The 1106547-nt window shown below is 48.4% G+C and overlaps 7 protein-coding genes, 1 long non-coding RNA gene and 1 pseudogene across 30 annotated transcripts in view; 3 read left to right on the top strand and 6 right to left on the bottom strand.

The window, feature by feature from the left end:
- The first annotated feature begins 87340 nt into the window (after positions 1–87340).
- LOC140394112 (guanine nucleotide-binding protein subunit alpha-12-like) lies at positions 87341–218120 on the top strand. 3 transcript variants are annotated; one of them, XM_072480965.1, is made up of 4 exons: positions 87341–87872; positions 153917–154132; positions 200589–200639; positions 210321–218120. In XM_072480965.1, exons 1-4 carry the CDS (start codon positions 87600–87602, stop codon positions 210888–210890), a joined length of 1110 nt encoding a protein of 369 aa, XP_072337066.1. In that variant the 5' UTR covers positions 87341–87599; the 3' UTR covers positions 210891–218120. The 3 variants fall into 3 exon arrangements, with proteins under 3 accessions (XP_072337066.1, XP_072337068.1, XP_072337067.1); XM_072480967.1 differs by lacking the exon at positions 87341–87872 and adding an exon at positions 148428–148463; XM_072480966.1 differs by lacking the exon at positions 87341–87872 and adding an exon at positions 148605–148786.
- Positions 158654–158871, bottom strand: LOC140394635 (U2 spliceosomal RNA; annotated as a pseudogene).
- Positions 218121–307232: 89112 nt separating the features above from the next.
- Positions 307233–356954, top strand: dhrs7b (dehydrogenase/reductase (SDR family) member 7B). Of its 6 annotated transcripts, none has more exons than XM_072480973.1 (7): positions 307233–307326; positions 313763–313938; positions 324914–325023; positions 327438–327648; positions 347982–348074; positions 354506–354658; positions 355577–356954. In XM_072480973.1, exons 1-7 carry the CDS (start codon positions 307307–307309, stop codon positions 355780–355782), a joined length of 969 nt encoding a protein of 322 aa, XP_072337074.1. In that variant the 5' UTR covers positions 307233–307306; the 3' UTR covers positions 355783–356954. The 6 variants fall into 6 exon arrangements, with proteins under 6 accessions (XP_072337074.1, XP_072337071.1, XP_072337073.1 ...); XM_072480970.1 differs by lacking the exon at positions 307233–307326 and adding an exon at positions 308048–308182; XM_072480972.1 differs by lacking the exon at positions 307233–307326 and adding an exon at positions 308368–308408.
- A 27985-nt stretch (positions 356955–384939) lies between these two features.
- Positions 384940–425594, bottom strand: tmem11 (transmembrane protein 11). 8 transcript variants are annotated; one of them, XM_072480978.1, is made up of 3 exons: positions 425169–425271; positions 422971–425094; positions 384940–388440 (listed from the first exon to the last, which is right to left on the bottom strand). In XM_072480978.1, exons 2-3 carry the CDS (start codon positions 425088–425090, stop codon positions 387924–387926), a joined length of 2637 nt encoding a protein of 878 aa, XP_072337079.1. In that variant the 5' UTR covers positions 425091–425094; positions 425169–425271; the 3' UTR covers positions 384940–387923. The 8 variants fall into 8 exon arrangements, 6 of the variants coding, with proteins under 6 accessions (XP_072337079.1, XP_072337077.1, XP_072337080.1 ...); XR_011935817.1 differs by adding an exon at positions 414014–414684 and having other exon boundaries at positions 388283–388440; positions 422971–425594; XR_011935818.1 differs by lacking the exon at positions 384940–388440 and adding exons at positions 406317–409600; positions 414014–414684 and having other exon boundaries at positions 422971–425594.
- Positions 425595–430086: 4492 nt separating this feature from the next.
- On the top strand, positions 430087–970182 carry chlsn (cholesin). 5 transcript variants are annotated; one of them, XM_072480989.1, is made up of 5 exons: positions 430087–430388; positions 938697–938902; positions 952453–952534; positions 968240–968354; positions 969915–970182. In XM_072480989.1, the coding sequence occupies exons 1-5, from the start codon at positions 430263–430265 to the stop codon at positions 969980–969982; spliced, it is 597 nt and encodes a 198-aa protein (XP_072337090.1). In that variant the 5' UTR covers positions 430087–430262; the 3' UTR covers positions 969983–970182. The 5 variants fall into 5 exon arrangements, with proteins under 5 accessions (XP_072337090.1, XP_072337093.1, XP_072337092.1 ...); XM_072480992.1 differs by lacking the exon at positions 430087–430388 and adding an exon at positions 659668–659811; XM_072480991.1 differs by lacking the exon at positions 430087–430388 and adding an exon at positions 907229–907306.
- On the bottom strand, positions 528597–585611 carry LOC140393571 (G-protein coupled estrogen receptor 1-like). Its single transcript, XM_072479854.1, has 2 exons — positions 585476–585611; positions 528597–530707 (listed from the first exon to the last, which is right to left on the bottom strand). The coding sequence occupies exon 2, from the start codon at positions 530084–530086 to the stop codon at positions 529013–529015; it is 1074 nt and encodes a 357-aa protein (XP_072335955.1). The 5' UTR covers positions 530087–530707; positions 585476–585611; the 3' UTR covers positions 528597–529012.
- On the bottom strand, positions 623351–660168 carry LOC140394118 (uncharacterized). The gene is made up of 2 exons (XM_072480988.1): positions 659960–660168; positions 623351–628043 (listed from the first exon to the last, which is right to left on the bottom strand). Exon 2 carries the CDS (start codon positions 627903–627905, stop codon positions 626976–626978), a length of 930 nt encoding a protein of 309 aa, XP_072337089.1. The 5' UTR covers positions 627906–628043; positions 659960–660168; the 3' UTR covers positions 623351–626975.
- On the bottom strand, positions 798207–923485 carry gpr146 (G protein-coupled receptor 146). 5 transcript variants are annotated; one of them, XM_072480983.1, is made up of 4 exons: positions 923390–923485; positions 922961–923257; positions 899828–899952; positions 798207–800251 (listed from the first exon to the last, which is right to left on the bottom strand). In XM_072480983.1, the coding sequence occupies exon 4, from the start codon at positions 800208–800210 to the stop codon at positions 799218–799220; it is 993 nt and encodes a 330-aa protein (XP_072337084.1). In that variant the 5' UTR covers positions 800211–800251; positions 899828–899952; positions 922961–923257; positions 923390–923485; the 3' UTR covers positions 798207–799217. The 5 variants fall into 5 exon arrangements, with proteins under 5 accessions (XP_072337084.1, XP_072337083.1, XP_072337086.1 ...); XM_072480982.1 differs by lacking the exon at positions 923390–923485 and having other exon boundaries at positions 922961–923336; XM_072480985.1 differs by lacking the exons at positions 899828–899952; positions 922961–923257; positions 923390–923485 and adding an exon at positions 899673–899708.
- Positions 970183–1057107: 86925 nt separating the features above from the next.
- LOC140394120 (uncharacterized) overlaps positions 1057108–1106547 on the bottom strand; it is a 56248-nt gene continuing 6808 nt past the window's right edge. Inside the window, exons 2-3 of the long non-coding RNA XR_011935819.1 lie at positions 1060602–1060727; positions 1057108–1059535 (exon numbers count right to left, since the gene is read on the bottom strand). This is a non-coding gene — a long non-coding RNA (uncharacterized lncRNA). The remainder of the gene's footprint in view (positions 1059536–1060601; positions 1060728–1106547) is intronic.

A 1106547-nucleotide genomic window follows, 5' to 3' on the forward strand; every position in this document is an offset into this window, starting at 1 on the left:
TAGCGGCCGCTGACGGCATTTTCGCGCATGCCCAGTGGATGGAGTCTCTTCTGCCTCCGCCATGGTGGAGACCGTGGCGAAGGCGGAAGGAAAAGAGTGCCCCCACGGCACAGGCCCGCCCGCGGATCGGTGGGCCCCGATCGCGGGCCAGGCCACCATGGGGGCACCCCCTGGGGCCAGATTGCCCCGCGCCCCCCAGGACCCCGGAGCCCGCCCGCGCCGCCTTGTCCCGCCGGTAAGGTAGGTGGTTTAATCTACGCCGGCGGGACAGGCATTTTAGCAGCGGGACTTCGGCCAACCGGGCCAGAGAATCGCGGGGGGGGGGCCCCGCCAACCGGCGTGGCGCGATTCCTGCCCCCGCCGAATATCCGGTGCCGGAGAATTCGGCAACCGGCGGGGGCGGGATTCACGCCAGCCCCCGGCGATTCTCCGACCCGGCAGGGGATCGGAGAATCTCAGCCCCAGATACTGTATTATTCTTTGGTTACTGAAGTCTCTACACATTGGGCTGTTCCTTAATCACACGGCTCACAAACAGAGCATTTCTTTTTTATACAGAGATCATACATTAGCTGTTCTTTGGACCCAGAGGTCATGCACAGGGTGGTTATGCAGATGAGAGATGAACAGACTTTGTCAGAAATACTGCTCAGCTCAGATTTCTGGTGTAAATCAATGTAATTCAATTTGCTTTACAATAGAAAGTGAAAGGTGATGATAAATGGATACCGTCTCCTCTGGAGAGCAGCAGCTATTGGGTTGCTTTTAATCACTCTTTCATAGGTCTTGACTTGTTTACAACTGTTGGGAGGGAAGAGAATATTTTTGCATAGCATCGAACCTCCACACAACACCAATCAGATAACTAATGCAAGGTAGCAGAGAGATCTGTATAAATGTTCAGAGGCCAGGGAACATCAGATAGCATTTAGCATGAGATCATGTGTGAATACTGCAATCACGTGACCACAATCAATAAGTATCCACTGACAAAGGTGAAAAATAACATGCTCTGAGTACGACTATTGATTGCTCACTGAGAGCATCCAGTCATTGCAAGGTTTTTCTTTAAAAGACTAATCAGCCGAGAGATGCTCGAATGAAATCCATTGATTCAAAATATGCAGAGGCCCTGTCCTGCCCAAGGCTCGGCCCCCTCTGTGCCCAATACACTTTCCGGTTGAAAAGCAGAATATTGCAGATGCTGGAAATCTGAAATGAAAACAGAAAATGTGGGGGATAAAAAATCTGAACAGGTTTGGGGCAGCAACTGTGTCGAGAGAGAGTTAACCTTTCAGATCTGTGAACTTTTCCTGCTTGTTGGACCCATCCATGAGTAAACAGGATACATTTCATATGATTATTAATCAGGGGAGGAGGGTCTTCATGCTCCACACCATTGCCTGCGGTTCTGGTATGCAGGGTGTCAAATGTTAATTGTATCAATTTAAAATAGGTTGCTAGGCAATGATAAATATACCTGAGGTCACAGAAAGGACACAGGCGTTTAAAGGCAAGCACACTTCAAGCCTTTCTTACGCATTTTTCCTCATAGATTTTATTTCCAGTTGACATCCCCTTGTGACTGTCACGATATGCAAACATGCAGCTAATTAACACATAGAATAGGACACGACCAATGAGCAGTCAGGACACTCAGGAGTGGTATCTCACTATAAACGGGATGAGGCACTCACACCCCGCCTCTTTCCACAGACCAACATCTACAGAGTGAGACAGGGTGTATCCTCAGCATCACACCCCTGCACGTGGCTTAGAGCAAGGCTGGTTCAGTTAGACTGAGTTACTGCATTTAGACTAGCAGAGATTCGAACTGTGCTAATAGTTCAATAAAACACATTGAACTCACTTCAAAGTCTGGAGCATCTTTTACTCAAAACTGCATCAAGTGGCAGCTTGTGTTATTCCAAATTACATAACACAACAGCGACCAGGTGTGCTTTCCCCAGAGAAGATTACTAGAGTTAATGGGAAACCCTTGGGGGGTCAGAAATGGTGCATGTGAGACCTAAATTGAGTGGCACCTGTGCAGAAGAGAGACTCCCAGTTTTATTTCCATAAATTCCGTCAGACCCAAATTCACTAACTGACCGGGGGTTGGGAGTGGGAATTCAGGCGGCAGGAGGTCACAGCAGAAGAAGGGTGGGTAAGTGAGGAGGAGATCGAGGGAGAAGACGGGGCATGGGGGAGCCCCAAGGTTTCATTGTGGGGCAGCTCTCCAGCTACACCTGGAGGACGCACTAGGATACCAAACAAAAGTGAACAGGTTGATTTTCCCACCTTCCCTACTTCCCAAATGTGAGGTCCTCATGAGATGTCCTCGGAAGCTGATCCTCTCAACCGACTTGGTGTTGACAAGCACCCTGAATATTGTTGCTTCTCCCTGACATTCTGCACAGATGATGAGATTTTCCCACTCATCTCATGACCCACCAGTCTGAAAGACGGCCAGAATAAAAATCGGGCCAGTTGAGTGCGGACCACTGGTTGGCAAAGTTTGCCTTACTTTCATCCCAAGACACAATGGATTGAAAGAAGACAGGGTGTTGGTCTTTAACATCACTAATGTGAATGAATAACAGGGTTCTGAGTAAAGAGTTGGGAAGGAAATGAGGATAATAGATGTTCCTACACAGGTTTGATGAGATCTGAAACACATTGGCAAAATAGATGGTGGAATCATTTCCACAGCAACTTTCAAATGCCCCCCCCCCCCCCCCCCTCCCCACTACGAGAGTACTTGAAGGGAACTAATTTGCAAGTGTACAGGGAAACAGCTGGGGTGTGAAGTAAATTGCACTGCTCTTTCAAAGAGATAGCACAGAAATTACAGGCTGAATGGCCTCCTTCTATCCTGTAAGATTCTATGATTCAATGTAAGTAGATTCCCTAATGTTAATTGTGCTCTGAAATTAGGTGGCAATAAAATTAATTCCAAGCAAGGTACAAATTGGAAGAAATTACTAGATATGTGGAATTAATGTCCATTAAACAGTACTGTTTCGGGAGGGAGTTCCAGGGTGTTGACCGAACAACAGTGAATTAACCTTGATGTATTTCCAAATTGGGATGTTGAATTGGAGGGAAACTTGCAGGTGGTGCTGTTCCAATCTGGTTCATGCCTTTGTCCTTCCAGGTGATAGAAGTCACAGGTTTGGAAGGTGCTGTCAAAAAGCCTTGGCAAATTGATGAAGCGCATCATGTAGTTCGTACACACTGCAACCACATTGCGCCAGTGGTGGAATGCGTGAATGTCTAAAGGGGTGGATGGGGTGCCAAACAAGGGGGCTGCTTTGTCCTGGATGGTGTCGAGGGCATTGAGCGTTTTTGGAGCCACACTCATCCAGACAATTGGAGGGTATGCCATCACACTCTTGACCTGCGACTTGTACGTAGTGGACAGGCTTTGGGGATACAAGATTATTTTAAAAATAATCTTTATTGTCACAAGTAGGCTTACGTTAACACTGCAATGAAGTTACTGTGAAAAGCCCCTAGTTGCCACATTCCAGGACCTGTTCGGGTACATTGAGGGAGAATTCAGAATGTCCAATTCACCTAACAGGAGTTGCCAACAATGATCCTAAACTGGACATTCGGTGACGGCGGGCGGGAGGCAGCCGCACATTGGAGGGCTCCCGCTTGGGAATAGAATTTTCGGGGTTTTAATGCCCGGTCCCAAGGGCAACGGATGCTGAAAAAGTTGTAGGAAGACTCAGTGAGGAGAAATGTCCAAGTTTTTGAAAAAAACGGCCGTGGAAAAGGGGGCTGAGTGTAGACATCTGGGATGGCCACTTCCAACTAGGTACAGAGCAACTCGCATAGACTGATGGGTAAAATAGACAAACCAAGAGTCAGGCAGGCTCAGAGCCTGAAATGCATATTTGTCAGCAAAGTCCAGACGGCATCGAAACTCCGTCCTATTAGCATGTTAATCAGGACGATTAGCAGGTGATGGCCCATCTCCCCCAACACAAAGGACTGGTACTCCAGCAACCGGGACAGTCCCAGACATTTCGGCGCCAATCCCTGTCCAAGGGAAACGCAAACAATGGGGTCAATGACCGCTTGGGACACACCCAAATCCCCGCCCACTTATTGGTTAAGGAATCAAACAGAGTGATCGGGGATCACCCAATTAGTAAGGCACAAATCGAAGGACTGCCCAAAAGAGCGCGAAAGCCCCCGAGTATAAAGGAAGAGTTTGCCATATGTTCGCTCTCTTTTGGCCTTGGTACCCCGGTCACGGCCATTGCCAACTACAGCAACACCAGAAGCATGTTCGAGTTCAACACCCACTACCAGACGGATGAGCCCAGCTGAGCAGCAGTTACCACTTCGAACCCAAGAGATCCAGAATTGGAACAGCGGCCACTATTTCCTGACCTAAACCGGGTACCCGAAGTTAAGTACAGGTTGTCTTAGTAATAGGTGTAGTTGACTAGTACTGTTTATGTTGCATGACTGATTGTATGTAAATAAAGTACCCATGACCTTGAATTAACTAACTGGTATTTGGCTCTTTGGTCGATAGCCGGTTGAAACTTGTGGTAGTATCATTCGATACCTGGCGACTCTAAGCATTTGGACATAGACAATATAGAAAGAAGGCAAATCCACTGATTGCCCTAATTGGAACAGAGCCACAGAAAGGACCAAGTAGTAGAGATAAATTGACAACAGTTATTGGCGACTCTGGTGGGACAGCCTAACCGAGATCCATAAAAAGAGTTTGACTAAGATTCTTAAGCCGATGGCAATCGTGTCCTCTCTGGCACAATTACGAGGTACAGAGGAGGTCGTGAAGATGCTCCGCAAGCAGTTAGAGAAGAAAGAGAAAAGTAGAAAGGGAGATTTAAGTGAGTGCGAGAAATTAAATGTACAGCTCCGGGAGCAGTTAGCAGCAAAGGACAAGGAAATGGATGATATCCAGTCCATCAATCCAGTCTCGCCCAACTTAGCAGCTTCCAAATCCAATATGATAAGGCCTACCAGGACACACGGCGTGCTGTACTGTAAGAGAAGAGACAGAGAATCAGGTACAGATCTTAAAGAAACAATGCAATGATTTAAAAGCAGCCCTACGAGCCCTCCACAGATCCACCATGGAACAGAGACAGAGTTCGGTGGACCATGCCAAATGCAGGCAGCAAATTGCAAGGTTGCAATCCCTGCTATCAGTTCAGAATGGGTTTAAAAACACCATTGGCCCACAGCTAGACCAGGAAGATGGCCCCGATTGGCAGGAACTCAGTGAAACAGCCCAACAGTACGTAAGCGAGACCGAGAATCAAAATAGAGCCCCTCAGGCCCCGAAGAGAAAAGCACCCGCCCCACCGATTGCACAGGTAGCACACAACCCAATGAACCCCATCACCACACAGCGCAGGGTTACCACAGAAGACCAACCGATTTTGTGTACACCACCCCAGTTACGAGAGGCCCGAGAAAAGATAGATACTTTCCACCCCACATCGGACCCACATCACTTTTTTGAGTTAGTAAAACAACAAATCCTGATGTATGGTTTAGACAAGCCGGAGCAGGTTAAGCTCATAGTTATGTGCTTACACCCCTCAGTTAGTTCAGCCCTTCCCGACCCACAAAATGTAGGAGGAGGTAGCCTCCAAGAAATGAAAACGGCCATCATAGACGCCATAGGATATAACAAAGGAGATCCGGTAGACGGACTCAACCGGTGCAGGCAGAAAAAGGGAGAGCATCCAACAGCGTTTGCTGGACGCCTTTGGATCCATTTCACTGCAGTATTCGGTGAGTTAGCCCGTGCCCATTTATCAGCAGACAATACGGCCAAATGGACCCGTACGTTAGTGTCCCACGCCCCAGAGGCAGGACAGAAGGCTTGCGCCAATTATGACCCAGCGCACAATGAAGTGGGTTCTGAAACGATTGTCCAGAGCTTGGGAACAGTCGGTACAGAAAAAGACAGAACATGAGAGAATAGACACCACCATGAACCCAGTAAAGGCACACCAAAACCCCGCATGGGTAATTGAAGACAGAGGTACAGCGCAGCACCCCAAGACACAGGAATGCTATAATTGCGGACACGAGCGACATAATGCTCGAGAAAGCAATGCCCCCCCCGAAGCAGCAAAGGAATCAGCACCCAAACGCCCCCCCCAGAAACAATACCCGACCCATTCACAGCGTTAGTTCCCGACCAGGTAATTCGGCCACGAGTGGCACTGATTGAAGCTGTTCTGGTTCCCCATCTTGGTCTGTGATACCCTTTGGGATAAGTCCAGATGACCGGTAGTCGCAGGCACAGTCCGGGGACACCCGGTAGAGTTCCTTTGGGACACAGAAGGGTCCCGAACCACGTTAAACTCCTCCATCATGTTCCAGAAAGAGATTTGGCCCACTACGGATACCATTACCCTTAGTGGCTTTGCAGGTCACCTCCAGCAGGGACACATCACAGCCCCTGTGGACGTACAGCTCGATAATATTAGGACAAAACATTTGGTTGTTTTAGTAGACTTGCCCCAGGCAGCAGAACACATTCTAGGTATCGATTTCATGAGTACACACAACCTCTCATTCGACCCAGTTAACCGATGCATCTGGAAAATGGCTAGAGCAGCACAAGTCCCCGCCATGCTCACAGTAGGAGATTATGCCCATAGAATCAGCTCAGTAGGAGTACTGGTTTGATTCACAAACCATTACCACAGACAAAGCAGTTAGAGAGGTCTTGAAAAGACATAAGACAGCATTTGCCCAGCACAAGCATGACGGCGGTAAGATCCCAAGTGGGATCATTACAGGTCCCGACCCCAAGCCCCAGAAACAGTACAGCTTCCCCCAGCAAGCCGAGGGAGAGAGAGCCAAGACAATTCAAAGCTTATTGAAGCAAGGTGTGATTCGACCCGTTGCATCGACAAATAATGCCCCGATTTGGCTCGTAAGAAAACCCGATGGATCATGGCGACTGACCATCGACTACAGAGAATTGAACAAAGTAACTCCCCTAGCAGCCCCCCACCGTTGCCACAAGTCCCAAGACCATGTTGAAACAGGGACTCCAGTCAAAATATTTTTCGGTATTAGACATCAGTAATGGCTTTTCGTCCCTACCACTGGGCAAAGCATGCCAGTATAAATTTGCGTTCACCTTCCAGGGACAGCAGTACACGTGGACGTGCCTTCCACAAGGCTTCCACAACTCCCCCTCCATTTTCCACAGACAATTGGCAAACGGCTTATCTAAATTTTCCCGCCCTGAATGTCTTGTTCAGTATGTGGACGATTTGCTCCTACAGACTAACACCAAGGAAGAGATACCTTTCATATTATTGGAACTCCTTACAACGATTGGATGCAAAATTAACCCCAAGAAAGCCCAAATTCTTCAGGAAAAGGTCACTTATTTAGGTACGGTCATCACGCATGGGAAGCGTGAAATAGAACTCAAACGGTTTGATTCCATTATAAATTTGCCCTTGCCCCAAAACGTTACAGCCCTCCGGTCATTTTTAGGACTGGTTGGTTATTGGCAGAACCATATCGATGGATTCGCCACAAAGGCAGCCCCACTCTCCGATTTACTAAAGAAACAGGCACCATGGAAATGGCTTCTACAGCACACGGATGCCATGGATGCATTGAAACGCACCCTGAGCTCAGTCCCCGCATTGCAAGCCCCCGGTCCCCACTCCTGTACGCAATAGAGGTAGCGACCACAGATCGCACCCTTTCGGCCGTACTCCTGCTGGAAAGGCACAATTGTCTGGGATCCGTGGCCTATGCCTCACGAGTCTTAGATCCGGTCGAACAAGGATTTTCAGCCTGCGAGAGGCACCTATTAGCAGTTTTCTGGGCGGTACAGTACTTCTCGTACATAACCGGACTCAACCCACTAACCATTTTGACCGAGCACACCCCGACACAGCTTTTAATGGACGGCAGACTATAAGACAGCACAGTAACCCAAATTCGTACGCTAAAAGCCACCCTTAGGAAAATGGTGCAGCAGCACAACACAACATGGGACACAGTGCTCCCATTCGCACTGATGTTTATTAGGAACAGTGTTGAGCTCTACAGGATATACCCCCCATGCCCTCATGACCGGATGATCCATGAAGGGTACCAAATACATATTCGGACTTGATTTGGCCAGCTCCGCAGTCACCGCCCTGACCCATGAGAAAGCAGTCCAGCACATGGTAGAGAACAGCTGCAGCTGTTTGACTAGGCGCTAAACAAAAGCAGAGTAAGGCCTGCTTTGACAGAACAGTACACCCGACGGAGTATACAGTTGGACAGCGGTTAATGATCACCTTGTACAACCCTAGTTCGTTCCTCTCCCCTAAATTTGCAGGACCCTATTCAATTTCAGACAAGGCAAGCCCCTCGGTTTATAAAATCACGTTTCCAAACGGAAAATCAGGATGGTTCCATGTAAATCAGCTTAAGGTTTATGGAATGCAAAGCAGCCACTCGCACCATCTCTCATTGGCGATGGCAGATGATGAGGACCCGCCCACTGACAACCCGAGTTCCCCCTCCCCCAGCAGCAGCAGCACGTCCACAGACAAGACCTTGACCACGCCCCAGAATCAAATTTCACACTGACGCTTGATTTGGCTGCTAGCGACAGCACTACCGAAGCCCCTGAGAGACCCGAACAAAGATCCCTCGAACCAGGCCCCAGTCACTACAGGCCCCAACACCTCGACGACGATACGGTCAGCCCCTTTGAAACAATTTATCTGCCCATTCCGGAACCTGACCCGCCACCCGACGATAGCGACACCCCCCCCCCCCCGACAACCTCCCTACGGACCATGAAGCACTGGCACCATGACAATTCCTGTCACTTGACAAGAAATGATGAAATGGACTCCACAAAGGCACACGCCACGATAGCACGCAAACTCCATGAAAGAGTTTGGCACCCGGGAGATGGTGACAGCTACGAGTCTGACTCCCACCATGGTAACCCCTTTGCAAATCTTTTTGAAATAGAATCTTGAGGTGTCCAGATGATGAGAGTCAGGAACCGATGGAGATTTACGGTGTCCTGTACCCTGATGGAGCCTGACCGTTTTTTTCTTTAATTTGCTATTTTTTAATGTTGAATGTTTGTTTATTTGTGCGACTGCTCGTGTCGATCTCACCGAATTTCTTAATACAGTTTCTTCTTTCGCTCTCACACCAAATTTCTTGATGCAGAACTATTACTCTTCTGACGCCACATGGCAGTTAGTGAAACAAGTTTGTCTGCAACCCATGTAGTTACAAATTCATACCGCTCTTGGAAGGTCACTCAGGCAGTGGAGTAACGGCACTGATCCCCGCCCTGCCTGGGGCCCCTTATACATTTGGTCAGCCAAGCTCGGGTAGTGGAGCAACGGCACTGATCACCGCCCTACCTGGGGATCTCACCCATTCTTGCCCTGCCGTGGATCATACGCACCACCCCATTCGACTACTTGGTTTTGAATCTCTTTTCCTTTTTTTTTTCGAGTCCTTTGGTTTAAATAATGCTCTTTGCCACTACTTTTGCCCTTCCCGACAACCCTTCGGTTGCTATTCCCCCACATACTATTTACATGTAAGAAACACTTGGTTGGAAAAACAGGTTTGCAGAGGATGGAGAAATTGTCCGCTCACTCAGTTCATCGACCACAGGCTGTGAGAGTGCTCGCACTGTGACACAAAACCTTTTGGGATGTCTTGTCTCCGCAAATGGTTGTTTAAAAAAAATTGAGGGAGTCACATATGGTGACGATTATAATGGGGGAATTGACGTTAAAGAGACACAGACGGAAATACGAGATGTTAAGCAACACGATGATAACAGACACTATGCTTGTTCCTTTCGAAGAGATACGAAGACACTCGACGGTGAAGGAAAACTGAAACAAGATGAAGACGACCCTGATGATCGGTGTCATGATTGTCGCTGGAACAGTCCAGTAACGCGCGTTACCCACTTCTACCCCCCTCGCTACACAGGCCCCGAACACGACCATCCAACACAACACCCCCAGCCCGGACACGACACCGCACACACACCCAGCCACCGACACCCCCACATGGTGTGAGAACCTCATCAAGTGGTATTCACTGTCCTACACAGTGGAAGCCTTACTAGTAATAACCATATTGTACAGTGTCATTCAGACAATTAGATTGCGGAAATGGAGACGGAGAGCCTCCCGCCCCCCCAGTATATACATTCAGAGCCCCTTTCCTCGGACTCCAGCAGACCCCACACTCTTTCTGAACATTTTCTTTAATAAATTCCGTGGTTGTTGTTTTGTGAATAAAGTTTATTTTTCTGTGTATGTAAGTGTCAGTGATAGGAAGAAATACGATGCTGCGACTTCCGGGTGCGGCGATGACCAGCTGAGTCGCACGTTTCGGCAGCTCCCTGTGAAACGGACTTTTGGGCTCTTGATAGGAGCCCCAACGGCAATTTTGACGGCTAAAAACACTGTGCGGTAAACCAGAAGGGAATCCCCCCTGGATACGGATGGAAAAAGGAGGAGAAAGTGGCCAGATTGCAGTGGATCCTTTAGAACAGCGGCAAGGAAGGCAAGCAAAAACCAAGATGGCGTCGGAAGGTGGCAGTTTAACATGGGGCCCTGAACAACAAGAGTTCTTGAAATGCTGTGTGGAAGAGATCAAAAAGGAAATGAAGAAAGAGCTGTTGGCCCCGATACTACAGGCGATCGAAGGGCTAAAGGAGGAACAAAAGACCCAGGAGCGGGAGCTTCGGGTCGTGAAGGCAAAGGCAGCCGAGAATGAGGACGACATACAGGGCCTGGTGGTGAAGACGGAGACGCAGGAGGCACATCAGAAACGATGTGTGGAAAGGTTGGAGGCACTGGAAAACAACGCAAGGAGGAACAACCTGAGGATTCTTGGTCTTCCTGAAGGTGTGGAGGGAGCGGACGTCGGGGCATATGTGAGCACGATGCTGCACTCGTTAATGGGAGCGGAGGCCCCGGCGGGTCCGTTGGAGGTGGAGGGAGCATACCGAGTGATGGCGCGAGGACCGAGAGCAGGAGAAATTCCCAGAGCCATAGTGGTGAGATTCCTCCGTTTTAAGGATAGAGAAATGGTCCTTAGATGGGCGAAGAAAACTCGGAGCAGTAAATGGGAGAACGCGGTGATCCGCGTTTATCAAGACTGGAGTGCGGAGGTGGCGAGAAGGAGGGCGAGCTTTAATCGGGCCAAGGCGGTGCTTCATAAAAAGAAGATAAAATTTGGAATGCTGCAACCGGCAAGACTGTGGGTCACATATCGAGGGAGACACCACTACTTTGAGACGGCGGATGAAGCGTGGACTTTTATTGTGGAAGAAAAACTGGAATGAGCGGGTTATTAAAAAGAACGTTTGAACAAAGTGGTGGGGCGAATGTGGGGGGCAAAGAGGGGTTTTATGTACTAATCCTGCGATGTGGTAACTTTTCTCTCTCCCACAGGTGGTGAGGAGGGGAGGTGGAGGAGATGGGGCGCTGGCCATTGGGGGCGGGGCCAAGGGAGAAGCGCGGGCTTGGTTCCCGCGCTATGATAATCATGGCGGGAATAGAGAAGCAGGAAGGAGGGGGCGTCGCACGGTGCGAGCCGAGGTCACGGGGGGAAGCCGAGGTCAGCCAGAGTTTGCTGACTTCTGGGAGCAACATGGGGGGAGTAATTACGCTAGCGGGGGATCTAGCGGGGGGGGTGGGAGGGGGGAATTACTGGGTTGCTGCTGCTGGGGAGAGGGGGGAGCTGGTATGGGAGAGGATGGGCGGGGGGGGGCACCGCCTGGGGGAGATACAGCTGCGTGGGAACCGGGTGAGGAGCTGGAAAAAGGTGATGGCTAATCGACAAGGGGGGGGGGGTAGGAAGCCCCCCAACTCGGCTGATCACGTGGAACGTGAGAGGGCTGAACGGGCCGATAAAGAGGGCACGGGTACTCGCACACCTTAAGAAACTTAAGGCAGATGTGGTTATGTTACAGGAAACGCACCTGAAACTGATAGACCAGGTTAGGCTACGCAAAGGATGGGTGGGGCAGGTGTTCCATTCGGGGCTAGATGCGAAAAACAGGGGGGTGGCTATATTAGTGGGAAAGCGGGTAATGTTCGAGGCAAAGACTAAAGTGGCGGATAACGGAGGCAGATACGTGATGGTGAGCGGCAAACTACAGGGGGAGACGGTGGTTTTGGTAAATGTATATGCCCCGAACTGGGATGATGCCAATTTTATGAGGCGGATGCTAGGACGCATTCCGGACCTAGAGATGGGAAAGCTGATAATGGGGGGAGATTTTAATACGATGTTGGAACCAGGGCTGGATAGGTCGAAGTCCAGGACTGGAAGGAGGCCGGCAGCAGCCAAGGTACTTAAAGATTTTATGGAGCAGATGGGAGGTGTAGACCCGTGGAGATTTAGCAGACCTAGGAGTAAGGAGTTCTCGTTTTTCTCCTATGTCCATAAAGTCTACTCGCGAATAGACTTTTTTGTGCTGGGTAGGGCATTGATCCCGAAGGTGAGGGGAACGGAGTATACGGCTATAGCCATTTCGGATCACGCTCCACACTGGGTAGACTTGGAGATAGGGGAGCAAACAGGAGGGCGCCCACCCTGGAGAATGGACATGGGACTAATGGCAGATGAGGGGGTGTGTCTAAGGGTGAGGGGGTGCATTGAAAAGTACTTGGAACTCAATGATAATGGGGAGGCCCAGGTGGGAGTGGTCTGGGAGGCGTTGAAGGCGGTGGTTAGAGGGGAGCTGATATCAATAAGGGCACATAAAGGGAAGCAGGAGAGCAAGGAACGGGAGCGGTTGCTGCAAGAACTTTTGAGGGTGGACAGACAATATGCGGAAGCACCGGAGGAGGGGCTGTACAGGGAAAGGCAAAGGCTACAGGTAGAATTTGACTTGCTGACTACGGGCACTGCAGAGGCACAATGGAGGAAGGCACAGGGTGTACAGTACGAATATGGGGAGAAGGTTGCTGGCACACCAATTGAGGAAAAGGGGAGCAGCGAGGGAAATAGGGGGAGTGAGGGATGAGGAAGGAGAGATGGAGCGGGGAGCGGAGAGAGTGAATGGAGTGTTCAAGACATTTTATAAAAAATTATATGAAGCTCAACCCCCGGATGGGAGGGAGAGAATGATGGGCTTCTTGGATCGGCTGGAATTTCCCAAGGTGGAAGAGCAGGAAAGGGTGGCACTGGGAGCACAGATCGAGGTAGAAGAAGTGGTGAAAGGAATTAGGAACATGCAGGCGGGAAAGGCCCCGGGACCGGATGGATTCCCAGTCGAATTCTATAGAAAATATGTGGACTTGCTCGCCCCGGTACTGACGAGGACCTTTAATGAGGCAAAGGAAAGGGGACAACTGCCCCCGACTATGTCTGAAGCAACGATATCGCTTCTCTTAAAGAAGGAAAAGGACCCGCTACAATGCGGGTCCTATAGACCTATTTCCCTCCTAAATGTAGATGCCAAGGTCCTGGCCAAGGTAATGGCAATGAGAATAGAGGAATGTGTTCCGGGGGTGGTCCACGAGGACCAAACTGGATTTGTGAAGGGGAGACAGTTGAACACGAATATACGGAGGTTGTTAGGGATAATGATGATGGCCCCACCAGAGGGAGAAACGGAGATAGTAGTGGCGATGGATGCCGAGAAAGCATTTGATAGAGTAGAGTGGGATTATTTGTGGGAGGTGTTGAGGAGATTTGGTTTTGGAGAGGGGTATGTTAGATGGGTGCAGCTGTTGTATAGGGCCCCAGTGGCGAGCGTGGTCACGAATGGACGGGGATCTGCATATTTTCGGCTCCATAGAGGGACAAGGCAGGGATGCCCTCTGTCCCCATTATTGTTTGCACTGGCGATTGAGCCCCTGGCGATAGCGTTGAGGGGTTCCAAGAAGTGGAGGGGAGTACTTAGGGGAGGAGAAGAACACCGGGTATCTTTGTATGCGGACGATTTGCTACTATACGTGGCGGACCCGGCGGAGGGGATGCCAGAAATAATGCGGATACTTGGGGAGTTTGGGGATTTTTCAGGGTATAAATTGAACATGGGGAAAAGTGAGTTGTTTGTGGTGCATCCAGGGGAGCAGAGTAGAGAAATAGAGGACCTACCGTTGAGGAAGGTAACAAGGGACTTTCGTTACCTGGGGATCCAGATAGCTAAGAATTGGGGCACATTGCATAGGTTAAATTTAACGCGGTTGGTGGAACAGATGGAGGAGGATTTCAAGAGATGGGATATGGTATCCCTGTCACTGCCAGGGAGGGTGCAGGCGGTTAAGATGGTGGTCCTCCCGAGATTCCTCTTTGTGTTTCAGTGCCTCCCGGTGGTGATCACGAAGGCTTTTTTTAAAAGGATTGAAAAGAGCATCATGGGTTTTGTGTGGGCCGGGAAGACCCCGAGAGTGAGGAAGGGATTCTTACAGCGTAGCAGGGATAGGGGGGGGCTGGCACTACCGAGCCTAAGTGAGTATTATTGGGCCGCTAATATTTCAATGGTGAGTAAGTGGATGGGAGAGGAGGAGGGAGCGGCGTGGAAGAGATTAGAGAGGGCGTCCTGTAGGGGGACTAGCCTACAGGCTATGGTGACAGCCCCATTGCCGTTCTCACCGAGGAACTACACCACAAGCCCGGTGGTGGTGGCTACACTGAAGATTTGGGGACAGTGGAGACGGCATAGGGGAAAGACTGGAGCCTTGGGGGGGTCCCCGATAAGAAACAATCATAGGTTTGCCCCGGGGGGAATGGATGGGGGATATGGAATGTGGCAAAGAGCAGGAATAACGCAACTGAAAGATCTGTTTGTGGATGGGAAGTTCGCGAGTCTGGGAGCTCTGACCGAGAAATATGGGTTGCCCCAAGGGAATGCATTCAGGTATATGCAACTGAGGGCTTTTGCGAGGCAACAGGTGAGGGAATTCCCGCAGCTCCCGACACAAGAGGTGCAGGACAGAGTGATCTCAAAGACATGGGTGGGGGATGGTAAGGTGTCAGATATATATAGGGAAATGAGGGACGAAGAGGAGACTATGGTAGATGAACTAAAAGGGAAATGGGAAGAAGAGCTGGGGGAGGCGATCGAGGAGGGGCTGTGGGCAGATGCCCTAAGCAGGGTAAACTCGTCGTCCTCGTGTGCCAGGCTAAGCCTGATTCAGTTTAAGGTATTACACAGGGCACATATGACTGGAGCACGGCTCAGTAAATTTTTTGGGGTGGAGGATAGGTGTGCGAGGTGCTCGAGAAGCCCAGCGAATCATACCCATATGTTTTGGTCATGCCCGGCACTACAGGGGTTTTGGATGGGGGTGACAAAGGTGCTTTCAAAAGTAGTAGGAGTCCGGGTCGAACCAAGCTGGGGGTTGGCTATATTTGGGGTTGCACAAGAGCCGGGAGTGCAGGAGGCGAGAGAGGCCGATGTTTTGGCCTTTGCGTCCCTAGTAGCCCGGCGCAGGATATTGCTAATGTGGAAAGAAGCCAAGCCCCCGGGGGTGGAGACCTGGATAAATGACATGGCGGGGCTTATAAAGCTAGAGCGGATTAAGTTCGTCCTAAGGGGGTCGGCTCAAGGGTTCACCAGGCGGTGGCAACCGTTCGTCGAATACCTCGCAGAAAGATAGACGGAATGGGAAAAAGAAGGCAGCAGCAGCAGCCCAGGATCGGGGGGGGGGGGGGGGGAGGGGGGAGGAACCAGAAGGACTCTCAGGGTTGTTAATATATACTGTATAGTATGTATAGGTCGTTGCTACAGATAATTATATATTGGACTGTTAAATTATATTTTTGGAGAGTGTTACTTGTGACAAGGCAGTTGCCAATTAGGGTTAGTTTTCATTTTTGTTATTTATTATTTATTCATTTTTTGTTTATAAAATAGGTCATTGTTATTTGTGTTGTTATAATATTGTGTAAAGGATGCACAATGTACTGTGTTGGTTGACCAAAAATTTTCAATAAAATATTTAATTTAAAAAAAAGAAATACGATGCTGCTATCGGATATTTTTTGTATTGTAACATAAGTTTTGGATTGTAAATAGCAGCATGAGTGTAGTCTAGTTAGAGACAGTTAGAGGAGCCCCTTTTACTGAATGTTAAATGGCCCCCTAGAGATTCTTAGACATCTGTTGTTTAGGGAAATAGGACAGAGTAGAATAGAACCTGTCCTTGGTTAAGTGTACCTGGCATCCCAAGAGAACGACGAAGACCCAGTATGGTGATCCTTCACGCTAGGCGTTGAGGATCAAGAGGACGGAGTGTAGCCATCTGGGATGGCCACTTCCAACTAGGTTCAGAGCAACTCGCAAAGACTGATGGGTAAAATAGACAAACCAAGAGTCAGGCAGGCTCAGAGCCTGAAATGCATATTTGTCAGCAACGTCCAGATGGCATTGAAACTCCGTCCTATTAGCATGTTAATCAGGCCAATTAGCAGGTGATGGCCCATCTCCCCCAACACAAAGGACTGGTACTCCAGCAACCGGGACAGTCCCAGACATTTCGGCGCCAGTCCCTGTCCAAGGGAAACGCAAAGAATGGGGTCAATGACCGCTTGGGACACACCCAAATCCCCGCCCACTTATTGGTTAAGGAATCGAACGGAGTGATCAGGGATCACCCAATTAGTAAGGCCCAAATCGAAGGACTGCCCAAAAGAGCGTGAAAGACCCCGAGTATAAAGGAAGAGTTCACCATATGTTCGCTCTCTTTTGGCCTTGGTACCCCAGTCACGGCCATTGCCAACTGCAGCAACACCAGAAGCAAGTTCAAGTTCAACGCCCACTACCAGACGGATGAGCCCAGCTGAGCAGCAGTTACCACTTTGAACCCAAGAGATCCAGAATTGAACAGCGGCCACTGTTTCCTGACCTAAACCGGGTGCCCGAAGTTAAGTACAGGTTGTCTTAGTAATTGGTGTAGTTGACTAGTACTGTTTATGTTGCATGACTGATTGTATGTAAATAAAGTACCCATGACCTTGAACTAACTAACTGGTGTTAGGCTCTTTGATCGCTAGCCGGTTGAAACTTGTGGTGATATCATTCGATACCTGGCGACTCTAAGCATTTGGACATAGACAATATAGAAAGAAGGCAAATCCACTGATTGCCCTAATTAGAACAGAGCCACAGAAAAGACCAAGTAGTAGAGATAAATCGAAAACATAATGAAAGTCCGCCAGTGAGTGGAAAAGTCGGCGCGGGAACTGTAAGGAAAGCCGAGGCTGGGGTGCCGGGGGAGGCTGCATTGCTCACGGCAGAAGGAATGACTAAGGTGATGGCTGTGGAACTTGAAAAACAGTTCACAAAGCACATGGAAGCGATGAAGAAGGAGATGGGGGTGGTATTGAAAGTGCTGGTGGAGGAGGCGATTGCCCCGGTGAGGGCAGCGGTATCGAGCGCAGCAGCGGAGGTGCGGGAGCAGGGTGAGACGCTGAAGGAAGTGGAAGAGGCATTATTGCAGCACAGTGATCAACTCACCTCGACGGGGAAGGAGCTGCGGAGAGTGATAGAGACCAACAAGGGTCTGCGAGCCAAAATGGAAGACCTGGAAAACAGATCCAGGCAGCAGAATCTGAGGATTGTGGGTCTGCCCGAAGGGGTGGAAGGCCCGAGGCCAACGGAGGATTTTGTCTCGATGTTGGCAGAGCTATTGGGGAGGGGGCCGATCCCTCTCGATACGAACTGGATCGGGCTCATACCCTGGAGGCCTATACCAAAGGCGAGTGAGCCACCAAAAGTAGTGACTGTTTGTTTCCATAGGTACTGCGTGAAGGAGAAGGTCCTGTGCTGGGCAAAGCAGAAGCGGGTGGTGCAGTGGGCTGGTGCTGGTATATGCATATACCAGGACTTTATGTTGGAGTTGGTGAGGTGGCGGGGAGCCTTCTGCTGGGTGAAGAAGGCACTGTACAACAGCAAGGTGCAGTGTGGCATAGTGTATCCAGCTAAGTTGAGGAGACCTACAAATTCAAGGACTTTTACTTTGGGACGGCGGAAGCGGCGGAGGAGTTTGCGAAGGCAGAAGGACTGTGGCAGAATTGAGAAATGGGACTGAGAGCTGGTCTTGTACTGATGTAGCCTCATGTAACTTTATTTTTTTCACTGCGTGTTGGTGTATGTACTAAATGAGTCGACGCTGTATATTTGGACAAGGGAAGAGTTGGGACTTTCATTTGCAATGATGGTTCTTTGGGGCTTGGGTGTGTATGCTGGGGTTGTGTGCTAAAGGGGATTTCTTTGTTTCCCTGGTACCGGGCAGGGGGGAAGAAGCCCCGGGCGGGAGCCTCCACGCTGGCTGGTTTAAGCCGGCCAGTGAACGGGAGTGAGGTGGGGGAGGGGCTGCAGCCATCGGAGCCTGGCAGAACAGGTTTCGATGAGTCTAGCCAGGGTGAAAAGGTGGGGGAGGGAACCGATGCTGGGGGGGGGAGGAGTTTACAAGAGGAAGTGGAGGGGAGTAATCTGTGTGTGTGTGTGGGGGGGGGGGGGGTTATCTACAATTCATGGGTGTCATTCACAGTACACTTTCACGGATTGGAAGGCTTTAAATATCAGGGGGCGGGGTGGGGGGTGGGCTGTATATGTTAATGGTGACCATGGGCGATTCCTTTTTCTTTTTTTTCTTCAGAGGTTTCTTTTTATTTGATGCTTATATTGTCATGCGGGCCGTTGTTTGGGGGATGGTGGGAGGATGGGATCGTTGTTGTTAATAAGGGGATTGACATTGTATTCGTTACCGTTTACTGTTTGTTGATGGGGTGTAAATTTGGAAGAAAATGTGAAAAAGGAGAACAAAAATATATTTTTTTAAAACATTGATCCTAAACTACTTGCCCTGGAAGAAGCCGCCTCCATCCGCCCCCATACTGACCCCTCCCCCACTACCCATTTCCTGACCATAGCGATGTTAGCAGCCCAGTAGTAATTCATTATATTCGGCAATGTCAACACTCCCCCTCCTCACCCCGCTCCACGAAAACTCTCTTGACCAGCGGGGTCTTCCCCGCCCACACAAAATACAAAATCAATGCCTTAACCTTTCAAAGAATGAATTCGGAAAGAAGATTGGGAGGTTCTAAAATATAAACAAGAACCTTTGCAGCACCATCGTCTTCACTGTCTGCACCCGTCCCGCCAACGGCAGTGGCAGCACGTCCCACCTCTTAAAATCCCCCTTCATCTGCTCCACCAACCAAGCCACCAACCATCCCTACAATTTTCTGTTCCCTGTTCTTCCTACATTAATTCCGCCTATCCTGCCCTCTTTAGTCAGAATGTTTGAACAGTCTGGTCTGTGAGCAGTTCCATGAATTCTTGCTTAGCCTACCAGGAGATATAACTGAATGGTGCAGTCCACAGTAACTTTTCATAAGCAATAATAATAATAATCTTTATTGTCACAAGTAGGCTTACATTAACACCGCAATGACGTTACTGTGAAAGATTTAGTATGCCCAAAGTTTATTCCTCTCATTAGCAATATTAAACCTCATGCCATTTGCAGAATTCTGAACTGCCAGCGCCGGCCGTTTAAAAAACACTTTTCAGCTCTACACACTGTTGAGCTGAAAAATTGTCACCCTGACGCAGATTTTTTTTAATTCATTCTCGAAATATGGGCATCTCTAGCAAGGCCACTATTCATTCCCTGCCCTTGAGAAGGTGTTAATGGGCCAACCTCTTGAACTGCTGCAGTTCGTGTGGTCTAAATACTCCATAGTGCTCTTCGGGAAGGAGTTCCAGAATTTTGACCCAAGTGATGATGAAAGATCAGCAATTTTTGTTCCCTTTTCAGAGGATGGTGTGTGACTTAGAGGGAAACATGTAGATACCGGCTGCCCTTGTCCTTCTAGGTGATAAATGTTACATGTTTGCAACTGAGATGTGAGCAGCAACTTTAATACTTTTAGGCCAATTTAATATTAATAAAGGACGTGCTTTAAAATTTTGCGCACATGATTTGCAGGACGACCCCCCCCCCACACCGCCCACATCTGTCTCCACCTCCTCGAAGAACCTGCTCATACGGGCCACAGTCTTATGAGCCCTGTGGACAACCTTAAATTGGATCAGGCTAAGCCTGGCACACGACGAGGATGCATTGATTCTCTTCAGGGCCTCCTGCCATAACCCAACTTCCAACTCCCCTCCCAAGTCTTCCTTCCACTTCCTCTTCACCTCCCCGATTGAAATCCCTTCCCAATCCATCAGCTCCTTATATATTTCCGAGACCTTCCCCTCCCTAACTCCTGTTTTTGACATCGCCTTATCCTCTATCGGGCGGCGCGGGACTTTAAAATGATGTAGGCAATTTAGAATCTGGTTCCGATAAGATAACTTCCCAAAGGTGGTTTATAGATGATTGACATGTTGGAGGACCTTGAAAATTTCATCATCAAGACTCTAAAGGTTTGTGCAGATGTCACACCCACCAGAAATCTCGAAGCACTTTACAGCCAATGAAGTACTTTTGAAGTGTCGTCACTGTGCTAATGTAGGAAATGCAGCAACCACTTTGTTTACAGCAAACCCACAGCAAACCCACACAAACAGAAATGTGATAATGACCAGATAATCTGTGTCTTTGTGAGACACCAGGGTCAGGCTGGCTACATAAACATGGGGCGCCTCTGCGAATCTAGAAACACTGTGACCCCTGTCACCGATGGGCAACAGATAGTCAGACTCCCCCCAATAGTCGACAAGGACCAGGACCCAATCATCTGGGCCGAAACTGGGGTGGCCTATATGAAGTCATTGGGAAATATCCCAAGTTATTTCAGGAAGGCCTTGGCAAAATCAAAGGAACAAGGGCAAAAATCTACAGAGCTCCAGAGTCCCAACAAAGTAGTTCAGAGCGCAACCAGTCCCCTGTGCCTTGCTCACCAAGGTAGAGGCCGAACTTGGGTGACTAGAAAGCCTTGGCATTTTACACCCGGTACAAATTTCAGAATGGACTGCGCCAGTTGTTCCAGTACTAAAGCCTATCAGTTGGTCCACCTTTGTGGACATCATGTGGAGACTATATATTAACTGTAAACAGAACCTCCTGCCTTGATTGATACCCCATGCCGTGCATCAAAGACCTCCATGCGAAACTGGCTGGAGGCCACACGTTTACTAAGCTGAACATGAGCCACGCGTACCTCCAGCTGGAGCTCGATATGGCATCCAGGAAATATGTCACCATCAACACCTACGGGGAGTTATATGAATACACCCGCCTGTCTTTTGGAGTCTCATTAACATGCTACATTTTTCACACAGTAAAGGAAAATATCCTTCAGAGCTGCCTAAGCTGGCAGTGTAACTAGATAATGTATTAATCACAGCAGCCATTAAAAAAACCACCTGGCAAACTTAGTGGAAGTCCGACAGCAATTCTCCGATGCAGGTGTCCACCTTGTTGTGTTTGGTCTTCTAGGTCTTGCAAAATAATCCACCAAACGCCTAGACTTGTCCAAACCTGGATCTTTATTGAATCACACGTGGTAAGATAGCGATCTGTTACAGAGCAAGTTATCATGGAGTTTCTTTGTACTCCTCTGGAACTACACCTAGCACGACTGTTCAACTGTACGTCTTACTACCATATCCTTCAACCACCTGCTATGGCCGGATGTGTCTCCACTTATATGGGAGTCCCTAGTCACATGACCACGGTCTTGAGACTTCATGGTGTGGCTGCACTGCCACCTACTGGTTGGAGATCACACAACATCCAACTATGATATTGCTTACAGGCATATCACCACACACCTCAATCGAGAAATGTGTGTTTTAGGGAGGCGAGGTAACATACCTCGGACACCATATTGATAAAAACGATCTACACCCTGTAAATTTACAAATTTACAAAATAAAGGCCATAAAGGGGGTACCTAACCCACGAAACACGACAGAGTTGAAGTCATTCCTAGGTCTCATCAACTATTATGGGAAACGTATCCCCAATCTTTTAGCACCCCTACACGCATTGTTGAAGAACCAGAAGTGATCGTGGCAGGCACCACAGGACGAAGCATTCACAAAAGTGAAGCAACAGCTGCTGTCGTCCAACATCATGGCACACTACGATCCCATAAGACCGTGGGTACTAACATGCGATGCCTCTCCGTATGGAGTAGAGGCAGTCCGCTCCCATTATTGGGACGATGGCACCAAGTGACCAATTTCATATGCATCACGATCCCTGGCAGATGCGGAACGACGCTATGCACAAATCGAAACAGAAGACCTGGCCATGATATTCGTAGTGAAGAAATGCCATCCATACATCTACAATCAACACTTTAAAATAAGCACGGATCATAAACCCCTGTTGGGCCTTTTTAAGGAGGAAAAAGCGATCCCTCCCATTGCCTCAGCTCAGATCCAACGCTGCGCACTATTGCTGGCGGATTCGAGTACCGCCCAGGAATGCATATAGACAATGACAAAGCCCTGAGTTGCCACCACTGCTGACTGCCCACAAGCTTGCCCCCTCACAAGTAATGGACAAAGTTATCATGAATTTAAAGTTTATGGACAACCTGACTGTATTGCCAAGCAAATCCAGACATGGACTCAGCAGGACCCCATATTGGCAAAACTATGCCACGTGATCCTAAGCAGCAGGATTCAAGGACACCTTTCTAAATGCCAGAAATTCAGTGTGGAAGACGGAATCATCGTATGGGGAGCCCGAGTGGTCGTCCCTCAGCCAGATCAATGCCCAATCTTGAAGGAGCGACACAGTGATGACCCACGAATCTCCAAAATGATGATGGTCGCAAGGAGCTACGTCTGGTGGCCCGGGCTTGACTCTGACATAGACATAGAATTTACAGTGCAGAAGGAGGCCATTCGGAACATTAAGTCTGCACCAACCCTTGCAAAGAACACCACACACCTCCACCCCATCCCCGTAACCCCCCCCCCCACTTAACCTTTTTGGACACTAAGGGCAATTTAATGTGCCCAATCCACCTAACCTGCACATCTTTGGACTGTGGGAGGAAACCTATGCTGGCACCGGGAGAAAGTGCAGACTCCACACAGACAGTGACCCATCGAACCTGGGACCCTGGAGCTGTGAAGCAACTATGCTAACCACTGTGCTACCATGATGCCCTCTGGCATTGAGAATTTGGTAAAACAGTGCCCATCATGTCAGGAAAATCAGAAGCTTCCATCGTAGGCCTCGCAACACCCATGGGAATGACCAGGGAGACCTTGGGTACGGTACACGTAGACTTCCCCGGACCGTTCATGTGGTTTTAATCTTGGTTGCCGCCCATTCTATATGGATGTATATACATTGCATGTCCTCCACGACTTCCAGCGCCACCATAGAGAAATGCCCGCAGTCAATTTGTACCCATGGAATACTGGAGGTCTTCATGTCTGACAAGGGGACCCCCTTCACCAGCAGAGAAATCCAGGTGTCCAACGGGATGAAACACATCCAAAAGGCGCCATATCACCCATCTTCTAACATCTGGCCAAATGGGCGGTCCAAACATTTAAAAATGGCATCAAGAAACAGACTACTGCAGGGCGCCATGGGGGCACAGTGGTTAGCACTGCTGCCTCACGGCGCCGAGGACCTAGGTTCGATCCCGGCCCCCGGTCACCGCCCGGGTGGAGTTTGCACATTCTCCCCGTGTTTGTGTGGGTCTCACCCCACAACCCAAAGATGTGCAGGTTAGGTGGATTGGCCACGCTAAATTGCCCCTTAATTGGGAAAAAAAAAGAATTGGATACTCTAAATTTATTTTATAAAAGAAACAGATTGGCTCGCTCGGCACTAATTGCAGGATCACTTCACACAGCACAACAGGGGTTGCACCAGCAGAATTGCTGATAGGCCGACGCCTCTGGACCAAACTCAGTCTATTGTTTCCAAACTAGGTGGGAAAGTGGAGTCAAAACAGGAGGCCCAGAAAGCAAAATGATATCCGACGACCCGACAGGACCTTCAGGCGGGGAGATACCTGGCACGATTCAGTGGCCGTGTTGCGCTCGAGAGACAGCGCGCAACATGGCCGATGGATCCAGGGTGAAGACTCCCACATGCCTCCTGGCACCCATCGCTCCTCGCAGAATGTACTCAGGTCCTGTGAGGCGTCGGAATCGGCACTCCTAAAGTAGGTCTTAACCCTACTTAAAGCCTACCAACCAGGGATCTACCAGCCTCCCTTGATCTATCAGCCACCCAGGCTGCACCTGGGTGCCGATTGTCTGCCCTGTAGACTCAACTGACTAGCTGCAGCTCCTCACACACCTCTATTCCAATTAAAAATTCGTGGTCCACCTCCACCACAGAAAATTTCAATTTGTGTATTTTGTTTTGTCCATTGACATCACGCTCACATGCTCCTAACAATGAGACTTTGTACCATCGTAATCTCTTAACAATACCGTTTTGGTAACTATTTTTGGTTCAATTCACAGCTTTTTTACATTAGACAGGTTGATCAGATTGGTCCACGCATCGGTGTTGAGCTTGACTGTTATCACTGTGCCATTTATCTTTCATGGCACTGTCCATTTATCCTTACAATTATCTGCCTTAAATTGATTTTCCTGACATGATGGGCACTGTTTTCCCAAATTCTCAATGCCAGAGGGCAGCATGGTAGCACAGTGGTTAGCACAGTTGCTTCACAGCTCCAGGGTCCCAGGTGCTGCAGATTGGTACAAATACATTGTTATTTGGTATGCCGTGAGCTCTTTGTCTTCGCTGGAGATCATGGTCAGGATTCTCCAGTCACTGAAGGCGAAATTGCATTCGCCAATCGGCCGGAGAATCCCCGTTTGCAACCAAATTGGGGGCGGCGGCGCTTTTGCGATGCTCCGCTCCCTCCAAAGCACCATACTTGCAGAGTATGTCGTGCGCCGTATCGACTGCCTTTGGACGTTGCCTGAGGCCCACACCCCGATGCTCCGCCCCCAACCGGTCGAGTTCCCAATGACGTTGATCGCGTGTGGGCTCATCTGTCGGGAACTCAGCGTGGCGGCTGTGGACTCAGTCCAGCGCCGCCACAGTCGGGGGAGGGCCGATCCACGGGCAGAAGGGACTTTGTCCGGGTCTGGGGGCACTGCTGGGGGGTGGTCCGGGGCTCGCGAGCCGGCCAAAGGGGAGGAACACCATTTTGCAGGCCGGGTCCACGAGCGGCCAGCGTCATGTTGCACGGCACGGACGTTGCAGACCTACGCCGTACGCATGCACGGCCATTGACCTGCCAATTCTCCGAGCCCTATCGGCAGCTAGAGCCGGGTGCTCTACGCTGCCTTGCTGCAAGCTCCCAGCCAAACAGAGGATCGGTGGCCGTTTTACGCTGTTTTTCTGTTGTTAAACGCCGCCGTTCTCATGTTGGCGTGGGGACATCACCTCAAAATCGGAGAATCCAGCCCCATGTCTACAAAGAATGTGTTCTCTAGGCGTACTTCGTCAATAGCACTGATACTCTTTGTTTATTTAGGCCCTCTTCTGGAATAACATTGGCTTGCAAAATGATTCCTGCCATTACAGTTGGCACATGTTTTTCCATAAGCAGGGTATTACTGTGGCAAATGCCATCTGCCATATGGCGGACATCAAATGGAGGATCGGGTCGTCCGCTCAAAATGGCCACCTGCACTGGGAGCATGTTTCTTATTCGGTTGCATCACCACATTAATCGCATCTGCTGCCTCTTCTGGCTTCAGACAAAAATACTGGAGATTCAATGTGCTGATCTGTTTTGCAGCAAGCTCACTAGCATGACATATTTGGATCGCACTTTCGAGTTGCAAGTCTGTTTCCCGCAGAAGCCGCTCCCGCACTTTATCATTGTAGATCCCGAAAACTATCTGATCACGTATCATTGACAGCTGGAGTGTGCTGAAGTTGCACGACTGTGCCTTCAATCGTAAGTCAGCGGGGAAGCTATCGAATGCTACTTAAGCGTGGAGACCTGCTACAGTGAGCAGCAACGCGATACGCCTCTCATCAGGCTGTGCCTGCAGACTAAGGGCTGCAACATAGAGTTTAAATTGTTCCTTAAACACCCTCCAATTCTTATCTACATTACCGGTAATCCGAAGCTGTTGAGGTGCCTTGTTGCCTTCCATCCCAGGCTTTGAAGCTCGGCTAGGTGTCATGATATTCAAACACACATCACAACGCACACATCATGATAGATAGACCAACAGACCAATTAGCACACATAACACAACAGCCAATCACAGACAAGAGCAGACACAGTATAAGACAAGAAACACGACACCTGCTGGCCATTCCATCTGGAGACAGGACAAGGCCAGGACCTGATTAACAAGACACTCACACAGTCACCACGTGCTGAGTACCAAGACAGATGTGTAAATAACTAGTTGGAATAAAACTGCGTTGTACCAATCGCAACCGTGTTGGTTCGTCTGTATCTCAGAGCACCCAACACCACATGGTACCAGTGAGTAAATCGATACTTACCGGCAAATCTGCCATCCTGAGCCATGGACAACCACAACAAACCGCAGCCGTTGCAAGTCGCTGGGAACCTGGGCACCAACTGGAAGCTCTTCAAGCAGCGATTCGAACTGTTCATGCGAGCCAACGAAAAACAGGGCGCCTCGGACGAAACAAAGATTGCCATGCTCCTCACTACCGCAGGTCAGCACACCATCGATGTATACAACTCCTTGGTGTTCGCGGAAGGCGAGAACAAATCTAAGTATGACACGGTCCTCCTCAAGGTCGACAAGCACTTCAATGTTGAGGTCAATGAAAGCTTTGAGAGGTATATCTTTCAGCAGCGCCTACAAGATAAAGATGAGCTCTTTCAGCCCTTCCTGGCGCACCTCCGCATACTCGCGCAGTCCTGCGGTTACGGCACCACCTCAGAGTCCATGATCCGGGACCAGATCGTTTTTTGGCATTGCCTCCAGTGGCCTACGCCAGCAGCTTCTAAAAATTAAAGGCCTGACCTTAGCATTTGCAGTGGAAGCCTGTGTCCTGCATGAAAATGCGTCCAGCTGCCATGCCCAATTTCAGGCGACCGAATCGGCACGGAGGGGGTCCCAAGCGATCGAATCGGCAAGCCAGGCTGCCCACGAGGCCGAATGCATCCAGGCAATCGAGTTTCTCCCGGCCCGCAGCCCGGACAAGGGCGGCCGTTTCGCGCGCTTTTTGAGGCCTACCGCATTTGTGCGCGCCAAAACCAACGGCAACATTGAGGGACGCACTGCGCAGGCGCGCCCGATGCAAGCCCGAACTGCGCATGCGCAGTGGCGTAACGAACGCCATGACGTCATGACGTGCGGCAACTGTGGAGCTGCACATTTAAAAGGGCAATCTCCTGCAAAAATCCGACAATGCCTACGCTGTGGCAAGCTGGGCCACTACGCTGCCTACTGTCGAGTGGCTCAACCTGTGGATCTTCCACATCTCCGACAACCTCGCAGACACGTGCGGACCATCCAGCCTCCACATCAGGACATCCAAACCGACAACACAGATGACCAAGACGCCTTCCGGGTTGCGGTCATTGATGTGAACCGAGTCAACACCATCAATCCGGCCGATGAATGGAGTGCCACCCTGACGGTCAACCCGAGTTCGTCGCCCACCTACTAGACTGGACTTATGAGACTGTTCACACGTCAAGTTTTAGCAACTACTGTATTGTAACATGTCACTGTTTTATCGTTCCAGGTCTCGTTTGATCGGACCACATTTCAACGTTCTTCTTTTGTTATGGTACAACCTCGTTAGCATGCCACACCTGACATTGCCCCTTGTATATAGTTACGCCACATGTACATGCTGTAAATATCATGCACACACAACTTTAGCTGCACTCAGGACACATTCATATTTATAACCACGTAGGCACATAATCTTGTAAAAAAAGGGGGATGTCATGATATTCAACAACACATCACAACACACACATCATGATAGACAGACCAACAGACCAATTAGCACACATAACACGACAGCCAATCACAGACAAGAGCAGACACAGTATAAGACAAGAAACACGACACCTGCTGGCCAGTCCATCTGGAGACAGTACAAGGCCAGGACCTCATTAACAAGACACTCACACAGTCACCACGTGCTGAGTACAAAGACAGATGTGTAAATAACTAGTTGGAATAAAACTGCGTTGTACCAATCGCAACCGTGTTGGTTCGTCTGTACCTCAGAGCACCCAACACCACACTAGGAAGTAACGATCCTCCATTCACTTCACGCCCCCAGATCCGGCTCTGCTGTTGGTGGACTTAAGGCCATGAGCAAAGAGGCAAAGGAGGCCTCAACATCGTGAAAGTGAGGGTGAGCATTTAGACTTTGCGGGGGAGGGATGTGGTAACCCTCACGAGGACCACGGGGAATCAGTCATTGATCTCCCCGTGGGGCCATGGAGTACGAGTTCCCATGGTAACAGGCGGAGGCCTGTCCAGCTGGGATTCGTTACCGAGCCCATTAAATGCTGTCCCAGACCCAGAGCAGGTGTTCTGTTAGTTCCGGGCACACTTGTGTCCCATGTGACTTTATTTTTGTGTCTAGAAGAAATCTATTTAAACCTTCCTCTTCATGACTTCTGGATCATGACGACATTACAATAGTACTGCATGTACTTCAAAAGTGTTTAATTTGATATAAAGCAGTTTGGCGATCCTGGCGAAGTCAAAGGAGCTGTATAAATGCTAGGCCTTTCTATCTTTTTGGGGAGGGGTTTGGAAATACAAAAGGCTGCAAGTTGTCAGGCCTGAGCTGGAGTACTGTGTTCAGTTTTGGGCACCAAAGCACACTAAAGATATGTCGATGTTGAAGTAGGTACAGCACAGGTTCACCAGAATGATTCCAGGACGTATTTGGTTCAGTTATGAGAACAAGTTGCACACTCCTGGCTTCTATGTCTTTGAGGTTAGAAGGTTGAGGGGATGATCTAATTGTTGAGGTGTTCAAATGATTCAGTAACGCCATTTCAGAGAAACGGACTCCTCTGATGGAGGAATCCAGATTAAGAAGTGTAATCTTAAAATTAGAGCCAGGCTGTTTAGAAATGAAATCAGGAAGCACTTTTTATTTTGCTCAAAGAATAGTGGAAACCCCTAAAAGGCTGTGGGTGCTGAGTGAACTGAATTTTTCAAGACTACGATTGTTGGATTTTTATTAGGTATCAATGAGTAACGATCAAAAGCGATAAACAGAATTTAGGTTGAGATCTGACAGAATGGTGGAACAGGTTCGAGTGGCTGGTGAGCCTACTCCATTGCCACTTTTACAAATCATTTTACGGAAGGGTCGGGCTGGATTCTCCGCTTCCCAACGCCGAAATCACGTTCACGATGGGGCGGAGAGTCTGTTTTGACACCAATATCGGGAGCGGCGCCGGTTTTTGTATTCTCCGCCCCCTGAAAAGCGGCGTACTCTAGGAGTACGCCGCGCCGATTATCCACGGCCTCAGGCATTGCCTGAGGCCCACCCGCGATGCTCCGTCCCCAACTGGCCGAGTTCACGACAGTGTGGGTTATGTGCGCTCACACCGTCCGGGAACCTCGCGTGGCAGCTGCGGACTCAGTCTGGGGAGGGCCGATCCCCAGGCAGGGGGGCTTCATCCGGGGCTGGGGGCACTGTGACGGACGGTCCGGGGTGCGCGAGCTGACCGCACTACTTTTGCGGTCCGCGTCTGTGGACTGAGTCCGCCATGAAGTACTGTGCAGCCACTGCAGGCCGCCACCGTGCACATGCGCGACCATGGACCCGGAAATGCTCAGGGCCGTATCGGTAGCTAGAGCTGCGAGCTCTACCCTGACTCCCTGCTAGCCCTCAGCAAATTGGGGAATCGGTGGCCGTTTTGTGCCAGTTTTCCTGTTGTAAGAGACCACCATTTTCACGCCGGTGGGAGGACTTAGTCTCCAAAACAGAGAATCCAGCCCATCATTTAGATCTGAAACATTTGTTTCTCTCTCCACAGATGCTGCCGGACCTGCTGAGTTTATCCAGCATTTTCTGTTTTTATTTATGAAACGCACCTGAAGCCTGATCAGTGCCACTGCCTTATAATCAGAATCCTTAATTTTAGAATCTCTATAGCACAGGAGGAGGCTATTCGGCCCATCGAGTCTGCACCAACCCTTCTGAAAGAGCACCCCTACCCAGGCCCACTCCCCCGCCCTATCCCCGTAACCTCACCCAACCTGCCTATCTTTGGACACTAAGGGGCAAATTTAGCATGGCCAATCTACCTTCGTTCCTCTCTACCTGCCCATTTCCTCGGGGGGGGGGGGGGGGGGGGGGGTTGTAACTGGTCGTCCTGCTTGAGGCGATGCCCCTGTTGAGCAGGAATTGACGCAGTTCATCGCTCATGAAGGAGAACCCCCTATCACTGTGTATGTACCGAAGCTGCTGGGGAACAGTTCCTGTCTATTAAATTGATGCACTATCAATTACTATTAAAACGAGGTAGTAACATAACTGAAGGTTGTCCTGATACGTGGGGAAACCGAACAGTGTAAAGATACCCTGGAGAGCCTTGATGACGGTGGTTGTGGTCATGTCGGGGCAGGGGATGGCGAATGGGAACCGGGAGTACTCGTCAATCACGTTCAGGAAGTACGTGTTGCGGTCGGTGGAGGGGAGGGGGCCTTTGAAGTCCATGCTGAGGCATTCAAAGGGACGGGAAGCCTTTATCAGTTGCGCCCTCTCTGGCCAGTAGAAGTGCGGTTTGCACTCCGCGCAGATTTGGCAGTCCCTGGTGGCTGTCCTGACCTCCTCGATGGAGTAGGGCAGGTTGCGGGTCTTAATAAAGTGGAAAAAGCGAGTGACCCCTGGGTGGCAGAGGTCCTCGTGGAGGGCTCGGAGGCGGTCCACTTGTGCGGTGGCACATGTGCCGCGGGACAGGGCATCAGGCGGCTCGTTTAGCTTCCCGGGACGATACAAGATCTCGTAGTTGTAGGTGGAGAGTTCTATCCTCCACCGCAAGATCTTGTCGTTTTTTATCTTGCCTCGCTGTGCATTATCAAACATGAACGCCACCGACCGTTGGTCAGTGAGGAGAGCGAATCTCCTGCCAGCCAGGTAATGCCTCCAATGTCGCACAGCTTCTACGATGGCTTGTGCCTCTTTTTCGACTGAGGAATGGCTAATTTCGGAAGCATGGAGGGTACGGGAGAAGAAGGCCACGGGTCTGACCGCTTGGTTGAGGGTGGCGGCCAGAGCTACGTCGGACGTGTCGCTCTCGACCTGGAAGGGGAAGGACTCGTCGATGGCGTGCATCGTGGCCTTTGCAGTGTCTGCTTTGATGCGGCTGAAGGCCTGGCGGGCCTCCATCGACAGGGGGAAAGTTGTGGACTGGATTAGGGGACGGGCTTTGTCTGCGTAGTTAGGGACCCACTGGGCGTAATAACTGAAAAAGCCGAGACAGCGCTTCAGGGACTTGAGGCAGTGGGGGAGGGGGAACTCCATGAGGGGGCGCATGCGTTCAGGGTCGGGGCCTATAACTCAATTTCGCACTAAGTAGCCGAGAATGGCTAGACGGTCAGTGCGAAATACGCATTTATCCTTATTATACGTTAAGTTAAGGATTTTAACGGTCTGGAGAAATTTTCGGAGGATAGTGTCGTGGTCCTGCTGGTCATGGCCACAGATGGTGACGTTATCAAGATACGGAAACGTTGTGCGCAAGCCGTACCGGTCAACCATTCAGTCCATCTCACGTTGGAAGACTGACACCAAAGGGAACCCTTCAAAAATGATAGAGCCGCCCATCTGCTTCGAAGGCAGTGTATTTGCGGTCACTAGTACGGAGGGGTAGTTGATGGTAGGCGGATTTGAGATCCACCATGGAGAAGAACTTATAATGCACAATCCTGTTTACCAGGTCGGATAGTCGGGGGAGAGGATACGCGTCCAGCTGCGTAAACCTGTTGATGGTCTGACTGTAGTCAGTAACCATCCTATGTTTCTCCCCGGTCTTTACCACCACTACTAGAGCTCTCCAGGGACTGTTGCTAGCTTCAATGACCCCTTCCCTCAGTAGCCTTTGGAACTCTGACCTAATGAAGGTCCGGTCCTGGGCACTGTACCGTCTGCTCCTGGTGGCGACGGGTTTGCAATCCGGGGTGAGGTTCGCAAACAGGGAAGGTGGGTCGACCTTAAGGGTCGTGAGGCTGCAGACAGTAAGGGGGGGATAGGGCCGCCAAATTTGAAGGTCAGGCTTTGCAAGTTACATTGGAAGTCCAACCCCAGGAGTGTAGCCGTGCAGAGGTGTGGCAGGACATAAAGGCGGAAATTGTTGAATTTTCTGCCTTGGACCGTGAGGTTAGCTAGGCAGAACCCCTTTATCTCCACTGAGTGTGAACCGGAGGCCAGGGAGATTCTTTGGTTTACAGGGTGGGTAACAAGTGAACAGCGCCTTATCTTGTCGGGGTGTATAAAGCTCTCTGTGCTCCCAGAGTCGGTCAGGCAGGACGTCTCGTGGCCGTTGATGAAGACCGTCGTCGTTGCTGTTGAGAGTGTCCGAGGTCGATTTTGGCCCAGAGTCACCGAGGCCAGATGAAGTAGTTGAGGGTTTTGATCGGGCAGCATGTAGTCGGCCGTGCTGGGGTCCTGGGGCCCCATCCAAGATGGTGTCTTCCATGGGTCGCACATGGTGGTCGGGGATGGACAAAATGGCGGCACCCATCCGTCCAGCGTGGTGTCCGAGGAACAAGATGGCCGCGTCTGTGGGCCGCATATGGCCCTAGCATAGGTGGGTGGCGGTGAATGCTGGCCACCTGGGGCCCGAAGAGAAGGTTGCTGCAGCTGTCCGGAGTCGCCACAGGAGACCTCGGCCACCGCTCGTGCCTGGCAGACCACCACAAAATGGGCCTTCTTGCCGCACCCTTTGCAGGTGGAGGTGCGGGCCGGGCAGCGCTGGCAGGGGTGCTTCGCCTGTCCGCAGAAGAAACAGCGGGGCCCGACAGAGTTAGCGGGCCATCTTACAGCGCAGGCCTGTGGGGACACGGGGAAAGTCTGCGGGGCTGCCGCTGCGGGATGCCACGCCCCCCAGGGGACCGCCGCGTGGTCGGGGACATAGGATTGCGCGTTTCTGGAGGCAACGTCCATGGACCCTGCCTGGGCCTGTGCCTCTCTAAGTCTCTGGGTGTCTTTTTCTAAGAGCCGCTGGCGGATCTCTGAGGAGCTCATACCTGCTATGAAAGCATCCCGGATTAGGAGTTCCGTGTGCTCGCTCCCTGAAACTTGTGGGCAGCCACAGTTTCTGCCCAGCACCAGTAGCGCGTGGTAGAACTCCTCCAACGATTCCCCGGGGCTTTGCCATCTTGTTGCAAGCAGGTGACGTGCGTAGACCTGATTTACAGGGTGGATATAATGTCCTTTTAACAGTTCGATCGCTGCATCAAAGTCCTCCGCCTCCTCGATGAGGGTGTAGATCCCAGGGCTTATCCTTGAGTGCAGGAGATGCAGTTTCTGCTCCCCCGAGGGTGTGCCTCTGGCCGTCTCGAGGTAGCCTTTGAAGCACGCCAGCCAGTGCTTTAAAATCGCCGCCGAGTTCTCCGCGTGGGGGCTGAGTTGCAGACACTCCGGCTTGATTCGGAGATCCATCCTTTCAGCTTAAGTAGTAGTCTATTAAATTGATGCACGATCAATTACTATTAAAACGAGGTAGTAACAACTGAAGGCTTTAATAGACTAGAACTGTTCCCCAGCAGTTTTGGTACAGAATGAGGGCTGCTGGGACGGCACCGGTTCTTATACCCCGCCTGTCAGGGCAGAGCTACATACAAAACAGCCAATGGTAAACTCCTAGGTTTAACCAATGGTCTTCGGCCTCTCAGGTACTGCAATACCTAATAATACCACACATATAATAATCCGGAGAATATTAAAAAGAGACTCAAAGAAATTTGGATGTGAATTGAAGAAGGCAAATAAGCTGTGAAGTGATAGACAATGAAAATAAACTATATATAAACAATGTCTCAGACTGAAGTAATCTGATACACTTGACTGACTCGGATACATGTTAGACACCAAGCAATGCCATGCCTAGTCGGCAATGTTAAATCAAGCATATTCAAAAGCTGCTGGAATCAGTAATCGAGAGGATCAAACAATACGTTGAAAGATAAGTGAAAAGCAGCCTTAAAAGCAAGGGAAAGCAGCTTCCAGTTAACATACAGTCACACCCGAATAAACTGGGGCAACGTAGTTTAGTCTCAGTTTACTGTACAGTGGCAGAAAGCCAGCACTCACATTAACCTTTCCAAAAGAGTGGGTGTGGGGGTCTGGATGTGACGCTATTTGTGGATGTGGACCACAGCTAAAATGTTCCAGCCGCTGATGAGTTAGTCAGCAGCATTTTAGTTTGTATCATTAATTATGTGAGGTCAAAGTAATGCAATCGTATCAAAAGTAGAAACAAGGTCACAGATCCTTTGGCTCAATCAGGGAACTTTTCCAAACCAAGAAATATTTCCTGCTGTCGGCCATTTAGCTAATGATACAATTTTTAAGCGTCAGAAATTTCCAGAGCCATTTTGAGAAAGAAAATGAGGGCATTCCGATATATGTATTTTGTGAATATAGATACAGAGAAGGTTAATTGCAAGATAAGCTTGTCTTGATGGTGAATTGGCAGCAGTGGCTGAGGAGGATTAGCAGAAATAGATTTCTAATTTGCTGATCCCTGTTTTGTACTGCTGGCCAGATCAAACCTCACCCCGCCCCTCTTCCCTCTGGGGTTCAGGCCACTAACATTTGTCCTCAGTCGGAAATATTGAAATAAGATTTCCATTGCATCACAAAGGTGGTTTAAAAGGTTATAGTCAAGAACCAGTGTGCTGCTCCAGCCCTCTGAAGTTCCTAGCTTTCCTGCGGGACATTCATGACTCTCTTCCCCCCCACCCCCCACTCCTGTGAGTTCCCAAGGTCAATTGCACTGGGTGCCAAGTGGAAAGAAGCCATCTGCCTCCTCTTTGTTCGGTTCTCAACAGCAGGCTACACACAGTGTGTCATTCACAGGAAACATTATCTGGCCAGCCTTTTCGAAATGGTGTGGCAAGACTCAGAAGAAAAAAATTAAAATGGCCTGACTTTTGAAAAAGAAAATGACCATGGCCTCACTGTTGAGCTGTCCTTTCATTAAACGTTGTCTGAAGAGTTTCGCAATCTGAATCCTGCAATGACTTGACACACCGCAGAAGTGTTCAGAGTCCCAAGGGGCTTTTCATTTGGTTCAAAGTATTAGTCAGCTCTTTGACGACTGCCAGCTGAGTTATCTGGTACATTCCGCAGCCACGAAGCAAATCAGAGCAAACCTCTGCCAGCTGCATTATTATTACAAAAGAAGCTCAAATTAATCCATGCAATGGTGCACATTTTGTTCACAACTTGTTTCAGAGGAAAAATGTGATGCAAAGCATAGAATCCCTAGTGTAGGAGGAGGCCATTCAGCCCATTGAATGTGCACCAACCCTCCGAAAGAGCACCCTACCTAGGCCCACTCCCCCACCCTATCCCCATAACGCCACCTAAACTGCACATCTTTGGAGACAAAGGGACAATTTAGCATGACTAATCCATGTAACCAGCACATCTTTGGACTGTGGGAGGAAACCAGAGCACCCGGAGGAAACCCACGCAGAAATGGGGAAAGAGTGCAACTCCACACAGTTATCAAGGCTGAATCAAACCCCTGGGACTGTGAGGCAGCAGTGTTAACCACTGTGCCACCGTCCTGCCCATCCAAGGGGCTAGTCTGCATGCCCCCCCTCCTCTGAATGTACAGGCTCCCCACCTGCCATTGTACTTCACTGCTTACAATATTGCTTCACTTTCAAGCTGTATTGAAGATATAATGACTAATGGTGAAAAGAAGGGACCAATAAAAGACTGACTTGTTGATTTACCAGCAGGGCATAAGTGTGTCTCTTTACTTTTAGAACCTGCCCCTTGTCCCAAGATACAAGAACGCTGTGTGAAGACATTCCCTCCCAGCAGGATGCACTGCAGGAACACACCAAGGTTTCCATAAGACCATAAGACATAGGAGCAGAAGTAAGGCCATTCAGCCCATCGAGTCCACTCCACCATTCAATCATGGCTGATTTCAACTCCATTTACCCGCTCTCTCTCCATAGCCCTTAATTCCTCGAGAAATCAAGAATTTATCAACTTCTGTCTTAAAGACACTCAACGTCCCGGCACCTTTCAAGCACCTTCCAAACCCGCAAGCATTACCATCTAGAAGGACGAGGGCAGCAGATACATGGGAACACCACCACCCGGAAGCTCCCCTCCAAATCACTCACCATCCTGACTTGGAAATATATCGCTATTCTTTAATTGTTGTTGGGTCAAAATCCTGGAACTCCCTCCCTAACAACACTGTGGGTGTACCTACACCATATGGACTGCAGTGGTTCAAGAAGGCAGTTCACCACCACCTTCGCAAGGGCAAGTAGGGATGGGTAACACAATGCTGGTCCAGTCAACAAAGCCCACATCCCGTAAAAAATTGATTTTTTAAAAAGCAAACAATTCCTGTCAGCCCATATTGTAGGGTATGGCAAGTAGATTTGAAAAGCAGTAAGCTCAGTAAGGCAAAGTTAAAAGTTCAAGCACCCATGACACTGAACAAATAGAGAAAAATATTGCATTGTGACACTGGAGTCAAATTATTGGGCCTTATCATTGCCAAGGAATATTGGCCTGCAATAATCTGATTAATCAGACAAAGCACCAAGGCTCTAATCTCCATACCAACATATTATTAGAATGAACAAACTGGTATTTACATAGTTTCAGGATGCCTTAATCACTTCACAACCAATGGCTTAATGTTGAAGTGTTGTTGCTGTGTTTAAGTAGGCAAACAGGGCAGCTGGCTTGCCAGCAAGATGCTATGAACAGCAAATTAAATCAATAATCAGTCGATGGACTTTTGGTGGTGTTGTTTGGAAGGGAAACACTGGCCTGGACAGCAGAAGAACTTACTGCTCTTCCATGGGATATTTTGCAACCAACTGAACAGCATCTTGGGTCACCATTTCATCTGAAAGACACCATGGGCGGGATTCTCTCAGCCCACGCCGGGTCGGAGAATCGCCGGGCCGGGCACGATTCGCGCGGCGCAGTCGGCACGGTGCCGGTCGGGGGCCGCTCTATGCGCGCCCCCCCCCCGGCGATTCTCCGCCCAGGATGGGCCGAGTGGCCGCCGAAAAAAGCCTAAGTCCCGCCGGCGCTGTTTGCATCTGGTCTTACCCGGCAGGACCTCGGCGTCCATCCTGTCAGGGGCGGCCTGGTGGGGGGGGAAGGGGGGTCCGACCCCGGGGTGGGGTGGGGGGGGGGGGGGGGGGGAGCCTCCACCGTGGCCTGACCCGCAATCGGGGCCTACCGATCGGCGGGCTGGCCTCTCGTGGTGGGGGTCCCTTTTGCTCTGCACCGGCCCCTGTAGCCCTAAGCCATGTTGCGGAGAAGGGAGCTACTGCACATGCGCGCATTCGCACCGGTCGCAGTGCGCGCATTCGCACCGGTCGCAGCGTGCATGCGCAGACCCGCAGCGCCCATTTGACGCCGCTTTCGGCAGCTGGAGCGGCGTGTGTCGCTCCAGTGCCGTGTTGGCCTCCTGTAGGGCAGAGGATCGCTACACATAGTGTTGTTAAACTCTCCAGTTTTTACGATGGTGTCAACACTCTACCTTCAGATGGGAGAATCCCGCCCCTCTGACAATGCACTTCCTCAATGCTGTACTGGAGAGTTGGATTAGATTATGCCCTGAAACCTTAGATTCATATATCGGATTCATAGAATCATAGAATCCCTACAGTGTAGAAGGAGGCCATTCGGCCCATCATATCTGCACCAACCCTCTGAAAGGGCACTCCACCCAGGCCCACTTCCCCACCCTATCCCATAACCTCTTAGCCTAACCTACACATCCCTGGACACTAAGGGACAGCTTTTGCATAGCCAATCCACCTAACCTGCACATCTTTGGGTTGTGGGAGGAAACCTGAGCAGGCAGATTGCGACTTTAGCCTTCAGCGCTCTGACTCAGAAGTGATTCCGCTGTCAACTGACACTTTTGAGGAGGGCTAATGAGAGGGAGAAAGGTTAAATTGAGCAAATATCAGCGAACATTTAGGCTGCATTTACACTACAACAGTAGCAGTATGGAACAGTTTTACCCTGCAGAAATGGAGATAAAGGAAGAGAGAAGCAGAAAAACATAGATGGGAGAAATAAGTAATTGAAACCCTCCTCCAATTCACAAGCAATGTCACTTGTTTATTATGAAGATTAATGAGTAATGTTTAAACTATTGCAGAAACAACCTTTGGAATATTCCAGTTTCTCTCACGTGACACTGTTTACCTGCAGATTAACTCTCATAATCATTCTAACAGCATAGTTATCATGCCCAGAAGCTAATGGAAATTAAATGATTGTTGTGTTTGAAAATTACTATCACGCAAATTAAATAAGGCAACAAGAGTGTAATTTGGCTTCCAGATTTGTTGACATGCCTAGTTTAAAATGTTCCAAGTTTGCATGTGCAGGGGAGCTTTGTAATTCCCTCACCAGAAAATTCATGCTATTTATACGCAGTGCTTTATCAAACATATAAAAGGTATTCTTAAACTTCATCACTTGATAATGACACCAGCATTCATTATAAATGACAGTAGCAGATATATCTGTCATAATATGGATATGTATAATTGACTGGGATGTAAAGAGTTAACAAGTTAATGATAATGTTTCTTACCACTAGAGGGAACCACAGAATAGTTATATATATATCATGTGACTTCTGGGATTCGGGGCAGAAGAGGTAGAAGATGGTTAGGCATAAGAGAGCTCAGTTGTGTATTTGAGAGTTCTGTAGTTAGCATAGTTGAATTCAGTAACCTTATACTTTAGGAATACAAACAATTCTTATTTAGTAGTTGTGGTAGGCTATATTAGGGGTATCGCGGTACCTAGGTGGGATGTACCTTATACTGTAGTATGAGTGGTAGAACCTGCCTGCTGGTTCCGCCCAGCAGGCGGAGCATAAGAGTCTGTGTTTCACCCACAGCAGTCATTCTGTACCTGAGCTGCTGGGGTAACTACTTGTTCATTAAAGCCTTCAGTTGGACTACAATCTCACTTCAGTAGTGATTGATCGTGCATCAATTTAATGAACAAGAATTGAAGAATGGTTCCTCTCCGCATCAAGCCAGAGTGTCCACAAATCAACCCCCACGCGACAAATGCAGCAGCAACTTTTAAACATTGGCTGGCATGTTTCAACGGGCACATCAGGACGGCCCCGGATACCCCCATGGAGGAACAGAAAATGCAAGTTCTCCACTCAAGGGTGAGCCCAGAAATCTACACGCTTATCTAAGACGCGGATGCAATGACTTTGTTAAAAGAGCACTATGTCCGCACTGTGAATCAGGTATACGCTCGGCATCTTTTAGCTACCAGACGGCAGATCCCAGGGGAATCACTGGACGATTTTTACCACCCATTGTTAGTGTTAGGTAGAAACTGTAACTGTCCACAAGTCTCAGCCAATGACCACACCGAACTCTTAATACGGGATGCTTTTGTTGCGGGCATGCAGTCCTCTAAAATTCGTCAGCGACTGCTGGAAAACGACACGCTAGGGTTTAAAGAGGCACGGAAACCTGCGCACTCCCTCGATGTAGCCTCCCGCAACACCCAGACCTACGTTCCCGATCGCGCGGTACCTGCATGGATAGGGTGGACCCCACTCGCGGCCGATTCCAAAGCACCCCTAAATTCCCCAAAAGCTTGTGCAGTGCGGCAGCCAGGAAACCCCGGGGGGGGAGGCCCGATGCTATTTTGGGGGGCAAAACAAACACCCCCGGCAATGCTGCCCGGCCCGATCCACAATCTGCAAGGGCTGCAGGAAGAAGGGGCACCTCGTTGCAGTATGCCAGGCCCGGTCGGCTACTGCTGTCTCCACAGGCGAACCGGGCCCGCTGCCATTCCTCTCCTCACAGGCCATGTGCGATTCATGGGGGCAGACATCTTGGATGACACCTCAGGACCCCGACTCGGCTGGCCATGCATCGCCTGATGAGATCTCCCAGCCGGCCATGTGCGATTCATGGGGGCAGCCATCTTGAATGACGTCTCAGGACCCCGACTCGGGTGGCCGTGTATCGCCCGACGAGATCTCTCAGCTTCTGACACAACTTGCCTCAGTGACACTGGACCAGTCTCGGCCCCGAACACTTTCAACCACACAGAGGCCCGCCAGGCTTTCAGTCGCATCAAAGCAGACATCGCCAGGGCGACGATGCACGCAATCAATGAGTCCCTCTCCTTCCAGGTCGGGAGCGACGCATCAGACGTAGCTCTGGCTGCCACCCTCAATCAGGCGGGCAGCCCCGTGGCCTTCTTTTCACGTACCCTCCACGCCTCAGAAATCTGCCATTCCTCCATCGAGAAGGAGGCCCAAACCATCATCGATGCTGTGCGGCATTGGAGGCATTACCTGGCAGGCAGGAGATTCACTCTCCTCACTGACCAATGGTCGGTAGCCTTCATGTTTGACAATGCACAGCGGGGCAAAATTAAGAATGATAAGATCTTACGGTGGAGGATCGAGCTCTCCACCTATAATTACGAGATTTTGTATCGTCCCGGGAAGCTCAACGAGCCTCCTGATGCCCTGACCCGAGGCACTTGTGCCAGTGTACAAGTAGACCGACTCCGGACCCTTCACGTCAACCTCTGCCACCCGGGGGTCACCCGGTTCTTCCACTTTGTTAAAATCCGCAATCTACCCTACTCCATCAAGGAGGTCAGGGCCGTAACCAGAAACTGCCAAATCTGCGCGGAGTGCAGGCCGCACTTCTATAGGCCAGAGAAAGCGCACCTGGTGAAGGCTTCCCGCCCCTTTGAACGCCTCAGTGTGGATTTCAAAGAGCCCCTTCCCTCCACTGACCGCAACACGTATTTCTTAAACGTGATTGATGAGTACTCCCGGTTCCCTTTCGCCATCCCCTGTCCGACATGACGGCTGCCACCGTCATTAAAGCCCTACACAGCATCTTTACCCTGTTCGGTTTCCCCACCTACATCCAGAGCGATAGGGGGTCCTCCTTCACGAGTGACGAGCTGCGTCAATTCCTGCTCAGCAAGGGCATTGCCTCCAGCAGGACGACCAGTTACAACCCCCGGGGAAATGGGCAGGTAGAGAGGGAGAACGGGACGGTCTGGAAGGCTGTCCTACTGGCCCTACGGTCCAAGAATCTCCCAGTGTCCCGATGGCAGGAGGTCCTCCCCGATGCACTTCACTCCATCCGATCACTACTGTGCACTACTATCAACGAAACACCTCATGAACGTCTCCTTGCCTTCCCTAGGAAGTCCTCCTCGGGGACCTCGCTCCCAACATGGCTGGCAGCCCCCGGACCCGGCCTACTCCGCAAACACGTACGGGCCCACAAGTCGGACCCACTGGTCGAGAGGGTACATCTCCTCCATGCTAAACCCAGTACCCCTATGTGGCGCACCCCGACAGCCGACAAGACACGGTCTCCCTCCGGGATCTGGCCCCCGCTGGATCCCCACCCACACCCCCCCCCACCAACCCCAACCATTTTTTCACCGGCGCACACCACCGCAGCCCCCTTCCCAGGAGAATCCGTCCTCCCACTGGCCCCGTCCGGATACGATGAAGCTGAAGTGATACGCGCCCAGAGCCACGGATGCCCGAGCTGACACCAGCATCACCGCCGGGACTGCGACGATCGCAGAGGACGACCAGGGCCTCCGACCGGCTGATAGTTTCATTGTAAAATGAACTTGTAAATAATTGTTTGGAAATATGTGTATTGCATGTAAAGGCATCGAAGGGTACCGCTATAACCTCTACCACTGTAAAAGCAAGGCCACCACCCCCGCCGGACTCTTTTTTAAACAGGGGGTGAATGTGGTAGGCTATATTAGGGGTATCGCGGTACCTAGGTGGGATGTACCTTACACTGTAGTATGAGTGGTAGAACCTGCCTGCTGGTTCCGCCCAGCAGGCGGAGCATAAGAGTCTGTGTTTCACCCACAGCAGTCATTCTGTACCGGAGCTGCTGGGGTTACTACTTGTTCATTAATGCATTCAATTGGACTACAATCTCACTTCAGTAGTGACTGAACGTGCATCAGTAGTGTCAATGAATTAGTTTTGTCCGTTAACAAAGCTTGATGTTCTTTGTTCAACACTACGCATCCAAGCCATTCAGGTTAAGCAAAGCAGAGAACAACACAATATCCACTGCATATCCTTTAATGTACTTTGTATTTGTTCAGTTTTTTTTGTTAGAACTCATGAAATTGTCAATTTGCTTCTGACTCCTGACCCTTCTTGTTGAATTTCCTGTATGACAGTTAATAATGGCCTTGGTTGACTGATCTCATTCATCTCATGGGTGCCATTCTTCTGTGCTGTCCAGTATATCTCACACCCCGTCCCTCACCTTAGAACATAGAATATAGAACATTACAGCGCAGTACAGGCCCTTCGGCCCTCGATGTTGCGCCGACCTATGAAACCACTCTAAAGCCCATCTACACTATTCCCTTATCGTCCATATGTCTATCCAATGACCGTTTGAATGCCCTTAGTGTTGGCGAGTCCACTACTGTTGCAGGCAGGGCATTCCACGCCCTTACTACTCTCTGAGTAAAGAACCTACCTCTGACATCTGTCTTGTATCTATCTCCCCTCAATTTAAATCTATGTCCCCTCGTGCTAGACATCACCATCCGAGGAAAAAGGCTCTCACTGTCCACCCTATCCAATCCTCTGATCATCTTGTATACCTCAATTAAGTCACCTCTTAACCTTCTTCTCTCTAACAAAAACAGTCTCAAGTCCCTCAGCCTTTCCTCATAAGATCGTCCCTCCATACCAGGCAACATTCTGGTAAATCTCCTCTGCACCCTTTCCAATGCTCCCACATCCTTCCTATAATGCGGTGACCAGAATTGCACGCAATACTCCAAATGCGGCCGCACCAGAGTTTTGTACAGCTGCAACATGACCTCATGGCTCCGAAACTCAATCCCTCTACCAATAAAAGCTAACACACCGTACGCCTTCTTAACAACCCTCTCAACCCGAGTTGCAACTTTCAGGGATCTATGTACATGGACACCGAGATCTCTCTGCTCATCCACACTGCCAAGAATCTTACCATTAGCCCAGTACTCTGTCTTCCTATTATTCCTTCCAAAATGAATCACCTCACACTTTTCTGCATTAACCTCCATTTGCCACCTCTCAGCCCAGCGCTGCAGCTTATCTATGTCCTTCTGTAACTTGTAACATCCTTCCGTACTGTCCACAACTCCACCGACTTTAGTGTCATCTGCAAATTTACTCACCCATCCTTCTACGCCCTCCTCCAGGTCATTTATAAAAATGACAAACAGCAGTGGCCCCAAAACAGATCCTTGTGGTACACCACTAGTAACTGGACTCCAGTCTGAACACTTCCCATCAACCACCACCCTTTGTCTTCTTCCAGCTAGCCAATTTATGATCCAAACTGCTAAATCTCCCTGAATCCCATGCTTCCGTATTTTCTGCAGTAGCCTACCGTGGGGAACCTTATCAAACGCTTTACTGAAATCCATATACACGACATCAACTGCTTTACCCTCATCCACCTGTTTGGTCACCTTCTCAAAGAACTCAATAAGGTTTGTGAGGCACGACCTACCCTTCACGAAACCGTGTTGACTATGTCTAATCAAATTATTCCTTTGCAGGTGATTTACACCCTATCTCTTATAAACCTTTCCAAGATTTTGCCCACAACAGAAGTAAGGCTCACTGGTCTATAGTTACCGGGGTTGTCTCTACTCCCCTTCTTGAACAAGGGGACAACATTTGCTATCCTCCAGTCTTCTGGCACTATTCCTGTAGACAAAGATGACTTAAAGGTCAAAGCCAAAGGCTCAGCAATCTCCTCCCTAGCTCCCCAGAGAATCCTAGGATAAATCCCATCCGGCCCAGGGGACTTATCTATTTTCACACTTTCCAGAATTGTTAACACCTCCTCCTTATGAACCTCAAGCCCTTCTAGTCTAGTAGCCTGAATCTCAGTATTCTCCTCGACAACATTGTCTTTTTCCTGTGTGAATACTGACGAAAAATATTCATTTAGCACCTCTCCTATCTCCTTGGACTCCAAGCACAACTTCTCACTACTGTCCTTGACTGGCCCTACTCTTACCCTAGTCATTCTTTTATTCCTGACATATCTATAGAAAGCTTTAGGGTTATCCTTGATCCTACCTGCCAAGGACTTCTCATGTCCCCTCCTCGCTCTTCCTTAGCTCTCTCTTTAGGTCCTTCCTAGCTAACTTGTAACTCTCGAGCGCCCTAACTGAACCTTCATGTCTCATCTTTACATAAGCCTCCTTCTTCCTCTTGACAAGTGTTTCGACTGCTTTAGTAAACCATGGTTCCCTTGCTCGACCACTTCTTCCCTGACTGACAGGTACATACTTATCAAGGACACACAGTAGCTGTTCCTTGAACAAGCTCCACATTTCCATTGTGCCCATCCCCTGCAGTTTTCCTCTCCATCCGATGCATCCTAAGTCTTGCCTCATCGCATCATAATTGCCTTTCCCCAGATATAACTCTTGCCCTGCGGTATATACCTATCCCTTTCCATCACTAAAGTAAACGTAATCGAATTGTGGTCACTATCACCAAAGCGCTCACCTACCTCCAAATCTAACACCAGTCATAGATTATCATAGAATTTGCAGTGCAGAAGGAGGCCATTCGGCCCATTGAGTCTGCACCGGCTCTTGGAAAGAGCACCCTACCCAAGGTCAACACCTCCACCCTATCCCCATAACCCAGTAGCCCCACCCAACACTAAGGGCAATTTTGGGCACTAAGGGCAATTTATCATGGCCAATCCACCTAACCTGACATCTTTGACTGTGGGAGGAAACCGGAGCACCCAGAGGAAACCCACGCACACACGGGGAGGATGTGCAGACTCCGCACAGACAGTGACCCAAGCCGAAATCGAACCTGGGACCCTGGAGCTGTGAAGCAATTGTACTACCCACAATGCTACCGTGCTGTCCTGGTTCATTACCCAGGACCAAATCCAATACGGCCTCGCCTCTCTTTGGCCTATCTACATACTGTGTCAGGAAACCCTCCTGCACACATTGGACAAAAACAGACCCACCTAAAGTATTGGAACTATAGTGTTTCCAATCAATATTTGGAAAGTTAAAGACCCCCATAACAACTACCCTGTTGCTTTCGCTCCTATCCAGAATCATCTTTGCAATCTTTTCCTCTACATCTCTGGAACTTTTCGGAGGCCTATAGAAAACCCCTAACCGGGAGACCTCTCCTTTCCTGTTTCTAACCTCAGCCCATACTACCTCAGTAGACGAGCCCTCATCAAACGTCCTTTCTGCCACCGTAATACTGTCCTTGACTAACAATGCCACCCCTCCCCCTCTTTTACCACCTTCCCTGAGCTTACTGAAATATCTAAACCCCAGCACCTGCAACAACCATTCCTATCCCTGCTCTATCCATGTCTCCGAAATGGCCACAACATCGAAGTCCCAGGTACCAACCCATGCCGCAAGTTCACCCACCTTATTCCGGATGCTCCTGGCATTGAAGAAGACACACATTAAACCACCTTCCTGCCTGCCGGTACACTCCTGCAACTTTGAAAGCTTACTCATGACCTCACTACTCTCAACCTCCTGTCTACTGGAGCTACAATTCAGGTTCCCAAGCCCCTGCTGAACTAGTTTAAACCCTCCCGAAGAGCATTAGCAAATTTCCCCCCAGGATGTTGGTACCCCTCTGGTCCAGGTGTAGACCATCCCGTTTGTAGAGGTCCCACCGACCCCAGAATGAGCCCCAATTATCCAGAAATCTGAAACCCTCCCTCCTGCACTATCCCTGTAGCCACGTGTTCAACTCCTCTCTTTGCCTATTCCTCGCCTCGCTATCACATGGCACGGGTAACAACCCAGAGATAATAATTCTCACTGCCTTGTTGCTCAATGTCAGAGAAACAGGAGGAGGCCATTCAGCCCCTCAAGCCAGACCTACCATGCAATTCAAAAGCAGCTGATCTGCACCCTAACTTTACCTTCCTTTGCTCCAGATCCCTTTTATACTCCTTCCTTCAAAACTAAGTCTTGAAAGCTCCAATTGGTTTTAAGTATCCGTGGATATGCAGTGAGCATTGCTGGTCTATTTTTATTATTTCTAAGGAGGTTTTGGGGAAGAAAAATAAACGAGAATGTCCACTTTTGCCACAATCCTGTGACATTTGGCAAGCGCTGAAAGAAATATTACAAATTAATTTTTATCGTTAACTTTCAAATTATACCGGGTTTATTTAAAAATACACCAAATGAAATGAGTCAACCGAGGTTTACATTATTAACTGTGGCTTGGGTACAATACTGAAAGGAAATAGACATTTCACGGTGAGGCTATGTTTCTTTTCCTGTGGGGTGGTTACAATGTTAGGGAAAAGCACTATTTTCAATGCATAATTTTAAATATTAGAGAAATGCAATTTGAGCAAAAAAACTTAGTTTGAAAATTGTAAGCTATTCTATCGATGTAAAACAATCATCTTAAAGTAGGCTGTATCTGTGGAAGTGTCAAAAGTATTTGCAATCAATGAGAAAGTACCCTCTCTTCTCCAAGGGGAATGTTTTTATTTTATTGCTTAAGTTCCACAAGTCTAAGATGACTGAGTTGGTGATGAAGCAGTCGGTGCACCTGATACAACAAACTAAATTTTACTTAAATAAAAAGTGGGTTTGAGTTGAGCGGTAGGGGTTAAAGTCTGAAAAATCTGCTTCTCAACCCAAACCCTCCCACGCCCTACCCACTTCCTGCTTTAATTGAGGCTGGAAACTGGCAGGCAGCCAACCACTCCAAGAAGGTGTGTTGGAACTTGATACATATTTAATGAGGCTGCAAGCCTCATGGTCATTCAGGTTTTCAACTTTAACTGCTGTTGGTCGGTTTTCCAAACGTCAGGAACTTGGCAGATTCATAAAGGGTGAGGACTTTGTTGAGTCAGGATGTAAATGCATTCATACACCCCTCCTGGGTTCAGATGCTTGTGTAAGAAACTTCCACGATTAGGCAGCATCTCACACAACATTCCAACCTCCAGTTCCAATCTCACCATCAGGCCTCCGGTCTCCTCCCCCTACCCCCAACTATCCACCTTCCCCCACCTCCAACTGCCCACCTCCCCCACCACTAAGTGCCCACCAGCCTCCTGGTCACCCCTACCCTAATCAGGAGACAACATTCTCCCCCCATCTATGCAGCCCACCTGATCGACCAACATCCCATCACCCCTTCCATTGACCCCCCTCCTCTAATCAACACCCATTCCTTTGCCCTGATCAATATCTCTTCTTCCCCCATCATCCCCCTCCTCTTCTGATTGCCCCATGTCTCCTCCTGATCCAGCCCCCCCAATTGGTTGACCCCACATGGGCTTGACAATCCCCTACCTTTTGATCAACCCTCTCTCCCTGCACCAACCCAGCCAACACCCACCCCCTTCCCTGCCCCTCCCTTCCCTCCCACACACACACACACATCCTGGCAACTTCAATATAAACTTACTTGCTGCTGTGGCCTTCACAAGCTGGTTCCCTGCTCAACTGAAGGTCTATCCTGCCAACTTGTCGGCTCTCCAGGCCAGCAGCAAACTCCATAACGTGTGGGGGTTCCCAAATTGCAAGTTCCCTACAACTTTCTGACCAACCCTTTCCCTGAGAGTCAAGCCATTAAAATTCTGGGGCGGGATTCTCCGACCCCCCGCCGGGGAGATAAGGAATTTGACGCTGAAGAGAGGGCGAAATTGTGGAGGTTAAGAAATCCATGACCTCTTTGCATTTAACACTGGAGATGAGGATTAATGAGGTGGGGTTGATCCTGGAACAAAAGGTTGTTTTGTCTGAGGTAAGCAAGGAATTATTGCTTAATGTGGTTGAGCTCGCTCTGCATGAGTAACTGAAGTGGTTTTAAACTTGATACTTGCATTTTATGTCCTCTGACATGAGAGACTGAAGATGAGGAGTACACTGGGGGAATGACAGGTAAGTTCTGTGGTGTTGGGTGTTCTGACACACAGATGAGCCAACACAGTTGCATATGGTACAACGCTTCTTTATTTAAACTCACTATTTACAGTTTGGTCTTTGCACTCTGCACGTGGGGGGCTCCCTGCTTGTGGTGTTTCAACAGCTCTTTCGTGTTCCCTTCTCCCCAGACCTACTGACCTCCAGGTGTCGTGCTCGTGCTTTTTATGTGGTTGGTGTTCTTGTCTGTGATTGGTTGTGGTGTTGTGTACTCTGATTTGCCTGTTAGTGTGTCCATCATGATGTGTGTGTTTGAATATCATGACATCCCACCTTTTTACAAAGATATGTGCCTACGTGGTAATAAATATGATCGTGACGTGAGTGCATCTAAGAGTGTGTGTGTGTCGTGTGCAGCATGTGTCTATGACGGAACTATGTACATGGGGTGATGTCGAGTGCATCACATGAATCCAGTTGTACCATAACATAACAGAAATGCGAACGAGAGAAGAAGAAAAAAAAATTTGAACAGTTGTCCAGTCAGACGACATCTGGAACGATAAACAACAACAGGTTATCATGTAAAATTGTCCAACTTATTAAACATATGAACTGTATTATAAGTCCATTCTAATGGGTTTGCGACGAATTCGGGTTGACCGCCTCAAGGGTGGATCAAGAACCACCGGCTGCTGTGCAGGCATGGCCATGGGTGGCGATGGAAAGGGCGTGATGTGCGGCAGCTCCACAAAGTCATCCTCGGAAGCCTGTTGAGGATCTGGCGTGTTGTGTGGCTGTGAGCGTGGAAGTCGGCGAAGGGCGCGCCGATTGCGGCGACGCACGGAACCATCCGGCATGCGAACCAGGAACGAGCGGGGAGCCACTTGTCGGAGGACTTCGGCCGGTGCTGACCAGCCACCATACGGTTGATGGACGCGTACTTTGTCTCCGGAGGACAGGGGGGGCAGGTCCGTCGCTCGTGTGTCGTACCGACCTTTCTGGCGATCACGCTGCAGTTGCATGTTCCGAAGAACCGCCTCATTGTCTGTTGTCGGTGCCAGGACGGAAGGTACCGTCGTCCTGAGGGAGCGACCCATTAGTAGCTGCGCTGGCGAGAGGCCCGTGGATAACGGGGCCGATCGATAGGCCAGCAAGGCAAGGTTAAAGTCCGATCCGGCATCAGCCGCCTTGCACAGGAGCCGCTTTGCGATGTGGACACCCTTTTCAGCCTTCCCGTTCGATTGTGGATGCAGAGGGCTGGATGTCACATGAGTGAAACCATATGCTGCGGCAAAGGACGACCATTCACGGCTGGCAAAACAAGGTCCATTGTCTGACATGACAGTCCTTGGAATGCCATGGCGAGCAAACGTTTCCTTGCAGGCCCCAATGACTGCGGACGACGTCAGATCATGGAGAGGCATGACTTCCGGGTAGTTTGAGAAGTAGTCTATAATAACAATGTGATCTCTGCCGAGCGCGTGAAATAGGTCCACACCCACCTTCGCCCAGGGGGACGTCACCATCTCGTGTGGTAGAAGTGTTTCCGGAGGTTGCGCCGGCTGAAACCTCTGACAGGTTGTGCAGTTGAGCACCATGTTGGCTATGTCTTCATTAATACCCGGCCAATACACCGCCTCCCGGGCCCTTCGTCTGCACTTTTCGACGCCCAAGTGGCCTTCGTGTAGTTGACGAAGAATCATCTGGCGCACACTGTGTGGAATAACGATCCTATGCGATTTCATGAGGACCCCGTCTATATTGGTGAGATCATCTCGCACATTATAAAACTGGGGGCACTGCCCTTTTAGCCACCCTTCCGTCATGTGGCGCATCACTCGCTGCAGCAGAGGGTCAGTCGCCGTCTCTGCGCGTATGTGGGCCAGACTAGGATCATCAGCTGGCATGTTTGCTGCTGTCAGAGTCACGTGTGCCTCAATTTGACGCACGAACCCCTCTGCATCTGGTGGTGTGCTCACTGCTCGGGAAAGAGTGTCCGCCACGATGAGTTCCTTCCCCGGAGTGTAGATCAGTTCAAAATCGTACCTCCTGAGTTTGAGTAAGATGCGCTGGAGGCGAGGAGTCATGTCGTTCAGGTCTTTGTTAATGATGTTGACCAGGGGGCGGTGGTCAGTTTCGACCGTGAATCGTGGCAGGCCATACACATAGTCGTGGAACTTGTCCAGTCCAATTAACAAGCCCAGGCATTCTTTTTCGATTTGCGCGTAGCGCTGTTCGGTAGGGGTCATGGCTCGTGAGGCATACGCAACCGGGGCCCATGATGACGTGCTGTCTTTTTGCAGGAGTACCGCTCCAATACCAGATTGGCTGGCGTCTGTTGAGATCTTTGTAGGGCGAGTCGTGTCAAAGAAGGCCAGCACTGGTGCCGTGACCAGTTTGTGCTTGAGCTCCTCCCATTCCCGCTGATGCGACTGGTGCCAGTTGAATTCCGTCGATTTTTTTACGAGATGGCGCATGTTTGTTGTATGAGAAGCCAGGTTGGGAATGAACTTCCCAAGGAAGTTGACCATGCCCAGGAATCTTAAGACAGCCTTCTTGTCAGCCGGTCGTGGCATGGCTGTGATGGCGCTAACCTTGTCTGCATCGGGACGGACCCCGGACCTTGAGATGTGGTCCCCGAGGAATTTCAGCTCCATCTGGCCGAAAGCACACTTCGCACGGTTGAGACGCAGGCCATTTTGCCGTATGCGGGTGAAGACACGTCGAAGACGATGCATGTGTTCCTGCGGAGTGGTGGACCAAATGATGATATCGTCCACATATACACGTACCCCTTCGATGCCTTCCATCATCTGCTCCATAATGCGATGGAATACTTCAGATGCCGAAATGATGCCGAATGGCATCCGGTTGTAGCAGAATCTGCCAAAAGGGGTGTTGAATGTGCATAGTCTTCGGCTGGCCGGGTCCAGTTTGATCTGCCAGAATCCTTTGGACGCATCCAATTTAGTGAATATGTTGGCTCGCGCCATCTCGCTGGTGAGGTCTTCTCGTTTCGGGATGGGATAGTGTTCCCGCATGATGTTGTTGTTCAGATCTTTTGGATCTATACATATACGGAGCTCGCCAGAGGGCTTCTTTACACAGACCATGGAGCTGACCCATGGCGTGGGCTCCGTGACCTTGGATAGGACCCCTTGGTCCTGAAGAATCTGCAGTTGTGCCTTGAGGCGGTCTTTGAGAGGCGCAGGAACCCTGCGAGGTGCGTGAACGACAGGGATGGCGTCCGGTCTGAGTCGAATCTTGTACGTGTGTGGCAATGTCCCCATGCCTTCAAAAACCTCCTGGTTGTGAGCGAGGAGGGAATGGAGATTCGCGTGGAACTCAGCATCCGGGAAGTCGGATATCTCATCTGGAGAGAGAGACATGATGCGCTGTACCAGGTGAAGGACCTTACACGCTTGTGCGCCCAGTAACGAGTCCTTTGATGAGCCCACAACTTCGAAGGGGAGTGTGGCCGTGTACCTCTTGTGAGTCACCTGTAGCTGGCAAGATCCTATGGACGGGATAACGTTCCCGTTATAGTCAACCATCTTAAGCCGGGATGGTGTGATGGGTGGTTTGACCTTCATGGCCTGGACTGCAGAGTAAGCAATCAGGTTGGCGGATGCGCCGGTGTCCAGACGGAAGGCGACGCGCGATCGGTTGACCGTCAGGGTGGCACACCACTCATCGTCTGGATTGATGGCATTGACCTTGTTGACATCAATGACGGCAACTCGGAAGTCATCCTGGTCATCTGCATCACTTAACTGGAAGTCTTGATGCGTGGGCTGGACGGTCCTGACTCGTGTGCGAGGTTGTCGAGGATGCGCCGGATCCATGGGTTGAGCCGCACGACAGCGGGCTGCGTAGTGGCCTATCATGGCACATCTGTTGCACTGTCGGTTTTTTGCAGGACATTGCCCTTTTAAGTGTAGACCTCCACAATTGCTGCACGTCATGACGTCACGGCGTTCGTTGCGCCACTGCGCATGCGCAGTGCGATCTTGCGGTGGGCGCGCCTGCGCAGTGCGTCCCTCGTTGTGGCCGTTATTTTTGGCGCGCACCTGCGCGGGAGACCGCGAAAAGCGCGGGAAGCGGCCGCTGTCGTCCGGGCCGTGGGGCGGGAAGAAATCGACGGCCTGGATGCGTTCAACGTCGTGGGCGGCCTGGCTTGCCGATTCGACGGCTGGGGACCCCCTCCGTGCCAACTCGGACGCCTGAAATCGGGCAAAACGGCAGGTAGCATTTTCATGGAGGACACAGGCTTCCACAGCAGACGCTAAGGTGAGGCTTTTCATTTTAAGAAGCTGCTGGCGTAGGCCACTAGAGGCAACGCCAAAAACAATCTGGTCCCTGATCATGGACTCTGTAGTGGTGCCGTAACCGCAGGACAGCGCTAGAATCCGGAGGTGCGTCAAAAAGGGTTGAAAAAGTTCCTCCTTACCTTGCAGGCGTTGCTGAAAGATGTATCTTTCGAAACTTTCGTTTACTTCAGCTTGAAAGTGCTGGTCCAGTTTGAGGATGACCGTGTCATATTTGGCCTGGTTTTCGCCTTCTTCGAACACCAGTGAGCTAAAGACATCGGTTGGGTACGGGCCTGCGTAGAAGAGGAGCATTGCAATCTTCGAATCATCCGAGGCATTCTGTTTTTCGGTGGCACGGATGTACAGGTCAAATCGCTGCCTGTAGAGCTTCCAGTTGGTGCCTAGGTTCCCCGTGACTTGCATCGGCTGCGGTTTGCCGGTGTGGTCCATGTCCAGAATGGCAGGTTAGTAGGCAGGTATCGATCCACTCCTGTACCATGTGGTGTTGGGTGTTCTGACACACAGATGAGCCAACACAGTTGCATATGGTACAACGCTTCTTTATTTAAACTCACTATTTACAGTTTGGTCTTTGCACTCTGCACGTGGGGGGCTCCCTGCTTGTGGTGTTTCAACAGCTCTTTCGTGTTCCCTTCTCCCCAGACCTACTGACCTCCAGGTGTCGTGCTCGTGCTTTTTATGTGGTTGGTGTTCTTGTCTGTGATTGGTTGTGGTGTTGTGTACTCTGATTTGCCTGTTAGTGTGTCCATCATGATGTGTGTGTTTGAATATCATGACAAGTTCGGGTTAAAATTTAAGAGTTAGGGACTTCCGGTGATGGCGGGCGGGAGGCGGCCGCACAATGGAGGGCTCCCGTTCGGCAACGACATTTTCGGGGCTTTAAGCCTGGTCCCAGGGTCCACGGAGGCGGCAGAAGCAGGGAGAAGGCACGGAGGAGGCACAGTGAAGACACAGGAGGAGAAAAAGAACAAAGAAAAATGTCGAGGGTGAGCAAGAAAACGGCCGGAAAAAAAACAGCTGAAGGTCCGTCGGGGAGTGGAAAGGTCACCGCGGGGTCACCAAGGAAAATGGAGGCTGGAGCACAAGGGAAGGCCGCACTGCTTACGGCTGAAGAAATAACTAAGGTGATGGCTGCGGAATTTGAAAAGCAGTTGGCGCAGATTGCAAAATGCATGGAGACCGTGAGGAAGGAGATGAGGGAGGTTTTGAGTGTGCTGGTGGAGGAGGCGGTTTCCCCGGTGAGGACGGAGGTGGCGAGCGCAGTGGCGGAGGTGCGAGAGCAAGGGGAGGCACTGAAGGAAGTGGAGGAGACGTTATTGCAGCACGGTGATCAACTTGCCTCGATGGGGAAAGAGATGCGGAAGGTGATGGATACTAACAAGGATCTGCGAGGAAAAATGGAAGACCTGGAAAACAGATCCAGGCGACAGAATTTGAGGATTGTGGGGCTGCCCGAATGAGTTGAAGGACCGAAGCCGACTGAGTATTTTGCCGCGATGTTGGCAAAACTATTGGGGGAGGGGGAGGATCTCTCCCGATATGAACTGGATCGGGCTCATCGGTCGTGGAGGCCTGTACCAAGGGCGAGTGAGCCGGCTGGGCCAAGCAGAGGCGGGTGGTGCAGTGGGCTGGAGCTGGTATACGTGTATACCAGGACTTTACGGTGGAGCTGGCAAGGAGGCGGGCTGCCTTCAACCGGGTGAAGAGGGCACTGTACATTAGCAAGGTGCGGTGCGGCATAGTATATCCAGCGAAGCTGAGGGTGACTTACAAGCTCAGGGACTTTTATTTTGGAACGGCGGAAGCAGCGGAGGAGTTTGCGAAAGCAGAAGGACTGTGGCAGAACTGACAAATTGAGGAATGGCCATGTGCCGATGTAACCTCATGACTGTATTTTCTTCTTTTTTGTATCACTGCGCGCGGGTGTAGAGACTAAAGGAGCCAATGTGATATATATTTGGACAAGGGAAGGGACAGGACTTTCACTCGAAATGAGGGTTCTTTGGGGTGTAGGTGGATATGCGGGGTTTGTGTGCTAAAAGGGGATCTTTGGGCTTTCCTAGGGCCGGGCAAGTGGGAAAGGGACCCGGGTGGGGGCCTCCACGCTGGCTGGTTTAAGCCGGCCAGTGAACGGGAGTGAGGTGGGGGGAGGGGCTGCGGCCATCGGAGCCTGGCAGAACAGGGTCCGAGTGGTCTAGCCGGGGTGGAAAGTTGGGGGGAAGGAACCGAGGTTGGGAGGAGGAGTTTTACAAGAGGCAGTGGACGGGAGGAGCTGGAGACTTTGGGTGGGGGGGGAGCTGTGTAAGATTAAGGGTGACTACGGGTAATCCCTGATTCCTTTTTGTCATTTGTTTATGTAAACATGCGGGTTGAGGTTTGGGGGTTGGTGGGTAGATGGGATCGTTGTTATTATGGGGACTGACATATCTTGCTGATTATTGTTTATTGTTGATAGATGTAAATATGGGAGAAAATGTGAAAAAGGAGGAGAATTAAAAAAAAATTAAAAAAATAAATAAATAATGTAAGAGTTAGGGGCAGACATGAGAGAGCAGTTTAGAATGTCAATGTCAACAGAGTAAGACAGCAGAAAGTTTGAAAGTGAATTGGTGGGGGAGTTGGAGGAGAGCATTTACTTGGTGTGGATGATCAGTATCATGGGATTGGGGCAAATTGATGAGCAAGTGATCAGAGATAGCAGAGGTGCTTGAGACATTAGACACTGAGTAGCCATGAGGTTGAGGGAATTGCTGTTGATATAACTGCAACAGTTTATGTGGCCTGTGAAATATGAGGGCATAAAGATGGATGGGAGCTTAGGTGTCTGTTGAAGTCACTTCGCTTGAGAACTCGCTTAGCTTAGGGAGTACATGGTGATGAGGTGAGCGGACTTGAAGAAGGAAAAAGTGCCAGAGGGGCAGGAGAGGTCAAGCTGTGATTTAACGATGTGTTATGGTATTCCCATGTGGCTTGGTATGGCAAATGATGGGGTGAATAGCTAGGCAAAGTAAGTTTGGGGAATAATTTCAATCTCTATTGCATTCATCACTACAAAGAGATGTCTCAGAGTGCTTCACACGTCACTATTGCGGACATGAAGGAGTGGAATACATGGCTCAGGCCTGATTAATGCCCACTTGGGGAGGTATCAGATGATGATGAACTCCATGCAACCATAATCTAGTGAAAGACTGGTTGTCTTCAGGTGGAGAGTTGGAGGGAAATGAAAAACCAAAAATTTAAAACATGATTGTCTTTGCCAAAGAGAGTGGTGAAAAAACACTTCCTAAGGCGTTTAATTTACCACATTTTTCTTGAAAGCATAAGATTGAAAAATTAATACTAGTCATTTTTCAGGATTGAGTTAAATTGGCTCCATATATTCATTTTACAGCATAAACACATTCATTAAATTCTCCATAATTAAGCAAAAAAATTCTGATTAAAATATCTCTCACAGTTGTGTCATATAGAGACTTCTGGCTACAAGGAGGCAGTAAATCAATGTCAGACTCCCAATCCTCATCAGTGCGATCACTTGGACACACTTCAAAGTCTTTTTCAATTACCTGTGAAAAGCAATGTTGTGGAAAAATGCAACCTCAGGAAAATGCTACAGATTTGCTTAAGTATTTGCTGCAGTATTTCACCTGAATGATCCAGTGATGACAATAATCACTGTGTTCCAAATTAATCCATTTTTTTGTCAAGGGATAACTTTCTGACTTTGCACTTTCAGCAAAGGGCCTTGTGTGTGGAAAGTAGACTTTGGACACTTGGACGAGCACTGCACACAATCTTCTGGTCATTAAATGGTCAAATTGCACATTCCTCACTTTGTTAGGCCCACAATTGGCATTGTGCCTTCAGCCATCTAGGTCCTAAGCTCCAATATGCCTTCCCAAACACTGTCTCATTAAACTGTTCCAGACATATTTCATGGCGATGCTTTCAATCTCACCATCATGCATGGTCGCTCAGCTTCTCAGGTCTCAATCATATTTGCTCTCTCTGACCACTTCCTCATCGATTTGCCCTAATCCCACAAAATTCAGCATCCACACATAGCAAAAGCTTTCCTCCAGCTCCCTCACTAATAAACATGCTCAACCTTTCTACTCTCTTACCTTGCACTCTGCATCACCACCACTTTCTCTTCCTTTAAGATGCTGCTTAAAAACAACGCCTCTGACTTCCGGGTGCGGCGATGACCAGCTGAGTCGCACGTTTCGGCAGCTCCCTGTGAAACGGACTTTTGGGCTCTTGATAGGAGCCCCAACGGCAATTTTAACGGCTGAAAACACCGTGCGGTAAACCAGAAGGGTGTTCCCCCTGGACACGGATGGAAAAAGGAGAGGAAAGTGGCCGGATTGCAGCGGATCCTTTGGAACAACGGCAAGGAAGGCAAGCAGAAACCAAGATGGCGTCGGAAGGTGGCAGTTTCATATGGGGCCCTGAACAACAAGAGTTTTTGAAACGCTGCGTGGAGGAGATAAAAAAGGAAATGAAGAAAGAGTTGTTGGCCCCGATATTACAGGCGATTGAAGGGCTGAAAGAGGAACAAAAGACCCAGGAGCAGGACCTTCGGGTCGTGAAGGCGAAAGCAGCAGAGAATGAAAACGACATACAGGGCCTGGTGGTGAAGTCGGAGATACAGGAGGCACACCAGAAACGATCTGTGGAGAGGTTGGAGGCACTGGAAAATAACGCAAGGAGGAACAACTTGAGGATTCTTGGCCTTCCTGAAGGTGTGGAGGGGGCGGACGTCGGGGCATATGTGAGCACGATGCTGCACTCGTTAATGGGAGTGGAGGCCCCGACGGGTCCGTTGGAGGTGGAGGGAGCATACCGAGTTATGGTGCGAGGATCGAGAGCAGGAGAAGCTCCCAGAGCCATAGTGGTGAGATTTCTCCGTTTTAAGGATAGAGAAATGGTCCTTAGATGGGCGAAGAAAACTCGGTGTAGTAAATGGGAGAACGCGGTGATCCGCGTCTATCAAGATTGGAGTGCGGAGGTGGCGAGAAGGAGGGCGAGCTTTAATCGGGCCAAAGCGGTACTTCACAAAAAAAAGGTAAAGTTTGGAATGCTGCAACCGGCAAGACTGTGGGTCACATATCAAGGGAGGCACCACTACTTTGAGACGGCGGATGAAGCGTGGACTTTTATTGTAGAAGAAAAATTGGAATGATTGGACTACGAAAATGAACGTTTGGACAAAGTGGTGGGACGAGTGGGGGGGGGGGGCGAAGAGGGATTGTATGATTAATCCTGCGGTATGGTAACTTTTCTTTCTCCCACAGGTGGTGATGGGGGGAGGTGGGGAGGGAGAGGAGATGGGGCGTTGGCCATGGGAGGCGGGGCCGAGGGAGAGGCGCGGGCTTGGTTCCCGCGCTTTGATAATTATGGCGGGAATAGAGAAGCAGGAAGGAGGGGGCGCCGCACGGGGCGAGCCGTGATCACGGGGGGAAGCCGAGGTCAGCCAGAGTTTGCTGACTTCTGGGAGCAACATGGGGGGAGTAATTACGCTAGCGGGGGGTCTAGCGGGGGGGGGAGGGGGGAATTACTGGGTTGCTGCTGCTGGGGAAAGGGGGGAGTGGGTGCGGGAAAGGATGGGCGGGGGGGCACCGTCTGGGAGAAATACAGCCGCGTGGGAACTGGGCGAGAAGCTGGAAAAAGATGATGGCTAACCGGCAAGGGGGGGGGTGGGAAGCCCCCCAACTCGGCTGATCACGTGGAACGTGAGGGGGCTTAACGGGCCGATAAAGAGGGCACGAGTACTCACACACCTTAAGAAACTTAAAGCAGATGTGGTCATGTTACAGGAAACGCACCTGAAACTGATAGATCAGGTTAGGTTGCGCAAAGGATGGGTAGGGCAGGTGTTCCATTCGGGGCTGGATGCGAAAAACAGGGGGGTGGCTATATTAGTGGGGAAGCGGGTAATGTTCGAGGCAAAGACTATAGTGGCGGATAACGGGGGCAGATACGTGATGGTGAGTGGCAAATTACAGGGAGAGATGGTGGTGTTGGTAAACGTGTATGCCCCGAATTGGGACGATGCCGATTTTATGAGGCGAATGCTAGGACGCATCCCAGACCTAGAGACCGGAAAGCTGATAATGGGGGGAGACTTTAACACGGTGTTGGAACCAAGGCTGGATAGGTCGAAGTCCAGGACTGGTAGGAGGCCGGCAGCAGCCAAGGTGCTTTAGGATTTTATGGAGCAGATGGGAGGGGTGGACCCGTGGAGATTCAGTAGACCTAGGAGTAAGGAGTTCTCGTTTTTCTCCTATGTCCATAAAGTCTATTCACGCATAGACTTTTTTGTGTTGGGTAGGGCATTGATCCCGAGGGTGAGGGGAACGGAATATACGGCTATAGCCATTTCGGATCATGCCCCACACTGGGTAGACTTGGAGATAGGGGAGGAAACAAGAGGGCGTCCACCCTGGAGAATGGATATGGGACTAATGGCGGATGAGGGGGTGTGCTTAAGGGTGAGGGGATGCATTGAAAAGTACTTGGAACTCAATGACAATGGGGAGGTTCAGGTGGGAGTGGTCTGGGAGGCGTTGAAGGCGGTGGTTAGGGGGGAGCTGATATCAATAAGGACACATAAAGGGAAGCAGGAGAGTAAGGAACGGGAGCGGTTGTTGCAAGAACGTTTGAGGGTGGACAGACAGTATGCGGAAGCACCGGAGGAGGGACTGTATAGGGAAAGGCAAAGGCTGCATGTGGAATTTGACTTGCTGACCACAGGCACTGCAGAGGCACAATGGAGGAAGGCGCAGGGTGTACAGTATGAATATGGAGAGAAGGCGAGCAGATTGCTGGTACACCAATTGAGGAAAAGGGGAGCAGCGAGGGAAATAGGGGGGGTGAGAGACGAAGATGGAGAGACGGAGCGGGGAGCGGAGAGAGTGAATGAAGTGTTTAAGACATTTTATAAAAAATTGTATGAAGCTCAACCCCCGGATGGGAGGGAGAGAATGATGGAGTTTTTGGATCGGCTGGAAATTCCCAAGGTGGAAGAGCAGGAAAGGATGGGATTGGGAGCACAGATCACGGTAGAAGAAGTGGTGAAAGGAATTAGGAACATGCAGACGGGAAAGGCCCCGGGACCGGACGGATTCCCAGTTGAATTTTACAGAAAATATTTGGACTTGCTCGCCCCGCTACTGACGAGGACCTTCAACGAGGCAAAGGAAAGGGGACAACTGCCCCCGACTATGTCAGAAGCAACGATATCGCTTCTTTTAAAGAAGGAAAAGGATCCGCTACAATGCGGGTCCTACAGACCAATCTCCCTCCTCAATGTAGATGCCAAGGTCTTGGCCAAGGTAATGGCTATGAGAATAGAGGAATGTGTCCCGGGGGTGGTTCATGAGGACCAAACTGGGTTTGTGAAGGGGAGACAGCTGAACACGAACATACGGAGGTTGTTAGGGGTAATGATGATGGCCCCACCAGAGGGTGAAACGGAGATAGTAGTGGCGATGGATGCCGAGAAAGCATTTGATAGAGTGGAGTGGGATTATCTGTGGGAGGTGTTGAGGAGATTTGGGTTCGGAGAGGGGTATGTTAGATGGGTGCAGCTGTTGTATAGGGCCCCAGTGGCGAGTGTGGTCACGAATGGACGGGGATCGGCATATTTTCGGCTCCATAGAGGGACAAGGCAGGGATGTCCTCTGTCCCCATTACTGTTTGCACTGGCGATTGAGCCCCTGGCGATAGCGCTGAGAGGGTCCAAGGGATGGAGGGGAATACTTAGGGGAGGAGAAGAACACCGGGTATCTTTATATGCGGATGATCTGCTACTATATGTGGCGGATCCAGCGGAGGGGATGCCAGAAATAATGCGGATACTTGGGGAGTTTGGGGATTTTTCAGGGTATAAATTGAACATGGGAAAGAGTGAGCTGTTTGTGGTGCATCCAGGGGAGCAGAGTAGAGAAATAGAAGACCTACCGTTGAGGAAGGTAACAAGAGACTTTCGTTACCTGGGGATCCAGATAGCTAAGAATTGGGGCACATTGCACAGGCTAAATTTGACGCGGTTGGTGGAACAGATGGAGGAAGATTTCAAGAGATGGGATATGGTAGCATTGTCAATGGCAGGGAGGGTGCAGGCGGTTAAGATGGTGGTCCTCCCGAGATTCCTTTTTGTGTTTCAGTGTCTCCCGGTGGTGATCACGAAGGCTTTTTTCAAAAGGATAGAAAAGAGTATCATGGGTTTTGTTTGGGCCGGGAAGACTCCGAGAGTGAGGAAGGGATTCTTACAGCGTAGTAGGGATAGGGGGGGGCTGGCACTACCGAGCCTAAGTGAGTATTATTGGGCCGCTAATATTTCAATGGTGAGTAAGTGGATGGGAGAGGAGGAAGGAGCAGCGTGGAAGAGATTAGAGAGGGCGTCCTGTAGGGGGACCAGCCTGCAGGCTATGGTGACAGCCCCATTGCCGTTCTCACCAAGGAACTATACCACGAGTCCGGTGGTGGTAGCTACACTGAAGATTTGGGGACAGTGGAGACGACATAGGGGAAAGACCGGAGCACTGGGGGGGTCCCCGATAAGAAACAACCATAGGTTTGCCCCGGGGGGAATGGATGGGGGATATGGAATGTGGCAAAGAGCAGGTATAACGCAATTGAAAGATCTATTTGTGGATGGGAAGTTTGCGAGTCTGGGAGCGCTGACCGAGAAATATGGGTTGCCCCAAGGGAATGCATTCAGGTACATGCAATTGAGGGCTTTTGCGAGGCAGCAGGTGAGGGAATTCCCGCAGCTCCCGACACAAGAGGTGCAGGACAGAGTCATCTCAAAGAAATGGGTGGGGGACGGTAAGGTGTCGGATATATATAGGGAAATGAGAGACGAAGGGGAGACTATGATGGACGAACTAAAAGGGAAATGGGAAGAAGAGCTAGGGGAGGAGATTGAGGAGGGGATGTGGGCAGATGCCCTAAACAGGGTAAACTCGTCGTCCTCGTGCGCCAGGCTAAGCCTGATTCAGTTTAAGGTATTACACAGGGCACATATGACTGGAACACGGCTCAGTAAATTTTTTGGGGTGGAGGATAGGTGTGCGAGGTGCTCGAGAAGCCCAGCGAATCATACCCATATGTTTTGGTCATGCCCGGCACTACAGGGGTTTTGGATGGGGGTGACAAAGGTGCTTTCGAAAGTAGTAGGAGTCCGGGTCGAACCAAGCTGGGGGTTGGCTATATTTGGGGTTGCACAAGAGCCGGGAGTGCAGGAGGCGAAAGAGGCCGATGTTTTGGCCTTTGCGTCCCTAGTAGCCCGGCGCAGAATATTGCTAATGTGGAAAGAAGCCAAGCCCCCGGGGGTGGAGACCTGGATAAATGATATGGCGGGGTTCATAAAGTTAGAGCGGATTAAGTTCGTCCTAAGGGGGTCGGCTCAAGGGTTTACTAGGCGGTGGCAACCGTTCGTCGAATATCTTGCGGAAAGATAGATAGGGGAGAACAAAGAAGGCAGCAGCAGCGGCCCAGGACTTGGGGGGGGGGGGGGGGATGGGGGGGGGGGGGCGTGTGGCCTGAGACAAGGCAGTTGCCAATTAGGGCTAGTTTTTATTTTTTGTTATTTAATATTTATTTATTTGTTGTTTTTGTTTAAATTTAAAAAAGGTCATTATTATCTGTATTGTTACAATGTTGTGTAAAGGATGCACAATGTACTGTGTTGGTTGACCAAAAATTTTCAATAAAATATTATTTAAAAAAAAAACAACGCCTCTGACCATTTGATCCCATGTCCTGCTCTCCCCTTCTTTGGATCTGTGCTAATCTTTGGCAGACAATGATCCTGAGTCACTTACTGTGTTCCAGCTTGTATATAACGTGGAAGTTGCATTGTTATTGGTGTGACTTATTGTCTGGATTATAAAAGACATTGGATTAAGAACCAACAGTGAGGATCTCAAGCCATACCATTACTCCATAAAAAAGAATAAAAGTGAGCAAATGCCGAGTACAATTAATCTTAAAGTAATAGACCAAAAAATTAGACACAGGCCAATACAATCTCTATCCTGGAAACATGTCAGTGAAATTGGGGTTATGACAAATCATCATAAATTTAGTGGCCCTATTGCTAATGCTACATTTAACACTATCTTGCAAATGAAAACATTCCTGGTGACAGTAATTGCCTTTGCCCTCAAGTTACTTGAACGTGATTTAAAGCTCATAAGTTATTTGACAAAGCAGCACAAACATAAGCTGCAGCTGAGTCATAAGGAAACTTGTTCTATCCTGCCCTGTTGTTGCCTTTTCTCTGTACTGCTGTATTTGTTACATGACACATAGAATCACCGGAATCTTACATATGCAAGTGATGTCCCCTCTGGACTCTGACAGGTCAAGATGACATGGAAAATTAGAGCTACAGATTGGTTATCTACCAAATGTAAAGCATAGTGAGCAAGATCAACTTCGACATCAAAAATAGATCCAAATGATTTGTGCATCTAGCTAATATTTATTAATGCATGCTTCAAATTCATTCAGATATGCCATCTGAGAAAGATTTACCTTTGCTGCTGGATAACTGATTCTCTTCAATGTATGAAAATACAGATAAACATCCATTACTTTGCTTTCTAATTTTCCACCAGAATTATCTCCAGGGTGAAGGCTTGTGCAAGATGTTGATTCATTGCACAGGCTGTTGACACCAAACTATTCCTGTCTGACAGAAACCAATCTCGCAGAAAGATTGAAATCAATCAATCTTATTTATGTTGTTTATCTCTTTATTCCTATGCCTCAGAGACTGTGTTACATCGGCTACTGGTCTGGCGTCACCTCAATTTTAAATTCCTTGCGCTGAGGACCCGGGTTTGATCCCAGCCCTGGATCACTGACCGTGTGGAGTTGCCAGATTCTCCCCGTGTCTGCGTGGGTCTCATCCCCACAACCCAAAGATTTGCAGGGTAGGTGGATCAGCCACGCTATATTGCCCTTTCATTGGGAAAAAAAAGAACTGGCTATTCTAAATTTAAAAAAAAAAAAATTAATTCCTCGCCTTTGTGTTCAAAATGTCTTTGTGGCCTCCTCTAACATACAACACAGTGACATTTCTACACTTTTTCAATCCTTCTCCATTTCTACTTTCTTACCTTGCACTCCGCCTCACCACCTCTTCACAGCTCCATGGTCCCAGGTTCGATTCCCAGCTTGGGTCACTGTCTGTGCGGAGTCTGCAGGTTCTCCCCGTGTGTGCGTGGGTTTCCTCCGGGTGCTCCGGTTTCCTCTCACAGTCCAAAGATGTGCAGGTTGGGTGGATTGGCCATGCTAAATTGCCCTTCGTGTCCAAAAAGGTTAGGTGGGGTTACTGGGTTACGGGGATGGGGTGAAGGCGTGGGCTTAAGTGGGGTGCTCTTTCGAAGAGCTGGTGCATCCTCAAGGGGCCGAATGGCCTCCTTCTGTACTGTAAATTCTATGAATCTATTTCACCATTGCACCATTGGTAGACCATGGCCGGGATTCTCCGAAATCCTGGCCAACTGTTGACTCCGGTGTCAAAACCAGCGCGAGTAACGCTGGCGTCAACGGCCCTCCAGGCCCAGGCATTCACCCCTTCCTCAGGGGCTACAATGGCGCCGGAGTGCTGTGCGCTGCTCCGGCGCCGAATGCCGGCCTGCCACGGCTGGCGTGGGACCGCGCCACGGACGGCGCGGGTCCGTGCATGCACGCCTCAGCAGTCTATGCGCCGGCCCCCGGGCAATATGGCGGAGCCCTACAGGTGCCCGGCGCAGAGGAACATAGGCCCCCCCCCCCCGGAATGAGCCCGCCGGCCGATCGGTTGCCCCCAATCACTGGTCTGGCCGCTGTGGAGGCCCCCCCCCTGGAGTTGGCTCCACCCATCCCCCACTAGGATGGCACCCACAGCCAGAACGCGAGGTCCCGCCGAGTAGGACCATACGCAAACGACACTGGCGGAACTCAGCGGGCACTCGGCCTGTCGAGCGCAGAGAATCGCCAGGGAGGCGCTTTCGTCGGCACCCGATCCGCACCGCGGCGACCGCGCCGGATTGGCACCAATTCTCCGATCGCCGGAGAATCAGCGGCCCAGTTTTGGAACAGCGTGGCGGGATTCGCACCCCCCCCCCCCGGCGATTCTCCCCGGCGCGGGCTCAGAGACTCCCGGCCCATGTCTTCAACTGTCTCGGTGTTCAGCTCAGAAATTTTTGTCCTAACTACCTCTGCCTTTCTACATCTATCTGCTCCTTGAAGAAATTTCATAAAATCTATTTGACCTGGCTTTTGATCACCTGTCTTAATATCCCCTTCGTGGATCCGTGTCAAATATTTGCTCTTGTGAAGTGCCTTGTAATGCATTGCCATGTTAAAAGTGCTTTATAAATGCAAATTATTGTTGTGAAATTTGGGGTCTTTCAATCACGCCAAAATTCTAGTATTTAAAAAAAAAATTTAGAGTGCCCAATTCATTTTTTTTTCCAATTAAGGGGCAATTTAGTGTGGCCAATCCTCCCCCCCCCCCCCCCCCCCCCCCGCTTCCTTTCCCTTCTGTTTCTTGTCCCATTTGTTTTTTGTACAACTGTGTTGTGAACTGTTTTAATAATCAGAGTATCCTACCTCCCCACCTTCCCGTATGTAGGTACTGAGGGGAGGGTACCCTGTTTCTCCAACACAAAATTAGTGTTTGTACTGTTTGGCCTTGTATAGATTTTTTAACTGTTTTAATAAAAATATATGGCCAATCCACCTACCCTGCACATCTTTGGGTTGTGGGGGCAAAATCCACGCAAACACGGGGAGAATGTGCAAACTCCACAGGGACAGTGACCCAGAGCCGGGATCGAAACTGGGACCTGGGCGCTGTGAGGCAGCAGGGCTAACCACTGCACCACCGTGCTGCCCTGCACCAAGATTCTAGTATAGAGAGAAATCAGGATTGTATTGTACAATTAATTCAGATCCTTTGATAACTAATGCTGCTGGAGTTTTACGATCATACAATGCTAGATGTGGAATCTCGTGTTGGGTGCTCTGCTACACAGATGAACCAACACGGTTGCAGATGGTACAACTGTTTTATTACTAACAATAACAACATCTGTAAACTTGTAACTGTGGTTCGTTCATTACCCTTTAACCTGTGGACCCAGCCCTAACACTATCTTGGAGAGGCACTCAGCACATGGTGAATGTCTGAGTGGCTTGCTGTGAGCTCTGTGCCCTGAGCTGTCTCCTGCTGGAATCAGCGGGAACTGTGGTGTCCCCGTTTTATAGTGCGTGTGCTCTCACTGGTGATTGGCTGTGATGTTGCATGTGTGTTGATTGGTCCATTGATCTGTCTATCAGTGTGTATGTGTGTTTGCCCCATGATGTTTATCTGAATATCATGACATTCCCCCTTTTTTACAACATGTGTTAATAAATATAGATGTGTACTGAGCGCAGCTGAATGTGTGTGTGCAATATCTACAACATGTACATGAGGCTAAACTATATACATAGGAAGGTGTCAGGTGCAACATAGCAATGAGGTTGTACCATAAACAAAACAAGTGTAAACATCAAGCATCAAAACGAACTCCTGTAACGACAAAAAGAGAAACATATTAACATTGTGGCATAAAACTTTAGTGAGTCCAATGTTCAAACAGGCTCATAAGTCCAGCCTATTAGGTGGGCGACGAATTCGGGATGACCGGCTCAAGGGTGGGTCAGGATCTACCGGCTGAGGAATGGGCCTGGCCACAGGCGACAGACAAATGGGCATGGTGGCAGGAAGCTCCACAAAGTCGACATCAGGAACAACAGGAGGGCGTGGCACCGGTGTATGATCACGTAGCGAGCGCGGAAGCAGGCGAAGAGCCCGGCGATTGCGCCGGCGAATGGAGCCATCAGGCGTGCGAACCAGGAACGAGCGGGAAGCCATGATTCGGAGAACTTCGGCAGTTGCCGACCAGCCACCCTCTGGTAGGTGGATGCGGACGTTGTCTCCAGGCGCCAAGGCAGGAAGATCAGTTGCCCGAGTGTCATGTGCCACCTTCTGCTGAGCACGCTGTTGTCGCATCCTTTGCAGTACTGGTGCATAGTCGGGTGTAGGAACAAGAATGGATGGCACAGTGGTCCTGAGGGTGCGACCCATCAACAGCTGGGCTGGTGAGAGGCCAGTGGCTAGTGGGGCCGAGCGATAGGCCAGCAGGGCTAAACAGAAGTCAGATCCAGCATCAGCAGCCTTGCAGAGGGGCCGCTTGACGATATGAACGCCCTTTTCCGCCTTGCCATTCGACTGGGGATGCAGAGGGCTGGACGTCACGTGAGTGAAGCCATACGAAGCAGCAAAAGAAGACCATTCTTGGGTTGCAAAACAGGGCCCATTGTCCGACATGACAGTAAGCGGAATGCCATGGCGAGCGAAGGTTTCTTTGCATACCCTGATGACAGCGGACGATGTCAAATCGTGCAGGCGTATGACCTCTGGATAATTCGAAAAGTAATCTATGATGATGACGTAGTCCCTGCCAAGCGCATGAAAAAGGTCCACACCCACCTTCGCCCAGGCGGACGTCACCAACACGTGGGGCTGAAGCGTCTCAGGGGGCTGCGCCGGCTGAAACCTTTGGCAGGTGGGGCAGTTGAGCACCATGTTGGCAATGTCGTCGCTAATGCCCGGCCAGTAGACAGCTTCTCGGGCCCTCTGCCTGCACTTCTCAACCCCGAGATGGCCTTTCTGTAATTGTTCGAGGACCAACCTGTGCATGCTGTGTGGAATCACAATCCGGTCCAACTTTAGGAGGCCAATGACGGCCAAGTCGTCCCGGACATTGTAGAATTGTGGGCACTGTGCTTTGAGCCACCCTCCCATCATGTGGCGCATCACACGTTGTAGAAGGGGGTCAGCCGCAGTCTCCCGGCGAATACAGGCCAGACTTGAATTATCAGCTGGCAGATTGGCTGATGTGAAGGCCACATGCGCTTCGACCTGACATACGAACCCCTCCGAATTGGGTGGTGTGCTCACTGCTCTGGATAAGGCATCCACGATGATGAGGTCCTTTCCAGGGGTGTAGACCAGTTGGAAGTCGTACCTCCGGAGCTTGAGCAGAATGCGCTGGAGGCGAGGGGTCATCTCATTCAGGTCCTTTTGTATGATGCTGACCAGGGGGTGATGGTCGGTTTCCACGGGTGAACTTAGGGAGACCATACACGTTGTCGTGGAACTTATCTATGCCAGTTAACAAACCCAGGCACTCCTTCTCGATCTGCGCATAGCGCTGTTCTGTGGGGGTCATGGCCCACGAGGCATAGGCGACCGGGGCCCATGATGCAGTGTCATCCCATTGTAGGAGTACCGCCCCAATGCCGGACTGGCTGGCATCAGTCGAGATCTTCGTATCTCGAGAGGTGTCGAAGAACGCCAATACCGGGGCTGTGGTGAGCTTAATTTTGAGCTCTTCCCATTCCTTCTGGTGTGCGGGCAGCCATTGGAACTCTGTGGTCTTCTTCACTAGGTGGCGAAGAGCCATTGTGTGGGAGGCAAGGTTGGGAATGAACTTCCCCAGGAAGTTGACCATCCCGAGAAAGCGTAGCACTGCTTTCTTTTTTTAAAAAAATATATTTTATTAAAGTTTTCAAACAAAGTTTTTCCGTTTTACAAATCAACATAAAAGTAATACAATAACTGATAAATAACATTATTTAAATAATATAGTGAACTAACAAAGTGACAAAAAATAGTGCTCCCCCCCCCCGCCCTGGGCCGCTGCTGCTGTCGATCTATTTTCCCTTAACGTTCCGCGAGATAGTCAAGGAACGGTTGCCACCGCCTGGAGAACCCCTGAGCCGATCCTCTCAGCGCAAATTTCATTCGTTCCAGCTTTATGAACCCTGCCATATCGTTTATCCAGGCCTCCACGCTGGGGGTGGGGGGGTGGGGGGGGCGGTGTTTCGCTTCCTTCCACATTAGTAGGATCCTTCGCCGGGCTATCAGGGATGCAAAGGCCAGAATATCGGCCTCTTTCGCCTCCTGCACTCCCGGCTCTTCCGCTACCCCCAAATATAGCTAACCCCCAGCCTGGCTTGACCCGGACCTTTACCACCTTTGAGATCACCTTTGCCACTCCCCTCCAGTACTCATCCAGTGCCGGACACAACCAGAACATGTGTGTGTGGTTCGCCGGGCTTCCCAAGCACCTCCCGCACCTGTCCTCCACTCCGAAGAACCTGCTCATTCTTGCTCCCGTCATATGTGCTCTGTGTAGAACCTTAAATTGTATCAGGCTAAGCCTAGCACACGAAGATGAGGAATTTACCCTACTTAGGGCATCAGCCCACAGCCCCTCCTCAATCTCCTCCCCCAGCTCTTCTTCCCATTTTCCCTTCAGCTCCTCTACCAGCGCCTCCCCTTCGTCTCTCATCTCCTGATATATTTCGGACACTTTGCCCTCCCCGACCCATACCCCCGAAATCACTCTATCCTGGATCCCCTGTGTCGGGAGCAGCAGAAATTCCCTCACCTGTTGCCTCGTAAACGTCCTCACTTGCATATATCTAAAGATATTCCCCGGGGGCAACTCATACTTTTCCTCCAGCGTTCCCAGGCTCGCAAACGTCCCGTCTATAAACAGGTCCCTCAGTTTCCTAATTCCTGCTCGTTGCCAGCTCTGGAACCCCCCGTCCATCCTTCCTGGGACAAACCTGTGGTTATTCCTGATCGGGGACCACACCGAGGCACCCGTCACCCCCCTGTGTCGCCTCCACTGCCCCCAGATCCTTAAGGTTGCCACCACCACTGGGTTTGTGGTATACCTTTTCGGGGAGAGCGGCAGCGGCGCCATCACCAGCGCCTTTAGGCTCGTTCCTTTGCAGGACGCCATCTCCAGCCTCTTCCACGCCGCCCCCTCTCCCTCCCTCATCCACTTACAAACCATCGCCACATTGGCGGCCCAGTAGTAGTCGTTCAGGCTCGGCAACGCCAGTCCCCCTCTGTCCCTGCTACACTGCAGGAACCCCCTCTTTACCCTCGGGGTCTTCCCTGCCCACACAAAGCTCATAATGCTCCTGTCTATTTTTTTGAAAAAGGCCTTTGTGATCAGAATGGGGATACACTGAAACACGAAAAGGAACCTCGGGAGAACCATCATTTTTACCGCCTGCACTCTGCCCGCCAATGAGAGCGGCAACATATCCCACCTCTTGAAATCCTCCTCCATCTGCTCCACCAGCCGCGTCAGATTAAGCCTGTGTAGAGTTCCCCAGCTCCTAGCTACCTGGATCCCCAAGTATCGGAAGCTCCTTTCCACTCTCCTTAACGGCAGGGCGTCTATTCCTCTTCCCTGGTCCCCGGGGTGTATTACAAAAAGCTCGCTCTTCCCCATATTCAGCCTGTATCCCAAAAAAATCTCCAAACTCCCTCAATATCTGCATAACCTCTGGCATCCCCTCTACAGGGTCCGCAACATATAGCAGTAAGTCATCTGCGTAGAGTGACACTCGATGCTCCCCTCCCCCTCTAACCACCCCCCTCCATTTCTTAGAGTCCCTCAACGCTATGGCCAGTGGTTCAATTGCCAATGCAAACAGTAATGGGGACAGGGGGCACCCCTGCCTTGTTCCCCTGTGTAGCCGGAAATACTCCGATCTTTGCCGGTTTGTGACAACACTTGCCACAGGGGCCCCATATAGGAGTCTGACCCATCTGACAAACCCCTCCCCGAACCCAAACCTCCTCAACACCTCCCATAAGTACTCCCACTCTACCCTATCGAATGCCTTCTCCGCATCCATCGCCACCACCATCTCTGCCTCCCCCTCCGCTGGGGGCGTCATCATCACCCCCAGCAGCCGTCGAACGTTGACATTCAGTTGTCTCCCCTTTACAAACCCTGTCTGGTCTTCATGCACCACCCCTGGGATGCAATCCTCTATCCTTGTCGCCAGCACGTTTGCCAGCAGTTTGGCGTCTACATTTAGGAGTGATATAGGCCTATATGACCCGCATTGCAGCGGATCTTTATCCCGCTTCAGGATTAGTGATATCGTCGCCTCCGACATTGTCGGGGGTAGTATCCCCCCCTTCTCTGGCCTCGTTAAAGGTTCTCGCCAACAGCGGGGCCAACAGGTCCACATATTTCCTGTAGAATTCCACCGGAAACCCGTCTGGTCCCGGGGCCTCCCCTGCTTGCATGTTCCCCAGTCCTTTAGTCACCTCGTCCACCTCAATTGGCACCCCCAGACCTGCCACCTCCTGCTCCTCCACCTTCGGGAACCTTAGTTGGTCCAGAAAATGTAGCATTCCCTCTTTTCCCTCCGGGGGTTGGGACTTATATAGCCTCTCATAAAAGGTCCTAAACACCTCATTTACCTTCCCTGCTCTCTGCTCCGTAGTTCCCATTTCATCCCTAACTCCCCCAATCTCTCTCGCCGCTATCCTCTTGCGAAGTTGGTGGGCCAGCAGCCAGCTCGCCTTTTCCCCATACTCATATCTCATCCCCTGTGCCTTCCTCCACTGTGCCTCTGCCTTTCTTGTGGTCAGCAGGTCAAACTCCATCTGAAGTCTTCGCCTTTCTCTATATAGTCCTTCGTCCGGGGCCTCCGCATATCTTTTATCCACCCTCAAAATCTCCCCCACTAATCTCTCCCTTTCTTTGCCCTCTTGTTTCTCCTTGTGGGCTCTAATGGAGATCAGCTCTTCCCCTAACCACCGCCTTCAGCACTTTACATACTACCCCCACCTGGACCTCACCATCGTCATTGACCTCCAGGTATCTCTCAATACACCCCCGCACCCTTCCACAGACCCCCTCATCCGCCAATAGTCCCACATCCAGTCGCCAGAGTGGGCGCTGCTCCCTCTCCTCTCCTAGTTCCCGATCCACCCAGTGCGGGGCATGGTCTGAAACGGCTATGGCCGAGTACTCCGTTCCTGCCACCTTCGAGATCAGTCCCCTACTCAGAACAAAAACGTCTATTCGGGAATATACCTTGTGGACATGGGAGAAAAGGGAGAACTCTTTGGCCGACGGCCTAGCAAATCTCCACGGATCCACTCCCCCCATTTGTTCCATAAACCCCCTGAGCACCTTGGCCGCTGCCGGCCTTCTTCCGGTCCTGGATTTTGACCGGTCTAGCCCTGGATCCAGCACAGTATTAAAGTACCCCCCATTACCAGGCTTCCCACCTCCAGGTCCGGGATACGTCCCAGCATCTGCTTCATAAATCCCGCGCCATCCCAGTTCGGGGCATATACATTTACCAGCACGACCTCCTTTCCCTGCAATCTGCCACTCACCATCGCATATCTGCCCCCGTTATCCACCACTATATTCTTAGCCTCGAACGGCACCCGTTTTCCCACCAGTATCGCCACCCCCCTATTTTTTGCGTCCAACCCTGAGTAGAACACCTGTCCCACCCATCCTTTTCTTAACCTAACCTGATCCGCCACCTTCAGATGCGTCTCTTGAAGCATGACTACGTCCACCTTCAGTCTTTTAAAGTGCGCGAACACCCGGGCCCTCTTAATCGGCCCATTTAGGCCTCTCACATTCCACGTGATCAGCCGGATTGGGGGGCAACCCAGTTAGTCCCCCCCCCCCACCCCCCCGCTAGATCCCCATCTAGCATGGTTACTCCCCCCATAATGCTTCCGAAAGTCAGCTAACTCTAACTGACCTCGGCCTCCCCCGTTCTCTCTTTGACCCCCCTGCATGTGGGGTTCTCTTCCTTCCTGCACCTATCTTCCCGCCATCATCTCCCTCGCGCGGGAAAAACCCCGTGCTTTCCTATCGGCCCCGCCCCCTATGGCGCAGCTCCCTCATTCCCCATCCCCCCTCTCAGACCCTTTTTCCACCGGCGCCCACATTTCTCCGTGTCCCCCCATCGAGAGGAGAGAGATTCCCCATCTATCGTTACAATATTATAAACCTCCCATTCCCCAATTTACATTTCTGTACCACAACCTCGTTGTTTCCCCCCCAACATCAGACTCTCAGTTCTAGTCCAGTTTCTCTTCTTGGATGAAGGTCCTTGCCTCATATGCCGTTTCGAAGTAGTGGTGCTTGCCTTGATGCGTGATCCACAATCGCGCCGGCTGCAGCATCCCAAATTTTATTTTCTTCCTGTGAAGCACCGCCTTGGCCCGATTGAAGCTCGCCCTCCTTCTCGCCACCTCCGCGCTCCAGTCCTGATACACTCGTATCACCGCATTCTCCCACTTGCTACTCCGTACCTTCTTGGCCCAGCTCAGAACAGCCTCTCTGTCCGTGAAGCGGTGAAATCTCACCACTATCGCCCTTGGTATTTCTCCCGCCTTTGGTCTTCTCACAAGGACCCGGTGCGCTCCTTCCACCTCCAGGGGGCCCATTAGGGCCTCAGCTCCCATTAGCGTATGGAGCATCGTGCTCCCATAAGCCCCAACATCAGCTCCCTCTGTTCCTTCGGGGAGACCTAGAATCCATAGGTTCTTCCTCCTCGAGCTGTTCTCCAGGGCTTCCAGCCTTTCGATACACCTCTTATGTAGTGCCTCATGCATCTCCGTTTTTACCACCAGGCCCTGTATCTCGTCCTCATATTCGGCTGCCTTTGCCTTCACGCCACGGAGTTCTATCGCCTGGACCCTTTGTGTTTCCTTCAGCCCATCGATTGCCAATAACATCGGCGCCAGCACCTCCTTCTTTAGTTCCTCCACACACCGTCGGAGGAATTCCTGCTGGTCCGGGCCCCATGTCGTCTGGGCTCCATCCACCGCCATCTTGCTTCTTCCTTCTCTTCTCTGCCGCTGCTCCAAAGGATTCTTCGCAATCTGACCACTGCCACTGGTCCTTTCCATACACACCCGGGGGGGGGGGGGCGAACCTTCCTTCGTCACCCCACACTGGGTTTGGTCTGAAAAAATTTCCGTTGGGGCTCCCGAAAAGAGCCCAAAAGTCCGTTAGAACAGGAGCTGCTGAAACGTGCGGCTTAGCAGTGCATCGCTGCAACCGGAAGCCCGTAGCACTTCTTTCTTGTCTGCCGTGTAGCCACTTAAATTGGCCAACTCCCGATTTAAAATGGCGAACGGCAAAGTCAGCCAACAAGACAAAAACCAGCAGCTGCAGGTTTGCTGTGTATTTACCTCTGCAAAAACCAGACAACATCGATACCAGCGACCATCAGCATAACAAAGTGAACAGCCATCTGCATACTGATGAGCAATCCCTGGCAACCTAAGTAACATTTTGACACACAAAGCAAAGCCAGACTCCTCGGCGCCAGCAGGAGCCAACACAAAGGAGGTGAACGAGCACCTCAAGACCGCCCATCGATCAGGGAACCGCTCCAGTATTGGAGAAAATCGAACTAAGCGATTGGGACAAAGTCCAATCACTTGGAACCAGGTACAGGGTCCGCCCCGAAAGGCAGGAAGCCCCAAGTTCAAATCGCTCTCTTCTTCACCTCTTCGCTCTCTTCACGCTCTTCTTCCTGCCCGGGTCACCCAGCAACAACGAACCAACATTGACCGTGACCGGTGCAGTGACTCCAGTGATCATCGAACTCGTAAATCTTAATTCAACGCTCGCTACGAGATAGGCGCTCCTAGCTACCGATCCATACCAACTTCAAATCCCGCAGACTCAGAACCCGAACGAAAGGCCATTTGTTCCCATAACCTGGTGGGCCAGTCCGAAAGTTAAGTATCGGCGACTCGAGAGCAAAGGTAATAAAACAGAGCAATTGAACTAAGGAGAGAATTAGCAACAGCCGGCTGCGGCATGGCTGTAATGGCGCTCACTTTGTCTGCATCCGGACGCACTCCTGACCGGGATATGTGGTCCCACAGAAACTTTAGCTCAGTTTGGCCAAAAGAACACTTGGCTCGGTTGAGGCGCAGGCCGTGTTCTCGTATCCGAGCAAAGACACGCTGGAGATGACTGATGTGCTCCTGTGGTGTGGTGGACCAGATGATGACGTTGTCAACATAGACGTGCATCCCTTCGATGCCCTCCATCATCTGTTCCATGGTTCTGTGAAATACCTCGGATGCTGAGATGATGCCAAACGGCATTCTGTTGTAGCAGTACCTGCCAAAAGGAGTGCTGAAGGTGCACAGCTTTCGGCTGGACTGATCCAGTTGGATCTGCCAAAAACCCTTTGAGGCATCAAGCTTTGTAAAAATTTTAGCCCGGGCCATTTCGCTCGTTTGGGTATGGGGTAGTGTTCCCTCATGATGTTGTTGTTTAGGTCTTTCGGGTTTATACAGATCCGAAGTTCGCCAGAGGGCTTTTTAACGCACACCATGGAGCTGACCCATGGCGTGGGCTCCGTGACCCGGGGTAGCACCCCTTGGTCCTGGAGATCCTGCAGCTGCTGCTTGAGGCGGTCTTTGAGTGGTGCTGAGACTCTACGAGGTGTGTGAATGACCGGGGTGGCGTCCAGTTTGAGCCATATTCTGTAAGTGTAGGGCAGTGTGCCCATGCCCTCGAATGCCTCCTGGTTGTGGGCGAGGAGCGAGTGGAGCCGTGCCCTAAATTCTGCATCCGGGAAGTCTGACGTGCCTTCTGGAGACAGAGCGTGTACCCCCTGAACGAGGTGGAGAATCTTGCACGCCTTTGCGCCTAGCAGGGAGTCCTTCAATGATCCAACTATCTCAAAGGACAGTGTGGCTGTGTATGCATTGTGTGTCACCTGGAGCTGGCAGGATCCCATGCCCGGGATAACGTTTCCGTTGTAGTCGACCATCTTACAACGAGATGGCCGAACCGGTGGTCTGACCTTCAAGGTATAGAAGGCTGACCATGCTATTAGGTTGGCGGAGGCACCAGTGTCTAAACGGAATGTGATTGGTGATCGGTTGACCGTTAGGGTGGCACACCATTCATCACCCGGATTGACACTGTTCACTGGCATCGGCTGGTGGGTCCTGCTTGGGGACATCAGGTTCCTGTCAATGACCGCAACATGGAAGGCTTCCCGGTCGTCTGTATCACCGGTCTGTATATCGTCAGGGTATGATTCGGAGTACGGAGGCTGAATGGTCCGCACGTCCCTGCGAGGTTGTCGGAATTGGGAGCATTGGCAGGTTGAGCTGCTCGACAGCAGGCAGCGTAGTGGCCCATCTTGCCACAGCGGAGGCATTGTCGGTTCTTTGCTGGACATTGCCGCTTTAAATGTGCGGATCCACAGTTGCCGCACGTCGTGACGTTCGTTGCGCCATCGCTCATGCGCAGTTCGGTCCTGCGTAGAGCGTGCCTGCGCGTCACGTCCCTCTGCGTCGACGTCTCTTTTGGCACGTACAAGCGTGGGAGGCCGCTGAAAGCGCGCAAAATGGCAGCCCTCGTCCGGGCCACGGGCCGGGAGGAATTCGATCGCCTGGACCCGCTCGGCCTCATAGGACCCCTACCTTGCCGATTCGGCCGCGTAGGACCCCTGCCGTGCTGACTCGGCCACCTGGAATTGGGAGTATCGGCTGGTCGCGTTTTCATGGAGGACGCAGGCTTCGATGGCGGTGGCTAGGGTGAGGCTTTTAATTTTGAGGAGCTGTTGGCGTAGGGTGCCCGAGGTGACCCCAAAAACTATCTGGTCCCGAATCATGGAATCGGAGGTGGCCTCGTAACCGCAGGACTGCGCGAGGATACGGAGGTGTGTTAGGAAAGATTGAAAAGGCTCATCCTTACCCTGCAGGCGCTGCTGGAAGAGGTACCTCTCGAAACTCTCATTTACCTCGACGCTGAAGTGTTGCCCGAGTTTAAGGAGAACCGTCTTGTACTTCGTCTTGTCCTCACCTTCCGCGAACACCAGGGAGTTGTAGACATGGATGGCGTGTTGCCCTGCCGTGGAGAGGAGGAGGGCGATTTTCCTGGTGTCCGAAGCATTCTCCCTTTCTGTGGCTTCTAGGAAGAACTGGAAGCGCTGTTTAAACAGCTTCCAGTTGACATCGAGGTTTCCAGCGATTTGGAGCGGCTGCGGTGGGCTGATGGTGTCCATGGCGCAGGATGGCGGATTCCTGAAGATGTGTAGGTAGGTCTCACAGTTGCTGGGTTCCAATCCTGGTACTATGTCGTGTTGGGTGCTTTGCTACACAGACGAACCAACACGGTTGCAGATGGTACAACTCTGTTTTATTACTAACAATAACAACATCTATAAACTTGTAACTGTGGTTCGTTCATTACCCTTTAACCTGTGGACCCAGCCCTAACACTATCTTGGAGAGGCACTCAGCACATGGTGAATGTCTGAGTGGCTTGCTGTGAGCTCTGTGCCCTGAGCTGTCTCCTGCTGGAATCAGCGGGAACTGTGGTGTTCCCCGTTTTATAGTGCGTGTGCCCTTGCTTGTGATTGGCTGTGATGTTGCGTGTGTGTTGATTGGTCCATTGATCTGTCTATCAGTGTATATGTGTGTTTGCACCATGATGTTTATCTGAATATCATGACATGGAACAGGAGATTTCTAACAGCATTTTGAGATACCTGACAGTCACCATACAATAGATCGGGACGCCATTTTTAAATGTGGAACTCCCCATTGTAAAAAAAAAGGAGCTATGTGCAGCCTCGGCCACACGTTTCCCTTTTAGGCCCTTTATTCAACAGGAGTAGCGATGATAGCCACATGTTTTTCGGCACTGTGAGTACTGGGAAACATGCGGCTAAACGCGCTCGCTAGGGCCCTTGAGCGATTCTCCAGAAAATCTCTAAGTTAATTTGTGGCAGGTTTTTCAGGGAGTTTCCCGTCGGTTCTGCCGGCAAGTTCCCACCGCTATTCAATGACACTTAGGGCGGGATTCTCCAGCTGCATCTCGCCCGTGGTGTTCTTGTGGCAGCCGGGTCGGGAGAATCCAGCCCTTTGTCACTTTTTTGGTCCTGGGAGTTTCTCACTGCTTTAGCGCATACTTCGAATTTTTTTTAGCTATGGGGAGCTGAACGCCGAGATCGGCCCACCATTTTGAAAGGGTGCCCCGATCTCGAAGTGGAGCTTGTGAGTCCCCTACACCCCCCACCCATGGGCATGTCACCTTTCACACATATGGGCACTACCCCACAACCCCCAAGTGAGGACACCCTGCTGTGGGGCAGAGCCAAGGTGCCCACATTCCAGGAGGAGGACCAGGGGGCCACCCTGCACTTACCCTGACCACCCAATGGTCTCCGATGGCCCGGGAAGGCCCCCAGGCGGTGTTCCGTCTGGTCCACATTTGTGTGGACCAGTGCTGAACGGTGCCCGGCTACTGCCTCGCTGGGGAGGCCGATGGATATAGGGTGAGTTAAAGTCGGTTTTCTTATTATGAACATTTTGTTTAATTTTCACCTGAACAAGGTTGTATTTTGTAAGAGTCCTTCCTGTTTATTTCCTTTGTTCCCATTTATTTTATTTCAATTTTTTTTTTGTCCGTGGACCCATAATCATAATGTGCCTTAAAGCAGAAGGATGTTTGCCAGGACAGTGTGCTCCTAGGCTTTGTATTTTGGGGAAGAGAAACCAGATTCAGTGGCACCAAGTAAATCTGAGGAACCGATTTGTAGGAAGTCAGTTCGATTGGTTAACTGGCAACTGGTGGGTTGGCCAGGGACAGTGCTCTGCCTGACAACAGTCAGCAATTGGTTCCTGTCAGGTGTTTGTTTCAGAGAGAACCTGGCAGAAGCCTCTACATCCTCGAAGGAAGAGGAACTGTATTTCCTCCCTTTCTCTGTTGCCGGTCGCCTGCTGTCTCCGTGAGTCTGCAGTGAAGATCATTACAAGCTGAAGGAAAAGAAAGTACCCAACTGAAGGCCTAACCTTGAGAAAGAAACTAACTGGAAGACATCCATCTGAATCAAAGATTCTTAACCATTTATTGTATTATATTTTCTTTATATCTCAACCACCCTTTTCCCTCTGTGTTGTGTGTGTAGAGGGTTGGGGGAGTAAAAAAAGGGGGTGGGATTAGGAGGCAGATAGTGGATAGTCAGTTGTATTATTTTTGCCCATTTAATTATAATTACTGTTACTAAAAGTTTAATAATAAAAGGTTACTTGTGTTTAAATTTACAAACCTGGTGACAGTAGTCAACTTAACTCAACCAAAGCCACTGGTATTAATATAAAATCTAATTTCACCTCTGTTGCGACTCCGGATCAAGTGGGGCTGGAATTGACCACCTACTAGCCCAGGGTGTGTCGTAATAATTTGTTCACAGATCTCATTGCTAATTTGATCATCAAATTCCAGGAAATATCATTGTCGGTCAACTATTAACAGAGTTTGTGTGATTGTCCTTGACGCCCATTTATCCATGATGCTTGATAGCAATTCTTCTATGGGAATTTGTATATTTTCTACAAGTTGATTATTCTAACTCTTTGTTGACTCTTTTTGCTTTCACTCAGAAAATGAAGGTCTGTATTTGTCTATTGGAAAACATATAATTTATGAAATTTTGGCTGCTTTGTGTTTTTAAAATATATATTTTTATTCAAATTTTCAATATTTTAACATTTTTACAAAGAATAAACACAAACCCAACACAAACCGCTGCTCTCCCCCTCCCTCAAACTGCCCCCTCCCCTACCCCTTGACGGCAACCAGATCCTCAAACAAGCCTCATCTCTTGTGGAATCCCTCATCTGCACCTCTCAGAGCAAATTTCACCCCGAATATGGCCTCCAGGGACCAGGGCGGCACGGTAGCACAATGTTTAGCACTGTTGCTGCACAGCACCAGGGTCTCAGGTTCAATTCCCGGCTTGGGTCACTGCCTGTGCTGAGTCTGCACGTTCTCCCCGTGCCTGTGTCGGTTTCCTCCGGGTGCGCCGGTTTCCTCACACAGGTCCTGAAAGATGTGCTTGTTAGGTGAATTGGACATTTTGAATTCTCCCCCTGTGTACCCGAACAGGTGCTGGAGTGTGGCGACTGGGGGATTTTCACGGTAACTTCATTGCAGTGTTAATGTTAGCCTACTTGTGAAAATAATAAAAATTATTGGAATTATTATTATTAGGCTCCAAATCTACATGCAAAACCTCTGACATGGTGCTAAAAAATTACCCCCAAAATGTCTCCAACTTTGGGCAGGACCAGAATTTACGAACATGATTAGTTAAGCCCCTCCTTCACCATTCGCATCTATCCTTCACCTTCACCCCTCACACAGCCGGCTCATCCTCGCCTTTGTTAAGTGCACCCTGTGCACCACCTTTAATTGAATCAACCCCAGCCTCGCACACGAGGTTGAGGCATTAACCCTTTGCATCACCTCAAACCATAATCCCTTCTCCAACACCGTCCCCAGCTCCTCCTCCCACTTGGCCTTAATCCCTTGCATGGACACCTTATCCCTCCTCCATGATCCCACCATAAACCACTGAAATGACCCCACCCTCCAGCCTAATCACCGACAGAACCTCCTCCAGTAACGAAGAGGACCTTTCTCGCGAAGTTCTGCATCTGCATGTATCTGAAAGCCTACTCATGCTGGAGCCCCAACTTCTCCCCCAACTTCTCCAAGCTTGTGAACCGCTCCTCCAAAACCAAATCCTTCATATCCTTCACCTCTCTCTTCTCCCATCCCCAGAACCTTGCATCTATCCTCCCTGGCTCAAACCCATGGTTCGCTCTTATCGGCATCACCCTTGAGCCTGCCCTCAACTTATTTTTTTAAATAAATGTGGAGTACCCAATTATTTTTTTCCAATTAAGGGGCAATTTAGTGTCGCCAATCCACCTAACCTGCACATCTTTGGGTTGTGGACACGGGGAGAATGTGCAAACTCCACACAGACAGTGACTCGGAGCCAGGATCGAACCCGGGTCCTCAGCGCCGTAGGCAGCAGTGCTAACCACTGCGCCACAATGTTGCCCTTGCCCTCAACTTAACGTGCTCATCGGGATACGGACCCCGGAAGTGTAGAAGATTTTAGTTTAGAAGGGCAGCATGGTCGGCGCAGGCTTGGAGGGCCGAAAGGCCTGTTCCTGTGCTGTACTTTTCATTGTTCTTTGTTCTTTGTGCTGCTGGAATTTGTTTCCAAATCTTCAGCATAGCTACCACCACAGGACTCCCTGAATACCTCCCCTGGGGCAAACGGTTGCAGTGCCATTGTCAGCGCCCGCAAGCCCGACCCCTTACAGGAACCCACTTCCATCCGCACCCATAAGACCTTCATATCCCTACTCCAGCCCCACACCTTCCCTGCGTTCACCACCCAGTAATAGTATAGCAAATTCAGACGGGTCAACTCACCCCACTGCCGTCCCCTTTGGAGCACCGCTTTCCTTATCCTAGTCACCTTGCCTGCCCACACAAACAACGAGACCAGCCTATCCACCCCCTTAAAAATGACTTTGATAAAAAGTACTGGCAGACACTGAAACCGAAACAAAAAACGAGGCAGAATGTTCATCTTCACTGCCTGCACCCAGCCTGCCAACAACAAGGGGAGACTATTCCACCTTCGTCCTCCTTCACCCTCCCAAACAAGCTCATGAAATTTAGCTTACGAAGCTGTGCCCAAATCCCCGACACCTGCACCGTCATATACCTAAAATGAGTTGTCGCCACCTGGAATGGCAACCCCCACACTTACGCCCCGTGAGCCTGGAGAAGACACCACAAAATACTCACTTTACCCAAAATTCAATGAGTACTCCAAAAATGCCCCAAATCTTCTTAGCAACCCCCATTATATCCCTCACTGATGAGCTCAGGTCCGAGATGTACAGCAGCAGACTGTCCACGAAAAGAGACACCCTATGCTCCACCCCCTCACTATCACCTTCCATAAGTCCGAACCCCTCAGCGTAATGGCCAAGGGCTCTATCGCCAGCTAGAACAGAATCATAGAACTTTTACAGTGCAGAAGGAGGCCATTCGGCCCATCGGGTCTGCACCAGCCGTTGGAAAGAGCACCCTACTTAAGCTCACACCTCCACCCTATCCTGTAACCCAACCTAACCTTTTTGGACACTTAGGGCAATTTAGCATGGCCAATCCACCTAATCTGCACATCTTTGGACTGTGGGAGGAAACCGGAGCACCCGGAGGAAACCCATGCAAACGCGGGGAAAACGGGAATATTCCGCACAGACAGTGACCCAAGCCGGGAGTCAGCCCCTGGAACAGGTTGGCAGGGCGGGGCATGAGCTACCGGCAAGTGGGCATGGGGGGGCTGGGCCCTCCTCACCAATCCTTCCTTTCCACCCCAATTCCTCATTCCTCTCCCCTCCCATTCCCCAACCCTCCCACACCCCCCCCCAACTACCCTGTTACACCCTCCAAGGGTCTATGTAACATCACCCCAGGGCCTGTGTCGGCACTCTCAGTGAGTCAATATTCAAGTCAGGTGAGTGATGATAACTTGCTCTGAGGTTAGCTCTGGTGCTCCTCAGTTTATACCAAAGTCTGATCCCTGCCTTTCTGCTGACAGCATGCTCACACCCATCCTCTGAACAGAGTCTGCATCAGTGGCATTTGACCTTGGACCACTGTGCCTGGGTGGTGGGGGACCAAAGGGCACAGGGGGTGGGGTGCAGGCAGGCCCGCTGTGGAGATTAATGTACAGAGGTTTCACATGTATTCGGTGTAACATGTTTTAATTGTGAATATATGACATTTTCATTCCCCTAGTTACAGATAGTGCCCCCATGTCCAACCACTGATCCTCTCTCTTCTTTATCCTCCGTGGTCTCCAGTTTCATTTCGGTATGATCCCAGGATGCACATCGGAGGTGGAGGCAGCCTGCTGCTTTTCACGCACTGTGGCCTTTGATGGATGTCCTCTAGAGGGCCTGGAACTGCAGGGTTCCGGCTGACTTACCGGTGTCAGTGGCATTGCCGTGCCACCCTGTTCTGCTTGCTGCCCTTGAGATGCGCTGGTGTTAAGAGGGGGAGTGGGTGGGATTCAGAGCAACTGGAGATTGCTGTCATCTGCTTAGTCGCAGGCCCCGGTTTGGCCTTGAGTGCTTCGTCCTCCCCGCGATGCCCGTGAAACCTTGGAGGTCTCCATGGGAACTGGGGGGGGGGGGGGGGGGGGGGGGCAGCTGGAGTGAGCTCCCAGAGGCCTCTGAGTCTTCTGGCTCTGCCAGTCCTGGTGGCTCCCCATGGTCTGCACCATGGTGTCGATGCACTTAGTGATGCTCATCAGTGACTGGGCCATGCTCTGCAGTGCCTCGGCAATGTCCACCTGTGTTTGGATAATATCCTTCAGCGACTGAGACATGGGGCTGGATTCTCCTCCCCGTCGCGCCACATTTCTGTTTCACCCCGCCAGAGGGGTGCTCCGTTACACCGGCCATTCCATAGGGTTTCCTATTGTGGGGCTGCCCCACGCCGCCGGGAAAGCCCCGGGGTGCCAGCAAGATGGAGCATCCCGCCAGCGGAGAATCCAGCCCATGATATCCAAGCCCTCAGCTATGATCGTCACAGACTGAGCCAGACTGAACCACCACTCAAGATGCGGACGTCGTGCTCCAGACTTTCCACAGCGGTCGCCAATCTAGCAATGTTGGCCTGGGTGCCACGCATTGTCGGCATCATCTCCTGTGCCCGTAGCCTTTGGGACTTCTCAATTGGCTATGCACTCATTGGAATATCGCTGACATCCCCTCCTGAATGTCACAGCTGTGTCCTATCATCTGCATCAGCTCTGGGAGAACCTTGTCTAGTGACTCAGCATCTGATTGGGACCCAGCTGAGTCCTGGGATCCAGCAAATCTCCGACTGCTGCCTTCCTTGGACATTCCTGCCTCCACCTGATGTGTATCAGCAACTGTGTGGTGCTCACCAGATTGTGCCCCAGAAGTCTGTCCACTAATGTTTCCCACCGAGGTATATGTCTCTGCACTCGTGGAAGGTGAAGGTGGTAGCTGTGATGCCTTAATGGTGGTCTCCTCGGAGCTCTCATCTGAGGTGGTCTCTTGGGTGGCAGGGAAGGAAACGACTCCAGATGGCCAGGTCCAATCAGATGGAGATCCTGCGAGACAATGGGCATGTGGTCAGTGAGAGGGAAGGATCATTTTGTCTGACATGAACAACTCACTTGAGACAGGTCACCTGGGTGAAGGAACAGTGGGTACTCATCTCTGCGGCACAGGCCAAGCTCACTGTCAGTGACTGCTCTATCTTCGTCAAACCCGCGATTCCTCCCACAAGTCCTGAAAGATATGCTTGTTAGGAGAATTGGACATTCTGAATTCTCCCTCAGTGTACCCGAACAGGCGTCGGAATGTGGCGATTAGGGGATTTTCACAGTAACTTCATCGTAGTGTTAATGTAAGCCTACGTTTTATTTTATGAATTTACTGGATGCTGGCTTCGCTGGCTCGGCCAGCATTTATTGCCCATCCCTAATTGCCCTTCAGAAGGTTGTAGCCCTTCAGAAGACTGCGGGCTGGGGTAGTGAGGATGGTGTGGGGGTGAGGGAGGTGTGTGGGGGGGTGGTGTTGGGACGTTGACACACATATCACGGGGAACTGGAACTGAGCAGGACCTCACTTCCTCGCCCGCAGCTGATGTCCACCCCGGCAACTTCCCTTTCCTCTGGGCCACTGACCACATCCGGGGCCTTCTGCTCAGCAACGGTTAGGGGCTGCAGTTCCGGCGGTCCGCCTCCAGTTTTTTCCTTCGCCGGTGGATTTCTCCTTGGAGGGGGTGTGGGGGGGGGACGGGGACGGGGGTGGGGGGGGGGGGGGCAGAAAACAAATCTGACACATGCAGCCCAGGAGGCGGGTAGCTGGTGGCCTCAGTGGCCAGGGCTCCCAACATTGGTGGCCGGTATGCGTGCTGGCATAAGTGGGCATACTGGGCAGCACGGTAGCACAAGTGGATAGCACTGTGGCATCATAGCGCCAGGGCCCCAGGTTCGATTCTATGCTGGGTCACTGCCTGTGCGGAGTTTGCACATTCTCCCCATGTCTGCGTGGGTTTCCTCCGGGTGTCCGGTTTCCTCCCACAGTCCAAAGACGTGCAGGTTAGGTGGATTGGCCATGATAAATTGCCCTTAGTGACCAAAAAAGGTTAGGAGGGGTTATTGGGTTACGGGGATAAGGTGGAAGTGAGGGCTTAAATGGGTCGGTGCAGACTCGATGGGCCGAAGGGCCTCCTTCTGCACTGTATGTTCTATGTGGTGCAGGGTGGGGGCGGGGGGGTGGAGGATACGGTAGGGGGCTACGGGTGTGTGGGACGGGGGTTGATGCCAGGGGCAAAGTGCCTCCTACTCAGCCTGGCCACCCTGAGGAAGTTGTACAATTTTTTCTGGCACTGTAGGCCGGTTCGGATGGTGTTGCTGGTGGCACTGACCGCCTCTACCACCTGCACCCAGGCACGGCAAACAGCAGCACTGGCAGCCTCCTTCCCGGGTCAGGATACAGGGTGGCCTGCCTCTCCTCCACCATGTACAGGAGGGTCTCTGGCTCTGCGTCCATGAATTTTGGCGCTGTGTGTATTAGCGGCTGCAGCTTATCAGCCTCCTGAGTGTCAATCGCAAATTTGGCGTCATTGGAATCGATTGTGTTCCAAGTGGCGGTGCTAGCCCCTTGACTTCGCTGAATCAGTCTAGGTGCGGCACCAATTTTGCTGTTGTGGACGTCCACGTATCCTGCCCCGGCGTCAACACTTAGTCTAGCAGGGCAAATCCAGCCGAAGAATTTTAAAATTGCTGAATTGGCACCCAATGCAGGTTGGCGATCACAGGGTGATGAATGAAAGGGACTTGGTGCAAGTTAAAAAAGGGACAGGAGCGTTTTGGATGATGTCAAACTTAGAGGTTGAAATGTGGGAAGCTGTCTCAGACTGAATTAGAGTAGTCAAGTTAAGTGCAAAGAAAGATTTTAATTTATATAACGTCTTTCACAGCCATCAGACATCCCAAAGCGCTTTATTTTTGAAGTTTTGTCAGTGTTGGAATGTAGGAATTGCAGCAGGCAATTTACGCACAGCAAACTCCCACAAACAGAAATGTAATGATTACCGGAAAATGTGTTTTCGCGGTGAGGATTGAGGGATAAACACTGGCCATGACACAGGGGATAACTAAATAGTGCCATGGAATTTTATTCCGTGCGCCCGAGACGGTCGATGGGTGCCACAGTTTAGCACCTCATCTGAAAGATAGCGGGCGGGATTCTCCATCCCCACGCCGAAGTGGACGCCGTCGAGATTCACGACGGCGCGGAATGGCCCCGTTCCCGACCGATTCAGGCCCTGACAATGGGCCAGTATCGGGGCCGCGTCATCTACCCGCGCCAGGCCTTGTCGCCCGCGTAAAAGCGGCGCCGCATAAATGACGCGGCCGGCGCCGCATAACGGATGTCATCCGCGCATGCGCGGGTTGGCCGGTGCCAACCCGTGCATGCATGGTTGCCGTCCTGTCCAAATCCGCCCCGCAAGAAGATGGCGGACGGATCTTGCGGGGCCACAGGTCCTCCTTCAGAGAGGATGGCCCGACGATCGGTGGGCACCGATCGCGGGCCACCCCACATTTAAGGTACCCCCTGGTGCAGGATCCCCCCTCGCCCCCCCCCCACAGGCTGCCCCCCACCATTCACGACGGCAGCGACCAGGTGTGGACGGCGCCGGGGGGGACCCGCCATTTTGGCCCGCTTGGCCCATCCGGGCCTCAGAATCGCGGGGGTGCTGGAGAATCGCCATTTTCGGTGTCTCCGGCGATTCTCCGGCCTGCGAAACTTGACCGGGCCGTTCCCGCCGCTTGGGAGAATCGCGGGAGGGCGTCGGACCAGCGTCCCTGGAAATTCCGGCGGCCCAGGCGATTCTCCCAACCGGCGTGGGAGTGGAGAATCGCGCCCAGCATCTCTGACCATGCAACGCTCCCTCAGCACTGCACTGGATCATGTGCTCAAGTCCTGAGACATCAACCCACAACCTCCTGACTCAGAGGCATGGGTGCTCCCAAAGGAACCATGGTTCACACCTAAAAGAAAATGACAAAAGCGTAAAAACTAAACATGAACATAGCAACAATAATGGGCAGGGGGAAAAAAATCCTTTGCTCCATCCCCTCCCACACGGCTGCTATGTCTTCTAATATCACAATATGAACACTTCTCATCCCGCCCAAAAGTCAAAAATAATCTCCTGGCTAAAAGTCATATCAAATCTGGGATTGCTATCTACCATCCCCTCTGTACTCTCATGAGTAATGGGAGGAATTCTAAACACAATGCAGATGTTTGTAAGTGCAATTATTTGGATGCCGTTGTTGGGAGATTTGTTCCCTCTCATCAATTTCTGCTCAATCAACAGCTGGCATAGGAAAGCTTTGGGGCGGGGACAGGTGGGCGGGGGTTGGATGATTGACAGGGCTTTGACAAATTGTAAGCAGGTTCCCCCCTGATTGATGGAGAGCCTGCTGATCCTATTGGCTGAACCGATGAAAGCCGTGCTGCGGCCTGGTGATTGACTGCAAGTTGAGGCGGCGACAGCTTCATCCCGGGTGTGGCACGGGCCCCTGCCGGTTTCTGACTGATGGGTGAACCCGCTGAACGATGACTGAATCTCTCATTGACCTTGTCCTGATTGAAACGTACAGGCAAATGAACAAAGAACAGAATCGACGCTCACCGCCCTTGTCTCACCGCTTGAACAAAGGGCCGGACCGCAGCGCTATCCAATCGGTGAAAGGAGCGGGTTTGATGGACGGCGGAGGGAACCAATGGTTGCGGTTCAGAGGGACGGAAGCTGGCGATTGACAGGCCGCTGGGCCAACCGAAGGTTAGAGGGCGAGGTTACGGCTCCGCCCCTCTATCCGATTGACAGGCTGGTGGATCAATCGGACGTTAGAACGTGAGGTTGCGGCGCCGCCCCTCGGTCCGATTGACGGCGCGTTCGACGAATGAACGATGGAGTCGACGACAGTTGGCAGGCGAGGGAGCCAATCGAGGGGCGGCTCCGACGAGCAGCCCCGCCCGTTCGAGCCGGCCTGCCCCCGCCCCCGCCCTCTGCTGAAGTTTTCGTCCCCTCAGACGGGGAATGAATGGGGGAGCCGGTGGGTTTGGGGTTGAGAGATCGCGCGGGGCGGCCGGACGGAAGGATTTGAAGCGCCCCCTTTTTATTTAAAATTCATTCATCGGTTGTTGAGTTGTGTTTTTAATCTCCCTCGCCGGGTTGTGTGTGTCGGGGCGCGGCTCTTCGTTGCTGAGGTGCCGCCGACCGAGACGATGGCCGAGCTGGTGCAGCGCCTGGGCGCTTGTTTCCCGGCCTGTCAGTCCAGCCAGAGCGAGCGGGCTCAGCGCCGGCGGAGCCGCGAGATCGACGCCTTGCTGGCCCGCGAGAGGCGCTACGTCCGGCGGCTCGTCAAGATCCTGTTGCTCGGCGCCGGCGAGAGCGGCAAAAGCACTTTCCTCAAACAGATGAGGATCATTCACGGCAGAGACTTCGACAGCAAAGCGCTGGAGGAGTTTCGGGACACCATCTTCGAGAATGTTATCAAGGTATTCTATCAAGGCAAACCAGCTCTTCTGAGGAAGGGTTACCAGACTCCTGGTCTCTCGGTTAGCATCGAGGACTGAGTAATTCCCCCTCCACACATACTAAGTTAGAAAGGGCGTTAGGACGATGCTATCCAGTGGTCCTCATTTGTTGACTTGCAAGTTAGAATAGAAAGTCACATTTGCATTGTTGTTTGATCCGTGTCGATACTTTTTAAAGACTTGTCAATTCCTGTGGAAATGGGTTTGCACATGTCTCTTTTTTCCCTGTTAAAATGTATACATTGTGAACATCTGGTAAAAGGCATCAGATCAGTTAACCCCCTCCCCAAAGTGAGTCTCGTCAGTGTTTGGTCTAGCAAGGGGCTGGTTTAGCACACTGGGCTAAATAGCTGGCTTTTAAAGCAGACCAAGGCAGGCCAGCAGCACGGTTGAATTCCCGTACCACCCCCCCCCCCCCCCCCCCGAACAGGCGCCGGAATGTGATGACTAGGGGCTTTTCACAGTAACTTCATTTGAAGCCTACTTGTGACAAGTGATTTTCATTTTCATTTCCCCTTTGTCATCAGCTGAAGGGAGCGTTAACACTACTCTCACCCTCCGCTCCCCTGAGTGTGTGCCCAGTTAAAATGGGAAACCCGTACCATACACTGATTTATTCAACAAATTATTTAACAAGCGGGAAAGGATTCCATGGACTTTTGTCATTGTCGCATGTTTGGTATTTAATGAGTTATAGATGCAGTTACAGATTTGTCTGTCTTGCGATTCTGACATGGGGATACCTATCTATTGCTCCTGCAGACACGTAATTCAATGTTTTGGTCGAGAAGATGAGGTACATCAAGGTGTTTGCATGTTAAACGTGGATTTTATAATCCTCTAAGGGCTGGTGTGTACTTTATTTGGAATATGAGCTCGCAGTTCCTGAACGGTACTTTCTGTTACAGAAGAGAAGTACATTATTCTGAGCTGTATTTTTGAATTTCTGACATTGAATCACAATCCAGTTATCACAGTTTTCTGTTGAATTAATGTGAAAACATTTTTTTAACTCAAAATGGTATCATGCGATTCACTTATGAAAAGTTGACATTTAAAGTATCTTCACTTTTTCAGGTTCTTAAATTTTTGTAGCAAAACCTTCAATAATTCTCTATGTAATCCTCTTATGATATAACACGGTAAAAGCCAATCAATTTTCTTTCCTGATTCAAGGAAATGGATTGCAAGTGAATTGCCTTCTGAGGGCCAAGTGACATTTTCACTTTTTTATTCATTCACGGGATGTGGGTGTCGCTGGCTAGGCCCGCATTTATTGCCCATCCCTAGTTGCCCTTTAGAAGGTGCTGGTGAGCTGTCTTCTTGAACCACTGCAGTCCCTGAGGTGTAGGTGCACCCACAATGCTGTAAGGGAGGGAATTTTGAGATTTTGACCCAGCGACAGTGAAGGAATGGCCATATATTTCCAAATCAGGGTGGTGAGATATATCCCAGTGAAGAAGAAGGATTCTAGGAATGGGATAAATTAACCATGGTTAACCAAGGAAGTTAAGGATAGTGTTAAACTGAAAGAAAAAACATATAATGTAGCAAAGATTAGTGGTAAGCCAGAGGATTGGGACAGTTTTAAAAACCAACGAAAGATGACCAAAAAATAATAGAGGGAAAAGATAAACTGAGGGCAAACTAGCAAGTAATGGAAAAATTGACCGTAAGAGCTTCTTTAAATATATAAAAAGGAAGCGAGTGGCCAAAGTGAACATTGCTCCCTCGGAGAACAAGTCGGGGGAAATAATAATGGGAAATCAGGAAATGGCAAAGGAGCTAAACAAATAATTTACTTTGCTGCAGAAGGCTGTGGAGGCCAAGTCACTGAGTATCTTTAAGACAGAGATAGATAGGTTCTTGATTAATAAGGGGTTATGGTGAGAAGGCAGGAGAGTGGGGATAGGAAGCATATTAGCCATGATTGAAAGGTGGGCAGATTTGACAGGCTGAATGGCCTAATTCTGCTCCTATGTCTTATGGTGAATGACTTGGATTGGATTTGTTTTATTTAACTACCGAGATACAGTGAAAAACATTGTTTTGCATACAGTCCAGACACATCATTCCATACATGATGAAGGGACTGGTTTAGCACTGGACTAAACAGCTGGCTTGTAATGCAGAACAAGGCCTGCAGCGCGGGTTCAATTCCCGTACCAGCCTCCCCGAATAGGCGCAGGAATGTGGCGACTAGGGGCTTTTCACACTAACTTCATTGAAGCCTACATGGGACTAAGCTATTATTATTATTATTATATGACAAAACATACGGCATACATAAATACACAATGTAAATACGTAGATACAGGCATCAGGTAAAGCATACAGGAGTACAGTACTACTCAATAGATGCTTGAACAGATCAGATCAGTCCAGACAAGGGTCATTCAGGAGTCTGGTAACAGCGGGGAAGAATCTGTTTTTGTATCTGTTAGTGTGTGTTCTCAGAAGTGTATCTCCTGCCCGATGGAAGAAGTTGGAGTATAGTAGGGGGCTAAGTACTTGGAGTGGAATCTCCAGGTGGTGGGGTTCCCAGGTATAGCACAGTGGTAGCACTGTTGCTTCACAGCGCCAGGGTCCCTGGTTCGATTCCTGGCTTGGGTCACTGTGTTCTGCATGTTCTCCCTGTGCCTACATGGGTTTCCTCCGGATGCTCTGGTTTACTCCCACAAGTCCCGAAAGATGTGCTGTTCGGTAATATGGACATTCTGAATTCTCCCTCTTCGCACCTGAAAAGGCGCCGGAGTGTGGCGACTAGGGACTTTTCACAGTAACTTAATTGCAGTGTTAATGTAAGCCTACTTGTGACAATAAATATTATTATTATTATCTGTTGCTCTTGTCCTTCGATGGTAGTGGTCGTGGGTTTGGAAGGTACTGCCGAAGGAAGGTTGGTGAGTTCCTGCAGTGCCTCTTGTGGATGGTACACATGGCTGTCACTGTTTGTTAGAGGTAGAGGGATTGAATGTTTGTGGAACGGGCAGCAATCAAGCGGGCTGCTTTGTCCTGGATGGTATTGAGCATTTGCGCTCATCCAGGCAAGTGGAGAGTATTCCATTACACTCCTGACTTGTGTCTTGTCGATGGTGGACAGGGTTTGGGGGGCCAGGAGATGAGTTACTCACCAAAAGATTCCTAGCCTTTGACCTGCTCTGATAGCCACAGTATTTATCTAGCTAGTACTGTTCAGTTTCTGGTCAATGGTAACCCACAGGATGTTGATAGTGGGGGATTCAGTGATGCCAACGCCATTGACTGTCAAGGGGTGATGGTTTGATTCTCTCTTATTGGAGATGATCATTGAGTGGCACTTCCGAATGTTACTTGTCAGCCCAAGCCTGGATATTATCCAGGTCTTGCTGCATTTGAACATGGACTGCTTCAGTATCTGAGGAGTCGTGAGTGGTGCTGAACATTGTGCAGTCATCTGTGAACATCCCTGCTTCTAACCCTATGATGGATAGAAGGTCATCGATGAAGCAACTGAAGATGGTTGGGCCTCGAACACTACCCTGAGAAACCCCTGAAGCGATGTCCTGGAGCTGAGATGATCGACCTCCAACCATCTCAACCATCTTACTTTGTGCCAGGTATGAGTCCAACCACAGGCAAGTTTTCCCCATGATTCCCATTAACTCCAGTTTCTTGTGTCTTGTCGATGGTGGACAGGGTTTGGGGGGCCAGGAGATGAGTTACTCACCAAAAGATTCCTAGCCTTTGACCTGCTCTGATAGCCACAGTATTTATCTAGCTAGTACTGTTCAGTTTCTGGTCAATGGTAACCCACAGGATGTTGATAGTGGGGGATTCAGTGATGCTAACGCCATTGACTGTCAAGGGGTGATGGTTTGATTCTCTCTTATTGGAGATGATCATTGAGTGGCACTTCCGAATGTTACTTGTCAGCCCAAGCCTGGATATTATCCAGGTCTTGCTGCATTTGAACATGGACTGCTTCAGTATCTGAGGAGTCGTGAGTGGTGCTGAACATTGTGCAGTCATCTGTGAACATCCCTGCTTCTAACCCTATGATGGATAGAAGGTCATCGATGAAGCAACTGAAGATGGTTGGGCCTCGAACACTACCCTGAGAAACCCCTGAAGCGATGTCCTGGAGCTGAGATGATCGACCTCCAACCATCTCAACCATCTTCCTTTGTGCCAGGTATGAGTCCAACCACAGGCAAGTTTTCCCCATGATTCCCATTAACTCCAGTTTCGTAAAGGCTCTTTGATGCCACACTCGGTCAAATGCTGCCTTGATGTCAAGGGTAGTCACACTCTCCTCACCTCTGGCATTCAGCTCTTTTGTCCATGTTTGAACCAAGACTGTAATGCGGTCAGGAACCGAGTGACCCTGTTGGAACCGAAACTGAGCATCCACGAGCACGTTATTGCTGAGTAAGTGTCACTTGATAGTTACGTTGATGAACCTTTCCATTACTTTAATGATCAGGAGTAGACTGACCGGTAGTAATTGGCTGTGGCAATTTTCCACATTGCTGGGTGGATGCCAGTATTTTAGCTATAATGGAACAACTTGGCTTAAGGTGCAGCAAGTTCTGGAGCGCACATCTTTAGGACTATTGAAGGAATATTGCCAGGGACCATGGCCTTTGCAGTCTCTATTGCCTTCAGTCGTTTCTTGATATCGAGGTGATTGAATCGAATTGGCTGAAGACTGACATCTGTAGTGCCGTGGACCTCTGGAGGAGGCCGCGATGGATCATCCACTCTGCACTTCTGGCTGTAGATTGTTGGGAATGCTTCAGCCTTATCTTTTGCACAGATGTGCTGAGCTCCTCCATTGTTGAGGATGGGGATATTAGTGGAGTCCCCTCTTCCAGTGAGTTGTTTAATTGTCCAACACCATTCATGACTGGATGTGGCAGAACTACATAGCTTAGATCTGATCTGTTAGCTGTGGGACCACTTAGCTCTGTCCATCACTTGCTGCTTATGTTGTTTGGCATGCCAGTAGTCCTGTTTTGTAGCTTCACCAGGTTGACACCTCATTTTTTGGTATGCCAGGTGTTGCTCCTGGCATGCTCTCCTGCACTCTTCATTGAACCAGGGTTCATCCCCTGGCTTGATGGTAATGGTAGAGTTGGGGAAATGCCGGGCCATGAGATTACAAATTGTGGTTGAATACAATTCTGTCGCTGCTGATGGCCTACAGTGCCTCATGGATTTCCAGTCTTGAGTTGCTAGATCTGTTCAAAGTCTATTCCATTTAGTACAGTGATAGTGCCACACAACACAATATCCTCAATGTGAAAACAACTACATCTTCACAGGGACTGTGCGGTGGTCTCTCCTACCGATACTGTCATGGACAGGTGCATCTGTGGCAGGCAGATTGGTGAGGATAAGGCCAAGTCTGTTTTACCCTCTTAGTTCCCTCACCACCTGCTGCAGTCCATTAACACCCGGCCAATTCAGTCTGTGGTGGTACTACCGAACCATTGTTGTTGATGGACATTGAAGTCCCCCACGCAGAGTACATTCTGTGCCCTTGCCACCTCAGTGCCTCCTCCAAGTGGTGTTCAAAGTGGAGAAGCACTGACTTATCAGCTGAGGTGGGGGGTGGGGGGGGGGGGGGGGGGCGCTGGAACAGTACGTGGTAATCAGCAGGAGGTTTCCTTACCCAAGTTTAAGATTTCATGGGGTCCAAAGACAATATTGAGGACCTCCAGGACAACTCCCCGAATATACCACTGTCTCGCCACCTTTGCTGCGTGTGTGCTGTCGGTGAGACAGGACCTACCCAGGAATAGTGACGGTGGCGTTTGGGACATTATCTGTAAGATATGATTCCATGAGTATAATGTCAGGCTATTGCTTAACTAGTCTGTGGGACAATTCTCTCAATTTTTGAACAAGCCCCCAGATGCTAGTATGGAGGTCTTTGTAGGGTCGACAGGGCAGGGTTTGCCATTGTCGTTTCCAGTGCCTCGGTCGATGCCGGATAGTTCGTCCGGCTTCATTCCTTTGTGTTTTCTTCGTAGCATTTGAATACAGCTGCGTAGCTTGCAACACCATTTCAGTGCAGTGACATGTAGGCCAGACCAGGTAAGGACAGCAGATTTCCACCCCTAAAGAACATTTGTGAACCAGATGGATTTTTACAACAAACAATGGTTTCATAGTTGGCATTTGACTTCTGTTGAGTTTTTAATTGAATTTTCTATTTTCAAATTTCTATTGAGTTTTAAAAATTCCCCGGGATTCGAACCCAGCTCCCGAGAAGATTACTCGTCCAGCGCCAACACCATTGTGCCACCGCCTCCCACTTTTGCAGATGTGATTTTGAGACCCAAAATTTTCAGGTTAACTTGGAGTTTTCACATTTTTAATAGCAGCTTGTTAAAGTGACTGTTTAATATTAGTGCTTTCCTACATTGAGAAATCTAGGCAAAAGACTGTGTCGGGTACCACCAAGATTTGAAAAAGATGAGGCAGAACAAAGTAAATTGAGAAATAAAGGTAGTATAATGCCGGATCTGGATTTTTAAATTCCGCATGTTGTTGTCGGAAGGTTGGGTTTTAATGTTCAAAGGTTGTGGAGGGCTAGCTGTTGCAGCAGAACTTTATTTCAACCAAGTGAAATTGCAAGGAAGAGCAATGTGAAAACGGACCACAGCTTTGGAGGAAAAAGAAGAAATATCAGAGGAGCGTTACCGGAACCACTGGTTTATGGTGACAGGATATTTTAATTGCATGAGATTCTGAAAAATTTACGTTCGTTTGGAGATCGAATTTTGACATTTAATCCTTATGAAATTTGTGATTAAATGGGCCTTGGCAATCACCCAGAATAGAATTATAGAATGATATGGCACAGAGGATGGCCATTTGGCCTTTTGTATTTCTTTTGTTTAAATTTAGAGTACCCAATTCAATTAAGGGGCAATTTAGCATGGCCAATCCACCTAGCCTGCACATCTTTGGGTTGTGGGGGCGAAACCCACGCAAACACGAGGAGAATGTGCATACTCCACACGGACAGTGACCCAGAGCCGGGATCGAACCTGGGACCTCGGTGCCGTGAGGCAGCAGTGCTAACCACCTTGCCTTTGTATTTCTGCTGCTCCTTTTGAAAGCAATCAAATTAGTTCCACTCCCCTGCTCTTTTTCCATAGTCCAGCAAAATATTTCCCTTGAAATATTTATTAATTTCCCCTTTGAAAGTTTTTGTATTTGCATTTACCCTCTTTCTTTCGATACATTCCAGATCATTTCACCTCTGGTTCTTTTGCCGATTACCCTAAATATGTATCAGCTTCTTGGGAACAGTTTCTCCGTATTTACTCTGAAATAATTTGAACACCTCTCTCCTCTTGACCTTTTCTGCTCCAGTATTTTGATGTAATGATTTAGTAAATTTCCTCTGCACCCTCTCTCAAGTTCATGACATTATTATGATTAAAAAGAGTAAGGCGGGCGGCGCAGTGGTTAGCACTGCTGCCTATGGTGCTGAGGATCCGGGTTCAATCCTGGCCCCAGGTTACTGTCTGTGTGGAGTGTGCACATTCTCCCCGTGTCTGCGTGGGTTTCACCCCACAACCCAAAAATGTGCAGAGTAGGTGGATTGGCTACGCTAAACTGCCCCTTAATTGAAAAAAAGAATTGCATATTCTAGGTTGTTTAAAGGAAATATTGATTGACATGCAACAAGCCTTTCATCGTCTTAGTCGAAGAGTGTGTGAAAGGTGGAAGAGCTTCCACAAATCTGGAAGCAGCAGTGTTACTCTTAAAATGTTTAAGTTCTGTTGAGAAGGCAAGAAGCTTGAAAGGGAATCCAAACATTTTGTCGGGAACTTTAACAAGTGTAAGTTTTCCACTTGAGACAAGGAAGCAGTGAGGCTAAAAATGTCAAAAGATGAACGATTAAAAGTGAAGCCAATTCAAAAATTTAACCTTTTCTTATGAGTACTAACTGCTATTTCTTTAAATTACATTAATTAAAAGGTCAGACTGGCTGAGGAAAAATATAATTCAATATTAACTGGTGGAGAAGAAAAACATGTACAGATCATTTGGTTTGCTGAGTGACTACGTTTATTTTTAATAAACTGAAATTTACATGACAATGTTGTGGAAGTATGTAAGGAAAAATAAAATACCTCCAGTTTATGCAGTAAGCTATTGACATGGAATAATCTATTGTTTATGGTGCTGAACAGCTGCATCAGGAATAAAAGCAAAAATCTAGCTTTCTCGAGGCTCAGCGGATAATAGGCAAAAGATACCTAGAGGGAGTACCTTTTATTCAGACTATTTGTAGGAGAGCATATGTTTTGCTTTTAATTTCCCGGGTATTTTTAGTAATTTTAGTACTGACTTGGAGACCCTCATCTATGCCTTTATTATTTTCTAGGCTTGACAATTCCACCGCTCTCTTGGCCAGCCTGCATAAACTTGATCTCGTCAAAAACATGCCTGTCCGAATACTAACCCTCACAAAGACCTGTTCACCCATCACCCCTATATTTGTTAACCTGCTTTGGCACCCAGTCCAACAACGCCTCATTTTTAAAAACCCTCGTCCTTGTTTCAATTCCTTCCATGACCTCATCCCTCCACCTAACCTCCTCCACTCCTGTAAACCTCTTGAGATCTCCACGCTCCATCAATTCTGGCCTCTTGCATAACCTGATGTTAATGGCTCCAACATTGATGGCTTTGTTTCTGGTTGCTTTCGGCCTAAACACTTTACCTCAATATTTAAGACATTCCTTAAAATCTACGTTTTTGACTAACGTTTTTGGTTAGCTGCCTCAATTCCTCAATATGTACCTCGGTGTCAAATCTTTTCTGACAATGCTCCTCTGAAGCACCTTAAGACGTTTTCCTAAGTTAAACTGTTTTTAAATGCAAATTGTCATGTAAAGTAGGCCGTATTCCGGGGGAATACTGAGTTAGATCATCTCAGCCAGGGCAGAGTTTCTGCTTTTTTAAAAAAACTGTATCCCTCAGTTTACGAGTGAAAAATTAGCCAGAGGCTCTTTTAATTGTTCTGATGCAAAGTATGTGTGCATTTCCACAAATAAGCATTGGGTGAGGACACTCCCTGCATATAGATACTTGCTTGCACTCATTGTGCAAGTGTGTGAATTACCACTTTAGGAAGGTGTGAAAATGGCAGCACGGTAGCACAGTGGTTAGCACTGTTGGTTCACAGCACCAGGGTCCCAGGTTCAATTCCCGACTTGGGTCTCCGTGTCTGCGTGGGTTTCCTCCGGGTGCTCCGATTTCCTCCCACAAGTCCCGAAAGACGTGCTGTTAGGTGAATTGGACATTCTGAATTCTCCCCCTGTATACCCGAACAAGTGCCAGAATGTGGCGACTAGAAGCTTTTCACAGAAACTTCATTGCAGTGTCAATATAAGCCTACGTGTGACAATACAGATTATTATAAGGGTATCAAAGCAACATTTGATCGAGTATGCCATTAAGGAGCTCTACCTACACTGGAGTCAATGGGAATCGGGGGGGAAAACTGCTGATTGGAGTCATACCTGGCACAAAGGAAGATGGTTACGGTGGTTGGAGGTTGGTCATGTCTGCAGGAGTTCCTCGGGGTAATTTCCGAGGCCCAACCATCTTCAGCTGCTTCATCAATAACCTCCATTCCATCATAAGGTCAGAAGTGGGGATGTTCACCGATAACTGCACAATGTTCAGCACCATTCGCGACTCCTCGTAATGAAGCAGCCCATGTCCAAATGTAGAAAGAACTCGACAATATCCCGGCTTGGGCCGATGCAGAATACTCTCCACTTGCCTGGATGAGCAGCTCCAACAACACTCGAGAAGCTCAACATCACCCTGGACAAATTAGCCCGCTTGATTGCTTCCCCTTCCACAAACATTCAAACCTTCCACCAGCGACGAACCGTGGCAGCCTTGTGTACCATCTACAAGATGCACGGCAGTAACTCACCAAGGTTTCTTTGACTGCACTTTCCAAACCCACAACTGCTACCATCTAGAAGGACAAGAGCAGCAGATACTTGGAAACCCCCCCCCCCACCTGGAGGTTCCTCTCCAAGTCACTCACCATCCTGACTTGGAAATATATCTCTCCCTAATGGCACTGTGGGTATACCTACACCTTGGGAACTACAGCGGTTCAAGAAGGCAGCTCACCACCACCTTCTGTAGGGAAGCTAGGGATGAACAATAAATGGGACCTAACCAGTGACACGCATATCCCGAAAATTAATTTTAAAAAATTATTCCATAGCATCTTTTTTTATTTTGGGAGGAAAAGAGACTCTCAGTCCCTATTTGCCGCAATTTGCTGTTGTCATTAATTCAGAATTTTGTAATGAGAGAGTTTCACCTTGCATGCAGGCTGTTTGATATTGTTGATGAAATAAGTTTGAATGATTAAAACGTATAATGAAATACATTTGGTCCGATGAAACTGCTGTATTACTTTCATCTTCGGTGTTTTTTTACCCTGGTTATAAACAAGATATTTTCACTAATACGAAGAGAAGTTCATCCTTACAGTTTTGTAACAAAACTATTTTAAGAGGTTCCCCATTCCCATGTTTATGTTAGTTCATTAAAATTTTAGGATCATTTATAATATAGTCCGAATCAATTTAACTAAACATGCAGTGTTTTATAACTGTTTTTGATGCATAAAATCATGTACCTCAAATGCTATCTTGAGATGATGTATTTTTCTTTTATGTAGTCAACCTGCTGTTAACACCTTTCCTCTTGTGAAAATTAAGAAAATCTTTGAAAGGAAATGTTCAATGTAATTCCCAGTGATCTATACAAAGATATTAAAATATTTTCTTCCTTGATCTTTGGGTAATGCAATCACAGTGACAATTGTTGCTCAAACTTAGTTGCTCTGAGAATGTGGTCGTGAACCTTCTCCTTTACTCATTGGAGTTCTTGTGGTGATGATGTTGGATAGGAAATTCCAGAATACTAACTGAAGCGATGACATCGCATGTCCCTATCAGGATGTTTATGACTTGGAGGTGATGGTATTCCCACAGACTTGTGACTTTTATTCGTGATGATCGAGGTTGCAGAGGAAGGAGATGCTGTCAAAGTGGTTTTGGTCAGTAGCTGCAGTGCATCCTGTAGATAATACATATTGCAACAATTGTGCACTGGTTGTGGATATTGTGTCCAGTGTTGGATTGAACTGCTCTGTCCTGGTCAGTTTTGAGTTTCTTCAGATGAGGCTTTGATGGTTTGAAGGTGAGAACTTATTGCGGAGTACCCAGTCTGTGCTCTGCCCCTCCAGTTATGATGTAGATTTGGGTGGTCTGCAGGATGTTCATTACAAAGGGCTTGCCGATGGTGATGCTTTCGAAGTTAATGGGGAAATAATGTTTTTTCCTTGTTTTTTTAGATGCTCATAACTGGCAGGTGTGTAGCATGAATATTAACTGCCCTTTGGAAGCCCAAGTTTGGAAGTTTTTAAGGTCCTCACTTTAGGCTAGTGGTCGCTCCCTTTATTATCACACTGGAAATAGCCCCACCTCATACTATATAATGGAGGAACGGTTAATAATGAAATGGAGTAAGATGCTTCCCTAGGGAAATCTTGCATATCTGAGGCTATGATGAACAAATTATTTCATGGATGAGGGCATTGCTGACTAAGCCAGCGTTTTTTTGCCCATCCCTAAAAGAAGGGGGTGGGGTGAGCAGCCTTTTAGAACCACTGCAGTCCATATAGTCTAGGTTGTTGCTCTTTGTGTCTTTACTTAATTTGCTCTGTTTTATAACCTTTGCTCTAGAGTCGCCAGGTATCTTTATGATACCACCACGAGGTTCAAGTTCAAGTGCTGATCAATAATTCAATATACCAGTTAGTAAGTTTCAAATCAAAACACATTTATTATACACAGTCAATCACTACTCATGTATAAAACTCTACTTACTAGACTATCTCTAACACTAAGAGGCCTATACTTAGCTTTGGAACTGGCCCACCAGGTCAGGGGAACAAATGGCCTTTCGTTCGATTCTGAGTCTGCAGGCTTCAAAGCTGGTATAGACTGGTAGCTAAGAGCGCCTATCTCGTAGCGTGCGTTGACTGGAGACTTACTTGGTTGGTGCAGCTGCTGGGCAGGCCACGGTCATGGGTTGTTTCGAGCTGCTGAGAGGCCCTGCCAAGAAGGACAAATTGAACTTGGGGACTCTATTTTATAGTTCCCATGGTCGCCGCACCCTTTTGGGCGGACCCCGTACCTGGTTCCAAGTGATTGGACTAAGGTCTGATCATTTGGATCGATTTCTCCAAACTGATTGCTGGGCGGTTCCTAAGTGTCCGTTGGCCTTCCTTTGTCTTGGCTCCTGCTGGCGCCGAGGAGTCTGGCTTGGCCTTGTTTATCTTGACTTTCCAATTGTTCCCGGGGATCACTCATCAATATGTAGATGGTTGTTGGTTTCAGTGCTGTCTGGGTTCCTGCAAGTTCTGATATACAGGAAACTTTGCACTTGCTTGTTTTTCCTGCGTTTGACTGAATTTCCCTGCATTCTTAGCGGATCTCCATTTTAAAGTCGGGAAGTGGCCAACCCAGGTGGCTACAAGGTACACCCACCTTGCTGTTAGGAGGGAGTTCCATATTTTGACCCAACAACAGTTGGAAAACAGTGAAGGAATGGTGATTTAGTTCCAAGTCAGGATGATGTGTGGAAGTGGCAGCACGGCGCAGTGGTTAGCCCTGCTGCCTCGTGGCGCCGAGGTCCCAGGTTCGATCCCGGCTCGGGGTCGCTGTCCGTGTGGAGTTTGCACATTCTCCCCGTGTTTGCGTGGATTTTGCCCCCACAACCCAAAAATGTGCAGGCTAGATGAATTGGCCACACTAAATTGCCCCTTAATTGGAAAAAATGAATTGGATACGATACATTTTTTTAAAAAAAGGATGGTGTGTGGCTTGGAGGGGAACTTGCAGGCCGTGGTGTTCCCATGTGTCTGCTGCCCTTGCTCTTCTAGAGGGTAGAGGACATAGGTTTGGAAGGTGCTGCGGAAAGAGGCTGATGTACTTCTCATGATGTTGAATCCCAAGTTTCTTTACCCGTCAGTCTGGCCTCAATAAAAGTCGAGATGGATTTGCAGGTACAGCATTAGTTATTTTATTTAGCTTGCAAGCGTTCCTCAATTCTCAGGAGCACGAAGCACATCCTGTTTCATAGACTTCTGGAATCAAGTGAGGATATGGAACAAAGGAATCTGTACTGATACATTCAAATGGCATCAAGTTTCACATACACGATGCCCATAGGTCATCCTATATCCCTCCTGACCTGTTGATCTATTCTGATTGGCTCACTTCCAATCCCTTCTTCTGGCCCCTATTACCCAGCATCCTTTTCTCCTGCTTTGGTGGACACACCTCTTCCTGCTTTTCCATGCGGTCTGAAATCCTTTGTCTGTGAACTCACCAGAATTAGACTGGCCTACCTCTACATTACATTAACTAATATCTCTAAAAGTAACTATTTTATATCACATTCGTCAATGATGTTTCTTCTCATGTACTTAATGATCTGTTGAGCTGCTCGCCGAAAAATACTTTTCACTGTACCTCGGTACACGTGACAATAAACAAATCCAATCCAAATGAGTTGCTGCAGTGAATCTTGTATACGGTACACACTGCTGCCACTACGTTATCATGAATGGGATACCAGTCAAACTAGGCATTGGCCTGGATGGTGTTGAGCTTGTTGAGTATTTTTGGAACTTCACCATCCGGACAAATGAAGAGTAGTCTATCACACACCTTTGCATCAGCCTTTTGGCCCCTATTGACTTCAGTTTTTGCAGGGCTGCTTGACGCCATATTTGGTTGACTGCTGTCTTGATGTCAAGGGTGGAGATTCTGCTCTTCTCTGGTGTACATGTCTTGATCAAGGTCGAGCTAAGGCCTGGAGCTGAATGCTTCTTACAGAATATGAACTCGGCATTTGTGAGCAGGGTATCAGTGAGGTGGTTGCTTGATGAAAATAACCCCTCCATCACTTTATTGGTTGGGCGGAGGCTAATTTTGTCCTTTTTTGTTGATGGAGAAATGTGTAAGGAAGATGATTTTCAATGTTTCTGTCCGAATGGACTGTAAAGTATATGGCCTCTCCCCATCAAGAAGATGATTGAGCACCCCCCCCCCCCCCCCCACCCCCCTCCCATCTCCTGCCCTTGCAGAGGAGATTTCAGTAATGTTGTAATCTCCATACAATATTTGAGACTCTGTTATCATAGTTGTTTCAGAACTGTACATCCTCTTTTATTGAATGGTTCTGTCGGGTCCAGAAGTGTGAAGAAATTAGGTGATAGTCAACTATTATGTACTTTATTGTTCTCCTTGGAGATTCCTATTTGGTATGTTGGACGCAAATCATACCGTTGCTTTCTGTGTCAGGAAACACAGGTAGTTTATAAGTAATCTATTTGTATTTGCGGGTATTAGAAACAAGGTAAAGTTTTAAATGGGTTTAATATTGTGTTACCGAAAAGTTTAGGTAGCCTCATATTAAACAAAGGTGCTTGCATGCCAGAATTTTGGTTTCATTTTAAACTGCCTGCACTGTAATTAAAGGGTTTACCACCTGAAAACAAACATGGTTGCAAGAAAGACTAAGCTGTTGCTGAGCAACTGGGTGTGGGGGTGGGGCGCACCCTCGGTTAGAAAGAACTTTTGAGTTTAGTTTTAAGGTGGACAGGATCAGGGAGCTGAAAAAAGCACACTTCCCAAAGGAAGACAAAAAAGTCCAGAAACCAGGGAATTGGGACAAATAATATGTCGCTGGAAGACAGTTAAATTAAAAGATCAAAGAACAAGAAGTTGAACAAGGTCCTGTTCAGGAGATGTGGTGATGCCGGCGTTGGACTGGGGTGAGCACAGTATGAAGTCTTACAACACCAGGTTAAAGTCTAACAGGTTTGTTTCAAATCACTAGCTTTCAGAGCACAGCTCCTTCCTCAGGTGAATGAAGGGATGGGTTCCAGAAACATTTATATAAGTCAATGATGCAAGCTAGGTGTTGTAAGACTTCTTACTCTGTTCAGGAGAAGTCAAGTAAAAGGCAGTGAAAGTGCTCTGAGTTAAAGAGACAGCTCAAGAACTAGATTTTAAAGTCAGCTTGGTAAGAAGTCAAACATCTTGAGTTACACCAAAAGTTTGGTGACTTCTTAATACAGAAACCGAAGTGTTCTGTTGGCATGGTTGAGTACCTGAGAGATTGTGTGCAAGCTTGAATGCATGTGGCAATCCAAGAGAGTAATACCTAAAGGAGAGATTGGAATCACAGGAAAAAATACAGTGCAGAAAAGGCCCTTCAGCCCATCGAGTCTGTTTCGCCTCATGGAAGGCACCTGATCTGCCAATCCTAATCTCATTTGTCAGCACTTGGCCCATAGCCTCAAATGTTAAGATGTGCCAAGTGCTCATCCAGGTACTTTTTAAAGGATGTGAATTCTCCTTCAGTGCACCCGAACAGGCACTGGAGTATGGTGACTGGAGGCTTTTCACAGTAGCTTCATTGCAGTGTTAATGTAAGCCTACTTGTGACACTAATAAAGATTATTATTATGTGTGAAGAGATTAGATCAGTCCATGAGAGGGTTGTTTAGGAGTCTGGTAACAGCGGGGAAGAAGTTGTTTTTGAATCTGTTAGTGTGTGTTCTCAGACTTTTGTATCTCCTGCCCGATGGAAGAGTCAGTAAGCCAGTGGGAGTGGTCTTTGATTATGCTGCCCGCTTTCCCAAGGCAGCGTGAGGTGGAGAGTCAATGGATGGGAGATGCGTTTGCATGATGGACTGGCCAGGTTCACGACTCTCTGTAGTTTTTCTCCGGTCTTGGGCTGAGCAGGCTGTAATGCAGCTAGATAGGATGCTTTCTATGGTGCACCTGTAAAAGTTGGTAAGAGTCAATGTGGACATGCCAAATTTCTTTAGTTTCCTGAGGAAGTATAGGACTGTTGTGCTTTCTTGGTCGTAGGGTCGACATGGGTGGATCAGGACAGATTCTTTCCCATGATTTTATTTCTCCTTTCTAAATATAAGTTAAGATGATGCATTTTTCCGGAAATCTCATTACCATTTTTGAGAGACGGTTTAATACTGACTTCTGTTGCTTATAGCTCATTTGAAGTTCTTGGTTTAAAGCAGCCAAGGTAAAGCAAATTATGTGCCTGGAACCTTCCAAGACCTATCCAGAGATGTGACTTTCTTCTGTCTCTGGAGGCATCCATAGTAGAAACAGGATTCAAAATGCATATGGGCACGGATTAATTGTCTTTAAACCCTCAAATAAGGAAGGGTGAACATTCAAAACACTGATAAGCAAGGTCGCTCCTCTGTATTTTGATTGGAGGAGCAGCAAGCATGGGAGAGACGGAATCTATCAGCAGCAATTCCTCCAATCACAGGTTCCGCCCCTCCGTCCCCCCCCCCCCCTCCGTCCCCCCCCCCTCCGTCCCCCCCCCCCCCCTCCGTCCCCCCCCCCCTCCGTCCGTCCCCCCCCCTCCGTCCGTCCCCCCCCTCCGTCCGTCCCCCCCCCTCCGTCCGCCCCCCCCTTCCGTCCGTTCCCCCCCTCCGTCCCCCCCCTCCGTCCCTCCGCCCCCCCCCTCCGTCCCTCCGCCCCCCTCCGTCCCTCCGCCCCCCTCCGTCCCTCCGCCCCCCTCCGTCCCTCCGCCCCCCCCTCCTCCCTCCCCCTCCTTCCTTCCCTCCCCCCTCCTTCCCTCCCCCCTCCTTCCCTCCCCCCTCCTTCCCTCCCCCCTCCTTCCCTCCCCCCTCCTTTCCTTCCCTCCCCCCTCCTTTCCTTCCCTCCCCCCTCCTTTCCTTCCCTCCCCCCTCCTTCCCTCCCCCCTCCTTCCCTCCCCCCTCCTTCCCTCCCCCCTCCTTCCCTCCCCCCTCCTTCCCTCCCCCCTCCTTCCCTCCCCCCTCCTTCCCTCCCCCTCCTTCCCTCCCCCCTCCTTCTTTCCCCCCCTCCTTCCCTCCCCCCTCCTTCTTTCCCCCCCTCCTTCTTTCCCCCCCTCCTTCTTTCCCCCCCTCCTTCTTTCCCCCCCTCCTTCTTTCCCCCCCTCCTTCTTTCCCCCCCTCTTCTTTCCCCCCCTCCTTCTTTCCCCCCCCCTCTTTTTTCCCCCTTGTCTTGTCCAATCAAATCTGGCCCGCGGGATTCAAAAGGCTGCTACAGGTCGGTGGCTAGGTGTCTCTACGGATAGCGATCATTGGATTCAAACTTACGGTACCGGTGGCTGGTCTTGCGAAGGTCTCGAGCAGGCGAAGATGAGAGAGAGAGAGATCTGAACTTGGACCTTCACTTTTATAGGGCCCAGGGGCTTCCCGCCTCCCGGGGTGGCCCTTGACCCTGAGTCCCAAGTGATTGGATTCTGTCCCCAATCTCTGGGGTCGATGTGTCCAATGGTGAGGCGATTCCTCGATCGGGGGGGTGGTCGCTCACCTGTCTTTGTTTCGGCCACTGCAGGCACCGACAGGTCTGGCCCGGTATTCAATTGCTAATATGTTGCAATTGTTCCCGGGGATAGCCGATTTAGCTGTGGATGCCGGAGTAGATTAGGTGTAAACAGTCCTGAATGAAACTGCGGATACCTGGGTTGATGGGCTGTTGATAGCCCTGAGTATCGATCTGGGCTACGTTCCCCGAGCTGAAGCTGCAAACCTGTCTGCAGCTGCCTGCTTGTGTCTTTTTGGCTGCTTTTCCAGCAGTCTTTCGGGTTAGCCGTTTTAAACTGGGTTTTGGCCAGATTAATCGGAACGCAGCCATTTTACATGGCTACACTCGTTCCCCCCCTCTTTCCCCCCCTCTTTCCCCCCTCTTTCCCCCCCTCTTTCCCCCCTCTTCCCCCCCCTCTTCCCCCCCCTCTTTCCCCCCCTTCCCCTCTTCCCCCCTCTTTCCCCCCCCCTTTCCCCCCCCTTTCCCCCCCCTTTCCCCCCCCCAATCCCCCCCTTTCCCCCCCCTTTCCCCCCCCTTTCCCCCCCTTCCCCCCCCTTTCCCCCCCTTCCCCCCTTCCCCCCCTCTTCCCCCCTCTTCCCCCCCTCTTCCCCCCTCTTCCCCCCCTCTTCCCCCCCTCTTCCCCCCCTCTCCCCCCCCTCTTCCCCCCCCTCTTCCCCCCCCTCTTCCCCCCCTCTTCCCCCCCCTCTTCCCCCCCCTCTTCCCCCCCCTCTTTTCCCCCCCTTCCCCCCCCTTCCCCCCCCTCTTCCCCCCCCCCCCCCTCTTTTCCCCCCCTTCCCCCCCTTCCCCCCCTTTCCCCCTCTTCCCCCCTCTTCCCCCCTCTTCCCCCCCTCTTCCCCCCCCTCTTCCCCCCCTCTTCCCCCCCTCTTCCCCCCCTCTTCCCCCCCCCTTCCCCCCCCCTTCCCCCCCCCCTTCCCCCCCCCTTCCCCCCCTCTTCCCCCCCCTTCCCCCCCCTCTTCCCCCCCACTTCCCCCCCCCTTCCCCCCCCTCTTCCCCCCCCTCTTCCCCCCCCCTTCCCCCCCCTCCCCCCCTTCCCCCCCCCTTCCCCCCCCTTCCCCCTTCCCCCCTTCCCCCCCCTTCCCCCCCCTTCCCCCCCCCTCCCCCCCCTTCCCCCCCCCTTCCCCCCCCTTCCCCCCCCCCTTCCCCCCCCTCTTCCCCCCCTCTTCCCCCCTCTTCCCCCCCTCTTCTCCCCCCTCTTCCCCCCTCTTCCCCCCTCTTCCCCCCTCTTCCCCCCCTCTTCCCCCCCTCTTCCCCCCCTCTTCCCCCCTCTTCCCCCCCTCTTCCCCCCCTCTTCCCCCCTCTTCCCCCCCTCTTCCCCCCCTCTTCCCCCCCTCTTCCCCCCCTCTTCCCCCCCCCTCTTCCCCCCCCCTCTTCCCCCCCCCTCTTCCCCCCCCCTCTTCCCCCCCCTCTTCCCCCCCCTCTTTCCCCCCCTCTTTCCCCCCCCCTCTTTCCCCCCCCCTCTTCCCCCCCCCTCTTCCCCCCCCCTCTTCCCCCCCTCTTCCCCCCCCTCCCCCCCTCTTCCCCCCCTCTTCCCCCCTCTTCCCCCCCCTCTTCCCCCCCCTCTTCCCCCCCCTCTTCCCCCCCCCTCTTCCCCCCCCCCTCTTCCCCCCCCCCTCTTCCCCCCCCCTCTTCCCCCCCCCTCTTCCCCCCCCCCTCTTCCCCCCCCCTCTTCCCCCCCCTCTTCCCCCCCCTCTTCCCCCCCCCTCTTCCCCCCCCTCTTCCCCCCCTCTTCCCCCCCCTCTTCCCCCCCTCTTCCCCCCCCTCTTCCCCCCTCTTCCCCCCCCCTCTTCCCCCCTCTTCCCCCCCCCTTCCCCCCCCCTTCCCCCCCTCTTCCCCCTCTTCCCCCTCTTCCCCCCCCTCTTCCCCCCCCTCTTCCCCCCCTCTTCCCCCCCCTCTTCTGCCCCCCCTCCTTCCCCCCCCCTCCTTCCCCCCCCCTCCTTTCCCCCCCCTCCTTTCCCCCCCCTCCTTTCCCCCCCCTCCTTTCCCCCCCCTCCTTTCCCCCCCCTCCTTTCCCCCCCCCCCTGCTTCTCCCCCCCCCTGCTTCTCCCCCCCCGCTTCTCTCCCCCCCCCCCCCCGCTTCTCTCCCCCCCCCCCGCTTCTCTCCCCCCCTGCTTCTCCCCCCCCCCTGCTTCTCCCCCCCCCCCTGCTTCTCCCCCCCCTGCTTCTCTCCCCCCCCCCTGCTTCTCTCCCCCCTGCTTCTCTTCCCCCCCCCCTGCTTCTCCCCCCCCTGCTTCTCCCCCCTGCTCCCCCCCTGCTTCTCCCCCCCTGCTCCCCCCCCTGCTTCTCCCCTCCCCCCCTGCTTCTCCCCCCCCCTGCTTCTCCCCCCCCCCTGCTTCTCCCCCCCCTGCTTCTCCCCCCCCGCTTCTCCCCCCCCTGCTTCTCCCCCCCCCTGCTTCTCCCCCCCCCTGCTTCTCCCCCCCCTGCTTCTCCCCCCCCTGCTTCTCCCCCCCCCCTGCTTCTCCCCCCCCTGCTTCTCCCCCCCCCTGCTTCTCCCCCCCCTGCTTCTCCCCCCCCTGCTTCTCCCCCCCCTGCTTCTCCCCCCCCCTGCTTCTCTCCCCCCCTGCTTCTCTCCCCCCCTGCTTCTCCCCCCCCCTGCTTCTCCCCCCCCCTGCTTCTCCCCCCTGCTTCTCCCCCCCCCTGCTTCTCCCCCCCCTGCTTCTCCCCCCCCTGCTTCTCCCCCCCCTGCTTCTCCCCCCCCCCTGCTTCTCCCCCCCCTGCTTCTCCCCCCCCCCCTGCTTCTCCCCCCCCCTGCTTCTCCCCCCCCCCCTGCTTCTCCCCCCCCCTGCTTCTCCCCCCCCCCCGCTTCCCCCCCCTGCTTCCCCCCCCGCTTTCTCCCCCCCCGCTTCCCCCCCCCCCTGCTTTCACCCCCCCCCCTGCTTTCACCCCCCCCCCCCCTGCTTTCACCCCCCCCCCCCCTCGTACCAGCATTAACCTGGCTGCCGTCTGCACAGATGGGCCCTGGTTCTTGGTTGACCTGTCACCTTTGCCCATGGCAGAGCCCCAGATGAGCTTGTAGGATCTTGTTTTGAAGGACGGCGAGAAATGGAGAAGTGCTGGTTAATGGGAGGTTTGGAATCTGGGTCTTGTGCCATCTGTTATCTGATGGTTAGCATGCTGCTGCAGCATCAATTTGTGTGTATCCCTTTTGCTGCACACTTGTACCCTTGGAAATCAGTATCCTGACATGTTCTTCAGCATTCATTTCAAACAAGTGTTGAGGAGAAAGAAGCTTGAAATTGGCAGAACAAAATCAAAGAATGCTGAAGCATGCTAATTGCTTGCAATCAATTTTTTTAAGTGGCTGCAGATATGGGACTCATTCTCAATAAGTTCCTTATGCCAAGTAGTTAGAGTTTTCATTTTGGAAACAGTGTATGGAGATTTATTTATTATAAATTAATTTATAAAATAAGTTTATAGGAAATGTACCAGCACCTACAGTCTTTGGTATTTCTAAAGAAGGTACACCTTTTTAAAAAAAAAACACACATTTTCATTGTGTTTTGAAGGTGATGACAAATGTATTGGCTTTTCTTAAGATGGGTAAAGTGCCCAGGAGGCACAACTAATATTCTGACTACCTGTTAAACTCTACATAGTACTGCAGTGGAGTTCTCATGCCCAAGGAGTTGGGCTCCCACAGAGTCTCTCCTCTTGAATCAGATTGAAACTTGAAATGCCAGCATAATTGTACCCTAATTTATACAGCAATATTTTAATTCTGCAATGGAGTACACGGGCAGGTAGGTGTGTGCACATGTGTGCAATCTATTGTGCAAGATTGACAAATCTAATTGCTCTTACTTAATTGTGATACTTTTTACCTCATATCAACATGGTAATGGAAAATAAATTTGTGTGTGCTGCTTTGGAAAGTTGGGCCTTCAAGAGAAAGAGAAAAATACAAAATATCCCATATGCTATTTGTTCGGTGTGGTAACTTTGCAGCTTGGCTCCTTTGTCTTTGTATCTGCTAACTGTTAATGCCTAACTAGTTCAGGTTGCTGCTTCCATTGTGCAATCAAAACTTTTGTGTATGGCGTTTTCAAAATGGCGGAGCAGACTTGATCGGTCAATTTTTTTTCATCCGTTCATGGGATGTGTGTGTCGCAGGCTGGGCCAGCATTTATTCACCATCCCTAATTGCCCTTGAGGGAGCAGTTGAGAGTCAGCCACATTGCTGTGGGTCTGGAGTCACAAATAGGCCAGACCAGATGAGGACGGCAAATTTCCTCCCTGAAAAGACATTTGTGACAATCGACAATGGTTTTGTGGTCATCATTATACTTTTAATTCCACCATTTCAGTGGCGGAACTTGAACCTTGGTCCCCAGAGCTTGAGACCCCAGGTCGAATGACCCACTTCTGCCCTTCGATCTTATGGTTTGCTATGCACCCTGTTGATCTTTGTTTCAAATATTTTTTTCTGACTAATCGTTAAGAAAGGAAAAAGCAGTTTCTCCACTTCACCACCCAGTGAGGCCTTCTTATAGTTGTAATGAAATTTGGAGTTGTTGGGTTTTGTGACTTCAAGTGGAAGCCTCATGTAGGCTAAAAAAGCTTTTACGTTTGTGAGTATCTACATGTTACAATTATTCTCTACATTTTAGTGATTAACAGTAAATCCTACTTCTACCCCTCCCAAACATAATTATTTTCTGTTTTTTAAAAAAGTCACAACCATTTGGTCTACTCCTGTAAATATTATCTATTAAAGCACTGTTTCATAATAATGAAGGAAATGAGATTTTAAAATGGAGCAATTTGTCAACCCTCTCATTTATGTTGTAACTCTTCTATATTTGGTGTTCTCATTTCTAATGCTTTAAACAATGTAATAGTTTCTTGTTTTCATCCTGCAAGTTTCGGTTACTGGAGATAGTACACAACCTGTAAATGAAATAATTTGAAAGAACATTGATATAATTTACCTGTGATAAATTCTGGCCCACATCAAAAATTGAGAATAAAAATCCATTGTAAATCCTCTTGTACTTTTGAGATTTCTGCAGGTTAACTCCTATACTGTAACTTTATTTCCAAAGGTAGGTTTATGATAAGTGACTAAATATATTAATATCGCTGTTTTTTTCAATAGCGGGACATTAAGATTCCCAGTATGTCAGTGTTGTTTATAAATGTGACTTCAACCTCCTTTCAAGAATGTAGTATGGATCTACATAAAGCAGGGACCTGGTTTTCCTTATATTTTGCACAGTTTTCTCTTAAAAGAAAATACCTTTTTGTTTTTGATATTCTCCATTTTCCCCTACTGTCTAGGAATCACATTCCTATTGCAGCTCAGAGAGTGGATTATGAAGTATGTGGCCTAGCCTAGATTTTGATTATTTCTTTGATTATTTCTTTTGTTATGTTGAGCTTTGCTTAGTGTTTACCTGCACCTGAAATGGAGTCTCTTGTGCGATTGATGCATCTGAGTTTTAGACATTTGAGGATCCTGTTGGGATGGAGAGCAGCCTCTCCACCCTGTGCCCTGGTGTGGCGGGGGGACCCGTTGGAATTCTTGACTCTTGAGAAGGTTAAGTTTGAACTGAGGGGAAGGATGGAGGGGTTCTACAAGTCATGGGCATTATTCATTATGCACTTTCAAGAACTGGATAACATCGAACATTAGTTGGGGGGATGGGTGGGAGGGTTGGGGGGGGGGGGGGAGGGGGGCTGTGTGTATTACGGGTGACTATGGGTAATCCCTGATTCCTTTTTGTCATTTGTTTATGTAAATATGCGGGCTAATGTTTGGGGGTTGGTGGGAGGATGGGATCGTTGGTATTGTTATGGAGATTGACGTATTTGTTGCTAATTATTGTTTATTGCTGGTGGGTGTAAATTTGGGAGAAAATGAAAAAGCAGGAGAAAAAATATTTTAAAAAAGATAAATAAATAATCACTAGCAACTGATAATATAATCAAGGTCAACATTGTTGAGCATGGGGCATCTGGTGGGAGATGCTCACTGATAATTGTAAAAATGGAGATAATTAACATTGACTTCTGTTTCATACAGTGTGCCATACAACCTTAGCGGATTGAAATATGATATTGTAGAATTCTGAAAGTATTGATTTTTAGCCCTCTATAGAGATGGCCGGAAGCTGTCTGAAATTATAGTTTTAAATTTGCAAGTGGAAGTGGTAATTTGTGCTTTCTGAGCTAGTTATTTAAGTTTTTAAAAAATATGCTGTGTGCTCTCAGAAGTCTTTAGCTTTCATTTTGAGATAGAATCATAGAATCATAGAAGTTTACAGCATGGAAACAGGCCCTTCGGCCCAACCAGTCCATGCCGCCCAGTTTTTACCATTAAGCTAGTCCCAGTTGCCCGCACTTGGCCCATAACCCTCTATACCCATCTTACCCATGTAACTATCTAAATGCTTTTTAAAAGACACAATTGTACCCGCCTCTACTACTACCTCTGGCAGCACATTCCAGACACTCACTACCCTCTGAGTGAAGAAATTGCCCCTCTGGGCCCTTCTGAATCTCTCCCCTCTCACCTTAAACCTATGCCCTCTAGTTTTAGACTCCCCTACCTTTGGGAAAAATGTTGACTTGCAAGTGGAAGTGGTAATTTGTGCTTTCTGAGCTAGTTATTTAAGTTTTTAAAAAATATGCTGTGTGCTCTCAGAAGTCTTTAGCTTTCATTTTGAGATAGAATCATAGAATCATAGAAGTTTACAGCATGGAAACAGGCCCTTCGGCCCAACCAGTCCATGCCGCCCATCCTGTCAACTTCCACCTTATCTATGCCCCTCATTATTTTATAGACCTCTATAAGTTCACCCCTAAGCCTCCTACGCTCCAGGGAAAAAAGTCCCAGTCTATCCAGCCTCTCCTTCTAACTCGAACCATTAATTAAGATATTAATGTATTGAGTTTTGTTTGCTGATCCCACATGCTGAATCATTACTTACTTTTTTCTTCCTGCTGCTCACTCTAAGTCAGTGTTTTTCAAACTTTTTGCTCACTCTAAGACAAAGGATATAGTTCTGGAGATGTCAGTCACTTTACTGTGCTGAGATATTTTGCGAAACAAAATGCAAGAAACAGTTTTTGTAATGATTGTAGTTGAGTCTGCTGTTTGCAGCCAAAATGCATAATTGCATTAAAACAAAATCCAAACTGGGCAGAAAAAGGCTGAAAAAATCTTTGGATCCCACCTCTGTTCCTGCACCTTTTGTGTTTGGTAATTTCCACATGAAATTGGTTGTTGTAATGTAGGCGGATTAACAGTTCCCTTTATTTCTCCTGGCCATTTACTCTGTTTCACCTGCATGTCTGCAGAATGTCTGCGGCTTGCAGAGTCTCAGCTCAGAGTCATTGAGCTGGTGTCTGAGCTGCGGACAATGCGACACATCAAGGAGGGATAGAGTTATCTGGATGCTTTGTTTCAGGAGGCAGTCACACCCCTTAGGATAGAATCTTTTGATTTGGAAAGTTGTCAGGGACAGGAGGGTCTGACTGCACTGTGGCAGGTAAGAGAACTCCGAGGGCAAGAGTGTCAGCCTCTACAATTGTCTAACAGGTTTGAGGTTCTTTTGGCTTGTTCGGGTTTGCAAGGTGGATGAGCCGACTGGTGGGGAAAGCACATAAGGTAATGGTAGTAGGGGACAGTATAGTGAGAGGGATTAACACTGTTCTCTGTAGCAAGAGTCCAGACGGCTGTGTTGCCTGCCTGGTGCCAAGGTTCAGGACATCTGCTCCGGGTGGAATGTGCAGCGAGAGGTGAAGGATCCCATTTTTTTGGTCCATGTAGGTACCAATGACCTAGATAGAACGAGGAAAGAGGTTCTGCATAGAGAGTTTGAGGAGCTAGGCACTAAATAAACAACAGAACTTCTAAGGTTATAATCTCTGGATTATTACCTGAGCCACATACAAATTGGCATAGAGTACATACAATCAGAGCGATGAATATGTGGCTCAAAGATTGGTGTGGGAGAAGTGAGATTCAGTTTGTGGGACACTGGCACCAGTCAGTACTGGGGAACGTGCGGACTGTACCTTTGGGGCAGTCTACATCTGAACTGTGCTGGGACCAGTGTTCTTGCAAACTGCATAATTAGGGAAGTAGAGAGAGCTTTAAACCAAATAGAGGGGAGGATGTTTCAGGAGAGGGGAAATATGTAAGCTCACAAAGTAAAAGGATATGGCAGTGTTATGAGGCAGCTATTTAATACCCAGAGTGTGACAGGAAGGGGCATAGAAAATCCCTTTTGGCCACCACATGTGCTGGGTCAAAAGCAACCGCCTAACTATTCTAATCCCATTTTCCAGCACTTGGCCCATAGCCTTGTGTGCCTTGGCATCACAAGTGCACATGTAAAGACTACTTAAATGTAATGAAGGTCTCTATCACCCTTTCAGGCAGTTAGTTCCAGTCTGTCATCACCCTCTGGGTTAAGAGGTCTTTCCTCGCATCAACTCTAAACCTTAGCCCCTTACTTAAATCTGTATCCCCCTGGTCATTGACCCCTCCACCAAGGGGAAATGTTTCTTCCTGTCTAAGCTATCCATGCCTCTCAGAATTTTATACATCTGAATCATGTCCCCCCCAAAAACAAGCCCAGTCTATCCAATCTCTCTTCATTGCTAAAATTCTCTTAGCCCACGCAACACCCTGGTAAATCTGCACCCTTTCCAATGCTATCACATCCCTCTTATGATGTGGATTCCAGAACTGCACACAAAACTCTAGGTGTGGCCTAACCAACATTTTATACAGTTCCAGCACTCTCTGCTCTTAAATTCTATGCCATGGCTCATAAAGGCAAGTATACTCTTTGCCTTCTTAACGACTGTATCTACCTGCCCTGCTACCTTAAGGGACTGGTGTGCATGCACATAAAGGACCCTCTGATCCTCGATACTTAGGGTTCTGCCGTTCATCATGTATTGCCTTGCATTGTTTGTCCTTCTCAAATGCCTTTCACTTATCCGGATTGAATTTAATTTGTCACTGATCAGTCCATCTGACTAGCCAATCTATAACCTCCTGTAATCTAAGGCTATCCTCACTATTTACAGCCCCACCAATTTTCGTATCATCCGCGAACTTGCTGATCAATCCCCTAAATTCAAGTCTAAATTATTTATAAACCACAAACAGCAAGGGCGCAACACTGATCCCTGCTGGACACAGGCTTCCAGTCAGAAAAACACCCCTCAACCATCACCTTCTGCACCTGCCACTCAGCCAATTCTGGATCCTGCCAAATTTCCTTGGATCCCATGGGTTCTTACTTTCATCTTACAAATGGCTTTGCTGAAGTCCAAGCAGTCTATGTTTAAAAAAAAAAATGCATTGCCCTCATCTACACACCTGGTCAGCTCTTTTAAAAAAAAAAAATGTAATCAAGTTGATGAACTCCCCGTCACAAAACCATGCTGCCTGTTCTTGATTAATCCCTGTCTCTCTAAATGCAGATTAATCCTGTCTCTCAGAATTGTTCCCCCACCACTGAGGTTAGACTAGCTGGCCTATAGTTTCCTGGTTTATCCCTTCCTCCCTTCTTGAATAATGGTACCACATTGGCGATCCTTCAGTCTCCCGCATCTCTCCTGTGACCAGAGAGGAATTAAAAATTATTGCCAGCGCCCCTGCTATTTCCACCCTTGCCTCACTCAACAGTCTGGGATACATTTCATCCGGCCCTGGAGATTTGTCTACTTTTGAGCCTGCCAGACCGCTCAGATCTTTATCTATGTCTAAGTACCAACATTAAAAAAAAAGCAACAAGGCCAAAAAGGTAAAAAATAGTAACAAGGCAAAATTAATGGCTCTTCACTTAATTTATTTTGTGCTGAATACTACATGCATTTAACAGCCCAAATTGAGGTCAGTGGGTACGATTTTATAGCCGTGACAGACATTGTTACAAGGAGATCAAAACTGGGCTCTAAAGATTCAGGAGTATGTAACTTTTTGTCAGGACGGACAGGAAGAAAAGGATGGTGGGGTAGCTTTGTTAGTATGAAATGGAATAAGTACGATAGCAAGAAATGATCTTGGATCGGAAGATGTAGAATCTATATGGGTGGTGATTCGAAATAACAAGGGGAAGAAGACACTGATGGGAGGAGACTATAGGCCCCCTAACATTAGCTATACTGTAGGACGGAGAATAAATCGGGAGATAATAAGGATATGTTTTTTAAAAAGGCAGTACTTTAATCATGGGTGACTTTAATCTTCATGTAGATTGGGAAAATCAAATTGGCAGAGATGGCCACGAGGAAGAATTTAGAGCATATTCTGAACAGTTTTCTAGAACAATATGTTCTGGAGCTAACCAAGGATCAAACTATTTTAGATGTGGTCATGTGTACTGAGATAGATTTACTAAACAATCTGAATAACAGATTCCCTAGGAAACAGTGACCATAACGTGATAGAACTTGGCACTCCGTTTGAGAGTAACATGATAGAATTTAGCATTCAGTTTGAGAGTGAGAAATGTGAGTCAGAAACAACTGTGCTACACTTAAATGAGGGTAATTATAAAGGAATGAGGGCGGAGTTGGCTGGAGTGGACTGGGAAAGGAGTTTAGCAGGAAAGACGATTGACCAACCATGGCAGATGTTTCTGAAGGTAGTTCATGACCCAAAACAACTATACTTCCCAGTGAGGAAGAAGTATTCTAGGAATGGGATAAATCAACCATGGTTAACCAAGGAAGTTAAGGATAGAATTAAACGGAAAGAAAAAATATATTATGTGGCAAAGATTACTGGTAAGCCAGAGGATTGGGAAAGTTTTTAAAAACCAACAAAAGATGACCAAAACATAATAGAGGGAAAAGATAAACTGAGGGTAGACTAGCAAGTTATATAAAAATCGACAGTAAGGGTTTATTTCAATATATAAATAGGAAGAAAGAGGCCAAGTGAACATTGCTCCCTTAGAGAACAAGTAATGGGAAATAATAATGGAGAACCAGGAAATGGCAGAGAAGCTACTTTGCCATAGCAGGCTGTGGAGGCCAAGTCACTAAGTATCTTTAAAACATAAATAGATAGGCTCTTGATTAATAAGGAGATCAGGGTTATGGGGAGAAGGCAGGAGAATGGGGATGAGAAACCTATCAGCTATGATTGAATGGCGGAGCAGACCTGCTGGGCCAAATGGCCTAATTCTGCTCCTATGTCTTATGGTCTTAATGATGTGGAGATGCCGGTGTTGGACTGGGGTGGGCACAGTAAAAAGTCTAACACCAGATTAAAGTCCAACAGATTTATTTCGAATCACTAGCTTTTGGAGCGCTGCTTCTTCCTCAGGATTCACCTGAGGAAGGAGCTGCGCTCCAAAAGCTAGTGATTCGAAAGAAACCTGTTGGACTTTAACCTGGTGTTGCAAAACTTCTTATTATGATCTTAAGTCTTCAGGGTGGAAGACACTAATAACATTCCAAAAATACTGAATAATAAAGGGGTGTGCATGGGGAGGGGGGGTGGATGTGGGAGAAGAGAGGGAGAGAATAAATAAACTATTACTTAAGGGAATAGTACGAGGGAAACTAATGGGGCTAAAGGCCAATAAGTTCACTGGACCTAATGGGTTGCATCCCGGAATATTAAAGGAAGTAGCCAATAACCAATAAAGGAAGTAGTCTGCATACTTTTGCAAACTTTCTCCCAGCTTGCTTTCCCGTCTAGTTTATCCAAGTTTAAAAATATATATATTTTTATTCTCCTTTTTCACATTTTCTCCCGCATTTACACCCATCAACAATAAACAATAATCAGGAAGATGTGTCAATCCCCATAATAACAACAATCCCATCCGCCCACCAACCCCCAAACATCAGCCCGCATGTTTACATAAACAAATGACAAAAAGGAATCAGGGATTACCCAGAGTTATCCTTAATCTACACAGCCCCCCACCCCCCCCCCCCAAACTAATGTTCGATGTTATCCAGTTCTTGAAAGTGCATAATAAATAGTGCCCATGACTTGTAGAACCCCTCCGAGCTTCCCCTCAGTTCTCAAGGGTCAAGTATTCCAACAGGTCCCCCCGCCACACCAGGGCACTGGGTGGAGAGGCTGCTCTCCATCCCAGCAGGATCCGCCTTCGGGCAATCAACGAGGTGAAGGCTATGATATCTGCCTCCGCACCCGTTTCCAACCCTGGCTGGTCCGACATCCCAAATATGGCCTCCTGGGAACCCAGGTCCAGTTTCACACGCACCACCTTGGAAATGACCCTAAACACCTCCTTCCAGTACTCCCCTAGTTTTGGACAGGACCAAAACATATGAACGTGACTAGCGCCCCCCCCCCCGGCAACGCTTACACACATCCTTTACTCCTTCAAAAAATCGGCTCATCCTCGCCCTCGTGAGGTGCGCTCTGTATACCACCTTCAGCTGTATCAGCCCCAACCTCGCACATGAGGTGGAGGCGTTCACTCTCCGGAGCACCTCACACCAGACCCCCCTCCTCTATAACCTCTCCCAGCTCTTCCTCCCACTTTGCTTTGATCCCTTCCAGTGATGCCTTATCCTCTTCCAAAATAGCTCCGTACACCGCTGACACTGCCCCCTTCTCCAGTCCCCTTGTCGTCAACTCCTCCTCCAGCAATGTGGAGGCCGGTTCCTCTGGGAAGCTATATCTCCTTCCTAGCAAAATCCCGAACCTGCATGTACCTAAACACTTCTCCCTGCTCTAGCCCATACTTCGCTTAGTAGTTTATCCAAGTTAATGATGCAAATAAGTAGTTGAGATCCAAGCTCTGATCCTTGCTGCAACCCACTAGTTACTAACATTCTGCTGTCCCAAAAATAGCGTCTTTATTCCTATCCTTTTTCCTTTTGTTGCTTCCAATCTTCAATCCATCCTAGTACATTACCCCAAATACTACGAGCTCTCGGGAGATATAAAACTGGATCAGCCAACCATTGTACACTTCCCCTATCTTTCTTTCCCATTGATTTCTAAGGAAAAGAAGACTGAAATGAGGTGTGTAATGGGGGAACCATCCGTTTGATGTCTCATCAAAATTAATAATTCCTTTCAGGCAATTAGATGTAAAGTGGCTACTAGGCATCTGTGAAATATTAAATTGGAGACTGAAGCACTGCTGAAAGTGGAAAGCAACACATATTGAGCAAGTTTGTAATTTTTTTAAGTTTCTCCTTTCTCTGTTCACTGCAGCCAAAATATACTGACTTAGTGCTGCCTGGAGACTCCACGGAAAGTCAAAATAAATTTAATGTAAAAATACCATGAAAATCTAGTCTTGTTTAGAAGTAATATTTCATTTGTCTTTTCAGACTGTGGCCAAAGAATTAGTAGAACTCTCCTTTATTTAGAGGCTTTAGAAACATCTATTTGAAATAGCTGTCATTCTCAAGTTATATTTTCTGATGGTGGACTTAGAGCCTGTTGAGTTTCCAGTATCCTGTACAAACGACTCCTTTGTCAGTAGGTGAATGGCTAATAAGAAATTGCAAAATTCTGCTTGATCCATCTCTCCAAATCAACAATTGAACAGCATTTATGAATGAGCTAGTCACTTATCTCGGGATAAGTGTGTAGGAGGTTGAAGGATATTTCATGTAATTGAGCACAAAATTGAATCAGAAAATGATCTACACGTTTTGAACGTTTTAAAAACTGCCATCATCACAGGGGTTTTCAATTATATCATCAACTTGTGATTGTAACTTCAATTTGAGTAAGATGCGACCATGTTGCTGATAAGTTGGAACATTGCATATACTGTTACAGTGAATGTAAAACAAATTCCTTAGATAGGAAGAAAGATCTGTTGTGCTATAAGACTATCTAAGAGACTATTGAATTTCAATGCAATTTGACTTCAATAGCTGGTTACTCATTTCAAATTAATTATTTTGTTTGAGATTCACAAGTGTTTTGACTTTTTAAGTGAACCTTATTTTTAAAGAGGCTTTGTTTGTAATTCATGTTTATAACACAATACTTTTCTGTGGTTAGCAGTGACAGTACTTCACAGATTGTGGAGCACTTTTGGACGTGCTGAGGTTATAGAATCATAGAATTTACAGTGCAGAAGGAGGCCATTTGGCCCATCGAGTCTGCACCGGCTCTTGGAAAGAGCACCCTACCCAAGTACACACCTCCACCCCATCCCCATAACCCAGTAACCCCACCCAACACTAAGGGCAATTTTGGACAATATGGGCAATTATGAAAGGTGCTATCAAAATGCCAGTTCTGGGCAGCACGGTGGTGCAGCGGTTAGCATTGCTGCCTCACGGCGCCAAGGTTCGATCCCGACTCTGGGTCACTGTCCGTGTGGAGTTTGCACATTCTCTCCGTACCTGCGTGGGTTTCGTCCCCCACAACCCAAAGATATGCAGGCTAGATGGATTGGCCCACTAAATTGCCCCTTAATTGGAAAAAATGAATTGGATACTCTAAAATTTATAGGAAAAAAAGAAATGCCAGTTCTTACTTTTCGTACTCTCCTCCATCGTCCCCCTCCCCCAACCTATCAAAATCCATTTGATTGCTATTTTACATTGTACCATTTTGTTTTGTTGGGCGTTCTGTACATTGCTCGTTTATCCTACCTCAAACCCAGCAATAATTTAAAAGACTATTTTTCTATGTATCCCTTCAGTATGTTTCTGGTTGGCTATTACACTGATACTATTTAGGCAGAGATTATTTATTCTGAGTGCTGAATAGGGTGATACATGATACATGTTGAATATAGGCCATAAATTAATGTAGACAATTGCTTTCTGCAAGTCATTGAAAAGCAAGTGGCAAGAACTTAAAACAGTTTTGTTGGAATATTAGGCATATTTTGTGAATTGGATAAATATTACGTTGGGGAATCATGCCATTTTTTGCTATTAAATGCAAATTACTGGCTGGTTCTGATTGTGTATTCAATAATAGCTTTTTAAAATAAATTTTGAGTACCCAATTATTTTTTCCAATTAAGGGGCAATTTAGCATTGCCAGTCCACTTACCCTGCACATTTTTGTGTTGTGGGGGTGAGACATCCGTAGATAGGGGAGAACGTGCAAACTCCACACGGACAGTGACCCGGAGCCGGGAGCGAACCCGGGTCCTTGGCGCTGTGAGGCAGCAGTGCTGACCACAGTATTTTCAATAACAGCTAATCTCTCATGGGATTGTAGCTGGTGAATCATAACTAAGTCTTGTCTCTGATGAAGCCAGAATAAAAGGCAGTAGGTAATTGGACCAGGAAATGCAAGCTTAATTCAATCCTCATTTTAACTTAATCATTGGCAATTCTATGTAAATGTAGTAGTGCATGCCCTATGTCAGTGTTGGCATAGCTCCTCCACTGACGGGGAGATTAATTACAGTATAATTGGGCAAATTCTATTATGAATATGAACATCAGAATTTAAAAATCAAAAAAATATTGGCAGCTAGTAAATACATTAGACCTTAAGACATAGGAGCAGAATTGGGCACTTGGACCATCGAGTCTGCTCTGCCATTCAATCATGGCTGATATTTTTCTCATCCCCATTCTCTAGCCTTCTCCCCATAACTCCTGATCCCCTTATTAATCACAATATTAAACCTATCTATCTCTGTCTTAAGGACACTCTGATTCAGCCTCCACAGCCTTCTGCGGCAAAGAGTTCCACAGATTCACCATCCTCTGGCTGAAGAAATTCCTTCTCATCTCTGTTTTAGTCTGTCCCTTTAGTCTGAGATTGTGTCCTCTGGTTCTAGTTTTTCCTGCAAGTGGAAATATCCTCTCCATGTCCACTCTCAAGGCCTCGCAGTATCCTGTAAGTTTCAATAAGATCCCGCCTCAACCTTCTAAACTCCGAGTACAGACCCAGAGTTCTCAACTGTTCCTCATATGACAAGCTATTAATTTCAGAGATCATTCTTGTGAACTTCCCCTGGACCATTTCCAAGGCCAGCATATCCTTCCTTGGGGACTGGGCCAAAAACTGCTCACAATACTCCAAATGGGGTCTGACCAGCGCCTTATGCAGCCTTAGAAAAGTGTATACCATGTCTTGTATCATATCCTCTCGACATGAATGCTAACATTGCATTTGCCTTCCCAACTGCCAACTGAACCTGAAAGTTACCTTTTTGAAATAAATTTAAGAGTACCCAATTCATTTTTTCCAATTATGGGGCAATTTAGCATGGCCAATCCACCTACACTGCACATCTCTGGGTTGTGGGGACGAAACCCACTCAAACACTGGGAGAATGTGCAAACTCCATACTGACAGTGACCTAAAGCCGGGATCAAACCTGGGATCTCGGTGCCGTGAGGCAGCAGTGCTATCCGCTGTGCCACCGTGCTGCCCCACCTGCACGTTAATCTTAAGAGAATCTTGAGCAAGGACTCCCAAGTTCTTTTGTGCTTCTGATTTCCTAAATATTTCCCCATTTAGAAAATAGTCTATGCCTCCATTCCCCCTTCCAAAGTGCATAACCTCATACCTTTCCATATTGTATTCCATCTGCCACTTCTTTGCCACTCTCCTAGCCTATCCAAGTCCTTCTGCTTCCTCAATACTACCTGTCCCTCTACAGATCTTTGTATCACCTGCAAACTTAGCAACAGTGCCTTCAGTTCCTTCTTCCAGATCATTAATGTATATTGTTAAAAGTTGTGGTCCCAGCACAGACCCCTGAGGCACACCACTAGTCACCAGCTGCCATCCTGAAAAATTCCTCTTTCTCCCCACTCTCTGCCTTCTGCCAATCAGTCAATCCATGCCAGGATCTTGCCCTCAATATCATGGGCTCTTAACTTATTTAACAGTCTTCTATGCGGCACCGTGTCAAAGGTCTTATGAAATCTAAATAAATCACATCCACTGGTTCTCCTTTGTCTAACTTCCTTGTTACCACCTCAAAGAACTCTTAACAGATTTGTCAGACATGATCTCCCTTTGACGAAGCCTATTTTATCAGTCCTATTTTATCATGCACTTCCAAGTACTCTGCAATCTCATCTTTAATAATGGACTCTAAAATCTTGCCAATGACCGAAGTCAGACTAACCGGCCTATAATTTCCTGTCTTCTGCCTCCCTCCCTTCTTAAACAGTGGTGCTACATTAGCCACTTTCCAGTCCTCTGGGACCTTCCTTGTCTCCAGTGATTCCTGAAAGATCACCACCAATGCCTCCACAATCTCCTCAGCTATCTCTTTTAAAACCCTGGGGTTTAGTCCGTCCGGTCCAGGTGATTTATCCACCTTCAGACCTTTCAGTTCCCCCAGAACTTTCTCCTTAGTGATGGCCACTACACTCACCTCTGCTCCCTGATTCTCTTGGAGTTCTGGCATCCCACTGGTGTCTTCCACCGTGAAGACTGATGCAAACTAACTATTCAGTCCCTCTGCCATTTCTTTGTTTCTTATTATTACTTCTCCAGCCACATTTTCCAGTGGTCCAATGTCTATTTTTGCCTCTGCCTTACCTTTTATATATTGAAAAAACTCTTCCTATCTTCTTTTATATTACTTGGTAGCTTGCACGCATATTTCATCTTCTCCCCCGTTATTGATTTTTTAAATTGTCCTCTGCTCACTTTTAAAGGCTTCCCAATCCTCTGGCTTCCTACTAATCCTTGCCACTTTGTATGCTTTTTCTTTTATGCTGTCCTTGACTTCCCTCATCAGCCATGGATGTCTATTGATAGATATTAATAGAATTAATATATTTCATGTTTTCTGACTATGGAATACCATAACTGATTATTTTAATAAATATTCATGTAAAGTGCTCCCACGATAAACCTTTTGAGTTCCTAAAGTAGTTTTGACTGATTATGAGCTGCAATATTACACATTTCTCCACATTTGGTACAAAAAAAGGCATTTGTGAGAGATAAATATATAATGGATTGTCGTGCGAACATACTGATCCAGGTTGATTATGCTAACTTTTACATAGTTTGGTAGGTAACTTGTTTTTCAGTTCCGTTGAGTTGTGCAACGATTGCATTAAAACCTTTATTTGGTCAAGATGAAGCCTTCTCAGGTAATGAAGGGTGGGTATGTAGGCCTGGAAAATAATATGAAGGAAGGCTTTTTTAAACATGTGTCTCCTCTGTGCAAAGCTGTACTTTGGGGTCATCTCAACCTAGATAAAAGCTTGCATGTAGGTGAGGCCGCATTCATGAGATACATGGGTGCAGGATTCTTTTGGGGAAAGCTGTATTATTCATTTCCCAAAACCATCCTGAAATTCAAAGGAATGATAATTTGAAAAAGTCGTTGGTCCATAACATTGTTGAGCTCAAATTCAGAAATGTGTTTTCCCAGACATGGTGAAGAAACACAAGTCAGGAGAACTTGGTGTTTGTTTTTCTTCAATTCCACTATTGCAGTAAGGGCAAGGTAATTGTAGCACCATGAGGAAGGATATGGTTTACAGTGGAAATACTGCTGCACATATTTAGCGTATTACATTAAGTAAATTGTTGATTGCAAACTTCAAAATGTTTGTTTTGAATTTAAGCCCCACTCAATATAATTCAGAATCTGATCCTTCACTGAAAAATTACAAATTAATAACCAAAATTAGAAAGCAGAGTATTCATGAAGTGACGGGCTTTTGTATATTTGTCTTGCTGAAATTGGGGCCTATTGCTTGGCTCAATTAAAGATTCATGTGACTGTTATATCTGCACACCACAATCATTGGGGGAAAAAAGACAGCTTTTGATATTTGGATCATTACAAGTGCTGAAGTCTAGATGTTTCTTTCACCAGATAACTCGTGTCTTGTATTTGAATTGGGATCCTAACATACAGAATTTACAGAGCAGAAGGAGGCCATTTGGCTCATCGAGTCTGCACCGGCACGTGGAAAGAGCACCCTACTTAAGCCCACACCTCCACCATATCCCCGTAACCCAGTAACTCCATCTCACCTTTTTGGACACTAAGGGCAATTTGGCATGGCCAATCCACCTAACCTGCACATCTTTGGACTGTGGGAGCACCTGGAGGAAACCTGGGGAGAATGTGCAAACTCCGCACAGACAGTGACCTAAGCCCAGGAATCGAACCTGGGACCCTGAAGCTGTGAAGCAACAGTGCTAACCACTGTGCTACTGTGCCACCCCAACCAGATGATGCCTAAAATTTTGAAATATGAGGCTTATACTTTTGCTTTTATTTCAGCACGAGGTTAGCAAACATAATTCCTTGTTCTATCCAAGTGCCAAACAACATGAAGGATGGCAAATTCATGTTGCATTAGAGACTACTTTTCTGGAGGAAATCATGACGCTAGAATTTTATCAAACATTTTCTGCTTGTGCCATTTAAAAACAAGTGTTACAAGTTAAAAACTTGAAACTCATGGTTGCGTACCCGAGGTGTAGTTTGATCATGACTTATCCGAAATTCCAAAAACCGAAAGTTCTGAAGTCCTCACTTTTTTCCACGCATGCCGCACAGACGCAGTTCCCAATGCCTGCCATGCGTGCATAGTTCCCAATGCACACCACATGCGCAGTATATTCCAAATTCCGATACACACTCGGCCCCAAGCATTTTGGATAAGGGATTTTTAACCTGTAGTCGGAAATCTAGTATTACTTATGAAAAGTAAGCATGTATTATGGGTCATGCAGGAGAGCAAGTGTTTCTTTTCCTCTTTCCTTTGCCCCTGTTTGAATCTTCAATTCTGTAATTCCAAATGTTTCAAAAATGTGATTTAAAATGGATTTTGCACTTCTCTGTAAAATGCATTGGAATATACATGTCCAGTACAAAGCTACGGTGTTAAAATTTGGCTCCTGAACAGTTGAAAACCAAATTTCGACTTGAAGCTATAACAGCATTTATAGTTCTAAACTCAACTTATTTCCAACCTCCTGTTTCTAATCAGTGAGCTGAATTTTCTTAGTTCCTGTACAGTCACTCCATTCCAAAGTAGAAACCATTTTTTAACCTCATGTTTGAGGGCAAAGAGGTATGGTGCACATAATCTGTAATCCATAAAACAGGTAATATCATTAATTTTAATGGAGGCTTGCTACTGGATGAGGTAACTCAGCCTGTTCATAATGGCTTTCTTGACGTGAAGGATAATTGTCATTAGCATAGTACCCAGCTGCAAACTATTACAGAATTGTGAAAACCGACCCTGTGAGTCCTTGTGGTGATACATGAAGCTTTGTTAATTTTTGTATTACAGGATTAGTATTACAATGATTCTATGTCCAAACACAAACTTGTGTTTTTTCAGTTCCCTTTCCCACTAATTTGTGGTTCAGTTTTAAACCTATGTAATTCATTTCAAAACCAATGAATGAATAAACTCTTTGTTTTCCAGCTGATCTACAAACCAGGCCAGTAGTCCAGTAACTCGATTACTGCAATTAAATTTACAGTAATGCTTGCAGAAATTTCAGGCCCGGACAATGTGCTTTTTATTTTCTTAAGTTTTTTTCCCCTGTATTTGTCATTGTGGAAAAGCTGAAGTTGGAGGGCAGGAGAACACATTTTGAGGTTTCCGTTTAACCTGGAGGAAATATTTCAAATCTGAAAATGCAGCCTGTGTTATTTACCCTTGGGCTACAGTCACTGAATTATACTCAAAAGGTTAGATGTAATTTGGGCTAAAGCTGATGTGTTTTAATTTAATTAAAGGGATCTGCTCAGTCAGTTTAGATTTTTTTGTACCACGTATCAAGGTCTTGAAATTTCCATTTAAAAAAAATTTTAATGAACTTTTTAGTGATTTGTGGCAAAGCTGTTTACAGTTAATTAAGATTTTGGGTAATCCATAACTCCATACTCTCGACTATTCTACTGGTTAACATCCATGGAGAGGGTGATGGAAAAACTTTGTTGATATCGTCCAAGGATTAGAGGATTTAATTTCACGGAGAGACGCACTGTTGCCTCACAGCGCTGAGGACCCGGGTTCGGTCCCGGGTCACTGTCCGTGTGGAGTTTGCACATTCTCCCCGTGTCTGTGTGGGTCTCACCCCCACAACCCAAAGATGTGCAAGGCAGATGGATTGTCCACACTAACTTGTTCCTTAATTGGAAAAAAGTAAAATAATTGGACAGACTAGAGAAACTGGTGCTCTTTTCATTAGAACTGAAGTTAAAATAGTAATCTGATGGAAATGGAGGCAGGGCATCTGCCGTTGATGCTCAGTGGACATTTCTTTCTATTTCCCAACCTCATGCGGTTCTGAACCGGGACTGCAAATTCCGGCATTGTTTTTATTTGTAAAGCTCAACATCCACTTTCTCCACCTGCCTGTCTACTTTCAATGATGTGTGCACATATACCACAGAACCCCTTGCTGCTGCACCCCATTTAGAATTGTATCATTCAATTTACATTGCCTCTCATTTTTCGTAGCAAAATATGTTATTTCTTTGCATTAAATTTAATCTGCCATGTGTCCACCTATTCCACCGACCTGTCTATATCCTCTTGAATTACATCATTATTCTCCTCCCCTTTCACAACACTTCCGAGCTTGTTACCTACAAATTTTGGAACTGTATCCTGTGCACTTAAGTCATTAATTATCTTATTTGTTTGTTCTGCCTCCTGCTTCCCCTTTCAACAGTATAAAACCCATAATATTTCTATCTCCAGTTTCAATGAAAAGTTCCGTTCGACTCGAAATGTTAACTCTATTTTTCCAGAACTCTCTGTATTTGACTAAATTATTAACATATATTGAGAAGAACAGTGATCCTCGTACTGATCCCTTACGGTGTCCTGCTATATACCTTCCTCCAAACCGGGAAATAACCACTACTGTTTCCTGTCACTCAGTCAACTTCCTTTCATACTGCTACTGTCCATTGTATTCCGTGGGCGTAGACTTTTCTGAGTAATTAGAATACATTTAAGATTATCACCAGAAGAATACAGATGGGAGGCTTAGGAATGTTTATTCTTTTTCTGCAAAGCATTGTAATGCCACAAAGTTTCCTACCCAAGTGAGAGGAGAATCGTAATGGCTTTAAAGAATATATGAGAGGATAGCTATGTGAAAAAGAATTTGATTGTGCGAGTAAATGGGTAGCTCTTTCAGAGAGCTAGCACAGCTGAGATGGGTTGGAAGGCCTTGGTGAATCTATTTGTAGATTTGCAGCCAGGGACTTGAGCGAGTGACCCATCTCTATTTTCTTTTGTTTACTTTTCTAACATGAAATCCGTGGTATTGTTGAGGTATGAACTCATTCCAAAGAGCATAGCAGCATGTGTGTATGATATTGCTCCATGGGCGCTGGTGGCTGAAGGCAAAACTGATATTGTCATAATATACACCAGTATATCATGGTGCAGACACACACTGATGGACACACAGTGGGACCAATCAACATACACAACACTGCAGCCAATCACCAGTGAGAGCTCACACACTATAAAGACAGGGGACATCAGAGTTCCCGCTCATTCGAGTAGCAGCTAGCTAGGAGCACAGAGCTCACAGCCTGTAACACAGACATTCACCATGTGCTGAGTGCATTAGCTGGTTAGGACAAGGCAAAGGTCTTTAGTTAAAGCTGGTATCGTATTTACCCACAGTTCACGTATGTTTAAATAGTTAACCTTTTAATAAAATAGTGTTGCACTACTTCAAGTGTTGGTGACCTGTATGTGATCCAGAACACCCAACACATCAGGTATGATGGCTGATTACTTGAAAGCAGCATGTATGGCATTTTTCTGTTAAGCCTGGTCACTTTCATAATGACTACTTGAAAAGGAAAGATATAGCACAGTCCCTTTTTATTCTTGCTGTGATTTAATGTTAGAAAATTACTGTCATCAGTTTTTAGCCAAACCAACAATGGCTGTAATTTTGTGGTTGTGCCCAGGCTTCACTGATGCCTATAGTGAACGCTATTGTAAATATTAGTAGATGGATGAGTGAGCAGCGTAGGTGCTGCTGTATTTTCCAATGCAGAACTTGATAAAAGTGAAGAGAGCTAATTGCTTGCAGCTATCATGCTCCAGTTCAATAACCTTTCCTTTTTTTGGCCAGTTGACTTCCTACTTTGAAACCTGCTCGAATGTGAATTTAATGCATGTAATTCAGAGGGAAAGTTTTAGTGACAGCAAAATTAATAACTGAAAATATCTGGTGCGAAATTGTTGGAAAAACAGAGTAGCATTTCATTAAGGTAAATATAAGGAACCATTTTTATTTGGTCAGCTGGATGAAAATGAAACTGGTAGTAAAATTGGAGTATGCGCTTAACACCCTGTTTCCATTCATTCCAGCTACAGTTTTCCCCAGGGCTATTTCAAGGGTGGCTTAAGAATATGTGTGAATCGTCAAGAATCTCTTGAATTTGTGCAAATCAAAATTCACGCCGGCCAATCTTCACGGCCCACGCCGGCCAACCTTTGCACAATTAATAAATTCATTAAAAAATCGTCTTATACTGCTTTTTGCCTGATTTCAGCTTAATGGGCTGTTCACCAGAGGCCCTGGAGCTCACACTAGCACTGCTTTGTCCTGCTGTGGATTCTGAACAGCTCACACCACCACTGCTTTGTCCTGCTGTGGATTCTCCTGAGCCACTCTCTCCAGCAGGTTTAGGTGTGAGATCCTGGCCTGTTTGTGTCTCTGGCCCTCTCTTCCTTATAACAAAATGATCCATTTTAAATTTTATTTGTTTGCTGCTGACAAAATGGAGGAATCGCAATTGCGCCCAAAGCACATTACGTCAGCATACGTGACCTGCTCTCTGCCTCGCTTCAGGCAAAAAAACTAATATTGAATTTTTTTTTAAAATCTTCTCCTGCGTCAGCGCAGTACGCCCGCATTTTTTAATATGGCCGGCATCTGCTTGCCAGAGGAATGGAAATGAAGTCTGGGCATTGCATTGGCAAGAGAGTGAGTACACTGTCAACATTTTGAAATAATCTGCTCCATGATCTCGACAAATAGAAAACATTTTGGTTGTCTTACAAGCTACTTAGAATGAGCAGTCAATCTCGTGCTTCATTGCCTTAACTTTGAACTATGCAATTAAGAACAGACATATTGCTATTAGAACTTGCAAAAACAATCTTTCCTCGTTACAACAATGTCTTGGCATTATAATGCCTGTCATGCTACTTTAATAAACGCAGTACGGTGACTTATTTAAATGCTGTGTGATGAGTAGTTTAATGATTAATTAATCCTACTGTGCCATGAAGCCTGAGGATACTGAACACTTGTTGTTCATAGATGATTATCCATGATGTCTGTGTACAATTGTTTTCATTATGTGGGTGCAATTTGAAACGGTAGAGCACAAGCAGATTTAGCCAAGGCAGAACGCATCTTGAACAAGTTTCAGAGTGTACACTTTCTTGTACTTAATGTACAAGTTCTATACTTCATTCTGCATGTGTACATTTTTTATAATGGAGTCAAAATTCTTTCCTTATCTATTTTTGTAATAATAAGATTATTGGCAGCAAAATAAAACATTTAATCTTGCCTTTGAAGCACGCGAAGCCCCAAGTTTTTTTGAGTGCATTTGCTGGCAGAAGAATGTACAATATTCAATGTGCTTAATCACTTCAAGAAGTGGCAGTGTTATAAGGTGGATTCTACAGCATTGGTGTAGAAAAATAACTGAAGCATGCAAATGATCTTCAAATCATGGCGTACAACATGTATTGTGTTACGTTTTCATCAGTGGCTGGAAAAGGTCCATTAAGTGGCAAAAGTACATTGTCTTAATGGAAGAGGATGGGGTGGGGATGTGGATCAAAGCGGTGCTTTAAGGAGGCAATCCTGGAGCTTGGGGTCTCGACTACTGCTGAAATGGCCCCCAATTATGAGGCAAAGAGCATGGGGGATGCAGACCAGAGTTGGCAGAATTTAGAGTTCTCAAAAGGGACTCCTGGAGGAAGGCAAGGCCATGAAAGGAGTTCCAACATGAGGATGAAAATTTTAAATTTGAGGTGTTGGGGGCAACTAGAGACAATATTAGTTGATCAGATGATGGGTGAGCAGGATTTGCAGCACAGAATATGGGCAGCAGAGAGTCATTGAGGTGGTTCTGCAATGTGAACTGTGGAGTATTGGAATAGTTGAGTTTGGAGGTGACAGAGGCTTGGCTGAAGGTTCTTAGCAGAAGATGAGCTGTTTTAAAAAATATATTCTTGGGATTATGGCTATTTTTAGCAAATCCAGCATTTGTTTCCCTGAAAATGTGTTGCATTATCTTGAACCATTTGTAGTGGTATCTGATTCAACTGAGTGGCTTGACACAGCAGTTAAAATTATTCACATTGATGTGGGAACTAAAGGACTTTGAAGCAATTGGTGTTTTTCTATTTTAGCAATCCAGTATTTTCAATTTTACTGTCAATTTTACTGACGGACGCTTTTTATTTCCGGGTTAAAAAAACTGAGATCAAATTCTCAAACTATATTCTCTGGATTATTAGTTAAGGCCCCTGGATTGAGAATCCAATAACATTTTTTAAAAAATAAATAGATTTAGAGTACCCAATTATTTTTTTCCCAATTAAGGGATAATTTAGTGTGGCCAATCCACCTAAACTGCACATCTTTGGTTTGAGGAGGAGAAACCCACACAAACACCGGGAGAATGTGCAAACTCCACACGGACAGTGACCCAGAGCCGATATCGAACCTGGGACCTCGGCACCGTGAGGCAGAAGTGCTAACTGCTGTGCCACCATGCTGCCCAAGAGTCATAACATTACCACTGCATTACAGTATCAGAGTTCAGGCGCAGCTGGTAGTATTACATAAGTAGCAGTTGGTGGCCTATGTAATGAGCAGGATAAGGAGTCAGAAACTGAGCTTGGGGACAATTAATATGCTAAACTTGTGAACAACCTGATTCGACCCAAGGTGGTGTCTAGGATGTGTTTGGAGGGAGGCGGGGGGGGGGGGGGGGGGGGGGGCGGTGGTGATGTGTGTAGGGGTGGAATTGCTGGCAAGGGTGCACAGTTTATATCTAAACTGAAGGTAATTGCTTCAGTATTCTCAACGTTTAACTGGAGAAAAATGTTGACCAGGCAGCCTGATGGCACAGAAGCAATGCGAAGGGTTCAGAAAAATAACAAGAGGGGCACAGCTGGGTGCTACAGAATCTTCAGTTGTTGTTATCAAAGGATAACATGTAGCAAGGATGCTGTGAAAGTGATAGAGAAACTGTTGGTGGAGAAGCTCCGGATTCAGTTCAATATACAAGTGTAGAATATTTGAATGCAGACCTACTGAGCGTAGAAGCAATGGCATAGGACAGCATGGTTGACTGTGCCAAAGCCTGTAGAGAAGAATGAGCAAGGATAATGGAACACAATAACAGAGAACACCACTTCAAAAATTGCCCTGTGCTTGACCCTGGTTGTTACTAGCTTTTGATTTTCCAGGGTGCAAACTCTGCCTGCCTACAAAAGTCAGTGCGGCTTTTGCTTATAAATGATCACAATAGTGCTTACCTCGGCATCTTTTGTGCTTGGTCCTGGAACCAACATTTACTATAAGGAAGTTCTGTTTAAAAGCAATGGTAGCTGAGCTAAGTCACCCCTAAATGCAGAATAATGTATAGAATGTCTAATTGTCCTATTGTACATTTTTATTTTTATTTTACTGTTTTCATAGTGTAACCACTTTATATGGGCAGAATTAATATTCTTATGTTTTTCTAATTGTTGATGTTTTCTTTAAATGTAGATACCTGTGAATGTTAACCATTCTTTAACTGTAGGTACTTGTGGATGTTACCTCTGGAGTTTGGATTTTGAGATGCTGAAACAAATAGTGTCATGAGATTGAATTGACACCAGTAGAAATACTCATTACCCTGGGGGATTCAGCTTTAACAATATGTATGATTCACTTCCTTTAATTTCTGAGCTCAGATCTCCTGTAAACAAATTGCATTTTCATCCATATTTCCCACATAAACTAATCAAAGTGTTATAACCTGCCTACTTACTTTTGGCTGGGGACTAATGACTATCCCACAATCCTATGGGAGTATGAACTTCCCCAATGAGGGGGGCAGAGAAACTCCTAGTATAAATAAGCTGGCCAGTTCAGGAACCAGCAGGAAGGAGAAGGTAGCAAGGGAAGTTACTGCTACCTTATATATATATATATATATATATATATATATATTGTTATAGTAAATAAACGTTATTATTTTGTATCCTTAAAACTCGTGCTGGATTCTTCGTGGCCCTTACAAAACTGGCGACGAAGGTAAAAGTGAATAGCTGTCTACACTGCTGAAGCCACCTCCGTGGATTTTTGTTGGATACAGGTTGGAAGTTGTTTTCTATCATACCATGCCTCTGTACGGACGTTTGGATGTTTTTGATGCTGCGCTGGAAAGCTGGAACCAGTACACACAACGGATGCGTTACTATTTCCGGGCAAACAATATCACTGAAAACGAGCGCCAGGTGGTCATATTGCTCACCGCCTGCGGGCCGCATACGTTTGGGGTGATTAGGAGCCTTACGTACTCAGCTGCGCCGGACACCAAAACGTTTGACGAACTTGTGAATATAGTGGGGCAACACTTTAACCCAACCCCGTCCACGATAGTCCAGCGTTACCGGTTTAATACCGCTGAGAGGACCTCTGGAGAATCCCTTGCTGATTTTTTAATCCAGGCTACGCGGGATTGCGGAATACTGTGACTATGGTGAGACCTTGTCAGAAATGTTACGCGACCGTTTGGTTTGCGGTATTAACAATGCAGCAACCCAGAGAAAGTTGTTAGCGGAGCCAACATTGACTTTTCAACAGGCAATACAAATAGTCTTGTCCCGAGAGAGCGCAGAGCGAGGAGTACAGGAGCTACAGGGAATGGAAGTGCATGCCTTGGGGCGCAACCCTTTCCGCCCAAAAACGTCCCCCCGCACTCCTGCGGTACCTTGGGCGAGGCAACGACCGGACCGACGCCAGTGGCCATCGGACATTCCTCCCCGAAGGGAGCCTTCTCCAGAGCCAATGGATGAGGAGCCATGTCCGTGTCAGACTTGTAGGCGCCGACCCCGTCGCGGACGGCAGTCCTGGGGACGCCAGAGGGGCCGTCGTTCCGAACGAAACTGGGACCAGCCCAGACGCCGTACCTTCCATGTGGATGAACCTGCGGCGACCACTCCTGAGGACGTGGAGACGGAGGACGACTGCCTGCAGCTGCATTGTGTGGCAGCTCCCCGTGTGGCCCCCATTAAGGTGACAGCACGGGTCAATGGCCACCCGCTGGAGATGGAGTTGGATACTGGCGCAGTGGTCTCCGTGATCGCCCAGAGGACATTCGACCGCATCAAGCAGGGTATACAGACCCTTACATTAACTGACTCACAGGCCAGGTTGGCCACCTACACGGGGGAACCACTGGACATTGCAGGAACTACAATGACCCCTGTTGTCTATGGACGCCAGGAGGGGCGTTTCCCACTTATCGTAGTGCGTGGCCATGGGCCCAGCCTGTTGGGTCGGGACTGGTTGCGCCATTTGCGGTTGCAATGGCAGCACATCCTCCACACAGTTTCTGGAGGGTTGACTGAGGTGCTAGGACGATACCCAGAGGTATTCCAGCCTGGTTTGGAGAAAATAAAAGGGGCCGTAGCCCGTATCCAAGTTGAACCAGGAGCCACGCCGCGCTATTTCCGGGCGCGCCCAGTGCCTTACGCTTTGCTCGACAAGGTAGAAGGGGAGCTCACTCGTTTGGAGAGTTTGGGTATTATCAGGCCCGTCCGTTTTGCTGACTGGGCAGCACCAATTGTACCAGTAATGAAGCCAGATGCCACAGTTCGCTTGTGTGGTGACTATAAACTTAGTGAATACAGTTCCCCGACTCGACCGATACCCAATGCCTCGCATAGAGGATCTCTACGCGAAACTTGCAGGTGGACTCTCATTCACAAAATTAGATATGAGTCACGCCTACCTGCAGTTGGAGCTGGACCCTGCCTCCCGACCATATGTAACAATTCACACACACCGGGGCCTGTATGAATATACACGGTTGCCCTTTGGAGTATCCTCTACCTGCGCAATGTTTCAACGTGTTATGGAGGGCATTTTGAGAGGTTTACCAGGTGTGGCTGTCTACCTAGATGACGTGTTGATTACAGGGACGTCGGAGCAAGAGCATTTGGAAAATCTGGAGGCTGTCCTTAGACGCCTTTCGGAGGCTGGAGTCCGTTTACGTCACACAAAGTGCGTATTTCAGGCAAAAGAAGTAGTCTACCTAGGTTATCGGGTGGACCGCGAGGGTCTGCACCCCGTCGCAGAGAAGGTGCGTGCAATTCAACATGCCCCCACCCCGACTGACACTTCGCATCTTCGTTCTTTTCTCGGTCTCGTAAACTATTACGGGAAGTTCCTCCCCAATCTGGCAACTACGCTGGCCCCCTTGCACCTGCTGCGAAAGAAAAATCACACCTGGGTTTGGGGTCAGCCGCACGAAACCGCTTTCCGGCGGGTAAAGCAACAATTGTCGTTGTCTGGGTTACTAACCCACGATGATCCGGGAAAGCCTTTGCTCGTCACATGTGATGCATCCCCGTATGGTATTGGGGCTGGCCTGTCCCACAAGATGGAGAACGGGGCCGAGCGACCGATAGCTTTCGCCTCCCGCACATTGACTGCAGCGGAGAAAAAGTACGCGCAGATCGAGAAGGAGGGCCTGGCAGTGGTTTTCGCGGTGAACCGCTTCCACCAGTATGTGTACGGCCGCCATTTCACTATCGCGACTGATCAAAAGCCCCTGCTGGGACTCTTCAGAGAGGATAAGCCAATACCGCCCATTGCTTCTGCACGGATCCAGCACTGGGCTTTGTTGCTTGCTGCATATGAGTATTCTCTGGAGCACAAACCAGGTTCGCAGATAGCAAATGCCGACGCACTGAGCCGATTGCCTTTATCGACCGGCCCCATGTCGACCCCCACGACCAGTGAGGTGGTTGCAACCCTAAATTTTATGGACACCTTGCCTGTCACGGCATCACAGATCCGTGAGTGGACCCAGACGGAGCCAGTCTTGTCAAAGGTTCGGCACATAGTCCTGTATGGTGGGCAGCATAGACAGCTCCCAGGCGAGTTGCGGCCATTTTCCTCCAAGCTGTCAGAGTTCAGCGTGGAAGACGGCATCCTCTTGTGGGGGACGCGTGTGATTGTCCCGGAAAAAGGCCAGGAGCTGATATTATCAGACTTGCACAATGGGCATCCGGGCGTGACGAAGATGAAAATGTTGGCCCGGAGTTATGTCTGGTGGCCAGGCCTTGACACCGACATTGAGAAGGTGGCCCAAAACTGCTCCATTTGCCAGGAGCATCAGAAGCTTCCGCCGGCCGCGCCCCTACATCACTGGGAATGGCCAGGGCGGCCTTGGGCACGCTTACATGCAGATTTCGCAGGCCCTTTTCAGGGATCCATGTTCCTTCTACTAATTGACGCCCAGTCCAAATGGCTGGAGGTGCATAAGATGCAGGGGACAACGTCCTGCGCAACAATTGAAAAGATGCGTTTATCATTTAGTACGCATGGCCTCCCCGAGGTGCTGGTCACGGATAATGGCACTCCATTCACGAGTGAGGAGTTTGCTTGGTTTACAAAGATGAACGGCATCCGCCATATCCGCACTGCCCCTTACCACCCGGCTTCAAATGGGTTGGCAGAGCGTGCAGTGCAAACATTCAAAAGAGGCCTAAAGAAGCAGTCTTCCGGATCAATGGACACGAGACTGGCTCGCTTTTTGTTTACGTACAGGACCACCCCCCCATGCAGTGACTGGGGTAGCTCGCGCAGAACTCCTAATGGGCCGAAGACTTCGCACCCGCCTTAGTATGGTCTTCCCGGACATTGGCGCAAAAGTACGCTGCACACAAGACACTGACATGACGGAGGCAGCAGACTCTGACTCCGAGATGGAGACACAGGATGAATCAGAGGGGGAATCCTCGAGTCCACAGGCCGTGGATGTACAATCGCGCCGTTCATCATGGAAGCGCTAGTCTCCGTCTCGTTACACGCCGCCTGATCCAGCGCCGCGTGCAAATGGCGTCCGGCCTGCGGCCAAACGAGTTTGACGCCTTCCTTCGCCAGGGTCAAACAGTGCACTTTCCCATCCTTTCCATTAGTGAACAAAACAGGAGTAGGTCAGGCTGAGTGTTGGGAAAATGTGGCAGAGGAGGATAAAGAAGAAGGTCCAATTCTTAAAGTAAAAGTAAGGTCTCTTGAGAATTCTGAAATAAGCTGGAGAAGTGCATTGTATTAATTTGGTGAGTATCATAAGTTAAATTATCTGGTGTCTGAGTTGCTACCCGTGGCCACTATGCTTAATAATGGCAAAATTGTCATAGGGATAATAATCTAACACTTGGATAATAATCTAAGACTCCGGGATTATGATAGAGGACTGGAGAATGGCAAATGTTATGCCTTTATTCAAAAAAGGGTGCCAAGACAAGCCCAGCAACTACAGGTCAGTTGACTTAACCTAGGTGGTGAGGAAACCTTTGGAAACTGTATTTCGGGACAACATTAGCAGTTATTTGGACAAATATGGATTAGTTGAAGCAAAATCAGGAAAGATTTGGCAAGGGTCAATCATGTTTGACTAACTTGATTGAGTTGATTGATAGTAAGTGTTTTTGAGGATATGGTGGCTGGTCTGGTGTACAAAAGGCATTTGGTAGAGTGCCACATAAAAGGGTTGCCAGCAAAGTTAGAGCACATGGAATAAAAGGTACTTAGCAGCATCAACAGAAAATTGGCTGAATGACAGGAAATCGAGCTGAACATTTGTTTTTTAGTCTGTAGGAAGATATATAGTGGAGTTCCCCAGGAGTTGGTGTTGGGACCCCTGCTTTTCATGATCTATATATTTTTAAAATAAATTTACAGTACCCAATTATTCTTTTTCCAATTAAAGGACAATTTAGCATGGCCAATCCACCTACCCGGCACATCTTTTGAGTTGTGGGGGTGCAACCTATGCAGACACTGGGATAATGTGCAAACTTCACAAGACACTGACCCAGGGTTGTGATTCGAGCCCGGGTCCTCGATGACAAGGCAGCAGGGCTAACCACTGTGCCACCATGCTACCTTCTTGATCTATATTAACGACATAAACATTGGTGTACAGGATATAATTTCAAAATGTTTCTGTGGCACAAAACGTATAAGTATTATGAACTGAGTAGGATTGTGATCTACTTCAACAGGACGTAGATAGGTCTGTGGAATGGGCTGACAGGTGGCGGATGAAATTTAATTCCGAGAAGAATGAAGTGATTCATTTTGGTAAGAATGAGGTGAGAAAAAGGATGCAGTTCTAACCCGGGTGCAGAGCAGGGTAACCAGCCATAGCATATTTCATAGGATTGCTCTGTAATTGAGCCATGTGCCCAGTAGTATGTCTTCCCGGGATATAATTTGTCCTATATTTGAATGCATATTTTGAGTGGCAAATCTTGAGACTGTTGGAGTTGCACTGGCTGTGCAGCCTTGCATGATGAGCAGCCACACTGCACCCCCCCCCTCCCCCTCCTACCACCATCAATTCCACAGTCAGTGTCAAATCTGGGCACTGCACTTTAAGAAGGATGTGAAGGCATTATAATGGGCCCAGAAAAGACTTTATGAGAACGGTTCTAGGGATGTGGACCTTGTCAGGAAACAGAGGTAGTTTAAGTGATCTATATTTGTATTGTTGGATGTTAGAAATAAGGTATAAATTTAGAACATAGTGCAGAAGGAGGCCATTCGGCCCATCGGGTCTGCACCGACCCACTTAAGTCCTCACATCCATATTATCCCCCTAACCCAATAACCTTGGTCACTAAGGGCAATTTAGCATGGCCAATCCGCCTAACCTGCACGTCTTTAGACTGTGGGAGGAAACCGGAGCACCCGGAGGAAACCCACGCAGACACGGGGAAAACGTGCAGACTCGGCACAGACAGTGACCCAGCGGGGAATCGAACCTGGGACCCTGGTGCTGTGAAACCACAGTGCTAGCCACTTGTGCTACCGTGCTGCCCTTTAAGTGAGTTTAAATGTTTATGTGTTGGAAAGAGTAAGTCTCTAGTTAGATTCATGCTAAACAAGGGTATTTGCATGAATGGGGTTTTTGGCTTCAATTCAAATTGTCTCAGTTATGCTAAGAGAGTTTACAATGGGAAAAATAGACAGGAGCTTAGAGAAAGAATGAGCTGTTATTGAGCAGCCAGGGGGCACCTTTAGGGAAAAAGCTTTTTGAGTATGTTTAACTGAACTCAAAGGCTGTTGGAGCCAGGAAGCTAGAGAGTGAACAACTCTCAGCTCTGCTGGAAACCGGGAAGGGGCACCATGGAGTAACGAGCAAGAAATAAAATCCAGAGAAGATAAAGGACACTTTGTTCTAGAAACTAGAAAATGAAGAGAGGTTTCCAGGAAGATTGATGTAGAAAGGAACAAAGGAGAACTGCAGTTGGAAGAGGGTAGTGTTTGTTTGTGAAGAGCAGCGCTGATGAGGTTGGCTAGAGAAACACCACATATCTGAAACAATCATAAGGTTTGGTGTCCTTATTTCCAGTCTTTGAAACAGTAGTATTGTGCTGGGGAGTGAGTACCTGAGAGTTTGTGGAAGTTTGAATTCAGGACAAAGGAATACTGAAAGGAGAATTGGAAACTCTGGAGGTGGATTCTTGATGAAAACAGCTGAGGGGAAAACATTGTTTGAACAAAGATTTTATAGCATGTCTTTTTGAGAGTGGAATTTAGAAACACCCAAATGACAATCATCTGGTGGGGTGGGGGGTGGGGGGGGGGGGGGGGGGGGGGGAGGAGATATCCACAGATCAATTGAGTGGCATCTGCCACTAGATTATAGAGTATCTGACCACAGCCTGTTGGCGTTACAGGGACTGTATTTCTTGACGATATTGTACCATAAGGTGCATTGTGTAACCTGTATTATCCTTGAAATCTGGGTACATTTGTGAAGATAAGGGGGAGTGAAGGAGTGCTGTATTATCGTCAAACGTTTCGTGTGTTGTTTTTCTTGTTGTACAAGCTAATTGACACACCTGTAACTATTCCTTTACGTTTTATTGAAAAAATAGTAAGTTATGGTCTTTTGACCAGGGTTCCAATCTGGGGACTTCCAATCCAGTAACACCAACGGGATCATCATAACCTTCAAGGATGAGGATGGTTACTTGGATCGAATGAAGAAGTTGAGCTTCTCTCTTTGGAGAAGAGTAGGTTGAGAGGAGATTTTGATGGAGGTGTTCAAAATCAGGAGAGACTTGGTCAGAGTAGTTAGGGAGAAACTGTCCCTATAGTGGAAGGAACGAGAGGGCAGAGATTCAAGATGATTGGCAAAACAAAACTATGGCGACATGAGGTAAAGTTACGCAGTGAGTGGTTCGTGTGTGGAATTCACTGTCAGTGAGTGTGGTTGAAGCTGATTCTCTTTTAAAAGAGAATTGAATAATTATCTGAAGAGAAAAAGCATTTGCAAGTCTCTGAGGAAAAGGAAGGGAATGGGTTTAGCGGAATTACTCTAGCAGAGAGCAGGACTGACATAATGGACTGAATGGCTTCCTTCTGTACTGCAATCGTGCATTCCTATGACTTCTCCCAGGCCAATGCTGTACCTCCAGAGCCCTATTAAAGGCAGCATTGCAACTCTTGGAATTGAATTGGCATTAATTCTTGCCTTGATGAATGGCCATGGCCATTCGAGAACAACTTCTGAAAAATGAACAATTGTCTGTATCCTTTCCTTTTCTTAATTTAGATTGTGGTGCATGCCTTTTTATTCATCAACCGTGGGCATATGTGCTCACTGCCAGTGCGTCAGTGTGTTCGGTGTACATTGTCTGAACTTGACTGAAGTGATTTCGCACAACGTGTGAACCTTGAATATTCAGTCACATCAAAAGCTACTTGTCCAAGCGTTGATGTGTGGTAATGTAATCTCTGTATGGAAAAGGAAACAGAACTTCCTGTGATATGGATTTGGGAACATCAGTATGGTTTGTTTTTTTTAAAAGAAATTATTCCATTTGTTAAATTGTTCAGTTTTTACAAGTGATGATGCAAATACTGTGGCAAAAATTATTATTTTTTAAACTTATGTCAATAACTTGTGCAACCAAGTAGTTGTGCCCCAATTATAAATTATATCAATACTAATTATGAACCATTTTTGCTGCTTATAGTATATGTCAGAAATTCTTCCTTAAACCCACCCTATCTTTGCCTCCTTCTGAATGAATCTGCACATCTCCGTTCAAACCCTGTCTTCAGTATTTGGTCCTTGAATTAATAAGTGTAGAAGGTTTAATCTAGTTACTGATAAACCTACAACGAAAATACAGAACTGTTCTAAAATGAGCAGACTTATTCAAAGAGGTTTCTGAAATTGCTAATACAGTTGAAAATATGTCACCGTACTTGTGTTTGAGGGTGTGGCAAGTTTTCAAACTAGAACTTTGATCAGTCCTGAAAGTACTTGTGCTGATATTAGGTATCAGAATCAGAAGTGGAGTGTTCCGTTTTGTTGTGCTACGGTCAATTATGCCAAGTTCAGTAGAAAAAGTTAACTCCAATATAATTTTAAAATAACAAAAAAAAGGTGTAATACCTTTAATGCAGTGAAATGTCCCACAGTTCTTTACAATAAATGAGTTGGGATCACGGAGCGGGCATTGGGAGAATATGAAGAGCAGGGTGCAACCTTGATTTGGGATGGCGGTTATATGGACAGATATGAATTTTAAAATTAATGTCGCAGGGAATGAAGAGCGAGTGAGGGTCAGTTGAGACTGTCTTGGTGAGAACCGCTCTTAACAGAGAATGTAATTGGTAGAGGTCTGGGTAATTGAGAGTTTATGTAGGGTGAAGTTAAGGAGATCAGCTGGCAAGAACAAAGAACAAAGAAATGTACAGCACAGGAACAGGCCCTTCGGCCCTCCAAGCCCGTGCCGACCATGCTGCCCGACTAAACTACAATCTTCTACACTTCCTGGGTCCGTATCCTTCTATTCCCATCCTATTCATATATTTGTCAAGATGCCCCTTAAATGTCCCTATCGTCCCTGCTTACACTACCTCCTCCGGTAGCGAGTTCCAGGCACCCACTACCCTCTGCATAAAAAATTTGCCTCGTACATCTACTCTAAACCTTGCCCCTCTCACCTTAAACCTATGCCCCCTAGTAATTGACCCCTCTACCCTGGGGAAAAGCCTCTGACTAGCCACTCTGTCTATGCCCCTCATAATTTTGTATACCTCTATCAGGTCTCCCCTCAACCTCCTTCGTTCCAGTGAGAACTAACCGAGTTTATTCAACCGCTCCTCATAGCTAATGCCCTCCATACCAGGCAACATTCTGGTAAATCTCTTCTGCACCCTCTCTAAAGCCTCCACATCCTTCTGGTAGTGTGGCGACCAGAATTGAACACTATACTCCAAGTGTGGCCTAACTAAGGTTCGATACAGCTGCAACATGACTTGCCAATTCTTATACTCAATGCCCCGGCCAATGAAGGCAAGCATGCCGTATGCCTTCTTGACTACCTTCTCCACCTGTGTTGCTCCTTTCAGTGATCTGTGGACCTGTACTCCTAGATCTCTTTGACTTTCAATACTCTTGAGGGTTCTACCATTCACTGTATATTCCCTACCTGCATTAGACCTTCCAAAATGCATTACCTCACATTTGTCCGGATTAAACTCCATCTGCCATCTCTCCGCCCAAGTCTCCAGACAATCTAAATCCTGCTGTATCCTCCGACAGTCCTCATCGCTATCCGCAATTCCACCAACCTTTGTGTCGTCTGCAAACTTACTAATCAGACCAGTTACATTTCCCTCCAAATCATTTATATATACTACAAAGAGCAAAGGTCCCAGCACTGATCCCTGTGGAACACCACTGGTCACAGCCCTCCAATTAGAAAAGCATCCCTCCATTGCTACTCTCTGCCTTCTATGGCCTAGCCAGTTCTGTATCCACCTTGCCAGCTCACCCCTGATCCCGTGTGACTTCACCTTTTATACTAGTCTACCATGAGGGACCTTGTCAAAGGCCTTACTGAAGTCCATATAGACAACATCTACTGCCCTACCTGCATCAATCATCTTAGTGACCTCCTCGAAAAACTCTTATCAAGTTAGTGAGACACGACCTCCCCTTCACAAATGCAGGGCATTTGAAAAGTCAAGTCAATGGTGCCAATGTGTGAATAAAGATTTTATCATTGCTGTGGGTGAGGTGAAGTCTGATCTGAGGTGTGAGCAAGTGGAAGAGCCATTTGAAGCTCAGGGTTGAGCTGGGTACCAAGATTGTACATTGTTGAGTTTAACTTGAGTGACCTTTGCAGCTTTGCCAGGTTCCATTTGCCTCAAATGTTTCTGGCAAGAAATGGACAGGAAGTCTATGATTAGCTGGAGGAATTTCTGGCTCACAACTTGATACCATCCATTTGCAGTCAGACGGCAAAGTAGCATTTTTGGGATCTGCATTTCTCTACATATTGGCAGTCAAGGAAGTTGAATCGTGCTATGTATATAGTGTTGCCAAATGGCCATGTTTAAGTGGAAACAAGATCAAAGATAAGCTTAACCATCCACATTTTGCTGGAATCCAACTGAGCACCATTTCAGTTGTTTAATGCAGTTTGGTGGCTCAAGTGCCTGTATGAAGCCAGCAGGATCCTCCTAAATTTATTCCCATTGTGGCTTTGCTACCAAGAATCGAGGCACTGTAAGATATGTCAGATCTTTCCTTTTGTGAAGTCCAGTGGAGTCGGACTTGCAAGACCCCACCAAAAGCCTCTCAGGAATTATTTGCTTGCAGTTGAGCCTTCCTTTGCTGATCAGAGCTTACATGCACAGTCCAGGTGCATGTAAAATATATAAATATATTGTAAAAAATATATATATATTTTTGGATGAGTAACTGCCACGCACTTGAGGTCCAGGAGGTAAAATATTGTGGGCTTGAAATCTGAATCTACACTTGTAATTTACATTTTTCTTTTAAATTTTTTTCTTCCTGACTCCACCCTACTTAAAAAAAAAAATATATATTTTTTTTAAATTAAAATATTTTCATTTATAGCAAACAACATATGCACTAATAATATGGAAAAACAGATATTACAAAGTACAGTATTTGAAAAAACAGAACCAACTCTGAAAACCCACCCGGGAAAGGAGCACCCCCTCCCAAACAATGAAAACTAAAAGCTAAACCCCCGCCCTCCTAACAGCTGATGGTGATTAGTTCTTTAAAGTAGGAAATGAATGACCGCCACCTCTGGTACAACCCTTCCACCAAGCCTCTGATGGTGTACGTGACCTTCTCTAGATGTATAAATTTAATAAGGTCACCCAACCAGACTGAGGCACTGGGCAGAGCAGTAGATCTCCTTCCCAGCAGAACTGACCTCTGGACTATTAGCGAGGCAAAGGTGAGACAATCCGCCTTCACCCTCACCATAACACTGGCTCTCCTCTCTCTCTCTCTTTCTCTACCACCCCCCCACTCCGCATTTCATCTAGCTGGGCCACCTCCATTGACCAGCCCAGACCCTACAAGCGATAGGATTCTACTCAACATGGAGGGTTGCGGATCCAAGGGAAAAGCTTTACGAACAACTACAGCTACAGATCGGGGCCAGCAATGACATGGGTCCCAAGTTATAATGCTGCCTAAATTGCCTCCATATGTTAAAAATGGATACCACCATCAGATTCAAACAGAACTTCATCGGAGAGAAGGGAAGCGGGGCTGTTGCCAAAGCCCTTACAGGAGCTTGCCTCCATCTGTCCCCACATGTGGCCCGACTCTCCAAGCCATTCCAGTATCTTCTCAATGTTGGTGCCCAATAATAAATGAGTAAGTTGGATAACGCCAGACCCCCTAACTGCCGGTCCCTCTTGAAGGAGTGTCCGACAAACTCTTGGGGTCTTCCTGCCCTCTCTTAAATGGTCCTGGATATGTGCTCGCAAAGCCCCCTGTCCGCCAGCAGTGCTAGATCTAGACTCCATGGTAGGCGCTGATTAGAATTTGTTTCCAAGGCCAAGTCCATAAAATGGGGAGGATGGTCCGAGGTACAATAGCCAAGTATTTTACTCTCCGTACCCAGGGTAGGAGGGAATCACCCATTTAAGAAGTCAATCCTAGAATAGGCTTTATGCGCGTGGGAAAATAACGAGAACTTCTTGTCCCTTGGATGCAAAAACTGCTGAGAGTCCCCCCCCCCCCCCCCCCCCCCCCCAAAAAAAACTATTTCTGAAGTTTCTAAGTTGATACAAGAGTGACTGTGCAATTGACAGCAGTTGTTTTTGCAGCAAAATTGAGGAGTGACAAAGCCATTCGATGTTTGGTAATCTGTATGGTCTGAAAAAATATCAACAGAATAGCAGTTCATAATAATTCATCTCCACTTCGAAATAAAAAGAGCCTGTTGCTCGTTTTAGCCTTAGTTTAATTGCTCTTATTCTGTCACCTTTGCTCTTGAGTCGCCAGGTATCTTTCTGATACCGCCATGTGGTTCAAGTCATTATTAAATGATTAATAATCCAACACACCGCTTAATCAACACTCATTTATTATATACAACAATTAATACTTCTACATTAATTCTACTTCTAAGCTACTTCCTACAACTAACAGGCCAATACTTAACTTTGGAAATGGCCCACCAGGTCAGGGAAACGAATGGCCTTTCGAATGGGTTCTGAGCCTGCGGGATTCAAAAGCTGGTACAGGTCGATAGTCAGGAGTGCCTATCTGGTAGCGATCGTTGGAGTAAAACTTCCGTTCTCTTGCAGAAGGGTCTCGAAGGGTGCGGAGAGGAGAAGAAGGGTCGATTTGAACTTGGCCCTTATTCTTATAGTCCCCAGGGGCTTCCCGCCTCTCGGGGCGGACCTTGTACCTGGTTCCAAGTGATTGGACTTGGTCCTAATCACTTGGTTCGATATTCCCCAATGCTGGAGCGATTCCTTGATCGAGGGGTGGTCGTTTACCTCTTTGTGTCAGCTCCTGCTGGCGCCGAAAGGTCTGGGTTGGCTTTGTGTGTCTATTTTGTATCAATTGTTCCTGGAAATTGCTGATTAATATGCAGATGGCTGGGATGTTGTTATGTTGATGGCTGTAGGTATCGATTCGGTCTGGCTTCCCCAGAGGCGAATACACTGTTTTACCTGCAGCTGTCTGTTAGAGTCCTGTTGGCTGATTTTCCCATCAGCCTCTTCCGTTCGCCATTTTAAATCGGGGTTTGGCCATTCTAATCGGGAGTCAGCCATTTTACATGGCTACAAGCCTTTACAGTTCAACGGATGCTTTCCTGAACACTGGAATATATAGGAGCAGATTTAAAAATATATTAGCTGCATACAGTTTCAGAAATTGAGTGCAGTCCAAATTTTAGTTCATGAATGCTGCCTGTTGTTTGGAGCCAACTGTTAGTCTCATTGTTTCCTCTGTATTGCATTATTAAATAATGAAGGCTTATTAATATGTGTGGCTGCCTGTGTATTTGTGTGCATCTGCCTGCCTGTGTCTGTGTGTGTCTGCCTGCGTGTGTGTGTGTCTGCTTGCGTGCGTGTGTGTGTCTGCTTGCGTGCGTGTGTGTGTCTGCTTGCGTGCGTGTGTGTGTCTGCTTGCGTGCGTGTGTGTGTCTGCTTGCGTGCGTGTGTGTGTCTGCTTGCGTGCGTGTGTGTGTCTGCTTGCGTGCGTGTGTGTGTCTGCTTGCGTGCGTGTGTGTGTGCTTGCGTGCGTGTGTGTCTGCGCGCGTGTGTGTGTCTGCTTGCGCGCGCGCGTGTGTGTCTGCCTGCGCGCGCGTGTGTGTCTGCCTGCGCGCGCGCGTGTGTCTGCCTGCGCGTGCGCGTGTGTCTGCCTGCGCGCGCGCGCGTGTCTGCCTGCGCGCGCGCGCGTGTCTGCCTGCGCGCGCGCGCGTGTCTGCCTGCGCGCGCGCGTGTCTGCCTGCGCGCGCGCGCGTGTCTGCCTGCGCGCGCGCGCGCGCGCGTGTCTGCCTGCGCGCGCGCGCGTGTCTGCCTGCGCGCGCGCGCGTGTCTGCCTGCGCGCGCGCGTGTGTCTGCCTGCGCGCGCGCGCGTGTGCGTCTGCCTGCGCGCGTCTGCCTGCGTGCGTGTGTGTGTCTGCTTGCGCGCGCGCGTGTGTCTGCTTGCGCGCGCGTGTGTGTCTGCCTGCGCGTGCGCGTGTGTCTGCCTGCGCGCGCGCGTGTCTGCCTGCGCGCGCGCGCGTGTGTGTCTGCTTGCGCGCGCGCGTGTGTGTCTGCCTGCGCGCGCGTGTGCGTCTGCCTGCGCGCGTCTGCCTGTCTGCCTGTCTGCCTGCGCGCGCGTGTGTGTCTGCTTGCGCGCGTGTGTGTCTGCCTGCGCGCGCGCGTGTGTGTGTCTGCCTGCGCGCGCGTGTCTGCCTGCGCGCGTGTGTGTCTGCCTGCGCGCGCGCGCGTGTCTGCCTGCGCGCGCGCGCGTGTCTGCCTGCGCGTGTCTGCCTGCGCGCGTGCGTCTGCCTGTCTGCCTGCGTGCGTGCGTCTGCCTGTCTGCCTGCCTGCGTGCGTGCGTCTGCCTGTCTGCCTGCGTGCGTGCGTCTGCCTGTCTGCCTGCGTGCGTGCGTGCGTCTGCCTGTCTGCCTGCGTGCGTGCGTCTGCCTGTCTGCCTGCGTGCGTGCGTCTGCCTGTCTGCCTGCGTGCGTGCGTCTGCCTCTGCGTGCGGGTGCGTCTGCCTCTGCGTGCGGGTGCGTCTGCCTCTGCGTGTGGGTGTGTGTGTCTGCCTCTGCGTGTGGGTGTGTGTGTCTGCCTCTGCGTGTGGGTGTGTGTGTCTGCCTCTGCGTGTGGGTGTGTGTGTCTGCCTCTGCGTGTGGGTGTGTGTGTGTGGGTGTGTCTGCCTGCCTGGATCTGCCCGCCTGGCTGTGTGCAGTGAAAATGAAATGGCATAATTTTGGAGTTGATCTTGTCAAACTGGGAAAAAAAAGGGCAACTCATCCCAGCTGGATAAGCTGATTTTCTTTTACTGCTTTGACTCTGAAAAGCTATGCATTGTATGGTTTTGTTTGGTAGCATCTTTATGATGGATAATTTTCAGTTTGTAAGCTTTCGGAAGGCTTTTGAAGAATTTAGAAAAGTTGTAATGGATGTTAATTTTTATAGAAATTAGTTTGTTTTGTTTTACTGATAATTAGCAGATTTTTGCAATATGTCTGATTAAATCTTTTGTTTGTTTTCGTTAAATCTGCAAGTTGCTTGTTTAACCAACCTGTTTTGGGACATCTCTGATTCTCCCTCTCCCTTTTTAAGCTCCAGGTGGAGATAGATCTCATGTATTCCAGAAAATGCTCACTACATCATTAATAAATCGTAACCGAAATGCCAACTTATTTTTAATATACCGGCAATGTGTTCCATGTCATTGAATGCAGATTCAAGATCAAGTATGGACATCATGCAGATTTAGAGGTTGTGTGGGTGTCAGTGGACATATGGATGCAGTGGGGACAAGAAGGTAGATGGGCTTGGAAGGAGAATGTAGAGGGAAGAGAAGAGGTTGGTGTGGGGAAGGAAGATTAATAGATGTGAACGGAGGAATGCGAAGTGAAGAGGAAGTAAGTGAGTATATTTGGATGATTGTTGGTAGGGGACAGGGAGAGGAACAGTTTTCCAAAGCAGCTGAATTCTTGGTTTTTGCAAGTGATGGGCAGTGGGAGAGTGCAGGAATAAAGAAAAGGGAAGAAAACAGGAATTATTTCCCTCAGTGGGGTGCAACCCACTCCCCCTTATTTAAACAACAAAATTCCTTTCCGTTTACTTCAGATTGGTTTTCAATGCGTTGAGAAATATTAAAACCCCAAATCTAACTTGCAGAAGTAGAATGCTAACAAAATAAGGATTTTTTGTTTTAATTTCTTCCTTTGCAGTGTTTTCCAAGCTATTGGGTGAACTCGCTTCTTCAAATTGTTTTATAAGATCTTTAACATTCAACTGAAATGTGGCTAGGATTTGATTTTTTTTTTTTTAATGGCTTATCAAGAAACATCACTTTGACAAGGTAGAAATGCATCAGTACTAAAGATGAGTTTTTTGGTTTCTAAGGTAACACTAGTGATCAGTTCTGTTTTTCATGTACAGCTATGTTACCAGCAATTAAAGGTTGAAATTTCCAAGATTTTGCATAGTATGCAGTATCTGGCCTAGCTGGATTGTGATAAAAGCAAATTACTGCGGATGCTGGAATCTGAAACCAAAGAGAAAATGCTGGAAAATCTCAGCAGGTCTGGCAGCATCTGTAGGGAGAGAAAAGAGCTAACATTTTGAGTCCAGATGACCCTTTGTCAATGGATTGTGAACTTTATTTATTTATTTTTTGCCATTGAGGCATGCTGTACCTCTCTAATCAAGAACAAGGTGCCTCTACAGTTGAGTATATGAGCAAGAAAGATTTTGAATACTGAACACAATTAAATGTTGCATTCTTGATTTCTGAGGCTGTTGGTCATTGCATAAAATGCTTTTCACTTGGAAGTGATGACAAAAGAATTTCTAGTTTCTAGTCCCAATTCAATACTGTGTAAAGATATATATATTTTTTTAATATATTTTTTATTAAGAATTTTTCAATAACAATATTTTCCACCTTACAAACCCCCCCCCCCCGTAACAAAGAAAAGAACTCACATGGCAAGTCAATAAAATACAGAACTTTGTACAATGGATTCTTCCTGTACATGTCAGTTTCCGGATCATTTATAAGAACATAAGAACTAGGAGCAGGAGTAGGCCATCTGGCCCCTCGAGCCTGCTCCACCATTCAATGAGATCATGGCTGATCTTTTGTGGACTCAGCTCCACTTTCCGGCCCGAACACCATAACCCGTAATCCCTTTATTCTTCAAAAAAACTATCTATCTTTATCTTAAAAACATTTAATGAAGGAGCCTCTACTGCTTCACTGGGCAAGGAATTCCATAGATTCACAACCCTTTGGGTGAAGAAGTTCCTCCTAAACTCAGTCCTAAATCTACTTCCCCTTATTTTGAGGCTATGCCCCCTAGTTCTGCTTTCACCCGCCAGTGGAAACAACCTGCCCGCATCTATCCTATCTATTCCCTTCATAATCTTATGTTTCTATAAGGTCCCCCCTCATCCTTCTAAATTCCAACGAGTACAGTCCCAGTCTACTCAACCTCTCCTCGTAATCCAACCCCTTCAGCTCTGGGATTAACCTACTGAATCTCCTCTGCGCACCCTCCAGTGCCAGTACGTCCTTTCCCAAGTAAGGAGACCAAAACCGAACACACTACTCCAGGTGTGGCCTCACTAACACCTTATACAATTGTAGCAGAACCTCCCTAGTCTTAAACTCCATCCCTCTAGCAATGAAGGACAAAATTGCCTTCTTAATCACCTGTTGCACCTGTAAACCAGCTTTTTGCGACTCGTGCACTAGCACACCCAGGTCTCTCTGCACAGCAGCATGTTTTAATATTTTATAATTTAAATAATAATCCCTTTTGCTGTTATTCCTACCAAAATGGATAACCTCACATTTGTAAACATTGTATTCCATCTGCCAGACCCTAGCCCATTCACTTAGCCTATCCAAATCCCTCTGCAGACTTCCAGTATCCTCTGCACTTTTTGCTTTACCACTTATCTTAGTATCGTCTGCAAACTTGGACACATTGCCCTTGGTCCCCCAACTCCAAATCATCTATGTAAATTGTGAACAGTTGTGGGCCCAACACTGATCCCTGAGGGACACCACTAGCTACTGATTGCCAACCAGAGAAACACCCATTAATCCCCACTCTTTGCTTTCTATTAATTAACCAATCCTCTATCCATGCTACTACTTTCCCCTTAATGCCATGCATCTTTATCTTATGCAACAACCTTTTGTGTGGCACCTTGTCAAAGGCTTTCTGGAAATCCAGATATACCACATCCATTGGCTCCCTGTTATCTACCGCACTGTTAATGTCCTCAAAAAATTCCACTAAATTAGTTAGGCACGACCTGCCCTTTGTGAACCCATGCTGCGTCTGCCCAATGGGACAATTTCCATCCAGATGCCTCGCTATTTCTTCCTTGATGATAGATTCCAGCATCTTCCCTACTACCGAAGTTAAGCTCACTGGCCTATAATTACCCACTTTCTGCCTACCTCCTTTTTTAAACAGTGGTGTCACGTTTGCTAATTTCCAATCCGCCGGGACCACCCCAGAGTCTAGTGAATTTTGGTAAATTATCACTAGTACATTTGCAATTTCCCTAGCCCTCTCTTTTAGCACTCTGGGTTGCATTCCATTAGGTCCAGGAGACTTGTCTACCTTTAGCCCCATTAACTTGCCCATCACTACCTCCTTTCTGATAACAATCCTCTCAAGGTCCTCACCTGTCATAGCCTCATTTCCATCAGTCACTGGCATGTTATTTGTGTCTTCCACTGTGAAGACCGACCCCAAAAACCTGTTCAGTTCCTCAGCCATTTCCTCATCTCCCATTATTAAATCTCCCTTCTCATCCTCTAAAGGACCAATATTTACCTTAGCCACTCTTTTTTGTTTTATGTATTTGTAGAAACTTTTACTATCTGTTTTTATATTCTGAGCAAATTTACTCTCATAATCTATCTTACTCTTCTTTATAGCTTTTTTAGTAGCTTTCTGTTGCCCCCTAAAGATTTCCCAGTCCTCTAGTCTCCCACTGATCTTTGCTACTTTGTATGTTTTTTCCTTCAGTTTGATACTCTCCCTTATTTCCTTAGATATCCACGGTCGATTTTCCCTCTTTTTACCGTCCTTCCTTTTTGTTGGTATAAACCTTTACTGAGCACTGTGAAAAATCACTTGGAAGGTTCTCCACTGTTCCTCAACTGTTTCACTATAAAGTCTTTGCTCCCAGTCCACCTTAGCTAGTTCTTCTCTCATCCCATTGTAATCTCCTTTGTTTAAGTACAAAACACTAGTGCTTGATTTTACCTTCTCACCCTCCATCTGTATTTTAAATTCCACCATATTATGATTGCTCCTTCCGAGAGGATCCCTAACTATGAGACCCTGAATCAATCCTGTTTCATTACACAGGACCAGAAGCATGGCCACGTCTGCCTTCAGTCCCTTTAGGTGCTCGAACACTCGGGCCCTCTTAACCGGCGCATTTAGGCCCCTCACATTCCACGTGATCAGCTGGATTGGGGGGTCCCCCCCTCCGACTAGCCATCTCCTATCTTAGGCCAGTCCCGTGCTCGCGCCTCCCACACCCTCCAGTCCCCCAGGAACGCCCGCCCCGGCCACCTCTTCCATTTTCAGTTCCCCCTCGGACAGTGCAGCAGCATCCCTAGAATCTCTTCCCCTCCCCCCCCCCCCCCCCCCCCCCGGGCTAGATCCACATCTAGCGCTTTTGCTCCCCCATATTACTTCCGTGAGTCAGCTGACCTCTGCTGACCCCGGCTTCCCCCGCCTTCCCGTTGATCACCCCGTGTGGGTGTCTCTCCTCCTCCTTACCTTCCTCCATTCCCCCCCCCCCCCTTTTGGCGCGGGAAAAAAGCCCGCGCTTTCCTGAACCAGCCCCGCCCCCTGTGGCGCAGCTCCTGTTGCGGCCATCATCCCAGTTCCCTCATCCCCGAGTCTCACCTCCCTCCAGGACCGATGCCCACATTCCCCATCATCTTGTCTACAGAAAAGAAAAAAGGAAATTTTAGGAATTTTAACCAGAACTCGACCCACATCCCCATCCATCATCCCACCCACAAAATATTCTTTACCCATATTTACAACCCCATATACAACCACATCCCCTCAGTTTGTGTCCAGTTTTTCCGTCTGTATAAAGGCCCAAGCCTCTTCTGGCGTTTCAAAATAATGGTGTCTGTCCTGATAAGTGACCCACAGTCGTGCAGGCTGCAGCATGCCGAACCTGACTCTTTTTCTATGCAGCACTGCCTTGGCCCGGTTGAAGCCAGCTCTCCTCTTTGCCACCTCCGCGCTCCAATCCTGGTATACTCGGATCACCACGTTCTCCCATCTGCTGCTCCGCACCTTCTTGGCCCATCTCAGCACACTTTCTTTGTCCACGAAGCGATGGAACCTTGCCACTATCGCCTTTGGCGGCTCATCTGCCTTTGGTCTCCTCGCCAGGACCCGGTGTGAGCCCCTTCCAGCTCCAGGGGGGTCGGAGAGGCCTCCGTACCCATCAGCGAATGGAGCATCGTACTCGCGTACGCCCCGGCATCAGCTCCCTCCACTCCTTCAGGAAGACCCAGAATCCGGAGTCCCTGGTGCTCCCTGGGTTCCTCCTCGACCTGTTCTCCAGGACCTCTATTCTCTCGGCCCACCTCCTGTGCACCGCCTCGTGCGCCTCCACTTTTACCGCCAGCCCAGGATATCGTCCTCGTTGGTGTTCACTTTATCGTTCACCTCACGAAGCACCACTGCCTGGGTCTTCTGGGTCTCCTTCAGCTCCTCGATCGCCAACAGCATCGGCGCCAGCACCTACTTTTTCAGCACCTCCACACATCTCATGAGGAACTCCTGCTGGTCTGGCCCCCACGCTGCTCGCTTTCCGCCCTCCGCCATCTTGCCTTCTTCCCCTCGTTTTGATCTCTGCTCCATGGCCTCTTTCCTCGTTGCTCCACCGCTGCTCCCTGCCAAATATTGTAGGGGGGAACCTCACTGCTCCTTCCCACACGGATTAATCTGAAAAAAGCTCTGTTGGAGAGCCCGAAAGTCCTTTTTCGCGGGAGCTGCCGAAACGCGCGGCTTAGCTCCGCATCGCCACAACCGGAAGTCCTGTGTAAAAATATTAAATTGGTTATCAGGCATAACCTTGCAAATTATCTGATACAAGAAATGTTGCTTGTTGATGCCATTCAAGGTAAAGTTTGGGAGGTTTTTTTGAGTCCGTTTATTGAGACATTGTTGCAGCTCAGCAACAGGACAGTTGGAGACCATGTGGACACTGTCTTTTTACACCATGAATGTTTTCATGTATAAGTGTTTCCCTAGAATCTTTAAAGTTAGGCTACATTCCTGCAATATGTGGAGAATGCATGTTGTTTAAAGAAAGAAAAGCCATACATACAAATGTTGTAAACTTGCCATTTAATTTCACCTGTGCATTTCAAACTAAAAACGAGTAAAAGCAGCTTCTCTTTTTTAATCTTCCTTTTCTTCAGACTGTGGTGGTTTGTTTAAGAAACAGAGTTTCATGTGTATACGGGTAAAGATTAAGTTTTAAAAGAAACTGCGATCTGTTTAGATGACACCTGTGATAGGGTAATTCCACATTGCGGTTGGTAGTAGCGTCAATCTATAAGACCAAAGCTTGAATTGATTCACACTTGTATTCTGATTTTATTTGGGACAAAGGGGAAAATTTTGTGTCTCCAGTTTTGAAGAGTCATTATAAGGTGCAGAGTTAATTTTCATTTAAGTGTCTACAGATGACAGCATTCCAACCATCATCACCTAGTGTAGAAGTGAAAATAATGTAATCATAAATTATTGAACAGAATGTAAGTAATAATCACCTCCCTGTTCTTTTAGGGTATGAAGGTGTTGGTGGATGCAAGGAACAAGCTGGGCATTCCCTGGGAAAATACTGAAAACGAGAAACATGGAATGTTTGTCATGGCATTTGAAAACAAATGTGGTATGCCGGTAGAGCCAGCCACTTTTCAATTGTATGTGCCAGCAATGAGGGCACTCTGGCAAGATTCCGGTATCCAGGAAGCATACAACAGAAGACGAGAGTTTCAACTGGTAAGTAAGCAGTATTTAAAAGATGCATAGAATGAAGGGGAAATACACTGATTTATTTGGGGAAGGGACTTAATGCCACAGATAACTAGCCTTAACTCAACTTGAAAATGCCAACATGTAGCCAATGTAAAGTTTTATCTTCAGTTACTACTGGTTTCCTGAAATCATTAGGTGGTTTGGTCTACCTGTGAACTTGGCTCTTGCACTGAAGTGTGAGCACTTTGTTTATTTCCCCCCCTTCTATTTAACCATTTGGTGAAGGTATTTCCGACTATGCTGCCACAGTGAATTTCGGACAGTGCCTTTTTATATTGGATTATTGGCAAGCTCGTTCCCCTGGCTCCCAATGCATAAGTTTTCCAAAAGTAGGTCACCCGGATTTTCTAAAATCAGCTACTGAGAAAACCTGATGCATAATGAGTTTTGCATGGCAACTGCTGTTAGCAAATTCTGGAATTATTGCTGGCTTTGCAAGATGTGAGACTGGTGACAGGAGACAGTAGTATTGGATAACAGTGAACGAAAATAAAAGCAGCTGAAGACAACAAAAGTGTACTTACACACACACACACACACACACACACACACACAGAACATACAGTGCAGAAGGAGGCCATTCAGCCCATCGAGTCTGCACCGACCCACTTGGATCTCTCTCTAGTGCATACTTGGCATTGTAAAAGACATAATTCTGAATAGAATGTTTCTTTATGCACATTTCTTATACATTTAAAAGGATACCAGTGAGGAGCAGAATGTTCCTTTGATGTCTTTGCTAAGTTGCTCAATGCATTTTGCTTGTGGCATTGGCTATATATTCTGTTGACCTGTATTTGATTAGCTGTATTTCAACAATTGCTTAAAAGTGTAATAGAATATAGAATCTATCTAGTAACAATTTCATTAAACTTTAAAGAAAAATGTTCCAAGTATTGAAGGAATAAATAAACTGTAGCATGTTTAGTGCCAAGGCATAAATATTCTGCCTCGGTCTTGGGGAATGTTGGATTCTGGACAAAGGGCCTGAGTTAGATTCCAAGTCTTCACTGATCATTGCACTAAGCCTTCTCTATTAATACATTTGAAGGGAAGGGAAACTGTCTAGACGGAGCTGCTTCCCACACACCTCCTTGTTGATTGTCCGAAGTTGAGGCATTGCTGGGTTATGGGGATTTCTGCCAGCTGTACTGAAGCAAAGAGGAGACTTGATGTGTGCGGCTTGGTACCACAGGACATAGTGAACTCATGGACTAAATTATTGGGGGAGCTGATTTCTAGCCTTGCGGTCACTGTCAACCATTTGCCCTGCATAAAATTATGTTGTTTCCAACATATACCAAGTATATGGGCGGCATGGTAGCACAGTGGTTAGCACTGTTGCTTCGCAGCACCAGGGACCTGGGTTCGATTCCTGGCTTGGGTCACTGTCTGTGCATAGTCTGCACGTTCTGCCCGTGTCTGCATGGGTTTCCTCCGGGTGCTCTGGTTTCCCCCCACAAGTCTCGAAAGCCATGCTTGTTAGATGAATTGGACATTCTAAATTCTCCCTCAGTGCACCCGAACAGGTGCCGGGACTAGGGGATTTTCACAGTAACTTCATTGCAGTGTTAATGTAAGCCTACTTGTGACACTAATAAGGATTATTATTATTTGTGGTGTACAATTTTGGATGTATAGGCATACGGCATTGTATAATCAACACTTGTATTTCCTTCCAACTTGTAATGTTCAATATGCTGGAGGGGAAAAAAAGTTACGAATGTGGGACTGTGAAGAAGCCTTCAATCTGTTTCTTTATAACACAATATAGATTATACAGTTTTTAGTGCAGTAAAGTAGAAGGGTGATGACATTACCAGGACATGTTTTGAACAATGCTTTTCCAACTTCAATAGCACAAGCCTACATTTCAGTTTGCACTAATATATTCTGAACATTTCCCCAGTACTAAAGATGTAGCATGCTCATTTTGTTACAGTTGCTTCAGTATTTATATTAGTGTTTATGAAATCTGGTTAAATCTGATACAGCACCAATCAGTAAGAAAACTCTCTCCACAACGGTTTACTATGATTAACACTTTGTTCTTTAAAGATATAGGTCTGACGAGGATCTATTGTTCCTTTGTTCTAAAGACGGGGGACATTTTATGATTTAGACATGGGCAAGACGAGTTACATGTGAAAGCTGAAGTGTCAACATGTTCACAATTTTGCTACTTCCATCTTTATAACTTGGCAGCCGTCTGCCACTGAAACCCTTATTCCTTCTTTGTCATCCCTAGACTCGGTTACTGCATCCCCCGCAAACTTTGATTTGTCCAAAACACAGCAACCTGTATCCTGTCTTCACTAAGGCCCATTCACTCATTAAACTACCACTGGCCCCTTTCGCACAACATATTAAATTGAGCTATTCATTCTTATCAAACTTCTTTATGGCCGTATTGCACCCCATCTCTACAACAGCTTTCAAGTCTTGCATTACCTTCCATGATCGCGTTCAGTCCTTTTTGGTTCTTTTTGTTGTTGTACAGCTTCTTCCAGTGGTGCATCCTTTTGTGACATTAGCTCTGCTCTTCCCTTCTCACCCTCTGCATGTCCACAGGCCCTGTTCCAAAGGTTGCCTTAAAAATAATTTTTGGTCAGGTTATGGCCAGCCCGTACTAATCTTCCCCTCTATGGTTTATATCCCTTCCTGTCAGTTTCCATTTGTGAAGTTACTTGACCCATTTTTCATGAGGTTAAAGTTACAATATGAATGCAGACTTTTGTTTTGAATTTCCAATCAGGTTATCTGCATATTATCAAAAAGTATTGATATCATCATGCACATATTTAAATAAAATGTATGATATTCTTTGTTGAGAAAGTATTAAATGTGTGTAGGTTTTCTGATTCTGTGATATCAAAAGCAGTGTATACTTTTATGGAATGAGAGGGCGACTCGTTTAAGTGAGTGGGCGCTTGCATTTGTGGCTGTGCAAAAAGGTTTCAAGAGAGTTTTAAAATAATTTTGTGCATGACCTGCACTGGGAGGTGTGGGTTGTGTGGTTCAGAAGCAATATTGATCAAGAGTTAGATATTTTGTTTAAAAGTATGTAAGTGACTGAAGTTTTCAACAGATTTTTCTGCCTCACATTGTTGAGGAACATTTAAGCTACACCAAGAATAACAAATTTAAAATGAGGATATGAAAGTTAAATCTACCTTAGAAAGTTTCTCCCACTTTATCCCCAGAGGATGCATATACCATTTGACAGCCACGATACTATAGCGATGACTAAGTTGGGTTCCTCTGCAAAAACAAAGGTTCAGGATTTCATCACAAACAGAGATTGTCTCTGCAAAATATCCATAACACTCCCAATTCATTGGAAGAACAGAGTTCTTTAAGCAGATTTGACAGTTTATTGCCCCTACTTGCTGATGAGCTACGTCCCGTCTAAAAACTAAAAAGGCCATGATCGGTATGAGCGATGAGAGTTAACATTGCAGCACCACCATGCATGCTTATTTAAATTTGTTAATTTATTGGAAGTCTTGTGGAATTGTTTGCTGTCAAATCAAAGCTTTGTTTGGATTTCACTGAGGTTCCTTATAACTTTTGCTCTATGAGGTTCCTTTATTCCTAGCAATAAAGGTTCCTTTTGCTCTATGAAAAGATAAATTGTAAGTAAATAGTTTATATTGCTTTTAAAATTTACATTGACATCGCTTTAAAAAGAGTTGTGATGAATTTGGAGCTGGTAGCAAAGCAATAACTTCAGATTATTGACTGGCTGCACCCTTCCAAATGTATCCCAGTTCATTGATATCTTAAATTTAAAATTCTCATCCATTTTCTTTAAGGCCCTCTGTGGCCAACCATTAGAACCTCAATCAGCCCTACAAACCATTTGCCCCTTGGATTCTTGCTTCATCTGACTGAGGCCCTTGTGCATCTTTTTCTGCATTTGCCGCAACATCGGCAGCTGCTCCTGCGCCCTTCTAGGCACCAATGTTGGGGATTCCCTTCCTGGCTCTCTCATTTCCCACCTTTTTAAGACCATTCCTCCTGAAGCCCCACCTGGTGTCTTCTCTCTCTCTCTGAGGAAGACCGGTGTCAAATCAAAAATCCTTGTTATTTTATTCTACATTAGAAGTGCTGTATAAATGCATATTAGTCATCATCTTCCAGATCTATCCCAGTTGGTGAATAGAAAGGCGCCTGTGTTTACAGAAACATAAAGCTGGTTAGATGTCAAGAAGTTTTCTTTTTGCAGAAGGTCATCAACCTTTTAAACAAATTGCCAGCTGGAAAGGTTTCCAATATAAGATGCGCAATAAGTTGGGTTCTTGGCTGATGTACCTCACTGTCTCTGTGACCTCAGACAGCTCATCTTGACTGCTTTAGGAGATCAAATACATTTCCTAGCATTCTTATTTTCGTAAATTGATCTAAGTTTTAAAATATTTTGGGCGGGATGCTCCGTTTTCCCGGCAGCCCGGGAGTTTCTCGACGGCGTGGGGCTGCCCCACAATGGGAAACCCTTTTTTTTATTATTACTTTTTCTGAGTTACAAAGCCAGGGCTTAGAGTATGGACAGGGGCAAACTCTTAATCCAGCTCCTTGTCTGCTCCAAAAAACAATTCAAATTGAATCCAATTCATGGTCCCCACAAGAGAGACATACCAGATCTGAGCCAAAAGGCAGTGCAGATACTGCACTTGATCTTTGCCAAAAGGCCGAGAAATGATAATGGGGAACCCTATTGACCAGCCGGCGCAACGGAGCATCCCGCCGGTGTGCTCAAAAAGAAATGTGGCGCAGCGGGAGGGAGAATCCAGCCCCTTGTCTCTCCCAGGAGATTACAAGACTGCTGGTAGGTGGGAAGCTTTGACTGGGGTAGGGGAGTAATGAAATTCCTATACAGAAGAGGTCCAATGGTCTGGTCTTTGCCTGTCCATTTTTGTATGGTTTATTGAATAAGACAGTGATCTACTTGTGTAACTAAAGCTGAAGCTTAGATTTGAGCAGGCTGATTTGAGAAAACGACTGTCAGATTTTACTTCCAACTAGATTGTCCATCTGTTTTTTTCCCTAGACATCGACACAATTTGGAATTACCATTTTCTTATTATTTGCACCTGGTATGTGGGCAAGATTTTGCCCCAAATTCTCATTTGTGTTGATGGCTTTTAGAGTCAGTGATATGATATGAGACTGGAATCTTGTATCCATCAGCCCAGCTAGATGAAGCAGGTTTCCTTACTTGAAAGGTATTCGTGAGCCAGATGGGTTTTGCAATCCTACAAAATCTTAATATATTTCTGTGAGTTTATAAGTTGCCCGATTCATTGAATTTGATGACACATTTGCCTTGGTGACATTGGAACTTTTGTTCAAAATCCTTTGTGTGATCCTGAATGAGCATAACACATTCATTCATATATAATGGACATATCAAACTGGGTCCAACTGTTATTTTTAAACAGAAGACATTTTTCTCGATTTTGAAAACAATTGACTCAACTCTTGAATCTATAGTAGTGTAACTCGTTTTTCAAGCCCCAAGTTTTGGGCTTATTGGATTCAATTCTTGTAAGCTGTATTTAGTTAAGTATACTGATCAGCAACTGTAAAATATAATGTCATGATGTCCCTGAATGTTTTTAATCTTGGCATCTTGCAGAGTATATCCTTATACTGCAGTAGAATTTGGTAAGACTGTCTGCTATTACATATAAAGCATTGTCATAATTTCAGTGCATACTATAGAAGATTGAGATTAGAATTTGATTTTAAACTTTTTTTTTGTCATTAAAATGCGACCATTTTGATGTTGTTTGCCAGCTGATATTCCGTATCTTTTCACAAGTTTAATCACATTTAAGAGCCATCTTACAATTATTAAAGAGTGAATATCTCAGTTACTGGAAACATTTTGAAAAAGACCAATAATTTATATCATGCATCTGTTGATTCTTAATCATTGCACTTGACATAATTAGATTTTACAGTGGATGTCAATTTTAAGAGTGGTAATTGCCCATAGCTCTGCTGTCCAGTGTTCCACAACCATCAATGCTGGAGAATATATCCCTTTACTAATCCCTTTCTAATGGTAGAACAGGTTTTTTAAGAAAAATGAATTAATGCTCCCTATTAAAATCAATGCATTTTCCAAATATACGTGAATGGATTGGGAAATCACTATCTTTGGCGGTGCCCCTGTATACTGGTCACTAGGAGTTACATGCTAGCTAAGGTTGCTATGTTTTGCCTTTAAGAATTGCACTGACTGAGATGGTGTCGAAAGGTGCAGGTACCTGACTCTCAATCATTTTTTAATAAGTGCGGGTGTATTTACTATTAGAAGCTACTAGAAATGGTTAAACTTCTTGACATGAAGCTAGTTGTCTGTCATTTGGTGATATATGCAAATCGAATATACTTCAGAGAGTGACCTAGCTTTCACAGCTAATGGTTTTGGGTCCTTTTGATCACTATTTGGCTTGAGTCTGCTATAAACTCACCCTGTAAAGCTCTGCTTGTTCCAGTTCCTATTCAACGCTCCCTTTGCATGGGTGACTGCCACAATAACAGCATTATTGTACACTGCTGGTGAAGTTGGATTCATAAGGTCTTCGCTTGTTGCACGCATCAGGATCTCAGTTGTTTTTTCTCAATTCTTCTCTGAACCCTCTCCCTTCATTTTTAAGGGCAGTAATTTGTTCATGACTTTGAATTTATCATTTTCAATCAAAGGAGTAACTAAATTATTTTTGCCTTTTCTGACTGTAATTCATATGCTCATCAACTTGCGAGGGATCAGTCAAGGGAAGCGCACCATTTTAGATATTCCCGGTCTCATTTTCAAAGTGTCATAGGGTGAGGTGCCGGTGTCGGCATGATTTAAAAAATCTCAGGATTCTGGCATCTCCAGGATGGTTTTGAATTTTCAACGGGCTGATGGGGGAGAGAGAATGAGGAACTTGCTTGCCACCAATTAACGGCCCCTTAACCTATTTAATGAGCTTGTTATGAGACCTGTGCATTTATGATTGCAATTTTGAATATTTTGTTTGGCAGTCCTAAACAGTCCGGTCCATATTGAATGCACATCTGTCAGGTTTGCTACAGGGCTGCCAGAAACTTTCACTCCATTTATTTAAATCTGTCCACCTTGGAGAAGGGCCTCCTGGACCGCCTTGCGTGATTCCATCACCTAGGCTATATAGCCCCTTTCATCACTGTGCACACTGCTGACCTTCAATGCATTGCTGCTTGTCTAAAGAAAATCTAAGTGATTTTGTTGATGGTGTGCGGGAAAGGATTTTTCAACATCCTTGGTAAGTACGAATTGAAAATTAAATTGAGCCCCTTCTTGGACATTAGGTTTTAGGAGAAAAACTGAACATGTACAGTTCTCAAAATCTATCTTAAAGACTACTTTTTAATAACTGACACATCCACAATTTCAGCCTGCTTAGCCAGCGGAATGTGAACTGCTAATAAAGTATGATCCTTTACAGGAATTGATTTTTTTATTTATTCTATTGTACTTTGATTTGCCTGTGTTCAATACGAATGTTTGTTTAAGCTTGTATATTTGTGTCTTGTATGTTGGCTAGATTGAGCCAGCAATGGATTAATTAGTGCTACATGTAGATTGAATGATCAACTGTTCTGTTTATTTGATTCCATCTTTGGTTGTTGGGTTATATGTAAATTAAGACCATGTGAATGAGTTTAACAGTGAGAGATTATTCTTGAGCACAAGATGCACTGCAGGAACTCAACAAGGTACCTTGAACTGTACCTTCCAAACCTTCCAAACCAATGATCACTACCATCTAGAAGGACAAGGGTAGCAGATACATGGAACCAACACCATCTGCAAGTTGCCCTGCAAGCCGCTCACCACCCTGACTGTTCCTTCACTGCTGGGCCAAAATCCTGGAACTCCCTCCCTAACATCACTATGGGGGGTACCTATGCCACATAAACTGCAGCGGTTCAAGATGGCAGTTCACTATCACCTCCTTGAGGGCAATTAGGGGTGGGCAATAACAGCTGACCGAGCCAGCAAAGCCTGTATCCCTTGAATGAAAGAAAATCCACTATTTCAGAAGGATTTCAACCTTGCGTGGTCAAAAAACATGCTTGAACGGTTATCTTTTTCAGATAAATTTTAGAATTGGGTGAAGCGGATGGGTTGGAAATGATGGTAGAGAGCAACTGTAACCTGTGCAGGGCTCTCGTGACTACTTGTCGAAAGGGAGACTGAAGAGTTCATGGAATGTACATTTGCATTCAAGGCAGAGTAATTTTAATGAGCAATGGGTGACCAACCACCTTTCACCATCCACCTTCATTTGAATCATTCTGGGACCAGAGTCCTGGCAAAGCTAGAGCCGTAGATGGGGTGAGATGTGGTGGATGGTTATCAGAAAATAAAGAGAGAGGAAATTTGACAATAGACCAAATTTAAAAGCTTTGTATCTGTTCAAACTTGGAGGAGAAGAGATTACCCATCCTCTCCATCAGCTGTTGCTGAAAATCTGGGACAGATGAAATTCCTGCTAACCTCAGGGATGCTGTCATTGCTACCATCTTCAAGAAATTAGACAAGTTAGACTGTGGGAACTATTGAGGAATCTCCCTACTCTCCATCACGGGGAAGAAATTCTTCGAGAAAACCAGTGTGGTTCTGACCAAACTGTGAAACAGCTAATTTTCACTGCTCAGCTTCAAGAGAAATGCCAGGAGCAGCATCAACCACTACATGGCCTTCATTGATCTGACCTAGGCTTTTGACTCAGTCAGTCAAGAAGTGCTGTGGAAGACCATGTCAAAAGACGGCTATCCAGAGAAATTAATCAATATCCTCCGATTCCTCCATGACAGTATGTCAGCGACAGTCGTTGCCGATGGAAATAATACCAAAACCTTCAAGGTCAAGACTGGAGTCAAGTAGGGATGTGTCATCACCTCCACCCTTTTATCCCTCTTCATTGCCACCATCCTTCACCTTGTCAAGAGCAAGCTTCCCATTGTCTTCATGATGGACAGAAAATGTTTGAACCTCAACTGGTTGAAATCCAAGAAGACAACAAGTGACATCACTCGTGGAACGTGAGTATGTGGATGACATCATCATATCTGCTCTCAAAAGAGAATCTCCAAGCCATGATTGATATCTTCGCGGAAGCATACTGAAGAACTGGTCTCCACCTCAACAAGACTCTAATCCTTTGCCAACCTTCTCCAGGGTAAGTTCCGATATCTCCTTCCATCAAGATCAGTGGAGAAACCCGACCAAATGTCGAACATTTCCCAAACCTCTAAGACTGACATCAATGCAGAGATCCAACATGATATCCAATCAGTGAGCACTTCCTTTAGACACCTAAGGATGACAGTCTTTGACAACTGTGACATCCATGCTGACACCAAGATCCTTAGGACCAAGGCAGTCGGCCGCCCAGCTCTTCAATATAGTTCAGAAATATACAGAGATCACCTCAAGTGCCTGGAGAGGTACCATAAATGCTGTCTGAGACGGATTCTCTGCATCAGCTGGGAGAACAGGAGCATTTACGAACATTGGTGTTCTTGAAGGAGCCAAGCTCACCAGCATGGAAGCCATGGTCATCCGTAACCAACTGTGCTGGGTCAGCCATGTGTTTAGGATGTCAGAGTCCTGACTGCCAAAGCAAATCATATTTGTCCAGCCCATTTGTCCGAACAAGAGGAGGACAAAGGAAGTACTTCAAAGACTCCCTGAAGGCATTACCTCAAGAAATGCAACATAGACGTCAACGCCTGGGAGATTCTTGTTCAGAAGAGACATACTTGGAGAAACCTCCTGATTGAAGGGACACAATTCGTTGAGGGCAACACGTTGAAACAGTAGTTAGCGTTGCTGCCTCACAGTGCCAGGGCCCTGGGTTTGGTCATAACCATGGGTAACTATGTGGAGTTTGTCTGTGTGGAGTTTGGGCGTTCACCCCATGTTTGCGTGGGTTTCCTCCAGGTGTTGGGTTTCTTCCCACAGTCCATTGATATGCAGGTTAGATGGATTGGCCTTGCTAACATGTCTCATAGTGTCCAGGGATGTGCAGGTTGGATTGCAGGCAGGCGTGATTGCAGGGTGAGTGGGGGAGCAGACCTGAGTAGAGTGCTCTTTCGGTGGGTCGGTGCAGGCTGGATGGACTGAATGACTGCCTCTTGCATTGTAGTGATTCTATGATGCCCGATGATAAGAGGAGGCCCGGAGAAAGGAAATCTATCGATCTAGAATCAAAAGACCGTCCCACCTCCCAAAACACCTGCCAAGAAAGAGGTCAAAGATGTGGCTCCAGGATCGTGCTGATCAGCCATGCAAGATCCCACAGAACCCCTGACCAGTAACTAAAAGTTTTTTAGGTGAGCAGTTATACTCGTTAGTGAGTGATCACCAAGAGAGCAGGAGGGTAGTTGGGAAATAGTGACTGCAATATTGTTCGGTTCTATGTGAAAATTGGAAAGAATAATCTCGAGTCAAAGGTTAAGGTGCTGGGCCACAAAAAAAGACTATCTTCAGTGGGATAAGAAGTGACCTGGTTAAAGTTTAGCAGAGTAGAGTTAGGAAGTGGACTGATTGAGTGGGATTCTACTGCATCAGAACAATGTTGTGTAGATAGTTGAATTAAGGCAGAATTCACCTGGCTGTGTAAGCATTGCAGGCTATCAAACAGGAGATCGTATAGAGCGGGGTACCTGCAAGCAGTTGAAGTTCTGCAAGAGCAACAAAATATTGTTTGTTTTTAATTATCTTGCTATATTCCTGGATCATGCTAATGTTGTGACATTATGGGGTTTAGTTAATGTCTGAGGTCACAGTAGGGAATGTTTTAAAAATTAATCCAGTGTTGCTTTCTGGATCAATATGTTTCTTGTCTAACAAGAAATACATTGTTTAGTTTTGTTCAGAGTAAGAGACTAATTGCGAAATAGTAACTACAATGGGTTCAATGTGGAAATAACGGGTAATAGAGTAAAAGATCAGGGTACTAGACTAGAGGGTGATATTCAGTGAGGTTAGTAGGAATCTGACAATTAATTGGACAAAAGAGTTGGTGAAAAAGGCAGATCGACAGTGCAGAAGGGGGGTGAATAGGTGATGTAAAAAGATAACAATTATATGAGCACATGGAGAGAGTGCTGAAGAGGTTTACAAGAATGGTTTCAGGGATGAGAAACTTCAGTTATGAAGATAGATTGGAGAAGTTGGGACTGTTCTCCTCGGAGGGGGGGAATGGGAACCTATGCAAGGAGTCCGAGGAGGGAGAAACTAGGATGAGAAGAAAAAACCGAACAGGGAATAAGAAAAGTGATGGACAGAGAAATCAAGGGCCAGAATCAAACAGGACCACAGTAAAAAAAATAATGGGAATGGGACAAGGAATATTAAAAAGACCAGCCTTAAGGCTTTTTATGCCTTCTGTGTGGAGTACTCACAATAAAGAGGATGAATTAACTGCACAAATAGATGCAAAAAGGTACAATGTAGTCGGGATTGTGGAGATAAAGCTGCAGGGTGACCTGGGAACTGAACATCCAGGAGCATTCTGTATTTAGGAAAGACAGATAAAAAGGAAAGGCAGTAGGGTGCACTGCGAGTTGGAGGAAATTAATGCAACAGTGAAGAAGGATATTGACTCCGACGATGTGGAATATGGGTTGACAGAACTGAGAACATTAGTGGGGTTTGTATATAGACCCTCAAACTGGAGTGGTGATGTTGGGGGTGGCATTAAATAGGAAATTAGAAATGCATGTGGTAAAGGAACATTGTAATTATGGGTAACTTTAATCTGCATATAGATTGGATTGGATTTGTTTATTGTCACGTGTACCGAGGTACAGTGAAAAGTATTTTTCTGCGAGCAGCTCAACAGATCATTAAGTACATGAGAAGAAAAGGGAATAAAAGAAAATACATAATAGGGCAACACAACATCTACAATGTAACTACATAAGCACTGGCATCGGATGAAGCAAACAGGGTGTAGTGTTAATGAAGTCCGTCCATAAGAGGGTCATTTAGGAGTCTGGTGACAGTGGGGAAGAAGCTGTTTTTGAGTCTGTTCGTGCGTGTTCTCAGACTTCTGTATCTCCTGCCCGATGGAAGAAATTGGAAGAGTGAGTAAGCCGGGTGGGAGGGATCTTTGATTATACTGCCCGCTTTCCCCAGGCAGCGGGAGGTGTAGATGGAGTCAATGGATGGGAGGCAGGTTTGTGTGATGGACTGGGCGGTGTTCACGACTCTCTGAAGTTTCTTGCGGTCCTGGGCCGAGCAGTTGCCATACCAGGCTGTGATGCAGTCTGATAGGATGCTTTCTCTGGTGTATCTGTAAAAGTTGGTAAGAGTCAATGTGGACATGCCGAATTTCCTTAGTTTCCTGAGGAAGTATAGGCGCTGTTGTGCTTTCTTGGTGGTAGCGTCGATGTGGGTGGACCAGGACAGATTTTTGGAGATGTGCACCCCTAGGAATTTGAAACTGCTAACCATTGGACAAATCAAATTACTAACAATGCCATAGAGGAAGAGTTCCTGGAGTGTGTACGGGATGGTTTTCTGGACCAGTACATTGAGGAACTAACGAGAGTGCAAGTCATCCTGGACTGTGTATTGTATAATGAGAAAGGAATAATTTGTCAATCTAATTGTTGGAGGCCCCTTGGGGATAAATGACCATAATATGATGGAATTTTTTATCAAGGTGGTGAGTGATCTTGTTGATTCTGCAACTGAGTTTCTGAATTTAAATAAAGGAAACTACAATGGTATGAGGCGAGAGTTGGCTATGATGGATTGGGGAACGTTACTTAAGGGGATGATGGTGGGTAAGCAATGGCAAACATTCAAAGAGCACATAGGTGAACTGCAGCAATTATTCATTCTTGTCTGGGACATAAATAAAACAGAAAGGTGACTTACAAAGGAAATTCAGGATGGTATTAGATCCAATGAAGATCCATCCAAATTGTTCTGAAAAAAACCCAGCAGATCTGAGGATGGGGATCGGTTTAGAATTCAGCAAAGAAGGACTGATTAATCAAGAAGGGCAAAATAGAGTATGAGAGTAAGCTTGCGGGGAACATAAAAACAGACTGTTGAAGCTTCCACAGCTATGTAAAGAGAAAAGGATGGGTGAAGAATATGTAGGGCCCTTGCAGTCAGAAACCATGAAATTTATAATGGGGAACAAAGAAATCACTGACCAACTAAATACATATTTTGCTTCTGTCTTCACAAGGGAGGACACAAATAACGTACCAGAAATGTTGGAGAACACAGGATTTAGTGAGAGGGAGTAACTGGGAAATCAGTATTTGTAGGGAAATAGTGTTGGGGAAATTGATGGGATGGAAGGCCAATAAATCCCCATGGCCTAATAATCTACATGCCAGAATACTTAAGGAAGTGGCCCTGGAAATGGGATTGTATGGACTCTGAGACAGTTCCTACGGATTGGAGGGTAGCTAATGTAACTCCACTATTTAAAAAGGTAGGTAGAGAGAAAACTGGGAACTATCGACCAGTCAGCCTGATGTCAGTAGTGGGTAAAATGCTGGAGTCTATTTTAAGAGTTAATAGCAGAATACTTGCAAAACAGTTCGGCAGGATCGGACAGAGTCAGCATGGATTTACAAAAGGGAAATCATGCTTGATAAATCTATTGGAATTATTCGAGGATGTAACTAGTAGTGATTATGAGGAGGAGATGGTGGATGTGATTTATTTGGACATTTAGAAGGCTTTTGACAAGGTTCCACAAGAGGTTAGCATATATAAGTAAAATACATAAGATTGGGTGTAGTGTATTGAGATGGATATAAAACTGGTTGGTAGACAGGAAACAAAGAGTAAGAATAAGCTGGTCTTTTTCCAAGTGGCAGGCAGGGACTAATGCGGTACATCAGAGATCAGTGCTACAACCTCAGCTATTTACAATGTATATTAATGATTTAGATGAGGGAACTAAATGTAATAGCTCCAAATTTTCAGATGGTGTAAAGCTGGTTTGGAGGGTGAGCTGTGAGGGAGCAGAAGTACTTCAGTGTGATTTGGGCAAATTGAGTGAATGGGCAAATATACATGGCAGATGCAGAATAATGTGGATGGATGTAAGGTTTATCTACTTTGGCAGCAAAAGTAGGAAGGCAGATTATTATCTGAATGGAGGGGAATGTGCAATGAGACCTGCGAGTCCTTGTACACTAGTTGCTGAAAGTAAGCATGCAGGTGTAGCAGGTGGTAAATAAGACATATGGTATGTTGGCCTTCATAGTGGGAGGAAAAAGGAAGCATACGATAGGTCTAGGCATCTAAAAACTAACCGCCCTTGAGGAGTACAGTGAAAGTAGGAAGGAACTTAAACGTGGAACTAGGAGGACTAAAAGGGGCCATGAATTGTCTTTAGCAAACATGGTCAAGGAGAATCCCAAGGCTTTTTATGCATATATTAGGAGCAAGAGGGTAGCAAAAGAAAGAATAGGCCCACTTGTCTATATGGACTTCAGTAAGGCCTTTGACAAGGTCCCTCATGACAGACTGGTACAAAAGGTGAAGTCACACGGGATCAGGGGTGAGCTGGCAAAATGGATACAGAACTGACTAGGTCACAGAAGGCAGAGAGTAGCAATGGAAGGGTGCTTTTCTAATTGGAGGGCTGTGACTAGTGGTGTTCTGCAGGGATCAATGCTGGGACCTTTACTGTTCATAGTATATATAAATGATTTGGAGGAAAATGTAACTGGTCTGATTAGTAAGTTTGCGGACGACACAAAGGTTGGTGGAATTGCGGACAGCGATGAGGACTGTCAGAGGATACAGCCGGATTTAGATCATTTGGAGACTTGGGTGGCGAGATGGCAGATGGAGTTTAATCCAGACAAATGTGAGGTAATGCATTTTGGAAGGTCTAATCCAGGTAGGGAAAATACAGTGAATGGTAGAACCCTCAAGAGTATACAGGTCCACAGGTCACTGAAAGGGGCAACACGGGTGGAGAAGGTAGTCAAGAAGGCATACGGCATGCTTGCCTTCATTGGCCGGGGCATTGAGTATGAGAATTGGCAAGTCATGTTGCAGCTGTTTAGAACCTTAGTTAGGCCACACTTGGAGTATAGTGTTCAATTCTGGTCGCCACACTACCAGAAGGATGTGGAGGCTTTAGAGAGGGCGCAGAAGAGATTTACCAGGCGGTTTCCTGGTATGGAGGGCATTAGCTATGAGGAGAGGTTGAATAAAGTTGGTTTGTTCTCACTGGAACGAAGCAGGTTGAGGGGCAACCTGATAGAGGTCTATAAAATTCTGAGGGGCATAGACCGAGTGGATAGTCAGATACTTTTTCCCAGGGTAGAGGGGTCAATTACTAGGGGGCATAGGTTTAAGGTGCGAGGGGCAAGATTTAGAGGAGATGTACGAGGTAAGTTTTTTACACAGAAGGGAATGGGTACCTGGGACTCGCTGCCGGGGGAGGTGGTGGAAGCAGGGACGATAGTAATGTTTAAGGGGCATCTTGACAAATGCATGAATAGGATGGGATTAGAGGGATACGGACCCCGGAATTGGAGAAGATTGTAGTTTAGACGGGCAGCATGGTCGGCGCAGGCTTGAAGGGCCTGTTCCTGTGCTTTACTTTTCTTTGTTCTTTGTTCACTTGAGGACAATGGGGGGAAATTATGCGTGCAACCACAGGAAGTGCGTGAAATCCTTAGAGTACTTTGTATTGGTATTTACCAGGGAGAAGGACATGACGGATGTTGAGTTCAGGAATAAGTTTGTGAACTGTCTTGAGAACGTCAATATATCAAAGGAGGAAGTGTCGAGTATCCTAAAATTGCATTACGGTAGATATGTCCCCGGGGCCGGATGGGATCTATCCCAGGTTACAGCAGGATGCAAGGGGAGAAATAGCTGGGGCCTTAACCGATATCTTCACATCCTCTTTGACCACAGGCGAGGTTTCAGACGACTTGAGAATAGCCAATGGTATTCCCTTGTTTAAGAAAGGAAGCGAGGGCAGCACGGTGGCACAGTGGGTTAGCCCTGCTGCCTCATGGCGCCAAGGTCCCAGGTTCGATCCCGGCTCTGGGCCACTGCCTGTGTGGAGTTTGCACATTCTCCCCGTGTTTACGTGGGTTTCGCCCACACAACCCAAAAGATGTGCAGGGTAGGAGGAATGAACACGCTAAATTGCCCCTTGATTGGAAAAAAATAATTGGATACTCTAAATTTTTTTTTTTTTTAAAGAAAAAGAAAGAAAGGAAGCAGGGACAGTCCAGCAAATTATAGGCTGGTGAGCCTGACATCAGTGGTGGGGAAGCTTTTGGAAAAGATACTGAGTGAGGGACAGGATGTATGCACATTTGGAGGAAAATGGACTAGTTAGTAACAGGCAGCATGGTTTTGTATGGGGATGGTCATGTCTCACCGACTTGATTGAGTTTTTGAAGAGGTGACAAAGAAAATTGATGAGGGAAGGGATGTAGTAAATATGGACTTTAGTAAGGTGTTTAACAAGGTCCCACTTGGCAGACTGGTACAAAAACTAAAATCACGTGGGATTCTGGGTGGGCTGGTTAGATGGATACAGAACTGACTTGGTTATAGAAGACAGAGTAGCGGTGGAAGGGTGATTTTCTGAACGGAGACCTGTAGCTGGTAATGTTCCGCAGGGGTCAGTGCTGGGACCTCTGTTGTTTGAAGTGTATATAAATTATCTGGAGGAAAATGTGAATGGTCTGTTTAGTAAGTTTGCGGATGATACTAAGATTGGCGGAGTTGCTGTGCTGATAGTGCCGAGGAGTGTCAGAGGATACAACAGGATATAGATAGATTGGAGACTTGGGCACAAAAATGGCAGATGGAGTTTAATCCGGACAAATGCGAGGTGGTGCATTTTGGAGGATCAAATCTAGGTATGAATTATACTGTAAATGGCAGAACCCTCAGGGACTTCAAAATGCAGAGGGATCTGGGCGTGCATGTCCACAGTTCCCTAAAAGTGGCAACACAGGTGGCCAAGGTGATTAAGAAGGCATATGGCATGCTTGCATTCATCAGCTGGGGTATTGAGTACAAGAGTTGGGAAATTATGTTGCAGCTATATAAAACCTTGATTAGGCCGCATTTGGAGTATTGCGTGCAGTTTTGGTGGTCACATTATCAGAAGGACGTGGAAGATTTGGGGAGAGCCTAAAGAAGGTTCACCAGGATATTGCCTGGTCTCGAGGGTCTTGACTATCAGGAGAGTTTGAATAAACTAGGATTGTTTTCACTGGAAAGGTGGAGGTTGAGGGGAGACCTGATAGAGGTCTACAAAATTATGAGGGGCATAGACAGAGTGGATAGTCAGAGGCTTTTTCCAGGGGTGGAAGTGTCAATTACAAGGGGGCACAGGTTCAAGGTGAGAGGGAGAAAGTTTAAAGGAGATCTGCGGCATAAGCTTTTCACGCAGAGAGTGGTGGTGCGTGGACCGTGCTACCAGAGGATGTGGTGGAAGCAGGCACATTAGCAACATTTAAGAGGCATCTGAATGGATACATGAATAGGGAGGAAATAGAGTGATATGACCGAATAAGGGCAGAAAGTTTTTTTAGTTAGAGCATCATGATCGGCACAGGCTTGGAGGGCCGAAGGCCCTGTTCCTGTGCTGTACTTTTCTTTGTTCTTTGATTCGAGTACAGGAGCAGGGGTGTCTTGCTGCAGTTATCGAGGGCTTTGGTGAGACCACACCTGGAATATTGTGTTCAGTTTTGTTCTTGCTATGGAGGGATTGCAGCAAAGGATTACCAGACTGATTCCTGGGATGGCGGGAGTGATGTATGAGGAGAGATTGAGTCGGTTAGGATTACATTAGCTGGGGTATCTCATGGAAACCTATAACATTCTACCAGGACTGGACAGGGTAGATGCAAGAAGGATGTTCCCGATGGCAGAGGAGTCCAGAGCCAGAGGTCACAGACTAAAGGTACAGATTAAATATTTGGAACTGTTATGAGGTTAAATTTATTCATCCAGAGAGTGGTGAGCCTGTGCAATTCTCTATTGCAGAAAGCAGTTGAGGCCAAAACATTGCATATTTTCAAGAAGGAGTTAGATATAGCTCTTGGAGCTAAAGAGATCAAAGGATATGGGGGAAAGGGTTACTGAGTTGGATGATCAGCCATGATCATAATGAATGGCGGAGCAGGCTTGATGGGCTGAATGGCCTGTTGCTCCTATGTCCTATGTTTCTGAGAAAAGATGGCTAAGAGGAGATTTGGTAGAGATGTTCAAAATCATGAGTGGGCTAGACAATAGATAGGGTGATGAGTTCCTGCTTATAAGAAGATCAAGAATGAGAGGGCACAGATTTAAAGTGATTTGCAAAAGAAGCAAATGTGATGTGAGAAAAAACCTTTTCACGGTGAGTGGTTTGGTTCTGGAATGCACGATTTGGAAGTGTGGTGGAGGCAGATTCAACTAAGGCATTCAAGAGGGAATTAAATGATTACTTGAATAAAAACAGTTTGAACGAATACGGGGCAAATACAGAGAATGATACTAAGTCAAGAGCCAGTGCAGACACGGTGGGCCAAATGGTGGCTTCCTGCACCGTAACAATTCTCTGATAGTTTTTAAAATTAAAGGAAGGAGGTTCACCCTAGATCTGGTGGAGGAGGGTGGGAATCATAGTCATAGTGTTTTAATAAATGCAAAGTAAAATCTGAAAAATGGAATGATATCAACTGGTAAGTAACGGGATTTCTTTTTTATTTGATGCCAACCCAAGTTCAACAAGGAACTAATTCAGGAGGAGTTCCAGAGGCAAGAGAAGCCACAAAATTTGGCTCTGGGATGCAAATAAATTCAAAGCAGGGATCCATAGTTACTGTAATGCAAATGTCAGAAAAATAGTAGAAATGTGGATTGGAAAAAGGGAATTGCGAAAAGAAAGGATTTTATTCGGAATAAAATTTAAACCTCTTGTTGATAAGCCCAATGTTCAAATCTGTAGCATATGCAGCAACAGGGACATCACAGCCAAAATCTAGCAAGCATCCATGGAAAGTAATTGAGTGGGGGCCTGATCAATGCTGCCCTGGCACAATTCACAGCTCAAAACCTGCAGTAGAAAATAAACCACATGTTGTTAAATTGAAACACTGCTCGAGTTTATAGAAAAAATGGACTGATTCCAGTAATTGGAATTGAAAGAGCCACATAAGGAGACGCATAGAGTTTATTCCAGACTTCAAGAAAATAATCGGCAACAAAGCCTGCCAGGTATCTGAATAGGCTAGTTATCAAAATGTCCTCTCTGGTGTACTTGTACTGGGTGCCAATTGTGAGCACATCACCATGTACATGCTTTCAAAGTTTGGGATCGTTGTAACTGTGCAGATTATCTTTCTGGCATCTGTATTACAGTAACTATTGATCTCCTCTTTGAATTTATTCACATCCTCATGCCAAATTTACATGTGGGTTCTCATGCCTCTCGAACGCTTCCTGAATTAGTTCCTTGTTGAGCTTGGGCAGGCACCAAATGGAAAACGTCAATGAGAAATCCTGTGACTTACCAGTTAATATCATTTCATTTTTACGATTTTATTTTGCCATCTCTGTAACTAACAGGAATCAAGTTTGCATCTTTATCAAATTTGCAGAAACAGAAATACCTTTGACTGATAAAAAGGCACACAAAATTGCTTTGAAAATGAGATTGGTGTTGTTGAATCCGACATTGAGTGGAATTATGAGCTACAAATAGTTTTTTGCAAGTCAGTTTTTTAAAAAATATATATTTTTATTCTCCATTTTCACATTTTCTTCAGAATTTACACCCCACCAACAAACCGTAAATGGTAACGAATACAATGTCAATCCCCCTACCAAAACAACGATCCCCATCCTCCCACCACCCCCCAATCAACGGCCCACCTGACAATATAAGCATCAAATAAAACTAAACCTCCCAAGGAGGAAAAAAGAAAAAGGAATCCGGAATCGCCCCTGATCACCGTTGACATACCCAACCCCCCCAATATTCAATGCCATCCAATCCCTGAAAGAGTACCGTGAATGGCACCCATGAATTGAAGACACCCCCCCCTCCCAGACTCCTCCCCTCCACTTCCTCTTGTAAACTCCTCCCCCAAACTCTGTTCCTTCCCCTAACTTTTCACCCCGGCTGGACTCACCGAAACCTGTTCTACCAGGCTCCGATTGCCGCAGCCCCTCCCCCCACCTCACTCCCGTTCACTGGCCGGGTTAAACCGTCCAGCATGGAGGCCCCCGCCCAGGTCTCCTTCCCCCTTGCCCGGTCCCAGGAAAACCAAGAAATCCCCTTTAGCACACAACCCCAGCATACACACCCAAGCCCCAAAGAACCATCATTGCAAATGAAAGTCCCAACTCTTCCCTTGTCTAAATATACAGCGTCGACTCATTTAGTACATACACCAACACGCACTGAAAAAATAAAGTTACATGAGGCTACATCGGTACATGACCCGCTCTCATTCCCATTTCTCAATTCTGCCACAGTCCTTCTGCCTTCGCAAACTCATCCGCCGCTTCCGCTGTCCCAAAGTAAAAGTCCTTGAATTTGTAGGTCACCCTCAACTTAGCTGGATATACTATGCCGCACTGCACCTTGCTGATGTACAGTGCCTTCTTCACCCGGCTGAAGGCAGCCTGCCTCCTCGCCAGCTCCACCGTAAAGTCCTGGTATATGCGTATACCAGCTCCAGCCCACTGCACCACCCACTTCTGCTTTGCCCAGCACAGGACCATCTCCTTCACGCTATACCTACGGAAACACACAGTTACTACTCTTTGCGGCTCACTCGTCTTTGGTATAGGCCTCCGCGACCGATGAGCCCGATCCAGGTCGTATCGCGAGGGATCGTTCCCCTCCCCCAATAGCTCTGCCAACATCCAGGCAAAATCCTCTGTTGGCCTCGGGCCTTCCACCCCTTCGGGCAGATCCACGATCCTCAGATTCTGCCGCCTGGATCTGTTTTCCAGGTCTTCCATTTTGGCTCGCAGACCCTTGTTGGTCTCTTGTCACCTTCTGCAATTCCTTCTCCATCGAGGTGAGTTGATCACTGTGCTGCGATAATACACCTCTTCCACTTCCTTCAGTGTCTCACCTTGCTCCCGCACCTCTGCCACTGCGCTTGATACCGCCGCCCTCACCGGGGCAATCGCCTTCTCCACCAGCACTTACAATACCGCCCCCATCTCCTTCTTCATCGCTTCCATGTACTTTGTGAACTGTTTTTCAAGTTCCACAACCATCACTTTGGTCATTTCTTCTGCTGTGAGCGATGCGGCCTCCCCTGGTGCTCCAACCTCCGCTTTCCTTATAGTTCCTGCGTTGACATTTCCACTCACCGGACTTTCATTAACCCCCTTTTTCACGGCCATTTTTTTTCTCAAGCTTGGACATTTCTCCTCCCTGTGCCTTACAACTTTTTCAGCCTCTGTTGCCCCTGGGACCAGGTGTTAAAACCCCCAAATTTCTATTCTCGAGTGGGAGCCTTGCAGTGTGCGGCTGCCTCCTGCCCTCCGTCACCGGAAGTCTTGCAAGTCAGTTTAATAAGTGAATAAATATCTCTAATTTTGCTGAACTGATGGTCTTGTGATACTTGTATCATGGTGATTTGACGAGATATTTTGTGAACCAATTTGCTCAGGAAACTTTCTGATGCTTGCTAGGCTCATAACATGTTTGTCCAGCAACAGGAATTGAGTGAGATTAAGCTTAGCTGTCACGGTTTAACATTTGTAAGATGGCCGAATCTTCAGGTACATTGGATATTTTTCACTGTGGAAGAACCATTGCATGTTATTTTGAATAATCTATGGTAAACTTTTTTGTTGAAGATAAACCATCATAAATATCTAAAATAAATAGTAAATGTTGCGGATGCTGGAGATCTGAAATAAAAACAGTGATTTCTTTGTCATTCTCTCCTTTACCTCCAATGTACCCCTGATCTTCTATTCTGCGCCCCCCCCCCCCCCCCCCCAAACTATATAATTCATTACACTTCTATCCCTCTTCAGTTCTACAGCAGGGTCATATGGAATCGAAACATTATCATTGTTTCTTTCCAAAGATGCGACCAGACTTGCTGAGTTCATGGAATCACTACAGTGCAGAAGGAGGCCATTAAACCCAAGTCTGTACTGCCCCTCCGAAACTGCACCCTTCCCAGGACCACTCCCCCGCCCTATCCCCATAACCCTACCTAACCTGCACATCTTTGGCCATTAAGGGGCAATTTAGCATGGCCAATCCACCTAACCTACACATCTTTGGACTGAGAAGAAACCAGAGCACCCGGAGGAAACCCACGCAGACGCGGGGAGAAGGTGCAAACCCCACAGTCACCGAAGGTCAGAATTGAAACCAAGGGTGAAATTCTCCGGTATCGGCGCGATGTCCGCCGACCGGCACCCAAAACGGCGCAAATCAGTCGGGCATCGCGCCGCCCCAAAGGTGCGGAATCCTCCGCATCTTGGGGGGCCGAGCCCCAACCTTAAGGGGCTAGGCCCGCGCCGGACTAATTTACGCCCCGCCAGCTGGCGGAAAAGGCCTTTGGTGCCCCACCAGCTGGCGTGGAAATGACATCTCCGGGCGGCGCACGCGCGGGAGCATTAGCGACCGCTCACGGCATCCCCGCGCATGCGCTGTGGAGGGAGTCTCTTCCGCCTTCGCCATGGTGGAGACCGTGGCGAAGGCGGAAGGAAAAGAGTTCCCCCACAGCACAGGACCGCCTGCGGATCGGTGGGCCCCCAATCGCGGGCCAGGCCGCCGTGGGGGCACCCCCAGGGCCAGATTGCCCCGTGCCCGCCCCCCCCCCCCCCCAGGACCCCGGAGCCCGCCCGCGCCGCCTTGTCCCGCCGGTAAGGTAGGTGGTTTAATCTACGCCGGCGGAACAGGCATTCTAACAGCGAGACTTCGGTCCATCCGGGCTGGAGAATCGCCGGGGGGGGGGGGGGCACCAACCGGCGCGGCGCACCAACCGGCGCGGCGCGATTCCCGCCCCCGCCAAATATCCGTGCAGGAGAATTCGGCAACCAGCGGGGGCGGGATTCACGCCAGCCCCCGGCGATTCTCCGACCCGGCGGGGGGTCGGAGAATCTCGCCCCAGGTCACTGGCACTGTGAGACAGAAGTGCTAACCACCGTGCTGCCCATTGGAGTTTATCCAATATTTTCTGTTTTTACTTCTTTGGAAGACTCTGGCTCCAAAGAAGAGTCAAGTTGGACTCGAAACGTTAACTCTTGTTTCTTTTTCTATAGATGCTGCCAGTCCTGCTGAGTTTTTCTGGAACTTTGTTTTTATTTTACCTACTAAATATTTATTTTGCAGAACTATGAAGTGAAATAACTGCAGTATTCCTTTTGGGGGGCCATGGGTTGTTGGTTGTTTTGGTGTGTACGGGATGAAAGATGGACCGGAACCACCCTGTAGTTGGGAGAAGCCTTAAAGTCATGTTGACACAGCCTTCAACAACTAGATGAAGTCGAGTATGCTGGCTGCTTCAAAGGGGATTTGTCAATCCTAGCTGAGGTAACCAAAGAATCCTGTCAAGAGTCAAGTGAATTAAAACGAGCATTCGAGTTTAAAGCAATATTAGTGCTGTTTTGAACTGATGCTCACAGCTGATTAATCCATGAGATTTCTTAAGTATAAAACCTTGGTTACTTGGGCAAACTGAACTTTTTCTACTGTGGATTTTCAGTAAGCAAACAAAAATGTAGGCTCCTCAAAAAAACTAGGTATCAGTCAGATTGATGTCTGTTTGTCTAGCGATCTGTCCAGAAAGGACTTGATCACATCTACATTGTTTATGTGAGTATGTTTCTGTTATGAAAAAGGTCATGTACTGGTTTTAACACGTGTCCAACTTGTGCATTCAAATAAAGGCTGGTATTGAGAGCTCTGGGATTAAATGCTGTATTTAAATGGTGCACTATAGCCCCTTTACTCAGTCCACATTCAAGCATACAGTTGTTTGACACTTTATATTGTGTTCAACAGTCAAGTGTGACTTAATGTGGAGTGCAATCTGACATTTGCAGAATCATTGGGGTTTGCTTTCTGATATGAGCACCACCGTAATATTCATCTCTCCCCTCCTGCCCGCACCAGTGTTCCACTTCAGAACCGGGGCACATAATTTGAACTGATACTTCAAGAAGGAGTGCTGCATTATTGGAAGTGTTGTTTTTCAGATGAGAAATTAACCACATTTTTTCTGCACAGTGATTGGGTGAATATAAAAGATCCTATGTAACTATTTATTTGAAAAAGAACAGCAGGTACTCCTTGTGTCATCTTGATTAGGGTTGCTCATTTAATCGTGACTGCTTAAAAACTGATGAATACCCTGTTTTCTTAACTCTCGATGGCTATTATTCGAAGGAAGGACAAAGAAATCCCTTCCAGGGCACTCTGAAGCTCTTCTTAATATTAGCTTCATATTCGTGACTGGGAGGAGCTTGCTGCCATTCATTCAGAATGACAAAATCATGATGAGGCAGAGCAGGAGGAGAGAAGGAAAGAAGCAGAAGAAAATCCTGCACTTGGGATCTCACTACCCTGCCCCAAGGTAGGGCAAAGACATACATGTCAAAAATCAACTTGTTCAAGGGTAGCACGGTGGTGCAGTGGTTAGCATTGGGATTACGGCACTGAGGACCCGGGTTCAAATCTCGGCCCTGGGTCACTGTCCATGTGGAATTGCACATTCTCCCCGTGTCTGCGTGGGTTTCACCCCCACAACCCAAAAGATGTGCTGGTTAGGTGGATTGGCCACGCTAAATATTTTTTTTTAGGGGGAGGGGGGGAGGAAGGGGGGAGGGCGGGGAGGGAGGGAGCGGGGAGGAGGGGGAGGGGAAGTTCCGAGTGACCACACTAAATTGCCCTTTAATTGGAAAAAAATAATTGGGTAGTCTAAATGTTTTTAAAAATCAACTTGTTCAGGCACATGAAGTCCCAAGGCAGAAACTCATGACCCTGAGAAGAACTCTCATTCAAAGTATCGTCTTGCATATTTGACTTTGTCTATATATATATATATATATATATGTACCTGAGAAAGGAGCAGTGCCCCGAAAGCTCGTGATTCGAAACAAACCTGTTGGACTTTAACATGGTGTTGTAAGACTTACTGTGCTCATCCCAGTCCAATGCCGGCATCTCCACAGCCTGAGAAGATGTCACCCTTTTATTGAGGGACAGCCAGTGATGGTTACTATTCAACTTCAAAGTAATTCCATGGGAAGTTCTTTGAGCCATTGTTGGAAGATGTGATCAGTGTTGTACAAATTGCACAGAGCATAATACAATAGCACATACATTACTAAAAAATCAACTAATTGGAAGGAGTATTTTAAAGACTTGAAATCAGACTTTAGTTTCTGCGTGTTCATTAATTCCACTCGGTGTTAAGATTTGATTACTATTTTCCAACCGTGTTTGCATCCTTGTGAAAAGGATTTAATAGGCAACTTCTGGATTAACCTGTTTTATTTTCCAATGGGATTTGGAACAAACCTTAAGTGAAGGCATTGACTGTATTCAGAACTAGAATCTGTGAAACATTTTAAATTTCACTGTTGAGCAGCAGACCTGGTATTACAGATAGCTCTTTACACACCCAACCTGAGGTTTCTTTCTATCAATTTCAGATTACTCGGATGATTTTAAAACTATAAAGTGAGTAGATTAATCTGGGATGTATTGCACTGTGCTTGGTTACAGTGTTCTGCAAATAAATTAGCAACAGCCCACAAAGCATTTGCAGTGAAATTTGTTATCTTTTTTGGAAGTATTTTTAAAAAAATATAGGATTTCTGAATATTCTTTCACCAAAAACCTTAAAATCAAAACTTCTCACTGAAAAAGGCTGCAATAAGCTGTCCTTGATGTCACCTGAAAGCCTCCTTTTAAAATTATTGTCAGGATTACATTTTTTAGTGATTAACATCTCCTGTAGATTTAACGGTAGCATAGTGGTTAGCACTGTTGCTTCACAGCACCAGGATCCCAGGTTCAATTCCCGACTTGGGTCACTGACTGTGCAGAGTCTGCACGATCTCCCCGTGCCTGCGTGGGTTTCCTCCGGATGCTCCGGTTTCCTCTCACAAGTCCCGAAAGACTTCCTCTCACAGGTCCCAAAAGACGTGATGTTAGATGAATTGGACATTCTGAATTCTCCCTCTGTGTACCCGAACAGGCACCGGAGTGTAGGGACTAGGGGATTTTCACACTAACTTCATTGCATGTCCTTTCTTAAGTTAGGAAGTTTCATTGGAAAATCAACATTTGGTTGGAGGATTTTGGAGCTGTGTTCTCTTAATCTTCCAAGATGCATCATAGCATCTTCCGACCACACCTGCGAACTGTTGATTCGAAAGGAATTGAGTAATTATGGCTATCATAAAATTGTTTTGGTGCTAATTTGTGGGCACTCGGCCATATGTTCAGAAAACAACTAATTTGTCAATACTGAGAGTCTGCCTTGATTGTCTTGATATCCTGAGATATTACCTGCAGTACACTCTATTTCTATATTGTAGTTAAAGCCGTTTTTTGTATTTGTTGCTTCAAGCACTGAGGCTGACAAGTTGATTGCGTGACTTGAGAGACATTCTACCCCAGAACTGTTGTAAAATCGGAAAGTAGAAATGAGTCTCCTGATTTGAGATTGGGTCAGCTTTTGATATTTATTGTGTTTTGTGAAGGTTGTTGCATCCTTTTATGGTTAGCCTTGATTCATCAAGTTAGTCAGTGAGTCAAAGCCATAATTACATTTCCTGTTGCTTCCCTCGTGGCTCTGGAGATCGACTCTGTTTAAAGGCTTGCCAGGTTGTATTAGGATTCTGACTGTTGTACTATTATTTGACTGGGAGAAAAATGTTGGCCTGTCAGGAAGGGAATCTTATATTCAAGCCTTTCTCTCACTGTTTTGCAACGGTGGTAGTGATTTTTGCGTGTTCTTCTCTTTACCTTTCTGATCTGCATGATCTCAGTAATTCTGGAGTAGAGATTTGTACGTTATGTAACCGACGTTTAACCCCTGAATTTTGAATAATGCTGTGCTTACGGCTGAAATAAATAAGACCAGAAATGGAGCTGATACTGTTGTTAAAAGGAATTGAAACCCAAGGGCGGTGCAGTGGTTAGCGCTGCTGCCTCACCCGTGCCGAGGACCTGGGTTCGCTCCTGGCTCCAGGTCACTGTCCATGTGGAGTTTACATATTGTCCCATGTCTGTGGGTCTCACCCTCCCAACCCAAAGATGTACAGGGTAGGTGTATTGGCCATGCTAAATTGCCTCTTAATTGGAAAATGTAAACAAATAATTTTTTTAAAAATAAAAGGATTGAAACCCAAATATAGCTGATTTCCCAGGAGAATTAATTGAATTTATTTAAATATTATGAGAAATGGTAAACTGTTGCTTGAAAGGTAATGAGTTTTTGTCTACGTTTTAATTCCCAGTCTCAGGATAAAATCTGTGAATCAGTGCTAGAAACCATGTTTCAAGTTAGTCCTTATTTTAATTTTAGACTTCATTTCATATATTCATTTTTGACTTTGACAAATAGTTTTTGAAGGGGGAACAATTTGTATCTCTTTGCTGTAGAATCTTGCAGTTCAGAAAGAGGCCATTTGTCCCACTGTGCCTGTGTTGCTCTGTAGGTATACTGGTCTTAACTGTGACTGTTGCTTTTTTATTAACCACCTAACATCCGTTTGAGGATATTAAAAGTAGACTACTTTCAGGGTGTTAGTGTTCTTTAATCGATCGATGGCGGTTCTTGTGCAAAATGTAATTTGGGCCACGTTTTACATTTTCGCACGCTTATTTTCAAAGGACATATTTGGATAAGCCCTGTTATAGCATAAGTAGCTAAACAACTGGCTAACATGCTGTTCTGTGCAGTAGAGGTTCCACAAATGTCCACATTCAGAGCTGAGCTGGCCTGAATTGTGCAAAACTTTTTCTGACTTTGTCTAAATTGTTGGCCAAATATAATGACAAATAAAGTCTCTCTGTGCATGATATAGGTTGAAGAGAAACCTCTGCATCCAAGAGCTGCTTTCATATTGGTAGCAGTTTTTTAAAAAACATCTTCCTGGCAGCAAATCTAAACTTACTTTTGGGTTGCTGTCAGCTGCATGAGATCCCGTGCATTGGAAACTAGTGACACCATTACAGCAGCAACCATACATATCCATGTGTATGCAAAGTCAGTGTATGCAAAGCCAGTAAAGTTAACTAGAGAGAATTGAGTCAGTACTTCAACTGTGATGGTTAATTACATGTGCCAATGAGCTCAAACTTAGAGTGCTCCCACCCTGTAATTTGCAACGTGTAGAGAGTTCTGGTTACCTCTAAATTATTGAGCATTTTGGTTTTGTTAACTGTTTCGGAAAATTCTAAGCTAGAATATATGTTTGCTGTTTAAACTTTACATTACAAAACTGTGTTTCCTATTTGAAAATGACATTTTTAGGCATGCCTCATGTATACCCTTCATCTAGTTATATAGTAGCCACTCACTAGAGGGATCTGACATGGAGTGGATACTACCATTTGTTTGGCTTCAATTGCGAAGGTGGTTGCTTCCTAATCCAGTTGAAAAATGCTTCCATGGAGCTAATTTAAAGAGACCTGAACAAATCATATAAATTTTAGAACATAAGCTAGCCAATTAGCTCAGCCAGTATCCTGCTCAACGGTTGAACTTAAATATATTTTCCTTAAGAACCTAAGAATCAACCCTATTGAATAATGTGACTGGTGTTATTTTGATAGCCACTTGTCAAGATGCATTCCATGTTCTATTCCATCCTACCACTTAAAACAGGCAGCTTCTTATATTGGCCAAAAATAATTTCAAAGTTATGTCTTAATTTCTGTTTATTCTGACCAGACTACGCAGCACACGCTCACCAGATTGCACCTTGTTTCCCTGTGCAGAAAACATGATTAAGCTTTCATAAATAGTTTCACTTTAAGGTGTATTGAAGCAAGTGAGGTTATGCTTTTCTGTTGCACATTTTGAGATTCCACGCTGTCATCTCTTTTAATTGTGGTTTTGTGAATAATTCTGTTTGCACTGTTCTATATTCACACCATCACACCATGTGTTACCTGTATTTGGTATAAACTCAGATATGGTTTTGTTGTGTCAGTGGATCCATCTTGCCACAAGATGCAATAAAGGTGAGTTAAAGTGATTATTATGTTTATATGTCAAGCAAAATCATGTCTCCAATGTCCCTTTTGACTATGAGAGAATGTTTAACTATTCAAAAATGTTTTGCCCCAAGTGTAGTTCTGGACTGATGGTGCTGTAGTGTGGTTTATCTCTTGGTTGCAAAATAACAGTGCTCTGTACTCGGCTTCTAGTACTGGGACTGCTGATGGTGGCTTCTTCGATGAAATGAAGATGAAATATTGTCACTGAGGGAATAAAGCACACTCTTTACCTATAAAATTGGTTTGTACTTAGCAACAAGTATGTGTATGCTCGTAGAGTACTGTGATAATTGTGCCCCAAAAATCGGAGGCAGGTCACGTGCAAAAACATCCTGACTATAAACTGAGATAGCATTTATTTCTATTCAGATAGTAATGCTGCTGGCGGCAAGATGGCACAGTGGTTAGCACTGCTGCCTCGGCGTCGAGGACCTGGATTTGATCCCGGCCCCGGGTCACTGTCCGTGTGGAGTTTGCACAATCTCCCCGTGTCTGTCTGGGTCTCACCCCCACAATCCAAAAAGATGTGCAGGGTAGGTGAATTGACCATGCTAAATTGCTCCTTAATTGGAAAAAAATAATTGGGCACTCTAAATTTATATTAAAAAGTACAGATAGTAGTGCTGGAGGACGAGCTGGGGAGGGCTATAGTGAAGTGGTGCAGTCTTCAAGCATCTTGCATCTAGCACTGTAGCTCCATTATATTTCAAATTTATGAAATCCTAGACTAAACTTCCAACAGGCTGCTTGTTATTGTAAAATGTAACACCGGTTAACGTGCGTATATAAAGTACTCAAAATAAATCGCTTATAAATAGTCTCCCATTAGGCATATTGTCTTATGACTATTAATCCTAGCCAGTACTCTGTGTTCTGAAGCTACTGACAAAACTTTTATTCTCAGCACAGCCACAAACCCTTTATTAATAGTCACAACCCACATCGACCTCTGTGTATTTTTTTAAAAACCTAGATGCACATATAAGGTTCATTGCAGTATTTTTTTAAAAACCTACATGGGGATAGAAACAGTTAATTTACAGAAATCTTATACATTTTGTTTTAAATGAGCCCTTAATTTTGGGAAGGCGCAAAAGACTTGATGTTATCCAATGAAGTAGAGTTGTTCACTTCAGAAAATTTGACAGACTGGCGGCCTATCATGGTTGATGCACTCCATCATATTACTGACCAGCTGGTGAAGGTTTCAATCTACCCGCACATGACTCGAGTCCCCCTTATCGACATTTACAAGTTTACAAGGCTGCATTCCATTCTAGAGATTTAGTTGAATGTTATAAATTACATCCTCATTGTTCCCCATTTATGACCCCCAACTTCACTCCCTCCAACCCAAATAGCACCGGTGTGAGTATATGTGAAAAATAACTGTTTTAGTATTGTGTCAGGTTGGCCTTGTTCTCCTCTGCCAAAGCAATTGGTTAATCCAGGATTATGCTGGAGAAAAGAGGTAACCTCCAGCATCTCCTCCACTTACCTGTTGTCCACTGCTTTCTCCACCCCGTAACTCCCAACAAGGTGCAAGAAGATTCTGGGCTTTTTCAGTAAGGTTGATGCCATTTGTTGAGCTGCCTCTGTGTTCTGTCCTTCTCAATTCCTCCTCTTTGCCCACCAAATGAATTTTATCAACAGGGTCACCACCTCATGAGTCCATATCCTTTAGTTTCTTTCCTATATTCTACCCTCTCCAGGTATTCATAGAATTTACAGTGCAGAAGGAAGCCATTCGGCCCATCGCTTCTGCACCAGCCCTTGGAACGAGTACCCTACTTAAGCCCACACCTCCACCCTATCCCAGTAAGCCCACCTGTCATTTTTTTTGGCCACTAAGGGAAATATAGCACGGCCAATCCACCTAATCACATCTTTGGACTGTGGAGGAAACCAGAGCACCCGGAGGAAACCCACACAGACAAGGGGAGAACATGCAGACTCCGCACAGTCAGTGACCCAAGCCGGGAATCGAACCCGGGACCCTGGAGCTGTGAAGCAACAGTGCTAACCACTGTGCTACCGTGATCTTGTCTGTGAAATGATCCCTTGACCCTATTCCCCTTCAACTGCTGCCACCCAATTTATCCTTCCGTCTTTCCATGCTACCAGATGCTGCCTTCTCGGATATTATTTCCTGATGTTGGGCACCTATTCCGGTACCTGTTTACTTTCCCTTCCCTTCCCACTGTTGCTCCTTTTTTTTCGCAATCTTTTGAATCTTCTCCATGCCAAGCACCGTCTTAACTCTAAACTGTTATTCCTCAGCAAAGTCCTTGAGCGTATTGTCACTCTATTCCCACAATTCCACATTTGAATCTCTGGAGCCAGGTTTCTGTCCCAGCAGCAAGCTAAAATGGACCTAATCAAAACTCCTATCCTCTGTTGGGACATTGCAGCATACTCACACTTGCATGGCCTCTGCAGCTTTTAACATGGTTGTGGACTGTGGGCTTTTTCACATCCGTCTCTTAACTTTGTTCTACCATTCGTAACCATGCATTTCGCTGCTGAGACCCCAAACTCGAATCTCCACCCTAAACTCATCCTACTCTGCCCTTCAATTTATGGCCCTCACATCAACCCAAATCTTTGACCAAACCTTTGGTTACTTCTGATATTGCCTTCAGCTTGGAATCCATCTGTGAAGAACCTTGTGCTATTTGTTTTCCATATTAGAGGGATTATATGAATGAACGTTGTTGTACTTAAGTTTTCCTCTCTGTCTTAGGTTACTAACTTATAATTGCACTTGGACACATTATTTTGTAATCCTTTCTAAATGGCATTTTTCATGAGATTAAGATGAACTAGCAATTTAGACTTTGTAGAGATGTACTCTTTGTCTGGAATTGCTGCAAATTACTGGTAGTCATCTTAAGGCTGCAAGACCTTAATAGCCATCCAAGTAAATATTAACTTGACTGAAATTAGTATTTACAACAAAAGCTGCCAAACTATTCATTTTTATAGAATAAATTTAGAGTACTCAATTCTTCTTTCCAATTAAGGGGCAATTTAGCATGGCCAATCCACCTACCCAGCACCTCGTTGGGTTGTGGGGTAATATAATAATAATCGCTTATTGTCACAAGTAGGCTTCAATGAAGTTACTGTGAAAAATCCCTAGTCGCCACATTCCGGCACCTGTTAGGGGAGGCTGGTATGGGAATTGTTCTGCATTACAAGCCAGCTGTTTAGCCCACTGTGCTAAACCAGCCCCTAGGTGCAACCCACACAGACACGGGGAGAATATGCAAATTCTACATGGACAGTGACCTGGGGCCGGGATCGAACCCTGGTCTTCAGCAACGTGTGGCTAACCACTGCGCCACACTGCCAAACTATTCTCAATCCATCATTGTTTGAATTGAAGATATTCACTTTTTGACTGTGCTTTTATTGATATTCTGAGGAATGATCATTTCCGAATGCAATACAATCCTTTTCTAAATTTTTCGTAGCTATTGTGGTTTGGAATATGAAACACGAGAGCTGTATTTTGGCAAGCACATGAGCTGTAGCTAAAAGCTGACTTAATCACTCTTGAATGTTCAGGAAGCAACTTTTTGATTTTTTTTTTAAAGAAATGAATTGGAACAGGTCATACCATTGGCCAAGTTTTGACAAATAGCTTCATCTTAGTTAAGATGGTCGATTCAACAACATTGTCCATAAATGGCAACTTAGCTCAACACAGCTTGTCATATTTTTATTAATTTTCAAAATCTAACTAAGATGCTGATCTGTTAACAAAATGTGATCCATGCTTCTTGTTATCAGAGATTTATGGACTAGACAATCTTTACTTTGTTTAAAGGTGGAGATCCAGGTCCCAAAGTACATGTTTTGTTTTTCAACATGTTACTTAAATATATTTAAAACATTGACATATGTTCTCTCAGACCAGCAGTTTGTACAGGAAAGGGATAGTTCTATCGTTCAAAATTTTTTATGTAGTTGTCTTCATAATCACTTTTCGCTTTCCCCATAGGATAGAAAGGAGCCAGGGGTGGCATGGTGGTGCAGTGGTTAGCACTGCTGCCCCACGGTGCCGAGGATCCGTGTTCGATCCCGGCCCCGGGTCTCTGTCCATGTGGAGTTTGCACATTTTCCCCGTGTCTGCGTGGGTCTCACCCCCACAAATCCAAAGATGGGCAGCACAATTGCACACGTGGCTAGCACTGTGGCTTCACAGCGGCAGGGTCCCAGGTTCGATTCTCTGCTGGGTCACTGTGCGGAGTCTGCACTTTCTCCCTGTCTCTGCGTGGGTTTTCTCCAGGTGCTCTGGTTTCCTCCCACAGTCCAAAGATGTGCAGGTTAGGTGGATTGGCCATGACAAATTGCCCTTAGTGTTGGGTTACGGGGATAGTGTGGAGGTGATGGCTTAAGTGGGTCGGTGCAGACTCGATGGGCTGAATGGCCTCCTTCTGCACTGTATGTTCTGTGTATCTATTTATCTACAGGCTATGTAGATTGACCACACTAAATTGCCCCTTAATTGGGAAAAAAGGAATTGAGTACTTTAAATTTATTTTAAAAGAAGAAAAAAAAAGGATAGAGAGGGGACTATGTGGGGTGCGCTTTCCCCTTTTCCCATAGGTTAGGGAGGGGAAACTATATGGGGTGCTCTTTCTGAAGGTCGCTGCAGACTCAATGGGCCAATTGGCCTCCTTATGCGCTGTAGAGATTCTATCCCAAAAAAACTAATAGTGGAACAAAGTACAATGATGTATCTAGCATGGGGTGGCACAATAGTTAGCACTGCTGCCTCACAGCATCAGGGAACCAGGTTCAATTACAGCCTTTGGGTGACTGTGTGGAGTTTGTATGTTCTTCCAGTATCTGGGGTTTCCCCTGGGTGTTTCGGTTTCCTCCCACAGTCCAAAGATGTGCAGGTTAGGTGGATTGGCCATGCTAAATTCCCTTAGTGTGCAGGTTAGGTTACGGGGATACGGGGGAGAGAGCATGGATCGAGTGCTCATTCGAAGGGTCGGTGCAGACCCGATGGGCCAAATGGCCTCCTGCACAATCGGTTTCTATTCTATTTTCTCTGGTGCGGGAGGTATAAGCCTCAACTTGATGAGATTCATTGGAAAATTTTGGTTTGGCTGACAGTGCAAAGTTTACACCGTCTTGATTCAAGTTATCCATCTGCAGTATGATGGTGTCCTGGTGTGTTAAAAGCTAAATTCAGGGCAGGGCCAGATATTTCAGTGCTCTTGATGTGGCTAGTTTTGTGCTCTTCCTTTTCAAGGACATAGAAGCAACCCAAGAGACAAGTTGTTATTAACTTCTATAGAACAACCAAAACCAGCTGTTTTGGGGAAGAAAAAGGCAAGGGTAGAACTGCCGGAAAGTGCTCATTAAAGTTTGAGACCAATAGCCACAAGCAAAATATTCTACAGCAGCTCATGAGCATGTTGAGGGATTGGATGCATTTTCCATAAACAGCTCAGAGTAATGTTAACACTTGTTAAGACTTTGAATACCATGATAATCGTGAGAACATCTTCCAACTTTTTTTTCCATTTCACCTTTTTGGAAATAACCATGTTGAATTACATAGATCTTCTATTTTCAAAGTTGTACCGAAAGATATTAGTCTGATGTTTCTTTTTGGGTCAGAGCATTTCTTCCATCTTTGATTATCACTGTAGACTTCTTGGGATGGTAGTTGTTAAAAAGTTGCTAGGTGAACAAATGGGAATGTTCAGGAGAATGTTATGTTAACCCACCAGAATGTAGTTCGCTTCAAAAACCAATCAGTGTCAGAATGGGGTCTAGCAATCTTAACTTTTCAAATTTCAGATTTAAAATAATTTTCCTTGTTTTCATGCTACTGCAGATAGTTCCAGGGTGCTACACCTTTTTCCTCCGTAAATATCCACAACTAGACGTTCACAATTTGACATTTCTCTCTGTAGGAAAATGTTGAGCACAGTCAATAAGGTGCCTCCAATAACCATAGTTGATTTAATCCTATTTGAGGTTGCCTATCCATATTCCAAACAAAAACACCGGAAGAACTTGTGAATATATTTATCAGGTCATTTGTATTTAATTAATTTATGCATTTGTGTATAACGGTTAACCAATGGGATTGTTTTTATGTTTGTTTGTCCTCTTTACCCTTTCTCGACCCCTCTCTCCTGTCGTCAAGCCTCCTTTCATTTCTCCCCTCAGGTACTCTGCCCTCACAGTTCCTACTGCGCTCCTCAACCTTGCTGCTCACTTGGCACTGTCCCAGGCTTAACTTCCTCTTGGGTAAGCCTCAAGCTTCTCTCTGAACATCCTCCAAAAGGCCCATCAGGGCACTCTACCATGTCTCTTTATGAGCAGAAATCCCAACAGCTCAACGCTAATTTCTCGCTGACCATTCTGCCCTGGATGCTGACTGGAGCTAATCTTTCCTACCTCCTTCCATTGACTACTCCCAAGACGCTTTGCCACTGGATCATCTCCCACTATATCCCTCCCTATCTTACTTCAGAATGTCCATTCACTTGGCATCCAAGAGCTTATTGTGGATGATTGCATTGACATCATGGCCTTGACAGAAACCTTGTTGAGAGTTGATGCCACCTAAATAAAGTCTCCTTGTTTGGCAATAACTTTCACCGCTTGCCACGTCCGTACTGTTTCGATGGCAGTAGAGCTTTTGTCACCAAAGCAAACTGTTGGTCTGTCTCTGTGCTCCTCTGGTACCATTTCCTCCTTTATTTCACCCCATCACCCCTCATTTAAAATCCATCGTTCCCCATTGGTCAATTAGTACCCGGACAATTTTTAGATATCCTCACTGCATTCTTCCCTCAGTCACTGCACCGAATCAATTCTCAACCTGGTGATTTTCAATGCCATTTCAACTCATCATGCTGCTCTCCTAACTTCTCTTAATCTCTCTATCCATGTAAAACCCCCATGCCAGTTCACATGGCCTAGTTACCCTCATCGTGTCAACCCCAGATAAGGCCAACTCTAATCTCTCTTCCTTGTATTGCTCCCCAAACTTCCCTCCGACTTTCTTCTGTGTCCCTGGGGAAAACCCTCTCAATTAATTTACAACTGCACTTTCAAAATCCCAACTGTCTAGCTTTTGACGTTCCATTCACCACAACATTTCTGCAACTAGCAATCTGGTAGACCACACCCTCGTCTTTACCGTGTGATGTCCTACTCCCATTAAAATAATTATTCGCTCTCACACTTGTTGTTCCTCTGGTATACTGTATCTTCCATGTTTCCGCTCCCAGAGTACTAGTAAAATGCCAATGGTTTAGCACAGGGCTACATCGCTGGCTTTGAAAACCGACCGAGGCAGGCCAGCAGCACGGTTCAATTCCCGTACCAGCCTCCCCGAACAGGCGCCGGAATGTGGCGACTAGGGGCTTTTCACAGTAACTTCATTTGAAGCCTACTTGTGACAATAAGCGATTTTCATTTTCAATTTTTTAAATTTAAAACAAATCTGTAACATTTACAGGGAAAAAAAGGCAATAAGCAAAGAACCTTAACATGGTGAAAACAAACAGTGGTAAAAAAACAAACATAACAAGGCACTTCCCCCGTCGGCTCTGTTTGCACAGCCCACCTATGGTCATCTAAACTAAAGTGCCCCCCCCCCCCCCTCCCCCGAGGGATGGCACTGCTGCCGGTATCCTAGACTTCTCCCTGAAAGTCGACAAGCGACTTCCCCCTCTGGGGTCCCACAGAAAAGACCCATTAACCTGATTGCATTCCTTAGTGAGTAAACAGCTACTCTCGAAAGGACATTTACATAGTCCTTAACCAGCCCAGAGCCAGTTCCCCAGAGCAGAGGCTCCCCCTTGCAGCTTCTCTTTCCCTCCCATCCCCCATGCAAACTCCAAAAACAATGCGCCCTCCAACCATCCCTTCAGTCCATATTCTCTGCCAAGACTAAGTACCCTCTTGAGTGGAGCAGTACAGTACAGACGAAATTAACAAACCGCTGCCACATTACATCTCTGGAAGCCAAAAGTCCTTCAGTTCAAGTCCAGTTTCTTCTCTTAATAAAAGTCCAAACCTGATCAGGACAAATTAGTTTAACAAACTGCCGCCACTGTACAACACTGGAAACAAAGTGTCCTTCAGTTCAAGTCCAGTTTCTTCTCTTTAATAAAAGTCCAAACTTGATCTGGCGACTCAAAGTAGTAGTGATGTTCTTCGAACATTACCCAAAGCTTCGCAGGACACAGCTTTCCAAACCTCACATCCTTTTTAAAGAGGGCCGCCTTTATTTCGATGAACCCCACATGCCTCTTGGCCAGCTCCGCTCCCAGAACCTGGCATATGCACACCTCACAGTTCTCGCACCTGCTGCTCTGCTCCGTCTTGGTCCACCGCAGCACACATTACTTGTCTGAAAGCCAGTGGAAGCGAACCACCAGGGCCCTCGGTCGGTCGCCCACCTTGCGCTTCCTTGCGGGGCCTCTGTGCGCCCCATCCAGGTCGAGGGAAGGCCCCCGGCCCCATCAACACCTCCAGCATACTTGACGGGTATGCTCCCGCGTCCGATCCCTCGCTGCCTTCGAGAAGGCCAAAGATCCTTGGGTTCTGTCTTCTGGCTCTGTTTCCCAGCTCCTCAAGCTGCTCCTGCATCCTCTTTTGGCGGGCATTCAGTTCCTCCACCTCGTGCTCCAGCACCGTTATCGTGTCTTCCTGGCTGGGAAGCTTCGACTCAACGTCCTTGATTGCCTTCTCCTGGACCGTCTGTGTCTCGACCATTCGGTCCATCACCGCCCTCATCGGGTCCAGCGTGTCTCTTTTTAATTCGACAAAGCAGTTCTTAAAAAACTCCATCTGCTGCTCCCTTGGCCAGTGAGCCTCCGCTCTCTGGTCCCTGCCATCCGCCATGCTTCACCGCCCGGTCTGCTGTCCTCGCTGCTCCCGCTTCGATCCTAGCCGCTTCACTCAACCACTTCTGGTCCAGCCGTCTATACCCCGGGGGGGGAAACCTCTTCCCTGTTGTTTCCTCCACCGATTCAGGTCGCAAAATCCCGAAAAGTCCGGTCGAAAAAGATCCGTTAGTCCATCACCGGCAGGAGCGATCGGACCTACGACCTACTTCATCCTGGCTGCCACCGGAAGTCCATTGGGTCCCATTCTTAATGGGGAGGTGTGGAGTGAAGCCCTTTTACAGGGTCAACTTCACGTCTTCATGTGATTCAGTTTTAGGTTTTGCATAGGCGCACTTGACCAGGGCTAAGGTGAGAGGATTCTTCCCTGGGTTGAGGCTAAGTGTGAGTGCTGTTCTTGTGTACCGGTTAACCATATGCATATGTTCTGGATCTGTCTCAAATTAATAGGCTTCTGGGCTTCTTTCTTAAACACCATGTCGGAGATACTCGGTGTAGATTTGGATCAATGTTTGCTGGTGGCCATATTTGGGATCCGATTTACCAGTGATACAGTCTGGGGTGAAGGCGGATGTCGTCACCTTGGGTGTTGGTCTCCCACTCCGCCCAGTGCCTCTGCTTGGCTGGATGACCCAAGGTCATTTCTACATTTCAAGAAGGTCATGTTCACCATCAGGGGGTCGGTGGAGAGGTTCCACCAAAGATGGCGCCCATTTATTTCCATTTTAAGGAGTGAGTCGCTGTCTACTGTTCGGGGGTTTAGGGTAGTTTTTGTATTTAAGTTGATCAGGTGTTGTGGGTGTTTTTGCCTTTTTTTAAATTGTTTTCTCTTTTATATTTTTCTGTTAGATTGCTTCAGGTTGTTCTGATTATTCTGAAAAATTTCTGAAACATTTTTTTAAAAAGGTGACAGGTTGTGTCTATCAGTTATACTAAGGGAAGATGTGGAGAAATTGTATGTTGGAAAATTGGAAAGAAAAATAGATTACCATTTAAAAGTCCTGCTTTGATTAAGAATAGTTCTCGTCAAACGTTTTAAAAGGACATTATGATATGGAGGGTCGACTTAGTCGACCAGCAGCAATGTGGTGTTGATAAAACAATATTAAAGATTGCGGTGTTCAAATACTGAATAAAATCATTGACTTTTATTGCATAGAAGGAGGCTACATTGCACCTATGCTAGTTCAGTGCTCCATCTTCTTAGTCTCCTTCCTGTACCACTTTTTTAAGAGCTGTCATTTGACTTGACTACTGCCACTGTTTCGAGAAGGCCATTCCATGCCTTCATAACCCCCCTGCATAAAACTTCTAATTTTCTCGGAAAGAAAATGCTAAAGCCTCAGACTTGTGTTAAACCTCATTAAAAGGATAATTGGGGCGGCACGGGTGGCACAGTGGTTAGCACTGCTGCCTATGACGCTGAGGATGCAAGTTCGATCCCAGCCCTGGGTCACTGTTTGTGTAGAATTTGCACATTCTCCCTGTGTCTGCGTGGGCTTCACCCCCACGACCCAAAGATGTGCAGGTTAGGTGGATTGACCCATGTCAAATTGCCGCTTATTTGGAAAAAAAAATAATTGGGCATGCTAAATTTATTTTTTAAAATGTGGTCATGTTAAATTGCCCATCAATTGGGGGGGGGGGGAAATGTAAAAATAAAAATTAAATAAAAAAGGATCATTGGTCTCTGGTTTATTGGAAAAATTCAATGATTTTTTTTTTTTTCTTGACAATTGTTTCGTCTGATTAGAGTTTTGTTGACTTATTGAAAATGTGAAGCTATTTGAGTTTTATCCAGTTCAGATTAGTCCAAAAAACAGTACCGAGTGAACCAGCCTTTGATCTAACTACAGTATGGTTTTGAAATTGTGCATGGTAAGGAATAGTTGAGTTAATGATTTAAAAAATTAAATCATTGATGACTTGCACATTCAGAAAGTGATTGTACAGCTATTGCCGCCATATTATTTGATCATGAAGGAAGAAACATTGCACATTTCCTATAAATTGCATGTTATGCAGCCCAAAATTCTTAATTTACTTTGAGCCTACTCATTTCGTTCTGCTAATTTTCAGATTTAGAATCCCGTTGTATTTTCCAGAAGGCTTCAAAGTATGCTGTGGGGTTGAATATGGCAAAGCTTTCTTTCAGGCAAATGTTGCATTCTAAATTGTAATTTTTTACAAATGAATTATCAGATTTATCTCGCATGGATCATGTGATACCTCTGTGATATTTGGGTAATGCCTTTAACATATAACACACACAATCCAGTTTCCAAGAAACTGCTTGCATATCTTGTATTTTAACTTAAAGCACTTCTCCTAAAACGTGAAAACCTCATAATTGTCAGAATTAAGCCATTGCATTGTTAGGGCAAAAAGACCTCTGAGCATCCATGCTAGAGCTGGACATTGATCAGTTTAGCACTAGCACATTACTGAAGGCAGATATAGAGAGTTGATTCTGCATCTCAAACTTTCGTAGTGAGATTAACTGAAATACCACTTTCTCCCTGCTGCTGTGGATCAGTTTGAATATGAGCAGAATCCTGATGTTGGAGGAAGAAAATAGAGAACCATCCTGGAACAACAAACAGACTGGTAGGTTGTCCACCCACCTATTAGCAGCAAAAAAGGCAGAATGCAGGTGTACTCGACACACATTTTAACAATCTAACCTTGAACTGGAGTTTATTGGCTGTAGCCAATTGCAATTATTTCATTTCCGATTTCTTCCATCTGTCTGACAAGGGGATGAAGGATTGAGCTCCCTGGCTGAATTGAGATCTGTTTTAAATTGGTTGTGAGTTTTTGGGGGGGAGGGCGGTGGGGGGAGGTTTCAGGCAAGCCCTCCCACACACCGTCATTGGACTGGGCACAGAGTATAAAAACTGGCAAGTCATGCTACAATTGTATAGAACTTTAGTACGGCTGCACTTTGCGCACAATACTGGTCGCCACACTACCAGAAGATGTGGAGGCTTTGGAGAGTGTGCAGAGGAGGTTTACAAGGATGTTGCCTGGTTTGGAGGGTGCTAGCTATGCGGAGAGGCTAAATAGACTCGGACTGTTTTCATTAGGAAGACAGAGGTTGAGGGGTGACCTGATAGAGATCTATAAGATTGAGGGGCATGGATAGAGTGGATGGGCAAGCACTCTTTCCCAGGGTGGAGGGGTCAGTCACCAGGGGGCATAGGTTTAAGGTCCATGGGACAAAGTTTAAAGGAGATGTGCGAGGCAGATTTTTTACGCAGAGGGTGGTGAGTGCCTGGAATGCATTGCCAGGGGAGGTCAGGGTGGAGGGGTCAGTCACCAGGGGGCATAGGTTTAAGGTCCATGGGACAAAGTTTAAAGGAGATGTGCGAGGCAGATTTTTTACGCAGAGGGTGGTGAGTGCCTGGAATGCATTGCCAGGGGAGGTCAGGGTGGAGGGGTCAGTCACCAGGGGGCATAGGTTTAAGGTCCATGGGACAAAGTTTAAAGGAGATGTGCGAGGCAGATTTTTTACGCAGAGGGTGGTGAGTGCCTGGAATGCATTGCCAGGGGAGGTCAGGGTGGAGGGGTCAGTCACCAGGGGGCATAGGTTTAAGGTCCATGGGACAAAGTTTAAAGGAGATGTGCGAGGCAGATTTTTTACGCAGAGGGTGGTGAGTGCCTGGAATGCATTGCCAGGGGAGGTTGTGGAAGCAGATACATTAACGGCGTTCAAAAGGCATCTTGACGAATACATGGATAGGATGGGTATAGCGGGATAGGCTGAGGGCTTTGGCCACGGTTGGTATCGTGACCGGTACAGGCTTGGAGGGCCGAAGGGCCTGTTCCTGTGCTGTATTGTTCTTTGTACCCTGCCATCTGGGACATAGTAGAAACAATAACAATAACAAGGAGGCGGTCAAGGGTTTTCACTGTGAAATTGCCCTAAAATGGACTCTGCTCGTGTTCTCCTTACAGACTCTAATTATGCCGAATAACAAATGTCTTTTGGAGCAGAGCAAGACTGGGCATCTAATCCACTCAATAAAATGATCCTTTTAGAAATCAAAAAGCTGGATTTAATTATGGCAGAGTCCTGCCTGGATGGATGGCAAAATACTCAGCATCCCTTTACATACTGAGGCTAGGGAGATTTTAACGCCAGATCTCATCGGTATAGTCAGTCTCCGGTCTGAACCTAGAGGGAAGTGCTATTAGAAGGATGCCACCATGTGCCCCAAAGAACAATCCCTGGCACTCCAGCAAGTGGTTTAGAAGAAGGTCAAGAAGGGAGGGAGAGGCAAACCTAGGGCTGAGTAGGCCCATGGTTTCCTTTTTAAGCTTGAAAGAAAGTTTCTCCTGACCCACAGGGACACAAAAAATAATTAAATGATCATGCCTCTCTGGGTCGGTTCTGGCCCTGATAGCTTGTATCACTGGCAGGGAAAACATGATCTTCGGTTAACATTGCAGACAAACTGTGACAATGTCATTAAAGCCCACTGTGCATCCTGTTGGTTTATATGGGTCAATGGGGTAAATTAGGATTGCTGCATGTGGGCAGTTAGTGAAATCAGTGCTTTGACCCACTTGAGCCCATTTTAATTGCCCTGTTTCTGCTGGGTGGGACGAGTTAAAATCAATCCACAAGATAACCTTAGTAATAACGGAAGCTCAGTTTGGGTTCAACCAGGGGCACTCAACTTCAGACCTCATTACAGCCTTGGTTCAAACATGGACAAAGGAGCTGAATGCCAAAAGTGGGGTGAGAGTGACTGTCCTTGATATCAAGGCAGCATTTGACTGATTATGGCATCAAGGAGCCCTAGCAAATGGGAATAATTTGGGAATCGGCAAAAAACTCTCTGGTGGTTGGAGGTCAATAAAGTAAAAAATGGTTGCGGTGGTTGGAGGGTAATCCTCTCCGCTCCAGGACATCACTGCAGGATTTCCTCAGGGTAGTGTCCTCGGCCCAACCATCTTCAGCTGCTTCATCACTGACCTTCCTTCCATCATAAGGTCACCATTACTTTCTGAAACGCAACTAGGGATGGGCAATAACTGCTGACCAGGCCAGCAATAACCACATACCATAAATGAATTTTTAAAGAAGAGTTTTTCTTTTATTGTGGGTCTGAATAAATGGCAAATGTTAATTAAAGCAACAAATGATTTGCGAAGAATCAGGAATAGAAAGCATGCATGTTTAATGACTATTGGAATTGTGCTGCTGAACACTTATCAGATCACAGTGCCATCTTTGACACTATGTTTAGCCATTGTAATGTTAGACTTGATCTTTTTCAGGAACTCCCCAATGATTGATTTTTTTCCGTAGATATAAATTTTCCATTTACTGGTGCGACCAGTAATTGTTTATCAAAATATTGGTTGGTTAATTGCACGATAGTTTACATGTACCTGGTTGAAAGGAACATAATAGCAAGAGTAAATGAGATGTCCACTTGCTCAGGGTTTTCACTGCAGGAGTAATTTGTTCTGTAAGCCTATTTATCCTAAAGGAATTGCTGATGTAGTAAAGCTCTTTATTATAATTACAGTCCCTTATCCTGTTCAGCTGGAGGTCAGCTGAACCACCCAAAGCTGCAGACTGGCTGTCCGACCTCTCGGAATCACTCCAAATGGAGAAAATCAAATTCGCCATCCGAGGGTCAGACGACGGCTTCCACAGAACGTGGGAGCCATTCACCCAATTGTTCCGAGACCTGTTTGTGGCTAACAAACAAGCAGAAAAATAGCCAGGTAGCCAAGAAACAGTGGAGAGTAGCCAAAGCATGAGAGGGAGAGATAGACCGGGAGGGGGGACGACGACAGCTAAATCTAAGAGGAAGGAAAGGCGAGCCAAGGGGGGGGGGGGGGGGGGGGGCGGCGTGCAGGAGCAGGGAGAGGGGGGGGGGGGTAGAGGGAGGAGATGGAACAAGAGAGGAGAGCCAGGGAGGGGGAGGGGGGAGGCAGGGAAACGTTAACAAACTAAACGTCCACAGGAACAGAGAAAACGGGGAAGACTGGAGGGCCGCACAAGCGGAAGTGCGCAGAAGCGGAACGAGACGACAACGGCAGCGAACTCCGTCTGGGAGAAGCAAGGGACGACAACACTACGAACAGATGCCTACTTATGTGTGTAAATAATTTTGCCAAGTGTACAGAGCTGCTGCTGTTGAGTGGGGGCATAATACCGTCCGATGGCTTCTCAGGGAAAATTAAAACGTCAGCAGCAGCAGCGACCCGTAGGGGAGTGGGGGTGAGTGCTCCGTTGGGAAGGTGTGGGAAGACTGAGGCACGTGGGATCACGTCTAGTCAATTGCTATTGTATATTCTCTTTTTGCACTATGTTAATGTTCACTCTATTTTGCTGTGTTAGGATTATTACTATTTATTATGAAAAACTTTGCAAAACTTTAATTTAAAAAAATATTTTTAAAAAATAATAATTACAGACCCTTGTTAAGTAATTGTCAGAAATGCAAGCAGTAGTTCATCATACAGTAAGCAGATTGTACTTGAGTCGATGCAAAAAAATATGTAGCTCATGCTGTTAAGCAATTAGTCGAGAACTTCCCATGTAACTATAAAGCAGTTTAGACTGTTGATGCTGCGAGGAAAAATGAAAACTTATCAGAAGCACTGGCATGGGAGCTGCCATAGTCTGAATGGATGAGATATTAGTAACTGGAATATGGTGGAAGGAGAAGTAATTCTGGTAGCTGTAAGGGTTGATGTTGATATTGATTAATGGCATCTGCGCACTTCCGCTTGTGTGGCCCTCCAGTCTTCCCCGTTTTCTCTGTTCCTGTGGACGTTAAGTTTGTTAACGTTTCCCTGCCTCCCCCCTCCCTGGCTCTCCTCTCTTGTTCCGTCTCCTCCCTGATTAATTGGAAATTGAGACAGAGAAGGTAAGGAAGGAGTGAACCATATGATGGCAAGAGAAGGGCAAAAATGCAAGCAAAGTTAATGAAATTTTCAGTTTGGGGTAAGAGTAGGACGCAGTGGTCATCAATGTCATGGAAAAGGTGAGGCAGGAAACCTGTGTATGACTGGAATATTGGGGGATCTCATTGATAAGTTGATATATTAACTGCAAATCTTTTGTATTCAGGTTAATATTTCTCTCGATTTCCAAATAGGACCTGTTTTTGATCATGAAACCACTGTGCATACTACAGTCCTGTGCCTTTTTCATGCTAGGATATTTATATCCAAAGTACAATAAGTGCAGGAATGCGTTTCTTCAGTTTCGTAGATTTCTGACATTTAGATTCTGGAATTCCACCGTAAACATGACTTTGAATTCACTGTCTCCGTAGTCCAAAAGAAGCTGAACAATTGAAAGTGCGAGGATGAGAAAATCATGCAGTTTTGTGATTGGAGGAGCAGCGAGGGTGGGAAAGACAGAATCTGTGAACAGTTACTCCTCCAATCACAGATTCTGTCTCTCCCAATCTCCCGGCTAGATTCCTTCCCTGCCACTTGCTGCTCCTTCAGAGGACCGCATCAGTGATTGGGCAAGCAGCAAGGGCAAGAATCATAGCATTTACAGTGCAGAAGGAGGGAGGGAATCTGTGATTGGAGGTCAAGAAGCAGTCTCACTGCCACCATGTAGGAGATTTTCTGATGCAGGAGACATTCTGCTGCAGTATCACCAATCGCTTTCAAAACTCTTGATTTGGTATTTACATTAACTTAGCACAAATGCATTTAAATCAATTGTTTTTCACAGGTTTATTGCGTAACTATTTTTCATTATTTAAATGAGAATGAGCTCAAAAGCATCATGGGTATAAATCAATTCTGTGAAATGGTGGGCGTTTGATGAATCAGGTGGTCCAGGTGTAGCTTGTTTGCATTGAGAGGTGTGGGTTGGTTGGAATATACCAAAGTTCTGTGGGTGAAAAGAGAAACTAAATTTTAGATCTTTCTACTGTCAAAAGAAATTTCAGATTCAAACAGAAGAGGTAGGATAACAGTTCTAGCAGTAATTTATAGCCTGGTTGCTGATTGAAATCTGAGAATGGTACTTTCTGCATAAATTTCAGAAACAAAAGACTTCCCACTGATTTTGCCATATTACTCTTTAATTTGCTTGTGAAAAGGACTTTCAGCATACTCAACAATGACTCGATGTGTGGTTTGAGTTCACTCTGCTTTAAGAGAAGTATTGTGGTTAATCTTTATTCCCTGATCTGAATGGATTCCAATCAATTTTGGAAATTGGAACTGATGTTTCTTAAAACTTTTTTCTGCCAACAGGGTGAATCTGTGAAGTATTTTCTGGATAACCTTGACCAGATTGGGCAGTTGGTGAGTGTAAACTCTCTTTTACTTTAACAAACAGATCATCAGGAAGTCACCTGTGCTAATTCAGAAAGCAATGTTACACTCGCTATCTGTCTAAAATTCAATTTTAAAGTTTAATTTTGCATAATGTGGCAGACATAATCATTGGGGGAAAAGATCACGTTTAGATGATGGTTGGTGTGTCCACCTTATCATGACTTGGCTATTTGTATTTTTTTGGGCCAGTTGCATTTCTCTCCCTGCCATTTGTCACTATCCTTTAATATAAGACTGGCATGTAGCAGTTTAGCACACTTTAATAATGCCCAGTAAAGTCTCACACAATGAACCAATTTTGGAGTACAACGGTATTCTTGTTGGAAAAGCTGCCAGGCAATTTGTTCACAAAAAGTCATAGAACACCCTAGGTATCTTTACTCAAACACTCAGGTCTTCCTAGTAGCCAAATTCGATAGTTGGTACTTGTCCTGATGGAGGACTGATGTTAAGCTGCCTATTCTCTGTGTCAAAAGACCCCACTTTGTAATTCTTTGCCTGCCTTTCTTCAGAAAATTATTGCCTGCAGGAGTAGACGGAGAGCATTAGGCAAGAATTGGGTTCCACTTGAAATTGCTTTGAAGGAGCAGGTTATTTCACTGATGCAGTCAAACATTACATGAACACAAGACCCCTTTTAACGCTGATTAATTTGAATTGGATTACTGTTTCAAGTGGGAAGACTGGCAGGTGCAGACATATATCAAAATACAGTTGGCTATATGGGCTGGAATTTATATTTAATCTTTATTTTATTTGTATTTTGTGTGCATGCACATAACTTATAGTGCTTGCGTAAAACCACATTAATGTCTGTGTGTACTGGAAACATAGGGTGTGATTCAGCGGCCCCATTGCACCCGCAGGGCGCCGGGCCGATTGCAAGTCATCCAACTCGCTCCACCCAGCGTGGTCTGGATCCTGCCCTCACTGGACGAGATCCAGATCAGCATGTTTAATTGAGCCTTACAGTTGAAAAGAGCTAGGGCGGTGATGTGTGTGGAGGAAATGGGACGGGATGACCCCCCAATGTGTGAAGAGCCTGAAGCTCGCCAACAAGAAATCCCTCTAAGTGCAGCCTTCATAGAGAGAATCTCCCCGAGGTCAAAAAGAAACTACAAAGTGCTGTTGGATAGCGGTTGCAGCTGCCAAGAAACACCCCGCTAAATGCGCCGTTCAGTGGACTTTAACTAGAGTCAGTTGAATCACGTCCACAATGTTCATATGGACGGGAAACTTAAACTATATTTCTCGCTCGACAAATGCTACCAGATCTGCATTTTCAGGTTTTCTTCCGCTTACCAGCTTCTGCAGTATTTTGCTTTTATTTCGGTAGAAATATAAGTGGTTGGACTTGTGTTTACATTGGGACTGATGAAACGCTCATCATTTCCAAAAGTGCATAATGCCAAAAGTTTATGATGTTACGTTCCCCGGGTATTTTTCATAGTTAGTATGACCCAGGGTTCTGTCACAAAACCTTTCCTTTGGCTGTTTAAGATTGCTGACTGTTTCATTTCTGGAGGCAAGCTTCAGAAGGTATCAATCACTTACTTCATTGCTGCCATTCTTACTAATCTGTTAGCTTGCAGTGGAAGCTAGTATTGCTATAAATGCCCACTGATGGCAAGTAGCAATTTCTGTCCAAATGCAACTTCTGCTTGTTACTTACAAACGGAAAAACCATAAAGACCAACCCCCACTTCTTCAAGGCGTTATTATCTACTAGCCACTGCTTTTAGATGATGCAGCCAATCCTAGTTTAGTACTGGTCATGTGCCATGCTGTTAGATTAGATTTAGATTTATTGTCACGTGTACCGAGGTGTAGTGAAAGGTTTTGTCTGCGTACAGTCCAGGCAGATCGTTCCATGCATGATAAACATGGGACATACAATAAATACACCATGTAAATACATAGACATCAAGTGAAGGATATGGAGTGCAGTGCTACACAGTAGAGAAGATGTGTGGAGAGATAGTTCAGTCCATATGAGGGCCATTCAGGAGTCTGATAGCAGCGGGAAAGAAGTTCTCCAAAGTTCAGCCATGGCCCAACAATTAAGGAAGAAACCCATTCATTTCCCAATTAGCCAGTTTTGCAGCGCAGTGATATTCTCTGAAAACCCTACCAGCTAATTGGTTCACAGCTGGATCCCACGACAGGCCAGGAATCCTTATTCCAGCACTCAACTGCACCCCAAGGTGATTACATTCCAAAGTGTTAATAATTGTATTTATTACACCTTTAAAATACATATAAAACTGTGGAAGCCTTCCTGCAAATATTTGCAGTCCATTGGCGGAACAGTGCCTCAGATACTCGGGGTAGGAAGAATGCTGTGAAAGCTGAGGTGGGAGAATGTTGAAATGAGTAAAGGGGAACAAAAGAGTTGAAATGCAACAAAGAGGCTATCCCTTGCTTTTTTAAAAAACATTTTGTTAGGGTATTTGTAGTTTTATAACAATAACAATAACAGCAACATAAACATGGTACATAAAACATTTCCATCCCTATCACATTCTTCGCACCCCCAATCAATGAAACAGTAGCCTAACCCCCTCTTCCCCCCCCCCCTTTAAATTTCAGCCTCTGCTGACATTTTAATTTTCTCCGAGAAAGTCGACGAACGGCAGCCACCTCCGGACGAACCCTAACATTGACCCTCTAGGGCGAACTTTATTTTCTCGAGACTGAGAAACCCAGCCATGTCACTAACCAAGGTCTCTAATTTCGGGGGCTTCGAGTCCCTCCACATTAAAAGTACTATCCTTTGTGTCATGAGAATGTCACTTTAAGAAATGTCTGTCTGCTCATGTTACTGCAGTGATGTCAGAGTGTGGGTGGAGCTGAGCTCTGGCTCTGATTTTTAGTTTCACTTTGAGAAAAGCTTGGGTGTGTCTGTGTTTTTTTTTGTTTTTGTTTGTTTTTTCAGTGTTGGAGCTGAAGCCAGACAAAGCAGGTGTATTGTTGAGATCTCTGCCATGAAAAGACTATCTCGATCATTTGGTGAATTCAGAATTATAAATGTTTTCAGTAGAGAATGTAAACCTGATGTGCTTCTGTTAAAAGGTGTTTCTTTTGTCTTCTGGATGTTGTTTGGGAAGTTATTAAGGATTACTTAGTGTTATATTTTTTGGGGGTTGTATTTGAATTGATGGTTGCTAAGATGTTCCTTGTATGTTTTAAAAAGGTTAACTTGAGTTCATAGAATAAACATTGTTTTGCTTTAAAAAACACTTTTTTCCATTTCTGCTGTACCACACATGTAGAGTGGGCCATGTGCTCCCCATACCACAGTCTATTAAAAGTTGTGGGTCAGGTGAACTCCATGATACACTTTGGGGTTCTCTAAACCCTGGCCCATAACATTTGCTTTTAATCAAACACTCTTAAGCTCATAGGAATTCTCTGCTCTGCTTCTGATTCAAATGCATTTGTTCATGAAGCAGTACCAATGTGCTGACCCAGAGGCCCAGTGGCCTCCTTCTGTACTGTATGATTCTACATGAGGATATTTTATTTCTAATGGTTTATTTAGAGCTAATTTTGTCTTGTCTTCACCTGTGTCATTTGAACTTTTTAATGTTGCTCTCTGCTTTAAGACACTCAAATTGTCTGGCCATGATTCCTGTCAGTTGACAGTCTTTTTGAAATTTCAAGTCTCCGTGCCAGATTTTCTCCTGAGCCGCCTCCTTGCCCCAATGTTGGTACTTGTTGCAGTGCACCTACAACTGATTAACTTACAGAAACCGTCAGTCGAGAAATACAACTGCTCCTCTTCCTACAACTATATTGGCTATTACAGTTTATTATGTAGTATATTTGCCCACAGTTTGTTGTTCAGAAATGCAGTCTATGTTTTTCTGTTTGCAGCATATCATAAGTACGAACGAGCGAATTCTCAGACTTGAGTGGTTTGGAAATCACTGCCATGTCTCATGGAAATTTACAGATTTGTCTCCTAGAAATTTGCAGTTTTTCAAAAAATGTTCTGATTAGTCGAGCTGTAAATTCAGTAATTAGCATTATCTTACAAATGCACTGTTCACATTGCCAATTTATTGCTGGTTTACCCATCTTTTGAGAATATACTGTGTTGTTACTGCAGCAGATTTGTAGCATGGAGCAGCCAGCTGAGATCACTAATTCAATACAGATTGGAATCAATTTGCAATCAGCTTAATCTCTCAAATGGCAGAGAAGCTGACCAAAACTTTTCTCATCAACCTGAAGTTATTAAAATTACTACTAATATGGGTTTTAGAATTTAAAATGAATGTTGGATACTGAAAGAGGGGATACTGAAAGATACTGTGTGCTGAAATCACAAATATTATGGTATTTTCAACTAAATTAAACATATGGCAGTTATCTCAAGGAAATTAGCTCATTCGATTCAGAACCCTCAAACCACTCCAATTTTTGACCCCTTTGTGTGATTATTGCTTTGCATTCGATCACTGACAAACATGAGAGTAGATTTCCATTAACTTCAGCTTGAGGCTTCTGAGCTTTGTTTGGTCAATGCCACGAGTGATGCCAGCATTTATTGCTGCCATTCAGATTCAATTTTGCACATTTTTTAAAAAGTTAATCAGAATTGTTCACTGTTTGTACAAATCTCATTTTTTAAAAACATTTTTAAAATATTTACTGAACACCTAAAATTATTTTTTGAACAATATTTTTATTCAAATGATCAACATTTTATCTTTTTTACAACAATACCCCCCGCCCCCTCTACCCCTTGACAGCAACCAGGCCTCTAAAATGTAAAACAAACAAGCCCCATCTCTGGTGGGAGCCCACTTCCGCCCCTCTCAGAGCAAATTTCTCCCTCTCCAAATACAGGAACTCCATTAGAACCCCAGCCACGCCGAGGCACTATGGGCAGAGGCTGACTTTCATCTCAACAGAACCCGTCTGCAAGCAATCAACGAGGCAAAGGCCAAAACATCTACCCCCGCTTCCGTCTGCAGATCCCACAGTCTGACACCCCGAATATGTCCTCCAGGAGACTCATCTCCAATTCCACATGGAGCTGAAAAACGACCCCCAATATTTCTCCAACTTCAGACAGGATCAGAACATGTGGACATGATTGGTGGGCCCCTCGCACACCGCTCACAACTATTCTGCACCCCCTCAAGCAGCCGGCTCATCCTCGCCTTTGTTAAGTGCGCCCTATACAGCACTTTTAATTGAATCAACCCCAGCCTTGCACACAAGGTCTAGGCATTAACCCTTCGCAGCACTTCATACCATAATCCTTCCACCCCATCCCCAACCCTTCATTATTACTGTCTTCATCTGACCTGCCAACGACAAAGGGAGACTGTCCCATCTCCCCAAATCCTCCTCGGGGATGAGGAGGAGCACCATCCCCCTCATCGAAAAAAATACACCAACTCCAACGCCTCCCACATTCACCCTTCCAAACTCCCCATACCCTTCGTCCTAACAAACCCTCCCAAACCCCATCAGGCTCGTGAAATTTAGCTGGCAAAGTCATGTCCAGTCCTGTGCCACCTGCACCCCCAAATACTTAAAGTGAGTTGTCGCCACCTGAAATGGCAACCTTCCCATTCCCTGCCCCTGCTGCTGGAGAAGACATACAAAATACTCTTCCCTAAATTTAATTTATACCCCAAAAACACCCAAAATTTCCCTTAGCAACCCCATTATGATCCTCCCTGATGAGCTCGGGTCCAAAATGTACAGGAGCAGATCATCTGCGTACAAGGATATCCTGTGCTCCGCGAACCCCTCAGCGCAATAGCCAAGGGCTCAATCGCCAATGCGAACACGGGGCGAGAAATGGGGCGTCCCTGCCTCATTCCCTGAAATAGTGGAAAGTATCCCAAATTCGTATCATTCGTCCGCATACAGGCTGTTGGATCCTTGTATAACAATTTCACCCATGCCACAAACTAAGGCCCAATCCCAAACTTCTCCAGCAACGCAAACAAATAACTCCACTCCACTCTGTCAAACGCCTTCTCTGCATCTAGCATCACCACCACTTCTATCTCCCTTCCCTTGCCGGAGAAACCACCACATTCAGCAGCCACGAGATGTTTGAAAACAGCTGTCTGCCCTTGACAAACCCAGTCTGATCCTCACCAACCACCTTCGGAACGTACTCCTCCAGCCTCACTGTCAACACCTTCGGCAATATCTTAGCATCTATGTTTAGTAGAGAAATGGACTTATACAGCCCACACCCTACTGGATCCTTTTTAAGTAACAATGAAATGGATGCCTGTCTCATTGTCTCTTGCAATCCTCCCTTTGCCATTGTATCCTCAAATATTTCCACCATCAGCAACGCAAGCTTATCCATGAACTTCTTATAAAACTCTACCAGGAACCATCTGGCCATGGTGCATTGCCTGACTGCATCTTCCCTATCGCTACCTATACTTCCTCCACCCCAATGGTTCCTTCAACCTGGCCCTCTCCTCTGCTCCCACCTCTGGACACTGCAATCGCTCCAGAAACTCCCTCATCTCAGACTTATCCTCCAGCGACTCCGACTTATACAAGTCCTCAAAAACATTATTCACCTGCTCCACCATCACCTCACCCGTCCAATCCCTAATCCGCACAATCTCCCTCGCTGCTGCCTGCCAACAGAGCCAGCCCACCAGCAATCGACTGGTCTTCTCACCGTACTCATACACAACTCCTTGTGCTTGCCTCAACAGAAGACCCACCCTCACTGTGGACAGGAGATCAAACTTTGCCTGCAACTCCTTCCTCTTCACCAAAAGCCCTGGCTTTGGAACCTCTGCATATCTTCCGTCAACCTCCAAAATCTCCTCTATCAGCTCCTGCACTCCTCCCTATCCACCATTGCCTTGAACTAGATGACCTCACCCTTGAACTAGATGACCTCACCCTTCACTACTGCCTTCAACACCTCCCAAACCACCAACATCGAGACCTCTCCATTTTGGTTAAACTCCACATACTCCTCAATTACCTTCCCCATCTTAATGCAAAAATTCGGATCTGCCAACAAACAAACATTTAGCCTCCATGCCGGCCTCTGGGCCGGACCCTTCTCCAAGACCACATCACCCAGTGCGGAGCATGGTCCAATATCACAATTGCCACTAACATCGTCCTCACAAACCCAGCATCATCCCAATTTGGGGCATATATGCTGATCAACCCCACTAGCCTCCCTTCCAATACACCCATCAGGGGCTGGTTTAGCACACTGGGCTAAATAGCTGGCTTTTAAAGCAGACCAAGGCAGGCCAGCAGCACGGTTCAATTCCCGTACCAGCCTCCCCGAACAGGTGCCGAAATGTGGCGACTAGGGGCTTTTCACAGTAACTTCATTGAAGCCTACTTGTGACAATAAACGATTTTCATTTTTTCATTTAATTTTCACTATCACAAACCTGCACCCCTGGTCTGCCGCCACCATCTCCATTTGGAACCTCACCCATTTACCCACCAGTCAACCCCCCCGGGCCCTACCGTCGAAGCAGAAATGAAACACCTGGCTCACCCGGCCCTTCCACAGCCTCATCTGGTCCTGTACCCTCAAATGGGTCTCCTGCAGCAGCACCATGTCCATTTTCAAGCCCTTTAAATGGCGAGAAAACTCGGGCCCTCATCACCGGTCACCCCAACCCTTGCATATTCCACGTTACCACTCTGATCGGGGTGGGGGGGGTCGCTCTCACCCCCCCCCCTCCTACCTGCCATGACCATCCTGCCAAGCCCCGCCCTTAGTCATCCCCACCCCCCCCCCCCCCAATAAACTCCTTTACCACTTCCTCTTGGAAACACCTCACCCAATATCGTCCCCATCCCCCCCCACCACCACCATTCACACCTCCCAGGCCCATTGAAACCTGCCCATACAGGTTCCAATGACCAAGGCCCCCCCCCCCCCCCCCCCCACCTCACTCCCATTCACTAGCCAACCTTACATTTGCTAACAAGGCCGCCCCTGCCAGAGCACCCTCCCCCTCATTGAGAAAAATACACCAACTCCAATGCCTCCCACATTCACCCCTTCCAAACTCCCCATACCCTGCATCCTAACAAACCCCAACAACCATAAATCTCAGACCGTCCAAACCCCTATTCCATAACACCCATAAAAGGCAAGAACAATTTTTTTTAAAAACAAGGAAAAACTCATTCCAAATTCAGTCCAGTCCCAGGTCTTCTGCCTTCACAAACGCCTCTGCCTCTACTGCTGTCTCAAAGTAATAGTCCTTTCCATTGTGCGTGACCTGCAACTTCATCGGGTAGACCACACCAAACCGTACATTGCGCTTGTACAGCGCCACCTTGGTTAGACTGACGGCTGCCCATCACCTTGCCAGCTTCATCATCAAGTCCTGGTAAATCAGTATACCGTTGCCGTCCCACTCCACCTCCCGCTTCTGCTTTGCCCACCTCAGCACCTTCTTCACTTGAAAATTGTGAAAACAGACGATCACAGCTCTCAGTGGTTCATTCGTTCTTGGTTTCACCCCCTCAGGCACACCCACGATCCTCAGACTATGTCTTTGTGACCTGTTCTCCAGGTCTCCTACCTTAGTTCTCAGCCCTCTGTTGATCCCTCCCACCCTCCGCAGTCCCTCACCCATCAAGATGAACAGCTGTGCTGCGACAATGTCTCCTCCACTCCATGCTCCTGCAACACCCTCAAAGTTCTCACCAACTCTCCTCTCATCGGGGCAAGGGTCTCACCCACCCGCTCCTGAAGCGAGGTCACCATCTCCGTTCGATGCCTTTCAAAATGCTGCAAAAACAACTCCTCAAACTCTCCAGTCATCACGTCAGCCGCCATCTCCACCGTGATGGGTGCAGTCCCACCCGGTGGGCTGTCTCCTGCCATCTTTCTTCCCGCTGCACCCCTCACCATGCTCGGCGGCGGACTTTCACTCGCTACCTTTTTCCCTGGGTTCTTCTTTCCGGTTTTTGACATTCTATAAATGTCCCAAACCTTCTCACAAAATAATTTTCCTAAAACCTGCGGTGGACTTTCACTCGCTACCTTTTTCCCTGGATTCGTCTTTCTGATTTTTGACATTCAATAAATGTCCCAAACCTTCTCACAAAATAATTTTCCCAAAAACTGTGTGTAAAGGGCCTAAAAAAGACGACACTGGCAGGAGTAATTCTCCACCTACATGCCGCAACCAGAGGTCCCACTAAATTCTCCTGTAAATCAAATTAACTTTGTGTGCAGTTATTTGCAGTGCACATTGCAATCAATATTTGATTGTTTTCCTAAATGTAGAACATGCCAGCTGCATGGTAACATGGGACCTAATTGGAAGAAAACGTATGTGTCCTTCAGAAAACAAGTACATCTGCCAAGTAGTTTGCTTACTTTTCCCTCCCCTCCTTCCAAAAGCAAACAACAAAGTTCATTTCCATGTCTGGCTGGTGTCCAGTCATTGCTGGAGCCTGGACATGCTGTGATCGTGGGCTTGCGAAATAAGCATCTCAAAACTGATATGTTGCTAATGCAACAGTTCCTCCATTTTGAATGTGTTTAGGCTTTTTTTTGTTGAGGGTGGCAAGAGAAGAGATAGCAAAAGAAAATATGTGATGGTCAGCAATATATCTGGTCATGCAATATGCTCTCATTTTGTTTCTTTATTTCAGAGTTACCTTCCCAGCAGACACGATGTCCTGCTTGCAAGAAGAGCCACCAAAGGAATTGTGGAGCACGATTTTGTCATTAAAGGCATTCCTTTCAAAATGGTAGATGTGGGTGGTCAACGGTCACAGAGGCAGAAATGGTTTCAGTGCTTCGATGGCATTACATCCATTCTGTTCATGGCTTCCTCCAGTGAATACGACCAGGTCCTGATGGAAGACCGGCGGACAAATCGCCTGGTAGAATCGATGAATATCTTTGAGACAATTGTAAACAACAAATTGTTTTCATCTGTATCCATTATTTTGTTCCTCAACAAAATGGACTTGCTTGTGGGGAAAGTGAAAACAGTGAACATCAAGAAATACTTCCCAAACTTTGAGTGGGACCCTCACAAGCTGGAGGATGTACAAAAATACCTCGTGCAGTGCTTCAACAACAAGCGACGAGATCGCACCAAACCACTGTTCCACCACTTCACAACAGCCATTGATACGGAAAACATTCGGTTTGTATTCCATGCAGTGAAAGACACGATTCTTCAGGAAAATTTGAAAGATGTGATGTTGCAGTGAAGAGACGAAGTGAGGTCACCATTGGACTCTGTTGCTCTTTGGTATTTTCTCTGCCATCAGCACTGTGTTTACGAGCTCACAGTTGCTGATAGTTTTGGCCATGGGTATAAAATAGACATTGTCGATTACATGAAAGCATGATGCTTAACAGCATCTTATTGGAAATGTTTATAAGTGTCCTTTTTCAATTTTACACACGAGCTCAGACACCAGAAACATAGTGAACAATAGTTTTAGACATTTGTTGCACTAAGGCCTCTTTTCTAATTGTGCTTGGTAATGTTGGGTGACTGATCCATATATTGCATCTATTGAGTTCCACAAACCAAAGTGGCATACAACTCGAGGACGCTTGCATGGAAGTGTGCATCAATTACAGTTCAGGGAAAGTTTATTATCTAAGTTACTTCATGGACTCTAGCCCTCCCTGGAATTCAGATATTTACTACTGCCAAATGCAAACTGGGTATGGAGCCCTTGGCAGAGAGTGGGTGGCAGACCCAGAAATGTTGATCCTCCTTTGCTTTTTAGCTTTTCTGAGCGAATGCTGCAAATAGCTACAATTACAGCAGTGCTAAATTGCTAGACATTTGGAACTGCAATGTAAAGGACCTGGATTCAAGGTTTGATTAATTGTTTTTGTAAGCCTTTTCACAATCAAGTATGACTGCAGGAGTTTACAATCCATCCTGCTTAATTGTAACTGTGTTATTGACAGCTATTATAATTTTCAAATACATGGCCATATCGGACTTGTATGTAGAGCATTCATAGAATGTCTTGTAAGCGCTTTGTTTAATGAAGAACTGTAAAGATATGCTGTCTGGAATGCTGTTCCAAAACTCAGTTTTGTACCTGAAAACAGATCACAACCTCACTAACCTTCAACATGTTGCGTATGAACTTTTGTTTTTCAAATAGATTCTCAGCACAGTAAAGAATTTATATGAAATCTTAATCCAAATGGACTGTGCACCCTTTTGTAGCATAGGTGGGGACTGTGCACCCTTTTGTAGCATAGGTGGTTTCGGAAATGAGTCACAGATTGCTGTTTTGAAGTGAGTAGCTGCTGCCACCAATCATCCAAGAGGAGTATTGAAAACAGAAGTAAGTGCCACAGACTCCAGTTGCATTTTTCATAGCACTGTCATTAGTACGACACAATTCGAATTCCTTCATCTGGGGAGTCTGGACTTCTGCCTATTGTTTTTACTGTCACAAAATGGCACATGTTTTTCTTCTCAGCCTCGCACAACACACTAAAAGGACAAAGGCAGCATGTTTAAATTGGAGATGAAGGAACTGAGTTTCAGGTGTTTTTTTGACTTACCTGTAGGTTTAAGCACTTTTTTTGTTTAGATTTGTTCTGGCGCTATTAAGTTTGATCCCAAGCATGTTTGATATTGTTTCACTTTTGTGATCGCTTCCTTCTGAAAATTCCATTTTTCACTTCATTTTGTAATCTTCTGACTACTTTAGTCACACTTTATCATGAAACATCATCATACTTAAATTCAGTGCTAATTTGTCTAACAAATGGTAAAATCTTTATAAGAAGCGTTTTCAGCAATAAAGAGGCAGCAACATTCCATCTCGTTGTTGTTGCTGTTTGTTGCAAAACTGCCCTGCTACAAGCAAAGTAGAAATAATGGGTTAATTGGTTTGCCAAATAATTGTTTCATTTTTTTTAACCTGACCAGCCTGTTTTCAACTGTGATTGAAGTCAATTGGGAGTAATTTGGCTGCACCATGAGAGGCATTTTTATTTTAAATGGTTAATGCATAACAGTGGGAAATAGGTTAAAACTGTTGAAAATGATTAAAATGACTAGCCTAGGTACTCCGTGTTATCGTAAGAAATGTAGCCTTTTTTAAACCAATTTTCACCAATTTTCAGTCCTCAAGAAATCTCCAGTCAGGTTTAGTTAGGATAATCATCTGAAAACTGCAAACCTACCAACCCACGCAATGTAATTCTCACGCAATTTGTTAGTGCATTCTTTTTCAGCTGCATGTAGATAGTGTCTGCCTTTTATCGTTGCTTTCCACTGCACAATGTAAACAAATATTTACACAGGAAGCTAACCATTTAAAATGTCTAAGGAAAGTGTTTTTCAGTTTTCTTTTTTGAATTGTTTCTCTATGATCTTCACATTGAAAGTAATAGTTTATCTCCTTCTCTTCTCCCCTCTTAATGATATCTTCCTAGACTTAAAATGTTAAGAGATTTCCCAGGAAAGCTATGCAAAATTCAATCAAGAGCCCAAGTCAGATCTTTTAGGTGTTCTGGTGAATGCTTGTTTTTTAAACTGGTAATATTTCCCACTTTTCAGTCATTTTTAAGGCTTCTGACACTAGTCGAAGGATTATCCTTTATATGACATGCTCTTCTCCGACAACTATTTGTAAAATACACTCTTCAAAAGATTTTCCTCTACACTGTTTCAATCTTTAAAGAGAGCGTGATGTAGTTTAAAACCAGCAAGAATCAATTTATGTACAATCAGATGTGTGTAATTTATGTGTTTCAGGTTTGCACCATTTGTATTTTGTGTAAAGTGCACTTAACCATTTTTGTAACACTCAGAGTAGAACATAATTGGAGAATGATCATTTTTGGATCAGTAGGAATTTTTTTTTTGTTCTTCTCTTTTCCTCTCCCTCCTGCTGCTCCCATAAAATCCCAGATGCTTAAAACAGTAAACAGCTATACCATCTGTTAAATCTTCCTATTTTTACACAGTCCAGCATAAACTGTTTGGGCCGCCCAGCCTTATTGGCAAAAAGATTTGTTAATAGTGGGGGCTACATTTGGTGGTCACTACACTGTGTTGGTCTTCCTTGGCCTTATTCTTGTTTTAAGAGTATTTGTATGAATCTGAAATGACGTGAAAATGAAGTTTAGGGCTTAAAGAATCACTTTTTTGTTATGGCAAAAATTACAAATATTTGACCAGTATCTAATACCAACCTGTTGCTTAGCACTTTGTCAAGAACCGGCTTTTTCAATTGCCTTCTCTGCTATGTTGTGATTGCATTCCTTTGCTGATGCAACACTTCACATTTCACTGTTGGCCTGTGCCTGACTTATCTGATGCAGACTGTTTTGTGGCAGAATGTTTGTAGTATTGACTGATTTTAAGATAATCTATTCTCCCCATTGTCTAGTTTGAAATTCCTCTTCCTTTTATGCCCACATACTTTTTTTTCCTCTTTCCCCACCCAAAAATACTCTGCAAAAGTCCACTGAACTTCAGTTGTTAATGTCTGGCGTTGAGCCAAATGACCTGGGGTAGAGTTTCTGTGAGATTTCTTCTGATCTCCTGCCTTAAGATCAATGGAAACCCTGTAGAATGGGCATATAAGACAGTTTACGCCAATTCACTGAAGTTACTGCGGGTAATCTTGGAAACATTAGCTGAAATTCTATTCCATCGCTTCAGAGCATGATCCTTTAAGTTGCCTAAACTGTTTTCCCGTAGTACTTAAGAACTGCTAAGCAGCAGATTCCAATTACAGATAGTCTTGCTAGCATAAACAGTTGAACATAGTTGAAATCTTATTACTGCATTGTGCATTATTTTCATTCCACAACACTTTGCTAGGTTTCATTTACTTTATTTCATGCATTTATGAGATTTGAATAAATTCTGCTTTTGGAATTCAATTTGTTTATCATTTGCAGCCATGTTACAAAGCTTCTTTCCCAGCATGATCCTATACTGCTGTTTCGATTAGCCTCCCATTGTGCCACCTCTCCTGAGTCTAATTTTAGGTCAAAAGCAGATTGTTTGAACATATTCTGGAATGATATTTGTTATGAATTATATCATCTTGTTAATTAGTTAACTGAACGATTGAAAATACAAATGTCACCTTGATTTGTACCTACATTGCAGACGTGGCCATTTTAGTGCTGTCAGCAATGGAATTTTAACCACCTAGTTACAATGGAACTCCAATAATCTTTGTACAAATCTGTCAGAGGGACCGTCTTTTAACGGTCCATTAGTAACCGGTTAATGAGATTGCTTTCAACAGCTCTAATGAAGAATTGACATGTATTTCCAAGGTGTGGAGTGTAAGCCAATTTTAACTTTGTAATATAATTGATAATACAGCTCACTTTGCAGTGGATATTCATGTATTGGAGAATGTTCAGAGAAAAATGATACATGATTCTGGGACATAGAGAATTAAGTTGTGAAGAACAGGGTTGCCAAATTAATCTCTTCCACTGGCGGAAAGTATGAGATGGGATTCTAATTTCTAGATTTTAATATGCTGAGAGACTTGGATAAAATTATGGTTTAACTTCAAATAGATCTTGGAGTTAAATTGTACAGATGACAATTGAGTTCCAAGCATTCTACCCTTCAACACTCAAGGGGAGTGTTGGATAAATAAAGTGGATTCTTAACTTCTCAGTTGTTGCAAATATGATGAACTAGGAAAAATAATGCAACATAAACATCCGGTTAGAAAAGAAGAAAACTTGTGTTTATAGAACACCTTTCACCACCTCTGGTCATCCCAAAGCACAAAGTTCTTAAGTGTTGTAACATCTGAAATGTGGTTGCCAAGGTGGCACAAACACAATGAGATAATGACATTGTGCTCTTTTTTTTAAAAGTGATGTTGGTTGAAAGGTTTGTTTGGCCAGCAAGGGTATCTTTTGCATTTACCCGAGAGGGCAGATTAACAATTTAACCAGAAAGAGCACATCTGACAGTGCTATTCTCCCTCAGTACTGCACTGGAGTGACAGTTTGCATTTTTGTTCACGTCTCTGGAGTGGGGTTTGAACCCACAGCCATTTGACTCTTGAGAGCTACCGCTAAACAGAACTGCACATTATTGCAATAAGTGTATAATTGGATTTTGGATAAGTGCTTATTGTAAAGAATCTGTGCATAGAGCAATCGGTGTTGTGCGTAGAGTGATTGGTGTATAGTCTGTGGAATGCAGCAGCTTGAGGTTGTCCAGTGTTTTCTGTTCGATTACCTTGGCGCAGGAAAGAGAAGAACGGTGTGTGGAGAAATTTCACCTTCAGTCATTCACCTGACTGAATCGGTATAATGCTGATCATGTGGTACATTCCATAGTTGTTTGCACTGGACTACTAAATGGATCCACTGTCTGCTGTTTTAACCCTGTAATTGCAGAATTGTAAAATGAGACCAGTGTAATCGTTGAATTTGTACTAACGAAACCCAGCCCAATGCTGTTCTAGAATTAACCCAGTCATATCTCTGAGTAAAAGTAAACAAATATTCGCACTTGAATAAATGACTGCCAACAAATGGCACATTCTGGTATCCTAATGTACACCAATAATGGAAAAGATGACAATTTTATTTTTATATATACTAATAAGCTGCACATGGATTGCTTTGTTCCACATCCTGTCCTGTGCTGTAGTGTAAAAGGGGCTGAAAACAACCTGCAAGGCAGCATGCACAAGATTCTGTATAAAGGAAGCAGTTGTGGAAATGTGTGGAAATTTCTTTCCATGTTTCACAATATTGAGTGTCTTTTTAATCTCTCAAGTCTCTACCCACATACGTAGAACATTTATTTAGTATCGTATTTTGTTCTTGCACATCAGGAAAAACATTTCTTGTCACAAGAGAAAGCTTGCATTTATTTGGCACCTTTTATTTCCTCTGGATGACCTAAAGTGCCAACCAATTAAATACTGTTTTAAAATGTAGTCACTGTTGTCAGGTTAGCACAAAGCTAGGTCCCACAAACAGCAGTGAGATGAGTAATCTAACTTTGATTGAGGCGTGTCTTCAAAGAGTTGAGGCAGACGCATGAGAATCTCAGCACTATCCTCCAAATAGTGCTATCGGATCTATTAACATACCCTTGAAGAAGCAGTCAGGTCTCTGAAAGATGGCACCTCTGGGGATGCAGACAGTACTACACTTCGTGTCAATTTTGGGTGAATGCTATGGGGCTTGAATCAACCAACTGAGATGAGTGTGCTACCAGTTGAGCCAAGGTAAAACTTAGCTTTGCATTCTTGTTATCTCTTGAAAGCAATTTTAATGCTGAAGAATGCAAAAGAATCTTGCACTGATAAATTAATAGTGGTTTATTATAATTTAGCTATTGAAGGTATTTACCAACAAAACAATGACAGCCACATTAATCCTAATTCCTCTGGCATTTTAGGTGAGGTTTCTATAATGGCTCACTTGCCAGAAAGAACTTGCAATTATAAAATCTTGAGTTTTCTTTATGATGGGCACCTACAGAGTCTGCAATGCTGGCAAAGTCTGTAACAATGAAAGTGGATGGATTTTGTACTTGTTAATTAAAAATTGTCTCCTCTTTTCTTTAAAATTATTTTTCCATGAAAACTGATGGTAAACATGATTGTGGCTGAATATAAAACCTAAGCAGCTGACCCATCCCAACCACTTTATATAGTGGAAGAAGTTTTTAAATTTTACAAACGGAAAAATATCTCAAGAAAAGGAACAAGATTTAGTATGAATTTTGTGTATGTTTTCTAACTGAGGCTGGTTTACAGAAGCAGCGATTGCCAACACGTGAGCAAATTGAGAAAATGTGAAGGAAATTCTGAGCTCGTAGGGTCAGCTGTTGCTGCCTGACATCCTAGAAAATAAACTTCCAATTCATTTTTTGTATCTTGAGGAAAATCATTCTACAGAATCAATGCAGTGAAATACTTTTAGCATCTCGTGCGTAATGGACACAGTGATACTAACTCTACTAAGCTTTACTCACAGGGTTTGAATTAGGTACAAGTAAAGAAATTAAGACAAACCATGTAAACACATGATGCCTTTGTTAACTGTATAAATTGTATTTTATCTCAAATTGCTTTCTATTATGTTTTATGTATATAGGATTTTATAAATATTAAAGTGTACTTTATGTGGATTGTAGCTGCCTGTATTTAACGTCTTCTATTTGTATAATTGTGTACTTTTGAGGTGCTGAATAGTGGGATCTATTTTTTTTGCCAAACTCTTGACAAATGAAATGCAATATTAGTTTAATCCGGAAACAGGCCTCACCATATGCTTTAGTCCTTACTCCCCAAACCTGCACCCTCTCCAACCACATCCTCTATATATCACTCTGCAAGTACCATGTAACCTGGAAAACATTGTGTACTCTGTTTTGTATTCCAACATATTCTAAGAAAGTATGTAAACTCTTGTAGAATCTGATAATAAACATTTTTTTAAATGCATTCACTGCAGTTTAAAAAGTCGGCTCTCACTTTTGCTGCTAAAAGGTGACATTGGGTGATTGTGCTATTTTGAACAGAGTAGAAATAAATTGGTGTGGGAATGGGAACTGTAGCTTGAACCAAATGGGTTACGTGGTCAGACATGTTGAATTGCTGCTTATTGGGTCAGCCGCACCTTGTTGCCTTCCCCCTCCACGCACACTCACCCCCCCCCCCTCCCTCTCCCCATCCCCATCCCAGTGTCTCAGACTCCCATCTTCCTTGTGCTTCCCTCCCTACCCCTAATTCTCCATCTGTTTGGGACTCCTCAATGAAAATGGTTGGTGCTGCTTCCAAGATTATTGGAATCTGTCAGTGTAGTGCTCACTTTCTCCCTTCCCCACCCCACACTTTGTCCCGAAGCATTGTGCCTTTAATGCCTTTTGTGACTGCTTAGCTCAGCCTAGTAATTGACGCCAAACCTGGTTCATTCTCCAAATACTGAATAGAAGTATGCTGCTCGGAATCCATAGAATCTCTACAGTGCGGAAGGAGGCCATTTGGTCCATTGAGACTGCATCGACCTGCCTAAAGAGCACTCTACTTAGGCCCAATCCCCCGCCTTAGTCCCGTAACCCCTCGCATTGTTCATGGCCAATCCACCTTTGCACATCTTTGGACTATGGGAGGAAATCCACGCAGACAGATGAAGTCTGTGCGAACTCCGCGCGCACATGCCCAGAGTCAAAATCTAACCCACATCCCTAGCGCTGTGAGACAGCAGTGCTAACCACGTGCCACCATACTTCTCCAATATTTTAATCCAGACCCCACCCCCTCTTTATTGTTGAGACCTCAAATTGTAAACCAACCATTTGGCTGTTGTGAAATTGTTTATTTATACTTTTGTACACAAGAGCATAAATCATTGCAGGATTGCCACAACAGTGAGAACTACCACAACTATGTAGGAAAAATGGTGCTGCCCTAAAAAGATATTGAAGCAAATAGAATGTGGTGAATTTGAGATGCAGGATGTTTTTGGGCTGGCGTGGGAGGGAAGTTTCTGGTACATGCAGGTACCGGACTTGTGAGGAAGGCCTTCTTGATAGAGCGCGCCTCCTTGTTATTGGAGGGGTTGCTGTCGGGGGGGGGGGGCGGGGTGGTTGGAGAGGGGGTCATCTCGGCGACTTATGGGACGATTTTGGAGGAGGATAAGGATAAGTTGTCCATGTAGGGGATTACGGCTAAGTGGGAGGAGGAGTTGAGGGTGGTGTTGAAGGAGGGAATGCCTCGATTTTGTGTGTGAGGCTGGGCTGGTACAGCTGAAGGTGATGCACAGGGCTCTTCTGCAAAGTCTAGGATGAGCTCGCTGGCGGAGGGGGGTAGAGGTATCAGCGATGTGGGAAGGGTCTTGCGAATCACGTGCATATGTTCTGGTCTTTCCCAAAGCTGGAAAGGTTTTGGAGGGCAGTTTTCAGCACCATTTCGGGAGTTTTGCATGTAGATGTGGAGCTGGTCCCCTGGAAGCCATATTCGGGGTGCTGGACCGGCCAGAGTTACAGATGGGTGTGGGGACAGATGTCTTCACCTTGCCGATTGCTCACAGGTGGGGCTTGTTGAAGCGGAGGTCAGCTTCTCCACTCTGTGGTGTGACAGGTGGACCTGTGGGAGGTCTTAGCCCTGGAGAAGGTGAAATTTGCTCTAAGGGGTGCAAGTGATGGGTTCCACAAAAGCTGAGGTTTGTTTATTCTGCACTTTAGAGAGTTGGTTACTGCTGACTGTTGGAGGCGAGAGGGGGAGATGGAGGTTTGGGTGGATGGGAGGATTTAATATATTGGGTGGGTTCATTGTCTTAAAATGTAAAAAGTTGACCATTTGGAATAAAAATACTTTTTAAAAACAAGTTGGCCTCCGCCCGAGCAATATCGAAAGGAGGATATCGCCTATTGCTCTAGTTATTAAGGGGAAGCTAGGTTAGCATGAGGCAGAATATGTCAATGGATTTAGGTGGGAATTGACTCATGTTGAGTGCGAATGCCAGTATAGACCAGTTGGGCCGAATGGCCAGTTTCTGTGCGGTAGAGAAGTTGTCAACTGAGATATTTTAGGCAAATTCTCTTGGCCTCTGATAATCAGATGACATTGCTCCAAAGTTGTTGCATTTAAACAAGTGTTCTCAGACTCTGGTTTGCAAACCCCTGAGGAATCTATAGAGACTTTTCAAATTGTGAAAGCACCGAGAGAGCAAGGCTGGCCTTATGAAGCACGACTGTCTTGGTGTAAACCAGACTAGCTGTCTCACCGAGGAATGAGTGGACACGAAGGAGCACTAGGTGTGTCATGAAGATCACTTTTAGTGAGTAGATAGCTGTTCAATTAAAAACGCTATTAAAACATTTTTTGCATATTATGTGAATTCTATAGCGTTATAATTTAGATGAAGGTGTCTCACTCATTGAAAAGAGGTCCTTCAACTGAAAAGAAGTTTAAAAGATGAAATATATGCACAGGAGAGCATTTTATTATCTACTAAACTTAAGAGTAGCTTAAAATGAAAAAAATATAAATAGATTCGCAAAGTAAGCAACCTCCGAAAACTTTAAGTTTAAGTAATATGGGGCTGGTTTAGCACAGTGGGCTAAACAGCTGGCTTGTAATGCAGAACCATGCCAGCAGCGCGGGTTCAATTACCGTACCAGCCTCCCCGAACAGGCGCCTAGGGGCTTTTCACAGTAACTTCATTGAAGTCTACTTGTGACAATAATAATTATTATTAAGTGGTAAGGTAACGTTGGGAATATAGAAAGTAAGCAAATATTACTTTGGGACCAAATGATTAGATTTTTTCAAACTTTTTTGAAAAATTTAGAGTAACCAATTTCTTTTTTCCAATTAAGGGGCAATTTAGCGTGACCAATCCACCTACCCTGCACATCTTTTTGGGTTGTGAGGATGAGACCCATGGAGATACAGGGAGAATGTGCATACTCCATACGGACAGTGACCCGATGCCGGGATCGAACCTGGGTCCTTGGTGTGTGGCCAATCCACCTACCCTGCACATCTTTGGGTTGTGGGGGTGAGATCCACGGGGAGAATGTGCAAACTCCACACACAGTGACCTGGGGCCGATATCAAACGCAGGTCCCAAAGACACATATACATGTATAATGTAATTGTCTCTCCAGTGCCTCTATGTATATACACTTCCCCAATTTTTACTTTCCCACCCCTTGGTTTTTTATTTACGTGGTTTTTCTAATTATATAATTTTGTTTTTATTATCCTTTTTCTCTTTGTGTGCATCTGTAAATATGCTATGTGAAAAATCCAATAAAAAACATTAAAAATATTTTTTTTTAATTATTTCTTCACAGATTATTAAGTCAACCCGTTTAAAACTTCAGTTCAATTTAGGTCTAATTACCTATGATGATCTTGAATTGGAATATCCAAATAATTGTGTTAAGGTTACATTTTGCAACATTTGGGGCAAAAAGCCTTGGCTTCTCTCTCTTCCCCCCCCCCCCCCCCCCCCACTGCATATTAAATTTTAAGCATCACTTCTGTTCCAGAAACTACGGTACTTAACCTAACATGGGTCATTTTCATAGCATGTCACAAGTCACATCATATGATTTCACTAATGACTTTGCATCTCCCACAGTAGAGCCTTAGGGCTGTCTGACAGACCTTGAACTGAACTCTTGACATTCAATAATGAGGCACAAATGTAAATCCAAAGCCCCAGGGACACAACTCAGATACTGAAAAATAAGGGGATAGAGGAAAAAATCTTAATAGTTTAGTAGGTCAAATAAAATATGTTTCAGAATTCAACCATTGTTTCTTTTTCTCTTGTCAAGCCAGTCTTTTATGATCTTTTCAATTGTCTGTTCAATTCCAACTTTGATGCGTACATAGAGTTCAGGGATGTAGCTGTCTCTGATATGAAAAATATTTGTGCCTGAATAACTTGGGACACTTTAAGTAAGCAATGGACCAAATCATAAAGTTGCTTTGAAAGTGTTTTTTGGGCCACATCTAGGTCACTTCTACTTAGTACGAATTTTATATTTAAACAAGTTACAAGAATGGTCAAGCTGACAGTTTGTTAGTTGTTTCTGTCGAGTGATATTGGCATTCTGAGTCATGGTGCTTGAAATAAATGTCAGATGAGATTTCTGGATTTATCCCATTGAGCTTTCAATAAGTTGCTATAACAGCGTTACTGATGAGTGAATCGCTGTACTCTTATCACTCTAATTTGAAATTCTCAATCGCTGAATGTAATGGTGACATTTCATGCTAAATCTGCCCCTTTACCTTTCATGTACTAGAAACAGGAAACTAGACTTAGATTATGACTTCAATATTTTACATGATGTGTTCTCTGAGCTTCATTGTGATTTCCTTCATCAGAGACTGACATTTTGTTCAAAGCAAGTATGAACTTGTATGTTCCACTGTCAATTCAACAAGTGATGCCAGTTCAACCTCCCCCAAATTGTTCTCATTGTTCCTTAATGACCATGTGGGCAAAGGTAAAACTTAACATAGTAGTTAAACGTTTTTGGCTAAAATCTGTTGCCCCCAGCACATCTCTCTTTCCCCTCCCCTCTCACCTCCCCTCCCCAAACAAATCTCTGTTTTGCCCTTCTCTGTGCCCCATCTGCACTGTTGGCTTATCTCAGCCAGGGCAGCAGTATTGAAAACTCAGCAATATGTACTGATTATCATCTGACCATTTGCTCCTGAAAATCCACATTTGGGAATCTTAGGTTGGAACGAAATTGATGTTTTTGACCTCTACAGTTGAATACCCTACTGTTAATTGTTGCGGCTCACAAAAATAGGTCACTTAAGATACCTAAGGGATATGAATTGCCTGCAGCGTCATTTGGAAAACAGGTTGCTCCAGCTACACACTGGCAAAATGATCACAATAAATGGTGAGGATCCAGTTTTGTTGTGTGATGTCCCCTGTTTTGAGACACTCTATTTGATATAGCAGGCAATATTGGGGTAGGTGGAAATGTGGAGTTGAGGTTACAATCAAATTATCCATGATCTTCTTGAATGGCGGGGCAGGTTCGAGGGGTCGAGTGGTCTTCTGTTGCTCCTAGTTCTTATGTGCAAAGTGCGGTGCTTTCAGGAAAAGAGGAAATGCTTTAAGTTTTAACAAAACTTCAATATGTTAAGAAGGAGGAAAAATAAGATTTAAAAAAACAAAAGAAAAAAACAAAGTAAAACAGAGTTGATTAGAGGCAGACATCTGGAGAAATGATGAGATACGAATTGGCGTATCGGGGGAAAACAAGTATTTTACATATGTGATTAGAGAAAACAATAGGGCTATAGGTGGTAACTTTAAAGTGGAGATGTAAAGAAATGGACTATACCTGCCAAAAGCTAACTCCACAGAGTGAACAACATGAAAGGGAAAGACACGGTCTAACTGTTAAACCGTGGCTAAGGAAAGAGAGAGAGAGACAGCTAACATCAGCACTGCATCAAATTGCAGACATAGTCTCCCAAAAGAAGCAGCTTTTATTTCCTGCCTTACTGGAACAGACGTGACCATCTTAATCTGTGGTAATTACTTGCTGGAATTAGCTCATAAAGTTACTTAAAATTGGATGTTGTTTGAGAAAGGGGGTGTCTCAGTTCAGGTGAACATAAATAGTTGGGATATTTACAGTCATCAATATACTTAAGTGCCAGAGCATATTGTAGTCCTTGTCATGTGCTTTCTCTTTTAAATTAATAAATATTGTTTATTAATTGTTCATAGGACTGGACAGTTCCTCACTGGGTTTTACACTGTTCCTACCATTATACCAGAAAAAACACATACACCACTACGAACCAGTGTTCCAAGTTATCCTCCTGGGTTTTGAGATATCCTCACATTTAACATCAGCGTGGTTTGTAACAAATAATAGAAATAAATCTCTGAAATCATTTTGAGGACACATTTTTAGACTGTCTACAGGCTGCAGCGAAGACACAAGAAACAGCAGCAGGAGTCGACCATATGGCCCATTGAGCCTACTCTGCCATTCATTACAATTATGGCTGACCTTGGGTTTCAATTTCACTTGTTTATCTCAGCCTTAAATGTATTCAATAATAGAGCAATGCCAATGTTAAGAGATTTAAAAGTGACTATTTCATTTCAACAGCAATTGGTATTTTGATTCACCTGTTTAATTTTTCTAATTTTGCTACTTTTGGGCTTCCACTTCTCATGACCCACTTTGTTTGCAATGTTTCAGTATGAAGCTGTAAATGTTATTGAAGTCCATATAATGCTGTTCAAATACATCACTCTGGATTCTGATTCGAAAGAAGCATCATAATTTAGCACTGTACAGTTGAAAATGCTTCAGTGGCTCCATCAAGTTTATAAGTGTCACTCTTGACTCTGGTAGCACTCTCGCCCCAAGACAGGAGGTTTTAGGTTTATGGCTCATTCATTCAACTTAAATGTACGGTGGAGCTTCTGACTTCATCTGGGTTATAATAATAAATTGATCAAAATATTGACATGGGGCTTAACTTTCTAATCCATTATCACCTTGGTGCTTTGATACTGTATTGTGTCCATGACTAACGTGCTTAATAAAATGGGATGTCCAAAATTGCTTTATATAACTTACCTTAACCTCTGACCTTGTATGTAGGTCCAAAGGGAAGGGCAAAAATGTTCACGAATTGCCCATCTGATCAGCATTGTGGGACTGTCTTTACCCCACAGACTGCCAAAGTCCGAGGGGGGCTCATGGGTAGTTGTTCAAGTTACTCACCAGCTACTCGAGGACAGTTAGACATGGACAGTAAATGCTGGCCTTGCCTGTGACCTCTATCACCTGTTAATGAATTTAAAAATATTCAAAGTAAAACAAACCAATTACCTGATTTTTCTTCAGGGTTTGATGCTGCTTTAATAGCCGGGACCATATTGATGCAGCCCATGTGGTGGCTAATTCACCTGACTCCAATAAGTGTAACATCCTCCACTGATACTGGTTTCCAACTAAACCAAGGGAGTGGACATCCTGAAATAGGGAGCTCCTAGCGCAGGCTCCGACACCATTATTGTCTTGTAAGCAACGAATGAAAGCTCTACCCGTGACCTGGAAAATATGAGCGACATCACACAACTGGATCCTCACCATTTCTCGGAGGATTTTGCCCTTCTGTAGTTGAAACAACTTGCTTTCCCCCCCCCCCCCCCCCCCCCCCCAGAACCCTCCCAACCATACCCCAAGGAATTCTAGCCCAAATTGTTAGTTTCATATTCGTTCATGGGATGTGGGCATCGCTGGCTGGGCCAGCATTTATTGCCCCGAGGGCATTTATGAGTCAACCACATTGCTGTGGATCTAGGTTCACATGTAGGCCAGATCAGGTCAGGGCGACAGATTTCCTTCCCTAAACAACAGATGGGTTTTTATGACAATTAACAATGGTTCCATATTCCAGATTTTTATTGAATTCAAATTTCACCATCTGTCATGGTTGGGATTTGAACTCAGGCCTCCAGAGCATGACTCTAGTCTCTTTACAAGTCCAGCAATAATACCACTACCCCACTGCCTCCCCCTATGTGTAGTGAAAGAGCTTTGTTTGCTTAAAGCAAGCCTGCCCGCTCCCTTATGGTGCTCCATAAGACAGGTCTGTCAAGAATTGTTAGTGATACCTGACCTGTTGGTTGCACCACACAGCACATTCCCGATTTCTGCTTAGCCGAACAACTTAGAGAGAACGTGGCTTCTGACTCACCAATGCCTTTCCTATTAGGCACAAGTCAGTTGTGTTATCAGGTTATACTTAAGAAATACCACTCAATATTACTGTTGGCGAACCCCTTCCATTATTTATTGATTGAGAGTAGACTGATGGGGTCACCAGACTGGATTTGTGCTATGTTTCTCGGACATCTTTTCACTTCCAGGTAGATGCCAGTATTGCAGTTGTACTGGAATAGCTTTACTAGATCAGAGCCAGTTCTGGAGCATAAGATATCAGCACTACGGTCAGGTGTCGTTCGAACTTAGACTTTGCTGTACTTAGTACGTTAAACCATTTCTTGATAACATGTGGAGTGAATCAAATTGGTTGAAGGCCGGCATCTCTAATGGTGGCATCTTTGTAGTTGTATTGGATCACTCAACACTTCTGGCAGAAGATGGTTTAAAAGCACTTCAACCTTTTCTTTTGTACTCAGGTGCAGGGCTCTACCAACATTGAAGATGAGGATGTCTATGGAGCCTACTCTTCCTGTTAATTGTTTAAATGTTAATCACCATTCATGACTGGATGTGGCAGGACTGCAGAGCTTTGATCTGATGCATTGGCTGTCCTTGGTTCAATCTGTAGAAGGCTGCTTCTGCTGTTTAGCTTGTATGTAGTCCCAGTATGTAGTTACAGCTTCACCAGATTGGTACTTCAGCCATATGCTGCTCCTGGCATGCTCTCTTCCACTCCTCATTGAGCGAGCGTTGGTCCCCTGCCTTGATGGTAATGGTAGAGTGAATGATAGCCATGAAATTAGAGATTGTGGTGCAATGTAATTCTGTTTTTGATGGTTCACAAAGCCTTGTGGATGTCCAGCTAGATCTGTTCAGAAGATATTCCATTTAGCATCAACAACACTTGTAGAGGTTGGGATCAGTGGGCAGAGTTTTGTCTGTGCAATGATGGGATCAGTGGGAAGACAGAGACTTGTCTGCACAGTGATTGTGGTATTCACTTCCATCAATACTGTTGTAGACAGTTGCATCTGTGATAGGTGTATTGATGAGGACAAGACTAGGAAGATTTTTCCCTCATGTTGGCCTCTTTCACCACCTGCCATCAGCCAGTTTGATTGTTATGTCCTTTAGGACTTGGCCGACTTAGTCAGTAGTGATACTACTTGAGCCACACTTTTTAAAATATTTTTATTTGTTTTTTTAACATTTTATACATAAAACAAACCAGCACAAAGCAAAAAGAATAACTGAAGATCTCTACCAACCAATACATAAGTGACTCAAAAAATGACGCTCGCCCGTCCATGTCTCCCTCCCAAAACACCCCCTCCCTTTAGCAGCTGACTGTGACTAACTCTTTCAGGTGAAGAATAAACAGACCCCCATCTCTTATGGAACCCCTCAATCGCCCCCCTCCCCTCCCCCACACCCCCTAGGTGAACTTAACCTTCTCAAGATACAGAAACTCGCTTCCGGTGGCGGCTATGAGGGAGTAAGTCGCGTATTTGGTGGCTCTCGCTCCGGTCAGACTTTTAGACCTTTTCCCCTGACGTTTTTGAACTTTTGAGCGCTGGAGTGGAAAACCACAGCACTGTAGATCTGGATCCATACAGGGTTGTATGGACTTAAGGAGTAGAAGGGAGCGTAAACAGGTGAAGAAGGGCCTGAACAAAGGTGGTGTGGAAGTTCAAGTGGGAGGAAAGATGGCCGACGAACGGACCACGGAATGGACGGTCCAGATAGCACTGGACAACATGCTGAAGGTCATGAAGGAGAGCGTTGCAGCACTGAAGCAGGATAATTTGGAACAGCTTCAGAAAGCGGTGGAGGGACTGGACCAAAGGCTGGACGCCTAGGATAAGAAGGTCCAGGCATTGGAGGAGCAGGCGATTTTCCAAATGGTAGCGGACGTGGAAATTAGAAAGTTGAAGGAGCAACAATCAAGGCTGATGGACAGGCTGGAGGACCTGGAAAATAGGTCTCGCCGGCAGAATCCGAGAATCATTGGGCTCCCGGAGGGGGCTGAGGGTGTGGATGCCACGGCAAATGTGGCAGACATGCTGCAGAAGCTGGTGGGGGATGATTTCTTCCCGCGTCCGTTGGAGCTGGACAGGGCACACAGAGTGCAGGCGAGGCAGCCGCGAGGGTGATGGTGGTCAGGTTCCATAGGTTCGTGGACAAGGAGCGGGTCCTACAGTGGGCCAAGAACACGAAGAGCTGCTTATGGATCTATCAGGATCTGAGCTAGGAGGCAGCCAGAAGGAGGGCAGCCTACAGACAAAGAGATCCTGTTTAAAAAGGTCAAGTTCGGGCTACTTTTTCCGGGGCGGCTTTGGGTCACATACCAGGAACAGCAGCATTATTTTGACGACCCGGAGGAAGCGATGGACTTCGCTAAGGGGCATGGACTGGTGCTGAACTGAGGACCCATGGACTCAAGTTAGAGTGTTTCAAGGGATGTTTGCATTTGTTTGCGGATTGCCCTTCGTGTTAGCGATGTCGTTCGGCGTGTTCTTTTACTTAAAATTTGGGGTGTTCTTGTGTTTGTTTTTGCCTGTTTGAAAGTTTTAAAGTTAAAGCCAAAGTCATAGTTAAAGGTTAAGTTATTGGGTGCTGGGGGGCGGTATGGGTTCTTTTTGCTATTTTCCGGTAATGTTGGGAGGGGGGTGGGTGGTAGCGCCCACCTCATTACACAGTTTGAATTGCACTATTGTGGGGGCGAGCTTTGTTCTTTGTTTATTTCTCTCTGTTTCGGCCCCAGAGCGATTGCTCGAAAAGGGCTGTTCTGGGGAAGTGGTGTTGATGGGCGAGGGGGAGGGGAGCAGGGGGACAATAGGTGGGAGACATGGTGGCGCCGGAGTTGAGAGTCACCAGGCTAGCTGCTTTGAGCTAGCCAACGGGAGCGAGGGGAGGGGGGTGGGGGGTGTATACAGCCAGTATATGGGAGGGGTTAGGTTACAGGGGGTTGTTGCGGGTGGGGGGGGTGAAGATGATCTGCTGACGAGGGAGGGAACTGAACCAGGTATCAGGGAAGAGGTCGGGGGTGGGAGCTGCCAAGAGGCGGACCAGGGGGGGCCCAAGAAGGGGGACGGCTGATCAACGCGGGGGGCGGGGAGTTGCAGGGTGCCCTCCAACCAAGCTGATCACCTGGAATGTTCGAGGGTTAAACGGGCTCTGAAGGTGGATGTAATGTTGCTGCAGGAGACACATTTGAGAGTGGCGGACCAGATTAGATTACGGAAGGGCTGGGTTAGCCAGGTCTTCCATTCGGGGCTTGACGCTAAGACCAGAGGGGCCGGGATCATGATTAACAAACGGGTTCAATTTGAGGTGGACAGCACAGTTACGGATGGGGTGGTAGATTTCTCATGGTCCAGGGGAAGCTTGAGGGGGTTAGGGTGGTCCTAGTGAATGTATATGCTCCAAACTGGGATGATGTAGACTTCATCAAGAGGCTGCTGGGGAAAATCTCCGACTTGTATTCGCACAAGCTGATTATGGGTGGGGACTTCAATACAGTCCTTGATCCCGACCTGGATCGGTCGTGCTCCAGAAAGGGCAGGGTCCCGGCAATGGCAAGGGAACTGAGGGGGTTCATGGAACAAATGGGGGGGGGTAGACCCCTGGAGAGTCAGTCGGCTGACGGGGAAGGAGTTCTCGTTCTATTCATATGTTCACAAGGTTTATTCTCGTATTGACTTCTTTATTATGAGTAGGGACTTTTTGGAGGGGGTGAGGGATACAGAATACTCGGCGATCACTAAATCAGACCATGCTCCACATTGGGTCGAACTGCAGGTCTGCAAAGAAAGTTACCAGCGCCCACAATGCAGGTTAGAGGTGGGATTGTTGGCAGATGAGGGTGTGTGTGAGAGAATGGGGAAATGCATGCAGAACTACCTGCAGGCCAGTCTCAGCAGCGGTGCTCTGGGAGGCGCTGAAGGCGGTGGTGAGAGGGGAACTGATCTCAATCCGAGCCCACGGGGACAGAACGGACAGGGCGGAGATGGACAGACTGGGTCAGGAGATGATACGGATGGACAGGGAATACGCGGAGTCCCCAAGGGCAGAGTTACTTAGGGAATGATGGAGACTGCAGGCGGAGCTGGGGGCGCTATCCACTGGGAAGGCCGTAGAGCAGCTCAGAAAGGCAAGGGGCTCAGTGTATGATTATGGGGAGAAAGCCAGCAGAATGCTTGCCTAGCAACTTAGGAAGAGGGAGGTGGCCAGGGAAATAGGGACGGTAGTGGACGGGGCAGGGAACCGGGTTGGAGACCCGTCAGGCTTGAACAGGGTATTCAGGGACTTTTACAGGAAGCCTCGGAACCCCCCCCCCCACGGGGCCGGAGGGGATGAGGCGCTTCTTAGATGGCTGACCTTCCCAAAGGTGGGCAGGGGGATGGTAGAGGGGCTGGAGGCCCCGATTAGGGCTGAAGAAGTAATGGGGGGCCTGAAGGCCATGCAGTCGGGTAAAGCCCCGGGACTGGACGGGTATCCAGGAGTTCTACAAAAAGTTCTCGGGGATAGTGGGGCCGGTGCTGGTTTGGGTGTTTAACGAGGCGAGGGACAATGGGGTGTTACCCGCGATGATGTCGCAAGCCACCATCTCGCTGATATTAAAACGGGATAAAGATCCGGTAGTCTGAGGGTCCTATAGATCAATCTCCTTGATTAATGTTGACGCTAAACTACTGGCCAAGATCCTGGCGTTCAGAATCGAAGGCTGTGTACCGGACGTGATTGTGGAGGACCAAACGGGCTTTGTAAAGGGCAGGCAGCTGGTAGCCAACCTAAGAAGGCTACTCAATGTGATTATGATGCCTCCGGAGGGCAGAGAGGTGGAGGTAGTGGTGGCAATGGATGTCGAAAAGGCTTTTGACCGGGTGGAGTGGGACGGTTTGGGGCAGGCTTTGTGGACTGGGTTAGACTACTATATCAGGCCCCGGAGGCTAGTGTAAGGACAAACCGGACGACATCTGAGTATTTTCGACTATACCGTGGGACAAGACAGGGATGCCCCCTCTCTCCATTGCTGTTTGCGTTGGCCATAGAACCGCTGGCAATTGCTCTGAGAGCGGCAAAGGGATGGAAGGGAATGGTCGGGGGGGTAGAACACAAGGTCTCGCTCTACGCGGATGACCTGCATTTGTACATGTCGGATCCAGTGGCATGGATGGACGAGATTATGGAAATCCTAGGGGAATTTGGCCGGTTTTCAGGCTACAAGTTGAACATGGCAAAGAGCGAGATGTTTGTAGTGCAGGCGAGGGGTCAGGAGAATAGGCTGAGGGAGCAGCCGTTTAGGCTGGTTGGGGAAAGTTTTAGGTATTTAGGGATACAAGTGGCGTGGGACTGGGGCAGGATGCATAAGTTGAACTTGTCTGGGCTGGTGGAGCAAATGACGAGCGAGTTTCGGAGATGGGATGCGCTCCCACTGTCACTAGTGGGGAGAGTACAGACGGTGAAGATGACGATCCTCCCGAATTTCCTGTTTATTTTTCAGTGTCTCCCTATTTTCGTTCCGCGGTCCTTCTTTAAAAGGATCAATAAAATCATTCTGGGATTTGTTTGGGTGGGGAAGTCCCCGCGGGTAAAGAGGGGGATGCTGGAATGGAACCGTAGCGAGGGGGGACTGGCGTTGCCGAACCTGAGCAACTACTACTGGGCGGCTAACATAGCAATGATAAGGAAATGGATGGTGGGTACGGGGTCGGTTTGGGAGCGGGTGGAGGCTGCTTCGGGCAGGGGCACCAGCTTGGCAGCCCTGGTCACGGCTCTTCTGCCGCTCCTGCCGGCCAGGTACTCCACCAGCCCTATAGTGGTGGCGGCTCTGCGCATTTGGGGCCAATGGAGGAAGCATGCAGGAGAAGTGGGAGCGTCGGTCTGGTCCCCAATATGCGCTAACCACCGATTTGTCCCGGGGAAGCTGCACGGCGGGTTTCGAGCGTGGCGGTGGGCGGGGGTGGGAAGGATTAGCGACTTGTTCCTGGAAGGGAGCTTCGCGAGCATGAGGGCGCTGGAGAAGTTTGGGCTGGCAAGGGGAAATGACTTTCGGTACTTGCAGTTGCGGGATTTCGTACGTAGACAGGTCCTGTCCTTTCCACGCCTTCCACCAAGGGGGATCCAGGACAGGGATGTTTCCAGGGGCGAGGTAGGAGAGGGGAGAGTCTCGGATATTTATAAGGAGCTTATGAGAGCAGAGGACACACGGACCGAGGAACTGAAACTCAAGTGGGAGGAGGAGCTTGGTGGGGAGTTGGAGGGAGGCATATGGGCAGATGCTCTGAGGAGGGTAAATGCAACCGCAACATGTGCCAGGCACGGCCTGATTCAGTTCAAGGTAGTTCACCAGGCCCACATGACGGTGGCCCGGATGAGTAAATTCTTTGGGCTGGAGGACAAGTGTGCTAGATATGCGGGAGGACCAGCGAACCATGTTCACATGTTCTGGGCGTGCCCAAACCTCAGGGGGTACTGGCAGGGATTTGCGGACGTCACGTCCCGGGTACTGAAAACAAGGGTGGCAATGAGTCCAGCAGTGGTGATTTTTGGGGTGTCGGAGGACCCGGGAGTCCAGGAGGGATAGACGCCGACGTTGTGGCCTTTGCTTACCTGGTAGCCCGGCGACGAATACTGTTGGCCTGGAGGGACTCAAAGACCCCAAATACCGAAGTATGGCTGTCGGACATGGCAAGTTTTATCGGCTTGGAAAAAAAAATCAAGTTCGCCTTACGAGGATCACTATCGGGGTTCGCCCGGAGGTGCAACCATTCATCGACTTCTTCGCGGGGAACTAATCGTCAGCTTGCGGGGAGGGGGGGGGGGTGTAGAGTAGGGGGGAAGAATAAGCGGGTCTATTTGCGAGAGAGGAACTGTTATTTGCACTATGTTTTTGTAATTGATATTTGCACACTAATGTGCATTGTTACTGTTTACAATGCCAAAAATACCTCAATAAAATTGGTTGTTTAAAAAAAAAGATACGGAAACTCTATCAGGTCCCCCAGCCACACTGAGGCACAGGGTAGAAAAGTTGACCTCCACCCAACAGGACCCGCCTGCGAGCAATCAGTGAGGCAAAGGATAAAACATCCGCCCCTGTCTGCAGCTCTGGCAGGTATGATACCCCAAATATGGCCCCTGGGGGACTGCTCCAAGTCCAAGTCCAAGTGCAAGATCGCCGAGATGGTGCTCAAAAAAGAACCCCCAAATTTCTCCAACTTCAAACAGGATCAGAACATATGTACATAGTTAGTCAGGCCTCTCAACACCGCTTGCAAGTATCTTCCACCCCCTCAAAAAAACAGCTCATCCATGAACTTGTCAGGTGCAGCCTATCCACCACCTTAAATTGTATCCACCCTAGTCTCGCACACGAGGTTGAGGCATTTACCCTCTGCAACACCTCACACCATAACCCCTCCTCCAGTACCACCCCAGCTTTTTTTTAAAATTCATTTACGGGATTTCGGCGTCGCTGGTTAGGCCAGTGTTTATTGCCCATCCTGAGTTGCCCTTCAGAAGGTAGTTGTTAGTTGCCTTCTTGAACCGCTGCAGTCCTTCAAGTGTAGGTAAACCCACAGTGCTGTTAGGATGTGGGTTTCAGGACTTTGTTCCAGCGACAATGAAGGAACAGCTATATATTTCCAAGTCAGCCTGGTGAGTGACTTGGAGGGGAACCCCCAGGTGGTGAGGTTCTCCGGTATCTGCTGCTCTTATCCTTCTGGATGTTAGTGGTCATGGGATTGGAAGATGTTGTCTGAGGAACCTTGGTGAGTTACTGCAGTGCATCTTGTAGATGGTATATGTGGTGATGTGCATTAATGTAAATGCATGTAGGCTAGCTAGACACTAGAGGGAGCACCAAAGACATCTCACACACGCACTCAACCAATAGATCAGTTAGATAGGACACGACCAATGGACATTCACGATACACACACAGGTGACACCACCACAGGAGGGCATTACACCAACCCATATATAAAGGACACCACACACATGATCTGCCTCTTTCCAGTGGAGACAGTCAGTGAGTACAGACACAGGGTTGATTCAATATTACTCCCACCACGTGGATTGCAGCAACTGGTTAGTCAATCTGGGTAGTTATAGTAGGATTAACAGTAGTAGCGACCCCAAGTAATAGAAGTGTAAATAGTTTAATAAACGTGTTGAAGTTATCTCCAGTCTGGACCTTCCTTTGGCAAGTGCACCACAAGGAAGCCGCTTATGTTACACCTAGAACATAACAAATCATGATACCAGGACTGAACTGTTTCAATCCATATAGCCATACCTCAGCGTACAGTGACAACCAGCAACAATATCGAGGCAAGATGTTCGAGATCCGGGATCCGCAGGAGATCCGGGATCCGCAGCAGCTCCAGTGCCACGGCGATCTCCGCGAAAACTGGCGGGTATTCCGGCAAATATTTGAAATCTTCCTGGTAGCAGCCGAACTAGAAGACCTAGCCGATGCTGAAAAGACAGAGCTTCTCCTCACCATCGCCGGTGCCAGAGCAGAAGAAATCTTTTAAAAATTCAAGTTCTCCAAAGGGCAAAACAGGAGCGACTTCCAGGCAGTCCTGGGCAAATTTGGCAAATACTGTGAGGAAAACACACTCCAACCAGCAAGAAAAGGTAAGAGAAGCGCCAGTACTCACCACGATGCCGAGATCCTGGAGCAGAGAACAATTTTGATCGGCGGCCATCTTTCTAAAGGGACTGCACTTGCGCAGTTGCGAGACGCCGCGCATGCGCAATCGCGAAAACTGCACGGTACAGGAACAGCGATTTGTGCATGCGCAAATGCTTCCTACGTATAATGTCACATGCATCATGACGGCAGAGGCCCTGGACCACACCCATTTAAAGGGGAAACGTCCCAAATCAAAGAGAAAATCTTTTAAAGCCGTAAAACAACCTTTCTTCACCTGGAATGACAGCACAATGCCTCAAATTGAACCAGGAAATGAAATTAACCTCCGAAGAACCCTGCAACAAGCAGTTACCTACGCTCAAACCGATGATTCCGACCTTGAATACTTCAAACCCGACCTTTCCATTTTCTCTGGACCTCGCAAGCACAATGCCAGCTCCGACGCAAACAGTGATGATATGGTCCTGGAAGACTACGACTCGAACGAACCTTTCACCTCAGGAGGCTACCCCAGTACCAAATCAGAACCGCAACTAGACGTGTTGCACATTGAAGACTCCCGTACTGAATCCGATGCAGACGCGGATCCGTTCTTCGGGTTTGAGGATCTTCAGCCCAGCATCTACGACATCCCGACTCATGAGTGCAGGATTATGCTGCGGCCTGAAACCAAAAGACAGAGAGCGGTACAAGCCCACAGAGAGCGGCCTGTTGCCACACAGAGTGTAGTCCACGCACCGCTCAGGCTTCCCGACTCTACGAAAGAAGTCACGCAAGACTCCACACTGCAGTCCTTGCACACACAAGACGTGACTCCAGTGTCACAAGCCTCCGCAGCGAGCTCGTGGACAGACTCCATGATAGAAGCAACGCAAGACTCCAACGCGCAGTCCTTGCAGGAACAAGACCATGAGGGTCTAGCAACCTCCTCTGACCAACTAGCGGCAGACGATGCTAGCCTGCCATGCTCAAGTAAACAGCAAGGAGACTATGACAGTCTACCAAGCTCCAGTGCACAGCAGGACGACCATGACAGGCTATCATGCTACAGTGAAGAACAAAGCGACGATGACAGTCCAAGCCCAAATGAAGGACAACAGCAAGACAATGACAGTCCACCCACATTGTTTGCACCATCAGATGAAGACTCTGACAATTTACGCAACCCAAGTGAACAACAAGCAGCTACTGAGGCTCTATCCACGGTATGTGAGACGAGTGATGACAGCATCCCACTTCGCATGCAAGATGTACAAAGTGACATTCCTCAGCTAGTGTGTACAGAGGCACTCGACGATCACTGTGAGACCACTGGTGACTACGGTGATACCATGATACTTCCACCCTCATTCGCTCGAACCTCTCCACAAGTCAGTGCATTCCTGCATGTTCCGACTCCAGACATGCAGCTTCAAGAAATCTCAGCTGACTCCAGTGAACCTGTTAAGACCCCGGAAGGGGAGCATCAACAAACCAACACTGACTCAGTTAAAACAGACCAGACTCCAGATGGGGAGCAACCAAACGGCGACTCTGATTCACGTAAGCCGGACTTTACTCCAGACAGGGAGTGCCGCAACCTCAGTGATGGCACGCTCAGGGTGACAGCAGATGCCACAACGACAGGAGATGGATCCCTTAACAATTACACTAGGTCAGTAATAACAAGCAGCGGCTGCAGTCCAAGAGGAATACACCAATATTCACCACAGCTATATCCACACATTTTTTCCACACCAGCAGTGCAGCCAATGACAGCTCATGCTGGACAAACTCAGTATTCAGGCATGCAGCAGCCAGCAGTCTATGCAGCATATTCTCAAACAGGCCAGCAATACGGATTGCCCATTAATGGAATCAAGACCGAAGAAGGACTACCGCAAGTGCAATCTGTACTACAGACTGGATGCCTTAGTTACAGCCCAGGATTTGCTGCACCCCAGCCTGGCCAGACGGCATATTCCTATCAGATGCAAGGTTCTAGTTCCACACCATCACCAGGTATCTATGCGAGCAGTAATTGTGTTTCCAATTCGACAAGCTTCAACGGTTCTCAGCAGGATCACCCTTCCAGCACAGCACGTGGCCAGAACCAGTATGTACAGTCTTATCCAACTTCAACATATGGCACATCCATGACCTCGAATGATACTGTTGATGGTACCTCTTCAACATCAACGACTTATCAGCTACAAGATGCCATCCGACAGCATCATCACAAACATCGAAAAAAGAAAGGGACTCCAAATCAGACAGCGAAGTGATTTGACCACTTCTTGGTTCCTGTGGCACAGGGACGTTGATGGCGTTCACAACCAAGAGAGACATTTGACCATGATGATTGATGGTTTGTGGACTCACACGAATGATTTGGACTTATTGTTTAATCACTGTTCCCATGACTTGTGTGTACCTTACCTTATCCACCTGTTCTTTGTTCAATTTTCTCAAAGTGCACAGAAAATATGTAACATATAAAAAAGGGGGGGGGATGTGGTGATGTGCATCAATGTAAATGCATGTAGGCTAGCTCGACACTGGAGGGAGCACCAAAGATATCACACACACACACACACACACACACACACACACACACACACACTCAACCACTAGATCAGTTAAATAGGACACGACCAATGGACATTCACGATACACACAGAGGTGACACCACCACAGGAGGGCATGACACCAACCCATATATAAAGGACACCACACACATGATCTGCCTCTTTCCAGTGGATCCATCAGTGAGTACAGACACAGGGTTGATTCAATATTACTCCCACCACGTGGATTGCAGCAACTGGTTAGTCAGTCTGAGTCGCTATAGAAGGATTAACAGTAGTGGCGAACCCGAGTAGGCGAAGTGTAAATAGTTTAATAAACGTGTTGAAGTTATCTCCACGTCTGAACCTTCCTTTGTCAAGTGCACCACAAGGAAGCCGCTTATGTTACACCTAGAACATAACAAATCAGTACACACGGCTGTCACTGTCCGGTGGTGGAGGATTTGAAGGTTTGCGGAAGGAGGAGCAATAAAGCAAGCTGCTTTGTCCTGAATGGTGTCAAGCTTCCTTTTTTTAAGAAAATATTTTATTGAAACATTTGTAATTTTCACAGTTTAACATATTGACATTTCTAAAACAACCGTACGGGCCGACTCACACAAAACCCCCTAAAAGAACAACAAACAATAAACCACGTCCCCCACTTCTCCCACCTGACCCCAATTACCCATATACTGTGACCCCTGTCCTTATTTAACATTACCCTGCCTCCTGTTTTCCTCCCCCCGGCCCCTTTTCCCTTTCCCCCCTTACTGCTGACAGTCAATCTTTCTTGAAGAAATCGCTGAACGGCTGCCAACTCTGGGTGAATCTCTGTATTGATATCTCCGAGCGAACTTGATTTTCTCCAGACTGAGAAACCCTACCATATCGCTGACCCACACTCCTGACTTTGGGGACTCCGAGTCCCTCCATCTCAGCAAGATCTGTCTCTGGGCCATCAGGGAGGAGAAAGCCAGGATATCGGCCGCCCCCCCCGCCCCCCGGATCTCCCCAAATATTGCCTCTGGACTCGGAGTAACCCATCTTCCAGGACTTCTGACATAACATCCGCAAATCCCTGCCAGAATTCCCTCAGTTTCGGACATGCCCAAAACATATGTACATGGTTGGCCGGGCTACCCCCACACCGCCCACATCTGTCCTCCACCTCCTCGAAGAACCTGCTTATTCGGGCTACCATCATGTGGGCCCTGTGGACAACCTTGAACTGGATCAAGCTAAGCCTAGCACAAGACGAGGATGCATTTACCCTTTTCAAGGCTTTTTCCCACAATTCAGTTTCCAGCTCCCCTCCTAGCTTCTCGTCCCACTTCCTCTTCAGCTCCCTGACAGGGACCCCTTCCCACTCTATCAATTCCCTGTATATCTCCGAAACCCTTCCTCCTCCAACCCCTGTTTTTGACAGCACTTTATGCTGTTGTCCCCTCAGGGAGAAGCGAGGAAAGCTTGGAACCTGCCTCCGTACAAAGTCCCGCACTTGAAGGTACCGAAACCCGTTCCCACCTGGCAAATCAAACTCCTCCTCTATTGTCTCCAAGGTCGGAAAGCCCTCCTGGATCAATAGATCCCCAAACCTCTCAATCCCTGCCTGCTGCCATACCTTAAAGCCCCCATCTAGCCCCCCCGGGGCAAACCGGTGATTGTCACAGATCAGTGGCCACACTGACGCCCCCTCCAGTCTCATGTGCTGCCTCCATTTCCCCCACACCCTTAGGTCTACCACCACCACAGGGCTTGTAGAGTACCGAGCTGGCGAGAACGGCAGGGACGCTGTCAGTAAAGCCTCCAAACTTGTACTTTTGCAGGATTCCCGCCTCCATTTGCTCCCAAATCGACCCATCCCCCACTACCCACTTTCTGACTATCAATATGTTGGCCGCCCAGTAATAGTTAATAAAGCTCGGGAGGGCCAAGCCCCACTCTCCGCGGATCTGTTCCAGGAGTGCTCTCTTTACTCTCGGGGTTTACCCATCCATACAAACCTCGATATCGCCGCATTCATCATTCTTTGGAACAAAAATCGGGAGACATTGAAAAAAGAAAAGCAGTCTCGGAAGGACCGTCATCTTCACCATCTGAACCTTCCCCGCCAACGTCAGTGGGAACATGTCCCATCTGCGGAAATCCCTTCTCATTTGATCCACTGCTTTGCCCAAATTTAACTTGTGAAGCTGCCCCCAATCCTTAGCCACTTGAATCCCCAGATACTCCTCCCAACCACTTTAAAAGGTAGCTCCTTCAGTCTCCTTTGCTGCCCCCGTGCCTGGATCACGAACATCCTGCTCTTTCCCATACTTATGGCCTGAAAATCGCCCAAATTCTCCTAATACCTCCATGATTTTGGTCATCCCCCCCACCAGGTCTGTGACATAAAGCAGCAAATCGTCCGCATAGAGAGAGACCCTGTGTTCCCTCCATCCCCCACTCATTATACCCCGCCAAGGATTCGCTGCTTTCGGGGTCATTGCGAAGGGCTCTATGGCCAGGGCAGACAGTAATGGGGAGAGCGGGCATCCCTGCCTTGTCCCCTGACATAGACTAAAGTAATTCCGACTGAACTCGGTTAGTTCTTACATTTGCCACCGGGATCTGGTGCAACAGCTGGACCCACTCCACAAATCCTTGCTCAAACCCAAACCTGACTAAAATATCCCATAGGTACTTCCACTCCACCCGGTCGAAAGCCTTCTCCACGTTCCTCGCAATTACCACCTAACCTCGCGCCCCTCCACTGGCATCATTATAACATTGAGAAACCGTCTAATATTGGATGTCAGGAGCCTGCCCTTTACAAATCCTGTCTGATCCTCCCCAATGATCTCCGGGACACAATCCTCTATTCGAGTGGCCAGGATCTTTGCCAATAATTCAGCATCTACATTCAAAAGGGAAATTGGCCTGTACGATCCACAGCTCTCCGGATCCTTGTCACGCTTCAGGATGAGAGAATTTGATGCCTGTGATAACGTTGGGGGGAGTGCTCCCAGCTCCGTGGACTCGTTAAAAGCCTTAACCAAGAGCGGCTCCAGTAACCCTGAGAACCTCTTATAAAATTCCACTGGGAATCCGCCAGGTCCCGGGGCTTTACCTGATTGCATCATCCCCAATCTGTCTGTCACCTCCCCAAGCCCAATCGGGTTTCCCAGGACTTCCACCAGCTCCTCATCTACCTTCGGAAACTCTCGCCTCCCCAGGAATTAGTTCATGCCCTCCTCCCCAACCGGGGGTTCCGACTCATATAGCCGACTATAAAATTCACGGAACACTTCATTCACCGCCCCCGGGTCCGTCACCACCTTCCCCCTCATATCCTTTATTTTCCCTTTTTTCTCTCACTGCCTCCTGTTTCCTCAGCTGATGCGCCAGCATCCTGCTGGCTTTCTCCCCATGTTCATATATTGCCCCTTTTACCCTCCTCAGCTGACCCTCCTCCGCCTTACCTGTGGAAAGGAGCCCAAACTCCATTTGAAGTCTCTGACGCTCCTTCAGGAGCTCCTCATTTGGAGACTCCGGATATCTCCTGTCCACTTGTATGATTTCTCCGACCAACCTGTCCAGCTCCGACCGTTCAGTTTTATCCCAGTGGACTCGAATCGAAAGACATTCCCCTCTAATAACCGCTTTCAATGCCTCCCAGACTACCCCAACCGCAGTCTCTCCCGTGTCGTTGATCTTTATGTACCCCCGAATGGCCTCTCTCACTCACTCACAGATCTCCTCATCCGCTAACAGCCCTGTAGCTAGTCTCCACTGTTGGCGTTGGGACTTTCCCGTGCCTGCCCGTAGGTCTATCCAGTGTGGTGCGTGATCTGAAACCACAATTGCTGAGTACTCAGTGTCCTCAACCCCTGCTGGCAGTGTTTTATCTAGTACAAAGAAATCTATCCTGGAGTATGCCTTATGTACATGGGAGTAGAATGAATATTCCCTGTTCCTTGGCTTCTCAAATCTCCACCCCTCCCATGCGCTCCATGAATCCCAGAAGTTCGTTCGCCATTGCTGATAGTTTCCCGACCTAGAACTCGACAGATCCAATCTCGGATCCAGGACCATATTAAAGTCACCCCCCATAACCAGCCGGTGCGAGTCAAGGTCTGGGATCTCTCCCAGCACCTTCCTGATAAATGTGACATCATCCTAGTTTGGGGCATATATATTCACCAGCACCACTGCCATTCCCTCTAGCTTCCCGCTAACCATAATAAATCTGCCCCCCGAGTCTGCTTCTATCCTCCCCACCTCGAATGTCACCCTTTTGTTAATCAGGATAGCCACCCCCCCCCCTTGTTTTAAAGTCCAGTCCTGAATGAAACACTTGCCTGACCCATCCCTTCTTTAATCTAATTTGGTCTCCCAGCTTCAAGTGTGTCTTCTGTAACATGGCCACTCCGCTTTTAACTGTCGCAGGTGTGCGAACACACGGGGCTCTCTTGACCGGCCCGTTCAGTCCACGAACATTCCACGTAACCAGTCTGGTCGGGGGGGTTCTTGCCCCCTCCCCTGTCGATCAGCGATGACCTTTCCTAGGCCAGCTCTTAGCCCGTGTCCCGCACGTCACTTGGTCCGCACCTCGGCAGCGACCGCCATCTGATCTCCATCTCCAGTCTCCTAGCTGTCCCTTACCCGTCAGCAGCCGCCCCCCACTTCATCTCTCCTCAACTCCCCCCCCACTTTGCTCCCGTGAACAGCTATCCAGCTAGCCCAGCAGCTCTCACCCTCGGGCGCCAAGAAACCTGCCATCTGCCAGATTCTATCTCCCCTAAACTTAACACAAGCACTCAACACAGTAACAACAACCCCCCCAAAAAAACAAACCATCCCCCAACACGCAGGCAAAAAGGCCAACCCCTCCACCTTTAACTGAAACTTATTAGTCCCATCACCTTCAAACAGAATCAAACACAATAGAAGAAGCTTCAAGCAGCTTAAGCAAAATTATGCATGCAAGAACTCAACTTAATCCAGTACGTAAAGCAATGAATCAAAATCAAATTACACAAGAAAAATCCTTTTCTTCCCGAACATCACGACTTAACTCACAGAATTGAAAGACTGAAATGTTAAACAAGACAAAACACAGAACTATTTTTCTCTCCCCCTGCTTTTTCCCTTCCCCCAAACTCAGTTCACCACAGTTTGCATTTTGAAGTCCTTAAGCCAGATTATTGTCTTTCATGAAAGTCGCCACATCTTCCGGCGAGCTAAAGTACAGCTCCGGGTTCTCGTAGGTCACCCAAAGACGAGCCGGGTATAGCAGTCCAAATTTTATGTCTTTCGCTTACAGGGCCGCCTTGACTTTGTTGAAACTTGGCCTCCTCTTTGCGAGTTCTTCTCCCCAGTCTTCCCACATGCACCGTTTCGTCTGCCTGGCCCACTTCATAATGCACTCCTTGTCGAGGAATCGATGTAGCCTCACCACCATGGTCCCCGGGGGCTCACGACCCTGGGGCTTACGCACGAGCACCCTATGTGCCCGGTCCACCTCCAGAGGCCTGTCAAACACATCGGCCCCGATCATCTTCCCCATATACGTACCGGCATCTGATCCCTCCTTTCCCTCTGGCAGCCGGATGATTCGGATATTCTGCCTGCGAGACCGGTTCTCCAGGTCTTCTTCCTTTTCCTGCAGCCGTTTCTGGCTGCCCTATAGAATGCTAATTCCCAAAGCCATCGCAGTGGACTCCTCTCCTTCAGTCGCCAGCTCCTGCTACTTTTGAATCTCCTGTCCCTGGGTCGTCATTTTCTCCTCCACCTGGTCGACCACCTCCTTAATCGAGGCTATCGCCTAGGTCATGTCCTCCGCACACTACTTACGATGCCGGGCGAACTTCTCATCCACGTACTTGACCCATTGCTCCATCGACCAGTGAGCTGGCGTGGGCAAGCTTTGTCTCATCACCATTGCACTCGATGACCTCTGAGCCTGGCTTTCACTCACTCATCTTTTGGTTTCTTCTTTTTCGATTCTTATTTGAACACAATTCCATAAATTGAGGGTCATCTCCTTTTCCTCTCACTTTGATCAACTTATGTTGAGAAAATTCCAGAAAAATCCAGCTTAAAAGCCATTAAAAGACCACTAAGAGCAGGAGCTGCTAAATGTGCGACTGTTCACTCCATGGCCACCACCGGAAGTCTGGTGTCGAGCCTCTTGAGTGTTGTTGGAGCTGCACTCATCCAGGCAAGTGGAGAGTATTCCATTGCACTCCTGACTTGTGCTTTGTAGATGGTGAACAGGCTTTGGGGGTTCAGGAGGAGACTAGGATTGCTAGTCTTTGACCTGCCTTGGTAGCCACAGTATTAATGTGGCTAGACCAGTTCGGTTTCTGATCAATGGTAACTCCCAGGATGTTGATTGTGGGGGATTCAGCGATGGTAATGTCATTGAATGTCAAGGGGCGATGGTTAGATCCTCTCTTGGAGGAGATGGTCATTGCCTGCCACTTGTGTGAGGCGAATGTAACTTGCCACTTGTCAGCCCGAGCCTGGATATTGTCCAGGTCTTGCTGCAATTGGACACTGACTGCTTCATTATCTGAGGAGTCATGAATGGTGCTGAACATTGTGCAGTCATCTGCAAACATCTCCACTTCTGACCTTATGGTGGAAGGAAAGTCATTGATGAAGCAACTGAAGATGGTTGGGCCTAGGACACTAGCCTTTTTTAAAAAAAAAATGTATTAAAGTTTCTCAACACAATTTTTCTCCCTTACAAACAATACCCCCACCCCCCACCGTAACAAAAAAACCCGAGAAATCGCGCAGAGCAAGATATATACATGGCAAAATTGTATATCTACACAGCTTTGTACACTGGCCCTCACCTGTACGTGCCAGTTTCCCCAACCCTTCATGTTATCTCTTGCTCATCCACCCTCCCAGGCAGTCCCCCCCCCCCCCCCCCCCCCCCCCAGGTTGCTGCTGCTGCTGACCGACCTTCCTCTAACGCTCCACGAGATAGTCTAGGAACGGTTGCCACCGCCTGTAAAACCCCTGTGCAGACCCTCTCAAGACGAACTTAATCCTCTCCAACTTTATGAACCCAGCCATATCATTTATCCAGGCCTCCAGGCTGGGGGGCTTCGCCTCCTTCCACATTAGCAAGATCCTTCGCCGAGCTACTAGGGACGCAAAGGCCAGAATGCCGGCCTCTTTCGCCTCCTGCACTCCCGGTTCGTCCACTACTCCAAATATTGCTAGTCCCCAGCTTGGCTTGACTCGGACTTTCACCACCTGAGATATTGCTCCCGCCACTCCTCTCCAGAACCCCTCCAGTGCCGGGCATGACCAAAACATATGGACATGGTTCGCCGGGCTCCCTGAGCACCTTCCACATCTGTCCTCTACCCCAAAGAACCTACTCAACCTCGCCGCCATCAAGTGCGCTCTGTGGACCACCTTAAATTGTATCAGGCTGAGCCTGGCACACGAGGAGGAGGAATTAACCCTACCTAGGGCATCAGCCCACAGACCTTCCTCGATCTCCTCCCCCAGCTCCTCCTCCCATTTACCCTTCAACTCTTCGACCAGCGCTTCCCCCCTCTTCTTTCAACTCCTGGTGTATTTCCGACACCTTGCCCTCCCCGACCTATACACCTGAGATCACCCTATCTTGAACTTCTTGTGCCGGGAGCAACGGGAATTCCCTCACCTGTCGCCTCACAAAAGCCCTCGCCTGCATATATCTAAAGGCATTTCCCGGGGGTAACTCGAACTTCTCCTCCAGTGCCCCGAGGCTCGCAAACGTCCCGTTGATGAACAGGTCCCCCATTCTTCCAATCCCTGCCCGATGCCAACTCTGGAACCCCCCGTCCATCTTCCCCGGGACAAACCGGTGGTTACCCCTGATCGGGGACCACACCGATGCTGCATTGCACCCCAGTGCCGTCTCCACTGGCCCCAGATCCTTAGCGTTGCCGCCACCACCGGGCTCGTGGTATACTTTGTCGGTGAGAGCGGCAGCAGTGCCGTCACCAATGCCCCCAGGCTCGTTCCTTTACAGGACACCATCTCCATCCTCTTCCATGCCGCCCCCTCTCCCTCCATTACCCACTTGCGGATCATCGCCACATTTGCTGCCCAGTAGTAGCTTCCCAGGTTTGGCAGCGCCAACCCTCCTCGGTCCCTACTGCATTCCAGGAACCCTCTCCTTACTCTCGGGGTCTTATTCGCCCACACAAACCCCATAATACTCCTGCCTACTCTCTTAAAAAAGGCCTTAGTGATCACGATGGGAAGGACCACCATTTTGACCGACTGCACTCTACCCGCCAGCGAGAGCGGTAACATGTCCCATCTTTTGAAATCCTCCTCCATTTGCTCCACCAACCTCGTCAGATTCAGTTTATGTAGGGTCCCCCAACTCCTGGCTATCTGGATCCCCAGATACCGAAAGCTCCCCTCCGCCCTCCTCAGCGGTAGGTCCCCTATCCCTCTTTCCTGGTCCCCTGCCTGTAATACAAAGAGATCACTCTTCCCTACATTGAGCTTATAGCCCGAAAACTCCCCAAACTCCCTTAGAGTCTGCATGACCTTCACCATCCCCTCCATTGGATCCGCCACGTACAGCAACAGGTCATCCGCATATAGCGACACCCGATGCTCTTCTCCCCCTCGGACCACCCCCCTCCATTTATTAGACTCCCTCAATGACATGGCCAATGGTTCGATCGCCAATGCGAACAACAGGGGGAACAGGGGGCATCCCTGTCTCGTCCCTCGGTACAGTCGAAAGTACTCCGACCTCCGCCGGTTTGTCACTACACTTGCCATCGGGGCTCTGTAAAGGAGCTTAACCCAATTGATAAACCCTACCCCGAACCCAAACCTACGCAGCACCTCCCAGAGGTACTCCCACTCTACTCGGTCAAAGGCCTTCTCCGCGTCCATAGCTCTAGGACACTACCCTGAGGAACTCCTGCAGTGATGTCTTGTAGCTGAGAGGATTGACCTCCAACCACTACAATCATCTTCCTTTATGCCAGGTATGACTCCAACCAGCAGAGAGTTTCCCCCTGATTCCCATTGACTCCAGTTTGGTTAGGGCTCCTTGATGCCATACTCTGTCAAATGAATGACCCTGGCGTTACCCAAACTGAGCATCATTGAGCAGTTTATTGCCGAGTAAGTTCCCTTGATAGGATTGTTGCTGATTCCTTCCATCACTTTGTTGATGATGGAGAGTAGACTGATAGGGCGGTAATTGGCTGAGTTGGATTTGTCCTGTTTCTTGTGTACAGGACACACTGGGCAATTTTCCACATTGCCAGGTAGATGCCAGTGTTGTAGCTGCACTGGAACAGCTTGGCTAGGGGTGCGGCACGTTCTGGAGCATAAGTCTTCAGTACTACTGCTGGAATATTATCAGGACCCATAGCCTTTGCAGTGTCCAGTGCCTTCAGCCGTTTCTTGATATCAGGTGGAGTGAATCGTATTGGCTGAAGACTGACATCTGTGATGCTGAGGACCTCTGGAGGAGGCCGCGATGGATCATCCACTCATCACTTCTGGCTGTAGATTGTTGGGAATGCCTCAGCCTTGTCTTTTGCACAGATATGCTGGGCTCCTCCATCGTTGAGGATGGGGATATTTGTGGAGCAGCCTCCTCCAGTGAGTTGTTTAATTGTCCACCACCATTCACGGCTGGATGTGGCAGAACTACAGAGCTTCGATCTGATGCGTTGGTTGTGGAATCGCTTAGCTCTGTCTATCACTTGCTGCTTATGCTGTTTGGCTGCAAGTTGTCCTGTGTTGTAGCTTCACGAGGTTGTCACCTCATTTTTCGGTATGCCTGATGTTGATCCTGGCATGCTCTCCTGCACTCTTCATTGAACCAGGGTTGATCCCCTGGCTTGGTGGTAATGGTAGAGTGGGGGATATGCCGGGCAATGAGGTTGCAGATAGTGGTCGAATACGCTCCTCTCCCCACTTGGCCCTGATCCTCTCCAACAATGCTGGTATCCTCCTCCAGAATCCTCCCATAAATCGTCGAGATAAACCCCCCCCTAACCCTATCACCGACAACACCCCTTCCAACGACATGGAGCCGCCCCCCCTCCCTCCCGCTTCTCCCAGCCCCGAAACCTAGCATCCAATCTCGCCGGCTCAAAAAAATGATTCTCTCAATTCGGCATCTGCTTTGACCCCGCCCCCAACCTAAAATGCTGCTGAGATTGCCTCCATATCTTCAGTGTGGCCACCACCACCGGACTCCCTGAATATTTTCCTGGGGCAAACAGCGCTGTTGCCAGCCCCCACAATGCTGACCCCCTACAAGAGCCTTCCTCCATCCTCACCCACATTGCCTCCGGCTCCCTACCCCAGCCCCACACCTTCTCAGCGTTTACTGCCCAATAATAGTACATCAGACTTGGCGGAGCCAAACCCCCTGACTGCCGCCCTCTCTAAAGCACCTTCTTCCGAATCTTTGCTAACATACCTGTCCAGGCAAACAACAAAATCAACCGTTCCACCCCATAATAAACGCTTTTGGCAAGAAGACCGTTAAGCCCTGGAATAAAAATAAAAACAGTGACAAAACATTTACCTTTACCACCTGTACATGGCCCGTCAATGATGGGGGGGGAGGCTGTCCACCTCAACAGATCCACCTTGACCCTGCCCACCAGGCTTATAAAATTCAATTTGTTTGATTGGGTTGGAAATATGCCACAAAAGGTCGTCGGCATACAGGGACACCCTATGCTCCACCCCCACTTCACTATCCCCATCCAGTTATTGGAGCTCCTCAGCGCAATGGCCAAGGGATCTATCGCCAGCACAAACAAAAGGGGGAACATGGGACACCCCTGTCTTGTTCCCTTATGCAACTGAAAATATCCCGAGTTCACCTCATTCCTATGACCATTCGCCTTTGGTTCCTTGTACAACAATTTGACCCACGCCACAAATTTAAGCCCAATCCCAAACCGTTCCAACACTGCAAACAACTCCACTCTACCCTAACCTATCAAATGCATTCTTCGCATCCAACACCACCACCACCTCCTGGACCTCTCATCCTGTTGGGGAGAGCACCATGTTTAGCAACCGTTGCACATTGAGGACCACTGACTACCCTTTACAAACCCCATCTGATTCTCCCAACCACCTGTGGGAGGCACTCCTCCAGCTTAAGCGGTAGAACTTCGGCAAGAATCTTGGCATCCATATTCAACAGGGACATTGGCCGTTACGATCCACACACCACTGGGTCCTTATCCTTTTTTAACAAAAGCGAAATAGATGTATGCCCCAGCATCTCCAGAAGCACCCCTCTAGCTACTGCGTCCTCAAACATCTCCACCAAGGTGGTGGAGCAGTGGTTAGCACTACTGCCTCAAGGCACTGAGGACCTGGATTCGATCCCGGCCCCGGGTCACTGTCCGTGTGGAGTTTGCACATTCTTCCCATATCTGCGTGGGTCTCACCCCCACAACCCAAATAGATGTGCAGGGTAGGAGGATTGGCCACGCTAAATTACCGCTTAATTGGGAAAAAAAACTTTTCCACCAACAGCGGCACCAGCCTATTCGAAAACCTCTTATAAAATTCCACCGGGAATCCATTCAGTCCCAGGGCTTTACCCGTTTGCATTTTCCCTATCGCTGTCCGAACCTCCTGTGTCCTCACTAGCTCCTCCAACTCTGCCCTATCCTCCTCTTCCACTGTGGGACACTCCAGCCCCTCCACAATCTCCCTCATATCTGACTCATCCCCTGGGGGCTCTGACCTATACAACCGCTTTCCCTGTGGACAAAAGGTAAAACTGCGTCTGCTGCTCCTTTCTACTTGCGGAGTGGGATCTTCCGCATACTTCCCATCAACCTCCAAAATTTCACCTACCAGCCGCTGATGCTCCCCTCTTTCCTCCCGATCCACCTGCGCCTTATACGAGATGATCTCGCCCATACGACTTCTTTCAGCGCCTCCGATACCACCGATGGGAAGACCTCCTCATTTTTATTGAACCCTACATAATCGTCAGTCACCTTTGCCATGCTCACTCAAAAACCCGGATCCACAAGCAGCCCCACATCCATCCTCTGCCCTGCCCATTGTGCAGGCCCCTTCTCCAAGACCACATCCACCAGGTGCAGAGCGGGATCGGAAATAACGATTGCTGAGTATTCCGCTTTCCTCACCCCTGACAACAACGACCTCCCCATAATAAAGAAATCAATCCTCGAATAAACATTATGCACTGGCAAAAAAAAAAGGAATACTCTCTACCCCATGGATGTAAAAACCGCCACAGGTCCACTACCCCCCTCTGCGAACACCCTCTTTCCCCTCTGAAGGGGTCAACTCGCGCGGCTTAGATCGATCCATCTTTGGATGCAACACTGTTTAAATCCCCACCTAAAATTAACTGTTGCGTGTTCAGGCTCTGGATGGGACAAACATCCTCTTCATAAACCCTACATCATCCCAATTCAGGGCATACACGGTAACCAGCACCACCAATCGCCCCTCCACAGCACCAGTTACTATAACATATCTGCCACCATCTTCTCCATCTGAAATCTAACTGTCTTACCACCAGCACCACTACCCCCCCACCCCCCCAACTCCCCCGGGCCCTGACAGCAAAGCCCGAGTGAAACACCTTGCACCAATCAATTACTTGGCTAGCCTGTGGGACAGCTCTCTTAATCCTGGTAAAAGCACCTACATGTTAGGGCAGCACGGTAGCACAGTGGTTAACACTGTCACTTCACAGCGCCAAGGTCCCAGGTTTGATTCCCGGCTTGGGTCACTGTCTGTGCGGAGTTTGCACATTCTCCCCGTGGGTTTCCTCCGGGTGCTCCAGTTTCCTCCCACAAGTCCCAAAAGACGTGCTTGTTAGGTAATTTGGATATTCTGAATTCTCCCTCGGTGTACCCAAACAGGCGCCGGAATGTGGCGACTGGGAGCTTTTCGTAGTAACTTCATTGCAGTATTAATGTTTTTTTGTTTTTTTTGTCATTGCAGTGTTAATGTAAGCCTACTTGTGACAATAAAGATTATTATTATTCTAATGAGGGTTGGGTAAGTCTTTGTCATGTCTGAATCCAGTGCCTCGTTTGATGCCAGGAGGTCTGTAATTGTTTTTACTTTGCAGCAAAGTGCCTTACTCAGTTCATGTGTTGAGTCACCACATTACTGGGACTGGAGACCGAAATGTCTCTGAAGGACATTAATGAAGCAGGTGTTTTTTTTAATACTACAATCCAGTATATGTAGGTGTGGTGAATGTAACTACTGTTAATTCACCAGTGCACTGTGATATCATGTTACTGCTGTATCGTGTTACGTTATGTGTTTAACCCTGTGGGCTCCACCTATGGGCCATTGTACGGCTTCACCCACAGGGGGATATGTCGGGGCATGTACGGGGTCGCCCATGGCTCCACCATGGAAGTATAAAGGCAGCTGACCTGCGGGACCGCATTCATTGTTGTACCGGTCACAGGCAGGCTCAGTTGTAAGCTGATTAAAACCACGGTTTACTTCTCAACGTGTCTCTCAGTGAATTGATAGTCGCATCAGTAGGTCATCAATACAGACACAACTTTTTATTCTAAATTTGATTTAATCAATTGAATATAAATTCTTCAGCTGCTGTCCTATCCCAGCAGCATATTTACCATGCTAATGCACCCCCCCCCCTCCCTATTGGCCCATTTACTAAATTGAGGGTTGGAAGTGGGGCCTGGGTCACGAAATCCTTCCAAGTCCTGCTACTGATTGTTATCCAATTATCCCTGCCAGAAATGCATGTGTGTAAATATCTGAAGTATAGGTTCTGGTCCAAGTAGGATGCCCTCACAGTCAAATTACACGTGCCAACCATGGCCAGTGTGCTGTACATTGAGCTTGTCAGAAAGTTGCATGTTCAAGCTTCAGTCCAGAGATTTCAGCACATAATATAGGCTAACACATGAGTGCAGTATTGAGGGAAGAATAATTTGGAGGTGTTGTTTTTTGGGATGCAGGCATTTGTTGCCCAACGCTAATTGCCTTTGAACCTAGGGACTTGCTGGGTCACTTCCATTGAATCAACCGCATTGGACCCTCGATGTTAAGCTCGAGGCTTCCTCGGACATAAAAGATGCCATTTTGAAGAAGAGTAGAGGCATTCTCCCCAGAATTTGCCCAACATTTACCGTCCAACTAACAGATTACCTGGTCACATTGATGCTTTGGGGGCCTCTCTGTGCACAAATCAGGCTGCTGTGGTTTCTACATTACAAGAGTTACTGGGCGGGATTTTCTGCGCCTCCCACTGCGTGTTTTGCCACGGTGAAGACGGCACGCCATTGGTTGGCAGTGGGATCTCCTGGTCCCGCTGCTGTCGATGGGGTTTCCCCCCTGGCGGGGATTCGGCAGCGGAGAGACTGGAAGATCCCACTGGCATAAAACTGCCAAAGAATTCCAGCCACTATGTTTTAAAGTGCCTCAATGGTTGAAAAGCATCTTGGGATGTCCTAACTGAGATCATGGCCCTACAGAGGCCAGAGATAAATGTAAGTTCCTTCCTTTTCAACTCACTGGCCAACATTAAACAAAAATGGCCACCTGTGCTATATTTCACCAAGCAACTGGCAAGGGTATATAAGCGTGATTAATTCATTGAATTAAGGTCGCGTCATCCTGACTAACATCATTTGGTTAAAAATGTAAAATAAAAGGAAATGATAAAGCCCCAACATCTGAAAATTAGAATGAAATTAATATAGGCTTCATATAATTGGAAACACGACTGTGATATATTAACAGTTCACTGTGTCCTGCGTTCTGCCCAGGAAATTTGGCTTCGTGGAGCTACAATATGAATACAGATATTTTTGAGAAAAGAATTGGTTCTTGAAGGAAATTAAAACTTAAATTCAGTTCTGGACTCTGATCACTATGAAGTTTGAATGATTTATGAATATAATTGAATTGCAGCATTTAATTCCCACCAGCATGAATAATCTACAGTGATGATATTTTAAGATTTGTAACACTTGTGGTGTTGTAGCGAGCTGTTTAATTACTCTAGCAACTAAAATAAATGTTCCATGAAATCCTGTGCACGGTATAATAGTCTGCAAAAAAGTATTTCTGTGATCATTGATAGAGTGAATGGCCTGTATCCAAAAAAGAAAAGTTGCAGTTGTATAATATCTTTCATGCCCAAAGCACTTTAAACATTTGACTAAGTTGCATACAGCGATGTTATGACAAATGATCAAATGCTTTGCCAAAGAGGTGGGGAGCACCTTAAAGGAGGAGAGAGTTTAGTGAGGGAATTCCAGGGGTGGAAGGAGGAAGGTTTAGAGAAGGAATTCTGGAGCTTGGGGCCATGACAACGGAAGGCGTCGTGAGGCAGCAGTGCTAACCTCTGTGCTGTCTGCGGCATTCTCTTCAGTAACTTTGAACCAATATTCATCAGTTCATGAAATGCCAGGCGGGTTGGGAGGCGAGAGTTAAGCAAGAAATCTCAAGTGATTTTACGATATTGTGTGTCATTCACAGCATCACCTCAACAGGCCCTCTTTCCCCCCCACCCACTCCAATTCAGTGCATGGTAATGAAGGTGAGCAACTGGGCTAGACCAGGAAACTCCAGTGCACATCCTAAATCACACTGGCAGCTGAGTGGGTCCAACATTACTGGTAATAAATAACCTATTATTGAACCTGGAGTACCGATTCACAGGGGATGAGGTGAGGTGGGGAGACGTGCACAGGGAGGAGTGGATAAGGGCTCCTTATTTATCTTTGTGTCCTCTTCAACTACCATATGCTGTCCTGATTTAGAAGTCCCATGACAACAATATTCCAAGGCCCAAGCTCAGAGAAGTGATCACACTTCACCTGGGGAAGAATTTTCTTTTCCCATACCAGGCTATGTGGATAGTTTGAGTGAGATTGCTATCCTAATCCCAAATTCGAGCCAAATGCTATGCTTTAGTCCCACACCATAGAGGTAGATAAAGATTTCCCTAAACTAATTCTGCCCAGTATGGAATCAAACCCAGCTGAGGACATGAAAGATAGTCGGAAGCCTACTGTACTGTATTACCCAGTCACTATCAATTTGTCTTTACAAAACTGGATAGGATTTTGATATGTCTGGTGAGTTGATTCTGGTTACAGCAACTGTGAAGTGAATCCTGACTTTGTGCTTTGCAGTGACTGAGAGTCTTGAGCCCATTTTACGTAATTCACACATTTTATTTCCATTGAAGTCTTAGTCTGTGCATCTATAAATGTTTGTTTGCTGTTTGAGAACACAAAAAATAAATAATTTCTACCCTGTGATAGAAATGCTGAATTTTGGACTTCCGGGTGCGGCGATGACCAGCTGAGTCGCACGTTTCGGCAGCTCCCTGTGAAACGGACTTTTGGGCTCTTGATAGGAGCCCCAACGGCAATTTTGATGGCTAAAAACACTGTGCGGTAAACCAGAAGGGAATCCCCCCTGGATACGGATGGAAAAAGGAGGAGAAAGTGGCCAGATTGCAGTGGATCCTTTAGAACAGCGGCAAGGAAGGCAAGCAAAAACCAAGATGGCGTCGGAAGGTGGCAGTTTAACATGGGGCCCTGAACAACAAGAGTTCTTGAAATGCTGTGTGGAAGAGATCAAAAAGGAAATGAAGAAAGAGCTGTTGGCCCCGATACTACAGGCGATCGAAGGGCTAAAGGAGGAACAAAAGACCCAGGAGCGGGAGCTTCGGGTCGTGAAGGCAAAGGCAGCCGAGAATGAGGACGACATACAGGGCCTGGTGGTGAAGACGGAGACGCAGGAGGCACATCAGAAACGATGTGTGGAAAGGTTGGAGGCACTGGAAAACAACGCAAGGAGGAACAACCTGAGGATTCTTGGTCTTTCTAAAGGTGTGGAGGGAGCGGACGTCGGGGCATATGTGAGCACGATGCTGCACTCGTTAATGGGAGCGGAGGCCCCGGCGGGTCCGTTGGAGGTGGAGGGAGCATACCGAGTGATGGCGCGAGGACCGAGAGCAGGAGAAATTCCCAGAGCCATAGTGATGAGATTCCTCCGTTTTAAGGATAGAGAAATGGTCCTTAGATGGGCGAAGAAAACTCGGAGCAGTAAATGGGAGAACGCGGTGATCCGCGTTTATCAAGACTGGAGTGCGGAGGTGGCGAGAAGGAGGGCGAGCTTTAATCGGGCCAAGGCGGTGCTTCATAAAAAGAAGATAAAATTTGGAATGCTGCAACCGGCAAGACTGTGGGTCACATATCGAGGGAGGCACCACTACTTTGAGACGGCGGATGAAGCGTGGACTTTTATTGTGGAAGAAAAACTGGAATGAGCGGGTTATTAAAAAGAACGTTCGAACAAAGTGGTGGGGCGAATGTGGGGGGCAAAGAGGGGTTTTATGTACTAATCCTGCGATGTGGTAACTTTTCTCTCTTCCACAGGTGGTGATGGGGGGAGGAGGGGAGGTGGAGGAGATGGGGCGTTGGCCATTGGGGGCGGGGCCAAGGGAGAAGCGCGGGCTTGGTTCCCGCGCTATGATAATCATGGCGGGAATAGAGAAGCAGGAAGGAGGGGGCGTCGCACGGTGCGAGCCGAGGTCACGGGGGGAAGCCGAGGTCAGCCAGAGTTTGCTGACTTCTGGGAGCAACATGGGGGGAGTAATTACGCTAGCGGGGGATCTAGCGGGGGGGGTGGGAGGGGGGAATTACTGGGTTGCTGCTGCTGGGGAGAGGGGGGAGCTGGTATGGGAGAGGATGGGCGGGGGGGCACCGCCTGGGGGAGATACAGCTGCGTGGGAACCGGGTGAGGAGCTGGAAAAAGGTGATGGCTAATCGACAAGGGGGGGGGGGGGGGTAGGAAGCCCCCCAACTCGGCTGATCACGTGGAACGTGAGAGGGCTGAACGGGCCGATAAAGAGGGCACGGGTACTCGCACACCTTAAGAAACTTAAGGCAGATGTAGTTATGTTACAGGAAACGCACCTGAAACTGATAGACCAGGTTAGGCTACGCAAAGGATGGGTGGGGCAGGTGTTCCATTCGGGGCTAGATGCGAAAAACAGGGGGGTGGCTATATTAGTGGGGAAGCGGGTAATGTTCGAGGCAAAGACTATAGTGGCGGATAACGGGGGCAGATACGTGATGGCGAGTGGCAAACTACAGGGGGAGACGGTGGTTTTGGTAAACGTATATGCCCCGAACTGGGATGATGCCAATTTTATGAGGCGGATGCTAGGACGCATTCCGGACCTAGAGATGGGAAAGCTGATAATGGGGGGAGATTTTAATACGGTGTTGGAACCAGGGCTGGATAGGTCGAAGTCCAGGACTGGAAGGAGGCCGGCAGCAGCCAAGGTACTTAAAGATTTTATGGAGCAGATGGGAGGTGTAGACCCGTGGAGATTTAGCAGACCTAGGAGTAAGGAGTTCTCGTTTTTCTCCTATGTCCATAAAGTCTACTCGCGAATAGACTTTTTTGTGCTGGGTAGGGCATTGATCCCGAAGGTGAGGGGAACGGAGTATACGGCTATAGCCATTTCGGATCACGCTCCACACTGGGTGGACTTGGAGATAGGGGAGGAAACAGGAGGGCGCCCACCCTGGAGAATGGACATGGGACTAATGGCAGATGAGGGGGTGTGTCTAAGGGTGAGGGGGTGCATTGAAAAGTACTTGGAACTCAATGATAATGGGGAGGTCCAGGTGGGAGTGGTCTGGGAGGCGTTGAAGGCGGTGGTTAGAGGGGAGCTGATATCTATTACGGCACATAAAGGAAAGCAGGAGGGTAAGGAAAAGGAGCGGTTGTTGAAAGAACTTCTGAGGGTGGACAGACAATATGCGGAGGCACCGGAGGAGGGACTGTACAGGGAAAGGCAAAGGCTACATGTAGAATTTGACTTGGTGACTACGGGTAATGCAGAGGCACAATGGAGGAAGGCACAGGGTATACAGTACGAATATGGGGAGAAGGCGAGCAGGTTGCTGGCCCACCAACTGAGGAAAAGGGGAGCAGCGAGGGAGATGGGAGGGGGGGTGAGAGATGAGGAGGGAGAGATGGAGCGGGGAGCGGAGAGAGTGAATGGAGTGTTCAAGGCATTTTATGAAAGATTATATGAAGCTCAGCCCCCGGAAGGGAAGGAGAGAATGATGTGCTTTCTGGATCAGCTGGAATTTCCTAAGGTGGAGGAGCAGGAGAGGGTGGGACTGGGAGCACAGATTGAGACAGAGGAAGTAGTGAAAGGGATTGGGAGCATGCAGGCGGGGAAGGCCCCGGGACCAGACGGATTCCCAGTTGAATTCTATAGGAAATATATGGACTTGCTGGCCCCGCTACTGATGAGAACCTTTAATGAGGCTAGGGAAAGGGGGCAGCTGCCCCCGACTATGTCAGAGGCAACGATATCGCTCCTCCTAAAGAAGGAAAAAGACCCGCTGCAATGCGGGTCCTATAGGCCTATTTCCCTCCTGAATGTGGAAGCTAAGATTCTGGCCAAGGTAATGGCAACGAGGATAGAGGATTGTGTCCTGGGGGTGGCTCATGAGGACCAAACTGGGTTTGTGAAGGGGAGACAGCTGAATATAAATATACGGAGGCTGCTAGGGGTAATGATGATGCCCCCACCAGAGGGGGAAGCGGAGATAGTGGTGGCGATGGATGCCGAGAAAGCATTTGATAGAGTGGAGTGGGATTATTTGTGGGAGGTGTTGAGGAGATTTGGTTTTGGAGAGGGGTATGTTAGATGGGTGCAGCTGTTGTATAGGGCCCCAGTGGCGAGCGTGGTCACGAATGGACGGGGATCTGCATATTTTCGGCTCCATAGAGGGACAAGGCAGGGATGCCCTCTGTCCCCATTATTGTTTGCACTGGCGATTGAGCCCCTGGCCATAGCATTGAGGGGTTCCAGGAAGTGGAGGGGAGTACTCAGGGGAGGAGAAGAACACCGGGTATCTCTGTATGCGGATGATTTGTTGCTATATGTGGCGGACCCGGCGGAGGGGATGCCAGAGATAATGTGGATACTTGGGGAGTTTGGGGATTTTTCAGGGTATAAATTGAACATGGGGAAAAGTGAGTTCTTTGTGGTGCATCCAGGGGAGCAGAGCAGAGAAATAGAGGATTTACCGTTGAGGAAGGTAACAAGGGACTTTCGGTACTTGGGGATCCAGATAGCCAAGAATTGGGGTACATTACATAGGCTTAATTTAACGCGGTTGGTGGAACAGATGGAGGAGGACTTTAAGAGATGGGACATGGTGTCCCTGTCACTGGCAGGTAGGGTGCAGGCGGTTAAAATGGTGGTCCTCCCGAGATTCCTTTTTGTGTTTCAGTGCCTCCCGGTGGTGGTCACGAAGGCTTTTTTCAAAAGAATCGAGAAGAGTATTATGAGGTTTGTGTGGGCCGGGAAGACCCCGCGAGTGAGGAGGGGATTTTTGCAGCGTAGTAGGGACAGGGGGGTGCTGGCACTACCGAGCCTAAGTAAGTACTACTGGGCCGCCAATATTTCAATGGCATGTAAGTGGATGGGAGAAGAGGAGGGAGCGGCGTGGAAGAGATTGGAGAGGGCGTCCTGCAGGGGGACTAGCCTACAAGCTATGGTGACGGCACCGTTGCCGTTCTCACCGAAGAAATACACCACAAGCCCGGTGGTGGTGGCTACTCTGAAAATTTGGGGGCAGTGGAGACGGGGGAGGGGGGGGGAGGGGGGGGACGAATCGGACGGACTCTCAGGGATGTTATTGTATATGTATAGGCACTTGTTTTAGGTAATGTATATTGGATTGTTGGACTGTATTTTTGGAGAGTATTTATTTTGGACAAGGCAGTTGCCATTCAGTTTTGTTTTTGTTTTTGTGTATATATTATTTATTTATTTGTTTAAAACTGGCCACTGTTATTTATATTGCTTTATTGTTGTGTAAAAGAAACACTACGTACTGTTATGTTTGGCCAAAAAATCTTGAATAAAATATATATTTTTAAAAAATACTCCACAAGGTAGTCTCTTTAACAATGAGCGTTTGCAGAGAATTTTGATTTCTAACCACCCTTTGGTTAAAGAATATTTTATTAACTTCCTTGGCTTGTCACCTTCCAGGGTTGACATGGAGTTTCCAGGATTGGAAATCAATCTCCAGGTCACTACTGTGAGTATCTCAGTGAGAAAAACCACTGGGGATAAAAATTAATATTGTATTTTATCACCTTTTCTTATTTATAAATATATTGGAGTCAGGGTGAGAAGTAGTTTGGTCACGAATCATTCAGTCAAGTTTTGAAGAATGTGATCACCTTCCAGTTGGTGTGGGAAGTGTGTGAGCTGGGAGAATGGATATAGAATCATAGAATTTACAGTGCAGAAGGAGGCCATTTGGCCCATTGATTCTGCACCCTACTTAAGCCCATGCCTCCACCCAATCCCTGTAACCCAGTAACCCCAACTAACCTTTTGGACATTAAGGGGAAATTTAGCATGGACAATCCACCTAATCTGCACACCTTTGGACTATGGGAGGAAACCGGAGTACCCGAGAAAACCCACACAGACACAGGGAGGAATTGCAAACGCCACACAGACAGTCACTCGAGGCTGGAATTGAGCCTGGGGCCCTGGAGCTATGAGGCAGCAGTGCTAACCACTGTGCCACTGTGCTGCCCCATGCAAGAATCATTAAATTATAAAATGTGTGCAAATAAAGTTGGCAATCCCAGACCTAGGCCTCAGGGGCTAGAGAAGGTGGGGGTGGTCGGAGGGGAAGAGGTCCAATCAACACTGCTGGCTGCCCAAATGACCCTTGTTGGAAAGTGGGCCTGTACGGAGTTACAGTAATAAAGGTGATGAGTGGGCAAGCCGTCAGATTCCGAAAGGCCACCAGCACTCATTACCTGGGCTGATCATACTTAAGAATGGTAATTTCCAGGGCTGATGGCAATGCCACAGGACCCTAACAAAAGTAATGGAGGAAGAGAAAAACTGTGTATGTATAAGCGAAAGAATGGGGGTGGGGAAGCATCTAAAATAAATAACTGAAATTTTCCATTACTTTGAATTCTCCAAAACCAAATTGGGGGTCAAATCCTGTACGCTCTGCAGTAATGCATGCGAGCCTTGCCACTGCACACCATCTGCTGTCTGTTGCTTTAATCGGTTTCTGTTTTGCCAATTTTTGCTTCCCTCCCATAGGACTTGAACCCATGATCACAGGGAATGGAGTATTATTTTTAGTGCCAAGGCAAGTGATAATTCACTCAGATGAAAAATAACTACACATTATTACTTTCCCATTGGGTGGGGTCCCAGTTCAAATTATAGTGCAGCGCAGTAAACTAGCCAAGTATTTTCAACACAATTTTTACTATATATACCCCGGTCAGCCTTTCATGGTATTGCACATGGGAAGTCGAGGAAAAAAGCAGCCCTAAATTGAAAGGGGTTGGCGTTTAACGGTTTGAGGGTGGGGGATATTTGGAGAAAGGCACACTTTGATTCAGTCCCCATTTTAAAGTCATGCGTTCAGCCATTTTGTTCATGTGCAGTCTCCATTCCTATAGTTGATTATTTTGTCATTTGCCTGCTTTGTGAAGTAGACTCTATAAGGCTATACAGATCAGGCACTGTTTGGCTAGTAGCACTCTTTCCTTTGAGCCACAAGCATTGTGGATTCTAGATCCAGTCCAAGAAGTGAGGTCAAAGGCAGAAATGCCATCTTTCAGTTGTCCTCTGTCCTCTTGGGCAGATAAAAAAAGATTCCATGTTACTATTTTTAAGAAGAGCAGTGGAGTAATCCCTGGAGTCCTGGACAATACTTGGCCCTCAACTTTACTAAAACAACATTATCTGGCCATTATCACATTGCTGGCGAGGGAGCGTTCTGTGTGCAAATTGGCTGCCATGTTTCCTACATTGCAATCGATGGCTCCGCTTCAAAAGCACATCACTGGCTGCAAAGCAATTTGAGACATGCTGTGTTTGCGAAAGGCAATGAAGTTCCCCATTGACAGGGTGTGGTGAACGTATTGCTGCTACAGTTCACCACTGTATTGTATTATGTTGATGCCCTTGTGGGCTCTGCCTGTGGCTCCGCCCCCTCAGGGATGGTATATAGATCTGCAGCCTGTATGCGGCACTCAGTACAGAGCAGTCGCAGGCAGGCACAGATCTAGCTTATTAAAACCACTGTTCACTTCTACTAATCGTCTTGTGTGAATTGATGGTCGCATTAATTTAATAAGCTAAGATATCGCAATGGAAGCAGCCCTCAAACCTGATCGACTGGAACTCGACCCACAGGCAGCTGAAGCAAAAGGAATCTTTTCACACTGGCTCCACTGCTCCGAGGCCTACCTCGCCGCCTCCTCCTCGCCCGCCATCACCGAGGCACAGAAGCTGAGTCTCCTCCATGCCCCGGTGAGCCACAGAATCTCTGTACTAATCGAAGGCGCGACCACGACCTGAAAAGACATTACGTGAGGCTGGTGAACAAAGTGTTCGCGCGGCATCTCCTCACCACATGTCATCAACGCCCCGGGGAATCGCTGGAGGAATATCTACGCGACCTGAGGGGACTCGCTCGAAACTGCAACTACAAGGACGTCACGGCCTCGCAGCACATGGAACTCGCCATCCGGGACACCTATGTGGCTGGAGTCCGGTCCAACTATGTCAGACAGCGCCTGCTCGAAAAGGATGCCCTCGAACTAAGAGAGAACGTAAAACTATCGACCTCATTAGAGCCTAAATGCGACTTCCGGTTGCGGCGATGACCAGCTGAGTCGCACGTTTCGGCACCTCCCATTTTAACGGACTTTTGGGCTCTTATTGGGAGCCCCAACGGAAATTTTTCACAGCCAAACTCAGTGTGAGGCGATAAAGGAAGGACTCCCCCCGGGTGTGGATGGAAAGAAGCGATAGTAGAGGCCAGATTGCGGAGGATCCTCTGGAGCAGCGGCAGAGAAGAGAAGAGAAGGGAGTAGCAAGATGGCGGCTGAGGGAGCCCAGATGGTATGGGGCCCGGAACAGCAGGAGTTCCTCCGGCGATGTTTGGAGGAGCTCAAGAAGGAGGTGCTGGCGCCGATGTTGCTGGCAATTGAGGGATTGAAGGAGACGCAAAAGACCCAGGAGATGGAGCTCCGTGGAGTGAAGGCAAAGGCAGTGAGAATGAAGACGAGATACAGGGCTTGGTGGTGACGCACGAGGCACTACATAAGAGGTGCATAGAAAGGCTGGAAGCCCTGGAGAACAGCTCGAGGAGGAAGAATTTAAGGATTTTGGGTCTTCCCGAAGGGTCAGAGGGAGCGGATGTTGGGGCGTATGTGAGTACGATGCTCCATACTTTAATGGGAGCTGAGGCCCCCACGGGCCCCTTGGAAGTGGAGGGAGCATACCGGGTCCTCGTGAGAAGACCGAAGGCAGGGGAAATACCGCAAGCAATAGTGGTGAGGTTCCGCCGCTACAAAGACAGAGAGATGGTCCTGAGATGGGCTAAGAAGACACGGAGTAGCAGGTGGGAAAACGCGGTGATCCGCGTGTATCAAGATTGGAGTGCGGAGGTGGCGAGAAGGAGGGCGAGTTTCAATCGTGCCAAGGCGGTGCTCCACAGGAAAAAAGTGAAATTTGGAATGTTGCAGCCGGCAAGACTGTGGGTTACACACCAGGGCAAACACCACTACTTCGAGACGGCGGAGGAGGCGTGGGCATTTATTCAAGAAGAGAAGTTGGACTAAATTTGAGGAATGGATGTTTGGAAAGAAGTAGCGAGGTGGTGGTAAGGAATTGTAAAGGGGGGAGATGGGGGGGGGCTTATCTGTAAAAATGTTGGACGGGAGAATTTTTTCTCCCCCACCCCCAGAGAGGGGGGGGGGACACACAAAGAAATGTGGCCACCGGTGGGGAGGGGGACAGGGAAGGGGAGAGGGGGGGGCGCGGGGATTAACTGGGTTGCTGCTGCTGAGGGTAAGGGGGAGCTGATATGGGATGGGATGGTCGGGACGGGAGGGCGCCGTCTGGGGGACAAACGGGTGCGTGGGACCCGAGTGAGGAGCTGGTTTAAAAAAGGGGATGGCTAGTCGACGATGGGGGGGTGGGGGTAAAGGGCCACCCAACCCGGTTGATCACGTGGAACGTGAGAGGGTTGAATGGGCCGATTAAGAGGGCAAGGGTATTTGCACACATAAAGAGGCTGAAGGCGGATGTAGTTATACTTCAAGAGACGCACCTGAAAGTGGCAGATCAGGTCAGATTAAGGAAAGGATGTGTGGGACAGGTTTTCCACTCAGGATTAGATGCGAAAAATAGAGGGGTGGCAATACTGGTGGGGAAGCGGGTACTGTTTGAGGCTAAGACCATAGTGGCGGACAGTGGGGGCAGGTACGTGATGGTGAGTGGCAGATTGCAAGGTGAGGCGGTGGTGCTGGTGAACGTATACGCCCCGAACTGGGATGACGCAGGTTTTATGAAGCGTATGTTGGGGCGCATCCCGGACCTAGAGATGGGAAATTTGGTATTGGGGGGGGACTTCAACACGGTGCTGGACCCAGGGCTGGACCGGTCCAGATCTAGGACCGGGAGGAGGCCGGCAGCGGCCAAGGTGCTTAAGGGGTTTATGGAGTAGATGGGAGGAGTAGATCCCTGGAGATTTGCTAGACCGAGGAGTAAAGAGTTTTCCTTCTTCTCCCATGTCCACAAAGTATACTCCAGGATAGACTTTTTTGTCCTGGGAAGGGCGCTGATCCCGAAAGTGGCAGGAACGGAATATTCGGCTATAGCCGTTTCAGATCACGCCCCACACTGGGTGGATCTGGATCTAGGAGAGGAGAAGGAGCAGCGCCCACTTTGGAGATTAGACATGGGACTGTTGGCAGATGAGGGGGTATGTGGAAGGGTGAGGGGATGTATTGAAAGGTACCTAGAGGTCAACGATGGTGGAGAGGTCCAGGTGGGAGTAGTATGGGAGGCGCTGAAAGCGGTGGTTAGGGGGGATCTGATTTCCATAAGAGCCCACAAGGGGAAAGAAGAGGGTAAAGAAAGGGAGAGACTGATCGGGGAGATTCTGAGGGTGGATAGGCAATATGCGGAGGCCCCGGATGAAGGGTTATACAGGGAAAGACGGAGACTACAGACGGAGTTTGACCTGCTGACCACGGGTAAGGCGGAGACGCAGTGGAGGAAGGCACAGGGAATACAATACGAGTATTGAGCCGACTGCTGGCCCAACAACTTAGGAAGAGGGGGGCGGCGAGAGAGATCGGAGGAATTAGGGACGGGGAGGGAAGGATGGAACAGAGAATGGAGAGGGTGAACATGGTGTTTAAGTCATTCTATGAGAGGCTGTATAAGTCCCAACCCCCGGAGGGGAAAGAGGGAATGATGCACTTCTTGGACCAGTTGGAGTTCCCGAGGGTTGAGGAGCAGGAGGTGACAGGTCTGGGAGCGCAGATTGAGGTGGAGGAGGTGGTAAAAGGAATCGGGAACAGGCAGGCAGGGTAGGCCCCGGGACCAGGTGGGTTCCCGGTGGAATTTTACAGGAAATATGTGGACCTACTGGCCCCACTCCTGGCGAGAACCTTCAATGAGGCTAAGGAAAGGGGGACACTACCCCCGACGATGTCAGAGGCGACGATATCGTTGATCCTGAAACGAGACAAAGACCCGCTGCAGTGCGGGTCATACAGGCCTATCTCCCTCCTAAATGTAGATGCCAAGTTACTGGCCAAGGTGATGGCGACTTGGATAGAGGACTGTGTCCCAGGGGTGGTACATGACGACCAGACAGGGTTTGTTAAAGGGAGGCAAATGAATGACAACATACGGAGGTTGCTGGGGGTAATGATGATGCCCCCACCGGAGGGGGAGGCGGAGATAGTGGTGGCGATGGATGCAGAGAAGGCATTCGATAGAGTGGAGTGGGACTACCTGTGGGAGGTACTGAAGAGATTTGGATTTGGAGAGGGGTTCATCAGATGGGTTCAGCTCCTGTACGGGGCCCCGGTGGCAAGCGTGGTTACAAACAGGCAACGATCCGACTATTTCCGATTACATAGGGGCACAAAACAGGGGTGTCCCTTGTCCCCGTTACTGTTCGCGTTGGCAATCGAGCCATTGGCCATAGCGCTGAGGGGCTCTAGGAAGTGGAGAGGGGTGCTTAGAGGAGGAGAGGAACATCGGGTGTCATTATATGCGGATGATCTGCTGCTATATGTGGCGGACCCAGTGGAGGGGATGCCTGAGATAATGCAGACACTCAGGGAGTTTGCAGAGTTCTCGGGATACAAATTGAACATGGGAAAGAGTGAACTATTTGTGATGCACCCCGGGGAACAGGGCAGGGGAATAGATGATCTGCCGCTGAGGAGAGTAGCAAGGGACTTTCGATATCTAGGGATCCAGGTGGCTAGGAACTGGGGAACCTTGCATAAACTTAACTTGACACGACAGGTAGAGCAGATGGAGGAGGACTTTAAAAGGTGGGACATGGTGCCCCTGTCATTGGCGGGTAGGGTACAGACGGTCAAAATGGTGGTCCTCCCGAGGTTTCTTTTCGTGTTTCAGTGCCTCCCCATACTGATTACAAAGGCCTTCTTCAAGAAAGTGGATAGGAGTATTATGAGCTTTGTGTGGGCTGGAAAGGCCCCAAGGGTAAAAAGGGGGTTCCTGCAGCGTAGGAGAGACAGAGGGGGACTGGCACTGCCGAGCCTGAGTGATTACTATTGGGCCGCCAACGTGTCTATGATATGTAAGTGGATGAGGGAAGAAGGAGCGGTGTGGAAAAGGCTGGAGATGGCGTCTTGTAGGGGAACAAGTTTAAGAGCACTGGCGACGGCGCCGTTACCGTTTTCCCCGAAAAAATACACCACAAACCCAGTGGTGGTGCCGACTTTGAAGATTTGGGGGCAGTGGAGACGATATAGGGGGGTGATGGGTGCCTCGGTGTGGTCCCCGATAAGGAACAACCACAGGTTCGTCCCGGGAAGGATAGATGGGGGGTTCCAATCTTGGCAACAAGCAGGAATTGTGAAATTAAAGGACTTGTTCTTGGACGGGACGTTCGCGAGTCTGGGAGCACTGGTAGAAAAATACGAGTTGCCACCTGGGAATGCCTTTCGATATATGCAAGTGAGGGCATTTGCAAGGCAACAGGTGAGGGAATTTCCGCAGCTCCTGGCGCAGGGGATCCAGGACAGAGTGATCTCGGGGGCATGGGTCGGTGATGGTAAAGTGTCCGATATATACAGGGAAATGAGAGACGAGGGGGAGACGATGGTAGAGGAGCTAAAGGGTAAATGGGAGGAGGAGCTGGGGGAAGAGATTGAGGAGGGGCTGTGGGCAGATGCCCTAAGTAAGGGTAAATCCCTCGTCCTCGTGTGCCAGGCTCAGCCTGATCCAATTCAAGGTTCTACACAGGGCGCATATGACGGGAGCAAGGCTGAGTAGATTTTTTGGAGTGGAGGATAGGTGCGGGAGGTGCGCGGGAAGCCCGGCGAACCACACCCACATGTTTTGGTCATGTCCGGTATTGCATGGGTTCTGGGTGGGTGTGGCAAGAGTGATCTCAAGGGTGGTGGGGGTCCGGGTCGAACCAAGCTGGGGGCTGGCTATATTTGGGGTTGCAGAAGAGCCGGGAGTGCAGGAGGCGAGAAAGGCCGATGTTTTGGCCTTTGCGTCCCTAGTAGCCCGGCGAAGGATTCTACTAATGTGGAAAGAAGCTAAACCCCCGGGCGTGGAGGCCTGGATAAACGACATGGCAGGGTTTATAAAATTGGAGCGAATAAAGTACTCACTAAGAGGTTCGGCTCAGGGGTTCACCAGGCGGTGGCAACCGTTCCTTGACTATCTCGCAGAGCGATAAGGGAAAACAGGAAAGACAGCAGCAGCAACCCGGGGGGGGGGGGGGGGGGGGGTACATGTGGGTCCTTGTTTTTTTTTTGTTCTTTTCCATGCTAGTCGTTTATAATTATATTTATTTTTTCAATGTTACTATTTCTTTTTCTGCTCTTGTTGTTAGTTAATATATTGTTTAAATAACGGTCAATGTACATTTTGTTACAAAGTTGTAAAAATGGAAAATTCTTTTTGATCGAAAAACTTTAATAAAATATATATTTTTTAAAAAAAATTAGAGCCTAAATGCTTTCCCCTCCGACCACGCGATTTCCTCATGGGCGACGGAGGCGCGACCATCACCCGACCCGAGGGTGTCCCAGGCCTGTGCCGAGAGGCTGCCCGCCCAACCCGGGGGGGACTGCCTTGCTATTTCTTCAGTCAGAACCAGCACCCCAGGCAGCGTTGCCCAGCTCGGAACGCGACCTGCAGCGACTGCGGCAAGAAAGGACATTTTGCCAAAGTCTGCTTGGCCCGACCCAAAGTTCCAAAATCACAGGCCCGACTCACAGGCCCGCAGACCCCGCAGCGTGGCTGCGTGCCTGCCGGTAACGCCCCCTTCTGACGCGTCATCCGCCTCGTGCTATCCGTGGGGGCCCCCATCTTTAACCCTACCCGACATGTGCGACGCACGGGGGCCGCCATCTTCAACGCCGCCCGATACGTGCGACCGATGCGGGCCGTCATCTTGGGACCACCCCGGTACCACCGACAACACCGGCTACCCGCAGCTTGGCGCTGTCACTCTCGACCAGTCACGGCCAAAGCACCTCAAGAACTCCATGATAACCGTCCGGGTCAATGGGCACGAAACGCCCTGTCTGTTTGACTCTGGGAGTACAGAGAGCTTCATCCATCCGGACACGGTAAGGCGCTGTTCCCTCCAGATTTCTCCCGCATCCCAAACAATCTCCCTTGCGTCCGGATCACATTCAGTGCCGATCCAGGGGTACTGTGTCGCAAACCTTGCGATACAGGGCGCAGAGTACGCCGATTTTAAACTCTATGTCCTCCCCCATCTCTGCACTCCTCTCTTGTTAGGACTGGATTTCCAGTGCAACCTCAGAAGCCTGACCCTGAAGTTCGGCGGACCCCTACCCTCTCTCACCATCTGTAGCCTCGCGACCCTTAAGGTTGCCCCTCCCTCGTTAATCGCGAACCTCACCTCCGACTGTAAACCCGTCACCACCAGGAGCAGGCGGTACAGTGCCCAGGACAGGACTTTTATCAAGTCGGAGGTCCAACGGCTCTTGAGGGAGGGGATCATCGAGGCCAGTAATAGCCCCTGGAGAGCCCAAGTGGTGGTCGTCAGGCCCGGGGAAAAGAACCGGATGGCTGTAGACTACAGCCAGACCATAAATCGATACACGTAACTCGATACGTACCCCCTTCCCCGTATAGCGGATATGGTTAATCAGATTGCACGCTATCGGGTTTTCTCCACAGTAGATCTGAAGTCCGCATACCACCAGCTTCCGATCCGCCCGGAAGACCACCACTACACTGCCTTTGAGGCAGACGGCCGCCTCTTCCACTTCCTCAGGGTCCCCTTCGGCATCACCAATGGGGTCTCGGTATTCCAAAGAACGATGGACCGAATGGTTGACCAGTACGGGCTGCGGGCCACGTTCCCGTACTTGGATAACGTCACCATCTGCGGTCATGATCAGCAGGACCACGACGCTAACCTTCAGAAGTTCTCCCAAACCGCCCAAGCCCTCAATCTCACCTACAACAAAGAGAAATGCGTTTTCCACACAACCCAACTAGCCTTCCTCGGCTATGTCGTGGAAAACGGAGTCCTAGGGCCCAACCCCGACCGCATGCGCTCCCTCCTGCACTTCCCCTTCCCCACTGCCCCAGGGCCCTAAAAAGATGCCTGGGGTTCTTTTCATATTATGCCCAGTGGGTCCCCAACTTTGTGGACAAAGCCCACTTATCAAAGCCACCATCTTTCCCCTGACGACTGAGGCCTGCCAATACTTCAGCCGCATCAAGCCAGACATTACCAAGGGCACGATGCACGCGGTGGACGAGTCCATCCCCTTCCAGGTGGAGAGCGATGTGTTGGATGTCACCCTGGCCGCTACCCTTAACCAGGCAGGCAGGCCCGTGGCCTCCTTTTCCCGTACCCTCAACGCCTCCGGGATTCAACACTCCTCTGTCGAAAAGGAATCTCAAGTCATTGTGGAAGCTGTGTGGCATTGGATTCACTACCTGGCCGGTAGGAGGTTCACCCTCGTCACCGACCAACAATTGGTAGCCTTTATGTTCAACAACACACAGCGGGGCAAGATCAAGAATGATAAAATCTTGAGGTGGAGAATCGAACTCTCCACCTATAATTACGATATCGTGTATCGTCCTGGAAAGCTCAATGAGTCCCCAAATGCCCTGTCCTGCGGCACATGCGCCAGCGTGCAAGATGACCAACTTCGGGCCATCCACGATGACCTCTGTCACCTGGGGGTCACCCGGCTTCTCCACTTCATCAAGGCCCGCAACCTGCCCTACTCCACCGAGGAGGTCAGGGCCATGACCAGGGACTGCCAAGTCTGCGCGGAGTGCAAGCCGCACTTCTATAGGCCAGACAAGGCCCACCTGGTGAAGGCATCCCGCCCCTTTGAGCACCTCAGCGTCGATTTCAAAGGGCCCCTCCCCTCCACCGACCGCAACGTGTATTTTCTCAACGTCGTTGACGAGTACTCCCGTTTCCCCTTTGCCATCCCATGCCCCGACATGACCGCGGCCACCGTCATTAAGGCCCTGCACAGCATCTTCACCCTGTTCAGTTTCCCCACTTACGTCCACAGTGACCGGGGCTCCTCGATTATGAGAGATGAGCTGCATCAGTACCTGCTCGGTAAGGGCATTGCCATGAGCAGGACTACCAGCTACAACCGCCGGGGAAATGGACAGGTGGAGAGGGAGAACGCGACGGGATTGGAAGGCCGTTCTTCTGGCCCTACGGTCTAGAAGTCTCCCGGTTTCCCGCTGGCAGGAGGGCCTCCCCGACTTGCTCCACTCCATTCTGTCGCTCCTCTGCACAGCCACGAACGAGATCCCTCACAACCGTCTATTTGTCTTCCCCAGAAAATCCACCTCCGGGATCGCTCTTCCGTCCTGGCTGACAACACCGGGGCTTGTCCTCCTCAGGAAGCACGTGAGGAGCCATAAGTCCGACCCCCTGGTCGAGAGGGTCCAGCTCCTACATGCCAACCCTCAGTATGCCCACGTGGCGCACCGTGACGGACGACAGGATACAGTCTTCCTCCGGGATCTGGCACCCACCGGTTCCCCAGCGACCATCACCTACGCCCCCCCCTCTACACGGCCTACACCCCCCCTCCCCCCATCGCCGACCCACTATGATGAAGCTCCAGACGACACACTCCCGGAGTCAACGAGCCCAACACACGTGCCCGCAGCGAAGCCGGAGCTGAGGCGATCACAGAGAACGATCAAGGCACCGGACAGACTTGATCTGTGAGCCCACTTCACACCCGCTGGACTTCAATTTTTTAACAGGGGGTCAATGTGGTGAAAGTATTGATGCTACAATTCACCACTGTATTGTATTGTATTTTGTTGATGCCCTTCTTGGCTCTGCTTGTAACTCCGCCCCCTCGGGGTGGTATATAGATCTGCAGCCTGTAGGCAGCACTCAGTACAGAGCAGTCGCAGGCAGGCACAGATCTAGCTTATTAAAACCACTGTTCACTTCTACTAATCATCTCGTGTGAATTGATGGTCGCATCACAGGGGCACGACTGACCCCTTGTAAAGAAAAGAAATTAAACAAGAACAAACCCAGACTTTAAAGGAAATGTAATAATTTAAATTATAACATCATTCATGGGTTTGATAATGCACATGAGTCGTGGAAGGCCTGAAGCTCACTGGTGGGCGCAGCGTGCTCCCTCTCCAGGGACGTTCAGGCACAGACAAGCATGGAAGGGAGGCTGCGCCCTTGACTACCCACTGCCTGGACTTGTTAATTGCCACCTTGGCCGGCCCTGGAGCAGCCCACTCCCCACCCCCACTCCCACCCCCCCACCCCGCACCCCACCCCACTCCTCCCCCACCCCCCCACCTCCCCCTCCCCCACCCCCCCTCCACCCTCTCCCCCACCCTCCCCACCTCCCCCCTCCCCCACCCCCCTCCACCCTCTCCCCCACCCCCACCCTCCCCCCCACACCTCCCATGCTCCCCACCCCCACGCTCCCCACCCCCACCCTCCCCCACCCCCCCAACCAGCCCCCCACCCCCCCAACCACCCAACCACCCCCCGCCCCCCCAACCACCCCCCCAACACCCCCCCCCCCCCAACCACCCCCCCCACCCACCGTGCGTGAGGCTCGGGCTGATACAGCTGAAGGTGGTGCATAGCTCGCACCTGACCAAGTCGAGGATGAACCGGTTGTTTGAGGGAGCAGATGACATTTGTGAGCGGTGTGGGATGGGTCCAGGCAATCATGTGCTATGTTCTGGTCCTGCCCAAAAGTGGAGAGATTTTGGAGGTTGTTTTTTAGCACCATGTCAGCGATCTTGCCCAGACCCTGGTGGCCATATTTGGGGGGTATCGGTCTTGTCGGAGCTGCAGAAGGGAGCGGGGACAAATGTTTTAGCCTTCACCTAGCTGATTGCTCGCAGGCGGGTCCTATTGGGGTGAAGGTCAGCTTCTCCGCCCTGTGCCTCGGTATGGCTGGGGAATTTGATGGAGTTCTGTATTTGGAGAAGGTCAAGTTGATTTTGAGCGGGCAAGTGAGGGGTTGCACAACAGATCGGTTTATATTACATTTTAAAGGGTTGGTTACCATCAGCTGCCTGGGGGCAGGGGGAAGTGGGTCTTTTGGGTGTTATTGAGATGTTGGGGGGTGGAGGGGGTTGTTGTTTTGCTTTGTTGGGTTGTCTGCTTAAAATGTTAAAAATTGAATCGAAATATTTTTGTACGTTTTTTAGAAATCAATATTTCAATAAACCTTAAATATTGGCATGACAATTAGTATGAACATGCCAGTCTGTGCTGAGTTAACTGATCTAAGTTCGGTCCGCCAACTGAGGCACCACACCAGGCCCCCACACCCTGCTTTCGGGAGAGGAAAAGTCATCCTTGTGATGAAATGCATAAGCAATCCTGTAAACAGTGATGTAAATGACCTCCAACCAGCAGGTGGCAGTGTAATACTACCATGTGACTCTGTACCACGAGGAGTATGGAGATAGTCAGCTAGTGGATAGTCATACTTGTAGTAGCTCTCGGATAACTTATCATAATCAGTCATTTGTAATATATTTCTCATAGTTACCTGAACCACACATTTATTTTATAATGAAACATTTTAACTAGTCAAGAATTGAATGTTCTATTGTGCATAATTCCTACCAGCCAAGCACCAGAGCGTAACATGGTACCAGGATTGAAGATCTAACAAGAAAACCCGATTCTTTGAAGATCTGAACAACTGAAGATAGCTCCTGGGAAGAAAAAATAAACAAATCTTCTACTAACCTCGTGAACGACTGGCAACTCATACTCAAAGCACGACGAGGCTTCGAAGTCCAGGATGGAAGATCTAAAGGCGCCATACCAGCTTCATCACTGATAATGTAGATGAGAATTGGTGCACTTTTAAACAGCAATTCACACTCTACATTGCAGCCCTTGGTCTGCAGGCACAGCCTGATGAGAGGCGCATAGTGTTGCTGCTCACTGTAGCAGGTCCACAAGTGACAGAAATATTTAATACGTTCGTTTTCGATAACGAGGCGGATAGAAAGAACTTCGGTGAAGTCATAAAGCAATTTGATCGGCATTGCACACAGAAACAAAATGAGACGTTCAAGCACTACATTTTTCGTACGAGCATCCAGAAGGCAGGTGAATCGTTCGAGAGTTTTCTGACCGATTTGCGATTGAAGGCTCAAGTCGTGTAATTTTGCTACCTTGCAAGTGTCAATGATCAGCGATCAAATCATGTTCGGGATTTGTAACGACAAAGTACGCGATAGGCTGTTAATGGCAAATGAGCTGCAGTTCGATGATGCTATTAAAATTTGTCATGCCATTGAGCTAGCTGCACAGCAGATTAGCACCCTTAATCTCCAGCATTTTGGTGCAAAGGTAGGAGAGGCAGCCGACACCATTAGTGTTGTGACGTACCCGAGTGCAAAACGTAGTCCCAACACCGGCGGCCATTTTAAGCGACCGACTGAAACATCTTTCATGCAAGCGATGCAGCAATAGACATTTGCCACAGCAATGTCCTGCGTTTGGAAAAATATGTTCCAAATGTAAAGGCAAAAATTGTTTTGCTAAGCAATGCTTTACCAATAAAAAAAGCAGAGCAAACAAAATCAATCAACATGGTTGATGAAGTAAAAATAAATTTAAAGTACTCAATTATTTTTTTCCAATTAAGGGGCAATTTAGCGTGACCAATTCACCTACCCTGCACACTTTTTGGGTTGTGGGGGTGAGATCCACGCAGACACAGGTAGAATGGTTCATGGAGTAAGCCTCAGAGACACGTACTTTGTAGGCATGGGTCGGGATTCTCCGATCCCGCAGCCAAGTTTTGACGCTGCTGTCAAAAGCGGCGGGAGCGACTCCGGCGTCAAAGGGCCTCCAAGCCCAGGCATTCACCCCTGCCTAGGGAGCTAGTACGGCGCCGGAGTGGTGTCCACTGCTCTGGCACTCAAAAGCCGGCATGCCACAACCGGTGCGGGTCCGTGCATGCACGCCACGGCTGGCGCGGGTCCGTGCATGCACGTGGGTTGCCATCTCAGTGCCGGGCAATATGGTGGAGCCCTACAGGGGCCCAGCACAGAGGAACATAGGTCCCCCACGGAAATAGCCCTGGCCACCGCGGAGGCCCCCCCAGAGTCAGATTCCCCTGCCCCCCCCCCCCAACCAGGATGGCTCCTGTAGCCAGAACTCTGAGGTCCCGCCGGGTAGGACCATATGTAACCAATGCCAGCATGACTCGGCCGAACTCGGCGGGCAATCAGTCTGTCGAGGCGCGGAGAATTGCCGAGGGGCCGCTTTCAGCGGGCGCGATTGGCGCCATTTCTCCGGTCGCCGGAGAATCAGCGGAGCGGAGTGGTGCGATTCCTGCGTACCCCCGGCTATTCGCCAACCCACCGCGGGATCGGAGAATCCCGGCCATGATTTCTAGTGAGGACAGGGATAGTCAAGTCATGCAAGAAGACAAAGCTTTAATGAAGATTTGCAGCAACAGTGAAGCAAATGCAAATACTCCAAACGATAACTGGACAGTTCCATTGATGATTAATGAAACATTAATTAACTTCAAACTCGACATGGGAGCGAGGGCCAATCTTATCAGTTTGTCAGATTTGAAAGCTGAGAATCAAACCACGAGTGTTAAATAAAGCAGTACTACTGCAAGACTACCACGGAAACAAAATGACTATGCTAGGAGCATGTGAGCTCGACGTAAATGTCACGAACAAAGTTCACGCAGTAAAACTTTCCATTGTGGAGGCTGAAGGTGAATCTCTACTGAGAATGGAAGCATGTGAAATGTTTGAGCTAGTTAAATGAGTTTATAGTGCAGTCTGTACTGTAACCAGACAAAATGCATCAGTAGATTCCATACTGAAGGAATTTCCTGGGATATTTCAAGGCTTTGTCACTTTACCATTCACTTATCAAATCCAGTTAAAAGAGAATGCGCAACCAGTCATACACACACCAAGACGTGTACCTGCTCCATTGAAAGACAGATTGAAGAATCTGTCTTTGGGAGTAATCAAACGCATTGAAGAACTCAAAGATTGAGTGAACTCTATGGTCTGCTTTAAGAGAAATAACTTCCTATGAATCTGTATGGAACCCAAAGATCTGAACCTCAACATTAAAAGAGAACATTATCCGATTCTGAAGAGGGAAGAAATCACATGTCAGATGTCAGGAGAAATCTGTTTTAGCAAATTAGACGCACCACAAGGTTTTTGGCAGCTCAGATTTGATGAGGAGAGCACAAAGCTGTGCACTTTTAACACTCCATTCAGGCGATACTGTTTTTTTGAGAATGCCATTTCATATAATTTCTGCATCAGAAATTTTCCATCGAGCAATGGAATACATCGTGGAAGGAATTCCAGGAGTCAGAGTATATGTTGACGACATAATCGCCTGGGGATTAACATGAGAAGAGCACGACAGAAGGCTTCTCAAAGTGCTGAAGAGCATCGAAAAGAGTGGCTTAATGTTGAATAAAACCAAATGCCAATTTGGTGTTGACAATATCACGTTCTTGGGAGAGAAGCTCTCTGTTAAAGGTGTATAACCTGAGCAAGAAAAAATAAAGGCAATCTTCATTATGCCACGTCCCAATGACAAAAAAGGAGTAATCAGAATGTTAGGAATGATAAATTTTGTCGAAAATGTATTCCTAATCTCCCAGCAAAAACTTCACACCTCAAAGAAACCATCAAGAAAGACACTATTTTCCAGTGATCTCCTAGACATGAACAGGAATGGCAAGCATTACAGGAAGCATTGACAAAAGCACCAGTTTTGTGACCGTACAAAGTCGAAAATATTGACAGATGCATTGAGAGATGGGTTGTGAGCAGTGTTTTTGCAACAAGGCAATGATGAAAATTAGCTTCCAATTGCCTATGCTTCCAGGTCAATGTCTGACACAGAGCACAGGTATGCTCAAATTGAAAAAGAACGCTAAGGCTTAATTAATGGAGTAACAAATTCCATGACTACGTATATGGTCTACAAACATTCTTAGTGGAAATTGACCAGAGACCACTTGTCGCAAGAGTTGAAAAAAATCTGAATGAGATGTCCCCTAGGATACAACACATGATGATGAAGCTACAAAGGCATGATTTCGATCTTATCTACACGCCACATAAACATCTCGTAGTAGCTGATGCACTATCGTGTGCCACAGGCCTGGGGGATATACATCAGATGGATGAGGATGTGCAAGTCCATGTGGATCTTATAACAGAATCCCTTCCAGTATCTGATACAAATCAAGACTGATAAAGGAAGAAACAACCAAAGATACAGTCTTACAAAAGGTGATAAAATATCTCCACGAAGGATGGCCTAAAGGTTCCTGCTCCAACTATTATAATGTTAGGGCAGAATTGAGTGATGCCAATGTTTTTTTTGCTTTGACAACAAAGAATTGTACTTCCACAATCATTAAGGTCAATGATTCTTTAAAAAAGGGCACTTGGGAATAGAAAAGTGCAAGCGAAGAATGAAGGAAGCATTGTATTGGCCAGGTATCAACCATGATAGTCAAGTAATGGCCGATAGCTGTAAAATGTGGCAAAAGTTTCAGTATAAACGGAGGAAAGAACCAATGCAAATGGGTAAAATCATTACAGCTCCATGCCAGAAGGTGGGAGTGGATCTGTTTTATCTGGCAGGAAAAGAATATCTGTTAGTAATTGACTGCTTTTCCAATTTTCCAGAAGTCGTACAGCTTGCAAACTCTTCTGCGAGGTGCATTATCAAGCACAAGGGGCGGGATTCTCCGACCCCCCGCCGGGTCGGAGAATCGCCGGGGGCTGGCGTGAATCCCGCCCCCACGGTGGCCTGGCCCGCGATCGGGGCCCACCGATCCGCGGGCGGGCCTGTGCCGTGGTGGCACTCTTTTCCTTCTGCCTTCGCCATGGTCTCCACCATGGTGGAGGCGGAAGAGACCTCCTCCACTGCGCATGCGCGGGGATGCCGTGAGCGGCCGCTGACACTCCCGCGCATGCGCCGCCCAGCAAAGTCAGTTTTGCGCCAGCTGGCGGGGCACCAAAGGCCTTTCCCGCCAGCTGGCGGGGCGGAAATCAGTCCGGCGCGGGCCTCGCCCCTCAAGGTTAGGGCTCGGCCCCTCAAGATGCAGAGACGTCCGCACCTTTGGGGCGGCGCGATGCCAGACTGATTCGCGCCGTTTTTGGCGCCAGTCGGCGGACATCTTTTTTTGCAGAGAATGCCGCCCAAGATATTTTGCATGCCGCGGAATACCTCAAATTGTCATGAGTGACAATGGTCCATGTTTTAGCAGTCCTGAATGGACAGAGTTTGCATGTAATTACGATTTCAAACATATCACTTCTAGTCCTATGTATCTGCAATCTATTAGAAAGGCTGAAAAAAGTGTTCACATTGTGAAGCAGCTACTCAGAAAAGCCATGGATAGCCGAGAAGACACTTTTCTCGCGCTACTGAATTATCGAGCAGCACCATTAATCAATGGGCTTTCATCAGCTCAGTTGCTGATGAACTGGCAATTTAGGACAACCTTGCTCTGTATTCTGAAGGAACTAGTGAATCAAAAACTAGAGAGAAAACTTATTTTTCAAAAAAGGAGGCAGAAGAGGTACTATGACAAATCCGCAAGAAGACTACAACCATTGCAATAAGATGACACAGTCAGGGTGGAAGATCCTGTGGGAACAGATGGTTGAAGTATACTAAGCAACAGGCAGGTCCTCATTCATATCTAATCATCACTGATGACGGAACAGTCTTAAGGAGAATCTGAAGGGTCAGCAACCTTTTGATATGGAACAACAAGAGGACATTGTAAGCAATCCGAGGACAGTTGAAAAAGAAACATCTCAGCATACAGAGCCAGAACAAAGCAAAAATGCACAGATTCAAGAACAACAGGAAACATCTGGAACAACAAATGAAAACGAAACACGTTCACAAATTCAACCAATGCTCAGAAGGTCGACAACACAAAGAAAACTCGAGAGATTGAATTTGTGATGGACTGTAAATAGTTGAAATATCTGAAGAATTATGCAGATCATGTGTATTGTATTGTAAAACGAAGTCATGCATGTAAATAGTTTACATTTCCAAAGGAAAGGGGATGTGATGATATGCAGAAGCAATCCTGTAAATAGTGATGTAAACAACCTCCAACCAGCAGGTGGCAGTGTAAATCTACAACATGACTCTGTACCTCGAGGAGTCTAGAGATAGTCGTGTTAGTGGATAGTCATACTTGCAGTAGCTTAGGATAATTGATCATAATTAGTAGTTTGTAATATATTTCTCATAGTTATCTGAACCACACATTTATTTTATAATAATACATATTAACGAGTCAAGAACTAGATCTTCTATTGTGCATAATTCCAACCAGCCAAGCACCAGAACATAACAATCCCAACATTCCTTTTCCTCAGTCGCACCTGCTAGGGAGTGAGCGTTTGTCAGCCATGGGTATGCCAGGATTGTGCCAGATCTCCGTCATTGAAAACCCGTTGACACCGTCGGTCTAATCTGTGAGCACTGGCTATTTGAGTGGGGTGATGAGGTTGGGGTGGAAGTTGAAGGAAGTCATTGTACATGAAAAGCAAGAAGTCCATTGACAGACACTTGGGACTCAACGCAAAGCAAATTAAACCTGGCCACTAAATATCTGTGGATCTAGAATTTGAACATTAGAACGAAGCCCATTCCTGCCAGCCAATATCTGCCCACACATTGATAGCATTCTGGCTGGAAACACCCCCACCCCAGGCTGAGTTTCCCCTTCCTGAACCCAGTGGTAGAGAACTCAGTACTAACCCAGAACTGACCATGGATTGGATGTGGATTCTTCATTTTGTGTTTGATTCAGATCTGCACTGGGAACGGCCGTATCAACTTGAATCATGGAAAAAAAATATTGTCTTATTACCCTTACTATATTAGCTGTGTCCATCTCTGTATCTGTGAGGTGGCTGTTACTGTCGAATAAACAAAATTCTTAGTCCTGAAGCAACGTTCAATAACCATTTCCAGTGTATCTGTTTGAAGTAAATGTTTAAAATCCTGACCTTGTCCCAAAGCCAGGAGGATGGTGCTAAGGTATAAATCAATCGAATGGTAGAACAAGCTGAATAATCTAATTATTTTCCAAGGGAGAGTCGATAGATTCAGGGATCTTCTTGACTACTTGTCAGCGCTGCACTTTAACTGGATATCAGCACATAGGGACAGCCTCTGCAGCTTTTTGGGAGAGCGTTCTAGATTTTTAACACCCCTGAATGACCTAGCTCTGATCTCAAGATTGTGCCCCTCATTCTGGATTCCCCCGCAATAGGAAACGGGATAGATAGTGGGAGACTATTAACTACGTTAATCATTTTAAACACCTCAAGAACAGCACCTCACCTTTCCATGAGCGGTTTACAGTCTTTGGCCTCCTCACTGAGTCCAGCAATTTTAGGTCTAAGCACTGCTCGTGAGGGGGCTGGACAGAGTAGATGAGGAGGAAGTGTTCATGCACATAAAAGAATCAAGGACAGATTTTAAATGATTTGCAAAATCATTGACGAGAAGAAAAACCTTTTCAAATAGCAAGTGATTCAGGCATGTAATGCGCTGCCTGGGAGTGTGGAGCAGGTTGATTTGTTTGAGGCCTTTAGGGGGGCATCAGTTGATTATTTGAATCGAAACAATGTGCAAGGGTACGGAAAAAGGCAGGAGAAGAGCACCAAGTCATAATGCTCATTTGGAGGGATGGTGCAGACGGCCTCCTTCTGAGCTGCAATAATTCTGTGACTCTCTGATTTTGTTTAGCTCAGTTGGCTGGACAGCTGGTTCATGATGCAGAGTAAGGCCAACAGCACAGGTTCAATTCTCGTACTGGCTGAGGTTATTCATGAAGTGATCCTCAGCTGATCATCAGGTTAAATCACCACCAGTCAGCTCTCCCCCATCAAAAGGGAAAGCAGCCACGGGCAGCACGGTGGCATAGTGGTTAGCACAGCTGCCTCATGGCACCAAGGTCACAGGTTCGACCCTGACTCCGGGTCACTGTCCATGTAGTGTTTGCATATTCTCCACGTGTCTGCGTGGGTCTCACCCCCACAACCCAAAGATGTGCAGGGTAGGTGGATTGGCCACGCTAAATTGCCCCTTAATTGGAAAGAATGAATTGGGTACTCTAAATTTATTTTTTAAAAAGGAAAGCAGCCTATGATCATCTGGGACTATGGCGACTTTATCTTTAGTCCTTTCCTCCCTGCTCACCTCCATTTCCCTGCCTCTGAACCTGCTTAAAAACTATTAAATCTCCAACTCCCACCAGTTCTGACGAAACATGAAGCATATTTCTCCGCCCACAGATGTGACTTGTCCTACTGCGTGTTTTCAGCATTCTGTGTTGTTCCCTCAATTAGATGCCTGGGGCAACCTTCAGGCCTGATCGAAATGCAATACCTACACTGGGGTACAACTTGGTCTCTGTGGCTCCATCTAGTAAGGCATTTAGCAGAGGTCACCGAGCAGCTGAATGGAGTTCAGAGAGTTGAATGGAACCTTCTAGTAGGGGGTTCAAGGGCAGAACTGCTGAAACTATCGGGTTTTAGTGAATTTTAGAAAGACTTAACAATGTTTCTTTGTGGTTAGGTCATGTACTTGAAAACAGGGTTTCCTTTGTGTTGAACAATAGATAAATGCCCTATTTAAACTTGTGTGTGGTGAGCGTTTTCAGCATTGCGTGACAAATCAGGAATTTTTGCTTTTACTTCAAGGACAAACACAGAAAATGACTATTGGATGCAGCTTCTAATCTGAAAATTATAATGTGTTAACTCTGCACGTGTGCCTGATCCAGTCATAACTGACTCGGTCGTATAATTAGATAAATTACTGCCTTTCACCCATTCCTAAAGGATGAACTTAGAATCTGATGCAGAAATCAGAGCACATGTTGTTTTTCCCGTTTGAAGTCTGCAGTTCCTGTGCTCAACTCACCTTTTGTTCTAAGTTTCAAGCAGGGTATTGTCAAAATTACTCAATTTGGGGGGCATGACTTCAGTGCAAAGGGATTGTTACCACTTAATTTTAGGGTGGGACCTGTTTTCTCCAGGGTTACACTGGGGTGTTGTTCAATGAGGCGTCCCGAGAATCCACCTTTCCATTCTTTAAATTTATCTTAAACCCACAGGAATGAGGGTGTAGTGTCACTGCTGCAGCACTGGTATTTTTGCTGGTCAACCACCATAGTCCTCCGCTGAGGCTCAGTTATTGTACTCCTGCCTCTGAGTCAAAAACTTGGGGGTTGTGGGGGGTGACAATACGTTAAACCAAGGGCCATGGCTTCTCTTTCAGGTAACCATAAGTCCATAAGGTGTAGGAGCAGAAATAGGCCATTCAGCCCATCAAATGTGCTCCACCATTCAATGAGATCATGACTGATAATCCTCAACTCCACTTTCCTGTCTTATCCCCATAACCATCGATTCCCATGACACCATTTAGAAGAAAAGTATGGGAGTTCTTTCCGGTATCCTATATTTATACTTCAAACAGCACCATGTTGAAAAACAAGTGGTCTGTTCATTATCATTTTGGATTGGATTTGTTTATTGTCACATATACCGAGGTACAGTTAAAAGCATTGTTCTGCGTACAGTTCAGACAGATGATTCCATACATGAAAAAACCATGGCATACATAAATACACAATGTAAATACATAGACACGGGCATTGGGCAAAGCATACAGGAGTGCAGTATTACTCAGTAAAGAAGATGAGATCAGATCAGTCCATAAGAGGGTCATTTAAGAGTCTGGTAACAGCGGGGAAGAAACTGTTTTTGAATCTGTTAGTGCGTGTTCTCAGACTTTTATATCTCCTGCCCAATGGAAAAAGTTGGAAGAGTGAATAAGCCGGATCGGAGGGGTCTTTGATTATGCTGCCCGCTTTCCCCAGGCAGCAGGCGATAGAGACGGAGCCAATGGATGGGAAGCGGGTTTGTGTGATGGACTGGGCTGTGTTCATGACTCTTTATAGTTTCTTACAGCCTTGGGCCGGGTAGTTGCCATATTGATCCTTGTGGATGTTCGCAATGTGCAAACGTTGCAACCAGGAGTATACTTCAAAACCTACAGTGCTTTATTGGGACGTGTTGAGGTTGTGAGAAATACAATAAAAGTTCAAGTCTTCTCTCTCTTTCCTCCAAGTAATAAAACCCAAATTGAAATGAGTCTCCATGAACACTGACCTCTGCTCCATGTTCACAACACAAGCCTGCATTGAGGAGGTGAGAGCAGGTTTTCGGAAAACCAGGCATTCATTATCCACCAAAACCAGGAATAGAACGTCCTAGCGAGGCTAACTTGTCAATTAATGAGGAACCAGAGGCCCAATATTTACCGCCGAGTTTCCGGTTTGAGTTGGGGCAGTGTGGTTACGCACGGGAAGGTCCTAAGTGCGGGTTTCCCCAAGGGTCATCGGGTTTTAATCACAGGGTGAGGGTTTTTTTTTTGTTCAATTTCTCTATCCGAAAGCCAGCCTGATTGACCATCTTGGCTCCTAGTTGGGCAAAGAAAGGTGAGGAAAAGACTGCAGCCCAGGAACCAAGTAGGTTTGGTGTTGGAGAATGGGGCTGGAGTGAAGGAGCTGGTTGGGTTGATCGATTTGGGAGGTTGGATGATTGCAGGGAGATCCGTTGAGCAGATGGATTTGACGGTAGATCTTGGAGTTGGGGTGAGATAATTCACAGGAAACACTCACCTGCAGGCCCACAAGAAGTGTAATAAAAAATATGTTTGATCCAGGATTCCTCAGCTGCTTTTACCTGCTCTTTCTTCCAAGTCCTGGAAACCCAGACAACAGCAATAAAAACAATAAACATTTTAAATGGAGCAAGCAGCCTCCTTAAATGATTTAAATGATTGACCCAGCTCCTGAGAATGGATTGGCTCCTCATCCCGCCTCCATTAAAAACTGGGCTTGGGCAGGTTTTTTATGCATTGGATCTGGATTTGACTTTTCTTTTATTAAAACTTCCCACCTCACCCAAATATACTCATTTTGAGGTTTCAAATTATCCCAAATTTTCTTCTCTTTGGGGTTAAAAAGAATTTAGCACCCTCCCTCCTCCCTGGTGTTTGTTTCCAGAGCACAGATCTAGTGAAAAAGGTCAAATTAGTCCTAGTCAGCCATTACAGCCTTGGTTCAAACATGGACAAAAGAGCTGAATGCCAGAGGTGAGGGTGAGAGTGACTGCCCTTGACATCAAGGCAGCATTTGACTGAGAGCGCCATCAAGGAGCTCTAGCTAAACTGGAGTCATTGGGCATCGGGGGAAAGCTCTCCGCTGGTTGGATCATACCTGGCACAAAGGAAGATGGTTGTGGTGGTTGGAGGGGAGGTCAATCATTTCAGCTCCAGGACATCACTGCAGGAGTTCCTCAGGGTAGTGTCCTGGGCCCAACCATCTTCAGCTGCTTCATCAATGACCTCCCTTCCATCATAATGTCAGAAGTGGGGATGTTTGCGGATGACTGCACAATGTTCAGCACCATTCATGACTCCTCAGATAATGAAGCAGTCAGTGTCCAAATGCAGCAAGACCTGGACAATATCCAGGCTCGGGCTGACAAGTGGCAAGTTACGTTTGCGCCACACAAATGCCAGGCAATGACCATCTCCTATAAGAGAGGATCGCTCTTTGACATTCAATGGCATTACCATCGCTGAATCCCCCACAATCAACATCTTGGGGGTTACCATTGATCAGAAACTGAACAGGGCTAGCCACATTAATACTGTGGCTACCAGGGCAGGTCAAAGGCTAGGAATCCTACGGTGAGTAACTCACCTCCTGACCCCCCAAAGCCTGTCCACCATCTACAAGGCACAAGTCAGGAGTGCAATGGAATGCTCTCCACTTGCCTGGATGAGTGCAGCTCCAACAACACTCAAGAAGCTCAACACCAGCCGGACAAAGCAGCCCACTTGATTGTTCCCCCTTCCACAAACACTCAAACCCTCCAACACTGACGAACAGTTGCAGCCGTGTGTACCATCTACAAGATGTGCTGCAGTAACTCACCTAAACCCACGACCACTACCACCTAGAAGGACAAGAGCAGCAGATACCTGGGAACCCCACCACCTGGAGGTTCCCCTCCAAGCCACTAACACGCCGACTTGGAAATATATCGCCTTCCCTTCACTGTCGCTGGGGCAAAATCTTGGAATTCCCTCCCTTACAACACAATGGATGTACCTACACCTGAAGGACTGCAGGGGTTCAAGAAGGCAACTCATCACCACCTTCTGAAGGGCAATTAGGGATGGGCAATAAATGCTGGCCTATCCAGCGGTGCTGGTTTACATCCCGTAAATGAATTTTAAAAAATAGTGGCCACTGAAACTACTTTGTGCACCAATTCAAAATGCAGGGCCAAAGCAGTGACATACACACCAAATCTTACTGTACTGAGCAACCAATGGCCTTTCCCTCATTGCCTTCAATGTTTAATATCCTGGGTGCTGCCAGTTGTCCCTCGTGGCCCTCAAAAGGTTGAAATCTTCTCCTTTCTGCAACTTTTTTGAAAGAGTCTTCCTAAAAATGAAGCCCTTTATTTTGTTAGCCCGTGGTGGATTGATCTGGCTGAAATACAAATGCTGCAGACTGGAGGTTTCTTTGGGATCTTCAAAAACACTGAATCCCGACTTGTACACTGATCCAAGAACAACAGTTGCTTGCAAAAAAAAACTTAATTTTCATGACCCAGCTGAGCTTGGGAACGAGCAAACTTGCCCTAGACTCCCACAGAAACAAAGTAAATGGCACAGTGCTCCCTAATGACAGACTTGATCATTTCTGTTTTCTATCAACTTTTCGAGAACCAAAAATAAATCTCTTCAGCTGATTGGCTGGCTACAACAAGGCATATTCCCCAGAGGAATTTGTGCTCCGCTTTCTTTCACTTTGCATTAAATAAAAATTCTTACCCTTACTGTTTAAATACTCTGAGGCACAGCATGTGTTTACTTGCTCTGGGACTAAGAAGTTTCGGGAAGCTTCTTGAGAACCAGAGGGTGGTTTGGCACAGTGGGCTATACAGCTGGCTTGTAACGCAGTACACGGCCAGCAGCGCAGGTTCAATTCCCGTACCAGCCTCCCCGAACAGGCGGCGGAATGTGGCAACTGGGGGCTTTTCACAGTAACTTCATTGAAGCCTACTTGTGACAATAAGCGATTATTGTTATTATTATTAAGTACAGGCAAGATTCCTGTGGGTGCTGGAATATTTCAGCCAAGCTCTTTAGACCTAGCATTGCATATCGGTTTTGGCTCACAGCAAATTGACCATCAGATGCAATATGGTGGACCCCATAAAGTGGATAATGGTAATGTATCAGCTTCTCTGATGTCTGCACTGGTCAATTTGTTGTCAAGTGTGAAACTAAAGTGTGCACGGTAGTGAATTGTAAATGTTAAATGGACCCATCAGCCCAGGCAATAATAGTACAAACCCCACCATGTCAGATTAAAAAACTGACTTCAGCTTTAAAAAGTTAAAGCCATCGTACTGTCTTATCACTCGGCCATAGTCTCATTGAAAAACAGAATTGGATTTCAATGTGTGTGTTGGGTATAAGCTAAAGCTTTAAGTTTTAGTTTCATTTTGAATGTTTGCCTGTAAGTTTGTGGATTTACTCAGATGCCTGCATTGTAATGAGGTTTAAGAATCCTAAAGCAAACACAGGGTATAAAGAACTGGGCTGCTGCCCTGCCACAGAGGTTACAGGGGAACAGAAAGCAGTTTGAGTCCGGTGAAAGAATGTAATCTAGAATCAACGAGCTTCTCACATAATCTGCTGGAACAGGGGCATGAAGAGAGACTGCAGAGAACGGATCCCAATGAAATAACAGAAGAGTCCCAGAACAAGCTAATGGGACTGAAGAAAGTTCCAGGAAGGTGGTTGTAGTGATCTCTGTATATCAATGTACATGATCAATGTATGTAAATTCAACACTAAATGTCTCACTATCAGATTGTATAAAAGAGGCTTTCCCGCTCTTTCTGGGACTGTGCTTCAGGTGAGTGAACAGACAAGACATAGAATAGCTAGAGAGAGAGAAGTGATAAGTTATTTCATTATTACATTGTATAATTAGTTGGTTATCTTTATTGTATTTTATTTCTTTTACTCATTGACTATGAAGCACAAAGGACTCACAACTATTATTTATGTTACTCATTAAAATAGTTAATCTTTTACAAGAAGACTGTTGTTCATTTCATCAATTCGGCTGGTTCAAAGAGTAATACATATATTACGTAAGGTAATATAACAATGGTGAGGTCAAAGAATAAAGAACAGGGGCAGGATCCTCCGTCCCGCCAGCCAGCCCAATGGGGTTTCCCATTGTGGGCACCCCTATGCTGTTGGGAAATCCGCGGGCCCGAGTCCCCTGCAGGCGAAACGGAGTATCACACCAATAAAGAATCCAGCCCCAGAAATCTGGAGGGAAAAAAAGTTCTGTTTCGGGCAGCACGGTGGCCTAGTGGTTAGCACAGCTGCCTCACGGCGCTGAAGTCCCAGATTCGATCCCAGCTCTGGGTCACTGTCCGTGTGGAGTTTGCACATTCTCCCCGTGTCTGTGTGGGTTTTGCCCCCACAACCCAAAAATGTGCAGAGTAGGTGGATTGGCCACACTAAATTGCCCCTTAACTGCAAAAAAATAATTGGGTAATCTAAATTTTTTTTTAAAGTTCTGTTCAGTAAAGTTGAGTGAGGAGCATTGAGGCTCCAAATTAGAGACACGGTTGCAAGCTACAGACCTGGTGACGACAGCATGCGAGAAGCCAGAGATCCAAAGTGACCCAAAGGTGACACCTTACAACAGTCCTGTAAAGAAATGGTGAAGAAATGGCTTTGACAAAGAGTCATTGGACTCAAAACGTTAGCTCTTTTCTCTCCCCACAGATGCTGCCAGACCTGCTAAGATTTTCCAGCATTTTCTCTTTTGCTTCAGATTCCAGCACCTGCAGTAATTTGCTTTTATTTATTTTGTAAAGAAATGGTGTTCTGTTGGCATGGCTGGGTATCTGAGAGATTGTGTGGAAAGGAAGCTTGAGTGCATGTGGTGATCCAGGGCAGAGGAATACTGGAAGGGGAAGCTGAACCCCTGGAGATGAATCATTGGTGAAGACATCTGGACGAAAGCGTTGTTTGCGAGAAAATTCCAAGGTATGTTCTTTGAGAGCGGAGATTGGAAACTGTCGTGCAGAGGACAGACTTCCAGTGAGACCAGTTGATTCACAGTGTGACAACCATCTCGGGTAAATTAATGAGAATTTTATCGACCTTGTTTGGGTGCATCTGCCACTTGGTTTCAGAGTGTGGGGTGTCTGACCATGGGCCACCTATTGGTTTACAATGTGTACTTATTGAGAAAATTAAAGTGCAAGATAGGGACCTGTATATATCTGTAAAGGGCTTGTGAGGTGAAATAGTTCATCTTGTTTAATAAATATTTTATCCTTTTGTTAAAAGTTCATCAGCTGACTCCTGTGACTCTGTTCAGTAGCCACCGTCCACATATCTAATAAAAATAAAAGTTGGGATCTATCAAACTGGGTCCCATCCTGGGATCTGACTTGTCAAATAATAACATCAGCTGGGATCGTAACAAGAGAGACTGTAGAATGTTCTGGCACACAGGGATGTGGGTGTCCTTGTATATGAATCACAAAAGGTTAGCATGCAGGTACAGAAAGTAATTGGGAATGTGATTGATTGATATTTATTGATTGATTGATATTTATTGTCACATGTATGAAATACAGTGAAAAGTATTTTTCTGTAGCCACAGTACGCACATAGTAGACAAAAGAATAATCAACAGAGTACATTGACAATGGTACATCAACAAAGAGTGATTGGCTATAGTGCAGAACAAGGGCACACAAGCAATACATGAGCTTTATCGCAAGGGTGATGGAGTATAAAGTAGGGAGGTCTTGGCACGACTATACAGGGCATTGGTGAGACCAGAGTTTTGGTCATCTTGCATTAGGAGGGATATGCTCGCATTCAGAGAACGTTTACTTAGCTTGATTCCTGGGATGGAAATGTTGCCTTGTGAGGAAAGGTTGAGATGGTTACGCCATTACTCATTGAGTAACGAGGTGATATAATTGAAACATATCAGATTCTGAGGCTTGACAGGATAGATGCTGAGACGTTGTTTCCTGTCATGGGAGAATCAAGAACTAGGAGGTATAGTTTAAGACTGAGGGGTTTCCCATTTAAGACCAATGAGGAGGAATTTCTTCTCTGAGGGTCGCTCACCTTTGGAATTCTCTATCCAACGGAGCTATGCAGAGAGGCCAGGCCTTTCCCTGAGGGATTCACCCCAATTCCAGCTGTGCCGTCATTGGCAGCCAGTCACACATGAAACTAGCATACCAGGGAATAGATCTAAAATCCAAGGACAACCCAAAGATGTTTTACAGATAAATAGCAAAAAGATAACTAAAGAAGCAGTAGGACCAATTAGAGATCAAAAAAGGTAACTTGAAGGAGGAACAAGTAGACATTATAGTTAAGGAGAAGGAATGTGAAATGTTGGGTGGGTTAAACAGGTGAGGGAGGAAATAGTAAGCTGTTTAGCATCCTTGAAGGTGGATAATTCACCAGGCCTAGATGCGGTCTGTGGTAGTCTGTGTAGAGGTATTACGGTACCTGGTAATGCTGGATTACCATTGGTAGATATTGTATGTTTCCTATTGGTCAAGCTGTATGGTAGCTCCGACCTGCAAGGCGGGGTATAAGAGCCCGTGCCGCCCCAGCAGCCTTCTTTTGTACCTGAGCTGCTGGGGGAAACATCTAGCTTATTAAAGCCTTCAATTGGACGACAACCTCGCTTTAGTGGTCATTGATCGTGCATCAATTTAATAAGCTAGATTTAAAAGGATGGAGCTCCGAATCAAGCCGGAGTGTCTGCAACTCAGCCCCCACGCGGCGAACATCAGCGGCAACCTTCAAGCACTGGTTGGCGTGTTTTAAAGGATATCTCGGAACGGCCGAAAACACACCCACGGGAGAACAGAAATTCCAAGTCCTGCACTCAAGGGTGAGCCCGGAAATTTACACCCTCATCGAGGACGCGGACGACTTCGATGCAGCAATGGAGCTGCTAAAAGGACATTATATTCGCCCGGTAAACCAGGTCTATGCCCGACATCTGCTAGCAACGAGGCGACAAATCCCTGGGGAATCGCTGGAAGAATTCTACCGTGTGCTCCTGGTGTTGGGGAGAAATTGCAGCTGCCCGCAAGTTTTGCCGAGCGACCACACAGAACTCTTGATCCGGAACGCTTTCGTGTCAGGTATGCTGTCCTCCCTAATCCGCCAGCGATTGCTGGAAAAAGACACCCTAGGCCTCAAGGAGGCACGGGCCCTTGCAGGCTCCCTGGATGTGGCCTCCCGAAACGCCCGCGCTTACCTTCCCGACCGCGTGGCAGCCCCCTGGGCAGCGTGGAACGCATCCGCAGCCGATTCCGAGACATCTCTCATCCCCCCACAAGCTTGTGCTGCAAGGCAGCCTGGCAACCCCGGGGGGCCCCACTGCTACTTTTGCGGGCAGGCCAAGCACCCCCGGCAGCGCTGCCCGGCCCGCGTATCTACCTGCAAGGGATGCGGTAAAAAGGGCCACTTCGTGGTGGTATGCCTGACCCGTGTGGTCGCCGCAGTCTCCGGTGGCGAATGCGGACTGCCACCATGGCTGCCAGCGGGAGCCACCATCTTCCTCCTCCAGGGCCACGTGCGGCCCCCGGGCACCGCCATCTTGTCCCGCGGACGCCACGTTCGATGGATGGGCGCTGCCATTTTGTGCACCCCCAGCCATGTGCGACCAATGGGAGCCGCCATCTTGGAGGGACTCCCAGGACCCCAGCTCGGCTGACCGCACACCGCCCGAAGAGAACACTCAACTGCTAAGATTAGCCTCGGTGACCCTGGACCAGTCCCTGCCTCAAACACTCTCAACTGCTACAACAACAGTAGTAATCAACGGGCACGAGACGTCCTGCTTAATCGACTCTGGGAGCACGGAGAGTTTCATACACCCCGGCACGGTAAGGCGCTGTTCTCTCCTCGTCCACCCCGTTAATCAAAAAATCTCCCTGGCCTCCGGTTCCCACTCAGTAGAGATAAAGGGGTTTTGTGTAGCAAACCTCACAGTCCAGGGAAGGGAGTTTAAAAATTACCGGCTCGACGTCCTTCCCCACCTCTGCGCGGCCACACTCCTAGGTTTAGACTTCCAGTGTAATCTCCAAAGTCTAACTTACAAATTTGGTGGCCCTATACCCCCCTCACTGTCTGCGGCCTTGTGACCCTCGAGGTTGACACGCTTTCCCTGTTTGCGAACCTCACCCCGGATTGCAAACCCGTCGCCACCAGGAGCAGACGGTACAGTGCCCAGGATCGGCTCTTTATTAGGTCAGAGGTCCAAAGGCTACTGAGGGAAGGAGTCATTGAAGCGAGCAACAGTCCCTGGAGAGCTCAAGAAGTGGTGGTAAAGACCGGGGAGAAGCATAGGATGGTCACCGACTACAGTCAGACCATCAACAGGTTTACGCAGCTGGACGCGTACCCTCTCCCCCGCATATCCAACCTGGTAAATAGGATTGCGCATTACAAGGTCTTCTCCACGGTGGATCTTAAGTCCGCCTACCACCAGCTCCCCATCCGCACTAGTGACTGCAAATACACTGCCTTCGAGGCAGATGAGCGGCTCTACCACTTCGTAAGGGTTCCCTTCGGTGTCACTAACGGGGTCTCGGTCTTCCAGCGCGAGATGGACCGAATGGTTGACCGGTACGGTTTACGGCAACATTCCCGTATCTCGATAATGTCACCATCTGCGATCACGAACAGCAGGACCACGACACCAACCTCCGAAAATTCCTCCAGACCGCAAAGATCCTTAACCTTACGTATAACAAGGATAAATGCGTGTTTAGCACCGACCGCCTCGCCATCCTCGGCTACGTAGTGCGAAATGGAGTTATAGGCCCCGACCCTGAACGCATGCGCCTCCTTATGGAGATCCCCCTCCCTCACTGCTCCAAGGCCCTGAAGCGCTGCCTCGGGTTTTTCTCTTACTATGCCCAGTGTGTCCCCAATTATGCGGACAATGCACGTCCCCTGATCCAATCCACAGTTTTTCCCCTGTCGATAGAGGCCCGCCAGGCCTTCAGCCGCATCAAAGCAGACATTGCAAAGGCCACGATGCACGCCATCGACGAGTCCCTCCCCTTCCAGGTTGAGAGCGACGCGTCTGACGTAGCTCTGGCGGCCACCCTCAGCCAAGCGGGCAGACACGTGGCCTTCTTCTCACGTACCCTCCATGCTTCCGAAATCCGCCACTCCTCAGTCGAAAAGGAGGCCCAGGCCATAGTAGAAGCTATGCGACATTGGAGGCATTACCTGGCCGGCAGGAGATTCACTCTCCTCACTGACCAACGGTCGGTTGCTTTCATGGTTGATAATGCACAGCGGGGGAAGATAAAAAACGATAAGATCTTGCGGTGGAGGATCAAACTCTCCACCTACAACTACGAGATTGTGTACCGTCCCGGGAAGCTAAACGAGCCTCCTGACGCCCTGTCGCGCGACACATGTGCCAACACACAAGTGGACCGCCTCTGAGTCCTCCACGAGGACCTCTGCCACGCGGGGGTCACTCGCTTTTTCCACTTTATCAAGACCCACAACCTGCCCTACTCCATCGAGGAGGTCAGGACAGCCACCAGGGACTGCCAAATCTGCGCGGAGTGCAAACCGCACTTCTACAGGCCAGAGAAAGTGCATCTGATAAAGGCTCCCCGTCCCTTTGAACGCCTCAGCATGGACTACAACGGCCCCCTCCCCTCCACCGACCGCAACACGTACTTCCTGAACGTGATTGACGAGTACTCCCGGTTCCCATTCGCCATCCCCTGCCCCGACATGACCGCAACCACCGTCATCAAGGCCCTCCATAGCATCTTTGCACTGTTTGGGTTCCCCGCTTACATACATAGTGATAGGGGGTCCTCCTTTATGAGCGACGAACTGCCTCAATTCCTGCTCTGCAAGGGCATCGCCTCGAGCAGGACGACCAGTTACAACCCCCGGGGTAACGGACAGGTAGAGAGGGAGAACGGAACGATCTGGAAGACCGTCCTACTGGCCCTACGGTCCAGGAACCTCCCAGTCTCCCGCTGGGAAGTCCTCCCGGATGCCCTCCACTCCATCCGGTCACTGCTTTGTACCACGACCAACCAAATACCTCACAAACGTCTCCTTGTCTTCCCCAGGAAGTCCTCCTCTGGGACCTCGCTCCCGACCTGGCTGGCATCTCCCGGATCTATCCTGCTCCGAAACCACAAGCGGGTGCACATGTCGGACCCATTGGTCAAGAGGGTCCATCTTCTCCACGCTAACCCCTAGTACGCCTACGTGGCGTATCCCGACGGCCAACAAGGTACGGTCTCCCTACGAAACCTGGCGCCTGCCGGATCCCCACGCACACCCCAGCCACCAGTCCCATCCTCCCTCCCACCGGTGCACATTACAGGAGGATCAGTCCTTCCGCCGGCCCCCTTTAGGCCCCCCCACCCACCGACACACCCCGCAGACGCTCCCTTCCCAGGTCAACCGTTTTCTCCACCAGCGCCGTCTAGGGGTGTTGAAGCTGCCACAGAGATCGAGGCCACGCTCCCGGAGTCACAGACGCCCGAGCCGCCACCGGCGTCACCACCAAAGCTTCGACGATCACAGAGGACGACCAGGGCCCCCGACCGACTGATTGTTTCATTTTAAAGTATATATAGTTAATTGTGAATCTGTAAATAGCTACAAAACGCTGTACGGAAATATTACGGTACCTCCATAGCTATAATCTCTACCACGTTACCATGTTGTAATATCAAGCCACCACCCCCGCCGGACTCTTTTTTAGCAGGGGGTGAATGTGGTAGTCTGTGTAGAGGTATTACGGTACCTGGTAAAGCTGGAACACCATTGGTAGATATTGTATGGTTCCTATTGGTCAAGCTGTATGGTAGCTCCGCCCTGCAAGACGAGGTATAAGAGCCCGTGCCGCCCCAGCAGCCTTCTTTCTGTACCTGAGCTGCTGGGGGAACAGCTAACTTATTATGGACTACAACCTCGCTTTAGTGGTCATTGATCATGCATCACGGTCTATTCCAGTCGGGAAGAAATAGAGGAGGCACTGACCATCATTTTCTAACCCGCAAGTGTAGTGCCAATGAACTATGACTGCTAACATTGCAGCGTAGTTTACAAAATGAGGAAGGGACAGCCCAAATCATTATGGGTCAGTCAACCTAACTTCAGTGGTGGGAGAATTATTGGAAAAAATTCCAAGAGACAGCATAAATCATAATTTAGGCACAGACTAACCAAGGACCGCCAGCAGGAATTTTTCACAGGAAGGTCATGGCTGACGACCTTGAATCTCTGGAGGAGGTAAGCAGGAAGGCAACATTTGATTTAGTCTACATGGATTTTCGCAACAACATTGACAAGGTCCCTCCCATGCAGCAGAAAATTAAAAGCTCATGGGGTCAAGGGGAAAGTGGAAAGTTGGATCCAAAAGTAGCTCAGTGGCATGAAATGAAGGGTTGTTGTCAATGGGTGCCTTAGTGACAGAGAGGCTGTTTTCAGTGGGGTTCCCCAGAGCTCAGTACTGGCTCTCTTACTGTTCATGGTGCACATCAATGATTTAGATTTAAATGGAGGAGGCACGATCTGAAAATTGGCTGCGTGACTGCTAGTGAGGAAGAGAGCTGTAGGCTGCAGGAAGATATCAATGGACTGGACAGGTGGGTAGGAAAATGGAATTCAATCTGGGGAAGTGTGAGGTGTTGCTGTTTGGGAAAACAACCCAGGTAAGGGAATATAGGCTATATGGTGGGATTCTGAGAAGTGTAGAGAAACAGAAGGATCTTGGATTATATGTCAACAGATCCCCAGAGGTAGAATAGACAGATAAGGTGGTCAGGAGGGCTCATGGGGTTATTTCCTTCATTGGCTGAGGCTTGGAGTATAAGAACAGGGAGTTTATACTCTGGGCATGATCAAACGGCCTCATCACGCCCGAATCGGTGACACAAAAAGGCAATTAAATCTCATTAGGCTTTCAATGCTTGGAATGCCTCATGAGATCGAATGAGATGCCGCGATCTGGATCTGACTCTCTCTGGCGAGATCAAGATTAACATATTTCATGGGTTTCATAGAATTTACAGTGCAGAAGGAGGCCATTTGGTCCATCGAGTCTGCACCGGCCCTTGGAAAGAGCACCTTACCCAAGTCCACACCCCCACCCTCCCCGTAACCCCTCCCAATCTTTTTGAACACTAAGGGCAATTTAACATGGCCAATCCACCTAACCTGCACATCTTTGGACTGTGGGAGGAAACCAGAGCACCCGGAGGAAACCCACGCAGACACGGGGAGAATGTGCAGACTCCGCACAGACAGTGACCCAAGCTGGGAATCAAACCTGGGACCCTGGAGCTGCGAAGCAACTGTGCTAACCACTGTGCTACCGTGCTGCCCCTATTTAAATGAACAATTAGCCTAATTTAAATATTCCTGCCCCCGATTATCCTGAGGCCCAGGATCGATCGCCAGTGCCTGGGAGACTTTGCCATGGTGCCATTTAGCACTGGTCCACACAAACACGGACCAGGCGTAATGGCACCTGGGGGGTCTCCCAGGCCAGCGGAGGCCTCCAGGGGATCGGGCGCTGGGAAGGGTGGTACCCCGGCCCTCCCACTGGCACCTGGGCACTGTGGCACTGCCGGTCTGGCACACTGCAGTGCCACACAAGCACCCTGGTCTGCCATGGTGTCCATGTGGCAACACTCGGCTGGCAGGAGCACTGCTTGGGTGCCTGGCCAGCAGTGCCAATGTGCCCAGGTGCCAGGTTGCCCATGCCAGGAATTGGGTCTGGGGGTGCCCTGCCTTGCCCCTAAGAGGTGGGTTGACGGGAGGCTCGAGGACCCCCTAAGAGGTAAATTGGGAGGGGGATCCACAGCTGCAGCGGGGTGGCTGAGGGGGTCAAGAGATCGGGTGCCATTTTATAAATGGTGCCTTGATCTCTTCCTGCATTGACGAGTTCAGCTTGTCAGTGGAGGATGTGAGCTAAGTGGGGCCTCGGCAGGGCATTCCTCGCAGAGACCCAAACAAAGTCCCATTTGATAGCGGGGGCGTTCTTGGCACTGCAGGTGCTGAGAAACACCCCACTATTTGCGCCTGAGGTCGCATTCAAGGCTGCATTCAAGATGGAAGGCGGAATTCAACTGGGTAGCTCTTTATCGGTTTACAAGAGGGTAATGGGCTGAATGGCCTCCTCCTGTGTTGTTAAGCTACCTGTGTTTCCAAATCTACTACATTGTTCACTGGCAAATGAAGCGCAGCATGAGGCAGTCAAAATACAGACAAAAAGAAGCCAATTGATGAATCCTATTTCAATCTTTGAAATTTACTGCAGGGGATTTGCATCACTGTATTGAATGGGAATTGAACTTTCTGATATAGATCCATCTTAGAAGAAGATAGAAGATGTAATGCTGCACTTTCACAGACTAGATTTGTGAATACAAAAAGGATTTATTGATAAGAAAACAGCAACCCCCACAACCCAAAGATGTGCAGGTTAAATTGCCCCTTAATTGGAAAGAAAATTGGGTATTCTAAATTTACCTTTTTTTAAAACAGCAGCCTCATGGGTGCACCTAGCTCCCTACTTGTCTCCAGTGTAAGAGAGCTTCATCCCCTGGGGTGACCACCCACTCTGAGTCCCAATTAGTCCCCAAAGCCAGGTGATCCTTACTCTGCTGTGTTGCCCTTAAGAAGACAATCACCTGGCAGAAGAGTTGAAGGGTAAATGGGAGGAGGTTAGATTGTTGTATGAGGTCCCGATGGCGTGTGGCCACAAATAGGAGGAGGTCCGAGTACTTTCGGTTGCACCAAGGGACGAGACAGGGGTGTCCCCTGTCCCCCCTGCTCTTCGCACTGGCGATTGAACCCCTGGCTATGGCACTGAGAGAGTCGAGGAATTGGAGGGGGTTGGTGCGGGGTGGGGAGGAGCATAGGGTGTCGCTTTATGATGTAGCCATGCAAAATGGCTGCGTTCCGATTAATCTGGCCAAAACCCAGTTTAAAATGGCTAACCCGAAAGACTGCTGGGAAAAGCAGCCAAGAAGACACAAGCAGGCAGCTGCAGACAGGTTTGCAGCTTCAGCTCGGGGAACATAGCCCAGATCGATACTCAGGGCTATCAACAGCCCATCCGCAGTTGCATTCAGGACTGTTTACGCCTAATCTACTCAGACATCCACAGCTAAATCGGCTATCCCCGGGAACAATTGCAACATATTAGCAATTGAATACCAGGCCAGACCTGTCGGCGCCTGCAGTGGCCGAAACAAAGACAGGTGAGCGACCACCCCCCGATCAAGGAATCGCCTCACCATTGGACACATCGACCCCAGAGACTGGGGACAGAATCCAATCACTTGGGACTCAGGGTCAAGGGCCGCCCCGGGAAGCGGGAAGCCCCTGGGCCCTATAAAAGTAAAGGTCCAAGTTCAGATCTCTCTCTCTCTCATCTTCGCCTGCTCGGGACCTTCGCAAGACCAGCCACCGTGTATCGTAAGCTTGAATCCAACGATCGCTATCCGGTAGAGACACCTAGCCACCGACCTGTAGCAGCCTTTTGAATCCCGCGGGCCAGATTTGATTGGACAAGCCATTCGTTTCCCTGACCTGGTGGGCTCTTCCTAAGTTAAGTATTGGCCAGTAGTGATAGGTTTGTTATATAGAAAGTAGTATTAGGGTATTAATATTGCTTGTTGTATATAATAAATGACCGTTGTTTTAATCCTTACTAAGCGGTGTGCTGTGTTATTAATCATAACCTGAACTTGAACCACGTGGCGGTATCATAAAGATACCTGGCGACTCATGAGCAAAGGTGACCTAAACAGAGCAAATAGACTAAAGCTAGAAAGAGCAACAATGCGGACAACCTGCTGCTGTATGTGGCGGACCCGGTGGGAGGAATGCCAGAGGTAATGAGGATCCTTAGGGAATTCGGGGACTTTTCGGGGTACAAGCTCAATATGGGGAAGAGCGAGCTGTTCGTAGTTCAGCTAGGGGGCCAGGAGAGGGGGATTGGCGAGCTCCCACTAAAAAGGGTGGAGAGGAGCTTCAGATATTTGGGGGTCCAGGTGGCCAGGAGCTGGGGGGCCCTGCACAGGCTTAACTTTACAAGGCTGGTGGAGTAAATGGAGGAGCAGTTCAAGAGGTGGGACGCGTTGCCGCTGTCCTGGGCGGGTAGGGTGCAATCAATCAAAATGACGGTGCTCCCAAGGTTTTTGTTCCTGTTCCACTGCCTCCCTGTGTTTATCCCGAAGGCTTTTTTCAGGCGGGTTAACAGGAGTATAATGGGGTTTGTGTGGGCGCGAGGGACTCCGAGGGTGAGAAGGGTGTTCCTGGAGCGGAGTAGAGATGGGGGGGGGGGGCTGGTGCTGCCCAACCTCTGTGGGTACTACTGGGCCGCCAATGCTACGATGGTGCGCAAGTGGGTGATGGAGGGGGTGGGGGCTGCATGGAAGAGGCTGGAGACGGCGTCCTGTGTGGGTACGAGTCTGGGGACGCTGGCAACGGCGCCGCTGCCGCTCCCTCCAAGGAAGTATACCACGAGCCCGGTGGTGGTGGCGGCCCTCAAAATTTTGGGGCAGTGGAGGCGGCATAGGGGGGAAGTTGGGGCCTCGGCGTGGACCCCATTACGGGGGAACCACCGGTTCACACCAGGAAGAACAGGTGGAGGGTTTTCGGGGTGGCACAGGGCAGGGATACGAAAGTTGGGGGACCTGTTTGTGGATGGGACGGTCACGAGCTTGGGTGAGCTGGAGGAGAAGTACGGGCTCCCCCCGGGGAACACCTTCAGCTACTTACAGGTAAAGGCGTTTGCCAGACGGCAGGTGGTGGAATTCCCGCGGCTACATCCACACGCAGTACAGGACAGGGTGCTCTCGGGAGGGTGGGTGGGAGTGGGGAAGATCTGGGAAACTTACCAGGTGATGCAGGAGGAGGAGGAGGCCTCGGTGGTGGAGTTGAAAGGTAAGTGGGAGGAGGAGTTGGGAGAGTAGATCGAAGAGGAGTCATGGGCAGATGCTCTTGGGAGGGTGAACTCTTCCTCTTCGTGCGCGAGGCTCAGCCTCATACAGTTTAAGGTGCTGCACAGGGCACACATGACCGGGACAAGGATGAGCCGGTTCTTTGGGGGTGAGGACAGGTGTGTTAGGTGCTCAGGGAGCCCAGCAAATCACACCCATATGTTCTGGGCATGCCCAGCGCTGGAGGAATTTTGGAAGGGCGTAGCGAGGACGGTGTCGAGGGTGGTAGGATCCAGGGTCAAACTGGGCTGGGGGCTCGCAATATATGGGGTCGCAGAGGAGCCGGGAGTGCAGGAGGCGAAAGAGGCCCGAATTCTGGCCTTTGCGTCCCTGGTAGCTCGGCGAAGGATTCTCCTTCAGTGGAAAGATGCGAGGCCCCCCAAGCGTGGAATCCTGGATCAGCGATATGGCAGGGTTCATTAATCTGGAGAGGGTGAAATTCGCCTTGAGAGGGTCGGTACAAGGGTTCTTTAGGCGGTGGCAACCGTTCTTAGACTTTCTGGCAGAACGATAGACATTGGTCAACGGCAGCAGCAGCTCGGGTGGGGGTGGGGGGTTTACTTTATTTTTGTTTATGTTATTTACACTGGAAGGGTCTGAGGGGGTGTATACACCTGTTGTGTTAAGTCGGGGTGTTAATGTTAATTTATTATTTATGTACAGGGGGGGAGGGGTTTGGGGGGTTGCTTTTTTAGATTGTGTTTTGTACTTAACCCTGTTGCGTTCTTTTTTCTTTCTCATTTTGTTATTGATATTTTATGAAAACCTTTAATAAAAATTATTTTTTTTTAAATCCAGTCCCAATAGAAGAGGAGCGCAGAGGTCGGGGAGCACATATAATTTAAAATTAGAGTACTCGCCGTCTGTATTGCCAGGGTTGCGGTAGTGCACACCCGGACCTGCACCGAGTGCGACCCGGAGGCGAGGGAGATGGTTTGATGCGCCGGGAAGATTGGGAGCGAGCAGCGTCTTACCACGTCTGGATGAATGAAGCTCTCTGTGCTCCCGGAGTCGAAGAAGCAGGGCGTTTCGTGTCCGTTTACCCGGACAGTCATCATAGAGCTCTGGAGGTGTTTGGGTCGCGACTGTCAAGGGTGACCACGCTGAGTTGCGGGTAGCCGGCGTGGTCAGAGGTGCTGGGGCGGTTTCAAGATGGCTTCCCCCGTTGGTCGCACGTGTCAGAAGATGGCGTCCAATAGGGCTGCCCCCATGAATCGCACGTGGGGGGCCGCGAGGGCAAGATTGGCCAAGGTGGCGGCCCCCGTGAGTCGCAGACGCTGTGCGGGCTGGAAGATGGCTGCCCCCACGGACAACACGAGGCCGATGACGCGTCCGGGGGGGGAGGGGTGCGGAGCCGGCAGACATGCTACCACAGTGCGGGATCTGCGGGCCTGTGAGTCTGAGAGTCGGGCCTGCGATTTAGAGTTTTTGGATCTGGCCAGGCAAACTTTAGCAAAATGTCCTTTTCTCCCGCAGTTGCTGTAGTTCGCGCTCCGGGCCGGGCAGGACTGCTGGGGGTGTTGAGGCTGGCCGCATAAATAACAGGCTCGCCCCCCCATGGTGGGTGGGCAGTCGCACAGCCCAGGCCTGGGGTATTCTTTGGCCGGGGGTCCATGAGGGGGTTGCGTGATCGGAAGGGAATGTGTTAAGGCTTTGGAACGCTACTTCCAGAGAGGAGGCTAATTTTACTATCTCTTCCAGGTCTAGGACACCCTTTTCGAGTAGGTGCTGTCTCACGTAGTTGGACCTGACTCCAGCCACGTAGTGACCCGGATGGCGAGGTCCATATGTTGAGTGGCCGTAACGGCCTGGTAATTGCAGCTTCGTGCAAGGACTTTGAGGTCGCGTAAGTACTCTTCCAGCGATTCCCCGGGACGCTGGCGGCGCGTGGTGAGGAGATGCCGCGCGTATACCTCATTCACGGGAATTACGTAGAGGCGGTCTAGCATCGCGAGGGCGTCTGCGTAGGTGGAGGCTTCCTCGAGTTGAACAGAGATTCGATGGCTTACCCGTGCGTGGAGGAGACTCAGCTTCTATTCATCGGTGACGGAAGGCGAGGAGGAGGCGGTGAGGTAGGCCTTGAAACAGCGGAGCCAGTGCGAAAAAATCTCTTTCGCCTCCGCGGCCTGCGGATCGAGTTCCAGTCGGTCAGGTTTGAGGGCCGATTCCATAGTGGCGTTGTAGTTGATTAAATTGTTGCGACCATCAACTCACACGAAACCAGGAGTAGAAGTAAACTGTGGCTTTATTCAACTAGAACAATGCCTGCCTGCGACTGATCTGTTAGTGGGAGCCGCCTACAGGGCGACTGCTCTTTATACCTCCCCTCAAGGGGCGGAGCCACACAGGCCCCAACATGCTACATCATAGGTAATACCTTACAATGGTCCATAGGTGGAGCCCACATGGGCAACAGCGTAATACAGATATGAACATGGTGAATTGTTACAGCAATACATTCACCACAAAGGCACTAGCTAATGAGGGGATTAGAGAATCAGGAAGAGGCCATTCAGCCCTGTGAGCCTGTTCCACCATCCATTGAGATCTGTATTCTGACTTAATACCTTTAACTCGCAAATATCGACTGATCCCACGTTTAAGATTCTTAATTGAGGGTTACCACCTTTTTGTGGGAAAGAGTTTTCCACTTCTACCACTCTTTGCTTTAAGGAGTATCTCCTGAACATGGAACATAGAACATACAGTGTAGAAGGAGGCCATTCGGCCCATCGAGTCTGCACCGACCCACTTAATCCCTCACGTCCACCCAATCCCCGTAACCCAATCACCCCTCCTAACCTTTTTTTTTGGCCACTAAGGCCAATTAATCATGGCCAATCCACCTAACCTGCACATCTTTGGACTGTGGGAGGAAACCGGAGCACCCGGAGGAAACCCACGCAGACACGGGGAGAACGTGCAGACTCCGCACAGACAGTGGCCCAGCGGGGAATCGAACCTGGGACCCTGGCGCTGTGAAGCCACAGTGCTATCCACTTGTGCTACTGTGCTGCCCCTAACATCTACTCTGAATAATCTGTCTCTCATTTTTATGATTTATCCCCTTATCTGAGAGTCTCTCACCAGCGGAAGAACAATTCTCTCTACCCTAGTGATTCCTTTCAAATTCCAAGAAACCTTAATCAAATCATTGCTTAACCTCCTATACTGTGTTAAAGAGAATACAAGCCTAGTTTGTGATCTCTCCTCATGATCTAACCGTTAGAGCTCTGATAATATTCTGGTGAATCTGCACTGCACTCCTACCAAACCAATGTATTCTTTCGAAGATGTGGTGCCAGGGACTCAGTACTCCAGATGTAGTCTGAGGTTGCCCATTTAAGATAGAGGTGAGGAGGAATTGCTTCTGAGGGTAGTGAATCTGTGTAATTCTTTACCACAGAGACCTGCACAGGCTGGGTCATTAAATATGTTCAAGGCTGAGATAGACCGATTTTTAATCAATAAAGGAATCAAGAGTTATGGGGATTGTGTGGGTAAGTGAGTTGAGGATTACCATTTCAGATCAGTCATGATCTCGTTGAAGGGCGGAGCAGACTTGATGGACCGAGTGGCCTACTTCTGCTCCTATGTCTTACGGTCTAACCATGCCTTGGTGATGTAGAAAGACTTCCTCCCCAATATATTGTCCAGCAATAAAAGTTACAGTTTGATGTGTTGGGTACTCTGGATCTGTGGAGACTGCGTTTACCTTAGCAGTAACATAGACAGGCTACCAACATTTGTAATAGTACAACTCTATTTTATTTAACTAAGAGCTGTTAAACATACTTGCACTGTGGGTCGACACTATGTTAGATTGACTGAAGACCTATGCCTAACCTGACCAGCCTATACTGCTAGCACATGGTGGATGTTTGTGCTACTGGCTGCGGGCTCTGTCTGTCTCAGAGGCTGCATCCCGAATGAGCGGGAAAACTAATGCCCTCTGTCTTTATAGTGACCGTGCCCTAACTGGTGATTGGCTGCTGTGTTGTGTGTGTTGATTGGTCTTGCAGCGTGTCAGTCAGTGTGTGTCTCTGCACCATCATACACTGATGTGTATATTATGACATCCCCCCTTTTCTAAAAAACAAATGTGTGTTCGTGGCAATAAATAATGGAGTATGCGAATGTTCCTAACTATGTGTGGCACATGCGAGCATATTTACAGGACTATGTACAGAAACTCTAAGATATTTACATTGGAAGGTATCTAGTGCAGATGGACAGTATGTAACACAAAATATAACTAGAACAACAGTATGTACAAACCAGTGAGTTAATCAAACAGGGTAACGAAACAATCAGTTCATGAGTTCAAAGAGTCCATGAATTCAGGCAGTTCATAAATTCAGTCTCTGAGGTGGGCGACAAATTCTGGTTGACCGCCTCAAGGGTGGGTCAGGGGCCACCTATTCTGGAATGGGCGGGACCGTGTCAAACTCAGAGGGTGGCAAAGCGAAAGGGAGATCTGCAAAGTCCGTGACGGGTTAGTCGTGGCGGCGGGGCAGGACATGATGATCTGGTGGCGAGCGAGGAAGGAGTCGTAGTACCCGCCTATTTCGGCGAAGAAGAAAGCCGTCTTGTAGACGAACCAAAAATGAGCTGGGGGCCACTTGTCTGAGCACCACAGCGGTGGCGGACCAACCACCATCGGGACGTTGGACACTGATCTCGTCATCAGGAGCCAGAGCAGGGAGATCCGTGGTGCGGCCGGCACCGTCGTCCGCAGCGTGCGATTCATCAACAATTGAGCCGGTGACAGGCCGGTGGACAATGGAGTTGATCTGTAAGCAAGCAGGGCGAGGTAAAAATCGGATCCTGCATCGGCCGCCTTGCACAGGAGTCGTTTGACAATGTGCACTCCCTTTTCAGCTTTGCCATTGGATTGGGGGTAATGGGGACTGGACGTGACATGTGTGAAGTTGTATCGTTTGGCAAAAGCACGGGCCATTGTCGGACATGACCGTGAGTAGGATGCCATGGCGAGCGAAGGTTTCCTTGCACGCCCGAATGACCGCAGTTGAGGTGAGGTTGTGTAGCCTAACTACCTCCGGGTAGTTTGAGAAATAGTCCACTATGAGGACGTAGTCCCGGCCTAGTGCATGGAACAGGTCGATGCCCACTTTGGTCCAGGGGGACGTGACCAACTCATGGGGTTGCAAGGTCTCCCTTGGCTGAGCAGGCTGGAAACGCTGACATGTTGGGCAGTTAAGAATGGCATTGGCAATGTCCTCGTTGATTCAATGTCCTCGTTGGTGCACTGCCTCACGGGCCCATCGGCGGCATTTCTCCACTCCCAAGTGGCCCTCATGGAGCTGCTCATGGACGAGGTTCCGCATGCTGTGCGGAATGACGATCCTGTCCAGCTTTAGTAGAATTCCATCTACCACCGCCAGGTCATCTTTAATGTTATAGAATTGAGGGCATTGGCCCTTGAACCACCCGTCTGTCAGGTGGCGCATGACACGTTGGAGCAGGGGATCGTTGGCCATCTCACGATGAATATGGATGAGTCGTTCTTCCATGGTGGGCAGATTGGATGCGGCGAATGCCACCTGAGCATCAATTGGCACACGAAACCCGCTGGGTCACAGGTGTGGTGACAGATCGGGAGAGTGCATCGGCGACGATGAGCTCCTTACCCGGGGTGTAGACGAGTTCAAATTCGTACCACCTGAGTTTAAGGAGAATGCGTCATGTCGTTAAGGTCTTCTTGAATGATATTAACCAGTGGCCTGTGGCCTGTCTCGACTGTGAACTTTGGGAGTCCATAGACATAGTCATGGAATTTGACGACTCCGGTAAGAAGGCCCAGGCACTCTTTTTCAATTTGCGCATAGCGCTGTTCGGTGGGCGTCATTGCACGTGACGCCTATACGACAGGAGCCCATGAGGAGGCGTCGTTACGTTGAAGGAGCACTACTCCAATGCCGGACTGACTGACATCCGTGGAGATCTTTGTTTCTTTGGCTGGATCAAAAAATGCCAATACCGGGGCCTTGGTCAGCTTCGTCCTGAGTTCCCGCCATTCTTGTTCATGGGCGGGGAGCCATTGGAACTCGGTCGTCTTCTTAACCAGGTTCCTGAGAGCCGTGGTGTGGGATGCGAGGTTAGGGATGAATTTCCCCAGGAAATTGACCATGCCCAGGAAGCGGAGGACCGCCTTCTTGTCCTCCGGTGTCTTCATGGCCTTAATGGCAGATACCTTGTCAGTATCCGGCTGCACACCAAACTGTGAAATGTGGTCTCCGAGGAATTTAAGTTCTGTTTGACCAAAGGAGCATTTGGCCCTGTTGAGGCGGAGGCCATGCTCATGGATTCGTCGGAAGACGCGTTGGAGGCGATCAATGTGCTCCTGCGGGGTGGCAGACCAGACAATTATGTTGTCCACATATACGCGAACCCCTTCGATACCTTCCATCATCTGCTCCATTATTCTGTGGAACACTTCCGATGCAGAGATGATGCCAAATGGCATCCGGTTGTAGTAATTGGCCAAATAGGGTGTTAAAGGTGCAGAGCTTCCAACTGGATGCATTGAGTTGGATCTGCCAGAACTCCTTGGATGCGTCTAGCTTGGTGAAAAATTTGGCGCGAGCCATCTCACAGGTGAGTTCTTCGCGCTTTGGAATGGGATAGTGTTCTCTCATAATATTGCGGTTGAGGTCCTTGGGATCAATACATATGCGTAATTCGCCAGATGGTTTTTTCACACACACCAGAGAGCTGACCCAGTCAGTCGGTTCTGTAACTTTCGAAATTACGCCCTGGTCCTGGAGGTCCTGCAGCTGCTGCTTGAGGCAGTCCTTGAGGGGTGCTGGTACCCTGCAAGGTGCGTGCACCACAGGCGTGGCATTTGGTTTTAACAAGATTTTATACATGTATGGGAGTGTGCCCATGCCCTCGAATACACCGTGGTATTGGGTGATGATGGCATTCAGCTGTGTCCGAAAGTCAGCGTCCTGAGATGCGGAAGCGTCAGAGGGTGACAGGGAGTGAACCTTTTGGACAAGGTTTAGAAGTTTGCACGCCTGAGCACCAAGCAGGGAGGCTTTAGTGGATCCCACTATTTCGAATGGCAGGTTAGCCTTTAATGACCGGTGCGACACTTCAAGCTGGCAAGAGCCACTGGCAGCAATGGCATATCATTATAGTCCAGAAGCTGGCAGGCGGATGGCAGGATGATAGGCTTGACATGGAGGCTTTCGAGGTCAGACCGCGTGAGGAGGTTGGCTGAGGCGCCGGTGTCCAGGCGGAATCGGATGCGGGATCGGTTGACCGTGAGGGTTGGCACACCATTCGTCGTCCGGATCAATGCTGAATATTGGGAGAGACTTGGCTTTTGTCTTCTGGAGCATCTTGTGTTTGGTGATGATGCCCACCCGAAATGGTGCTTTAGGGTCCTCGGTGTCCGGAATCAAGTCAGAGTCGGAATCGGTGACCAGTGGCTGGATGGTTTGGACATCCCTGCGTGGCTGGTTGGAGCGACGAGAGATAGTAGGTTGAGCAGACCTGCATAGGGCTGCATAGTGGCCAAGCTTGCCACATTGGAGACAGCGTCGGGATTTCGCAGGACATTGACGCTTTAAGTGGGCGAAGCCACAGTTGACGCACGTCGTGACGTCAGAACGTTCGGTACGCCACCGCGCATGCACGGTACGGTTGTACGTAGTGCGCGCCTGCGCAGTGTGGCCTTCGGCCTCACCGTTCCCTCGGTCAGTGCGCGCATGCGCGGGAGCCCGCGAAAAGCGAGCAAAATGGCCGCCCTCATCCAGGGTTAGGCCCTGGAGTTGTTTAATGGCTTGCACCCGCTCTGCCTCATGGGGACCTTGCCGTGCCGTTTCATCCACTTGAATGTGCGAGTATCGGTTAGTTGCGTGTTCATGCAGAACGCAGGTCTCGATGGCTATCGCAAGGGTGAGCTGTTTAACCTTGAGGAGCTGCTGGCGTAGGGGGTCCGATTGCACACCGAAAACAATCTGGTCACGAATCATCGAGTCGGAGGTGGAGCCGGAATTACAGGACTGCACGAGGATGCGAAGGTGGAAAGAGTGAAAAGGTTCATCCTTACCCTGCAGGCGCTGTTGAAAGACATAGCGCTCAAAACTTTCATTTACCTCGATATCACAGTGACTGTTGAATTTGAGCAGGACTGTCTTGAACTTGGACTTGTCTTCACCTTCAGCGAAAGTGAGAGAGTTGAAGATATGGATGGCGTGGTCCTCGGTCGTGGAAAGGAAGAGAGCAATCTTCCTGGCGTCTGAGGCAGCTTCCAGGTCTGTAGCTTCGAGGTATAGCTGGAATCGTTGTTTAAAGATTTTCCAGTTTGCACCGAGGTTGCCGGTGATGCGGAGAGGCGGGGAAGGGCGGACCTTGTCCATACTACCGGATGGCTGATTGCTGGTCGAAGGCAGATCACTTGAAGGTAGGTCTATTAAACTCTAGCATCACATACTGGTACCATGATGTGTTGGGTACTCTGGATCTGTGGTGACTGCGTTTACCTTAGCAGTAACATAGACAGGCTACCAACATTTGTAATAGTACAACTCTATTTTATTTAACTAAGAGCTGTTAAACATACTTGCACTGTGGGTCGACACTGTTAGATTGACTGAAGACCTATGCCTAACCTGACCAGCCTATACTGCAAGCACATGGTGGATGTTTATGCTACTGACTGCGGGCTCTGTCTCAGAGGCTGCATCCCGAATGAGCGGGAAAACTAGTGCCCTCTGTCTTTATAGTGACCGTGCCCTAACTGGTGATTGGCTGCTGTGTTGTGTGTGTTGATTGGTCTTGCAGTGTGTCAGTCAATGTGTGTCTCTGCACCATCATATACTGATGTGTATATTATGACACAGTTCAGTTAATCTTTTTGACCATTTTGTGTATTGGATACATTTTAATGAGTAAAATGAAAATAAAATAAAATCTTTTCTGAGGAAAAAAAAGGAATGCCTCAGTGCCAGACGGGGTAATGGCTGAATCTGAAGCCTCGATACTCCTGCCACGACTATGAATATTACTGTACTGAATATTTCTATTGATGTGAGAAGGGAAGAAGTCATGGACCTTCTCCAAGCACTCTGTGAAGTGCCAACATGCTGTTAAATATGAGAGCCTAAAGCTGGAGGTGGTTGCCTACCTGACCTCTAAATATGGAGACTGGGAAATGCTGGAAATGCTCAGCAGCTCTGGTAGCATCTATGGAAAGAGAGAAACAGTGTTCAGGCTTTGGGTCGAACGACTCATAGATGCTGTTGAAACTGCTGAGTATATCCAGTATTTTCTGTTTTTATTACAGATTTCCAGCTTCTGCAGGATTTTATCTTTACACTCAATAGAAGCAAGATATTTTACAAAAAGTGACTATGCGTGTGGTATTTTCTACTCTCGGGGGTTGGTTAGCCCAGTTGGCTGGACAGCTGGTTCGTGGTGCAGAGCGACACCAGCGGCATGAGATCAATTCCCGTACAGGCTGAGGTTATCTATGAAGGTCCTGCCTTCTGAACCTAACCCCTCGCCTGAGGTGCGGTGATCCTCCAGTTAAATCACCACCAGTCAGCACGCCATCACCAGCCCACCCTTGGTCAGAAACCTCTTTACCTCAAAGGGAAAGCAGCCTATGGTGACCTGGGACTGTGGCGACATTTACGTTTATTTTCTACTAATTTGATGCTGCCATTAGCCCAAAAAGACATTCTGCCCTCCATACACTTTGTCATGCATGAATTTCAGTACTATTGCCTGCAGTACAAGATGGTCGTGCAAACAGCATCTTTGTTGTCTGTATATAAAGTGCTGGGAGCGAGGTTTAATACATTGACTGTATGAATGGAGATGTTTTCTTATTTATGCCCACTGACCCCTCTATGATCTTTAGTGCAAGATTGTAAGATCATTTCTTGTTTCTGTAGGAAAGTGTCTGGAATAACTGAACAGCTGAATTCACAGAGCAACAAAAACCATTAAGTACCAGCACAAAGTGCAATCATTCAATGAAATTCCCATCCCTAGCCAGCAGTATTTATATCTGAACCGATTCCCATCCCATCCAATATAAATCACAGACTTCAAGATCAGTATTTTTTCAGGGGTATATAAACTCTTAATTTATTAAATAGAGGAGCGCATGTGAAGCGGAACCAATGTCGCCACTCCACGGGATCACTCCGGAAGTTTTTTCCGCCCATCTCTCCCGGGTGTCTCCATAATTAATGTCCCGGTTGGAAATTCCGCCCACCGGCCGCTCTGATTGGCTACCATGAGGTGGCGCCGTGCGGCTGCGCGCCCGTTGATTGGCTACTGGAGCTGCCGGTCACTGTGAGTGACAGCTGGCGGGGAGGATGTTGTCTCAGGCGGGCAGGTGAGTGCGGGGCAGGGAGGGGGTGCTGGCCAGTTAGTGTTTAGTGGTTGGAGTTTACTGGACAGGATTTACCCCCCCCCCCCCCCCCCCCCCCGGGTTCTTATGGTCATTCCAGTGATTGTGCTGGAGCACAACTTACATTTGTATAACACCTTTTAACAGTAAAACCCATCAAGATGCTTCACATGATTGCTGTCAAGCAAACTGAGGCACAGAAGGTGACATTGGGCCGCCAGGGAGCCGGGTTCAATCCCGGCCTCGGTTGATTGTGTGGATTTTGCACTTTCTCCTTGTCTCAGTGTGGATTTCCTCCGGATGCTCCGGTTTCCTCCCACAGACCAAAGATGTGCAAGTTAAGTGGATTCGCCATGCTAAATTGCCCTTAGTGTCCAAAGGTGTGCAGGTTAGGTGGGGTAGTGGGCCTGGGTAGGACGCTCTTTCAGAGGGTCGGTGTGGACTTGATGGGCTGAATGGCCTTTTACAGTGTAGGGAGTTCTAATTAGGCAGATGACCTGCTTATGGTCATTTTTCTGGCTTTATACCAGCACTTTTCAGGTGGTCTGCTCACTATCTGATCACCGGTCAGCCTTTATGTCCATTATGCGGTTAGAACACATACTAGTGAAGCACTAGAGGATGTTGTGTTTGTTCCTTTACCCATCTACAGAAGCCTCAAATTACCAATGGAGACATTGAAAAGAGAGGTTATACTCCTCTACTGGCCACCACCCCGATTGTATGTGTCTCAGTTGCAGTTGGGCCTTTTCCATTTGAACTGCAATGGTTCACTGTCCCAGAAGATGTGATCACCCAAGATGTTTAGCGTTGCTGACCTCCTGCCAGTGGCCACCCTAAGGTGACCGGCAACTTTGTCAAAATAGTATGAATTAAGGACCATTTTAATGGAGGAGTGTGGGGCTGGGGGAGACACGGGGGGGGGGGGGGGGGGGGAGAGATTTGCGCCTCGGCAACTGAAGAAGCAGCAGGAACCTGCTCACTGAAACTCAGTTTCGGTTCTGACAGGGCCACTCGCTCCATTACAACCTTGGTTCAAACATGGACAAAAGAGCTGAATGCCAGAGGTGAGAGTGACTGCCCTTGACATAAAGGTAGCACTTGCCCATGTTTTGCATCAAGGAACCTGAGCAAAATGGAAGTCAAGAGAATTGGGGCAAATTTCTCCACTGGTTTGACTCCTACCGGGCACAAAGGGAAGATGGTTGTGGGTGGAGACCAACCATCTCAGCCCCAGCACATCTCTGTAGGAGTTCCTCAGGGTTGTGTCCTTAGGCCCAACTATTTTCAGTTGTTTCATCAATGACCTCCCCTCCAACATAAGGTCAGAGGTGGGGATGTTGACTGATGATTGCACAATGTTCAGCACTGTTTGTGACTTCTCAGATACTGAAGTAATTCATGACCAAATGCAGCAAGAGCTGTCCAACACTCCGGCTTAAGGTGACAGGTAATGTTCATGTCAAAAAAGTGCTAGTTAATGACCATCTCCAACAAGAGAGAATCAAACTACCTCTCTGTGACATTCAATCGCATTACTATCGCTGAATCCCCCACCACCAACATTCTGATTGATCAAATATTTAACAGGTCCAGCCATATAAATATTGTGACTAAAAGGGCAGGTCAGAGGCTGAGAATTCTGCGACTCACTTGCTGACTCTAAATCTGTGCATCCGAGTGCAGCTCCAACAACACTGAAGAAGTTCAACACCATCCAGGACAAAGCAAAGCTTGATTTGCACCCCATCGATTAACATATACTACTTCTGCCACTGACACACAATGGCAGTAATATGTACCACCTACAAGACGCACTGCAGCAACTCACCCAGGCTCCTTCAATTGCATCTTCCAAACCCATGATCTCTACCACCTTTGACCATGGCAGCATATTGGAACACCACGACCTGCAAGTCCCCCTCCAAGCTACACACCATACTGACTTGGAACTGTACTGCTGTTCCTTTATTGTCACTGGGTCATAGTTCTGAACTCCCTTCCAAACAGCACTATGTGGATGTACCTGGATTGCAGCGATGCAAGAAGACAGCTCACCACCACCTTCTCAAGGGTAATTAGGGATGAACAAATGCTGGCCGAGGCAGCGATGCCCAGGGGTTTAATTGATGAGGGAATCTGACACACTGCCATCCTGTTTCACCCCAGCTGAATTGGACTTGGCTGTTTTATTCTCCTTATCGTTGAGTTGTGATGATCCCATTCCCTGCAGGAACGATAGTTCAGTTGTCACAGTTTTGGACTAGCGATCCAGTGATCATCATTTCAAATCCTACCATCTGGTGATTTGTACAGAATGACTGAAATTTAACACTGATACGCTGCTGTTATTGAGGGAAGGGAAGTGTTGTCCCCACCCAGTCTGGCCTCAGAAAACTCCTTTCCAGACTAGAATCATAGAAGTAGGAGGAGGCCATTCAGCCCATCGAGCGTGATCCACCATTCATTATGATCATGGCTGATCAGCAAGTTCCAAACCCTGATCCCGCCTTCTCCCCATTTCCCTTGATCCCTTTAGCCCCAAGAGCTATATCTAATTTCTTCTTGAAATGGCCTCAACTACTTTCTGTGGTAGTGAATTCTACAGAGTCACCACTCTGGGTGAAAACATTTCTCCTCACCTCAGTCCTAAAAGGTTTACCCCTTATCCCCAAACTATCACCCCGAGTTCTGGACTCTTCCACCATTAGGAACATTCTTTCAGAATCTACCCTGTCCAATCCTGTTTGAATTTTGTAAGTTTCTATGAGATCCCCTCTCACTCTTAAACTCCAATGAATATAATCCGAAACCGATTTATTCTTACCTCGTATGACAGTCCCGCCATCCCACGAATCAACCTGGTAAACCTTTGCTGCACTCCCTCCAAAGCAAGAACATCCTTCCTCGGATAAGGACACCAAAACTGCACACACTACTCCTGATGTGGCCTCATCAATGCCCTATACAATTGCAGTAAAACATCTCTATTCCTACACTTAAATCCTCTGGTTATGAAGGCCACCATACCATTTGCCTTTTTTACTGCCTGCTGTACCTGTGCCCTTACTTTCAGCAACTGATACCCGAGGACACTAAGGTCTCGCTGAGTAGCCACCTTTCAGTTTACACCCATTCAAATAATAATCCGCCTTCCTATTTTTGTTACTGATGCAGATAACTCCACATTTATCCACATTATACTGGCCTGCCATGCATATGCCCACTCACTCAGCCAGTCCAAATCCCGCTTAAGCATCTCTGCATCCTTCTCACAGCTCACATTCCCACCCAATGTTGTATCATCTGCACATTTGGAGATAATATATTTAGTTGTCTCGTCCAAACATTAATATATAATGTGAAAAGTTGGGGTCCTAGCTTGATTGACTTTTAATCCCCTCACAACAACCAAGAATTGACTATAAATACAACCCAATGTTGTCATATTCCAAGAACAAATATAAAAATATCAATTGACCAGTTTTTAGCTGCCGTTAAGTACAAATCCAGTTTTCTCGACACTTCTTAGTGTAAGTGAAAATGTGCTGTGTTTTAGCGCACTTTTAAGTTGTAGGGTTTCTCAAGGTCTGTAATACTCAATAGCTAAGGTCCCTATAATAGATAGAAGTGATAATTGGGTCTTTGATCTGATAATTGGGTCTTTGACAGAAGGTAGCTGTTCAATACCAACATGTTCCTGAGGTAACAAGAGAGAAATTAAGGATTGGGGCTCCCCCTGCTGGTCCACTTGATAAAGACAGACTAATTGAGCCACACAGATCAGACGGTCCACAATTCAAGTTCTGGTACTAGCAGAGGGGAAAAAGAAACAGAAACAGGATTTTTCCTTCCAATCACTATCCCAGGCATAGGTGTGGACATGGATTGGTCTTTTGTATCTTCACCTTGTTCCCATGGAGAATGATATTGGGAACATTTGTGTCCCAGTCGGCCATTATACCAGCTGACAGTCCTGTATGGCGAGAAGGTTTACAGCCTCCTATAACCCATATGATGAGGAGGGGGAGGGGGGTTACGTACATCCATTGGAAGCGAGTATTCCGCAGGATGATCAAATTCAAATTTCAAGCCGGGGGTCCAGATTTCATTAATCAGAAATCGAGAATGGGATTTGAATTTTGCACCTTTGGACTCCGAGGTGGGAATGCTACCACTAAACTGAAAGCTCTGTCCTGTGGACATAGGTGAGAATGGGGTCTGCTTCGGCTGTGATGCCTCATGTAGTCAAATAGCTCAGCAATTAGGGCAAGTTATTGAACACGGTGTGATGGTTCAATAAATCCTGCTTACTGCACGTGTATAACTTGCTATCCGATTTTCACAGATTTTGTAGAGCTCCCCGAGGGACTGAAAGTGTCAGGTTCCTGGTGTTCACACGTCGCTTATTTTTATCCTATCAAGAGTCTGATGTGAATGGCAGTGTGGGACCCGGGTTCGATTCCGACCTCTGGTGGCTGTGCGCACATTCTTCTCCTGTCTGGGTGGGTTTCCTTCAGGTGCTCTGGTTTCCTTCCACAGTCCAAAGATGTGTAGGTTAGGTGGATGGTCATGCTAAATTCCCTCTTGGGTTGGATTTGCAGGAATAGGGTGGGGAATTGGGCCTAGGTGGGTGGTCTTTCGAAGGGTCGGTGCAGACTCGGGCCGAATGGCCTCCTGCACTGTAGGGATTCTATGAACAAAGAGAGGTGATGCAGGGTGGGAGGAGGCTTGTGTGCAGCAGAAACACCAGAGTGGAACTCTCCCTGCTCTGAACTTGGAGTCATGAGGTACAAAGTAAACAAACCCCATTGCTGTGAAAGATTCCTTAGCCAACCTGTGGCTTGTGTTGGGTATTTTCACACGGATTAACTGAACTTGTTACTCATTTGAAATCTACTCCAGGGAGCATGAAACTGCCGTGAGGGCAGTGACGGAAGGGTGACGGGGGCACAGAATGTTTTATTTCACATGTATCAAATTTTCCCCCTTTCTAGGATGTTGACTTGCACTCAGATACAGCAACCATGTATCGTCTCTCCCAGCTCTTCAATTTTGAGCTGACGCCATAGATGTCGAAGATTTATTCCATTGTTTGGGGAGGAGATTATCCGGGTTTAACCCTCACCTTGCCTCATGCCCACATGCACACGCTACCCAGCTTAGGCCAGTGGACAGAATCATGAAATAGGGTCACGGCTGATTTGTCTTGCCCTCCCTCTCCCCTCTCTTTGCTCCCTCTCTCACCCCCTCATTCCGCCCTCCCCTCTCTTGCACATTCCCCTCCTTTCCTCCCCCCCCCCCTTTGCTTCCTCCTCGCCTTCGTGCTCCTTCTCCCAGAGACTACAACTTGATAATAACCATTTAAAATGCTGGGTTGAGGATCGTAGCATCTTAATGCCTCCCATGACTGACATTTAAAGTGAGTCACAAAGACTCTGGTGTTCCTAACGTCATTCAAAGTTCTCTTCCTAAGTATTTTAGTTACAGCTAGCCATTCCTCTTCGGGGCAGCCTAAGCTCACATATCTATGCTGTGTGTCATTTAACGAGGGCTTATCTGCTCTGAGACAGTCTGTGGATTGCACCTACAAGGGGTCTTAGCTCTGTGGAAGATACATTAGCAGGGGACACCGATTAAAAGGTTGGCTTTGACTTATGTTTGTTTTATTTTGGTAAATGTGAAGCAAATGTAAGTAGTATTTTCTCCCCTTGTTTAACAAACGGACTCCCAGTGACTGAAATTCAAGCCAAGTTTGGATAAGATTAAGTTCAGGTGCTGGAAATAGAATTCACAGCTGTTGTAGTCTGATGTAATCGTGCCCTGAGCATGTCCTCTCTGGCTTGCACTGTTCACTGGCAGTGAATTAGAGACGGGCACACTAATTCTACATTTGCCAAAGAGACTATCGAGTAAAAGTCTAGTGCTGCAAATGTTGCAGGGGCCTTCTTTCAGACTTGAAGTCGAGACCCCTCTGCCCTCCCCCCTCCTCAAGTGAATCTCATGGCACTAATCAAAAAGCAGCAGAGTTCTCCCTAGTCGGATTTGAACAGCCTGGGGATTCATGCCCGACAGAATACCACTCGAAGGGTAAATCCCATTTAACTCTGGCACCTGGGACTAGTCGTCACTGCAAGTAATTTACTTTATTTTTAGGGCAGCACGGTGGTGCAGTGGGTTAGCCCTGCTGCATCATGGCACCAAGGTCCCAGGTTCGATCCAGCTCTGGGTCACTGTCCGTGTGGAGTTTGCACATTCTCCCCGTGTTTGCGTGGGTTTTGCCCCCACAACCCAAAGATGTGCAAGATAGTTGGATTGGCCACGTTAAATTGCCCCTTAATTGGAAAAAATGAATTGGGACTCTAAATTTTTTTTAAAAGTTACTTTATTTTTACACTTTCTTTTCCTCTCCAACCCCTAGGAAAATGCTGTACAATGGGACTCTCTTGGAAGTAACCTATTCAAACCTCTTGCCATTGATGCTGGGTAGTGTGGGCCTTATTATCTTATTCAGGCTGCTGCAGAGCATGAAGGAGCGAGCAATAGTTCAGGGTGCTGTTGTGGTAATAACGGGAGCAAGCTCTGGCCTTGGTAAAGGTAAGGTAATAACACTCTTAGAGAATGTAACAGTATTTCTGTTTCTGTACCTCCTTAGCTTCCACCTGCTCTCTCAGTTTTTCCCCAGTTGTATACTGTATTGCTTCTGATCGCCACCCTTACCGTAAAATGTCGTGTGCAAGGTTCTAAGCCTCTGAAACTTGACATCTGATTGATGTGCTGCTGTTAAGTCACAGAATGGCACAATACTGAAGGGGAGACTTCCGGTTGCGGCGATGCGGAGCTAAGCCGCACGATTCGGCAGCTCCCGCGATCACGGACTTTCGGGCTCTCTAGAGGAGCCCCAACGGGAATTTTTTGAAGATGTTCCGTGTGGGAAGGGAAGAGTGAGGTCCCCCTTCACCGTTTATGGACCGGACTAGAAGCGAAACGGCCAAAAAAGCGGCGTTGGCGCAGCGGGAGAAGTGAGGGAAGAAAAACAAAATGGCGGCGGCCGGGGATAAAGTGGAATGCGGGCCGGAGCTGCAAGAGTTCATTAAGCGCTGTTTCGAGGAGCTGCGGAAAGAGATGCTGGTGCCTATGCTGTCGGCGATTGAAGGACTAGGGATGACCCAGAAAGCCCACGAGGTAAAGATCCAGGAGGTGCAGAAAAAAGTCAATGAGAACGAGGATGAGATCTTGGGCCTGGCGGTGAGGGTGGAGGAGCACGAGGCGCTGCACAAGAGGTGGGCAGGAAGATTCGAAGACCTGGCGAACAGGTCGAGGAGAAAGAATCTTCGGATCCTGGGTCTCCCTGAAGGAGTGGAGGGGGCCGATGCCGGGGCATATGCGAGCACGATGCTCGAGTCGATGATGGGCGCGGAGGCCCCTTCGAGGCCTTTGGAGCTGGATGGGGCACACCGGGTGCTGGCGAGGAGGCCGAAGGCTAATAAGCCGCCAAGGGAGATTGTGGTGAGGTTTCACCGTTTCACGGACAGAGAGAGGGTCTTGAAATGGGCCAAGAAAGAGCGGAGCAGCAGCTGGGAGAATGCGGAGATCCGAATATACCCGGACTGGAGCACGGAGGTTGCAAAGAGGAGAACTGGTTTCAACCGGGCCAAGCCGGTGCTGCACCGGAAAGCAGTGAGATTCGGAATGCTGCAGCCAGCGCGATTGTGGGTCACATACAAGGATCAACACCACTATTTTGAAACGCCTGAGGAGACTTGGACCTTTATTCAAACTGAAGAGTTGGACTCAAACTGAGGGTTTGTGAGGGTGGGGGGGATGTTTGATGTTTGTTGTACACGGGGTGGGGGTGGGGGGGGGGGGGGGGGGGGGTGGGAGGCCCCCCAATCCGGCTGATAACGTGGAATGTGAGGGGCCTGAATGTGCTGGTAAAGAGGGCCCGACTGTTCGCGCACTTAAAGGGACTGAAGGCAGACGTGGTCATGCTCCAGGAGACACATTTGAAGGTGGCGGATCAGGTCAGGTTAAGAAAGGGATGGGTAGGACAGGTATTCCATTCGGGGCTGGACGCGAAGAACAGAGGGGTGGCAATATTGGCGGGGAAGCGGGTGTTGTTTGAGGCCAAGAATATCATAGTGGACAATGGAGGTCGATACGTGATGGTGAGCGGTAAGTTGCAGGGGACGTGGGTGGTATTGGTAAATGCATACGCCCCGAACTGGGACGATGCCGGATTCATGAAGCGCATGTTGGGGCGCATTCCGGACCTGGAGGTAGGAAGCTTGATAATGGGTGGGGATTTTAATACGGTGTTGGACCCAGCACTGGATCGCTCCAGATCTAGGACCGGAAAGAGGCCGGCGGCAGCCAAGGTGCTTAGGGGGTTTATGGATCAGATGGGGCGAGTGGACCCGTGGAGGTTTGCCAGGTCGCAGGCCAGGGAATTTTCTTTTTTCTCCCACGTGCACAAAGCCTACTCCCGGATTGATTTTTTTGTTCTGGGCAGGGCGCTGATCCCGAAAGTGGAGGGAACGGAGTATTCGGCCATAGCCATTTCAGATCACGCCCCGCACTGGGTGTAACTGGAGTTGGGAGAGGAGAGGGACCAACGCCCGTTGTGGCGGTTAGATGTGGGACTGCTGGCAGATGAGGCGGTGTGTGGGAGGGTGAGGGGGTGTATCGAAAGGTACTTGGAGGCCAACGACAATGGGGAGGTGCAGGTGGGGGTGGTATGGGAGGCGCTGAAGGCGGTGATCAGGGGAGAGCTAATCTCCATCAGGGCTCATAGGGAGAAGACTGAGGGCATGGAAAGGGAGAGGTTAGTGGGAGATTTTAAGAGTTGACAGGAGATACGCAGAGGCCCCTGAAGAGGGATTACTTAGGGAAAGGTGACGTCTCGAGACGGAGTTTGACCTGTTGACCACAGGGAAGGCAGAGGCACAGTGGAGGAAAGCGCAGGGGGCGACGTATGAGTATGGGGAGAAGGCGAGACGGATGCTGGCACACCAGCTCCGTAAGAGGATGGCAGCGAGGGAAATAGGTGGAGTCAAGGATGGAAGGGGAGCTACTGTGCGGAGTGCAACGAAAGTAAATGAGGCATTCAAGGCCTTCTATGAGGAGCTGTACAGATCCCAGCCCCCAGCGGGGGAAGAGGGGATGAGACGATTCCTGGACCAACTGAGGTTCCCGAGGGTGGAGGAGCAGGAGGTGGCTGGTTTGGGGGCACCAATTGGGTTGGAGGAGCTGAGCAAAGGTTTGGGGAGTATGCAGGCAGGGAAGGCCCCGGGACCGGACAGGTTCCCGGTTGAGTTCTACAGGAAGTACGTAGACCTGTTGGCCCCGCTGCTAGTGAGGACTTTTAATGAGGCAAGGGAGGGTGGGACCTTGCCCCCGACAATGTCGGAGGCGACAATCTCTTTGATCCTGAAGCGGGACAAGGACCCACTGCAATGTGGGTCGTACAGGCCGATCTCGCTCCTCAAAGTGGATGCTTAGTTGCTGGCAAAAGTGCTGGCTACGAGGATCGAGGACTGTGTCCCGGGGGTGATTCACGAGGACCAGACGGGATTTGTAAAGGGCAGGCAGCTAAACACCAATGTGCGGCCGCTCCTAAACGTGATAATGATGCCATCGGTGGAGGGAGAGGCGGAGATAGTGGCAGCTATGGACGCGGAGAAGGCCTTTGGCCGAGTAGAGTGGGGGTACCTCTGGGAAGTGCTGCGTAGGTTTGGGTTCGGGGGATGGTTTATTAGTTGGGTTAAGCTCCTTTACAGAGCCCTGGGGGAGAGTGTGGTTACGAATCGGCGGAGGTCGGAGTATTTTCGTCTGTACCGTGGGACGAGGCAGGGGTGCCCCCTGTCCCCCCTGTTGTTTGCATTAGCAATTGAACCCTTGGCCATGTCATTAAGGGAGTCTAGGAAATGGAGGGGGGTGGTCTGAGGGGGAGAGGAGCATCGAGTGTCGCTTTATGCAGATGACCTGTTGCTGTATGTGGCGGATCCAGTGGAGGGGATGGTGGAGGTCATGCAGACTCTAAGGGAGTTTGGGGATTTTTCGGGCTATAAGCTTAATGTAGGGAAGAGTAAGCTCTTTGTAGTACAGGCAGGAGACCAGGAAAGGAGGATAGACGACCTACCGCTGAGGAGGGCGGAAAGGAGCTTTCGGTACCTGGGGATCCAAATAGCTAGGAGTTGGGGGGCCCTACATAAACTGAATCTGACTAGGCTGGTGGAGCAGATGGAGGAGGACTTCAAAAGATGGGACATGTTGCCGCTCTCGCTAGCGGGTAGAGTGCAGTCGGTCAAAATGTTGGTCCTCCCGAGGTTTCTTTTTGTGTTTCAGTGCCTTCCCATCGTGATCACCAAGGCCTTTTTTAAGAGGGTAAGCAGGAGCCTTATGGGGTTTGTGTGGGCGAATAAGACCCCGAGGGTAAGGAGAGAGTTTCTGGAGCGCAGTAGGGACCGAGGAGGGTTGGTGCTGCCGAATCTGGGGGGCTACTACTGGGCAGCAAATGTGGCGATGATCCGTAAGTGGGTGATGGAGGGAGAGGGGGCGGCATGGAAGAGGTTGGAGATGGCGTCCTGCAAAGGAACGAGCCTGGGGGCGCTGGTGACGGCACCGCTGCCGCTCTCGGGCCGACAAGGTACACCACGAGTCCAGTGGTGGCGGCAACGCTAAAGATCTGGGGCCAGTGGAGACGGCACAGGGGTGTAATGGGAGCCTCGGTGTGGTCCCCGATCAGGGGTAACCATCGGTTTGTCCCGGGGAGGATCGACGGGGGGTTTCAGAGCTGGCATCGGGCGGGGATTAGAAGAATGGTGGACCTGTTCATTGATGGGACGTTTGTGAGCCGAGGGGCACTAGAGGAGAAGTTTGGGCTACCCCCGGGAAATGCTTTCAGATACATGCAGGTGAGGGCATTTGTGAGAACAAAGAACAAAGAAATGTACAGCACAGGAACAGGCCCTTCGGCCCTCCAAGCCCGTGCCGACCATACTGCCCGACTAAACTACAATCTTCTACACTTCCTGGGTCCGTATCCTTCTATTCCCATCCTATTCATATATTTGTCAAGATGCCCCTTAAATGTCCCTATCGTCCCTGCCTCCACTACCTCCTCCGGTAGTGAGTTCCAGGCATCCACTACCCTCTGCGTAAAAAACTTGCCTCGTACATCTACTCTAAACTTTGCCCCTCTCACCTTAAACCTATGCCCCCTAGTAATTGACCCCTCTACCCTGGGGAAAAGCCTCTGACTATCCACTCTGTCTATGCCCCTCATAATTTTGTATACCTCTATCAGGTCGCCCCTCAACCTCCTTCGTTCCAGTGAGAACAAACCGAGTTTATTCAATCGCTCCTCATAGCTTATGCCCTCCATACCAGGCAACATTCTGGTAAATCTCTTCTGCACCCTCTCTAAAGCCTCCACATCCTTCTGGTAGTGTGGCGACCAGAATTGAACACTATACTCCAAGTGTGGCCTAACTAAGGTTCTATACAGCTGCAACATGACTTGCCAATTCTTATACTCAATGCCCCGGCCAATGAAGGCAAGCATGCCGTATGCCTTCTTGACTACCTTCTCCACCTGTGTAGCCCCTTTCAGTGATCTGTGGACCTGTACTCCTAGATCTCTTTGACTTTCAATACTCTTGAGGGTTCTACCATTCACTGTATATTCCCTACCTGCATTAGCCCTTCCAAAATGCATTACCTCACATTTGTCCAGGTTAAACTCCATCTGCCATCTCTCCGCCCAAGTCTCCAGACAATCTAAATCCTGCTGTATCCTCAGACAGTCCTCATCGCTATCCGCAATTCCACCAACCTTTGTGTCGTCTGCAAACTTACTAATCAGACCAGTTACATTTTCCTCCAAATCATTTATAGGCGGCAGGTGAGGGAATTCCCGTTGCTCCCGGCACAGGAAATTCAAGACAGGGTGATCTCGGGCGTATGGGTTGGAGAGGGCAAGGTGTCGGCGATATACCAGGAGATGAAAGAAGAGGGGGAGGCGTTGGTAGAGGAGCTGAAGGGTAAATGGGAGGAGGAGCTGGGGGAGGAGATTGAGGAGGGGCTATGAGCTGATGCCCGAGGTAGGGTTAATTCCTCTTCCTCGTGTGCCAGGCTTAGCCTGATACAATTTAAGGTGGTTCACAGAGCGCACATGACGGGGGCGAGGCTGAGTAGGTTCTTTGGGGTAGAGGACAGATGTGGGAGGTGCCCAGGAAGTCCGCGAACCATGTCCATATGTTTTGGTCATGCCCAGCACTGGAGAGGTTCTGGAGGGGAGTGGCGGGAACAATATCTAAGGTGGTGAAAGCCCGGGTCAAGCCAAGCTGGGGGCTAGCAATATTTGGAGCAGTGGACGAGCCGGGAGTGCAGGAGGCGAAAGAGGCAGGCATTCTGGCCTTTGCGTCCCTAGTAGCCCGGCGAAGGATCTTGCTAATGTGGAAGGAGGCGAAGCCCCCCAGCGTGGAGGCCTGGATAAATGATATGGCAGGGTTTATCAAGCTAGAGAGCATAAAGTCTGGGGGGTATTTGAGCAAGATAATACATGAAGGATCTGGAAAACTGGCATGTACGGGAGGAATCCAATGTACAAAGTTCTGTAACATATCGTTTTACCATTTTTATGTCTTGCTATGTGCGTTTTCTTTCTATTTGTTACGAGGGGGGGGGGTTTGTAAGGGTGAAAAATTGTGTTAAAAATTTTAATAAATATATATTTTTTTTTAAATACTGAAGGGGACCATTGTACCTGTGGTGGCTATCCAATTAGTCACGTTCCCCTACTCCTTCCCCATTACCCTGATAATTCTCTCATATCAGGTATTTATTCAGTTTCCTACTGTGTCATTTCATAATGGATTCTTGCAAATGGGTGGAATTTCAATGTTGCTATTGAATCTGTTTCCACCACTCCTTTCAGGCAGAACAATCCTGTGCCCATCTGGGATGGCCACTTCCAGAATACAAAATGGACATTTGCAAAGATTGCAGGGAAAAATGGACAATGTTAAGAAAGCAAGCAGGCACAGAGCCTGTCTGCATATTGGAGCCGCAGCTCCCAGACAAGACTGAAACTGTAGGCCCATTAGCATATGGATGGCCCATCTCCGGAAAGAAAGGAAGATACTTAAGTAACCGATCTGGCCCCAGACCTCGCTGCGCCAGTTCCCCAAACTGAAAGCAGAAAACAAAGCAGGCCAACGGCCACAGAGGACCCGCCCAGCCATCAGGGCACTCACCCCTTTATTGGTCAAGATCAATACGAGTGATCAAGATACGGCCCAATTAATTGGGGCCAAGTTCAAAGCCCGCCCAAAAGCGCGCGAAGCCCCTTCATGTACAAGAAGGCGGCCCCGAGAGAGAATCGCTCTCTTAGACTCTGCTCTCACAGCAGAGAGACCCGTCCACCAGCTGCACCAGAAGCAAGTAAGTCCAAGATCAATGCTCGCTACCAGACAGACGACCTTAGCTGTTTCCCCCTTCACCACTTCGACCCCAGCAGCCTCAGAACCGAACAACAGCCATTGTTCCTCTGATTGAGTAGGCGCCCAAAGCTAAGTATAGACTTTAGCAATAGTGCTAGTTTAGTCAGTAGCTTTTCATGCATGAGTAGATATTACTGTGTGTGTAAATAAACAGTATCGACTTTGGACTAACTAACTGGTGTACCGACTCTTTGATCAGTATTCGGGTTTGAATTTTGTGGCGGTATCAAGAGATACCTGCCGACTCTAGAGCAAACATAATTAGGATTAAGGAAGGCGACCATATTGACCGCCATATTCAGAGCCAACCAAAGAGAGCAACAATCCTGATCACAACAATTCAGAATAAAATAAAATTCCTCAGGTTACCCATCCTCTGCTGCTGGAAACAGTTTCTTCCCATTAACACTTCCTGAACAATCTTTCATGAACACCTCTATTAAATCTCCTCTTAAGCATCTCTGCTCTGGGGAGAATAACCCAAACCTCTTTAGTCATTCCACTTGACTGAACTCTTTCATCCCTCGTACAAATTCTATGTCAGGACTGCTGTTCATAGACTACAGCTCCGCCTTCAACACCATTATCCCAATAAGACTAGTAACCAAACTCCACAATCTTGGACTTGACCCCTCCCTGTGCAGCTGGATCCTCGACTTCTTCGCCAACAGACCACAATCTGTCAGGATAGGCAACAGCACCTCCTCCACAATAGTCCTCAACACCGGAGTCCTGCAAGGATGTGTGCTCAGTCCTCTACTGTACTCCCTATACACACATGACTGTGTGGCAAGATTTAACTCCAACTCAATCTATAAGTTTGCGGATGATACGACTGTGGTGGGCCGCATCTCAAACAATGACGAATCAGACTACAGGAGGGAGATAAATCACTTGGTTGCATGGTGTACCGAAAACAACCTCTCTCTAAATGTCGGAAAGACCAAGGAACTGATCATCAACTTCAGGAAACGCAGCACGACACACACTCCCGTTTGCATCAATGGCTCCGAAGTGGAGATGGTCGATAGCTTTAGGTTCCTGGAGGTCACCATCACCAACAGTCTGTCCTGGTCCACTCACGTTGATGCAACAGTCAAGAAAGCCCAACAACGTCTCTACTTCCTGCGGAAGCTAAAGAAATTTGGCATGTCTGTATCGACTCTCATAAACTTCTGCAGATGTGCGATAGAGAGCATCCTATCCGGCTGCATCACAACCTGGTAGGCCACTGCTCAGTCCAAGATCACAAGAAACTGCAGACTGTGGTGAACTCAGCCCAACGCATCACACAAACTTGCCACCCCCACATTGATTCTGTATACACCTCTTGCTGCCTCAGGAAGGCAGACTGCATTATCAGAGACCCCTCCCACCCAAGCTTTGCCTTCTTCCAGACCCTTCCATCAGGCAGAAGGTACAGAAGTCTGAAGACTCGCACATCCAGACATAGGAACAGCTTCTTCCCCACAGCTACAAGACTCCTCAACGACTCCCCCTCGGACTGATCTGTTCCCTGTAAGAACACTATTCACGAAGCCCTATGCTGCTCTTGCTCATGTATTTGCTTTGTTTGGCCCCTTGTTCTGCCCTGTAACCAATCACTGTTTTGTCGATGTACCATTTGTCAATGTTCCCTGTTGATTATTCTTGTGTTTACTATGTACGTACTGTGTACGTTCCTTGGCCGCAGAAAAATACTTTTCACTGTACTTTGGTACATGTGACAATAAATCAAATCAAATTAAATCAATCCTGTAAATCTTGTCACAACATCCTGGGCTAGTGCACAGTCAATTCCAATCCCACTTGATTCAGGCTCGCAACACTGGTGAAGTTTACTTAATTTACTTGCACAGGTGAAGTTACTTAAATATCCAACGTCTTTGGTTTGATCCCGATTAAGTAAAGCCACTAGGTTTGTAAATTTTAACGCAAATAAACTTATTATTTGACAGTAATATAATTAAACTGGCAGAAAAATGGAACTGATTAATACTCCTTTACCAACCCTCCTCCCTCTTTCTAACTAACTCCACTCTCACCTGATGCTCATAGACAAACAATGCAGAGGGGAAAAGATGATTGAGAGGTAAAGAAAATATTCATAAAAATAAAAGGATAAAGGATCTTTGCACCAGGATGGCTTCCAGTTAATGTCTTTCTGTAGTCCAAGCTTTCGTTTTGGTGCTTTTCCTTTGAGACTTAAGATGGGTTTCTCTGGCAAGGTTGTCTACTTTCTCAGTAGATTCACAATCATTTCAAGTTTTCAGCAAAAATGTGCCAGACACTCACTAGTTATGGAACAATAAAGCAGTTCTTTACTTCAGCAGTGAGAGGGAGAGAGACCATTCCTTTCACTTCCAAGGTCTAAAAGCATCTGCCAAGTTCTCTCAAAAAACATCACACAGCAACCAACCACTAAGTGTTGTCACGCAGAACACTGTCCCTGGCCAACAGTCAGCCAACTGAACTGACTTCCTCCACAACCAGTTCCTAACATTCACTCAGTGTAAAAAGTCTGTGTCTCCTCTCCAAAATACAAAGTCTAGGAACATAATGTCCTGACAAGCAGGCTGCTTCAACTTGAGTCCTCTGTTTAAAGACACATTCCGATTATGGGTCTGCAGATCAAAAATAATAGAAAATCAAATGGGAATAAAGGAAATAAATAGGAATGACTCTTAGCACCTCTTCAGCACCCCCTCAAAGGACTTAACGTATTTCCTAAAGTGTGTTGCCCCAGAAATGGGCACAGTACTTCAGCTGAGGCCCAATAAGTGTTTGAATGTGCTGTGGGTCAATAAACATCATGATGAAAGATGTCAGTGCCGAGGAACAGAACCACTATTTTATTTGCTCTTGATATGCATTTAAGTATTCTGGATCTGGCCCTTGTGGATTAGATGTGCCACAGATCAAATTCACTCTGACTGTGCTCCCAACTATGGAGTTGAACGAATAATAATAATCTTTATCATTGTCACAGGTAGACTTCCATTAACACTGCAATGAAGTTACTGTGAAAGTTCCCTAGTCACCACACTCAGGCGCCTGTTCGGGTACATTGAGGGATAATTCAGAATGTTCAAATCACCTAACAAGTACACCTTTCGGGATTTGTGGGAGGAAACCGGAGCACCTGGAGGAAACCCACGCAGACACAGGGAGAACGTGCCGACTCCACACAGACAATGGCCCAAGCGGGAATTGAACCTGGGACCCTGGCGCTGTGAAGCAACGGTGCTAACCACTGTGCTACCGTACAGGTTCAACCCCAAGCTTAGAAGTTTACTTTTTCCTACTTTGTTGTGAGCTATTCCTGTGAACCCTCTGAGTGAGTTTGCTAACTCAGCACCATTATGGTCTTTGATCCCTACAATTAGGTTTTGATTTTGGAGGCTAGCCAAAATCATGGATTCATAGAATGGCTACAGCGCAGAAGGTCGCCATGCATCTTGTCATGTCTGTGTCATTTCACAACGGATCCTTATGCAGGTGTGGTAACCCCCTCCACCCACACACCAAAAGAGGTTTTGGTGAGCGACCTTTAAGAAGTGAAGATTTAGATTACATAAATTGTACTGGAATATAATATGAACAGAATTAGTTAGAAAGAGTCTCAGTTTATTTTTCAATGGAGCATTCTCCCCATTTGTGGAGCAGTAACACAACATGCTTGAGTGTGTTGTGATGCTGCCATGGGGCAAGGGTGCAGATTCAGGGTTGGCCACTGCATTGTTGATCCGGCTTCCTACAGAAACCTTTGACCTCTTGTGCCCAGTTAGTCTTAAATCATTGCACCATTGGTGGACAGGCCTTCAACTCTGGTTGGTCCTAAACTCTGGAATCCTCTCCCTGAACATCTCCACCTCTTTCCCCTCTAGGATGTCTTTAAAATTGACTGAGCGTGTCCTAATTTCGCCTTATGTGGCTCAGTGTTGAATTTTGTTTGCTATCGCCCTGTGACGAACCTTGGTATGTTTTTACTGTGTTAAATACACTATATAACTGTGAGTTTTGCTGCTGTTGAAGCTAAAACCAATGATCTTTGCTTTCCCTGTCAGAATGCGCCAGAGTTTTCCATGCAGCTGGTGCCAGGCTGGTATTGTGCGGACGGAACAAGCAAAAGCTGGAGGAACTCACAAAGGAGCTAACAGTGAATGACAAGAAAAAGGTAAGGAGTGCTGTGTGATTCAAGTCATCGTACATGTTAGTCAGGGTGTTCAAAAACAGGACTCGTGAAAATTAGATGGCCACTGATAAATTCAATTAGAAATTAAGGAGAATCCTCTTTATCCAGTGAGCTGCCATATTGGAGTGGTTGAGGCAGATGCCACAGATGTATTTAAGGGGAGGCTAGCTAAACACACCAAAGGAGAAGGAAAAGTAGAATATTTGCTCTGGTTGGATGGGAGGAGGTTCTTGTGGAGAATAACCCAGCATGGATATGTTGGGATGAATGACCTGTTTCTAGATTTTATGCTCAATGGCCCCTGCTTTGAAATGAACCAGGCCCAGATAGAAAGAGAGTCCCCAAGTCTCCGGGTTATTTGTTGGGTTTTAGACTGCCTCAACCTTTTGAGACTGTTGGGTGACCTTTCGCTCATTTACTGGATTGGTGCGGATGCAACTGATCCAATGTGGGGACATCAGAATAATGTTGCAGGTGAACCAGGCTGGCAGGACGAGAGAAGATAAAATCAATTTAAATCAGATGTTCAAATAAAGAATGATTTCATGCAAATGATGATTTTTAAAAAAAATTGAAATAATCTAGCAGTAATGGTGAAGAATATTTGTAAGTGTATGAAATGTAGTTGGATGCTAGCTCGTGCAATGTACAACCCTTGGTGCTTGAGTAGCTGAGTCAGTAAGTCACCTCTGATATTCTGTGCTAATGCCATGGAGGGATTGTATTGTTATTGCGATGGATGTGGTGGGGAACTGGGAGGCAGTGCAGTGCAGGTGAATGCAGACAGGACAATTGGCTGTGTGAAATTTAGGCAGAATTTTCTTGCGGGCTTCAGGATCCTGACATCGGGCCCAAGTGGGGATCCCAAGCCCATGGAAGCCAGGAGCCAGACCAGAGACGTTATTTACCCTGGAGCTGGCCTCGCTATTGGCTTCATGTTCGCCATCCTTAGGCGGACTCCTAATGTTGCCATTGCACTCACAGGGCCAGTATCTCTAGAGTCTCCACAGCCCCAGCAGGACAGGTGGGAGCTGCTGAGACAGGTAGGAACCCGTAGCAATATAAAGATAATTAAATATGTTGTGGAAGGGAAAACGGCAGGCCCCTCGGATTGGACGGGAAAGCATTCCAGTTGGATTGTTGGGGCTGAGGGGGTTGTCTTTCCTGCTGGTGGTCCCCTCACAGTGGGGTGGAATCTCCATCTCCGATGGACTGCGGCAGAGAGACCTCCTCCATGAAGCTGGCTGATTCCCCCGCACAACGGGGTGGCTGGTCTGCTACCAGCAGAATGCTCTCAAAATCACCCCTAATTGGGGTCCGGACTATTTAAATTTCCTTAAACTGTCATCGCTGTGCAGTGGGCAGCCAAGCCATTTTCCAGGGCGCCCATAGGAAACTTCCCCTGCGGTGGGAATACTTCTGGGAGCTGTACTACTCCCCCTGTAGTGTTCTTACAGGGAACAGATCAGTCCGAGGGGGAGTCGTTGAGGAGTCTTGTAGCTGTGGGGAAGAAGCTGTTCCTATGTCTGGATGTGCGAGTCTTCAGGTTCTGGCTTCTTTGTGTCCTCATGGGAGACAAACACTGCTCGATAGTTTCAACAACAGCAACTTGCTTTAACATCATAATGTTGTAAATGTCCTTTAATGCCGTAAAACGTCCCAAGGCACATCAGAGATCTATAATCTTAAAATGGCATTGAATTCATATCCAGAAACAGCCAGTCCAGCTGTTCTGCTGCACACACACTAACCTCATCCCACCACTCCTGCATCCAAGCCGATCAGCTTCAATCCCTTTCTCTCCCATGTACATACCTAGCTTACTCTTAAATCCCTTAATGGTTCAAACACACTCTGCTAGCACATTTTAACCAGCCTTTGGGAAAGTTGTTTCTCCTGAACTCTTTGCAGGATTTATTAGTAATTATCATATGTTAATGGCTTTCCCCACAAATGAAAATGTATTTCTCTACTCCTAGCCCAGCAAACCCTTTCACCATTTCTTACAACCTTTATTGGTTCTTTAAAAGAATGTCAGACAAGCACCGATGGTTGCTGCCAATAATCAAATGAACTGGAAAGTAACCAAACCCCAAATAAGAAAATAGGGCTGTTTTTAAAATTCCAGGAAGTGATTTCCTGCCTTTTAACTTTCGCCTCTGCGTTCAGCAAGAGCTAAAATTTGGTTAGTAAATGTGTCCAGTATTATTTACAGTCTGTTATAGCTTCTCCGATATATTACTCAGCACTAGATTTGTTGTGAGGAAGCTCTGTCCCATCTCCATTGCAGCCCCCACAACACATTTTTCCCCACAGTTTTCTTTCAGTTACATGCAATGGATACAAACCTGGATGTGTTTAAATATTTTCACTGTGGGTTTGGTTTCTTTTCACAGGCGCACATGCCTCATGTGGTAATCTTTGACCTGGCGGACTTAGACACAGTGAGGAGCAGCACGCAAGAGATCCTTGATTGCTTTGGCCAAGTGGATGTGCTGATAAATAATGCAGGGATCAGTTACCGAGGCAACATCCTGGACACTGCCATTAGCGTTGATAAAGACGTGATGAATACCAACTATTTTGGACCAGTTGCTTTAACAAAAGGTATCACATTGTCAGATATTAGTTGTGTGTGTTTTCCTTTAGAGCTGATCCTGATTTCTAAGCTCACAAGAGGTCAGAGTCAAAAACGTTGCCAGCTTTGCTCCATAACCGGCCAGGAGGAGAGAAGTGAAAATGGCCTGGGATGAGGCCCACTTCCTCGTTGTTTTGTGCAACATCCCATCCTCCTCATTAAAGGAAGGGCTGAAACCAGAGGCTAGCAGCGTGGGAAGAGGCAGAGAAAAGGAAGTATTGCATTCATATCGCTCTTTTCATGTCCTCAGGATATTGCAAAGCACTCTACAGGCAGTGAAGTACTTAAAAAAAAATATATATATATATTAAAGTTTTTTAACAACACAATTTTTTCCCCTTACAAACAATAACCCCCCCCCCGTAACAAAATAACACAAAATCGCACTGAGCAAGATATATACATGGCAAAATTGTATATTTACATAGCTTTATACACTGGCTCTCGCCCGCACGTGCCAGTTTCCCCCACCCTCCATGTTATCTCCTGCTCCTCCATCCCCTCAAACAATCTCTCGTCTCCTCCCCCCCCCCCCCCCCCCCCCCCCCCCCCCCCGGGTTGCTGCTGCTGCTGACCGACCGTCCTCTAGCGCTCCGCGAGGTAGTCTAGGAACGGTTGCCACCGCCTGTAGAACCCCTGCGCAGACCCTCTCAAGGCAAACTTAATCCTCTCCAGCTTTATGAACCCAGCCATGTCGTTTATCCAGGCCTCCAGGCTAGGGGGCTTCGCCCCCTTCCACAATAGCAATATCCTTCGCCGGGCTACTAGGGACGCAAAGGCCAGAATTCCGGCCTCTTTCGCCTCCTGCACTCCCTCATCCACTACTCCGAATATCGCTAGCCCCCAGCTTGGCTTGACCCGGACTTTCACCACCTGAGATATTGCTCCCGCCACTCCTCTCCAGAACCCCTCCAGTGCCGGGCATGGCCAAAACATATGGACATGGTTCGCCGGACTCCCTGAACACCTTCCACATCTGTCCTCTACCCCAAAGAACCTATTCAACCCCGCCCCCGTCAAGTGCGCTCTGTGAACCACCTTAAATTGTATCAGGCTGAGTCTGGCACATGAGGAGGAGGAATTAACCCTACCCAGGGCATCAGCCCACAAACCTTCCTCGATCTCCTCCCCCAACTCCTCCTCCCATTTACCCTTTAATTCGTCTGCTAGCGCTTCCCCCTCTTCTTTCATCTCTTGGTGAATTGCCGAAACCTTGCCCTCCCCGACCCATACACCGGCGATCACCCTGTCTTGAATTTCTTGTGCCGGGAGTAACGGGAATTCCCTGACCTGTCGCCTCACAAAAGCCCTCACCTGCATATATCTAAATGCATTTCCCGGGGGTAACTCAAACTTCTCCTCCAGTGCCCCTAGGCTCGCAAATGTCCCGTCTATGAACAGGTCCCCCATTCTTCTAATCCCCGCCCGATGCCAGCCCTGGAACCCCCCGTCCATCTTCCCCGGGACAAACCGGTGGTTACCCCTGACCGGGGACCACACCGATGCTCCCATTGCACCCCTATGCCATCTCCACTGACCCCAGATCCTTAGCGTTGACGCCAGCACCGGGCTCGTGGTATACTTTGTCGGCGAGAGCGGCAGCGGTGCTGTCACCAACGCCCCCAGGCTCGTTCCTTTACAGGACGCCATCTCCATCCTCTTCCATGCCGCCCCCTCTCCCTCCATAACCCACTTGCGGATCATCGCCACATTTGCTGCCCAGTAGTAGCTCCCTAGGTTTGGCAGAGCCAACCCTCCTCGGTCCCTATTGCGTTCCAGGAACCCTCTCCTTACCCTCGGGGTCTTATTTGCCCACACAAACCCCATAATACTCCTACCTACTCTCTTGAAAAAGCCGTTGGTGATCACGATGGGAAGGCACTGAAACACAAACAAAAACCTTGGAAGGACCACCATTTTGACCGACTGCACTCTACCCGCCAACGAGAGCGGCAACATGTCCCATCTTTTGAAGTCCACCTCCATTTGGTCCACCAACCTCGTCAGATTCAATTTGTGTCGGGCCCCCCAACTCCTGGCTATCTGGATCCCCAGATACCGAAAACTCCCCACCGCCCTCCTCAGCGGTAGGTCCCCTATCCCTCTTTCTTGGTCCCCTGCCTGTAATATAAAAAGCTCACTCTTCCCTACATTGAGCATATAGCCCGAGAACTCCCCAAACTCCCTCAGAGTCTGCATGACCTCCACCATCCCCTCCATTGGGTACGCCACGTACAGCAGCAGGTCATCCGCGTATAGCGACACCCAATGCTCTTATCCTCCGCGGACCACCCCCCTCCATTTATTAGACTCCCTCAGTGATATGGCCAAGGGTTCGATCGCCAATGCAAACAACAGGGGGGACAGAGGGCACCCCTGCCTCATTCCTCGGTACAGCCGAAAGTACTCCGACCTCCGCCGGTTCGTCACCACACTCGCCACCGGGGCGCTGTAAAGGAGCTTAACCCAGCTAATAAACCCTCCCCCGAACCCAAACCTACGCAACACCTCCCAGAGGTACTCCCACTCTACTCGGTCAAAGGCCTTTTCCGCATCCATAGCTGCCACTATCTCCGCCTCTCCCTCCTCTGATGTCATCATTATCATGTTTATGAGCTGCCCCACATTAGTATTTAATTGCCTGCCCTTTACGAATCCCGTCTGATCCTCATGAATCACCCCCGGGACACAGTCCTCAACCCTCGTGGCCAGCACTTTTGCCAATAACTTAGCGTCCACATTGAGGAGCGAAATCGGCCTGTACGATCCACATTGCAGTGGGTCCTTGTCTCGCTTTAGAATCAAGGAAATTGTCGCCTCCGACATTGTCGGGGGGCAGGGTCCCCTCCTCTCTTGCCTCGTTAAAGGTCCTCACTAGTAGCGGGGCCAACGGGTCCACATACTTTCTATAGAACTCCACCGGGAACCCGTCCGGCCCCGGGGCCTTCCCCGCCTGCATACTCCCCAAACCCTTACTCAGCTCCTCCAACCCGATTGGTGCCCCCAAACCAGCCGTCTCTTGCTCCTCCACCCTCGGGAACCTCAGTTGGTCTAGGAATCATCTCATCCCCTCTTCCCCCCCTGGGGGCTGGGATCTGTACAGCTCTTCATAGAAGGCCTTGAATACCTTGTTTATTTTCGTTGCACTCCGAACCGTGGCTCCCCTTCCATCTTTGATTCCCCCTATTTCCTTCGCTGCCGTCCTCTTACGGAGCTGGTGTGCCAGCATCCGACTGGCCTTTTTCCCGTACTCGTAGGTCGCCCCCTGCGCCTTCCTCCACTGTGCCTCCGCCTTCCCCGTGGTCAACAGGTCAAACTCCGTCTGGAGCCATCGCCTTTCCCCAAGTAATCTTTCCTCCGGGGCCTCTGCGTATCTCCTGTCCACTCTCAAAATCTCCCCCACTAACCTCTCCCTTTCCATGCCCCCTGTCTTCTCCCTATGAGCCCTGATGGAGATTAGCTCTCCCCTGATCACTGCCTTCAACGCCTCCCATACCACCCCCACTCGCACCGAGTCGTTGGCCTCCAAGTACCTTTCGATACACCCCCTCACGTTCCCACACACCACCTCATCTGCCAGCAGTCCCACGTCCAGCCGCCACAGCGGCCGTTGGTCCCTCTCCTCTCCCAGCCCCATTTCCACCCAGTGCGGGGCATGGTCCGAAATGACTATGGCCGAATACTCCGTCCCCTCCACCCTCTGGATGAGCGCCATGCCCAGAACAAAGAAATCTATCCGGGAGTAGGCCTTGTGCACGTGGGAAAAGAAAGAAAATTCCCTGGCCTGCGGTCTTGCAAACCTCCATGGGTCCACTCCCCCCATCTGATCCATAAACCCCCTGAGCACCTTGGCCGCCGCCGGCCTCTTTCCCCTCCTTGATCTGGAGCGGTCCAGTGCTGGGTCCAGCACTGTATTGAAGTCCCCTCCCATTATCAGTCGTCCTACCTCCAGGTCCGGAATGCGCCCCAACACGCGCTTCATGAATCCAGCATCATCCCAGTTCGGGGCGTATACATTTACCAACACCACCCACGTCCCTTGCAATCTACCACTCACCATCACATATCTCCCTCCATTATCCACTACGATAGTCTTGGCCTCAAATGACACATGCTTTCCCACCAGAATTGCCACCCCTCTATTTTTCGTGTCCAGTCCCGAGTGAAATACCTGTCCTATCCATCCCCTTCTTAACCTAACCTGGTCCGCCACCTTCAGGTGTGTCTCTTGGAGCATAGCCACGTCTGCTTTCAGTCCCTTCAAGTGCGCGAACACTCGAGCCCTCTTCACCGGCCCATTCAGGCTCCTCACGTTCCACGTTATCAGCCGGAATAGAGGGGCTCTTTCCTGGATCTCCTGGATCTTCACCTCGTGGGCTTTCTGGGTTGCCCCAAGTCCTTCAATTATTGCCAACATAGGCGCCACCATCTCCTTACGCAGCTCCTCGAAGCAGCGCTTGATGAATTCCTGCATCTCCTCTGTCCCCGGCCGCCGCCATTTTCCTTATTTTCCCTCTCTTGCCACTTTTTTGGCCGTTTCGCTGCGGGTCCGGTCCATACAGTTAGTAGGGGACCTCTCTCCTCTCTTCCCCACGGGTTGGCTGTCAAAAAAATTTTGTTGAGGTTCCTCTAGCGAGCCCGAAAGTCCGTGTTCGCGGGAGCTGCCGCATCGTGCGGCTTAGCTCCGCATAGCCGCAACCGGAAGTGCAGTGAAGTACTTTTGAAGTGGAGTTACTGGTGTAGTCTAAGAAACACTGCAGCCAATTTTCACACAGCAAGATCCCAGAAAACAGTAATGACCAGATAGTCTGTTTAATGATGTTAGTTGAAGGATGATTATTGTTCAGGACGCTGAGGAAACCTCCTCTGATCTTCTTTAAAATAGTACCGTGGAATCTTTTAGGTCCAGCTGGGAGGACAGGGGCCTAGGTTTAATGTCTCACCCGAAAGACAGCTCCTCTGACAGTCCTGCGCTCCCTCAGTAGTCCAGTGGAGTGCCAGCCTAGATTTCAAGCTCCAAACTCGTAAGTGAAAATTGAATCCGCAAGCTCAGAGACAAGAGACTACCAAATGACCCATGACTGATAAAGCTCCTATTCTGCTAGCTATCTCACAGTTGTTTTAGGTCATGTTAGCATATGACATGCACCCCTTAATGTTGTGCTATTCTGCAGGTGTGAAGAATCGGGTGCTTCACTATTATTGAAGGAACAGTAATTAAGCTTTTTTTGTTCTGAATCATGGCTCTGATTTGATCACTGTCAGAATGTTTTAAGGAGCAGCTCCCCCAGTGAGACCCTAACCCTAACCTTCTGTGATACTGGATAAGGAAGATGTTCGGTCAGTCTGTGCTGAGAAAGCCGATCCCAGCTGGTGCAGCGTGGCCCAGTGGTAGTGAAGTCGGAAAATTGTAAACTCTAGTTGCATCCTGCAGACCCCAGCGCACAACCAAGGCTGAGACTCCCAGAGCAGTATTGAGACAGAGCTGCGCTGTCAGAGGGTGCCGCCTTTCAGATGAGATGTTAAACCAAGGCCCCTATGGGGTCTTCACAGGTCAAGATCCCCTGGCATTTGTTCAAAGAACAGGGAGTTATCCCTGTTCTCCTGGCCAATAATTATCCCTCAATCAACATGGCTGAAATACCAATTGGCCATTTAAGATATTGTTGTGTGGGTGGGAGGGGGGAGGGTGTTCCGTATTTAAATTAGCTGCCACATTTCCTCCATTACAATAGTGATTATACTTACAACAGTACATCATTTACTATAAAATGCTTTGGGGTGTCCTGAGGGTGGGAAAAACACAATATAAACAAGTCTTTCCTCAGGGTACTACAACTGGCTATATGGTCCAATTATAGGGGGAGTGGTGGTGAAATCATCCCAGGTTCCTATTCCCAATTGCTCTCCACTGATCCTTGTTGCACATTGCTGTACATTCCTGTTGGGTGAAGATGGGATTGCCGCCACAGTCGGATAGTTACCATCACTCACTGTACACTGTAGCTCATGCTTGACTGGGCAATCGAGCAAGGGACTACATCTTTCTGATACCTGGGAGCTGCAGTTCAACACGGATCAACCTAATCAGGGGATTGGGGAGAAAAATAGCGAATAGCACCAGTGGAGTTCTGCGGTTTCATTATGGATAACCACTAGATGGTGCTCCAGCACCAGAAACATGAGTAATTTCTTGTCTCCGTTCACTTTTGTGCTACATCTATGATGTGATAAATAGACACTTGGACAATCATGATCAGGTTGGGCAGAGTCAGCATGGATTTACAAATGGGAAATCATTTATTTTGTTTAAATATTTTTATTAGGGTATTTGCAAGTTTTTATAATAATAACAATAACAGCGACATAAACATGGTACAATAAACATTTCCACCCCCATCACAATCTTCACACACCCCAACCATAAAACAACATGTCGATTTCGGCGGCGTGAGAGCAGCTGGTTAGTCAATTTCAGCGGGAGCATTGCGGAAGGAGGTTGCTGGGAGGTAAGTCAACCTTTAAAAGCACTTCTCTTTGCAGGAGCAGGCCAGTCGATTTCGGCGGCGTGAGAGCAGCTGGTTAGTCAATTTCAGCGGTAGCATTGCGGAAGGAGGTTGCTGGGAGGTAAGTCAACCTTTAAAAGCAATTCTCTCTGCAGGGGCAGGCCAGTCGATTTCGGCGGGAGAACAGCTGGTGAGTGGTGAGTCAGTTTCAGCGGGAGCATTGCGGAAGGAGGTTGCTGGGAGGTCAGTCAACCTTTAAAAGCACTTCTCTTTGCAGGAGCAGGCCAGTCGATTTCGGCGGCGTGAGAGCAGCTGGTTAGTCAATTTCAGCGGGAGCATTGCGGAAGGAGGTTGCTGGGAGGTAAGTCAACCTTTAAAAGCACTTCTCTCTGCAGGGGCAGGCCAGTCGATTTCGGCGGCGTGAGAGCAGCTGGTTAGTCAATTTCAGCGGGAGCATTGCGGAAGGAGGTTGCTGGGAGGTAAGTCAACCTTTAAAAGCACTTCTCTTTGCAGGGGCAGGCCAGTCGATTTCGGCGGCGTGAGAGCAGCTGGTTAGTCAATTTCAGCGGGAGCATTGCGGAAGGAGGTTGCTGGGAGGTAAGTCAACCTTTAAAAGCACTTCTCTTTGCAGGAGCAGGCCAGTCGATTTCGGCGGCGTGAGAGCAGCTGGTTAGTCAATTTCAGCGGGAGCATTGCGGAAGGAGGTTGCTGGGAGGTAAGTCAACCTTTAAAAGCAACTCTCTCTGCAGGGGCAGGCCAGTCGATTTCGGCGGGAGAACAGCTGGTGAGTGGTGAGTCAGTTTCAGCGGGAGCATTGCGGAAGGAGGTTGCTGGGAGGTAAGTCAACCTTTAAAAGCACTTCTCTTTGCAGGAGCAGGCCAGTCGATTTCGGCGGCGTGAGAGCAGCTGGTTAGTCAATTTCAGCGGGAGCATTGCGGAAGGAGGTTGCTGGGAGGTAAGTCAACCTTTAAAAGCACTTCTCTCTGCAGGGGCAGGCCAGTCGATTTCGGCGGCGTGAGAGCAGCTGGTTAGTCAATTTCAGCGGGAGCATTGCGGAAGGAGGTTGCTGGGAGGTAAGTCAACCTTTAAAAGCACTTCTCTTTGCAGGGGCAGGCCAGTCGATTTCGGCGGCGTGAGAGCAGCTGGTTAGTCAATTTCAGCGGGAGCATTGCGGAAGGAGGTTGCTGGGAGGTAAGTCAACCTTTAAAAGCAATTCTCTCTGCAGGGGCAGGCCAGTCGATTTCGGCGGGAGAACAGCTGGTGAGTGGTGAGTCAGTTTCAGCGGGAGCATTGCGGAAGGAGGTTGCTGGGAGGTAAGTCAACCTTTAAAAGCACTTCTCTTTGCAGGAGCAGGCCAGTCGATTTCGGCGGCGTGAGAGCAGCTGGTTAGTCAATTTCAGCGGGAGCATTGCGGAAGGAGGTTGCTGGGAGGTAAGTCAACCTTTAAAAGCACTTCTCTTTGCAGGGGCAGGCCAGTCGATTTCGGCGGCGTGAGAGCAGCTGGTTAGTCAATTTCAGCGGGAGCATTGCGGAAGGAGGTTGCTGGGAGGTAAGTCAACCTTTAAAAGCACTTCTCTTTGCAGGAGCAGGCCAGTCGATTTCGGCGGCGTGAGAGCAGCTGGTTAGTCAATTTCAGCGGGAGCATTGCGGAAGGAGGTTGCTGGGAGGTAAGTCAACCTTTAAAAGCAACTCTCTCTGCAGGGGCAGGCCAGTCGATTTCGGCGGGAGAACAGCTGGTGAGTGGTGAGTCAGTTTCAGCGGGAGCATTGCGGAAGGAGGTTGCTGGGAGGTAAGTCAACCTTTAAAAGCACTTCTCTTTGCAGGAGCAGGCCAGTCGATTTCGGCGGCGTGAGAGCAGCTGGTTAGTCAATTTCAGCGGGAGCATTGCGGAAGGAGGTTGCTGGGAGGTAAGTCAACCTTTAAAAGCACTTCTCTCTGCAGGGGCAGGCCAGTCGATTTCGGCGGCGTGAGAGCAGCTGGTTAGTCAATTTCAGCGGGAGCATTGCGGAAGGAGGTTGCTGGGAGGTAAGTCAACCTTTAAAAGCACTTCTCTTTGCAGGGGCAGGCCAGTCGATTTCGGCGGCGTGAGAGCAGCTGGTTAGTCAATTTCAGCGGGAGCATTGCGGAAGGAGGTTGCTGGGAGGTAAGTCAACCTTTAAAAGCAATTCTCTCTGCAGGGGCAGGCCAGTCGATTTCGGCGGGAGAACAGCTGGTGAGTGGTGAGTCAGTTTCAGCGGGAGCATTGCGGAAGGAGGTTGCTGGGAGGTAAGTCAACCTTTAAAAGCACTTCTCTTTGCAGGAGCAGGCCAGTCGATTTCGGCGGCGTGAGAGCAGCTGGTTAGTCAATTTCAGCGGGAGCATTGCGGAAGGAGGTTGCTGGGAGGTAAGTCAACCTTTAAAAGCACTTCTCTCTGCAGGGGCAGGCCAGTCGATTTCGGCGGCGTGAGAGCAGCTGGTTAGTCAATTTCAGCGGGAGCATTGCGGAAGGAGGTTGCTGGGAGGTAAGTCAACCTTTAAAAGCACTTCTCTTTGCAGGGGCAGGCCAGTCGATTTCGGCGGGAGTGGAGCTGGCTGGTTAGTCAATTTCAGCAGGAGCTGAGAATTTTTCTTTTTTTAAAAAAATTAGTTTTTTAGGCGGGATCAGGAAGTCGACCCGCGGACGTCTGGGAAGACCCTCACCAATAAATTCTGGTGGAGAGGAAACCCGAGACACTACACGTGTAGTGTCTCCCACCCGCCCTCCTCCTCTAACCTAATAATAAAACCCATTGGTCTGAGGTAAGTACCATATTTTTATTATATTATTATTTTTTATAAAAATTTAATTTAGTTGTTAGCCAGATCTTGGTAGAAAGTTAGAGGAATGGCAGGGAAGGGAGTGCAATGTTCCTCCTGCAGGATGTTTGAGGTGAGGGATGCAGTTAGTGTCCCTGCTGATTTTACCTGCAGGAAGTGCTGCCATCTCCAGCTCCTCCAAGACCGAGTTAGGGAACTGGAGCTGGAGTTGGAAGAACTTCGGATCATTCGGGAGGCAGAAGGGGTCATAGATAGCAGCTTCAGGGAATTAGTTACACCAAAGATTGGAGATAGGTGGGTAACTGTAAGAGGGACTGGGAAAAAGCAGTCAGTGCAGGGATCCCCTGCGGTCGTTCCCCTGAGAAACAAGTATACCGCTTTGGATACTTGTGGGGGGGACGACTTACCAGGGGAAAGCCATGGGGTACGGGCCTCTGGCACAGAGTCTGTCCCTGTTGCTCAGAAGGGAAGGGGGGAGAGGAGCAGAGCATTAGTAATTGGGGACTCTATAGTCAGGGGCACAGATAGGAGATTTTGTGGGAGCGTGAGAGACTCACGTTTGGTATGTTGCCTCCCAGGTGCAAGGGTACGTGATGTCTCGGATCGTGTTTTCCGGGTCCTTAGGGGGGAGGGGGAGCAGCCCCAAGTCGTGGTCCACATTGGCACCAACGACATAGGTAGGAAAGGGGACAAGGATGTCAGGCAGGCTTTCAGGGAGCTAGGATGGAAGCTCAGAACTAGAACAAACAGAGTTGTTATCTCTGGGTTGTTGCCCGTGCCACGTGATAGTGAGATGAGGAATAGGGAGAGAGAGCATTTAAACACGTGGCTACAGGGATGGTGCAGGCGGGAGGGTTTCAGATTTTTGGATAACTGGGGCTCTTTCTGGGGAAGGTGGGACCTCTACAGACAGGATGGTCTACATCTGAACCTGAGGGGCACAAATATCCTGGGGGGGAGATTTGTTAGTGCTCTTTGGGGGGGTTTAAACTAATGCAGCAGGGGCATGGGAACCTGGATTGTAGTTTTAGGGTAAGGGAGAATGAGAGTATAGAGGTCAGGAGCACAGATTTGACGTCGCAGGAGGGGGCCAGCGTTCAGGTAGGTGGTTTGAAGTGTGTCTACTTCAATGCCAGGAGTATACGAAACAAGGTAGGGGAACTGGCAGCGTGGGTTGGTACCTGGGACTTCGATGTTGTGGCCATTTCGGAGACATGGATAGAACAGGGACAGGAATGGATGTTGCAGGTTCCGGGGTTTAGGTGTTTTAGTAAGCTCAGAGAAGGAGGCAAAAGAGGGGGAGGTGTGGCGCTGCTAGTCAAGAGCAGTATTACGGTGGCGGAGAGGATGCTAGATGGGGACTCTTCTTCCGAGGTAGTATTGGCTGAAGTTAGAAACAGGAAAGGAGAGGTCACCCTGTTGGGAGTTTTTTATAGGCCTCCTAATAGTTCTAGGGATGTAGAGGAAAGGATGGCGAAGATGATTCTGGATATGAGCGAAAGTAACAGGGTAGTTATTATGGGAGACTTTAACTTTCCAAATATTGACTGGAAAATATATAGTTCGAGTACAATAGATGGGTCGTTTTTTGTACAGTGTGTGCAGGAGGGTTTCCTGAAACAATATGTTGACAGGCCAACAAGAGGCGAGGCCACGTTGGATTTGGTTTTGGGTAATGAACCAGGCCAGGTGTTGGATTTAGAGATAGGAGAGCACTTTGGGGACAGTGACCACAATTCGGTGACGTTTACGTTAATGATGGAAAGGGATAAGTATACACCGCAGGGCAAGAGTTATAGCTGGGGGAAGGGCAATTATGATGCCATTAGACGTGACTTGGGGGGGATAAGGTGGAGAAGTAGGCTGCAAGTTTTGGGCACACTGGATAAGTGGGGCTTGTTCAAGGATCAGCTACTGCGTGTTCTTGATAAGTATGTACCGGTCAGACAGGGAGGAAGGCGTCGAGCGAGGGAACCGTGGTTTACCAAGGAAGTGGAATCTCTTGTTAAGAGGAAGAAGAAGGCCTATGTGAAGATGAAGTGTGAAGTTTCGGTTGGGGCGATGGATAGTTACAAGGTAGCGAGGAAGGATCTAAAGAGAGAGCTAAGACGAGCAAGGAGGGGACATGAGAAGTATTTGGCAGGAAGGATCAAGGAAAACCCAAAAGCTTTCTATAGGTATGTCAGGAATAAGCGAATGACTAGGGAAAGAGTAGGACCAGTCAAGGACAGGGATGGGAAATTGTGTGTGGAGTCTGAAGAGATAGGCGAGATACTAAATGAATATTTTTCGTCAGTATTCACTCAGGAAAAATATAATGTTGTGGAGGAGAATGCTGAGCCCCAGGCTAATAGAATAGATGGCATTGAGGTACGTAGGGAAGAGGTGTTGGCAATTCTGGACAGGCTGAAAATAGATAAGTCCCCGGGACCTGATGGGATTTATCCTAGGATTCTATGGGAGGCCAGGGAAGAGATTGCTGGACCTTTGGCTTTGATTTTTATGTCATCATTGGCTACAGGAATAGTGCCAGAGGACTGGAGGACAGCAAATGTGGTCCCTTTGTTCAAAAAGGGGAGCAGAGACAACCCCGGCAACTATAGACCGGTGAGCCTCACGTCTGTAGTGGGTAAAGTCTTGGAGGCGATTATAAGGGACAAGATTTATAATCATCTAGATAGGAATAATATGATCAGGGATAGTCAGCATGGCTTTGTGAAGGGTAGGTCATGCCTCACAAACCTTATTGAGTTCTTTGAGAAGGTGACTGAACAGGTAGACGAGGGTAGAGCAGTTGATGTGGTGTATATGGATTTCAGCAAAGCGTTTGATAAGGTTCCCCACGGTAGGCTATTGCAAAAAATACGGAGGCTGGGGATTGAGGGTGATTTAGAGATGTGGATCAGAAATTGGCTAGCTGAAAGAAGACAGAGGGTGGTGGTTGATGGGAAATGTTCAGAATGGAGTTCAGTCACAAGTGGAGTACCACAAGGATCTGTTCTGGGGCCGTTGCTGTTTGTCATTTTTATCAATGACCTAGAGGAAGGCGCAGAAGGGTGGGTGAGTAAATTTGCAGACGATACTAAAGTCGGTGGTGTTGTCGATAGTGTGGAAGGATGTAGCAGGTTACAGAGGGATATAGATAAGCTGCAGAGCTGGGCTGAGAGGTGGCAAATGGAGTTTAATGTAGAGAAGTGTGAGGTGATTCACTTTGGAAGGAATAACAGGAATGCGGAATATTTGGCTAATGGTAAAGTTCTTGAAAGTGTGGATGAGCAGAGGGATCTAGGTGTCCATGTACATAGATCCCTGAAAGTTGCCACCCAGGTTGATAGGGTTGTGAAGAAGGCCTATGGAGTGTTGGCCTTTATTGGTAGAGGGATTGAGTTCCGGAGTCGGGAGGTCATGTTGCAGCTGTACAGAACTCTGGTCCGGCCGCATTTGGAGTATTGCGTACAGTTCTGGTCACCGCATTATAGGAAGGACGTGGAGGCTTTGGAGCGGGTGCAGAGGAGATTTACCAGGATGTTGCCTGGTATGGAGGGAAAATCTTATGAGGAAAGGCTGACGGACTTGAGGTTGTTTTCGTTGGAGAGAAGAAGGTTAAGAGGAGACTTAATAGAGGCATACAAAATGATCAGGGGGTTGGATAGGGTGGACAGTGAGAGCCTTCTCCCGCGGATGGATATGGCTGGCACGAGGGGACATAACTTTAAACTGAGGGGTAATAGATATAGGACAGAGGTCAGAGGTAGGTTCTTTACGCAAAGAGTAGTGAGGCCGTGGAATGCCCTACCTGCTACAGTAGTGAACTCGCCAACATTGAGGGCATTTAAAAGTTTATTGGATAAACATATGGATGATAATGGCATAGTGTAGGTTAGATGGCTTTTGTTTCGGTGCAACATCGTGGGCCGAAGGGCCTGTACTGCGCTGTATTGTTCTATGTTCTATGTTCTATGTAACAGTTCGGCCCTATTCCCCCCCACTTTGGAATTATGCTTCTGCTGACATTTTAAGTTTTTCCGAGAAAGTCGACGAACGGCTGCCACCTCCGGGTGAACCCGACCATTGACCCTCTTAAGGCGAACTCTATATTCTCGAGGCTGAGAAACCCAGCCAAGTCACTCACTCAGATCCCTACACTCGGGGGTTTCAAGTCCCTCCACATTAATAAAATCCGTCTCCGGGCTACCAGGGAGGAAAAGGCCAAGACGTCAGCCTCTTTCGCCCCCTGCACTCCCGGCTCTTCCGACACTCCAAAGATCGGCACCTCCGGACTTGGCACCACCTGTGTTTTGAGTACCGTGGACATTGCCTTAGCAAAATCCTGCCCAAACCCTCTAAGCTTCGGGCATGCCCAAAACATGTGGACATGATTTGCTGGGCTTCCCGTGCACCTCGCATACCTGTCCTACCCCAAAGAACTTGCTCATCCGGGCCACCGTCATGTGTGCCTGGTGGACTACCTTGAATTGTATCAGCTAAGCCTTGCACCTGATGAGGATTTGTTAACCCTGCTTAGGGCACCCACCCACAGACCCGCCTTTATCTCTCCTCCTGGCTCGTCCTCCCACTTGCCCTTAAGCTCCTCCACTGGAGTTTCCTCCGCATCCAAAAGTTCCTGGTAAATATCTGATACCTTCCCCTCTCCCACCCAGGTACTGGAGACTACTCTATCCTGTATCCCCCATGGCAGCAGCAGCGGGAAGACCGGAACCTGCCTTCTCAAGAAGTCTCGCACCTGCAAATACCTAAACCCATTCCCTGCTGGCAATTCAAATTTACCCTCCAAGGCTTTCAAGCTGGGAAAGCTCCCGTCTATAAATAGATCCCCCATCCTCCTAATTCCTGCCCTTTGCCATCTCCGGAACCCACCATCCAGCCTACCCGGTACAAACCGATGATTATTGTATATCGGGGTCCAAACCGATGCTCCCTCCCCTGTCTCATATCTCCTCCATTGCCCCCAGATTCTCAGAGCCGCTACCACCATTGGACTTGTGGAGTATCGGGCCGACGAGAATGGAAGAGGTGCCGATATCAGTGCTCCCAAACTTGTGTCTTTACATGATGCCACCGCCACCCGCTCCCACACAGACCCCTCCCCCACTACCCACTTTCTAATCATGGCTATATTAGCCGCCCAGCAGTAATTGCAAAAGTTCGGCAAGCCAACCCACACCCCCCCCCCCCGACTGCGCTCCAGCAACATTTTCTTCAATTGCGGGGTTTTACCCGCCCACACAAAGCCCAAAATAACCTTATTCACCCGCTTGAAAAAGCCCCTTGGGACTGAAAGACGAACCGAAATCTGGGGAGGACCGTCATTTTCACAGTCTGTACCCTCCCCGCCAGTGATAGCGGGAGCATGTCCCATCTCTTAAAGTCCTCTTTCATTTGTTATATGAGCTGGGATAGGTGAAACCTGTGCAGTGCCTCCCATTCGCGGGCCACCTGGATTCCCAGATACTGAAAGCTCCTTCCCAACATTCTAAACGGCAACTCTCCCAGTCTCTTCTCCTGCCCTCTTGCCTGGATCGCGAACATCTCGCTTTTCCCCATGTTCAATTTGTAGCCCGAAAAATTATCAAATTCCCCGAGGATCTGCATAACTTACCCCATTCCCTCCAAAGGGTCTGAAATATACAAGAGCAGGTCATCTGCGTAAAGCGAGACCTGGTCTCCATCTCTCTTTTCCCCCCCCCCCCCCCCCCCCCCCCCCCCCCCACCCCCACCCCACCACCAGCCCTTTCCAGTTCTTAGAGGCTCAATGGCCATAGCAAACAGTAACGGGGAGAGGGGGCACCCTTGCCTCGTCCCTCGGTGTAGTTTAAAATACCCCAACCTCATCAGGTTCGTACGCACACTCATTACTGGTGCCTGATAGAGCATTCGCACCCAGTCAATGAAGCCCTCACCAAACCCAAACCTTCCCAGCGCCTCGCACAGGTAATCCTATTCCACCCGATCAAACGCCTTCTCCGCATCCATCGCTACCACCACCTCCATCTCCCTTCCTTCTGAGGGCATCATAATAACATTGAAAAGCCTCTGAACATTTTCCTTGAGTTGCCTGCCCTTTACAATCCCGTCAGGTCTTCCTCTATCACCCCCGGGACATAATCCTCTATCCTTGTGGCCAGTATCATAGCCAGCAGTTTGGGGTCCACATTCAGTAGAGAAATTGGCTGGTATGACCCGCATTGCTCCAGATCCTTCTCCCGTTTCAGGATCAATGAAATCGAGGCCTTCGACATTGTTGGGGGGAGGACTCCCTTCTCTCTTGCTTCATTAAATGTCGTCACCAGCAGTGGGCTCAATATCTCTGCAAACTTCTTATAGAATTCCACCGGGTAGCCGCCTGGCCCTGGGGCCTTGCCCGACTGCATGCCCTCCAGCCCCTCAATTATTTCCTCAATTTCAATTGGGGCTCCCAGCCCTTCCACCAGATCCACATCCACCCTCAGGAACCTCAACTGACCCCAAAACTGCCTTATCCCCTCCACCCCCGCCAGGGGTTCCGACTCATATAATTTGCTGTAAAAGTCCTGAAACACCTCATTCACCCCCACAGGATCCAGGACCGAATTCCCACCTCTACTCTTTACTCTCCCTATCTCCTTGACCGCTTTCCTTTTTATGAGCTGGTGCGCTAACATTCTGCTTGCCTTTTCCTCATACTCATAAATCCTTGCCTTGCCTTGCCCCTTGCCTTCCTCAGCTGTTCCACCACTTTCCCTGTAGTCAACAGCCCAAACTCCGCCTGTAACCTACGCCGCTCCCTCAGTAGCCCCGTGTCCGGGGTCTCCGAGTATTTCCTGTCCACCTGGAGTATCTCCTCAACTAACCTAATCCCTCTCAACCCATTCTGCCTTTTCTCTGTGGGCCAGTATCGAGATTAATTCCCCTCTGACCACTGCCTTCAAAGCTTCCCAAACCGTTGCTGCAGAGACCTCCCCCGTATCATTTGTTTCCAAGTAGTTCTGGATGGACTTGTTCACCCGCCCACAGATCGCTTTGTCCGCTAATAACCCCACATCCAGCCTCCATAGCGGGCGTTGTCCTCTCTCCAAAATAACCCGTAGATCCACCCAATGTGGGGCATGATCCGATACTGCGATTGACGAGTACTCGGTATCCACCACCCCCGGTATTAGAGCCCTGCTCTGAACAAAAAAGTCGATGCAAGAGTATACCTTGTGGACATGGGAGAAAAAAGAAAACACCTTCGCCCTTGGCCGTGCAAACCTCCATGGGTCTACTCCCCCCGTCTGTTCCATAAACCCCTTCAATTCCTGTGCCGCAGCCGGCCTCCTCCCTGTCCTGGATTTTGACCGGTCCAATTCCGGATCAATGACTGTATTAAAATCTCCCTTCATGATCAAGTTATGTGACTCTAAGTCTGGCATCTTACCTAACACCCGCTTCATAAATTCCACATCGTCACAATTCGGAGCATATATGTTTACGAGTACCACCCGCACCCCCGCCAGCTTCCCACTCACCATTATGTACCTACCCCCTGTATCTGACACGATTCTCCCTGCCTCGAATGCCACTTGTTTATTGATCAAGATCACTACCCCCCTGGTCTTTTGAGTCCAGCCCTGAGTGGAATACTTGGCCAACCCACCCCTTTGTCAATCTAGTCTGGTCTATAACCTTTAGGTGTGTCTCTTGTAGCATTGCCACGTCTACCTTCAGCCCCCTCAAATACGCAAACAGACCCCTCTTGACTGGCCCATTCAACCCTCCAACGTTTCATGTAATCAGCCTGGTCAGGCCCCCCCCCCCTGCTGACTAGCCATTACCCTTTGTAGGCCAGTTCCTCCCCTGTCAGCAAAGCAGCTCCCCCCGCTCCTTCCCCCTCTTTAACAGCACTAGAAACCCAACCCCCCATCTCAAGCTCCAGCTTAACACCTGCTCAACCCCCACTGTGCTTCAGTGAGTCAGCTGACTGAGCTGGCTTGATAGCTCCCACCCATGGCACCAAACAGTCTGTCTCCCCATTGTTCTCTCACCTCTCCTCCCACTTGGACAAACATATTCAAAGCATCATATTCCCCAGTAAACAAGTATAAGAAAAAACAGTAAAAAAACAGCCACAGAAAAAACAACCCCAGAAACCAACCCCCCTCCAACCAGCTCCCAATAAGACAAAGTTAACTTTAGGCATCAAAACAGCCCCTTATTGCACATAACACTACTTATTCAAACCAGCACAAAAGTGATTGTCAACAAATCGCCACTACAGTACTCTTCAAGGATTCAGTGTCTTTACTTCACCTCCAGGCTTTTTTCCTTGCTGAAAGTCAGTACATCGTCTGGTGTTTCGAAGTAAAAATCCCGTTCCTCATATGTAACCCACAGACAGGCTGGGTACAACATCCCGAACTTCACCCCCTTCTTAAAGAGGGCCGTTTTTGCCCGATTAAACCCAGCTCACCTCTTGGCCAAATCCGCACCCAGATCCTGATAAATGCGCAGCTCACAATTCTCCTACCTGCTGCTCTGTTTTCTTGGCCCACTGCAGAACGTGTTCCTTGTCCAGGAATCGGTGCAAGCGTACCACCATTGCCCTCGGCGGCTCGTTTGCTCGGGGCTTCTTCGCGAGGGCTCTGTGCGCTCTATCCACTTCCAGGGGCCGAGGGAACGTCTCAGCCCCCATCAACTTCTCCAGCATGTTCGTCACATATGCCCTCGCATCCCATCCTTCATTACCTTCAGGGAGGCTGACGATTCTCAGATTCTGCCTCCTGGACCTGTTCTTCAGGTCCTCCAGCTTCTGCATTCTTTTCTGGTGGTCATTCATCCTCTTCACCTTGGTCTCCAGCACGGTTAGCTATTCCTCGTGCTCAGACACCTTTTTCTCCACCTCCTGGATCGCACGTCCGTGGGTTTCTTGATTCTGCACCACCTGATCAATTGAAGCCTTGATCGGGTCCAGCGTGTCCTTCTGAAGCTTGGCGAAGCAATCTTCAAAAAAGCTTCACCAGCTGCTCCGTCGACAATGTGCCATCTCCCCGCGGCCCTGCCTCTCCTCCATGCTTTCCCGCGTTGCCAGCTCTGCCCGCGTCTTCCTTGTAGGACTTTGTCTTCTCACACGGCCATTTCTGGTCCAATTCTCCATACACTGGAGGGGGATTTCTCCTCGCTGTCTCGCTCTTCACCGATGTATTCAATAAAATCCAGAAAAAAAACGGGGGGAAAGGTCCAAAGGTCCGTCACAGGCGGGAGCTATCAAATGTGCGAACTACTCCATGGCCGCCACCAGAAGTCCACAAATGGGAAACATGTTTGACAAGCTTGTAGAGTAGGAATAAATGGGTCATTCTCGCGTTGGCAGGCTGTGGCTAGTGGGGTACTGCAAGGATCAGCTCTCGGGTACTAGCTGTTCGCAATGTATATCAATGATTTGGATATGGGGACCGAATGTAATATTTTCAAGTTTGCGGATGACACAAAGCTCGGCAGAAATGTGTGTTGTGAGGAAGATGTAAAGCGGCTACAGGAGGATTTGGACAGACTGAGCGAGTGGGTAAGAACATGGCAGATGGAAAATAATGTGTAAAAATGCGAGGTAATCCACTTGGGTAGAATAAACAGATGTGCAGAGTATTTCTTAAATGGCAAGAAATTAGAAAGTGTAAATGTACAAAGGGACCTGGGTGTCCTTGTTCATAAGTCACTGAAAGCTAGCATGCAGGTGCAGCAAGCTATAAGGACGGTTAATGGAACGTTAGTCTTTATCGCAAGAGGATTTGAATATCGGTGCAGTGAGGTCTTGCTTCAATTGTATAGAAGCTTGGTTAGACCGCACCTGGAGTAGTGTGTGCAGTTTTGGTCCCCTTACCTCAGAAAGGATATTATTGTCATAGAGGGAGTGTAACCAAGGTTCACCAGACTTGAGGGCAACATGGTGGCACAGTGGTTAGCACAGCTGCGTCACGGCGCCGAGGTCCCAGGTTTGATCACGGCGCTGGGTCACTGACCGTGTGGAGTTTGCACATTCTCCCGTGTTTGCGTGGGTTTCGACCCCACAACTCAAAGATGTGCAGGGTGGGTGGATTGGCCATACTAAATTGCCCCTTAATTGGGTGCTCTAAATTTTTTTTTTAAAAAAACATTGTTCCGGGCATGGCGAGACTGTCATACGAAGGGAGATTGGCAAACCTAGCCTGTATTCTCCAGAGTTTCGAAGAACAAGAGGTGATCTCATTGAAACCTACAAATGACTGAAAGGAATAGGCAGGGTAGATGCAGGTAAGATGCTTCCCCTGGTTGGGGAGTCTAGAACCAGGGCACACAAGTTTAAAATAAGGGGGATGCCACTTAGGACTGAGATGAGGAGAGATTTCTTTATACCGAGGGTTGTGAATCTTCAGAATTCTCTACCCCAGGGGGCTCTAGAGGCTCAGTCATTCAGTATGTTTAAAGCAGAGATTGATCTATTTCTGTTGAACAATAATGTAAAGGGTTATGGGGCTGGTGTGTGTAAAAGGCATTGAAGTGTCCGATCAGCTATCATCGTATTGAGTAGCGGAGCAGGTTTGACGGGCTGAATGGCCTCCTCCTGTTCCTATGTACAGGCAAGGTGTTGTTCGGGAGGGAATGCCAGAATTTCCCCCTATTGACAGTGAAGGAACGGCAATATAATTGCAAGTCAGGATGACGTGTGGCTTGGAGGAGAACTGATTGGCTGGTCTCGTCTATACACAGGACAAACTCACTATTATTGGAGAAGCTGCTCAGGAATTTTCTATCACCTGAACCAAGGTCACAGTACAGAATTGGATTGGTTCTATCATTGTTTCATGCAACTGTTGCTTGTGAGGGTCATTCTGCACAATTTATAAATTCATGTATGAGGATGGTCACAGCGAAGGGATAACCGTTGTGCCAGATTGACTGCCAAAAGCTGCTGACTGGGAAGCACACCCAGTGTGTGAGGCACCGCAATGAAATGCTTTAACTTTCCCAATCACTTCATATTGCAGCCATTCTGCCTTCCATGGTGCAGAGAAGAAGTGGACATGTCGTAGTGATTAGTAGCGTACAAGGGAAAATAGCAATTCCGTTTCGATCTGCTTGTAAGTATGGTGAAGCAATCATCCCTTACTGTTTCATGGACATTTCATTTGCCAGTGTAATTGAGTAGCATACATAATAACTAGATCATTTCTGGCTCCGATGTATCTATTGGGCCACATTTTGATGGTGTGCGGCCTCTCTTCGCGATGTATGTTTAGATTTTCATAAACTGGGCTCATAAAGTTGCTGGAAGTGCCTGGGACAACATGGTGGCACAGTGGTTAGCACTGCTGCCTCATTGAGCCAGAGACCAGGGTTCAATTCTGGCCTTGGATGACTGTCTGTGTGGAGTTTGCACTTTCTCCCCGTGTCTGCGTGGGTTTGCTCCGGGTGCTCCAGTTTCTTCCCACAGTTCAAAGATGTGCAGGTTAGATGGATTGGCCATGATAAATTGCCCCTTAGTGTCCAGGGGTATATAGGTTAGGTTGGGTTACGGAGATAGGCCGGAGAGTTGGTTTACAGGGATAGGGCGCTCTTTCAGAGAGTCGGTGCAGACTTGATGGGCCGAATGGCCTCCTTCTCCACTGTAGAGATTCTTCTAATAACTTCTTGGTGAGGAAAATGGGGCATCTGGGACCTTGGTGAAGGACAGGACCAATAGTCCTTTATCTTTAACCACTGAGATTAAAGGATCGAGCAATAAAAAGGAAGGCCTGAGATGGAGTGTGAATTGGAATCAATCAGGTACAGAACAAAATGAAGAGAGGGAACAAAGAATTTGGGTGAGAAAAGAGACAAAGAAGTCAGAAAAAATTGACATTTAAATTTTCTAAAACATTTCCCAACCTGAAGGAATGAAACTTCATGTTTATTTGTTCTGCAGTTCTATAGAGGGGACATCTGGACTCAAAACGTTTACTCTACTTCTCTATCCACAGATGCTGCTGGACCTGTTGAGTTTATCCAGCATTTTCTGTTTTTATTTCAGATTTCCAGCTTTTATTCCATGTTTATTTTGTTCGCTTTCTGGGCATAGAGTTTGATTGCCAGTCATTAACATTTATTACCCTATTAGAGGATTAAACGTTATTAATCACTAGACTGATTTTTTTTTGTGGCACATTTAATGAGTGATTAATGTTCAGATGAAGCAACTTGATGCAACTCTGGGAGGTTGAGGGTAGGCTGCAATTTTTGCAAAGCTAGCAGTGGAGAAACACAAATCAACCAGCGACTAGTGTCGATTCACAAATCAGCTATTTTAACACTCATCACAAGCTGCAGGTCAATTTACACACTGATAACAGTGTATTGTTCAGATGCTGTTAGTTTTTACAGCAAAACCTGTGCCATTGCTTGAACTGGTAAACCTCTGTATTACTATTTGGATTGTATGAAAACGTTTACCATACTATACTATTCCGATTTAATGTAATCTAATGAACATTCCCTTCCCCACTACCGACGAACGGTAGCAGCTGTGTACCATTTTCAAGATGAACTGCAGGAACTTGCCAATGCTTCTCAGACTGAACCTTCTAAACCCACCACCACTACCATCTGGAAGGACAAGGACAGCTGAGACCCGGGAACACCACCACCTGTAGGTTCCACTCCGAGACACCCGCCATCCTGACTTGGAAATATATCGCCGTTCCTTCACTGCCGCTAGGTCAAAATGCTGGGTCTCCATCCCTAGCAGCACTATGGGTGTACCTACACCTCCGGGACTGCAGCGGGTCAAGAAGGCAGCTCACCAGTACCCTCTGAAGGGCAAGAAATGCTGGCCTAGCCTGTGATGCCCACATCCCATAAATATGAATCTAAATAAAGTAGTTGCCCTTGGTCAGAGAGGCAATTTTAAGGTTATCTTCACTTTTTTATCTTTTTTAGAAAAATATATTTTATTCAAAATTTTTGGCCAACCATAACAGTACATTGTGTATCTTTTACACAGTAATATAACAATATAAATAACAATGGCCAGTTTTTTAAACAATAAATAAATAATATATAAACAACATCAAAATTAAAAAACAAAACTAAATGGCAACTGCCTTGTCCCAAATAAATACTCTCCAAAAATACAATTCAGCAGTCCAGTATACAATTACCTATAACAACAACCTATACATATTATACTTATACACTAACATCCCTGAGAGTCCTTCTGGTTCCTTACATACCATTGAGATATTGGCGGCCCAGTGGTACTCACTTAGGCTCGGTAGTGCCAGCCCCCCCCCCTATCCCTACTACGCTGCAAAAATCCCTTCCTCAGTCTCGGGGTCTTTCCGGCCCACACAAAACTCATGATACTCTTCTCAATCCTTTTGAAAACAGCCTTCGTGATCACCACCGGGAGGCACTGAAACACAAAGAGGAATCTCGGGAGGACCACCATTTTAACCGCCTGCACCCTCCCTGCCAGTGACAGGGATACCATGTCCCATCTCTTGAAGTCTTCCTCCATCTGTTCCACCAACCGCGTTAAATTTAACCTATGCAATGTACCCCAATTCTTGGCTATCTGGATCCCCAAGTAGCGAAAGTCCCTTGTTACCTTCCTCAGCGGTAAGTCCTCTATTTCTCTGCTCTGCTCCCCTGGATGCACCACAAACAACTCACTTTTCCCCATGTTCAGTTTATATCCTGAAAATTCTCCAAACTCCCCAAGTATCCGCATTATCTCTGGCATCCCCTCCGCCGGGTCCGCCACATACAACAACAAATCGTCCGCATACAGAGATACCCGGTGTTCTTCTCCTCCCCTGAGTACTCCCCTCCACTTCCTGGAACCCCTCAATGCTATTGCCAGGGGCTCAATCGCCAGTGCAAACAATTATGGGGACAGAGGACATCCCTGCCTCGTCCCTCTATGGAGCCGAAAATACGCAGACCCCCGTCCATTCGTGACCACGCTCGCCATCGGGGCCCTATACAGCAGCTGTACCCATCTAATATACTCATCTCCAAAGCCAAATCTCCTCAACACCTCCCACAAATAATCCCACTCCACTCTATCAAATGCTTTCTCGGCATCCATCGCCACCACTATCTCCGCTTCCCCCTCTGGTGGGGGCATCATCATTACCCCTAGCTGCCTCCGTATATTCGTATTCAGCTGTCTCCCCTTCACAAACCCAGTTTGGTCCTCATGGACCACCCCCGGGACACAATCCTCTATCCTCATTGCCATTACCTTGGCCAGAATCTTAGCGTCTACGTTCAGGAGGGAAATAGGCCTATAGGACCCGCATTGCAGCGGGTCTTTTTCCTTCTTTAGGAGAAGCGATATCGTTGCCTCTGACATAGTCGGGGGCAGCTGTCCCCTTTCCCTCGCCTCATTAAAGGTTCTCATCAGTAGAGGGGCGAGCAAGTCCACATATTTCCTGTAAAATTCAACTGGGAATCCATCTGGTCCCGGGGCCTTCCCCGCCTGCATGCTCCTAATTCCTTTCACTACTTCCTCCATTTCGATCTGTGCTCCCAGTCCCACCCTCTCCTACTCCTCCACCTTAGGAAATTCCAGCTGGTCCAGAAAACACATCATTCTCTCCTTCCCATCCGGGGGCTGAGCTTCATATAATCTTTCATAGAATGCCTTGAACACTCCATTCACTCTCTCCGCTCCCCGCTCCATCTCTCCCTCCTCATCCCTCACTCCCCCTATTTCCCTCGCTGCTCCCCTTTTCCTCAATTGGTGGGCCAGCAACCTGCTCGCCTTCTCCCCATATTCGTACTGTACACCCTGTGCCTTCCCCCACTGTGCCTCTGCAGTACCCGTTGTCAGCAAATCAAATTCTACGTGTAGCCTTTGCCTTTCCCTGTACAGTCCCTCCTCCGGTGCCTCCGCATATTGCCTGTTCACCCTCAGAAGTTCTTGCAGCAACCGCTCCCGTTCCCTACTCTCCTGCTTTCCTTTATGTGCCCTGATTGATATCAGCTCCCCTCTAACCACTGCCTTCAGCGCCTCCCAGACCACTCCCACCTGGACCTCCCCATTCTCATTGAGTTCCAAGTACTTTTCAATACACCCCCTCACCCTTAGACACACACCCTCATCCGCCATTAGTCCCATGTCCATTCTCCAGGGTGGACGCCGTTCTTTTTCCTCCCCTATCTCCAAGTCCACCCAGTGTGGAGCGTGATCCGAAATAGCTATAGCCGTATACTCCGTCCCCCTCACCTTCGGGATCAACGCCCTTCCCAAAACAAAAAAGTCTATTCGCGAATAAACTTTGTGGACATAGGAGAAAAACGAAAACTCCTTACTCCTAGGTCTGCTAAATCTCCATGGGTCTACTCCTCCCATCTGCTCCATAAAGTCTTTAAGCACCTTGGCTGCTGCCGGCCTCCTTCCAGTCCTGGACCTCGATCTGTCCAGCCCTGGTTCCAGCACCGTGTTAAAATCTCCACCAATTACCAACTTCCCCACCTCTAGGTCCGGGATACGTCCTAACATGCGCCTCATAAAGTTGGCATCATCCCAGTTCGGGGCATATACGTTCACTAAGACCACCGCCTCCCCCTGTAATTTGCCACTCACCATCACGTATCTGCCCCCACTCTCCGCCACTATGGTCTTTGCCTCAAACATTACCCGCTTCCCCACTAGTATAGCCACCCCCCTGTTTTTCGCATCTAGCCCCGAATGAAACACCTGCCCCACCCATCCTTTGCGTAGTCTAACCTGGTCTATCAGTTTCAAATGCGTCTCCTGTAACATAACCACATCTGCCTTAAGTTTCTTAAGGTGTGCGAGTACCAGTGCCCTCTTTATCGGCCCGTTCAGCCCTCTCACATTCCACGTGATCAGCCGGGTTGGGGGGCTCTTTACCCCTCCCCCCCCCCCCCCCCCCCCCCCCCCCCTTGTCGATTAGCCATCCCCTTTTATCCAGCTCCTCACCCGGTTCCCACGCAGCTGTGTCCCCCCCAGGCGGTGCCCTCCCGCCCCGCCCACCCCACCCCGTACCAGCTCCCCCTTCTCCCCAGCAGCAGCGACCCAGTAAATCCCCCCTCCTACCCCCCCCCCCCCCCCCCCCCGCTAGATCCCCCACTAGCGTAGTTACACCCCCCATGTTGCTCCCAGAAGTCAGCAAACTCTGGCCGACCTCGGCTTCCCCCCGTGACCTCGGCTCGCACCGTGCGACGCCCCCTCCTTCCTGCTTCCCTATTCCCGCCATAATTATCATAGCGCGGGAACAAAGCCCGCGCTTCCCTTTTGGCCCCGCCCCCAATGGCCAATGCCCCCAGCTCCTCCACCTCCCTTCCTCCCTCCCCCACAACCTGTGGAAGAGAGAAAAGTTACCGGGTTGCAGGATTAACAACATAAAAATCATCTCTCCCCCCTTTTTCCCCCCTCTTCGCCCCCCATATTCGCCCCACCACTTTGTCTCAAACGTTCTTTTTTAATAACCCGCTTATTCCAATTTCTCTTCAACAATAAATGTCCACGCCTCATCCGCCGTTTCAAAGTAGTGGTGCTTCCCTTGATATGTGACCCACAGTCTTGCCGGCTGCAGCATTCCAAATTTAATCTTTTTATGAAGCACCGCCTTGGCCCGATTAAAGCTCGCCCTCCTTCTCGCCACCTCCGCACTCCAGTCTTGATATACGCGGATCACCGCGTTCTCCCACCTACTGCTCCGAGTTTTCTTTGCCCATCTGAGGACCATCTCTCTGTCCTTAAACCGGAGGAATCTCACCACTATGGCTCTGGGAATTTCTCCTGCTCTCGGTCCTCGCGCCATCACTCGGTATGCTCCCTCTACCTCCAACGGACCCGTCGGGGCCTCCGCTCCCATTAACGAGTGCAGCATCGTGCTCACATATGCCCCGACGTCCGCCCCTTCTGCACCTTCAGGAAGACCAAGAATCCTTAAATTCTTCCTCCTCGCATTATTCTCCAACACCTCCAACCTTTCCACACATCGTTTATGGTGTGCCTCGTGCATCTCCGTCTTCACCACCAGGCCCTGTATATCGTCCTCGTTCTCGGCAGCCTTTGCCTTCACGACCCGAAGCTCCCGCTCCTGGGTCTTTTGCTCATCTTTGAGCCCTTCAATCGCCTGTAATATCGGGGCCAACAGCTCCTTCTTCATCTCCTTTTTAAGCTCTTCCACGCAGCGTTTCAAAAACTCGTGTTGTTCAGGGCCCCATATTAAACTGCCACCTTCCGACGCCATCTTGGTTTTTGCTTGCCTTCCTTGCCGCTGCTCTAAAGGATCCACCGCAATCCGGCCACTTTCCTCTCCTTTTTCCATCCGTATCCAGGGGGTATTCCCTTCTGGTTTACCGCACAGTGCTTTTAGCCGTTAAAATTGCCGTTGGGGCTCTTATTAAGAGCCCAAAAGTCCGTTCCACCGGGAGCTGCCGAAACGTGCGACTTAGCTGGTCATCGCCGCACCCGGAAGTCACTTTTTTATCTTTCTATCAAGCTCCCAGATTATACGGAATCAAAATGTTCCTAATTGGATTCTCATTCCAGATGCGGCATCTAAACACGCTACCCAAGCCTTCTTTGACTGCCTGCGTGCAGAGGTGGAGCAGGACGGAATTAAAGTGACCGTCATTAGTCCAGGATACATCCGCACCAACCTTTCCTTGAATGCAGTCACTGGGAATGGATCCAAATATGGCGGTACACTTTTAATCACTTTTAACTGTATTGTGTAGTGCAAGGATCTCTTTACTAATGGTCAGTGCCAATGTCTATAACCTCATTAAAGGCAGTATAATTGGTTGGAAGAGTCAATTAAATGGCGTAAGGCGGCATCCTAATTTCTATACACAACAGCTACTGCTTTTCAAGGCCAGTCCTACGTGAAGCAACCACAACCTGAAATAAAAAGCACCTTCAATGTAGTAAACAATAAAGTCCTAAGACATTTCACAGGAGGTTGCCAGACCAAAACTTGACACTGAGCCAAAGAAGGTGGTCATATAGGAGATCTTTAAGAAGAGTCAAAGGAGGAGAGAGGCAGAAAGGTTTAGGGATAAAGCTTAGGTTTTAGGGAACTGAAGTCACAGCTGCCAGTGTTGAATCAATGAAAGGTAGGGTTACAGAAGAGGCCAAAATTGGTGTAAGAGAGAGAGATCTCGGAGGGTTATAGACATGGACGAGGTTACAAGAGTCAACATGGGGAGAGGCCAAGGAGAGACCATTTGTACACAAGGATAAAAAATTTAAAATTGAAGCTTTGCTGGTCTGCAATGCAATGTAGGCCAGTGAACACGATTTACGAGTGAATGGGACATGGAACAATTGAGGGTACAGGCTGAAGAGATTTGGATGAGCTTGTGGAAGAGCACTGGTTACTGGGAGACATGATAAGGCATCTACCATTTGTAAATTTCTCTTTTCTTTTCCTACTTCTTGATCTACCACCATGTCTTTCCTACTCTCAAACTTCAATGTTGTTCTTTTCCTTGAACCTCAGTCCAGTAGCTAGAATTCTTAGTTTGGCTTGTAAAGTGTTTGGAAAATCTGCCTGAGGAACGTTGCCGATTGGTGACCAGGCACATTATATTGACTTTTCTTTTCTTCTCTTTAATCCAGTGATGGACAAGAGTACAGCAGAAGGCTACGAGCCTCGTGCTGTTGCGGAAGCTGTTCTCAATGCCGTTTGCAGGAGGAAGAAGGATGTCCTAGTAGCAGGGTTACTGCCAACAGTCGCAGTTTACATGCGGACCTTGATCCCAAGTCTCTTCTTTCCCGTTATGGCAGCCAGAGCCAAAAAAGAGCGCAAGATGAAGGCCAATTAACCTTGTCCAGGGTCCCCTAACTCACTCTTTATGAACACTGTCCAAGCCTCTTGGTGCAATTCTGTACTTGGCTACCACACTGATTGGTGACCGACCATGTGTATCCAAATATGTCTCCTGAACTCTTTTTGGCATGCTCTCTACTGGTTCCACTGAAACCGGGTAAATTAAGTGCATTTGAATGTGAGCTTTAACAAAAAATTGAATCCTGCTTTAGAAGGGTTTATAAGAGCAGAACAAATATGGAACATTGTGTGGAATACTCCCCGAGTTTAATGTCAGTGTAAAGCTGAAAGCACTGCACCAACGCTAAACTTAGACTGCACGGCAGGTGTAAACGTCTGAATCCATTCTGATCTGGAGTGAAGTGAAACTGCCTCCTTGGGGGAACTCTCACTCCACTTTGTTCTGTTATCATGTCTGCCCCAGGAAGCGGTTTTAGACTGAGCTTGCACTGTAACTGCAGCATCAGTACATGAAGAAACCCCTCGTTATAGTGTAAATACATTCAAAGTATTTCAGTGTGTAAGTGATTTGTTTACACATTTTGAATGCATTTCGTTTCTGTGTAAGCAAATAACATTAGATAAAGGATTGCTGTTTGTCGGAGGACCTGCCATTTTGGATATTGTGCTCAACTGCTTGCCTGTTTGTGTGAGCGAACTGGTCATATCTGCTCACAAATGCAATGAGGAGCCACGTAGGCCAGCCAGACAGACTCTTTCTGTAGGAGCTGATTTCAACAATTGGGTGGGGTTGGCTTGGGGAAGAGCAGATAACATGACTGCACTAAGTGTAAAACAGTTTCATGTTTTGCCTTGTATGCCTGGTCCTTGTGATTTCCCTGGCCTTGTTTCAATTGCTGGCTGGGTCCCCTAGGAAGTTTTTTATTGGGATCACCACAATTCCAGACACTGGGGTAGAGGGCCAGTTTAGTTCTTGCTAATACTGTCAGACTATTTTACATGTAAACTGAGGAATTCAAACAAAAAGAGTGTGGGGCTGGGAGACAAACACGTGTCTCATCAGTCATTCAGACACAGTGTTACAAAAGTGCCAGTCCACTTATTTAAATGGAGGTCACCGATTTTGCGGTAGTATTCAAAGTGCCCAGTACTGGCCAATGTTATCTGGGAGCTAATTCCAGAAAATAAAATCTCTAAATCAACTGACCATTTACTCAATTGCTCTTTGTTTTATGATAATGCTGAAACACAACATGCAACTGCACTCCAAAAAAAACAACTCTGCACAAAATGCTCCCAGAAATCTTGATGATGTAGGCTCTATATATAGAATTATTTTCACAAGGCAGCACAGGCTAAATGTAGCTCTGACAAAGTAGACAACCCTCTACTAATTGTCATTGTCTTGATATGCAAACATGCAGCTAATGAACACACAGAATAGGACACGACCAATGAGCAGTCAGGACACTCATGGGTGGTATCTCACTACAAAAGGGATGAGGCACTCACACCCCGCCTCTTTCCACAGACCAACATCTACATAGTGAGACAGGGTATATCCCCAGCACGGGGTTTAGAGCAAGGCTGGTTCAGTTAGACTGAGTTACTACATTTAGATTAGCAGAGAGTCAAACTCATTGAGAACTGTGCTAATAGTTCAATAAAACACATTGAACTCACTTCAAAGTCTGGAGCATATTTTACTCAAAACTACATCAAATGGCAGCTTGTGTTATTCCAAAGTACATAACACAACAGTCATGTTACACAAATGGAATCCTGCACTCTTCCTTGCCCACACAAGCCAGGGCTTGAGCACAAAAATCAAGGCTGACACTCTAGTGTGGTACGGAGGCAGTGCTGCACCGTTGAAGGTGCCAACTTTCGGATAAGATGTTAAACTGAGGGCCCAAAATTGGCTTGAAGAGATACAAAATATTCAATGGCATTTTTTTTGAAGTGTGGAGGAGTTATGTCCAGTTATCCCTCAATCAACATCACAAAAACAGTTAACCTGATCATTATCACATTGCTGTTGGTGGGTGTTTGATATATGCACATTGGCATTTCCTGTCTACTGGGAGCCTTTTGCCTTGTTAAATGATGGTTTGTACCATAGTGGTCACCTCTGTTAAGTATAGCCGGGTGTGTGGCTCAGGAGCCACGTCCTGGCACGGTGGCTCTGCTAAGGGGAAGACAATCGGCTGAGAAGGTGCAGGATTTGCAGGATCTGAACCCTCTTTACAACTAGCCAAGTTTTTTTGTTTCTGCCCACCTCGCCCAAAGGCCCTCTTTCCAGTCGGCCTCCAGCTGACTGCCTGTTATCAATGTCAAATCTGACAGCTTCATGCTGGTGTCCTTGTAGCAAAGATATGGACGCCCAGGATCCAAGTGGCCAATTCACTGCACAGAAGGGCTTTAGGTATACGGTTGTCATCCATCTGATCAATGGGGCTGAGCCACCCCAGACATTGTTGGTTTGGCAATTAATGTAAATTGATGGAATTAGCACACTCAAGGACCTCTTGGGTCAATAACCTCATCTGTCAAGAGATGCTGAGTATGCATCTGAAACAGCAAAGGCCGAAACCTTTCAGTCTCCTCTCCTGTCTAGTATATTTGTCTTCCTGAGGCTGATAGTCAAAGTCAAATCAAACTGGGCCTGTCCCTTTGCCGCTGAAGGTGTTCCTTGGTATGGAATGGTAGTGTGGCATCATCAGCTTAAGAGTTGAGGGTGCACTTTTTTCTCGGATCCCAGGCGAGCGAGGCTGAACAGCTTTCCATCAGTTCCGGTATTCAACAAATACCCTCTGTTAATGAGTTGAAGTCATATGACAACAGCAGACAAAAGCAGAGTGTCAGTTTCAGAACAGAAGTCTGTTTGACCCCACCACGGATCACAAATGGTTTCAATGTTGCCCTGTCATAGCCAACCTTACCCACCATGTTGTCATTGGAAAGAGATCACATTGAGCAGCTTTGGATGGGTGCAGCCAATTTCCGCCAGCAGCTTAAACAGACCGCCTCTTGTCACATAGTCGAGTGCCTTGATGAGATGGTGGAAGGTGTTACCAGTAATCACCTTTGTTCGCAGCACGTCTCTTGCAGCTGCTGGACTGGGCAGTCAATCATAGACCTTCCGGTTCTGGATCGACTCTGGAATTCGGGGTATATGCATTCAGCCCGGATCTATAGTCTGACAAAAATAGATACCTCCAGCAGAGACAGAAACGTTTGTGCAGATGCTGCAGGAGTCTTGGTTTGTGCTTGATGAGTTCAGGTGGCATAGCACCAGCAGGTTGAGCTTTTGCCATGGCATTGCTTTGCTCAGCTTCTCCAGGGAAAGCCCCTGTTCAATCAATATGAGGAACAGTTGCTTCTTATCTGTGTGCCAGTATGCTTGACATTAATATGAGGCCAGCAGTTCTGCTTTGAATGAAAAAACCTGCATCCTAACTGGTGCACTCCAGGGAATGGTCTGTATTCCAGGCAGTGCTGTGGCAGTTGCATGTTGAGAATATCTGAAAGAAAAGGCCATGTGATGGGAAAAGAAAGCCCAGAGGTCCAATAGTAGCTGACCACCATGAAAGATTTGTAAAGCTACCAGGACCACCTATGGACCAAGGTCAAATTGACATCTCTGCTCACAGAATGGTATGTCTTAAGGATGGCAATGACATCCATTAACATTGGAAAGAACATTTTGAACAACTCAACCATGAATCCACAGTGGCAGTTAATATTCTCCAGGATATCCCCCCCGCCCCCCCTCCCCGGACGTACTGTGATAGAATCCATGGGTGAATCACCATTGATGAGAGCTGCAACAACCAATTAAACAGACAAAAACAGCAATGCCTGTGGCCCCAGTGGTATTCCAGCTGAGGTCTTCAAAGCCGGTGAGGTTTTGCTCTCCAGATTCCATGCACTCATCCTATAGATTTGGGAGGAAAAAGAACTCCCCTCTGACTTCAGGAATTTGACATAGTAACTACCTTCAAGAAAAGAGACGGATCACGATGCACAAACTATCAAGGTTTTTCCCGCTTGTCCACAGATAGAGAAAATCATGACATGCACTCTCCTGAATCATTTACTTTCTGTGCCTGAGGAAATCTTCCCAAGACAGAATGTGGCTTTACCTTCCAGAGGAACATCTGACATTGTCTTTGTTGCCAGACAAATCCAAGAAAAATGTCAAGAACAACTTCAGGAACTCGTTATTGTATTCATCGCCCTGACCAAACCATTTGACTCAATAAATTGCAAGGCTCTGGATTGTGCTCCAGAGATTTGAATATCCAAGAAACCTCATCACAATCATGATAATGTAACTGCGACTGCCTTGGGTGGGAGATCTTAAGTTGCCTTCAAAATCCACTCTGCACCAGATTTGAAAACCTTGCGATCTCTTCAATTCTGCATACAAGAGACTCTCCTGTCCTTGGATGTTGCCAAAACAAAACTCAATTATCAACCCCTACTTTGTCCATCAAATATTCCACCTCTGTACATTTTGAAGGAAAGGCTCTGGAATATGTTAAGCATCACCCACATGTTAGCAGTTACCTCTCTCAAAATGCCACCATTGACGAGGCGATCAGCTGCGCCAGCTCAGCCTTGTACCATCTGGAATATCACTGCAGAGCCTGACCGTATCCAGGATGATTCATGGGGCATCAAACAGGAGGTACAATTCTGTTGTATATGTTTTTTCTTGAACTAGGGTTGCAAAAGCCAATTGTGTCAGATTTAGCCGAGCTAAGCTGAACCAGCAGAAACCAACAATTCAATCCTTTTAAAGTTCAGCATCAAACCATATTCTGAACCACGTATTAACCAATTGTTTATCAACCTTTTTGTTGCAGCATGGTGGCGGAGTGGTTAGCACTGCTGCCTAAGACCCGGGTTTGATCTCGGCCCCGGGTCACTGTGAGGAGTTTGCACATTCTCCCCGTGTCTGCATGGGTTTCACCCCCACAAACCAAAGATGTGCAGAGTAGGTGGATTGACCATGCTAAATTGTCCCTTAATTGGGAAAAAAAGAATTGGGTACTCTAAATTTAAAAAAAGATACCAACAGTTGTGAGAAACCCAATAGAAAACAGAGCAAAGAAGAAAACCAATATCATTCACTCAAAATTATGCAGTAACAGCTAACTCTCAATGACATGATGTGGAGATGCCGGCGTTGGACTGGGGTGAGCACAGTAAGAAGTCTTACAACACCAGGTTAAAGTCCAACAGGGTTGTTTCGATGTCACTAGCTTTCGGAGCGCTGCTCCTTCCTCAGGTGAATGAAGAGGTATGTTCCAGAAACACATATATAGACAAATTCAAAGATGCCAAACAATGCTTGGAATGCGACCATTAGCAGGTGATTAAATCTTTACAGATCCAGAGATGGGGAGTTTAAACTAGGATGGCAGGAGGATGGGTGACAAGAGCAGGGTGATCCAGAGATATCTCAATGACATAGCAGCGATGTAATCAAGAGACTGATTACATCAGAACAAACCATTAATAATCTCAAGACATTGATTCTGGTGTGAACTATATAGAAGAATATCTACATCTATTCCTCTGCTGGTAGTGGCTAGTGTATACATCAAGAGCTACTATGCTTGTTATTTACGTGCGATGACAGCCCATGTGTGAACAAGTGACATTATTACTATAGATCTATTGAAAAACAACCTGCAGCAGATAATTGTATGATTTGTGTTGCTGCTAATGACATTTATAGCTTTACAATTACACTGTGATAATAGCAATCAGGCAAAATCCCTTCATCGGAAATATTGAATTTTCGATCCGCAGAAATTGCAGCAACAGCTATTTGATCATGGTCAAAATTAATGAATGACTCTGGCCAGAACTTTGCAGTAGTCACAACTGTCGCAAACAAAGATTTGTTTCCACAGATTCATGATAGACGGTGCCAGAAATGTTGCGAAGAATCTTCAATAATGCTGTTTTGATTGGTCAGTTTAAGGAACATGTCTGATGGTGTGTTTATTTGGTGGGCAGCGTTTAGCAAACTTGAAGTTGCCAACGTTGACAGTAAAGGGAACGCAGTAACAAAGCTGGCTGGTTCTCACCTAAAAAGTTTACCACGAACCCGGTGGTGGCGGCAACATTGAATATCTGGGGACAGTGGAGGCGACAGAGAGGGGTGCGGGGAGCCCTGGTGGGGTCCCCAATCAGGAACAACCATAGGTTCGCCCCAGGAAGAATGGATGGAGGATTTCAGAGCTGGTTCCAGTTGGGAATTAGGAGGGTGGGAGATTTATTTATAGATGGGACTTTTGCGAGCTTGGGAGCATTGGAGGAAAAGTATAAGTTGCCCCGGGGAAATTTCTTGAGATATATGCAGGTGAGGGCATTTACTAGACAACAGGTGAGGGAATTTCCGTTGCTCCCGACACAGGGGATACAGGACAGGGTGCTTTCAGGGGTGTGGGTCGGAGAGGGCAAGGTGTCAGAGATTTACCGAGAGATGAGGGAAGAGGGGGAGGAGTCGGTGGGCGAACTAAAAGGAAAGTGGGAAGAAGAACTAGGGGAGGAGATAGAGGAGGGTATGTGGGCTGATGCCCTAAGCAGGGTAAATTCCTCTTCCTCATGCGCCAGGCTTAGCCTGATTCAATTTAAGGTGCTACATAGAGCACACATAACGGGAGCAAGATTGAGCAGGTTCTTTGGAGTGGAGGACAAATGTGGGAGGTGTGGCGGGAGCCCGGCAAACCACGCACATATGTTTTGGGCATGCCCGGCACTGGAAGGGTATTGGAAGGGCGTGACGGGAGTGATTTCGCGGGTGGTGAAGGCCCGGGTCAAACCAGGCTGGGGGTTAGCTCTATTTGGAGTTGCGGAAGAGCCGGGAGTGCAGGAGGCGAAAGAGGCCGACGTTGTGGCCTTTGCGTCCCTAGTAGCCCGGCGCAGGATCCTACTCATGTGGAAGGAGGCGAAACCCCCCGGACTGGAGGCCTGGGTAAATGATATGGCGGGGTTCATTAAACTGGAGCAGATAAAGTTTGCCCTGAGAGGATCGGCTCAAGGGTTCACCAGGCAGTGGCAGCCATTTCTCGACTACCTAGGGGAACGTTAGAGGGAAGACAGATGACCAGCAGCAGCAACCCAGGGGGAGGGGGGGGGGGGGGGGGGGAGGAGGGGGGGGGGTTTAGTTTAGGTCAAAGATAAAGGGGTTTTGTTACTTGTGTATTGTTTAAAATTTCTGTATTGTTATTGTTGCGTTTGCTTTGTAAGAGGGGAAAAATTGTTGTTTGGGAAAAAAATTTCAATAAAACATTTATAAAAAAAAAACAAAGCTGGCTCCAGAGACTGTTTCCCTGAAGGATGGGATGCGATTGATGGGAGGCAGTGAATGGCCTGAGTGGGATGGCATGGGAAGGATGGAATTGGAAGGGTAGACCAGATGTTGGAATTGGTCAAAAGTGGCAAAATGGCAGGGACAATTATTTGATATTCTTTGCGCTAAAAATTAATATTCATTAGATATGAATGAAAATATTTTAGAAAAGCCGACCGGTGAATGAAAAGATTAAAGCAAATTAAAAGAGGTCTTTAAACTAAATAGTGGGGGCAGGAAATCAAGTTTGGGAAGATGTGATAAATGGAGAAAGCAAGGTAAGAGAGTAAAGGGAATGATGATCAGAGCGTGGCAGGAAGGGAGAGAGAGTACAGACCTAAGAGTGCACCAGCTGATAAGGCAAGAGGTTAGAAAAATAATGAAAAGAGAGAACTCAGAAAGATCCCTGGGATATTGGGACCAGTTCTGTAAGTGGGATCAGTACAAACTGGATGGGTTATACCTGGGCAGGACCGGGTCTGATGTCCTAGGGCGATTGTTTAGCTAGTGTGGTTGGGGAGTTTAAACTAGGATGGCAGGAGGATGGGAACCTAAGCAGGGTGACAAGGAAAAGGGAAATAAAGACAGTTATAAAAGAAAGAACAGTAAAATGTAAAAACGGTAGACAGGATAATCGAGGGCGAGAGGCAAATTGAGCCTCAGTACAAAGAAAAGTTCCGATGATTAAAAATAGCATAAGGTCAAGCCTTATCTTAATGCACAAAGTATTCTGAATAAGGTAGACAAATTGATGACACAAATCGCAATAAATGGATATGATCTCATAACCATTACGGAGATATGGTTACAAGGTGATCAAAACTGGGAACTTAACATTCAGGGATATTTGACCTTTCAGAAGGATAGAAGGGAAGGAAAAGGTGGTGGGGTAGAGATGAAATGAGAACATTTGTGAGAGACGATGTAGAGTCGGATAATGTAGAGTCCATTTGGGTGCGGTAAAAAACAGCAAGGGAAATAAGACATTGGTAGGTGTCGTGTGTGGACCCCCAAACCACACTGTAGGAAAGGGTATAAATCAACAAATAATAGGAGCATGTAAAAAATAGAGCAATAATTATGGGTGATTTTAACCTTCATGTTGATTAGGCTAATCCAGTTGGTATGGGTATCTATGACAACAAATTCACAGAGTGCATTAAAGATAGTTTCCTAGAGCAATATGTCATGAAGCCAACCAAGGAACAGGCTATCTTGGATCTGGTAATGGGTAATGTGGCAGATTTAATAAAAGACCTCAGAGTAAAAGATTGCATCGGCAGTAGTGATCATAACGTGATAGAATTTAATATTCAGTTTGAGAAAGGGAAATGTGGGTTGGAAACAACTGTGTTTAACTTAAATGAAGGGAACTACAATGAAATGAGGATAGAGTTAGCTAAAGTGGACTGGGCAGATAACCTGCCAGGAAAGACAGTGAACATTCAGTAGAAGACATTTAAGGAGGTAACTCCCAGCATAAATATATCCCAGTAAGGAGGAAAGATTCTAAGAGAGGGATAAACCAACCATGGCTAACCAAGGAAGTTAAGGAGAGTATTAAATTGAAAGAAAAAGTATATAAGGAGGCAAAAGTCAGTGACAGCCCCAACATTTTGGGATCAATTCAGAATCCAGCAAAGGAGGACTAAAAAGATAATAAAGATGGAGAAAATAAACTACAAGGGCAAACTAGTAAGGAATATAAAAACTGACAATAAGAGCTTCTTTAAATGCATTAAAAGGAAGAGAGAGTTCAAAGTGAACATAGGCCCCTTAGAAAATGGATCTGGAGAGATAATTATGGGGGAACAAGGAAATGGCAGAGGAGATATTTTGCATCAATCTCTACGATGGAAGATGCTTCAAACATCCCTTTGATACTAAAGAATAAGGGGGATGAATTAAATACTGTCACTAGAGAAGTAGTATTAGACAAATCGTGGGTGGCATGGTGTGACACATGGTTAGCACTGCCTTTATCCTCCTTAGATATAACCACATATAACCACTAGGGAATTGAGTTCAATTCCAACCTTCGGTGACTGTCTGCGTGGTGTTTGCACTTTCTCCCTGTGTCTGCATGGGTTTCCTCCGGGTGCTCCAGTTTCCTCCCACTGTCTAAAGATATGCAGGTTAGGTGGGGTTTGTGAGGACAGGGCAGGGGAGTGGGCCTAGGTAGAGTGCACCTTCAGAGGGTTGATGCCGACTCGCTGAGCTACATCTATAGGAATTCTGTGGTTATATCTAATGGGGATAAAGGCAGATAGGTCCCTGGTCCTGGTGGCTTGAAAACTGCCAATGTGACACCCATATTCAAGAAAGGAGGGAGGTAAAAAAGCAGGTAACCATAGGCCAATTAGCCTAACATCTATTGTTGGAAAAATGTTGGAATCAATTATTAAACAAGAAATAGACATTTAATAAACATTTAGAAAATCATAACCTAATAAAGCAGAGTCAGCATGACTTCATGAAAGGGAAATTGCGTCTGACTAATTTATTACTTTTTCATGGACGTCTCAACTAGAGTGGACAAAGGAACCAGTAGATGTTATAATAATAATCTTTATTGTCACAAGTAGGCTTACATTAACACTGCAATGAAGTTACTGTGAAAAGCTCCTTTGTTGTAAATGGATTTCCAGAACATGTTTGCCGAGGTACCTCACAAAAGGTGGACTTAAGATAAGAGCAATGTTAGAGGCAATATATTGGTACTGATTGAGAATTGGTTAATGGGCAGGAAACTGTGAGTGGGGATAAGGGGTTCTTGTTCAGGTTGGCAACCTGTAAACAGTGGGGTTCCACAGGAATCTGGGACTGCAACGGTTTACAATATATATTGATGACTTGGAGGAAGGGAGCAAGTGTACTGTAGCCAAATTTGCAGATGACACAAAAATAGGTGGAACGGCAAATTGCGAGAGGGATACAAACAGTTTGAAAACATATATTGATAGGTTGAGCGAATGTTGGCACATGGAGTATAATGTAGGAAAATGTGAAGTTGTTCATTTTGGAAGGGAGAACAAAAGAACAGTATTATTTAAATGGAGAAAAACTGCAGAAAGCTGCAACGCAAGGGACTTGAGGAAACACAGGAAGGTGCAGCAAGTAATCAGGAAGGCAAATGGAATGTTAGCCCTTATTTCAGGGGGGTTGGACTATAAGTATAGGGAAATCTTGCAATTGTACAAGGCACTGGTGAAACCACTTCAATGATCGTGCAACTGTGTAATCCTAGACTCAAGAAGAGTTATAATGTTGTGAAACTTGAATCCTTAACAAGGACATTGCCATTAAACAAAATTTACTGTAAGGAAGCTATTTTCTTCAATAATAGATGCTGATATTATAACAGGCAGATTTGAAGGAAATATTGGCAGGATTCTCCGGTTCCCCAGCTGCGTGCCGCTTGCTGGTGGCAGGATTCTATTCTCCCGCCACTTGTCAATGGGATTTCCCATTGAAGCCACCCCACGCCGATGGGATGCCCGCTGGTGGGGGTGCGTTGCCGGCAGGAAAAGTGAATCCCGACGACCTGAGAGTTCCGGCCATTATGTCTCTTCCTCAAGTAATATTGAGCCCATCAGATATAAACATGCCTTTTAAATTCAAGAGAAGAGTTTCCAATTAGACTTTCATATTCTAGGCCTATAAACAAGTTACAGAGCCAGACTCTTGACAAAATTTGTATTTATGTTTCTAGATTTGTTTTATATACAAACAGAACAGCTTTCAGTAGCCTTTTCCAAAGTAAAACATTTTTGTCCTGTTTAAAGCCTTTTATGAAATAACAACTAGTTTCTGTATTTAAAGAAGCTTAGATGCAATAAAGATTTTCTGCAAATATGTTAGTACATAATTAAAAGCAATTGGTCCTAGTCCTTTGGCACATTCATACCTTCCTGAGGGGCGCTTCATACTACAATAACATTGAAGCCAGTTGCAGTGCCCCAAATACTATTGCAGAACCTGGACACTTTCTGGCCTGTTCAGCTCTGTACACATTTACTGGACTCAGAATTTGTTGCTGAAATAAGAGCAAGTTTAATGGCGCATGCTATTAGTAAAGTGTGAATTATCTATCAAGGAAGAGATAACCCATGTATTTGGCAAATTTCCATAAGTTACAATTTGTGCCACTCTGCTGTTTAGTTTTCTTGAAACAGCTGGGCGTTGCTCACAGGGTGGTGAATCTTTGGAATTCTCGATCTCAGAGGGCTGTAGAGCTCAGTCATTAGACACAGGGAATGACAGATTTCTAAATACCAATGAGGTAAAGTGATATGGGGATATTGTGGGAAAAATGGATGATCACGTCTGATTGTATTGAATGGCAGGGCAGGCTCAATGCGCTGAATGGCTGACTCCTGCTTCTCTGCCCTCAAATTTTGTGTTTCGTGAAGTTACTGCATTTCAACTGTTGCTGCTAACTTTAGCCTTAGTTTAATTGCTCTGTTCTATCACCTTTGCTCTTGAGTCGCCAGGTATCTTTCTGATACCGCCACGTGGTTCAAATCCGAGTAATGATCAATAATCCAACACACCGCTTAGTAAGAGTTAAATCAACGCACATTTACTATATACAGTAATCAATACTTATGCATAAATTCTACTTCTAAGCTACTTCCTACAACTAACAGGCCAATACTTAACTTGGAAATGGCCCACCAGGTCAGGGAAACAAATGGTCTTTCGTTCGGGTTCTGAGCCTGCGGGATTCGAAGCTGGTACAGATTGATAGCTAGGAGCGCCTATCTCATAGCGAGCGTTGAAGTAAGACTTACGATTTGAGCGGCTGTTGCAGAAGGCTAGCAGAAGGGTGGCAGGAGGAAGAAGGGTTGCAGAAGGGTCGATTTGAACTTGGACTCTATTCTTATAGTCCCCAGGGGCTTCCCGCCTTTCGGGGCGGACCCTATACTTGGTTCCAAGTGATTGGACTTTGTCCCAATCATTTGGTTCGATATTCTCCAATGCTGGAGCGATTCCTTGATCGATGGGCGGTCTTGGGGTGATCGTTCACCTCCCTTTGTATAGGCTCCTGTTGGTGCCGAAGAGTCTGGGTTGGCTTTGTGTGTCTAAATTGTTGCACATTGTTCCTGGGGTTGCTCATTAGTATTCAGATGGCTGGTGTTTTGTTATACTGATGGCTGCAGGTATCGATCTTGTCTGGCCTTCCCAGAGGTGAATACACAGTTTACCTGCAGCTGCTTGTTTTAGTCCTGTTGGCTGATTTTCCCATCAGCCTTTTCCGTTCGCCATTTTAAATCGGGGTTAGCCATTCTAAATCGGGAGTTACCCATTTTAACTGGCTACACAACATTAATGAACAAACTCACTGTAAAAGTGTTAGGGTGACTACTTAACGGCATAAGCACCATTTTGATGAGGAGATTTATGTTCCTGCAATGTTTCCCAAACTGTGACCCAGAAAGGGAACAATTTGAACTGTGGAGTCTGCTTCCCAGTGAACATTGTTGGAAATGTTTAACTTTTGGTTCCATTTTTGTATTTTTCCTCATTCTGTACACGATTTGACTAATTCATTGTATTTCCTCCTCAATCATAAACTTATGGGCAAAGCATATGTTCACTGAGGTCCCAGATGCCCCGTTGCCCTCGCCATGCTATTATCAGCTCATGCTTCCAGCAACTTTCAAAAGTGATTTCGGCCAAAGGCAACCAAAATAAAGCCCAACCAACAGGGCACACACAGATGTCCCACTCCAGCAAATTCTGACCCATTATATTGTACACTTATTCACCAAGTGCCTGGGTGGAGCTAAGAGTGACTGATAAGACTGATCAAAACCACAGTGGAATAAATTTGTACATGGTCAACTTTACCACAAAAAAGATTACTTCTGTTGATATGGAAGCAATGTAGTAATTTACCATTTTGGAAAAGTAAAGTTTAGCCCCTTGTGCATTTTCTACCATTCACTGAGATCATGACTGATAATCCATGCACCCATCTGTCCCAAATCCCTTTTGGTTAACAAAAATTAATTTCAGAACCAGTTGAAGAGTAGTTCCAAACTTCCATAAGACATGGGAGCAGAATTAGGCCACTCGGCCCATCGAGTCTGCTCCACCATTTAATCATGGCAATTTGCCTGTGGGAGTGCTTCCTAATTTCAGTCCTGATGTTTAGGCAACGCCCTCTCATACCTAGACTCCCAAACCAATTGAAATGGTTTCTATCTACTCCATTAGTTCCCGTGATATCTTGAAGTCATTCTGTGAACATCTAAATTCCAGGGAATAGCTTGTTCAACGTCTCCTCGTTATTCAGCCCTCGAGAGTCCAAATGTCATCCTGGTAAATCAAGCTGCCTTCCTTCCAAAGTCAATATATCCTCCCCTGGTGTTATGTGTGCGACGAGCTGTCCACAGTATGGACCGATGTGATTTATCCTGGGCTCTGTATAACTGAAGAATGACTTATACCCCCTCATATTGTAGTTCTCCAAACATAAACACCAGACTCATAGAATTTACAATGCAGGCCATTCAGCCCATCGAGTCTGCACTGGCCCTTGGAAAGGGCACCCCACTTAAGCCCACACCTTCACCCCATCACCCAGTAACCCTATCCAACCTTTTGGACGCTAAGTTGCAAGTTAGCATGGCCAGTCCACCTAACCTGCATTTTTGGACTGTGGGAGGAAACAGGAGAACCCGGAGGAAACCTATGCAGACACGGGGAGAAAGTGCAAACTCCACCCGATGCTGGAATTTCTGTGGAAACAGCTCCTGTCTTTCAATTGGTATATTTCATCTGGAAAGTGAAACTTCTCATACTATTTCAACATCAGATGCTCAGGATCACCTCACCTAGGCTGCTGTTGAATATTAAAGTGTTCTGAGCCCACATTGGCCCTTTCCATATATTCAATAGTTACAGATAAAGGGCCGATGTCTTGTCAAAAGTATTTTACCAGGACTTCCGGTGGCGGCAATGAGTGAGTGAGCCGCACATTCGGGGGCTCTCACTCCGGCGGGATTTGAGGACCTGGTTCCGCGGTTTTGCGGGACTGCGGAGCGCTAGAAAGACGGCCACGGAGGTGCTGAGGAACGGGCAGAGCTGCATGGAACTTGGGAGAGCAGAAGGCAGCAAAAACGGGGGAGGAAAGGACAAAGGCAAGATGCAGGGGAAGCTGATCCGGGTGCAAAGATGGCGCAACTACGGACCCGGCGATCCAGCAAGCGCTGGAAAACATGCAGCAGGTGAAAAAAGCAGTTTTGAATCGTTGAAGCGGGATAACTTGGACCCACTTCAGAAGGCAGTGGTTCAGCTGAACCAGAGACTGGATGCCCAGGACGAAAAAGTTAAGGAGCTGGGGGAGGCGGTGGAGGAGCAGGCGGACACGCAGACAATTGCTGCGCTAGAATTCGACGGGTTGAAGGAGAGACAGAGAAGACTGCTGGACAGAGTAGAGGAGCTAGAAAATAGAGCCCGTAGACAAAATCTGAGGATCATCGGCCTCCCGGAGGGGGCGGAGGGAGCTGATGTCACAGCGTTCGTGGCGGACCTGTTGATGCAGCTGAAGCCTGTCCGCGACCGCCGGAGCTGGAGGGGGCACACAGAGCACAGGCGAGACAGATGCATCCTCCCCCCACGGCGTCCCCGTCTCCCCCGCGTCGTCTGTTTACTGTTTTGAAGGTGCCTTGTGGTGTATTTTTTGTGGGCAGTTTTTGCCCCCTTTCGAATGGTCTTTTTTCTGTTGTTTTTTTTCTCCCCCTTTTTTTTTCTTCTGTTGTGGTGGGTACCTTTTGTTGGGCTCTCGGAGTGTGCTGGAGCCTGTATTGTAACAAAAGGGTGGCCGGTCAGCAATGGGGATTAAAGATGCTGGTTGGGGGCTTTTATTTCATTTATGTCTATGGTTTTTATGCTTGTTTCGGATGGGGGATGGGGGATGGATAGATAGATAAAGATATATATATATTTTTTTTTGGCGCTCAGAAAGGGACGTGGGTTAACACTTTTCTGTGTACACAGCTGGAACTGTATTGTACCTGGAGCAGCCTCACGTTGCTGTTTACATCTTGTTTGATCTTTCCCATCTTAGTGAGACTGCTCCAGTGGGTCGGAATGGGGGAAGATGTGCTGGGGAATGGGGAGATGAGGTCAGGGAAACAATGGAAGTGAGACAAGGAGGCGCCGGAGCGATGAGTCACCGGGCTAGCAGATTGGCTAGTCAAGGGAGTCAGGTGGGGGGGGGGGGGGGGGGGGGGGGAAGAGAATACAGCCAGTGAATGTGAATATTTCTACAAATATATAAAACAAAAAAGAGTGGCTAAGGTAAATATTGGTCCTTTAGAGGATGAGAAGGGAGATTTAATAATGGGAGATGAGGAAATGGCTGAGGAACTGAACAGGTTTTTTGGGGTCGGTCTTCACAGTGAAAGACACAAATAACATGCCAGTGACTGATGGAAATGAGGCTATGACAGGTGAGGACCCTGAGAGGATTGTTAACACCAAGGAGGTAGTGATGGGCAAGCTAATGGGGCTAAAGGTAGACAAGTCTCCTGGACCTGATGGAATGCATCCCAGAATGCTAAAAGAGAGGGCTAGGGAAATTGCAAATGCACTAGTGATAATTTACCAAAATTCACTAGGCTCTGGGGTGGTCCCGTTGGATTGGAAATTAACAAACATGACACCATTGTTTAAAAAAGGAGGTAGGCAGAAAGCGGGTAATTATAGGCCAGTGAGCTTAACTTCGGTAGTAGGGAAGATGCTGGAATCTATCATCAAGGAAGAAATAGCGAGGCATCTGGATGGAAATTGTCCCATTGGGCAGACGCAGCATGGGTTCATAAAGGGCAGGTCGTGCCTAACTAATTTAGTGGAATTCTTTGAGGACATTAACAGTGCGGTAGATAACGGGGAGCCAATGGATGTGGTATATCTGGATTTCCAGAAAGCCTTTGACAAGGTGCCACACAAAAGGTTACTGCATAAGATAAAGATGCATGGCATTAAGGGGAAAGTAGTCACATGGATAGAGGATTGGTTAATTAATAGAAAGCAAAGAGTGCGGATTAATGGGTGTTTCTCTGGTTGGCAATCAGTAGCTAGCGGTGTCCCTCAGGGATCAGTGTTGGGCCCACAACTGTTCACAATTTACATAGATGATTTGGAGTTGGGGACCAAGGGCAATGTGTCCAAGTTTGCAGACGACACGAAGATAAGTGGTAAAGCAAAAAGTGCAGAGGATACTGGAAGTCTGCAGAGGGATTTGGATAGGCTAAGTGAATGGGCTAGGGTCTGGCAGATGGAATACAATGTTGACAAATGTGAGATTATCCATTTTGGTAGGAATAACAGCAAAAGGGATTATTATTTAAATGATAAAATATTAAAACATGCTGCTGTGAAGAGAGACCTGAAGTAGATAATGGAAAGGAGGTCGGGGGTGGAGGCAGTCAAGAGGCGAGCCAGGAACTTAGACGTAGGACTGTTGTCGGAGGAGGGGATATGTGAGAGACTTCGGAAGTGTATGCAAAATTACTTGCAGGTGAACGATACGGGGGAGGTTTCAGCAGCGACCCTGAGGCACTGAAGGCAGTAGTGAGGGGGGAGCTGATCTCAATTTGGGCTCACAGGGTCAGGGCGGACAGAGCAGAAATGGACAGATTGGTTAGGGAAATTCACCGGATAGACGAGCATGCGGGGTTCCCGGGGGAGGACCTACTCAGGGAGAGACGGAGATTGTAGGCGGAACTGGGGGCATATCCATGAGTAGGGCCGTGAGGGGAAGGTGAGGGGAGTGGTGTATGAGCATGGGGAGAAACCAGTAGATTACTAGTGCAGCAACTCAGGAAGAGGGAGGTGGCCAGGGAAATACGGAGTGTGGTTGATGGGGAGGGGAGCAGAGTGGAGGACCCGGCAGGACTGAATAAGGTATTTCGGGACTTCTATAGTAAGCTGTACACTTCAGAACCCCCGGAAGAGCCGGAGGAGATTAAAAGGTTCCTGGGTGGACTAACCTTCCCAAAAGTAGGCAGGGGACTAGTGGACGGGCTGGGACCCTGATTAGAGTGGAGGAGGTATTGGGGGGCCTAAAGGCCATGCAGCCAGGGAAAGCCCCGGGATCGGATGGATACCCAGTTGAGTTTTACAAGAAGTCCTCGGAGATAGTGGGACCGGTCCTGACAAGGGTTTTTATTGAGGCAAGAGACAGAGGGACCCTGCCACCGACGATGTCGCAAGCCACTATCTCGCTGATACTGAAGCGGAACAAGGACCCGGAATCCTGCGGGTCATATCGGCCAATCTCCCTGATCAATGTGGATGCCAAGCTCCTGGTGGTTAGAATTGAGGACCGCGTACTGGAGGTGATTGGGGACGATCAGACAGGGTTTGTGAAAGGCAGGCAGCTGACAGCTAACTTGAGAAGATTGCTGAATGTGATCATGATGCCCCCGACAGGCAAGGAGGTGGAGGTAGTGGTGGCAATGGACGCTGAGAAGGCCTTCGACGGGGTGGAGTGTGGCTATTTGTGGGAGGTGCTTGGACGGTTTGGGTTCGGGGAGGGACTGGTTAATTGGGTCAGACTATTGTACCAGGCCCCAAAATCTAGCGTTAGGACGAACAGGATAATGTCAGATTATTTTAGACTACACCGCGGGACCAGGCAGGGGTGCCCACTCTCCCCGTTGCTGTTCGCGCTGGCCATAGAGCCGTTGGCGCTGGCGTTGAGAGCTGCAAAGGGGTGGAAGGGAATGACTGGGGGGGGGGGGGGGGGGGAACATAGGGTCTCTCTCTATGCGGATGACCTGCTCCTGTACGTGTCGGACCCACTGGCCGGGATGGAAAATATACTGGAAACATTGAGGACGTTCGGCCGGTTTTCAGGGTACAAATTAAATATGGCCAAGAGTGAGATGTTTGTGGTGCAGGCAAGGGGCCAGGAGAATAGACTGAAGGAGCTGCCATTTAGGCTGGTGGAGCAAAGTTTCCGTCCGGTACTTGGCGATACAGGTGGCACGAGACTGGGGCAGGTTGCATCAGTTAAATTTGTCTAGGGTAGTGGAACAAATGAAGAGGGAGTTTCGGAGATGGGATGCACTCCCACTGTCACTGGCGGGGAGGGTGCAGACTGTAAAGATGACAATCATCCCTAGATTTCTGTTCATCTTCCAGTGCTTCCCGATCTTTATCCCACGGTCCTTTTTCAAAAGGACTGGCAAAATCATCATGAGCTTTGTCTGGGCGGGAAAATCCCCGCGGGTGAAGAAGGCGATGCTTGAAAGGAGCCGCAGCGAGGGGGGACTGGCATTGATCAACTACCACTGGGCAGCTAACATAGCCATAATAAGGAAGTGGATGGTGGGTACGGGGTCTATCTGGGAGCGAGTGGAGGCGGCTTTGTGCAGGGGCACCAGTTTGGCAGCCCTGGTCACGGCTCCCCTACCGCTGTCGCCAGCCAGGTACTCCACCAGCCTGGTAGTGGGGGCGGCCCTGCGGATATGGAGCCAGTGGAGGAGGCATGTGGGGGGGGGGGGGGGGGGGGGGGGCAGGTGGGGGGGTGAGTCTGTCTGGGCTCCGATATGTGATAACCATTGATTCGCCCCCGGGAACACGGATGGAGGGTTTCGAACATGGTGGCGGGGGATATGTTCCTAGAGGGGAACTTTCCGAGTTTGAGAGGCTTGGAGGAGAAATTTGGGCTGGTAAGGGGAAATGACTTTAGGTACTTATACGCTCGGGACTTTGTATGCAGACAGGTCCCATCCTTCCCACGCCTCCCGCCAATAGGGATCCAGGACAGAATAGTCTCTAGAGGAGAAGGAGGAGAGGGTAGAGTCTCGGGTATCTACAAGGTGCTCATGAAGGGGGAAGAGTCCCAGGTGGAGGAACTGAAACTCAAATGGGAGGAGTAGTTTGGCGGGGAGATAGAGGACGGGCTGTGGGCGGAAGCTCTGAGTAGGGTAAACTCAACTGCAACATGTGCCAGGCTCGGCCTGATTCAATTTAAGGTCGTTCACTCTCCCCACGGGTAGCTCGGATGAGCAAATTCTTTGGGGTAGAGGACAAGTGCGCTAGATGTGCGGGAGGACCAGCGAACCATGTTCACATGTTTTGGGCATGTCCTAAGCTTAGGGGGTACTGAGAAGGATTTGCGGGGGTCATGTCCCGGGTGCTGAAAACAAGGGTGGTGATGAGTTCAGGGGTGGCAATTTTTGGAGTTTCGGAAGACCCGGGATTCCAGGGGGAGAAAGAGGTTGATGTTCTGGCCTTTGCTTCCCCAATAGCCCGGCGGCGAATACAGCTGGCATGGCGGGACTCAAAACCCCCGAAGACCGAACTGTGGCTTTCGGATATCTCAAGTTTTCTGGGTATGGAAAAAATTAAGTTCGCCTTGAGGGGATCTGTACTGGGGTTCGCCCGAAGGTGGCACCCATTCATAGACTTCTTCGCGGGAGCGTGAACGTCAGCAGGGGGGGGGGGGGGTGGAGATTAGAGTAGAGTAGGAGGGATAAATAGGCGGGTAGTGTCTAGGGGAGAGGAGCGGGTATGTGCAGTATGGTTTGATTGAAGTATTGGTTTTATATTGCTGTTTGCACATTTCTGTTATCTGTAACTGTTTACAATGCCAAAACATACCTCAATAAAATAGTTTGTTAAAAAAAAAGTATTTGACCAAATTAGTCCAGAACAGGTGGAATTTTGTTTTTTGATAAACAATTTTATTGAGGCGTTTTGGCATAGTAAACAACAACAATACAAAACAGTGTGCAAAGAACAATCAACATAGTACAAAAGCCCGCTCCCCTCCTACAAGGACCCACCTAACTACCCCCCTAATCTACGTTGCTGCCCCAACCACCCCCACCTCCCCCTGCTGTCGATTAATTTTCCCGAAGAAGTTGATAAATGGTTGCCACCTCCAGGCGAACCCTGACAATGACCCTCTCAGAGCGAACTTAATTTTCCCCAGACCGAGAAAGCTTGCCATATCCGATAGCCAGGCCTCCGGCGCCAACAAGTCTCCCACCTATTGTTCCATCTGACCCACCCCCGCACACGCCTGCCCATCAACACCACTTCCCCAAACCAGCCATCCTCGAGCAAATGCTTTGAAGAAAAAAAAACAAGGAACAAAGAAAACCCCGACGCTAGTGCAAATCGAATAAAACAAAATAAATAATAGGCACTTCCAACCACCCCGATCAGAACACAAAGCCCCCAGCACCAAATACCTGAACTACCCTTTAAAAGCACTTGTCTTTGCAGGGGCAGGCCAGTCGATTTCGGCGGGAGAATCAGCTGGTGAGTCAGTTTCAGCGGGAGCATTGCGGAAGTGGCTGCTGGGAGGTAAGTCAACCTTTAAAAGGACTTCTCTTTGCAGGGGCAGGCTAGTCGATTTCGGCAGGAGTGGAGCTGGCTGGTTAGTCAATTTCAGCAGGAGCTGAGAATTTATTATTTTTTTAATTAGTTTTTTAGGCGGGAACAGGAAGTCGACCCGCTGACGTCTGGGAAGACCCTCACCAATAAATTCTGGTGGAGAGGAAACCCGAGACACTACACGTGTAGTGTCTCCCACCCGCCCTCCTCCTCTAACCTAATAATAAAACCCATTGGTCTGAGTTAAGTACCATATTTCATTAGATTATTATTTATAAAAATTTAATTTAGTTGTTAGCCAGATCTTGGTAGAAAGTAAGAGGAATGGCAGGGAAGGGAGTGCAATGTTCCTCCTGCAGGATGTTTGAGGTGAGGGATGCAGTTAGTGTCCCTGCTGATTTTACCTGCAGGAAGTGCTGCCATCTCCAGCTCCTCCAAGACCGAGTTAGGGAACTGGAGCTGGAGTTGGAAGAACTTCGGATCATTCGGGAGGCAGAAGGGGTCATAGATAGCAGCTTCAGGGAATTAGTTACACCAAAGATTGGAGATAGGTGGGTAACTGTAAGAGGGACTGGGAAAAAGCAGTCAGTGCAGGAATCCCCTGCGGTCGTTCCCCTGAGAAACAAGTATACCGCTTTGGATACTTGTGGGGGGGGGGGGGACTTACCAGGGGTAAGCCATGGGGTACGGGCCTCTGGCACGGAGTCTGTCCCTGTTGCTCAGAAGGGAAGGGGGGAGAGGAGCAGAGCATTAGTAATTGGGGACTCTATAGTCAGGGGCACAGATAGGAGATTTTGTGGGAGCGTGAGAGACTCACGTTTGGTATGTTGCCTCCCAGGTGCAAGGGTACGTGATGTCGCGGATCGTGTTTTCGGGGTCCTTAAGGGGGAGGGGGAGCAGCCCCAAGTCGTGGTCCACATTGGCACTAACGACATAGGTAGGAAAGGGGACAAGGATGTCAGGCAGGCTTTCAGGGAGCTAGGATGGAAGCTCAGAACTAGAACAAACAGAGTTGTTATCTCTGGGTTGTTGCCCGTGCCACGTGATAGTGAGATGAGGAATAGGGAGAGAGAGCATTTAAACACGTGGCTACAGGGATGGTGCAGGCGGGAGGGATTCAGATTTCTGGATAACTGGGGCTCTTTCTGGGGAAGGTGGGACCTCTACAGACAGGGTGGTCTACATCTGAACCTGAGGGGCACAAATATCCTGGGGGGGGGGGGGGAGATTTGTTAGTGCTCTTTGGGGGGGTTTAAACTAATGCAGCAGGGGCATGGGAACCTGGATTGTAGTTTTAGGGTAAGGGAGAATGAGAGTATAGAGGTCAGGAGCACAGATTTGACGTCGCAGGAGGGGGCCAGTGTTCAGGTAGGTGGTTTGAAGTGTGTCTACTTCAATGCCAGGAGTATACGAAACAAGGTAGGGGAACTGGCAGCATGGGTTGGTTCCTGGGACTTCGATGTTGTGGCCATTTCGGAGACATGGATAGAGCAGGGACAGGAATGGATGTTGCAGGTTCCGGGGTTTAGGTGTTTTAGTAAGCTCAGAGAAGGAGGCAAAAGAGGGGGAGGTGTGGCGCTGCTAGTCAAGAGCAGTATTACGGTGGCGGAGAGGATGCTAGATGGGGACTCTTCTTCCGAGGTAGTATGGGCTGAAGTTAGAAACAGGAAAGGAGAGGTCACCCTGTTGGGAGTTTTTTTATAGGCCTCCTAATAGTTCTAGGGATGTAGAGGAAAGGATGGTGAAGATGATTCTGGATATGAGCGAAAGTAACAGGGTAGTTATTATGGGAGACTTTAACTTTCCAAATATTGACTGGAAAAGATATAGTTTGAGTACAATAGATGGGTCGTTTTTTGTACAGTGTGTGCAGGAGGGTTTCCTGAAACAATATGTTGACAGGCCAACAAGAGGCGAGGCCACGTTGGATTTGGTTTTGGGTAATGAACCAGGCCAGGTGTTGGATTTGGAGGTAGGAGAGCACTTTGGGGACAGTGACCACAATTCGGTGACGTTTACGTTAATGATGGAAAGGGATAAGTATACACCGCAGGGCAAGAGTTATAGCTGGGGGAAGGGCAATTATGATGCCATTAGACGTGACTTGGGGGGGATAAGGTGGAGAAGTAGGCTGCAAGTGTTGGGCACACTGGATAAGTGGGGCTTGTTCAAGGATCAGCTACTGCGTGTTCTTGATAAGTATGTACCGGTCAGGCAGGGAGGAAGGCGTCGAGCGAGGGAACCGTGGTTTACCAAGGAAGTGGAATCTCTTGTTAAGAGGAAGAAGGAGGCCTATGTGAAGATGAGGTGTGAAGTTTCGGTTGGGGCGATGGATAGTTACAAGGTAGCGAGGAAGGATCTAAAGAGAGAGCTAAGACGAGCAAGGAGGGGACATGAGAAGTATTTGGCAGGAAGGATCAAGGAAAACCCAAAAGCTTTCTATAGGTATGTCAGGAATAAGCGAATGACTAGGGAAAGAGTAGGACCAGTCAAGGACAGGGATGGGAAATTGTGTGTGGAGTCTGAAGAGATAGGCGAGATACTAAATGAATATTTTTCGTCAGTATTCACTCAGGAAAAATATAATGTTGTGGAGGAGAATGCTGAGCCCCAGGCTAATAGAATAGATGGCATTGAGGTACGTAGGGAAGAGGTGTTGGCAATTCTGGACAGGCTGAAAATAGATAAGTCCCCGGGACCTGATGGGATTTATCCTAGGATTCTCTGGGAGGCCAGGGAAGAGATTGCTGGACCTTTGGCTTTGATTTTTATGTCATCATTGGCTACAGGAATAGTGCCAGAGGACTGGAGGACAGCAAATGTGGTCCCTTTGTTCAAAAAGGGGAGCAGAGACAACCCCGGCAACTATAGACCGGTGAGCCTCACGTCTGTAGTGGGTAAAGTCTTGGAGGGGATTATAAGAGACAAGATTTATAATCATCTAGATAGGAATAATATGATCAGGGATAGTCAGCATGGCTTTGTGAAGGGTAGGTCATGCCTCACATTGAGTTCTTTGAGAAGGTGACTGAACAGGTAGACGAGGGTAGAGCAGTTGATGTGGTGTATATGGATTTCAGCAAAGCGTTTGATAAGGTTCCCCACGGTAGGCTATTGCAAAAAAATACGGAGGCTGGGGATTGAGGGTGATTTAGAGATGTGGATCAGAAATTGGCTAGCTGAAAGAAGACAGAGGGTGGTGGTTGATGGGAAATGTTCAGAATGGAGTACAGTCACAAGTGGAGTACCACAAGGATCTGTTCTGGGGCCGTTGCTGTTTGTCATTTTTATCAATGACCTAGAGGAAGGCGCAGAAGGGTGGGTGAGTAAATTTGCAGACGATACTAAAGTCGGTGGTGTTGTCGATAGTGTGGAAGGATGTAGCAGGTTACAGAGGGATATAGATAAGCTGCAGAGCTGGGCTGAGAGGTGGCAAATGGAGTTTAATGTAGAGAAGTGTGAGGTGATTCACTTTGGAAGGAATAACAGGAATGCGGAATATTTGGCTAATGGTAAAGTTCTTGAAAGTGTGGATGAGCAGAGGGATCTAGGTGTCCATGTACATAGATCCCTGAAAGTTGCCACCCAGGTTGATAGGGTTGTGAAGAAGGCCTATGGAGTGTTGGCCTTTATTGGTAGAGGGATTGAGTTCCGGAGTCGGGAGGTCATGTTGCAGCTGTACAGAACTCTGGTACGGCCGCATTTGGAGTATTGCGTACAGTTCTGGTCACCGCATTATAGGAAGGACGTGGAGGCTTTGGAGCGGGTGCAGAGGAGATTTACCAGGATGTTGCCTGGTATGGAGGGAAAATCTTATGAGGAAAGGCTGATGGACTTGAGGTTGTTTTCGTTGGAGAGAAGAAGGTTAAGAGGAGACTTAATAGAGGCATACAAAATGATCAGGGGGTTGGATAGGGTGGACAGTGAGAGCCTTCTCCCGCGGATGGAAATGGCTGGCACGAGGGGACATAACTTTAAACTGAGGGGTAATAGATATAGGACAGAGGTCAGAGGTAGGTTCTTTACGCAAAGAGTAGTGAGGACGTGGAATGCCCTACCTGCTACAGTAGTGAACTCGCCAACATTGAGGGCATTTAAAAGTTTATTGGATAAACATATGGATGATAATGGCATAGTGTAGGTTAGATGGCTTTTGTTTCGGTGCAACATCGTGGGCTGAAGGGCCTGTACTGCGCTGTATTGTTCTATGTTCTATGTTCTATCCTCTTTTTCCAGTGAAAACTCGAGTACAGAAGAGAAAAAACCCCACCACAACACAAGAAAAACGTGTAAACATCGCTTAGTAACTTTTTTAAACTTAAGTCCAAAAAGTCCTCAGTTCGGCACCAGCCCTTCTCTCATGGCAAAGTCCATCGTGTCCTGGGGCTCCTCAAAGTAATGGTGCCGTCCCTTGTGCGTGACCCAAAGGCACGCCAGGTACAGCAGCCCAAACTTCACCTGTTTCTTAAACAGAATCTCTGACTTGCCTGTAGCCTGCCCTCCTTCTGGCCACCTCCACGCTCAGGTCCTGGAAGATGCGCAGGACACTGTTGTTCCAATGGCAGCTCCGCGTGCGCTTGGCCCACGTAGCACCCGCTCCTTGTCTAGGAACCTGACCCCCAATCGCTCGGGGGGGTGGAGGGGGGGGGGGGGGGGGGGAGAAGAGACCTGGTCGCAGTTGCCTCCCAGCGCTGTGTGCCCTGTCCACCTCCAACGGGCAAGGGAAGACATCCCAACAGCTTCTGAACATGTCTGCCACATACGCCGCGGCATCCTCTCCCTCAGCCCCCTCCGGGAGACCAACAATTCTCAAATTCTGCCGATGGGACCTATTTTCCAGGTCCTCCACCTTTTCCAGAAGCCTTTTTTGTTGGCCTTTCCATCTCCACCTCCAGCACCGTTTGGTGATCCTCCTGCTCCTCCAGCGCCTTTTCCAGCTTCTGGATCGTCCGATCCTGGGCATCCAGCCTGTGCTCCAGGCGCTCGATTGATTTCTGAATCGGGTCTAAACTGTCCCGTTTCAGCGCGGTGAAGCCTTCTTGGATGACCTTCAGCAGATGCTCCGTTGTTGGCTGGGCTGTCTGCACCGGGGTCCGGACAACTGCCATACTGTCTTCAGCAGCAGCTTCTATACTGCCCTTGTTTGCCCACTTCTAAACTGTTTGCGATTCTTTCTGCTCCTTAATTCCATACACCTATATCTGGAGTCAGTGCCTATGCCTTCAGATCCAAAGCTCAACAGTACAAAACAGTCGGGTAAAAAGGTCCAAAAGTCTGACCGGATCGAGAGCCACCAAATGTGCGACTTACTCCCTCATAGCCACCACCGGAAGTTCGTAGATCTTTTTTTTTTTAACCACAACAAATCCCATCACTATTTGCTGGGTTAGATAGCAAAAATAACATATCGCCTGCCCAAAACAGAAGATCTTTGTCAAATATTTTATGAAGGCCTCAATGGCTACAAATAGATTTACCCAGCAATTAGCTGACTCGTTCAGATTTGATCTTTTGTATTGGCTTTGTGCTATGTTAGCCAATATCAGCCAGGACAGCAGTACAGGCCTTTACATTGCTGGATTATTCAGGGGGGGGGGGGGGGGGGGGCGGAAGAGAAAGACACATCATGATCCCTATTCCTGATTTTAAAAAACAATTCAATATGTCTATGTGGATGGCAGGTGACAATAATCAGGAGCTAGTGTGATATATTCATTCACTTCCCCTAGTCACATTGCTTTCTGGGCTCACAACCATGATCTCCCATTTGTCAATTTGAGAAAGAAAGCCACCCCACCAACCTGTTATTATCTTGTGAACAGGTTGAAAACAAAAATTGAGTAGCACCCATTTAAAAACATACTACAAATGCTAGAAAGAGGTAATAGCAGAAAATACAAATAGTCCATCAGTTCCTGGCATCAGAAGAGATGCTCTAATAGTTCTTTGGTGGCACAGAATTTGAGACAGCTGAAAATAAAGGCAGGCTATCAAAGTTTTTCATCTGCGCGCATCAGGATAACTCAAGAATTTTTCAACCATAACGGGAGAACAATGTATCTGGCACGACAGGAGTGCGCCAATTGGTTGCCATATGGATTGCTTGGTGGTGTTGCCATGGAAATGCAGCATGGAAGTTAATTGCCCATCTTTGTTCAAATTCAACCAAAGGTAGACTCTGATTGGTCAAGGCGTTGCCCTGGGGAATGACTGTTCCCTGAACTTTTGTTCAGTTGAAAAAGGCACAATGTGTGAACATGTGCTTTTTGACTGCAAAGGACAGGACCCTATGTGCGAATATACATGGTTTCTTACATATGCAATTGAACCACACTGCGAGCCCAACTGACTTTAAATTGGTTTTCAGTGTAATTCTTAAACAATCCCGATTGTGCTATTTGAGCAACAGGTGAAGTCAACTATTCTGCCCATCACAAAAATGAGCAATGTGATATATGAATTTCAGTGATGGTGTGGTGAAAGGTATATAGGCCGTACATCTCAACAATTGGCAGATTGTACCAAATAGTCCCTTTGGCTGTTCACAATAGGGAAAATACAGACTATACCCAACCAACACATGCTTGCAAAAGATAGATGTGATTCCATCCTTGGACAACATCTACTACGCAATCCTGATTGTGTTAATTACATTTACAGTTTCTACAAAGTGGACATTTTCTGCCAGGTTCAATGTTCAAAAGGGGCATACTGCCAAATGCTAGTTGGCCATCATCCACCAACCATAATAAAGTAATCTTTATTATTGTCACAAGTAGGCTTACGTTAACACTGCAATGAAGTTACTGTGAAAATCCCCTAGTCACCACACTCCGACGCCTTTTCGGGTACACAGAGGGAGAATTCAGAATGTCCAATTCACCCAACAAGCACGCCTTTCGGGACTTGTGGGAGGAAACCGCAGGAAACCCATGCAGACACAGAACATGCAGACACAGCCAATGTAAAACATCACTGCTGCATTAAACAGATCTTGCTAAAGGATATACTGCCAGAGATAAATCCAAGTCGAGAAAACGGTGAAGGGAAACACAATGAAGGTGATCAGGGCAGCACAGTGGTTAGCATAGTTGCATCACAGCTCCAGGGTGCCAGGCTCGATTCCCGGCTTGTATTACTGTGTGCGGAGTCTGCACGTTCTCCCAGTGGGGTGCTCCAATTTCCTCCCACAGTCCAAAGATGTGCAGGTTAGGTGGATTGGCCATGATAAATTGCCCTTCGTGACCAAAAAGGTTTGGTGGGGTTACTGGGATAGGGTGGTGGCGTGGACTCCAAGTGGGGTGCTCTTCTCCAAGAGCCAGTACAGACTTGATGGGCCAAATGGCCTCCATCTGCACTGTAAATTCTATGAAAAGAACACCAAGCTGTCAAATCTGAACTGATTAGAGAAAGGTCTCGCCTCTACCAAAACCATAGGTTATCTGCTTAAATAAATTTGGGTATAGATCCACAGCACAAAATTCAATACAATTTGCCATTTAACTTACACTTGCCATAATTTCAGCTAGTAGAACAATTCAGTGTCATCAGCATAAAAGGATAGATAAATGCTGTACAGGGTTAACAAACCTGTGCTCACGCTACTAGGCACAGTGATAGGCAAATGCAGAAAACAGCTGATTCCCCAAATTTGGTATTCTTCATATATTAGTGAGGAAAAATTAATTATTAACCCTATAAATAGATCAACAATGGTCAAGTCTATCTCAATCTATGCAAACACCTCTATACAATTTAAAAACAATTGGCAACTAGGAACATTTCACTGCAGCAATTCTTTTAAAAGGATTCGTACATTAATTAATGCCATATAAACAAATGGCCAAGCAATCTCTGATTATATAGAATGGTTGGTTTTTACTTTCACGAACTTGATAAATTGGTTGTCTGGCTGATATATGTGTCTTGTGAATTCAATCTAGATCACAGTAATTCATTCCCTCCCTGCTTCCCCACATAAGCTAGAAGCTCATCCAATGCAGTTAAATGCATGCAGATTTCTTGTGAGCCTGATGCTTGGGAAGGGCCATGTGTTTTAAATAGATAAATTAACAGAAGCATGGAAATATTGTTTCCCCTTTCCACTCGCGAAGCTACATACCTAGGTGGCTGCAAAGATAAAAGCTTGGTCACCTACTGGTATAGATTAGTTTGCTGTCTGATAATTTAACACATCATTAGTTACCTAAAAGACAGTTTGAGATTCAGATATCAATACCGCACTCATTTTTCAAAGTCAACTGAACCCTGATGCAATGCTGTCCTGTAAATCCTTTGCGGAATCCTTGCAACACCATCACCTATACCATCTTGTTTCCTTTCTATAGGACTCTTGGCTTCCACATATGAGATTTCCCACCCACAACTTGCGCACTGAATCTCAAAAGCAGTGTTTGATTGCAACCAGACAAACAAAAAAAAACAAAATTTGCCTTCTTTTAGCAGCAACACATTTGGTTTGCTAACATGTTTATTTATGGTATGCAGTTCAAACCATTTAACACTAAGAAATGCAACACTTTAACAAACCTATTTGATCTACTAATTTGGCAGATGCACACCTTAACAGAAGAGTAAAGTAGAAAAATTTCAGAACATTGGAAAGAATACTGAAATTATCCAAGGCAGAGTCAACTCTTCCATTTTGGGGAGTGGGGGAGGGTCAACGTAGTTTCACCATGATGGCATATACAAACCATGTAATGATGTATTTCAATGCAACTCACATCATTGTGCCCTTTTGCTGCAAGAACACCAACATCAGTCAAAAGCTTCTTATAAAGACATTGGCCCCTTGAATGAGCAACTAGTTTCAAAGTATTATGCTACGTTTTGTTCAGTGGGAGTTATTTTAAAAAAAATGAAACCTGTATATGAAAATATTTATGGGAAATTGATGGGGATAAACTGGCAATCAACAGATACAGACAACTTCAATATTTATTGCCCTTCAGCCAGTGGTTTCAGATTGGAAGAGTACAACAGTAACACTTGGAATACCACTGCAGTGGTAGCTGCACAATACTGTTTCCACTGTCCCACAAATGTAGAATGTGCACTTTGCATATTGCTCTACATATTGAAGTCTATAAGCTGACAATTGTGTAACATGTAGAAAATGTTCAACATTTCAAATATTATTTAAGGCAGTAATTGAAATAATACTGGCTCTGGCTGAACAGGTTACCATTACTTTCTGGGAGTGGGCAGAGGGGGGGCACATGGAAAGGGAAATAAAATTTACCTGGCAAATGAAGAAAATGACTCAAGAATTGAGAGGGAAATATAGTTTCCAAAGAATGGTGTAAAGGTAATTGATCTGTCAACTCTTACCTTGTTTTATATATTTAATAATAGAGGCAAAAAATCAGTCTTCCACGAGCATTTTTACACAGAACTCCAACTGAAGTGAATTATCCAGAATGAAAAGTGTTCTTTTCAATATGGAATTATGCCATGGAGTGAGCTTTTCACAGAGACAAAGAGGGTAAAGAGAGTGAGCAGGGGTACAGAAAGCGAGGGAGGAGCGAAAATGAAACGGAGAGGAACCAGTACAAGAACGACAGCCACAAAAGTTGATGTTGTCCGTTAGCAGCACAGCCGCACAGGGCAACCAACAGCTCCCTTTGCAACAATCAGAATCAAGTGACAACCCCACAGAGCATACTTCTCATCACTTGATGTGTCTAAAATATAAAATGCCTTTAATTTGGTTATATTAACTGAAAGTATTTCAGTAGCATCAAACATCACAAACTGCATTTGGCAAATGTTTCAAAAAAAACTTTTAAGTAGTATGCTGGGAAAATGTACACGAAGCAAGAAGCAAAATGCCCACTCAGCATATCCTGCTGCTTTCCAGTTCAAAAATGTGAAATAATTCATTTTTCAAGTATTTATCTAGAACGTTAGTGTCTGCCACCATCAAATATAACAATAGCTCAGGGTATAGAGTGTCATGTAAACTCTGCATTAGAGAGGAAAACCTCACCATCTGAACATAAATGTTAACCAAGTCATCGTAACATCATTTAGCAATTCCAGCACTATTTCGTCTTATTCTTTATTGGATTGTCTAAGAATGTCCAAGATACACAGATCTATAAAGTTTTCAAAAAAAATTACTTTTTTTAAAATATAATTTGCATAACGTGCCCAGCAATCTTTGTCTGAAGTGCACCATGTTTTATCAGACACAAGTCCTTGCCCCATTGTACACACAAAGTTCATGACTGCATTGTATAAATACCATTTCCACAACGGAAGCCAAGGAAAATAAATGCATTTTTTTTTTTTTAAATTGCATCGTAATCCCAAGTATTAGTACAATCTGGACCCACAATTTGGGCCTCTCCAATCCTCTATATTGCCCCTTCAGAACTTCATGTTGTTTCCCATGAAATATTACCATGAGGAATGAAAACAAAAATACTCAAAACAAAAACCATGCAGTAAATACTGACCAATGAGTCAGGATGGAAACGCCACCAAAATTATTAGGGGAAGCCTTGGTGACATCACAAATGTTCCCTTTTACTGCCAAATGAAGAAAAAGGTCTTCACATTGAGAAAAGGTGGCAGCATCAGAACTTGAACTTTTTCTTAATGAAAAAAAGCAATTTGAATGAACCATTGTTGGCGACAAAATTAAAATCTCACTGATGAGCATTTGGGTGCTGCACCTTTCTCACTGGCCATTAAAACTTCAGCATTCCTGACTGCATTGTGGTGACCTACAGGTTGAAAAACAATGGAGTTATCGCCCATTAAATTCACACACACTAACTCTACATTTTGTTAATGAATTTCATTCTATGCCTTTAATGTGACAATTTCAATTGGAAACTGACTTGCTACAGTTTTACTCTTGAAGTGATAACTGATCAGATTAAATTAACTCACCTCAACCTAACCTAGCACAGGAAATAAATGTGAAGATCACATTTTATAATACATGTGCAATAATATTTCTGCATTGCAGCAATATTAATTGTCAAGACCCACCAAAAGCCATCACTTAAATTTTGAAAATATACACGTTCAACTCTGAACATATACAGGATCCTGGTGGGAATTCTGTGCTGTAAATATGATTACAACTCAAAGTCAGGTAATGCCTTGTTTGTGGAGAATATGAAAGTAATTGAGAAGATCATTTGCCTGTTTATCACCTGAAATATCTCAGTAGTTCTGCATATATTGAATTGCTTATATAAATATCAGGTCTGTGGTATTTTACAGAGGATCAAGATCATGGGGATGGGCAAGAACTAGAACATGGATTGGAAACCTCAGTGCACAAGGGGAGATACTTCGAAAAATCGTTTTGAGACCTTGTTCCTGCAGTCTCCACTGACCACAACTTGTCATATTAACAGTACTCTATCAGATGGATATAACAGCTCCATTTGTCCCAATCATACTGCACAGATCTCGCAAATTTTCTTAACACAGTACATTAAGGCTGCCAATGCTATTGTGTTGTGGAGTCTTTTCCTGTGAATGTCATCTTTTCTAATCAGAACTACAGGCGTGGATGAAGTGAGTGTGTTCAGGGGTAACCGGGAGAGTTTGCAGGTGTCGTACTCCACTTGGTACTTGCAGCAGGGGTCGAATTGCCATGAAATGCCATAGAGAGCTGCGCAGGCCACACTGATGGCGCCGACAGGCAGGGTTATGTAACGAGCGTATTCTGGAACCATTGCTAATGGGGCTAGCAGACAGGCCGATCCCGCGATGACTGATGTTTTATGCAAGGAATTCCCGACTGTGATCCAGCGTGCCGTCTCGTCCCCAATTCGAGTTGGCTCGATAATAATATATTTGTACTGGGACTCCAAGGCTTGTTCCAGCTCATATTCAAATTGCTCCTGTGCGTTCTCCCCATTGTAGATTTCACGGACAATATAGCAGTCTGTTGAATTCAGTGGCCCCCTACAGAGGATACAAAGAAAAGCATCAGAACCATGCACGTTGGTAAATAATGAAGACAAAGTTTCTAACAATCTTGGCGATTGAATCATCTCCAACTCCACAAGGCAAAAAGGCTCCAGGAGATCACCTTTATCCATGATGCATCATGATCAAACTTAATGGACTTCCATAACACCCGGTATCTTTCTGTCTTGGAACCTAAAGCACAACCACACTTGGCGCAATCACCAGGAAATACGATTCACCCAGATGGCAACTCAGAGCAGAAACATCTAGCTGACAGTGGGCAGAAAGTTTGTGCCAAAATTCCTAAAAGTGGCCCTGGACCAATACCGGGGAGGAGGACGACAAAGTTTTCAGAAAATGTGTCAGAGACAGCAACATGTCTCAGTGTTGCCATTTTAAACAGTGACATTTAATCAATAGGTTAAGTACTTTGTAGGACACAATGGAATGCCTATCATTCTCAATTCAACATTTTACCAATTCTACTTAATCATATTACTTGAAAGGAACCTCACATCTCTGCTCAGCCAAGACTTCACTGAAAGTGCTGCTGACAACTGAGCACTCCTTTGCAGTGCACTAAATTAAATGTTCATCTTCTGGTATGAGGCCCAAACTGATGACCTTTCAATCCAGAGGTTGAAAGATTATACATACTGCAACTCAGTCCAATGGCTCAAAAAATAACTCCCCAAATACCCAGCACAAATTTACTTTATTAACAATTTAAGAGTTTGTAATATATTTTAATATTGTTCAATTTTGTCTCCATTTTGTCAACAGGCAACCAGCTGATAGATAAAAACCAGAGGCCTGCTGAAACCTTCGCTATAGCATTCAAGGGTTGCAGCAAAGATAGATTAAGTGGCTGTAATTGATAGACAAGTTGAATAAATGGGGTATGTTCATCTGTATGATTATATCATTACTAAAACTCAATCCCATGTAGTTATTCTGTTAGCCCATCATGGTGAAAAGGAATTCTATGGCCAGTACAAATGACTATTAAATTGTACTCCATAGCAAACCTATGACGGTATTGTCTAACTCTGAAGAGAGTGTGTTTATCAAGCTTGCATCTCACCCAGCAAGCTGTGGTATGGATCCATTTGAATAAATTTATAGAATCCCTACTGTGCAGGAGGAGGCCATTTGGCCCATCTGGTCTCCATCAATCCTTTGAAAGAGTACTCTTCCAGGTCCACTCACCCACCCTATTCCCGTAACCTAACCTGTACATCCCCCGACACTAAGAAGCAATTCAGAATTGTCAATCCACCTAGCCTGCACATCTTTGCACTATGGGAGGAAAATGGAGCACCCGGAGGAAACCCATGCAGACACGGGAAAAATATGCAAGCTCCACATAGAGGCTGGAATCAAACCCGGGTCCCTGGGGCTGTAAGGCAGCCACTGTGCCATCCATCCTAATAGTTTTGGAGAAAGCAGTAGACGCCACACTGATTCACCTGAAAAATGACACAGCAACAGACATGGAGCGTGTTCATTCCAAATTCCCAACATCTCAGGACAGACTGAATACTAGAGGCCTTTAAGATCCAAGCCAGAAACTAACAACTGGCTTTGGAGTTGCCTTCTTTGGCATTAAGATTCTGTTTGATATAATTGTAATTTCAAAAACATCAGAGTTCTTGCTAAAATCAGTGACTTTTCAGACAGTATCTTTAGGTGGTCAGAGCACAAGCAAACTGCTTCAAGGTTCTGCACGGTGACAAGGAAGGAACGGGCTGGATTTTGCTCTCGGGGAACGTGCAGGGCAACCTATACGAACCCGATAATGATCAGGAACAACCCAAACACAACTTCCATTGAATAGGCTTTTAATCTAGTGACTCTCAGAAGCTTTAAGTTCCGTGTATGTGGCCAAATCTTAGATTTGTCTAAGAGTACAAGAAAGTCTGCTCACACTCAAGGGGAGAGGTTCCAACTGTTGATCCATATTAGTGCCTGGGTTACTAGGGAATGCCAAGTTCAACATAGGAATTTGCTGCAAGGTAGCGAAAGGACTGTGGGCAACACAGTGGTTAGCATTGTTGTCTCACAGCACCGGGGACCCGAGTTCAATTCCGGCCTTGGGTGACTGTGTGGAGTTTGCAATTTCTCCCCGTATCTGCGTCGGTTTCCTCTGGGTGGTGCGGTTTCCTCCCACAGTCCAAAGATGTGCAGGTTAGGTTGATTGGCCATGCTAAATTGCCCCTTAAGTGTCCAAAAGGTTGGGTGGGGTTACGGGGATAGGCAGGGGAAATGGACCTAGGTAGGGTGTCCTTTCAGAGGGTCGGTGCAGACTTGATGGGTCGAACGGCCTCCTTCTGCACTGTAGGGATTCTATGACTTTGGTCTCATTCGAGGAAGATGTGAATTGAAGTCCCAATGCAAGCTAAATTTGTAAAACACTCACCCGATGAAAGAGCTGCGCTCCGAAAGCTAGTGATTCCAAATATACCTGTTGAACTTTAACCTGGCATTGGAAGACTTCTTACTAAGTTTGTAAAAGACATGTATACATTTCACACAGTAAAACGTACGAGACAAATTTGAGAGAGAACTCCGATCTCCTACCTAAACTGACCAGTTGCTGAATACATTGGAGGGGTAGACACAACTCTTTACCAAAGCAGCTAACACAGCATTTGGATAAAATCAATTGATGAGTCAGCATGATACACAAATGCATTTGGCAAGCTAGACAATCAGGAAGGCGGGCACATCACAACCTGCCCTATATAACCACATAAAAGGCAATGTTTGTTACATGACTGACAAATCAAATTTCTGGAGGTCTAGTCCGATAGGAGAACCCCAACTTGCTTACTGGGTTCACTCCCTATAATGCTTTGATGCCTCTGAGCAATGCAAAATTTTAGCGAGCATTCTATCAGGTAAAATGTCCCAAGGTATTAGCAAACAAAATCTGACATGGAGTGACATAGGGAGACATTAGGACAGATTACCAAAGGTTTGGTCAAAGTGGTACATTTTAGAAACACATTGAAAATGTATGGCACAGAAGGCAGCAATTGCGTCTGTACCAGAAAGATCCCATTTTCCAGAGCATCTTAAGAAGAAAAGAGAGACAGAGAGACCATGAGGCTTACGATAGCCAAAGATCTGACTACACTAATCCCATTTCCTAGTGCTTGGCAAGTGAATATCTAAGTACGTGCAAGATTTGGAGGCGCACAGATTACTTAAGAGGATTGAGGCTGGAGGTGGCTACATTAATAGTACTCTAGTCTAGTGCACTGTTGATGATCAAACCAATCTGGCCATGCGTGGAACCTGGAAGATTAAGAATTGTTATTTGGAACTGGGATTCTTCCCACTCTACTCCAGATAATGCTGCATACCAATTTCTTAATAGGAAGAATGATAGTGGCAGCACAGAAGCAAGAAACCTACTAGTGCGCACTGTCCTGTCAAGCAAAGTAGTTTGAGTTAGCTATTAAGCATTTTTAGTTAAATGCCAATCGAACCTTCGATGACTTCCCCCATAAAGCTTAGATTTTGGCAACCTTCACTTAAAATGCTCTAGATGTAGATAAGCGAGGCTTATCTACATCTAAAGGAAGAGAGCACATATTCCATAATAGACGAACTCTAGTAGTGTGGATTTTTTATCCGCTTTTGCGGCTCAATGATGATGAAGGGTTTTTGTACATCAGATAACTGGCTGATCAAAAATGGGCAACACAGCACTTCTCTGATAAGTTGCATATAAAATATTCATTCCCAATTTTAAAATGTACTTTCGATACACCCCACTACAACAGAATCAATAGAATCCATCATCTGTCATCTGGCAAACGCCAGACCTAGATCACCTGGAATATTACAACTGCCACATCACAGACATTGCCAAGCTCTTCAAAGATGTTCAAGTCTTTAGGTGTTTCCAAAATAATTTCCTTAAATTTTCCCTCCCTCACACTCCAATAAATTTCCATGAAATTAATCTGATCATATCTTTCTTTTTTTCCTTCAGCTTGTCATCCAATTTTTGCCACCTATTCACTTTTATGATCTCAAAAATACAATTTTATATCCCTCACAAAACATACGGCATCACCGGATCACTAATAATAATAGCTTATTGTCACAAGTAGGCTTCAATGAAGTTACTGTGAAAAGCCCCTAGTCGCCACTTGCAAAGTTGGCCTCTGCTGTTCACCAAGCTTTCTCATTTAGAAAACAGCTCCTGAGCTGACATCTCACACGTACATAAAAACTAAAATCAACCACTTAGCCATAAAATCAGCTCCACGAAAGGAAAAAAATAAAGATCAGTGCAGAATCAGAGTAGGATAAATTTAAGACACGCCACCACTGGCCAAACAGGATAACCAAGAACAGGAAATGGTGCGTAGCATTAGTACATTCAAAGAGATGAAAAATTAAATATCTGTCATAGCTTGTCTCATTACATTTTGTACAGATGTCTTCAAATTTAGGATAAAAAAAGCGTACTGAAAAATACAGAAATCAGAACTATACCATGCATGCTGGAATCGGAAAACTATTTCTGAATGATCGCTCATATGACAATTTACTTCTTAACTTTGAATGGAAAATTGTGCACAATAATAAGCAAGCACACAGTTTTCAAGTTAGTTAATGCTGCACCCTGAACATATTTAAGCAATGCAGATGAAAAGGGCAAACATTTTTTGATGACAACTGGTACACTGATGCCTTTCAATCTGCAATAAATAGAAGTTAGTAGATGTTTAGATATATAGGATAAGTGAACTTTAAAAGACAAGGTCTGTTGAAGGAAGGGATTTCACAAAGAAAATGAATATATAATTTCTGGTCCGTTCAAACTGCTTAGGTGAAATATGTAACTTGCGTTGCAACATGGTGGATACAGGAAGAAATAATTGTTGTTTGTAAGAAAGGTACGTCAAGAATCATTAATGATTTCTAAGATAAACTCGAGTGCTTTTGGGACAATTTCTTCGAACAGCACATTATAGAGCCAACTTGGGAGCAGGCCTTTCTAGATCTGGTAATACGCAATGAGATACAAATTCATAGTAAAAGAACCCCTAGATAGCAGTGATCATAACATGATTGAAATTCACATTCAGTTTCAAGGAGAGGAGAGTGGGTCTAAGACAAGTGTTTTATACGTAAAGAAAGGCAATTACAAGAGTATGAAGATAGAACTGAGAAGTAGACTGGGAAATAGGTCAAGGAATAGGTCAGTAAAGATGCAGTGGCAAATATTTAAGGACATATTTCATAACACCCAGCAAAGATACATTCCAGTGAGAAAGGAAGATTCCAGAAGAAGGATGCATAATTTGTAGCCAAGGAAATGAATGATAGTATTAAAATGAAAGCGAAAAAAAATAAATCACAATTCTGTAAAGATTAATGGTAGGTCAGAAGATTGGACAAAATTTAAAACCCAACAAAGAATGACTAAAAAAGAAAAGGAGGTGGCACAGTGGTTAGCACTGTTGCCTCACAGCACCGAGGACCAGGGTTCGGACCAGGTCACTGCCCGTGGAGTTTGCACATTCTCTGTGTCTGCGTGGGTTCACCTCCCCAACCCAAAGATGTGCAGGGTAGGTGGATTGGCCGCGCTAAATTGCCCCATAATTGGAAAATTTTAAATAAAAAAAAAAGGAAGGAATTAAGAGGATGAGAAAAAGGTTGCTAGAAATATAAAGAACAAAGAACAATACAGCACAGGAACAGGCCCTTCAAGCCGGTCATGATACCACCCGTGCCCAAAGCCCTCAGCACGTCTTAGTGCCGTATCCCTCTATACCCATTCTATCCATGGGTTTGCCAAGATGCCTTTTGAACGCCATTAATGTATCTGCTTCCACAACCTCCCCTGGCAGCGTGTTCCAGGTACTCATCACCGTGTGTAAAAAAACCTGCCTTGCACAACTCCTCTAAACGTTGCCGCATGGAACCTAAACCCATGCCCCCTAGTGACTGACCCCTCCACCCTGGGAAAGAGTGCCTGCCCATGCCCCTCATAATCACGTAAACCTCTATCAGGTCACCCCTCAACCTCCATCGTTCTAATGAAAACAGTCCGAGTCTAATCAGCCCCTTCCATATAGCTAACACCCTCCAGACGAGGTAACATCCTGGTAAACCTCCTCTGCACCCTCTCCAAAGCCTCCACATCCTTCTGGTAATGTGGTGACCAGAATTGTGCGCAATATTCCAAGTGCAGCGGTACCAAAGTTCTATACAACTGTAGCATGACTTGCCAATTTTTATACTCTATGCCCTGTCCAATGAAGGCAAACATTCCATATGCTTTCTTGACTATCTTGTCCACTTGTGTTGCCACTTTCAAATATCTGTGGACATGCACGCCCAGGTCTCTCTGACTTTCTATATTCCTAAGAGTTGTTCCATTTACTGTATATTTCCCCTCTATGTTAGACCTACCAAAATGCATTACCTCATTTGTCTGGATTAAACTCCATTCGCCATTTTTCCACCCATGTCCTGCTGTATCCTCTGACAATCCTCAACGCTATCTGTCACTCCACCAACCTTGGTGTCATCCACGAACTTGCTAATCAGACCAGCTGCATGTTCCTCCAAATCATTTATGTATACTACAAACAACAGGTCCATATGGAACACCACAAGTCACAACCTTCCATTCAGAAAAACACCCTTCTACTGCTACCCTCTGCCTTCTGTGTCCAAGCCAGTTCTTTGCATGAAAACAGTAAGAGTTTCTACAAGAATTAAAAAGGAAAAAAGTGAGTAAAGCAAGTGTTGATCCTTGAGAGAGAATTGGGAATTAATGGGAAATAAGGAAATGGTGCAAGTTTCGAAGAGCTAGAATGTCTGTCTTCATTGTAGAAGACACAAATTATATCCCATAAACAATTGTAAGTCAAGAGGTGAAAGGAAAGGACAAACTCAAAGCAATTACAATCACCAGGGAAAAGGGTACAGAACAAATTATTAGAACTAAAGGTTATCAAGAAACCAGGACCCGACGACAGTCTGCATCCTAGAGTCTTAGAAGAAATGGTTGTTGAAACAGCCGATGCATTGATTTTAATTTCCCCAAATTCTCTAGATTCTGGAAAGGTCCCATCAGATTGGAAAATAGTAAATGTACTCCTCTATGCAAGAAAGGGACGAAGCAGAAAGCTACCGACCAGTTAGCAAAACATCCGTCATAGGGAAAACGCTGGAAGTTACTTTTCAAGGAAGCTTTAGCAGAGTACTTAGAAAACCTTAATGCAATCAGGCAGGGTCAACATGGTTTTGTGAAAGGGAAATCATGTTTGACTAATTTGTTAGTTCTTTTAAGGAAGTAACAAAATGCAGATTATGGTAAATCTGTAAATGTGGTGTACTTGGATTTCCAAAAGGCATTTGATAAGGTGCCACATTATGGGCGGAATGGTGGTACTGTGGTTAGCACTTTTGCCTCACAGCACCAGGGACCCAGATTCAATTCTGACCTTAGCTGACTGTCTATGTGAAGTTTCCATTCTCCCAGTGTCTGCACGGTTTTCCTCCCGCAGTCCAAAGTTGTGCAGGTTAGGTGGATTGATAAATGCATGGGGTTACGGTGTTGGACTTGGTTTGGTTGGGGGGGGGAAGAGAAAAGAGATGGGCCTAGGCCGAGTGCTCTTTCGGAGGGTCGGTGCAGACTCAAAGGGCCGAATGGCCTCCTTCTGAAAAGTCACACGCAGCCTCGTCGGGTACACCACTCCAAACCCGACTCCACTCCTGACTAGCGCTGACTTTGCATTATTAAAAGCTGCCTGCACCTTCGCCAACTCCGCTCCAACATCTTGATATAGCCTAATGATGCTTCCTTCCCACCTTGAGCCCTGATTCACTTTGGCTCATTGTAGAAACCACTCCTTCTCCTGGAAGCTGTGGAATCCAATAATCACCGTCCAAGGTGGCTCATTCGCCTGAAGCCTTCACTGGAATACTCAGAGGGCTTGATCCAACTCTGGAGGGGGACATTTGCGCGCACGCGCCTCCCCCCCCCTCTCCCCAAAACAAAAGCTTGGCAATCCCATGATTCTGAGGTTCCGTCTCCTCGACCCGTCATGCACCTTTGCCCTCAAGAGTTTTGTTCTTCTCCTCCACTAGCAAGATCTCAGCTCCCAACGAGGTAATTATATCCCTCTGCCACGACAAGGCTGCCTCCACAACCTTCAGCACCTCTCCATGCTCCTTCACAGTCTCCGCGGTCTTTTCCAGTTTCTCGGAATCGGCCCAAGTGCCTCCTCAATTGACTGCTCAAGGGTTTCCAACATCACCCTGCCCCTCAAAATGCTTTGCAAACTATTTTTCAAACTCTTGCGCCATCACCCGTCGGCGTTTCCACCATGATATGAGCAGCCGCACCCAAGGCCGGGTTCACCGCCTTCCCTCCTGCTGAGATTCGTGGGCTTTCTGGCTTTGCCAAACGATTATCCCCTGCAATCTTCTTGCCACCAACCTTCTTCATAGACTGACATTTTTGCTGACAAATTCCTTATCCTATACCATGGGCTGGTTTTGGTAGCCAAAATCCCCAGGAACCAGGTTAAATAGTCCAAAAAACAAAAACCCTAGCGGGAGCTACCTTATGTGCGGCTGTCTCCATCTAGTCGCCATTGGAAGTCCGCAGATTGGACCTATGTTATTGGAGCTCAGAAGAGCTTACCTTATTGACACATATACGACCCTGAGGGGGAAGGACAGGGTGGAAGCTGAAATGATGTTTCCACTAATGGGAGAGAATAGAACTGGAGTTCTGTAGTTTGTAAGGGGTGGCTCCTTTAAGATGGAGATTAGGAGAATTTCTCCCTCCGAGGATTGTTGGGGTCATTGAACATTTTTTTTTAAAGGCTAAGTTAGATAGATTCTTGATTGACAAGGGAGTCAAAGGATAGCAGAGGTAGACAGCATGGTACAGTTAACAATTAGATCAGCCATGATCTAATCAAATCGTGGAACAGGCTCAAAGAGCTGACTGTGCTATTCGTGCTTCTAATTGGTATGTTTGAGTGTATTTTACATAGATGACAGCGTTTCACACCACAGAAAGAAGGCCTTCATGCCTGTGCTGGTTATCAAACAACTAACTATTCTAATCCCATTTTCCAGCACCTGATCCGTAGCCTTGTATGCTGCGGCATTTCAAGAGCCTTTCCAAATGCTTCTTAAATGTTGCGAAAGTTCCCACCTCTACCATCCTTGCAGGCAGTGAATTTCGGATTCCCACCAACCTCTGGGTGAAAAGAATTTCCTCATATCCCTCATAAATCTCCTGGTCCTTATTCTGAATCTATGTCTCCTGGTTATTGACCCTTCCATTAAAAGGAAAGGTTTCTTCCTATCCATATCCCTCATAATTTTGTACCCTCAATGAGGTCCCACCTCAGCCTTCACTGTTCCAAGAAAAAAACCCTGGCCTGTTCAGCCTCTCTTCATAGCTGAAAGACTTCATCCCAGGCAACATCCTAGTGAATCTCCTTTGCACTCTTTCTAGTGCAATCACATCCTTCCTATAGCGTGGTGACCAAAATGGCACACTGTACTCTAGCTGTGGCCAGCGAGCGTTTTATACAGCTCCATCATAATCTCCCTACTCTTATCGGTGCCTCTGCTTATAAAAGGCAAGTATGCCTTCTTATCTACCTCTCCTGCTGCCATCAAATATTTTTGGACATGCATTTCAAGGTCCCTCTGTATTTCCTGGCATCCTACCATTCATTGTGCATTCCATTGCCTTGTTAGTCCTCCCAAAATGCATCACCTCACACTTTTCATGGTTAAATTCCAGTTGCCACTGTTCTGCCCAACCTGTCTATATCATCCTGTGAGCCAAGGCTTTCCTCCCCGCTTTTTACCACACCAATTTGTCTGTCATTGGATAGCAGGAGGCGGCTTTGGAAGAGTTCACCCCCACAACCCAAAGAGGTGTAGGTTAGGTGGATTGACAACACTTAATTGCCCCTTAATTGGAAAAAAAAAATAATTAGGTACTCTAGATTTTTTTAAAAAAAATCCTTGTATGGGCCATATTATTCAGTGGAATTCCAGGTAAAGCACATTTTCTAATCATCTAAATTAAAAGGATAGTATTGTTGGCCAGAATGCTTAACACACAGAAATATAGACTGCAGCAATTAAAGAAACTAATAAGACTGGACATGCTCAGTTCATGTTTCACTTAGTATTTTTCAGTCACATGGCATTTGAAGACGATGACTTGCAACACAACTGATACATGCACATTGAGAGTAAACAGTCACTTCACTGTAAAATGCTGAAATTTACATCTAGCAGCAATGTCTTGATAAGCAGAACACTATCATATCCACTGGACGTCAACAGTGAATGACTCTGCAAACATGATGCTTGCCAAACTTAGCTGACACACGCGAATGCCAAGTTATAGGTACATGACCTCCGTGTACCCTGTTGAAAAAAACAACAGTATTTACCAAAACAAGCAGTTTCAATACAAATAATTTTAATTTAAGGTATAAGTTTAGCATTTTGATTTATGGCTGAAAAGACACAAAACAAAACACATCTGCTAACTGTGATACAATGATTGGGCAGGTGGTGGGGTTTAGAAGAGGGGCTAGCAGATCCGCGATCCATTTGTTATTCAAAAGTTAATTGGTAAAGGGGCAGAAGCCCACAAAGGAGGAACCACAGTTTTGACTGGTCTGAGTTCAGCAGTTCACTGTACATCACTATGGGTTGCAAAATATGATAATTCAGCCACCATGCCTGTGCTGGCTTATTGCCAAGCCTTATTCAGTGAATACTGACAATGAATATTTACTGTCTGCTCCACACCCATAGTATGCAAAACACAGGAGATGAGATCCTATTCTACTGATTTAGTATCAATCCTGGTGTCTTAAAAAAGGACATTAAGCTCCCAGAGTATGGAACAGTCCAAGGTTTCTCCCTTCATAAGCTATTTCAGAGGGTATAATGGAGGTTTTTGGGCAATGTAAAGTTTAGCACCAACATTCCCATTCATTTGTTTATACCTCGAGCTGTTTTTAGTAAAACTTGGCTGAGGAATTATCCCATTGATGTGATAAGAGCATTAAAAATAGTCATTTCTAAATCTCCGGCTTCACCGAATTTAAATGGAGAAAACCAGTGAGTATGAATCATAGATGGGAATAGAAAAGTTATATTATATATTATCCTTATTATGGAAACCCTACAGTGCAGATTGCGATATATTCACCAAAATAATTTTAACATGGTACTTTGTGTGAAAGTCAGCTTTATTTAAAATAAAAGATCCCTGCCCTGTCAAGCGAATATAGAAGATTTTGTGTTGCTATTTCGACAATGATCACTAGTATCGTGGCCAACCTTTATCCTTCAGCCAACAGCACAAAACAAAACAGATGACCTGGTAATTTATAACATTACTATTTGGGGGTCAGGTTATGCCCAAAATGGCTGCCACATTTCCGACATTACAACAGCAAAAGAGGTATTTCATTGGCTGAAAGGCACTTTGGAGCTGCCCACGATTGTGAAAAGTACTATTTAATGCAAATTATCTGTATATTTTAATGTTGTAGTTGGACAATAAGATTATAATTTGCTTTTCTCCTAACAGAATCTCTATGGGACACGGCCTTTAGTTGTTTAACACTTTAAAAAAAAAAAAAGAGTGCCTTAACAATCCCTAGAATGTTATTTGTTTTTATTCTTCGAAGAGGTGAGGCAAGAAACTGATTTAAAGACTGGAAATTGGAGAAAATGCCCATTACTAAAATACTCAGCAACTTGCCCCAGGTTTATTCAGTTAATCTCCTTTATGGGTTGGGCGGCAGTGGTTAGCACTGCTGCCTCACGGCACCGAGGATCCTACTTTTATACTCCAACCCCCTTGGAATAAGGGCCAACGTTCCATTCGCCTTCCTGATTACCTGCTGCACGTGTGCTCCAAGTATCTTTGTGTTGCAGCTTTCTGCAGTTTCCCCCCATTTAAATAATAGTTCTTTTGTTCTCCCTTTAACTTAACAGTTTCCCACATTATATCCATTTGCCAACTTTTTGTCCATTTACTTTACCTATTTGTATCCCTCTCTCAATTTGCCGTTCCGCCTATTTCTGCATCATCTGCAAAGTTGGCTACAGTACATTTGCTCCAAGTCCTCCAAGCATCAATATATATTGTAAACAGTTGCAGTCTCAGCGCTGATCCCTGTGGAACCCCACTGGTTACAGGTCGCCAATATGAACAAGAACCCCTTATCCCCACTCAGTTTCCTGCCCATTAACCAATTCTCTATCAATGCCAATATATTGCCCCTGACACCATAGACTCTTAACCTTGTGAGGCACCTTGGCAAACACATTCTGGAAATCCAATTACAACACATCTACTGTTCCCCTCTATCCACTCTGATTGAGACTTCCTCGAAAAATTCGTCAGACATGATTTTCCTTTCGTGAAGCTATGCTGACTCAGCTTTGATTAAAAGATATTTTCAAAGATGTAATTTCACCACCAGATGACAGTTAGAAAAATCAGGTGCATGCTGGATTTCAACCTTTGTTTCGTTCAAGTTTTGGTAGTTTGGAAACAATTGAGTATTCATGATATTTTAGGCACTTTTGATGGAAGAACTGAGCCTAATCTGTAGAGGAATGAAATTAACTAGACTACTTCAACTACCGGTTGGACTAATTTTGAGCCATTACATTGTTGAGTTCAGCCATTACTTCAAACCAACACTACCAACCACAATAAATCTTGCAGACTAAATTGAAATACACGAGAAAAAGGGGATTTTTGGTCATTCTTTGTAACAATGGACTTCACAGTGGATACAAATGGAAGATATCCACTTGTAATTAGAACAAAACAAATTTACACTCCTTTGGTATTAATAGAAGTTATACGAAGTATGCGATTCTGTAACTATTTATATCTCGCCGATAGTTTATCCATACATCAGCCTCTTGGAAGTGTAAATAGACACCTCAGGTTTGTCCATTTCACTTCGTACCAACTACTTACTGGACAATGATGAGAGGTCAGCAATACTTCTTTCGTTGGTTTAACAATTATTTACTTGATTCTTTCTCCACTAGTTTAAGCCACAAAGGCGAGAAGTGTTACTGAGTTCCACCTAAAACCTCACCACCAAAGGCGCAGCATCTCATCACTTCATGACCAATCTAGACACAGGCCGCCAAGGAGAAGACAATTTGAAGTCTACTCCACCTCGCCCGCGACTCCTAAAGCACAATCCCTTCATGGCTCCAAAAGGGTACATTTCAAGTTTGGAAGCTTCCAGAAGAGCCGCGGACCAAAACGGCGGCCATCTGCCTCCCCCCCCTCCCTGCAAGGTGCAGCTACCAATAGAACCAGCCACGTTTCATCAAGAGACTGGTCGTCTTTACATGGGAAGCCCGGCCGACTGAGTTTCGGAGCGGCCTCCCGTCCCGGCGGTGGCAGGCCGACAAATGTGGAGCTTCACCCCGCTCGGTTTAGCCACACGAACCGCCATCAGCCGCTGCCAACCTATCGGTGACGCCCCCACTAAAGGTGACGAGGCCTCCGCTCCACCCGGCCGGTAGGAGAGAGGGAGGGGAAGCAAAGAGAAGAACGCGGACACTGACCTTTCCCTAATCCCTGTGACACCGCGCCTCCTTCCCCAAGCCGCCATCTTTACCAGCATCCAGGGAAGGAATTTTTCTTGCTCGCTCCCTCCCCCCACTGCAGCAGCCCGGCGCGCAGCCTGCTGGGATTTGTAGTTCCGGCCTGGCGGAATGCACTGGGCCCGCGCGGACGGGCAGACTACAGCTCCCACAACGCATCGCGCAGGCCGGACCTCACGGCGGCGGGACACCGCCGAACATCCAATCAGAGGCAAGGACACGACGACGGGTCGCAGTTTGTATTCGTTTTGAGAATCTGTACCGCGGTTGAGCTGGACATTTGATGTATGTGCAGCAATATCTGTGGGTTGGTGAGTTCGATGGAGACAATAAATGTTTCCACAAGTTGGATTGTTGCTTTTGATTTGTTAATGTAATTGTGCCAGTCAACACCGTTAAATGATGACTGGGTGATAATCTGTTTAGGACCATGATCGTGGAACATTTTGATAGATGCATAAAGTCTGTTTCTTTATTTGTCTTATTAGCCAAACAAGACACAGAGGAAAGCGGAGGCATATGATCCACCTGCAGCACCAGACATAAGCAGCATTGAGGCCAGTACAAACTTCAACCTTCAGTTTAGGTGTGAACTGTTGACAGGCAACAGGTTCTTATTTTTAAGGTTCTCTGACTCGCAGAGTGGAGGGAGGAGAGGCCTCTTTCCATCAGGATGTTGCTGTGTTATTATTTTGAAAGGTCCTAGCCCAGTTTTTAAAAATCTGCTTTCTCAGCATTTGCTTGGCTTTGAGGCAGTTATTAAACAACACAATTTTATTGTTGGAATGTTCTAAGAGTGAACTTGCATTTCTACAGCAACCACAGGACATCCTGGTGCACTTTACAGCAAATATGGGCGGCACGGTAGCTCAGTGGCTTAACAGCACCAGGGTCTTGGTTTGATTCCCAGCTTGGGTCACTGTCTGCACATTCTCCCAGTGTTTGCATAGGCTTCAGTTTCCACCCACAAGTCCCAAAAGATGTGCTCGTTAGGTGAATTGGACATTCTGAATTCTCCCTCTGTGTACCCGAACAGGCGCCGGAGTGTGGTGACTTGGGGATTTTCCTAGTAACTTCATTGCAGTGTTAATATAAGCCTACTTGTGACACTAATAAAGATTATTAAATGAATAATTTAACAATGTAATGTTGCTGGGGTATTGTTTCCTCAGTCAGTTGCACCATAGCAACATCACCACATGTCAAAGATTGCAGCCAGTGGAGGATGAATGCAGAAACGTGTAATTAATAGTTTGTGGAGCTTTACTTTACAGAACCACATAATTGTTACAGTGCAGTAGGTAATTCACCCATTGTGTTTGCACCAACTGAGGAATTCACTCCGTGTCATGCTCCTGCCTTTTCCTATAACCCAGCATGCACGTTCTTCCTCTTTAATTAACACTAATTCCCTTTTGAGTGCTTCCATTGAATCCTCCTCCACCACACTGCATTTCAGACCTTAACTGCTCAGTGTGAGAAAAAGAGATCATGCTACTTTTGCTTCTCTTGAAAATTATTGTAAATCGGTATCCTCTCGTTCACTAACTTTTAATGAGTGGTAACTTTCTCCCGATCTACTTCACAAGGAGAAACTGGGCAAAAATTACTCTGGGAGTGGATTATATTAATTTAGTTGGTTGCAATGTCACTTGTAAATCGAAAGGTTAGGGCAGCATGGTGGTGCATTGGTGAGCACTGCTGTCTACGACGCGGAGAACCCTGGTTGAATCCTGGCCTTGGGTCACTGTCTGTGTGGTGTTTGCACATTCTCACATTGTCTATGTGGGTTTCACCCCCACAACCCAAAGAAGTGCAGGTTAGATGGATTGGTCACGCTAAATTGCCCCTTAATTGGATAAAAATAATTGGTTCCCTAAATTTAAATTTATTTTAAAAAGTGAATCGAAAGGTTGTGCACGAGTCAATAAATCCATGTAAAGGGTGCTACATTTCCATTCTTCAGGAGATATTAAAGAAGCTGCTGACTGGCTTATTCAGGTGGAGAAGCTAGGGGCAGCACGGTAGCATAGTGGTTAGCACAATTGATTCACAGCTCCAAGGTCCCAGGTTCGATTCCCGGCTTGGGTCACTGTCTCTGCGGAGTCTGCACATTCTCCCCGAGTCTGCGTGTGTTTCCTCCGGGTGCTCCGGTTTCCTCCCATAGTTCAAAGATGTGTGGGTGGATTGGCTATGCTAAATTGTCCTTAGTATCCAAAAAGGTTAAGTGGGGTTGCGGGGCTTGGGTGGAGGTGTGGGCTTGGGTCGGGTGTGGGCTTGGGTAGGGTGCTCTTTCCAAGGGCAGATGCAGACTCGATGGGCCAAATGGTCTCTTTCAGCACTGTAAATTCTATGATTCCATGGATGATAAACATCCCAAGATAGTACTCCTACCTTAAAATACTGCAAAAACAGATTTGGTCATTTACTGATGTTGAATGTTTTTATTCAAGTTCATTTTTTTTTTTTTTTTTTAAAACAGGGTGTGGACTTCACTGGCTATGCCAGCATTTGTTGCCAATCCTAATTGCCCTTGAGAATGTGGTGGTGGTGAGCTCCCTTCTTGAACCATGTGTTGTAGGTACACCTGGGAGAGAGTTCCAGGATTTTGATCCAGCGACAGTGACGGTGCGGCAATAACTTGGGGAAGGAGGCACAGTGTCACAGGGATTAGGGAAAGATCAGTGTCCGTGCTCTTGCCTTTGTTCAACAACAATTAATCATGTGAAATGCTTTTGAGATATTTTAACATGAAAACGTACTACCTGAATGCCAAGTAGTCTCTTTATTTCTCAGATATATGGTTGAATGGGAGCCACGGCACAGCAGATTTTTGTAGTCTGTGATTTAATAGGTCAAATTACCTTCACTCTTTCTATATTTTCAAACATTGTCTTTAAAATCAAGCAGAAAAAGCTTTTAAAAACATTGTAAACAAATATATTGGTGACAGGGTTTATGATTTCATTATTAATCATGCTAGTTGGCAGCTCTTTACCCTAAAGAGTATGCTGAACACAAAAACATTGAGCAAACAGCAGCCCCAAATTGTCAGTATAAAGAAGATTCTTACAGTTGTCTTTTGAGACATGTTCATAATTTGGGATGTTTGGAGAATAGTCAAGTGACTGCTAAGGCCGATCTGCATCCAGATGGTTCTTCTGCAAATAGGAGAGCTTATCGCAGACAACTGAGTTTTGGGTAAGCTTCTCTGAGCTTGAAATCAATATCAAAAATGAGGCCTTCAGCATGTCCTTGATGCACTTAATTTAATTGCCATGCGGACGCACCCCAGATTCAAACTCTGCACAGGTTTGCTTTCATAAGTGACTGTCAGACATTCTGGCCACATATGACCAGCTGTGACCATCTCAGTGTTGTGTGGATGCTTGGCCTGCCAGCTCAGGCGAACATCTCAGTGTTTGGTATGATGTCCTGCCATCTGATCTTCAGGTATCCCAAGGCAGTTCAAGTGAAAGTTGTTGAGTGTCTTGGATTGTTTACCAGCATCATGTCAAGTCTCACATCACATGGTCTCATCCACCTAGTTGGATGGAATCAATCATTACATGTCAGGATAGACAAATTTCTAGGTTGCCGACAGTAGGAGACCAGATAGTTACCCTCACCTAGTTTGGCCCACCGGTCTAAACGGTTTACCAGCGGCAGAGGGGTTCACGCAGAGGTGAAAGCCATTTATCAATTTCTTAAAATTGTGGGGTCAGTAAAGGGGACGGTGGGGAAGAAAAGGGGACGGTGGGAGGTTGGCGTCAGGGGGGCAGGTGGGCTGTGGTTGTTTATTGTCCTTCTGATATTTTGGGTATATGTGTGAAAATGCCTTGAATAAAAATATTTTAAAAAAGTTAATTAGGATCTGGTTGCTGTATTTTCACAACTACATGGTGGAACAGACGAGAGCTGGGGGAGGCAAACATCAAAACAGGATGAATCACTCAAGTGTGCAGTGAACCTGCATGTAAGAGGTGCAATCGGTCCCTAATACCTTCACTTCGTACCTAGGAATTGGAGTAAGCCATTCAGCCCTTCAAGTGCCAATTGCATGCAGACGCAGAAGAAAACGTGGGCAAGGATTAAACAAAGGATTACAGGTGGATCACCAGCTGCATTCTCAATCGGGTACAGGCTGGCCGGACAGCCAGAGGACAATTACCCACATTGCACTGCAACACAAATGAATTGCAAAAATGTTTTATTAAGGTACACAATGCTTGAATGATTACAAGTGGAAGGCACAACATTTTTCAGGACAACAATAATTAAATGGACATATATTTTCAAACAGAAACAGAACAGTTACACAAATAATTAGAGACAACGTCACCTGGCATTTCAAAACACCGGTTGTGCAAAATTAATAAAGCAAGAAAGTGCAATTTGTAACATTCAAAAAAAAAAAACATTTCCAGAAACTGGATAAGAATTTAAACATTATAGTCATATGTTCTGTTGGATGAACATTATTGCAATAACATACCAGCCTTGCAAAAACTGAAATCTTGTCAATAGAGTATTAAAACATGGTACTAATATTTCAGGGTCTAATAAGTTTTGACTGCAGCAAAAAAATATTTACATCTGAATTGTATTTCACACTTTTAGGGGTTTCCAGCTATCAATGCAATTGCAGATATGCTCCCTGAACTAAAAATAGCATGATTAACCCTACTGGCTTTGAAATATCTTTGCGAATTGGATGATTCAGGGAGGCAGTAAGCGTGAAGGGAGGGCGCTGTGTGTACAGGGGAAACCGGCCTAAGCATTACCAAAGTATAGAAAAGCTATGCGGTCACAGGAGCTGTATAAATATATCCTATTCAATTGGACAGCTTCCTTTTGGCTTAATCAGGTTAGAGGGAAGTACTTGTTGTTTGTAAATAGAGGGACTTCTTTGTCTCCCTAAGCAGATGAGTTTTGACTTGTCATAAAAATCCCATTTGACAAGATGGCAATGCAAAGTCATGGCAGCTAGAATTCAGAAATTAGCGAGGGAGGACTGTAATCTGCGGCTAGCAGCTTTTTTTGAACAGCTGACAAGGTGGTTTGTTGAGTTTCTGGGTGTGGGGCAAATGCAGCTCAGGTGGAATGAACAGCATTACCAAGTAGTGGAGAGAAATGGTGCAGAACTTAAGAAGCCAGAGGGTTAGTCACGTGGCAGACAAGGATCGAAGTAAACAGGCAAGCAGCTGGATCAAAAGGTCAATGTGTATTAAAATTGAAATATCCATTGCAGTGATAACCACATAGTAATTAACCACAAAATCAACAATCCATCTTTATATTTTATGTCCATCAGCAGGTTCTGATGAAAGGACATTGAACTGAAACATTAACCGTTTCTCTCTCCAGAGATGTTGCCTGACTCGTGTATTTCCAGCATTTTCAGATTTTATTAATATTTACAGCATTACATTTTTTTATATAAATAGAAGGAATTAAGGGGTTGAGGCTAAAAGAAAGAGAGAGTCCTCTGACTCAGTTTGACACAACATAATTACAGCTTAAAATATAATACATGACTGATAATCTCCTCCAACTGGCACTTCGAAACAATTCAGAAAAACTAAAATAATGAGACTGTTAAATTCTATCCCTGGAAAAAAAGCCATATTAGGTGATTCTTCATGCACATTGATTACCCATGTCATGGAGTTACAGAGGTGTTTACGCCGAAAAGGGTTTCAATCACCTTTCACCAGCTACATTTACTGGACACATTAGGCAAAATTCAAGATACTTCCACACTTTGCCACCAATGAAAACATTATGATCCTGCATGCAGTAATTACCGTATGTGATGGCATGCAGACCCCCCCAACCAAGCTAGCTGAGAAGGAGAAAGTGTTTACGATTTAAGCCAAAAGTTACTTCCAAAGCAGATTGATGTTGAACCCCGTCATCATACAGCAAATCAAGAGTGAATTCAAACAAGTAAAAACAAATTGAGTACTGCCTCAATTTGGGCACACTGTGGGCATCACATTGTACAAACGTAGGCATTGGACATTACCACTTTCACCTAATTGAATATTGTTTTCCTGACAGTAAACAGACTCAGTTGACCAAAGGGAATTCCTCAGACTTGCTTGGACAAAAGATCTCCACAAAGGTATTTTAAAATAACATCTTTTTCTGAACCCCTCTGCCCCAGGCTACTCAAAGAAAGCTGCTTCTTTCAAGCTCATGTGTGAACATTTCCTGTTCCTGGAGTTGTTGCCACATTTCCCTGGCTCCCTCTGCATGTATTGTCCCAGCAAAATGCAGCAGCAAGCCTCTCCTGGCTCGGTTGCATCAGTGCGATGGGCCTGCATACACCTAAATGGTCTCCGTCCCTTTCTCCTGACCTTAGTTCCAAGGAAAATGGATATTTCTGGGGGCAAATATTAGGACGATGAGCTCCTACACACAACTCAGTAAACAATTATTTATATTTAAAAAGTGTGTACATTGTATTGATGAGCATTTGTTTTCTTTCTAACTACTTAAGTGATTAATGGAGTCATACACAAGCATTTTGCACAGCAGCTACATTCAATTGCTCTGAATTGGGGAAGGAGGCAAATCTAGGCAGTCAGTGCAAACAATTATATTCACAGTATTTTGGAAAAAACATTTTTCCTTTTTTAAAATAAATAATGCACATTTACTGGCAGGAATCCATTGCAACTTTTAATTGTGTTTCTTCAGTACTCCGGCTGTGCCAATCCATAATTTTGCTAACTTTGAGCCAAGTTCAGCTGTCAGCTGCATTGTACGGTATTGGTTAAACATGTATTCAGTGTCTTGTTTAGCAAGATGTTAACTCCCTCAGTGAATAGATGCTTCACATTCACCCATTATGCCAGCTACTCAGAGCAAATACATAATTTTGCATTATTGCTTTTACCGGTCATCTGGAATGGAATCTGTACACCTGGACGAGATGCAATGTAAACTGGATATAGAACCATTCAACAGATTGGTTGGGCTTTTTAAAGTTTAGATTTATGTTTCAAATTAATTAATCGGCACCAAAAAGGCAAGAGTCCAATTAAATCTTGTGAATCTCAGATGAAGCTACTAGGTTACACAGTACAGCACAGGCTGCATGGTCAAATATAACTTTTCAATTCCTGCCGATCTTTAAAAGTTAATTGGAAAAATAAATGTTTAGAGACAGCACTCAAGGGATTTAGCAGCAAAAATGAAAGGTTGGAAGATTTTAGAAAATGAAACAAAAAAAAAAAAAAAAACAAGCTCGAGAAAACAAAATAGAATCTCAAGCAAGGTGCCTATCATTGGCAAGTTGTGGAGTTGTTTTTTTCCCTTCTCAAATGTTCACGCCCAATTAGGAGAATTGCTAAAAGAATGTTGGCTCCTGAGTTAGTGCGAGATCCTGTTCCGGATTGCTGCTTAATGACTCTTGCTGGGGGTGTGCTGAACCAAAGGTGTTCTAGATCAGGCTTGATTGTCATGTCTCCTTTGTTGAAAAAAACCATTAATTTTCACAGGCTATGCTCATGTACGGCAGAGTGACTAGAAGGGCAAAGTTCCAGAAAGCAGTTCTGCTACTAACCCAGCATAAGTGAGCACCTTCATGATATGATGAGGGACAGTAATCTCAAGTATGGGTCCCATTTCCTTCTTTAAACTATTTTTCTAAAGACTTGCGTGCGAGATAATGTTCCACTATATGGTGTTAGAGCATATGGTCCCGGCACACTCCAAATTACACAAGTGAAAATTGAGGCTCTGTTATGGTGTAATCTGTGAACAATGTTTTAGTTCAGAAAACTGTGGCACCTGACCACTGACTATCTTACATTAATTCCTTGAAACAATCTGACTCCAGGAATATTTCTCTCCAACAGGCTTGAAACAAAGTTAAAGCTAGAACCTTTGAAAACTCAGGTGAATTCTCAAAGCAGGACTGCAACCAAAACAATTGCATCCTGAAACATAACGAGAGAGAGAGTTGAAATATGGATCAATGTGAACAATATGTCTGGATTTTTAAAGAAAAGGTTTCAGTGCAGAGGTGAGAAAGCAAGTTCAAGTTTATTGATCACTTTCATACAAGGAAACATTGTGGGTAAAATACATTAGTCAAAGACTTGTATTTTTGGGATGGGTGAAGGAGAGAAAGGGAAAAAGGTAAAAGCAGAATTCGATCAAATATTAGACCAGCTGACACTGAAGAGAAATCAGCCAAGCTTGCTGGAAAGTACATGTAAACATTCGAAAAGTGGGTCAGCTTCGGTTGTGGTGCAGACCTCACATCCATGCTGGACAATTTATTGCCGTACAATGCCTAGGGAAACAAGGTTCTCTTTGGCAATCAAGTCAGTCGAGTGGAGGTGGAGGAACGGTGGATAAAGAAAGGAAATAAGGGAACATTTTCCAGTTTTCCTACAGGAAAATACAGGAGATTCTAGCTAGGGTCACAATTCACAAATGTCAACAGAGCAGTTTGGCCATTAATTATTCTGTAATTAAGTATAGTCATGTATCACTTGTGGTTTTTATGTTTGTGGACACAAATGCAATGAGGATACTGGTCTCCCAAGAAGAATGCTCAATACTTAACTGTTGCAGATATCAAGCGACATTACCTCCATGTTCCGTAACAAAAATAAATTAATTTATACAATGCCCTTTATTAGTGGTGTTCCATCGCCAATTCAGTATGTTTTGAAACATCAGTAGAGAAACAATTAATTTCTGAACAAGGTGCTGCAAACACCAATGAGCAAATAATCTGTTTGAATAGTGCTGACTGGAAGATTGTTAGCCAGGATATCCGAATTAAAAAAAATAAATTTAGAGTAGCCAATCTTTTTTTTCCTAATTAAGGGGCAATTTATCATGACCAATCCACCCACCCTGCACATCTTTGGATTGTGGGGGTGAAACCCACGCAGGCAGGGGGAGAATCTGCAAACTCCACATGGACAGTGACCGTGGCCGGGATCAAACCCGGGTCCTCGGCGCCATGAGGCAGCAGTGCTATCCGCTGCGCCACCATGCTACCCACGCCAGGATATCTGAATGACCCTCCTTCGTTAGAAACTTTTACATCCAGCTGGCATGGCAGACATGATCTCATATTCCTGTCAACCAAAAGACAGCACCAATGCCAGTAAAGCACTCCGTTAGTGCTGAAATGAAGGGTGGCTTAAATTAAATGCTCATTTCTCCAGAGTGGGATTAGAACCAGTATTACACCAACAAAACTGAGAGATACATAGAAGCTGCAGAAATCAAGCACCTGTCTACTTAGATGCATAATTTCTGAAAAGGCAAAGCGGGGGGTGGGGGATTTGCAAGTTAATCACAGATGTAATACTTCTCTTCCTCCCACGGTTTCTTTGACGTCATCCAGTTTGAAAGCCTATTTTGAACGTGCAAGAAACTCAAATTGTGGAATATCAAAATTATTTTTAAAACACCAGAAATTGAGATGGTTCCTTGCGGCCTGCAAGGTATTTGGTTCAATCCCTGGTATGTTTTATCAATCTTAAATAATCTTAACCAGGACAGCAGTGACACAAGTATAACTGGGACTGTGAGGGAGGTGGCCAACCAATGTTCCTGCGCAATTACTAGCCAGAGATTTCTACCAGAAAATACACGTTATATGTGGATAGGTGCAGATTTGGCTGTTACATTCCCAACATTTGCCTGCCTACACTTATTACCTATGTTCACAAATAGAAAATGGCTATGAGGAGAGGTAAATGTAAGTTGTCAAGCAACCATAGTCTAGAATGACCTGACTGCCTTTGAGAGAAAAATAAAACCACAGAATGGTTTTCTACAATGGTCACTGAAAACTCTTTGATTGGGATTGCTCATATTTGAATGTTCACATGGTATGCAATAACCATTTGACTGCAGGACTGGTAGGTACTATGAAAGTGAAAGGAGATTGTCTATAGCAAACAGTACAATTAAAATATCTCCAACTGTCAGGAACAGAATAAAACTTGGTGCAGTAATGAAGTTATATTGATGTTTAGGGTCTTGTGCTGCATTTAAGCACTCAGCTGAAAGACTGGAGACAGAAGATAATGAATCACTCCAAACTATCATTCTTCTGTAAGACTCTGAAAAGTAAAGTTCAATAGGCTGTTAACTGCTACCCATGAAGACGACCAATTTAGGCTGCTGGATTTTGTGGCATCATATTTCACAACAGGCGAAATGTTTTTGAGAGATGCTTTGTGTGCAAGTTTTCATAAAGTGCTCCATTATCTGAGCAACTAACAAACAAAACCGGATTTATAAATGCCTAGACATGATCAAAAAATGTTCTTGAACTGCAAGGAGCGGATACCCAAAATTATTTTTTTCTTGGCTGTTAGGCCTACACAAACAGGAATAACAGGGTTGCCTCACTGCAGGCTGTGGTGTCCAAGCCAGTTTATAGACTCTACTGATGCATTGCACTTGGGATTCAGATTAGCCAGTCACACCACCAGCATGAGCAGGGTTTACTTCCTAAACTTTCTTTTCTGGAGTGAAAATGAAACAATATTATTTTTCTTCCCTTTTTGGACTATTCCTGATTAACAGGCAAACATATCAGTGCGTGGCACTCAGCTACAACTGCTTCAAAGTGCAGAAGAGTAGACCAGAATAATTTGCTCTAATTTACCCCATTTGTACCCCGATATGAAAGAACTTAGCTTGCACTTAGCACTCTTCCAATGAACACACAAGACTACATTTTGAAATAGCACACTATTCTCCCCATTTAAAATGTGAACTGAAACTACTGACACGTCGACACAAAAGGCCCTCTTCCATCTTAAATCTAAATTTTCTGCAAATCTAAAGTAGCATTTCACTTCCCTCTGAAATCAGTCCAAGTGCTGATGGAGACACAATGGGTATTGCAACACTCATGTAAATCAGGTGATTGGGCAAATTTAGATCAACATGGAAGTGTGTTTCTTTCCAATCTAGCCCTCACCACTCCCAGAGGTGGGCCACTAGTAAATAGCCCCATACCAATGGTGAACTAAACTTGGCCAGGTGTTGGTATCGCAGTAACACATATCCAGTATGAGATTTGCATCAATACTGGCAGCATGCAGATTACATACAGTTCCAGGCATAGTGTAAGCTATTGGAGACAAGATTAGTAGATCTGATCACATTTGTTAACAGTTAACGAACAATCATAAAAATCATGCATCATGAAAACGCTTCTACTGGCATAATACTATGAGGTATGCAAGTAACTTTAACACCGTATCCCTATGTCAGACATGAAATCTACCATATCCTATTAAAAAAAGCTAAATTTAATTTCTGGATTATAACCATGAGTTACTTTCACATACTATGAGGACAGCAGACAATCTGGTTATAATGGTACTGCTACAACACAAACTACCACCCAGACTCTAGTTAGAACCTAGATGCCACACTTGCCAGTTTTAGAGCCACTGATGTTCAGAGTTACAGCTAACACAAGAAGCAGGGAATTACTTTCCCCCCCAAATATCCTAAATGCAAATGAATAGATATGCTGGATAATTGTTCTGAAACTTTAGCCCTGGATGATATGTGAAATCATAACACTTAAAGGCCTCTGACCCAGTGGTATTCAGTTTCCGAGCACCATTCAGTGTTGTGCTTTCTCTCCATTACAGTTCAGAGATCCTAACCTGGGATTCAACTTGCTCATTGATCATGCCCCTCTGTAAACAAATTTCCAAGGCCTCCGCAGAACAAAGTCTCAAAACTGAAAGTCTTGTTTCACCCATGGTTTAGGAAACTGTAGCATCCCATTCCCCACAGTGTTTTACACTATGAGATTTTCTTCCCGAAGGCTTGTAACTTTTTAAAAATGCAACTCAAGAGTACTGAGCTGAAGACACCATACCTGTAAATTCTTGATTCAGTCTGATTACTAAAACATTATCCAATGATCGAAGTTAGAAACGCTCAACTTTCCTTTACCGGTCACAGCCAGACTGATGCATTTTCACAGTGCAGGCGACAGTACAGCAATGTAGGAAAAAGCAACAGAAAACAGTCATGCTTTTCTGTGAGCAAAGTACAAAATAAAATGTCAGCATTAAATGAAGAGTGTTGCAGAACTAGATCTTAAACACACTGCTGGAGGTGTAGTTAAATCGCAGAACTGGATTTACGCCCTTTGCAGGTTCGTGTAGGTAGCGCATCTTTATCAGATCTGCAAAGTATTGCACAATCTTGCTATCATCATTCATCAGCCCCAAATGGTGCTTTAAAAAGTTAACTCTTCGACAGGTGACCGATTCTTCAGTTTCTCTTTCATCAACAGGAAGGTGCAAGTGGTGACAGAAAGTGTAGAGAAAGGCCTGGGAGCATAGTTGAGTCAGCATATTGTGGACGTGCATGTAATAGGTGCTGCCTCTCTTTATCTGAGTCCTGTGGTCTGCAAGTCTGGTGATCAGCAGTCCTTTATATTGTGGGCAACGGAGAGTTTTGTTGTCACAGTCTAGAATGCTGATATAACGACTGTACCGATTCAGCGAGTGCAATATACTGGTACCCAAGGGAGAAGCTATTCTAGAAAAGTCAAAGAAACAAAACATTTACCAATTCATTCGCAATAGGACTGTTTGTGTACAAGAATACATGCTCAGTAGTAAAAATGCCAATTTCAGAACTTCCAGTCTCAGACTTTTCAAATTCAGTCTGAGAAACAGAACGTGTCCAGCTCCAAGATGTCCTTGGATAAGTGAACATTACATGCATGGTGTGGGTTTCACATCAACAGTTCATTTAAAATTATTAAAATAACGACATGTATTACAAAACCCCGGATTGTCATGCCTGCTGCTTTGGAGATTACTCTCACAATTAGATTGGGGAAAGAATTCCTTACCGCCCCTCTCAGAGTAGCATTTACCTGGTTCCCATGTGTTTGACAGAAATGACCACATAGTACAGTTTCAGCTGGCATTAGAAGTATTGTGACAATTAATAGCAGCAATGGCCATGAAGTATAGATGGAAAAATTAAAAGATTTCAACAAAATATTGAAGTGCAGCAGAGTTTTAAATAAATCTGAGCAAGTTAGCCATATCAGTGACAAGAGTCACACCATGATCTAATGTTGTAACACTCCAGAACATTTAATTCATTATATATCAATCTGCTTGGATTGCCTGGGATAGTCACTAGTAAAAGGAGACTTTCTTTTGTGTAGCTGTATATAAGAAGGGGAGACGACAGTTAGACTTTTTTGAGATATCAACCATTTCAAGCAGGACAAGTGGAAGCTACAACCACACAAAAACATATTTTCCGTTCACGTTACACAGTTTCGGACATGAGGGAGCATTACCAATCTCACAATCATATTTCCACTCTTTGAACTGAGCGTAACATTTTTAAGGAACTTTAAAAAATTTGTCAAGCTGTTGCTGTGCCACTTTAAAGTGGACTAACTGCAGACTCTCAGGGGCAACTTCTTGGGCAGATATTGTATAATGCCATGTACAGTAACAGAGCAGAGTTATGGAAGGTGGCCTATAGTTATACCTCAAATCCAGCTGAGTGACAAAGGAATAGACTCAGAGTGGCACTCTCTGAATTGCATCCACCCACCAGGAGGAAACCGGAGCACCTGGAGGAAAACCATGCAGACACGGGGGGAACGTGCAGACTACGTACAGACAGTGACCCAAGCTGGGACTCGAACCTGGGATCCTGGCGCTGTGAAGCAACAGTGCTAACCACTGTGCTACCGTGCCGCTCTTGCTCCTCTTGATTTTTGTATGATCAGAGGCTAAATATAAACTGTAAAGTTCAACTACTGATCTTGTGTCAGCATTCTTTCCTACCCTCTCTACAATGGGGAGGTACAAGTAGGATATCACCAAGTTAGTGAATCTCACCAACCTTGATCAGTTGTCAACTTGTACACGGAAATTACATAGACCATAGAACAGTACAGCACAGAACAGGCCCTTTGGCCCTCTATATTGTGCCGAGCCTTGTTCGAAACCAAGATCAAGCTATCCCACTCCCTGTCATTCTGGTGTGCTCCATGTGCCTATCCAATAACCGCTTGAAAGTTCCTAAAGTGTCCGGCTCCACTATCACAGCAGGCAGTCCATTCCACACCCTAACCACTTGAGTAAAGAACCTACTTCGGACATCCCTCCTAATTCTCCTATATCTGAACCTTATAGTTATGCCCCCTTGTAACAGCTACATCCACCCGGGGAAATAGTCTCTGAACGTCCACCCTATCTATCCCCCTCATCATCTTATAAACCTCTATTAAATCGCCTCTCATCCTCCTCCACTCCAAAGAGAAAAGCCCTAGCTCCCTCAACCTTTCCTCATAAGACCTATCCTCCAAATCAGGCAGCATCCTGGTAAATGTCCTTTGCACCCTTTCCAATGCTGCCACATCCTTCCTATAGTGAGGTGACCAGAACTGTACACAATACTCCAAATGTGGTCTCACCAGGGTCATGCACAGTTGCAGCAAAACCCCACGGCTCTTAAACTCAAGCCCCCTGTTAATAAACGCCAACACACCATAGGCCTTCTTCACGGCTCTGTCCACTTGTGTGGCAACCTTCAGAGATCTATGGACATGAACCCCAAGAGCTCGCTGTTCCGCCACATTCCTCAGAACCCTGCCGTTGACCCTGTAATCCGCATTCAAATTTTTCCTACCAAAATGAATCACCTCGCGCTTATCAGGGTTAAATTCCATCTGCCATTTTTCGGCCCAGCTCTGCATCCTATCAATGTCTCTTTGTAGCCTACAACAGCCCTCCACCTCATCCACTACTCCACCAATCTTGGTGTCATCAGCAAATTTACTGAGCCACCCTTCACCCCCCTCCTCCAAGTCATTGATAAAAATCACAAATAGCAGAGGTGTACCTGTGGTACACCGCTGGTAACTGGTCTCCAGCCTGAAAATTTCCATCCACCACCACCCTCTGTCTTCTATGTGATAGCCAGTTACTTATCCAATTGGCCAAATTTCCTTCTATCCCACACCTCCTTACTTTCTTCATGAGCCGACCATGGCGAACCTTGTCAAACGCCTTACTAAAATCCATGTATACGACATCAACTGCTCTACCTTCATCTACACACCTAGTAGTAACCTCCTCAAAGAATTCAATCAAATGTGAGGGAAGACTTACCCTTCACGAATCCATGTTGACTATCCCGGATTAAGCTGCATCTTTCCAAATGGTCATAAATCCTATCCTTCAGGACCTTTCCCATTAACTTATCGACCACCGAAGTAAGACTAACCGGCCTATAATTACCAGGGTCGTTCCTATTCCCTTTCTTGAACAGAGGAACAACATTCGCCACTCTCCAGTCCTCTGGCACTATCCCCGTGGACAGCGAGGACCCAAAGATCAAAGCCAAAGGCTCTGCAATCTCATCCCTTGCCTCCCAAAGAATCCTAGGATATATCCCATCTGGCCTAGGGGACTTGTCGACCCCAAGGTTTTTCAAAATTGCTAATACATCCTTCCTCAGAACATCTACCTCCTCCAGCCTACCCGCCTGTATCACACTCTCATCCTCAAAAACATGGTCCCTCTCCTTTGTGAACACGGAAGAAAAGTATTCATTCAGCGCCTCTCCTATCTCTTCTGACTCCATGTACAAGTTCCCACTACTGTCCTTGACCGGCCCTAACCTCACCCTGGTCATTCTTTTATTTCTCACATAAGAGTAAAAAGCCTTGGGGTTTTTCTTGATCCGACCCGCCAAGGCTTCTCATGCCCCCTCCTAGCTCTCCTAAGCTCTTTTTTTTAAGCTCATTCCTTGCTACCTTGTAACCCTCAAGCGACCCAACTGAACCTTGTTTTCTCATCCTTACATACGCTTCCCTTTTCCTCTTGACAAGACATTCAACCTCTTTTGTGAACAATGGTTCCCTCACACGGCCATTTCCTCCCTGCCTGACAGGGACATACCTATCAAGAACATGCAGTATTTGTTCCTTGAACAAGCTCCACTTTTCATTTGTGTCTTTCCTGACAGTTTCTGTTCCCATCTTATGCTCCCTAATCGCATCATAATTACCCCTCCCCCAATTATAAACCTTGCCCTGCCGTATGGCCCTATCCCTCTCCATTGCAATAGTGAAAGACACCGAATTGTGGTCACTATCTCCAAAGTGCTCTCCCACAAACAAATCTAACACTTGGCCCGTTTCATTACCCAGTACCAAATCCAATGTGGCCCCACCTCTTGTCGGCCTATCCACATATTGTGTCAGGAAACCCTCCTGCACACACTGTACAAAAACTGCCCCGTCCGAACTGTTCGATCTATAGAGGTTCCAATCAATATTTGGAAAGTTAAAGTCACTCATGACAACTACCCTGTGACCTCCACACCCATCCATAATCTGTTTCGCAATTTCTTCCTCCACATCTCTATTACTATTGGGGGCCTATAGAAAACTCCTAACAACGTGACCGCTTCTTTCCTATTTCTAACTTCAGCCCATATTACCTCAGTAGGTAGCTGCCCCTCGAACTGCCTTTCTGCAGCCGTTAAACTATCCTTGATTAACAATGCTACTCCTCCACCTCTTTTACCACCTTCCCAGCACTTACTGAAACATCTATACGCCGGAACTTCCAACAACCATTCCTGTCCCTGTTCTAACCATATCTCCGTAATGCCCACAACATCGTAGTCCCAGGTACCAATCCACGCTCCAAATTAATCTACCTTATTCCGGATGCTCCTTGCATTGAAGTAAACACACTTCAACCCACCTTCCTGTCTACCGGTACACACCTGCGACCTTGATACCCTCCTCAGTACCTCACTACTCTCAACACTGGCTTCTGGACTACAGCTTGTTTTCCCATCCCCCTGACAAATTAGTTTAAACCCCCCCCCCGAAGAGCCGCAGGATATTGGTACCCCTCTGGTTCAGGTGCAAACCGTCCCGTCTATACAGGCCCCACCTTCCCCAGAATGCACTCCAATTATCCACGTAACTGAAACCCTCCCTCCTACATTATCCCTGCAGCCACGTGTTTATCTGCATTCTCTCCCTGTTCCTCAACTCGCTAGCACGTGGCACCGGCAACAAATCAGAGATGACAACATGGTTTGTCCTGGCTCTCAGCTTCCACTCTAGCTCCCTAAATTCCGGTTTGAAATCTCCATCCCTTCTCTTACCTATGTCATTGGTACCGATGTGTACCACGACTTGTGACTGTTCCCCCTCCCCCTTAAGGATTCTGAAAACACGGTCCGAGACGTCACGGACCCTGGCACCCGGGAGGCAACATACCATCCGTGAGTCTCTTTCGTTGCCACAGAACCATCTATCTGTCCCTCTAACTATCGAGTCCCCAATAACTATTGCTCTCCTGCTCTCCCACCTGAGCCACAGGGACAGACCCAGTGCTGGAGATCCGTTCACCGTGGCTTACCCCGGGTAGGTCGTCCCCCTTAACAGTATCCAAAGCGGTATACTTGTTACTGAGGGGAACGACCACAGAGGATCACTGCACTGACTGTTTCCTCCCATCCCCTCTCACCATCACCCATCTATCTTGATTCTTCGGAGTAACCACATCCCTGAAGCTACTATCTATGACCACCTCTGCTTCCCGAATGATCTGAAGTTCATCCAGCCCCAGCTCCCCAACGCGGTTTCTGAGGAGCTAGAGATGGGTGCACTTCCCACAGGTGAAATCAGCAGGGACACTGACGGCGTCCCTCACCTCAAACATTCTGCAGAAGGAACATTGCACTGCCATCCCCCATAGATAACTTGCGGATAAAAACAAGAAAAAGAAAGGGCTTACCTGATATTCACTCAACCCCTTAGGTTAGAGGAGGTGGAAGGGTGGGGGACACTACAAGTGTAGTGTCTCGGGTTTAGGAACCCCCCAACTTAAATACAGGTAAAAATAAAACACTTAACCAGCAACCACTGTGCCCCGCACGATAACAGCAAGTCAGCTGTTATGGGCCCGCGCAAACAATTTAAATCTTAACTACTTACCCAGCAGTCACTCTGTCCTCACTCCGACCGGATTCAGCTCGAAACCGGCAACAGTAACTTTTTAAAATAATTTACTCCCCTTAGCAAGCACTCACTCAGCAACCACTGTGCCCCGCACGATAACAGCAATCAGTATAAAGTAATGACATTCATGTAAAGACTATTCAGTTTATTAAGTAGTCAATAAACTAGCTTCTTCAGATAATCAGGAACAAAAATTAGATTGGAAAATAAAATAGTTTCACATTGAAATTTGAACAGTTCCAATAAGGAAACTATACAAATATTTGAACGCACCATAGGACCTAGTTTCAATAATGATGAGACAAAGCTACAGTGAGGCAGGTGGACAGAAACAATTGGGATGTACATGCTTAAAGCAGATGTGGTCTTGAGTTTGATCAAGCAAAAGTATTTGCTGCTGACCACAAAAATGTATAAATTCACTGCAGAATTTAACCTTATGCAACACCAACATTCTTCCTCTTGCTTAGAGCCAGTATTAGTCATGAAAGTGTGAAAACCTGCCATAGAAATGACACGTAAAAGAGATTGATAGACAAGGTTACATAATTAGACAAGAGATTTTACAATGATCAAATGTTATTGCAAATGAAGACAAACTTTTCATAGAATCATAGAATTTAGTGCAGAAGGACGCCATTCAGCCTATCGAGTCTGCATTGGCCCTTGGAAAGAGCACCCTAATTAAGCCCTCACCTCCACCCTACCTAAATTTATTTTTGGACACCAAGGGCAATTTACCATGGCCAATCCATCTAACCTGCACATCTTTGGACTGTGGGACGAAACCTACGCAGACACGGGGAGAACGTGCAGACTCCACACAGTGACCCAAGTCAGGAATCCAACCTGGGACCATTGAGCTGTTAATCAACTGTGCTATCCTTTTAAAAAGTTCTCTGAAAAGATTGCTGGTATTAAGGCACATTTCACATGGGTATTTACTTTCCTGCTTGCAGCAGACTTGTCAGCAAATAATTCCAAGTGGCTTTTAAAAGAAATCTATAGTAAATCTGGCTAAAATTTTATTAAGCTAATCTTACTAAAGTCACAAATCTGTCTTTGCAGAAAAATAAATGTTGATACAATTTGCTTGAGAATATACCTTAGAGTGGACATTTTTAGGTTACCGAGGTGACAAAATCGTGCTCACAACCAAGGGCATTTACAAGCGGTGGATCAAATGCAGACGCCATTTCCCTGGCCCTACACTCATCCCTAGAGCATCTCGACAACAAGGACTCCTACATCAGACTCCTGTTTATTGACTACAGCTCCGCCTTCAACACCATAATCCCAGCCAAGCTCATATTAAATCTCCAAAACCTAGGGCTTCGATCCTCACTCTGCAACTGGATCCTCGAGTTTCTGACCCACAGACCACAATCAGTAAGAATAAACAACAACACCTCCTCCACAATAGTTCTCAATACCGGGGCCCCACAAGGCTGCGTACTTAGCCCCTTCTCTACTCCCTGTACACACACGACTGCGTGGCAAAATTTGTTTCCAACTCCATCTACACGTTTGCTGACGATACAACCATAATGCGCCGAATAACAACGAGTCAGAGTATAGGAGGGAGATAGAGAACCTAGTGGAGTGGTGCAGCGACAACAATCTCTCCCTCAATGCCAGCAAAACTAAAGAGCTAGTCATTGACTTCAGGAAGCAAAGTACTGTACACACCCGTCAGCATCAATGGGGCAGAGGTGGAGATGGTTAGCAGTTTCAAATTCCTAGAGGTACACATCACCAAAAATCTGTCCTGGTCCACCCACGTCGACGCTACCACCAAGAAAGCACAACAGCGCCTATACTTCCTCAGGAAATTCGGCATGTCCACATTAACTCTTGCCAACCTTTTACAGATGCACCATAGAAAGCATCCTATCTGGCTGCATCACAGCCTGGTATGGCAACTGCTCGGCCCAGGACCTCAAGAAACTTCAGAGAGAGTCATGAACACAGCCCAGTCCATCACACAAACTTGCCTCCCATCCATTGACTCCATCTACACCTCCCGCTGCCCAGGGGAAAGCGGGCACCATAATAAAAGACCCCTCCCCCAGGCTTACTCACTCTTCCAACTTCTTCCATCAGACAGGAGATACAGAAGTCTGAGAACACGCACGAACAGACACAAAAACAGCTTCTTCCCCGCTGTTACCAGACTCCTAAACGACCCTCTTATGGACAGACGTCATTAACACTCCACCCTGTCTGCTTCATCCGATGCTGGTGCTTACGTAGTTACATTGTGTACCTTGTGTTGCCCTATTATGTATTTTCTTTCTTTTTTCTCATGTACTTAATGATCTGTTGAGCTGCTCGCAGAAAAATACTTTTCACTGTACCTCTTTACACGTGACAATAAACAAATCCAATCCAAAAAGATGTTCTTTTTTCAATAAACTGACAGTTTAAGCAGAAGCCACCCTTGAAGCTTGATAATAAATTCAAGTATTATGAATAGTCCCAATACTCACTTTTCAAAGAAACCCACTATTTGGTTGAGAGAACACACGTAAACTTTGCTAAACTCTGATAAAATAAAAAAAATTGAAATATTTGAGAAAGGTCTGCTTGGGATCCATGTTACTGTCAAAAGTCAATATTTACAAGAAAACTAGTTTCATAATTCTTCTGCACTTCATATTTAATCTAATACGAATTCAGCTGTTCTTGCCATTCTGAAATGCATTTACAGTACTAAGCGCATCTATTGCTCCGATCTCAATCCATTACTAAGTAAACTGGCCTTTAAACATGGCTACATTGTATCTATATTTAATACACACCTCTGAAGTCCAATGAGTTTCCAGGTCTGTAAATGGTTGATGTGCAACGGGAACGTTACCCATTGCTTTATAGAGTCTGAATCACTGCCACAATTAGGGACAAATGTTGACAGAGCATTGACAAGCTTTTTAACTTTTCCTTCTTGTTCACCAACTATTACAAGCATCCGGCCAGTTAGCAATGAAAAAATTGCTTGTTGTGCAAAAGAATATTGCCTTATAAACCAGAGCGAATTCCTCCCAGACTGCTTCTTATGCTTTCCAGAGAGCCTTTTTATTGGACAGTTTGGTAAAGCTGGAGACGGAGTCCTGTCAGAACATAATGATGCACTGATGTAACTCATGTTGTCCAAATATTCATCTACTGGAATTTGAACTGTTTCTCCAGTACCAGGTACATCACTGTACTTTTTCTCATAGGTAGATAATACTTGATCATCAGCCCCATATAATCCATTTCTGTCATCTTGTTGTGGGAAATCACTGTGGAATATTTGGTCTATGGTTTTACTGCGTTGTGGTGGAACATTGACTACTCCATCATTGTATTCTTCAGTTACAAATGTAGATACCGATTTAGTAAAATTTGGGCTCTCTTTTCCAATACAACAAGGGGAGTCAACAGGCTCAGATAAAACAGGCAACATTATGGTGTTATTTTCAAAATCTGCCTTGCTAAATCCGTTACTATGGTTTAGATTTGCATCGGACTGCACAAGGTCAGTGCTCAGTTGCTTTTCTTCTTCATTGTCTAAAGTGTTATCTTCTTCATATATTGCACTTGGACAGGTGGCCTTAAAATCTTCAGGTATCAGAGATTCAGTGGTACAGAGGACTTCAATGCTGTCCTCGCTGTTTGTCCGCTTGGTGACTACAAATTTCCTCCTCACAATTTCTGGGTGCTGGCACTGCAGGTTTGTTTGGCTGTCAGATTTGGAAAATATTGGGGCCGGGCAGGATTTTTCTGTACCCAGTACTTCAATGCTTTCACCACTACTGACACTTCCCTTTTCTTTCCCTTCCAGCTCAAGATAGTCTGAAGCTCCTGGAGGATTTTTACATGGGATAGAATCTGCCACAGTCCCATGGTAACTCTCTTCGTTGACTTGCTGATCCAATTTAATTGGCACAGACTCCACACAAGACTTGTATGATTCAAAGCTTGCAGCCTCATTTGATAAACAGGGATGTTCCAAATCCTTAGGGCTAAGAATATTAAAAACTGGAAGCGGTTTGTCACAGCGCTGTTGCTTTTCAGTTCGTTCTTTATCAAAGAATAACGTATCTTCAAACAGAAAGGAAGTGAGTCGCTGTTGTTGAAGCAGCAGTTTTTCAATTTGGCTTGTAATCAGATAGCATACATCACCTCTGAAGAATTTCTCTACCTGCTTAAGCTGTTCTAGAGTTTGATTGAAAAAGTAACTATCACAAAGTTCTTCTAGGGTTTTCAACTTTTTTTCAAAGCATTTTGCCGACTTAGCCCTTGTGAACTTTGGTGTGTAAGATCTGCTATTGGAAAAGTTAATTTTATCACACGACTCGTTAGACTGATGTCCCAACCCGGTGTCCGATGGCTCTGTGCCATATTCTGGCTCATAGGAAAAATAGTGCGCATCTTTCGTTTTTTTGTGTGAATAAGTTCTTATCTGCATTAGAAGATCCTCATGTTCAATTATACACTTCTCCACATTGGCTAACTCGTTGGCTTTTTCGATTGCGACCGACGAGTAGTATCCTTTGTCGTTCGATCTTTTCTGGATTTCTGTTTCATTGTGTAAAACATTCCTCGTGTACTCGAGGTCCTGGAGTTTCTTTTCTAGTTCCGTGGCAAAAGCTTTTCTATTTCCAGTTTTCAAACACTCGGAGGCTTTGGAAAAGTCATCCGAAAGCTCCTGGAACTGCTGCATGATCTTGTTTTCATCGGCGGAGATGTACGCCACGCAGAACGGCCTGACGAAACCTCTCGCCTCCAAGTCGTAGAGAGTCAAGTGGTGGACGTAGGCGAAAGCCCCTTCCTTGGAGTCCCCCAGCACCACCTTGGAGTCCTCCACAAAGTTGAGCTTGGGATAGCTGGTCCCAGGGGGGTGCCCCACAAAGGAGGCTTGATAGTCCACAGACATGATCCTGAGAGAGAAATAGTTGAGATCAAAGTTATCGCGGGCATTTTCTGGGATGGTTAACAAAGGCTGAGGGCCTACCTGCTCGGAAAACTCGGATATCAGAATGAAATCCTTCTCGAATTTGGCCGTGGCCGTCTTGGACCAGGGGTTTTCGGGTTGGAATTGGAAAGGGGGCATCGAGTCGTCGCGATACTGCTCCTCGTAGTCATCTTCGTGAGTGAGAGCTACAACATCAGGAGCAGTGATCATATTTTAACCTTCCCAGACCGAGCATGTAAAGCGCAAAGAAAGAGCGGCCCCCTTAGCAACGCCAGCACCTCCTCACAAGCCACCATTTTGTTTCCATCTGACCTGAAGCGTTTCACCGGACGTGAATGTCATACACCCCTTTTCACCGGACAATCCTTTCACCACCCCATCTTAAAAAAAACAATGTCTCCTTCGCGTGAATTATCTTCAAACCAGGTCATTTAAAAGCTGCGGCAGCCATTAATGTTCGTTCGTTTAAGATGTTTTGATTGGGGGGGTCCGGGTGTATAGCTTTCTGGGCATTGTAGTTCGCCAACTCCCGTTTAGCCCGGGACCGACGGCGGCGTGAACTACAACTCCCAGCGTGCGCCGGGCCCCGCGAACGGAGCACCCCGGCATGTACGCATGCTCACCGAGGGTAAACACCCTGCTGTGCTGGCGCCGGGCGGGGGCGGCGTTGTGATGAGCCAGTTCCGCAAGTTTCTCTGCTTTTAGTGCAGCGTGATTTTTATTTTAATGCACTGTCATTTGGAATGGGATAAGTTCTTTTCACAGTGCAATCGAAAGGAGAATTTCCGCAGCTCTGGAACGTTGAGTACAAACCCTTATTAATTTGCATCTATTTCCATCTGGAGGTATCAGTGAAGTGCTCTGATTTATGATTCACCCAACAACGTACATCTATTCAGCACCGCTAACATGGAAAAACTACCAAGACGCTTCAAAGATATTAAAAAGACAGACATTGATGCTGATCTAAAGCACAATATATTGAGAGGAATGGCCTAAATACTTGGTCAAAGTGAGGCACTACGACATGAACACAAAAGCAAAATATTGTGGATGCTGGCCAGCATTTCCTGTTTCTATTATATATTTTTAGGGACAATATTAGCATAGCCAATCCACCTAACCAGCACATCTTTGGATTGTGGGAGGAATCCACAGACACGGGAGAAAGGGCAAACTCCATACAGTCACCCCAGGCTGGAATTGAACCTGGGTCCCTGGCGCTGTGAGGCAGCAGTGCTAACCCCCGAGCCGCCCCTGTTTTTATTATATAAATGTTAAGTGATTTGCTTTTCTTTAAAACCAATGTGTAGCGGACAGGGAATGGAATGTGAGAAGAGTTGAGGGAGGAAATCCCCAAATTGGGCCCCAGAGGGCTGAAGGTACTTCTGTCTGTGGGGGGGGGGGGGGGGGGGGGGTGGTGCAAGGTAGGGGAAGTACAGTATATACATATAGACAGAATTCAGGGCAACAAGAGTTGTGCAATGTAGTACTGGAGGAGGTTGGAGAAGAAAATAGGGAAAAGGCTATGAACAGATTTATATTGCAGGATGGGATATTTATCTCAAGGCTTTGGGGGATTAGGAGGCAATGTAGGCCAATAAAGGACAGGGGTGATTGATCTGTGAGACTGGGTGCAGAATATGATACAAGCAGTTGTTTTGGATGAGTTTTAGCTTTACAGGAAGATGGGAGGATCACCAGGAGAGCATTGGAATAGTTGAGCCTAGAGGTGACCGAAGGGCTGAGATGGGGGTGAACCAGTGGTCTTACGATGGTTGAAGTAGTTGAACTTTATGTTGGCAAATATATTGGATTTACTAGGCTCTTGTGGTTGCTAACAGTCCGATACAACTTGAGATAATGGCTGGATCAATGGGGAAAGTATGGAGTTTGTGGCAGAGGCTGAAAATGTTCTTGCAATCAGAACAACAAAAGTCTCAGAGCTCACAAAATTCAAACATGACAAACACAGGACCATGAAAAAGCTACTCATTCCCTCAAGCTAGTTCCACTATTTATTCAGATCATGGCTGATCCATGTCCACACTTCATTTAGAAACCTTTGATGCCTATTGCATATCGGTGGAAGTAGAACGGAATTGCCTTTGTGGGCTAGCTGGTCAGACCTGGAAATGATCGATGGGTAAGGTGACCAAATGTCTACATTTTCTAGACAAGTCCCCGGATGGGGTAATGTGTGCCCAAAGAAGCAATGTCCTCAGAAGAGTTGGTGGTTCACAAAACTTGTTCCTTAGTGCCTTAACTTTTAATTTCACGATGGAATATAATGCACTCCAGAATATGTTCTGCAAGTCACCTTCGATAAAGTTGTGTTTGATAAATATTAAATGTGTTAGAAAGAAATATCTAGAATCTTCCTAATACTTTTCTTACTATTAGCTGGAAATTAAATGATACAGCATTACAGCAGTTGTCATAGCTCTGGCGCTGACTTAATGATGTATGACGTAAGCAGGATTTGAAAGGATATGAAATGGTGATCACACAAGAGCATAATTGCTGCTTTAAAAACCTGATTAAAAAGGATTTTCCATATTCACAACCAACCAGAAAGGAAATCTTCACATTATCTTCAATATGCCATCAGTAGTTCCCATTTTGAGCAGAGGAAGGACATCTTAGCACATCATAACATGAAGCTAATTTTAAAGCACGATCCAGTTCAACATCCTGGGGGCTTAACGTTGACAATAAACTGAACTGGACAAGGCATATAGACTCTGTGGCCACAAGGGGCGGCATGGTAGCACAATGGTTAGCACTGTTGCTTCACAGCGCAAGGGACACGGGATCGATTCCCGGCTTCAGTCACTGTCTGTGCGGAGTCTGCATGTTCACCATGTGTCTGTGTGGGTTTACTCAGGGTGCTCCAGTTTCCTCCCACAGTCCAAAGATGTGCAGGTTAGGTGGATTGGCCATGGTAAATTGCCCTTAGGTTTCAAATAGGTTAGGTGGGGTTACGGAGATAGGTTGGAGGTGTGGGCTTAAGTAGGGTGCTCTTTCCAAGGGCCGGTGCAGACTTGATGGATTAAATGGCCTCCTGCACTGTAAATTCTATGTTTCTATCTGGAAGAGGAGGTCAGAGGCTGGGAATTCTGCAGTGACTCGCCAAAGCTTGTCTATTTTACAAGGTGCAAGTCAGGAGTGTGATGGAATACTCTCCACTTGCCCGGATGAGTACAGCTCCAACAACGACCTGCTCTTACAGAACGAAACATAGAATTTACAGTGCGGGAGGCCATTCGACCCATAAAGTCTGCACCGGCCCTTGGAAAGAAGCCCAGTACCATCCGAGACAAAGCAATCCACTTGATGGGCACCCTATCCCTATGAAGGTGGCAATGTTTTACCACCTTAAACATTGATTCCCTCCACCACCAACGCACAGTGGTAGTAGTGTGTTCTATCTACTAGATGTACTGCAGAAACCCACCAAGGCACTTTCAATAGCACCTTCCAAACCCACAACCTCTACCAGCTAGAAGGACAAGGGCAGAACATGCATGGGGACACCACAATCTGGAAGTTCCCCTCAAAGCCACACACCATCGTGCCTTGGAACAATAATTGCTGTTTCTGCACGGTCTTTGGTCAAAATTCTGGAACTCCTTAACAGCACTTTGGCTGTACCTACATCATATGGACTGCAGCATTTCAAGAAGGCAGTTCATCAGCACCAACTGAAGGGTAATAAATACTGGCCTAGTCAGCGATAACCACATACCATGACAGAATAAAGAAAAGGAAGTTCTGTTGCTGACTTTATAGGCTGTACATACATGAGATACCCACCAAACACGGGGACAATGTGGAAACTCCACACGGACAGTGACCCAGATCCGGGATCGAACCTGGGACCTCGGTGCCATGAGACAGCAGTGCTAACCACTGTACTGCCCAACCTCTCACTCTTCTAAATGCCAATGAAAACATGACTAGCCTGTCCAACCTATCCTCATAGCACAAACCGCTCATTACAGGTATCAATCCAGTAAACCTCCTCTGCACTACCCCAATGCGTTCACATCCTTCCTTAAATGAGACCAAAACGGTACAAAGTATTCAAGATGTTGTTTCACAAATGCTCTGTATAACTGAAGCATAACATACTTAGTTTTATGTTCAATTCTTCTCATAATAAAGGATAGCATTCCATTAGCCTTCTTGGTCAAGATCATATGCTGTACCTGCATACTAACTTTTTGCGACTCACGCACAACACCTAAATGCCACTGCACCTCAGCATTCTGCAGCCGATCTGTCTAATACTATTTTTATTCTTCCTGCCAAAGTGAACAACTTCATGTGACCCCACATTATGCCCCATCTGCCAGATTTTATCCCACTTGCTCAACATATCACGTACCAGCCTCCCCGAACAGGCGCCAGAATGTGGCGACTAGGGGCTTTTCACAGTAACTTCATTTGAAGCCTACTTGTGACAATAAGCAATTTTCATTTAATTTCATTCATATCTGCACTGCATCCATCTATATGCACGTGTTTTACATCTGTACATGCACTGTTAAAATATAAGTGATTAAATATGCCATATTTTCTATCCGGGCGATTTAATTCTGCCCCACCCGGGATTCAGTGCAGAAAGTATGGTCACCCCAGCCATCTCTTGGATCACCTGCACTCCGACGCTGAATATTTAAACGGACATTCGTGCACCCTGGTAAATAAGCACGATGCACAAGAAGACCGCAGGGACCAGCTGGCTTTGAGATTTCCTGTGCTGCTGACTCAGTGCAACTCCCCCTTACCCAGATCCGGGTTCGTCGCGCATGCGCGCTTCGTCTGCACCGCGCACGCCAACCAAACCGCGCAACAAGGTCCTCTGACGGACAGCGCTGGCATCTAATAGGAACGCGATAGGGCAGAGAACGAGCCAATCGTGTCGAGGGAAGGCGGGACGAGCGTTGGTAGTCAGGTTTGGTTGATCTGATCCCCCCCACGTGTGTGGAGAGTTTGCTACTGTAACAATTTGGAACTGTCAGCTGGAGAGCTGCAACTGAGGCAGTAAAACACCCACCCCTATACCTTTGTCTGTGTGGGGAGGAGAAAAGAAAAATACATTTTATTTACAATTATATTATACTTACCATGACTAAAGAGAAGAGGAGTAGAGCTGAGCCCCAAACGCTGAAACTCTCCCCAAACGATGAACAGCTAACTTCTGAACAGCCGGGTGCCCCCAAACCGAAAAGGAAGAGGAGAAACAGATCCCAGGTGAGTGGCGGCAGCAAGCAAGCTCCCAACCCTAACCACAGCAAACCATTGGACTCTCATTTCCAATCACAGTAAACGTGGCTTCTCTTTTCATGAAATTCTGATGCTCGGCATTAAAGGTAATATTTATGCTGCACTCTTTGGCATCTTAAGATGGGTGCAAATTGACTTTAAGGCTTGAGGTGGGAGAGGTCACACATCAGAGAAATTTGCATTTTTATGTTCCTGCACACCTAACATTACTTTTCATTGCTACAGCAGCGAACATATAAAAATGGTCTCAATTAAATAGGCGAATTTGTCGATGAATTGACAGAATCACAAACTTGCCGAATCAAAAATGAATGGCAAATTTTAAACATGCTGTAAATATATTGTGCAAGATAAACTACCACTATCACAAATATATATATATAATTGTTTTTATCCATATAATTGTTTGAGGTTAAGGGGGAATTCCATCTCTCCTTTTGGAGGGAATATCTGATTTGTAAAGGATCTTTGTAAAGTTTTTCTTCACTTGCCCATTGTCAAAAGGTTGCTGGGGAAAAACTGTGAGTACATTGGAGCTTTTATTATTTTGGAATAGATGATTTAAAGTTGTGGTTTATAATCTGGTTTGCTTATCTTTCTGCAGACTCATAACTTTATTCTTTGAGAAACTTGATTTGTACTTTTTAGCCTGCACTGCTTAATTTCTCAGCAGAGTGTTTTGCACTAAAACAAAGATTACAAGTATATGATTCACAGTCCTTCATTTCTGGTGTCTTTATGAAAAAAAAGGTGATACACCATTTATCTGATGGCATTCCATCCCATTGCAGATACAATAAAAATGTTGCTTCATAGGAAGTATAGGTTTCCTATCAAAGCTGCTTATGTTTTGAGCTTGAGCATTTTATTCAAGAGCCTGAAATGCAGTAACAGGGTCTGTGGAATATTATTCCACATCTGTTGTCTGAAATATGGTGGCAACATACTCACATGCTATGTTACTGCTGTCGACTCAGGTTTGATAGTGTCATGGATTTTTTTTTTACATTGCTGCATCACTATTGCTGCAGACCATTTTCATATCTCGTCTGAAAGACAGCATTTCTGACAATGCTGGTCTTCCTCACTCCAGTACCCGCCTAAGTTATGTCCTTAAGTCCTGGAGTGAGTTTTAATTTTACATTATTGTGACGCTTCGATGAGTTGGAACATTGAAATCGATGTGATGCATTGCATGAACCAGGCAAGTGTGCCATACTCCAGATAATTGGTTGTGATTGACCACCACTGCTGATATCTTCCAGAGATATTCATCTTATAACAATTTAATGGGTCTAGCGATTCTTGCTTGAGAAACAGTAACCACTTATGAGAACATTCTGAGATGGTAAACTACCTGGCTATGGTGACTTATCTTCCACCAGTAACTCTGTGCATACATAGAGACTTCTAAGCTTTAATATTTGTCAACTTGAGCCAAAGCTTTCTATACTTGCGCAAATAAATAGGCCACCCTCTTTTAGGGCAAAATTTCATACTTCATATTGGACAAATGGAAACTTAATTTTCTTGGACGTCTGTTTGTTTTTGAGATTCTGCAGCATGTTGGGTTTTGCTGCTCTCCAAAAAGGAGAGATGTTATATACTGGTTTGATGCAAAACAATGGGCGGCATGCTATCACAGTGGTTAGCACAGTTGCTTCATAGCTCCAGGGTCCTAGGTTTGATTCCCGGCTTGGGTCACTGTCTGTGTGGAGTCTGCACATTCTCCCCGTGTTTGCGTGGGTTTTCTCCGGGTGCTCCGGTTTCCTCCCACAGTTCAAAGATGTGCAGGTTAGGTGGATTGGACATGCTAAATTGCCCTTGGGTTCGGTGAGGTTACTGAGTTACGGGGACAGAGTGGAGGTATGGGCTTAAGTGGGGATCTTTCCAGGAGCCGGTGCAGACTCGATGGGCCGAATGGCCTCCTTCTGCATTGTAAATTCTATGATTCTATGAAATACTAAGTGTTGCAATTGATGCCTCTTAATCTTTGTTTATGCTCACTGCAAAAGTCAACTTCTGTACCAAGCTTATGCTTCCTATAAGTTGGAAGTTTGACCTTATGTGGGTTGATAAGCCGTGAAGTCAATCTACAATTAAGCAGCCGGGATCTGTCTTCATGATCTGTAGATCCCTAGACATTAGATCAAAGGATCTGGGAGTCACTGGCTAGGCCAGCATTTATTGTCCATCCGTAATTGCCCTTGAGAAGGTGGTGGTAAGCTGACTTCCTCAAACCGCTGCAGGCTGTGGTGTAGGTACATCCACAGGGCTGTTAGCAAGGGAGTTTTAGGATTTTGACCCAGCAATAGTGAACGAGTGGTGATATATTTCCAAGTCAGAATGCTATGTGGCTTGGAGAGGAATTTCCAGGTGGTGGTGCTTCCATCCATCTGCTGCCTTTGTCCTTCTAGATGGTAACAGATGTAGGCTTGGAAAGTGCAGTCAAAGGAACATTGGTGAGTTCCAACCGTGCATCTTGTAGCTGGTATTGCCACTGTGCGTTGGTGGTGGAGGGAGCAGATGTTTGTGGATGGGGTGCCAATCAAGCAGGCTGCTCTGTCCTAGATAGAGTGCTGTTGGAGCTGCACTCATTCAGGCAAGTGGAAAGAATTCCATCACACTCATGACTATTGCCCTGTAGATGGTGAACACGCTTTGGGGAATCGAGGGTTACGTTCCTCACCACAAGATTCCTAGCCTCGGGCCTGCTCTTTGTACCACCGACAGATTGTGTAACTCAGGGCATAGCCCCCAATTCGATCATGTGAGAGAAATGTACACAGAAGCATGTTGAATTTGCAAATTAAAATAACAGATACGTTACATTAATAGACGTTAGGCAGCATGGTGGCGCAGTGGTTAGCACTGCTGCATCACGGTGCTGAGGACCCGGGTTCGTTCCCAGCCCTGGGTCACTGTCGTGTGGAGTTTGCACATTCTTCCCGTTTCTGAGTGGGTCTCGCCTCCACAATCCAAAGATGTGCAGGCTAGGTGGATTGGCCATGCTAAATTGCCCCTTAATTGGGAGAAAAAGAATTGGGTACTCTAAATTTATTTTAAAAATTAATAGAAGTTGTAGGCTCCTTAATACCATGTTACGTGAACTCTCAGTACTGTAATATACAATTCCTCTGGAAGTTTCCCATGAACAAATGTAAAGATTTCATTATACTGGAGTCCTTATTTCAGATGAAATGCATTCGCGCTGCAGTAACCTGGAAGTTTGGTTTCCAAATGACCTGAACTGCTGTTCTGATCTATTCAGCTGAACAGTGTACTCAATGGTGCAGAACAAGAGAGACAGTTCCTGCTTTTAAAAAGTGTTCCTTTGACCCTCTTCTCAACAGGTATGGAAGCAAGTTTCTAATCACTCTGCTTCCAAGTTAAGTGCTTTAACTGCAGGACTTTCAGTGACCTAAGGAATTTAGCCTAGTGTGATGATCATGTTGATCACTTTGGCAACTCTGTATATGATTTAACTTCATATGCCAGAAGTTTCCACCTGAAATGATGAAATAACATCACACAAATAACACAACCACCAACAACATAATTTCAACCCTCAAAGAATCTATAATTTAATGAGCTATAGTTGAAGAATCATTGGAGCCTTCCAGTTTCTGACAGCTCAGGGAGGACATCTGTTGTGGATTTAATGTGTGATGCTCCCAGACTAAATTGTGAATTTGCTTTACAAAAGCACATGGACATTCTTGGCAGATGCAAGTTGACAGACAAGAGTTTGAATTTGCCAGTTTTGGCAGAATTAACGTCTGGTACATCAGGATATAATCAAATTTTGATGATAGAATGGAGATCCTTTTTCCTACAATCTCATTTTACACAATAATTTGATCTAAGTGATTGGATCCAGGAAATTCTAGAGTGTAGTTCCATAAATTCCTTACAGTGCAAAAGGAGGCCATTCGGCCCATCGAGTGCACCAACCCTCTGAAAGAGCACCCTACCGAGACCCACTCTCCCATCCGATCCTCGTTCACGCATTATACTTATGCTCAGGTTACTGTAACTTCTAGTGGCCCATACACTTGCATTGAGATACAATGATCTTTGCATGGTTGGCACGGTGATGCAGTGGTTAGCACTGCTGCCTCACGACACCGAGGACCCAGGTTAAATCCCGGCCCCGGGTCACTGTCCTTGTGTAGTTTGCACATTCTCCCCGTGTCTGCGTGGGTCTCACCCCCACAACCCAAAGATGTGATGGTAGGTGGATTGGCCATGCTAAATTGCTCCTTAATTGGAAAAAAAATGAATTGGGCACTTTAAATTTATTTCTTTTTTATTTTTTATTTTTATTTTTTAATTCTCCTCCATTTTCACATTTTCTCCCACATTTACATCCATCAACAATAAACAATAATCAGCAAGATATGTCAGTCCCCATAATAACAACAACGATCCCATCTACCCACCAACCCCCAAACCTCAATCCGCATGTTTACATAAACAAATGACAAAAATAAATCAGGGATTACCCGTAGTCACCCTTAATCTTACACGGCTCCCACCCCCCACCCCAGGCCTCCAGCTCCTCCCATCCGCTGCCTCTTGTAAAACTCCTCCCCCTACCCTCGGTTCCTTCCCCCCCCAACTTTCCACCCCGGCTAGACCACTCGGACCCTGTCCTGCCAGGCTCCAATGGCCGCAGCCCCTCCCCCCACCTCACTCCCGTTCACTGGCCGGCACACACCGGCCAGCGTGGAGGCCCCCGCCCGGGTCCCTTTCCCACTTGCCCGGCCCCAGGAAAGCCCAAAGATCCCCTTTTAGCACACAAACCCCGCATATCCACCTACACCCCTAAGAACTCTCATTTCGAGTGAAAGTCCCTCGTCCAAATATATACCACCTTGGCTCCTTTAATCTCTACACCCGCGCGCAGTGATACAAAAAAGAAGAAAATACAGTCATGAGGTTACATCGGCACATGGCCATTCCTCAGTTTGTCAGTTCTGCCACAATCCTTCTGCTTTCGCAAACTCCTCCGCTGCTTCCGCCGTTCCAAAATAAAAGTCCCTGAGCTTGTAAGTCACCCTCAGCTTCACTGGATATACAATGTCGCACCGCACCTTGCTAATGTACAGTGCCCTCTTCACCCGGTTGAAGGCAGCCCGCCTCCTTGCCAGCTCCACCGTAAAGTCCTGGTATACACGTATACCAGCTTCAGCCCACTGCACCACCCGCTTCTGTTTGGCCCAGCTCAGGACCTTCTCCTTCACCCTGTACTTACGGAAGCACAGAGTCACTGCCCTTGGCGGCTCACTCGCCTTTGGTATAGGCCTCCATGATCGATGAGCCCGATCCAGTTCATATCGGGAGGGGTCCTCACCCTCCCCCAGTAGTTTTACCAGCATCGCGGCAAAATACTCAGTCGGCTTCGGTCCTTCAACTCCTTCGGGCAGCCCCACAATCTTCAAGTTCTGTCGCTTGGATCTATTTTCCAGGTCTTCCATTTTTCCTCGCAGATCCTTGTTAGTATCCATCACCTTCCGCATCTCTTTCCCCATCGAGGCAAGTTGATCACCGTGCTGCAATAACGTCTCCTTCACTTCCTTCAGCGCCTCCCCTTGCTCTCGCACCTCCGCCACTGCGCTCGCCACCTCCAGGACCGGGGAAACCGCCTCCTCCACCAGCACACTCAAAGCCTCCCTAATCTCCTTCCTCACCGTCTCCATGCATTTCGCAATCTGCGCCAACTGCTTTTCAAATTCCGCAGCCATCACCTTGGTTATTTCTTCAGCCGTAAGCAGTGCGGCCTTCCCTGGTGCTCCAGCCTCCATTTTTTCTGGTGACCCCGCGGTGACCTTTCCACTCCCCGACGGACCTCCAGCTGGTTTTTTTCCGGCCGTTTTTCTGCTCACCCTCGACATTTTTCTTTGTTCTTTTTTTCCTCCTGTTTCTTCTCAGTGCCTCCTCCGTGCCTTCTCCCTGCTTCTGCCGCCTCCGCGGACCCTGGGACCGGGCTTAAAGCCCCGAAATTGCCGTTCCCGAGCGGGAGCTCTCCATTGTGCGGCCGCCTCCCGCCCGCCATCACCGGAAGTCACTTTAAATTTATTTTTAAAAAAATGATCTTTGCATAGAGGTGATTAGAAGTGGAGCACACAACAATGTTTTGGGAACAGTAGCATAGTGGTTGTGTCACCGAGCTAGTAATCCATACTAATAATCCAGAGACATGAATTCAAATCCCACCATGGCATCTGGGGAATTTAAATTCAGTTAATTAAACAACAATTTGGAATAAAACGCTAATCTCAGTAATGGTGCCTAGATAACTACCAGATTGTTGTAAAAACCCATCTGGTTCACTTAGGTCATTTTTAGGGTAGCAAATCTGCTGTCCTTATCTGCTCTGGCCTATATCCAGAACCACAGCAAGTGATTAGTTCCTAACTGCCCTCTGAAAGGAGTGCAAAGAGGTAGCAAGCCACTCAGTCTTCTGCTTTCATTAATGACTGACTGAGGATGCTGGAAATCTGAAATAAAACAGGAAATGCTGGAAAACCTCCACAGGTCTGGCAGCATCTGTGGATAGAGAAGTGGAGTTAACTTTTCAAGTATGTATGACTCCAGAGCTAAAGAGGGAGAAAAGTGATGGATTTTGTACTGTTTAAGAGGAGGTAGAACAGAGTGGAAGGTCAGAGATTGGTGGAAACTAAGGGAGATTGAGAAAGATGTCATGGGCACAAGACAATGGGAGTGTTAATGGTATTGTTAAAGACGAAAGGAGGCGCTGAAGGTAAGGCAGCAGAATGTGTAAATGGCAGAATAAAGGTCAGTGCTCTGTGATGGCAAAACGTAAGAACAAGTGACAGATGGTCCTGTGGGGGAGGTGGTGGGGGGCATTGGGACAGACAAAAGAAAATCATTCATATTAAAAAATGGAATTAAAGAAGCACGTTGGTGGAGAGCGAGTTCACAGTCTGAAGTTGGTGGAGAGCGAGTTCACAGTCTGAAGTTGGTGAACTCAGTATTGAGCCCGGAAGGCTGTGAAGTGCTTATCAGAAATTAAGGTGCTGTTCATCCAGTTGGCAATGGGCTTCACTGGAACATTGCAACAGGCCAAGGGTGGACATGTGGACCTGAGAGCAAAATGCTGAGTTGAAATAGCAAGCGATAGGCAGATCAGGGTCCTGCTTGCAGACAAAGCGAAGTTGTTATGCGAAGCGGTCACCCAGTCAGCGTTTAGTCTCCTCAATGTAGAGGAGACTGCAATGGGAGCAGCAAAGACAGTAAACCAAACTGAAGGCGGTGCAAGTGAAATGTTGCGTCACCTGAAAGGAATGTGTGGACCCTTGGATAGTGAGGAGGGAGGAGGTAAAGGAGTAAGTTTTGCACCTTCTGCGATTGCGGGGGAGGTGCCGTTGAAAGAGGATGATGAGCTGGGACGATGGAGGAATTAATCAGTGTGTCACAGAGGGAGAAGCCACTGTCGAATGCTGAAGGGTGGTGAGGGGAAGATGTGTTGTGGGGCCTTCATTAAGGAGTTGACGGAAATGGTAGATTATGATCCTTAGAATCTGAAGGCTGGTGGGGTGAAAAGTGAGGACAAGGGGCAAGGGGGACTCTATCGTGGTTGTGGGAGGGAGGGGAAGGGGTGATGACAAAGGTGTGGGAGGTGGGTTGGGTGTGGTTGAGCACCCCATCAACCACAGTGGTGGGAGGTCTCAGTTCAGGAAAAAGGAGGACATGTCAAAAACACCATTTTTGGAAGGTAGCATCATTGGAACAATGTGATGGAAGTGGAGTAACTGGGAGAATGGGATGGAGTTCTTGCAGGAAGTGGGATGTATAGTACTCTAGTCGAGGTAACTGTGGGAATCAGTGGGCTTGTAATGAATGCTAGTGGTCAGTCTATCACTGGAAATAGAGACAGAGAGATCAAGAAAGGGAATGGAGGTGTCGGAGATTGACCATGTGAAGGAAGGTGAGAGAAGGGTGGAAACTGTACGCAAAATTACTGAAGGAATGTTCCACATACCCCACAAGAAGATAGACACTGGGGCCCATGCGGCTACCCATAGCCACGCCTTTTATTTGCAGGAAGTGAGATAAGTTGAAGAAGAAATTGTTGAGTGAGCCAACCAGTTGAATGAGGCAGAGAAGAGTAATGGTGGACGGGGATTGTTCGGGCCTCTGCTCAAGGAAGAAGCAGAAAGCCCTTGGACCATCCTCATGGGGGTTGCAGTTGTAGAGAAATTGGATGTCCGCCGTGAAGTGGAGGCCATCAGGGCCAGGAATTGTTTTTTAAATTTTGATTATTTTGTATGGATATTTTTGTCTGTCGCAATGTCTCCACCACCCTTTCCCCTCCCCCCATGGAGACACCTGTTACTTGTTCATAAGTTTGTGTTCATAGAATGCTGACCTTTGTTCTGCCATTTATACAGTCTGGCTCCTTGCCTTTACACCAGTATCGGCACCTCCTTTAGTCTTTTACACTCATTAACACTCCCTTTGTCTGTGCGTCTAGCACCTTTGTCAAATTCCTCCTAGTTCCCACCTATCTCTCTGATCTTCTACTTTGCTCCACCCCCTCTTAAACAGTATAAAATCCATCTAATTTCTCCCTCTCTTTAGCTCTGAAGAAGAGTCATACGGACTCGAAACGTTAACGCTGTTTCTCACTCCACAAATGCTGCCAGATCTGCTGAGTTTTTCCGGAATTTGGGGAGGGAAATGAAAAGAAATGAAAATCGCTTATTGTCACAAGTAGGCTTCAAATGAAGTTACTGTGAAAAGCCGCCAGTCGCCACATTCCGGCGCCTGTTCGGTGAGGCTGTTACGGGAATCGAACCGTGCTGCTGGCCTTCCTTGGTCTGCTTTCAAAGCCATCGATTTAGCCCTGTGCTAAACAAGGTGGCCAGAATTAAAAAGGTGCTACTACAGAGAGGAAGGCAGGCAGGGGTTCTGGGTCTTCCGAACCTGATGTATTATTACTGGGCGGTGAACGTGGAGAAGGTACGGAGCTGGGTCAGAGGGGTTGACTCCCAATGGGCCAGAATGGAGGAGAGTTTGTGTCGGGGGTCGGGATTGAAGGCGCTAGCGACATCGCTGCTCCCGACGGCCTTGGGGAGATACTCAGGGAGTCCAGTAGTAATAGCTTTGTTGAGAATTTGGAGGCAGTTTCGACAGTATTTCGGGTTGGGGGCAGGGTCAAGGGAAATGCCGATTTGGTGGAACCATAGATTTGAGCCAGGGAAGTGGGATGGAAATTTTCGGAGATGGGAGGAGAAAGGAATTAGGACACTAAAAGATTTATTTCTTGGGGGTCATTTTGCGGGATTGAAGGAGCTAGGAGCGAAGTATGGACTGGAGCAGGGGGGAAGAATTTAGATACATGCAGGTTCGAGACGTTGCCAGAAAGGAGATACAGAGCTTCCCAGTAGAGCTGGCTTCCACATTGCTGGAGAAGGTGCTGACGACAGGGGGACTGGAGAAGGAGGTTGTATCGGCTGTTTACGGGGCTATTTTGGAGGAGGAGAAGGCGCAGCCAAAAGGGATCAAGGCAAAGTGGGAGGAAGAATTGGGAGAGTGTATGGAGGCGGGATGTGGTAGTCACCACTGATGTATATATTGTATATCGAGGATGTCGGTGTAGGTGCTTTATGGTAAGGCCCTGTACTACAGGTACGGGGGTAGTTCCCTGCCTGCTGGCTCCGCCCAGTAGGCGGGGTATAAATATGTGTGATCTTCGTACAGCAGTCATTTCGTCAGCTGCTGTAGGAGGCCACACATCTTAGTGTAATAAAGCCTCGATTGCATCCAACTCTCGTCTTTGTGTAATTGATCGTGCATCAATTTACGACACTTAAGTTTTCAGAAGATGGACCTCCGCATCAAGCCGGATCGCCTGCAGCTGGATCCGCAAGCAGACAACGCCAAAAAGGACTTTGAACATTGGCTAGCCTGTTTCGAAGCGTACATCGGGTCTGCGCCAGGAGCTCAGAAGATCCAGATCCTTTACACGCGGCTGAGCTCCAACGTCTTTCCAGTTATCCAGGATGCGCCGACCTACGCAGACACTATGGCGCTACTGAAGGAAAACTACGCTCAGCGGACTAACACGCTCTACCCCAGGCACCTCCTCTCTGCTCGTCGTCAACTTCCTGGTGAGTCAGTGGAAGATTTCTGGCGTGACCTGATTCCCCTAGTTAGAGACTGTGACTGTCAGGCCGTCTCGGCCACGGAACACTCAAACTTGCTCATGAGAGACGCTTTTGTTACGGGGATAGGGTCCGATTACATCCGCCAGCGCCTCTTAGAAGGGGCCACTCCCGACCTCGTGGAAACCAAAAAGCTAGCGCTCTCGCTTACGGTCGCTTCGTGCAACATCCAGGCCTATGCCCCCGACCGCGCAACCCACCCCTCCTGTGCATCGTGGACTCCGCAGACGGCTGCCCCATCGTGGACCCCAACAGCGACCGCCCTCAGCCAGCCCCACGCCTGTGCCGCGCGGCTGCCAACCAACCTCGGGGGCCCCAAATGTTACTTCTGTGGGCAGTCCAAACACCCGACAGCGCTGCCCAGCCCGGAGCACCCTTTGCAAGGCCTGTGGCAAGAAGGGGCACTTCGCTGCGGTGTGCCAGGCCCGTTCAGTCGCCGCTATTGTTCCAGCTCCCCCCCCCACGTGCGGCCAGTGGGCGCCACCATCTTCCCCTCCGCGTACCACGTGCGGCACGTGGACGCCGCCATCTTGTTCGACTCCCACCACTTGTGGCCCGTGGGCGCCGCCATCTTGTTCTCCCCAGGATCGTCAGGCGCCACCATCTCGTTTTCCCCATGACACTTGCGGCCTGTGGGCGCCGCCATCTTACCAGGACCCATGCCCCCCGGGCACCACATCTGGCCGCGCGCCGCCCACAACTGCCGACGACCAGCCACGTCTCGCCTCGGTCACGATTAACAAGTCTCGCCCACACAACCTGGCAACGATTTCTACCAACATGAAGATCGATGGGCACGAGATGTCCTGTCTGTTGGACTCCGGGAGCACCGAGAACTTAATTCACCCCGATACAGTAAGGCACTGCTCCCTCGCGGTACACCCCGCTAACCAGAGAACCTCCCTGGCCTCCGGGTCCCACTCCGTGGCGATCCGGGGGTACTGCATCACCACTCTCACTGTCCAGGGCGTGGAGTTCAGCTTGTTCCGCCTTGACGTCCTCCCCAAGTCTGCGCTGCCTTGCTACTCGGCCTGGACTTCCAGTGCAACCTCCAGAGCCTAACACTGAAATTCGGCAGACTCCTACCACCCCTTACTGTGTGCGGCCTCGCGACCCTAAAGGTCGACCCACCTTCCCTATTTGGAAACTTATTCCCGGATTGTAAACCCGTCGCCACCAGGAGCAGACGGTACATCGCCCAGGACAGGACCTTCATCAGGTCCGAGGTCCAGCGACTGCTTCGGGAAGGCATCATCGAGGCCGGCAACAGTCCCTGGAGAGCCCAAGTGGTAGTTGTGAAAACTGGGGAGAAACACAGAATGGTCGTGGACTACAGCCAGACTACCAATAGGTACACGCAGCTCGACACGTACCCCCTCTCATGCATATCTGATATGGTCAATCAGATTGCACAGTACCGTGTCTTCTCAACTGTGGGCCTGAAATCCGCCTACCACCAGCTCCCCATCCGTAAGGCGGACCGCCCTTCGAGGCAGATGGCCGCCTCTACCACTTTCTTAGGGTTCCCTTTGGCGTCACCAATGGGGCCTTGGTTTTCCAACGGGAAATGGACCGAATGGTTGACCGGTACGGGCTGCGGGCCACTTTCCCGTACCTGGACAATGTCACCATCTGCGGCCACGATCAGCAGGACCATGACGCCAACCGTGCCAAATTTCTCCACACCGCCACTCTCCTCAACCTAACCTACAACAAGGAGACGTGCGTGTTCAGCACAAACCGCTTAACCATCCTCGGCTATGTGGTCCAGAATGGAGTTCTGGGGCCCGATCCTGATCGCATGCGCCCCTTCATGGAACTCCCACTGCCCCAACGCCCTCAGATGATGCCTGGGGTTCTTTTCTTATTATGCCCAGTGGGTCCCAAACTATGCGGACAAGGCCCGTCCACTCATTCAATCCACTCTTTTTCCCTTAATGGCCGAGGCTCACCAGGCCTTCAACCGTATCAAGGCCGACATCGCCAAGGCCGCGATGCACGTGGTTGACGAGACGTTACTATTCCAAGTCGAGAGCGATGCATCAGACGTCTCTCTAGCCGCCACGCTAAAAGGCAGGCCCGTGGCGTTTTTTTCACGAACCCTACATGCCTCCGAAATTCGGCATTCCTCCGTCAAGAAAGAGGCCCAAGCCATCGTTGAAGCTGTGCGGCATTGGAGACATTACCTGGCCGGCAGGAGATTCACTCTCCTCACTGACCAACGGTCGGTTGCCTTTATGTTCAATAACACACAGTGGGGTAAGATCAAAAACGATAAAATCTTGAGCTGAAGGATTGAGCTCTCCACCTACAACTACCAGATTTTGTATCGCCCCGGTAAGTTCAACAAGCCCCCGATGCCCTATCCTGAGGTACATGTGCCAGCGCACAGGTAGGCCGACTCTGCACGACAACCTCTGTCACCCGGGGGTCACACGCTTTTACCATTTCATCAAGGCCTGCAATCTGCCCTACTCCATCGAGGAAGTCAGGGCGATCACCAGAGACTGCCAGGTCTGCGCGGAGTGCAAACCGCACTTCTACCGGCCAGACCGTGCGCGCCTGGTGAAGGCCTCCCGCCCCTTTGAACGCCTCAGCGTGGACTTCAAAGGGCCCCGCCCCTCCACCGACCGTAACACGTACTTCCTCAGTGTGGTGGATGAATATTCCAGGTTCCCCTTCGCCATCCCATGCCCCGATATGACGTCTGCCACCGTCATTAAAGCCCTCAACACCATCTTCGTTCTGTTCGGCTTCCCCGCCTACGTCCACAGCGACTTGGGATCCTCATTCATGCGCGATGAGCTGCGTCAGTTCCTGCTCAACAGGGGTATCGCCTCGAGCAGGCCGACCAGCTACAACCCCCGGGGAAACGGGCAGGTGGAGAGGGAGAATGGGACCGTCTGGAGGGCCGTCCAGCTGGCCCTACGGTCCAGAAATCTCTCGCTCCCCGACGCCCTGCACTCCATTCGGTCGCTCCTGTGCACTGCGACTAATGAAACACCCCATGAGCGTCTCTTTGCCTTCCCTAGGAAGTCCACCTCCGGGGTGTCGCTCCCGACTTGGCTCGCAGCTCCAGGACCCGTACTCCTCCGTAAACACGTACAACTCCACAAGGCGAACCTGTTGGTTGAGAGGGTACAGCTACTCCACGCCTACGTAGCGTACCTCGACGGACGCCAAGATACAATCTCCCTCTGGGACCTGGCACCAGCTGGTTCCGCACACTCACCCCCCCCCGGCCCGGTACAAACCGTCCTCCCGCTGCCCACACCCGGGGATGAAGAGGACTTCGACAAACTCCAGAAGACCAGACCGACACCGGAATCGCCGCCAGCACTGTGGCGCTCCCAGCGGCAGATTAAGGCTCCTGATCGACTGAATCTGTAACATGACCTGGACTTTTAAAACATCATCACTCTGTATATAATTTTCCCCTCCACCCCGTTGGACTCAATTCTTTCTCTCTCTGTACTTTAAAACGCCTACCTGTATATAGTTCTCCACCACCCCCGCCGGACTCAATTTTAACAGAGGGTGAATGTGATAGTCACCACTGATGTATATATTGTATATTGAGGATGTCGGTGTAGGTGCTTTATGGTAAGGCCCTGTACTACAGGTACGGGGGTAGTTCCCTGCCTGCTGGCTCCGCCCAGTAGGCGGAGTATAAATATGTGTGATCTTCGTACAGCAGTCATTTTGCCAACTGCTGTAGGAGGCCACACATCTCAGTGTAATAAAGCCTCGATTGCATCCAACTCTCGTCTTTGTGTAATTGATCGTGCGTCAAGGGATTCTGGTGTGAGGTGCTTCGGAGGGTGAACACCTCCACCCCGTGTGCGAGGTTGGGGCTGATACAGCTGAAGGTGGTGTATAAAGCGCTCCATACAAGAGTGAGGATGAGCTGGCTCTTTGAGAAGACATGTGTGAACGTTGCGGGGGGGACCCCGCAGACCTTGTTCATATGTTTTGGTCCTGTCCAAAGCTGGAGGATTACCGGAAGGAGGTTTTTCGGGTAATCTCTAAAGTGGTGCACGTGAAACTGGACCCCGGCCCTCGGAAGGCCATATTCGGAGTGTTGGACCAGCCGGGGTTGGAAACGGGCGCGGTGGTAGATGTTGTAGCCTTCGCCTCTTTGATCGCCCGAAGGCGGATCCTGTTAGGGTGGAGATCAACCTCTCCACCCTGTGCCCTGGTGTGGCGGGGGGACCTGCTGGAATTCTTAAAGCTTGAAAAGGTAAAATTTGAACTGAGGGGAAGGATGGAGGGGTTCGACAATTCATGGGCGTTATTCATTATGCACTTTCGAGAATTGGATTACATCGAACATTAGGGGGGTTGGGGGCTGGGAGGGTTGAGGGGAGGGGGACTGTATGTGTTAATGGTGACTATGGGTGATTCCTGATTCCTTTTTGTCATTTGTTTGTGTTAACATGCAGGCCAATGTCTGGGGTTTGGTGGGAGGATGGGATTGCTGTTATTGATATGGGGATTGACATTACATTCGTTACTGATTATTGTTTATTGTTGGGTGTAAATTTGGGAGAAAATGTGAAAAAGGAAAACAAAAATATTTTTAAAAAAAATAAATAAACTCCCCCATTTCACGGCACTACCTCAGAATGTGGTGCTTTAATGATACAGGTAATTGAACACACAGGACTAACCGGTGAAGGTAATGAAGCCTTTCTCTCAGTTACTAACCAGCAGTAAATTAACGTTTCGGTAAATGAAATACGAATTAAGAGTATTGTGGGATTTCATATTACTTGTATGTCATTGTGCAGCTTGTGTACAAGAGGGTTAGTTCTGAGTGCTGATGTTCTCTGGAGATTATCAATGGGATTATGCATTATCTTGATTTGTTTTCGAATGATGTGAAAATTAAATTGGACACGATGCTTTATTTGGGGAACATCATAATCAGGGCTGTGATGGGTGAAATTAGACTTCTAAGACAGTTGGCGTATCCCCTTGGAGATTTGCATAAAAATGTATTAACATCAGTCCTTTAGATTACATTAAGATTATTTAGGTATTGCTGCCGGGCCCATTGGTCACTTGTAGCTGTACTGCAGGCTAATGAGTCGTAAATCACTTTTTTTTTAACAAACAATTTTTAATGAGGTATTTTTGGCAAAACAAACAACCACAGCACAAAAAAATAGAGTACAAAGAACAGTAATCAAAAAGCGACCGCTGACTTCCGTCCCTCCAAGGCCCGCCTATTTAACCCCCTACTCCATACTACCCTAACCCCCCCCTGCTGACGACTAATTCTCCGCAATGAATGGTTGCCACCTCCGGGCGAACCCTGACACCGACCCTCTCAAGGTGAACTTGATCTTTTCCAGGCCGAGAAAGCTCGCCATGTCGGTTAACCAGGCCTCTGACTTCGGAGGCCTGGACTCCCTCCAAGCCAGTAGTATCTGTCCCCGGGCTTACCAAGGAGGCAAAGGCCAGAACATCTGCCTCTCTCTCCTCCTGAACACCCGGGTCTTCCAACACCCCAAAGATTGCTACCCCTGGACACATTTCCACCCTTGTCTTCAATACCCTGGACATGACATCCGCGAACCCCTACCAATATCCCCTAAGTTTTGACTTCCGGTGACGGCGGGCGGGAGGCAGCCGCGCGTTAGCGGGCTCCCGTTCGGGAACGGCATTGTCGGGGGTTAACGCCCAGTCCTAGGGCCAGCGAAGGCAGTAAACATCGGGAGACAGCACAGAGGAGGGGAATGTCGAAACCAGCAAAAACCGGCCGTGAAAAAAGCGGCTGAAAGTCCGTCGGGGAGTGGAAAGGTCACCGCGGAGTCAGTAAAGAAAATGGAGGCTGGAGCACCAGGGGAGGCCGCAGTGCTTACGGCTGAAGGAATAACTAAGGTGATGGCTGTGGAATTCGAAAGGCAGTTTGCGAAATGCATGGAGACGGTGAGGAAGGAGATGAGAGAGGTTTTGAGTGCGCTGGTGGAGGAGGCGATTTCCCCGGTGATGACGGCCGTAGCGAGCGCAGTGCGGAGGTGCGAGAGCAAGGGGAGGCGCTGAAGGAAGTGGAGGAGACGTTATTGCAGCACGGTGATCAACTTGCTTCGATGGGGAAGGAGATGCGGACGGTGATGGACATTAACAAGGATCTGCGAGGAAAAATGGAAGATGTGGGGGGGCTGCCTGAAGGAGTTGAAGGACCGAAGCCGACTGAGTATTGGGGGAGGGGGAGGATCCCTCCCGATACGAACTGGATCGGGCTCATCGGTCGTGGAGGCCTGTACCAGTGGCGAGTGAGCCGCCAAGGGCAGTGACTCTGTGCTTCTGTAGGTACAGTGTGAAGGAGAAGGTCCTGAGCTGAGCCAAGCAGAAGCGGGTGGTGCAGTGGGCTGGAGCTGGTATACGTGTATACCAGGACTTTACGGTGGAGCTGGCAAGGAGGCGGGCTGCCTTCAACCGGGTGAAGAGGGCACTGTACATCAGCAAGGTGCAGTGCGGCATTGTATATCCAGTGAAGCTGAGGGTGACTTACAAGCTCAGGGACTTTTATTTTGGAACGGCGGAAGCAGCGGAGGAGTTTGCGAAGGCAGAAGGACAGTGGCAGAACTGATAAATTGAGGAATGGCCATGTGCCGATGTAACTTCATGACTGTATTTTCTTCTTTTTTGTTTCACTGGCTCCTTTAGCCCCTACACCCGCACGCAATGTTGTATATATTTGGACAAGGGAAGGGATGGGACTTTCACTCAAAATGAGGGTTCTTTGGGGTGTAGGTGGATATGCGGGATGTGTGTGCTAAAAGGGGATCTTTGGGCTTTCCTCGGGCCGGGCAAGGGGGAAAAGGACCCGGGCGGGGGCCTCCACGCTGGCCGGTTTAAACCCGGCCAGTGAACGGGAGCGAGGTGGGGGGAGGGGCTGCGGCCATCGGAGCCTGGCAGAACAGGGTCCGAGTGGTCTAGCTGGGGTGGAAAGTTGGGGGGAAGGAACCGAGGTTGGGAGGAGGAGTTTTACAAGAGGCAGTGGATGGGAGGAGCTGGAGACTTCTGGGGGGGGGGGGGGGGGGCGGCGGGCGGGGCACAACTCTTGGGTATCATGTACGGTACTCTTTCAGCAGTTGGATGGCGTTGAGTGTAGGGGGGGAGGGGGGAGTGGACTCTAAGTCAATGGTGACCAAGGGCGGTCCCGGACTCCTTTTTCTTTTTCTCCTTTGTTTTCTGTTTCCACCGTGGGAGGGTTTGGTTTATTGGATGCATATATTGACAGGTGGGCCTTTGTTTGGGGTGGTGGGAAGATGGGATCGTTGGTATTGTTAAGGGGATTGATTTTGTATTTGTTACCGTTTACTGTTTGTGGGTGGGGTGTAAATTTTTGAAGGAAAATGTGAAAATGTAGAATAAAAAAATATTAAAAAAAAAAAAATATCCCCTAATTTTTGGGCATGCCCAGAACATGTGGACATGGTTCGCTGGTCCACCCGCACAGCTGACACACTTGTCTTCCACCCCAGAATATCTACTCATCCGGGCCGCTGTCATGTGCGCCCGGTGCACCACCTTAAATTGGATCAAGCTGAACCTTGCGCATGTAGCAGTTGCGTTGACCCTGCTCAGCGCCTCCGCCCATAGGCCGTCTTACATCTCACCCCCCAGTTCCTCCTCCCACTTAGGCTTCGGCTCTTCTATCTGCGTCTCCTCCGCCCCCATTAGTTCTTTGTAGATGTCTGAGACGCTCCCCTCCCCCACCCATCCCCTAGACACTACCCTATCCTGGATCCCCCTTAGTGGCAGGAGTGGGAAGGATGATACCTGCCTGCGCAGCAAGTCCCGCACCTGTAGATATCTAAAATCATTCCCTGCTGCCAACCCAAACTTCTCCTCCAGCGCACTCAAGCTCGGGAAACTCCCTTCCAGAAACAGGTCCCCCATCTTCTCAATTCCTGCCCTTTGCCATACCCGAAATCCCCCATCTAGGCTCCCAGGAGCGAACCGATGGTTGTCACATATTGGAGACCAAACCAATGCACCCACTGCACCAATGTACCTCCTCCACTGACCCCAGATCATCAGGGCCGCCACCACCACGGGACTGGTGGAATATCTCGCTGGCGGGAACGGCAACGGTGCCGTTATCAGCGCCCCCAAGCTGCCTCCATCCACTCCCAAGCCACCCCCGTCCCCACCACCCACTTCCTTATCATAACAATATTGGCCACCCAGTAGTAATTACTGAAGTTTGGCAGGGCAAACCCCCCCCCGATTCCTCTCGAGCATCGGCTTCCCTCACCCGCGGGGACTTACCCGCCAGACAAAGCCCAAAATATTTTGTTGATCCTCTTAAAAAAGGACCGCAGGATGAAAATTGGGAGGCATTGGAACACAAATAAAAATCTCGGCAATATCGTCACCTTAACTGACTGCACCCTCCCCACCAGTGACAGTGGGAGCGCATCCCATCTCCGAAACCCGTCCCTCATCTGCTCACCAGCCGGGACAAGTTCAACTTGTGAAACCGGCCCCAGTCGCGCGCCACTTGTATCCCCAGATATCTAAAATTGTCCCCCACTAACCTGAACGGTAACTCCCCCAGCTGGCCCCCCTGATGTCTTGCCTGAACTACAAACATCTCGCTCATTGTCATATTCAATTTGTATCCCGAAAACCGGCCGAATTCCCCCAAAATCGCCATAATCTTCCTCATCCCTGCCCCTGTATCTGCTACATATAGGACTCCGTGGTCTGCATATAGCGATACCCTATGCTCCACCCCCCCCCTCTCCCCCCAACTATCCCTTTCCAGCCCCTAGAAGCTCTCGGAGCAATTGCCAGCGGCTCCATGGCTAACGCAAACAGCAGTGGGGAGAGGGGACATCCCTGTCTTGTCCCCCAGTGCAGCCTAAAGTAGTCCGAGGTTGTCTTATTCGTCCTTACACTGGCTTCCGGCGCCTGGTACAACAGCCTGACCCAGTCGATAAAGCCCCCAACAAACCCAAACGGTCCCAGCACCTCTCATAGATAGTCCCACTCTACACGGTCAAACGCCTTCTCTGCGTCCATGGCCACAACTACCTCAACTTCCCTTCTCTCCGGGGGCATCATAATCACATTAAGCAGCCTTCTTATATTGGCTACCAACTGCCTACCCTTGACAAATCAGGTTTGGTCCTCCATAATCACCTCCAGCACACAATCTTCAATCCTGGAGGCCAACACCTTGGCCAGCAACTTAGCGTCCACATTAAGCAACGAGATCGGCCTATAGGACCCACATAGCTCCGGGTTCTTGTCCCGCTTCAATATTAACAAGATGGTGGCCTGTGACATCGTTGGGGGCAGCACCCCTCTATCCCTCGCCTCATTAAAAACCTTAACCAGCAACGGCCCTAATATCCCCGAAAATGTCTTGTAAAATTCCACTGGCCCCGGAGCTTTACCCAATTGCATCGCCTTCAAGCCTTCAGATATCAGATATTTCTTCGGCCCCTAATCGGAGCCCCCCAACTCGCCCACCAGCTCCCCTACCCACCCTTGGGAAAGTCAACCCGTCCAGAGAGCGTTTCATCTCTTCGGGCCCCGTGGGCGGGGGGGGGGGGGGGGGGGGGGGGGGGGGGGGGGGGTGGTTTCTGAGCGATAGGCAGTCCGCTATAAAAGTCCCTAAATGCCCTGTTTAGCCCAGCCGAGTCCCCTACCAGGTTCCCATCTCCGTCGACCACTTTATCAATTCCCCTGGCCGCCTCCCTCTTCCTCAACTGCTGTGCCAGTATTCTGCTGGTCCTCCTCTCCATATTCATACAGCGTCCTCCTCGCCTTTCTAAGCTGCCCTACTGCCTTGCCAGTGGACAGTACCCCAAAACTCAGCCCGCAGCCTCCGGCGCCTCCCCTTAACAGTTTCGCCCCTGGTGTCACCGCATACCTCCTGTCTACCCGTAGGATCTCCTTGATCAGTTGGTCCGTCTCTGCCCTGTCCGTCCTGTCCCTATGAGCTCGGATGAAATCAACTCCCCCTCTCACCACTGCCTTCAGCGCCTCCCAGACCACTGCTGCTGAGCACTTCCTCCCTGTGTCGTTGACCTGCAGGTAGTCCCACATGCACTTCCCTACTCTCTCGCACACCGCCGCGTCCGCCAACAAGCCCACATCCAATCACCACTGCGGGCATTGGAAGCTCTCCTCACTGGCCTGTAGTTCCACCCAGTGTGGGGCATGGTCCCGAAATAGTGATGGCCGAGTGCCCCGTGTCCACCACCCCCTCCAGCAGATCCCTACTCAAAATGAAAAAATTGATTCGGGAATACACTTTATGTACCTGCGAGTAGAAAGGAAACTCCTAACCGTCGGCTGTCTAAACCTCCATGGGTCGATCCCCCCCCCCCCCCATCTGCTCCCATGATACCCCATCAGCTCCTTTGCCATCGCTGGCACCCTCCCCGTTTCGAGCACGACCGGTCCAGGCCCGGGGCTGATAACCGTATTAAAATATCCTCCCATCACCAGCTTGTGCGAGTCAGATCCGGTATCTTCCCAGCACCCTCTTGATGAATTCAACATCGTCCCAGTTCGGCGCATAGACATTACCAATACCACCTTCCTCCCCTCCCAGCTTACCGCTCACCACAACAATAACAGCCCCCCCCCCCCCGGGCTGAAACTATACTGCCCGCCTGGAAATGCACCCCGCTTATTAATTAAGATCGCCACCACCTCTCGTCTATGGTATCCAGCTCCGAATGGAAGACCTGAGTGACCCAGCCCTTCCTCAGCCTAACTTGATCGCCACTCTCAGGTGTGTCTCCTGCAACATCACCACGTCCGCTTTCAGAGCCCTCAGGTGCGCGAACACACGGGCCCTCTTGACTGGCCCATTCAGCCCTCTTTACATTCCAGGTGATCAGCCTGGTTGGGGGGCACCGCGCACCCCCCCCCGCCGATCAGCCATCACCCTTTCTGAGCCCACCCCCCGCCCATGCGACGTGCCGCCATCTGCCCGCCTCCAGGTAGCCCTCACCCCCCCGACCTCCTCTCTGTCCCCGAACCCAGGTCCCTCCCTCGTCAGCAGAATAACCCCCCCCCCCCCAAGCAACATCACCCTATAACCACCTGCCCCATATTGAACCAATACACACCCCCCATTGTGCTTCGTGGACTAGCTCACCCAGCTAGCCTGGTGGCCCTCGCCTGCGGCGCCACAAAGTCTCCCACCTATTGTTCCCTACTCTTTCCCCCCCCCCCCATCGAAACCGCTTCCCGCATCAAACCAAAACCGGACAATCTCCTAATATACCATAGGAGACAGCCCAAGAGAGACAGGGATCCCCACAAGAAAACACCTCAATAATACAATTTAAAGTAATACAAAATAAAAAAAAAGCCCCCGCCATCCATCCCCATCAAAACACCGAAAAAACCCAACAAAAAACGAATATCTTTTACTCCCCCATATTCACCCAAACTTCAAAGACAAAAAAAAGGGCAACAATCAAGCCGTATATACATCATTCAAAAAAAGAGAAAGATGCTGCCGTTTAAGTCCAAAAAGTTCTCCGTTCTACGCCAGACCCTTCTTCTTGGCAAAATCCATCGCCTCTTCGGGCGACTCGAAGTAGTGGTGCTGGTCCTCATGAGTGAGCCACAGGCACGCCGGGTAGAAGAGCCCGAACTTCACTTTCTTCTTGAACAGGATCTCCTTCACTTGCCTGAAGCCTGCCCTCCTTCTGGCCACCTCCACACTCAGGTCCTGATAGACGCGCAATATGCTATTGTCCCACTTGCAGCTCCTGGTACGTTTGGCCCACTGGAGGACACACTCTTTATCCAAACATTTGTAGAACCGAACCACCATCCCCCTTGGGGTGTCTCCCGGCCGTGGCTTCCTCGCCATCGCCCTGCACACCCTGTCCACCTCACACGGTCGGGGAAAAGCCCCCTCCCCCAGAAGCTCCTTTACCACAAAAGCGCCCGCATCAGCCCCCTCCGGGAGACCGACAAGTCTTAAGTTCTGCTGACGCACGCTGTTCTCCAGCTCTTCCACCTTTTCTAACACGCCTTTTCTGCTGATCCTTCAGCATCCCCACCTCCAGCTCCACCACCGTTTGATGCTCCTCCTGGTCCGCCAGCACTTTCTCCAACTTCTGGATCGTCCGATCCTGGGCATCCAGCCTACGTTCCATCCGATCGACCGACTCCTTTATTGGGTCGAGACAATCTCGTTTCTGTCTGGCGAAGCCCTCTTGGATGACCTGCATCAGCTTCTCCATCGATGGCTGGGCCATCGCAGCAAGGATCCGAACCTCGGCCATGTTAGCTTCAGCAGTCACAACTACCCAGCCCTTCCTTATCCTTCTATTTCTTCCCTTACGATCCCTTGGGGTCCTCCGTTCCATGCACCACTGTGTGGATCCAGTGCCTAAATGCCCGCACTGTCAAATTCCGAACTCAAAGCCACAAAAAAGTCGGGGTAAAAGGTCCAAACGCCCGGCCTGAGCGGGAGCCACCAAGTATGCGACTTATTCCCTCATAGCCGCCACCGGAAGTCCGTAAATCACTTTTAATTAATGCATCTATGTGCATTTCTGGCATCCCAAAGTAATTTTTAAAAAAAAAGGTGTGGAAATGTGGAACTCTAGAGGTGTTTGACCGCTGCTGGTGATTTTTGACGCCAGCCAAAGCTCATTGTGCACTGGTCAGTGGTGACATGAATTACTTGGTGTCTTTGCAGCTTCAGGTTGGTTGCATGGCATTGATGTGCGTACAACACAAGCCCAAAACACAAAAAGGTGAATGGTGTACATGTGCGAGGAATGACTGACTTGAAGTGTTGGCCTGTCTTAAAGTGTGTAGAGTGCACACCAATCGTGTTGCCCGTGGCCTGGTGGAAAGGTTGTCTCCAATTCTTTTCTCATTTGACGCTGTGAATTACGCAGCTGCTAGTTGTGGTTCTTCACATTGTCAGCAGATGGCGCCGAAAGAACAACTTCCAATAATTTAGCAGCAAGTACATGAGCGTGCAGAGTGAGGTTTATGTGTACCCTTTGTGAGCATATGCATTCAGAATAACATTTACACTTTTTTTGGTAGGATGGCGGTGGAAATAAACATTTTCTTTCCGACTGTACGCACCTTTCCAACTGGCGGGAGTGAGGTGAAAGTGATGGCCGTTGATATCAAGGCAGCATCTGACCAAGTGTAGCTTCATGAAGCCAAAACAAAATTCCAGTTGGAATCAGGGAAAAATCTTCACAGGCTGAAGTTGTATGTAGCACAAAGGAAGATGGTTGTGATTGCTGGAGGCCAATCATCTCAGCCCCAGGGTATTAACGCAGGAGCATCTCTGGGTAGTGTCCTAGGCTCAACCATCTTCAGCTGCTTCATCGATGACCCTTTCAGCATATGATCAGTGGGGATGTTCTTTGATGATTGCACAATATTATTCAATATCATTGCCCAGATACTGAAGCAGTTCCTGCCTGCATACTGCACGAACTGGGAAACATTCAGACTTAGACTGGTAAGTGGCAAATAATGTTCGCGACACACAAGTGCCAGACAATGACAACCTCCAACAAGGGAGAATCTAACCATCGCTCCTTGACATTACCATTGCTGAATCCTCCATTATCAACTTCCTGGGTGGCGGGGGGGATTCCCATTGAACAGAAACTGAACTGGACAAGCCACATATATATGGTGGCTGCGAAAGTGGTGCAGAAATTGGGAATTCTGCAGAGAATAACTCACTTCCTGACTCCTCCTAAGCCTGTCCATTATCAATAAGGCATAAGTTAGGAGTGTGATGGATGAGCCCAGCTTCAACAACGTTCAAGAAGCTCCAAACCAATGCAGCCCGCTTGATCAGCACCCCATCCATCACCTTAAATAGTCACTCTCTCTGCTACAGATACACAGCATGTGCCTTTTAAAAGATACACTGCAGCAACATTTTGGGCATTCATGTTTCGTCCTAGTTTGAACAAAGTTGCTTTCAGAGTCCAATCATGTGACATTGATGATGCCATTGGCCATTTGTACGAACAAATGGACAGTCTATCCTTACAGTCTTCCCAATAAAGCTCTTGTTTGTTTGTACTTTTGTGGTCTGCAAGCATATCTTCTAAAAATAGCCCAAAGGGAACTGGCAATGGGGAGGTCGGAACCACGCAAGCAGACTCCTGGAGAAGAAATGTAAAATATAGAAAAACCGTCGATCCGTGGCCGACAACCGAAAAGGATTAAGACGCTAAACCTTTGCTACACCAATGCTGTCAATGGAGGTGTGCTAAATATCAGTAGCAACAATCGAAGGAACCGACATTTAAGCATAGATTTCGGAGGGAACAACATCGAAAAGAAGCTTGCCACGTGCTCTGTCCGGAAAGATCAGGAACAGTATGGGGAGAACTGTAAGGAGCAAGTACCCTGCAGCAACAGTATAGAGCTGGGAGTGTTCCAAAATTCTGAAAGAAACAGGCTGAGCTCAGAGGTACCGTGTTTGAAAGGAAAGTGAGGTAGACATTTTGTGAGGTAAACATTTTGTGGCACATTGTAACGTAATCATCAAGAAGGTGAATCAATCTCGCAGTTCATAGCTACTTTGAAGAAGTTGGCTGAATATTTTGAATTTGGAGATATCATTAGAGACAGACTAGTGTGTGGGTTAAGAAGTAAAGCTATCCAAAAAAGGCTGTTAACAGAAAGCAACTTAAACTTAAAGAAGGCTTTAGAAGTTATGATCTCAATGGAATTAGCAGGTAAGGAAGCCCAACAATTAAGTTTGAGCACTAGAATCCATAAAATGTCGGCTGAGACCCGAACACAGACACCGGTTTGAAAATGCCACCGATGTGCAAAAACTGGTCCCGCAGCAGCTGACTGCTGGTGCAAAGATGCAAAATGCAGGAACTGTGGTAAAAAGGGGCACAATTAAAGTGCGTGTTGGAGAAAGAAGTTCTAAACAAGCACAATAAATAGCAAGAACAAAGTGTATCTAATGGAAAACCAAATAGAGGCATAAAGATACAAAAACGGCATGAAAAAGGACCAGAGTCAGTCAGATGACGAATTGTCATTGAACGTACTGGGCATTATGGGAGCAACAAACCTTTACCGGGTCACTTCTTTACTGGATGGAAAACCTGTGAAAATGGAGATGGACACTGGTGCTTCCGTTTCATTGATGCCAGAAACCGTTTAACAAGAGAATCTACAACATATTGCCTTAAAACCCTCAAAAGATAATTCTAAAAACAGTAGTTCCGTTGAGAGGCCACATTGATGTAAATGTGCAGCTAAATGGACAGCCTGCAGACTTGATCCTGCACGTCAAGATAACTATCGAGCCCCAATGGGGCGAACTTGGCTGGAGAGAGTCAAGTTAAACTGGGCCACGGTGAATCTCATGTCGGAGTCTGAAGCAGGTCTACTGATCTCATGTCGGAGTCTGAAGCAGGTATACTGATGATTTTAAAGAAACACAGCATATTCTTTAATGGGGAGCTGGGAAGCATGAAATAAATCTCAAATCAAGCTAAACATTAAGGACGAAAACCAAGCAAGATGCTTAAAAGGCTAGGTCAGTGCCGTACACCATCAGGCCTAAGGTAGAGGCAGAATTAAAGAGGCTGGCCCAGATGGGGGTCCTCAAACCTCTTAATGTAAGTGAGTGGGCCATGCCCATAGTACCCGTAATAAAGAAAGATGGTTCAGTCCGAATACGTGGTGATTTTGAAGTCACGATCAACCCGGTACTGTGGGCAGAGCAGTACCCTTTGCCTTTAATTGATTATTTATTTGCTGGGTTGACTGGAGACCAGCATTTCAGTAAAGCTGACCTTAGTCAAGCTTATCTCCCGATTAAATATAGATCCAGATTCACAACAGTATTTAACATTCATGACACATGAAGGGCTATTCAGTTATAGAAGTCTTCCATTTGACATCACGTCCACATCTGTGTTCCAATGTGTCATAGATCAAATTCTAAGCAGACCAGAAGGGGTCCAGTGCTACTTAGACGATATCTTAGTTACTGGAAAGAATGAAGACGAGCATTTTCAAAATTTAGATGCTACACCCTTGAGACTAGGAGATTAAGGACTATGAGTACGGAAGGATAAATGTGAATTCTTCAAACCTTCTATTAAATACCTGGGTCACGTCATAGATGCAAAGGGACTGCACAAATCTCCTTCTAAAGTAAAAACCATGACTGAGGCACCTGCACCTCAAAACATAATCAACGTTGATCATTTTTGTGCTTATTAAACTATTGTGGAAGGGTTGTCCCTAATCTAGCAACTATTCTCAAGCCTTTACACAACTTGTTGTACCAAAACAGGAAATGGAAATGGGTGGATCGCTGCAAGAAGGCCTTCGTACAAGCTAAAGAGGGACCACTAAAGTCAGTAGTCCTTTGAGCTGAACTTACCCTTGAAACTGGCTGTGACGCTCACCTTATGGGGTGGGAGTAGTGCTTTCTCAGATGTTGCCCAATGGTGAACAGAAACCAATAGCGTTTGCATCAAAATCCTTGAACAAAACACAAATGAACTATGCACGTTCGAAAAGGAAGCTCTAAGCATCATTTTTAGAATCAAATGTTTTACCAATACCTATTTGGAAGGTAATTTACTTTACTACCGAACCATCAACCACTGACGACGATACTTGGATTGCACACTGATATCCATCTCCAGCAGTGAGCTGGATGCAGAGATAGTTGTTACTGTTATCAGCGCACACACATACACGGTAAAATATCATCAATCAAATCTTCATGGGAATACAGATGGACGCTCTAGATTACCTTTACCTAATGAGTCGTCAATGAATAGTTTGGATGGTAATCTTTTCTATTTCGAAGACGTTGATAACACTCCCGTAACCAGAAATAATCCACTCCTGTCAGAAGTTATGGACCTGGGACTTTGTGGCAAGACCTTGGGAGCAAATCCAGAGTTGAAGCTATATGTTACCTGAAGACTCAAACAATCTGTACAGGCTGCTTGTCTCCTCTGGGGAATGAGGGGAATCACTCCGCCATTGTTAAGGATCCTGTCCTAAACCAACTTCACAAAGGTCATTGTGGGATAGTAAGGAAGAAGGACATAGCTTCTGGCTATCCTTGACGGCCAGGGCTCGATCGCAAAATCGAGGAGAAGACGGGCTTGTGTTCAGCTTGTGCAAGATTCAAAACCTGCCATCACTAGTGTCATGACATCCACGGGAATGGCCAGAAGGGTCATAGCAAAGAGTTCGTGTAGATTATGCCAGGCAAATGTTTTTCATTGTGCTACACGCACATTCGAAATGACCTGAAGTTACCATTATGAACACTTTGTCCTTGGAGAGAACAATAGAAAGACTGGGTGAGATTTTTGCAAGATTTGAAACTGTGTTCCTTCACTGTTTCCAGAGTTGAAATCCTGGGACTCTCTCTCTAACTGCACTGTGGATGCACTTACGCTACCTGGACTACACCAGTTCAAGAACGTGGCTCACCATTAACGGCAAATAAGAACAGGCAATAAATAACGGCCTTTCCAGTGATCTTCATTTTCCTTGAACTAATAAGATTGAGAAAAAGACCCGTTAGTGATGTAAATATTCATCTGTAACATTGCAGGATTTTAATTCAATAATTTGAAATGCCTGAAATTTAATGTTTTGATAATTTTGAGATATGTGTAAGTTTTCTGCGCCAAAGTCGGAATGACCTTGAGATTGAAGTTTTGATCCTGTTGTGGAGCGTGTTTTCAGGATCCTTAAGGGGGAGGGGGAGCAGCCCCAAGTCGTGGTCCACATAGGTACCAACGCCATAGGTAGGAAAGGGGATAGGGATGTAAGGCAGGAATTCAGGGAGTTAAGGTGGAAACTTAGATCTAGGACAAACCGAGTTATTATCTCTGGGTTGTTACCCGTACCACGTGCTAGCGAGACGAGGAATAGGGAGGGAGAGCAGTTGAACACGTGGCTACAGGGATGGTGCAGGAGGGAGGGTTTCAGATTCCTGGATAATTGGGGCTCATTCTGGGGTAGGTGGGACCTCTACAAACGGGATGGTCTACACCTGGACCAGAGGGGTACCAATATCATGGGGGGGAAATTTGCTAATGCTCTTCGGGAGGGTTTAAACTAGTTCAGCAGGGGCTTGGGAACCTGAATTGTAGCTCCAGTATACAGGAGGTTGAGAGTAGTGAGGTCATGAGTAAGGTTTCAAAGTTGCAGGAGTGTACCGGCAGGCAGGAAGATGGTTTAAAGTGTGTCTTCTTCAATGCCAGGAACATCTGGAATAAGGTGGGTGAACTTGCGGCATGGGTTGGTACCTGGGACTTCGATGTTGTGGCCATTTCAGAGACATGGATAGAGCAGGGACAGGAATGGCTGTTGCAGGTGCCAGGGTTTAGATATTTCAGTAAGCTCAGGGAAGGTGGTAAAAGAGGGGGAGGGGTGGCATTGTTAGTCAAGGTCGGTATTACGGTGGCAGAAAGGACGTTTGATGAGGACTCGTCCACTGAGGTAGTATGGGCTGAGGTTAGAAACAGGAAAGGAGAGGTCACCCTGTTAGGGGTTTTCTATAGGCCTCCGAAAAGTTCCAGAGATGTAGAGGAAAGGATTGCAAAGATGATTCTGGATACGAGCAAAAGTAACAGGGTAGTTGTTGTGGGGGACTTTAACTTTCCAAATATTGACTGGAAACGCTATAGTTCGAGTACTTTAGATGGGTCCGTTTTTGTCCAATGTGTGCAGGAGGGTTTCCTGACACAGTATGTAGATAGGCCAACGAGAGGCGAAGCCATATTGGATTTGGTACTGGGTAATGAACCAGGACAGGTGTTAGATTTGGAGGTAGGTGAGCACCTTGGTGATTGTGACCACAATTCGATTACGTTTACTTTAGTGATGGAAAGAGATAGGTATATACCGCAGGGCAAGAGCTAAACCTGGGGGAAAGGCAATTATGATGCGATGAGGCAAGACTTAGGATGCATTGGATGGAAAGGAAAAGTGCAGAGGATGGGCACAATGGAAATGTGGAGCTTGTTCAAGGAACAGCTACTGTGTGTCCTTGATAAGTATGTACCTGGAACGCACTTGACAAGAGAAAGAAGGAGGCTTATGTAAAGATGAGACGTGAAGGTTCAGTAAGGGCACTCGAGAGTTACAAGTTAGCTAGGAAGGACCGAAAGAGAGATCTAAGAAGAGCCAGGAGGGGACATGAGAAGTCTTTGGCAGGTAGGATCAAGGATAACCCTAAAGCTTTCTATAGATCTGTCAGGAATAAAAGAATGACTCAGGTAAGAGTAGTGCCAGTCAAGGACAGTAGTGGGAAGTTGTGCGTGGAGTCCGAGGAGATAGGAGAGGTGCTAAATGAATATTTTTTGTCAGTATTCACACAGGAAAAAGACAATGTTGTCGAGGAGAATACTGAGATACAGGCTACTAGACAAGAAGGGCTTGAGGTTCATAAGGAGGAAGTGTTAGCAATTCTGGAAAGTGTGAAAATAGATAAGTCCCCTGGGCCGGATGGGATTTATTCTAGGATTCTCTGGGAAGCTAGGGAAGAGATTGCTGAGCCTTTGGCTTTGATCTTTAAGTCATCTTTGTCTACAGGAATAGTTCCAGAAGACTGGAGGATAGCAAATGTTGTCCCCTTGTTCAAGAAGGGGAGTAGAGACAACCCCGGTAACTATAGACCAGTGAGCCTTACTTCCGTTGTGGGCAAAGTCTTGGAAAGGTTTATAAGAGGTAGGATGTATAATCATCTGGAAAGGAATAATTTGATTAGAGATAGTCAACACGGTTTTGTGAAGGGTAGGCCGTGCCTCACAAACCTTATTGAGTTCTTTGAGAAGGTGACCAAGCATGGTGGATGAGGGTAAAGCAGTTGATGTGGTGTATATGGATTTCAGTAAAGCGTTTGATAAGGTTCCCCACGGTAGGCTATTGCAGAAAATACGGAGGCATGGGATTCAGGGTGATTTAGCAGTTTGGATCAGAAATTGGCTAGCTGGAAGAAGACAAAGGGTGGTGGTTGATGGGAAATGTTCAGACTGGAGTCCAGTTACTAGTGGTGTACCACAAGGATCTGTTTTGGGGCCGCTGCTGTTTGTCATTTTTATAAATGACCTGGAGGAGGGCGTAGAAGGATGGGTGAGTAAATTTGCAGATGACACTAAAGTCGGTGGAGTTGTGGACAGTGCAGAAGGATATTACAAGGTACAGAGGGACATAGATAAGCTGCAGAGCTGGACTGAGAGGTGGCAAATGGAGTTTAATGCAGAAAAGTGTGAGGTGATTCATTTTGGAAGGAATAACTGGAAGACAGAGTACTGGGCTAATGGTAAAATTCTTGGTAGTGTGGATGAGCAGAGAGATCTCGGTGTCCATGTACATAGATCCCTGGAAGTTGCCACCCAGGTTGAGAGGGTTGTTAAGAAGATGTACGGTGTGTTAGCTTTTATTGGTAGAGGAATTGAGTTTCGGAGCCATGAGGTCATGTTGCAGCTGTTCAAAACTCTGGTGCGGCCACATTTGGAGTATTGCGTGCAATTCTGGTCGCCGCATTATAGGAAGGATGTGGAAGCATTGGAAAGGGTGCAGAGGAGATTTACCAGAATGTTGCCTGGTATGGAGGGAAGATCTTATGAGGGAAGGCTGAGGGACTTGAAGCTGTTTTCGTTAGAGAGAAGAAGGTTAAGAGGTGACTTAATTGAGGCATGCAAGATGATCAGAGGATTAGATAGGGTGGACAGTGAGAACCTTTTTCCTCGGATGGTGATGTCTAGCACGAGGGGACATAGCTTTAAATTGAGGGGAGATAGATATAAGACAGATGTCAGAGGTAGGTTCTTTACTCAGAGTAGTAAGGGCGTGGAATGCCCTGCCTGCAACAGTAGTGGACTCGCCAACACTAAGGGCATTCAAATGGTCATTGGATAGACATATGGATGATAAGGGAATAGTGTAGATGGGCTTTAGAGTGGTTTCACAGGTCGGCGCAACATCGATAGCCGGGACTTCCGGTGACGGCGGGCGGGAGGCGGCCACACAATGGAGGGCTCCCGTTCGGGAACGGCATTTTCGAGGCTTTAAGCCCGGTCCCAGGGTCCACGGAGGCGGCAAAAGCAGGGAGAAGGCACAGAGATGGCAGAGTGAAGGCACAGTGAAGAAAAATGTTGAGGGTGAGCAAAAGAACGTCCGTAAGGAAAACAGCTGAAGGTCCGTTGGGGAGTGGAAGGGTCACCAAGGAAAATAGAGGCTGGAGCACCAGGGGTGGCCGCCTTGCTTACGGCTTGAAGAAATAACTAAGGTGATGGCTGCGGAATTCGAAAGGCAGTGTACAAAATACATGGAGACAATGAGAAAAGAGATGAGAGAGGTTTTGAGTGCGCTGGTGGAGGAGGCGATTTCCCCGGTGATGACGGCGGTGGCGAGCGCAGTGGCGGAGGTGCGAGAGCAAGGGGAGGCGCTGAAGGAAGTGGAGGAGACGTTATTGCAGCACGGTGATCAACTTGCCTCGATGGGGAAGGAGATGCGGAAGGTGATGGACATTAACAAGGATTCCGTAGGTACAGTGTGAAGGAGAAGGTCCTGAGCTGGGCCAAGCAGAAGCGGGTGGTGCAGTGGGCTGGAGCTGGTATACGTGGATACCAGGACTTTACGGTGGAGCTGGCGAGGAGGCGGGCTGCCTTCAACCGGGTGAAGAGGGCACTGTACATCAGCAAGGTGCAGTGCGGCATTGTATATCCAGCGAAGCTGAGGGTGACTTACAAGCTCAGGGACTTTTATTTTGGAACGGCGGAAGCAGCGGAGGAGTTTGCGAAAGCAGAAGGACTGTGGCAGAACTGACAAACTGAGGAATGGCCATGTGCCGATGTAACCTCATGACTGTATTTTCTTCTTTTTTGTTTCACTGCGTGCGGGTGTAGGGGCTAAAGGAGCCAATGTTGTTTATATTTGGACAAGGGAAGGGATGGGACTTTCACTCGAAATGAGGGCTCTTTGGGGTGTAGGTGGCTATGCGGAGTGCGTGTGCTAAAAGGGGATCTTTGGGCTTTCCTCGGGCCGGGCAAGGGGGAAAAGGACCCGGCGGGGGCCTCCATGCTGACCGGTTTACGCCGGCCAGTGAACGGGAGCGAGGTGGGGGGAGGGGCTGCGGCCATCGGAGCCTGGCAGAACAGGGTCCGAGTGGTCTAGCCGGGGTGGAAAGTTGGGGGGAAGGAACCGAGGTTGGGAGGAGGAGTTTTACAAGAGGCAGTGGACGGGAGGAGTTGGAGACTTTGGGGGGGGGGGGGCGTACAACTCTTGGGTGTCATGTACGGTACTCTTTCAGAGGTTGGAGGGCGTTGAGTGTAGGGGGGGAGGGGGAGTGGACTCTAGGTCAATGGTGACCATGGGCGGTCCCGGACTCCTTTTTCTTTTTCTCCTTTGTTTTTTTGTTGCCACCGTGGGAGGGTTTGTTTTATTGTTTGCATATATTGACAGGTGGGCCGTTGTTTGGGGTGGTGAGAGGATGGGATCGTTGCTATTGTTAAGGGGATTGATTTTGTATTTGTTACCGTTTACTGTTTGTGGGTGGGGTGTAAGTTTTGAAGGAAAATGTGAAAATGGAGAATCAAAACGTGTAAAAAAGAAGAAAATAAACCACCGAGAGCCGAAGGGCCTGTACTGCGCTCTAATGTTCTATGTTCTGCAAGTGCCGTACTGTATCTCTCTATGTATTTTCCTCTTCTCCCTGCAGATTCATCACCCCCTATAACCTGATGTGAATTGATGTGGTCCATTGGGTGTATTTGTTTCTCGAAAATACAGGGTAAAAGCTACCATCTGTATGATGCAACACACGCGCACACACACACACTCACTCCTATACACAAACATACTTGTACACATGCATGCACACACATACATTCACTCTTGAGCACATACACACACACACATTAACACACTCACTATTGCACACCATTGAAGAAATTGATTTGTTTTGTTGTATTTGACTTTGGAAATGGAGCTCTGGAGGGGGAACAGCGGTGGCCTCAATTGTTCAATTTTCCACAGGTTGGCTGGTGCACATTGTGAGATTTTCTTTACTGCCTTTGTATTTGTAATTGAAGTTTAGCAACTTAACAGATAAATGGATATTAATTGAAGCAATTAGGACTTTGTGCACTTTGGATAGGTATGCAATGAGGTCACACTCTGTGCAAGGTTTCAAATTAAATCAATTAATGAAATTAAACTGCAATAGCTCTTGATGGAGGAAATTTGCAAAAACTGTCTCCTGTGGCAGAAGTGGGGAAACCAGCGGATTAAGATTTTAAGGTAATTGGCAAAGGAGCCAAAGGGGACATGGAGTAAGAAAATAAAATTACACAGTGTATTCTTTTAACCTACCATTCACTGAAAAGGTGGTGCTAGCTGATTCAGTCTTAGCTTTCTGAAGGAAATTGTTGGCACAACTGAAGGGTGAAAAATTGGCAGGGTTATGAGATGAGGAACGAGCAGAGGAACGGAAGTAATTGGCTAGCTCATGCAATGAGCTGCCATGGGCTGACTCGCATCCTGCACTTGCACGATTGCATCATACTGTGATCTTGCTATCTAACTGGGCAAACCTGCCCACGACGGATAATAAATACGGAAGCCCAGCTCTTATCAGAACTCTGTACCTTAAAATGTTTATCTTGGCCATCTCCTGTCATTGTATTTTACATGTTGCTAGGAACCAGTGTGAAGGTGCAAAATAATAGTTGCATGCAGTGCTAAACCTGCACAAGCAAATGTTCATCATTGGACTAAGAATTTAGTTCTAAATGGAAATGTCTACATCCCTTATATTTTATAACAAGACCAGCTTCTACGACTTGCTATTAATAGTAAATATAAATATTAAGTCCCTGTAAATGTCATCAATCAGCTGGAATATGCTTTTCACAGACTCTATGCTTTCTGTTAGTTTTTATGAAATAACCTGCAGTGTGATATCAGATAAAAGTTGTCATAATGGAAAAATGCATCTTATCAAAGAGTGATCTGTCCTGACAAACTTGTCATGAATATCTAAACAAATATGTGTTTTAGCTACTTATGGACTTATAAAGCACTGAGATCAGATGATGATTATTATGGAGACTGATCACATTTGTATGGACGCCCCTAAACCGTCCAGCCTGTTGCGTCTTCTCCGGCCATCTGTTCGTCATGGTCGACCTTCTAGTTTTTAATCCAGATTTGTTGCGGACCTAGACATTCTGGCCCTCTTTTTCCTTCTCAATTCCTTAATATCTCTTAAGAATGGATTTTAATGGAAATAAAATATATTAGTTGGAGAGGTATGAAATGCTCACCAGATGTGTGTTTCTGAGAAGAGGCGGAAGAGTTATTATGAAATGAAATGAAAATGAAAATCGCTTATTGTCACAAGTAGGCTTCAAATGAAGTTACTGTGAAAAGCCCCTAGTCGCCACATTCCGGCGCCTGTTCGGGGAGGCTGGTACGAGAATTGAACCGTGCTGCAGGCCTGCCTTGGTCTGCTTTCAAAGCCAGCGATTTAGCCCTGTGCTAAACAGCCCCTTTTGAATATGAATATCAATCATTTGCTGAAAGCGCATCTGATGAAGATAAAGTTGCTATAAAGAATACTAATCCAGTATTGGAATACTCTTGACGATCATTTGTTACAAAATGTAAAGAAATCATTATAAACATCTAAGTCACTGTTCAGGCCAGATTTAGAGCTGTTTTATCACTAGATTTATCAGCATTGGCACTGATGTTTATACTGTGAAACTGTCAAAGCCACAGTGACTACTGATCTATAACAGCTGTGTCCGCAACTCAAAAATACTGCCTCAAGATACAACCCAGATTTGAAAGGATAGCAATTGTTCTAGTGTCAGTGGATGAAAATTTCATACACCCACTGTCAGTTCTTACTGAAATTCCAAAAGAAAGACGGAGGATTAGTCGGCTGTTCACGCTGGTGGGAAATTCTGGTCTCCGCTGGGGGGCAGCCAACGGGAACTCCCATTGGCAACGGTGGGACCGGTAGATCCCGCTGGCAGGCCGCCTCCGCCGTCGAAAAACAAATGGGGGAGGGGGGGGTCGGTAATTCCCACCCTTAATGTTTATACAGGCATTTGCGACCTCCTGAAACACTTTACAACGATGAAGTACTTTTAAAGTGTAGTCATTGTTTTTTTTAAAATAAATTTAGAGTACCCAATTTGTTTTTTCCAATTAAGGGGCAAGTTATCATGGCCAATCCACCTACCCTGCACATCTTTGGGTTGTGGGGGCGAAACCCACGCAAAAACAGGGAGAATGTGCAAACTCCACACGGACAGTGACCCAGAGCCAGGTTCGAACCTGGGACCTCGGTGCTTTGAGGCAGCAATGCTTACCACTGTGCCACCGTGCTGCCCCTGAGAGGTGCAAAGTTGAACGTTTTGGTCAAAAGAAAGCACAGGAGACGGAATCTGCGTTTAAGCAGTTTTGAGAGCCATGGAAAAGGTAGAAAGAAAAGCAAACTGACAGCAGATATAGAAGACAAAACTAATGGGTTTTAATTGAGGCTCGAGTTTTAAAGAAGCCTTTATTTTCCCGAGTCGAGTAGATAAGGACAATGGGTTTCCAGTAAAAGTCATTAATACTCTGCAGATTTAACGATTTTTGTAACAAAGGTGCAGGATACAAATCTGCTTATGAACAAGGTGAAAGGTTACATGATTAATCAGTATAAATATGCAGTGGAACATGATGGCTAACCTGCTGGAACAATGGAAAACCATTTGTACAAGATGAATTATATAGTTCGTTAAAGCTGCACATATATATTCTGGAATTGTGTTCAGTTCCCCTTTGAGACAGGTATGGAGAAACTTGGAAGAATCTTCTTTTGAAAGGTTATTTTGAGTTTGGGTGAAGTCGAAAATTGGTCTGGACGTAAAACGATCCACGATATCAGGAAGTGGCATAAAGCAAGTCAGACATTCAGCTGGATATAAGAACGATAGTCCAAAATAAATCAAAGAACGATCAAGCCTTGGATTTTGTTGACCCATGTGTGGGGAAAGATCCCACACTTAAATCATACATTACAGTGGTGTTAGCACCCATTGCCTGTATTAATAGGAGATGAATTATTGGGCTATCATTGTCAATGGTGGGTAAACTATTATCGTCATCATGCAAGGAATAGTGCTAAGAATCACAGGATTTACCGTGAGGCCATTCAGCCCATCGAGCCTGTATCAGCAGACACGGGGAGAACGTGCAGACTCCGCACAGACAGTGACCCAAGCCAGGAATCGAACCTGGGACCCTGGCGCTGTGAAGCCATTGTGCTAACCACTATGCTGCCCTACCACTATGCTACCGTGCTGCCCTCAATGGATGAAATACTCCTGAGGTCAACAATTTCTTTTCTCAGTTTTCTTTCTTCTTTCCTGAGCTGTTAGGCGTCAGCAATAGCTCAGTAATAGCTTACTTGTCTCTGCGTGTCTTCAACGATTTGAACACATCACCAAGTCAATGCACTGCTGAGGGAGTACTGCACTGTTGGGACTGCTGTCTTTCAGATGAGATGTTCAGCTGAGATCCCGTCACAGGTGGACATAAAATCCCCCAATGCACTATTCAAAGGAAACCAGGGAAGTCCTACCGAGCGTCCTAGCCAATATTTATCCTTCAGTTAAAAACAGATGAACTGGTCATCATCGCATTGCTTGCTCTTTGTGGGAACTTTCAGTCCACAAACTGGCTGCCATGCTTCCTACATTGCAACATAATTCATTGGCTGTGAAGTGCTTTGATATGTTATGAGGGTGGGGTAAGGCACAACAGAAATACAAATCTCCTTTCCATTGAGATCTGCAAATTACGCTGTGGTGGTTCACCTTTTGCCTATTGGTTGCGTGCGAGCCTTGAGGTGTAGGTATGCCCACAGTGCTGTTGGGGAGGAAGTTCTACGATTTGGACCCAGCGACACTGAAGGAACAGTGACACTTTGGTCATTTTTCCAGAGAAAGGAATTGGCATAAGTGGCTTCTAATGTCTATTCTAAGCAAGAGCTTCCAAAACGGTGTTAAATATTTCGGGTCAGTCCCACGTGTAGTGACAGATCCATAGGATGGTGAGAATGGACGAAAACAGTTATTTTGCACAGATGCTAATAAATGACAGCGTGGTAGCACAGCGGTTAGCACATTTGCTTCACAACTCCAGGGTCTCGGGTTCGATTCCCAGCTTGGGTCACCGTCTGTGTGGAGTCTGCACATTCTCCCCGTGTCTGCGTGGGTTTCCTCCGGGTGCTCCAGTTTCCTCCCACGGTCCAAAGCTGTGCGGGTTAGGTGGATTGGCCATGCTAAATTGCCCTTAGTGTCCAAAAAAGTAAAGTGGAGTTACTGGGTTACGGGGAGTGAGTGGGCTTGAGTAGGGTTCTCTTTCCAAGGGATAGTGTAGACTTGATGGACCGAATGGCCTCCTTCAGCACTGTAAATTCTATGATTCTATGATATGACTTGTTAGTAATATCTGGCCTTTCACAAAGATTTCTAGTGTTGCCATCCTACCACCTTTTGGCCTCTACTACTTTGAACAAAAACTTAAAAAAAAAAATCAGGATGCAAACACCTGAATGTTACTTCAGCCAGCAACAAGCTACAGGGTGTGGTGAGGTTGGATTCTTGGGTGTTGGGGGGGGTGGGGGCGGGGAGGCTCTTCCCTGGTTAGAGAGAGTTCCTGTTTCTGCATAAAGGGCCCCACCAGAATGGGGCAGTACACATGTGTTAATGGTCATAGTCAGAAATAGAAACAGGAGCCCCTCCAGATCTGCTCTTATTCCTGATCTGCCACTCGATTAGGGCAGATTTGCACATCTCTTCTACTTTTTCCACCTTTGCTCCATATCCTTCCACACCCATGCCAAACAAAAATCTCTCTGTCTTGATAGCTGCCACAAATATTTGGATTGCGGTGTTCCAAATCTCAGCTACCCTTTTTGTTCCCGAATGGTCTGGTTTGTGAACTAAAATTCCCCCACCCTCCCTGTCTTTCACCATACTGTATGGCTTGCCTACTTTGGAATAAATGAGTTTAGAATCAATGGAATATTGCCCTGCTGGGTGGCAACCTGTTTCACTGTTGGCGAGATTGAAGGAGCATGTTTAAGATCCAATCGAGAATGCGAGAGCAATGTCACGGCTGTATCCACCCCCACTCCCCAAAGCTGATGCTGCGCCACTCATTCCAATGGACCAAACAGGCAGTCTCACCCGAAAGCTGCTCAGAAATATCATTCACAAGGAGTTTGCGATGCACATGGTGCAAAGTGGTAAAGTTTTAGATCACCAGTTTGGATCAGGCATTGCAAGGGAGAGGCGGGGATGGGAATTGTGCACTTGTTATATTTTACTTAGTTTGCATTGTTACTTTGCAATTCCTACTCAAGGCTCCGCCAGTTCCTTGAGGAAGGGAATTAGAATGTGTGTGGCATTCATGCTGATGTCATTGTATTGTCTTAATCTCCTTCAAGTTGTCTCCAGGGTATTTCCATGATCCTCTAACATGACTGTTTCAAATAAATTAAGTGGAAAGGGCTGCACAAGAGGTCCCTCAGGAAATGTAAATTCTCTGAGGGGCCAAGGGTCTACATTTTGCTTTGGTCTATGGAAAGATATGCGATGATCGTTCACATTACAGCTGGTAGGTTTGACCTTCTGACTGGCAAATGTTTCTGAGACTCGGTGCAAGAATAAATAGAGTAAGGGAATGTATTTTTATGGTGATGTTCAAAACTTAGCAAAAATAAAGCATGGGAAGTTGAAGCTCTCACTGCACAATTAGTTGTTGAAGTCTCTTCAATTTTATGGTTATCTTATTAACAGCACACAACATCAAGGTCTGGTTTAGCACAGTGGACTAAACAGCTGGCTTGTAATGCAGAACAAAGCCAGCAGCGCGGGTTCAATTCCCATACTGGCCTCCCCGAACAGGCGCCGGAATGTGGCGACTCGGGGCTTTTCACAGTAACTTCTTTGACGCCTACTTGTGACAATAAGTGATTATTATTATTATTTGTTATCTCTCTTTGGGAAATGTGAGTGTCCAGGCATGTGGATTATACCTACGGTTTTACAGTGAGAAAGTTTTTTGATTAATTCTGGCCTCTTCAACAATCCCAGTTATCTTTGCCCCATCACTGGTGACCATGTCTTCAGCTGGCTGGGCTCCGAGAGTCGGCGATAGCACGTTATGCGCTGAAGCTTAGGATGGTGAGCGGCAAGCACTCTCGATCCTTAAAATTCTATCCACAGAGATATACTAATTTCTATCTCAAAATCTAAAATTGGACAAAGCCCTTAAAATGGCTGAATCTGTGACGCCCTGAACAAAAGGAGCTACACTGGCTCTATCGGGGAAATTTGCACCTCATTATCTCTGAAGAGACACGGACGACCTCTTGTGGGCCACACAGACCTAATTGAAAGAAAGCTATACAAGGGCCATCTTCATTTCATAATCCACGCTGGCCAATGGAGTCTACTCGTCGGCTAAGACAAAGAACCCTGCAATCTTGGTTGAGACATTTAACACTCTTGGGGACCCAGACAAGGGATACACACCCTTTGTCAAAGATCGAGTAAAGAGGTGGTGTCATGTGACATAGAACCCTGGTTTATGGAACCAGTATTGCCTTGCTGCACTGCAAAGCTCCGTCTGTAATTTTATTACCTAACTAGCAGCATCACAGACAAGGATTTTCTGCCCAGGTTGGATATCTGGCCCCATCCACACTGCTTCTTCTGGAAGTTCTGTACCATCACCTGCAAGACTGACTCATTTCTACATGCCTATGACATCATGTGAAGGGAACACCACCGGAAAAATGAATTATCCAACAATGGTTTTCAGTTCACTGTCCTCCGTGAAGGAATATCTCATTGGACTTTGATTCTGGACTTTGGAACCCACGTGAAATTATATTTCTTCTCTTTGTGGTCTCTGCACTGTCGATCTTTTTTTTTCTCTTTCCCAGTTTTTAATGCATGAATGTAAAGGCAGCATGAATTTTACTGCATGAATGTAACTTTGCGACCCTGCTCTCATGGTTAGAGCATGGGAAAATAAACTAACCCTTTGAGTTCATCCTATCTTGAGTTTTCTGTGTGGTGAATAGAAAATTGGATCGCATCAAAATTGACGGATTGGGAAGTATGCTACCGCTTAAAGAGGGGGATGCAAATCAAACACACATTTTGGTTTATGGATGGAGTGATTAAAATAATCCCCATCTATCCATAGCAGCGCGATAAACCAAAATTCTGCACTGGTAACTCCGGATTATCCAATATGAATGTGCTGACCAATCAGAGCAGAATTACCACATGAGCGCAAAATCATGGAGCACCGGGCAAGCATGGTGTCGCAGTGGTTAGCACTGCTGCCTCACGCCGCTGAGGACCCAGGTTCAATCTCCGTGTGGAGTTTGCATATTCTCCCCGTATCTGTGTGGGTCTCACCCCCCACAACCCAAAGATGTGCGGGGTAGGTGGATTGGCCATGCTAAAATTGCCCCCTCATTGGAAAATAATAATTGGGTACTCTAAATCTATTATTAAAAAAAAAGAAAAAAGTCATTTAACTTTGAGATCTTCATGTGAAAGGACAAGCAAAGCCCTCCCGTATGGCTAAACCTGTGAGAAAATCGTCGGTGGGAGATAAGTTGAAGGCATTTGAATCTGTTGGTTTTGATATAGACACTGGTGTGGGAAAGAGGCCTTCTTGCCTGATACTAATCTACACTTACCAAAATTTGGAGGCGGATCCTCTGGGATATCCCTAATCGTGATTTTACATTATAAACACAAGTTGTTGAGTTATTTGGTTTATTATATTTTGACAAAACTGGTTTTCTTCAATAATCTTAAGTAAAAATAGTCATTTAAATCCTAATCCTTGAAAGAGGAAATATAAAGTAATATTTCTCTGATTCCTCAGTTAGTCAATACAGTCTGGGATGTCGGAAAGGATAACAACAGCATACAAACCAAATTGTTTGTTACAATACCACACCTGGCTTTATTTTTATTAGGATGTCTCAGTGCTATGCATGCAACCTTTGAAGCACAGCGGTTGCCACGTATACAGATGTGACAGCTGTGCTGAATTAGCAGTGTCCCAGTGGTTAACACTGCTGCCTCACGGCGCCGAGGATCCAGGTTTGATTCCGGCCCCGGGTCACTGTCCATGTGGAGTTTACACATTCTCCCCGTGTCTGTGTGGGTCTCACCCCTACAACTCAAAAAGATGTGCAGGGTAGGTGGATTGGTCATGCTAAATTGCCTCTTAATTGGAAAAAAACAATTATTGGGGACTCTAAATTTTTACAAAAAGATGTCCCAGAAACAATGATAAGATTAGAATTCTCTGCCTTTTTGATCAGTAGAGTGGGACCTTGGTAAGCTCGTCTGAACCACTAAATGAAGTTAACAGGACACATCCGCAGGGCAGGGCGAGGGCAGGAAAGTGGAATTCAGATATGAAGCAGGAAGAAGGAGGAGAGTCGCAGAGGTGACCAGCGGTACTGTAAAAGGCGGTTGGTTTTGAGCAGCCCTTTCTTTAATGGTGCCAAGAGGAGTTCTGGAAAATAGCTCCAGATGGAAGCCGGGGCTTTACCACTGATAGTAGGGTATAGGAGGCGTAACAGATTGGAGATCTATCTCAATGTAAATCATTCAATCTCATTTTTAATATTTATTGATGTGATCTTCAAGACATAATCGTTGAAGCAAGTGTAATCTGGTTACAGTAGTTGCTTGCTGAGCAAAACTTTCTCAGCTGTCTGATTCTCAGTGAAGGAATGGCATCCCTTGTCTCATCTGATAATGTCACTTTAGAGGAGGCTATTCCCTTCCAACAGTTTTGGGATATTGAGATTACTATGAATGCCACATGCATTCTAAGCCCCTGTCTTTAGGCACCATTCTGGTGTACTGTTCTGAAGCAATCTCTAATGATTCATATCTCATGACGAGAAATACACGGGAAGATGATGGTTCTTATTGTACAATTGGCCACATTGATACATTTTACCATTGCCATTTTGTTAACCTTGAACGATTCTCTGTCTTTGGAGAGCATTTAGTATGTACACACAAGGTTTCATGTATCACCTCAAGATTTAAATTGGGTGCTGTCTTCAGTCAATGGGCCCCACTTACTTTACAAAATTATTCTGTGAGATGCAGAACAAGGCAACTTGCAGATTGGTTACATGCCCCTAAGCCATTGCCGGTATTCTGCCCGATTAGTTACTGCCCCGAATATCCCACCATGAAGGTGGTGGTCAATTTTCTTTGAACTTCATCCTCTGGATGTGGGTAGCGCTGGCAAGGTCAGCATTTATTGCTCATCTCTTGTTACCCTGAGAAGATGGAGGTGGGCCTTCTTGAACGACTGGCAGCAGTTTAATACATCCTATTGGCTCACTAATAGTTGGTAGGTAGTTGGCTGACTGGTGTCTGACAGGTCACAATGAAGACCTGGCTGGATAAGGTGAGGAATAGAAGGTTTGGGATGAGTTTGGTTTTCACGAAAATCTGACACATTCCTGATCAGTCACTAAACTTCTCAAACTTACATTTCTGCGGAATCACTAATCTAATTCCCTAGATTTCCAGCTCAGTAATTAACACAAGCACCACACTATTTTATGCTTAAATTGCTGATTTATTTTGTCAGGACAGCCAGCTCTGTGCACCTCTTGGTATCAGACTGTGGAAGAGTGAAGCAGTTTTCTCTGCATTATTCGCTCTGCGAGTTTACACTCGACTTCCTTGGACTTCAGTTGAATGAGATAAGGCTAGGGAAAATATATAATGGCTGTTTAATCCCAGCACTAACTTTTCCTCACAGACACATGTCCCATGTTACGTGAACAATTACAGTTTTAAGGTGATCGTCCTTTTGAAACTAGAAGTTGTTTTGAGAAACTGTGCTCTACTGTGATCTAGTAAAGTCTGATGTGTTCACTCATCTGTTTGGCTTAGTTTGTTTCTAACCTGAAATATATAGGCTGGAATATATAGGCTGTCTTACTGGGAGAGTGTGGGGCATTTTGTGTTATTTCCAGTAAGCTAATCAACAATGTAATTGGATTATCATTCACCCTAGGCATTCTATGTTAGTAAGGGCTTTGTGCATAAATGAAGCTCGGCTACATGGCAGCCTTTCCTCTCTGGATACAAAAAAATGCATTAGAAAAATGCCTAGACTGAACATGTGATGCATTGCAAGCACACCAAGCATTAATATAACATATTTAGTGCAGTAGAAGTGTCAGTGTGCCTGACAGGATTGTTATTGGACCAAATTTGACACCAGGCCGCAGAAGATGACATCAAGACAGCTGGCCAAGAAGCTTAGGTTTTAAGGAGTGTCATAAAGAGTTCTAGAACTTTCTAGGCAATAGTGAGCAGTAATAGTGAAGGCAGCTTCTCAAATGTGTCTGAACTACCACAAGGACTGTCAACCTTGGTCAACCTGGAGCTCTATTCCTCCTATGTTTACCCCTCCATGCCCTCTTGCTTTGATCGGGATAATGTTGCCCTGCGTCACTTTGCTGAGTTCTTCAAGGAGCAGCCACATGAGGAACGGGAACATGCTGAGATACTGATGGAATTCTAGAATAAACGTGGAGGCCGGATCATCCTGGAGGACGTCGGTGTGTATGCCCTGAATTGGGAAGATATAGAGTTTATGAAGAGGATGGTGGCGGCATATCCGAGCCTGGACACGCATCAGTTAATTTTCGGGGGAGGATTTAAATGCAATGCTGCTTCCGAGGATGGATCGATTGAAGCTCCGCTCATTGACCTCTTCGGGAGGAGGGGTGTTGAAGGGAATGGGGGAGCGGATTCATGGCGGTTCTTGCACCCAGGAAGTAGAGTGTATTCCTTTTTCTCGCTGGCGCATAATGTACATTCGAGGATTGATTTCTTTATTATGGGAATTTGTTGTTGTCAGGGGTGAGGAAAGCAGAATATTTGGTGATCGTTATTTCCGATCATGCTCCATACTTGGTGGATGTAGTCCTGGAGAAGAGGCCTGCACAAAGGCCGGTGTGGAGGTTCGATGTGGGGCTGCTTGTGGGTCTGGGTTTTTGTGTGGGGATGGCAAAGGTGATTGATTATGATTGAAATGGGGAGGTCTCCCCGTCGGTGGTCTGGGAGGCATTGAAGGCGGTGGTAAGGGGCAAGATCATCTCGTTTAAGGAGCATTTGGGGGTTATTTTTTCAGCACCATGTCTGCATCCTTGCACTTGGACTTGGAGTCCAGTCCCCTGGGGGCCATATTTGGGGTGCTGTGCTTGCTGGAGCTGCAGACAGGGGCAGATGTTTTAGCCTTCGCCTCACTGTTTGCTCGGAGGCGGATCCTGTTGAGGTGGAAGTCAACTTCTCCACCCTGTACAACGTTTCTGTATCTTGAGAAGGCGAAGTTCACCTTAAAGGGGGGGGGGCGATTGAGGGGTTCCATATGAGATGGGGTCTGTTTATTCTTGACTTTAATAAGTTGGTTACCGTCAAATGCAGGGGTGGATGGTTTGGGAAGTGGGTTGGGACGGGAGGTTGTTATTCTTTGAGTCACAGGTGGGTTAGGGTGTGGAGTGGGGGGATTCTTTGTGTTGTTTTTCTTTTATGTATAAAATGTTAAACACCAAATAAAAATATTTTCAAATACATCAATGATTTGGATGAGGAAACCAAATGCACTATTTGTAAGTTTGCTGACGATATAAAACTTGGTGGGCATGTGTGTGGTGAGCAGGATGCTAAGAAGCTCCAAGGTGACTTAGACAAGTTGAGTGAGAAGGCAAATACATGGCTGACGCAGCATAATGTAGATACCTTTGAAGTTATCCACATTGGACAGGAAACAGAATGGCAGAGTATTATTTAAATGGTGAATAGATTGGGAAATGTTGACATACAAAGGAACCAGGGTGTTGTACACCAGTCACTGAAAGCAAGCATGCAGGTGCAGCAAGCAGTTAGGAAGGCAAATGGTATGTTGGCCTGCGTTATAGGAGGACTTGATTACAGGAGCAAGGAAGTCTTACTGCATCTGTTCAGGGCCTTAGTGAGTCCAAACCTGGAGTATTGTGTGCAGTTCTCAAGATCTAAGAAAGGATCTTCTTGTTGTAGAGGGAGTGCAGCGAAGGTTCACCAGACTGGTTCCTGGGATGGCAGGATTGTCAGATGAGAAGAGATTAGGCTGACTGGGCTGGTCTTCACTGCAATTTAGAAGAATGAGAGGGGATCTAATTGAAACTTGTAAAATTCTGACAGAGCTGGGCAGACTGGATGCAGGGATGTTATTCCTCTGGCTGGGGAGGGGGAGGGATGGTGGTTCTAGAACAAAAAGACACAGTCTCAGGTATGGGGTGGGCCATTTAGGACTGAAATTTAATCTCACCACTCCAAGGGCGTTGAAGCTGTGGAATTCTCTACTACAGAAGGCTTTGGAGGCCAAATCACTGAATATTTAAGAAGGAAATAGATAGATTTCTAGACTCTAAAGGTGTTGAGGGGTATTGGGAGAGCACGGGCATATGGTGTTGAGATAGAAGCTCAGCCATGATCATATTGAATGGCGTAAACGGGCTTGAAGGGTTGAGTGACCTTTTCCTATTTACTGTTTCTATGATCCATGAGCTTACAACATTCTGACTCAGGTGAGGTATTGAGCCAAACTGCACTTGCTAGACAGCTGGTTTGTGATGCAGAACAAGGCCAGCAGCGCGCCTTCAATTCCCGTACCGGCTGAGAATTCTGAATTCTCCCTCTGTGTACCCGAACAGGTGCCAGAATGTGGTGACTAGGGGCTTTTCACAGTAACTTCATTGCAGTGTTAATGTAAGCCTGCTTGTGACAATAAAAATATAATAATAATAATTATTATTATTATTAATAATAAAAAACAATTGTTATGGAGAGCTTGCGGTAATGCGGGGAGTGGGAGGGGAGATTAGGGTGGCTGGATCCTGATGGTTGGCATTAAATGTATCTGCATTATATTACTTTGGCAGCTCCAGGGACTGCTTGGCAGTTGTCTTTCGGTGGTTCTCTTTGGAAAACACAGGCCAACCGATGTGGTTTGCCTCTTGCCAAATCTCGTTTGAGACCCTGTTGATGAGCTGCAAGGGATGTAACATGGAGAACATGAATTCCCCGATATCACCTGCACGTGGCAGCTCGAACTTCTGACCACAATCCCCCCCATCCCCGGCATCCAAACAATACGTTTGTGGTTGTTTTCTTTGCTAAAGTTTGTTGGTCTGCTGATGGTGTTATGTGTGGATGGCGATAAGCTTAATTGAATTTCATCTCAAAATAAGGCTGACACATTATGTAGCAGCCACCTTCAAGTGAAAATTGTGAAAAGTAAACAAAGTGGGTGTTTAAAGGGCAAACACAATTAAAAGTTTAAAGGGCAAACACAAAAAAAACAATTAAAATCAGACTGTATAATTACAGTATAGTTGTAGAATAAAAAAACATTGTCCAGATTGAGCTACAATATCTAAGACAGAAAGAATTGGGAACTGTTGGGACCTGAGTCCATTCTGCAGCCCTGTGTTGCAGATTTTGCTATGTACTCAATTCTAGAAAGCTAGGTTATGTTCTGAAGGTTGAAACGAGGAGGTTTTGCCTCTTCCAGATACTTTGTTCCTGGAACAAAGTATCAGCTGTTAAGGTCAAGCCTGCTCTTGATTTCATCAAAGCACAATCTTAATTTGGCAGAGAGTGTGTCTCATGGTGAACAATAAGCCTGTATACTGCTGAGAAACCCACTATAAACAATCTTTGACAGCTTCCTCTCACGGGTGACCAGATAACAAAATGATGCCACTGCAGAAACACTGTGAGGCAGTATTAAAAATGTGACTTGAAATGGAACCAACCTGTGATACGTCAAAGCAGGGTTAGGTACAAGTTGTTGAAATGGATGGTGCAGCATTGCACCTAACCCTGGGGACACAGCTTCCACTGTGGGTCTCACTCCTGTGCGCCCATTTTATACCCAGAGGGTGGAACTAATTGTTTCGGAGAGGGTAGTACCCGCAAGTTGTAGAGAATTATCGGAGCAGCCGAAGGTTTTCAGGATTTAGACAAGAAAGGGCCAGGTTAGATTACTTCACCCACCAGGAGGTGAATTTTGTGTCTGGTGATCTTGTTCCATTGCCATTCCCCTCTTTGAAGATTTGTTGTTATTTAAATGGTTATGAGAACTATCATTCTAAGAGTTGTTTGGTAAGACAGAACTTCGAGTATTGCTGAAAAAAAAAAAATTTTGTCGAAGCTTTTCATCTTGCATTCATCAGGTCAATTCACAAGAATATCAACGTCATGGAAAATAACAACATTACGCTATATGAGAACTCTCTTAGATAATACAAAATTGTTGTTCCCTTTGTCGGTATTGCGATTGTCCTGAGGCGTGCAGGGTGAAAAGCTTCGACAAAGGTCCAATTTTTCAGCAATATCATTCTAATGTTCACTCATTTTAATATTCAGAATCAGGTTTTCAGACTGGAGCTTAGTGGGCCAGCTTAGTTTATTTGTATTTGCTCTTTCCCAACTCTTCACCCACTCTACCATCGCCTCCATATTTTGGGCTCACATTGGGTTACAAGTCATCCCTATTTTGTTTCCCCCTACCCATATCCCCAGGAATGACTCATGGTAGGTTGTTTGTGTAGGATCAAGCCCAAGCTTCCCATTTGGTGTCTATACAGGAATACTTTGCTGCCTGTCAATGGTGGGGGGTGTCACTCATTGGGATTTTCACGGACTCATCCCTTAATTGGCATAAGACAGGTTCCCCGTCCCATTAAAGGCAGTGGGCAGGCTCTCACAGCTGGAGGGCTAATCAGAGGCCTTCCAGATTGTGAGGAGCAGCGAGCTGTACTGACAGGTAAGTAACAGAGAGGGTACTTCGACATGGAGTAGCCCTCTCACCAATTTAAAAAAAAAAAAAAAAAAATTTCATTCAACAAATGGCTGTTGCAGCCAGGCCATGACTGTGGAGATGAGGATGTGGGAGGGGAGACCCTCTACCAGGGGGGATTTGGTTCTGCACCTTGGCAGGCGGGGAGGGTCTCTAAATTTATGCATAGCAGACACCTTATCATGCAACCTTGTGCCTAAACTGGCCTCCTTTAATTGGACTTAACAAGGTTCTTCACAAGCCTCATTGCTTACCTACCCTGTGGAGTGCATACTGGCCTTCAACCTGCCTCAACACAAATTGCCAGCACCAGAAACCAGCATATGAGCCAGCGCTGGTGTTTCCAGGGTCCAATCCACCTCTGCTGCTTCCTCTGGTGAGGTCTGAAAATTCAGCTGTATTTTGAGATGTTCGAAATGATCAAAGGAGTTGATAGGATTGATAAAGTGAAAATATCCGACCAATGGAGGCGCTCAGGACAAGGGGATAGACCCTTAAAATTAGATCTACCCTACACAAACGGTGTTATATTACTTGAAGTAATATGTGTTACTCATTTGTTTATGCTGAGAAGTTCTTTACTTTGATGATGATAAATACTCAAAGTCGTCCAGTGATAAATAATTTATTGAGTAACTAATCAATTAACTTGTGAGTTTGATTCTTCAATACTTTTACTAGCAGTTAGATTAAACAAGATAGAATTAGATTAACTATGAATATTATACTTGCACTCTGAGCTAACTATACACTTCTGTTCTCTAGTCACAACACACCCGAAGGGAGCGGGAAAACAGATTGAACCTGTTTTTATACCCCCTGTCAGTGTTGCCCTCGAGCTATGATTTAACTGTGATGACTATACATTAACCCCTTGTGTATATACAGATCACTACAAACACAAACGTTTGTGGAAATTTTGAACTCTCTTCGACAAGCAGCTGTTGAGACTGGGGGTTAAATGAAAATTCAAAAACTGAGATTGATGGATCTGTGTTGGGCAATGCTATTAGGGATTATATGACCAAAGTGGTTAGATGAAGTTAAAATAACATTTCAGCCATGATCTAATTGAATGGTGTAACAAGTTCTAGGGCTGAATGGTCTACCCTTGTTCCTATACTCCAAACATTGTGAGTCCAAATATGGGTTAGTTGTCAGACAGTGTATCTCATAGTAATGCTCTGTGCTATTTTCAGTAACTGTGCCCTAGCATTTGCATTTATTAGTAAAGCACAGAAGGATGCCATTCGACCCACTGAATCTTTGAGACTCTTTCAAAGAACAATCCAGTCAGTCCCACAGCTATACAGACTCAAACCCTTAAATCTGTTTCTCTCTCTGCAGATGCTGCCTGACCTGCTGAGATTTTCTCCAGCATTTTGTGTTTTGTCCTTTTTCCCATAACCCATATCCCTGAAAATTTTTCTCTTTTGAGTATTGATTCAATTCCCGTTTGAAAATTACTATTCAGTCTATTACCACCACCCTATCAGGCAGTGAATTACAATTCTTAACCACTGGTTGCCTAAAAAATAAGATTCTCCTTATGTCACCTCTGGTTTCTTCGCCAATCACCTTAAGAAAATTTGCTCCTATCCAAAAGGGTGATAGCGAACCACTCCAGATTTCATCAACTCACTGGGCATTCCAGCACTAGAGCAGGCTGTCCAGCCTATTACGCTTGTGTCGATATTTTCCTCCTGACAAATCAGCTAATTCCACTATCATGCTTGCTCCTCATATGCTCTTTTTCTCAAGCAATTACCTACTCCTCTAATAAAAGAACCTGCGGCAATAATAAGGTATGGCAGAGAATTCCATATTCTATCTGTGAAGAATGTAAGACGTTGTAACACTTCATAGTTTGTATTTTTTAAAGGTACATTTAGAGTGCCCAGTTCTTTTTTTTCCAATTATGGGGCAACTTAGCATGGCCAATTCACCTACCCTGCACATATTTTTGGGTTGTGGGGGTGAGACCCACGCAAACAAGGGGAGAATGTGCAAACTCCACACAGACAGTAACCCAGGGTCGGAATCGAACCCGGGCCATCGGCGGCATGAGGCAGCAGTGCTAATCACTGCTCACTGTGCTCATAGTTTTTGTTTTTGCAGTAATATTATTAAAACCTAGGTAAAAATGCTTACAGAGAGTCTGCTCTAGCTGTGATTAAAAGTGAGATCGTCAGTGATTTTTGCAGGGGAAGTGTTTTGCTAATAGATATTAAAAACCATTTTAACCTATTTGCAGACAGAGAGCTAATGTAATGTTGCAATAGTTTGAGCTGGGCTAAACAAATCAAGACATATCTTCTAACAGGAGACAAAAGAATGCTGTGTGCTTTGAGTTCAACTGGTGCAGCTATTGGGCCAGGTCAGTCTGAAAAAGGAAGTTGCTTCCAGAGCTTGAAGTTGAGCAGATGGTCTTCAGCTTGATCCTAAAAAAAGGTTTATCTCTCCAAGGTGCCAAGATAAGCAAATAAAACCTGGTTGTCAACTTTATACATAAGTGGTATTTGAAATATATGGGTTGCTTAAGTGGAATGTAGAGGCAGGTTTCAGGAAGCAAGTTAAGATGTTGTACCTGTTACTATAGTTCTGTGTTCAAATTAAAGTTTGTTTTAATATAAAATCTGTCCACTGGTCAGTTTTATCACTCCTGTGGTGGACTATCATTTCCTCACAGTTTTAACAACTGCATATAGTTGGGTTTTAATCCAGGATCTTAAGCAAAATTGGGGCTCTGGTCCGGACCCATAACATAACCATCATCCTCCGTTGTGGTTATATTGACCTTTTGATTGATTGCTGTCTCTGCATTAGTGGAACCAATCTATTGCTGTCCAAGTCTCACCCAAAAAAGCTTAGTAAAACAAATAAAAGACCAAACTGAGCAGAGTGAGGATTGCAGAACATTCAGAAAACTGCTCAGACAAGGCATGTATAGGAGCATGATCACATAAGCTCTAATGCACATTTTTCAGCATGCGTGATTAATATTTTCTTTCAGATGAAGATGACTAATCTGCAACTGAGCTTTTCAAAATTCACCCAGGTTTTAGTGGAATTTGCAAATTGTGCTCTGTTTGTCTTTTTACATGAGTTAGGATCAAACTAGCAGCGACTGTTTAGACAAGGAGGAATTAACTAATCTCTGGGATCTTAAACATGGGGCTTTTATGCGTACAACAGCAAACACTGCAGCCAGTGACACATGATGTGGTATGTGAACACAAAGCATCTTGAACTTTCATAATCTGTATTTGGTGACGAAGGAGATCCCCAAACTGGGTTAAAATTGGCATGATACTGTGGCCTCTGCAGACCCTGACACCATTCCAGCAAGGCCTTTGCTTCAGAACTAGCTGCATCCCTAGCCAAGCTCTTCCAGTGCAGCTGCAACACTGGTTCCAGTGTGGACAATTGCCCAGTTATGTCCTGTCCACAAAAAATAGGACAAACCCAACCTGGGACAATTACATCAGATTATTGATGATCACCGGCAAAGTGATGGAAGGGGTCAGTGATAATGTTGCCACTTACTCAGCAATAACTGACTCACTGATGCTTAGTTTGGGTTTTGCCAGGGCCACTCATTACAATCTTAATCCAAACACAGATGAAAGAGCTGAACCCGAGGTGAGGTGAGAGTGACTGCCCAGTACATCAAGGCAACATTTGACTGAGTGTGGCATAAGGAGCCCCAGCAAAACGAGTTGACGGGATCGTGGGTGGGTGGAACTCAACACTGGTTGAATAACACCTAGCATGGAGGAAGTTGATTGTCTCAGTCCCAGGACGTTATTGCAAGTTCCTCAGGGTAGTGTCCTGGGCCTATGGTTTTGTCTCAGCGCAGAAATGCTGGAGAATCTTGGCCAGATATCCACCGGTTGCAAGGTCTACCATAGGCCCAGGTCTTCAGCTGCTTCATCAATGACCTCCTTTCCATCATCAGGTCAGAAGTTGGGATGTTTGCTGGTCAGAACTTGGGATGTTTACTGATGATTGCATAATGTCAAGGAACATTTTTGGCTCCTGACACTGAAACAGTCTTTGTCCATAGGCAAGAAAACCTGGGCAACATTCAGGTTTGGGCTGTAAAGTGGCAAGTTACATTGGCACCACACAAGTGCCAGGCAATGACAATCTCCAACAAGAGAGAATCTAACCATCTCCCTATTACTTTCAATCGCATTACCATAGCTGAATCCCCAACTGGCAACACCCAGAGGGGTTACCATTGACCAGAAACTGAACTGGAGACGCCATATAAAAACTGTGGCTGCAAGAGCAGGTCAGAATCTCTGGATTCTGTGGGGTGTAACTCACCTCCTAACTCGTAATGAGGCAGACAAGCCAGCAGCACAAACACAGGTAAATGGTTTAGATCGAATTGCCATTATAGAGACATGATTGCAAGATGACCAATGTTGGAAATAAATATTCCAACATTAGACATTAGGCCCAACATTATGAAAACAGACAGAATGGAAAAGCAGGCGGAGTAGCCCTGATAGCAAAGGTTAACATAAAGGACATGTGAGAAAAGGTCTTGGCTCAGAAGGTCAGGAAGTAGAATCAGTATGAGTAGAGATTCAAAATGACACGGGTCAGAAAAAGCTGCTGGGAATAATTTACAGCAACAGTAGTTATACCATTGAACAGAGCACAAAGCAAGAAATAATTGAAGCTTGTAACAAAGGCATTGTAATAGTTGTAATCTTCAAATTGTGGACCAGCCAAAGCAAATTGACAAAGGTAGTCTGGGAGATGTGTTTCGAGAATGCTTTCATGAAAGGTCCCTGGAACAAAACGTTTTAGAATCAACTCGGGTTAAAGCTATTTTAGATCTAGAATTGTGCAATGAGGCGGGGTTCATTAATAGTCTCATAATAAAAGATTCTGTAGGAAACAATGATTAAAATGCAATTGAATTCATATCATGTTCATACCAACATACTCCAGTCCAAAGCAAGAATTTTAAACGTAAACAAAGCCAGTTGGGTATGAGGAGAGAGCTGGCTAAGGTTGATTGTGTAAACAGACTAAAAGATATGGGAGTAAAGAAACAGTGGGAAATATTTAAAGAAACAATTCAGAATATTCACCAAAATTATATGGAAAAATAAAATCTCCCTTGAATGATCAATCCTTGGCTTACCTGGAAAGCTAAGGACGGTTTTAAATGAAGAGTCTGAGGGTTGGGAGAGTTTTAGAAGCCAGAAAAGGCTGACTAAGAAGCGGCAAAATGGAAAATGAGAGGATAGGAGAAGGAGGCAGGAAAGTAAAAACAGATTTGTAAGAGCTCTTACAAATACATGAGGAGGAGAATAGTTAACGGAAACATTGCCCTCTAGGAATGGCAATGGTTTTGAACAAATACTTTGTGTCTGCTTTCACATGCCATCAATAGAGGGTAATCAAGGGGCTAAATAGAGGAAGGAGTGTAATGTAATTAATATTAGTAGAGAAAACTTCTAGGAGAAACTCCAGGGACTAAAAGCTGACAACTTCACAGGACCTGACAGCCTACACCGTAAGGTCCTGAAAAAATTAACTGCAGAGATAGTGGATGCAGTGTTTATGGTTTTCCGAAATTCCCTAGATTCTAGAACAGTACTAATGGGTTGAAAGTTAGCAAGGAGGGAGTGAAAATCAGGAAACTACAGATCAGTTGACTGGGCATCAGTTGTCAGGAAAATACTGGAATCTATTACAAAGCAAGACTTAGACTTTATTGTACGATCAGACAAAGTCAACATGGTCTTACAAAGGAAAATCCACATTTGACAAATTTACTGATAGATTCTTTTGTGGATACAACTAGTTGTGTAGGTATATGTGAGAATGTGGGTGTAATATACTTGGGTTTCCAAAATACCTTTGGTAAGGTTCCACACAAAAGGTGAACACACAAAATTAGAGTTCATGGAGTCCGGGGTAATATTTCAGCATGGCTAGAGGACTGATGGACAGGAGCGGAGAGTAGGGATAAATGGGCATTTTCAAGTCGGCAGGCTTCAGGGTGCTACAAGGATAAGTGTTGTGACGTCATCCATTTACAATCCATATTAATGACTTAGATGGACCGAAAGTAAAGTTTGCTGATGATGCAAAGCTAGCGAATGTAAGCTGTGAGAAGGGCATAAAGAGGCTGTAAAGAGATATAGACTGGTTAAATGAATGGGCAACAAGTATAATGTGCAGAACTGTGAGGTTGTTCACTTTGATAGAGGTTATTCATGAATGCCTCACCTTCTCAACCTTGCCCCTTGCCTGAGGTGTGGTGACCCTCAGGTTAAACCACCTCCCCTCAAAGGGGAAAGCAGCCTATGGTCATCTGGGACTATGGCAACTTTACCTTACCTAGCAAGGATAGCGAAGCAGACTTTTTAAAAGGTATGAACCGTGTAAATGTTGATATTCAGAGAGACTTGGGTGTGCTTGTACAAGGAATACAGGGAATTGGCATGCAGGTAAAGGAAGTGATTGGAAGACAAATGCTTGGTATTCTTAATTGCAATGAGATTGGAGTACAAAAATAAAGAACCTTGCTTCAATTATATACAGCTTTGTGAGGCTACACCTGGAGGACTGTGAGCAGTTTTGGTTTCCACTTCTAAGGAAAAACTATTCTTAAATTGGAGGTGATACTTCAAAGGTTCATTAGATTGGTTCCTGGGGTGAGAAGATTGCTTCATGATGAGAGGCTGAGTAAGTTGATCGAGATTCTCTGGAGTTTGAGAGATGACCTCATGAAAGCACCACCAGGATTCTGAAGGGTAGAAACTGAGAGATTATTTCCCCTGGTTGGGGAATCTAGAACACGGGGAATCTAGAACACAGGACACAGCCTCTGGTTAAGGTGTCAGTCATTCAGGATTGAGATGAGAAATGTATTTACTTGGAGAGTTGTGAATCTTTGGGATTCTGTACCCCCGGGGTAGTGGATACCCCAGGGTTGAGTGTTGAAATAGGCAGATCTTTGGTTTCTGAATCAAGGGATATGGGGAATGGGTTGCGAAAGAAGACTTGAGGCAGAAGCTCAGCTGTGATCTATTGAATGCACATTCTCCCCGTGTCTGCGTGGATCTCATCCCCACAACCCAAAGATGTGCAAGGTAGGTGGACTGGCCACGCTAAATTACCCCTTAATTGGAAATTTAAAACAAAATTATTGTATTGAATGGCAGAGTAAGCTAGAGCGGGGTAAGTCATTTACTCCTGCTCCTTTTTAAGTTCTTCATTCTGGGAATCACTCTTCAGGAAAGACATTAAGGACTTAGAAAGGGTACAGAGGAATTTATCATCCATTTCACGATTTCAAGGTGAGAGGGGGAAATCTTAAGGGAGATGTGCATGGAAAGTTTTTTACGCAGAGGGTGGTGGGTGCCTGGAACGCTTTGCCAGCAGAGGTGGTAGAGGCGGGCACGATAGCATCATTTAAGATGCATCTAGACAGATATATGAACGGGCTAAGGTTGTGAAAGGTGCTATAGAAATGCAAATCTTTCCTTTTATGCCCAACCAATGCCAATGTGAATTACAAAACTAAGTGAACGTTGACTATATTGCCAAAACTGCAAGGGTTTTGTTAGCCAGCTATAATGCAAAAGCATTAATTTTCAAAATCAAAAGGGGCCTGGACACAGCTGATGGGGAGAAACTGTTCCCACTTGTGAAAGAATTGAGAAGGAGAGGACACAGAATTAGTCATTGGTTAAAGCCGCAAAAGTGATATTGGAAGAATCTTTTTCACACAGCATATGATTAAGGTCTGGAATGCACTGCCTGAGAGTGTGCCTGATGCAGGATCAATTGAAGCACGCAAATAATTGGACTGTTACCTGAAAAGGAAGAATGTGCAGAGTTGCGCAGAGGCGGGAGAATGGCACCAAGGGAATTCCGGTGCAGGCACGATGGGCCGAATGGCCTCCTCCTTTGCTTTAACCATTCTGTGATGTTAAGTTTAACCTCATGAATGTCAAGTTTCTCTAAGAAATTGTTGCGCCTTCATCAATGCATTTCATGTGGGACAGTTTCCCCAACCTGAGAGTCTGCACATTTAACAGATTGTCTTGACAAAATGTTGAAAGAACTTTGAGCATCAATAGAAACAGGAGATGGTAAAAATAACCATGTGACAGGTTGGTAAAGAGGGGGCACATAAGTTAGTGAGATAGCATTTGACGATAACTTTATTGGGGCATATTACATGAGTGAGTTGTGAATAAAGTGGAGTTTAAAAATAAATAATGCTGAAAGGCCTCAGGACTTTGTTTCAGCAGAGCCTAAGTATGCCCAATCCTGATTGAAGATAGGAACAAGAGTAGGCTATTAAGTCTATCGAGTTTGTTCTGCCACCCAATTACATCATGCCTGGTTTGTACCTCAACTGTATATACTTGTCTTTAATCTATATCCCTGTGTAGTATATGATGATTTGTTTTCTTATTGATTTACTGGCCCCTTGCCCTGCTGCCTCACGTGTTGGATAAATTTGAACTCAGAAGCTAAAGATCTGTTGGTACTCTGAGAGCTTGCAATGCTTTCTAATGAATAGGAAAGTCCATTTACTTGCGGCCTGATGGGCACCATGACCTGAACCAGCGCAGCCCACAAGGCAAAGAAATTCATCCAAATTACTCCTCGAGTATATTGGAATGATAATCATTTATTTCTAGAATGACTTAGCTCATTTTAATTTTTTAGGAAATGTGCATGAAATCACCGATATTTTTGTTTGTATTTATCTCCATTGGGTAAATTGGTGTCCAGTTTATTTACTTCAGTAACTGTGAGGCAGCACAGTTTGTCCCCTCGTGTTAGCAGTTTTTGACTACAGGCTGCGGATCGCAAAATGTTTCACTGACATGTATCCTGTGATGAACTAGTTTTTGTTTAAAAATGAACAAGTATATTGATCTCGCCTTCTGGAAATAAATCTAAAGTTATCTTTAAAATAGTTCACTTTAAACATCAGATTACATCCACGTAAGGGAAATGGTGTCAACCATGGCTTCAGTGGAGAGCACTCTGCCCTCTGAGATAGAAGATTGTGCTTTCGGGTCACTCTCCCAAATCTGAGCACAAGGTCTAGACCATAAGACATAGGAGCAGAATTAGGCCATTCGGCCCATCGAGTCTGCTCCGCCATTCAATCATGGCTGATATGTTTCTCACCCCCATTCTCCTGCCTTCTCCCCATAACCCCTGATCCCCTTTTGTGCAGTACTGAGGGACGCACTGCTTTTACAGGAATCATTTAATCGAGGGCATTAAAGATCCCTTGGTGATATTTTGAATAAGTCAGGGGAGTCTTCACCAATGTTTATCTCTCAGCCAGTACCACTAAGAGCAGATTTTCTGGCCATTTTCTAATTTCTAATTTCCCGTTGTGGGAGCTTGCCAAATGCAAACTTGGGTTCTCCGATTCCTACACTGCAACAGAGGCAACACTTCAAATGTACCTCATTGGTTGTAAAGTGTGTTGGGGTGTCCCAAGGTCATGAAAGGCACTCTACAAGGGCAAGTCTATTCTATTTTAATATATATATATAGATTCAGGTCATTTACCCAACCTCTGGATTGAATCATTGTGCTTGATGCCGCAAAAACAGACTCTGCTGAGAGTTCATTTAAGAAAGTCTGTTTCTACTCGTGTGATAGTGCGTAATTTAGCAAAGATCGTTCTGTTTTTGAGTGTGTGCATTTCCTATTGGATAAAGATGTTCCTCCATCTGATTGGTTGTGATTGTGAACGAAAAAGCCAAGGATATGTTTTTTAAAATATTTAAAGTTATTTTTCTTTTTCCTATGCAATACACTGCTCGCTTTTGAAATGTTTACCTTTTTAATACAGCAACCTCTTGTGGGTTGAGATGAATGTAGTCATACTTGTTCCATGTTCATTTTTGCAACAAAACCGTGAGGATTAAAAAAAAGTTTATTAAAAATGTTTCCATGAGGGACTTCCGGTGACGGCAGACGGGAGGCAGCTGCACACTGTAGTGCTCCTGCTCGGGAATTGAAATTGTGAGGTTTTAACGCCCGGTCCCAGGGGCAACGGAGGCTGAAAAAACTGTAAGAAGGCACAGGGAGGAGAAATGTCCAAGTTTGGGAAGAAAAACCGCCGTGAAAAAGGGGGTTAATGAAAGTCCGCCGGTGTGTAGAAAAGTCAGCGCGGGAACTGTAAGGAAAGCGGGAGGCTGGAGCACCAGGGGAGGCCGCATGGCTCACAGCAGAAGAAATGACCAAGGTGATGGCTGTGGAACTTGAAAACAAAGCACATGGAAGCGATGAAGAAGGAGATGGGGGTGGTATTGAAAGCGCTGGTGGAGGAGGCGATTGCCCCGGTGAGGGCAGCGGTATCAAGCGCAGCGGCGGAGGTGCAGGAGCAAGGTGAGACACTGAAAGAAGTGGAAGAGGCATTATCGCAGCACAGTGATCAACTCACCTCGATGGAGAAGGAGTTGTGGAAGGTGACAGAGACCAATAAGGGTCTGCGAGCCAAAAGAAGACCTGGAAAACAGATCCAGGCAACAGATTCTGAGGATCGTGGGTCCGCCCGAAGGGGTGGAAGGCTCGAGGCCGATTGAGTATTTTGCGCGATGTTGGCGAAGCTATTGAGGGAGGGGGACGATCCCTCTCGATATGAACTGGATCGGGCTCATCGGTCGTGGAGACCTATACCAAAGACGAGTGAGCTGCCAAGAGTCGTAGCTGTGTGTTTCCGTAGGTATAGCGTGAAAAAGAAGGTCCTGTGCTGGGCAAAGCAGAAGCGGGTGGTGCAGTGGGCTGGAGCTGGTGTACGCATATACCAGGACTTTACGGTGGAGCTGGCGAGGAGGCGGGCTGCCTTCAGCCGGGTGAAGAAGGCGCTGTACAACAGCAAGGTGCAGTGCGGCATAGTATATCCAGCTAAGCTGAGGGTGACCTACAAATCCAAGGACTTTTATTTTGGGATGGCGGAAGCGGCGGAGGAGTTTGCGAAGGCAGAAGGACTGTGGCAGAATTGAGAAATGGGACTGAGAGCGGGTCATGACCCGATGTAGCCTCATGTAATTTTATTTCTTCACTGCGTGTTGGTGTATGTACTAAATGACTCGACGCTGTATATTTGGACAAGGGAAGAGTTGGGACTTTCATTTGCAATGATGGTTCTTTGGGGCTTGGGTGTGTATGCTGGGGTTGTGTGCTAAAGGGGATTTCTTGGTTTTCCTGGGACCGGTTCAAGGGGGAAGGAAACCCGGGCGGGGCCTCAACGCTGGCCGGTTTAAGCAGGCCAGTGAACGGGAGTGTGGTGGGGGGAGGGGCAGCGGCCATTGGAGCCTGGTAGAACTGGTTTCGGTGTGTCTAGTGGGGGTGAAATGTTGGGGGGAGGAACTGAGGTTGGGGGAGGAGTTTACAAGAGGAAGTGGATGGGAGGAGTCTGGGAGGGGGGGGTGTCTTCAATTCATGGGTGCCATTCACGGTACTCTTTCGGGGATTGCATGGCGTTGAATATTAGGGGGGAGGGGTTGGGGTGTGGACTATATATGTTAAAGGTGACCATAAGCGATTTCTGATTCCTTTTTCTTTTTTCCTATTTTCCTCCTTGGGAGGTTTCGTTTTATTTGATGCTTATATTGTCAGATGGGCCATTGTTTGGGGGTTGGTGGGAGGGTGGGAATCGTTGTTAATAAGGGGATTGCCATTGTAATCGTTCCTGTTTGTTGGTGGGGTGTAAATTCTGAACAAAATGTGAAAATGGAGAATAAAAAAATATTTAAGAAAAAAAAATGTTTCCATAATAAACAAAACAATATAACACTTAACCAAAATTAGACAATAGAAGAAAGAGACTTACAAGCAAAAAGCACATATTAAATGTAACCCTCAAAACCAAACTAAACCCCCGAACAGCTGACGGTGACTAGTTCCTTAAAAAAGGAAATAAATGGCTGTCATCTTGGGTAGAACTCTTCTACCGACCCTCGAATGGGGACCTAACCTTCTAAAATGTGAAAAAGACATTAGGTCACCCAACCAAGCCAAGGCATCAGACGGAGTAGGAGACCTTCACCCGAGCAGAACTCGTCTCCGGACTATCAACAAAGCGAAGGCGAGGACATCCGCCTTCACCCCCGAGTCAGGTACCCCAAATATGGCTGCCAGGCGGAATTGAGTATCTCCGGTGTTGAAGAAAGAGGCCCAGATGCTTTCCAACTTGGGTCAGGAGCAGAACATATGAGTGTGGTTAGCCGGCCCCCAAGAGCAGCGCTCATACTTGTCGTCTTCCCCACCCCCCAGAGAAAAATCCGTTCATCCTCGCTTTAGTCAGATACGCTCTATGCACCACCTTGAATTGAATCAAACTTAGCCGAGCCCATGAAGACGTGTGATTGACCCTCTGAGGGGCCTCACTCCACACCTCACTATCCAGAATGGGACCCAATTCACCCTCCCATTCCATCCTCGCCTCATTCAACGGTGCTGATTCCGCTGAGAGGATATAGCTATATACTCCCTAAATAGTCCCCCCCCCCCCCCCCCACCAGACCCACCAAAGACAAAATCCTCTTTAACAGGAAAGAAAATGGTTTCAAGGGAAAGGACAGGAAAGCCTTGCACGAAAAATCGTGAATTTGAAAGCAACTGAAAAGACTGGAACCAAGCAGTTAGAATTTTTCTGCGAACTTCTTAAAACTGGCAAACCTCCCCGCCACAGACAGGTCTCCAAACCTCTCTAGACCCTTCCCCTCCCATGACTGAAACATCATGTCCAAACCCGCTGGTCAAAGCAGGTGGTTGTTGCAGATGGTGGCGAGCGAAGACGGGGAGCAGAGCTTGAAATAATGCCTGACTTCTTCCAATTTATCAGGATGGACACCACCACTGGATTCAAGAAAAATCTTACCCGATAGAAAGGCAACGATGCTGTAAGTATTGCACCAAGGCTAGTAACAGTGCAGGAACTCGCTTCCATTTGTCTCCACATGGAACCAGGATCGCTGAACCACAACAATATTGTCTGAATATTAGCTGCCCAGAAGTAAAATAATAAATTGGGTGGAGAAAAGCCCCCAAATGTGTATCACTTTGGAGCATAGCCCCACGCATCCTTGGTGTCTTTCCCACCTAAATAAAGGACGACATTAATTTGTTGATTTTGACAAAACAGGACTTGGAGAGAAAAATGGGGAGACATTGAAAAAGAAATAAAAATCTGGAGAATACGCTCATTTTAATAGTCCGAACCCTGCCCGCCATGGACAGGGGGAGGTTATTCCACCTCTAAGTCTGACTTGACATTATCAACCAGATCAGTGTAATTTTAATTTATGAAGCGAGGCTCAATTGTAACCACCCGGGCCCCCAGATAAACTGAGATAAATCACTTGGTTGCATGGTGTACCGAAAACAACCTCTCTCTTAATGTCGGAAAGACCAAGGAACTGATCATCGACTTAAGGAAGCGCAGCACGACACACACTCCCGTCTGCATCAATGGCTCCGAAGTGGAGATGGTCGATAGCTTTAAGTTCCTGGGGGTCACCATCACCAACAGTCTGTCCTGGTCCACTCACGTTGATGCAACAGACAAGAAAGCCCAACAACGTCTCTACATCCTACGGAAGCAAAAGAAATTCGGCATGTCTGCATCGATTCTCACAAACTTCTACAGTTGTGCCATAGAAAGCTCCCTATCCAGCTGCATCACAGCTTGGTATGGCAACTGCTCGGCCCAAGATCTCAAGAAACTGCAGAGTGTGGTGAATTCAGTCCAACATATCACACAAGCTTTGCCACCCTCACATTGATTCTGTATACATCTTCCACTGCCTCAGGAAGGCAGACAGCATTATCAGAGACCCCTCCCACCCAGGCATTGCCTTTGTCCAGACCCTTCCATCAGGCAGAAGATACAGAAGTCTGAAGACCCGCATATCCAGACATAGGAATAGCTTCTTCCTCACAGCTACAAGACTCCTCAACGACTCCCCCTCGGACTGATCTATTACCTGTAAGAACACTAAGCTGCTCTTGCTCATGTATTTGCTTTGTTTGGCCCCTTGTTCCGCACTATAATCAATCACTGTTTGTCGATGTACCATTTGTCAATGTACTCTGTTCATTATTCTTTTTGTCTACTATGTACGTACTGTATACGTACTCTTGGCTGCAGAAAAATACTTTTCACTGTACTTTGGTACATGTGACAATCAAATCAAAACAATAATGAAAGCTCGTCTTGGCAAGACGGAAAGGTTACATCCTCAGTTGGCGTCTCTTCCCCAGGTGGTTGACCAGGATACATTCAATCTTCTCCAAGTTCAACTTGTAACCAGAGAAGGAGCCAAACATTCAGCTTCATTATCTCTTCCATGGAAGGTCCAGTGACCATAATATAGAGAAGTAGATCATCCATATAAAGGGACATCCGATGCTCCGCTCCTCCCTGATTTATCCCACTTCACCTAACAGAAGATTTCATTGCAAAAGCGAGTGGTTCTATTGCCAAAGCAAACAGGAGAGGAGACAGTGGAGACTCTGTCCCGTGCTCCTATTCAAATGAAGTAACCAGAATTCTGGGCATTCGTACGAACACTAGCAAGGGGGGCCCTATACAGTAGTCGAATCCAGGAAATAAACTTGTAGCCAAATCCAAACCTCTCAAACAGATACTCCCATTCCACTCTATCAAATGCCTTTTCGGCATCCAGGGAATGGGCACTGGAGGGGAAAAGGATAACATTTAGCCAGTGGTAGATAATGACCGACAATTGTTGACCCTTAACAAAGCCTGTCTGATCCTCCTAGATGACCTCTGGGAGGCAAGGCTCCAGCCGCAGCACCAGCACTTTGGCTATAACCTAGTAGCTTAACGTCCGGAATTAAGAGTGAAAAAGGTCGATGCGACCAACACTCTGTTGGTTCTTTGTCTTTCTTGAGAATCAAGGAAATGGAGGCCAATGTGAGGCTAGAGGGCAACGATTCCTGGGATAAGGAATTATGGCTGGTTTAGCTCAGTGGGCTGGACAGCTGGTTGCGCGGGTTCAATTCCCGTACCAGCTGAGAATTCTGAATTCTCCCTCCATGTACACGAACAGGCACCGGATTGTGGCGACTAGGGGCTTTTCACAGTAACTTAATTGCGGTGTTAATGTAAGCCTATTTGCGCCAATAATAAAGATTATATTATTATCTGATTATTATTATTAAACATATCCAGAATTAAAGGCACCAACTGCTCCACAAATTTCTTATAGAATTCAATGGGGAAGTTATCCGCGCCAGAGGCTTTAACAGTCTGCATCAACCCTATGCATTCCTCAGGGCCCAATGGGGATTCCAACTCCTCACTCCTTTCACAGCTGGGATGAATAAGCTGTCCAAAATGTCAGTCATTCAGCTGGAGGCTCCAATCTACTGAGGCCCCGATAGAACAATTCAAAAGCCTCATTAACCTGAGGAGGGGTGGAAGCCAGGCTGCTGCTCGAGTTGAGTACCTGCATGATCTCCCGATCTCCAGGAAGCTGCCTGTCATTTCAGCTGGTGAGCTAAACGGCAACTGGCCTTCTCCCCATATTTAGTAAAACATGACTCTCGGGCATCGCAGCTGGCCCAGCGCTCTGTCTGTTGACAATAGCTCGAACTGTGTCTACAGCCTTTTCCTACTTGCCAACAACTCCGGGGTAGAGGCAAGTAAGTACTGGTGGTTCACCTCAAGAATGGAGTCCACCAGCCTCTGATGCTTCGCCCTCGCTGTCTTTGCCATGTGCTCTTTATAGGAGATAATCTCCTCCCTGAGGACTACCTTAAGGGCGTCCCACAGTGTGGAAGATGAGATTAATTCACTGTTATTAAATTTTATATAGTCCCCAATGGCACTGGACATGTGTTCACAAAATTTCTTGTCTGCTAATATATCCAGCCTCCATGGCAGATGCTAATGTAGAGCATCAAGGATCCACCCAACCCCCAAAATAAACTGATACAAATCCAAATCTGGGAGGGAGGCCAGCAGATTATTGATAAAATTTGTATCGTCCCAGTTTGGGGCCTAGGTATTAGACCAAACCATCGGGGTGCCCACCAGAGAGCTGCAGACATGTCTGCCATTGGGATCGGCCAAGATCTTGGAGGCAGAAAACTGAACCCTTTTATTCATTAATAGTGCCGCACCCTACTATTGAAGCCCGAATGAAAGAATTGTCCTGCCCACCCCTTCTGCAGCCTTGTCTAGTTCCTGACGTGCAAATTAGTCTAAATTGTAAAAACACCACATTGGAATTTCTATATTTCTATTCTTATGGTGAGCAAATATTCTCGACCTTTCCACTGGACCATTTAACCCCTAATGTTCGAGGTGACCAAACTAATTGGGATCTCCCACCTCAATCCGGAGTCAGCTATTTCCACCAAGAGTGATTACACAAAAGATACATAAAGATACAGTGGCCAGGCCCACCCAAGGTGACCACCAAACCAAATCATAAAACTAAAAGTTAAAATTCTTGTGGTACCGTCAGCAAACTACACCCCCCCCCCCCCCCCAAAAACACCCTTGTCCTTGGATACTGTCACACCCAAATACACATTATAAATAGGAGCAAGGCGAACACAAACAATTAAAATCTACTTTTAACAAACCTAAACAAAACTAGAATATAAGCTCATTATCTGAAAAACTATTATGATGAGCTGCAGACAACCCTTCAACACCGTTCCCATTAGCTAACTCTTAAGTTAGCTGGGACGTTCCCAACTAGAGTAAGAAAAATGGTTCCAAACAACAAAATACTAAAACCCCATATGTAGCTCCGATTGGGAGCTATATATTTTCATAACAATTAGAACAGAACCCCACATAAACCTAAACCCCAAACCTCAGCTCAAATGGTAAAAGTTCAACCCCAACAATAACAGGAAAATACAAAAATAAACATGGAACCCCAACAATGCAACCATTCAACATTCCCATCCCCAACACCCAAAAAATTCAATCATACCGCACCCAACCTGTTCTTTAACAGAGGAGTCCACCTCTCCTGGCGCATCAAATAAATAGTCCTTTCCCTTGAAAGTCATTCTAAGCCACACCAGTCTGAACCGGACTCTAATTTTGTACAGGGTGGCCTTGGCGTTGTTGAATGCAGCCCTCTTCTTCGCTAACTCCGCTCGCACGTATTGGTAAAACCCGATGGTGTGGCCTTCCCATTTGAAGTCACGATGCTCCTTCGCCCATCTCAGAACCACGTTTTCTCTTTAAAGCAATGGAACCTCACTATTACCGCACGCGGTGGATCCTCAGGACTAGGCCTCTTCTGGAGTTTACGGTGGGATTGGTCCAACTTGGGAGGGAGCGGGGGGGGGGGTGACGTGAATCCACCCTCCTCCACCATCATCCCGAACATCTCTGCAAAGTACTCCATGGGCGTTGGGCCTTCCAACCTCTCTGGCAGCCCCACAATTCGAATGTTTTGCCTCCTGGACAAATTCTCTAAATCATTTACCTTGGCCTTCAATGACTTATTCCCTTTGGCCACCAAAGACATCCCTGCTTCCAGTGAGGCAATCTGATCACTGTGTCCCGAAAGGGGGACTTCCATATCTTTTATCGTGGCCCCACGGACTTTCATGGTTTCATTGATCTTCTCTAGAGCCATTCGGGTGGGGGCTAATACCTCCTCCATTGATTTTTCGAGGTCCTCCGACACAACCTGCCAATGTTCACCAAATCCCTTCGCCAAGGTACTCGAAAGCATCTAGACCATTAGTGGAGTAGCTGGAGCCCCAGACGCTGCCTCCACTATTTTATCTGCTGACGAGCTCTGAAATGCCTCTGACTCTGTCGATGAACGTCTACTATCCACCTTTATCCCATGACTTTTCTGGGCATTCCATTCCTATAGGATCCTTATCCCATTAATTACGCCGGTTTTCAAAAGAAAATACCCCCTGAAACTGAGAGAAAAGGGCAAAAAGTGCAGTACTCCAGCGGTAGCCTCCTCATGTCCGTCTTTGCACTACATTATACCACCGGAAGTCACAACAGTGTGAGGATTGTAAATGTCAAGGATGATGTGGAAGTTTTGGAGAGGAAGTTCAGAGCTGTCTGTCTCCTTCGTGACTTAACACAGGAGCAAAAGGAACTATGCCCCAATTTTAACCTAATGAATTCAGTAAGTGTGGACACTTTGGGATTGGCGATTTGGCTCACACTTCGTTTTTCTCCCACTTTGCAGCCCAATTGGAGTCAGTTAAGTTTTAAAAATTCATTCACATGATGTGGACGTCGCTGGCTAGGCCAGTATCTCGGTGTCCATGTACATAGATCCCTGAAAGTTGCCACCCAGGTTGAGAGGGTTGTTAAGAAGGCGGACGGTGTGTTAGCTTTTATCGGTAGAGGGATTGAGTTTCGGAGCCATGAGGTCATGTTGCAGCTGAACAAAACTCTGGTGTGGCCGCATTTGGAGTATTGCGTGCAATTCTGGTCGCCACATTATAGGAAGGATGTGGAAGCATTGGAAAGGGTGCAGAGGAGATTTACCAGAATGTTGCCTGGCATGGAGGGAAGATCTTATGAGGAAAGGCTGAGGGACTTGAGGCTGTTTTCGTTAGAGAGAAGAAGGTTAAGAGGTGACTTAATTGAGGCATACAAAATGATCAGAGGATTGGATAGGGTGGACTGTGAGAACCTTTTTCCTCGGATGGTGATGTCTAGAACGAGGGGGCATACCTTTAAATTGAGGGGAGATAGATATAGGACAGATGTCAGAGGTAGGTTCTTTACTCAGAGAGTAGTAAGAGTGTGGAATGCCCTGCCTGCAACAGTAGTGGACTCGCCAACACTAAGGGCATTCAAATGGTCATTGGATAGACATATGGACGATAAGGGAATAGTGTAGATGGGCTTTAGAGTGGTTTCACAGGTCGGCACAACATCGAGGGCCGAAGGGCCTGTACTGCTCTGTAATGTTCTATGTTCTATATTGGCCATCCTTAATTGCTTAATGAACTGAGTGACTTGGTAGGCTATTTGCTATGGGTCTGGAGTCATATGTAGGCCATACCAGGTAAGGACAGCCAATTTCCTCCCCTATAGGACATAGTGAACTAGATGTTTTTTTTACGACAATCGTCATTGGTTTCATGGTCATCATTGAATTTTAATTCCAGATTTTGATTGACTTCAAATTCCACCATCTGCCGTGGTGGGATTCGAACCTGGGTCCTCAGAGCATTACCCTGTGTCTCTTGATTACTAGTCCAGTGACAGTACCACTGCCCCAGCACCTCATTGTATTATAATAGTAGAAGGGGTGTGAATTGAGTAGTTGACCCAAATGCTTCCAGTTCATGATGGGTGTGAAAAGTTAAAATTGAGGCTGTCATAACTTTTGTTCGACAGTATGCTTTACTAAAGCTGGGGATTCTTTTTCTAGTAAAAAATAAAATTGTGGATGGCCTGGCCGGCCATCGGTGAATCTTGGGCAGCTTTAGCCTGGTTTTGAGTAAGTATCAGTTCACAGCCTGCAAGCTGAGAATCACTGAGATCAAAATGGAAATCCTGGTGAGAGTCGAGATATCAGAATTACTGTTGTGAGTGATGGCTCACTGTTGTGGGGGTGTGCTTGTGTGAGGTTTTCTTGGACTAGTTCCATATTGCAGCTGTGCATTCTTGATGTTAATGCTGAATGCAAATATAGTCCATTCCTCAAAATCCATTTTAACCTTCAAAGTCAAAAGAAATCCTCAAAAGGCCAAGAGAGGAAAATAAATTCCAAAACTAAAGTTGGCACTTTTCACATACTTGTTTTTTTACAGTGTATTTTGGGTGAGCACTGACTATCTCACTTTCTGTGAAACAGCTTGACATCTCACCTATTCTAAACGGAAAGAATTCAGTGAGCTGGTGGGTTGATAGGAACTTAAAATCAGAGGTCTCACAGATGTTTAATGCATACATTTATAGAAATTATGGTGTAAAAGGATTATCGTGCCAGTCCGAGCTCCACAATTTAATCTCCATTCCCATAATTTCTTTTTCAGATGTGTAGATGATTCCTGTTTAAATATTATGATTAATTTTGCTTCAATGTCCACTCATCATAAATTCCGCATTCTAATAACTTGGTGAAAACATTTTTAGTTTCCCCGTCAAACATTTTCAATCCTCACCCTAAGTTTATCACTCCTCTCCTTTGAAGTTGCAGCATCATACAGGGAGATTTCAGTCAGCGGAACACAGCTATTTAATTCCAAGATAAAACTAAATTTGCGTTCCAAAGTTACTCTCAGGATGTTAAATATATATTTTTTAAATTTCCAATTAAGGGGCAATTTAGCGTGACCAATCCACCTTCCCTGCACATCTTTGGGTTGTGGAGGTGAGACCCGCGCAAACACGAGGAGAATGTGCAAACTCCACACGGACAGTGACCCGGGGCCGGGATCGAACTAGCGTCCTCGGCGCTGTGAGGCAGCAGTTCCAACCACAGTGCTAACCACTGTGCTCCCCACTCTCAGGGTTTATGCTTGAACTTGAAGCTGGATTTTCTGTGTGGCAGGTACAATGGTTGAAAGGATTCTGAAAGAAGCCTTTCTGTAACCTCGTGGGTTTAGCAACTAGCCTTGTTTACTGCAGAATGGTAAGAGACCTACTTATTTCGAAGAGGGACTTCTAAAAGCACGCAAGTGTATTGAAAACTCTTTGAAAATGGATTATTTGTGTAATAGAGATTGAAAGCTTCCCAGGGTGAGACCCTGCAGCTGGAAAAACATTTATTCTTGCCTGCTCTTCTTTTCCCAGGCAGGAATCTCCCATGTCCCACAGATGGGTACATAGTGTATTGATGTGCATATAAGCTGCTGTTTGTTTGCTTTTGAACAAAATGCGGACACTAAAAATGCTCGATGCGGCCTACAGACGGGTGGTTTTGAGGAGCTTTCTGACTGGTCATTAGGCTTGTGGACAAAGTGACTCGACAAGGTCCGTCGTGCAAACATTGAAACAAGTGTCTGGATGTGTTTCCTGGTGCAGGTAGTACCATTTCTGGGAAGGAAGGAGAAGTTACAGTGGTGATTTTTGTGAGCGGCGAGCTTTAAGTCAGAAAAAACAGGCTGGAATCGCAAGAGCCCCTGGGCTATCCATAGTGACTTGTCCTCCTACAGTGCACACCAAATTTAAACTGTACACAGGGTCCTGAGGATGAGTGCACCCCCAAAACGTCATGCCTGTCTTCTGCACAGATGCTGCCTGCAATTTTCGAGCATTTGATTTTTGATTCAGTATTGCTATTCACTGTAACAGGGTGTGTGCATGCACCCATATTCTAACTCGCACCGTAATAAATAAATGATTAGATTACCTGCAAAATTCTCTGGTAATATAGGGCAGCACGGTGGCACAGTGGTTAGCACTGGGACTACGGTGCTGAGGACCCGGGATCGAATCCCGGCCCTGGGTCACTGTCCGTGTGGAGTTTGTGCATTCTCCCCGTGTCTGCGTGGGTTTCACCCCCACAACCCAAAGATGTGCTGCTTAGGTGGATTGCCATGCTATATTGCCCCTTAATTGGAAAAAAAATAATTGGGTACACTAAATTTATTTCAAAAAAATTCTCTGGTAATATAATACGAAAGAACGCCTTGCATTTCTACAGCGCTTTTCATGCCGCAGGACACCCCAAAGTGTTTTATAGCCAATGAGGTAGTCTTAGAGTTTGGCATTGTTGTTGGAAAAAGCACCCTGAATCACAGACTTTTTATAGAACAGAAGGAGGCCATTCAGCCCAGCGTCTCTGCATAGGCACTTCAATTGAGCTGGCGATCTTCTATTGGCGACCATGTCTTCCGCTTCCAAGGCCTAGGCTCAGGAATTCCCTCCCTCAGCCATCCGTCACTAAATCTATACCTCTTTTAAGACATTCTTTAGAATCTACCACTTTGCCCAAGCTTTTGGTCATCTCTTCTCCTTCCTCCTTTCGTGGCAGTGTCAGACTTTGTCTGATTAATGCTGTGAAGTTCCTTTGGACACCTTGCTCAGTTTAGTGATGTTGTACAAAGGTAAGTCGTTGTTGCCAGTGTTTAGATTTAAGATTGGTAGTCCAGGAAACTCAGCAACAGATTTATATTTACGTATGTCTGACTCCGCAAAACACATGCTGCTTTAGTGACGTAACTGAAAGATTTCTTGATTTTGTTATTTACTTTGACATTGGTTGGAACTAATTCTGATGAAAGCTGATTTATTTATTCTTCTTTGTTCTTGCCCTCGGATTTCTACAGTAGTCAAACCAATAGATTCTCTCATATCTAGACATCAGTTTATTTACTTTAATGCTTATTTCCTGTTCTGTTCATCCCTTTTCGGCTTCCCACCTCTTGCAATTCCGGTCTGTTTTTTTAAAAACCAAAACCCAATGCGGGATGCAGTGGATGTCACTGGATTCAGAGACCTATTGGGATCTCAGCAGTGAAGTTTGACTCCTAAGAATATAGAAAATAGGAGCAGGAGTAGGCCATTCAGCCCTTCGAGCATGCTCTCCCATTCAAGGAGATTCTGGCTGATCTTCTACTTCAACACTAATTTCCTGCACTATCCTCGCATCCCTTATGTTTTTGCTATGTGGAAATCTGTCGATCTCAGTCTTGAACAGATTCAAGGACTGAACCTCCACAGTCCACTGGGTCAGTAATGCTCTAGAATCCACCACTTTTTGCTTAGCCCAGAGTCTAGAATCTCCGTTCTGGAGCTGATGTGCTCCAGCCAGTAGAGAATTGCTACTGGTCTCGCTCGGCTGGTAGTAGGAACGGGGCCTGGTTTGCGAGTCTCTCCCCTTCACTGTGCTAATTTATACATGAGGGAGAGTGCACCGGATTCCATGGGAATCCCATTATTGGGCCGTCATTTTGAGCAGGAAGCCTGATACTGAGGTCCAGCGACGACGACCCCCCCCCCCTGCTGACAAGTAGGGGCATCGTCCCCCACCACCACGAAATAACGGATCATCCCCCACAGCAGGTACTTGTGAGGGTGACCCGACCCTCCCCCCCCAATTAAAGACCCCACCAATCAGAGACCTGACCCGCATCAGAATTCTCAGAACCCGCACACCAGCATTGGACAATGGAGAACCCACTCCCAGGTACAGTGGATGCCATTAGACATAGACATAGAACATACAGTGCAGAAGGAGGCCATTCAGCCCATCTGGTCTGCACCGACCCACTGAAGCCCTCACTTCCACCCTATCCCCGTAACCCAGTAACCCCTCCTAACCTTTTTTGGTCACTAAGGGCAATTTACCATGGCCAATCCACCTAATCCGCACGTCTTTGGACTGTGGGAGGAAACCGGAGCAGCCAGGGAATCCCACGCAGACACGAGGAGAACGTGCAGACTCTGCACAGACAGTGACCCAGCGCGGTATCGAACCTGTGACCCTGGCGCTGTGAAGCCACAGTGCTAATCACTTGTGCTACAGTGCTGCCCAGGTCAGCTTCAACCCAGTCTGCACAACTTTTTTTTTTACAATAAATTTAGAGTACCCAATTCTTTTTTTCCAATAAAGGGGCAATTTAGTGTGGCCAATCCACCTACTCTGCAAATGTTTTTGGGTTGTGGGGGTGAGACCCACACAGATACGGGGAGAATGTGCAAACTCCACACAGACAGTGACCTGGGGCTGGGATCGAATCTGGGACCTCGGCGCCGTGAGGCAGCAGTGATAACCATTACAACACCATGCTGCCTTAGACTGCACATCTCTTTCAAGCCATTTCCTCATGAAACACAAATTAGGGCAATTTTTATCAAAATTATAGTATTTGAGTTGTGTTCACTGTGGAGCTTGTAACTGATAATTATAGGTGTGAAGTATTATTTTTTTATTGGAAAAGTAAGGATGTTACAGGTCAATAATGTCATAATAAAAACAAACCAGTCACTTGGAATTATTTAAGGGCAGCACGATAGCATTGGGGATAGCACAATTGCTTCACAGCTCCAGGGTCCAGGTTCGATTCCCGGCTTGGGTCACTGTCTGTGCGGAGTCTGCACATTCTCCCCGTGTGTGCGTGGGTTTCCTCCGGGTGCTCCGGTTTCCTCCCACAGTCCAAAGATGTGCAGGTTCGGTGGATTGGCCATGCTAAATTGCCCTTAGTGTCCAAAATTGCCCTTAGTGTTGGGTGGGGTTACTGGGGTTATGGGGATAGGGTGGAGGTGTGGACCTTGGTGCTCTTTCCAAGAGCCGGTGCAGACTCGATGGGCCGAATGGCCTCCTTCTGCACTGTAAATTCTATGATGATTTCTGGAGGAATAGAATTGAAATGTAGAGAACTTATGCTAAAATTGTATTGAATTTTAGACCACACGTTGAGTACTGTGCACGGTTATGGTTGCCATATTATAAATTGATATAAAAGCACTGGAGAAGATAGTAAAAATATTTACAAAGGATGATGCGAGAACAGTGAGATTTGACCTCTTAGACAAGATTGAGAACGTCAGGCAAGAGGGTGATTTCAAAAAGTTCAGAAAATTATGAAAGGTTTCAATAGATCGGAAAGAAAATATTTTGCCCATTGTGGGAAGAGCAAACCCTGAGATCATCAATATAAAACAGTCACCGAAAAATCAAGTACAGAATTCAGAAAGAAGCTCTTTTACCCAGAGGGTGGGAAGAATGTGGAACTCAAAGCAAATGAGGGAGAAGTGAATAAGACGGTTTATACTCTTGAAGTTAGATGAGAAAGGATGCAAGCATAATAGCAAAGACTGCTTGGGTTGTGTGACTTGTGCTGTATATTCTATCTAATTATTTCATAACTGTTGAGCCTCTAACAGATCAGCATCTAAATGCCCAAGCCTATATTGCATTGTACTGGAAAGAAAGGTGTGAGAGTGTAACACTGCAATGTGTGAGCTCAAGGGCGAGATTTTACCAGCCCCCAGGTAGCAGGCTAGGAGGCAGGCGGCTGGTAAAATGATGGAAACCATGCCAGGAGGACCCCTGGATGCAGGCCTGCAGTTGAGCTATTTTACCAGCAGTAAGAATGGCAGTGGCTCACCCATCAACGAGAGATGGGCAACAGACCCAATTGAGGGCCATTTTCCCAGGCCCTTGGCAACAAAGTGATCTGCCAACCCCCTTTGGAGACCGCCATGGAGGCAGCCTCACACCAGCTTCTTCATGGGGTGGCGCCATCGCCTCTGACACCCCCTTGGACCAAGGAGAGGGCCTCTGGCAGCATGAATTGCCAGTGGAATCTTCCGCTGATGTCCGCCATGGTGGATCAGTTAACTCGCCAGAGGCCGGCATTAACCTTAATTGCATCCTGTTAATGGGGTGCGGATGTTGGCCTGACCTCTCATGCCAGATTCTCCATGATGACAGCGGGAAAACACATTGGCGTGAAACATGTTTGAAACAACGCAGTGTGCAGATGTCGGGATTCACCTGAACAATGCCTGGGGCTGCCTCCGGAGTTTGGGATGGAGGCCGCCCACGACCCTGGAACACCACAATGGGGGGTGGGGCGGCGTATCTGCAGGTGGACCTTCCAGAATTGGTGTCCTGGGAGGGGAGTCCATCCTCCAGCCTCAGAATGTTCCTGGCGATCCATCTTTGTTTTCAGGAGGTCCACTTTCTTTCTTCAGTAGTGGGCCAGCAATGCTGGACGTCTTTTGAATGTGGCACGTGGACACGACGGGGGACTATGCAGCATCCAGACCTGCCCTGCCACTGGATACACCGTAAAACATCTGGGTGCATAATTAATAAGGTCGGGGTTGGAGGACTTACTCTGTTTCCCCGCCGGTCGCCACAACGGGAAACACTCCACGTTCCCGTCCCTACCATGGCACTTTGTCACAAAATGGGAGAATTCTGCCCATGGACACGATGTCGGGACTTGCCCACTACTGAGAAAATCACGGACCAAGCCTGACTTTCCAGCAGCTCCGCATGACATTTCTGCCGCCATCAGTGGATTTAATGAACGTGATGACTCACTTCTGAAGCATCATAGTAAATGCACCAATTTAAGTAGTTCCGCTGCACTTTATGGGAGCACTGTAAATAATGCATGTGTTATCAATAAGGAGGGAGTATTAATTTGGAACTATTTTACTACTTAATGTCACTTTGCTTGCTTTGCTCTCACAGTCATTTAATATATTGCAATTGCACTAATTTGCCTGTATATCTTTAGAAGTAGGCAGGTTGTTTTTTAAAAAAAAAAATTACTTCCTCTCTTTTACTTTCTTCTTTCTTCCTTGTAGGGAAGCTGTTTGCTTCTTCAGAGGTGCTTTGCCCCCAATCATACAGGGCGATGATGAGTGTCGGATCCATGCTTCATGAGCTGGATGTTTTAGTGAATAATGACATGCTTGTGTATCCTTATTACTCGATATAGTGCAACAGTTGACCAATAACAGCAACTTGCGTCTATGTAGCGCCTTTAACATAGTAAAACTTCCCAAGTCACTGTACATGAGCACTGATCCAGAATTGCAATGCTATGGAAACCCCTATGAACGTGTTCAGAAGCTGAGGGAAATATGTTGCTGTTGCTGGTCCAGTGATGCAAATCCCCCTGTCCAGCTTTATCGAGCAGCTCTTTCTCACTTTGTTGCTAAGATTCATATCTGTGTCTGAAATGGAAATGTGCTCCTAGCCTGGTTCAAGCCAGTTAGACCTCAGACTTGGCAGTAGCTTTTATTTCCGAGCAGTTAATTAAATTTGCGCAGTGTATTTAAATCGAGTACTCCATTTATGTTGGTGGTGATAATTCACTTCCTCATTCAGAGCTCTGGTGCCTTCATATTTACCATAAGGCCATTTAATCAAAGTAAATGATTCTCTGAAACATCTTCTGGGCTCCTGATTGAATTATCGAGTAATCATCTGGTTTATTGAACACTTGGTTCTGAACTATATTAATGAATAGCCAGGGGTAAAATGGCAGCATTTTTTTGCTTGTAATGTGCAGTGAAGCTAGCATAAAGAGCGGAATTGCTACTTTTCTCCTCTGCCTGTGTCCCCCATCTCTCATAAAAATGCTTTGCCCCAGAGGACAGAGTTTGCAGTCATTCGGGGACCTGCAATGAGTGATGGTCTATCGTGAAGTGCTCAGTGTTAAATTACAAGCACAGGAGCTGGCAACCAAGCACAGTATAGAGCATATGCAAACATGGCAAGCCAGGGTTACAAAATGTACCAAGTATGGCATATGTATAGGGTTCAAAGTAAAAACGAAAGACTTGTATTTATTTAGCACCTTAATGACCTCATAACATCCCCGAAGAGCTTTCAACCATTTAAGTAGTTTTGATTTGTAATCATTGTAAAGTAGGGAAACCGGATGATCCAATAAAAATAATCTTTATTAGTGTCAGAAGTAGGCTTACATTAACACTGCAATGAAGTTACTGTGAAAAGCCCCTTGTCGCCACACTCCAACGCCTGTTCGGGACACAGAGGGAGAATTCAGAATGCCCAAATTACCTAACAAGCACATCTTTAGAGACTTGTGGGAGGAAACCCAGAGGCACCCGGAGGAAACCCACGCAGTCACGGGGAGAACGTGCAGACTCCGCACAGACAAGACAACGACCAAACCGGGAATTGAACCCAGGTCCCAAACGCTGTGAAGCAACAGTGCTAACCACTGTGTGCCCATGCCGACCTCCCATTTTGCGTATTGTAAGAAACCACACAAAAAACTGGGATAATGACGAGATGCTCTGTTTTAGTGATCTTGATTGAAGGTTGAATATTGATCAGGGCACCAGGGAGAAGTCATGTGGTCCTCTTTGAAACAGTCCATCTGAGAGAGCAGAAGGAATCTTGCCTTGATGTCTCTTCTCAAAGGCGACAGGCGTGATCTACCTGAATGGGGACAGAGTCCCATAACATGCAAGATTAGCTGGGTGTTTCCTGGCACTCCGAGCACCAAGAAACATCCCGCTATCAAACGGCCATCCGGGTAAGTTGGGGGCCTCCGTGGGGAACTCACCGGTGAGCTGCACTTAGCCCTGTTTTCTGCACTGAGGAGCTCCGCTCACCGGAACTCCTCAATGCATTTTGAAATGATTTCCCAATCTGTTGAGCCCCTGATGTGACCCCGGACCCTCCTCAAACCCCAACTCACAATAAGTTTGGGGGGGGGGGGTTTGGGGGGGTCCCTCAGGCCCCCCCTCACCCCCAGACTGCCCCCCCCAACTCCCACAACTGTGCAGGGCACCCCGCCACCAGATTGCCATGCAAAAGATGCCAAGGAGTTAGATCCCACACCTTGAGTAGATATTGGGAAAACAGCTCAGAGTGAGACTAGCTGTCTCTCTCTAATATGCAGATTTACCAGAAAGTGATCACGCCCACAATGGGTGGGATACACATTGCGAATTCTCACGCGATTGTGTTAGCTCTTGTAAGGCATGGCAAGCCAGGTAGATCCCGGAAATGGGATTTCCCGGCACCTACCATTTGCACCGCGGCGCGCTACGTTTTGGGCACAACATGGCCGGTAGATCCCACCCGTATACTGCACTGGATTGTTGGCCTGGATATTGTACTCGGGTGTCCAGAGTAAGACTTGAAACCATAATCTTTTGAGACAGGAGTGCTGCTGACCACTGAGCCATGGCTGAGGCATACCCTTGCAATCAGAAAATAGAAACCACTCCATGAGCAGGATTGGACAGTTTGGGGTGGTTTTGTGCTGCCCACCTTCCTGCTGAGATGTGCTCTGATTGCATGGCACAATTCGAGGGTGGGACAAGAACAGGCAGCTTCTTTCTCCCCGTGGTATTCCGGCTAATACAGTTCCCTCAGCCAGCGGCACTTTCTCGCCATTTGCTTGCACACAGCAATCAGCTCCCGTATCTGCTTCTGCAGCTGTGCCTTGTCCTCACGAGGCTCTTAAATGCTTGTCCAGGCCCTGAGGATAGGACAAGGGACTGTGCAAAAGTTTGGCACTTTCTCCTTTTCCTTTCTCTTTTTTTGTTCACACATTCTCTCTATCTCTCTCTCTTATCCACTAGATGTTGGATTGAGGACTGACCAGAGTCATAATTTAGCAGTTTCAGAAACATCAATTTTCTTTCCCCTTCCTGAACCCAGCTTTATGCAAGTTAATATGAAGGAGAAAAACATTACATTTTGGCTGACCCAAATTTTGCTTCACACTGGTATTATATGGCAGAGCGAGTGTTTAGAGTACATATCACCCAGAGTAATGAAGTACTACAATAATAGAAATAAATTCTAAAGAACATAACATAATTTTTTTAGTCATGCCAACTGTACATTTCTGCCTTTTACAAAAATGTGTCATGATGGCAAAATACCTCTTTTGTCAGAACTATAACAGTGATAACTCATTCTCTCCCACGATTAATCAGCCCAGGAAACATTTTTTAAAAACTTGTAGCTAGTGCAGAGGCTGAAGTTGTGAGGTTCTGTCTCTTGTTTGCTTTCCAGCTAACAAATGTTTCATAAAGCCCCTTATCGGTTACATTTTGTCGGGTGAAAGGAGATGTGTTACCCAGCTCTGTTGCCAGACAGAACATCAACATATTAATAACTTGATGTCACTGCTACACCTTTAGGCTTGCCTCACTTTGCTTTGTTACAAGCGAGAGGGAGATGGCACTCCATGTGTTCCTTGCCAGATTGCCATGTTTTAATGTGCAATGCACTGACATTGCATAAAAAATATCTGTTTTAACATAACATTTCTTGGGGGATGACAGAGGAAGAATCACCCAGCAGTTTAAAATGCTACACAATTTGTGCTGAGGCCTGCAGTCTATTTTGAGTCCACGGTAGCGCAGTGGTTAGTACTGTTGCCTCACAGCTCCAGGGTCCCAGGTTCGATTCGCGCTTGGGTCACTGTCCGTGCGGAGTCTGCACGTTCTCCCCGTGTCTGCGTGGGTTTCCTCCCGATGCTCCGGTTTCCTCCCACAAATCCCGAAAGGCAAGCTGTTAGGTGAATTGGACATTCTGAATTCTCCCTCTGTGTACCCGAACAGGCGCCGCAGTGTGGCGACTAGGGGATTTTCACAGTAACTTCATTGCAGTGTTAATGTAAGCCTACTTGTGACTATAAAAAGATTATTATTATGGCAAGTGATCCATTGTGTACAATTCTTCAAAAATGATTTTTGTATTATGTTCAAATTTTCCATAGTTCGTTGTTAACATTACTGGTATGACATTTACATTAAGATAAAAAAGCAGGGTTGTCGACAATTTAGTTGGACATGTAAATATTTTTTAATGGTCGTAACCACGTTTATTTATGTTAAAAGGCCAACAGAAAACATGAATGTTGAAAATGTACATCGTTTTGAGTTAAAGATAGGCTAATAAGTGATGTTTTATCGAAGGTATCGTAGTTTATTTATTTTTCCCCTTTAATGGTGGGCTTGCTATTCTCGTATAAACCCGATGGATTTTATTTTATTCCTATACTGTCATAATGTAAAATAATTTTGCCATGTCAGGTTTTCTGGTCAAACCTTTCTGTCAGCATTCATTATTGTAACATGTTACTCCAATCTTTCCCATTAAGTTTGCTATGTCGGGCAGCACGGTGGCGCAGTGGGTTAGCCCTGTTGCCTCACGGCGCCGAGGTCGCAGATTCGATCCCAGCTCTGGGTCACTGTCCATGTGGAGTTTGCACATTCTCTCCGTGTTTGCGTGGGTTTCGCCCCCACAACCCAAAGATGTGCAAGGTAGGTGGATTGAACACGCTAAATTGCCCCTTAATTGGAAAAAAATGAATTGGGTACACTAAATTTTTTTTTTAAGTTTGCTATGTCAACAGTCACAGTGTAATTATAGGTTCTACCACCAGGTGATTCTTTAGAGTTAAGTTTTGAAGTAATTCCCCCAATTCCATTGTCATTTTGTAAATGAATAAATTCATATTAATTCGCGAACAATGCATTTACCAATTAGTTAAATACAGAAAAAAAAAGTTGAAAATGAGAAGCTACAATCCTGTTTGCCCTTCCCGCACATGGGCTTTCATACAACACATTACATTCTTACTATTTTATCTTTAAACATAAATTGTGATTTTTTTTTTAAATTATTGGGATGGAGCAGGTAAAGAATCCTTTGTTTTTCAACATCTGGCATCATCCTTTGCAAATATTATTTCCCCTTTCTCCAGTGCCTTTACATCAATTTTATAATATGGCAACCAGAACCGTACACAGTGCTCAACGTGTGGTCTAAAGTTCAATACAATTTTAGCATAAATTCTCCACATTTCAATTCTATTCCTCCAGAAATAATTCCATGTGACTGGCTTGTTTTTAATTATGACCTGACTGACCTGCAACACCCTTACATTTCCAATAAACGTTAATACTTCACACTTATAATTGACAGTTATAAGCTCCACACTGACTGAATGCAACTCAAACACTGAAATTTCTATAAAAATTGCCCTAATTTGTGTTTGATGAGGAAATGGTTTGACAAGAGGTGTGCAGACTGTGTTGAAGCTGACCTAATGGCATCCACTGCACCTGGGAGTGGGTTCTCCATTGCCCAACGCCGGTATGAGGATTCTGAGAATTCTGATGTGGGTCAGATCGCTGATTGGTGGGGTCTTTAATTGTGGGGGGATGGGGGGTCGGGTCGGGTTACCCTCATGAGTACCTGTTGTGGGGGAAGATCCGTTATTACGTGGTGGTGGGGGATAATGCCCCTACTTTTCAGCAGGGAGGGAGGGGGGGCAGGATTTGCGTTGTGGGGGGGGGGGGGGTCGCTGGACCTCTGTATCAGGCTGCCTGCTCAAAATGATGGCCCAATAATGGGATTCCCATGGAATCCGGTGCACTCTCCCTCATGCATAAATTAGCACAGTGAAGGGGAGAGACTCGCAAACCAGGCCCCGTTCCTAGAGCCAGCCGAGCGAGACCAGTAGCGATTCTCCACTGGCTGGAGCACATCAGCTCCAGAACGGAGATTCCAGACCCTGGGATAAGCAAAAGGTGGTGAATTCTAGGACATTACTGACCCAGTGGACTGTGGAGGTTCAGTCCTCGAGTCTGTTCAAGACTGAGATCGATAGATTTCTACATAGCAAAAACATAAGGGATGCGAGGATAGTGCAGGAAATTAGTGTTGAAGTAGAATCCAGAATCTCATTGAATGGGAGAGCATGCTTGAAGGGCTGAACGGCCTACTGCTGCTCCTATTTGTTATCCTGTATCAGGATTCCCGATCGGGTGGAGAATGGAGCATCGAGGGAAAAAATAATCACAATGTGGTGATGGTCCGACACTCTAGCCGACGGCCTCAGTGCACTAGCCGCCCCGTGCTGGTGGGAGGATGCCAATCACTGATATAGCATCCATTTCTATTTGATTAACAGGCTAGAAACCTGGGTCTCTCCCCACCCCCCCCACCCCCCCCGTATGCACCGCCCCCCACAACAGCCATTACGGGATTTGGGGTCGCTAAATTGAGCTCGATATGTCTTAAAAATAAATATAAATCTTTGACCTATTTGGTTTGTTGAGTAGGCTTGACAGCACGATAGGGACCAAAGATGAGCGGCATATAAATAAAAAGTACAGTTTGTACCTAAAATGTAGTTTCACCCCACCTTCCGGATCATGCAACCAAGATTTAATTCACCAGCTGCTTTGGAACAGAAGGAAATTACTTTATGTCTTGTGCCATTTAAAAGAAGTATGAATGTTCTTCCTAACATCTGTCCTAAACTTTCCTTTGGCCAGTTTTGACCTCTAACCCTTTTTTCCAGCGGGTTCAGGCTGTCTGTGTTTTGTGGTTTATGAAAGTATTTTTAAAAATTGTAACAATGCAAGCTGATTGGGATTGTATTTTTATTTGCTGTGTGTGATAACATTGATGCCAGTTCAGTTCATCAATGATCTGTTGTCAGTTTTTAAAAAAACGTTGCACAAACAGCTGTGTTGAAAATGAACTTGAAGCAGCAATTTAAATATACACATATTTGTAACATGGACCAACATTAGTCTGTCAGATTATCAGTGGTAGAGTGAAATACTGTGGATGCTGGAAATCCACAATAAAAACAGAAATGCTGGAAAACCTCAGCAGGCCTGGCAGCACCTGTGGAGACAGAAACACTGTTAATGTTTTGAATCCGCATGACTCGCCACAGATTACCAACGGTGAAATTTTAGGAAAACTGCATTTTTGTTAAACCTCTCAACAGATACTGAAGGGGAACAAAAATGATAAGAGTTCTTGTGGACTTTCTCAGTGTGTGAAGCAAATGGTTAGTGTCATAATATACACCAGTATATCATGGTGCAGATCCACACACACTGATGGACACACAGCAAGACCAATCAACACACACAACACAGCAGCCAATCACCAGTTAGAGCACACTCACTGTAAAGATGGGGGGGGGGGGGGGCATCAGAGTTCCCGCTCATTCGGGATGCAGCCTCCTACAAGGACAGAGCTTACAGCTTACAGCACAGATCCTCACCATGTGCTGAGTGCATAGACTGGTTCGGACAGGCATAGGTCTTTAGTTTAATCTAACATCGTGTTAACCCACAGTGAAAGTATGTTCAACAGTTTCTAACTTAATAAAATAGTGATGCACTATTTTAAGTGTTGGTGGCCTGTATGTGCTCCACGGATCCAGAACACCCAACACATCAGTTAGAACATAGAACAGTACAGCACAGTACAGGCCCTTCGGCCCACGATGTTGTGCCGACCATTTATCCTAATCTAAGATCAACGTAACTTACACCCCTTCAATTTACTGCTGTCCATGTGCCTGTCCAAGAGCTTAAATGTCCCTAATGACTCTGACTCCACCACCTCCGCTGGCAGTCTCCACGTTGGCAGACTCCACGCACCTCTACTCTCTGTGTAAAGAACCTACCTCTGCCATCTCCTCTATACCTTCCTCCAATCATCTTAAAATTATGTCCGCTCATGAGAGCCATTTCCGCCCTGGAGAAAAAACTCTGGCTATCCACTTTATCCATGTCTCTCATCATCTTGTACACTTCTATCAGCCACCTCTCTTCCTTCTTCGCTCGTGAGAAAAGCCCGAGCTCCCTCAAGCTTTCTTCATAAGACATGCCCTCCAGTCCAGGCAGCATCCTGGTAAATCTTCTCTGCACCTTCTCCAAAGTATCCACATCCTTCCTATGATGAGGGACCAGAACTGGACACAATATTCCAAGTGTGGTCTAACCAGGGTTTTATAAAGTTGCAGCAAAACCTCGCGGCTCTTAAATTCAACCCCCCTGTTAATGAAAGCCAACAAACCATATGCCTTCTTAACAACCTATCAACCTGGGTGGCAACTTTGAGGGATCTACATACGTAGACCCCAAGATCCCTCTGTTCCTCCAAACTTCCAAGAATCCTGCCTTAATTCCTGTATTCAGTATTTAAATTTGACCTTCCAAAATGAATCACTTCACATTTATCTAGGTTGAACTTCATCTGCCACTTCTCAGTCCAGCTCTACATCCTGTCAATGTCCTGTTGTAACCTGCAACAGCCCTCAACACTATCTACAACTCCACCAATCTTTGTATCATCGGCAAACATACTAACCCACCCTTCCACTTCCTCATCAAAGTCATTTATAAAAACCACAAAGAGCAGAGGTCCCAGAACAGATCCCTGCGGGACACCCCTGGTCATAGACCTCCAGGTGGAATACTTTCAATTCACTACCACTCGCTGTTTTCTTTCGGCCAGCTGATTCTGTATTCAGACAGCCAAATTTCCTTGTACCCATGCCCCCTGACTTTCTGAATGAGCCTATCATGGGGAACCTTATCAAATGCCTTACTGAAATCCATATACACTACATCCACTGCCTGACCTTCATCAATGTGTTTCGTCACATCCTCAAAGAATTCAGCGAGGCTTGTGAGGCATGACCTGCCCCTCACAAAGCCATGCTGACTATTTTTAAAATAATCATAAATCCTATCTCTCAGAATCCTTTCCGGTATTTTGCTCACCACAGACGTAAGACTGACTGGTCTGTAATTCCCAGGGATTTCCCTATTCCCTTTCTTGAACAAGGGAACAAAATTCACCTCCCTCCAATCATCAGCTACTACTCCTGTGGAGAGTGAGGACGCAAAGATAATTGCCAATGGCACAGCAATCTCCTCCCTCGCTTCCCGTAGTAACCTTGGGTATATCCTTTCTGGTCCGGGGACTTATCTATCCTGATACTTTTCAAAATTTCCAGCACATCCTCCTTCTTAATATCAACCTGTTTAAGTCTATTAACCTGGTTCATGCAGTTCTCACGAGCAACAAGGTCCATCTCTCTAGTGAATACTGAAGCAAAATATTCATTTAGGGCCTCCCCTACCTCCTCAGACTCTGGACACAATTTCCTTCCACTATCCCTGATCATCCCTACTCTCACTCTGATCATCCTCTTATTTCTCACGTAAGTGTGGAACGCCTTGGGGTTTTCCCTAATCCTTCCCGCCAGGGCTTTTCCACGCCCCCCTTCTAGCTCTTGTAAGTCCATTTTTGAGTTCCTTCCTGGCTACCTTGTAACCCTCTAGAGCCTTACCAGATCCTTGCTTCCTCAGCTTTACCGTAGCTTCCTTCTTCCTCTTGACTAGAAGCTCCACTTCTCTTGTCATCCAAGGCTCCTTCACCTTACCATCCCTTCCCTGTCTCAGTGGGCCAAAACTATCCAGCACTCGCAGCAAGTGCTCCTTAAACAACCCCCACATTGCTGTTGTGCATTTCCCTGAGAACATCGGGTTCCCAATTTATGCTCCTCAGCTCCTGTCTAACAGCAGTATAATTTCCCCTCCCCCAATTAAATACCTTCCCATACTGTCTGTTCCTATCCCTCTCCATGACTATGGTAAAGGTTAAGGAGTTGTGGTCACTGTCACCAAAATTCTCTCCCACCAAGATATCTGACACCTGGCCTGGTTCGTTGCCAAGCACCAAATCCAATATGGCCTCCCCCCTAGTCAGGTTATCTACATATTGAGTCAGGAATCCTTCCTGGACACACCTGACAGAATTTGCTCCATCTGAACCATTTGCACTAAGGAGGTTCCTGTCAATATTAGGGAAGTTGAAGTCACCCATGACAACAACTCTGTTGCTTCTGCACCTTTCCAAGATCTGCTGCCCAATCTGTTCCTCCATCTCTCTGCTACTATTGGGGGGTCTATAGAAAACTCCCAATAAAGTGACGGCTCCTTTCTTGTTTCTGACGTCCACCCATACTAACTCAGTAGACAAACCCTCCTCAACTACCTCCTTTTCTGCAACTGTGATGCACTCTCTAATTAACATTGCCACTCCGCCTCCTCTTTTACCTCCCGCCCTATTCTTCTTAAAACATCTAAACCCCGGGACATCTAACAACCATTCCTGCCCCTGTGAAATCCATGTCTCCATAAAGGGCACAACATCATAGTTCCAAGTACTGATCCATGCTTTAAGTTTATCTCCCTTATTCCTGACACTCCTTGCATTGAAACTGACATACTTTAACCCATCCCACTGAGTGCAACTTTGCCCTATCAACTGTCTATCCTTCCTCCAGACTCGCTGCATATTATTTCTGCCTGTTCAACAGCTACCCTATCCTCTGATCCGTAGTTCTGGTTCCCAAACACTTGCCAAACTAGTTTAAACCCTCCCAAACAGCTCTAGGAAACCTCCCGCCAGGATATTGGTGCCCCTCCAGTTTAGGTGCAACGCGTCCTTCACGTACAGGTCCAACCTTCCCCAGAAGGATCTACATATCTGAAGCCTTCCTTCCTGCACCAGCCCAGTGGCCACGTGTTCAGCTGCACTCGCTCTCTGTTCCTTGCCTCACTAGCACGTGGCACCGGTAGCAATCTTGAGATTACTACTCTGCTCGTCTTGCTCTTTAGCTTCCAACCTAACTCCCTAAAATCACTTTTTAGATCCTCATCCCCTTTCTTAGCTATGTGGTTGGTGCCAATGTGCACCACGACTTCTGGTTGCTCCCCCTACCCCTTAAGGATCCTGTAGACTCGATCCAAGACATCCCTGACCCTGGCACCCGGGAGGCAGCATACCTTCATACATTCCGGGAGTCTCGTTCGCGACCACAGAATCTCCTATCCGTTCCCCTAACCATTGAGTCTCCTATCACTATCGCTTTCTATTCTCCCCCTTCCCTTCTGAGCCACAGAGCCAGACTCAGTGCCAGAGACCTGGCCGCTATGGCCTTCCCCTGGTAGGTACCCCCCCCCCCTCCAAAACAGCATCCAAAACGGTATACATGTTTTGAAGGGGAACGGCCACGGGGGAACCCTTCACTGTCTGCCTGTTCCCATTCCTTCCCCTGACTGTAACCCAGCTACTCTTGTCCTGAACGTTGGGTGTGGCTACTTCCCTGTAACTCCTCTCTATGAACCCCTCTGCCTCCCGGATGATCCGAAGTTCATCCAGCTCCAGCTCCAGTTCCCTAACGCGATCTCCGAGGAGCTGGAGTTGGGTGCACTTCCTGCCGGTGTAGTCAGTGGGGACACTAGTGGTTACTTCCCAAATCATTGGCAAGCCTCTTTGCTCAGAGGTGGGGGTGCCTGTTGGCAGACCTGTCTGCCATTGAAAACAACAGTGTTGCATCTTTTTGTTAACATTGTAAGATGTACAAAATCAGAAGATTTTTGGTGGATTGCCATTTTTCTGGAAGGACGCATATTGTTTTCTTTTCTCTAATCCCTGGTTTCCCAAAACCTGGAGATAGGCGTACTAAGTTCATGTTGAGAGCTCTCAAGTGGCCTCTTGACTTTGCAGCCGTTAATTTAAATTTCAGTACAGAAGAAGGTTGTTTGAATCATTCTGCCAGTACACTCTATTTATCAGAGCCATTGACTCTAATCCCATTTCCTTGCCCATTGATCTTTGAAAAGATTTTCTCTGGCTCGACTCTAAACTTCTGGTGCTAAACCTAGACTTGTGTCTTCCCTTGTCACTGATCCATTGGCCAGCTGCAGTTTAAAAAAAAAAAAATTCAGTTAATCTGACACCCTTTGGAGGAATAGTTCCACCTGGTTTCTTTTGCTGTTCTCCCAGGTCAAGAATTTCCCGTGGGTAAGTGAGAAGGGAGTCTGATTACCGACCCCTCCGTTCTGAATCTGACTGCCCTGAGGATTTTTAAGTGTGATGTTGTGACAGCACCTACTTGGATCTTTCCCTCTATCCCTTCCTTGTGGAAAATGCACTTCATGATTATTCCTTTGAGACACCCCTTAACACACTCCTTTATGGCCAATCATCTTTGAACTTGTTTCCTTCTTAATTCGGTGTCAAATTTAGTACAATGGATATTTTGTGGAGAACCATGATGTTTTACAATTATTGGTATATTAATATTGGTAAAGTTTATTGACAGTCGCAAGGTTAATTAATAACTGGAGGATTGGCAGGGCTCTGACCTCTTGAACGTACATCCTGTGCTACGTGGGAAGTCAAGGATGCTTCCCGTGACCTAGACAACCATTTGTGCAGGAAATGCCATCCGTGACAGCAGCTTGAGCTCCAGGTTTCAGAACTGTGCCTGAAGTTGAGAGCTTCATGGATGAACAGGGAGGTACTTCAGGAGTGTCCCATTCTTCAATCAGTATTCAATTCTGAATATTGATGATAGTGATGGTTCATCTGGGGAGTCAGTCATAACCACGGCAACATGGGGGCTCAGCTGTATGGGGAGGTACAAGGAAGCCTGAAAGAACATTAGTGATAGGTGATTCAATCATTTTTTTATAATTTAGAGTACCCAATTTTTTCTTTTCCAATTAAGGGGCAATTTAGTGTGCCCAATCCATGTAACTTGCACATCTTTGGGTTGTGGGGGTGAAACCCACGCAGACACGGGGAGAATGTGCAAGCTCCACACGGCCAGTAACCCAGGGCCGGGATTCAAACCCGGGTCCTCAGCGCCGTAGTCCCAGTGCTAACCACTGCGCCACATGCCGCCCTAGGTGATTCAATCATTCGGGAAGGAAATTAGCAAGCAGGACCTCAAAAATGGTCATCTCTCGATTACTCCCAGCACCATGCACAAATCGAAATAGGGGGATAACTTGGATGAATGTGCAGCTGGAGAGATGGTGCAGGAGGGGGGGGAGGACTATAGATTCTTGGGACATTCGGACCTGCTCTGGACCTGTTGCACCTAAACAGAGCGAGGACTGTGCTCCTTACTGGGTAGTTTGCTGGTGCTACTGGGGGGTGGGGGTTAAGCTATCTTGTTACAGAATGGGAACCGGAAGGTAAAATCAGAAGGGAAGACTAAAGTGCACAGAAAATTGGGAGAGATTGATAGCTCTAAAATAAGGAATAGTAAGCTAATGGGTAAGACCAGAATAAGGAGAAAATACTAAAGTCTGATTCAGGTGGAGTGTACATGTATGTGAATGCACAGAATGTGGTAAATAAGATTGGTGAGCTACAGGTGCAGATCACCATGTGGAAACATGATGTGGTGCTACAACAGAGACGTGGTTCAAAGACGTACAAGACTGGGTTAAATATTCTTGGATACCAGGTGTTCAGGAAAGATAGGAAAGGTGCAAAAGGCGAAGGGCTGGCAGTATTGATTGAGGAGAGCACTGTAGTGTTGGAGAAAGTGGACTTCCCAGAAGGACCAAGGGCAGGATCTATTTAGTTAGCGCTCCGGAACAAAAAAAGGTGTAATTACACTGTTTGGTGTTGTTCACAAGTCACCAACTAGTGGGAAGGATACACAGGAGCAAATTTGCAAGGAAATTACAGAAAGGTGCAATCATTATAGGCTAGTTATAATGGGGGACTTTACTCAAATACAGACTGGGATAGTAGTACTGCAAAGGGCAGAGAGTGGCAAGACTTCCTAGAGTATGATTAGGAAATATTTCTTCACCAGTTATGTTTTCAGTTCACTGAGAAGAGGAGATTACTATTCCTGGTTCTTTGGGGATGAGGTGGATAAAGTATCAGTAGAACATTTTGGGGACAGTGATTATTGTATTGTAATGTTTAGGCAGACTTTGGTAAAGGACAAAGAACAATCCAGAGTAAGAATAATTAACTGGGTGAAAACCAACTTCCATGCACCAAGAACAGATCTGAGTCGAATAAATTAAAGTCAAATAGTTCAGGTACAATCAAGCTTAATTCCCTCGAAAGGGAAAGGGAGATCAGCCAGATCCAGAGTTCGTTGGATGAAAAAGGAGATGGTAATGAATATAAAGAAGGAATGTAGGGCACGATTCAGTGACCCCATTGAGCCTAGCATGGGTGCAATAGGTGAATCGTGCAAGAGCCCCAAATTGGGCTCCTTGCTGGGCGCCAGGTCGATCGAGAATCACCCGACTCGCTCCCCCGATGCGACCTCGATCTGGCTCTCGCTGGGCAACATCCAGATCGGAATATTTATGAGTCTAATGGCTTATTTAAATACCCGGACACCGGATTCACCTGGTGCCCAGTATTCAATGGATGCAACGGGGAGACCTCGTCAGGGTCGCCGTTTAGTACTGGTTCACACAAATGTGGACCAGGCGTAACGGCACCTGGGAGAGTCTCCCAGGCCATTGGAGACCCCCGGGTGGTCGGGGACAGGGCAAGATAGTACCCTGGCACCTGGGCACCTTTGGCACTGCCATCCTGGCAGTGTCACTTGGGCATCATCACAGTGCCAATGTGCCTGGGTGGCTCTGCCAGGGGTGAGGGAGGGAGGTCATTAAAGTGGAGTAAGTGGGGTGGGGAAGGATCGGGGCTGCCGATCAAACGGTGCCCCGATCCATGTGCAGCCTTTAAAGCTCACCAGCAAGAAATCACTCTAAAGTGCGGCCTTGGAGGAGAGACACTCCCTGAGGCTTTAAAAAAACCGGCAAAGTGCAATTGGATAGCGGGATGTTCGTCGTCGCTGCAGTCGCCGAGAAACACCCCACTAAACAGCGGACTTGGTTTGATGTCAGCTGAATCGCGCCCATATGCTTCTGATAGATGTCACGTCAAAAATATAATTGAGCACCAGGCTGACTATAGATGGTTCAGAGGGGAGGTGAAAAAGAAAATAAGAGAAGCAAGGGGGAGTATGAAAAGAGACTGGCAGCCAACATGAAGAGGAACCCCAAAGTCGTCTTTAGGCATATAAATTGTAAAAGGATGATAAGAGGAGGAGTCGGGGCCCATTAGGGAACAAAAAGTAGATTTACACACAAGGGCAGAGAGCACAGCTGAGATATTAAATTAATACTTTCTATCTGTCTTTACCAAGGAGGATGATATTATTCAGGCCTTGGTGAAAGAGGAGGTAATTCAGACATTAGAAGGGTTTAAGATTGAGATAGAGGCAGAATTGGATATGCCATCTGTGCTTAAAGTTGATAAGGTACCAGGACCGATGAGTTGCATCAAGGATGTTGAGAGTGTGGCCGAGGCAAATTCAATTGAGACATTGAAAAAGGAATTAAACTGACGGTGGTGAGCATCTGGAATGGGCTGCCAGAGGCAGTGATAGAGGCGGGTATGATTTTGTCTTTTAAAAAGCAGTTAGACAGTTACATGGGCAGGGTGGGTATAGAGGGATATGGGCCAAATGCGGGCAAGTGGGACTAGCTTAGTGATAGAAATTGGGCGGCATGGACAAGCTGAGCCGAAGGACCTGTTTCCATGCTGTAAACATCTATGACTCTGTTATCTGAGAAGGAAGAATGTGGAGGGGTGCGGGGAGAAGATAGGGAAATGGCACCAGGTGTATTTGCTCATTTGGAGAGCTAGTGTAGACATGGTGGACTGAATCACCCCTTTCTGCGCTGTAACGATTCTGTAATGCTGTGAAAGGATACACATGAGTTGTTGGCATCTTCCCTATCAATTCAGCTGTGATCAGCAGCTGACCAGAGACACAGAAACAGATCTTGTGGCCCAACATGTGGCCAGAATTCTCTGGGTGTTTGCTGCCGGCAGGGCACCCCTGCCCCTGGGTTTCCCAGCGACGGGAGCAAATGACTCTCTGCCTCCTGCTGCTGAGAAACGCGTGGCTGGCAGGCCGGAGAATCCCACCCGTGATGTTTTTTCCTCTAGTCTCAAATTCACTTTTATTTTCCTACATGCTCCCTGTACTTTCTATCATTTTTTTTCAGTCCAATATCTAATTCTGTTTTTAATCCCGGAGTACCCCCATCTTCTGTGCAAATAATTTTACTTGCTCTCTCTTTAGTTTCTGTTGTGATTCTTTTGCACACAGCGAGAGGTTCAGGGTCAGGAATGCATAGTCTGGAAGCGTGGTGGAGGCAGGTTCAATTAATTCAATGGACGAAATGGCCTCCTTCTGCGTTGTGACGATTCTGTGAAGTTTGTCCCCTCTAATGTCTCCTTGGCTAGCGGAAACAATCTGGACACTATTGACTTCACCAGTCATTATCCATAACTCTTACTCGGTCATCCACTATCGTTCTGTGCTCTAACATAGAAAGTCCCCAGCTTCTCAAACAAAATCATAGCATGCTTGAGAAGCACAGTGGAAAGAAAGAAGAGATGGCAAGCGTTTTGAAACATTTTGGGGTGTAACCCTTCAAAGGGCATGGAAAAATGAAAACTGATCAAGAATTTAAACACCTAGAAGCAAAGAAAGGAAATAGAAAACGCACATGGGGAAGGACACAGTAAGAAGTCTTACAACACCAGGTTAAAGCCCAAAAGGTGAATCCAACTCCACATCATGAGAAAGGAAGCATTAGTGGAGATAATTAATACTTTACGCGATGGGAAGAAGTGTAAAAGAATCAAAAAGCAAGTGAAATAGCTGGTGGTAAAGGAGGTCATTGGCTCTAAAATGAAAATTCTTAGACTGAGCCTGAAGCCGGCGAAGGAACCTACACATTGGTGCAACCTTGGTTCTCTCCGTCTCAGCCCTTTGGACTCTTTAAGTAATTCTTCACAAAATGCTAACTTATCTGTTTCGTTCACAGAGCTGATTAACCTCTCAGGCCTTTCCAGCCTTTTATTTTTTTTGTTTCAGATTTCCACTGACGTTTTGCCGTGGTTTGCTGCCTGACCCTATTTGGTGCCTATTTTTTATTTTCAACATTACAATCTCTCATCCCTGTTAACATCTTAGTTAATCAACATTGGACCTTTTATATCCTTCTTAAATTACAACAGTGACTATACTTAAGTACTTAATTGGCTGTAAAGTGTTCAGGATATCCTTCTACAATGAAAAGAGCCGTATAAATCCAAATCTGACTTTGTGTCTGATTTGGAGTTGGCCAAAACTATACACAGCACTCCAACCGTGGTGTAAATAAGCTATGCACAGGTTCAATATTGCTGCCTTGCATTTTTAGTCTATACCTTTTCGATGTTAGCACCTCATAATATGGTAAAACATCCGAAGATTCTACTTGTCTACCCTGGCTGCCAGCACTTTATGATCTGTGTATGTGTGTATATGCTGTTAACATTGAGAAACGAGGAATAAAGCAGAATCCAGACTCCCGTACAGCAGCAGATTGTTAAAGAACTAGGTAGCCGAAATCACTTTGACTCTCAAATAGAATTATTTCCTGATGTCTGTTTGAGCATGTTGTGACCTAGCTCTTAGTGTTGAGATTTTCTTTCCATGCCAGTTTGCTCCTCCTTGCCAGACTACATTTCTATAGAGTCAGTCTTGGCTGAGTGGGTACCATTCTCACCGCTGAGTCAGAAAGTTGTGGTTTCAAGTCCTGCTCCAGGAACTTTGAAACAAAATATGCAATGACACTGTGGAAGGTGGCATCTTTATGAGATAATAAACCACGGCTCTGTCTACACTCTCAGGTAGAAGTAAAAGATTTCATGGCAGGATTGTCAGAAGACATTGACCTGGCCAATGTTTATTCCTTAACTGCTATAACTAAAAGCAGATTATACAGTTGTTGAGTGCCACACTTCCTACATTAGATCAATAAATCGACTTCTAAACAGCACCGTTGACTGCAAAATGGTTTGTGATGTCCTGTAGTTGTGAAATACACAGTATTAATTCTTCGATCAGGTGACACTTAGTAGAGTTTTGGAGTCAGTGGCGTAGTGGTATTATTGCTGAACTAGTAATGCAGTATCTTGTGAGAGTACCTTTAAGAAATGGGTGTTTATCAGTAATGGTGGAGTGTGGGCGGAGCTGGGCTGTCTGTCAGCATTTTACTTTCGTTTTAGGCTGTTTGCTGCAGGGTGTGGTTTAGTTTCGTTTTCAGAGTTGGATAGCTGCAGTCATAGCCAGAAGGTATATTAGAGTCTCTCTCTGTAATCTAAAGACAGTAAATCGATCCTGGTGATTTAAAACTAATAACAGTAGTGACTTTAACCTGATGCGCTTCTGGTAAACTGTGTTTTAAGTCTTATGGATGTTAAAAGGAAAGCTTACGGATTACTTAGTGTTGTATTCTTTGGGGGTTGTATTTGAATTAATGGTTGCTAAGATGTTCACTGTATGTTTTTAAAAAATTAACTTGAGTTCATAGAATAAACATTGTTTTGCTTGAAAAAATACTTCTCCATTTCTGCTGTCCCACACCTGTCGAGTGGGCCGTGTGCTCCCCATACCACAATCTATTAAAAGTTGTGGGTCAGGTGAACTCCATGATACACTTTGGGGTTCTCTAAACCCTGGCCCAGAACACCAGAGACGCAAAGTCATACTTTGGGGACCCAGGTTCGAATCCCACCATGATGTGCATGGATTGGCCATGCAAGTGTCCAAAGATTTACAGGTTAGGTGGATTGGCCATGCTAAATTGCCCCTTTGTGTCAAAAAAAGGTTAGGTGGGTTTACCGGGGCGTGGGCCTAGGTAGGGCACTCTTCCCAAGGGTCGGTGTTGACTCGATGGGCTGAATGGCCTCTTTCTGCACTGTAGCTATTCTATGATTCTATGAATTCAAAAAAATCTGGAATTAAAAGTCTAAAAATGTGACCATGAAACCATTGTTGAGTGTTGTAAAAAACCATCTGGTTCACTAATGTCCTTTAGGGAAGGAAATCTGTCATCCTTACCTGGTCTGGCGTACATGTGACTCCAGATCGACAGCAATGCGGTTGATTCATAAATGCCCTCAAGGGTAGGCAATAAATGCTGGCCCAGCCAGCGATGCCCACATCCCATGAACAAATAACAAATCATGACCAAGGTGTGGGGTCAGAAGACCAGTAACAGAATGGAGAGCAAGCTGACTGCTAACAGGAAACAGAGTAGGAGTTAAAGGTAGTTACTTAAACTCACAAAAGTTGGGAAGTGATGCTCCACAAGATCGGTACTGGGACCGCTTTTGCTCAGTGTCAATATGAACTATTTACATTTAGGAATCGGAAGTGCAATATCAAAATTTGTGGGTGACACCAAATTGCGAGTATAGTTAAAACAGAATGACTGACAAAATGCAGAAGGGCACTAATAAACTGGTAGACTGAGCGTGTAATTGAAATATTTAAAAATTTTAGCCAGTATGATCAATAATCAGCCTACATTTTCCTCGGGGATGAAAAGAGTCCAAATGGTTTAAAGAAGCAGAGCGATCTGGGAGTGGGGGAGGGGATGCAAATCACTAAAAATAGCAATGTAGATTAATAACGCCATTCAAATTTTCTAGAGTGAGAGAATTGTAAAGCAGAGAAATGCTCTCAAACTTGTGTAGAACCTTGCTCAGATCATTCTTGGGAGTACTGTGTCCAGATCTTGGCATCATGTTACAAAAGTAATATTCTGGTGCTGGAGAAGGTGCAAAAATGGTTTATCAGAACGATAATAGAACTTCTGTCAGGAAATACTGAAAAGGCAGCGGTTCTTTTTCCAGGAAGGAGAGAAGACTGTGGAGTGACAAGTTGGAGGTCTATAAAGTTATGAAAGGGTTGGTAAAGTAGATCTAGAGGAGATATCTGCACTTGTGAACTATGAGCCATACACACAAGAGAGTTACTAATGTACTCCAGCCAGTTACAGCAAATATTTGTTCCAGGGTAAAGCTCTGTCTTCACCCTAAGGGTTGCAAATGTTTGAATTCTCTACTCCGAAGGACTGTCGATGCTTAGCTTTTGAGTATGTTGAAGTCTGCGATCAATAGATTTTTGGATTCTAAAGGAATCCAGGGATGTGGAGATTGAGCAGGGAAGTGGAATTGAGATCATGAATTAGCCAGGGGAGGAATCAGTGGCGTAGTGGTATTGCCACTGTAATCCAGAGGCTCAGGATAATTTCCTGGGAACCTGAGTTCAAATCCCCACCATGGTGGCAGATGATGGAGTTAGACTTCCAGATTTTTATTGAATTCAAATGTTAACCGTGAAAGCGTGGTCGATTGTTATAAAAACCTATGTGGTAACTAATGCCCTTTAGGGAAGGAAATCTGCTGTCCTTATCTGGCCCACATGACTCCACATCCACAGCAGTAGTTGACCCTTAAAGCCCTCTGAAATGGCCAAGCAAATCATTCAGTTGTATCAAATGGCTGCAGAGAATTGGAAAACGAATGAAATAGATTGACCACTAGGCATCTACCACTGGGACGACAATGACAAACTCAGCCCTTTTGACCTTGCAAAATTATCCTTGCTGACATCTGGGGACTTGTGCCAAAATTGGGAGAGCTGTCTTCCAGACTAGTCAAGCCTGACATAAATCATACTCGCATGCACCATCACTAGGTATGTCCTGTCCCAACAGCAGGGCAGACTCAGCAGAGGTGAAGGCACAATGGACTGTCACACAGAGAGAGTTGGTGGTAATGGTAGTGTGATTTACAGATTGTCATGGGAGTCGTCAACTCAGGACCCCATGAGGTCTCAGGGCATCAGGTCAAACAGCCGCCTGCTGCAACGCCCCCCCCACCCCTTCACAGCTGATAAATCAGTACTCCTCCATGTTGTACATCACTTTGAAGGAAGCACTGAGGGTAGCAAGGGCACAGAATGTCCACCAAGCTGGGTTTGGTAGCACTAACCACAGACCGAGCTGGCAGAGTCCTAAAGGACATAGCTCTACTGGGTCTGTGACAGGTAGTGGGGGAACTAACAAGAGGGGGGAAAATAACTTGATCTCATCTTCACCAACCTGCCTGCTGCAGATGCATCTGTCCATGACAGAACCGGTAGGACTCACCACCGCACAGTCCTTGTCAAAGTCAAGATAAAGTCCTGTCTCCATTTTGAGGATACCCTCCATCTTGTTGTGAGGCACTACCACTGTGCTAAATGGGATAAACTTAATTTTCGACACCCATGAGACACTGTGAACCATCAACAGCAGCAGTGAAAGGAGGCCCGTGGGGAGCGTAAAGAATGAACATGGACTAAATGGCCGAATGAGGGTGGCAGGTGGCGCAGTGGTTAGCACTGCTGCCTCTCGGCGAAGAGGACCTGGGTTCAATCCCGGCTCCGGGTCACTGTCCGTGTGGAGTTTGCATATTCTTCCCATGTCTACGTGGGTCTCATCACCACCACAAAATTGTGCAGCGTAGGTTGATTGGCCAAGCACAATTGCCCCTCAATTGGGGAAAAAAAAATAGAATTGGGTACTCTAAAAAATTTTTTTTAACTGGGCCGAATGGCCTGTTACTATGCTATAGATACTATGTCAGCTCTTTATGTATTCTGTTATCTTCTAGCCCTTCGCCCAAATGGCCCTCAGTTACAGCTCTCAATCTTAACAGTGAGTTTTGGCAGGCCGTTTTACTGTAGGTGCATCGGAGGTTGACTGCAATATGCCATTCCATAGAAGCTGTAGAATACTACTGAAGTTTAGGAGTTCCGGCTTTTCATTTAGCCTTTCATTTATCCCAGAAACACTAAAGTCACTTGACACGCTGCTATCACTGCCTGGTCAAGATTGGCTAACTTTGTATGGACCTATCACCTTCCTGGTCTCAACTGTAGACTATGTAAACTCATGGAGCCTTGGGGCTTGCAGCATTTTCTGTTTTAACATGCCGCCAAAGCGTCTTCCAAACTGACAGACACGTGCAATTGTGACATTTTTCCTTTTCCGAATTGATCGTCTGAAAATGTTGAAATTCATGCAATTTGGACGATACGGCTGTTTTTCCACTTGAAAGCATTTTTATATTGATACGGTGAAATAAGTACGTGCTTTGTGGAAAAGAGCGAGGGAATGGGTCTAATTTGGTAGTGGATCCGTTCTTTGCTCTGTCATTCTGTGCCACTGGAAGTCAGTGATGCTGTTTTACAGCCTGCTCTGCCTGTACATGTCTAGCACACGTGTTGCATGGGTATTGTGCGTGCATGTGTCTCTCATGAATATATACAAACATTACACTTCGTAGGCTCACAAAAGATGCTGCATCTGCACATTACAGAAAACTTGCTGTAATTCATACCACAACGAAGAAACATTCTGTCATATTAAGAGGCTGGAGGATCGGCTCCAGTGATATTCTGTCAAAAACATAAGAAATAGGAGCTGGATTCGACCATTTGGCTCTTTGCCCCTGCTGTGCCATCCAATGAGATCACGGGTGACCTTCTGGCTCAATGCCAGCTTCCTGCACTATGTCCACACCGCTAACCCCTTCGTACACTGAAATCTATTGAGCTCGGTCTTGAATTTAATTAATGACTGAGCATGCGCAGCCCCCTGGGTGAAAACATTTCTCCTCACCCTCAGTCCTAAATGACTGGCATGTCATTCTGCCACTGTGAGCCGGTGTTCTCTATTTCCTAGCCTGGAATTAAGAACATGTGTCCTTCGTGTCACCACAAACACCTGTTTCATTTTTTCAAAGTTTGCGATGCAGCCTGCATGGCATCTCCTTTCCATTTTGTCCCCTGTTCGAGCTGTGGTTCGCCCCACGGTTATAGCAGGTTGGACGTAGCAGGTAAAGGTGTCAACTGTGGCTCAATGTCTCACTCTCGCCTATGAATCAGAAAGTCACGGGTTGAAGGTCCACTCCAGAGAGTTGAGCACACAATCCAAGGGAAGGCTGCATTGTCAAGAGGGTGCAGCCTTTTGGTGGTGATGCTAAACTGAGCCGCCATCTGCCCCCTCAAGTGGACAGTAAGGCTCCCATGGCACTATTGGAAGAGATCAGGGGAGTTCTCCCCGGTGCTGTAATCAATATTTATCCCTCATCCCACTTCACCAAAACATTTGAAAACAAATGCAAAAGCTGATGCTGGAAATGTGAAATAAAAACCAGAAATGGCTGGTGACATTCAAATAAGGTTGCATCTATTGATGGAGTTAACGGTTTAGGTCAGTGACGTTTCATTGATTGCTTTTATTTCTCCAGAAGAGAGGATTTGGTCATTTTGACACACTGCTGTTTGTGGGAGCTTACGTGGTGCAAATAGCCTGCTGGGTTTCCTTGTATCACACCAGTGACAATTTCAAAATGCTTGCTGTGAGGTGCATTTGGGAGCACTGAGGTTGTGAAAGTGCGACAGAAGTGTCAGTCCTTCCTCTCATTCTCTCTATTTCTCTTTCTCTCCTTGCTTTTGCACTTTTGTGTTGTCACCCACTTTCTCCCTCTTGCCCTTTTGCTTACTTCTCTCTCTTACTTTCCCTCTTCTCGAATCACAACAGCCAAATACACTTTGGACAGCCCGTTTAGCTTTGCCCCTGCCCTGCTTGGGAGGTTACTCCAAAATTGAATATTCTCCTTCTCCCTGGTATTTATTATAAATGCTACTTCCAGTAATTCCCATCCGTAAACTCTACATCCACATTTATGGTATATTTGAAGTGGTATTTCATTGGTGTTGGCACGACTGTCGGTTGCTATTCCACTGAAGTGCCCTCTCGTTGATCACACTTTTGTGACTGATACTGCAATGACTTTACCATTTGCACACTGAGATTTTTACTGCCTCCAGGATTTTCTGTGCCAAGTTGTGATGCCTGGTCAGCTCACTTTAACCTTTCAGAAGGTTAAACATACACAGACAAACTTACTTTGTATCTTGGTAATTAAACTCGAGCATACACATGTAAATTAAGGTACAATTATTTTACAAAACATTTAGAATTTAATAACATTTTAGAGTTTTTCATTTCCCTCCAATTTAGGAAAGGATTTATTTTCTGGACCTTTTAATATATTTTATTAAATATAATTATGCATTAAACTACAAGCCTCAAGTCACACAAACAAGTGCTCATTGATAGTTCCCATAAAAGTTAACAGCATGGTGACTGTGATGAATGTAGCAAGAGATTGCTGCCATCTACGTCCCAAACTTGTTTGGCCGACTTCCTCCGTTAGTAATTATTCTGGAGGCATGCTTAGTCAACTAACTTTGAAGTTGACGACCTGGAAACATTGCTTTCAACCCATTGGCCAAATTGCAAATCATAACCAAAGAAAGTCAAATGCGATTTGAGCGTCCTCTTAATTACTTTACTTATAGTGATTTCATCTGCTACGCAAAAGATTCCTCTGCGGCTACAGGAATGTTCCAGTTCAAAGTGTTGTTGCAAAGCCGGTAAACTGTGGATACGCTTGCTTTCCTTTTCATGTACAGGCGGAGTTTATCCCGGAATGTTTCTCCAAGAAAGCTGTAAATAATGGGATTCAGACAACTATTAGAAAAAGCTGCCAGGTTAACAATATGACGTGTCAGTGGATAATAGTGCCCCATTGATTCCTTGAGGGAAACTGATGAATCCTTTGTGCCTTGCAGTAGCTGAAGGCTGATGAAAACATTTTCAGGTAACCAACAGATGAAGAAAACCAGAACAACTACAACGATCATGCGAAGGGCCTTCTGACGCCTTGGCCAAAGGCGGTTGTGCTTCTGGGCGTTTGTGAGAATCCGTACAATCAGCGAGTAGCAGAGTCCAATGATGAAGAAAGGGATGACAAACCCGAGAGTGACTTCCAACCATTGGATCTCCATGACATCTGCAAAGCAAAAGTGAACTTCCCCCGTGTGGTGGGCCTGGACCACGGCAAAGGGCATCATTGCAGCCAGGATGGATGTCAGCCAGATCAGGCCACAGCTCCATTTTGCATGCCGCAGAGTTCGGAGTGTGCCAGACTTCATTGATTGTGCCAGAGCAAGGTACCGGTCAAAGCTCATCCAAGTGAGAAAGAAGATGCTGCTGTACATGTTGATCTGCAGGAAGAGAGACATGAAGGTGCACAGAATGGCTATGTCATAGTACTTGTCGTTGAGGTTGAAGACCTCAATGAGGGAATCTGCTACAAGTATCAGATCAGCTACAGCAAGGTTTACAAAGTAGAGGTCAGGGATCGTCATTTTCTTATGATCGTTCAAGTTTACAACCAGGATTAACCCATTCCCAATAAAGCCTATAGGAAATAGAAAAATAGTATACAAGCAAGATAGAAAGAGGCTGATGTTATAAAAATAGCTATCCCTTTGATTTTCAGTGACTTGGCCACAATGTAAGGTTTCATTACAGTAACTGGATTTATTCAGTTCACTTTCATTGGAAAATAGTAATATTCGTGAGACTAGGTGCACTTCCATCGTCAAAGACCGTGATGAATTTTCAAAGATTATATGTTGAATGATCTATAAATAGTGCTTTGGTGTTTTACGTATTTACATTTGTCTGTATTCATGCAGTCAGTCAATTTGTCCCAAGTTATCTGAAGTGCATCTGCCATGTTTTATAGTAGCATGCTTTATCTGCTGTTTGGAGAATCCAATGGGACACAGACTTGGTCCCTGCAATTACATTGTGGTTCTGGTCAGTACATGTGGTTTTACTCATCTCTAGTTCAAAGTGCCTCTCCCTGGCCTTCATTCAGATGTGTTTACCAGTATGTTGATGCTTGTTGTGGGCAATTGAGACCTTGATACTGGAAAGCTCTGTCTGCCTGTTTGTCCGGCGGTTGCTTCTCTACCCCTTGGCCGTTGATCACAGTTCTTAATAGGCCAGATATCTATCTGTGCCTATAATGGTCGGGTTCCAATAGCAGGCAATGGTATTTTGGTAATGCATTGTGGTGACGAGTGACGACTGAATCTCATTTATTTGGTGACTTCCTCGGAAGAGCTGAAACCTTTCCCCTCTTGCGGTTTATTGGCGGTCAGTTGATAACTGGCTATAAAATCCAATGTGAGCATTGAATCCAAATGAGCATCCTGCAGTTAATGGAAAGGTGGGGGAAGAGGTGGGGGACAAAAGTAAATATGGATCAACATATCTTGTGCACACAACAGGACAATTCCTCATCTAAATGAAATGCTGCAATGTGGAGTTGAAAACCTTTTCTTCCAATTACTTGAAGATGACGCATTCATCTAGACACCTGGTAAAAACATTCTGTCCAATTGTATTAGCAAACTGTACGAATGATAATGTCCCTTTTAATGCTCTGTACATTCATGAGAAACAAAATTCAGAGGCTGTGATGTGTTTAAAAAAGGAATTTCAAGCAAGTGTGAACCTAACACTGAAATATGCTGAAGGATCTCCAACAATAAGAAAAAAAACTGCATGCATGTAACTGGTGTTGCGTATAACTTGGAACTGTTATGTAAAGAAAGTTAATCAATGCTTACTGTAAATGTCAGTTTGATAAAAGGGTAACTTTTTTCTTTTTAGGACTTAAGCTGCAGTGTAATCTCTTAGCATACACAATGTTAGCACTAATGCTGTGTTGGAAGCATCATTGCAGCACAATTATGTTTGCATCTGTCATTTGTGTGAAAGACTCTTCATACTGGAGGAGGATTTCAGTACAGAGCTGAAAATTAACCTTTTGAAACTGGGAGTTTTCTTTTAAGCTAAGCACCATCGTGAATACTCTTGTGACATTGCTCCACATGCTGAGTGCTAATAGTGTGGAGAGAGATTATCATCAGCCTTCTGTCATCATGTCATGCTGCACTGCATTATTCATGTGGTGCTTTACATTGGGAAAAATTATTTCCTCGATTTTCCATCTGCTCTATTCCTTGAGAAGGAGCAGCTTTTTCTTTCATGATGTGGAGATGCCGGCGTTGGACTGGGGTGAGCACAGTAATAAGTCTTACAACACCAGGTTAAAGTCCAACAGGTTTGTTTCAATGTCACTAGCTTTCGGAGCACTGCTCCTTCCTCCGGTAAAGTAACCTGAGGAAGGAACCTTCACCTGAGGAAGGAGCAGCGCTCCGAAAGTTAGTGACGTCGAAACAAACCTGTTGGACTTTAACCTGGCGTTGTAAGACTTCTTACTTTTTCTTTCAGACATTGCACGATAGAAGTGAGAGTTGTCCATTATGGTGCAATTTCTGGTAAATTCAGACAGCATGGCGTTATTTTTGGTCCAGGGCTATCAATAAACCACAAAGTTATGACAAATGTAACTGATGATGTGCAGCAATGTAAAGCTTGAAAAAGACAAGCCATATATTAACATGTTTGAACTTCCTGTCATAAGCAGTGGAATGTTTAACAATAATTCAAATAGGAAGTAAAAGTGCAAAGTATGGGCGTTGTCTTTTTTTAAAAAAGGTGTGCTTGCGCATAGTTATTGCATCACTTGTAAAAGTGCCATGACGGCCGTTAAGGATTTGCTGCAGGAATTCATATGGCCTATATCAACTGGAGAAATTGACAAATGGGTCTGAGAAGCTGGAGGTTTTCCTGGGCAGTTAAGACTGGTGTGTATGGTCTGGGTTAGAGAGGAGTTTCCTCAGGATTGCACAGCACAGATTGATCGTAACATCACCCAAGTTCTTCAACACTTCTTGTGGGGAAAAAACTTTTGTTTCATTTTTGGCCCTTGTTGCAAATTGTACAAAATTGTTTCTTTTAAGAGAAAGTCTCATTTTTTAAATGTACTTAGGAGTTCTAATGAGCAAAGAACTCAATTTACACAAGTGAGCTTAAGAGTTTTTTTTTTAAATTCTGACCACCATTAAATGGTGTTTTCCTCTGCTTTTCTAAGTTTTGTTTTATTGCACATTTTTAATCGATGGGTGGCCCGCCAGTAGATTTACCGAGCCCACTGTTGTCAATGGGATTTCCCGGTGACTGCATCCCTTGTCGCCAGGAAACCCGTGTGCCAGCGTGGGACCGGAATACCCCGCTAGCGTGAACAGCTAGGAGATCGTGCCCAGTAGTTCTTATTGGTGTGGAAGCTTTATTTATCAACGTTATGAAGAGTCACCAAGTGGGGGTTTAGACATAGATCATACAGTGCAGAAGGAGGCCATTCTTCCCATCGAGTCTGCACTGACCCACGTAAGCCCTCATTTCCTCCCCATTCCCATAACCCAATAACTCATCCTAACCTTTTTGGGTCACTAAGGGCAATTTATCATGGCCAATCCACCTAACCTGCACGTCTTTTGGACTGTGGGAGGAAACCGGAGCACCCGGAGGAAACTCACGCAGACATGGGGAGAACATGCAGACTCCACACAGACAGCGACCCAGCAGGGAATCGAACCTGGGACCCTGGCGCTGTGAAGCCACAGTGCTAATCACTTGTGCTACCGTGCTGCCCTACATGCAATTCCTTTACATGAAACACGTATAAACGCATGAACAAGGAGCAGGAGTAGGACATTCAGCCCCTCGAACATGCTTGCTATTTAATAAGATTATGGCTGATCTGATAGCAACTCAAATCTACATCCCGCCTATCTCCGATAACCTATCACCCAATACCAAGAATCTATCCACCTCAGCCTTAAAAATATTCCAAAAATCTGCTTCCACCACCCTTTCAGGAAGGGAGTTCCAAAGACTCACTACACTGTGAGTGAAAGATGTTTTGCCTCATCTCAGTTTTAATTGGATGGCCCATTATGTTTAAACAGTAACCCCCTAGTTTTCGATTCTCCCACAAGAGGAAACATCCTCTCCACATCCACCCTGTCAAGACTCCTCAGGATCTTGTATGTTTCAATCAAGTCGCCTCTTTTTCTTCTCAGCTCCAGTGGATGCAACCCTATCTTGTCCAACATTACCTCATAAAACAACCCATCCATTCCAGGTATTAGTCTGGTAATCCGTCTCTGAACTGTTTCCAATGCATTTCCGTCTTTCCTTACATAAGGCGGCAAAAACTGTACACAGTACTCCAAATGTGATCTCACGAGTGCTTTGTACAACGGAAGCATAACCTCCCTACATTTGTATTCAAATTCTCTCTTAATACATTCTTGTATTTTGTGAAAGTAATGTAGTCACGATTTTATAACTGTTGCACGGTACCCCTCCTTATTTCTATAATGTCCTCCAACCCTATAAACCTCTGAGACCTCTACCTTTCTTCAGTTCTGGCCTTGTATGCATCCCCATCTTCTCTCACAACCAATGGTAGGTCATGCTTTCAGTTATCTAAGCCTCAAGCTCTGGAACATCTTCAACACTCACTTCTTGTGCTCACTAAGTGACCTCGTCATCACAGATAGAAATTTGTTTCTTGCAAGAATCCAATACTTGTGAAAATTGAGTGTCCCTGCAGAGAATAATTGATCTCCATTTGTTCAGTTAATTCACCTTTGAATTAATCATTTTACTTCAGTTCATTTTTAGTCCTGGAGCTCACTGCCTGAGAGGGCATAGGGAGCAGATGCAGTTCCCTTTCAAAGGGAATTTTGGACATGTGCTTAAAAAGGAAAACAAAAACAAGGCTATAGGAGAGCCGTGAATTAATTGGATGTCTGTTTCCAAGAGTCAGTGCAGCTATGATAGACTGAATGCCCTTCATTTGTGCTGTTTCACTCCATGATTAAGATGATGATTAATTTATATGTTCCCACATTTTAGGGGCTGTTCCCTTAGCTGCATTCCACTGCACTTCAATGTTTTCCTATTGAAATATTTATCCACTTTCTAAATCTATTGAAGATTGCGATACCAACATAGTTTCTATTTTAATCCCAAGCATGGAAAATTTCTCCCGACTTTTCACTTTGTTCGTTTGAGTGATTTTATCTCGATGGACTCCAATTGTTTTAAAAAAAAAAAAAATTTAGAGTACCCAATTCATTTTTTCCAATTAAGGGGCAATTTAGCGTGGCCAATCCACCTAGCCTGCACATCTTTGGGTTGTGGGGGTGAAACCCACGCAAACACGGGGAGAATGTGCAAACTCCACACAGACAGTGACCCAGAGCCGGGATCGAACCTGGGACCTTGGCGCCGTGAGGCAACAGGGCTAACCCACTGCGCCACCATGCTGCCCCGGACTCCAGTTAATTACCAATGAAAATTGTTTGATTTACCCGATTGGAGCTCTTCCTAATTTTGAAGACCTCTATCAGATCTTAACCCTTTGCTTGACTGAAGAGAGTGGTGAGCTAGAGGAGTGACTCACACCTGTTGACTTGTACTCTAGCCAGGGAGATGAGCCATCATGAGGGCAGGGGTTCAAGAAGAAGAAAATGACCAAGTATGCAAGCGGTAAATAGATTACTTTCTTTGGGCAATGAGAAAAGGGAAATGGTGATTTACATCACTGACAATAGCCATTGCTGAGTTTGGCAAATGAATCCTAGTCTATATAAAATAACGGTGACTTTATGAGGCTTGGGTCACATTTTCACCTGTATATTTGTACCAAACAACATCACAAGTTCTGATCAGAACTGAGATAATTAGGTCATGTCCTCTCTTTTCACCCATCGCCCCTTGCTGTAAGTAACTGGGATTGATTTTACCAGCACTTTTTGTATTGTTGTTATTCTCCACACTGCATTTGCTGGAGAATTGATCCTCTTGTATAAGCCCTGCCAATTCATTGTCAGGTACAGTTATATCAACTGTTAATAGGATCTAAGCTGGTTGGTGAAGCTCAAAACAAGGCACGGAGCTTTTCTTTATTGAGAAGAGTTTATTAACCTGTTCAACCTCAAATAATCAAATGATAAATGATCTCATAGTTCGGCATCCTCTTGGAAGGAGCGACCACAATATAGTGGAATTTAAAATACAGTTGGTAAAATCAAACACTAGTGTTTTGTGCTTAAACAAAGGCGATTACAATGGGATGAGAGAAGAACTAGCTAAGGTAGACTGGGAGCAAAGACTTCATGGTGAAGCAGTTGAGGAACAGTGGAGAACCTTCCGAGCGATCTTTCACAGTGTTCAGAAAAGGTTCATACCGACAAAAAAGAAAGACGGTAGAAATGGGAAAAATCGACCGTGGATATCTAAGGAGGTAAGGGAGAGTATCAAATTGAAGGAAAAAACATACAAAGTGGCAATGTTGCCAAGTTTGAGGCTATCCATTTTGGGAGGAATAACAGCAGAATGGATTATTATTTAAACGGTAAGATGTTAAAACATGCTGCTGTGCAGAGGGACCTGGGTGTCCTGGTGCACGAGTCGCAAAAAGTTGGTGTGCAGGTGCAACAGGTGATGAAGAAGGTTAATCGAGTTTTGTCTTTCGTTGCTAGAGGGATGGAGTTCAAGATTAGGGAGGTTATGCTGCAATTGTATAGGGTATTGGTGAGGCCGCATCTGGAGTATTGTGTTCAGTTTTGGTCTCCTTACCTGAGAAAGGACATATTGGCACTGGAGGGAGTGCGGAGGAGATTCACTAGGTTGATCCCAGAGTTGAGGGGATTAGAGTATGACGAGAGGTTGAGTAGACTGGGACTGTACTCATTGGAGTTTAGAAGGATGCGGGGGGGGATCTTATTGAAACATATAAAATTATGAAGGGAATAGATAGGATAGATGCGGGCAGGTTGTTTCCACTGGTCGGGGAAAGCAGAACTAGGGGGCATAGCCTCAAAATAAGGGGAAGTAGATTTAGGACGGAGTGTAGGAGGAACTTCTTCACCCAAAGGGTTGTGAATCTCTGGAATTCCTTGCCCAGTGAAGCAGTTGAGGCTCCTTATTTAAACGTTTTTAAGAAAAAGATAGATGCCTTTCTAAAGAATAAAGGGATTCGGGGATATGGTGGACGGGCCGGAGAGTAGAGCTGAGTCCACAAAGATCAGCCATGACCTCATTAAATGGCGGAGCAGGCTCGAGGGGCCAGATGGCCTACTCCTGTTCCTAGTTCTTATGTAAATCTTCTCCCACTCGACCCAGTGTCCCAGCAGTCCCCTATTTATATGTGTTCAAAGACAATTAATACCATCACCTTTTCCTCTTAAAGTTAACAACGTAATTGACATGACATCAGTAAATCTTAACAATGCAATTAACAATATATTAGCATTGATACTGTTAGCATAAAGTACAAAGATGCTAATATTGTTTGATGCAGGTTGTGATGAATATATATACATTTTTTTCTAAAATATACATTCAGAATACCCCAATATTTTTTCCCAATTAAGGGACAATTTAGCATGGTCAATCCACCTACTCTGCACATCTTTGGGCTGTGAGGTTGAGACCCACGCAGACACTGGGAGAATGTGCAAATTCTACATGGACCCAGGGCCGGGATCGAACCTGTGAGGCTGCAATGCTAACCACTGTGCCACCATGCCGCCCCTGTGATGAATATATTGAGTATGAATGTGATTTCCATTGGATTCGTAACAGGATATTTGAAAACTAATCTTTCTTTTAAAAATAAAATCATTTGTAGGACATGGATTTTGTTGGTAAAGCCAACATTTATTGCCCATCTTAATTGCTCTTGAGCGTTGCAACTTATTGAACTATTGCAGTTTGTGTCATTAAGGTACATCTTTAAAAATTAATTTACGGGATGACTTCCAGTGGCAGCTATGAGGAAGTAGGTCACACATTTGGGTCTCCCATTTTGGTCGGATGTTTGGACCTTTCCCCCGGACGTTTTTGCGCTTTTGAGCACGGAACTGGAAAGCAATAGTACTCAGGCACAGGACCCATACAGAATTCTATGGACCTAAGAAGCCGGAGGGACCATAAACAGCAGAAGAAGTGGTCGAGTAAGGGCACAGCGGAGGCTGTGAGAGAGACCAGCATGGCTGGTGTTCAGAGCAAGGAGCCGACAGCCCAGCCCACAATGGAGCAGCTGCTGCAGGCTATGTAGGATGGCTTTTTGACTCTGAAGCATGACAACTTGGAGCCGCTTCAGAAGTCGATTGATCAGATGGGAAAAAGGCTGGATGATCAGGCTGAGAAGCTCCAGCAGTTGGAGAAGTCAGTGGAGGAGCAGGCTGACTTTCAAACGGAGACGGATGTGGAGATTTGGAGGTTGAGGGACCAGCAAAAAGTGCTTCTGGAAAGACTGGAGGACCTGGACAACAGATCTCTCCAGCAGAACGTGAGAATCGTGGGCCTCCCGGAGGGGACAGAGGGGCTGGACGCTGCCTCAGACGTGGAGGGTATGTTTCAGAAGTTGCTGGGGAATGAGGTGTTCCCACGCCCGCCGGTTGTGGACGGGGCACACAGAGTGCAGGTGAGGCAGCCGCGACAAGAGGGTCCCCCACGAGCGATGGTGGTACGTTTTCACAGGTACCTGGACAAGGAACGGGTGCTGCAATGGGCAAAGAGCACACAAAGCTTTATTTGGGACAATACCACCCTGCGTGTGTACCAAGATTTGAGTGCGGAGGTGGCCAGGAGGAGGGGAGGCTACAAGCTGGTGAAGGAGATACTTTATAAAAACAAGGTGAAATTCGGGCTGCTTTTCCTGGCGCGACTGTGGGTTACGTATAAGGGTCAGCACCACTATTTCGAGGAACCCGAAGAGGCGATGGACTTTGTTAAGAAGCAAGGGCTGGCCCTGAGCTGAGGACGTTTGGACTCATGTTAGAGCTTTTAAGTATATGTAGTGTCTCCCGTTTTGGGATGTATCTTTTTTTTTGATTGCTTTTGTGTGCTTTTTGCGTAGTTTACCTGAATGTTTCCTGTTTGGGCTCTTTGTTTAGATGGAGTTTGGCTGGGGGATATTAATAAAGAAAACAGTTAAAAGGGTTGGGTTAAAATGGATGCTTCAGGGAAACTTTATGCTATCTTTTTCTGTGTCTGTATGGGAAGGACTGAGAGTGCCTGTTATTTCTTATCTCTTTTTTTTCTTGTTTAACTTGAATTGTGCTATTGTGGGCGTTGTTTATGACTTGTATTGAGTGTTTGCTTAAGTAGGACTGATCTGGGGAAGTGGTGTGGAGGGGTCGGGGGAGGGGTGACTGGGAACAATGGGTGGGAGCCCCAGGCTAGCTGAGTGCAGCTAGTCAACGGGAGCCAAGGTGGGGGGTGTCCATATAGTTAGATTAGAGCAGGTGTTAGGTGATAGGATGGTGTTGCTAGGGGGGGAGTTGTTCTGCTGACAGGGATGGAAACTGGGCATGGCAACAGTGAGGAGGTCATGGGTGGAGCCGGCCAGGGGGCGGGCCAGAGGAGGCGCGATACAGGGCTGCGAGGCTGGTCAAGGAAAGGGGATGGCTGATCGGCAAAGGGGGGGGGGGGGGGGGCGGCGAAGTGCCCCCCAACCAGGCTGATCACCTGTAATGTTAGAGGGTTAAACGGGCCAGTGAAGAGGCCGAGTGTTTTTGCGCATCTGCGGGTTCCGAAGGCGGACATAGTCTTGTTGCAGGAGACGCACCTGAAAGTGGCAGACTATGTTAGGTTAAGGAAGGGCTGGGTCAGTCAGGTCTTTCATTCGGGGCTGGATTCTAAGACGAGGGGGGTTGTGATCCTGATTAATAAAAGGGTACAATTTGAGGCGGAGGACACAGTCGTGCATGGGGGTGGCAGGATCATTATGGTGAGGGGTAAGCTCGAAGGGGTGAGAGTAGTCCTGGTCAGTGTGTATGCCCCGAATTGGGATGATGTGGATTTTATTAGGAGGATGCTAGGGAAGATCCCCGACTTGGACTCGTGTAAGTTGATCATGGGCGGGGACTTTAATATAGTCCTGGACCCGAGAAAATGGGGTGGTAATGAGCCCGGAGGTGGCAATCTTTGGGGTTTAGGAGGACCCGGAAATCCAGGAAGAGAGAGAGGCCGACGTTCTGGCCTTTGCTTCCCTGGTAGCCCGGCGCTGAATACTGTTAGCATGGAGGGACTCAAAGCCCCCGAGGGCTGAGGTATGGCTATCGGGCATGGCGAGCTTTCTTGGCCTAGAGAAAGTCAAGTTCGCCTTGAGAGGTTGGCTACTAGGGTTTGCCTGAAGGTGGCAGCCATTTATTGACTTCTTCGCAGAGGAGTAAGCATCAGCAGGGGGGTGGTGTGGGCAAGGGTAGAGTAGAGTAGAATAGAGGGATATTGAGGCAGGTCCGTGCGTGAACAGAGCCGTGGTTTGCACTATGGTTCATTTGTGTCTTAACTTCTTTTTTTTTTTGTACAGCACAATGTCACTTTTTCTATATGCCTCAAATACCTCAGTAAAATCGTTTGTTTAAAAAAAAAATTCATTTCCGGGATGTGGGCTGGGATACTGCCCATCCCTACATGCCCTCCATTTCAGAGGGCATTTGAGAGTCATTTGCATTGCTGTGGATCCGGAGTCACATGTAGGCCACACCAGGTAAGGATGTCAGATTTTCTTCCCTAAAGGGTTTTTATGACAATCGACAATTGTTTCATGGTCCTTATTAGACTTTTAATTCCAGATTTTTGTTGAATTCAAATTTCACCACCTGCCGAGGTGGAGTTTGAACCTGGGCCCCCAGATCTCTGACAATACTACTACGCCACCCCCTCCCCACTTTTCACTGTACTATTTACCATTCAAAAGATACATTCCCCATTTTATATTTTTAAATTTAGAATACCCAGTTATTTTGTTTCCAATTAAGGGGCAATTTAGCGTGGCCAATCCACCTACCCTGCAGATCTTTTTGGGTTGTGGGGGTGAGACCCATGCAGACACGGGGAGAATGTGCAAACTCCACACAGACAGCGACTGGGTCCTTTTCGCCGTGAGGCCCTCATGCCCCACTTGAGCTATGAGACCATGGAGGAGCACAGACTATGTAATAATAATCATCTTTAGACCATAAAACATATGGTGCAGAAGGAGGCCATTCGGCCCATCGAATCTGCACCGACCCACTTAAGCCCTCACTTCAACCCTATCCCTGTATCCCAATAACCCTTCCTAACCTTTTTGGACACTAAGAGCAATTTAGCATGGCCAATCCACCTAACCTGCACGTCTTTGGACTGTGGGAGGAAACCGGAGCACCCGGAGGAAACCCACGCAGACACGGGGAGAATGTACAAATTCCACACAGACAGTGACCCAGCGGGGAATCAAACCTGGGACTCTGGAGCTGTGAAGCCATTGTGCTACCGTGCTGCCCTTAGGTTTACATTAACACTGCAATGAAATTACTGTGAAAATCCCCAAGTCGCCACACTCTGGCGCCTGTTCGGGTACACCGAGCGAGAATTCAGAATGTCCAATTCACCTAACAAGCACAACTTTCGGGATTTGTGGAGGAAACCGACGCAGACACAGGGAGAATGTGCAGACTCCGCTCAAACCGTGCCCCAAGCAGGAATCGAACCTGGGACCCTTGTGCTGTGAAACAACAGTGCTAACCAGTGTGCTTTCGTGCCGCCTATGTAATATGACATAAGAAATTAAGATGTGTATTCTCATAATAGTAACAGCAATGTGTGGTGCACTCTCACAAACAGAAGCAGCATGCTTGCTGGACAAATCATGAATAATTTAAGGCTTTTTAGGTATTTCCTTTCCTACAACTGTGAAATCTTGATATGATGCCTTTAATAAAACTTGTTACACGTCATAATGATAATTTGGTTTCAAGAGGTTTCTTATTTTGAAATAAATAGATGGAACAGACAGCTCCTAAAGAAAGAAGGATTTACATATCTGTCATGATGTTCATGACTGTGGATTCCCACAAACTGTTGAGACACCTAGAGAATTCCCGCTCTCTTCAAAATAATGCTGTCAAAGCTTTTATATCCACTTAAGGGAGCAGACTCAACCGAAAAATGGCACTTCTGACAGTGCAACATGCCCGCAGTATCTCAGTGAGTTGTCAGCTTGGATTAACTTGCCCAAGTCGCTGAAGTGGGGCATGAACCCATGACTTTCTGACTCACAGGTGAGTCTGTGGCCTGAAGTCTGCCAACTGGTGCATGAAAGCAAATTGGCAGGCGGACACTTTGGTCCCAACTGTAACCTGAGGCCTGCGTGCAGAAGCTATTATGGTTCCCTCACCAGGAAAATATGTCCACTTTTGGGAGAGCTGACACCTGGGGCTGTTAAGTATAGAATAGTCACCAATAAATCCAACGGCAAATTCAGGAGAATCAACTTTAAGTAGTGAGAATGTTATATAGATATTTGCGTATTAATCATCATAGTTTGCCAGCAAAATTCTGATCAGTGAGTGCAGGTTAGGAAAGGAAGATTAATGGACCACATGAAAATTACCTAGCGTGATAATGTCAAGCTTTGCAGCATGATGGTACTTGGGATTGGAAGTGCGACTTTGCAATATAGTCTTCATCCGCTTTATCCATACAATAATAATCTCTTTCATATCAGAAGTCTGCCACCTCGCTGTACTAAATTCAACTAAGGTAAAAAGAAAGGATCGCGCTTTTATTCTGTCTTTCACGATTGTGCAAAACTCTTCACAGTTGGTTAGTACTTTTCTAATGAAATCACTGTTGTAATGTGGGAAATACAGCCGTCAGTTTTCACACAGCAAGTCCCACAAACGTCAGTGGCCACATAATCTGTTTTTGTGGCCAGGAAAATAGGAGTGCTTTTAAAATGCGATGGGCGTTGGGGTGGGGGACAACTTTGCATCACACAGCCACTGTTTTCAAACTTTTTTCCAGTTTGCCTGTTTGAACCAGGATATCTGAGATGATTCGAAAAATAAATGGTGAGGTTAACTTTGTTTGATATGCTTGATAAACTGGGTTTCTCCTCCCTCCCCTTGAATCACAGGTGTCAGCCATGACTCACTGGGCAGCTCTGAGGTTGTGGATTCAAGTCCCCGTTCAGAGACTTCAACGCGCAATCTGAGCTGTCATACCATTGCAGGACTGAGACAAAGCTGCATTGTCGGAGGTGCCTCTTTCAGATGGGATGCTAAACTTGAGATACCATCTGCCCTCTTGAATGAACATGAAAGATTTCATTGTTCTCTCCTGTATCCTGGACAATATTTATCCTTTGACCAACACCACTGAAAATAGATAATCTGGCCATTTATTGTGTTGCTGTTTGTAGGAGCTTGCTGTGTGTGCATTGACTGACATGCTCTCTAAATTACAAAAGTATTCAATGGCTATAAGGTTGGGGATGTTCTGAGGCCGTATGTAAATGCGAGCTGTTTCTTTCTGGAGCACTCTGACCAGTTGGGGCACCATTGTCCTGGCTGAGTTCAAGGGTCAGGATCAGACCTGGAATCTTCCCAGTGTGTATAGTCACTGGGGAGCTATTCTCGGCCTATGTATACCTGATTTTCATCAAACACTTGGCTGCTTTGTAAACTGTCATACAGTAGGGGCTGGTTTAGCGCAGTGGGTTAAACAGCTGGCTTGCAATGCAGAACAGGGCCAGCAGCGCGGGTTCAATTCTCGTACCAGCCTCCCCGAGCAGGCGGCGGAATGTGGCAACTAGGGGCTTTTCACAGTAACTTTATTGTGACAATAAGCGATTATTATTAGTACATCAAATCAATATGTGCTTGTTTGTAAAACATCAAATTGCTATTTTAACAAATTGTAACGGCACCTTCCTTTATTGTTTATAATCCCAGTCCAACACAAATTGTAATGATTTTTTAAACACTTTTTACGTTCTCTGGTGATCCTAATGCTGACATCAAGTTGAAGCATGTCAGTACTGGAGAAATAAATCACTTATTTAAGTTCTTCTTTTACACTTTGAGTACCCAATCAGCATGGAGCACGCCTAGACCAGGTCTAATTAAACAATTGGAAATCTTATTTGATGTTGCACCAATATTGTATCTCACTCTAATTGTACATTAGTGGGTTCCCGTCCACGAGAGACTGGTTTGAGCCATTTCCCAACTCATTTAATTTCGCAGCAAGTAGAACAACACATTTATCTCACCAATTCAAATCCAATTTATCCTGAATTATCGGAGCTGAAAGGACAGGCAGTGCTTTACTCACGTGTGCCATGCATTTCCCAAATTTTAATTCTACGAAGTGACAGCAATTTCGGGAAGAGACATCCGTGTTTATTTTAATGGCCTCTCGGCCTCCCCCAGCCCTCCTCCCCCAATCTCCCTCCAGCCCAGGGCCATGGAGGTTAACTGCAGCAGCTCGACTGTCACTCCGGCTGAGAGTTACTGAGTCAGTGTATATCAGTGGTGGTGCAACTGCCCTGGTATCACATCTGTTGCTGTGCACACACAAGCACGCACGCACAAATTATAATTGCTGGAAGTTGGATTGGAAACATATTTCATATAAGATTATAGGTAAGATAGTCTGAATGATGTGGATGTTTTCTTTCCTTAAATACTACATTGGTATGAATGAAAAAGTGCATACTGTGTAACACAGGGAGTCTTTATAAAATTGTAAATGTTTAATTAAAGAAAGAAACCTTGTTCATTTGCCAAGACCAGGTAATTGTTCATCACATTTAAGTGTACCTAAACAGAATCCTGGAATTCGTGGTTTGGGGGAAGGTAGGATCAGGTTATTGAGTTTGATGACCAGCCAATTTCATAATGAATGGTGGAGCAGATTCGAAAGGCTGAATGTCCTCCTCCTCCTGCTCCGATTTTCTTTGTTTCTATGTCTCCATGATTGAAAGATTTATGTGTCGTTACCTATTTAAAAATCAATGCAAAGTGCTTTTGTAATAAAAACCAAATACTGTGGATGCTGGAGATCTGAAATAAAAAGAGTGCTGAAAAAAATCAGCACTGGCAGCAACTGTGGAGAGAGAAATCGAGTTTCAAGTCCAATATAAGTTGAAATGAGATGCAGATTACTCTTTGTGACGTATTCCTTTTTCAGATAAATTTAGAGTACCCAATTCATTTTTTCTAATTAAGGGGCAATTTAGCATGGCCAATCACTTACCCGACATATCTTTGAGTTGTGAGGGCAAAACCCACGCAAGCACGGGGAGAATGTGCAAACTCCACACGGACAATAACTCGGAACCGGGATCGAACCTGGGACCTCGGCGCCGTGAGGCAGCAGTGCTAACCACTGCGCCACCATGCTGCTCTATTGTACTCTTAAGAGGTTTCTTTTATGTTAAAGGTGCTGCCTTGGGAAAGCGGGCAGCATAACTAAAGACCGCTCCCACCCGGCTTACTCACTCTTCCAACTTCTTCCATCGTGCAGGAGATAATAAAAGTCTGAGAACGTGCACGAGCAGATTCAAAAACAGCTTCGTCCCTGCTGTAATCAGACACCTAAATGACCCTCTTATGGATTGATCTAATTAACACTGTGATGCGACCATCAATTCACTCGAAGACACGTGGAGAAGTTTTAATCAGCTTAGAACTGAGCCTGCCTGTGACCGGTACAACACTGAAGGCGGCCCCACAGGTCAGCAGCTCTTATACTTGCTGTAAGGGGGTGGAGCCATGGGCAGAGCCCATGCATGCCCCAACATATCCCCTGTGGGTGAAGCCACACAATGGCCCATAGGTAGAGCCCACAGGGTTAATAACATAACACAGTGCACTGGTGAATTATCAGTAATTATACATTCACCACACACTGCACTCCTGTATGCTTCACCCGATGCCAGTGTCTATGTGTTTACATTGTGTACCTTGTGTTGCCCTATTATGTATTTTATTTTATTTTCATGTACTAAATTATCTGTTTGAGCTGCTTACAGAAAAATACTTTTCACTGTACCTCAGTACACATGACAATAAACAAATCCAATCCAATATAAGCATAAATTGTTAATGGGTTCTCTAAAATTAGAGTCTCGGAGTACCTAAGCAACTTTAAAATGTAGGTAATGTGTCTTATAATTTACCTTTTTAAGAATCCAGTTAAAGTTTCCCTTCAACTTAAACAGATGATGTGGTCTTTACCACATTGTGCACAGCAAGGTCACACATTCAGCAATTTACCTGTTGTATTTTCTGCATTCTAATAGTGACTACTCCTCAAAAGTCCTCCAGTGGCTGTAAAGTGCTTTAGGACGTCTTGAGATGGTAAAAAGCGCTATCTTAGTGCAATTCATTCTTCCAATGGGACAGAAACAGAAAATGCTACACAGTCTCAGCAGGTCTGATAGCATTTGTGGGGAGAGGACGGACCTGAAGTTTCGAGTCTGGATGACTTTGTTTTGTGGGATTGGGGCGGTGTGATGCAGGGGAAACTAAGTTGGGAACCTGAATATCATACTCTGGTGGAGATCAGCCAGTTTGTTTTGCATCCCTTCCAGAGCAACTGCAATGTTATTGGGAAGCCTGTCAATTCCAAGAATTGTATGTTGTGGAAGTCTGAAGCTCGAATGTACCTTAAAACAGACTTTTTTCCAAGGCAACGAAGCAGTCACAGACACTCCCAGTTCCTCCCAGACGTTCTGAATCAATTGGCTTATATACTCATACAATGATTCCCTAATCCTTCCCCAGTTGGGGACAGCTTTGCTCAATTACTAACTTAAAGCGTGCATTTCATTACAACATAAATTCAACATTAACACTGCCTATGTTATTTCAGCCACTTCACCCCAACCCTGAAGCTCCCTCACTAAACCACAAAGGTGGCTGTTCTGGAAAATATCCCTTTTGAGATATTGACCAAGCTACCTTGTCACACATGAGTACAGTTGACATCACACGGGCAGCACGGAGGTGCAGTGGTTAGCACTGCTGCCTCACGCCGCTGAGAACATGGGATTGATCCCGGGTCGCTCTCCGTGTGGAGTTTACACGTTCTCCCCATGTCTGCGTGGGTCACACTTCCACAATTCAAAGATGTGCAGCGCGATGGCCGGGACCCGGCGGCAAAAACGGCACGGATCACTCTCCCTGGCACGCTCCCCCCCTCCCCGGCACACTCTCCCCCTCTTCCCGGCACTCGCACTCGCCCCCCTCCCCGGCACTCATCCGCCCCCCCACCCCCCTCCCCGGCACACTCTCCCCCTCTTCCCGGCACTCGCTCTCACCCCCCCCCCTCCCCGGCACTCTTCTCCCCCCCCCCCCCCCCCTGCGGCACTCTTTCTCCTCTTTCCCCCCCCCCCCCCCCCCCGACACTCGCCTCACCCCCCCCCCCCCCGTCCCCGGCACTCGCTTCCACGCCCTCCACGGCACTCGCTCCCACCCCCCCTCCCCGGCACTCTTCCCCCCCACTCTTTCCCCCCCCCCGCCCCCCTGCCCGGCACTCTTCTCTCCCCCCCCGCCCCCCTCCCCGGCACTCGCTCCCACCCCCTCCTCGGCCCTCTGCTCCCTCCCCCCTCTCTCTGCGGCACTCTTTCCACCCCCCCTCCCCGGTACTCTTTCTCTACCCCCCCCCCCCCGGGACTCTTCCCCCTCCCCGGCACTCACTCTCACCCCCCCCCCTCTCCGGCACTCACTCTCGCCCCCCCCTCCCCGGCACTCTTACCCCCCCCTCACTGGCACTCCCCCCCCGCCCCCCGGCACTCTTCCCCCCGCCCCCCCGGCACTCACCCCCCCTCCCCGGCACTCCCTCCCACCCCCTCACCGGCACTCTCGTTCCCACCCCCTCCCCGGCACTCTCCTCCCCCCGCCCCCCTCCCGGCACTCACTCTCACCACCCCCCTCTCCAGCACTCTTTCCCCCCTCCCCGGCACTCGCTCCCACCCCCACCCCAGCACTCGTTCGCACCCCCTCCCCGGCACTCTTTCCCCCCCCCCCCATCCGGCACTCACTCTCACCCCCCTCCTCTCCGGCACTCACTCTCACCCCCCCCTCCCCGGCACTCTCCCACCCTCCCCGGCACTCTTTCCCCGCCCCCTCCCTCCCTGGCACTCTCCTACCCGCCCCCCCTCCCCGGCACTCGTTCGCACCCCCTCCCCGGCACTCTTTCCCCCCCCCCCCCCATCCGGCACTCACTCTCACCCCCCCCCCCCCCCTCCGGCACTCACTCTCACCCCCCCTCCCCGGCACTCTCCCACCCTCCCCGGCACTCTTCCCCCCCCTCCCTCCCTGGCACTCTCCTACCCGCCCCCCCCTCCCCGGCACTCGATCCCACCCCCTCCCCGGCACTCGTTCCCACCCCCCTCCCCGGCACTCGTTCCCACCCCCCTCCCCGGCACTCGTTCCCACCCCCTCCCCGGCACTCTCCTCCCCACCCCCCCTCCCCGGCACTCTCCTCCCCCCCCCCCCCCCCCCCCATCCGGCACTCACTCTCACTCCCCCGGCACTCTTTCCCCCCCCCCCCTCCTCCCCGGCACTCTTTCCTCCCCCCTCCCCGACACTCATTTCCCCCCCCCTCCCCTCCCCGGCACTCTTTCCCCACCCCCCCTCCCCGGCACTCTTTCCTCCCCCCCCCTCCCCGACACTCTCTCCCACCCCCTCCCCGGCACTCATTCTCACATTCTCACCCCCCCCTCTCCGGCACTCTTTCCCCTACCCCCTCCCTCCCCGGCACTCAGCCCCCCTCCCCGGCACTCGCTCCCAGCCCCTCCCCGGCGCTCGTTCCCACCCCCTCCCCGGCACTCTCCTCCCCACCCCCCCTCCCCGGCATTCCCCCCCCCCCCCCCCGGCCCTGCACTCTTTCTCCCCCCCCCCCCATCCCCTCCCCGGCACTCGCTCCCACCCCCTCCTCGGCACTCCCTTCTCTCCCCCCCCCCCCCTCACCTCCCCGGCACTCACTCTCACCCCCCCTCCCCGGCACTCTTTCCCCCCTCCCCGGCATTCTTCCCCCCCTCCCCGGCATTCTTCCCCCCCCCCCCCTCCCCGGCACTCACTCTCACCCCCCCCCTCCCCCGGCACTCTTTCCCCCCCCCCCCTCCTCCCCGGCACTCTTTCCTCCCCCCTCCCCGACACTCATTTTCCCCCCCCCCTCCCCTCCCCGGCACTCTTTCCCCCCCCCCCCCTCCCCGGCACTCTTTCCTCCCCCCCCTCCCCGACACTCTTTCCCCCCCTCCCCTCCCCGGCACTCTCTCCCACCCCCTCCCCGGCACTCTTGTTCCCACCCCCTCCCCGGCACTCATTCTCACATTCTCACCCCCCCCTCTCCGGCACTCTTTCCCCTACCCCCTCCCTCCCCGGCACTCAGCCCCCCTCCCCGGCACTCGCTCCCAGCCCCTCCCCGGCGCTCGTTCCCACCCCCTCCCCGGCACTCTCCTCCCCCACCCCCCTCCCCGGCACTCACTCTCACCCCCCCCCCCCCCTCTCCGGCACTCACTCTCACCCCCTCTCCCCAGCACTCTTTTCCCCCCCCCCCTCCCCGGCACTCGTTCCCACCCCCTCCCCGGCACTCGTTCCCACCCCCTCCCCGGCACTCGTTCTCTCCCCCTACCCGGCACTCGTTCCCACCCCCTCCCCGGCACTGGTTCCCACAGCCCTACCCAGGACAGCCCTACCCTGGACACCCCTACCCTGGACACCCCTACCCTGGACACCCCTACCCTGGACAGCCCTACCCAGGACAGCCCTACCCAGGACAGCCCTACCCAGGACAGCCCTACCCAGGACAGCCCTACCCGGGACAGCCCTACCCGGGACAGCCCTACCCGGGACAGCCCTACCCGGGACAGCCCTACCCGGGACAGCCGGCCCTCCAGCCTGGGCGGCTGCCGCCTGCCCCTCCGCGGCATGCTCCTCTGCGGCAGCCTGCGCCGCCTCTCTGGCACACTCCTCCTTCTCCTCCTCCAGGTCAACATGTAGAATAGCGGCTGCTGCCATGGCGGTCAACATCGCTGGCTGATCAGAAAACATGATGGCCTGCGGGGGGGGGGGGGGGGGGGGCGACGACAACATGTCATCATTGCCCGTAGGCCCCCCCCCCGCAGCCAGGCGCCATGGGCTGCATGGGCGCGACTGTTGGAGTACGGCACCTGGCCAGGCGGACGACCTCCCTTGCCCTCGACCCCCTCCCCTGCCCTCGACCCCCTCCCCTGCCCTCGACCCCCTCCCCGGCACTCGCATTCTCCCCCCCTCCCCGGCGCTCAACCCCCTCCTCAGCACTCACCCCCCCCTCCCCGGCACTCTCCCCCTCTCCCTGGCACGCTCCCCCCCCTCCCCGGCACACTCTCCCCCTCTTCCCGGCACTCGCACTCGCCCCCCTCCCCGGCACTCATCCGCCCCCCCACCCCCCTCCCCGGCACACTCTCCCCCTCTTCCCAGCACTCGCTCTCACCCCCCCCCCCTCCCCGGCACTCCCCCCCCCCCGCGGCACTCTTTCTCCTCTTCCCCCCCCCCCCCCCCCGACACTCGCCTCACCCCCCCCCCCGTCCCCGGCACTCGCTTCCACGCCCTCCACGGCACTCGCTCCCACCCCCCCTCCCCGGCACTCTTCTCCCCCCCCCCCCCCCGGCACACACTCACCCTCCCTCCCCGGCACTCTTCTCCCCCCCCCCCCACCTTGCGGCACACTCCCCCCCCCCCCCCCCCCCACCCCCACCCCGGCACACACTCACCCTCCCTCCCCGGCACTCTTTCCCGCCCCCCTGCCCGGCACTCTTCTCTCCCCCCCCCCCCCCCACCCCCTCCTCGGCCCTCTGCTCCCTCCCCCCTCTCTCTGCGGCACTCTTTCCACCCCCCCTCCCCGGTACTCTTTCTCTACCCCCCCCCCCCCCGGGACTCTTCCCCCTCCCCGGCACTCACTCTCACCCCCCCCCCTCTCCGGCACTCACTCTCGCCCCCCCTCTCCGGCACTCACTCTCGCCCCCCCTCCCCGGCACTCTTACCCCCCCCTCACTGGCACTCCCCCCCCGCCCCCCGGCACTCTTCCCCCCCGCCCCCCCGGCACTCACCCCCCCTCCCCGGCACTCCCTCCCACCCCCACCCCAGCACTCGTTCGCACCCCCTCCCCGGCGCTCTTTCCCCCCCACCCCCCCCAATCCGGCACTCACTCTCACCCCCCTCCTCTCCGGCACTCACTCTCACCCCCCCCCTCCCCGGCACTCTCCCGCCCTCCCCGGCACTCTTTCCCCCCCCCTCCCTCCCTGGCACTCTCCTACCCGCCCCCCATCCCCGGCACTCGTTCGCACCCCCTCCCCGGCACTCTTTCCCCCCCCCCCCCCCCATCCGGCACTCACTCTCACCCCCCCCCCCCCGGCACTCTCCCACCCTCCCCGGCACTCTTCCCCCCCCTCCCTCCCTGGCACTCTCCTACCCGCCCCCCCCTCCCCGGCACTCGATCCCACCCCCTCCCCGGCACTCGTTCCCACCCCCTCCCCGGCACTCGTTCCCACCCCCCTCCCCGGCACTCGGTCCCACCACCTCCCCGGCACTCTCCTCCCCACCCCCCCTCCCCGGCATTCTCCCCCCCCCCCCCCCCGGCCCGGCACTCTTTTCCCCCCCCCTCCCTCCCTGGCACTCTCCTACCCGCCCCCCCCTCCCCGGCACTCGATCCCACCCCCTCCCCGGCACTCGTTCCCACCCCCTCCCCGGCACTCGTTCCCACCCCCCTCCCCGGCACTCGGTCCCACCACCTCCCCGGCACTCTCCTCCCCACCCCCCCTCCCCGGCATTCTCCCCCCCCCCCCCCCCCCCCCCCGGCCCGGCACTCTTTTCCCCCCCCCCCCCCCATCCGGCACTCACTCTCACCCCCCCTCCCCGGCACTCTCCCACCCTCCCCGGCACTCTTTTCCCCCCCCCCTCCCTCCCTGGCACTCTCCTACCCGCCCCCCCTCCCCGGCACTCGATCCCACCCCCTCCCCGGCACTCGTTCCCACCCCCTCCCCGGCACTCGTTCCCACCCCCTCCCCGGCACTCGTTCCCACCCCCTCCCCGGCACTCGATCCCACCCCCTCCCCGGCACTCGTTCCCACCCCCTCCCCGGCACTCTCCTCCCCACCCCCCCCTCCCCGGCATTCTCCCCCCCCCCCCCCCGGCCCTGCACTCTTTCCCCCCCCCCCCCCCCATCCCCTCCCCGGCACTCGCTCCCACCCCCTCCTCGGCACTCCCTTCTCTCCCCCCCCCCGCCCTCACCTCCCCGGCACTCACTCTCACCCCCCCTCCCCGGCACTCTTTCCCCCCTCCCCGGCATTCTTCCCCCCCTCCCCGGCATTCTTTCCCCCCCCCCCTCCCCGGCACTCACTCTCACCCCCCCCTCCCCCGGCACTCTTTCCCCCCCCCCACCTCCCCGGCACTCTTTCCTCCCCCCTCCCCGACACTCATTTTCCCCCCCCCCTCCCCTCCCCGGCACTCTTTCCCCCCCCCCCCCTCCCCGGCACTCTTTCCTCCCCCCCCCCTCCCCGACACTCTTTCCCCCCCTCCCCTCCCCGGCACTCTCTCCCACCCCCTCCCCGGCACTCTTGTTCCCACCCCCTCCCCGGCACTCATTCTCACATTCTCACCCCCCCCTCTCCGGCACTCTTTCCCCTACCTCCCCGGCACTCAGCCCCCCTCCCCGGCACTCGCTCCCAGCCCCTCCCCGGCGCTCGTTCCCACCCCCTCCCCGGCACTCTCCTCCCCACCCCCCCTCCCCGGCATTCTCTCCCCCCCCCCCCCCCCCCCGGCCCTGCACTCTTTCCCCTACCCCCCCCCCCCCCCCCCCGGCCCTGCACTCTTTCCCCTACCCCCCCCCCCCTCCCCGGCACTCACTCTCACCCCCCCCCCTCTCCGGCACTCACTCTCACCCCCTCTCCCCAGCACTCTTTCCCCCCCCCCCCCTCCCCGGCACTCGTTCCCACCCCCTCCCCGGCACTCGTTCCCACCCCCTCCCCGGCACTCGTTCCCACCCCCTCCCCGGCACTCGTTCCCACCCCCTCCCCGGCACTCGTTCTCTCCCCCTACCCGGCACTCGTTCCCACCCCCTCCCCGGCACTGGTTCCCACCCCCTCCCCGGCACTCGCTCCCACCCCCTCCCCGGCACTCGCTCCCACCCCCTCCCCGGCACTCGCTCCCACCCCCTCCCCGGCACTCTCCTCCCCTCCTCGGCACTCTTCCCCCCCCCCCCCCCGGCACTCTTTCCCCCCCCCCCCCCCTCCCCGGCACTCTTACCCCCCCTCCCCGGCACTCTTACACCCCTTCCTCGGCACTCTCTCTCACCCCCCCTCCCTGGCACTCACCCTCACCCCCCTCCCCGGCACTCGCTCCCACCCACCCCCCTCCCCGGCACTCTTCCCCCCCCCCCCTCCCTCCCTGGCACTCTCCTACCCGCCCCCCCCTCTCCGGCACTTGTTCCCACCCCCTCCCCGGCACTCGATCCCACCCCCTCCCCGGCACTCGATCCCACCCCCTCCCCGGCACTCTCCTCCCCACCCCCCCTCCCCGGCATTCTCCCCCCCCCCCGGGCCCGGCACTCTTTCCCCCCCCCCCCCCATCCCCTCCCCGGCACTCGCTCCCACCCCCTCTTCGGCACTCCCCTCTCCCCCCCCCCCCCCCTCACCTCCCCGGCACTCACTCTCACCCCCCTCCCCGACACTCTTTCCCCCCTCCCCGGCATTCTTCCCCCCCTCCCCGGCATTCTTCCCCCCCCCCCTCCCCGGCACTCACTCTCACCCCCCCCTCCCCCGGCACTCTTTCCCCCCCCCCCTCCTCCCCGGCAATCTTTCCTCCCCCCTCCCCGACACTCATTTCCCCCCCCCCTTCCCTCCCCGGCACTCTTTCCCCCCCCCTCCCCTCCCCGGCACTCTTTCTCCCCCCCCCCCCTCCCCGGCACTCTTTCCCCCCCTCCCCTCCCCAGCACTCTCTCCCACCCCCTCCCCGGCACTCTTGTTCCCACCCCCTCCCCGGCACTCATTCTCACATTCTCACCCCCCCCTCTCCGGCACTCTTTCCCCTACCCCCTCCCTCCCCGGCACTCGCTCCCAGCCCCTCCCCGGCGCTCGTTCCCACCCCCTCCCCGGCACTCTCCTCCCCACCCCCCCTCCCCGGCACTCACTCTCACCCCCCCCCCCTCTCCGGCACTCACTCTCACCCCCTCTCCCCGGCACTCTTTCCCCCCCCCCCCCCCTCCCCGGCACTCGTTCCCACCCCCTCCCCGGCACTCGTTCTCTCCCCCTACCCGGCACTCGTTCCCACCCCCTCCCCGGCACTGGTTCCCACCCCCTCCCCGGCACTCGCTCCCACCCCCTCCCCGGCACTCGCTCCCACCCCCTCCCCGGCACTCTCCTCCCCTCCTCGGCACTCTTCCCCCCCCCCCCCACCCCCGGCACTCTTTCCCCCCCCCCTCCCCGGCACTCTTACCCCCCTCCCCGGCACTCTTACCCCCCCTCCCCGACACTCTTACCCCCCCTCCCCGGCACTCTTACCCCCCTTCCCCGGCACTTTCTCTCACCCCCCCCTCCCTGGCACTCACCCTCACCCCCCTCCCCGGCACTCGCTCCCACCCACCCCCCTCCCCGGCACTCTCCTCCCCGCCCCCACCCCGGCACTCTGCTCCCACCCCCCCCTGCGGCACTCTCTCCCACCCCCACCCCCCCGGCACTCGCTCCTGCCCCCCCCGGCACTCTTCTCCCCCCCCTCCCCCCCGGGCACTTGCTCCCACCCACTCTTCCCCCCCCCCCCTTCCCCGGCACTCGCCACCCCCCCAGGCACTCACCTCCACCCCCCCCCCTCCGCGGCACCCCCCCCCCCCCTTCCCCGGCACTCGCCACCCCCCCCCCCCGGGCACTCACCTCCACCCCCCCTCTCCGCGGCACTCTCTCCCCCCCCCCCCCCCGGCACACTCTCTCACCCCCCCTCCCCGGCACTCTCCCCGCCCCACCCTCCACCACACACACAGAGTGCGGCCATGCCGTCACTTCTCCTGCGGCCACCCCCACGGCGTGACCTACCTCCGCGCTGTACGGCGTCAACCATCAGCGCCGGTTGACGGCGACATATAGGTGTTTTGATTTACACCGATGTGACCACGGGTCACGTCGGCGGGACTTCGGCCCAGCCGGCCGGGAGAATACGGGCAGCCCCGGGGTCCATAGCGCCGCGCCGGCCCCCGCCATTCTCCGAGGCGGGCGGTGCAATTGACGCCTCGCCAACTTTTCAGCGTTCGGAGACTTCGGGCGACAGCGGGGGCGGGATTCACGCCGCCTCCCCGGCGATTCTCCGACCCGGCGGGGGGGCGGGGTCAGAGAATTCCGCCCATAGTGGTCACTAACCCACATTTAAAATGCTCATCCCTGTGTTCAAATATCTCCATAACCTCACCCCAAGCTATCTCTGTGGCCTCCTCCAGCCCTACAACCCTCCGCAGTCTCTGCTCCCTGACCTCCTCTACAACCCCAAGTCTAAACTCACCACTGTAGATGGCCATGCCTTCAGCTGCGCAGGCTCCAAGTTCTGCAATTCCCTTGCTGAACCTCTGTACCTCTCTCTCCCTTTCAAAATGCCGCTTATAACACATCTAACGCAGCATTTGGTGTCTCATTTCATTGTGTCTTGCTGTCAGATTTTGTCTGATAATGCTTCTGTGAAGGGCGTATTTTACTGTGTCAAAGGTGTAAAATAGGAGTAAGCTGTCAATGACATTTACAGTGGACCTGTAAGAGTATCCCTGTTTGATAAGCTCAGCATTAAGAAGTGAATGGTTGTTACTGATGTGGTATTTAGGAAGTTTAAAACATTCAACAATGGACTGTTGTTTCCAACTGTACACTGGGTGAGGAACATTACTGGCTGAACATTCATTTGGGCACAGAGTCAAAATCAGGAATCTAAAGCTAAGTGTTTTATAGTACAAGCTATATTCTGTTTGTGTAACAGGGGGTATTTTTTTTACAAAAATATTTTGTTCTGGTTTCTTGTTGATGATTCAGTTACAAGGTTCCCGCAGCATTTCAGACGGATGTTTATAACACTTATGAAGGATTCGATTTTAGAAATGTGTCGAATTCCAGCACCGTAGTGTCATTTGGCTGGCCTCACCAAAACAATTTATTACAATTTTCCATGTAGATGAAAAGGATTACAAAGTACAAAACTCTGTAGCCCGAGTCCTAAGTTGCACCAAGTTCAATTCACCCCTATTACATTGCTACCAGTTAATCAACGGTAACCCTCCGAAATATCTGCACTGCTCCAATTCTGGCCTCTGCATCACTCCATCATTGACGGCTGTGCCTTCGGCAGCCAAGATGCTAATCTCTGGAATGCCCTCCTCTTCCTTCCCCTCCTGAGATGCCTCTTTAAAACCTATCTATTTCACCAAGACTTTGACCACTTGTCCTAACATCTCTTTCTGTGACTCGGTGTCCAAAATCTGTTTGATCATTCCTCTGAAGCACCTCAGGATGTTTCTTCCCAAATCTCCTTCTCTCTTCTCCTTTAAGATGAAAACCTACCTGTTTGACAAAACCTTTTGTCACCCCTCCTTGCATCTCCTTGTGTTATCAGTGGGATGTTCTCTCTGAAAATGGCCCTTTAAGAATTTTCAGTCATGCTCGGTGAAAGTTACCCTGTGTGATCCTCAGCCATTCTTGGCTTAGGAGGCTAATCTTCTTCTGGCCTTTTCTCCTGGAGGTGCTAAACTGTACAAGGAAACAGTCCTGCAGGAACCGTTTCAACTCTGGAACCTCACCCAGTGAATCATTGTTCATGTATAAAACAAATTAGTGAGTCTCACCAACTCTCACTCGCCATTTTCAATAGTCCAACGTCTCTGAAAGTAAATTGTGACCACCCTCCTACCGCCAAGACTGAAATTGATTAATTTATTAGAATTGCACTGGGGACTTTACTAGAAACCTAGGAGCAGGAGTAGGTCACTCAGCCCCTGAAGCCTCATCTGCTATCCACTTAGATCATGGCAGAACTGTATCTTAACTTCACTGACCCACCATGGTTCTCTATCCTGTATGAGACTTGAACAAAAATCGATCAGTCTCAGTTTTGACTTTTTCAATTTTCCAAGGATTGTGTCCCGGATTTCCATTATCCTTTGTGTGAATAAATGCTTCCTGACATCATCCCCTGGATTGCTTAACTTTAATGGGAGGCACAGTGGCACAGTCGTTAGCACTGCTGTTTCACAGCGCCAGTGATCCGAGTTCAATTCTGGCCTTGGGTGACAGGTGAAGTTTGCACGTTTCCCCGTGTCGGAGTGCGTTTCCTTTGGGTGGTCCGGTTTCCTCCCACTGACCAAAGATGTGCAGGTTAAGTGGTTAGCAATGATCAATGCGTGGGGTTATGGGGATTGGTGTGGGGGGTAAGTGGGCCTAGGTAGAGTGCTCTTTCGGTGGGTTGGTGGAGTCTTGATGGGCTGAATGGCCTCCTTCTGCACTGTAGGGATTCTATCATTTTAAGGTTAAACTCTTGGTCCAAAGTCTTTCCACCCCACCCCTTCTCTTTTTTTACTCTCTTCTGCCGCTCTCCCTTTCTTGCTCTCTCTCGCTGCTTTTCCTGCCTCTCTTTCTCTTTCCCTCTCTCCAAGGGAATACACGCCTTTCTGAGCTGTTTATCTATGAACTTTAACCTTTAACCCCAGAATCATTCTGATGAATGAGGAAAACTGTGGCAAAATAATTTCAACGTGAAGTCATCCACTTTGGACATAAAAAGGATCGAACAGGGCACTTCCTAAATTGTAAAAAGCTCAACAGTGGATGCCAAAGAGACTTGGGGTTCAGATACACAGATCATTGAAACTCCATGAATAGGTACAGAAAATAATCAAAAATAATGGAATGCTGGCTTTTTGTCTAGAATACAAAGGGGGTGGGGGCAGAACAGCGGCACATTGGTTAGCACTGCTGCCTCACACCACCGCAGACCTGGGTTTGATCCCGGCCCTGGGTCACTGTCCGTGTGGAGTTTGCACAATCTCCCCGTGTCTGCATGCATCTCACCCGCACAACCCAAAAAGATGTGCATGGTAAGTGGATTGGCCACACTAAATTGCCCCTTAATTGGAAAAACATAATTGGGTACTCTAAATTTATATTTTAAAAAAACAATACAAAGGGGGAAGAACATAAGAAATATACTTCAGCTATACAACGCCCTAGTTAGACCACACCTGCAGTACCGTGACCACACTTTAGGAAGGCGATATTGGCCTTGGAGGGAGGTCTGAATGATACCAGGCCTCCATGCATTTAATTACAAAGAGATAGTGCACAAACTAGAGTTATATTACCTCAAATGTCTGTCGGAGTTTGCACTTTCTCCCCATGTCTGCGTGGGGTTTCCTCTTGGGCTCCTGTTTCCTCCCACAGTCCAAAGATATGCAAGTTAGGTGGATTGGCCTCGCTAAATTGCCCTTATTGTCCAAAAAGGTCAGGTGGGGTTACCGGGTTCCGGGGATAGGGTGGAGATGTGGCCTTATGTAGGGTGCTCTTTCCAAGGGCTGATGCAGACTCGATGGGCCGAATGGCCTCTTTCTGCACTGTAAATTCTATGAAATCTAGAAAGCGAAGGAGTAATTTGATTGGCGATTTCAAGATATTAAATGGAACTGATAGGGTAGATCGAGGGAAACGTCCTGCTGATTGGGCAGTCTAGGACTGAGAGGCGTAACCTAAAAATTAGAGCAGGAGTTCAATTCAACAAAAAGGGTGGTAGAAGTTTGGAACTGTCTTCTGTAAAAAGCAACTGATGCTAGAACAATTAATTTTAAATCTAAGATTGATGTTGGTTAACCAACGGTATTAAAGGATATGGGCAAAAGTGGATGTTTGGAGGAGTTGGGTCACAGATCAGCCATGGTCTCATTGAATGGTAGAATAAGCTTGAGGGTCTGAATGGCCTGCAACTGTTCTTGTGTTCCTCTCAATCAGCACTGCACCCTCTTCAAGGCCAAATATCCTTCCTGAGGTGTGGAGCCTGTTTGTATGGGATACTAATTGGTCAGGAAACCCAGCTCCTCTTTCTGCCCCCCCCCTCCCCAGTAAACAGCTGGTAGATGGGAATGTGGAGTTGAAGCCTCAATCAGATCAGACATTACCTTATTTTTTTTAAAGGTTTAGAGTACCCAATTAATTTTTCCAATTAAGTGGCAATTTAGCGTGGCCAATCCATCTAGCCTGCACATTTTTGGGTTGTGGGGACGAAACCCACGCAAACACGGGGTGAATGTGCAAACTCCACACGGACAGTGACCCAGAGCCGGGATCGAACCTGGGACCTCAGCGCCGTGATGCAGCAGTGCTAACCACTGCGCCACCGTGCTGCCCGACATTATCTTATTGAATGGCGGAGCTGACTTGAGGGACCGAGTGCTGACTCCTGCTCCTAAGTCATATGTTTGTATGTTCACTCAGCAGAGGCATCTGTGGAGAGAGAAATAGAGGTGAGGCCCTCGGGTTGGCGACCTCGAAGTCCTGACGACAAGCCATCAAGCCGAAGCTTTAACTCCTTTCCTGGACTTGCCGAGTTACTTTTTCCCAGCATTTTCTGCCCTTATTTCAGATTTCCAGCTACAGCTTTTTACTTTTGTTCAGCTTCTCATTTGTTCTATAGCTATCACTTAGAGCATCTGATCTCCTAGATTGCTTTCCATTGCCTAAGGCGGGAGTGGGGTGCAGTGTCAGAATTCCACAGTATTTCTCTCTCCCTTTTGCCTGTGATTACACGAGAAGTGTGGAAGCGTGGGGGGGGGGGGAGTTGTGGGGGGGCGGGGACGGAGTAACTGTGAACTCGAACAATTGTCGAACATCATGAATATTGGTGCCTTTTGTGTTGTACAAATGGCCTCCCACTGTGAGGGCAAGGGGACTTGGGTAGAAATTGAATCATTGCAGCTTTTGTCACCATTTGTACAGCCATCGAACCCCCACACTTTAAAAACAAATCATGATGCACTGCCACCACTGACAAACCTCCGCACTGAATCATCACAATGTTTCCTGAGATATCTAGAAGTAAATTAGATTGAATTGAAACGAATTGCCTGTTGTGCAGCGTTCTCACCAATATGTGCATAAATAAGAAGGCTTGGATGGCATGGTGGCGCAGTGGTTAGCACTGCTGCCTCACAGCACTGCAGACCCGGGTTCGATCCCGGCCCCGGGTCACTGTCCGTGTGGAGCTTGCACATTCTCCCCATATCTGTGTGGGTCTTACCCCCGCAAGATGTGCAGGGTAGGTGGATGGCCCATGCTAAATTGCCCCTTATTGGAAAACAAATTAATAAATAAGAAAGCTTGCTTTAATAAATCCTTCAATTTAATGAGCACTCAAATGGATTTAATCTCTTAAGTCTGTTTAACCAATAATGTACCAATAAACACACGGGTGTTGGCAATGCGGTGTCTGCAAAAATCAATATTCCATTTACAGTTCAGATACTGGAGCTAGATATACAAGCTAGAAATAAAGCTTTCGTTACTTGACATACCCGTAGAGCAGGGGAAAAACAAAACTGTGACTGTTACGATCCCAGTTGATGTTATAACTGGACGGGAAGATTGAGAATGGAACCCTGGCTCAAAAGAGGACAACTTTAATTTTTAAAAATAAAACATGGAGGAACAGAGTCACAGGATCGCTGATTAGCTTTAACAACTGTAGTGGTATGTATTAGGGGTAGTATGGTACCTGTGAAGCCGAGAGGTTATTGGCTGATGGGTTCCGGGTCCTGGTTGGATCTGCCGCCTGCTGGCTCCGCCCAGAAGCCGGAGTATAAGAGCTTGAGTTCTCCCAGCAGCCGCATTCTGTAACTGAGCTGCTGGGGAACAAGTCTTGCTTAATAAAGCCTCGATTGATTTCATCTCTTCTCAACTTGAGGGAGTAATTGTTGCGCTACAATTTATTAAGCAAGCTTAAAAGACTATGGAGCTCCGGATCGCCCCGGAGTGTCTGCGAATTAGCACCCATGCAGCAAACTCGGAGGCCGTATTTAAACACTGGCTAGCATGCTTCGAAGGTTACCTTCGAACGGCCCCCGGCCGGACCACGGAAGATCAGAAAATGCAGGTCCTGCATTCCAGGGTGAGCCCGGAGATCGACACGCTCATCGAAGACACGGAGGATTTCCCGACGGCGCTCGCCATGCTGAAAGCTGTCTACATTCCACCCATAAACCAGGTCTACGCACGCCACCAATTCGCGACGAGACTGCAAATCCCCGGAGAATCGCTCGACGAGTACTACAGCGCGTTCTTGATTTTGGGAAGGAACTGCTAGACTGTTAGAAAGAGACTCATTAGGACTCACAGAGGCACGGGCCCTTGCGGCCTCCCTCGACGTGGCCTCACAAAATGCCCGCGCCTACGGCCCCGACCGCGTGGCAGCCCCTTGTAACGAAAGCCTGCGCGGCTAGAGCATCAGACCATCCCGGTGGGCCCCGCTGCTATTTTTGCGGGCAGGCGAAACACCCCCTGCAGCGCTGCCCGGCCCGCTCAGCTATTTGTAAAAGCTGCGGCAAAAAGGGGCATTACGCAGCGGTGTGCCAGTTCCGGGGGGTCGCTGCAATCTCCGGGGGAGAACAGGCACAGCAGACTCAACCACCCCAGCGCTCCGTGTGCGGCCCGCGGGCGCAGCCATCTTGGGCCCCGGACACCACTCGGGGAGGAGGAGCACCGCCATCTTGTGACCCCCCGGCCACGTGCGATCCATGGGGGCGGCCATTTTATCCACCCCCGACCGTGTGCGATCCATGGACGCCGCCATCTTGGCTGATAGCCAAGGACCCCAGCATAGACGGCTGTAACTCCACGGGGTCGGAAGAAAGCACCACGGTACAGCAACCGAGACTGGCTTCGGTGACCCTGGACCAATCGCGGCCCCGGACGCTCCAAACGGCAACGACAACGGTGCTGGTCAACGGGTACGAGACGCCATGCCTAATCGACTCTGGGAGCACGGAAAGTTTTATCCACCCGGACACGGTAAGACGCTGTTTTCTCTCTATTCGTCCGAGTACCCAAAAGATTTTCCTGGCAGCGGGATCCCATTCCGTAGAGATCAAGGGGTTCTGCATCGTGAACCTAACGGTGCAAGGGAGGGAGTTTAAGAACTATAGGCTTTATGTCCTTCCCCAAATCTGCGCTCCCAATCTCAAGGGGTTAGATTTTCAGTGTAACCTCCAGAGCCTTACGTTCCAATTCGGCGGCCCAATACCCCCACTCACTATCTGCAGCCTCGCGACCCTCAAGGTTGAACCGCCTTCCTTGTTTGCGAACCTCACCCCGGATTGCAAACCCGTCGCCACTAGGAGCAGACGGTACAGCGCCCAGGACCGAACATTTATCCGGTCTGAAGTCCAGCGGCTGCTGAAGGAAGGCATAATCCAGGCCAGCAATAGTCCCTGGAGAGCTCAGGTGGTAGTTGTGAAGACCGGGGAGAAGCAGAGGGTGGTCGTAGACTATAGTCAGACCATTAATAGGTACACACTGCTCGATGCGTACCCTCTCCCCCGCATATCCGACATGGTCAATCGGATTGCACAGTACAAGGTCTTTTCCACCGTGGACCTCGAGTCCGCATACCACCAGCTCCCCATCCACCCGAGTGACCGCAAGTACACGGCCTTCGAGGCAGACGGGCGGCTCTACCACTTCTTAAGGATCCCATTTGGCGTCACGAATGGGGTCTCGGTCTTCCAACGGGAGATGGACCGAATGGTTGATCAGCACGGGTTGCGGGCCACGTTCCCGTACCTCGACAATGTAACCATCTGCGGCCATGACCAGCAGGACCACGACCCCAACCTCCGCAAATTCCTCCAGACCGCTAACGCCCTGAGCCTCGCCTATAATGAGGAAAAATGCATTTTTAGCACCAACCGTCTGGCCATCCTGGGATACGTAGTGCGCAATGGAGTGATAGGCCCCGACCCCGAACGCATGCGCCCCCTTATGGAATTTCCCCACCCCCACTGCACCAAAGCTCTGAAACGCTGCCTGGGCTTCTTTTCGTATTACGGCCAGTGGGTTCCCCAGTACGCAGACAAGGCCCGCCCGTTAATACAGTCCACTACCTTCCCCCTGTCGACAGAAGCCCGCCAGGCCTTCAGCCGCATCAAAGCGGATATCGCAAAGGCCATAATGCACGCAATCGACGAGTCCCTCCCCTTCCAAGTCGAGAGCGATGCATCCGATGTAGCTCTGGCGGCCACTCTCAACCAAGCGGGCAGACCCGTGGCCTTTTTCTCCCAGACCCTCCACGCCTCAGAAATCCGCCACTCCTCAGTGGAATAGGAAGTCCAAGCCATAGTGGAAGCTGTGCGACATTGGAGGCATTACCTGGCCGGCAGGAGATTCACTCTCCTCACTGACCAACGGTCGGTAGCCTTTATGTTCGATAATGCACAGCGGGGCAAAATCAAGAATGACAAGATCTTGAGGTGGAGGATTAAGCTCTCCACCTATAACTATGAGATCTTGTATCGTCCCGGAAAGCTGAACGAGTCGTCCGATGCCCTATCCCGCGGCACATGTGCCAACGCACAAGGAGACCGCCTCCAAGCCCTCCACGAGGACCTCTGCCACCCGGGGGTCACTCGATTCTACCATTTCGTGAAGTCCCGCAACTTCCCCTACTCGGTTGAGGAGGTCCGTACAGCGACCAGGAACTGCCAAATCTGCGCAGAGTGCAAACCGCACTTTTTCAGGCCAGATAGAGCGCACCTGATAAAGGCTTCCCGTCCCTTTGAACGCCTCAGTTTGGATTTCAAAGGCCCCCTCCCCTCCACCGACCGCAACGCATACTTCTTGAACGTGGTGGACGAGTACTCCTGTTTCCCCTTCGCCATCCCCTGCCCCGACATGACAGCGACCACAGTCATTAAAGCCCTTGGCACCATCTTTACACTGTCCGGTTTCCCCACGTACATCCATAGCGACAGGGGGTCCTCCTTCATGAGTGACGAGCTGCGTCAGTTCCTGCTCAGCAAGGGCATTGCCTTGAGCAGGACGACCAGCTACAACCCCCGGGGAACGGTCAGGTAGAGAGGGAGAACGGTACGGTCTGGAAGACCGTCCTACTGGCCCTACGGTCCAGGAATCTCCCAGTTTCCCGGTGGCAGGAAGTCCTCCCGGATGCCCTCCACTCCATCCGGTCGCTGCTGTGTACCACCACTAACCAAACACCTCACGAGCGCCTCCTTGTCTTCCCTAGGAAGTCCTCCTCCGGAACGTTGCTGCCGACCTGGCTGGCAGCCCCAGGACCCATTTTGCTCCGAAAACATGTGCGGGCGCACAAATCGGACCCGTTAGTCGAGAGGGTTCACCTTCTCCACGCAAACCCTCAGTACGCCTGCGTGGCGTACCCCACGGCCGACAGGACACGGTCTCCCTACGGGACCTGGCGCCCGCCGGAAACACACACACACTCCCAACAACGATCACCCCCTCACTGCCACCGGCGCACCCCGCCACCGCTCCCTTCCCGGGTGGATCGGTCCTCCTCCCATGCCCGCCAAGGAATAAAGAAACAGGGATGAACAGCGCACCGCTCCCAGAGGTGACAGTGCCCGAGCCAGCACCTGCACCACCACCGGGGGCTGAGGCGATCGACAAGGACGACCAGGACACCCGCTCGACTCATGGAATCCGCATGACACAACAAGAAAAGGAAAACGAACTTGTAAATAATTCTGACAACCTGTACATAGTTAACTGTTGGGCTAAATGCATAGCCACTGTACGAAACCAGTTCCAGGACCAGCCTTGTAAACCCATACCATCATGCGAGCCACCACCCCGCCGGGTTCTTTTTTAACAAGGGGTGAATGTGGTGGTATGTATTAGGGGTAGTATGGTACCTGTGAAGCTGATAGGCTATTGGCTAACAGGTCCCGGGTCCTGGTTGGATCTGCCGCCTGTTGGCTCTGCCCTGAAGGCGGAGTATAAGAGCTCGAGTTCTCAGAGCAGCCGCATTCTGTAACTGAGCTGCTGGGGAACAAGTCTTGCTTAATAAAGCCTCGATTGATTTAATCTCTTCTCGACTTGAGTGAGTAATTGTTGCGCTACAACAACAACAATAACCATTTATTAAACATGAAAAAACTAGATTATAATACGATACTCCTTTAGCTACACACTTACACAGGTTTTAGGTTTAACATGTATTGCTAAGTAAACGTTAAGCTGCAATGGTCTCATTAAAATTCAAAGCCCTTTTTAAGCACACAAGGTGATTGTGGTAAAACACGCTCCCCCCTGAACCAAAGTGAATGTTTTTGGCTTTCTCCTCAAAATCTCCCCGGATGATTCTTTCACCTTGAGCCATCTTGTCTCACTTAACTCTGGCTTCCACACGGTTGACTTCAAATTCCACTTTCAGAAGTCACACGTTCAAATCTTCTTTTAAATTATGCTTTCCCTCCGCTGCTTCCATCAAGGTTTCGCTTTCAGGTTTTACATCTCTCCCACCAGGTTTCCTTTGTCTTAAAGGCATCTACATAAACTCTGAGGCTCAGTCACCGATTTCCACAATTATTTCAAATAATGTCTCCCAAACTATAGAAATGGCTCACAATCCTTAGCAATCCTGCAGATATCTTTTTGGCCTCTCACCATCCAATGCTTTTTCAGCTCTGTGGGCACGATTGAACAGCCGCACTGCGCATGAAAAGCAGCTCATCGCGGCGCAGCGTGGTTGTTAGAAGCTCCCGGATCTACCCGGTTCACAACGCCTCACAAGATCTAAAGCGATCTCTCGCGACATTGCGATGTTAATCCTGCCCACAGCTAGTTTCAATTTAATGTGCAGATTCCTGAGTTACCTGAGCCGTGGGATCAATCTACTTCGCCTCGGAGATCTTGGGCATGCGCCATTCGGTACTAGTCTCCACAAACCGGGACCAGATGGAACAGCACTCGTAGGGATCTCGCAGGGGATTGGAGGGGCAGAGTAGTACCCACCTGGGCACTACTCTGGCACTGCCAAGGTGCCCAAGTAGTACTGCCAAGATGCCAAGCTGGCATTTTTGTGCACTGGCGATCAGGCCAGGGGTTGCCCTGTGCTGGTGTTAGGGTACCCTCCCATAGTGCAGTGGGGCTTGGATGGGGTTGGGGGCCACATCCGGTGCCTTTGGAGATCAGGATGCCACTTAAAAATGGAATCCTGATCTCTCACTATACTGAGGAATTCCCCGGCGTCACAGTGGTACAGTGGTTAGCACTGCTGTCTCGTGGCGCTGAAGACCCGGGTTCGATCCTGGGTGCTGCAGTGGTTAACACTGCTGCCTCACGGCGCCAATGAGCCAGGTTCACTCTCGGCCCCAGGTCACTGTCTGTATGGAGTTTGTACATTCTCCCCCTGTCTGTGTGGGTCTCACCCAAATATCGCAAAGATCTGCACAGTAGGGGAATTGGCCATGTTAAATTGCCCTTTAATTGAAAAAAGGTAATTGGATACTCTTTTTAAAAAAAAAAAAAAAAAAATTTTAAATACTGAGGAGTTCCAGTGAGCAGAGCTCCTCAGTGCAGAAAATGGGGCTATGTGTGGCCTCAGCCTCGTGTTCCCTGCTGAGGCCCCTTTTCTAAAGCAATTGGTATTTTATAGCGAGTGCCGGGAAGCACACTGCTAAACGTGCTTGCTGTGGGACTTTGTTCCATTTTAGTTAAATCGTGCCTATGACTTTACTGAACTGCAATCTGTTCTGGTTACTAGTTTCCTTTGTTCCATTAACTGCAGACCTCTTGGAAACCTCTCTTCATTTCTCTAGTTTCATTAACGAACTGGACTTTAGGTTTCCATCATCGATTTTCTTAACCATGACTCCATAGTAGTCTTTTCTTCTAGAAAGGCTGAGAGAGAGAGGTGTTCCCTCTTTAACCTTCTAAAACCAACTGCTTCTAGCAGAGCTGTGAGAGCTGCCTTATCTCGCACTACCTATCTCCAACAGCAATCAAATTAGTTAAATTAAAACTTTAAAGCTTCTCCACTTTACAAGTGCCCATTTGCTAAGCAACCACTCCTGGCTTATTTGCTTTTCACTCTGTAACCCTCTTTAAGCCCAATAGAATCACAGTTGGAATTGAAACCAACCCCCACTCATACAAACACCTTTGCCCAGCATGAATCTAACTAGGTTTTATCCTTCCAGGCACAGAAACATTAAATTAAATCCACTTTTTAAAAATATAAATTTTGAGTACTCCATTCTTTCTTTTTCAATTAAGGGGCAATTTAATGTGGCCAATTCCCATCATGCACATCTTTGGATTGTGGGGGTGAGACCCACGCAGACACGGGAAGAATGTGCAAACTCCACACAGACAGTGACCCGGGGCCACTGGGTCCTTGAGCGCCGTGAGGCAGCAGTGCTAACCAGTGCTACCCTAAATTAAACCCACTTAAAACTATACTTTATATTCTAGGGTAGGATTTACCATCCGACCCGCTGCCTGTTTTTCAGCGGAGGTAGCCTGCCAGAGAGATTTTCTGGAGCCACCATTGACAACAGAATTTCCCGTTGACCTGACCCCTCATCACCGGGAAATCCATACATCATCAGTGTGATCGGAATGTTCTGCTGGCGTGAACAGCCGTTAAATTCAACCCCTAAGGTTTATCAATACAAATATAAATGCCTTAAAAGTACCTTTTATTTTCCGAACATTATGTCCATTTTTTGTTTTGTCGAAAGATGTTGTCATAGTGTTTGCAGGATCACAATCGGGTTTTCACTGGGAACCAATTTAGTGCCGTGATCAAATTCCTCTGGGAGATTTTGACTCAATAATTTAAGTCGCCCTCATCTGTCTTTCTGGGTTTTAATTTAGTTCTTAATCTTGTACACAGGAAATTTGGAAGCAATCTGATACAATAAATGCATTTGTAATATATTTAAATAAAGTCTGTAGTTCAGTCACAAACCTTTCTTATATCCTGAAAATTACAATCTAAATTGGTGTTGTAATACGGTACTGAATAACTTTCCAGAATAATGAATGCTTGTATTACATGTTTGTAATAGCTGCGAGGAACTGACTACCAACAAGGCAGGTGAACAAACTGGGGTTTATTTTGGGAAAAACAACTACATTTTTGTAATAGCGTTGCCTGAGCAGGAGCAGGAACAAACACTTTGGCTCCCCACAACTTTACTCCATTTTCGCCCCTCAGCTCATCCTTTGTGATTTGTAATGGTTGAATTGTTCAGAATTGTCATGATGCCAACTGCGAAGAACCATCCGTTTGACTCAAAATGGGGTCCCTTTGGGTCCACAACTTGATTTGTCGTGCCGATGGAGGTAACGTGTCCAGAATGTTAAGAACGAACACAATGTCTTGGGACACTGTGGCGGTGGAATACTTTGCGGCAAAGGAAGTCAGCTTCAAGCATCTGCATTGGCTAGCTTATGTTGGATTGTATCATTGTATGCCACCAACAGCAGGGCCCAACATTGGACCCTTGCTGAAACAAGGCTGGTTTAGCACAGGGCTAAATAGCTGGCTTTCAAAAAGCAGACCAAGTCAGGCCAGCAGCGCGGGTTCAATTCCCGTACCAGCCTCCCCGAACGGGCGCTGGAATGTGGCGACTAGGGGCTTTTCACAGTAACTTCATTTGAAGCCTACTTGTGACAATAAGCAATTTTAATTTCATTTCATTTCAAATGAAAATCACTTATTGTCACAAGTAGGCTTCAAATGAAGTTACTGTGAAAAGCCCCTAGTTGCCACATTCCGGCGACTGTTCGGGTAGGCTGGTACGGGAATTGAACCGTGCTGCTGGCCTGCCTTGGTCTGCATTAAAAGCCAGCGATTTAGCCCAGTGTGCGAAACCAGACCCTCTTTGTGGGGGAAATGGCTTTTCCCTTTGTGAACAACTCTAAAAGTTGCATACGGTCGGTAATTATCGTAACGTGCTGTTCTGTAAATGTACTAATGAAAATTTTTAACCCCATAACTAATATCTAAACCTTCCATTTTGACCTACAAATAGGTTCTCACAGCATCTACTAGTGTCCTTGACACGAAAGCAGTAGGTCTCTCGCCACCATCTGCAAATCTGTGGAACAATATTGTTCCTATTCCATAGGGCGAGGCCTCACAGTTCAGCACTATTTCTTTTACAGGTTCAAAGTGGGCCAAGAGGCTTGAAGACTGCAATGTCATTTTAACCCGCTCAAATGCTTCCTTTTGATGTTCATTCCAGTGCTACCTTTGGTACTTCCTGAGAAGTGCATGCAATGGTGCCAGTAACGTGGGCAGGTTGGGGGATAAATTGTCTGTAATAATCTACCATCCCAAGAATGATTTTAGTTCTGAAGTGTTTCTGGAGGCTGGTGCTGTCTGTATTGCCTTAACCTTCTCCTCCATAGGATGCAGTCCTTGAGTGGCAATCCTGAATCCCAAATATATGTCACTGTGCGGGCTTGAAATGTGCAATCTCCTCTCTTGAGCCTCACTCTTTTAATCTTTACAACACTTCTCGAAATTTGCCAAGAGTTCTTCTAAAGAAGTTCCTGTAATTAATACATCGTCCAAATAGACAACTACCTTGGGCAGGCCTTGTAATAAGTTTTCCATAATACATTGCAATATGGCGCACGCTGAATATACTCCGAACAGCAGCCGCGAATATTGATGTAAGCCTTTGTGGATGTTGACTGTTACAAATTCCCTAGATGCCTCATTCAACTCTATCTGCTGATATGCATGACTCATGTCGAGTTTTGTATACGTCCATCCTCCAGCTAACTTCACATACAGATTTTCGGTATAGGCGACTGATCCAGTTTTGCTGTTTGCTTGACGATAATCTTATAATCTCCGTATATCCTGACAGCCCGGTCCAGCTTAATAACAGGGACAATGGGGCAGCTTAATCCGAAAACTGTATGGGCTTAATTATTATGGAGTCATAGAGGTCTACAGCACAGAAAAGACCCTTCGACCCATGACGTCTGCATCGGTCAAAAATAACCACCTAACTATTCTAATTCCATTTTATTCCAGCACTTGGCCCATAGCCTTGTATGCCTTGGCATTGCAAATGCATATCTAAATATTACTTAAATGTTATGAGGGTCTTTGCCTCAATCACCCTTTCAGGCAGTGAGTTCAGACTCCCACCAACCTCTGGGTGAAAATGTTTATCCTCACATTCCCTCTAAACTTCATGCCATTTACCTTCCATCTATACCCCTCGGTCATTGATCCCTCCACCAAGGGAAAACGGTTGTTCTTCTGGATCTAGGCCCCTCATAATCTTATACAACTCAATCCTGTCCCGACTCAGTCTCCTCTGCTTCAAGGAAAACAGCTCAGTCTATCCAATCACTCTTCATAACTAAAGCTCTCCAGCCCAGGAGAAATATCCGCTGCACCCTTTCCAGTGCTACCACATCCCTCATATAATGTGGATTCCAGAACTGCACACAAAATTCTAACTGTGGCCTAACCAGCGTTTTATACAATTCCAGCATAACCTTCCTGTTCTTAAATTCAATGCCTCGGCTAATAAAGGCAAATATACCATGGGCGCAATTCTCCCACCGGGGGACTAAGTGTTTCACTCCAGTGTCGGAGCCCGTTCCCAGCCCCCTATTCCCCCGCCCCCGGGGGGGGGGGGGGGGTGCTAGGAGCGGCGCCGCATCATTTACACGCGCCGGCCGCGTAAATGACACAGCCGGCGCCGCGTAAATGACGTCATCCGCGTATGCGCAGATTGCCGTCCTCCCTGCGGCCGCCCCGCAAGAAGATGTCGGATGGATCTTGCGGGGCAGCGGAGGAAAGGAGATCCTCCTTCAGAGAGGCCGGCCCGCCGATCGGTGGGCACAGATCGTGGGCCAGACCCCTTTTGAGCCTCCCCCCACAGGCCGCCCCCCCCCCCAGCGTTCCCGCGCTGTTCCCGCCGGCAGCGACCAGGTGTGGACGGCGCCGGTGGGAACCTGTCGTGTTGGGCAGGCCGCTTGGCCCATCCGGGCCGGAGAATCGCCGCTCGCCCGTTACAAACGGCGAGCGGCGATTCTCCGAGCGGCCAGCCGTGATTCTCGCCGTGCCGGTTTGAGGGGGGGTGGGAGAATCACGTGCGGGTGCTGGGGCGGCGTGGCGGGACTCGTGCGGTGACCCGGCGATCCCCCCACCCGACGTGGGGGTGGGTAGAATTCCGTCCCAAATGTCTTCTTATCCACTTTATCCACCTGCCCTGTTACCTTAAGGGACCGGTGTACATGCACACCAAGATCCCTCTGATGCTCGGTGCATCCCAGGGTCCTGTCGTTCATTATGTATTCCCTTGCCTTGTTTGGCCTTCCCAAATGCATCACTTCAGCAGGGCATTTGACAAGATCCCACATGCGAGACTGACAGTGAAGGTAAGAGTCCATGGGATCCAAAGAAATTTGGCACACTTATCTGGATTGAATTCCATCTGCCATTGATCAGCCCATCTAACCAGCCGTCTATATCCTCCTGTAATCTATGTCGATAAATCTCCAGGGCCAGATGAAATGTATCCCAGGCCCTTCTCACTATTTATCACCCCACCATTCGTATCATCCAGAAACTTACTGATCAACCCTTCTACATTCATGTCTGAATCATTTATATAAACGCAAACAGCAAGGGCCTCAACACTGATCCCTAAGGGACCCCACTGGACACAGGCTTCCTGTCATAAAAACACCCCTCAACATCACCCTCTGCTTCCTACCAATCAGCCAATTCTGGATCCAATTTGCCAAATTTCTTTGGATCCCATGGGCTCTTAACTTCTCTACAGTCTCCCATGTGGGATCTTGTCAAATGCCTTGTTGAAGTCCATGTAGACTATGCAAAGTGCATTTCCCTCATCTATACACCTGGTCACCTCTTCCAGAAATTCAATCAACTTGATCAAACAGGATCTTCTCTTAACAAAACCAGGCTGACTGTTCTTGATTAATCCTTGCCTCGCCAAATGCAGATTAATTCTGTCTCTCAGAATTGCTTCCAATTGTTTCCCCACCACTGAGGTTAGACTGACTGGCCTGTAGTTTCCTGGTTCATTCCTTCCTCCCTTCTTGAATAATGCTATCACATTGGCATCTCTCCTATGGCCAGTGAGGAATTGAAAATTATTGCCAATGCCTCTGCTATTTCCTCCTTTGCCTCACTCAACAGCCTGGGATACATTTATTCTGGCCCTGGATATTTAGCGACTTTTAAGCCTGCCAGACCACTCACAAACTCCTCTCTGTGTGTGTTAATTTCTTTAATTTTTTCACAGTCCTATACCCACATCGCCCTTTTCACTCATGTACACTGACACAGATGCCGCGATTTGCCTGCCTCATCACGCCTGAGTTGGTGTCACGACAAGGCTGTTGACTCTCAGGAGAGGCCTCTTGCAAGATTCACAACCCAGCAGCATGGTAGCATAGTGGTTAGCACAATTGCTTCACAGCTCCAGGGTCCCAGGTTCGATTCCCGGCTTGGGTCACTGTCTGCGCGGAGTCTGCACGTTCTCCCCGTGTGTACGTGGGTTTCCTCCGGGTGCTCCGGTTTCCTCCCACAGTCCAAAGATGTGCAGGTTAGGTGGATTGGCCATGCTAAATTGCCCTTGGTGTCCAAAATTGCCCTTAGTGTTGGGTGGGGTTACTGAATTATGGGGATGGGGTGGAGGTGTGGGCTTGGGAAGAGTGCTCTTTCTAAGAGCCGGTGCAGACTCTATGGGCCGAATGGCCTCCTTCTGCACTGTAAATTCTATGATCTGTGGTCTATGACCCTCAAGACGTCTTGCTAGATTCAACTGAACCTCGCGAGACGTCATGATCTGGATCTCACCCGTGTTGGTCGAGATCCAGATCAGCATTTTCTCATTTAAATATGCAAGCCCCATATTCTCTGGGGTCCCGGGAACAAACGGCCTCTCCAGTGAGGCCACGACCAGGCGCCATTTAGTACTGGCCCACACAAACGTGGACCAGTTGTAACGGCAACTGGGGATTTCCCAGGCCATTGGAGAAACCGGGTGGACGGGAAAGGGCAGGGTGGAACCTTGGCTCTCCTTATCGCACCCGGGCATCCATGTACTGCCAGCCTGGCACTGCCATGGTACCTGGGTGGCACTACCAGGCTGGCAGGGAACTGCCAGTGTAGCAGTGTTGGGGTGCCCAATTGACAGGGTGGTACTGCCAAAGGTCAGGGCCTGAAAGGGGCCATGCTCATGAAAGGGGGATGATGAGGTGTATGAAAGGCAGGGGGGAGTGAAAGGTGGGTATAAAAGGGCCTCAGAAAGGTTGGGGGGGTGAAGGGTGTGGGTTTTGAAAAGGGAGCCCCAAAAGGATGGATGGGGTGGCCTTGAAAAGGGGGTGTCCCTCTGCGACACTGTAGGGGGTGTCCTCAATTGCGGTGGTGTAGGGTAATGTCCATGTGTGTGGGGGGGTGACATTGTCCGTGGGTGTGGGTTGTTGGGGGCCCTCAATCTCAATTACAGATCGGGGCACCCTTTCAAAATGGCGGCCCGATCTCTGAGGAGCTGGTCCCTAGTGATAGACTGGAGAGAAACTCCCCAAGGTCCAAAAATGATGACGAAGTGTGGGTAAATACCGATGTGGATCTCACCCAAAAAGCTGGCAGGAAACACTCCTCCAAACTCGCCCAGACATACTTTGGTTGAATTCTGGCCAGAGTATTCATTTAAAACTCTACGTTTGCCCTCCAGCTCCACACGCAAATTACCACTATGGTCCTTAATGGGCCCCGACTCTCTTCCTTCTTGAATGCGTCCCGTCGTTCTGTCACAGATTTACCTAAAAGTGTGTTTGCTCCCAGTCCACTCTGGCCAAATCACATCTGATCTTATTAAAACCTGCCTTCCCCTGTTTAGAACTTTGATTTCAGGCCCACCCTTGTCCTTTTCCATAACAATTTTGAATCTAATCGTGTTATGATCGCTCTCTGCAAAATGTGTGATGCCACTCTTTGACCAGTTAACCAGCTGCTCAAATGGTTTTTGTATCTGGAACCTCTAGAGAAATCCGACTTCCAATCAGTCACAGCCCCGCAGACTGTTAGAAGGATTACCTTTTGTCCCCACCCCGCCCCAGTTTTCATTGTTCGACATATTGGACCAACTGCTCTGTTTCAGGGTTAAATGGTTCCAACTTCCGAAATAAAGATATTTTGGCACCATCGAGCTGTTGCAGTGGTGTTTCTCAAAAGGGTTGCGATTCAAGGACTACTGTCCCAACTTGCAGCAGACAGCAGAAAATGTTTTGCTTTACCTCCGTGCCAAATAGATGTGACGAACTGATGGCCAACAAGTCAGGTAAACAAACAGAGGTTTATTTGGGGAAAAACAACCATTTACAGGACAGCGATAACAAGGCTTCTAAACTCAACGCCTCCCGGACTTCAATGTCAGCAGCCCCGCACTTCATTCGCACACCTCCTCACAATTAGCTGGATGGGTCATGTGACCCTGATAACTCTTCTCCGCCCCCCCGAAGGGGCACAATTGTTTTTTTTAAAAATATATTTTATTCAAAATTTTTGGCCAACCATAACAGTACATTGTGTATCTTTTACACAGTAATATAACAATATAAATACCAATGGCCAGTTTTTTAAACAAGAAATAAATAATATATAAACAACAACCAAATTTAAAAACAAAACTAAATGGCAACTGCCTTGTCCCAAATAAATACCCTCCAAAAAATACAATTCAACAGTCCAGTATACAATTACCTATAACAACAACCTATACATATTATACTTATACACTAACATCCCTGAGAGTCCTTCTGGTTCTACCCCCCCCCCCCCCCCCCCCCCCCCCCCCCCGGGTTGCTGCTGCTGTCTTCTTCTTTTCCATTCCCTCTATCTTTCTGTGAGGTATTCGACGAACGGTTGCCACTGCCTGGTGAACCCTTGTTGAGCCGATCCCCTTAGGACGAACTTAATCCGTTCCAGCTTTATAAACCCTGCCATGTCATTTATCCAGGTCTCCACACCTCCACTTGGCTTCCTTCCACATCAACAGTATCCTGCGCATGGCTACTAGGGACGCAAAGGCCAAAACATCAGCCTCTTTCGCCTCCTGCACTCCCGGCTCTTCTGCAACCCCGAATATAGCCAACCACCAGCTTGGTTCGACCTGGACCCCCACCACCTTTGAAAGCACCTTTGTCACCCCCACCCAAAACCCCTGTAGTGCCGGACATGACCAGAACATGTGGGTGTGATTTGCTGGGCTTCTCGAGCATCTCGCACACCTATCCTCTACTCCAAAAAATTTACTGAGCCGTGCTCCAGTCATATGCGCCCTGTGTAACACCTTAAATTGTATCAGGCTTAGCCTGGCACACGAGGACGATGAGTTTACCCTACTTAGGGCATCAGCCCACAGCCCCTCCTCAATCTCCTCCCCCAGCTCTTCTTCCCATTTCCCTTTCAGCTCATCTACCATAATCTCCCCCTCGTCCCTCATTTCCCTATATATGTCTGATACCTTACCGTCCCCCACCCATGTCTTTGAGATCACTCTGTCCTGCACCTCCTGCGTCGGGAGCTGCGGGAATTCCCTCACCTGTTGCCTCGCAAAAGCCCTCAGTTGCATATACCGGAATGCATTCCCTTGGGGCAACCCATATTTTTCGGTCAGCGCTCCCAGACTTGCAAACGTCCCATCTACAAACAGATCTCTCAATTGTGTTACTCGTGCTCTTTGCCATGTTCCAAATCCCCCATCCATTCTCCCCGGAGCAAACCTATGGTTATTTCTTATCGGGGACCACACCGAGGCTCCCGTCTTTCCCCTATGCCGTCTCCACTGCCCCCAAATTTTCAGAGTAGCCACCACCACCGGGCTTGTGGTGTATTTCTTCGGTGAGAACGGCAACGGCACCGTCACCATATCTTGTAGGCTAGTCCCCCTACAGGACGCCCTCTCCAATCTCTTCCACGCCGCTCCCTCCTCTTCTCCCATCCACTTACACACCAGTGAGATATTGGCGGCCCAGTAGTACTCACTTAGGCTCGGTAGTGCCAGCCCCCCCCTATCCCTACTACACTGCAAAAATCCCTTCCTCACTCTCTGGGTCTTCCCGGCCCACACAAAACTCATGATACTCTTCTCAATCCTTTTGAAAAAAGCCTTCGTGATCACCACCGGGAGGCACTGAAACACAAAGAGGAATCTCGGGAGAACCACCATTTTAACCGCCTGCACCCTCCCTGCCAGTGACAGGGATACCATGTCCCATCTCTTGAAGTCCTCCTCCATCTGTTCCACCAACCGCGTTAAATTTAACCTATGCAATGTCCCCCAATTCTTGGCTTTCTGGATACCCAAGTAGCGAAAGTCCCTTGTTACCTTCCTCAGCGGTAAGTCCTCTATTTCTCTGCTCTGCTCCCCTGGATGCACCACAAACAACTCACTTTTCCCCATGTTCAGTTTATATCCTGAAAATTCTCCAAACTCCCCAAGTATCCGCATTATCTCTGGCATCCCCTCCACCGGGTCCGCCACATACAACAACAAATCGTCCGCATACAGAGATACCCGGTGTTCTTCTCCTCCCTGAGTACTCCCCTCCACTTCCTGGAACCCCTCAATGCTATTGCCAGGGGCTCAATCGCCAGTGCAAACAATAATGGGGACAGAGGACATCCCTGCCTCGTCCCTCCATGGAGCCGAAAATACGCAGACCCCCGTCCATTCGTGACCACGCTCGCCATCGGGGCCCTATACAGCAGCTGTACCAGGGGCACAATTGTTAATTGCGCTTTGTGATGCTGGAAGATAAAGGCCGCCCTTATTTGTTAGAAATGATCAAAATCTATTCGAACATTTTTGTTGCAGGTCATTCATTACTGGTTGCCAACTCTGGTTGACTTCTTCCTGGGGGTTTCATCACGTGACTCTAATAACTCAGCTGGCTGGACAGCTGGTTCGTGAAGCAGAACGAGCCAAACAGCGTGGGTTCAATTCCCATACTGGCTGAGGTTATTCATGAAGGCCCTGCCTCCTCAACCTTGCCCTTTGCCTGAGGTGTAGTGATCCTCAGGTTAAATCACCACCAGTCAACTCTCCCCCTCAAAGGGGACTTTACCTAACCTCCATCCTCCAAATGCTTTGTCCCATCAAACAAACTCTCCTTCCAATTTCCAATATTTTTTATAAATAATAAACAACGGTATGCAAATAACTTTTCTTTTAATGTCCCAATGATTTTCACCCTGAGTTTTTCCTCGTAGCACTTTCAATGCCAACGCGTGCAAGGTTATGGGTATTAATTTTAATTTCTGGCAGCTCTAGGACTATCCTTAAGGTTGTTTGCTACCCTGTATTGATTCTGTGTTTGTCACATTATCCTTTTCGTCTCATTTAGACAATAGTTCCCTGTGATTTTCTGATGTGAGTTTCTGACGGGGGGTATAGATTGAAGATATAGATTTCCCCTTTCTTGCCATAAGTTTGAATCTGCCACCAAGTCAATGGGGTTTCCAGGCATGCAGTGACGGTGATTTCATCAGTCAGAGTAAGCAGCCAATCACATTGATGGATCCTCACCAGCAGCAGACCAGGAAGTAAAATTAACTGAATCTTCTAACTGTTTTACATTAAAATTTTACAGAGTGAAATAAATGATTGGGATGTACGCATGATATTTCGGCTTCTACCTTAATCTTGCAAAAAATTGTGATTTAAAAAAATGTATTTATGATTTTCAGGGTCAGTGAGGCTGTTCAGAAATAATTATGAACATTGTACACTTTTTACAAATTAGGTCTTGTGGCACAATGGTTAGTGTCCCCTACCTCTGAACCAGAAGCCCCAGGTTTGAGTCCTACATCAGGACTTGATGGCCACAGTATGTGCATTCATGATGTGGCCAAACAGGCTGGTGTCAGCCTGTAAGTACGCCCAGTGTGCCTGATGGCAGTGAGAGAATTTCCTGGACAGCCGTACTGCAGAAGGTAACAGCAAACCACTGCAGGAATTCATCAAGCATAATCATGGACCAATCCAATTTCTGGTGCGGCACACCATCATGATTTTCTGTTACGCCGGCTGGTCAATGGAGCTTCCATTTGATGCCGGCAAAACGGAGAATCCTGACGGCGGAGAATTCAGCCTGGTGTATCTGGAGGACACTGTTAAAAGCCAGATTAGACCTCATTCATCACCAAAAGGGCATTTTGACTTAAATGGCAGCACTTTGGTTCTCGACACCCAGCCTGGACAACATCCTCCCAGCATCTACTTTATCAAGCCTCTTAAGGATTTTATATGTTTCAGTCAGATCACTTTACATTCTTCTAAGCTCTGAACAAAGGCTCAGTCTCTTCAATCACTCCTCATAGGACAATCCCCTCATTCGGGAAACCAATCTACTGAATCTTCGTTGCACTCCCTCTAAGACAATTATATCTTTTCTTAGGTGAGTCAATGAAAACAGTACCGCAGATGTGGTCTCGCCACGGCTCTATACAATTGCATTAAGCTTTCTTCACTCTTATACTGAAAGGAACCCGCTTAGTTGCTCCCCTTTTCATAAACATTCAAACCCTCCACCACCAACGAACAGTGCCAGCTGTATGTTCCATCTACAAGACGCACTGCAGTAACTCCCAAGGTTCCTTAGGCAGCACCTTCCAAACCCACGACCACTACCATCGACGAGGACAAAAGCAGCAGATCCCTGGGAACCCCACCACCTGGAGCTTCCCCTCAAGTCACTCGTCAACCTGACTTGGAAATATATCGCCGTTCCTTCACTGTCACTTGAGCAACATCCTGGAACACCCTCCCTAACAGCACAGTGGGAGTACCTACACCTCAAGGACTGCAGTGATTCAAGAAGGCAACTCACCACCACTTTCTGAAGGGCAGCTAGGGCTGGGCAATAAATGCTGCCCTAACTAGCAACACCCACATCCCGTTTTTTTTTAAATGCCTTTGAAATAGAAGCTAACATCACATCTGCTTTCTAATTGCTTGTTTGCACCTTTCATGATATGCATCCAAGGACACCCAGGTCCTGCTGAAGACCAACATTTAAAAAAAAAATCTTTAAAATTTTTTTCCTTTTCCTTCAAACGTGGATGACTTCACCCTTCTCCACATTGACTACCACTGGCTATGTTCTTACCCATTCACATAATCTGTCTATATTCCTATGCAGCCTCTTATTGCGTGCAGTTTTGGTCTCTGTACCCAAGGAGGATATACTTGCGTTAAGGGAGTGCAATGAAGGTTCGCACGACTATTTCCTGGGATGGCGGGATTGCCCAATGAAGTGAGATTGAGGAGACTGGGCCTGTAGAGTTTAGAAGAATGAGAGGTGATCTTATTGAAACATGCAAAATTCTTATGGCTCGGCAGTGTAGATGCAGGAAGGACGTTTCCCCCTGGTTGGGGGTCTAGAACCAGGGGACACATTCTCAGAATAAGAGGTAGGCCATTTAGGACTGATATGAGTAAATCCTTTGAATTCCGTGTTTTCGGGATCCTTAAGGGGGAGGGGGAGCAGCCCCAAATCGTGGTCCACATAGGTGCCAACGACATAGGTAGGAAAAGGGATAGGGATGTAAGGCAGGAATTCAGGGAGCTAGGGTGGAAACTTAGATCTAGAACAAACAGTTATTATCTCTGGGTTGTTACCCGTGCCACGTGATAGCGAGATGAGGATTAGGGAAAGAGAGGAGTTGAACGCGCGGCTACAAGGATGGTGCAGGAGGGAGGGTTTCAGATTTCTGGATAACTGGGGCTCATTCTGGGGTCGGTGGGACCGCTACAAACGGGATGGTCTACACCTGGACCAGAGGGGTACTAATATCCTGGGGGGGAAATTTGCTAATGCTCTTCGGGAGGTTTTAAACTATTTCAGCAGGGGCTTGGGAACCTGAATTGTAGCTCCAGTATACAGGAGGTTGAGAGTAGTGAGGTCATGAGTAAGGTTTTAAAGTTGCAGGAGTGTACCAGCAGGCAGGAAGGTGGTTTAAAGTGTGTCTTCTTCAATGCCAGGAGCATGCGGAATAAGGTGGGTGAACTTGCGGCATGGGTTGGTACCTGGGACTTTGATGTTGTGGCCATTTCGGAGACATGGATAAAGCAGGGACAGGAATGGTTGTTGCAGGTGCCGGGGTTTAGATATTTCAGTAAGCTAAGGGAAGGTGGTAAAAGAGGGGGAGGGGTGGCATTGTTCGTCAAGGACAGTATTACGGTGGCAGAAAGGACGTTCGATGAGGACTCGTCAATTGAGGTAGTATGGGCTGAGGTTAGAAACAGGAAAGGAGAGGTCACCCTGTTAGGGGTTTTCTATCGGCCTCCGAAAAATACCAGAGATGTAGAGGAAAGGATTGCAAAGATGATTCTGGATAGGAGCGAAAGCAACAGGGTAGTTGTTATGGGGGACTTTAACTTTCCAAATATTGACTGGAAACGCTATAGTTCGAGTACTTTAGATGGGTCCGTTTTTGTCCAATGTGTGCAGGAGGGTTTCCTGACACAGTATGTAGATAGGCCAACGAGAGGCGAGGCCGTATTAGATTTGGTACTGGGTAATGAACCAGGACAGGTGTTAGATTTGGAGGTAGGTGAGCACTTTGGTGATAGTGACCACAATTCGATTACGTTTACTTTAGTGATGGAAAGGGATAGGTGTATACCGCAGGGCAAGAGTTATATCTGGGGGAAAGGCAATTATGATGCGATAAGGCAAGACTTAGGATGCATCGGATGGAGAGGAAAACTGCATGGGATGGGCACAATGGAAATGTGGAGCTTGTTTAAGGAACAGCTACTGCGTGTCCTTGATAAGTATGTGCCTGTCAGGCAGGGAGGAAGTGGTCGATCAAGGGAACCGTGGTTTACTAAGGCAGCCAAAACACTTGTCAAGAGGAAGAAGGAGGCTTATGTAAAGATGAGACATGAAGGTTCAGTAAGGGCGCACGAGAGTTACAAGTTAGCTAGGAAGGACCTAAAGAGAGAGCTAAGAAGAGCCAGGAGGGGACATGAGAAGTCTTTGGCAGGTAGGATCAATGATAACCCTAAAGCTTTCTATAGATATGTCAGGAATAAAAGAATGACTAGGGTAAGAGTAGGGCCAGTCAAGGACAGTAGTGGGAAGTTGTGCTTGGAGTCCAAGGAGATAGGAGAGGTGCTAAATGAATATTTTTCGTCAGTATTCACACAGGAAAAAGACAATGTTGTCGAGGAGAATACTGAGATTCAGGCTACTAGACTAGAAGGGCTTAAGGTTCATAAGGAGGAGGTGTTAACAATTCTGGAAAGGGTGAAAATAGATAAGTCCCCTGGGCCGGATGGGATTTATCCTAGTATTCTTTGGGAAGCTAAGGAGGAGATTGCTGAGCCTTTGGCTTTGATCTTTAAGTCATCTTTGTCTACAGGAATAGTGCCAGAAGACTGGAGGATAGCAAATGTTGTCCCCTTGTTCAAGAAGGGGAGTAGAGACAACCCCGGCAACTATAGACCAGTGAGCCTTACTTCTGTTTTGGGCAAAATCTTGGAAAGGTTTATAAGAGATAGGATGTATAATCATCTGGAAAGGAATAATTTGATTAGACATAGTCAACACGGTTTTGTGAAGGGTAGGTCGTGCCTCACAAACCTTATTGAGTTCTTTGAGAATGTGACCAAACAGGTGGATGAGGGTAAAGCAGTTGATGTGGTGTATATGGATTTCAGTAAAGCGTTTGATAAGGTTCCCCATGGTAGGCTACTGCAGAAAATATGGAAGCATGGGATTCAGGGAGATTTAGCAGTTTGGATCAGAAATTGGCTAGCTGGAAGAAGACAAAGGGTGGTGGTTGATGGGAAGTGTTCAGACTGGAGTCCAGTTACTAGTGGTGTACCACAAGGATCTGTTTTGGGGCCACTGCTGTTTGTCATTTTTATAAATGACCTGGAGGAGGATGTAGAAGGATGGGTGAGTAAATTTGCAGATGACACTAAAGTCGGTGGAGTTGTGGACAGTGCGGAAGGATATTACAAGGTACAGAGGGACATAGATAAGCTGCAGCACTGGGCTGAGCGGTGGCAAATGGAGTTTAATGCAGAGAAGTGTGAGGTGATTCATTTTGGAAGGAATAACAGGAAGACAGAGTACTGGGCTAATGGTAAGATTCTTGGCAGTGTGGATGAGCAGAGAGATCTCGGTGTCCATGTACATAGATCCCTGAAAATTGCCACTCAGGTTGAGAGGGTTGTTAAGAAGGCGTACGGTGTGTTAGCTTTTATTGGTAGAGGGATTGAGTTTCGGAACCATGAGGTCATGTTGCAACTGTACAAAACTCTGGTGCGGCCGCATTTAGAGTATTGCGTGCAATTCTGGTCACCGCATTATAGGAAGGATGTGGAAGCATTGGAAAGGGTGCAGAGGAGATTTACCAGAATGTTGCCTGGTATGGAGGGAATACCTTATGAGGAAAGGCTGAGGGACTTGAGGCTGTTTTTGTTAGAGAGAAGAAGGTTAAGAGGTGACTTAATTGAGGCATACAAGATGATCAGAGGATTGGATAGGGTGGACAGTGAGAGCCTTTTTCCTCGGATGGTGATGTCTAGCACGAGGGGACATAGCTTTAAATTGAGGGGAGATAGATATAAGACAGATGTCAGAGGTAGGTTCTTTACTCAGAGAGTAGTAAGGGTGTGGAATGCCCTGCCTGCAACAGTAGTGGACTCGCCAACACTAAGGGTATTCAAATGGTCATTGGATAGACATATGGACGATAAGGGAATAGTGTAAATGGGCTTTAGAGTCGTTTCACAGGTCGGCGCAACATCGAGGGCTGAAGGGCCTGTACTGCGCTGATATGTTCTATGTTCTATGTTCTCTACCCTAGAGGACAGTGGGGACTCAGATATTGGGCGGGATTCACCATTTCTGAGACTAAGTGTTGACGGCAACACAGAATTCGTCCACTTTCACAACATAAAAACTGGCGCCACACCTGGACCGATTGTGGTACTATTAAGGGGCTAGCACCGGTGCCGGGTGGAACACAATCGATTTCAATGAAAAATGGTGCGGGATTCACCGGGTCCGTGATTGACGCTCGGGAGGCTGACAAGCTGCAGCCACATATACACACTTCACTCCCCACACATACCACCCCAGCCAGCAAGATGGCACTGGTTGTGCTGGAGCGCGCCCATACAGCTGATGGGTCAGCTGGGGCCAGAGGGCACCTCGGGGGGGTGCCCTGGGGGGACACCTATACGACCTGTGGCACTAAGTTCAAAGTGGGCTGTTACCGGTGTGCACAGCTGAGTGGCTACCTTGCCGCTACGGAAATGGTGTTCCGTGTCCATCCACCCTGACCCTACAGCCCACCTCCTGGCCATCCCCCGCTACTCCCCCCGACCAGCGGCACAACTGTCAGCAAACAATGGTGATGTTGGACACTTTCTGTACCCGATCTCTCTCCCTCAGCAACCGCCATGCCAGTTTCACAACTTTTAAAAGCACAAGTGAACCGCGCCGCCAGGAACTCGGCCCATCAGAGGCGAAGAATCATGGAGGCCAGGGCAGCACGGTGGCGCAGTGGTTAGCCTGCTGTCTCATGTCCCCGAGGTCCCAGGTTCGGTCCCGGATCTGGGTCACTGTCCGTGTGGAGTTTGCACATTCTCTCCGTGTCTGCGTGGGTTTCATCCCCAGAACCCAAAAGATGTGCAGGCTAGGTGAATTGGCCACACTAAATTGCCCCTTAATTGGAAAAAATTGAATTGGGCACTCTAAATTTATTTTAAAAAAGAATCCCGAAGGCCCCGGAGAATACCAGGTTGGGCCCGCTAATGATATGTAAACAATGTCTACTGTATGTGCGTTCCGCAACGCATTGACGCTGCTGTCGAGGAGCTGGAGCATTGTGATTTGGCCTTTCCTGATTTTGGCGTCGGCTAACGGAGAATCCTGCCCATTGAGTATATTCAAGTCAGAGATCAATAGATTTCTAGACAGTAAAAACATAAAGGGATATGGGGATGGCGCATGAAAATGGCATTGAGGTCAAAGATCAGCCATGATCTCATTGAATGATGGAGCAGACACTGGGGACTGAATGGCCTACTTCTGTTACTATTCTCTATGTTCCTTTATTCTTTGCATTCTCCTCACGCTTAACTTTGTAGCGCCAGCAAACTTGGTCACATTAGACTCAATTCCTAATTGATTGATCGAGATTGTAAATAACTGAGGCTGGAGCACTGATCCTTGCAAGTTACAGACTGGCAACACAAAAATAACCTAGTAATTTTCAAGTGATTGTTCAAATAATAGAATGTTATGGGTTCAAGTCTTACTCCGAGACCTGAATACAGAAACTTAGGCTGACCCTGTCATGCACTACTGAAGAAATACTACACTGTTGGAGGTGCCATTTTTTGGATGAGATTCAGAGGTCTCACGAGCGCTCTCAAGTGATCGTAAAACGTTCCATGGGGTTATTTTGAGAAGAGCTGTGGAGTTATCCTGGGTGTCTCGTCTAATAATTATTCCTCAACAAAAACAGATTCGTAGGCCATTATCATGCTGTTTGTTGGAGTTGGCTGTGCACAAATTGTGCAGCACTTCCTTCAACAGTGACTACACTGGGTACTTCAGCTGTAAACATTGCCTTGGCGACTGAACACACCTATCCTTGTAATGCAACACCTGTCCACACCAATTGAAAAACAAACAGATTCTTAGTTGGAAGATTCACTTTCTTTTTGACTGTTTTCCACAGACTGTTACTCCCCATCTCCTATATTGTCATAACTAATAAACAACAGTGTTCAAAGAGCATGAAACAAACAAAATATTTTTTAACACGTTGCTATGATTGGCTGCAGTAGTCTCCTGGAGATTCATTAATTCCTGGAAATTTCCAAGATAATCCTGGAGGGGTTATGAATCCTTAAATGGGGCAGCATATCATACAATACTGAAGCCCTCAGACATATCCTAAACACACATCATCAAATTGGTAATTTTGTTCCCTTAACTTTTCCCGGCCTGACACTTGCTCAGGTATGAAAATGGCTGTGTGGTCTGTTCTTGGCCATTGTCATTGCTTCCTATGTTACAGTGACTAGACTTCAAAGAATTTTGGTGTGTCCTAAGGTTGTGAAAGGTGTTCTGGAAATGTAAGTTCTTTCTTCCTACAGCTTCTCGCTGGCAGACATTGGGGCCACTCAGATCGACTCCCCCCTCTTTCTTTTACAACATCCCCACCTCATCCTCCATGTGCAGAAATGTTCCAGTGTTGCCTTGGCATCTGCCCAGCAGCCACAGTCAAAATTGGGAAGCTGCAGGACTCGAAACTGTGCTTTACCCCATGCATGTAACTGAACAGCTGTGTGACTGCTATCGCCATGCCAATGTTATGTCACATTTATATTTTGGTCTTGAAATTCCCTTCGGCACTTATGACAATGAATGTAGCCCAAGTTAGAACAATTGCTTCATGTCCTAGATTAATCTTACGTGTTCAGTAGTTCCAAAATGTTTTTTTGGGCTGTGGTATTGTTGCATATGAGCTTTGAAAAATTGAGAGACACGGAGTCACGTCATGCATTTGTTTGGTCACGAGCGAGGGGCTCGGGGTGAGTTCTGGCCTCGTATGCTGCCTGCTTGCAAAAGCTTTCTTTCATTTTGTAATTTACCTTTCGTGTGTAGTGACCAAAGCGCTTGGTATTGCTACCTACCCCTTGATTAATAAAAAGGAAAATAGCCTTCATGGATGACATCCGCTGTACCACCTCTAATTTAATGTCCACGTAATCCACCCAAGGGTGCGGAAGGATTAGATAGCATGAGCACTGCACTTACAGTAACTGAAACAAATATCCTACACCATAAACTGGGGGTGTGGGGGAATGGGGATGGGGTAATGGAATGAGGCTAAGGATCCATAAATTCCTGAGCAAAGCCCAATCAACGTTTTGATCTTGATCAACATTAGCTGGTGCATATTTACCCCAAGTACAATGCTCAAACGATGAACAATAAACACATTACTACAAAACATTACTGATATGGTATTATCATTCTATCTTAGCATGCATTCCATGAACATCAGTTCGTGAAATCACTGCAGAGATTGGGTACTCCTGGAAGTCCCGATTGCTCAGCAGCCCAGCCTTTACAATAGTACCTTTTAGTTCAGCCTCCAGTTTGTAGGTATCCTCCCCAGGGAAAGATTGGCAATGAAACTGATGGAGTTGTTTCCTTTATCTCCTTCCCGAAACACCAGCCTGTGTATTAATCTGAGCCCCTGAGGTCTGTGCAGCGATCGGGTGGAACTGAAGATTTCTAGACCAAATTAAACGCCACCTGCTGTGCAGCAACAGAGATCCAGCCAGCATCCATGCATTGGAGAGCAGCAAATCAAATAAGTCTTGTGTTAAGTTAAGCACTCCTCCTGTACGGCAGTGGTTATTTTACCCTGTTGTGCTGTATCCTTAGCAACTAAAAGAGGGGGGAAAAAATGATGTGTCTTTGAGCAGACTACACCAGTCTCTCTTCATGTCTTATCCAAATGTTTGACTAATTTGTGTGAACGGGAACTAATTTGTTACTAAAGCAGCGTATGGAAATAATTAACTCCCCTGTGTATACTGTTGATCCCGAGGACTGATCAGATGGAGTTGTATGTCTGATGCTTACAGAAATAGCCAGTCGTGGAAAAATTTAGAAGCAGATTGCCTATCAATAATAATAATGTTATAATCTTTATTAGTGTCACCTGTAGGTTTACATTAACACTGCAATGACGTTACTGTGAAAATTCCCTAATCGCCACACTCCGGCGCCTGTTCGGGTACACGGAGGGAGAATTCAGAATGTCCAATTCACCTATCAGCACGAATTTCAGGACTTGTGGGAGGAAACTGGAGCACCCATGGAAACCCATGCAGACACAGAGAGAACGTGCAGTCTCCGCACAGACAGTGACCCAGCGGGAAATCAAACCTGGGTATCTGGCGCTGTGAAGCAACAATGCCAACATGTGCTCTCATAGCCTTCGAATAACTGGCACTAACGTTTAGTTTTTCCTAACAATCCGGGGCAAATTGACGATTTGGGATTATAGGGAGATTTCCCGAGTTTTCCCATGATTGGTTCTGTAGCGTTGTGTTTTTTGGCGTTCCTTTCTCCTGTTAAAATCTTGGAAGAACCCTTCACCCTTTCAGAGATGCCAGTCCTCTCCTAACAACTACCAAAGCAGAGATGAGTTGGTTGGGAGGGACACTGCGAGTATCCATGTTGCAAAGAATCAAGCATGGTAATAATGAGAACCCGGGTTGTATAAAAGTTTTGAGGAGGACGACTACGGTGGTTTGGGGGGGGGAAAACGGGATCTGCTAGAATACCTTTCCCAGACTTGCAGTCGGAGATGAATGGAACGAGATGCAAAGAAAGCATTGAATAGACATTGGGTGGGATTTTCTGGCCCTGCCCACCGCCGGAATCGTCTGGTCCCAACGGAAGCCAACGTTTGACTGGCCTGTCGCATCGCCTCCCCAGCGGGTCTCGCCAAGGCGGAACTGGAAAATCCCAGCCATTATCGGACTGACATCTCGCAGAAAGGGATACAGATGACTGAAACGTCCAGGCTAGTTCACAACTGGCAATAATCTGTGACTGCATTCAGCTCCATTGTCACTAATAAACTGCCGGAAAGGAATTTTGGAATAATGATATTTTTAGATCACCTTCTCATTTTGCATTTTCTGTTAGAGGGGAATGTGAGATAGTACAGCAAGTTCTGGGCTATTGGCCATGCTTTTGGAAGGAAGGGGCATTAGGGCAGGTGCATGGCAGGGTATTAGAAAAGGCAGAGATGAGTCGCTAAGGCCTGACCCATGTCTTGTGTGGAGGAAGGAGAATGTACAGGTGAGTTACTTCTACTTTTACTGGTGATCCAGGTGGCGTGGTAGACAGTGGAAAGGAAGAAATCTCTGCTTTCATTTTTAAGCTCATGAACCCCTATACCCGGTTGGAGAGTTGGACCTGAGAGAACTCAGCATCTCCAAATTGAAAGGCCCTGCTCTGGCTTTCCCAGCCAGTCAGTAACCCGGCATCCCAGTCACGCAATTTGCCTTGAGGTAACTAAATGGCTAACCACTAACCAGTATAGCAATGATGTTGAAACTTTGGATGAGAAACAAAGTATTTTGAAGTTTAAATCATCGATAAGTACTTCAACTTTCAGTAACATTGTAATTCTAATGTACTAACAAAGGCTTGCATTTGTACAGTACTTCCGCAGCCGAAGGATTTCCCAAAGCTTGAAGTGTAGTCAGTTTTATCATAAGGAATCGCGGCAGCAAATGTCAGGAAGATCCCCACAGATGGCATTGTGATATTTTTTAAAAATTAAAAAAATAAAAATTTAGTGTACCCAATTCATTTTTTCCAATTAAGGGGCAATTTAGCATGACCAATCCACCTCGCCCGCACATCTTTGCGTTGTGGGGACAAATGACATTGTGATAATGACCAGATAAGTAACGCTACTGATATTTGTTGTGTGATTAATATTGACGAGGACAGTGGTAGGAACTCCCTTGCTCTTCCAGTAGTGTCTCTCAAAATCATTTGCATCCACCTAATGGGACGATGGTTTAATGTCTTACCTCATGTGAAAGACAGCATCTGTGGCATTGCAGGACACCCAGAGGCCTGCCTTGGAATGTCAGTCTGGATTATGCGCTCGAGCCTCTGGAGTGGGACTTGTGCCCACAACCTTCTGCCTCAGGGAAGAGTACTGTCCAGGCCCAGGGCTGACACTTCGGCTGAAAGTATAATCTGGGTTTTGATCGTGGCATGTGATAGTGAAATACTTTTTAAAAAAAAAATTTAAAGTACCCAATTCATTTTTCCAATTAAGGGGCAATTTAGCGTGGCCAATTCACCTACCGTGCACATCTTTTGGGGTGTGGGGACGAAACCCACGCAAACACGGGGGGAATGTGCAAACTCCACACGGACAGTGACCCAGAGCCGGGATCGAACCGGGGACCTCGGCGCCGTGAGGCAGCCGCACTAACCACTGTGCCACTGTGCTGCCCGATTGTGAAATACTTAATGCCCCGCAAGGCTGCGTACTTAGATCCCTACTCTACCCCCTATACACACACGACTGCGTGGCAAAATCTGGTTCCAACTGACGATATGACCATAGTGGGCCGGATCTCGAATAACGACGAGTCAGAATACAGGAGGGAGATAGAGAACCTAGTGGAGTGGTGCAGCGACAACAATCTCTCCCTCAGTGCCAGCAAAACTAAAGAGCTGGTCATTGACTTCAGGAAGCAAAGTACTGTACACATCCCTGTCAGCATCAACGGGGCCGAGGTAGAGATGGTTAGCAGTTTCAAATTCCTAGGGGTGCACATCTCCAAAAATCTGTCCTGGTCCACCCACATCGACGTTACCATCAAGAAAGCACAACAGCGCCTATACTTCCTCAGGAAACTAAGGAAATTTGGCATGTCCACATTAACTCTTACCAATTATTACAGATGCCCCATAGAAAGCATCCTATCTCGCTGCATCACAGCCTGGTAAGGCAACTGCTCGGCCCAGGACCGCAAGAAACTTCAGAGAGTCGTGAACACAGCCCAGTCCATCCCACGAACCTGCCTCCCATCCATTGACTCCATCTACACTTCCCGCTGCCTGGGGAAAGCAGGCAGCATAATCAAAGACCCCTCCCACCCGGCTTACTCACTCTTCCAACTTCTTCCATCGGGCAGGAGATACAGAAGTCTGAGAACACGCATGAACAGACTCAAAAACAGCTTCTTCCCCGCTGCTACCAGACTCCTAAATGACCCTCTTATCGACTGACGTCATTAACACTACACCCTGTCTGCTTCATCCGATGCCGGTGCTTATGTAGTTACATTGTGTACCTTGTGTTGCCCTATTATGTATTTTCTTTTATTCCCTTTTCTTTCCATGTACTTAATGATCTGTTGCGCTGTTCGCAGAAAAATACTTTTCACTGTACCTCGGTACACGTGACAATAAACAAATCCAATCCAATCCAATCTAAGTATTTGGATCCATTCCAAATACTTTATTATTTTCTTGTTTCTTTACAAGAAAGTATGTGACTCTGCTTCTCACCTGTCCCCTCCTGTGACCCAGTCAAAAGGGTCTTCACGTACAAAGTTTCCTCTCCTCTTGTTGGGTAAGTGCGCAACTTGGTTGTATATGGATGAGAGTATTGTTGTGTGGAGAAGCTAATATCACCTGACGTCGAAAAATGTAATCACCGGCACAGTGAACCAGGGCAGGGCGTTTCCAGATTCAGTGCAGCTTCACTCGAGTTGACCACTGTTTGCTGCTGGTGACAGATATCCAGAAACAACAAACAAAAAGGAACACTGTTGACCAAGAAGATTGACCTTGAGAAATGAATTTACAGGAGAGAAGCAGGCTATTTGGCCCTATTGGTCTGTCCCCAGTCTTTATGCTCCAGACTTCGTCCCACGCTATTAACATATTCTTCTGTTTCTTTCTCCTTTCCTTATCGAGATTCCCCTTTAAGTACATCTATGTCATTCTCCTCGTTGCTTGTAATTTTTAGTTCTAACATTTTAAACCATTGAGCAGGTTTGAAGCAGAAGTTATGAAGTAGTTTCTGCCACAGATAACTGATCCAAGTGAGAAAATATGTAAACCCACATCCTGGTAGGTGTGTTCCCAAGGACAGAGTTTGGCAACCAATGCACTTATAATCATCACCCATTAATTACCCATACGGGCCTAGTAAACACTTCCATAGCCTCATTAATCAAGCTTTCGTCTGGAGCTCTGAATTCAGCAATGTATTAAAGGCACTGCTCGTCAATTAAAGGGGAAAGCGTGTGTGTAGCTGAGAGGAAATGCATGTTTGTTAATAGGCAAATTCATAAAAGCAAATGGAATGTTGGCTCTTTGTCACATGGATTTCAAAGGGAACATTTGTTACCTTCAGTTGTATAGAGCCTTGATCGGACTCGCTTCGAGTATCATAGAATCATAGAATTTACAGTGCAGAAGGAGGCCATTCGGCCCATCGAGTCTGCACCGGCTCCTGGAAAGATCCCCACTTAAGCCCATAACTCCATTCTGTCCCCGTAACTCAGTAACCCCACCGAACCCAAGGGCAATTTAGCATGTCCAATCGACCTAACCTGCACATTTTTGAACTGTGGGAGGAAACCGGAGCACCCGGAGAAAACCCACGCAAACACGGGGAGAATGTGCAGACTCCACACAGTGACCCAAGCCGGGAATCAAACCTAGGACCCTGGAGCTATGAAGCAATTGTGCTAACCACTGTGATACCATGCCGCCCATTGTTTTGCATCAAACAAGTATATAACATCTCTCCTTTTTGGAGAGCAGCAAAACCCAACATGCTGCAGAATCTTAAAAACAAACAGACGTCCAAGAAAATTAAGTTTCCATTTATCCAATATGAAGTATGAAATTTTGCCCTAAAAGAGGGTGGCCTATTTATTTGCGTAAGTATAGAAAGCTTTGGCTCAAGTTGACAAATATTAAAGCTTAGAAGTCTCTATGTGTGCACAGAGTTACATTCTCCTGGATACCGCTCCTCAGGACTAACGTTATTGGCCTTGGAAAGGGGGATGCAGCACAGATTCACAAAAATGAAACCAGAGCTGAAAGGGTGAAGTTAGGTGAACAGATTTCATAAACTTGGTTTATATTCACTTGAATATTGAAGGTTGAGGGATGATCCCTTCAAGGTTGACAGGTGATCTGATTGAATTGTTTCAAAAGTTAAATAGATTTGATAGGTTGGATGCAGAGAAACCATGCCCTCTAATAGGGGGGAATCAAGAATGAAGGATCATAATCTTAAAGTTCGACATTTAGGAGGGAAAACGGAAAGCAAAGGGTCCGAGAAATCTGGAACCTTCTCCCCGAAAGACTACGGTTGTCTGGACAATTGAAGCTTTAAAGAGTGAGATACATTTTTGTTAGGTTAAGGTAGTAAAAAAAATATGGAGCCATGCAAGGCGCACGGTTGGAGTTAAGATGCAGAAGAACCGTGATCTAACTGAATAGTCCAGAAGCGATGAAGGGCTGAATGGTGTACGCATGGTGTTCATATCCTGAAGATGTGAGAAGTGCCATGTAATTGCAGCTTGGTTTAGTGTCTAAACACAAACTATCAGGAGAGATAGGATTTTGCTTGTTCTGCTGTAAAATTACAATTTGATCTCACATTTTCTTCTAATCTTTCCTTAGCTTTTTGCATTGGGTGAAAGTGCAGAGGATATTGTGTGTTTCTACTTTCTTTAACCTCTGAGGGATTTCTTTCCATATATTGATTTTAACTTGGTATTAAAGGCTACTGTTTGCATTTGTTCTTAATGTTAATTGAAACTCGACTCTTGTTTGAAATCTCCTATAATGTATAAAGTAGATGTATTAAATTTTTCTTGACCCAAAGGCACTTTCTGAGATGAAAGTGAAAAGCTGAAACAGCATTTGGCAAATTTTCAGAAGGCGCTGTGTACAGCATATTATTCAATAATTGCATGTGATTTCCAGCACAAAAATGGGCCATCTGGTGAATGGGTGTTATAATAATCTTTATTGTCACAAGCAGGCTTACATTAACACTGCAAAGAAGTTACTGTGAAAATCCCCTAGTCGCCACATTCCGGCGCCTGTTCGGGTACACAGAGGGAGAATTCAGAATGTCCAAATTACCTAACAGCACGTCTTTCGAGACTAGTGGGAGGAAACCGGAACACCCGGAGGAAACCCACGCAGACACGGGGAGAACGTGCAGACTCTACACAGACTGTGACCCAGCCGGGAATCGACCCTGGCACTGTGAAGCCACAGTGCTAACCACTGTGCTACCGTGCTGCCCTTTATTCTATACAATCATCCTCCCAGTCCTCTTCAGTTCACCCTATCAGCATATCTTCTTTCCTTTCTCCCTTGTGTGTTTACGTGCTGTCCCTTAACTGCGTCTCAGTTAATCACCTCAGCTACTGCTTCTGAAAGCAAGTCTTACATTCTAATCAGGGTGAAGAAATTTCTCCTGAATTCCGACTGGATTTATGAGTGACTACCATATATTTATTATAGAACCCTACAGTGCAGAAGGAGGCCATTTGACCCTTCGAGTCTGCACTGACCTTCTGCAAGAGCACCCTACATAGGCCCACACTCCACTCTATCTCTGTAACCCAGTAACCCCATCTATCCTTTTAATAATAATAATAATTGCTTATTGTCACAAGTAGGCCTCAATGAAGTTACTGTGAAAAGCCCCTAGTCGCCACATTCCGGCGCCTGTTCGGGGAGGCTGGTACGGGAATTGAACCCACGCTGCTGGCCTTGTTCTGCATTACAAGCCAGTTTGTTTAGCCCACTGTGCTAAACCAGCCCCTGGACACTAAGGGGCAATTGATCATGGCTAATCCACCTGACCACATCTTTGGACTGTGGGAGGAGCACCCGGTGAAGATACATGCAGATAAGTAAAGAACATACAAACTCCACACAGTAACCCGAGGTTGGAATTGAACCCGGGTCCCTAGCGCTGTGAGGTAGCAGTGCTAACCACCGTGCTGCCACTTCAATGATTGGAAGTCTGGCAAAAAATGCTCACGAGTGCTTTACACCAAAATCTTGATCTGTCTTCATCCTATTTTCAGACGTTCTGCTTTCGTAGCAGTTTACTTGCAAATGAACGAGAGTATAATAAGCTCCTTGGGAGACATTACCCACTATGTTCGCTTTATTTCCATATTTACAGTAATCAACGTTGAAGTTGTGAGCCGCTAGAGTAGGTAAAATAAACTCCTTTGGTATTAGTTATTTGCTTCCTTGTCACTTCTGATGCTGTGATTGCAGTATTGTCTGTGCTATGATACCAACGTGAACGGAATTAATCTTCCAAGATAAACCCATAACTTAATCTTCTCCTCCATTCCCTCCCTTGGGCAAAAGCAGGATTTGCTTTCACAAAAATGCAATTATTTCTCGTAATTTTATTGTCAGTATGGACTCCTTTAATTTAATCATGGCATATAAAGTGTTAAAAACCAGCCTAACGTGATAATGAAATGTAAATAGAAAATGTTGGATAAACTCAGCAGGTCTGGCAGCATCTGTGGAGAGAAACAGAGTTAATGTTTTGAGTCCAGTTGAACCTTCCAACGGTGTAGACTATAGAAGAGTCTTTTGGACTTGAAGCATTACCTCGGTTTCTCTCCGCAGGTGCTGTCAGGCCTGCTGGGTTTATCCAGCATTTTCTGTTTACATTTCAGATTTCCAACATCCGTAATGTTTTGCTTTTTGTTCACATAGAATCATAGAATCATAGAAGTTTACAGCATGGAAACAGGCCCTTCGGCCCAACCAGTCCATGCCGCCCAGTTTTTAACCATTAAGCTAGTCCCAGTTGCCCGCACTTGGCCCATAACCCTCTATACCCATCTTACCCATGTAACCATCTAAATGCTTTTTGAAAGACACAATTGTACCCGCTTCTACTACTACCTCTGGCAGCCCATTCCAGACACTCACTACCCTCTGAGTGAAGAAATTGCCCCTCTGGGCCCTTCTGAATCTCTCCCCTCTCACCTTAAACCTATGCCCTCTAGTTTTAGACTCCCCTACCTTTGGGAAAAGATGTTGACTATCTACCTTATCTATGACATGATAATGTCTTGCTCTCTCTTTGGTTGTCCCTAGGCAGTTTGCTTGAGGGAGAAGCTGGGTCATACAATTCAAACACAAAATCCTACGTGATTTGTTTGATATGTATTTCATACAGTTACTTAAATTGGATAAAGTTTAACAATACATCTGGTGAGAAATTATTTCGAGCCCGGAGTTTGCAGTCAGCAGGAAAGCGATGGAACGCCCCGTTGCATGGCGTGTATCTCTCCTTTTCCAACATTAATTTGAATCTGGTGCCAAGTCAAGGACATCTCCAGGTATCTAGCAATAGTGATGGAATCAAGGTGGGGCTGAAGAGAGTTCGGGAATTGTACTCGGAAGAGAGGTTTGCAGGACTGGATGAGTTGCGGGAGAGGTGTGAGTTTAGATATATGCAGGTGAGGGACTTTGCACGAAAGGAGTGGAGGGTGTTTCCAAGGTTTTCAGAGGACACATTATTGGAGCAACTGCTGCTCCCGGATGTTTGGGGGAGGGTATGATTGGAGATATATATACGGGTGGTTGGGGAGCGGGGAAGGCACAAGTGGTAAGGATCAAGAACAAATGGAAGGAAGAGTAGGGGGAGGGAAATAGACGGGACTGTGGTGCAAGGCAATGCGGAGGATGAACTCAACCTCCTCCACGCGAGGATGACCTTGGTTCAGTTCAAGGTGGTGCACAGGGTGGTGCACATATGACTCGGGCGAGTATGAGTGGGTTTTTCCAGAGGGTGGCCAAGGAGTGCGAGAAATGTGGACGAGGGCCGGCGAATCGTGCGCCCATGTTCTGGGGTTGCGAGAAGCTGGAGAGATACTGGGAGGCGATGTTCGGATCGCTGAGGTTGTGGGGATGGAGGTCAGGTCGGACCCAGTGATGGCGAGTTTTGGGGTATCAAAAGTGCCGGAGCTTCTGGAGGGGAAGGCGGCCAATGTTGTGGCCTTTGCCTCTCTAATTGCCCGGTGAAGGATCCTGCTAAATTGGAGGTCGGATACGCCGCCAGGGTTGGCGGTTTGGCTGGGGATCCTGTACGACTTTCTCCAGTTGAAGAAGATTAAGTTTGAGTTGTGGGGGGTCAGTGGAGGACTTTGAGATATGGTGGGGGTTGTTCATGACGCTGTTTGAGGAATTGTTCATCGTTGAGGGGGGGGGGGGTGTAGAGGAACTAAAAGGGGAAAAACTGTACAAACTGTGGGCTGTGATTGTATGGAAGTGTTGTGGAAATTATAATAAAGACAAATTCCTCGAGGTTCGATTTAAGGAAATTTGTTTACACAAATATATTTGCGGAGAGAGAGTGTTCCAGCTGCAAAGCCAGTGCACTGCGCTCTGAGATTCGATTGACGGAAGCATATCTTTATAGTCTGAAATAACAGCTTGAAGTAAACAGGCATGTTTATATTAAATAGACCTTGGAAAGTACGTACGATGAACTACGTAGTACATATGTTCTTGCCCTTGGCTAAAAGCAACTCGAGTACACATTTTGTTATCTTTCGGAGGACAATGTGTTTTCATAATAAGGCCGAGACCAGAATATTTCGCAGTATTTCATGCTTCTATATTGACAACTCATTAATTTCCCTTCCACAGGAAATGTGTATTTTATATGTTGCTGGTTTTATGACTGTTTGGAATGAAGTACATTTGAAAAAAACAGTGATGTCATCAAACAGGGTATACAACCAATCACATTGAAGCATTCTCACCAACAAGAAACAAGGAAGTTAAATGTACTGATTCTCTTCCACTGTTCATACGTTTTACAGAGAGCAAAATTCAAATTTGGATCAGATTGAGAAGCTAAAATATGATCAACTTTGAAAAAAAATGTTAAAATGTAAATTTTTATCACAATGGAAAAACTTGACATTCACAAATAAGTTTGTTTTCCATGGGAAAAGAGGATCTTCAGCAGTAGTTATGACTTACTATGCTTTTAAAACCCTGTTACACAGCTAAGACATAATTTCTTGGAGTATTTTTTAACAGCGACATTACAACATAAAATGGGAAATTCTCATCAGTTCAGTGATTTCTAATTGATAGCAGTCTGCGGGGGCTTCAACAGCGCACCCTGTGGAGGAGCAAGTTATCACCGATAGCAGCCTCTGGATTTCCACATTTAACTACGCATGTGCCAGTTCTCGAAGTTGTTGTCGGTTTTGCAGAGGAATGACGGCGGACAGTTTTGCCATCAACAAACTCTGGACCACTGTTTTCAAATCAGTGAGGAATCTATGAAGGCATGAAATAAGTCACTAAAACTCCAAAATCTATCCGGAACCTCTGAAAAGAGTTAGTTAAGTCGGTAACACCAGTAGTTGATGGGAAAATGGAAATAGGCGGTTCATGTTTCGTCAGTTTGGTGCAGAGTTGTAAATTATTAATTGCTGCCATGTTAGAAAATAGAAATGTTTAAGTTGTAAAAATATAAATTTTTGTTATTTATACATTTTTTTTTCAGTTACTTTTCAATAAATTAATTTGAAATGTTGAAACCTAAAACAAATTCTATAATATTGTCATTCTGTCACTTCTTAAGTTCGTAAGATATAGGAGCAGAATTAGGCCATTCGGCCCATTCGGCCCATGACTGATATGTTCCTCATCTGCTACGTACAATGTTACAGACCAAGAGCTGGATTGAGAAATCAGCCAGAGCATCTCCTCCTTAGAACACATGACCTAGGAGCAGGAATAGGCAATTTAGCCTCCCGAGCCTAACACCCGCAATGTGACATGGCCGATCCCATTCTGGCCTCAACTCCATCATCCTGCCCGTTCTCCATAACCCTTCAACCCATTACCAATTAAAAATCTGTCTAACTCCTCCTTAAATTTACTCACTGTCCCTGCGTCCACTGCACTCTGGGATAGCGAATTCCACAGATTCACAATCCTTCAGGAGAAGTTGTTTTTCCCCAAATCTATTTTCAATTTGCTACCCCTTATTCTAAGGCTATGACCTCTCGTTTTAGAATGCCCCACAAGAGGCAGCATCAGCTCCACGTCTACTTTATCCATACCTTTTAGCATCTTGTATACCTCAATTAGATCTCCCCTCATCTTCCAAACTCTAGAGAGTATAGGCCTAAACTGCTCAATTTCTCTTCATACGACAAACCCCTCTTCTCTGAACTGCCTCAATGCTACTACATCTTTCCTCAGACAAGGGGATCAAAACTGTGCACAATACTCCAGTTGCAGTCTTACCAATGCCTTGTATAGCTGCAACAACACTTCCTTACCTTTATACTCAATTCCTTTTGCTATAAATGCCAACATTCCATTTGCTTTCCTTAGTATCCGCTGCAGGGGGGACCCAAGTAAAGATTAGGGACAGACAGATTTAAAGAAGAGTTTTCTGATAATTAGACTGGGTACAGTGGTAAATAATAATGCCTAGCTATTGGGGCATGTATAAATGTCCCTGCAGGTATGGGGATTGAGGATTCACCTAAAGGAATAGACTAAGACCAGAAAGCAAACTTATGTAAAATAATTAGATTACAATAATTCAAATCCCTAACACATGTTCCTGACTATATTTGAAGCAATGGGTCTCTTGGTAACTATGAATAAAATTACAGTTAGGAGCAGTTTTTTATTAAATGGAAGAGTTTAACTTGTTTCTGATGGAGAGTTGCAAGGAATATGAAGTAAAGCTCAGTACAAACAATTACTTGCAGACTAGGAACATGCTTTAGTAAGAAGGAACAGTAACAAAATGTGTGTGAGTCTGTTAATGGTTTTGGGCAGACTTCATGTTACGGCATTGATTGGTTTAGCTCTGACTGATACATTGGATCATTCTTGGGGGAATTAAGGGTTAATGACCAAAGAAAAATTTGTTTTCAAAATCCCAACAGATGTACATGCCATAGTGGGAATAACCAGCTGTTTGCATTTTGAACCTGAAAGACAGTCTCTTATCTTTGGAAAGTAATCTGAGATTAATGTTTCTCTTAACTGGGTTTTCTTTAAATGAAAGGAAGAATTATGAAAATTGAATAAGGATAAAAGCTGCAGATGCTGGAAATCTGAAACATCATTTTAACTCACCACCCGGCTCCCATGCCCACATTTCTATCCTTGGCTTGCTGCAGTGTTCCAGTGAAGCCCAACGCAAACTGGAGGAACAGCATCTCATCTTCCCATTAGGCACGTTTACAGCCTTTTGGACTCAACATTGAGATCATCATCAGTCTGTGAACTCTCTCCTCCATTTTGATTCTTCCTACCTCCCCCCTCGGTGCAAGTTTAGGCCAATTGAGACCCCTAATGAACCACTTATGGCCTCTTCCCATCCCCACTGGTATTTTATCAGCAGCAGATGGGCATTTCATCACTTTGGGGAGACTGCCAGAAAATAGGATCCAGCCAAGCAGCAAGAGCAGCCCCCATGGAAACGCACCCCACCCTGCCTCCATTATTGCTGTTCCAGACCGACTGCATAATAATAATAATAATAATAATCGCTTATTGTCACAAGTAGACTTCAATGAAGTTACTGTGAAAAGCCCCTAGTCACCACATTCCGGCATCTGTTCAGGGAGGCTGGTACGGGAATTGAACCCGCGCTGCTGGCATTGTTCTGCATTGCAAACCAGCTCTTTAGCCCACTGTGGTAGTCTGTGTAGAGGTATTACGGTACCTGGTAATGCTGGAACACCATTGGTAGATATAGTATGTTTCCTATTAGTTAAGCTGTATGGTAGCTCCGCCCTGCAAGCCAGGGTATAAGAGCCCGTGCCGCCCCAGCAGCCTTCTTTCTGTACCTGAGCTGCTGGGGGAAACATCTAGCTTATTAAAGCCTTCAGTTGGACTACAACCTCGCTTTAGTGGTCATTGATCGTGCATCAATTTAATAAGCTAGATTTAAAAGGATGGAGCTCCGAATCAAGCCGCAGTGTCTGCAACTCAGCTCCCACATGGCGAGCTCAGCGGCAACCTTCAAGCACTGGCTGGCGTGTTTTAAAGGATATCTTGGAGCGGCCGAAAACACACCCACGGGAGAACAGAAATTGCAAGTCCTGCACTCAAGGGTGAGCCCGGAAATTTACACCCTCATCGAGGATACAGACGACTTCGATGCAGCAATGGAGCTGCTAAAAGGACATTATATTCGCCCGGTAAACCAGGTCTATGCCCGACATCTGCTAGCAAGGAGGCGACAAATCCCTGGGGAATCGCTGGAAGAATTCCACCATGCGCTCCTGGTGTTGGGGAGAAACTGCAGTTGCCCGCAAGTTTTGGCAAGCGACCACACCGAACTCTTGATCCGGGACGCTTTTGTGGCAGGTATGCTGTCCTCCCAAATCTGCCAGCGATTGCTGGAAAAAGACACCCTAGGCCTCAAGGAGGCATGGGCCCTTGCAGGCTCCATGGATGTGGCTTCCCAAAACGCCCGCGCTTACGTTCCCGACCGTGCGGCAGCGCCTTGGGCAGCGAGGAACCCCTCCGCAGCCGATCCCGAGACATCTCCCATCCCCCCACAAGCTTGTGCTGCAAGGCGGCCTGGCAACCCCGGGGGGCCCCGCTGCTACTTTTGCGGGCAGGCCAAGCACCCCCGGCAGCGCTGCGCGGCCCGTGCATCCACCTGCAAGGGATTCGGTAAAAAGAGCCATTTCGTGGTGGTATACCAGGCCCGTGCGGTCTCCGGTGGCGAATGCGGACCGCCACCACGAACCTCTCCAGGGTCCCGTGCGGCCAGCGGGCGCTGCCATCTTCCTCCTCCAGGGCCATGTGCGGCCCCTGGGTGCCGCCATCTTGTCCTGCGGACGCCATGTTCGATGGATGGGCGCCGCCATTTTGTGCACCCCAGCCATGTGCAACCAATGGGTGCCGCCATCTTGGATGGACTCCCAGGACCCCAGCTCGGCTGACCGCACACCGCCTGAAGAGAACACTCAACTGCTGCGATTAGCTTCGGTGACCCTGGACCAGTGCCGGCCTCGAACACTCAACTGCTGCAACAACAGTACTAATCAACGAGCACGTAATCCTGCTTAATCGACTCTGGGAGCATGGAGAGCTTCATACACCCCGACACGGTAAGGCACTGTTCTCTCCTCGTCCACCCCGTTAATCAAAAAATCTCCCTGGCCTCTGGTTCCCACTCAGTAGAGATAAAGGGGTTTTGTGTAGCAAACCTCACGGTCCAGGGAAGGGAGTTTAAAAATTACCGGCTCGACGACCTTCCCCACCTCTGCGTGGCCACACTCCTAGGTTTAGACTTCCTGTGTAATTTCCAAAGTCTAACTTTCAAATTCGGCGGCCCTATACCCCCCCTCACTGTCTGCGGCCTCGCGACCCTCAAGGTCGATCCGCCTTCCCTGTTTGCGAACCTCACCCCGGATTGCAAACACGTCGCCACCAGGAGTAGACGGTACAGTGCCCAGGATCGGATCTTTATTAGGTCAGAGATCCAAAGGCTACTGAGGGAAGCTGGCAACAGTCCCTGGCGAGCTCAAGTAGTGGTGGTAAAGACCGGGGAGCAGCATAGGATGGTCATCGACTACAGTCAGACCATCAACAGGTTTACGCAGCTGGACGCGTTCCCTCTCCCCCGCATATCCGACCTGGTAAACAGGATCGCATTACAAGGTCTTCTCCACGGTGGATCTTAAGTCCGCCTACCACCAGCTCCCCATCCGCACTAGTGACCGCAAATACGCTGCCTTCGAGGCAGATGGGCGGCCTTGCCACTTCTTAACGGTTCCTTTCAGTGTCACTAACGGGGTCTCGGTCTTCCAGCGCGAGATGGACCGAATGGTTGACCGGTACGGTATACGGGCAACATTCCCGTATCTCGATAATGTCACCATCTGCGGCCACGACAAGCAGGACCACGACACCAACCTCCGAAAATTCCTCCAGACCGCAAAGATCCTTAACCTTGCGTATAACAAGGATAAATGCGTGTTTAGCACCGACCGCCATCCTCGGCTACGTAGTGCGAAATGGAGTTATAGGCCCCGATCCTGACCGCATGTGCCCCCTTATGGAGTTCCCCCTCCCTCACTGCTCCAAGGCCCTGAAGCGCTGCCTCGGGTTTTTCTCTTACTATGCGGACAAGGCCCGTCCCCTGATCCAATCCACAGTTTTTCCCCTGTCGATAGAGGCCCGCCAGGCCTTCAGCCACATCAAAGCAGACATTGCAAATGCCACGATGCAAGCCATCGACGAGTCCCTCCCCTTCCAGGTCGAGAGTCACGCGCCTGACGTAGCTCTGGCGGCCACCCTCAACCAAGCGGGCAGACCCGTGGCCTTCTTCTCAAGTACCCTCCATGCTTCCGAAATCCGCCACTCCTCAGTCGAAAAGGAGGCCCAGGCCATAGTAGAAGCTGTGCGACTTTGGAGGCATTACCTGGCCGGCAGGAGATTCACTCTTCCCACTGACCAACGGTCAGTTGCTTTCATGTTCGATAATGCACAGAGGGGCAAGATAAAAAAACGATAAGATCTTGCGGTGGAGGATCGAATTCTCCACCTACAACTACGAGATTGTGTACCGTCCCGGGAAGCTAAACGAGCCTCCTGATGCCCTGTCCTGCGGCACATGTGCCAACGCACAAGTGGACCGCCTCTGAGTCCTCCACGAGGACCTCTGCCACGCGGGGGTCACTCGCTTTTTCCACTTTATCAAGACCCACAACCTGCCCTACTCCATCGAGGAGGTCAGGACAGCCACCAGGGACTGCCAAATCTGCGCAGATTGCAAACCACACTTCTACAGGCCAGAGAAAGCACACCTGATTAAGGCTTTCCGTCCCTTTGAACGCCTCAGCATGGACTTCAAAGGACCCCTCCCCTCCACCGACCGCACCACGTACTTCCTGAATGTGATTGACGAGTACTCCATGTTCCCATTCGCCATCCCCTGCCCCGACATGACCGCAACCACCGTCATCAAGGCCCTCCATAGCGTCTTTGCACTGTTTGGGTTCCCCGCTTACATACATGGTGATAGGGGGTCCTCCTTTATGAGCGACGAACTGCGTCAATTCCTGCAAGGGCATTGCCTTGAGCGGGATGACCAGTTACAACCCCCGGGGTAACGGACAGGTAGAGAGGGAGAACGGAACGGTCTGGAAGACCGTCCTACTGGCCCTACGGTCCAGGAATCTCCCAGCCTCCCGCTGGCAGGAAGTCCTCCTGGATGCCCTCCACTCCATCCGGTCACTGCTTTGTACCACGACCAACCAAACACCTCACAAACGTCTCCTTGTCTTCCCCAGGAAGTCCTCCTCTGGGACCTTGCTCCCGACCTGGCTGGCAGCTCACGGACCCATCCTGCTCTGAAAACACGTGCGGGCGCACAAGTCGGACCCGTTGGTCGCGAGAGTCCATCTTCTCCACGCCTACGTGGCGTACCTCGACGGCCGACAAGATACGGTCTCCCTACGAGACCTGGCGCCCGCCGGATCCCCACGCACACCCCAGCCATCAGTCCCACCCTCCCTCCCACCGGTGCACCTTACAGGAGGATCGGTCCTTCCGCCGGCCCCGTCTAGGCCCCCCCATCCACCGACGCACCCCCCAGACGCTCCCTTCCCAGGTCAACCGTTTTCCCCACCAGCGCCGTCTAGGGGTGTTGAAGCTGCCACAGAGATCGAGGCCACACTCCCGGAGTCACAGACGCCCGAGCCTCCACCGGCATCACCACCAAAGCTTCGACGATCACAGAGGATGACCAGGGCCCCCGATCGACTGATTGCTTCATTTTAAAGTGTATATAATTAATTGTGAATCTGTAAATAGTTACAAAACGCTGTACGGAGGTATTACAGTACCTCCATAACTATAATTTCTACCACATTACCATGTTGTAATATCAAGGCACCATCCCCGCCAGACTCTTTTTTTAACAGGAGGTGAATGTGGTAGTCTGTGTAGAGGTATTACGGTACCTGGTAATGCTGGAACACCATTGGTAGATATTGTATGTTTCCTATTGGTTAAGCTATATGGTAGCTCCTCCCTGCAAGGCGGGGTAAATGAGCCCCTGCTACCCCTGCAGCCTTCTTTCTGTACCTGAGCCGCTGGGGGAAACATCTAGCTTATTAAAGCCTTCAGTTGGACTACAATCTCGCTTTAGTGGTCATTGATCGTGCATCACCCATTGTGCTAAACCAGCCCGTACAATGGCCAACGATGGCCACCACACCAGTTGCCACTGCTGAGCCTGAAATGCTGTTGGTCCTCTGATTGGTTGGCAGCTTTTCAGGCATGACACCATCCCTTAGAGGCATAAGGTCTGACTGCAGAGGAGAGTTTTGTGGGCAAGTATTTCTTCCCTTTCTTTAGGCCGATTACACCCCCATCACCAAATCATGAATCTCTTGTGTTTCTTTTCAAGGTATTCTTTTCGATGTCGACAAATTGACGAGATAACTTTATATTGTTACTATTCTGCTCATCCTTTTTTCCCCCGGATGATGCTCGGGCTTGTCATGATCTGAAACAATTTGTCTGACGTGTGCTGTCTCTGGAGACCTGACTTTCTCAGATGCGAGGGCTATTTGTTCGGTGAGCATATCCGTTCAGCAATGATCTTGAACTTGGAACCAGTATAATCTCACATGCATTTCAGTTTGGAGCTGTACATTAATACAGTGAATTTCTAATTCCCAGACTTCGCACAGTAAGTTTTTAAATATAATAAACTGCAGGAATGGCGTGCTATCTGCGATCGAGCTTGATTTGGGTATATTAGAACAGACATGGTCCAGGTTTCCAGCCTTGACACCGATCAATAAATAGTCCAGCCTGTACAGTCTACTTAGAAAATTGACACAAGGCCTTGCAACTGAGCAATGAGATGACAAAGCAGTTGCTCTGCAGCAACCACTGCGACTGATGGGAGGCACTTTTGCTGACTTCCATAGCAAGTTCAACTTGCACTAATGTGGCGGCAAGTCAGCCACCAACACGTGAACATTTATTCCCGTTTTAAAATGATGCATGCTAATCCCACCGTGTTTCTGTTGAACTTCAATCAGACAGCATCTGGTAGCCATTACAATGTTGATTTGTGTGCAGTCACCATGCAGCTGTGGGGATTGTTCGTTCAGATCTACTGAATCTCACTGTAGCATCGAAACTGGAAAAAGCAATTATTTAATCACATTTGCATTAATGTATTTATACTTCCATTTATTCTGCTTCTAATTACATCCTTTTTGGCCCAAACCGTCAGCCTGGATGAAGGAACACTCTGGACTATAAATTTATTTTGATGGGATCTAGGAGATCTTTTTCTATTCCCTATTAGATTTCCCCCTTCCCCATCCAAATCATTAGCTTTCAGTCTAGTTAAGGCCCACCTGGTGAAAGAATTGGGTTCAAATGACTATCGGTACGCTGTTAGGAAGTAATGGGATATTTAAAACTGAGGTTGATCGATTGTTAGGGAAGGGTGTAAAATGTCATGATACAGGTCAGTCATGATCCAATCAAATGATGGAAAGGTTCGAGAGGCTGAATGGCCTCCTTGCGTTGCTGTGTTGGCAAGTTATGCTTCATGAACATACGTCTCACAACTTCTCTTTGATGCGGCTCATAATAATAAAATTTGGGATGTAGGAATTTGGGGGATTTTTGACCTATCAGCTATTAACTCACAAAATATAGCTTGTTGAATGCAAGTTCGAGTTGTTGGTGTGGAGGACAAATCTAAACTAGCCAACGGCTCAAGTTGTACATTAAAAAAAAATTAGCCAGTGATGCATGTTGGCAGATGGTGAATGATATGGAAGATTAGAGATGATAGCAGTTCTCTGACGCATTTTATTGATCAAGGCTGATGAACTTTCCTGCATTTTTTGCTCCTCATCACTCATTGCCACATGTTGAGGTCCATTAGTTGAGCTGAAAAGCAGATTTGGGGATTGATGTCAGGAAATATTTCTTGTGCAAAGAGTGAGCAACATTTGAGTTGAATATGTGGTATGGTAATGGAAGGTAAATCCCTAGATCAGGGTGAGGCTGAATGGAGAGATGGGACTATATTTTTCTGGATGGATGAATCAAGACAAACTGAACGGCCTTCTTATTTGTTTCTGCCTTGATTGATTTACTGCACTGTCAGATTTTATTTCTCAACAACATTTCTAAGACAGAGTGGAGGAATCAAAGTGGACCGTTTTATGGACTCTGCATATCATAAGGAGAAGTGATTTGAGATATTGCCCCCTGCCTGCTGTTTCGAGCTCATCATTTACTTGTATGGCACTGAAACAGGCCATCCAGCACATCTCATTTATGCTCCACGTGAGCATCCTTCAATAGTCTTCATCTAATCCCATCAACACACCTTTCTGTTCAATTCGCTTATTTAGACCCTCTGTGTATCAATCGACACTCTTCGCCTCAAACAATCCATGTGGTCTTCCCAGACTAAACCTGCCTACTGTGATATAAATGCTTCACTCAGATGTTTAATTGCATCTCCCACACATCAGGCATTGGCACTGTTCTGCCAATACTGTTGAGCATTTTATTTTTCTTCAAAACGATCAAAGGTACTAACTAATTGTGTGGTCATTCTGATCATTGGCTTACGTGTGCTTGGGAATTAGCTGGATGTACCTAGCCTCTCCGCAGCGTAGGACAGCATCCTTCCTATCATTAGAATAAGAATCAGTAAGTGAAGATTTTGACTTACTTCTTTCTTGTGCCTATTGGCACATGAGGCAGATGGAGTGCATGTTTATGTCTGTGTTCTTGACTGGTTGTTTTCCTTTTTTTTTGGGAAAAGATATTTTATTCCAAACATCATAAATAACAAAATATCACCCAAACAAAGCACAATTAATAGATTGTACATTTTCCTCCTTTTAATCCCCCTCCCGCAATGAATAGCTACTCAAATTTCACCATGAATGGCCTCCATCGTACCTCGAAGCCTTCTTCTAGGCCCCCTTAAGGCAAATCGTCTCCAACCGGAGAAACTCATACACGTCTCCCTGCCAAGTCACAACCCCCAGGGCAGCACGGAAGCATTGTGGAGGGCAGCACGGTAGCATTGTGGAGGACAGCACGGTAGCATTGTGGATAGCACAATTGCTTCACAGCTCCAGGGTCCCAGGTTCGATTCCGGCTTGGGTCACTGTCTGTGCGGAGTCTGCACATCCTCCCCGTGTGTGCGTGGGTTTTCTCCGGGTGCTCCGGTTTCCTCCCACAGTCCAAAGATGTGCAGGTTAGGTGGATTGGCCACGATAAATTGCCCTTAGTGTCCAAAATTGCCCTTCATGTTGGGTGGGGTTACAGGGTTATGGGGATAGGGTGGAGGTGTTGACCTTGGGTTAGGGTGCTCTTTCCAAGAGCCGGTGCAGACTCGATGGGCTGAATGGCCTCCTTCTGCACTGTAAATTCTATGATATCTGAATTCAAAAGAATCCGTCACCGGGCAATCAGAGAGTCGATGGCCAGAAAGTCGACTCCCTTCCCCTCCAGCAGCACCGGCACCTCCGACGCCCCAAAAGATCGCCACCCTAGGGTCCGGCTTTACCCCGGTCTGCACTATCCTCGAGCACCCGCTCCCAGTAGCTGTCCAACGTCTCACATCCCCAAAACATGTGAACATGATTCGCTGGCCCCTGCCCACACGTTTCGCATCCATCTGATACCCCCGGAAAGAACCCACTCATCCGAGCCCGACTCATGTGTACCCTGTGCATCATTTTAAACTGAATCAAGCTCTTTCTGGCACAGGAGGAAGTTGAGTTCACTCGCCACATCGCCTCACACCAGAGTCCCCATTCTACCTCCCTCCCCAACCCTTCCTCCCACTTCTGCTTACTCCTTTCCACTAACGCTTTGCCCTGCTCGCCCAATCACCCAATTATGTCCCCGATCCTGCTCTCCCCCATCTCAGCTGGGAGCGGCACTTTCTCCAGTCGCGTGTACTCCAGAAGTTGGGGGGAATGTAGTTGCTCCTTTCACGCAAAGTCCCACACCTGCCAGTACCTAAACTCACTCCCCCTCGGCAACTCGAACCTCTCCTCGCAGCTCATCCGACCCAGCGAGTTTCCCCTCCGAGAACATATCCCTGATCTACTCCAACGCTTACCCACTTCCACCACCTGTACATCTCATCCATCCCCCCCGGCGTAAACTTATGGTTCCCACACAGTAGCGTCAACACCGACAGTTGATCCAATTTAAAGTGCCTCCTCAGCTGATTCCAAATTATAATAGTCTACTCCACCACTGCACCTGCCATATATTTCCTTGGAGCCAACTGCAACCGGGCGGTCACCAGGGCCCTCAAACATGAGCTCTTAAAGGACTCTTACTCCAGCGTGATCCTCCACCCCCAACCAGTACCTCACCTTCTCCACATTTACTGCCCAATAATAGTGCACCAGGTTCAGGAGCGCCAATATCCCTCCCTGCCTGTGCCTTTGTAGCAGTGCCCTCCTCACCTCCCCATTGACTTAGGACTTGACCTATCCAACCTCGGCTCCATTACACAATTAAAATCCCCCCCCCGCCCCACATGGTGGGGGGGGGGGGGGCACGGTGGCTCAGTGGTTAGCACTGCTGCCTCATGACGCCAAGGACCAGGGTTCGATTCTGGCCCTGGGTCACTGTCCATGTGGAGTTTGCACATTCTCCCCGTGTCTGCGTGGGTTTCCTCCGGGTACTGCAGCCTCTTCCCACAGTCCAAAGATGTGCAGGTTAGGTGGATTGGCCGTGCTAAATTGCTCTTAGTGTCCAAAAGATTAGGTGGGGTTACTGGGTTGCGGGGAGGGTGCAAGTGTGGGCTTAACTAAGGTGCTCTTTCCAAGGGCTGGTGCAGACTTGATGGGCCGAATTGCCGCCTCCTGCATTGTAAATTGATGGATTTCTATGAATCTATGAATTGTTCCCAGTCATCCCAATTGAGCAGATACACATTTACCAATACTGCTGGCGTCCTCTCTGACACCCCATTCACTATCAGGAACCTCCCCTCGGGGTCCTGCACCACCCTGACTCTCGTAAACCCTGTGTCCTTGGTCAATAAAATGGGAACCCCCCATGACTTTGAATCAAACTCCGAGTGAAACACTTGCATCACCCATCCCTTTCTTAGCATCATCTGATCTTTCACCCGGAGATGCATCTCCTGCAAGATATTCACATCCGCACTCAAACTCTTCAGGTGTGCAAACACCCGGGACCTCTTGACTGACCCATTTCATCCTCCGACATTCCATGTCACAATTCTCACTCTGATGACTCTCCAACTCCTCTAGCATCCGCCATCATCACCCTTAGGTTCTGCCTCCCATCCCCTCTCTGACCCGGGCCCACCCCAGATGGCCCCCAGCCCCGTCCAGGCCCAAATCCATCCTCCATACCTGAACACCACCATCCCCGTCCTACGCCCCCCCCAACTAGCTAACCACTGCAACCACCGCACCCCGCCCCCCCCACTACATTTCCGTTCATTTAACTGCTTGCTACCGTGGTGACCTCCACCCAAAGGCCCACTCCAACAAACCCCTCCCCCCTCCCCCATATAACCTGCATTGACTTTATGTACAAACATGGCCACGTGCAACAAGCACTGGACTACAGTAAAGTGTACCAAAAATGCCAACTAGTCCAGCAAAAATGCAAAATTTACAAAAAACCCCACCCAAAAGAAGTGGTAGGGGGGAGCAATCGTCCCCTTACAAGTTTTCAACCTTTTTTCCCCACCCTCACCCCTATCGGTTAACAATAACAAAACCCAACTTTCATTGACACAGCCCCTCCACCCTGAGTCACCCTTCAGCTCTCCCCCAGCTTATCTTTCTTGATAAAGTTATTGCCTCTTCTGGCATCCCAAAATAATATTCCCGGTCCTCATAAGTTACCTGAAGTCTGGTCGGGTACCGCACTCCCATTTTTCACCGGAAAAGCACTACTTTGGCCTTGTTGATCCATTCCTGCCTCCTGGCAAGCTTCGTTTAAATGTCCTGATATATCTTGATTCGGTTTCCCTCCATTCACAGCCCCACCGTGCCGTGACCCACCTCAGGATCTTTCCTTTGTCCTGGAACTTGTGTATCCGCACAATCACTGCCATGGCTTCTCCCCCGCTCTCGGCTTCTGCCTCAGGGACCTATGGACCCACTCCACCTCTGGGGCCTATGGGCCTGTTATAACCTGCCTACTTACCATTGGCTGGGGACTAATGACTATCCCACAATCCTGTGGGAGTATGAGCTTCCCCAATGAGGGGGGGCGGAGAAACTCCTTGTATAAATAAGCTGGCCAGTTCAGGAACCAGGAGGAAGGAGTATGTAGCAAGGGAAGTTACTGCTACTGTTATGTATATATGTTATAGTAAATAAATGTTATTACTGTGTATCCTTAAAACTCGTGCTGGATTCTTCGTGGCCCTTACAAAACTGGCGACGAAGGTAAAAGTGAATAGCTGTCTACACTGCTGAAGCCACCTCCCTGGATTTTTGTTGGCAACAGGTTGGAAGTTGTTTTCTATTATACCATGCCTCTGTACGGACGTTTGGATGTTTTTGATGCTGCGCTGGAAAGCTGGAACCAGTACACACAACGGATGCGTTACTATTTCCGGGCAAACAATATCACCGAAAACGAGCGCCAGGTGGTCATATTGTTCACCGCCTGCGGCCCGCATACGTTTGGGGTGATTAGGAGCCTTACGTACCCAGCTGCGCCGGACACCAAAACGTTTGATGAACTTGTGAATATAGTGGGGCAACACTTTAACCCAACCCCGTCCATGATAGTCCAGCGTTACCGGTTTAATACCGCTGAGAGGACCCCAGGAGAATCCCTTGCCGATTTTCTACGCAGGATTGCGGAGTACTGTGACTATGGTGAGACCTTGTCAGAAATGTTACGCGACCGTTTGGTTTGCGGTATTAACAATGCAGCCACCCAGAGAAAGTTGTTAGCGGAGCCAACATTGACTTTTCAACAGGCCATTCAAATAGTCTTGTCCCGAGAGAGCGCAGAGTGAGGAGTACAGGAGCTACAGGGAATGGAAGTGCATGCCTTGGGGCGCAACCCTTTCCGTCCAAAAATGTCCCCCCGCACTCCTGCGGTACCTTGGGCGAGGCAACGTCCGGACCGACGCCAGTGGCCATCGGACATTCCTCCCCGAAGGGAGCCTTCTCCAGAGCCAATGGATGAGGATCCATGTCCGTGTCAGACTTGTAGGCGCCGACCCCGTCGCGGACGGCGGTCCTGGGGACGCCAGAGGCGCCGTCGTTCCGACCGAAACTGGGACCAGCCCAGGGGCCGTAACTGGGACCAGCCCAGAGGCCGTACCTTCCATGTGGATGAACCTGCGGCGACTACTCCTGAGGACGGGGAGACGGAGGACGACTGCCTGCAGCTGCATTGTGTGGCAACTCCCCGTGTGGCCCCCATTAAGGTGACAGTACGGGTCAATGGCCACCCGCTTGAGATGGAGTTGGATACTGGCGCAGCGGTCTCCGTGATCGCCCAGAGGACATTCGACCACATCAAGCAGGGTATACAGACCCTTACATTAACTGACTCACAGGCCAGGTTGGCCACCTACTCGGGGGAACCACTGGACATTGCAGGAACTACAATGACCCCTGTTGTCTATGGACGCCAGGAGGGGCGTTTCCCACTTATCGTGGTGCGCGGCCATGGGCCCAGCCTGTTGGGTCGGGACTGGTTGCGCCATTTGCGGTTGCAATGGCAGCACATCCTCCAAACAGTTTCTGGAGGGTTGACTGAGGTGCTAGGACGATACCCAGATGTATTCCAGCCTGGTTTGGGGAAAATAAAAGGGGCCGTAGCCCGTATCCAAGTTGAACCAGGAGCCTAGCCGCGCTATTTCCGGGCGCGCCCAGTGCCTTACGCCTTGCTCGAGAAGGTAGAAGGGGAGCTCACCCGTTTGGAGAGTTTGGGTATTATCAGGCACATCCGTTTTGCTGACTGGGCAGCACCAATTGTACCTGTAATGAAGCCAGATGCCACAGTTCGCTTGTGTGGCGACAATAAACTTACAGTGAATACAGTTTCCCGACTCGACCGATATCCAATGCCTCGCATAGAGGATCTCTACGCGAAACCTGCAGGTGGACTCTCGTTCACAAAATTAGATATGAGTCACGCCTACCTGCAGTTGGAGCTGGACCCTGCCTCCCGACCATATGTAACGATTAATACACACCGGGGCCTGTATGAATATAACCGGTTGCCCTTTGGAGTATCCTCTGCCTGCGCAATTTTTCAACGTGTTATGGAGGGCATTTTGAGAGGTTTACCACGTGTGGCTGTCTACCTAGATGACGTTTTGATTACAGGGACGTCGGAGCAAGAACATTTGGAAAATCTGGAGGCTGTCCTTAGACGCCTTTCGGAGGCTGGAGTCCGTTTACGTCGCACAAAGTGCGTATTTCAGGCAAAGGAAGTAGTCTGCCTAGGTTATCGGGTGGACCGCGAAGGTCTGCACCCCGTCGCAGAGAAGGTGCGTGCAATTCAACATGCCCCCACCCCGACTGACACTTCGCATCTTCGTTCTTTTCTCGGTCTCGTAAACTATTACGGGAAGTTCCTCCACCAATCTGGCAACTACGCTGGCCCCTTTGCACCTTCTGCTAAAGAAAAATCACACCTGGGTTTGGGGTCAGCGGCAAGAAACCGCTTTCCGGCGGGTAAAGCAACAATTGTCGTCATCTGGGTTACTAACCCACTATGATCCTGGAAAGCCTTTGCTCATCACATGTGATGCATCCCCGTATGGTATTGGGGCCGTCTTGTCCCACAAGATGGAGAACGGGGCCGAGCGACCGATAGCTTTCGCCTCCCGCACATTGACTGCAGCGGAGAAAAAGTACGTGCAGATCGAGAAGGAGGGCCTGGCAGTGGTTTTTGCGGTGAAATGCTTCCACCAGTACGTGTACGGCCGCCATTTCACTATCGTGACTGATCATAAGCCCCTGCTGGGACTTTTCAGAGAGGATAAGCCAATACCGCCCATTGCTTCTGCATGGATCCAGCGCTGGGCTTTGTTGCTTACTGCATACGAGTATTCTCTGGAGCACAAACTTGGTACGCAGATAGCAAATGCCGACGCACTGAGACGATTGCCTTTATCGACCGGCCCCATGTCGACCCCCACGACCAGTGAGGTGGTTGCAACCCTAAGTTTTATGGACACCTTGCCTGTCACGGCATCACAGATCCGTGAGTGGACCCAGACGGAGCCAGTCCTGTCAAAGGTTCGGCACATAGTCCTGTATGGTGGGCAGCATAGACAGCTCCCAGGCAAGTTGCGGGCATTTTCCTCCAAGCTGTCAGAATTCAGCGTGGAAGACGGCATCCTCTTGTGGGGGACACGTGTGATTGTCCCGGAAAAAGGCCAGGAGCTGATATTATCAGACTTGCACAATGGGCATCCGGGCGTGACCAAGATGAAAATGTTGGCCCGGAGTTATGTCTGGTGGCCAGGCCTCGACACCGACATTGAGAAGGTGGCCCAGAACTGCTCCATTTGCCAGGAGCATCAGAAGCTTCCGCCGGCCGCGCCCCTCCATCACTGGGAATGGCCAGGGCGGCCTTGGGCACGCTTGCATGCAGATTTCGCAGGCCCTTTTCAAGGATCCATGTTCCTTTTACTAATTGACGCCCAGTCCAAATGGCTAGAGGTGCATAAGATGCAGGGGACAACGTCCTGCGCAACAATTGAAAAGATGCGTTTATCGTTTAGTACGCATGGCCTCCCCGAGGTGCTGGTCACGGATAATGGCACTCCATTCACGAGTGAGGAGTTTTCTAGGTTCACAAAGATGAACGGCATCCGCCATATCCGCACTGCCCCTTACCACCCGGCTTCAAATGGGTTGGCAGAGCGCGCAGTGCAGACATTCAAAAGAGGCCTAAAGAAGCAGTCTTCCGGATCAATGGACACGAGACTGGCTCGCTTTTTGTTTACGTACAGGACCACCCCCCATGCAGTGACTGGGGTAGCTCCCGCAGAACTCCTAATGGGCTGGAGACTTCGCACCCGCCTTAGTATGGTTTTCCCGGACATTGGCGCAAAAGTACGCCGCACACAAGAACGGCAGGGACAGGGATTTTCTCGGCATCGTCCGATTCGGCAGTTTGCGCCCGGTGACCCAGTATTCGTTCGGAATTTTGCTGGCGGTGCCCAATGGGTTCCTGGTGTAATCTTTCGCCAAACGGGCCCTATATCTTACCAAGTGCAAGCCCAGGGTCGTCTCCAGCGAAAACATGTAGACCATGTTCGGTCCAGAAGATCATCCCCTCAAAAGATTCCCTGTCCCCGGAGCTCATTTCAACAGCCGCAGAGACCAGAGACAAGGGAAGGTAGTCCTCACAATCTTCCACTGGTGCCTCACTCGAAGCCTGCGCAGGTCGTTACGGGACCGAATGGAGATAGAAACGCTGACATGACGGAGGCAGCAGACTCTGACTCCGAGATGGAGACACAGGATGCATCAGAGGGGGAATCCTCGGGTTCACGGGCCGTGGATGTACAACCGCGCCGTTCATCACGGAAGCGCCGGTCTCCATCTCGTTACACGCCGCCTGATCCAGCGCCGCGTGCAAATGGCGTCCGACCTGCGGCCAAACGAGTCCGACGCCTTCCTTCGCCACGGTCTTCGGTGGATTCCTTGGACTTTGGGGGGGGAGGGATGTTATAACCTGCCTACTTACCATTGGCTGGGGACTAATGACTATCCCACAATCCTGTGGGAGTATGAGCTTCCCCAATGAGGGGGGCGGAGAAACTCCTTGTATAAATAAGCTGGCCAGTTCAGGAACCAGGAGGAAGGAGTATGTAGCAAGGGAAGTTACTGCTACTGTTATGTATATATGTTATAGTAAATAAATGTTATTACTGTGTATCCTTAAAACTCGTGCTGGATTCTTCGTGGCCCTTACAAAAGGGCCCGATCCACCTCTGGGGCCTACGGGCCCGATCCACCTCTGGGGCCTTGTCCAACATCTTCAAATCCACCAAGCTAGCCAACATCCTCATGGTGTAGCTCATAGCATCGTTCCCTCCACTCCCTCCGGCAGACCCCAATCCGCAGATTTTCCCACCTGGACCTATTCTGGTCCTCCACCTTCAACTGCAGCAGCTTGCACAAATCCCCCAGGATCGCCACTTCCGCCTCCAATGACACAATACGGTCACTCTGGTCGGACACCACCTTCCCCACCTCCTGGAACATCGCCCCCTGCGTCTCGAGGTACTTTCCCACCCATTCCAGTGTCCTGCGAAGAGGTGCCACTGGCCCTTCAATCGCCTTAGACCAGTCGCTCTGCATTTCCCTCCTTTGCTGCCGAAACCCCTCTTTGATGAAGTTAATCAATTGCTCCATCTGCAGCTTTCCCGACGACGGTGAGCCTTCCTCCTCTGCCAGTTTCGTATTTAGTGCTGTGCCACGAGTCTCCTGCAATTCTTTCGCCAGGTCTTTAACTAAATTCAGCCAGGTCTGATGGCCCACAAACGTGCCCATCCACGGAGAACTTCTTACCCTACACTCTCCGCTCCACTTTTGCACTGAATCTACCTAGCACCCGGGTAAGAAGGACCAAAACCAACACCTTCACGCAGGGGCCGCCTTGTGTGCGACCTCTCTCTCCATGAAGTCCCGGCTGTTGTTTTCCTGGAAAAGGTTGACACTTGTCGCCCGTGGCTAAGGCTTCAGGGGCACCACTCAGCATCAAGCAGGCTGACCAGGACATTCTCCCACTCGTACCATCGACCAAAGGCATGCTGTGGAAGGCTTTACAGGTTGATAATCTACTGGTTTGGCCATGTTATGACACGTCCTGGAGTGGTACTCGACCGTGGAGCTTCGGCTTAGAGGGAGGGAGGGATGCATCCCACTGCACCATAAGATCTTCAGTCTCTTGCCGCCAAACTACTTCTAATTAAGATTTATCTCCTCCTCAGTGGAGATCTACTATTTCTCACACCCATGGTTCTCTCCTATCACTATTGATGATGGCCCAGGGAGATTCCTGCCTCTCAGAAAATGGATTCAATTTCAGGGCAGCACGCTGGCACAGTGGTTAGCACTGCTGCCTCACAGCTCCAGGGACCTGGTTCAATTCCGGCCTCAGGAAACTGTCTGAGTTTGCACTTTCTCCCCGTGTTAGCGTGGGTTTCCTCCAGGTGCTCCGCTTTCCTCGCACAGTCCAAAGATGTGCAAGTTAGGTGGATTGGCCATGCTAAATTGCCCCTTAGTGTCCAACGGGTTAGGTGGGGTTACGGGGATAGAGTGGAGGCATGGGCTTAAGTAGGGTGCTCTTTCCAAGGGTCAGTGCAGACTATATGGGCCGAATGGCCTCCTTCTGCACTGTAAATTCTGTGATACTGATCCTCCAAAGCTGTCGATCAATCGTGTGAATGGGATCAGAGCCACATGGTATTAGTCTGATTAGTTTTGATCTTAATCACAACCATGCAGCTTATGTCTCTGTCTAAAGGTAAGTAGAAGCAATCAGCCTTCTACTGTGCTATATTTACACTTCAGTACATGTGATTTTTAAAAAAATCTTGTCAATTCCACCCTCCCCTCTTCCTCAGTTACAGGTTATATTTGCACTGTCTTGCCTTCAGTTCTGGTAAAATTGGACTGGGCAATTAAAAGGTGTGATATTTTATTGCAATATCCTGTGCAAAGCTGCAAGATTGTAACAATAGTAAAGCATTTGATTTTACCCACCAAACCATATGAAGAATTGGATGCACATCTCGCAAAAACAACTCACGCATGTAATTACTATGAAGTGCAGTAACTGCTGTTGTGTAGGCAAGAATGGTGGTTGTCACATCGCACAGCAAGATGCCACACACAGCAGAGTGATTTACCAATTTATCTGGTTTCTGGGGTGATGGTGGTTGAGAGGGGAATATTGCCCAGGAGAACTCACAGCTCATCATTGAAGTGAAAGTGCTGTGGAATCTTTAATCCTCTCCTAATTCACAGGAGCAGGCAGACAGGAACTCAGCTCAAAGTCTGAAGAATGATACCTCTGATTAAGTATCATAACCTCAGTGCTGGATTGGAGTCTTGGCATAGATCATGTATCGGGGTCTGGAGTGGTGTTTGTGACAATTTTTGAAATGTAGGTTTCCCCCTTAAGAGCAAGGAACGGTAAAAGTCAAATCGTAGATTTCCAAAGGCTGCTTTCCACTTTGAGAAGGAGAGCTGGCTGGTGGTGGGTTTAATCTGAGGATCACCACACCTCGGGCGGGGGGCAAGTTTGAGAAGGTGTTTGCACATTCTCCCCATGTCCGGTTGGTTTCCACCCCCGCAACCCAGAAGATGTGCAGGTTAGGTGGATTGGCCATGCTAAAATTGCCCCTCAATTGGGAATAAAAATAATTGGGTACTCTAAATTTATTTTAAAAACGTTTGAGAAGGTGGGCCATCATGAAAAACCTCAGCTGGTACGGGAATTGAACCCAAGCTGCTGGCCTTGTTCTGCCTCACAAACCAGCTGTCCAGCCCACTGAGCTAAACCGGACCCCTTAAGAGTAAACCAGGACTAGCTTTAGACTGAGTTGAGAGCAGGTGATGCACATCCAAGCTTGTTTTAGCCCCATGATGGTGGTTGCTTCTGGACAGGAGGAGGATCCAGAAGAGTAGAGTGGAAACCAGTGTGTATACTGAACTTTAATTTCACAATAAAACAGTTGTGAGCCATCAGAATGACTTCTGTTCCCTAATTTGGTAAATGGATGTTCACCTGTTTAAAAGTTTGAACCTTCTCACTGAGAGACAAGAGTACTAACAACGGCGCCAAACCTGTGAATTTGTAATTGTATTGCATTAAAATTAGGCTAATTGGGAACATACATAGAACATAGAACATTACAGCGCAGTACAGGCCCTTCGGCCCTCGATGTTGCGCTGACCTGTGAAACCACTCTAAAGCCCATCTACACTATTCCCTTATCGTCCATATGTCTATCCAATGACCATTTGAATGCCATTAGTGTTGGCGAGTCCACTACTGTTGCAGGCAGGGCATTCCATGCCCTTACTACTCTCTGAGTAAAGAACCTATCTCTGACATCTGTCTTATATCTATCGCCCCTCAATTTAAAGCTATGTCCCCTCGTGCTAGACATCATCATCCGAGGAAAAAGGCTCTCACTGTCCACCCTAACCAATCCTCTGATCATCTTGTATGCCTCAATTAAGTCACCTCTTAACCTTCTTCTCTCTAACGATAACAGCTTCAAGTCCCTCAGCCTTTCCTCATAAGATCTTCCCTCCATACCAGGCAACATTCTGGTAAATCTCCTCTGCACCCTTTCCAATGCTTCCACATCCTTCCTATAATGCGGTGACCAGAATTGCACGCAATACTCTAAATGCGGCCGCACCAGAGTTTTGTACAGCTGCAACATGACCTCATGGCTCCGAAACTCAATCCCTCTACCGATAAAAGCTAACACACCGTACGCCTTCTTAACAACCCTCTCAACCTGGGTGGCAACTTTCAGGGATCTATGTACATGGACACTGAGATCTCTCTTCTCATCCACACTGCCAAGAATCTTACCATTAGCCCAGTACTCTGTCTTCCTGCCAAAATGAATCACCTCACACTTTTCTGCATTAAACTCCATTTGCTACCTCTCAGCCCAGCGCTGCAGCTTATCTATGTCCCTCTGTAACTTGTAACATCCTTCCGCACTGTCAACAACTCCACCGACTTTAGTGTCATCTGCAAATTTACTCACCCATCCTTCTACGCCCTCCTCCAGGTCATTTATAAAAATGACAAACAGCAGTGGCCCCAAAACAGATCCTTGTGGTACACCACTAGTAACTGGATGCCAGTCTGAACATTTCCCATCAACCACCACCCTTTGTCTTCTTCCAGCTAGCCAATTTCTGATCCAAACTGCTAAATCACCCTGAATCCCATGCCTCCGTATTTTCTGCAATAGCCTACCGTGGGAAACTTTATCAAACGCTTTACTGAAATCCATATACACCACATCAACTGCTTTACCCCCATCCACCTGTTTGGTCACCTTCTCAAAGAACTCAATAAGGTTTGTGAGGCACAACCTACCCTTCACAAAACCGTGTTGACTATCTCTAATCAAATTATTCCTTTCCAGGTGATTATACATCCTATCTCTTATAAACCTTTCCAAGATTTTGCCCAAAACTCACTGGTCTATAGTTACCGGGGTTGTCTCTACTTCCCTTCTTGAACAAGGGGACAACATTTGCTATCCTCCAGTCTTCTGGCACTATTCCTGGACAAAGATGACTTAAAGATCAAAGCCAAAGGCTCAGCAATCTCCTCCCTAGCTTCCCAGAGAATCGTAGGATAAATCCCATCTGGCCCAGGGGACTTATCTATTTTCACACTTTCCAGAATTGCTAACACCTCCTCCTTATGAACCTCAAGCCCTTCTAGTCTAGTAGCCTGAATCTCAGTATTCTCCTCGACAACACTATCTTTTTCCTGTGTGAATACTGACAAAACATATTCATTTAGCACCTCTCCTATCTCCTCGGACTCCACGCACAACTTCCCGCTACTGTCCTTGACTGGCCCTACTCTTACCCTAGTCATTCTTTTATTCCTGACATATCTATAGAAAGCTTTAGGGTTGTCCTTGATCCTACCTGCCAAAGACTTCTCATGTCCCCTCCTGGCTCTTCTTAGCGCTCTTTTTAGGCCCTTCCTAGCTAACTTGTAACTCTCGAGCGCCCTAACTGAACCTTCATGTCGCATCTTTACATAAGCCTCCTTCTTCCTCTTGACAAGTGTTTCGACTGCTTTAGTAAACAACGGTTCCCTTGCTCGACCACTTCCTCCCTGCCTGACAGGTACATACTTATCAAGGACACCGCAGTGGCTGTTCCTTGAACAAGCTCCACATTTCCATTGTGCCCATCCCCTGCAGTTTTCCTCTCCATCCGATGCATCCTAAGTCTTGCCTCATCGCATCATAATTGCCTTTCCCCCAGATATAACTCTTGCCCTGCGGTATATACATATCCCTTCCTATCACTAAAGTAAACGTAATCGAATTGTGGCCACTATCACCAAAGTGCTCACCTACCTCCAAATCTAACACCTGTCCTGGTTCATTACCCAGTACCAAATCCAAAATGGCCTCGCCTCTCATTGGCCTATCTACATACTGTGTCAGGAAACCCTCCTGCACACATTGGACAAAAACGGACCCATCTAAAGTACTCAAACTATAGCGTTTCCAGTCAATATTTGGAAAGTTAAAGTCCCCCATAACAACTACCCTGTTGCTTTCGCTCCTATCCAGAATCATCTTTGCAATCCTTTCCTCTACACCTCTGGAACTTTTCGGAGGCCTATAGAAAGCCCCTAACAGGGTGACCTCTCCTTTCCTGTTTCTAACCTCAGCCCATGCTACCTCAGTAGACGAGTCCTCATCAAACGTCCTTTCTGCCACCGTAATACTGTCCTTGACTAACAATGCTCTTTTACCACCTTCCCTGAGCTTACTGAAATATCTAAACCCCGGCACCTGCAACAACCATTCCTGTCCCTGCTGTATCCATGTCTCTGAAATGGCCACAACATCGAAGGACCAGAGAAGATCATCTACCTGACCAGATTAAAAAAGACAGCAAACACAGTTCAGTAACTATATCCTTTAATTGATTTGCTTAGCAAATGTCCGTTTCAAGACTGGTAATAGTAGTAATCCCCCCCCCCACACCCCCACACACACACGCACGCACACACTTCTTGGAGCTTCTCCAGCTCTACAGCCCTCTGAGATATCCCCAATTTTATCTGCTCCATCAACGATGGATATACCTTCGACTGCCTAGGCCCTAAGCTCTGGTATTCCCTCCCTACATCGCTCCAGATCACCCTCCACCGTTGAGACACTCCTTAAAGTCTATCTCTTTGACCAGGTTTTCTTAATATCCCTTGAGCTGTGTCAGTTTTTCTTTGATAATAATCTTTATTCGTGTTACAAGTAGGCTTACATTAACACTGCAATGAAGTTAATATGAAAAGCCCCGAATCGCTACATTCCGGCGTCTGTTCGGGTACACAGAGGGAGAATTCAGAATGTCCAAATTACCTAACAGCACATCTTTCAGGACTTGTGGGAGGAAACCGGAGCACCCGGAGGAACCCACACAGACAGTGGGAGAACGTGCAGACTCCGCACAGACAGTGACCCAAGCCGGGAATCGAACCCGGCTCCCTGGCGCTGTGAAGCAACATTGCTAACCACTATGCTACCATGCTGCAATGCTCTTGTGAAATGCCTTGGAATGTTTTACCATGCCAAAGGTGCTACACAAGTTCAAGTTGCCATTTTTGATGCCATGATGAGCAGTTTCTCGGGATGCAAATATCGATATCCTTTAAGGATCTTGACTACTTTAATAGCAGCAGCAGGTCTGATTAGAGGCAGGAATAGGCAATGATACAGAGATGGTAGCAGGCAGAATTTGAGATGGAGAAGTCAAATAGATTGTGACACATTTGATTAAACCTGATGCAGTGACTGTTTCAAGCAGGTTCCTGTGTCTTACTCATGAAGTACAGCACAGAGGGGACATCGAACACTAGAAGAACATGGTCTTTAGGAAGAGGGTAGTTAAGCAGCAAGGGTTCGGGGAGGGCACTCCAGGTAGAATGGTAGATCTGCAGAATGAAGGACGCATGTACAAGAAGAACAAAGTGGGAGGATGAAACTGTGGGCCTATTGTAGCGTAATGGTCTGAAAAGATTTCTGAACATTTTGAATTCAGTGTATTGGGACATGAGCAGCCAGTGGAGGTTTATGAGAGCAGGGCTGATTGAGGATTTTGCACAGGACAGCATGCAAATTGTGACAGTTCAGCACAAAATGGAATTCGAATAGAGTGATTCTTTGGAGAAATCTGTCTGGGAGATGAGGAAAGCAATGACGAGGGTTTCAGCAGTCACTGAGTTGAGGGAAGATTGAGAGCAAACAATATTGTGACGGGTGGAGTAATCTTTATAATAGATAAGGAGACTTGATTCCAAATTTAAGCAGTTGTGTTTAGAATCTAGTTGTTTGATATATACTAGCAGGTAACTGTTTCAAAGTTGCATGTGGTGAAGTATTGTATTACTGTACAATGCAATCGTAGCCACTGGGTGGAAGTGTAATGCAATCTTCCACACTAGACAATTATACTTACTGTAGATTTTGTTTTGAGCCACTGGATTGTGCAGTGCCACTTTGCTTCTGCACAGAGCCATCAAGTGGTTTGAATTCAGGACAATATTGTACTGCATTGTCTTATTCCTAAGAAACAAAAGATAAAAAGCCGAGGTCCATAATGTAGCTGGAAAGATGGACAGAGTTAAGGGGAGGTGTATGGTATTGTCACTGTACTAGTATACAGAGAACAGGGGCAAGATTCGGGGACCCAAGTTCAGATCCCACCACAACAGATTAAAATTCGAATGATGACCATGAAACCATTGTTCATTGTTGTAAAAATCCATCTGGTTCACTAATGTCCTTTAGGGAAGCAAATCTGCCATTCTTACCTGGTCTGGACAACATGTGACTCTGGATCCAACACTATGTGGTTGAGTCACAAATGCTCTCTGAAATGGAGGGCAGTTACGGATGGGCACTAAATGCTGGCCCAGCCAGCGACACCAACATCCCATAAATGAATATAAAAAGAATGAGGATTAGATGGAGGCAGTGAGAGATGGACAGAAAGCAGTTCAACCAGCCAGGCTGCAAGGTAAATGTAATGGCAACCCTCTCTCTGATTATTAACGAGATTTGGCACCTTTTTGCATTAGTTTACATTATAGTTTGAGCAGGATTTGAAGATTGAGATCTGTGCAGCTGGAGATTATACGATTTTGAATATAATGTAGTTTTTTTTTCTAATTTGATGTGGGGTCTGCCTAATTAGTGATTAGGTAATACTGGCCTTGGCTTTCAAAAGCTAGAAGGTTGTCGGAGAAAGGAAAGTGTGTGGGAAGCAGGAAGTTGTATTTTCAGCTTCGGAGGATAAAGAAGGGAATGGCTAGAGCAGCATAAGGAACCAGTGCAAGATTGGAATAGGTGTGACGGACACATGTTGCCGTTCGAAGGCAGTTGAACAGTTTTTTCTTTTGGTATCCCGTCGAGGTAAATGCACTCCAATTGAAGAGCCTCATTAAATTAGGGAACAAAATTGGAGCTTGAAGGAGAGTTAAGGGGCTGGATTAGCACAGGGCTAAATCGTTGGCTTTGAAAGCAGACCAAGGCAGGCCAGCAGCACGGTTCAATTCCCGTACCAGCCTCCCCAAACAGGCGCCGGAATGTGGCGACTCGGGGCTTTTCACAGTAACTTCATTTGAAGCCTACTTGTGACAATAAGCAATTTTCATTTTCAAGAGACGTTGAGGTGGGGATGTGGGTGAGGGGTTTGGAGGCGGGGGAAGGTGTGGATGTGGGTGGGGGTGTGTGGGTGGGGGGGGGGGGAGTGTTCAGCCGAATAAGGGAGAATATGCTTTTTGAGGCAAGTTTACTAATGGGGGACACATGGAAATTTCATTTGAAATCAGAGGAAATAAGATTGTGAAAGACCAAAGCCTTACTGAGAGAATGATGGTTTTTGGTCAGACATGTGAGTGATAGGAAACAGTAGAAACGTTACTAGTGATAATCGCCCAGTCATCAAACCGCACCATTCACCACTACCAACTCTCCATACCCAAAACTCCATGGTGCTGAGGTGAATTGCCTAGTGAATTAAGCATGGGCCTGAATATGTGGTCTTTATGGATCAGCTCCAGCCTTCATAACCAGCACGAGCCATTAGGCAGTCGGTAACCTGAGTATAAACTCACTCCAGATACCAGCTTAAAGACTTTTAAATCAGTGGTTGGTGGCACAGTTGGCTATCTGCAAACGGATTTAGTGTAGCAAAAGATAATGTAGCAATAAAACGGAAAAGGTCTGAAGAAGAGTCATATGGACTTGCTGAGTCTATCCAGAATTTTCTGTTTTATTTCATATTTCCAGCTTCTGCAGTATTTTGCTTTTACGATGTAGCAATACTTTGTGGCAACAAATGATTTGACGCTGACGTGCCTGCAGTCATGAGGTCATTACGACAGAGGGCTGAGAAAAGGTTTGTTTTTCATTAAAACTTTTTATTTTAAGTCAACTCGGTGAACTCTGCAGTCACGACTTTTGCTTTATCCTGATTAAATTAATTTGTTAGAGGAAAAATAAAATGCTGTTGCCATTGTCATTACACTAATGGAAAACTACATTTAAGAAGAATATAATCTGGAGCAATAAGCATCATTGATCTTTGTTGTTCAATGGATAGTTTTTTAATTACAGCAGGACAGGAGGCAGAAGGTAAGACGAGCCTCTCTCATCTTTAAAAGATAACACATTGAGCAATCATTAACGCACACAAATTACAATCGCCTTATGACAGTGCACATTCTTAACACAGTAATTCTATAATAACTAATGCAAATAAAATAAGCTTCCTGGGCCATTTGCCAGGCTCTTGTGTGCTGCACGTAACCCATAGGCTGTCGCTAAGATACCCTTGTTTTATTTCCTGCCCTGATTTAACATATGGCCAACAAAAAAAAACCAATATTGTCACATCAGGTTTGCTGATAACACGTGAGTTACAGCACATGGGTAATTGTGAGACAAGATATGTGGTGAGTGGTATTGTCACTGGCCTAGTAATCCAGAGGCCCAGGCTAATGCTCTGGGGAACGAAAGAGAAAATGCTGGAAAATCCCAGCAGGTCTGGCAAGGTCTGGGTGAGAAAAGAGCAAACGTTTCGAGTCCGATGACCCTTTGCCAAAGCTCTGGGGACATGGGTTCAAATCCCATCCTGGCAGCTGAAGGAATTTGAATTCAATTAATAAAATACGGAATATAAAGTTAGTCTCGGTAATGGTGACCATGAAACTATTGGCGATTATTTTAAAGACCCACCTGGTTCACTAATGCCCTTTTAGGGAAGGAAATCTGTCATCCTTACCAGGTCTGGCCTACATGTGACTGAGGACCCACAGTAATGTGGTTGATTCATAACCATCCAATGCCCAACCATTCCCAAGGTGCTAGCATAGGGGTAATGTGGAATGCCCAACCTCTCCCAGGCGGCTAGCACGGGTGTAATGTGGAATGCCCAACCACTGCCAGGGGGCTAGCATGGGTGTAATGTGGAATGCCCAACCACTCCCAAGGGGCTAAAAAGAGGGCAGTGGATAGCACAAATGCTTCACAGCTCCAGAGTCCCAGGTTCGATTCCGGCTTGGGTCACTGTCTGTGCGGAGTCTGCACATCCTCCCCGTGTGTGCGTGGGTTTCCTCCGGGTGCTCCGGTTTCCTCCCACAGTCCAAAGATGTGCGGGTTAGGTGGATTGGCCATGCTAAATTGCCCTTAGTGTCCAAAATTGCCCTTAGTGTTGGGTGGGGTTACTGGGTTATTGGGATAGGGTGGAGGTGTGGACCTTGGGTAGGGTGCTCTTTCCAAGAGCCGGTGCAGACTCGATGGGCCGAATGGCCTCCTTCTGCACTGTAAATTCTATGATTCTATGATAACAGCCCTCTGAAATGTTCAGTCCGAGGACGATATGGGGTGGAATGGCCTTTTCAATGTCGCCCACCTCCCATGAAAGAATAAAGAGCACTTGGAAGGATTAGATAACTTTTGAATGATGGTTCCCAAAGGTCCTCTGTATGAAGTTTTCCTTGTGTTATATCTGTCTGTTGTAGACGGATGAATGGAGATTCAGAACATCAGAACATATAATTACCAGGTTGGTAGAAGGCAAAGTAAACTTTTGGGGGGGAAATTAAAAAGAAACATTCCAATTAAGGGGCAATTTAGCCTGACCAATCCACCTACCCTGCACATCTTTGGGTTGTGGGAGTCCAATCCACACAGGCACGGGGAGAATGTGCAAATTCCACATAAACCCGGGTCCTCGGCACAGTGAGGCAGCAGTGCTAACCACTGCACAACCGTGCCGTCCCAGGTAGAAGGCAAAGTAAATGAACTGTAGCTGTTTTCTTGTGCCTAGCAGTCCCTATAGGTCTACCTACTTCACAGATATTGGGACAGTCTACACAAGACTTAAATCATGAGCCAGTTCCCCAAATTACCGTAGCCCACAAGCGTCAAAAACAATTTCATTTGATATTTTAAGCACTGTAGATTAAGCTAACATGTTTACTCGATTCACCTACAATTAAATAGTTTTGCTCCCTTTATGATGACACTGAACTTGAGCATCCCTCAGAACATAGACTCCATTGGAGAAGATGTATAATCTAAGAAACCTCAGCATTTGGCTTTAAGATCAGAACCAAGGTGTTCAAGGAAAGAATATCCAATTTTTGCAGGTGCCAGGCGTGTCACTTTGATGTATTCAGGTGGTCTTGCAGGAGGTGATATGACAATTGCTTTTGTCCTTGGAATTACATGGGCTTTGGGATCATTTCACAATTTGACAGTCACTAGACTGCAGTGCAGTCACTATTGACTTCTTTCTGCAGTGGTGCAAATTTGTAAATCTAACAATGTGTCATCTGTTCATCTCCCCATTCAGTACTGGATCAACGGGCTTCCATGGCACACTTTACCTGTTTGGGCATCTGTGGTTCGAAAAGGTGGAGCAGAGCCCAAGGTGTAAAAGCAACAGTATTTGCACTGCTGAAGGAGGAGCAGTACTACAATCTCTTAACTCCACAAACTGCTCCTTCTCAACAGGCAGTTTTGGGTGTGGGGCCTAGTTGGAATTATATCTTTCACCCAGGCCCGTAATCTTGTCACTTTCCGTACAGCTCATTAATGTTGGTGATTAATGTAATGTCATCAGTTCAACATGACTGCCGATGGCATTTGCAGGACTTGTTCTGTAGACTTATTGCTGGAATCAAATATGGATATTTTCTTCCCTATGCCTCGGAGCTTCTATGTTTTTCACGATTTATAACCAACAGCCCTCCTTGATACATAGGATGTGAAAATAAACACCTACTCCTGTTCTTTTAGGAGTTCATATTCTGTGGAACCCATGGCTTTGTAACTTGCAACCTACACACTGCAGTTTGATCTGATCAAGCTGTTTGAACTAAACGTATCTTGATATGAAAAATTGTGAATCAAAGGTACGAGTTTCTTGTTTTAAGGCTGAAGAAAGGAAAGATCCTTGCTTTTTCCATGTAATTTTTTTTTTAAAGTACCCAATTCTTTGTTGTTCAATTAAGGAGCAATTTAGCATGGCTAATCCACCATGAGACCCACACAGAGACGGGGAGAATGCGCAAACTCCACACAGACAGTGGCCCAGGGCTAGGATCGAACCCGGGTCCTCGGCGGCGTGAGGTAGCAATGCTAATCACTGCGCCACCATGTTGCCCCTTTTCCGTGTGATTTTTATGAATAGATAAATACTCTGTTGTTTTCTCACTAATTCCTTACTTAAACGCCCATCCATCCCATTCTTAACTGTGTTCAGGAGTTTCTTGTCCTATTGACTATCCACATTCAAATTTCCCAGTCCCTACCTCTCCACTGGTGAAATACCCCCTAATAAGGCAAAGGCAAATTGCCTTTAGGTTGTATCTCATTATGGGTTCTTGCAGAATGGTATTGACAGAGGCTTCAGACAGCTAGCAGCCAAATCTATCTCTCAAGAGAACTCTTGGATATTCAAGCAAGTCAAGATGGATGATGCCCATGAAAAAGTAACTTGGATATTTTTTGGGGGGACAGAATGATGCAATGGGATTTTGTCACTGGCTGGTTTGAGTTGGTTTGTTGCAGAACTTTCTCCTCCCTGGGCATAAAGTACTTTAGTTGAGAGATTCAGCTACTTCAGGGTCCACTTTAATCACAGTATTGGGAGTCGTGGCATTGTGGTTTCTGTTGGCATTGAACCTCCAGTGGAGCTCGGTCACATGGTTTCCTTTTTAATCTTGTGAAAAACTGCGATGCATACGAGGCACAGGCAGCTCCCAGAAAACATGACCAGCTCTCCGATAATCACATGCACCATGAGTTCGGGATGGGCAGACTGTTTTTCTGGTAGTTGTCGTCGTCTGAGGAGCAGAACGTTATAAATAAGGCGGCAAATAAAAGTCACTGTGACCAGCGCCAGAAAAACCCAGTGAGGACAGACACACTTCCTGAAGTCTTGCAGGATGAAGCCCAGAATGATGAGTGTCGGCATTAGGAATCCGAAGATGAGCTTGACGATACCATACTCGGCTGGGGCCTCGAGTGGATCCACGTGGCAATTCACAGACGTGCTCGCAACTTGCCCGACCCCAGTTAGTGCTGTGACCAGAATGGAGAAGAAGATGCTCAGACCCATTGCAGCCAAGATGGGGAAGAACCATTTACTCAATACTTTCCTCACCAGTGCCAGGTGGTCGTTTGCCAAGAGGAAAATCATGATGTGAGTGTATCCTGTGTAAAAGTAGGGGACGTTGAAAAAAAATGACAGGACGCCACAACCAAGAGCAGTGGTATATACAGCCTCTGGTCTGACAACATCAGTCAGTGAGAAAAGAATGAGTGTGAAATCGGCCACAGTCAGAGAGAATAGAATGATATCAAGTTGTTCAAATTTCTTTTTCTTCCTGTAGTTTCTACCATAAATGACGAAGATGAAGATGCCCGTTAGGAATCCCACAAGTCCAAACACGCTGTAGACGTAAACACACCTTGAGATTAAATTTTGTGCTTCCATAAATTTGGTAAATGTATTGTGGTCAAGGTTTGACTCCAAGTGTGTGGAATTGCCAATGTCTGAGGGAGTGTGGGTAGAGTTAAAGGAATTTGAGAGGTCGGTCACATTATGGAGTGTTTCTTGGGAAGTCATTGTAGCTCCTCTCTTCACTCGTCGATTGGCTTACTCAATGTGTGCCGTGATGCAGTCAGTTTGTATCCTGAACTGAAATCTCTGGGAATCGATGCAGTAAATTGGGTTGAGGAAAATTACAAGAGTTCAGCTTTCAACCTGTGAAGGAAAAAGAAGATGTCTAATTAATTTCTATCTACCAACACACTTCTTTTGTGGAATTGTAACCGAACTGAAGGCACATTTAGGAGACAGTGTTGGCTCAGTGATAGCATTCTCGCCTCAGTATCAGAAGGTCATGGGTTCAAACCCCATTCCGATTACTTGAGCACATGATCTAAGATGACACTGTAGTACTGAGGGAGTGCTTTAGTGTTGGGTGTGCCATCTTCCCAATGAGATGTTAAAATTATGCCCTATCTGCATTCTCAGGTGAATGTACCAGCCTCCCTGAACAGGCGCCGGAATGTGGCGACTAGGGGCTTTTCACAGTAACTTCATTGAAGCCTACTTGTGACAAAAAGCGATTTTCATTTCATTTTTTCATTTTCATGTAAATGATCTCACAGCACAATTTGAACTGCAGAAGATTTCCTATATCTTGGCTGATATTTATCCTTCAACCAACATAAATGACAGATTATTTAACCTAATCTCTGTAGTTTGTGGGACCTTAGTATTCAAATTCACTGCTGTGTTTCCTGTGTTGCAACAGTGACTACTTCACTGGCTGTTGAAGACTTTGGGACATACATAGATCATAAAAAGCACAGTATAAATGCAAATTTGTTCCTTTCTTACAAATGGAAGTAGTTAGAAACATTGATTTTAAAGCCCTGTTTACTCTTCTGGTGAGATGATTTTCAATCACCATGTCGCATTCACTGAGGTGTTTACCAGACCCCCCTCAAGATGTTGCGCCCTGTAATATATTAATTTGGCAATACGAATTCCAATACGAATTTGGCAATGCAAATTCCTATATTTATTTGGCAATATGAATTCATATATTAATTTGGCAGTATTGATTCCTATGTTGATTTAGCAGTACAAATTCCTATATTAAATTGCCATGTGGATTGCTATATTAATTTGACAATGTGGATTGCTACATTAATTTGGCAATTGGATTTGTCTATTAATTTGGCAATGTGGATTGCTACATTAATTTGGCACTTGGATTCTTCTATCAATTTGGCAACGTAGATTGCTATATTAATTTGGCAATGTGGATTCCTATGTTAATTTGGCAATTGGATTCTTCTATCAATTTGTCAATGTGAATTCCTATATTAATTTGGCAATGTGGAATGCTATAATAATTTGGCAATATGGATTGCTATATGAATTTGGCAATTGGATTCTTCTATTCATTTTGCATGTGGATTGCTATATTAATTTGGCAATGCGGTTTCCTATGTTAATTTGACTATGTAGATTCCTATGTTAATTTGGCAATGTGGATTTCTCTATTAATTTGGCATGACTAATTCCTACATTAATTTCATAATACAAATTCATATATTAATATGAATTTGGCAATTGGATTCTTCTATTCATTTGGCAACGTGGATTGTTATATTAATTTGGCAACGTGAATTGTTATATTAATTTGGCAATGTAGATTCCTTTAGATTTCCCTGTTAATTAGGCATTGTGGATTCCTTTGTTAATTTGGCAACGTGAATTCCTATGTTAATTTGGCAACGTGAATTCCTATGTTAATTTGGCAATGTGAATTCCTATGTTAATTTGGCAATGTGAATTCCTATATTAATTTTGCAATACAAATTCCTCTTAATATGGCAATACAAATTCCTATATTAATTTGGCAATGTGGATTCCTATATTAATTTGGCAATGTGGATTGCTATATTAATTTGGCAATTGAATTCCTCTACCAATTTGGCAACGTGGATGCTATATTAATTTGACAATGTGAATTCCTATGTTAATTTGGCAATTGGATTCTTCTATCAATTTGGCAATGTGAATCCCTATATTAATTCCTATATTTTGCAATATGGATTTCTATATTAATTTGGCAATTTGGATTCCTATATTAATTTGGCAACGTGGATGCTATATTAATTTGACAGTGTGAATTCCTATGTTAATTGGCAATTGGATTCTTCTATCAATTTGGCAATGTGAATTCCTATATTAATTTGGCAATGTGGAATGCTATAATAATTTGGCAATGTGGATTGCTATATGAATTTGGCAATTGGATTCTTCTATTAATTTGTTAATGTGGATTGTTATATTAATTTGGCAACGTGGATTGTTATATTAATTTGGCAATGCGGATTCCTATGTTAATTTGGCATGATGAATTCCTATATTAATTTGGGAATTAATTCCTATATTAATTTGGCAATGTGGATTCCTCTAGATTTCCCTGTTAATTAGGCATTGTGGATTCCTTTGTTAATTTGGCAACGTGAATTCCTATATTAATTTTGCAATACAAAATCCTCTTTATTTGGCAATACAGATTCCTATATTAATTTTGCAATGTGATTCCTATATTAATTTGGCAACGTGGATTCCTATATTAATTTGCAACGTGGATTCCTATGTTAAATTGGCAATGTGGATTCTTATGTTCATTTGGCAATGTGGATTCTTATGTTCATTTGGCAATGTGGATTCTTATATTATTTTGGCAATGTGGATTCCAGTATTAATTTGGTAATGTGGATTCCTATGTTAATTTGGCAATGTAGATTCCTATATTAATTCTTATATTTGACAATATGAATTCCGATATTAATTTGCAATGTGGATTCCTATATTCATTTGGCAATGTGGATTCCTATATTAATTTGGCAATGTGAATTCCTATGTTGATTTGGCAGAACAGATTCCTATATTAATTTGGCAATATGAATTCCTGTATTAATCTGGCAATACGGAATCCTATATTAATTTGGAAAAACAAATTCCTGTATTAATTTGCAATGTGGATTCCTGGGCAGCACGGTGGCGCAGTGGTTAGCACTGCTGCTCACAGCGCCAGGGACCCGGGTTCAATTCTGGCCTTGGGTCACTGTGTGGAGTTTGTACGTTCTCCCCGTGTCTGTGTGGGTTTCCTCTGGGTGCTCCGGATTCCTCCCACAGTCCAAAGATATGCGTGTTAGGTGGATTGGCCATGCTAAATTGCCCCTTAGTGTCGAGGGATGTGCGGGTTAGGTTATGGAGTTACGGGGATAGTGGGGATTGGGGAAGGGTCGGTACAGACTCGATGGGCCACTCTATGTAATTCTATGAGACCCTTTTACACTTTCCTTGACCTCCAGCTCTTGCCACTTAGCTCTGGCAGGTTGGTGTAGTTCCTCTTCTCTCCACTGCAGTGCTGTCACTGTAGGGGTTGGAGAGTATTCGGCCAACCTGATTGAAGAATAGTCAACCAATCGGATTGACTGGCAACACTCGAAAGTGTGACTTATTCCCGAGTGAGGGCCGGAAGTCCTACCTGCAGTCAATCAATGCTCACTGTAGCATACATTGGCTGTGTGGCAGTTTGAGTTGGCGGGTTGTGTTCCCTGCCGAATTTCGAATAAATTCAGGCCCAAGTGTTTCAGTAACCCAGAACTAAACCAAAATATTGCGGAAAGTTCCATTGAGTTTGTGTATGGCAAGATACTTTACAGCAAACTAGTAATGCTCAACTTTAGGACACCATATCCCTTCCTGAAGCCTCGCGACCTGCTAATAATTTCACCATCTGCTCTGCTCAAACAACTGGGCTGCTGGTGTGTCAGTCACCAAATCACACTTCTTTCTCCCGCACAATTCCTGTGCCTCCTTTTCCTTCTTTGTATACGTCACTTTATTCCACCCCTCTTACCGTTAAAGTCCTTATTGTTTGCATCTCCTCAAGACACATCGTGAGTTTCTGCCTAATATATCCTTCCTCCATCTCTGTGACTCCTCAAGGATTCAAGGTGCATCTCAACTCCTTTAACCTCTTCACTAAATTCGTTAAGCACTCCCTTGATATAAGCTCCTTTACCAATATATTCAGGACTCAACCATGTCATATCCCAAGGTCCTTCTGCCCTCACCTTTCATCAGACTATATTTGGCCACTTTGGTGCATCCCTGCCTACCTACATCCAGCTCCCACTAGTACCCCCACTGCTTCCTGCATCTGTCCCAGGAAAGATAAATCTTCCACAAGTCACCTCCAACTGAACTTTCAAATTCCCAAATTTTAAGACTTGGTTGCAGGTGCATTGTTGTATATGTAAAGACAGTTGACTTAGTTGATATCACCCCCACTCCTCAAAAATAGAGGCCTGGATAAATGATATGGCTGGGTTCATAAAGTTGGAGAGGATTAAGTTCGCCTTGAGAGGGTCTGCGCAGGGGTTCTACAGGCGGTGGCAACCGTTCCTAGACTATCTCGCGGAGCGTTAGAGGAAGGTCGGTATATATATATCATTTTGCCATGTATATATCTTGCTCTGCGCGATTTCTCGGTTTTTTTTTGTTACGGGGGGGGGGGGGGTTATTGTTTGTAAGGGAGAAAAATTGTGTTAAAAAACTTTAATAAATATATATTTTTTAAAAATATCACCCCTCCTCAAAAATATCACCCTCCTCCTGAAAAAGATCATCCTCCGAGGGCAGAATAGTGGTGCAGTGAGTAAGTAGCACTGCTGCCTCATTGCGCTGAGGTCCTCGGTTCGATCCCGGCTCTGGGTCACTATCCATGTGGAGTTTGCACATTCTCCCCGTGTTTGCCTGGGTTTCGCCACCACAATGTGCAGGTTAGGTGGATTGGCCACGCTAAATTGCCCCTTAATTGGAAAAAATGAATTGTGCACTCTAAATTTAAAAAAAAACATCACCCTCCCTCCTCAAAAGCATCATTCCCCTTTCTCAGAAACATCATTCCCCCTCCTCAAAAACATCATTCCCCCCTCCTCAAAAACATCATTTCGCGTCCTCAAAATCATCCCCTCCCTTCAAAACCAACCTCTCCCCCTCCATCACCCCTCCTCAAAAGCAGATGGATGGTGCGATGGGGAGAAAGTACTGCTGACTGACAAAGCTATGAAGTACTTGAATGGGCCTCACTGTGTAACTTGAATGGTCTCCCCACCAGGTGGCAGCAATGCAGTTTCTTTGCTGGAAATAGTTATAATGCGGGACCGCCAGGTATTCTGACCAGTAAAATTGAAATGCAATGGCCCAGATTTTGCAGCCAAACTATGGCACTCAGCATTGCTGGAGGATTTACACATTAGTAACTTGTCACAAGGAAGGATTTCCCAGCATTTGCGAATCGCTGCATGTTTCTGCACCACTCCACAGTTAGTTTCACAAAAACCTTAATCACTGCCCCTGTCCCCACCTACCCTCCAGTCAATACATTTCATGATGTTGCCTCATTTGGCAGATTTATTGCTAACTAAACTCAACGCAAAAAGTTAGGGCTTTAATTTAATTGTACACATTTCTTTTCAATGATTTATATTCTTGAAATAACCTCAACCCTGAATGGGGCCAATTAAAAGTGTGAATTATCATTCCTGCAGGTACATTGTTCTCGGAAGTTTTTAAAACGTTGATATAATGAGTGAGATTGAACGGCCACGCTGCGCCCGAAGAGCAGTTTCACCGTGGCCAATAGGAGCCGGGAGATCCTGCTCTTGGGATCTACCTGGCTTGCAACGCTTGGCGAGATCTAACCCGATCCCGCGGGACAGCTAGCCTCACTCTAATATGCAGTTTCCCGAGGCACTGGAGGCGTTGGGATCAATCCCCATCGCCTCTGAGACTTCGGGTGAGTGCCACACAGTGCTGGGCTTCGCAAATGGGGGGCCAGGCGGAACGGCACTCGTGCAGGTCTCCCAGGGGATTGGAGGCCCACAAATGCATGCCATTGGACAGGGTGGTACCTGGATATTGCCGTAACCTTAAGGGGCTAGGCCCGCGCCGGACAAATTTCCGCCCCGCCAGCTGGCGGAAAAGGCCTTTGGTGGGCCGCCAGCTGGCGTGGAAATGACATCTCCGGGCGGCGCGTGCGCGGGAGAGTTAGCGGCCGCTGAAGGCATTCCCGCGCATGCGCAGTGGAGGGAGTCTCGTCCGCCTCCGCCATGGTGGAGACTGTAGCGAAGGCGGAAGGGGCACTGCCAGGGTATCAGGTTGGCACTGTCATGGTGCCAAACTGGCATTTTTCAGCGCAGTGGCGATTGGACCGGAGGTGCCATGTCTGGATGTTCCTTTCCTAATAGTCTCTCTTTCAATCCAGCTGTGGTTCCCTCTTTTTCTATGTCTGATTGTAATTCACTCTATTTCCTTCTCTGTTGATCCTGTTTCTTTGTTTATCCTTGGATCCGCTTACTGCTGCATTGCCGCCCCTTTATCAGCTTGCATTTTCAACTTGAAGGCAAACTTTCCTTCTATGAAAAGCTGAAATTGCAGGAAACTCTGGCCCGTTGAGTTCAGCTTGTATCATATCACTGTTTCCCCTGCCGTGTTAAATTGCAGATGGAATTAGCAATTATTTAACATGGCAAGATATGATATCTTCAGTTTCCCACTGTCTTGCTCCTTTGTCATGCCCTGTGAATGTTTCCTTAAGTTACCATTGAATCTGGAGGGGTTTCGCGAAGACTATGTCCAAGGTGGTGAAAGTCCAGGTCAAGCCAAGTTGGGGGCTGGCATTATTTGGGGTGGCGGACGAGCCGGGAGTGCAGGAGGCGAAAGAGGCCGGTATTCTGGCCATTGCGTCCCTGGTAGCCCGGCGGAGGATCTTGCTCATGTGGAAGGACGTGAAGCCCTCCAGTGTGGAAGCCTGGATAAATTACATGGCAGTGTCCATTAAGCTGGAGAGGATAAAGTTTGCCTTGAGAGGGTCTGCGCAGGGGTTCTTCAGGCGGTGGCAACCGTTCCTAGACTATCTCGCGGAGTGTTAGAATGAGGTCGGTCAGCAGCAGCAGGAACCCAAGGAGGGAGGGGAGGGGAGGGGGGGTCTCTTTCGGGGGGGGGGGGTATTTGGGCGGGCGGGGGAGGGTTTTTTCCTCGGGGTACTTGTAAAAATAAAAAATAAAGCATATGGGAGGGTTAATATGTGCGGGAGAAACCCATTGTATAAGTTCTGTATTATGTTTGATTGATATGTTTATGTTCTGTTCAGGAGCGAGATTCTCCGACCCCCCGCCGGTCGGAGAATCGCCGGGGGCTGGCGTGAATCCCGCCCCTGCCGGTTGCCGAATTCTCCGGCACCGGATATTCGGCGGGGGCGAGAATCGCGCCGCGCCGGTTGGCGGGCCCCCCACCGCGATTCTCCGGTCCGGATGGGCCGAAGTCCCGCTGCTAAAATGCCTGTCCCGACGGCGTAGATTAAACCACCTACCTTACCGGCGGGCCAAGGCTGCGCGGGCGGGCTCCGGGGTCCTGGGGGGGGGCGTGGGGCGATCTGGCTCCGGGGTGTCCCACGGTAGCCTGGCCCGCGATCGGGGCCCACCGATCCGCAGGCGGGCCTGTGCCATGGAGGCATGCGCATTGGAGGGAGTCTCTTCCGCCTCCGCCATGGTGGAGACTGTAGCGAAGGCGGAAGAGACTCCCTCCACTGCGCATGCGCGGGAATGCCGTCAGCGGCCGCTAACGCTCCCGCGCACGCGCCGCCCGGAGATGTCATTTCCACGCCAGCTGGCGGCGCACCGAAGGCCTTTTCCGCCAGCTGGCGGGGCGGAAATTTGTCCGGCGCGGGCTTAGCCCCTTAAGGTTACGGCTCGGCCCCCCAAGATGCGGAGCATTCCGCACCTTTGGGGCGGCGCGATGCCCAACTGATTTGCACCGTTTGGGGCGCCAGTCGGCGGACATCGCGCCGATACCGGAGAATTTCGCCCCTGTTCTTTTCTCTTTTTCTTTTCTGTTACGAGGGGGGGGGTTTAATTGGGTGAAAATTTTTGTTGGAAAAACTTTGAATAAACATATTTTTAAAAAAAAGTTACCATTGAATCTGCATCCACTACGATTCCAGGCAGTGCGTTCCTAACCTGGACAAAACAGTCTCACGTGCTCTCCAATTACCGTAAGCCTATGTCCTCTGTTGACCAGCTGTACTGCCAGTGAAAACGGTTTCTATTCCCCCTATCTACTCTATCAAAAGTGCTTATCCTTTTGGATACCTCTTTTAATTTCTGCTCTAAGGCGAACGATTCCAGCTCCTGTGGACTCTCCACATAATTGAAATTCAGGGGACGACATTTTGGTAAATTCCCCTGCACCCCCCCCTCACCCCCCCCCCCCCCCCCCCCCGCCCCCCCCCCCCCCCCCCCCCCCCAGCCCTCCAAGGCTTTGGACGTCCTTTCCAAAGTGCGGCGCATGGGATTGCACACACAACTCCATCTGAGCCCTAACCCAGTAAAGATACCACCTGAGAGCAGTGATGATGATGAGACAGTTTTAATGCTTACATTGAATTAAGGAAAATGGTAATTTCATTCAGTCTTGGCTGTTGCCAACTTTTCACTGTGAAGATCTTTTGAGGCTGTACAAGAATCACTGTGGGGGCCATCACCCTGGAGTAATCAACTGAAAAAATGTAGCATTTGCATTTAGCAGAAGTGCCAAAGCGCACTGAGCGTGCACATTGACATTTTTGGAATACTGTGAGATGTTGCCGGAAATTGTTTTACTGTAATTGGACGTTTTGGCAAGAAACTGGTTTTCAAATTGCAGGTTAAATGACAGAAATAAGCTTGAAGCAAAATGAAGCTCAGCATGAGGTAACTGGTCTTTTGATCAGGGCCAACTTTTCACTATTTTCAAAGGCTGCAATGTGGAAACAAGCGCCTTTACTCACTTAAGCAAAATGCATCGAATGCTGGCAATCTGAGGGATAAAATGTAAAGTTCCAGAAATACTCAGCAGGTCTGGCAGCATCTGCGGAGAAAGGGACAGGAGTTGACGTTTCTGGTCGATGACCTTTCATTGGAACTGGGAGAGGTTATTGATGCAACTGGGTTTGAGCAAGCATTGTGGCGGTAAGAGTGGAAAAGGAGGGAAGAACAAAGGGGAAGGTCTGCGATGGGGTGGAAAGCAGGAGCAATGAAATTATAGAAGGGATGACGGCTCAAAGCCCGAAGGAGATGGTAATGGAACAAGTAAAGAAACAAAATATGCTGCTGGAGGAGGTGCAAATAGTAAAGCAGAATCCTCACCAACAGTTGTTCTCTGAATAAATTGGGAATACTGGTTATTATGGTCTATGACCTGATGTTGCTGAACTTGGATGAGGCTGGAAGGCTGTAAAATGCCTCATCAACTTTCATAATTCTCTGCCTTGTACTCACGTTGACCCCTCTGTTCTGGACCCACTGCAGTGTCCCAGTGAAGTTCAGCATAAGATCAATAAACAGCTCCTAATCTTTCGGTTAGGCATAGTAGAGCCTTCCTGACTCAACACTTCAACAATTTCAGGTCATAACCTCCACCGCTCCCCCCCCCCCCCCCCCCCCCCCCATTTTTCTACTTTTGCCATTTCCACCTCCTCTAGACCCATCCTTTTGTTTCTTTACGTGTCTTGTTACCATCTCCTTTTGTCTTTCACCATCAACTCCTTTTGTCACAATCGGTCCTGTCTTCCACTTAATCACAGACCTTCCTCGCCCCACTCCCCCATCGGGCGGAGTTCAAGGTTTACTGATAGATTGTCATGGGAACACAGAGCATGGCCCAGGTTAGGAAGGCGGGGGCACCTTTTACAGAGAATTTTTTTAAATGATAAATAATGTCTTTGTTGTTCCAATGGCTGTAAAGAATCCAAGCGGCCTTGGGATTGAATGGAATTGGATATGGTCAAATAAAAACAAAATGGATGGAAAGAATACTTTCACAAACTCTACAATTAGGACTTTTTAAAAAAAGAATGGTACAGCTACTAATATAATACTCCTTCCCGAAGGTCACTGTCTATTTAGGTGGAATATGCTTTATTTACTGGCCTTAAGTTATAAGTTCCCGGAAATCGAAACAGCATCTAAACAGCAATGTCGGCAGAGTGAGATAAGAACAGCCCCAAGCTGCGAAAGGAGCCATATCAGACAACATCATAGGTTAAAAACTAGTTATTTTTGTGCGTGTAAGATAGAGATAGAGGGGGGAAGAAAACGTATGTGGCACTGGTGGGATTGTGGGACCATAAGGAAGGATTCCTTATTTCACCTAATTTCATTCTCTCAGGCCTCAATTTAACTAAATTTGATCCAGGCACCATTGTGGTACAAATGATCTCCAAGGCTTAAGCCACTTATGCACATTGTCACACAAGGAAATAAACATAGCTGTGCAATGGAAACCACAAGTTTAGCTCTGCTGGCAGCCACGGTGTCTTTTAATTTGACCAGATCTAATCCTGTCTGCTTCCCGCCCACTCTAATACTCTACATTAATCAGGAAAGCAAAGGCACTTGTGATCGGCTGTCTGCTCAGTAATGGGTTTGGTAAATGGGTTATCAGCCTCCTTCAGTCCGATGTATATTCAGTTCATGTTATGTATTGAGTTCCATTCGCCTTGAACTCGAGGCCATAACCCCATGCGATTCCTGATTGACTTTGGAATACATCCCTTTTTGTTTTGGAATGTGTATAAAAAGACCAGGTTTTATCATTTTTGCATTGCAGAAATTGCCCTGCATTAGTTTGGAGGGATCACACTTTGTAGGTCACCAATGCTGCTTCAGCAGATCGAGGGGCTGAATAACAAGAGGCCACAGTATTGAAAACTATGAGGGTAAATGATGAGTAAATAAGGAGAAAGTGTTTTCAGTCGCGGCAGGGTCAGTAACCAGAGAGCACAATGAATATATGCCAAGCGGACAAGAATGAAAAGAGTAGATTTTTTTTTGACTTGTCTGATTTCATGGTCACTATGGTGGCAGTCGAGTCTAACTGTAATGATACTGTGTACACGATATCAATCAATTCCTTGGGGCAGGCAGTGTTGCAAGTCTCTAACTGTGTGGTCCACGTGGCATTCTTCTATAATATCCATAGTGTATCAGTGATGCTGCCTATCTTTGGAGAACCAATGCAAGACCTCATTGCACCGGTGGCGTTGCCAACAAATTTCTCCCCCTTATTTGTTTGGAGTTTAGGGGGGGCAGAGGAAAGGGGGTTAACTGAAGGTGTGGACATGCTAATTGTAGAGAATTACATCTGGGGACAGTGCGAGAGATGAAGGAAGCAGAGGCAGGAAGTGCGAGTGAGCCAGAAGATATTGGTTTCACTATTAAACGCAGTGCTGAAGTATTTAGAAATATTTGCGAGCGAAGTAGATAAAACCTTTTTTGCAATTTATTCAAACTCTTTAACCTAACCACTAGGTTTAGTGATGGTGAGGCTTAGCATGGAGGTTATGATGGAGCTGTATAAAATGCTGGTTAGGCCACAGCTCGAGTACTGAGTGCAGTTCTAGTCGCCACACTACAGGAAGGATGTGATTGCACTGGAGAGGGTGCAGAGGAGATTCACCAGGATGTTGCCTGGGCTGGAGCGTTTCAGCTATCATGAGAGACTGGATAGGCTGGGGTTGTATTCCTTGGAGCAGAGAAAGCTGAGAGGGAACCTGATGTGTAAAATTAGGAGGGGCATAGATAGCGTTGAGTGGAAGGAACTTTTCCCCTTAGTGGAGGGGTCAATAAGCAGGGGGCATAGGTTTAAGGTAAGGAGCAGTACGTTTAGAGAGGATGTGTGGAATTTTTTTTTCACCCAGACGGTGGTTGGAATCTGGAAATCACTGCCTGAAAGGGTAGGAGAGGGGGAACCCTCGCAACATTTAAGAACTATTTAGATGAGTACTTGAAATGCCATAGCATACAAGGCTACAGGCCAAGTGCTGGGAAATGTGACTAGAGGCAATAGCTCCAAAAGATTAGCTACTCGGTTGCCTTCATTCCAGGTAGAAAAGCCCAAATCTATCCCGCTTTCCCTCGTAACTCTGACCCCGACATTGCAGGATCATCTATTGGGTTGTCTTGGCTCTGGGTTCAGCACGTGAATGCCTCTGTGTTTCTCAGCAATCAGAACTGGACACTAGGGGATGGATTTTCCGCTCCTCTGTCAACAGGTATGAAGACAGGGGATGCACGTAAAATCCAGTGGATGAACTTCCTGCCACATTCCTGCCTGTCCAACCTGTCTGAAATGTTACGTGGGCTGGAGAGGCAACAGCGACCAATTGAGACCTATAAGTGGCCATAATGACCTTACCCTCCCTTTGCCAGTATTTGACCAATGACATAGGCGAGGCCCACACCATGCGGGAAGCCCAGCAGCTTTTTAGCTGCCTGGTCTGGTGTCAGGTAAGCAGTGGGGCACTCCGATGGTGGAGTTCCTGATTTTCCCAACGTGACGGGCACTGTTTTGCCAAATTTTCAATGTCAGAATCAAGCCCAGGTTACCAGACGTAGCTCCTTGCAATCATCTTCGTTTTGGAGACTCCTGAGTGGCCATCTTCAAGTGGCCTGGGCAAGGGACGGTCACTCGGGTTCTCCACAGGATGATGCCATCTTCCACGCTGAATTCTAGGCATTTAGATTGGAAAGACTTTAAGTCCTCTGTACGGTATCCGTGAATTCCGCTGCTTTGGATCGCTTGGCGTAGTTTTGCCAGTGTGGGGTCCCCTTCTGGGTCCATGTCTGTAATTGTTTGGCAGATACAGGCAGAGTGTCCATAAAGCTGAATGTTATGGTAACTTGTCCATTACTGGCGGAGTTGGAGTGGGCAGTGGTAGGCAACTCGAGGTGTTGGCATTGTTTATGTGCATTCCTGGTTGGTGCGCAATGGAGTACTCATAAGCTACCAACAACATTGCCCAATGTTGGATCTACGCCAAGGTGATGGGAGGGATCACTTTGTCTCCTCTCCTCTTGTCTGCATGCATTTCCTCCGTGCGCTCTGTTTTGTCCCGTAAGACCTGCTTGTTAGGTGGATTGGACATTCTGAATTCTCCCTCAGTGTACCCGAACAGGCGTTGTACTGTGCCGATTAGGGGATTTTCATAATATCTTCAATCTTCATTGCAGTGTTAATGTAAGCCTACTCGTGACACTAATAAAGATTATTATTATTTTTGATTTCCACATAGCGTTGTTCCGCATCTGCCTGGGTTTGTGATGCATATGCAACCGGTTGCTGGGTGTCATCATCCCATCAATGGGAGGGAATTGCCCCTGCTGCGTACGGAGAGGTGTTGCATGTTAGTACCCACGGTCTTATGGGAACGTATTGTGCTAAGATGTTGGACGACAGCAGCTGTTGCTTCACTTTTATGAATGCTTCGTCCTGTGGTGCCTGCCACGATCACTTTAGGTTCTTCTTCAACAATACATGCAGGGGTGCCAGTAAGGTGTCTAAGTTGGAGATAAATTTCCCATAATAGTTGATGAGGCCTAGGGACGACTTCAACTCTGGGATCGGTGCCCCTTTTATGGCCTTTTCTTTGTCCTCTACAGGGTGCAGGCCGTCTTTATCATCGCGGTTTCTGAAGCATGTTACCTCGCCCGCCTGAAACATGCACTTTTCCCGCTTGAGGCAGATCCCGTGTCAGAGAATCACCAGAGGACTCCCTCCAAGTTTTCCAGGTGTCCTTTAATAAACTGCACTCTAGGCAACCCTTGAAGGATATTTTCCATTATGCACAGGAAAATGGTGCATGCTGATGAGACTCTGAAAGGCAAGTGGGTGTATTCATATAACCCCTTTTGGATGTTGGTGGTGACATATTTCCTAGAAGCTGTATTGAGCTCCAGCTGGAGGTACGCATGGTTCATGTCCAGCTTAGTAAATGTGTGGCCTCCAGCCAGTTTTGCATACAGGTTTTCGATGCGTGGCATGGGGTACCGGTCAAGGCGGGAGACTCTGTTGACAGTTAATTTATAGTCTCCACAAAGACGTACTGACTTGTCGGGCTTTAGTACCGGAACTACGGACGCATCCCATTCTGCAAATGCCCGTATAATGCCAAGGCTCTTCAGCCGTCTTAAGTTCAGGCTCTACGTTGGTGAGCAAGGCATAGAGCAGTAATTTTCAAACTCAGGGTCGTGGGAGGATTACGGAGTGATTGGTCGCAGCGTTCCTGATTACGGGAAAAGTGCCCAAAGGCAGCGACTGGCTTTCAGACTGCCGGACGTCCCATGCATTCATGCCCCCTTAGCCGGATGTAGCAGTGCCTAGGTCCGGAGTCCAGTGGGGCAGACCGCCTCGTCTGTATGTCAGCGTGCTGTCCCAGGAACAGAATCTTTTAATAATTGATTAGATTTAAACAGCGGCAGAGAGCTGGTCACACTCCTGGTACACTGACATCACTAACTCTGGGCGTGAAATTACTGAGGAGAGCTTCCTCCATTTTGTAGCTTCCAACTACTGAAGAACTGAAGATGGATCTTTTTGGACGAAGGAAGAGAGGGCCAGAGACACAAACAGGCCAGGATCTCGTGACTGAATCTGCTGGAGAGAGCTTCACAGCAGAGTCCACGGAGAACAAAGCAGTGCTGGTGTGAACCCATACAGAAATGTAACATTGAATGACAAAGCAAGTGAGATCGTGAGAACCAAGCAGGCTCACCTGTCGCATAAAAGGTAAATGAAAATGCTGGGTCGGGAAGTTTGGCCGGCGTGGGTCCCGAAGGTCGGTCGGTTGGTAAAAATGAGTCCCTGGAAATAAAGTCTGGAAAGGCCTGGCATAGGGTCGAGCCTGTTAAATGCCACCCCAGAACCAGACTGGTCGCGCTCTGAAATATTTAGGTAGGGCCCCTGGATCTGTGTTGATTTCTGCCCTTGCTCCTTTGATTTTGCCTTCCTGAAATACCTTGGAATACTTCTCGCTGACTCTGTATAGGCCACCAGTTCACATTTTGAAAACTTGCTGCTAGTCCAATTGGATTTTTTGCAGGGAGTCTTTGCACAGAATACTGGGTCGTGGTCCTTGTATAACTAATGGGGGGGGGGTTCTGACCATCTGTTGTCCATGTGTGACCGGGATCACGGTGGTTCCTACAATTCGTGGAGGAACCCCCCGTGTAAGTGGCCGGCTTGGTCCTGGTGTCTCATAGACTCAGGCGCACGATGCCCGCTCAGAGATGCCTGAAAGTCTGTTCTCCTGCAATGTAGAAAGCAGTTCCTGGGCGGGATTCTCTGCCACTTTTCTGCCCCGACCCACCGGTGGGATTCTCCGTTACACCGGCCGGTCAATGGGGTTTCCCATTGTGCGGCAGCCCCACGATGTCGGGAAACCCCCGGGCGCCGGCTAAACGGAGAATCCCGCCCCCTGTGTCCACTTCCATTTCCAGGGGGATGCACATTGGCCCGGAGTTTAATTTTGATTGACAAAACTTTGGGCATCGTGATAGAGTTTAGCTGCATCAGTAAGTCCTATTTGGCCTGTTGTATTTGCAAGGCCTGGGCCTGAGGTGGCTTTGGCTTATGGCCTGAGCAATACACATAGTTAAGATCCTGGTAACTTTACCGTGGGCAAATCCATTGGTCGTAGCTATAGTACTCTTTCGACTGTTCCCCCAAGTTCTCTGGGGAAGCTTCTTTATCATTTCTGGGGTTTCGCGGCTGTTGACACGAATCGTTGCACGCCGTGGCTGAGTGGAGAATGGATGGTGGGTGGGGCGCAGATGTGCTTTCTATGGGGAGCCCAAATTTCCTACGCGGGGTTCATTCGACAATGAGTGCGCTGCAGTCCATTGAACCTTGGTTCCTGGGCCTCTTTCTCGACATTTCCATGGACAGCACCAGCTGTATGGCTCTTGTAAGGTCCAGGACCGGTTCTGCAAGCAGTTTTCTCCATGTCGCGACGTTGTTTGTCCCATATACCAATCGTAGCATCTCCGGCAGGGATAACCCATACTCACAGTTTCCTGAGCCTGGTCAGGTAAACTGTTATTGGTTCTCAAGGGATTCTTCTGGCCATATTAAACCTGAAGCCCTGGAGAATTAACGATAGTCTTGGTCGTAGTGGTTTGCCACTGATTCTACCAGTTCTTGAAAAGGTTTTGAGTCCGGAGCTGCCGGGTAAGTCGGGCGCTCAATGATGCAGGGCATCAGGGCTCCACAAGCAGTGAAAAGGATGACCTTTTGCCAGTCATCACCTTCTATGCAACTTGCACAAAATAAATAGTACATATTTTCAGCGTACTGGGATGAGTCCTCTACACCTGCGTCATGTGGCTCGAATTTCCAAAACAGTGGCTTTCCTGGGTTCTTTTTGTATGTTTCCTCAACAGAGTTGTTTTTTCTCCCCGTGTCTGCGTGGGTTTCACCCCCACAACCCAAAGATGTGCAGGTTAGGTGGATTGGCCACGCTAAATTGCCCCTCAATTGGAAAAAATAATAATTGGGTACTCTAAATTTTTAAAAAAACAGAGTTTCTTTTTTTTTTAAGCTGGGCTTTCTAGAATCCTGTTCTTGTTCCTCGTCGCCAGTGTAGTAATTCAGGAGACATGAAGATAAAGGTTTAAACAGATTTATTCTGAACTAAGAAGTAAAGCTGCACCCGTGGCACATGACAGTCGTGTCCCAGCCCGGCACTATCAGTCTGGTTCTGGGGTGGCATTTAACGGGCTCGATAATGTGTCCCCGCCTAGTGAGCTTCTGCCCATTACAATGAGCCCCACTGGGAGATAGACGAGTGATTCCCTGTGGTCCTCGTGAGGATAGTTACAGAAATGATAAGATTTTTATTGCGCGATGCTACTCAATAAATATTTTATTGTGATCTCTCCATCCCTTTGCCTCTCTCCTGAAGAAATAATAACCAAAGTTGAAATTTGCTCTTTTAATCACTAGAAGTTCCATCTCGATTTTGCTGTAAAAGGGAGTGTTAAGTGAAGTGCAAGCTCGAAAGACGATGGATGGGATTGTCCAGTTCCACTGAAACTCAATGGACTTGTGGCTGGGCTACCAAATCTCCCGCGGTGGGTCCCACCACAATGGGGGCCAAACAATTCCAACCATTGCTTTTTGTTAACCACCCCCCACCACCGTAACTGGGTCAATGGTAGCTGGAGATAGAAGCAACTAACCTGTTGGCATTCACAGCTGGGAATATGTTTTTGGGGGAAGGGTTCTTAAGAATTCCAAGAACCTCAGGACAGGACATTTAAATTGTTTGAAACATAGAGAGTTTTTATGAAAGAAGCAGAGAAATTTACAGCATTAGTGAAGGAACATAGCCAAACAAATATCAGTGGAACCTATGCATTTAACAACATGGTAATTATAATGCCAATAAACATTATCACTGAGAGAATTACACATTATGCACAGTGCAGAACCAGGCCAATTGGCGCAATTGGGTCCACGCTGGCAATTATGCTCAACATGAGCCGCCTCCTACTATACCACCTCACCCTGTGAACCTTAATGAGGCCTGTATGGAGTTAGAATGATGTGGCAGTGTGTGAGGAGGCACCTCTAAACATTAAAGACTGATTGTGGTGATGGAGCTATTTCCCTTGGGTGCTGAATACGTTGAGTTAATGTCCTTTCACCTGCTAGTGACAGCCAGCACTGACCACATCCGCCCACCCACCTTGTACGTGTCTGTAACCCTGATCTGAGTAATGTTGTACTCTGTAATATTAGTCAAATACCAGTAAGTTCTAGTTTGTTCAAAGAACACAACTGCTGTGATAAGTGGCAAATCCACATTGATCAAAATAAGCAGTGTGCACTATACAACTAATGCCACTAGCTTTGTCAAATTTTGTTTGGTAATACTCTTGTGAATGTGTATTTTGTGCCTTTTGGTGTTTACTACATTAAACATGCTATAAAAATGCAGGTTTTTATTTGTAACACTGAAGTACGTCAATAACTCCCCACTATACTGTCTTAAAAAAAAAAAATTAGTACATATAAAATGGTGTTTGGATAAAATAAGAGTGAAGAAAGAGCACTTGGGATTGTTGTCTCAGAAAACCCGAGTGATTTTATCTTCAATGCATTACTTTGAGGTGCAGGAGCCATTTTGACGACAAGAAGATATGTAAAGGACGAAGAGATGATTCGGCTGTTTGTGGCAATGTTTGTCGTACACAACACTGAAATGCTTCCAGTGTTTCTTGCAACTTGGCTGTGGGATCCAAAGGAATCATCACAACAATCAGGCCTTCATTTTACCTAAAATACCTCTGCTGATGCAGCGCACCCCCCCCTACTGCCCATCACACCCCCTGCACGGCATTAGTATCAGTCTATTCTCAAATTCTGGAATGAGGATTGATCACACACCTTGCAACTCAGCTAGCGGTGGTACCAACTGAGCCAAATGGACATTACAAAGATACTTTGGCACACAAATTCAGTCAAACACAAACAAGCATAAAGGCAAGACTCTGGTCACAAACCATTGTGGAATTCATGGCAGAAGTGTGGCTTTGCTGTCTTAGCAGCACGGTAGCATAGTGGTTAGCACTATCGCTTCACAGTGCCAGGATCCCAGGTTCAATTCCTGGCTTGGGTCACTGTCTGTGTGGAGTCTGCACGTTCTCTCCGTGTCTGCGTGGGTTTCCTCCGGGTGCTCCGGTTTCCTCCCACAAGTCCCAAAAGACGTGCTATTAGGTGAATTGGACATTCTGTGTACCCGAACAGGCACCAGAATGTGGCGACTAGGGGCTTTTCACAGTAACTTCATGGCAGTGTTAATGTAAGCCTACTTGTGGAAAGATTATTTTTATTATGGCCGATCCTTTGTTATGCCTGACCACGTACAATGAGGATAGTCTGAGACGAGGGTTGATGTACCAGCCGCGTCCCTCCGGAATCAGAATGGGATGTGACCGGTAGATCCGAGGAGAGGCCTCTCCCAGGATTCCTGGCGGTCCTTACGCCTCATGAGATCAAACCAGATCTCACGCTCTGGATCCTGCCCACAATGGAGGGGACGCAGACAAAGCTCTTTTAACTTTACTTGTGCCGGATTTAACGGCCACCCAACATCTATCGGCCTCCCTCAGGCGACTGAGGTGACCCTCAGCCGTTCAGCACTCGCCTCCACCAATTGGGACCAGGCAGAATGGCACTTGCGGGAGTCTTCCAGGCGACCAGAGGTCCCTGGGTGGTCAACTTCTGAACATTACTGGTGCCACCTGGTCACCTTGGTGCTGCCAGCATGGCACCCTGGTAGTGCATGTCGGTATCAGGCCCGGGGGTGCCCTTCCGGCAGGAGTTAGGGTGCGGGGGGCAATCGAGGACCCCCAATAGGTGGGTTGGGTCTTGGGGAGCTCTGGGGGTTGCACGGGGGGTGGGGGGTGGGGAGTTGAGAGATTGGGAAAAATGGCGTCCCAATCTCTCTTCTGCGCTCAGTGCAGTAAATGGCAGAGTGAGACCTCGGAGAGGGCATTCCCCACCGGGGCACAAATAAAAACAGTACCGTTAGATAGCATTGGGAACTGTCCTGCTAATCCTGCCCAGAACGGACTCTACTTTTTATAGTTCGATCGCGCCCTGGAATAATAATTCAATTTACAATAAATTCACAAATGCACCTTTCAGTTTCTACTCGTGGTTTCAGAAGCAAAGTATTTGGGGAAAGTTGATCCTCCTGTCCAGGACCTTTATCGGAGGGAGGAAGCTGGGGATTAACTAGGCAAATTGTGACCGTTTCGTTTCTGTTTGTTTGTTAAGGGGGAGAGGGAAAGTATTGCTCATCTCGTCCTCGTCTTTCTTTCCCTGTAAATTTGAGTTTGAAAACTCAACCTAATATCTTTGCCTCCTGGCTCTCCAACTCCAGTAACACACAGTAAGAAAATAAACAAATGAGTAATTGGGTTTCTGGGGGAAAAAAACAAAAGTTGCCACATCCAATTTTTGATTTGAGATTTTCTAACATTAAAAATAGAGGTACACCATCTGTCACAGGTTATGGTGAGAAAGAAGAGTTTGGAATAACCAGTATTTTAGGCCTCAGCTTTGACCCAAACTAACCTCTCTCTCTAGCAGTGCACTGTTTGAGCTCCGTTCTGACATATCTGGAACTTTATTACTTTGTGTTCTGGGTTTTGGTTGGTGTGACCTTTATAGGTTTGTGTCAGAGGATGGTTATGAAATCTGAACTATGAACACTGCAGCTTAATGTGAACTATATGCTTTAACGTTACTTCATAAAAATCAATGCAGATGGATCTCATTCTGAACTGAGTCACCCTGTTTAGGAGAAGTTCCTCTTCAACGGGAAATGGAATGTTTGCCTCACCCCCATTTCCTGGATGTGTGACCTCAGCCCGAAGCCCCAACAATGGTCACACCCAGATGTTTTTTAAGAGATCTACTGTAATTCAAACGGAGTCGACAAATCTTAATTTAGTGTTTAAAAATCTGGGTGGAGCAAACTGAAGTTTATTGCCTTGAAATTCCATTCTCTAGTTTCTAGATTTTTAGGGAAGCGTGTTGTAATTTTTCTCACATTCATTTGCAAAACGGGCAAGTTGGAATTTTACTGCCTTTTTTATAACATACTAAATAACCTGGATTCATTTGGAACCCTCTCTCATTCTTAGCACTGACCTTTGTCACACCTCAGTATGACAAGAGTTCGGAGGTCAGCCCGCATTGCAGAAGAAAGTGGCAGGTATCATACTGGTTGTGGTGAAGGGTTTTCAATGTTTCACCAGTGTCCAACAATGGCCCACTTTCCCCATTGTTCTGTCCCACTCTTCCACCCCCACTCACCCCCTACCTACCCTCCTCCCCTCTTCAGTTCCCCCCCCCCCCACCCCAATGTCCTCTCATTGATCCTTGACATGCTTCGTCTTCCTTGCTCTACTGCTACATCTAGGTGTGCACCCAGCATGCATATCTGAGGTGGAGGCAGTCAGCTGCTTACCTCGCCCCTTGGTCTTTGATGCTCCTCTGGGGGGTCTGGAGTCGGAGGGCCCCAGCGCATTTGTCGGCGGCACGTGCACAGCCGTGCCACCCTGTTACTTGTGCTGACTGTGAGACACGGCGTTGTGAGAGGGGTATAACTCGGGGGAGCTGGTGGTCACCATCCCCACTCCATGGGACGGGTCCGGGTTGGCACCAAGTGCCCCCTCCTCCTGGTTGGTGCCCATAGGGCCCTGGGGTTCACTCCAGGACAGAGGGGCAGCTGGTTCGAGACCCGACTGCCCCTGTGTCATCTGGCTCTGCCAGCCCTGATGGCACCCCAATGTCTGCACTATGATGTTGACACCTTTGGAGATGCTCCTCAGTGACTGGGCCTTGCGCTGCAGTGTCTCGGCAAAGCCCACCTGCAACTTGAACAGTTCCGCAGTGCCTCGGCCAATCACATCTGAGACCAGGACATGTCCTGCAGGACCTCATCAAGGTCAGCCTGGTACTGGGTCATGTCCCCCAGTGAGTTGGACATTCTGTCGAGGCCCTCAGCCATGGCCGTCACCAACTATGCCACACCTTGGACACCTCCGCTAATGCTGCGGACGTTGTGCACCAGGCTCTCCATTGCGGTCGCCACCCCAGCAGTGTTGGCCTCAGTGCCACGCATTGCTGGTGCCATCTCCTGTGGCCGTAGCCTTTGTGACTCCTCCAATCGGCTATGGGTCTGCTAGAGTATCGCTGACATTTCCAGCTGAATGTCCCAGCCGCTCCCTAATGTCTCCACCAGCTCCGGGATAGCATGTCCCACAGGCTCACTATCTGGCTGGGAACCTGCTGGGTCCTGGGATCCAGCAGACCTCCGACTGCTGTTCGTGTCTCCAAACTTTGTAGCCATAGCTGCGAGCTGAGTGGGGTAGGCTGTGTAAGTATTGTTTAAGTGCTGATCGACTTTGTTAGGGGTGGGGTTGGTGAGCCTTCATTTGCAGCATGAAGCCAGTGGGGCCTCGTCAAGTGGACCAATTAATGTTGTATTGTGTTGCTGGCCGAGCTCCGGGGATCTCACGGCAGTTCCCGCTCGCTACCACACTTTGAAATCTTCTGGAGAATCGTGCCCATAAAATCCTTTAATGTCCCATTCTTCTCATTATAAAAGAGAGCATTCCATTAATCTGCTTAATTACTTGCTATACCTGAATACTCACTTTTTGTGACTCAATAGTACTTGACATTTTGTTCTCCAGAACTTGCCGCATCCTTAGCCAAGCTGTTCCAGAACAGCTACGACACTGCCATCTACCCAGCAATGTGGAAAATTGTGTAGACACGTCCTGTATGCAGAAAGCAGGACAAATCCAACACGGCCAATTACCAGCCCATCAGTCTACTCTCGCTCATCAGTAAAGTGATGGAAGGAGTCATCAACTGAGCTATCAAGCGGTACTTCTTGCAATAACCGGTTCACAGATGCTTAGTTTGAGCTGCCAGGATCACTCGGCTCTTGGTTACAGCCTTGGTTTAAAAATGGACAAAAGAGGGCGGCACGTTGTTGCAGTGGTTGGCACTGCTGCCTCGCGACACCGAGGACCTGAGTTCGATTCCAGCCCCAGGTCACTGACCGTGTGGCGTTTGCACATTCTCCCTGTGTCTGCGTGGGCCTCATCCCTATAACCCAAAGATGTGCAGGGTAGGTGAATTGGCCACGCTAAATTGCCCCTTAAATGGACAAACATAATTGGGTACTCTAAATTTATAAAAAGAAAAGAAATGGCCAAAAGAACTGAACTCCCGACGTGAGGTGACAGTGACTGCGCTTGACATCAAGGCACATTTGACCAAATGTGGCATCAAGGAGCCCTAGTAAAACTGGAGTTAGTGAGAGCTGGTTGGACTCACACCTAGAACAAAGGAAGATGATTGTGGTTGTTGGAGGTTAGTCATCTCAGCACCAGGACATTGGTGCAGGAGTGTTCCTGAAGATAGTGTCCCAGGTGCAACAATCCTCAGCTGCTACATCAATGACCTTTCTTGCATCATAAGGTCAGAAGGGGGGATGTTCGCTGTTGCATAATGTTCAGCACCATTCATGAGTCCTCAGATACTGGAGCAGTCCAGGTCCAAATACAACAAGACCTGGACAATATCCAGGCTTCGGCTGACAAGTGCAAGTAACACTCGCTGGGCATTCACCATCTCCAACAAGAGAAAATGTAACCATCATCCCATGACATTCAGTGGCATAACCCTCACTAAATCCCCTATTAGCAACATCCTAGAGGTTACCATTGACCAGAGACTCAACTGGACTAGCCATATAAATGCTGTGGCAGCAAGAGTAGGTCAGAGGCTAGGAATCCTGTGGCGAGAAACAGACCTCCTGACTCCTCAAAGCCTGTTCACAATCTACAAGGCCCAATTCAGGAGTGTGATGGAACATTCTCCAGTTGCCTGAGGCTCAACACCATCCCCTACAAAGCAGCCCACTTGATAGGCATCCCTTTCACAAACATTCATTCCCTCCCCCACCGACGCACAGTAGCAGCCGTGTACAAGATATACTGGGGGAACTCACCAAAGTTCCTTAGGCAGCATTCTCCAAACCCATGATCGCTGCCATACAGAAGGACAAGGGCAACACATGAACTGCAGTGACAAAAACAAAAATCAGCTCACCACCGTCTTCTCGAGAGGAATTTGCTGTGGGGAAAGAATGCTGGCTCAGCCACCGAAGCCCACATCTCTTGAATGTATTTTTAAAAAATGCACTAGAACATCTAGATCCCTCTGCACCCTGGAACTGCAGCCGTTCCTCATTTCAGGAATACTCTGCCTTGTTGTTCTTCTGCCAACATGAACAATTCACATTTCTTCAGAAACCCCCTATTATGTCACAACATAAACCAAACTGACTCTAATTGCCACCAAGAAGAATTTTTAAAAATTATCTTTTCAATGACTGAAATCTTGCCCTAATTATTTCCTTTCACCCAGGAAAGTTAAACCAGGAATTTTTAATTCTCCGCATTCCCCCAGCTGAAGCCAAGTTCTTCCCCAGACCATGACATGACTTTGCAATCTAATTACAGCCTCTCATTGCCAAACGTTATTTATAACGTTTTGCTTATTTTTGTGCGAACACTCCATACCTGACCCGCCCACGTTGCTCAAAACTTTTTCTCTTCTATTTGATCTGATTCTTTCCTTCATTATCCTTCCGCCTCTACTTTGAACTCTCTGTAATCTACAGTAAGTCAGTTGTTCACTACTCCTTGCAGTTTATTCTTAATGTTTTTCCTCTTCATCTGAGATATTTAAAAAAATAAATTTAGAATGCCCAATTCATTTTTTCCAATTAAGGGTCAATTTTAGCGTGGCCAATCCACCTGCCCTGCACATCTTTGGGTTGTGGGGGCGGAACCCACGCAAACACGGGGAGAATGTGAAAAACTGCACATGGACAAGTGACCCAGAGCTGGGATTGAACCTGGGACCTCGGCGCCATGAGACAGCATGCTAACCACCGCGCCACCGTGCTGCCCCCTACCTGAGATATTTTTAACCTCTTCCCTCACCTGCTCCAGGATTTTGTCCACCCCCGTCTCGCCCAGTTCAGATCCTTCACTGAACTAAAAACAGAAAATGCTGGAACACCCGGCAGGCCAGGCAACATCTATGGAGGGAGAGGCAGTGTTAACAGATAGAATTTGGTTCTGTGAATGTCTTTTTCTTTAATTCTTTCATGGGATTTGGGTGTCGCTGGCTAGGCCAACGTGTATTGCCAATCCCTAGTTGTCCTTGAGAAGGTAGTGGTGTGCTGCCTTCTTGAACCGCTGCAGCCCACGTGGTGGAGGTACACTCACAGGTGGTTAGTAACATGAAACGTTAACTCTGTTTCTCTCTCCATGGATGCTGTCAGACCTGCCGGATAATTTTCAGCACCATCGCCCTTCACTTCAGATATCCGCCATCTGCTGTATTTTGCTATTTTAACAGGAAAGAGGAGGTCAGGTTAGCATGTTTCACCCGCTCCTGTTTTACACAGGTAAATGTGGATGGTGCTTTTTAGATTACCGTGGTGTTACCAACTCTGATTACATGTATCCCTGGAGGTTTCACCATGTGGTTTGCAGCCTCCGAATGCCCGCTCAGTCTTTATTCCCGATATTATAAAGTGTCCAAAGTAAATGGAAAAAGAAAATAGTTCTTTTTGATACAGCCCAATGACTTTTCTCCAGGACTGCTCTCAGCAGTGTCCAGAAGATTAATGTTCAATTCCTGAAGATTCCAGGGGAATCCCAGGGGGTTGGCAATCGTAGGCTGCAAGATGAACAAACACGGGGTTAAAAAGCGGGAAGTGGAGGAATTTTGTGCGGCAAATACGGCCAACAATGGACTTGCATATGTCCCAGTGCAATGGACATACCTTCTGTCTCGTGTGTCTGTTGATGGAGGTGGTAGATTCAGAACGGACACCCTCCAGGCAGAAATAAAAATAATGATTTATATTTGTACAGCACCTTTAATGTAATGAAACATCTAAAAGTACTTCATCGGAGCATTATACAACAAAGCTACATAATAGTAATAATAATTGCTTATTGTCACAAGTAGGCTTCAATGAAGTTACTGTGAAAAGCCCCTCGTCGCCACATTCCGGCGCCTGTTCGGGGAGGCCAATACAGGAATTGAACCCGCACTGCTGGCCCTGTTCTGCATTACAAGCCAGCTGTTTAGCCCACTGTGTTAAACCAGCCCAAAAGCTTGGTCAAAGACTTATGTTTTAAGGAACATCTTAAAGGAGGAAGGCAAGGCAGAGAGGTGTAGGGAGGGAATTGCAATGTTTGGGGTCAAGGCTGTTGAATGCAGGGCCAGGGCCACGAATGTGGAGTGATTATAATTGGGACTGCACACGAGGCCCAAATTAGAGGAGCACAGGTATTTTGGAGAATTGTGCAGTTTGGGGAGTTTGCAAAGATTGGCCGGGATGTTGGAGACAAGTCACACAGAAAGATATAGAGTTTTTACAGCACAGAAAGCTGCTCTTCTAAATAGTACCATAAGATCTTTTGCATCCACCTGAAATGGCTCAACTTGAAAGGCAATGCTTCAGTGCTGTTCTCCCTCAGTACTGCCCTGCAGTGTCACCTGGATTTTGTGCAAGTTTCCAGAGTGGTACTTGAACCCACAACATCTGACTGAAAGGTGAGGGTGCTACTCATTATGCCAGTACAAGAAGGTTGTTGATTTGGTGTTTTTTGTAAATAATTAAACGGGTTAATTGATGAATTGTCAATGGATTCTAAATTGTTTATATTACAAGAGGTAGATGACGGGGCTTGGAGTATCAATCCCAGAGCTTCAGCAGTGGAACTTCAAAACAACCTTTTTCTTTAAGGGGTTTCGAAGAATGACACCATAAACAATGGACTGGTATATGTTTATAGAGGGGAGCTTTTCTAGATTGAGGGAGCTGGAGGAGAAATTTGGATTGGCGAGGGGAAAGAAATTCAGGTACCTGCAGGTGCGGGACTTCCTACATGGGCAGGTTTCAACCTTCCCACTCCTACCACCAAGGGGGGTACAGGACAGGATAGTTTCCTGCGGGTGGGTGGGAGAAGGGAGGGTCTCTGACATTTACAAGGAACTCATAGGGTCAGAGGAGATGCAGACTGAGGAGCTGAAGCGCAAGTGGGAAGAGGAGTTGGGCGGAGAGATAGAGGATGGTCTCTGGGTGGACGTGTTGAGTAGAGTCAACGTGTGCCTGATACAGTTCAAGGTCGTTCGCCAGGCCCACATGACAGTGGCCCGGATGAGCAGATTCTTTGGGATAGAAGATAGGTGTGCAAAGTGTGCGAGAGGGTCAGCGAACCATGCCCACATGTTCTGGACATGTCCAAAGCTTAGGGGATTCTGGCAGGAGTTTGCAGATGTCATGTCCACGGTGTTGAAAACAAGGGTGGCACCGAGTCCAGAGGTGGCGATTTTCAGGGTGTCGGAAGATCCGGGAATCCAGGAGGAGAAAGAGGCAGATGTTCTGGCCTTTGCTTCCCTGGTAGCCCGGAGACGGCTATTATTAACTTGGATGGACTCAAAGCCCCCGAAGTCGGAGACCTGGCTATCGGACATGGCTAGCTTTCTCTGTTTGGAGAAAATCAAGTTCGTCTTGAGAGGGTCAATGTTAGAGTTCGCCCGGAGGTGGCAACCGTTCGTCGACTTCTTGCGGAAAATTAATCGTCAGCAGAAGGGGGAGGGTTAGTTTAGTTTAGAGTAGGGGATTAATAAAGGTGGAACCTGTAAGGAAGACGGCTTTTGCACTATGTTTATAGATTCATGTACATTGTTTATTTTGTTATTGTTGTCAAACCCAAAAATACCTCAATAAAATGTTTATTTAAAAAAAACAATGGGTTGGATTCTCCGCCGGCGGGATGCTCCATTTTGCCGGCAGCCCGGGGGGTTCCCGACGGCGTGTGGCAGCCCCACAATGTGAAACCCCATTGACCAGCCGGTGTAACAGAGCATCCCGCCGGCGGGACGAAACAGAAATGTGGGGCAGAGAATCCAGCCCAATGTCTTTATAAATCTGTCAAAGAATTGTGGAAATGGAGAAAGAGACTAGGAACAGTTGGCCCAAGTGGAGTGGAAGAGAGGGGTAACATTTCTTCCATTGATCTGTTTTCCCCTCACTATTGTTCCCCCTCCACCCACTCCACTTGGGCCAACTGTTCCTCGTTGCCCTTTACACACTGCTCACCTTTGTTCTGCCATTCACACACTCTAATCTCTTTATGTGTCACTATCAGCACCCTTATTAGCCTTAATCACCCCCAATTACATTCCTTTTGTCTTCTGCCCTCGACATCTTTGTCTATCTCCACCTATCTTTGGCCCCCTATCCAGTCACTACTCTGCGCCCCTCCCTACTACATATAAATCTGACCCCATTTCCAGTTCTCTCTAGCTTTGACGTTGAGTCATCCAGACTCAAAACGTTTTCTCTCCACAGATGCTGTCAGACCTGCTGAGATTGCCCAGCATTTTCTGTTTTTGTGTCAGATCCACAGTAATTTGCTCTTATACACTTCGTTTTTGGACTTGGGCATTAGCAATGATACAGGTATGATTAGAACACTAAGCTGATGGGCTCCATTAATTGTTTCTCTGTTTTGTTACAGGTATGTACAAGTGATATTTGATTTTGCATTCTTTGAAGAAGGCCTGTAAGTATTCCACAGTGCACATGAATCATTTCCAGTCACATCTTGAAATAAAAGTGTTTGTTTTACTTGTACCGGTTTAGCCTGATACCAAATGTTTTGAGATAAAATAGTGTTCTATTCCTTTCAGATGTAATATGATAGTTTACTATCTCATAATATTCATTAATTTAAGATTCAGGTTTACCAATTGGCTTTGATGTATGTTGATGTATTTCTCTCCCAACAAAACATTTGCTCTTGCTTTTTGATTTCTGTCTGCTTTTGCAAAGGGGCGAAGTTTAAGGATTCTATCTGGGTGCCTAATGCAAAATCTTTTTTAAAATAAATTTAGAGACTGTCATCTGAGGAGAGATTGACTAGGTTAGGATTGTTCTCGCTGGAGTTCAGAAGAATGAGAGGGGGAATCTCATAGAGATTTATAAAATTCTAACAGGACTAGACAGGGTAAATGCAGGGAAGGTGTTCCCGATGGTGGGTGTGTCCAGAACCAGGGGTCACAGTCTGAGGATTCAGGGTAAACCATATCGGACAGAGATGAGGAGACATTTCTTCACCCTAAGAGCGGTGAGCCTGTGGAATTCATTACCACAGGAAGTAGTTCATGCTAAAACATTGAATATAGTCAAGCGGCGGCTAGATGTAACATTTGGGGCAAATGGGATCAAAGGCTATGGGGAGAAAGCAGGATTACGCTATTGAGATGGATGATCAGCCATGATCGTGATGAATGGTGGAGCAGGCTCGAAGGGCCAAAAGGCCTCCTCTTGCTCCTATCTTCTATGTATCTATGTACTTAAGTACCCAGTTCTTTTTTTCCCAATTAAGGGGCAATGTAGCGTGGCCAATTCACCTACCCTGCACATCTTTGGTTTGTGGGGGTGAGACCTACGCAGACATGGGGAGAATGTGGAAACTCCACACGGACAGTGACCCGGGGCCGGAATCGAACCCGGGACCTCGGCGCCGTGAGGCAGCAGTGCTGACCACTGCACCACGATGCCACCTACCTAATTCAAAATCTATCTTCATGAAAGTTTCAATCAACATCCCTGGAATCTACAACCTCTTGAAAGAGCGACTGCCACCTTTTCCATTACCCTTTTGCATGGGCAAAGTGCTTCTTAAATATTTTTAAAAATAATCTTTATTGTCACAAGTAGGCTTACATTAACACGGCAATGAAGTTACTGTGAAAAGTCCCTAGTCGCCACATTCTGTCCCTTGTTCGGGTACACAGAGGGAGAATTCAGAATGTCCAAATTACCTAACAGCACATCTTTCGGGACTTGTGGGAAGAAACCGGAGCACCCGGAGGAAATCCACGCAGACACAGGAAGGACTTGCAGACTCCAGGCAGACAGTGACCGAAGCCGGGAATCGAATCTGGGACCCTGGAGCTGTGAAGTAACAGTGCTAATAATCACTGTGCGAATGTGCCACCCATTCATTCCCAATTCACTCCCAACGAATAAGTTCTCATTTTAAGAATACAAATCCACGTAATGAAGTGGGGCTTGCCACTGTTGGCACAGGCTTTCCTGTGTTGCATTTCTGGAACACCTCATGGTCTGACGCAGTAAAGTTATCCCCATTATGATTCCATCAACTCTCGAAGGAGTAAAATGGTCCAGTTGTGCTCAGAGATAAACCAAATGTCAGGTGCTAGAAACTCGAACATGGGGCCATTAAAATGACTCAGCAAGAACAATGTGTGCTACCTCAGATCAGTATTCCTAATGTCTGTGGTGTGTGGGCTACACATTACCAATGAACGCAAAGGATTGATTTCAAAATAGAAACAAGATTACTGCTGTGCTAAAAGAGTGGAATCCTTGGTGACGGCACCTTAACCATTAAGATTATATTGATTTAAATAATATAAATACTCAAAAAATCCAATGGGGCTTGTTTTTAAAATTCACAAATACAATTCAATTTCTAATACAAATTCATCAGTACAACATGAATAGAGAAGTGGAATTTGTAAGTAAGGAACTTATGCAAAGTCTTTAAAAAGACCTCAGCTAGAGTATTGTGCCCAATTTTGGGCAGCATACTTTAGAAAGGATGCGGAGGCCTTTGAGAGGCTGCAGAGGAGATTTACTGAAGAAGGCCAGGGTTTTGTGACCTTCGTGACTTGGAACTGGGATTGTTCTCCTTGCCGCATATTAGGTTAAAGGGAGATTTAAAGAGGTGCTCAGAATCATGAGGGGTTTTGATGGAGTAGATGGGGGAGAATCGACCGGCACCAGAGGTGGACTTAAAATGAAACACACCATGTCTAGGCACAGGGCCCTGACCAATGGGGGTGCCCCGTGTCGGCCGGTGTCTGTGGGCACAAATCAAAGCCTGATTACCACGCATTTTTAAAAATAATAATCTTTATTGTCGCAAGTAGGCTTACATGAACACTGCAATGAGGTTACTGTGAAAAGCCCCGAGTCGCCACATTCTGGCGTCTGTTCGAGTACACAGTGGGAAAATTCAGAATGTTCAAATTTCCGAACAAGCATTGTGTTTCGGGACTTGTGGGAGGAAACCGGAGCACCCGGAGGAAACCCACACAGATACGGGGAGAACGTGCAGTCTCTGCACAGACAGTGACCCAAGCTGGGAATCGAACCTGGGACCCTGGAGCTGTGAAGCAACTGTGCTACCCACTGTGTTATCGTGCCACCTTGGCTCAGCCTATCAGCAGACAGTGCAGACCGACAGCAGACTCTGATTGGTCGAGTCCCCTTAGAGCAGGAAAACAGGCTGGCTCGAACCTTGAGGTGCACGAGGAACGAGAGGCGACTAGGCGAGGAGGGAGAGAGGCAGAGTCAGAAGATCCTGTGTTTTACTTTTGTGGAAAAAAGTGCAACCAGCAGTTTTGTCCATCCAGGGCTGTGGGAAGGCCAGCCTGCAAAGGCAAGGCAAGACGCTGGGTGTAAGCCGTGAGCCAGTCGGACGCGATCAGCAGACGTCAAGCAGCGAGGGGAGGAGGCGAGAGGCGACTCGACCCAGCCAGGGCTGAGGAGGGCAGGCCAGCCTGCAATGGCGAGGCAAAGCACCAGGGCCGTGCAAAATCCACCGAGCTGGAGTCAGCCGGTCAGGATCAGCAGCCGTCGAGTAGCGAGGGGAACAGGTGAGGCAGGACTTGAATCCAGGGCTGAGAAGGGCAGGCCAGCCCGCAGCGACAAGGATAAAAGCAAATTACTGCGGATGCTGGAATCTAAACGAAAGAGAAAATGCTGGAAAGACACAATGGACTAAATGACCTACTTCTGCTGTATTTGTCGAGCAGTCATTTTGAAAAAGGCCTTGCACATGAAGGTAATCTGGATTGGACATCACTTTAACTTGTACTGCTGAAGTCCAATTTTAAAATACAAAAAAAATCAGTGATTTCAAACGCATTGCCATAAAAACAAGTCAAACTTAAATTCCAAATTAGGTTTGCACATAGAGTGCTGGGAACAGTAATTTGCCTGGATTAGCTCCAGAAACACTTGATAATTTACATGTTCCAGAAGAAGTATCGCTCCATGTGATGTTGCTGTAAACTGCTAGCCAGCACCCCTCCCCCCTCCACTGTGGAGTCAATAAATGTTAACGCACAGGAATGACCTCAGAGCCACTGAGTGAGTGTCTGTGTGAAACACAAGCATTCACACCAGTGATGCACAGCAGGAAGGCAGAATGGCCATTCGAGCAAATCTAAAATTAACTTAAGAGGTATTGTCGTGTCTTGCTTCTGCATTCAGAAAGAACATTTTGATTAAAACTTGGTTCAATTTCCAGAAGAAAATTACAGCATTTTCAGCTATCCTGTCCTGTTACTGGGCCTGATGTTCTGCAATGCGCTCAGCAGATATATTCTGGTATGTGATAGAATCAATTCCAGACCCTGCATTTTTAGTATTATGCAAACTTAAAATAGAACACAATTGCATAGATTGTCACCAGTTTGTTGCAGTACTTAATTTAATAGAGTATTTTACCAAATTTATATGATATGCTTTTACTCACCCCTTGATTCTGCTTTTGATTCTTCCTCACTAGCTGACATGTGAGGAAGTGACTGAGACTTCCTCTTTGAGGGCGTTGCTTGCTCAGTAGAACAGCCAGTATAACTGTTCTCTGAGCCATTTCAGTGCCAGGAGACTTGTTTATTCAGAAATGCGTTTCACCACCTTGGTTTTGAATGAATTTGATTGTGTTGTTTTCTTAAGAGCCACCAAGCCTGGCCCAGTCTGCTAGTTCCCCTGTGTTGTGCTTGCACACAGGCTCTGCTACGAGTGCAAGTCTTCAACACAGGGATGTTTTGCATTTCTTTGACAAGAGTTTTACGTATCTTCCGCAGCCCATTCGGAGTCACTTTTTTCTAACCTCGAGCCAGTCACTTCCTATTAAAAATTAAAAACCATGCAATTTGGTTGATGTTTTGGCTTTATCTGCTACCCAGTGACAAAAGTGCAGAATTATCTCATTCCTGAACTGAGTTTTGCCAAGGAGATGACAAGCATTCTGGGTTACCCTTCAAGAGGAAATCGAGCCTCAATTTAGAACAGACATTGCACCCATTCTATTGGTCAGTAACCAGCGAGATTGGGGGTAATTTGCCCCTTTCGTATTTGAGCATGATCTAATGGAGTGAAAAGAACACTTTGTAAAAACCTGCACGAGCTGTGCACAACTATGCTGTTGTCATTCCTAAGTGCATCTTGAATAAGCACAGAGGAAGGGTGGGTTGTTGTGGTGACTGTAGTGATGTTTGTATTTTATCCATACGTAACGTGTACTCAACGCTACCTGCTGGATTCTCCGTCGGCGGGATCCTCCGCTTCGCCGGCAGCGCACCCACGTCCGTGGGCTTGCCAACGCCGTGGGATGGCCATAACGGGAAACCTCCTTGGCCGGCTGCCGGAACGGAGGATCCTTCTGCTGACGGGGGCACGCCGGAAAACGGGGCTGGCGGGACGGAGAATCCCACCCTACAGCTTTCTTTTGCACCGTTAAAGTGAGGCCAATCTTTGTTCTTGATATTTAGCGTTGCTCTTTTTTCAAAACAGAAAACTCTTTGTTGCAACATCAGTAAGTCTCCCTTGAGCCTTCCAGTCCTTGAAAAGAGTTAAAGGAAGAGGGAGTGTCCACAACATGATTGATTCCAAGACCCAGTGTGTATCCAGATTGCAGATTTGGTGCACGGGAAAGAAAGATTCTGAGAGAGAAAGACTCCAAATTGGGTGAACATTTGGCACATTTGGTCCGAGGCAAAGTTTGAAACTTGGCAAACAATAACAAAGCTGCATTTGTATGCTGCTTCACACAACATAGCAAATCCCAAAGGCACCCCCAAGTGCACGACTAGGCAACGGTGACACTTTAGCCAAAGAAGGAGATGTTTGGTCAGGTTGCCAAGCACTTGTTAAAAGTGGTACGTTTTAAACAGCATCTTAATGCAAGAGGTAGAGAGGCCGAGCAGGTTGGGAGGGAATTCCAGCGGTTTGGTCCTAGGTAACTGATGGCATGGACTCCAGTGTTGGGAGTCAGAGGCAGACTTACACTTTTCGAGGCCCCATGTTCCCCCCTTTGCGGGGACCCCACGTCACAACCCGCTCCCAATGATGTTGGGCTCTGCCCCAATGGATGGTCAAGACACTCAATCGATCAGAGAGAGAAACGACTGACAGCAAAAAATTCAATAAATTCAACATGCAAAGGCAGCAAGAAGAAAGAAGATGCTGGTTGCTGCCCAGCCCCCTCAGTCTCAGCCATGCCTGCCTGGCTGGCCTCTGGTTCTGGTTGAGACGCCCCGCTCCCACTGGCTCCCCGAGACACGACACCAGTGCTTGCCTGGCCTTCTTCGCACCTCCTGACTGCTGCTCTGCTCACCTCACCTCTCGGCACTCACTCGGGTTCAGGCCTCGATAACTGCATGTTTACAATGATGTTTCTTGGTGCCTGGCGCATAAATCGGGTTGTTCTGATGGAGCAACGCCTCTGTCATAACCTTCACCCCGAATGTCACTCACTTCAAGCCGACGGGTTCTTACCTTCCTCTGAGCCGCATGCCTCTCTGTGGCCTAGCGACCTTCCTCCTCGCTCGCCCCCCATCTCTCGCTCGACCTCCACCACTCGCTCGCCCACCATCTCTCGCTCGACCTCCACCACTCGCTCGCCCACCATCTCTCGCTCACCCTCCATCTCTGGCTCCCCTCCATCTCTCGCTCGCTCTCCATCTCTCACTCGCCCACCATCTCTGGCTCCCCTCCATCTATCGCTCGCCCTCCACCTCTCGCTCGCCCTCCACCACTCGCTCGCCCTCCACCACTCGCTCGCCCTCCACCACTCGCTCCCCCACCATCTCTCGCTCGCCCACCATCTCTCGCTCGCCCTCCATCTCCCGCTCGCCCTCCATCTCTCGCTCGCCCTCCACCACTCGCTCGCCCACCATCTCTCGCTCGCCCTCCACCTCTCGCTCGCCCACCATCTCTCGCTCGCCCTCCACCACTTGCTTGCCCACCATCTCTCGCTCGCCCTCCATCTCTGGCTCCCCTCCATCTCTCGCTCGCCCTCCATCTCTCGCTCGCCCTCCATCTCTCGCTCGCCCTCCATCTCTCGCTCGCCCTCCATCTCTCGCTCGCTCTCCATCTCTCGTCGCCCTCCATCTCTCGCTCGCCCTCCATCCCTCGCTCGCCCACCATCTCTCGCTCGCCCTCCATCTCTCGCTCGCCCTCCATCCCTCGCTCGCCCACCATCTCTCGCTCGCCCTCCATCTCTCACTCTCCCTCCATCTCTGGCTCTCCCTCCATCTCTGGCTCTCGACCTCCATCTCTCGTTCGCCCTCCATCTCTCGCTCGCCCTCCATCTCTCGCTCGCCCGCCATCTCTCGCTCGCTCTCCATCTCTCACTCGCCCACCATCTCTGGCTCCCCTCCATCTCTCGCTCGCCCTCCATCTCTCGCTCGCCCTCCATCTCTCGCTCGCCCTCCATCTCTCGCTCGCCCTCCACCTCTCGCTCGCCCTCCATCTCTCGCTCGCCCTCCATCTCTCGCTCGCCCTCCATCTCTTGCTCGCCCTCCATCTCTCGCACGCTCTCCATCTCTCGCTCGCCCTCCATCTCTCGCTCGCCCTCCATCTCTCGCACGCTCTCCATCTCTCGCTCGCCCTCCATCTCTCGCTCGCCCTCCATCTCTCGCTCGCTCTCCATCTCTCGCTCGCCCTCCATCTCTCGCTCGACCTCTACCACTCGCTCGCCCTCCATCTCTCGCTCGCCCTCCATCCCTCGCTCGCCCTCCATCTCTCACTCGCCCACCATCTCTGGCTCCCCTCTATCTCTCGCTCGCCCTCCATCTCTCGCTCGCCCTCCATCTCACGCTCGCACTCCATCTCTCGCACGCTCTCCATCTCTCGCTCGCCCTCCATCTCTCGCATGCTCTCCATCTCTCGCTCGCCCTCCATCTCTCGTTCGACCTCCATCTCTCGTTCGACCTCCATCTCTCACTCGCCCTCCATCTCTCGCTCCCTCTTCATCTCTCCCTCGCCCTCCAACCATCGCTCGCCCTCCATCCAACACTCGCCCACCATCTCTGGCTCCACTCTATCTCTCGCTCGCCCTCCATCTCTCGCTCGCCCTCCATCTCTCGCACGCTCTCCATCTCTCGCTCGCCCTCCATCTCTCGCTCGACCTCCACCACTCGTTCGCCCTCCATCTCTCGCTCGCCCTCCATCTCTCGCACGCTCTCCATCTCTCGCTCGCCCTCCATCTCTCGCTCGCCGTCCATCTCTCGCTCGCCCTCCATCTCTCGCTCGCCCTCCATCTCTCGCTCGCCCTCCATCTCTCGCTCCCCCTCCATCTCTCGCTCCCCCTCCATCTCTCGCTCGCCCTCCATCTCTCGCACGCTCTCCATCTCTCGCTCGCCCTCCATCTCTCGCTCGCCCTCCATCTCTCCCTCGCCCTCCAACCCTCGCTCGCCCTCCATCCAACACTCGCCCACCATCTCTGGCTCCACTCTATCTCTCGCTCGCCCTCCATCTCTCGCTCGCCCTCCATCTCTCGCACGCTCTCCATCTCTCGCTCGCCCTCCATCTCTCGCTCGACCTCCACCACTCGTTCGCCCTCCATCTCTCGCTCGCCCTCCATCTCTCGCACGCTCTCCATCTCTCGCTCGCCCTCCATCTCTCGCTCGCCCTCCATCTCTCGCTCGCCCTCCATCTCTCGCTCGCCGTCCATCTCTCGCTCGCCCTCCATCTCTCGCTCGCCCGCCATCTCTCGCTCGCCCGCCATCTGTCGCTCGCCCTCCATCTCTCGCTCGCCCTCCATCTCTCGCTCGCCCTCCATCTCTCGCTCGCCCTCCATCTCTCGCTCCCCCTCCATCTCTCGCTCCCCCTCCATCTCTCGCTCGCCCTCCATCTCTCGCTCGACCTCCACCACTCGCTCGCCCTCCATCTCTCGCTCGCCCTCCATCTCTCGCTCGCCCTCCATCTCTCGCTCGCCCTCCATCTCTCGCTCGCCCTCCATCTCTCGCTCGCCTTCCACCACTCGCTCGCCCTCCATCTCTCGCTCGCCCTCCATCTCTCGCTCGCCCTCCATCTCTCGCTCGCCCTCCATCTCTCGCTCGCCCTCCATCTCTCACTCGCCCACCATCTCTGGCTCCCCTCTATCTCTCGCTCGCCCTTCATCTCTCGCTCGCCCTCCATCTCTCGCTCGCCCTCCATCTCTCGCTCGCCCTCCATCTCTCGCTCGCCCTCCATCCCTCGCTCGCCCACCATCTCTCGCTCGCCCTCCATCTCTCGCTCGCCCTCCATCTCTCGCTCGCCCTCCATCTCACGCTCGCACTCCATCTCTCGCACGCTCTCCATCTCTCGCTCGCCCTCCATCCCTCGCTCGCCCACCATCTCTCGCTCGCCCTCCATCTCTCGCTCGCCCTCCATCTCTCGCTCGCCCTCCATCTCACGCTCGCACTCCATCTCTCGCACGCTCTCCATCTCTCGCTCGCCCTCCATCTCTCGCACGCTCTCCATCTCTCGCTCGCCCTCCATCTCTCGTTCGACCTCCATCTCTCGTTCGACCTCCATCTCTCACTCGCCCTCCATCTCTCGCTCCCTCTTCATCTCTCCCTCGCCCTCCAACCATCGCTCGCCCTCCATCCAACACTCGCCCACCATCTCTGGCTCCACTCTATCTCTCGCTCGCCCTCCATCTCTCGCTCGCCCTCCATCTCTCGCACGCTCTCCATCTCTCGCTCGCCCTCCATCTCTCGCTCGACCTCCACCACTCGTTCGCCCTCCATCTCTCGCTCGCCCTCCATCTCTCGCACGCTCTCCATCTCTCGCTCGCCCTCCATCTCTCGCTCGCCCTCCATCTCTCGCTCGCCCTCCATCTCTCGCTCGCCCTCCATCTCTCGCTCGCCGTCCATCTCTCGCTCGCCCTCCATCTCTCGCTCGCCCTCCATCTCTCGCTCGCCCGCCATCTCTCGCTCGCCCGCCAACTGTCGCTCGCCCTCCACCTCTCGCTCGCCCTCCATCTCTCGCTCGCCCTCCATCTCTCGCTCCCCCTCCATCTCTCGCTCGCCCTCCATCTCTCGCACGCTCTCCATCTCTCGCTCGCCCTCCATCTCTCGCTCGCCCTCCATCTCTCGCTCGACCTCCATCTCTCGCTCGACCTCCACCACTTGCTCGCCCTCCATCTCTCGCTCGCCCTCCATCTCTCGCTCGCCCTCCATCTCTCGCTCGCCCTCCATCTCTCGCTCGCCCTCCATCTCTCACTCGCCCTCCATCTCTCGCTCCCTCTTCATCTCTCCCTCGCCCTCCAACCCTCGCTCGCCCTCCATCCAACACTCGCCCACCATCTCTGGCTCCACTCTATCTCTCGCTCGCCCTCCATCTCTCGCTCGCCCTCCATCTCTCGCACGCTCTCCATCTCTCGCTCGCCCTCCATCTCTCGCTCGACCTCCACCACTCGTTCGCCCTCCGTCTCTCGCTCGCCCTCCATCTCTCGCATGCTCTCCATCTCTCGCTCGCCCTCCATCTCTCGCTCGCCCTCCATCTCTCGCTCGCCCTCCATCTCTCGCTCGCCCTCCATCTCTCGCTCGCCGTCCGTCTCTCGCTCGCCCTCCATCTCTCGCTCGCCCGCCATCTCTCGCTCGCCCGCCATCTGTCGCTCGCCCTCCATCTCTCGCTCGCCCTCCATCTCTCGCTCGCCCTCCATCTCTCGCTCGCCCTCCATCTCTCGCTCGCCGTCCATCTCTCGCTCGCCCTCCATCTCTCGCTCGCCCTCCATCTCTCGCTCGCCGTCCATCTCTCGCTCGCCCTCCATCTCTCGCTCGCCCGCCATCTCTCGCTCGCCCGCCAACTGTCGCTCGCCCTCCACCTCTCGCTCGCCCTCCATCTCTCGCTCGCCCTCCATCTCTCGCTCCCCCTCCATCTCTCGCTCGCCCTCCATCTCTCGCACGCTCTCCATCTCTCGCTCGCCCTCCATCTCTCGCTCGCCCTCCATCTCTCGCTCGACCTCCATCTCTCGCTCGACCTCCACCACTTGCTCGCCCTCCATCTCTCGCTCGCCCTCCATCTCTTGCTCGCCCTCCATCTCTCACTCGCCCTCCATCTCTCGCTCGCCCTCCATCTCTCGCTCGCCCTCTATCTCTCACTCGCCCTCCATCTCTCGCTCCCTCTTCATCTCTCCCTCGCCCTCCAACCCTCGCTCGCCCTCCATCCAACACTCGCCCACCATCTCTGGCTCCACTCGATCTCTCGCTCGCCCTCCATCTCTCGTTCGCCCTCCATCTCTCGCATGCTCTCCATCTCTCGCTCGCCCTCCATCTCTCGCTCGACCTCCACCACTCGTTCGCCCTCCATCTCTCGCTCGCCCTCCATCTCTCGCACGCTCTCCATCTCTCGCTCGCCCTCCATCTCTCGCTCGCCCTCCATCTCTCGCTCGCCGTCCATCTCTCGCTCGCCCTCCATCTCTCGCTCGCCCGCCATCTCTCGCTCGCCCGCCATCTGTCGCTCGCCCTCCATCTCTCGCTCGCCCTCCATCTCTCGCTCGCCCTCCATCTCTCGCTCGCCCTCCATCTCTCGCTCGACCTCCACCACTTGCTCGCCCTCCATCTCTCGCTCGCCCTCCATCTCTCGCTCGCCCTCCATCTCTCGCTCGCCCTCCATCTCTCGCTCGCCTTCCACCACTCGCTCGCCCTCCATCTTTCGCTCGCCCTCCATCTCTCACTCGCCCACCATCTCTGGCTCCCCTCTATCTCTCGCTTGCCCTTCATCTCTCGCTCGCCCTCCATCTCTCGCTCGCTCTCCATCTCTCGTCGCACTCCATCTCTCGCTCGCCCTCCATCCCTCGCTCGCCCACCATCTCTCGCTCGCCCTCCATCTCTCGCTCGCCCTCCATCCCTCGCTCGCCCACCATCTCTCGCTCGCCCTCCATCTCTCGCTCTCCCTCCATCTCTGGCTCTCCCTCCATCTCTGGCTCTCGAACTCCATCTCTCGTTCGCCCTCCATCTCTCGCTCGCCCTCCATCTCTCGCTCGCCCGCCATCTCTCGCTCGCTCTCCATCTCTCACTGGCCAACATCTCTGGCTCCCCTCCATCTCTCGCTCGCCCTCCATCTCTCGCTCGCCCTCCATCTCTCGCTCGCCCTCCACCTCTCGCTCGCCCTCCATCTCTCGCTCGCCCTCCATCTCTCGCTCGCCCTCCATCTCTCGCTCGCCCTCCATCTCTCGCACGCTCTCCATCTCTCGCTCACCCTCCATCTCTCGCTCACCCTCCATCTCTCGCTCGCCCTCCATCTCTCGCACGCTCTCCATCTCTCGCTCGCCCTCCATCTCTCGCTCGCCCTCCATCTCTCGCTCGCTCTCCATCTCTCGCTCGCCCTCCATCTCTCGCTCGACCTCTACCACTCGCTCGCCCTCCATCTCTCGCTCGCCCTCCATCCCTCGCTCGCCCTCCATCTCTCACTCGCCCACCATCTCTGGCTCCCCTCTATCTCTCGCTCGCCCTCCATCTCTCGCTCGCCCTCCATCTCTCGCTCGCCCTCCATCTCACGCTCGCACTCCATCTCTCGCTCGCCCTCCATCTCTCGCACGCTCTCCATCTCTCGCTCGCCCTCCATCTCTCGCACGCTCTCCATCTCTCGCTCGCCCTCCATCTCTCGCACGCTCTCCATCTCTCGCACGCTCTCCATCTCTCGCTCGCCCTCCATCTCTCGCTCGCCCTCCATCTCTCGCTCGCCCTCCATCTCTCGCTCGACCTCCACCACTTGCTCGTCCTCCATCTCTCGCTCGCCCTACATCTCTCGCTCGCCCTCCATCTCTCGCTCGCCCTCCATCTCTCGCTCGCCTTCCACCACTCGCTCGCCCTCCATCTCTCGCTCGCCCTCCATCTCTCGCTCGCCCTCCATCTCTCACTCGCCCACCATCTCTGGCTCCCCTCTATCTCTCGCTCGCCCTTCATCTCTCGCTCGCCCTCCATCTCTCGCTCGCCCTCCATCTCTGGCTCGCCCTCCATCTCTGGCTCGCCCTCCATCTCTCGCTCGCCCTCCATCTCTGGCTCCCCTCCATCTCTGGCTCGCCCTCCATCTCTCGCACTCTCTCCATCTCTCGCTCGCCCGCCATCTCTCGCTCGCCCTCCATCTCTCACTCGCCCTTCATCTCTCACTCGCCCTCCACCTCTCGCTCCCTCTCCATCACTCGCTCGCCCACCATCTCTGGCTCCCCTCCATCTCTGGCTCCCCTCCATCTCTCACTCGCCCTCCATCTCTCGCTCCCTCTCCATCTCTCGCTCGCCCTCCATCTCTCGCTCGCCCTCCATCTCTCGCTCGCCCTCCATCTCTCGCTCGCCCTCCATCTCTCGCTCCCTCTCCATCTCTCGCTCGCCCTCCATCTCTGGCTCGCCCTCCACCACTCGTTCGCCCTCCATCTCTCGCTCGCCCTCCATCTCTCGCTCGCCCTCCATCTCTCGCACGCTCTCCATCTCTCGCTCGCCCTCCATCTCTCGCTCGCCCTCCATCTCTCGCTCGCCGTCCATCTCTCGCTCGCCCTCCATCTCTCGCTCGCCCGCCATCTCTCGCTCGCCCGCCATCTGTCGCTCGCCCTCCACCTCTCGCTTGCCCTCCATCTCTCGCTCGCCCTCCGTCTCTCGCTCGCCCTCCGTCTCTCGCTCCCCCTCCGTCTCTCGCTCCCCCTCCATCTCTCGCTCGCCCTCCATCTCTGGCTCCCCTCCATCTCTGGCTCGCCCTCCATCTCTCGCACTCTCTCCATCTCTCGCTCGCCCTCCATCTCTCGCTCGCCCTCCATCTCTCCCTCGCCCTCCATCTCTCACTCGCCCTCCATCTCTCGCTCCCTCTCCATCTCTCGCTCGCCCACCATCTCTGGCTCCCCTCTATCTCTCGCTCGCCCTCCATCTCTCGCTCGCCCTCCATCTCTCGCTCGCCCTCCATCTCTCGCTCGCCCTCCATCTCTGGCTCCCCTCCATCTCTGGCTTGCCCTCCATCTCTGGCTCCCCTCCATCTCTCGCTCGCCCTCCATCTCTGGCTCCCCTCCATCTCTGGCTCGCCCTCCATCTCTCGCTCGCCCGCCATCTCTCGCTCGCCCGCCATCTCTCGCTCGCCCTCCATCTCTCGCTCGCCCTCCATCTCTCACTCGCCCTCCATCTCTCACTCGCCCTCCATTTCTCGCTCCCTCTCCATGTCTCGCTCGCCCACCATCTCTGACTCGCCTCCATCTCTGGCTCCCCTCCATCTCTCGCTCCCTCTCCACCTCTCGCTCGCCCTCCATCTCTGGCTCGCCCTCCACCACTCGTTCGCCCTCCATCTCTCGCTCGCCCTCCATCTCTCGCACGCTCTCCATCTCTCGCTCGCCCTCCATCTCTCGCTCGCCCTCCATCTCTCGCTCGCCGTCCATCTCTCGCTCGCCCTCCATCTCTCGCTCGCCCGCCATCTCTCGCTCGCCCGCGATCTGTCGCTCGCCCTCCACCTCTCGCTCGCCCTCCACCTCTCGCTCGCCCTCCATCTCTGGCTCGCCTTCCATCCCTCGCTCGCCCTCCATCTCTCGCTCGCTCTCCATCTCTCGCACGCTCTCCATCTCTCGCTCCCTCTCCATCTCTCGCACGCTCTCCATCTCTCGCTCGCCCTCCATCTCTCGCTCCCTCTCCATCTCTCGCACGCTCTCCATCTCTGGCTTGCCCTCCATCTCTCGCTCGCCCTCCATCTCTCGCTCGCCCTCCATCTCTCGCTCGCCCTCCATCTCTCGCTCCCTCTCCATCTCTCGCTCGCCCACCATCTCTGGCTTGCCCTCCATCTCTCGGTCGCCCTCCATCTCTCGCTCCCTCTCCATCTCTGGCTCACCCTCCATCGCTGCCTCGCCCTCCATCTCTCGCTCGCCTTCCATCTCTCGCTCGCCCTCCATCTCTCGCTCTCCCTCCATCTCTGGCTCCCTCTCCATCTCTGGCTCGCCCTCCATCACTCGCTCGCCCTCCATCTCTCGCTCGCCCTCCATCTCTCGCACACTCTCCATCTCTGGCTCGCCCTCCATCTCTCGCTCCCTCTCCATCTCTCGCTCGCCCACCATCTCTCGCTCGCCCACCATCTCTCGCTCGCCCACCATCTCTCGCTCGCCCACCATCTCTCGCTCGCCCACCATCTCTCGCTCGCCCTCCACCTCTCGCTCGCCCTCCATCTATCGCACGCTCTCCATCTCTGGCTCGCCCTCCATCTCTGGCTCGCCCGCCATCTCTCGCACCCTCTCCATCTCTCACTCGCCCACCATCTCTCGCTCGCCCTCCATCTCTCGCTCGCCCACCATCTCTCGCTCGCCCTCCATCTCTCACTCGCCCTCCATCTCTCGCTCGCCCTCCATCTCTCGCTCGCCCTCCATCTCTCGCTCGCCCTCCATCTCTCGCTCGCCCTCCATCTCTCGCTCGCCCACCATGTCTCGTTCGCCCTCCATCTCTCACTCGCCCTCCATCTCTCGCTCGCCCTCCATCTCTCGCTCGCCCACCATCGCTGGCTCGCCCTCCATCTCTGGCTCGCCTTCCATCTCTCGCTCGCCCTCCATCTCTCGCTAGCCCACCATCTCTCGCTCGCCCTCCATCTCTCGCTCCCTCTCCATCTCTCGCTCGCCCTCCATCTCTCGCTCGCCCTCCATCTCTCGCTCGCCCTCCATCTCTCGCTCGCCCTCCATCTCTCGCTCGCCCTCCATCTCTCGCTCGCCCTCCATCTCTCGCTCGACCTCCATCTCTCGCTCGCCCTCCATCTCTCGCTCCCTCTCCATCTCTCGCTCGCCCTCCATCTCTGGCTCGCCCTCCATCTCTCGCTCCCTCTCCATCTCTCGCTCGCCCACCATCTCTCGCTCGCCCACCATCTCTCGCTCGCCCTCCATCTCTCGCTCGCCCTCCATCTCTCGCTCGCCCTCCATCTCTCGCTCGCCCTCCATCTCTCGCATGCTCTCCATCTCTGGCTCGCCCTCCATCCCCGGCTCGCCGTCCATCTCTCGCTCCCTCTCCATCTCTCGCTCGCCCACCATCTCTCGCTCGCCCACCATCTCTCGCTCGCCCACCATCTCTCGCTCACCCTCCATCTCTGGCTCGCCCTCCATCTCTGGCTCGCCCTCCATCTCTGGCTCGCCCGCCATCTCTCGCACCCTCTCCATCTCTCCCTCGCCCACCATCTCTCGCTCGCCCTCCATCTCTCGCTCGCCCACCATCTCTCGCTCGCCCTCCATCTCTCGCACGCTCTCCATCTCTGGCTCGCTCTCCATCTCTGGCTCGCCCACCATCGCTGGCTCGCCCTCCACCTCTCGCTCGCCCTCCATCTCTCGCTCGCCCTCCATCTCTCGCTCGCCCTCCATCTCTCGCTCGACCTCTACCACTCGCTCGCCCTCCATCTCTCGCTCGACCTCCATCTCTCGCTCGCCCTCCATCTCTCGCTCGCCCTCCATCTCTCACTCGCCCACCATCTCTGGCTCCCCTCTATCTCTCGCTCGCCCTCCATCTCTCGCTCGCCCTCCATCTCTCGCACGCTCTCCATCTCTCGCTCGCCCTCCATCTCTCGCTCGCCCTCCATCTCTCGCTCGCCCTCCATCTCTCGCTCGCCCTCCATCTCTCGCTCGCCCACCATCTCTCGCTCGCCCTCCATCTCTCACTCGCCCTCCATCTCTCGCTCGCCCTCCACCTCTCGCTCGCCCACCATCGCTGGCTCGCCCTCCATCTCTGGCTCGCCTTCCATCTCTCGCTCGCCCTCCATCTCTCGCTAGCCCACCATCTCTCGCTCGCCCTCCATCTCTCGCTCCCTCTCCATCTCTCGCTCGCCCTCCATCTCTCGCTCGCCCTCCATCTCTCGCTCGCCCTCCATCTCTCGCTCGCCCTCCATCTCTCGCTCGCCCTCCATCTCTCGCTCGCCCTCCATCTCTCGCTCGCCCTCCATCTCTCGCTCGCCCTCCATCTCTCGCTCCCTCTCCATCTCTCGCTCGCCCTCCATCTCTGTTTCGCCCTCCATCTCTCGCTCCCTCTCCATCTCTCGCTCGCCCACCATCTCTCGCTCGCCCACCATCTCTCGCTCGCCCACCATCTCTCGCTCGCCCTCCATCTCTCGCTCGCCCTCCATCTCTCGCTCGCCCTCCATCTCTCGCATGCTCTCCATCTCTGGCTCGCCCTCCATCCCCGGCTCGCCCGCCATCTGTCGCTCCCTCTCCATCTCTCGCTCGCCCACCATCTCTCGCTCGCCCACCATCTCTCGCTCGCCCTCCATCTCTCGCTCGCCCTCCATCTCTGGCTCGCCCTCCATCTCTGGCTCGCCCGCCATCTCTCGCACCCTCTCCATCTCTCGCTCGCCCACCATCTCTCGCTCGCCCTCCATCTCTCGCTCGCCCACCATCTCTCGCTCGCCCTCCATCTCTCGCACGCTCTCCATCTCTGGCTCGCTCTCCATCTCTGGCTCGCCCACCATCGCTGGCTCGCCCTCCATCTCTCGCTCGCCCTCCATCTCTCGCTCGCCCTCCATCTCTCGCTCGCCCTCCATCTCTCGCTCGCCCTCCATCTCTCGCTCGACCTCTACCACTCGCTCGCCCTCCATCTCTCGCTCGACCTCCATCTCTCGCTCGCCCTCCATCTCTCGCTCGCCCTCCATCTCTCACTCGCCCACCATCTCTGGCTCCCCTCCATCTCTCGCTCGCCCTCCATCTCTCGCTCGCCCTCCATCTCTCACACGCTATCCATCTCTCGCTCGCCCTCCATCTCTCGCTCGACCTCCACCACTCGCTCGCCCTCCATCTCCCTCACCCTCCGTCTCTCGCACGCTCTCCATCTCTTGCTCGCCCACCATCTCTTGCTCGCCCACCATCTCTCGCTCGCCCACCATCTCTCGCTCGCCCACCATCTCTCGCTCGCCCTCCACCTCTCGCTCGCCCTCCATCTATCGCACGCTCTCCATCTCTCGCTCGCCCTCCATCTCTCGCTCGACCTCCACCACTCGCTCGCCCTCCATCTCCCTCACCCTCCATCTCTCGCACGCTCTCCATCTCTTGCTCGCCCACCATCTCTTGCTCGCCCACCATCTCTCGCTCGCCCACCATCTCTCGCTCGCCCTCCACCTCTCGCTCGCCCTCCATCTATCGCACGCTCTCCATCTCTGGCTCGCCCTCCATCTCTGGCTCGCCCGCCATCTCTCGCACCCTCTCCATCTCTCGCTCGCCCACCATCTCTTGCTCGCCCTCCATCTCTCGCTCGCCCACCACCTCTCGCTCGCCCTCCATCTCTCACTCGCCCTCCATCTCTCGCTCGCCCTCCATCTCTCGCTCGCCCTCCATCTCTCGCTCGCCCTCCATCTCTCGCTCGCCCTCCATCTCTCGCTCGCCCACCATCTCTCGCTCGCCCTCCATCTCTCACTCGCCCTCCATCTCTCGCTCGCCCTCCATCTCTCGCTCGCCCACCATCTCTCGCTCGCCCTCCATCTCTCACTCGCCCTCCATCTCTGGCTCGCCTTCCATCTCTCGCTCGCCCTCCATCTCTCGCTAGCCCACCATCTCTCGCTCGCCCTCCATCTCTCGCTCCCTCTCCATCTCTCGCTCGCCCTCCATCTCTCGCTCGCCCTCCATCTCTCGCTCGCCCTCCATCTCTCGCTCGCCCTCCATCTCTCGCTCGCCCTCCATCTCTCGCTCGACCTCCATCTCTCGCTCGCCCTCCATCTCTCGCTCCCTCTCCATCTCTCGCTCGCCCTCCATCTCTGGCTCGCCCTCCATCTCTGGCTCGCCCTCCATCTCTCGCTCGCCCACCATCTCTCGCTCGCCCACCATCTCTCGCTCGCCCTCCATCTCTCGCTCGCCCTCCATCTCTCGCTCGCCCTCCATCTCTCGCATGCTCTCCATCTCTGGCTCGCCCTCCATCCCCGGCTCGCCCTCCATCTCTCGCTCCCTCTCCATCTCTCGCTCGCCCACCATCTCTCGCTCGCCCACCATCTCTCGCTCGCCCACCATCTCTCGCTCGCCCTCCATCTCTCGCTCGCCCTCCATCTCTGGCTCGCCCTCCATCTCTGGCTCGCCCGCCATCTCTCGCACCCTCTCCATCTCTCGCTCGCCCACCATCTCTCGCTCGCCCTCCATCTCTCGCTCGCCCACCATCTCTCGCTCGCCCTCCATCTCTCGCACGCTCTCCATCTCTGGCTCGCTCTCCATCTCTGGCTCGCCCACCACCTCTCGCTCGCCCTCCATCTCTCGCTCGCCCTCCATCTCTCGCTCGCCCTCCATCTCTCGCTCGCCCTCCATCTCTCGCTCGACCTCTACCACTCGCTCGCCCTCCACCTCTCGCTCGCCCTCCATCTATCGCACGCTCTCCATCTCTGGCTCGCCCTCCATCTCTCACTCGCCCGCCATCTCTCGCACCCTCTCCATCTCTCGCTCGCCCACCATCTCTTGCTCGCCCTCCATCTCTCGCTCGCCCACCACCTCTCGCTCGCCCTCCATCTCTCACTCGCCCTCCATCTCTCGCTCGCCCTCCATCTCTCGCTCGCCCTCCATCTCTCGCTCGCCCTCCATCTCTCGCTCGCCCTCCATCTCTCGCTCGCCCACCATCTCTCGCTCGCCCTCCATCTCTCACTCGCCCTCCATCTCTCGCTCGCCCACCATCGCTGGCTCGCCCTCCATCTCTGGCTCGCCTTCCATCTCTCGCTCGCCCTCCATCTCTCGCTCGCCCTCCATCTCTCGCTCCCTCTCCATCTCTCGCTCGCCCTCCATCTCTCGCTCGCCCTCCATCTCTCGCTCGCCCTCCATCTCTCGCTCGCCCTCCATCTCTCGCTCGCCCTCCATCTCTCGCTCGCCCTCCATCTCTCGCTCGCCCTCCATCTCTCGCTCGCCCTCCATCTCTCGCTCGACCTCCATCTCTCGCTCGCCCTCCATCTCTCGCTCCCTCTCCATCTCTCGCTCGCCCTCCATCTCTGGCTCGCCCTCCATCTCTCGCTCGCCCACCATCTCTCGCTCGCCCACCATCTCTCGCTCGCCCACCATCTCTCGCTCGCCCTCCATCTCTCGCTCGCCCTCCATCTCTCGCTCGCCCTCCATCTCTCGCATGCTCTCCATCTCTGGCTCGCCCTCCATCCCCGGCTCGCCCGCCATCTGTCGCTCCCTCTCCATCTCTCGCTCGCCCACCATCTCTCGCTCGCCCACCATCTCTCGCTCGCCCACCATCTCTCGCTCGCCCTCCATCTCTCGCTCGCCCTCCATCTCTGGCTCGCCCTCCATCTCTGGCTCGCCCGCCATCTCTCGCACCCTCTCCATCTCTCGCTCGCCCACCATCTCTCGCTCGCCCTCCATCTCTCGCTCGCCCACCATCTCTCGCTCGCCCTCCATCTCTCGCACGCTCTCCATCTCTGGCTCGCTCTCCATCTCTGGCTCGCCCACCATCGCTGGCTCGCCCTCCATCTCTCGCTCGCCCTCCACCTCTCGCTCGCCCTCCATCTCTCGCTCGCCCTCCATCTCTCGCTCGCCCTCCATCTCTCGCTCGACCTCTACCACTCGCTCGCCCTCCATCTCTCGCTCGCCCTCCATCTCTCGCTCGCCCTCCATCTCTCGCTCGCCCTCCATCTCTCGCTCGCCCTCCATCTCTCACTCGCCCACCATCTCTGGCTCCCCTCTAGCTCTCGCTCGCCCTCCATCTCTCGCTCGCCCTCCATCTCTCGCACGCTCTCCATCTCTCGCTCGCCCTCCATCTCTCGCTCGACCTCCACCACTCGCTCGCCCTCCATCTCCCTCACCCTCCATCTCTCGCACGCTCTCCATCTCTTGCTCGCCCTCCATCTCTCGCTCGCCCTCCATCTCTCGCTCGACCTCCACCACTTGCTCGCCCTCCATCTCTGGCTCGCCCGCCATCTCTCGCTCGCCCTCCATCTCTCGCCCCCCCTCCATCTCTCGCTCGACCTCCATCTCACGCTCGCCCTCCATCTCTCGCTCGCCCTCCATCTCTCGCTCGCCCTCCATCTCTCGCTCGCCCTCCATTACTCGCTCGCCCGCAATCTCTCACTCCCTCTCCATCTCTCACTCGCCCTCCATCTCTCGCTCCCTCTCCATCTCTCACTCGCCCTCCATCTCTCGCTCCCTTTCCATCTCTCGCTCGCCCACCACCTCTGGCTCGCCCTCCATCTCTGGCTCGCCCTCCATCTCGCGCTCCCTCTCCATCTCTCGCTCGCCCACCATCTCTCGCTCTCCCACCATCTCTCGCTCGCCCACCATCTCTCGCTCGCCCTCCATCTCGCGCTCGCCCTCCATCTCTCGCACGCTCTCCATCTCTGGCTCGCCCTCCATCTCTCGCTCGCCCTCCATCTCTCGCTCGCACTCCATCTCTCGCTTGCACTCCATCTCTCGCTCGCCCTCCATCTCTCGCTCGCCCTCCATCTCTCGCTCGCCCTCCATCTCTCGCTCGCCGTCCATCTCTCACTCGCCCTCCATCTCTCGCTCGCCCTCCATCTCTTGCTCGCCCTCCATCTCTCGCTCGCCCTCCATCTCTCGCTCCCCTCCATCTCTGGCTCACCCTCCATCTCTGGCTCGCCCTCCATCTCTGGCTCGCCCTCCATCTCTCGCTCGCCCTCCATCTCTGTCTCCCCTCCATCTCTCTCACGCTCTCCATCTCTCGCTCGCCCTCCATCTCTCACTCGCCCTCCATCTCTCGCTCGCTCTCCATCTCTCGCTCGCTCTCCATCTCTGGCTCGCTCTCCATCTCTCGCTCGCCCACCATCGCTGGCTCGCCCTCCATCTCTGGCTCGCCTTCCATCTCTCGCTCGCCCTCCATCTCTCGCTCGCCCTCCACCTCTCGCTCGCCCACCATCTCTCGCTCCCTCTCCATCTCTCGCTCGCCCTCCATCTCTCGCTCGCCCTCCATCTCTCACTCCCTCTCCATCTCTCGCTCGCCCTCCATCTCTCGCTCGCCCTCCATCTCTCGCTCGCCCTCCATCTCTCGCTTGCCCTCCATCTCTCGCTCGACCTCCATCTCTCGCTCGCCCTCCATCTCTCGCTCCCTCTCCATCTCTCGCTCGCCCTCCATCTCTGGCTCGCCCTCCATCTCTCGCTCGCCCACCATCTCTCGCTCGCCCACCACCTCTCGCTCGCCCACCATCTCTCGCTCGCACTCCATCTCTCGCTCGCCCACCATCTCTCGCTCGCCCTCCATCTCTCGCTCGCCCTCCATCTCTCGCTCGCCCTCCATCTCTCGCTCGCCCTCCATCTCTGGCTCGCCCGCCATCTCTCGCTCCCTCTCCATCTCTCGCTCGCCCACCATCTCTCGCTCGCCCACCATCTCTCGCTGGCCCACCATCTCTCGCTCGCCCTCCATCTCTCGCACGCTCTCCATCTCTGGCTCGCCCACCATCGCTGGCTCGCCCTCCATCTCTCGCTCGCCCTCCATCTCTCGCTCGCCCTCCATCTCTGGCTCGCCTTCCATCTCTCGCTCGCCCACCATCTCTCGCTCGCCCACCATCTCTCGCTCGCCCTCCATCTCTCACTCGCCCTCCATCTCTCCCTCCCTCTCCATCTCTCGCTCGCCCTCCATCTCTCGCTCGCCCTCCATCTCTCGCTCGCCCTCCATCTCTCGCTCGCCCACCATCTCTCGCTCGCCCACCACCCCTCGCTCGCCAACCATCTCTGGCTCGCCCACCATCTCTGGCTCGCCCTCCATCTCTCGCTCGCCCACCATCTCTCGCTCGCCCACAATCTCTCGCTCGCCCACCATCTCTCGCTCGCCCTCAATCTCTCGCTCGCCCTCCATCTCTCGCTCCCTGTCCATCTCTCGCTCGCCCTCCATCTCTCGCTCGCCCTCCATCTCTCGCTCGCCTGCCATCTCTCGTTCGCCCTCCATCTCTCGCTCGCCCTCCATCTCTCGCTCGCCCTCCATCTCTCGCTCGCCCTCCATCTCTCGCTCGCCCTCCATCTCTGGCTCGCCTTCCATCTCTGGCTCGCCTTCCATCTCTCGCTCGCCCACCATCGCTGGCTCGCCCTCCATCTCTCGCTCGCCCTCCATCTCTCGCTCCCTCTCCATCTCTCGCTCCCTCTCCATCTCTCGCTCGTCCACCACCTCTCGCTCGCCCACCATCTCTCGCTGGCCCACCATCTCTCGGTCGCTCTCCATCTCTCGCTCGCCCTCCATCTCTCGCTCGCCCACCATCTCTCGCTCGCCCACCATCTCTCGCTCGCCCACCATCTCTCGCTCGCCCTCCATCTCTCGCTCGCCCTCCATCTCTCGCTCGTCCTCCATCTCTCGCTCGCCCTCCATCTCTCGCTCGCCCTCCATCTCTCGCTCGCCCTCCATCTCTCGCTCGCCCTCCATCTCTCGCTCGCCCACCATCTCTCGCTTGCCCTCCATCTCTCCCACGCCCTCCATCTCTCGCTCGCCCTCCATCTCTCCCACGCCCTCCATCTCTCCCACGCCCTCCATCTCTCGCTCGCCCTCCATCTCTCGCTCGCCCTCCATCTCTCGCTCGCCCTCCATCTCTCGCTCGCTCTCCATCTCTCGCTCGCCCACCATCTCTCGCTCGCCCTCCATCTCTCCCACGCCCTCCATCTCTCGCTCGCTCTCCATCTCTCGCTCGCCCTCCATCTCTCCCACGCCCTCCATCTCTCGCTCGCCCTCCATCTCTCGCTCGCCCTCCATCTCTCGCTCGTCCGCCATCTCTCGCTCGTCCGCCATCTCTCGCTCGTCCGCCATCTCTCGCTCGCCCTCCATCTCTCGCTCGCCCTCCATCTCTCGCTCGCTCTCCATCTCTCGCTCGCCCACCATCTCTCGCTCGCCCTCCATCTCTCCCACGCCCTCCATCTCTCGCTCGCCCACCATCTCTCGCTCGCCCACCATCTCTCGCTCGCCCTCCATCTCTCGCTCGTCCTCCATCTCTCGCTCGCCCTCCATCTCTCGCTCGCCCTCCATCTCTCGCTCGCCCTCCATCTCTCGCTCGCCCTCCATCTCTCGCTAACTCTCCATCTCTCGCTCGCCCTCCATCTCTCGCTCGCCCTCCATCTCTCGTTCGCCCTTCATCTCTCGCTCGCTCTCCATCTCTCGCTCGCCCTCCTTCTCTCGCTCGCCCTTCGTCTCTCGCTCGCTCTCCATCTCTCACTCGCCCTCCATCTCTCGCTCGCCCTCCATCTCTCGCTCGCTCTCCATCTCTCGCACGCTCTCCATCTCTCGCTCCCGCTCCATCTCTGGCTTGCCCTCCATCTCTGGCTTGCCCTCCATCTCTCGCTCGCTCTCCATCTCTCGCTCGCCCTCCATCTCTTGCTCGTCCTCCATCTCTCGCACGCCCGCCATCTCTCGCACGCCCTCCATCTCTCGCTCCCTCTCCATATCTCGCTCGCCCTCCATCTCTGGCTCGCCCTCCATCTCTGGCTTGCCCTCCATCTCTCGCTCGCTCTCCATCTCTCGCTCGCTCTCCATCTCTCGCGCGCTCTCCATCTCTCGCTCCCTCGCCATCTCTCGCTCGCTCTCCATCTCTCGCTCGCCCTCCATCTCTCGCTCGCCCTCCATCTCTGGCTCGCCCTCCATCTCTCGCTCGCTCTCCCTCTCTCGCACGCTCTCCATCTCTCGCTCCCTCTCCATCTCTCGCTCGCTCTCCATCTCTCGCTCGCCCTCCATCTCTCGCTCGCTCTCCATCTCTAGCTCGCCCTCCATCTCTGGCTCGCCCTCCATCTCTGGCTCGCCCTCCATCTCTGGCTCGCCCTCCATCTCTGGCTCGCCCTCCATCTCTGGCTCGCCCTCCATCTCTGGCTCGCCCTCCATCTCTGGCTCGCCCTCCATCTCTCGCTCGCCCTCCATCTCTCGCTCGCCCTCCATCTCTCGCTCCCTCTCCATCTCTCGCTCGCTCTCCATCTCTAGCTTGCCCTCCATCTCTGGCTCGCCCTCCATCTCTCGCTCGCCCTCCATCTCACGCTCGCCCTCCATCTCTCGCTCGCCCACCATCTCTCGCTCGCTCTCCCTCTCTCACACGCTCTCCATCTCTCGCTCCCTCTCCATCTCTCGCTCCCTCTCCATCTCTCGCTCGCTCTCCATCTCTCGCTCGCCCTCCATCTCTCGCTCGCCCTCCATCTCTCGCTCGCCCTCCATCTCTCGCTCGCTCTCCATCTCTAGCTCGCCCTCCATCTCTCGATCGCCCTCCATCTCTGGCTCGCCCTCCATCTCTGGCTCACCCTCCATCTCTGGCTCGCCCTCCATCTCTCGCTCGCCCTCCATCTCTCGCTCCCTCTCCATCTCTCGCTCGCCTTCCATCCCTCGCTCGCCCTCCATCTCTCGCTCGCCCTCCACCTCTCGCTCCCTCTCCATCTCTCGCTCGCCCTCCATCTCTCGCTCGCCTTCCATCCCTCGCTCGCTCTCCATCTCTCGCTCGCCCTCCATCTCTCGCTCCCTCTCCATCTCTCGCACGCCCTCCATCTCTCGCTCCCCTTCCATCCCTCGCTCGCCCTCCATCTCTCGCTCGCCCTCCATCTCTCGCTCGCTCTCCATCTCTCGCACGCGCTCCATCTCTCGCACGCTCTCCATCTCTCGCTCCCTCTTCATCTCTCGCACGCTCTCCATCTCTCGCTCCCTCTCCATCTCTCGCACGCTCTCCATCTCTCGCTCCCTCTCCATCTCTCGCACGCTCTCCATCTCTCGCACGCTCTACATCTCTGGCTTGCCCTCCATCTCTCGCACGCTCTCCATCTCTCGCTTGCCCTCCATCTCTCGCTCCCTCTCCATCTCTCACTCGCCCACCATCTCTGGCTTGGCCTCCATCTCTCGCTCGCCCTCCATCTCTGGCTCGCCTTCCATCTCTCGCTCGCCCTCCATCTCTCGCTAGCCCACCATCTCTCGCTCGCCCTCCATCTCTCGCTCCCTCTCCATCTCTCGCTCGCCCTCCATCTCTCGCTCGCCCTCCATCTCTCGCTCGCCCTCCATCTCTCGCTCGCCCTCCATCTCTCGCTCGCCCTCCATCTCTCGCTCGCCCTCCATCTCTCGCTCCCCCTCCATCTCTCGCTCCCCCTCCATCTCTCGCTCGCCCTCCATCTCTCGCACGCTCTCCATCTCTCGCTCGCCCTCCATCTCTCGCTCGCCCTCCATCTCTCCCTCGCCCTCCAACCCTCGCTCGCCCTCCATCCAACACTCGCCCACCATCTCTGGCTCCACTCTATCTCTCGCTCGCCCTCCATCTCTCGCTCGCCCTCCATCTCTCGCACGCTCTCCATCTCTCGCTCGCCCTCCATCTCTCGCTCGACCTCCACCACTCGTTCGCCCTCCATCTCTCGCTCGCCCTCCATCTCTCGCACGCTCTCCATCTCTCGCTCGCCCTCCATCTCTCGCTCGCCCTCCATCTCTCGCTCGCCCTCCATCTCTCGCTCGCCGTCCATCTCTCGCTCGCCCTCCATCTCTCGCTCGCCCGCCATCTCTCGCTCGCCCGCCATCTGTCGCTCGCCCTCCATCTCTCGCTCGCCCTCCATCTCTCGCTCGCCCTCCATCTCTCGCTCGCTCTCCATCTCTCGCTCGCCCTCCATCTCTCGCTCCCCCTCCATCTCTCGCTCCCCCTCCATCTCTCGCTCGCCCTCCATCTCTCGCTCGACCTCCACCACTCGCTCGCCCTCCATCTCTCGCTCGCCCTCCATCTCTCGCTCGCCCTCCATCTCTCGCTCGCCCTCCATCTCTCGCTCGCCCTCCATCTCTCGCTCGCCTTCCACCACTCGCTCGCCCTCCATCTCTCGCTCGCCCTCCATCTCTCGCTCACCCTCCATCTCTCGCTCGCCCTCCATCTCTCGCTCGCCCTCCATCTCTCACTCTCCCACCATCTCTGGCTCCCCTCTATCTCTCGCTCGCCCTTCATCTCTCGCTCGCCCTCCATCTCTCGCTCGCCCTCCATCTCTCGCTCGCCCTCCATCCCTCGCTCGCCCACCATCTCTCGCTCGCCCTCCATCTCTCGCTCGCCCTCCATCTCTCGCTCGCCCTCCATCTCACGCTCGCACTCCATCTCTCGCACGCTCTCCATCTCTCGCTCGCCCTCCATCCCTCGCTCGCCCACCATCTCTCGCTCGCCCTCCATCTCTCGCTCGCCCTCCATCTCTCGCTCGCCCTCCATCTCACGCTCGCACTCCATCTCTCGCACGCTCTCCATCTCTCGCTCGCCCTCCATCTCTCGCACGCTCTCCATCTCTCGCTCGCCCTCCATCTCTCGTTCGACCTCCATCTCTCGTTCGACCTCCATCTCTCACTCGCCCTCCATCTCTCGCTCCCTCTTCATCTCTCCCTCGCCCTCCAACCATCGCTCGCCCTCCATCCAACACTCGCCCACCATCTCTGGCTCCACTCTATCTCTCGCTCGCCCTCCATCTCTCGCTCGCCCTCCATCTCTCGCACGCTCTCCATCTCTCGCTCGCCCTCCATCTCTCGCTCGACCTCCACCACTCGTTCGCCCTCCATCTCTCGCTCGCCCTCCATCTCTCGCACGCTCTCCATCTCTCGCTCGCCCTCCATCTCTCGCTCGCCCTCCATCTCTCGCTCGCCCTCCATCTCTCGCTCGCCCTCCATCTCTCGCTCGCCGTCCATCTCTCGCTCGCCCTCCATCTCTCGCTCGCCCGCCATCTCTCGCTCGCCCGCCAACTGTCGCTCGCCCTCCACCTCTCGCTCGCCCTCCATCTCTCGCTCGCCCTCCATCTCTCGCTCCCCCTCCATCTCTCGCTCGCCCTCCATCTCTCGCACGCTCTCCATCTCTCGCTCGCCCTCCATCTCTTGCTCGCCCTCCATCTCTCGCTCGACCTCCATCTCTCGCTCGACCTCCACCACTTGCTCGCCCTCCATCTCTCGCTCGCCCTCCATCTCTCGCTCGCCCTCCATCTCTCGCTCGCCCTCCATCTCTCGCTCGCCCTCCATCTCTCACTCGCCCTCCATCTCTCGCTCCCTCTTCATCTCTCCCTCGCCCTCCAACCCTCGCTCGCCCTCCATCCAACACTCGCCCACCATCTCTGGCTCCACTCTATCTCTCGCTCGCCCTCCATCTCTCGCTCGCCCTCCATCTCTCGCACGCTCTCCATCTCTCGCTCGCCCTCCATCTCTCGCTCGACCTCCACCACTCGTTCGCCCTCCGTCTCTCGCTCGCCCTCCATCTCTCGCATGCTCTCCATCTCTCGCTCGCCCTCCATCTCTCGCTCGCCCTCCATCTCTCGCTCGCCCTCCATCTCTCGCTCGCCCTCCATCTCTCGCTCGCCGTCCGTCTCTCGCTCGCCCTCCATCTCTCGCTCGCCCGCCATCTCTCGCTCGCCCGCCATCTGTCGCTCGCCCTCCATCTCTCGCTCGCCCTCCATCTCTCGCTCGCCCTCCATCTCTCGCTCGCCCTCCATCTCTCGCTCGCCGTCCATCTCTCGCTCGCCCTCCATCTCTCGCTCGCCCTCCATCTCTCGCTCGCCGTCCATCTCTCGCTCGCCCTCCATCTCTCGCTCGCCCGCCATCTCTCGCTCGCCCGCCAACTGTCGCTCGCCCTCCACCTCTCGCTCGCCCTCCATCTCTCGCTCGCCCTCCATCTCTCGCTCCCCCTCCATCTCTCGCTCGCCCTCCATCTCTCGCACGCTCTCCATCTCTCGCTCGCCCTCCATCTCTCGCTCGCCCTCCATCTCTCGCTCGACCTCCATCTCTCGCTCGACCTCCACCACTTGCTCGCCCTCCATCTCTCGCTCGCCCTCCATCTCTTGCTCGCCCTCCATCTCTCACTCGCCCTCCATCTCTCGCTCGCCCTCCATCTCTCGCTCGCCCTCTATCTCTCACTCGCCCTCCATCTCTCGCTCCCTCTTCATCTCTCCCTCGCCCTCCAACCCTCGCTCGCCCTCCATCCAACACTCGCCCACCATCTCTGGCTCCACTCGATCTCTCGCTCGCCCTCCATCTCTCGTTCGCCCTCCATCTCTCGCATGCTCTCCATCTCTCGCTCGCCCTCCATCTCTCGCTCGACCTCCACCACTCGTTCGCCCTCCATCTCTCGCTCGCCCTCCATCTCTCGCACGCTCTCCATCTCTCGCTCGCCCTCCATCTCTCGCTCGCCCTCCATCTCTCGCTCGCCGTCCATCTCTCGCTCGCCCTCCATCTCTCGCTCGCCCGCCATCTCTCGCTCGCCCGCCATCTGTCGCTCGCCCTCCATCTCTCGCTCGCCCTCCATCTCTCGCTCGCCCTCCATCTCTCGCTCGCCCTCCATCTCTCGCTCGACCTCCACCACTTGCTCGCCCTCCATCTCTCGCTCGCCCTCCATCTCTCGCTCGCCCTCCATCTCTCGCTCGCCCTCCATCTCTCGCTCGCCTTCCACCACTCGCTCGCCCTCCATCTTTCGCTCGCCCTCCATCTCTCACTCGCCCACCATCTCTGGCTCCCCTCTATCTCTCGCTTGCCCTTCATCTCTCGCTCGCCCTCCATCTCTCGCTCGCTCTCCATCTCTCGTCGCACTCCATCTCTCGCTCGCCCTCCATCCCTCGCTCGCCCACCATCTCTCGCTCGCCCTCCATCTCTCGCTCGCCCTCCATCCCTCGCTCGCCCACCATCTCTCGCTCGCCCTCCATCTCTCGCTCTCCCTCCATCTCTGGCTCTCCCTCCATCTCTGGCTCTCGAACTCCATCTCTCGTTCGCCCTCCATCTCTCGCTCGCCCTCCATCTCTCGCTCGCCCGCCATCTCTCGCTCGCTCTCCATCTCTCACTCGCCCACCATCTCTGGCTCCCCTCCATCTCTCGCTCGCCCTCCATCTCTCGCTCGCCCTCCATCTCTCGCTCGCCCTCCACCTCTCGCTCGCCCTCCATCTCTCGCTCGCCCTCCATCTCTCGCTCGCCCTCCATCTCTCGCTCGCCCTCCATCTCTCGCACGCTCTCCATCTCTCGCTCACCCTCCATCTCTCGCTCACCCTCCATCTCTCGCTCGCCCTCCATCTCTCGCACGCTCTCCATCTCTCGCTCGCCCTCCATCTCTCGCTCGCCCTCCATCTCTCGCTCGCTCTCCATCTCTCGCTCGCCCTCCATCTCTCGCTCGACCTCTACCACTCGCTCGCCCTCCATCTCTCGCTCGCCCTCCATCCCTCGCTCGCCCTCCATCTCTCACTCGCCCACCATCTCTGGCTCCCCTCTATCTCTCGCTCGCCCTCCATCTCTCGCTCGCCCTCCATCTCTCGCTCGCCCTCCATCTCACGCTCGCACTCCATCTCTCGCTCGCCCTCCATCTCTCGCACGCTCTCCATCTCTCGCTCGCCCTCCATCTCTCGCACGCTCTCCATCTCTCGCTCGCCCTCCATCTCTCGCACGCTCTCCATCTCTCGCACGCTCTCCATCTCTCGCTCGCCCTCCATCTCTCGCTCGCCCTCCATCTCTCGCTCGCCCTCCATCTCTCGCTCGACCTCCACCACTTGCTCGTCCTCCATCTCTCGCTCGCCCTACATCTCTCGCTCGCCCTCCATCTCTCGCTCGCCCTCCATCTCTCGCTCGCCTTCCACCACTCGCTCGCCCTCCATCTCTCGCTCGCCCTCCATCTCTCGCTCGCCCTCCATCTCTCACTCGCCCACCATCTCTGGCTCCCCTCTATCTCTCGCTCGCCCTTCATCTCTCGCTCGCCCTCCATCTCTCGCTCGCCCTCCATCTCTGGCTCGCCCTCCATCTCTGGCTCGCCCTCCATCTCTCGCTCGCCCTCCATCTCTGGCTCCCCTCCATCTCTGGCTCGCCCTCCATCTCTCGCACTCTCTCCATCTCTCGCTCGCCCGCCATCTCTCGCTCGCCCTCCATCTCTCACTCGCCCTTCATCTCTCACTCGCCCTCCACCTCTCGCTCCCTCTCCATCACTCGCTCGCCCACCATCTCTGGCTCCCCTCCATCTCTGGCTCCCCTCCATCTCTCACTCGCCCTCCATCTCTCGCTCCCTCTCCATCTCTCGCTCGCCCTCCATCTCTCGCTCGCCCTCCATCTCTCGCTCGCCCTCCATCTCTCGCTCGCCCTCCATCTCTCGCTCCCTCTCCATCTCTCGCTCGCCCTCCATCTCTGGCTCGCCCTCCACCACTCGTTCGCCCTCCATCTCTCGCTCGCCCTCCATCTCTCGCACGCTCTCCATCTCTCGCTCGCCCTCCATCTCTCGCTCGCCCTCCATCTCTCGCTCGCCGTCCATCTCTCGCTCGCCCTCCATCTCTCGCTCGCCCGCCATCTCTCGCTCGCCCGCCATCTGTCGCTCGCCCTCCACCTCTCGCTTGCCCTCCATCTCTCGCTCGCCCTCCGTCTCTCGCTCGCCCTCCGTCTCTCGCTCCCCCTCCGTCTCTCGCTCCCCCTCCATCTCTCGCTCGCCCTCCATCTCTGGCTCCCCTCCATCTCTGGCTCGCCCTCCATCTCTCGCACTCTCTCCATCTCTCGCTCGCCCTCCATCTCTCGCTCGCCCTCCATCTCTCACTCGCCCTCCATCTCTCACTCGCCCTCCATCTCTCGCTCCCTCTCCATCTCTCGCTCGCCCACCATCTCTGGCTCCCCTCTATCTCTCGCTCGCCCTCCATCTCTCGCTCGCCCTCCATCTCTCGCTCGCCCTCCATCTCTCGCTCGCCCTCCATCTCTGGCTCCCCTCCATCTCTGGCTTGCCCTCCATCTCTGGCTCGCCCACCATCTCTCGCTCGCCCTCCATCTCTGGCTCCCCTCCATCTCTGGCTCGCCCTCCATCTCTCGCTCGCCCGCCATCTCTCGCTCGCCCGCCATCTCTCGCTCGCCCTCCATCTCTCGCTCGCCCTCCATCTCTCACTCGCCCTCCATCTCTCACTCGCCCTCCATTTCTCGCTCCCTCTCCATGTCTCGCTCGCCCACCATCTCTGACTCGCCTCCATCTCTGGCTCCCCTCCATCTCTCGCTCCCTCTCCACCTCTCGCTCGCCCTCCATCTCTGGCTCGCCCTCCACCACTCGTTCGCCCTCCATCTCTCGCTCGCCCTCCATCTCTCGCACGCTCTCCATCTCTCGCTCGCCCTCCATCTCTCGCTCGCCCTCCATCTCTCGCTCGCCGTCCATCTCTCGCTCGCCCTCCATCTCTCGCTCGCCCGCCATCTCTCGCTCGCCCGCGATCTGTCGCTCGCCCTCCACCTCTCGCTCGCCCTCCACCTCTCGCTCGCCCTCCATCTCTGGCTCGCCTTCCATCCCTCGCTCGCCCTCCATCTCTCGCTCCCTCTCCATCACTCGCTCGCCCACCATCTCTGGCTCCCCTCCATCTCTGGCTCCCCTCCATCTCTCACTCGCCCTCCATCTCTCGCTCCCTCTCCATCTCTCGCTCGCCCTCCATCTCTCGCTCGCCCTCCATCTCTCGCTCGCCCTCCATCTCTCGCTCGCCCTCCATCTCTCGCTCCCTCTCCATCTCTCGCTCGCCCTCCATCTCTGGCTCGCCCTCCACCACTCGTTCGCCCTCCATCTCTCGCTCGCCCTCCATCTCTCGCTCGCCCTCCATCTCTCGCACGCTCTCCATCTCTCGCTCGCCCTCCATCTCTCGCTCGCCCTCCATCTCTCGCTCGCCGTCCATCTCTCGCTCGCCCTCCATCTCTCGCTCGCCCGCCATCTCTCGCTCGCCCGCCATCTGTCGCTCGCCCTCCACCTCTCGCTTGCCCTCCATCTCTCGCTCGCCCTCCGTCTCTCGCTCGCCCTCCGTCTCTCGCTCCCCCTCCGTCTCTCGCTCCCCCTCCATCTCTCGCTCGCCCTCCATCTCTGGCTCCCCTCCATCTCTGGCTCGCCCTCCATCTCTCGCACTCTCTCCATCTCTCGCTCGCCCTCCATCTCTCGCTCGCCCTCCATCTCTCACTCGCCCTCCATCTCTCACTCGCCCTCCATCTCTCGCTCCCTCTCCATCTCTCGCTCGCCCACCATCTCTGGCTCCCCTCTATCTCTCGCTCGCCCTCCATCTCTCGCTCGCCCTCCATCTCTCGCTCGCCCTCCATCTCTCGCTCGCCCTCCATCTCTGGCTCCCCTCCATCTCTGGCTTGCCCTCCATCTCTGGCTCGCCCACCATCTCTCGCTCGCCCTCCATCTCTGGCTCCCCTCCATCTCTGGCTCGCCCTCCATCTCTCGCTCGCCCGCCATCTCTCGCTCGCCCGCCATCTCTCGCTCGCCCTCCATCTCTCGCTCGCCCTCCATCTCTCACTCGCCCTCCATCTCTCACTCGCCCTCCATTTCTCGCTCCCTCTCCATGTCTCGCTCGCCCACCATCTCTGACTCGCCTCCATCTCTGGCTCCCCTCCATCTCTCGCTCCCTCTCCACCTCTCGCTCGCCCTCCATCTCTGGCTCGCCCTCCACCACTCGTTCGCCCTCCATCTCTCGCTCGCCCTCCATCTCTCGCACGCTCTCCATCTCTCGCTCGCCCTCCATCTCTCGCTCGCCCTCCATCTCTCGCTCGCCGTCCATCTCTCGCTCGCCCTCCATCTCTCGCTCGCCCGCCATCTCTCGCTCGCCCGCGATCTGTCGCTCGCCCTCCACCTCTCGCTCGCCCTCCACCTCTCGCTCGCCCTCCATCTCTGGCTCGCCTTCCATCCCTCGCTCGCCCTCCATCTCTCGCTCGCTCTCCATCTCTCGCACGCTCTCCATCTCTCGCTCCCTCTCCATCTCTCGCACGCTCTCCATCTCTCGCTCGCCCTCCATCTCTCGCTCCCTCTCCATCTCTCGCACGCTCTCCATCTCTGGCTTGCCCTCCATCTCTCGCTCGCCCTCCATCTCTCGCTCGCCCTCCATCTCTCGCTCCCTCTCCATCTCTCGCTCGCCCACCATCTCTGGCTTGCCCTCCATCTCTCGGTCGCCCTCCATCTCTCGCTCCCTCTCCATCTCTGGCTCACCCTCCATCGCTGCCTCGCCCTCCATCTCTCGCTCGCCTTCCATCTCTCGCTCGCCCTCCATCTCTCGCTCTCCCTCCATCTCTGGCTCCCTCTCCATCTCTGGCTCGCCCTCCATCACTCGCTCGCCCTCCATCTCTCGCTCGCCCTCCATCTCTCGCACACCCTCCATCTCTCGCTCGCCCTCCATCTCTCGCTCGCCCTCCATCTCTCGCTCGCCCTCCATCTGTCGCTCGCCCTCCATCTCTCGCTCGCCCTCCATCGCTCGCTCGCCCTCCATCTCTCGCTCGCCCTCCATCTCTCGCTCGCCCTCCATCTCTCGCTCGCCCTCCATCTCTGGCTCGCCCTCCATCTCTCGCTCCCTCTCCATCTCTCGCTCGCCCACCATCTCTCGCTCGCCCACCATCTCTCGCTCGCCCACCATCTCTCGCTCGCCCACCATCTCTCGCTCGCCCACCATCTCTCGCTCGCCCTCCACCTCTCGCTCGCCCTCCATCTATCGCACGCTCTCCATCTCTGGCTCGCCCTCCATCTCTGGCTCGCCCGCCATCTCTCGCACCCTCTCCATCTCTCACTCGCCCACCATCTCTTGCTCGCCCTCCATCTCTCGCTCGCCCACCATCTCTCGCTCGCCCTCCATCTCTCACTCGCCCTCCATCTCTCGCTCGCCCTCCATCTCTCGCTCGCCCTCCATCTCTCGCTCGCCCTCCATCTCTCGCTCGCCCTCCATCTCTCGCTCGCCCACCATGTCTCGCTCGCCCTCCATCTCTCACTCGCCCTCCATCTCTCGCTCGCCCTCCATCTCTCGCTCGCCCACCATCGCTGGCTCGCCCTCCATCTCTGGCTCGCCTTCCATCTCTCGCTCGCCCTCCATCTCTCGCTAGCCCACCATCTCTCGCTCGCCCTCCATCTCTCGCTCCCTCTCCATCTCTCGCTCGCCCTCCATCTCTCGCTCGCCCTCCATCTCTCGCTCGCCCTCCATCTCTCGCTCGCCCTCCATCTCTCGCTCGCCCTCCATCTCTCGCTCGCCCTCCATCTCTCGCTCGACCTCCATCTCTCGCTCGCCCTCCATCTCTCGCTCCCTCTCCATCTCTCGCTCGCCCTCCATCTCTGGCTCGCCCTCCATCTCTCGCTCCCTCTCCATCTCTCGCTCGCCCACCATCTCTCGCTCGCCCACCATCTCTCGCTCGCCCTCCATCTCTCGCTCGCCCTCCATCTCTCGCTCGCCCTCCATCTCTCGCTCGCCCTCCATCTCTCGCATGCTCTCCATCTCTGGCTCGCCCTCCATCCCCGGCTCGCCGTCCATCTCTCGCTCCCTCTCCATCTCTCGCTCGCCCACCATCTCTCGCTCGCCCACCATCTCTCGCTCGCCCACCATCTCTCGCTCGCCCTCCATCTCTGGCTCGCCCTCCATCTCTGGCTCGCCCTCCATCTCTGGCTCGCCCGCCATCTCTCGCACCCTCTCCATCTCTCCCTCGCCCACCATCTCTCGCTCGCCCTCCATCTCTCGCTCGCCCACCATCTCTCGCTCGCCCTCCATCTCTCGCTCGCTCTCCATCTCTGGCTCGCCCACCATCGCTGGCTCGCCCTCCACCTCTCGCTCGCCCTCCATCTCTCGCTCGCCCTCCATCTCTCGCTCGCCCTCCATCTCTCGCTCGACCTCTACCACTCGCTCGCCCTCCATCTCTCGCTCGACCTCCATCTCTCGCTCGCCCTCCATCTCTCGCTCGCCCTCCATCTCTCACTCGCCCACCATCTCTGGCTCCCCTCTATCTCTCGCTCGCCCTCCATCTCTCGCTCGCCCTCCATCTCTCGCACGCTCTCCATCTCTCGCTCGCCCTCCATCTCACGCTCGCCCTCCATCTCTCGCTCGCCCTCCATCTCTCGCTCGCCCTCCATCTCTCGCTCGCCCACCATCTCTCGCTCGCCCTCCATCTCTCACTCGCCCTCCATCTCTCGCTCGCCCTCCACCTCTCGCTCGCCCACCATCGCTGGCTCGCCCTCCATCTCTGGCTCGCCTTCCATCTCTCGCTCGCCCTCCATCTCTCGCTAGCCCACCATCTCTCGCTCGCCCTCCATCTCTCGCTCCCTCTCCATCTCTCGCTCGCCCTCCATCTCTCGCTCGCCCTCCATCTCTCGCTCGCCCTCCATCTCTCGCTCGCCCTCCATCTCTCGCTCGCCCTCCATCTCTCGCTCGCCCTCCATCTCTCGCTCGCCCTCCATCTCTCGCTCGCCCTCCATCTCTCGCTCGCCCTCCATCTCTCGCTCCCTCTCCATCTCTCGCTCGCCCTCCATCTCTGTTTCGCCCTCCATCTCTCGCTCCCTCTCCATCTCTCGCTCGCCCACCATCTCTCGCTCGCCCACCATCTCTCGCTCGCCCACCATCTCTCGCTCGCCCTCCATCTCTCGCTCGCCCTCCATCTCTCGCTCGCCCTCCATCTCTCGCATGCTCTCCATCTCTGGCTCGCCCTCCATCCCCGGCTCGCCCGCCATCTGTCGCTCCCTCTCCATCTCTCGCTCGCCCACCATCTCTCGCTCGCCCACCATCTCTCGCTCGCCCTCCATCTCTCGCTCGCCCTCCATCTCTGGCTCGCCCTCCATCTCTGGCTCGCCCGCCATCTCTCGCACCCTCTCCATCTCTCGCTCGCCCACCATCTCTCGCTCGCCCTCCATCTCTCGCTCGCCCTCCATCTCTCGCTCGCCCTCCATCTCTGGCTCGCCCTCCATCTCTGGCTCGCCCGCCATCTCTCGCACCCTCTCCATCTCTCGCTCGCCCACCATCTCTCGCACCCTCTCCATCTCTCGCTCGCCCTCCATCTCTCGCTCGCCCTCCATCTCTCGCACGCTCTCCATCTCTGGCTCGCTCTCCATCTCTGGCTCGCCCACCATCGCTGGCTCGCCCTCCATCTCTCGCTCGCCCTCCATCTCTCGCTCGCCCTCCATCTCTCGCTCGCCCTCCATCTCTCGCTCGCCCTCCATCTCTCGCTCGACCTCTACCACTCGCTCGCCCTCCATCTCTCGCTCGACCTCCATCTCTCGCTCGCCCTCCATCTCTCGCTCGCCCTCCATCTCTCACTCGCCCACCATCTCTGGCTCCCCTCCATCTCTCGCTCGCCCTCCATCTCTCGCTCGCCCTCCATCTCTCACACGCTCTCCATCTCTCGCTCGCCCTCCATCTCTCGCTCGACCTCCACCACTCGCTCGCCCTCCATCTCCCTCACCCTCCGTCTCTCGCACGCTCTCCATCTCTTGCTCGCCCACCATCTCTTGCTCGCCCACCATCTCTCGCTCGCCCACCATCTCTCGCTCGCCCACCATCTCTCGCTCGCCCTCCACCTCTCGCTCGCCCTCCATCTATCGCACGCTCTCCATCTCTCGCTCGCCCTCCATCTCTCGCTCGACCTCCACCACTCGCTCGCCCTCCATCTCCCTCACCCTCCATCTCTCGCACGCTCTCCATCTCTTGCTCGCCCACCATCTCTTGCTCGCCCACCATCTCTCGCTCGCCCACCATCTCTCGCTCGCCCTCCACCTCTCGCTCGCCCTCCATCTATCGCACGCTCTCCATCTCTGGCTCGCCCTCCATCTCTGGCTCGCCCGCCATCTCTCGCACCCTCTCCATCTCTCGCTCGCCCACCATCTCTTGCTCGCCCTCCATCTCTCGCTCGCCCACCACCTCTCGCTCGCCCTCCATCTCTCACTCGCCCTCCATCTCTCGCTCGCCCTCCATCTCTCGCTCGCCCTCCATCTCTCGCTCGCCCTCCATCTCTCGCTCGCCCTCCATCTCTCGCTCGCCCACCATCTCTCGCTCGCCCTCCATCTCTCACTCGCCCTCCATCTCTCGCTCGCCCTCCATCTCTCGCTCGCCCACCATCGCTGGCTCGTCCTCCATCTCTGGCTCGCCTTCCATCTCTCGCTCGCCCTCCATCTCTCGCTAGCCCACCATCTCTCGCTCGCCCTCCATCTCTCGCTCCCTCTCCATCTCTCGCTCGCCCTCCATCTCTCGCTCGCCCTCCATCTCTCGCTCGCCCTCCATCTCTCGCTCGCCCTCCATCTCTCGCTCGCCCTCCATCTCTCGCTCGACCTCCATCTCTCGCTCGCCCTCCATCTCTCGCTCCCTCTCCATCTCTCGCTCGCCCTCCATCTCTGGCTCGCCCTCCATCTCTGGCTCGCCCTCCATCTCTCGCTCGCCCACCATCTCTCGCTCGCCCACCATCTCTCGCTCGCCCTCCATCTCTCGCTCGCCCTCCATCTCTCGCTCGCCCACCATCTCTCGCATGCTCTCCATCTCTGGCTCGCCCTCCATCCCCGGCTCGCCCTCCATCTCTCGCTCCCTCTCCATCTCTCGCTCGCCCACCATCTCTCGCTCGCCCACCATCTCTCGCTCGCCCACCATCTCTCGCTCGCCCTCCATCTCTCGCTCGCCCTCCATCTCTGGCTCGCCCTCCATCTCTGGCTCGCCCGCCATCTCTCGCACCCTCTCCATCTCTCGCGCGCCCACCATCTCTCGCTCGCCCTCCATCTCTCGCTCGCCCACCATCTCTCGCTCGCCCTCCATCTCTCGCACGCTCTCCATCTCTGGCTCGCTCTCCATCTCTGGCTCGCCCACCACCTCTCGCTCGCCCTCCATCTCTCGCTCGCCCTCCATCTCTCGCTCGCCCTCCATCTCTCGCTCGCCCTCCATCTCTCGCTCGACCTCTACCACTCGCTCGCCCTCCACCTCTCGCTCGCCCTCCATCTATCGCACGCTCTCCATCTCTGGCTCGCCCTCCATCTCTCACTCGCCCGCCATCTCTCGCACCCTCTCCATCTCTCGCTCGCCCACCATCTCTTGCTCGCCCTCCATCTCTCGCTCGCCCACCACCTCTCGCTCGCCCTCCATCTCTCACTCGCCCTCCATCTCTCGCTCGCCCTCCATCTCTCGCTCGCCCTCCATCTCTCGCTCGCCCTCCATCTCTCGCTCGCCCTCCATCTCTCGCTCGCCCACCATCTCTCGCTCGCCCTCCATCTCTCACTCGCCCTCCATCTCTCGCTCGCCCACCATCGCTGGCTCGCCCTCCATCTCTGGCTCGCCTTCCATCTCTCGCTCGCCCTCCATCTCTCGCTAGCCCACCATCTCTCGCTCGCCCTCCATCTCTCGCTCCCTCTCCATCTCTCGCTCGCCCTCCATCTCTCGCTCGCCCTCCATCTCTCGCTCGCCCTCCATCTCTCGCTCGCCCTCCATCTCTCGCTCGCCCTCCATCTCTCGCTCGCCCTCCATCTCTCGCTCGCCCTCCATCTCTCGCTCGCCCTCCATCTCTCGCTCGACCTCCATCTCTCGCTCGCCCTCCATCTCTCGCTCCCTCTCCATCTCTCGCTCGCCCTCCATCTCTGGCTCGCCCACCATCTCTCGCTCGCCCACCATCTCTCGCTCGCCCACCATCTCTCGCTCGCCCACCATCTCTCGCTCGCCCTCCATCTCTCGCTCGCCCTCCATCTCTCGCTCGCCCTCCATCTCTCGCATGCTCTCCATCTCTGGCTCGCCCTCCATCCCCGGCTCGTCCGCCATCTGTCGCTCCCTCTCCATCTCTCGCTCGCCCACCATCTCTCGCTCGCCCACCATCTCTCGCTCGCCCACCATCTCTCGCTCGCCCTCCATCTCTCGCTCGCCCTCCATCTCTGGCTCGCCCTCCATCTCTGGCTCGCCCGCCATCTCTCGCACCCTCTCCATCTCTCGCTCGCCCACCATCTCTCGCTCGCCCTCCATCTCTCGCTCGCCCACCATCTCTCGCTCGCCCTCCATCTCTCGCACGCTCTCCATCTCTGGCTCGCTCTCCATCTCTGGCTCGCCCACCATCGCTGGCTCGCCCTCCATCTCTCGCTCGCCCTCCACCTCTCGCTCGCCCTCCATCTCTCGCTCGCCCTCCATCTCTCGCTCGCCCTCCATCTCTCGCTCGACCTCTACCACTCGCTCGCCCTCCATCTCTCGCTCGCCCTCCATCTCTCGCTCGCCCTCCATCTCTCGCTCGCCCTCCATCTCTCGCTCGCCCTCCATCTCTCACTCGCCCACCATCTCTGGCTCCCCTCTAGCTCTCGCTCGCCCTCCATCTCTCGCTCGCCCTCCATCTCTCGCACGCTCTCCATCTCTCGCTCGCCCTCCATCTCTCGCTCGACCTCCACCACTCGCTCGCCCTCCATCTCCCTCACCCTCCATCTCTCGCACGCTCTCCATCTCTTGCTCGCCCTCCATCTCTCGCTCGCCCTCCATCTCTCGCTCGACCTCCACCACTTGCTCGCCCTCCATCTCTGGCTCGCCCGCCATCTCTCGCTCGCCCTCCATCTCTCGCCCCCCCTCCATCTCTCGCTCGACCTCCATCTCACGCTCGCCCTCCATCTCTCGCTCGCCCTCCATCTCTCGCTCGCCCTCCATCTCTCGCTCGCCCTCCATTACTCGCTCGCCCGCAATCTCTCACTCCCTCTCCATCTCTCACTCGCCCTCCATCTCTCGCTCCCTCTCCATCTCTCACTCGCCCTCCATCTCTCGCTCCCTTTCCATCTCTCGCTCGCCCACCACCTCTGGCTCGCCCTCCATCTCTGGCTCGCCCTCCATCTCGCGCTCCCTCTCCATCTCTCGCTCGCCCACCATCTCTCGCTCTCCCACCATCTCTCGCTCGCCCACCATCTCTCGCTCGCCCTCCATCTCGCGCTCGCCCTCCATCTCTCGCACGCTCTCCATCTCTGGCTCGCCCTCCATCTCTCGCTCGCCCTCCATCTCTCGCTCGCACTCCATCTCTCGCTTGCACTCCATCTCTCGCTCGCCCTCCATCTCTCGCTCGCCCTCCATCTCTCGCTCGCCCTCCATCTCTCGCTCGCCGTCCATCTCTCACTCGCCCTCCATCTCTCGCTCGCCCTCCATCTCTTGCTCGCCCTCCATCTCTCGCTCGCCCTCCATCTCTCGCTCCCCTCCATCTCTGGCTCACCCTCCATCTCTGGCTCGCCCTCCATCTCTGGCTCGCCCTCCATCTCTCGCTCGCCCTCCATCTCTGTCTCCCCTCCATCTCTCTCACGCTCTCCATCTCTCGCTCGCCCTCCATCTCTCACTCGCCCTCCATCTCTCGCTCGCTCTCCATCTCTCGCTCGCTCTCCATCTCTGGCTCGCTCTCCATCTCTCGCTCGCCCACCATCGCTGGCTCGCCCTCCATCTCTGGCTCGCCTTCCATCTCTCGCTCGCCCTCCATCTCTCGCTCGCCCTCCACCTCTCGCTCGCCCACCATCTCTCGCTCCCTCTCCATCTCTCGCTCGCCCTCCATCTCTCGCTCGCCCTCCATCTCTCACTCCCTCTCCATCTCTCGCTCGCCCTCCATCTCTCGCTCGCCCTCCATCTCTCGCTCGCCCTCCATCTCTCGCTTGCCCTCCATCTCTCGCTCGACCTCCATCTCTCGCTCGCCCTCCATCTCTCGCTCCCTCTCCATCTCTCGCTCGCCCTCCATCTCTGGCTCGCCCTCCATCTCTCGCTCGCCCACCATCTCTCGCTCGCCCACCACCTCTCGCTCGCCCACCATCTCTCGCTCGCACTCCATCTCTCGCTCGCCCACCATCTCTCGCTCGCCCTCCATCTCTCGCTCGCCCTCCATCTCTCGCTCGCCCTCCATCTCTCGCTCGCCCTCCATCTCTGGCTCGCCCGCCATCTCTCGCTCCCTCTCCATCTCTCGCTCGCCCACCATCTCTCGCTCGCCCACCATCTCTCGCTGGCCCACCATCTCTCGCTCGCTCTCCATCTCTCGCACGCTCTCCATCTCTGGCTCGCCCACCATCGCTGGCTCGCCCTCCATCTCTTGCTCGCCCTCCATCTCTCGCTCGCCCTCCATCTCTGGCTCGCCTTCCATCTCTCGCTCGCCCACCATCTCTCGCTCGCCCACCATCTCTCGCTCGCCCTCCATCTCTCACTCGCCCTCCATCTCTCCCTCCCTCTCCATCTCTCGCTCGCCCTCCATCTCTCGCTCGCCCTCCATCTCTCGCTCGCCCTCCATCTCTCGCTCGCCCACCATCTCTCGCTCGCCCACCACCCCTCGCTCGCCAACCATCTCTGGCTCGCCCACCATCTCTGGCTCGCCCTCCATCTCTCGCTCGCCCACCATCTCTCGCTCGCCCACAATCTCTCGCTCGCCCACCATCTCTCGCTCGCCCTCAATCTCTCGCTCGCCCTCCATCTCTCGCTCCCTGTCCATCTCTCGCTCGCCCTCCATCTCTCGCTCGCCCTCCATCTCTCGCTCGCCTGCCATCTCTCGTTCGCCCTCCATCTCTCGCTCGCCCTCCATCTCTCGCTCGCCCTCCATCTCTCGCTCGCCCTCCATCTCTCGCTCGCCCTCCATCTCTGGCTCGCCTTCCATCTCTGGCTCGCCTTCCATCTCTCGCTCGCCCACCATCGCTGGCTCGCCCTCCATCTCTCGCTCGCCCTCCATCTCTCGCTCCCTCTCCATCTCTCGCTCCCTCTCCATCTCTCGCTCGTCCACCACCTCTCGCTCGCCCACCATCTCTCGCTGGCCCACCATCTCTCGGTCGCTCTCCATCTCTCGCTCGCCCTCCATCTCTCGCTCGCCCACCATCTCTCGCTCGCCCACCATCTCTCGCTCGCCCACCATCTCTCGCTCGCCCTCCATCTCTCGCTCGCCCTCCATCTCTCGCTCGTCCTCCATCTCTCGCTCGCCCTCCATCTCTCGCTCGCCCTCCATCTCTCGCTCGCCCTCCATCTCTCGCTCGCCCTCCATCTCTCGCTCGCCCACCATCTCTCGCTTGCCCTCCATCTCTCCCACGCCCTCCATCTCTCGCTCGCCCTCCATCTCTCCCACGCCCTCCATCTCTCCCACGCCCTCCATCTCTCGCTCGCCCTCCATCTCTCGCTCGCCCTCCATCTCTCGCTCGCCCTCCATCTCTCGCTCGCTCTCCATCTCTCGCTCGCCCACCATCTCTCGCTCGCCCTCCATCTCTCCCACGCCCTCCATCTCTCGCTCGCTCTCCATCTCTCGCTCGCCCTCCATCTCTCCCACGCCCTCCATCTCTCGCTCGCCCTCCATCTCTCGCTCGCCCTCCATCTCTCGCTCGTCCGCCATCTCTCGCTCGTCCGCCATCTCTCGCTCGTCCGCCATCTCTCGCTCGCCCTCCATCTCTCGCTCGCCCTCCATCTCTCGCTCGCTCTCCATCTCTCGCTCGCCCACCATCTCTCGCTCGCCCTCCATCTCTCCCACGCCCTCCATCTCTCGCTCGCCCACCATCTCTCGCTCGCCCACCATCTCTCGCTCGCCCTCCATCTCTCGCTCGTCCTCCATCTCTCGCTCGCCCTCCATCTCTCGCTCGCCCTCCATCTCTCGCTCGCCCTCCATCTCTCGCTCGCCCTCCATCTCTCGCTAACTCTCCATCTCTCGCTCGCCCTCCATCTCTCGCTCGCCCTCCATCTCTCGTTCGCCCTTCATCTCTCGCTCGCTCTCCATCTCTCGCTCGCCCTCCTTCTCTCGCTCGCCCTTCGTCTCTCGCTCGCTCTCCATCTCTCACTCGCCCTCCATCTCTCGCTCGCCCTCCATCTCTCGCTCGCTCTCCATCTCTCGCACGCTCTCCATCTCTCGCTCCCGCTCCATCTCTGGCTTGCCCTCCATCTCTGGCTTGCCCTCCATCTCTCGCTCGCTCTCCATCTCTCGCTCGCCCTCCATCTCTTGCTCGTCCTCCATCTCTCGCACGCCCGCCATCTCTCGCACGCCCTCCATCTCTCGCTCCCTCTCCATATCTCGCTCGCCCTCCATCTCTGGCTCGCCCTCCATCTCTGGCTTGCCCTCCATCTCTCGCTCGCTCTCCATCTCTCGCTCGCTCTCCATCTCTCGCGCGCTCTCCATCTCTCGCTCCCTCGCCATCTCTCGCTCGCTCTCCATCTCTCGCTCGCCCTCCATCTCTCGCTCGCCCTCCATCTCTGGCTCGCCCTCCATCTCTCGCTCGCTCTCCCTCTCTCGCACGCTCTCCATCTCTCGCTCCCTCTCCATCTCTCGCTCGCTCTCCATCTCTCGCTCGCCCTCCATCTCTCGCTCGCTCTCCATCTCTAGCTCGCCCTCCATCTCTGGCTCGCCCTCCATCTCTGGCTCGCCCTCCATCTCTGGCTCGCCCTCCATCTCTGGCTCGCCCTCCATCTCTGGCTCGCCCTCCATCTCTGGCTCGCCCTCCATCTCTGGCTCGCCCTCCATCTCTCGCTCGCCCTCCATCTCTCGCTCGCCCTCCATCTCTCGCTCCCTCTCCATCTCTCGCTCGCTCTCCATCTCTAGCTTGCCCTCCATCTCTGGCTCGCCCTCCATCTCTCGCTCGCCCTCCATCTCACGCTCGCCCTCCATCTCTCGCTCGCCCACCATCTCTCGCTCGCTCTCCCTCTCTCACACGCTCTCCATCTCTCGCTCCCTCTCCATCTCTCGCTCCCTCTCCATCTCTCGCTCGCTCTCCATCTCTCGCTCGCCCTCCATCTCTCGCTCGCCCTCCATCTCTCGCTCGCTCTCCATCTCTCGCTCGCTCTCCATCTCTCGATCGCCCTCCATCTCTGGCTCGCCCTCCATCTCTGGCTCACCCTCCATCTCTGGCTCGCCCTCCATCTCTCGCTCGCCCTCCATCTCTCGCTCCCTCTCCATCTCTCGCTCGCCTTCCATCCCTCGCTCGCCCTCCATCTCTCGCTCGCCCTCCACCTCTCGCTCCCTCTCCATCTCTCGCTCGCCCTCCATCTCTCGCTCGCCTTCCATCCCTCGCTCGCTCTCCATCTCTCGCTCGCCCTCCATCTCTCGCTCCCTCTCCATCTCTCGCACGCCCTCCATCTCTCGCTCCCCTTCCATCCCTCGCTCGCCCTCCATCTCTCGCTCGCCCTCCATCTCTCGCTCGCTCTCCATCTCTCGCACGCGCTCCATCTCTCGCACGCTCTCCATCTCTCGCTCCCTCTTCATCTCTCGCACGCTCTCCATCTCTCGCTCCCTCTCCATCTCTCGCACGCTCTCCATCTCTCGCTCCCTCTCCATCTCTCGCACGCTCTCCATCTCTCGCACGCTCTACATCTCTGGCTTGCCCTCCATCTCTCGCACGCTCTCCATCTCTCGCTTGCCCTCCATCTCTCGCTCCCTCTCCATCTCTCACTCGCCCACCATCTCTGGCTTGGCCTCCATCTCTCGCTCGCCCTCCATCTCTCGCTCCCTCTCCATCTCTGGCTCACCCTCCATCGCTGCCTCGCCCTCCATCTCTCGCTCGCCTTCCATCTCTCGCTCGCCCTCCATCTCTCGCTCCCTCTCCATCTCTCGCTCCCTCTCCATCTCTCACTCGCCTTCCATCCCTCGCTCGCCCTCCATCCCTCGCTCGCCCTCCATCCCTCGCTCGCCCTCCATCTCTCGCTCGCCCTCCATCTCTCGCTCCCTCTCCAACTCTCGCCCGCCCACCATCTCTCGCTACCTCTCCATATCTGGCTCGCCCTCCATCACTCGCTCTCCCTCCATCTCTCGCTCGCCCTCCATCTCTCGCTCGCCCTCCATCTCTCCCTCGCCCTCCATCTCTCCCTCGCCCTCCATCTCTCCCTCGCCCTCCATCTCTCGCTCACCCTCCATCTCTCGCTCGCCCTCCATCTCTCGCTCGCCCTCCATCTCTGGCTCGCCCACCATCTCTCGCTCGCCCTCCATCTCTCGCTCGCCCTCCATCTCTCGCTCGCCCTCCATCTCTCGCTCGCCCTCCATCACTCGCTCGCCCTCCATCTCTGGCTCGCCCTCCATCTCTGCGTCGCCCTCCATCTCTCGCTCGCCCTCCATCTCTGGCTCGCCCTCCATCTCTCGCTCGCCCTCCTTCTCTCGCTCGCCCTCCATCTCTCGCTCGCCGTCCATCTCTCGCTCGCCCTCGATCTCGCGCTCGCCGTCCATCTCTCGCTCGCCCTCGATCTCTCGCTCGCCCTCCATCTCTCGCTCGCCCTCCACCTCTCGCTCGCCCTCCACCTCTCGCTCGCCCTCCATCTCTGGCTCGCCCTCCATCTCTGGCTCGCCCTCCATCTCTGGCTCGCCCTCCATCCCTCGCTCGCCCTCCATCCCTCGCTCGCCCTCCATCTCTCGCTCGCCCTCCATCTCTCGCTCGCCCTCCATCTCTGGCTCGCCCTCCATCCCTCGCTCGCCCTCCATCCCTCGCTCGCCCTCCATCTCTCGGTCGCCCTCCATCTCGTGCTCGCCCTCCATCTCGCGCTCCATCTGTCGTTCGCCCTCCATCTCTCGCTTGCCCTCCTTCTCTCACTCGCCCTCCATCCCGCGCTCGCCCTCCATCTCTCGCTCGCCCTCCATCTCTCGCTCGCCCTCCATCTCTCGCTCGCCCTCCATCTCTCGCTCGCCCTCCATCTCTCGCTCGCCCTCCATCTCTCGCTCGCCCTCCATCTCTCGCTCGCCCTCCATCTCTCGCTCGCCCTCCATCTCTCGCTCGCCCTCCATCTCTCGCTCGCCCTCCATCTCTCGCTCGCCCTCCATCTCTCGCTCGCCCTCCATCTCTCGCTCGCCCTCCATCTCTCGCTCGCCCTCCATCTCTCGCTCGCCCTCCATCTCGTGCTCGCCCTCCATTGAACGCTCGCCCTTCATCTCCCGCTCGCCCTCCATCTCGCGCTCGCCCTCCATCTCGCGCTCATCCACCTTCTCTTGCTTGCCCTCCATCTCTAGGGCTCCCAGCTCATGGCTGGTGAGGATTGCCAGGTTTGGCGCCTCACCACCAGTGGCAGATCGCTCTGATTGTTGAGGCTGATTCTCCTGCCAGTCAGTGTAGTGCTCCAGTGGGTGCTGAAACCTTCACCTTGAAGGCTTTACCATGCTGCCCCCCAACTCCAAACACCCCCGAGAAATTTGAGAAAGTTACAACCCCCCTATTCACCTGGACGTTTGATGGAAGAGGTTGCTGATTCATATCTCCAGTCTTAGAACACACTGGCACATGTGGGGCGCGATTTTCCCACCACATTTCACCCGGCGCCAATCCCATTGCACCGGGTGCATAGCGGGAGAGATGAAAACTGGTTTCACGTGGTGCACCCAACTTGCTATGCCCGGTGCAATCTGGATCACTCCCTCGCTTGGGGGGGGGGTCATTCCCATGGAAGGGTGGGGTGTAATCATATTCAAATGAACCATTATACTCACTTACATATGTGCAGCCCATTCGAAGCTGCAGTCCCCCGGCTCCCATTAAATAAATAAATAAAAGGGTGGCACGGTGGCGCAGTGGTTAGCACTGCTGCCTCATGGCGCCGAGGTCTCGAATTCGATCCCGGCCCTGGGTCACTGTCCGTGTGGAGTTTGCACGTTCTTGTCTGCGTGGGTTTCGCCCCCACAACCCAATATGATATGCAGGGTAGGTGGATTGACCATGCTAAATTGCCCCTTAATTGGAAAAAAAAATGAATTGCGTTCTTTAAATCAAAAAACAAATCTTTATTATTGTCACAAGTAGGCTTACATTAACACTTCAATGAAGTTCCTGGGAAAATCCCCTTGTCGCCACACTCCGGCGCCTGTTCGGGTACACAGAGGGAGAATTCAGAATTTACCTAAAATGTGCGCCTTTTGAGACTTGCGGGAGGAAACCGGAGCACCTGGAGGAAACCCACGCAGACACAGGGAGAAAATACAGACTCCGCACAGACAGTGGCCCACGACGGGAATCGAACCTGGAACCCTGACGCTCTGAAGTAACAGTGCTATCCACTGTGCTACTTTGGCTGCACCACCCAGGTCTCATGCCAATGCAAATTAGTACTGGTCTCCATAAATTGAGACCAGGTCTGATGGCCATGCCGGTGGGGGGTGGGGGGTGCCCTTGGAGCCTCCCTAGGTGGTTGGGGGCAGTGCAAGACAGTGACTTGGCAGTGCCAACCTGGCAATGCCAGGTTGGCACAGCCAAGGAGTGGGGCCTGAGGAGGGTCATGCCAATGAAAGGGAGGTTATGAAGGGTGGGCAGTGAAATGAGTATGAAGGAAGGTTATGAAGGATTGTGGGTAAAGGGGGAAGGCTCTAAAGGTGGGTGGACCCTCATCAACCCCAACGCGTGTATGCTTACTTGGGGGTGTTCTACGCACAAGGATGGATGGGTGTGGGGCCGTTTCACCCTCATGCCTGGGTAGTGGACACGACCCTCGCTGTACACCTGCCTCCGCTGGACCCACTCTACCAGTCGGCTGCAATTCGCATGATGGGAAATTATATTCGGAGAGGATACTGCAGGATCCAATCCCTAAGAAGGATTTTATTAACTGGAAGTAGAACAACAGCACATGTTATTGCCATGATATTAGAAGTAAAAATGCCAGGCTAACTTCACACAAACAAATTAAGAAACAATACATTATATACAGATAAGAACGATACCAAGTGCAGGTACCACAGTCCGTTGTAGTTGGAAAGAATGCCATTCTTAGCTACCCGCAAGCATGGACTCCGCCATCTTTAGTTTCTAATATCATCTTGTAAATGCTGGGCGGGATTCTCCAGTCCTCCAGCCGTGTGCTTCTCAGCGGTGCATCGTTCGCGGGCATTGGGATTCTCTCTTTGTGCAGCTTGTCAGTGGGATTTGCTGTTGAAGCCACCCCTCGCTTCCAGGAAACCCATGGGGCTAGGGTACGCTGCCAGAGGGAAAAGAGAATCCCGCCCACTGGAGAATTCTGGCCGCAGTGTTGCCAACTATTTCTGCTGGGAAATTTGAATATGTTCCAGCCACATCGCGTAATTAGGAACCTGAACCCTAATGATGAAACCTCAATGAGGAAGTATTCCAGAACGGCTGCCAGGCAGCCGTCTGGATCGCGAGGGGGAAATATGGCAGAGATGAGAGGTGGTCCTGTGCCCTCCAGAGTGTCTCGGACTGATAACCGATGCAACATTCTGCTTCTGGCTTCAGGTAACATTGCATAAATTACTTTGTAACACTACAGACCTTCTCTACTATTCAGTTACTGGCTGTCTGTACAGTTTGCATATCTACTTTCAATTCCTTGTCTGGGATGACTGTTTATTACGTACAGGATGGGGTTAGAGAGACATAGCAAATGTCTTTTTTAAAACAAATTTAGAGTGCCCAATTCATTTTTTCCAATTAAAGGGCAATTTAACCTACCTACCCTGCACATCTTTGGATTGTAGGGGCGAAATCCACGCAAACACGGGGTGAATGCGCAAACTCCACACGGACAGTGACCCAGAGCCGGGATCGAACCTGGGACCTCGGCGTTGTGAGGCAGCAATGCTAACCACTGCGCCACCATGCTGCCCCTTCTCTAGCAATGTCAAAAGATCAGTATTCTATTCTTGGAGGTGCCATTGCTGGAAGATTGGCAACCAAGAATGAGTTTATGATAGTTTTAGAAGCTTGAGTAATCCCAACCTCAGATAGCCCCCACTCATGCTCAAGTCTGTTTTGCTACTGTGTTTCCAAGTATTAAAAAGGGATTGGATTCTCCATGTTGAGATTTGCTCCAGGTCTCTTGAGCTTGGTTTCAACAAGTTCACGAATTATGTCTTAATTGCTCCTTGGGGTGCTCCATTTGTACCCTTTTGACTATCCACCTTTCCTCCTCTCTCTGACCTATTTTAGATTGTGTTGTAATGTCATTTCTCAATGACACCTGAGGAAGGAGCAGCGCTCCGAAAGCTAGTGACATCGAAACAAACCTGTTGGACTTTAACCTGGTGTTGTAAGACTTCGTACTGTGCTCACCCCAGTCCAACGCCGGCATCTCCACATCAAGAAATTATAGCGAGACTGAGTGTGTCATGTAAAAAGCATGTTTGCTTGACACTGATAAGCGAAATTACTCATTTTGCATGTGAAGCAGATGGGCAAAGCCGATTTTGCCTTTTTTTAAAAAAGAAAATAATTTGAGGGAGGAATTTTAGGGTGGTGCAGGAATGTAGGCTGCAGCTGACTGTAGGTGAGTCCTGGCAATGCAGCCCGTTAAACCCTGACAGCTCCACTCCCTGTTTTTGCATTTTTCATCTGTCTGTCCTGTTGGATTTTGTTAGAAAATGTTAGTCTTAACAGGCATCTCTTTGATGGGTAAGTCCTAAGTTAGAGCAGCAAGATCTGTTATCTGTAACTTCTTGAAAGAACCTCCTCCGGCACCGAGTTCCAGGCACCCACTATCCTCTGTGTAAAAAAACTTGAAAGAAACAAATTAATAGAAACGACTTAAACCTGAGTTGTGGCCCTTGAGGTTCCATATTTGCTTTGAAGATGCTCAAGGAGATAAAAAGCTTGAAGCGTAGCCTATATTAATATAGCACAAAGTAGAGAAAAGTGTGGACTGTTTTGAATCCAGCTATTTCAGCTGAAAATAAAGGTGTATTTTATCATTGAATAGCCATAAAATCATAGCAAAAGATTGATTCCTACTAACTTTTTATATTTTTGTAACGCGGACCTGTTTGTTCCATTTGTTGGAGCAAAGTAGATTGAATTAGATTTAGGCTTTTCTCTTCTGACCTTGGGCCCAGTTGTGCTCAGTCCAACGCGATGAGCTTTAAGAAATTAGTCTGAAAAGTCTTGATCTGAATTCTGTTGTGCGTGAACCCAGAACACAGTAACTCAACAATAAAAGATGGATTTCTGAAAGTGGGGTGGATTTGCTTTGCAGGGACTTCAGAAATAACTAGCCAGGAAATGTTTGGAGCTAATTCTAGGCACCCAAAACTATAATAATGGTCAGAACTATTATCTTACTCTGGTCTCACAATTCACATATGTAAATGCACAGCTTATCATCATTAAATATGATCCAGACAATTGAGATGGGCAACTCTCGGGTCGAGATGATTAGGCAACCATCTTTTTTTTTTACTGTTTCTCTGATTTTTGCCCCCCCCCCACCCTCTGCATTAACCAGGGAAATCCACCGACAGAATTCTGTTTTCAAGTTAAAAATAAACCTACAATGGGTTGCAAGGGGTTGTCTGTGTCGTGTTGGGTGTTCCGATGCACAAATGATCCAACACGGCTGTACATGGGACAACTGTTTTATTGTCTTAACAACGACAACTACTGGCTTGGGTACGTGCTTCACCAGCTAACCTGTGGACCCAGCCCTATCACTATCTTAGTGAGGCACTCAGCACATGGTCTATGTCTGAGTGGCACGCTGTGAGCTCTGTGCTCTGAGCTATCTCCTGGTGGAAAGAGTGGGAACTGTGGTGTTCCCTGTTTTATAGTGCGTGTGCTCTCACTGGTGATTGGCTGTGATGTTATGTGTGTGCTGGTTGGTCCATCTACCTGTCCATCAGTGTGTGTGTGATTGCACCATGATATGCTGATGTGGCTATCATGACAGTCTACTTACTAATGGTTTGTAGACTATGTTCTATTGGGGCACATGGTTTTCAAATGAAAGTTTTGGAAGGAGTAGTTCTCTAGATTTAACCTGCAAAAGGATAACTTCTGCAACAGAGTTTTGTGGATGTACAAAGGTCTTGAAACCGCTTAATTTCTCCTTTAAGGATCAATTATATTAATGGGATTTGTCCAGAGACCACTAACCAACATATGGGCAGCACGACGCCACAGTGGATTAGCGCTGCTGCCTCACAGCGCCAGGGACGGGGCTTGGATTCTGACCTTGGGTGACTGCGTGTAGTTTGCACGTTTCCCCATCTCTCTCTCTCTCTCCCCCACCCCTCCCCCCCCAAGGTCTGCGTGGGTTTCCTCCGGTTTCTTCTGCAGTCCAAAGATGTGCAGGTTAGATGGATTGGTCATGCTAAATTGCCCCTTAGTGCCCAAAGATTAGTGGGTTTATGGGGATAGGGCGGGGGAATTGGGCCGAGGTAGGGTGCTCTTTCGGAGGGTCAGTGCAGACTCGATGTGCCGAATAGCCTCCTTCTGCACTATAGGGATTCTATGCGTCTCTGTGTACATTATGTAAGGAATGTCAGTTCTTGGGCCAGAGATAAACTCGCGTAATTTCCCTTTCCTTCATGGCGCAACTCTTGATTAGCTCAAATTGCATCTTTTGAGCAGCAGACATACCAACATTCCATCACGAGATTGCTATCTTCCTCCTCCTCCTCCCTGTCTCAGTGGAGATTATGGTAGGATGCCCATCTCTCGACCCGTGTCTCTCCTTGCTGCCACCCTCATTGGAACTCAGATAGCTGGATGTTGGAGGTGACTACTGGAGCCTAACCTTTGTACACTCGCAAGCTTTTATTTACAGAGACATGTTACATACATCATGTACCTTCAATTCAAAAACAAACATCTCCAGCCTGACTTGTATCTGTGCTCAGGTAAATCCTCAGTTAATTGTCACCACCTGAATACAACTAAACACTCAATTATTATGTAATGAACACCCCCCACCCTTCCACCCCCAGATAAGTCAATAACCTGCTTCAGAGCAGAATTGTTCCAATGCCAATAATGAAGTTAGTCCTCGACAGAATTCTTGCAGAACTCAGACTGTGCCTATTTCAGCTCACCCACTTGTGAATGAGCCCTCATGGCAACGCCTAGCAGTAATTCAACCCCTATGGTAGTCCTCCTGGCAACTAAGCTAATTGTATTCTACTTATAGAACACATTTATAATACAGGTTTATATTGCACCCTCCATGTAGAAAACATCAAGAATGTTCGAACAGGAGAACAAGAAAATAGCAATAATTATAATGTGAACCATTACAAGAGAATTTAGGGGCGGCATGGTGGCACAGTGGTTAGCACTGCTGCCTCACGGCGCCGAGAACCCGGGTTCGATCCCGGCTCCGGGTCATTATCAGTATGGAGTTTGCACATTCTCCCATATCTGCCTGGGTCTCAACCTCACAACGCAAAGATGTGCAGAGTAGATGGATTGGGCATGCTAAATTGCCCCTTAATTGGAAAAACTAAACAAAACAAGATAATTTATATGGGGAAGGTCTTAAAGAGTTGGTTGAGAAGCTGGGTTTTGAGGAAATTTTTAAAGGAAGGGAGAGAGAACAAGGTGTTTATGAGAGTATGGGTTGAGGCAAGTCCACAGGAAGATTTAAAAATGGGTTGGTCGGAAACACAGATCAGAATCTATCATGGATTCTCCTTGATCTGGGCCACAAACCAACAATGTGAAGACCCCCATCTCCCTGAGTAAGGGGGACCCTTGCAATCCCTTCTGGCCTGGTTGAACCTGGCATGTGATTCCCAACATGCACTTAGCTTGACAAACATGCACTTAGCTTAGCAGGAGCTTTAGCAAGGCATTACATTCTGCTGAAAGTGCTGTATAGCCAAACAATGTATCAATGTTTAAAAAAAGCTTTCAGGTCTGTGCAGGGCTTTCTGTACCCCAGTGAATGATGGGATAGCCCTGCCTCCATACCCACCAGTAAATGACAAATACTTGCTGTAACGAAAGAAAAGAGGGAAAATATTGCCACTTGTTTATCCTTTGCTATGGCATTCCCATATTCATGCCCTTTAGCTATAGTTGAATGCTACATAATGATCTGTTGCTGAATCCTAATCTATATTGTGCCCTACTCATGCATCCTTTCAATCTTTGCTTACTTAAGTGAGCCCTATATCTCACATTTAAATTTGCTCCATTGCCAATGGCTCTATCGCCAAGACAAAAAGCAGCGGGCAGAGTTGGCACCCATGCCTCTTCACACAATGTAACCTAAAATACCCCAAACTCACCAAGTTCGTCCTCACACTCGCTACAGGCGACAATCGGACAGTACAACAATCGGACCCAATCCACAGACCCCCGCCCAAATCCAAACTGGCCCAGCATCTCCCACAAGTAATCCCATTCCACCCAGTCAAAGTCCTTCTCCGCATCCATAGCGACCACTACCCCCACACTCTGTCCCTCCGGGGGCATCATTATAACGTTTAACAAACGCCTAGGCCGACAGATGTGGTCCTAAGTTCCTAATGACCATTGCCTCTTGCATAACCCACCCCTTCCCTTTGCCCACCATTGGAGGAAGGGCCTTAGTTGCCTTAGTGACTGGAATGACTCCTCTTAAGTCCCCTCTTCTCTTTGTCTCTTTCTCTTCGTATAAGAACATGCTGAAACCTTATCACTTCGACTAAACTGTTTTGCTGCCCACTCCTAATCTTTCCTTTCTGGCTGGGGTCTATATTACGTGTGCCTCAGGCAAAATTGCCATGGGTGGTTTTTTTTTACATTGAAGATAATATATAAATTGAAACTGTAGCCTGGTGGGAAATAAATTGACATATTTTAGCAAAAGGAGGTTTCTTTTCCTTTTCTGCAGAGAGTTTCTTTATTTTAACTTATAGCTTTTGTAAAGAATCACTTCTACTGATATCCTCTTAAAGAAGGCTATGAATTCCTCAGATGTTTCCAATACACAAAGTTGGACACTGACCCTTTGGGGAATCGCTTGCTGACTAAGTGCCCGTTTGAGGAGCCTTCTTTTCATTGTAAGTTTATGCTCATCTGCAAGTCAACAAGAAATAAATAACTTTCATTTGTATAGAATCTTTCCCATCTTAGGAGGGCCCAGAGGGCTTCACAACTTATGCAGTACATTTGAAGTGTAGCCACTTCTGCGATGTAGGAAACACAGCAGCCAATTTACGCACAGCAAGATCCTGCAAACAACAATGTGATCATGACCAGATATTTGGTTTATATTAGATGAGTAAATATTGGCCATGATAACATGGAGGACTCATTTGATCATGTTCTGTAAGTTCTGTGAAGCTAGGAAAGGAGATGGAGTCATAATTTAATTTCTCATCCAAAAGCTAGCAACTTTGATAGTACAATTCTTCCTCAACGTGGCACTGAAATGTCAGCCGAGACTATATGCTAAAGTCTCTCGAGTTGGACTTTGAATCCATTGTTTTCTGACAGTTAGGCAAGGGTACTATCAACTGAACCACGACTGCCAACACCTTTCCTCCCACACATGAAAAGATGATTTCCTGATAGGATATAGCAGTGCACAAATCCAAATTGTGATGGTGTAAATGTTTCTCTTGTTGAGAAGAAGATTTCTATTGCAACAACACATACAGTGAGGTAAAACAAACCTGTCTCACGATGGGCTAATCTCAGTTTAACTTTCCTGTTAGTTTTCTTGTTAGTTTTTGAACAGTGACCCTTGAACTCATGCTAGTAAGCACCAACATCGAAGGATCAAAAAACAACATTGCAATGAATGCTTAGTAACCACAAGTCCTTGTGGTAACTTTTCTGACAAACCATGGATATTTGGGATTTAGCACTTACCAATGATTAAGACTTCATGCCAACATACTGTATGTAGAAGAAGATTCGGCAGAGGTAACAGGGTGCACATAATGTACTTTATCGGGAGTAAGCCTTCACTTTTTCGTCAAGCACTCAATACACCCACATCGTCTTAAATGGACTGGGGTGAGATCATTAGGTCTTAGATCTCTCTAAAGACTGGTCAATACTTTGTTTCCCTTGGCAATTTACCCAATAAATGAGGAGACCACCCACAGAACCCCCCCCCCCCCCCTTCCCCTCTTAAACCAGCCAAGGGTGAGAACATTAAACAGAGATTTGAGCTCACTTTTGCAGTCAGGAATCGAGTAGCATGTCATGGCCCCTCATGTTTTAAATTAATCTGTAGTGCTCTGCCATATCAAATACCAGCTATTAGTCAGCTGAAAGTAAGGCATCATATTTACTGCAAATTGACTTGTTTCAATTACAACATGTTGGAATTCAGGCACCGAGCATGTTTAATGTTTTTTATAACGTGTTGAGGAAATTGTTGCAATGGCATCTGAGCACGTGTTACTCAGCTAAAGCATGACAACAAATCATTAACGATTAACATCACTGCACAGATGATGGAAGACTTTACAAGGTTGGTTGGAGATACTTACATTTGTGATTATTTTGAGCAAGCCTTCAAGGTACAAAATAGCAACAAACGATCACAGAGTGCCGGAGGAAGATCCTCTGTATGAGGCATCATGACAAATGTAAGATTTCATAATAGTCAGAACAACAAAGAACAAAGAAATGTACAGCACAGGAACAGGCCCTTCAGCCCTCCAAGCCCGTGCCGACCAGGAACTTATTCAAATCATTTTGGCCTGATTTAAAATGGGGACCTGGATTTTCTTAACATTGTCAGCTGTCCATTTTGGGAGCAGAAATGTACTCATCCATGAAGACTTCAGCTTTGATCGCAAAAGCTCCTCTGGGCTAAGGAGGGGAAAATTCACCCAGGGTTCCTGAGCATAATTGCTACTTTAGTGACTCCCCCGTGTGAAGCCAGTTTGAGCGTATGGCTGGATTAAGCTGTGGTGCCTATGAGTAAGCAACCCACCAGTGCAGCCTGGAGGACAGATTGTACAGGTGGCTAAGGGTTTGGTCATAATCTTTGGCTTGGTGTCAGTTTTTTGTCATGTAGCTCCTTTCAGTGTTTTATTGTGTTATTGGTGCTGTCTCCTCAACCACCTCTTTCCCCCGTCTCCTCCACATTCACCTCAACATCTTTCCTGCTGCTGGGAAAATACAGACCCAATGTCACAACGTTCGGGTGAGCTCAGCCCCGTCTGATTTTTTGCCACACTACCCCTCCCATCTCAACAGCCTACCTTGTTCTTTCAAGTCAAGTTCAACCCATTGTACATGTGGGTATCCCCTAATGAGGATGATTTTTATGTTTTTATTTCTTCGCAAACTCTGTGAAAACAATTGCTATTTCTTTTCGTACTTTATGGATAGTGAATTCTTTAAAGATTCAATCTTCTATTTCTTTTATTACCTTTTCCTCTGCTCTCCTGAAGGTATTGAGCTCCCTCACTGGATTAAGGTTTCATAGACTCTGGATCCATTCCAGTATGTTATCCCTTGTGATGATTATTCATGTGTGACCCTTGGCAGGAGTATTGGGAGACAGTCCAATTGTGGAACACATTACAACCAAACCCAGTCATCGCCTCATTCCATCATTTGTCCATGTCTGCTTCCAGTGGAGTGCCTGCACAACCATCAGGAATGAGAACACACACATTATGCAATGGCCGGGATTTTGAGACTCCGTTTGTCACAGGCAACAAATGGCGACTTGGGTGCAAAATTCCGCAAGAGATCAAAAGTGAGATTGTCGCCACCCCCCGCCATTGACTTAACGAGGTTCCCACCCATCTGGAACCTTATTTAAATATTTTTTTGGGGAAAAATATTTTATTGAGGCAATTATATTATAAATTCTAACAGAATAAGCAACCACACACCAAGAAATATAAAACCCAGCCAACATGGCTTACACAAAGAATACCCCAACAACAATTTCCCACTAACCTATCCCCACCTGATTCAACTCCCCATGCCTCCCCTTTTTAACCCCCTCCTTGCCGACAGCTTAGTCCTTTCCAAAGAAGTCTATAAACGGCTGCCATTCCGGGCAAACTCTAGCATTGAGGCCTTCAGGGCGAACTTGATCTTCACAAGCCTGAGAAACCCAGCCATGTCACTAACCCACACCCCCGATTTTGGGTGTTCCGTGTCCCTCCATGCTAGCAAGATCTGTCTCCGGGCTACCAGGGAGACAAAGACATCAGCCTCTCTCGCCCCCCTGGACTCCCGGGTCTTCTGACACACTAAAAATCGCCACTCCTGGACTTGGGACCACCCTTACCTTCAGTACCACCAACATGACATCAGCAAACCCCAGAATCCCCCAAGCTTCAGCCATGCCCAAAACATATGGACATGATTCACAGGCCCACCCGCACACCTATCCTTCACCCCTTCAAAAAACCTGCTCATCCGGGCCACAGTCATGTGAGCTCTGTGGACCACCTTAAATTGTATAAGGCTAACCCTGGCACACGACGAGGCCACATTGACTCATCTCAGGGCCTCCTCCCATAATCCAGCCTCCAACTCCCAACCCTTCCCCTCCCCTATTCCCGTTTTCGACACTACCTTATCCTGTATGCACCACCGTGCTGACCCTACATCGGTGAGGTTTTCAGCGTGCTTTTGAAAACATGAACCAGACGAAGGGAACCCTGTTGGGGGTGCACAGGTAGGCACAGCCCTCAGGGGGAGAGGGTCAAACCCCAGGCAGTACTGTGGCACTGCCCCCTGGCACCTAGGCCATGGCAACCAGGCACTGCCCCCGGCACTGCAGTGGTGAAGTGGTTCCTCTTGGGAACTTCATGGCAGAGTGGGTCCCTGGGTATTGGGGGGTGGGGGGCGGGGAAGGGGAGAAGCCAGCCATGCAGCTGGCAAGCTGCACACTGCTTTTCCGAAACCAAAGAGAAAATGCTGGAAAATCTCAGCAGGCCTGGCAGCATCTGTAGGGAGAGAAAAGAGCTAATGTTTAGAATCCAGATGACCCTTTGTCAAAGCTGCTTTTCTGACCTGGTGCAGCCCTTAGAAGAAAAAAAAAGACAAATTCTGCCTAATGCGTGCATTGCTATTCCTGACTTGTTCAGTTTGGAAAGTTATCTCAATAGGCTACTGTATGTCCCATTTGAAAAGACTGCTAACGTTTTGTTCGGTTGAAGGGTCTGGCAATCCATTTTCCTGCTTTGGCCAAAGGCATTGTTCGAGTGAAACGTTTATTTCTGTCACCCAGTGGAGGTACAGCTATTGTAACTACCTTAACAAAGATCAGCAAAGTCCGTACAGGCAAATCCTCTAACTCAGAAATGGGCACTTATTTCTAAGGCATTCAAACAGGTGGTATTTACTTTTCAATGCCAGTCATGTCTCAGTTGGTAATACTCTGGTGTCTTGTGTCAGAAAGGTTCTGGTTTCAAATCCTATTCCAGAGATCTGGGGCTGGATTCTCCCCGACGCCAAAATCGCGTTTGTCGACGGGACGGAGAATCCAGTCTCCCGCTCGAAATCGGGACCGGCGGTGGTTCCGCGATTCTCTGCCCCCCCGAAAAGCGGCGTGCTCGGTGAATATGCTGCGCTGATTATCCACTGCCTCAGGCCATTGCCTGAGGCCCGCCCCTCTATTCTCCGTCCCCGACTGGCTGAATTCACAATGGCGTGGACCAGAGGTACCATCATCCGTGATACCCGCGTGGTGTCTGCGAACTCAGTCCGGGGCCGCCACAGTCAGGGGAGGGCTGATTGGAGGGCAGGGGGGCCCTCATTCGGCATTCGTTTTGATTTTGTTTGGGCGGTCCGGGTTGGGCGAGCGGGCGATAGGAGGCACTATTTCCGTGGTCCTGGTCTGCGGTCCGAATCCGCCATGGAGCACGGCACAGGCGCTGGAGGCCGCCGCCGTGCGCATGTGCGGCCTCTGACCAGTAAGTGCGAGGGGCCGTATCGGCAGCTGTAGCTGCGAGCTCCACAACCGCTGCCTGCTAGCCCCCTGCAAGGCTGTGAATCTGTGGCCTTTTGATGCCAGTTTCTCTGGTGTAAAAGACCACAGTTATCACGAAGGCATGGACAATCGAGCCCCTGAGCAGAAAATCTAGACCACTGCTTCCTTGCATCCGGTGTTGTATGTGCTGCCGATGTCCTGTCTAGCCTCTCCCACAGCACTATTCAAAGAAGAACAGAGAATCTCCCTGGTGTACTTTGTTCCTCGACCAAATACACTAAAATCAGATTTTCTGGTCAGTTATCATGCTGTTATTTTGAGGACCTTGCTGTGTATAAATTCGATGCCATATTTTCTTTACGTTACAACAGTTTCCTTTTATTGTTTTACGGGATGTGGGCGTCGCTGGCCTGACCAGCAATTATTTTTTTAAAAAATGTTTTTATTCTCCATTTTCACATTTTCCTTCAAAATTTACACCCCACCCACAGGCAGTAAATGGTAACAAATACAAAATCAATCCCCTTCACAATACCAACGATCCCATCCTCCCACCACCCCAAACAACGGCCCACCCGTCCATTTCTGCATCCAATAAAACAAACCCTCCCACGGTGGAAACAAAAAACAAAAGAGAAAAAGAAAAAGGAGTCTGGGACCGCCCATGGTCACCATTGACCTATAGAGTCCACTCCCCCTCCCCCCCTACACTCAACGCCATCCAACTGCTGAAAGAGTACTGTACATGATACCCAAGAGTTGTACCCCCCCCCAGTCTCCAATTCCTCCCGTCCACTGCCTCTTGGAAAACTCCTCCCCCCAACCTCGGTTCCTTCCCCCCCAACTTTCCACCCCGGCTGGACCACTCGTACCCTGTTCTGCCAGGCTCCGATGGCCGCAACCCCTCCCCCCACCTCGCTCCCGTTCACTGGCCGGCTTAAACCGGCCAGCGTGGAGGCCCCCGCCCGGGTCCCTTTCCCACTTGCCCGGCCCTAGGAAAGCCCAGAAATCCCCTTTTAGCACGCAAACCCCGCATATCCACCTACACCCCAAAGAGCCCTCAATTCGAGTGAAAGTCCCATCACTTCCCTTGTCCAAATATACACAACATTGGCTCCTTTAGCCCATACACCCGCAAGCAGTGAAACAAAAAAGAAGAAAATACAGTCATGAGGTTACATTGGCACATGGCCATTTCTCAATTTCTCAGTTCTGCCACAGTCCTTCTGCCTTCGCAAACTCCTCCGCTGCTTCCCCCGTTCCAAAATAAAAGTCCCTGAGCTTGTAGGTCACCCTCAGCTTCGCTGGATATACAATGCCGCACTGCACCTTGCTAATGTACAGTGCCGTCTTCACCCGGTTGAAGGCAGCCCGCCTCCTCTCCAGCTCCACCGTAAAGTCCTGGTATACACGTATACCAGCTCCAGCCCACTGCACCACCCGCTTCTGCCTGGCCCAGCTCAGGACCTTCTCCTTCACACTGTACCTACGGAAGCACAGAGTCACTACCCATGGCGGCTCACTCGCCACTGGTACAGGCCTCCACGACCGATGAGCCCAATCCAGTTCATATCGGGAGGGATCCTCCCCCTCCCCCAATAGTTTTGCTAGCATCGCGGCAAAATACTCAATCGGCCTCGGTCCTTCAACTCCTTCGGGCAGCCCCACAATCCTCAAATTCTGTCGCCTGGATCTGTTTTCCAGCTCTTCCATTTTTCCTCGCAGATCCTTGATAATGTCCATCACCTTCCGCATCTCCTTCCCCATCGAGGCAAGTTGATCACCGTGCTGCAATAACGTTTCCTCCACTTCCTTCAGCGCCTCCCCTTGCTCTCGCACCTCCGCCACCGCCGTCATCACCGGGGAAATCGCCTCCTTCACCAGCGCACTCAAAACCTCTCTCATCTCCTTCCTCATTGTCTCCATGTATCTTGTAAACTGCCTTTCGAATTCCGCAGCCATCATCTTAGTTATTTCTTCAGCCGTAAGCAATGCGGCCTCCCCTGGTGCTCCAGCCTCCATTTTCCTTGGTGACCCCGCGGTGACCTTTCCACTCCCCGACGGACCTTCAGCTGTTTTCTTTACAGACGATTATTTGCTTACCCTCGACATTTTTCTTCACTGTGCCTTCACTGTTTCTTCCTGCTTTTGCCGCCTCCGTGGACCCTGGGACCAGGCTTAAAGTCCCGAAAATGCCGTTCCCGAATGGGAGCCCTCCATTGTGCGGCCGCCTCCCGCCCGCCGTCACCGGAAGTCGAGTGACCAGCAATTATTGCCCATCCCTAATTGCCCTTGAGAAGGCGATGGTGAACCGCCTTCTCGAACTGCTGCAGTCCATTTAGTGTAGGTACACCCATGGCGCTGTTAGGAATCAGCTTCCAGGGTTTTGACCCAGTGTCAGTGAAGGAACGGTGATATATTTTTGAAAAGTACTTCACAGTGGTGTGCTGCAACGTACTTTTTTTTCCCCCATATCCTGAGGTTTTGAAATGTACCAGAGAAATGCAACTTCTTTCTGAGAAAAAGATGTAAACAAATTCACCAGTTTATTTTTGGTAGACTTACCCTTGTAGATTCATTGAGAGGTTGCAGTTTGAACATATTGTGGATATTCTGAGGGATAACACAAGGCAGGGACAAAAGCATTTTTGTTTACATAAAGAAAAAGGGAAAAAGTTAAACACATCAAAATTAACAGTGGCACTTTGGCAGCACAAAGCAATGGAGTTGTCGTAGCCTTCACAGCTTCAGCGAGGAACTGCTTGCAGTGGCTCAATGGAAACGTAACCAAACATAAACCTCATCAACATTGTCAAAATTATAGCCTTCCTCAAGCATTTTAAAAATAAGACTTGAGCATTTAAAAAAATAATAAAATGCAGACATGATGTCTGCAACGATTTTAACTCCTGTGCTCAGCATTCTCAAACATGAACTGTTTCCTTTTGCTATTATTTTAATCGAAATAAATTGGCAAAAGTTTTTATGCATGTATAATTTAAATACGGCATGCTCAGATGCAAAGGTGTATCTGTCTGTTTCAGTTGTTGTGGGGCGTGGGGAGAGTGAGGCTCAAGTAGATTCAGCTTAAGTATTTATTTTAAAAAAATATATATATTTTATTAAAGTTTTCGAACACAATTTTTCCCCCTTACAAATCAACAAAAACGGTAACATGATAACTGATAGATAACATTGTTAAAATAAAATAGTGAACTAACAAAATAACACTAAATAGTGCTCCCCCCCCCACCCCCTCACCATCTAGAACACAAACAATTTACCCCCCCCCTTCCCTCCCTCCCTCTTTCCCCCCCCCCTCTCTCTGGGCTGCTGCTGCTGGCTATCTATTTTCCCCCTAACGTTCCGCTAGATAGTCGAGGAACGGTTGTCACCGCCTGGTGAACCCCTGAGCCGATCCTCTCAGCGCAAACTTCATCCGCTCCAGTTTTATGAACCCTGCCATATCGTTTAACCAGGCCTCCACGCCGGGGGGTTTCGCTTCCTTCCACATGAGTAAAATCCTACGCCGGGCTACTAGGGTCGCAAAGGCCACAATATCGGCCTCTTTCGCCTCCTGCATTCACGGCTCATCCGCTACCCCAAATATAGCTAACTCCAGCTTGGCTTGACCCGGACCTTCACCACCTTCGAGATCACTCCCGCCACTCCTGCCACTCCCCTCCAATACCCCTCCAGTGCCGGACATGACCAAAACATATGTGTGTGGTTCGTCGGGCTTCCCCCGCACCTCCCGCATTTGTCCTCCACTCCGAAGAACCTACTCAACCTCGCTCCCGTTATGTGTGCTCTATGTAGCACCTTAAATTGGACCAGGCTAAGCCTGGCACACGAGGAAGAGGAATTTACCCTACTTAGGGCATCAGCCCACAAACCCTCCTCAATCTCCTCCCCGAGCTCTTCTTCCCATTTTCCCTTCAGTTCTTCTACCAGCTCCACCCCCTCTTCTCTCATCTCCCGGTATATTTCGGACACTTTGCCCTCCCCGACCCACCCCCCCGAAAGCACCCTGTCCTGGATCCCTTGTGTCGGGAGCAGCGGACATTCCCTCACCTGTTGTCTCATGAACGCTCTCACCTGCATATACCTAAAGATATTCCCCGGGGGCAGCTCATACTTCTCCTCCAGCGCTCCCAAGCTCGCAAACGTCCCATCTATAAATAAGTCTCCCACTCTCCTAATTCCTGCCCGGTGCCAGCTCTGGAACCCTCCGTCCAACCTCCCTGGGGCAAACCTATGGCTGTTCCTGATCGGGGACCACACCGAGGCTCCCAACACACCCCTCTGTTGCCTCCATTGCCCCCAGATACTTAATGTTGCCGCCACCACTGGATTTGTGGTAAACCTTTTCGGGGCGAGCGGTAGTGGCGCCGTCACCAGCGCTTTTAAGCTCGTTCCTTTACAGGACGCCATCTCCAGCCTTCTCCACGCCGCCCCCTCTCCCTCTATCATCCACTTACGGATCATCGCCACGTTGGCGGCCCAGTAGTAGTCGCCCAAATTCGGCAACGCCAGTCCCCCTCTGTCTCTGCTACGTTGCAGGAACCCCCTCCTTACCCTCGGGGCCTTCCCTGCCCACATGAAGCTCATGATGCTCCTATCTATTTTTTTGAAAAAGGCCTTAGTGATCAATATAGGGAGACATTGAAACACAAATAGGAACCTCGGGAGGACCATCATCTTAATCGCCTGCACTCTGCCCGCCAGTGACAGCGGCTGCGTATCCCACCTTTTGAAATCCTCTTCCATTTGCTCCACCAGCCGAGTCAGATTGAGTCTGTGTAAGGTTCCCCAGCTCCTGGCTATCTGAATCCCCAGGTATCGGAAGTTTCTTTCCACTCTCCTTAGCGGCAGGCCATCTATCCCTCTACTCTGGTCCCCAGGGTGTATCACGAAAAGCTCACTCTTTCCCATGTTAAGCCTATATCCCGAGAAATCTCCAAACTCCCTCAATATCTGCATAACCTCTGTCATCCCCCCCACTGGATCCGCCACATACAGCAGTCGGTCATCCGCGTAGAGTGACACTCTGTGTTCCTCTCCCCCTCTAACCACCCCTCTTCATCCCCTGGAGTCTCTCCGCACTATGGCCAGTGGTTCAATTGCCCAGCTTAAGTATTGCTACAGGAGGTTGGCCTGTGACATGAGTTGGTCTTCAGATTAATCAGACTTTTGAATGATTCTCTATTGTAACTCTGAGTAATACATGAAGGTTTCTGTTAATTTAGATGTAAAATGACCTGTATTTAAATACAAGATAATTAAATCAGTTCTTTTAAACTCTCTTGATTTCCGTTGTTACCTTTTTGACTGAGCTCTGTGCCCATCAGCAAAGGGACTTTTTCTCTTCAGATACAATATTACCATCAGAAACCTCACAAAATGAGAAATTCAAGATAAAGCACCTGCTATTCCAATGTTATAGCTAATCCTAAACTTGGGGGGGAAGGGGGGCAGGGAGAAAGACCTCCTACTGCAACAAGTGTAGATTTTATCAACTCCATTGTTAATTTTATGCGTAGGTTTGTCAATTTAAACACCTGTGCTGAAAAAGGAACAGTTTGGTATTGAGGTCTTGGTGGCACCGTGGTTAGCCTCACAGCGCCAGGGACCCGGGTTCGATTCCCCGCTGGGTCACTGTCTGTGCAGAGTCTGCAAGTTCTCCCCGTGTCTGCGTGGGTTTCCTCGGGTGCTCCGGTTTCCTCCCACAGTCCAAAGATGTGCAGGTTAGGTGGATTGGCCAAAGGTTAGGTGGGGTTACGGGGTAAAGGGGATGGGTGGGAGAGTGGGTCGAGGTAGAGTGCTCTTTTGGAGGGTCAGTGCAATCTCTATGGGCTGAATAGCCTTCTCCTGCACTGTAGGTATTCTATGGTTTCTATGAGATTCAAGAATGAGAGGTTAATATTATATTTAACGGCAAAAAGAAACGTTTCATCCGATCAGATTTCAGCTCTGGATTCCGATGATAACTCACAGTTACGTTCAGTTCTCTAAATTCTTTCTGAATTAAAGAAGAATTCCCTTTTGCAGTGTTGGGTAAAATATTTTTTTAAAGTTTGATGTCATTGCGTTGCGTGCTTGTGACCATGTGAAATACATCGTGACGCTATCTGCATGTTGTTGCTCTTATTAGCCTTAGTTTTATTAGCTCTAATTCTGTCACCTTTGCTCACGAGTCGCCAGGTATCTTTCTGATACCGCCACGGGGTTCAAGCTCCAGTAATGATTAATAATGCAGCACACCGCTTAATAAAAGTTAAATCAAAGATCATTTATTATATACAGCAATCAATACTTAGACAATAATCCTACTTCTAGACTACTACCTACCACTAAAGGCCAATACTTAACTTTGGTGATGGCCCACCAGGTCAGGGAAACGAATGGTCTATCGAATTGGGTCTGGCCTGCGGGATTCAAAAAGGCTGGTACGGGTCGATAGTCTGGAGCACCTATCTGGTAGCGATCGCTGGAGTAAGACTTACTTGTTTTCCTTGTCGAAGGGTCTCGAAGGTTGCGAGCAGGAAGAGAAGGGTCGATCTGAACTTGACCCCTATCTTTATAGTTCCCAGGGGCTTCCCGCCTCTCGGGGCGAACCTTGACCCTGGTTCCAAGTGATTGGACTTGGTCCCAATCACTTGGTTCGATATGCTTCAATAATGGGGCGATTCCTTGATAGGGGGGTGGTCGTCCACCTTTCTTTGTCTCAGCCACTGCTGGCGCCGAAAAGTCTGGATCGGCTTTATGTTGCTAATGTGTAGCAATTGTTCCCGGGGATGGCTGCTTAGTATGCAGATGGCTGGGTTGTTGTGCTGTTAATGGCTGCAGGTATCGGTCTGGGCCGACTTCCTCAGAGCCGAATACAGTGTTTTGCCTGCAGCTGTCCGTTTGGGTCCTGTTGGCTGGTTTTCCCATCAGCCTCTTTCGTTCGCCATTTTAGATCGGGGTTTGACCATTTTAATCGGGAATCAGCCATTTTAGGTGGCTACAATGTTAGAACAGTGGTTCACTGCTCTTTCTCGTCTCTGAAGAAGAGAGGATTATTAAACCTTTTCGCTATGAGGACGAGCCTTTACGTGATGATGGATTATCAGCTCCATCGAAAATATTTGCAAAAATGCTTATGTTTAAGCCACTGATTAAAGAAATTTGATTAATCTTCAATTGCAACCTTTTGTGCAAACGTGTAGTCTTAAAATAGGAATGGAGATTTATGCTGGGGGAAATAAAGGCCTTAAATAGCCATCCATGACAAATAGTAAATCTAATTATTTGAAAATGGACTCAACACAATTTGTTTCAACTCGTGAGGGAGGTGACCGACCACAGGGAGAAGATGCAAGAAAAGGATGCTGTTATATCCTCCCTAACCAACTAAAGCAATGGTGTATTCTCTCTAAGCAATAAAAGCTTGCTGATACATTCATGGCGGCAATTATGCAGAGACCATATTATTCTGTAATATATCAGTGTCTGTAACAGCTATTCAGACCTCATCAGGTCTAATATATTACTTCTCCAATCGGAACATCGTGAAATCACAGCTGCGTTCTAATGGATTGGTAGAACATCCTCATGGGGTTGAATAGCGTGCAGTGTTCCTATGTTCCAGCTTTTAAGTGAACTAATAGCACAATATTGGGTTGTTAATGGTCACATCTAATAGCTTGTTGGATAGAGTGGAAGAATTTGTTCTCTTCTGTAGTTTTGTGCGGCATGGCAGCACAGTGGTTAGCACTGTTGCTTCACAGTGCCAGGGACCCGGGTTGGATTCCCACTTGGGTCACTGTCTGTGTGGTGTCTGTGTGGGTTTCTTTCGGGTGCCCTGGTTTCCACCCACAAAGTCCCGAATGATGTGCTTGTTAGGTGAATTGGACATTCTGAATTCTCCCTCCGTGTAACCGAACAGGCGCCAAAGTGTGGCGATCAGGGAATTTTCACGGTAACTTCATTGCAGTGTTAATGTAAGCCTACTTGTGACACTAATAAAGATTATTATTATTATTATTTTGATTAGTTTGTAACATTGTTCTTGTGCAAGCTTGAGAGCTGAATATCCCGATTGCACTATTGTTATGATCCCAGCTGCTGTTAATGCTGGACCAGTCAGATCCCTGAGTCAAACCTGGCTTGATAGACCCTAATTGTTTTAAAAAACAGTGGAGGAAAGTTCCTGAAAAAATTCACAGAATTCATCTGATGATGAACATTGAATATAAAGGGGCTGGTTTAGCACACTGGGCTAAATAGCTGGCTTGTAATGCAGAGCAAGGCAGCAGCGCGGGTTGAATTCCCGTACCAGCCTCCCCGGACAGGCGCTGGAATGTGGCGACTAGGGGCTTTTCACAGTAACTTCATTGAAGCCTACTTGTGACAATAAGTTATTATTATTAAGAATAACATATTTATTGAAACAATAAAAGTGAACTACATCAGACCAGACAAAAAGGTTGGAACGATCTTGAAACAAATATAACAAAACAGTTCAAATTCACACTGTTCCTTTCCCCCAGCAATATCTTTACAAACACATTGCCAGTGCAGAGTTACCACTAGCCTGACACAAAGGCTCCTTGCTTGGGACTGGCACCATTGCAAATGGTTTTCTTCTGGTGAATCCCTGAGCATTCACTTGATGCTTCTCACCCACCTTGCACCTCTCTCCAAGACACCTGAAAACAGCACTCGAAGCTGACTGTTTCCTCAATTACCGAGCAAACAAATGAGTTCCCCAAACTGTCTTCCAATAGAACCTCTACTAAACTGATCACGTTACTGATTATTCAGTTAACTATTGTCCCACTAGCCTTGTATGTTTTCCTTCTCCGAGAGCTTGACATGAGGGCAGCACGGTAGCATGATGGTTAGCACAATTGCTTCACAGCTCCAGGGTCCCAGGTTCGATTCCCCGCTGGGTCACTGTCTGTGCGGAGTCTGCACGTTCTCCCCCTGTCTGCGTGGGTTTCCTCCTACAGTCCAAAGATGTGCAGGTTAGGTGGATTGGCCAAGCTAAATTGCCCTTAGTGTCCAAAACTGCCCTTAGTGCTGGGTGGGGTTACTGGGTTATGGGGATAGGGTGGAGGTGTGGACTTGGGTAGGGTGTGCTCTTTCCAAGAGCCGGTGAAGACTCGATGGACTGAATGGCCTCCTTCTACACTGTAAATTCTATGTAATTCTATGTATCCCTGTCTTCTCTCAGGCACACACCGGACACTCCCTCCCTCAACTCCTGCCTTTTGTGGCTGTGTCCCTGGAGCATTGTCATTGGACAACAGAGAAGCTCTAATACTTGCTGTTTTTTTCCCCAGAATCACTCCACTTTCAACCCCTTTTAACCCATTTCTTTAACCTAAGGGGTTGTGGGACCTCATTAAAAATGTAAACATGCAAATCAGACTGTTTATTTTTTAAAATAAATTTAGAGTACCCAATTCATTTTTGAAATTAAGGGGCAATTTAGCATGGCCAATCCACCTACTCACCACATCTTTGGATTGTGGGGGCGAAACCCACACAAACCATTTTGCTATGGGTCCGGAGTCACATGTAGGCCAGACCAAGTAAGGACAGCATTTTTCCTTCCCTGGTGAACCAGGTGGGTTTTTATGATTATCGGTGGGAACTGTCACCATTATGGAGACTGGCCTTATATTTCAAATTTATAGATTGAAACAAATTTAAATTCTACCAGCTGCCATGGTGGGATTTCATAGAATTTACAGTCAGAAGGAGGCCATTCGGCCCATCGAGTCTGCACCGTCTCTTGGAAAGAGCACCCTACACAAGGTCAACACCTCCACCCTATCCCCATAACCCAGTAACCCCACCCAACATGAAGGGCAATTTTGGACACTAAGGGCAATTTATCATGGCCAATCCACCTAACCTGCACATCTTTGGACTGTGGGAGGAAACCGGAGCACCGGGAGGAAACCCACGCACACACTGGGAGGATGTGCAGACTCCGCACAGACAGTGACCCAGCGGGGAATCGAACCTGGGACCCTGGAGCTGTGAAGCAATTGTGCTATCCACAATGCTACCGTGCTGCCCATGTCCCCGTTGAACCCATGTCCCCAGAGCAGTCTGAGCCTCTGGGTCTCCAGTGACATTGCCGCTCTGCCGCCATCACCCCATAAATATGCATCGACTGTTGTTGCTATGTTATGGACAGGAGAGAGACAGTCAAACTGTACTGACTTCCTCTGACCACCTGTCCACAAGCAGAAGGTGCTTAGAATGAATTCTTAAACAATAGGCACTGGTGGCTTTTCCCAATCCCTTAGATTTTTGTGTGATCCGCTTTTCCCAATGATCCTTGGCAAACTGGAGTTAGGATTAACTCCGAAGGTGTGTGTATTTTTACGCATTCAAAACCTGGAAAAAGGAGTCGGAGTCATCGAGTTTTACAGCACAGAAAGAGGCCCTTTGACCCACCGTGTCTGTGTCGGCCATCAAGCTCCTATCTACTCTAATCCTTCTTTGCAGCCCGTAGCCTTGTATGCTGTGGCATTTCAAGTGCTCATCTAAATACTTCCGGGGTTCCCGCCTCCACCGCCCTTTCAGGCAGTGAGTTCCAGATTCCCACCACCCTCTCGGTGAAAAAGCTTTTCCTCATATTGCACCACACACTCCTTTCCAAACGTCCTGCCCCTTACAGTAAATCTATGCCCCCTGTTTATTGACCTCTCCACTAAGAGGAAAAAATCCTTCCTAGCCACCCTATTTATGCCTTTCACAATTTTATACACCTCAATCGGGTCCCCCTCGCAGCCTTCTGTGCTCCAAGGGAAACAACCCCAGCCTACCCAGTCTCTCTTGATCACTGAAATGCTCCAGCCCAGGCAACATCCTGTTGAATCTCCTCTGCATCGTCTCTAGTGCAATCACATCTTTCCTATAGTGAGACAACCAGAACTGCACACAGTACTCCAGCTGTGGCCTAACCAGTGTTTAATACAGCTCCATCTTAACCTCCCTGCTTTTATATTCTGTGACTTGACTAATAAAGGCAAATACCCTGTATGCCTTCTTAACCGCCTTATCTACCAGTCCTGTTGTCTTCAGGGATCTGTGGACATGCACCCAAGGTCCCTTGGTCCTCTGTACTTCCTAGCGACATACCATTCATTATATATTCCCTTGCCTGGTTAATCCTCCCATAATGCATCACCTCACACTTTTCGGGCTAAATTTCATTTGCCACTCTTCTGCCCATCTGACCGGCTTGTCTATATCGCCCTGTAATCTAAGGCTTTCTTCCTCACCCTTTACCAGACCTCCAATTTTTGTGTCATCTGCAAACTTATTAAAGATTAATTTAAAGTGCCCAATTCTTTTTTTTCCCCCCAATTAAGGAGCAATTTAGCGTGGTCAATCCAACTATCTTGCACATCTTTGTGTTGTGGGGGTGAAACTGTTGCTAACTTTTGTTTGGTTCTTAATTTGGTTATCCCGGCAGAGTCGCCACTAAATGTTGCTCGTTGTGTCTTTTCTTAATTTGTTCTGTTTTATAACATTTGCTCTGGAGTCGCCAGGTATCTTTATGATACCACCACGAGGTTCAAGTTCAAGTGCTGATCAATAACTCAATACACCAGTTAGTAAGTTTCAAATCAAAACACATTTATTATACACAGTCAATCACTACTCACGTATAAAACTCTACTTACTAGACTATCTCTAATACTAAGAGGCCTATACTTAGTTTTGGAACTGGCCCACCAGGTCAGGGGAACAAATGGCCTATCGTTCGATTCTGAGTCTGCAGGCTTCAAAGCTGGTATAGACTGGTAGCTAGGAGCGCCTATCTCGTAGCGTGCGTTGACTGGAGACTTACTTGGTTGGTGCAGCTGCTGGGCAGGTCACGGTCAAGGGTTGTTTCGAGCTGCTGAGAGGCCCTGCAAGAAGGGTGAATTGAACTTGGGGACTCTATTTTATAGTCCCCAGGGGCTTTGTGCCCTTTTGGGCAGACCCCGTACCTGGTTCCAAGTGATTGGTCTAAGTTCTGATCACTTGGATCGATTTCTCCAATACTGGAGCTATTCCCTGATCGCTGGGCGGTTCCTAAGTGTCCGTTGGCCTTCCTTTGTCTTGGCTCCTGCTGGCCGAGGAGTCTGGCTTGGCCGTGTTTATCTTAACTGTTTCCAATTGTTCCCGGGGATCGCTCATCAATATGTAGATGGTTGTTGGTTTCAGTGCTGTCTGGGTTCCTGCAAGTTCTGATATACAGGAAACTTTGCACCTGCTTGTTTTTCCTGCGTTTGACTGAATTTCCCTGCATTCTTAGCGGATCTCCATTTTAAAGTCGGGAAGTGACCAACCCAGGTGGCTACAAAACCCACGCAGATATCGGGATAGTGGGCAAAACCACACGGATAGTGATCCGGGGCTGGGATCAAACCCGGACCCTCAGCACCGTGAGGCAGCAGTGCTAACCACTGTGCCACCATGCCGCCATCATCTGCAAACTTAAGCACGAGGAACGTGTTAGAAACACAGTAAAAGTGGGGTGGGGGGAGAGGGGGGCGGATAGAGAAAAGGAGTTTTACGGTACAAGGCCCACAGAGAAATGAATATATGAGTTCACGTGAATTCCCAAGTCCAAGGTACAAGTCCAGTGAGGAATTCCTTCACACAGGCCTTTGAGTTCAGCTGGAGAGTTATTTAATTCGCTTTTCAATTGATGGTGGTGTTGCAAGATGCAGTAATAAAGTGAGCACGCAGAAATTGAGTTGGTTCTGTTGGCGATGGTACAAAATCGTCCAGCAGAACCAGGCTAGATGGGCAAGTAGTTGTGAACTTAGAGAAGCCTGCTTCTTGGCTCACCAGTTTGATAACCCCAAAGATGAAATATTAAACTGTCCAAAAGGCCAGAGGCTTGGGTCATGTGACCTTCTCCAAAGGGATGTTTACAGCATCTGGAACTGGCTTTGATTTCAGGATTTATTATGTCTCAGTCATAATGCTAAACAGCTGGCTTGCGATGCAGAACAAGGCAGCAGCGCGGGTTCAATTCCTGTAACGGTCTCCCCGAACAGGTGCCGGAATGTGGCGACGAGGGGCTTTTCAGAGGAACAGTCAAGAAAGTTTTCACTGCAGACTATTCTTCATGTGCTGCTGGGATCATGGAAATATCACAGAAAGGAATACAAACAGTATTCTGGAGTACATAAGGCTGTGTACATATTCTGTGGGGCTGTCTTGCTTTACCCTATAGATGAAAGCAAAGAGAAAATTTTACAGGACCGTAAGACAAAATGTTAAATGGGTTGGGTAGAATTCATAGTTGAGCAGATAGGGGGAGAGACGCAGCAGTTCACACATTGCAGAAATCTGTGATCAGACCACTTGTCTGCCTCCTCAGTTTGGAATTAGCACATGATGTAAGGTAGATCGGTAAGGATAACATGATAACTTGTGAAAATTGGCTGCCTCACAACAGTGACTGCACTTCAAATACACTGAATTAACTATGAAACCTCTTTGGGACAATCCGAGGATATGAAATACACTCGGCTAGATTCTTTGTTTCTGAGACTAAGTGTTCCTAGAATCATAGAATTTACAGTGCAGAAGGAGGCCATTCGTCCCATCGAGTCTGCACTGGCCCTTGGAAAGAGCACCCCGCTCAAGCCCACACCTCCACCCCATCCCCGTAACCCAGTAACCCCAGCTAACCTTTTTTGGATACTAAGGGAAGTTTATCATGGCCAATCCACCTATCCTGCACATCTTTGGACTGTGGGAGGTGATCGGAGCACCCGGAGGAAACCCACGCAGACAGTGACCGAAGCCGGGAATCGAACCTGGGACGCTGGAGCTGTGAAGCAACTGTGCTAACCACTGTGCTGCCCGCCAACGGAGAATCCGTGGACTTCCACGACAGAAACATCGGCGCCACACCTGCACCGATTCTGTTACCGATGAGGGGGGGGCTAGCACCAGCGCCGCGTGGAACATCATTGGAAAAACGGTGCAGGAATCGGCAGGTCCGGAATGGACACTCGAAGGGCTGACAAGCTGCAACCTCGATTAAATAATACACTCCTGATCGGGGCCAAAAGGATGGGACAGGTTGTGCTGGAGCGCCCATACAGCTGATGGGTTGGCTGGGGCCAGAGGGCACTCAGGGGGGTGCCCCGGGGGGAGTCACCTATACGACCCAGGGCACCAGGTTTACAGCGGGCTGTCAGTGGCATGCGCAGCTGCATGGCTGCCTTTCTGGCTGCGGTAATGGTGTTACGTACCCGTCCACCTCGAGCCACAGCCCACCTCCTGGCCACCCCCCACTACTTCCCCCGGCCCTGGCAGAAGCCCCGCGGCCACCGTCACAGCTGTCAGCGAAGTATGGCAGTGCTTGTCGCTGTCCCTACGCCGTCTCTCTCTCTCAGCAGCCACCATGTCAGGTTCACAATTTGTGAGAGCACACCTGGACCATGCCATCGGGAACTAGGCCCATCGGAGGCGGAAAACTCACAGGTGGGCCCACTAATGATATGCAAACGGTGTTTCAACGACGTGTGGCGTGTGTCGCATTGACGCCGTTTTCGAGGAGGTGGATCATCGTGATGTGACGTCAAACCGCTTCGTTGTCGGCCAACGGAGAATCCCGTCCACTCTGTCATGATATTCAGGTAAACATAATAGCACATATATACTGATGGACAGATCAATGGACCAATCAACACACACACAACACCATAGGCAAGAGCATACACAGTACAAAACAGGGAACATGACACTTCCTGGGCATTCCAGCAGGAGACAGCTCAGGGCACAGAGCTCATAGCAAGCCACTCAGACATCCACCATGTGCTGAGTGCCACGACAAGATAGTATTAGGAATAGGTCCACAGATTCTAGGGTTATGATCGAACCTCAGTAACCAATTTACCACTGTAAATAAATGTTAGCAATAAAACTGAGTTGTACCATTCGCAACCGTGTTGGTTCGTCTGTGTAGCAGAGTACCCAACACATCACACTGTATAAATGCAAGTTTGTCCTTGGATCAGTCAATAAACAATATGAATGTAGTTGCCATTAGAATTGTGAGGGGCAGTTATTTGACTGTGCCTTGAGGGTTTGGCATTACCTTTGTCAGCAGTGATATAAAAACAGAAAACACTCGCCACACAGTGATTGGCCAGCAGGCAAAAGACACACCTGGGTGTGATTTTGTCTCACCCTTTATTATCCAGAAATTACTGAAAAAGCAAGGTTTTTTTTCAAATCTGGTAATCATTAAATCAGCAAACCTTTCTTGATCCAGTTAATTGCTCACCTCCCTCTGGGCTTCCTTGGGGTGTGGAGCAGATATAGATCTGAAAGCAAGCCAGTTTAGCCTTGAGTGTAGAAAGTGCTGTATTGAAGATTAATGAAATTGCCTGTTGTGTGAGGGTTCAGTCACTACCTCATGTGATGTACCCAATGAAAGGTTCAGAGCCAGCAAATGTGTGGAGAAACCCCTGAAACAATCATTAAGTTAATCTACAAAACAAAATCTGTAGGCCTTCCAGAAGTAATTACTTTTGACTTGGCAGCATTGCAAATGTCTCCAAAATGCAGTCAAAATTAGAATTGTTCAAGAGTCTCCAACAACAACAGCCTGAATTTAGACGGTGCCTTTAACATAATAAAATGTCTCAGGTGCTTCTCAAAAGCATTATAAAACAAAGTATGACACAGAGCCACATAAGGAGATATTGGGTGGGATTCTCCGACCCCCCGCTGGATCGGAGAATCGCCGGGGACTGGCGTGAATCCCGTACCCGTCGGTTGCCGAATTCTCCAGCACCGGATATTCGGCAGGAGTGGGAATTGCACCGGTCGGCAGGCCCCCGCCGGCGATTCTCCGGCCTACGATGGGCCGAAGTCCAACTGCTGGAATGCCTGTCCCGCCGGCGAGAATCAAACCATCTCTCTTACCGGCGGGACTAAGCGGCGCGGGCGGGCTCCGGGGCCCTGGGGGGTCACGGGACGATCTGGCCCCGGGGGGTGCCCCCACGGTGGCCTGGCCCGTGATCGGGGCCCACCGATCCGCGGGCGGGCCTGTGTCATGGGGGCACTCTTTTCCCTCCGCCTTGGCCACAGCCTTCACCATGGCCAACGCAGAAGAGACCCCCCCCCCCGCGCATGCGCGGGGATGACGTCAGCAGCCGCTGGCGCTTCTGTGCATGTGTGGACCTCCGCCGGCCGGCAAAGTCCTTTCGCCCCGGCTGGCGTGGCACCAAAGGTCTTTCCCGCTGGCCGGTGCGGGCCTAGCCCCTCAAGGTGAGGGCTTGGCCCCTAAAGGTGCGGAGAAATCCACACCTTTGAGGCGGCCCGACGCCGTTGTGGTTCCTGCCACTCCATCCCTCCGGGACCCCCCCACCTCGCCAGGTAGGGGAGAATCCCGGCCATTAAGTCAGATGTCCAACAACCTGGCCAAAGAGGTAGGTTTTAAGGAGATGTTAAAGGAGAAAAGTGGGGTAGAGAAGCAGAGAGGCTTAGGGAGGGAATTTCAGAACCTGGGGCCAAGATAACTGAAGGCACAGCCTCACTCCCAATGATGGAGCAATTCTAATTGATAATGTGCAAGAGACCAGAATTAGAGGAGCTTCGGTATCTCAGAGGGCTGTGGCATGGAAGAGATTACAGAGCCATGGAGGGATTTGAAAATAAGGAAGAAAATTTTAAAATCAAGAAAAAATAGAATTCGACACTGAGCCACATGAGGGAGATGTTGGGGCAGATGGGCAAAAGCTTGGTCAAAGAGGTGGCTTTTGAGAAGCATGTTAAAGGAGGAAAGAGATTTTGGGATGGAATTCCAGAGCTTAGGCCCTTTGTGACTGAACACATGGCCCACAGTGGTGGAGCGTTTAAAATCGTGAAAGTTCAGGTGACCAGAATTAGAGGGGCACAGATCTTCTGGAGAGTTGTGGAGCTGTGATGGGTGGATGGGACTTGGTTCAAGTGAGGACATGGGCAGCAGAGTATTGGATGACTTAAAATTACAGAGGGCAGATTGTGGGAGGTCAACAGGAGAGCATTGGAATAGTCAGGCCCAGAGGTAACATTGACAAGGATGAGGGTGTCAGCAGTGACTGAACTAAGGCTGGGGTGGAACCAGAAAATGTTACAGCGATGAAAAAAAATGGTCATCATGATGGCACAGATAGTGAACATCTCGGGTTAAAAACGACACCAAATTTGCAAACATTCTGGCTCCGTGGATGCCAGGAATTAAGGTCAATCTGCAAGTTCTTTGTTGTTTTCATTCTCTTCAAATTTTTTTTATTATTAAAAATATTTGCAATGGGGGAGGGAATCTGGTAGACCAGGCATGTGTGGCTGGAGGTGAGAGATGAAGTGATGAAGCCTCCAGGATTATAACCAACCGGAGTGGCTGACACTTGGCATCTGTGGCTTAGTTCATAGCTTGGTTTCTGAGTCAGAAGGTTGTGGGGTCAAGACCCACTCGAGAACTTGAGCACATAGTCCAGGCTGACAGTCCTTTAGATGAGGCATTGAATCGAGGCCCCATCTGGGCCGTCAGGTGGGAATCACAATACAGGACCTTTAAAGGAGAGGTTTGGAGTCCAATACTTATCCCCTCAGTCGACATTACAAAAGCAAACAATCTCTTCATTATTACATTGCTGTTTGTTGGCTGCTGCATGTCCTACATGACAACAAAGACTGCACTTCAGAAGTGCTTCGTTAACTATAAATCACTTTGGAACATGCTGCGGTGTGAAAGGCACTTCAGTGTTTTTGTTCCCAGGCTGCAGGAAACCTGCCCCGAACCGCCCTTAAGAAACCCTTAAATGCCTGTTCCCCATTGCAGAATCAGCCTAACTCTTCGTCTTTCTGTGGTGTGTTTTCTAGTTTGTTTATCATAAAAGCTATTTCACCCTCGATGTTGTGTGTTGGTCTCCAATAAGGTAATTTGTTTACTGGTAGTATACAAAAAGTAATTTCAGTAACTTTGTTGTTCTTCCAATGGTGATGTTGTGAAACTCGAATACTCATCGCGCAGTTCAGGAATTACAGTTCCCAATACACCTTGGGATTTTTGAGCCAACAAGGAAATGGCCACACACGCACAGTTCGTTTCCTTTATATCTTCAGGCCGGAAACCGGCCACACGCAGTTAGCGTTTTTACATCCTTCAGGCCGGGAGCTTGCCCTGCGCGCCTGCACACAAGACAAATAAAAGTGAAACAGCACAAAATGCAGTTTCCGGAGACCTGTAACCGGAGTGCCATTCCAGAGAACGTGTCTCAGGGAACAGGTCACTGGGAGAGGGACAGGCAGGTGATCCCAAACCGGGAAGAGGGTCCAAACCAGTGAGTGGGACAGAAGGTGGTCTCAGAAGCCAGCCCCAGATGAGGGACAATGTCAAGGATCTGAGATAGACCCCATTGAGTCAAGATGAGCAACAGGAGAAGAGTAGAAAACAGCCACCAAGTTAAAGAAAGAGCTGCGAGGAGCCAGGTGGGAACGAAGCGGACTTGGAAGAAGCTCTGACGATATGGAAGGAAGTGAGAATGGAAATTGATGGGGCATTGCCGATAATCTTTCAGTCTTCTTTCGACTCAGAGAAGCTGCAGGGGACTGGAGAATGCAAATGTTTCACCTTTGTTCAAAAAAGGTTGTATAATAGCTCCAGCAATTCCAGGCCAGTCAGTTTAACATCAGCAGTGGGAAAGCTTCTAGAAACAATTAGTTGGGATAGATTTAGCAGTCGCATGGAAAAATGTGGGTTGATCAGGAAGAACCAGCATGGATTTCTAAAGGGGAAATCATGTTTCACTAACTTGCTGAAGTTTTTTGAGGAGGTAATAGAAAGGATCAATGAGGGTAATGCTGTTGATGTGTAGTGCCTGGACTTTCAGAAGGCATTTGATGCAGTGCCACACAACAGACTTGTGAGAAAAATTATAGCTCGTGGAAAAAAAGGGACAGTAACAACTGTATACAAAATTGGTTGAATAATAGGAAACAGAGAGTAATGATCAATGGATATTTTGGTTTGTAGTGATGTTCCCCTGGAGTCAGTATTGGGACCCTTGCTTTTCCTGATACATATTAATAATCTAGATCTTGGTGTGCAGGGGACAATTTCAATGTTTACAGATGACACAAAATGTGGAAGTATTGTAAACTATGAAGAGCACAGTGTAGAATTTCAAAAGGACATAGACAAGTTCGTGGAGAGGGCAGATGAGGTTTAATTTGGAGAAGTGTGTGGTGATGCATTTTGGTAGAAAGAACATAGAGACTCAATATAAATTTAAAAAATATATATATATGTATTCAAATTTTTCAACAAATTTTCAACAAAACCCGCCCCCCCAACAAAAAGAAAGAAACAAGAACACAACAATCAGAAATTATACATTGGATTTCCCCCATATACAGTAACCCCCCATATAACATTTAAAAACACAAATAGGGGGAAAAAAAACACCTTCACCCGAACGCCACCCCAAAAGAACCCCCCCCCCCCTCCCTCCCCCACTCCCCCCCCACCCTTGGGCTGCTGCTGACCTCCTCCTAACGCTTCGCGAGATAGTCTAGGAACGGTTGCCACCACCTGAGGAACCCTTGCACAGATCCTCGCAAGGCAAACTTTATCCTCTCCAGCTTGATAAACCCTGCCATGTCATTGATCCAACCTTCCACACTAGGGGGCTTTGCATCTTGCCATAGTAGCAAAATCCTCCGCCGGGCTACCAAGGACGCAAAGGCCAGAATAGCGGCCTCTTTCGCCTCCTGCACTCCCGGCTCGTCCGATACCCCAAATAATGCCAATCCCCAGCTCGGCTTGACCCGGGCGTTCACCACCTTGGACATAGTCCTCGCAAAACCCCTCCAAAACCCAATCAGCACCGGGCACGACCAGAACATATGGACGTGATTTGCCGGGTTCCCCGAGCACCTCCCACATCTGTCCTCCACCCCAAAGAACCTACTCTACCTCGGCCCTGTCATATGCGCTCTGTGAGTAACTTTGAACTGTATTAGGCTGAGCCAGGAGCAAGAATTAACCCTACTCGGGGCATCAACCCAGAGACCCTCTTCTATCTCCTCCCCAAGATCCTCCTCCCACTTGCCCTTTAACTCCTCCACCGAGGCCTCCTCCTCTTCCTTCAGCTCCTGGTAAATCGCCGAAACCTTGCCTTCTCCAACCCATACACCCGAAATCACCCTGTCCTGAATCCCACGTGCCGGAAGCAGCGGGAATTCCCTCACCTGCCGCCTCACAAATGCCCTCACATGCATGTACCTGAAAGCGTTTCCCGGGGGTAGCCCAAACTTCTCCTCCAGCGCCCCTAGGCTCGCAAACGTCCCATCGATGAACAGGTCCCCCATTCTTCTAATCCCTGCCCGATGCCAGCTCCGAAACCCCCGATCCATCCTTCCCGGGACAAACCGATGATTCTCCCGAATCGGGGACCAAACCGAGGCTCCAACCTCGCCCCTGTGTCGCCTCCACTGCCCCCAGATCTTCAGCGTCGCCGCCACCACCAGACTCGTGGTGTACCTTGTCAGCAAGAGCGGCAGCGGTGCCATCACCAGCGCCCTCAGGCTCGTGCCCACACAGGATGCCATCTCTAGCCTCTTCCATGCCGCCCCCTCTTCCTCCATTACCCACTTACGGATCATCGCCACATTGGCTGCCCAATAATAGCCACACAAATTCGGCAGCGCCAGCCCCCCCCTGTCCCTGCTATGCTCCAGAAACACTCTCTTCACCCTCGGGGTCTTATTCGCCCACACAAATCCCATGATGCTCCTGCTTACCCGTTTGAAAAAGGCCTTGGGCATCATAATGGGAAGGCACTGGAACACAAAGAGAAACCTCGGGAGAACCGTCATTTTGACCGACTGCACCCTACCCGCTAGTGAGAGTGGCAGCATATCCCATCTTTTAAAATCCTCCTCCATCTGCTCCACCAACCGCGTCAAATTGAACTTGTGCAGGGCCCCCCAACTCCTAGCTACTTGGATCCCTAGGTACCCAAAGCTCCTTTCCACCCTCCTCAGCGGTAGCTCGTCTATCCCCCTTCCCTGGTCCCCTGAATGCATCACAAAGAGCTCACTCTTCCCTACGTTGTGTTTATACCCCGAAAAGTCCCCAAACTCCCTAAGGATCCGCATGACCTCCGCCATCCCCGCCACTGGATCCGCAACAGGTCGTCGGCATACAACGACACCCGGTGTTCCTCTCCCCCCCGGACCAATCCCCTCCATTTCCTGGACTCCCTCAGTGCCATGGCCAGCAGCTCAATTGCCAGTGCAAACAACAAGGGGGATAAAGGGCACCCCTGGCTCGTCCCCCGGTACAGCCGAAAGTACTCCGACCTCTGCCGGTTCGTAGCCACACTCGCCACTGGGGCTCTTTCTAGCAGCCTGACCCAACTGATGAACCCCTCCCCGAACCCAAACCTCCGCAACACTTCCCAAAGATATTCCCACTCCACCCGATCAAAGGCCTTCTCCGCGTCCATAGCTGCCACTACCTCCGCTTCCCCTCAACCGAGGGGCATCATAATCACATTGAGGAGCCTCCGCACATTAGTATTCAGCTGCCTACTCTTCACAAATCCCATCTGATCCTCATGAATCACCCCCGGGACACAGTCCTCAATTCTCGTAGCCAGTACCTTCGCCAGCAACTTAGCGTCAACATTGAGGAGCGAGATCGGTCTATACGACCCACATTGCAATGGATCCTTGTCCCGCTTCAATATCAAAGAAATCAGTGCCCTGGACATTGTCGGGGGCAACGTACCCCCCCTCCTTCGCCTTATTAAAAGTCCTCACTAGCAACGGGCCCAGCAGGTCCACGTATTTCCTGTAAAGCCCATCCGGCCCCGGGGCCTTCCCCGCCTGCATGCTCCCCAATCATTTAACCAGCTCCTCCAGCCCAATCGGTGCCCCCAAACCAGCCACCACCTCCTCCTCCACCCTCGGGAACCTCAGCTGATCGAGGAATCGTCGCATCCTCTCCTCCCCCGCTGGGGGCTCAGACCTGTACAGATCCCCATAGAAGTCCCTAAATACCTTGTTTATTCTCACCGCACTCCGCACCGTATTCCCCCCTCTATCCTTAACTCCACCAATCTCCCTCGCTGCCTCCCTCTTACGAAGCTGATGTGCCAGTATCCGACTCGCCTTCTCCCCATACTCCTACGTGGCCCCCTGCGCTTTCCACCACTGTGCCTCTGCTTTCCCCGTGGTCAACAGGTCGAATTCCGTCTGGAAGTTCCGTCGCTCCCAAAGTAGCCCCTCCTTGGTGGCCTCTGCATACCTCCTGTCCACCCTTAAAATCTCCCCCACCAACCTCTCCTCTCCCTCCCCTCTCTCTTCTCCCTGTGGGCCCTAACTCTCCCCTGACCACCGCCTTCAACGCCTCCCAGACTACCCCCACCTGCACCTCCCCGTTATCGTTGGCCTCCAAATATCTTTCAATACACCCCCGCACCCGCCCGCACACCCCCTCATCCGCCAACAGTCCCACATCAAGGCGCCACAGCGGGCGCTGGTCCCTCTCCTCCCCCAACTCCAGCTCCACCCAATGCGGGGCGTGGTCCGAGATGGCTACGGCCGAATATTCCGTTCCCTCCACTTTCGGGATTAGCGCCCTACTCAGAATGAAAAAATCTATCCAGGAGTAGGCTCTATGGACGTGGGAAAAGAAGGAAAATTTCCTGGCCAGCGGCCTGGCAAACCTTCATGGACCAACTACCCCCATCTGGTCCATAAACCCCCTGAGCACCTTGGCCGCAGCTGGCCTCTTACCCGTCCTGGACCTAGAATGGTCCAGTGCTGGGTCCAGCACCGTGTTGAAGTCCCCCCCCCGCCCCATTATCAAGCTTCCTACCTCCAGATCCGGAATCCGACCCAGCATGCGTTTCATAAATCTGGCATCACCCTAATTCGGGGCATATACGTTCACCAGTACCACCCGCACCCCCTGCAACCTACCACTCACCATCACATATCGACCTCCATTATCCACTACAATATTCAGTGCCTCGAACGACACCCGGTTCCCCACCAGTGTTGCAATCCCTCTGTTCTTTGCATCCAGCTCTGAATGAAAGACCTGCCCTACCCATCCCTTTCTCAGCCTAACCTGATCTGCCACCTTCAGATGTGTCTCCTGGAGCATAACCACGTCTGCCTTCAGTCCCTTTAAGTGCGCGAATACCCGGGCCCTCTTGACCGGCCCGTTCAGGCCACTCACATTACAAGTTATCAGCCGGATCGGGGGGCTACTCGTCCCCCTTCCCGCCGACTAGCCATCTCCTTTTCTGGGCCAGCCACGTGCCCCGTGCCTCCTGCACCCTCCAGTCCCCCAGGTGGCGGACCCCCGCCCCGACTACCTCTCCTACTTCCAGCTCCCCTTTGGCCAATGCAGCAGCAACCCAGTCCCCCCCCCCCCCCCTGCTAGATCCTCATCTAGCCATTTTGCTCCCCCCATGATACTCCCGTAAGTCAGCTGACCCCGGCCTCTCCCGCCATTCCATCGACCCCCCCCAGTGTGAGAATCCCCCCCCCACCCCTTGGCAATCGGTGTGCGCTCCTCTCCAGCACCGCCCCCATCCTTCCCTAACGTGGGAAAAAGCCCGCGCTTTCCTGAGCCGGCCCCGCCCCCTCTGGCGCAGCTCCTTTTTGCGGCTTTACTCCAACTCCCCATCCCCGGGCCTCCACCCGCCCCTCTTCCTCCGTGGGGCCCTGCCCCTCCAACACCGACGCCCACACTCTCCCACAGCCCCCACATCAAATCCATTCACCCATCCCCACCCAGCACCGAAACAAAAAGAACATTCCCAAAACGCAATAAACACAGTAAACATCCCCCCACGACAAACCCTCAATTTGAGTCCAACTTTTCAGTCTGAATAAAGTTCCATGCCTCATCGGGCGTTTCAAAATAGTGGTGCCGATCTTGGAATGTGACCCACAATCGCGCTGGCTGCAGCAGCCCGAACTTCACCCCCTTCCGATGGAGCACCGCCTTAGCCCAGTTCAAACCAGCCCTCTTCTTAGCCACTTCCGCACTCCAGTCCTGGTAAATTCGGATCTCCGTGTTCTCCCACCTGCTGCTCCGCTCTTTTTTGGCCCATCTCAGGACACACTCTCTATCCATAAAGCGGTGGAATCTCACCACTACAGCCCGTGGCGGCTCGTTGGCTTTGGGTCTCCTTGCCAGGACCCGATGAGCCCCATCCAGCTCCAGGGGCCCCGGGAAAGCTCCCGCGCCCATCAGCGAATTGAGCATCATGCTCATATATGCCCCGGCATCGGGCCCCTCCACTCTTTCAGGGAGACCCAGAATCCGAAGATTCTTCCTCCTCGACCTATTCTCCAAGTCCTCGGATTTTTCCGCCCACCTCTTGTGCAGCGCCTCGTGCGCCTCCACCTTCACCGCCAGGCCCAAGATCTCGTCTTCGTTCTCCGAGGTTTTTGCCGCACCTCCTGGATCGCCGCCCCTTGGGCCTTCTGGGTCTCCACAAGCTTCTCAATCGCCGCCTTCATTGGCGCCAGCATTTCTGTCGTCAGCTCCTCAAAGCAGCGTTTAAGAAACTCCTGCTGCTCCTGCGACCACTGCGCCCACACTGCTTGGTCTCCACCCGCCGCCAACTTGCTTTTGCTCCCTCGCACTTTTCGCTGCACCAGGGTCACTTTTTTCACCGCTCCACTCCTGGTCCAATCCATATAATGGATTGACCTTGCTGTCACCTTCCCACACTGGAAGCCGTCGAACAATTGCCGTTGGGGCCCCTCTGAAGAGCCCAAAAGTCCGTTCCCGGCGGGAGCTGCCAAACGTGCGACCTACCTAGGCATAGCCGCAACCGGAAGTCTCAATATAAAATAAGGGGTAAAATTCTCAAGGAGTTTCAGGAGCAGAGGGACCTGGGTGTATATGTGCATAGATCATTGCAGATAGCAGGGCAGCTAGAGAATGCAGTTGATAAAGCATATAGTATTCTGGGGTTTATTAATAGGGGGAATGAATACAAGAGGAAGGAAGTTATGCTGAACTTATAAAAGACACTAGTTCGTCCTCAGCGGGAATATTGTGTACAGTTTTGGGCGCCACATTTTAGGATGGATGTGAATGCATTGGAGAGTGTACAGAAGAGGTTTTAGATTGGAGCAGTTGGGGACTGCTGTCCTTGGAGATAAGAGGACTTAGAGGACATTTGGTGGAGATATTCAAAATCCTGAGGGGACTGGACAGAATAGACAGGGAGAAACTGTTCCTCTTGTAAAAGGATCAAGAACGGGAGGGCACAGATTTAAAGTGATTGTCAAAAGAAGCAAATATGACGTGAGAAAAAGCTTTTTCACATAGAGTAGGACTTGAACCAACAACATTCTGACTCAGAAGTAAGTGTGCTAACAATTGAGCCGTTTCTGACCCCATATGGTGAGCTATCGGGGCAAGGATGCAAGGATTGTTGGGAGATGGTGACATAGTGGTAATGTCACTGGAATAGTAATCCAGAGGCCCAAGGTATTGCTCACGGCTTCAAATCCCACCATGGCTGCTGGCGGAATTTCAATTCTATCAGTAAAATCTGGAATTAAAAGTTAACCTTGGTAATAATGATTGAATGCCGATTGTCGTAAAAGCCCACCTGGTTCACTAATGTCCTTTAGAGAAGGAAATCTGCCGTCCTTACCTGGTTCGGCCTACATGTGACTCCAGACCCACAGCAATGTGGTTAATTCTTAAATGGCCTTTGGAATGGCCGAGCAAACCAGTCAGATCAAGGGGAGTTTAGGTGTGGACAGTAAATGCTGGCCCAGCCAGCCACGATCACATCCCATGAAAGAAAATGTTTTTAAAAGAATGCGGACCTGCTCTTGCGGGAAACCTGGTTGTAATTTAACATCCTTTTTGTCACTGTTGCAGCTTGATTAAGAGACTAGGGTGCACCAGAATCGTGGGATTAATCTCTAAGAGGATTTGTTTTTTAAGAAGTCTTTAGAGACAGTACTAAAGCCACTTACCAGGAACTGGTTTCACACAATGGTTTCATACTGTTGCGATGGTGGTTTGGTGGGATAACCGATCCCTTCTGTTTGGTCAGACACCAAGTAGCTGATTATGTTAGTGGGAGGTTTAGTTATTGGTTTATCACTAGAATCCTGCAAGCAACTTGCATTTATAAACAAAAACAGAAAATGCTGGAAAAGCTCTGCATCTGTGGAGAGAGAACAGAGCTGGCGTTTCCCGTCTGGATGACTCTTCAGCAGTGCTAGAGAGAACTGGAAATAGGATGAGATTTATACTGTGGAGGGGGGTGCGGAGCAGTAGAGCTGGACAGAGGGCCGTACCAGCCTCCCCGAACAGGCACTGGAATGTGGCGACTAGGGGCTTTTCACAGTAACTTCATTTGAAGCCTACTTGTGACAATAAGCGATTTTCATTTCATTTCATTTATAGGTTGAGGCTGGGGAGAGATTGAAAATATTGTTGTGGACCAAAAGGCAAAGGGAATGTAAATGGTGGTCATGGCTAAGAAGGCCGCTGATCGTGGCGCATTAAGAGATCAGAATGTGCTAATGGCAGAATAAAGGTAAGCAGTGTGTCAAAGGGCAACCCGAAACCGGGAACAGATAGCCTAAGTGGGGTCAGGTGGGGGAAGGGGAAGCGGTGGTAAAAGAAAAACAAGATAGAAAGCAGGATATAAAGGGGGTTGGGAAAATGAATCAATGGAAGAAGAAATGAAAATAAATTGAAATAAATAAAAATGGGGGAAGGTAAACTAGAGTCTGAAGTTGTTGAACTCGATGTTAAGTCTGGAAGGCTGTAACATGCCCAATCAGAAGATGAGGTGCTGTTCTTCCAGTTTGTGCTGGGCTTCACTAGAGCATTACAGCAAGCCAAGGGTGGGCATGTGGACATGAGAGCAGAATGGTGTGTTAAAATGGCAAGCGACAGGAAGGTCTATTTGCAGATGGACAAAAGGTGTTCTGTAAAGCAGTCACCCAGTCTGCATTTTTAACATTAAAAAAAAAATTGAGAGTGCCCAATTCTTTTTTGTCAATTAAGGAGCAATTTAGAGTAGCCAATCCACCTACCCTGCACATCTTTAGATTGTGGGGGTGAGACCCACGCAGGCATGGGGAGAATGTGCAAACTCCACACGGAAGGTAACTTGGGACAGGATCGAACTCGGGTCACCATGAGGCAGCAGTGCTCATCGCTGAGCCACCGTGTCGCCCCTCCCAGTCTGCATTTTGTCTGTCAAATGCAGAGTAGGCCGCATTGGAAGCAGCGAATGCAATAGACCAGATTGAAGGAGGTGCACTTGAAGCACTGCTTCACCTGAAAAGAGTGTTTAGGACCTTGAATGGTGGGCAGGGAGGATGTAATGGGGCAGGTGTTGCATCGTCTGCGATTGCATGGGAAGGTGTCGTGGGAAGAGATTGGGGTGTTGGGTATGATGGAGTGGGCCAGGGTATCCCGGAGGGAATGGTCCCTGTGGAATGCTGACAGGGAGAATGAGGTGAAGATGTATTTGGTGGTGGCATCCTGCTGGAGTTGGCAGAACTGACAGAGGATGACCCTTTGAGTGTGATATTGGGTAGAGTAAAAACTGGATCAAAGAGGTGAGTTAAGGATGGTCTTGAACGAAAATGGTTAGGTGGAGTGGTTTAAGGAGAGAATTCTGGAATTTCAGGCCTAGAAGGCTGAAGGCATGGCCACCAATGACGTGGAGGCAGAGGGACCTTGGTTGGAGGAACACAGAGTTGTAGTGCTGGAGAAGGCGATACATAGAACATAGAACATTACAGCGCAGTACAGGCCCCTCGGCCTTCGATGTTGCGCCAACCTGTGAAACCACTCTAAAGCCCATCTACACTATTCCCTTATTGTCCATATGTCTATCCAATGACCATTTGAATGTCCTTAGTGTTGGCAAGTCCACTACTGTTGCAGGCAGGGCATTCCACGCCCTTACTACTCTCTGAGTAAAGAACCTACCTCTGACATCTGTCTTATATCTATCTCCCCTCAATTTAAAGCTATGTCCCCTCGTGCTAGACATCACCATTCGAGGAAAAAGGCTCTCACTGTCTACCCTATCCAATCCTCTGATCATCTTGTATGCCTCAATTAAGTCACCTCTTAACCTTCTTCTCTCTAACGAAAACAGCCTCAAGTCCCTCAGCCTTTCCTCATAAGATCTTCCCTCCATACCAGGCAACATTCTGGTAAATCTCCTCTGCACCCTTTCCAATGCTCCCACATCCTTCCTATAATGCGGTGACCAGAATTGCACGCAATACTCCAAATGCGGCCGCACCAGAGTGTTGTATAGCTGCAACATGACTTCATGGCTCTGAAACTCAATCCCTCTACCAATGAAAGCTAACACACCGTACACCTTCTTAACAACCCTCTCAACCTGGGTGGCAACTTTCAGGGATCTATGTACATGGACACCGAGATCTCTCTGCTCATCCACACTGCCAAGAATCTTACCATTAGCCCAGTACTCAGTCTTCCTGTTATTCCTTCCAAAATGAATCACCTCACACTTTTCTGCATTAAACTCCATTTGCTACCTCTCAGCCCAGCGCTGCAGCTTATCTATGTCCCTCTGTAACTTGTAACATCCTTCCGCACTGTCCACAACTCCACCGACTTTAGTGTCATCTGCAAATTTACTCACCCATCCTTCTACATCCTCCTCCAGGTCATTTGTAAAAATGACAAACAGCAGTGGCCCCAAAACAGATCCTTGTGGTACACCACTTGTAACTGGACTCCAGTCTGAACATTTCCCATCAACCACCACCCTTTATCTTCTTCCAGCTAGCCAATTTCTGATCCAAACTGCTGAATCACCCTGAATCCCATGCCTCCGTATTTTCTGCAGTAGCCTACCATGGGGAACCTTAGCAAATGCTTTACTGAAATCCATATACACCACATCAACTGCTTTACCCTCATCCACCTGTTTGGTCACCAATGACCTCCTGTGCCCTAAACCTGTGAGTACTGATTCCAATGGAATCTTGGATAGATGTCTATGCGGAACTGCCATGGCACTATCTCTTATAAACCTTTCCAAGATTTTTCCCACAACAGAAATAAGGCTCACCATACACCATAAAAGGCCATAAAAGGATTGGGATACTTGACTGAGAATTTTAAATTTAAATATTATGCAGCCAGGAGAACATTGGAATAATGGAGGCATGGATGAGGGTTCTAGAGGTGATATTGCAGAATCGGAAGCAGGCAGTCTTTACAGGATATGGGATTGGAAACTTATCTTGGGCTGAAGTAGGGCTCTGAGGCTGCAAAGAGCCTGCGACAATGTCTGGGGAGATGGATGGAAATGATGGCCAGGGCTAAAGATAACTGTGTTTAAATATCAGCTCCATCAGAATATGGTGTCCGATATGCAGTCCGACAACACAGACACAATTGCTTCTAGCTAAACTGAAACAAATGCCAGATGCCTTGTCTTCTGGTGATGTTGCTAAGATTTTCCCAGGAGTTACCAGGGATTTTTGCATGCTCAGGTAATGTAGAAATTACCGAAAGATTTGGTAAACCAGGATCAGAATTCAGCTCCAATTCTATCAACCTTGGAACATCACACTAAATGTCTGCTTGGCTCCCCTAATGGATGAAGAGGCGGGGGCTCAGCAATTTACACCAGTAATTGGCAGAGACTAGCAAACCAGGATGGTCTCAAGTTTGTTCCAGAGTTTCTGGTCAATGATAGCCATTTGGACATTGAACCGAAGGACACTGTCACCTGTGGAACTGTCCGCTTACATGGAGCCAGCTCTGAGGGAAGGGACAAGTTGGAGGCAGTTCTATGCTTTATGTGAAGGAGCCGTCTTCTCTCGGCCTATTAAAGTCAACGCTATTTCGTGGTTTAGGTGGTATGCTGATTGTGGGATTGGATTTTGGCTCTGGAAGTTTGGTTTGGCAGGCTGGAGGTTTCATAACTGCTGTGTTGTGAATAAGTTGAGTTTTATACAGCCCAAGATAACACTCTGGCACAGATACCTAAGCCTGATGAATGGTTAATTGTGCTCCAGCATAGGAAGACACCTGCCGTACCTGAGGTTTCGTACTGAAGCTCTGCTTTTCCAAGCATTTCCGAGGTGTCAGACTGCAGCTGGTCCCATTCTCTCATTGCTGCCACCCTCTTGTGCTTTGGCTTTCCGCCCAATTGCATCTGTTAGTTGAACAAGAGACACCGAACTAGGTGGAAAGGCAAGTTGCGAGAGGGATACCAACAGTTTGCAAAAAGATATTGATAGGTTAAGTAGTTGGGCAAAAGGTTGGCAAAGGGGAGTATAATGTGGGAAAATGGGGAGTTGTTCAATTTGGAAGGAAGAACAAAAGAACTGAGGATTAATTAAATGGCGCAAAAACTGCAGAAAGCTGCAACACAAAGGGACTTGAGGTACTTGTGCAGGAAACACACAAAGCTGGAACAGGTGCAGCAGGCAATCAGGAAGGCGAATGGAATGTTAGCCCTGATTCCAAGGTCGGAAAATCTTGCTGCAACTGTACAAGGTACTGGTGAGACCACATCTGGAGAACTGTGAACAATTTTGTCCACTTATTTATTAAGGAAAGATGTTATTTCATTGGAGGCGGTTCAGAGAAGGTTCACGAGGATGATCCCCAGTATAGAGGGATTGTCTTCTGAGCAAAGGTTAAACAGGTTCGGACTCTACTCATTGGAATTTAGAAGAATGAGAGGTGATCTCATTGAAACATACAGAATTCTTAAGGGGCTTGACAGAATAAGTGCTGAGAGGATGTTTCCCCTCTTGGGAGAGTCTGGGACCAGAGGGAACAGTTCCAGAATAAGAGGGTGCCAATTTAAGACTTGAGATGAGGCGGAATTTCTTCTATGAGGGTTGAGTATATTTAAGGCTGAGATAGATAAATCCTTGATCAGTAAGGGAATCAAGATTACGGGGAAAGGACAGGAAAGTGGACGTGAGAAATGTCAGATCAGCCATGAACCTATTGAATGGTGGAGCAGGCTCAAGGGGCCGAACGGCCTACTCCTGTCCCTATTTCTGATGGTCTTCTAATAGGGAGAGAAAATAATTGTTTTGTCTCAAGTAATTTTCTGTGTTGCTGGTCATCTATTCTGTGTCTTAATGATCTTTCCTTCAGGCTGGGTTCCATTAAATTGTAACGGTGAGTATCCATTTGATTTTACAACTTTTAATGATCAACAACTGGCGCCCTACAGTAAAAGTTCTTTATTTCCTTGAAACACGTTTTCCCCAGTCTGTCCCGGAGTAAGTGATGCTATTCCTCCCTTTGGATCAGACGTGTCCAATTATGAGGCCTAACTTCGTATAGAATGGAATGTTAAGGGTGATTAATGGAGGTGTAATGCAGAGAGAGACAAACTATCTCCCCAGGTGGGAAAGCACAGAACAAAGGGAAATCTGGAACACTTCTCTCTGAGATCTGCTGCGGCTGAGTGAGAATAATTGACAAATTTAAAACTGACCTTGCAGAACAAGCCTAAGGGGCTGAATGGCCCACTTCTGTTCCTGAGGTGATTAACCAGTGAACAACACTACCTGTTTGTATCAACGGGGCCGAAGTGGAGATGGTTGACAGCTTCAAATTCCTAGGTGTGCACATCACCAACAATCTGTCCTGGTCCACCCACGTCAACACTGCGACCAAGAAAGCACAACAGCGCCCATACTTCCACAGGAAACTAAGGAAATTCGGCATCTCCACATTGAATCTTATCAGTTTAAAAAAAATAAATTTAGAGTACCCAATTCATTTTTTCCAATTAAGGGGCAATTTAGCATGGCCAATCCACCTAACTTGCACATCCTTGGGTTGTGGGGGCGAAACCCACGCAAACACGGGGAGAATGTGCAAACTCCCCACGGACAGTGACCCAGAGCCGGGATCGAAACTGGGACCTCAGCACCGTGAGGCAGCAGGACTATGCCACTGTGCTGCCTTCGATTCTTATCAGTTTTTACAGATGCACCATAGAAAGCATCCTATCTGCTGCATTCCAGCCTGGTATGGCAACTGCTCGGCCCAAGACCATAAGAAACTACAGAAAGTCATGAACACAGCCTAGTCCACCACGCAAACCCGCCTCCCATCCATTGACTCTGTCTACACTTCCCACCGCCTTGGGAAAGGGGACAGCAAATCAAAAACCCCTCCCACCCGGGTTGTTCTCTCTTCCAATCTCTTCCATCGGGTAGGAGACACAAAAGTCTGAGAACACGCACTAACAGACTCAAAAACAGCTTCTTCCCCACTGTTACCAGATTCCTGAATGACCCTCTTATGGACTGAACTGATATCTCCATGCATCTTCTCTACTGTGTTGCACTACATTCTGTATGTTTCCCCCTCTGTCTATGTTTTTACATTGTATATTTATCGTATGTCCTATGTTTCTTAGGTATGGAACAATCTGCATGGACTGTACGCAGAACTGTACTTCGGTACACGTGACAATAAATCTAAATCTAAATCTGTAGACTGAGCCACACATGATCAGTTCAGATTAGAGTTATCCATCTGAGACCTTTCACTTGCACTTGTTGAAATGCACCCATTTGAAAGGGAGGCATGGTTAGTAAGTTTGCAGATGACACCAAGATTGGTGGCATAGTGGATAGTGAAGAAGGTTATCTAGGATTGCAACGGGATCTTGATCAATTAGGCCAGTGGGCCGACGAATGGCAGATGGAGTTTAATTTAGATAAATGTGAGGTGATGCATTTTGGCAGATCGAATCAGGCCAGGACCTACTCAGTTAATGGTATGGCGTTGGGGAGAGTTATAGAACAAAGAGATCTAGGAGTACAGGTTCATAGCTCCTTGAAGGTGGAGTCGCAGGTGGACAGGGTGGTGAAGAAGGCATTCGGCATGCTTGGTTTCATTGGTCAGAACATTGAATATAGGAGTTGGGACGTCTTGTTGAAGTTGTGCAAGACATTGGTACGGCCGCACTTGGAATACTGTGTGCAGTTCTGGTCACCCTATTATAGAAAGGATATTATTAAACTAGAAAGAGTGCAGAAAAGATTTACTAGGATGTTGCTGGGACTTGATGGTTTGAGTTATAAGGAGAGGCTGGATAGACTGGGACTTTTTTCCCTGGAGCGTAGGAGGCTTAGGGGTGATCTTATAGAGGTCTATAAAATAATGAGGGGCATAGATAAGGTAGATAGTCAACATCTTTTCCCAAAGGTAGGGGAGTCTAAAACTAGAGGGCATAGGTTTAAGGTGAGAGGGGAGAGATTCAGAAGGGCCCAGAGGGGCAATTTCTTCACTCAGAGGGTAGTGAGTGTCTGGAATGGGCTGCCAGAGGTAGTAGTAGAAGCGGGTACAATTGTGTCTTTCAAAAAGCATTTAGATGGTTACATGGGTAAGATGGGTATAGAGGGTTATGGGCCAAGTGCGGGCAACTGGGACTAGCTTAATGGTAAAAAACTGGGAGGCATGGACTGGTTGGGCCGAAGGGCCTGTTTCCATGCTGTAAACTTCTTCTATGAAAGAGAACTGAGTAATATCTATTGTTCATTCCTCTAAAATTAATGAAAATATGTCTTAATTAATTCAGGGTTGATAAACCTTGATACAATCTCCAGATTTTATGGTTATTTCCAGGTTGAGCAATAAGGATGAGCAGAAGTCCACCACTAGATGGAGCTGCATAAACACCTCGCACTACAGATTGCCTATACTTGTCCCTGCAGCCCCTCAATAGCAGTGAAAGAAAAATGAAAGACAGTGCCTTTTACAATCTAAAGACAGACACCCCAATGGGCTGTACAACCAGTGACATGCAGTCCCTGTTGTAACATAGGAAATATGGTTTACGTGCAGCAATCCCCCATAAACAGCAACATGATAAATACCAGACAGTTGGCTGAGGCATAAATACTGGACAGGGCCACCGGGGATCTCCCCCCTGATCTTCTTTGATGTAGTGTCATGGGAACCTTTGCATTCACCTGAGAGGGCAGACAGAACCTCGGTTTAACGCCTTGTCTGAAAGTCGACACCTCCGACGGTGCAGTACTCCCTCAGTAGCACACTGGAGTGTCAGTCTAAACTTGGTACTCGAGCCTCTGTTGCAGAGGCGGAGGTTCTCCCCTCTGAATCAGAGCTGATTCTGCAAATCCTTACACCTCTTAACTGCAGTTTCATTAAACCGCTCAGATAAATTTGTTGAGCCCTGATATTTTGTGAGCAAAGATGACCCACTAGTTCACTTAAAAGAATCACTACACGACAGAAATGTTCAAACATGCAGGGACGGGCAACATCCGTGCAATGATTTCTGAACTAATTATCTCAAACTTTAGAAAATGGGGACTTGGGTTGACCCTTCTTTGCCAGGCAATATTTAAAATGATGGTTCATGTTAGGGCAGCACGGTAGCACAGTGGTTATCACTGTTGCTTCACAGCTCCAGGGTCCCAGGTTCGATTCCCAGCTTGGGTCACTGTCTGTGCGGAGTCTTTTCTCCCCATGTCTGCGTGGGTTTCCTCCGGGTGCTCCGGTTTCCTCCCACAAGTCCCGAAAGACGTGCTGTTAGGTGATTTGGACATTCTGAATTCTCCCTCCGTGTACCCAAACAGGCACCGGAATGTGGCGACTAGGAGCTTTTCATAGCAACTTCATTGCAGTGTTAATGTAAGCCTACCTGTGAGAATAAAGATTATTATTATGTTTCTCAGAATGAGAGCACTGCAGCCTCTCTGGGCATGGACCTGTTCACTGAGTTTATTTTACTAGTTTTGAATTGAGTTTGTCAATGCCCCGCAAGACCCTTATGGTTAATACTGATTTCCAAGTCCAGTTATTATATGCAAGCTCCCATCCATTCTCTCCTTCCTACACTGGAACCAAACAACCATCCCTCATCTTTTACCCAACTGTGGGTCACCTAAAAGGGAAGTATCACAATTTCTCTTTGCACAAATATTCCTTTCTTTCTCTGTAGGATCACTACAGAGTTTAGCTCAGTGGGCTAGACAGCTGGTTTTTAATGCAGATAAACGCCAGCATCGCGGGTTCAATTGCCGTACCGGCTTACCCGAACAGGCGCCGGAATGTGGTGACTAGGGGCTTTTCACAGTAACTCCATACTTGTGCCAATAAAAGATTATTATTCTTATTAATTAGAATATTTACAATATACTGCACGCTAATTTGTTTTATTTAAGCCCATTTGTTAGTGTTCTCACTGCGGTGCCAGCCCCAGGAAAAGGTTCCTCATGCTTCAGTGAAATGTAGTACCTGTTGTAACATAGGAAATATGGTTTGCGTGCAGCAACCCCCCATAAACAGCAACGTGATAAATACCAGACATTCTGCTTGTAGTGATGTTGGCTGAGGGATAAATATTGGACAGGGCCACCGGGGATCGTTCCCCCTGTTCTTCTTCGATGTAGTGTCATGGGGGCGAAACTCAAGCAGACACGGGGAGAATGTGCAAACTCCGCACGGACAGTGACCCAGAGCTGGGATCGAACCTGGGACCTCGGCGCTGTGAGGCAGCAAACCATGGTTTTATTGAATGGCAGAGCAAGCCCAAAGGATTCAGTGGCGTACCCCTGCTTCTATTTCTTCTGCTCTTAGCCACAGCTGGAGAAGTTGGAGACAGGTTGAGCCCTGTGTTTTTAAAAATAAATTTAGAGTACCCAATTTTTTTTTCCAATTAAGGGACAATTTAGCGTGGCCAATCCACGTGGGGGTGAAACCCAGGCAGACATGGGGAGAATGTGCAAATCCACCGGACAGTGACCCAGGGCCGGGATTCGAACCCGGGTCCTCAGCGCTGCAGTCCCAGTGCTATCCACTGTGCCACATGCCGCCCTGGTTGAGCCCTGTGTTGATTGGTTGGAGTGGACATCACGTGAGGACAGGGTCAACCTTGACTTTTTAAAATAATTTCTGCAGCACCTTAATTGCTCGCTTTCCTCGCCCTGGGGAAGATTGGTAGTGAGCCAATGAACCGCTACAGTCTGTGTGGCGAAGGTGCACTCAGATTGCTGTCAGACAGGTAGCTCTGAATTTTGACCCAATGGTGAAGAAATGGTGATCTATTTCTAATTTGGAATGGAGTTTAGCTTGGAGGGGAACTTGGAGTTGATGGTGTTCCCATGTACCTTCTTCAGCCCTTGCCCTTCTAGCTGGTGGAGATCACAGATCTGAGTCTGCTGTCAAAACACCTTGGTAAATTGACCCTTCCCCATGTTAATTCAGCTGCTGTTTCTCACTGCTAAGGAAGTGACGGTTTGGACATGAACAAGTTGTGATACCATCTAATGATTGATGTTCGGGATGGGGTGGGTGCCGGGGAAGGAAGAGAAGATTAACTAGAAAGGGAAATGGAACAGTAAAAGCCTTAAATACTCAACTGAAAGATAGACATCAGCAGATATATAAATAATGGCTAGGATTTTGGTATGACAGCACAACTTTCAGTGTTTGCAACATCAGAAGTTGGGGCATGTACCGAGTAAAGTGAAAATCCACTTGCTGTCATTGATTCTACTCTGCTACATAGACTTATGTAGACGTTCGCACAGATGGCAAACAGCATTGAAATCCTGAATCAATGAGAACTTTGTGGCTTAATGCTGCTGGAATCGCTGTTAAAAACCTCTGCAAAGGTTACACATTGTTAAATGAAATGTGACTGGTGTACCAACCTCATAATTATTGCCCTCATTGGCCCTGAACAGGAATTTAAAAAAAACTATTTGTAGAATGTTGAATTGCTCCACAACGATTAGATCTTTTGAAGTATAACGATTTTTCTTTTTTTTAAACTCTTGTTTATCTTTATTTTCGCTACTATCTTAATATAGTCATGTATTTATTTCACCATCTAAAAATGTTTTGGGTGCTTTTAGCTTACTAGTTTGCTGTGTGTGAATACTTCAGCATGATTAACTCCTGGTCAGTGATGGGCATCACTGATGCTGTGTGCCAAGACATCCCTTCATAAGGCCCCAGATTTGAACTACCGTCGGGAAAGGGGAAAACCATGGCGCAGAGATCACTGCATATTTGTGGGCAACTTTTTTTTTATCAGGTCAGCAGTAAGCTCCTTTACTTTGCGGCTGACCACCCAATCCAGGCAAATATCTACAGGATCTTCACTTGCGCCTCTTTCAATTTGGTCTATTGTATTCACTGCTCCCAATGCGGTCTCCTTGGCATTGGGGAGACTAAATGTAGACTGGGTGAACACTTTGCGGGACACCTTTGCTCAGTTCATGAGCATAGCCGGGACCATCCTGTCACTTGCCATTTTAACTCACCATCCTGCTCCCATGCCCACATTTCAATCCTTGGCCTGCTGCAATGACCCAGTGAAGCCCAACGCAAACTGGAGGAACAGCACCTCATCTCCCGATTAGGCACATTACAGCCTTCTGGACTCAACATTGAGCCCAACAATCAGACCATGACGTCTTTCCTCCATTTTGATTTATGTTTTCACAACGCCCCCCCCCCCCCCCCCCTTCCACAGGGCCACCTGTAACCTTATCATTGTGCCATTATTAACACCTCCTTTAGTCTTGACGCTACCATTAACACTCCCTTTGTCCTGTGTCCATGACATTTTTGTCAAATTTCTCCTGAGCTCCCACCTATTGAAGTGTTGGGTGCTCTGCCACACAGATGAACCAACATGGTTGTGAATGGTACAACGCAGTTTTATTTCTAACATCTAATTACATTGGTAAACTGTTTACTGAGGTTCGATCATGACCCTTGATTCTGTGGACCTATTCCTAATTCTGTCTTGTAGTGGCATTCAGCACGTGGTGGATGTCTGAGTGGCCTGCAATGAGCTCTGTGCCCTGAGCCGTCTCCAGCTCCAGTGCCCAGGAAGTGTCGTGTTTCCTGTTTTGTACTGTGTATGCTCTTGCCTGCGATTGGCTGTCGTGTTGTGTGTGTTGATTGGTCCATTGATCTGTCCATCAGTATGTATGTATGTATGTGCTATGATGTTTACCTGAATATCATGACATCCCCCCTTTTTTACAAGAACATGTCCCTACGTGGTCATAAATAGAGATGTGTACTGAGTGTAGCTAAATGTGTGTGTGTGCAATATCTACAGCATGTACATGGGGCTAAACTATATACAAGGGGCGATGTCGGGTGCGACATAAAAACGAGGTTGTACCATAAACAAAGAATGGTTGAACGATAAAACAAATTCCTGTAATGATAAGAACATAAACATATTAACACAGTGGTAGTATGAGTTCAATGTACAAGCAGTCTCATAAGCCCAGTGTAGTAGGTGGGCGACAAATTCGGGTTGATCGTTAGAGTGGCACACCATTCATCACCCGGATTGCTCGTGTTAACTTGCACCGGCTGGTGGGTCCTGGGTGGAGACATTCGGTTCCCATCAATGACCGCAACACTGAAGGCGTCCCGGTCGTCTGGGTCACTGGTCTGGACATCGTCTGGGCATGATTCATAATAGGGAGGCTGAATGATCCGCACGTCCCTGCGAGGTTGTCGGAGTTGGGGAACATTGACAGGTTGAGCTGCTCGACAGCAAGCAGCGTAGTGGCCCACTTTGCCACAGCGGAGGCATTGTCGGGTTCTTGCGGGACATTGCCGCTTTAAATGTGCGGCTCCACAGTTGCCGCACGTCGTGACATCATGGCGTTCGTTGCGCCACTGCGCATGTGCGGTTCGGTCTTGCGTCGAGCGCGCCTGCGCATCACGTCCCTCAGTGTTGCCGTAGTTTCTGGCGCGCACAAGCGCGGGAGGCCTCGAAAAGTGCGCAAAATGTCCGCCCTCGTCCGGGCCGCGGGCCAGGAGGAACTCGACCTGGACCCGTTCGGCCTCGTAGGACGCCTGCCGTGCCGATTCGGCCGCCTGAAATTGGGTATAACGGCTAGTCGCGTTTTCGTGCAGGACACAGGCTTCGATTGCGGAGGCTAAGGTGAGGCCTTTTATTTTTAGGAGCTGCTGGCGTCGGGTGCCCGAGGTGACCTCAAAAACGATCTGGTCCCGAATCATGGAATCGGAGGTGGTGTCGTAACCGCTGGACTGCGCGAGGATGCGGAGATGCGTAAGGAATGACTGAAAGGGCTCATCCTTACCTTGCAGGTGCTGCTGGAAGAGATACCTCTCGAAGCTCTCGTTGACCTCAACGTTGAAGTGTTGGTCGAGCTTGAGAAGGACCGTCTTGTATTTGGTCTTGTCCTCGCCTTCCGCGAACACCAGGGAATTGTAGACATGGATAGCGTGTTAACCTGCCGTGGTGAGGAGGATGGCGATCTTTCTGGTGTCCGAGGCGCTTTCCTTTTCATTGGCTTCCAGAAAGAGCTGGAAGCGCTGTTTGAACAGCTTCCAATTATCGCTGAGGTTTCCAGCGACTTGCAGCGGCTGCGGTTTGTTGACGGTGTCCATGGCGCAGGATGGCAGATTCCGGAGGATCTTTAGGTAGGTACCAAATTCACTCCTGGTACTATGAAGTGTTGGGTGCTCTGCTACACAGATGAACCAACACGGTTGTGAATGGTACAACGCAGTTTTATTCCAAACATCTATTCACATTGGTAAACTGTTTACTGAGGTTCGATCTTGACCCTTGATTCTGTGGACTTATTCCTAATTCTATCTTGTAGTGGCACTCAGCACATGGTGGATGTCTGAGTGGCCTGCAATGAGCTTTGTGCCCTGAGCCGTCTCCTGCTCCAGTGCCCAGGAAGTGTTGTGTTCCCTGTTTTGTACTGTGTATGCTCTTGCCTGTGATTGGCTGTTGTGTTGTGTGTGTTGATTGGTCCGTTGATCTGTCCATCAGTATGTATGTATGTATGTGCTATGATGTTTACCTGAATATCATGACATCTATCCCGGACCTTTTATTTCGCTGCATCTTCTCCACCCCCCTCTCCAAATACACAGTCCATCACATTTCTGCCCCTCTTTAGCTCTGAAAACGAGTCTTACGGACTCCAAACATTAGCTCTGCTTCTCTCTCCACAAATCCTGCCAGACCTGTGAAGTTTTTCCAGCACTCTGTTTTTACTTTAGATTTCCAGCATCTGCAGTATATTGCTTTTATTTATCTACAGGATCTACTTCGACCGAAGGCTCAACCCGTCATATTCATGGTAACAGTAAGAAGTCTTAAAACACCAGGTTAAAGTCTTGTCATAATATGCGGACACACACATGAAAATGAAATGAAATGAAAATTGCTTATTGTCACAAGTAGGATTCAAATGAAGTTACTGTGAAAAGCCCCTAGTCGCCACATTCCGGCACCTTTTCGGGGAGGCTGTTACGGGAACACATAATGATATACACATAATGATAAACAGACAAGCAGCTAATGGACACAGAGAACAGGACATGACCAATAAGCAGGCAGGACACTCAGGGGTGGGATCTGACTATAAAAGACACGAGGCACTCGCACTCTGCCACTTTCCATTGATGAACATCTAGAGAGTCAGTCAAGGGTGTTTTTACAATCTCACACCCCCACCACGTGACTAAGAGCGAGTCTGGTTCAGTCAGACAGAGTAACCACACTTAAGTTAGCAGAGAGTCGAATTCACAGAGAACTGTGCTAACTGTGCTATTAGTTCAATAAACCCGATTGAACTAACTTCAAGGTCTGGAGTATCTTTCTGATATAAGCTGCATCCAGTTGCAGCCAGTGTTAGACCAGTGTACCTAACACGACAAAGTCCAACAGGTTTATTTGGAATGGTGAGCTTTCGGAGCGTAGCTCCTTCATCAGGTGGGCTTCATCAGGACTCACCCGATGAAGGAGCTGTGTTCCAAAAGCTCACGATTCCAAATAAACCAGTTGGACTTTAACCTGGTGTTGTAAGACTTCTTACTGTGCCCACCCCATTCCAATGCCGGCATCTCCATACCATGGCTTTATGGTAAAGGTTAACCAAGTCATGGTAAACCTTGGCTCAGTTGACAGCCTTGAATTTGGAGGGTTATTTGTTCTAGTCCTACCCAAGATTTGGGCACCACACCTTAGCAGGTTTTTGGTTTTAATGTATCGTTTTACTTTAAAAAAAATTTTTGTGTGTTTTCTGGTGGCAACTGTTCATTCTCCTACGATTCACGCCTCCTCTAGACACCTCTGCTTTTTTCTTCACTGCTGATCCTGCACCACCAACCATTTTGTCATTTGACCTCCTGTCTTCCACCCTATCACAGAACTTGCCATTTGCCAACCACAAAGATTTCCCAGTTTTGATGAAAGGCCACGACCTGAAGTGTTAGCCTATTTTGAGTCAGGCTGTGTGTGACAGCACCTGCAGGCCATAAAACTGGGTACAGACACAGGATGCCTGTTGCATTTGGGTGGTGGTGAATAGAATCTCCACCTGGTTTGAACTTGCATCATCTTGTTCTCAAATGAAACACCCTGGGCGGGATTCTCCGAAATGGAGGCAGAGTGTTCGCACCATCGTGAACGCCGTCGAGGTTCACGACGGCGCTAAACGGCCCCTATCCCGACCGATTCAGGGACCGATAATGGGCTAGGAGCGGCGCCGCGTCATTTACGCGCGCCAGGCCTTGGCGCCAACCCGCGTATGCATGGTTGCCGCCCTATCCGAGTCCGCCCCGCAAGAAGATGTCAGACGGATCTTGCGGGGCTACGGAAGAAACGAGGTCCTCCTTCAGAGAGGACGGCCCGACGATCGGTGGGCACCGATCGTGGGCCACACCCCATTTGAGGCCCCCCCCCCGGTTCAGGATCCCCCCTCCCCACCCCGCAGGCCGCCCCCCCAGCGTTCCCACGCTGTTCCCGCCGGCAGCGACCAGGTGTGGATGGCGCCGGGGGGAACCCGCCGTTTTGGTCTGGCCGCTCGGATCATCCGGGCCTGAGAATAGCAGGGGTGCCGAAAAATCGCCATTTTAGGTGTCTCGGGCGATTCTCCGGCCTGCGCCGCGCGGAACTCGACGGGGCCATTCTCGGCACTTGGGAGAATCGCAGGAGGGCGTCGGACCGGCGTCGCGGGAAAAGTTGGCGACCCAGGCGATTCTCCCAACCGGCGCGGGAGCGGAGAATTGCGCCCCATGTATTAGTGTTGGATTAATTATACCACCATCATCGACAGGCCTGGTTGTTATTCCAGTGAGAGAAGAGGCCTCGGCAACGTTAGAAACAAAATGTAAAGTCTCTGTTTATAATTTTATATCCCAGCCAGGGTGAAACCTACACCAAGTCTTCAATCATCCTGTAAGAATATTTGGGTTTGTCAATTCCCTCCAATTTGCTGCATGAATGACCATACCTCATACCACCACCTGTGTGGTCTGGAAGCCAGGCCACTGACGGTTATCCCAACACAATGTGGTGATTTCCTTTGTTGTCAGCCTGATCACAAACTGAAGAGGCATATGTCTGCCTCTCGCCTGTTTCAGGCCACTTTGTGCCAGAGCTACAGCCCAATGTGAGGGATTTACATAGAAGATAGCAGATCCTTCTATGCGATGGCCACAGACCAATTGGAAAAGATTAAAATCATACTGATGTGCTTATGCTGAACCACACAAAGTCACAGATGCTAAATTAATTCAGTGATTTGCAGAGGGTGAAGCTTCATCATGGAATCATAGAATTTATAGTGCAAAGGAGGCCATTCAGCCCATCGAAACTGCACCGGTCCTTTGAAAGAGCACCCTTCTTAAGCCCACATTTCCACCCTATCCCCATAAACCCAGTAACCCCACCTAACCTTTTGTACTGTAAGGGTCAATTTAGCATGGTCAAGCCACCTAATCTGCACATCTTTGGAGGAAACCGGAGCACCCGGAGGAAACCCACGCAGATACGGGGAGAATGTGCAAACGCCGCACAGACAGTCACCAAAGGCTGGCCCATCTCCCACCCCATCCTCACTCGCTCTCTCACTCCTCTGCCATTCCTCTCCCACTCGCTCCTTCACCCCTCTCCCACTCAGCTCCCTACCTGTTCCCACCCCCCACCCCCTCTTCCACCCCCTCTTCCACTCCCACTCCCTCTCCCATCTCCCCTTTCCTTCTTCTATTCCTTGATCGTTCTCCACTGCACCTATTGACCCTTTTTGGGGCCTTTTTTTCATGTCTATGATTATATATTTCCTGTCTCTCTGTAATGAGATGAGGGAGCAAGGAAAGTGCACGAGTTCTTTTCAACTGAGTGAAAGTGCCACTGTGTAAACTTGAATGTAAGGAAGCACTCACACAATTTGTATGAATTTCAAATCTGCGTGTAAATGTACAGCTGAAAATAGCCATTTCTACATTTTTTATGTGACCAGAGCACATGATTTCCTGATGATCCCAGTCTAAATAACCTGCAAGCTCCATGAAATAAATTTTGAATGTTATGTGTGTCTTGATATTATGCTGAACGGCAGTTCTGTTTCAAAAAACATCCTGGTACTTGATCCCAGAAAGGGCAACAGTCAGTACTTTGTTCTGAAAAGTTTGGTATGAATTTGTTATGCGAATGTTTTGAAAAATAGACTACAGTCCTGTATGTTGGCTAAACAATAACAAAAACCATCACATTTAATTAATGACCTTTGGGGCTGGTTTAGCACAGGGCTAAATCGCTGGCTTTGAAAGCAGACTAAGGCAGGCCAGCAGCACGGTTCAATTCCCGTATCAGCCTCCCCGAACAGGTGCCGGAATGTGGCGACTAGGGGCTTTTCACAGTAACTTCATTTGAAGCCTACTTGTGACAATAAGCAATTTTTTAGGGGCTGGTTTAGCACACTGGGCTAAATCGCTGGCTTTTAAAGCAGACCAAGGCAGGCTAGCAGCACGGTTCGATTCCCGTACCAGCCTCCCCGAACAGGTGCCGGAATGTGGCGACTAGGGGCTTTTCACAGTAACTTCATTTGAAACCTACTTGTGACAATAAGTGATTTTCATTTCAAATGAAGAGTGGAAAGACTTGAAGAATTAATGAAATTTGGGGCGGGGGGGGCAGCACGGTGGCACAGTGGTTAGCATTGCTGCCTACGACGCTGAGGACCCGGGTTCGAATCCCGGCCCTGGGTCACTGTCTGCGTGGAGTTTACACGTTCTCCTCGTGTCTGCGTGGGTTTCATTCCCACACCGCAAAGATGTGCATTAGGTGGATTGGCCACGCTAAATTGCCCCTTAATTGGAAAAAATAATTGGGTATTCTAAATTTATAATTAAAAAAAATGAAACTTGGGGCGGAATTTAACCGAAAAATTTCTAAGTTCATTAGTGGTGAGATTTTTAGGGAATTTCCCGCCGGCTCCCCACCACTATCAAACGACACTTAGTCACTTTTTTGGGCCCTGGGAGTTTCTCACCCGTTTAGCCCACACTCAGCACTGGGGAGGGCAACTCCGAGTTCGGGTCGCCATTTTGAAATCGTGCCCCGATCTCTCAGTGAGCTTGTGGGTCCTCCACATGCATGGGCAGTAGCCCCCCCCCCCCCCCCCCCCCTCCCCCCCACCACCAAGTGAGGGCATCCTGCTATGGGTCCCTGGGGGCTCTCCCTCTTCAGGCCCTCACATGCCCCCTTACGGCCCCCCCCATCCTCCCCTACTTACCTGCCCTACACCCTCCCACCCTTCAACCCCCCCCACCACCCTTATTTCATGAGCATTGCCCCCTTGCAGCCCTGGCCCTTGGCAGTGCCACTTTCGCACCTGGGGACCCTTGCAGTGCCACCCTGGCAGTGCTCCTGTCAGCTTTACAGTGCCACCCGGGCACCTTGGCCGTGCGAAGGTGGCAGTGCCAAGGTGCCTGCATTCCAGGGGGAGGGCCAGGGTGCAACTCTGCACTTTTCCTGGCCACCCAGGGGCCTCCGAGTGCCGTTCCGCCTGGTCCAGATTTGTGTGGACCAGTACTGAACGTCGCTCGGCTGCAGCTCGCAGGGGTGGCTGGTCGATTCTGGGTAAGTGCCGAAGTAGGTTTAAAACTGACTTGGGTGTGTGCCGTTTGGTCACGTCCCTTTTGGGCGGGATTCTGATTCCAACGCCTTGCGGGATTTGGGTATATCCTGTGAGGCATAAAGGCTACTGGGAAGCTCGCAGGGAGGTCTCTCCTGAGATCTACCGACCGGGTTGCGCTATCGCTCAAGCACAAGGCTGGTAGATCACGCACTTGATGTGAGAATGCAGCAGTTCATGGGTCAAACCACGGGCTAAACCGGTTACAGTAAAACTACATTGAACAAATAAAGTGACGCTGCTTGGGAGTAATAGCTATTGACGAAAGAGAAAATGCTGGAAAATCGCAGCAGGTCTGGCAGCATCTGCAGGGTGAGAAAAGAGCTAACGTTTCGAGTCCGATGAGTCTTTGTCAAAGCTGGGCTATTGTCAATGGCTATTGACCCTCACTCTCCATGGCAGCTGTGACCCGGACAATCTCTTGTTGCAGTCCTTTCATTTTCACTTTGTTAAGAATTTGAAACTACAGGCAGCGAGAGGTCGCGGGTTGGATTTTCCACTCTCTCCGACAGTGTACATCGTATTGGGCAGAGCGGGAGAATTTGGAGAGTGGGCAAAAGTCCACATTTTTCCCTCCCACCCATGACGATGACTGCCGTTGGGGGGACAGGAAAATCCCGGCCCATGTGGGCTGAAAGATATTGGGCCAACGAGATGGGATGTACCACTGAAGATGTGCATCGGGACACTGTGGAAGTCAGGAGGTGCAGACCTATGTGAAAATTGCCCAGGATCCTTTGAGCTAGAGTTGGAGACATGGTGGAAATCTGCTCAACTGGATAGCTTTGAGGAAAAGTTAGGCAGATTAAAACCTGGTCTAACATCTGGATGAGTCTACAACTGACCCTCCAGAATCATCCACACTTAGCCCCACCCCCCCACACCCGGCTACCCACCAAACCACCCGACTACTTCCCTGACCCGACCAGACTAAACCCAACTACCTCCCTGATTACTCCCCCATCGACCATCCGATTATCCCCATCACCCAACTACCATCCGACCCAACCTGTGTGCCCAGGACCGGGGTTCAATTCCCAGCTTGGGTCACTATCTGTGCGGAGTCTGCACGTTCTCTCCGTGTCTTCGTGGGTTTCCTCCGGCTGCTCTGGTTTCCTCCCACAAGTCCCGAAAGACGTGCTGTCAGGTTAATTGGACATTCTATGTACTCGAACAGGCGCTGGAATGTGGCGACTAGGGGATTTTCACAGTAACTTCCTTGCAGTATTAATGTAAGCCTACTTGTGACACTAATTTATTTATTTAAAAAATAAATTTAGAGCACCCAATTATTATTTTCCCCAATTAAGGAGCAGTTTAGCGTGGCCAATCCACCTACCCTGCACATCTTGGGTGGAACCCACGCATTCACAGGAAGAATGTGCAAACTCCACACGGACAGTGACCTGGGACTGGGATCGAACCCGGCTCCTCAGTGCTGTAGGCAGCAGTGCTAATCACTGCACCACCTTGCCACCCTTACTTATGACAGTAACAAAGATTGAAACTAAGCTGCGACGCTACTACTCCACCCCTCCCAACTACCCGACTATCCCCGGCCCGACCCACCTAACACGACTACACCTTGACTACCTGACTAACCCCCAACCTGATTATCAGAACAACCCCCCCTCAACCTGACTACCTGACTAACCCCCAACCTGACTATCAGACCTACCCCTCTCCACCTGATTACCAGACCCAATTACACCCTGATTACCTGACTAACCCCCAACATGACTATCAGACCAACCCCCCCCTCCATCTGACTACTGGACCCGACTACCCACTCACCCACATACCCACCTCAAACACCCCACCCACCTTGCTCGTTTACCAATCAATCTATCAATTAATAAAAGTGAAATTATAACGCTTGTCTCCCCATGAAACTGCCATCTGTAAAAAAAACCATCTGGTTCACTAATGTCCTTCAGGGAAGGAAATCTGCCGTCCTCCCCTTCTCTGGCCTACATGTGACTCCAGACCCACAGGAATGACTTTTTTTTCTTCCCTTTTTCTAAATTAAATTTTTTTTTTAAGAGTACCCAATTCTTTTGGTCGAATGCCTGTTCAGATAGATGTGAAAGCTTTGAAGAAGTGCAAGGGATTCTCTCAGTGTCTTGGCCACAATCTATTCCTCAAACAACGCGAATAACAACAGATTAGCTGGTCATTATCACATTGCTGTTAGTGCAGAAGTTGGCTGCCACGCTTGTCTACAAAATCAGCCGTGGCAATACTTCAAAAGTCGTGCATCGGCTATGAAATGCTTTGGAATATTCTAAGGGAGAATAACGCACTGTATGAATGGGAGTTATTTTTCCTTTTAAATGCAATGGTAAGTTGAGATAGTCTGTCTCCAATTTAGAGGCCTCATGTTTTGACATATCTGTTTGTGCATTGAGATATTATAATCAAGGGCTTTGTTTCAGATGCATGGGCTGTCGGGTATGACTGCTTGAGAGAGCTTACCTCCTGAAACCAGTGGAGGATTCTCCCTTCTGGGGACTAAGTCCCCACGCCGGCGGGAGAACCCCCGAAAGTGAGGAATTATCTTAATTTTCGGGGGCTAGTTTGACGCCGGAGTGGTTGGCGCTGCTCCAGCCGGCGCAGGTTTGTGCATGCGAAGAACAGCTGGCGTGATCTCACGCATGCGCGGACCGGCCGGCATATTTCTGCGCATGCGCGGGGGTTCTCTTGTCCGCGCTGGCCCCCGGGCAATATGGCGGAGCCCTACAGAGGGTGACCCAGCGCAGAGGAAAGAAGGCCCCCATGGAAACAGCCTGCCCGCAGGATCGGTAGGCCCCGATTGCGGGCCAGGCCACCGTGGGGTTGGATCCCCCCCCCCCCCCCCCCCCCCCCCCCCCCCCAGGTCCGCCCCTGCACACTTATCTGCCAGGGCCCGCCGTGCGTGAGGTGAGTAATTCACGCTGGCGGGACTGGCCAAAACTGGACGGCCCATCTGGGCCCGGAGAATCGCTGGGGGGGGGGGGGGGCAGCTGTCAATGGCCCCTGACCGGCATGGCGGGAATCCCGCTGGCCCCCGAAAATGGCGCCGGAGAATAGGGCAGCTGGCATTGGGGCGGGTGGCGGGATTCGCGCCTCACCCCGGGGTTTCAATCCCGGCCCAGATCCTGTTGAACGTCCGAATTCTTTTCTGAGTCCACCCTCGAGGAACTTTGGTAAATCGAAGCTGCTTTTATTTTACATAAGAGCTTCACCCTTCCCTATCTCTGGAACCTCCTTCACTCCTAAAATCCTGCTCACTGATGCTCATTTTGGGTTCCACCTGGGTCAATTAGCTCGTGACCTGAGAAAAGCTTTAGTCCAAACATGACATCAAGGCTGCATTTGACCGCGTGTGACATCAAGGAACCTTAACAAAACTGCAGTCAATGGGAATCGGAGGGGGGATCACTTCATGGCGTAGAGTCATACCTGGCACAAAGGAAGATGCTTGTGGTTGTTGAAGGTCAATAATCACGGTCTCAGGACATCACTGCAGGAGTCCCCTCAGGGTAGTGTCAGAGGCCCAACCATATTCCTTTGTTTCATCAATGACATTTCCTCCATCAAAAGGTCTAAGTGCTAAGTAACATTTGTGCCACACAAGTGCCAGGCAATTACCATCTCCAACAAGAGCAAATCTAACCATCTCCCATGACATTCAATGGCATTACTGTCACTGAATCCCTCACTTTAAATATTTTGGGAGTTACCATTGACAAGAAACTGAATTGGAATAGCCATATAAATATTGTGGCTACAAGAGCAGGTCAGAGGTTGGAATTCTGCAGCGGGTAACTCACCTCCTGACTTCCCCCAAAGCCTGTCCACCACCTACAAGGCACAAGTCAGGAATGTGATGGATTTGATGAGTGCCGCTCCATCAACACTCAACCTCGACCCCATTCTGGACAAATCAGTCCATTTAATTGGCACCCCATCCACCACCTCCAACATCCACTCCCTCCACCACTGGTGCACAGTGGCAGCCGTGTGTACTATCTACATAATGCACTGAAAAACTCACCAAGGTTAGTTTGACAGCGCCTTCCAAACTCACAACCTCTACCACCTAGAAGGTCAAGGGCAGCAGAATCATGGGAACATTACCGCCTGCAAGTTCCCCTTCATGCCGCAAACCATCCTGATTATATCGCTGTTCCTTCACTGTCACTGGGTCAAAATCCTGGAACACCCTCCCTAACAGCATTGTGGCTGTGCCTACTCCTTAGGCACTGCAGCAGTTCAAGAAGGCAGCTCACCACCACCACCTCAAGGGCAAATTGGGATTTGCAATAAATGCTGGCCTAGCCAGTTACTCCCACATCCCATTTAAAAAATGAAAATATGTATAATGTGAATAAATGGGAAGTTGTTCACTTTGGTAGGAAAAGTAGAAATGCGGATAATTTCTTAAATGGTGAGAGATTGGGAAGTCTTGATGTCCATGGGGCCTGGGTATCTTTTTTCTCATGGGATGTGGTGATCGCTGATTAAGCTAGTATTTATTGCCCATCCCAATTGTCCTTGAGAAGTCTTTGTCCTTCTCCTGGGTTATGATATGTAGGTTATCTTCAGGGATAATGAGGTGCATGTTTCATTGACACTACCAGGTAGCTCGTTTTGTTCGAGTGTCACAGTCAGACATAGATTCAACCATTTTAAAAGGCCGTTGTCCAATTTTAGAGATAGCCATATATTATGTGTGCTCATAATTGTGCCACCGTGCTACTTGTCTCTTCAAGGCAAGGAACAATAGATATCGAGATAGTAAAGACATCAAAGGATATGAGGATAGCGTGGGAAAATTCATACAATCATAGAATCCCTACAGTGCAGAAGAAGGCCATTCGGTCCATCGATTCTGCACGGACCTTCTGCAAGAGCACCCTACCTATGCCCGTTTTATCCCCGTAACCCTACCTAACCTACACATTTTTAGACACTAAGGGGCAATTTTATCATAACCAATCCACCTAACCTGCACTTCTTTGGACTGTGGGAGGAAACCCACGCAGACACTGGGAGAACCAGGGTACCTGGCACGGTGAGGCAGCAGTGCTAACCACTGTGCCACCATGCCGCCCAAATTGACATTGAAGGAATAGGGGCTGATTTAGCACAGTGGGCTAAACCGCTGGCTTGTAAAGCAGAACAAGGCCAGCAGCGTGGGTTCAATTCCCGTACCAGCCTCCCCGAACAGGTGCCGGAATGTGGCGACTAGAGGCTTTTCACAGTAACTTCATTTGAAGCCTACTTGTGACAATAAGCAATTTTCATTTCATTTCATTTCAGATCAGCCATGATCTAATTGAATGGCAGAGCAGACTCAAGTAGCCAAGTGGCCTACTCCTGCTGCTATTTCCCATGTTCCTGAAATATAGGTGAGACTTGGAGAACATTAAGGATGTTCAGCTGCATGGGGCTTATTCAAAGATCTTAAGACTGGCTCCAACATCTCTTTTTCAATTTCTGAGCACTTTTCTTACGTATGAAGTAACCTTTTATTTCTTTGATTAAACAGGCCCTATTTTCTCAGTGTTAATGTTAAGCCTCTTTCGAACATTGGTCGCTCGGAGATTCTTTATGATTGACCGTGTTTGAAGTTGGATTTCCAGTTTAGTTTTTAGTGCAGTAATCTTGCTGGATGTGTTTTCTTGGCCTGTTTCACACTCTATGGCTAATTCAGCTCGTCACGCTCTTCAAAGGCAATTGAGTTCTTGTTCTGTTCCAAACTTCAAAGCTGTCCTGGACTTTACTTGGTTTTTATTTCGAAATATACACGTAGTCCCTATTATATACAATATTACATTTGTGCTACAACATGGAATTTTCTTCCCAGTAAATAGATTTTCATTGGTGAATATTACAAAGCAAAAGATTCATGTTCAGAATAATTGGCAATAGATCCAGGTGAATTTATTTTTTTACCCAGTGAGTTATTGTCATTTGGAACATGCTACCTGATTCAATGATGACTTTCAAAATGGAACCACATAAATATTTGGAGAACAAAATATTGTTGGGCTGTGGAGAAAAGGCAGGGGATTGGATCTAACTGGATAACTCCTTCAAAGAGACAGCACAGGTACTTTGGGCTGAATAGCCTCCATTGGTCCAGTATCATTCTGTGATTATTTTAAAAAAAACATTTTTTATCCATGGCTTTATCAAGAGTTACAAAGCCAGAGCTCAGCGTGTGGACATGGCCGAACCCCTAATCCAGCTCCCTGCCTGCTCCAAAAACCAATTCAAATTGAATCCAATTCATGGTCTCCACAAGAGAGACATACCAGATCCAGGCATTACACCTGATCCCATGCTCATCTTAGCCAAAAAGCCAAAAAGCTTCAAAATTACCCACTGGTCAAATGACAGTGTTCTGATGCAGCTTTGTTCAACATGTGAATAAATAGCTAATTATCCCTGGACAATACCAGGAAATGCAAGAGCTGTCAACACCAAGATTAAAACGGTGAGAACAAAAGGCGAGCAGGAAGTTTTATTTATGGAAATTATTTAATTTAAAAAAAAATTATTTGAAATTTAGAGTACCCAATTAATTTTTTCCAATTAAGGGGCAATTTAGCGTGGCCAATCCACCTATCCTGCACATCTTTGGGTTGTGGGGGCGAAACCCACACAAACACGGGGAGAATGTGCAAACTCCACACGGACAGTGACCCAGAGCCGGGATCGAAGCTGAGACCTTGGTGCCGTGAGGCAGCAATGCTAACCACTGTGCCACTGTGCTGCTCGCTTGGAAATCATTTAAGAGGGTTATGACTATGAGGCTGTGCGTCAAACCTATGTGCTCATTTTGAGAGCGTACTGTTGATGGTCTCCCTTTCCTTTCTGCTGCCCATCCCATTCCTGATGGTTTACACCATCCCCTTGACTACCAAGAAGCACAATAACTCTTTGTACAGGTCACTGAGGAAGAGGTGGCCAATTAGGAGGCTGCCTCCTGAAGGATTGCACCGAAGGGCACACTGCAGTTCTCAGTCACTAGGGGATTAGGGGTTTGGCCCTGTCCACACTGAGCACTAACAATAGCTTGATTTTGCCGTTTATGCCTTACTTTGGTACCTCTGAAATCCCTATGTATAAGTCACTAATAAGCCAATTAATCCTTTTTAAAAAAAATTAAAGTGCACAATTCCTTTTTTTTCCAATTAATGGGCAATTTAGCATGGCCAATCCACCTACCCTGCATATCTTTGGGTTGTGGGGGTGAAATCCATGAAGGCATGGGTAGAATGTGCAAACTCGTCATGGCCAGTGACCCTGGGCCAGGATCGAACCTGGGTCCTTGGCACCATGAGGCAATAGTGCTAATCACTGCGCCACCATGCCGCCCCTAAGCCTAGTAATGCTTTACAGCCACCCTTTCTGTTTAGTGCTGCAGTGTCCATCCTAATTCTTGTCAACAAGGCCCCATTTTAAACAGACTATTGTTTGCAAAATCGTGCCAGCCTTAACAAATATCTGAAATAAACCCAGGATTAAAGACTGGTCTTGCCCAGTAAGTACCCGAATGTCTTCAAACAATCTCACATTGGTCTGGCATGCTGACTCTGACCCATTTGGTCACAGCAACCTGCTGCTATTACTTTCCTCTCTTTGGCTATAATTCCATCCAAACAGCCTCAGGAAATTAATTTGCCCTGCCTTAGTGAACACTCACGGGATTGACGCCCATGAAGGAGGACCTGCAGCCTAATCTATTTCATTCTGGCAGGACGCTAACCCCTGCTTTGCTGATTACCTGCGCTATTGGTTTGGTTACCTCGCTCCTGGTTTGTCCAATATTAAATATCGTAAATTAATGATGTAAGTCCAGTCAACAATTCGATTAGTGACTTCTCATTCTATCCTCATGTCGCATCGTCTCTGAGCTGTGAAATTATATCTGCCCGTACATTTGTGTTATAATTGGGTACCTCTCTGCAACTGGAGGTAGTTTGGAAGCTCGTGGATGTACTTCACTTCTATTGGTAGACATTCTTGATAGACATTTTAGCTACTCTCTTTGATTCAGCACTGTTGGTCACCGCTGTGTTCGAGGTGAAAATATTCACACGAAGGCCTGAGTATAAGTTTAAAAAAAGCAGTTTATTATGTCAGAATTCTGGGAGAGAAGGCCTGAGACTCCGCAGCCTTTGACAGCACCTTTTCTCACTTGAGCTCCGGCTCACACGGGTTAATATACAGATTCAAGGGGCGGATTCTTATTTACATACAATCAATCAACTATATTCGCGTCACACTTTATTACATGCAGTCAATCAATTTTCCTAGCATCCCAGTTATCACATATTTGGTTAAAGTGGGTGTTGTCTTACCCACCCCTTGACAGAAGTCATTCAAAACTAACATAATGATGTGTCCTGTCTACAGCTGTGGACCTTGAGCTTTATCAAGGATACATTGCATGTCTTGTTCAGTGAAGCTGTTATCAGCGGCTGTTGGGATACTCCCTATACATACCCAAGGTTGGTTCTCATTAGAGAGTTTACAGGGAATGTGGCTTGTTCAGCCATTTTGTGTCTTTAATATCATAAAATAGCTAACAGCCATTTTGTGACTTTTCTGATATTAACAGCATTGTGTATACACTATCTATTTCTACAAATTGCCTCTTCTAAACAGGCATCTAAGCCAATGAGTACCCTTTGTCTCATCAGAACTATTCAAAAGTAATATAGAAGCACAAATGTAGTTACAGGGCCACCGATAATTTATATCATAGTCCGTATCACAAAATGCCCTCCAACAGCTGTAAGTGATCCACATGTCCCTATGTTCAGGAGCAAGCCCTTACTGGTCAATATCTAATTATGAGACAGCATAAGCCAGGTGTATAATAGAAATGCGATCTGTGATGGATTTCACTATTCCCACCCATGCCCTCAAGTGCACTGCTCCAATGTTTCAGTCGGTGGGCTGAAACCACATGGACTCATGGTCAAATGCCAGGTCCTTAAGCTGAATTATTTTCCGCATGGTAGATGAATGTGCAGAGTGACTATTATGATCAAAACTCACTTCAAATTGCTTGTGATTAGGAACAATAATAAACCATACCAATCTCTGCCAGTGGGCTGACTTCGCTCTTCCTAATCTGCTTCCTGAATCTGACTGGTTCTGAATTTAAAAGAACAGTGAGTTCCCCATTGTCAGACTAAACACGGTCTCATGATGCTTTGGTTGCTACTAACCGCAGGAAATGCGAGAGCTGCCTCTCCAACTTCTTTCCTCTTGAGTGAATTGGCAGTTGGCCTGTCAGTAAAGCTTCACACAGAGTGGATTCTCCATGTGCTGGGTCCAAGTGAATAGGTCATCCCAACGCTATGTGCGGATGTTATCTTCGCTCAGACTTCTTAAATCGAGTTCAGTATTGTCCCCCGCATTGTTGGATAAGCACACCTTTGGTGCCTAACCAATTAGCATTTCCACCCCTCGCCCCTTTAACACGGCACGTGACTGTTGGGAGATTTTAAATCTTTGTCAGTCCGCTTCCATTTCAATGGCATGCTGTCACTTAACTCACTTTCCTCGTCCTTTCTATGGAAAAAATGACGGCAAACACCCCAAAACATAAGAGCCCTCACTCTCCCAATGACGACCTTCTCTTCTCGGATGAATTGTTTAATCAAAAATGTGTAGCAAGTGTCAGCTACCGCCCGAGTATGAAGAAGGATTAAATCAGTGGCCAGTCACCCTGAGCTGGCTATGCTGTGATTTTGAGGCAATGGTCTGGAAATATCATCAATTTTCTTTCCATATGGAAATTAAAAGTCTGATATTCTGCTTGGAATTAATAACTCCTATGTCCTGCAAGGAGTAGGACATAGAGGCACAAATTCAATTTAGGAAAATCAAAGACCGATGCCTGAAAGTATTTCTCCACAAAAGGAGTTACCAACACTTCAAATCTGGATAAGGTAGATAACCCCTGGAATCATTGAACAAATAAAAGCTGCAGTGGGAGGGAGAGCTGTTCGGTTTTCCAGGGCAGACGTATTAGGTAGGGTTGGTCAAATTACCACCTTAACCTTATCTAGTAATTATCACAACTACAGGGAGATAAAAATGTGAATAATTCTTATCTCCATCCAATACGTCACTTTAAAAACTACCTGTACATAAATGTTTTATTTCTTTGTTGATTCTCTAAAGTGTGTGCTTCCTCACTTTTTTCTTTTTTTTTGTTTTCTTTTAATTTAGAGTACATAATTATTTTTTTTACCCAATTAAGGAGCAATTTAGCATGGCCAATCCCCCTAACCTGCACATCTTTGGGTTGTGGGGGCGAAACTCACGCAGACACGGGGAGAATGTGCAAACTCCACAAGGACAGTGACCCAGGGCCGGGATTCGAACCCGGCTCCTCAGCACCATGAGCAGCAGTGCTAACCACTATGCCACATGCCGCCCTTCTGCTTCCTCACTTAATGTAGTAGCACGGCAGCACAATGGTTAGCACAGTTACTTCACAGCGCCAGGGTCCCAGGTTCGATTCCCAGCTTGGATCACTGTCTGTGCAGAGCCTGCATGTTCTCCCCATGTCTGTGTGGGTTTCCTCCGGGTGCTCCCGTTTCCTCCCACAAGTCCCAAAAGATGTGCTGTTACGCAAATTGGACATTCTGAATTCTCCCTTGGTATACCCGAACATGCGCCGGAGTGTGGCGACTAGGAGATTTTCACAGTAACTACATTGCAGTGTTAATGTAAGCCTACTTATGACAATAAAGATTATTATTATTAGTTGCAATTCCTGAAAAGTGCAACTTTTAAGTGAAACGGCTTTGAGAGAATCACATCTTCCCATTCCCGTTACCACCAATGTGAAAGCTGTCGTTGGGTCCCATTGGACCTTGCTTGTCAGAAAAAAAAATTAAATCATTATACCTTGTGTGACGAACCTCAAAGTGGGAAAGAAAGTACTTGCCTTTAAATCGGAGGCTGGGAGCAATAGTTCCCAGCTGACCTCGATGGACTCTGCGCATGCACTGGTCGGAGAATGGCCAAACGTGCGCAGTTGGTCAATTTTTGGCTTACGACCCAGAACCGGCCCTTAGTTTTAATATTTCTCTTCAGATCGGGAAGCTAACTCTGCATCTGTGCAGAAGTAAAATCAGGAAGAAAGTGAAGTGGTGTGAAAAGGTCGGGAAGTGGAGCGCCACTCCAAAAGAGAGTTTCTAAAGGAGCAGGACACGGAAAGGGGATAGGGAACTGGTCCTAAACCCGGGAGTGGGACAGAAAGAGGTCCCAAGAAGACAGCCTAGTTAAGTGACAAGGGCAGGAATCTAAAACAGGTCCTGTTGGGTAAAGTTATAAATTAAGGAGCAGTGAAAAAGGCTCTGATTTAAAGAGCCTGAGCTGTAGAGAGTAGACTGAGAATTAAATGGGCTTGAGAGAAGCCAGAAGACCCTAGAGGGCAGCCGAAGGCTGGTGACTCCTTACTATGGGCCTTGGAGCAGTGGACTTCTGCTTGGCATGGCTGAATATCTGAGAGTGCGCAAGGAAGGTGAAGCTTGAACATATATGAAGAACCAGGGCAAAGGAGCATTGGAAGGAACGTTTGAAAGCGTCATTTGGGGGATGATCCCAAGGCGAGTTCTTTGAGCTTGGAGTTTGGAAACCCTCGTGAAAAAGAGAGAGGGTGGGACCGCATGTAGCCCAGTGGTTAGCACTGGGACTGCGGTGCTGAGGACCTGGGTTCGAATCCCGCCCCTGGGTCACTGTCCGTGTGGAGGTTGCACATTCTTCTCATGTCTGCGTGGGTTTCACCCCTAGAACCCAAAAGATGTTCACGTTAGGTGGATTGGCCACGCTAAATTGCCCCTTAATTGGATAAAAAAATAATTGGGTACTCTAAATTTATTTTAAAAAAGAGAGAGGATGGAATTCCCTTGTTTTCGGGATTCAATTTTCCAACTGGCAGCACATCCCCGCCAGTGGGGTTTACAGCGACTTGAGGTGGTTTCAATAGGAAATCCCTTTGACAAACGGCGGGAAGTTCGAATCCCACCACCGGGAACATCGCGCCGCTGTGAAACATGCAGCTGGGGACCGGAGAATCCCACCCAGAGTTTCAAATCCATGGAATCTGTTTTCATGGCGTCTGCTGATTTGGAGTATGGTGTGTTCGATCACAGTCTGTCAGTTTATATGTACGCAGACTTGCTGTGAATGTTAGTGTATATGATAGCTATTGTCTTTTTGAATTTGTATGTATCTATAAAGGTATAGTTGTGGTGAAGGAGCATTGTGAGTTGATTCATTTACTGGTGTTTGTACTGAAATCTTTCCAGCCTTTTTATCTAGTGTAATATAGTTAATTTACTTCTTTCATAAATGTTTTGCTAAAAGTTCATGAGCAGTCTCCTGTGACAGTCGTAACATCAGCTGGGGTCATAACGCTTGTAAGTTGAAATACTTACTTCAAATTCCAAAGTCCTATGTTCGTACATGAAATAACTTTTAAAATAAAATAAAATTTAAAATATAGAAGAGATATGCTAACCTCTTACTTGCCTCCTCTCACCCCCCCCCCCCCCCCCCCCCCCCGCCCCGCACCATCACACTCTCCACATCTCCTGCAGGCTGACCCTCCTGATCACTGCTCTCCAGCTCGTCGCTTTTCCTCTGCCATACTCTCGCTGTGGCCGAGGGCTTGGGAGAGTGGGGCAGGGAGTTGGAGAAAGCGACTGAAGGAGTGAGAGGAGCTGTGAGCAAGGAGGTCAGGAGGGGAGGCGGCCAGCGGGAGGAGCAGGGAGGGAGGCAGCAAATGGGAGGGTGTGGGAAGGGGGCAGTGAGCAGGAGAGGCCACTCCAAAATGACCTCAATCGTGTCACATGAAGCTTCATTGCCCTGTCACAAAACGGCACTAAAGCTGACATCCTGATGCTAAGTGTGCAAAGCAGCCCCATTATAACTGTGACGCTAAAATGGAACAATGCTAAATGAGGCAACTTAAAACAGGGACTTAATCTGCGTAAATGTGCTGTGCTGTCCGTATTGTGCAAGGCTTCCCCTTTATTTTATTGAGGCCAGGCAGATATTCCTGCGGAAGTAGTTTGGGCTCAATATTATGACTCTCTGACTTGAACCTAAATGTAGAACTGACAGTTCTGTGGCCAGTGAACAGGCCAAAATAAACATTTTAGATCAGTTTAGTTTTAGTGAAGGCATGCCCAAGAAAAGTCCTTCAGGCAAATTGATGCCGTGTTATTTGGTTAACACAGCCAGTCCATCCCTTCAAGTAAGAGATTAGACTGTGGTTTCTAACCGGTGCCAGACAGCGCGTTCATGAAGTCACAACTTCAGCTTTTTCAAATCCTGCTGATTGAATGTTGTGCGGCACTACCATCGTGCTAAATGAGATAGATTCAGAACAGATCCAGCAACTCAAACTGGGCATCTATGAGGTGCTGCGAGCCATTAGCAGCAATAAGCTACAATCTTACGGCCTTGCATATTCCTCATAAACCCATTATCATCAAGCCATGGGGCCATTCCTTAAGGAGAAGTGCGGGAAATCATGTCAGAAACAGCACTGAATGTACCTGAAAATGAAGTGCCAACCTGGTGAAGCTACAATACAGGACAACATGGATGTTGAACAGTGAACGCAACATGCTGGGAAAGAGCTAAGTGACCCCATAACTAATGGATCAGAACAAATCACCCTGCGACATCCGGTCATGAACGATTGTGACTATCAAACAAACAGGAGAAAGAAGAAACTCATGAACATCCCCATCCTCAACAATAGTGGAGCCCCTATACGTGAGCACAAAAGACGAGGATGAATCATTTACAGGTATCTTCAGTTTATCCTAGCAGCTGCTCGGACTGGGAGTTCGAGATATGAGTACTGTCAATTGTTTCATTTTGTTCAAGTCCATTCATATGATGTCTCAGGACATCCCAAAGTGCTTCACAGGAAATTGAAGTTTTGAAGTTTTGCCACTAGTTTTTGTGACCAGCACGGCAGCTGATACCTGGACAGCATCACTACAAAAGTGACAATGAGATGAATGACTTCTTTTTGGTGGTGCAGGTTGAGGGATAAATTGATGACTGGGATACCCGGAGAACTTCCCTGCTCCTCTTCAAAACAACAGCCAGAACAAGCTGGCAAGAACCAAGGATTAATTTCTTCTCTAAAAGGCAGCAGTACTGCATTGAAACGTCACCGTCACTTATTTGTTTGCGATCTAGAGTGAAGATGAACTCAAAATCTTCTGGCGTGAGATGTACATCAGTTAACACGTAAAGCAGACCACGCAAAGCCAGTAGTGTAGAAATTATAAAGCTTAATTGTCCTGTGAATAAAAAGTAACAACTTGCATTTATGTAACAGCTTTAATGTCGCAAAATGCCCCAAGGTGTAACTGACACCAAGCCACATTAGGCAATATTAGGACAGATGGCCAAATGTCTGATCACAGAGGTAGATTTTAAGGAGGATCTTAAAGGGGACGTGATGTTGAGTGTGGGAATTCCAGAGGTTAGGACCCAGGCAGCGAGAGGCACATCCACCAATGATGAGGAGAGGGTTGCTCGAGAGGCTAGAATTAGTTACTAGCGCAGGTATCTTGGAGGGTTTTGGGGTTGGAGGAGATTACGGAGATAGGGAGAAGGTGAGGCTCTGGAGGGATTTGAAAACGAGGATGACCGTTTTAAAGTTGAGGTGTTGCTGGACTGGAAGCCAATGTGGGTTAGTGAGCACAGGGGGTGATGGGTGAACAGAACTAGATGCGGCTGCTCATAGCTACTCCTACCAGGAGATCTGCTGCTCTGGTGTGTCGCGCTCGTCTGTCTTGTGCCATCTTCATGTATCCACTGTATGCAAATTCTCTGTGACGTCCATCATCCCATGCCTAGGTCTTTCTGCTGCCCTCCAGATGAGATCTCTGTGGCTTTCCATCTCTGATCAAGTGGCTGAAATGCTGACATTTCCTTTTCCGGATGTCAGTTTTTTTAGAGATATTGTTGTTTTTGCAATTTCCACCGCCTCTTCATTTATCATACGGTCTGCAGGTGGAATTTTAAACATAGACCTTTGCACATCCACATTTCCAAGGCCTCTCTTTTTTTACCACAGATCTTTACTTATTGCCTAGGTTTCTACAGCAAACAGGGAAGCGGATAGAATGTAAGCACCTCATGAGTATTTTTCCTTGTGACACACTTGAGTTTTCTGATTGTTAACACATGCTTTATCTTCACCGCTTTCCTCCTGCATTCCTCCTGGCGATCTCTAACCTTCTTCTGGCTTTGGCATCGCATCTGCCATCTCCTGTCACCATTTGTCCCAAATTGACAAACATTTCTGCTTGTTCCAATGTGACTCCATCCACTTCAATCTTCACTCTGATTTCTTCATTTCCTCTGACCAGCACAATGTTTGTCATTTTGGTGTTCGCCCTCAATCCATATTCGGAGCTTCTAGATTGTTTTTTTGGTTTGAAGTATTCTGCAGGGCCTCTTCTGTTCTGTAAAGTAGCACTGTGTCGCCAATGTACCGCCAGATGTTATGATGCTGGCAGCAGTGATTTGGATGGGCTCTAGCGGAGGAGGTTGTGAAGCGGGAGACCGGCCATTGGAATCGAAGCAGAAGCCTGCAAGCTTAGTTACGAGTGTTCTTTTAAAGTTACTTCATAAACCAAAGTGCTTGTGGATTACCAAGCCAACAGCTGGTACACTAATGAAAGTTTTATGTAGAAATTTTGGAGTAAATGTCATTGTGTTATACTGATGGTTTCTGCTTTTACGAGCCTCGGCCCTATTGTTGACCTGTTTAGGAACATAGGATTTGAGAGCAGGCGGCGATTCAGCCCTTTGAACGTGCTCTGACATCCCATAAGATCACGGCTGATCTGGCTGTGGTTTGAACTCCACGTTGCTGGCTGCCCACCATAATTCTTGACCGTAACTCTTGACTCTTGTCTGTCAAAAATCTCACCCTTGAATATTCATGACCCAGCCTCCACTGCTTTCCGGGGAAGAGAATTCCACAGACTAATGGCCCTTTGAGAGAAATAAATTCTCCTCATCTCCAACTTAAATGGTAGACCTCCGATTTTTAAACTGCCTCTCCCACACAAGTCAAAAACATCCTCCTGGTATCCACCCTGTCGAGTCCCCTCAGGATCTTATAGTTTCAATAAGTTCACCTCTCATTCTCCTAAACCCCAATGGGATAGAGACCCAACCTATTCAATATTTCTTCATAAGATAAGCCCCTCATCCCAGGAATGAGTCGAGTGAACCTCCTCTGAACTGCTTCGAACATAGAATCCCTACAGTGCAGAAGGAGGCCGTTCAGCCCATCCAGTCTTCACTGACCCTCTGAAAGAGAACCATAACCTGACTCCTGCCTTATCCCTGCAACCCCGTAATCCCACCTAACCCGCACAACCCTGGAAACCAAGGGGAAATTTAGCATGGCCAATCCACCTAACCTGCACATCTTTGGACTGTGGGAAGAAACCGGAGGAAACCCATGCAGACATGGCGAGAATGTGCAAACTCCACACAGTCACCCAAGGCCGGAATTGAACTGGGTCCCTGGTGCTGCGAGGCAGCAGTGCTAACCACTGTGCCGCCCCCACATAATTATACATTTTTTCAAATAAGGAGACCAAGACTGTACACAGTGCTCCAGATGTAGTCGTAAGCAAGGCCCTTTACAGCTGCAGCAAAGGACATTGGTGAACAGATGGATTTGAATAATCTTTGAATAATTGATGTTATCTTTGATCTGAACTGCCTTAGTTGCAGTAAAATTTTAAAGCACAGTGACAAAAATGTCAACAAATCACGGCATTTGATGCTTTTTATTATAATTATCTGTGTGAAAAAGCAATGCACACTTCATAGGAGGATTTAGCTTCCGCTTATCCAAAAACTTCCATTGGTGAAGAGCTTGAACTCGGCTGTGGTTGTTGCAGGTTCCTTGGAAAGGTGAATAACAGACCCAATTTTTAATTTGAGTTGCTAACTCTCTTCAGATTTTCCCTGGAGGATTCATCACCTGATCCCCCTGTACCCTTGCTCTGATATGGCTGGCCCCTCTGAGTGGCACTACAGTCTTTCCACACAAGCCCAATGCTAGCTATCGAAGTCCAGCATGGGGTGGTGTGAATCACAGAAAAATTGCAGTCTACTTGTACCAAATTATACCAGGTACATTGACCTTTAGTCCCTGGAATTTCGAAGGATGAGAAGTGATCTCATTGAAACATATGAAATTCATAAAGGACCTGATTTGGGTATTGGGAGGATGTTTACCCCTGACTGGAGAGTCTAGGACATGGGGGGTCACAGTCTCCGAACATGGAGTCGTTCACGGTGATTTAAGGAGCGGTGGTGGCTTAGTGGTAGTATCACAAATCCGGAGGCCCACGTTAATGCCCTGGGAGCATGGATACTAATCCCACCAAGGCAGCTGGTAGAATTTAAATTCAATCTTTCTCCCCGTGTCTGCGTGGGTTTCCTCCAGGTGCTCTGGTTTCTTCCCACAATCCAAAGAGGTGCACTTAAGGTGCATTGGCCATGCTAAATTTCCCCTTCGTGTCCAAAGATGTGCAGGTTAGGTGGGGTTACGATGATAGGGCGGGGAGTGAGCCTAGCTAGGGCGCTCTTTCAGAGGGTCATTGCAGACTTGATGGGCCAAATGGCCTCTGTCTGCACTGTATTGTATAATAAATCTGGAATACAAAGCTAGTCTCAGTAATGGTGAATGTGCAACTATCATTGATTATTGTAAAAATCCGTCTGGTATGTTCGTATCCTTTAGGGAAGGAAATATGCCATCCATGTTCGATCGTTCCATACATTCAGATCATGGATCAACAGAATTTTGGATACTAAAGATATCATGGAATATGGGGTGCATGTGGGAAAGTGATGCTGAGATGGATCAGTCATGGTCTTATTGAATGACTGAGTGGGCTTGGGGCGGGGGACATACAGGATGATATGGGGGCGCGTGGCCGATGGCATATTCCAACTCCTATTTCTTATGTTCCTAAAAGGAAGGATCGAATGAGGTAAATTTGTTGAGAGGAGGGACTGTTTTCCATTGGGTGGAGAGCAAATTGCCCAAAAGTCCATTTCTTATTAACCCTGCCATTGTCTCACCTCTAGTTTGAAGCACTCGCGTTCACTTTTACCTCAGGATCATGTTTTTTCCCTGAATTGCTGTAAGTACAAGTTTATTGATTAATGGACACTCACTTTTCCCTGAATTGCTTAAAAGCTCTTGAAAGAAAAGAGAACATTTTTGAAGACTTGTAAAAGTCATTTGGAACCGAGCTCCCTTGACAATCACAAGAGTCTGAGTGGGTCTATCTGGGGCTACTTGGCGATGATAGATTGAGATTAGCGCAGAAAAAGCAGATTGCACAACTATGAGAAATGCTGTTGTGCAAATTGAAAAGGCTATTTTAAAATTCAGTAATTGGGGTTTGCTGAAGATACTTTCTCTGGTTTAGTCACACTTGTTGCACCCTAAAGTGATTCTAGCGTCTTTCTTTGAAGGGAATTGACTGAACTGTCCTATATCTATTTACATGACAGAGTAATCCGGATGTAATGCAGTGTTCTTTGATGATCTGGATTGGATATGCACGTCAATTTTACATATGTGGGCTAGTGTGGAGCATATGAACGTTAACATGGACCAGTTGGGCCAAATAGCCTGCTGCTTTAATGTCTCTGTAATTCTTTGTGTTGCTTCAATCGATCTAAAGCCAGACTGAATGAAGACGTTGAGAAATGAAGCCCTTACAAAACATTGAGTTACCTTACTTTAAATCAGTTGAATGTACACAGGAAACTAAAGACAGGGACAGGCCATTCACATCCTTGTGCTTATCACTTAATGCCCTCAGTGAACAAAATGATTTAAATCTTCAAAAGCTGTCCTTTAATTCCACCCTTTTAGCCCACGTTCATTCCTATGGATTCCCTCCCTGCACTCCCTCCAAAGTCAGCATACCCTTCATGGGAATTGTTTTCACTAATTTACTTGAATGCAACTTGTCTTTGCATAATAATATTAAATTATGACCAGCTAATCTGCTTTTGTGATGTTGACTGAGGGATAAATATTGGCCGAGACACCAGGGGGTACGCCCCTGCTCTTCTTTGAATTGATGCCATGGAATCATTTGCACTCAGCAGAGTCAGCAAATTCGGACTTGATTTAATTTGTGTCAATGACAGAGGAGCATTGTGGGATAATTTCCCCTTTTCTTCTGCCTATCGGCTGACTGCAACAAGATGTATTTTTGTGAATAAGTGTTTAACTTGTAACTTTTCGTAAGAGACACAAAACAGGCCGTTTTTCAAGTTTAAATCAAAAGTCAGGATAAACGTTTATTTTCACACCTAAAATGTAATCCCAATAAGCAACAGCTCTTCATTCACACAAAACGCACAAGAAAGGATGATTTCTAAAGATGCAGCTTGCAGTGATATCTTTAAGAAGAGTTCAAAAGCAGGCAGCATGGGGGAGCAGTAGTTAGCACTGCTGCATCATGGCGCCGAGGACCCGGGTTTGATCCCGACCCTTAATTGGGAAAATTTAACAAATGAGTTCAAATGCACAATTGCATTGAATCTTCAGATTTTAATTGGAAATGTTGCAGGCCTGGGACGTTTCTCTCCGTTCACTGAAGACGGTGGAGGTTGGAAGTTTTTGCTGTTTATTACTCATAACTGGCTCTGCCCCAGTCGAAGCTGTGGATGGGTTCCTGTAGTGAAGGTATATCTTGCAGGCAAAACTACTGAGCCCACTTCTGTGCCCATATTGGATTAGCCCGAAGAGCCCCTTCTTTTGCTGCATGAAATGGCTTCACGCTGATCTTTCTGTCGCAGACAGATCTTTCTGGGCTACTCTTATGGATTAATAAGGTATTTCCTATCATGAGCCAGTTTCTGTCATGCGACAACAGTGTCAAACTTTTCCATTGTCCATACAATGAGTTGATGGCTAAACAATTTGTTACACAATAGAGAGTGAATGACAGCACCTTCTTGTGATAAAGTGGTTTCCATCGTGTCCCTCTTTGTGGGTTTTCAAGTTTGCGAGGACTATTGTATCGCGTCTCTGTGAATATCCAGAAAGTAGTAGCTGTTCATTTTATAAGCGCTTTGTCGCACCTTGATGTTTCTTCGATGGAGGGTCCTCCAAGAGGTTATTTACATTTTAATGACTTTCCAGAGACATGTCCAAACATTAGTTAGTCTCTGTCTATCATTGTTGCACATTGACATGCATAACCTCTGGTGGTGCAACACTCCCTCAGTACTGCATTGGAGTCTCAGGCTACATTTTTGGGCTCAATTCTCCAGAGCGGGATTTGAATTCATAACCCACAGACTCTGAGCCAGGAGAACTTCCAACTGACCGCACACAGCTTTATAACCATGGTCCCAGGTGTTCTCTAACTTATGCATTTGTGATAATTTCTTTAAAAAAATGTTTTTATTCATTTAAGGAATGTCGGTATCGTTGGTTAGACGAGCATTTATTGCCCATCCCTAGTTGCCCTTCAGAAGGTGGTGATGAGCTGCATTCTTGAACCGCTGCAGTCCATGTAATGTAGGTATACCTACTGTGCTACTCGGAAGGAGTTCCAGAATTTTGATCCAGCGACAATGAAGGAACAGCGATATATTTTCAAGTCAGGATGATGAGCGACTTGGAGGGGAACGTCCAAGGCTTGGGTTCCTCGGTATTTGCTGCTCTTGTCCTTCTAGATGGTCGTGTTCGTGGATTTGGGAAGGTGCTGTCTAAGAAACCCTGATGGGTTACTGCAGTGCCTCTTGTAGATGGTAAAGTGGTTTCCACTCTTCGTCAGTGGTGGGCGATTTGAATGTTTGTGGAAGGGGGAGCAATCAAGCGAGTTGCTTTGTCCTGGATGGTGATGAGCTTCTAGAGTGTTGGAGCTGCATTGATCCAGGCAAGTGGAGGGCATTCCATTACACTCTTGACTTGTGCCTTGTAGATGGTGGACAGGCTTTGGGGAGTCAGGAGATGAGTTACTTGGTGTAGGATTCCAAACCTTTGACCTGCTCTGGTACTCGCAGTATCAATATAGCTAGTCCAGTTCAGTTTCTGACCAATGGTAACCTTCCGGGATGTTGATTATGGGAGATTCAGCGATGGTAATGCCATTGAATATCAAGGGCGATTGTTTGATTCTCTCTGATTGGAGATTGTCATTGCCTGGCACTTGTATGGCGCACATGTAATTTGCCACATGTCAGCACAATCCCGATATTGTCCAGGTCTTGCGGATCAGGACATGGACTGCTTCATTATCTGAGGAGTCACGAATGATGCTGAACTTTGTGCAGTCAACTGCGAACATCCCCACTTCTGACCTTATGATGGAAGGGAGGTCATTGATGAAGCAGCTGAAGATGGTTGGGCCTAGGACACCACCCTGCACTGGTGTCCTTGAGCTGAGATGATTGATCTCCAACTACCACAATCATCTTCCTTTGGTATGACTCCAACTTATGGAGAGTTTTCCCCCGATTCCCATTGACTCCGGTTTTGTTAGAGTTCCTTGATGCCATACTTGGTCAAATGTTGCCTTGATGTCAAGGGCAGTCACTCTCACCTCTGGCATTCAGCTCTTTTGTCCATGTTTGAACCAAGGCTGTGATGAGGTGAGGAGTTGAGTGACCCTGGCGGAACACAAACTGAGTGTTCGTGAGCAGGTTATTGCTGAGTAAGTGCCGCTTGATAGCACTGTTCATGACTCCTTCCATCATTTTGCTGATGATGGATAATAGACTGATAGATGGTAATTGGCTGGGTTCAATTTGTCCTGTTCTTGTCGGGACACACCTGGGCAGTTTTCCACATTGCCGGGTAGATGCCAGTGTAGTAGCTGCACTGGAACAGCTTGGCTAGGGGTGCGGCAAGTTCTGGAGCAAAAGTCTCCAGTACTATTGCTGAAATATTGTCAGGGCCCATAGCCTTTGCAGTATCCAGTGCCTTCAGCAATTTCTTGATATCAGGTGGAGTGAATCATATTGGCTGAAGACTGACATCCATGATGCTGGGGACTTCCGGAGGAGACCGGGATGGATCATCCACTTGGCATTTCTGGCTGAAGATTATTGCGAATGCTTCAGCCTTGACGTTTGCACAGATGTGCTGGGGAGGGGATATTTGTGGAGCCTCCTCCTCCACCATCATTGATGGCTGGATGTGGCAGGACTGCAGAGCTTAGATCTGATTTGTTAATTGTGGAATCGCTTAGCTCTGTGTACACTTGCTGCTTATGTTGTTTGGCACAAAAGTAGTCCTTTCTTATAGCATCACCAGGTTGACACCTCATTTTTTGGTATGCCTGGTGTTGTTCCTGGCATGTTCTCCTGAAGTCTTCATTGAATTGCTCTGCATACATGCAATCCAATCCCGTCATTATTTCCTAAAGCTCAAATCAAATTGCCCGATTTACACTTCTCTGAAGTACACAGACATGGACACACTGGGCGGGATTCTCCCAGTCCGGGGCTGGGCTGGAGAATCCCCGCAAATGGGCCACGCCACGCCACCCCAAAGCCGGCACGTGATTCTCCGCAGAGCGCCATTAGCGCCAGCGTGGTTGGCGCGGCGCCGGTCGCGGGCCGTTCTACGCAGCCGGCCGGCCGTTTCTCAGGCCCGGGTGGGCTAAGCGGCCGTAAGAAAAGAGCTGAGTCCCGGTGTCGTCGTTCTAACCGGCTCTGGGCCGGCGGGACCTCGGCATGTAAGGGTCAGGTGGCGGCCTTTGGGGGGGGAAGGGAGTTCCGACACCGGGGGGGGCCTCCTCCGATGTGGCCTGGCCTGTGATCGGGGCCCACCGATCGGTGGGTTGGCCTCTGTGGCTGGGGGCCTCGTTTCCTATGCGTCGGCCCCTGTAGTCCTGCGCCATGTTGCGTCGGGGCCTGCGCGTTGAAGGAGGCCACTGCGCGTTGGCGCTGGTGCCACTGCGCATGACCTCATTGGCGCCGGCGCAACTGCGCATGCGCCGATCCTGCGGCGCATAGTTCGCGCCGGGATCTGCCGCTGGAGCGGCGCGAACCGCTCCAGCGGCACGCTGACCCCCTATAGGGGCCAGAATTAGTCGTGGGAGCGCCCCGTTCACGCCGTCGTAAAACACAATGGCATTTACGACGGCGTGGAGATTCTGCGATGGGATTGGAGAATCCCGCCCACTATTTTAAACCTATCTGGATAACAATGGTGTTTCAATCGTGACTGATAGTTTTCTCATCCCCATTTTCCTGCCTTCTCCCCATAACCTATCTATCTCTGTCTTAAAGACACTCAGTGATTTGGCCTTCACAGCCTTCTGCGGCAAAGAGTTCCACAGATTCACCACCCTCTGGCTGAAAGAATTCCTCCTCATCTCTGTTTTAAAGGATCGTCCCTTTAATCTGAGATGGTGTCCTCTGGTTCTAGTTTTTCCTAGTAGAAACATCCTCTCCACGTGCACTCTATCCTGTAAGTTTCAATAAGATCCCCCTTCATCCTTCTAAACTCCAATGAGTACAGACCCAGAGTCCTCAACTGTTCCTCATACGACGAGCTCTTCATTCTTGTGAACCTCCTCTGGACCCTTTCCAAGGCCAGCACATCCTTCCTTAGACACTTCCCCCAAATCAGTGAATCTATTAAGGAACAGGCCACAGGCTATCCTGTCTGCTGCTAGACTTGTTCACTATAAAGGCTGCAAATTGTCAAAACACCAACACTACCCCACAATGCCACCAACCCTCCAAACCCACCATAAACCAGCGGCTTCAGAAGCTGCTGCACCGCCCCCGGGTCCTGCACTTTGTTCTTGCTAATGACTCATCTGAAAGATTAGAAACAATGGTTAGGAAATCTTGCGGCGGGGGTGGGGGGGAAGTTCCCTTGAGCTAGACCCCGCTATTCCCAAATATGTGCCAATCCCCCCCCCATGTCAATGTATGAAGCTCTGGGGGGAGGGGGGGCGGTTTAACATATTTATTAAATCTATTCTACTGAGCATAAAACCAGCAGAGGGTCAAGGCAGACAAATTGTATTTGGAAGAAAAATGATTTAATGCAGGCAAGGGCGGTCAAGGCTGCTGTGTGCCTGTGCGGCAGACATGCAATGGCCTGCATTATCTCACTGACTTCAAAGCTTAGAATTAACCATTCAATGTACTGTTTACTAAAATACCATCTGTGCACGCAGGGATTTTGTAACAAAGCCAAGTAGGATTTTGTGAACTGTGCTGGGTTGTTTTTCTGATTTAAGCTTGATATTCATGTACCCTGAAGTGAAATGCATGTTTCTAATGCCCTCCATTTTATTTACGGTATTAAGTAGGAATGATATAATGCTGCATTGGGATTCTACCTGATTGGTAAGCTTTAGCAGAGCCGAGTAGAGCAAGGCTGGCAATATAACTTCACCCTGGTAATTTGGCATAATTCCCTGAGTGTCTGCGTTTGCACACTCACTGTGGGTTTACACACTCGACGTGCTCTGTAACTGTGGGATTGCAAGCTCACCGTGCTCTGTAACTGCAGGATTACACACTCGCCGTGCTCTGTGACTGGGTTTCACGCTCGCTGTGCTTTGTACATTGTGGGATTACAAGCTCAACATGCTCTGTAACTGTGGGTTTGCACACTTGCCGTGCTTTGTAAATTGTGGGATTATTCGCTCACCATGCTCTGTCACTGCGAGTTTACATGCTTGCCGTGCTCTGTCACTGAGGATTTACACACTCACCATGTTCTGTCACTGAGGGTTTACACACTCGCTGTGCTCTGCCACTGCGGGTTTACACACAAGCCATGTTTTGTCGCTGAGGGTTTACACACGTGCCGTGCTCTGTCACTGTGGTTTGCACACTCACCATGCTCTTTCACTGAGGTTTCCACCCTCAACTTGCTCTTGTCACTACGGGTTTGCACGCTCGCTGTGCTCTAACTGCGGGTATGCAAGCTCGCTGTGCTCTGTCACTGCCGGTTTGCATGCTTGCCGTGCTCTGTCACTGGGTCTGCACACTCGCCGTGCTCTAACTGGGTTTGCACGCTCGCTGTGCTCTGTCACTGCGGATTTGCACGCTCGCCGTGCTCTGTCACTGCAGGTTTGCATGCTCGTCATGCTTTGTCACTGGGTTTACGCACTCGCTGTGCTCTAACTGCGGGTTTGCGCACCATAAAACACGGTAGTCACTCCTGTCACTGACTGAGAATCTGATCTCCACTGTTCTTGTATTTCGAGGTGTTTTTAAAAATAAATTTAGAGTACCCAATTCATTTTTTCCAATTAAGGGGCAACTTAGCTTGGCCAATCAACCTACCCTGCACATCTTTGGGTTGTGGGGGCGAAACCCACGCAAACACGGGGAGAATGTGCAAGCTCCACACGGACAGTGACCCAGAGCCGTGATCGAACCTGGGACCTCAGCGCCATGAGGCAGCACCATGCACCACCATGCTGCCCTATTTCGAGGAATTTAAGCCAGAACATGCCACAAAATTGTTGTCTGAGGACTCTGCCGTCTTAAAACCTAGTAACGAGGCTGAGATCCTTGAGCTCCATGCACTTTGTATAATACAAAGATTTGAAAATGATAATTTCTAAAGCCCTCAAGTGTCGGGTTTTCGGAATGTATCGGAATTTTCCTTGTCTTACTTTTGAGCTAACTGATGGAGTGAGAAGTGAAATTATTTCTTTTGAGTCTTTTGCCAATTTAGCATGTGAAGGAAAGACCGGCCTTGCCAGATTTATCGAAACAAAATTTCTACCGAGGTCTTGTTCAGATTTTCACATTATAAACCGCGAGAGAGCAGTGCCAATGTTTAAAACCACTCGGCTCAGGGGTCTATACTAACGTTGGTGCCCCACATGGAGGTCCAACTTCAGCTTGTCCTTTATAGCTTATTCCTTCCTGTAATGGTTTCAGACTCTTGTTACGTCTTTGAACATTTGTTCTGTTTTCTCTTGGGGAAAGGAAGGTTATGAACTGTAAAATGTGCCCAAATCGCATAGACAGTGTCAGAACTCTAATGTAAAGCGTGTGTTTTGAGCAGTTGCTGGCCGGTACAGGCCGACTGGGAGATTATGATGTCCACTTCAATGGGAAATTAACCATGGTGACAGTGATGGGAACAGTTATTAATACTGACATTTTACAGCTTGCTAAGTATAGGTCTGTCATGTTGTCGGTGGACAAATCCATCCTTTATATATGAACCTGGGGAACAGATTGCAGTGCAACTGTTTCCCTGGCAACTGTTACAAGGGCCCAGTATTGCATCAGCAGACAATTGAGGCCACAGATGGGGAGACGGCACCAGCTGAATTAAGGGATCAACTCCTTAATTTATTTGAATAACAGTTTTAAAAAGAAATTCCAGACTTAATTGCAGAGAGGCCAACTCGCTGGATTTAGCCCGGAGACAACCTGCCTCTAAGCTAACCTGGACTTGAGGATTCCTGATGTCAGGTGGCTTGATGAGGTTGTACCACGCGACTCACAAGGTCACTCACTCCACCATTGTCGGTCATGCATTTTCCACCCTGAGCGTTAAAAGCTTAGTCCTTTTCTCTCCTCCTTCAAAACCACTCTCTTTGACTACACTTCTCAATACCTCTTGTAGGCCTGAATTGTCCCATGGGAGTGGGGGTGGAGGGGAAGAGGTTGCGGGGGGGGGGGTGACGAGGGGGCTGGTGGGGTGCGGGCGGACCGGGGAACAAATGTTTTCGACTGTTTTCGGATTTCGGAGGTCCCCACCCTCTAGCGGGGAAGGTTCAAACAGTAAATGATCGTGATTTTCATGGGCGCGCTGTTTTAATTATCCTGCAAACTGGGATGGGCTCTCAAAGATGGAATGCCAATCAGAAGCCTCACATCTTGCAAGGTGCAACAAGCTAAAATGGAAGCTGACAAAAATAAAGGGTGCTTCAAGATGGCAGCTCCCGTTTCCAAGTTTTTAAAATCTTGAAATAAAATAATGGCTTTTGAAGCCAAAGGTGATGAACCAACACATATTCAACCCCTAAACCTTTCCAGTGTGTTGAAGTTGAGTTGAGTCGGTGAAGAAGTGGACACTTTAATTTAAGTCACCCTCACTCACAATGCCATAAGGTGCCTCATGGACATTGAATTACCTTTTGATGTGTAGTCAGTGTCATTACGTACACGGCTGCCAACTTGTGCACAACAAAGTCCTACTAATGGCACAGGCCATAAATGACAAAAGAAAAACAACTCACTTATATCAATTGACCGTGATTTGACCTTTCTGCTGTTACTGGCCAGTCTTAGAGCTCATAACGGTGGGATTAGAATCATAGAATCACTACAGTGCAGAAGGTACCTAAACAATAGATTGTTATGTAGAAGTCCCCATGATTCCATGAATCGCACACCGAAGGATGGAGCGAAATACAGTTAATTAGCAGCTCCACCCCTCACTGTTATGATCCATCGTTTCATCATGTTACAAACCTTCACTACCAGAATATATCCAGTCGCTGCAAATTTAATTCTATTGGAATTTTCCGGAGCCGACTCTGTGAACACAAAACCTGCTGTTGGGTGGATCAGATTCAGAGCAGCAATTGTGCAGATCTTTCAAAATTAATTTCTCATCGCCAAAGAAATCATACATATACTACTTGATGAATGAATCTTTAGGGTGGCATGGTGGCGCAGCGGTTAGCACTGCTGCTTCATGGCGCCGAGGACCCAGGTTCGATCCAAGCCTCGGGACACTGTGTGTGGAGTTTGCTCATTCTCTCCATGTCTGTATGGGTCTCACCCTATAACCCAAAAGGATGTGCAGGATAGATGGATTGGCCACGCTAAATTGCCCTTTAATTGGAAAAAAGAATTGGGTACTCTAAATTTATTTTTTTTGAACATAAAATAGAAATCTTTGATTAATGTTTCTAACACAGTCCGGTGCTGGCTGAGAAATCCCCTACTCCTGTGGTGACAGCCTGAAATCTAACTCACAATGTGCCAGTGGCACTTATCTCAAACATCATAGGCCAAGGTTACAGGATTGGAAGAGCAATGAGTAATGTTTTATTCGTTTACACTTGTCTGAGCTTGAGATTTGATCAATAGTTTCTGTTCTGTCAATGTAGATAATTTAGTAATTCACATTGACAGTACTGTCACTGGGATTTCAGTGAAGTTTAACTGCACATATGAAATGTTTGTACCCCGTGCTGACTTGCAGGTTGAAGGGGAGCTAGCACCAGTTTCATATGGTGCCCTTCCCAACAAGGGTTGTATTGAATCATAGAATCACTATAATGCAGAAGGAGGCCATTCGGCCCATCGCGTCTGCACCGACCGTCTGAAAGGGCACTCTACCTAGGGTCAGGCCCCCACTCTATCCCCGTAACCCAGTAACCCCACGTAACTTAACCTGTTGAATAATAAGAGGCAATTGATCGTGGCCAATCCACCTAACCTGCACATCTTTGGACTGTGGGAGGAAACCGGAGCACCCGGAGGAACCCCACGCAGACACGGGGAGAACATGCAAACTCCACCCAGTCACCCGAGGCCGGAATTGAACCCGGGTCCCTGGAGCTGTGAGGCAGCAGTTCTAACCACTGTGCCACCCAAACACTGTGTGACATTATGTGAAATGTTCAGAATACAAAGGGTTAATGTCATATTATAATTAACCACTAGAGGCAGAACTGAATAAAGCACTGACTCCAAAGACTCTGAGAGAAGGCTGGAGAAGACAGAGGAGAGGTCTAGCGAGTGTAGAGTACAGTTATAGATAGAGTGTAGAGACTAGTGTTAGTAGAGTGCAGACTGTAGGTTACTAGATTATTGTTTACTGTAGGAGTAGGTGGTTGAGCTTTAAGAAGTAGAGTAAATAAAAGTTAGCTTTGTTAATGAACTTCGCTTCTGTGGACTTTGTGAACACTACGACATCCATCCTGATAACAGAATCACAAAGAATACCACATGGTACCAGGAGTGTGTTCCTAAAAGTAAGCAGTGAGCTTAGAAAGTGAATTTAACTTCTAAGAAGAAAAGAAGACCAATCATGCTGCTACACAGATATCGGAGACAGCACCAAGCGACTGATCGTCAGATGGAAGGTCTGAAAAAGCCAGAGAACTTCAGGACGACCGATAAACTAAGTCTAAACTGGAAAAAGTTCAATTTGAAGTTATTTTATCTGCCTCTATGTTAGAATCAGCTCCTGATCATTGAAAAATCATGTTCCGCCTCAATTTGACTGGACCGCAGGCATTTGAATTATTTAATTCCTTTGAATTCGCAGACAGTGAGGATAAGAAAAAATTTGAACTGGTCATGGATAAATTTGATGTTCATTGCAGAGCGCAAGCGAATGAAACATACGAGCACTACATGTTTAGAGAAAGGCTGCAGCTACAAGGAGAATCGATAGATTTGTTTTTAACTGATTTAAGACTGAGAACGCAGTCTGTAATTTTTCCTCCATTGCAGATTTGATGTTGCAGGGATGAAAATGTTTGGTATATATGATGAGCAATTGCGAGAAAGACTACTAAGAAGACCGATTTTGCCGTTAGAAGAAGCCATAAATCTTTGCAAGGCCAGTGCGCAAGCCACATACGAATATGCAGAGTTCAGGACTAAAGAAAAAGGCGGGAACTCTAGAAACATGGCCGACACCATTAACTCTGTGGCACAATTTAGAAGACTGCGCACCACAGATGGTGGTCCTTTCGAAATTTTTGAAGTTTTACTTCAGCGATACCGGCAAACAACTCTAAAAAAAATCCTTGCACAGATATAAAAAGGGATAGAGTATAAAAAATGAAGGACATGAAGAAAAAATGTTAACTTCAAATAATGATTCCTCTAAGTTTACTTTGCAGTGTAACCTCATGGTAGAAGTGATAATCAGAGTTAATGCACTGGACACTGATGATGATAGAACAATATTTCAACTCTCCGATTTAATTAAAGACTGGACTGTAACACTTAATATTAATGGGTCTGATTTTCCATTCAAGCTGGATACGGGTGCTCATGCAAATTTAATCACTGAGGCAGATCTAAAACTAGTGAACAAGTTCCAAGAATTAAAAAATCAAACTGTAGGTTGACAGACTACAACGAGAATGCAATAGTGACAAAAGGTTCCTGCTGCCTCACGGTACAGAATAGTGATATCTGTATGCCATTGGAATTTGAAATTGTGGATGACACGAATCATCACTAATTGGGGTAGATATATGCATAAAATTGAATTTGGTACAAAGAATACACACAGCCAGAAATTTAAGTGGCTCACAGAATGATAGAATTGAGGAAATATTGAACAACTTCAAGCATGTCTTCAGTGGAATGGACTCCTTACCATTCACATAGTATTAAACTCAGAAATGAAGCTAAGCCAGTGAAACATGCGCCCAGAAGAGTGCCAGTGCCATTAAGAGACTGTCTCAAGGACAAGTTAGATAGAATGCAACAATGCGATATATCAAAGGCGACTGAGCCGACAGACTGGGTACGCTCTATGGTGTGTGTGTGCGGAAACCAAATGGGGACTTAAGTGTATGCATCGATCCGAAAGATTTAAATAATAACATAAGAGGAGAACACTAGCCCATACCTAAAAGAGAAGAGGTAACAGCAGAAATGGCACATGCCAAGTATTTCACGAAATTGGACCCTTCCAAGGGATTCTGGCAACTATGTCTGGATAGTAGAAACAGAAACTTGTGTACCTTTAACACTCCCTTTGGCCGATATTGTTTTAACCGATTACTTTTGGCATAATATCAGCTTCAGAGATCTTCCACCGTGCGGTGGAGACTATAATTGAAGGAATACCTGATGTTCGTGTATATGTAGATGATGTGATCATTTGGTCCAACACTCCGGAAGAACACTGTGAAAGACTTATGAAAGTCCTAACAAGAGTTGATTCCTATGGTTTGAAGCTGAACAGAGGAAAATGCCGAATTGGCATCCCAAAACTATACTTTCTTGGAGATATCATATCAAAAGAAAGCGTACAACCAGATCAAGCTAAGATTCATGCCATTGATCAGATGCCAATGCCGATGGATAAGAAGGCAATTCTACGGGTGCTGGGTGTAGTTAATTTTATGGGCAAGTTTATTCCCAATCTGTCCAGCAGAACAACAGCTTTAAGAAATCTGATTTAAAAAGAAGATTGAGTTTCTATGGACACTTCAGCATGCAGCTTAGTGGCAAGGCATGAAATCAGCACTGACCACAGTTACAATCTTAGCATTTATTGATTCCACAAAGGAAACAAAAATATTAACGGATGCCGGTCAGAATGGCATTGGTTCAGTTTTGTTACAGAAAGCAGAAAACAGTCTATGGAAACCATTTGCGCATGCATCTCGTGCTGACTCCGATGGAGCAGAGATATACACATATAGAGAAAGAATGCCTAGGTCTGTTCATGGGCATAAGCAAGTTTCATTATTATGTGTATGGCCTACTGCACTTCATTGTGGAAACAGATCATCGTCCTCTGGTCAACATAATAAAGAAAGATCTCAGTGACATGTCGCCGAGACTTCAGCTTATGATGATGAAACCACGTAGATATGACTTCACATTAGTCTATAACCCTGGCAAAGAACTAGTTGTAGCACATGCATTGTCAAGAGCTACGAGTTACAATGATGAGAAAGCATCAGAAGTAGTACTCAATGTGGAAGCACATGCCACATTTGTCACAGACATGTTACCTGTGTCTGATGCAAAGCTAAGTTTAATACGGGATGAAATTGAAAAAGACACAATACTTCAACGGTTGATCAAAAACCGAAGAGAAGAATGGCCTAATGGCAGTTGCAACAGTTTTCAAAGTATCAAGGATGACCTGACTGTTATAAATAGATTCCTGCGCTCAACAAGATACACAACGAGCCCAGTGGTAGCGGCCACACTGAGAACATGGACCCAGCTGAGACAACACTTCGAGATAACTAAAATGTCCCCCATGGCCCCCATCTGCGGTAATCACAGATTCCCTCAGTCATGCTAGATACAACCTTCAAAATATGAAGGCGGGATGGGGGCACACTGATGGTCGGGGACTTCTACGTAGGGCACAGACTGGCGACACTGGACGAACTGACAATGAAGTGGAAACTAGCAAAAGGACAGGAAATGAGACACCTCCAAATAAAACACTTCCTCCGCAAAGAGACAGTAGGGTACCCCTGGGCCCCAGAAACAACACTACAAGAGGATCTGATAGGCGCAAGAAGGGGGGCTTTGTGGGTACATATACGGACAGTTACTGTATAGAGCTCGAACACCACTGGACGGGACCAGATAAAAATGGGAGGACGAATTTGGGACAGAGGTAGGGTGGGGACTCTGGAGCGAAGCACTGAGCAGGGCTAACTCCACCTCACTACATCAGACTCCTATTTATTGACTACAGCTCCGCCTTCAACACCATAATCCCAGCCAAGCTCATATCAAAGCTCCAAAACCTAGGACCTGGCTCCCCACTCGGCAACTGGATCTTCGATTTTCTGACCATCAGACCACAATCAGCAAGAATGAACAACAACACCTCCTCCACAATAGTCCTCAGTACCGGGGCCCCGCAAGGCTGCGTAATTAGCCCCCTACTCTACTCCCTATACACACATGACTGGTGGCAAAATTTGGTTCCAACTCCATCTACAAGTTTGCTGACGATACGACCATAGTGGGCCGGATCTCGAATAACGACGAGTCAGAATACAGGAGGGAGAAGAGAACCTAGTGGAGTGGTGCAGCGACAACAATCTCTCCCTCAATACCAGCAAAACTAAAGAGCTGGTCATTTGACTTCAGGAAGCAAAGTACTGTACACACCCCTGTCAGCATCAACGGGGCCGAGGTGGAGATGGTTAGCAGTTTCAAATTCCTGGGGGTGCACATCTCCAAAAATCTGTCCTGGTCCACGCACGTTGACGCTACCACCAAGAAAGCACAACAGCGCCTATACTTCCTCAGGATACTAAGGAAATTCGGCATGTGCACATTAACCCATACCAACCTTTACAGATGCACCATAGAAAGCATCCTATCTGGCTGCATCACAGCCTGGTATGGCAACTGCTCGGCCCAGGACCGCAAGAAACTTCAGACGTGAACACCGCCCAGTCCATCACACGAACCTGCCTCCCATCCATTGACTCCATTTACATCTCCCACTGCCTGGGGAAAGCAGGCAGCATAATCAAAGACCCCTCCCACCCGGCTTACTCACTCTTCTAACTTCTTCCATTGGGCAGGAGATACAGAAGTCTGAGAACACGCACGAACAGACTCAAAAACAGCTTCTTCCCCACTGTTACCAGACTCCTAAATGACCCTCTTATGGACTGACCTCATTAACACTAAACCCTGTATGCTTCATCCGATGCCGGTGCATATGTAGTTACGTTGTATACCTTGTGTTGCCCTATTATGTATTTTCTTTTATTTCCTTTTCTTCCCATGTACTTAATGATCTGTTGAGCTGCTCGCAGAAAAATACTTTTCACTGTACCTCGGTACACGTGACAATAAACAAATCCAATCCTCCTGCGCAAGACTAAGCCTAATGCAGCCCAAAGTGGTGCACAGAGCGCATCTGACCAGAACCCGAATGAGCAGGTTCTTCCTCCGGAGGTGGAGGATAAATGTGAACGGTGCCAAAGGGGCCCGGCCAACCACACCCACATGTTCTGGGCTTGTCCCAAATTTGCTGGGTTCTGGACAGCCTTCTCTGAGGCAATGTCCAAGGTCGTGGGGGTGAGGGTGAAGCCATGCCCGATAGTGGCAATCTTCGGGGTATCGGAGCAGCCAGAACTACACATGGGAAGAGGGCCAACGGCCTGGCTTTCAGTTCCCTAATCGCACGCCGGAGCATCCTGCCCAGTTGGCGATTGGCAGCACCACCCATAGCTGCAGACTGGCTCGCTGACCTTTCGGAATTTCTCCACCTGGAGAAGATTAAATATGCCATCCGAGGGTCGGAGGAAGGCTTCCTGGATTGTTTGAAGCCAGCAACGAGAAGTAAGATAACAATTTTAAAAACGATAGATGAGGAACCAAAGGACTGCGCAACCCAGCGGTCGGGGGGCGGGGGAGACGAAAGGAAGGTGGAGAAACGACAAAGACGACCCCCCCCCCCCCCTTTCCCTGAAAATAAAAGCAAAACACAGCTGAAGCCAAATGGGGGAGGCGCGGTGGGCGGGGGGGACAAGAGACCGATCCAGAGGGAGGCAAAATGTATATAGGGTCAATTAAATGAAAGACTAAATAAACCTCTCTGTACAATAAAGTAAATTAACGCAGGCAAGAGAAGTGTGATGCATATATACAATTATTTATAATGAGAAATGCCAATTAAAAGATTTAAAAAATAAATAAAGATTCCTGTTGAAAGGAGACAGAATTGTAATATCGTCCTGCCTACGAAGAAGTATTCTGGGAAAGATACATGAAGGGCATCAAGGAATAGAGAAGTGTTGAAGACGTGCCAGGCAGTCAGTATATTGGCCAGGCATCAAATGAGATGTTGACAATTACATGCAAGAGTGTAGTGTCTGTCAAGCACACTTACCATTCCAGTGTAAAGAAACCTTTGTAGCAAGTGAGATAGTCACAAACCCATGGTCAAAGAACAGATGGACCTGTTCTATTTCAGAGGGAATGATTATTTAATAATCATTGATTACTATTCCAATTATCCTGAAGCCACAACGTTGTCAAATTCGACTGCTTACTCAGTCATAAGAGCGGCGAAGTCTGTATTTGCTCGGCACGGCATTCCATTAAAATCGTGAAGAATAATGAATCCTGTTTCAGTCGTTGGGAATGGTTGTCATTTGCAGAAGGACACAACTTCCAACACATCACCTCAAGTCCATTTTATCCCCAATCCAATGGGAAAGCCGGGAAAGGAGTCGGAATAGTAAAACAACTGTTCAAAAAGACATTTGATGATAAAAGGATTTCTCGCTAGCGCTGTTAATCTACAGAGCCACCCTTTTGTCATCAGGATTGTTGCCTGCGCAGATGCTCGTGGGAAGGAAGATTCATTCAACATTGCCTGCCATAACAATTCCAAACGTGGATGAGCAGTTAATACAGGAAAAAAATAAAGCAACATGGCATGCAAAAACAATTACCGCCACTGAAAGAAGGAGATGTTATCAGGATATGAAATCCAGATGGTGGTTGGTCGGACATTGCAAAGGTGTTAAATAAGGTTGCCAAACGATCGTATGTGATACAAACTGCAGCTGGACTGATGATTTGTAGAAATTGCCGAGCATTGTTAAAAGTAAAGAATTTGTTGCAGTTTCCAGAGCCAGCTATAATAAACCCAGACACCATGGGCGGGATTCTTCACTCCCGCGCCGAAGTGGCCGCGCCGGCGTGAACGCCGTCGAGGTTCACGACGGCGCGAAACGGCCCCAGTCCCGACCGATTCAGGCCCTGACAATGGGCCCGGATAGGGGCCGCGTCATCTACACGCGCCAGGCCTTGTCGCCCGCGTAAAAGCGGCGCCGCATAGATGATGCGGCCGGTGCTGCATAACGGGCGTCATCCGCGCATGCGTGGTTGCCGTCCTCTCTAAGTCCGCCCCGCAAGAAGATGGCGGACAGATCTTGCGGGGCCGCGCGCGGAAGGAAGGAGGTCCTCCTTCAGAGAGGACCCACATCTGAGGTACCCCCCGGTGCAGGATCCCCCCTCGCCCCCCCGCAGGCCGCCCCCCCCCAGCGTTCAGGGACCGCTCACGACTGCAACGACCAGGTGTGGACGGAGCCGAGGGGAACCCGCCGTTTTGGCCTGGCTGCTCGGCCCATCCGGGCCTCAGAGTAGCGGGGGTGCCGGAGAATCACCATTCTCGGTGTCTCCGGCGTTTCTCCGGCCTGCGGCCTGCGAAACTCGACTGGGCTGTTCCCGCCGCTTGGGAGAATCGCGGGAGGGCGCCGGACTGGCGTCCCGGGGAATTTTGGCGGGCCAGGCGATTCTCCCAACCGGCGTGGGAGTGGAGAATCGCGTCCCATGTTTTGTAACATTAACGTACCAACAGCGTTGTTATCGAATAGGCATAAGGAACAGACAAGAGACAATTCCAATGACACTGCAAGTGCATTGAGAAGGTCAAAAAGGACAAGAAAACCACCTAATCGACTAAACGTGTAAAATACTGAGGACTGCAACTCTAATTGCAATTATGATATGTAATATAACATTATGCATGAACTGTATGAACGCATTCTCGACAATGTATGGAAAAAATGTTAGAATTTCAAACATTTTTCTCAAAGAAAGGGGGATGTGATATTATGTGAAATGTTCAGAATACAAAGGGTTGATGTCATATAATTAACCACTAGATGCAGAACTATATAAAGCACGGACTCAGGCTTCTGGGAGAAGGCTAGAGAGAGTGCTCAGGAGAGGTCTCGAGAGTCTAGAGTACAGTTATAGATAGAGTGTAGAGACTAGTGTTACTAGAGTGTAGATTGTAGATTACTCGATTACTACTTACTATATGAGTAAGTAGTTGAGCTTTAATAAGTAGTATAAATAAAAGTTAGCTTTGTTAATGAACTTTTATTTTATATAAATTTAGAGTACCCAATTAATTTTTTCCAATTGAGGGGCAATTTAGCGTGGCCAATCCACATAGCCTGTACATTTTTTTGGGTTGTGTGGGCGAAACCCACGCAAACACGGGGAGAATGTACAAACTCCACACGCAGTGACCCAGAGCCGGGATCGAACCTGGGACCTCGGCATCGTGAGGCAGCAGGATTAACCCACTGCGCCACCGTGCTGCCCTCTTTGTTAATGAACTTGGCTTTGGTGGTCTTTGTGAACACTACGACATCCATCTTGTTAACAGAATACCGTCCATTGGGGAGAGCATTTTGAGCAGTTTGACATAGAGAGAAAGTCAGCAGTGCCTCTGGGTGCCTCTGTTGGCCAGCTAGAGTAATCAAGTTCGCGAAGAAAGTCTCATAAGCCCATAGCACACCGTTAAACCATACTGGTATTCGTTATAGTGTGCTATGATTATGCATCATCTTATTCAAATGTCATCAGTAAGTGCAGTGACGTTATTAGTTGTTGTTGTTACCTGTATATTCATATTTAACTGCCGCTAGTGCTAATTCCACTTGTTACTGTTATTTCTATGTTTAGCTAGTTGCTCCCGTTTTGAATCCATATTCTATTTTAAACTTTGTTATTTTTATTTTTTAAAGAAGATGAATTTCCACCACATAGTTTCAACTACCTTTTTGTGGTCAAGTTACCACAAGTATCCATTTCTTTGTTCTGTTCTTCCTGATAGAATATTGTACGAATACATTGGCAACACCGCAATTGCAGTGACAATACTAACTGAAGCTTGCAAGAACACTTGTAATTTACTTTTCTGGTTAAGCTTTGTTCTGCTGAAGCAATGTTTTCATTGAGTTTTGTGTGTGTGTGTAACATGGAGCTGTGATTAGTCATTGCAACATGGGTCCTGCCGACAGGCTTGAAAGCAGGTGTGGGGTTGACTCCATCTTGGTCTGCAGGCCCAGAACTACATGGTACAGGAAGCAGCCAGCTAATTGGTTGCAGTCAGCCACCGGGCTCCAAGAGCTGCTTGCCAATTGGAGGACTGGCAGCTCAGCAATCTTAGCAGCGCCAGCTGGAGTGGTGGCCACTGCTGGGACTGCACTTGGAAGAAAAGGATGCCTCGGAAGGGTAAATGCCCTCCCAACCAGGTAAGTGGTGAACTGGGGGGCCACCAGGGCTGCTCCCAGTGAGGAAGGGTGGAACACGTTGATACAGGGAGGTCGTGCGGGAAACCGTTGCCACTGGGGAGGGGAGGTCCTCTGTGGGCCAGAGAGTTCACGAATAGGATGGCTTCGAAAAGCCACTAATTGGACAAAGTGACAACAAAATGCTCATATACCATCAGAGAATTTCTAAAATCAGCGTCTGGACAGAAGAGGGATCCATCACCTTCCCTGCTGTCGGTAAAATGGCCTGGCAGCAGGAAGGCGACGGGCATGCCACCCCACCCCGACCCCCCATGCCATTTTATGGGCGCCTGCCATTCTGTCTGCAAAAGGCTGGTAAAATCCAGCCCATGAGTCTAATACAAATGTTGATAAAAATGGTGAAATTCGTGTGACATGAGTGGGCTAGAGAATGAAACATTTTCCATTTCACATCCTCAGCACTGATGGGCGATACACTCTGCTCAGGTTTATCCTTGGTAGGTTCATGGTAGTCCTATCAATTTGAGCGAGTGTGACATTTCTAATTCCCCCCCCCTTGCCACCCTTGTGTGCGAGACTGCTGGTCAACTAAAAAATAAACAATGTTTTGTTCATATCGATTGAGACCCAGATTAAGGCGGTTTCAAATTCATCTTACTTGGAATTGTTGCTGTACTTTCTTTCTATTGCTAGTGGGTGGTATCAGTCCCAGGCATGGACAGTGGTACAGCTTGCTGCCCCAGTCAATCGCTTGCATTTTTCATGAAAATTGTATTTGCATTCTGTAATTTTTTTTCAAAGCATTGTGTCTGTGTTACATTGGATTGAATGTCACATGTACTTCTGAAAAAATCTCAACAATCTCAGGCCAATCCAGTTTTCTGTAATCTTTCTGATATAACTCTCTTTATTTACAAAGCAATGACAATAAATAGCATTGGACTATTTTATACTGTTGTGTTTGATCCAGGAAGTGTGCAGATAGCTACAAAACCAAAGTGACCAAGCACACATGAATTAATGATGAGACCATAGTGTGAACAGACGGAATGGCAGTGGTGAGAAATGGTACATTTGTCCATTTGTGAAGGCTATTGGGATATTGTCAGCTTTGAGGTGTCTGGAGAGGCTCAGTTGTGGGGATATTCATTTGTAACTTGCTGCCAAAAAATGCCCAAACGCGTATACTTCATGGTGGTTGATTGTTTCCCAACGGTTTACTGAGACTAATCCAAAGGCCTCGGAACGAGTCTTGTTTTGGATGACATTTGTACTTTGATGGGACTCGCAGCAAGATGTCCTACCGAGCACAAAAGGATATCATTCAATTGGTCAGCTTCAGTTGAGTAACATTCAGATTGGTTGGTAGAGTTTACTCGTCACCCTGTTCAAACAGCTTATCGCAAATGGAAACAACCTTGGCCCCTTGTGACTATCATCAGCTGCTCTTGTAACCTCAGGACATGCAAACGATGGACCTTCGGATTCAAGGTAGATCAACTGACAATCATTTTTGTTTTGCTAAGTCTAATGCAGCCAAGCCTTCTGAAGATTTGGTTTCACTGTTTCTAGAGCTTGCACATTCCACTGACTGTTGACACAGCTTTTAGTTGCTACGAAATGTTAAGAACATCTAAAAATATATTCCATTGCTGGACTGGGTATTGAGCTTGGGAACTGGTTAATAAAGGCCAGTGTAATGTTGTTACATGAAATGGTTTCTGATCTCTATTCCCATTACAATGAAATTGTACCCCCTCTGCAATAGATAATGTCAATTGGCAGGGACTGTAGAGCTGTTGCTCTTGGGACTGGTAAACCAGTACTGCAATGTTTTTCTTGTTCCACCTGATTCGTGAAGGTGAGCGCCTTTTGAAGGAACCTTAACTCAAAAAGACTTGTTGCTGAACCTCTGAGTTTTGGTGAGAACATCCTTCAGTCCGACAATCTAGTTTTCTGACAAGCTGTCTCAGTTTGTTGGTGAAGTTCTTGTGCATGTAAGTGTAGAGCAGCGGTATAACAAAGCTGCACGAATACGCTAGCAGCTTCGATAAGCCCTTAACAAAATAGTAAATGTGATACTGCGTTATCAGGTCTGATCCCTTGGGGTTAAATGCGATGTGAACCAAAAGTGTCATGTAATATGGGGTCCACAATATAAACTGAGTACAGATTGTGGCCACTAACAACTTGTGTGTAGAAGGATCAGAGTCTTGATCAAGAAGGGTGGACTGGTTCCGTATTCGGAAAATCAGGATTAAGGCATAGAACACTGCTGCAGCAGGCACAAAGAAGCCAATAAAAACCATGATGGTATCTGCCACCTCTTTATTCTGTATCTTTGAGCACTCGATTATTTTGGGGACGTGGCTGCACACGTAGAGTAGAAGAGATGAAAAGCTGGTGAGCACAGCCCCTCCCCAGACAAACCCACAGACGTGCTTGGTGTTGTAGACGCTGGACATGTAAGTTCTTGGCAAAGCTTGCTCGATATAGTAGTCCAAGCTAAGCAAAGTAGTCGAGTACATGATCACCAGAGCCGAGATGTTAAACAATATGAGCAAGGTGATGTAGACTTCCCTGTTGAAGTTCCACACAGCCCACTGTGGATTGTCTGGGCCCAGCAGTTGCACCAGGGCCACAAAGCTGAGTAAGAGTCCTGCGATTGCTATGTTGACAAAGTAAACATCGGGCATGGTCATTGCTGGCTTGTTGTAGAGGTTCACCAGGACTAGCAGGGAGTTGTAGCAGATACTGAAAGGGAAGCAGATGATGAGGTAAATGATGGAGAGGATGGAAAACACCAGTCCAAGGTCGTAGCAGAATTGCTGCTCCACACCGTTCACTGTTCCATTCGAACCTCCACAACTCCACATAGTGACTTCACTTAGCCTCCTTCACAAGATTGCTAGCTTGGCTGTGGAAACAAAAACAAAATTATAGTTAGAAATTAGATTTATCTTTTGATGCGTGGGACAGTTTTGTAAAATAATAAGAATTTAGCTAGGTGTATCAATTTAAAGTGGACAATGTCATGGTAGTGGATTTGTGATGTTGTATAAATCTTGGAGAGATAAATCTTCTGATTTCCCTCAGTGATTTACTTTGGCTTGGTCACCAAGTGAAGGTGTACACCAAAGAACACCGACTATGTCGAAAACTCAGTATTATGGGTGGCACAGTGGTTAACACTACTGCCTCACGGCTCCAGGGACCCGGGTTCAATTTCAGTCTCGGGTGACTGTCTGTGTGGAGTCTGCATGTTCTCCCTGTGTCTGCGTGGGTTTCCTCCGGGTGCTCCGGTTTCCTCCCACAGTCCAAAGATGTGCACGTTAGGTGGATTAGCTATACTAAATTGTCGTTCGTGTCAGAAAGGTTAGGTGGGGTTATGGGGATAGGGTGGAGGCGTGGGCTTGGGTGGAGTGCTCATTCCGGGGGCTGGTGCAGACTCGATGGGCCGCCCGTGGCCTCCTTCTGCACTGTAAATTATATATGATATGATCATGAGGAATGTATCTATATCCTGCTCCTGACTAATCATTTGTCCTTTTGCAGAGGCCTTGTAAAGAAAGTAGCTATTTGACATTATCAAACACACCGTAAATGTGGCTACTTTTCACCTTTTGTAAAAGGAAATTCAGAAACATACAGCTCATATTCTGCATCCATTATTTGATAATGAACAGGAGGGGGAAATGAGTCACCATTTCCCAGCATGTCCTCAGCTAGTATTTGTTCAGATTCTTTATTGAGGGTGTGCGTAGGCATTGAGATTTCCATTTCCACCACCATATTCTATCTATCCTCCCTGGAAATACTTGATTTTGGATCAATGGTTCCCCAAATGGTTTTCCTCACTTCATGTCTGCTGGATCTGTTGCAGACTGATTGATAAAGATTGATTGCTATGATTAATGAACAGCTCCATTATCATTGCATCACGCACCTACAGCCATCCCATATTTTCAAGGTAGAAGAATATATTTCTGTTTCTTGCTGAGCGAGATGCAAATTGTTTTTTTTGTCTTGCAATTCCTCAGCAATAAACAGAAATATATTATTTTACCTTGCAAATATGGGATGGCTGTAAATTGCATGTTTACTGGTTGACATGTAAATTTTCTGTCATTATATTTGTGATTTCTTACACTAATTTATCTCTTCATTTCACAATTCCTATAATGGCAGAGCCACTGAGTGATCTTGGCTAACTCCCCAAGGAACAATTTTTACCATAAATGAGTTACAATGTTACCTCTTCTGCTGGTTTTAAATTTATAACTTTGTCTGAGTTTTTGTTTCTGTCTCATTATTCTCTCTCTCTGAGCCACTTTCTTTCTTTTCTGTCTTTAATTTAACTCTCGCCCTATTTCTTTCTCTTTGTGATTCGCTCTGTTTCTTTCATTATCCATTCCTGTCATTGTCGAGGCAGGTGAGCTATTGGAATGTTCCAGGATGCAGAATGCACATTGCTGCTCCGTTATTGAATCAACATTCCCGGAGTTTGCAATGGAAATGTTCGGAGATACCAGCGGTGAGCGTAGGAGCCCCATTAATGTCATTCACCATTAAAACTGTCATTGTGACAATTTCTGACCCATAGGGCGCGATTCTCCTGAAAGATTTCTAAGTGTGGTAGCGAGTGGGAATTGCCGCATGCTTCCCGGCGCTCGGCCCAGCGATGCCGGCAACGCAATTCAACGTTAATTGGTCCACTTAATGAGGCCTCACGGGCTTCCCGTCGCAAATGAAGGCCCACCAACTGGTTCCCCAGGACCGCGCTCGCCAGCTCCCTGCTAACAAGGACGAGCAGCACTTAAGCTGCACTTGCTCAGCCAATCCCAGCCAGCTCGCAATAATGGCGTCGAGGAGACCAGCCCCAAGATTCAGGGATGCTGACCTGGGGAGGCTGCTAGACGGCACAATGGCACAGTGGTTAGCACTGGTGCCTCACAGCTCCAGAGTCCCAGGTTCAATTCCGGCTTCGGGTGCAGTTTGCACTTTCTCCCCGTTTCTGTGGGTTTCCTCCCGGTGCTCCTGTTTACTCCCACAGTCCAAAGATGTGCAGATTAGGTGAATTGGCCATGCTAAATTGCCCTTAGTGTCCAAAAAAAAGGTTAAGTCGGGTTACTCGGATCGGATACGGGGATAAGGAGGAGCCGTGGGCTTCGGTAGGGTGCTCTTTCCAAGGGCCTGTGCAGACTCAATGGGCTGAATGGCCTCCTTCTGCACTGTAAACTCTATGATCTAGACACCGTGGAGGCCAGGTGGGATGTCCTGTTCCCCCGAGAGTCCAGGAGAGTCAACCACATGGCAGCCAGTGCTGCCTGGAAGGAGGTGGCGGCAGCTGTCAGCTCGGGGAGTGTGACCAGGAGGACTGGCCTTCAATTCTGGAAAAAAGGTCAACGACCTGTACTGGGCAGCACGAGTGAGCAGACACCATCGCCCCCCCATTCCCCCCCCCCATCCCTGCCCCCCAAGAAAGCACCCACTTCCCAACTGCCCATGTGATCCCCAGCCCTTCCTCCACCCCCTCCCCCCTCAACCCCTCCCTCAAACCCCCTCTCCCACCACTGTGAACCACGCGCGTGTCTAACGGTGCACTCTATGCGTCTCCTCAGGAAAAGCTCTCCCATAAGCGTCGGGAGAGAGCCCAGAGTGGCGGAGGGGTGCTGGACTTAAGAATCCTCACCTACTTCGAGGCGCGGGTCCTGGAGGTGACTGGTATGGCCGGTCAGCCATGAGGAGGCTGGCAGATGCCGCAGAGGTGAGGAACCACCGGGCTCCACCAGGAGGACCTGTCAAACGTGCGCAGTGATTGACTTACTGACTGACCCATCCCTACCACTGACCACATGTTCATTCTCCCGCAAACCTTCCAGCCGACGGCGCCGGCCCATCCCGGGCGGCCCCCTCTCCTGACTCCAACGAGAATACCTCTGAGGAGAGCTCAGAGGATGCAACCGTAGTCGCGGCACAGCTGTCATCCCCACCCTCTACCAGTGCAGATACACAGACCTTGGGCGATCTGACCCCGGGGGGTGCCCCCCTCGGTGGCCTGGCCCGCGATCGGGGCCCACCGATCCGCGGGCGGGCCTGTGCCGTGGGGGCACTCTTTCCCTTCCGCCTCCGCTACGGCCTCCACCATGGCGGAGGCGGAAGTGACTCTCCCCACTGCGCATGCGCGGGAAACTGACAGCGGCCGCTGACGCTCCCGCGCATGCGCTGGGAAACTGACAGCGGCCGCTGACGCTCCCGCGCATGCGCCGCATTTCCGCGCCAGCTGGCGGGGCAACAAACGCCATTTCCGCCAGCTGGCGGGGCGGAAATCCCTCCGGCGTCGGCCTAGCCCCTCAATGTTGGGGCTAGGCCGCCAAAGATGCGGAGACTTCCGCACCTTTTTGCCGGCGCGATGCCCGTCTGATTTGCGCCGGCTTTGGCGCCAGTCGGCGGGCATCCCGCCGTTGGGGGAGAATTTCGCCCCATATGTGGGACATGTTAGTGGTCAGGCATCTGGGGCACAATCTGGTGAGCACCACACTGCTGATGATGCACATTAGTTGGAGGCAGGAACCCCCAGGCGAGACAGCAGTCGGACATCTGCTGGATCCCAGTACCCAGCTGGGTTCCAGCCTGATGCTGAACCTGTGGTACAGAGTTACCTGGAGGTGAAGGAGATGATAGGGACCAACCTGGATGTTCAGAGGAAGATGTCAGCATCACTCCAGCAGATCCATAGCCACTTGGAGGAGTCCCAGAGGCGAGGGTCGCAGGAGATAGCGCCGGCAATGAGTGGCACCGAGGCCAACTTTGCAATGGTGGCGACCGCAGGGGAGAGCCTGGTGCACAACGTTGGCACCATGAGTGAAGGTGTCCAAAGCATCGTGCAGTAGGTGACGTCCATGGCTGAGGGTTTCGGCCAGATGCCCGACTCGCTGGGAAACCTAACGCTGTACCAGGCTGATCTTGATGAAGTGCTGCGGGACATATTCCACTCTCATATGGACATGGCCAAGGCACTGCGGAGCTCATCCCAGTCGCAGGTGGGTATGGCTGCAGCACTGCACAGCATGGATAGGCTGCTGAATGACAGGAGGCCGTTGGATATGGGGTGGCTCTCGTTAATTGTATGGAAATGGGGCTTAAATGGTGATAATTGGTTTCTTGCCACACTACAGGAGTGGGCCAGTTTCATTGCAAACTGGCGCCTGGCGCGGATCTCATTTTTGGCCTCCCGCTACTCACCGGCCTCGTTACACTTGAGCGAGAGCACAACGAGGCTGGAAAATCGGGCCGATTGTATTATGACTTTAATGTGTCAGAAGTAGTAAGGATAAAACCAGCAAAACATTTCACTCAGTCAAGTCGAGCACCTAGCTCACCCTTACAGGACAATCCATTATGCCATATTCCTGTCCAGAATTTGATTCCTAATTAGACGAGGCATAAATTGACGCTAAGATGCATTGGCTGACATGTAGTACTTGAAAATGCTTTTGTTTACTATCACAGTCCAGTACTATTGTCACTAGTTTAAGAGAGGGTTCCCTGAGATGGAAACAGTGACACGGTCTGTTTATGAATTTCACTAGTGCTGGGTCCTCTGTATTGTTGGAGTCAACAGTTTGTGCTCAGTTATTGCTACACCACAAAGTTTCCCTCTCCTTTCCCCCATCAATACTTCCCCAATTAAGAGGACAGCTCGCAGATTTCCGGCAACAAGGGAACACTTCTGCCTCTTGAGTCAGAAGGTTGTGGGTTCAAGTCCCATTCCAGGAATAAGGTTAAACAGAGGCCCTGCGAGATGGATGTAAAAGATCCCAAACGGATTGTCTGGTCATTATCACATCGCTGTTGGCGGGATCTTGCTGTGCACAAATTGGTGACTACTTTCCACATCTCCACTGTGACTCGACTTAAAAAAGTACTGAATTGGTTGACAGCACTTTGGGATGGCATGAGGTTGTGAAAGGCGCTGTATAAATGTGTGTTTTTCACTGGAAGGTGTGGGAGTGTTCCTGTATCCACCTCAACCAAAAATAAAGTCTAGGAAACCTTGGTTCAGATTAATTGCATTGGTAGGATTTACAGCGAGGCTAATGAGCTTTCCTCAGTCCATTCTCATGGCAGCACTCGATGCTACAACTCACAGACTCTTATCCCACTCCTACAGACCCTACCCATGGCCTGCTGTTCATAAAGCCGGCTAGAAATTCAGAAGTTGGTTGCCTGAAAGAAGAGCACGTGACTTTTAATCTTTTGCGACAAAAGAATTTTCAGGCGCTCCTACAAACAGACTTCGCTATCTGCTGTTTGCGACAAAGTAATCCAAACAGATCCGTATGAACATGCCAGAATTAAATCAGTCATTGGGAACATTTAATTTGTGCTATCAAAAGTTACATTTGTGCAGCAGATCACATTCTGTAACCGTGTGAATTCACCAACCCCTTCAGTCACCAATATAGCAGAGGGGCACAAATTAAACCCACGAACAACAACAAGCTGCATTTATCTACTGCCTTTATGATAGCAAAATATCCCAAGGTGCTCCACAAATGCCTTGTCAGAATACAAATTACACCAAATCACATGAGATATTAGAGGACAAAAAAAAACATTTGTAGGATTATGGTGTAAGGCCACGGGTTATAGGGTAAAGCCAGCGCCAGCTTGATGGACCAAATGGCCTTGTTCTGTGCTTTGTAATTCGAGATCACGAGACGTGCTAGGCTGTTACAAATTGCCTGATTGTGTTTTTAAGGTTTTCCAGACCCTGTACCAGAGTTTGATGCAGCAGAGAGGGAGTAGCTGCATACACGGAGATATTGCTTTGGTTAGACCATCAGTCCATAATCCCCAAATTCGTGTTTCCAGCAATGTTAACTGAGCTGTGTTGACTACCTGCTGGGAAGATATTCCTTGCACCAATCCTCTTTCGGGAAATAATTCATTTGCACTGATAACTGCTTGCAGGCTTCATTGCCCTGCATCAAAGTCAAAAGAGTTTGAAGGCTTTAACAGATGTTGTTTCGAACATGACTAGTCATATTATCCATTATTCTACAATACTACCCATATTATATTATCCATGTTATTAGAAGCCGACTCTAGCCTATAACTTTGTTGTGAAAGCATATTGTCAGAACAAGCCAAGTTTTATTAATCGTAATGATCCACTCTCTTTTTGTATTGGTTTGACTTTGATAAGTGAATAATGAGCTGATAAACTAGCTGTGTGCCTGGTGTTCTTTAATATTCCTTTCTCATCATACCACTTTTTGGGATGGAGGCTGGAAGTGACTCTTCTGGGGGTTTTTGCCGACGTAAAGCTTTTCATCAGGAATGAATGGGTCCGTAGTTCATCACAGAATGAGTTTCAAGATTCATTCTGCTGATTGTTTTACTTGGCTTCCACTTCTCCATAAAAAATGAATTGGTGTCTTTCGGCCTGACTTGTACCTCCACCATAACCTCCTAAAACATTTATCTCATTGCTGTACTTTAATAGAATTTACAGTGCAGAAGGAGGCCATTCGGCCCATCGAGTCTGCACCGGCCTCTGAAAAAGCACCCTACTCAAGTCCACGCTTCTACCTGTAACCCAGTAACCCCACCCAACATTTTTGGACACTAAGGGCAATTTAGCATGGCTAATCCACCTAACCTGCACATCTTTGGACTGTGGGAGGAAACCAGAACACCCGGAGGAAATCCACGCAGACACGGGGACAAAGTGCAGACTCCCAAGGCTGGAATCGAACCTGGGACCCTGGAGCTGCGAAGCAACAGTGCTAACTACCATGCTACTGTGCCGCCCGTAGGGCCACTAATGCCCATTTTCATTTTAGAAGAAATTCATTGTGTGAAATGCTTTGAAATGTTTTGATGTGATAAGGCATCAAAAAGTGCATATTGCTTAGATTGCTGCCTGGTGACAATCCCATTCTATCCATTCATCGCAATTATCGCACTGTGGGAGCAGGAGAGTGTAGTGAATGTGGGATTGGACTACCAAGCCAGAGGGAGGGTGTTCGAATCCCACCACGGCAAGCTATGAATTGAAGTAAGTTACGGGATAACATGAGATGGGCGTGTGCAAAAAAGCTGCACAATGATCCAGCTTGTGCACTAATGTCCTTTGGGAAAGGGAAACCTGCCCTCCCATTTGACATGCTGAGATAATTGAGCTTAGAAAGGGGAGCGGTAATGATGATGTCAAGAGATCCGCAGCAGAACCCTGAGATTTTACCTCTTGGCGTGAGGTTGTCTCTGTCTATTATCGACATTGTGAGTTGCTCAGCTGTTGCGGAGTGCTAGATGAAGCCAATTTGGGAAGAAAAGGGTCTGCCCTGAGTTCTTATCGTGTCCCTCCAGTTTCAGAGAGACGGTGGAGGAGGTCTAAGACTACCATAAGAATACTGGAAAGCACAGGGAGAAAGGGCAAGGAGGCAAAATATAGCTTTCTAACTACAAAAAAATGTAAAGTGTAAAAGAAAAATTGTCTAGAAATGATTTTTCATCCAAGGAGTTTAGATATTTGAAATTATTAAAATGGATGGATTAACTAACTGGTCAAGGGGCCTTTATTGCTGCTAGTTGCCTGTTTGAATTCAGAAAGCAGCATTACATGGATTGTTATTTTAATTTTTTTCCAATTAAGGGGCAAATTAGTGTGGCCAATCCACCTACCCTGCACATTTTTGGGTTGTGGGGGTGAGACCCACGCAGACACGGGGAGAACGTGCAAACTCCACACGGACAGTGACCCGGGGCCGGGATCGAACCCGGGTCCTCAGCGCACATGGATTGTTAAAGGTCACGTTTAGGGCTGAACTGAGAGCTTTCAGTTGTGCCATTGCTGCTCAAAATCAATTTAAATATATTCAGCCTGTTAGAAGTTGCCATTTCTGCTTTCATGATTTCTTGTGAAACTCATGAAGAATTATTTTTAATTTTACAATAACTCCCACTTTGACACGAGCTAACACGAGGCTCTGACCACAGATCCCACTCATGTGAATCTGAATCACTAAATAAAATAACAGCTGCTTCCCACAAGATGTTAATACACTTTTAACAAAACCTCGATTTCTCCCACAAGGCAGGCAGATATCCAATCGAGACCATTGCGGCTCAAGAATTCATTTCTTTTCTAAAAAAAAAAGACAACTTGTGGACTGTAAGGGCTCTATGTTTTCAACAACAACTTACATTTATATGGCTAATGTCACAGTATTGTTACCAGGCAAGATTTAACACTGAGCGCATAAAGAGATGGTAGGACAGGTGCTTGTCATAGAGGTCAGTTTTGAGGAAGGGAAGAGAGGTAGCGAGGCAGAAAGGTGTAGGGAGGAAAATGTTGATGTGTACACATTGCCCCTTTCACTTGTTATGGTGACGACTCGCTGGAGTGCTGGATTAAGCAGCCTTTCAGTCCCTCACCCAAGCAAGTACTTCCCTCAAGGGAACTTTGAATGTGAGTACTGATGGACCACTCTGACTGCCTTTATCCTTGGGATTCCAGTTGACTGACCCTCCTTTTAACAGCCTTTAACCAGTCTGTAAATGAAGTGATGCAGCGATGCATAGTTATAGTCAACTCAGACCTGATTTCTTTTTGGTGGCATTTCTTAAAATTCAATTCCCGAACAAAATATTCTCTCCTCAGCATAGCCGTTAACCACTTGGCGGAGGTAAATATTTAAATAGAACATTTTTTTATGGTTTACACAAAACTGTGGTGCGTGACATATTTAAAGTGGCACAAAAGATAAGTCCAACGGCTATACAAGAAGTATTAAGTCACGGTGGAAGGATTGACGACTGATATTGCGATGGTGAACATGAAGTGTCACTTCTGCACACAAACTCACAGAACTGTAAAATGCTGTTTGTTCAATGCCCGGAGGAAGCACGTATTTTTGGGATGAGTGAAAAACATGTTAAACTAAACCACAGTAGCTGCTTTTCTGACAGCAAATAATACAAGGAATGTGCACAATTGTTAAGTGCTGATCAGGCATCACAAATAATAAAGACTTCATTTCAATTTCCTGCCTGCTGTCACTCTGATTTAATTTCTCATTCAACACATCCTCACATTACCACAACAGTTCAGCCAGCTAGTTTGTTGTTTGCAAATCAGAAATTCGTTTAACTTGTTCCCTTGTTCACTGGGCACCAGTGAATGTTATAATTTGAAATAAGTTGCCAGTCAAGTGAACAAATTGAACCTGCTACAAGGTAGAAGTAACCACAGGAAATGTTAACCTCCCAGCCCTGTCGTGTTGTCGCTTAAACACGTGCTGCCACTTCAGGTCTAAGCTACCAGCAAATGTAACCAGAGAGTGGCGAATGTTTATTACCTGTCCAGGAGGTGCGTCCAATTTGATCATTTTAATCCCTCAAAATTTTCAACACGTGTCTCTTCTGTCCGTGCTTAAGGGTGCCGTAGCTTAAGTGCGTTGTCATCGACCTTTACTTTTCAACGGTTTAACTAGACGACAGTGAACCTGACACTGAACGGAAGTAAGGCTTTTTCCTGTCCGAGCTGGTTTTCCATTCTTCTTTCTCGCCACCAGCTGGCACGGCATGTTACGATGTACTTGAGGCTGTGTCTGTGTGTGTATGTGTTATTTTTCTCTGTTAATGAGTCATAAATATTTTAAGGTTGGCTTGGCAGATTACACACAAACTCTTCCTCTTTTTGTGCAAGTGAGCACAGAGCAGTTGAAGGGAATGATTATGGGATTGAAGTGTACTTTGACTCCATTGGTTGAAATCAATTTTTTTTAACGCAGCTGACGTTTTCAACAAGAAATGTTAACTCTTTTGACGCTGAAAGCCTTTGGGCGTCTTAAAATTAGGCTCACATTCAGACAAATAAGCTTGTGTGAGTGCTATTTCTTCTCTATCCCTCCCCATGAGACTCCCGCTCACGACGAGACTCATCGCCACCTTTTCAAAGGCAATTAGGGACCTGCAAGAAATGCTGACCTAGCCAGTGACACCCACATCCCATGAATTAGTTTTTAAAATCCTGTTCATATATCTGCGCCATCATTAAGACTGCCTATTTCCAACTCTGTAACGTCACTTGACTCCATCCCTACCTCAGCTTATCTGCTGCAGAAGCCCTCACCGCTACCTTTGCTTCCTTGAGACTTGATTATTTTGGTGCTGTCCTGGCTGACCCTCTCACATTCGACTCTGCTTAAATTTCAGGTCAACCAAAACTGCTACCCGTGTCCTTAGTTGCACCAACTCCAGTTCACCCATCAGCTCCATGCCCACTAACCTACATTGGCTCCTGATTAAGCAAGGCCCCAATTTTAACACTTCCATCATTTTAAATCTCTGCATGGCCTCACTTCTCCCTATCTCTGTAATCTCCCCCAGCCCTTTAACCCTCTAAGATATCAACACTCCTCCAATTCTGGCTTCTTGAGCATCCCGGATTTTAGTCAGTGGCCATGCCTTCAGCTGCCTGGACCCTAAGCGGTGGAATTTCCTTCCTAAATGTCTGTCTAACACTCTTCCCAATGTTAAGATACTGCTTGAGATCTATCTCATTGACTCAGCTTTTGGCTCTATTTTCCCTAATACCATTTTATGTGACTCAGTGTCAGAGTTTTCTTTGTAATGCTCCTGCGAAGTTCCTTGTAATTGTTTTTTTACGTTAATGGCACCATATAAATAAGTGTTGTTCTTTCTCCTTTTTTCTGTCCTGGCCAGCAAGAATGGAACAGGTCAAGGATCATCTGTATCTGGCTCAGTGACACACATTATAACTCACTTAACCCACAGAGCCAATTAGAAAACGTAGAGATTTAAAATATTAATATGCCATAATTTTGTAAATGAAACATATCAACTACACCCGATACATGTGCAAGTGTACTTGTGAAGTTTTGTCCTAACACTCTGAGGCTATGCTGACATGAGCCGTTAACAGAGTCAAAGTCTTCCTTTTGCATTTCTTTCCAAATAACAGTGCAGGAGGAAGGCATTCGGCCCATCAAGTCTACACCGACCCTTGGAAAGAGTACCCTACCTAGGACAACACCTCGACCCCATCCCTGTAACCCAGTAACCCCGCGTTTTGGATACCAAGGAGCAATTTATCATGACCAATCCACCTAACCTGCACATCTTTGGATTGTGGAAGGACACCGGAGCACCCGGAGGAAACCCACGCAGACACGGGGAGAACGTGCAAACAGTCCACACAGTCACCCAAGGCTGGAATTGAACCGAGATCCCTGGTGCCGTGAGGCAGCAGTGCTAACTACTGTGCCGCCCCTTCTTTACGTTGCTTCTTACATCCCCGATTTTATCTACTACACCCGTGCCTTCAGTTACTGAGCTTTGAAATTCTCTCCTGAAACCTCTGTCCCTCTCTACATCTCTTTCTTTCTTTAAAACCTACTCCTTTGACCAAGCTTTTGACAATCAGCCCTAATAGACTGATAGAATAATCGAATAGTTACATCAAAGAAGGAGACCATTTGGCCCATTGAGTCTGCGCTGGCACTCTGCAAGATCATATCAGATCGTCCCACTCTCCACTCGTTGCATTGTTTCAAAAAAAATATATACTTATTAAAGTTTTAGAACAACACAATTTTTTCCCCTTACAAACAATAACCCCCCCCACCCCCATAACAAAATAACACAAAATCGCACTGAGCAAGATATATACATGGCAAAATGGTATATTTACATAGCTTTATACACTGGCTCTTGCCCGCACGTGCCAGTTTCCCCTACCCTCCATGTTATCTCCTGCTCATCCATCCCCTCAAACAATCTCTTGTTCCCTCCCCCCCCCCCCCCCCCCCCCCCTCCCTCCATAACCCACTTGCGGATCATCGCCACATTTGCTGCCCAATAGTAGCTCCCTAGGTTTGGCAGCGTCAGCCCTCCTCGGTCCCTACTGCGTTCCAGGAACCCTCTCCTTACCCTCGGGGTCTTATTCGCCCACACAAACCCCATAATACTCTTACCTACTCTCTTGAAAAAGCCGTTGGTGATCACGATGGGAAGGCACTGAAACACAAACAAAAACCTCGGAAGGACCACCATTTTGACCGACTGCACTCTACCCGCCAACATAGAGAGCGGCAACATGTCCCATCTTTTGAAGTCCACCTCCATTTGGTCCACCAACCTCGTCAGATTCAATTTGTGTAGGGCCCCCCAACTCCTGGCTATTTGGATCCCCAGATACTGAAAACTCCCCACCGCCGTCCTCAGCGGTAGGTCCCCTATCCCTCTTTCTTGGTCCCCTGCCTGTAATACAAAAAGCTCACTCTTCCCTACATTGAGCTTATAGCCCGAGAACTCCCCAAACTCCCTCAGGGTCTGCATGACCTCCACCATCCCCTCCATTGGGTCCGCCACGTACAGCAGCAGGTCATCCGCGTATAGCGACACCCGATGCTCTTCTCCCCCGCGGACCCCCCCCCCCCCCCCATTTATTAGACTCCCTCAGTGATATGGCCAAGGGTTCGATCGCCAATGCAAACAACAGTGGGGACAGGGGGCACCCCTGCCTCGTTCCTCGGTACAGCCGAACGTACTCCGACCTCCGCCGGTCGTCACCACACTCGCCACCGGGGCGCTGTAAAGGAGTTTAACCCAGCTAATAAACCCTCCCCCGAACCCAAACCTACGCAACACCTCCCAGAGGTACTCCCACTCTACTCGGTCAAAGGCCTTTTCCGTGTCCATAGCTGCCACTATCTCCGCCTCTCCCTCCTCCGATGTCATCATTATCACGTTTAAGAGCCGCCGCACATTAGTATTTAATTGCCTGCCCTTTACGCATCCCGCCTGGTCCTCATGAATCACCCCCGGGACACAGTCCTCAATCCTCGTGGCCAGCACTTTTGCCAATAACTTAGCGTCCACATTGAGGAGCGAAATCGCCCTGTACGATCCACATTGCAGTGGGTCCTTGTCTCGCTTCAGAATCAAGGAAATTGTCGCCTCCGACATTGTCGGGGGCAGGGTCCCCTCCTCTCTTGCCTCGTTAAAGGTCCTCACTGGTAGCGGGGCCAACAGATCCACATACTTTCTGTAGAACTCCACCGGGAACCCGTCCGTCCCCGGGGCCTTCCCCGCCTGCATACTCCCCAAACCCTTACTCACTCCTCCAACCCGATTGGTGCCCCCAAACCAGCCGCCTCTTGCTCCTCCACCCTCGGGAACCACAGTTGGTCTAGGAATTGTGTCATCCCCTCTTCCCCCCCTGGGGGCTGGGATCTGTACAGCTCTTCATACAAGGCCTTGAATACCATGTTTATTTTCGTTGCACTCTGAACCGTGGCTCCCCCTCCATCTTTGATTCCCCCTATTTCCCTCGCTGCCGTCCTCTTACGGAGCTGGTGTGCCAGCATCCGACTGGCCTTTTCCCCGTACTCGTAGGTCGCCCCCTGCGCCTTCCTCCACTGTGCCTCCGCCTTCTCCGTGGTTAACAGGTCAAACGCCGCCTGGAGCCGTCGCCTTTCCCCAAGTAATCTTTCCTCCGGGGCTTCTGCGTATCAACTGTCCACTCGCAAAATCTCCCCCACTAACCTCTCCCTTTCCATACCCTCTGTCTTCTCCCTATGAGCCCTGATGGAGATTAGCTCTCCCCTGATCACCGCCTTCAACGCCTCCCATACCACCCCCACTCGCACCTCCCCGTTGTCATTGGCCTCCAAGTACCTTTCGATACACCCCTCTCACCTTCCCACACACCACCTCATCTGTCAGCAGTCCCACATCCAGCCGCCACAGCGGGCGTTGGTCCCTCTCCTCTCCCAGCCCCATTTCCACCCAGTGTGGGGCATGGTCCGAAACGGCTATGGCCGAATACGCCGTCCCCTCCACCCTCGGGATGAGCGCCCTGCCCAGAACAAAGAAATCTATCTGGGAGTAGGCCTTGTGCACGTGGGAAAAGAAAGAAAATTCCCTGGCCTGCGGTCTTGCAAACCTCCATGGGTCCACTCCCCCCATCTGGTCCATAAACCCCCTGAGCACCTTGGCTGCCGCCGGCCTCTTTCCCGTCCTTGATCTGGAGCGGTCTAGTGCTGGATCCAGCACTGTATTGAAGTCCCCTCCCATTATCAGGCCTCCTACCTCCAGGTCCGGAATGCGCCCCAATATGCGCTTCATGAATCCAGCATCATCCCAGTTCGGGTTCGGGGCGTATACATTTACCAACACCACCCACGTCCCTTGCAACCTACCACTCACCATCACATATCTCCCTCCATTATCCACTACGATAGTCGTGGCCTCAAATGACACATGCTTTCCCACCAGAATTGCCACCCCTCTATTTTTCGCGTCCAGTCCTGAGTGAAATACCTGTCCTACCCATCCCTTTGTTAGCCTGACCTGGTCCGCCACCTTCAGGTGTGTCTCTTGGAGCATAGCCACGTCTGTCTTCAGTCCCTTCAAGTGCGTGAACACTCGAGCCCTCTTCACCGGCCCATTCAGGCCCCTCGCGTTCCACGTTATCAGCCGGATTGGAGGGGCTCTCACCCCCCCCCCCCCCCCCCCCCCCCCCCCGCCGACTAGCCATCTCCTTTTCTGGGCCAATCCCGTGTCCGCATCTCCCTCACCCTCCAGTCCCCCAGCCGGGGGACCTCCGTCCCGACCACCTCTTCTGTGTCCCATTCCCTTTCGGCCAGTGCAGCAGCAACCCTTTCCCCCCCCACATTCCCTCCCCCCCGCTAGACCCCTGTCTAGCTTTTTTGCTCCCCCCATATCACTCCCGTAAGTCAGCTGACACCTGCTGACCCCGGCTTCCCCCGCCATCCCTTTGACCCCCCCGTGTGGGAGTCTCCCCATCAATATACGTTCCTTCGATCCCGTTCCCGCCTTTCTTCCCGCACGCGGGAAAAAAAACCCGCACTTTCCAAAGCCTGCCTTGCCCCCTCTGGCGCAGCTCCTGTCTCTCTCCCCCAGCCCATATAACATTCCCTGCGTGTGATTGACCCCCTATATACAACAACCTTCATACTTCAACCCTCAAACACCCCCCACCCTCACAATCCCTCAATTAGAGTCCAACTTTTCAGTTAGTATAAAGGTCCACGCCTCTTTGGGCGTTTCGAAGTAGTGGTGTTGGCCATTATGTGTAACCCACAGTCGCACTGGCTGCAACATTTCAAATTTCACTCCTTTCCGATGCAGCACCGCTTTGGCCCGGTTGAAACCCGCTCTCCGCTTAGCGACCTCCGTGCTCCAGTCCGGGTATATTCTGATCTCAGCATTGTCCCACTTGCGCTGCTCCGCTCCTTCTTGGCCCATTTCAGGACCCTCTGTCTGTAAACCGGTGAAATCTCACCACCATTGCCCTTGGTGGCTCATTTGCCTTGGGCTTCCTCGCCAGCACTCGGTGCGCCCCTTCCAGCTCCAGCAATCCCGGGGGGGCCTCCGCACCCATCAGCGCCCCGATCATTGTGCCCGCATATGCCGCGGCATCGGCCCTCTCCACTCCTTCTGGGAGACCCAGGATCCTCAGATTATTTCTCCTCGACCTGTTCTCCAGGTCTTCGAGTCTTCCCGCCCACGTCTTGTGTAGCGCCTCGTGCCGCTCCACTTTCACCGCCAGGCCCAAGAGCTTGTCCTCATTCTCACTCACCTTTTCCTGGATCTTCACCTCGTGGGCTTTCTGGGTTGCCCCAAGTCCTTCAATTATTGCCAACATAGGCGCCACCATCTCCTTACGCAGCTTCTCGAAGCAGCGCTTGATGAATTCCTGCATCTCCTCTTTGTCCCCGGCCGTCGCCATTTTGCTTGTTTTCCCTCTCTTCTCTCGCTGCTCCAATGCCACTTTTTTGGCCGTTTCGCTGCGGGTCCAGTCCATACAAGTTAGTAGGGGACCTCTCGCCTCTCTTCCCCACGGGTTGGCTCTAAAAAAGGTTCCGTTGGGGCTCTTCTATCGAGCCCGAAAGTCCGTGTTCGCGGGAGCTGCCGAATCATAGAATCATAGAAGTTTACAGCATGGAAACAGGCCCTTCGGCCCAACCAGTCTATGCCACCCAGTTTTTACCATTAAGCTAGTCCCAGTTGCCCGCACTTGGCCCATAACCCTCTATACCCATCTTACCCACGTAACTATCTAAATGCTTTTTAAAAGACACAATTGTACCCGCCTCTATTACTACCTCTGGCAGCCCATTCCAGACACTCACTACCCTCTGAGTGAAGAAATTGCCCCTCTGGGCCCTTCTGAATCTCTCCCCTCTCACCTTAAACCTATGCCCTCTAGTTTTAGACTCCCCTACCTTTGGGAAAAGATGTTGACTATCTACCTTATCTATGCCCCTCATTATTTTATAGACCTCTATAAGATCACCCCTAAGCCTCCTACGCTCCAGGGAAAAAAGTCCCAGTCTATCCAGCCTCTCCTTATAACTCGAAGTTATAACATCAAGTCCCGGTAACATCCTAGTAAATCTTTTCTGCACTCTTTCTAGTTTAATAATATCCTTTCTACAATAGGGTGACCAGAACTGCACACAGTATTCCATGTGTGGCCGTACCAATGTCTTGTACAACTTCAACAAGACGTCCCAACTCCTGTATTCAATGTTCTGACCAATGAAACCAAGCATGCCGAATGCCTTCTTCACCACCCTGTCCACCTGCGACTCCACCTTCAAGGAGCTATGAACCTGTACTCCTAGATCTCTTTGTTCTATAACTCTCCCCAACGCTATACCATTAACTGAGTAGGTCCTGGCCTGATTCGATCTGCCAAAATGCATCACCTCACATTTATCTAAATTAAACTCCATCTGCCATTCGTCGGCCCACTGGCCTAATTGATCAAGATCCCGTTGCAATCCTAGATAACCTTCTTCACTATCCACTGTGCCACCAATCTTGGTGTCATCTGCAAACTTACTAACCATGCCTCCTAAATTCTCATCCAAATCATTAATATAAATCACAAATAACAGTGGACCCAGCACAGATCCCTGAGGCACACCAATGGTCACAGGCCTCCAGTTTGAAAAACAACCCTCTACAACCACCCTCTGTCTTCTGTCGTCCAGCCAATTTTGAATCCAATTGGCAACCTCACCCTGGATCCCGTGAGCTTTAACCTTCTGCAACAACCTACCATGCGGTACCTTGTCAAAGGCTTTGCTAAAGTCCATGTAGACAACGTCTACTGCACTGCCCTCATCTACCTTCTTGGTCACCCCCTCAAAAAACTCAATCAAATTTGTGAGACATGATTTTCCACGCACAAAGCCATGCTGACTGCCCCGAATCAGTCCTTGCCTCTCTAAATGCTTGTAGATCCTGTCTCTCAGAATACCTTCTAGCAACTTACCTACTACAGACGTTAGGCTCACCGGTCTGTAGTTCCCAGGCTTTTCCCTGCTGCCCTTCTTAAACAAGGGCACAACATTCGCCACTCTCCAATCTTCAGGCACCTCACCTGTGGCTGCCGATGATTCAAATCGTGCGGCTTAGCTCCGCATAGCCGCAACCGGAAGTCCACTCGTTGCATTGTTGAGGATATTGTAACAGTCGCATTGAAATGACGATTGCAATTTTAAAAAAATACAAATTCTTTTTCCTTCCTGGCTTTGTGCCTGTGTTGATCCACTGGGGCAGGTGACCTAATTCTCAAAGGCTTCTGACAATGACATTCTATCCAGCCAACTGGTGAAAAGTACGCAAGGATGGTCTAAGGTTACTTCTAGTGTGCTTGAGCTCGATATGTTGATATTGTCTTCCATCATTTGATGCATCTCATCGGGTCAGCAAGATTATTCATACAAATGAAATCCCTCTCATGCTTTTTGCTCTGATTGCTTTCAGAATGTCTGGCCCACGTCACAACAGTTGAGCTGAACCTCTCTAATTGCCTTTCACCACTTTTCCTGTCTCGACCCTAGTAGTTTTCGAAGGAGGAGGTGTAGTGCATGGGCGCTTGTTTCATATGCTACATATCAGTGGCACCAATGGTGCAAACAACCATTTAACCAGTTTAGAAATACAATGTATATTGGCTGATTGTCCAAATCCAATGACTTTGAGGAAACTGTCAATACAATAGACCAGTAGGACTTTGCAGCCATCACATTCTTCAGAATGTCTTTCTCGTGCTGCTAATGAATGATTGTCCAATTTTTCTTGTTGAGGCGAGCTGGGCGTCACTGGCTGTGATTTCAGCGCCTGAGGACAATGAGAACAACCATTCAACTTAAAAACTATTTACCCCAGTTAAAGAATATTCCAGTTTTATCCCCAAGCTCCATTAGTTCAGATAAACTATTTAAAATTTTCTGAGTATAATTCATGTTCCACCCTTGTTTACCTTGATGGAATATTCTCTGGTTGATGCCTCCTGAAGACCGACATCTGGCTCAGAAGGAAAAAAGGACTTGCGTTTTCTGCACACCTCTCACCATGTCACACCCCTCCAAGCAGCCAGTAAAATACTTTTAAAGTGCAGTCACTGTCGTAATGTGGGAAATCTGTGCACAGCAAGATCCCACACGCAGCAATGTGATGATGAACAGGCAATCTATTTTAGTGATATTGGTTGAGGTTAAGGAATCAATATTGGCCAGGACATCAGAGTGAAGTGCCGTGGGTTTTTCTTTTTGGAATAGTCAGTGGGATCTTTTACATACACCAGAGAACATGGATAGGGCATGGGTTTAATACCTCATCTGAAAGAGGGCACCTCTCGACGGTCAGCACTCACTCCGTACTGCACTGGGGTGTCCCTGGGAGATTACATGTTCAAGTCCCTGGTCTCACAACAGCCTGGCTCAGCAGTGAGAGTGTTACCACTGAGCCACGGCTGGCATTTGTTCTGGGAATTGGTCAGGAAAGAAGATGAATTGCCTGAGGTGTTGAGGTAGAGGCCACTGTGATGTGAACCCAGAGCTCCACAGTTAAAGCAAACTCACTTCCTGTACTCTGAAATGTGAACCTCATTTTATTTTTCAGCCTTCCTGAATGGCATTACACTTTTGTAACTCGCACCTAGAGTACACATTTCACGGAAAACACGATTTGATCCCTTGCTGTGTACTTTGCCTGTATTTGAGTTGCTTTGATACCCTCCTGAGTCTCTAAAGATGTGGATTTACATTAATTTCATCCGAATTTGCTTTGACAGAGGTTCCCTTATACCATACACCATCCATGGTCAAGAGGGTTACTTCCCTTCTGTTCCCGGGTCTTTACCAACTGTGGACAACTCCTAGAGTGGCCATGTGTCGACTCCAGTTAGTAAGGACCCAGAGACTACCAGCTGTATGCCACCATGACTTGGCACCGTCTATCAAATTATTTTTGAGCCACTTTGTAATGAAGTATGTCATTTTTCATACTGTATTGAACCAGATTATTTATTGTAATGGTCCTGCAATCTGTCTTGTTCTAACAAATTAATCAGCCCTGTTTACTACAATAGAGTTGCAGGCAACCTTTGTTGCAATGAACTTTGCCTCATACAATACAATGGGTTCACAATTTCTGTCACTAAACACCTCTCATCATTTAGATCCGTTTGTAATTTGACTTGATTATTCCCCCTCCCCCTCACCGATAAGATATAATTGCTGCCACTGTCACGACCTTAACCAGCATGAAAAATTGGAAAAGTAGAGTCATTCCATTTGTGAGATTTTGAGTGAGCAAGGATGGCACAGCACAGTGGTTAGCACTGTTGCTTCATAGCACCAGGGTCCCAGGCTCGATCCCCCTCTTGACTCACTGTCTATGCGGAGTCTGCACGTTCTCTCTGTGTCTGCGTGGGTTTCCTCCGGGTGCTCCGGTTTCCTCCCATAAGTCCCGAAAGACTTGCTGTTAGGTAATTTGGACGTTCTGAATTCTCCCTCTGTGTACCCGAACAGGCGCCAGAACGTGGCAACTATGGGATTTTCACAGTAACTTCATTGCAGTGTTAATGTAAGCCTATTTGCGACACTAATAAAGATTATTATTCTCATCAAGTGAATAGTGACCAGATGCTAAACATGCCAATCATCTCCTGTTTGCTGACCTGGCTTTCTTTAGGTTGAAACCGGAGGCTAAATATCTATATTATAGTTATTGTAACAGGACCTTGAGTAGAATAGAGCATTTTGTTTTCAGGGTGGATTCTTCCATCCCGCCCGCCGCAAGAACGCTATGATTGGGACGTGGACCATGTAAAGGTCCATTAACCTTGGGTGGGAATTTCCAGTCGCCTGGCAGGCGGATACGGCTGGAAAATCCTGCCTATATCGAACACAAACAAAACAAAACGCTCATTAAACTGTTTGGTTTATTGATATAACTAGTGTTTTTTCAACTCGGTGCTTTTTTGCGTGTGGGTGCATGAAAAGAATGCAGAGTCAGTGTCTGGGAGCTAAAGAAATGTTAATATTCCAGGATGGGGCTTTTATTGCCCGTTGCAGTGAAGGATTCCAGATCAAACAATGTAATTTTTTACACCTGGATTTACTTCAAATTTGTTGCTTTTAGGGCAGCACGGTGGCGCAGTGGTAGCACTGCAGTCTCATGGCGCCGAGGTCCCAGGTTCGATCCCGGCTCTGGGTCACTGTACGTGTGGAGTTTGCACATTCTCCCCGTGTTTGCGTGGGTTTCACCCCCACAGCCCAAAGATGTGCAGGGTAGGTGCCCCCTTAAATTGCCCCCTTAATTGCAAAAAATGAATTGGGTACTCTAAAAATTGTTGCTTTTATATTTATATTGTTAATATATACTTAAAGAGCACAGTATATGAAAAGACAAATAGTTACACCAACATTTCCTCATTTATGACCTGATGAAAATCGCTTTTAAATCTCAGCCTCAGTGAGTTTACTTTGAGTTACATTGTGTCTACGGAATCAAAACTTTAACATAACTCATCAATGCCAGTTCCACACAAGCTTCTCCCCACCTCTCTTCATCTAATCAGCTATATCTTCCTCCATATTCTGCATGTGCTTATCTAGCTTTCACTTGGGTACATCTACGCCATTTACCTCATTTACTCCTTGAGGTGCGAGTTCCACATTCTCACTATTCTCTGGGTAAGGACATTTCTCCTGAATTCTTTGTTGGATTTATTAGTGACGTTCTTACATTTATGATTGCTAGTTTTGGATTTCCCCGCCGTTTGAAACATGTTCTCTTCATTTAAAGACCGCCATCAGGTCACTCCTCAGGAAGAAATGGGAAGGATCGTCTGGGTACAGGGATAGAAGGGGTGCCATGCAGATTCGCCAGAATGTTGCCAGGACTCCAAAGAATACATTCAGAGAGGGAGATTACAAGGCTTGGAGTCACTCAAAATTTGAATTAATGGGTGATTTGATGGAAGTTTTTTGGACTTTGAAAGGAATTGATGAGGCAGATGGAGAGAATCTTTTTTCTGCAGTTGGGAGAGTCCACCGCTGAACGGCTTAAAATCAGAGCGAGGAGAGAAGTTAGGAAAGACCTGGGGCGAAATTCTCCCGAAACGGCGCGATGTCCGCCGACTGGCGCCCAAAACGGCACCAATCAGACGGGCATCGCGCCGCCCCAAAGGTGCGGAATGCTCCGCATCTTTGGGGGCCGAGCCCCAACATTGAGGGGCTAGGCCGACGCCGGAGGAATTTCCGCCCTGCCAGCTGGCGGAAATGGCCTTTGTTGCCCCGCCAGCTGGCGCGGAAATGACATCCCCGGGCGGCGCATGCGCGGGAGCGTCAGCGGCCGCTGACAGTTTCCCATGCATGCGCAGTGGAGGGTGTCTCTTCCGCCTCCGTCATGGTGGTGACCGTGGTGGAGGCGGAAGGGAGGGAGTGCCCCCACGGCACAGGCCCGCCCACGGATCGGTGTGCCCCGATCGCGGGCCAGGCCACCGTGGGGACACCCCCCAGGACCCCGGAGCCCGCCCACGCCGCCTTGTCCCGCCGTTGAAAAGGTGGTTTAATCCACGCCGGCGGGACAGGCAATTTATCGGCGGGACTTTGGCCCATCCAGGCCAGAGAATCGAGCGGGGGGGCCGCCAACCGGCACAGCCCGATTCCCGCCCCCGCCGAATCTCCGGTGCCGGAGACTTCGGCAACCGGCGGGGGCGGGATTCACGCCAGCCCCCGGCGATTCTCCGACCCGGCGGGGGGTCGGAAAATGACGCCCCTGGTCTTAATATTAATAATCTTTATTTCACAAGTAGGCTTACATTAACACTGCAAATGAAGTTACTGCGAAAACCCTGAGTCGACACATTCTGGCCCCTGTTCGGGTACACAGAGAGAGAATTTATCATGTCCAATTCACCTCACAAGCACATCTTTCAGGACTTGTGGCAGGATACTGGAGCACCCGGAGGAAACCCACGCAGACACAGGGAAAACGTGCAGATTCCGAACATACAGTGACCCAAGCCGGGAATCGAACCTGGGACCCTAGCGCAGTGAAACAACAGTGCTATACACAGAGGGTGGTGGAATTTTGAAAAGCAGTAAATGCTAATTTAATTTATTTTAAAATCTGAGATTCATGGATATCTTTGCCAGCCAAAGGCGTTAAGTAATACGCAGCCAAGGCATGTGGATGGAATGAAGTAACAGGTCTCATTGGATGGTTGAACAAGTTGAAGAAGTTGAATAGCCAACTCCTGTTCCTATGTCCCTTCAGTATCAACATATGTGCTCAGTGCTGGAATAGAGCCTTGAACACATGGCTTTAGAACTCTGAGGTGTGATCGTTACCGTCGCTACGAAACAGGTTTATACTGCATTTCCATATGATGTTGGGGTGGGGGAAGTGAGTGGAGTTCACAATTGTGCGAACGCTATTGGCTGATTTCCCAAGATGTGATTAATGTCACTTCCAATCAGTAGGTTAATGTGAAACAGTTGGAGAAAGGTTTAACGTTAATCTTACTAGCACGCTGGATTATTAACAGAAAGAAAGCGATTTGATTAGGCTTTCAAATACCTTCCACTAAACTATATGCAAAGTGGACCAGGGTCTGTGGCACTCGGCAGTAGATACTTGTTTAAAACCAACTTTGTCTTTCCTCTTTGAAAAAAAAAGTTGTTAAAGAATATATTGGGTGGAATCCTGTGATCCTGAGGCTAAGTGTTCCTCGACGGCGTCAACGCGGCCTCAGGATTAGCAATTCTGGCCCCTGCAGGGGCCAGCACGGCACTGGAGCGGACCACACTGCTCCAGCTGCTGATCCTGGCGTGAACAGAGCGCCGTGGGGACCGCGCATGCGCAGTTGCACCGGCGCCAACGCGCGCATGTGCAGTGGCTCTCTTCAATGGGCAACATGGCGCAGGGCTATAGGGCTCGGCGTGGAAGAAAGGAGGCCCTCTGGCCACAGAAGCCGGCCTGCCGATGGGTGGGCCCCGATCGCGGGTCAGGCCACATCGGGGGCCCCCCCCAGGGTCGGACCCCCCCTCCCTTCTCCACAGGCTGCCCCCTGTCCCTTCCACGCTGAGTTCCCGCCGGCTGAGAACAGGTGTGAACGCTGCCAGCGGGACTCGGGTTTTTTACGACGGCTGCTTGGCCGGGCGGAGAATCGCCGGGGGGGGGGGGTGGTGGGGTGGGTGGGGAGGGGGCGCAGCAGAGCGCCCCCCGACCGGCACCGTACCAACCACGGCAGCACCAATGGCAAGCGGAGAATCGTGTTGGGGCGGCGTGGCGCGATTCGCGCCGGTCCCGGGGATTCTCCGGCCCGGCCTCAGGCTGAGAGAATTCCGCCCATTGTTTTAAAGTTACAGCATTTCTGAATTGTGTACTGTATGTATATGTATGTGCGTGCACACCTTGCATTTATGTTGTGCCACTAACGTAGTAAAAATATGTCCCAAAGCATTTCAAAGGTGAGTTAGCAAACAATTAGACAATGAGCCATGTAAGGAGTCAAAAGGCAGGTGACCAAAACGTTTGGTTAGAAGAGCTAGATTTCCAGGTTCTGTACTTAACTATGGAATTAATTGATTTTTTTTCTGAAAAGGTTTATTTTAAAAAGCACATTGAATTTGCATGCTATTGCAAAACAGTTATTTTGAGAACCAGAAGTCCCCAGATTGTTTAACCATAAAACCACTTTCAGTACAGTGGCCAAAGAATCCCGGGGGGGGGCGGGGGGCGGGGGGCGGGAATTGGGAAAGAACTGATTTTGATTGCAATGTTTCATTATGATGGAACAATGAGTTCTGAGCAACAATACTGGAATGAATGATGCCATTGTTTTGTTCTTCGCCACAAAGCTTACACAATTGACCATCCTCAGTATTTTTGGTATGTGGTTGCTAGTTCTGGTATCTCGCATCACTGTGTGCTGCATTTACTGTGAAATTGTTGAATTGAACTGTGTGATATGACTAAAATAAGAAAAGGCTAGTATTTATTTAGCGCCTTTCATGGCCTCGGGTCTCCCAGATTGCTTTACAGCCAAATAAATCTTCTAAATTATAGTACATATTATGGAAAAAACAAGCTCCTGCTGATAGCAATGGATAATAACTAAATAATCTATTTTTACTGTTGTTTGTTATGGGGTAAATTTTGGCCACGGAAAACTTCCCTCTTTTCTTCAAAGTGGGGATCTTTTAAATCCGTCAAAAGGAGTGGACGGAACCTTGGTTTTGATGTGTTGGGTGCTCTGGATCCGTGGAACACATACAGGCCACCAACACTTAAAATAGTGCAACACTATTTTATTAAGTTAGAAACTGTTGAACATATTTTCCCTGTGGGTTAACACAATGTTAGATTAAACTAAAGACCTATGCCTGTCCAAACCAGTCTATGCACTCAGCACATGGTGAGGGCCTGTGCTGTAAGCTGTAAGCTCTGTCCTTGTAGGAGGCTGCATCCTGAATGAGTGGGAACTCTGATGCCCCCTGTCTTTATAGTGACTGTGCTCTAACTGGTGATTGACTGCGGTGTTGTGTGTGTTGATTGGTCTTGCTGTGTGTCCATCAGTGTGTGTGTCTGCACCATGATATACTGGTGTATATCATGACATCCTCCCCCTTTTATAAAAGAATGTATGTGTGTGGCAATAAATAATGTATGGTGAGAATCTTCCTCACTACGTGTGGGGTGCGAAGACATATTTACAGCACTACGTACATGAGAACTAAGCTATTTACATGGGAAGGGGCCTGGTGCAGAGAAGCAGAATGCAACAAGACTAATGAGATCAACACTATATACAAACCAGGGAAATGATCAAACAAAGCAACAAAACAATTCAGAGAGTCTATAAGTTCGCAAATTTCATAAATTAAGTCTCTGAGGTGGGCGACGAATTCTGGTTGACTGCCTCAAGGGTGGGTCGAGAGCCGCCGGTTCAGGAGCGGGCTGGACTGCGTCAGAGTCAGGGAGAGGCAGAGTGACAGGGAGCTCTGCATAGTCCGTGGCAGGGTCAGCAGGAGGGCGAGGCGACAGTGGAGGATCACGTGGCGAGCGTGGAACGAGACGAAGGGCGCGTCGATTGCGGCGCAGAATAGAGCCATCCGGTAGACAAACCAGGAACGAGCGGGGGGGGCCACCTGCCGAAGGACAACAGCGGTAGCAGACCAGCCCCCATCCGGAAGATGGACGCGGACGTTGTCATCTGGAGCCAGAGCAGGGAGATCAGCTGCATGGAGCCGTCTTGTGCTGTGCATGAGACAGCTGCATCCAGCGAAGGACCGGAACGTGGTCGAGGTCTGGGACATGGATGGACGGCACCGTTGTCCTCAGTGTATGACCCATGAGTAACTGGGCTGGCGACAGGCCAATGGACAGCGGGGGCGGAGCGATAGGCCAGCAAGGTGGAAATCGGACCCAGCATCGGCAGCCTTGCATGGGAGCCGTTTGACTATATGTACTCCCTTCTCCGCTTTGCCGTTGGATTGGGGGTACAGGGGACTGGATGTCACATGAGCAAAATTGTACCTCCTGGCAAAGTTGGACCATTCCTGGCTGGCGAAGCAGGGGCCATTGTCCGTCATAACCGTGAGCGGGATGCAGTGTCGAGCAAATGTTTCTTTACACGCACGAAGGACGGCAGACGAGGTGATGTCGTGCAACCGTATCACCTCCGGGTAAATCGAAAAGTAGTCCACGATCAGGACATAGTCTCTACCCAGCGTGGGTAACAGGTCAATGCCCACCTTGGTCCATGGTGACGTGACCAACTCATGGGGCTGCAGGGTCTCACGTGGTTGGGCCGGCTGGAAGCGCTGACAAGTGGGGCAGTTGAGCACTGTGTTGGCTATGTCCTCATTAATGCCGGGCCAGTACACTGCCTCTCGGGCCCGTCGGCGGCACTTTTCCACACCAAGGTGGCCCTTCTGTGGTTGTTCCAGGACAAGTTGGCGCATGTTATGTGGGAAGACAATGCAGCCCAGTTTTAGAAGAACCCCGTTTACTACCGCCAGATCATCTCTGATATTATAGAACTGAGGGCATTGGCCCTTGGGCCACCCGTCCGTTCGCTGGCGCATGACACGCTGTAGCAAGGGGTCAGCCGCCGTCTCGCGGCAAATTTGGACGAGGCGTTCATCTGTGGCAGGTAGATTGGAGGCCGCAAATGCCACATGGGCGTCAACCTGGCAGACAAATGCTGCTGGGTCACATGGAGTGTTGACTGCCCTGGAGAGAGCGTCAGCAATGATGAGGTCTTTGCCTGGGGTGTATACCAGCTGGAAGTCATATCGCCGGAGCTTGAGAAGAATACGCTGGAGGCGAGGCGTCATATCGTTCAAGTCTTTCTGTATTATATTGACCAGTGGGCGATGGTCGGTCTCGACAGTGAATTGAGGAAGTCCGTAGACATAATCGTGAAACTTAACCACACCGGTCAGAAGGCCCAGGCACTCCTTTTCTATCTGCGCGTAGCGCTGCTCCATGGGGGTCATCGCACTTGACGCATATGTTACGGGGGCCCATGATGAGGCCTCATCACGTTGAAGGAGCACTGCCCCAATGCCGGATTGACTGGCATCGGTCAAAATTTTGGTCTCCTTTGCTGGATCAAAGAAAGCTAAGACCGGGGCCGTGGTCAGTTTTGCTTTGAGTTCTCTCCATTCGCGCTCGTGGGCAGGGAGCCATTGGAAGTCTGTCGTCTTCATGACCAGGTTCCTGAGAGCCGTGGTATGAGAGGCGAGGTTAGGGATAAATTTCCCTAAAAAATTGACCATGCCCAGAAATCGGAGGACCGCCTTCTTGTCCTCTGGTGTTTTCATAGCTGTGATGGCAGCTACCTTGTCCGCTTCCGATTGCACACCCAATTGGGAGATGTGGTCCCCGAGGAACTTGAGTTCCGTCTGACCAAAAGAGAATTTGACCCTGTTGAGGCAGAGGGAGGCGATTAACATGCTCCTGCGGGGTGGTGGACCAAATGATTATGTCATCGACATAGACGCGAACACCTTCAATGCCTTCCATCATTTGTTCCATAATCCTATGGAACACTTCTGATGCAGATATGATCCCAAACGGCATCCTGTTGTAACAATATATGCCAAAGGGGGTATTAAATGTGCAAAGTTTCCTGCTGGATTTATCGAGCTGGATTTGCCAGAATCCCTTTGAGGCGTCGAGTTTGGTGAAGAGCTTGGCGCGAGCCATCTCACATGTGAGCTCTTCGCGCTTGGGAATTGGATAATGCTCCCTCATGATATTGCGATTTAAATCCTTGGGATCAATGCAAATTCTCAATTCGCTGGAAGGCTTTTTTACACATACCATGGAACTGACCCAGTCGGTTGGTTCCGTGACTTTGGAAATCACTCTTTGGTTCTGGAGGTCATGCAGCTGCTGCTTGAGGCGGTCCTTAAGGGGTGCTGGGACCCTGCGAGGTGCGTGCACCACAGGCGTGGCATTCGGTTTTAATAAAATCTTGTAGGTGTACGGGAGCCTGCCCATGCCCTTGAAGACTTTGTGGTACTGGTTGATAATGGCGTTGAGCTGCGCCCTGAAGTTGGTGTCCTGAAAGGCAGACACGTCAGCAGGAGAGAGAGAGTGAACTCTCTGAACTAGGTTCAACAGCTTGCATGCCTGCATGCCAAGCAAGGAGGCTTTCGAGGAGCCCACGATTTCAAAGGGAAGGATGGCTTTGCGTGACTTGTGCGTCACTTCGAGCTGACATGAGCCACTGGCAGCAATGGCATTGCCATTATAATCTAATAGCTGGCAGGCTGATGGGAGGATGGCTGGTTTGACACAAAGGCTTTGGAGGTCAGACCGCGCAATGAGATTGGCGGAGGCACCAGTGTCCAGGCGGAATCGTATTTGGGACCGGTTGACCGTAAAGGTGGCACACCACTCATCGTCTGGATCGATGCCGTATACCGATAGAGGCTGGATTCTTTGCTTCGGGGACACCCTGTTTTTTGTAATAATACCGATTCGAAAAGGTGTCTTCGGGTCCTCGGCGTCAATATCGGGTAGTAGGTCCGCATCGGACTCTGTGACCGTGGGTTGAATGGCCCGGACATTCCTGCGAGTCTCGCCGGAGCGATACGAATTGGCAGGCCGAGCTGATCTGCATAAAGTAGCATAGTGTCCAAGTTTGCCACATCTCGGGCATTGTCGGGATTTGGCAGGGCATTGCAGCTTTAAGTGGGCGGAGTCACAGTTGCTGCACGTTGTAGCGTCAGTACGTTCGCTGCGCCACCACGCATGCGTGTTGTGGCCATACTTTGTGCACCCCTGCGCAGTACGTTCGTCGACGCCGCCGTCCCCTCGTTCGCTGCGCACAAGCGCGGGTGTCTGCGAAAAGCGCGCAAAATGGCCGCCCTCATCCAGGCTGAGGCCCTGGAGTTGCTCGATTGCTTGGACCCGTTCTGCCTCGTAGGGACCTTGCTGCGCCGTTTCAGCCGCTTGGATGTGGGAATACTGACTAGTGGCGTGTTCGTGTTGCACGCAGGTCTCGATGGCGGTCGCTAGGGTAAGCTGCTTTACCTTGAGGAGCTGCTGGAGTAGGGGGTCCGACTGAACACCGAAAACGATCTGGTCGCGTATCATGGAGTCGGAGGTGGGCCCGTAATTACAGGACTGCGCAAGGATGTGGAGGTGGGTGAGAAAGGACTGGAAAGGTTCATCCTTACCCTGCAAACGCTATTGGAATACATAGCGCTCGAAACTTTCATTCAACTCTGTGTTGCAGTGAGTGTCAAACTTGAGGACGACCGTCTTGAACTTTGATTTATCTTCATCATCAGCAAAGGTGAGAGAATTGAAAGTATGGATGGCGTGTTCCCCGGCCATGGATAGGAAGAGACCGATCTTCTTGGTGTACGAGGCATCTTCCCGGTCTGTGGCTTCCAGGTAGAACTGGAAGCATTGTTTGAATATCTTCCAGTTGGCCCCCAGGTTACCGGTGATGCGGAGCGGCGGCGGGTGGACGCTGTCCATTTTGCAGGATGACTGTATGCTGGTGGAAGGCAGATCACTTGCAGGTAGGTCTAAGAAGTTCTAATATCCCTCAACTCCTGGTACCATGATGTGTTGGGTGTTCTGGATCCATGGAACACATACAGGCCACTAACACTTAAAATAGTGCAACGCTATTTTTTAAAGTTAGAAACAATTGAACATACTTTCACTGTGGGTTAACACGATGTTAGATTAAACTAAAGACCTATGCCTGTCCGAACCAGTCTATGCACTCAGCACATGGTGAGGATCTGTGCTGTAAGCTGTAAGCTCTGTCCTTGCAGGAGGCTGCATCCCGAATGAGCGGGAACTCTGATGCACCCTGTTTTTATAGTGAGTGTGCTCTAACTGGTGATTGGCTGCGGTATTGTGTGTGTTGATTGGTCTTGCTGTGTGTCCATCAGTGTGTATGTATCTGCAACATGATATACTGGTGTATATCATGACAGGTTTAACATCTGAAAGATGGTACCTCTGATAGTCCATACTCTTTCAGTATTACCTGCTCATCGGTCTGAACCCACAACTGTCTAAGACTCGAGAGAAGCGAATGGCACAACTCAGTGAAGGCTGGCGCCTAATGGGCAACGTCTCAGCCGTTCAAGCGTTCATTTGAGGAGGGGGGGGGGGGGTGTTATGGGGTCCGAGGAAGACTCCTAAACATTAGGCCATTTCCTATCTCAAGACATCCTTGAACCATGTTACCACTGGTGTTAACCTTTTCACTTGTTTGGACTTTTAGAATAGTTGTTTTTCTGAGGTTCAGCATCACTTTCCAGATTGCTTAATAAACCAACCGATATCCCGGAAAACCCCAGCGAGACCCAATGACTGTAACCATGACGACGGCACAATGGGCGCAGTGGTTAGCACTGCTGCCCTCACGGCGCCGAGGACTCCGGTTCAATCCCAACCCCGGGTCTGTGTGGAGTTTGCACATTCTTCCCGTGCCGCGTGCGTCTCACCTCCACAACCCAAATTTGTGCAGGGTAGGTAGATTGGCCACGCTAAATTGCCCATTAATTAGAATTAAAAAAAAAAAGGATTGTGACAAGGAATCCTTGCTTCGTACATCAATTACTAGAATGTATCACATGCCTCTGCTTCATTCTTATGAATCTGTTCTCTAATATATTGAAATTCGGGATCTAAACCAACAGTTAGTTGATTTCAATAAAAAACTCCGAACAGAAGTTTTGACTGGTACAGCTTCATCATAACCCAGCGTTTCAGATTTAAGGTACAGAACGTTCCTGTGGCTGGCTGGAACCTAAGAGTGTCTCTCCTGGGTAAAGCAAGCTTTCCATAGAAACGTAATTAAATCACTTTGCTATCACGCAGAAAACAAAAGGCCCTCTCTCTTAATTACATTAAATCCACCACTGGTTGTGATGTGACTGACTGGGACATCACTTTTTGTCACTGGAGTAGAAACGACTCCAGCAATTGAATAGAGTGGAGCCATAGAATTGTTACAGCACAGAAGGAGGCCATTGGCCCTTCATGTCCAAGCTGGCCCTCTGCACGATCAACTCAGCTAGTCCTTTAAATCTGCCGTCACAAGCTCCCTCCTTATAAGAAACAACCATGGGCCCAATGTCCTTGCAGACCGCTGCCGTATTTCCAACCCTGCTTACGTCTTAAAAGATTTTGAACATGTAGTTGTCTCCCAAATCTATTCCCACCTTTCCTGGGACCCCACACTGGAATCCCTCCAATCAGGTTTCCGCTGCACCACAGTATCAAAATGGCCCTTATTAAAGTCACAAATTCCATCCTATGTGACTGTTACAAAGTTAAACTTTCCTTCTCGCCATATCTGCAGCCTTTGACATGGTTGATCACACCATCCTCCTCCAACGCTTCTCCACTGTTGTCCAGCTGGGTTGGACTGCATTCATCCCTTCCATTCGTATCTATCTAATCATAGCCAGTGAATCTTTTGCATTCCTAATTCAAACTGTTCCACCTTTGGTGTCCATTACCTGTAATCCAGACTCTGGAATTCCATCCGTGCACCTCTCTGCCTCTCAACTTCATGCTCTCCCTTTACAACATAATTTAAACCCTATCTCTTTGATGAAGCTTTTGGTTATCTGACCTAATATTTCCTTAAGTCACTCGGTGTTATAATTCATTTTATAATGCTGTTGAGACGCACCATGGCATGTTAAAAGCACCATGTAAATTTAAGTTATTTTTGTATGCCCCCACCCCTGCCATTTCCAAGTAGCCCTGGAAATTTCTTCTCATCAGATAATTATCCAATTTTCCCTTGAAAGCCATGATTGAATCTTCCTTCACCACATTGTTTCTCTGGGGCATTTTCTCAGTTGCCAGTCCAATTGTTGACAAATTTCCCCATCCACCCCATAGTCCCTCATATTGTCCATGCTATCTCCATAGCCATTCACCCAGGATCCACCATGGTCAGATCTCAGGAGCCATGTTAAAATGAAAAGCAATAAGCTTCTAATAATGTAATACGGCTCTCACTCCTGCAAACGATGTAGCGAAAAAAAATCATTTCAAAACTCCATTCAAAATTTTAAAATCTCCTCAAGTGATCAATCTCTTATAAAAATAAACTAACTTCTATTCAGGAGTCACATCAAAACCAGCTAATCTTTTAGTAGCTCCTTTAAACTGTCAATTAAACCACAAACACAGAACCCCCTGCTGAGATAATTGCAGCTTCTCAAACTCAGCTAAGCATTCACAATGGCATAATAACAGCTCATGAGAAGACATCAACATAGAACTCTATATTTAATTGCACGACCAAATGCTATTGTATTTTTCAAACCTGCAGCAGGTGGTTTGTCAATTAAAGCAGTCCAGAAGAGGGATTTTTAACACTCAGTGACAGATGCAGCCAGTTTTTTTAATTTTAAGGAAGTTTTTCAAAAATTCAAATCATGACAGTTATACAGACCTTATCCACCCTTCAAGCGTGTTTACTCCATCCATTTGTGACTCCCACTTGCAACAGCCCAAATGATGCATCAGCACTGAGTTCAAATGGCCATACTGAGTTTGAGTCGCCCTCCTGTGTAAATCATATTCCTTCCTCTTCCCTGCCAGTTAGAATTGGATCTGTTGGAAATTGGAGCACACATTGGGGTTCGGTCCCTCATTTTAAAAGGTTTGCAGAGTTGGGAAGACTCCTCGAAAATACCGTCCTATGCCTCTATTTATAAAATCCTCAAGGTGTATATTTGGTTCCCTTTTGTAAGTTACAACTGAATCTGCTTTCACTCGGGCACTGCCCTGCGAATCCCAACAAATCGCTACGTATAAACAATTCTCCTTGCCTTCCCCTCTGGTTCCTTTGCCAATGGCCTTACATCTGTGTCCTCTTGCACTGATCCTCTCTTGATTTAGACTGTCCCCACTTACCCAATCAATACCCTTCATGATTCACTGGAAGTAATTCGGGCTGGAATTTGCCGGCCATTGGGATTCTCTTTTCCCGCTGGGAGCGTACCACTGTCCGCGGGTTTCCCAGTGGCATGGGGTGGCTTCAAATGGAAAATTCCATTGACAAGCGGCGGGAGTAGAGAATCCCGCTGCCAGCGAATGGGGGCACCGCTGAGAAACATGCAGCTGGGGGACTGGAGAATTCCAGCCTCAGTGTTTCCCTCACCAGGTTGCATGCTGGTTTATCGAGTAGGACTAATCCGTCCTGAATTGCAGCCAACTTCCGAGTCTATTTAAAGGTGCAAAAAAACAGTTGAGAAAGATACACTTGGTGATGTATGATTACAATTGCAAGCTAATTAGTTTCAAAAACTAGTTACTGCTCAAGAGTAATTTTAGATGATCTGTTTATAGCCACGGAGACTGGAAGGTATTTAGAATTGCCCAATTTTGTGTTCCTGATTGAAGGGATAGAATGCAGATGTAAACCACCAGTGGTTACAGTTTAGCTTCCTTGGCTGCTGAAATCTTCGAGCTGTAGCCAAGCTAGCTCTAAAAAAAGAATCCAATCCCAATCTTTAAATTTACCCAAGCAATATGTAACATGCCCGTTTTAAAGTTCAGCATGCCATGTGACCTAGTGAATGATAATTGGATCAAGACAACAATTACTGCATAGTGTGTGACTCTTCAATTCCCATCAGCCATTTAAGGCATTGCCAAAAGAATTCTAACCTCTTGAGGTTAAACTGTTTTCTTGAACTCTATAATCATTCACAGTTCAATTATGTTCCGTACGTGCATCTACTAAGCTGCGGCACAATATAACTGCACCAGCTCCTACAATTGGAAAATTTCAAATTGATTTGGAGGTGTTTGTAAATAACCTCTGATTGCTTCTCTTCCTTTTAGCTAAGATAAAGGCTAGGATCATGCCCGAGATCAGGTGTGATGCTTGTTCTAGTCAGCTTGGATCTAGTATCGCTTTTGTGGGGTTGAATTTGATTTGAACTTTTGAGAAAGCAAGGAGATGGATTAGGGGAGATGGATTAGGAGCCTTCCCTGTCCATTCAGCGCATTGGCTTTGTAACTCTGAGAAAGGAATAACATTTTTAAAATAACTGTCTGATTCTCAGTGGTGTCAGCTATAACTCTTTGGGTAGCACTCTGGCTCCTTCAGGCAGAGGGTGGCAGGTTCGAGTCCCACTGTGCAGACCTGAGCACACAATGTAGGCTAACACAGCGCAGTACCGATGGAGACCTTTGTTGTCTGAGGCGTTATCTTTCAGATGAGACTTTAAACCAACGTCCAGTCTGCCCCATCAGGGGATCATGAAAATCCCATGTTCAGGGGAGTGTTTAATCAGTCGTCTGACCAATACTGACTCTCAATCAATACTGAAAGAGAGATTATCTGCTCGCTATCACATTGCTGTTTGTGAGATCTTGCTATGTGCAAATGAGTTGTTATGTTTCCCACATTACAATAGCGACTACGCTTCTAAAGTACTTAATTGGCTGTACCGTGCTTTGGGATGCCCTGAGATTGTGAACAGATTCTATTGAAATCCAAGTCTTCAATTTACTTCATTCTACGATGAACCAATTCAGCTTCTTCCGCAGTGCTGACCTAGTTGAAGGCACTTACATTAAAAGATTTTTGCTTTACTTTCATGTGCTATGAATAGTCCAGCTCAGTCATGGGGTCGTGAATCTGTTGCATATCCGTTCTCAGGATGCAGGAAATGTGGCATTTATTGCACATCCCTAGTTTCCCTGAGAAAATGGTGGTGAGTTGCCTTCTTTTTTGGAGGTTTTGTTGGCGAATGAGTGGCTTGTGGCCCACTTTTACAGGACATCAACTATGTGGAACTGTGTTTGGACTGGGACATCATTCAAAGGACATTGGTGAGATGGTTGGGTTTTTATGACATCATATTTTTCATGACTCATGATCTCTGGATTGCTAGCTGAGGGCTGTAATTACTATTATACCATACACAATTAACTGAAGCCATCAGCACATTTAGATTCAGCCCACTGTGTATTATTATGCTGTGACACCTTCTCATTTTAGCACTCCAAGCTCCCACTGGCAGTCATATATGTTGGAGTTCAGTGATCCTACACTCAATAAGGCTCAGCCAATTATTAGACCTTTCCCCTCCTGCATTTTTACAGCCACTAACAGGAAGTGTTCGTCTGTTGCGTGACTGTGCCTCAATCTAAATTTCCCCTAATATCGTGAAACGGTTGTTAGGAAGCATGAAGAAAATGAAATTTCTTTGTTTGCCGTTTGTAGGTTGCATTAAACGGTGCAGACTTCAGGGACGTGTAACCAGACACAATTTGACACTGGGTCACAGAAGGAAATATTGAGACATGTAACAAAAGCCTGATAAAAGAGCTGTGAGCTTTTGCGGATGAACAAATCGTGTTCTTATTTTCAGTGAGCATAAGACATGACGGTGAAGCTTGACCTCTCAGCAATCTGGTGGAGGTTGGTGAGAGAAGCACCGACAGTTTACACTGGTATTGCCAGTTGGAGTTCCAATAACGGGAGAAGCAATTTGAAGTCGTTGTGAACTCAGCACGCCAGCATAATTAACGCTGAAGTGTGCACCGTACTCTTCCCAATTCCAAGGGTATGAAGATGCTCAAAAATCCTGCGTTAGATTTCAAACAAATCTGCAACACAGTGATGTTACACAGCAAGCTGAACACACTGTTTTTGTTCTTTTTCCTTTTTGAGCGATATAATTGCAGTTTAGGTCTTTCCTTGAACTCTTGGTATTTTTAGCCGCAGCTTAAATCAAACATATAATAAATCGCATGGATCAGTACAATATGCAAAACATTTCGAGTGATAGACTTCAGAAGTGCAAAAGCCATGCTGCCTGTGAAACCAGCATTGTGAGAATGTTTTATGCATTTCCAAATCACAAAGTTGATGTAACTTTTCAAATTTGTAAGCATATGTAAGGGTTTCGCTTCAGGGAAGAGGCAAATCACTTAACTTTGTGGATCAGGAGATGATTTTAAAAATTTGTTCCTTAGATTTTCCCATCCCTAATTGCCCTTAAACTGAGTAGTTTGCTAGGCCATTTAAGAGTCAACCGCATTCCTATGGGTCTCGGTGTCACATGTAGGCCAGCCTGGTAAGGATGACAGATTTCCAGGTGGGTTTTTAACGACATGGTCATCATTAAACTTTTAATTCTGGATTTTTATTGAATTTAAATTTCACCATCTACCATGATGGGACTCAAACCCGGGTCCCCTGGGTCTCTGGACTAACAATAATCTTTATTAATGTTACAGGTAGGCTTACATTAACACGGCAATGAAGTTACTGTGAAAATCCCCTAGTCGCCACACTGCGGCGCCTGTTCGGGTACACTGAGGGAGAATTCAGAATGTCCAATTCACCTAACAAGAATGTAGCACCTGGTGGAAACCCACGCAGACATGGGGAGAACGTGCAAACTCCGCACAGACAGTGATTCAAGCTGGGAATCAAACCCGGGTCCCCCTGGTGCTGTGAAGCAACAGTGCTAACCACTGTGCTAGCCCAACTGTACCACCTTCTCACCGAGTGAGAACCTTAACTACTTTTTAGGTTTTCAATTCCTCTGTAGCTCTGGAACATGAAGGCCAGTTACATTGCTCCAACCCACCCTCCCTCTCCTCCCCTTAATAGTGCTGCCCTAATTTAGATTAGCTAACGTAGCACAAGACAATGAATTAAGCGGGTGTCTCGTGGTCTATCTAGTTTAGATCGATGCTAATCTTTACGGAGTTATTTCAGTCTGCTGAGATGACAATAGAGTCATTAAAATCAACCTCACTGACTTGGACAGAGGCAGGATCATTATTCCGCATGTAAATGAATATAACATTTAGGCTGGGTGTGGCTGTGAGGGCGTGCCTGAAGGAAACTTTAAATAAATGTCAGCAGAAAGGGCAGCACGGTGGCACAGTGGTTAGCACTGCTACCTCACGGTGGCGAAGACCCGTGTTCGATCCCGGCCCCGGGTCACTGTCTGTGTGGAGTTTGCACATTCTCCCCGTGTCTGCTTGGGTCTCACCCATCCTCCACCACAATCCAAAAAGAAGTGCAGGGTAGGTAGATTGGCCACGCTAAATTGCCCCTTAATTGGAAAAAACAATTGGGTACTCTAAATTAAAAAATTAAATGTCAAGAGAGACTGAGAGGGTGAAGGGTCAAGGAACGAGTGTTTCTCCCTCATCGTCTACAAAGTAATGAATAGGGTCATCCTGACGCCAGCGTCTCATCAGAGGGCACCAGCGTCATGAACTCTTGGTGAACAATATTTCCAGGTGAAACTTCCTACCTGCTCCATTCACAAGCAGCACTGCACCATCCACTTCCAGGGGGTCCAGCCTGCCATCTGTGGGAAAACATCCCACCTTTCACCACAGTAGTTACTTTAAAAAAAATATTTTGGGGTGTGGGTGTCGCTGGAAAGGCCAACATTTATTGCCCTTTTCTAATTGGCCTTGAACTGACTGTCTTACTAGACCATTCATCATTACAGAGGGCAGTTAAGAGTCAGCCACATGGCCACATCAGGTAAGGCTGGCAGATGTTCTTCCCTAAAGCGCATTAGTTACCCAGTTGGGTTTTGAACAACAACTGCTGATAGTTTCATGGTCACCCATTACTGAGGTTAGCTGAAATTTCCAGGCTTTTTATTAATTGAATTTAAATTCCACCAGTGCTGTATTGGGATTTGAACCCCTTTCCCCCAGCTGGTGCTCTGGGTCTATGGATTACTAGTCCACTATTAACTCTATACCGCCATCTTTCCCTAATCCTAATACGCATTGTTTGGATTTGGGTATTAATGGTGCCCACTTGAGGTTCTTACACAGGATTTACAGCATAGAAACCAGTCAGTTGCCCCACCTGGTCAATGCCTGTGCTTATGTTCCACTCAAGCCTTCTTCCACTCTACTTCACGTCATTTTATGAGTGTAACCTTCTATTTCTTTCTCCCTCATGTACTTATCCAGCTTCCCCTTAAATATATCCATGCTATTTGATTCAACTACTCCACTTGGTAACAAGTTCCACATCCTCACCACTCTCTGGTTAAGTAAATGCCTCCTGCATTCCTGAATTGATTTATTAAAAGCTGTCTCATAGTTGCAGCCTCTAGTTTTGATCTCCCCCACAAGTGGAAACACCTTTCCTACACCTGCGCTATTGAACCCCTTTGTACTTTTAATAACCTCCAGTGATTCCTCCCAAATTCTGTGGCTGTGGCAATGTCAGGTGAGATTGGTGAAATATCAGAGGGTGCACAGTGTTTGAAGAAGTAGATTCCAGTGGGAGGAAGGTGGGGGTGCATTTAATATTTCCTGACAGATGTCTATTTCTTAAACCAGTACAGCCTCCTGTAAGATAACAACCAGTTTGGTCTCCTCACTACAGCGTCTGATGTCTCCTTAGTATCTTTCCGTTTTGCTTATTTCATTCAGCCAGCCCTAAGTAACTTGACTGAGCCACTTTCTATTTTGCATTGACTTCTGCAATGTAATGCTCTCAGTTAGTTGAATCTCTCCTCCCCCTTGATTTCACCAAGAGATCTTAATAATCTGTTGGCTCAGTGACGCTGCGGCCCAAAGATAGATCTTGCTGCAATATTTTTATTTTAGTTTGTGTTTGGTATGTTAAGAAACATTTTAGTCAGGTCAGTCATGGCTCAGTGAGAGAACGCTTGCCCTCTGAACCAGGAGGTTATTGGTTGAAGTCCCACTCCCGCGATTTGAAGATGTAATCCATAGCAACACTAGCTGGAATTTATTGGCTGTTCATGCCGGCAGGTTCCTGCGGTCCCACCGACCGCGCACCCCTGCCGTGGGTTTCCCGGCGATGAGGGGCGCATTCAACGGGAAATCCCATTCACAGTGGTTGGGACCAGAAGATTCCGCCGGTGGGCTGCCTCTGCTGCCGAAAAGCACACGGGGGGGTTGCGCAGAAAATCCCGCGCACCAACTGTGCGTCGCTGATGATGTGTTGCGCACTAAGAGGTGCTGTCTTAACCTGAAGCCAGATCCATCTATTCAGAAAGATGTAAAAGAAACAAAGGCTTATTTGAAGAAGAGCTAAGGAGATTCCCCCTGCTACATCAAGTCCTGGCCAACAGATCTGTTAGGATACTGGACCAGCACCAATATTTGTTAGGCTACCAGACAAGAAACACCAAACAATTTGTAAAACTGTGAGGAAAGGATCCTTCACCCCGGGAGTGATGACTCGGACCAATGGGTATCTTTTATGTTTAAACAAACTTTAATTTAAACACAAAATTAACCACATTAACATCAAATATATAGTTTTACAATTAACAGTTAAACAGTTCTTAAATAGAAGGAAAAACTTTAACTCACTGTCTGCACCTGCCTCTTTTTATATTCCAGCAAAGTAACCCAACACAGTTCAAAATCCACTCATAAAGAAAGTTAGCAAACAGGGTTACTTGCTGTTCTCTGTGCAGACCTTTGGAGAGAGACCCTTTCAGGGACAACCTGAAACTCTTACTGTTGTGTCAGACTCAAATCCTATAGCCAAACTGTCAAATGCACTGACAGACCTGACCCCTCCCACTAATTACATCATCTGTCTCCCACTAAAATATCCCATGACCTGCTTAGCTCGGACTAAACTCCACCCCTCATCACTGATCTAAACCTCAGGGAACCTCCAAAAACATAAACAAGATTCCATTAGCCATCTCTCTGTAAACAAGTAAATTGTTAAAATCAATGAATACCTCACCTTTATGACTCCTTAATGACAGCTTTAGCAGACATACTGCCTGTATGTATTTGAACCCAGGATTTTTAATAACATAACAAAATATAACATATAACAATTTCATGCATTCATCACACATCACTAAAACCTTATCTGGTAACTAACGCATTACTGCTCGTGGAACCTTGCTAGGTGTAAATTGTTGCATTGCCTAACATACAAAGACACGTTTATTAATAATTGGAGCAACAACAAAGACTGAACGTAGGCCTGGGTTCCTAGGCTGACAGTTCTGTGAGAAACTCAGATAGGTGGTTTCTAAGTTGTGATGTTTTTCCTTGCGTGGATCCTTCCTTTATGCTGCTGGGTGACTTAAGATTTCTACACGATAATGAGACCAATGTTTTAAGGACTAATTTTGCTGCACAGATCTTTCGGAGTTCTGGGAAGGTGCTCCTTGCATATAACGGTGCCACTAGTGCAGCTTTCAGAACCCTTTATGTTACGCAAAGCAACCTTTTCCTTGGTGCATGCATAATCAGTAACCGCTCGGGGACAGAACAAGCCGGTGATTCGTAATCCACTTGCAAAACTTTGCTTCTAATTAGTGAACATATTAGCATGTGAGCAAAAGTAAGAATGAAGCCAAGCCATTCAGGCATTGTTTAGGAATTGCACAACCTATTCCCATTGCCCTCTTGCCTTAGTGTCAGGCCTGCGACCCCGTTGAGTCAAGGACTTCCACTCTGTTGCACCGAAAAAGGTCCCTTTTGGGAAAGACGTCTGCTTGATAACAAACTGTTAGTTCAATGACTTGCCCCCACCCTGTTACTGCCAAAAGGTGAATTTACTGCTGTTCCTAAACCAAATTTGAACACATGATAACAGATATGAAGAACTTCGTCCAGATTAAAGCTCACACCCTGATCACCAAGTGAACTTTTCAAACAGCCAAGTGTTAACAGCAAATACAGTACTTTGAAAGTAAAGTTTTTGCCTGACAATTAAGCTACTGTATTAGGCAAGCGAGGCTCTGACTACAGCCAAACAAGCACAGTAGAAGCTATCATTCCAACATTAACTTAGTCAGCCACTTTGGAGCCAATCATATTTTTTATCTGATCCAAAAGTATTTTCCTGTGGGCAGTGTGCGTGTGTTTCCTGCAGTGTTTGCAGTGAAGAGTTCACATGATGTTGCACACAGGGCAGAATTCATTTCTGATTGAGCATGTTAATGGTTAACCAGGTATTGTGGCCTTGTCAAAATGCTGGACCATGGGCCCAAAATGCAATTTTTGTACTCCTGATCTGAGTAAATATTAAATTTTCTTATCCCAATCATTCCCTGGTAGATTTCGATACGCTGGCCTCTGGTTGGCTGATGTGACTTTGCTGGCTGTTGCAAGTCAAATTGACTAAGTGTTCGGTCACATGATCACATATCTCCTCTATGGCTTTGTGTCAATTTTTTGTTTGATAAACACCCCTCTGAAATGTGGGACATTTTACCACATTAAAGACGCTATATAAATGCAAATATTTGTTGATCTCCATTCAGAGGAACAGACGCAATGTCATTATTAGCTCTCCAGAATCGTATGTAATGCTAGGGATTGTGAATAAAGCTCACTGTTCAGCAGTGTGGCCATCGCAGAGCACTGAGGAGGAGCTTCTGCTGCATTCGGTTATTCTTGTCTGGCAGCCTTCCATCTCGTCAGACAACGGTTTATGGTTCTATGGTCAATTCTATGTTAAATAGGTAGGACAGCACGGTGGCATAGTGGTTACACAAAGGAAGGTTCAGACGTGGAGATAACTTCAACACGTTTATTAAACTATTTACACTTCTATTACTCGGATTCGACACTACTGCTAATCCGACTATAGCTACCCAGACTGACTAACCAGTTGCTGCAATCCATGTGGTGGGTGTAATATTGAATCAATCCTGTGTCTCTACTCACTGACTGTCTCCACTGGAAAGAGGAAAATCATATGTGTGCAGTGTCCTTATATATGGGTTGGTGTAATGCCCCCCTGTGGTAGTGTCACCTCTGTGTGTATCGTGAATGTCCATTGGTCGTGTCCTATCTAACTGATCTATTGGTTGACTGTGTGTGTGTGATGTCTCTTGCGCTCCCTCTAGTGTCTAGCTAGCCTACATGCATTTACATTGATGCACATCACCACAGTTAGCACTGCTGCCTCACGGCTCCAAGGTCCCAGGTTCGATCCCGGCTCTGGGTTACTGTCTGTGTTGAGTTTGCACATTCTCCTCGTATTTGTGTGGGTTTAGCCCCCACAATGCAAAAGATGTGCGGGGTAGGTGAATTGGCCACGCTAAATTGCCCCTTAATTATAAAAAATAAATTGGGCACTCTAAATTTTTAAAAAGACATCGCCTGCCGCAGCTCAGACCCCTACTTGGGCATGCGGTAGATGAAGGCGCTGGGGTTGAGAAGATTTAGGATTTGGTGGGACCTCTTCTAGGCCAGCTGAGCTTTTAGTTTCCCCTCACCTCTTCAAATGTCCCTTCAGGCAGTCAGCCTCCAGAAGTCATGGTCAGGAGCAACCATCTCCTAGTGACTGTGTCCATGTCTGTCATTTTCATATCTTGCCTGCAGTGGAGATATGGACATCCAGAAGGTTGCGGCTCAGTGGCCAGTTCACCCTATTGAAAATCTTTGGGTGTACGACTATCTATCTTGTGAATGTGGCCGGGCCAGCATAGACGTCGCTGGCTTAGTAATGAAGTCCATGTTATGTTAAAACTCGGCAGGAAAGAGTGTCCTCCTCGGAGTACAAGCCTGGGCAAAATTTCTGGAGACCTCAGACTCACCCAGGTCCCCTCGTGACTTCCTTGGTTGGGTCCAAGGGGCACTACATTTGCCTTGACAGAAATCCTAGTATCATCACTGGCTACAGGTGACATTCCAGAGGGCTGGAGAAAAGCTAATGTTGTTCCTTTGTTTAAGAAGGGTAGCAAGGATAATCCAGGAAATTACAGGCCAGTGACCCTTACATCAGTGATAGGGAAATTGTTGGATAGCACTCTTTGAGACAGAATTTACTCCCATTTGGAAGCAAGCTGATGTATTACAAGAGGCAGCATGAGTTTTGTGAAAGGGAGGTTGTGTCTCGCTAACTTGATTGAGTTTTTCGAGGAAGTGACAAAGATGATTGATGCAGGTAGGGCAGTAGATGTTGTCCACATGGACTTCAGTCAGGCCTTTGACAAGGTCCCTCATGGCAGACTGGTACAAAAGGTGAAGTCACACGGGATCAGAGGTGAGCTGGCAAGATGGATACAGAACTGGCTCGGTCATAGAAGACAGAGGGTAGCAGTGGAAGGGTGCTTCTCTGAATGGAGGGCTGTGACTAGTGGTGTTCCACAGGGATCCGTGCTGGGACCGTTGCTGTTTGTAGTATATATAAATGATTTGGAGGAAAATGTACCTGGTCTGATTAATAATTTTAAACGGGTCTGATTAGTAAGTGTAAAAGGTTTTCAGTCAGACGGGCAGCATGGTTGGCTGAAGGGCCTGTTCCTGTGCTGTACTTTTCTTTGCTTTTTTTTTTGTTATTTGGCATCGCTCTGGTTGTAGGAGTTGCCGGAAAGATAACTAATTTAAAGATCAGTCTGCTTTTGGACTCCATTCAAGATTTTTTTTTTGTCGGCATTTACTTCTTTACCTTGGGAGTGGCTACTCACAAGGCAGCAGATTGCCTGGAACTGGGAGCTTTAGGGGCGGCACAGTGGCGCAATGGTTAGCAATGCTGCCTCACGGCGCTGGGTTCGATTCTGGCCCCGGGTCACTATTCAAGTGGAGTTTGCACATTCTCCCTATGTGCGTTGGTCTCACCCCCACAACCAAAAGATGTGCAGGGTAGGTGGACTGGCCATGCTAAAATTGCCCCTTAATTGGACAAACGTTTTAAAAACTGGGAGCTTGGTTTGTGAAAGCTAGGGTGTGTCCTCATGTCAGTGGGTCTGCACATTGCACATCTGAGGGTCACACCTCCCCTGAGTTCCTCAGAAGCTTTAACCTGTGTCCACGAGAGACCCCATTTCTATGTGTTGACCACGAGAAGGCACAGCTGAGGAATTGCCAATGGAGAGGCTGTGTACTGACAGGGAGAGACTTTCATATTTGTCTCTCGTTTTCGCTTTGTTGCTGACCAGTGGGGTGGGCTGTAAATAAGAAACAAGCCAGCACAAAATAAAGCTGACTCTCCTCATCAACACACTAGACACATGCCTTTGGCTTGCTGGACACACTGGATTAGTGTTTACCATCGCCCTTCTGGCCTCACTGGCTGAGGGAGTCAATTTGTATGGAACTTTGAGTTGTTATGTGATGTGTCACTATAACTAGCCATTTTGTGTAGAACTAGGGTTTCCAACTCTGGTTGGATATATTCCTGGAGGTTTCAGCATATGACCACCTCCTTCTAAATATCCCACACCCACCCACCTAACCAACCCCCATTGGTCACCCAACACATTCTTTCTCACCACATGTCACCTTCCTGGGTCGATTGGTGTGCAAACAAACTCTTCATTATCTGATTGAGTGACAGTCAACAATCACCCATTGAGCCTTACCTTTCCCACATCACCAATGATTTTTTTTATAGAACTAAAGAAACAAAATGTTATTATAATGCCATCATGATATGGGCACTTAAACTTGCAGGGATAAAGCAAGGTAATAGGGCTGACTGGATTGTCCTACAGAAAGCTGGCATGGACTTGATGGGTCAAGTGATCTCCTGTGCCTTTATAAATCTAGGACAATCCTGGAGGGTTAACTACTCTATGTAGGATCCCTACAATCAGCAGAGAGGGCATGAACCTGGGCTGAATTCAGACCCAGGTAACAGAAAGGAAGAGGGACTACTGTCCCCTCACACATAATCTTTTTTTTTAAGTATGAGCAGCTGCAGTAGCAAATCTGTGTCGCTAAGATTTAAGATTTCTGGCTCCAGCCTGCTTTATTTGTGAATGAATTATGTGCAAGCGCACACACACCCACACACAGAAGGGCAAGTTATTACGTAAGACCATTCCACCCGTGCCCAGGAATTTATTTTCCCGGGACTATGTTTTTCTCGGTATATGTTGCAACCGCTTCAATATCAACTGCTTGATTTACAGGAAAAGGAAGGTTTGATTGTGATCAGCACTGGTTACTCACTCTGTGGCGAGCTCGCTTATCTGAGTCAGAATACTGTGTGGGTTCAAGATCCATGTCAAAGATTTAAACATAAAGGCCATGTTGACACCCAAGTGCGGTACTGAAGATGCGCTGCCCTGTCGGAGGTGCCATTTGTAATTGCAATATTTAAATTAAGGCCACGTGGTCCTCTCAAATTGTCACAAAAGGTCACATTACACTATTCTGAAGAAGAACAAGGGTGTTATCCGTGATATAAAAGCAAATTAATGCAGATGCTGGAATCTGAAACAGAAAATGCTCAACAATCTCAGCAGGTCTGACAGCATCTGCAGCGAGAGAATCAGAGCCAAGGTTTCGAGTTTCGATGGCTCTTGAAAGAGTAATCCAGACACGAAACGTTATGTCTGTTTCTCTCGCCACAGAGTTATCCCTGGTGTTCTGATCAAAATGTACCTGTCAATCAATGTAACGCAAACAGGTTATCTGGCCATTAGCACATTGCTGTTTGTGAGAGTGCCCAATTCGAATGCTGTGTGTCTTACACTGTGGCAGTGACAGCACTTCAAAGGTACACCAGTGGCTGTAAAGTGTTTTGGGACAGGCTACGGTTGTGAAAAGCATTACATAAATGCAAGTCTTTGTTTTGTTTTTATTCACTAGCCACAGTGCAGTTAGAGGATTCCAGTAACCAAGCCACTTTAACAGGTTCCTGCGACTCACTTAAAACTCTCATCGGAGCCTCAAGTGCTCATCTCAGTGAACCGAGGTAGTGGCTGGGCGAGAGGCATTCCACAAGCCATGTACCACCAGCTCTCATGGTCCCAGAACCTCAAAAGCGTCACTCTAGCTTGGGTGAAGCTATCCCGCTCTGTGTTGTGAGTGGGCAACATCGCAGGTACCATGGTAATATCACTATACCCACACTGCATTCCATTCATAAGGCACAGCCTGCATGCTATGTGACCCTGAGCATTTAGAATAAGGGGATCTCTGTGAGTGCAGCATCTGCACTGTATAAAGCCTGTTCTCAAAACTGTGCATGGATCATATTTCATATTAACTATAGCTCCAATTTAGCTCCTTGTTTGAATTATAGGGCCTCAACCTCCAAGTTTTGGCCAGAACAAAAACAATTCTTGTCCCACTTGTTTTCGAACCATAAGAAGCTCAAGGGGTTTAAGAAGAGAGGGGTGGGGGAGACATAAAAAAGTTAGAAACCCGAGACAAAACAATTACACAACCTCCAAGTGCAGAGTGGGGCATAAAATATGACCAGTTCACTCATCAGACGCTTCTTGACTGATTAATTTTACTCTCAGCAACTGCTTCCATTCAACCAGGAAGGGATAGAGAGTGTGAACCATTCCTTTTTTCATCCATGTTAATAGCATTCTATATTGAATGATGGAAGATTTGTATTCTGAGGAAGAATAGGTCCACGTGACACTGACACTTTCTTTCCTCCTCCCACCTGAAAGCTGTAATCCAAAGAGGCCAGAGGGGCTGAATGGTCTCCTACTGTTCCAATGTTGTTACATGGTAATCAGGCTGTAATAGCTGAGGTCCATAAAACTACCCCTGTTGGTCCAGATATCTTAAGGAGTTAGGACATTGTAGTGGTTTTCTTGGTGGGGATCCCTTACATTATTGCTGGACCGCCATCAAAAGGCTACAAAAGAAAGTCTATCTTCGTTACAACATTGCAGATTATCGGCCAGTTTGAGAATTATTACAAGGTGGGAGAAGGCGAGACAGAAACTGACAGGTTTTTGGGATTGGGGGATTAGGAACTAATGACCATAGGCACAAGACTAACTGAACTGTTACAAACCAGAGGACAGGAGAAGCTTCCTCACACGGAGAGTTGAGAGGCAGGGTAAATGGTTGAGCAGAATTGATGTCAGCATGCAAGTTTAGGTTGGAAAGACGGATGAAGGAAAAGGCTGTTGAAGAGATATGGGAAGAGAGTGAGTAATTACGATCAGAACTATTTGCTCACATGGACGGTTGAAGTGGACTGGTTGGACCAAATGTCTTTTTCCCATATGTGCTGATGATGTGGAGATGCCGGCGTTGGACTGGGTTGGACACAGTAAGAAGTCTTACAACACCAGGTTAAAATCCAACAGGTTTGTTTTGAATCACTAGCTTTCAGAGTGCAACTCCTTCATCAGGTGATGTATGCTCCTATATGTGATGAGATTGAGCCAATGCTTACTCTATATCATCATTTTATTGAAATACTTTCTTGAAAATAGTTTCTCTTGGCTAAAGGTTCAGTAGAATAGAGATCAGGAAGGTTGATTTTCTGGATGGTTAGCAAAACACTGAGAATATAGGAGTTAAATGCTTGATGAAACTGGAACCCACGCTGTGTTTTCCTGCTGGTGCAGCGGTGAAAAATTAAACCATAAAACTTGGCTAACTGAGAAAAAGTAAAAATTAGGGGCAAAACCGTTTCTGAAAAATGGCTAGTTCTGAGGAACGCTTCTGAAATTAGCAATCACTTCATTCGAGATCTTGCATGACGAGAATGGTGATGATTTAGTTTCTAACTGTTCTAATTCCAAAATGCAAGTAAATTAAGAATATTGTAATTTTGGGTGGGATTTTATGACCACACTACTGCCAATGGGATTTTCCAATTCCACTGAAGTAAATGGACGTTTGGATGGCTGGCTGGATTTTCCAACCCCCCCCCCCCCAAGAGGTTTGTTGAACTGATGGGCTTTTTTTTACCTTGCATCCTTTAGATCGGGGAGCTAATGTGGTAAATGATCCAACCATGTTCCTGATCCGCATTGATGTTACAATTTCCTTGCTATGTACCTGCCACAGAGAGTTACGTCTTGTCTAGTTCATAAGTAGCCTTTAATGATACGATAAGTGTTGTTTACTGCCAGCCAGTGTCTCTGGCATGAAAGATTAACTGTTACAACTTCTAATCAGGTTTTAGCTGTTAGAAATGTTGAACTTTTTACATAGTTTTTACTTTTCCAAATGCCTTTTTTTTTCTCTCTCCAAATTCAATATTTTTTCCACCACTTAATTTCTCTGTCTGTTTCAAGATTACGTTCAAGAACTCTATAACTCCTTCTCAGCCTTTACTTCACATTCCTTCAATCTGGTTAAGAAGATAGGCACTTGGTTGCTCGATTAACTCAGGTCCCACCTACCCTAGTTTCCTCAATGTCGTTATCTGCTCACACTTTCAGCAACTTGTCACATAAGAATTTTAAAAATCTAAACTTGCATGGATAAGCCTAACTAACTATATGCCCAGCTATTGCAAATTATGGCCCACTATCTTTGTGGAAAGATCTTTTTCGCTTCTCTGATGACTGGAGATGTTTTAGGCAGGAAGGCCCGTTGATTTAGTTGATCCAGGGCAAGGGAAAAATAGGAGATGTTATAATTGTCCTCCATGTCCCAATATTAGGAAAAAAATCACTCAGTATTCAGCTACAACTGGCATGAGGATAAGATTAACCTTGATAATGGTGCCCTCTGCAAATGTCACTAACCCGTGAGTGGTTGAATGAGATAAGCGAGCACCACCAGAAAGGGATCTCAGTTAGAAGTTGGTGCCTTCAGGTGAAGCTTATCAAGAAAAAAAAAAGACACTTTTTCTCATTGGGTGCTCCCTTCTGCTATCTGATGGTATCTATTGCCAATGTCGGGCACAGATTCATTGCAGTAGGGATGTTTCAGGCTCAAAGGTAGCCTGATTATAGTTACTGAATATCACCACTGAATGTTCAGCATTTGTTGGACTTGTTTTGTTAGTGCATGGAATGTGTTGCGATATTTGTGTCCGTTTGTTTTCTCCTTGAGGATGAAGTGTCTGCTGTCCACATGGCTGCTGATTAAAACCAGATTGTTATTAATGCCTTGAATTTGCAAAGCATTGTTTTCAGTTACCCAAGGCATTATCACAGATGTGTACGCTGTGTTCCCTGTTCTGTGGGCTCAAGGTGCCTTTGCAGACTGTGGTGAGTCAAACCTAGCCAGTATTGGAGGAACAGTACCACAATTATCCATTGTACAAGCTCTACTTTCTAATGAGCCCGTTTATCTTTTCCTTTCACTGAGGCAGGGGAGTTTCTGTTTAGTTTTCATTTCCCTGTAAAGCTTGGAACCTCAATATGCATCTTGTCTGCTTTCCTGTAACTTTCCCAACACTGAGAGGTTGCAGACATGTTTTTTCCTGGGATATCACTGTTCATGTGCTTTCACTCAGTGGCTTGTGTCCTAGGTTACGGTGCTACAAATATAGCAACAAACTCTGGGAGCGGCTGACACTCTAAGCAGCATCTCGTAATATCGTACAATCTGTTCATCTTGTTGCAGTGTTGTCTCTGCTCCCAACACTCTCGATTAGCGCTAGACACAAAACGCAACATCCAAATACAGGAATGTGTGTGAAACCAAAACCTGACTGTGGCTGTATAGCAGTGATTACAATCATGTGAGGCAAGGTTAAGACAGAGCTATATTAATTAACTGGGTGAGTGAAAGGTTATGGGGGGGTGGGGGGGGGTAGGCTGAAATGTGGGGTTAGGGTTACAATCAGATCAGCCATGATCTTATTGAATGGCGGAGCAGCCTCGAGGGGCCGAGTGGTCTACTCCTGCTCCTAATTCACCTCTCCCTGTGTTGCACATCAAAAATAGTGTATGGTGCCCAGCAATCACCTTTATAACAGTTAAAAAAACAATGCAGACAGACCATATGCCTCAGACTAACTTATTAATGATAGCGCGGCAGGATGCAAACTTCTACAGGAGCAAGATAAGTTAGTACCCGACTAACCCCGATACTTTAAAATTATTTTGTGGACAAAGCGTTCTGAGGATACTGGATAGACCATTTAGGACGGACATGAGGACCCAGAGAGTGGTGAGCCTGTGGAATTAGTTACCTCAGGAAGTAGTTGAGGCCAAAACATTGTATGTTTTCAAGAAGCAGTTAGATATGGCACTTAGAGTGAAGGGGATGACAGGATATGGGGGGATGGTGGGTTAGGCTACTGAGTTGGATGATCAGCCATGATTATAATCTAGCTTTTTATTCGGACTAAATTGGAGATATTATTGTTTGAAATGGGACAGATCTTTTTTTGCCACACACAATACTTTCCTCCTGCCATTTCCCCCCAACGTCAGGGGCATTATGTGGCGTTTGGGTTCTGGTGCTCGGTGCTGTTGATATGGTGGGAACCTATTACACCCAAGGTACATACACTCTTGTGTCAGCTGTGGTTCAGTGGCAGCACTCTTGCCTCTTGGTCAGAAGGTTGTCCACTCCAGAGACTTGAGCATGCAAGTTACAATGCCACTCCAAGTTAATTATCTTTCACTTAAGAATGTTGTTGTTTTTTAACTACCAAGCAAGGTTGTTGAGATTGGGTCTAGCACAGCAGATGGACAATCAATCGATCTTTCAATGTTCGCAGGCACACACACATAGTCTGCACAAATTTAATTAGGTTTTAAACTTAATGCAGAATAGGGCTTCCTTCGACAAACCCATCCTTTTATGTTGCCATCTTGAATGATTGCCTTCTCTTTGCTCAAGTATGCAGCACACTTGAAATGAGAGGGGCCTCTCACAGCGAGTGAATTTGCTTCTTGTGGAAGGTGAGCAGTATTCAGTGCTCATCATTACAACAGTTCCATGTATTTATATAGTCCCTGTGGCATAGTAAAATGGAAATGTTATGAAGCAAAACATTAGGAGGTATTAGGACAGATGACCATAAGTTTGGCCAAAGAGGTAGATTTGAAAAAGTATCTCAGAGGAGAGAGTGGTGGTGAGGTTTGGGAAGGAAACATCAGAGCCCAGGGCCGAAGCAGCTGAAGGCCTGGCTGCCAAAAGTGAAGGAATTAAAATTGAGAACACACAGAAGGCCAGCATTGGAGGAGCACAGAGATCTTAGTGGATTGTGTGAACCATCTATGCAATTTTTAAAGTGCACAATTAAACTGTGGCTCAGTTGGTAGCACTTCTGTGTCTGAGTCAGAAATTGTGGGTTCCAGTCCCACTCTGGGATTTGAACAGAAACTGACATTCCAGTACATTAATGAGGTAGTGCTGCACTGTCAAAGGAGCCATCTTTTGGACGAGACATTAAACCGAGGCCCCGTCTGTATAAGAGATTCCAAGGCATTATTCTGAAGAAGAGCAGTAGAGTTACCCCCAGTGTTCTGTCCAAATGTTATCCCTCAATCAGCACCACAAAACAAACCAAAACGCCTGGTCGTTATCACACTGTTGTTTGTAGGAGTTGCTGTGCTTAAGTGGGATGCTGTGTTTCCTTCATTTTAACAGTGATGGTTACAGTTACAAAGGACTTCAAAGTCCGTGAAAGAGGCTAGATAAATGCATTTTACCCACAATTTGCAGATTTTCCTTTCGCTTCCTCCTCCCACCAGCTACGTAATGTAAGCACGTAAAGAAGTGCAGAAGCGTTGCTTCCTTGTGAACGGAGCAAACTAGACTATTTAAAACCTTGAAGGTTGGTAATGATGTGGCTTGAGTTAGCAATAATGACAGCACTGACTTAACAGAATAATATTGTCTAATTAAATAGCGAAGCCTGATTGAATAGCTTGGCTATTGCTTTGTTTTCACTCTGCACGGAAGCTGTAATTCGAAGTAACAGGGTAACTATTGGAAGACAGTGTGCAATGCGCTCAGTTGGCAGTTGAGGCAAAGAGCCCGAAAAACGTGTACAATGATGTGAGGACCTGGCCTGAGTGATTTTGTTTTCTGGATTGATGTAGAATTTAAAGGAGAGGGAGGAGTTTTTTTTTGTTAACTCAAATCCTCATTATCTGCTTTAGAAAAGCGACCAGGCTAAGTCTCAAAGCCAAGACTGTAGAGTTAGAGTTAGTTGCTTATTTGAGGCGGTTTTGCAAACTTGTAGCACTTTATGTTGGCAGTGTTATGTCGACATAGCGTCAACAAGACTTTTATACTTCACTGTGAGATTTATTATGTTGCCAATGTGAATAGAGTGAGCTGGAGACCAATTATGGTCGGATAATTGTCCCTAACTGTCAGCATCTACCCCCCCCCCCCGCCATCCTGTCTCCACCTCTTAAAGGTGGCGTCCATTGTGGCTGGCGTGAACCTGTGATTGTTGAAGATGGGGGGCCAAGATGGACATTTCGGTCAGGTCGAAGTGCTGGTTCCACCATGGCTATTACCACTGGGCTTGTAGAGTGCTTGCCTGGCGTGGATGGGAGTGTTCCTGTGGCAAGAGCCTGGAGGAATGTTCTTCTACAGGAACTCTCCTCCATCCTTACCCATTCTGCTTCCGGCTCCGTTACCCATCCCCTCACTCTTTCTGCTGTGGCCGTCCAGTGGTAGTATTGCAGGTTTGGGAGGGCCAGCTTTCCCATACTTATCTTACTCTGTAGAACCCTTTTGGGGATCCTTGGGTTCTCTTCCCTTCTGCCCCCCTCTTTCCCCCCCCCCCCCCCCGACACACACACACACACACACACACAAACGCCATGATCATTTTGTCTATTGTGGTGAAAAAGTCTTGGGGATGTAGATCGATATGGATCATTGTGTAGCCATCTGGGATGGCCACTTACAACAAGAAACATGGACGTTCGCAAAGCCTAAAGGGAAATATGGACAATGTAAGATTCAGGCAGGCACAGAGCCTGAATGTATATTTGTGAGCAGAGAATCCAAACAGCATCGAAACCCCCAACCGATTAGAATTTTAATGACCCATCGCCGTAAGACAAAAGACTGATACTCAGGTAACTCAATTCCAGACACATCGGCGCCACTCCCTTTACTCAGGAAGCATAAACAGCAAGGTCAATGACCGCTTAGGACATGCCCAGCCATCAAGGCACCCGCCCCTTTATTGACTCAGATCGAAGGCAGTGATCGGGAACTGCCCAATTAATTGTGTCCAAACCAAAGACCGCCCAAAAGAGCGCGAAACCCCCAAGGATAAAGAGAGACACTGCCATGTGTTCGATCTCTTTTGGACCTGGCGCTCCGGCAATGTCCATCTCCAATCGCAGCACCACGACCAGAAGCAAGTCCAAGTTCAACGCTCGCTACCAGACGGATGAGCCCAGCTGAACCGCGGTTACTTCTCCAGACCCAGCAGATCCAGATTCGAACAAAGGCCACTGTTCCTCTGACCTAAGCTGGGTACCTGAAGTTAAGTACAGGTTGTCATAATTGTTAGGTGTAGTTTAGCTCGTCGTGTTTATGTTGCATGTATAAGTTAATCTTGGATGTAACTAAAGTATTATTGAACTTGAACTAACTAACTGGTTGTTGGGTCTTTGATCGATATCTGGTTGAACCTTGTGGTGGTATCATTTGATACCTGGCGACTCTAAAAGCCATATGATATCAATATCTAGATAAAAGAAGGGAAACCTTATTGACTGCCATATTTAGAGCAAGTAAATATAGCAACAATTGACTTTGCCTTGGGAAAGCGAGCAGCATAATCAAAGACCCCTGCCACATGGTTTCTTCTCTCTTCCAACCTCTTACATTGGGCAGGAGATACAAAGTTCTGAGAACACACATGAACAGATTCAAAAACAACTTGTTCCTCGATGTTACCAGACTCCTGAATGACCCTCTTATGGTCTGAACTGATCTCTTCACACATATTCTCCACTGAGAAGCACTACACTCAGTATGCTTCACCCGATGTCTGTGTATTTACATTGTGTAAATATCATATGTCCTATGTTTTTTCATGTATGGGACGATCTGTCTGGACTGTACGCAGAACAATACTTTTCACTGAACCTCGATACGCAATAAATCCAGAACCAAATCTGAACAGGAAGAGGACGTTCATTTTGATCGTCTGCACTCTCCTGGAGTGCGTCCCATCTCTGCAGGTCCTTCTTTATTTCCTCCAGCAGACTAGTCAGGTTCCATTTGTGGATCCGTGTCCAGTCATGGGAAACTTGGATCCCCAGATTGCGGAATTTGTTTTGGGCTTACTTAAACGGCAGTCGTTCCAGCTATGCCATTCTCACTTGTGGCTTCACTTTTGCTCAAGTTGAGTTTGTAGCCAGTGAAGACTCCAAACTCTTTCAGGAGCGTCATGATCTCCTTCATGTTGCTTTGGGGGCCTGAAGCATAGAGGAGCAGATCATCCGCATGGAGTGAAACTCTGTGCTCTCTGCCCCCTCTCTGAATCCCCTTCCAATTCTTTGCCGCTCTGAAGGCGATCACCAGTGGTTCTCTTCCCAGGGTGAATAGGAGTGGGGACAGTGACAATCTCTGCATTGTGCCCTTGCAGCTGGAAGTATTTAGAGCTGGTGGTGTTAGTCCGCATGCTTGCTGTGGGAGCGCTGTACAGGCCGTGAACTCTGCTCCGAGCCCAGACCGCTCCAGTACCTCTATGAGGTACTTCCATTCAACTCTATTGAATGCCTTTTCTGCGTCCAGAGGGATGATCACCTCAGGTGTTCTCTCCCCGGTCGGGGTCATTCTCACGCTCAGCAGGCGCCTGGTGTTTGATGTTAGCTGTCTACCCTTAACAAAGTCTTTCTGGTCCTCTGTGACCACCTCTGGCGCACAGTGTTCCAATTGTTTGGCTAAGATCTTGGGCCAGTATCTTCATGTCTACATTGAGCAGCGAAATGGAACTGTCGGGTCTTTGTTGGGTATCAGCGAGATTGAGGCTTGTGCCAGCATTGGTGGCAGCGTGCCCCTTGTTAGCAAGAGCAACTACTACTGAGCCCTGGGACTGTTGGAGCTGCCATCCTCCCAGTGAGGAGCCAAGGTCCCACACTTTCCTTTTTGTTGTCACCTGCAGCATGTTATTATTGTGGGGCACACTAAAATCCAACCCATGGTATCTAGAAGGACTGGTGGATACACTGCACAGTTCAACCTTAAAGTTGTTTCTATTGCGGCGCAGAAAAATAATTGTGAAACAGCTCGGGAATTCAAGATATCAAGCAAGAATGTTGGCGATTGAAGGAAGCTCGGCACAGGCAGATGCTGAAGATTAAATGTGAAAACAGAGGAAAGTCCAGCATGTGGCCGCAATGGGAAGACAAAGTTACAAAATACGTTAATGGAAATTCCTGGAATGGACTCTCAGTTTCTTGAGGATCAATCCAAATCTTCACCCTGGTAAAAGCAAGAAAGCTAGGCATTTCAGACTTCAAAGCCAGCCCTGGATGGTCTACCAGGTTCATGAAGAGAAACTATTTTGGGCAGCAACAGAAGATCCAAGATTTCACAGCATCTTCCAGCGGAATGGGATGACAGGCTTGTCGCATTTCAGCAATATATAATCAAACATCAACATAAGAATGGATATGGATTTGTTCTGAATTGGGAACATGAAGGAGACTCGCATGAGCTTTGACTCGCAGTCAGTCAAAGGGTGAGCCAAAGTTGGAGAACAAACAGCGATAGTGAAGCCAACTGGCCGTGACAATTGTTGACTCAAAGTCATGTGGTTACATGTGTATGATGGCTCAAAGTTTAAGCCAATGGTGATTTTCTAGAGAAAAACGTTCCCAAAACAGCAACTCCCAAAAGAAGTTGTCACCCATATTCACAATAAAGGATGGGTGGATGAAGATGGATTGAAAATATGGCTGAGGAAAATTTAGTTTTCAACCACAAGGTTTATGTAAAGAAAAGTCTTCTTATCGGGATACATTCAAATCACACCTCGTTGATGATGTTGTTGCTGAAGTTACATCGCAGACCAATATTATTGCACTGATTAGGGCAGCATGGTGGCGCAGTGGTTAGCACTGCAGTCTCAAGGCGTCGAGGTCCCAGGTTCGATCCCGCCTCTGGGTCACTGTCCGTGTGGAGTTTGCACATTCTCCCCGTGTTTGCGTGGTTTTCGCCCCCACAACCCAAAGATGTGCAGGGTAGGTGGATTGAACATGTTAAATTGCCCCTTAATTGGAAAAAATGAATTGGGTACTCTAAATTTATAAAATAAAAAAAAAATATTGCACTGATTCCATGTGATCTGGACAACTTTGTGCAACCATTGGATGTCTCTCCCAACAAACCCTTCAATGACACGATGAGAAAAAAGTAGAATGACTGGATAATCTAAGGGAGGAAGACATTCACCAAGGGCGGCAGCATATGAGCTCCGCCATTAGCAACCCCATGTAAATGGGTTGCAGAGGCCCGGGATGAAATCAGAACAGAGATTGTCGTCAAATCAGTCATGAGATGTGGAATATCCAATTCACGTGATGGCACAGAAGATGATTATTTGTGGAATTATATGGTTGACAAAATGATTGGTGATGAAGGTGATGTTGATGATCCATGTTGATGCAGTTCAAGAAGCAAAATGGGATGCATTGTTTGGTTCTGAAGACGAGGATGAAGATGATTTTTGTGGATTTTAATAGCCGTTCAGTGCTTGTTCCGCTGCTAAATGGTATTCATTTCTGAGCTGTGAAAAACACAATGTAATTTGTACATGTGGCATTTGTTTTTGATGAATTCAGTGTACCAAAATTAATGTCTGTCTCCATGGAGGCTATTATTTATATATAAATAAAACTGCAACAATAAAAATACTTTTTGGCTCCTTTTGCGCTACTTTTGGGGAGGCCGGATTGGCAGGAAAAGTCTCCGATGTGGCAACTCTAAAATGTGAAATGTTGGGAGAGGGTGGACTAAAGGCTAAAAATTTAGTCTTAGAAACTCGATTTTTACACAAGTATACACGGCAGCAGTGCAGGTGGGTCTGAAGTCTCTTGGCTCACCTGCTATCCCTTTCCTCACAATTGCTTTGATATTTTATTAGCTGTGAGAATTTTGAGCCATTCTTGGCTGCAGCACGCAAATGTTGACGCGACCCACAGTCACAAACTTTCAGCCTTCAACCTTCACTTACATTTGTTTCTGCAGGGCTGGTAGCTACAATGTTCACCACAGTAACCGGTGATTCAGCCCGACAAGTCTATGCCAGTGTCCGTGCTGCACACGAGCCTTCTCCTGCCCTACTTCATCTAACCTGATCAACATAATCTTCTGTTCCTTTATCTTTTATGTGTTTATCCAGTTTCCCTTAAAAAAAAAAGAAGTTTTACTATCTGCCTCAACTACTGCTCCACATTCTCACCACCAAGTTTACAAGTTGCTGCAGAATTCCCTATTGGATTTGTTGGCGCCCATTTTGTATTTGCAGCCTCTAATTTTGCTTCAAAATGCAAGTAGGATTGGCAACAAAATGTTGGCAGTTATATCTTGCGATAAAGATTTTATCTTATTAACCGCAGGTATAACTTTTTTTTTCACAGTGCACTAAAGTCTTCAATTTGAGGCCTGTAAACACAAATGAGCCTGCCAGATGGGGCAGCATGGTGGCACTGCTGCCTCACTGCGCCGAGACCCGGGCCGATCGCGGCCCCAGGTCACTATCCAGCTGGAGTTTGCACATTCTCCCCGTGTCAGCGGGGGTCTCTCTCCTCTTCCCCCCCCCCCCCCCCCCCCTCCTCCACACTCCAAAAAGATGTGCAGGTAGGTGGATTGACCATGCTAAATTGCCCCTTAATTGAAAAAAAAAAATTGGGCCCTCTAAATTTAAAGAAAAGAGAACAGGCCCGATGATCTGTCTAATATCACAAGAGATGTATAATATAAAATTATTCTCTGTGGTTAATTGCAGGAAGCACAGAGGCACAATCCTCCAGGATTGTCCTCAAGTGTCCAGGAATTGAAGTTTAATCTTCAGACACCGGTGCCAGAGCACATAAATTGGGGAATTAATTTTAAAATAACAATTTCCTTTAACCACTTTTTAGTTCTAAAAATGAGAAAGGAAAGACTCTTTGAATGATCGTCAATCAGCCAATTGGGCAGCAGAGAGCTGCTTTTGCCAACTGGCATCAAAAGGCATTGAACAATGCGAATGGATGTGGTGAGCAGACAGTGGCGGCACTTTGGCGGTGGGGCAGTTGCAGACAGGAGATCACATGGTGAAACTTCCAGGAGTACATCCAAACAGAGTTGGCAAAGATCTTTATGGTCTTCAAAAACATTCAGTCATCACGAGCTTTATGGACACACCTTTCCACAACCAATTCAGATTCTCTCCTTCCCACCATCCACACGCACGCATACATGCACATGCATGTGCACACGCACACACATTTCCAGCTAGAGTTCCTGGATGGGGATCTGGAGCAGAAACCAGAGGTTTAGAAGTGGCCAGTGGATTCCATTGTGTTTGTGTTACCACTTCAGTAAACTAAACCCACTGCTTCATTTTCTCACCGCAACCTTGCATTTTCTCTACTTCAGTCATTTATATCAAGATCATCATTTGTAACAAGAACATAAGTGTTCTTACCCTGGGGTTGCCACAGCCTCTATCATGTGAACATCGTGATTCCACAGTCTAGCCTGTCTCGCTGCTAAACAGTGTTTTTTGTTGCCCTCTTTACTTTGTGTGAAGTAGGGGAAGGATTCGCATGTTGATTAGCAGGCTACGACCTGAACACCCCTTCCATGATCACAAGCATCATTTTGTACTAGCCAACAAGGTGGAGAGTCTAATGTGAGGGAGCAGTTTCTATGGCTTTCCACAATCAATATGATGAGGAGGACTCGACTCGAGTATCCTGATGGTTAGGGAACCCAGAATTCCGTGCTGGCTGAAACCGCCGGGAACAGGATATTTTTAAACTCTGAACCACTTTGGCAACCGCTAACTACTTCCCAGCAGCATTGTGTGTTGTCCAACTGTTGCATTCTTGTTGACGAGATCAAGCATGAGGAATGATGTAGTGAGGGTTAGCAGAATGCATACTCGCTTTTAAAAGCGCAGGAGAGAAATATTTGACAAAGAAGCACTTTAAAGGCTACAGGCAAGAATAGAGGCAGGGGATTACGTGGAGAGCCCTTTCCAAGATCCAGCACAGACACAATGGGATGAATTGCCTCCTTCTGCATTGTAAAATTCTATAAGCTGTGATTGACCCCCTGGGCTTTGTAGTCGGCCGTTTGTATGGAGTAGCACTTTTGTGGTAAAGTGGTTATCTCGGTAAGAAGCAACTTTGAGCTTTAAAAGGCATTGAGGAAATCCACAGTCCTTTATCCCCAGGTTGAAATTGTAGCAACATAATTAATATTGGAAACACGTAGCACTGCTCACTGAATTCCAGCTAATAGAACCTGGTATCTGGGCTTACTTCACGAAGAGAACACCTAATACTTTTTACAGATATTTCACAAAATAAAGCACCTCCGCTAACGAGAATTGTAAGCTGCCAGTGTTATAATTCAAGCAATGCAGTATTTTACACAAATATAATGTCAGATAGTTTTACCATGGAAATGTTCAGGACTGGATTTGAGGAATGGAACTGAATTATGTGGACCACATGCAGCATTGAATATACAGCACAGAAACGCGCTGTTTGGTCCAACTGGTCTCTGCCAGTGTTTATGCTTCATTTACAATGCTATTTGATTCACATACCACCTTTTCGAATTACTATTTATACCGTGCTTTTATACCCAAGTAATATGAGAACCATGTCCCAGAGATTACAACTTGGAAAGTAGATGGGAATTGCTACAGTAGCCTTCTAAAAATTGAATGTATTCAGGTCCCCCCTCAGTCTGTAATTTAAAAGCGCACTGCAGCTATTGCATTGTACACTGTGCTAAATGAGACAGTTTGTAATTAGGAAGGTTGAAATACATTTAATGGGTTCAGCCATACATTGTGCCAGCAGATAGTGTTTTCTATAAAACCGTATTATTCTGAGGCAAAACTATTCAGAGTTACATCAATGTGCCTTATCATCAACGAACAATGTTTAAAAAATTAAATTCAGTTGATTTTATGAAAGATGATGGTTGTTGTGCAATCAGTTGTGACTCCCTGTAAGACAAATATTGGCCGTGATCTAACATCCTAATTGCACCCGGTGAGGATCCGTGCGGGCCGGTTAGATCACTGGAGAGGCACAAATTAGGAACTGCGCCGGACGGCAAGAGGTTTGCGGTCTAACCGGCCTGCTCATAGAATCATAGAATTTACAGTGCAGAATTGGGTCATTCAGCCTAGGAAAGAGCACCCTACCTAGGCCCATACCCTGACCCCATCCCCGTAACCCTACCTAACCTTTTAAACACTAAGGGGCAATTTAGCATGGCCAATCCACCTAACCTGCACATCTTTAGACATTGGGAGGAAACCGGAGCACCCAGAGGAAACCCACGCAGACATGGGGTGAAAGTACAAACTCCAAACAGCCGAGGCTGAAATTGAACCCAGGACCTTGGAGCTGTGAGGCAGCAATGCTCACCTCTATGCCACCGTGCCGCTCCTGTTGGGATCATGCCTAGATGCAGCACAAAGCTAATTGAGATAAATTAAGGGCAATCTCCACCTCATTCACGAGATGGAGGCCCGATCTGAAGACCTACCATGATCGAACCGGCTCCCCAGTGAGAGATCATGTGGGCGCTGATTAGTATTGGTCTACACAAACGAGGACCTTGGCTCTCCCTCTGGCACCCAGGCACATTGGCAATGCCAGGCTGGCACCCTGGGACTGTTACCCTGGCACTGCCAAGGTGCCTGGATTGCATTGCCAGGCTGGTAGGTGCACTGCCAGGGTGGCAGTGCCATGGTGCCTGGGTGGCACTGTCAAGAGCAGGGCCTGAGGGAGGCTCCGTCCATGAAAAGAGGGATGAGGAGGGGTATTAAGGGTGGACATTAAGGGGCCTCTGGAAGGTTGGGGGGATGAAGGCTGGGGATCCTGAAAGGGGGTGTGGGAAGGCCTGAAGGGAAGGGGCCCTTAGTGACCCCATAACGAAGTGTCCTTACTTGGGGAAGTATGGGGCATGCCCACAAGGTGACATTGCCCATGGGTGGGGTAGAGGGGGGGGGCCTCTAGCTGACTTAGAGATCAGGCACTCTTTCAAAATGGTGGCACGATCTTTGAGGAGCCAGTCTGGCCAACGGGTTCAGCTCCCCAGTGGTCGAAAAAGTGCTAGCGTAGGCTAGCCGGGAGAGAAACTCCCCAGGGCCCGAAAAAGTGACTGAGTGTAGTGGTGAGGAACCCACTGACCGAGCCGGGGGTGAGGGGGTCTCCCAGCCAAACCCACCTAAAATGACACTTAGAAACTTTTCTGTTAGATCTCACCCATTATAAAGATAAATTGAATCAGTAATTGATTGGGAGAGCTACATTAAGAATATTGTAATCATTGGTTACAGATCGTGGCAGGTCCAATGCACAACACTCTAAATTTGTCACAATGCATTGGAGATTGGGAAGAAGTCTGATCACACCTCGCACAGAATTTCAAAGTGCTTCTAATGAAGTACTTTTTTATAGGAAGCACCACCAGTGATGTTACATAAGCCAGTTTGCGCACAGCAAGTCCCACAGACAGTAAGTGAGGCGAATGGCCAGTTAATGGTTGTCTTGTGTTTTTGGGACAGCAAGAGTGTTGCCTGTTCTCCGAATCTTGCTGTGTGATTGGGGTGGGGAGGGGACGCAGTTAGGGACCTTGATTTGACTTATCGTCTGAAACGCAACATCCATGTAATACTGTATATCCTCCGTACTGCCCTGAAATGATAACCCATGCACTCTGTGTTCAAGTTATGGAGTTGGACTTCAACCTATAACGTCCTGACTCAGAGACAAGATTGCAGTGAAGGGAGCCAAGCCTTCAAATTAATCTTCAGTCTGCAATGAACGGGACCTGATCGACATCATTTGTGTAGTTAGTCTAAGTTACTGCTAAATAAGCATGTTCGTGTGAGGATTGTGTGCTATATATTCATCCTCATAAGCTGAAAGGCAACTATAATTTCTGAATCTATCAATCTGGTTGAATGGTCTTAAAACATCCTGGGCTGGATGCTCCGTTTTTGGGGACTATGTCCCCACGCTGTCGTAAAAACTGGCGTATAAAGGCCACTTATTCATAGCCTTGCAGGGGGTTAGTAGGGACTCGTCGGAAAGCTCGCAGCTTTAGCTGCAGATATGGGCCCCTGCACTTCCGGGTCAGAGGCCGCCCACAGCGTCGGCCTCCAGCGGCCGTGCCGTGCTCCATGGCGGACTCAGACTGTGGAACTGGACCTCCCAAATAGTGCCCCTGATCGGCAGTCCGTCCGACCCTGACCGTCTGCCCAAAAATACCCCGGGCCCATATGAGGCCCCCCCCTGTCCTCCAGTCGTCCCGGCCCCGACCATGGCGGCCGTGGGCTGAGTCCACAGCCACCACACGAGTATCCTGAACGGCTGGACCATGAGTGGTCCATGCAGTCGGGACTTCAGCCAGTCAGGGGCGGAGAATGGTGGAGGGGCCTCCAGCAATGGCCGCAGGTAGGTGATACGCGGCGCAGCGTACTCTCCGAGTACGGAGCCCGGAGAATCGGGGCCTGGAGATTTGGGGAACGGGAGCCGGTCCCGATTCCGTGCACGGAAGTGGATTTTCCGCCCCGGCGCCAGACGCGATTTCAGCGTCGGGGTGCAGAGAATCCCGCCCCCTATTTCCCTATTCTCAAAAACAGCAGTGCCACAATGACAGCCTGTAGTGAATCCATTGGTGGGATTTTCCGCTGGAAGGATTCTCCGTTGCGCTGGCAGTGTACCCACGTCCAGGGATTTCCCGGTGGTGTGGGGTGCCCACAATGGGAAACCCCATTAGCCAGCTAGCGGGACGGAGAATCCCGCTGCTGCAGGGGTACGCTGCACCAGAAAATGGGTGTGGCAAGACAGAGAACCCCGCCCATACGTCGAGACCAAGATAGACCTGACTGGTCTGCATTTTACTGGAGAAATATCCTACTTTTATTGGGAGATGTTGCTACAGTTTTGGTCATGAGTTCATTTTATTGCAGTTGGTAGAGTCTCTATGAAAATAAACTTTATTGGCTGTAAGCCCTGTCCCATGTCCAACTCACTGACTGACACAGTCGTTCCAATAGATTCTCAGTACCACAAGTGCATTACTTTTGGACGGACTTGCATTAGTAGCTTCCTATTAGAAGGTCCGTGATCTCCACATCGCAGGGGAAATGTTGAATGGATGCTGGGTGTTTCTCTCACAATGTGCAAGAGAGACACAATGAAAGGACAAACCCCAGTAGCTTAGATACTTCAACGCAGTGAATTTCAATCTCGCCATGGCCTTTCTCCTCCCTCCGCCCTGTCACTGGAACCTTCTCCAGTCCTACAACTCTTTGATATATCTGCACTCCTCCAATTCTGCTGTCTTCTGCGTTCTTAGTTTGAATTGTTGCATCATTATCTTCAGCTGCCTCAGCCTTAACCTCTGGAATTCCATGTGTAAACCTCTCTGCCCCTTTAGGACCGTGTTTAAAACCTACGTCTCCAGCCATAGAACCATAGAATAATACAGTACAGTAGGAGATTGTTCGCCCCAATGAGTCTGAGCTGACGCTTTCGAAGAGCAACCCAGTTAATCTCCTTTCACTTCTCCTTCCCTGTACCCCAACATTTATTTCTCCTGCATTTATTTATGCAACTCCCATTTGAAGGTTACTAATGAATCTGAATCCATCACATTGTAAGGTAGTGCATTCCAGATCCTAAACCATTTACTCTGTGAGAAAGGTCTTCCTCATAACTGCCTCTGGTTCTTATGCAAATCATGTTAAATCAGATGCCTCCAGTCCCCCATGAGTTGGTCATCTGACCGAACAACAAGTTGTGTGTCTAGGTGCCAGCTTTTGTTTGATAACACTCCTGTGAAGCACCTTGGGGCTTTTACTATGTTAAAGGCATTACATAAATGCAGGTTGTTCTCCTTGAGTTGAGTTGCCCTAACAGCAGCCTGAGAAAATGTGCTTTGGAGCAAGGAAGGTAAATAATCGAGAACCGCCATTTTGATCCAAAATACTATTTCACCAATAATAAAAGTAAAATTAAAGAAAAAATTAATATTTGACAATTACATGGAATTTGATGCACAGAATCTGGCTCCTTGGGCCAACATGTCTACATCATTATTTATGCTTCACGTGAGCCTCGACATCGAGACAGCATATAACCGAGTGTGATATTAGGGAGCCCGAGAAACATACAATGGGTGGGATTCCCCCCCCCCCCCCCGCACCGGCCGGGTGGGAGAATCGCTCGGGCGCCCCGCGAATCGCGCCACGCGGCCCCGACCCCCGCACTCGATTCTCCCACCCCCCCAAAACCACGTCGCGCAAATCGCACCGGGCTGCTCGGAGAATCAACGCAAACGCAAATCGAGCGGTGATTCTCCGGCCCGCATGGGCTGAGCGGCCGCGCGTAAACGGCCTAGTCCCGCCAGCGCCGTCCACACCTGGTCGCTGCTGGTGGGTGCTCGGCGCGAAGGCTTTGGGGCGGCCTGTGGGGGGGGGAGGGGGGCTCCATTCCCGGGGAGAGCCTTCGATGGGGTCTGGCCCGCGATCGGGGCTTACCGATCGGTGGGTCAGCCTCTCTCTCCCCTCCGGGCCTACTTCCTTGCGCGACTGGCCCCAGAACCCCGGCACCATGTTGGTGAGGTGCCACTGCGCATGTCATCGTTGCCGTCGGTGCAACTGCGCATGCGTGGATCCCGCGGGGCCCAGTTTGCGCCTGGATCTGTGGCTGGAGTGTCGCAAACCACTCCAGCGACATGCTGGCCCCCTGTAGGGGCCCGAATTCGACGTGGGAGCGGCCTGTTCATACCGTTGTAAAACGCGACGGCGTTGACACTCTGCCTCCATTTTGGAGAATCCCGCCCAATGTTTCTAGGGCTCCCTTGGGTGGGGTGGGTAGGAATGCTCTCTGGTTGGAGTCATATTGATCAAAAAGGAAGATTGTTGTGGTTGTGGGAGGTCAGTCATGTCAGTTGAGGACATCACTGCAGGATTCCTCAGGGTAATGTCAGAGACCCAACCATCTACAACTGCTTCCTTCCAGCATAAGGTCAGAGGTGGGGATGTTTGCTGAGTATTTGCACAGTGTTCACAACTCCTCAGATACAGTTGTCTGTGTTCATATTGCAGAAATACCTGGACAGCAATCAGGCTTGGGCTAATAAGTGGCAAGTAACATTTGTGCCACAACGCCAAGCAATAACCATCTCCAACAAGAGAAAATTTAACGATCACCTCATGGCATTCAATAGCATTACTATTGTTGAATCCTCCCATTATCACCATTCCTGGGGTTACCATTGACCAGAAACTAAACTAGACTAACCATGTAACTACTGTGGCTACAAGAGCAGATCAGAGACTGGGAATTCTAAGGCAAGTAACTGGCCTCCAAAAAAAAAGAAACTCACCTCTGGATTCCCCAAAACCTATCCACTGCCTACAAGTCAGAGTGTGATGTAATACACTCTGCTTGCTTGGATGAAGGAGAGCTTGCTTGCTTAGAGAGAAGACATAGCCAGAGTGAGGCACAACCAAGAGTGAGTTTGGGAATTTGAAGCTAGGTGGGAATTCGAAGCTTGGGGGCAGGAGATGCTTTTTATCCTTGGTAAGTGACTGGTAAGTAGTTTTTCTTTTCATTGTCTAATTTATTTATTTTTTCTTTTATTTTTTGGAATTGTACTAAGTTTACCTAAGGTTTAAGACATGGCAGGAGATCCCAGACCCGTGTCATGCTCCTCATGTGCGATGTGGGAGCTTAAGGACACGTCCACTGTCCCTGGCTCCTTCACGTGCAAGAAGTGTGTCCAGTTGCAGCTCCTGTTAGACCGCTTGACGGCTCTGGAGCTGCGGATGGACTCACTTTGGAGCATCCGCGATGCTGAGGACGTCGTGGATAGCACGTTTAGCGAGTTGGTCACACCGCAGGTGAAAGTTACTGAGGGAGATGGAAAATGGGTGACCAAAAGACAAAGGAAGAGCAGGAAGGCAGTGCAGGTGTCTCCTGCGGTCATCTCCCTGCAAAACAGATATATCGCTTTGGATACTGTTGAGGGAGATGGCTCACCAGGGGAAGGCAGCAGCAGCCAGGTTCATGGCACTGTGGCTGCCTCTGCTGCGCAGCTGGGCAGAAAGAAATGGCAGGGCCATAGTGATAGGGACTCAATCGTAAGGGGAATGGACAGGCAGTTCTGCGGACGCAATCGAGACTCCAGGATGGTCTGTTGCCTCCCTGGTGCAAGGGTCAAGGATGTCTCAGAGCGGCTGCAGGACATTCTGGGGGGGGGGGGGAGAGGGTGAACAGCCAGCTGTCGTGGTGCACATAGGTACCAACGATATAGGTAAAAATTGGGACGAGGTCCTACAAGCTGAATTCAGGGAGTTAGGAGTTAAACTAAAAAGTAAGACCTCAAAGGAAGTAATCTCAGGATTGCTACCAGTGCCACGAGCTAGTCAGAATAGGAAATGTCAGGATAGATAGGATGAATGCGTGGCTTGAGAGATGGTGCAAGAGGGAGGGATTCAAATTCCTGGGGCATTGGAACCGGTTCTGGGGAAGGTGGGACCAGTACAAACCGGATGGTCTGCACCTGGACAGGACTGGAACCAATGCCCGAAGGGGGGGGGGGGGTTGCTACAGCTGTTGGGGAGGGTTTAAACTAATGAGGCAGGGGGATGGGAACCGATGCAGGAAGTTGGAAGGTAGTAAAACAAGGACAAAACAAAAGGCAGTAAGGGGGAAAGTGTAAGGTGGAGAAGCCATAGTCAAAAATCAAAAAGGGCGACAGTACAAGGTACAGTGACTGAGGGGAGCTCAGTGAATAGGCCCAGTAATACTAAAAGGAATAAAATGGGAAGTAAAAACATTAATGGTAAGCGACGCGGCAAGTTGTTACATGAAGATATGGGTTCAACGACAAGGAAAATTAGGAGAAAAGTTAAGAGGAAATATAACTTGGGAGAGGTTACTGAGCGAGGTGTTAAGATTCAAAACAGAGGTAAAAAAGCCAACAAAAGTGTACTTTACCTGAATGCTTGTAGTATTCGGAATAAAGTAAATGAGTTGATGGCAGAAATCATCGTGAATGACTATGATTTAGTGGCTATTACTGAAACATGGTTAAAGGATGGTCATGACTGGGAGTTAAATATCCGAGATTATCAAACTATTCGGAAGGACAGAGTGGATGGTAAGGGAGGTGGTGTACCTCTGTTATTTAAGGATGACATCCGGGCAATAGTAAGGGATGACATCGGTGCTATGGTGGATAAGGTTGAATCCATTTGGGTGGAAATCATGAATAGTAAGGTGAAAAAGTCACTGATAGGAGTAGCCTAATGGCCACCAAATAGTAACATTATGGTGGGGCAGGCAATAAACCAAGAAATAACGGATGCATGTAGAAATGGTGCAGCAGTTATCATGGGGGATTTTAATCTACATGTTGATTGGTTTAACCAGGTCTGTCAAGGCAGCCCTGAGGAGGAGTTTATAGAATGTATCCGCGATAGTTTCCTTGAACAGTATGTAATGGAACCTACGAGGGACAAGCGGTCCTAGATCTGGTCCTGTGTAATGAGACAGCATTGATTCATGATCTCATAGTTAGGGATCCTCTCGGAAGGAGCGATCACAATATGGTGGAATTTAAAATACAGATGGAGGGTGAGAAGGTAAAATCAAACACTAGTGTTTTATGCTTAAACAAAGGAGATTACAATGGGATGAGAGAAGAACTAGCTAAGGTAGACTGGGAGCAAAGACTTTATGGTGAAACAGTTGAGGAACAATGGAGAACCTTCCAAGTGATTTTTCACAGTGCTCAGCAAAGGTTGATACCAACAAAAAGGAAGGACGGTTAAAAGAGGGAAAATCGACCGTGGATATCTAAGGAAATAAGGGAGAGTATCAAATTGAAGGAAAAAGCATACAAAGTGGCAAAGATCAGTGGAAGACTAGAGGACTGGAAATCTTTAGGGGGCAATAGAAAGCTACTAAAAAAGCTATAAAGAAGAGTAAGATAGATTATGAGAGTAAACTTGCTCAGAATATAAAAACAGATAGTAAAAGTTTCCACAAATATATAAAACAAAAAAGAGTGGCTAAGGTAAATATTGGACCTTTAGAGGATGGGAAGGGAGATTTAATAATGGGAGATGAGGAAATGGCTGAGGAATTGAACAGGTTTTTTGGGTCTGTCTTCACAGTGGAAGACACAAATAACATGCCAGTGACTGATAGAAATGAGGCTATGACAGGTGAGGACCTTGAGAGGATTGTTATCATGAAGGAGGTGATGGGCAAGCTAATGGGGCTAAAGGTAGACAGGTCTCCTGGCTCTGATGGAATGCATCCCAGAGTGCGAAAAGAGATGGCTAGGGAAATTGCAAATTCACTAGTGATAATTTACCAAAATTAACTAGACTCTGGGGTGGTCCTGGCGGATTGGAAATTAGCAAACATGACACCAGTGTTTAAAAAAGGGGGTAGGCAGAAAGCGGGTAATTATAGGCCAGTGAGCTTAACTTCGGTATTAGGGAAGATGCTGGAATCTATCATTAAGGAAGAAATAGCGAGGCATCTGGATGGAAATTGTCCCACTGGGCAGGCGCAGCATGGGTTCATAAAGGGCAGGTCGTGCCTAACTAATTTAGTGAAATTTGTTTAGGACATTACCAGTGCGGTAGATAATGGGGAGCTAATGGATGTGGTATTTCTGGATTTCCAGAAAGCCTTTGACAAGGTGCCACACAAAAGGTTGCTGCATAAGATAAAGATGCATGGCATTAAGGGTAAAGTAGTAGCATGGATAGAGGATTGGTTAATTAATAGAAAGCAAAGAGTGGGGATTAATGGGTGTTTCTCTGGTTGGCAATCAGTAGCTAGTAGTATCCCTCAGGGATCAATGTGGGCCCACAATTGTTCACAATTTACATAGATGATTTGGAGTTGGGGACCAAGGGCAATGTGTCCAAGTTTGCAGACGACACTAAGATGAGGTGGTAAAGCAAAAAGTGCAGAGGACACTGGAAGTCTGCAGAGGGATTTGGATAGGTTAAGTGAATGGGCTAGGGTCTGGCAGATGGAATACAATGTTGACAAATGTGAGGTTATCCATTTGGTGGGAATAATCGCAAAAGCGATTATTATTTAAATGATAAAATATTAAAACATGCTGCTGTGCAGAGAGACCTCGGTGTGCTAGTGCATGAGTCGCAAAAGTTGGTTTACAGCTACAACAGGTGATTAAGAAGGCAAATGGAATTTTGTCCTTCGTTGCTCGAGGGATCGAGTTTAAGACGAGGGAGGTTATGCTGCAATTGTATAAGGTGTTAGTGAGGCCACACCTGTATTGTGATCAGTTTTGGTCTCCTTACTTGAGAAAGGACGTACTGGCACTGGAGGGTGTGCAGAGGAGATTCATTAGGTTAATCCCAGAGCTGAAGGGGTTGGATTATGAGGAGAGGTTGAGTAGACTGGGACTGTACTCGTTGGAATTTAGAAGGGTGAGGGGGGATCTTATGGAAACATATAAAATTATGAAGGGGATAGATGCGGGCAGGTTGTTTCCACTGGCGGGTGAAAGCAGAACCAGGGAGCATAGCCTCAAAATAAGGGGAAGTAGATTTAGGACTGAGTTTAGGAGGAACTTCTTCACCCAAAGAGTTGTGAATCTATGAAATTCCTTGCCCAGTGAATCAGTAGAGGCTCCTACATTAACTGTTTTTAAGATAAAGATTGATAGTTTTTTGAAGAATAAGGGGATTAAGGGTTATGGAGTTCGGGCCGGAAAGTGGAGCTGAGTCCACAAAAGATCAGCCATGACCTCATTAAATGGCAGAGCAGGCTCGAGGGGCCAGATGGCCTACTCCTGCTCCTAGTTCTTAAAAGCCTCTCTGAAAGCACTGAAAAAGCTCAACCCATCCTGGATAGAGCAATCTGCTTGATTGATAGCCTATCCACCAACTTAAATGTTCACTTCCTGCATCACCGCTGCACAGTGGCCACGGTGTGTACTATATACAAGATGCTCTGCAGCAACTCACCAAAGCTCTTTCAACAGCATCTTCCAAACCTGCGAGCCCAATCACTTAGAAGGACGAGGGCAGCAGATACATGGGACACCACATCCTGGAAGTTCCCCTCCAAGCCACACACCATCTTGACTTGGAACTATATTGCTGTTCCTTCGCCGACATTGGATCATGGAATCATAGAATTTACAGTGCAGAAGGAGGTCATTCGGCCCATCAAGTCTGCACTGGCCCTTGGAAAGAGCACCCTGCTTAAGCCCACACCTCCACCCTATCCCCATAACCCAGTAACCCCACCTAACCATTTTGGATACTAAGGGCAATTTAGAATGGCCAATCCACCTAATCTACACATCTTTAGACTGTGGGAAGAAACCGGAGCACCGGGAGGAAGCTCACACAGACACTGGGAGAATGTGCAGACTCCGCACAGACAGTGATGCAAGCCGGGAATCGAACCCAGGTCTCTGGCGCTGTAAAGCAACAGTGCTAACCACTGTGCGACCGTGCCACCCCTGGATCCTGGAACTGCATCCTGGATCTCCTATCCTAACAGCACTGTGAATGTACCTACACCAGGTGGTCTGCAGCAGTCAAGAAGGTAGCTCACCCCAACCTTCCTAAGGACACTTCAGAATGGGCAACAAATGCTGGTTTTGCCAGATGCCCACATCCCATAAAAGAATAAGAAAAATAAATATCCGTCTATTTCATTTTCCCTCATGTACGTATCTCGGCTTCCCTTAAATGGGCGTAGGATATTCATCTCAACTATTCTGTGCAGTGGCGAATTCCACATTCTGCTAATTCTGAGCAAACTAGTTTCTTCTGAATTTCTCATTTGATTTATTAGCAGCTGCCTTATGTTTCTGAACCTTGGTCATCAAATTTCCAAACAGTTCAATATTAATGTTAATCCATCTGCACGACTTAGCTCGACTTTGAATATTAGAATGAGTTTTTTTAAAACCAGGCTTTTTATGTTTCTGAAGCTATTAATGCATAATGAATGTAATGTTCTTTTAGTGCACAGAAAACTAAGAACAGATGTGGGGCTAGTAGATTTGCCTGCTGTGCCAATGGGGGTAAATTAACACGGAATACTTTTCTATTTTATGGTGTTCTCCATGGTGAGTCCCCGTCCCCCCCTTTTGCTCTTTGTCTTCTGATCTTATTTAGAAAATGGAAACTATCTCGAAGTCTGATTCTACTCTTTTTTTTATTGCTAATCTTGGACAAGGGTGACGTGAGGAACCACATTGTCTTGGCATGGTTGCCATGCTGCAATGGGATGGCAAGATTAGGAGCTTATGGTTAGAACGTCCAGTCTGCCGTTGTACACTAGCTCAGGGCTGCAGGAATCCAGATTTCTTACTCCTGGAGAGGGCTGGCTGGCTGGCGGAATTTTGTGCTCAAAAGGAAGTACAGTCAATTCCTCCTCCTCATGTGCCAGGCTCAGCCTGATACAAGTTAAGGTGGTTCACAGAGCGCACTTGACGGGAGCGAGGTTGAGTAGGTTCTTTGGGGTAGAGGACAGATGTGGAAGGTGCTCAGGGAGTCCGGCGAACCATGTCCATATGTTCTGGTCATGCCCGGCACTGGAGGGGTTCTGGAGAGGAGTGGCGGGAGCAATATCTCAGGTGGTGAAAGTCCGGGTCAAGCCAAGCTGGGGGTTAGCAATATTTGGAGTAGTGGACGAGCCGGGGGTGCAGGAGGCAAAAGAGGCCGGCATTCTGGCCTTTGCGTCCCTGGTAGCCCGGCGAAGGATCTTGCTAATGTGGAAGGAGGCAAAGCCCCCTAGCGTGGAGGCCTGGCCAAACGACATGGCTGGGTTCATAAAGTTGGAAAGGATTAAGCTTGCCTTAAGGGGGTCTGCGCAGGGGTTCTACAGGCGGTGGCAACCGTTCCTAGACTACCTCGCGGAGTGTTAGAGGAAGTTCGGTCAGCAGCAGCAGCAACCCTGGGGGGGGGGGGGGGTGGGGGGGGGGAGGGGAGGGGGGAACGAGAGATTGCTTGAGGGGACGGACGAGCGGGGGAGAACATGGAGGGTGGGGCAAACTGGCACGAACGGGCGAGAGCCAGTGTATAAAGCTCTGTAAATATATCATCTTACCATGTATATATCTTGCTCAGGGCGATTTTGCGTTATTTTGTTACGGGGTGGGGGGTTTATTGTTTGTAAGGGGAAAAAATTGTTTTGTCTTGTTAAAAAACTTTAATAAATATATTTTTTTTAAAAAGGAAGTACATGACTCAATCTATCTATTTCCAGAAATAGTATGAAGGGAGGAAGAGAGAATTTTGTGCTGCACAGCATGGTTTAGATCAACAATCTGGACTGAATTTTATGGAAAGATGTTTCCGATTAAATCGCTTCGAAAAGTACATCCAACCAAAAAACAAATTTGGTGGAGACTGTCTTCTTGCTGCCCCCCCCCCCCCCCCCCCCCGCCCCCCCCCCCCCAACTCTGCATCACCCCACTACCAAAAGTTGTTTTGGAATTGAGAGAAGATGATGATTGGAACATGTTTCATTTTGACTCAATCTAGGATGTCGACCTGCACCATCGCCCATTCTCTTCTGACTGAGCTCAGTCACCCTGTCTCTCTGCGTCTTAGCCAGCGTTCCCACTTTCTGAGTTAACAGCTATTGGTACTGGACGATGGCAGCTACAGGGAGTGGAGAGGGCTTGGGCTGGAGCTCCTAATGCGTATTCCCCTGCAGCCTACACACAATAGGGTGCTCCACACCCATTGGATATACCATTGCATTCCTGCACCGAGGCATCCTGATCCCTCTTGCCAGAATTTGCATATTTCCTTTCCCTTTCTACTATTCTGCTTTAACCATTGGCAGCTCCTCTGGATCCCCCTTTGGTGTCAGAGCCGTGAGGCAGCAGTGCTAACCACTAGGCCACCATGCCCCCCTCACAGACACACACACAGCAAACACACAGACACCATACACAGACAGCACACAACACACACACAACACACAGACACACACACACCGCAAACACATGTGCGAATACAAGGCCAGTGGCCTGAACCGTTAATCCTGTAGCTCTGTGGCCTGGCCTGCTGAACAGTTCCAACACTTTCTAGTATGAGTTTCTATTTTGTGCTACCTCTAAATGAACCATTTGCGATCCAAATCATCTGTTCCTTCTGCTATTTTGGGGTGTGCCTGAGTGCTAGGTCACTGGCTGAAGCCTGTGATATACCCACACAACCCAAACCTGATCCTGACAATTCAAGGGATCTCTGTAGCTCTAGATTAGAGGAAAAGAATTCTTACTTGCAGGTGCATTAAACAATCTGCAGTTGTGCTTTTCATGACCTCAGGATGTTCCAAAGTGCTGTCCAAACAATAAAGTACATTTTTGAAGCATACTGTACTTGTCATTGCCATGTGGGAAATATGGCAGCTAATTCGCGCAAAGCAAGCTCCCACAAACAGAAGTGTAATGAAGACAAGTCATAGAGTCATAGAATTTACAGTGCAGAAGGAGGCCATTCAGCCCATCGAAAGAGCACACTACTTAAGCCCACACCTCCATCCTATCCCCGTACCCTCACCTAACCTTTTTTGGACACGAAGGGCATGGTCAATCCACCTAACCTGCACATCTTTGGACTGTGGGAAGAAACCGGAGTACGCGGAGGAAACCCACGCCGACACGGGGAGAATGTGCAGCTCCGCACAGTGACCCAGCGGGGAATCGAACCTGGGACCCTGGAGCTGTGAAGCAACAGTGCTAACCACTGTGCTACCGTGCCGCCCACAAAGTGTTTTAGCGATGTCGGTTAAATACGAAATAAATATTAACCAGGACCCTGGGAAAACTCCCTGCTCTTCTTTTAAATACTAGCATGAGATAGTTTACAATTTAATGCCTTCTCTGAAAGACAGCACCACCCACAGTGCGTTATTCACTCAGTGCTGCACTGGTAGTATCAGCCTAAGAATCGGTTCTCTAGCCTCTGAAGTGTGAGTTGAATCCACAAATGTTTGACTCCGAGGCAAGAGTGTGCCAACTGAGCCACGGCTGATACTGATGTAAAAGTTGAGCAAATTTAAATATCAGAACCACCTTCCCCACTTTACCTCACGTTTCTGTTGCCCAAAGCTGGAACCGATCGCGTGAATGAATAAAACATCTTGAACTGAGTAATTCACAGATGGTGTAAGCTGGCTCCTGCTCTTGGCTGTTTCAAATTCCTATTCCAGTCAACACCAGCCTGGGCAACTCTCCCGAAAACACATGTTTTGCAAATGAAAATTGTTAACTGGGAAACCCACTCCAAGGATTTCTCAAGAATTCCTTCAGTGAAACGCCTTCTGTTATGTCGAAACAAGCCCCTTGTATGCTGTTGGTCACGAAAGCAGTTCCAGAGCGGACCTGAGGTCCTGAAGAAGGAACTGAAGGGCATTGTTGGTTTGTAGATGATAAAAAGGTATGTAGAGGGACAGGTAGTGTTGGGGAAGTGGGGAGGCTGCAGAAGGACGTGGACAGACTGGGAGAGTGGGCAAAGAAGTTGCAAATAGAATACAATATGGAAAAGTGTGAAGTTATGCATTTTAGTAGGAAGAATGGAGGCATACTATTTTCTAAATGGGGAAAGGCTTTGGAAATCTGAAGCACAAAGTGACATGGGAGCCTTGGTTCAGGATTCTCTTAAGGTTAACATGCAGGTCAGTTGGCAGTTAGGAAGGCAAATGCAATGTTGGCATTCGTTTTGAGAGGGCTAGAATACAAGAACAGAGATGTACTGCTGAAGCTGTATAAAGCTCTGGTCAGACCCCATTTGAAATATTGTGAGCAGTTTTGGGCCCCATATCTCAGGAAGGATGTGCTGGCTTTGGAGGGGTTCCAGAGGAAGTTCACAAGAATGATCCTGGGAATGAAGGGCTTGTCGTATGAGGAGCAGTAAAGGACAGTAGGTCTGTACTCGATGGAGTTTAGAAGGATGAGGGGGGTCTCATTGAAACTTACAGAACACTGAGAGGCCTAGATAGAGTGGACATGGAGAGGATGTTTCCACTTGTAGGAAAAACTAGAACCCGAGAGCACTGCCCCAAATTGAAGGGATGATCCTTGAATAATGAGATGAGACGGAATTCGTTCAGTCAGAGGGTGGTGAAACTGTGGAACTCATTGCCGCAGAAGGCTGTGGAGGCCAAGTCACTGAGTGTCTTTAAGACAGAGATAGATAAGTTTTTGATTAATAAGGGGATCAGGAGTTACGGAGAGAAGGCAGGAGAATGGGGATGAGAAACATATCAGCCATGATCGAATGGCGGAGCAGACTCGATGGGTCAAATGGCGTTATTCTGCTCCTATATCTTACGGTCTTGTGGAAGATACCATTGCTCATTCTGACACTTGGTAATTGTGTATAAATCGTGTTTAATTATATGCAGGTGGAGTGCATTCCTTGGGGTTTGACTTGAGCACACTTGCCATGAACAGGCCCAGGGAATGGTTGGTTGAGGGGGTTGTCTGGGTGGACTGCCTGTCCCTCTTCCTCGGCTATATTTGTGACTGGTTGGCCCTGGAGAAGAAGCACACAATGTCCACTGGTATGCTTGAAGCCTTCAACGACCTGTGGGTACTGGTGGAGGGGCTGGAGTGCGCCATCAGCCCTGGGAATGTTGTTTTATAATTAGACAGGTTTCCTTTTAAAGTTTTAATTCTGTTACAGTGCCTCATAAGGGTCTGTCACCCCACTCCCCCCGTTCATGTGTTATTTAATTTCATTGAATGAGTATATAAAGGGACACTCGCCATTAACAGCAGCGGTTCAAGAAGACAACTCACCACCACCTTCTAAAGGACAACTAGGGATGGGCAATAAATGCTGGCCTAACCAACGAAGCCCACATCCTGTAAATCAATTAAATAAATAATAGTTCTAGGCAGTGGGCTGTCATGGGGCCGGTCCAGCCCACCTGCCTGTCCCTTTTCCGCAGCTACGTTTGTGACTGGGTTTGCCTGGTGAGGGAGCATCTGGTATCCATTGGCATGCTTGAGACCTTCCATGTCTAGTGGGCACCATGGGGGCTGGAGTGTATCATTTGCCCCCAAAATTACAGTTTAGTTTGATTCGGAGAGGTTCCTTTAAAATTCTGTTTTTGTTGCAGTGCCCGCGAAGGGGTTTTCAATTGGTAAATTGGCCTTTTTTTTCAATTGATTAATTTGTTGAATTTATTTTTGGTGCTCAAAGAGTATAAAAGGACACAGTGAAAACGTGTAGTTAGGTTCCATTCTAAATCAATATAAGACTGAGTAAAGATTGGCTCCAGTTTTATCCTTAACTAACTGGCTTTTTGCACTATTCTGCACTACGATAGTGACATTTAAGGGGCATCTTGACAAATACATGAATAGGATGGGAATAGAGGGATACTGACCCAGGAAGTGTAGAAGATTGTAGTTTAGTCGGGCAGCATGGTCGGCACGGGCTTGGAGGGCCGAAGGGCCTGTTCCTGTGCTGTACTTTTCTTTGTTCTTTGTACTAGCAACTCATGCAATCAAGTTTCAATTTTGCCCTGTCCTACAAACACGTTGAGTGGGATTTTCCTCTCAACCTACTGCAGGTTTCGCTGCCGTGGCGGAGGTAGCCTGCCATTGGTCCACGGTGGGATCTTCAGGTCCTGCCATTGTCAACGGGGTTTCTCATTGGATGCACCCCGCGCTGCCAGGAAACCCGCAGTGGGGGCTGCCGTTGGCGGGATCGGAAGATTTGGCAATACACAAAGTGTATTTTGCCCTGGTTCTCAATTGCCACACTGTTATGGGGGATTTGGGGTGTAGAATGGGAGGCAGATGCCTTTAGCAGCACGGTAAGATAGTGGTTAGCACTATGGCTTCACAGCGCCATGGTCCCAGGTTCGATTCCCGGCTTGGGTCACTGTCTGTGCGGAGTCTGCACGTTCTCGCCGTGCCTGCGTGGATTTCCTCCGGGTGCTCCGGTTTCCTCCCACAAGTCCCGACAGACATGCTGTTAGGTGAATTCGACATTCAAATTCTCTCTCCGTGTACCCGAACAGGCGCCGGAGTGTGGCAACTAGGGGCTTTTCACAGTAACTTCATTGCAGTGTTAATGTAAGCCTACTTGTGACAATAAAGATTATTATTACTATTATTATAATGGGCTTGAATCTTCTTGAGGTCGGGGGTTGGCATTGTGGAGATCAAGAAAATATGATTCTAATCTTCGTTCTTTTGGCTTCATGGTGGCCATTCTGTTTGAGACGAGACAGGGCTTGGCTGGAGGGGACATTTCATGTCCTGAAATTGAACACATGATCAAATTTATCGAATAACAAAAGAAAACAAAACTATGACGGAAATTCTCTGGTCGCCTGGATTCACTTTTCCCGCTGGCAGCACACACCGGCCAGTGGGTTTTGTGGTGATGTGGAGTGGTTTCAATGGGAAATCCCATTGATAAGTGGAGGGACCATGTGAATCTAGCCCTATTTCTTTATACGGTAGGAAAAGTGAGAATTTAAGACTGATGGCTACAAGAAATATCCACACATTCTTGAGATTACACAGGAAGGAGAAATTTACTTTTTCATTCAATTGGACTCGGTCATTAATCCAAAAATAATTTTCGATCTTTGGGAAATCATAACCATATGGATGAGATTTAGTTTGTAATCCACTTGTCTAGAATTCCTGATTCATGCTTCAAGAATCCCAGTTGGAATAGAATGTCCTGATGTTGTTGCCAGCAGCAAGAATACAATATACTTTTTAATGGTTATGTCTCATAGGTTTCCTTGCTTCTGGTGTTTATCATAATAACAGCACGTTGGTTTGTACGGACCTTTGAGACCGTTCAGTCCAGAATAAACAGGATAAACTGTGTTTGCCGACAAACCATCAGATTCCCGCTTAAGTCATTATGTATTGATTGCAGAAGCTGTGCTTGTATATTGACCCGTTCCCTTTTGTACTCCTGAAATCCTCCTGACACTTCTTTAATGGAAAGGGGAGCACAGTTACCACTCGCACATTGAACAGTGAGGGCTGCAGCCAGTGGAGCGTCGCAAGCATTTTGAAACAATTACTTTGTGAGCCAGATTAGACTGGAGATACTGAGCACTTAGTTTTGTATCTCATCGTCATAGAGTTTTTACAGCACGGAAAGAGGCCCTTTGGCCCATCATCCAGCACCTATCTACTTTAGTCCCATTTTCCAGAACTTGTATTCTATGGAAGTTCAAGTGTGTTCATCTAAACATTACTTAAATGTTGTGAGGGTTCCCACCTCTACCACTCTTTCAGGCAGCGAGTTCCAGATTCCAACCACCCTCTGGGTGAAAAAGCCTTTCCACAAATCCCCTCTAAACCTTCTGTCCCATGCTTTAAATCTATGCTCCCCCGGTTATTGTTCCCGCCGCTAAGGGGAAAAGCTCCGTCCTATCTGCCATACCAATGTGGCAATAAATTGGAACTTTCTGCATTGGGAGGTTATGAAAAGTGGCTATATTGAAATGAGGTAATGAAGAAATTAAAGAATGATGATGTTTCACTATTCAAACCTTCTTTGAGAGGGCAGCATGGTAGTGCAGTGGGTAGCACTTCTGCCTCAGGGGGTGACACGATGGTGCAGTGGTACTGCTGTCTCACGGCGCCGAGGTCCCAGGTTCGATCCCGGTCCTGGGTCACTGTCCCTGTGGAGTTTGCACATTCTCCCCTTGCCTGCGTGGGTTTCGCCCCCACAACCCAAAGATGTGCAGGCTAGGTGGATTGGCCATGCTAAATTGCCCCTTAATTCGAAAAAATTTAATAAAATAAAAGAAAGAATCTTCTTTGAGATAAAACCATTAGCAGGTAATTTGTTCTCTGTACTCGAATTTTTATGGATTAAATAATTAGCTTGAGTATGAAATGGGGCAAAACAGCAAAGTGAACCGAGGACAAGCTAGGCATTTCAGATCCTTTCAAACTCTTCCCTTTTATATTCCAACTGACGACACTATCCTGAAGTACTCTTGCAGCAATGTCCCATGTTATTCCCATGTACTTGAATTGAATGTGTTGTCTCCGTGTGTTCCCATCCATTTCTGTTTGCCGTGACCCCCTTAATATTTTTGTTCCAAAGTGAACGCTGGTTATGGGGTGACCAACCACCTTAGATTTGGCTTTCCGTCCCGTGCCCCAGATCGAAGCTTCCCAGAATCCCATTTGTCCTGGATTTCTCCTGTGTCTGCATCTTTTGTGTCTGCTCACTGTGCAGTTGCGCCTGTGCAGACTTGAGCCCATACAGCCATGAGGGAGCAGAGGGGGAACTGGCTGGCATTCTCCTCAGGTTGTCCGGCTTCTGCAGGTGGGTGGTTTGGGTTGGGGGGGGTGTCTAGTGGGTGACCAGGGTCCCATCTGGTGGCGAGGCTGGTTCTGAAGCCAGGTAAGGTGCCAAAGGCAGCCTATGGTCTAGGCTCAAAACCTGGACTCTCTCCAGCTCCACTCCCTAGCCCGCCTGCTACTGTCCTGTCAGCAGCCTCCCCTCTCCCACAGTCTCATCCGCAACCCCCCAGCCGTTGCAGTCCCCCTAACATGTCCCGCACCCTCGTTCCTGCAGCCCCATCACCATTCCTCCTCCAATGGTCAAAGTGTCCCTTTATTTTTCTCCCCAAGAGTTGGTCACCCTCGCTGATTATTTTACTGTGATAACTGACTTCAGCTGAATTATTATTACCCATTTGTGAATCCGTGTGTGTTTGTCTGTCTGTCGGTGTTAATTCAGCTTGCTCAGTGTCCGGCCAATCCCTTTGACTGCATTTGTATTTTTAGTTACTGGCAATGGTAATCATGGAACTACTAGATTGCAGATTGTTACCATAACCCATCTGGTTGACTACTGGCCTTTAGGGAGGAAATCTGCTATCCTTACCTGATCGGGCCTCCACATGATTCCAAGGAAAGAAATGTTTTAAAACTTTCCCTTCTGCCTTGCTAGTATAACGTTCTCCCCTTCTGCACTTCGGATGCTCTGTGTTGTGAATCACTAACCAACTCCCAAGAGCCCCATTGATATCACTCCGAGACTAGCTATCAGAGGATGGCTCAGAAGACCAAGAGACCATCTGTCTATTATTACTTCTCCTCTCTTGCGGGGTGGTGCCTGGGCTACAATCAGCGGGCTGAGGCCACCTACACAAACTTGGCTTCTGACCAGTTCCATAAACATCTTATTGGCCATCCCAACTGCTACCCCGCTGCAATGTCCAATCAACATTCTAACTTTTCTAGAAAATGCGAGTGAATGTTCACTGTTTCAGCAACGTATAGTTAACCCTGAGGGGGAAAATAATTGCAATCCCTTAAGAGTGAAAAATTCATTGTTCCCGTGCTATTATACAAATGCAGAGAGATTCCTTTCCGTCATTATTTGTAATTAAGTTCATCATGAAATCCCCACAGATTGTAATTTGCAAAATGTGGGATAGAATCCATCCTTTGTTTTGCCCCAAGAAAAAGTTTCTGACTCTTGTTGAGTGCACCGTAATTGAAACCAGTCTTGGGAGTTTTTCAATTTTCCACTGTGTGCCTGCAAAACATCTTGCGTGCAAGTTTACAGTGAAAAAAGGGCATTCTGTAAAAGCCAGGGACAGTATAGAAATCACTGATGGGATGCAGCAGGGGATTTGCTGGGGGACGGTGGGAGTTGAACTTACTGAGAGCTCTAATTGTCAGTTTGAAGTTGGCAATGACCACCATTAAGGTGACCAGAATAGATTGATGCCCTGAGAGTACTTAGGTGTAGAATAGTTTGGCACTGGCTACTATCTTCCAGGTTACCAGCTCGGGCATCATTCAGACGGAAATGGTAGTGGTAATGCCTCTGCACTAGTAATCCAGAGGCCCAGGAAAGGATTTTCCGACCCCCCGCCGGGTCGGAGAATCCCCGGGGGGGCGGCGTGAATCCCACCCCGCCGCTCCGACACCGGCTGCCGTATTCTCCGGCGCCGGCTTTCGGGCGGGGGCGGGATTTACGCCGCACCGGTCGGGGGCCGTTGGCAGCAGCCCCCCGGCAATTCTCCGGGCCCCGATGGGCCGAGCGGCCGTCAGTTCCTGGCCAGTCCCACCGGTGTGAAATGGACATGGTCCCACACGGCAGGATCTGGCTGGTAGGCCATCTAGTTGAGTCCTCGGGGAAGCGCAGGGGGATTCGGACCCGGGGAGGTGGGGGGGGGGGGGTGCCCCCACGATGGCTTGGCCCGCGATCGGGGCCCACCGATCTGCGGGCAGGCCTGTACCGAGGGGGCACTCCTTCCTTCCGCGCCAGCCTCTGTAAGGCTCCGCCATGGCCAGCGCAGAAAAGGACCCCCCTGCGCATGCGCAGGAACAGGCCGGCTGGTCTGCGCATGCGCCAACTCGCGCCGGCCCTTTGCCGCCGGTTGGTGCGGCGCCAACCCCTTCGCCGCCAGCCTAGCCCCCAGAAGTGCGGAGGATTCCGCAACTTCTGGTTGGCCAGACGCCGGAGTGGTTCGCTCCGTTTTTGGTTCCAGCATCGGGCCATCCCGCCAATTGCGGGAGAATCCCGCCCCCAGGCTAACCTTCTGGGGGCACGGGTTCAAATGCCCCCACAGCAGCTGGTGGAATCTATATTTAGTTAATAAAATCTGGAATTGAGAGTTGGTCTCGGTGATGGTGACCATGGAGCTATCACTGATCGTCGTAAAAACCCATCTGGCTCACTTGATGCCCTTTAGGGAAGAAAATCTGCCATCCTTACCTGGTCTGGCCTACGTGTGACTCCAGACCCACAGCAATATGGTTGACTTTTAAATGCCCTTTGAAATGGCCCGAGTAAGCCATTCAGTTCAAGGGAAATTAGGGATGGACAACAAATCCTGGCTCCGCCAGCGACACCCACATTCCATGAAATAATTTTTTTAATGTGAGGTTCCACATGGTCAAAAGCATCACTCCCACAAACTGATGAAGGATGAATTTGGAGGGTGACCCACCCCTCGATCAGGAGGTCACTAGTCCCTTAAATTGGAGAAATGACCAATCGGGTATTAGAAGAGAATGGAAAATATAATTTTAGAAAGGGGGAAAAAGAATGCAAAAATATATAAACATTTTAAAATGTAAATTTATGTTATTTACTTTGTAAATGATCCAAATAGCACATCCCTGCTGATGGAACCTCACGTGACCAGCAAAGGTTTTCGTTCCCCATCTTAGTCTTGTTATGAGCAACACACCCTGAATAAACCTTGCATCATGTTTGCAAAAGACCCAAGCATGTGTCCCCTCCACAACTTTTCTATCTGCGGCACATTGAGAATATAACAAAAGAGAAAACTGGCGACGAGGATTAGGGCTAGAGAAAAGTGGCGAGGCACTAAAACTGTCGACGGGAAAAGTGAAAACAGCGATAAGAGCAGAGGGGAAGACCTCGGGACTGGATTCAAACATCGATTGAGGGAAAATCCGCCAACGCAGAAAGGTTTTGGGGAAAAAACAAAGCACAGCTGCGAATAAGCAGAACAAAAGTTTTTAAAACTTGCTTGTCATTGAAAGTGGGTAGACTCCAGGCTGTAGGGACCGCGCATGTGGCAAAGTGAAACAGGCTGCGGGAACGGGGATTTCAAAAGTCTTTCCAGTCCTGTGCAAACTACTATCGAATAAGACAAACCACAATCCTCGAAAAATATATTTTTTAAATTTTGCATTGTGGATTAGGAGCCCTTTCGATCCATACATAAAGAAACAAAAGGCAGAAAAATTGAAGGAAATATAGACCCTGGGAGCCGGTATTCAAAATGGCGGGGAGAGGTGGCACCATGGACATATTTGATGAAGACTGTGAGACTTGGAACTTTTATGAAGAGAGATTTCAACTTTATCTCAGAGCTAACCAAACACTGGAGGACCTAAGGGTTGCAACATTTCTCAGTTTGATAGGGTGTAAAATGTTTATGCTATGTCAAAATTTAGTCTATCCACCAAAACTGGGAGATAAAACCTACAAGAATTGATGAAGATTCTAGAAGGGCATTTCTCACCAAGACCATTTATGGTTGCAGAAAGGTCATACACAGAGAAGCCGTAACATTAAAAAGATACATTGCAGTTAAGGTGGAAGTAAATGGACAAACAGCGGAGTTGCCTCACCACGTTGTCCGGGGAACTTTCCTGCTTTTATTGGTAAAGCATGGTTGGGGAAAATTAAACTCAACTGAGGAGTGGTAAATCAACTGATTGATTCAAAGAATGACCTACTGCACTTCTGGAAAAGTATAAAAAGGTGTTTGCAGACACACTGGGTTCAATGACAGGAGTTGATGTCCAACTCAAAATTAAGCCAAACACTATGCCAAAATGTCTCAAGACCAGAACCATACCATATGCCATCAGGCCAAAAGCTGAAGAAGAACTGGAAAGACTTGTTTAAACAGGAGCCATTGAACCAGCTAATACAAGTGATTGGCTACAGCAATAGTTCCTGTACTAAAACAAAATGGCTCAGGAAGGAAGTGTGGAGATTTTAAGACAACTATAAACCCGGTATTATGCACAGAGCACTATCCATTGCCGCTGATCGAAGACTTATTTGCTTGACTTTCTGGAAGTCAGAAATTCACTAAAATAGATCTGTCCCAGGCGTATTTACTTTTTTTAAAATTTAGTGTACCCAATTCATTTTTTCCAATTAAGGGGCAATTTAGCATAGCTAATCCACCTACCCTGCACAACTTTGGGTTGTGGGGGCGAAACCCACACAAATACAGGGAGAATGTGCAAACTCCACACGGACAGTGACCTAGGGCCGCGGTCGAACCTGAGACCTTGGCACCGTGAGGCAGCAACCAGGCGTTTTTACAAATGAACGTGACTGCAAAAGCACAACTGTTCCTCACTATAATGTCACACAAATGTTAGTTCTGCTCCAGAAGACTTCCATTTGGGATAACATCTGCTCCTGCTCGTTTTTTGAGACCCATGGATCAAATTCCGAGTGGGCTAAATGGGATGCAATGTTATCTAGATGGCATCCTGAAGTGAACAAGAGCATTTGAAGAATTTGGAAGCTACACTGGAACGTCTACAAAATCATAGCCTCCGAGTTAAAAAGTACGACTTTTTCAATACATTCAAAGATGGCTCACATAAGGAGCTGAAAAAGATGATAGAAATCCTAGCAGCACCGTGTCCTCAAAATGTGACTCAACTGACGATTTCTGGGATTAATAAATTTGTCCCAGATTTAGCAACACGATTGAAGCCTTTAGGTACTTTGTTATGTGTCAAACAGGTATGGCACTGGACAGAGGAATGCAAAAGTGCGTATAAAGAGATAAAAAAGCCTTAAAGAAGTCAGAGCTACTGGTTCACTACAATTCCAAGCTGAAGTTACAACTTGCTTGCAATGTGTCACCCTTTGGGGTGATGCAGTTGTCTCGTCCATAATGCCTTCAGGAGAGGAACGACCAGCAGCATTTGCTTCACGAACTCTTACTGGCGCAGAACCTAATTACGCTCAACTATAAAAAGAAACTTTGAGCATCATGTTCAGAGTAAGAAGGATTCACCACTACTTTTATGGATGTCATTTTACTCTCTTGACAGATCTCCATAGAACCTGAAGAAAATTTTGTCAACATCCTATATTTCTCACACGCAGATAACATACTTGTGACTTCAACTCAAGTAAAGAGATACACAAGAACTGCCCAGTGATGGGCAAGGTTATGAACTTGGTCCAAAAAGGAGCGATGTCAGACATGCATAGGAAAAATCCAGACCTCAAGTCCTACATCACACAAAGACATGAGTTGTCAGTCCAAAATGGAGTTTTATTATGGGAAATCCAAGTGATTATTCCACCATGCTTGCATAATAAGACCCTTGGCCAACTGCATAAGGGACAACCAGGTAAGGATGAAAAAGCTGGCACACAGTTATTTTTGGTGCCCAGGATTGGATGCTCAAATCGAGGAGAAAGTAGGGCAATGTCAGTCCTGTACAAAACTTAGAAACACTCGACCATTGTGAACATTACCTCCGTGGGAATGGCCATCACAGCCATGGCAGAGAATAAACATGGATTATGCTGGTCCAGTGGAGGGACACATGGTCCTAGTGTTGGTAGATGCACAATCTAAATGGCCAGAGGTAGTGATTATGAAATCCATGACAACAGAATAAACTATTAAGAAGTTGGATGAAATATTTGCAAGATTTGGTCGACTGGAGCAGGTCGTAAGTGACAGTGGAACTTTGTTCACTTCCAAGAAGTTTGAAGACTGCCGAAAAGGAAATGGTATACAGCACATAAAGTTGGCCCCGTACCAAATGGATTGGCCGAACAATTTGTACAGTCACTTAAACACTCAATCATGGAGAGGGTTTCACCCCCACAATCCAACATGTGCAGACTAGGTGGATTGGCCACGCTAAATTGCCCCTTAATTGGAAAAAACATGATTGTGTACTCTAAATTTCTTTAAAAAACACACAATCAAGGCATCAAAGGATCGCGGTACATTGTCAAGACGAGTGATTAACTCATGATTACTGAAATATTGCATATACGACACAAGTTCACCATAAATACTACTTTTCAAAGAACACTGTTTGACCTTCTGATACCACCTGACTCTTCAGAAATCATCAAACGACAACAACAAGCACAGATTGCTAGAAGGGAAACCCAACTTGAAAAAGAGAGTATTTACTCAAGGAGAGCGAGTACAAGCAAGAAGCTACACTACAGATAAGAAATGGGTATCTGCAGTTACCCTGGCAAAAACAGGTCCAGTATCATACACTGTACAGATGGATGATGAAAGAGTTTGGCAACATCATCCTGGCCAACTACTAGCTTCACAAAGTGAAATCGCTGAAACTTCCCAAAGAGTATTTCGTCGGAAAATCTAAGTAGTGATACTTCTGAACAGAAACTAAACGGTCAAATTCAGTTTCTGTGTCTGAGGAATCTTCAACACCAATGAAGACGGACACTAAAGTAACTTCACAGGAAATACTACCAACTGAAGAAAGACACTTCAAAGGTCTCGAGTAGCCAGGTTCCAGAATGTCGAATACAACCCAAACAAAATAGATGTCCACCTGAGAGACTGTCTTATTAAGTTGGATATGTGTAAAAAGATAATGGTGCAAAGTAGTGTATCTAATGTATAATTGGGTCTGTTGTTTAAATATTAAAAACAATTGTCGTTTGTACTAAAGAAGTAAAGGGGTGTTACATATTTAAGTAATAATCCCTGCTGGTGGAACATCATGTGATCTGTAGTGACATCCGCAGAGTGTTTGTGTTTGTATTGTATGAGCAATATCCCCTGAATAAACCTTGCATCGTGTTTGCAAGGAACCCGAGTGTGTAGCATCTCCATAACTTTTCTCTTTGCGGCACATTGAGAATAAAACAGTTGCCCCAGTCCCAGAGGACCGTAGGCTGCTCTCGCCTTTTGAGAGCTTTCAGGTGGTGATTTAACCTGAGGGTCACATGTCAGATGAGGTAGAGAAGGTATGACCATGTATAACCTCAGCCGGCATGGAAATTGAACCCCCCCCCGCTGTTAGCGTCACTGCATCATGAACCAGCCGTCTAGCCAACTGAGCTAACTGACCCCAGAGATTGTTGCATTTTGTGCCTTAGACCCCTTTTTCACCTACATTCAACATGTCTGCTGTATAATGAAAGCAAAGTGAATTAATTAAATCTTCCTTTCAGAAATAACTGATATATTGCCAATAGTAGGCTGCTGATGATCAGTTTAAGAAAATATGTTCAGTCTCAGATTTTGTGTGAAGCGCCAAAATTTCAGAACATGGCACTCCTTAAATCCCTCAACTCGATTGTAACTCCATCACTTGTTGCTGGGTGTTACATATTTAGGAGTATAACTGAGTTCCTATAAAAGATCCCTTGACACTATTATGAAGGCATCATCCATATTCTCCCTGGCGTCCTGGCCAATATTTATCGTTCGGTAGGTGCACTGCTGTCTGTGCGAGCACCGGTACACAAATTGGTTGCTGTTTTTCACAATGGTGACTGCAATACTGATGTATTTTACCAGTTGTAAAGTGTTTTGGGACGTTCTACTTTCATGCAAGGTGCTACATAAATCAATCGTTCCTTAACACAACGAGGAAAGTGTTATGTGCCTCGATGGTGCCCACCAAACCTTGTATTTGGTGGATTGTGTCATCGCTTTGCTCAACCATAAATGGGAAAACATGGGCATAATCCTTAATAGCCCATTGTGGGAAGAAATATTCACTTGCTTTGCAGAGGCTGCTGTGGTTTGAACTTCTGAGGTGTGGACCTGGATTTTCACCTTCGAGGCAGGTAGCAGGAGTTGGGAAAATCCAAGTTCGGCCCATCTGCCTCGGAAGAAAGTGCCCACAAAGGTGGGAGTTTCATTGGGGGAGACTGGAGCTGTGGGGGCCAAGGTTGGGCCACCCGAAGTAGAAAGTTTTTGGAGACAGCCAATGGGCTATTGTAAGAGACCCACTTCGGTGCAGTGGGAGTTCGACTCAGTCATAATGGAAACAGAAAGGCCTTCCAGCCCACTCACCATTCCCTCCCCCCTGCCCCCCCCCCCCCACACTCCTTATGCCAGCCACTATGGATTTGTGTGCCCCCATGTTGAGGTAAGACCCCCTCCCATGTCAAGCTATGACCATGCCATGCCCATTCACCCTATACACTGTACAAAAAGCAACAAATCCTATGGCGACATTAGAAAGTGTAAGAAAAGGTTTTCATAATACAGTCATTCATTGATCTTCCCACCTTCTTAAAAATCTCCTTTTTGATAAAGGGCAATAACAATGTCAATCTTCCAGACCTTGTGAAGTTTAAATATCTGAAACTGCAGGTACTTGAAACCTCTTAACCTTGTGGAAATAAACATTGTGCAATCGACAACAGAAATCAGGGAGACAGAGCTGGTCGTCAAGCAATGGTTTCTCTGAGGCTCAGTTGTTTCAGTGCTCCAGTGGTATGTTGGCTCTCAGTCAAGCTTACATAATGAGGCTTGGCTGAGAGTCCAAAAGTCCATTAGCCTGTTTTTATAGCATAAAAAACCCACATTCCATTGTCACTATAGAGTTCATTGCTTCAATACAGTGTATAATGGGTAAATGGGCATGGAATTGTCATAGTCTGGCATTGGTGACTGAGGGGCCACTGGAGTTGGGGGGGGGCTTTACCTTGGCATGGCGCTTGAGGTGCCATAGGGTTTCGTTGGGGGCACACTTTGACATCAGGGGCATGAGAAGGACCTTTTGAAGTTGAAGATATCCTCATGCAAACTATGGTTTATGACCATGTGTTGTGATCCAGGATTCACTGAAAACCTGGCCCGACTCCATGAAAATTGCAAAGGATCAGGACGTCTGGTCCCAATAGAGCCAGCTAGGTCAGGAGTACAGGCTCGTGACCCGAATCAGCCCACACCCGTCAAAAGCCTTATCGAAATTTGGAAGACTGAAGAATGGTGTCGGGAAAACTGGAATCAGGTCCTTGCTGCCAGTTTTAAAGGGCTCTTGAGTCATCCCGACTGGGTAAAAATCCAGGCAGATGTTTCCTCCTGTGACCTGTGAACAGAATTTGGGATGTGATGATGCAGGTGTCATTGGTGCACTTCCATTTCCATGTACTGAAGTGTTTGAATATCCAGGTGATAGAATCATATGGCATACAAGCAGGCCATTCGGCCCATCGTGCCCATCCTGTTCTTTAAAAGAGCGATCCAATTGGTTCCCACTCTCCATTTTACCTTTAGATTTCTCGTTCCAAATAATAGATCAAAGTAAAAAGCCAAATGGCTAGCTATTTGAATTCAAAATCTGCAGAGTCAAAGTAAAATTTGATATTTAGTAATCTCCTCCTCGTCAAAACCTAATACAATTATAAATAGGATTTGGGGCGATAAATGTATTTCTTTCTCTCCTTGATTCTTTAATTCTTGAATGTCGCTGCAGTGGTGGCACATTGCCAATTTTGACAGGGTTGGTATGTAGAAATGTGCTTTAGGCTGTTCAGTAACAATGGCAATCGCTGTCTTCAGTGTGCTCTCCTGGTCCAGTACCACACAGCTTTCATCAGTCAGATCCCACGGAAGCAGCAAAGGAAAAGGCGAGGGACAGCCCTGTGCTAGGGAGTAACTAACCCTTCTAACAACATACTCTTGAACCAGCATAGTCCAAACGCGGCTTCCAGTTCCCATTATGTTTTTTGATTTGTTTAGATGTCAGGCAAGATTGCTAAATGTTGGCCACTGCAGTCCAAATTTTGATTTAATGCAGGTGGAGCCAAAAGCATGTGTTACGTCATAATTCAGAGAAATGGAAAAATGAGTTCTGCTAGTGAGCGGGTCGTTTCTTTGTGGCCAATTTCCTTTCCTTCGGTTTCTCGCCGATGATAAACGGGACGCGGCGCTAACGGGCATTCGGTCCGCAGTGTACAGACGTTCATCTTCGCCTGAAATATTTTTGGCGAACATCTCAATCATGCTGTCGGTGCACTGTCGAAAGATAAACCTGCACAACTCCCCCACCACGCCCAAATCTCAATCAGTGTTTTTAACCACAAAATAATATCTCGCCGCATAAATTCAGCTGTTGAATTGAAATTTAACAAAAAACAAATCTCCGAGACGCAAAGTTGGTCAATAAAATATTGCCTGTTTAAACGGCAATTATCTGAAGCATCGGAATCCTTTATTAATAATGTGGGCGGTAACACTTCTATTTTAATATTCAGGGTCAGCATCGAGCATTCCCTTGTCAATAAAAGCACGCCCACATGCACTTCTCAACAATATATTCCGAAATCTACCTTGCTTAATTAATCTGATTCAGAGCTAGAATTTCTAAAACCATCTGGATTCAAACGCTCCATCTGCAGTGTTAACATATAGCATTTGCAACGTGCTTAACTTAAACAAAATATTTTTCCATTAATGTTACATATAATTTTTTGAATTTGTCTTGTGTTAATTAAATGGGGAGTTTTAGATCAGAATCAAGGAATGGTTACAGCACAGATAATAGGAGGAGACCATTCGGCCCATTGTGCCTGTGCTGGCTCTATGAAGGAGCAATTCACCTGAGGCCATTCACCCACCTTTTCCCAATCACCTGCCTCATTGTTCATTTTCAGATAATGGTCCAATTAGAGTCCGAGGTGCACAGCATGAAAACAGGCCCATTGGCCCAACTTGTCCATGCTGCCCAGTTTTTACCACTAAGCTTGTTGCCTGCATTTGGCTCACATCCCTCTATACCCATCTTTCCCATATAATTGTCTAAATGCTTTTTAACAGACAAAATTGTACCCGCCTCTACTACTGCCTCTGGCAGCTTGTTCCAGACACTCACCACCCTCTGTGTGAAAATATTGCCCCTCTGGACCCTTTTGTATCTTTCCCCTCTCACCTTAAACCTATGCCCTCTTGTTTAAGACTCCCCTACCTTTGGGAATAGAATAGAATTCCCTCTTAAATGTCTCCAATCAATCTGTATTCACCATACTAGCACAGTGGGCTTAAAAAAAATTCCTTTCCTTCACAAAAGCATTTGTGACACTGTTGTGCACGGAAATCCCGCTTGAGGTTCCCCTTTTTGCAATTGATTCATTCAACAAAAGTGCACTCAGAAATTGCATCTTTTTTAAAGCAATCTGCACCACATTCATTTTAGCAGCTGATTATTAAAAAGAGAAAACTGGGATTCCATATCCCTGAACCCCCCCCCCCCCCCCCCTCCTTAATTTGGACCTGTTGCTCTAGCCAGATGCATCACCTATTCCCTGACAGGAACGGAATCAAACTTATCACTGCTGTAACATTTTTGGTAGGGGTTGTGAGTAAGGGGCAAAAGCTTTTTCCTCCCCACAACTGTCTCTTCCCTTTGCTCACTCTACACTGGCATTCTAATCTTGACCAGGAAGTTGCTGAACAGGATTGCCCATTCTCCCCATTTCCTGCAGTTGTGGAATGCGGACCCTGTACCAATACAGCCACTCTGTCAAAGGGATCTAATCCTTCTGAGAGTTGTAGGAGTTCTGCCTTGTAACAGGAGCACAGAACGGGTGCTGCTGCACTGGTCACCAGTTATATGCCCTCGCTCTTTGGTGATCGCAGAGACTTCAATGGGGCTGAGTTACTGGGTGGGGCGTATAACAGGCAGCTAATATGGTGCTGCCAGTTTCTGAATGCTGCCCCCAAAACTAATTTATACAAAGAAACACCAGCGGGTAAAAAAAAGATACATTTTCGATTTCAGAAATGAAAATTAGAAATTGTTAGAAATGTGCAGTAGGGACTTCCGGTTGCGGCGATGCGGAGGTAAGCCGCATATTTCGGCGGCTCCCGCTAGAACGGACTTTTGGGCTCTCCAGAGGAGCCCCAACGGAAATTTTCCGACGACTTCCCGTGTGGGAAGGTGAGAGCAAGGTCCCCCTTCCATAATATATGGAGTGGACCAGAACTGGAGCGGTCAAAAAAGCGGTTTTGGAGCAGCGAAAGAAACAAGGGAGAAAAAACAAGATGGCGGAGGGCGGAGATCGAGCGGCATGGGGGCCGGAGCAGCAGGAGTTTCTCAGACGCTGCGTGGAGGAGCTTAAGAAAGAGGTGCTGGCGCCACTGCTGACGGCGATCGAGGGGTTAGTGGAGACCCAGAAGGCCCATGGGGTAGAGATCCGAGAGGTGCGGGAAAAACCCACCGAGAACGAGGACGAGATCTTGGGCCTGGCAGTGAAAATGGAGGCGCACGAGGCGCTGCATAAGAGGTGGGCCGAAAGATTCAAGGACCTGGAGAACAGGTCGAGGAGGAAGAATCTTCGGATTCTGGGTCTCCCTGAAGGGGTGGAGGGGGCCGATGCCGGGGCATATGTGAGCACGATGCTCCATTCGTTGATGGGGGTGGAGGCCTCTCCGAGTCCCCTGGAGCTAGATGGGGCTCATCGGGCCCTGGCGAGGAGACACAAGGCCAATGGGCCGCCAAGGGCGGTAGTGGTGAGATTTCATCGTTTCATAGACAGAGAGTGTGTCCTGAGATGGGCCAAGAAAGAGCAGAGCAGCAGGTGGGAGAATGTGGTGATCCGAATCTATCAGGACTGGAGTACGGAGGTGGCAGAGAAGAGAGCTGGTTTTAATCGGGCCAAGGCGGTGCTGCATAGGAAGGGGGTGAGATTTGGAATGCTGCAGCCAGCACGATTGTGGGTCACATTTCAGGATCGACACCACTATTTTGAAACGCCTGAAGAGGCTTGGACCTTTATACAAACTGAAAAGCTGGACTCAAACTGAGGGTCTGTGGTGGTGGTGGGGGATGTCAGTTGTATACAGGGTTTTAACTATGCGTAAGGAATGTTCCACGGGTTGGGCGATGGATGGGGATGGGGGAAGAGATCTGATGGGGAAACTGTGAGGGAATGTGGGCGCAGTGCTGTAGGGAGGGGAGGCCCAGGGATGGGGGAATTAGGATAAGGCCGCAACAGGAGCTGCGCCAGAGGGGGGCGGGGCTGGCTTAGGAAAGCGCGGGCTTTTCCCCGCGTTAGGGAAGGACGGAGGGGGGGATGGAGGAGCGCACACCGATTGCTGGGGAGGAGGGGGGATTTCCACACCGGGGGGGGGGGGGGGGGGGGCGGTCAATGGGAAGGCGGGGGAAGCTGGGGTCAGCAGGTGTCAGCTGACTTACGGGAGTGTTATGGGGGGAGCAAAAGAGCTAGATATGGATCTAGCGGGGGGAGGGGGGGAGGGGGAGTGGGGAAATAGGGTTGCTGCTACATTGGCCGAGGGGGAACTGAAAACAGAAGAGGTGGTCGGGGCGGGGGTCCCCCGGCTGGGGGACTGGAGGGTGCGGGAGGCGTGGGCACGAGACTGGCCTAGAACAGGAGATGGCTAGTCGGCAGTGGGGGGGGGGGGGGGGGGGGGGGGAGAAAGCCCCCCAATCCGGCTGATAATGTGGAATGTGAGGGGTCTGAATGGGCCGGTTAAGAGGGCCCGAATGTTTGCGCACTTAAAGGGACTGAAAGCAGACGTGGTCATGCTTCAGGAGACGCATTTGAAGGTGGCAGACCAGGTCAGGTTAAGAAAGGGATGGGTAGGACAGGTATTCCATTCGGGGCTGGATGCGAAGAATAGAGGGGTGGCAATACTGGTGGGGAAGCGGGTGTCGTTTGAGGCCAAGAATATAGTAGTGGACAATGGAGGTCGATACGTGATGGTGAGCGGTAGGCTGCAGGGGGCGTGGGTGGTATTGGTAAACGTATATGCCCCGAACTGGGACGATGCTGGATTTATGAAGCGTATGTTGGGGCGCATTCCGGACCTGGAAGTAGGAAGCTTGATAATGGGGGGGGATTTCAACACGGTGTTGGACCCAGCATTAGATCGTTCCAGATCTAGGACGGGGAAAAGGCCGGCTGTGGCCAAGGTGCTTAGGGGGTTTATGGACCAGATGGGGGGAGTGGATCCGTGGAGATTTGCTAGGCCCCTGGCCAGGGAATTTTCTTTTTTTTCCCACGTGCATAAAGCCTACTCCCGGATAGATTTTTTTGTTCTGAGCAGGGCGCTGATCCCGAAAGTGGAGGGAACGGAGTATTCGGCCATAGCCATTTCGGACCACGCCCCGCACTGGGTGGAATTAGAGCTGGGGGAGGAGAGGGACCAACGCCCGCTGTGGCGGTTGGATGTGGGACTGTTGGCAGACGAGGAGGTGTGCGGGAGGGTACGGGGGTGCATTGAAAGGTATTTGGAGGCCAACGGCAACGGGGAGTTGCAGGTGGGGGTAGTATGGGAGGCGCTGAAGGCGGTGGTCAGGGGAGAGTTCATCTCCATCAGGGCTCACAGGAAGAAGAGAGAGGGCAGGGAAAGGGAGAGGTTAGTGGGGGAGATTTTAAGGGTGGACAGGAGATATGCAGAGGCCCCTGAAGAGGGACTACTCAGGGAGAGGCAAAGTCTCCAGACGGAGTTCAACCTGTTGACCACAGGGAAGGCAGAGGCACAGTGGAGGAAAGCACAGGGGGCGACGTACGAGTATGGGGAAAAGGCGAGCCGGATGCTGGCACATCAGTTCCGTAAGAGGATGGCAGCGAGGGAGATAGGCGGAGTCAAGGATGGCAGGGGAGCTACGGTGCGGAGTGTGGTGAAAGTAAATGAGGCATTTAAGGCCTTTTATGAGAAGCTGTACAGATCTCACCCCCCCCGCGGGGGAAGAGGGGATGCGACGATTTCTGGATCAACTGAGGTTCCCGAGGGTGGAGGAGCAGGAGGTGGCTGGTTTGGGGGTGCCAATTGGGTTGAAGGAGCTGATTAAAGATCTGGGGAGCATGCAGGCGGGAAAGGCCCCGGGACCAGATGGGTTCCCGGTTGAGTTTTACAGGAATTATGCGGACCTGTTAGCCACGTTGCTGGTGAGGACTTTCAGTGAGGCAAGGGAGTGGGGGACTCTGCCCTCGACAATGTCCGGGTCGATGATTTCTTTGATCCTGAAGCGGGACAAGGACCCACTGCAATGTGGGTCGTATAGGCCGATTTTGCTCCTAATGTGGACGCTAAGTTGCTGGCAAAAGTGCTGGCTACGAGGATTGAGGACTGTGTCCCGGGGGTGATTCACGAGGACCAGACGGGATTTGTAAAAGGCAGGCAGCTAAACACCAATGTGCGGAGGTTCCTAAACATGATTATGATGCCATCGGTGGAGGGAGAGGCAGAGTTAGTGGCAGCTATGGACGCGGAGAAGGCCTTTGACCGAGTGGAGTGGGAGTATCTCTGGGAAGTGTTGCAGAGGTTTGGGTTTGGGGAGGGGTTTATCAGCTGGGTTAAGATCCTATATAGAGCCCCGGTGGCGAGTGTGGTTACGAATCGGCGGAGGTCGGAGTATTTTCGGCTGTATCGAGGGACGAGGCAGGGGTGCCCCCTGTCCCCCCTGCTGTTTGCATTGGCAATTGAGCCTTTGGCCATGGCATTAAGGGAGTCCAGGAAATGGAGGGGGGTGGTCCGAGGGGGAGAGGAACATCGGATGTTGCTGTATGCGGAGGACCTCCTGCTGTATGTGGCAGATCCAGTGGAGGGGATGGTGGAGGTCATGCGGATCCTAAGGCAGTTTGGGGACTTCTCGGGCTATAAGCTCAATGTAGGGAAAAGTGAGCTCTTCGTGGTGCATCCAGGGAACCAGGGAAGAGGGATAGACGACCTACCATTGAGGAGGGCGGAAAGGAGCTTTCGGTACTTGGGGATCCAGGTAGCTAGGAGTTGGGGGGGCCCGGCACAAACTTAATTTGACGCGGCTGCTGGAGCAGATGGAGGAGGACTTCAAACGATGAGATGTGCTGCCACTCTCGCTAGCGGGCAGGGTACAGTCGATTAAAATGATGGTCCTCCCGAGGTTTCTTTTTGTGTTCCAGTGCCTTCCTATTATGATCACCAAGGCCTTTTTTAAGAGGGTAGGCAGGAGCATCATGGGTTTTGTGTGGGCAAACAAGACCCCGAGGGTAAGGAGTGGGTTTCTGGAGCGTAGTAGAGATAGAGGAGGGCTGGCGTTGCCGAATCTGGGTGGCTACTACTGGGCAGCCAGTGTGGCGATGATCCGTAAGTGGGTGATGGAGGGAGAGGGGGCGGCATGGAAGAGGTTGGAGATGGCGTCCTGCAAAGAAACGAGCCTGAGGGCACTGGTGACGGCACCGCTGCCACTCTCGCCGACAAGGTACACCACGAGTCTGGTGGTGGCAGCAACGCTAAAGATCTGGGGGCAGTGGAGAAGACACAGGGGTGCGATGGGAGCCTCGGTGTGGTCCCCGATCAGAGATAACCATCGGTTTGTCCCAGGAAGGATGGACGGGGGGTTTCAGAGCTGGCATCGGGCAGGGATAAGGAGGATGGGGGACCTGTTTATAGATGGGACGTTTGCGAGCCTAGGGACGCTGGAGGAGAAGTTTGGGATGCGTTCAGGTACATGCAGGTGAGGGCGTTTGTGAGGCGGCAGGTGAGGGAATTCCCATTGCTCCCGGCACAGGGGATTCAGGACAGGGTGATTTCGGGTGTATGGGTCGGAGAGGGCAAGGTTTCGGCGATATATCAGGAGATGAAAGAAGAGGAGGAGGCTTCGGTAGAGGAGCTGAAGGGCAAATGGGAGGATTTGTTGGGGGAGGAGATTGAAGAGGGTCTGTGGGCTGATGCCCTGAGTAGGGTTAATTCCTCTTCCTCGTGTGCCAGGCTTAGCCTGATAGAGTTTAAGGTTATTCACAGAGCGCATATGACAGGGGCGAGGCTGAGTAGGTTCTTTGGGGTGGAGGACAGATGTAGGAGGTGCTTAGGAAGCCCGGCGAATCACGCCCATATGTTCTGGTCGTGCCCGACACTGGATGGGTTATGGAGGGGTGTCGCGAGGACGATGTCGAAGGTGGTGAAAGTCCAGGTCAAGCCAAGTTGGGGGCTGGCACTATTTGGGGTGACGGACGAGCCGGGAGTGCAGGAGGGGAAAGAGGCCGGTATCCTGGCCTTTGCGTCCCTGGTAGCCCGGCGGAGGATCTTGCTATTATGGAAAGACGCGAAGCCCCCCAGTGTGGAAGCCTGGATAAACGACATGGCTGGGTTCATCAAGCTGGAGAGGATAAAGTTTGCCTTGAGAGGGTCTGCGCAGGGGTTCTTCAGGCGGTGGCAACCGTTCCTAGACTACCTCGCGGAGCGTTAGATGGAGGTCGGTCAGCAGCAGCAGCAACCTAAGGAGGGAGGGGGGTCTCTTTCAGGGGGGTGTATATGGGTGGGTGAGGAAGGGGGTTTTCCTAGGGGCACTTGAAAAAGGAAAAACATAAACATATGGGAAAGTCAATATGTGCAGGAGGAACCCATTGTACAAGTTCTGTATTATGTTGGATTGATATGTTTATGTTTTGTTCTGTTACTTCTCTTTTCTTTTTTGTTACGGGTGGGGGGGTTTAAATGGTTGAAAATTTTTGTTGAAAAATTTTGAATAAACATATTTAAAAAAAAAAAGATGTGCAGTAGGTTGATCATCGGATAAGATAGAAAAGCCTAGAAGTTCATGAGAAACATGAGTATGAGTAGCCATTAAGTCCATTGACACCGTGCCACCGTTCAGTAGCTGAACATCATCAATCCTACCTTCCTGACCCATTCCCCTCTCCTATGCTATGGCAAGTGTCCATCTGATGAGAAAGGTTCAACACAGAAACCTAACCTTTGTGTCAGCCATGGCTCTGTTGGTAGTGCACTCACACCTGATTAAGAAAACATAGGCTCAAGGCCCACATCCAGAGACTTGAACAGAAAAGTCTAGTCTGGCACTAAGGGAATATTACATTGTCGGTGGTGTTTTTTTGGAAGAGATGTTAAACCTAGAGATATCTGCCCTCTCAGATGGATCTAAAATATCCCATGGTGTTATTTCAAAGAAGAGCAGTGGAGTTCTCCTTACTGTCTTGCCAATATTTAGCCCTCAACTAACATCAGTTGAAAAAACAAATCAGGGGCGAGATTCTCTGTTTCCCGACGGCGATTTTGTAATTGCCGATCGAGCGAAGAATCAATTTTTACGACTGAATCAGGGGCGGCGCCTGTTTTACCCAGGTTGTGCATGCTCCGCTCCCGCCAAAACGGCATCATCGCGGCGGGCGCCGCGCGCTGTTGGGGCGGCCTCAGGACGTCACCTGAATGCCCTCCCCCGATTCTTCGCCCCCAATGGTTTCTTCGCCCCGAGTTCACGATGGCGTGGGGGACGTGTGGTCCCAGCCGCGCGGGGACCCGGCATTGCGGCTGCGACTGTGTCCAGCGCTGCCACAGTCGGGCGGGAGCCGTACTGCTGGCGGGTGGGGCTTCGGCGAGGACTGGGGAACGAGGGGGATGTCCAGGGGGGCACTATCTGGCAGGTCGGGTCTGCGCACGGCCGGCGCCATGTTGAACTGCACGACCGCTGCAGGCCGTCGCCGTGCACATGCGCGGCCACGGACCCGGCAATTCTCCGGTTGTTTATTTTGCGGAGGTCAGGCGTTTTGCTGTTAGCCCCTCATCGGTCGGAGGATCGGTGCTGGAGCCTCGCCGATTTTCCCCACATAAAGCGCCACGGACCTTCCGGACATAGCCTCAAAATCGGAGAATTTAGCCCCATGTCTTTATCACAGATGTGTGTGTGGGAGCCGTTGTGAGAAAATTAGTTGCCACGTTACAACAGCGAGTTCACTTCAAGAATACTTCATTGGCTGTAAAGCACTTTCAGAGTTCCTGTGATTGTGAAAAGTGCTTTGTGAATGCAAGTTGTTGCTTTCAAACATGTCTTTCATGTTTACATAGTGATTGGCTTGTTGCTTATTACACGGGTGGCCAGCGCCAATTCTTCCTGTGACTGCAAATACTTTATGGGTTTAATTACAATTAGAATGGTGGGTAAGCAGGCAAGATTCGCATGCTGATTATTTCTGTACCAAGTCCAATTCCGCAATCAATGCATAGGAGATAGAAATTATCAAGTACATCCTAACATGAGAGTCGGTTTCACTAATCATGTGTTTTTTGAATGGAAACCCACAGTTACACTTTGTGATAAGCGTGCCAAGGCTGGAGTGCTTTGGGCAGTCTATACACAGTAATAAACCTGTATGAAAGATTCCGCAAGATTTCAATCTAATTTTTTGCATTGATTTTTGCACTCATCCAGTTCTGACTTCTAGCACATCTGCAACTTTCATCGCTTTAAAATTGGTGGCTATGTCTTCAATTGCCTCAGCCTTAAATCTGTAGAATTCCCTTCCTTAAACTTCTCCATCTCACTCTCTCATAGATCTTTTGAGGGCAGCACTGTAGCACAGTGGTTAGCACAGTTGCTTCACAGCACCAGGGTCCCAGATTCAATTCCCCCCTTGGATCACTGACTGTGTGGAGTCTGCACGTCCTCCCCGTGTCTGCGTGGGTTTCCTCTGGTACTCCGGTTTCCTCCCACAGTCCAAAGATGTGCAGGTTAGGTGGATTGGCCATGATAAAGTGTCCAAAAAAAAAGGTTAGGTGGTGTTACTGGGTTACAGGGATGGGGTGGTGGGTTAAAGTGGGGTGCTCTTTCCAAGGGCCGGTGCAGACTCGATGGGCCAAATGGCCTCCTCCTGCACTGTAAGTTCTATGATCGTGCATGATCTATGATCATCTGAACATGCAGATTTCGCACGGACTGTGACCCAAGCGGTGAATCGAACCTGGGACCCTGGTGCTGTGAAGCAACTGTGCTACTGTGCCACCGTGCTGCCCTCCTTAAAGATGTCCCTTATTGAGCAAGTTTTTGACCATCTGCTGGAGTAACTCCTTATGTAACTAGGTGTCAAATTTTGGGTTGGTTACACTCCTCTGAAGTGTCTTGGGACAGTATATGGATGCAAGTTGTTGAATTATTGCAACATGCTATATAACACGGAGCAACATGTAAATAACAACACGAAGAGCAAACAAATCACAGACTGTTCCACGTCCAGCAGTCAGGTTATTTACATTAACACGATTGAGATGATGTCTGTATTTACGGACGGTCGCATTATCTGCTGACAGTGTGATCAGTGCAGCTCTGTGATTCATCTCAATCACATTGCGATTCATGCCGCTACTTGTTACAAAATTACTCACATTATTCTGCAATCAGCTTCATCATTTCTTTTGAAACTGTAAGAGAAACTGAAATGAAACGGGATTCCTGCTGAAAGAACCCTGAATAATTGATGACACCATTGCATTTCAAATCAGTACAGGTACCTTGGCGCAAGTTTCTATGCTCCACTCACCTCGGCTGTGGCTTGTACGGTGTCGGTACTGACCAATGTGCATATACAGTTTTCAGCGCAGGTTGCCTACTGGCAAGGATTGGCCTGGAGTCTCCAAGGAATGAAGATGAACCTCCTGGTCACAACTGCAAACAAAGCCCAGAGGAAAATCAGAGCAGCATTGAAGCAATTAACTTATTTTTTTTTAATGAGTTGAACACTTACATTCTTATTTATTACAAATATTGGATGGAGATGGTGCAATTGGCAGGAGGTCATGTGATGAAACCTCCAGGGATCATTCCAACCAGAGTTGGCGACCCTCTTTTTGATCAACAGATGCTTCCCAGTAGAACTGTCTGGTCCACATTGGATTGCTGGCAAGTTCCTCTCAGCAGAAGCAGACAAACAAAGCGGGATTCTGAAGTTCATTAATAAATTGGGTCTGTCTCCCGGATTTTTCTGGAGTCAATTTATTCCAAGAGAGGATTCCTCTTAAGTGCTCCAAAGTGAGAAATGGTTGGAATAAATCAATTTCTCGTGGCTGTAAGACAACTTGTGACACCACACTTTTATTTTGTGAAGGAGCTCTCAACAACAGAGCGTTGCGCAAGTTCTAATCATTTTTTTAAAAATGGGTTTATTAAGAATTTTTAACAGAATTTTCAACCATATAAACAAAGCCCCCCGCCCCTGTAACAAAAAGGAAGAAAAAACTTGTATAGCAAGACATAAACATGGCAAATCAATATGATACTGAACTTTGTACATTGGATTCCTCCCATACATATCAGTTTCCCGGATCGTCTATGTTTTTCTTGCTCAGATGCCCCCCCCCCGAAGAACCCCCCTTCCCTATCCCTCGCTCCCCCCCCCCTTGGGAGGCATTGGAATACAAAAAGAAACCTCGGGAGGACCACAATTTTAATCGACTGCACACTGCCCGCTAGCGAGAGTGGCAACATGTCCCACCTTTTAAAGTCCTCCTCCATCTGTTCCACCAGCCGCGTCAAATTAAGTTTGTGCAGTGCCCCCCAGCTCCTAGCTACCTGGATCCCCAAGTATCGAAAGCTCCTTTCCGCCATCCTCAACGGTAGGTCGTCTATCCCTCTTCACTGATCCCCCGGATGCACCACAAAGAGCTCACTCTTTCCCACATTGAGCTTATAGCCCGAGAAGTCCCCAAACTCCCTTAGGATCTGCATGACCTCAACCATCCCCTCCCCTGGATCCGCCACATACAGCAACAGGTCGTCTGCGTACAACGACCCTCGATGCTCCTCTCCCCCTCGGACCACTCCCCCTCCATTTCCCCGACTCCCTTAACGCCATGGCTAAAGGTTCAATTGCTAATACAAACAGCAGGGGGCACCCCTGCCTCGTCCCTCGATGCAGCCGGAAATACTCCGACCTCCACCGGTTCGTGACCACATTCGTAACCGGGGCTCTATATAGGAGCTTAACCCAACCAATAAACCCTCCCCCAAACCCAAACCTCCTCAACACTTCCCAGAGATACTTTCACTCTACTCGGTCAAAGGCCTTCTCCGCGTCCATAGCTGCCACTATCTCCGCCTCTCCCTCCACCGATGGCATCATAATCACATTCAGTAGCCTCCGCACATTGGTATTTAGCTGCCTGCCCTTTACAAATCCCGTCTGGTCCTCGTGAATCACCCCCGGGACACAGTCCTCTATCCTCCTAGCTAACACTTTTGCCAGCAACTTAGCATCTACGTTGAGGAGCGAGATTGGCCTATACGACCCGCATTGCAGTGGGTCCTTATCCCGCTTCAAGATCAAAGTGATCGTCGCCTATGACATTGTCGGGGGCAGAGTCCCCCCTCCCTTGCCTCATTGAGAGTCCTTACCAGCAACGGGGCTAACAGGTCTACATACTTTCTATAGAACTCCACCGGGAACCCATCCGGTCCCGGGGCCTTCCCTGCCTGCATGCTCCCCAGTCCTTTAACCAGCTCCTCCACCTCAATTGGTGCCCCCAAACCAGCCACCTCCTGCTCCTTCACCCTTGGGAACCTCAGCTGGTCCAAGAATTGTCACATCCCCTCTTTTCCCCCTGGGGGCTGGGACCTATACAGCTCCTCGTAGAAGGCCTTGAACGCCTCATTCACTTTCACCGCACTCCGCACCGTAGTTCCCCTTCCATCCTTGACTCCACCTATTTCCCTCTGTGCCATCCTCTTACGGAACTGATGTGCCAGCATCCGGCTCGCCTTCTCCCCATATTCATACATCGCCCCTGTGCCTTCCTCCACTGTGCCTCTGCCTTCCCTGTGGTCAACAGGTCGAACTCCGTCTGGGGACTTTGTCTCTCCCTGAGTAGTCCCTTATCAGGGGCCTCTGCGTATCTCCTGTCCACCCTTAAAATCTCCCCCACTAACCTCTCCCTTTCCCTGCCCTCTCTCTTCTCCCTATGAGCCCTGATGGAGATTAACTCTCCCCTAACCACCGCCTTCAGCGCCTCCCATACTACTCCCACCTGCACCTCCCCGTTGTCGTTGGCCTCCAGATACCTTTTGATGCACTCCCGCACACTTCCTCGTCTGCCAACAGTCCCACATCCAACCGCCACAGTGGGCGTTGGTCCCTCTCCTCCCCCAGCTCTAATTCCACCCAGTGCGGGGCGTGGTCCGAAATGGCTATGGCCGAATACTCCGTCCCCTCCACTTTCGAGATCAATGCCCTGCCCAGAACAAAAAACTCTATCCGGGAGTAGGCCTTATGTACGTGGGAGAAAAAAGAGAATTCTCTGGCCAAAGGCCTGGCCCGTCTCCACGGATCTACTCCCCCCCATCTGATCCATAAACCCCCTGAGCACCTTGGCCGCAGCCATCATCTTTCCGGTCCTGGATCTGGAGCGATCCAGTGCTGGGTCCAACACTGTGTTGAAGTCCCCACCCATTATCAAACTTCCTACCTCCAAGTCCTGAATACGCCCCAACATACATTTCATGAATCCAGCGTTGTCCCACTTCGGGGCGTATACACTTACCAATACCACCCCTGTCCCCTGCAACCTACCAATCACCATCACGTATCGGCCTCCGTTGTCCACCACTATGTTCTTGGCCTCAAACGACACCCGCTTCCCCACCAGTACTGCCACCCCTCTATTCTTTGCATCCAGCCCCGAATGGAACACCTGTTCTACCCATCCCTTTCTTAATCTGACCTGATCTGCCACCTTCAGATGTGTCTCCTGAAGCATGACCACGTCTGCCTTCAGTCCCTTTAAGTGCGCGAACAGTCGAGCCCTCTTAACCGGCCCATTTTGGTCTCTCACGTTCCACGTAATCAGCCGGATTGGGGGGCTACCCCCCCCCGCGGCCGGCTAGCCATCTCCTATTTTAGGCCAGTCCCGTGCCCCCGTCTCCCGCACCCTCCAGTCCCCCAGACGGGGAACCCCCGCCCCGACCACCTCTTCCATTTTCAGTTCCCCCTCGGCCATTGCAGCAGCAACCCTATTCTCACCACCCCCCCCCCCCCCGCTAGATCCAAATCAAGCTCATTTGCCCCCCCCCCCATAATACTTCTGTAAGTCAGCTGACCCTGGCTTCCCCCGCCTTCCCGTTGACCTCTTCCCCCCCCCCCCCTCCCCCGGTGTGGAAAATCCCTCCTCCTCCTTGCGCTCCTCCATCCCCCCCCCCTCCGTAGCATGGGAAAAAGCCCGCGCTTTCCTAAGCCAGCCCCGCCCCCTGTGGCGCAGCTCCTGTTGCAGCCTTATCCTAATTCCCCCATCCCGAGTCTCACCTCCCTCCAGCACCGACGCCCACATTCCTCACTGTCCCCCCTTCAAAAACTCTTCCCCTATCCCCATCCATCGTCCCACCCGTAAAACATTCTTTACCCATATTTACAACCCTGTATACAGTCAACATCTCCCCCACTACCACAGCACCTCAGTTCGAGTCCAATCTTTCCGTTTCGATAAAGGTCCAAGCCTCTTCTGGCGTTTCGAAATAGTGGCGTCGGTCCTGGTACGTGACCCACAGTCGCGCTGGCTGCAGCATTCCGAATCTTACCCTTTTTTTATGCAGCACCGCCTTGGCCCGATTGAAGCCAGCTCTCCTCTTTGCCACCTCCGCGCTCCAGTCCGGGTAGACTCGGATCACCGCATTCTCCCATCTACTCTCCGCTCCTTCTTGGCCCATCTCAGGACACTCTCTCTGTCCGCGAAACGATGGAACCTTGCCACTATCGCCCTTGGCGGCTCGCCAGCCTTGGGTCTCCTCGCCAGGACCCGGTGAGCCCCTTCTAGCTCCAGGGGGCTCGGAGAGGCCACCGCACCCATCAGCGAATGGAGCATCAGCCCCCTCCACTCCTTTGGGGAGACCCAGAATCCGGAGATTCTTCCTCCGCGACCTGTTCTCCAGGACTTCGAATCTCTCGGCCCACCGCTTGTGCAGCGCCTCGTGCGCCTCCATCTTCATCGCCAGGCCCAAGATCTCGTCCTCATTCTCATTAGTTTTAGGCTCTATCGCCTGGGCCTTCTGGGTCTCCTTCAGCCTCTCGATCGCCAACAGCATTGGCGCCAACACCTCCTTTTTAAGCTCCTCCACGCAGCGCCTGGGAAACTCCTGCTGGTCCGGCCCCCATGCTGCTCGATCTCCGCGCTCCGCCATCTTCTTTTCTCCCCCTCGTTTCTGCCGCTGCTCCAAAGCCTCTTTTTTTTGTATCTCCACTTGTAGTCCCCTCCATACACGACAGAAGGGGGACCTTACTTCACCTTCCCACACGGGATTAGATCAAAAAAGTTCCGTTGGGGCTCCTCCGGAGAGCCCAAAAGTCCGTTCTAGCGGGAGCTGCCGAAATGTGCGGCTTAGCTCCGCATCGCCGCAACCGGAAGTCTTCTAATCATTTTATTATTCATGCTCCTAGAATATTACTGTCGGCCCAAAAATACTTTCTTTATCTGCAAGGCGCAGTGTTCGCAGAGCTCAAAGCAGTGTCTCGGGTTCACTCTGCCCCATTACGAATCTGGAAGCAGTGTAGGGGGAGGGTCATGGCTATACCATTGTTTTAAATGTGGCCTGAATGACAATACAGCACTGAAGCACGATATCGAGGCTGTGTTGTCCCAAATGTGGGCTTGAACCCCCCCATGCACCTCCGCAGCCCACCGTCCTCCCCCCACCCCCAGTTAATCCTCAGACCATCAGTCCTGACATGCCCCAGTCATTAGACACCTTTGTATCAATGGATAGAAACATACTTCAAAAATAGAAGCAGGAGGAGGCCCTTCGAGCCTGCTTCACCACTGATCATGATCATGGCTGATCATCAAGTTCAATTCCTTCCCCCATATTCTTTGATCCATTCAGCCCCAAGAGCTATATCTTCTTGAAATTACATCTGTTTTCGCCTCAACTACATTTTGTGCTCGTGAATTCCACAGATTCACCACTCTCTGGGTGAATAAATTTCTCCTCACCTCAGCCCTAAAAGGTTTACCCCTTATCCTCAAACTATGACCCCGCGTTCTGGACTCCCCCACCATCGGGAACATTCTTTCTGAATCTACCTTGTCTAATTCTGTTAGAATTTTATATAAGTTTCTATGAGATCCCCTCTCACTCTTATAAACTTAAGTAAATATGATCCTAACTAATTTAGTCTCTCCTCATGTGACAGTCCCGCCATCCCAGGAAGCAGCCTGGTAAACCTTCGCTGCACTCCCTCCATAGCAATAACTTTTGTCCACAGATAAGAACACCAAAACTGCACACAATACTCTAGGTGTGGCCTCGCCAATGCCCTGTACAATTGTAGTGATGTTTCATCACAAGAGGTTTGGGTTCAAACTGCAGTCCAATGTGAAAATCTCCTGGTTACTGACTGCAAGGGCCCTTTATGAAATTAGTCTGGGTTGTCTCAGTCCAGTTCTCATGGAACCACCGATCCTACTCAAAGGATAATGCCACTCTTGCCCAGGGAAAATACGACAAGCCTAGTGTTGAAAATGGAGACACATCACACAGATGATGCAGAGGTGTTGAGGCTCCATTGTTGGGGTAGAATAGAACAAGCTTTACTTTACGCAACTGGTTGTGCTAGACCTATCCTGAGGGGGCTTAATAGTGCATGCAGCAGAAAAAGTTCAGTTTCCCAGACTAATGCCCCCCCATCTCAATGTGCATTAAAACCTTTGAGAAAAGAACAAAAAGTTGTCAGATCTGGCATACGTTAAGCTTGAAGTCAATCCCCTCTTTAGCCCACACAATGTGTTCCACCCAAGATAATACAGAAATGCATCTAAGTAACCACAATGCAGTGAAAGATCTCAAAATATTTCACTATTTTTGAACTGCGGCCGACAGCGAGATAGTTTGACATTTAAAAATTGAATTATTCAATAAATTGCAGAAGCATCAATGATTTCCCCAAAAAACTGAGGCGGCACGGTGACGCAGTGGTTGGCACTGCTGCCTCATGGCGCCGAGGACCTGGGTTTGCTATGATACTGTCTGTGTGGAATTTGCCCATTCTCCCAGTGTTTGCGTGGGTTTCACCCCCACAACCCAAAGGGTAGATGAATTGGCCACACTAAATTGCCCTTAATTGGGAAAAAAAATTGGGCACTTTAAATTTATTTTTGAAAACTGAATAGCAATTTTCATTAGGAAATTTGTATTGAACAGGAATCAGTTATACCGTGAGGTTACTAACTCTGCTTGGACACATACCTGGAGGTTCCACCATCTTATCTCTCATCCTGAAGTGCCCAATGCCAGTCTAAAAGAACTATCTTTTAAATTTCCAATACCGTTAGAACTAATAGATGAAAAGGTTCAAAAGAAAATTGGAAACAAAAGAATGCACATTTTGAAGGTTCTTCTTCTATTTTGCTTGCAGTTGAGTCCAGGAGATTAATCTCTACTTCCTGAAGGGTTGGTGACCCAAACTGTTGCTGTCCAGGTGGATTGTTTCCTGGTCATCTGCTGTTCTTTTTCACACTAACTTAATTGACTGTTAATGCTTACTTGTAGTAAAAATAAAGATTATTATTAGTTTTATTATTGATATGACCACCAGGGGGCAGGGTGGAGGGAGTGGGATGGTGGGATAGGATGGGGTGTTGCAGGCAAGCAAATTAAATCCCTTCTGGTTTAATGACCCCCTATTTCCAACCGTGACCATTAAACGCCTGACCTCTGAATTATACTTTCCTTAAAGACCCCTGCTCTCAAAACATCTTTACACTTTGATGAATTGGGGTGTAAACCAATGCCTCACAGCATATAAATTTGCAAATGAGCGTTTCCAACTTCCGAATGAAGAAAAGGCCCATACACCGTGATCACCTCAAATGCTGTAAATAGCAGCATCCATTTTGTTCAAGTTCAGGAGCTGGGTGACTTGGCTTTGAGAAATTGGAATGCATGACTGAAGAAAATTCTGCTTTCATAGTTATTTTGAATGGAATTTTCAGAAGCTATTTTGCGTTACCTTACCATATGCAGTTACATAAGGACAGAGAAGGTAAGTCATACTCTAAAGCCAGTTAAAGGAAGGAAGTAGTCTTGGCTGATACACGGTATAGCAAAGCACACTGTGTTTTCTGCACAAGAGTGTGTCTGTTTTCATGAACTCTATGGCACAGTGCAATTAACAGTTGTTTTTACACGCTATAACCCAACTCTTCCCTCTGATTTATTTTTGTAGCCCAGAGTACATTGCTGATGGAATTTTTCCAAGGAAAATATTCCAGCCTATCCTCAGAGACACATTCCATGTGCTGCATTTCGAACCGCTAGCTACATGTGGTGCTTTTTTCCCACATTTGCTTGGTGACAAACTGCACCGGCAAAGAAACAAAACAATCCACTAATTATTGTGAATTTTGTCATAATTAGGCTGTGCCCCCCCCCCCCCCCCTTCTCACCTCATTACACATTGCAGTACGCAGAGCCCGACCATCCGGAGACAGGATTCCTTCACAGCTGCTGGCTGTTCTGCATCACAGTTAGCAGGTGCATTATTCTGTAACGCCACAATCTTAAAATTCTCATCCTTGTTTTTAAATCCCTCCCTGGCCTTGTTCCTACCTCTGTAGCCTGCTCCAGTCCTCTGAGTTATCTGTGCTCCTCCTGTTTTTCTGGCCTCTTGTGCATCCCTGACGTCCATCACTCTGCCATTGGCAGCTGTATCGTCAATGCCTTGGCCCAAAGCAGTGGAATTCCCTCCCTAAATCTCTCAACGTCTTCCCACGCCCCACCCCCCCCCCTTCAAACCTACACTCTTGACCAAGCCTTCGACCACATGTACTGATGGTTCTTTTTTGTGGCCCAATGTCAGGTTTTGTCTGATAATGCTGCTGTGAAGCATCTTTGGGTGTTTTCCCATGTTGAAGAGGCTATACAAATACAAGTTGTTGTTGTACTGCAACAGGACAGCAAACGTTTCCATCTGTCCTCACCCCTTTGTCCTCACTCTGAATGGGCACCTAGCATTCTTCCATTTCAATTCCTAAGCCAAACAGTGAGGTTTCGTAGAATCATAGGGCTGGAATTTACATGCCTCCACTGGCCATGCTTTTGGCAGGGGGCATGGTAAAATAGGGTGTGTGCCCAGCCTACCATCTACCCACCAACCCTGAACTCAACCCCATAGTTGGGCAGGCACCCAAATTGGCAGCTCACCCTGTTTTGTTATGTTTCCTTTGTAACATAAGCGGCTTCCTTGTGTTGCATTTGTCAAGGAAGGTCGAGACGTGTAAATAACTTCAACTCATTTATTTACACTATGTACACTTTTATAACTTGAGTTTGACACTACTGCTAATCCTATTGTAGCTACCTAAACTGACTAACCAGCTGCTGTCTTCCACGTGGTGGGTGTGATAATGAATCAACCCTGTGCCTCTCCTCACTGACTGTCTCCACTGGCCAAAGGGGCTGATCATGTGTGTCGTGTCCTTTATGTATGGGTTGGTGTAATGTGGTCGTGTCACCTCCTTGTGTATCGTGAATGTCCATTGGTCGCCTCCCATCTAACTTATCTATTGGTTGAGTGTGTGTGTGTGTGATGTTTCTGGTGCTCCCTCTAGTGTCTGTCTAGCTTACATGTATTTACAGTGATGCACATCACCACACACCCAACATGTAAATAAACAATTATGGGTCAGTTGAGCTTGTTACCAAGCCAATTGGTCCCAATAATACTCTGCCTAGCCCACAATAAAGTAGGCCTGGGCAGGCGGGTGGGAGTTGGCAACCAGTTTGTTTTTTTAAAGGGCGAAAAGGAAAGGGAGTTTACTAACTGGGGGGAGGGGGGGGGAATGCCCTTTGCATGTTGGGGCAGCCAGCCAAATCTAGCACATTCCCCCCCCCCCCCCCCCAATTTTTCTTTTCTACCACCAAAACCCACCCCCTCCACCCTTCTCCTTAAGTTGGCTAAACCCTCCCTGCCCAGCACCCTGGTGTTACCTCACTCAGGATCCATTGGGCCACCTTCTTGGGCCTAGTTGTAGTCCTGGCAGTGCCCCAACTGAGATCTTGTTGCTGCCAGGACTACTGGAGTTGCTGGACAATAGGATTGGCGAGTGAGGAGTGGACATCCCACTGTCAACCAATTTAGCCTCCCCACTGCGTATTATGGCTGTGAAGCAGACTTGCAAAGAGCGAGTTGGTGAGCCATTCTCCACCCCTATCCTGTCTTAAGTATTTTCACAGTCCATTTGGAGGCCATTCAGCCCATCATACATCTCTGACTCACTGACTTGCTTACACCCATTTACCGGCCCGTTTCCCCAAACGGTTTTCATTTTTCTTTTCTTTCCTCGTATATTTCTCCGTATCCCATGTAAAAGCCATTTCTGAATTTCAGCACCACCACCATAGTTCCGGGTAAGACATTCGATGCTCTAACATGCCAAAGGCAATGGGCGGGATTCTCTGGGTCCCCAGCCGCCCGTTTCTCAGTAGCGCACTGTTCCTGGCAGCAGGCATCTGTTTTCCCAACTCTTGTCAATGGGATTCCCCATTGTAACCACACGACGTCACCAGGAATCCACGGTTGGGGTGTGCTGCCGGCGGGAAAAGTGAATCACAACAGCTGGAGAATTTAGCATAGGGCTAAATCGCTGGCTTTGAAAGCAGACCAGGGCAGGCCAGCAGCATGGTTCAATTCCCGTACCAGCCTCCCCAAACAGGCGCTGGAATGTGGCGACTAGGGGCTTTTCATAGTAACTTCATTTGAAGCCTACTTGTGACAATAAGCGATTTTCATTTCATTTCATTTCATGCCTCCTAACCTCTTATTTTATGTAATTGGTGAAATCTTAAAGATATTGATCCATTGACCAGTGGAAATAGTTTTTTCCTCCTCAATAGAAAGAACTTGCATTTCTGTAGCAACTTTCATGATCTCAGGTGATATCAAAGCACTTTTATAGTCAAGGAAATACTTTTAAATATAGTCACTCGTGTTGAAGCAAGACTCTTTACAATTTTGATGCCCTATTGAATTCCCTCTTAACCTTCTGTAGTGAAAAGAACCCCAGTTTCTGCAGAGTCTCATCATAACTAAAGCCTCTCTTGCCTTTTTAGTTACTGCTGAAATTGTTTACTCCATCAAGCGAAAACGCATTTAAAAGTTGTAGTGTTGGGAAATTCTAAGGGGCTGTTTCATGTTGAGTCTCCTGGATGGATACAGGAACAGAAGTAGGCTATTTAACCCTGCCAGCCTGTTCCACCACTCAACTAGGTCATGGCCCCACTGTGTGTCTTAATTCCATCTCCTCACCTTAGTACCGTACCCCTTAGTACCCCTCCCCAATGTAAATCTCTCAATCTCACTTTTGACATTCTCAATAGCCCTCAGTCTCAGCAGCCTCTTACGGTATTGGGTGAGGGAGGGCGGGGGGGGGGGGGGGGGGCGGGGGGCGGTTGCATGTTAGAGTCATAGAAATCTACAGCTCAGAAAAGGCCCTTCGGCCCATTACATCTGCACCAGTCAAAAACAGCCATCTAAGTATTCTGATCCCAATGTCCTACACTTGGCCCATAGCCGTGGCATCGCAAGTGCACATCTAAATACTTCTCAAATGTTATTGGGGGGGGGGGGGGGTTGGCTCTTCTAGAATTCCATATCCTTTGTTTTGAAGACGGATTCCTGACATCGATTCTAAATGGCCTGGCTCCAAATTGAAGATATGTCCACTTGTTCTGGACTCCCATCAGAGGAAATTGGGAAGATAGAGAGAAGCTATCAACTCATTTAATCTTCTTAAATACTTCAATTAAATCATCCCTTAATCTTCATTATTTAAGGCAATACAATCCGAGTCTGTGCAACCTGTCCTCTTACCCCAGGGGGGTTCTGGGCGCAGATTTGTGCAGCAAGACTCCACACACAAAGTGAAATCCAATGTTTCCAGCTGCAAGCTTTAGTGAAGGTTTTAGCTTTCAATGGTTCAGTAGCTGGACTAGTAAACCATCATGATTTTTATAAATGAATAAATATTGGTATTGACAGTTCTGATATAAAAATGTGTCAAGTACACGTTTTGGATAACATAAATTATGCGCACTGAAAGAATTCTTCTGACCAGGCAGTGGTATGTTTACTGAGTTATGTTGGTGGGTCTATGTCTCTGGGTAGCAAAGCTGACCAGGTTTCCATGGTAACCTGATCCATGAGTATGACTGGAATCCGTGACTTATGGCTCGTGAGGCAAGAGTGACTACTACTTAGCTGCTACAGCAATATGGAATCCTCCCAAGTCCCCTGCAATTGGAGGCACCCCCCTCCCTCCTTCGGGTCTCCTGTGATCAGCAGCCCTCTTTCAGGGTTCCCCAAGATCAGTTCTGCTCCCCCACCATGCCCAACCGTCCAGGTCTGCCACGATCAGGAGTCCCCACCACTTCCCTCCCCCACTTCCGTGTCCACTGCAATCGGGGTCCATCCCATCCCTGGGTCCCCTGTGATCGGGCACTTGCCTGGGTTCTGCTGCGTTTGGGAGCCTCCTCCACCCCTCTTTAGCCCCAGATCTGCCAGAATCAGATTAGCCACCACACCACACCATTCCCCCTCATCCTGCACTCCCTCCAATCCAGGACTGTCAGAATTGCCACCATCTGCTCTCTTCCCCCCCCCCCCCCCCCCCCAAGGTGTGGCCAGTTGCAGTGCCTTATATAACATGTACTAATACCTGTGATTCTTTGCACATTTCCATCTCTCAGTTTTACCCAGTGACTGGCAGGGAGGGAAATCCTTTCCATGGGATTAACGGAGGCACCCTTCACATCCTTGGCATGTCTCAAAGCACTTCACAGCCAACAAAGCAATGTGGCAAACGGCAGCTAATTCGTGCCCAGCCATGTCCCACAAAGTGATCATGAGCAGATGTTCAATGTCGACTGTCACTTGGTGAGAGATAAGTATTGATCAGGACACCAGGGGTAACACTCCTACTCTTCAAATAGGACCATGGGATCTTGTGTCCATCCTGAGAGGGCAGACTTTACCTCAGTTCAGTGGCTTTTCCAGAAGATGGAATCTGCAACAGTGCAGCACTCCCTCCTACTGCACTCGGAGCATCAGCGTGAGTTATGTGCTCGACTCTCAGGAACCAGACTTGAACTCCTGGCCCTCTGCCAGTGAGGGAAGACTCTCGAGTCATTGAGACCCGGTGAACAGGTTGAAAGGGCTAACTTTGTCTCGCTTAGAGCTGCGAAGAGGTGGGAGCAGGTTGCTGTGCTCTTTGCTTTAACCGGGAATGCCACACTGCTCAGGCTGCATGATCCAGGGCTTAAATTAATATTTTTCTCTACAAATTACAACCTCTATGTTCAGGCTTAATTATGCATAAGGCTTGAAATGGGTTGAACAAGAAATATTGTTGATTCAGCTTTGTGAAGAAAAACACCTCTTTATATGCCCTTTGTTGACTCAGCGACTTTAATAACATGGCACGCATTCACATCTGTGCTGCCTTCTCTTTTTGTGTGTAATGCACTCTGTTGATCCAGCGGAATCTGACTGTTACAAATATTGTCTCAAAAGCAAAATACTTAACCCATACTGCCTCTGCAACAAATGCTGCATCAACGGGCCAAATGCTTCAAGCATGGGGTGGGAGTGTCACAGGTTTATGTCACCGAGCAACCAGCATCACTAAGAAAGGTGGGGGTCAGAGTCATAAAGATTTACAGGACGGGAAAGAACCCTTCGGCCCATCCGTGTCTGCGCCGCCCATCAAGCACCAATCTGCTCGAATCCTACTTTCCAGCACTTGGCCCATAGCCTTGTCTGCTCTGGCATTTCATGTGCTCGTCTAGATACTTCCCAAATGATGTGAGGGTTCCCGCCGCCACCATCCTTTCAGGCAGTGAGTTCCAGAGTCCATCCACCTTCTGAGTGAAAAGATTTTTCCTCACGTCCCCCTTAAATCTCCTGCCCCTCACCTTAAATCTCCTGCCCCTCACCTTAAATGTCCTGCCCCTCACCTTAAATCTCCTGCCCCTCACTTTAAATCTATGCCCCCCTGGTTATTGACCCCTCCGTTAATCTCTGCCCCTCATAATTTTGTACACCTCAATCAGGTTCCCCCTCAGCCTTCTCTGCTCCAAAGAAAATAACCCCAGCCTATCCTGCCTCTCTTGATAGCTGAAATGATCCATCCTGGTAAATCCTCAACCGTGATTTCCCACCTACAGTTGTTGACAGGGCTCTCAACAGTGTGCGGTAGATCTCCTGCGCCACTACCCTCGCCCCTTCTCCTCCCTCACAGCACAAGTATAGAGTGCCCCTCGTTCTCACATTTCATCCCACCACCCTCCGTATGCAAAGCATAATCCTCCGCCATTTTCCCCAACTCCAGCGTGATGCCACCACCAAACACATCTTCCCTTCATTCCCTCTGCCAGCATTCCGCAGAGACCGTTCCCTCCGAGATAATCTAGTCCACTCCTCCAGCATACCCAGTACCTCTCCCATCACCCATGGCACCTTTCCATGCAACCGCAGAAGGTGTAACACCTGCCCCTTTACCTCTTCCATGCTTAACATCCCAGACCCCAAACACTCATTCCAGGTTAAGTAGAGTTTCACTTGTATCTCTTCCAATTTGGTCTACTGCATTCGCTGCTCCCAATGTGGTCTCCTCTATACCGGAGAGACCAAACACAGACTGGGTGATCGCTTTGCTGAGCATCTTCGGTCTGTGCGCATTCAGGAGCCTGACCTTTCCGTTGCTTGCCATTTTAACAAAAGACCCTGATCCCATGCCCACATGTCTGTTCTTGGCCTGCTGCAATGTTCCAGTGAAGCTCAACTCAAACTGAAGAAACAGCATCTCATCTTCCGGTTAGGCACGCTACAGCCTTCCGGTCTCAACAGCGAATTCAACAACTTCAGATGATCAGCTCTACCCCACCTCGACCCATTTGTTTTCATCCCACTTAATTTTAACTGTCCTTTACCATTTCTTTCCTTCTTAATATATATTTAACCCCCCCCCCCACCAATCTTATCCATCTTTCCTTAACCTGTCTCCTCTTTGCTTCCCCCTTCCCCTCCCCCCACATCTACAGTTCATCCTCTGATGTTAGTTTCCCTGCTGTTTGACCTTTCACACCTTTTGTTCTCTCTGGGGACTGCCATTCGCACTCTTTCCCCTTGGTTTCTGTGGCCATTAGCACCCGGTTTCCCTTGGTTTCTGTGGCTATGACTCATCTTTCATTCTCACTCCACAGTATAAATATTTCCCACTTTCTCTGTCTGTTAGCTTTGATAAAGAGTCTTTGGACTCGAAACGTTAGCTCTTTTCTCTCCCTACAGATGCTGCCAGACCTGCTGAGATTTTCCAGCATTTTCTCTTTTGTTTCAGATTCCAGCATCCGCAGTAATTTGCTTTTATGCTTTCATCTTGGTGAATCTCCTCTGGACCCTTTAGCCGAACGGGCATTTTACACAGCCCCATAATAAACTCGCTGCTCTTAGATTGTATACCCTGACTAATAAAAGCAAGTATCGCATATACCATTCTAACGACCTTATCTACCAGTCCTGTTGACTTCAGATTCTATTGACATTCTCCCATGGTCTCTCTGATCCTCAGTACTTCCTAATGTTGTTGGGGGAGGGGTATCAGGGGAAGACAGAAAATCGAATCGTTCACGCTAACAGATAAAATTGTTCACTTTTCTTTTTAAAATTTACTCCTTCACTTGCCGAACTTTCAAATGTTTCAAAAAATGCCACAGAAAAATCACCCCTCCATTGTAGCCACTACCCCATCCCTCCATTTTCCTTCCCTCTTCTTCTCTCCCTTTACTCAACCTATCTTGTCCCGCTGACTTCCCTCAACCCACCCTCCACTCATCTCTCTCCACACCCTCCCTCACCCCGCCGCTGTCTCCCTCACCCCTCTGCTCTCTCCCTCACCCCTCCCCTCTCTCCCATACCCCTCCGCTGTCTCCCTCACCTCTCCGCTGTCTCCCTCATCCCACCGCTCTCTCCCTCACCCCTCCGCTGTCTCCCTCACCCCTCCGCTGTCTCCCTCACCCCTCCACCCTCTCCCTCACCCCTCCGCTGTCTCCCTCACCCCTCCGCCCTCTCCCTCACCCCTCCGCTCCCCCCTCACCCCTCCGCTGTCTCCCTCACCCCTCCGCCCTCTCCCTCGCCCCCTCCGCTCTCGCCCTCACTCCTCAGCTCTCTCCCTCACCCCTCCGCTGTCTCCCTCACCCCTCCGCCCTCTCCCTCACCCCTCCGCTCCCCCCTCACCCCTCCGCTGTCTCCCTCACCCCTCCGCCCTCTCCCTCGCCCCCTCCGCTCTCGCCCTCACTCCTCTGCTCTCTCCCTCACCCCTCTGCTCTCTCCCTCACCCCTCCGCTCTCTCCCTCACCCCTCCGCCCTCATCCCTCCACCCTCATCCCCCCGCCCTCCCCTCATCCCTCCGGCCTCTGCCCTCGTTCCTCCGCACACCCTGTCCCATCACACTGCCCAGAACTCCGCTCTTGCTCCATCCCTCCACTTTCCCTCCCTGTCCCGTCGCTCTCCCTCCCCATCCCTCTGCCCTCCCCGTCCCTCTGCTCCCCGTCCCTCTGCTCCCCGTCCCTCTGCCCTCCCCGTCCCTCTGCCCTCCCCGTCCCTCTGCTCCCCGTCCCTCTGGCCTTCCTGTCCCTCTGCCGACCACGTCCCTCTGCCCTCCCCGTCCCTCTGCTCCCCGTCCCTCTGGCCTTCCTGTCCCTCTGCCGACCACGTCCCTCTGCCCTCCCCGTCCCTCTGCCTCTCCCCTTCTCCCATTTCAGATGAGCTCAGTGGATAATGGCAGTGGTCACATGGAAGGTTGTCCCTCTGCTGAATCGGCAATCCAACCCATTCACCCCCACTCACCATGAACTTCAGAGTGGGAGTTCAGGCAGTTTCTCTGTGAATGGGTGTGGGCGTCAGGCACACCACACATTAATGTCAGAAGGCACATTCCTCTTTAATACTTTGAACCAAGTTGGTTGCAAAACAAAAGTGCCCCTGAGCAATTCTGTTTCAGATATTCTGAGCAGATACGAGTTTCTTATTTATGTTAGTGCAGAGGGGCCTCGCCTCACTTGCTTTTCAGCCTTGTTTGGTTCCTGGTAGCAGATAGGTTTTTAGTTGTCGAGAGGTAGTATTGGAGGTCACACAGCGCAGCAGTTAAAGCAAGATCCTCACTGGAAGCCAAAGGATTACAGTGAACAGAATTCTCTGAGTGGCCCAGTAGATTCCTGAGTTATGCTTTGTGAATAGCCTATTGTTCCCTTGATGCACAAATAATGTACAGTTTATACAACTCGTAAAAAAACTTGCATTTCTGCAGCACCTTCCATAAGCTGGCGATGGCCGAAGGTGCTGAACAGCCAGTAAAGTACTGCTGAAGTAACCACAGTTGTAATGTGAGGAAGATTGCAGACACTCTGCCCACAGCAAACTCCCACAAGTAGCACTGTGCTCACCAGCAGATAATCTGTTTCTGGTGATGTTGGTTGAGAGATGTATATTGGTCAACACGTCTGGCTCCCCTCCTCTTCAAGATAATGTCACGGGACCGTTTACATATATCTGAGAGAGAAGCCGAATATGTAACATGTTTTGTTCCTGTGAAACATCGATGGCCGACGTATCATCCACCATATCGGGTTTTTAAAGAATTTAGAATACCCAGTTCATTTTTTTTTCCAATTAAGGGACAATTTAGCGTGACCAATCTACCTATCCTGCACATCTTTGGGTTGTGGGGGCGAAACCCACGCAAACACGGGGAAATGTGCAAACTCCACACGGACAGTGGCCCAGAGCCGGGATCGAACCTGGGACCTCGGCGCCATGAGGCAGCAGTGCTAACCACTGCGCCACCGTTTTTATTTAAATAAAATTCACTTCCGTTTGCTCTTCCAAGGCTGGCACTGTGTGTGTGCCTGAACCACATGCACTGCAGTGGCTCAGGAAGGCAGCTCACCACCACAATCTAAAGGGAAATTAAGGTTGGGTACTAAATGCTGGTCTAGCCAGCAACACCCACACGCCATGAGTGAATTATTTTTTTTTAAATCACAAAACAGAGTGTTGTCCAAGATTAACTCTCAGCGCACCGCGTGTTGGGATGAGGATCTTCATACCTATGGTGAGCTCTGCAGTTCACATATCCCGTACTGGGCAGCTGCAGCCGAGGAAGCCTGGCACTTCCGCACAGGAACCAGCAACAATAACTTGTCGTTGATGTAGTAAAACATGCCAAGGAGCTTCACACGAGCATTAACAACCAAACCTCGACATTGAGCCACAAATGGGGGCATTGGGGCAGGTAACCAAAACCTTGATCAAAAAAGTTTTTTTTAAAAAAGACGCGTTAAGAGGGGGAAGAGAGATGGAGAATTTAGAGAGGAAATACCAGAGCTTAAGAACCGAGGTCGGAGAAATGGCTGCCTAAAGTGGGGCAAAGAATATCGGGGATGTCAGAATGTGAAGGAGCAAACAGACCTTGCAGGGTGTAGGATTGGAGGAAGTCACAGAGATAGGGAGAGGGTGAGGCATGGGTGGGATTTAAAAATGAGGGGCACAATCCAATGGCCACGTTGTGCCCAAAAAGCAGCTCGCGTATTGTCGCATGGCCGATAAAAGCCTGGGGACCCAGCACCAGGATCTATCTGGCTCGTGAGGTGCCCATGTGGCACTGCCAGGTGACACTGCCAGGGTGCCAAGCCGGCATTTTTGCACACGGGATTGGACTAGGGATGCGCTGTGGTAGCGGTGGAGTGCGGGGGTGGGGCCCTTCCATAGTGCATTCAGGCTCGGAGGAGGGTTCAGGGATCGCTTTAGGGGCATCGGAGATTGGGACGTCATTTAAAAATGGTGTCCCGATCTCTCGCTACAATGGGGAGTTCCGGTGAGCAGAGCTCCCCAGTGTACAAAACGGGGCTATGTGCGGCCTCAACCACGCATTCCCCATTCAGGCACCTTATGCAACACGAGTCTCGTTGTATAGCCATGTGTCTCTCAGCACTGCGAAAGCCCAAGGTTGCAACAGGTGCTAGAGAAATTTAAATCCTCAAGATAAGTTTCTCTGTAATTGTGAAGTCAATGTGAAGAATGAGATGCAGATATATAGGACAAAAGTATGTTTGCAAAAGTTGCCTTTAGATTCATTGCAGTGATCAGCGGGAGTTCTGAAAACATTTCCTGTAGGCTCTAGTGGTGGTCAGCAGTTAAAAGCGTCTGCTATATTCTGACTTTTACTGCTTAGATACTAGCGCACAGGCTTAAAACTTGTTCCGTCTCTGTGATGGGGAGTAGCTTAGAGGAATTCACAGAGGTTTTAAAATTAATTGTACGGGACCAAATTTATTGACTGCACCAGCTGCGATAGTTATTTCTGATTCTAAAGCCAGTGCCCCTTTCAGATTTCCAATCCGAGCTTCTATAGTGTTAATGTTTTATGTAGTGGTCAAACAGCCAAAAGGATAGACATCCAGATGTCCTTACCATGTTTTGTGAAAAGGCGTAGTGGTCCAGTGGTTTATGTCACAGCACTAGTAAGCCAGAGGGCATGAATTCAACCCCAACATGGCAAATGCCGAGATTGAATGAATTAAATAAAGTAAATTGCACTCTCTAAATAAAAGCAAATGTACAAAATCCTCATCTGGCTCACAGTCTGACCTCTTCCTGATTCTAGACCTCTCCAGGATTGTCCTGGAGCTTCTTGGAGATAAGGATTAATCTCCTGGACACTGCTGCCAGCAGCTCGAGAAAAAAATCAACAAGGCATTTTCCCCCCATTTTCTTTTAACATTTTTTCGACAGCTAGGCATCAAAACAAAATGGTGATGGGGGGATAAAAAGGGCTATTTGATTCAGTTGGGTAGTTGCAAGATGGAGGTCATGTGAGGAAATCTCCAAGAATATGTCAAACAAGAATTGGTAATGTTGTTAACTCTTAATGTCCTCTATTAATAGCCAGGCAAGCTCTTCAATAGTCTAAAACCAATGCTTGAAGAAGCTCATTACTATCTCGGACTAACTAGGTTGGCACAGTGCTTAGCACTGCTGCCTCACAGCGTCAGGGACCCGGGTTTGATTCTGATCTTGGGTGACTGTATGGAGTTTACATGTTCTCCTAGTCTCTGCGTGAGTTTCCTCCAATTTCCGCCCACAGTCCAAAGATGTGCAGGTTAGGTGGATTGGCCGTGATAAATTGCCCCTTAGTGTCAGATGCAGGTTAGGGGCACTGGCTTTAGAATCAGTGTAAAACAGATCCAGCACTATAGAATCTCGGATTGGAAATCTGAAAGGGGCACTGGCTTTAGAATCAGAAATAACTATCGCAGCTGGTGCAGTCAATAAATTTGGTCCCGTACAATTAATTTTAAAACCTCTGTGAATTCCTCTAAGCTACTCCCCATCACCCAAAGATGCAGGTTAGGTGTGGTTAGGGGGATAGGGCAGGGGGAGTGGACCACAGTAGGGTGCTCTCTCGGAGGGTCGGTGCAGACCTGATGGGCCGAATGGCCTCCTTCTGTCTGTAGGGATTCTAGGGAGGGTCACCGACTAAATTCCTTTCTCACTGCATGGGATTCCAAAGTTTCCGCCAGCTTTGAGGGAAATAGCAATATTTAATTAGGATCACTAGTTAAATCTATTTCTTTTTCAACTTAAAGCTTTAAGAGTTTATTTGCATTTTGGCGCTCATTCCCCAATTCCATTCATTTTTCAATAGAAAATCAGAAGCGGATGGTTAAAAATTGATTTATTAACTGTGCTCGTGTCAGAGCTTCAGTGCTACCTACCCCATGGCATTCCAGCTTCATTCGCTGATTCCAAGGGGAATTCAGCAGTTGCTCTGGCACACCATTCAGTGGAAGCTGGAGCCCATGTCCATAGCTGTTACTCAGGTGTACAGGTATACTTCCCAGAAGTTGGCCCAGATTTTGCTGCCAAAGTACTGCCAAGCCTAACAGTGCTCACTTTATTAATGTGTAAATCATCCAGCAGTTCACAGCAAAGAAGAGAATGTCCATGCATTGTAAATCACCACAAGTTGCTGGATGATTTAATTAGCCTTGTGAGTACGGGGGCTCACCCTCAAACTTCTGTCAAGTTTTCTGAAATTGCCGCAGTTGTGAATCGATTTCCCTTTGAACCTGCCGCAGAAAGTTAGGGCTGGCAGCTAGCTGCATAAGGATCTTTTTAATGAAGAGGTGCATGTTCCTGCAATGCCACTCAACCTCCTGAAACAAATGCAGCCACTGGAACTGATACAGACCCTGTATGTAAAACAGATCCAGGAACTGGATCAGCACGCCACTTCAAACATGTCTGGTTTTCGGACAATTACAGTTTTCGGTCAGCTGTATTTTGGGTGTTGCACCTGTACATTTTACAACCAATCCATACTTGATACTTTGCTAATACCTGACATTTACCCAGAAAGGGGACATAGGACATTGGAACAGGAGGAGGCCATTCAGCCCCTTGAGCTTGTTCTGCCATTTAATGAGATCATGGCTGACCTGTGACCTAACTCCATATACCTGCCGTTGGCCCATATCCCTCAATATCTTTGCTTAAAAAAATTTTTTTTAGAGTATCCAATTATTATTTTTTTCCAATTTAAGGGGCAATTTAGTGTGGTCAATCCACCTAACCTGCACATCTTTGGGTTGTGGGGGTGAAACCCACGCAGACATGGGGAGAATGTGCAAACTCCACACGGACAGTGACCCAGGGCCGGGATTCGAACCCGGGTGCTCAGCGCCGTAGTCCCAGTGCTAACCACTGTGCCACTGTGCTCCCCTCAATATCTTTGCTTGACAAAAATCTGTCTCATATTTGAAATTAACAACTGATCTAGCTTCTACTGCTGTTTGTGGAAGAGAGTTCCAAACCTCTCCCACCCGTTGAGTATAGAAGTGTTTCCTGACACCTCGCCCGAATGGTCTGGCCCTAATTTTTAGACTATGCCCCCTAGTTTTAGAATCTCCAACCATTGGAAATAGTTTATCTTTATTTATCCTGTCGTTCCCTGTTAATAACTTGAATACTTTGATCAGATCACCCCATAATCTTCTAAATTCTTGTGAAAACAAGTCTAATTTGAGTGATCTCTCCTTGTAACTTAATCCCTGTAAATCCAGGTATCATTTTTGTAAACCTACGGTGCACTCCCTCCAAGGCTAAAATATCGTTCCTAAGGCGTGGTGCTCAGAACTGCTCACAGTACTCCAAATAGGGAACACTTTAAATTCCTGCAGATATTAAGCAATGTTATGAGATTTTTTAAAATGTTAATACTTTTTGATTCTTTTCTTTCTTTTAATCCAATCTTTCTTTTCCTCTTTCCTTTTCTGGACCTCGTTTGACTCTAATTCACCCTAGTTCCTGCACTGTCACTTTTTTTTTGCCTCGTTAGCTAAGGAGATAGATAGACTGTTGGTCTTGTCATTCACCAAGTCCCAGATGACCCATTACTCTCTCTGCACTGCTATCAGCTCATACTTACAGCAAATTAGCAAAGCCCATCTTTTGGGCAGAAATATGAGGGCAAAGTGGTGGCACACTACATGATGCCCCCCCCCCCCCCATGTTACGTGATACCCCCCCACCCAGTGCTGGGTGTTCATGATGCCACACACATGGGCATCATGGTATCATAGTGGTTAGCACAGTTGCTTCACAGCTCCAGGGTCCCAGGTTCGATTCCCGGCTTGGGTCACTGTCTGTGCGGAGTCTGCACGTTCTCCCTGTGTCTGCGTGGGTTTCCTCCGGGTGCTCCGGTTTCCTCCCACACCAAAGATGTGCAGGTTAGGTGGATTGGCCATGCAAAAATTGCCCTTAGTGTTCAAAAAGGTTGGGTGGGGTTATGGGGAGGGTGGAGGTGTGGGCTTGGGTAGGGTTCTCTTTCCAAGGGCCGGTGCAGACTCGATGGGCCGAATGGCCTCCTTCTGCACTGTAAATTCCATGATTCTACGGTGCCAGTCCTCGAGTGTGAAACAGGGCATCGATTTGAATTTAACAATCTTTCATTTTGCCGGCCTCCAGTTGTTCAGACTTAATCCCAGACCAGCCAATTCTCCCCTATTCTCCCCCACCACCCCTCACCCCTTTTCCCCCTCCGTCCGAACAGACCCTGTTGGTTAGCAGAGCTCAGAATATAGTCTGCCCCCTCTGAGCAGTTTTAAGTGAGTTTAATGGACAGAGAATGACTGTCACTTTTGACATTGTGTTTCAGGAAGGACTGCAGGAGAGCTGTCAGCACCTGTGAGTTACCGTTTGTTGTGGGGGGTGGGTGGGAGGGAAGGTGATAAATAACGAGTGGCTGCTGCCCATGTTAGCGGCTCTGGCCGATGTGCATGTTTCCAGTACAGTGCACTGCCGAATGTTCAGCGACTGGGACGTTAGCGCCACAGTCTATTGAGTTATTTTTAAAACAAAAGACGGTCCAGAAATCACTTGATCAATGATCAGAGCCCAACTGGACCCAATTAAGATGCGCGGCTGGAAATTGTATAAAAATGCTTAAAAGTTGCTTTAAAGCAGGTGGACACGAACTGTGCTCCAGTGGTTTCCATAGAAACCCTCAAGTCAAGCAAAATAAAATACGGTTGGTTTCAGGTTTTAGGTTTGGGGGGGGGGGGGGGGGGATTGAGAAACGCTTACCCCGGTCCAGATGTTGCTCCGTGTTAATGTGCCTGCTGGACTCCTGTTTGCAGCCAGCTCTGGGTCACTTCACCAGGGATCACTGTGGGCTGCCACTCGGATTGATCCCATGGCTTTTTGCTCGTCAGCCGCTGTCTGTCTCAGTCCCTTGTTTCCTGGGGAAAGTCCATCCTCGTTTTTTTTTCGCCCAAGCTCTTTTTTTTTCCAAAGAAAAATTCCCCAAAAGAAATGACGATCAGAAAAGGTCAGAGCACCTCAGCAGCAACAGCAATCCAATTTCTCAGGTCTTCTTCGCCACTGTCAACAGCAAAAGGGAGAGAGAGAGAAAAGTTCACAAACTGTTGAAGCATTCAGAGGAAGCCAGATTGTATCAGCTTAAAATAAAGTTAGGGTGGGTGAATAACTCAATGTATCAGAACCAGGACCCACCTCTCTCTCTTTCTCTCCCTCACTCCCTGACTCTGTGCCCAGTGTGTGTGTTTTTATAATATATATCAGCAGTGAAACTGTAAGGAGGCAGGCTCTGGGCTGATACACCATGTAATGTGTGCTGCCTGGATTTCATTAGAGCCTGAATGCATTGCGGTCACACCACAGAAGGCTTGTCTGGCAAGCTGCCTATTTATTCCATGGGCATGATTTCCAGAGAGGCATCTCAGTTTCTCTCATTAGCCCCCCCCCCCCCCCCTTCCCTTTCTAAACTTCCAAACAAGCCCTGTCAGACTGCTCACCCTGTGCACGGTGTGTACAATAGGTTGCTTACTGAGACAGGGGACAGGGGTGTTTCCCTCACCAGCCTAGTTTTTTGAAAGCTCACTTTCAGGGTCTTGTTTTGATTTAGAACCAGTGTTTCCCCAGCACTCTTGATCATTTTTATATTATTTTTCAAACCTGGGGGACCGGGGGGGGGGGGGGGGGGGGGGGGACGGGACACAAGTTGCATCTGAACATCACAATTTTAAAACTCAAAGGAGGTATTTTAAACATGTTTCAGGATTTAAGAAATAATCTTTTGATAGAGTTGGGGGGGGGGGGGGGGTTGGTAGTGTACTGGCATTTTCTTTATCAGAGACGATAGTGCTCGTGACAGCGGGCAGAGAGGGAGAAGGTTATTAATCATCATTTTTGTTTTAAAGAAAGGAACAAGAACTAGAAAACAAGGGAGGAAATGAATGAGGGGAGGAGGAACCTTCCGAGTGGTGACAGTGGACTGAACTCCGCATGGTTAAACAGAAATAAACATGAATATGCTTTTTGTCTCTGTGAAATGCCTCAGAGGGGGAGCCTGAGCTGATTAAGAGCTCTTCGTCAAGTGATTGGCATTTTTATGACACCCCCCCCCCCCCCCGCATTAACAAAGGACGCAACAACTTGTTTTGAGAAAACTGCACCCAGTAAAATAAAAGCAGGAGATAGTTTTCGAATCTTTGACATGTGGAGTTAGGGAGTGGATGGGGGGGGGTTGGTGCTGAGTGGTTAGGTGAAGGAAGATGTCTAATACTAATAAAAACTAATTAATTAATGCCCGACTGCTAAGCGCCACCCAAGGAATGTTGTGCAAGGGATTGAGAAGTGACGGCAAGCCATTTGGTGCCCTCCCAACAGTTTTGGACGGCGAGATGTGGAAAATTACTCGGGAATATGGCATGGTGTGGTACATTTATTTAACAGTTGGGCATACATAATGCTGACACAGCCCCAACCAGCGAAAGACTTCAGAATATCCCTGATTGTCAAAGCTATGATGTATGTCAGCATGTATCTGCTGGGGTTTGAAACTCGTGGTTAGTGCAGTGTCTCATGGTGTATGGGGAACACGGTAGCACAGTGGTTAGCACTGTTGCTTCATAGCGCCAGGGTCCCGGGTCCGATTCCTGGCTTGGGCCACTGTCTGCGTGGAGTCTGCACGTTTTCCCCATGTCCGCATAGGTTTCCTTCAGGCGCTCCTCCCACAAGTCCCGAAAGACGTGCTGTTCGGTGAATTGGACTTTCGGAATTCTCCCTTTGTGTACCCGAACAGGCGGCGGAGTGTCGCGACTAGAGGATTTTCACAGTAACTTCATTTCATTGCAGTGTAAGCCTACTTGCGACACTAATAAAGATTATTATAACATTCGTCCCCGGTGTCAGGTTTTAAATGGGTTGGAATTTCATCCCAGTGATTTTGAGCAAGAAGCCTAGGCTGACGCGCCAAGGTAGTGCTGAGAGAGTGCCGCACTGTTGGATGAATTCTTACACCAAGGCCCTGTCCGCCCTCATGGCTGACTGTATAAGATCCTATTCTTAAAAAAGAGCAGGCGAATTCTCGTTGCTGTCATGGCCAATATTTATCCCCCAACCAGCATCATTAGAAAACTGATGATCTATTTTTGCTGCTAGTGGGCTTTGCTGTATGGAAATTGGCTGCTGTGTTTCCTACTTGATGACCGTGACTACACTTCGAAAAGTACTTCATTGTCTGTAAAGTGCTTTGGGCCATGCTGAGTTTGTAAAAGTTGCTGTATAAAAGTGAGGCTACTTTTCCTGGCTATCGGTACAGCGTAGTCAGAATATTTTATTTACAATATTGCAGTTCTGTATATTAATTTGGTGTATAACTATTATGGTTCAATATATTTAGTATATTAAAGCTGAGTATACCATAGATCACAGCATATAAGTTGACCTTTGATGGACCCAACAATCCTTCCAAAAACATGGGGTTATTTATTTATTATTTTTCCAATAAAGGGGCAATTTAGCATGGCCAATCCACCTGCCCTGCACATCTTTGGGTTGTGGGGGTGAGACCCACACAGACACAGGGAGAATGTGCAAACTCCACACGGCAGTGACCCGGGGTAGGGATCGAACCTGGGTCCTTGGCGCCGTGAGGCAGCACGTGGGTTGATTTAGACACCAAGTATAAAATGTGACCTGCCACTGTGGGTGGTCTCTGTTTTCAAATATGAAAAAATAGCATAACACTGGTAATTCATATTAAGTTCATGCAGTACAGTTATTGAATTATTAATTGTACAAAGGTACCTTTTGTGGTGATATGCATCACTGTAAATACACAAGGCGTTAATGTAAATACACCAAGACTAAGTAAACACTAGAGGAAGCACCAGAGACATTATGACATGCAGACATACAGTTAATTAACACACAGAATAGGACACGACCAATGGGCAGTCAAGACACCCAGAGGTGACACTACCACAAGGTGGCAATCCATATAAAAGGACAGGGCACACATGCTCTTTCTCTTTCCACAGGCGACACTCCGAGAGAAGCACAGGGGCAGATCAGAAGCATCACACCCACTGCATGGCTTAGAGCAGACTGGTTAGTTAGACTGAGTTACTATAGTAAGATTAGCAGGAGAGTCGAACTCAAGTAGGAGAATTGTTAACTGTTCAATAAATGTGTTAAACCTATCTCCAAGTCTGAACCTTCCTTTGTCAGAGTATACATCAAGGAAGCAGCTTATGCTACATGAAGAAGCATAACACAACATGGTACCAGTAGTGCCTGTTAAATCTATATAGTTCAACTCAACATATCTGTGACTACTAGCAACAGCACCCAGGCAAGATGTTCGAGATTTCGGTTCCTCAGCCGCTCAGGTGCCACGGCAATCCCAGTGCCAACTGGCGTGCATTCAAGCAGAGATTTGAGATTTACATGGTAGCATCTGACCTAGATGGCGTGGCCGATGCTGAGAAGATAAAGCTTCTACTCACCATTGCGGATGAAAGTGCAACAGAAATCTTCCACTCCTTCAGGTACTCCAAAGGGCAGGACAAGAGAGACTTCCAGACAGTCCTGGACAAGTTTGAAAACTACTGTGAGGTGAACACAAAAAAAATCGGTAAAACTGGAGCCTGTACTCACCACGAGGCACAGGTAGGTGCAGAAGCAAACAGCAGTTTTGATTGGCAGCCATCTTGAGAAAGGAGCCGCACATGCGCAGTTCCCCAGAAGACGCGAACCGGCCAAACAGTGTTCTGTGCATGCGCTAGAAGCCGTGCATGCGCAGTTGCGCAAAGAATGCATAGAAAAGGAAAAGCGATCTGCGCATGCGCAATCCATTCCTACGCTCTACGTCACAAGCGTCATGACGTCAGAGGCCCCAGACCACGCCCACTTAAAGGGGAAATGTCCCAAAATAGTGAAAAAAAATTTAAAGCCGGAAAACACAATTCTTTCACCTGGAACGACAGCACAATGCCTGAACTTCCACCAGTAGCTGAAAGTCACCTCCGCAGAACCCTGCAACAAGCAGTTGGCACCGCCCTAAGAGATGATTTAGTCCTTGAAGACTACGACTCAGAAGTTGATTTCTTCCTTGGACATAACGAGCACAATGACAGCTCCGACACAAAAAGTGATGATATGGTCCTTGAAGACTACGACTCGGATGATGATTTCATCATTGGACGTGGCGACCTCAGTACCAAATCCGAACTGCAACGAGATGATATGTACATTCAAGAATCCGACACAGGCATGGATGAGTTCTTCGGATTTGAGGATCCTCAGCCCAGCATAGACGACATCCCGATCCGTGAGTACAGAATTCTGCTGCGGCCTGGCGCCAAGAGACAGAGAGTGGTACAAGCCCACAGAGAGCGGCCTGATGCCAAGAGACAGAGAGCGTAAAATCCCACAGAGAGCGGCCTGACGCCACACCGATGATCCACGCACCACAAATAGTGCTCCACACACCATGAAGAGTCCCCGACCACACAGAGAGTGGTCCACGCACCACAAAGAGTCCCCGACTCCACACAGAGAGTCCCTTTGGCCCTCGTACACGCTCCTCCAATGGAACCTGTTGGATGAAGGTGAAGCCTTCCGGTGTCGGAAAATATGGAGTCTCCATCTGTCCAAAGTTCTACATTTTTTTCCGTAAAATTTTATTAAATAAAATGAATAAAATAAATGAATAAAATGAATAAACCCCCCCCAAAACTTCTAAAAAAAAAAAGAAAAAAAAAAATTAAATGAATAAAATAAACGAATTAAAAAATCCCGAGCTTGTAAAACAAAAAGCTGCGACCGTTTAAAAAAATAGCGGCCGCACTGCACATGCGCGCCCGATCATCGACGCGCATAGTTTTGTTGATGATCGTGCGCGCATGCGAAATGCGGCCAAATTCTTTTTACATGTTCGCGGCCATTTTAAAGGCCGCTTGCAGCCGGCGTTATTAAAAGCTGGCTGCTGCGCGAGGATTTGCGCGATCGGGAGCGCCGCGAAGGCCGGCTCCGTGACCCTCCCGACACCTGCTGGCGACCCACCCGCAGGTCGCGCCCCCGTGTTTGAAGACCACTGCCCTACACAGTTGCAGCAACACTTCGCTACTTTTATACTCTTTTCCTTTAGCAATAAATGCCAAAATTCCATTTGCCTTCCTTATTACCAGCTGCGCCTGCATGCCACCCCCTCCCCCGGATCTAACGGAAAGGTTTCTAAGTGTCATTTGTGGCGGGTTCTGCTGGGAGTTTCCCGCCGGCTCTATCAGCGCATTCCCCACCGCTATCTAACCACACTTAGGGCAGGATCTACCGGTTGTGCCCACAAAGCAGCACAGCGTGGCGCAATGGGACCGCTAAATGCCGAGAGATCCCACTGCAGAATCTATCTGGCGCGCCACACCTAGCGAGGACTAACCTGAGCTTACGAGACTTTGCAATTTGAATCCCACCCATTGTGGACGGGATCACTTTCTGGCAAATCTGCATATTAGGGTGAGACAGCTAGCCTCACTCTAACGAAGGCGTGGGATCTGACTCCCTCCCTCCCTCGCCTTGAAGACCTCAAGCGAGCACCATTTAATACTGGTCTCCACAAACTAGGACCAGACAGAACAGCACTTGTAGGGGTCTCCTAGGGGATTGGAGACCCCCAGGTGTAAACCCTCTGGGCAGGTGGCACCCTGGCACTGCCAAGGTGCCAAGCTGATGCTGCCAAAGTGTGGTGATGATTGGGCTGGGGCTTGCCCTGCAGCTGTGGGGGATTGCAGAGGGGGGTGGAGGACCTCTTTAAAGTGAATTGTGACTAGGGAGGGTTTAGGGGGGGTCACGTCAGGAGATCGGGACGCCATTTAAAAATGGCCACAAAACAGCTGGCTAATCTCGCGCTACGGGACTCTGTCCCCATTTGGGTAGATTGTGCCGTTAGCCACTTTTTTGGGTCATGGGGAGTGCCCCCCCCCCCCTCCCTCCAGTGAAGTCCACACTTATAATTATTTTCTTTTTTTTTAGAAAATATTTTATTGAGGCATTTATCATTTTAACAATTTTAAACATCAAATTTCAACAAAAACACAATAATATAACAACAAACCCCTGGGCACAAACCCCAGCCAACATGGCTTACACAAACAGTGCCACCTTCTCCAACCTCCCCTCCGTTGGTTCTCCTATCCTTGTTCGTCTCTCACATGCCTCCCCTTCACCCACCCCACCCTGCTGACAGTTTAATTTTTCTCAAAGATGTCAATGAACGGTTGCCACCTCCAACAAACCCCTGCAACGAACCCCTCAAGGCGAATTTATTTTTTTTGAATCTGAGAAACCCTGCCATGTCGCTAACCCACACACCCGACTTCGGGGGCTCCGAGCCCCTCCATCCTAGTAAGATCGGTCTCCAGGCCACCAGGGAGGCAAAGGCCAGGACTTCGGCCTCTCTCACCCCCTGGGCTACTTAGACTTATTTTCATCATTGGGGAGCTGAACTCACTGGCCAGAAAAGGTACCCCAATCTCTAAGAGGGCTTGTGGATCACCCACACCCTCCACCCATGGGCAATGTCACCTCCCACATATATGGGTATTACCCCACACCCTCAAGTGATGACAGCCCGCTGTGGGGTCGCTGAGGGCCCCCTTTGCAAGCCTTCCCACCACCCCCTTTTGGCCCCCCTTCCAGGACCCCCACCTTTCAAGGACCCCCTTCCACCTGGCTCATTTTTGTACTGAATGGCGCCCGGTTGAGGATTCCCTGGGAAGACTGTTAGATGCTGGGTGAACTGTAGACCCTGAGTGAGCATGATGATTGGTTATGCCCACTGGCTGGGTTCCTGATTGTGATGCCTCGCAAGATCTGGGTAGATCTTACGAGGGGTAGTGACTGCCGGGAAGCCGTGGGTGGAGGATGTGGGTGATCCTAGCATCTACTGGCCCCCGTCGCACTACCGTTAGGGTGCAATGCGACCTGTAGATTGTGCCCTAATGTTCTGTGATTCCTGCACAAGGACACCCAGAGCCCTCTTGCCAAGCTTAAGCGCAGCTCGAGAGGATACAAAGAAATTTAAGTGAGGATGGAAGGTACAAAGATCCCCTTCTCCAAGCTTAAGAGAGGTTCAGCACAGAACAAAGTTTATAGCTTAGAGCCTTTCCTGCTCTGAAACACCCCGGGCGGGATTCTGCGTGCCATCAGCCCCGTTTTCCGGCGCCGGCCGGTTTCTCGGTTTCCGCAGCCGTCCAATGGGGTTTCCCATTGTGGGCCACCCCACGCCGTCGGGAAACGCGTGGGTGCGCTGCTGGCGGGGATGACGATTCCTCCGATGGAGAATCACGCAGCCCATGTTTTGCGTCTAATTAATCACCAGGAACCGCCCTTACTACTCACATTTTACCAACAAGAAACACTCACAGTGAATTTATGGTATAGTAACTTTGCAGGTTATTAAAAGTTGTGTGCCTCTGCGATTGTGTAGTGCTGGAGACTCACCTAAACTGATCAGATAGTAGAACAATGGTCTTTGTGCTCCCTCCCCCCACCTCCCCACCACTGCAAACTGCGGTCCCTTGCCATTGATTCCGTCCTCTTCTCAAGACCACCGCTCACGAGCTCACAGCTTCCGAACTGAGCTACAGGTCTCATGGTCCATCTATCACAAAGAACACTTGCTTCCACATCTATCCCAAACGCTGCCTCCTGCAGCTGAAACCCATATACATCACCACCCAGCTTCACTATTCCAGCTCCCTGCTGGCTGAACCCTTCATTCTCCACACTTCATAAATTTTAATGTCTAAATACCAGGTGCACATGTACCGTCCCAATCTGTATTGGAGTACTTCACACTGGCTCTCACCAACCTCAAATTTTAAAAAATCTTCTCCTCGTCTTTAAGTCTCTCCATGACCTCATCCATTCCTACACCTCTTTTCCTGTCGGCGTATGGGATCAAACTGACAATACGGGCTGTTTTGCAAAGAATCTGTATGCGCGTTTAAGACATGCCCATACAGAACAGGCCGCTCATGGCAAAGACATAAAATAGGTCCTCATGCAAAATGAATGAAGCAAAGTCCCAACCTATGTTGAAAGCCAGCATTGATAGAAAACAGATATCTATTTTTCTGTTAGTGCAACCTCAAGTACTTCAAATGTTATAAAAACACTTTAGAATGTCCTGGGAAGGTGGAAGGTGCTCCACAGGTAAGAGTTATCTCTCTTTCTTGAACGAGACTAGAATTCAAAGGCTTGGGACCACATGATTCTATGGGAAGCAAGAGATGAAATTGCAGAGCCGTTGGCAATGATCGTTTCGTCCTCACTGTCAACAGGGGTGGTACCAGGGGATTGGAGAGTGGCGAATGTCGTGCCCCTGTTCAAAAAAGGGACTAGGGATAACCCTGGGAATTACAAGCCAGTTAGTCTTTCTTCGGTGGTAGGCAAAGTAATGGAAAGGGTACTGAAGGATAGGATTTCTGAGCATCTGGAAAGACACTGCTTGATTAGGGATAGTCAGCACGGATTTGTGAGGGGTAGGTCTTGCCTTACAAATCTTATTGAATTCTTTGAGGAGGTGACCAAGCATGTGGATGAAGGTAAAGCAGTGGATGTAGTGTACATGGATTTTAGTAAGGCATTTGATAAAGTTCCCCATGGTAGGCTTATGCAGAAAGTAAGGAGGCATGGGATAGTGGGAAATTTGGCCAGTTGGATAACGAACTGGCTAACCGATAGAAGTCAGAGAGTGGTGGTGGATGGCAAATATTCAGCCTGGATCCCAGTTACCAGTGGCGTACCGCAGGGATCAGTTCTGGGTCCTCTGCTGTTTGTGATTTTCATTAATGACTTGGATGAGGGAGTTGAAGGGTGGGTCAGTAAATTTGCAGACGATACGAAGATTGGTGGAGTTGTGGATAGTAAGGAGGGCTGTTGTCGGCTGCAAAGAGACATAGATAGGATGCAGAGCTGGGCTCAGAAGTGGCAGATGGAGTTTAACCCTGAAAAGTGTGAGGTTGTCCATTTTGGAAGGACAAATATGAATGCGGAATACAGGGTTAACGGTAGAGTTCTTGGCAATGTGGAGGAGCAGAGAGATCTTGGGGTCTATGTTCATACATCTTTGAAAGTTGCCACTCAAGTGGATAGAGCTGTGAAGAAGGCCTATGGTGTGCTCGTGTTCATTAACAGAGGGATTGAATTTAAGAGCCATGAGGTGATGATGCAGCTGTACAAAACTTTGGTAAGGCCACATATGGAGTACTGTGTACAGTTCTAATCTCCTCATTTTAGGAAGGATGTGGAAGCTTTGGAAAAGGTGCAAAGAAGATTTACCAGGATGTTGCCTGGAATGGAGAGTAGGTCTTACGAGGAAAGGTTGAGGGTGCTAGGCCTTTTCTCATTAGAACGGAGAAGGATGAGGGGCGACTTGATAGAGGTTTATAAGATGATCAGGGGAATAGATAGAGTAGACAGTCAGAGACTTTTTCCCCGGGTGGAACAAACCATTACAAGGGGACATAAATTTAAGGTGAATGGTGGAAGATATAGGGGGGATGTCAGAGGTAGGTTCTTTACCCAGAGAGTAGTGGGGGCATGGAATGCACTGCCTGTGGAAGCAGTTGAGTCGGAAACATTAGGGACCTTCAAGCAGCTATTGGATAGGTACATGGATTATGGTAAAATGATATAGTGTAGATTTATTTGTTCTCAAGGGCAGCACGGTAGCATTGTGGATAGCACAATTGCTTCACAGCTCCAGGGTCCCAGGTTCGATTCCGGCTTGGGTCACTGTCTGTGCGGAGTCTGCACGTCCTCCCCGTGTCTGCGTGGGTTTCCTCCGGGTGCTCCGGTTTCCTCCCACAGTCCAAAGATGTGCGGGTTAGGTGAATTGGCCAATGATAAATTGCCCTTAATGTCCAAACTGCCCTTGGTGTTGGGTGGAGGTGTTGAGTTTGGGTAGGGTGCTCTTTCCAAGAGCCGGTGCAGACTCAAGGGGCCGAATGGCCTCCTTCTGCACTGTAAATTCAATGATAATCTATGATTAATCTAGGACAAAGGTTTGGCACAACATCGTGGGCTGAAGGGCCTGTTCTGTGCTGTATTTTCTATGTTCTATGTGACCCTGGGACAGCAGAGACGGACAATCTTTGGTGTCTCTGAAAGAATGAAACCACTTTGAACAAAAAGCAATATACTAAGGAGGCAGGGGAATCCCAACTATGGAGTAGGATTTTCCAGTCTCACCCGCTGCAGGAATCCTCACGGGAAGGACAGAAAGTTTGATGGACCAGCTTGGCACAGTGGTTAGCACTGTTGCCTCACCGCGCCAGCGACCCGGGTCACTGTCTGTGTGGAGTTTGTACTTTCTCCCCGTGTCTGCGTGGGTTTCCTGCGGGTGCTCTGGTTTTCTCCCACGGCCCAAAGATGTTCAGGTGAGGTGGATTGGCCATGTTAAATTCCCTTAGTGTACAACGGTTAGGTGGGGTTAAGGGACTGTGAGGGAGTGGGGTGGTGCTGACTCAATGGGCCAAAAGGCCTCATTCTGCACTGTTGGGATTCTATGATGAAAAGGTCCATTGACTTTGAGCAGGAATTTCTGGTGGCGCCCTTTATAGAGACAAGGTCAGGCGGCAATGGCAATTGGGAAGGCAGGGTTAGAATCTGAGCTCGTTGGCACCCATTTGGAGTTTGATATTGGTTGAGGGGGTCGGGGGGGGGTTGGGGGTGTGGTTGCTGAGAGAACGAGAGAGCAAGTGGGAGAGAGAGAGAGACTTGTTTTGACCCCTGCAGAAACTGGGGCAGAGTTACAGAGCCTACCTGAGCCTGCTGGACCACTTTCACAAAACACGAGTTCAAACTGGCAATCGCCGAAATGAAACACGACGATTACTGAATCTGCTTTCTGTGACGGCAGCCAGTTATCTGACACAATCAGCCTTCACGTTCCATTTCCCCTGTCCAGAATAATCTCAGATGGCAGGTAGGTTCTCAACAGACCAGCTGACAGTTGTGTCTGCCTTTTTAAGCTTTGTTTTTGTTACAGTCAATGGCTGGATGTTGTAGAAAATGAACTGATTATAATGGTGTTATTACAGTGATGGTGATTGCATCTAACAGCAGCTATTCAGAGCCCACTAATGAGCGACACGTTATGGGGCCGGATTACAGTCACCAAAAGCTGAAACATTTGGGAGCAAAAGGCTTTTTAGACGATGCCCAAATTTGCCATGCTTGAGCTACACTGGGCCAAGCAGGCCACAGCCACCAATTCCAGCCCCTGACCCCTGCCAAGTTAGTTGATCTCATTCAGAGCCTGATGCAGAGTTGTGCCTCCTGGAAATAATCAGGCTGCTCCAGAATGCTCTTGAGTGCACCCTGCTGGAGGGCTCACGTTCGTGCGGGTGTCTGATCTCACAACTGTTCTGTACTTTAGACGACTGAAGACAGGCTGCTGTAATTCTCTTGATTGCTAAGACCTTGACGTACAGGATACAATGAAGCACTGGGACTCTGCAGACAATCTGGGATTGCGCAGGCGTGATCTACAGACTTGACTAGAATGATCCAGCACAGAAGGAGTCCATTCAGCCTATCGAGCCTCTGCTGGCTCTTTGAAAGAGTTGTCACTTGGTCCTATTCTGTGCCCATTCCTCATAGTCCTGTAAATGTTTTATTTCCCCATTCAACTATATGTCCAGTTCTCTTTGGAAAGTTATTATTCATTCTGCTTCTACTGCCCCTTTAGGCAGTGCATTCACATCAGAACAATGCACAACGTTAAAAACAAATTCTCCTCATCTCATCTGGTACTTTTGCCAGTTGCCTTAAATCTGTGTCTTTCAGTTGCCGACCCTCCTACACTGAAAACAGGTTCCCCTCATCTCCTCTGTCAAAATCCCTCATGATCTCGAACGCATCTATCCGATCTCTCCTCTCTCCATCCTTCTCCGTTCCTCATTTTGGGAGGGATTCTCCTCCAGCACCTCGCCAGAGTGGCCAGTTTTCACAAGTAAACCTTGAATATGAGTGTGTCAGCAGGAGAATTGAACTATATGGGGCTTCACCGTCAAACGTGGTCTTGTGATGAATAAGTGTACAGGTGGCTTCAGCAGGAGTTACTGTGCACCAGTCAGGAGTGGAATTCTGAGGGACCTCCCAAGCCTGGGCTGCTGCTGCCCTGTCAAAATCCTTGGGCTGGATTCTCCGTTACTGGGACTATGTCCCCCACGCCGGCATCAAAACTGTGGAGTTAAAGCCACAAATTCCCAGCCCTGCAGGGGGCTAGCAGGGACACGGCAGGGGAGGGGGCCTCGGTAGAGAGCATTATTGGAGGGTCGCTACAGACTCAATGGGCTGAATGGCCTCCTTCTGCACTATAGGGATTCTATGAATATAGATATTGTGGCTGTAAGAGTAGGTCAGAGACTGGGAATTCTGCTGCGAATAACTCACCACCTGACTACCAAAATAATTTCCTACAAGGCAAGAATCAGGAGTGTGCTGGAATATTCCCCACTTGCTTAGATGAGTACAGCTCACACCATCCAGAACAAGTAACTCGCTTGATCAACAACCCATTCACTACCTTAAACCTTCACCCCCTCAACCACCAGGGCACAGTGACAGGAATGAGTGCCATCTACACGACGTACCACAGCAACTTGCCAAGGCTACTTTAACTGCACCTCCAAAACCAACTACCTTTACAATCCAGAAGGACAAAGGCAGCAGGTGTGTAGGAAAGGGAGGGTTGTGGGCTGGCGCTTCTGCATGTTCTCCTCCAATGCACACACCATTCTGAGGAGATGTTATCATGTTGTTCCTTTACGATTGGTAGGTCAAAATCCTACCTAACTGCACTGTGGGAGCACTTTCACCACATGCACAGTGACAGTGTATGACAGCTTCTCAGGGTCAGGTCAGGATGGACAATATAATGCTGGCTTTGCCAGCGATGTCCTCATCTCTTGAATTAACTTTTTTAAAATGTGGGGTGGAAATCAGGAGTCACACTTTCACAGCATATTTTGAATTTTTATGTTTAAAAGGATCATTGTTCTTTTAAAAATACTTGCTTTACGACACAATTAATTGAATTTTCTTTTATTTAATAAAGTCACTTATCACTGCAAAACATCAGTCCCAATTTTCTCCCACCCTCCTTGCCAAAAGCACAGGTTCTGCCTTCTTCTTCTCTTCCATTTTCTTTTCATCTCTTTCCTTTGTATCCTTCCTTTCTTTTCCTTATGGCTCTTGTGAAAGATTGCCGCACATAGCCTGGAAGCATTCTCAATGGACTGCTGGATGTTCCCAGGAAGAACACCACAATGATACCACTGAAATTCAACACAGGAGTAATCTTGTCCTCCCCCACCACTTCCTGATGTTTTAACATATCCTTTCATTGACAAAGTGGCATTCAGTGGAACTATAGCAAGATGCTATATTCAGAATTGGACACAAATCTCAGTTGAGAGGCTTTATTTGAAATTTGTGCTTCCCTGGTTGCACTGTAGGCTTAAGGGAACCATGACCTACTACATTTAACCTGCCAGTCAGTCACTCGCATTTTCCAATGTTTTATAAAATATGCAATATAAACCGATACCGTTTCTGACGGCAGTGCTATTGCAGTTAAGAGTGTGCTACTCTGTGAGCTATTTCTCACATTTGTTAGAGAACCATCAAATGCAACAGTTGGTGAAATAGGCTTGCTCAAAACAGAGACATAGGCCTGAATATTTTGCCTGTCGGGTGCGTGGTATTGGTGGGGCCGGAAGCGAGCGGGACCGCACTTCCGGCCATGATCGGGCCTGGAACGCGCTTTCATGCTGGTTGGCTGATTGCAGCCAGCATGAAAGACTTGGCGTTGCCGGGGAGGGCAGGCACCCTGAAAAGGGAGGGTTGTGGGCTGGCGCTTCTAATGTGTTCCTTTAAGGGGACAGCTGCTGCGGAGCTGTTTTGTGGAGCTACAGACCTGTAGAAAATAAATTCTGATGGAAGAGCACTGTCAGTAGTGCCTGGGCAGCATGTTCAAGCAGAAACCTGAGTCCCCAGACACATTTTTGAATTTCATTTCAGCCCTGCCATTTCATGCTGCCCTGGATCGATGTTCCAGCTTAAATGTAAAGGCCGCTTGACTAATCGGCCTTCCTGCCAACCATAACAGTAGAGGGGCCACCTAAAATTGCTTTCAATTGGCCCCTTGATCCAGCAAATTGCCTGCTTGATTGTCGGCGGACTCTGGCACGTGTCCGCTGACCAAAATATCACACGGGTTGGGACGCGCACCCAACGTCTTCTCACGTGCTTCCAGGTGGGGCGCCTGCCCAGGCAAAGTCCAATTCTGACCATAGTTTTAGACTTTGTTTTCTTACATTTCTTCAGCAAACGCCTTGAATTGCTGGGATACCAGTTGAAAAGAACCATTTAGCTTTTGAACAGTCCATCGAACTTCGTTCCCATTTCTGTATTAATTAAATGCGTTGGTTTGCTGAGTTGCAATCTCCAATTAGAATGTAAAAGGCAGCTCGTTCAAACGATGACTATCATGTTCCTGTCGCAAACGAGCAGTTTTCTCATTACCAATAAGCTCTCAACTGTACGATTGAAGGTTCTTTTACAAAATTGTACGAAAAGTAGCAGGTGATAGTAAAACTAACGGAGTGGATAATTGAGATGTGTTAATGGCCTTTTCTTTGTGGAACATGGGTGTCGCTGGCAAGACCAGTAATTATTGGCCACCCCTAGTTACCCTTGAGAAAATGGAGGTGAGTGTTTCTCTTGAAGCCCCATAGTCGCTATAGTGAAGCTGCTCCTACAGTGCTCTTAAATAGGGAGCTCTCAGGATTTCAACTCAGAGGCCATAGGCGGGACTCTCCGACCCCCTGCCGGGTCTGTGAATTCCCAGGGCGTGGCGCGAATCCCGCCCCAACGCCCCGAAGCCGGATGCCGTATTCTCCGGCGCCGTTTTTCGGGCGGGATTCACTCCACGCCGATCGGGGGCCATTGGCAGCGCCCCCCCCCCCCCCGGCAATTCTCCGGGCCCCGATGGGCTGAGTGGCCGTCTATTTTTGGCCAGTCCCGCCAGCATGGGTTTCGCATGGTCCCACACGGCAGGATCTGGCAGGTAAGCCAGCTGGAGCGGCTCCAACCGCTCTGGCGTCCACCTAGCCCCAAAAGTGTGGAGAATTCTGCACTTTTGGGGGCTGTTGACGCTGGAGTGGTTGGCCGTGGTTCTCCCGCCATTGTGGGGACTTAGTTCCCCAGAAGGGAGAATCCCGCAGCATAAAGGAACAGCGATAGCCGTTCTCAAATGTCGGCTGCCCCTGACCTTCTAATTGGTAGAGGTTGTGGGTTTGAGAAGTGCAGTTGAAGGACTGTTGGTAAGTTATAAGGAGCTTTATTTGTGTGAGAGTCCGATTCTTACCTGCTGTCCCTAAAATAATTCATGTATTTTCTTGGTCAAGCCACTCGGTTAAATCTATTATTATGTAATCATCAGGATATTGAGGAAGGTAGGATGGAAGTACCAGTGAAGCAGGAAGAGGAGGAACTCACAGCAGAAGAAAAGAGAAAGATTGAAAGGAAACTGAAGAAAGAGCGAAAAAAGAAGGAAAAACAGCTGCTGAATGAAGCTGGTGCTTTGGTGGAAAAGGTGAAACCTCAGCAATCTTCAGCAAAGGACCTTGCATTAAAATATCTGATGAGGTAAGAGATAAAGAGCTCCTTTACTTTGGCAGACGTTTAATCATATCAACGGGCGGCACGATGGCGCAGTAGTTAGCACTGCTGCTTCATGGCACTGAGGACCCGGTTTTGATTCCGGCCCTGGGTCACTGTGGAGTTTGCACACTCTCCTCGTGTCTGCCAAACATGTGCAGGTTAGGTGGATTGGCCATGCTAAAGTGTCCCTTAATTGAAAAAAAAATAATTGGATACTCTAAATTTATAGAAAAAAAGTTTGATCAAATTAACATTTTACCAACTCTTAACTTAGTTTTGATGGTGTTGCTATTGACACCATAGGAGCAGCTTACCCCCGCCATAACTTCCGTATAATAAGCTGGCTGGGAGTTATGTATCAGCGGGCGTTAAGATTTTCACCCTGCCACAAGTTACTCATGATGTGGAGATGCCGGCGTTGGACTGGGGTGAGCACAATACGAAGTCTTACAACACCAGGTCAAAGTCCAACAGGTTTGTTTCGATGTCACTAGCTTTCGGAGCGCTGCTCCTTCCTCAGGTGAATGAAGAGGTCTGTTCCAGAAACACATATATAGACAAATTCAAAGATGCCAGACAATGTTTGGAATGTGAGCATTAGCAGGTGATTAAATCTTTACAGATCCAGAGATGGGGTAACCCCAGGTTAAAGAGGTGTGAATTGTCTCAAGCCAGGACAGTTGGTAGGATTTCGCAGGCCAGATGGTGGGGGATGAATGTAATGTGACATGAATCCCAGGTCCCGGTTGAGGCTGCACTCATGTGTGCGGAACTTGGCTATAAGTTTCTGCTCGGCGATTCTGCGTTGTCGCGGGTCCTGAAGGCCGCCTTGGAGAACGCTTACCCGGAGATCAACCGGGACCTGGGATTCATGTCACATTACATTCATCCCCCACCATCTGGCCTGCGAAATCCTACCAACTGTCCTGGCTTGAGACAATTCACACCTCTTTAACCTGGGATTACCCCATCTCTGGATCTGTAAAGATTTAATCACCTGCTAATGCTCGCATTCCAAACATTGTCTGGCATCTTTGAATTTGTCTATATATGTGTTTCTGGAACAGACCTCTTCATTCGCCTGAGGAAGGAGCAGCGCTCCGAAAGCTAGTGACATCGAAACAAACAAGTTACTCAGTATGGTTTTCCGATTTGCCAATGTGCGGATATCAGTCTGTCTTTCTCTCATTCTCCATGTAACTGTAAGAAAGGAGGAACGTACGTATATATAGCACCTCAAGGGATTCAGAAGCACTTCACACCCGATGAAATGCTTTTGAAATGGTGTCACTGCTGTGATGTAGGGAAAATGCGGCAGCCAGTTTGCACATCGAAAACTCCTGCAAGCAGCAAGACCATAATTTCTTGTTTGGTGATATTAGTTGAGAGAGAGCTGAGCGTGCTGCCCTTGTGGCAAGGCTGACACCAATCAGCTGCTTGTAACGTTTGCACACACCCTTCTCAGCTATCAATGGTTGTATTCTCGCTCAGTTTGAGTTTGTACCATGAGGTGGGCACTTGCTGATTGGATGACCAAATCAGACAGCAGCTAGCTGCTGGTTCCTGTGAGATTTAGGCAGCGTCCATAGGATTTTTCCTCACTGCACTGATCCAAATGGAGAGTTTCCAACCCCATTCCCAAAATATACGGGTGACTTCTCCGGTCCTCCAGCTGTGTGTTTCTCGGAGCCGCGCTGTTCGCTGGCAGCAGGTTCTTTACTTTCTCTTCCCCCCCCCCACCCCCCCCCACCACCTGTCAATCAGATTTCCCACTGAAGCCACCTCACGCCGCCTGAAAACCTGCGGGTGGGGGGGGGGTGCAAGGCCGGTGGGAACAGAGGATCCCAGTGGCCGGAGATTTCAGCCAAAGTGACCCTACTTCTTTTTTCTAAAATTTAGAGTATCCAATTATTTTTTTCCAATTAAGGGGCAATTTAGCATGGCCAATCCACTTACCCTGAACATCTTTGGGTTGTGGGGGCGAAATCCACACAGACACGGGAAGAATCCACACGGACAGTGACCCGGGGCTGGGATCGAACCCAGGTCTTCAGTGCCGTGAGGCAGCAGTGTTAACCACTGCATCACCATGCTGCCCTCAGTGGCCCTACTTCAACAAGTACTTCTTTGACTATGAGGGGCTTTAGGAGATCCTGAAGTCAGAAAAGGCTCTATAGAAATGCAGCATTTCCTTTGACTCTTTTGCTTGCTTGCTTTCTTTCTTGTTTCCTTTCGTACTTTCTTGTTTTCTTTCTCTCATAAGATCAAAGGAGAGTGCTGAGCCAAGCACCCACACTTAGAGGGAAAAGGATAAGAGAATTCTGGAGACAGAAACAAAGGATGCACTATTTAAAAACAAAATCTGGTTTCCAGGCTACAGATACAAACAAAAGCTATGGCAAGTTTAAGTCAGGCTGTTGATTAAATTTATTACCATCTGCATGTAAATTACCAGAGGCTTTATTTAACTTTTGAAATAAATTTGCTGCCTTTGAGCTTTGGGAGGTTTGTGATCAGTTTCCTAAACGGCTTGTTCACAGAGAGGCTTTACTACCTTCATTGTAAATCTCAGGTCGCAGCCAACCTGTTTTCGTAGCACTCATCACACAGTCATGCTGTTGTTTTCTTGTAGCTTGTTAAAACTTACTGCTTTTTAATTGGAACAAATCAACCATCATCTACTTACCATTTTTATTGGCAGGTAAATGTTTGCATCCACTTTGGATTTTGAGTGTCATAGCAAGGAGGTGTACCCAGAGTGACTTGAAGGTTGCCTGGCCAACCATGAACAGGTTATCCGGCCGTTCGCTGTTCGAGGGATCTTGCCATGTACAAGTTGTCCGCTGAGATTGTCTATGTAACAACAGCGTTTGCACTTCAGAAAGCAAATCATCACTTTTTACACTCCATGATAAAGCTGAGGATTTTTTAGAAAATGATTTCACAAGATATGGGTGTTGCTGGCTGCACCAGCATTTTTAAATTGCCCATCCCTAATGGTCCTGGAAAAGATGGTAGTGAGCTGCCGTCTCGAACGACTGCAGTCCATGTGGTATAGATACACCCACAGTGCCAGTAGGGAGAGAGTTCCAGGATGTTGACCCAGGATATGATAAGGTATGATGTAAATACAAGATAACCTTGCCAACAGTTTTTTCACATTTGCTTCACGAATGTAAAACACAAAAATCAGGAGAGATGGCCGTGGACCGTGAGTATTACCATTTACGGCAAAATGGGTGAAGACCAGTTCTAGATCATGTTGGGTATAAATCACACCCCACATAGGCTTTACGTGTCTTTCCCCTTCCCCCACCAATAGCAGATGATCACTGGAGGAAATGTGAGTAAAACACACCTTTTTGTGCATTGGCCAGGCAACCTGCTTTCTGGATCTATCCTGGAGACTTGCGAACCATGACAGACCACTTATTTCGGAACGATAAAGGGCTATTCGCTGAGGACCGGTGGAGGGAATGCAGTGACGTTCCCAATGGGCGAAATAAAAACAAAAAAGTACTAGAACTACTCAACAGGTCAGGCAGTACCTGAGGAGAGAAACATAGACAACGCTTCCGGTTGATAACCTTTCATCTGAACCCTATGAGTGAGTTGTCCGCCAAGTCTCAAAAGTCAAGGTCACACATGAAGGCAGCAGAAGATGCCAGGCACCCATTGGATCATATGAACAGGAGTAGGCCATGGCTCTTCGGACCTGCTCTGCCATTTAATATGATCATAGCTGATCTGGTCGTGGTCTCAGCTCCACTTTCCTGCACCCCCTGCCCCCCAAAATAACCCTTGACTCCCTGGTCTATCAAAAATCAGTGTAACTCAGCCCTGAATAAATTTAAAGACCGAGCTCCCACTGCTGTCTGGGGAAGAGAATTCCACACAAAAGGACCCTTTGGAAGAAAACATTTCTACGCATCTCTGTCTCAAAAGGGAAATCTTTTCTTTCTAAACGGTGTCCCCTTGTTCTAGTCTCCCCCACACGATAAAACATCCCGTCCAATCCCCTTAAAAAGCTATATGTTTCAATAATAGCACCTCTCATTCTTTGAAACCGAATCTGTTCAACCTTTCTTCATAAGACAACCCCTTCATCCCAGGAATGAATCAAGTTAACCATCTCTGAACTGCTTCTAATGCAATTATATATATTTCAAAATGAACTGCACAGAGTACTCCAGATGTGGTCTCACAGCTGCAGTAAAAATTCCCTACTTTTATATTCCATTTATCTTGCAATAAAATTGGAACTAGACTGCATGAAGTTGTCAGCGCACCAAGGAATCGATGCCTGATGTTTTCTTGCCTAACAGCACGAATAGATTATAGTTTGAAAGATGACTCAGACTTGAAACCTGGTATTCGCAAAACATGGCTTGAACCTGCAAACTGTCCACAAGTTGAATTCCTGATGTTAACCAGGCTATTTAATAAAGAAGAATCAGCGAGATGTCGGTTGAGGCCAAAATTAATGATTCCGGACCTTTCCCCTGTTTGCTGGGTGAAACAAAGGTGTAGAGGTGACTGGGGAACGTTTAACTCCACTGGTGGGGTCTGGTGGATGGATCCACGGACCAGAAGTGGGTCAAGAAGAAGGGAGCAGTTGGAGCAAGAGAATCTTTGTGCGCCACAGGTCAAGATGGCAGAGGGTATAGGGCCAACCCTGCCTGCCTAGTGGTCAATGCAGCAGCTGGTCGACTTCTTAAACGAGGGTCAGCCGGCAGAGAGGGAAGTCCAGGAAGACCTAGCCAAGGCGGTGGAACCATTAAAAGTGGGAATTGATCAAGTGGACAGAGGCTAGAGTCCCAGGGGGCAGGCCATTCGGAAAGTGGAGGAGGCAGTGGGTGAGCACGAGGAGCAGCTTACCTCGCTGGTGGCTGAGATTGGAATTATGCGAGAGACCTAGAAACGGTTAATGGAGAAGGTGGAGGACCTGGAGAATCGTTCCCGGAGACAAAATCTAATTATCGTGGGGATGCATGAAGGCATTGAGGGAGCGGACACTGGCTCGTATGTAGCCAATATGCTGGAGAAGGCGATGGGGAAGGGGGCCTTCAATCGGCCCCTGGAGGTCAACCAGGCGCACAGGGCACTGATGAGGAAGCCACAGGCGAACGAACCGCGTGGGCAATGTTAGTTCACCTCCACCGATTCCTGAATAAGGAGAGGATATTGAGGTGGGCAAGACAGACGAGGAGGTGCACCTGGGAAGGCAACGAGCTTCGGGTGTACCAGAACCTGGGTGCGGACCTGGCGACGAGGAGAGCCAGGTTTAATGAGGTGAAGGCTGCCCTCATTAAAAAGGGGGTAAAGTTCGGGATGCTGTATCCTGCCCGCCTTTGGGTGACATTTAACAGCCCATAACATTATTTTGAGACACCAGAGGAGGCGATGGACTTCTTAAGAGACAATGGGCTGGCAGGAGAAGGAGGGCATTGAACTGTGGAGGATGTGTGAAGAGATGTTTGCTTTTTCTGTCTTTTTTCTTTTTGTTTGTTGGTTATTGGAGAACTTCTTTCCTTTGAGATGTTTTGTTGGGTTTGGTGGCGGAATGTTTGGGGAGCGTTGAGGGTGAATGCACCTTTTTTCTTGTTCCATTGTTGTTTGTGGGGGGAGGGGAATCAGTGGGGGGGCTGCTGATAAAGGTGTGGGTGCAGTGGCGCAGCAAGAAAATAAATGATGGGCATCCGAGGGTGTGCGTGGTGGGGTCGCGTGACATGGGCCAGGGGCTGGCCCAAGTAAGGATATGGTTGACTTGAAGGGTGGAGGGGTGGGGGGTGCCTCCCGAATAGGTTGGTCACATGGAACATGAGAGGGCTGAATGGGCCGGTCAAACGGTCGCGTGTGTTCACGCACTTGAGGAGCTTGAAGGCGGACGTGGCCTTTTTGCAAGAAACACAGATGAAGGAATTCTCGTACTTCCCCCATGTGCACAGAGTGTACTCTTTGATTTTTTCGTGGTGGTCGAGACGCTGCTGGCAGGGGTCATTGACTCGAAGTATTCGGCGATCGTGGTTTCAGACCATGCGCCGCACTGGTTGGACTTGTAAATAGACCGGGGGAGGGGGGCCCAGCCCCCACATTGGAGACTGGACGCGGAGTTGTTAGCGGATGACGAGGTGTGCGAGTGGGTGAGGGCCGCCATTCAGGGGTGTGTGGAACTAAATGATGCAGGTGAGGTCTCGGCTGCCACGCTTTGGGAGGCGCTGAAGGCAGTGGTTAGGGGGGAGTTCATATAGATCTGGGTGCACAGGGAAAAGGTGGAGCAAGCAGAGACAACAAGGTTGGTGGATGAGATACAGCGGGTGGACAGGAGGTATTTGGAGGCCCTGGAGGCAGGATTATTGAAGGAGAGGCAGAAGCCCCAGATGGAGTTCGGGTTGGTGTCCACGGGGAAGGCAGCAGGGCAGTTACGGAGGGCCAGAGGGGCAGTGTATGAATACGGGAAGAAGGCAAAAAGGATGCTGGCCCACCAACTCAAGAAGCAGGAGGCGACGAGGGAGATTGGAAGGTGAAGGACGGGAGGGGAAGAGTGGTGCTGGACCTGGTGGGGGTGAATAGGGTATTCGAGGAGTTTTACAGGAGGCTTTATGAATCGGAGCTCCCGGCCAGGGGGGTGGGAATGCGGCCGTTCCTGGATGGATTGGAGTTCCCCAGGGTGGAGGAGGACCTGGTATAGTGGTTGGAGGCCCCCATTGGACTGGTAGAGGTGATGGAGGTCACACAGACGATGCAGGCAGTGAAGGCCCCAGGCCCGGATGGGTTTCCTGTAGAATTTTACAAGAAGTTTGGGGGGGGGGTACCTGAGGCCCCTGGTGGTGAGGGTATATAATGAGGCGAGGGAAAAGGGGGAGCTCCCCCTACATTATTGCAGGCGTCGATATACCTAATACTAAAGAAGGATAAAGATCCAGAGATAAAGGGGCTAAAATGGGGAAAGCAGGACAGGAGGTGGGGATTGGCAGGGGTTGGGTGTTGGTTAGTTATTTATTTCTTTTTTTTTTTTTAAATAATATTTTATTGAAAATTTTTGGTCAACCAACACAGTACATTGTGCATCCTTTACACAACATTATAACAATACAGATAATAATGACCTTTTTTATTTAAACAAGAACAAAAGAAAACAACAACAAATAAATAAATATTAAATAACAAAAATAAAAACTAGCCCTAATTGGCAACTGCCTTGTCTCAGGCCACACACCCCCCCCCCCCCCCCCACCCCCCACCCCCCAAGTTCTGGGCTGCTGCTGCTGCCTTCTTTGTTCTCCCCTATCTATCTTTCCGCAAGATATTCGACGAACGGTTGCCACCGCCTTGTAAACCCTTGAGCCGACCCCCTTAGGACGAACTTAATCCGCTCTAACTTTATGAACCCCGCCATATCATTTATCCAGGTCTCCACCCCCGGGGGCTTGGCTTCTTTCCACATTAGCAATATTCTGCGCCGGGCTACTAGGGACGCAAAGGCCAAAACATCGGCCTCTTTCGCCTCCTGCACTCCCGGCTCTTGTGCAACCCCAAATATAGCCAACCCCCAGCTTGGTTTGACCCGGACTCCTACTACTTTCGAAAGCACCTTTGTCACCCCCATCCAAAACCCCTGTAGTGCCGGGCATGACCAAAACATATGGGTATGATTCGCTGGGCTTCTCGAGCACCTCGCACACCTATCCTCCACCCCAAAAAATTTACTGAGCCGTGTTCCAGTCATATGTGCCCTGTGTAATACCTTAAACTGAATCAGGCTTAGCCTGGCGCACGAGGACGACGAGTTTACCCTGTTTAGGGCATCTGCCCACATCCCCTCCTCAATCTCCTCCCCTAGCTCTTCTTCCCATTTCCCTTTTAGTTCGTCCATCATAGTCTCCCCTTCGTCTCTCAATTCCCTATATATATCCGACACCTTACCGTCCCCCACCCATTTCTTTGAGATGACTCTGTCCTGCACCTCTTGTGTCGGGAGCTGCGGGAATTCCCTCACCTGCTGCCTCGCAAAAGCCCTCAATTGCATGTACCTGAATGCATTCCCTTGGGGCAACCCATATTTCTCGGTCAGCGCTCCCAGACTCGCAAACTTCCCATCCACAAATAGATCTTTCAATTGCGTTATACCTGCTCTTTGCCACATTCCATATCCCCCATCCATTCCCCCCGGGGCAAACCTATGGTTGTTTCTTATCGGGGACCCCCCCAGTGCTCCGGTCTTTCCCCTATGTCGTCTCCACTGTCCCCAAATCTTCAGTGTAGCTACCACCACCGGACTCGTGGTATAGTTCCTTGGTGAGAACGGCAATGGGGCTGTCACCATAGCCTGCAGGCTGGTCCCCCTACAGGACGCCCTCTCTAATCTCTTCCACGCCGCTCCTTCCTCCTCTCCCATCCACTTACTCACCATTGAAATATTAGCGGCCCAATAATACTCACTTAGGCTCGGTAGTGCCAGCCCCCCCCTATCCCTACTACGCTGTAAGAATCCCTTCCTCACTCTCGGAGTCTTCCCGGCCCAAACAAAACCCATAATACTCTTTTCTATCCTTTTGAAAAAAGCCTTCGTGATCACCACCGGGAGACACTGAAACACAAAAAGGAATCTCGGGAGGACCACCATCTTAACTGCCTGCACCCTCCCTGCCATTGACAATGCTACCATGTCCCATCTCTTGAAATCTTCCTCCATCTGTTCCACCAACCGCGTCAAATTTAGCCTGTGCAATGTGCCCCAATTCTTAGCTATCTGGATCCCCAGGTAACGAAAGTCTCTTGTTACCTTCCTCAACGGTAGGTCTTCTATTTCTCTACTCTGCTCCCCTGGATGCACCACAAACAGCTCACTCTTTCCCATGTTCAATTTATACCCTGAAAAATCCCCAAACTCCCCAAGTATCCGCATTATTTCTGGCATCCCCTCCGCTGGATCCGCCACATATAGTAGCAGATCATCCGCATATAAAGATACCCGGTGTTCTTCTCCTCCCCTAAGTATTCCCCTCCATCCCTTGGAACCTCTCAGCGCTATCGCCAGGGGCTCAATCGCCAGTGCAAACAGTAATGGGGACAGAGGACATCCCTGCCTTGTCCCTCTGTGGAGCCGAAAATATGCCGATCCCCGTCCATTCGTGACCACACTCGCCACTGGGGCCCTATACAACAGCTGCACCCATCTAACATACCCCTCTCCGAACCCAAATCTCCTCAACACCTCCCACAGATAATCCCACTCCACTCTATCAAATGCTTTCTCGGCATCCATCGCCACTACTATCTCCGTTTCACCCTCTGGTGGGGCCATCATCATTACGCCTAACAACCTCCGTATGTTCGTGTTCAGCTGTCTCCCCTTCACAAACCCAGTTTGGTCTTCATGAACCACCCCCGGGACACATTCCTCTATTCTCATTGCCATTACCTTGGCCAAGACCTTGGCATCTACATTGAGGAGGGAGATTGGTCTGTAGGACCCGCATTGTAGCGGATCCTTTTCCTTCTTTAAAAGAAGCGATATCGTTGCTTCTGACATAGTCGGGGGCAGTTGTCCCCTTTCCTTTGCCTCGTTGAAGGTCCTCGTCAGTAGCGGGGCGAGCAAGTCCAAATATTTTCTGTAAAATTCAACTGGGAATCCGTCCGGTCCCGGGGCCTTTCCCGTCTGCATGTTCCTAATTCCTTTCACCACTTCTTCTACCGTGATCTGTGCTCCCAATCCCATCCTTTCCTGCTCTTCCACCTTGGGAATTTCCAGCCGATCCAAAAACTCCATCATTCTCTCCCTCCCATCCGGGGGTTGAGCTTCATACAATTTTTTATAAAATGTCTTGAACACTTCATTCACTCTCTCCGCTCCCCGCTCCGTCTCTCCATCTTCGTCTCTCACCCCCCCTATTTCCCTCGCTGCTCCCCTTTTCCTCAATTGGTGTGCCAGCAATCTGCTCGCCTTCTCTCCATATTCATACTGTACACCCTGCGCCTTCCTCCATTGTGCCTCTGCAGTGCCTGTGGTCAGCAAGTCAAATTCCACATGCAGCCTTTGCCTTTCCCTATACAGTCCCTCCTCCGGTGCTTCCGCATACTGTCTGTCCACCCTCAAAAGTTCTTGCAACAACCGCTCCCGTTCCTTACTCTCCTGCTTCCCTTTATGTGTCCTTATTGATATCAGCTCCCCCCTAACCACCGCCTTCAACGCCTCCCAGACCACTCCCACCTGAACCTCCCCATTGTCATTGAGTTCCAAGTACTTTTCAATGCATCCCCTCACCCTTAAGCACACCCCCTCATCCGCCATTAGTCCCATATCCATTCTCCAGGGTGGACGCCCTCTCGTTTCCTCCCCTATCTCCAAGTCTACCCAGTGTGGGGCATGATCCGAAATGGCTATAGCCGTATATTCCGTTCCCCTCACCCTCGGGATCAATGCCCTACCCAACACAAAAAAGTCTATGCGTGAATAGACTTTATGGACATAGGAGAAAAACGAGAACTCCTTACTCCTAGGTCTACTGAATCTCCACGGGTCCACCCCTCCCATCTGCTCCATAAAATCCTTAAGCACCTTGGCTGCTGCCGGCCTCCTACCAGTCCTGGACTTCGACCTATCCAGCCTTGGTTCCAACACCGTGTTAAAGTCTCCCCCCATTATCAGCTTTCCGGTCTCTAGGTCTGGGATGCGTCCTAGCATTCGCCTCATAAAATTGGCATCGTCCCAATTCGGGGCATACACGTTTACCAACACCACCATCTCTCCCTGTAATTTGCCACTCACCATCACGTATCTGCCCCCGTTATCCGCCACTATAGTCTTTGCCTCGAACATTACCCGCTTCCCCACTAATATAGCCACCCCCCTGTTTTTCGCATCCAGCCCCGAATGGAACACCTGCCCTACCCATCCTTTGCGCAACCTAACCTGATCTATCAGTTTCAGGTGCGTTTCCTGTAACATGACCACATCTGCTTTAAGTTTCTTAAGGTGTGCGAGTACTCGTGCCCTCTTTATCGGCCCGTTAAGCCCCCTCACGTTCCACGTGATCAGCCGAGTTGGGGGGCTTCCCCCCCCCCCCCCCCCCCCCCTTGCCGGTTAGCCATCATCTTTTTCCAGCTTCTCGCCCAGTTCCCACGCGGCTGTATTTCTCCCAGACGGTGCCCCCCCGCCCATCCTTTCCCGCACCCACTCCCCCCTTTCCCCAGCAGCAGCAACCCAGTAATTCCCCCCTCCCCCCCCCCCCCCCCGCTAGACCCCCCGCTAGCGTAATTACTCCCCCCATGTTGCTCCCAGAAGTCAGCAAACTCTGGCTGACCTCGGCTTCCCCCCGTGATCACGGCTCGCCCCGTGCGGTGCCCCCTCCTTCCTGCTTCTCTATTCCCGCCATAATTATCATAGCGCGGGAACCAAGCCCGCGCCTCTCCCTCGGCCCCCGCCTCCCATGGCCAACGCCCCATCTCCTCTCCCTCCCCACCTCCCCCCATCACCACCTGTGGGAGAAAGAAAAGTTACCATACCGCAGGATTAATCATACAATACAATCCCTCTTCGCCCCCCCCCCCCCCACTCGTCCCACCACTTTGTCCAAACGTTCATTTTCGTAGTCCAATCATTCCAATTTTTCTCCTACAATAAAAGTCCACGCTTCATCCGCCGTCTCAAAGTAGTGGTGCCTCCCTTGATATGTGACCCACAGTCTTGCCGGTTGCAGCATTCCAAACTTTATCTTTTTTTTGTGAAGTACTGCTTTGGCCCGATTAAAGCTCGCCCTCCTTCTCGCCACCTCCGCACTCCAATCTTGATAGACGCGGATCACCGCGTTCTCCCATTTACTACACCGAGTTTTCTTCGCCCATCTAAGGACCATTTCTCTATCCTTAAAACGGAGAAATCTCACCACTATGGCTCTGGGAGCTTCTCCTGCTCTCGGTCCTCGCACCATAACTCGGTATGCTGCCTCCACCTCCAACGGACCCGTCGGGGCCTCCACTCCCATTAACGAGTGCAGCATCGTGCTCACATATGCCCCGACGTCCGCCCCCTCCACACCTTCAGGAAGGCCAAGAATCCTCAAGTTGTTCCTCCTTGCGTTATTTTCCAGTGCCTCCAACCTCTCCACAGATCGTTTCTGGTGTGCCTCCTGTATCTCCGACTTCACCACCAGGCCCTGTATATCGTTTTCATTCTCAGCTGCTTTCGCCTTCACGACCCGAAGCTCCTGCTCCTGGGTCTTTTGTTCCTCTTTCAGCCCTTCAATCGCCTGTAATATCGGGGCCAACAACTCTTTCTTCATTTCCTTTTTTATCTCCTCCACGCAGCGTTTCAAAAACTCTTGTTGTTCAGGGCCCCATATGAAACTGCCACCTTCCGACGCCATCTTGGTTTCTGCTTGCCTTCCTTGCCGTTGTTCCAAAGGATCCGCTGCAATCCGGCCACTTTCCTCTCCTTTTTCCATCCGTGTCCAGGGGGAACACCCTTCTGGTTTACCGCACGGTGTTTTCAGCCGTTAAAATTGCCGTTGGGGCTCCTATCAAGAGCCCAAAAGTCCGTTTCACAGGGAGCTGCCGAAACGTGCGACTCAGCTGGTCATCGCCGCACCCGGAAGTCTAGTTATTTATTTCTTATGACGTTCCTGTTCGTTCTTGCTCTTGTGTTGTTTGTATTTACTGTTCATATGCCTTAATAAAAATATATATGTTTTTAAATCCCAAATGTGGGTATTGCCTGGGAGTTAGATTAGTCACCTGTCATTATTGGTTAAGTTTTGGTCAATTAGTTATTTGGTAGATTTAGACTGCTCAGTTGTTTACCAAAATTAACCCACAAGATTTTGTTAAATGACTGGAGGATTCATTCAAATTGCAGGTTAGGTTTGTCACTGACACAAACAGTTTGATTCACGCCCATGCTCAGGTCTATTCCTGCCACTCTGAGTCTGTGATGAACAATCTTCAGACTTACATCAGCATCGAGGATGTCTTGGCAACATGGTGTGCAAAAAAGATTCTGTTGTGGGTGGCGGAGGATGAACAAAGAGGAGGTAGGAGTGATAAGTTGTGCGTAAGTGCACCTTTGCAAGGCCAGCAAATGGAAACAAAGCCTGAAATACGTCGTTGACAATTGTTCTCCATTCAAAATAGGCCCTTTCCTTAAATGTACGGAATTGACTGACAGGATTGATTCTGTCAGTTTATGCAGATTTCTGACCTGTAAACTAAGGTTTGATCTGGAAAGGTTCCTGTACACCTCCTGGATCCTTAGAAAACTCTCTGAAATGAACACTTAACCCTTTGATCAGCATCTAAGAACAGATTATCCGTTATTATCCCATTGTTGATGGTGGGAGCTTGCTGTGTACTCGTTGGCTGCTGTGCTACCTGCATTACAGCAGTGACTCCATAATTGGCTAGAAAGCACTTTGGGACATCTCAAGGTTGTGAAAGACGAATGCAAATCTTTTAGACTTTCTTTCAAAAAACAGAACTGCCTGCATTTTTAAATGTTATCTTGTTCACCTTTTAAAGAATGTAACTATTTTTTGAAGGTGGTCCAAGAAACACAAGGACTGGAGATTTCAGAAGACGAGACAGACCTGGCTCCTAAAGCACATGTATGATTGCGATAAGGTAATACTCAGAAAATGTGAATAAAATTCTGCTTTGAAATTGTGCCAACCATAGACTCAAAAGTCAACACTGTGTAAACAAATCAGATATCATCGAACACTAAGATACCCTGACATGCTCAAATTGGATTTAGGCCAGGGTGGCATTTTATAGAAGTCCATCATTTGTCTGTCTCATCAGAGCTGTACTCCCACGATCCATAAAAGACTCATCTGTCTCTATTTTGATGGTAAGGAGATTCTCCTCTTCTCTGTAGCTGATGGCCATTGATCTTTTTAATACAACACTACACACAAAAATCAGAGTTAGACCTGCTTAAACCATCAAACAATAAATATGTAGCTGTGTCGTCCATTTCTCTCTTAATCCCACTCCTCCATAGTACTGAAACTCTTGATCAGGAGAGCTGAATGCTACAATCTCCAGCATGGTTGCTTTTAATTGCATTTAGTTGATCAGTTTGTTTGCAGTATGAGGGGGATAGGGTCATAGAATGGTTACGAGCACAGAAGGAGGCCATTTGGCCCATTAGTCCTTTGAAGGAGCGGTTCATCGACTGGCACTCCCTGTCTGTCCCCCACCCCCCGTAGCTCTGCAAATGTTACCTTCTCAGATAACGATCCATTTTCCTTTTGAAAGTCTCAGTTGACTCTGCCTCCACCATACTCCTCCACCATGGATGGCACGGTGACACGTGGTTAGCACTGCTGCCTCACAGCGCCAGGGACCCAGGTTCAATTCCGACCTTGGGTGACTGTCTGTGTGGAGTTTGCACATTTTCCTCGTGTCTGCGTGGGTTTCCTCCGGTTGCTCCGGTTTCCTCCCACAGTCCAAAGATGTGCTGGTTAGGTGGATTGGCCATGATCAATTGCCCCTTGGTGTGCAAAAGGTTAGGTGAGGTTATTGGGTTACGAGGATAGGGTGGGGGTGTGCACCTAGATAGGGCACTCTTTCAGAGGGCCTGTGCAGACTCAATGGGCCGAATGGCCTCCTTCTGCACTGTGGGGATTCTGTGATTCTATGAATTACATGAATTCTATGCTACAGTCCAGATTTTAACCAGCCGCTGCGTGAAAAGCTTTATTTTGTTAATTACCTTAGATTCACATCTCCTGGTTCTTGATCCTTTCACCAATGGAAACATTTTTCCCCATCTACTCTGTCCAGACCCATCATGATTTTGAATCCCTCTATCAAATCTCCTCTCAGCCTTCTCTTCTCCACGAACAACAGTCCCAACTTCTCCAATTTTTCTATGTAATCGAAGTTCCCCATCCCTGGAACCATTCTTGTGAATCTTTTCTGCATCCTCTCCAAAGCCTTCACATCCTCCCTAAACTGTGGTGCCCAGACCTGGACACACTACTCCAGTTGAAACTGAGTGTTTTTGCCAGGCTTAACATAATTTCCTTGCTTTTTGCTCGATGCCCCTACTGATAAAACCCAGGATGGCCTTTGCTTTATTGACCACTCTCTCGACCTGATCTCCCTCCTTTGACTATCATGCACCTATACACCCTTTCCTCCCGTATCCCTTTATTTTATATTGTCTCTCCACGTACTTCACATACCTCTCTGCTATTTGTCTACCCATTCCCCCAACCTGTCTATGTCCTTTTAAATTTCTACACTTTGCTTCTCATGGCATACAATGCTTCCTTGTTTTGTATCATTTGCAAATTTCTGAATTATGTCCTATGTATCTTTTCAAGTCATTAATATATATCAGGGAGTGTAACGGTCCTAACACAGATCTCTGATGAACCATTATAAACCTTCTCCAATCCCAAAAACAACTATTCACCGTGACTCTCTGTTTCCTGTCACTTGGACAGTTTTGTGTCGCTATTGTGACTGATCTTTTTATCCCACGCGCTCTTTCTTTGCTCAAAGATCTGTTGTTTCTCTATTTACCAAGTGCCTTCAACAGTATTAACCGCATCAACCCTCTCTGTTACATCATCAAAAAATGGCAACAAGTTAGATAAATATGGGGGGCGATTCTCCGAGCCCCGCGCTGGGCCGGAGAATCGCCGCAACCGCGCCCCGACGCTGCCGCGCGATTCTCCGAGGTGCGGAGAATCGGCCCGAATGGGCCGAGCGGCCGCGCGGATCTGACAGAGTCCTGCCGCCGCCGTTCACCCCTGGTCGCTGCCGGCGGGAACTCTGCGCGAATGGTGGGGGGGTGCGGCCTGTGGGGGGGGGGCTCCTTCACAGGGGGGGGGTCCTCCGATGGGGTCTGGCCCGCGATCGGGGTCCACCGATCGGCGGGCAGGCCTCTTCCAACCCCCGGGCCTATTTTCTGGCGCAGCCGGCACTTGAACACGACGCCATGTTGAGTCGGGGCCCACGCGCTAAAGACGTCCCCCGCCCATGCGCAGGTTGGCGCAGCCCAACTGCGCATGTGTGGGTTGGCGCGGTGCCCATTTGGCACCGGGAAAGGAGGCTGGAGCGGCGTGAACCGCTCCAGCGCCGTGCTGGCCCCCTGTGGGGGCCAGAATCGGCCGTACCCGGGCCCGGTTCATGCCGTCGTGAAACGCAACGGCGTTCCCGATGGCGCGAACACTTGGGCTCCATATTGGAGAATCGCCCCCAAGGTTTTCCAAAACAGATCCATGCGGCCTTTCCTCAATTTACCTGCTTTTGTCCAAGCAAGTATTCATTTTGTCCTGAAGTTTCATTTCTAAAAGCTTCCCCGCTGCCGAGGTTAAACTGATTAGCTGTAGTTACTAGGCGTATCTTTACGCACTTTCTTGATCAAGGGTATAACATTTGCAATTCTCAAATCCTCTAGCACCAACTGCGATTCCAAGTAAAAATGGAAAATTATGGCCAGTGCCCACTTGCTTCAGAATCGTTGGATGCATCTCACCCTGGTTCCTCATTAATTTTAAAATTCAAATAGGCTGTGCAGTACCTCCTCCTTATCAATTTTAAACCCTTTATGTGCCTGAATGAACTCATCTTTCACCAGGGCCTGGGCCGCATCTTCTTCCTTGCTAAGGACCCAATGTACCTGCATAGTTCTCGGCAAATCTTTCTGCCTTCAGAACACTTTTATCATTTCCCAGTTGGCTCCTTGAGTTTATTCAGTGAGTAGCTGAGCAGAGAGTAAAACTCACAGGTTCAGTCTTAGCTCATTGGGAAGCGCACTTGTGCCTGAGTCCAAAGGTTGCTGGTTCAAGTCCTGTTTGTGAGCAAAATGTGGCTGACACTCTAGTGAGGTATTTAGGGAGCACCTGCCTGTTTTGACTGAGACATGAAGACAAGGTCCTTGTCTGTGCTCTCGGTTGGTCTTAAAAGGTCCCAGAGCACTATTTTGAAGAGGAGCTGGCCAGTATTTATCCCTCATACAACATCATTGAAACAGATCAGATGGTCACTAAAGAGTGGGAGCTTGCCATGAGCAAACTGACTGCTGTGCTTTTGACATCACAATAGTGGGCAGGCTTCAAAAATACTTTGCTAACTGTAAGAGTGTTTTTGGACGGACCTCCGGGTGCGGCGATGACCAGCTAAGTTGCACGTTTCGGCACCTCCCGTTTTTAACGGACTTTTGGGCTCTTATCGGGAGCCCCAACGGCAATTTTCGAAGGCTAAACCCACTGTGAGGCGACATAGAAGGGAGTCCCCCCGGATGTGAATGGATAGAAGAGATAATAGTGGCCAGATTGTGGAGGATCCTCTGGAGCAGTGGCAAAGAAGGGAAGTGAGAAGCAAGATGGCGGCGGAGGGCGGCCAGTTGGTATGGGGCCTGGAACAGCAGGAGTTCCTCCGGCGATGTGTGGAGGAGCTCAAGAAGGAGGTGCTGGCACCGATGCTGCATGCGATTGAGGGGTTAAAGGAGGCGCAGAAGACCCAAGAGATGGAGCTCCATGGAGTGAAGGCAAAAGCTGCCGAAAACGAGGGCCACAGGGCTTGGTGGTGAAGACGGAGACGCACGAGGCACTGCATAAGAGGTGTATAGAGAGACTGGAAGCCCTGGAAAATAGCTCGAGGAGGAAGAACTTAAGAATCTTGGGTCTTCCCGAAGGGGCAGAGGGAGCGGACGTGGGGGCGTATGTGAGCACGATGCTCCATACCTTAATGGGAGCTGAGGCCCCGACGGGCCCCCTGGAAGTGGAGGGAGCGTACCGAGTCCTCGTGAGAAGACCAAAGGCAGGAGAAATACCTCGAGCAATAGTGGTGAGGTTCCACCGTGACAAGGACAGGGAGATGGTCCTGAGATGGGCGAAAAAGACACGGAGCAGCAGGTGGGAGAACGCAGTGATCCACGTGTATCAGGATTGGAGTGCGGAGGTGGCGAGAAGGAGGGCGAGTTTCAATCGGGCCAAGGCGGTGCTCCACAAGAGGAAAGTGAAATTCAGAATGTTGCAGCCGGCAAGACTGTGGGTTGCACACCAGGGTAAACACCACTACTTCGAGACGGCAGAGGAAGCGTGGACATTTATTGAAGAGGAGAAGTTGGACTAGATTTGAGAAAGAGTGTTTGAAATGAAGTAGCGAGGTGGTGGCAAGGGACTGTGAATCAGATGGGGGAAAATTTTCTTTCCCCTCAAAGGGAGGGGACACGAAGAAATGTGGGCGCCGGTGGGGAAGGGGAGGGGGAAGTAGAGAGGGAGCTGCGCCATCAGGGGCGGGGCCGAGAGGGACGCGCGGGCTTTGTTCCCGCGCTATGGAAATTGTGGCGGGAAAAGGGGGCGCAGGAAGGAGGGGGCCTCACATAATGGGAGGCTAAGGATAAACGGGGGAAGCCAGAGTTTGCTGACTTCCGGAAGCAATATGGGGGGAGCAACTAAGCTAGAGAGGGATCTAGCGGTTGGGGGGGGTTTAACTGGGTTTCTGCTGTTAAGGGGAAAGGGGAGCTGTTACAGGATGGGATGGTCGGGACGGGAGGGCACTGTCCGGGGGATAAGCGGGTGCGTGGGAACCGGGTAAGGAGCTGGTCTAAAAAAGGGGATGGCTAGTCGACGAGGGGGGGGGGGGGTAAAGAGCCCCCCAACCCGGTTGATCACGTGGAACGTGAGAGGGTTGAATGGGCCGATTAAGAGGGCAAGGGTATTTGCGCACCTAAAGAAGCTAAAGGCAGATGTGGTCATGCTTCAGGAGACGCACCTGAAACTGGCGGATCAGGTCAGATTAAGAAAAGGATGGGTGGGACAGGTATTCCACTCGGGCTTGGATGCGAAAAATAGAGGGGTGGCAATACTGGTGGGGAAACGGGTATTGTTTGAGGCGAAGACTACAGTGGTGGACAGTGGGGGTAGATACGTGATGGTGAGTGGCAGATTGCAAGGTGAGGCGGTGGTGCTGGTGAACGTATATGCCCCGAACTGGGATGATGCGAACTTTATGAAGCGTATGTTGGGGCGCATCCCGGACCTGGAGATGGGAAAGTTGGTAATGGTGGGGGGCTTCAACACGGTGCTGGACCCAGGGCTGGACCAGTCCAGATCTAGGACCAGGAGGAGGCTGGCAGCGGCCAAGGTGCTTAAGGGCTTTATGGAGCAGATGGGAGGAGTGGATCCCTGGAGATTTACTAGACCAAGGAGTAAAGAGTTTTCCTTCTTCTCCCATGTCCACAAAGTGTACTCCCGGATAGACTTCTTTGTCCTGGGAAGGGCGCTGATCCCGAAGGTGGCAGGAACGGAGTATTCGGCTATAGCCATTTCAGATCATGCCCCACATTGGGTAGATCTGGAAGTAGGAGAGGAAAAGGAGCAGCGCCCACTCTGGAGATTAGATATGGGACTGTTGGCGGACGAGGGGGTATGTGTAAGGGTGAGGGGATGTATTGAAAGGTACCTAGAGATCAATGATGATGGAGAGGTCCAGGTGGGAGTGGTCTGGGAGGCGCTGAAGGCGGTGGTTAGAGGGGAGCTGATCTCCATAAGGGCCCATAAGGGGAAACACGAGGGTAAAGAAAGGGAGAGATTGTTGGGGGAGATTTTGAGGGTGGATAGGCAATAGGCGGAGGCTCCAGATGAAGGGCTATACAGGGAAAGACGGCGATTGCACACGGACTTTGACTTGTAGACCACGGGTAAGGCGGAGGCACAATGGAGGAAGGCACAGGGAGTGCAGTATGAATATGGAGAGAAGGCGAGCCGGCTGCTGGCCCAACAACTTAGGAAGAGGGGGGCGGCGAGAGAGATCGGAGGAGTTAGAGAAGAGGAGGGAAAGATGGAACGGGGAGCGGAGAGGGTGAACGGGGTGTTTAAGGTATTTTACGAGAGGCTATATAAGGCTCAACCCCCGGAAGGGAAAGAGGGAATGAAGCGTTTCCTAGACCAGCTGGAGTTCCTGAAGGTTGAGGAACAGGAGATGACAGGACTGGGAGCACAGATTGAGATGGAGGAGGTGGTAAAAGGAATTGGGAACATGCAGGCAGGGAAGGCCCCGGGACCGGATGGGTTCCCGGTGGAGTTCTATAGGAAATACGTGGACCTGCTGGCCCCACTTCTGACGAGAACCTTTAATGAGGCTAGGGAAAAGGGGACACTACCCCCGACGATGTCGGAGGCGACGATATAGCTGATCCTGAAAAGAGACAAAGACCCGCTGCAGTGCGGGTCATACAGGCCTATTTCCTTCTTGAACGTAGATGCCAAGCTTTTGGCCAAGGTGTTGGCGACGAGGATAGAGGACTGTGTCCCTGGGGTGGTGCATGATGATCAAACGGGGTTTGTTAAAGGGAGGCAATTGAATGCTAATATACGAAGGCTGCTGGGGGTGATGATGATGCCCCCACCGGAGGGGAGGCGGAGATAGTGGTGGCGATGGATGCAGAGAAAGCATTTGATAGAGTGGAGTGGGACTATCTGTGGGAAGTACTGAGGAGATTTGGATTTGGCGAGGGGTTCATTAGATGGGTTCAGCTCCTGTACAGTGCCCCGGTGGCAAGTGTGATTACAAATAGGCAACGATCTGACCACTTCCGACTATATAGGGGTACAAGACAGGGATGTCTCCTGTCCCCGTTACTGTTTGCGCTGGCAATTGAGCCATTGGCCATAGCGCTGAGGGGCTCTAGGAAGTGGAGGGGGGTACTTAGAGGAGGAGAAGAGCATCGGGTGTCATTATATGCGGATGATTTGTTGTTGTATGTCGCGGACCCAGTGGAGGGGATGCCTGAGATAATGCAGACACTCAGTTTGGAGAATTTTCAGGATATAAATTGAATATGGGGAAGAGTGAACTGTTTGTGATGCACCCCGGGGAACAGGGCAGGGGAATAGACGATTTACCGTTGAGGAGGGTAAGAAGAGATTTCCGGTATTTAGGGATCCAGGTGGCCAGGAACTGGGGAACCTTGCATAAGCTTAACTTGGCACGACTGGTAGAGCAGATGGAAGAGGACTTTAGGAAGTGGGACATGGCGCCCCTGTCATTGGCGGGCAGGGTGCAGGCGGTTAAAATGGTGGTCCTTCCGAGGTTTCTTTTTGTGTTCCAGTGCCTCCCTGTACTGATTATAAAGGCCTTTTTTAAGAAGGTGGACAAGAGTATTATGAACTTTGTGTGGGCTGGAAAGACCCCAAGAGTAAAGAGGGGGTTCCTGCAGTGCAGTAGGGACAGAGGGGGACTGGCACTGCCGAGTCTAAGTGATTATTATTGGGCCGCCAACGTGTCAATGATATGTAAGTGGATGAGGGAAGGGGAAGGAGCGGCGTGGAAAAGACTGGAGATGGCTCGGGACGTTCGCGAGTCTGGGAGCACTGACAGAAAAATATGGGTTGCCACCTGGGAATGCATTTCGCTACATGCAAGTGAGGGCATTTGTGAGGCAACAGGTGATGGAATTTCCGCAGCTCCCGGCGCAAGAGATCCAGGACAGAGTGATTTTGGGGGCATGGGTGGGTGATGGCAGGGTGTCAGATATATATAGGGAAATGAGAGACGAGGGGGAGATGATGGTAGAGGAGCTGGGGGAAGAGATTGAGGAGGGGCTGTGGGCAGATGCCCTAAGTAGGGTAAACTCTTCGTCCTCGTGTGCCAGGCTCAGCCTGATACAATTCAAGGTTCTACACAGGGCGCATATGACGGGAGCAAGGCTGAGTAGGTTTTTTGAAGTGGAAGATAGGTGCGGGAGATGCGCGGGAAGCCCGGCGAACCACACCCACATGTTTTGGTCATGTCCGGTATTGCATGGGTTCTGGGTGGGTGTGGCAAAAGTGATCTCGAAGGTGGTGGGGGTCCGGGTCAAACCAAGCTGGGGGTTGGCTATATTTGGGGTTACAGAAGAGCCGGGAGTGCAGGAGGCGAGAGAGGCCGACGTGTTGGCCTTTGCGTCCCTAGTAGCCCGGCGAAGGATTCTAATTATGTGGAAAGAAGCTAAGGTCTGGAGGTCTGGATCAACGACATGGCAGGGTTTATCAAACTGGAACGGATAAAATATGCATTAAGAGGTTCGGCTCAGGAGTTCACCGGGCGGTGGCAACCGTTCCTCGACTATCTCGCAGAGCGATAAGGGAAAATAGGAAAGGCAGCAGCAGCAGCCCAGGGGGGAGGGCACGGGGGGGGGGGGGGGGGGGGGGGGGGGGGAGGTGCTCATTTGGGTCTTCAGGGGTTTAATGTGTGTGTTTATATATTAGTTATTTAGATTTGATTTCACAAGGTTACTATTTTAGTTATTATTTCTGTAGTTTCTTATTTTGTTGTTGGCAGTTGCCGTTAGTTAGCATATTATTTATTTAAAAAATGATCAATGTATATATTATTACAAAGTTGTAAAATGGGAAATTTTTGTTCGATCGAAAAACTTTAATAAAATATATATATTTTTTAAAAATGAGTGTTTTTGGACACCCCGATATCGTGAGAAACGTGAAAGCAAGTTTCTTTCTGTCTTTTTCTGATTTTTATCCAGTGACTGAAAACTGGATGCGTGAGGTTGTGATGGGAACCCAGGATTGGATTCAGCTGTGACTTTCTTCCCACATCACGGGTTGAATATCCTGTTGATGTTCACACAGGAAGGGCAGGTTATTTGCCGGGGTAGCAAAGGGTTGTCACTATCAATGGAAACGCGCAGAGCAAGTTAATGCCTTAAGGGAAGAAGGTGTATTGGGAAGAAACGGAAGAGAAGGACCAATTAGATAGCTCTTTCAGAGAGCCAGCATGGGTATGATGACCCGAATGATTGTCTTCTGTGCAATATCAGTCCATGAATGTATTTATGGCAAAAGATATACATTTTCTCAAACCTCTGCGTATTGTACGAGGGGGCTTGGCGTAGAGGTGGTTGGGAGCAGTGAAGAGATTTTCATAGAATCGTAGAATTCTTATGTGCAAAAGGAGGCCATTCGGCCCATTGAGTCTGCACAGACCGTCTGAAAGAGCACCTTACCTAGGTCTTATCCCTGAAACCTCATAACTCCACCTAACCCACCCATCTTTGGACACTAAGGGATGGCCAATCCACATAACCTGAACATCTTTGGATTGTGGGAGGAAACCAGAGCACTCGGAAGAAACACACGCAGACATGGGGAGAACGTGCAAACTCCACACAGTCACCCATAGCGAGAATTGAACCCGGGTCCCTGGCACTGTAAGGCAGCAGTGCTAACCACTGTGCCAACGTGCCATTAATTCTAAATTAGCAAGCGTTGATTTAACCCCCAAAAGGAGTGACGGAGAAAATAACACACCCGTGTTAATTATTGCCAGAGTTAGCAGCAGTGTGCTCAATTCCAGAGTTTAGCCCATTCACAAGCCAGCTGAGTTTCTGTTAACGGAATTGGAAACCGGGCAGTTTGTGTGAAGTTATGTAGGTAAATAGTCTATTCATTTCTTTAAAATAAATTTAGAGTACTCAATTCTATTTTTTTCTATTAAGGGGCAATTTAGCATGGCCAAGTCACCTACCCTGCACATCTTTGGGTTGTGGGGGTGAGACCCACATAGACACAGGGAGAATGTGCAAACTCCACATGGACAGTGACCCGGAGCCAAGATCGAACCCGGGCCTTCAGCGCTGGGAGGCAGCAGTGCTAACCTCTGTGCTACCGTGCCACCCGCTAACTAGTCTATTCATGACAAGCTGATGCTGGGTAGATGCTGAGAGCATATTTCCTCCCATGGGAGGAATCTAAAGCTAGGGGACATAGTGTAAAAATCAGGAGTCTCACATTGAAGATGGAGATGAGGAGGAATTTCTTCTCTGAGGGTCATTAGTCTTCAGTATTCTCTTCCATGTAGATCAGTGGAGGCTGGGTTATTGAACGTAGTCAAGACTGAATTGGAAATATTTTTGATTGACAGGGTTTCTGAGGGCTGGCACCAAAATGGAGTTACGGTCACAATCAGGTTAGCCATAATCCTATTGAATGGCGGAACAGGCTTGACTGGCATATTGCTGCTCCTATTTCTTATAATCATCTGATCTTATGAGAGCATTTCACTCAGTGTGTCAGTTTGGAATATATATTAGCTAGAGAGTTTCCTTGTAATTAACTGCAAGCGTAGAAGATTGCAGCCACAAGATGGAGTCTGTTATTGCTGGATGGACTTTATTTTAATAAAGCAAAATAAAACAGGAGATATACTTTAAAAATTGCAGGAAATCATGTGAAAGCTCACAGAGATTCTCCATCATCAGATATTAGGTTACTGTCATAGAACCAAAACATTTACAGTGCAGAAGGAGGCCATTCAGCCCATCGAGTCTACACTGGCCCCTGAAAGAGCACCCTACCTAAGCCCACACATCCACCCTATCCCCGTAACCCAGCAATGCCACCTATGTTTAACGCTACAGGGCAATTTAGCGTGACCAATCCACCTAACCTGCACAGCTTTGGATTGTGGGAGAAAAGAGGAGTGCCGGAGGAAACCCACGCAGACACTGGGAGAACGTGCAAACTGCATAGACAGTGACCCAAGCCGGGAATCGAAACTGGGTCCCTGGAGCTGTGAAGCAACAGCGCTACCCACTGTGCTACAGTGCTGCCCACATTGTGAAATCATTCTCTGGGGGTGTTTTAAAAAATATTTAGAGTACCCAATTCATTTCTTCCAATTAAGGGGCAATTTAGCGTGGCCAATCCACCAAGCCTGCACATTTTTGGATTGGGGCGAAACCTACGTGAAAACGGGGAGAATGTGCAAATTCCACACGGACAGTGACCCAGAGCTGGGATCGAACCTGGGACCTCAGCGCCGTGAGGCCGCAGTGCTAACCCACTGCGCCACAGTGCTGCCTACTGGGGGTGTTTTTTTGAGGGAGCTTTGTGGCTATCTGCTTTCTTGATCTTGATCACAAGCTCTAGCAACGCACCTTTCCGCCCCACTCTCCGGACAGGGCCTAGCCCCACCAGCAAAAGGGAGAAGAAATTGGAGTGCAGATGACTGCTGAAAAGGAAAGCATCGACTCTCAGAGGCCCCAATCCCTGAACATTGCCTTGGGATGGGATTGTACAAAAATGATTTTAAAATGAGCTACCTTCGGACTGCCCCCAAGGCCCAGGTAAGCTGTTATGCCACCCAGGAAATGATGGCGGCTTGAGGGACAATTGGTCAGAAGAATTACCGCAAGAAACTTTTTCCTTTCTTCCAGACGTTGGTCTCTTTAGACTATAAGAGATAGGAGCAGAAGTAGGCCATTCGGCCCGTTGAGTCTGCTCCACCATTCAATAAGATCATGACTGATCTGATATGATAATCTGCAACTTCACTTTCCAGCCTTATCTCCATAATCCTTGGTTGGATATTCAGTTATCACGGCAGATCCTGACCTAAAACCTATGGTAGGCATTAGAAATAAGGTATATTTTTAAGTTGTTTTAATTTAATGTTTCTGTGCCTGGAAGAGTAAAATCTTAGTTAGATTCATGCTGGACAAAGGTGTTTGTAAGTGCGGGAGCTGGTTTCAATTTCAACAGTGATTTTATTGTGCTTAAAGAGGGCTAAGGTGTGAAGAGTAAATAAATCAGGAGTGGTTATTCAGCAACTAGACCTTGTCAGGTAGAGAAGCTTTTAAGTTTTAGTTTAACTAATTTTTAAAAATAAATTTAGAATACCCAATTCATTTTTTCCAATTAAGGGGCAATTTAGGGTGACCAATCTACCTAGCTTACACATAATTTTGGGTTGTGGGGGTGAGACCCATGCAAATATGGGGAGAATGTGTAAACTCCGCACAGACCTGGTGACCTGGGGCTGGGATCAGACCCGGGTTCTCAGAGCCATGAGGCAGCAGTGCTAACCACTGTGGCACCTTGCCTTAGTTTAACAAATTTGATTGCAGTTGGAGATAGATAATGAAAGAGAAGGCAGCTCTCACAGCTCCACTAGAAGCAGTTGGTTTTAGAAGGCTGAAGAGGGTACATCTCTCTCAGCCTTGCTAGAAGAAAAGTCATACTATGGAGTAACGGTTAAGACAATAGATGCTGAAAACCTAAAGTGCAGCTAGTTAGGAAAACTAGAGAAATGAAGAGACGTTTCTAAGAAGTCTGGAGTTAATGGAACAGAGGAAACTGAAAACCAGAACAGATTACTGTTCAATAAAGTCACAGAAAGTTGAAAAGGCATTGGAATGTGAGAGACCTGAAAGATATCTGCAGTAGTGCTAAGGGAACAGAGTTCGGTTTTGACCTTGGGTGACTGTCAGTGTGGAATTTCCACGTTCTCCACTGGTACTCTAGCTTTCTCCCGCAGCCCACCTTAGGTGGATTGGCCATGATCAATGCATGTGGTTACAGTGATAGGGCTGGGAAGTAGGCCTAGGCCGAGTGCTCTTTCGGAGGGTTGGCGCAGACTCGATGGGCCGAATGGATTCTATGGATTCTTATTTTTCAGAGTTAACAACATCTAAGGCGAGGCCGTGAGATGGCATGGGTTTTAGAAGCCCAAAGCTACAGAGTGGTACAGATTTAAACTGGAGGGAAAGGATGGGCTAGAGATTGACTAACGTAATAAGTCTGCAGGGAGGTAGAACATCACGTGGGATGATGCCACTTATGAGAAAGGAAAGTTAAGAATATCAACATAAAAATAAGCTAAACTTGTGCAAAAGGAACTCTTTCAGATTTCGAGAAAAACGACTTGTTTTGAGACCGCAAATCTCACCGCTTAAAGATCATATCAAATCCTTCATTAGAAGAAGACCAAACATCTTCAGAAATTGTTTAGAGATAAGAAAAGAGTGAACAAGAAATTAATTGTAGATGTTTTTTTTTTAATGAAAATGACATCTTGATGAAAGGGAAGGAAATGTGGAGACATAATTTGTTTGCTTTGAAAAACGTAAAACATAGACATAGGCCGGATTGACTGCACGCACATACACAAGCGCACACACACACACACATACATACACATACACACACACACTACATACACACACATGCACACATAGACGCATACACACATACATATAAACATGCACACACATACATATGCATACACACGCACACATACATACACACGCACACATACACACGTACATACACACGCACACACAATGTGTTTTCCATGGCGGAGGCAGCTCACCATTGACTGCCAGCAGGAAGTCTGCGGCATGGCTCACCTGCAGAGTGAGGGGGGGCTTTGATGGGACCAGGCAATCCTTTCAGTGGGAAGGGACAGAAAATCCCCCCCCATAGTGTCGTTCATGACTTCAGGACACCACAAAGCACTTTGCAGCCCATGAAATGCTTTAAAAAATGTAATAATTAACTTGGGGAAATACAATAATCAGTTCCAACATTTAGCGAGTTCACACAAACAGCAATGTAATAATGACTGTATGATCTGTTTTGATGGTGATTGAGGTATACATATTAGCCAGAGCACCTGAGTATGAGTCCATCTTAGAAATCGAACTTTTCCATCTGCGGAGGGGATATCTGGCAGACGGCACCTCTGGCAGTCTCCCCCAGAACTGCTCGGCAGGGTCAGCTTTCACTGTTGTGCTCAAGTCTCTGGAGTAGATTCTCTGAATCAACTTTGTGATTTAGAGGTGAAGCTGTTACTATCTGGGCCACAGCTGATAGTTCAGTCCAGGCCAACTATTATAGGTTCCAGTTTCCCTAAACGACTCAAATATAAAATGTTCAAAGCTGGTCTTAAATCCTTTCACAGCCTCACTTCTCCATTAGTCATTCCTACAAACCTACCTTAACTCTGTTTTCTTTGAGTCTCGCCTCTTGTGCATCCCAATAGCAGCTGTTCTTTCTGTTATATCATTCCAATGCTCTTGAATTCCCTCCCCAAACTCCTCCTCCATTTAAACCCCATATAATATCTCCCATCTGCATCTCAGCATAAATGTTTCTTTTCAGCTCTTGTCAAATGCCCTGGGATTTTTTTACTGCATTGAAGATGCCATTTTGTTGTGTGATCTACCTTATTCTAGATAACTCTAGAGTGGCCATCAGGTGGATCACTGCTAAAGATTGTGACCAATGTTACTGAGCAGCGTCCATCCTTAGGATAGCTGTTCCACGTAAAATAGCCCCCAATGATCAAGAATATTTCCACCTATACCTTCCTTTACTTTAATTGGGTTTTATAATATGCTGACTTACATCATATGAATTATTGTCATAATTTTAGTGGTGTTGTGAACATGTGTGTAACGTTGAGGCTTACTGAGCAGCCAGGTTGACTCCCTCTGCTGATTGCAGTCTGTAGCAATGGCACCAGAGCCTTTCACTGTTCATCCCCATTGCCAACAGCAAGAAAATAGCAAGCAAGCTGCAGCACACCACACTTAACTAGTACAGGACAACTGTAAAACCTGCATTGGCACAATTGAAAAGCTCATTCGGCACTGATATAGCAGAATACTAATTCTCCAACATTCTTGTGCACGTGGATATGGAAGATACCATGGCATTATTCAAAGAAGCGTCACAGAGTATTCCCAGAGGCCCAGGCAATCTCTTTCATTAGCAGTTAACCTCTTTCATCAGTAAAAGACACACGATCTGGCCATCGCCACGTTTCTTGTTGTGGGACCTTGTTGACATGCAAATCGGCTAACGTGTTTCCGATATTGCAACCTGAACTGCAGTTCAAAAGTACTTCGCTGGCTGTTAAAATGCTTTGGGATGTTCCAAGGTCATGCAAGGTGCTATGTGAATGCTTTCTGTCCACTTGTTCATTGTTACTCATTCTCTGGTTTCAGCATTTGCTGGAGTTTTTTTCTGCTTTTAATAAGCAGCATGTCCACATACAGCTGTTGCCTGAATTTGACCTTGATGTTTGTTAAGAAAACAAAGACAGACAGAAATTGCTATAGGGATTCAACAGACAAATCATGAGTTCCCACAACCTAATAAGTGGCGCAGCAATAATGCTTGTTGACTCTGAGCTTTTGGAAGTTGGGACCAGTACACTTTGTACCGTGGTATTTTAAAACCATGATCGTCAATCTTAATAGTCCATCAAATAATATGCTTGATCATTTCAGAAAATGTAAATTAACAGTTAGAAGTTACCGGGTGTTCACGCCGACAGGATATTCCAGTCCTACCGACAGCGCACGGGTTTTCCGCCGACAAATCCCGTTGACAAGGGCGGGACAAGAAAATTCCGCTGGTGGGTTGCCTCCGCCACCGCCGAAATAAACGCAGTGGGTTGGTCGGTAAATCCCACCCCAAGAGTTACTAAGGAGTGGCTCTTCTATCAACCATTGGATTTGGGAATATTTTGAGACAAATTTCCTTCCTAAGTTATTTCTCATTTTCTGCTTCTATATAGATGTCTGACAAACATTTCACCGCATTGCTGAACTATCTGGATGGCCTAAAGGGAAATGCTCGGGAGGTAACCATTCAGAAAGCAGAGGCATTGATGGAGGACCTGGAAACTACAGGTAAGTACTTTGTATGATCAGCTTGGGATATGAGCCTAGATTTTTACTTACCCGGCCCACTGGGAGCGGGCGTGTCAGAAATGAGTGAGCAAATCGGAAGTCTGGATTCCGCCCAATTTATGGAGTTTAACAATCTTGGGACATTATCAGTCAGTTCCCCACCTAGAGTTCTCTCTTCCCCCCCCACCCCGGCCCTACGTTGCAGAAAAAATAATTTTATTGTTCAATTATATAAGATAATCAACATATTTTGTGTTATTGGACATTCGAGAATGCATGCGAGGTTTCACATGGGCTGGTACCCACAGAATTTGCACTGGATTGAGAATCAACTTGTTGGAAAGTTTCTGCTGGTCCTTTTACAGAACAGGAACAGAGGAAATTAATAGACAGCAAGCTTGGTATGACACGACCACAGTAATATGCACTGACTCATGAAATATGATTGCATTAAGCTCAACAGCTTCCATTTGCAAAGAAGATGTTTGGATATTTGGCTGACTAAAGATTTGTGGCTATAAGCAACCTCTCAGTTGGATGAGAAAGGCACTTAACATCTTTCATCTAATACACATACCTTCCGTATAATTACAACCGTGACAACACTTAAAAAATAAAATTGGGGCAGCACGGTGGCACAGTGGGTTAGCCCTGCTGCCTCACGGCGCCGAGGTCCCAGATTCGATCCCGGCTCTGGGTCACTGTCCGTGTGGAGTTTGCACATTCTCCCGTGTCTGCGAGGGTTTCGCCCCCACAACCCAAAGATGTGCGGGCTAGGTGGATTGCCCATGCTAAAATTGCCCCTTAATTGTAAAAATGAATTGGGTACTCTAAATTTATCAAAAAATAAATAAATAAAATTAATCACACTGTAAAACAAAATATCTGGTCATTATCGCATTGCTGTCCCTGGGAGCTGGTCACGTGCAAAATGTCTGTTATGTTTAAAGTTTAGAGTACCCAATTCTTTTTTTTTCTAATTAAGGGGCAATTTAGAGTGGCCAATCTATCTACCCTGTGCATCTTTTTGGCTTGTGGGGGTGAGACCCATGCAGACAAGGGGGAGAATGTGCAAGCTACACATGGACGGTGACCCGGGGCTGGGATCGAACCCAGGTCCTCAGCACCATGAGGCAGCAGTGCTAACCACTGCGCCGCCGTGCTGCCCTATCTTTTGTGTTTCATACGTTACAACAGTGACTACATCTCATTGGCTGTCACCTGCTTTGTGGCATCCAGGCATTTAAAAGGAGTTATATAAATGCAAGTCCATCCTTCTTTCCTTCCTTCCTTATTTCTTCAATTCTGCTTTCCCAACACATTTAATCCTTTTAATAGGCTGGTTTCCAAGCAGGGTACCAGGCAGGAGACCAGTACAGATGAAGCAGTGCCTTACATGGCAGTGTTCTGTTGATTTAGAACTGCTTGGACAAGAAGGGGAAAGGGAGCCTCTGAGTTAAAGAATGAAATAATGATCTATTGAGCTCATTAGGTATCAGTTCTTTACATTAATGCGGACAAAGAAACATAATATTTCCCCATATGTTTTCACTTGAACAGATGGTTCCACTGAGGACAGCCCTGCAAAGATTGAGCGAATACGTCAGGTCCTTCAGATTTTGTCCTGAAGCTTTTCAAAGGATTCATGTAACAGTCTCTCTGCTCATAGTGCTGTTATCCTATACTGGCAGTCGAGAAGTTGTGCACAAATCACATTTATTCCAAGTCTTCTGCCATTGATCTTGGTTTGAGTACTCTGCTGATGACTTTTTTGTAAAATTCCATTTGTAATTTTAGCGATTATAATAAAATTTGTGGTTTTACCGAGTGCCCTGTGTTTAACAATTAAAGCTAAAGGTTCGATCCATTCGTCACTGAAACTGATGTACTGTGAAAAAGCAATGACAGTTAGGAGAGTCAAATAGGGGCAGCGTGACTTTCGTGAAAGAAGCAAGACTCCGTGTGTTCTTATTGTTATGTGCAGCAGGTCAAGATGATCAGAAAGAATTTCTTGTCTTCCTGCTGGATATTTACCCAAGAGTGGTGAAGGAGCGTGAACTAATTGAGTGAGAAATTAGGAGGCCTTGGCTGTCACTATATATAATATAATGAATATCTTGGTAATGTACCTGCATTCCTCTTTCTTTTTAAAAATAAATTCATTTTTTCCAATTAAGGGGCAATTTAGCATGGCCAATCCACCTCGTGAAACCCCCACAACCCAATGTGCAAACTCCACACGGACAGTGACCCAGAGCCGGGATCGAACCTGGGACCTCGGCGCCGTGAGGCAGCAGTGCTAACCATTTGCTCCACCGTGCTGCCCTCTGCATACCTCTTTCTGGTACTCAATGAAGTCCAGATAAGGAAGTTCCTGTGGTGCAATCTGGGAACTGTGGAAGATACAAAACCCAAACAGGAAAAGTTGCTTCAAACCCTTTTAAGATTTTCCCACACTTATCCATTTCTATCGGCAGTGTCCAAACAGCTGCTGCACGTACGGAGGGCTTGACTCTGCCCTTGTCAGTAGAACAGGATGTACCTACGCTGGTACATTATTATGTAAAAAATTGAAAGAGCCTGATTATTTCTTCTGTAGCCATCTGGGATGGCCACGTCCCGATTAGAAAATGGACACCCGCAAAGAATGCAGGGAAAATTGGACAATGCTAAGAAACAAGCAGGTGCAAGCTCTGTCTGTTGATTAGAACCTTAAACGCTCAGAGGACAGAAACTACCAAACGATCTACATACTAATGAACCATCTCCTGGGACAAAGGGGAAACATTTAGATACGCAATGTTAGGACAGACTCCCCGGCGCCAGAAGAAGCTAAGACAAAGCAGACTGACAGTCACCAGAACACGCCCAGCGATCAGGGAACCACCCCTCTATTGGAGGAAAATCGATACAACTGATTGAGAAAGACCCAATTAGTCGAGGCCAAGTTCAAGGCCTGCCCAAAAGAGCGCGAAGTCCTTTTCAGTATAAGAGGTATCACCCAAGGGAGAATCTTCCTCCTTTGGCTTTGGCTCTCACCGAAGAGAGAGACCTGCCTAGCAGCTGCAACAGACCAAGTAAGTTCCAAGTCAACACACGCTACGAGATAGACGCTCCTAGGTGCTACCCTGTAAACAGCTCAACCCAGCAACCTCAGAACCGAGCAACGACCATTGTTCCTCTGACTGAGTGGGCGCCCAAAGCTAAGTATAGGCTTTAGTAATAGTGGTAGTTTAGTTTGTAGAGTTTATGCATGAGTAGATTTGACTGTGTGTAACTAAATGAGCAATGCTTTTGAACTTACTAACTGGTGTATCGAGTCATTGATCAGTATTCGGTTCTGAACCTTGTGGCGGTGTCGAAAGATACCTGGCGACTCTTGAGCAAACATGATTAAATAGAGCCAAATTAAGAACCAACCAAAACTTAGCAACACTTCTCAAATATATCGGTGGGAATGGACACAAATCACCTCAAACTCTCGGTCTCATTTGATCCCATTTACGCAATGTCAGATAGATTCATTCAGCTGCTACTCTGTCTCGCTGAGCTATCCATTCCTTATACAAATTGTGCTGACTCTAAAGAGGAGGTTTCTCAATCAGATACTTGCATTTTGTTTATTGTTAGGAAACAGGAGTCATTTGAGCTCCTGCTTAACTATTTTAAACTGTATTTCTGTTGTTTCTGACTTAATCATTCCTCAAGTCCCGCTGACATCAGTGAGGACTGACAGCTCAAGAGCTGAGGTAATGGTACAGTTATTATCAAAGGGAACTTTAGCTATGTGTTTATCTGTGTGGCTGTGCAGTAGGTGTGTGCGTATGTATATGTATTATTCTTCTCTCAGCTTCTCATTGTGGAAATAATTGGCACGTGCAAAAAGTTGGATAAATCTGACAAATAAATGCAATAAATTTGGAAAGGGTAGATTTTGGAGATGTTCGGGTATTAGGACCAAGAATTCCTAGCTGTAGTCAAGCTTGCTCCAAAGGGGGGCTCCGCTATTTGGCTCTCGCCTTGGTTTGGGCTGGTAAAAGCTTAATTTCTCACTCACAATCCAAAGAAACAATTGATGAAAGCAGCACATCCTTGTGTCCTACAGAGAGATCTATGGGTTAAGACCATGGGCGCTCTCTCAGGCCCAGCCATTGCACACCCTTGTCCCAGCCCTTTCCCTGTGTAACAAGGGCTCTTCAAACCCAACTCTAAACAAAGACAAAACTCAATGTCGAGCAACTGGGACGAGTACAGATTGCACAGAAGTGTTTTGTGGTGCTGAGGCATGCTGGTCGGGTTTTGTTCAGGTATTACAGAAATGTGTACATGGGCAACAGCTACACCTTTCATTTACATAACAGCTCAAAGAAACCACCCTAAGGCATTTGTTAGGAATGTTATCAAACAAAATGTGAGACTGAGTCACATTGGGAGATTTTAGGAAAAGTGATCAAGAATTTTGTTGAAAGGTATATTTTAAGGAATGTCTCAAAGGAGGAGAGGGAGAGGTCCTTAGAAGGATTTCCAGAGCTTATAGCCCCTGGCCACTAAAGGTACATCTCCAATGCATGATTAAAAGCAGGAATGCGCAAGAGGTCACAATTGAAACAGCACAGAGATCATAGAATAGAATCCGTACAGTGTAGAAGGAGGTCATTCAGCCCATTGAGTCTGCACCAACTCTCTGAAAGAGTACCCTATCTAGGCCCAATCCGCACCCTCGCCCCATAACTCCACCTAACCTGCACATCTTTTCGACACTAAGCAGCAATTTAGCAAGGCCAATTCACCTAATCAGTATATCTTTGTACTGTGCGAGGAAACCTAAACACCCAGAGGAAACCCACGCAGTCACAGGGAGATAGTGCAAACCCAACACAGACAGTCACGCAAGGCCGCAATTGAACCTAGATCCCTGGCACTGTGAGGGAGTGATGCTAACCACTGTGCCATGATCTCGGAGGTTACAGAGACGGGAAGGGCTGATGCCATATAAGTATTTGAAAACAAGGATGAGAATTTTCAGTTTTTGGATTTGGTTTATTGTCACATTAACCGAGGTACAGTGAAAGATATTGTTCTGCATACAGTCCAGACAGATTGTTCCATGTATGAAAAAACATAGGACATGCATAAATACACAATGTAAATACATAGACATAGGCATTGGTGAAGCATACGGAATGTAGTACTACTCAGTAGAGAAGATGTGTGAAGAGATCAGTTCAGTCCACAAGAGAGTTATTCAGGAGTCTGGTAACAGTGGGGAAGAAGCTGTTTTTGAACCTGTTCATGCGTGTTCTCAGACTTTTGTAACTTCTGCCTGATTGGAAGAGAGAATAACCCGGGTGGGTGGGGTCTTTCATTATGTAGTCAGAGTCAATGGATGAGAAATGATTTTGCATGATGGACTGGTGTTAACGACCCTGTAGTTTCTTATGATCTTGGGCCGAGCAGTTGCCATGCGAAGCTGTGATGCAGCCAGATAGGATGCTTTCTGTCGTGCATCTTGAAAAATTGGTAAGAGTCAATGTGGGGCATGCCAAATTTCCTTCGTTTCCTGAGGAAGTATAGGCACTGTTGTGCTTTCTTGGTCGTAACATCGATGTGGGTATACCAGGACAGATTGTTGGTGATGTGCACACCTAGGAATTTGAAACTATCAACCATCTCCACCTTGGCACCATTGACGCAGACAGGGGTGTGTACAATACTTCTCTTCCTGAAGTCAATGACCAGCTCCATAGTTGCTGACATTGAGGGAGAGAGTGTTGTTGCCATTAGGTTACTATCTCCCTCCTGTAATCTGACTCACCGTTGTTCGAGAACCGACCCACTGTGGTCGTGTCATCAGCAAACATGTAGATGGAATTGGAGCCAAATTATGCCACACGGTCGTGTGTGTATAGGGAATATAGTAGGGGGCTAAGTACGAAGCCTTGCGGGGCCCCGGTATTGAGGACTATCGTTGAGGTGTCGTTGCTTATCCTTACTGATTATGGTCTATGGGTCAGGAAGTCAAGGGTCCATTTGCAGAGGGAGGAGCCAAGACCCTGGTTTTGGAGTTTTGATATGTGCTTGGCTGGGATTCTGGCGTTGAAGGCAGAGCTGTAGTCAATGAATAGGAGTCTGACGTAGGAGTCCTTGTTGTTGAGATGAGTGTAGAGCCAGGGAGATGGCGCCTGCTGTGGACTGGCAAAGTGGACTCTCATATTTTCTGCTTGTGTGCCAAAGCTAATGAAATGGTCTGTGTAGTACTGATGAATTTCTCTGTAAACCCGCCGGCTGTTTTTGCCTTTCACCACTTCCATAATGAAAACTGAAAATGAATGTGATGAATTCAGGCTCAACACATTGATGGCTGTCACATCTCTTCAAATTGGATTAACACTGAGATACCATGAATATGGATTTCAGAAATCCCAGCGAATATTTCTGCTGCATTTCAAGTATTCAGTTTTGGAACAAAAAATCTCCAGAAAACATGTAAAGATTTGAGTCTGTTTCTTATTGCTGTTAATGTAAATAGCAACCACGTAGGTGCCTAGGGCGGTGATTAAAGTAAATAAGCGTTACATCACTGTTTTTCACAGGCTCATCAAATCAGCCCTATTATTGAGCCGCTAAATGTCAAGTAGCCTACCTTCTTGGTCATACTCGGGTATTGAAAGTTGAGACGTGTAAAGTCTCTGAAATAATAGTGGATTACAATAGTAACCGCCAGTGCATCTATTATTGACATGGATAATAATTGTATTTTTAACATGGGGCTGAATGTTTATCCACATTAAATTCCTTGATTAAGAACAAAGAAAGGTACGGCACAGGAGCAGGTCCTTCGGCCCTCCAAGCCTGCGCTGACCATGCTGCCAGTCTAACTGAGTTCCCAAAGCCGTGTAATTCCCAAAGCTGTTGCAGAAACAGATTAGGAATACTTAGTTACAGTGCATCTACCATTCAGATAATAGAAGATCTATTAAAAGCTCTGCTCTTCCCTCCACTTTCAGTCCTCCCAAGTTAGTCTCATTTGTGCTTGAGTCCCAGATAATGGTGTTTCCTAGTTTATTGGTGTGCCCATTTCAAAGAATGACTGACTGTCTCTTGCCTTCGAGGCACCAGATAGTTTGGTGCTATTTCCTCATCTAGCCACACTGCCTCCATCAAATGCGCGCAGGTATCCAACATGCCAATACAGCTCATCATCTGGTTAAGATGGAGGTTAAAGGTTCTATGGCACCATCTGAGTTACGTATGTGGAGTTTTCCTGGTGTCCGAGCCAACATTCCTCCCCCAACCAAGCTCACACAAATGTACCCTTGATCTCCTTTCTGTTACATTTCTTACAGAACAGCAGTGACTGTGATCTGTTATCTGAAATGTTGTGGTGTGGTAGAGGACTGTATAACACAACTGTTGTTTCAATGAAGAATGTTTGAGGGGAAAGTCTGACTAATTTACACTGGCAGGACTTACAGCTTAGAGGTTAGACCTTATTCATTGGAGCCATCTTACTTATTGAATGCTCAGGTGATATTGGGTGCGGAAGGACCCTGGATTATTTTAGGTAGCGTATTTCCCTATTCTTGAAAATAGTTAAATAATCAAAATAAACTATGCATTAATTCTTCCACCAAAAACAAAGCAGGATCATACATAAATGGATTGTCAACCAGCAGTTGGTTTACTTATTGCTAATAAGAATGAGTAAGAATAGTCCCATGGGCGAAATTCTCCCGAAACGGCGTGATGTCCGCCGACTGGCGCCCAAGACGGCGCCAATCAGACGGGCATCGCGCCGCCCCAAAGGTGCGGAATGCTCCGCATCTTTGGGGGCCGAGCCCCAACATTGAGGGGCTAGGCCGACGCCGGAGGAATTTCCGCCCCGCCAGCTGCCGAAAAAGGCCTTTGTTGCCCCGCCAGCTGGCGCGGAAATGACATGTCGGGGCGGCGCATGCGCGGGAGCGTCAGCGGCCGCTGACAGTTTCTTCCGCCTCCGCCATGGTGGAGACCGTGGCGGAGGCGGAAGGGAAAGAGTGCCCCCACGGCACAGGCCCGCCCGCGGATCGGTGGGCCCCGATCGCGGGCCAGGCCACCGTGGGGGCACCCCCCCGGGGTCAGATCGCCCCGCGCCCCCCCCAGGACCCTGGAGCCCGCCCGCGCCGCCTTGTCCCACCGATAAATAGGTGCTTTAATTTACGCCGGCGGGACAGGCAATTTATCGGCGGGACTTCGGCCCATCTGGGCCGGAGAATCGAGCGGGGGGCCCGCCAACCATCGCGGCGCGATTCCCGCCCCCGCCGAATCTCCGGTGCCGGAGACTTCGGCAACCGGCAGGGGCGGGATTCACGGCAGCCCCCGGCGATTCTCCGACCCAGCGGGGGGTCGGAGAATGACGCCCCATATTCCTACCCATACACTGCTCTACTTTTACAAGCCTTTCCTCAGAATTTTGCAAAATGCTTTACACCCAATTAAGTGCAATGAAATGTAGCAATTTTAATGTAAGAAGCATGATATCCAAATTTTCAAGTTCCCACAAAGAGCCACCATTCCCTGATAAAACTCCTGCACCATTTACATGCGGTTATTGAAAGAGCCAGGAATGATCTGAAAAAAAATTTGAAAGCAAGCAAAAATACCACTTGTGACGGAGGACAGCAATTTACACTTTAGAGGTAACAGTTTTATGCTGCTTAATGGCCAAATCATTTCAGGTAAGCTTTGTCATTCCTATTAAAGCCGTATTGATAATTATATTGTGTCTACCGTGCCGAAACAAACGATTGACCCAATTAAGCCTCCTGCCACCATCTCACTCTATCAGCATATCCATAGAATCCCTACAGTGCAAAGGGAGGATATTCAGCCCATTGCATCTGCACCAACCCTCCGAAAGAACATCCTACCTAATCTGCACACCGTTGGACACTAAGGGGCAATTTAGCCTGGCCAATCCAACTAACCTGCACATCTTTGGACTGTGGGAGGAAACTGGAGCACCCGGAGGAAACCCATGTACACACTGGGAGAACGTACAAACTCCACACAAACAGTCACCCAAGGCTGGAGTGTAACCTGAGTTCCTGGAGCTGTCAGGCAGCAGTGCTATATACCCTTCTATTTTTTTCTCTCGCATGTTCTTAACTCACTTTCACTTAAATGAATCTGTTTTTTTTTAAAAGTGTTTTCATTCAACATTTTTAACATTAAATTAAACAACACCACAAAGTAAAACCAAAAACTCTACCTCCCACCCAACACCTTAACCCACCCACCTTACCACCCCCCTCCCTCAAATTTCTCCAGCTTCTGGTAGGACCAGAACACGTGTATGTGTTTGGCGGGCCCCTCCCACACCGCAAATGGATCTATTATTCATCTCAAGCACTCCTAGTAGTGAGTCCCACTTTCTCGGTAAAAATGTTTCTCCTGAATTCCTTACTGGGTGTACAAGTGACTTATATTTATAAGCTCTTTTTCTGTATTCCCCTGTAAGTAAAAGTATTTTCTCTATTTATCCTATCAAACCCTGTCATAATCTTAAAAGACCTTCAGCACGTCACCCTACAGAATTGCGTTTCCAAGCAGCCCAGACTGTTGCCTATCCTGAAAAGTATATCCTTTCAGTTCTGACATCATCCATGGAAATATTTTCTGCACCTTCACAAATGCATCTATATCCTTTTAATAATATGGGGTGAAGAGTTGTGCACAGTGCCCCAAGTGTTGTCTGACTAAGATTCTACACCGGTTTAACAGTTCCTCTGCTTTTTAACTCAACAATGAACTCCAATACTTGATTTGCTTTTTTATGATCTTGTTACCCTGACTTTTCGTGATTTCTACATCTTTATCCCATTTAGACTCATGTTATCCAAGCTGTGTGTGGCCTCCTTTTTCCTACCAAATGTGCCATTTTTCACATCTATATTGAAATACATTTGCCAATCACAAATGCTTTCCAAATGTTTCTCAATGTTTTCTTGCATTTTGTCACCATCTTCCTCAGTATTAACTATACTGCTCAATTTGGTGTCAACTGCAACTGTTGAAATTGCACCCACGATTCATCTGTCCAAATCATTAATAGTGGTCAATTGTGGTCTTGCAGGTAATTAGCCATAGTCCACAAAGGACCGCAGTCATCTCCCTCCATTACTGAGAGAGACAATTTGTTCGAGCCAATCCCTGTGAAATACCACTTCTCACTATTTGCCGGTAAACTACCCTTAATCCCTATTTTCTGTTTTGTCGCCAGTTTGGTCTCTATTCTGCTACTTGTCCTGACTTCACATGCCTTCTAATTTAAAGTAAAGTCGCCATAGTCCCTGATGACCATAGGCTGCTTTCCTCTTTGAGGGGGAGAGCTGACTTGTGGTGCTTTAGCCTGAGGATCACCACACCTCAGGCGAGGGACAAGGTTGTCAAGGCCGGGCCTTCATGAATAACTTCAGCCGGTACGGGAGTTGAACCCGCTCTGCATCACAAACCAGCTGTCCAGCCAACTAAGCCAAAGCGGTCCTTCTTCAATATGCTGGATAGTTTATTACAAAGACCTTTGAGTTGATTTGGTTGCAATTTAATACAACATCATAGCCACATAACATTGTGGGCTGCATTTCACAGGGTGGAGGGCATTGATGGGGTGGGGGTGGGGGAATGCGTACTGTTCAGTTGGTCTGAACAGACTGACTTTTAATAAACCTACCCAGCAGTGATAACATGTTGAGGAGACAACATAAACTGATGGAGGATTGGATGTCTGCGCCTCGGTGGCAGGAAGTCCAGCCCACAAAGTTGCTGGCCAGATTGATTGACTGGCATCTCTAACGATCCCAGCAGTGCCAGAACTCAATAGTGGGCTGGACTGCAAGGAGGCCCATGGAGCTTGAAGATGGATCCTGAACTCAGGAAAGTACCAGGAATTTGGGGCAGAAAGGAATCGGCCATCCTCAAGGGGCGGGTGGGGTCTGGCGAGGGAAATGGGAGGTAGATTTTAGAGGCTAAGTGGGGAGAAACAAAATAGGAGGGATATCTTGGGAGAGCACCTCATATATGCATAGGGTAACGCTTGATTGCAACCCCCCCCCACACACACACACATTATCCTTCCCGCCTTCAAAGAAGCAGTTTTAAAAATGCCCTTTGCACTCTGGTCCATGTAAATGGGAACTGGACACGAGTGAAACATCACCCCACTGCAGCCTGAAAAGAATCATTGCATATGTTCCAACTTGTAAAGTAAAATGAGAATTACCTCTAGGTCATTTTACTGAAAAATAAACTGAAATAGTATATTTTACAACTGCACTCTGGGCTAGTATTTGAAACGTGATTGTCATTGTTTATTGCTGTCCACAGAATGAAAGCCAGATGTTTCATCAACCTTGTCATTCGTGCCAACACAATTCTAGCCAAGACTTCTCTTGTTTTTTTTTTACATTTTTGGATATAAAGGCAAACATTTGAGCCTACAATGTTATTGGATTTGTTCTTGGCAGAACTTATTCTGTCAAGTCTGGAACTAGTTGGCTAACTTTTTCATCTGCTTTCAAGAATGAATGAGCAAACCTAGCAGCAACCAACAAAGAAAGATCATGCTTGTTTGCGTGCATTACTCACAGATCTTTGGTGAAGCAAACGCAAGTGGTTTTGCAGATCAGAACCAACTGCTTGTGAGGCAAAACGTCCTACATGTTGACATTCTGACAAGACTATCTTTGACTCAAAATGTTTGGTTTGTGATGTGAGTGAATATTTTAAAGATCATAGAACAAATCAGCACAGGAACAGGCCCTTCGGCCCTCCAAGCCTGTACTTGCAGGTGAATCCCTACCAAAATATCTTCCTTTAACCTATGTATGTATTTGTGGTAATCGGTTCTCTGCTATAATGCTTCCGCCACCAAGGTGAAATGCTAGCAGTAACTCTCTTGGTTTTTCAGTTACAACTGAGCTTTGTTATGCTTGGTAGATTTAGATCAGTATTCATCCAGGGTGGGATTTGCTGCTCCGCGGACTAAGTACGGTGGCGGGCAGGCGGGAAAAGCAGCATTTTTACTCACCGGCCACAAAGGCGTGTTTTCGCACCCAATTGTATACGCTTCTTGCCTCATTTAAATATACCTCAACGAGAAACAAGTCATATCACAGGCTGTTATTCGTCCGTCCTGCTGTGACCTTAGAGGATCTTGACAGCGGGTGCCATGTTTAAAGCGCACCCACGCACAACCCAGGACTGCTGCAGGAGAGAATTGGCACCAAAACGATGATGACTGCCACCCCAAGTTTAGCAATGTGCCACTGGGTCACCTTCTTGATGGTGTCGAGGGTCGCCAGGAGGCTCTCTATCCCCCCATGATGGTAAATGGAAGCCCAAAGACGTTACAACTGCAGCTTTGGAGGAGTGGCCAGGCCAATGAGTGCCAACTCGGCCCAGGAGAGAGCAGCTATTCAGATGGGGAAAAGGATGAATGATCTCATCCATTCTGCCAGGGTGTCCACCAACTCATCACCCTTAGTTCTCATCACTCTTAGTTCATAGTCTCAGAAGCCCATTCACAGGATGACACTCCACAAGGATGCGAGTGCACCAAGGTTTCCACCGATAGGATGGCGGCCGCCATGGAGACCTTAGTGCAGGACATTGCACCTGTGCTGCTGCAGGAGTTGCACTCCATCATTGTAGGTATTGGTTACATCCAGCAGTGGCTACGCAAGAGGAGGCCAGGGCTCCTTGATCTCACTCCAGGTTGTCTTTCTCAGTCAGTCAGGAGCCCTCCATATCTCAACCCTCCAGAAGATGTCCACCAAAGCTATCACAGACAACAGGGCATAGCAGTCAGCAGGCTGCCTCCATCTCTGTTGGGGATGCACAAAGACATAATGGTAAAGTTAGGAAGATTCATACGAGGAGTACAATGGTTGCGTGGAAGTGCACCAGATATACAGAGTTCCCAATAATATAAATAGAAGTGTACCCATTTCACGTCTCTCCTGTATGCCGCCTCTGTTTACTGAGCTGGGTGGTGATCAATCAGCTCTTGCACCATGTTCCCTTCCTCCACTGATCACAGACGACACATCATGTGCCTCAGGTCGATGTATACAGCCATCTCATAACAGTGTGTGTCCATTCTCAGCTCATTTCCAACATCAGTGAAGCATTGCCCTCATCCATTGGACTATAAGACTAATAATGATAATAATGTATATTGTCACAAATAGGCTTACATTAACACTGCAATGAAGTTACTGTGAAAAGCCCCTAGTCGCCACATTCCGGCACCTGTTCGGGTACACTGAGGGGGAATTCAGAATGTCCAAATGACCTAACAGCACGTCTTTCAGGATTTGTGAGAGGAAACCGGAGCACCCAGAGGAAACCCAAGCAGAAACGGGGAAAATGTGTAGCCGCCGCACAAATAGTGACCCATGCCGGGAATCGAACACGAAAACCTGGGGCTGTGAAGCAACAGTGCTATCCACTACCATGCTGCCCCCTTTGGAACACACATGAGTGCAAATGTCCAGTGAGGTATAGAGATTATTTTTGGAGGAGCTAGGGTCTGAACCTGCCAGCTGCAATGTTCTGAGGTGCTATTTCCAATGGGCTTCTGCAGTTTGTCCAGTTGCCCATTTAATTTTGGATTTATTGTTGGTCTGGAGCATTTCCACTGTTGGGACAAGGGTTACAACAAAGAGATCGATTAGTGGCACAAATCAGAATTAATGTTGCCTGACGTGCTTTCGGATTGCATCCATCGCTATTAAAATACTCCTAAGATGCCTCAGCTGTACTTTCCACCTCATTTGGGAATAACCATATCAGCTGGGTATCCCTTAATTCGGCCCTCCTGTGCAGTGATCCACTTCTCCCAGAATCCCTAAGAACCCTCCCCACTAAGGTTTTTTTTTCCAAACTTGTTCATGGGTATGTGGACGTCGCTGGTTGGGCCAGCATTTATTGTCCATCCCTGAGGGCATTTAAGCATCAACCACATTGCTGTGGGTCTGGAGTCACATGTAGGCCAGACCAGGTAAGGGTGGCAGATTCCCTTCAGTAAATAACATTCGTGAATCAGATGGGTTTCTATGACAATTGACGTGGTCATCTTTAGACATTTAATTCCAGATTGTTAATGAATTCAAGTTTCACAATTTGCCATGATGGGATTTGAACCCAGGTCCCCAGAGCATACCCTGGGTCTCCAGATTACTAGTCCAGCGATAATACCGTTACGCCACTGCCTCCCCAGATTGTTTCACGAGTCTGGTTTTAGATTGTGCCAAAGGTCCAGGCTGCAGGATGGTGGTGCTGAGGTTTTGCTATCAGACTAGGTTCGATCCTCTCTGTGCGACTATGAAAATCCTTCCCGTTGTCCTGGAGGAGCAGATTGTACAGGTTTCCCTTCCTGCAATAACTCTTGGACCCGCCCCCCCCCCCCCCCCTCCCGTTTGCCATAATGGTGGATATCCCGGTTTTATCTCTGCAATTGTTTGAGGTGGCTGTGCCTATGCCCATGTGGACCTCACTCCTCCCCTCTTGAGGCATATTGCACGATCACATATAGAGAGGCCCCCAAACCTCATGAGACCATAGAGTGCCCGTCCCTGCACTACCCGTTCCCTATCTACAACCTGCAGGTGCCTCCCCTGACGGTGACTGTGCCATCCATGGCCCATGATTATGGCGAAAACCCTGCATGAGGTGATGACCGTTCCCTATGCAACACGCTAGAAATTACTGAACTGACATGCCCACCCTCTCCCAGGACAGTCTTTGCAAGTTCAACTATCTAAACTGAAGCGTGTCTTTACTTGGCCCTGTTGCATTCTGGCCCCCAGGACATTCACATCCCCATCCCAGCAATGATGTGCCTAAATACATACTTCCCCAGTCTTCCCATACCCCCAGTCAAGCCTTTGCCCGCCAGCCCCTTCAGCCCCTCTCGTTCTCTCTGTCTTCGCCCCCGCCCCCCCCCCCCCCCCCCCCCACTCCCCAACAGCACGTTTAAATTGTTTTACTGCTAATCTAGTAAATAGAGCTTTGGGTCTGAAATCACCCTGAGATTGTTGTGCTGTCACCTGCACAGCCTGGTGCCGAGTGAGAGAGGACCAATGGCACAGTGTGAGTTAAGATAGGCGAACAGGCCTCAAAACCATGAGTGTGGCCCAGATCTCCAGGTGCATTCTCCTTGTATCCAATTGTGAATCACGTCGGTCAATTTAGATGCTGGCGCGGCCTTTCGATTTTGCTTGGGGCGTGATTCCAGTGATCTGCCTTCATAACGAGCATGCATGATATTAAAATGAATGTAAGTGCCATTCTCAACATGGTGGTGGGAGTGTGGAACTCACTGCCTCAACGGGTGATTCAGTCAGAAATACTTGTAACATTTAAGAGGTATTTGGATATTCACTTACACTGCCATAGCCTTGAGGGGTATGGGCCCAGCCTGGAAAATGGGATTAGTGTAGTCAAATCTTTGTTGTCTGGCGTGGACACGATGGGCCGAATGGCCTCATTGTGTGCTGTAAACATCTATGAATCCATGGTGCGGTGGAAATTTAACGCCACCATTTGACGTCTATAACGGACAATTGTGACATGTTTGTACGACGACATAAAACTGGCATCTGCGCTTCCGTGATATTTTTCCTTCCCGGCCACTGCGGGAAGGAGCGGAAAATCCCACTCCCAGGATCAACTCTGAGCATATACCTGATGATGAGGTCATTAACATGACTGACAGATGCTCTGAGTTGTTGTCATTCACATTGAAGAAAAATACCTCCAAATTTCTCCAGTTGTTGTTTACATTGGATGTCAAAGACTGATAACTTAAATTCATAACAGACTTGAGTATAGTAATGAATTAACTGCCTAAATCGCAAGAGCAGAAATGACCATGAATAATAACGCTTATATTCTATGCAATATCTTACCAGATTGGAATGTTTTGAAATTACTTCAATTAATTATGTTTGAAAGTGAAGTGAGCATAGTTAGATAAATATAGCAATCAGCTTGAACCAGCACAACTGTCCCATCAGCAGCAGGAGATGGATGATTAGTTGATGTACCATTTGGTATAACTGCTGACTGGGAGTCTGATTTAGCATTGTAACCAAAAGAAGCCAGCTCAAGAATGCAGCATTCACTCAGTTCTGCAAAGTACTGCAGGTATTGGGAATCGGAACGAAAAAGAGCAAACATTCAGCAGGTCAACCAGCATCTGTGGAGAGAGAAACTGAAGATGAATGACCTTTAATCAGAATTGGGTAACATTCATAATTTCATAAGACATAGGAACAGAATTAGGCCATTTGACCCATTGAGCCTGCTCTGCCATTTGACCATGGCTGATCTCATCCTAGCCTTAACTCCACTGTCCCGCCCGTTCTCCATAAGCCTTCAACCCATTAACAATTAAAAATCTGTCTAACGCCTCCTTAAATTTACTCACTGACCCAGCACCCACCGCACTCTGGGGTACCAAATTCCACAGATTCGCAACCCTTTGGGAGAAGTTGGGGGCGATTCTCCGAGTCCCGCGTCGAGCTGGAGAATCGCCGCAACTGCACCACGACGCCCCGACTGTGGTGTTGGGTGCTCTGGTGCGCAGATGAGCCAACACAGTTGTATGTGGTACAACTCTATTTTATTTTAACTCTTATAATACAGTTCGTTCTGGATACTCTGCACGTGCTGTCTCCCTGAGTGTGTCGTGTAGCAGGTCTGTCCTGGTCCTCCTCTCCAGCTAATACTGACCACCAGGTGTCGTGTTTGTGCTTTTATATCTTTCTGTGATTGGTTGTGGTGGTGTGTGTTCTGATTTGTCTGTTGGTGTGTCTATCATGATGTGTGTGTTTGAATATCATGACATCCCCCTTTTTACAAAGATATGTGCCTACGTGGTTATAAATATAATCGTGTCGTGAGTGCATCTAAGAGTGTGTGCGTGTGTTGTGTACAGCGTGTGTATATGACGTAACTATTTACATGGGGCGATGTCGGGTGCGTCACACTAACAAGGTTGTACCATAACAAAACATGAATGTGAGAAAAAAAAAAAAACTTGAACAGTGGTCCGGTCAGACGATATCTGGAACGATAAACAACAACAGGTTATAATACAGAAGTGTTTGACTTTTTGAACGTATGAACAGCGTTATAAGTCTAATGGGTGACCGCCTCAAGAATAGGCTGGTCCTCAAGCCGGTTCAGCTGTGGAGATTTGGGTTCACACTGGTTCACCTTGGACTGTTGGAGGTGATGCTGTTGCCGAAGTCTCTACTTTTCCATTTGTTGTACTTCGTGCAGTGCTTGGTTTTTCATTCGTGCAAATATAACATTCAACATCTTTGTTAGTGTTGCCTTGGCTGTGGTTTGGTTCTGGTGGCGATGGAAGGGGCATGATCCGTGGCATCTCCACGAAGTCATCCTTGGGAACCAGTGGAGGATCCGGCGTGTGCGTACGGTTCAGTTGCGAGCGTGGAAGGCGGCGCAAAGCTCGCTGATTGCGCCTACGCACCAATCCATCCGCCCTGCATGCCAGGAACAAGGTGGAGTCTTTTTTCTTTTTATGTTTGTGGTGGACGGCATCTTGTAGCCGATGGGTCGTTGCCATCGAAGTAGCACCATCACTAATATCATGCAAGGCGATGACTGTGCCAGATGTGGAAGTTGGCCGAGACCGTGCACGCTGGTTCCGGCCACCTGCTGTGCCGGAAGGGCGACTCCGCAGAGAAACGTCGAAGCATGTCGCCTTGGAGAGAGAATTGTTGCTCGCATCAACGTCTGGCGACGGCGCGAATTGGTGTGTCCGTCTTGGACCGCCGGTGCTGGTCGCCACTGCCGACCCAGTGGGACTGCCACGCGATCCATTCCCTGTCGCCGTGGCATCCGCCGTCACCCTGAGCGTGCCATCACCGAGGCCGCGACACCGCCCGTCCAGAGCAAGGTCTGGCGTGCGCGAATCAGAGTCGGCGCTTGGCTGCTCCCCATCTGGAGTCCGGTCTGCCTTCCGTCGATGCTCCCCGTCCGGAGTCCCAACAGGTTCACTGGAGGCAGCCGAGATTCCCTGAAGCTGCACTTCTGGAGTCGGAACATGCAGGAATGCACCAACCAGTGGAGAGGCTCGAGCCATCGAGGGTGGAAGCGGTGCGCCGCCACCGCAGTCGTCAGTGGTCCCACCGTGATCGTCGAGTGCCTCGGTACGCACTAGGCGAGGTCTGTCACCTTGCACCTTTTGCATGGGAAGTGGGATGCTGTCGTCACTCGTCTCACATCCCGTGGATAGACCCCATTAGCAGCTTGCTGTTCACTAGGGTTGGGTAAATTGTCAGAGTTTTCATCTGGTGGTGCACACCATGTCGGTGGACTGTCATTGTCTTGCCGTTGTCCTTCATTTGGGCTTTTCTTCTTTGGAATTTTAAATCTTCCCCCAGACATTGCAGAACCTTGTTTATTACCCCCAAATTCTCCCATATGTATGGTCTCGAATATAGGATCCAATGTTTCTATCGACATTGTACTATTTTCCAAAGAACATTCCGTTTCACTTTTCTTCTCAGGTGCCTCATATGTATCTTTGTCTAATGTACATGCCTTCATGGTCTCTGGGTCTGATTTTGCTGGGACTGGCATGGTCACAGTCTCTCTTTTACTGTTCTCAATTGCCCACATTATACTCCCCATACATAACTGCTTAATCACTGGGGTTAGTGTGGTACAATGGATAATCGGGTCGACCTTATCTGCATCTTCACCATTAGTGGAAAGCACACTTGGTTCACTTGAAACTGCTGCGGGTTTTAAATTCGTTATCTGGCTACTTGATGTCGGTGTCCTCAGGATTCTTGCTCCAATGTTCTGCTCATTTATCAGTGGAGTGTGTATAGGTTCAATGCAATTAATGTTCCCCTCAAGGTTTGAAGAGTCATTACTGACTAACTGCTGGTCTCCGAAGTTGGGACTTTGCGGCGTTGTGTTGAAGGGAGACATTTGTCCCTGCTGTAGAAATGATACAGGTTGTGTTATTTCCATTACCTGAGGATCAATGTCTTGTCCATTTTTTCGATCCGTACTAAAACACTGGCAATTCTCAGTCTGCTCCTTGCAAGTTAAACATTCAATTAATTTCTTTAGCAAATCCTCAGCATCCTTCTGTGACCGTGCAGCATTATTAATCTCTGTTCGGCTATAATGATCCTGAAGGTCAGCGCATAAACCTTTTTTCTTCGGGCTTGGAAGAGGCGATTCCTTTGGCTTGTCTTCAGTTGGGCTTGAACAGTCTTCAGCGCTGTGCCCTTCATTGTAGCATGAGAGACCGTCATGGTCATGCTGCTGTGTAGTGGAGCATGGTAGGCTGTTATAGCCTTCTTGCTGTTCACGTGAGCATGGCAGACTTGCATCGTCTGCCGCTGGTTGGTCAGGAGAGGTTGCTAGACCCTCATGGTCTTGTTCCTGCAAGGACCGCACATTGGAGTCTTGCGTTGCTTCTATCGTGGAGGCTGTCCACGAGCTCTCTGTGGAGGCTTGTGACACTGGAGTCACTTCTTGTTCATGCAAGGACTGCGCTCTGGAGTCTTGCGTTGCTTCTATCGTGGAGGCTGTCCACGAGCTCTCTGTGGAGGCTTGTGACACTGGAGTCACTTCTTGTTCGTGCAAGGACTGCGCTCTGGAGTCTTGCGTTGCTTCTATCGTGGAGGCTGTCCACGAGCTCCCTGTGGAGGCTTGTGACTCTGGAGTCACTTCTTGTTCATGCAAGGACTGCGCTCTGGAGTCTTGCGTTGCTTCTATCGTGGAGGCTGTCCACGAGCTCTCTGTGGAGGCTTGTGACACTGGAGTCACTTCTTGTTCGTGCAAGGACTGCGCTCTGGAGTCTTGCGTTGCTTCTATCGTGGAGGCTGTCCACGAGCTCTCTGTGGAGGCTTGTGACTCTGGAGTCACTTCTTGTTCATGCAAGGACTGCGCTCTGGAGTCTTGCATGTCTTCTTTCATAGAGTCGGGAACGTTGAGCGGGACGTGGACCACGCTCTGTGTGGCAGCAGGGCGCTCTCCGTGTGCTTGCACCGCTCCCTGTCTGTTAATGTCAGGCTGCAGCATCATCCGGTACTGATAAGTTGGGACGTCATATCTGCTGGATTGAAGATCCTCAAATCCGAAAAATGAATCCGCATCTGCGTCGGATTCAATGTGGGGGCCGCCAATGTGCAACACGAAAGGTTCGTCCGAGTCATAGTCGTATAGGACCACGGAGCTATCATTGGGCTCGCGAGGTCCGGAAACACTGTAAAAGTCGTCATCGAAGTATTCGAGGTCGGAATCATCGGCTTGTGCGTAGGTAACTGCTTGTCGGAGGGTTCTTCGGAGGTCAAATTCATCTCCTGGGTCAATTTGCGGCAATGTGCTGTCATTCCAGGTGAGGGAAGGTTGTTTTACAGCTTTAACAGATTTTTGTATTTTTGATTTGGGACGTTTCCCTTTTAAATTGGATTTGGGACGTTTCCCCTTTAAATTGGTGCGGTCTGGGGCCTCTGACATCCTGACGCTCGGTATGTAGCACGTAGGAAGCGACTGCGCATGCTCAGATCGCTGTTCCTTTACCGATGGCCGTTTTCTTGACTGCGCATGCGCAGCATCTCGCGCATGCGCAAACGAAACTTCCGGATCTGCGCACTGCTCGCGCAACTGTGCTAGCGTGATACCTTTAGCAAGATGGCCGCCGACCTCGACCCAGCCCTCTCTCAGGCCCGGGATTTCGGCCTCTGGGAATTCGGGCTCCGGGATCCCAGCCATGAGGTGAGTACTGCCGCTTTTCTTACCTTTACTTGCCGATTGGATTGCGTTTTCTTCACAGTACTTGGAGAATTTGTCCAGGACTGCCTGGTAATCGTACCTTTGCTGCCTCCTGAAGAACCTGAACCTTGTGAATATTTCTCTTGCCCTTGCACCGGCGATGGTGAGGAGAAATTCAATTTTTTCGCTATCATCCAGGTCTTGGAGTTCAGCTGCCACCAGGAACAATTCGAACACTTGCCGGAATCGCCGCCAGTTTTCGCGGAGATCGCTGTGGCACTGGAGCGGCTGCGGAACCGGGAGCTCTATCATTTTGCCTGGGCACTGCTGGTTGTCTGTGTACACTGAGGTATGCGGGCAGGTATCGATCCACTCCTGTACCATGTGGTGTTGGGTGCTCTGGTGCACAGATGAGCCAACACAGTTGTATGTGGTACAACTCTATTTTATTTTAACTCTTACAATACAGTTCGTTCTGGATACTCTACACGTGCTGTCTCCCTGAGTGTGTCGTGTAGCAGGTCTGTCCTGGTCCTCCTCTCCAGCTAATACTGACCACCAGGTGTCGTGTTTGTGCTTTTATATCTTTCTGTGATTGGTTGTGGTGGTGTGTGTTCTGATTTGTCTGTTGGTGTGTCTATCATGATGTGTGTGTTTGAATATCATGACACCGACGCGGGCGCGATTTCTCCAAGGTGCGGAGGATTGGCGCCATTTGTGCCGGCGCGTTTGGCGCCGAGCCGCTAGAATCGCCGATTCTCCGGCCTGGATGGGCTGAGCGGCCGCACGGTTACGACAGAGTCCCGTCGGCACCATTCACCCCTGGTCGCTGCCGGCGGGAACTCTGCGCGAAAAGTTGGGGGGGGGCTCCGTCCCCGGGGGGCACCTCCGATGGAGTCTGGCCTGCGATCGGGGCCCACCGGTCGGCAGGCCGGCCTCTCCCACCCCCCCCACCCCCCGGGCCTACTTTCTGGCACGGCCGGCCCCTGAACACTGACGCCATGTTGGTCGGGGCCGGCGAGCTAAAGAAGTCCCCCGCACATGTGCAGGTTGGCGCGGCCCAACTGGGCATGTGTGGGTTGGCGCGGCACCGATTTGGCACCAGGAACGGAGGCTGGAGCGGCGTGAACTGCCCCAGTGCCATGCTGGCCCCCTATCGGGGCCAGAATCGGTCACCCCCGTACCCGTTTCGCACTGTCGTGGAAACGCGACGGCGTTCACGACGGCGCAAACACTTGGGCTTCATTTGGGAGAATCGCGCCCCTAGTTTCTCCTCATCTCTATTTTGAATTTGCTACCTCTTATCCAAAATCTATTACAAGGTTTTGAAGCAGGTGAAGGGTTGGAGAAAGGCGAAGGAGGGAAGGAAAAACAAACAGATAGATCTGTGAAATCCAGATTAAACACAAAAAGGGTTGCAGGTGCAAGGCAAGAATGGGGTGGTAATAGGACAGATTACAGGACAAATGTATCTCGAGGAAGTGTTAATAGTTACAGCAGAGTAGGAAGAGGGGGGATAGGGTGAGGACGAGATGATGCATGGAAAATCTGTCAAAGAAGGGGAGGTTTCTGTCACCCAGGAAATGGAGAAAGGCAAGGTAGACCTCAGGGACCGAAGTCCGACTTGCAATCATATCACAAATTCAAAGAAAGGTAAGGGAACCTGATCTGCAGCCTTTGGAACCAGAGTTAAGGGTGTTGAAAAATGAAGAAAGCTGAAATCCAAGAGTTTATATCCAGTGGATGTGATGAATGTGGATATCCAGTGGTTAGAGCACGTGAAATCTAACTGTCTGGTCACTCAATGAGAGAGTGATTGGATACCTGGTTTTCACATACCTTCTCCACAATACCAATCACTAAAGAGCAAAAGAGTGAGATAATCATCCTCCCAATGCAGGGAATCAAACGACACGAGTGTGAAGTGTTGACATATTGGAGGAGCGACTGGTTTAACTGAGGAGGTTTATTGGATAAATAATCTCCTTGGAGATTTAATCCTCTTTTTTCTCATGTTGGCATCCAAAATGTGTGCTGCCACTGGAATCTTTTTTTTGTAATTCAGCTTTGTGACAGTACACTCTTAAGTAGCAGGAATGTGAGCTCAGTAGTTATAGTAGCATCCACAAAGTTGGTAAGTTCAAGCCTCTCATAAATTGTGAAATTGAATTCAATAAATCTGGGCAATTTAGGGACTAGGACAAGGAAATATTATCATCAAAACCGTCGTTTTTTTTACAGAAACCCAACTGGTTTACTGGCAGCTTTAAGGGAAGGAAAGCAACAGTATCCTGTTCAGCTTGTGTCTCCAATCCCACATTGTGTGGTTGCTTCTGAACGCCCTCTGAAATGGCCTTGTGAACCATGTAAACCAAATGCTGCAAAACTGAAGCTGATGAGAAATTTCAGAGAGGTTAAAACAGTATTACTCAAAGCATTCGATCAGCTAAGATTCAGGTAATGTCAATCTCGTCAGCCAAGCGAAGGGCTCACTCTGAACAGTTGGAGACTAGACTTATCAACCCTCCAGGGTTGGCCTAGAGTAGGTGTTTAAAAAAACTTGTGGATTGTGAACTGCGGCTGGGTCGCGGACAGGTGTTGGGAGGGTTCCAGAGCAGTCGGCCGCAGCGTTCCCGATCGCACCAGAAGGGCCCAACGGCCGCTACCGGCAATTTATTGAGAATGGCAGCTGCTGCCACTTTTTAAATGAGAAGGAAATGAGGTTGTGTGCAGTCTTCCAGCCAGACGCGGCAGTAGTGAGCAGGTCACGTGCCCTGTATATACATTTGATATCAAGAGCCCTCTATGTACGTGCTTTTGTTGCCACCTTCCACTTTCTAGCTGCTGGCAAGAGGACTGCGAATTATTTTCTTACAAGTAAGAGATGGCCAGAGACACAAATAGGTAGAGTACCTACTGGATAGGATCTCACAACTGAATCTGCTGGAGAGAGCTGCCTAGGAGAGTCCAGGGCAGGACAGAGTAGTGCTAGTGTTAGCTCTGTACATAGCCTTAGGGCCTCTGGTTAATAACCTACAAAGAAGAAACTTAACTCAGGAACAAAGCAGTTTAAAGATGATTTTCTGAGGTATAGTTTTGTCAATTGTGCCAAGGCAAAAGGGAAGCATAGCCCATGTGTGTGATATGCAGGGAAGTACTGGCAAGTGAGAGGAGTTTCAGATTTTTAAAGAGAAGTGGTGGATGAAATATTCCTTTTGTGGTTTAGACCTCAGAGTTAGTTATTAACTTAGAGCTGAATCCAAATTAAAAGACTAAGTTGCTGCAGCTGACCTGTAATCGCACATTTAAAACACACCAAAAGCCCATGAGGCTGTCAGCATTCTGGTGTAGCATCTTCCAGGAGTAAACAAGCATTTTTTTGCTATTGTCCTTCACCACGTGCGTGGTTGGATTTTCAGTTTTCACAAAGATGGAGATGACACAAAAGAACTGGCTGAAGTCTGCACCTGATATGTCATTACCGTCTCCTCCTGTGAAGCTGATTGGAAGTGAGATTGTGAGGACGAAGCAGGCCCCCTTTTGCATTAAAGCTAAAGTGAACGTGACGTATATCACCACGTTCGGTGGCATGGGTCGTGAAGATCAGACGGCATGAGTCACAAAGGTCGGCCGTCAAGGGTCCTGAAGGTCAATGGCGAGGGTCCAGGAAAAAAAGTTTGAAAAACGCTAGCCTTGAGTCTGCAGGAATTAAACATGAATCTCCCCGGACACTGACTTGAGCAACAATTGGAGAACAACCATAGGAGGATTAAAGACGTTGTGGGCAGAATTTTATGGTTCGACATTCCTACCTGGTCTCAATTTTGAGTCTGGCAGCTGGATTTCAGGGGCGGGACGCAAAGCAGGCTGGTCATCCTGCTCAGGCCTCAGGTGAGACGTGGGGGTGCCCACTCCAAGGTTCTGCCCTCTGCTGCTGCTTCACTCCCTCCAGTCCCACCACCCATGGCCCTCAATTCCCCTCTCTGCTGTAAGAAACCCCTGCACTTACCTGGACCCGTTGTCTTGGAGGATTTTGTCTACTCATCCATGGTCATCATTGTTTCCCTGGGCTTCTCAATGGGAAGCAGTGGTAAATACCCAAATGGAAGTTGCAAGCTTTATTACAACCTCCCCTCTTCCCGGAGAGTCCTAGAACTGAACCTTCAGTAAGCATTGGCTTCAGCGAGAGTTTCCCAGTTGGCAATAGAAGGCTGTCCTTCAATGGAAGATCCACCCTGACTCTCTGATGTGCTCAGAACCAAGGAAATGAGTTTGGGCTGAAACAACACGAGGTGAGCAGATGTGCCCAGCATGTTTCCATCATGACTGATAATAAAATAGGAGGATGTTCATATTGTAACACACCATTCTGTGGCTTAATTCTGACCTGGAGCTATATCACCATTCTTTCACTGCTGTTGGATCAAAATCCTGGAAATCCCTTCCTAAAAGCACTTCAGTGTTCCTACACAACATGGACTGCAGTGGTTCAAAAGCGGCTCACCACCACCATCCCAAGGGCAATTAGGCACGGGAAATAAATGCTGACCTAGTCAGTGACACTAGCATCCCATGAATGAAAATAAATAAAAATACAGTTTGTTGACAAATTAATCCTTTCCTTGTCATTTCACATTCAAGTCTGCATGGTCCTTGGTGATGTCAACCAGGAATGTCAGATCATTGAACCACTCACCATCATCCATGAAGCTAACATATTTTCCGTGTTTGCCATGAAGTTTTTATTTATTCGAGTAATGCCCAGATCTGGCTCTGTTGAGCCAGCAAACATGACTACAGGACATTACGTCACCATGTTGTGATCCAGCTATGTAAGACAGGCTGGAGTTTTCTGTGATTAAACCCCTTGGACCTTTTGAGATTGACAGCAGTAACAATCTTTCCATCACATATTTCACTTCCGGAGTATTTGCACACAGCTCTTAGTGGATGATGCAGTGATGGATGATGATTTTATGAGGCACTGATTTGGGTATTAGATAAATAAATCCAGTGTGCTGGCCTGTCATTGAAGGTGCTCCATCAATTGTTAAGACCAAAAACTTTGTCCTCTGGAAGGTTGAATTTTCCCAAGACATGTTTTACTTTGTTGATAGTGCCTTGTCCTTTGTTGTGCCTTTCATTGGACATCGGTCAAACAGTTCCTCAACAACTTCGGAGGTTTTGGTGACTTTTTGCACAAAGGTTACCAGCTGAGCTGTATAACTCACATTAAGTGCTGAAATCGAGCCTAAATTGTAAAACTGACAGACATTAACCCTCTTTTCGCTATTGTCTTGGTGATCAAACAATACCTTACCGCTGCTCACTGCTTGTCCAATTATGGTTTGTTTCTCTGCCGCGTTTGCTGTTGATAGGTTCAGAAAACATAAGTGAGAAACAGCCTGTAATTGGACCAGCAGCTTCTTAGAAGATCTGCCGCTTCCACTTATTTGCCCTTAGATGTGTTTTGAACACTGGTTGGCTGGCAGCTGCTGAGCCAGATAGAAACCCTTGATGAGCTGGACTCTGAGCCACAGGCTGGATGTTGGGCAACCATGTACTGTAGTGTTCCTGTGAAGCTCAATGCCAGCTCAAGGAACAGCACCTCATCTTTTGACGAGGCACTGCACAGCCTTCTGGATTCAATGCTGATTCCAACATTTTTAGGTCATAACCTCTACCCCACTTTTGCTTTTATGTTGGTTTGTTTTTCTCTTGTTTTTGTCTTAATTCCTTTACTTTGCTATCCTGCTATTCATACCCCCTCTCGACACATCTCTTGGGCGAAATTCTCCGTTATCGGCGGAAAGTCTGCCGATCGGCGCAAAAAACGGCGCAAATCCGACTTGCGTCACGTCGGAAAAATGGGTCGAAGGTCTCCGGCCCGAAATGGGCAAGCAGCGACGTAACGGGATCCGCGCTTGCGCACGTGGTTCACGCCGTGCAGCGTCATACGCGCCGCACGGCGTGATGGCTCATAAGGCCGCGCTGCTCCCCCCCACCCGACCGGAACACCCGACTGGATGGCTGGCCGCCGCTCAGCCCCGAGGTTCGAGTCACGGGATGTGGAGGCGCTCCTGGACGCAGTGGAGCAGAGGAGGGACGCCCTGTATCCCGGACACGGCCGCAGAGTTGCCCCACGCCACAGCCGGCGTCTGTGGAGGGAAGTGGCAGAGGCCGTCACCGCTGTGGCCCTGACACCACGGACAGGCACCCAGTGCCACAAGAAGGTGAACGACCTTGTCAGAGCAGGCAGGGTGAGCCTCCCCCATATCCCCCCCTCCCCCATATCCACCCTCCCCCATATCCCCCCTCCCCCATATCCCCCTCCCCCTTAGCCCCCCCCAATATCCCCCCTCCCCCATATCCCCCCTCCCCCATATCCCCCCTCCCCCATATCCCCCTCCCCATATCCCCCCTCCCCCATATCCCCCCTCCCCGATATCCCCCCTCCCCAATATCCACCCTCCCCCATATCCCCCCTCCCCCATATCCCCCTCCCCCATATCCCCCCTACCCCATATCCCCCCTCCCCATATCCCCCCTCCCCCATATCGCCCCTCTCCAACATCCCCCCTCCCCCATATCCCCCCCTCCCCAATATCCCCACTCCCCCATATCCCCCATAGCCCCAAGTGAATCCAGCCCTAACCTTAACCTCTGCAATGCACGCGCAACCGATGGCGTGCATTCACATACCTGCCTAACAGTGTTGCGTTTTACCGCCCCCCGCCCACAGGAGAAGCGCGCACACAACAATAGGGAGCATGTGAAGACTGGAGGAGGCCCCGCTGATGAGAGGCCACTGACCGAACACGAGGAAAGGGCCCTGGAACTGGCCTGAGGACCGGGAGGTTGCTGATGCAGAGGTCGGGGGCGTACTAGCAAGTGAGCCACCGACAGCCCGTCCCCATATCCCCCCCTCCCCTATATCCCCCTCCCCCATATCACCTGATCACTGCCTGATGTCTAACCATGCATGCTTCATTGTGTATCGCAGGACCAAACGTCCAGGCACCCATACCCACAGATGCAGACCGCCCGCAGGATGCCCCTCGGAGGCCACGGGAGACAGAGAGACCCGGACCCTCCAGCATGTGACGCCCGCAGGATGCCCCTCGCACACCACGGGAGACGGAGAGACCTGGAGCAACAGGGAGACGACACCCCCGTCACGTGCGGGAGCGACCACCCAGCGACGAGGGGGGCAGCCACAGGCCCCCGTCACATCCGAGCCAGGACACCACTACCCAGGACACCACTACCCAGGACACCACTACCCAGTACACCACTACCCGGGACAGCACTGCCCAGGACACCCCTACCCGGGACAGCACTACCCAGGAAGACGAAATACCGGACAGTGACTCAGAGTGGATGGGTGGAGACGAACCCCCACCCCAAAGTGCCATGGACTCAGAGTGGGACGAAGAGCACGACACAACGCCACTGCTGTCACCAACACCCTCCACCATCGCAGAAACACTCACCTCGGTTGGGCACTTTAGTGATGAGGCGTCTGCTACACTCACTGGTGCGCACACAGCCGTCCCGGTACAGCAGGTGGAGGTAGGAGCAGCAGAGGGGCCGGGCGGTCGGAGGGCAGCCCAGCCCAAGCGAACATCTGCCGCCCAGATGGATCCCGGGTTCTTGGAGTTACTACACCCACACATAGGTCCGATGCAACCACCGACCCGGAGACGAGCGAAGAGGGTGACGGCCGGCTTGCGGCGGCTGCAGTCGCAGGTGGAGGAATCCACCCGCGTCCAGGAGCTGGGAGTGGTGCCGGTCATGCGTGCCACCCAGGCCGACACCGCACGGGTGGCGTCCGCGGTGGAGGCAATGGGTGCGACGGTGTTAGACATGGGGAACGATTTGCGAGGCCTGGGGCTTTCCGTGCAGGTGGCGTCTGTGGCCCAGGACATGGCTGCCCTCTCACAGGAGGCCATGAGCCAGTGCCAGCGCCAGATGGCAGAGGCGCTCAACACCATAGCCCAGTCTCAGCAGGCCATAACCCAGTCTCAGCAGGCCATGGCCCAGTCTCAGCAGGCCATGGCCCAGTCTCTGCAGGCCATTGCCCAGTCTCTGAAGGCCATTGCTGAGGGCATCGGCGCCAGTGGCCATGTGCGAGCCGGCGTCGCTCTGTCACAGACAGGGTTTGCCAACCCCCTGGGCTCCATGGCTGCAAACCTGCAGACCCCTGTCGATACCAGCAGGGGCCTCCAGGACTGGCAGCGCCAGATGTCGGGGGGGCGTCGGATGGCCAGTCTGTTCGCATCCCCCACCCATGTAGAGGCCTGGGGGCCATCGGGCACCCCGAGGGAGGAGGAGGTGGTGTGGTCCGTCCCGGCTCCCCCTGTAGTGGAGGTCCAGGAACACTGCAGCACCTCGGACTCCCCCCCCCCCCCTTTCTGTCCCAGATGCTTTGGGTGGGCAACGGGCAGGACAGGCTGGCAGCTCGCCAGCCCAGTCGCCCGGGCCGCAGCCTGGCCCATCTAGGCCAGGACGCCCCAGGAAACGGCCTCCAAAGGGATCCAGTGTCAGAGGGCAGGAATCACAGGAGTCCACCTCCAGTTCTGCTGTACCGTCTGGGGAACCACGTAGACGTAGTCAAAGGGCCCGTAAGGCCAAACAATTAGACACTGAGTAAGTTGGCACGCGTGCAGGGCACAGATGAGTTTTAGGGGCTAGGGCACGTGCATGAACTCCTTTGGTTATTAAAGTCAATGTTACACCTACAGAAGCTGCCTTTGTGCTCTGTCCAAAGCGTGCGGGGGTGTCATGTATGTTGAGCGCAAGTGTGTGTGTGAGGGGTGGTGTTACCTCAGCCCCAGGTGAGTCTGCCCCCTTCCCCCTGGGCCGCCATCAACATCCCCCCGGGCAGAGGACGGGACTGTGCGCTGCAGTGTCACAGCCGCATGCAGGGATGGTCCGGGTGGATGGTGGTACTGTGGCCATGGGTCAGACATAGTCCAACGATGTGGAGCCAGGAGCTCACCGCTGGGCGGGTTGTCATCATCCTCCATGGCCTGCAATAGACACGCGTCCACCCGCAACTGTGTGAGCCCAGCCCGTTGTGCCGCAGGTGGATCGGCAATGGGGGGGGGTGGTGTGCATGCGGGTGGGGTGGGTGGGGTTGGGGAGGGGGGTGAGGGTGCTGGGTGGGTGGATGGGTGGGGGGTGTGGGTGGTCGGCTGTTGCCATGGTGTGCGTTCTGTGGCCATACTACCCGATTCCCACGCCCATCTAGTCAATGAAGCGGGCGGCTATCAGTCTGTCCCGTGCCCGCTGGGCCAGCCGGTAACGGTGGACAGCCACCCGCCTGTGTCTACCCTGTCTGCCCTGACCATTACCCCCATCCCCCTCATCTGGGGAGGACTGCGCCTCTTCCTGCTGCTCCTCCACTCCTCCCTCCTCTGCCTGCGGCACATCGCCCCTCTGCTGGGCTATGTTGTGCAGGACGCAGCACACCACAATGATGCGGCCGACCCTATCTGACCGATACTCGAGGGCGCCCCCAGAGAGGTCCAGGCACCTGAAACGCATCTTCAGCACGCCAAAGCACCTCTCTATCACTCCCCTTGTCGCTACATGGGCATCATTGTAGCGGTTCTCCACCTCATTGCGTGGCCTCCGTATAGGCGTCATCAGCCACGATCGCAATGGGTAGCCCCTGTCGCCCAGCAACCAGCCCCTCAGCCGGGGATGGCGTCCCTCGTACATGCCGGGGATGGATGACCGCGACAACATGTATGAGTCGTGTACACTGCCTGGGTAACGGGAGCAGATGTGTTGGATCATCATGCGGTGGTCACAGACCACCTGTATGTTCATCGAATAGGTCCCCTTCCTATTGGTGGACCATGGGGAACCCGGCCACGGCAGAGAAGCCCACGGCCCGGGCATCTTGGCTGGCCCGGTCCACAGGGAAGCGGATGTAGCGGTGCGCCATGGCATATAGGGCATCTGTCACTGCCCGGATGCACCGATGTCTGCGATATGCCGGACAGGTCCCCACTCGGTGCCTGGAATGACCCCGTTGCGTAAAGGTTCAGGGCCACCGTAACCTTGACGGACACGGGGAGAGGGTGTCCCCCGCCAGTGCCACGCGGTGACAGGTGTGCCAGCAGGTGACAGATGTGTGCCACGGTTTCCCGCCTCATCCGGAGTCTCCTCCTGCATTCCCGGTCCGTGAGGTCCTGGTATGACTGCCGGGGCCGGTACACACGGGGCGCCCTCGGGTGCCACCGTTGCCGTGGGGCCGCGACGTCCTCCTCCCCCTCCTCGTCCTGTCGGTCAGGTGTCCCTCCAGCCTGGGCTGCTGCCGCCTGTCCCTCTGCGGCAGCCTGCGCCGCCTCTCTGGCACGCTCCTCCTCCTCCTAATCCAGGGCAACATAGACATTAGCGGCTGCCGCCACGGCTGCCAACATCGCTGGATGATCGGTAAACATGACGGCCTGGTGGGGGGAGGGGAACGACGACATGTCATCATTGCCCATATCCCCTCCTCCCCCCAGCCAGGTGGCATGGACCGCATGGGTCCAACTGTTGGAGGCTGGCACCTGGCCAGGTGGACCAACTCACTTGCCCTCGCATCCCCCTCCCCGGCACGGACCCCCCATCCCCCTCCCCGGCACGGACCCCCCCAACCTCCTCCCCGGCACGGACCCCCCATCCCCCTCCCCGGCACGGACCCCCCCCAACCTCCTCCCCGGCACGAACCCCAACCTCCTCCCCGGCATGGACCCCCCCCAACCTCCTCCCCGGCACGGACCCCAACCACCTCCCCGGCACGGACCCCCCATCCCCCTCCCATGCACGGACCCCCCCCAACCTCCTCCCCGGCACGGACCCCCCCCAACCTCCTCCCCGGCACGGACCCCCCCCCCCAACCTCCTCCCCGGCACGGACCCCAACCTCCTCCCCGGCACGGACCCCCCATCCCCCTCCCCGGCACAGACCCCCCCCCAACCTCCTCCCCGGCACGGACCCCCCACAACCTCCTCCCCGGCACGGACCCCCCCATCCCCCTCCCCGGCACGGACCCCAACCTCCTCCCCGGCACGGACCCCCATCCCCCTCCCCGGCACGGACCCCCCATCCCCCTCCCCGGCACGGACCCCCCCCAACCTCCTCCCCGGCACGGACCCCCCCAACCTCCTCCCTGGCACGGACCCCAACCTCCTTCCCGGCACGGACCCCAACCCCCTCCCCGGCACGGACCCCCCCCAACCTCCTCCCGGGCACGGACCCCCCCCAACCTCCTCCCTGGCACGGACCCCAACCTCCTCCCAGGCACGGACCCCCCATCCCCCTCCCCGGCACGGACCCCCCATCCCCCTCCCCGACACGGACCCCCCCCCAACCTCCTCCCCGGCACGGACCCCCCCAACCTCCTCCCCGGCACGGACCCCAACCTCCTTCCCGGCACGGACCCCCCATCCCCCTCCCCGGCACGGATCCCCCCAACCTCCTCCCCGGCACGGACCCCCCATACCCCTCCCCGGCACGGACCCCCCCCAACCTCCTCCCCGGCACAGACCCCCCCCAACCTCCTCCCCGGCACGGATCCCCCCAACCTCCTCCCCGGCACGGACCCCAACCTCCTCCCCGGCACGGACCCCCCATCCCCCTCCCCGGCACGGACCCCCCTCCCGGCACTCCGCCGGAGTCCCGCCCACTCTAACCACCCCCACCCCCCCGCCGCACACACACACACACACACACACACACACACACACAACCCGAGACACATCTCTCCGCACACATTCAGACTGTGGCCACGCCATCGCCTGCCCAGAGCCAACCCCCCAGGCCGTCACTCACCTCCACGCTGGTCGGCGTGAACCTGGAGCACAGGGTCACGCCGATGAAAAGGAGGTTTAATTTACGTCGACGTGAACGGTCATCACGTCGACGGGACTTCGGCCCATCCAGAAGGTAGAATATCAGCAGGCCGAAAATCGGCTGCCTTGCGCAGACCCGTGCCATTCTCCGATGGCAGCGGCGCCATTAACGCCCTGCCGACTTTTCTCCCTTCGGAGACTTCGGCAACCAGCGGGGGCGGGATTTACGGCGGCCAACGGCCATTCTCCGACCCTCTGGGGGGTCGGAGAATGACGCCCCTTGTTTCATCACTTTTCCCAGACCACACCTTTTAACTTAACCCTTTTGTCATTTGACCTCTCCCATCCTACACTTATCACAGACCTTCCCTGTTGTGCCACAAACCCCGCCTTCTACTTACTCAAAACCTAAGCCTTTTTGAGCTTCTCTCGGTTCGGATGAAAGGTCACAGGTCTGACACGTTGACTCTGTTTCTCGCTCCACAAATTCTGCCAGACCCACTGACTGTTTCCAGAATTTTCTCTTTTTATTTCAGCTTTCCAGAAAACACCGTATTTTGCTTTTGTTGTCATGGAGGTCCTTGTTTGTTGGACAAGGCATTGGACACAATGCCTTTGGCAAAGGATTCCACTTTTCTGCAGAGATATTTCTATGAAGTGGTTAGTGTTCAGGAGGGAGATGAGTCCGGTAGTCAGGAAGGCTATTGCCAACAGATAGTCAGCTGGGAAGTCAGAAGGGAGCCATGTCCTCAGAAACTAACGTGAATTGACACGCTATAGTGAACCTATGAAATGCATTTTATTCTGAGGTCCAAATGATCCAACTTAACCAATCGGCCAACTCATAGACAACAGCTTGTATTTGCCCAAAACAAATGGCCTCTTGGGCAGTTGCTCAGTGTTGAGGATGACTTGCTTCCACTCTGGGAGGTGGGTTCTGCGCTGGCTTGATAGTCCGATCCTGGATCCGCCGACTCTGCCACAGGGTTGGCAGGTGTTTGATGAGGTGGGTGGATGGGACACTCTGGATTCTGCGCTCTCCTTCCACTGAACAGCCTTGGCCACTGTGTGCTCCATCCTGTGACACTCGAGGTGATTGGTGCCTTTGTGGATGCTTTTTCTCCAGCTTGTGCGTTCTAAAGCAAGCGTTTCCCACGTGTCAATGGGGATGTTGCGTTTATTTAGGGAGGCTTTCAGAGTGTCCTTGTAGCGTTTCCCCTGCCCTCCTTGTAATCGCTTGTTTTGGGAGTTTTGTGTCGGACATGCTGGCAATGTGGCCTTCCCATCGCAGCTGGTCAAGCATACCCAGTGCCCCGATACTGGGGATATTGGCCTGGGAGAGGACGTTCACGTTGGTACGCCTATCCTGCCATGTGAATTTGCAGGATTTTGCAGAGGCAATGTTGGTGATATCTCTCAAGGGATTTGAGGTGTCCCCCTGTGCATTGTCCATGTTTCTGATGCATACAGGAGGGTGGGGATCACGGCTCCTCAGTAGACCATGAGCTTGGTGCTGGATGTGAGGTCTTGGCCTTCGAATATTCAGTTCCTCGGGTATCCGAAGATTGCACTGGCACATTGGAGTCGACGCTGGTGACTGGAGCTGATGCTAATGATGAAGGTAACTGTTACTAGTTCAGTCTCACTGCCATCCCTGGTTCGTGACTCTCCATTGGTAGCTATCATACAAGTCACACAAATATGAACATTTCCACTTGAGCCATGCGTTTTGCAAACAAATGGGGCGAGATTCTCCGACCCCCGCCGGGTCGGGGCCCCCCCGCGCGATTCTCCGGCCCGGATGGGCCGAAGTCCCGCCGCTAAAATGCCTGTCCCGCCGGCGTAAATTAAACCACCTACCTTACCGGCAGGACAAGGCAGCGCGGGCGGGCTCCGGGGGGGGGGGGGGGGCGGGGGGCGCGGGTCGATCTGGCCCCGGGGGGTGCCCCCACGGTGGCCTGGCCCGCAATCGGGGTCCACCGATCCACGGGCGGGCCTGTGCCGTGGGGGCACTCTTTCCCTTCTGCCTCCGCCATGGTCTCCACCATGGCGGAGGCGGAAGAGACTCCCTCCAATGCGCATGCGCGGGAATGCCGTCAGCGGCCGCTGACGCTCCCGCGCATGCGCCGCCCGGAGATGTCATTTCCGCGCCAGCTGGCGGGGCACCAAAGGCCTTTTCTGCCAGCTGGCGGGGCGGAAATTCGTCCGGCGCCAACCTAGCCCCTTAAGGTTGGGGCTCGGCCCCCAAAGATGCGGAGCATTCCGCACCTTTGGGGCGGCGCGATGCCCGTCTGATTTGCGCTGTTTTGGACACCAGTCGGCGGACATCGCGCCGTTTCCGGAGAATTTCGCCCATGATCTCGATATTATCAAACAGATATGCCTCTTTGGAAGACGATTTGTGACATCATGGAATAAAATCATCATTAATAATAATAATAATAATAATAATGTTTATTAGTGTCACAAGTAGGCTTCCATTAACACTGCAATGAAGTTACTGTGAAAAGCCCCTAGTCGCCACACTCTGTTTGGGTACACGGAGGGAAAATTCAGAATGTCCAATTCACCTAACAAGCATGTCTTTTGGGACTTGTGGGAGGAAACCGGAGCACCCGGAGGAAACCCACACAGATACAGGGAGAACGTGCAGACTCCGCACAGACAGTGACCCAAGCGGGAATTGAACCTGGGACCCTGGCGCTGTGAAGCAACAGTGCTAACCACTCTGCTACCGTGCCACCCTGCATTATCTCCCTTCTGATCAACTTCCAAGTAAAAATGCAATTTAAAGAAACTATTTTAATCAAATTTGGCAATAGCAGGTCAATTAAAGAAACACACTGCTCTATGTTATCAGAAATCGAAGTAACAGGAACAGGGACAAGACTTTCTTTTGAATACCCGTGTGTTCACGCACTGGAACAGGTTGTGCATATTTGGAGCTGCAGGTTAGCAACCGCCAAGCTAAAAGTTGTTCACTCGCTTCCCTCATGAAACATGGCAGAATATTGTTGGGAGCACAGGCTCCGAATGTATACATTTCCCGGTGCACTGAGGGGGGCATCACAGTCTTGAATGGTGCTAACCCTAGTCATTGTTATTCTCCAATCTGTAACCTTTCCATTTGCTTTGGGATAATTTGGAGCTGGTGTTAATGATGAACTGATGTGTTCCTGTCAGAAGATACTATTCTGAATGTACCTGTGAATGTCTTCCGTTAGGAATCTAGTCTTTTGGCTGAACCATCACTTTTCAAACCTACTTAAAAAATGAACAAAGTTCCTAACCATTGACTAACCTGTCATTTGATTACGAGATTAGGAACGGTTTGGGCAGACAGGCCTAATACAGATGGATAATAGGATGGCTAAAACGCCAGGGGCAGAATTGTCCACCCCGCAACAAATGTGTAGTTGGTGGTGGCCTAGAAATTCCCCAGATGGCCTTCCCACCAATCTCTTGCCGACCCTGACCGCTCCCCAATTTTACATTGGGCTAGTGAGGCCTAGGTCGCCCCACATGCCCTTGCCCCAATGGAGTCCATTAAGTGACCAATTAGTGATGACTTAAGAGCTATATCCTGAATGGCCTCAATTTCCAGTCTGGCTGGAGGAATGCATGGTCAGGAGAGAAGCCTGGCCGGAAGGGTGGGGGCAGGGGGAGAGATGCATCCCATAATGGCCTCTTCTCAACACCAGGCAACTGCAACCCCCCTTCCCCCTATCCCACAACCCCTGCTCCCCACACACAAGGTTTGCCTCCAAAGACTGCGCCTCCCCCCGGCCTCTCCACCAATAACCCCCCTACTCCCTCTCTTCCCACCTCCCGGGCCTGTCCCCGCGACCCCTTCCCCCACTCATCTGGTCCTGAACTCCAGGACTTAGGCTCTGAGGATTGCTTGCAGCCCCAGTCCTGCCCACTGCAGCATCTGGCGCTGCTGGGAACAGAGACGGCCGACAGCTCTCTGAGGCGGGTCTTCCTCCCAAATGAGGGGTCCTCGTCCCAACTCCAGCCAATGAACTCTCCTCGGAGTGCTAAATAGCTGCAGGGCAGCCAGTATAGGCGGCAATGCGTTTTTTTCAGGTGATGGACCCACGCAAGTTACCTTACAAAAAATCCTGGCCCAGGAATTAAAAATCAATCTTCAGGACATTGCCGCAAGCAAGCCAGGAGAGAAATTAGAGAGGCATTGCAAATGATATGTGTGGTAGTCACCACTGATGTATATATTGTATATATAGGATGTTGATATAGGTGCTTTACGGTAAGGCCCCTGTACTACAGGTACGGGGGTAGATCCCTGCCTGCTGGTTCCGCCCAGTAGGCGGAGTATAAATATGTGTGCTCCCAGTACAGCAGCCATTTCGTCAGCTGCTGTAGGAGGCCACACATCTCAGTGTAATAAAGCCTCGATTACATCCAACTCTCGTCTTTGTGTAATTGAACGTGTATCAATTTATTACATTGAGTTTTTCAGAAGATGGACCTCGGCATCAAGCCGGATCGCCTGCAGCTGGATCCGCAAGCAGACAACGCCAAAAAGGACTTTGCACATTGGCCAGCCTGTTTCGAAGCGTACATCGGGTCTGCGCCAGAAGCTCAGAAGCTCCAGATCCTTTACACGCGGCTGAGCTCCAACGTCTTTCCACTTGTCCAGGACGCGCCGACCTACGCAGAGGCAATGGCGCAACTGAAGGAAAACTACGCTCAGCGGACTAACACACTCTATGCCAGGCACCTCCTCTCCACGCTTTGTCAACTTCCCGGTGAGTCGGTGGAAGGTTTCTGGCACGCTCCGCTCCCCCTAGTTAGAGACTGTGACTGTCAGGCTGTTTCGGCCACGGAACACTCAAATTTGCTAATGAGAGACGCATTTGTTACGGGCATAGGGTCTGACTACATCTGCCAACGCCTCTTAGAGGGGGCCACGCTCAACCTTGCGGTGATCAAAAAACGAGCACTTTCACTTACGGTCGCATCACGCAACATTCAGGCCTATGCCCCCAACAGCGTGGCCCACCCCCCTTGTGCGTCGTGGACTCAGCAGACGGCCGCCCCATCGTGGACCCCATCAGCGACCGCCCTCAGCCAATGCCACGCCTGTGTCGCGCGGCAGCCAACCAACCCCGGGGGGCCCAAATGCTACTTCTGTGGGCAGTCAAAACACCCCTGACAGCGCTGCATGGCGCGGAGCGCCCTCTGCAAGGCCTGTGGCAAGAAGGGAAATTTCGCTGCAGTGTGCCAGGCCCGCTCAATTGCCGCTATTGTCCCGGCACCCCCCACGTGCAGCCAGTGGGCGCTGCCAGCTTCCCCTCCTAGGACCACGTGCAGCCAGTGGACACCACCATCTTACCCGACTCGCAACACATGCGGCCCGTGGGCGCCGCCATCTTGTTCCTCCCAGGCCCAACGGGCGCCGCCATCTTGCTTCCCCCACGACACGTGCGGCCTGTGGGCGCCACCATCTTACCCGACTCAAGACCCATGCCCGTCGGGCACCTCATCCGGCCGCTCATCGCCTGCAACCGCCAACGACCAGCCGCGTCTCGCCTCAGTCACGATTGACCAGTCTCGACCACACAACCTCGCTTCAACTAAAGTGAAGGTCAACGGGCGCGAGATCTCCTGCCTGCTGGACTCCGGGAGCACGGAGAGCTCCATTCACCCCGATACGGTAAGGTGCTGCTCCCTCGCGGTACATCCCGCTAACCAGAGAATCTCCCTGGCCTCCGGGTCCCACTCCGTGGTGATCCGGGGGCACTGCATCGCCACTCTCACTGTCCAGGTCGTGGAGTTCAGCGGCTTCCGCCTCTATGTCCTCCCCAACCTCTGCGCTGCCTTGCTACTCCGCCTGGATGTCCAGTGCAACCTCCAGAGCCTAACCCTGAAACTTGGCGGGCCCCTACCACCCCTTACTGTATGCGGCTTCGCGACCCTTCAGGTCGACCCACCTTCCTTTTTTGCAAACCTAACCCCGGATTGCAAACCCGTCGCCACCAGGACCAGACGGTACACCGCCCAGGACAAGACCTTCATCAGGTCTGAGGTCCAACGGCTGCTGCGGGAAGGCATCATCGAGGCCAGCAACAGCCCCTGGAGAGCCCAAGTGGTAGTGGTCAAAACTGGGGAGAAAAACAGGATGGTTGTTGACTGCAGTCAGATCATCAATCGGTACACGCAGCTCGACGCGTACCCCCTCACACGCATATCTAATCTGGTCATTCAGATTGCACAGTACCGGGTCTTCTCGACAGTAGACCTGAAATCTGCCTACCACCAGCTCCCCATCCGCAAGGCGGACCGCCCATACACTGACGCTGTTGCTAACTTTTGGTTGGTTCACTTGGCTCTGTTTTATAACCTTTGCTCTCGAGTCGCCAGGTATCTTTATGATACCGCCACGAGGTTCAAGTTCGAGTAATGACCAATAACTCAATACACCGATTAGTAAGATTTAAATCAAAGCACATTTATTACACACAGTAATCGCTACTCATGCACAAGTTCTACGTCTAAGCTACTTCTATAACTAACAGGCCTGTACTTAGCTTCGGACTGGCCCACCAGGTCAGGGGAACAAATGGCCTTTCGTTCGGGTTCTGAGTCTGCGGGATTTGAAGTTGGTACGGATTTATAGCTCGGAGCGCCTATCTCGTAGCGAGCGTTGACTTAAGACTTACGATCTCTTGGCGGCCGTTGGACCTGTCACGGTCACTGTTGGTTCACGTTGCTGGGTGACCCGATCAAGAAGAAGAGGGGCGATTTGAACTTGGGGGCTTAACTTTATAGTCCCCAGAGGCTTCCCGCCTTTTGGGGTGGACCCTGTACCTGATTCTAGGTGATTGGACTTTGTTCCAATCGCTTGGTTCGATTTCTGCAATACTGGAGCGGTTCCCTGATCAATGGGCGGTCTTGAGGTGTCCATTAACCTCTTTTGTGTTGGCTCCTGCTGGCGCCGGGGAATCTGGCTTAGTTTTGTTTGTCCCAAATGTTGCTATTGTTCCCGGGGATTGCTCATTAGTATGTAGATGGCTGCTACATTATTATGCTGATGGTTGCTGGTATCGATGCTATCTGGGCTTTTGCAGAGTTAAATACACAGCAAACCTGCACCTGCTGGTTTCTGCCTGTGTTGGCTGAATTTCCCTTCAGCCTTTGCCGTTTCGCCATTTTAAATCGGGACTTGGCCAATTCAGGTGGCTACAACGCCAACCTTGCCAAATTTCTCCACACCGCCACCCTCCTCAACCTCACGTATAACAAGGAGAAGTGCAAGTTCAGCACGAACCGCTTAGCTATCCTCGGCTATGTGGTCCAGAATGGAGTTCTGGGGCCCGACCCCGATCGCATGCGCCCCCTCATGGAGCTCCCCCTTCCCCACTGCCCCAAGGCCCTCAAACGGTGCCTGGGGTTCTTTTCGTATTATGCCCAGTGGGTCCCAAACTATGCGGACAAGGCCCGCCCACTCATTCAATCCACTGTTTTTCCTCTGACGGCCGAGGCTCACCAGGCCTTTAACCGTATCAAGGCCGACATCGCCAAGGCGATGCACACGGTCGATGAGACGCTCCCCTTCCAAGTCGAGAGCGATGCATCAGACGTCGCTCTGGCCGCCACCCTCAACCAGGCAGGCAGGCCCGTGGCATTCTTTTCCCGCACCCTCCATGCCTCCGAAATTCGGCACTCCTCTGTCGAAAAAGGAGGCCCAAGCCATCGTTGAAGCTGTGCGGCATTGGAGGCATTACCTGGCCGGCAGGAGATTCACTCTCCTCACTGACCAACGGTCGGTTGCCTTCATGTTTAATAACACACAGCGGGGCAAGATCAAAAACGATAAGATCTTGAGGTGGAGGATCGAGCTCTCCACCTACAATTACGAGATTTTGTATCTCCCCAGTAAGCTCAACGAGCCCCCCAATGCCTTATCCCGAGATACATGTGCCAGCGCACAAGTGGACTGACTCCGGACCCTGCACAACAACCTCTGTCACCCAGGGGTCACACGTTGTTACCATTTCGTCAAGACCCGCAACCTGCCCTACTCCATCGAGGAAGTCAGGGCAATCACCAGAGACTGCCAGGTCTGCGCGGAGTGTAAACCGCACTTCTACCGGCCAGACCATGGGTGCCTAGTTAAGGCCTCCCGCCCCTTTGAACGCCTCAGCGTGGACTACAAAGGGCCCCTCCCCTCCACCGACCGAAACACATACTTCCTCAGTGTGGTCGATGAATATTCCCGATTCCCCTTTGCCGTCCCATGCCCCGACATGACGTCTGCCACCGTCATCAAAGCCCTCAACACCATCTTCGCTCTGTTCGGCTTCCCCGCCTACATCCACAGCGACCGGGGATTCTCATTCATGAGCGATGAGCTGCGCCAGTACCTGCTCAACAGGGGCATTGCCTCGAGCAGGACGACCAGCTACAACCCCAGGGGAAATGGGCAGGTGGAGAAGGAGAATGGGATGATCTGGAGGGCCGTCCAGCTGGCCCTATGGTCCAGACATCTCCTGGCCTCACGCTGGCAGGAGGTCCTCCCCGACGCACTTCACTCCATTCGGTCGTTCCTGTGACTAATGAAACCCCCCATGAACATCTCTTTGCCTTCCCTAGGAAGTTCACCTCCGGGGTTTCGCTCCCGACATGGTTGGCAGCTCCAGGACCCGTTCTCTTCCGTAGACATGTTCGACTCCACAAGGCGGACCCGTTGGTTGAGAGGGTACAGCTACTTCACGCCAACCCGCAGTACGCCTACATAGCGTACCCCAACGGCCGCCAAGACACAGTCTCCCTCAGGGACCTGGCACCCAGCTGGTTCTACACACACCCCCCACTCCGACCCGGCGCCCCCCTCCCCTCCCCCGGTGCGCCCCACCGAGCCCCCGCTCCGGGACAATCCGTCCTCCCCTTGCTCACACCCAGGGATGAAGAGGATTTCGACACGCTCCCGGAGTCACCGAAGACCAAGCTGCCACCGGAGTCGCCACCAGCACCGCGGCGCTCCCAACGACAGATCAAGGCACCGGACCGCCTGAATTGTAATATTATCTGTACTTTTAAAACACAACTTTCTGTGTATAGCTCTCCACACCCCCACAGGACTCATTTTTTTAACAGGGGGTGAATGTGGTAGTCACCACTGATGTATATATTGTATATATAGGGTGCTGATATAGGTGCTTTACGGTAAGGCCCCTGTACTACAGGTACGGGGGTAGATCCCTGCCTGCTGGTTCCACCCAGTAGGCGGAGTATAAATATGTGTGCTCCCAGTACACCAGCCATTTCGTCAGCTGCTGTAGGAGGCCACCCATCTCAGTGTAATGAAGCCTCGATTGCATCCTACTCTCGTCTTTGTGTAATTGATCGTGCATCAATATGTTTATCATGCACTTCAGGAACTTGTTGCCAGTGGACACTGTGGGGGAAGGGGGGTAGGTTGAGTTTGTTTTTCTCGGTTTTGATGTTAACTTATTTTTGGAATGTACGAATTGATGTATCAGACTGTATATTGATGGGGTTGTTTCTTGGGATTGTTGTTTTGTTTGCTCTTTTGTTGTTTGTTTGATGGAAATGATGAAAATGTGGCGGGAAAAAGTTTTTTTAAAAAAAAACTTTGTGACAACCAAGAATAATGGGGTGGAAGATGATCAACCTCTTGGTCAGATCAATGAGGAATGTGATAACTTATGGCTGAGGAGCGTTTAAATTTCTCAAGTAATTTGACAGAGGACTGGATGGCTGTATTATAGTGGGGGATGGGGTGGGGGTGCAAATTTTCCTGCTGTTCTTACCAGTGGGATTTTCCGGCCCCACTGATGGAAAAGCCCCGCAATTGGTCTTCCAGCAGCGGGGGGTGGATTCATTAGGAAATTCCACTGACAACAGTGGGAAGGTCCTGCCGCTGGGAAACATGCTGCAGGGCAGGGGATCATCCCCCCAGTAGACTTTCAAACATTGTTCTAATAGATCTCCCGACAATGTGAATAATAGATTGTAATGCAGCATGGGGCAGAGTTGTGGAGATACGGTACCTCTGCCCACATATGTTTCATTTCCTGTCAGCCAGAACCTCACAGCAGCTCACACGCACTATTTCCAAGAAGGCATCACACTGAAACAGGAACAGTGCCTGTGCTTGTGAGCAGGGGCAGCTATAAAAAGACAGGGCTTGAACAGAGTTGGTTGGCTGAGGGCCTGCAGAGGTAAATGGACGTGCAGAACCGCTGGTGAGCAAGCTGAGAAAAAATGTGTTTGACTACCTGGTTTTGAACATTGTTTGGCGTGTGACCTTGAATTTGTAGGATCCCTACAGTGCAGAAGGAGGCCATTCAGCCCAACGAGTCTGCACCCACGCTCTGAAAGACCACCCCCACTCGGCCCTATCCCCGTAACCCCACCTAACCTGCACATCTCTGGACACTCTGGGGCAAATTTAGCATGGCCAATCCACCTAACCCACACATCTTTAGACTATGGGACAAATCCGGAGCACCGGGAGGAAAACCAGACACGGGGAGAACATGCAAACTCTAAACAGGCAGTCACCCAAGGTCGGATTTGAACCCGGGCCTCTGGCGCTGTGAGGCAGCAGTGCTAACCATTGTGCTACCGTACCGCCCATTGCAGTGCAAATTAGGATTGATCGAGAACCAGGCTCTGATAGGACCTTAACTTTCTGGACACTGACAAAGAGATTCTCTTTCTGATTTGATTTGGTTGCACTGGTGAATAGCTCAGCTATCTGGTAAAATAGACAGGGAAGATAATAAACGTAAAGATAGCGCTCAACAAGGAGCTAGGTTCTTTTTGTCTTGGTTTTATTTCCTCATTGTTTTGAAGTGCTCTGCTTATTTGAAACAGACTTTGCAACAATAAAGATACAGTCCTTGTGCTGTGTACCTGAACCCTCATGTTGACATTTGCTTAAACGCCCCGCCTACAAGATTCCAGTGCAATAAAATGCCCTCGGTGGTGTTACAAGATCAAATACTTTGTTATAGATCATTGAATACTGTGTCACACTAAGCACTATTTCTTATAACAGATCTCCAAACAGTACAATAAAGATCTTGATATTCTGTGTTAGTATAGATCTCCAGACACTGTTATAATAGATCTCCAAATTGTTAGAATGTGTAGCCACCTAAATTGGCCAACTCCCGATTTAAAATGGCGAACGGCAAAGGCTGATGGGAAAGTCAGCCAACAAGACAGAACCCAGCGGCTGCAGGTTTGCTGTGTATTTACCTCTGCAGAAACCAGACAACATCGATACCAGCGACCATCAGCATAACAAAGTAACAGCCATCTGCATACTGATGAGCAATCCCCGGGAACAATAAGTAACATTTTGACACACAAAGCAAAGTCAGACTCCTCGGCGCCAGCAGGAGCCAACACAAAGGGAGGTGAACGAGCACCTCAAGACCGCCCATCGATCAGGGAACCGCTCCAGTATTGGAGAAAATTGAACCAAGCGATTGGGACAAAGTCCAATCACTTGGGACCAGGTACAGGGTCCACCCCGAAAGGCGGGAAGCCCCTGGGGACTATAAGTGTTGAGCCCCAAGTTCAAATCGCTCTCTTCTTCCTGCCTGGGGCACCCAGCAATACAAACCAACACTGACCGTGACCGGTGCAGTGACTCTAGTGATCACCGAAACCAGTAAATCTTAATTCAACGCTCACTACGAGATAGGCGCTCCTAGATACCAATCCGTACCAACTTCAAATCCCGCAGACTCAGAACCCGAACGAAAGGCCATTTGTTCCCCTGACCTGGTGGGCCAGTCCGAAGTTAAGTATAGGCCTGTTAGTTGTAGAAGTAGCTTAGACGTAGAATTTGTGCATGAGTAGCGATTACTGTGTATAATAAATGTGCTTTGATTTAAATCTTACTAATCGATGTATTGGGTTATTGATCATTACTCGGTCTTGAACCTCGTGGCGGTATAAAGATACCTTTTTAAAAAATATATATTTTATTGAAATTTTTAATTCACAATTTTTTCCCCTTACACATCAAGCAAAAAGAGAAGTTAACAGTAAAAGTAACATGATAACTACAATCTAATAATGAGTAACTAACTAACATGGTAAACTAACCAAATAACATAAAATGAAACTTTCCCCCTCCCCCCCTCCCTCCCTTCCCCCCCCCCCCCCCCCCCCCCCCCCCCCATGGGTTGCTGCTGCTGGTCATCTATCTTCCCTTTAACGTTCCGCTAGGTAGTCGAGGAACGGTTGCCACCGTCTGGTGAACCCTTGAGCCGATCCTCTCAGCGCAAACTTAATCTGCTCCAGTTTTATGAACCCTGCCATATCGTTTATCCAGGCCCCTAGTCCGGGGGGTTTCGCTTCCTTCCACATGAGTAAAATCCTACGCCGGGCTACTAGGGACGCAAAGGCCATGACATCGGCCTCTTTCGCCTCCTGTGCTCCCGGCTCATCCACAACTCCAAATAAAGCTAATCCCCAGCCTGGTTTGACCCGGACCTTCACCACCTTCGAGATCACTCCCGTCACTCCCCTCCAATACCCCTCCAGTGCCGGGCACAACCAAAACATATGCGTGTGGTTTGCCGGGCTTCCGCCGCACCTCCCACACTTGTCCTCCACTCCGAAGAACCTGCTCAAGTCTTGCTCCCGTTATGTGTGCTCTATGCAGCACCTTAAATTGAATCAGGCTAAGCCTGGCACACGAGGAAGAGGAATTTACCCTGCTTAGGGCATCAGCCCACAAACCCTCCTCTATCTCCTCCCCGAGCTCTTCTTCCCATTTTCCTTTCAGTTCGCCCACCAGCTCCTCCCCCTCTTCTCTCATCTCTCGGTATATCTCTGACACCTTGCCCTCCCCGACCCACACCCCCGAAAGCATTCTAACCTGGATCCCCTGTGTCGGGAGCAATGGAAATTCCCTCACCTGTTGTCTTGTGAACTCTCTCACCTGCATATACCTAAAGAAATTTCCCCGGGGCAGCTTATACTTTTCCTCCAGCGCTCCCAAGCTCGCAAACGTCCCGTCTATAAATAAATCTCCCACCCTCCTAATTCCCAACTGGTGCTAGCTCTGGAATCCTCCATCCATCCTCCCTGGGGCAAACCTATGGTTGTTCCTAATTGGGGACCCCACCAAGGCTCCCAGCACACCTCTCTGTCGCCTCCATTGCCCCCAGATATTTAATGTTGCCGCCACCACTGGGTTCGTGGTAAACTTTTTTGGTGAGAACGGTAGTGGCGCCGTCACCAGCGCCTCTAGACTCGTCCCTTTACAGGACTTCCTCTCTAATCTTTTCCACGCCGCTCCCTCTCCCTCTATCATCCATTTACGGATCATCGCCACATTGGCGGCCCAGTAGTAGTCGCCCAAATTCGGCAGCGCCAGCCCCCCTCTGTCTCTACTACGTTGTAAGAACCCCCTCCTTACTCTCGGAACTTTCCCTGCCCACACGAAGCTCGTGATGCTCCTGTCTATTTTTTTAAAGAAGGCCTTAGTGATCAGTAGAGGGAGACATTGGAACACAAATAGGAACCTCGGGAGGACCATCATCTTAATTGCCTGCACTCTGCCCGCCAGTGACAGTGGCTGCATGTCCCACCTCTTGAAGTCCTCTTCCATTTGTTCCACCAGTCGTGTCAGATTAAGTCTGTGCAAGGTTCCCCAGCTCCTGGCTATCTTAATCCCCAGTTATCGAAAGTTTCTTTCCACTTTCCTTAAAGGCAGGCCATCTATCCCTCTACTCTGGTCCCCAGGGTGTATCACAAAAAGTTCACTCTTTCCCATGTTAAGCCTATATCCCGAGAAATCTCCGAACTCCCTCAATATCTGCATGACCTCTGTCATCCCCCCCACTTGGTCCGTCACATACAACAGTAGGTCATCCGCGTAGAGTGACACTCGGTGTTCCTCTCCCCCTCTAATCACCCCTCTCCATTTTCTGGAGTCTCTCAGCGCCATGGCCAGTGGTTCAATTGCCAACGCGAACAGTAATGGAGATAGCGGGCATCCCTGTCTTGTTCCCCTGTATAGTCGGAAATACTCCGATCTTTGCCGACCCGTGACCACACTTGCCATTGGGGCCCCATAGAGGAGTTTGACCCAGCTAACAAACCCCCCCCCCGAACCCGAACCTCCTCAGCACCTCCCATAGATACTCCCACTCTACCCTATCAAATGCCTTCTCTGCATCCATTGCCGCCACTATCTCTGCCTCCCCCTCTGCTGGGGGCATCATTATCACCCCTAATAGCCGTCGCACGTTGACATTTAGTTGTCTCCCCTTTACGAATCCTGTCTGGTCTTCGTGCACCACCCCCGGGACACAGTCCTCTATCCTCGTTGCCAGCACCTTTGCTAGCAATTTGGCGTCCACATTTAGTAGTGAAATAGGCCTATAGGACCCGCACTGCAGCGGATCTTTATCCCGCTTCAAAATTAGCGATATCGTCGCCTCCGACATTGTCGGGGGTAGAATCCCCCCTTCCCTGGCCTCATTAAAAGTCCTCACCAACAGCGGGGCCAGCAAGCCCACATATTTTCTATAAAATTCCACCGGGAACCCATCTGGTCCCGGGGCCTTCCCTGCGTGCATGTTCCCCAGCCCCTTGGTAACCTCGTCCACCCCAATTGGTGCCCCCAGGCCTTCCACCTCCTGCTCCTCCACCCTCGGGAACCTTAATTGGTCCAAAAACTGCCGCATCTCCTCTTTTCCCTCCGGGGGTTGGGACCTATAAATTATTTCGTAAAAGGTCTTAAACACCTCGTTTATCTTCCCTGCTCTCCGCACCGTAGCTCCCTTTTCATCTCTAATTCCCCCTATCTCCCTCGCCGCTGTCCTCTTTCGCAGCTGATGGGCCAACAGGCGACTAGCCTTTTCCCCATATTCATATCTCATCCCCTGTGCCTTCCTCCACTGCACCTCCGCCCTCCTAGTAGTCAGAAGGTCGAACTCCGTCTGGAGTCGTCGTCTCACCCTGTATAGTCCCTCCTCCGGGGCCTCCGCATATTCTTTATCCACCCTTAAAATCTCCCCCGGTAATCTTTCCCTTTCCTTGGCCTCTGTTTTCCCTTTGTGGGCCCTGATGGAGATCAGCTCTCCTCTGACCACCGCCTTTAGTGCTTACCATACTACTCCCACTCGGACCTCCCCGTCGTCATTGGCCTCCAGGTATCTCTCGATACATCCCCGCACCCTTCCACAGACTCCCTCATCCGCCAACAATCCCACATCTAATCGCCAGAGTGCACGCTGCTCCCTCTCCTCTCCTAGTTCCAGATCCACCCAATGTGGGGCATGATCTGAGACAGCTATGGCTGAATACTCAGTTTCTTCCACCCTCGAGATCAACGACCTTCCCAAAACAAAAAAATCTATCCGGGAGTACACCTTGTGAACATGGGAGAAGAAGGAGAACTCCTTGGCCTTCGGTCTAACAAATCGCCATGGATCCACTCTCCCCATTTGGTCCATAAACCCCTTAAGCACCTTGGCCGCTGCCGGCCTTCTTCCGGTCCTAGATCTAGATCTGCCTAACCCTGGGTCCAGCACGGTGTTGAAGTCTCCCCCCATTATCAAGTTTCCTACCTCCAGGTCCGGGATACGTCCCAGCATCCGCTTCATGAATCCCGCATCATCCCAATTCGGGGCATATACGTTAACCAACACGACCTCCGTCCCCTCCACTCTGCCACTCACCATCACATATCTGCCTCCACTATCTGCTACAATGCTCCTAGCTTCGAATGATACCCGTTTCCCCACCAGTATGGCCACCCCTCTATTCTTTGTATCCAGCCCTGAATGGAACATCTGTCCCACCCATCCTTTCCTTAACCTAACTTGGTCCGCCACCTTCAGGTGCGTCTCCTGAAGCATAGCCACATCTGCCCTCAGTCCTTTCAAGTGCGCGAACACGCGGGCCCTTTTAATCGGTCCATTTAGGCCTCTCACGTTCCACGTGATCAGCCGCACTGGGGGGCTACCTGCCCCCTTCCCGTGTCGACTAGCCATCACCCTCTCTAGGCCAGTCCCACGTCCCGGTTCCGCGCTCCCACCCGTTCCCCAGGTGGCGCATTCCAGCCCCGACCACCCTTTAACCAGTTCCTCTTTGATTTCTGCAGCAGCAACCCAGTTATCCCCCCCCCCCACCCCGCTAGATCCCCATCTAGCGTGATTGCTCCCCCCATATTACTTCCGAAAGTCAGCTGACTTCAACTGACCCCGGCTTTTCCCGCTCACTCCTTGACCCCCCCCCCCCCGTGTGGGGAACACCCATCTACCTTGCGCCTATCTTCCCGCCATCATCTTTCTGGCGCGGGAACAAGGACAGTAGGCCCCATATTCTCTGTAGTTGTCCCGCCCCTTGTGGCGCAGCTCCCTCTACCGCCCCACTCCCATTCCTCATCCCCCGCCTATGTCTCTTCTTTCCCCCCACCGGCGCCCACATTTCTTAGTGTCCCCCCCCTTCCCAATTTACATCCCTATATACATCGACAGCGTCATTTCCCCTCTAAGATCAGTCCCTCAGTTCCGATCCAGTTTCTCGTCTTTAATAAAGGTCCATGCTTCTTCCGCCGTTTCGAAGTAGTGATGTCTCTCCTGGTACGTGACCCATAGTCGCGCCGGCTGCAGCATCCCGAACTTCAGCTTCTTCTTGTGTAGCACCTCCTTGGCTCGGTTAAAACACGCCCTCCTTCTCGCCACCTCCGCACTCCAATCCTGGTACACCCGTACCACCGCATTCTCCCATCTACTACTTCGTACCTTTTTGGCCCATCTCAGAACCACTTCTCTATCATTGAAGTGATGAAATTGCACGATTGTCGCCCTAGGTGGTTCTCCCGCCTTTGGTCTCCTCGCAGGGACCCGATGCGCCCCCTCCACTTCCAAGGGGCCCGAAGGGGCCTCAGCTCCCATCAGCGAGCTTAGCATCGTGCTCACGTAAGCCCCGCAGTCCGCTCCTTCCACTCCCTCGGGGAGACCTAGGATCCGAAGGTTCTTCCTTCGTGCTCTACTTTCTAGGGCCTCAATCCTTTCAATGCACTTTTTGTGGAGCGCCTCGTGCGTCTGTGTTTTGACCGCCAGGCCCAGGATCTCGTCTTCATTATCCGTCACCTTCTGCTCCACCACGCGGAGCTCTGTCTCCTGGGTCCTTTGTGCCTCCTTAAGCCCCTCAATTGCCTGTAGCATCGGGGTCAGTACCTCCTTCTTAAGTAGCTCCACACACCGTCTTAAAAATTCGTCTTGATCGGGCCCCCATGTCGCCTGGGCTTTCTCCGCCGCCATCTTGCTTCTTTTTTCCTCCTGTCCCTATCCTCGAGGATTCTTTGTGATGTAGCCACCGCCGCCGATATTTTTCTCTTTCGTTGGGGGGGACTCCCTGTTGTCTCACCCCACACCGGGTTTCGTCCTGAAAAAATTCTCCGTTGGGGCTCTTAAAAGAGCCCGAAGGTCCGTTTGAGCTCGAGCCGCCGAAACGTGCGGCTTAGCTGGGCATCGCCGCAACCGGAAGTCATCATAAAGATACCTGGCGACTCGAGAGCAAAGGTAATAAAACAGAGCAATTGAACCAAGGAGAAAATCAGCAACAAATGGAATTAGAATATTGGAATAGAAACAATGTTGTAAGAGGTCCCTAAACACTTTGTTAGAATAGATCTTCAGAAGGGCAGAACGGCGGCGCAGTGGTTAGCACTGCTGCCTCACGGCGCTGAGGTCCCAGGTTCGATCCCGGCTCTGGGTCACTGTCCGTGTGGAGGTTGCACATTCTCCCCGTGTTTGCGTGGGTTTCGCCCCCACAACCCAAAGATGTGGAGGCTAGGTAGATTGGCCACACTAAATTGCCCCTTAATTGGAAAAAATAAATTGGGTACTCTAAATTTATTTAAAAAAAAGAATAGATCTTCAGCGACGGTTAGAATACATCCACAACACTGTTATAATAGATCTCCAGACACTGTTCGAATAGTGATTTGTGTGCAGGATGTTTCCCTCCAGGCCTGCTTTGGCATTAGCGATTTACTTTGTTATTAAAGCTCATTCCAAGTGTTACTGAAGTGGTTTTTATCACAACTGCCTGGCCCACACAAAATCGGTTGCCAGACCCCAATTGGAAAACTGTGGTTAAATAGATAGATGAGGCATTCTTGTACAAGGAATTCAGCAGCCAGACCTTAACACCACTGAAGACGTTCTAAAAAGAAACAATGGCTCTTGTGTCTCCTAAACCTGCCTGTTCCAAACGTTCACCCCAGCCTAGAACTCACCTAGTGGTTTCCAAGTGCCATGCTCCATGAACAAGCAGGCCAGAGAGGCTGGAGTCAATGTGACATTTGAACAAGGCCCAAACCTAAATTTGGTTTGGGCCTCACACTGGTACCTAGGGATGAGTGGAGCAGATGGGCCACAGGCCTCACATGAAAATCAAATTCTTTTAAAATATAAATTTAGAGTAGCCAATTAATTTTTTCCAATTAAGGGGCAATTTAGCATGGCCAACCCAGCTACCCTATACATCTTTGGGTTGTGGGGGCGAAACCCACGCAAACACTGGGAGAATGTGCAAACTTCACACGGACAGGGACCCAGAGCCGGGATCGAACCTGGGACCTTGGCGCTGTAAGGCAGCAGTGCTAACCACTGCACCACCGTGCTGCCCTGGAAATCAAATTTTTGGGGCAAGCAAGATTTATTTTGAAATGCATGGGGTATGGACGCCGCTGGCTGATTAGCTCTCTATGTAACTTCAGATTATGGGTAAGCGTCAACTACATTGGGGTGGAATTGGAGTCACGTAAAGACCCAGATTGGGCAAGGACAACAAGAATACAACACGAGTGAATCAATTTTTACAACAGCTTCAATCACTTCTTTTTTAAAATAAATTTAGAGTGCCCAATTACTTTTTTTCCCAAGTAAGGGGCAATTTAGCGTGGTCAATCCACCTAACCTGCATATCTTTGGGTTGTGGGGGTGAAACGCACGCAGACATGGGGAGAATGTGCAAACTCCAGACGGACAGTGACCCAGGGCCGGGATCGAACCTGGGCTTCGCTGTCACTTCTACTGATTCAGAAAATGGCACCTGTAGCAGCGCAGAACTCCCTCAGTACTGTTCTGGAGAATCTGTCTTGATAATAAAACTCCAGCCCTGGAGTGGTGTCTGAAACCAAAACCTTGTGACGTAGGCATGAATGCTACCAACTGAGCCATGGTTGACACCACGGTGGGATTGCACTCACCTCCTCAGTAACGGTCCCAGGCCCATAACTTTCACCTAGCGGCGGAAAGCCAAGGGCCGCCGAAAATAAAATTTTTATTTTTGTACTTATCCCCGTTGAAGCATCCTGATGGAACTCCCGATTGGAGAAGCAGCCTACAGCCTGCAGAAGGACAGTCTCTGCTGGCCCAGGGCCGATTGGGAACGCCCATTGAGGGAATTCTGTGAAAGAGCAGTTTTAAAATGGAGACTGAGACAGTCCAAGGATTCCCTGCTATTATTAAGCTATGTCGAAGCTTTTTAATCATTTTTTAAAAAAAATGATTAATGCTATTGTTATTGGCTCATTTAAAGTGTCGTTTTTAATTCTTTTAATGATTTTAAATGGTTATTATTCAATATTTATAAGGGAACTTAGGTTTTGTTTTTTGTTTTAAAACTACGAAACTACTATATAAATCGGCACCATATTATTGTCTAACTTTACCTTAACAATATAAAAAATGTTTTAATTTAGAATATGGCAAATCAATTGTGAAGAATAGAAGTCAGATAAAGTAATTGCTTAATTAACAGAAAAAATAATTGCTAAAACTTAAAATCCTAGTTTCTGACTGTAAAAGTTCAGAAAGGGAATAATGACAGTTCTGCCTACTCAGGTTTTAATGTGTCACATACAATCTTGACAACATACACAAAGATGTCTGTTTGCTAACTTTCTGATGGTGTCAAAAATGGCGTCACATTGGTCACTCATCCAGTGTAAATAAGACTGTCCCCTTGCTAACTTTCTGAGGTGTCATAAAATGCTGTTACCTTGGAGATGGTTCTGACCTGGTCATAAGTGTTATAAAGGAAAAGGTCCCCTCAGGCACAAGCTTTCAGCTGTCTCTGGGCTTGGCATTTCCATTTCTTTCTCTCGGTAAAACAGGCCCATAATGCCCAGGAGCGTTCACTGACTGGAGGGGGACTGGTGTACCACCCCCTTTACTTATGTATGCACCTTTTTTAATTCTGCAGCTGGCTACCGACTTGATGTAAAATGTGTTTCAAAATATTTGACTTTTTTTTGATTGTTGTTTACCATTAGTATTTTTCTGTTGTGTTCTGCAGAAGTTTGTAAAGTTTAATGGAAAACATTGTTGCCTCACAGCGCCTGGAAACCAGGTTCAATTCTGACCTCGGGTGACTGTCTGTGTGGAGTCTGCACCTCCTCCCCGTGTCTGCGTGGGTTTCCTCCAGGTGCTCCGGTTTCCTCCCACAGTCCAAAGATGTGCAGGTTAGGTGAATTGGCCATGGTAAATTGCCCAAAACATTAGGGGGGATTACGGGGATAGGAGTGAGGGATTGGGCCTAGGTAGGGTGCTCTATCGGACCAAGGGCCGGTGCAGACTCGATGGGCCGAATGGCCTCCTGCACTGAAGGGATTCTATGGAAAACGGGGAGGGGTTAGAGGGGAGGTGTAGAGGGAAGGTTGTAGCCACCTAAATTGGCCAACTCCCGATTTAAAATGGCGAATGGCAAAGGCTGATGGGAAAGTCAGCCAACAAGACAGAAACCAGCAGCTGCAGGTTTGCTGTGTATTTACCTCAGCAAAGACTAGACAACATCGATACCAGCGGCCATCAGCATAACAAAGTAGCAGCCATCTGCATACTGATGAGCAATCCCCGGGAACAATAAGTAACATTTTGGACACACAAAGCAAAGCCAGACTCCTCGGCGCCAGCAGGAGCCAACACAAAGGAGGTGAACGAGCACCTCAAGACCGCCCATCGATCAGGGAACTGCTCCAGTATTGGAGAAAATCGAACCAAGCGATTGGGACAAGGTCAAATCACTTGGGACCAGGTACAGGGTCCGCCCCGAAAGGCGAGAAGCCCCTGGGGACTATAAGAGCTGAGCCCCAAGTTCAAATCGCTCTTCTTCACCTCTGCACCCTGCCCGGGTCACCCAGCAAAACAAACCAGCATTGACCGTGACCGGTGCAGTGACTCACGAACAACGTAAGTCTTAAATCAACGCTCGCTACAAGATAGGCGCTCCTAGCTACCAATCCATACCAACTTCGAATCCCACAGTCTCAGAAACCGAACGAAAGGCCATTTGTTCCCCTGACCTGGTGGGCCAGTCCGAAGTTAAGTATAGGCCTGTTAGTTGTAGAAGTAGCTTAGACGTAGAATTTGTGCATGAGTAGCGATTACTATGTATAATAAATGTGCTTTGATTTAAATCTTACTAATCGGTGTATTGGGTTATTGATCATTACTCGGACTTGAACCTCGTGGTGGTATCATAAAGATACCTGGCAACTCGAGAGCAAAGGTAATAAAACAGAGCAATTGAACCAAGGAGAAAATCAGCAACAGGATTCCATTTCGTGACTTTCATCTTCACTGTTAAGGCAGAGTGGCAGTTAGAGTTTAGCTTCAGGTTTTTCATCAACATTTCACAAAGGCTTTCCTACTGCTTCCTTCCCCAAGCGCAGCATCCTGGCACACATCTCCTCTGACATAATTTCATATGATGTCCTTTGTACACCCTCAGGGGTGGCTAATTGATTCACTTCCTCACCAGACGCACATGTAGCCTGACTCTTCTCTCATGATCCCTGCATCTACATCAAAGCCTCAAAACAACTTCAGTGATTTTAAGAAGCCAAGGTAAAAGTGTGATGTACCCACGGTGATGGAACATGACTTCAGAGGCTGGATTCTCCTACCCGCCCCGCCACATTTCTGCCCCGACCCGCCGGCGGGATTCTCCGTTACGCCGGCTGGTCAATGGGGTTTCCCATTGTGGGGCAGCCCCACGCCGTCGGGAAATCCCCGGGCGCCGGCTAAACGGAGACGCCCACCGGCGGAGAATCCTGTCCAAGATTTTGAATCTGCACTGGATTCTGCAATACCCGTCAGAGTGATCGTTCACGTCAACTTAAAGGAGGCTTCCATACATCAACTAAACTTTCCTAAAGCATTTGAAGCAATCACTGAGGCTTGTAATGATCAGCATTACATCAGGGAGACTCTTAAACACCACAGCTTAAAATACATTGCAAAATCCAAATCTACTTTAGCTGAAGCTTATTACATACACTCCAAATCCACAGTATCCATTATAGTTCCTTGAATGGAATTGGCATCCTCATGATAAACTAAAGTTTAAAAAAAATCTTCCTTTGACTTTATGTGAGTCCAAACCCATATTATACATTAAAGTACTTTTTAATGGAAGTAGCAGCCTCATGTGAAACCAAAGTTTAAAGAAAAACTCATCTTCCTTTCACTTTATATGCATTTTAAACATATTTATAAACACTATTATAAAAGATTAACCCACCTAAAACCTCTCTGATGTCTCCTGCCTCTGCTCGCTGATGCAAGACGGGAAAAAAGAAGTGTAAATAAACAAGTGTATAAACTTACCCGAAATCGGGGCAATCCGGCAGAGTTGTCCCGAGATTTCACATTCCGCTGCTTCAGCTCAGCGCCTGCAGCAAAGGACATGGAAGTTGAACTTGGAGCGCTTTCAGTGCGCATATCCGTGCGTCAGGACTTCTCGGCATGCATGTGCGGCGTGCGATTCCGTAAAAACGGAATTTATGGGCCCTCGTCTCTGGGTTACAAATCCAGTGACATAACCATTACGTGACATCACTCTCTCACTCACGACAATGCAGAGCAACTAAAATATTTCTTAGGTGTTGGTTTGGATGGCGACACAGCGGGAGGATGCTTAGCAGCCGCGCGATGGCAGCTTTGGTGGTGGTCAGTTTCTCAGAACAGTGTGCTGTGCCACCCACCTGGTGAATTCCCGCCTCCGGCCATTATTGCCATGGCGGTTGTGCAGCGAAAGTAGCTCCCTGTCTGGCAGAGGAGGGTACAAATTAGTGCCCATTACTTGGCCAATTGGAGCTTGATTGAGGACGACACTACGATCAAACCGGCGACAGATGGGTGCGACACTGTGGGCAAAGTCCGGCAGGTTGATGGAGGTTGTCTCTTGGCTGCAAGAGAGGTGGAATGTGAAGCCTCCTTTAATTGGAGTAGTTCCCCCTCCACCTGGCTGGCCTGGCAGAGAATCATTTCAGATAATCTGCAATTGCTCAGAGGGTGCCTCTGTCAAGAGGCCCTCCTTGTATGCCTCCTGCCTGCTGCAGTCTTTCCTGGTGGGACCTCCGGCAAGTCATCTCTGGGGACCCTCCCCTCACCCAGCCAGGTGCATGTCCCACCTGCCATACTTAACTGGGCAAGGCTCCTCCTGAGATTGCAGAGATGGATGGCCAGGAACTCACCAGTGGGGCCAGGCCTATTCAGAGGGGCCTGGAACTCAGCAGCGGGGCCAGACCTCGCCAGAGGGGCCTGGAACTCACTAGCGGGGCCAGGCCTCACCAGAAGAGCCTGAAACTCACCAGCGGGGCCAGGCCTCACCAAAAAGGATAGGTCTTACCAGAGAGGCCTGGAACTCAGCAGCGGGGCCAGGTCTTACCAGTGGGGCCAGGAACTCACCAGCGGGGCCAGGCCTCACCAGAGAGGCCAGGTCTTACCAGAGGGGCCTGGAACTCAGCAGTGGGGCCAGGAACTCACCAGCGGGGCAGGTCTTAACAGCGGGGCCAGATCTTACCAGCGGGGCCAGGAACTCACCAGCGGGGCCAGACCTCACCAGCGGGTCCAGGTCTTACCAGCGGGGTCAGGAACTCACCAGCGGGGCCAGGAACTCACCAGCGGGGTCAGGCCTCACCAGCGGGGCCTGGAACTCAGCAGCGGGACAGGCCTCACCAGCGGGGCCAGGCATCACCAGCAGGGCCAGGTCTTACCAGTGGGGCCTGGAACTCAGCAGCGGGGCCAGATCTTACCAGCGGGGCCAGGAACTCACCAGTGGGGTGTGATGAACGGTTACTGTATTACTGTACCATTATCATCATGTAAGATGATGTCCCCTTTGAGACCGGGCTTGGAACCCTGGGGGACTCCGCCCACCTGGGAGTCGTATATAAGGGGCCGCCTTGTGGGCGGCACTCAGTAAGCACCCGTCTCGGCACCAGGCTAGTTCTTAGCTTATTAAAGCCTTCTTACTCTCTAGCGTCATTATTGAGGGTACAACAATTTAATAAGCTAAACTACATCAGATGGACGCAGGCCTAAAACCAGAGAAGCTCAATCTGGAAGCATGGACACCGGAGCCAAAGGAAATTTTAAAATACTGGCTCCGATGCTTCGAGGCCTACCTGGGCTTCTCAGAGACTCCCATCCTGGGGCCACGCAAGCTGTGCCTACTTCACGTCCGGGTGAGTCACAGAATTTCCGCCATGCTCGAAAAGGGGACTACCTACGAAGAGGCGGTTGAGATACTACGCAAGCGGTTTGTCAAACCCATCAACGAGGTGCATGCCCAGCATCTGCTCTCTACCTGCCGGCGGCGCTCGGGGGAATCGCTAGACAAATTTGTAGAAAAACTCACCACGCTCGCCAGGGACTGTGACCATCAGGATGTGACGGGGGAAATCCATATGAACCTGCACATCAGAGACGCTTTTGTGTCCGGCATCCGCTCGATCTACATCCGGCAGCGGCTACTCGAAAATGGGGCAAAAGACCTCCAGGAAACACTACCGCTCGCCTCCTCGCTGGAAGTGGCCCGACATAATTTGGGCACGTACCCCGCGGACCCTGCGAGCCCCCCTCGGACTTCCCCAGACTCGGCCACGTTACAGGCCTGCGCCGCGCGGCGACCCGCCCAGACCAGGGGCACACCGTGCTACTTCTGTGGGCAGGGCAAGAACCCAAGCCCACGCTGCCCAGCCCGCTCCGCCATCTGCAGCGACTGCGGGAAGAAGGGGCATTTTGCGAGGGTCTGCCTGGCCAGGCCCAAGGGCCAGAAACACAAAGAACAGCAGGCCCGAAAATCAGGCTCACAGGCCCGCAGGCCTCGCAACGCGGCTTCGCATCGACCCGACACGCCCACTTCTGACGCGTCATCTACCTTGTGCGAATCATGGTGGCGGCCATCTTGACGGCTGCTATCTTCTCGACCCGACACGTGCGACCGACGGCGGCGGCCATTTTACAAATCCGACTCGGCTGAGGACTCGGACTACCCGCAACTGGGAGCGATCACCCTCGGCCAATCGCGGCCAAAACACCTGCAGAACTCTATGATGAAGGTCCAGGTCAACAGGCGCGCCACTCCATGTCTTTTCGACTCCAGGAGCACGGAGTGCTTTATTCATCCTGAAACGATAAGACGCTGCTCCTTGCACACCCATCCCGTGTCCCAAACCATAGCCCTCGCATCCGGGTCCCACTCGGTCCAAATCAAGGGATTATTGTATTGCGGATCTCTCGATCTAAGGTGTCGAATGCGCCCGTTTCAAACTGTATATCCTCCCTCACCTCTGTGGCCACCTGCTGCTCGGGCTGGATTTCCAGTGCAGCCAGCGAAGCCTGACACTGAAGTTCGGCAGCCCCTTGCCCCCCCTCACGGCAAGCAGCCTTGCGACACTGAAAGTCGCACCCCCTCTCTATTCGCGAACCTCACTCCCGACTGTAAGCCCGTCGCCACCAGGAGCCGGCGGTACAGTGCCTAAGACATTACTTTTATCAAGTCAGACGTCCAGCGCTTACTGGGAGAGGCGGTCATCGAGGCTAGCAACAGCCCTGGAGAGCACAAGTGGTGGTAGTCCGGTCCGGGGAAAAGAAATGGATGGTCGTGGATTATAGCCAGACCATAAACCACTTCACGCAGCTCGATGCGTACCCCCTTCCTCGCATAGCAGAAATGGTAAATCGGATCGCCCAATACCGGGTATTTTCCACGGGCGATCTCAAATCCGCCTACCACCAGCTCCCTATCCGACCGAAAGACCGCCCCTATACTGCCTTTGAAGCAGCCGGCCGGCTCTTCCACTTCCTCAGGGCCCCCTTTGGCGTCACAAATGGGGTTTCCGTTTTCCAAAGGGCGATGGACCAAATGGTGGTCCAGTACGGCTTGCGGGCTACATACCCGTACTTGGACAATGTCACCATCTGCGGCCATAATCAGCAGGACCATGACGCTAACCTCGAAAAGTTCCTCCAGACCGCCCGAGCCCTCAACCTGACCTACAACAAGGAAAAATGTGTTTTCCACACAACCCTGCTAGCCATCCTCGTGGAAAACGGTGTCCTAGGTCCCGACCCCGACCGCATGTGCCCTCTTAAGGAACTCCCCCTCCCCCGCAGCCTCAAGGCCCTCAAACGGTGCTTGGGGCTTTTCTCCTATTACGGCCAGTGGGTCCCCAAATATGCGGACAAAGCCCGCCCACTCATAAAGACCACGATATTTCCCCTGTCGTCTGAGGCCCGATTGGCCTTCAGCCGCATCAAGGCCGACATTATCAAGGCCGCTATGCACGTGGTGGACGAAACTATCCCTTTCCAGTTGAGAGCGATGCGTCAGATATCGCCCTGGCTGTTACCCTCAAACAGGAAGGCAGACCAGTCGCATTCTTCTCCCAAACCCTCACCGCCTCTGAGATTTGGCACTCTGCAGTCGAGAAGGAGGCACAAGCCATTGTGGAGGCTGTGCGGCACTGGAGGCACTACCTAGCCAGTAGGAGGTTCACCCTCGTCACCGACCAATGGTCGGTAGCCTTCATGTTTGATAATGCACAACGGGGCAAAATAAAAAACGATAAAATTTTGAGGTGGAGGATCGAACTCTCCACCTACACGTACGATATCAAGTATCGTCCAGGGAAGCTCAACGAGCCCCCAGGTGCCCTGTCAACACGCAGGAGGACCGCCTGCAAGCCATCCACAACGACCTCTGTCACCCGGGGGTTACCTGGCTCGTCCACTTTATCAAGTCCCGCAACCTACCTTACTCAACTGAGGAGGTCAAGGCCATGACCAGGGCTTGCCAGATCTGTGCGGAGTGCAAACTGCACTTCTACCGGCCAGACAAGGCTCCTCTCATGAAGGCCTCGGGGCCCTTTGAGCGACTAAGTGTGGACTTCAAGGGCCCCTCCCGTCCACCAACCGCAATCCTATTTCCTCACCGTCATCGACGAGTTCTCCCGCTTCCCATTCGCCATTCCCTGCACCGACATGACCTCGGCCACCGTGATTAAGGCACTGCACAGCATCTTCACCCTGTTTGGTTTCCCCACTTATATCCACAGCGACCGGGGTACATCGTTCATGAGCGATGAACTGTGTCAGTATCTGCTCAGCAAAGGCATCGCCTCAAGCAGAACGACTAGTTATAACCCGCGGGGAAACGGGCAGGTGGAGAGGGAGAACGTGACAGTTTGGAAGGCTGTCCTTCTGGCCCTACGTTCGAGAAGTCTCCCAACCACCCACTGGCAGGAGGTCCTACCCGACGCCCTACACTCCATTAGCTCGCTCCTCTGCACGGCCATGAATGAGACCCCTCACAACTGTTTGTTTGTCTTCCCCAGGAAGTCCACCTCCGGGGTCTCGCTTCCACCTTGGCTGACGGCTCTGGGACCTGTTCTTCTCCGGAGTCGCGCGAGGAGGGTCGATTACTACACGTGAACCCAGATACGCCTACGTCGAATACCCCGACGGCAGGCAAGATACGGTTTCCCTCTGGGATCTGGCACCTGCTGGTTCCCCCAATACAGACGCCCCCTCCCTCACAGCTCCCCTGCGGGTTCCAGCACCCCCCCCCCCCCCCAGTCCCACTCCCCGTCGGTGGACACCCCGCCCTCTACGCACCCCGCCGGCGCCGGCACCACTACCCCCAGCCCCAGCTATTTCTCCTGCAGCCCGATCCCCTACCCCGACCCGGACCAAGGCTCCGACCACCGTGCTCCCGGACGTGCCCTCAACTAAGACGTCCGTGTCCACCGCACCACCGCTCGAGCTGAGGAGGTCAATGATGACGATCAGGCCGCCGAAACGAATGGACTTATGATTTCACTTCACCCCCCGCCGGACTTCGTTTTTAAACAGGGGGTGAATGTGATGAACGGTTACTGTATTACTGTACCCTTATAATCATGTAAGGTGATGTCCTCTTTGAGACCGGGCTTGGAACCCTGGGGGACTCCGCCTCTGGCTCCGCCCACCTGGGAGTCGTATATAAGGGGCCGCCGTGTGGGCGGCACCCAGTAAGCACCCGTCTCGGCACCAGGCTAGTTCTTAGCTTATTAAAGCCTTCTTTACCGTTTTACTCTCTAGCGTCGTTATTGAGGGTACAAGACGGGGCCAGGCCTCACCAAAGGGGCCAGGCCTCACCAGAGGGGCCTGGAGCTCACCAGAGGGGCCAAGAGCTCACCTTTGGTCCTGAGCTCTGAAAGGTTATTGAAGGCGGTACGATTCTGAGCAACATTTCAGCATCACAGTGAGTACAATCACAAGTCGGGCATATGTAAGCCTATTTGTAACGAGCTCCAAATAGGATTCATTTATTTTTCCCACTGACCCCCAGTTTGTACAAACAGATAAGCTCCTTTTTTAGCTGTTCGATGTGTCTCATAATCATAGCTTCGGAATCACACCAGCTGACAGCAGTAATATCCCTGTAAAGAGCAAAGGAAAACCCCAAGGGTGTATCAGGGATGCACAATGTCCACAAACTTACTGCAAAGCAAAACATCTTTCGCAGTCAAACAAATTTCCCGATGCTGCAAGAATATTTAATACAGGAAGCAAACCCATTTACAGAATTTTTGCACAAGACCTTAAAATAAATCGTTTCCACATATTTTAACCTGAAATTCAATCTTTTACAGCAGTCCATCCTTAAGGCTGACCCCAGTAAAAATGCCCGTCGGAGATTGATTGAAACTGGAGTTGCTTACAGTTAATTTATGACTCAAAGGTGCCACCACGTGGCCAGAAGCAACATTCCACATTGCGAGGTACTTCAAGTCTGGAGGAGGTGAAAAATTCGACGAGACCCATGATGGGAGGTGGGGTTGCAGTGGTGATTGCTCTGCGCCAGTTTGAGGTGTTGCAGGTAGCACACAAACCTTGCGCTCGCCTGCTCGTTTAAATAACTAGAGCGTGCAGCCCAGTGCTCAGCAGATAGGGAGCCCAGTGTACAAGTCATGGTTAGCCTGCAACTCAGTGGGCAGCATAGTAGCGCAGTGGTTAGCACTGTTGCTTCACAGCTCCAGGGTCCTAGGTTCGATTCCCGGCTTGGGTCACTGTCTGTGCGGAGTCTGCACGTTCTCCCCGTGTCTGCGTGGGTTTCCTCCGGGTGCTCCGGTTTCCTCCCACAGTCCTAAGATGTGCAAGTTAGGTGGATTGGCCATGATAAGTTGCACTTAGTGTCCAAAACAGTTAGGTGGGGTTACTGGATTACACGGGATAGGGTGGAAGCGTGGGCTTAAGTAGGGTGCTCTTTCCAAGGGCCGGTGTAGACTCGATGGGCCGAATGGCCTCCTGCACTGTAAATTCTATGATTCTAAAAAGGAAGTGCATTAGGACTGCAGCAGTGGATGGAACTGCTCCAAACAGTGTTTCAGAGAAGGATTAATGAAAACACCAGGCCAGAGAGGAGGCTCCCAGATTCTTTGATGTGGTGCTGGGGGCCTTAGTCCAGGAAGTGGAAAGGAGGAGAAAGGTCACAAGTTCCACTCAGAGGGCCAGGAGGCACTGCGGGCTCACACTGCAAAGGGAATGGGATTGGGTAATCAATGAAGTCAATCCAAGGAGTCTGACTCCAAGGACCTGGGTCCAGATTAGACGGGTGATCAAGTAGGAGACCACCAACAAAAGGTAATACTCTTGACCGCTCGCGGAGCCCCAACTTTCATTGTGATCAAAAGCCTTACCTACCCAGCAGCCCCAGATTCAAAGACCTTTGATAAGCTGGTAGTTCTTGTTGCAGACCTGTATGACCCCAAACCACCGGTGATCGTGCAGAGGTACAGGTTCAACACAGCCGGGCGAACCCAGGGGAATCGATCACGGAATTCCTGACAGGCTTTAGCAAGCTGGCTGAACATTGCGACTATGGGCCATCCCTCCCAGAGATGTTGTGAGACTGCCTCGTGTGTGGCATTAATAACATGGCGGCCCACATAGGTCATTTGCAGAATCTTCTTTGGACTTTGTGCTATTATAGGTATTACGGTACCTGGCAGGCTAAAGCACCATTGGTGGAAACTGTATGGTTTTTATTGGTAGACTGTATGATAGCTCCACCCTGATAGGCGGGGTATAAGAACTTGTGTTGCCCCAGCAGTCTTCATTCTGGACCTGAGCTGCTGGGGGAAACAACTAGCTTATTAAAGCCTTCAGTTGGACTACAACATCGCTTTAGTGGTCATTGATCGTGCATCAATTTAATAAGCTAGTTTCTAAGAAGAAAGGATGGAGCTCTGAATCAAGCCGGAGTGTCTGCAACTTAGCCCCCACGCGGTGAACTCAGCGGCAATCTTTAAGTACTGGCTGGCATGCTTTAAAGGTATCTCGAGATGGCCGAAAACGCACCCACGGGAGAGCAGAAACAGCACATCCTGCACTCAAGGGTGAGCCCGGAGATTTACACCCTCATCGAGGAAGGGGAAGACTTCGATGCAGCAATAGAGCTGCTAAAAGGACACTATATTCACCTTGTAAACCAGGTCTACGCCCGGCACCTGCTTGCAACAAGGCGACAAAGCCCTGGGGAATCGCTGGAGGAATTCTACCGTGCGCTCCTAGTGTTGGGCAGAAGCTGCGGCTGCCCGCAAGTTTCGGCAAGCGAAAACACGGAACTCTTAGTCCGGGACGCTTTTGTGGCAGGTATGCTATCGTCACAAATCCGCCAGCGCCTGTTAGAGAAAGACACCCTGGGTCTCAGGGAGGCACGGGCCCTTGCAGGCTCCCTGGACGTGGCCTCCAGAAACGCCGGCGCTTACGTTCCCGACCGCGCGGCAGCCCCCTGGACAGCGTGGAAACCCACCGCGGCCGACCCCGAGACTTCCCCCATTCCCCCACAGGCCTGCGCTGCAAGGCGGCCTGGTAATCCCGAGGGGCCCCGCTGCTACTTTTGTGGGCAGGCCAAGCACCCCCGCCAGCGCTGCCCAGCCCACGCATCCACCTGCAAAGGATGCGGCAAAAAGGGCCATTTCGTGGGGGTATGCCAGGACTGGGCGGTTGCAGCGGTCTCCGGCGGCGAATGCGGACCGCAACCACTAACTTCTCCACGGGCCCCGTGCGGCCAGCGGTCGCCGCCATCTTCATATCCCAGGGCCACGTGCGGACCCCGGACATCGCCATCTTGTTCCGCGGATGCCACGTTGGAGGAATGGACGCCGCCATTTTGTCCACCCCCAGCCCTGTGTGACCAATGGGAGACGCCATCTTGGATGAACCCCAAGGACCCCAGCTCGGCTGACCTCGCGCTGCCCGAAGAGAACTCTCAACTGCTGCGACTAGCCTCCGTGACTCTGGATCAGTCTCGGCCTTGAACACTCTCAACTGCTACGACGACCGTATTCATCAACGGGCACGAGACGTCCTGCCTAATCGACTCTGGGAGCATGGAGAGCTTCATCAACCCTGACACGGTAAGGCGCTGTTCTCTCCTCATCCAACCAATTAATCAAAAAATCTGTAGCACAATCAATCACTCACGAGGCGAGAAGAGATGAAGTCAACTGATGGCTTTATTACACAGACTTGTTCCCCAGCAACTCGGTTCCAGAATGTGGCTGCTGGGAGAACACTGGTTCTTATTCTCCGCCTTACTGGGTGGAGCCAGCATGCGGCAGATCCAATCCGGACCCAGTGTCTGTCCACCAATAGCCTCTCGGCATCACTGGGTACCGTACTACCCCTACTACATACCACCACATTCACCCCTTGTTAAAAAAGAACCCAGCGGGGTGGTGGGTCGCATGGTGGTAGGGGTTTACAAGGTCGGTACTGGGATTCCATTAATACAGTGGCTATGCATCGTTATCAACTGTTAACTATTTACAATGCCGCTTTTACTGGGCTACTGAATTATTTACAGATCTTGCTTTGTCACGCAGATTCGATGAGTCGAGTGGGTGCCCTGGTCGTCCTTGCCAATCGTCTCAGCCCCGGTGGTGGTGCAGGCGCTGGCTCGAGCACTGTCATCTCTGGGAGCATCGCGATGTTTGTTCCTGTTTCACTACTCCTGGGCAGGCACGGGAGGAGGACCGATCCACCCGGGAAGGGAGCGGCTGTGGGTTGCGCCGGCGGGAGGGAGGGGGTGATTGGTGTTGGGGGTGTGTGGGGAGCTCCCACAGGGAGACCATGTCCTGTCGGCCGTCGGGGTATGCCACGTAGGCGTATTGAGGGTTCGCATGGAGAAGATGAACCCTCTCGACCAACGGGTCCGATTTGTGCGCCTGCACATGCTTTCGGAGCAAGATGGGTCCTGGGGCTGCCAGCCAGGTCGGAAGTGACGTTCCGGAGGAGGACTTCCTAGGGAAGACAAGGAGGCGCTCGTGAGGCGTTTGATTAGTTGTGGTACACAGCAGCGACCGGATGGAGTGGAGGGCATCTGGGAGGACTTCCTGCCAACGGGAAACTGGGAGGATTCTGGACCGTAGGGCCAGTAGGACGGTCTTCCAGACCGTTCCATTCTCCCTCTCTACCTGACCGTTCCCCCGGGGGTTGTAACGGGTCGTCCTGCTCGAGGCGATGCCCTTGCTGAGCAGGAATGACGCAGTTCGCCGCTCATGAAGGAGGACCCCCTATCGCTATGGATGTAGGCAGGGAAGCCGAACAGTGTAAAAGTACGTGTTACGATCGGTGGAGGGGAGGAGGCCTTTGAAGTCCAGACTGAGGCGCTCAAAGGGGCGGGAAGCCTTTATCAGGTGCGCTCTATCTGGCCTGAAAAAGTGCGGTTTGCACTCTGAGCAGATTTGGCAGTTCCTGGTGGCTGTTTGGACCTCCTCGACGGAGTAGAGGAGATTGCGGGACTTCACAAAATGGTAGAACTAAGTGACCCCCGGGTGGCAGAGGTCCTCGTGGAGGGTTCGGGGACGGTCCACTTGTGCGTTGGCACATGTGCCGCGGGATAGGGCATCGGATGGCTCGTTCAGCTTTCCGGGACGATACAAGATCTCTTAGTTGTATGTGGAGAGTTTGATCCTCTACCGCAAGATCTTGTCGTTCTTGATCTTGCCCCGCTGCGCATTATCGAACATGAAGGCTACCGACCGTTGGTCAGTGAGGAGAGTGAATCTCCTACTGGCCAGGTAATGCCTCCAATGCCGCACAGCTTCTACTATGGCTTGGGCCTCCTTTTCGACTGAGGAGTGGCGGATTTCGGAAGCATGGAGGGTACGAGAGAAGAAGGCCACGGGTCTGCACGCTTGGTTGAGGGTGGCCGCCAGAGCTACGTCGGATGCGTTGCTCTCGACTTGGAAGTGGAGGGACTCGTCGATTGCGTGCATTGTGGCCTTTACGATATCTGCTTTGATGCGGCTGAAGGCCTGGCGGGCCTCTGTCGACAAGGGAAAGACAGTGGACTAAATTAGCGGGCGGGCCTTGTCCGCGTAGTTGGGGACCCACTGGGCGTAATAAGAGAAAAAGCCAAGGCAGCGTTTCAGGGCTTTGGAACAGTGAGGGAGGGGGAACTCCATAAGGGGGCGCATGCATTCAGGGCCGGGGCCTATCACTCCATTACGCACTACGTAGCCAAGGATGGCTAGACGGTCGGTGCTAAACACACATTTTTCCTTGTTGTAGGTGAGGTTCAGGGCGTTAGCGGTCTGGAGGAATTTGTGGAGGTTGGCGTCGTGGTCCTGCTGGTCATGGCCGCAGATGGTGACGTTGTCGAGGTACGGGAACGTGGCCCGTAAACCGCGCTGGTCAACCATTCGGTCCATCTCCCATTGGAAGACCGAGACTCCGTTAGTGACGCCGAATGGAACCCTTAAAAAGTGGTAGAGCTGCCCGTCTGCTTCGAAGGCAGTGTACTTGCGGTCGCTTGGGCGGATGGGGAGCTGGTGATATGCGGACTTAAGGTCCACGGTGGAAAAGACCTTGTACTGTGCAATCCGATTGACCATGTCGGATATGCGGGGGAGAGGGTACGCATCCAGCTGCGTGTACCTATTCATGGTTTGACTATTGACTACGACCATCCTCTGCTTCTCCCCGGTCTTTACAACTACCACCTGAGCTCTCCAGGGACTATTGCTGGCCTGGATTATGCCTTCCTTCAGCAGCCGCTGGACTTCAGACCGGATAAATGTTCGGTCCTGGGCGCTGTGCCGTCTGCTCCTAGTGGCGACGGGTTTGCAATCCGGGCTGAGGTTCGCAAACAAGGAAGGCGGTTCAACCTTGAGGGTCGCGAGGCTGCAGATAGTGAGTGGGGGTATAGAGCCGCCGAATTGGAACGTTAAACTCTGAAGGTTACATTGAAAATCTAACCCCAGGAGAGTGGGAGTGCAGAGGTGGGGGAGGACATGAAGTCGGTAATTCTTAAACTCTCTCCCCTGCACCGTGAAGTTCGCGATGCAGAACCCTTTGATTTCTACGGAATGGGATCCCGCTGCCAGAAAAATCTTTTGGGTACTCGGGTGGATTGAAAGAAAACAGCCCCTATGCGGATGGATAAAACGTTCCGTGCTCCCAGAGTCGATCAGACATGGCGTTTCGTACCCGTTAACCAGCACCGTTGTTGTTGCCGTTTGGAGCGTCTGGAGCCGCGACTGGTCCAGGGTCACCGAAGCCAGTCGCGGTTGCTGCATCGGGGCGTTTTCTTCAGGCCCCGTGGGGCCTTCCATGCTGGGGTCCTTGGCTGTCAGCCAAGATGGCGGTGTCCACGGATCGCACGTGGTCGGGGGCGGACAAAATGGCGGCACCCATGAATTGCACGCGGCCGGTGGGGCACAAGATGGCGGCGCCCATCCCCCCACATGGAGTCCAGGACACAAAATGGCGGCGCCCGTTGGCCGCACATGGATCGTTGGGGGGGTTGAGTCTGTGATCCCAGTTCAACCCCGGAGATTACGGCGACCCCCCGGGACTGGCACACCACTGAATAGTGCCCCTTCTTGCCGCAACTTTTACACATGGCCGAGCGGGCCGGGCAGCGCTGCCGGGGGTGTTTCGATTGCCCTCAAAAGTAGCAGAGGGGCCCCCCCGGATGGTCTGGTGCTCTGGCCGCACAGGCTTGCCCGGGTGTCGGTCACGGCGAGGGTCCACGGAGCCCAAGGGGCTGCCGTGCGGTTGGGGGCGTAAGCGTGGGCATTCTGCGAGGCCACATCGAGGGAGGCCGCAAGGGCCTGTGCCTCCGTGAGCCCCAGCGAGTCTCTTTCCAGCAGTCGCTGGCGAATTTGGGATGAGGTCCTGCCTGCTACGAAAGCATCCCTCATTAGGAGTTCCGTATGTTCGTTAGCCGTCACCGGTGGGCAGTTGCAGCTCCTTCCCAGTACTAGCAGTGCGCTGTAGAACTCGTCCAGCGATTCCCCGGGGATTTGCCGTCTCATCGCGAGTTGGTGGCGTGCGTAGACCTGATTTATGGGCCGAATGTAGATCCCTCTCAGCATGGTGAGCGCCGTCGGGAAATCCTCCGCGTCTTCCATGAGCGTGTAGATCTCTGGACTCACCCTGGAATGCAGGACCTGCATTTTCTGGTCTTCTGTAGGTCTGCTGGGGGCCGTTCGGAGGTACCCCTCAAAACACGCTAACCAGTGTTTAAAAGTGGCCGCTGAGTTTGCCGCATGGGGGCTGATTCGCAGACACTCTGGGGCGATCCGGAGCCATATAGTCCTTTAAAGTGTGCGTAATAAATTGTAGCACAATCAATCACTCACGAGGTTAGAAGAGATGAAGTCAATCGATGGCTTTATTACGCAGACTTGTTCCCCAGCAGCTCGGTTACAGAATGCGGCTGCTGGGAGAACACGGGTTCTTATGCTCCACCTTACTGGGTGGAGCCAGCAGGCGGCAGATCCAATCCGGACCCAGTGTCTGTCCACCAATAGCCTCTCGGCATCACAGGGTACCGTACTACCCCTAATACATACCACACAAAATCTCCCTGGCTTCCGGTTCACACTCAGTGGAGATAAAGGGGTTTTGTATCGCAAACCTCACAGTCCAGGGAAGGGAGTTCAAAAATTTCCGTCTCTACGTCCTTCCCCACCTCTGCGCGGCTACACTCCTGGGTTTAGACTTCCAGTGTAACCTTCAAAGTCTGACCTTCAAATTCGGCGGCCCTATACCCCCCTCACTGTCTGCGGCCTCGCGACCCTTAAGGTCGACCCGCCTTCCCTGTTGCGAACCTCACCCCGGATTGTAAACCCGTCGCCACCAGGAGCAGACACTACAGTGCCCAGGACCGGATCTTTATTAGGTCAGAGGTCCAAAGCTACTGAGGGAAGGGGTCATTGAAGCTAGCAACAGTCCCTGGAGAGCTCAAGTTGTGGTGGTAAAGTCCGGGGAGAAGCATACGATGGTCATCGACTACAGTCAGGCCATCAACAGGTTTATGCAGCTGGACGTGTCCCCTCTCCCCCGCATATCCGACCTGGTAAACAGGATCGTGCATTATAAGGTCTTCTCCACGGTGGACCGCAAGCCCACCTACCACCAGCTCCCCATCCGCACTAGTGACCGCAAATACACTGCCTTCGAGGCATATGTGCGGCTCTTATCACTTCTTAAGGGTTCCCTTCGGTGTCACTAATGGGGGTCTCGGTCTTCCAGCGCGAGATGGACTGAATGGTTGACCGGTACGGTTTACGGGCAACATTCCCGTATCTCGATAATGTCACCATCTGCGGCCATGACCAGCAGGACCACGACACCAACCTCCAAAAATTTCTCCAGACCGCTAAAATCCTTAACCTTACATACAACAAGGATAAATGCGTGTTTAGCACTGACCGTCTAGCCATCCTCGGCTACGTAGTGCGAAATGGTGTTATAGGCCCCGACCCTGAACGCAAGCGCCCCCTTATGGAGTTCCCCCTCCCTCTGCCCCAAGGCCCTGAAACGTTGCCTAGGGTTTTTTAGCTACTACGCCCAGTGGGTCCCCAATTACGCGGACAAGGCCCGTCCCCTGATCCAACCCACAGCTTTTCCCCTGACGATAGAGGCCCGCCAGGCCTTCAGCCGCATCAAAGCAGACATTGCAAAGGTCACGATGCATGCCATCGACGAGTCCCTCCCCTTCCAAGTCGAGAGCGATGCGTCCGACGTAGCTCTGGCGGCCACCCTCAACCAAGTGGGCAGACCCGTGGCCTTCTTCTCTCGTACCCTCCATGCTTCCGAAATCCGCCACTCCTCAGTCGAAAAGGAGGCCCAGGCCATAGTAGAAGGCGTGCGACATTGGAGGCATTACCTGGCCGGTAGGAGATTCACTCTCCTCACTGACCAATGGTCGGTTGCTTTCATGTTTGATAATGCACAGCGGGGCAAGATAAAAAAACGACAAGATCTTGCGGTGGAGGATCAAACTCTCCACCTACAGCTACGAGATCTTGTATCGTCCCGGGAAGCTAAACGAGCCTCCTGATGCCCTGTCCTGCGGCACATGTGCCAACGCACAAGTGGACCGCCTCCGAGCCCTCCACGAGGACCTCTGCCACCCGGGGGTCACTCGCTTTTTCCATTTTGTCAAGACCCGCAACCTGCCCTACTCCATCGAGGAGGTCAGGACAGCCACCAGGGACTACCAAATCTGCGCGGAGTGCAAACCGCACTTCTACCGACCAGAGAAAGCGCACCTGATAAAGGCTTCCCGTCCCTTTGAACGCCTCAGCATGGACTTCAAAGACCCCCTCCCCTCCACCGACCGCAACACGTACTTCCTGAACATGATTGACGAGTACTCCCGGTTCCCATTCGCCATCCCCTGCCCCGACATGACCGCAACCACCGTCATCAAGGCCCTCCATAGCATCTTTGCACTGTTCGGATTCCCTGCTTACATACACAGTGATAGGGGGTCCTCCTTTATGAGCGACGAACTGCGTCAATTCCTGCCCAGCAAGGGCATCGCCTCGAGCAGGACGACCAGTTACAACCCCCGGGGTAACGGACAGGTGGAGAGGGAGAACGGAACGGTCTGGAAGACTGTCCTACTGGCCCTACGGTCCAGGAACCTCCCAGTCTCCCGCTGGCAAAAGGTCCTCCCGGATGCCCTCCACTCCATCCGGTCACTGCCTTGTACCACCACCAATCAGACATCTCACGAACGTCTCCTTGTCTTCCCCAGGAAATCCTCCTCTGGGACCTCGCTCCCGACCTGGCTGGCAGCTCCCGGACCCATCCTGCTCCGAAAACATGTGCGGGCGCACAAGTCGGACCCGTTGGTTGAGAGGGTCCATCTGCTCCATGCTAACCCTCAGTATGCATACGTGGCGTACCCCGACGGCCGACAAGATACGGTCTCCCTACGGGACCTGGCACCCGCACCCCACGCACATTTCAGCCGCCAGTCCCACCCTCCCCTCCACCACAGCACCTTACAGGAGGATTGGTTCTTCCGCTGGCCCCGTCTAGGCCCCCCACCCACCGACGCACCCCGCAGGCGCTCCCTTCCCAGGTCAGCCGTTTTCTCCACCAGTGCCGTCTAGGGGTGCCGAAGCTGCCATGGAGATCGAAGCCACGCTCCCGGAGTCACAGATGCCTGAGCCTCCACTGGAGTCACCAACGAAGCTCCGATGATCACAGAGGACGACCAGGGCCCAACGATCGACTGATTGCTTCATTTTAAATTGTAATCTGTAAAGATAAACCATCAAATGTACATAGCTATCAGAATTGTAAATAGTTACTAAACACTGTACGGAGGTATTCCGGTACCTCCATAACTAATTATACCACGTTGCCATGTTTTGTAGTTTCAGGCCACCACCCCCGCGGACTCTTTTTTAACAGGCGGTGAATGTGGTATTATAGGTATTACGGTACCTGACAGGCTAAAGCACCATTGGTGGAAACTGTATGCTTTCCATTGGTAGAATGTATGATAGCTCTGCCCTAATAGGCGGGGTATAAGAACCCGTGCCGCCCCAGCAGCCTTCATTCTGTACCTGAGCTGCTGGGGGAAACATCTAGCTTATTAAAGCCTTCAGTTGGACTACAACCTTGCTTTAGTGGTCAATGATCGTGCATCAGACTTAAAAAGGGCCATATAATTATCCTTCTCGTGGGGAAAATGGAGTCCAGGGACTCCAGGGCTCCATGGTTATGGATGTACGTATTATTGGCTGTTCCCCATTCCGGCGAGTAATGCCGCCCAAGAGCAGGGTCTACATGACCCAGTCGCTACCTGAGCAATGTCATGGTCAGACCCATTGGCCAAGACCCACCGCAGCCCAACGGGAGGTCCAGCAAGACTCACAACGGTGCTGCACTTGTGGTCGCAGGAACCATGGGGCCGGGATCACCTTGGCACACAACTACCAAGAGCCAGGGCTTTACACTTAGCACAGCCTGCTGAGGATGATTGCATGCAAGTAAAGTGCATCATGGCACAAAAAGTAGCCCCCATCAAGATAACTGCTAGGTAAACAGCCATCCCTTAGAGATGGAAATAGATAAAGGGGCTGCTGTCTCGGTCATTGGAGGACACACCGAGAAGTTCGGACAGGGATCCAGCACCTAGGCCTAAGGGTCACTAAAATCCAGCTGGGGATGTATGTCTGAGAACCTATACCATCATTGGGATAACGACAACTCCGGTTACCTATTGTCAACAATCAGTTCTCCTGCCACTGGTAGTAGTGCAGGGGCCTGGACCCAGACTTTTGGGCCGCAACTGGTTGCAGAGACTCCGCCTAGATCGGCAACAGATCTTTAGAATGGATACAGGCGAATTGTGTGAGGCCTTGGGAAAATACCTGGGAGATTTTAACTTCCCCAACATTGAATGGGACTCATGTAGTGTTGGAGGCGTAGATGGAGCAGAATTTGTAAGGAGCATCCAGGAGAGTTTTTTAGAGCAGTATGTAAATAGTCCAACTCGAGAAGGGGCCATACTGGACCTGGTATTGGGGAATGATCCTGGCCAGGTGGTTAAAGTTTCAGTCGGTGATTACTTTGGGAATAGCGATCACAATTCCATAGGTTTTAGAATACTCATGGACAAAGACGAGAGTGGTCCTAAAGAAAGAGTGCTAAATTGGGGAAAGGCCAAGTATAACAAAATTCAGCAGGAGCTAGGGAATGTGGATTGGGAGTAGCTGTTTAAGGGTAAATCCACATTTGAAATGTGGGAGTCTTTTAAGGAAAGGTTGATTAGAGTGCAGGACAGACATGTCCCTGTGAAAATGGGGGATAGAAATGGCAAGATTAGGGAACCATGGATGACGGGTGGAATTGTGAGACTAGCCAAGATGAAAAAGGAAGCATACATAAAATCTAGGCGACTTAAATCTGATGAAGCTTTGAAGGAATATCGGGAAAGTAGGACAAATCTCAAACACGCAATAAAGAGGGCTAAAAGGGGTCATGAAATATCTTTGGCTAACAGGGTTAAGGAAAATCCCAAAGCCTTTTATTCGTATATAAGGAGCAAGAGGGTAACGAGAGAAAGGATTGGCCCACTCAAAGACAAAAGAGGGAATGTATACGTGGAGTCAGAGGAAATGGTTGAGATTCTTAATGAGTACTTTGCATCGGTATTCACCAAGGAGAGGGACATGACGGATGTTGAGGCTAAGGATAGATGTTTAAATACTCTAGGTCAAGTCGGCATAAGGAAGGGGGAAATTTTGGGTATTCTAAAAGGCATTAAGGTGGCCAAGTCCCCAGGTCCGGATGGGATCTATCCCAGGTTACTGAGGGAAGCGAGGGAAGAAATAGCTGGGGCCTTAACAGATATCTTTGCAGCATCCTTGAGCACGGGTGAGGTCCCGGAGGACTGGAGAATTGCTAATGTTGTCCCTTTGTTTAAGAAGGGTAGCAGGGATAATCCAGGGAATTATAGACCTGTGAGCTTGACGTCAGTGGTAGGCAAACTGTTGGAGAAGATACTGAGGGATAGGATCTATTCACATTTGGAAGAAAATAGACTTATCAGTGATAGGCAGCATGGTTTTGTGCAGGGAAGATCATATCTTACAAACCTAATAGAATTCTTTGAGGAAGTGACAACGTTAATTGATGAGGGAAGGGCTGTAGATGTCATACACATGGACTTCAGTAAGGTGTTTGATAAAGTTTCCCATGGCAGGTTGATGGAAAAAGTGAAGTCGTATGGGGTTCAGGGTGTATAGCTAGATTGATAAATAACTGGCTGGGCAACAGGAGACACAGAGTAGTGGTGGAAGGGAGTGTCTCAAAATGGAGAAAGGTGACTAGTGGTGTTCCACAGAGATCCGTGCAGGCTAGGAGGGCCGAAGGGCCTGTTCCTGTGCTGTAATTTTCTTTGTTCTTTGTTCTTGTTTTCCAAGATGGTTCAGGGAAGATAAAAGGACCATGACCAAAGTTTACATGGACCCAGAGACCCGGACCAAATATTTCAGCCCAGTTCTATACACCTTATTATGGAAAGTGGACGATGTGTTGAGCCGGCTGGGGAAATTGGGGATTATTCGCCCAGTCCAGTTCGCGGAAAGGACAGCACCAGTGGTCCTGGTACTGAAGCAAGACAAGACCATTTGGGCGTTGATTCTTAAATGATGGTGAATAAGGCTTTTTCATTTGGAATGAGTAACCAATGCCACGTGCGGAGGACCTTTATGTGGATTGGCTGGGGGTCACTCTTTCTCCAAGTTGGACATACGTGGTGGAAGGGAGTGTCTCAAAATGGAGAAAGGTGACGAGTGGTGTTCCACATACCACTAGTGGTATGCCTCCAGTTGGAGTTGGATTCAGCATCCATTGTGACCATCAGTATCCACAGGGGACTGCATTTTTAAAAAAATGTATTCGATTCCAAACGTATATAAAAGGTTACAAAACATAAACTATTTGGGGATCAAACTCCCCAACACACAACTCTACAGTTTATGCAAATGTTCTCCTTTTTCAGCCCCCCTCCTCCCTCCACCCCACCGCAATGAACAGCTTCTCGAACACGGCCATGAACAGCCCCCACCTTGCATCAAAGCCCTCTGCTGAACCACCTAATTTGCACTTAATCTTTTCCACCCGAAGAAAGTCATATAGGTTTCCCAGGCAATCAGAGAGGCGAAGGCTACAACATCGACCCTCCTACCCTCCATCAGCTTCTCTGATACCCCGAATACCGCCACCAATGGGTCCAGCTCAACTTCCTCCGCCACTATGCTTGTGAGCGTCGCAAACACTCCCGCCCAGAAACTCTCCACCTTTTCACAGCCCCAGAACATATGAACATGATTCGTTGGTCCCCACCCACACTTCTCACACTCCTCTGCCACTTCCTGAAAGAACCACTCATTCTTGCCCGAGTCATGTGTACCCCTGTGTACGACCTTGAACTGTATCAGGCTCATCCTTGCACACGAGGTGGTCGCATTTACCCTTCGTAGCACCTCACTCCATACTCCCCAGTTTATCCCCCCTTCCAGCTCCCCCTCCCACTTAATCTTCATCACCTGCTCACCTCCCTGCTCTCCCAGCCACTCGTGTATGTCTCTGATCCTGCCCTCCCCTTCCTCATCTAGAAGCAGCAGTCGCTCGACAGGGTATACCTCGGTAGCCCGGGGAACTCTTTGTAAACATTCAGTGTGAAGTCCCTTACCTGCAGGTACCTATATCACTTCCTTTTGGGAGCTCTACCCGCTCCTTCAGTTGAAATGAAATGAAAATCGCTTAGAAGTAGGCTTCAATGAAGTTACTGTGAAAAGCCCCTAGTCGCCACATTCCGGCGCCTGTTCGGGGAGGCTGTTACGGGAATTGAACCGTGCTGCTGGCCTGCCTTGGTCTGCTTTCAAAGCCAGCAATTTAGCCCAGTGCTAAACAGCCCCCTCTATACTGGCAAACCCCTCTTCCAGGTGCAAATCCCTCACCTTAACCAGCTCCACTTCTTTCCACTTCCTATACATGCCATCTATCCCCCCCGGCTCAAAACCATGGTTTTCGCACAACGGCGTTACCGACATCCCCTCTATCCTAAAGTGCCTCCTCAACTGGTTACAGACCTTCACCGGGGACTGCACCACCGGGCTCTCCACCATTGGCAATGCCGTAGTCACCATAGCCATCAAACTGGACCCCCTACAGGATTCTCCCTCCACCCTCACCCATTCTGCCCCCTCTCCTTCCCTTCACCGCCTCACCTTCTCCAAGTTCGCAGCCTAGTAATAATGTAGCAGGTACGGCAATGCCAACCCTCTCTTCTGCCTCTGTCTCTGTAACAGGGTCCTCTTAACCCTTGGCACCTTCCCTGCCCATACAAAGTCTGAAATAATCATATCCAGTTTTCAAAAGAAGGCCTTCGGTACAATGATCGGGAATATCCGGAATATGAATTGGAACCTCGGCAGAATGTTCATCTTCACCACTTGGACCCTCCCTGCCAAAGTCAAGTGCAGCGTGTCCCACCTTTTCAGATCCTCCCTAACCCCCTCCACCAGCTTTGTTAAATTCCATTTGTGGAGCTTCACCCATTCCCTCGCTATCTGAATCCCCAGGTATCTAAACCTGTCTCTAGCCACCTTAAATTGCACCACCCCCTAAATTGGCTCACTAACCCAACTCGATCACCGGGAAATCTTTGGTTTTCCCTACATTTAACTTCTATCCCGAGAACGGCCAAACCTCCCCAACAAGCCCATGATCCACTCCATGCTCTCCAGCGGGTCCGAAACATACAACAGTAGGTCGGCTGCGTATAGCGACACTCAATGCTCCCTTCGTCCCCTCGTATTCCCTTGTCACTCTGCCGACCCCCTAAGAGCCATTGCCAGAGGCTCTATAGCCAGGGCAAACAGCAGCGGCGACAGTGGCCACCCCTGCCTTATTTCCCTGTATAGTTCAAAGTTCCATGAACCCATGTTGTTGGTCCGCACACTCATCCTCGGTGCCATATATAACAGGCGCATCCATTTCACAAACTTTGGCCCAAACACGAACCTTTCCAGGACCTCAAACAGGTACCGCCACTATACCCGGCCGTATGCCTTCTCTGCATCCATGGACACCACTACCTCCGGCACCTAAGCTCTCGACAACGTCATGATCACGTTTACCAGTCGCTTTATATTACTAGAATGCTGCCTGCCCTTTACGAAGCCTGTTTGGTCCACCGCAACCACCCCGGGACACAACCTTCCATCCTTCCCGCCAATACCTTAGCCAGTTTGTATTTAACAATGATATGGGCCTATATGACCCACATTTCACGGGGCCTTCCCCTTTTTTGGTATTAACGCGATCGTTGCCTGCGTCATTGTCTCTGGCAGCTCCTTCTTCTCCAACGCCTCATTAAACGCCCCCAAGAGATGTGGTGCCAGGTTCGTCGCAAACTCCTTATAGAATTCTGCCAGATAACCATCGGGCCTGGAGCCTTCCCCGACTTGATACCTCTTATACTGTCCAATACCTCCCTCAGCCCCAAGGGCTCCTCTAGTGCCTGCCTCTTCTCTTCCTCCAACTGTGGAAATTCCAGTTTGTCTACAAACCCTCCCGTCTCCCTCTTCACCGCCCGGGTCAGGTTATGTACAGCTCCTTATAATAATCCCTAAACGCCTTGTTTATCTTGATTGACTCATACAATCCCATGAAAAAAGCCTCAAACACCACCTTCACACCACCCTTCCCATCTCGTCTTTTACTCTGTCAATCTCCCTCGCCGCCTCCTGCTTCCTCATTTGGAGGGCCAGCATCCTACTCGCCTTCTCACCGTCCTCATATACTGGCCCTTCGCACCTGCCCCACTGCCTTCCCTGTGGACATTAATTACAACTCCATCTGGAGCCTCTGCCTTTCCTTCAACAACCCTGCCTCCAGGGCCTCTGAATATCTCCTGTCCACCCTCAGGATCTCCTCCACCAGCCTTGCCATCTCTGCCTTTCCACCTTCTCCGTAGGTACCCGAATCAAAATAAACTCCCCTCGAACCACCATCTCCCACAATGTGGCGGCCGTAACCCCCCTCGTGTCATTGAGCTCCACATAGCCCCGGAGGGCCGCCCTCACCCACTCACCCACCTCCTCATCCACCAACAACCCCACATCCAGCCTCCACTACTCCCGCCCCCCGGTCCACTCAAAGAGACCACAATCGGCGAATACTCCAAGTCGATCACCCCTGCTAACATGCCTTGTCCACCACAAAAAAGTACACCGGGTGCACATGGGAAAATATGAAAATTCTTTCACCTTCGGCCTACCAAACCTCTGCGGGTCCAAACCTCTGCGGGTCCAAACCCCCCCCCCCCCCCCTCATACGCTCCATAAACCCCTTCAGCCGACACCTTCCCCGACCTCGGTCTCGACCCGTCAAAGCTTGGCTCTATAACCGTGTTAAAATCCCCCCCACCAATACTGGACCAATTAAACTAGAATAAACAAGAGTATATTCCTTTCCTGATCATTATAACCTCTCAGTTCTGGTAAATCTTTTTTTGCACCTGCCCCAATGCAGCTATGGGCATGATCGATCAGCCATGGTGCACCCGGCCTGGATCTGTGCGAGCCGGTTAGATCGTGGGAGAGGCAGAAATCGGGATCTGTGCCGGGAGCCAATCGGTTTCCGACCTAACCGGCCCACACCCGTTGGCGGGTTGCGGATCCTACGCAGATGCGGCGAGAAACCAATTGAGGCCAATCTCCATTTTGTTAACGTGGCACAGCCCCTATCTAATAGCCTCCCGGGATGTAACTGGCTTTTCAGTGAGCAGTCATGCAGCCTCCCTTTAGCACATCCATTTAAAAACATGAAGCTAGCACAATGGCTGCTGAGGGGATCGTAGGAGGGAAGTAGTGATCTTCAAAATCGGGCAATCAGCCCAGGGGCGTTGGGGCTGCTGTCCCACTGCTTGGGGTTGGGGGGAGATGTGCCCAGTCGGGTGAGATGGGCACTATCAGTGGGGGTCGCCCCTGGGCTAGGGAGCAAGGGGCTCAGCGACTGCAGGTTCAACAGCACCCCCTCTCCCTGCCCCGGAGAGTGTATACCCGTAACAGGGGAAACTCTATTTGGAACTCCAATTGGCTATGGCCCTGCTGGAGTGTCGCTGACACCCCTTTCTGAATCTCATGACCTCACCCTAGTGTCGATACCAGTTCTGGGATAAACATGTCCAGAGGCTCAGCATCTGACTGGGACCCAACAGATCTCTGACTGCTGTCTCCCCTGGACATCCCAGCCTCCACCTGATTTGCATCGGCAACTGTGTGGTGCTCACCAGATTGTGCCCCAGAAGCCTGTCCACTACTGTCGCCCACCGAGGTGTGCGTCTCTGTGCTGGTGGAAGATGGAGGTGATAGCTTTGACGCATAGATGGTGGCATCCTCAGAGCTCTCTTCCGAGGTGTTCTCTTAGTGGGGGGAAGCCACCCCGGATGTGCCAGCACCATCAGATGGAGATCCTGTGGGAGAATGGACATGAGGTCAGTGTGAGGGAAGGATCATTATGTCTGACATGCAAAACTCACGAGACAGGCCATCTGGGTGGGGTTCTGGTGGATCCTCACCTCTGTGGTGCAGACAAACCTGGATATCAGAGACCCCTCTGTCCTCGGTCACCCCGTGACCCTCAGGGCCCGTTCCTCATAGGGGATAAGGACGCTCTTGCCCGGCACTCCGCTGCCCGCCTGGGTCTTTTCCCGCAATTATGGGCTAACCTCTCCTGCAGGGACAAAGAGGGCACTGTGAGCCGCACACCTCCTGCATCGCAGGGCAGGGGGGGTGATCTATGGCAGGAATCAGCCAAGGGCACTACTGGGCATGGGTGGGTTACGCTGGTGGGTGCCAGAGTGTGCTGGTGGGAGGGTACGCGGTGCCAGCCGCCAGCTCTTTTGGGAGGGGAGGTGGGGTGCGGTCTGGGGGTGGCAGGCGGGATTGGTGCCAGGGGGTCGATGCCAACTCACCCCTGTGACCCGGTGGAGGTTATTATGCTTCTTACGGCACTGGATGGTGGCCCTGCCGGTTACACTCCCCAAGCTGACAACCCCTGGCACTGCCTCCCAGGCAGCACCGGCTGCCCTGTGGCGGACCCTCCAACCCTTCGGGGGAACAGTGTGCGACGTCACGACTCCACTGCCCAACAGCCGGACCAGGTAAGCATCTCAGAATCGTGGGTCTGGTCTGCGCAGTGACACGGCTGCGTGCTGTCTTGCAGGGGGGGGGGGGGGGGGTTGCTCTGAGGGATCAGTTTGAGAGCTGCTCCCCCTTGTCAGCGGAGAGCTGCCTGTCCAGGCGAATCAGCTGGCAGGACAGCCATTTTTGGCAAGAAGCCCGTGGGGAATCATTACCGACCCTAACTGATGTTAGATACCGGTCGCAATCTCACCAGGTTGACCATCGGGAAGCACCTGACAAATCGTGCCCGCTGTCGCACTTAGTAGATCGCACCCCAGGGGCGCGATTCTCCGACCCCCCACTGGGTCGGAGAATCGCCGGGGGCCGGCGTGAATCCCGCCCCGCCGTGTCGCGAATTCTCCGCCACCAGATATTCGGCGGGGGCGGGAATCGCGCGGCGCGCCAGTTGGCGGGAATCCCCCGACGATTCTCCGGTCCGCGATGGGCCAAAGTCCCGCCGCTGTCAACCCACGCCAGCCGGCGTAGATTGAACCACCTTTGGGACGGCGGGACACGGCGGCGCGGGCGGGCTCCGGGGTCCTGGGGAGGGGGCGCGGGGCGATCTGGCCCCGGGGGGGCCCCCACGGTGGCCTGGCCTGCGATCGGGGCCCACCGATCCGCGGGCGGGCCTATGCCGGGGGGGGGCACTCTTCTCCTTCCGCCTTCGCCATGGTCTACACTATGGGGGAGGCGGAAGAGACCCCCTCCACTGCGCATGGGCGGGGATGCCGTGAGCGGCCGCTGACGCTCCCGCGCATGGGCCGCCCGGCAAAGTCATTTCCGCGCCGGCTGGCGGGGCACCAAAGGCCTTTCCCGCCAGCTGGCGGGGCGGAAATCAGTCCGGCGCGGGCCTAGCCCCTCAAGGTAAGGGCTCGGCCCCTCAAGATGTGGAGAATTCCGCACCTTTGGGGCGGCGCGATGCCGGACTGATTTGCGCCGTTTTTGGCGCTGGTCGGCGGACATCACGCCGATTACGAAAAATCCCGCCCAATATCTTTTATAAGGCAGGGGTCAGAATTGTACAGAACAGATGAGCATTAAGTTGGTTTCCAAATTTTTTCTTTAGCTTTTTATAGAGGGAAATACATTTATTTTGCATCTTTACAAATTCTTCACAATTCATGAAGTCCAGACATAGCTGCTAAACCTTTTCAATTTGACAGTTCCTACTCTCGCCATGTGGTGGCATCCACGAGCAACTTAGAAGCAAACTGCAATGTCTTTGACCCAATGTGGTGCTGAGAATGTACAGTATAGAACTGGCCTGACTGGTCTATACTGGCCTATGTGCTCCTGACAACATAATCCTTCTGCAAAAACAAAATATTCTGAATGCTGGAAATCAGAAATAAAAACAGAAAATGCTCAGCAGGCCTGACAGCATCGGTGGAGAGAGAAATTGGTTAACATTTCAAGTCGTAACCTCAACAAAACACATTCTCCTCTTCCTTTCTCCAGCATATGTTTATCCAGCTTCCCCTTCAATGCTATTTGCCTCAACCACAGCCTGGCACCAAGTCCCACATTCTCACCCACGATGGCCAACTCACTTACCTCCTTCTGCACCGTGTGTTCTATGTTCTATGCTACCAGCAAACAAACACACCTCTACCCAGCTCACATCCCCTGACAAACTCCACACCCCCTCTTCCCAAACCCCTTTGGCCTCCATCCCAGCAGCACCTCGCGCCAAACCCCCTCCCCTCACTCACTCAGAAGCCCCACTTTCCAAACCCAATCCCAAATCGCCTCCCCCCACTGAATCAACAAACACTCCCCCCCCCCCCCCCCCCCCCCCCCCCCACACACCCCTCCCTAGTTCCTGGACAAAGCCCAGGATCCCCTTGGCTTTCTGCTCCGTCATCTCAAGTGTTCCAGTTCCCTCTCACCCGGGCCCTCAGGCTTGTGAGACCTGCCCAACCTACCCCATCCGCTCCTCCACAGCCTGAAAGGACTCTAGATTCCATGCACCCCCTCCTGCCCCCCCCCCCGAGTTGGGTCTGCTGCTGCCGGGGGCGCTGAACCCCTTGCGGACCCTTCCCCAGGATCGCCAAGCCCTCACACTTACCTGCGGAATGTGTTTGAGTCTGACAAGATGCCCGGGCATCAGTAAAAAGAGACTCCACCATCCTCCCTGCCCAATACCCCGAGAAATCGGGGACAACAGACACCCTGGCAAGTCCAGGTACGGGACGTGGGCTATTTAGATAAATTACAGGGCGATCTATAATGGTTGGATACCCTGTTCTCACCACTCTCTGTGTAAAGACATTTCTCCTGATGGCTGTTGCATTTGAATCATCAGGAGAAATAGACTAGTGTTAGACTGACTGAAACCCATAGGCACAGACCAGCTTCACGTCCAGGAACTTTTGAAAGCAAGGTGACAGCTGGTAACTGCCTGTATCGTGGGGAGTCACTCAGTCAGAGAAGTGCCTGGCTCTGTTCAGGAGCTGAAGGCAGTCACAGCAGTGGAACAATGGTTAGAGCGATTAAAAATAACCAGGCTTTTACATCCTGTTTACTGGGCTGTATCGAGTGAGAATAGAACGAGCCTCAGTTGTCATACTCTGTCCAGATAGTAAAACACTGAATAGTGAATCTGGTTTGGGGGGAGTGGGGGGAAGGGGGGATGGAGCGCTGTGAGGTACTGTTCACATGTGGTCTTACCCGGCGGGACCTCGGCGTCCGTCCTGTCAGGGGCGGCCTGGTGGAGGGGGGGGGGGGTTGTGGGGGGTGGGGAGGGGGGGCAGGCGGGGGTGTCCGACCCCGGGGAGGGGGAGCCTCCACTGTGGGCTGGCCCGCGATCGGGGCCTACCGATTGGCGGGCCGGCCTCTCGTGGTGGGGGCCTCTTTTGCTCCATGCCGGCCCCTGTAGCCCTACGCCATGTTGCGTCGGGGCCAGCGCGGAGAAGGAGGCTACCGTGCATGCGCAGACCCGCGGCGCCCATTTGACGCCGGTATCGGCAGCTGGAGCAGCGTGGGTTGCTCCAGTGCCGTGCTGGCCTCCTGTAGGGCAGAGGATCGCTACACACAGCGGTCCGATGACTCCGTCGTTAAACTCTCCAGTTTTTATGACGGCGTCAACACTGCCTTCAGATGGGAGAATCTCGCCCATGGTTCCCGCTAATCGGCATCTCCCCTGACCCAGCCCCTAGTTTAAAATGCTGCCTCAACTGCCTCCAAATCTTCAGTGTTGCCACCAGCACCGGACTCCCAGAGTACTTACGCAGGGCCATCGGGAGCGGCACTGTTACTAACGCCCTCAACCCTGATCCCTGCACACAGACCCTCCTCCATTCTAACCCACTGGGTCTCACCCTTCCAACCCAACTCCTCACCTTTTTGGCATTCGCCGCCCAATAGTAATATAACACATTCAGGAGGCCCAACCCCCTGCCTGCTGTCCTCTCTGCAGCTCCACCTTCTTAACCCTGGCTACCTCCCCCCCCACCAAATAAACGAGGTGGTCAGCTTATCCACTTCCTTAAAAAAAGCCTTCGGCGAAAAGACTGGCAGGCACTGAAATAAAAACAAAAATCACGGCAGCACATTCACGTTAATCGGCTGCACCTGACCTGCCAGTGACAGAGGGAGGCTATCCCACCTTGTCAAATCCGCTTTCACCCTCCCACCAATCTTATAAAATTGTACCTACGGAGCCCCCCCTCCAGTCTTGCGCCACCTGCACCCCAAATACCTGGGGCGCGATTCTCCGACCCCCCCACCGGGTCGGATAATCGCCGGGGGCTGGCGTGAATCCCGCCCCCGCCGTGTCCCGAATTCTCCGCCACCAGAGATTCGGCGGGGGTGGGAATCGTGCCGCGCCGGTTGACGGGGCGGGAATCGCGCCGGTCGGCGGGCCCATCGCCGGCGATTCTCCGGCCCGCGATGGGCCGAAGTCCCGCCGCTGCCAACCCTCTCCCGCCGGCGTGGATTAAACCACCTTTTGAACGGCGGGACAAGGCGGCGCGGGCGGGCTCCGGGGTCCTGGGGGGGGCGCGGGGTGATCTGGCCCCGGGGGGTGCCGTGATGGCACTCTTTTTCTTCCGCCTTCGCCATGGTCTTCACTATGGCGGAGGCGGAAGAGAACCCCTCCCCTGCGCGGGGATGACGTCAGCAGCCGCTGACGCTCCCGCGCATGCGTCACCCGGTGAAGACCTTTCGGCGCCGGCTGGCGTGGCGCCAAAGGCCTTTCACACCAGCCGGCGGAGCGGAAAACACTCCGGCGCGGGCCTAGCCCCTCAAGGTGGGGGCTTGGCCCCTAAAGGTGCAGAGACTTCCGCACCTTTGGGGTGGCCCGACGCCGGAGTGGTTCCCGCCACTCCATTACGCCGGAACCCTCCGCCCCGCCGGGTAGCGGAGAATCCCGCCCCTGAAGTGGGTTGCCATCCTGCGGAATGGCTCCTCCTACCGCTGCCCCCACCCCTGACCGGGACACCACAGAGTATTCACTCTTTTCCAGGTTTGACTTATATCCTGAAAAAGATCCAAAAGTTCGGAGAAGGTCCATTATGTTCCCCATCGACGCACTCGACTCTGATATATATAACAATAAATCGTCTGCATACAGAGACACCCTGTGACCCCCCTCCCCGTACTATTCCCTTCCAGAGTCCCGAACTCCTTAAAGTGATGGCCAGAGGCTCTATCGCTAATGCAAATAGTGAGATGACATGGTCAAGGGCGAGAAGGGGAAGGGGAAAAGCGGGGGGTGGTTTCTGTGACGCGACAGGGGGTGAGAGATGACATGGTCAAGGGCGAGGAAAGGGGCCATCTGGGATGGGCTAGGTACAGAGTGGAATTAAAGGGGCAGGAGTTAAGTGGGGAAGATGACGGACGGTAGAGGGGATTGGAGGGCAAGCCTCCGGTAAGGTTGGTAACGTGGAACGTCCGAGGACTGAATGGGCCGGTTTAAAGGTCGCGGGTGTTTGCGCACCTCAGGAGCTTGAAAGCGGGGGTGGTCTTTTTGCAGGAGACACACCTCCGTGTGAAGGACCAGGTTAGGTTAAGGAAGGGGTGGGTTGGGCAGGTTTTTCACTCGGGGTTGATGGGGTGTGGCGATTTTAATGAGCAAAAAAATGGGATTTGTGAGTGCGAAGGAGGTGAGGGATCCAGGTGGGAAATATGTGATTGTGAGTGGGGTATTGGAAGGGGCACCAGTAGTGTTGGTAAATGTGTATGCCCCAAACTGGGATGATGTGGGTTTTATGAGGGGGTTGCTGGCAGCAATCCCAGATTTGGCCACGTACCAGTTGATCATGGGAGGAGATTTTAACTGTGTCCTGGAGCCGAGGGATAGATCGAGCCCCAGGTCGATGGGTAGGGTACGAATGGCAAGGGAGCTGGGGGGGTTTATGGAGAGGATGGGTATGGTGGATCCATGGCGCTTTCAGAACCCAGAGGGTAGGGAGTATTCCTTTTTTTCACACGTCTGTAAGGTGTATTCGAGGATTGATTACTTTGTAGTGAGTTGGGAGATTTTGGTTGGGGTGGAGGGGGCAGAGTATGTGGGGATAGTTATCTCGACCATGCACCCCACTGGCTGGATATTCGGTTCAGTACGGGACGAGAGCAGAGGCCGGGGTGGAGGTTTGGCTTGGGGTTGTTGGCGGATGGAGGTTTTTGTGATAAGGTGCGGTTGGCAATTAGGGATTATGTGGAGTTCAATCAGAATGGGGAGGTGTCGGCGGGCATTTTTTGGGAAGCACTGAATGCAGTGGTCCGGGGAGAAATTCTCATTTACGGTTTGTGTGAATAAGGAAAGGAGGGAGGAACATGACCGTCTAGTGAGCGAGATAGTGGAGGTGGACAGGGAATATTCGAGGATGCCCACTGTGGAGGGATTGGCGAGGAGGAAAACGTTGCAGGGGCAATTTGACAGGCTGACAACAGGGAGGGCGGTAGGGCAACTGCGTAGGGCAAGAGGGGTGCAATACGAGTATGGGGAGAAGGTGAGCCGCATGCTGGCACACCAGCTGCGGAGGCAGGCTGCGGCCAGGGAAATATTGAAGATCCGGACTGGGGCTGTGGATGTGGTGTCAGAGCCAGGGAAGATAAATGAGGAATTTAGAGAGTATTACCAGGGACTTTATGAGGCAGACCCAGGAGGAGAGGAGGACATGGGGCGGTTTCCGGATGAGCTGGAATTACCCCAGGTGGAGGAAGCAAAGAGGCAGGCGTTGGACGTGCCCCTGGGGCTGAGGGAGGTGCTGGATAGTATCAGGGGTATGAAGTCAGGGAAGGCCCCTGGGCCGGATGGGTACCCAGCAGAATTTTATAAGGAATTTGCAGCGGACCTGGCACCACATCTGTTGGGGGCATTTAATGAAGCACTGGAGAAGGGAGAGTTGCCGGAGACGATGAAGCAGGCAGTAATCACACTAATCCCCAAAAAAGGGAAGGATCCGGTGGAATGTGGGTCATATAGACCCATATCACTATTGAGCGATGTGAATGCATTGGCTAAGTTGTTGGCGGAGAGGATGGAGGATTGTGTCCCGGGGGTGGTTGCAGAAGATCAAACAGGCTTCGTGAAGGCCAGGCAGCTTGCGAGTAATACAAGACGGCTGTTGAATGTGGTGATGAATCCGTCGAAAGCTCTGGTACCGGAGGTGGTGGGTGTCCATGGACGCGGAGAAAGCATTTGATCGGGTGGAGTGGTGGTACTTGTTCGAAGTTTTGGGAAGGTTTGGGTTTGGGCCGAGATTTGTGGCATGGGTGCGGTTGCTGTATGTGCCGCCAAGAGCGAGGGTGAGGACGAATGGTATGAACTCACAAAGCTTTGAGTTACACAGGGGTACGAGGCAGGGGTGCCCGCTGTCGCCGCTGCTGTTTGCCCTGGCCATAGAGCCATTGGCGATGATTCTCAGGGGGTCGACAGAGTGACAGGGGATAATGAGGGGACAGAGGGAGCATCGGGTGTCACTCTATGCCGATGACCTCTTGCTGTGTGTTTCGGATCCGTTGGAGAGTATGGGAAGGATTATGGGCCTCTTGGGGAGGTTTGGAGGGTTCTCGGGATACAAGCTGAATGTAGGGAAAAGCGAGGTATTCCCGGTGAATGAGCTGGCACCGCGGGCTAATTTAGGGGGGATGCCATTTACGGTAGCGAAGGATAGGTTTAGATACTTGGGGATTCAGGTAGCGAGGGAATGGACAGGGCTCCATAAGTGGAACTTAACGAAGCTGGTGGAGGAGGCCAGGGAGGATCTTAAGAGGTGGGATACACTGCACTTAACGTTGGCGGGGAGGGTCCAAGTGGTGAAAATGAATATTCTGCTGAGGTTCTTGTTTATCTTTCAGACTCTCCCCGATCTTTATACCAAAGGCCTTTTTTCGGAAAGTGGACACAATCATCTCTGACTTTGTATGGGCGGGGATGGTGCCGAGGGTGGGGAGGACCCTGCTACAGAGGCGTTGCCAAACTTGCTTCATTATTATTGGGCAGCGAATGTGGACAAGGTGCGGCGGTGGTGGGAAGGAGAAGGGGTAGATTGGGTTAGGATGGAGGAGGAATCTTGTAAGGGGTCTAGTTTGAGGGCTATGGTGATGGCAGCATTGCCAATGGCTCCGAGTAGGTATTCAGGGAGCCCATTGGTGCAGTCCACGGTGAAGATATAGAATCAGCTGAGGAGGCATTTTAGGGTGGAAGGTGTTGTGTTGGGCGCTCTGTATCCGTGGAACACATACAGGTCACCAACACTTGAAATAGTGCAACACTATTTTATTGAGTCATTAACTGTTAAACATACTCTCACTGTGGGTTAACACGATATTAGCTTTAACTAAAGACCTTTGCCTTGTCCTAACCAGTCGATGCACTCAGCACATGGTAAATGTCTGTGCTGCAGGCTGTGAGCTCTGTCCTACTAGGAAGCTGCAGCTCGAATGAGTGCTCTTTATAGTGCGAGTGCTCTAACTGGTGATTGGCTATGGTGTTGTGTGTGTTGATAGGTCCCACTGTGTGTCCATCAGTGTGTGCTGCACCATGATATACTGGTGTATATTATGACAAGGGATGTCGGTGCTAACGCCGCTGTGCGAGAATCATGGTTTTGAGCCGGGTGGGGGATGGATGGATAGTGTATACGGAAGGTGGAGGGAAGTGGGGCTGGTCAAGGTGAGGGATTTGTATTTGGAGGAATGATTCGTCAGTCTGGAGGAGCTAAGGGAGAGGTTAGAGCTGCCGACGGGTAGTGAGTTCAGGTATCTGCAGGTTAGGGACTTTGCACGAAAGGTCTGGAAGGGGATCCCTAGATTGCCGGGATACACCCTGCTGGAGCGACTGCTGCTTCCGGATGTGGAAGGGGAGGGAAGAATTGGGGATATATATAAGTGGCTGGGGGAGCAGGGAGGCAAGCGGGTGGTGAAGATCAAGGAGAAATGGGAAGTGGAGTTGGGAATGGAGTTCAATTGGGGAGTATGGAGTGAGGCACTGCGAAGGGTAAACGGGACGTCCTCTTGTGCAAGGATGAGCCTGATACAGTTTAAGGTGGTGCACAGGGTGCATATGAGTCGGGCGAGAATGAGTGGGTTCTTTCAGGGGGTAGCAGATGAGTGTGAGGTGTGGGCGGGGGCCAGCGAATCATGCGCACACGTTTTGGGGTTGTGAAAAATTGGGAAGATTCTGGGTGGGAGTGTTCGCGGACTTAGCCAGGATAGTGGAGGAGGGAGTGGACCCGGACCCTTTGGTGGCGATATTTGGGGTTTCAGAGAAGCCGGAGCTCATGGAGAGGAGGAAGGCTGATGTCTTAATCTTCTCTCTGATTGCACGTCGACGAATTTTGCTGGAGTGGCGGTCGCCATCGTCACCGGGGGTAGCATCATGGTTGGGTGACCTGTACGACTTCCTGCGGTTAGAGAAGATAAAGTATGAGTTAAGGGGCTCAGCAGGGGAGTTTGCGAAAAGTTGGGGAATGTTTGCGACCGTGTTTGAGGAGCTGTTCGTCGCAGGGGAAAGGAGAAAAATCTGTACACGCTGTATAGTTGATTGTTGGGAAGAATGTTTCCCGGGGTGTTTATTTGCTGTAACCTGTTTTGATACAAGTTTGAATAAAATGCGTTAAAAAAAAAGCTAATGCAAATACCAGAGGGGACATAGGATACCCCTGCCTGGTCCCCCAGTGTAGAGCAAAGTACCCCAAACTCATATTGTTTGTGCGGACACTCGCCCTTGGTTCCTCATATAATAGCCGTACCCACTCAGTGAATCTCAGCACGACCCAAAACCTCTCAAGAACCTCCATCAAATACCCTCATTCTACTTGATCAAATGCCTTTTTCCACATCCAGAGGAACCACCACCTCCATCTCCTTTCTCTCAGCCAGGATCATGATTACATTTAATAACCTCCTAATATTTGAGAATTGCTGCCTTCCTTTCACGAACCCGATCTGGTCCTCCCCTAACACCTTCGGGAGGCACCTCTCCAACCTAGCTGCCAGTACCTTCGCCAGCATCTTTGCGTCAACATTCAGTAGCGATATAGGCCTGTACGACCCACACTCTTTTGGGTCCTTAACTTTCTTTCACAACAAGGAGATTGAGGCCTGCCCTGATGTTTGTGGTAGACCCCCGCCTCCTCAAACATCCCCATCATCAGCAGTGCCAATTTACCCTTAAACTTCTTGTAGTACTCCACTGGGAACCATCTGGCCCTTCCAGCTTCCCCGATTGCATCCTCCCAATTGCCTCCTTTACCTTCTGTTCCCCATCCGACCTCTCCAGTGTGGCCCAATCCTCCTCCTCCAACCTCGGATACTCTAATCCGTTCAGGAACTCCCACATCCTCTGATCCTCCCCCGGTGGTTCTGACCTATACAAATTTTCCTAAAATTCCTTAAACACCTTATTAATCTGGTCTGGGGCCACCACCAATTTCCCTGCCCTATCCCGCACCTGGACAATTTCCCATGCCGCTGCCTCCCTCCGAAGCTGGCCTTCTCCCCAGACTCATAAATTGCTCCCCTTGCCGCCTCAGTTGGCACACCGGCTTCCCCATGGATAACCGATTAAAGCTAGCCCGTAGTCCCCCCCTTCTGTCCAAAAGTGCCGGTTGTGCCTCTTCCGCATACCTCCTGTCCACCTCCAACATCTCCTCTATCAGCCTTTGATGCTCTTCCCTCTCTTTATCCACCTCGGCCTTAAATATTATCACCTCCCCCCTCACTACTGCCTTCAGGGTCAGGCATACCACCGCCTGCGATACTTCCCCTGTACAGTTGAAGCCCACGTACTTCTGAATCACCCTCCCGATCTTCTTACAAAAACATTGGTCCCCCAGCAACTCCAAGTCTAATCTCCACCCTGGCCTCTGCACTGTCCCCTTCTCCAGGACCATGTCCACCCAATGCGGCGTATGATCCAAAATAGCTAATCGCCGAATACTCTGATCCCTTAACCCCAACAAACAGCACCTTCCCTACTACAAAAAATTCTATCCTCGAATAAACCTTGCGAACCCATGAGAAAAACGAATGCTCCCGCTCCCTCGGGTGCAAGAACCTCCACCGAGCTGTAAATGTAACGTTATGCCTTCTTGTTCTGGATCCCTCCATCAGAGGAACTAGTTTTTATTTCTATTCCATTCACAGGATTAGGGCCTCACGTGCAAGGCCAGCATTTATTGCCCATCCCTAATTGCCCTTGAGAAGGTGGTGGTGAGCGGCCTTCTTGAACCGCTGCAGTCCATTTGGTGTAAGTACCCCCACATTGCTGTTAGGGAGGGGTTGCCAGTCAAGTGTCTGCTTTTTCCTGGATGGTGTCGAGTTCCTTGAGTGTTGTTGGAGCTGTGCCATCTGGACAAGTGGAGAGTGTTCCATCACATTGCTGACTTGTGCCTTGTAGATGGTGGACAGGCTTTGGTGCTTCTTTGACCTGCTGTGGTAGCCACAGTATTCATTTGGCTGGGCAGTTCAGTTTCTGGTCAATGGTAACCCCCAGGAGAGTGTTGATAGTGGGGAATTCGGCAATGATAATGCCATTGAATGTCGAGGGGATCTTGTTGTGAGTTTCACTGCATCTAATCTATCAGATTCTTTTTTGCATTTTAAACACTTAAATAATGTCACCCTTCAAGGGAATGCAACAGGTTGATGCAGCAAAGTCTAGAGTGTTGATCACGAGAGGCAGCTGGACAAAATGATGGATTCTGAACCTGCAGTCACAGCGAGTAAACAGTAATTTCATTGCTCTGTAATAGAAATATAAAGAGAGGAAAACATCAGGTCAGGCTCACTGGTGATTCAGGGTCAAAGATGATGATCCGTCCTGTGAGTTGGAATTGCTTCAAATTCATGTGAAAGCATAATACTGAACCGCTTCCCTGAATCTCTCACTCTCGTTACTCTTTGCAGCTGTTTTAATGCAACAGTGCAGTTTGCTCGGCCATTCAGCGTCAGCCATTTTGGCTTGGATTAGGGAGTCACGTACAGGCCAGATTGGGTAAGGTGTGGCGGTTTGCTTCCTAAAAGGACAATATGAACACCTTGTTGGCCGGCTCCCAGCTTGCTGTCCAATTAAGGGCAGCAGGCTCCATATATAATAATATACAATAATCTTTATTGTCACAAGTACAAAGGGGGCGGGGCGGTGGGGTGAGGGGGGGTGGGAGGGTGAGGGTGGTGGGATGTGCGATGCTGCCTATCCTGTCAGTGGCCTCCTTTTCTGGGGCTGGAACCTGTGACCTTGATGGTTCTCTGGATTGCCACTGGCAGGATGCCTTCATTGAAGCGGTGGCCTTCCCTCACACTGGGGTCTACTCTGCCCCTGGCAAAATGCTAGCGTCTGCAAATAATCACCTTCTAATTGGGGCCTCAATTCCTTTGGTTGCTCACCTCCATTCAGCAGGCAGCCAATCTGAAGGCTGGCCTGGCCCACGGGAATCTTTCACGGCACTGGGGGTGTGTCCAGGAGTTGTCCTGATGGACCTGTCTGCTATGCTCCCATTTCCTCCCTACTCATCACTCTAGCCCTGGGAACATTCTCCGACACACTCAGTCCAGCAACAGAAGCACTTTGCTACAGTTACCACATTGTGTTCTTCAGTTCTGTTTTAAAGGGCAGCTAAAAACTCTGGACACTTACTAGAGAATGCAAGGGTCCCCTGCACAGGGGGTTATCGCACACATGGATTATCTGGTGAGTTGAGCAGATTTATTTTTTCATGGATTGAGTACGGAGTAACAGAATGTGTAAGAGAACACACTCCTGATGGCACACAGCACCAGATGATGCAGAACAAAGCATAAAACACATACAGAAAGCAATTTAGTACAGCTGTATCCTCTGGCATTATCTTCTCCATCATATAGATCTGAGTCAAGTGTTCAGCTGGACTTTTGGTCACTTCTTCTTTCTTGGACGGGTCCGTCTTTTCCATAAACCTGAGGGCAATTTTTAAAATCAAATTTATGCATTGAAATTATTTTATGTTTTTATTAATTGTAGTATCACTGAGTTATAAAGACCCCAGTGTTTTATGTACATTGATTTAGATGCTTGTGTTTCATGTACATTGATTTAGACTCTAGTGTCTCATGTGCATTGATTTAAACTCTAGTGTTTCATGTACATTGATTTAGACTCCAGTGTCTCATGTGCATTGATCTGGACTCCAGTGTCTCTTGTACATTGATTTAGACTCTAGTGTCTCTTGTACATTGATTTAGACTCTAGTGTTTCATGAACATTGATTTAGACTCTAGTGTCTCTTGTACATTGATGTAGACTCTAGTGTCTCTTGTACATTGATTTAGACTCTAGTGTCTCTTGTACATTGATTTAAACTCTAGTGTCTCATGTACATTGATTTAGACTCCAGTGTCTCATGTGCATTGATCTGGACTCCAGTGACTCTTGTACATTGATTTAAACTCTAGTGTTTCATGAACATTGATTTAGACTCTAGTGTCTCTTGTACATTGATTTAGACTCTAGTGTCTCTTGTACATTGATTTAGACTCTAGTGTCTCTTGTACATTGATTTAGACTCCAGTGTCTCTTGTACATTGATCTGGACTCCAGTGTCTCATGTGCATTGATTTAGACTCGAGTGTCTCATGTGCATTGATTTAAACTCTAGTGTTTCATGTACATTGATTTAGACTCTAGTGTCTCTTGTACATTGATTTAGACTCTAGTGTCTCTTGTACATTGATTTAGACTCCAGTGTCTCTTGTACATTGATCTGGACTCCAGTGTCTCATGTGCATTGATTTAGACTCGAGTGTCTCATGTACATTGATTTAGACTCCAGTGTCTCATGTGCATTGATCTGGACTCCAGTGTCTCTTGTACATTGATTTAAACTCTAGTGTTTCATGAACATTGATTTAGACTCTAGTGTCTCTTGTACATTGATTTAGACTCTAGTGTCTCTTGTACATTGATTTAGACTCTAGTGTCTCTTGTACATTGATTTAAACTCTAGTGTCTCATGTACATTGATTTAGACTCCAGTGTCTCATGTGCATTGATCTGGACTCCAGTGTCTCTTGTACATTGATTTAAACTCTAGTGTTTCATGAACATTGATTTAGACTCGAGTGTCTCTTGTACATTGATTTAGACTCTAGTGTCTCTTGTACATTGATTTAGACTCTAGTGTCTCTTGTACATTGATTTAAACTCTAGTGTTTCATGAACATTGATTTAGACTCTAGTGTCTCTTGTACATTGATTTAGACTCTAGTGTCTCATGTGCATTGATTTAGACTCTGGTGTCTCATGTGCATTGATTTAGACTCTAGTCTCTCTTGTACATTGATTTAGACTCTAGTGTCTCATGTGCATTGATTTAGACTCTAGTGTCTCTTGTACATTGATTTAGACTCTAGTGTCTCATGTACATTGATTTAGACTCTGGTGTCTCATGTGCATTGATTTAGACTCTAGTGTTTCATGAACATTGATTTAGACTCTAGTGTCTCTTGTACATTGATTTAGACTCTAGTGTCTCTTGTACATTGATTTAGACTCCAGTGTCTCTTGTACATTGATCTGGACTCCAGTGTCTCATGTGCATTGATTTAGACTCAGTTTGTGATGCAACTGGTCTGCTCCCCTAGGCAAAATCGGGATCTCGCCATGGCGAGGTGAGAAACCAATTATCACCACTTTAGCCAAATTTCCATACAACATACAGGAGCCACCCCATATCCAATAGCCTCATGTCATTCAGCGACCTCCTCAGCAAGTGCTCACGCTGGGGCTGATTAGTACTCCTTTTTAAAAAGGGGCTGTTTAGCACAGGGCTAAATCGCTGGCTTTGAAAGCAGACCAAGGCAGGCCAGCAGCACGGTTCAATTCCCGTAACAGCCTCCCCGAACAGGCGCCGGAATGTGGCGACTAGGGGCTTTTCACAGTAACTTCATTTGAAGCCTACTTGTGACAATAAGCGATTTTCATTTCATTTTCATTTTCAAAACGAGAACCTGGCGGAAGGGCTTCTGTGGGGAGTCGAGAAGGTGAGAAGCCATCTTTGGTCACAGGCAACGAGCCCGAGGGCTCTGGGCTTGCTGCCCCAGTGGTGGGCAGGGGTTGGGGAACCAGCAGCTGGGGGGTGGGGGACCCTCGGATGGGGGTGGGCCTCCATGGGAGGATGGAGGGTAGGCACTGGGGGGGGGGGGGGTCAAGCGGGAGGCAACTGCTTGTGCCACCACCATGCGAACCCCTGGATCGTGTGTACCCGTACTGGAGGCAAACCTTGTCCCATGTAGCATGTGAGAGCATTGCCTTGCATCCCAATCGCACCTTGATGCCTGGACACTGTGCCTGAACACTGCGGGAGGCAACACCACACACGCAGCAGCCAACATCCCAACACCCACGGGATGGGACACAGCTCCGTGGTCAGGTCCACGGCCGGAGGGTGGGTAAGGGCCACGGGGAGGGGACCAGCGCCCAGTCCAGATGACGTTACGAGCGGGTGTCCGGGGTACAGGGTTTGTGGTCCGGTGAAGGGGGCCCACTGTGGCCGGAGTACGTGGGCAGGGTGTTCCGGGTGAGGGTGAGGGGGGATCCATGGGAGAATGGAGGGTCCCGGGGTGGGAGCCACCGCTGTTTTTCAGTCTGATACCCTCTCCCAATTCCTTACAGATATGGCAAGGATAATGGATGCAGAAGTTTCCCTAGTAGAGCTGCTGCTAGGCGATGTGGCCAGACGGCGGCAACAAAGGCGGCAGCAGATGCTCGAGGTGGCGGCCCATGTGCCAGACTCCGCCCCACACCCTTAGGACCCGGCCACCCATCAGTCCAGGGGGGAACCCAGAGGGGGAGTCCCATGATGGCCCAGGGTGTACAGGCATCGCTGGTCAAAGAACAAAGTACAAAGAAAAGTACAGCACAGGAACAGGCCCTTCGGTCCTCCAAGCCCGTGCCGACCATGCTGCCCGACTAAACTACAATCTTCTACACTTCCTGGGTCCGTATCCCTCTATTCCCATCCTATTCATGTATTTGTCAAGATGCCCCTTAAATGTCACTATCGTCCCTGCTTCCACCACCTCCTCCGGCAGCGAGTTCCAGGCACCCACTACCCTCTGTAAAAAACTTGCCTCGTACATCTACTCTAAACCTTGCCCCTTGCACCTTAAACCTATGGCCCCTAGTAATTGACCCGTCTACCCTGGGGAAAAGTCTGGTCGTTTGAACAGATGACGGACAGCGCGTGCCGCAGGAGGCTTCGCCTCAACAATGAGACTTGCGGACTTGGCAGCACATGGAGGACGAGGACATCCACTCCTGGTGGTGAACAAAGTCACCGCAGCCCTGAACGTCTACGCCACGGGATCATTCCAGAGCTCTATCAGGGACCTGTGTGGTATCTCACAGGCCACAGCCCATAGGTGCATCTGACAGGTCATGAATGCCCTCTATACCCGGGCGGATAACTACATTATCTTTGACATGACCAAGCCCAGCAAGATGCCCGGTTTCTCCACCATTGCCGGGATGCTCCGGGTCCAGGGGGTAATAGATGCCACGCACATTGCCCTGGGCTCACGAGGCCACCTGGGGATACCGTATGTTAACCGAAAGGGGTTTCACTCTCTCGACATCCAGCTCTTCTCCAACCACCAGATGAAGATAACGCACGTGTGTGCCCATTTCCCGGGGATTGTGCACGACAGCTACATCCTGGGGCAGTCGGTCATCCCCGCCCTCTTCGAGGACCACCCCAGGATGGGCAGCAGACTCTTGGGGGATAAAGGGCACCCGCTGAAGACCTGCCGAATGACAGCAGTACAGAGACCGGTGACCGAAGCGGAGACCCGGCACAACGAGGCCCAAGTGGCCACCCAGGCAGTCATTGAATGGTGCATCGGACTGCTCAAGATGCGGTTTCGATGCCTCGACCGCTCCGGTGATGCACTGCAGTACATTGGATTGGATTTGTTTATTGTCATGTGTACTGTGTCACAGTGAAAAGTATTTTTCTGTGAGCAGCTCAATAGATCATTAAGTAGATGGGAAGAAAAGGGAATAAAAGAAAATACATAATAGGGCATAACTGCCCGGAGGGTCGGCAGCTTTGTGGTGGTCTGCTGTGCCCTCCACAATCTGGCACAGCAGTGGGGCGACATGCTGGAGGTTAGTCATGAGGAACATGTGGCCACCTCCGAAGAGGAGGACGAGGGTGATGAGGCGGTGCTGGCCCAGCAGGGGCTGGAGGACGAGGCTGGGGAAGAACCCGAGGCCCAGCCGGAGGCTGCAGGACAGGCGGCAGCAGCGAGGGTCTGGCAAGCCCGATGGCCAGGGAGGCCCTCATACTCATCCGATTCACTTAGGATGTGACCTGCTCTGTCATCATTACCTTACCCCTATTTCCCACCCTCCCAGGATATGTGTCACATCACTCCAGGGTGCTGGGACTGTGTGGGCCCCGTCAGCAGGTCACTGTCGAGGGCAGGGGCCGTGATGATAACCTGCAAAGAGCTGAGCACCAGTGCTCCTCAATCTATGCCATAGTCTGACCCCTACCTGTCTGCTGACTGCTCGCTCACACCCATCACCTGCACGCGGTGTGCCTGGAGAGATGGACCAAGGATTCGGAGGTCAGCCCGCATTTGGGAAGAAAGCGACAGAGGCATCATACTGGTTGTGCACAAGGGTGTTTAATGGTTTATACAAGTCCCCATTCTCCCAATGGTGCCCACGATGCATATCTGCGGTGGAGGCAGCCAGACGCTTATCTCATCCCATGGCCTTCGATGCGCCTGGCAGGCATCCTCGGGCCGGAGGGCCTCATCAGAGGGGTGCAACTCGGGGGAGCTGGTGGCCACCATTGCCACTCCATGGGACTAGTCTGGCTTGGCATCAGCACCCCACCTCCCGGTTGGTGCCCATAGGACCCTGGGGTTCACTTTGGATGGATTTGAGCTCCGGCTGCCCCTGCATCCTCTGGCTTTGCCAGTCCTGCCGGCTCCCCATGGTCAGCACCATGGTGTCAACACCTTCGCTGATGTTCCTCAGTGACTGGGACATGCTCTGCAGCATCTCAGCAATGCCCACCTGCGACTAGGGCAAACTCCACAGCGCCTTGGCCATGTCCATCTGAGAGTGGGACATGTCCCGCAGAACCTCATCAAGGTCAGCCTGGTACCGGGTGACATTTCCCAGTGAGTCGGACATTCTGTCGAGACTCTCAGCCATGGCCATCATGACTGGGCGACGCCTTGGACACCTTCACTTATGGTGCCGACGTCGTGCACCAGGCTCTCCACTGCAGTCGCCACCCTAGCAGTGTTGGGCTCGGTGCCATGCATTGACAGCGACATCTCCTGCGTCCGTAGCCTCCAAGCAGCTATGGATCTGCTGGAGTGACGCTGACATCTACTTCTGAATGTCCCGGCCATTCCCTATCGTCTCCATCAGCTCCGGATAATCCTGTCCCACAGCCTCAGCATCAGGCTGAGATCCAGTTGGATCCTTGGATCCAGCAACCCTCCAACCGCTGTCTCGCCTCGGGGTCCCTGTCTCCATCTGATATGCATCATCAGCAGTGCGGTGCTCACCAGATTGTGCCCCTGAAGCCTGTCCACTAACATGTCCCACCGAGGAGTGTGTATCTGCGCTGGTGGAGGGTGGCGATGACAGATGTGCCGCGACTATTATGTTGGCATCCTTGGAGCTCTCCTCCGAGGTGGTCCCTGGGAAATTGGAGAAAGTGCCGCCTGGGCTGGTCCGGTGCTGTCGGCTGGAGGACCTGCGGGAGAATGGACATGTATTCAGTGGGAGGGATGAGTCAGTCAGTAAAGCAATAACAACTCCCGTTTGACAGATCCCCCGGGTGGATCCCGGTGGTCCTCACCTCTGCGGAGTCTGCCCGCCTCCGCGTGGGTGACCACCCTGTCCACGGCCACCCTAGTCACCTCTAGAGCGCGCTCCTCGAAGGAGGTGAGGATTCTGAAGTCCAGCACCCCTCCACTCTTTCCCGCCGATTATAGAGGAGCTTTTCCCGAGGAGGGCAACCCTAACTTTTGGACACTATGAGGCACTTTAGCGTGACCAATCCACCTAACCTGCACATCTTTGGACTGTGGGAGGAAACCGGAGCACCAGGAGGAAACCCACGCAGATACGGGGAGAATGTGCAGACACACAGACAATGACCCAAGCTGGGAATTGAACCCTGGTCCCTGGTGCTGTGAAGCAGCAGTACTAACCACTGTGCTACCATGTTTCATGTACATAGATTTTGAATCCAGTGTTTTATGTGCATTGATTTAGATGTTAGTGTTGCATGTACATTGATTTAGACTCCCGTGTTTCATTTGTTTTTTCTTTTTTTAAATTTTAGAGTACCCAATTCATTTTGTCCAATTAAGGGGCAATTTAGCATGGCCAATCCACCTACCTTGCACATCTTTGGGTTGTGGGGGCGAAACCCACGTAAGCACGGGGAGAATGTGCAAACTCCACACGGACAGTGACCCAGAGCAGGGATCGAACCTGGGACCTCGGCGCCGTGAGACTGCAGTGCTAACCCACTGCGCCACCGTGCTGCCCCGACTCCCGTGTTTCATGTATATTGATTTAGACACCAGTGTCTGATGTACATTGATTTCGACACCAGTATTTCATGTACATTATTTTGACTCGAGTGGCTAATTTACATTAATTTAGAGGCTGGTATTGGAAGGAAATTGGTTTAGAATCTAGTGTTTCATGTACATTGATTTAGACTCTACTGTTTTGTATAATTCGATTTAGACTAGTGTTTCATGTACATTGATTTAGACTCGAGTGTCTCATTTGGCATTAATTTAGACTTCAGTGTTTCATGTACATGGGTTTAGACTCCAGTGTCTCATGTACATTGATTTAGATTCCAGTGTCTGATGTACGTTGATTTAGCCTCCAGGTCTGATGTACATTGATTTAGATTCCAGTGTTGCATGTACATTGATTTAGATTCCAGGGTCTCATGTACATTGATTTAGACTCCAGTGTCTGATGTACATTGATTTAGACTCCAGTGTTTCATGTACATTGATTTTGACTCCAGTGTTTCATGTACATTGATTTTGACTCCAGTGTCTGATGTCCATTGATTTAGACTCCAGTGTCTGATGTACATTGATTTAGACTCAGTGTCTGATGTACATTGATTTTGACTCCAGTGTTTCATGTACATTGATTTTGACTCCAGTGTCTGATGTACATTGATTTAGACTCAGTGTCTGATGTACATTGATTTAGACTCAGGGTCTCATGTACATTGATTTAGACTCAGTGTCTGATGTACATTGATTTAGACTCAGTGTCTGATGTACATTGATTTAGACTCAGGGTCTCATGTACATTGATTTAGACTCAGTGTCTGATGTACATTGATTTAGACTCAGTGTCTGATGTACATTGATTTAGAATCAGGGTCTCATGTACATTGATTTAGACTCCAGTGTCTGATGTACATTGATTTTGACTCCAGTGTTTTATGTACATTGATTTTGACTCCAGTGTCTGATGTCCGTTGATTTAGACTCCAGTGTCTGATGTACATTGATTTAGACTCAGTGTCTGATGTACATTGATTTTGACTCCAGTGTTTCATGTACATTGATTTTGACTCCAGTGTCTGATGTACATTGATGTAGACTCAGTTTCTGTTGTACATTGATTTTGACTCCAGTGTTTCATGTACATTGATTTTGACTCCAGTGTCTGATGTACATTGATTTTGACTCCAGTGTCTGATGTACATTGATTTTGACTGCAGTGTTTCATGTACATTGCTTTTGACTCCAGTGTCTGATGTACATTGATTTAGACTCAGTGTCTGATGTACATTGATTTAGACTCAGTGTCTGATGTACATTGATTTTGACTCCAGTGTCTGATGTACATTGATTTTGACTCCAGTGTCTGATGTACATTGATTTTGACTGCAGTGTTTCATGTACATTGCTTTTGACTCCAGTGTCTGATGTACATTGATTTAGACTCAGTGTCTGATGTACATTGATTTTGACTGCAGTGTTTCATGTACATTGATTTTGACTCCAGTGTCTGATGTACATTGATTTAGACTCCAGTGTCTGATGTACATTGATTTTGACTGCAGTGTTTCATGTACATTGATTTTGACTCCAGTGTCTGGTGTACATTGATTTAGACTCCAGTGTCTGATGTACATTGATTTAGACTCAGTGTCTGATGTACATTGATTTAGACTCCAGTGTCTGATGTACATTGATTTAGACTCAGTGTCTGATGTACATTGATTTTGACTGCAGTGTTTCATGTACATTGATTTTGACTCCAGTGTCTGATGTACATTGATTTAGACTCCAGTGTCTGATGTACATTGATTTTGACTGCAGTGTTTCATGTACATTGATTTTGACTCCAGTGTCTGATGTACATTGATTTAGACTCAGTGTCTGATGTACATTGATTTTGACTCCAGTGTTTCATGTACATTGATTTTGACTCCAGTGTCTGATGTCCATTGATTTAGACTCAGTGTCTGATGTACATTGATTTAGACTCAGTGTCTGATGTACATTGATTTAGACTCCAGTGTCTGATGTACATTGATTTAGACTCAGTGTCTGATGTACATTGATTTTGACTGCAGTGTTTCATGTACATTGATTTTGACTCCAGTGTCTGATGTACATTGATGTAGACTCAGTTTCTGTTGTACATTGATTTTGACTCCAGTGTTTCATGTACATTGATTTTGACTCCAGTGTCTGATGTACATTGATTTTGACTCCAGTGTCTGATGTACATTGATTTTGACTGCAGTGTTTCATGTACATTGCTTTTGACTCCAGTGTCTGATGTACATTGATTTAGACTCAGTGTCTCATGTACATTGATTTAGACTCCAGTGTCTGATGTACATTGATTTAGACTCAGTGTCTGATGTACATTGATTTTGACTGCAGTGTTTCATGTACATTGATTTTGACTCCAGTGTCTGATGTACATTGATTTAGACTCCAGTGTCTGATGTACATTGATTTTGACTGCAGTGTTTCATGTACATTGATTTTGACTCCAGTGTCTGGTGTACATTGATTTAGACTCCAGTGTCTGATGTACATTGATTTAGACTCAGTGTCTGATGTACATTGATTTAGACTCCAGTATCTGATGTACGTTGATTTAGACTCAGTGTCTGATGTACATTGATTTTGACTGCAGTGTTTCATGTACATTGATTTTGACTCCAGTGTCTGATGTACATTGATTTAGACTCAGTGTCTGATGTACATTGATTTTGACTCCAGTGTTTCATGTACATTGATTTTGACTCCAGTGTCTGATGTCCATTGATTTAGACTCAGTGTCTGATGTACATTGATTTAGACTCTGTCTGATGTACATTGATTTAGACTCCAGTGTCTGATGTACATTGATTTAGACTCTCGTGACAGCAGTGTGTCAGGAAAACAAAATTCCTTTTTGTTATAACCTGTATCCATATTATACTTAAGGCATTGGGGATCACATATTCCCAGAATTCCTTTTTTAATAAACATTTTATTGAGGTATTTTTGGCCTTATAACAACACAATAAACAATGTACATGAAACTATAAACATAGTGCAAAAGCCGTCTCCTTCCCTTACAGGTTCCACCTTTATTAACCCCCTACTCTAAGCTAAACTAACCCCCCCCCCCCCACTTCTGCTGACGATTAATTTTCCGTGAAGAAGTCGACGAACGGTTGCCACCTCCGGGCGAACCCTAATAGTGACCCTCTCAAGGCGAACTTGATTTTCTCCAAACAGAGAAAGCTAGCCATGTCCGATAGCCAGGTCTCCGACTTTGGGGGCTTTGAGTCCCTCCAAGCTAATGGTATCCGTCTCCGGGCTACCAGGGAAGCAAAGGCCAGAACGTCTGCCTCTTTCTCCTCCTGGATTCCCGGGTCTTCTGACACCCTGAAAATTGCCACCTCTGGACTCAGCACCGCCCTTGTTTTTAACACCATGGACATGACATCTGCAAACCCCTGCCAAAATCCCCTAAGCTTCGGACATGCCCAGAACATGTGGGCATGGATCGCTGGTCCTCCCGCACATTTTGCACGTCTTCTACCCCAAAGAATCTGCTCATCCGAGCCACTGTCATGTGAGCCCGGTGAACAACCTTAAATTGTATCAGGCTGAGCCTAGCATATGTTGCGGACGCGTTGACTCTACTCAACGCGTCCGCCCATAGATCATCCTTTATCTTTCCTCCCAGCTCCTCCTCCCACTTGCACTTCAGCTCCTCGATCTGCATCTCCTCTGACCCCACAAGTTCCTTGTCAATGTCTGAGACGCTCCTTTGTCCTACCCATCCTCTGGAAACTACGCTGTCCTGAATCCCCCTAAGCGGTAGGAGCGGGAAGGTTGACACCTGTTTACGTAGGAAGTCCCGCACCTGCAGATACCTGAATGTGTTCCCCTCGCCTGTTTTGTTATGCTCTTGGTATAGCGTATGCTGCTTCCTTGATGTGCACTCTGACAAAGGAAGGTTCAGACTTGGAGATAGCTTTAACACGTTTATTAAACTATCAACAATTCTCCTACTTGGATTCGACGCTACTGTTAATCCTGCTAAAGCTACTCAGACTGACGAACCAGTCTGCTACAATCCACGTGGTGGGTGTGATGTTCAATCAACCCTGTGTCTGCATTCACTGAGTGTCTCCACTGGAAAGAGACTGAGCATGTGTGATGTGTCCTTTTATATGGGTTGGTGTAATGCCCTCCTGTGGTAGTGTCACCTCTGTGTGTATCGTGACTGCCCATTGGTCGTGTCCTATCTTACTGACCTATTGGTTGACTGCCTGTGTGTCAAAGAACAAAGAACAAAGAAAAGTACAGCACAGGAATAGGCCCTTCGGCCCTCCAAGCCCGTGCCGACCAAGCTGCCTGACTAAAGTATAATCTTCTACACTTCCTGGGTCCGTATCCCTCTATTCCCATCCTATTCATGTATTGTCAAGATGCCCCTTAAATGTCACTATTGTCCCTGCTTCCACCAACACCTCTGGTAGCGAGTTCCAGGCACCCACTACCCTCTGTGTAAAAAACTTGCCTCTTACATCTACTCTAAACCTTGCCCCTCGCACCTTAAACCTATGCCCCCTAGTAATTGACCGCTCTACCCTGGGGAAAAGGGCATCTGACTATCCACTCTGTCTATGCCCCTCATAATTTTGTAGACCTTTATCAGGTCGTCCCTCAACCTCCGTCGTTCCAGTGAGAACAAACCGAGTTTATTCAACTGCTCCTCATAGCTAATGCCTCCATACCAGGAAACATTGTGGTAAATCTCTTCTGCACCCTCTCTAAAGCCTCCACATCCTTCTGGTAGTGTGGCGACCAGAATTGAACACTATACTCCAAATGTGGCCTAACTAAGGTTCTATACAGCTGAAACATGACTTGCCAATTCTTATACTCAATGCCCCGGCCAATGAAGGCAAGCATGTCGTATGCCTTCTTGACTACCTTCTCCACCTGTGTTGCCCCTTTCAGTGACCTGTGGACCTGTACACCTAGATCTCTCTGACTTTCAATACTCTTGAGGGTTCTACCATTCACTGTATATTCCCTACCTGCATTAGACCTTCCAAAATGCATTACCTCACATTTGTCCGGATTAAACTCCATCTGCCATCTCTCCGCCCAAGACTCCAAACAATCTAAATCCTGCTGTATCCTCTGACAGTCCTCATCGTTATCCGCAATTCCACCAACCTTTGTGTCGTCTGCAAACTTACTAATCAGACCAGTTACATTTTCCTCCAAATCATTTATATATACTACAAACAGCAAAGGTCCCAGCACTGATCCCTGCGGAACACCACTAGTCACAGCCCTCCAATTAGAAAAGCATCCTTCCATTGCTACTCTCTGCCTTCTATGACCTAGCCAGTTCTGTATCCACCTTGCCAGCTCACCCCTGATCCCATGTGACTTCACCTTTTGTACTAGTCTACCATGAGGGACCTTGTCAACTGCCTTACTGAAGTCCATATAGACAACATCTACTGCCCTACCTGCATCAATCACCTTTGTGACCTCTTTGAAAAATTCTATCAAGTTAGTGAGACACGACCTCCCCTTCACAAAACCATGCTGCCTCTCACTAATACGTCCATTTGCTTCCAAATGGGAGTAGATCCTGTCTCGAAGCATTCTCTCCAGTAATTTCCCTACCACTGACGTAAGGTATGTAGTTCCCTGGATTATCCTTGCTACCCTTCTTAAACAGAGGAACAACATTGGCTATTGTCCAGTCCTCTGGGACATCCCCTGAAGACAGTGAGGATCCAAAGATTTCTGTCAAGGCCTCTGCAATTTCCTCTCTAGCCCCCTTCAATATTCTGGGGTAGATCCCATCAGGCCCTGGGGACTTATCGACCGTAATATTTTTTAAGACGCCCAACACCACGTCTTTTTGGATCTCAATGTGACCCAGCCTATCTACACACCCTTCTCCAGACTCAACATCCACCAATTCCTTCTCTTTGGTGAATACTGATGCAAAGTATTCATTTAGTACCTCGCTCATTTCCTCTGGCTCCACACATAGATTCCCTTGCCTATCCTTCAGTGGGCCAACCCTTTCCCTGGCTACCCTCTTGCTTTTTATGTATATGTAAAAAGCCTTGGGATTTTCCTTAACCCTATTTGCCAATGACTTTTCGTGACCCCTTCTAGCCCTCCTGACTCCTTCCTACTTTCCTTATATTCCACACAGGCTTCGTCTGTTCCCAGCCTTTTAGCCCTGACAAATGCCTTCTTTTTCTTTTTGACGAGGCCTACAATATCTCTCGTTATCCAAGGTTCCCGAAAATTGCCGTATTTCTTCTTCTTCCTCACAGAAACATGCCGGTCCTGAATTCCTTTCAACTGACGCTTGAAAACCTCCCACATGTCAGATGTTGATTTATCCTCAAACATCCGCCCCCAATCTAGGTTCTTCAGTTCCCGCCTAATATTGTTATAATTAGCCTTCCCCCAATTTAGCACATTCACCCGAGGACCACTCTTATCCTAGTCCACCAGTGAATTGTGGTCACTGTTCCTGAAATGCTCCCCTACTGAAACTTCTACCACCTGGCCGGCCTCATTCCCCAATACCAGGTCCAGTACAGCCCCTTCCCTAGTTGGACTGTCTCCATATTGTTTTAAGAAGCCCTCCTGGATGCTCCTTACAAACTCTGCCCCGTCTAAGCCCCTGGCACTAAGTGAGTCCCAGACAATATTGGGGAAGTTGAAGTCTCCCATCACAACAACCCTGTTGTTTTCTTCCAAAATCTGTCTACCTATCTGCTCCTCTACCTCCCGCTGGCTGTTGGGAGGCCTGTAGTAAACCCCCAACATTGTGACTGCACCCTTATTATTCCTGATCTCTACCCATATAGCCTCACTGCCCTCTGAGGTGTCCTCCCGTAGTACAGCTGTGATATTCTCCCTAACCAGTAGCGCAACTCCGCCACCCCTTTTACATCCCCCTCTATCCCGCCTGAAACATCTAAATCCTGGAACGTTTAGCTGCCAATCCTGCCCTTCCCTCAACCAGGTCTCTGTAATGGCAACAACATCATAGTTCCAAGTACTAATCCAAGCTCTAAGTTCATCTGCCTTACCCGTAATACTTCTTGCATTAAAACATATGCACTTCAGGCCACCAGACCCGCTGTGTTCAGCAACTTCACCCTGTCTGCTCTGCCTCAGAGCCATACTGGCCCTATTCCGTAGTTCTCCCTCAATGTTCTCACCTTCTGACCTATTGTTCCCGTGCCCACCCCCCTGCCATACTAGTTTAAACCCTCCCGTGTGACACTAGCAAATCTCGCGGCCAGGATATTTATGCCTCTCCAGTTTAGATGCAACCCGTCCTTCTTATATAGGTCACACCTGCCCCCGAAGAGCTCCCAGTGGTCCAGATAACGGAAACCCTCCCTCCTACACCAGCTGTTTAGCCACGTGTTTAGCTGCTCTATCTTCCTATTTCTAGCCTCACTGCCACGTGGCACAGGGAGTAATCCCGAGATTACAACCCTAGAGGTCCTGTCTTTTAACTTTCTGCCTAGCTCCCTGAACTCCTGCAGCAGGACCTCATGCCCCTTCCTGCCTATGTCGTTAGTACCAATATGTACAACGACCTCTGCCTGTTTGCCCTCCCCCTTCAGGATGCCCCCTACCCGTTCGGAGACATCCTGGACCCTGGCACCAGGGAGGCAACATACCATCCTGGAGTCTCTTTCACGGCCACAGAAACGCCTATCTGTGCCCCTGACTATAGAGTCCCCTATGACTATTGCTCTTCTGCGCTTTGACCCTCCCTTCTGAACATCAGAGCCAGCCGTGGTGCCACTACTCTGGCTGCTGCCAAAAGCCTGTCATGTCTCTGTTGTTCCCTCTAGTGTCTAGCTAGGTGTAGTGTATGTACATTAACCCTTTGTGTACTTACAGTGATGTATATCATCACATCCCCAACCCAACCTTCTCCTCCAGTGCCCTCATACTCGGAAAGCACCCTCTAGAAACATATCCCCATCCTCTCAATCCCTGCTCTCCGCCATACCCGGAATCCCCCATCCATACTTCCCGGGGCAAACCGGTGATTATTACAGATTGGGGACCAGGCCGATGCCTCCTCTGCTCCCACATGTCTCCTCAATTGCCCCCAGACTCTCAGGGCCGCCACCACCACAGGGCTGGTGGAGTACTGTGCCGGCGGGAACGGCAGAGGCGCAGTTACCAACGCCCCCAAACTGGTGCCCTTACATGAAGTCGCCTCCATGTCGCTCCCATGTCGACCCCTCCCCCACCACCCACTTCCTGATCATGGCTATATTCGCTGCCCAGTAATAGTTACTAAAATTTGGCAGCCCCAGCCCGCCCTCTCCCCGACTCCAAGCATTACCTTCCTTACCCGCGGGGTCTTGCCCGCCCAAACATAGCCAGAGATCACTTTGTTGACCAGTTTACAAAGGACCGCGGAATAAAGATGGGGAGACATTGAAACACGAAGAGGAATCTCGGGAGGATTGCCATCTTCACCGTCTGCACCCTCCCAGCCAGTGACAACGGGAGCGCGTCCCATCTCCGAAAATCGTCCTTCATTTGGTCTACTATTCGGGCCAGATTTAATTTATGCAGCCGGTCCCATTCCCAGACCACTTGAATGCCTCGTTACCTGAAGCTTCCCCCTACTAATCTAAATGGCAGCTCCCCCAATCGCCTCTCCTGTCCCCTCGCCTGGAACGCAAACATCAAATTTTTCCCCATATTCAGCTTATACCCCGAAAACCGGCCAAATTCCCCTAGAATTCCCATGATTTCTTCCATCCCCTCTATTGGGTCCGACACATACAGAAGCAGGTCATCTGCATAGAGCGAGACTCTGTGCTCCACCTCCCCCGGACCAGCCCCTTTCAGCCCCTTGAGGCTCTCAGAGCAATTGCCAGTGGCTCTATAGCCAGCGCGAACAACAGTGGGGAGAAGCGGCACCCCTGTCTCGTCCCCCGTTGCAATCTAAAATAATCCGATGTTGTCCTATTCGTCCGTACACTTGCCACAGGAGCCTGATACAGCAACCTGACCCAGTCAATAAAGCCCGCCCAAATCCGAACCGTCCCAGTACCTCCCACAGATAATCCCATTCTACCCGATCAAAAGCCTGTTCTGCATCCATTGCAATCACTACCTCCACCTCCCTACCTTCCGGAGGCATCATGATCACATTTAACAACCTTCTTACATTGGCCACTGCCTACCCTTAACAAACCCCGTCTGGTCCTCCCCAATAACATCCGGAACACAATCCTCAATCCTGGAGGAACAAAATTTTGGCTAGCAGTTTGGCGTCCACATTCAACAGGGATATCGGCCTGTATGATCCACACAGCTCCGGGATCTTGTCCCGCTTCAGAATCAGCGAAATCATGGCCTGTGACATCGTCGGGGCAGCACCCCTCTTTCCCTTGCCTCATTGAACATCCTCATCAACAGCGGCCCCAATATCCCAGAGAACTTTTTATAAAGCTCCACTGGGTACCCGTCCGGCCCCGGGGCTTTACCCGACTGCATGGCCTTCAGACCGACCACTTTCTCTTCCAACCCGATCGGGGCCCCCAGCCCTTCTACCAGCTCCCCGTCCACCTTTGGGAAATTCAGCCCCCACAAGAAGTGCCTCATCCCCTCCGGCCCCGTCGGGGGTTCCGACCTATACAGCCTACTGTAGAAAGCCCTAAACGCTTTATTCACCCCTGCTGAGTCTCCAACCAGGTTCCCATCTCTGTCATTTACTTTCCCTATTTCCCTGGCTGCCTCCCTCTTCCTAAGCTGTTGTGCAAGCATTCTGCTGGCCTTCTCTCCATACTCCTAGATCACCCTTCTCGCCTTTCTCAGCTGCTCCACCACCCTCCCTGTGGTTAACAAGCCGAACTCCGCCTGTAGCCTCCTCCATGCCCTTAAAAGCCCTGACTCTGGGGTCTCCGCATACCTCCTATCGATCTGTAGTATCTCCTTAACCAGTCGATCCGTCTCTGCCCTGTCCATCTTCTCCCTTTGGGCCCGTATCGAGATCGCCTCCCCTCTGACCACCGCCTTCAGTGCTTCCCAGACCATCGCTGCTGAAATTTCCCCCGTGTCATTGACCTGCAGGTAGTTCTGAATACATTTCCTCAGCCGCTCGCACACCCTTCATCAGCCAAAAGCCCCACATCTAACCTCCAGTGCGGGCGCCTGTCCCCAGGCAGCCTCCGCCCCCAACCTCCTCTCTGTCCCTTGGCCCAAGTCCCTCCCTTGTCAGCAGAACATTTCCCCCCCTCTCCCCCCTAGTAACAACACTCTGTAACCCAACCCCTTTGATAAACCGAACATATGCACACCCGCCACTGCGCTTCCATGATCTAGTCCGCCCAGCTAGCTTGGTGGCCCTCATCCCTGGCGCCGGATAGTCTCCCACCTATTGTTCCCTCCCCACCCTCCCCCTCTCATACAAACATACTCCAACATCAAACAATCCCCACACAATTGCCCGACAGAAAAACACCAAAATCTAAACAAGCACACCTCCATCCCCCAACAGTACAAATGAAAACCTTAACTCACTCAGCTCTGCACTGGTCCCAAATCAATACAGAAGGCACCACAAAACGAAAAACAAAAAACTTTTTTTTAAAGAACAGAGAAGCAAAAAGAAAAAAAATCATGACGTTGCAGCAAAGTTCAAAAGTTCTCAGTCCACCACCAGTCCTTTCCTCTTCACGAAATAAAAGTGCTGTTCCTCGTACGTGACCCAGAGACGGGCCGGATACAACAGTCCGAACGTCACCATTTTCTTAAAAAAGATCGACCTAATCTGGTTGAAGCCTGCTCTTCTCCTGGCCACCTCCACACTCAGGTCTTAGTAGACCCGCAGGATACTATTGTCCCACTTACAGCTCCGTGTCTGCTTGGCCCACTGTAGAATGCGCTCCTTATCCAAGTACCTGTGGAATCTCACCACCATTGCCTTCGGGGGGTCTCCCGTTCGCGGCTTCCTCGCGAATACTCTGTGAGCCCTGTCCACCTCCAAGGGTCGAGAGAATGCTCCATCCCCCCAGCAGCTTCTCAAACATGTCTGCGATGTATGCCCCAGCGTTCGCTCCTTCAGACCCTTCCGGGGGCCCAATAATTCTCAAGTTCTGCTGGCGGGATCTATTCTCTAGGTCCTCCACCTTCTCCAGGAGCTTCTTCTGCTGGTCTCTCAGCATCCACACCTCCAGCTCTACCGCAGTTTGATGTTCCTCCTGCACAGCCAGCGCCTTCTCCACCTTCTGGATCGCCCAATCTTGGGCGTCCAATCTAAGCTCCAGCCGCTCAATCGACTCTTTTATCGAGTCCAAGCAGTCCCGTTTCTGCTTAGCAAAGCCTTCCTGAATAACTTGCATCAGCTGCTCCGTTGACCGCTGGGTCAACAAACCAGAGGTCCGGTCCACCACCATGCTGTCTCCCGCTGCAGCTTCAGCCCAAGCCTTCTCTCTCTTTCTGTTTCTGCCTTTACGAGCACTTCTAGTCCTTCTCTCCATGTACCGATGTGGGAATTCAGTACACAATTGCCTCTGCCTTCAGTTTTACAGTTCAAGTCCAGTAGAAAATCGGGGGAAAAGGTCCAAATGTCCGACCCGAGCGGGAGCCACCAAATATGCGACTTACTCCTTCATAGCCGCCATAGGAAGTGATATTCCCAGAATTCTTGGGTAATGCGTGCTTCACTGCTAAGGGGGCAGGGTGACTTGGGAACTTCTAGTAGAAAACTGGCCAGTCAGAGTCGGCCTGGCATTCATTTGGTTGGGTAGCGCCTAGTGCTGTGTATCCAGAGCTTTCGGAATAAATCGTTATTGCTTCACTCAACTTGGTGTGGACTCCCCCTTCTTGCAGATACAAAATTTTTAAGGGATTTATATTTGTATTGGCAAACAATAGAAATAAGGTATCGTTTTAAGTAGGTTTTATTGAATGTTTTCTGTGCCTGGTCAGGTAAAACCTGTAGTTAGATTCATGCTGTGGGAGTTGTTTAATTTCCAACTGTGTTTCTATTGTGCTTAGAGAGGGTTGCAGCATGAAAAATAAATAAAAGGCATGTGAGTGTTGCTTAGCAACTGGGACCTTATAAGGTTGAGAAGCTTTTAAGTTTTAGTTTGATTACAGTTGAAAGTAGGTTGAGAGAGAGAAGGCAGCTCTCAGCTAGAAGCAGTTGGTTTTAGAAAGCAAATGTCTCTTAGACTTGCTAAAATAAAAGCCATGCTATGGAGTAACGGTTAAGAAAACAGATGCAGGAAGTCCAGCTAATTAAGGTAACAAGAGAAATGAAGAGAAGGGTTTAAGATGTCTGGAGTTAAATGAGCAGGGACCAAAGTGTGGTTCAGAAGAATTCAAGAAAGAGTAAACAAAGTGGCCCTTAGGTTGGATGGGGTTGCGGGGATAGGGCGGGGGAGTGGGCCTTGGTTAGGGTGTCCTTTTGGAGGGTCAGTGCAGACTTGATGGGCTGGATAGCCTCCTTCTGCATTGTACGGGTTCTATGATTCTCTCTCACCTGTGAGAGCAAATGGGGCCTCAGTTTAGTGTCTCCTACAAAATGGCAGTGTCGCACTCCCTCAGTACTGCACTGAGAATGTCACCTGGAATTTTGTGCTCACGTCTCTGCTGTGGGACTTAAACTCACAATTTACCTTCTGACAACAACTCTCTGAGCCACAACTGGTCTGATTGAAAAAGGTGAATATTTATTGATTCTGAATTCCCTTTTAACCATGCGAATCAAACTGAAAATGTCGTCAATCTTCTATCCAACAGCTTGGGATAAGCTATTATTTCAAGAATAATTGCTAGTAAATCCGAAGGCTAAAACAGACTTCGAAGGAAGGTGCCAAGTTTTATGTTTTAGTTTGCTGAGACTCTTCAATTTCAAAAGCCACATTTTCACTTTGTGCTGTGTTTTTTTAAAAAGTACCTCCAAATGTATTGTTCACTTTGTTGTATCTCATGTCTTTTAAAACATTTTCAGCTGCTTTTTTATGGACTTTTATGCTGAAATACATCATATAATGCAGAATCAGGCTATTGAGCCCATCAGGCCCACAGCTTGATTTGATTATGTAAACCAACCTAATTTAATCTCACTGCCGCACACTCCCCATTCTTTTGAAGGGCTGGGATTTTGTTCTGGTCATGAAGGCAAAACTACTGGCGTTCAGCATCATTATTCAGAGTATGCAGAGTAACATGGAAATCCTCCTTCACTGGCTCTGAAAAGCTAATTATACATTTGTGGAATGCTACCTTGTTCCATATCGATAAAAAAAGCTCCACATACTATAATATTCATAGGAGTCCTGAGAAGATTTAAACACATGGGTTAATTCTGTTAAAGAAAAGCAAAACCGCAAACATGGCGGACAGTACACCAGTCCCAGCCGGGACCACCCGAAGATGCCGGTTCCATTTTTGGCCGACTTTTAACTGTCCGATTCAACAAGCCCCACTGTTAGGCCCCGGCCCCTCAGAGGGGGAGCTCATATTCCATGAGTCGCATGGGAAGTATGGTGTTCTTTGTGTTGCTAAATACAGGATGGTTAGTGTAGTGTTCACAAAGACCACAAAATAGCTTGAACTTGACAAAAGCTCTAAATTTATTAACACTACTAATTTGGATTCAACACGTACTCCTAAATAATACACAGTTGATTATTAACATATAATCTACACTCATCTGCAACTAATCTCTGTACTATTATAAACTATGATCTGCTTTTACTCACACTATCTCTCCTTCAATCTGTCTCCAGCTAACTCCTTTACTACTCTCTCCCACAAGGCTTAGCATTAATGTCTTATATACTTGTAACTCTGGCTCCCTCTAGTGGCTATTCTTAGACATTTCATTAACCCTTGCAGTTCTTACATTTATAATAATATCACAGGGAGATCAATCGGGCCATCCCTGTGGTCTTGCAGGTACATAAAATTACTGTATTTTTAAAAGTGTGTTTATCTTTATTCTTATTTCTTTCTTAATACTGCCATTCGTTACCTAAAAATTTAAATTAAAGGAACAGTGGTGTGATTCTCTGGCCTCGTTGCGCTCTTGCTCGAGCGCAACGAGGCCAGTGAATAGCGGGAGAAGCAGAAATCGAGAACCGTGCCAGGCGGCAAACAGTTTGCGATGCAACTGGAACGCTCCCATAGGCGAAATCGGGATCTCGCCTTAGCATGGCGAGAAACCAATTATCATCATTTCAGCCCTTTTTCTACACAATTAACGGGAGCCACCCCATATCCAACGACTTCCCGTCATTCAGCGGCCTCCCCAGCTGTTGCTTCACAGCTCCAGGTCCCAGGTTCGATTCCCGGCTTGGGTCACAGCCTGCACGTTCTCCCAGTGTCTGCGTGGGTTCCTCCGGGTGCTCCGGTTTCCTCCCACAAGTCCCGAAAGACGTGCTGTTATGTAATTTGGACATTCTGAATTCTCCCTCTGTGTACACGAACAGGCTGTGGAGTGTGGCGACTAGGGGCTTTTCACAGTAACCATTGCAGTGTTAATGTGAGCCTACGTGTGACAATAAAGATTATTATTATTGTTAAAAGTGGTCACGCCAGAGCCGATTAGTACTCCTTTTTAAAAAAGTGAACTGGCAGAAGGGCTTCTGTGGGGAGACGAGAAGGTGACTAGCTCACAGGCAAAGAGCCTGGGGCGCTGAGCTTGCCACCCCAGTGTTTGGTGGGGGGTGGGGGACCCTCGGCTGGGGGGGTGGGGGAGAGAACCCTCCGCAGCGGTGGGTGGCGTCGCTGGGGGCAAACGCTTGCGGCACCACGATGCAAACCCCTGGATTATGTGTACCCATTCCGGGGACAACTTTGTCCCTGCCCGTGTGTCCCACCGACCACCCATATCCCCCACTGACTGCCGAGGCCGCTGGCCGTACGGCTGAAGGCTATTGCTAATCGGGAATTGGCAATCGTGGTTACGTGAGACTTCACACAACCCAAGTGGATTCCCATGGGTGGGCGGGCCATGTAGCATGTGGGAGCCATTGCCTAGCATCCCAATCAGATGGTGAGGCCTGGCACTGTGCCTGAACACTGCGGGACGCAACAGCACTGCTGCAGCAGCTGAGATCCGAATACCCATGGAATGGGACACAGCTCCAGGGACATGTTCATGGTCAGAGAGTGGGCGAGTGCAACGTGGAGGGGACCAGTACCCGGTCCAGATGACGTTATGAGCGGGTGTCTGGGGTACTTGGTCTGTGGTCTGGTGAGGGGAACCCGCTGCAGCTGGAAGTGCTTGGGCAGGTGTTCTGGGTGGGTAATTGGGGGGGGGGGGATCGATGGGGTAATAGAAGGTCCTGGGGTGGGGAGCCACCACTGTTTGTCAGTCTAACACCTTCTCTCCCAATGCTTTACAGATATTGAATGCTTTAGCAGGGATTTTGGACCCAGACCTGGTGTTGCTGCTGGTGGTCCGGGTAGCCACATCATGGGTTTTGATCACTTTTTAAATACATTTAGAGTACCCAATTCATTATTTCCAATTAAGGGGCAATTTAGCGTCTTCAATCCATCTACCCTGCACATCTTTGGGCTGTGGGGGCAAAACCCACGCAAACACGGGGAGAATGTGCAAACTCCACACGGACAGTGACCCAGAGCCGGTATCGAACCTTGGACCTCGGCGCCGTGGAACGTCAGTGCTAACCACTGTGCCACTGTGCTGCCCAGAGCCGCATCATGGTTATGTGAGCCACAGAGAGTGGCGGCAGCAGCATCTGCGGATGCTCGAGGCGGCAGCCCATGTGCCGGGCCCCGCCCCACACCCTGAGGACCCGGCCGCCTATCAGGCCAGGGAGGGACCCAGAGGGGGAGTCCCGCGATGGCCCAGGGTGTACAGACATTTAAACAGATGACGGACAGTGTGTGCCACAGGAGGCTTTGCCTCCACAGGAGAAGGTGCGGCACCCGTGTCATGTCCTCGCGGATTTAGCATCACATGGAGGAGGAGGAGAACACCCGCTCCCAGTGGCCGTCAAGGTCACTGCAGCTCTGAACTTTTACGCCTCAGGATCGTTCCAGTGTTCGAGCGGGGACCTGTGTGGCATCTCGCAGGCCACAGCCCACAGATAGACGACACGGTAGCACAGTGGTTAGCACTGTTGCTTCACAGCGGCAGGGTTCCAGGTTCGCTTCCCGGCTTGGGTCACTGTCTGTGTGGAGTCTGCACGTTCTCCCTGTATCTGTGTGGGTTTCTCCGGATGCTCCGGTTTTCTCCCACAAGTTCCAAAAGACATTTTGTTAGGTGAATTGGACATTCTGAATTCTCCCTCTGTGTACCCGAACAGAAACCAGAATGTGACGACTGGGGGCTTTTCACAGTAACTTCATTGCCGTGTCAATGCAAGCCTACTTGCGACAATAAAGATTATTATCATTTACAGGTGCATCCGGCAGATCACGAATGCCCTGTATGCCCGGGCGTAAAACTACATCACCTTTGAAATGGACCAAATCCAGCAAGCTGCCCAGGCAGCAGGTTTCTCCGTCATCGCCGAGATGCCCCAAGTCCAAGGAATAATAGATGCCACGCATGTTGCCCTGCGCTTACTGGGCCATCTGGGTGTGCCCTATGTTAGGGGTTCCACTCCCTCAATATACAGCTCCTGTGCGACCACCAGATGAAGATAATGCACGTGTGTGCCCGCATCCCGGGGAGTGTCCATGACAGCTACATCCTGTGGCAGTCGGTCACCCCGGCCTCTTCGAGAAGCACCCAGGATGGCTCTTGGGGGATAAGGGGTATCCGCCGAGGACCTGGATAATGATGCAAGTCCGGAGGCCTGACTGAAGCGGAGACCTGGTACAATGAGGCCCATGTGGCCAACCGGGCTGTGATTGAGCGCTGCATCGGACTCCTCAAGATGCGGTTCCGATGCCTCGACCGCTCCGTGGTGCACTGCTGTACACCCCCCAGAGGGTCACCTGCTTTGTGGTGGTCTGCTGTGCTCTCCACTCCTCTCACTGCAGCGGGGCAACGTGCTGGAGGTTGGTGATGAGGAATGTGTGGCCATCTCCGAGGGGGAGACTGGGAGGAGGAGGAGGATGAGGTAGATGATGAGGAGGCGCCAGACCAACAGGGATTGGAGGACGAGGCCAAGAAGGACCAGCCGGACGCTGCAGGAGTGAGGGGTGAGGGTCCGGCAAGCCGGGAGGGCCAGGGAGGCCCTCATACTTCCCCGCTTCACGAAGGATGTGGCCTGGTCTGTCATCATTACCTTACCCATCCCCCTCACCCCTATTTCCCACCCTCCCAGGGTATGTGTCACAACACTCCAGGGTGCTGGGACTGTGTCGGCCCCGTCAGCAGGTCACTGTCGAGGGCAGGGGCCGTGATGATAACCTGCAGAGAGCTGAGCACCAGTACTCCTCAATCTCTGCCGTAGACTGATCCCTGCCTGTCTGCTGACTGCTCGCTCACACCCATCACCTGCACGTAGTGTATCCGGGGAGGGGGGGGGGGAGGGATGTCTGGGGAGATGGGCCAAGGGTTTAGAGGGCAGGCCGCATTGCGGAAGAAAGTGACAGAGGTGTCATACTGGTTGTGCTCAAGAGTGTTTATTGTGTTTTACCATTCCCCACTCTCCCGATGATGCTAACCCCTCCCTCCAACCCCATCCCCCCCATCCCAAGTGCCCTCAGTGGTACTCGATGTGCTTTGCCTTCCTTGCTCGCTCTAGGTGTGTCCCCAGAACTGCTGCTTACTTCGTCCCGTGGCTTTTGGTGCCCCTGGTGGGCAACCTCTGGGGGCTTTGAGGCCAGAGGGCCCCAGCTCGTTTGTCGGCAGCACAGCCGTGCCGCCCCCTCCCGTGTGCAGGTTGTGAGGCCTCATCAGAGGGATGGAAGGGCGGCATGTGGCGCATTGGTTGGCACTGGGACTACGGCGCTGAGAACCCGGGGTCGAATCCCGGCCCTAGGTCGCTGTCCGTGTGGAGTTTGCACATTCTCCCCGTGTCTGCGTGGGTTTCACCCCCACAACCCAAAGATGTGCAGGGTAGGTGGAATGGCCACAGTAAATTGCCCCTTAATTGGAAAAAAAAAAAATTGGGTACTCTAAATTTCAAAAGAAATCAGAGGGATGGAACTTGCGGGAGCTGGTGGCCACCGTCGCCACTCCATGGGAGGGGTCCAGGTTGACACCCAGCGCCCCCTCCTTCTGGTTGGTGCCCATAGGCTCTGAGGTTCACCTTGGGATGGAGGCAGCTGGTTCGAGCCCCGGCTGTCCCTGCATCATCTGGCTCTGTCAGTCCTGGTGGCTCCCCATGGTCTTCGTCATCGTGCCAACGCCCTCAGCGATGCTCCTCAGTGATTGGGATATGCTCTGCAGCGCCTCGGGCATGCCCACCTGAGAGGGGGACATGTCCCGCAAAACCTCATCCAGGTCAGCCTGGTACTGGGTGATATCTCCCAGCGAGGCCTACATCCCGCCTAGACCCTAAGCCATGGCCGTCACTGACTGCGACGCCTTGGACAACTCCACTAATGGTGCTGCCACTGTCCACAAGGCTCTCCACTATGGTCGCCACCCGAGTAGTGTTGGCCTCGGTGCCACACATTGCCAGTGACATCTCCTGCGCCTGTAGCCTCTGGGACACCTCCAAATGGCAATGGACCTGCTGGAGTGTCGCTGACATCTCCCTCTGAATGTCCAGGTCGTTCCCTAATGTCTCCATCAGCTCCGGGATGACCTCTTTCACAGGCTCAGCATCAGGCTGGGACCCAGCTGGGTCCTGGGATCCAGTAGACCTCCAACTGCTGTCTTGTCTGGGGGTTCCTGCCTTCATCTGATGTGCATCAGCAGCTGTGTGGTGCTCACCCAGATTGTGCCCCAGAACCCTGTCCATTGACACTTAACCGAGGTGTGTGTATCTGCGCTGGTGGAGGGTGGGGCTAACTATTATGGTGGCATCCTCGGAGCTCTGCTCCGATGTGGTCTCCTGGGAGGCTGGAGAGGGTCCACCCAAGATGGGCCAGCGTTGTCAGCTGGAGGACCTGCGGGAGAATGGACATGTGGTCAGTGGGAGTAATGGCAATAACAACTCATGTTTGACAGGTCCTCCGGGTGGAGCCTGGTGGTTCCTCACTTCTGTAGCGTCTGCCAGACTCCACGTTGGTGACCGCTCTGTCCTCAGCCACACTGGTCATCTCCAGGACCCGCTCCTTGAAGGAGATGAGGATTCTTATGTCCAGCACACCTCCACCAGTCTGGGCCCTCTCCTGCTGATTGTGGGAGTTTTTCCTGAGGAGACAGGAGACACAGAGAGGGCATCATTAGCCTCACACGTGATTCACAGTGGTGGGGTGGGGGGGGGCTGTGATCGGAGGGTTGGAGGGTGGGTTGAATGGAGGGTTGGGGGTCTCATGGAGAGTTGGGGGTGGATGCTCACGTAGGGTCTCATGAGGTGGGGAGTGCCTACTCACTCGTGCTGCCTGGTGTAGGTCGTTGACCTTCTTCCAGCACTGGATGCCAGTCCTCCTGGTCACACTCCTGCTCATAGCTGCCGCCACCTCATCCCAGGCAGCGCTGGCTGCCCTGTGGCTGACCCTCCGAGATCCCCTGGCTGACCCTCCGAGATCCCCGGGGGAACAGGACATCCCTCCTAGCCTCCACTGCGTCTACGCGCCTTCCCAGATCTGCATCGCCGAGTCTTGGGGTCTCCTTTGTGCCATTGTTGTGAGCTAGCTGAGGTTGGCTGTGCAGCTTAAGTGCAGCTCGACCTTGTTTGTGGGACTTGCGAGCATGGTGCCGGTGAATTAGCTGGCGAGCCTTCAATTCTGGCGAGAAGCCCATAGGACCTCGTTAAGTGGACCAATTAACAGTGAATAGCGTTGCCCGCCTCACTGGCCCGAGCGCCGGGAAGCTCATGGAGAAAGCGCCACAGGATTTTAAGTGCATTTGACTTCCTGGTTTGCCATGTGAATACGTTAATTTAATTGGTTGCCTCCCTGCTTGCTTGCTGATGTCCTTGACTTGGTGCCAAATTTAATTTGCTATTGGGAAAGGGGAAAGCTCCACCTCTATGATTGCTAGATCTTTGTGGGCATCTTTCTTCCTTTGCATCAAGGCTGACCCCAAAATCTTATGGACAACTATACCTTGCACAAAGGTAGGTGGTTGTGGTGGTTGGAGGTTAATCGTCTCAGCTCCAGGACATCACTGCTGGAGTTCCTCAGGGTAGTGTCCTCGGCCCAACCATCTTCAGCTACTTCATCAATCATCCCTCCATCATAAGGTCGGAAGTGGGGATTTTCGCAGATGACTGCACAATGTTCAGCACCTTTCACAGCTCCTCAAATACAGAACAGTCCATGTCCAAAAGCAGCAAGATCTGGACTATATCCAGGCTTGGGCTGACCAGTCTAAGGTAACATTTGCGCCACACAAGTGTCAGACAATGAACATTTCCAACAAGAGAGAATCTAACTATCGCCCTTGACATTCAATGGCATTACCATCGTTGAACTCCCCCACTATCAACAACCTGGGAGTTACCATTGATCAGAAACTGAACTGAACCAGCTATATAAATTACTGTGGCTACAGAGCGGGCCAGATGTTCGGAACCCTTCGGCAGTAACTCACCTCCTGACACCTCAAAGCCTGTCCATTATCTCCGAGGCACAAGTCAGGAGTGTAATGGAATATGCTCCACTTGCTGGGATGAGTGCAGCTTCAACAACACTCAAGAAACTCTCTCCAGGCCAAAACAGCCCACTCACCCTTCCACAAACATTCACTCCCTCCACCACCGTTGCACAGTAGCAGCCTATGTACCATCTACAAGATGCACTGCAGGAACTCACCAAGGCACCTTAGCACTGTCCAAACTCGTGACCAGCACCATCTAGAAGGACAAGGGCAATAGCTTCCTGCGAACACCACCCACCTGGAAGTTCTCCTCCAAGTCACTCACCATCCTTTGTTTTTTATAAATTTAGAGTACCCATTTTTTTTCCAATTAAGGGGCAATTTAGCATGGCCAATCCACCTACCCTGCGCATCTTTCGGTTGTGGGGGTGAAACCCCCGCAGACACGGGGAGAATCTGCAAACTCCACACGGACAGTGACCCAGAGCCGGGATCGAACCTGGGACCTCGGCGCCGTGAGGCCACGTCACTCACCATCCTGACTTGGAAATATATCACTGTTCCTTCACTATCGCTGGGTCAAAATCCTGGAACTCTCTCCCTAACAGCACAGTGGGTGTACCTACAGCTCAGATACTGCAGCGGTTCAAGAAAGCGGTCACCACCACCTTCTGAAGGGCAATTCGGGATGGGCAATAAATGCTGGTCGAACCAGCAATGCCCATATCCCATAACTGAATTTTAAAAATATCTAATACCTCATGCCAACCATAATTAACCTCTGCTTCAACAACAGTTTGGTGCGGAAGTATGTTTCCCGGGTGTTTATTCGCTGTAACCTGTTTTGATACATGTTTGTAATAAAATACATTTAACAAAAAAAACAACAGTTTGGGGCAGAAAATTGCACTAAGTATCCTTTGTCGGAATAATCTTTTCACATCTCCTCCTTAATTCTATAATTCCAATCGTATCCTGCTCATCCTCAAACCTTGCACCCGATGTAAACTTCATCCAAAATTCATCTGCCCAAATCCGAATGCATGCCAAGTCCTGGTCACCCAACGCCTACATCGGCACCTGGTCTGGCAATGCCTCAGTTTTAAAATTCTCATGCTTGCGTTCAAATCCCTCCATGACTACATCCCTCCCTATCTCTTTAACCTCCTTCATCACAAGGAGATATCTGCTTCCTTCTAATTCTGGTTTCCCCAGCATGAATGATTTTAATTGCTCCACCACTGGAGACTGTACCTTCAGCTGTCTACGTCTTAATTCCTGCAATTTCCACCTTAAACTCTTCCCATCTTTACAACTCCTTTAAGGAGCTTGTTAAAATCTACCTCTTTGATCAGATTTTAGGCCAACTGCCTCAAACCTTCTCTGTGGCTTGGTGTCCAATTTGTTGTTGGTGTTGTGAAAGTAATGAAGATTCTCATACCTCACCATGAGGTCTAAGAATTTCAACCTGAATCGCAGCAAGGTGGCAGTGGAGGACCTGTTGTGTATTCAGCACTTCAGAACAATGCTTTTCTGAAGACAGCAGAGAGCATTGGCAGGAAATGGAATCAGGCAGCGTGATTTTGAGCAGTGACGTTTGAGTGTTTCTAAAATTTTCAGGTGATAAACTGAGCTCATTAATGCGTTTTCTTTTCGGAGTTATGCGTACCCTTTGAACGCCAAAATGGCACCTGCGGTATACACACCCACTTGTCGGGTGAAGCGCATCAGGCATTGTGCTGGTTAGGACGTTACAGCTCGTGTAGTGCATGTCCACCAGTATCACTCAAAGCCGGATGATCCTGAGGTCAGTCAGTGAACCAAGCTCATCTGAAGCCAGCGCTAGTATTCTGTTCTCTCTTAGCCTCACACACCTGGACATTTGTTCAGCAGTAGCAAGTAACCCCTACCAGTGCTATTTAGCTATCTAACAGGTCAGTTGTTGGTTAATTTCATCTAGGATTCCGGAAGTTAGTGTTTGTTGCTTTCTATAGTTATTTCAAGTTGTAAAAGTCCACATGGCGTGGCATGAATTGAAGGCCTTTTTGCTGACTTCAAGGCTCCTGCAAAAGTCAGTCACACCAAAGTATTTGGACTCCAGCAGACGTTCCACTTGAAAAATAGCATGACCTGGAGAATGGACAGAGGCCACACAGAGCAGGGAAGATAGAGGAGGAGAGGGCAGAAGGGCTGTCAGCTGAAGGCCATAACCACCCAGGGTAATCAAAGAGCAATTTTACGAGCTGAACCTCAGTGAGGAATAGAATGCGTGATACAAAGAACAAAGAAATGTACAGCACAGGAACAGGCCCTTCGGCCCTCCAAGCCCGTGCCGACCATGCTGCCCGACTAAACTACAATCTTCTACACTTCCTGGGTCCGTATCCCTCTATTCCCATCCTATTCATGTATTTGTCAAGATGCCCCTTAAATGTCACTATCGTCCTTGCTTCCACCACCTTCTCCAGTAGCGAGTTCCAGGCACCCACTACCCTCTGCGTAATAAACTTGCCTCGTACATCTACTCTAAACCTTGCCCCTCTCACCTTAAACCTATGCCCCCTAGTAATTGACCCCTCTACCCCAGGGAAAAGCCTCTGACTATCCACTCTGTCTATGCCCCTCATAATTGTGTAGACCTCTATCAGGTCGCCCCTCAACCTCCGTCGTTCCAGTGAGAACAAACCGAGTTTATTCAACCGCTCCTCATAGCTAATGCCCTCCATACCAGGCAACATTCTGATAAATCTCTTCTGCACCCTCTCTAAAGCCTCCACATCCTTCTGGTAGTGTGGCGACCAGAATTGAACACTATACTCCAAGTGTGGCTTAACTAAGGTTTTATACAGCTGCAACATGACTTGCCAATTCTTATACTCAATGCCCCGGCCAATGAAGGCAAGCATGCCGTATGCCTTCTTGACTACCTTCTCCACCTGTGTTGCCCCTTTCAGTGATCTGTGGACCTGTACTCCGAGATCTCTTTGACTTTCAATAATCTTGAGGGTTCTACCATTCACTGTATATTCCCTACCTGCATTAGACCTTCCAAAATGCATTACCTCACATTTGTCCGGATTAAACTCCATCTGCCATCTCTCCGCCCAAGTCTCCAAACAATCTAAATCCTGCTGTATCCTCTGACAGTCCTCATCGCTATCCGCAATTCCACCAACCTTTGTGTCGTCTGCAAACTTACTAATCAGACCAGTTACATTTTCCTCCAAATCATTTATATATACTACAAACAGCAAAGGTCCCAGCACTGATCCCTGTGGAACACCACTGGTCACAGCCCTCCAATTAGAAAAGCATCCTTCCATTGCTACTCTCTGCCTTCTATGACCTAGCCAGTTCTGTATCCACCTTGCCAGCTCACCCCTGATCCCATGTGACTTCACCTTTTGTACTAGTCTACCATGAGGGACCTTGTCAAAGGCCTTACTGAAGTCCATATAAACAACATCCACTGCCCTACCTGGGCAGTGATGCCTGTGCTTTAGTTGGAATACTCTCCCTGATATCTCTCATCAGCTGAAGCCACAACTGTAGCATCAGAGAGTGGGCTGCAGGCCAGTGACAGTCAAGGTAAACATGATGAACTGATATGCAATAGCTCCTGGGTAGAGGGTAGCAGTTTTTCCCGAATGGAAGTCTGTAACTAGTGGTGTTCCACAGGGATCGGTACTGGGACCTCTGCTCTTTGTAATATATATAAATGACTTGGAAGAAAACGTAGTGGGTCTGATTAGCAAGTTTGTGGATGATACTAAGATTGCAGGAGTTGTGAATAATGATGAAGATTGTCAGAGAATACAACAGGATATAGATAGGCTGCAAAATTGGGCAGAGAAATAGCAGATGGAATTTAACCTGGACAAATGCGAGGTGATGCATTTTGGTAGATCCAATTCAGGTGGGAGCTATAAAATAAATGGCAGAACCATCAGGAGCATAGAGACACAGAGATCTGGGCATGCTGGTCCACAGATCCTTAAAAGTGGCAGCACAGGTGGAAATGGTGGTCAAGAAAGCATATGGCATGTTTGCCTTCATAGGACGAGGTATGGAGTATAAAAGCTCGGAAATTATGTTACAGTTATATAGAACGTTGGTTAGGCCACATTTGGAATACTGTGTCCAATTCTGGTCACCGCACTACCAGAAGGATGTAGAGGTTTTGGAGAGAGTACAGAAAAGGTTTACCAAGATATTGCCTGGTATGGAGGGTATTAGCTAGAGGAGAGATCGAATAAACTGGGATTGTTCTCCCTAGAGGCTAAGGGGCGACCTGATAGAAATTTATAAAATTATTAGGGGTATAGATAGGGTGAACAGTTGGAAGCTTTTTCCCAGGGCGGGAATGGCAATTATAAGTGGGCACAAGTTCAAGGTGAGGGGGGAAAGGTTCAGTGGAGATGTGCGGGAAAGTTTTTACACAGAGGGTGGTGGTGGCTTGGAATGCACGGCCAAGTGAGGTGGTTGAGGCAGATATGTTAGCGACCTTTAAGACTTATCTAGACAGCCACATGAACAGATGGGGTATAGAAGGATACAGACGGTTGGTCTGGATAGGACACGTGATCGGCGCAGGCTTGGTGGGCCGAAGGGCCTGTTCCTGTGCTGTATTGTTCTTTGTTCTAGAGCTGGAAATACTTGCAACATCTCCCAGCTTGCCGTCCATTGATGCATGAGGGAGATCACTGAGGCTGCCTGTTCAATGAGACCTGACTACATTTCATTCTCCCCTCTGGAAACAAGCAGGTGGAGGGAGCACACAGCCTCGCTTGTGTTGTAGGTTTGTCCAGGGTGCCATTGACTGCATGTAAGTCACTTTGCAGACGCCACCTCTAAATCCTGCCCCATACTGGAATGGAGAAGAATTCTACTCACTCACTATCCAGCTGGTGTGGGACTGAGACACAGAATCATACAGATCAATGCCTGGTATCCAGGCAGCAGTATTGATGCCTTCATTTGGTGGTAGTCTGCTTTGCCAGCTTCAGTTAAACTAAACAAAATAATTGGCTACAAGGTGATGAGGGCTATCAACACCGTTGATGGATTCAATGCACAAAAAGTGCACATGCAGAATGAAAGCCAAGCTGCCATGTGAAATACGATGGAGTTGCCTGGATTGCTCTGCAGGAGTCCTGCAATCTTTGATTCGTTAGGATTCACGGTGTTCTGTTGCATGTTTCACAAACAGTCCTTCCCACCATTAAGATGTTGTATCTATAAAACCTCAGATACTTTAGACCAGTTTACTTATTCAAAGATTTTATCTCAGGTGCCTGTATTAACGAGGAGGACAAACCACAAACACAAGTTCAAAATTCAACAATAGTTATTAAACATAATTAACCCTTTTATTACCCACAAAATACTAGAGGTGCCCAAGATCAGTGTACCCTACCCGCAAAGATGGCTTGAATCTGATCGCTGAAATTCTTCTGGCCCGTCTTCACGAAGGTGGTTCTCACTGGCAGTCTCTTTCTTCCTTCCGGTCTGGTCTGGTCTTCTCTGGTCTAGTCTGGTCAAGGTCACCTTCCAAGCTGAGTCTTCACTGCCGAGGGGTCTGGAGTGCCTACTTTTATCCCCCTTTGGCTTCGCGCCTTTTCCCACTTCCTGTGGCCTTATGCCAATGAGGTATCGAAAGGGGTTTTTAGTGTCCACTGATCTGATTGATGCCCCATTGACAGATCACCTGGGCCCGCCTCAGGTGTCAATCTCCAGTGTCTGTGTTCGCACATACACTTTTGCCAAATAAGGTGACGGCGGGGACTCTTGGTGCCCGAGACTCGGTCTGGCCGGGGTTTGCAACAATAGGCTGGTGCACATCAATTGGACCGATTATCTCTTGATGGCCGATTGACAGGATAGGTCCACGCCTGTCTTGGCAGCCTGTCTGACCCCCAGTGTATTCGAACTTGGCCAGTCCGAATTCCCATGAGTCTGTGCTGTAGTGACTGTGGTTTGTTTTAAAGTGCCCAATTCTTTGATTGAAATGGGCAATTTCAATCAGGCCTCAGCGCTAGGCCCTGGTAGGTCACCACAAAGGAAAGCAGCTCAAGGGTAGGAGTCTGAGGAAGAGGAAAGGAAGAAGCAACTAACATAGCCACTTTCTGCAGGAGCTGAACTCATCTGAGTTCAATGCTAGTAACTCCAGCCCCAACTCCCCATAGTCCCACATTCTCTCTGTTACTGACTATCACAGCATCCACTAGTCCACAATCAAAAAAAAACCTCATACAAAACCAGCATTTGAAATCAAATTTATAAATAAATCATGCTAACACATCACCCTTGTGCCTGTTTGACTTTGCCCAATCAGTTGCCCCTGTACAGTTCTCCCCTAGTGGCTGCAGCATTGCTGCGGATTTTCCCCTGGGTAGGCCTTGGAGAATGACAACGAGCAGCTCTAGGCCTTCACAGCCCGGCTATGGACTGCACTGGCTCAGCATGGGCAGCAGCTGCCTGGGCTGACCCATACGTCTTCTGTGGAGTCTCTGCCATTAATTTGTTGTGACACACTTTCTGCACTCTGTACACCACAGTCATGATGCCAATGGACCGACCTTGCATGACAACACGTCGACCTTACATGACAACACATTGACCTAACATGACAACACGTCAACCTTGCATAACTGCACGTATAAGCCACTGCTGCAGTATTCAGATGTTGGGAAGTTCCCGTTTGTGTAACATTGGCCATGTGCATCGTGGTTGGCTCCCACAGCACGCAGACAGACTTGGCCATCAATTCCTTGCTGAGAAGGATGGCCTCCAAGCTCTGTGTAAGTTGCTGCCAGATCCCTCTGTACTCCTTGATATTGACTGCAGCTTTTCTGACATTCATCGAGCATTTCATTGCATGTTTGCATTCTTACTTAAACTGCGCCTTCAAAGTCCTCCTCTGAACCCTCTATCACAAAACGCATGTCCGACATTGCCCTCGAGAGAGCTGGCATCTGTGCTATCCTTGGCCCTGTTCGAGGTAGAGGATACTCATGCCTGGTGTCTGACCATGTGCAGATCCTGCCTCAGATCTATACACACAGTGGCCGTGTCTGAGCTAATGGCTGCAGGTGTGAAAGTGATGATGCTGTAGTTTTATGATCACTGTCTAGTTGATGGTCCTCCCTGCCTGGGTATCATCGCTTCACCTTTCCCTCACACACTGATAGGAAGACTGAATGATAGAGATTGTTGCTGGGGTTGTGTTGTCCACTGTGAATTTTGGGGTTGTGTTGTCCACTCTTCCGAGGTCATTGAACTTTCCTCAGCACTGCATCAAGGTCCTCGGGGTTTGAACCCTGGAATTGACATCTGTGCGAGCTGTCTCCATTTCCTTTAAAGCATTTGTCTGGAGGGACATGCCTACAACTTTTTAACTCCTTCACCAGGGCCCCAGGTTCTGTGTCAGAAATCCTTCGAGGTCACTCCCTTCCTCACTGTTTCCCTCTGGAGGTTTCTCTCCTGGTCAAATTCACTTCCTGCATAACTGCAACCACCTGCTCCAGCCACAATGTATCGTTGATGAAATAGGTAAAGGCGAGTTTTAAGCAGTGCCGCCTAACTTTAAGAAGCATTTGGAAGTTACAGTTGCCAAACCGTCCCGCCCCCGTCCCGTCCCGTCCCGTTGATGCGTACAGCCAATGAGCAGTACAGTTAGTGACGGCTGCTTGCAGAAATCATTCAAATACCCAGGTAATGCAAAGTTGACATGCTGACTGCACTGAACAGGCCTTAACCAACGCCGCACCTTGGGCCCCATGCCTGTTGCTGGGGATATTCAATTTCTTTCACTTTATTCCTAATCATTAGGAGAATTCAATTCTGGATTTAGAATGCTACAAAGTGGCGCGTTTGAATTATAATCAACTCAAAAGCTCAGTGAAGATTACCTGTCACTAGAACTGTTTTGTTGACATTTGTGAGGGACTATTACAGATTGTGATGAAGCTAAGCACCAAGCTAATATTCAGGCATGAACTGCACAACTGTGACATTAGGAAGTGCTCTTTCATGCAGGTATTTAACACATGCTTCATTACGGCCTTGCTTTATAAAAGGATTTCTCAATTGGGTTCAGTGCAGCTGATTTGAATGATGTCTTTTAATGAATGAGATGGCAATGAGGACTGTGGAAGTGAAATGACACTTCAAAATTCCATCCGATTGCTTTGTGAAGAAACCAATGAGCAGGGTAAGAACTGAGACAAGTACAATATTTTAGCTTTTGTGACTTCTCTTACTCCCTGGCATTTTAAAAATCTAATATAAATGCATATATCTGAGATAAAGAGTATTACTTCTCAGTTTTACTATAATGCATTACATTGCCAAAGTGGATAATTCTTTAAAAAGCGGTTGGCAGTGATGGATTGGTGTAATTTCAGAGTCTTTATGCTTGGGTAAGATGTAAGTTGACTCTCTCCCTATTTTAATGAACCATAGAGAAATAATCTGGTCAAAAATAGTTCTTTTAGTCAATGCTATACCAGGAAATGGTAGTGTAGGACCCAACTCGAGTCTCATGTCTCAAAGTAATAGACTCTTTACCAGCATTAGAATGTGGAACTTGTTACGATCCCCAAAGAGACCAATAACTTAAAAAAATTTTTTTTAAGAGTACCCGATTATTTGTTTTCCAATAAAGGGCCAATTTAGCGTGGCCAGTCCACCTACCCTGCACATCTTTGGGTTGTGGGGGTGAGACCCACGCAGACACGGGGAGAACGTGCAGACTCCACACGTCAGTGACCCACGGCCAGAATCGAACCTGGGACCTCAGCACTGTGAGACAGCAGTGCTGACCACTGCACCACCATGCTGCCAAGGAGACCAATAACTTTAAAAAAGATAACTGAATTTTCAGTGAATTTCTGGAAGGATCACACAAAAATAGTTCCAATTTTAAGACTTTTATTGTAACAAACAAATTAAAAACAACATTGACTAATCGCTATTTTTGTAGGCAACTTAGACTACAGAACAGTTACCCCCTTTTAACTTTTAAAACAAATGAAAACCCCCTCCATGGTTTTATGTTACACAATCCCTTAAGTGGACCTTTAATTCTCCAGGAACCTATCCGAAGCTATTCTCAACTCCCGATGGTTTGCCTCTTTTTCCAGCTGGATTACTTATAATCCCCAAACTGACTTTCACAGTCAAGGTTACTGTAATGACCTCCAATTGGCATTATTGGTTGGCCAATTGGAGTATGAGCTCCCTCAATGATAGCTCATTGAGGGGGCCCATATAAGCACCTGTGTAGGCTTTGTGAACCAGGCTTAAGTTGACTGGAATGCTAGTAGCACTGTTTGGAGCTACTCTTGGATATAGTTATTGCAAATAAATACTGTGTGGTGACGGTATCCCTGCCTCATGTGGATTATTACAGTGGTGATGAGGTAAACAAAGAACTTTGTGGAGACCAGCTGCCGCTCTCGGAGGGTAAGCCTTGCTATTTCAAAAATGCCGTTTTGGGGGAAGTTAGATGCATTCGACCAGACTATTGAGGACTGGTCCCAGTATGTGGAGAGAATGTGTTACTACTTCCAGGCCAATGAGATAATGAAGGACGAAAGGAAACGGGTAATACTGCTGTTGGCGTGCGGACCCTCAGCCTTCGCCATTATACGTAGTCTAACTTATCCCAATACGCCGGACACGATACATTTCCAAGAATTAATGAAATTGGTGGAAGAGCACTATGACCCAAAACCACCCCTCATTTTGTGTAGGTACAGATTCTACACAACAAAGCGGGAAGACAGAGAGTCAGTCACAAATTTCTTGACCTGCCTGAGAAGGCTGGAGGAAAAATGTGAGTTCGGTCCGACGCTAAATGTAATGCTTCGAGACCGGTTAGTGTGTGGCATAAATGACCTCACAATACAGAAGCGCCTGTTGGCGAAAACGCAGCTAGACTGCAGGTGGGCGTTATAGCTCTCGGAAAGGCAGCAAGTGGGGTGCAGGAACTACAGGGCACGCCAATAGAGGTAGATACCTGTGAGAGGGACTACCACAACGGGTCCAGCTACCAGATAGCCGCCCTCAGGAAAAGCCTGAGGAATAGAGGGCCAAAGGAAAACCCCAGAACTGCCCCCAAGTCTGCTAGGACTAACTGGAGACCGAGGGAACTACCGGCTGAGTCTCCTTTTCCCAAATTTAACGGGGAAAGTGGAGAAACACGAGGTCCAACACGGGGGGCATGATAATAGTTGGCAGCAGAGACATTTCCAGGTGGGGCACCGGTTTGTGTCCCGAATTATGGGAACGGACCAACGTGGGTCAAAGACACGGTAGAATCCCAAACAGGGCCCATATCCTATGAAGTTTCGATAGGAGGTAAGGTGCTGAAGAAACAGCTAGACCAAATAAGGGCAGGCGAAGCAGGAACGCTTCAAGCTGGGATAGCCCAGACGGAAAAGATACCCACACCCAAAGCCCGAGCAATTCTCCAGACTCCGTCATCCAATCGTCAGAGTCAGAGATGGACACGTTCGACGAGGCCGCCGCGACACCTCTCCCCGAGGAGGAGGAAGAACAACTTCCAAGGAGGTCATCAAGGAAAAGACGGGCACCTATAAGGTACACCCCACCCACATCGGAGAATGACCCGGCAGACGACACCGAATTGACAGACCCGGTCATGAGGAGCAGGAAGAAGCTCCGAGGAATGCCAGCTGGCAGGAATTCCTCGGACCTTGGGGGGGGGGGGGGTGGGGGGAATGGCCTCCAATTGGCATTATTGGTTGGCCAATTGGAGTATGAGCTCCCTCAATGACAGCTCATTGAGGGGGCCCATATAAGCACATGTGTAGGCTTTGTGAGGCAGTCTTAAGTTGACTGGAATGCTAGCAGCACTGTTTGGAGCTGCTCTTGGATATAGTTATTGCAAATAAATACTGGTGTAGTGACAGTACCCCTGCCTCCTGTGGATTATTACAGTTACCCTGAGGATTCCTCCATCTAGCCAAAGCTAGCTGGATCTTCCAGTCTTTTTCGAATCCTCATGAACTTGGTCTTTTCAATCTGAGCACGAGCTTCCGCCTGAATTCTGCAAGTCGAATAATGTTGAGTCAATGCTGCTTCAGGTCTGTCTGTCTCTGTCTCTGTCTCTGTCTGTGTGTCTGTCTGTGTGTCTCTCTCTCTCTTTCTCTCTCTCTCTGTGTGTGTGTGTGTCTGTCTGTCTGTCTGTAGCGCACAAAGACTCCGTGAGACGAATAGAGTGAAGTCAATGACGCTTTATTAAGCGTGTCTGTTCCCCCGCAGCTCGATAGTAGAATGGCCTGCGGGGGAGGACTCCGGCTTCTTATACTCCGCCTTCAGGGCGGAGCTAGAGGTCAACGGCCAACCAGGACCCGGGATCTGTCAGCCAATGACATTAGGGCTTCCAGTCCCACATGACCCCTAATACATACTACCACATTCACCCCTTGTCAAAAATGAACCCGGCGGGGTGATGCTTCGCATGGTGGTAAGGGTTTACAGGGCTGGTCCTGGGAGGAAAACATTCATATGGCAATACAGTATGTACAATTTTGTCCTGTTTCAACTATTTACAGAAGGTATCGGGAGAAAAGCAAAATGTTCTTGTGAAAAGTCCATATTGATTTAGATCGACGCCACGAGTCGGTCGGGCGGTCTGGTCGTCCGTGTCGATCGCCTCGGCCCCGGTGGTAGTGGTGGTGCTTGTACCGGTGTTGTCGTCTCCGGGAGCCTTACGGTTTCAGCTTGGGCTTTATTCTTGGTCGGGCCTGAGGGGAGGGGAACCGATCCTCCTGGGAAGGGGGCGTCGCGGGGTGCGGCGGTGGCAGGAAGGGGGGGGGGGTTGGGTGAATGGTGTCGGGGGGGTGTGTGTGTTGCCGGCGGGCGCCAGATCCCGCAGGGAGACCCGTGTCCTGTCGGCCGTCGGGGTACTCCACGTAAGCGTACTGCGGGTTCGCGTGGAGGAGGCGAACCCTTTCGACCAACGGGTCCGCCTTGTGTGCCCGCACATGCTTTCGGAGCAAGATGGGTCCTGGGGCCGCCAGCCAGGTCGGCAGCGACGTTCCAGAGGAGGACCTCCTAGGGAAGACAAGGAGACGCTCATGGGGCATTTGATTAGTGCTCGTACATAATAGCGACCGGATGGAGTGGCGAGCGTCCGGGAGGACCTCCTGCCACCGTGAAACTGGGAGGTCCCTGGACCGTAGGGCCAGTAGGACGGTCTTCCAGACCGTGCCGTTCTCCCTCTCTACTTGCCCGTTCCCCCGGGGGTTGTAGTTGGTCGTCCTGCTTGAGGCTATGCCCTTGCTGAGCAGGAACTGGCGCAGCTTGTCACTCATGAAAGAGGACCCCCTGTCGCTGTGGACATATGCGGGGCAACCGAACAGTGTGAAGATGGTGTTCAGGGCTTTAATGACTGTGGCCGCGGTCATGTCAGAGCAGGGAATGGCGAATGGGAAGCGGGAGTATTCGTCCACCACATTAAGGAAGTATGTGTTGCGGTCGGTGGAGGGGAGGGGCCCTTTGAAATCCAGACTAAGGCGTTCAAAGGGGCGGGAAGCCTTAATCAGGTGCGCACCATCCGGCCTGAAAAAAATGCGGTTTGCATTCCGCGCAGATGTGGCAGTCCCTTGTGACTGTACGGACCTCCTCTAAAGAGTATTGGAGGTTGCGGGACTTGATGAAGTGGTAAAACCGAGTGACTCCCCGGGTGGCAGAGGTCCTCGTGGAGGGTTTGGAGGCGGTTAATTTGTGCGTTGGCACATGTGCCGCGGGATAGGGCATCGGACGGCTCGTTCAGCTTTCCGGGACGATACAAGATCTCGTAGTTGAAGGTGGATAGCTCGATCCTCCACCTTAAGATCTTGTCGTTTTTGATTTTGCCCCGCAGTGCATTATCGAACATGAAGGCTACCGACCGTTGGTCGGTGAGGAGAGTGAATCTCCTGCCGGCCAGGTAATGCCTCCAATGTCGCACAGCTTCCACTATGGCTTGGGCTTCCTTTTCCACTGAGGAGTGGCGGATTTCTGAAGCGTGGCGGGTTCGGGAGAAAAAGGCCACTGGTCTGCCCGCTTGGTTAAGGGTGGCCGCTAGAGCTACGTCTGAGGCGTCGCTCTCGACCTGGAAGGGGAGGGACTCGTCGATGGCGCGCATCGTGGCCTTTGCGATATCCGCTTTGATGCGGCTGAAGGCCTGGCAAGCCTCTGTCGACAGAGGGAAGGTCGTGGTCTGTATTAAGGGGCGGGCCTTGTCTGCGTACTGGGGGACCCACTGGGCGTAGTATGAAAGAAAAAAAAAAAAAACCCCAGGCAGCGTTTCAGGGCTTTTGAGCAGTGCAGGAGGGGAAATTCCATGAGGGCGCGCATACGTTCGGGGTCAGGGCCTATTATCCCATTGCGCACTACGTAGCCCAGAATGGCTAGCTGGTTGGTGCTAAAAACGCACTTGTCCTCGTTGTACGTGAGGTTCAAGGCTTTGGCGGTCTGGAGGAATTTTTGGAGGTTGGCGTCCTGCTGGTCGTGGCCGCAGATGGTTACATTGTCGAGATACGGGAACGTGGCCCGCAACCCATGTTGATCAACCATTCGGTCCATCTCCCGTTGGAAGACCGAGACCCCGTTTGTGACGCCAAATGGGACCCTTAGGAAATGGTATAATCGCCCGTCTGCCTCGAAGGCTGTGTACTTGCGGTCACTTGGGCGGATGGGGAGCTGATGGTAGGCGGACTTGAGGTCCACGGTGGAGAAAACTTTATATTGGGCAATCCGATTGACCATGTCGGACATGCGGGGGAGAGGGTACGCGTCTAGTTGTGTGTACCTGTTGATGGTCTGGCTATAGTCTATGACCATCCTTTGTTTCTCTCCTGTCTTCACTACTACCACCTGTGCTCTCCAGGGACTATTGCTGGCCTGGATTATGCCTTCCTTTAGTAGCCGCTGGACTTTGGACCGAATGAAGGTCCGGTCCAGGGCGCTGTACCGTCTGCTCCTAGTGGCGACGGGTTTGCAATCCGGGGTGAGGTTCGCAAACAAGGACGGGGGTTGCACCTTGAGGGTTGCGAGGCCGCAGATAGTGAGTGGGGGTATTGGGCCGCCGAATTTGAACGTAAGGCTCTGTAGATTGCACTGGAAATCTAATCCCAGTAAAGTGGGGGCGCAGAGTTGGGGAAGGATTTGTAGTTTTTGAACTCCCTCCCCTGCACCGTTAGGGTAACTATGCAGAAACCTTGGATCTGTACGGAGTGGGATCCTGCAGCTAGGGAAATCTTTTGTGCGCTGGGATAGGTGGTCAAGGAACAGCGTTTTACCGTGTCGGGGTGGATAAAGCTCTCCGTGCTCCCGGAGTCGACTAGGCATGGTTTCTCGTGGCCGTTTATTAACACCGTTGTCGTCGTCGTCTGGAGTGTCCGGGGCCAAGCTTGATCGAGCGTAATTGAAGCGAGACGTGGTTGTAGTAGTGGAGTGGGGTCCGTTGTTGCCGTCCAAGATGGTGTCGGGGATGAACAAAATGGCTGCCCCCAAACATCGCACATGGCTGGGGGTCACAAGATGGCGGCGGGGGTGGACAAAATGGCCGCCCCCCACGCGTCGTACAGGTCTGGGGTGGTCCAAGATGGCGGCGCTCTTCCTCCCCTCGTGGTGGCCAGGACCCAAAATGGCGGCGTCTGCGGGTCGCACATGGGCCGCTGGGGGGGTTGGGGAGCGTTAGGACCGCGCAGAACTCCCTCCTCTCCGGGGAGAGCGGTGGTCGGGACCCACAGAACTCCCTCCTCTCCGGGGAGAGCGGTGGTCGGGACCCAAAGTGGTAGCGCCGGCGGGTCATACATGGGGTGCGGGGGGGGGGGGGTTGGGAGCGTAAGTGGCGTGCAGGGCTCCCTGTTCTCCCGGGACCGCGGTGGTCGGGACCCAGAGCGGCTGCGCCTGCGGGTCGTACATGGGGCGCTGGGGGGGTTGGGGAGCGTAAACGGCTTGCAGGGCTCCCTGTTCTCCCGGGACAGCGGCGACCTCGCGGGACCGGCACACAACCGCGAAATGGCCCTTTTTCCCGCAGCTCTTGCAGATTGCTGCGCGGGCCGGGCAGCGCTGCCGGGGGTGTTTCGCCTGGCCGCAGAAATAGCAGCGGGCGCCCCGGTGCGACTTGGCGTTTGGACCGCGCAAGCCTGTGGGGCGTCCGGCGGGGGGGGGGGGGGGGGGTGGGTTTGTCACGACGGGTACGTACGGAGCTCAATGGGCTGCCGCGCGGTCGGGGCCCTGGGCGCGGGTATTACGCGCGGCCACGTCTAGGGAGGCTGCTAGGGCCCGTGCCTCAGAGTCCTAGCGACTCTCTTTCTAGAAGTCTTTGGCGGATTTGGGAGGAATTCAAACCTGCCACAAAAACATCGCGCATTAACATGTCCGTGTGTTCATTTGCGTTCACCGAAGGGCAGCTGCAGGCTCGTCCCAAAATCAGCAGCGCGGCGTAGAATTCGTCCATCGATTCTCCGGGACCTTGCCGTCTCGTCGCGAGCTGGTAGCGAGCGTGGATTTGGTTAACTGGGCGGACATAGAGACTTTTCAGTGCTGCGAACGCCGTCTGGAAATCCTCCGCGTCTTCGATGAGGGAGAAAATCTCCGTGCTCACCCTCGAGTGCAGGACCTGTAGTTTTTGGTCTTCTGTGACCCGGCCGGTGGCCGTTCTGAGGTAGGCCTCGAAACAAGTCTGCCAGTGCTTGAAGGCTGCTGCCGCGTTCACTGCGTGGGGGCTGATCCTCAGGCATTCCAGGATGATCCTGAGCTCCATAGTCCTTTTTTGGGCACGCTTAATAAATTGTAGCACACAAAGACTCCGTGAGACGAATAGAGTGAAGTCGATGAGGCTTTATTAAGCGTGTCTGTTCCCCCGCAGCTCGATAGTAGAATGGCCTGCGGGGGGGAGGACTCTGGCTTCTTATACCCCGCCTTCAGGGCGGAGCTAGAGGTCAACAGCCAACCAGGACCCGGGATCTGTCAGCCAATGACATTAGGGCTTCCAGTCCCACATGACCCCTAATACATACTACCACTCTCTCTGTCTCTTGTGTCTCTGTCTCTGTCTGTCTCTCCTCTCTCTCTCTCTGTGTCTCTCTCTCTGTGTCTCTCTCTCTGTGTGTCTCTCTCTCTGTGTGTGTCTCTCTCTCTCTCTCTGTGGCTCTCTCTCTCTCTCTCTCTCTGGAGTCGCTGCTCTCTCTCTCTCTCTCTGTGTGGCGCTCTCTCTCTCTCTCTCTCTCTCTGTGTGGCGCTCTCTCTCTCTCTCTCTCTCTCTGTGTGGCGCTCTCTCTCTCTCTCTCTCTCTCTCTCTCTCTGTGTGGCGCTCTCTCTCTCTCTCTGTGTGGCGCTCTCTCTCTCTCTCTCTCTCTCTGTGCGTGTGTGGCGCTCTCTCTCTCTCTCTCTCTGTGCGTGTGTGGCGCGCTCTCTCTCTCTCTCTCCTCTGTGTGGCGCGCTCTCTCTCTCTGTGCGTGTGTGGCGCGCTCTCTCTCTCTCTCTCCTCTGTGTGGCGCGCTCTCTCTCTCTGTGCGTGTGTGGCGCGCTCTCTCTCTCTGCGTGTGTGGCGCGCTCTCTCTCTCTCTCTCTCTGCGTGTGTGGCGCGCTCTCTCTCTCTCTCTCTGTGCGTGTGTGGCGTTCCTCTCTCTCTCTCTCTCTCTCTCTCTCTGTGTGGCGCTCTCTCTCTCTCTCTCTCTCTCTCTCTGTGCGTGTGTGGCGCGCTCTCTCTCTCTGTGGCGCTCTCTCTGTGCGTGTGTGGCGCGCTCTCTCTCTCTCTCTCCTCTGTGTGGCGCTCTCTCTCTCTCTCTCTGTGCGTGTGTGGCGCGCTCTCTCTCTCTGCGTGTGTGGCGCGCTCTCTCTCTCTCTCTCTCTCTTGCGTGTGTGGCGCGCTCTCTCGTCTCTCTCTCTGTGCGTGTGTGGCGTTCTCTCTCTCTCTCTCTCTCTCTCTCTGTGTGGCGCTCTCCTCTCTCTCTCTCTCTCTCTCTGTGCGTGTGTGGCGCGCTCTCTCTCTCTGTGGCGCTCTCTCTCTCTCTCTCTGTGCGTGTGTGGCGCGCTCTCTCTCTCTGTGGCTCTCTCTCTCTCTCTCTGTGCGTGTGTGGCGCGCTCTCTCTCTCTCTCTGTGCGTGTGTGGCGCTCTCTCTCTCTCTCTCTCTCTGTGCGTGTGTGGCGCGCTCTCTCTCTCTCTCTCTCTGTGCGTGTGTGGCGCTCTCTCTCTTCTCTCTCTCTCTCTCTCTGTGCGTGTGTGGCGCGCTCTCTCTCTCTCTCTCTGTGCGTGTGTGGCGTGCTCTCTCTCTCTCTCTCTCCCTGTGTGTGTGTGGCGCGCTCTCTCTCTCTCTGTGTGTGTGTGTGTGGCTCTCCTCTCTCTCTCTCTCTTCTCTCTGTGCGTGTGTGGCGCGCTCTCTCTCTCTCTCTCTCTCTCTCTGTGCGTGTGTGGCGCTCTCTCTCTCTCTCATGTGGCGCTCTCTCTCTCTCTCTCTCTCTCTGTGGCGCTCTCTCTCTCTCTGTGTCTCTCTCTCTCTCTCTCTCTCTCTCTCTCTGTGGAGCTCGCTGCTCTCTCTCTCTTTCTCTCTCTCTCTCTCTCTCTGTGCGTGTGTGGCGCTCTCTCTCTCTCTCTCTCTCTCTCTCTGTGCGTGTGTGGCGCGCTCTCTCTCTCTCTCTGTGTGGCGCTCTCTCTCTCTCTCTGTGCGTGTGTGGCGCTCTCTCTCTCTCTCTCTCTCTGCGTGTGTGGCGCGCTCTCTCTCTCTCTCTCTCTCTCTCTGTGCGTGTGTGGCGCTCTCTCTCTCTCTCTCTCTCTGTGTGGCGCTCTCTCTCTCTCTCTCTCTCTCTGTCTGTCTCTGTCTCTGTCTCTCTGTGACTCTCTCTCTCTCTGTGGAGCTCGCTGGCTCTCTCTCTCTCTCTCTCTCTCTCTCTGTGCGTGTGTGGCGCTCTCTCTCTCTCTCTCTGTGCGTGTGTGGCGCTCTCTCTCTCTCTCTCTCTCCTCTGTGGAGCTCGCTGGCTCTCTCTCTCTCTGTGCATGTGTGGCGCTCTCTCTCTCTCTGTGGCGCTCTCTCTCTCTCTCTCTGTGGCGCTCCCTCTCTCTCTCTCTCTCTGTGCATGTGTGGCGCTCCCTCTCTCTCTCTCTCTCTGTGCATGTGTGGCGCTCCCTCTCTCTCTCTCTCTGGCGCTCTCTCTCTCTCTCTCTGTGCGTTGTGTGGCGCGCTCTCTCTCTCTCTCTCTCCTCTGTGTGGCGCTCTCTCTCTCTCTCTCTCTCTCTCTCTGTGCGTGTGTGGCGCTCTCTCTCTCTCTCTCTCTCTCTCTCTGTGCGTGTGTGGCGCTCTCTCTCTCTCTCTCTTGCGTGTGTGGCGCGCTCTCTCTCTCTCTCATCTCTCTCTGCGTGTGTGGCGCGCTCTCTCTCTCTCTCTCTCTCTCTGTGCGTGTGTGGCGTGCTCTCTCTCTCTCTCTCTGTGCGTGTGTGGCGCTCTCTCTCTCGTCTCTCTCTCTGTGCGTGTGTGGCGCGCTCTCTCTCTCTGTGGCGCTCTCTCTCTCTCTCTGCGTGTGTGGCGCGCTCTC

The sequence above is a fragment of the Scyliorhinus torazame genome, chromosome 17 (assembly GCF_047496885.1).
Source record: "Scyliorhinus torazame isolate Kashiwa2021f chromosome 17, sScyTor2.1, whole genome shotgun sequence".
Taxonomy (NCBI): Eukaryota; Metazoa; Chordata; class Chondrichthyes; order Carcharhiniformes; family Scyliorhinidae; genus Scyliorhinus; species Scyliorhinus torazame.

What these genes read in the sequence shown, in the direction of transcription:
- LOC140394112 (XM_072480965.1), top strand. Translation starts at nt 87,600, where the DNA reads ATGGCCGAGCTGGTGCAGCGCCTGGGCGCTTGTTTCCCGGCCTGTCAG. An exon ending in GAAGACGAGAGTTTCAACTG is followed by an intron (nt 154,133 to 200,588) that starts GTAAGTAAGCAG and finishes TTCTGCCAACAG; the next exon opens with GGTGAATCTGTGAAGTATTT. An exon ending in TTGACCAGATTGGGCAGTTG is followed by an intron (nt 200,640 to 210,320) that starts GTGAGTGTAAAC and finishes TCTTTATTTCAG; the next exon opens with AGTTACCTTCCCAGCAGACA.
- dhrs7b (XM_072480969.1), top strand. Translation starts at nt 311,779, where the DNA reads ATGGCAGTGTGGGACCCGGGTTCGATTCCGACCTCTGGTGGCTGTGCG. An exon ending in CACATTCTTCTCCTGTCTGG is followed by an intron (nt 311,847 to 313,762) that starts GTGGGTTTCCTT and finishes TCCAACCCCTAG; the next exon opens with GAAAATGCTGTACAATGGGA. An exon ending in AAGCTCTGGCCTTGGTAAAG is followed by an intron (nt 313,939 to 324,913) that starts GTAAGGTAATAA and finishes TTTCCCTGTCAG; the next exon opens with AATGCGCCAGAGTTTTCCAT.
- tmem11 (XM_072480976.1), bottom strand. Translation starts at nt 425,339, where the DNA reads ATGATCACTGCTCCTGATGTTGTAGCTCTCACTCACGAAGATGACTAC. An exon ending in AAACTCATTGGACTTCAGAG is followed by an intron (nt 388,441 to 422,970) that starts GTGTGTATTAAA and finishes TATCCTCTGTAG; the next exon opens with GGGGCCACTGAATTCAACAG.
- chlsn (XM_072480989.1), top strand. Translation starts at nt 430,263, where the DNA reads ATGACTAAAGAGAAGAGGAGTAGAGCTGAGCCCCAAACGCTGAAACTC. An exon ending in GCATTAAAATATCTGATGAG is followed by an intron (nt 938,903 to 952,452) that starts GTAAGAGATAAA and finishes TATTTTTTGAAG; the next exon opens with GTGGTCCAAGAAACACAAGG. An exon ending in GGAGGACCTGGAAACTACAG is followed by an intron (nt 968,355 to 969,914) that starts GTAAGTACTTTG and finishes TCACTTGAACAG; the next exon opens with ATGGTTCCACTGAGGACAGC.
- LOC140393571 (XM_072479854.1), bottom strand. Translation starts at nt 530,086, where the DNA reads ATGGAAGTGCACCTAGTCTCACGAATATTACTATTTTCCAATGAAAGT.
- LOC140394118 (XM_072480988.1), bottom strand. Translation starts at nt 627,905, where the DNA reads ATGACTTCCCAAGAAACACTCCATAATGTGACCGACCTCTCAAATTCC.
- gpr146 (XM_072480983.1), bottom strand. Translation starts at nt 800,210, where the DNA reads ATGTGGAGTTGTGGAGGTTCGAATGGAACAGTGAACGGTGTGGAGCAG.